The following is a 997188-nucleotide window of genomic DNA, read 5'->3' on the forward strand; positions in this document are numbered from 1 at the left end:
GTAGCGACGTAGTTAAGCCGAAGGCGAAGTATAGCCTCTCTACCTTCCCTAGTCGTAAGGCAAGGGAGTAGGCTAAGAGAGTAGCGAAGAGAATAGGTAAGGAAGAGAAGAAGGAAGGAGAGGTAGAAGAAGAGGAGGTAGTAGTTATAAAGCGGAATAAGGGTAAGAGAAAGGAGAAGGCCTAAGAGTAAGCGGCTTACTATCGCTTATTATAAGTCGTATATACGCGCTAGTAGTATACCCTCTAAGGGGCGTAAGACTATTTATAGTCGGTAGCTATAAAATATACTTATAACTTCGCGCTATACTTCTTTCCTTACTTCCCTCTTCTTCTAGTACTATCTTATATACTCCGCTTCTACTTATAGTAGGTATATAGTATCTCTTATAACTATTTAAGGTAAGACTCTAGTTCCTATAAGTTATATTCCTCTAGCTAGCCCTTCTATTAAATTAGGTATTCCCTCTATCTCTTACTTAGTCTATCTCTTAGAATTACTTCGATCTCCTATTCGCTATTGTCTTCTACGAGTAGTAAGGGATTAGTAGGCTCCTTGCCTATATATTATTCCTATAGCTCTAGAAGCGAAATATAGAAGACGTTATAAATAAGATACGAAGTCGGAAGTACTAAGTAGTAAGCTTACGCTCCGACTACGTCGTATATATAGAATAGTCCGAGATACCGAGGCCTAAGCTTCTTCTTTAGTCCTAGCAAACGGAGGTTCTTTATATTTAGTAATACCTAGTTATCTATATAGTATTCCTTTAGCTTCGATCGTATATTCTAACTCTTCTTCTAGGCCTCTTACGTAATAATCTAGCGTTCCGCTAGCTTCTCGCTAGTCTGCTATATATATCTCGTATACTCCGTCGCTACTAGTACCTTCCCTTCCTTAGATTCGTTCCGAATACCGAGATTATATATATCTAGATTCTATCTATAAAGGATTTCGAAGGGGCTTATATAAAGCGCGTAGTATATAGTATTATTCGCTACGAATTTAGCTTACTAGAGATATTACGACTATATATCTTAGAACTTATAGTAGTAGTATTATAAGTACTACTCGAGTATTTAGTTTATTCTTTTAGTTTAACTATCCGTTTAAGGATAGAAGACTATACTTAGCCGGTGTTTTACCTATACCTCGAATACGAAGTCGCTCTAGTATTAGCTAGTAAAGACCGATCCTTTATCGGAAAGAATACCCTTTAGAAGGCTAAACTATCGGACTACTAAGTCTATTAATAGTTAAGCGAGTTCTACGCTAGTATAGCGCTTTATAGTCGCGATATATAGCGCTATTTTAGAGTACTAGTCTATAACGACTAGTATTACGTTAAACCCTTCGTTCTTTAATATCGAAGGTAAGAGATCTGTAATAAAATCTAGTATAATTTCCTTCTAAGGCCGATTTAGTATCGGTAGCGCCTACGCTTCGCCGTATAGCCGGTATCGTCTCGCTTTAGTAGTCTAGTATATTTAATAGATATAGACGTATTCGGCGATATCCTTTACTAATAATAGCTACTAGTACTTCTATACTATAAGTGCCTATATTTTGTCTCGGCTAAAGTAGCCTATAAGAGAGTCGTCGTAGTAGATATATAGTAACTCTATATATATAGCGCTATCGTTTAGGACCTATAATATATAATTAAAGTACTATAAGCTCTCTTCTTCTCTCTATACTTTATCGATTTTAAGCGGGCGATCTAGCTTACGTATATATTATAGCGTTCGAATTAGCTCGGCGAGATCTATAGAAGGCGTCGTATATAGTTCTTCTTTATCTACTATAATCCGGACTACGCTCCGAATAGACGACGTTCGATTTAGGTTCATATAAGCTTTATATATAGTCTTCTTTTAGTTATTTGATTTTATCGTTATAGTTATTCTAACTCTACGTATAATAGGCGTAAGGTCTAGATCTTTCTCCTATACTACGAGTTTGTTCTATAGAGTTAGGAGGAAGTAGTATACTATATATAAACTTTGTTTGTAGTCCGGTCGCCTTAACGGCATATCGGCTAGATTAGTCTTCCTTACTCGATATTTAATAACGAAGTCGAATACCGCTAGGAATATAGCCTATTTAGCCTATTGTCTATTTAATTGCTTTACGCCTATAAAGCCTCGGAGGTTATTATAGTTAGTAAGCACTTAAATCGTATACGGCGCTCCTTCTAGATAGTAGCGGAACTACTTAAATCCTTTAACGATAGCTAGTAGTTCTCTATTATATATCTTATAGTTATACTCTACTAGATTTAGCTTCTACGACTAGAAGGCGATAGGATACTATTTCGCCGGCTCTTCCTCTATATTTAGTAGTTAGGAATAGATAGTAGAGATCGCGAATATAGAAGTATCGGTTTCTAGCCTTAGTTTTATACTAGGTTAGTAGTAACGGAGGATTAGTATATCTAAGAAGGCCGCTTTTATAGATCGAAATATATACTCCTCGCTCTCTCCCTACTAGAGTAGACCGGACTTCTTCCTATCTTTCGTACTCTTTATAAGGCTAGTTAGTAGGGACATAATCTTAGAATAGTTACAAATAAAGCGCCGATAGAAGTTTATAAAGCTAAGGAAGACTTAGACCTCTCGGAAGATAGTAGATATAGGCTACTCTTCTACTATAGCTACTCTACTTCTATCTATCGATATACCTTCGGGGCTAACGATATATTCTAGGAATTCTACCTTAGTAGTATAGAACTCGTACTTCTTCTTACTAGCATATAAGTCGTATTTCTATAAGCGAGCTAGGACAGCTTATACGTGCCGACTATATTCTGTATATAAGTCGCTATATATTAGGATATTGTCTAAATAGACAATATACGACATATTAATTAAGCCGGCTAGGGCTCGGTTAATATATGCCTAAAAAGTCGCTAGTATATTCGTTAATCCGAACGGTATTACGTTATACTCGAAATGTCTATAGTATATATAGAACGCTATCTTCTAGTAATCGCTCTCCTTAATCGGAATATAGTAGTATATATCCTTAAGGTCGAGCTTCGAGAAGACCGTTATACGGCCTAGACAATCTAGCGTCTCGCTAATTAAAGGCAATAGATACCGATTTTTAATTATAATTACGTTTAAGCTATAGTAGTCGATATATAGACGAAGGCTACTATCTTTCTTTAGAACGAAGAGGATTAGCGCGCCTATAGCACTAACACTATAACGGATCTATCTATTTTAGAGCGCTAGGTCGATATACTCCTATAATATCTATAGCTCCGTTATCGAAAGATTATATATCGGCCGGAAAGGCGGCTCCTTATTAGGTTCTAGGTCGATCGTATACTTAACGCTATCGGGGAGCGGCTTATTACTAGTATCTCTATCGATAATAATATCTTTAAAATCTTTTAACTCCGCCGGCATAGTAGTGTCGGCCTTCTAGAGTATAATAGTATATACTATTTATACTTACTTAATATCTTTAAGAAAGGCGCTAGCTAGCCGTACGCGAACTAAGGGGAGCTCGCCTTCTTCTACGTACTACTAATAGTCGTTCCGGCTATTAACGACTACTCTATACTGTCGGCGCTATAGGCGGCCGAGTAGTAGGTTAAAGCTATTTAAATCTACACTATAGAAGATACCTTTAGTTAGATACTCTATATCGGTTAAGTCTACTAGATATAGGCGAACCTAATATACCCTATAGTAGTAGCCGGTTTTACCTCTAAATGCCTCTATTAACGGCAAAGGAATTAGTATCTTCTTTAGTCTATATCGTAATACGAAGGCCTAGGAGATTATATTTATGTCGGCGGCATTATTAAGTAAGTAGCTTGCCTCTATATATCGATCCTATATATCGACTACGCCCTTTAAGCTTTTCGCCGGCTAAGACTAAACACTATGTTTAATAGAGTTCTAGCGGACTACGTAGATACTAGTAAGTTACTCGGACTTCTTCGATATAGTACTCTTCTTCGCCGCCTTTACGTCGGTTACGCCGACTCTATAGGTTAAAGGATTACTTCCTTGTTCCTCGTAGAGGTAGTTCGGCCGAATATAGCCTATCTATTCGCACTTATAGTATCTAAACTTCTCGTGCTCTTCGCCGCGCTTATAGTTCTCTAGCGCGTAGCCTACTACACCTAAATCTTACTAGAGTTATCGAGGTTAATTAAGCCTCCCTCTCTTAGAGTTACTTCGTCGGTCGTAGATATTGTCCGTCTACCTCTTACTATACGTATAAGGCTATAGAGAGAAGCGGTCGCTTCTAGAAGCGGTCTCTAGATATATTGTAAGCGATACGAGGTCTTCCTACCTTTTTAGTATCGGATAGTACGTAATAATCGCTATACGTAGTATAGGCCTTAGCTTTATAAGAAGATAACGAATATACTACTTCTTAGTATATAGTAGTATCTAATCCTCTAACGTTACTAACTTAGTAGCAAAAGTCTATATCGACTACTTCTCTCGCTATCTTACGCTCTTATAAGTAGCTAGGACACTAAGTATACGATTCGTAGGATCTTCGACTAAGTCGTCGATAAACTTCTTAAACTAGGCCTATATATAGCCTTCTAGGCTCTCTACCCTATAGGTACTATACTAGCTATTATATAGTTCGCCTATAAGGAATATTACTCTATATAGGACCTTACTTTCTTCTATATAATAGGAGTCCCTTACTAATATAAAGGTTAACTCTAATATATATACGAAGTTATAAGCCTCCTTTAGAGTTTTTTCTCTAAAGGCTTTAGGCTCCTTAAGCCTAAGACGGCCGCCGAAGTTACTATCTATATACGTAAAGTATATACTACTTATAGAGCTCTTACTATCTCTAACTTCTTCTTCCGGCCTTACTACTCCTAGCGTTCGACCGGCAGCATAAATATAGCATATAGCTATAAGCTACTACTCGAGCCTCTCGATTTCGACCTCTATCTAAAGGTAGTCTCGTCTTTCTTACTATTATTCTATCTACGTAGTATCGACGACCTCGACGTCGACTATTTCTTTGTCGGGTATCTCTATTCTAGATATTACGTCTATAGGTATATCTCTATAGCTCCTTGCCTATACTTCGACGTCGGGGAGATCGATATCTATCTCGGGCCTTATAGGCTACGATAGAGGGGAGTTATTAGAACTAATAGAGGAATATAAAGGGTTTTAGGCTAAGTATCTCGTAGTATATAGAGCTCCGTAGACCGATTATTAGTTACCGAATAGAACTAACAACTACTTGTCCTCTAGAAGCGTAGGCTCCGAGTAGTTAAGAAGCTTTTACGCTAAGGCGTTATATGCCTCGCCTACGGCGTATAGGCAATATTCCGTCGGGCCGCTTCGTATTCTATATATCTCGCTAGCCTCCTTCTATAACACTTTATCTACTATTAAATATTACTAATATATAGGCTCTATATAATTTACGTAATTATACTATTTAAATATAAATACTTCTATTCTCTAGTTAACTACTAGATTATAATATCTTAACTAAGATATTCTTAAAATAATATCTTCTATAGCTATCGATATAATATCTAATATAATATTCTTATAATACTATTAGATATCTAGTAGAAGTAGTACTATCTCGCTATCTACTATAGATATTATTATACTATTTACTATAAATAATTCGTATCTATCTTTCTTTATCTAGATAGTAATTCTACTTTGTTTTATATATTCTAGCGATATAAAGTTCCTACTTATATCTAAGTCGACTATAATTATTATCGAGTTTCTTTTAATAGTAGCTATAGTACGAAATACTATATATTCTAATATTAGAGTAGTTATACTATATAGTTTCTATTAAGTACTCTTATTAATAGGTCGTTCTAGTTTTTTAATATTCTTCGGTTTTATAGTATAATTCGTTCTTATATATATTATCGTAATATAAGGAATTATTCTATTTATTAGTCTCGAGTTAGTAGTTATAAGCTATTAAGGCTTCGTAGTTTCTCCTTTAATAGTATATTATATTTCTATTATTTATATAAGGCTACTATCTTAGCTTATCGACTATTTATACTTCTTAAGGCTTCTCTTATCTTTTCTCTTAAGTTAAGTATAGTTTAGATATATTATACTTAACTATAGCGAATCTTTAGGTTCTATACTATATCTCTTATCTACTTATTAACGAAAAGCCTATTTAAGAGAAAATAGCTATTAGGCGTAAACTAGCTCCTAATTAGTAGTTATTCTTATATAATTATTTTAAAGTTATACTCGACTTTATAGAGTCGGTAGTTCTAGAATATATTATAGAAGCGGCTAATTATCTAATCGAAGTGTTTTAGATAGAAATATTATTTTCTATTAATCTTTAGAAATACTTCTTTATATTATCGAGCTATTATAAGAAAGAGTTCTATAGTTTAGTCTTTTCCTTCTAAACTAAAATAGTAGAGCTTATTTCGTTTATTATTTAATACTTCGTTATCTAATAATTATTCGCTAGTATCTTCTTTATTAGTATAGCCTTATTCGCTATCTTTCTATATTTCTTCTTCGGAGCGTTAATTTAGAGTTTCTAGTATCTTAAGTTACTAAGTACTAATTATATTAATAGTTCGTCGTTTCCTTAGCTTCTAAGGAAACTATCTAGTATTTTCCTTACTACTATAGTACTCTCTATACTAATTATTATAATAGAATATCTAATAAAGGAATCTATATAGTACTTCTTTCTTTTCTTTAATCTATACTAACTTCTATTCTTCTTCCTTTAGTATATCTTCGCTATCTTCTATAGGCTTACTAGTCTTATTAGTAGTAGTATTCTATTTCTATAGAAACTACTTAGAGTTATCTACTTCGCTAGTAACTAGCCTCTTATTAAAGTCTTATAGTATTCTCTATTCTCCGTTATCCTTTAAAGGTTATTATAAGGTTATTACTTTATACTTCTTAGGTTTTCCTAGTATTATATTAAATTATAGCTACTATATTTTATTCTTAACGCTATAATCTCTTACTATATAGTCTTCCTTACTATATATATAATATATAATCGCTTTCTTTCTTTTAGGATATAGTTTCTTACTATTTTTACTATAGCTACTCTTAGAGTTTTCCTTCTTTATTATATCTAAGTATATAGAGGCTACCTCTAGTCTATATAGGTCGGTATAATATAGCCGATTTCTGCCTTAATTCTTCTAACTATAGAGAGGGTACTAGAGGTTAAACTTATAGCCTTTCTCTATTATATATTTATAAAGCTTATTATTAATTATAATAGAGGCCTTAATTAACTAGTCTAATTTCTTAGTAATATCTCTATATCTTATTAGTTTATTCTTAACCTAATCCTTTAGGCCTTAGTAATATATAGTATATAGAGCTATATCGTTCTAATTAGTAAGTTATAAGTACTCCTTAAACTAGGTTATATAGTCTAATATAGACTTAGTCTACTTAATATCTTAAATAATACGAACTATATTCTCGACTTTATTAGAGACTATAAAGACTTATTATAAGACTATCTTAAGTCCTATAAATATTCTAAAGATCCTAGTAATATCTTTATTATATCTTAGGTTACTATCGAGGTACTTAGTAAGATATAGTTTAAAGTAGTACTAAGTATAGCCTCGAAGGAAGGCTATTATAAATAGGCTTTACTTTATAGACTCTATAGAGTTAAACTCGAAGAAGATATATATCTAGTTAAACTAGTTATCGAGTTTCTCTTAGTCTCTATAGTATAAGTCGAGTTTAGCGACCTTTATATTGTCGTTAGACCGATTATAGTTAGTAGAGCATACTATATTAGTACTTCCTACTTTACTAGAAATAGAGATACTCTACTTAGATCTTTTAGTAATAGATATTCTTAAAAGTATTTAAAGTATTATATACTATTATACTTATATAAGAGAGGTTAAGTAATTCTATTATTATAAGTAGAGTTAGTACTTATTAGGTAGTCTAGTAGTCGATAGTAAAGTGTTACTTAGTTAAAGTATAATCGATATAAGAGATTAGAATAAAGTAATAAGTTAATTCTAATTAGTCGGTTTATAATATAAGTTAAATATAAACTCCTAACTACGAAATCTATTATAGCTATATATAAAGGAGATTTATATCTACTATTCTTAGATTAGTATAGTTAATATAATTAGTATTCTTAATTAAGCTAATTAACTAATTAAAGTTCTAATTAGTATTACGGCTCGTTCTACTACCTAATTATTCTATATTGTTTATCTAGCTAAGTATTCTAGATACTAGTAGGCCGTAATACTAATATTAATATAACTATATCTAATATATTTATCCTTTCTACTAAAGTAATAAAGCTTACTTTTACTTTTCTTATAGCTTAAAACTATTATAATAGAACTAATATATACTATAAAAGTAGTAAGTAAAGTAGCTTTTACTTAGTCTATATATAGAGGTAGACTTTCTACTAAATAGATAATAATAGGAAAAAGTAGTACTAATCCTATAAATAACTAAAGCGGCCTTAATATTATATTTTATAGATAGTATAGATAGAGATATTAAGATCTAGACCGACTAGGCTCTTATAAACCTAGTTATAATTTTCCCTACTTTTTTTCTAGTAGATTCTACTTTTACTTAATCTATCTATAATAATACTAAACTATTACTATAGAGCGTAAATCTATACTATACTATCTATAATAATATAAAATAATATATAGTAAAGTATATCTACTCTACTTTATCTATAATAATATTAAACTACTACTATAAAGTATAAATCTATATTATACTATCTATATCGATATAGAACGATATATAGTAAAGTATATCTACTCTACTCTATTTAGAAAGACTTTAAACTATTACTATAAAGTATAAACCTATACTATATTATCTATAATAATATAGAATAATATATAGTTAAGTATATCTACTTTACTCTATCTATAATAATACTAAACTATCGCTATAAAGCGTAAACCTATACTATACTATCTATAATAATATAAAACGATATATAGTAAAGTATATTTACTTTACTCTATTCGGAAGAATACTAAACTATTACTATAAAGTATAAATCTATATTATACTATCTATAATAATATAGAACTATATATATATAAATCTATATTATACTATCTATAATAATATAGAACTATATATATATAAATCTATACTATATTATTTATAATAATATAAAATAATATATAGTAGAGTATATTTACTCTACTCTATTTAGAAGGACTTTAAATTACTACTATAGAGTATAAATATACTTTATATATATTTAGAAAGATAGAACTTTATAGCTATAAAGTATAAATCTATCTTTATCTATTTAGAAAGATATCTACTTCTAACTATAAAGTATATATTTACTTTATACTTAATACTACTATACTAATATCGATATAAACTATACTATAAAGTATATATCTATCTATAGCCTATTAATATAAGTACTTTAGAAACTATTATAACGGATATCTAGTAATACCTTAAAGTAAGTAATATAGCTCTATTTATATATAAGAATATAACTTTAAGTAAGAATACTATACTTTATACTAAACTCTATATAGAAAGTATAAAAAGCGTAATAAAAAAGTAAGCTATAACCCTTCTACTATTACTCTTAATACTTTAACTTAAACTAGTAGTAGCTATAAAGTATACTCTAGATCTCTATATTTCCTTAAAGTAGCTTAAAGAAAATAACTCTAGTACTAAGCTACTTAGTAGTATAGAGATAACGACTAACTAGCCTAGAAACCTATATAGAATAGTAGCGAGTTATAATACTTTTAAGACGACCGCTCTATTAACTAAAATAGATCTAATAGGCTAATCTTTAAATACTATATCTTTAAGACTATAATATAGTAAAGAGATATATAAGCTTATAAGGACTATCTTCTAGTAGTAAGACTACTAGAAAGTAATAGTTATATATATATAGGCTTACTCTAAGTCGACTAAGTAGTAGCCTACTCGACTATATTCTTAGAAGACTAAAATAATCTATAGATATATAGTCGAAGTATTAGTTTCTATATTTATTAAAGAGAAAGAGCTTAATAGTAACTATTAATATAAGAACTTTTAACTCTAACTTATCTTAAAAATAAGGCTAAATCTTATATCTATAGCTAGAAGAATATATTAAATATATCGAATTTACTAGATAGTAAACTCGACTATTTACTACTATAAAGTAATATATCTATATAATATAATATAGAATAGTAACTCTATATATATATCTAATAAAGACTCTAGAAGGCCTATAGCGAAAGTATAATATAATTCCTCTTTAGTAGATCTTAAGTTCTCTAATATAGTAAATAGCTATAAAAATATATAAAACTCTATAATCTTTTAAGAAAGTTTAATATAGCGACTATAAGTATATTATAATAGTAGATAGAGAACTTAGTAATTCTATAAAGTAGTAGTAAGTAAATATACTCTTATAAAGACTAAGGCTATATAGTAACTTTAAATCTTTTAAGTAGACTTATAAGAATATATCTTTAAAAGTTATATTCTAAATAAAAGATAATATATATTTAAATATAAGCTATCTACTAACTAGTATATATATTAAAGTTAAGAAGATCTACTAAAGATAAGTAAAATATTTAAAAGAGTTAAGTAGTATTTCGATATATTCTAAATAGCTCTATAATAACCTATTACTCTCTTTTAGATAGGTCGTAAATTCCTTTATTATAGGAACGAGATAAGCCTTGCTTATTACTAATGTAGAAACCCTAACCCTAACCCTAACCCGCATTTTCATCAATTTCGGTCGTTTTGCGGGTTATAACTTAAACCCCTTTCCTACTTACTACGGGTTCGCCTACGGCATTACTATACCTGCTCTGACACTCTCGGGACTTGCTAAGCGCCGGTACGGCTTAGTAGCGCTCGCCGACCACTTCTACGAGCTACACTACCTAAACTGTCGTACGGGTACGTTACGCAAACTCGTAAGCGCAGTATGTACGGCGACGAAAGCGGGCGGCATTGCACAGGCGATTAAAAGCGAGCAGTATCGCGTGACGACGAAAGCAAGGCGGTGGAAGCGGGGGACCAGATAAGAGCAGCAAAGGCGAGCGGTACTGCACTCACACGATCAGTTAGGAGCAACTTGCGGCAGCGAGCGGTGTCATATGAAACGAGCGGTGGGAGCAAGGGGCGGAAGTGAAAGGTGGATGAGAGCGGAGAAAGCGAGCGGTCGAAGCAGACGGTGTCGCAAGCGTCGAGTGCGGCGGGGATTGCGCGTCTCAAGTGTAGCGGCTACTACGACAGCAATTAGGATAGTTGCGTGCGGCGGTGAGTGCGCGTCAGTCGTAAGCTGAACTCCTTGACTATATGTGCGAATACACGATATTGCACGGTGTCTTGTGGCTTGGCGTTGTCACTGGTTTCCGCGTCTTCATGCCCTCTGCACCAAGTCTTGAACGCTGCGGTCGTTGCTGCTCGATGCCTACGCTTGCGCGCTCAAACGGTTCGAAATGCTTCATGTACGACGGACGTAATCGCCAGTGCAACCTAGGTATACTAGACGGCGAAGCAAGCGGGGTGTGAGGCGGGCTCACTGGTGAACGCGTTAGCGAAGAGGTCGTCGAACAGCTTGCTACGCTCTGCGATCTGGTCCGTCCTACCTTGAACGGTCATGAACGCCATTCCAAGTGTGATGTGCGAGCACTCCCGCTACAAAAGCGACGATGTCGGTTACGGGAGCGTGCGATGCTGAGCATACAATACCTACGGTACACAATATGAAGGAATCACTTTGCAGTCTGCTAGCTTCGTGCAAAGGCTCGCGGCACGCCCAAAGGTTTGTAGGTGGTCGTGCGATATACGTTCGGTGGCTTGCGGCTTATCGTCTGTGAACCGTACTCGTGTTAGCATAGCGATACAACAACCACGTCAGTCTGACACTGAATCCAGGTCTCGTCTTCGTGCGCATTTCGTGTCTTCGTGCACCTTTCGAAGCGGCATTCTGGTGTGGCTGGCGGTGATGGCTTGGCGCCCTCCGGCTGCATGCTGTCGGAGAGCTTGCGCATTTCAATACAATCTCAGCTATGGCACCAATGATACCGCACTTACACTTGGACAGCCAGTGGATTCATCCCGGGCATTTTCGTAGTCACGCAATGTCGTCGCAGTCGGATCTGAACTATGCCGCAGGCGTGCGCATCCAAGCTGGCATAGCTTGCACTGTACGCCAATCGTCTGATGCAGTGGGATAGGTTCACATTGAGCGCATAGTCGTCGGATTTCGTATCGAATGTCGCTTAGAGCACTTTAATTCAACCTCTCAAGCCGAAAGCCTTCTGTAGCCTCCCGTGGGTGGTGCGGCCGTCAACACTGCTACGCCAAGCCGTATATGCCAGGCACTGATTGTGGAGGGACAAGCCCGAATGCATTCGCATATCCTCCGGTCTTCGCATTGAGCAGCGGATACGCTATCCGATGCTACTGGTCCGCTCCGCCAGGTTTCCGGTGATGTCCTCAGGCGTTGTAGTCATTGACGCTTGCTCCATCATACGACGGCCAGCCAAACATTGACCGTAGTAGGACAGACCCGGTATCAATCGCATACTCTGCCGACTTCCTACAAGGCTCCTCCTCAGTCTGTCAAAGCTACACCGCCTTCCCGGAGGCTTTTCGTTAGCATTTACGACCTTGCTACCGCGGCGCATTACTGCCAGCAAGCTTGACCCCAGCGACGATAGCAATACACGGTCACATCAGCGCCGGAAGTCTTGGCCGTGTTTTGTGGCTTCACAATGAAGGTATTTGACGCGGATGGTTCAGCTTTTAAGAGTTAACTAAGAAGTAGTAGACTAGAGGTTGCAGCGTCAAGTCTGGCGCTAGCTGTGTTCCGCCTGCTGGCAGTGATAAGAGGTATTACTAAAGGCTGATAGTAAGGCTAGGAAAACGCAAGCCTAGGCGATATTAATATCAAGACGTAGTCTAGAGCTTAGCTTTGCCGGGCGGCGCCAATATCTTGTTACCAGCTATAGCAGCCGTATACTTCTGACCCGTCTGTCCATTCTCCTCCTTCGGTATTCTGGCCTACTACGTCCTATCGCTCTTGGCAATGCCTGTCTACCGCTCGAGCTCCGGAAGCATCCAGTTCCCCAACACATCAGCTGCATCAGCAGGAACCTCTATCGGTATTAGATAGCTAACACGGTTGAGAGTGTGCTCTTGGAGACGGCTCTTCTTCGCCCACCCAGAACGGTCGACCCCAGTCCCTGTCACACCCATCCTAGCTGCCTATGCTGAAGGCAATGATAGACCGCACAGACCGAACAGACCGCCAAAGATGAAATGTAGGCTTGGTCGTAGGTAGAGAAGGCGGCAGAATATCGTGAGAACTTCTCCGCGGCAGAAAGGGTCGCTGGGCCCAGCTTCTGGATCCACATCCGGGTATGTGAACTGGATTCAGGTCCATCAATGGCGAAGGGTATTCTGGCGTGGCAAAGTTTGGTTGGAAGAAAGTGAGGACTTCCTGATGCTCCGTCGGGGTAATGGTGACTTCGGTGTCCATATCCTTGGCTGGACTTACCGTGGTTGATCTGGGATGCGCAGACGTTGCAAAGGGTGAAGTCAATGCACGACGCTTAAGGTGCTTTCCTACGAAGTGAACAAGAAAGCGTTACTGCTGATCACGACGCCATCTACTGTGTTCCGAGCTGTCAGCAATCTTACTTTTGAACAGAACAAAGCACGCCTCTTCGTTTTGTGGGAAGAAAGGGGACGAAATATCGCTCACCTGCGTGAAGTGGAGCCAGACACCTGTGACCGTCTGTGTCATCGCCGCAAAGACGCTGATATCGATTGAGTTTCCTTCAGCCCTGTAGATGTTATCAACGAGGCGTAAGTACTCCTCACAGGCTTCTGAAGCAGTTGGTGCCGTCTCGGCGCGCGTTATCATAGTCCTGTGGCGTTAGGAACTTATGCCTGGAAATCTCGACCAGCTTTCAGCGGCCACAAAGGTCCGACTGCCTCACGGATCTCAACTGAGAGGAACCCCAAGTACGCACTAGTCCTTATCATCGATGCGGAGTTCCTCGATTCTGTTCACGAGTTCGGTGCGTACTTGGAAGTCAGATTGCGGGATATGTCTCGGGTCAACGTTAACACTCATGGCGATGGCGGCACAGTTTCGAGAGTTGTAGATGTACTGTATCATCGTTGACTCGTCGAGCTGCTGCGCTGCAGTGATTGTTCTAGGCTTCTGCTTATTCCCTATCGTGTCCTCAGTGCCATTTGACCTTCTGTTGGCCGGATGCTGATGAGCAAAACAATCCTCGGGACTTCTACGGAACCACCATCATCAACCACTGCACTACACTGGAGCTCCTGCAGAGCTGGAAAGGCGGCAACGTCCAGGTGATGTGACATTCTGGGCCGATGTGACACTGAGAGACGTATTGTACGCCTCTGTATCTATTGTTGAAAAAGCAGAAGTAGGATGAACAAAGCTTCGTAGGACACACCGACTCTTCGCCTCCCTTCAGCGGCTGAAGATGTCAATAACTGAGTCCGAACGCTTTATCCCACCTCGTTGCAGCCTTTAGCAGATTCGCTCAGAGCGCCAAAACCCATGCTACTTCCAGAAGTCGAACATCCCGGGCCCCTTCCTCGCCCGCTTTACGCTTACGCTCACGCCCTATCCTGCCTCCTCCTCAAATTCCGCGTACGCTTCATAAGCTTCTTATACTTGTGCTTCTTCATCTTCAGCTTGCGCTGCCTCTTCACTGAGATCAAAATCATCTTTACCCTCCTCGCGCTCGGCGCACGCCTGACCGTCCCGAATCCTCTCTGCTCACCATCGAGTCTTGCTTGCTGCGCTTGCGTATACAGTCGCTGCCGCCTTCGCATCCTTTCGAGGAACGGCAGACGGATGCGCGGCTCCATGTGCTCGGCCTGCTGGTGCAAACCATTCACAGCCTGCACTATCGTCGCAGCGGCATCTGTCGGGTCAGGGATCGCGACGATGGGGCTGGAAGAAGCGGTATACGATTTCTGCCCATTGGCGGATGTGACTTCGAGCACGGTGATGGTGGTTTGGTAGCTCTTCTGCTGCGGTCGTATGACGAGCTGATGCTGTCTTCGTTGGCCGCGCGCCTGTTTCTTCTCCGCTGCTTTTGAGTTCTCTTCGGGAAAAGGCTGAGGCGGAGGAGGAGCGCGATAAGGTCTGAACTGGGTCACCAAGTCCTCTAAACTCCTCGATTGCCGCGGCGGGCCATCCAGATGCTTGACGCCATTATCGCTGTTGGTGGAGGACTCTTGGATCACTTCCCACCGTACGCCGTCTTCTCGCTCATTCTGCGCATGGTTCTCGAGTGCTTCGATAGTGTTGTGGAGGGTAAAGATGACGTCTTCGGGTCTTCGCTCAGCGGAGTTGCCGTTTTCCCACGGGTCGCGCTGGTGCTTCGTTTCGAAGAGATTATTGAAGGCTTCGCTCGTAGAGGGAGGTGGGATGGTGGTGGTGACGGATATAGGTCGGTGCAGGGAGAAGAAGTTGGCGAAGCCGAGGTCTAGTTGAAATCTGTTAGCGACGTATAGCTGAGAGGGCAGACTCTGCGCACCTTTCTCCGTCAAATGCGACACTCCCGGCACGGAGGGCAGCCTCGCAAATTGATCGATAGGCACTTTCCCCTTACTTATCCGCTCCGCCACCAGTCCATGCAGTCTACTCCGCTTGCCATGTCGCTTCACAGGTCTTGCCGTTGCCGCCGAGGCTTGCCCTCGCCCCGTCAGAGACTGTCGAGGTTGAGACGTATTATCGGAAGAAGATGTTGCTTTCGCGGCCGGACTTGGTTTGCTGCTGTTGGGCGGATACGACACTTTGCTCGATGACTGTCGCCGTTGATGTGCTGGTCGCGTGCACAGGCACTGCGTGGTTCGGTGAGCGGTAGTGGAGGCGGTGGGGGAGGAGACGACGGGAGTGGCGGCGGCACGGTTGACGACACGGGTGAGCCTAGTGGAGAACATCTCATCCACCGCCGGACAGTAGGGTGGAGGTGGATGTGGAAGGGTAGTGTGATGTGAGGGGGTGGATGTGGTTGGTGATACGACAGAGGTGGAAGCGCTGAGCCGCCTTCGATAGCGGGCGAGCTCGGTGCCCTGATCCATGCCGAAAGCGGGAGGTTCCGGAGTACTCTTGATGGCTGGCTGATCAACGTGATGCACATGCCAGAGGCAGCTACCACACGCTCCCACCGCTGTAGTTCACGCGAGAAAGGTGGGTGACAGATATAGCTCATCAAACGACGTTATCGTTAGAAAGGGAAAGTACACCTTCCAACTGTCTCCTCCACATCTACCCTCTATACCACGGTCTATGTACGCCAGCCCAAGCGTATGCCATCATCGCACAGTCCAAACCCATACCAAGAAGCACAGTATGGCCAAGGATAGGGATACGGAGGCTATGGACCTCTACGCTCACCCTTCCCATGATACTCTCCAGGCAGCTGGTGCGATGGTACTGCAGGACGAGCACGGCAAAGACACACCGTTCAGTCAACTCACCGAGTCCGGCACCAACAATTCAACGTCACCAGTCCACCTCATCGTCTTCATCCGCCACTTCTTCTGCGGTAACTGCGAAGAGTACACCCGCGCACTCACTCGCACCTTCCCTTCCCCTTCCACCCATAATCCGCCCTTCACGCTTAGCATCATCGGCTGTGGGGACCACAAAACCATCCCCGACTACCGCAAACGGACTGGCTGCTCCTTCCCGATGTACGCCGATCCGAGTAGGCAACTGTACATCAAGCTGGGCATGAGCTACAATTTGAGCCTTGGGGACAAAGGTCCACCAGCATACATGACGACAGGCTTGGCGCAGACGGCCGTGACAGGCTTGTGGAACGTGTTAATGAACGGTGTAGGCGGGATGACGGGCCAAAAGGGAGGGGACTTCAAGCAGAATGGCGGCGAGTGGTTGTTCCAAGGTGGAGAGCTGAAGTGGTGTCATCGCATGAGCCACACCAGAGATCATGCCGAGGTGGCGGAGCTCGAGAAGGTGTTGGCTGAGTACGGCGGAAACCATTAAGGCGGAGCGCATATTACGGTGATATGGCAACCGCCTCTGCGGCTGAATCTTACTCCATCAAGGGTTTCTGTTACCGCCCCTTCCTTCCCAACCCTACAACATTCCTCAGCGTCCCGAACGCCAGCACCTCGCCAATCCTCTCGCGCCCACTAAACAGCATTACAAGACGATCCATCCCACATCCCCACCCTCCCGTAGGCGGCAACCCCCATTCCAAAGCCTCAAGATAGCTTTCGTCCACCTCACCTTTCAGGTCTCTCTCTCCGCCTTCGCGATCTTCGGCACGGTACTTGAGCTGATCTTCGAATTTCCGGCGTTGTGCAAAAGGTGAGTTCTCCTCTTCGTACATGTTCGCGTATTCGCGGCCTTTGATGAAAAGCTCGGCGCGGGCTGCCACAGTTTGGCCCGTGGTGGGGCAGACGACTTGTTTGGAAAGCGGAGAGAGAGCGGCGGGATGGTGGGTTATGAAGGTCGGGTTGTGGCAAAGAGGTTCTAGGTAGTGGGAAGCTAGAGCGTCCAGGAGACGAGGGATTGTCGCATTCTCAGGAGTTATTATGCCTTTGAAGGCGAAAATAGCGAGGAGATCTTTGTGTGCGGAGGGTGAGAGAAGGTCAGGGAGTGGGCGGCCCATCTGTTGTTCGAGCGTCGGTATGAATTCGTGACGTTGGTATGAACCGATAAGGTTGACGGCCAGAGCGGGCAAGTTTTGCAGCGCTCCGCTCCTCAGCGTGGTAAACCTCTCCTGCAAAGCGCCGAGTAGTTGCTCAGTCTTCAGCATAAGCTCGTCCAAGGTAGCAAATGCTTCATAGAACTCGCAGATTGAAAATTCTGGGTTGTGCGTGGCATCCACCCCTTCATTACGAAACGCCGGACCAAGCTCGTAGACTTTGTCCATCCCTCCAACGACGAGCCGCTTCAGCCAAAGCTCCGGTGCGATCCGAAGATTGAGCTTTTGACCCTCCAGCTCCGTAGCTTCGGTCTCGAAGGGTCGAGCTACGGCGCCACCAGCTCCCGCGGTGAGCAAAGGCGTGCTTACCTTGATGAAGCCGCGGTCGTCGAAGAAGGCGTTCATGCACTGCTCGATATGGTGTCGCACGTGGAGTGGGAGTGTGGAAACCGGATTCACGAGCATGTCAACATGCCGGTTCCGTGCTCGGGTCTCAGCATCCTCGAGAGACTCTGGTAGCTGGTGCAGAGACGGTGAGAGGAGTTGAGGCACTTGGGTAGCAAGGAGAGACAGCTCACCCCGCCGGGTCCTGTGCGGCCAGCCGGTGGAAGCATACCAGTCGCCTTTGCGCACTGTTCTAGTGAAGTCCTTGAAGGTTTTGGAGCAGTCCTCTTGGGTGCCGGCCTCATCTAGAAGACCGATTCCGACTACCACCTGCACAGACGCGGATCCGTCGTAGATATCGAGGAAGACTAGCTTGTTGCCTGCAGTGCGCACCGAACGAATCCTACCTGAAGCCGTTAGTATCTGCGACTCGGGGCTGAGATCGAGGTGAGCATACCGGCTACGATGAGTGGGCCATTGCCAGCAGAGTCTACGCTATTCCTGACAGTCTGGCCAGCCTCCAACATCCCGTCATACCGGCTCCTAAAGTCCGATATGGGCACACGAGACTCAGGAAACCCGAAGGGTAAGCGTGGATAGCATTCCTCAAGCTTCTTGAAACTCTGTAGCTGTGAAACACGCTTCACGTAGTCATGCGACGCGCTTCTCCGGCCTGAGTCCGAGTCATCTCGCAACCAGGCACCGCACGAGAAGGCGCGGCCTTGGGATCGCTCGAAGCCGTGGAACAGGTACGGTCGTAGTCGACGAATCACACACGCCGACATCCGCAACCTTCGCAATGTAGTCAGCAAGTGCTGCTTACTGGCTTACAGCAGGATCTTAGGGGTATTGTGGGAGGCAGATCAGGTTCAAATTCCTTTCAACGATCATGCTGCCAGCCGAAGCCAGACAGTCAATCGCAACGGTTCTCTATAAGGTCATCATGCAAAAGAGATTCTGATATTCCATACGTACCTGCGCTGTATCGCTAGGATCTTCCCACGATCGTTCAATTGAGTATTTTGTCGTCTGAAGTTCTTCGCGAACCGTGCATCCTGCTCACGTAAGCCCACCGCACCGACTGCGCCACACCCCACGCCACTAAGTCTTGCCCCTTCGACACATGCATGACTCGAAGGATTCCATGTCCGTATGATTTTTGTCTCCTTTTCTAAGATCACCCCATCTCGAACAAGCGTTTGATCGGAGGTTCGTGATGCCGGCTTTGGACTTGATAGATCATTCCCCACAGCATCCATCTCCTGCCGCACCTATATCGTCAGCTTCGAATGTCTTCCTGCTAGACAACTACGGTGAGACTGCGTTCGAGTCGCCGTTTCACAAACGATACTGAACGTCTGCAGATTCGTTCACCTGGAATGTCTACCAATACCTTGTACTGGAAGGAGCTAACGTAACGGTCATTCGCAACGATGAAATTTCTCTTGACGAGCTGATTGCAAGAAAGCCCACCCAGCTTGTGGTCAGTCCAGGACCAGGCCATCCGGAGACCGACGCTGGTATCAGCAAGGATGCGATTCGCCACTTCGCGGGTGAGATACCCGTTCTTGGTGTTTGCATGGGCGAGCAATGCATCTACTCCGTTTTTGGTGGTGTCGTAGAGCAAACGGGTGAGATTCTGCATGGCAAGACGAGCCCTCTGCGGCATGACGGCAAGGGTGTGTACCATGGTCTGGCACAAGACCTTCCGGTGACGAGGTATCACTCCTTGGCCGGAACGCATCCCACGCTTCCGAGCTGTTTGGAAGTGTCTTCGTGGATCGCTGCCGGTCCGGACGGTGGCAAAAGTGTCATCATGGGTGTGCGGCACAAAGAGCTTCTTGTTGAAGGTGTGCAGTTCCACCCTGAGAGCATCCTGACTGCAGAAGGCCGTACCATGCTCAAGAATTTCCTGCGAATGCAAGGCGGCACTTGGGCGGAGAACGAACGCTTGCAGAAGCACAACAAGCACGCTGCCACGAATGGCGTATCCGTACACACGAACGGTGCTTCTTCTACTGACGATAAGAAGACATCGATCCTTGAGCGCATCTACGCACACCGTAGGATTGCCGTGGCGGCACAGAAACATATCCCCTCCCAGCGACCAGAAGATCTGCAAGCAGCCTACGAGCTCGACCTTGCGCCACCACTCGTATCCTTCCCCAACAGACTGCGACAGTCACCATACAAGCTTTCGCTCATGGCTGAGATCAAGCGCGCATCTCCATCAAAGGGCATCATCTCTCTCTCGGCTTGTGCGCCATCACAAGCACGCACATACGCACTAGCTGGAGCGAGTGTCATCTCCGTACTCACAGAACCCGAATGGTTCAGGGGAAGCATAGATGACCTACGATCAGTACGCCAAGCGTTGAGTGGCATGCCTAACCGGCCTGCTGTGCTCCGCAAGGAGTTCGTGTTCGAGGAGTATCAAATTCTCGAAGCGCGGCTCGCCGGCGCTGACACCGTACTGCTAATCGTGAAGATGCTTGATGTAGAAACGCTGACGCGGCTGTACAAGTACTCGCAATCACTGGGCATGGAACCTCTTGTGGAAGTCAATACGGTGGAGGAGATGGAGGTCGCAGTAAAGCTGGGATCGAAAGTCATCGGCGTCAACAACCGCAACCTCACGACGTTCGATGTCGACATGGACACAACTACCCGGCTTATGACAATGGTCAGCAAAGACACCATCTTGTGCGCACTCAGCGGCATTGCTGGGCCGCAGGACGTCAAGCCGTACCAGGAGAATGGTGTTGGTGCTGTGCTTGTAGGTGAGGCGCTTATGCGCGCGAAAGACACTGCAACCTTCATCGCGCAGTTGCTTGGCAGTGGCGAGGCAGCAACAAAGTCAGCGGCGAAGCGGAAGTTACTTGTCAAGATCTGTGGTACCAGAAGTGCCGAAGCCGCGAAGACAGCTATCGAAGCTGGAGCTGACCTCATTGGCATGATACTTGCAACACATAGGAAGCGGTGTGTCAGCACAGAGACAGCATTTCAAATCTCGAAGGTCGTACATCAGACGCCGAAGCGGTCCACATCTTCGAGCAACAGTGAGACAGCCTCACAAGCAAAAGCCACCAGCTTCTTCAGGCACACTGGGGCACATCACCTTCACCATCCCAAACGCACCCTTCTCGTTGGCGTCTTCCAGAACCAGCCCCTCGAATACATTCTCGAGCAGCAAAAGCTGCTAGATCTAGATATTGTACAGCTACACGGCTCCGAGCCGATCGAGTGGGCAAGCCTCATTCCCGTACCAGTCATGCGAGCGTTTAAGCCTGGAGAAGCCGAGCTTGCCACGACAGGCTATCATGCAATACCACTACTAGACTCCGGAGCGGGAGGAACAGGCCAGCAACTGGCGGTGAAGAACGTCAAGACTGTGTTGCAGCAGCATGGTGGATTGGAGGTGATGCTTGCTGGCGGACTTACTCCAGCGAACGTGGCGGAGATGGTACGGTCATTGGGTGACATGGCGGACCGTGTGACAGGTGTCGATGTGAGTAGCGGTGTTGAGACGGATGGAGAGCAAGATCTGGAAAGCATACGAAGGTTTATTGCTGCTGCGAAGGAAGTAGAGTCTGGCACCTAGGTACTGGCATTACGCTGAGGTCCCACAATGTACTTGGCGGCTCTACTCACCACCCGATCTGAGCCCGTTGTTAGCATGCCAAACTCGGTTGGCATCCGGATGCAACGGTCCCTACAGTCGTCCCTGCGTCTACCTGCGCGACCTTAGTGAGACGAACACCACCCGCCACGACCTCACTTCTCACAAGCTGCATATACGGTCTTACGTGATTAGGCAGCCATTTCAACCACGTGACGGGTCTATATGAGGTTGCGCAAGCTTAAATGTTGACCTCTGCCACTGCAACACTGACGCACACACTGCTTCTAGCATGATCCACCAACACGTACCATCAACATCTTCTGTAGCGCTCTCAGTCACCACCACCGGCTCTACCGGATCCGACAATTGCTCTCTTGCCAAGGAGCCGTAATCCACAGAACATCGTCACTATGCCGAACGGCTTTTTGAAGAATACGGCTATCGCCGTTGTCTGGCCCATCGACGAGTTCACCGAGGCAGGCTGGACTAAGCAGAAAGTCGAGTCATGGATCACTAAGGCCGGTGGTCGCATGCTTAGCAAATTCACCAACAAGACCACTCACGTCGTATGCGACGAGAAGCGATGGAAGATGCGTGGCGAAGTCGTTCGAGAAGCCATCAAAGCTCGCGAAGCCAATCAGCGACTGCGCATCGTGAGCTCAGAGTGGCTTGAGAAAACGTTGCGGGACTCAAAGCGCGAGAAGGAGCAATTCTACAGCTGGGAGAAGAAAGATCGTGATGCGAGGGAGGTTCAGAAGAAGGTTGATCAGGAGATGAAGAAGAAGGAGGGCGGTGGTGGCAGCGTCAGCAATCCACAGGCGCACATCCTGGCTGACGTCTTCATGGAGCACACCGAACAATACCTCGATCCGAAGGAGAAAAGCAAGATTGAGGCAATGGCAACGAAGGATAGAGAGGCGATACGAAAGAAGTTAGAGGAGGAGGTGCGGACGAAGCAGGAGAAGGAACATGACGAGAAGCGCAGGAAGACTGAGGAGGAGAAGGCTCTGATGAAGAGGGGCTCGAAGAAGGCCAAGAACGTGCTGTTCTCTGACAATCATCACATACTCAAAGACTGCACGGGTTTTTCGTACGAGGTCGTACTGACCAAGGTTGACTTCAAGCTCAACCGCAACGAGCGGTGCACGCTGACGGTAAGCCCCATGACCACTCGAATGCGAGCTATAGAATGGAGATACACTGATGCGTCTGACAATGAAAGCTCCAGATCTACGAGTCGAACACGCAGCCCGAAACCTACGCTACCAACCTCCACCACGCCGGTACGTTCAGAGTCCCTTCAATCAACATCATCGCCGCAATCGGCTGCAACTACCATACCGCCCTCCACGCCTTCAAGAAGATCTTCCATGAGAAAACCGGCGTAGAATGGGACCACCGCATCGAGTTTGCAGACTTCAAGTTGAAGCAGGATAAGCGTAACCGTGGACAAAGCACGGGCTCGCCGGCACTGACAGAGCGTGGCCATCCCGTTGCCGAGGGTGAAGATGAGCTGCACAATGCGCCGGCAGATGGCGATGGGAAGTGGCAGTACTTTGGGAATGCCTTGAAAGCGACCAACGACCCAGACTTCAACAAGCGGACTTTCTTCTATCAGCCGCCGGCATATGGGACGAAGGGCGCGCTTCCCAAGAAGGATGAAGAGGATTTGGAAGAGCTCGGGCCGCCGCTTGCCAGTCATGAAGTAACGACTGCGAATGAGGCTGCTTTCCAAGGTGGTGGCTTGACTGATGAGCTAGTACACGAGTTGCAGGGCTATGACTATGATGTCGACGCAGTGATGAGAGAGATGGAGGGTAAGCAAGCCAATGCTCTGCCAGGACATCTCGACTTCGATGATCTTGGCGACACGAGCAATCCTCTCGACGGGCCAGATAGGTATGCGGCCTTTACCGACGGCGGGCAGGGTTACACGCAGGCTGCGGAGCAAGTTGCGGGCGGGCTGGACGATTTCGTGAGTGAGATGCAGCAGCATGCTGCGGCGGCGGACTCTTCAACTCAGTCTGACGACCATACCCACGCTTCCAACAACGCCGACAGCTACGAGCTCGACTCGCTTGATCTCGATAGTAGCATTCTTGGCAAGCGCAAGGCATCTTCGGAGGCCGCGAGTGCGGTGGCAGAGAAGAAGCAGCGGAGTGGCTCGCCCACTGGAGCCGTCCAAGATGTGCCTGCTGAAGTAGAAGTTGTTGAGGAAACGGCAGTCGACTTGCCTCAGGCTGATGGTGAGCGTGACCGAGTTGATGTAGAAGCCGTTGCAGTGCCCGAATCCGAAGCTGTTGCGCTGCCTGGGTTCGAGGCCCTTGCGCCGCCGGAGGATGAAGACGCGGTCGTCTTCCACGGACGTGGCGAGCGCGAGGATAAGCTCTAGACGCGTCAGTTGTCTAAGTATCGGAACAACGAGTTCATACTTCCGGGGAAGTTAAGGGTTTGGCAAGAGCCCAGATATTGGGATGGGGCATCGGAGAGCTGCAAGAATGCATAACCGGAGACTGGAGAAAGGTTTCTTGCTTGCTTCGGTATGGCGTTTCGTCTCAGAGATGATTGGTGCTGATTTGATTTCTTTGAGCCCGTACCACCAGCTAGCTTAATTACTTCGAGCACCACCCTTCTCTGCTCGTATCTCGTCCATCTTCTTCACCCGCAGCTTAAACTCGTCGTATTGACACTTCTCGTAGCTGTGTCTCTCATCCTGGACCTGTATCAGCAACTGACACTCGCGCGTTCCGCGAACCGAAAGGGACCGCCATGCGTACCATACACGTCCACGGCATGAAATAGTTATCGTATCGGCATTTGTTGAGTGGGATGAGCAGGTGGGCGCAGGAGTCACGGTATGGTAGGGGTACTCGGGCGGCGGACATCTCCTCCCTCGTGGCTTCTGTAAGCCTGTCAGCGTCTGATGGCCTCATCGGCGCGCGGTACGCTCAGGCGCATTATCCGTATGCAGCCTCCTTGCTAGTGGTGGACTGAAGGGTACATGTAGTGGAAGAAGATGCCGACGTACTTGTTGTCCCCGTAGCTGTTGACCCATGATCGCCCAGCCCGACGGCCTCCTTGACAGCTTCCACGACCGTCATTACGTCTGTTACTGCTTTCACGAGCACGAGTCGCTGTTCGGCAAGCATTCAATGCATGTCCAGCTCTCGGCATCTCCCATCTCGGGCCGGATGATTCTCCGGGCCATCAACGCGACTTCCCACGCGTCTCCCCTCCGCCGCTGCTCCTTCCATTCTCGAAAGGCGCACGGTCACCCATCCGCCGCACGGATACGACATCGCCATCGCCATCGCAGGTACAAATAGTGGCCCAAGACGCCGGCCGCATCCCTCCTCCACCTCCACCAACATTACAACACCTTCGCTGAACATACCAACTGCGAGCGCTGAGCGTCGCTGATTGGAGCGCATACTATACCGTACTGCGACATATACGCATCGCTTGGGCACGGGTGAAGGGCAACATGGCAGGCCGCGGCGGGCAGACCATCTATGCAGCAACATATAGTAATGTATGCATATCCACTGTCGAAGCCCAAGCGCAAGCAGCATATGTTGATGTTGGCGTCAGGTTCCAGTATATGAGTTCAATATCGCGGGCAATCATGTGATGCGCCGACGGTCCGACAACTGGATCAATGCTACGCATATCCTCAAGGTCGCCGACTATGACAAGCCGGCGCGGACGAGAATCTTAGAGCGGGAAGTGCAGAAAGGCGTGCATGAGAAGGTACAGGGCGGCTATGGAAAGTACCAAGGTACGCTTCAGCCCAGCCGGCACCCACGTACGTAAGCTAATCGCATACCACGGCACCAGGGACGTGGATCCCGCTGGAAGACGGCAAGGCACTAGCTGCCAAGAATGGTGTGCTCGAGAAGCTCATGCCCATCTTCAGCTTCGTGCCTGGTGACCGCAGTCCACCGCCGGCTCCCAAGCATGAGACCGCCGCATCCACGAAACCCAGGGCGCCACGAGCGCCACCGCAGCAGCGCAAAGCTCCGCAAGCTCCCATGTATCAACATGCGCAGGACTACGAGCGACTTGACGTCCGAGACGGCGAGACCATGGAGGATGATGCTGTAGCTTCAGAGTCCCAGTTCGACGAGTACGATATGCCACAGCAGTACACCGGCGGCTCGCGTAAGCGAAGGCGAGTTGAGGAGCAGTTGTCACAAGCCGAACGCGAGCACACATTGTGGGGTGAAGATCTACTAGACTATTTCATGCTCCAAGACGGCACCATGGACGCCATACCTGCCTACCCGCCGCCTCCGCCGAACGCAAATCTGGACCGCGCGATCGACGAGAAAGGCCACAACGCCCTCCATTGGGGTGCAGCGATGGCCGACATCGAAGTCGTCAAAGACCTGATCCGACGTGGCGCGAGCATAGACGCCCAGACCAAGACGGGCGAGACACCGCTCATGCGCAGCGTCATCTTCACTAACAGCTTCGACAAGCGAAACATGGACAAGATCGCGGAGTTGCTGGTCCGCACTGTCAACATGCAGGAATGGCTGACTGGGCGTACCGTCTTCCATCAAATCGCAAACATCACGCAAAGCAAGAAGAAGTACGACTGTGCGCGCTATTACATGGATTGCATCCTTAACAAGATGGTTGAGGTCCTCAGTCCGGATCAGGTAGAGCGCATTCTCAACGAGCAAGATCGTGATGGCGACACAGCAATCACCATCGCCGCCAGAAATGGTGCCAGAAAGTGCGTGCGGAGCCTGATTGGTCGCAACGCGGCAGTAGACATTCCCAACCACAGCGGCGAGACAGCCGACCAGCTAATAGTACAACTCAACTACCGCCGACAGGAGCGAAACAGACAGCTAAGCTCTTCGCCCTACCAAGCCGACGGCCTTCCATCAGCGACGAGTGGCGCAGTCCAACCACTCAACGACAGCATACCATTCAACTCACTAGTGCCACACTCCTCCTTGCCAATCAATGGCATCTCCTCCCAACCTAACGGCGCACCCAGCGAAGTGTATAGGTCCGAAGCGGCGCTCACCCTCACAACCTCCGTCCTTCCCACAGTCATCACCAAAGGCCGCAGCATGGCCAGCGCGATGGACGCTCAAGTCGCAGACAAAGATGCCGAGCATCAGGAAGCGCAACGAGTCCATACAATGCGGAACGGGGAGCTGGACGCCATGCGGCGGCAAGCGGAAGAGTACCGCGTCAAGGAGATGGAGCAGACTTCCGGCGGCATCGAAACTGACGACCAACTACTCCAAGCGTTGGACGAGCTGACCCGGGAATGCGAAGGTCTCACGGAGGAGGAAGAACGTTTCGCTCTCGGCGAGCTCATCAAGGCTAACCTTTCATCACCTCCACATCCTGATCGGAACATCGCCGCCGAAGACCACGAAGCGATGATCCGCGAAAAGTTTTTAATGGCGCGAGAAATCACACAGCTCCACCACGAACGCCGCGAGCTGATACGTGCTCTCGTGCAGAACGTGGCAAGCGCGAGTGAAGGCGAGGATAGACATCTCATGTACAAGCGGCTAATCACGGGAGCGTTAAACGTGCGCGAGGAGGATGTGGAGGGTATGTTACCGGAGATCGTGAATGAGCTCGAGGAATGGAAGGGGATGGAGGCTGCTGCTGCTGCTGCGGCATAGGAGGCTTGCGGGCAGGTGTGTACAGGAACCACGACGGGGGTCGTACGAAGAGTAACGTATATCATAGACTTGCGGCCATTATTCGCGTTTGTACGTGATGGTGGAGGTAAATATTAGACCATCAGTCAACCAGCCAACCGGAGTCTGGACAGCAGTTCGGGCCGGGAAACGAGCTCAGAAGCCAGTGTCGCATCCATCAACCATCGACATGGTTGTCCATGACTAGCATATGGGCAAGATCCTTCGAGTAGCCTTGAGAAATGTCGGCGACTGCACAGACTCCTTCCTTGACACAGCCGGCTTCGACTTCTGCGTGTGCCATGCGTGTCCGCGAGCTTAAGCCGAGCCGCTTAACCACGAGTCTTCTGTCCCTAACGTGGCAAGTATTACTCGCCCTTCCCTTGCTGCGTGCGTGCCACCCATCGATGCCGCATAGTCGTTCAAGAATTCCGCCGGAGCTGGGTGCTGCTTGGTCTCCTCCACGTGCATCTTCGTCTTCGGTGTGAGTGTGCTGTAGTCCATGATAAGAGTGACCTTCATGACCGTGGTTGTATGGCCGAAACGCTTCTGGTACAACAGACGCAGCCTCCACTTCAAGCGGAATTGGTCATCGTCTTCAAGGTCCTCGGCCATGTACTTCTCGTCGCTCAGAGTGCATACATGAACCGTATAAACGATCTGCTGCTCGAGAGCAAGCTTGTCGCTCACTGACAGCCCGCGCCACATCTTCTTCCAGACACCGGTCATGGGAGTCGTGTTGTGCTCCTTCAGCATTCTTATGGATGAAAGCTTGTGGCAAGGAGACGGAACGGGACCTTATGTTTGCAAATTTTTTTCAAGCCCGATCTGATAAACGGCTTGAGGTTCGCAGCATTGTTGGCAGTGTACTCTGCGGCAGCCACCTCCGGATCCACGTCTGATTCGTCTTCCGATGCGTGATGGTGTTCGACGTTGAACGCCTCGCTCGGCCTGTCCGTCTGAACATCTTCCGCGCCACCTTCCGGAGTGAGCATTGCCTTCGTTGTCTGTATCCTCCATCCACTTCCCAATTCCGCTCTAGCCTTGAGGACGGGTGCGCTTGGAGATGTGCCGCCACCAGCTCTGCACAACATGGAGATAGCCTTTCCATACCGCGACCTGATACAATTCAGCTTCTCCCAGCCAGCAATAATTGCCGACATGTCACGACCCAAGTTACAATGCTGGATTCTGGGTTCGTCGTATTTTCTTCACGTTTTGAGAATGGGATGTGCAGAGGGTCCTCTGAGCTTGCGGTGACGCTGTTTTCACTGCGAGGGTGGCGAAGGCTTCATCAGCCTACATAGGATTATACCATGTTTCATGGAGTCTCCGGAGGCGTCCCCCGATAGTGACAACCCTTCCGACCGTCATGGCGTCAAACTAGCATGCCTTTCGCGGATCTTTCTGGGCTGCTGATCGACAGACAAGAAGCTGAGAAGGACATAACGGCTGGGGAGCAATCATACTCCGTTCTGGCACTCACGGCAGACCACGCCATGGGGACAGTAGCATCATATCCGTAAGCAAGGGCAGTGGGATCCTGTCGCTTAAGACACCGTTGCGACAACCGAGATGCGGACTGGCTCATTTCGACGTTGTCCAGCGATCTCGTTAAGAAGGTATCATCGGAGGCAGGCTGGAGCGAAGAGCTCGCCCATTCTCCGCACGACGCCACAAGAGGGTGGTGGAAACGGTGCGTAGCCAACACGGCAACTACAGCATTGAGATCGCGCTCCCTTCCCCTTGCGGCGACAAGCAACCCTGAACGTCGGCTTCTTTGACTTGTGCAGCAAGCATCCAGAATATCGTATGTAACACTTCTACAGCAGCATGTCGCCAACGCTCGCTTTGACGAGAGATTCCTATCGCCGGAACAGGGTATCTTATACTAACAGACGAGCACGCTTGTATCTGCATGCATTATACCGTGCGCATCGATCGTTTATTCAGCCTTCAGTAATCGTACTCTGCATCACCGCAATCTTGTTCGTACGGCCACACAATAGCGCTCAGGCATACCCCCCTTCAAGCAACACCAGAAACGTACTCTTGTCCCCGGCCGCCTCCAAGTAAACATCTAGCTCATCATCCCCATCAATCTGATAGCTATCCTCCGTCCCATCCTCGTTCTTAATGACACCCTGCACACGCGTGACCGTCGCCGCCCCTGCTTTACTCGCCGCCGCTTCGTGCAGAGAGGCCAGGGTCCGGGTAGCCAGCTTGCCGAGCCACATACGCGGGTGATTGCCGATCAAACTCGATTGCGGCGAAAGGCGGAAGTAAGCGGGTATAGGCTGCGGTTCGGGCAGGTAAGGGTTGGTCAGGGCTGGATCGACAGCCATGCCGAAGCTAGGACCGGAGAGGCCGTTCTTGACTGTGGCTTTGTTCTTGCGAGGCTTTTCGGTAGCCGTCGCCGCGGCTTTCTTGCCTTTGCCACCCACTCTCAGCGCGCCCGGTCCAGGTCCAGTGCCTTGCTGATACTGCTTCCTGCTTGGATCCCTCCGTACGCCATCGTCATTGTAGCGCTTGGTAGCATCTCTACACAGCATATAGACGCAGCGGAGTTTGTACGGATCACCTTCGGTTATGACGCTCTGCAGCACCGGCGAAGAGTTATGCCAGGCTTGCTGCAACTCGTTCCAATGCTCCTCACCGCAGGCCATGCGGGTGGTGTAGTGGTCGTGCTCAAGAATGTCGTAGAAGGCTTTACGAAGCTTCTTACTCGCCAGCGGATTGAGACCAAGCGCATTGTTGGCATCGGCAATGCTCATCTTCTTCTTGTTGTCACGCATCCGCTTCGTGACGTCGGAGCATATGACATCAATGGCTACAGCCTTCCTATCCAGGTTCGGTTGCAGTGGGTGCATGATAGCTGATAAGTGCACGTTCTCACGTACCAGGCGGTCCTTGGAAGCCTGCCACAGGCCGCTTTCCATTGTTGTCTTCTTACGCTCGATGCCCATATCCTGGCAAATGGCTTCGTAGTCGTCGCGAATGGTGACATACATCTCATTGCTGAGGTGCAAGAAGGCTTTGCATTCGTCGATGGTGGTCTCGGAATCGTAGCGAGGCGCCATACCCGCCTCGTCTGCAGGTAAAAAGCCGAAGCCACGAATGCGACGTCTCCGCTTCCTGGTGGCCAGCTTCGCTTCCGACTCTCGATGTAGGTCAGTAAGTCGTTGTGCAAGATGTGCTTGACGCTGAGCGAGCTGATCTGGCGTTAACCCAGGCGGCGGCTGCTGCTGCATAGCCATCAAGAACTCCGCCGACGTAGCAGCATTCACAGCATCCGTATCCATTTGAGCTTGGTCCTCGACTTCGTCCGCCTTCCTCTTCCACCGCTTGCTAGGCTTCGTAGTAACGTCGTAGGAGCCTGAGATGCCTCGCCTGATAAAGCCATGGCGTCTCCTCAGCTTGGTAAACTCGTTGTCGCCGAGCTCGTACCCTTCTTCATCCAGGATCTGACCGATACGCACGGCGGACTCGTTTTGCTCCCATAGTTGCCGTATACGCTCGACGATGACGGCTTCATCATCCGCGCTCAGGGTCCGACGGCGCGGTGGGAATTGCCAGACATCGTGAAACTGGCGTCGGAAGAGGCGCGCACTGGGAAGCTCACTCTCCGGCACGCTGAAGTGGTTGGCAAAGTACTTGACGATGTCTCGCGGGGTCTTCTTCCCCTCGACATACAGCTTGTAGCAGATGTCCTTCTTATCATCCCAGTCATACTTCTTGTACTTCTTGCCGCCTTCCGCATGGCCGCTGGCTGTGTCGAGTCAGTGAGTGTGCGGGCAATGTTAGAGGTAAATATATGACATACCAGACATTGTTGATGTGTCAGTACGGCGTGCTAAACCCTCGTGTGGGCTGAAAGTTGGCGATAGCGAGCACAAGCCCTACAATCGCGACTGACTGCCATGTGGCTTGGCTGAGTCATCGGCAAGCGGCCGCTTCACACTGCGCTCACACACACACGTAGATTGATGAGTACAACCAATTATGAGAAATCTCTCATCAAGTCGAGCCAGGAAAAAGGGTAGCAGATCGGGCGTCATCAAAACCCGCACTGAATCGCTCGCCATAGACCGCTCCAACCTCATTATCACGCGGCCGCTTCGGGCGCTTCAGGTGCGGCTTTGCGGTCTATATACCCGCATCGATGGAGATCGAACCGTCCTTCCCACAAGCGCAGACGGCGAGTAATGCTCCACTCGCCCCTTTGGCATGCGCGACATGCCGTAAGCAGAAGAGGAAGTGCGATAAGCAAGTGAGTCAATCCTCGAGCCGGCATCAGTCTCCGCAATTCGCTTACTGTTCCGACATAGCTCCCTTCATGTAGTTTATGCTTGCGGATAGGCCGTCCATGCGACTACACCGAGGAACTCCGTGCGGGATCAGCACCGTCTCCTGAGGACTTCAATGCTTTACGACAGGAAGTTGCTGAGCTCCGCAATCTTCTTACGCGCGATCCTGCCCTAAGCAGCACGAGTGGGAACAACGTTGCCACCAACAGCAGTTACAGCGATGATAGTAGTGCCTTCCATAGCAACGGCCCACCAACTCACGGGAGTCTGCCGAATGACATTCTCTCACCTACTGGCAACGGCAGCCAGTCCGGATCAACATGGCCCGGACCCTCTTCCTTCCCTTCGCTCTTCTTCCTCGACTCGAACGCTTTCGAATACGAACGCTTCCAAATACAGGCACCCTACGTACGAGTACCACCAGGCGCTTTGTCGTGTCTTGGAAGCTCTACAGAACTGAGAGCAATGATCGAGCACTACTTTGACTCCGTGCACTCCTACTTCCCCATCGTCTCCAAAATTCGGCTTTACCAACACCTGTCAAACCCTCTTCACGAGCCAGGTGCTGACATTGCCCTGCTCTTCATGTCAATGAAGCTCGCATGCAACGAACTCCCTGACGGCACGCCTCCACAAAGCCAGCTTTACCAAGACGTAAAGAGCTTCTACCATTACATCGAAGCGCAGAATGGCTTCAGCATCCAGCTGATTCAAGCCCTTGCGTTGATTGGCCTCTACGAAACCGGCCACGCCATCTACCCAGCCGCGTATTTAACCATCGGTCATGCCGCTCGACTGGGCATCGCAATGGGCATTCACGAGCGCAGTGTCCCGCAAATGCTCGCAAAGCCCACCACGTGGACCGAGCAAGAAGAGCGCAGGCGCGTATGGTGGGGCGTCATAGTGCTTGACCGCTACGTCAACATTGGCAACAAGGGTAAGCCTTTCGCAAGCGCAGATCCAAGTCTCGCATCGATCCTCCCTACAGACGACGCGAGCTGGGATCGCGGGCAGATGCTCGCAACAGCCCCACTAGCTCTATCCGCTTCAACATCCATCCGCGCGTCGCCCTTCGCGCGCACATGCCAAGCGAGCCACCTTCTCGGCAAAGTCCTCCGCCACATCAACGACAAGAGCCTACCTCTCGACTATCGCTTCGAAGAAGCACTACAACTCAGCCGCACCGTGCGAGCCTTCGCCATGCTACTCCCCGAAGAAGCCGAGTCGGACGACCCTTCCCACCCCACCCTGTGCACCAGCATGGCGTTATGCTACTCCGCCATACTTGAACTCTTCGACGCATACAGCTGCACCGAACGCGCCGTGCCCAACGCCCCGGATACGCAAGTTGTTATGCAAGAAGAGGCCATCCGAGGTATAAGCGACTTCTCTGCAGGAGCGCTCACGCTTGCTCGGCGCATACGCTCTTTTGCCGAGCGGGTGGGCCTTGGTCGGTTGAGCCCCTTAGTACTGGATGCGCTATACCAGGCTACTGCAAACTATGCGTGGTATGTGCGGGAGAGTTCGGATCCCAGCTGCGCGGAGCATGCGGCGGAGTTGAAGGAGGTGTTAGTAATGTGTGATCGGAGGTGGAAAGTGGCTGGTAAGTGACGATCCATAAGTCCTTCGTTGCTTGCTAGGCGACAAGTTAATGCTGACATGTTATCCTTGTAGGAGAGTATATTCGGATCATTGAAGCTACGGAATTCGCACTTGCGAGTAGTATCAGGTAGAAAACCTACGCCGATACTCGCTGAGTGCACTTTCCCAACCTACTACTTGCACAATACCCACACGACGCCACGTGGTCTACGGTGTCTGTCTTGCTGTGGCAGTTGATACTGTTATTGATGGAGTAACGCATACTTTACAAGGTCTTAGCACGACCTTAGCTGTGCCGGAGCCTGCTCAAGAACGGTAGCAGCTTCGCAAAGCTTGGCTCTGGAACGATTTCTGAAGACAGCTACCATACTTGCAATGGGGTTTATACCGACAAAGCATCACGCCTTGAGGTATATGGAGGTCTACTGCATCGCATTATGCAGAGCGCGTGGCGACATGCAGGGCCCGCTAGCTCAGCCCCCAAACTGCGGCCCAGACCGGACTGACTCACATGTGCATGTGCATTTACGATTCGCGTTACAAGGCAACATTCAGCGGTTGAAACACATTCGCAAATGTAGCAACACGACATGGCTACTTCTCAGACTAACACATGATCGCACGCTGCCAGACCAGACTGCTATCGACAATGGCTCCTTCGCTGCTTTCGCACGATTTCCTTGCAAAGCCAGCCGCGCATATTGCAGCATCCCGCGTTAACTTTACTGAACAAGGCTTGCCATGCTACGATGGCGCATACGCCGTGGTTCTCGACCATGCGCTCACCCACGACGAATGCGAGACTTTGGTCAAAGCGGCGGAAGCGAGCACGACCGAAGGCTGGGAACGAGCCATGGTCAATGTTGGTGGCGGACAGCAGGCAATGATAGAAGACATTCGCTGCTGTGGTAGGATTATCTGGGATGATCACGATGTGGTGTCTCGAATCTTCCGTCGTATCGAAAGTGTGCCTGAGGTGCGGGAGGTGCTGAGGTTGGACAATGCGCCAGGCATTGTGGGCAAGGGCCCGCTGAAGCGAGGGTGAGCTGCATGATCGTGTAATCATTGATGAGTGATGTAGCTGAGACGAGTAGCGAGGTATGGCGCTTCACTCGCTGTAACGAAAGAATGCGCTTTCTTCGGTACACAGGTGGTGAATATTGTACGTCGTTGCAAGTAATGTCTTACGCAAGTCCGATTCAGTGGCTGATTATAGCATTAGTCCGACCTCACTGTGACGGAACTTACGAGACTCCTGATAGATCGGAGAGAAGCTATGTGACTCTGCACCTCTACCTCAACGATCATCGTCCAAGGCGAAAGGAGATACAGGCCATGTTGCCAGAAGAGCGTGAACAAGCGGAAGCTGTACCGTTGGTCGGCGGTTCCACGACGTTCTACTCGCGCGATATGAGCAAAGAAGTGAAGGTGCTGCCGAAGGCGGGCCGGATACTGCTGTTCCAACACCGGTCACTGATACACGAGGGTGCGGAGGTAGTCAGTGGCGTTAAGCATACCATGCGTACGTTATTACGCAAAGCCAGTTCACGGTAACCGTGGTTGCTGATTTTGCAAGCAGGTACTGACTTGATGTATGCACTCGACAAGGGAGAGAACGCGTAGTACGGTAGGCCAACAGGAGTCAGACAGCCTCAGATGGGGCGGGGGAAATGGCGCCGTGTAGACGATGTCTAGGTCGGGGCACGGGATGAAGCTTGGTGACGCTTCGCAGTTAGTGAAGGGTTGTAAGGGCGTCAGCATCTCGGTCATATTGTACGCTGTATATCAATCACTTACGGCAAAAAAGATGGAAGCCACCGTCCTCACCTGGTAATCGGAATCGAATGGAACTCGCGCACCCTCTACCCTGTATTGCTACAGAAGCAGTGAGGCACAAGAACGCCGCGTATTGCACTAAAGTCATCGTACCAAGGTACAGACAATCTTCGCACTGGCTCCCATAGCCGGGCCAACCCATCACCATTCTCGAACGAGTCCGGAGACGGGAGGGACGGCTGTAATTTCTGATGCCAAGTGCAACCATGAGTGTCATGGTAGGCCCTCACGGGCAGTTGTCCAGAGCTCGCGTTGAACACGAGTTGAACGTGCAGGTTGAAGATCCCTCCGAATTTCTCATTTGCGCTGTAGGACTTGCTGCTGGGCAGGCATGTCTGTTTGTGAGCAAAGAAACGCGGCGGTGGTGAGGACGGTGCTTGAGGGAGAAGAGAAGGCAAGCTGAAGTGCAAAGACTCAGAGCCAGATGCACACGAGTCATACTTATCTGCGGGGACTAATGCGCCTTAGGCATTTCGGCGCGGTTCGCGTGCCATCATCGTCACCTCTGGCGGACGCTGCGTGTGACCTCGATAGCATGGTTATTGCTTACACCTATAGATCTACCCCCTGACAACGCCTATCCTCTCGAGCTACCGATTGCCTGCTGTTGCTGTTGCTGCTTGTCGCTACGCAATATGAGCATCGCATCGCTAGCAGCAATTGTTGGCAGGGCAAACGCCTCGTCCATGAGTAACAGATAGCACAACCCTTCCACTGCTGTAGGCAAAGCAGAGCTTCCTAGGTTGGGAAGAAAACAGGGCGATGTCTTGGTGGCAGAACAAGATCATCCCGTTCGCTCTCCGCAGACTGGACATATTCGAAGACGCAGCGCTCGACCCCAGCAACTTCGATGCGTCCTTCGGGAGGAAGAGTGCGGTAGAGCTTCGAAACGTAGGACTCAAGGTCGACCGCATTTGCAAGCTACTCCAGCTACCACCGGCGTTGCGTGTAGAAACAGCAAAGGTGCTGTCACTACGTTTGAGCCTCGGCTTGGACTTCTACCAAGCGGCGCTACAGGCTGATGTTGAGGGCGTCGTGATCAACGTCCGCCTGGTGAACGAGAGTGAGGATGTTGAAGGCGGAGAGGTAAGCTCGAAAAGCAGGACGAGAAGCCCAGAGCACCGCAAGACTCACAGAAGGAGAAAGTCTGGCAGCGGTACGGACGATGACTCTCACCTGCCAACTACGGACGAACTAGCAAAGTCCTTCTTGTTGGATGAGCCACCTCAGGAGCGGCAGAAGCTGGAAGCCTCCTTGGCCGCCAGCAAGCACCGCCTGGAAGAGTCAGTGTCGTCCGGAAGCAGTGAAGGCGCCGATGTCGGCATTGGAGCGCCTGTTGGCCTGCCCGGCTTTTTGGCAGGCTATCTGCAACGGTGCATTGATGGGCTGCAGATTCGCGTGAAGAACATTGAGTTGAGGTTCGAGACCGACGTGACGGGCAACGTCTTGTGCACAACCCCTGTGACGCTTCGTCTGAGGATCGGCTCTGCCTCCCTGGAAGATCTCACTCATGCTGGTCCGAAGAATGGGCGGCATGGAAAGCGTCATGTCGACATCCAGGACGTCACCATGGATCTGCTTTCCGACGCCTATGTCGCTGCGCAGCTTTCCAAGGCTCCGTCGCGTGCGTCGTCGCGGCCACAGAGTGATGTTGCAAGCCAGGGATCGGCGCACTCTCGCCACTCTTCGGATGTGGCTGCGCCTTTCAGCGATCATAGGGAGCTTCCTCTCGTGCATCCGACACCGGCTTTATCATCCGAGATTGCAGGGCTACTTATTGGGACGACGGCACCCGTCGCTACGGACGAGATTCTTGATGAATCAATGAGAGATAGCAGGACTGGGGTTTCAGCATCCGAGATCCAACTTGGGGATGACAATGTTAGTTGGGGTTCACGGCAGAGCAATGAGAACGGTGACGCTCAGGCCGAAGACCTGTGGGGTTCTATGGCTAGCGAAGACGATCTGCCTGAGTCTTTGCTTCTCGAGCGTGCATCTACGCCTCGACCACACCAGTCGAGAGATGCAAGTCCGAGCATGTTACGCGCTAGGCGTGCTGTCTCACCTTACGACCGCAGCTTGCACAGTCCGGGCTCGTGGCCCCGATACCAATCGAGCCCAGAGCAGCGCACGCTCCAGCAAAGCCCAGGTTCATGGCCTATGATGGACCAGAGCCAGCACAGCATGTATCAAGCTCTGACGCCAGGCCCTGCACTTGATATAGAGGATCCTATGGACAACAAACGTACAGCGCTCCAGGCGTCTGCGCGAAGCCTGGATCAAGACAACCTTTCCGTTGATACGGAAGACGACGCGTCCGACATGGCAGACTCGGAAGTTAACGACATGGCCCAGTCGCGCGTTTACAGCCACCGAGAAGCGGAGAGTCTTTACATGAGTGCTATGACCCACGAGCCATCAATCAGGATACCTGGTGGCTGGGGCTCCGAAGGCACATCTAGCGAACGTTCGGTCTCTCCAGATGTCCCGCGTTTCCAGCATTCTGCACAAACAGTCAGGACTCGAGATATGGACGCAGAAACGACTGGTGGTTCATACAGTGACGGGGAGGAAGCGCCTGGTAACGTTACGCCACGCGCAGGCACACCGCGCAATGAGGAGGCTTCGCAAACGCATGACAACATGACCGCGAAAAGGCTACTTGATGTTAATCAGCTGTCATTATGGTTCTCCGTCCAGCACGACAGCGTTATAAAACCTCCAAACCAAGCAGTGACGGCATTCAATATTGCAGTCAGTGTGCCTGGTGCCTTCTCAGGTCACGCTGATTCCACCACATACGACCCGCTCGCAATGTCTGAGCACCGTGTAGGCGGCGACCCGCAAGCAGCATCTGCGAATGTGCCTGGTCCATTGGACAGCAGTGAGGATTTTGAGATTGAAGGTGGCAGCGCTTTTGGCACACTCGACCTCTCATCTTGCCGCCTCCTGTATGCGATAGCATCTGCGACCAACCAAGCGCTTCGTAGACGTGCAGATAGCGCCAAACCCAAGTCGCAAAAGCCAGCACCAGCCAATAGCGCTTCCGACAGCGGTACAACATCGTGGTCATTGAGTCTGGCATCTTTGCAGCTGTCGTTTATGGATCGGCTAGCCGCCCAAGAGCCAACCGAGCACGACGTACCTCTGGTCAACCTCCAGTGTGGCAAGCTCTGCTTCAGCTACGGCGTTGACACAGCAGACTTGCATCTTGGGCGCCTGCAGGCTTGGCTGAGTGGCAGTGAGCTCCTTGCTTTCGACCGGCAAAGTACGCTAGGAACATCGACACTGCTCACGGACGCTACGCCAGACGTCGCAGTCAGGTACGATGGTAGTAAGACGACGATGCATCAAAGACCAGTCGTTGAGGTGCATCTCGACACGCTACCGTTGCGCTTTACACTTGACCTTGCTGCCTTGGATGACACCTTAAGCACATTTGGCGGACTAAGTGGTGTGCTAGAGCTCAGCAGCTCGTTGTTGGCAGAGTCGACGATGCCTGCTTCACCCAAGAAAGGCAAGCCTTCGAAAGGCGTACACTTTGCGAGCGATCCGCCTGCCGCAAACACTGGTTGTGAGATCAAGCTCAATACACGTATATCTGGAGCAGATATGACTGTGCGCGGCACCGCCTCGGCCGTCAACGTTCGCACAACGACTCTCAAAGCAATCCATCGCGAAGCCGGCGCTAAGGCGACAGTGGAGCATATCATCGTTTCCGGTCCATATGATGGAAGCACAATTAACCCGCCCATAACTGTCGACATTGTCAGCACCAAAGTCGAATACTTATTGTCTCCGCATGACAAGGATCTGGAGCGGCTGCTGTCACTGCTCACACCTTCGAAAGACAAGTATGACAGTGACAACGATATCATTGTGGACGCTCTGATGCGACAGCGGAGAAAGGGCGCTCTCATCCGGGCTTCCGTTAACAGCGTGAAGGCCAAGATAAGCGAGTACGACTGCATGCACGATCTGCGAGCACTCGGCGAGGAGCTCAGCAAACTGTCCGCCGTTGCGAAGTACCTGCCGGAAGATGAGCGGCCCGGCATCCTCACACTGGTGCGACTGCAAGATGTCGAGGCGCAGATACCAATCAGTAACAGGTTTGGTAGTTTGAACATTAAGGCACAAGACTTGCACTGCGCCAATGTTGGTCTGCCGTTCCTACTCGCCTTAGCCGTCGGCGATCTTGCCGTATCTCGTGGTAGCGAAGCTCTCATACACTCTCTGGTGCCGCTCGCTGGTGGAGACAGCAGCATACCTATGCTTATGGCACGCATGCTTGGCAACGAAGCCGAGCCCACTGTCAAAGTCAAACTCTTCAATGTGTGCGTCGAATACAGCGTTCCCATCCTCGTAGCTTTGGTCAACCCGGCTGCCGTCAGTACTGAAGAGGTCGTTACAGATCTTGCGCAGTCTGTAACTGATTTCGCCTTCGAGCGCGAGAACAGCGCCAATAGCAGCCCGCTCAGTCAAGCGCCAGCACCCTCTGTGAAGAAGACCAATATTGACCTTCTCGTGCACGACTCAGCATTGGGTTTTACGCCAGAAAAGCTTCCGTCAAAGGTGTTGTTCGTCTTGACTGACGCAAAGCTCACGACACTTGTGCCGCCGGAAACCACCACTAGTGCTTCACTTGCATTGCGCAAGGCCGCCATCTTTGTGACGGATAGCCGGGACAACGGCGCAGCTGAGTCCGGTGCTCCAGCTCGTGGTGTGCTCGGTAATACCACCACCAGCATTCGCTTGTCCGTGGCACTTGCGAAGCGAAGATACGTTTCCGTAGGTTCAATCATGTCCGCCAAAGTTTCAGTCACCGCAACCGATATGGAGGATGGTAAGTCGAAGGCTGTCGGTGTCGAGGTGAGTAACGAGCTGTTCTTGCTTGAGTCCTGTGCGGACTCCACACAGACTCTGTTCGCCACACTCGGTGCGCTGGCGCCGCCTACGCCTCCCAGTAAGCAGCCGAAGTATCTGACGCAGCCCATGACAATCGAGGATATGATGGCATCTTTCACCGGCGATGCATATACCAAGCCGGAAGCCGCTCCAGCCGAGATGCTGTTTGACGTGGAGGACGATGCGGGTGTCAATGCAAGCCATGTTGACTTCGATGCGCTCGGAGATGCGTTGGGGATGGATACTGAGCCTGACAACCTGCTCGCGGAATCAGAGATGACCTCCAGTTTGTACGAGCCGTTAAGCGGCTTGTTGGGCGACGAAGAGCAAGCAGGAGCTGACAGGCCGAGTGAAGATTTTAGCGAGACGGTCGAAAGCTTGCTGGAAGAAGATCCGTTCGAGATGACCATCTCACCGGTTGACGCAGGGCTAAGCGATGCGGCGCTGATGAGAGAACTAGTGAAGCAGTGCAAGCCTGCGGCAGGTGACCCGCCTGTCGAGCTGGACTTGTACGAATTTGAGGATCTTGGCTTTGACGCGCTTGGTAGCGGTCAGCAAGCGTTGGGTTCTGATCTCAGCTTCGCCGCGCCGACTGCTGGACATCGCAACAAGCTGCCTATGACAGACATTACGCAGAAGCTACCTTTCAGAATTCGCCTACGAGACACGCACATCATCTGGAACATACACGACGGCTACGACTGGCAACGCACCCGCGAAGGCATTACGCAAGCTGTCGAGCAGGTGGAGGCGCGAGCGGAGGAGCGAATGGCGAGAAGGCGGCATGCTCAAGAGCCAGAAGATGAGGAGTCTGTTATCGGCGATCTGTTATTCAACTCGATTTATGTCGGCGTGCCCGCTTATCACGACGCACAGGAGCTGCGTCGGCAGATCAATCGCGGCATCGATGACATGGCCAGCGAAACGGAGAGCTTGCCCGTATCAGGCCAGTCACGCCCGACCGCCTACTCCGCATCAGGTCGACCGCTGCACCCTCCCCGTCGGAGGCTGAAGCTCGAGCGCAGCAAAGCACACAAAGTCGCCTTCGAGTTGAAGGGTGTCGCAGCGGACGTGCTTGTGTTTCCACACGATTCAGTAGACGTCCTCCAGGCCGTTGATCTCCGAGTGCAAGACTTTGAGATCTTTGACAACGTGCCTACCTCCACTTGGCGCAAGTTCTTGACCAGCCTCGAAGACGGTTCAGGCGGTAGAGAAATGGCAAAACCAATGGCGCACATCCAGGTACACAACGTGAAGACACTGCAGGACTACTCTGCTACGGAACTCGTCATCCAGGTAACAGTACTACCGCTGCGACTGCACGTCGATCAGGATGCGCTGGACTTCACGGCACGCTTCTTCGAGTTTAAGGACGAGCAACAATCGGCCGCCGGCGAGTCAGGCGAGCAGCCCTTCATCCAACGGTTAGAGGTGGACACCGTGGACCTCCAGCTAGACTACAAGCCGAAGCGCCTCGATTATGGCGGCCTGCGCTCTGGACACACGACCGAGCTAATGAACCTTATCACGCTCGATGCCGCAAACATTCGCCTTAAGCATGCGATCGTCTACGGCATCAGAGGTTTCGAACCCATTCATAAGACGTTGAACGACATCTGGATGCCGGATATACGTCGTAATCAGCTACCTACTGTACTCGCCGGGCTCGCGCCTGTCCGCAGTCTTGTCAACATTGGTAGCGGGGTCCGTGACGTCGTCGCAATACCAATCCGCGAGTACAGGAAGGATGGCCGCATCGTGAGAAGCATTCAGAAAGGTGCGCTACAGTTTGGCAAGACCACCACCTCCGAACTAGCTCGCCTTGGTGCCAAGCTCGCAATCGGAACGCAGAATGTGCTCCAAGGGGCAGAGAACCTGCTATCGCCGGCAACTGCTTCGCCGACCGGCAGGCCTGGAGTCGGACGTAGAGTGTCCTCTGACCAGGGTTGGCATGATCTCGATGAAGAGGGTGAGAATCATGAGCAGCGAGCCATCTCCGCTTATGCAAATCAGCCGCTGAACGTGTTCTCCGGCCTTCGGTCTGCGCGTAGGCACCTGGAGCGCGACTTGCTAACCGCACGAGACGCCTTCATCGCTGTGCAAGGTGAGATCATGGAGAGTAACAACCCTGGTGCTGCCGCCGCTGCATTGGTTCGACACGCGCCTACGGTGATCTTGAGGCCGGTCATTGGTGCATCGAGGGCTGTTGGTACGACGCTGCTTGGTGTTGGGAACCAGATCGACCGGCAGAACGTACGGCGTGCTGAAGATGTAAGTCCTCAAGCCCATGTTGTTGCATGCTAAAGCTTACAAAGGTGCAGAAGTACAAGCACAGGTAACTCTGGCGGCAGCGGCGCATTCGAAAACATTCGTGGGTGTGATTTCGGTGCAGCCATCACTGCTCTTGAACTGTCCGCCTGTCTCGGCCTATTCTCAAAGGAAGTATTTTCAGTACAATCGTAAACGCAGGTGGGTATCTTCGCAACACCCAAAGCCAATCAATCCCATCTTCCACGTTGTTCCAAATGTCCCCAAACGCCAATGCCATGCCGTCCAGCTCGTCCAGGAAATCAAACGCTTCAATCAAGCTCAATAACAACCGTCGCCACCTTCCCCTTGAGCGGCACAGAGCCACCGCCACCTTCTTCCCTCTCTAAACTTCCACTCCTCACCCCCGTCCTCTCCTCCTCCCTCGGACGCCACGACCCATCTGCCGCCACCACAATCGCTCTTGTGTCCAACATCCCCAACCGCTCCAAATTCGCCCTCACTTGCACCAGAAACTCATCCTTCACTAACGTTGTCGGCCTCGCGTCGCTACGACAGATGGGACAGCGCCACGTGTCTACCACAGTAGGCGGGATAGAGTTTGGATCGCTAAGTGGTGTCGGAGGGCGCCTACACTGGCTGAGGAAGACTTCCAGATCGAAAGGGTCGCGGTGCTTGCACCGTTCGCCTCGCACGGGTGTGTCGAAGATCTTGCTGCCGGAGATGGGGTCGAAGAGTTTGATGGTCATATTGGTGGAGACCATCGTCACGTCATCGTCATTGTTCGCGCCACCACCACCACCCAGTGACCGCTTGATCGTCTCCAGACTCTCCTCAGCACTCAACGGAGTTAAACCGTCTAGAATCGTCTGATGGTTCGCCACGCCCACCATTTCAACGGCAATGGCATACGTGAACTCAGTCTCGTCATTGCTTGTACGATTGACCACAACCTGCAACTCGTTCAATCCCGGTCGCACATATGGTGTCAGATCGATCGGTAAGAAGCGGCCGTGATGCAGTTTCCGCCTCGTCTGCAGCATGCGCCCATTAAAGTCGAAGTATAGTGCATCAGGCCATTGGTTCTCGGCCTCCATCCAGCTGCCCAGGCTTCCGAAACCACCCGTAGCAGGGCAGCAGCGCAACCGGTACGATTTGGAGCTTTCGGAGAGCAGCATGTTCGATGGCGCTCCTTTCGCGCTCCCTACAACCACCGGGAGGTTGTCCATGACGTTCTCTGGCAGACCAAAGGTGAAAGTCTGAACCGGTTGCCGCTTGTTGATCAGTTTTGGCGACATAGAGCAGGCTTCGACATAGCGGTACAGCCTCTGCGGTTGGCCGTCGACTTCTGCCGCACGAAGCATTGGGCTGCGAAGATGAGCCTGATGCAGCGCCACTTTCGTGGTATCTGGCTGGGTAGGCTGCGGGCGGGGACACATGTCGTATGACGGAAACAGCGCATGTGGCTTTCGCGGTGTTGGCGGCTGAACCCAGGCTCCTGTCGGCTGCATCATGTGTGGAAGTGGTTGTCCGACTGGCGCAGGTCTTGGAGACCGTACGATAGCTCCACCAGTGCCTGCTCTAGGCATTCCGAACTGCTGTGCAGATTGAGCGACAGCTTGCGCGGCGCCTGGCTGCCTTAGCATGGCGCTTCCACTTGGAGCGGCAACGTGGCTCTGCTGTGGGACGCGAGACTGCCTGGGCTGCATGTGGGCAACATATTGTTGGCTCGACGCATTAGCAAACACCGCAATGACATCTTGCGGCAATGTGAACGGCAGTACGCTTTGCCCTTGCGGAGGGATGCTGCTACGACTTTCGTAGTCGAGGAACGACTGATGGGTACTCGCAAGTGCAGTGTACGCCACTTCTTTCGCCGCGTCGGTCCATCGGAAACCCTTGATTGAATAATTCTCTTCGTCTAGACTGTGCAAAAGCATAAGGCATTCGATTCCCGTCTCCAGATTGACGGCCGCTCTCCTGCCCCAGACAATGCGAGCAATGGCTCTGAATGCTGTCGACCTTAACGCCGGACTGGATAGCGAGAGATTATCAGCCAGATCTTGCACGAGTGGAGGCGCATTCCGTCGTACGCTTTCCTCCACCATCAATGGCCACTGCTGTGGCAGAACGCGCAAGAAGCGGGCGACGCGCTGAACCTGCAACTCGTATGCTGTTTTGAAGCCTTCGAGTTCAGACGAGTAGATGCCCATGATAGGCATGGGAAACTCGGCGCCCCAGGAAACATTCTCGCGCATCAACGTCTTATTGTCGCATATTAACGCTTCGAGTTGTCTCCACGACGCATCAGCTATGCTCTGAATTGACAATGGGAGCGATGACGGAGATGTTGATCGCAAGCAGAAGAGCTTGTTGAGTACGATGTAGAAGTAGTCGGCTTTAAATGCCGCCTCTCTGAGCAACAACATGCGGCCGGTATCGCTCTTCAGCTTGCCGTTACCGATGGCTTGTAAATGGCCAAGTTGAGCATCGATGCGCTTTAAGGTGGTGGATGCATCGAAGAAAGCTCGGAGTGGAGGGACCTGTGGACGTGGGACTGGCTGAGGTGGTTGTTGCTGACCCGGCATTTGAGGTACAAAACAAGGGCGCTGGGGATCGCCGGGCGGGTAATTGTTAGCAAGAGGTGTCCCTCCGATGGGATTGCTCGGCCAAGCGACGGCCGCTCCTGGAGTACCAAGTGACGCATGCTGCGTTCGCCCTCCAATAGGTGGATTCGACTGATTGAAAGGGTGCGGTGCATGCTGCGTAGTTAGGCTTGAGATAGACAAGGGTCTCTGAGGCACGAAGCCGGTGCCTGTGTTCCGCGATCGCAGCTGCTGGTTGAGGGGCACATACTGTTGCACACACGACGTATTGGGCATTTCCGTTGCTGGCGATGTCAAAGGTAGCGACTTTCGCGGCCGACCTGGACCTCGACGGGGCGGATTGGGCGCGATCGTGCCATTGTTTACAACGGGAGAACGTGTGTTGTTCTCGTCGCTGGGTGCCGGAGACGGTAGTCCTTGCTGCGGAGCCGCGCTTGCCTGTAGGCTCGGATCATCCCTGCCTGCTTGGGTGGTCGTAGAAGGTACGGTGGGTGTTGCTCTTGCCGCAAATGGCGAATCGTCGCTGACGAGGTTCGTTCCTGCTCCGCCACCACTCATGCCCACCCTCGTCCTCATATCGCCTGCCCATGCCGGTCCAGCAGTTGGAGGTGCACTGGTTGACCACATAGTGTCACTCACAATGCCTGTCGAAGCCGCTGCCCTTTCAGTCTGTCTCGCTGGCCCTATGCCCTGAGCTTGTAGGCCTGCCGTTTCCCCAGTGAATGAGCCAGCTGTTCCCTGCATCCACCTGTTCTGCTTGTGGCCCGCAAAGATTTTCAAAGTCGCATTGCTTGAGGCGACGTCCCTGTCAGACACCGTGGTGTTTCCAGTCTTGCGCCGTTTGGGTGACATTTTGTGGGCGACCACTCCGGTTTGTGCTCGGCTCGCATAAACAGCTAGTGGGTAGTTGCATGGTCAATGGCAAGGGCCAGCTTATATGTATCCATATTGCGGATCACATGCTGGTATATAGGTGATTTTTCTGGTTTTTGTGACTCGTTTCTTGCTTTCTGTGCGCTTCCACCTAGTGCTTTCCATGTCACAGCCTGCGCGCCGTAAGCGAGTTGAATGACAGCTCCCTTTTACATGTGGCGAGGTGCAGGCGATTGGAAATGCTCGAGAACAGGCATGTGCAAGAGAGTTTGATATGTATCGCAAACGCTCGCGACTGGGGAAGGAACGCGAAGTAATTAAGCGCGCGGGCCATGCGTTCACACGCTTGGGCTGCCCAGCCTACGCGGGCTATGAAGATGATGATGATGATATTTCAGTAAAACACGCTCCTGGCGCAAGAGTGAGCATAGACTATCTAGCATGATATAATCTGCGCCGCGTAGTGAACAACATTGATATGCGTACAACAGACTACCGTCACATGGATAGTGCTACCGATTGTGCAACTACAATACTTCAGCCCTATCTGCAAGGCCTCTGCCGGTTATCGAATCGAATGGTTACAGGTACCGCCCTGCTCCTTCGCCCTTGCCGCCCCCAAGGACAGATTGCGGGAGACTCGTGTATATTCCTGTGTTCAGCCTCCTTTGCAACGTACCAGCGTATTCTGTATTTCATTGATAGTTCACGTAAAGCCCATATCGATTCTGTTGACAGCTTGGCCGTGGATCTACGGCCGTTACACCAGCGGGAGAGTTCGCGGGGAGCGGAAGTGAATCGAATCGAACCAATGCCAATCCCGTCCATCCACGTCACCAGCCACAGCACCCACGACTTTTTCCATATCCTCAACTCACCATCCACCACATCGGATACCTAAGATGTCGGTCCGGCGGTAGCTTCGCTGTTCTCGAACATCCACACCAAAGGCAGAGAACGCGCAACCTAGCCAGCCGGCCGCCGACAAGATGGCGGCAGTGCGGAATGGCGTGCAGGCCAGCGCCATACCGGGCAGCATCCTCCTCGTCATCCACAACTTCGTCGCTAGAAGCGCCGATGAATTGAGCTTGGCGAAAGGGGATCGCATTGAGTTGATCGAACGCGATGACGATTTCGGCGATGGTTGGTTTCTGGGGCGGCATATGGGCAATGGGAACACCGGGCTGTTTCCGGAAGGTGGGTGGACTTCTGAAACACCACAATTAACTAGGTTGCCTATAACATGATGCTGAAAATGGTGGCTAGTGTATACCACCCCGGCACCGAAAGGCACATTAACCGGTACGAACCAGCAACGTCGTATCAGCGATGTGCCGAAAAGCGTTGGCGCGACGAGCGGCGGTGACAGTGCGTCGACATCACCAACAACGACTCGGCAAAGCATGGCACCGCCAGCGCAGATGCGGCCGGCGAGTACCACCCCCGCATCCGCACAGCAGCCACCTTTGGCGCAGACGAGCGCGCTGCGAACCTCGCTTCCGACAACCTCACCCGGCACCCTCGCCAAAGCATCCACCTTCAACGTCGACTCTCCCGTCATGAACGAGACACTGTCTGTGATCAACGAACACATCACCGACATGAGCACACCTCGCTCCTCCGCCTACACCAACGGTAACAAGCGCGATACCATGGGTAGCGTGTATTCGCAGCCCATGAACCGCTTCTCGTTCATTCCCGGCCACGAGACGGACGAAGACGAGCACACCCTACATACGGAAGACGAAGTCATGGCGTGGAGCCCTCTACGTGTTGCGGAATATCTGGAAGATAATGGCGTGGAAAGACCGCACTGCGAAGTCTTCAAGGAGCAGGAGATCAGCGGTGAGGTGCTCCTGGCGATGGATCAGTCCAGCTTGTTCATCAAGGAGTTCGATCTCGGTCCGGTAGGCCGGCGGCTAAAGACGTGGCATAAGATCAAGGCATTGCAGGATGAGGTCAAGCGCAGCAATCCGGGAGCAAGTGACAGTGTGACAAGCGAGCTTTCAGCAGCCCCAGGTGCTCTACCCGGCGACTCTCCAGCCCCAAGTGAAGCGGGTAGGAACCGCAGCTCGACGATGGGCGAGACCTTCCCACGGGGCCTGGAGTTCGCACCCCGGCAAAGCGATGACACTGGAAGGAGCAGTACGCTGCAAACATCAAGCCCATCCGCACCGCAGCAACCATCGCCCGGTATCGGAGTCAGCAGGTCGCCGTCGCACGTCATATCTCCGCTACAATCCATGACGTCGATGTCGCGACCGGAGAACACTTACCGGCCATCTGCGCAGACCATCAGACAGATGCAGCATGCGCGGAGACACTCGAGTATTGACTCGACGTCTTCAGCTGGTGGCGCTCGCACATCGGGCCATAAGAAGCAGCCAAGCTTCGATAAGCAATGGACGCCCGGCCAAGCAATGCGGTCAGCAGTGAGCGATAGGATCGCTATAGGTGCGTTGGGAACTAATGATTCGATAACGGATCTCACCAAATCTGGGGCTGCGATGCCATCATCTTCACCTGCTGAGCTGGATCGCGGTTACTTCTCAGAAAACCAATCTTCGCAGCGCAAAGGCAACACGCTCAAGAAAGCACAAAGCACGACCGTAAGTCCGTTGCAGAGCCGGACAAACAGCTTCATGTACAACACACGCAGCGCGGGACAGTCAGCAAGCGTGGGATCACCACGTGACTCAAACGCTCCCAGCATTAGCAATGGGATCTCAAATCACATGCAGAACGCCCTGAGCGCTGTGACGAACAAGTTCGGTGCTCCTACACGGGCAGCTACGAATCCGCAACTTGGATCCAAATCCTATAGCGACATACAAGCTTCGGCGTCACCTGTAGTAACGAAGCTGGACCCAGGCAGCCAGACATCCCTCGACGCGGTCGCAAACGCAGGCACAAGCGATGCCACCTCGCCCAAACCCACCGACACCCCTACATTCGCCAACGCGAGGCTTGGCGGCCACCGAACAGCAAGCGAAGCCGTCACAAAGAGCGAGAAGACGGCAAACGAGATCCCCATGGCGACCACCTTGGAAGAAGCCAAAGTAATGGCCAGCCCGACCCGAACCGGTTCCACGACCCCTAGCACGGAGACTAGGAGCTTCGACCTACAAAAGTCGCTAGACGGTCAAAGCCGGCGCACCAGTGCAGGTAGTGCAGGGAAGCTCGCCCCACCCTCGGCGCAGAAACGACCGCGCGCGAAGACGAAGAAGTTGACGAGCGCTTACACGCGGGGACTGGAAAAGATCAGTCCGGCAGAGCAGTTGAAGCGCGGGTGCGATTACTCGGGATGGATGAAGAAGAAGAGTGGGAGTCTGATGAGTACCTGGAAGCCGAGACTGTTCATCCTCAAGGGCCGGAGACTGAGTTATTACTACAAGGACGACGACACGGAGGAGAAGGGATTGATCGATATCTCCTTCCACCGCGTGCTTCCTGCCAACCAAGAAACGCTGACCGGCCTCCACGCGGCTGTGACAGGCGCTGCTACCAGTCCCACAACACCCACGAACCCCTCTAACCTTACAGCCGCTGAAGCGGACCTGGCCAAGACTACCGCCAAGCCCGGCGAGAGTCCTTCAGATGGCCTGTTTATCTTCAAGCTCGTCCCGCCCAAATCGGGTTTGGCAAAAGGTGTCAACTTCACCAAACCAACTGTGCATTACTTCGCCGTGAACTCGCGGCAGGAAGGACGACTGTGGATGGCGGCGCTGATGAAGGCGACGATTGATCGGGATGAGGATGGCGTTGTTACTACCACGTACAATCAGAAGACGATTAGTCTGGCCAAAGCGCGGGCGAGGAGGGAGAGGCCGCCGGCGCTTAAGGAGGAGGGTGAGGGTGAGGTGAGGGATGGTGATGAGGATGGGGAAGTGGAGGAGAGGGCGGAGTTGGAGGGGAGTGATGTACCCGAGGATGGTGGGAGTCAGCGGGGGCTCGGAATTGGGAATGTTGCGGGGTTGGATCGGAGTCGGGATGCTTCTGTGGGTGCGGAGGGGAAAGAGGGTGAGAAGAAGGTGAAGGTGGAGGTGGAGGTGGAGGTGGAGGGCGGAAAGGGGGTGGCGGTGCAGGATGTTGGGAGTTTGGTACCGCCTGATGCTGCGGTGATTACCCCGAATGGGACGGAGTCGGCGGTGGTGGTGGTGGATGAGAAGGAGGCTGTTCCGAAGCCGCAGTATGGGATGTTGTCGTAGGGTGGCAGGAATTGTTTTGGTGTGTGACTGTCACTGCTGGCGTGAAAGTTTTTGGATGCGAGTGGAAGAGCAAACAGGCTTACGGATGATACGACATGCAATCCAACCCCCCTATGACGGGCTAATGTAGACTGCGTAATAGGAGAATAAGGAGGAAAGAGATATCGAGACGAAATCATGGCTAGCTATCCACTTTCATCCATGGCGCATCCATTCCCATCGTCTCTACTTCAAGTCTTCATTCTCGTCCCCATGCACCCCATGCGCATTAGTCACATTGCGCAGACCGGTACAATCGCTGCAGTTCGAGCAATTGTCGCAGTCCTTGCAGTTGGTCATATTGCTGCTGTTGACGACGTGGACGCATCGCGTGCCTTTCCATCATGCCGTCAGCCCAGTCACTTTTTAACACACACGGCGTGGACGGTGGAGAGAGCGTTGACGTACAATTGGAGGAATTCTCGCAATCTTTGCAGTCGGTCATATTGCTGCAGTTCTTGTTGCCGTCCTTGTCAGTGTTCGACATGTTGGCGCGAAGATGTAGGAGGGAGCTGGAGGAAAAGGGTGTTATGTTGCTTCGACTTTTAGAGAACGAGTTCGCTATCGCGCGGTGCAATCAATAGGTCGATATGGGCGCCCCCACGCTCTTATACCATGCCACTAACTCGGCAACGCCGATGGATACATCACAACGCATATCCTCAAAACTCGCTGCCTGGGACCATTGCATATCTGCACGTCAAGCGCTGCTAAGGACCTTCCTATACTGTCAACGGAGCTGGAGTTGAGAGGGTTCGGTTCAGAACCAGCCAATCACGAGTTGCGACAGGCTTTACATGGCAGCCTGGAAGCTTGCTCGCAGCCCGGGAGTGCATGCAAGGGCCTCTGCCAATGGTACAGTACATGTATCTGCATGCTAGATTCCACCAAGGAGATCAAATCACGGATACTCGCATGTGTGAACAACATTGAAGATCGACCCTTGCGAGTGTGCTTGGCGCCCCGAGCTAGATCCCTCTCTATTGCGCTGGCTAACTGACTGTAAGTCCATAGGCTCGCGCTGTAAGCGATGGAAGTATATGTGCGACGGGCTGGTGATGCAATCTCCGACCTTCGACGGAAATGTGCCCAAGCACGCTCTTTTGATTGCGGGCCTGCCCAACGACTGCTCCTTTAACATATACCAAAGCCAATTAGCTGTCACGTGGAGAATGACGGAGATCAAGCCACGTCGCTGTGAATTTGCGGCAGGCATGGTTGCGTGTCCGTACCGCGTCCATGGTCAACAAGCTTATGCAACGCCTTCCACCAGCAGCAAAGAGCGCCCAATGTGCACCGAGACGGGTCTAGCGAATAACGTTGCTGGGTGATCGAGAACGAGATGAGGACTATTGCCGTTGTAATGCTTCATGGTGTCCCGGTTTACCTGCTAGTGCATGGTCTTTTTATTGTGCTTTGTTGCGCGGTCGGAAGTTGTGCTCCACAGATCAGAGGCTCTTTTGCAACGCGCACGCCGGTCATGCGCTGCAGCTGTCGCGTATGTGTCTTGCCGGTGCAGGTGCGAATGCAACGTATCCTGGTCGATGATTTGTAATCCCTCCTTGAGTGTCATTCAACCAGCCTGAGTCCCAGCCGCGAGTGCATGGGGGTCGGCAATAAAGCTCGACACCCTACACAGAGATCCCGCCGCCCCTTGATGCAGCGTCATCGATGCCAAAACCAAATACAAGCCGGTACAGGTCGCGCATCCAAGCCCACTGCTCCGAAGACCCAAGCCATTTCACAGACTTCGCCACTTCAACCGCCGTCAACCGCCGAGCGGGCATTTGATGGACGGTCAACATGGATTTGTCACCGAGCACGAGCTTCTTGTAGAATTCCAACACCTTGATCTGCCATGGCAGCGTGCCGAAGGCGTTTGCCGGCAAGTCTGTGACATGAGTCGGTAGAGGCTCACCCGATGTCTTTGAGTAGCCTGTATGCATGCCTGCCTTCAGTAGCAGGTAACGTAGCCGCGCAAGATGCGCTTCTTCCGACGTTGCGGTGGCGGTTGAGGAGCTTTGTCGAGACGATCCTTCCGAATAGCCACTAAGCACGGAAGCGTTGCTTGACCAGCGGTCGTGGTGTGAGCCGCCTCGCTGTGAACCGCCACTAGAGCTCGCTGGTCCAGCCGGTCCTAAGACCAGAATGTGAGGGATGTTTCCAGAGTCGGGTGACGACGCTGCCGAGGTCGAGTCGTCGAAGATTGTCGTCGGCGTTTCCGGCACTAACGGCGCTGCTGGCGCGTCATGATACTGTCTATTGCTCATGCTCGAGTTTGAGCGCACCTCCGAGATGGAGGGAGCTTTGTATGGCAGCTGCTGTTGTGTTGGTGGGAATGAATTGGTTTTGAAGGTGACCTGACTGGGTCGGGGTGTGCCACGCTCAGGCCGAATCTGCGTCCAGCCTTCACGGAAAAGGTCGCATAGCTCCCAGCAGGACTGTACTGCAGACCCGAGCAACTCCTCGTCGGGGGCTTTGCCTTCCTTATTGCTCTGTCGTAGGTTAAACAGCATCTCCGCAAGCGACCAGCAAGCACGCAGTAGCGCGTCCGTCTCCTGAGGCAGAGATGTACGCTGTTTCATCAGCCTATGACATAGTGTGATGTAGAAGTCCAGGGTGCGCTCGTTGAACGCTTCTGGCAAACTGCGATCGTGAGTATTGTATAGGTGGTTGTTGAGCTCGAAACTAACACGCAAAACAGAGTCTGAAGCCTCATCGCTCTTTTGCCTCGCCTCGAAGAGCGATTGACAGAAGTCTCTGCACAGCTCTAATGTCGGTATTACCTGCGAAGCATGGTCTTCGTCACGCGAATCGTACAGTTGCTGGCAGAGGCGCCAGCAGCTGCGCCATGCTGACTCCTGCATATCCTGCTTCCCCGCAAACTTGAAAGTTCGCTGTCGGTGCGTTGACGAGAGAGCTGCGAGAGTGTTGCAGAGCGTCCAGCATTCGCTGAGGGCTGTCCGAAGAGCTGCAACTTCCTCCGCAGCGTTCGTCAGCGACTCGTCCATCGCTTGACTCAGCTTGCCATCAGTGACCAGAGCTGCGGTATCTGGGCCGTCGTCTTCTTCGTCTCCTTGAGACGCTTCCTCTGTCTCAGCTCTGTCGAGCGCCTCGGGTATATCTGAGGCGAATGTTAGCATGATAGCACCCCACCGGGTGGGTCTAACGCACCTTCAAGCGACGAAGCTCGTCGACCTCTGCGCTTCCACTCATCGTCTATTTCTTGTCTCGTCTGCGCTCGTGGTGTCGATCGGTCATAAAAGCGAGCCACGTCGGTGTTGACAGGCGAGATCATTTTCAGCTATGCCTAATCAGCGGAGCGGCGTGGGCATGGTTACTTGTTGCATCCAAACCTTATCAGACGGACTTGTGGCAGGCTCCTTCTCACTGGGCGAGACAACCGTGTTGTCCGAGCTCTGTGTCGGCGACTGCTCGGATGCCCTCCCTTCCTGGAGACTCCTGAAACCCGTAGGCGCATGTACCACAGATGACGGAGTGCCTTCGGAGCCCGCGCGCGTAGTCTTAGCCAGCTCAGTATCTATCTTCTGCTTGCGTTCCTACTACCGTCAGACGAAGGCATCCCACAGAATGCTCGACTTATACGAACTTCTTTTGCGCTTTCAGGGCTTGCAATTTCAATATCCGGAGACAGCAGCTCGCCGTTGGTGAGGCCGTCCGGTGACTTTATCTGCCCATCCTCCTGTGCCTGATCTTCGATGTCTGTGCGCTCGGTGCCATTTGAGTCAACTGGAGAAGGATCGACGTGTTGTGGGTATGGACTTGGAGGTGGTGCCAGTGAGTCCGACGGGCCTGATGACCTGTATCGACATCTTCAGTCATTGCGTCTTGCCGAGACTGCCAACACGCCTACCTGTTTGACTTCGGCAAAAAAGTATTACCGAAAGGCACTGGCGAGTTCGGCGAGTCGGTGTATGGTGAGAAGGCGGACGAGAGGCCTGCGCCTGTAGGCGAAGGCATGACGCCTAAAGATGCCATCTCGTCGTTGTGGCGCCTCTAGGTCGATGCAGTGACGTTCAGGTTGGGATACTCGCGATTGACAGCATGCAGGTCAACGGCGCAGCACGTTGGTCCCATGCGCCGGTGCGGTTGGGACGGTACAGTACGATAAGGTTAAAGATTGCCTGCTGTCTGCGATCAAGGTACAAGGCTGATACTGCGGCTGAGCCAAGCAGTCTCCGTAAGCAGCCGAGAGCGCGAGATGATGAAGGAGAAGGGAGGAGCCTGGCCGGTCATCAATCCATATTGATGCGCCTAGTTCACTGGGGTAATGTGAAGCCGGTCAAAAGCTTCTTGACTCGGTCACCACAATGGAGCTATGGCCTTCCCGCACGGCGAACGGGATAGCGTGGAAAGAGTATGGACGTGATGCCAGACAGGGTAAGTGTAATGAGACGTGCCCTGGAAGGGTTCCTTCAGCCGTCCGGTCCCGAAATGATGTTGCCGTGCAGACCTCGCTGCCGGTGCTTCGATACTCACGGCTAGCCACTCACAGGAGGTAGGCACAGATGCACCAACTGATGTTGGATGAGAGGCTCCATCGGAGAACAGACGAGAGTGGAGCTGCAGGGCGATTCACTTAAGCGCCGAGGCGTCGGCCAAGCACTTCCGGCCTAACTGCTACGGGATTAGGCAGCGTTATGTCTCGACGACCTGCAGTTGCTGTCACGTTCGAGCATGGTATGTAATCCTTCGGTGCTCTCATAAACTCTTGGTTGCGTCTCTACGTTCGAGTGATCGGGTCGAGAACGGTCCAGTATGAGCAGGCCTCGGCGTTACTGGTCCTTCTGTAGAAGAGCAATCTGGAAGCAAAGACAGCCTTCATCTCACGCGTCACAACCAATGGCTGCATAACCTGAAAAGCAAGCACTGCTTGAGACGTAGGGAGCTTCACTGCGGCCGAACGAGTGTGGCTGCATCTTAACTATCGCACTGCATGTGCATCACCCTACCAGTCTTTGCTGGGACGGGACCTGGTCTGCGGCTCAGTAACTCTTCGAAAGTTGACTGTGCGGCACAGCGGCGAGTATGAGCATTGCTCAATTGAGACGTCAGATCGTACCACAATACTTGCTCTGCTCTTCGTAGATGTCCTTAACAGCATGGACAGATTGACTAGTGGAAGATGACTAGACTGTCGAACGAGGCACGCTTCTGGAACTGTTCCCTCACCTGCGGACCACGTGTGGTGGGGAGCATTAGCCGCACTGCTGCCGCCAATAGACGCGGTTTCGTATCTGATCAGCGAACTGTGATCGGCACGCGGGCGATCGTACTGAGCTGCCGTGCGTTTGGTCTGGCGGTGCTGGAGCTGTGTCTGATGGGAGAACAGACAAAATGAGAAGCTTGCTATAGTTATGCACTCGCATCGAATTTGTCGGCAAACTAGAGCTCTTTTCTAGTGGGGTGCACAAGACCGTTTGGGGGCCGGAAAGTCAACTTGCCTGTCAAATTAAGTCGATTTTCGAAGTTCCGTCTTGCACCTAAAAGCTCACTTAGGGGCATTAGCTACCTAGTGCGCTCGATGGAGCTGCACATTCGATGAATGTTCCGCTGCCAGGGCCACATACTGATATAACGGACACTTATCAGTCAATATAGTGGATGAGTCCAGGAGGTAAGCGTTCGCACGTTGGCATGGCCGTCGTAGAGACCTCCATAGGAAGACCCAACCCTAGGGACCACGGTCACGTGGGATGCATACAGTGGTATACAGGCATGGCATGATGTAGTGTTCCGCCAACGCAATCTAAGAAAGACGTGTGTGGTAGCAACGGAGCCCTTCGATGAGCATGCTGGCGGTGCTATCAGCACGCTGGTCGTCTTCGTACGCGGGTCGGCATTCTTGAGGACCTCGATGAGGTTGGTGTGAACCATGTTGCAAAACGTCAAGAGTACATTGCGTTCAGTAAATGGCATGCTCAATAGATCGCCTTGCGGACGAACACGGTGGACGGAACGCAGAGACTACATCATTGCCATGAACAGTAAGGTGCATTCAATTGTACGCAGCTTCCGTGATATAGCTACATTATACGGCTCCGCGAAAACGTAATGTCAGTATGTTAGAAGCACTGTACGTTATCTCAGTGTGACTCCAGCAAGGTGTAATTGCGAAGTCCAAGTGGGTTGCAATGGGGTCACCAAAGGCCGAATGCTGGTAGCGTAAGGCCTTATTCTGGCCGCAAGGAACGTACATGGTGGAGACACGTTTAAGCTTGGACTCTGTACAGTGTATATACTGGACGTCCCAAGCTAATCATAGGGCGAGTACTTTCGTCGGGTTTCGAGGGCGCGTACTCATCTAGGTGCTCTTTCTTGTACCGTCTATGCGAAGATAGGGATCGGGAAGCCGTAGTTGGTAGGGTTGTTGAAGCGCAGCTTCTTGTCGAGGCCGCTGATCTGCTTGATCTCGTCGTCGGCTAGATCGAAGCTGCATACGTCCAAGTTCGCCGCAAGACGGGACGGGTTGTTGCTCTTTGGGATGACGGCGATACCACGCTGTGTGGCCCACCGCAACAGGACCTGCGCAGGGGACTTGTTGTGCTTCTTGGCGATCGCGTTGATAACCTCGTGGTCAAAGAGAAGAGGCGCGTCCTTCGCAGACTGCATGTCAAGCTCGACGAAAGACTGCGGGCCGAACGAGGAGTAGGCGGTAACAGCGATGCCGCGGCTCTTGCAGAAATCGAGGAGATCTTGCTGCACGAGGTATGGGTGGTGCTCGATCTGAAGCGTCTGCGGCATGTGCTTGGCGTATCGCTCGAGATCCAGAAGAAGACCACCGTTGTAGTTGCTGATGCCGATAGACTTGGCAAGGCCCTCCTCGTAGAGCTCCTCCATGGCGTGGTAAGTCTCCTCAAGCGTAGCCTTGCCGAGCTCGACCTTGTCGTTCTCGTACGTGAAGCCAGGCGGGTAGCGCACGGACGGGTCAACGTACTTGAGTGCGATTGGGAAGTGAATGATGTAAAGGTCGAAGTACTCAAGACCCCAGTCTTCGAGCTGCTTCTTGCAGATCGGCTTCACGCGTTCCTTGTCGTGGAAAGAGTTCCAGAGCTTGGACACGAGGAAAAGGTCCTCGCGCTTGCAGAGACCGTCCTTGATGGCGCGCGCGACACCCTCGCCGGCCTCCTTCTCGTTGCCATAATCGCAGGCACCATCAAACAGTCTGTAGCCGGTCTTGATGGCGTCATACACTGTCTGAGCGCACGTGTCGTTGTTCACCTTCCAAAGGCCGAAACCCACCAAGGGCATCTGGATAACATCAGCACCTTCCGTTGATCATGGCGGAGATTTCCATAATGTGCTGCACTGACCTCCTTGCCATTGTTGAGCTTGATAGTCGGTGCTGAAGGCATTGTGGCGTATGTTTTGACAAATGTTGGTTTCCTCAAAAATCTGCTCTGCGAGAAGGCGGGGTGGTATACTGATGGTGGGGCAGTGACGCGAACGTTAATCCTGAAGAGAGCGGCGGTTCTGAACGAAGAGCAGAAGAAACGTCAACGATCTGGACTGCGGCTCTTCGTTATATACGGGTGAGAGCTTCCTACCTGGCGAACGGCTTGATCACGTTCATTGTGCACTAGTCCCTGCGTCTCGCTGCCGCTACCTGGTGCGCCCTCAAGATTTTTCGCTTCTATTCTGCCGGGAGCCAACGCGCTCTTAAGCCATGTGGACGACATGTCAATGCTGGTCATTGGCAGCTGCCATTGGCTCTGGTGGCGGGGTGGTCCGAGGTGGGGAAGCAGTCCAGGCATAGTAAGTGGATCTGGCGTGGCCGGAGAATGGCCACATAGCCTGAAGCGGGTAAAGTCGTACTGCTTGGTACAGATTGCAGCAGACATACCAGCCGTGTCACGAGCCAATTGCTTTGATGCTTGCTAGCTTATATTACTGCGTCTAGAGTTTCGGACATGCTGCAGCAGGTACATGTGATCGAGTTAGGCGGGTCGAATAGCCAAGGCTTCAAGTCCTCGGCGTGCGGTCTGCTAGAGTGCCCGTATGCACGGTACGACAGACGCGTCAATCGCATGTATGAGCATGTCGCTTTTAGAACCCCGGACCATGCAAGACCCCATTGATGTATCGTACAGCCTGTAGCTGGCAATGTGATATCCCGTACACGACTGCTAGGCGGCGTCGCCGCATCGCTGGTGGTGCACCCTCCAAACGCCGAACAAACCTCCCCAGAACGCTACAATGCTATGACGAGAACCGTTTCGTGAGCTTCGCAATGACTGCGACAACGTTAGGATCAACCACGCGAAAATGAGGGTCAACGTACTGTGCAACGCCACCACACTGATGATGAAGCCTAAAGACAACACCATCACCACAAATGGGTCAACTTTCAAACCAGGTGATTCGTCAGTATACAGCCCTAGAAAACCCCGTCAGTACCCTCATGTTATCGTCGATCTCATTGTGCATATTCTCTCGAAGGGCAACGTACTCAGCATCGTGCTGCTACTGCCACCAGCACCTGCCGCTCGTGTGCTTGCCGGTCTTGCATTCGCGACCTTGTCTGCCCTATCTGCTGCTGCTCTCCTCCTCAGCGCGGTCGCTGGACCTCCCGGTGGTTTTGGCGAAGTAGGACGTGCGGTCGTGGCCCCGGTCGATGCAGGAGAGTCGACAGGGTTTGAAGGCCGTGGAGCGGACTACATCAGTCAGCTTGACTCCGTGACACTTCGTAAGCGTCACAGGTGCTATCCGTTGCACCCTGTGCTTTTACGGATGGTTGAGGATGTCGTGTGCGCATCGCAGACTCACCATTATTGCGCGTTGTTGCACTTCCGACCCTTCGTAATCCCAAGTATGAACCGTACCGTGGCGCTCAGTCCTAAGAGCTGCGGGTTGCCGTAGACGTGAAAGGTTTATGGTTCGTGATTGTTTCTGGCTTGCGCGCCTGCAATATGACCACGTTTGAAGCTCGGCATGCCCGAACGTCGAGTTGCCCAGTGCTTCTTTGAGCCGCAAAGCTTGGCATTGACCATGAACACGTGACAACGTGCCTTCCGCGACAACCATGTGCCACTGGTCGCGAGTCTCTAGCCTTGCTCGTACATCGCTGGTCTATTATTTGACTGACCGATGACCGACATAAAAGGAGGAAAGAAAAATAATCTGGCAAAGAACAGTGTCTTCCGCCGTGCCTGCCTAATCCGACTGAAAGCAGAAACACGAAGCTACCGCGCGCTGCAAGGTATATTGCCAATAGCGAAGACGCCGCCGAATCATTGCGAAGACCGTGCCATCCACAAAGCGTGAAGCATGAACCCATCGCAACCTGCTTCTTCCCAAGAGCATGCAGCCGACCATTACCCGCCTCCCAGACACCAGCCGCATGAACGCTAAATCAGGTAAGTCACAGAGCATGCGCAATGCTTCCCGCATATAAGTCAAAACAACAGTGCCATCCACGGCCCGGGCCACGCCAGAATGATGTCGTCACAGGCGCAAACACCAACACCGTCGCAAATGCATCAACTGCCTCCAGAAACTCCTCCGCTAACGCAGTCGCAGTACCGCATTTCCGTCTTGACTCCGCTGGCCTGCCCGTGAACGTCACTCAGCCCCAAACGGATGGCTGAATGGCCAGAGTACTCTTTCCGGCGCCCCAGCTATTGCCTCCCCAGCTTCCAAGCCCACTGACACCCTTATCCGCCAGTGGCGGGTTCGAAGCAGCAGAGGTCGAGCGCTCGTCTTTGGTATTTTGTGCGTCCTGACTTGTGTAGCCGTAGCTCAGTGACGATGGCGTGAGCGGCGTGGTTGCACGCTTGTTGAGACCTCCGGCGGCAGTAGGAGGCTGCGATGGTCTTGTGCCGATGGGCGCAACACCAGCGTTCGCACCCTTCTGCCCTTCGACCAGCGGCGGCGAGCCACCCGGCGAAGAACTGGATGCGCGATGATTCTGCTGCGATTGGCTCAACAGTCCAAACGACTGCTGCGCAGACTGGCCACCAGACGCTGGAGACGCGGCGCTCTCGGGCCGGTCGCGAGGAGGCATCTGTACAGCACCTTCAGCACCAGCTTGCGCTTGCACGCCGTATGGGTCAAAGGCAAGGGGAGAAGGGCCACGCCCGCCGGCACCGGGATCACGCACATCTTGACTTTGCGGTCGGGATGCACTGCCTCCCTCCGAAGGGTAGATTGACGAACTGTCGCCGTATAGCGCGCGGTGCTGGCGAGCGATGAGCTCGCGACGGTCTTCCTCGCTCATGGTGTTGGGGCTCATGGACCGATCGGTCTTCACGCCTGATACCGATGCTAATCACCATGGTCAGCCGACATGCTCGCTAATTGCAAGAACAACCTACTTCGGTTATATTGCTGCTCTTGGTGATAGTTGCGCAGCTCACGCTCTCTCTGAGCGGCCATTCGGCGCTTGGCCTGCAGCATCTGCTCCGCTTCGCTCTGCCGTCCGCCGGGAAACCGCTGCCCGGCGTAGTAGCCCTGCAGTCCAGCCGAGCCAGGACGGCCGCCTTCGTATTCGCTGGCTGAGTGTCTCGGACTCCCACCCATCCTAGGGTCACCGCTAGTAAACCCTTCAAAGCCCCGGCCCCCGGATGGCATGCTGTCTCTTCGCCCAGGCATTGGTGGCATCGGCACACCTGGCATTTGGCCCGGAAACCACTTCCCACTTCGCATCAAGTTGTCGGTCGCCCTGTCAATCTCCTCAAATTGCGAAGCGAAAGCATTCGGCTCGCCTTGCTGAGACGCTGCGGAACCGGTACCTGAGCGTGACGGCGGCGGTTGCTGCTCCCATGATGGCTGGCGTCCCGGTGCCGACCAGGAATGGTCGTTGTCGTAGAACGACATCGTCGAGTGGTCTGTCGAAGCCGCCGAAATTGTTACGGCCGGGTCAGATTAGGATGTTGTGGGACCCAAGGTCAAAGTGAACAGAAACCGTGCTAAGGAACGGAGAGGAGGGTCAGTACGAATGATACGTTACAGTGTGAAGTGAACAAATCTCAAGCGCGACTGCGTGCGAGCAGGAATGGCAGTGCCCGCACCACCTGGCCAAATGCCGAGTCCGGTTGGGAGTGCAGCCGGGTATGTGAACACATGCAGGCGCTTGCAGCAATGGCAGACATGTTGTACATACCTAATTCTTTCTACCACAACAACTGCTCGCGCACGAAACGAATGCAATGAAAGGACCGACGGGGAGCACAAACGCCCAACAACGGCAAAGACAGAAAAGGAAGGACTCGAGGACTGCGGGAAAGGGTAGCGAAGATAGGTGGTGAGTGGCAGATTTCGCGCCTACAGGCAAATCTCCGCTCTGGCCGGCTTCCAGCTTCCCAACCCTCATTTCCGCCGAGAAGCTGAAGTGAATACCAACCCCACCATCCTTGCAACGCGCAGGACAGACTTCGTTCTGGAACCTGTACCATGCCTGAGCTTTTACATGTACCCTCGCGAGCGTTTCTGTCCGTCAAGAACGTTCGTAGATTTCTCGCGAGTGATTCTCCCGAGGTCTGCTTTGAGCACGCGGGCGCCACCGAACAAGCCAAGCTTTTGCACCGACCCGCATTTGACGCCGGCAGGAGCCCTACAGGCCGCTATTGAAGTGGCTGCATGCCTATACCACAAACTCTAGTCGACAGAATGCACCTTCTCGCCGACATCTCCTCCCCCACGAGATAATATTGCGCATACAGATGGTGCATTGTTCCGCTCGGATGATATCCGCCTGCGTACACTCAAGGTCCGAGGTCGTGCACCGGAGCGATCTCCAGCTCGCGCATGCTGCTGGGCGCACAGGCGGCATAGCTCACAGTTCTCATGCATGGCCCCCGCCTTCGCACTTACCACTTTGGTGGACCTGTTGGAGACGTTCGCTTCTGATCTCTTATTGCCGATACTGACTGTACGGCAGAAGCCTTGCAAGGCAGTATATCAACTTACCGATTACGCTTACACAGTAGGCAGCCTCATACTAAGGTCGTGAGACTGCTCCGGAAGATGCAAGAATGAAATGATCAATGTAAGAAGTTATTCGAACCAAAGCGTCGAGTGGAGGATGTTGAACGATGTACGCGATGTGTCACGCGTGCTGCGCGCCTAATGCGCCAACGCTTTTGTCACATGTCAGCCGGAGATATAGAAGCTTGGACGTTCGTTCTACGCCGCGTCGCCGACGACATGATCACTTCCATCGCGAAGCTACTCCCGTCATCATTACGATGCCCAGTCCGACGGCAGATACTCTTGCTGAAGCTCTGCAAGCCACTCGAACAATCCAGCCCCGGGAAGCTTTGTCCGAGCTCGAACACGAAGGCGCCCACTCATCGCACGAACAGCCGTGAAGGATGCGCGACATTGCTCTACTACCCTGGGCAAGCCACACCATCTGCCAGTTGAACTCTCGTAGGAGTCCAACATTGCAACAGAGAGGGTAAGACATGCCGGACTCGCACTTTTGAAGTTGAACTCCCTGCCCGCAACCTTCGAGACCATCGCAAACGCGGCATTCAGTAAGTCGTGATTCCAACTCGCATACCAGCTAGATCATGAACCGATGTGCTTTATCGGCCCAACTGAATCGTCTTACGATGACGTTGGACTCAGAACACTCGCAGACCACGAACATGGTACCGCGGAGCAAGCTTGCCTTTGTGCTGAGAAGGCGTAGCCACTTCGTGCACCATGTCCAGCTGCCCAGCAGATTTGACGTACAGACCGACGGTTGGCCGTTGAAGACTGGCAAGGTTTGTTCCTGACTTGGCGACTGACTCGGGTTCAGGTGGCTGGCTTACACACTCCCTATCTGGACAATATGCGAGATCTAAGGGTAACCTGGACTAACGGATGAAGACTCCTTTGAATATTCGTATCCCGTCTTCGGTCGGCAGGCTCAGGAAGGCCGACTGCGAGCTGTCTTCATCATTTCCTTCGACCATGATGGCGGATCTCGACTTTTTTGTGCGTATGCTGGTCTTCATCGGCAAAACAGGTACGAGTGACTTCTAGGATGCGTAACTTGACCGGATTGGATTTCTTGCTCGTAACTCTCAACAGCAACGATTATTGGCTTCCACCGTTGAGGTCTATTGCCTCAAGGATCGACGTTGGCGAGATTCGTGTAGGTTCGAAGATTCGAGCATTCTGTAGCAAGGCACGAGCAGCGGGCCGTTCCCGGTGTATGGGCCCACTAGGTCGGGGCCTTTTGCAGACTCAACATAAGGCGCAGTTCTCGCAGCAGTGATGGTGAGAGCGCTGCCCTTAATAGCTACCTCTTACCCTAGCAAGCAAATGGACTTGCCACCACACCGCTTTGGTACGCCTCCACAATCGCTTTGATCGTCACATACAATCCTGCCACGCAGATAAAAGCGCCCACAAATATTGTCAGCACAGCCAACGTCGTCTGAAACCACTTCCGAGCCCAAGTGTAGAAGCCATCTCCGTCATGGTACGAATCGTGGAGCCAGAAGAAGCCGGCAATACCGTACGTGAACCACGCCGCAAACAGCGAGGCGGCGATGCCGATTAAGTAGTTGAAGATCGGCACACCAACTGCCAGAACGAAAGCAGCGGCATTCATGAGTAGCACTAAGAGCGCCCATGTACTCCATCCTAGAATTGTGTGACTGTGCAAATGCCTTGACTTGCGGAAGATGCGGACGAACAGGAGCTTGCTGGCCGTGTGAGCGTATAGTGCTCCGGCGATGAGGAAGTTCGGTATCGCTATGCCATACGCAGCCTTCTGCCACTTGATCTCCAAGCTGCTGAAAGCGGGACTTAGCACACTGTTGCCGATATAGACGTAAACGATAGCGGCGAATACAGCGTAGAACGTTGTAGCGAAGCCCTGGAGAGTATAAGCCGCCTTCATTGCGTCTTGCGGTTTCTTCATCTCGGAGACCTAAAGTCATGACGGTCGTTAGCATTCCGCCGGAAAGAGATCTCATGCTTGTAGTCAACAGTCTGCGTACCATGATGAAGAACATGAAGTGACCTGCGTAAGCAAAAACAGGGTTTGTGATGGAAATGAAGGCTTCGAAGAAGGTTGATGGCACAGTCACGCTGACTACTCGGTCTGGAGCTGGATGGAGACCTGCACCGACCATCCCGACGATGCCAGCGATGGCGATGGAGAGGACGGAGGGTATGCTGATCCAGCCGAGGCCATCCAAAGTGCGTGGGAACGAGCATATGAGCGTTGGAACAGCGAAGATACCAGTATACAGCATTAGGCACAGCCTGTTATCGCTCAAGCTCGCAAGCGCAATCTGACCAGCGAGCAGCTGACCTCCAGTAGCGAAGACGGCGAACACGACGGTGCCGAAGGCGAGAAGCTCGCGACCGAAAGGTCCCATGAGAATGTAGCCGGCATCGCCCATATTGTGGACTTCAGGGTGGCGGAGCTTGAACCGGACGAGAAGCCAGCTAGTGTACGTTGCGAAGACGCCGAGGAAGACAATGATTATGAGGCCAGGCACGATTCCAACTACGGCCAGTGAGGAGGGAAGCGACAGCATGCCGTTGCTAACGATCTCCGCGATCATGAGGATGGCGACAAGTTGCCATGATAATGTCTTGTATTTGATCTACAGTGTATTAGCTATAGCTCAGCCGTCGACTTTGCGAGAGTGGCCTACATCATGACCCTCCTCGTGCCCAAAGACATCTGCATCGTCGTATCGTGCAGGTCGCCCACTACTTTGCGCTGGCCGGCTGTCATAGCCATAGTCCTCATACTTGCCGTCCATGATGGCACGGGTTGATGGAGGTGCAAGCTGAGATTGAGACAGGGTTGAAAATGAGGCCTCTATCACAAGCAATGGGACCGTTTCACTTCTTTTGATCGCTAGAAGCACGAGACTAGTTAACAGGACCACAGTCGAGCGCCAGGTCCGGACTGTACATGCGAAGGCCGTGGCTTGAAACGCGAGGTACGTGGATACTCAGCCTTACCCTGATTAGGAAGGTGACAAGCACGAGTATGGCGGCGCGCAAAGCCAAGCAACGACATACTCTCGAGCTGGCCAGTACCTCCCATATGGACTGCAACAATAGGTATGACTGCTGCCATTCTGGTGGTATGAGAGCCGAGCCTTTCGCTGCTTAGCAGTATAAAGGGACGATGCTATCGTAATGGATGATGTGGATGACAGAAGATAGCAAAGTTCGGATACAATACTCTTGTCTATCTCCATAATTGAGAGCACAGATGCGGAACGATGGGAAGCAGATAGAGCGGCGACATCTTGAAGCAGGATGGAGCTTCACGCTGAGATCGCAGTATGGCGCACGGCACCGATCGTGGGTATCCTACCTGGCATACCCACAGACAGCTACAGATGTGCTTAACGTAGCGGTCGAAGGGGGTTGGGTGTTGAGCGTGTAGAGGAAGTAGCTAGAAATTGAACTCAGTTGCAGAAGGTGAAGTTGTGGAACGCGGATTGGGAGGATCAAAATAGCAGCTTCTACCAGCCAAGCTTCTAGGGCAGCGGATAGAAAGCTTGGCTCGGGAGATCTTCAAGGTCAAGCGGAACGCTGAAACCAGGGGATCTGTATCAGATTCCGTACCGGACGAGAACTCGACTTTTCTCAGCTTTTGTACAGCGCGGACAACGGCCGAGCGCATGCGACTGCATACGGCGACAAACCTCCGATTGTGAGGGTACGAGGAAAGTCCGGGCACGAACGCACGCTTCTCATATGTCTGCTTTTCCCGCGCCGTCACCATAGAGGTACGCAACTTCTCAGGGCGTAAGACGGCCAGTGAAAGGCAGTAGCCGGGACAGGACAGTATACTCACGGACATCACTGGCATAGAAGAGCACTCTCCCACCGCCCGCCATGGCGGTCGCCCGCACCCTTCGCCGCAACAACACCATCACCTACCTATTAGCCGGCTGTCTGTGCATCTTCTTCCTTTACTTCTTTTTCGGCGACACCAGTCAAATACCTTCCTTGAAGACAGTAACGGCGCCGAAACAACTGCTCAAGAGCAAAGATGCCGCCTCTAACGAGCTGTCTCCACCATCTTTACCCTTCAAGAAGCCCAGCAAGCTGCAAGAGGGAGAAAGGCCACCTCCACCGCCAGTAGTCCACTATCATATGAACAACGTGACTACTACGAGCGATCCGGTCGGCAATAGAGAAAGCATACTGATCTTGACACCGCTGGCACGCTTTTACGACGAGTATTGGGAGAACCTGTGCAAGCTATCGTATCCGCATGAGCTTATATCACTCGGCTTTATCATTCCAAAAGGACGAGAAGGAAACCTTGCTACACAGCAATTGCAGGAGCGGATACAGAAGACGCAAGCTCCGACCAACAAGAACCGCTTTGCTTCAATTACCATCTTGCGCCAAGATGAGGAGCCGCCAGTGCATCAGGATGAGAAAGAGCGACATGCCCTTGCAGCGCAGAAGGAGCGCCGTGCGGCCATGTCAAAGGCGCGGAATGCACTACTGTTCACCACGTTAGGACCCACCACAAGTTGGGTGCTGTGGCTGGACAGCGATGTGGTGGAGACGCCGGCCGGCTTGATCCAGGATTTGGCGAGTCATGATAAGGAGATCATCGTTCCGAACTGCTTCCAGCGGTACTACAACAAGGACAAGGAGGCGATGGATGTCCGGCCGTATGACTTTAATAGCTGGCAGGATTCGCCAACTGCGCAGGGTCTGGCAGATAAGATGGGTCCTGATGAGATTCTGTTGGAAGGATATGCGGAGATGGCTACTTATCGGAGTTTGATGGCGTACATGGCTGGTGTGTTGGATTCAGCACTGAGGCTGTCGTAATAGTTCGCTGACAGTATGCCAGACGTTAACGGCGATCCTCGCCGAGAGGTGAATTTAGACGGTGTCGGCGGGACCGCGCTCCTGGTGAAAGCAGACGTGCACCGCGACGGTGCCATGTTTCCACCCTTCCCGTTCTACCATTTGATTGAGACGGAAGGCTTTGCGAAGATGGCGCAAAGACTTGGGTGGCATGCGACGGGTTTGCCGAACTATTTCGTACGTTCAGGCCGATGTGTTTGGTCCGTCAGATTGAGCTTACGCGCTAATTCTTGCAGGTCTATCACTACAATGAGTGATCCTCGGCCCGATATCGTGGCAGTAGGTATGGGAAACAATTGAGCATCTTCTGGCATGGCGCTGTCGGAGTCTCGGTGCTGTCGACGTGCAACGTGGATATGGAAGGTCTGGTAGATACAGTATAGACGAGGCGACTGTCTTGGCCAATTGTGTGGATCTGCGATGTCCTTGCATGACACAAAGGAGATAAGCTTCGCTTAGACCTTTTCACGCCAAGATGTATGCACGCAAAGATGGTACCACTGCACCGACTTGACATTCGCTTAACGTAGCCAAGGCGCGTGAGTGGGCTCGTAATAAGGAGTCGAGCGCCCTTCAAAAACACAGGTGGCTGGCCAGATTCAGCAACATTGTATCCAAACGGATTTGCCCACTTCCCCTGGCCCTGTTGAATTTATGTCCCTTTGCCCTCAGCCAGACGGTACTATTCTTGGTCTAAGTGCGCGAGCCCATTGCCTGTGTAAGTTGCATTGAGGAGCTTGAAGCTTCGGCGGTAACCGACAAGTTGTTCTCAAGCCATGCCACTGGGTTCTAGCAATGTGTGGGCAGATGAGAAGCACTCAAACTATCTCGATGAACATCCATGATCGGGGGGTTGTTTTCGTTGACGCCACTAGGGCGTAACGCGTTCGGAACGCTCCGACCGCGCCATTAGTGCTGTTGATGCAGCCCAGGAGAAAACATCTCCCCCAATGGCATGCGTTCATCATCGCGACCGACATTGAGATCATGTGGACTCTTCAAGTCTGGCGTGTGGTTCGCGAGTCCACCTGATTGCTTGATACCGGTAAGCCTTCATCGGACGCTGCCTCCACCATACATGTCTCCGTGATGTAACCACTCGGCTACACGACCTAAGTCTTGTCGCAGGCGTGCTTCATAAACAAGGGTGCGCATGCACATAGTGCGTGTCACACTTGCCTCCCCGTACCGAGCGATTGGGCCAGTCTTGCTATGGCGATGATAGTGGGCAAATACCCCAACCCAAGACCCACAGCTGGATTACTCGGAGCGCCTTGCAGCTGCCAAAATATCGTACTTACCGCAACTCCCCATGCCGGTCCCTTTCCGTGGATCGAGCATACGTGGCACCTATCCAGGCGATTCTGAACCATGTCGTTCTGATGGCGCACCTTGAGGCTTGCCAGGAATACGCATCTCTGGGTCGCTCCTTGTTGGCGATGCTTTGATTCTGGAGGCTGGGCATTTCCGAGCTTGATTTGTATTGCTCTTCGTCAAGTGGTTTCACGGGTTACGGTGTTGTGAGTGCGACACGCGCTTTTTGGAACCAGCGGCTCGCCCATACGCAGAAAACGCCTGCATCGTTGCCGTGGACGCCATGCAAGTCGACCCCGGCTTGCCCAGTAGGCTCGGGACGAGGGCACAGATTGTAGTTCATTGCCATGTGGGCGGCGGCAAGGATGTCAGTTCCCCGATCCCCGGTACTCTTGATACGCTAATATTACGGTACTTGCTCGATGGTCTACTCCAAACGGGCAAAGAGTCGGCGTGACTTTATGACATTCGCAATTGCCGATACCCCTGCATTTCTGTAGGTACCCGGGCGACATTTCCAGAGTCCCATTGCAAGCCAGGGTGGCCTACCAAGATCTACCCATCAAATCGGTTACCCTGGCTGTTCACCGGTCTCCACCGCATAATTCACTCTCTGTGCGTACCATTGAGTATATATATCTGCATTTCCATTACCATACGGCAATGCGCTGCAACCTCAGAACTCAGAATACAGCGAAACAGTTCCTGCTCGCTCCGTAAGCTCGATGTCGGACGGTATATCGCACAGCGTCCGGCCACAGCGCGTCTCCTTACCGTTCGGTTTTCGCAAAGCACTGGAAGAGTGTCTGTCAAGCGCATTTCGTGCGGGATATTCTCAATCGGATATCCATGATGGCCTGGATACTCTCCTCAAGGGAACCAAAAGATGTAAGCCTTCCCTGTGCTGATGTCTGTCGTATGTAAATTGACTCCAGAAGATGAATTAGTCTTTGCTGAGCACGAACCAGGCTTCGACAAGGTATCTGTCACTGAGCCGCAACCGGGGCGTCACGCCTGTCTCGTCTGTTGGAAGGGCTTCAGAGGGCAGAATGAAATGTTTCGACACGTCAAGGAGCAATGCGTTGTCTTACGTCACTGGCGATGCTCGGACTGCGGGCAATCTTTCACACGATGTGATCATTACAAGAAGCACCATGTGCGCAAGCATCACTGTAGCGTTGGAAAATGCGAGCACGCCGACGCTGCGTTCGAAGAGGTGCCTGGCAAAGCAGCACTTGGTTGCGGCTTCTGCCCTGATCATCACCAAGACATTACTAGCATCGAAGACCTCGGACCGTTCCTCAAGCACCTAAGTATGCACTTCGAGCAGGGTGCTAGTCGGGAAACTTGGAACCGACGCTATCAGATCCAGAACTTGCTTCGACAGGAGCGTTTAAGTGCCCTCTGGCAAAATACGCGTCATCTTGTCCCCGTTTCTCTGCGGGGTAGAGTAAAGATAGTCTTGCAGAACTCATCAGTCCATGAGCTCGTTGAGAGGCTCGAGGGTCCTGGTAACGCGGAAGACCTTTGCGATTACCTCTGCCAAATCATAAATCGTACCCAGCCCTCGATAGAAACGACTCCGATATACCATCAAGAAGGGATGCACCAAATGGCGTCCTATGGGGCCTCATGGTTAAGTCTCGAGCAAAGGCAAACGGCTATGAGCGGACCATCTCAGACTCTGCTAACGGACCGCGTTGTTAACACACAACGATACATTAACAGCTGTGCCAGCACTGAAGGCTTACATGGCGATCCTCACGCATTGATCAGCGACGGTGGCCAGGTGGCTTCTGCAATCGGACAGAACATGAGCTGGACAAGCAACGCCTCTCCACATACCGCTCCACGGCCGCTATGTGAACGGCCAAGATTCTCCACTACAAGTGGTGCTTCATACGAGCCCCTTTCACCATTCACGACGACACATTCTACTTCGACGGAGATGCTTCACCCTTGCAACCAGGCTCCGTTCCTTCCATTTCAGTCCTAACACTCCGCACCATCTCAAGAAGGGGCACCTCAAACTTTTGAACAAGTCGTCGATGAGTCGCCATCCGCGTGGACGTCAGCGCGCTTGTGCGCGTTTCGACTGAAGGCCTCAGCCTCTGTTGCAGAGTGATTGGTGCCTTCACACTGAAAGCGACAACCGCCGGGATTAGGCACATCGGATCTCACTGAGCGTGCACTCAACTGTCATCAATCTAGTGAGTGGGACAGCGACTTCGGTTTTCAGAGTCACTCGGCTTATGAGTCGGAGCGATTTTGATAGGATGAATTGTGATAGCACGTGTACATGAGATTAGCCAGAATTTTCGTTTTCTCGGCACGAACAACCAGGTTGCAATGCGTGCTTATGCCATTACCCGTAAGGTTTCTGTAGTGTACGGTTGACGGCTGCGAGCAGCCGCTGCCCGGCCCGAGTTCGCGTCATTTACAATATTCTATTCGAACTTCATCGGATTGGCACAGCTCAAGTCTACCGAAGTCATATGTGGCTGCTGTGGAGAGATAACCATATCTGGAACAGCACACGTCTTTGCTTCACCACCTTGCCCAAGCACAATCGTCTGCGGCCGTGATAGGTGCGTGTACGTGCATACGCTACAGCATACGCTACAGCAATCGCTACATGCTCAAGCCTCAGCCTGGGCGCGCTAGTTTGCCAAACTATGGGCCATGATGGACTAGAACCAAGGGCGCTGTGCCGAGTCTCGTTCTGAAGGGCAGCCAATAGTCACGCCTCGTTAAACCATCAGAGTCGTAGCAATCCACTTGGGATGCTGGACGGTGCAATCTGCGTGAGCATAGACGATGTAATTGACAGCGAAAAGTTTTTATCACTCCCATTTGGATCACTCGTTGAAGGGTCGTACCGTTCGCGTGTGGCTCTTTACAAGCACGAAAGTTGTCAAGTCAGTAATCGGTGTCATGTCATATGACTTTCGCGACAAGTGCGCATTTGATGCAATAGCGGCTCCATGATCAATGCTAAGATCAGTATGCCCATAAGTGGAGAAAAGGCAATGTTTGAGGAGCATATCCTGAGCCGCAGTCGCACTGTCCATGACAAGAGCATGTCTGCCACGCGCCAGATGTGCCAACATGGCGGTGAGTACTCGAGGACGATTCGCAGGGAAACGTCGGAACCGCAGCGTAGACACAATTTGGCCCGCTAGTGAATAGATTTGGCAATTCTACAGCATCAACGCTGATCTCGCGATCGTCGATGGAATAGGGGATTCTTACTTGTCGCGTCGCTCTGGTTGCCCAAGTCATGCCGCTCGCAAGCTATATGATAGACCAGAGCCGTGCATTCGAGGAGGGATGCACGATCTAGTCGCGCCTTCGCAGCCGGTGTTTGTGCTGGCAGCTGAGTTACGATACGGTTAATGGCAAGCCTTGCAGGCTGTTCCGCAGGGTCGGAACGTAGGAGACGACCCGGTGCAATATGGAGCCGCACAGTTGCTCACCCAGTAAATGCTGCTACTGGCCTTAAGGTGAATAGTGGCCTGAATCGCAACGCAGAGGTCACAATGGAGAGATTACGCACGAGATATAGAGAGTTTCAAGGCAAAACGGCTGTCAGCGATACCCGAACTGAAGTTTCTCACCCTGCTGGCCGCCGAGCATGACTACGCCTGATAATCACATCGCGAAGAATACCTGACAACAGATCACGTTCAAAACGCTCATTGAAGCTCGTTGATTGGGCACCCGCGACGGATGCGCAATAATGTACACCACGAGTTTGTTGTGACGAGACATTGTGCGTGCCGCCAGATCACCTCTGGCAATAATGCAGAAGTGGCATTCCGTCTGGTACTTATTGACATGCCCACGCGATCTCGATGCCAAGAGCATCCAGCCACTGGGGAGATGCGAGTGCTAAGAGAGGTATAGGTGTTAGAAAGAGACGAACGAACCTTGGTGAAGGAGATGGAATTGCAGCCGATCTGCAATGCCCTGCCCAGACTTCCGTACCATTCTTACCACGCGGGACGTAAGCCGAATCACTTGATCGTCCAGTAGACTTGCGTTGTCTATAGTCCAAGCATGTCATGTACCGTGCCTATCGAGGCCGAGGCCACCAAGCACTGTCTGGTAACGGCTAAGAATCTGCAGAACCTTCCACACGTAGTGGGCCGAGCCCATGGGCACATCGTCCGACGGGTGTTTCGGTACGACGTGGCTGGATTTCGTACGCTGTTCGGTTATGCCGTAGGGACTCCCAAATTGACGTTTGCCTCGTATGGCGTTGACGTTTGCCTTGCATAGCGCGGGCTAGGCTTTACCACGCTTGCGAAGTCGGGCGAGACTGACACGCCTGCTTTGCTTTCATTGCTGCGAAAGATCGAACACGATCCCATCGTCTTGTTCTTCTTGTTAGCATCACTACGCTATCTCTCCGTCACTTGTATCCACGCTTAGCGGAAACCTTACTTGCAAATTTCATAGGGCTTATCAAGTGTTTTTACCTGTTCTATGCTGCAAAGGCGCCCAGATTTCGCGAAGCGGCAAGAGCTCGCTTGTGATTCGTCCTTTTGGCGTGGTAAACATCACAATGTTCAAAAACAACACAGCCACTCTGCTGCGCAACAACTCAATTGGTTGGTTGAGCTAAGTCCGTAGCATCCAGCGATGCTCGAATCAGCAGGCTGATGATACCTGCAAAGAATGTCCCGTTCCACGGCTTCGGCCACTCAAAGGCGGAAGAGTGCAGTGCCGATGTTCATGGCACGTCAGGATCACAGAGCGACCACGAAATTGCCGGTGTTGGTAGGAAGAATCCGTGGTCGCTAAGCGCCAAAACGGCAAAGTTTGACGATGCTCCTGCGCACCATTCCATCCGACATCCGCTCCGAAGCCGCCCTTGTGTAACGATTCTGCGCCTGTGCAGCGATGGCAGCGAGTTTCAACGTTCACAAAGTGAACTTAGCCAACAGTACTCTCGCGTGCGCAAAGGGACCGATACAGGTGGTACTCTGTTCCATACGCTGACTCGGTTTTGGTATGAGGTGCTACAAAGTGGACAATCATAACAGTCTCGAGTACACCACTGGGCTCCCTCTCAAACACAGTAGCGTTTCGAGCCGATAGCGGCCAAGTTAGCGAAATGCGCTGTGACGAAGACCAGCACTGCTAAGGAGGCTTACAAGTCGAAGTACCAACCGCACAGACCGTAAAATATAGGTGGTGAGCGGCAGCAGAGTGCGCAGCACTAATTGCCAACACCGGCTCCCAGTTTCAGCGAACGGTAATACCATACCCTTGTTCTCTGGGCATTTCAAGGACTTGGTAGCTCTACATCTCGAACTTGTGAGCCCGCAATCTTACTGAATACGTGTCCAGCTGCAGTCTTCCTCGCATATGTCGCCGTCGCGAGGCCTGTACGCCATGCGAAGCGGTGTCAGGGTGGCGAAAGCTCTTGCCTGGACTTTTCCCAACAAGTTACCACCATTGTTAGAGCGGCGGGCGCCTCGAATGACGTTCAGATAGGCGCTGACGACCCCGGTCGTGATGGAAGCCATCTGAGCCATATAGCCTCCGGAGATGGAGCAAGAATTGCCTGATTGCGTTTGAGCATGGCCCTGCAGCAAGCCTTCCGAAGGCGTAGCCTCTACGACAAAGATGAGCGCTGTGCTGTGCAACTACTTCGTTGCTCTTGAGGATGATGTCTGAACAAGGTTTCGCGGAGCCAAGGGGAAGCTTGAGAAACTGGGCAGCCATGCAGAAGTGTGGCTGGTGCATGCGCGCCGCTACTCATTGTTCGGGTGGCATTTGTTGAAGGATTGGCCATTCGGCGCTGAGCCGAGGACGGCTTGCGGTCATATACACAGCGTTGTGCGATCGCCATATGTGTCATAAGGCTATGATGTTCGTTCGATGCGGAAATGGACGCTGTCACGTGCAGTGAGCATTCGGATGTCCAAGCCTTTTTCTATCTGATTTTATTAGCTTATCTACATGATGGAGTCTGACGAAATAGGTGTCTTAGAGTATCTGCAAAGTCCAGAATATAAGTCCGCACTATGTATCCGCACACACATTCAACGCTCCATGTCGCGCAGCTGAGGTTCGAGGCTGGGCCAGGTTAAGGTTCATCTATGTCAGCATCTCGGCCTCGGCTAGATCATCCGAGACGCCGAACCTCCAGCGACATGAATTCATGCTCTGCAATCCACACTTCGAACCCACGCACCACCTTCCTTTAAGATCGCTCGCAGGTGCCTCGATGCTTACAAGGACACGATGGCATGGGCAAGCATGGGGTAGACCATATGCACGAACGGTCTATCGTCAGCGACTCGTCGTGTCCGCCAAGCGATGGCAGACTTCCGCCAGCGCAAATGGGAATGATGTATTGTCACGCGACGGCACGAAACCCGACAGAGCAGCAGGGTCAAGGCCGACGCGCCCCCTGACAGGCATTATAACGACCAATGATGCGTCCAATACAAGCTTTGAGCATCTCCTTAGTGTCATACCAAAGCCGCACAGTAGCAGCATCCGAACCTCTACCATCGGCACTGCGTTGCTTACGATTCTCCTTACACCCACATACGCCTCATATGCATTGCGGACTGATGCATCTTTGGCCTTACTGAAGCACCTGAGCGCAGCCGATGCTCAATCGCCACCCGGACCCTTAGATGTATTGTCTGCCGTCGTGGACCGCTTGCCAGCAGGTATCGATGCTCGTGCTGGAAAGGAGGGCATAGCCTACATGTTACTGCGCAATGCTGCGCCGCTGTCTGTTGTTGCGCGATCAAACCTTAACCCAAAGACACTGAAGCCGGGCTCGTTGAGCTTCGAGATGCCGCCAAACAAGGGCCGACCATGGGATTATACCGTTCAGTTACCCCTCGCACACACCGTCTTCACAACTGGCCTGGTCTCCACACTTGTTCATACAAAGTACAGTTTCTCTCCCGAAAATGGCTACCTTGCGGACCGAGTACAGCGTCTTGAAGCGCAGACACTTCGTCTTCCGCTGACTGCAGACTATGGTGCGGTATCAGTGCTAGCCCCTCTAGTTCCGCTGACACCTTTTCGGGTGATACGCAATTTTATGGGTAACATCATCCGCACCTTGTCGTCTGCCACATCACGAGAGCAGAGCTTACAAACTTCGGCAACGTCCACGGACACTCAGCCCGCGTCTCAGGAGCTCGAGACTGCTGTCACAAGCTACTTCAAGTCTCTCAATGTGGCCCCTCGAGCAGTCAGCGTTTGGGCTCTGATCATCCCAGATGAAGCAAAACGATGGACCCGTCTCAGACAAGAAAACCATGTGGTCAGACGTTTGCGCGATCTGGCCGCCGAAGAAGTCCCCGAAACGTGGACGTCCTCTAAGCACCCTGTACGGCTCTCGCTTAACGGTGCGATATTGCGCCTCTTGCGTAATGGTGCCCGACTTCATCGAGTGCTGTCAGGTGGCGGTGGATGGGGCAAGAAAGCAGGACTTTTAAGTCTGGATCCTGATGCCGCATACAGCAGCCGGGAGCTTCGAGCTGAGGAGGGGTGGCATTTCGACTTTGATGATGAGAGCGCGGAGGGAGTTCAAGAGCAGCAAAGGCAAGCTCTGGGCGAAGTTGTGAAGGAGGGCGAGCATGTCATGTTCTTGCTTGGTGAGCATGAGGACGCTCAGAGCCGCTTGTCCCACGCTAAATCGTGGGACTTCATCAACAAGAGTGACCTTGCGGCCGTTTTTGGAGCAATACCATCAACCGTTGATTATGGCTCCAACACTGCCAACAAAAATGCGGATGATGTTGAGCCCACAAGTCTGCCCGACCTCATACATCGCCCCAACATCTTCGGCGCACTTTCCGAGGGCGGCCTTGCATTGAGGATTACGAAAGACGCTCGGCTGCAGTCTCAGACAAAGTTTGATGTCCCATTTAGCTACATCTGGGCAACCGAGGCCGAAGCCGACAAGCACAACCGGACTAGTGCAAGCGAAAGGCGCATGCAGGCGGGACAGCGCCGACAAGACGACTACTTCGAAAAGGCGGCAACCTCAGAAAGAGCGACGCCGAAGGTTAGCGGTCATGAAAAGGGGCCAGAGAACAGCCGTCACGTGAACTTCCGGCGGGTCGTTCCCATGTACAGTACCGAGACCACGCGCAGCCGGCATGGCGGCAATGAGAGGGTCTATGATTTCGGCATTAAAGCGCGGTACAGCACTACAGCTGGCTCGCATTCTGGCGATGCAGCGAACATTTCCGACGCGGCCGAGCATGACAGAGTGCCGAAGGGGTGACTAACCGTTGACGGATACCTTACCAAACGGTCGGTTGAAAGCAAAGATCGCTTACACTCACTGGAAGTGCCTCTCGACGACACGCCACCCTCTGCGGAGGGAGCAAGGGAACCCAGCCCACGGATCAACACGATCCGTGATCGGCGGGACAGCGGTGCCAGGCTGGGAGATCAAAGGCCGCTTGTCCGCATCTACCGGTCGAACGCGTCCCATGAACAGCCGCATAACGAAGCCATGCGAGAAGCCCTTAGGCCGCTTGTGCGAACACATGAATCTCCATCCCTGGTAGTGTTTGACGTGAAGCCGCTTGCTATTCACCAAAGCCAGTCTACCGCAGAAGAACAGCGCTTGAGCAGAACGCAACTGGGTCACCCAAATTCTAAGACATCAGATCAAGTGGCGACTTTGAAGTACGCACCTCGCCATCCTAGAAGTTCAGAGTGCAAAGAACGCGCTGTGAGAGACCCTAGCCTCTCAATGGCCAAGCCAGCTGTATCAAGCAACACTCCATCCTCCGCGATCCGAAGGACCAGCGAACAAGCTGCAGCTCGTCTCCAACCTGCATCAGCGGTACGGCGAGCAGCACGACGGCCTGCAAAGTCGGCCCTAATCGCGCCGAACCCTCCTTTGAAGTTGCGGAAGCTCAGGAGCGAAGGGAAAGCAGTCAGTGTCTTCCAAACTGTAAAGCTGTCAAACAAGGTGGAAAGCAACACCGGCTCGCCTGATTCAGATACTAAGGGTAACGTATCCGAGTTTATTAAAACCACTCGTCCCCGCCGCGTCCACACAGTAAAAGACAGAGAACATGCAGCGATGCCGAAGCTACTGCTGCACGATGTCAAGGACGTCCCGGTATCGGACAACACCGCACCACGCATCCGGCTAGTGAGCCGTTTACCATCCATCGAGCGCACAGTTTCCAATTGGTGGAAGAGGGTTAATCGTCGTCCAGCTTCCACTGCAGAATATCTACCGTCGCTGAGAAGGTGGGATGAGGGTCGCGCAAGGATTGAGACAGAGGTACCAGGGTGCAGAAAGAAGGTCGAAGCCACACCTGATGGGCGCATTCGAGCCAGCGCATTGCAGAACTACACGAAAGCAAGTCGATCAGACTTGTCGCCATACGGCCCAGCGAGCGCTATGCAAGAGGCGCAATGGCCCGAAATATGGCGCAGTCGCCGGGCCAGGATGCTCAGGATGCTCAGGACAACACCTAGGCGTGACAGCTCGCCACCAATCGCAGAACCAGGTTGGTCGAAAGATGGAGCAAGAGGACACGCACTTACAGACGTAGCCGAAAGGCCTGGGATAGCATGGAGCTGTCGCCGGGTCCAGGTTGGCAAGCACGAGAAAACCTTCGCCAACATCAGACGTCGCCATGCGTATAAAGAGGCAATGCGACAACGCGCTGAAAAGCTCAGACATCTCGCTGAACGGATCAACCACGGATTGCAGAGGGAACAGCGGCTTGAGCGTGCGCGAGCAGATATGGCGGCGAATGATGCAGGGCGTACTTTGTGGGATACAGCCCGGTCTATCGAAGGGGAGCGCCTGTCGACCAATCAAGCATCTAAGCTGGGACGTTATCTAGGGCATGAGGTCGAATGCTTCGTACGAGGTGAGAGAGCATAAGTAGGCTGTTGTACACCGTGCACTGCCAAGCCTGCTATGACAATGGTACTCCTTGTTCATCACGTGCAACGATCAGTAAGCCTCGGTCCAGATCGGTTATTCTTTGCCCGCTTGGCCTCTACAACAAGCATGCACTCTCGCGAACAGATTCAGTGATGAGTGAGCTGGTATTGGCAACCGAGTCTATTGTGAAGGCCAAATACTTCTGGCTCTTCCACCGTCGCGGTCGAGTGAAGCCTATTCCTGCGGGATGATAAAGTGATGCGCCCGTCTGTCTGGACGAAGAACAATAAATCGTACATTCTATTCGGTACAACTCTCTACATGCCTGAACGAAAGTCTACTAGTAGGCCGACAGTGCTGTTGTTTGATATCGGGGGTGTCTGTGTACGATTTGATTGTCCCTCGTGACCATGAGCCCGAGACTGATCCCTCCAGGTCGTGTCGCCCTTCCAAGCGATCCTCGACTACGAGAAGGCCTGCGGCATCCCTCCAGGCTGGGTCAACTACAGCATCTCCGCCACCAACCCCAACGGTTCCTGGCAGAAGCTTGAGCGCGGCGAGATTCTGCTTGACGCCGACTTCTTCCGCGAGTTTAAGACCGACCTCAGCAATGAGTCGCGATGGCGCACCTACTACGCTCGCTATTTTGCCGCGACACGCAAAGAGAAGCTGAGCGATGGGGCAGAGGAAGCAGCATACAACGTGCCACCAGTGCCGGACATTGACGCGGAGAAGATGTATTGGACAATGATGAGCATGGCGCGGGAGCCGGATCCCTTCATGTATCCGGCATTGAAGAAGCTGCGCGCTGCTGCGGACAAAAGCAATGGGCGGCTGATTATTGGTGCATTGAGTAACACATCCATCTTCCCGCCTGGGCATCCATTCAACGATGAGACAACACAGGCGGGCAAGACGAACAAGGAGTTGAAAGGTCTGTTTGACATCTTCGTGTCGTCCGCGCACGTCGGAATGCGTAAACCGGACGAGGACATCTACCGATATGCGATCACGAGGCTGCATGAGTTCGTCAAGCTTAAATATGGCGGAGACGGTGTGCGAGTCGAGGACATAACGTTTCTGGATGACATCGGGACGAATCTTCGTACCGCACGGAAGCTGGGGATGAACACGATCAAGGTGCAGCTTGGAAGGGCAGATAAAGCGGTGCTGGAGCTGGAGAAGATTACCGGTCTTTCATTGAGAGATGAGCAGCGAGCTAAGCTGTGATAGATGAAGCCATGTCAGAGCCATACAAGTCGAGAGTCGCATATACCGCATTCATGGCATGAGTGTTCCGTCTCCGACGTTCAGCTCTCGCTTTGCGCCGTTACGGTTGTTTGAGAGAATTCGGACGCCATCCACATCCACGGCCCGGTCAGCGGGATCGATAATAAACGGCTTAATCGGTACAACCTGCGTGCGTTGCAGTGCCGAAGATCTGCCAGAGCGTTTGATTGTTGAAAATGTCAGAGTTGAGAGCTGTCGTTGTTGGTGATTGCAGTCCAAAGCAGGTCTAACATGGAAGGGAGCCAGGGAGGCGAGCAAAGTCATGGAGACCGCACGTCGTGGGTGACAATTGCAACCTCTGTTCCTCTTCGTGACAACAAGTCGTCATCCCTACGCCTTCGCCGTAGGTTGCGCACTCCTTGTCCCAACAGTGCTCCCGGTTGACGTTGGTGGGATTTTGATCTGTCCTGATGACGGGTAGTAAGCCCAGATTGTTGCAATGTTGTCGGCTGGCGGCATTGTGAGATACGGATCGTCCTTGCTTGGGAGCGAGTGATCGCGCAGTCTGCACATCGATAAATATGCACACGCCTAACAGGGTGAGTCAGAAGACGGAGCGGTTTATACAGACCTATATCCGACGCCAAAGGCGCGCCCGACAAGCACGCCATACGCTTGCCGATTACTAATACGGTGACTGTACAGTAGGTACGGAGCGGAACGGATTCTGACATACCTCAGAGGCGAATACTGCAGGAGAGCACGAAGCAGCTGGCTTGCCATTCAGAAAGCAACAACCAGACCTTGTTCTCATCCACCCGCGAAGCCACACCTGGACGAACTAGTGCAGCATAGGCTCGAATCATGGCGGCAACGCATGCTGAATCAACGGACTTCGTCTTGACTCTGATTATTACACCATATGCCCGTATAAAGTGATATGCTCGCTTCCTCCGTCAAATCTCTTTGCGATGACTGAATGTAATTCCTGCACCTCATACGCTATATCTGAGCGAGCGGCGGCGGCTTAGCGAACCACCGCTTGAACCAATTGACAGCTTGATCCTCAGCCTTCTTTCCTTGCTCCGCCTCGTGCTTCTCATCCTCATCCGCGCGCACTGCGAAGCCGTGATGCGCACCATCGTACATCACGAATTCATGCTCGACGCCCGAGTCCTTCGTCTTGGCCGTCTTCGCCATCAGAATGTCCTTAGTCTGCTTAGCATTCTCTGCCGACATCTGCGGGTCGATCTCTGCGGCGGCACACGAGTATGGCAGCACGATCATGTCGATGTCACCAGGGTACTTCAACATCGAAGGATGCGCGACAAAGCCACAGTCGACCAGGCGTTTGCCACCGTCAACCTTCTCCTGGTCCCAGCAGAGCTTGGTGACATATTGCGCGCCCCAGCAGAAACCAGCAGTACCGACGGGCAGATTCTTCGCTTCGTGCTGCTTAAGGTCCTTGAAGAACTTCATGATCCGAGGCTCCGTGACGGATTGTCGGCAGTAGTACATAAACCCCATGAAGTTCGGGAACAGGTAGAAGAAGTGGTAGATCTTGTACAGCTGATTCCACCATCCCGTGGCACCGAGTGCTTTGAACGAAATCAGGACGTCGGCCGGCAAGACGTAGCCTTCAATGGTCAGCATGTCAGGGGTGAAGTACAGGTAGCCCGGATGCCTCACCAGCCATGAAGTCGGGTAAGTAGACCAGAGCATTGGTCTTCTTTGCGTACGCCTAGTAGCAGTCAATGTTAGACGGACATAGGTGCCGGCATTGAGCATCTCCTACATCTGCGAGGATTTTGTTGTTTGGGAGGGCTATGCCAAAGGCATCAGGAATGATTACAATGACTCCTGTCGGTTGGCCGTTCGGCGCATCAGCAATATAGGTATCGAGACCATGCACCTTCTCCATACGGCCGGTCGCCGTACCGCTGTGCAGCGAGCCGGAAGCGCAGCACTGCTTGAGCGACATGTTGACTATGACTGAGCAGTAGTTTTCTGGTGGAAGAAACTTGAGGTGGACGGGGTAATGTGTTTATTATTCGAGCTATATGAGAGCTCACCTGTCCACCTGCAAGGTCGAAGACCCACTTCTTCGTACGCACGCAGCTACAGTATGCAGCGGGCGGGCGAATAACGATCCGTCTCCTCGGAGCCGAGCCACAGTCAGACGGGGTAATTGACCTTAAGTGACTGCCGTCGAGGTCGGCGTCGCAGATCGAGCGTGACAGACGGTCCATTCAAAAACGTAACTCCGATGCTTCGCATAGCGAGCCAAGCGACTTCGGCAGACCGAGCATCTCGCCCGGAGAGAGCTCCGTTGAAGCAGCATTGGCCAGAGGCTGTGGCTTTACGAACGCTGTTCTCTGCCTACATGTACTTCTGTCTAGGCGTCCCACTCCCATCCCATTAGCTAGGTTGTCGATGTTGATTAATCCTCTCGAAGCTCGATGCTGAACGCGGGTATTGTGATGTCCTGTATATGTACCTGGCGCTCTTGAATCTACATCATCCGATGAGAACGACGAAGCAGCGACATCATCAACATTAGCGGTTTCGGCCCATCATGGTAGCTTCTACCGATATGATAGATGTCACTTGCGACAATAACCAGAACCAACGTTAGGTACACGCCGACTCCAGCAACTTCGCCTCCAACCTCAGCAAATCGGAAGCCTACAACCAAGTCCTCGCCCAAGCCGCCTCACTCTTCGAAGGCCAACCTAACTGGGTATGCAACACAGCGAACACCGCTTCTCTCCTCTGGCATGCGCTCCACGCTTTACCGTCACCCAGCAAACAAACAAACTGGGCCGGCTTCTACGTGCTCGACCCAAAAGTACCCAATCAGCTCATCTTGGGCCCTTTCCATGGCAAGGTAGCCTGCCAAACGTGCGCATTCGGACGTGGAGTCTGTGGCACCGCCGCTAAGACTGCCACTACTCAGCTTGTTCCGGATGTGGAGGCGTATCCGGGTCATATTGCTTGCGATTCTGAGAGTCGGAGTGAGATTGTCGTGCCCATAGTCAAGAGTGGGAAGGTGAGTATGCAAGCATGCTGTTCCGAACAGATAGTCTATGCGATTCTGCTAATGGCTTGGGGTAGGTCGTAGGTGTCATCGACCTCGACTGCGCCGTCGAAAATGGCTTCGACGCCGAAGACCAGCAACACCTGGAAGCTTTAGCAGAGCTCCTAGCCCACGCATGCGACTGGTGAGGCACAGAGTTCGACACCTTCTCATCACCAACATCATTGCATACGCAAGCTCATTTATTCAACTCTAGCGCCTCGCGCGTATCATACTTATAATCAATCTCGCCATGCCAATAATTCGCCGTCGTTGGCTTCGCAACCAACCACGCCTCGTCCAAAGCCTTTAACACCTCCTCCGGCAACGGTCCCTTCTCCAGATCCTTCAAATTCTGCTCCAACTGCTGCTGACTCGACACGCCAATGATAACCCCATCATTCCCACCATCCTTAATGTTCAACTGACTATGATGCGTCAGCCATCTAAACGCCGTCTCCAGCATCGTCAACCCATTCTTCTCCACCACCGGCTGAATAATCTCCAGCGCCGCAAACGTGGCATCCTTAAAATACCGTTTCCGGTACATCATCCCCTGTCTCGCGCTGGTATCGGAGTACCTCCCCTCCTTCGGCGTCTCCGTCAGGTCTTTAGAACTGTACTTCCCACTGAACAGCCCACCCGCAATAGGATTGTACACCACGATATCAAGTCCATACCTCCGACACGCGGGAATAAGCTCGGGCTCGATGGAGCGGGTAATGGCATTATACATCCCCTGCCAGATCGTCGGGCGCACCCAGTTGTGCATCTTGCACAGCATCACCACCTCCGCCACCTCGAAGGCGGCGAAATTGCTGAGACCAAGCTGCACAAATTTGCCCTTCTTGTGTAACTCGTCCAGTTTCCGCAATGGTACGTCAAATGGTAACGTCCTGTCCGCTGCGTGGAGGTAAAAGATATCCACGCAATCCGTCCCGAGCTCGCTCAAGCTCTTCTCGAGCACCTCCTCGATCTTCTCGGCGGAGTGGGCGTGCGGCTCGTTGGGATACCATTTCGTTGCGCAGGTCAGTCCGCGCTCCTTCCATTTGGCCTCGCGGGTGAAGGCTTCCTGCGCGCCGCCGACGTAGACGCGGGCGGTGTCGATCTCGTTGTACCCGGATGCTTGGAAGCTGTCGAGAATGCTATTATAGGCGGAGATGTCGGTTATGCGCGCGCCTGCCGCTGGGTCGGGGCCGCTACACAGATATGAGGGTATATTCCGGCGGATGTTGGCATAAGAGTAAGACTTACAAGGTCATTGTGCCGAGGATGACCCTCGGTTTCCCGGTGCCTGTGAGAAGCGGCATCTTGGCTGTTGTCGTGGAAGTGAACGCGCGTCTGAATGATCGAGCCGTGGGATCAACGAAACGGTACAGTCTTGTGAGCATAAGAGTACGAGAAGTGAACAAAGGAATGAAGATACCACGCGATATAATACTCGCTTCTTCCAGCGGCGATTGCGGAGTTAAGACGTACAGAACATGGAGGGGTGTGGGGCAACTTCATGCCTATTCTACAACTCATGTAAGCCTGTGGCAGCCGGGCAATGCACTATCCTGATAGCGTGTTGTGACTATAACAGATGGGATCGGACGACGAACGACAGCGACTTGAAGTGGATGAGGTTATAGCTGCTTTGCATGTAGCTACGCTCGAGTACACTGGCTCGCCATTGCGCAAGCGGGATCTGATCGAGAAGAAGAAGCACCTAGTGCAGAGTCAAGCAGTATCTCGCGCAGGTGGGCAGACACCAACAATGGCGACTTAGCCTCCTTCAGAGGCGGTGGCCGTCCATGCCCCTTGAAGCAATTGATGAGAGGACCAGGGAGCGTAGAGTATTGCACATTGCCGAAGCTATGTTCTTTGGTGCGAGGTGAGCGATGCCGATTGAACATCGTAATTGATCAATGATGCTCTGGCCCCAGTGCCCACTTCTTTGTTGCAATCCTTACGCGCTTGCCATAAAGGTAGAGCGGCACGGTGAGCAGGGCAAAGACACCGAGTAGCATCCCGAAGATCCCAAACGGCTCGGCAGGACCTGCCTTTTGGATCCACTCTCCAACGAAGAACGTCCAGGCGAAGCCAATGACTGCACGTAGGCAGGTGATCATAACAAAGCAGTCGCCGCTTAGCGCAGGATAAGCTTCGATTATCTAGATGCGCAAGTCAGCCGAGTTATCGACGTTCGACCTTGATTTGTGCTCACGTAGTTGAAGTCGATGGAGGGAACTTGCATCAGCCCAAAGGTGAGCATCCCATAACCGACTTCTAGCCCAACCCATGCGGCATGCGACGGGTTTGCGGCGCAGAAGCCAAACATCCAGAGTCCTGTCACCGCCAGAAACAGACCAGGCATGAGGGCTGGCAGTCGTGACTCTGGTTCGCTTAGGCCGTGTTCTTCATGTTGTGCTTGACGTTTGGTCAAGCGGTCCGCGATGAGGTACGTGAAAGCTGCACCGAGCACCGTTCCGATCAGACCTCCAACATTAATCAAGCCAGCATTCTTACCCCAGTCGTATGGTGGCATGCTAACAAGTTGCGGTCCGATCGTGGAGATTGTGACAATGCCACCCACAAGACCGCCATAATGCAGCATTACCACCCAGACGGCGGGCAGTCTCAGTGTCAACCACGGAGCCAAGAACTCCTTGACGACATTTCCGCGATACATTCCCACGCGGAGCGATTGGTCGAATGAGAAAGACTGGTAGGTATGCCCGGTATGTGGCTCCACTTGTTCCTGGCGTACATCATTCTGCTTCTCGAAGTGTAGGTGTCCTTCAGGGTCTTCATGAGTATTGCGACGTTCTGTAACTCCGGCAATAGCGGCGTTTCGGTCGAAGAGAGTCTCAGCCTGCAATAAAGCACAGCAGACCAAGGTGAAGGCCGAGAGGATAACGTTCAGCCATTGCGACCAACGCCACCCGTGAGCTGCCGCAATGTAGCTTCCGACAATGCCACCGATAATGGGACCCAGAGCGAGGAAGACTGTGTAAATGGCCTAGAGAAGTTAGGCATAGGAATTGTGGCGTTATTGGTGGACGTAGGTACGTACCATAGCGCGGCCTCTCTGGTGGCGGAAGAAGATCTCCCCAACAGCGTTTGGGCACAGGGTGTCGGAAGCGGCGCCGCCGATGCCCTGGAAGATCCGGGCTGCGAGTAAGCTGTTGTACGTCGTTGCTTTGGCCGCCCATACGGAGCACACCGTCAAAATCAAAAGGCTGAGTAGGATAACAGGTCTCCTTCCGAAAATATTGGCCATGGGCACCCACCAGATGTTAGCACCACCGAACATCAACACATTGACCTGCCGATATGTCAGTCGAGTGAGCCTTCACAACGACCTGATGTGCCTTACAGCAATCAAGTGCCCAAGGTCCGGAGGTGGAATGGGAGGCATGAACTCAGCGGCCAAGAACGGCAATGCACTGGCTAAGGACGCCGAGGTGATATTGGCAACGAATGGGTATAGCGAAACGCAGAACAGTGTTGCTACTTTGCGCCATTTTGACCAGTTCAATGGATCTGCTGGATCTCGCGACGGCTGGGGAACGAGTCGGATATGGTCGACAGTTTGAGAATGATGGCCACTGATTGTCCTCACCAAGTCATGATCTAGTATGCATCAGTGAAGAATCTACGGACACCGTCGACACTGAAGTGCGGTACCAATAAGTTTTGCAGTCCCTGGCGGTGTCGCGGTCTTCACAGCCTCTTTGGACAAAGAAAAGGCATATGCGAAGCCAGACATTGTGTTGCTTGGATGCTTGAATCAGGGAGCAGTCGTGAACGACGCACATGCCAGAGTGCTGCGGAACTGGGTGTTATTATGATTGCTCAGGCCGTATGCTACTTCATACACTATAGCCCAGTGTCCGTTTCGGGCGAGATAGCGTCCTGTGAGTGTGGGGATGAGTCTCGGGTCCTCAATATGGACAAGGTTGGAGTGGGGAAAGCGGAGGGAAGCTGCAAACGCTGCACAGGTTATCTGGTGCCACGAACCCCGGGTCCAGACCGTTCGGGTAGCTTCGCGGTCGGGCAGTCTTAGGGCACCTTTACTGCTCCCTAAGCGTGCTAGGGCAACTAAATGCCATGTGGCAGCGGAAGACGGCGCAGTACAGGTGGGAAGCACAAGTGATAATAAGCAGCACGAGACGAATTTGATTATCAGGTTCGATTGATTAAGTCGCAGATACCCACCGTCCGATACTGAATTGTGAGTTGCACATGTTCGTCAGTTCCCACGTCTCAGCCTTGAGCTCGGCATAGATTCCACTGTCGTCTTCACTACCTGCTGCACCTGCCACGAACGTAGCAGCCATAAAATGGTCGTCTGTTGCGTGTGCGTCGCGGTACGTGGGATGTTTCATGAGGCGGGTGACTGCACGGCGTAAATGTGGGCCGCTGTTGTTGCAGAAAGCGTCTTCCACAGCCTGCCGAAAGTCCATCGCCCAATCGCCGGGGGCACACTCTTGAGCAAAGTTGTCGCTGTATCGTAACATTGGACCCCAGACATTGCGGTAAAGGTTGTGCACAGCGCCTCCTGAGCCAATGATCAGGTATCCTTGCTCCCGCAAAGGCCGTAAAGCTGCGCCAACTTGCATGTGTAGATGCGGATCAAAATTGGCATTCATTGAGATGATTGTCGTTGGCGGACAACGCTCCGGGAACATGCGAATAAGGATCAGATATGTGTCGTGGATCCAGTCAAACTTGTCGTTCGCATTCACACCGAAGCCAGCATCAGTAAGTAGCCGGATGCATTTCTCACCGCTGTCCAGATCCGGTACTAGCTCGTAATCGATGTACTTGGAAGGGTGGACGTAGGCGACAGGTGACTTGCCAGGTTTGGGATTCATGGAGATTTCGATTTTGTCCTGACCTACACATGCCCAGTGGGCGCCCTGCGCCGAGTCAGCTGGATAGTTATAGCAATGTTAACGGTGGGAATGACCATCATGACAATTCCTTTGACACCATGGGCGAGAGCGTCGTCGCCACATTGCTTCCAGTAGCTCGCGGACTCGGACTCCTCACCCAGCATCATCGTGGAGCCATGGGAAAAGAAATGGACCGGAGACAGCATTGTAGTGGTCTTAGTTGGGGGAGCGACGCGCGCCTGGTCTGCGAGGTCTTGGAAAAGAAGCTGCTCCTGCGTCGTCTTCTCCATTGACACTGACGACGTCCTGAGCAGCGGCGTCTGGCATTTGCCGAAATATTACTCCGTGGGTGGCGCTATCTTGTCGTCAGGCTCGCACAATCGGGCGAAGTCCCGACGTCTTCGAATCCGTCCTCCACTTCTCCGCCTCCCTCCCCACTTCCCCGCGCTGGATCGAGCAGCCCCCACCTGAGTCCGGTACGCCTCCCGCGGATAGCGGATGTTGAGCAAGTAGTACCCAGCTTAAGCACATGTCCACCTTGATCGCGACCATGGCCTTTCCTTACCTGCTTGTCCCCACCCTTGCTCATCATGAGCCAGGTCGGAAGTGCTCCGACAGACGGCCTCCATGACACAATACACGTCTTGCCCCAGGCACATCATTCGGCCCAGCAAGAGACAGAGGCTGGGGTAGGCGTCACCGGTGATGCTCCGCCCCAAGCACCAGCTCGAAAGAGCCATTTCCAATGCGGCACTTGCCAGCAGGCGTTCACTCGTCTTGACCATCTGGCACGTCACGTGCGCTCGCGTATGTTACACCCATTACTTGACTGCAAAGTTCCAGATAGCTCACTTTCGCGCTTTGTGCAGACACGAAGGAAAAACCGTATGCTTGTACTCTTTGCAGCAAACGCTTCGGTCGAGTGTACGGCTGTCCATGTCTGAACTTCGCATGACGGACGCTAACCTCATCTTCAAAGTGATCTGCTTCGTCGCCATTCTGCTCTTCATGGCGCCAATGCCGACATTAGGCGGGAACCGAGCGTAGGCACAGCCGCCGAGTTGCCCCTTAGCAACAAGCGTCTAAAAACAGCCAAACGAACCGCATCAGTCACGCGCGTGTCTCGCGCCTGCGACGCTTGCGCGGAGGACCATCTAAAGTGCGAGGACAGCAAGCCTTGCACTCGCTGTCGACAAAGAGACTTAGAGTGTCGTGTGTCAGCGAAGGCTCCCAACGATGACACGAGTGTTACGCACGAGCGTGCTCCTGGCTTGCTCTCACCCCACAGGACCGCAGCCTTGGTCTGCGGCGACTCTACTGTGCAAGTTGCCCCCAGCGTGTCGGCACCCAACATGCCGGATCCCTTTCCAGCGGCGCTTCACATTTGGCCGGAAGGCGGCACTGACGATGTTCTTGCCGACGGGCCAAACACCTTGCGCCCTCCATCAGCCGCAGTCCCAGAGTATGCCACCTTTGGTGGCGCAGATTGCTTCAATTTCGGCGCTCGCCCCTACGACACCGCACCTCCGAGCGGCATAAGGACTCCACGAGGGTTGACTGACTTTGGCCTTGAGACCGACCTTGATTTCAGTTTACTGGATCTCAGCTTTCTTGATACGTATAGCAGCAAGGTTCCGTTCAAGTTTGGGGCTGCCTCACAGCCTCCCTCGCTATCTGCTCAGGACGCAAGTGCTGACTTGGTCTCTCCTACGACCGACAACCCTATCGGTGGGCCTCAAAGCAAATCGATTTGGCGTTTCATTCCGGCGACCAAAGATCATGGCTTTGCGGAACAGGAGAATCTTTCACTGCCCGTCCGGCTTGAGACGTGCGACACTCCCGAAAGCCTGGTGGGACTCGAACGAAGGGCAACCACTGAACGACTGGATTTGAAAGCACGAGACAAGATTCTCGCCATAGTATTGAGCCAAATGAGACCTCACTTGTCCCCAGCCCTTAGTGCGTTTCCGTCTCTGGAGCTGCTAGACAGCTTGATACAATACTTCTTGACAGTCTCGTTCTCTGGGGCCATCGCATGGATACGCAGCGGCCGATTCCGACCAAACGAGGCGTCCGCAGAGCTTTTGCTTGCAATGGCCGCTGCTGGAGCCGTTCTTGCCCCTGACCCATCATTGCAAAAACTCGGATTCGCTATTCAAGAGGTCATTCGCAATCATTTACCTACCATCTTTGAGGCAGACAATACCAAGATTCTCGACCTGCAACTCCAGCAGACCTTCATGCTGCATTTAGAGATTGGCTTGTGGAGCGGCAATAGCCGCAAGATCGAGATCTCCGAAAGCTTTCAGCAACCTCTACTCACGATGCTTCGCCGGAGAGGTCGGTTCTCACGCTCGACTTACCTTGATGTTACCGTGCAGGCAGAGGACCAGGGTCACGTTCTTGACGCTAAGTGGCAGAAATGGATCGAGCAGGAGACCTGCAAACGCTTGGTGTACCGTCTTCTACAATACGACGCCCAATGCTCCATGGCCCTCTGTAAGAACCCGCTTATATCATACGCTGAGATGGCGCTGCCCCTACCGGCCCCGCAGGAAATATGGACGGCAACTTCCGCAAGCGAGTGGAAGATTGTGTATCTCGCTCATGCACCGACAGGCTCATATTGTATCCCTTCTCTGACGGAATGCCTCTGCAACTTGGACCATCTGGAGACTTACGCCGGTGTTGTCGATGCAACGGCGTCCCGTGCCGCGTTGCTGCACGTCCTGTGGGGTCTGGTATGGGAGTATCGTCAATCGAGCACCCTGTTTCGCACTCGCCCTAGTCTGTGGGACAGCCAACTGATCATGACATCAAGATACCAGGAGCTGTGCAAGATCCTCGATTACTTTCGCCTCAGTATGACTTACGACAATAACTTACTACTCGAGGTAGTTATGATGCACCTGCATCTTTCGCTCGACGAAATTCATCTATTTACGGGGTTAGACAGTTCTGACGAGGCACAGTGTGTTCCTCCGTCCATCGTCGAATGGGCCGGCAGTCAAAGATCGCGACGCGCTGTGTGGCATGCCGGCCAGGTTGTCCGCGCTGCCAGAGCTCTCCCTGCTATGCATCTCCGGGACTTCAATGCAGTTGCACTGTACCATGCAGGGCTGGCATTCTGGGCATATGGACGGACCTTACCCATCACTAAGCCAGATATTAATTGCGGTTCCGATGCCAATATTGTGACCGACGCTCCGACAATCCAACCTCAGCAAATTGTTTTCCTCGACTTGGAGGAGAACGCGGCTACCAAGAAGTTTCTGGCTCTCGGACGTGGTGTCCCAGCCTTACGTGACCAGACTTCAGCGAAGCCACACGTCCTTCTTAAAGAAGTGCCGAATGTGTTGCGTGTTATTGCGAGCATCATGAAGGGCACTGACACTCAGCCTACAATGCAGACCTCTCCTTTGGTGGATAACTTGATTCAGCTCATAAAGAGGTTGCAGAACGAACAGCACTGATAGGACGTACATTGAACCTCGGCATAAGCATGTCCACAACAGAGAGTAATGCTATCACATTCGAGTCTAACCTGTATGCCGTGAGGCAGCCCGGTGCCGGACACTCACTTGCGCTGAAACACGTGCCTTAGCAACAGACGAACCCCATAATAACCCACAGCCCCCACTGACAACGTGGCCGGCAGTATGATAAAGGTCAGCACTCCAGTTTGAATTCCTTGTTCGAAGAAGCCTATTTGGCCCCCCTCGAAACGCTGCGGGTTCGACGACAGCTTTGTGCTCACGTGTTGCAACTTTGCCTGGATCTCTGGGGTATTGGATGTAGCCTCGTGAAGTGCTTGGTGAATGAAGTCGGACCATGTTGACTTGCTGACGTATTGTGGACGCGGCCGAGAAAGTGTGCTAATGGGGTATCGGAACGAACGATCTAAGGCTACCTCTGCAGGGGCGGCCGGGCCGACTGATCCGTATCAGTGACAAGTGATGAGCCATGTCAGCAGCTCCGCCGTTGGACTTACCAAGCAAATCCATGGGTACCTGATCAATAAACGCGACGTGTGCGTCAATGAATTGCGTGGCGTACTTCGCAGCGGGCAGGTGGGTGAAAACGTATGAAGCAAGTTTGGGTTCGTCTCTGAAGCGATTGTCATTACGAAGGGTGAGAAACGGGTTGATCCGTGGGTAGTCATACATATTCGCAAGACTAATCGCATCGTCCAGCGATCGCACGGCGTGTACTAAAAGCTTCCGGCCGCGTATTTTGGTTTTCAGGAGCGCCGAATGCCTAGGTATGGATCCTGTCAGTAAGCTATGGACATGGTGGCCCACAGCTACGTACCTATCGGTTACTTCCAATATCTCGGCGCCGCCTGATGAAGCAACGATGCCGATCTGGCTGGCGCTCTTGGCATCGTCAAATATTCTGCATAAGCCTGCAGGTATTCCTTGGTCTTGTTGATGGACTGGCTGTAACCGCGAACCGAACCGAATGGCGCACTCAGTGAGCTGTATGAGGAAGTTTTGCATGACAAACTCATTGACCAACACAATGTCCGGGGCGTACGGTGAGTGGCCATTGAAGGCAAACCGAGCAGTTAGAAGTACATTGGCCGCATGGGCAACATCGCTACCGCGATCAACAATGGCGACAACGCGAGCGTGCGATGGCGACACGACCGATGTCCGGGCCAGCTCAGAGGCGCCGGACTGCTCCTGAACGAGTCGCAGTGATAATGGCCCGAGTTCCTCATTTGAAGCTTCGACTTCGGTGACTTTGATGATATCCCGGTCGAGATGTGCTTCCATGAGCTTCTGTAGCAGCGGCAGGACTCGATCATGCTCAGGAAGACTATGGGCCTGCAAACATGATAAGCGCGGGTCACCACCTGCACGAAGCGCCACGGTACCTTGATGACGACACAGTTGCCAGCTGCCAGCGCCGCGCTGACAGCGAGGATGATCGAGTAGAAGCTAGTGTGCCTTGTTGGTGTTACATACACAATTCCAAAAGGCTCCAGCCTTGCTGGCGCGTCCTCACCACGAGCAGGAGCATATTCGTTTCCAAGAGCGCGTTTGGCATCCAGAGTGGAATAGTAAGACCGTAAGCAATTGATGGCCAGTGAGTATTGAAGGATGGCTTCGGTCTCCCTACAATTCTCCTCGTCAAGGATGGCTTTGTGGATGGCCTTGGCATTCTCTGTCACCGCATGGTGGAGCTTCTCCAGTTGCTTTTGGCGATACTGGACATTTCTCAGCCGGCCATCAATGGCTGCTTCGCGCACAGGCTGCAGACTTTGTGGCATGGGTGGTTTGGTTGAGTATCGCTATGGTGCGATAGTTTCAACTTTGTTCGTAATATGCGCATCAGGAGTCAGAAGTACTTCTGTCACAAAGACTTACAGGGAGACGTATCATTTGGACGTCTTGCTATGTGAATTCGCCAAAAGGTGGGCGTCTCGGGAGATCGATCTCCACTCCCATGCCCACTTCCGAAAGGGGCTTACAACATGAATGGTTCCCGCTTCTGCGAAACAGGCACTCACCGAGCTGCGGTTTGGCTACCAGAGGATAGGGTACGCAGGACCTCTCAAAATGACGACCATGACTGTTGCCGCCATCAGTACGCACCAAAGAGCCTACCCTAGTGAATACGATCTTCACCTTTCCGACACAATCCAACAACGAATCGTACCAATCGGACTATCACCGACGGCGATACACCATCAGATCAGGACGCATGGAGAAGTCTGCGACAACCCACCAGATTGGCCAGTGCACTACCGTCGCATACCACCATATCGGCCAATCAACAGAAACTTGGATCAGAGTCAAAGAAGGGTCTACACTAGCTTGGGAGAACGGATGTTCCTGAAGGTGATGTTCACGGGACTGGAGATGAACGTTGTGAGTAAGCTCGTAGCGATGCCGCGATTGTTCCATTGGCCGCTAACGAAGTTGTCCAATGCAGGCAGCCAACCGACTTTGGGTGGCGACAGGAGGCCGGCTCAATCCCAACATTTTCAAGTACAGAATAGGAGGCGAGTGGTAATACTATGCGGAATTGCATCTCATTATTGCCCTTCTCTCGTATCCTGCTTCTACACTTCAGATGGTATGATCGGCAGCGTAACGTAGTTGTCCATCCCAGCGCCAAAATGGATGTGATTCAACCCAGCAAACTTGTCAGGAGCTCTTCAATACATGTCAGTCATCAGCAGAAATAAGTCAATCGAATGAGGGACGAACCTGTCCGCAGCGCTGTCATGGACGAAAACGCCACAGCCTTGAGTGTCACCAGAAGCCACTTCTAAAATCAGTTTCCCTCCCTCCTCTACCACCACATTGGTAGGCCAGATCTCGACATCAACAGCGTAGACTTCTCCCGGAATGACTGGCAGGACGTCGGAGCTGGTGTAGTTCCGCTGGGGTAGCCACGGGCGGTGCTTGTAGTGATCTGGATCTGTCTTCCTTAGACTGAGTCGCAGCCATCCTTTGGTTAATGGAACCGGATCACCAGCAGTGCCGGTATAGAAGATCTCCTTGCCTTCCGGTGAGAAGTGCCGCAGAGTTAGGAAGACGTCTAGGTCCATAGGAACCGTAGGAAGGGCTGGAGAGGGGCTGACTGACACGTTCAGATGAGCGACGATGTGGCCCGTTACTTCCGTCTGGGTTGCGTACGGTTGAGACTCGAATCTAAGAGCATGAGGTTCGCCTATGGAGCCGAGAGCGTCGTAAGTCAGCTTGGAAGGCTGGCCGGCCAGCGGATGCTCCGAGAGCCTCATATCCGGTGTCAGATAAGACTTGGTATACTGCGTTCTCGCAATCGGCCACTCGTTTTCGTCACGTCTGTTGTACGATTTTTCTGCTTCGGCATTGTTGTAACCGATGTCGCCCTTGCGCAGAACAACGCTCACAGGCGGTACTCTGCCTTTCACACTCCACCCTTCTCGATCCTCGCCTTTGAGGAAGGCGTCAAGGAAGCTCCGCTGAAGCTCTGCCTCTTGAGGGTAATAGAACGGTAGATCGTGCCTGCCTGTGATAAAGCGCAAATACTTCAGGTCGGAACCAGCCCACCTCCAGCCCTCTACGTTTCCACGTAGGTGGAGGCAGATTCCTCCCCAATTGGCGACGCTCAAAAGCGGTACCTGGATATCTCCCATGTGATACTCCTTCGAGGCATAGTATGCGTGGTCCCGGTATTGTGAGGCTGCATTGTCAGAAGTCTGATCTCTTCGATTGGCCTCCAGCTCAGCTTCGTTCAGGTCACCTTCAATCGTGTCGGGGCCCCAGTTACGTGCTGCTCTTCCGGCTCGTCCGTACTGATTGGTGATAACCTGTCTGTCCCACCAAAACTTGATGAAGCCATTCGATAGAATGCCACCTTGCCTACATCGATCTCTGTAATAGTCTGACATACCTTCCCAAGGAACAATAGCGCAAAGTCCCTTAGGCTGACGAGCAGCTACACGCCATTGACTTCCGCCGTAGTAGCTGCGCTTCTTGTCAGCACGGATGTCGATAAAAGATGTCCACCGAGGTACCTTATCCCGAGTAGCCCGACCTTTCCCGAGGACCAAGGCTGTTCTGCCGCCCACTCAACTAAGTCGAAGAAAGCCTCGCTTGTCCCACGTGACATGGTGTCAAGGAGACCCGGAGATTGGCCAAGACCTCTTTCGTCTGCTCGTATGACAATATAGCCATTTCGAGTCCAGTAGCCGGGATCAGGAGTCTCCCATGCGGAGTGTGGCGAATGATGCTCAACATTGACCTCAGCATACGACTTCGGGTTAAATCTAAAGAAGTGAGTCTCAGTCAAGCTGACCAAAAAGTGGCTCGTGCAACACGTGTTGCTAAGCTCTAAATCGTGCAGTAAGTCGACTGAGCCTTGACTTACATCCCATAATGTATATCCTTGCCGTACGGGCCGTAAGTGACAATCACCGGATGCTTGGCCAGGTCGCCACTCAACTGCGGCCTGTAGATGTTGCATCGAAGCAATCCTTGCCCGGACCTCAGAGGTACACTGACGTTCTGCTCGAAGATGTACGGGTAGGAAGTAGTGTCGACCGTGTGAATGTCTCGTATTTCGTTAGGCATTGCTCCGGTCCTGTTGCTTGGCCTGCGGTATGAGTGGTGCAGCCAGCGAGGAGACTCGTGCGGCGAGGCAGTTCCTGTCGATTAGTATCTTGGTCATCCTGAATTCCGTTGGCAGATACCACTGTAGTCCCATACACACTATCGGTTGAGGATCACGATAGGACGAAGTCGGGCTCGGGACCACGCGAATGTATACTTATTCGGCACAATACCACACTGCTAACCTGGGGGTTATTGCGACGAATCGTGCATTGTCCACGTGACAACCTCCGCGAACCCCTGTACTGTACCCTAGTCCGACGGGTCCAACAGTGGACATTGGCCCCCTTGCAATGCAATAAGCAAGCTCTACAGTGGAATAAAATATCCTGTTGTATTGCTTCCATTCTACAGATATCAACGTACGGAGCTTAGTAGGGTCGCAGAACCTGAAATACAGCTGTGCAGCACATCACCATATTACAGAGAGAACCCAGCATCGATAACATTGTTCGTACCAGTGACGGACTTGCTGTTCGCTAGATATAAGACTTGCATGGCAACGTCCTGGAAAGGTGTTATAATCAGCGAAAAGCTGCTCTAGTCGGTACAGCTACTGCGGACTGACCTCAACGGCAACGAAGCGCTTCAATGAATTCTTCTCTTCCACCGCTCTGAGCTGGTCCTTTGGGAATTTGAGGCCCCAATCCTGCGAGTGTGAGAGCCTGTCTGGTCAACACTCTAGCGTATATACATACCGTGAGAACAACACCAGGCGACACCGAATTCACACGGATCCGAGGCGCTGCAATGACCGCAAGTGATCTGCATAGGTGTATCAGTGCTGCCTTCGACACTGCGTATGGCTACGTGTGTCACATCAGCATCAGTAAGTCGACAATGCCAAGTCCGTGTTCGACGCACCAAGGAGCTTCCACTAGGCTTCACGCCTGCTATGCTTGCAGTGCTAATGAATGCCCCTTCAGTAAGGTCGAGGTGCGGAGCACAAGCTTGGAACAGGAACAGGTGACTTTTGACATTGACGTTGAAACATCTATCCCAATCCAACTCATCCTCGGCTTGTTGCAAGTCCATAAAATCCGTTACCTTTGTCCAGCCCGCATTGGAGACAACAACATCCAGACGGCCCATTTCGTTTACGGTATGCCGGACGAGCCTGTTAATCTCACTTCGGTCCGCCATGTCTGCTTTCACTGCGAGGAACCGCCTTTGAGGATCTGTGCCGCTGGCTTCTAACGGTACCGGACTCAATACCTCCAGCTCATGTACAAGTGCTTCGGCGGCGTCTGCGTCTGAGCAGAAGTTGATAGCGACCCGCATTTGCGCATCTCGTGCCAATGCCCGTGCTATCGCAGCACCAAGTCCCTTTGATCCGGCCGTTACCAGAGCAACTCTTGACGTTTCCATGGTTGCAGAGCAGACGCAACAGGCCGGATTGCGTGCAATGAGAGGCTGCAAAGGGTCACAGGACTAAGCACGTCGAGAGTTGAGTACACAATATTGGGCTCGGCCCCACTGAGTCCCCCACTCGATCATGAACGTTGTGTTTGTCCCGCTGCAGACGGCACGGCACCCCAGATCGATCTCTCTACCTCTTGGTGATGAAATTACTTGCTCTCCTGACCTCACTCTATGGCAAGCAGCGTCCTTTGAGACAACATGGAAGACAATGGGCTTCGTTCACTAAAGCGAGTCATTACCGGACATGACACGAACGGGAAACCTATGTTCACGGACCAGCTCTCAGAGGATGTCGAATGGCAAGAGCTTGCCAACGGGGCGCGCTTCAGCCTTGGATACGCTACCACAAGCTCTCCGGTGAACATGGACCAGGACCAAGATCTGTCGACCTACGAAAACTTCCTCGCCGACTTGCCTGGTATCGCAATCCCAGGAGGCACAGTCTTGAGGATCGTCGATATGAAACCCGAGTCGTTGTCGCCAATGCATCGTACGGTTAGCCTGGACTACGGTGTGGTGCTCGAAGGCGAAGTGGAGTTGCAGTTAGACACTGGCGAGAAACGGTTGCTAAAGCGAGGTGACGTGGCGATCCAACGCGGCACGAATCATGCGTGGAGGAATCCAAGCTCGGATTCGTGGGCACGGATGCTCTACGTGCTTCAAGAGGCAAAGCCGTTGCAGTTCAATGGGAGGATGTTGGGTGAGGACTATGGGGAGGGCATGGACGATGTAAAGCCATCGACGAGTATACTCAATAATGTCTTGAGCAAAGCCGAATTGGCTTGAGTCTCTATGATGACGAGAAAGGACATGATACCTCGCATAGCTCAATGTTGCTTTGACCACGACGATTGATTCCTGTTCTGCTGCTCGTAAGATTGTAGGAAGGGTGCTCGACCGTCTTCTCCCCACTTCCCGGAATTGGAACTCAGGCCGACGGTGGTCAGGAAATGCTGACGAGACTGCTAGAAGTGGGGCCGTTGACTTTTATGTGCATTGTGGTGACTTTGCTGGATATCAAGAGGAAGATGAAAAGGCCTTGAATAGGGTCAAACAGCAGGCCTACCGCCCCGTTCATAAACGCTACCAATCCATTCACCGAGGGAGGCCACGGAGACAGAACTTCCTTCCGAACGCAACAATATGGGTCGCCGATACCTGAAACAAAGCGTTGCTCAGCCAACAAGCTCGGCTCAATCGACAGCCAACGTGAGCGAGATCGTGAAAGGAGTCATAGAAGATGTTCGGAGGAACGGTGACGCGGCAGTCCGCACCTACTCCGCCCGTTTTGACAAGTGGGAGCGTGCATCGTTCAAGCTCTCGCAAGCGGAGATCGATGCTGCTATTGCTGCTTGCCCAGCTCAGACAGTTGAAGATATCAAGCAAGTGCAGGCCAATGTCCGGAGGTTCGCAGAAGCACAAAAGGATTCCTTGAAGGACTTCGAGTTGGAGACGCAGCCGGTGAGTTCTTACCAGTTACCCCGTTTTGGCAAACGGGATGTAACCATTTGCAGGGTGTGTTTCTTGGACAGAAGAACGTACCGGTCAGCTGCGTTGGAGCGTAAGTGCCAATGTACGGTCTTGCATGTCCTAATGTGCGCCTGACTTGCCTAGCTATATACCCGGCGGACGATATCCGCTTCTTGCGTCAGCGCATATGACCATATTGACAGCAAAGGTCGCAGGGGTGGGCCATGTTATAGGATGCACACCACCCACTGCGGGCAAAATACCTAACGCTACGGTAGCGGCTATGCATCTTGCCGGTGCCGACGAAATCTTCATTCTTGGCGGTATACAAGCTATAGCCGCTATGGCGCTCGGTACGGAGACGATGCGCAAAGTCGACTTTCTCGCAGGTCCAGGCAACGCTTTCGTGGCAGAGGCTAAACGGCAACTGTTCGGCTCGGTGGGTATTGACCTCTTCGCAGGGCCTACCGAAATCTTGATCGTGACAGACGAGACGGCGAATCCATTCACGGTCGCCACGGATATCTTGTCACAGGCTGAGCATGGAATCGATTCGCCTGCCGTCATCATCACAACTTCCACCAGTGTCGGAGAAGACTCCATGAGGATCATTGACGACCTACTGACCGAGCTTCCCACGGCAGACATAGCTGGTAGGGCGTGGAAAGGTTTGGGTGAAGTCGTAGTGGTAGACACGCTGGATGAAGCCTGGGTACTGGCGGACGAGTACGCGAGCGAGCACGTGCAGATATTCACTCAGAGGCCGCGAGAAGCTCTGGAAAAGATGCGTGCATACGGGGCGCTCTTCTTGGGTGAGAAGACGTGTGTCTCTTACGGTGACAAGGTGTGTATACCCCCTGGGGTAGTGGTTCATTGTGAAAAAAGAACTCATAAGACTCGTCCGTAGGTGATCGGAACCAACCACGTGCTACCGACCCGGAAAGCAGCGAGGTATACCGGTGGACTTTGGGTGGGCAAATACCTTCGCACGGTGACGTATCAGGAAGTGCGTAGTGAGAAGGCTAGTGGCGAGCTCGGCCGGCTTTGTGGGCGTGCAGCTAGAGCAGAGAACTTCGAAGCACATGCACGGTCCGGCGATCTGCGAGCTCAGCAGTATTTGGGGGATGAGTGTCGGTGGATTCAGCTGCATGGTGAGCGCCAGCAGGAGCAGGCCAAATTGTAAGTAGTAACACCGTAACTGCGAACGCTCATCCAGAGGCGCATCACGTCTAACGCTCGCTCGGCGTCATCCCGCTGTCATTGTGAGTACTTGTGCGTTTAGGTCGTTCAGGCGCGCGATATGACGCTGGCCGCGACGTAGACTGTGTGTCGAACGGGCTGTCACTCTATAGCTGCATCGAGTGAAGTCCTGGATAGACACGCAGCGGCTTCGGCCCGACAGCTTCTCCGGCGTGTACCCCTAATCGAAACCGCAACGGCGAATGCATAACCCCACTTTCCCCACTCATGCTCCGAACGTCAAAGCGCATGTAATGAGCGGTCCCGAAAGCTTCCACCTCCTCCGCAACCACTCAGCACGGTGGAGCAGGTATGCGATGTCGTCTGGTATCAATATGTATCGCATCTCGCCTTGTGCTTCGCGATGGCAAGCCTCTGGAACTCGTTTTGCGTGGCATTCCCGCAAGAGACGCCGCGGCATCCGCCATAGTCATAACCCACTATTGGTAGCGCAAATCCCTCAAGGCGAGCGACGACGGTGATTACGATGGCACAAGCAATCGAGGTCAATGGAGTCAACGGAGTGCACAGGCCATCGTCGGGTTCTAAGCGCAACCAAGGTCTCAAAGTCCTGATAGTGGGCGCAGGCATTGGTGGTTTGATTGCAGCGGTCGCTCTGCGGCAACAGGGACACTGCGTTGAGGTGAATATAGACCAGCTTAAAGACCTAGGGTACATTTCTCACCAGTCATGGCTGCGCAGATCTACGAGCAGTCAAAGTTCGCGTCAGAGACCGGCGCAGCGCTACACCTGGCACCCAATGCCAATGGGATCCTCAGGCGGTTAGGCATCTTCGCTGAGCATTTCGGTGCGAATCCAATGGAGAGAGTGAGTGACCACGAGAAAAGCTTGCGGTACAACGTTCTGACTGAATCGTTAGCTTACAGAGTATACGGCCGGTGGCGTGAGGAAAAGATCGATGGATCTACGGGAGGCGAATAAGCAATGGCAGCATGTGAGGTATACTTTCGCGGGGTTGGCCTGATCTATCACTGACCCATTGTAGCCATGGCTGCTCGCTCCTCGCATTGAGCTCCACAACAAGCTAAAACAGCTGGTGAACTCACCCAAGCCGTCCAACGAGCGGACGAGAGGATCAGTTCGACTTCAGCTGTCTGCGAGAGTAGTGGAGGTTGACCCTGCATCCGGCCGTATTCGCCTGGAGGACGGTACGGAAGTGGAGGGCGACGTAGTCGTTGGTGCTGACGGTGTGCACTCCGTTGCACGCAAGTTCGTACAGGGTGGAGATGCCGAGCCGTTTTGTGACGGAAAGAGCGCCTTTCGCTTTCTCGTCCCGCGACAGCTGGCTTTGGACGACGACGATACACGCCCACTGGTGGAAATGGAAGGCGAACTATCCATCTGGTACGGTGCGGATCGCAGAATCATCATGTACCCAACTTCCGACAATACTTCACTCAACTTTGTGTGCATCCACCCCGAAGCCGAGTCTGCAGCGGATGCAGCAGATGCAGGAGGAGATTGGAACCAACAGGGTAATCTGGAGCGGATGCTTGCCATCTACAGCACCTTCGACCCGGCATTGCTCGACCTACTGCGGAAGGCCAAGCGGGATTCGGTGAAAGTCTGGAAGCTTCTCGACATGAAAGTTCTTCCGACGTGGACTTGCGAACGCCTGACGCTGCTGGGAGATGCCGCCCACCCATTCCTGCCACACCAAGGCCAGGGGGCCGGAGTAGCTATCGAAGACGCTGCTTCTCTTGCTGTTGTACTGTCTGAAGACCTCCTCCCGAAGGACGTGCCTGCGCGACTGAAGCTGTATGAGGAGACTCGCTATGACAGGGCTAATCACATTCAAGAGTTTTCCCGCATCATTGGCAAAGACTTCAAGGAAGGACAAGACCAGCCGGATAGTAAGTTCTCATGCATGTTGAAGAAGTAACAAGGTCGCTGACAATGGTAGTGTTTGGCTTCACGAATTTCAACTTCGGTCACGATGAATGGGATCACTCGACACAAAGACTTCGGGAGTGGAGCTGGAAACGTAACCCGCACGTGTACTGGCGCATGCCAATAGCCTTCGGGCCCATGCCAGGTCCGCGACAGACGCACTTTGGCCTTGTGCGAGACGGGTCCAGGTCCACCTTCACCACGGCATCGATCAAGTTCAAGACGTCCCGGACGTTACTGCAGAACCTCTTCCCGCCAATGCGAAAAGGCTGGCGGTTTCGCAGCCCAGGTAAGCATGACACCCAACCCATCACACTCTCCCAAATTTTGACCGCTGAACCCTTTGCCTCGACCGAAACAGGTACCGTAGCCTACGCCTCGTTCTCCCAGACAACCCTCAACAAGATGGAATGGCTAGGAGGATCAGGCTACAACCACCTCGGCCTCTACATCCACGGCGTAGAGTATGTAAAGGAAAACGGCACAGTCTACAGCGGCACCTACCTCCCCATCCTTTACGAATCCCTTACCGATCCCATCGTCTCCGGCCGCGAAGAGCTGGGCATGCCGAAACTCTACTCCTCCATCGACATCTACCGCCGTGCGACCTCATACCGCATCCGGACCGGCTGGCAAGGCGCGCTGTGGGGGAATTTCCACCTGCAGGAGCTCGAGGAGATGGACACCGCTGCTGTCACTGGCAGTATCAGCGGGGAAGCCGACGACGGGATCTTAGCTTATAAATACATCCCCAAAGCTGGGAGGGCGAACAAGGGCATCGCGGCGGAGGAACACGTCACTTTCGACCCGTTCGCCGAGGCCGAACCGAAGCCTCGCGTGCTGAGGTATTATAAGGCGAACCGCGCGAGTTTCGAGATTGACGCGCTGGACTGGGAGCAGCTGCCGACCATGCACCATGTTGTTTCCCGTTTGGCGGAATTGCCGATCTATGAGATCGTGGGCGCGAAGGTGGTGGAGGGGGAGGGTGTGCCCGATGTCTCTAGTGCTAGGCCTGTGTGAGAGTTAGCCGGTAGGTTTACGAACAGTGTTAGCCTTCCGCCGTCCGAAGAATGCGTAGCCAAGGAGGATTGCGAGGCCGGGATATCAAGCGGGTGCTGTGGCGCGCCTGAGCTCCAGCTACTAGATTCCGGCGATCGTTGCTGGTGTTGAGTGATGCGGGCAGGAAGAGCTGCACTCTTTCTTGTATGAGTAAGAACTATGAGCTCCGGACTCTGACTATGACAATTAAAAGTCGGTCAACGCGGCCATAGTTAGCTGTTCACCGAACGGGCTCCTGTTATGCCGCCGTGCTCACATGATCTGATTTCATTTGGCGCCTGAGGCAGGCTTGCGGCGAATGCAGTCGGCGGAGATGACAGGACAAGACCGAGCGGACCCCTTCACATGCTCTGCGCATGCGGCTATGCGGTAGCGGGTGAAGCTAAGCAATTCGTTCTGCTGCACGACACCAACTAGATCGAATGGCGTAAGACAGCTCCCCATCCGACACTCCCCAACACTCCAATCATACGCTGTTGACAGACACACCCTCCACCTCCACCACGCCTATCTTCTGCAACATTCATGCCGCTGCCGCACTAACCGCATGCATGCCTAATCACCACCACCCACTCAATCCTCCTGACTCTGTACAACTGCATACCCTACCCACCCGACACCACACGCGCGATCCTTCCCTACTACCACCCGACCACTTCCACGACGCCGACAGTGCCGCCTCCTCCGCCGACCTCGTTCACGTGAGCAAGGACACTTCCAGGCAACCGAGTCCGTTTGAGAAGCTACCCCATCCTGATCGTTACTCACGTGCGGGCGGTACTGTGTCGGGCACTGCGGATCACGAGAGAGAGGCAGACGACAGCGACTTGGACGACGCATGGGACGACCCCACCATGCCTTCCGACCTCCGACGACACTCCCTCCGCTCCTCCACCGGCCCCAATGGCGGCGCCCACTCTCCCCTCTTGTCCGGCGACAAGCAAGCCGGCTACGAGCAGGCCACATCGCCTACACTGACCACCCGACGGTCAACACGCTTTCATGAGCGAGATCCGGAGGAGATGGCGAAAGCCGCGACGCGAAAGCGGTACACATACGCTGCCTGCTTCTTAGCAGTCAGTCTCGTGTCCTTTGCGGTGCAGACGGAGACGGCGGTGTATATCCAGCATAATTTGCGTTGGAATAAGGCGTATTGCATGCTGTAGGTTCGCAGACCTCCACCTTCAATGTGGAATTATGCAGGCGCTGACGATGTATTAGATACTTCACGCACGGCTCCTGGGCCGTACTTTGGCCAACTCAACTATTAATACTCCGGCTACAGAAGTGGCACCAACCCTGGCCAGCTTTCTGGAGACGTCACGTTCAGCTCATCCGCCAAACCGCTCAGATGATCGAACATCGATCTTTGGAACTTTCGCCAGTCCAACAAAAGAAAAGCCCATTGCCATATTTCATCCGCACGACCGCGTTCGTAACCTGCGCCCTCACCATCGCAGGCGGAAGCTGGTACGTCGCCGTCGACCTAACCACCGCCTCCGACCTAACAGCCATCTACAACTGCTCCGCCTTCTTCGCCTACGCCTTCGCCGTCCCCATGCTGGGCGAGAAGCTCAAACTCTCCAAAATCATCGCCGTCGGCGTCGCCATCGTAGGAGTACTGGTGGTAGCCTACGGCGACACCGGCACCCCGAAACACGGTTCCAAATCCGGCTCCGGCACCGGCGGCATCCACGCCCCGGACGACGAGGAAGCGTCCAACCGCACGCTCGGCAACATCGTGATAGGCGTCGGGTCGGTGTTGTACGGTTTCTACGAAGTCCTCTACAAACGCGTCGCCTGCCCGCCCGAAGGCTGTTCGCCCGGTCGCGGGATGGTGTTCGCCAACACTTTCGGAAGTCTGATTGGATGTTTCACCCTCCTCGTTTTGTGGATCCCGCTCCCCATCCTGCATTTCACCGGGTTGGAGCGGTTCGAACTCCCGCGGGGCGAAGCGGCGTGGATGTTATGCATCTCTGTCCTGGCGAATGCGGTGTTTTCGGGCAGTTTCTTGGTTCTGATTAGTTTGACGAGTCCCGTGTTGAGTAGTGTGGCGGCGTTGTTGACGATTTTCTTGGTGGCGCTGTGTGATCAGGTTTTGCCGCCGCCGCTTTATAGTCCGTTGACGGGCGCGGCGATTGCAGGGGGTGTGCTTATCATTGCAGCGTTCATGCTCCTGAGCTGGGCGACGTACAAAGAAGTTGGTGAGGAGCAGAAGAAGCACGCGGAGGAAGTTGTTGTTGACGATGACGAGGATGAGGACGACTTTTAGTAGCCCTTGACAAGCGGAGCTTATGAGCAGAGTGCACCTTGCAGGGGAGCTACGGTCTATATGCATATGCATATGCATAGGCTTGGGCTGCGGGTATGTGGTATTGGCGAGGCGCTGGTGGGAGCGCTGCTTCAGAGCCTGAGACGGAGTCGGCTGGGTGAACAGCACTCCGCTCTGGCGAGCACTGTGTTGCACAATTCGACCTCGAATGAGGGACGCTACACGGGACGCTACACACTGGATTTCTGGTTGCTCGGTACTGGTGATCAATCTTCTGGTCATGATCACCCAATGCGGAGCCAAGAAGGAACGTCCGAAACAGCCTGGCTTCCTGGATCGGGCAAAGTGAAGGGACTGGAAGAGCCCAGGCCGGTTTGTGCAGGCTGCCATCAATGGGTCCTCCGGATTTTTAGTCTGTGATGCGCAGGATACCTTCCAGCTGCACAATATGAATCAACCGACAACGTACCGATGGATCGATGATGAGTCTGAGTCAATCACCTCGAGGCGCCTGCTGGCTGTGCTGCGCTCGTGAAGTTCAACTTGCAGAGGACAGGGGCGTGCTTCCTCATGCGGACAAGGAAGACCAAAAGCTACCGAGTTGCTTAGACGACTTCGTGACGCGGCGAGGACAGTGTACTGCACGCGCACTCACGTGCTAGGTGGCACCCGCGGCACATCTGCTGGAGCTGCCGACATGCTAGAGGGACTGGGCCTGGGCAACCTGGATTCTGCCGGTCTGGTCGGTAGCATCGCTGCGAGTGGCGGGTTGAGGCCTTTCACCACCCGTATGCGTGGAATACCGTCGCAGCAAGTCGTAAACAAGCACGTGCAGTTCCACAGAAACCAATAGAGCGGAGCTGCGTGATTAGCACGGACGATCGTTTAGCTTAAGCAGTAACACTAGACTAGATCCAGCAAGGCTATTCAGACGGCAGTGTAGACAGCTGAGCCGTCGGCACCACCCATTCGCAGCTCAAATCCGACACACAACTCTCTGTTGAGCATCTCTTCCATCCACCATGGCGAGCGCGGGTAACCACGTACCACCACCTCTTCCTCCTCCTCCACCTCGTACACCGTCCTCTCCTCCCCACTCCCGCACCACACAGCCCAGATCTCCTGCCCAAGTGTCTCCAAAATACATCCGCGTGCGACGGCAACTTCAATCTCAAAGCCCACAATAGCGTCCAGACGCTCAATGCCGAGTATACCCACGTTCGCCGGATCGACTTCCACAGAGCGCCAAGCGCTACCGCGAAGGGAGCCATTACGCCGGGCGTTGCACCAGTTGAATCTTATAACATTCCGTTGGCACCAGCGTTGCTGCCCAAGATCGGTGGAGTGACGGCTTATATCTAGATCGTAGCGAACGAGGTCGCCGTCGTCGTGGCGCGTCAGCTTGATCTCCGGATGTGGATGTGTGGGGGGTAGATGCTGCCGGAAGCGTGCTCGTGCAGCCGCGGTGAATACACGGGCATCCTCCTGTGCTTCGCGTAGCTGCTCTGAGTCAGCGTGGAGAGAGTGGTGATGTGGCCGAGTGTTGTGGTATGCGAAGTCGTCTAGTCGCGGGTCGTGCTGCTGATGCTCAGACATGGCAGCGCGTTGCGCGATGTCGCTAAATACATCGTCTTGTGGATCTCGCATTGCGGTATCTGCGTACTGCGGCTGGTCTAAGACGGCGCTAGCAGCACCCTCTGTCGCAGTAAGCACGCTGGGCGTTGCAGACATCGATTGTCCGAGACGCATGAGCATTCGGGTTGAGTACACTCGCGGCACTTGTGTGGTTGCACTGCTCTGCTCCAGTCGCTGGCCTACCTCCGCCATGGTCGAATCATGCCGCACGGCAAGAGATGAACCTGTACTTGCAACACGGGCAGAGCGAGTCGGTGTGGTAACGTCTTCAGCAAGCACCCGCCTATAACCGTCGCCATCCGGAGCGGACAATGTTACTCGCTGACCGGTGTACTGAGTCGAACTTCCGCTCTATGGAGCACTCGCAAGCACCTCGTCAATGACGGAGTTGGTCGGAGATGGGGCCGAGTCGGGGTCGCCTGGAGATGACACTGGGATCTCCTCTGGATCCAACGTCCGATAGCCTTGTGCGAGCTGTTGGCTGTATAGACTTAGCTGTCTGTCCAAAGCCCTGATGGTCGCCATCTGGTCCTGTGCGTTGGATTGTGATGGATGAGGCGGACCGCCGGCAGATGGTGTAAAGTTGTTCGCAGCGATATGATTTACAGGGCGCGTGTGCAGCAGCGAACGTGAAGTGTAGGCCTCAGTATCCGCGTCGATTCGTTCAATTTCGCCTAGCAGTATTGCCCCACATCGACGAAGATCGCGCTCCTGAGCTTCTACAAATCCCTGTATCGCGCCGGATGTCGACCTGCATCTGGGAGCACTCCAAACGCGTGCGATTTGTGGTGTCCATAGCAGAGGTAGGCTGCCTCCTAGCCAGACACCCCACGCCCTTTCCGCGCTCCGCCGGTCATACATCTGCTGTTGTATAGTGATGATCTGCTGCTGCACGTATTGTATATCACTCAGACTGCGGTAGAGTCCGTGACGGTATACCTGAGCCTGCTGCGACACCGCTGTGTTGCGCGTAATATAATCGTGGCGCCATGCTATGTCGAAGTGTTGATGTACATGTGATGGTGTCTGCTGCATTGGCTGCTGATGTTGCACGTCGGAAAGTTCGAACGTCCCTGACAACGAAGCTTGTCCAGGTACTAGAATGCCAGTTCCAGGCCGGCGAAGTGTATGGTAAGACAGGGGCGAAGCATCTTGGCTTGCTGCAGACCTCTGCACATTCCATACTGGCGCACGCGATGGCGCGACCGTCTCCTCGATGCCGTACGAGGATTGCTATTCCATCTTAGGACTGGTGCACTGGCTCCGACAAGGATCCGAGTAGGTGGCAGAAGCTCCCTCACCGCGTGTTGAAGGCACTCGGAGCAATTGCCACAACGACGATGAAGCTCGAAATGATAAGCGTAAAAGCCACGATAGAAACGAGGATAATGCTGCCACGAGAGGCGGGAAATTTGCCGCGAATGACGTAGTGCTGAGACTCGAAGTAGCGATGGAAGCCGATCAATAAGATGAGGATGGCTGTTTAGCACGTTAGCGGAGGTCTGCGATATCGCGGTCGACGAGCGTCTCACATATGCCTAAGAATGTCGCACCCAGCGGCTTGCCAACATGCCGCAACCGGTGCTGCGTGGCCGGCGATGCAGATGCTTGAAGCGGTTGTTGGTGTGATTCTGACGAAAGCTGCGATGATGACGATGCAGAAGAGTTGCCTCCCGAGTTACCTTGCAAAGAGGTGTTGAGGCGGAAGAGCTGGGTGACGGCAATGCCAATGGATGCGAAAGATAGTGAGGTACGAAGCCAAGCAAGAAACGTGCGTTCTTTCCGACGTTGTGGGTTAGCCCAGAGCATAGCATGAACGATTGGCATTAGGCAAGAACGTACCGAGTGCAAGATGGTCACGGGCTACACTTCCCTTATTCTCCAGCTCGATACTGCCATAATTCTCGACGAACAACTTCCACCAGCTCTCACGCTCTCCACCATTCTCATCTTCAGCGCCAGCTTGCGTTTGCTGCTCTTGGCTCGGACCTGCATTCTGTCCAGCTTTACTTTTGCCGACGGCGCTAGTCTTCCGTTTCTTAGGACCATCTGCCCCTGCCTCTGGCTCCTCCGATCCGCCGTCATAGCCGGTTGCGCCCAGAGCCGGCTCGTCCTCGTGCTGCTCACCAGCAACAGCCCCGTAACGCAAGGAGCTGCGGCCGGAACTGATACGATCCTTCGGAAAGATGGCGGTAGTCTCATCCGCACTGCTTTCGCCTACATCTTCAGATCGATTGGCCCGCCCTTCTCCGTGCGGACTCACGCTTGGCGACTGTCTACGATCCATCAGATAGCTGCCGTACCCGCCACTGCGATCTCCCTTCGGCGAGGCAAGTTGCGGCGAGAAAGTCACACTACGTGTACGCTCCGGTGGTGGACGGCTGTTGCTTCCTAAGTGCTGCTGAGCATGCGACTTCGGGTCATATGTATAGGGATCACGTGGACGCCCTTCTGTCTGCTTGTTCCAAGGGTTGACTTTGCTTACCTCGCCGGACTTCTTGGACGAGTCTGGGGAGGAGGAGTAGCTAGGGACGGATGGCCGGCTGAGATTGGCATGAGTCCGTTGTGCTGGATCTGCCGGGCCAGGTCGAGGTGTGGTCAGGGAGTCGTCCGAGTCTTCGGACGCAGGCACAGAGTGTGACTCTGACGCCGTAGAATTAGACACTGGCGAGCAAGGCAAAGGTGCCATTTCGGCACTTGCACTGAGCTAGTGGAGCTAGGCAATGCTTGTTGGAAATGTCGTGCTCGACCCTAGGCGATCCGTAAACACCAGCTCTGATGAGCGAAGGTTTGGTGCTTATAGCTTCGTTCCCATGGTTCCACGAGGTAAACAGACCCCTGCAAGCCTTCCTTATCAGCTTATGGTATCGAACCTATACCAGGAGTAGTGGCTATGGCTAAGCGACAGTTGCAAGCACATCGCGGTCTGACGCAATCGTCCAGGTGGGTCACTCAGACGAGGTGCAGCAACAGCAACAGCACAACGATGGAGGGTGTTGTGCTTTGGCCAGCACTAGAGATTGCGTGCTGCAGTAGAGCATCCACCAACGCAGCCGACAGCTCGGAGGCTTTGCGGGGCTGTTAACGCCTTAGGCATGCAACTAATGTCACGTGCCTTGAGCACCCAACACTGACCCCCGCATACATGTACGCTGCGCCGACCAGCCACATTAGATATACCTGCACACACTGATCTCATTCGGCCTTTGACAGTGACCTGATGCTGAAATATTCGGCTGAACGTCCCGAGAACGTTATAACTTGTGGTTGCCCACAATGGATATACACTTACATGGCGAGGTCATAAGTTGAATCCTCACAGTCGCTAATGGGAGTAATTACAGCCTTTTCTCTATCGGCAAACTGTAGACGAACTTTGTCTGGTTGATCGCTCACGCTTCGTCTCCAGTGCTGTGTACTTCGAACAGTCAAACGAAGACAACGAGGATCTCCCAACGGTGACCGCGGAAGTATGCAATCAGGTACATAACTTCTTGGAGCTTCAGAGAGGAGAAGTCTGCTGTGGCTATGGCATCCACTGACACAATACGTCGCTCTCGGCTCGCTCACATCGAAGCCGGTATGGCGCCTGCTTAATGTTACCCAGAGACTGACCCGTTGCTATCACGAGCAGGATAACAATCTGCCTAATCAAGTTTTCAGGCGACGCGACGTAGCTCGCCGCTGGGCAGCAGCTGCCTCAACTTGAAATGACTGCCCAACGATGTCGGGGCGTGGCGCCGGAACCTCCGACTATGGTCGCATTTGGTTGTTCAGTAGTGCTTCAGAATGGAAGCATGGCCGCGCATCATATACGAGCCTTCAGCGGCGTAAGCTCAAAGACATCCCAGAACTCCCGTCCGAAGTAGCACCTCCCCAATGCCTCCATCGACCGTGGCAATGCCCATATCTTCTCCTCCCGAATCAATTCATGGACCCATTGAGCCTGCGGTAACGGCTGCCTGTCCGCTTCATCCGATCCTTCATTCTTCACATCCGCCCAACCTGCAATCAAACTCCACCAATCGTACACGAAGCCGTCCGTGAGCATCCAGCGTTGCCCCTTCGCAGCTTCCCAATTGCCAACCACGGCGACTATCGCACGAGCAACATCCAGGCCATGGATCATGTGGAGACTCTTCTTCGCCCTTACGTCTTCTTTGGTCTTCGCTACTCGCTCAACCCAGTTCTTCGGTTGCCGCTGCCCGCCCCAAAGCCCAGCAAGATTCAGGACGCAGCCACCCAGCCCTAGCAACTCGTCCTCAGCAATAGCCCTGCCATTTTCTTTGTCATACGGACTACGCCGGGAGACCCACGTCGTCTTTTGTGCGATCTGCCAAATACCCGTGCTTCCGAGCTGAATGAAGCCAATGCTATCAAGCTTCTTGCCGTGCACCTTCTCGTAGCCGTTTACAATCTTCGAGCTCTGGCCATGTCCTTGTAGTGGGAAAGTGATAAGTACATACTTGGCTAAAGGTAAGCGAGAGAACTGGTTTTGCTCAACGTTCGCCGAGTCTTCCTCCGAATCGAAGGACCAAGCCAAAGTAGATGCGCCGGCTACTTTGCGGCCGTCCCTAGTGGTTGCCCCGAAGGAGAGGCGGCGGGCTTGTAAGAGAGGAATGAGGAAGGTGGCTGTCCAGCCTGCACCAAGGATGAGGAGATCGAGCTCCTGCATGTTGAGCTCTTGTGGTATGAGGGGAGAAGTGGAGGTTTATGATCGTCCAAAACAAATCACCTACCTGCGGCGCTGAAGCTTTCTAACCCCGCCTGGGCTCCCGCTCCGTTTCCACAATTCTCGACAGTGCGTTGAAAGCCCGGGCCCAGGTCATGAGTAGCCAGTCACCAGTGGGATCCCAAGGACTATGTCGACGAAAGTACGCTGGGTTTCGTAGTTGTATGACAGCCGTTGAAGGGCTGCGGCGGGCGCCTCGCGAAGAGTGAAGCCGGTAAGTGAAGCCGAGGAAACTGACGGATCCGGCAGTAGTGGACGCCACTTATGCGATGCTAACCGTTCAAGATCCAATCCTCCTGCGATCTACTGATCCGCTATTGGCTCGGCCTGTAACCTCGGATTGAACGTCGTTGCAGCACGGAAATTCGATGGCAGTTTGAATGAACAATCACGGAGCGTTGTGGCAATAGCCTTCGCACAGTCTTGTTTGCGTGCAGTCGTTAGCAACCGCAAAAGCAAGTACATGGAACTTCAGTCAGGTGGCTGACACACTGAGCCACGGGAGCGGCAACTCCCATTGTCGGCTCGTGGCACCGCTAAACATCTGACAAAGACAATCAAGCCCGATCCAGTAGGATTCGTCTGGCCGCATTTCTTCGTTGGTGCTTTAGGATGCGCGCTTGTGCCAGAAGTGTCTCATCTGAAACGAGAGAGTGGTTGGTTGCTCTAGCAGATACACACTCTTCATGGTACTCAAAATGCTCATGCTAGCTCGTGCTGTTCCAAAAACCTGTAGTACATGTAACCCGAATGAGGCATCGCGTGGGAACCTAAAGTGCCCACCCTCCACCAAAAGCATAAGCCACCCGGAGCGTCCTCACTAGCTGCATGTTTGGCATGGTTCCTAGGAAGCGTGCGTGCCTTACGTTCGTGCTCCCACGCTCGACATGCCCGCCTTTCGTCCTTGATGTCCCTCATCCGTTTTTGTGTTTCTTGTGTTGATCGTCAAGCGTTACTGCGGTGGCCGAGCCTGCGTGATTAGCAAACGACGACCTCTAACACTCCGGTCACGGCACCTTGCAACGGTCGTGGTCAGTGGCTGACTGTTCCGTATGATCACTGTGGGAAGACCAGCGAAAGCACATGGCTTCTTTGACAGGTCCTGTTCAGCGTTGCTTCTTCTTTCAACCGTGACAAGGCCAGCAACCTCACCATGGCTGTGAAAGCAGAGCCTCCCGAAGGGCTCACTTTGCATGGAGTCGGCGATGGCCGTGCAGACTCCAAGACAAGCTCTCACGCTGCTGTCGTTTTGAAGCTAAGCGACGACATTGTGGACGATGTGAAGAAGGCGTCTAGTGGCAGGAGTCGCCTACAGTTCGAGGCTGGCAAGACTCCCGTAAGGCACTATTATCTGCTATGCTTAATAATTGTGATGCTGAATACCTCGTAGAAGCTGCACATAGGAGGCCGAACGATAGATCTCCTGCTCTCCAAAGAGGCTTTTTGCAACGAGCTGTATACCTCCACGGTTGGTGGCTCGCTGTCCGACCTTACCTTCTCCGGCGTTATTAGCCACCGAGCTGTGGTGAACCAGCGTGAGCGACGGTCGCAGAGCCAGGACACAGGCACAGACGAGGCACTGGCCGCCTTGCGTAGTAGTATGGCATCCTTCGAGCAGGAGAAGCAGGCCAAGCAAGCGAACATCAGCGGTGATGTACTGCCCATGCCGAAAAGCCGCTTCGAGGCCGCGAAGAAGAACCGACGTCTGCTGTCGGGAAGCGGACACACGCCCCTCAGCGGTGCTGCTACACCTCCATCCGGTACGGCACTGACTTCTTCGGGTCTGAGCGAGGCGGAGACGAGGTTGCAGGCAATGCGAACTCCCATCGTGCATCTTCTTGCCATGAGATCTGCGACGATGGCGGAGATTGCTACTAAAACGCACATACCGAAGGAGGAGTTGACAAACATGTTGCAGAAGACAGCAAGAGAGGTGGATGGGAAATGGCAATTGACAGATAGAGCATATAAGGATCTTGACGTGTGGAAATTTGGATATACCACAAAGGAAGACAGACAGGCGGCGATTGACAATGCTGTGAGGGCATATGACAGGCTTAGGATTGGTAGAGATGAGAAGATCTGGCAGAAATTGCTGCCGCAGAAGGACCGAGGAAAGGGAATCATGTTGTCGAGGCTTCACCTGGGTGCGAGAGGAGGCCTCACTCCCAATCCAGCTGCTGCGTCGCCAATGCTGCGGCCAGAAGCAGCTCTAGAGTCACAACCGGCAAGTGCGGCAAACACCCCACGATTAGGTGCGTCCACACCAAGAACGGCAGCATCCCGACCCACGGACGTGATGAAGCGGCTATTGTCGAAAGACCCGAAGAAGGCTCGTGCAGTTGAGGAGGCGAGGGACAAGAAGCGGAAGGATAGGGAGGCAGCTCGGGAAGCCGCAGCTTCGGATCGGGAAGGTGCGAAGCCCGCGAAACGACAACAAACGGCCAAGTCAGCCAACCCGAAGATCAAGTCTGCAGAAGTGGTTCACTCTTCGGACGATGAGAGTGGCGAGGAGGGCGAAGTGAAAGACGATGGTGTCTCACGGGTTGACTCCAAGCTGGGCAATGATGCAAAGAAACTAGCAGGAGTTACTGCAAACGCGAACAGACCAGCTACTCCATCAACACCACGGAAAGCGGCTGCAGACCCTGCGAAATCCATTGCTTCGCTTGCCAGCAAGGTTGGCAAAGCCTCACCGGCGCCTAGTGGCAAGCTCACTCCACGTAACGCGACTGGACTCTCTGCGCCCGACTCGCAGCACAAGAGCCAGCGCAGTCCCCGGAACTCTAACAGCAGGCCTAGCGTGCCTTCTCCATTGGGTGCAGCAAGACCTCGTGGCTCATCCGACGTGTCTGATCGTCCCGTCAACGGCCAGCATCGCAGCCTGCTTAGTGGTGGCACGCCTCGCAGTTCGGGCGTTCCTAATGGCGCGAGGAAGCGTCAGGATACAGTGACCAGTACTATCTCTGGCGGGTCGTCTTCGGGATCTGATCAGAAGCCGTCGCAGGCGATGGCGACTCACAAGCAGCCAAAGCCTGAGGCGAATGGTGTCTCCAGGGTCTCAACGGTGAACGGCATCACGACTGCCGCTGTCAACGGGGTAAAGCGCAAAGCCGACAACGCCACACCTCAGCAAGACACGCCCAAACACCGGAAAACCGAGTCGTTATCATCACAATCGCAGCAATCTCTGGCTGCATCGATAGCCGTCACATCATCAACCCCTCGCACTTCACCAGACGGTACATTCGATACCGGGAGCAGTAGCGACAGTACCGCGTCGGTCATCGACACAATCACTTACACGCAGGGCGTCAACTTAGCTGAGAAGTTCAGGGATGTCTACTATCCTGCTTACGCTGTCATGTACGATGCTCAAGCAGCGAAGCAGGCTAAGGGTGAGAAGATCAGCAAGGACGAGCGTGACCGCTTGTGGGCGATGCACAATCGGCTGGTGCAGATGAAGCGAGAGATAGAGACTGCGAGTCAGAGGGAGCACCAGGACGATTGAGATGCATACTATCTTGCCTAACAATCAATGTCAGGATACCATCTCAATGCTTCTAGTGCACAAATTCTTTCATCAGCTTGCGCATAGCCGATGCCGGTTTCACATCGCACCCCACTCCACTGCTTTCCCATGCTTGGACATTCCACCTTACAACGCAATACTAACAGTTGTCGCCACGATGCTCATGTGATAGCCCTAATATGATGTGATGATTTTGTGCAGACCCAATGGTTACGTTGTCCGATGATGTGAACGTGCCCATGACGATAGGGAGCGACACAGTGAGAAGATGCTCGACATTGACTGGACACTTTCTGACCCGTAACCAATCTCAATCATCCAGTACCCTACGCAATATGGCAAGCACGACAAAAGCCAGGCTCGCCATAATCGACGACTACTTTGGACTCGCGCAGCAGCACTTTGACCGCATCAATGGCATTCAGATCGATACATACTCGGAGACACTGGATCCGCTAACATCATCCGGACTCGATGCTCTCGTCAAGCGCCTGGAACCTTACCAGATCATCTCATCAATGCGTGAGCGGACACCTTTTCCGGCAGAGTTGCTGAAGCGGCTACCGAACCTCAAGCTTCTACTCAATGCCAGTGGTCGCAACAACTCAATCGACATGCAATGTGCATCGAGCCAAGGCATCATTGTGACTGGCACGAAGGGTGACAGGCCAACGGACTCACAAGCACTGCAAGCACTTCCGGATCTGCCGCCACCGAAAGGACACAGCTCTGTCGTGCAGCATACATGGGCTATGCTTCTGGCTCTTTGCAGCAGATTAGCAGAGGATGATCGTACGCTGAAAACGCAAGCCAAGATCTGGCAAACGGGCCTGATGGTACCTATTGCTGGCAAAGTGCTCGGAATCGTTGGGCTCGGCAAACTTGGTATCGGTGTGGCCAAGATTGGGGTGCTGGCTTGGGGCATGGATGTTGTGGCGTGGAGCGAGAACCTGACGGAAGAGAAAGCCGACGCAGCTGCTGAGAGCGCTGGCTTGCCGAAAGGAAGCTTCAAGTCGGTGACGAAAGAGGAGCTGTTTCAGCGCTCAGATGTCGTTAGCTTGCACAACGTATTGTCCGCTCGAAGCAAGGGGATAGTGGGTGTGCAGGAACTATCGTGGATGAAGAAGAGCGCCATCCTCGTCAACACCTCACGCGGCCCGCTGATCGACGAACAAGCGCTCATTGCCGCGCTCAAGGAAGGTGGAATCGGTGGCGCAGCGCTCGATGTGTTTTGGGAGGAGCCGCTGTCGCCGGACAGTCAATGGAGGTCAGTTGATGAGTGGGCGAAGAGTGGAGTACTCCTCAGCCCGCATATGGGTTATGTCAATGCGGGTACGATGCACAGGTGGTACCAAGAACAAGCGGAGAATGTCAAGCGTTGGTTGAAGGGTGAGGAGGTATCTAACAGGATGAACTAACCACCTGGTGACTGTTTGGTGAGGTGCCGGGCTATCTGATTCCGCTGGCGTCGCCCTCCTCCGCTGTTGAAGACTAGCATCAGCTGTTAAGTGGCAAGCTTCGCTTTGCCGCCCATGATGGGCGTTGAGCGCACGTCTCGCTTCATTGCCACCGCACCGTCTTCGCCTTCAGCGATCATACCGGCCTCGTAAAAGCCGTGTGTCTTGTACAGAAAGTTGCCTTCCTTGGACGCCTCGATGTACGCTGGCAGGAAAAGCTGATCGGCGAGGTCGCAGCCCCATTTCACCATCATGGCACCCGCGCCCCGGCGGCGGTATGCTGAGTCTGTGAAGCAGATGTGTAGGTCTGTCGAGCTGATTAGTCTCGGTTGAGATCGTATCGAGTGAGGCTGGAATACGTACGAACGAATGGCCCCGGATTATGTTTCCGCCTTGCCTCGTTCATGTTACCGAGTATACCCAAGCAAGCCTCCCGTTCCTTGCCGTAGACGTTGTCTGGTGGTCTATCGGCGTTTCGATCGCCACCAGGGCCGTTCGTGAACACTCGCCAATCGCTACCTGCGACAAACTTACCAGTTTCGGTGTCTTTGACACCTATCCAGACGTCATTAGGGTGCTCGTTCGCTTCATCCACCAGCCGTTCAATGTAAACGTCGAGTTCGTCTTGTATTAGAGGCGTGGAGCAGCCCATGAAGATCTTGCGAATGAACGGTGGGAAGGCATCGTACTGTAGCCGCGTGAGTGCTGCAATCTCGTCTTTGGTGGTACATCTGACCAGGACGAAGGGCGCGTCACTGGCCGCCATTTGTGCGGCGATGTGAAGACTTTGTTGGGGATAATGAAGAGCAATCCCATCGTCGCCAGGTGGGACGTCCCTTGGTTGGAGTTCCACCAGCCCCACAAGCAGCCTGAATAGTATACTGCTCAATCGAGCGAGAATGCAAACCTGGAGAGTCTGGAACTGGGCGATAAGAATGACCAGTCAGCGGCATGCACGCAATGAACTGCTATCTCGCATGCAGTACCACACTAAGCGAACGTCGAGGCGACCGTTTCGATGTGTGGTGCAATGAGCTGACAATGACTATGTGCAGCCAGGACCAGACGTCTGAAAGTGTACGTATATGACGCTCGGAGCTGCCATCGCTCATTGTCATGTATTCCGCCTACCGAGATGAACTTCATACCCGCTTGTAATCCCCCGACAACGATTGCCCGGGCTTCCTGAACGCGATAGCATCATCTAAGGCTTTGGCAAGCGCATACAACGTCTCTAATCTCGGCACACTCACCCCCAACCTCTTCGCCTCCCTCACAGGATGCCCGACAATAGCCTCCACCTCCATTCTCCTCCCGTTTAACACGTCCACGAGCATACTCGGCTCGATGCCTGGTCCTGGTATCCTCTTCCGTGCATTCCCAATCTGCTTCTCTGTCATTTCAGGAGTGATCTCTGAGAATCCGAGTGCTTGAGCAACATGGACGATCTCGAGCATGACTTCCAGCACAACATGTTCCGCGACGTCAGTGGCAAGGTAGAAGGCCACGTCTCGGCTTAGGGTAAGCGCGCAGATGGGGTTCCAGGAGGCATTAAGCATTAGCTTCTTCCACCGCTGCACCTGGATGTTCGGTTGGAAGACACAATTACTCCCGCCTTTCTTCGTGATCTCCAGCCATGAGTCCGCGGCCGCTTTTACTGCGGCGGAGTCGTCGTAAGCAGTATCGGGGAAAGTGCCAAATTCCAGCAGCTCCTGGTTGCCCATCTGGATCCTGCCTGGCGAGATCTGGGTGGATGGAAGGTAGACGGCACAGCTCAAGAGCGGATTGCCAGGGAAGCGGGCGACATACTCGTCCTCGATGCCGACACCGTTTTGGATCAGTACGATACAAGTCTTGCCGTCTGTTACGGCCGGGGCGATCGCAGCGGCGGTCTTGGCGTCCGGAAGCGCCTTGGTTGTTACGACTAGGAAATCAAAGGGACCGTGGGCAGCTGCTTCCGACGGCGAGCGGACCACGTCGGTGGCCTTGACGTGGACGTCCTTCGTATTATAGAGAACAGAGTCAATCGTGAAGCCGTTAGCCTTTACAGCATCGTAATTGGAACGGCAGACGGCGGTCACACGGCATCCAGCTTTCAGGAGGAGATGTAGATAGATAGCTCCGATCGCGCCAACGCCGTGGAGAAGCACGTTCGGTGCCATGGAACATTCACGTTGCCCGTCCTGTATATCGTCGTTATTTGTTATATCAATCTGTCGGTGTTGATGTGCGGTTGTGGTGCTCCTTGCTTGCTGTAGTGAACTTCCTGGTGTTGTGAGCCGGCTATGAGTACTATAACTTTGTTGCTGTGTGAGTTCTGCCCGGTCTGTTGGGCAGCGCAAGGCTTGACCGTGATAGAGCCGAGAAGGGAAGAAGAAGCGATCTGGACTGTAGTGCCTACCTATCTGGGCGCGCTTACTCGGCAATGATATACGGTATGACTGCGGATCTTTTGGCAAGGTTGCTCCAATGCCTCCCCGTAATACAGTCAGCTTACCAACCCTCATTCCAATCAAAGCATACCAACTTGGGGAGAGTGGTAGATGATGGGACTTCCGCGTTGCGTGTCAACTAATAGTCTGGATGGCGTACGAATGAAGATGTGCATGTCTTCACCAATTACCCGGCGTTGAGTTGATCGGCTCCGCAAGCGAAGCCGGCGTCGGCAATCTTCACGAAAAGGGATTCACATGACAATGCTATCTTATCATGAGATTCCAACCAGACTGTAGGACGTTCACTTCTTCCATCGTCATATTACTCGGAGTCTTGATAAGCGTAGCCTGGTATTACCGTCTCCCATTGACCGCGGTAAAAGCAACATCACCACCGCAACCACCACAGAAGAAGATGGCACCCTCATCAATTCCGAACGACATCTACCAGTACTCGCTGCGCTCGGCCTACAACGCCGGTCTGAAGGAAGGAGGCCCGCCGGTAGCCTTCCTCACAAACCACGGCACTCACGGTGTTGGCATCTTCGAAGCGGAAGAGGACGATGACGGCAACGAGCAATCACCCAATGATATGATCCAGGTCGATAGCGTCGCGTATGTCATTGACAGTAACGGGACTGCCACAAAAGCGGACAAGAATGACCAGATGCCTTTTACTATGGTCACCGTCTTCCAGCCTGTTCAACGTGTCAAGCCGCCGTCAGGTACGACGTTAAAGCGTGTGAAGGAGCTGTTTGAAGGTCGTTCGAAGAACACACCGCTGTCATTCAGGGTGCAAGGGTCCTTCAAGTATATCAACACGCAGCAGCAGACATATTGGGATGTCAAGGGGACCATCTTTGGCTTCGGCATTCCGGCCTGGCAGAAAGAAGTCAGCGGTGATGGCTTGGTGAGCTGCTTCTTGAGCGATGACAAGAAGAAGGGTGGCAGAGTCGTTGACTTCGAGACGGGTGACGGTGCGATGGTCGACTTTAGCAAGTGCGGCCGCTTCCATCTCGGCTTTCCGCAGGACGAAGAGTATGAGCAGTTACGCCTGTAAACGAACGACTATCCACTACGCACATCAACCAGTATCGTGCCGATCCTCCTCAGCAACCTCTGGATCGTCCATCTCTTCATCTGACTCCGGAGCGTACCACACGCCTCCTAGCTGGTAAAGGGGATCTTCTACGCCATAGAGATCCCACCTTTTATCGGCCAGATGTCTTCCCTGCATGCCTTCCTGCATATACACCGTCATCTCAGCAGCGTGTTCGACGTCGTCAACACGCCGCTCGCCACGCAGAATAGCCAAACAGTACTTGCGCAATCTCGCAAAGGTCGGCCGCTCTTGAGGATGATACGCCAAGCACTGTTCAATACTTCTCAGCAGCTGCGCCGAGTAGACTCCGCGAAGATCTTCGAGACTCGCTGGTGCAAAACTCGACTTATGTCCTAGATCTACCCGCGTGTCTTCCGGCGGCAAGTAGTTGGGCTGCTCGCATAACTTCTGCTTCACCAGCGACCACATGATGGCGCCCACGCCCCAGACATTGGTCCACGCCAGAAGCTTGACCTCGTCGTCCACCGACCTCAAGGTAACCGAGTCAACGAACCGTATCTGTTCCGGAGCTAGGTACCCGTCCGTGCCAGACCCAGTCCACATCAACGGGTTCAGCGGGTCATCCGGCCACGTCTGGAAGGCGAGGCCGAAGTCCGCCAGCTTCGCAACACCGTACTTCGGAAATGGCGCTCCTTCGCCCAGCGCAAGGTCAAGCAAGACGTTGTCCGGCTTGAGGTCTCGATGCACCATCTGCAACCAATCCGGCTGTCCTTCTTCAATCCCGCCCTGCTCCATCAGCAAGCCCGTCTCGGCCATTGCAAGGAAGATGCGCCAAAGGAAGGGCTCAGGCAGGCGGATTTTCGCTATCACGTCGCTCAAATCACCATGGGGACAGAAAGCCAGGTAGAGCCGATATAGCGACCGTTGGAAGTTGACCTCGCAACCCCTTCCTTGGACCACATTGTCCGCGTCCGGACATTGCTGTAGCAGATCCTGCAAGTACTTCTCCATCGGGATCGCGGTATCCCTCTCCGCGATGTCCCCATGCCATTTGGTTCGCTCGCACCAGTCGTTCTGGCTGAGAAGGGTGTCCTTTCTGACGATACGATCGACGATGCGGCCATGGTCATCGATCTTCACCCACAGCGCCGTCTGCCCAAAACCGCCCGCGTGAAGCATACGAGCCGGGTACCACCTCTCCATACCATCTTGGCCATACAACAAGGGCCGCTTCCGCAGCCCCATCGCGATCTCCTGCTTGCGCAACTGGAACTCTCTCTTCTCGTCGAACGGCCAGGCCACCTTCCCCGGTTTCGCCTCGAGAGCATCAACCGTCCCCTCCAGAGTCTGAATGCTCGTTTCCAATGTTACGCGAAACTCGGCCCAACCTTCCGCCCGCGCCTCGCACAACGCCACCGTCTCCGCGCTTAGGCCCAAACGCGCAACATACGCTTTGACGAACCTGTCCGCCCACACCGCGATCTTGTCAACCGCCTCACGGTGGCGTTTCTGGGCTTCCAATACTTGACGTAGGTAGAAGCGATTCCCCTTCCACTCGTCGTAGGTTTTGACAATCTCCCCCGCCGCGTTGGAGGCGTTTTGCCAGACCTGCGTCAACTCGTGAAGCTGAACGAGCTTACGATCGAGGTCGCGTCGGACGGGCAGGGCTTTTGTACGCCAGTCGGCGGCTACGCGTTGTTTGACCTCCTCTGCACAAACATGGTTAGCATGGCCTGTGAAGGGCTGGAGGGACGGGCACGATATGGTACCTGAAGCAGCGTCTGCACTGGACGGGTGGTTCGTCACGAAGTTGACCCATCGCGCCAGCATGGCATGCTCGACTTGCGGAAGCCCTGCGGTGGCCATGATGAGCAAAGTACTGCAATTTGGTGATGCGGTCTGGGTAGCGTAGGCGGGATAAAACAACGATTCCAACATGTCGAGGGATGATGTTGCCTCGAGGGACGGTCTTGGAAACAAAGAAATGACTTTCTCGCCGCATCGAGTAACGCACTCGGGCTTGGTTGGATGTTTACGGCGTCAATGCTGGGGAAAACAAAGAGCACTTTGTCCGCTATTTGATGTTTGGTGCTCTGTACTGCTCGCAAGCGAGCCCGTATTTACTAGAATGTCCATGTTCATCTCATGCCAACGTGCCATATACGAGCTTGCGCCACGCTACGTTAGCGAAGGTCTTTCATGGCAACTTCCTAACATGGCGGGAACGGCAGCATAATTACATGTCATGTTCGTGGAAGCTGAGTTATGTGTTTCATTACACCTACCGCGCTCGTGGTGACAGTCAATAGAAGGCGGCCCGCTACGTCGCCCACTCATCAGCACTGAAACGCCACTCCCTCCTTCTTAACCATATTCTTGCCCCCTCCCGCAAAGCCCGTCCCATCCGTCGCCAACTCCACCAATCCTCTCTCGACGATAGCACCCTTACTCCCCTTCGTCTTCCCACCCTTCTCCTCCTCCGCCCTCTGCTTCACCTTCCGTCCAGGCGTCACGTCCTCCTGGCAAACATAGCAGCGCGCCGTTTCGTCAGCCTCGGCCGCGTGAGCGCTCTTCTCTGGCGGCTGCTGAAACTTGTTGCTGCAGGGTTTGCAGAGGACGTGGCCGCAGGGTTTGGCCAGCACGGCTTTGGTGCCGTTTGAGAGGGCTTTGTCGCAGCTTGGGCATGTGCGTACGGTCTCGGCGGGACTTGAAGGGGTAGGCTTCACTTCGTGAAACTTGACGTTGACCAGCGTCTTCAGCGTGAAGTCGTGCGGCTTATCGGCGGATGCTGCTGGGCAGGTAGGCTGTTGCTTAATAGCCTTCAGATCCGCTTTCTGATTGTCGGGTATTTGGCTGGGCACCCAGAAAGAACCCTCTGAGTCGGAAGTCTTGCGCGCCTTATCGCTTCCGACCTTGCCAAGATCACTCTCGCCGTCCTCCAGCTTCCTCTTGACGCCCTGCTTCCGCCCTCCTCCCATCCTCGCGCCGAGACCAGCCTGCACCCTCTCGAACTCCTCTAGATCCCTCGCCCTCTCCTCCGCATCCTCCACCTCCCTCTCCTCCCCCTCCTCCGCAACGCGCCTCTCCGCCTCTCGCCTCAGCCGCTTAAGCTCCAGGTTCTGAGCGAGCAAGTTGCTGATCGCGCATTCCCGGCAGAACAGATGGCCATGACTCGGACAAGCAACTGGGTCACGCGCTGGTAGTAGACATAACTGACAGCTGCCGAACGGCAGGAAGCTGTCGCGCGTTAGCCGGGTGGAGCGCGAACCCCAGTGATTTGCGACTTCGGCTCGCTCGTGCGCGGTGAAGAAGGCGAGGGAGGTGTTTCTTTTGCCTGCGATGTCAGCCGTTTAGTCAACATCAAGGTGCACTTACGAGCTTACTGTGTGACATTGTTGCGATCAAGGTGGAGAGGATGGACTGGCGAGCATTTGAACTAACATAATGATATGATTACGGCTGGCTGAACGATGCTCTAATCACTGTGTCATCTACGTCAGGGAGATCTAGAACGCGTCTCTAAATGCGCTTCAACTCCTCTTTCCCTTCCTCCCCTTACCAGACATCCGTCGATGCTGTCCTGACGGTCCGCTCTTGACCGCAGATGGCGGTGCAAGAGCGGCGACCATACCAGCCATCATTACTATGGCGGGCGACATCCGCCACCGAAATTGGCATGGTTGGTCTCATTTGTCGCTCCTTTCTTTTCGCATTAAACACGACGGAGGTTCACGGACTTGATCGGTTCCTTAAGGTTCTCGATAGCAGAAAGGATGAAAAGGCGAGGACTAGAGGGTTGATCACGGGTATGCCATATCACCGAAATAGGAAGGCACGCTTTTTCCGGCCCAATAGACGGCTGACGGTCTTCTAGTGTCCAATCACGTGAGTGTGTAGGTACAACGTCCATCCAAGGCGAAATGCCGAGAAAATAAGCTGAACGTAATAGACTCGACGACCCTATCATGTGGGGCGTATTACCGAACAAGTACTTCTGGGATCCCAATAATATGCGATGGTCGCTCGGCTCGTACGACATATGCTTCCGCAACAAGTATGCCCGCTTCTTACGAACAGCATGTCCCTTCACACGCTCACGAGATACAAACAGACTGTTCGAAACCTTCTTTTCCTACGGCAACACCCTGCCCACCCACCGAGCCGCTTACTCCAAACACGGCGGTCTCTTCCAGCCAACCATGACCCAAGTGATCCGGCTCCTGTCAGATCCACACTCGCAACCCACAACCCCACATACCGCAACCAGACTCGTAGATCATTCCCCGGACGCTACCACACCACCCACGGACCCCTTCACCTCCAACCACCTCACCTACCCCTCGACCTACAGCACAACAGGCACCGACACCTTCCCCGCCCCCTCCTACCACCCCAGCCGGCGATACAGCTGGATCCACATCTTCCCGGAAGGCATGATCCACCAACACCCGGCGAAAGTAATGCGGTACTTCAAATGGGGCGTCGCCCGCTTGATCCTCGAAGCCGAGCCCACGTGTCCGGATCTGGTACCGATCTGGATCGACGGGACGCAAGACGTCATGCCGCAGGATCGCGGGTGGCCGCGGCCGGTGCCGAGGGTCGGGAAGAAGGTTAGTGTGACGTTTGGGGAGGTTGTGGATGGGGAGGGGGTATTTGGGGGGTATAGGGAACGCTGGAGGAGTCTTAAGGAGAGGGCGAGGCGGAGGCGGGTTGAAGCTGCACGTAATGAGGATGGTGTAGGGGTGGGGCCGGAAGCGGAAGCGGAAGTGGAAGTGGAAGTGCTCGGGGAGTTGCGGGAGGATGAGTTGAAGTACGGTGCTGAGGCGGAGCAATTGCGGATTGAGGTCACCATGGCGGTGCGGAATGAGGTGTTGAAGGTGAGACGAGCGTGTGGGTTACCGGATGAGGATCCTAAGCGCGGGCTCGCGGAGACGTATCGCGCGGAGGGTGGGAGGGAGGCTTCGAAAGATGAGGGGAGGAAGCCTGATGGCAGCATTGTGAAAGATGGACTTTAAGACTCCGTACGAACACGACCCGAATGGAGTGGTGCAGTACAGTTCCCTAGGAGGCGGGAAACGCAGCGCGCTCCTGCCATCTCCGAGTGGCAACTGGGCTGCCAAGAATCATTGCATGTCCACCAAGCGGTCAGACAGCTTACTCCTCCACGAGCATGTTCTCCTTGTCTTCAATATCGAGCAGCTTGCTTAGCTTCCTCGCCGGCTTGTCCTTCTTCTCCGGACTCCCATCGTTAAGCGAAAGCCCCTTCAGCGCGGCGCGGGTGCGCTTCTTGCCGGAGCTCTCGCTCTGCGGCGGAGAGGTCTGGATGGGCACAGTCGGCGTGTCCATGACTGTCGAGAGGAAGTCGCCTGCTCACTACGTTAGCAGAGCGTGATGTTAGAATGTTTAAGTAGGTTACGCACGCTTGGCTGGCGAGGAGTCTGGGGCAGCGGCCTCTTTGCGCGACTTGATCACGCTTGTTGGAGCGTTGTGGAGGAGTTTGCCATCATCCTCTTCAATCAGACACGCTGGGAAGGAGGTGCAGCCGGTATGCATGCTGATGTCGGAGTAACGGGAGTCGCCTCTGCGCTCGTGAGCGGCTGGCGGACGGTAGGGTGAAGGTGGCGGCGGCATCGAGAGCTGTGGTACCCATCAGTCGAAACCTCCCATTCAAGGGTGTTCTCAACGTAGACAAACTCTCATGCTGACAAAGGGCGCCAAAGAAACTCCGACTTACTGTAGAGTTCGCCTTGAAAGGCGAGTTCAACGCACCTATGGCGGCCAATTGCAGCTGATGCGGATCGCTCAATCCTCGCGCATGCGGGTCCACCGGGTATACATTCGAAGCTATGGTAGCGTAGCCTGACGTGCTGCGGCTGCTGGTACTGCTGTCCTCCGGCGGGTACAGCAGGCCACCAAGGCTGATCTGGCGGGCTTCAGGCGCTTGCAGTAGGTTGTTCACAATGAGTAGATTCGCATTTGGCCACGCAATACCGCTGCGCTCGAGGAGGTCTACGAAGTATCAGCGGTACACAAAACAGACGTGGTCGGGCTTTACATCATACCAAGCGGCGCCGGCTGGAAGGAGAAGACGACATGATCGAGGATCTTGACGAACTTTGCGCTCCCTTGCTCAACAAGCTCGTAGCCGGCGGAGAGTTGGATTTTAATGCGGCCGAGGTCGTCGCAGGCGTTCCAGTGGGTCTGTGACATGATGGAGCGGTGGAAGCGGGGGAAGCGGAGTGCAAGCCTCTTCCCTTCTGCGTCAGCGGCAGTACAAGAATCTGTAATCACCATTAGGATTTGCGAAGGACTCAAGGAGCTACTGATCGGACTCACCAATCTGCCTGGGCCACTGCACATCCTCCGGATACGTCTCAGTCGCCACCGTCACGCCGTCAATGACCAGCTTGACGCGCCATTGGTAGACAACGCTGGGGACGTAACCGGCGTTGTTGCTCCCGAGTATGCTAGGCTTGGTCCACGAATGGACGGAGACGGTGAAGGGGGCGTAGCCGGACAGAGACGGCATGAAGCAGGTGAGCACGGGGATGCTGCTCATGTTCTCGGCTTGCGCAAAGCATGCGGTGCGGAACTCGCGTAAGGGCACCTGACTGCCGGCGGAGAAGATGAGGACGTCCCAGTCTTGGAAGCGCATGTTGGCGGCGACGTCAGTATACCTAGGTAGTCTAGGATGCATACTCAAGTTGGAACATTGATGTTTAGAGGTCGCCTCGAGTCACTGGCAGGCACGACGCGCGCCGTTGGCAGTTGCAATTGAAGCGTTCCTGCTGTGCCTTGCCTTCGTCTGTCGAAGGCAGCTGCACCTGCCCATGTTGACCAGCTTACCAACTCATGCTTCGGTAGCGTAGGCACGAGTGCCTCGATACGTGTAGTCATGAAGCACTAACGCTCAGCAGTTCCCGTCGCCTCGCGGTGAAATGCCACCCTCAGGTTCAAGTACGTATTGTCCATCTCGATGACACCGAGTAAGGTGACTACAGTGATGGTACTTCAAGTCACGGGATTGGCTCCACTTCCGCGTTCTCCGCTTTGCCGCTTCCGGAAGTCACGCGCGTATCCCTCTTCTGCAGATGACTGTCCTCTCATATGTAACGTATGAACGCGAAGTGTATGGTGCACGAGTCACGACTAGCCTCATATAATCGATGGGTGCACCGACGCAGTGGTCGAGACTTGGTGTGCCGTTGCAGCACAATCTGAATTAGTAGAAGCTCAAGAAAGCGATCACATTGATCATGTCCCACGCACGGCAAGGTAAGACGGCCAAAGAGGTGTCGATAAAGGCATTAAACAATACCATGCACCCAGCAAGCCTAGATAACGGCGAAGTCGAGCAGGATGACCACGAAACCATGCAGATCTCAACGAGAAAGCTCCGCTCCACCATCCAGCGCTTTCAATACGACTCGCCGTCTACCATTCCCTCACCTACACCCAGGGTTACGACAGGCACCTCGCCGTCCCAAAGCATACGCAAACGCAGAGCCGCGGATAGTAACAGTAACGCTCGACAAGACTCTCCCTCTCCCTCCAAACGTCGACGTCAATCCTCCAAATACGCCCCACCCTCCAAATACGCCCACCTCCCCAAACTGACCGACATCCTCCAACCCAACCTCATCTGCATCTTCGTCGGCACGAACCCCGGCATCCAAACCGCCACCGCCGGCCACGCCTACGCGCACCCGAGCAACCTCTTCTGGAAACTCCTCCGCTCCTCCGGCTGCACGGACGTCCGTCTCCCGCCCGAACACGACGTCCACTTGCCGGAATGGTATGGCATGGGAAATACGAATATCGTAGAACGGCCGAGTAAGGATGCGGCGGAGTTGAGTAAAGCGGAGATGGCTGCTGGCACGCCGGTGCTGGAGGAGAAGGTGCGCAGGTACAGACCCGAGGCGGTGTGTATTGTGGGCAAGGGGATTTGGGAGGCGGTGTGGCGGTGGAGGTATAAGCGAGAGCTGAAGAAGGAAGAGTTTCGGTGGGGTTGGCAGGAGGATGGAGAGCGCATGGGGAAGGGAGAGGGGTGGGAAGGGGCGCGGGTGTTTGTGACGAGTTCGACCAGTGGGAGTGCGGCGAGTCTACGGCCGGCGGAGAAGGAGGCGATTTGGGCGCCGTTTGGGGAGTGGGTGAAGATGAGGCGAAAGGAGAGGTTTGGCACGGAGGGCAGGATTGATAGGGTCCAGTACGCGATGGAGCATGAAGATGACGAAGCTGTTGAGGGGGATTAGCTGAGCGCAAGAAGATGGTTTCTTCAACTCTCAGCTCGTATGAAGGAGCGTTCACATGCAAACGCGAGGCGCTGAGTTGAACACGTGCCCCCAAAGCTGCTTGCCGCAATGCTGGAAGGCACGCTAGCGCCACCTCACGTCACTTCTCAGAACATCGAATTCTGCGACATCGACCACGAAAGACAACACCGTTACCGAGTGAGGGTGTATGCCTCTGACCCTTGATATTGCACTCACTCAGCACAATGGCGGAGTCGCCGTGTACATCGAACCTTCTCAGCATCCCAGCTGAACTTCGCAACCGCATCTACCGCTACATTTTGGTCGAAGATGGACCAATCGAGATCAACGTCGAATACGGCGCCGGTGACAAGCAGCCCGGGCTCCTTCGGACTTGTGATCAAATACGGGCAGAGGCGATCTCGATCTACTATAGTGAGAACGACTTCACATTTGTGGTCCATCAGTGGGAGGGCATGGCGGTTATGTCTTTCGCCGCTCCTCTCCAACTTTACACTGCCAAGGGTAAGAAGGGGAGACTCGAATGCAAGGTGAGCATGACGATTTCAGTTGATGTCGCATTAATTCAAGTTATGGCTGACTTTGGGCCTCAGTTATGTGACAGCGAAGAGTGCGCCGTTTGCGACGGCTCGGTTGACGTGGACCACCTCTGGAATTGGCTCTTGGTCCATTGCGAATTGCCGGAGCTTTGCCCAGCTCTACGTGAGGACGCTGTGATCACTCATTCAATGATCGAGCAATTCAAGACTCTCACCCGATCCGCTTTTGCAGCTGTCAGGGAAATGAGACAGAGGCGTAAGGGCGACGTGTCCAAGGTCGCGTTCGCCTTCTACTGCGCTATAAGTGCTCTTCAACAGGTGAACGAAGCTGATGACGCCGACTAAAGCGTGACATGTGTGCCACCACGGAAAGTGGCAATACCAGCGCTCAGTGATTATTCGGCGATTGCCGATTGAGAACTCGACCACTTCATCTGATAAACGGAATATGGACGCCTACCCGCTTGCGATATTGGCGATAGTCATCACCGAAGAACTCGGTCAGCGTTCTTTCTTCAGCTAAACGGCGTTTGTTAGCATGGGTACTTCGGCTAGAAGGGTGCATTAACGGCACGTACCTTGTATTCTTACATAGAAGAAGCGCCAGAGCGCCGCAGCATACCCAAGCAGACACACCTTATTGCCCACCAGCAACTGCGTGCCCAAAGCCCACCAGAAGAAGCCGAAGTAACTCGGATGTCGTGACCACGCATACACCCCCTTCGTCACCAACACATGCCCTTCCTTCCGATGCTGCACAGGCGTGTGATTGAAGTTCGTACCCGCCTGCGCCATCGCCACTGATCGCACAGTCTGACCCAGCCCGACCAAGCACAGCCCAAAGAGTGCCCCGTACGTCAGCCCGAATATCGCAGCCGGTGGTGGAGGGTGATAGCCGAACCAGAACCAGATCCTATGCTCCGGCATTACGTAGCTCCACCACAGAATCTCCATCATAGCACAAGTATGCGCAACGTTATACGCCGTGCCATTGTTGAACAGTAAAAAGCTGCTCGCCCTCACGGCAGGGAGGTTATACTTGGCCGTAATGTAGAACTCCAAGAAGTGAAACACGCACAGACACGCCGCGAAGGCGGGTAGTTGCCAGCCGGGAAACGCTATAGCGATCCAGAGTCCAGCGACCATGAGGCAAAAGGCGAGGATGAAGCCGAGGCAGAAGGATTGCAAGCTGATAGAGGTTAGGGAGCGGGAGCCGTTAGGGAGGAGAGATGGATCGAAGGGGACCGGGGCGATGCGGCGGGCGTAGGATGGGTTTTGGTTCATGGCGTCGAATTCGAAGCAGTGACCCTTGGTGTCTTCGTCGTCTTCGATTTGGCCGGTTAGGGTGGGAAGGGTGGCGGTTGTTGGCGTGCCTTCCGCATTTGCGGGACCTGGGATTTGGCCGTTTGCTTGAGTCTTCGCAGTGACAGCTTCTTGAGCGGGCATCACGGTGGTGATATTTGGTTGGAACTTCCAGAGACTAGGACATCTTGTCTCTTTCGACGCAAAATCCACGTTCTTCTTGCAACTCAATGCCTTGCTTGGTCGACAATAGTAAGCGTTGCCTGATTCAGCGCCAAGCGGGCATTTTTCGGCAAATCCCGCGCCGCTGGTTGATGTCACATGCGCAATATCGCTCAGTCTTTGCATTCACATTGACTTGCGAAGAGAACAATGCTTTGTGGGGGTGGCAGTCATAATGCCGACGCTAGAGGAGAGCAGGAGGCAGGTCAGAGAGGCGCTGGACCGGCAGACGCAGGAAGCTGAGCACAGTGACATCCTCGCGAATTTGCAAGGCGAGATCGACAAGCACAATGCGCTGAAGGACGACGTCAAGAGATATTGGCATAAGAGCAGGAAGGATGGTGGTGCGGAAGATGAAGGCGACCCGGGACGGTCAAAGCAGTCGATGAAGTTCCGCTTCAAAGACGGCGCAACCAATGACCGTAAACGCAGGCATCGCACGCACCATGACCGCCACACTCGACATCATAAACGAAGCAAATCCGACTACCCAGCTTCTCCCGAAGACGGCGCAGGGACCGAATCAGCGCACCCTTTCCCGCGCGAGCCCGTAGACATCGACGGACCAGCCGCAGGCTCCGGAAACGCAGCTTTCCGCGATTCCCTCTTCGACGCTCTGGCCAATGACGAGGGCGCACAGTATTGGGAGAGCGTCTACTCTCAGCCCATCCACGTCTATCCGCGCCCCGCGGTCACGACACCACAAGGGCAGCTGGAGCAGATGAACGACGAGGAGTATGCGGCCTACGTTAAGACGAAGATGTGGGAGCGTAAGCACCCTGAGATTATGCTTGAGCGGGAAAGGAGTGAAAGGCAGCGGAGGGAAGAAGAAGAGGAGCGAACGAGGCGGCGGGAGGAGTTCATTAGGCGGAAGGAACAGGCTGCTTGGGAGAGGGCTGCGCGGCGGGGTACTAGGCGGGGTCACGGATCAGAAGAGGGTGAAGGCGAGTATGCGTTTGCTGGCGAAGCCAACATGAATCTTGATACCCAAGCCTTACCAGCAAGTGAGTACTCGAAAGCCTGGTCCCGTTATCTTGCAGCTTGGGACAGACTGAAGCTCGAACTGCTGGATGAGCGCAACGCATCGCAAACGAGTACACAGTCACCTTCGAAACGAATACCCTGGCCCGTTCTCGACTCGAAGCCTGTCCTCCGCGCCAACATTGAAGATTTCATCCTACACGCCCCAGTCGACGCCGGAAGAACGAGGCTGCAAATCCTGAAGGCGGAAAGGGTACGCTGGCATCCGGACAAGATCCAGCAGCGCTTTGCCGGCGCGGTTGACGAAGGCACGATGAAGCTAGTCACCGGTGTGTTTCAGGTGGTTGATACGGTGTTTGAGGAAGAGCGGAAGCGTGTTGGATGATGAGAAGTGGATTGGATTTGATGGTCACCAATACAGCAAAGTAGTCGTGACACTACAGTAGTGTCTCGGATTAGTCTGTTCTCAGTAAGCTATGTAGCTGTAACTGAGCCGCAGTGTTGGCGTATTGATTGCCTTCTCTCAGGCAGCAGCTGATAATCTCCTTTTTAGTCTTCTCCGCCACGCTTCCAAAATCTGCATTGCTCTGACCTTTCATTCCGCGCCCGGGAACTGTGCCCGGGTATAGAACATAGGATCGCTAGGTGATTGACGATATCGAACGCTACAATACTTGACAGTAGTGCAGGTGGTAAGCGCTGTCGAGACGCTCGACTCCAGCTTTGGGGGTAGCCGCTGCATGCTCAGGACCACCGGTCTCCATCGCTTTCTTCCTGGAGCGAGTCGATGGCATCGCAATAGTCCCCGACGACCTTCTCCACCACATCCCAAGGCTTATGTCTGAAGCGTTTCACAGCTCCGAAAGCGCCACGCGCGATGACCTCTGCGTTGCCCGAGTTGGCAACCACGTCCTGATGCAGAAATGGACAGATCTCGGGCGTGTCAAAGAATGCCGTCAGCCATATCATGAGATTGTCTGTATTCACTACCTCTCCGCAATCGTCCCGTCCAGGTCCGTGGCATAGCGTGTGCCGGACATTGTTGGTCTTGCGCTTCGTGCGGTACTTCTGCAGAAGTCTGTAGAAAGGGATGGCTACCACTCCATCGTATTCGTGAATGTGAAGCATGAAGTTATTGTCGCTGTAGAAGATCGGTGCAGCTTCCTCGCGAATCTGTCGACAGGCCAGCAGTAGCGGTGGCTCTGTATGACCTGTCTCGTGGACATTGATATGACGTGTCTTGCTCTCCACCAAGGCGTAGGTGTAGATCAGGTTCCGCAGCTCAGCTGGCAGCCCGAGAAGATGCAACTCAGTCTCATCTGCCAATATGGGAGGGAGCTCGCGCTTTACCAGCTTTGCGACTATCGTCCTGTGAAGCATAAGAGTGCTATTTGTGAGTCTCGTGATTCGGAAGCTGAAGCTTTGAGGTTTGCAGCGTGCCTACCCGATGGGTTAGCGCCCGACTAGCGCAGGTCCACCCTCACAGCTCACAGTACATGTAAAGAAATGGTCAGTGAAGGTGCTTGCGTTCTGATTACTTCGAAGCATGTTGGCGCGTAGTATGAGAGTGAGTTATGGTTGAGACAGTGTGTAATTTGGCAATGAGGGTGCTTACTGAAGTGCAGCTACAGCGGAACGCTATCTTAACGCAGTGACGGCGTGATGTCCTGTATGCGAATAGCGCCATCCAACTCCGCCGCTAGCCGCATGGCACACAAGGTACTGCAGAAGTATGCCTCCCCTCATGAACTCGTAGTAATACATCGCAAGCATCGAGTTATGAACAAATGTTGTACATATGTACACGGAGATGCTGACCAAGTCGCATCGAAGCAGTCGTGACATCGTTAGTCGGGGTATCTCGAGGGTAAAATGGTGCTCTGTGTGGTGATGGTAGGCTGTGGTTCATATCTCTTCCATAAGCGACTCATCACCCGCCTCTCGCCAGTCGCGGCTACGCTCTGACAACAGCTTGATGCCTGGGATCCTAGAAGCCCATAGCGACTCGGCAGGTGATCGGAAGGTGTAGCCGCGCTGCGAGCTGATCACGCCAATAGCTTGTAGTACAGCCTTCCTCGAGTCGCGGCCAAAGACGGCAGGATGTGAGATCCATTCCAGGCTGGCCTGGAGCTCGGAATCGAGCGCAGTCATGGTTGAGGTATCGATGCCAGCAGCGGGTGAGAAAGGGTTGAGAGTGTCGCTTCGTGGCGGCGAAGGTGTGCGTCGGTGCTCCGGGATGGGAGTCTGGGCGGTTTCGGTGGGCGACCCACGAGTCTCGCCGATCTTGGGCGTTGGCGGCAGTGAACCGCTTGGGGGAGGCGGGAGAGGTGGCAGGCCACCCTTGCCAAGCCCTTTCAGAATGGAGCGAGTCTCGGCGAGGAGGTGGTGGGCACGGTCGTTCTGCCCACGGTTGACCAGGGTCAGGGCCCTCGACAGCATGTCGGACGTGAGGAGCTCCATGCGGCGCTGAACGATGGAGGGGTGTGGCGGGATGGGCGGTGAGGCGGGCCGAGCGTGCGGGTTCTTCCTCGCTGATGAGGGCAGCATGGTAATGGCCAGGAGGGAGGGCCGCGGTAGCTGTGCTAGATTGCCATCTCGGAGTATGTCACCCCAGCTCAGGTCCGCTTGAATCAGAGGCAACTCTTCCACGGACAGGTTACGCGACTCATCCGACTCGAGCGGACCACCGAGCGCCTCCAAACCAGCAATGACGTTCTCCCATGGGTCGGTCGGCATGGCATCCGGAGTCGAGGTGTCGGGCGCGATTGCAAGCTGAACGAGAATGTCACGCTTGTCGCCGAAACGAAGATCACCAAGCATAGCCTCAGCATCGCGGCCAGTGGCACGCTTCGTGGTCTGCAGCGCTCCACTGATCTTGACGAACTTTGCTGGTGAGCCTTCGGGCAGGCGAAGCTTTAGCTTCACGTTCTGATGCGATGTGCTCTGCAGCGCGCCGAGGCAGCCAGCCAAGCACTCCCGCAGCATCATCCAATCCTTGACGTAAGTATAGCTCGCCTTCGTTCGCGTGGCAAGCTCCACCATAGTGTCGGGCTTGTGTGTTAATCCAAGACCGAACGAGTGAATGGCGATTTTGGCCGCCTCGGCGCGAGAGACAACGAAGTCAACGCTCTCTTGGTCAGAGGAAGCTGAGTCGCTGATGAGCAGGATGCTCGACAAAGGGTTCGAGGTTTTGCGCTGCATCAACAAATCCATCGCAACATTTGCACCTTCAACGACGTCGGCGCGCATGCTTTTCGGCCCCGTGGGTTTGATCGATTCGAGGATTCTTGACCACCCAGTCCAGTTCTTAGAGGTCATGCCGACCACGGGAATGCCACCACCGCTGGAACCAAACGTTACTAAGCCCATGCGGTCCCTCTCACCCAGGCTGGACACCATGAAGCGAAGAGCGTCTCGAAGAAGGCTGATCTTCAAGCCTTGCATCGACGACGAGACAGGAATGACGACCACTACATCGAGTGGTACGTGCAGGTGTGATGCGCCGTAACGAATCTCATGGAGACCGGACCGTGAGTTGGTGTACTCGGTCGGTGCCGTAACGTGCGAGCGAGCGGCACCGTATGATGATGATACGACCGAGGACACGCGTTTGTTGGCTCTGGATGTCTGCGTGGTGTACTCGTCTTCGTCCGTGCCTGACGCGTCCTGATCGAAGTCGGGAAGTTGCGGTTCTAGGGATTCGATGCGGTTGATGTTGATCAGTGCTCGCCTCCACATGTCCAGTTGGCTGCGCTCCTGGAAGTAAAGGTGGAAGTGTGGCAATTCGGCAACACTGAGGCTGAGAGTGAGGACGTCGTGGTCAGGGTCAGTCTCAACCTGCTTAAGGTGCTTCTTGATCAAGATCGAACCCTTCAGTGTGCATCGAGTCTTGTTCTTCAAGCCTTCTGGTGCCTCCCACTGCTGACTCGCATTAGGCACGTTCTTCTTTTCCTTGACGCAGATTAACATCTCCGTGAACAGATAGCACTCGAGCTCCTGCCACGATTGCTTGTCCTTGCCGACTCTGACGACGCCATGGAGAAGAAGTCTGCCGAACCTTGAGAAGTCTAGACCATGCCAGTTGTCCACCCGCTTATAGAGCTCGTCCTTGGCCTCTTCGAGGGCTTGGATATCTTCGTGTACACTATCGACAGCACGGGAGTGCTCAGGGCGACGCAAGGAAATGGGAGTCTTGGGCTGCTCGTAGCCGTCTTCAGGTACAGATGCCGGAGCAAGAGGTGGGCTGCGCAGATCTGCTGGGTTTGGTTGCCACTTGCCGTCCAGCACCTCCACCGTGATGAGACACGTCAAACTCTGCTGTTGGCGAGATTTGCTGAGAGTAGGGAACTCGCTACGAACAGTCACGGTCGGCGCCGGTATAGGGTTTCTAGCAACGAAGCGTGGGTTGCTAAGACTAGTCTCCATCGAGTGAACGTCGAAGTCGTGCCTCCTGGCCACGGTGCTGTGATGAGGCTCCACGTAGTCAGGATGGGAGCCGGCGCCAGTATCGCCGCTCTCCTTTCTGCTGTGCGAGCTGTTGAATCGCTCAAACCCACTCTCGACAGCTCGCGTCTGCTCTGGCAGTAGGTGATCCCGCGTGGATCGCTGCTGTTGTCGCTGCCGTGACTGCACACTCTCTCTGACCGTATCTGTTTCCCATGGCGTCGGTGTTGCCTGGAGGTCCCGTAGCCTGTCTTTGATATCCGGAGTTTGCGCCTGCCTGACCAGTTTGTTTAAGTTCTCAAAGTCTATACCTCCACCTCTGCTTGTGTCGAGACCCAGTGGTGCGCTACAGGTTGGACATGTCTGTGCTTCAAACTCCTTGATGTACTCGTAAAAGCATGCCTCGTGCGACACATGACCACATGATAGCTGCAAGATGCGCTCACCGCGTAGCGTATGCTCCAAGGGCTCCTCGCACGCTGCACATTCGCTGCCAATGAACGTACGTTCGCGACGGCTTTCGCGGCCCTTGCCAGCAAACATGCTGTTTCGACGCTCCTTGAGTTGTGCCAACGAGGCACGCTTCCTGGATTTGTTCTTCTCTGGATGTGTTATCCAGTCCGTATCAGCGGGTAATTCTTGTGGTTGATTATATGGAACGCGATCTGTATGCGATTGTGCAGGCTCAGAACGCTGAGATGCTTCGCTTGTCTTGGGGCCTAAGACACGCAAGACCTAGATTAGCCATAGATTGCGATAAATGTGACACATCGCCCGGGAGCTGATGGAACGGCGTACTGATTTGTTTGACTGCAGACCTGAACTCTACGTTCTTCGTCTTCTTGCCGTTGGTTCGATTGTAAGGTGCCAATAGGCCAGCATCCACCAGTCTCTCCAGCTGCTCTTGAGCCAATTGCGTCGTGCGTTCAGACCGGCGATCGCCCAGGGTAGACGAAGGCTTGCGCTGACGATCTGCGTACATAAGAAATGGCGAAGAGCAGAGAAATTATGCTGGTAATACACGGGATTGGCACGGATAATTTTAGGGTAGCGATAGCAGGTAGGGAACCACCGAAAGAAACACCTCCGTCTCATGTTGACGGGTAGTGGATACATGTAGGGTGAAGCTATCGCGGTAGCTCGTGCAGCACGCAGCCACAGTGAGAAAGGGAGGCAGGCCAAACGCAGGCCTACCTGGACCATCCAGCGCCCGCAGAGCTTGTGGCCGAGGCGAGCAACTTTGCATGAATCGCCGGTCTAAGGGCTGCAAGCGATAGACAGTCCAGCCGCTACGGCGGAGCGTAGTCTGTTCCGGAAAGTGCGCCAGTCAGCTAAGGATCCGTGCAGTCACCCAACGATCTGTGCCTCGCCATTCGTACGCCTCGCTCCGGCGTTGCGATTGCTGAATCCCGATCGTCCTCCTGTGCTCGTGGAGATGACGAGTTTCAGTCGGCAGAAGACAACGGCAAGACACGTGGGGCGGGAGACACAACGTTTTGCGGTAAGAACTGCAGCGTGCCGTACGGGTACCTGGTTTTGCAGGCCCGGCAGACCGTCACTGGTACCGAGGGGTACAGTCGTATCTTTGCAGGCATCTGTAAACGAACAAGCGAGGTCTTGGTGGCGCGTATCAGCCATGCGCACCATCGTACACCTTGAGAGAGATCGAAAACACTGTATAGGCGATCCAGACAATTGCGCATTGAGCAAACCAGTTCTGGGCTTGGTCGGCTCCCCGAGCTAATGGAGTAATATAAATTGCACATCGTTCCCGCGGTAAAACTAGTCTCCCTGGAGCACATGGCCATCCAAAGCTAAACAATTCCGGAGTAGCTCAGGGACAAGATGAAGTCCGGAAAACGGCGCTGGAGAGTGTTCCTCCACAATCTGAATCACGACCGGAAGATGTCCGAGCACCATCATCTACACGAGACGTCACAGATAAGAACTTCTTTGCAAGCTGCCAGCCGTACACACAGACGACTTTGGGCATGTGGAGTCGAAAGAGATCGAAGCCGCCTCCTCGGCATCCAAAAGTTAGTCCAAGGACGCCTGGCTTGCAAGTCCACTACTAGGGATCCTGCAGTAGGCTCCGGCCCGGCCACCACCCATGTCTGTGGCTCCAAGCGCGCTCGAGTGCCGTCGCCGTCATGGTACGGAAAGGTCGGTGATGGCATTCTTCGTGACAACGATACCTGCTTCCCAAAGTGCAGAGATACCTCGGGTGCGCTCCAAGTGAATGCAGCCAACATGGAGCAACCTCGCGGTGTCGATGTTCAGTATGTCCTGGACTGAGATCCACAACTCTCGAACGACCCTCCACTATCTTCCGTGCCGCACTTTCTTGCTACTACGTAAGGAAGCGATGTGTCTTCCGGCTACTTTCCATTTCCGTGTGGCGTTCGGGTTGCTGTCAACGGTTGGTAATCTTAAGCCACGTGGGTTGGTTGAGATCAGCACGATGGAACCGTTGCATGGCGACAACGACTACCACTACTGCCACGTGCAAACAATCAGGAGTGCGCAATGCATGACCCACTATTAAGACAGCATCTTGCTTGTGCATCTGGTCATCAAAGCAGTATCTTCACTGAAGCTGGTTCCTCAATGTCGCCGATTCCGCAGCCTGCGAACGCAACACATTAGCCACCGGAACATGACTACATTTATTGTATTTATGCATGTGCCTGTCGGAACATAGTAGCCAACCCCTGGCATCCTTCTAACATCGCCTGCTTTCGACCTTGCACGAGCGAAGTACGACGCGGTTGCATCGGCAGGTTGCCAGGGGAAAGACACCGCCATGCTCCTGCATGCTGCTATTCGACATGCAGTGGTCAGGTGCTGGTCACGTCTTCGACGTCTCCCACCCACTGGATCACCATTTTATCACGGAAGGAATAGATAAAACGTGCCCAGATAGAACGCGCCAGCACAAACGGTAGTAGCACTATGTCGAAGTGTAACGCAGTCCGTCGCTCATCTGGTATGGTAACACCTCTGAGGGACAGATGCAGGAACCAAGCCCCACATTCGACCGATGAATAGCTGCAAGATCCTAGGTGGATTGACGTCCTACATCATCATCCTAAGGAACGTTCTACACACGACTATTAAACGTGTATTGTGTACATGGCATTCGTCGTCTGCCGAAACGCGACTACTGCATATCGACTACTGCATCGGTTCCGTTAGCTTCCAGCTACGAGCTCAAGCCGAAAGTCGCTAGAAGTTAGACTTTGGAACGATGTATCTAGCTAGCGACCTTTACCGTGACGGTGCCGACACCAACAGGATCTGTGAACTCTAATATGCCAACGCGCCTACTATGCGTAAAACGATCACCCTGCTACTTCAAGCGCTATATTCTCACGGGCATGATCACACTAGCACCACTCTGGTCACAAGCACGGATGGTACGCATGGCAAGGCAAGCAAGGCCTGGGATTCCCCCTCCGTTGCTCCGGAATGGTTATATGAAGATGTCATATCTATTTAGCCGAGAGCTCTTCGAATAGTCTCCTAGGCTGAATCTAATGCGGCAATAGCAAATAGAGGCAAGTGCAGTATACCTGCCTCTAGTGGACGCGAGAGAAACGGAAGGCTCCGATAGTGTACCAGCCAAATGTTATACACGAATTCAAAAACCGAGGTAGAGAGACCGACGGGCCGCGAGTAGCTCCTGCAGATGCACCGGCATACTTTTCGCGCGTCTACGTGCGCCCAGTCAGTTTGCACTAGATTCAAGAACTGGTAGTGGCGGTGCTGCATGACCATCGTCAAAGTTCACCTAGAAGCACTGGCCGCGTGGTCGTTTTCTACCCCGAACCTAATGGCCCAGAACCATACCCTAAGCGTACACTAAATGGCGAAGCTCGACCAGCATCATCCTTGACGATTCCAGCACTACATTTGGGCACCAACGCATCAATGAGTCCGCATCGTGCAAACAGAGGGGAGACATCCGAAACAGCCGATAACGGTTTGATGATGCTTTTGATTGTGGACTAATTGCAAATTCTCAACGTAGTATAGTGAGTAGAGACCGTACTCCACCGAAAACCCCGAGGCTCGCACTTCACTTCGTGACATACCAAGCTGACAGATACAATATTTTTAAACCAAGTCGCATCTACCGCTTGTGGGCCATGTTTGCGGGCATGGAACCGCAGGAAGGAATTTGTTCGCTTTTGCTTGTCGCCATTTGTCAGGTCTTCCTTACGTGGCTCCAGCCTCACCGACACGTCTCGTCACGGCTCCTAAATCTCACAAGCTGTGACTGGTTCTGCGACTTGACGAAGATTGTCGATCGTCATAAAAAGTAACACCAGATAGTGAACAACGACCAACCCACTGCCTCGGTGGTACTCTACCTCGGCTTCCATTTATCTCTACCAATGCAACGAAACTCGATCGCAGGAGATCTTGCACATTTCCCAGCGTCCGATGGCGGAGTAGGATAACTCGAGTGCACGACAGTGCGTTGCGCCGAACTGCCCATCACGATATCGGGCATGGTCGCTTTGGGCCCGCAATGCGGACATGCTGTCTCCACCTCCAGCTGCACGGTACAGTAGTCTTCGCAGTACAGCACGCGTGTGAGATCTTCGTTGACGTTCTTGCCGCACATGTGCACATGCATTGGCGTGTGCTTGTTGCATCCCGGGTAGTGAGTGTATCTGTGGTAGCACATTGCTGCCTTATCGTACCCTGCTTTGAGGCGGGGACCACGAAAACCAGTCGTTGTTGACGATCCGATGTAGTTACTGGCGGTGTGTCAGGCTAATGCTGTTGCCGGTGCCAAATGTTAGTGGCGGTGCTTCGAGTATGGCCTTCCATTCACGCTCAAATTTTTTTAATAGCTCGGCGAGGAGTCTTCGATGCTCCAGGTACTGACCCACTGACATGTAGTTGTATGTTAGGTGCCATATTGCTTGCCTCATGAGCTGATGTTTGCCGCGTGCGGTTTGCAGAGGTCCTGCAGGTCCATAACACCAAACAAACAACGCATCCGCGCCGCAAACGAGCGTCGACTGCGAGGAACCCGTTTACAACAAGCAAGCGTCACCGCTCATTGCAGTCTCGCTGCAAACCATGAAGTGCATTGTACTGATGGAATATCTTCACCATCGAGCAGACAGCGCAGCCGTAAGTTGAGTCTGTAGAGCAGACACACACAGCTGGCGAGCATGCCACGTTTGCGTAATGCGACCGAAGCATGAGTGCTGATAATCATGCTATATTCCGCAAGTGGCAGGGGTCGTCATGGGCGTTGTTGAGAAAGGTCGCGCATGTCTTTCGATGTCGTTTAGCTTGGGAGGGTCGCAAACCGCCAATCCATGCCCTTAGGCACGCTCGGCACGATCGGCCTGCCCATAAGATCAGCCTTGACCTTCGCGAGCCACAGCGCATCGGGATTCGCCTCCTCAAACGCTCCCTGGACCTCTTCATGTTCCAGGACTGTTGTCAACATCTCCAGCGCATCATCGCACAGCTCCGGTGGAATGGCTACTTGTCTCACAATCTTTTGCAGTGTGCCAGACATTGCCTTCCACAACAAGCGGGCAGATGTGTTTGTATGATCTCCCAATGATCTGGTTATGGCTCGCTTGATCGTCGGGTCAGTCGGCACAAGCGCTGTGCTTGGCCCTGTCTGCTGCACTGGTGAAGCCTTGACAATTCCGACCGAAGCGACAAGCTGTCTGACAGTTTTCTCCCACAAAGCCGCAAGGTTGGGCCACAGTGCAACTACCCTGCTGTGCATGAAGTCGCCGGCGTACTCGCACAGTACTCCCACAATGTCGACAGCCATCGCTTGAACGTGCGGCTCGGCGTCCTCAAGTCGAGATGTGATCTCCGGCCATAAGGTGTTGACCAATGGTAGGAAGGAGTTTTCGTGACGTGCTATAGCTGGGACTGTGGTTCTGATAAGGGAGAGCAAGCTTACGCGCAGTGATGGCGAAGCAGATGGTAAGAAATGCTGCGTTAGTTCCGTAATCTTGAAGAGGAGATTATAAGTCCTGGGCGCTGGAGGTGGGACGTCTTCGTCTGAAATTTGCTTGTCTTGATCGTTGAACCCTTCCTCGTCGTCCATGCTGTCGGTCCTGCTCCGGGCGTCGTCCTTGTTGGCGAGCTTCCACGGTCGCTGAGGATGCGCTTCTCGGACACCTTCCCGCGATCGCTGTCCTTCAATAGCACGCTCGTGCAGTACACCAGCAAGCTGTTGTACGGTAGTCGGTTCCCACAGTCCACGCGAGAAGCTCGACAAGACATCAGGCCTACCGTGTTCGATAGCCATAAGCTGCGGAGACTTAGCACCTTCCTCAGCTACGACACTCAACACCCTGAACAACAACTCAACAAGCAACCCGTACCCATGATAGCTCTCCAAAATAGCAAAAATGCTCTCCACAGTATCTTCCAGATACGGCAAAAGACTCGGTCCTGCAAGCCGCACCATCATGAGCAAGACTTGCGGCGCTTGGGGCGAGACATCGAAGGCATTAAGCTTCAGCGCTACAGCGTTGGTCAGGTAGTCGACGTTGTCTACGATGAGGTCTTTGACCGAGGAGTAGCCGCAAGCTTGTTGGATGATATTAAGGGTGGTGATACTGTCCTGTTGGAGTTCGCTATTCGGTGTTGCTAAGGTGTGGAGAACGGGATAGAGGGCGTCAATGAGCTCGTAGCGGAAATCTGGGCCGGCAGTCTGCGCTCGGAGAGCAAGAGTTCGGAGACCTAGTGCTTGAAGCCGAAGATCTGGCGGCTCGTCTTCTTCCGGAAAGGCAGAGAGCACCGAAAGAGAGAACGCGTAGAGTTCGTCAAGGTGCTCCATCTGCTCTGCGCGACCCTCATTCGTGGCACTGATGAAGTCGCTTACATCGTCGTTTTTAGAGAGTGCGCTTTGAAGCGCAGTAAGCGAGAGCCAGAAGGCTGCAATTTGCTGCTCGCCATTAGTATTCCGCAGAGAGTGCACCAAGTCCGTGGTGAAGAAGGGTGACGGCGTGGTTGTGGAAACAACCCGCGCAAAATCCTCGATACTGCTTAGAAGACTTTCCTGGTTCCGATACTGCACCAAGGCCGATCTAAACTGGACGCTGCCCAGGCTATTGTCACTCACCACAAGATCCAAAGAACGCACCGGAGACGCAAACCTCGATGCGGCCTTCTGTAGCCCGCCTTCCCGCAGTGTAATGACCACGCTGTCCGCGAGACTGCTCGCTAGCATTCGGTCAATAGTGCTAGTGTCACCTTTGCCCTGTGCAAGCAATTTATACGCTGACGCAGCTTGGGCAAGCTTGTGCACCTTAGCTTCTTCGTCGACAGATTGCATCAGAGTTGGCAATGATTGCAGCCAGTCATACAGTGTCGTCTCTAAGATGCCCTGAAGAGCTGGCTTGACCGCTAATAGATACTGGAGCTTCCTGTAGGTGTCATGTTCACTGCTCGCCGTAGATAACGAGAGGAGCGTCTCCAAAGCGACACTTGTGCAAGTGCTGAGAGTTGTCTCGCAGCTTTCCAGTATCACCGAGCAGAGACTGGCCAGAACCTTCTTCACGTCATCTCGTTCGTGATTTTGCAGGTGCATCATGGCTGTCAATGCGGGCTTGAGCTGAGAGGCGGCCGTCTTGCACCATTGCTCGCTTCTCACGGCGCCGGTTCGTTCGTGCCGTGCCTGCCCTGCTTTCATGGTCATGCTGTCGCCCAAAGTACGCTGCAGTAGAAGCGCCACAAGCTGCAGGCAACCAATCAGTACCCTATGATTTCTTCTTTGCTTCGTGCTCGGCGCCAGAACTTTGGTAAGCTTCGAGATGATACCAGGCAAGAATGATGCGCAAAGATCGGTATCGGCTACTCCATCAACCAAAGCACGTAATGCATCCACTGCATCAACCTGAGTCTCGACTGATGCACCATCTTCAATGCCATCTAGGACAATCGTTACTGTCTGGCCCAGTTGAGGGAAGTTTGCCTCGGAGCGGAAAAGCTTTAGGCAACCAGGCGAACGTCCAGCGACTGTAAACACACGACGGAGACAACCGAGAGCTGCAGTCTGTAAGGAGTCTGTCGTTTCATCGAATTGAAAGCCTTTAGGGTTCTTCTCGGCCATCAAAGTGCACAGGATGACGATCTGCGCAGCCAACTGCGGCTCGATGCTCTGACGCCATCCTTGTGAGATAAGGATTGCAATACATTGTAGACTAGTCTCGAGGCAGCGCAGGGACGCCTTCTGGCTGAGCTTGAGGACTTGCGAAATGGGAAAGAATACGTAGTCGGCGAGCTTGGAGTCCAGACTGTCCGGTTGCGTGGATAGCTTGGTGAGTGCAATGCTGAGTTCCTCAAGTGCGTTTGCCACGGACTGTACGTCGCCGCATGGCCCGCTGAGCGCAAGTGCCGCTTGGCTCAAGGTCACGCATCGTGGCTTCAGCAGTTGAAAGGCCTGGTTTCTGCCCTCCATGGTCGGGCCAAGGAGAGGCATGTCAGCTGAGTCACTTTCATATTGCTGGCATCGGTCAGTCACTTCCTCTGTTGCGCCGAACTCATCTCAAAGTGATCATGGGGCGTCACTTACCGTTGCCTTCACAATAAGTACAAGGCGGAGTCGGACAAGAGACGAGTGAGCGCCTTAGTCAGCTGATTCAGGCTGGCCTAAGCTCACGAGCCCTACCGAAGAAGGCAATTGCGAAAGCGCTCGAGCCTGCGACGATCACATACAGACATGTGATGCAGACGGACCCGTAGGCGCGATTGATTCAAAGATCGACGATGGCACCCAATGGAGCGACGGCGCGGAAGAGTAAGTAAAGTCGGCCACTACTGTAACGCTCCTTGACTGACAGCGCAACAGCGCCCGCTCCACCAAAGCCCATAAAGACGGAGCAGAGCGATGGCATATCGCTTGGGAGCCTCTTCGACGACCTTGAGAACACGCAACCGGACGTCAAGGATGATGTCCGCACGGCACTCCCTGTGCTGGACAAGCCGGGAAGCTGGGAAAGCAAAGTCGTTGGAGGTATAGCCACCTGGGCACACGATTTCATATCATGCTATATGCTGAGCGACCGTAGGCAAGAAGCGCAACGATGCCGCCGACCGCTCTGGGTCTCCACCCTTCAACAAGATCCCGGCCAACCTCGCCAAAGCCTTCCCCAGCGGCAAACTCATGGCGGATCGTCCTGACGTGCTCAAGTGCACGCACTGCAAGCGACCCGTACTGAAGCACGCCATGGCCGGACACGTTGAGCGCTGTCTCAACAAGAAGCAGGAGAAGCAGCGCAAGAAGAAAGAAGCGAAGGATGCTCGTGACGCTGCTGCGCGTAAGGAGCGAGGCGGGGGCGACAGTGACGCCGAGGGCGAGGAAGACGGTGCGGGTAAAGGCAAGACGGCCGCTGGAAAAGGAGAAGGGCTTGTTGCCAGCAAGAAGCGCAAAGCCGTCGATGAAGCCGAAGAAGGTGTGGGAGGCTCGACGAAGAAGAAAAAGAAGAAGGAACAGGAGAAAGCGAAGGCGCCGCGACCGAAAGCTCCGGTGGACGTGGAGAAGCAGTGCGGCGTCGAGCTGCCTCAGGGTGGACAGTGCGCACGGAGTTTGACTTGCAAGAGCCATAGTATGGGCGCGAAGCGTGCAGTTCCAGGCAGAAGCGCGCCGTACGACAAGCTCCTCATGGAGTACCAACGGAAGAATCAAGCGAAATTGCAAAAGGCGGCTTTCGATGCCAACGCTCCGGACCCGGACGACGACAGTTTGCCTACGGGGCCTATCGATTCCGATGAGGAGAAAGACGCCATCATGGCTGCTATTGGTCGTTCATGGGGCGGCGCGCCGCTGTACGAGCCTCAACCCGTCCCTCTACGCAGAAAGTACGAAATCAATCGTTTCAGGAGTATGCTGGCCTCCGCAATGGGCACGCGCACTGGTGGCGGCATCTTGGGCGGTGGCGGTGCCGTCGGCGGTGGGAACTTCTTCACGGGTATGGCTGCTCCACCTTCCTCCGCGCCTAATGTGGATGCGGACGGCGTGGGGCATGCGAGGAGGCCGAGTGTGGTGCCGGGGGCGAGGAGTATGATGGCACCGACTGCGAGCAGTCGGAAGGGAAGCGTGGCTGTCGCTACCTGAAGCCTGCTATGCAATATTAGCTCACGCATTTCGTTCGTCGCTTATGATCTGGAGCAACAGCTCAGGAAATGGAGCTAGACGAAATGGATGCGAGGAATGGGCACATGTTTGGCCAAGCTTGAACAGCATGGCTTCTTTATACATGAGATTATGGCCGCGTCTTGGTGGGCGAAATCACGGCGTCGTTTATATGGATTCGGATGATACCCCTTGGGCATACTTGGCAGTTATGATTACGCATCTGTACATAGAAAGCATCGAGCTCCTCATGATGCATTAACTCGGTCCTCTCCGTGCTAAGCTACCCAAGGCCATCTCAACCGTTGCACCATTTAAGCCTCGGGTAGCTGACATAGTATGGGGGAGTAAGGAAGCAGCACGTCCGTAGACCTTATATTCAAGGCCGACTCAGCACGCTTCTCGTCCCACCCAGTCAGGAACGCAATCACTTACTTACTCAACGCGCTACCCTCAAGCACCACCAAGGTCTGTCGACGAGGTTCCAAGTCACATCGAGCTGGATAACAGGTCGTCAGCAAGCCGCCCTTCTGTCACCACCTCCTCTGCCAGCTCACTCGAGCGAACCGTGCAGCTACCCATCAGTGTTTGATCATCTTACACCCACTACCACACCTCCTATGGCCGCACTTGAGCTGCGCGCAACTTTTCTGCTCCGCGATCGTCTGCGCCCGACACTGGCAGCACGTCCATCGCTTACTCCAACCCCACGCGTTGTCCGGGCGGGAGCTGGAGCCGAGCTGGCTGCACCACTGATACACGGGCAACCGCAGCGGCTCGTAGACGGGAGGGAGCACCAGCGTGCTGAACTTGTCGTGCGATCCTGCTTCCTCACCGGTCGGTGCTGGAGACTTAGAAGGCGAGACGGAGAGGTGATCTCCATCTTCATGCGAGGCCGGGACATCGTCTGGCGACGGAAAGACTTTCGACTCGTCACCTGAAAATGTCTGGTTGTACCTCAAGTAGGTCCCAGTGTTCTGCGGTGAGAGGCGGCGGGTGAACGTCGGCTTGCTGGTAGAGGTGGTAACGGTGTCAGTGGAGTTTGGCACCACCAGTTCGCCATCTGCCGCGTTTGACGGAGAGGGTGTCCTGGGGAGTGGTTTCGCTCCGGGAGCAGTGAGCTCGGTGGAGACAGAGTGGACCTTCACGGAGGAATCGCCGCCGCTTGCGGATGCGGTCGAGGCGGCTGAGTCCGTGCGCTCCAGCCTGCGCTCCTGCGACCTTGTGGAACGGCGAGTGAAAGAGGATATACTGAGCCGCTGGGCGTCATCGTTATCTGAGCTGCGGCTGCGCCTGCTTGCGAGGAGGGGTCTCGGCCATGCTTGATTCTCGGTAGTGACGGATGTCGCAGCCGCTGGTGACTCAGGGAGCTTGTTGTCATCAAGATCCTCGCTAAATGCAGTCTGCTTCTCCTGGCCCATCATGGTCTCGGAATCAGTGCGTAGAAGACTGGGTGCCATGGTAGCTGCACTTCGAAGCTTGTAGCGGTTGTTGGATGCTTCGGAGGGTGACACACGGCGGATGCTGCTCTCCGGTCGCGAGAAAAGAGGTGACGGTATCGCTGCCGTGTTGCTGAAGTCTTCGATCGATACAGCCTCGACATTGTGTCCAGGTGGTGTTGACAATCTCTCGGGAGTCCGCGCTAGTGGCGGCGCTGGCAGCTCATCGGCACTCTGAAACTTCATGTCCTCTCTTGGATGCCGCTTGCTTAGCCTCTTACGCAGACTTGCCATGGTGCTAAGCAACGTCAGTGAGTGGAAGAATAGGCTTCGCTGCGCCAAGTGCAGTTATCGCCGATGGTTGAGCTTTGGTGTTGGCAGCGAAAGTGCCGTGTAGTGACAACGCTCGAAGCTCGTGGCTTAGAAATAGGGAACCATTCACGTGAAGAGAGTGTTAATGCCCGTAACTTACTACGCATCGAAAACCGGCACCATACACTTCTGCTTCAATATTCGCGCGTATTGAGAATTGCCTCAAAGTACTGTGATGCTTGAAGGTGCGTCGCGGAAAGTACCGTCGGTATGCAGTCTCGATTACCTACGCGAAACGCAGGAGCTGCTGTCCTCGTTATATGGTTCGCGGCACCGTAGCCCACTACGGCCCAGAACGTGCTGTAGATGTCTCCGAACCTCACTTCGTCGAGCAGGCTCCCAGGTCCTCCGCGCCAGGTAGAACTCTTGCACACAAGCCCAGCCTACATCACCATCTTCAAACCCACCCAGGCGGCCAAGCCACAAAGCCCCACTTGAGGAAGGGAGAACGCAATGCCCGCATATCTCCCCGAGCCATCAGTCTTGTCTGCCCTTGTATACCCGATCGCATAGGCGATGCGGTTTGCAGCCCATACCAGACCTAGCCCAGTAGCCCAGAGCGGATGCTGCACGCCCGCGATCAGCATGGCCGCCATCGTCATGCCATGGTTCTCCAGATAATTGGCATGAGCACGCTGCGCGCAGTTGAAGATGTACATGGCCTTCTTCTGCTCGCCGCTTGAAGCAGAAGAGAGGTCGCCGCTGTCGGCGAAGGCCTTAGGGTACGGGACTTTGGCCTTTCTGCGGAAGTTGGCTACGCGGCCGGCATGCCAGAAACCAAGCTGTAGCAGATTAGTATCGAGTCGCCCAATGGAAGAACTGTACGGTACGAACGAAGCACGTTCCGATTGTGGTGAGAATGACATAGCTGCAAGGCGTCCGTCAGCGGTAGTTCCAGGTCGCAGAGCTGGCAACCTTACCCGTATTCCTTGGGCACGAAGAGCTGGACCGACATGGTGGCTGATGTGCTCTTTGTTTCGTCTAAAGTGATTTACTTCGTCTCCCAACGGCGTATCTCCTCGCCTCTTCGAGTTCTGATGCTTTGGTCGTTCTTGCACAAGCAGTCGAGCATGTGCAAGATGAAGACGTCCGCTGAACACGGACGCGGAGCGGTCTCTGCAATGCCCTCCCGTTCTGGCTGACACAGCAGACGGCCATTTTTTCCCCGTCGGCACAATTGTCACAGACTTGTTACACATTGTCGTAAGGTGCTGTGCTCGACCTTAAGTTGGGAATTAGAGAAATCAAGACAACACAGCAGTTTATGTAGGGCTGTAGGACGATGACTCCGATCAGTCATCAGATGCACTCCTGCAGATCAGCCCGCCCGCCCACGGTAAGGTACCCATGCTCGCACGCAATGCGAACCCTACGCTCGGGTCACGCAAACTTTGCACACTCAATCTTACCTTAGCGGACAATGCAAGACCACGACAGGGTAGAAAAGCCTCGTCGTGCTTTCAATGCGCCAGAACTCGTGAAACCACGCTGAGCTTCAAGGCTTTGCAGAGACTTGAACGCTTCGCAGAGTTAGGTACTTTCTACACAACGCTATTGTTCAAAACCTGTCTCGCTGCCGTGTCCGGTAAACCGTATACCCGACATACCCACCCACTCCCACCAAGATGAAGAGCAGCACGCGCATGAAGAACCAGAACCAGCTCCCGCTCTCCTTCGGTCTGCCTGGCCTGCCCTTCTTCCTGCTATAATCACGACTTCCCGCCGCGCCCGTATTCGTCGACCCACTTGGCGAATACAGGTTCTTCGTCTGCACGCTGATAATATCATGGTTATCGCTCAGCTCTCCCGTCTCCGCGCTGAAGCCTAGGTACGCCACACTCGGCAGCTTGACGTTAGGCACCTCAAAGCATCGTGTCCATTCGTCTTCCTTTTTGTAAAGAAGGTCGACTGTGAGTTGCTTGTCCTGGAAGTAGGTAATCTTCGCTTTCGTGGGGTTCTCGTTGTTACGAATGCCTCGGATGGAGCAGCCAGCCAACTCGTTCGCTTTCCCGTCATTCGCTTGATCGTACTGCGTCTGCCCGTCTCCGACCATCGCTACCACGTACGGAAACACCACGCCCGGTCGGTTGTTCTTGTACGTGTCAAAGAACAAGCCCAACCCTTCGAACTTGTCCTTCATGCCAAATACAGGACCCATTTCCGCTCTGTCTTTCGTCACCCACATCGCCATTCCATCGCCGTACAGGCTGCCGGTGCCGTGAATCTTGAACTCGACTTCGATCTCCCAGTTTGTTGCTGTGAGCGGGACCCGACTGAATATCCACCCGGCTCGTGATGAGTGCTGAGAAGTCAAGCGAACGTATTGGTCCGTTCGAATTACTGTTGTGCCGCCGAAGTCGAACCAGCGGGATTGCATGTCCGAATCTAGGTATGGCTGAAGAATTGTAAGCGGGTGCAGCTTTGAGTGAAATGACGGCCATGAGGACGCACTTGTTGTAGGCTATGCGTCCGTAGAGGTATCGACTTGATGTCTGACTCTGCATCCTGTCCTCGGGCCAGAGGTAACCATGCTGCAAGTGCAACAAAGAGTGTGCGAAGGAGTTTGGGAGCCATTGGGGACGATGCTATCGCTCGACCATTCGCTCCAGTATAGGCCCAATTAAGCACGGTGGTTGAAGCAGAAACAGCCAGGACGATTGCAGAGAGTTTGGAATAGCACGTGAGACTGAATGCGGAAACGAGCTTTCCTGTTGCTCGATCGAATGTCCAGCTGGCGGCTGCAGGGCCAAGGAAGCTTCAGCCACACAAGCAGCAGCCACTTCGCGGAGATCTGATATCACGCGACACTCTTTCCATCTCACGGTTTCCAACATGAATCTTCTCAGAGGCAAGCAATGTCAGCATGGACGACGTGGCTTGCTACCAGGACGTCGGAAGTCGCTTCATCGCATCGAGTCCAGCTCGCGTTGACCGCCGCTGTTGCTGTAGCATTCGGCGTCAGCGCAACGATTGGTCTGCAGAGCGCGCGGCGATGGTATGAAGTACATGATCTGAAGGAATCCATACCAGACTTAGAGTCGCCTCATGAAGTTCAAGAGGTGAGCCAAGACTATCGCCTATGTGTTCTTGGTACTAAGCGGACCCGCAGATCAACGACTTCGGCGGCGCAGTTCCCGACGATACCGACGAAAGGAGAGATGACGAACGGAGCGCTGCACTAGCACGACGAGCGAGACTGGGCGACTATGACGAAGCGCTTATCCTGGAGCAGCTGGCGCGTAACCGCGTCTTTCTTACAGACGAAGGATTGGCTAAACTCCGCAACGCCTTCGTGATAGTAGTCGGATGCGGCGGCGTTGGCTCCCACGCAACAGCTGCGCTCGCACGTTCCGGATGTGGTAGACTGCGACTCATCGACTTCGACCAAGTCACACTAAGCTCATTGAATCGCCACGCCGTTGCCACTCTTGCGGATGTAGGCACGCCGAAAGTTCTTTGCTTGCAAAAGCGGCTTGAGCAGATCGTACCTTGGACGCAGTTTGATTGTCGCAATCAGCTATTCGGACAGAAGACGGCAGAGCATCAGCTTGCGCCGTGGGAGGATGGGCAAAAGCCCACGTATGTCATTGATGCAATTGATAATATCGACTCGAAGGTGGCGTTACTGCATCACTGCCATAAGCATGGGCTGAAAGTGATATCGTCTATGGGCGCTGGCTGTAAGTCTGACCCAACTCGCGTCTTCATCGGCGATATCTCTGCCTCTGCCGAGGATCCTCTTTCCCGCACGACACGGCGGAAGCTGCGCATCTTGGGAGTTAGCGAAGGCATACCCGTGGTGTTCTCGTCCGAGAAGACGGGTCCAGGCAAAGCTCAGCTCTTACCGCTGCCGGAAGAAGAATTCGCCAAAGGCCAGGTCAACGAGCTTGGCGTCTTGCCCGACTTCCGCGTCCGCATCCTACCCGTGCTGGGGACAATGCCAGCGGTCTTCGGGCTGTGTGTGGCGAATCATGTCATGCTAGATATCGCAGACTATCCGCACGACTACCTCGCCAGCAAATGTCGGGAAAAGATGTACGACGGCATCCTGGCGCAACTGCAAGGGCTAGAAGAGCGCGTGGCGAAGCATCAAGGCCATAACCCGGTCGGGCTGCGCATACCAGTAATGGCTGATGATGTTGGCTACGTTGTGGAGGAGGTTTGGAAGGGTCGTAGTGCTGTATCCGGGCTAGCGAGTCGATTGGCGCTTGCTAGGTGGCGGAAGCCGGAGGGTGACTGGGTCGATAAGCAGACGCCAGGTCAGAAGGCGGATGTGCTTCAGCTTGACGATTTGGTTTGTATGACGAAGGACGAGATGTTACGGCATGAGCGGGAGGTGTTGAAGGAAGGCAAGCCGCCCGAGCAGCTCTATGACAAGGAGGTCTGTGAGCTGGTGGAGCGGCGATGGAAGGAAGAACGAGCATATAGAGCTCAGAGATAGTATGAACGAAACGACTCTCCACTTCCTCATCAGCCTGTAATTGCTTGACAAACCCTGAAGGTTATGCTCGTGCAAGGATGCAATGTCCTCAGATTAGCTCTCTTATGTTCTCAGTGACGACCAGAACCCCTGACCGGCGATGCTGGTCAAAAAGCCGGTTGCCTGCAACTTTGGCTTTTGACACGGATTATCATCACTGGACATTGCAAAGCATGCTTGCAGAAGCAACCCACCTTCTGCCGCCGGCGTAACCACAGCAAGCTGCACCTTCGCAAGCTGGCATGCCATCCTCGCACCCTCAGCAGACAGAATCAGCAGACAGACGGAGCTAGCACGCTGCTCCGATTGAAAACTATCTGTTTGATCGATCCTCATGGCTCCGCCACCGTCCTTTCGAACATGCAGAATGAAGCTGGATCTGGCGCTTGGCCTGGTTCTCGGTCATGAGCGTACTGTAAGTGCTGACACGTCCCGCTGATCTGTCACCGGAGTGCACTAGGCATGTCGTCAACCGCATCGATGAGCAAAAGGTTGCTTGAGCTGGCAATAGGCTGTTGCAATCTAGCAAGGGAGGTGGAGGAGCATGTCAAGTTACAGCCCTACGATTTCTGTTCTAATGACTCAGCCATGCCACCTCCCGCACGCTTGTGACGCACCAATAACATTCACAAGGAAATGTTTCGGGTACGTGCAGATGGCGGGTACTGGAGGTGTGTGTCAGTGTTTCGTCATTGGGCGGCGCACTGGAATGTCAGTCGAGGTGCCTACTTAGAACACTGAGCTAGTAGACGAAGACCCACCTCGATGTTCCTCCATTGTGTACTGCGTGCTTTATGCTTGAGAAGTGGAAGTGAGGTCGAATAGGGCTCAAAGACGGAACGCATCGACAGATTCGGCCCGAAATTTCGGGGGATTTGCCGCATCTGACCGAGTCCGCCTCGTTTCCATGCGTTCTATATGTACGTGTGTTCCCCTGAGTGCCAAGTGGTGAGGTGTGCGCTTAGACCAATACATGTACTCGAGATAAGCTGCCACCATACGTGGCGCCCAATGCCGGCTTGTTCTCACAGCCGGACCAACATGAGAGCAACTACTACGGTCTGTACGTACGTTAGGCACTCTGATAATCATCTCCACCTTCAAGGTCTACTTAGAACCATTGTGAAAGCAAGAACCGGTGACCAGAATTATAGGAGTAATCGTGCCAGAGCTCAGCGCCTGTGCGGTTCGCGAATGCTCGCCTTGCTGTAAGTTCAGCAGTGATGGCGTGGGCGAGACACGGCACGTGAGCCTTCTCCTGCTATTGAAATGGCATATTTTGGCGAAGGATCTGGAAGGCTGACGCTCCCCTGCAATCGCATAGGAAGGCTTTCTGCGCCTTGATATTCGAGGCATGCAAGCGGCTGAAGATCTGTGCTCAACTATCCTGTCATCTCCCAGACATCTAGGCATGCTTGCCGGTGCCTTCCTTGGTTGTTCGACTCACCTATATCTTGTCCTCCCACGTCGTCGTCGTTGGCTTTCTGCTGGACACGACGATCATCTATTATCTTCCCCTCATAATTATCATGCCGCTTCTGGGAGCTTTGAGGTGGCTGACATGCTTTGCGATTCCGCCAGCGCTCGTTGGTGCCATTCAATATCCAAGACTGGCTTCATTAAGCAATTCAAGTATAATCTGGACAGGCCAGACGCCGCCAGCGTCTTCAAGATCCACAAGTTCTGAGGCAATCGGCAATACCTTCACTTCGGGCGCGTACAGCACTGCTGAGCAGTCTAGTAGCCCCCCAACAGCAGATGGCACTGCCTCTGTTACCACGGCGAGCAATGCGCCCGCTTCGCAGACAATGTCTCTGCCATCTGGCATCATAACGGATGCGCCAGTATTGGATGAGCCATCGTGTTGCTGGATCTACGGTGGCTTCCAAGCCGTTACAATGAACACTTGGTACACTGGGGCGTCCACCAGCTGGCTAGCCACAGTCATTACCACGTACCTAAAATACCCTAACAGCACTACCATTGCAAATATTACGACCAAGTACACACCGAAGAATGAAACCTTGACCGCTTTCGGGGAGAATGGGCCTGATGCGGACGCTGGTGCAACCCCAACCATACCTGGGGTGCCGACAAGCATCATACCCCCCTGGTTGATGCAGGATACCCATTATGGCGCGAGTGACGTATACTTTGTCAACACTACATTTGGCGGGTACGTGACGAACGTCGTAAAGCGTCGCGGCGACGGCGCGGAGAATGCATTCAACCTTAAGCTAATGCTGTCGCAGTCTCACCTCGACGCCTTATGCTGTGTGGAACAATCTAGCAGTGTACACAGGTATACCTACAGATACTGCGAACGGCGCTCCGCACACCGTTACAGATGATGCAAATGTGTGTGGCATTTATGATGTCCTCACAGTGAACACCGTTGTTTCAGGCTCTTGGACAACATCAGGAGTGAGTGTCCGCGTCCCAGAGGACGGCTTCCTGGCATTTCTTTGGGACGACGTGCCCTCAACAACGCTGCCAGGGGTCACTGTTTCTGTGCCTGCTTCAGCACCGCTGTCCGTGCGGATGTTTCCGCCGGCTGAAGTGACGGAGATGCCCCAGGTTCTTTTAGAACGTCCGTGGATCACTAAATGTTGGTTGCTGCCAGGTACCGGAGAGCCGACTGTGCATATCCCTGTCGCGCAGCTGACGAGCACGTCGTCAACTGTGATTACGATGGCTGGGCCAGCCTCCATTGATAGCGAGTCTGCTTCGTCAACCGAGGTAACCGGAACCGTAGTAGCACCGGCAGCACTTCAACCAGGAATCAGCGCAGCGGGAGCATCGAGCACCCGTTCTGCATCTTCAGCTCCTACAACACCATCTTCGCTCTGGAACGTCGGTTCGAGCTCGCCTACTGGACAACCTTCACCACAGTACTCGACCAGTGCAATGACGAACTTGGCTACTGCAGTCCTGGCGAATCAACCTAGTAGTGCTACACAGAGCCCATCAACACACTCGTCAGATAGCGCAGAGGCAGCATCCAGCCCCACAACCACAGCTCAGATTACTGGTGCGCTACCAGAATCTGCAGTGCTACCTTCGAGCGCAGCGACAACCGCGTCCGCCCAAGCTGCTTCCCCGCCTGCGACTTCCTCAAACCAGCAGCCTGCTAATGCCGCAAGCGTGTTGGCACAGGCTCTGTCCTCGTCATCGCTTCAGCAAGTGAACACACCTACGGCAGTCGCCGTTGCGGCATCGGACTCTCTTACCGCCGGTGGCTTAGCAGCAACGCAAGAAGGCACGACTTACTCCGCAGGAGCTTCTCAGTCAGCAGTGCAAGTGGTTGCAAATGGCGTGACAAGCACGGTCACGCAGTCGCCGCAGAGCCACGACAATGTGGTTGATACCGCGCCAACATCAGCTGGAGCTTCGGCAGGACAGGCCTCTCCGCAAGCGCAGAGTGTGGGCACGGGTGTAGTTATTGGGTCACAGACTGCGGTCGTTGGTGACTCTGCTGTGACAGTCCAAGGCACGACTTACTCCGCGCTTTCTTCAAATGCTGTCCAGGTTATTGCGGGCGGAGTGGCGACTACTGTTCAGATTGCTACAAGTTCACCTGCGACACAAGTAGGCGGAGCAACCATCAGCCTTGTGCAAGTGCACATCTCGACAGCACAAGCTGCGGCAACTACGCAAGCTCCAGCACCTGTCGTAATCGTCGGAAGCCAGACATTCGCCGTTTCTAGTGCAGCATCGATTGCGATCGCTATTGGCTCACAAACTATCGCTCAGGGTACAACAACGGTAAACGGACAGACAATTGCGCTTAATGGCAATACACTTCTTGTGGCTTCCGGAGGCACTACGACTACCCAAGTCATCGCGGCTGCTACAACACCGATCGCGCAACAGGTTACGATCGGCAGCCAAACCTACATTGCGTCGCCCGTAGCCTCTCCTGTAATCGTCATCGGATCAAACACTGTCGCTCAAGGTACGACTACCCTGGACGGGCAGACTGTCGCATTGAACGGCAACACTCTCGTTGTGGCTTCCGGAGGCACTACGGCTACCCAAGTGATCGGATCCGGAAACGGAGCCGGCAACACGCAAGCAGCGCAACAAGTCACGATCGGCAGTCAGGTCTTGACTGCTTCCGTAGCAGCAGCGTCGCTTTCCGCCATTGTCCTTGGGACCCAGACGCTTCAGCCTGGATCTACCGTGGTCGTGAACGGACAGACTGCTAGTCTCAATAGTGCCGGAAGTCTGGTACTTGCTTCTGGAGGCGTCACAAGCACTGCTTCGGTGAATGTGGCGTCACCTGGATCTACCGCTGCTGTTGTTACGATCGCAGGCCAGGCAGTGAGTGCCTCTGCGGTAAGTGCCGCTCAGGGCATTGTCATCAACGGGCAGACACTTGTTCAGGGAAGCTCTGCAGCCACGATTGCAGGACAAACGGTCAGCGTGAGCGGAAGCAATGTCCTGGTGGCATCCGGAGGTGTAACATTGACCATCGCACTGAGCGCCGCCGAAAGCAATGCGAAAGCACAAGGTGTGAATATTGGAGGTGAGACGTATACTGCCTCAGCCGCTGCCTCTTCTGCTGTAGTGCTTGCCGACCAGACATTGTCACAAGGTGGCTCTGCGGCGGTCATTGCGGGTCAGACTGTCAGCGTGAGCAACGGAAACTTGATAGTCGCCTCCGGAAGCTCGACAACTACGGAGGGACTTACTCTGGCTGCTAGTCCTACCAATGCGAACGTGGTGACGATTGGATCCCAACTCTTAAAGGCTTCTGCGGCGGGCTCTAGCGGCATTGCTCTGGGCTCCTACGTGCTCACGCAAGGAGCATTGACAGTAATTGCGGGTGAGACTGTGCAGCTTACAGGAAGCAACCTCGTCATAGCATCCGGAAGCTCTACAGTCACGCAAAAGGTCACTGTCGCCGGTGCAGTGGTCACTTCTCCTCCGGTAGTGACGGTAGGAACACAAGTTTTCACTGCTTCTCCAGTGGGAGCCAGCGGCATCGCACTCGGTTCCTACGTCATCACACAAGGCGAGTCGACCGTCATCGCGGGTGAGACCGTCCAACTAAGCGGCAGTAACCTTCTGATCGCTTCCGGAAGCTCGACGATAACGCAGAAAGTCGCGCTGACCACCTCAACACCCCAGCTCGTGACTATAGGATCTCAGACGCTCACGGCATCCGCGGTAGGGACGAATGCAATCGTTCTAGGCTCGACGACCATCATAGAAGGCGAAACGACGGCTATTGCCGGCCAAACCCTGGTCCTGAGTGGAAGCAACCTGCTTGTGGCGTCTGGCGGCGTGACGAGCACGAGGCAGCTGACTCTCGCAGCCAGTGAACTCGTCACCATCGGAACGCAAGTCTATACGGCCTCAGCTGGTCCTTCTGGAGCTGTCATCATCGGTGAAAACACTGTTGTGCCTGGGAGGGCCACGACAATCAACGGAGAGCTGGTGAGTATCCTCGGCTCGAACTTGGTCGTGGTGTCCGGTTCTCAGACTTCGACCGAGGCTCTTGGAGGTGCGATAATGAGTGGGATTGGTATGAGCTCCATTACGAGCGCGCCGCGCAGTACGGGAAGTGGTACGGCTACGGCTGGATCGACTTCCACTAACTCTGCGGGTGACAGGTTGAGCGTTGCTTGGCTGGGATTGTATAGCTGCCTTGCATTGGCAGGTTTCTTCACAATGAAATAGACGATATACCATAGGTAATGTTGTAGAGCTGTACGAATGACTCACGAATGCCCCATTCTGAAATTCTCATTTTTCCTTGATCAAAGTTGTAGCTTGTGGAACGGGCCTTGTTCGCCAAACACAGTTGGCACCATACCTAGGCATGACTCTCGCCTTGGTGAGAGCCAGCAGCTCGCCTTTCGGAAACCGCGAAGCTGGCATCTCGGCTTGACACAGGAGAGGTGTCGTGAACGGTCATGAATGGGTTACGTTTAGGGAAGCAGCTCGAAATCATGCATGGAAGGCATTTTCACGCTGGCTGGGTGAACCGCCAGCGGACTCTCACCTTTCAATCGTGGAGCGTCCCATTCCAGCAGCGGGTCCGATCGATGGAAGCCAAGTATCTCAGCCAATGCATTGATGAATACGATACATGTAGCTTAGTATCTGCAGCAGTGGTGACGGGTCCTAGATATGTTGTGGCGTGGCACTAATTGAAGGAGACTTTGACCTTGGGCACCGGCGGGATCATCTTGATCTTAGCAAGGTCGTCGAAGACCTCCAGAAAGGACTCGGTGGAGTCGACGAAGCCGTGGAATCCGAGCTTGCGACTTTTGTCCATGCTACACCATGTCAGTACGAACCGGGGTCGACCGGTTTATTATTCGTACCTGTAGTAAAGCGGCGCAGGCCGGCAGAGACTACCTTGAAGGAAGCCAAAGACACGGTCAATGTCGACCAATTCCTTCTGACTCAGGTCATGCTCTTGCGCCAGCTCTCTCCAAGCCTTCTGCACACCGTCCCGCTTCGCCCAGTCAACGACAGAGAACTTGCGCCTCGTCACTCCCTTCGGTCCGTACCCGCGTGGGTTGAATCTCGTCTCGGTGGCAGTATACTCATCACCATCCTGTGGACCTTTCGGTTCAATACCGTACCAGCCTGCGATGCGCGGCCATGCGCTCTCCCAGGCAAACGAGCTGCTGTCGCAAGTATTGTACTTCTGGTCCGGTGGGCCCAGCAGGACTGCCCACTCCTCCATGTAGGCATTCATCATTGAGCTGCTGCAAGACTGAGCCATGCGCCATGATTCAATGTCACCTGGAAACTCGAGAGGACGACCTAGCTTTCGGCATACGGCACAGTAGACCGCGAGTGGGAATGCAACATTCATGGCCGCGTCTGGGACAGCACCCAAGATAGGACCAGGCATACATATTGCCCAGCCACATCCGGAGGTCTTGCTGTAGTCGAACAATAGATCTTCCTGCGGATAGTAGAAGTTGGGCTCCTGAAATCGAGAGGTAGGATGATCAGCTATGTCGTCGACACGCGCGTGGAGTTCTACACATTGCCCTGCTTACCAAGGTGACTCGTGGATCCGTCTCCTCTTGTGGTACCTTTGTTGGACCCTGCAATGATCAGATTCAGACAAACGTTTGTCCATCGACAAAAGGCGACCCACCAGATGCACTCCGTAGTTCTTCGCTCCAGTCTGCAGCATAAAGCGCTTTGGCTTAATGCTAGCCAGCTTGATCGCCTCAAGAAAGTTCGATAGCAGTAATGCATTGACTCGACACATCTCTTCAGCGTCGCTCCAAAGGCCGCCACCTTCTTTTGGAGGCGTCTGGATGTACGAGAAGAAAAAGACATGGTCCGCAGTCACCTGGTGTTCTTTGAGCGTTTCCGCTATTTCGTCAGGCTTCTTTAAGAAGTCCAACGGTATATGAGCCGCATTCTCGGGTAGACCGCCTGGAACAAGTGGTGGTCGGCGACTCAAGCAATAGATCTTCTTCCATCGTCTTGGGGCTTGTGACAGGACACGCAGCATGTAGTGACCGCTGATGCCATTGGCGCCAGTTATTATGGCTGTCAACCCATTGGTTTCCGCTGGGTAGACAGGCAGGCCGTGGTAGATGCCGACGCTTTGAATCTGCTGGACTGACATTGCTACGAACACACGAAGGCTGACTGTTTCAACCTCACACAGTGTCAACCTCTAGCACCCATGCCGTTATCCTACCTAGGCTATCGGCGCGCAGCCTCGTGCCTCGGGCGGGGTTGGAAGCATTACAAACATCGTTCATTGCGTGCTGGCCTCGACCCTCACACGACGAGCAGCCCAGGCCGCCAACCCAGACAGTGATGAAGCCAGGCAATTGCTGCTGGCACACGGCACACATCTCTACCCGCCGTATTCGGGACACAAGCCAAGCCGACAATGTTCATCGGGGCGTACTTGTGTCCTTGCGAGAGCGGCGAGCGGCGTTGGTGGTCGACTTCATCCTCGCCCAGCGCCTCGGCCGATCACGCCACGCACTTGATTGGCTGGAGTAGGCATGGATTAAGTCCGTTTCTTCCGTACCTCGTCGTGTATGATGATGACTCCTCGCCCATTGCGTGCCAGACACGGCGATAGGATTACACTATCGGTCACACCATACGTGTATAACCGCGTAAGTCCAAGGTGAGACGAAGATAAGTATATCGACCTTTCCCATCCTCTATCTGTCTCTACTACTATCTACTCAAAGCAACAAGACAAGCCTCACTCGAAAAGGGATCTAACGAACATTACCACGTTACCAACAACCAACCACGGCCAAACCCAGCTTCAACATCATCAAGCATGTATTTCACGCAGAGCCGCATGTCGAGCCGCAGCAACTCCAGCTCCAGCTCCAGCTCCAGCTCCAGCCCCTCGCCCGACCCGCTTCACCAGATGACGGTACCCATCGCTCCACGCGAGGACGACTTTGCCATGTCAGAGGAAGTTCGACGAGCTAGGATGCTTGCGAAGTGCAAGAGGGCAGAAAAGCGCCCGTGGCGTGATGCTCGTCCCTTGCCAAGAGTGGCTAGTTGACATTCAGTGGGGGTACTCTATGGAGTACAATCGGGACGAGCGTGTGGACATCGTTGACCTTCTCTTCGTCGGCATAGTGTTGCTCGTTACGATCTTCAGCAATACATGGAGGACCTGCTATGGACGACAACCGGGTCATTTGCTGTGCTTCACTTCACCGACCAACTGGAACGGCCGTGTTCTCACGCAAACTGATCGTATGCTTGAAGTGCGGCAATGGCGGTCCTTCAAACATATGCACCCTACAACCTCAATACATTTACGAATGAGCAGATTGAGAGGTCATATCTTCTGAGTGGTAACGGCGCCAGAGATGCACGTAAGAGTCACGGTGGATGTTTTTGGCATGCTCATTTGACACCAGTCGTAAGGAGGCTTCACAGCAACCACACTCAATCTGCACTTTGGCTGCGATGATTAGTGCCGGGAACGACTGTGGAAGAGTGCTCGGCTGGCTTCCACAATGATGTTAGAAAGAGAAGTGTAATCCTTGGCCATATGAATGGAAGAAGGAAAACAATGTAGCTTGCATTTATTACAGTAGTACGAAGAATATATGATACGCCACGTGTCGTGACCCGCTCTCCAATCGTAAAGCTGGTGCATGCAAGGTGGTAAGCATGCTCACCTATGTGGCCAGCATTGCTCGAAAGCTAAACTTTCGTCTGCCAATTAGTACTTCGGTCGGTTCTACGCACGAACATGCTGCAAAGCAGGCTTTAGCTTTGCGGCCGCAGCTTACATACCGTCCGAACCCCGTCCCTTATCCAGAGTAATTAGCACGATCTGATTGTCAGTCATCAGTTTATTCTCGTCTACGGCCTGATCCGGATGGCGTGCGTTGGCGGAAGAATGATCAAGCGGCAATCTCCGCAGGCCAAGCCCACGGAAACGCGCACATTGAGGGAAGCTCACCACTCTTACGTCGAGCTCTTCCCTGTTCCTGTTACGCGGCGCGGATGGCGTGCAGCAGGCACAACACATCAGCGACCCACAACTTAACAACAGCAATGCACCGAATCGATGTGGAACGGTCCACAATCAGCACCAAGGCTGCTACCGTTCGCCGACCAACTCACGCCATCTAAAGCTTCTCATTCGTGCTCTTGTGGGCCACCTTATTGATAGCATGTGCGAACGGACGATTTCGCGATCATCAAGGTCGAGTACAGATGGCTCCTTCTCATTGCTCTCTTCTTCATCGTCAGTGTCTTCCTCGAATCAAGACGTGCAAACTTTTCCGCCCAAGGCCAAGCCTTATCTCTGCACAGCTGTATCCAATTACACGTCTCACAGAATCCGGCTGCGATTGTCGGGTGTCTCTTCACTCTATTGACAAGCAAACAGCCGCGGGAGCAATACCAAGTCTACATACTCGATACTACATCTCGATCGCAGGATCTGAAACGTGTCACCGTCACCGCCTTCCAGACCGCACAAGCTACCCTGCATCTGGGGCGTATGTTAGGCTTGGAGCATTCCGCGGGCCGACAACCGGTACCTGTAACGACTGACGGCTCTTGTGATCCGCCTGTGTAGCTTACTGTGTACAACCAATGAACCAAAGACATCACGCTCGGACTGGCTCTGCTGGGCGTAAATTGGTACCGCCCCATGCCCGGCCGTCGAAACCACCGCCCTCAAAGCAAGCTTACGGTCAGTGCTATGGCCAGAGCCAGCCTGCTCCGAGCAGCAAGACAGGGCGCGGCCCAACCAAAGTCGTAGAACATCTGGGCGTCCGTGAAGCGCACGATGCAGAGGACGACATGGCAAGCTTCTTACAATTCTGTCCGACATGCGAAAAGCAGATAGTCACGCCCGGCCACAGCATCTTGTATTGTTCCGAAGCGTATGTGACGTTGAACAGTCTACGACATTCCAACATGCTAATATTTTCCTTCAGATGCCGGAAGAAGGATGTATCCGGTTACTCGAACTTGCACCCTACCGCTTCGCCACCAACAACGCCGTCGCCTCTGAACTTCGACACTTCATTGTCGGACATAGTACCTCAACGTTCCCCTACAGTTGTCCGGCCATTGTCACTTACATTCTCCGACATGGACATGAACGACTCTGCGCCTCCTGGCGGCGACTATGGCGATATGTACTCGCGGAGGGATAGCGAAGCCACTCACTATCTCGCACAGTTGTATTCAACCACCTGGAACGGCGCTCAGCAATCGAGCAGCCGGCCTGCAATCGTCCGGGCAAACACGGCATCCGAGCTGCCGTCCTTGGTCCATTCGGCAAGCTCGTCAGTGGGCACGACTGCCTCCATAAATCATCCGCGCCCGAAACCGTCGAGGCACAACAAGTCATACTCAATAAGCTCCACGAACTCCATTGATCTCGTATCGCCTTACATTGCAACGGCGCCGTCAAGTCCGACGGATCTCATGGGAGATGCAAGCGTGAAGAGCGCCGCGAGTACAGTGACCGCCTTTCGTGTCGCTCAGGAGGGCGAGTTTGAGTACGGTGGGCCGCCGTCTGAGCGTAAGACATCGCAGGCAGCGAGTAGTCTCAAGCAGCTTTTCTACCATGATGCGATGAAGGCACCACCGTCGAGGGCGAATCCATCCGCAACACAAAGCGGGCTATGAGATGCCGCATTCTCCGCCCTTCCGATACGGTTATGAACTCATGGGAGTACTCATTGTCTAGCGCGGCGTTGCATCCTTTAGGTCCGGGAACGGAAAAAGCATGTCTGGCAAGAGTCTTGCAACTGCGGTTAGGACGGCCTGCGGCTTCGCAGGCAGGGAGATGGCGCATCTTCCAGGCAGACCGACAACAACCCGGAAAGCGCAGAATTTCTCAGTGCTCATGATGTGCTCAGGCTCGAGCTGTTCTCGCTTAGCACCCACCTCCATATGAGTCTTACGCTTAGCTAAACAAAGGTACCAAGGTCATGTCTCATAGGTACAAAGCCAGTCCATCAGCTTACAAAAAGAACTGAAACAGGCGCTGTCCCAGCATTTTCAAAGACCATGCGCAGTTTTCCGCAACAGGATCAGAGACCGCCTGATGATTATGTAGATGAGCGCGCGGCAACGCCAGCCTGTGGACATGACATGCGTGAAGATACGACCCCTGGCCGCATGTGACTGTATGGCGCTCATGGCTCTGGTATATACAACATACACACGAAGTATACAAGGTCATGCGAACTGGCGGCGGTCCCAAGGGTACCAGCCCATGCAACTAACCTGGCATTGATGAATCGATCCAGTGAAAGTGCGAAGGCCTGCTTCGCAACGCAGACAATGCCCTGGCGCTCGATACGGCTTCGCCTGCCGGCATGTCCTCCTTTGACAGGACAGCGTGTGCTCTCTGCCCATCTAATCAGCAACAGATACCAGCTGAGTCTTCGAAGGACAGCGATGTCCGTGGACAGTCCAATTGCATCACGGAATTGTGGTAGCATTGGGTACTGTAAAAGTGAATAGGTGGTGGGCGGCTGCGCATTCACAGTCGTTAGGTGAAGTATAACTCTTCACGACTACCATCCTTCACGAGACCTTTAGCTAATCAATAACACCTCAGACTCCTTATAAGCTTGCTCTCGGACACATTATTTAACTCAGACTTACTCCAACTCAGACTCAAACATCATCCGACGACGACGACTCTCAAAGACTGATACACTTCGACCTCCGAGACCAAAAGGCAGCACAGAGACGAATAGAACAATCCGTCCTTCCCCTTCACTCATCTACCCATCAAGTCGACGTCATGTTTATCCGCTCCTGGACATGGTACGTGTTCTTCCACAGTCTCTCTGAATTGTCTCAAGGCAAGGCTAACCTTTACGCCAGGCCGGCAGGTCAAGAATGGCAAGGCACCGGCGGACCACCGCGTCGTGGAGGCGGTATCTTCTCGAGGCGCTCACCATCCCGCTCTCGCCCCACCTTTCGCGAGGAAGACTTCAATCGCAATCGCTCCAGCAGGCCGTCTCGCCGCGCTCACGGAGTGTTCGATGACGAGAGCGACGAGGAGGGCTATGATCAGGACCGCTACAGCAGGCCATCACGCGGTACGCGTAGCTTCTTCGAAGACGACGAGGCGGACCACGGCCGCTACGGCAGGCGTGCTCCGTTTCACCGCGAGGCTAGCGAGTCTCCCGCTACATTCGGCATCCGTCGCGGCCAGTCAACTCGAGCATCTCGCCGCGAGCGTGCTCCCCCTCCCTCTCCTCCGCGAACAACCAACACGAACCAGGGTCGAGGTCGCCAAGAGCAGCCCAACACCGGCTACACGAACAGGTTCGCGTCGTACATGCGCGAATCCTGCTCACCACCTCCGAACTCAGGCCGTCGGGGGCGCGATCGGTACGAGGCAGCCTTCGACTACGGCACTCGCGGCGCAGAGTCGACGTTTGCGTATGCTGCACGGGCGAATCTGTACAGTCACGTGAACAACACCAGCAACGGCTACGGCGGCGCTTCCGGCACTTACGGTAGTGCCTACAATCCTTACGGCGGCGCATCTGGTGCTTACGGCACTTACGGCACTTACAACCCGTATGGCGGCGCGAGTAACGCATACGGCGCGCGCGCGACCGGCAACCCGTACGCTGCCTATGGCGGCGCGTATGGCGGCACGGTAAGTTTGCCTATCGACGACCTTTCTTGACCCGAGCTGACTATGCTGCAGGGCGGCTACAGCAACCCATACGCGTCGCGCTCCGGGTACGGTTATGGCGAGTACGGAGGCTACGGTGGCGGGTACGGCGGTTACGGTGGTGGGTACGGAGGGTACGGTGGGTACGGAGGCTATGGCGGATATGGCGGATACGGCTACTATTGAAGCCGCTCCCGAGTATACTGTCGCTCACCGCATGGTTTGGCGCAGCGGAAGGGTTCTAAGTCATCGTAAAGGTCGTGTTCAGCGGCCTTCTCTGAGGCATGTCCGAAAGTCTTTCCAACATGAAGATGGCGGAACGATGTTGCCGTTAGATGACATTGTGGCGTTCCAAGCATGCTCAGGCGTTACGGACGTGTTGAATGGCGCAGCGTGTGACATCGCGCAATCGGACAATGACCTCGCATGGCTTCAGCAGTACCTTAGCCTAGTTGTCTCATGCAGGAGTATCTCGTCTACCACATTTGAATCACACATTCCATCATCGACCCCCCCTAAAACTTCGTCAACTCGGGGCTCCCCTTACACGGCGGCGCGGAGAACTTGGTCTCCACATAAACCTTCTGCATATGATCCTCCTTCTTATCAAACTTATAATACACCTTATCCAAATCCTCCACGCGCACGCGATGGCTCACCATCCGCAGCGGGTCAATCTCGCCGCTCTGGATCTTCTTCAACAGGTCCTCCCAGTACAGATGCACGGGCGCCTGGCCGTTGCCGATCAAGCGGATGCCACGCTCCATCAGCGAGCCGATGTTGAAGTGGTTCGTGTAGCCGACGTAGACGCCCGTGATCCCGACGCGGCCGAAGTTGTGCACGGATTCGATCATCTCGTTGAGGATCTCCGGGGTGTCGGTCTCCATGCCCGTGGCGAGTTCGATGGCGTGGAGGGTGGTCTTGGGGTACTCGCCGGCGACACACTCGAGCCCGACGTCCGGGCCGCGACCGTCGCACATCTCCTTCAACTTGCTCACGACGGCCTTGGCGCCGGAGAGCTTGCCGAAGTTGACCGTCTCGACGCGCGGTGACTTCTCCTTGCACAGGTCCAAGCGCCACTGCACGTTGTCGATGATGATGACGCGCTTGGCGCCGTTCATGAAGGCGAAGTCGATGCACATCTGTCCGATGGGACCCGCGCCCCAGATGGCGACGACGTCGCCTTCCTTGACACCGGTGTCGACGACGCAGTTCCAGGAGGTGGAGATGACGTCGGAGAGGTAGAGGCCCTTCTCGTCCGGGACATCGTCGGGAAGCTTGAGGAGGTTGACATCGCCGATGGGGACGCGGACGTACTCGGCCTGGCCGCCTGCGAAGCCGCCGGTGAAATGGGAGTACCCGAACATGCCTGCGGTCCGGCCGCCGTACATTGCGTTCTCAATCGTGTTGGCGTTGGTCTTCTCGCACATCGATGACCACTTCTTGTCGCAGTAGTAGCATTTCCCGCATGCGATTTGGAAGGAGGCAACGACGCGGTCACCCTTCTTGAACTTCGTCACTGCGGAGCCCATGTCGTCTACTATGCCGCAGAATTCGTGGCCGAGGATGTCGCCTTGCTGAAGCTCGATGACGGAGCCGTGGAGGAGATGGAGGTCGGAGCCGCAGACGGTGCTGCCGGTGACCTTGAGGATGACATCGCGGTCTTCGATGACTTTGGGCTTGGGCGTGTCGACTGGAGTGTGCGTTGTCAGCATGCGGGCTTGTCGGTCGACGATATGTGTGACCGGCGCTCACTCACCCATCTGTACCTTGTTCTTGCCCATCCACACCAGTGCCTTCATGCTGACACTTGGGTCGCCCCATTGCTCACGCTTCAGGCCGGGGTTGGTCACGTCCTGGGCGGTGACAGCGTTGGTGTCGTTGCCGATCGCCTGTTCGGCCTTCCATGCTAAATTTGAGAGCATCTTGATGGTTCGTCTTGCCTATGGAAGGTGATCTACGAAACAAGATGTAGGGTATCGGGTCTCCTATTGTGAAGTGTCTGATGGATAGTCCAAAGTAGATATTTATCGTACCTACCCACTACCATATGCCGCTCACCTTACAGCTGCCGAAAGCTCTTAGCTCCACATCCGTAACGTCACTCGACTCGAGCTGCAATATCTGCGAGCTACAGCAGTCGAGCATGAGGTCATGACGCTGCCTGATGCAAGGATCTGACTCCGACCGGCAAAATGCAGCGAAACCCATGGACGGCTAGAGTGACCGAGTCCGGGAGATGGCTTGCAGCTTCAGCCTACTCGTGGCCGCGGTGGGTTCATCATGGCGACCAGTCCTGCCAAACCCTGTGTGTTGTCTTCAACGCGAGATGTAGCGGATGCGGCTCAAACTTTTGCGCCACCGCAGCGGGGTGAAGTCCGAGTCGGTGGAGACCATGCAGGAAGGAGGAGAGCAGGTGGTGTGATGATGGTGTCAAACAAGGGTGTACACTGTCGAAGAGGATTTGATGTAAACAACATTCACTGGGTTCGAGGCTGCTCTATAACACCAAGGCGAAGGCTGCCATCAAGGTCATGAGTTGACGTCTGGCCGCAGTACCAGAGGCAGAGGCAGAGGCAGAAGCCATAAGCCGCAGCAGCACGCTCGCTTTTCGTCTCGCAAGCCTATCTCCTCCCAACGCATCACGAGCACGCTTCTTGCGGTTGTAGATAAGCGAGCTCCAGGGCTGATCAAGGGAGAACTTTCGCCGAGCAGAAGTGCATCCACATTGTTGCCTCGAGTCTTCTCCCTCGTCTCCCAAGCGTACAGTAATGTGGGCTGAAGGTCCGTGCACTCTAAGCCTCGGCTGCACGTGAATGCCGATGCGTTGCACATGACAGTAACAGCTCCCACTCATCCCATCTCCTGGTAATTGGGCGTGAGTGCTACAAGCACACGAGCTGGCAGTACCGAGCCTTGTTGCATTGCCCACAGTGCTGTATATCCATCATGTCCAACACCAACTCCCGCTCATCGCCCCCGGACCGCTTCTCCCAGCTCTTCGATCACTACTACGAACGCCTTCTTGCACGCCTGGAGAAGCTTGAGCGCCGTAGTCCATTGAGCAAACGTACCACCCAATTACTCGCGACACTCGCACTGTCCTTGACCGTCGCAGTGGGCGGATATGGCGGCTACCGCCTCTACCGGAGACGCAGGACGGAGCGAACACTGGGCAAGACGCTCGTAAGGCGGAACAGCGGCATCCGCAGCAAAGATGGCACACGCACCATCTACGTGCCCTACAAAGATCGGACCTCCAAGGTGGTCATTCACCCCACCAAGGATACCACCTTCGATGCGCATCGCAGGAAGTTCCTCCAACCCTCCAAGGCGACTGGGATGCAGTCGGATGTGCCGCCTGTGGATGTCAAGCCTGGTCTGAACTTGGCATTCGTCCACCAGTTCGTGGCGTTGATGAACATCATGATCCCGCGGTTGCGGTGCAAGGAGACGGGTCTGCTGACGCTGCATGCTGTATTCTTGCTGTTACGGACGTATCTTTCGCTCGTCGTGGCAAGACTCGACGGTGAGATTGTGCGTGATCTGGTCGCTGGCAAGGGCAAGGCGTTCATGCTCGGCATCGCAAAGTGGCTGTCCATTGGTGCTATCAGTAGCTACACCAACAGCATGATCAAGTTCTTGCAATCCAAGATCAGCATTTCTTTCCGGACACGGCTGACGAGGTACATCCACGATCTGTACCTCAACAAAAGCTTGGCATACTACAAACTGCACAATCTGGATGGCGGAGTCGGACAGGGAGCAGATCAATTCATCACGCAAGACCTTACGCTCTTCTGTGATAGCGCGGCGTCTCTATACTCCAGCCTTGGCAAGCCATTGGTAGACCTAGTGACGTTCAATTTCCAACTTTACCGCTCATTAGGCGGTTTGGCATTAAGCGGCCTGCTTTTGAACTACTTCGCTACGGCAACCCTTCTTCGACGACTCAGTCCACCATTCGGCAAGATGAAAGCCGTTGAAGGCCGCAAGGAAGGCGAGTTCAGAGCTTTACACGCACGTTTGATTGCCAACGCCGAGGAAGTAGCCTTCTACAACGGTGGCCCGACGGAGCATGTCCTGCTTGACCAAGGCTTCAAGGAGCTGCGGAAGTGGATGGAGGGTATTTACCGTATCAAAGTCGGCTACAACATGCTCGAAGACTTTGTATTGAAGTATAGCTGGTCCGCGTTTGGGTATCTCGTCACGAGCTTGCCGGTCTTTCTACCTGCGCTAGGAGGCTTGACCCAGGTTACCGCAAACGAGTCGTCTGCCCGGAGATCGTCATCCGCCAGTGCTGAGCTCGTCGAGCATACGGACAAAAGTGGCGGCCGCATGAAGCAGTTCATCACTAACAAGCGCCTCATGCTCTCCCTTGCTGACGCCGGTGGCCGCATGATGTACTCCATCAAGGACCTCTCCGAGCTAGCAGGCTACACCAGCCGCGTGTACACCCTCATCAGCACCCTCCACCGCGTCCACGCAGACGCCTACTTCCCGTCCCGCGGCACCCACGCCGAGCTCTTCAGTCTAGCCGACGTGCAGGGCACGCTGCAGAAAGGCTTCGATGGCGTACGCTTGGAAAACGTGCCTGTCGTCGCACCCTCACTCTACCCCATGGGCGGCGAGGAGCTGGTAGATAACCTTTCCTTCGTCGTCCGGCCTGGTGAGCACCTCCTCATCACCGGCCCCAACGGCGCAGGCAAGAGCGCCGTATCCCGTATCGTCGCTGGACTCTGGCCGACCTACCGCGGTCTCACATCCCGTCCTCGCAACGACGGACAAGACGGCATCATGTTCCTGCCCCAACGCCCCTACCTCAGCCCAGGTACTTTACGAGATCAAGTCATCTACCCGCACACAGAAATGGACATGCAGACCGCCGGCCGTCGCGAAAGCGAACTGCAAGCCATCCTCGAACAAGCGCGGCTTGGCTATATCCCCGAACGCGAAGGCGGCTGGGACACGCGGAAGATGTGGAAGGATGTCCTCTCCGGCGGCGAAAAGCAACGGATGGGTATCGCTCGCTTGCTGTACCACGAACCACGATACGCCTTCATCGACGAAGGTACCTCCGCCGTAAGCTCAGACGTGGAAGGGTTGTTGTACGAGACTGCCAAGGCGAAGGGGATTACTCTCGTCACGATCTCGACGCGGGCGAGTCTGAAGCGGTATCATGAGTATACGCTTACGTTGGGGTTGGGGGAGGATGCGTGTGAGTATGAGTTTGTGCGGATTGGGACGGAGAGGGAGAGGGTGGGGGTTGAGAGGGAGTTGGTGGAATTGAGGGAGCGGTTGGGCAAGGTGGAGGGGTGGCGGGAGAGGAGGAGGGAGATTGAGGTGGAGTTGGCGGAGGTTTGGGTTGCGGCGAAGGAGGGGGAGATGGAGGGAGGGGAGGGTGAGGGTGAGAGTAGAAGAGCGGGAGGGGAAGGTGAGGGTGAGAGCAGAAGAGAGGGAGGGGTATTAGAGAAGCCAGGGTACGTTGGTGAAGAGGCGGCATCTTGAGGCTGTTTACCCTCGTCTACTGTGGGTATCCTAAACGACCAAGCCAGTTGCGCAGGCTAGCTTCATGGTTCACGTGGGATGTGGGAGTCATGACGTCTCGCACGAACTGATCATGAATGTATGTTGTCTTGCGGTAGTGAAAAAGCCGATGAACAAAGACGGGCTGCGTGCCTTCCTCACTCAAACCCTTGGCTGTTTGCTCGCTAGCATCGGCTTCACGTTTACTTCCACGCGAACCATCGTCGCTCTTCGAAATTAATGTCTTCATCTGCATTTTACGGTATCAAGCAAGCACCTAACCTGGAGTGTCGGCCAAAACATCGCTCGATGGCGTTTATGCTCGAACGTCAGTCGCCAAATCAACCACGGCAACGACGACTCGGCACTGACACCACCACATTCATGCTTCAACAGCATCCGCGAGACGAGCCGAGCCGAGACCTTGTCGAGCTCTCCCAAGCTGGTCCGCGCTCACGGACGACAACACTCTAACAACCCATCGGAATCGTCGAAACGGAGTACAGCCATGCTACCATATGAAGCTATCACCGTAGCGTCGTCTGACTCTTTACGAGCTGCCGCTCACGGACAACCGCGGAGAAACCAAGCTTCAGGCCGCGAGAGGCCCGTGGCTGGCATTGCTGTCCACATGTTCCCAGATTGCAACCGAAGCGAGAACGAACTTCGCTATCGCATGGCGCAGGTACTGGGCAGAAGACCACGTTCGTAACCAGCAGAGGCTACCATATCGATCTGTACGATACTACACCCTCAAATCCAGTGAAGATGCTAGATCTTATCCATTACCTGATAGGACCAGACCATAGGCCGCAGGACACTGGCGACAGCATTCTTGTCTACAATGAAGGTGCCTGGAGCTTCGAGCACGACAGCTACAAGATAGCTATGTCTCCCTATGCTTCTGCAGTCGCCTATCGAGCTGACGGTGATGGAGGAGCCTACGCGGACGTGAGGAAGGATGCGGACTACCCTCGATGCTGCATACTTCATAACACTCTCAGTACATACGGACGGAGCTTATGCATGCTGCAAATGGCGCCGGATGCGTATCGTGGAAGCTTATCCGCGGCGGACATCGGAATGGAGAGGCAGGTGTTAATGATGGCGAAGGAGAGGATGCTGAGTCCGGATGAGCTAGATTGCATGCTGAATGCTTATGTGTACTCTTGGTTTGACGGGTCGCTATGGTGAGGACATCTTGCTGAAAGGGTTGGCAGATCTGGAAGCGTGATGGCTACGGTGGAGCAGGGTTTTCAAAGTGAATGGGATTGACGGTCGGGTTGCGCCCTTGCGGGTTCTGCCAGGAGTATCTACAGCTTTATCGATACATCATACGAGTCTAGCGCAAGTCCAACGCCGCAGATCACGGCAATGTAAGCCAACAGTATCGCCATCGCCGGCACATCATCCATATGCCAAGTCGGCACGGCGATGTTGATGGCGCCCGTCAGTAGGTTAGCGAGCAAGAACAGTGCCAGTCCGTTTCGGTTAAATGCCTGCATGACCTTACTCGTCGCATCCTGCGCCCGCTGCCGTTCCGTTGCCTTATCTTTAGCCTTGTACAATGCCGGGAACATGACCGTTTCAATGGCACAAAACAGCAGGAGCTGTGCGGTATTGAACGCGCAAACCCAGATGATGTAGGCCAGATTTGCCATTCTGCGTGAGACGAACAAATGCGGACCGTATCGCCACATGGCCCATACGGCCAGAATGAACCAGATACCCGTCCACTTTGCGAGGAAGGCGATGGCCATCTTGGGAATGCCAGGCATGAAGTCCGGTTCCGGCGCGGATGCTTTGGCGGGCTGGTTCTCTTGGCCTAGGACGGAGGCCAGCCATTCGGAATCCTCGTCCAGGACGTCTTTCTCTGCTGCTTTGCCCTCAGGCAACTCCGGGCCAGGATCTCGAGGCAGAATGCTCATGCCGATGCCCATTCCCGCGATGAAGATCGCAAGATAGCCGATACATGAGAAGACTCCTTCGCGGTTCTGAGATAGCCAGTCGCCCGGCTTGCGTTCCGATAGAATGAGGAAGACTTTCATGTCCGGCACGAAATAGAGCACGCATTCGTAAATGCCACCAATTACGAAAGCGAGCGCGCCGTATGAAGGGATGAGCCTCAGGACGGGTTGCAGGACAGCTATCACGGGCGGAAGAAGCGCCAGAGTGAAGAAGAAGTTCCAGTGTACGCCATACTCGCTGACGTGCTCCGCGTAGTCCAGGCCTTTTACAGTCCATAAGCGGAGCAAGCCGAGTGCAAGCAGAGGTGCCGAGTGTCGCATTGCAGTCTTGAATCGATTGAGCAACGATGGCGACCCGGACTGTTGCTCTTTGAGCTGTTGGCGAGCTGCGACGATACCAGCTGCGAACACGAACGATCCGACACCAAGGTCCATCAGCGATGTTCCGAAGCTTTCCGTCTTCGCAAAACGTCGTGGGAAGACCTTGAAGTCGACGGCGAGGATGCTGGTGCATGTGATAATCATCATGGCACCGCGGTAAGTCGTGATGAATGGCTTGACCGGTAGTGGATCAAGCCCGGCGTTACTGACAGGCTCATCCGCTGCTTTAGGCTTGCCATCTTGCTCGGGCTTGGCAGCTGGCTTGCTTGTAGTAACTGCTGTGCTAGGCGGCTGTGATAACACTGCTACAGCTGGTAACAGTAGCAGTGCAAGCAGGATCTGAGGGCCGCCAGAGTAGATCGTGGTTGCAAACAGAATGCCTCCGCAGTGAATTAAGAAGTCGGTTACACCAGCCGGTAACGTATAAGGCTTGAAAAAGCCTTGTCGGGTTTGTAGTAGCGCCCATAGAAGCGCAGCAACCTACCCGCACAATTAGGTTATTATTTCTGGACAGTAACTGGATGCCATACTGGTGCAGCCAAGGTAATGCCGTTGATCTCCCATATCCCTCCGCCGCCAAGGAAGGAGACCGAAGCCTCCTTCTCAGCCTTGTACTCCGGTGTCATCCTCGTGATCCCGCTTGGCACGTATCATTCGCAGTCAAACCTGGGAGAATGCTCAAATCGAGTGAGAATCATGGTTGAGAGAACAGTTATAGCTTGGCAGAACCCGCAACGGAGCCGCGCGCCGCCGCAGCCGAGATGAAACGCTTCCGCCATCAAACGCGTCTTCAACCCATCTGCAAGAAACATGAATGTCAGGGTTTGCATCTAATGTGCTGAGGCCGAGACAAGTTCCTTGCCGGCTCTTGTGTAACGTTACCTGTTGTGGTGCGCGCACGGCAGCGAGCGGTACCTTCTACGCCTCCGCTTGATCGCCTTGTCGAGGGTGCTCCCTATACCAGCAGAAGAGACAAGCTGAGAATGCCTTTCGTGGTTTGACAGACAGATGCGAATGATGGGCAAGATGACACCAGCACTTCGGACTCAACAGATGTGAGTAGTAGGAACGCCGTTTGCGAAGTGGAGAAGGATGCAGCTTCCCTTCTCCAGCGTACCTTCCCAGTCTGTACGCTGAAAGGCAAGTGCGCCCCAAACGCGATCGCTCGGCGGCCCGACTCAACATCAACATTGAATGCTCCGCTCGTGTCACTATTTCATCAAGACCCATACTGATCTGAAGGTTCACCCCTCAAACTTGTTATTCCTCTTGCGTTAGTACCACTCGTCAGAAGCTAGGTCATTCGTATCCGCCGCAATCCAAGACATTCACGCCGCGTGGACGTCTGCAAGTTTCAGAGCCGCGTGCTCGAGTATCTCCAAATCGCAGTGTACACGACACACAACCGTCGCACCCTCACGATCAAAATAGGCATCGTGCAGGTCGATCACCTTTTCCTTGTCCTACCCGTTGCACTGCAGCATTTGTGTACATCATCATGCCCTTGAGCGAACGCGACGTCAACACTCCGCAACTTCAGGCCATCGAAAACAAGCGTCAGTCGATACAGACCAGAGTCGGCTACGCTCGCCTTAAGGACGAAAACACGCAACCTCAGCAAGCCGCGGACAAGAAAGCCACAACGACACCTCCACTGCACCGACTGCTCGCTCCTACCAAGGCGTCTGCTGCGAAGGCGAGTCCTGCGCGTGCAACAAGTACAACCACCCCGCAGTCCCGGTCCAAGCTGCCTCGCCGCAACACTCCGTCTAGCAGGCCTACGACACCAAAGTGCACTTCATGCGTCAGCGAGCGTGAGGACCCACTTCTGGATGAGACCAAAGAAGGTGCCAATCTGCCGGCGCCAGTAAAGCAGCCTATGACTGGACGTCAGCCTGAGAGGGTACGTCGCCAAGTCTACGGGGAACGCAACATGCTGATCAGAACAATAGGATCCGCGTCTGCTGAAGGACAACACTGCCTTGACGGTGGTGGCCAGCGCAAGTGCGGACAAGCCGTTGCCAACACCACCAGCCATGACTCTCGGGCAGCCAGAGATCAATCGCACACTCCTCGACGCCAGAGAGAAACCGCTGACGATCTCGACCAACGTAGCCGAGTTCGACTGGCCAGCACTGGTACCGCGCTCTGCGAGTGCTCCTCCTGCCGACCTGGTGAATGAGAGTCACACCGAGACTCTGCGCCCACCAATGCCGGTAGAACCCTCAACAAATTCCGACCAAATGAACGATGTGGCTCGCTTGACGAGCACGTCTGATGCTTTGCTGACTGACTCTATCTGTTTAAGGTCTTCTACAGTATTCAGTGCCACAACGAAGAAACCAACCATCAGTCGCGCAATGTCGACTAATGCCAGTGAGCGGAGAACAGACGTCACCTCTGTGCTCAGCTATGATGGCTCTGAGGACGGCAGGATTGCAACCAGCCCAGACGGCGGCGTTACTACGTCAAGGTGGACGGCTGAACGTCATGAGCGTAAGACCTCCAGTGATATGCTGCCAGGAACGGCGGAACTCCCCTCAAAGCCTCCGTCAGCCAACCGCTCAGCTTCCAGTAACCTCGCAGTAGCTCAGAGCGCACACGTCCTTACCGATTCGCGCCCGCACTCACCATCTCCCGCCAGCTTCTCCCGTCCCAGACCGAGCAGTGCCGCCAAGGGCCGCAGTCTGCCGTCGCCCACAAGCACTGCCGCCATTGCTGCCAAGGCCCTGAGGGCTGAGAAGACTGCTTCCCGTCTTCCCATCCCTGACACGAGGAAAGCAACGCTTGTGGATGTCAGGTCCTCTCGTACGTCAGCCACCAGCACGCGAAAGCTGCAGCTCTCTCCGACATTCGGCAGGGGTCGGCTAGATCTACCTGAGACATTCAAGATCCTCGATCAAGGTGTCAAGAGACGTCAACGTTCGCAACCCAATCAACCAGGTCACAGTTTGACAGCTACATTGTCACACGCAAGCTCTGCTTCCGGTCTCCACGATGCAAGCGAATGCACGGATGCTGATCGCAGCTTTACAAGCACGCCGGACCAGACCTTCGCGACCACTTCCTCGGACGAGGAAGAGCTCACCACACCCACCACTTACCAACCGACTGGCTACCCTAGACCCAACTTTTCCGTCAAAGTGCATCACACGCAGGGCGACTATGAGACTACGGCATTGGACTTATTCAATAACGCAGTGTCAGCGCTTGAGAAGTCACCACCGTCCAACAGTCCCTACACTGAGCCTCTGCAAACGATCCCTAGCCAGGTGGTTCTTCCCTCATACTCGAGTCTTGAGGAGCCAGGTCCGACAGCACGCACTGGACTGCCACGTGAACCAACCATGGTGGGCCAGCCTTTCCTGGATGTGTACAATGACCTTGCCGGTGAGCGTGTAATCCGCACCGTTCAAACAGACCCTCGAGACACGAAAGCGAGTTCAATCACAGACTTGCTAGACGACTACGCCGCTGATGGTGGCCATCTGAGCCTCGCCATGTTTGAGGAGATGGGTGAAGACCGCAAGCGACAATTCACGCGGACGTACTCCCTGCTCGAAGGTAAAGGAACTCCACCAAGGATTCACGTCGGCAACGAGGATGTACGGGAGATGTACAGCAAGATCATGCGCCGCATCGAGAAGTCGTCGCCGAAGAGACCTTCTTCACTTGACAATGCAGCACCTGCCGACACATCTCTGGCCCAGGTTGGCAATATCAGCGTTACTGGTACTTCTAACCTCGTCTTCGACGATGTCTCGAATTGCGAGCCCACAGAGATATTTACAGCTTTCAAGCGCCACCAGCACGACGAAGCAGAGCTTCAGCCAACCGAGACAGGGGTCAGTAAGTGGTCTGAGAGCACAGCGTCTGTCAAGCGCACTTCGCCTGTTGCCGCTCAAGCGCCTAGTCATGAAGGTACGACGCTTGGCAGACAGCCAGTCATCTCCACCTTCCCTCCAAGACGATCACCACCTCACCCGCCGCAGTCGATTGGCTACCCAACAACGGTCCCTTCAAAGGCTTACAAGCTCATCGGCCCAGGTCAGTCTGGTCATGTCGGTCCAGCCGGGTCGTCCCATAGGTACAATGTGCTTCCCGCCGGACATGGCAGACACCAACCTGGGTCAGTGAAGCACGCTCGAGACACTATTGACCAGTCAATGGCACGCTTCGCTCGGAACACCTCATCAACGCAGGCTAAGCGGAGTACCAAGTCTGCGTCCAAGATGCCGACTCCGAACACGAAGCTGCTTGAGGTTGCATCTGACGACCAGCGTGGGAGAGTCGCTTCGAGTGAGGTGAGGCAGTCTGTGACAGGCCATGCGAAGAAGACGAAGGTATGTCCAAAGCATGCAAGCAGTCGTACTCAAGGACAAGCTGACCTTGAGCCAGCCGACAAGAGCTCATTCAAAGGGCCGCCAAGTGCTCGACAGACTGCATACTCTATGGACGAAGAAAGACAAGCGGACCTCGACCGCTCAGTCTGTGCTTCAGAGCAGCAAGAACTTCTCGCTTGAGAACCGCGGATCGGCCACCATTAAAGACATCACCGATACAAGACCGCCACGTGCTATTGCCGTCGAGCGGGCTTCGTCAGCTCAGCTAAAGCAGCACCCCGCTCTCCGAGGCAAGTCGAGCGAAGCAACGATGGCAAGTCTTGACACGCTGGTGGATAGTGTCCTCGACGGTGGCAAGTATCACGATGTGCGCAACACCGTCACGTCCTTGCAGTCAGAAGCACAGCGCGAGTCAGACCACGTGCGCAGCCGCCAACTCTTCAAGTTCGCGCAGGCTCTCAGCCAGGCTCTAGAAAGCGCTCTACAGGCACAGATCAACTCGGAGCGAGCTCAAGAGGCCGCGAGATGCGCGCAGAAGCATTCCGAGATCGCACGCGTTAGTGTGGAATACATGCAGAAGCTGGCCGTCGAGTTGAGGGGAGACAGTATTCGGCGCTAAGGACTTTTGCCAATTCTTCTGGTCCAAACTTCTTCTTTGTCTATTATTACTTATACGTACAGACGTACAGGTCACGCGCAGCATTGCGACAACATACTTTCGGAAGTTAGTGCGAAGGGGAACGGACTTGCAGCTGGGCACTCGGCCTAGACTTTCAGGACTACAAGGTGAGGGACAGTAAGACTCTTCTACCCTGCCTAAGATTGTATTAGTTACGACGGTGATGGTAATAAGTGGCAAATGCAAGTGTAGTATAATGTAATAGGTACTTCCAAGAGATCAATCGAAGGGTGTTCCTTGTGTCACGTTAGAACATATCAAGTCACGGGATTTGAGTTTCTGGAAACGAAAGTGCAAAGTCTGCTCGCAACATTCTTTGGTAATGCTGAAATCACGCAGATCTGACCGTTGAATGTATAGAATCGGCCATGCTGGGCCTACTAAAGGACTCGGCGTCTTCGCCTCGCGATGCATCCCGCGCGGGACATGCATTATGGCTGAGACACCACTGCTCTCCGTACGGTCGGAGAGTGAGGTCTTCGCAGCGGTCAGAGGGCTGAACAACGATGCGCGGAGTCGGTTCCTTAGCCTGTCTAGCAGTGTCATCCTGAGGTCTTTGGTACTGGGCTGGTCCGAAGCGGCGTGGCACGCCTTTCGAGCATTGATCACAGAGGGGACCGCTCAGTCACCTCCTTCACGGTGGCGGAGCATCATCGACCATCCGAACATCCTGAACGTCTTCCGCAACAATAACTTCGACTTGGGTGATGGCCGGCAAGCTGTGTTTGATAAAGTGTCGAGGATCAACCACTCGTGCATCCCAAATGCGCAGGGCAACTTCAACGCCGCGTTAGGTCGCTTTACGATCTACGCAGTGAGGCAGATCGAGAGGGAGGAGGAAGTCACGCTCAGCTACCTCGCTGAGACTGCAGCTTTGCGAGATGCGCGACAAGCTCGTTTGATCGATCATTACGGCTTCCTATGCGGCTGTTTCGCGTGTGATGCCAACGACCAGCGAGGAAGGAAGGTTGAAGAGGGTCGGCGAAGGATGCACGAGCGGCTTCGCGAGTTCGCAGACGTCGTCGGTTCGGACGGATCCGGACACTCCCAGCAAACGGAATTGGAAGTCATGTGGAAGTTAGTCAAAATGTATGAAGCCGAGGGTGTTGCTGGGAGGGAAGTGGCAACGATTTGTTTGAGGGCTGCTGAACTGGCTGCGAAGGCTGGCAAACGAGCTGATGCTCTCGCGATGGCTGAGAAGGGGTTGCGCATGGAGAAGGACTGCTTGGGCGCTGACAGTCCAATGTATGGCGCGAGTGTCGAGCGGGCCAGATCTATTACCAACGGCCATGATGCCTGCGCGGTATGATCAGTCCGGGGCGGGCAACTCGCTGAGTAAGAAGTGCTCTCAAACTGTGTAGGGTTCTCAGCCAGAGATTGCGTGTGGGTGTCTGGAAGGTTTCACGGTTAGAGCTGCGCCTCCCAAACTAGGGCCCCTTGACTAGATGTGACATCGATTTGCCATCAAGCCGACTAAGGCACTATGGTGAGTAGCCGGACCATGGCACAACCTCCGTATAGTACCATAGTCGGTGTGGCGGCGCACGTGTCACCAGCGCTTGTAGCACGACATGATCTGACAGCCGCGGGCAGCCATCAAGCTGCATTGACATGTGCATCTTCAAGGGTAGGGCGACAGCGGAGCGCCACGACACCGCAAGCGGCACGGCGTAAGTTGCTTGTGGTCGTGCACGGCTAGTAGCTACCATAGGAGTCGATTTTGCGGCATCAAAGTGTACTGTAAGAATCCCATTGCGGGTTTCAGACGAGGAATGTCCAAAAGCTTGGGTACACAAATTCGTCCTCGAAGATGCGCTGCACCTGTTCCAGGACAAATCGCTCGATCTTGCCTACATTCTTCAGAACTTGCTTGCCACTGTCGGCTTGGCCCATTTCGCTTTCGATTCGGATGTCTTCGAGGAGAGCACCGACCCGCTTCGCTGGCTCGGTTTCTTCACTCGGCGACTCAACAGAGGCTTCTCCGCCAACCAGCGCTTCCGCGTCTTCCGGCGCAAGAAAGCACAAGTGCGCCCGTTTTTTTATGTAGGCGAGGATACCTACGCCATCAAATGTGAGCCCGGTGATGTTTAGCGTCAACGGTATGCCAACGAAACTTGGCATAGGATAGTCAAGGAAGACCTCTGCGGTGAGCGAAAGCTTAATATTCCCGTCGTAAGTTACGTGGAACACGACTTGTAAGTCTTCCGTGTCAACAGTGTGGCTGCGAGTGGATTCGGGCTGCTCCTGCCCGTCGCTGTAGTCGACTATCGCGGCAGACTGCCGCCGGTCACGGTACCCGCTATGGTCACGAGAGGTGGGCCGTGAGGCGGGGTTGCTGGACGGTGGTGGCGAGATCGAGCTAAATGATTCGGCGTGGTGGCGCTCATGTTTTTGATGCTTGTTCGACGCTGAATCGATACCTTGCTGAAACCGTGCTCCAGCTACTGCTGCCAGTGGCGTATTGGTGCCGGAAAGTCCAGCTGCGAGTGGCAAATGGAAGTAGCCAAGGTTTGAAGTGCCCCCCAAAATGCCAGGTGTCGTACCACGCGAGAATGTTGGACTAGTCGCGCGGTCGTGACTGCTCACCGTAGCCGGTTTTGCGGCTCCTCGTGAGCGTTCGGACAAATGTTCGGTGACCTTCTCCGCAGGTGTCCTATGCTGCTCGGTCGAAGATGCGCCTTCATCGTCTTCGTCCTCGTAGAAGTCTGGAAGAGGATCGCATATATCCTTAAGTGTGACCTGCGGCGCAATACTGCCAAATTCGAAGTGGTGACACTTTACGGATCGTATCAATGATGGTAGAGGGATGTGCTGGAACCTTTCATGCACGAAATCTCTAATGCACTCTGCGAATTTCAGACCATCTGGTCCATCAGTTAGAGTCTGCCAATCGATATTCACGGACATGGCGCCATGTCGCTGGAGGTCCCTGCTTTATACTCCGGAAGAAGGTGGTGTTTCCAGCGCTTCCACGCGGGGAGAATGCCGGCTGCAGATTCGCTTGGCAACAGTCGGATTTTGTTCGAAGCTCGCCGTTGACTTGCTTGTGTCAGACACTAACCAGATCGAAAACCAATGATTCTTGAGAACTTGAGATGCGCCCGTATCGCAGCGCAGAAGCATAGACCAATAGACATGTACATTGAGGACTTTCACTTCAAGAGCATTGCTCATCTTATATAAACTGCTGACTAGAATGATCGATAGACTGCCGACTACGATGTAGTAGAATCCCATCCAGGGTGTGCTTGGTTAGATTCTCACCACTTCCCTAAAGTTATCAGCAAAGGTCGCTCGAGCATGCTTCAGGAGGCCGCAAGGCGTCACTCATGCTCCCAGTCACTCTTGCGGCTACCGACATTCAGCCCCCGCCGTTTCTAGCCTACGAACGAAGCCCGCGAACCCATCTGGTCCTCATCAACAACAGCTAATATGAGAAGCCAAGCTTTACGACTGACGTGTTAAGGGCCGCCTCCACAGCGGTAGCATTTCTGGTCGTGAACGACCACACGCTTCTTGATGTCGTTGCAGTGCGTCCTCTTGGAGGCGGCACATGCCGCCTTCTCGACCTTGGTGTGCTGACACTTGTACCGATGCGTGACTTCGATACACATAGTGACGTATCTGAACGAGAATGACTTGAACCGACAAGAGTCTGCTCGAACATCAGAAATTTGTTGCTGCCAGCTTCTTAGCAGGCTTACCGTCCGACCTCGCGCGCTTGAAATCAAGTTAGGCAGTCTATGAGTGTTTGGTGCTGCTCAGAAAGACCTTGCCAGTTGCTGGAAGCTCAAGCTTTATGTTCGTTCTTGCAGTGACTTGCGGTGAGAGCGTGTGTAACACTGGTTTTCAACGCTACACCTATGGAGTCAACAACGCAAGGTGTGGCCCTGGCATGAAGAACCGTCACGATAAAGGCCATCGACTTGCGGGTCCTTGAGCTACAGGCTATTCCAGTGATTGCATATCCTCGAGCTTGTTGATGGAGGTTTCAATGTGGGTCAGAGCCTGTAAGGAAACTCCTAGTGCCGGGGAAGTGACGGCGCTGCTAGCTGCATATCGTGACGGGAGATAGTTGGTCGGCTGTTGTGCGTTGCCACATGGCACCCTTGTCAGCACCTTATACCGTTAGACTGAGCCGTATACGGAATCGGTATGGTCGGCAAGGGCAAAACTACCATCTACTTTGACGAGCACATGGAGGGTATGAACTTGCAGAGTATTGAGATGTACTCGAAGTCTTAAGCTTGTCCGACCACCCACGATCTCACGAGACCTAGAACGCACGTATGATTCCAGAGTACGGGTGCTTTCATCCTTCGATGGCGAATCGTGCGCAACAACCCCTGCCCACGTACGCTTGCTGCGGAGCAGCTCGCATTTCTGATCATTTCTCGCTGCGCTGTCTGACACCGGAGCAGGTATCCAATGACACTTACTGTCGCAGAAGAGACAATGTGTCAAGATCCTTTCCGTGGAGGCGATCGCGGCGGACAGCGAACGGGATCAGCAAGGAGTACAGCTCCGTGCACTATCTACTCCTGCATTTAGAGGTGTTCGACTCACTGCTATGGTGCGGTTGTCCTGATGGACTGAAAGGCGGTCAGAATAATCACGGCATAGAAACCGACATCCGATGTCACAATACATGGGCATGTGCAGCGCGGCAAGCACTCCGAAGGCCCGCCACGCCAGATACTCGCGGGTTATTTCAGTCCGCATCACGACAGCTGTACGAAGAGCGACCGGTCCGCCTTGTCAATGTACGTGTTGCCATGCAGGACTCTGTGCACACTCTTCAGTGCCGTGCGACAACGCAGCACAACCTCGACAATGCCCTGACGCCCATCTCTTTGTAACGGTCCGCACGTAATTGCGGTTATATGCGAGTCTTGCGAATATTCACCATAACATGGCAACCACCTTTGTAATCCCTGCTACTTTGCTAAAGGCGCAGACTCGGCCTATTTCATTCTTCGAGTATACCACAATCACACAAGCCATTTGCTTGCACCAACACGATTGTCGTAGTGTTTGGGCGTAAGAGCCGTGCCGTGCCCGGTAGCAGGAAAACAGTAAAATGTTACAGGGCTGTGGCCTCCGTTAGGTCAGGTCTTCGTCTTGTCGCGCAGCGAGCCGAACCCAGCAATGCGACCAACCTATGTACTGGCATTAGTAACGCGCCGACTACTGCGAAGCTCCAACAGCGCCGTCACTCTTCCCCGCTATCACAAGGCGTCCACGGCATCCAACGCTGGCGTTGTCACTTTGTACATGGCATCCAAACATCATTGCAAATCTGGATGCCGTGGCTTCTTGCGCCTTCGTGAGCCAGGCAACGATTTTTGGTGTCCTCGTTGCGCACACCTTTTCCCTGAGGTATACTAATATAGTGGGTCCGTCAATTACACCCGTTTACCTTCAAACAGTTCTTGCGCATTGCTACTGATGAATCTCCTTCTCCGCAAAGTACAGCTCCATCTGCCGATGCGCGCAATTCCCCCATGGCTTTGGCTGACCCGATTATTCCCGCTATACATGATTGGTCCCTCCATCTACTGTGCCGAGTACCAGCTCCGGTTACTTTTCGTTTACAAGCCTTCAAGGTGTCCATGGAACGTCTTAGGACAAGCCTGGACCAAGGGAACATCGCCAAGCCAAGCGAACAACAACCTTGTGACAGTCTTCCCATTCGTTGAACACGAGTACAATGTGTCAAGCTTGCCTTGCTAGTGCGCGCGTGCTTCCGATATAGTTTGTCGTGACGACGTGGGAGCACATATAGGTAGGACAACACTTCCTCACAGCCGAGCGTATCCCTTGACCCAGTGGTTCAAAATGCATTACCAGACGCTCAGACTGCTTTGGTCACTCCAACACCCTAAGCCTAAAGACCACATCAACCTCCCGAGGCTGATTCCTACAACCTCACCAAACACAAGCCGACCATCTTCGGTCCGCTCGCAGCAAAGATAGCCGTCGAGGATGTCTACCAAACGAACACCTTGAACTATCCATCATCCATCATCATGGAGCCAGCTAAGAGCACCACATCGCAAGCTCAGGAGTCGACCTTCCTCAGCCTAACACCGTTCCATTCAACTGCGCCGGTCTCTGAGACCCCGAACAAGACGTCACTGTCCCCAGCATTGGAAAACCTGGAAGCCATCGAACCCGTGGCCAAGGTCCAAAGGTCGGGCAGCGACAGCAGCACCAGCAGCACAGACTCCACGACAAGCGGCTTCTTGAGGCTGGCTCCGGTTGACCGCGTGGAGTGAATGGGTGATGCTTCAGGGTCTCTCTGGTCTCACACACCTGTATTGCAAAGAATAACGACATGACGATGATATGATAGCCACAGCGTCTGGCGATGCTGAATGACGACTGGTAACAATCAGCGAGCAACATGCGGGAGTATGCGGGATTTGTACCTTACGTGGATGTTGTTGGCGCAATGTATGAACGACTTGAGCTGCGTCGTTGAAGGCATGGTGGAGCGTGTTTTGCTAATGGCGTTCAAGAGTGAGACGAGATTCCAGGACCGCGATGATGATTAGTACTCGATCTCATGGTGTGAAATAAGCTTGGTCATGCCTATCTACATAGTCCGTATGATGGTCTGAAGTTTACAACATTTCTTCAGCGGCACCCTTCTGTTACGCTTCGTCGCATACGCCTCTTCGTCTGCATACGAAGTTGAGTTTGAACGTATTCCACGCATTCCGATGTGATCTTCCTGTGCGTACTCAGTTACGATTGTAGGGAGCTTGAGACCCCTGGGACGAGCATTATTACGAATTACGTATGTCATAGTGCTACCTCAAGCTAACTATCGCTATGGTACCATCACGCAACGCTACTATCCGTCACCTACAGCTTACACATATGCCAATCCCCTTCGTCCAGTGCTTAGCTTAGAAAGCAACCATCATTGGGAAACCCTTCAGCTCCCGTTCGAAGTTCTTGTGCTGGCTGATCTCGAACGTATAAGCATCCACAAAGTCCTTCGCACCCTTCGCCATTTTCAATGTCTCCTTGAAGCTTTCAGGCATGACCTTCGCCGCAGTCACGACGCCATAGCTGTCCACAACCTCGGCGCTAGTCGAGAAGTCCATACCCGGTAGAGCGCAAGCATCCTTGATAAACTCCACGGCCTCGCCAGTACCACCAATCGCCTTGAGATGTGCGTATGCTTCGCGGACCCAGTGGAGCGCACGGCCATTCTTGCGAAGCGTGGCGATGCTATCAGCGCCGCCCGGCACGAAGATGGAGTCGAACATGGTGCTGCGCATGCCTTCCAAGTGGTGGTCAGGCTGCTTGCCCTTGCCAGCCTCTTTGCTCTCGCCAGCAGCGTACACGTTGCTGCGGCGCGGGCCAATGGTGTATGGCAGGGCGCCAGCGGCCTTGAGGGCTGCAACCATGCCATTGTAGGCCACTGGATCATAGCCGTCAGCGATTATGATGGCCACCCGGCGGGTTGCGATGGTCGGCTCCCTCGGCTGGATCTCAGTCTGGCTGAGGTTCTTTGACTTCTTCCCATGGTTCTCGAGGGCCGCCTTTTGTGGGATGGGTGCGCCGACAAGTTCTGCTACCTTCTGTGCAAGTTCGAGGTCGATGTATGTAAGACGCTCGACCATGCCGTTGTACACGGTAGGATCATCGCAGTGGTCAAGCTCGAACGCGAGTGCTGTCATGATGTGCATCTTCTCCGGCTCAGACATCGAGTTGTAGAATAGCTGGGCCTGCTTGTAGTGCTCCTGGAACTTCTTCGAACGGAGACGCTGCTTCATGCCAGCAACCTTCTCGGCGTAGTCTACGTAACCACCCTCCTCTGGCTTCGCAGGCTTCGTGGCTGAGAAGCGGTTTGGCCAGTAATTGACCGTTCCTTTTGTGATAGAGTGGCGTAGCTGGCCATCCCTATTATTATTCATCACGGGACACACCGGTCGGTTGATTGGAAGCTCTTGCCAGTTTGTACCGAGACGGGTAAGCTGAGTGTCACTGTAGCTAAAGTTGCGGCCTTGCAACAGCGGGTCATCTGAGAAGTGGATGCCGGGAACAACGTGGCCGGTACAGAAAGCGACTTGCTCGGTCTGGGTGAAGTATTCGTCCACATTGCGGTTGAGCTCAAGCTCACCAACGAATTGGACCGGCACTTCCTCCTCTGGCCAAACCTTAGTGGCGTCCAGGATGTCGAATTCGAACTTGTCCTCATCGCCTTCTGGGATGAGCTGGACACCGAAGTCCCATTTCGGAAATGCACCATTGTCGATGGCCTCATAGAGGTCCTTCCTGTGGAAATCTGGATCTTGGCCAGCCAGCTTCAAAGCCTCGTCCCACACAAACGAGTGGACACCGAGGTGTGGCCTGAAGTGAAACTTGACAAAGTGCGCCTTGTTGTCCTTGTTCACAAGCTTGAATGTGTTGACTCCGAACCCTTCCATCATTCGGTACGAGCGAGGAATGGCGCGGTCAGACTGTTGCCACATAAACATGTGAGTAGCTTCAGAGTGCAGGGAGATAAAGTCCCAGAAGTTGTTGTGCGCAGACTGAGCCTGCGGCACTTCGTTGTGTGGTTCGGGCTTGCCGGCGTGGATAACATCGACGAACTTAATCGCATCCTGGATGAAGAAGACGGGGATGTTGTTTCCAACGATATCCCAATTACCCTCCTCGGTGTAGAATTTGACGGCGAAGCCGCGCACATCGCGAACCGTGTCTGCGCTACCACGGGATCCGAGCACCGTAGAGAAGCGCTGGAATACGGGAGTCGTGCGGCTCGTGTCGGTCAACACACCTGCCGTGGTATACTCCTCCAGACTCTTATGCATACGGAAAGAGCCGAAAGCACCAGCACCACGAGCGTGAACAACACGCTCCGGAATACGTTCATGGTCGAATCGGTGAATCTTCTCGCGAGCTGCGTGGTCCTCGAGAAGCATCGGACCAGTATGGTTCTCATTGACGATTTTGAGCCAGTCGTCTGCACGCAAGGTTAGCCCAATAATGCTGGTATACGCGGCGGGGAGAGGGTGTACCCGTGTTCGTCTGCTTGACACCGTAATCGGTGGTCAGGCGTGCGTTGGGATCATGGTAGTCCTTCATGTCTTTTGCCATGTCGCGCAACTTCTGTCCCTGTGTCGACCCGTCAAGAGCCTCTGAGAGCTTCTCGACGCCATTGCGAAGAACCGACTGCGCCATTACTGCGATGGTGAATATCTCTCAGAAGGAAGTGGAGAGTGAAGGACGGTGGTGAATGGAGATTGACTGAGACGACGGTTGTATATGTACAGTGCCTGAAACCTACCTTACCGCTCGCAAAACGACAGTGACGTTGATCCCTGCCTTCGCGCGAAGCGAGACAATTGCAACGGGTCTATGGGTAGCTGATGGTGCATGTGCTTGCACTGGGCTACGGAAGATGCCAGCTTGGGATCGTGCTAGCGTATCACGATACTCGGTGAAAACACCGTGGTCCACTTTTCGCTGCTCAGTTACTTCAGGCAGTAAGTGAAGCTTTTGCCACCAATCCTTGCGGACGGGGCTTCCGCAATTTGTCCGCCCTGATTGGTCAGAACTTGACCTTGCATATCCTACGTCAGTCGAAAGCGTCCTTACAGCCGGCATGCAAAGTAGTCGAGCTAACGGCACCCATAACGGTGCACAGCTGCCCATCTGTTCCCTATCAGAAAAGGCTAGCAGCGCTAAGACGATCGCAAGCGTGGAGCATGTTCGCTGGCTACCCTGCCGTTGCATACAACTCCGAGCACGTTTTCGCCGCCCGCAGAGCCGCAAGCGTGACCTCGGCTTCTGCTGTCAAAGTGGGGTTTCTTGACCGGAGCTCAGACCGCACAGCAACTTCGATGGTCATTGTGGTGGTGGAGCAGACTGCCATGCCCGGAGAGCGTGCCGGCGTGCAGGCAAAATACTGAAGTGTAAGCACTCGAATTTGACGAGAGGCAGCACTCCTCAGACTGCTTGTTTGCTCCACCATTTGGACGTCCCCTCTCAATACGCGTCTTCAAGGGGCGCCTTACAATAGCTGACGTCGAGCGTCGACTTTTCGAGGTAGGAGCCTTCAACCGTCCAGCCATTGACTGTCATCCCACTGCGCCGGTCACAGGATGGTCACGTTGGCTTCTCAAAGCGGCACCAGATGGCAACCAAGTGAACCTCGCCCACCCCAGTTATGTCTTGGTGTTAATGACAACTCCGTAGTTGACAAGGCAGCCTGCATCGAGGTGTCGCGTAAGACCTTAACAAGGATCGCCCGCTGAACACCACGTCAGTAGCTGCACCAATAATTAGGACGTGCAATGCTCTTCCGACTTACGTTCTCGTTCTGCTGAACAACTTGAGCGACCCGGCTGAGCCGCTCATGGTTTGTCCAGTTTATGCTGCCAAAGCTCGTCACCTTGTCACCACTCATCAAGCCTGCTTGATCTGCTGGACTTCCTGGTACCACGCTATTGACTCTTGCGAAAGGCGGCTCAATGACAGAACTTCGTAGGACACTGGACCCAGCACCACTGCTTATGCTGTTTTGCGTAACTGGAGCTCGTGTTGCTGAGGCGGCACCGTTCGCTAAAGGCTTGCCCTCTGCGAAAGCCTTGTGCACGGCAGTTTCCAACTTCGCCATCAACGCCTTGTGATCGTTCTTCAGGCGGATTATGCGCGCCCTTGTTGTACGGATCTGAGCGATGTCTAGGTCGGCTCGCGGAAAGCCATCAGGTGTGAGAAGGGGCGTTCGCATGTCTACCCCGTGCTGTTAACAAATGTTAGTCGGCGAACCTGACGTTGCAGCAAGGCACGTACGGATTCAAGTACCGATCCGAGAGCGGACAGCTCGGCCTCCAAGTTCTCCTTCTTCGTTGAAAGCTCGCTAAGCGAAAGCTCTCTCTCTGTTCCATTGGCCGCTGCGTAGGAAGTTGGACCAGATGCCACGGTGGGTGCGTGCAAGTCATCCATTCTGCGACCCATATGTATAGCCTGTGGGACACTGCTCGTGCGAAGTCTTTTCCTAGCTTGCTACGAAATGGTAGGAAAGTGGGGTTACAGTGAAGCGGGATTCGAATTCTACAGGAAGCGAGTCTACCTTCAGCACGCTGAGCGGGACTGAGCCGAGGTGGGAGCCTTTAATAAGCGCGTTCACGCTTTGTTACATGCAGGTGGAGTGTATGAAGGAGGGGCTACTGGGGTGTGAATCGCGTGGAAGGAGCGTTTCAGGCAAGAAGGCAGAAAGTGGCGGCGATGTTGCCTGGTGACGATCGGTAGACGCACGGACCACTAAGCGAGAAAACAGCACCCCACCGCTTCTGCTCGAACACAGCCAAAACACTGGAACAAAGTGCCGCGACGACCACCTTTCCCATAACCTCAACACAGCGCGATCCTTGCAGATCATTACGAAACGACCGAGATCAAGTTCGCGCGAAGCCATATTGCTGCACAGCAACTTCCCATCAGCTCAGTAGGTCACGATGGCCGAACAACAGACTCCGACGTTCAAGCTCGTGCTTGTCGGTGACGGCGGTACCGGAAAGGTAGGTGATGGCACCAATATCACTCGCACCTTGTTCCACGTGACATGTGGGAAGAAGACACATGGCTAATAGCAGAATTGTGCAGACCACCTTCGTCAAGCGCCATATCACAGGCGAGTTCGAGAAGAAGTACATCGCCACTCTCGGTGTCGAGGTCCACCCTCTCGCATTCACTACCAATCTCGGCAACATTCAATTCGACGTCTGGGACACGGCAGGGCAGGAGAAGTTCGGCGGTCTTCGCGATGGCTACTACATCAACGGCCAGTGTGGCATCATCATGTTCGACGTGACCTCGCGCATTACCTACAAGAACGTGCCGAACTGGCATCGTGATCTTGTCCGCGTGTGCGAGAACATCCCAATCGTGCTTTGCGGCAACAAGGTAGATGTGAAGGAGCGCAAGGTCAAGGCCAAGACGATCACCTTCCACCGGAAGAAGAACCTGCAATACTACGACATCTCGGCGAAGAGCAACTACAACTTCGAGAAGCCGTTCTTGTGGCTGGCGAGGAAGTTGGTGGGCAACCAGAGCTTGGTAAGTGAGAAGCGCGTGTTCGTCAATGGTCAAAGTTACTAACAGACGTTCCAGGAGTTCGTCGCTGCGCCGGCACTTGCCCCGCCAGAGGTCCAGGTTGATCAGGCCGCTATGGAGCAGTACCACAAGGAGATGCAGGAGGCCTCCGAGATGCCCCTGCCGGACGAAGACGACCCAGACTTGTAAGCGAGTCCTGACTGCGAGTTGGCGAGCCGTGATTCAAGGAGGAGAGGGCCAAGAAACAGTAACTTGCATGGGATTGGACTGAATAGGCTCGCGCGGCTGCGTGTGTGGGCGCGTTTTGTCACGCCACTACCAGTGAAGGAAATGGCAGTAAGTTGATCCTTGCTACGCGAGTGATGCTCGTGGTTCGTGCTCTCAACATCTGAGAGCACAGCGTGAGCTTATAGCCGAAAAGGGCCCTTCGAACTCGCCTGAAGTCGGATGCAAAGCGTAGGCGTTCACAACATTCAAAAGAAGGCTGTTTTAGATAGATGACGTGTACTCACTGCAAACGGCGATCAGTGTGCGAAGCCCGTACATTTCAATTCTTGCGAATAAGGAAGGTGCTACTGAGCTTTGCTGCTGCCTAATTTGACACAGGCACAACACAAACGGACAGCGGGGAAGCTTCAGAACGTCACATTCTGCAGCACACTGACAATATCTGAGGACATTATCCCTCTGATCACAGTACTACAACCAAATTCAGACACCTCAACGCAAGATGAATGACTTCGCGCCGATGAACGCCACCACTACTCCCCTGACCGTCTCTCTGAGCGACAACAACACAAGCATCAAGGTGTCACGTACCGTGGGCGGGAACCCGCGCCCTCAGGCCTTGACGATCTCCTTTCAGCGTACAGTGCGTGTCGCGGACAACGGGGAGACGAACAATCTCCCACCGGGGCTAGGTACGCTTGCTACACTTTCGCTTGAAGTAGGCCACCAAGTCACCAGCCCTTCCACTGACCAAGGGTTGGTAACTTCTCACTCTACGTCGTCAAGGATTATCAGACCATGCTTCCGGCTGCCATGGCGGCAAAGGGCGGCTTCTTCCTACCTATATATCAGCGCGAGGCAATGTGGATCAACTTCAAGTCGCGCGATCCTTTTGCGGTTAAGATCTACGTTGGCGGTGTCAATGCCATCTCTGGAGAGCCGGCCCGTGAGACTGCGGAAACCATGATGCGCCGTCTGAAGCTGATGGAGAGCAAGAAGTGCGTGCAAGACTACCTTGTCGCACCTGACCAGCTGTGGCTGGATGGCGCCGCTGCTAAGGACGGCGCAGTCCGTCAGTTCGTTGCTATGCCACTCGGTTCCGGCTACTCCGTCGAGGCTCAAGTGACAGGCGAGGAGGTAATTGGCGGTCTGCAAATCGAAGTCGTCCCGTCTAGGGCGGGTCCTATGCTTTCCATGCCTAAGCCGCTCGGACAACGCTACGGCGCCCACGTGCCCGGCGAGAGCTTCCCTATCTCTGTCAAAACACTTGTGGGCCAAGAGCTCCCGCTGGAGGTCATGCCGACCACTACCGTCAACGATACCAAGTACATGATCCAGGACATGGACGGCATTCCCCCGGATCAGCAGCGCCTCATCTTCAGTGGGAAGCAAATGGAGGACGGTACGTTGCAAGCTTTGTGGCGATAGTAAATTTGGCTAATATACCATCTAGGGCGAACGTTGTCCTCATATGGTGTCAAAGAGGTGACCATCTTATGCTGCGCCTTCGTTGACAGAGTATGCTAACCCACCTTTAGGAGTCTACTATGCAGCTAGTCCTGCGACTCCGCGGCGGAGGGCCTTTGCCAGAACCTATGGGTCTTGGCGCTGCTGGTCTTATCAAGCAAGTGATCAAGCGCGACCGATACACGCCGACCCTGTGGCAGCCTGACTGCGGAACCATCTTTAACGTGCAGATCCTGAACTCTGAATGCTTCCTGTCCGTCACTGGCAGGGAGCCGCCACCGACTCCGGTCACGGCAAAAACTTATGCCGAATACGGCTTCCCCTACTTCAATATCTGGAACGAGGCCGCTTCCGGCGTCCATGGCGACTTTCAGGGCGTCAAGTCAGTTGCTGAGAAGGACATAGAAGGCAAGCCGACACCAGAAAAGGCCAAGGCAGTAGCAGATGTCGTCCGCAGTACCGCCAACCCAGTCGTGTTGCTTAATGCAAAGGGTGTCAGGACAGGCTTCCGTACGGTGTCGGAAATGGAGGAGGAAGTGCGCAAGCATTTCGGACACCTGGAAGTCTAGGTAAGACTCCACGGGTATCAAATGTTGCGAGCAAACGGCGGCACCGGTAGGATAGCGATGTTGGAAATCCAACGATGCTGCGGGCAAGATAGGCGGCGAGTGATGATAGCGTGAGCAGGCAAGAAAAGGCACTGTCGCTGTCAACTTTTCGCAGATAGTGCAATCTATCGTACCAGCGCACGGGCACAGATGTGAATCGGCACGAAGCCAAGCGCCGTGTCAGCTGCACATGAGTGTTGATTTATCCTTCCATGCAACATCCGACATGCAAACATGCTCTCCATCCCATATCGATCGTCATTAAAGCGTAGCAACTCCGCCGTTCGAACTGCTCAGCTAAATTGGGCATGTATTCTCCTCCTCAACTGATGACGAAGGCTTCTGGCGAAAAGCATACGGCACCTAGTAGCAACAGCAGCGATCACTAATACGTTCTGCGACGCGACGCTCTTGGTTGTTGACAGTATCCTTTAGGATCCCAGAACTGCCGCGCCGCGCCATGTGCCATAGCCAAGCGAACCTCCACCATTCCCTTAGCGCAACAGGGACCTCGGATCTGGAATCACCCCGCAGATACGACACCAAATCAACCCCACTACGGCCAATGCTGCCATGCGGCGCCAGCACGTCTCCATGGCAGAGATACGGCTAGAGTGCAGTGGCGGATCCTGTAAGTACTCGTATAATTACCTGCCGTTCCCTTTCTTTGTCGCCATTGTAACTCTTATACCATCGGTTCTACATACTCCCTGTCACTCTCCTACTGCCGACCAATATATCCAGTATGTCTCCTTCAAAAGTATCCACAATCACGTTTGACTCCTTCCACAACATTGTGGACGGCCAGCAGCGCGGTGGAAAAGAGAAGCACCATGGTGTGAACCCGGCAACCGGTGAGGAGCTGTGGGAGGTACCCGTTGGTAGCCAACAAGATGTCGACGATGCCGTTACGTCCGCACAAAAGGCTTTCGAATCATGGAGCCAGGAGACAGTGGAGAGGCGGAAGGAGCTGCTGCAGAAGTACTGCGACCACTACATGTCATACAGCGATGAGATGACCGATCTGCTTTGCGCAGAGACGGGCAAACCGGTGAGTGGCCAGTCCGGCTCAGTATCTGTAGGATTGTTCCGAGCTTACGATCTGCACAGCGGCAATTCGCCGAATGGGAGGTCAAGGGAGTTGCGCTCTTCTTCAACCACCACATGAACTTGGAACTGCCGGAGGAACGCATTGAGGACGATGAGAAGGTTCTGCTCACCCGATATACTCCGCTCGGTGTGGTTGGCGCCATCTGCCCGTGGAACTTCCCCCTGATCCTCAGCTTGGGCAAGGTTATCCCAGCGCTCCTGACCGGCAACACCATCATTGTCAAGCCATCGCCGTTTACGCCGTACACCACGCTCAAGGCTATTGAGCTTGCACAGGACATCTTCCCACCAGGTGTCGTCCAGGCCATCGGCGGCAGTGACGCTCTTGGCCCGATGCTTACAGCACATCCTGGCATCCAGAAAATCAGCTTCACTGGTTCGATCGCGACTGGCAAGAAGATCATGGCTGCCTGCGCTCCGACTCTCAAGCGCTGCACCCTTGAGCTCGGCGGCAATGATGCATCAATTGTTCTTCCGGATGTTGACATCAAGAAGGTTGCTCCGGAGCTCGTTATGGGCGCGTTCCAGAACTCTGGCCAGGTTTGCGTTGCTACCAAGCGTATCTACATCCACCAAGACATCTACGACGAGATGCTGAAGGAAATGGTGAACTTCACTAAGACGATCAAGGTTGGCGCTCCTGGCTCCGGTGCTCTTCTTGGACCAGTTCAGAACAAGATGTGGGTCAGTAATGCCCTTCATTGAAAGCGATACTGACATAGTGATGCCAGGCAATACGACAAGGTCAAGACCTTTTTCGAGGACACAAAGCGCAACGGCTACAAGTTCGCCGTAGGCGAGCCTGATGTTGCGAAGGGCAACGGCTTCTTCATCCAACCCACCATCATCGATAACCCACCAAACAACTCTCGAATCATCGAAGAGGAGCCGTTCGGACCAATCGTGCCGACTCAGCCATGGACAGACGAAGAGGAAGTCATCAAGCGTGCCAACAACACCAATACCGGTCTTGGTGCCTGCGTGTGGGGCAAGGATGTCGAGCGCGCTGAGCGCATTGGCAAGCGGCTACAAGCTGGCTCCGTCTTCGTGAACTCTTGGGAGAAGCCGACACCGCAAGCTATCTTCGGTGGCCACAAGGAGAGCGGCATTGGAGGTGAATGGTACGTTCAATCGCCAACCTGAGTGGCATTGATCATATGCTGACACCTTCGCGACAGGGGCCAGGAAGGCTTGAAATCATTCTGCAACCCGCACGTTCTCCACACCTACAAGTCGAAGTGAGTGCCCGCTTTAGGCAATGTTTCCGAGTTTTTATGATGTACAGAGACGCATGTACCTAGCCAGATACCAACAACACACGTGCTCGAGGGCATCATGGCATTTTGCTACGCCGAACTGCGTGCGGGCTGTTTTGATCGTACTTCATATCCTGCACATTGGAGGTTTGCGAGTGTTTGCTCGGGTAACTTTGACGACCTGCCATGATTAATGAGATTCGCCGAATGCAGCTGGAATCTACACCCTCGCACTCGTCACATCGTGATGGAAGACTGACCAGGAAGAAGAGATGGAGTCCCGGCCATAGGGCATCCTAAATGGCCATGTTGTCATATTAGAGTGCTGACAGAACGGGAGGCTCTTAGGCCCAGACTTTATCGCTGAGGTACTTTTTCCACGTGCTGCAAGCTCTTCCTTGCTCACGGCTCGTCCGTTAGCGGACTAATCTGACAGCTTCGGGCCTTGCCACCTTCTCGAACTTGCAATCATAGATGTTGAACGGAGCGTACCATGGTGAGTAAGAAGGAGCTTTGTTCCGTCAGCATCCGCACGTGGCCCGTCGCCCGCCCCAACGCAGAAGACGCAAAAGTTGATTGTGGGGTTCAAGATGATGTACTTATATAGTAGCCGTACTGTACCTTATCCTCTCACCACTCGCTTCTGTTGCGCGTTCACAAGTGCAACTCTAGCTCTCTTACATCGCCTGGACAAGCAATGGCCGGCAAGCCAGGCATTACTTCGAACATCTTCGTGTCTGCTGCGCGAGGCCACCCGTCCGACGAAGGTCGAGGTGATAAAGGCTATCGAAAGCAACATCTCACCTGGCTCATCAGCGTAGAGCCTCACAAGCATGCCCTACCCTTGCTGCCACAACGGACGATCGAACGAGTGCATTACGTAGCCATCCGGACAGACGGTCACTATAAGCTCGAAAAGCATCCCAACCATGACATTATTGGCAGCGTACTTGTGGCCGAGAAAGCGCATATTGATGCCGAAAAGCTACATGCAGTAGTTGAGGAAGGCCTGAAAGGATTGTCTCCATCTTCGGAATCATCGTCAGATGATGACACTGACGACGCCTCCGAATTATGGCTCAGAAAAGCGCTCCATGTCCTACAACAGCACAAATACACGCAGTCATCGTTCGAAGTCGGCAAGTTCATGACCTTTGCTCACGGCTACATGGCCAGTCGGACTGATGATGGGGATATGCCATCCACCATTACATACGCTCCACTCTTCGACAAGGATCAGAAGTCGCATGACCCAGCCAAAGACGACCACCAGAAGAAGCCGCGGTTTGGTTTCTGGGTTTCACATCCAATGAGCAAAGTGCAACGACACATTGATGAAGAGAGTCGGCCGTACGGCGGACTGATGTAAACTGTGTCGCTGCTAGAGATTGTTATGAATGTTACGAGTTCTATCTGTAGGCTACTGCGCACGATGTGGGTATCTCGTCGAATCTATATGCATTCGTCAAACATGTACACCTTGCAACAAAATGCACCCTTGGTGGCTATGACTGTCGAAGCCGGAACGTTAAGATGCGCCGTCAACGACCTTTTCTGGGGGTGTTGCAGGCTCCTTCTTCGCCTCTACCATGTCTTCAGCCTCTGCAGTCTCCGCCACAGTGGCCCGACCATGGGTCACAGGCTTGCGCTTGCCGGTAATGTCTAAGAAAATAGCTTTGATAGTCCTGGTGCTCGTATGCCGGCCCTCCCACAGCGGATAAACCGCGACACAGGCGCTGGAGCAGAAAAGCCAAAGAATGCCGACTGCCACCCAGCCGGTGAAAAAGCGCTTGCTGAAGATGTAGCCGGTGCCATACATTGGGAACGGCCACAGGATAAGCAAGGCGAGAGTGAGGAAGAGGGTCATGTAGCGCGCAATCTTTGCGGCACGCTGGAGCTGGTGCTGCTCTAGGCGTGTCTCATGATCGCTCTGAATTGACTGGCCTGGCACAAGCTCCAGGTCAACGTGAGCGGCAGCGGCCAAGTCGGAGTCATCCCCCTTTCGAATGAGCTTCATGGACATCCAGTCGTACTTTGACGAGCGTAAGCCGGGCAGGAGCGAGAAGATCGGAATGAAAATGCAGGGTGTAAGTAGCGCAACAACGTTGCCTGCTAGCATCGGGTTGCTGTGAATGTGGTCAGCAGGCGAGCTTTAAGGATCATCTCATGAGATTGTAACTCACTTTGCACCTGTGGAATCGACAGAGAGGTTACCACCTTCTTTCTTCGCGGTTACCAGCCACGCTATGAGCGAGCAAACAAGTGCAAGTGGTGGCGAGAACGTCGCAGCAGCCCAGGACTGCCGGTCCCATAAGAGGGTCAGCGATGCTGGAAGGACGGCTCCCGAAATGATCACACCCATCATAAGGTACAGATAACCCATACTGATGCCAGCATAGTACAGCCCGGTTGAGAAGCCGGCCATGACAATGGCGTAAACAATGCAGCTGGTGTGCGACATGTAGATTAGACGACGACCGCTGGCTTGAGGATTGATGTACTGCAGAAGCCATCAGTATGCTGTTCACGAGGGGCAGCTAGTTGAACACACCGTCTGGTAAATATCGTACGTCCAGATCGAAGATACGGCAATCAATTCAGCAGACATCGCACTCGTCACGGCCATAAAGATCAAAAGCAGCGTCGCCGCAGCACCGCCTTTCCCAAGCAATGCGACGGCAGCATCGGGAAGGACCAGGCCAGCCGAAACATCCGCTGGGTCCATTCGGTTAGGATAGCTTGGAAAGACTGGGTTGTTCTCCAGAGCAAGTGCAGAAAGGCCCATGGTAGTCGCAGCAAGCCACGGAATGGCGAACCAGGACAAACCGCCAGCGATGTAGCCAGGGAGGGCATGTACTGGACTCGCCGCTATTGCCTTGTTGTAGTAGCCGTTATCGCAGAACACGGTTCCGAAGTTCCCAACAAGGTTGATGACGAAGAAGACAGCGCCCTCCTGGCTGCGCATGGTCAAGTAGCTACCTTGAGCATTACCTGCCACTGGGTGTCTCTGAGCGGCTGCCACCAAAGCATCGTAAACGGCGCCTGGACTGCCGAGAACATTGCTGGTTGCGTAAGCGGTAAATGCAAAGATGAAGATAATGACCAGGATCATGACCGTATGGACCTGCACGAGACTCATTTAGCTGGCGAATACTCGCTTTCGCTCATGCGCGACTTACGTAGTCTGTGAGGAAGGTGGCCTTGATGCCACCAAACATTGTGTACAACACCACACCTATAGGCAGAAGGAAGCAAGCCGCGGCCGTTGGTACACCGCACAACGAAGTCACGACTGCAGAGCCACCGGTCAAGAGCATAGCAGTCACCAAGATGTTCGTCATCAAGCCGAAAGTGATGAACACGCCGTGAGTTGCGGCGCCATAGCGTGCCCTGATTGCTTCCAAGAACGTATGCGCGTTGGGTGCCTTGCGCTTGAGCTCAATGGCCAATGTGGCGAACAGGATGACCTGAACGGTAGCACCAGAGGCGTACCAGAATGGCCCGCTGACGCCGTATCTGTATGCTACGCTGGATGACTGCAGCAAGGTGGCCGCCCAAGTCCACGAAGACACCACGGCGGAAGCAACCAGACCAGACTTCACCGTTCTTCCTGCAGTGGAAAACACCTCCGAAGTCTGCAATTCGTTGTTGTAGCGGCGCAGTACGAAGGTTGTCAACATCATGCCAAACCTGTGGTCCGGTTAGCTTTAGCGGTACCAACATGGAGCGGCAGACACATACGCGAAGAGGAAGCCTAAGCCAATCACGACTCCATAGCCAGTTGCCTGGCTAAGTGGTGTCTCCCTCGCCATGGTTGCCACAGACTTGGTTTGGTCGCTGGTATCGCTGATGATACGGTTGTAAAGCGGTCTTCTCAGTCGCTCGTATATGAAGAAAGACTATGCTCCGATTACGCCCGATGATGCGCGCCATGTCGCTCGCATAGAACTGCTTCATATCAACTTACCTAAAGATGCTAGCGATAACGAGAGAGCGTATGTTGCTGATCAGGCCAGGCCAACGCCGCACGCCGCGCTGCAGGGTTTCTACGGTGGGTCAACTCTGATAACGCAATGCACACCAATTACAATGGTCGTGTAGATATTTGCGTGACACTCTAGATCTCGCGCACTGCAGATGTAATGTTGGATGAGCTGCGAACACAGTCGCGCAAAGGAAATGGTTCGAACTGGCGTTGCCCACACTGTCTTACCGTTGTTGCATGCCGCATGCTGTGCGATAGACCCGCTTCTCCTGGTCCACCTGCACGAGATAGGCCGTCTACGGTGTCCGATTGCTCTGCTGACATCTGGGCATCATACGAGGCTGCGTGAGGTGGCTTTGAAAAGGCCTGTCGTCCCTTCTCAAAGACCGCACGAACCTCAAGTGGAAGTGTTCTCTCTGTACAATCTGCCTTAGGCACTAAAGTCACGTGCAATCTGAAACTGACACTCACCGTCGTCAATGCTAAGCTAAGCCGGCTGATGTCGACGGGGCGTAATTAGCCGAGAGCTCTCTCCACGGTAACCACACAATGCAGCCACGAGTGCCCGGTTAGGGCGTTGGAGGGAGGCAGAATGTAAGTCAACGAAAAGGGTCTGCGGCTCTCCAGCCCAACCGGCATATCAACCCTGCCCTCATAGCGTCCATTGTGGTTCAGCTTTGCTTCTGTAGAGCTACACCATATCCAGCAGGCCCACAATGTTCGCGACTCGCCACGTGGTCGGCCGTGTAGGTCTAAGTGTGCCCAAAACCATTCAGCGTCCTCAGCATGTTCGCTACTTAGCCACGCCCGCCAAGATGCCGAACGAAGTACAGGTGAATGGAGCTGCATGCGTAATATCACATCCCGCATCGCTAACCTTGATGGTAGAACCTGTCTTTTGTCCTCGAAAAGCAACACCACGTTAAGTTTGAGGACCGACCAGTACCCAAGATTCAATCACCCTACGACGTCCTCGCCAACGTCAAGTTCACTGGCATCTGCGGCTCAGATGTGCACTACTGGCAGCATGGCGCCATTGGCCACTTCGTGGTCAAGGACCCAATGGTGCTCGGTCACGAATCCAGCGGCATCATTGAGGCTGTGGGTGACAAAGTGACGAAAGTGAAGGTCGGCGACCGCGTTGCTATGGAGCCAGGCATTCCGTGCAGAAGATGTGACCGGTGCAAGGAGGGCAAGTACAACCTGTGTGAGGACATGCGGTTCGCGGCTACACCGCCCATTGATGGCACATTGGCAAAGTACTACACCCTGCCTGAGGACTTCTGCTACAAGCTGCCAGACAACATGTCACTTGAGGAAGGCGCATTGATGGAGCCTTTGTCGGTTGGTGTGCATATCACACGGCAAGCGGATGTCAAGCCCGGACAGAGTGTCGTCGTGTTCGGTGCCGGTCCTGTGGGCCTTTTGTGCTGTGCAGTCGCCAAGGCTTACGGCGCGAACACCATCGTTGCCGTTGACATGAATGCTGAGCGTCTGGAGTTCGCCAAGAAGTACGCTGCAACCCACACCATTGTGTCACAGAAGGAAGCTCCTGCAGACACCGCTGCACGCATCATTGAACAGTGCGGACTTGGGCTTGGTGCAGACGCTTGCATTGATGCCACAGGCGCAGAGCCTTGCATTCAGGCCGGTATTCACGTCCTGCGCGCTGGCGGCACATACGTTCAGGGCGGCATGGGCAAGAGCGACATCATGTTCCCCATCGGCGCGACTGGCATCAAGGAGCTTAACGTGAAGGGCAGCTTCCGGTACAGCGCAGGCGACTACCAGACGGCTGTTGACCTCGTGTCGAGCGGAAGGCTGAGCGTGACGGAGCTTATCTCGCGGAAGGTCAGCTTCCAGGACGCGGAGAAGGCATTTGAAGATGTCAAGGCGGCGAGAGGCATCAAGGTGCTGATTGAGGGTCCAGACCCGGTGAGGGCGCAATTGTAGGTCATTGAGTCACTTGTTCGTAGAGCATAGCGAGCTATTTCTCCGGCGCAGGTGGTATATATACTGTACAACTGGGTAGAGTTCCTTGAGCCAAAAGTACACAGATGCCAGGCATCTCTCATTCTGCGTCACATACTTTGCAGCAACTCTGGAACCCCTCAACAAGCGTGAGTTGCGAAGAGAAACTCAACGAAGGAGGACCTGCACCGAGCACCATGTATACATGCCAAGTTCTTTCTATAGTTCGACAACATACATCACACTGCGGAATCCTCGACACCGCATCGAAACAGAGCGAGCGGCCGTCCCAATGTCCTGGGCTCAAGTGATGCACGATCAAAGACAAGAGCGGGTGACACTCGCGCTGTATCGGCCAAGGCTGTTGTCAACATATGACTGCTGCATTAGGCAATTACTTTCTACGAAAAGCGTTCTACATACAAGTAGCACCCTCGCGCTTCAGTTCCCGTGTGTGCAGCCCTTCCATCGCATATTCGTGTCAACATGTTTTCCTCGTTGCTGCACGTAGCCCGACCAGGCTACAGACCGCGGACCGCACTGCCGGATTCTCCTTGCGCACCCTGTCCGGCGACTCGGTAATAACTTCTCCAACGTTCGGTGGACTGAGATAGAAGTCGGCCTATGGCAGAATAGGAGGACGCTTTGCGAACTGATCTTTGCATGACCATTTAGGCCAGGGAGGGGTGACGGAGCAGGACAGCAATTGTCCCTCAAACCTTTATGGTGTCACCAGCATTTGACAAGGTGCAGGATACCACCCGGCCTTCTCTAGGCCTCATCAGAAGGCTTGCTAGCATTACGGGCCGCAGATCCTCATGCATTATCCTTGAGTATAGTCTGAGTGTAAGAGCGCGAAGTCGTTTGGCTTATCGCCTCGATCGCGCGAAATCGCATCTTTGTGTGCACAGATTTGATCAAGGTAGCTTGCTTCTGTCAGTCAGCTAGGAAATCAATTGATCACCAAAATGTATCGTATGGCATGGAATGATATTTGCCATGTTGTTGGCACCATGTCCCTTGACCGCATCCCTTCTTCAGACGCCGTTTGCGGCCACAGGCCTGTGACTATCTTGCCCACATACGTGACACTTTCGACCACTCATCGCACAATCAAGCAAGCCGGCAAGGCAAGCAGCGCCCAGATCAATGTAATGAGTGGGATTTTTATAGCTCGCCGTGACCCAGCTGTAGTCGCAGATGATGCTAAGGTTTCGGACGTGGATGACGGCATACCAATGCCGTTAAGAGAGGCGGTAGTCACTGCAGGCAACGGTCTGCTCGTACTCAACTCACGAGCGCTCTGCGTGGTGTCAACGAAGGTTTGCGGCCGGGACGGTAAAGACTTCGAGGATGTCCATGTGACTATTTCATTTGAGGGGACGGTACTTGCTTGAGGCCTTGTAGTTGACGCCGCAGTGTCTGTTCGCAATGCTTCGCTTAGAACGCCAAGCGCATTCGTGGGACCATGTGCGGAAGGAGCTGGATCACCATTATTACCGATAATCGTTGTAGCTTGACCAGACGTAGACATAGTGGCAAACGTAGATCTAGAAAGCTCAGGCGTTGCCGGTACCACAGCGGCCGTGTTGCTCGCTGGATCGTAGTTCTTACCTAAATCTGTCGTGAGGCTCGCCGGGCTGCTGTCCTGATCTGTTTGCCAAGCGGATGTAGAAGCCACTGTGGATTCGGAGGATGAGGCACCACCATCTTGCAGAGAGTCTTGCAATGCGGATGTCAATAATGACGGATTGGAGACATTTGGTGTAGGAGCAGGATCTATCACAGCTTCTTGCGAGCTGGGGTTGACTGCATTAGAGGTTGCGCTGGGGGTAGCCGTCCACATTCCACTTTCTGCTGCCGCTGTCCTTGTGGCTGGCCCAGCTACAGAGGATGGCGGTGAAGCGGGTGTGGTTGGTGCGATTCCAGGAGCTGTCGTCACCGAAGCAATCACCGCTGCCGGTCTCAACGCAGTTGGTGGATCCCACGCGCCTCGCCAATCCAAACCGCAAGACTTCCAAGCAGGGTCCATATTGCGGATATGACTCGGTATTACAAGCACGGGGTGGTACTCATCAGGATAGATGGTGTAGCAGCCACCATGATTGGCCACACAACTCGGCTGCGCAGCCCATGCTGACGCAGGAACCAAGCCGCTTAGATCCTCAAAATTGAATTGCGCAGATTGGTAGAAGGTCGTGCTGGTTTCACCTTCGTCTAACAGTTCGACGAAGTAATCGAATTGTGCTTGTACACTGTATAAGGACTTCGGGTTCACACCGATGATGGCGCCGGGGTAAGCTCCGCCTACAGTCCGGCCGCAAGCGTCAGTAGCGAAAGCGGTTTGGAACTCGATATAGACCGTTGGCGAGGTCAAGGTCATGTTTTTGTAGAGCGCCGTGACTGGAGACGAGCCGTTCTGCTGCCAGCTTTCAGACAGAGATGTTGTTGCCATGTCAGCCCAGTAGAGCAGCTCCACGGTCCCGCCCTGGACTTCGCATGAGGAGCAAGTAGCCGGATCAGGCTGCGACGCGACGGTACACGGAATGTACGTACAATTAGGCGACGGTTTGCGAGTCGATATGACCGACTGGTAGTACATAGTATACACCTGGACGCCGCTTGTTGTCAGGTATGGCTTGCCAGTCCCCAAGACGTAGAAATACGGCTCTGCTGCTTCGTCCACCATCCATGTTGTTGTGCTGAGGTTGTAGCTTGTGCGTGTCTCTGTCCAGAGATTGGTGTAATTGTAGGGCACGGAAGTAATCTGAACATCGTAACGTGTCCATGAGGACCAGCTTGCGTAGCAAGGCCACCACGAGGTCGCACACAAGTCGCCACACTGTGCGTCATTGTAGGCGCAGGCAGTGGTCGTTGCATTACTCGGGTTGCCCGATGGAAGGCTTAGTTGATCGCTTCGAAATGTGTGGGATGCCATCGTTTGTGACACACTTAGTGTTGAGCGGGCCTCATCTGGTTCCCAGCCCAGAGCTGGATCTGCATATGCACTGGAGACGACTTGATCATCTCGTCGCACCCTAACATGATGTCCATGCGCAAATCGTAAGGGTCCGTCCTCAAAGCTTACCACGGGTGATCCAAAAAGATATACCAGAAATATGAAGCACTCCACGACCATATAGCGTCCGCTAAGCATACTCCAAAATATAGCCAGCAGTCTCGAAAATGTGAGGTATGTGCAAGAAAGGCAAATGGGACATGGAAATGGAGGAATAGCTCATCATTGGGCGCTTTTGCAATGAAGTAGAATAGGCAGACTGGCGCTTCGACTCTGTGATAGCCGCGCGCGAAATCAGAAATGCCAACCTGCGCTAGGTCATGATCGATCTGGGGAACTAAGCAGATGTCTATATTAATGCAGCATGCGAAGACCTTGGTCGTCTGCTCTCCAACGATGCTGTATGTCCAAGAGTGGGATAAGCGTGCAAGAGACTGCTCGGAGGTGAGAGTCCGGAGCGGAGCGAAACGATCGAACGACGAGAAAGTCCTCGTTCTCTCTTGAGATGTGGGTTGGTGGCGCATGCATCGATCAAATTTGACGAACAATGGTCCTGGGTGGGGACGTAGCATTGTTTCATGTTGGCGCTGCTGCTGGCGCTCCAGACTCTGAGTACAGCTAATCACCGTGCAGTGTCACAACTCGAACAAGCCTTCTTCGATGGAATCGACTCTGTGTGCAGCGGCCGAAGTGTGCCGGTTAGTAGTAGTGTCTCAGGTGTCGTAGGCTGTAGGTGCAGTGCTCTGGCAAGACAGACCGTATAGATTTCATGAAAAGGTTCCATAACTAAATTATCTCCTGAAACGACTAGGCAGGCGGGTCGCCCCACGCGACATGGGCTTGCCGGAAGGCTCCACTCCAACCACAGACATCGGTCCACCGCTCTTGAACACGAAGCGCTTTCCATTATGCAGCATGCTGCACGGATGACCGCCCACTCCGGTAACTGTCCCAGTCCGCGTGGCCATGTAGCGCAGCAGCAGATCAAGAGTTTTGCCGGCTCCTGCAGTACCGTTCAATGTTGCCATGCTACAGTATTGGGGCCCACGATCGAACTTAGTTCTGACGTTGTGGAGTCTGACATTCCACCCTTTCATCTCGATATGGCCCGCCACTTCAGTTGTTTTTGCGCCACGGGCCTCTTACTGACTACCAAGCTGGCTTGAATTTAGCATGCAAATGGTTCTGGGACCAGTGAACGGTCGATCTCCAAAACCTCTGGCCACCACCGAGCAGACTCCACCCCTGCACCTTAGCTGCTTGATTCTCCTGGGCCGGAACAAGGCATCCCTACCCTGTATGAGCCTGCGACCGATGCACACAAGAAGACAGGCATTTGTGATGCCGTGCTCGAGAGTCTAAAACAAAGCGGGGGGTTTCCCGCCGGCACACCACCAGCGCTGTAACAAATACGGCTCCTTTAGACACACTGTGACACCGAGGAGCCTCTGTCTACTGTCGGCGTTACGGGAAATGAGGCATGAGGCTTAACAGGGGTCGTTAACCCATGTGGGAGGTCATACTTCTAGAAAGTTGCTCGTCATCATCTCCTTCTGATTCTTCACATCACCACTCCCTTTGTCCATTCGTTCAGTCCTTTCAGCTACCGCGTTGAACGCTTGAGTCTGGAACTCACGACCTTCGTTACGATAAATTATCATCCGTGCACGAATTCATTTGCTCACGTTCACGTTCGTTATCATCTCGCCCGATCAACAAGCGCAGCAACACACAATGTCGAAGACTTTCCGCAGCGCAATCGTTGCCGTGGCGGCTTTAGCTGGCCCAAGCTCTGCGTTTTGGCGCATGCCATGCCCGGGCCGTCTGGTGCTGGAGCGTATAGATCCAGTTATCAGCCCCGGTGTGGTATCAGGACATGTCCACACCGTGTCTGGAGGGATTGGTCTTGGCTTCACAACGAGCTATGAGCAGCAGCGGGCATCTGTATGCTCTTCTTGTCCAGTGAAGCAGGATCTGTCGGCGTACTGGACTCCCAAGCTCTACTACATGGGTGAAGACGGAAGCTATTTCGAGGACGTGCCTCAGGCTGGAGAAGGGAACGGTGTCACTGGCGGCATGACAATCTATTACGAGCAGCGACCGGGTCCGAAGAACGATGAGGTGAAGGCATTTCCTGCAGGTCTCCGCATGGTTGCAGGCGATCCTTTCCAGCGCAACTACACGGATCAGCAAGCTGCTCCCGGAAATGCAGTGAGCTTCGTATGCTTAAACTACAACGGCGTCTCTACTCAGTACAACGACATGCCTAACATCAACTGCCCGGACGGACTACGTGCACAAGTATACTTCCCTTCTTGCTGGGATGGAGTCAACCTTGATTCGCCGGACCACAAGTCGCACATGGCCTACCCAATCGGCAATTATGACAATGGGTACTGTCCGCCCTCGCACCCGACGCACTTGATCTCGATCTTCTATGAAGTCATATATCAAACAGGCAACTTCGCACACATGTGGTGGAACTCATCTCAGCACCCATTCGTCTTCGCTATGGGCGATCGGACAGGCTACGGCTTCCACGGTGATTTCGTCAACGGATGGGACACGCAAGCCCTGCAAGACGCCATCGATCAGTGCACGAATGACAGCGGTAATCTGTCTGACTGTCCAGTGTTTGCAGACTTGTATTCCAACGAGGAGTGCCAAGCCTGCAGGCTCCCGCCACAAGTCAACGAGACCATCACGGGCAACCTTACGAAGTTGCCTGGCTGCAACCCAGTAACTGACGGCCCTGAGTACGCACCACCACCAGAGTGCAGCAGCACTCCGATCGGACCAATGCAGACGTACTTTACCGACGAGACCAAATCGCTCGGTTGGGAATACGTCGGCTGCGCGAACGATAGCGTAAGCGCGCGTACCTTTCAAGCCGCCTCGTCATCGTCGAACACGATGACGGTCGAGACTTGCATCAAGTTCTGCAGTGGCAAGGGTTACAGCCTCGCTGGTCTGGAGTACGCCTCGCAGTGTTACTGCGATAACGGTTATCTTCAGGCCAAGGACGGTACCCGTGAACCCTTGACTGACATCCTTGGGCAATGCACGATGCCTTGCGCAGGAAACGCACAACAAATGTGCGGTGGTCCCTCTGCGCTAAGTGTGTACAGGAACTGTGCTGGCGGCTCCTGTGAGAACGCACTATTCCGAGTGAACGGTTCGACGACCACAAACAAGCGTCGCCACGTTCATGGATCGAGGCATGCGCGCTATCATTGACCGTAAGACGGGCAGGGTGCCAGGACGGACTCGCGTTAGCATTCTGGGCGATGTTTTACCGCCTGATTGTAAGACTGGGGTATGCTTTCCGACCGGCATAACCCGAGGGGATGTTGCAAGCGGTGCTTAACATATTCGCTTCTGCTGTGTGGATACGCATATCATTATTGCGGGTATTCTATCTATGCTGAGCAACCAGTTGTGTTCTCGCGACGGCTGTCAGATTGCCAGCTCCCAAGAATCACCAACAATGGTTCGAGTGGAGACACGGGTAGTTTTGGAGTACGCACACAGTTACACTCAGTATTGTAGCGGGCGGGAGTGGGGTCCCTGAGACGCCATAGAACCCTGTCTTGAGTCCGCCGTTGAGAACAGTAAGAACGTGTTTGAGAGAGCACCGTTCCTTTTTATGAGGCTTTCGAGCAGATTTCGCAAGACGCAAAGAAATGCACTTTTGTCGATTATTTCTTGTGCTTATCCTGGCTATGATTTCTTTACCTACCGAATGGAACTGACGTGCAGATGGTATGATTGCGTGAAGACTGGTAGTCTGTGCGGTCGTAGCGGGATTCGACGGCACGTGAACTCTGGAGCAGCTAACGGGACGGCAGTGTGCGGGGAGGCGCTCCGCAGTGGTAAGGGACGGGCCAATGAAGGCACTGACTCTTGAGGACGGAGCCGTATCCACATCTCGACTACCACATCGACGGAACTTCGCGAGACATCGTGTTCCGGTTATTAATTCTCTCTGCTACATGCCAAAGGCAGCAGTTTACGCGCTACGTCAGTACAGTCGGAGTGTCTCACCCCTAGCCAAGAACCTTTGCTGCCTATGGGGAAGGAGTTGCTTCGAGTGTAGCAAGTTTTATGATTCTTCGCTGATTGATCACATTTAGCGCATGGAGGCTGTCTTGCTACCTCATGTTGCATTTGCTCCAGAATCCACCAGTACACCGCTCTCACAACATTATTCTGCTGTCGAACTTGCGTCGTTCACTTGCTCTGCATACAGCACTAACGACGCCGCGGATGCAGACGAGCGAGTCAGCGGCTTTAACATTGAATACCCAGGCAACGTTTTCCGCGGACTCGCTTCCGTCACCGGTCTCAGGGCAATTCATGTGTAAGGATCAACCTTGTCGAGCGATGATTTCCGGACAATAATCGGGACCATCACTGGCCGCTGCCAACGGGTGAACCCCAGAGTTCGAACTCAACGCTGTATGAGGTAACCACGCGAGGGTCCCTTGGTGGCCGAGTGAGAGATCTGCAGGCACTTCCCACGAAGATTCTCCACATGCAGCCAATGCGTAAGCGTGGCTGCCAGGATGATCAGCACTCCCATTGTGCATTGCGTGTGCGCAGAGTCGATCTACTTTGTGGAAGCGGTCCGTAACCTTGTCGATGGCTCCAAGGCCACTACACCACATCAATTCTGAGTCCAAATCGTGGAAGACGGCACTGACACATACAGAGTTCTGGCAAGCTGATTCAGGGCGGCATGGCTCCCAGCGTAGAGCTGATGCGGAAGATCACCGGAGTTTCAAGATCGGTGACCCTGCTGATTGTCGTCCCAACGACGTCCCTAACTGCAGGCCTTCAGCAAGTCGTCCGTGTCACATATGATCCAAGCCACCCTTCACGGCCTCCTACAATCCGCCCCGCGAATAGCTTGTGGAGACGTGATATATGCGGTGCGAAGACCGAGAAACAACGGTCGTCGCCCTCTTCTGTGCTGTTCAGATCTTGAAGGCAGGCGTAGCAGATACGTTTGCAGCTGACCATGGGACCTGCGCTGACCGTACCGTGCCGCTTCCAGTAGATCGACATCACCTGAGCTTGAGCACCACATAATGGGCAAAGCTTATGACTGGGCACAGGCTATCTCCGCGAGTCCAGCAGGACGGTGTCGGCTCGCAGCGCCTACAATGGGAACTCATGGCTAAGCTAGTTCCGTACGTACTTTTGCGTATTGTACTGCTCTGAGAACCTCGCGTAGTAGCCTTTCGGATTGTGTGCCGCTGCGCCGCAGTCCGCAAGTAGTGTTTCCATACTCTCGCGAAAGAGGACGTGCCCAACATGCAGTCTAAAGTTGGTCACCTCCTTACGCTGTCTATCAGCACCCCAGAACGACGATCCGGGAGTGGATCTGCTCAGTACGTGCTTTCGGGACACCATGGTGATGTGCACGGAGGGCACAACGCTACTTGGCGCTTCACGCAGCCAACTCCGGCAGTTTATGAGCTCGCTGCTGTCTCGAGTCCTCATTCTGAACCCACTCCAAGCCGCGCCGTCTCGCGGACCGACCAGTTATCCAGATTCTGCCAATACGGGCTATCTCAATCAGGTTCCTGGCGGCATAGTCTTTCCCATTGCGGCGTTGAGCAATTCTGCGAGATGTACGTCGCTGCAATACAGAACCACAATGACGACTGCCCATGCTGTGGGTTGTCCGTGCCGCGAAATGGATCTGCAGTTTATACGACATTTCGGGATGTAGGATGGTGTTGTTGGCTTTATTGTCGACGATCTGCTGCCAGCGTGGTCTTGGAAGCATGGACATGAAGATCAACGACGACATCCTACTGGTGCTTGGAGCACCACTGCGGTCATGGAACGGAAACCTTCAGCATCAGCAATGTCACTGGAGGACTTGGCCGTCAGGTCAGTTGAGGTCGCCAGACGACTATAAGTATCGCGTGTTCTTCCCTCCAGATGAGAAACAGCACCAAAACAGCAATCACTCAAAACGACAACAATACCACAACCAGTAAATTCCCTCACTTCAAGCCTTCTTCTTCAGACCATCAAGATGCAGCCTTCCACGATCTTCGCCATCCTGGCCTCTGCCGCTATGGCCACTGCCCTTCCCAACTACGGCGGTAGCGGTCAGACCCACACCGTCACCGTCACCACCACCGCGGCTGCGGCCGCCTCTACCTCCAACTCCGTCTGCAGCAACAACCAGAAGCTCGCTTGCTGCAACAGCCCGGCGGGTGTCTCTGTCCTTGGTGGTGCATGCACCTTGGCCATCCGTAAGCGACTTCAAATCATCGCAGTCGCCGTTGATACTGATACAGCATCTAGTGAGCAACATCTGCGCCGCTGGCTCCACCCAGTGCTGCGAGGCCGACCAAAACGGTAAGTGCGCCCAATGGCGCTCCTTTCCTTCGACAGTGGTCCCGCGAGCTGACAACAACAACCTCAGGTCTGATCAACGTCAACGCTCAGTGCATTCCAATCTCGCTCTAAAGTGAACATGGAGAGATGTCCGGGGACATGTACGCCCTGGCAGTCGCAATCAGTAATGGGAGGGATCTGTCGGATGTATAACGATGTATACGTAACACTTTTCTCACACTAGAGATAACCATATCAGAGGATAATACGATGATATCCTATCTACACATCTAACCCATTTCCCACATCCGCGCTTACAGTCATTGTCGCATCGAGGAACATATTGATCCGGTCAAGCCTTTAGAGCTGTTTTTGCAATGGTATGATCATATGGTTGAAACCGCACAGGTAGTCAAGAAGGCGCTCAATATTAGAGACAACGACGCGGACAAAGTCTCAAGTTGAGAGATGGCGTCTCCCAGCGCTACACATGATCTGTCAATCAAACTACAATTGCTATCAATCGCATCTAACCCTGCGACACCGTCCATGATACCGATAATATTGACATCTTGAAGACCTCCTATCACTTCGAAGCAAGGAACTACAACGCAATGCACTTCCTTCACCGGAGCTTCTATGATAAGCGACTATGCTATGGTCCACATAATCGACAACTAGCAAATCGATCAGTGCTCACAAACTTGCTGGTCGCCCCCAGCTTGCTCGCATGAAGTCGCAACGCGGCACTCTCATTGGCCAGCCAAATCCGTTCCCTCCTGTCTTCTCCCCTCCATCACGGCCAGCCATTGGCTGAAACATCAACAATCAACACGCTCAAACCCCAGTCACAGATCCAAACGCGAACGGGCGTTCCTTGGACCGATATGCAGGTACGGACCGGCAGGTTTGTGCTTCACTCCATCCCTCGAAACCGGACATTGTTTCAAGCCCTTTACCCACGCTTCCTGATGCCCTTGCAGGAGCGTGACACTCTGCTTGTCACCAACACAATGGACGAGGAACACTGTTTGTGAACCCTACGTTGCACGTCTGCCCATCGAGCAGATCGATAGGTTACGCTTGTTGTGATGTGTAGTAAGGTGGTATCAGGGATGTTACTGTGAGCTTCGGTGGCGGAAATCTTAAGGCGAGATCTACCGTTAAGAGTAAGGGCTATCATTCTATCTTTACTATCTACTCCTGCTGCGTGTGTGTTGCGTCCCCCATCGTGTTGTCTCTTCCAACTCTACTGACCGGTTTCTTCGTTATCCGCACTCTTTCCCGTCGCTCACTATAGCTTGACCTAAACTTCACAGTCGCTCCCAATGCACAGCCCACTGCCGGACGCGAGCGCGCTGGAAGCCGGTATAATCGAGGACGAGCGACCATCGCGCCTTTCTCGCGTTCAGGACAACGTGCGGCAGCTCTTACGAGCCTCTGTCGTCAGCCCAGTCCGGAGTTCATTCGCTGGACGCCACGTATCACATCAGCCAACTGTTGAAGAGGACCCGCAGCACGAAGACATAGAAGGTGCCGCGCTGGCCGCAGAGACAGTCCTCACGCCACCTCCGGAATCCTCAGGCGAAGACGAGAACGAGCAATGTCACGGCGTACTTTTCCCGCCTCTGTCTTACACAGCCCATCAGTCCACACTTTACAACACACGAGCCGTCGCAGCTCTCAACCATCCGGACTTGAGCGACCCGTCACTCGCTGTGCTTCTCCATCAGAAGACTGCGGAACGGCAACAGCGGGCTTGGAAGCGGTCGCGGAACCGGAAGCTCAGATATGCAAATGGAGAGCAGTCTTCGGCATCGCTGTGGATCTTGTGCTTAGCCGCTGGACTGTTGCTTGCAGGCATAGTAGCGACGTGTAAGCTAGAGCATTATCATCTTTTCACACCAATTGCAAGCTAATACCGTTATTTAGACCTCGCCATCGCCACCTCATCGACCGGTCTTTCAACGACCTTTCACGTCCTGTTCGTCTTAGGCATACTGGCGGCAACCGTCATCTTCGCACACACCATCGTGCGGCTATGCTTCTTCGTACCCACACTGCCACCTTCACCGAGAGTCTATGTGGTTTCCCAACAGCAAACGAAACCCGGTCGGCACTTTGTACGACATAGGCGCCGTCGACACCACCATCACCACCATCAACCTCACCGTCATCACCAACCCATGCCCCAACCATCAGAGACCGTCGACTTCATACCACCCACGCCAATTCCCGTCCACGTCGCCGACGATGCCAGCGTTCGTCCAGACTCACGCGAGGCACACCCCACCTCCGGCGTCGCCCGCGCATCCCAAGCATGGGACAAAGAAGCCCCCATTCTCGCAAACCCACCACCAGCATACGGCCGATGGCGCGGCAGCGTCCGAGCCAACCCGGATTTACTGCATTGGCAAGCCGTGCCTTCGCCAGTAGACCCCGATACGCCGGCTTTGCCCTCTCCCACATACGAGGAGGCGATGAATGTGGAGCACTCGACCGGTCCGCCCAGTTATGTCACGCGAGATAGTCCGGCGAGACGGCGAGAGATGCAGGAAGCCCGACCGCAGATCGCGCGGGCGCAGACGGCGGAAAGGGTCGGCAGGCCGGAAATGGTTGAGGCGAAAGGTGCAGGTGCAGGCGGAGGGAATGTGTAGCTTCCGGCGATGAACAACCGCTGGACGGTTCCACAATCAAGCAAGCCCACCACCTCATTAGTCCTTTCCTTCACCGCGGTGCTGTTGTACTCGCTCAAGACTCCTTCTTCGGCTTCTTCTCCATATCCTTATCCCACCACTCGCGCCAAAACTTCTCATCCTTCTTCAGTTTCTCCGCCTTCTTCTCCCTCTCCTCCCGCCGCTTGTCCATCGTCGCGAACCACTCTTCCCGCGCCGCATCCTGTTCGTTCCGAGTCGCGAATTGCATCATGCACGTGTTCATGGCCTTTTGCTGTTTGCGGCACATGATGGTCGCCGTGAAGGTGCGGTGGGTGCAGCAGGCTGCGAAGTCTGAGTGATAATATTGTCAGCTGTTAGCGGTGCGGTGTGGATGGTAGGAGGGTGGGTAATGATGACTCACCTCGCACCTCGTCGGCGCATTTATTGCGCACACGCTTGTAGTAGAGCTCCCGGACTTGGGCTTCTTGGCTGGCGGAGAGTGGGAGCGGGTTGCGAGACGGTAGGGGCGCAGGCGCAGGCGATGAGGGCAAAGACTCGTTGGTCGGTGAAGCCATTGTCATTGCCATATCATGTTCTCCTGTCGACGAAGATGTCGAGACGAACACATACAACTTGGTGCTCGCGGACAGATCAAACGGAGAGATTCTTGCTCCAGTCTGCGGCGATGGCTCGGGCATGCCAGCTTGACCGTTTCGAGCTTTCGGCTCCTTCCGACGCCTTTACATTGCTCGAGCATTCATGTCGTACATATCAACTAGAGCAAAATGGATAATGGAGGCAACGATTTGAAGTCTAGTTGAAGGGCCCTTGGGACGAGCATTGTATTTCTTCATCGCAACCCTACGTAGTTAGCAATCGTGCTACTTGATTCAGCTCCAGCGAGCGTTCGACACGCCGTAGACCATCACCTATCGAACAGAATCCTCGTCGCTATATCCTTCATTCAACGTCCCCTTCCCATACTGCCACATGTCCGTTACAGACTTTTACGACATCCATTGTTACGAGCTGGTGCGGCCTGGTGAGGGTCTGGCGGCTGCCTCATTTCGACTCAACGAAGCCCTCCCAATTCGATAGAAGTTGACCTGGTGGCTACTGAAGCACCGGGGACGCGGCGCAAAGAAGCGTTGTACAGTCTCAACCTGTGATTAGTTTCCGTCGATCAAAGACCAGTAAAGTCGCATGCGAAAGCGGCGAAATCTTCTCATCTCGGCAGCTCCCCAAGCAACATCGTCCGATCCGTACTCGCGCTCAACACCATCGAACCATCCGGCGAAATGCGCACGTCATTCACCGTCCCCTTATGTCCCGGCAGCTTATGCAGCATCCTACCTTTCTGCCCCGTCTCCCACACCGTCACCGTACCATCTCCACCTCCCGCCGCCACCCGACTACCCTCCGCATCCCAACACGCGCGCAGCAGATTTCGTTCCAAACCCACTTGCGCGCCGTCAAAGATCCGGATCTGCCGGTCCAGGGGCGCAAAGGGCTGGACGTTCCACGTCCGCACTGTGTTGTCGTGGCTGTAGGAGAGTAGACTTTGCGCATCCGGTGATAGGGCGAGGGAGGTGATGGTGTCGGTGTGGCCGGTCAGTTCGTACTGGATTTTCTTCATACGTAAATCCCAGACTTTGATCTCATTGTCGATCCCGCCGGTGTAGACGTCGTTGCCGCCCTCGGAAATACAAACAGCGGTTACTGGGAAATCCGTCTGAATGAAATCGATAGCGGCCTTTTGCCGTGGATCCCAAGCGGAGATCGAGCCATCATCGCTACCACTGACGATGAACTCTTCGCCGCGTTTGCTGACGTCGAGACAGTTGACCACTTCCTCATGCCCAACATGCCGTCGGATGCGCTCGCCAGTCTCCACGTTCCAGCTCGCAATCGTCATGTCAGCGCTGGCGGAGTAGATGACCTGACTATCGCGCGACCACTGAAGGTCAAGTACTGCACTCTTATGGCCGGTCAGGATACCGTAGTTCGCGCAGTCGCCTGTCGTTCGCCAGAGAAGGATATCGCGGTCCATGCTGCCGGAGGCGATGTGCGAACCAGTAGGGTCAAAACGGGCGGCGAAAATCTCACCGGAATGCCCGCTGAGTTCCATCACGGAGGCTTGTAAATGTGAAGCGCCATATTGCTATATAGTCGCAAAGGACTTGAATCAGCCAGTTACTCTCCCTTCAAAGCCTTGATTTAGCTCTGATTGACCGTAATGGGGAAGAGATAGTTTGGCTGAGACTTACACCTTCGACGAGAGCGCTACTGCTGCCACCATTTGTCTTGACCAGGGCGCTCCCGTTTGCTTGCACGTCTGATCTTGGCCGCTTTACCAGCTGCGTGCTGCCGAATGAGGCGGAAGCTGGTCGTTTCTCGGATGCCATGTTGGCGGACTGTATCAAGATCGCGGGACCAGCGTCCAGTTTCTCGCTCGCCAATTGCCCTCGGCACGACAACAACCTTGCCGTTAATGAGTGCAATACCTCCGCATCTGTAGGACTTGTTCACACAGGCCAGACTTTGTGAACTTTCTCCCGCGAATTGAAGCTTCGGCTCGGCAGAACTTGCAGCCGCCCCGCAGAGCTCTTGGGGTTCGGCGCTACGCTGTACGTACATATATGTTGTCCCTCTCTGATCGCGGACTTCAGCAAGGGATATTCTGACCACTCTGCAACTTTCGACAAAGCCCAGCACTGTCTCTACCGACGAAGAGAAGAGCATGAAGTAAAGTGAAGCAACTGCGCGTCTGATCAAGACGCCAACAGCCGCGTACCACGCAATGGCCGCCTCCAAAGCTGCCCGCCTGGGCGAAGAGTGAGGACCTCAGATCCCAACTTCACTTGCACAATGACTAACATTCCACATAGTGTGTGGAAGTAAGACCCCAAACCCTCCGCAACAACTCACCCACCACAACCACTAATCCCGGTGCAACACAAGATCCCCCCGCACGGAGAAAATCAACCTCGAAGTCCTCACCCTCACCTACGGCACCCTCGTCGCCCAACTCTGCCGTGACCTCACCCTCCCCTCCACCACCTCCAAACCCGACTACGCCGCCGTCAACACCGAACTCGACCGAATGGGCTACGCCATCGGCCTGCGCCTGATCGAGGACTTCCTCGCCCGCACCAACAGCGGGACGTGCAGCAACTTTCGCGAGACGGCGGAGGTGATCGCGCGGGTGGGGTTCAAGGTGTTCATGAACATCACGCCGACGGTGACGGGGTGGAGTCCGGATGGGCGGAGTTGTAGTTTGGTATTTGAGGAGATGCCGTTGGCGGACTTTGTGGAACTGCCGGATGATGGGCGCGCGCAGGAGGAATTGTGGTTTGGGAATTTGATTTGTGGGGTGCTTCGGGGGGCTTTGGAGATGGTATGTACGCCCTCCAGAATTCTTTCGGCGGAAACTCTGAGTAGTTGAGTTGTTGGGTGGTTGGGGTGTTTTGAGGATTGTTTACTGACGGGTTGGGTGTCGTTGTGTAGATTCAGATGCAGGTTGAGGCGCACTTTGTCAAGGATGTGCTGCGTGGGGATGATACGACGGAGATGCGGCTGACGCTTGTGCGGTATCTTGAGGACGAGATGCCGCCGGACGATGAGTAGCGAGTTTTGAACGATTATGATGCGAAGAAGAAGCGACGGCGCGGCGACATTCCTTGCCCGTCGGTAACGACTCGGTTTGACAGCAGGACGTGCACCTCGAGCGCGAGGCTGCATTGACGATGTTAAGAAATGCTCTAAGGTTGATCACTACGCGGGCCAAACGAGAAGAGCAGCGTTGACTGGGTGCACTTGGACGAACTCAAGAAGCATGTCTGAGCGTCAACTCTAAGTGCAAGAACAGAGACCGCAACGCTGCCTATGCGGACAACGACGTCGTTCGCATATATCAGTGACACACCTCAGCTAGTTAAGGCTTGCATGCTGGGTTGCTCCTAACAGCACAGCGATTAAGAGCTATCGCACGCGCAGAGATATGTATGCAGAGATGGATGTTGCAGTTTTTTGGCAACAAGCCAATCGGCAGTCGCGATCGAATCTCTTCATATCGATCGGCGGCGTGTGGAGGAGGAGCCAAGACCGCGACATCTTCTCTCGATCTCCGTTAAAAGAAGGAGTCGCACGTGGCGGGGAAACATGCGAAAGGCGACGGTGCGAGTGAGTGCGGCGAGGGTACTGCCCCTTGGGAGCAATGTACACGGAGAAGGTACATGTAGCGGGCGGGCATAATGGTTGAATGGAATTGTCAGAAAGATGAGGTCCAACAGTGGAGGGGCCCGTGAGCCCCTTGTCACCTCGGCCAATGGGGTCGCGGAACACGTAAATAGCGCTGGGCGTGACCTTGACAAATTGCGACGGTTGCATGCTCTCGTGCGCCCGGGGTGAGCATTCCTCTCATTAGCACACCGTACGATCTTCCTACTCATACCCATCGACAACGCGCAGAAGGTAGATATAGTTCCATTATCTGGAGTATATTGCGGGGTTGCCCTGGAAGAGTCGCGACCCTGAGGGTAACAAAGCAGGTGCAAGTGTGTGTGTGGAAGCGGGAGAAAAGGTGGTGACCAGCGCAGCCCTACGGACGGCCGCCGACTCGCCGCTCCTCTTCCCGAACGAACAAGCGCCATCTACGCTCCCTCCCAGCGCACCGTTTCCCAGCCTCCGCCCTGTCAACCTCACACACCGTCACAGCTCAACGGCATGCGCCGACCCGCAGCAAGATAGACGTAGGAGAAAGGGTAAGAATTGGGTGACGGGCGCAATCTGCAGGAACGGCGCCGGCAAAAAGCGACGCTCACGAGGCGAGATCCAGCGCGGTGGATAGTGGATAGCGGGCTTTGGGGGGGGGAAACGGATCGACAGCGCTGGTCCGAAAGCCAATTACCGCCACTACCTCGACACCCTCTCCATACGCTACCCTCACTGTAAACGGCATTGCGATCGCGCGTGTAGGTATAGAGGAAGCGTGAAGCGAATAAAGATAGACTTGCACGCAATTGGGGGCTGGAAGAAAGTGGCCGCCGCGACGCCGCATTAGAAAGTGCGGAAGCCACGAGGGGCGGGGGAGAGCGACTTCACTGTCGCTACCCGGCCGCAACTGCTGGAAACTGCGCCTCGAAACACCGCACACCACCGTCGCGCCTTCCGCACACGCGGCAAGTCGGTATACGCTCTTTCCGGACCAATCTAGCTGACGCCCTGGGCTGCCTGCACGGCGAATCCCGGCGTCAGCATGAGCCAGCAGCCAATGGGTATGGGCGGGATGGCCGGCGGACCGGTGGGAGGAGGCGGGGGCCAAATGGCGGCGCAACAACAACAACAACAGCAGCAGCAGCAGCAGATGAACGCGGGGACACCGTCGAGTGGAGCGGGGATTAGCAGTATCGACCCGCTCAAGCGACTCAACACCGCCATCTACGACTACCTCCTCCGCAACTCGCTGTACGAAGTCGCGCGAGGCTTCAAGAACGCGATGGAGATTGACACGACGGATATCAAGCGCTCGCCCAACCAGAAAGGGCAGCAGCAGCAGCAAGCGAACGGGGTCAGCGACGACGCCATGGACATCGACTGCGCGGAGATACGGAACCGACCGGACGACCTCCCTGCACCGTCACATCTCGGCGAGGGTCCCTTCCTGCAGGACTGGTGGTGCCAGTTCTGGGAGATCTGGCATACGGCCCGAGGGAAAGTCCCGGGGAAGAACCAGGCCATGGCGTATATTGGCGCGCAGAGACAGGCGCAAAAGGCGCGGGCGAACATGATGGCGGGCAATGGTGCGGGGATGGATGCGCAGGGTATGCAGAATATGCGCTTCGCTGGGAATAACATGATGGGCATGAATGGTGGGATGGCGATGCAGGGGGATTTGAAGCGGGCGGCGATGCAGAATAGCCAGCGGAATATGTAAGTCTTGATGTGCGCTTGATAAGCGCGTTGAGGCTGCACTCACGGCGAGCAAGCTGTATGTCCGTACTAACGCCGTGTGATTAGGACCCCTCAACAACAGCAGCAGCAGATGAAGATGATGCAGCAAATGCAAGGCCAGCAGATGGAACGACAAGGCTCGCAAATGGACATGGGCGGTCCTCGCGCAGGCTCACCCGGCTCCGGCGACGCCCCATCCCCCAAACGCCAACGCCTCGACGGCCAAATGCAGCAGATGAACGCCATGCGGCCAGGCCCGCCCGGTACCCAAAACCAGGTGGGTCTCCCTCAAACCCCCCATCTCCCCACAGCCCAGCCCGACCCCAGCATGTTTGCCCACACGCAGGAACTGCTGCGCTCGCGCGGCATCGATCCGGACTCGCTCGGGCCCGAGCAACTCCACCGTCTGGCGCTGCAGCCTACTAATCACCAAGAGAAGGCCGTGGAAACGTACTCCTCCTCCCTCGCGCAGCAGATGAAAACCGCTATGCATAATTCTAACGTCACCGCGAAGGGTATGAGCGCCATGCCGCCCGGCCAGGGCCCGAATCCGGCCACGCTCGCCGCCAATATGGTCGGGCAGGGCAGTCCGATGAGTCAGCCGGGGGGCCTGGATGGGGGCACGGGCGAGTTTTACGCCGCCGTGGCGAATGGGAGGGGGATGCCGGGGATGCCGAATAACGTTGTCGCGGCTGCTGCGGCGGCCGGGCAGGCGGGGGGCAATCCGGGCAATCATGCGCTGCAGGATTATCAGATGCAGCTGATGTTGCTCGAGCAGCAGAATAAGAAGCGGTTGCTCATGGCGCGACAGGAGCAAGACAGCATGACGCATCCGGGTCCCATGGGTCCGAACGGCCAATTCCCGCAGGGACCGCCCGGAGGCATGTCACCCGGTCGGCAAGGCGCCTCGTCACCCAGCGCAGGCGATATGGCACGCGGCACGCCGAAGATGGGCGGTGGTAGGCCCGGAGACGAAGACTCGCCACAGCCGATGATGGATCCCTCTCAAATGACGGCGGCGATGCGACAACAGTTGATGCAAAATGGTGGTTTGAACATGATGAGACCACCTCCTTCGTCCCACCCACAAACCGGACCGCCCGGCGCCGGCCTTTCCCAAGAGCAACTCGCGATGATGCAGCAGATGCAGGCGCAGCAGCAGAGGGCTAATGGGATGAATCAGTGGCAGCAGCAGCAGCAGCAACAACAGCAACCCGGGCAGCAGCAGATGATACCAGGACAACAGCAACCTCCTGGCGTTGGTCCACCGCAGCAGCAAGGTGGCGTGCCACCGAATATGACGCCGAGACCGAATAATATGCCACCGCCTCCTGCTCCGCCGGCCGCGGGGACGCAGCCGAGTAGTCCCGCCGCACCGCAGCAACCTGCTGCGCCGCCGACGCCGAGTCAGGGGGTTAAGGCTAAGGTGGGGGGAAAGAAGGAGGCGGGGAAGAAGGTGCGCTCGATGTATTGCCCTAATGGGTGCCAGTTTACTGACATGAGATCGCATTGTAGGGCGCAGCGAAGAAGAACAACGCCGCGAACGCGGGCAACACGGCGACTCCGGCGACGACGTCGGAGTCGGAGTCACAACAACCGCCCACCCCCGTCCCCGCCACGCCCATCACGCCACACGCGCCCAATAACAACGCCCTGGCGTACAATCAAAACAAAACCCTACCAAACGGTCAACCGACCTCCGCCCCCGCCCCTCCACCCGGCCAACCTCAACCCCCCAGCCAGCAACCCGGCCCGCAAGGTGGCGCGGGTGAAATGAACCCCGCCCACCCCTTCGGCAGCCTCGTCGACCCCACCGCCGACTTCGGCAGCATGAACATGGATTTCGGCGACTTGGGCGGGCCGGACGTGCTGGATAATTTTGATTTCGACTCGTTTTTGAATAATGACCAGGCGGATGGGGGGTTGGGGTTTGATGCGAATTTCGCTTTTGGCGGGGCAGGGGGGGATGGGGGGGTGGGGTTGGGGATGGAGGGGGGGGAGATGGGGAATTGAGATTTAGTCTCTTGTGTTGTGTGTTCGTGTCTTGAGGTTTGTGCGGGTGGTTGAGGGGTTGAGGGGTTGAAGGGTTGAGTGGGATAAGGGGTGGAACGGAGGAGGGGAGGGGAGGGAGGTGTTGGCCCGAGTGGAATTGGTCCTCTGACTGGCCGACTCTGTGCTAGCTGGACGCTGGTGCTTGAGTGGTCGACGCCGGCTGGAAAGCAGGCCTGCTGGGATTCATACTGGCTTGACTGCCTTTGCTTGATCGCTTGAGTGAGGCGGAAGGGCCGCAGGGGGATCTCTGCATCTCAGCGCGCGCGCCCCCGGCCTTTGTCGAAGCGGCAGTGGACGGGATGAGTCGCCCTCGCAACATGCTGGTACACCTCGCAAGCGACATGCTGGTACACCTCGCAAGCGACATGCTGGTACACCTCGCAAGCAACATGCGGGTACACCTCGCAAGCGACATGCTGAAACAACTCGCAACATGCGGGTACACCTCGCAAGCAACATGCTGGTACACCTCGCGCCATGCGGGTACACCTCGCAACATGCGGGTACAACCTCCTTCGCTCTGACGCCCAGCAGCGGATCAAGAGGGAGAAAAAGAAGAAGAAGAAGAATGGGAAGAAGAAGAATTGTGGAGCCATACTTACCATCTGCAAAAGATACCCTCGTCATCTACAGCGCGCGATCTCGTATCAACAGCATCTTTTGCGGGAAATCCACCATTATACCTGGATTATTGGCGTTTCTTACGGCGGTTTGTTTTGGGCTCTCGGAACGCGAAGGCCAGGGCAGCGGCTATTGGCACTGCTCTGCTCGTTCGACACGCGATCGAGAACTCACTGGAGGCATTTTGTCGCTCGTTTTGTGCTTGGGGGTTTTTGAAGGCGGATGTTCCATTCGCTTGCTTGCCTCCCTCTGCAATCCTGAGGGGCTATGGGCTGGAGGGAGGGAGGGATGGAGGGGGGAGGGTCATGTAACTATCGTGGGTAGGAAGAGAAGACAGCGGAGGTTTTTCCATGTCACCCCGGTAACGACCTTCTTGTGTCTCACTTTGATATACAGATGCAGACACGTTCATGTTGTACTGTAGGCCCTACCATGTATCTTGCTCCACGTGATATGCTGCGATGCAAACGTGATGTCACATGCCAAATCCGCAAAAGTCCCGAATCCGAACTCTCGGCAGGAACCGAGAACTTTCCAGACTCGACCTTCGAGCTTTCCATCTTTGGAACTTGGAGAAGGCACACAACTTCCAGCACATATTGATGGTTACAACCCAATCTTACCCAACAGTTTAGTCAATGCAACAGTAGATTCGATACCACAACGGACGACAATGGACGACTCCCTCCACCACCTCTTCGGCACCTGCGCGTGCGAGCGGAACCAATACACCGTCATCATCCCCTCGACCACCCCGTCACAAGCACAAGCACAAGAACAAGCACCACCCGTCCACGTCTTCTTCGACAACAGTCTCGCCAACCGTACGTCCCCCCTCTCCCTCCACATCTGCCCCTCCACATGTCATACTGACAATACGGTTTGTTGCAGGACGAACGCAAGCCTCCCCCCTAACAGCCTGGCTCCGCGTGCCGCTAGAATGGTACCACAGCGCCACCTACGCCCATTTCCCCGACGAGACTCCTGCGTCGATTAAACGGATTTATTACTCGCCTGCGGTGAGGAGGGGGGAGGGGGAGACGAGGAGGCAGTTCTGTGGGTATTGTGGGACGCATTTGACTGCTTGGAGGGAGGGAAGGAGTCGAGGGTTAAGTGGCGGTGGGGATGGTGGGGAGGGTGGGAGTGAGTTTGTGGATGTCACGTTGGGGAGTTTGTTGGGGGAGTCGTTGGAGCGGTTGCAGGCGTTGAGGCTTTTCGATGAGGATTTGGAGAGTGAGGGTGAGGTCAGTGCGGGTGGAGGACAGGGTGATGCGGGGTTGGGTGTGGAATCGTCGACTGCGGATAAGCTGAGAGCGGTTGGGGGTGGAGGGGCGCAGATTGATGATGATAGTCATATCTCGGGTACTGGTGCGACGACGGCTCAGCAACGGGGGATGAGTGGAGGGGCACAAATCGACGACAACACGCATATCCCCCTGGATCCAACCACAAATCAACAGAAACCAGTGGCTGGAGGTCAGATAGACCACGACACGCACATCGCCACGAACGAGCGGCGACCCGGCGGCGCGGACGGACCTGCAGCAATCAGACAATCAGCACTACCCGGTTCGTTGCATCGCATGCAAGGCCGCGGGATGCCGTACTTCGAAGAAATGGTCGAGAATAGCCGGCTGGGCCGCATCAAGCGGCAAAAGGGCGGGCATGTGAGCGAGGATGGGCGGAGTAGGGTGGAGTGGGAGGTTGTGGAGATTGGCGGGGAGGATGATGACGACGTGTCGGGGCGTGGTGCGTCGAGTGCGGTGGATGTGGGTGGGAGTGGGAGTAAGAGGATGAGGATGGACATTTCTTGACCCCCTACGATCGAGCTTTTGACGTGGTGGGGACGGGTGTAGTGGGATTAGCGATGGCGTTGTCTGTGGCAAGGTTTCCTGCTTGCGAATCTGTGGAAAAGTGGATGGAATGGCAGGTCTCAGAACGGCATAGCGCCGAGATTGCTACTGCTCTGTATGAACAGAATATACACGTTCAGTGAATCACTACAATTCAATTCAATCAAGCAAATCCTGAAAGGCCAGGTCGCAGTACTGTCATGCAAAGTCCTGCGCAGCTTCGATATTGAAGAGGAACGAAATACCAAGAGCAAGACGATGCGGCACCCAGCGCTACGTAACGACTAGCATGTTGGAGGCACGCATACGTGTATATATACATAAACCGACGGCGTATAGAAGGACACGATAGAGCCTCATGTGTGGTGGCCATAGGCGCGCTCTCTTTCTCCCACACACCTCGGATCCTTGTCTGGCCATACACTACATCTGTCAATACGGCACAGTGCTCAGGTAGGTCGATTTGGATGATAGGGTATAGCAAGCACACAAAGCTTCGATCCTGCGTTACAGCTTCTTTCCTCGTTGCATATGCGCAGCTCAGTCTCTCGATGGCTTGACGAACATGTCGTGCCCGTGGCCGCCAAGGTTGGGTCGAATCGGAGTGTATTCACTGCGATACAGATGCATATCGAATCGATCCTAAGCTGCGGCTGGATATTGGTTGCAGTCACAACGGTCATACTGTTTGTTTCACTTACGTTCTCAGGAGGTTCATTTTGCGTAGCACGCCTTGCCTTCAACAGCCACATGCAGCCCACAGCACCACCCGCATTGCGATCAGCAGAGCCAATCGCACTTGCATCGGAGTCTGGAGCAGGACGTCGGGAGCAGGATTTAATGCAGCATGTAGCATGTTGGATAGATCTGTCTCCAGAGAGGCACAGCACGGTGGAGGCAGAAGTCCCACTCTCTTCCGGGAAGGCAGGAGCAAGTGGGTGTCGATCTCCAAATAGACTGCGCAAAACTAGGACAACCAAAAGCGTGCGGCTAAAGCGGCGATCCACAAGTCCAAAGCCAGCATATACTCTGACGCAGTTCTTCGTCGACATTTTTGCCGCTGGGGACTCCAGCACAACTAGGCGATCATGGGCATCGTTTCGATTCCAGGAGTGGAAAGCCACAGAACCACAACAGGAGGACCGCTCGGTAGTGCGCGGACCCGACGGTGGCGACAGAACGTCCGTAAAGGCGCGGCATGATGCAGCTGTGCACCTCTTGCTGATGAACGAGAGTGCGGCCAGTAATTTGGACTACGCGCCGGTCTTGGAGCAAGGCGCCAGGGCTCGATTGGAGCCTATGCCGGTATGCATTCGCAACCCACATATGCGGAATAGGGAGACTTGTGCGGCCGCACCGGGTGTCGTACCAGTAACATCGCGCCATAAGTTGACTACCAGCGATGCTAGTAGAGGGCTGCCAAGCCAGCAACCGGACAGGCAGCGGCGCGAGCACTTCGAAGACGCTCAAGGGCAGTCAAAGACGGGTAAGGCGGCGACTTGTGAGAGCGACACACCAGAGATACCAGTATGCCAGCTATCGGGTTCTGACCCCTCGAGCGAGCCTTCAGTCGCTGTGCACTCTCCGATCAGCTCAGTGATAGGTGCATATGAGACCGAGGGCTGGCCCAAACTGAGCACGGAAAACGACGCCCGTCCGGAAGAGGCCATGAAAACTGAGCTTAGCGGAGCGACAAAGGCCGATACGCTTGTGCTGTTCAGAAGGAGTGGGTCAAGCTTCGAGAGAGGCGAAGCTGGTCCGCAAGAGAGCCGGAAGCGCCCCCAGTATTACGCTCACTACCGACCAGCAGTCAACAACCCGCAGCCAGCGCAAGTAGAAGAGGACTTTATCGATACAGCCCGAGGCGAACGATGCGACACTGCTACCAGTCTCGATCTGATCAATGTAGATTTTGAAGAGAGCGTCAGAGCCGAGCCCAGCAATGCAGTATGCTCTGACTCACACGCGTCCAGATCCGCCGAGAAAGCCGTAAACGAAGATCCGTCAGACTTGACAAGTCTCGATTCGTCCAGCATAGCGCCACATGCTTGGCCAGATCATTGTTCGAACGCCCAGTGCACCGTCCTTGTGTCCTACGTCGAGGAACAGGCGTTCGTCGAACCTGGCGAATCACAGCAGGAAGTAGGCCCCGCTCGACCACGTCGCCGAGCGTACAGCAAGATTTGGAGGCTGGGCCGCGAAGGGCTACTGCCAGTCATTCCGGAAGCAGAGGAGGCGTCTGCTAGCGAAGCCTGTAGCTCGCCTGAGCTTGCAATGACCGCCACCAACGATGCTGATGCGCGCAACACAAGCGTGGACGAGTCTGAATTACACATGTCCTACGAGCCGGTCAACCGTATGGCAAGCGTGTACCGGGGTGTAATGACCGAGTACAGAGGTCCTGCCGTCGCCCACCTCACTGCGCAAGCCATTAGAAGGCTATCTTCGCCATACCGACAGAGGCGTATCAGTAGCCTCATGCGAGAGCTCGGACAGACAAAGGCGGCGTATGAAGACCTTGCGGAGACCGTGGAGCAGCTCAAGGCCGATCACGGCATTGAAAGCTCGACGGGAGGGTCAGGTTTCGACGGCAAGAGTGGGCCTGTTGAGACTGACTCTTGGAGAACCCGAACGCTTGAAGAGGGTCGGGAGGATGCAGCCGCCGCAGAAGCGGTTCTGGTGGAGTTGGATCCAAGCCTGCCGGAGGCACTTAGACGCACGTGGATCGACAAGGAGTGCATACTGTGATCGGTTGTGCAAGAAGGTGACCATACCCTTGGCCGTTTTCGCAAGTGTTCCATCAAGCGAACTTGTCATGCTTCCCCTTCACTTTCACATCAAGCATTGCCTCGTGATAGCTCCCATCTCTTCTCGCCTTCTTCAGCTTCTTAACTTCATCGTCTTCAAGCCTCCGGCCAACCTCCTCCTCAAGCTCCTTTCGACTGATTTTCGCCCGCACCTTCTCCGCCTTCTCGACCTTGTGCTTCGGCTTGAAGCGCGCCTGCATGCGGAGCCTCACTTCCGCGTTCTCTGCAGCGTCTTCCGCATCCCCTCGCACTTCGAACGCCGAGCCTTCCTTCGTAGAGTCGTCGACGGTGATGTAGGTCTCACGGCCAGTCTTCACGTTAAACAGGCCCACCTTGCCTTCTACCGGGTGCAGCTTGAACGTCTCTTCGGACGAGATAGCCTCCCTCGTTGCGAAGCATAAGCCATACTTGTCGCTGCCGAGGTAACGTCCATGATGTCCTTTGAAGATGAACTTGTCCTCGCTCCCCACCACCCGCGTAGCGACCCACACTTGCCTCACATCGTGTGGTTCAGCGCTGTCCGGAAGCCCCTCGACCAGATTCTCAACCTTCTGCGCGAACACCTTGCCCAGCTGGTCGCAGCTAAGCGACGTAGGCGGCGAGGTAGGCAAGACTAACAGGACAGGTCCACTGATGTCCGAGAGTGCTTCGGCGGAGACCCAAGCATCATCGTCCGCTTCCTCCTTGTTCGTGTTTACAGTGATCAGCTGCTTCGACTCGACTGCGCCGTCTCCATCTTCCTCCGTTGGTTCTACCCGTTTGCGCTTCTTCGGTGGCTTTTTGTCCCCCTTGAACGTAAGCGCTTTGACCATGATAAGTGCCACTAATGGCAGTGGGAGGCTAGAAGCGCAAGTCCAGGATCGCATAGATATTTTAGACCTACGCTAGTCTCATTGAGGAAAGCACGACTGTATGGGGATGTTCGCTTCTATGGCCGAGAAGTATACATGTCTAGCAGTGTATAGTACAGTAATTCGTCATGTTCATGTGCTACAAACGTATCTACGGAGTTGCCTCGCTTATATCTTCATTTCAGCCGGCACACTTATCTCAAGCACGTCGACACCCTTCTCAATCTCGCTCCTCTTCGGCATCCGCCCTCTCCTCATCAACTCCGCGCACTGCGTCATATACGGATCCTTCATCATGCTCGCCACAGCCACGACCTCATCGCCTTTCGTATAGTAAGCGACGAAGCTCTGCTTCCCTTCACTCACGTCCGTGTTGCCATTCAAGATCACGTCGTCATACCCACCAACGGTGTTACCGCAGTATCGAAGTTGAGCGCCAAGTGCCGACCAGAAGACGGGAATGAATGGCTTGGGTTTCGCAGCTGAGGGGTTGTTGATGGCATTCGCCACTGATCGACCCATATTCTGCGCAACGTTCCAATGCTCGATGCGGATGGGAGAACCGTTGCCGCCAGGGCCGTGGTAAGGGTAGGTTGCAATATCACCGATAGCCCAGACATCTTTAAGGCCTTGGACTGCGAAGCCATCGTCGACAAGTATCGAGCCGTCCTTGTCGTTCAGCTTGACGGACTTGTTGTCCTTCACGTAGTCGGTTGACGGCTTGATGCCGACACCCTCAATTACCAAATCTGCTTCTAGCTCTGTACCATCCTTCAGCTGCACCTTGCCAATCTCGCCACTGCTGTCTCGCTCGACACCCTTCTCTACGCTAGCACCGAGGTAAAACTTCACGCCGTTCTTCTCCAGTAGCGCACGGAAGATTTTGCCAACCTTGGTGCCCATCACGTGTTCCAGGGGCTCGCTCTCCATGCCGATAATGGAGACCTGGTGCTTCTGACTCGCGAGACAGTTGCCCACTTCCATGCCGATGAACGAGCTGCCAATCACGACCACCTTCTTGCCACCTTCCGAACCGGCGGCGGACATGATAGCTTGGGCGTCTGGTAGTTGGCGGATGAGGAAGACGTTCTTCAAATCACCTTTGAGGCCTGGCATGGGGAGGAACTTCGGGGTGCCGCCTGAAGCGAGGATGAGCTTGGTGTACGGATACTCCTTGCCACCCTGCGTCTTGACCTTCTTCCCCTCGAAATCGACTGAAGAAACCGTGTCCGTGACCATCTCAATGTCACTTTCGCTGTAGAAGTCCTTTGACCGCCAAGCCAGTTTTGAAACGTCCGTCAGCAAAGCCTTTGACAACTTCGTTCGGTCGATAGGCTGATAGTCCTCGGTAGCAATGGTCGTAATCTGGCCCTTGAAACCGCCTCCTCGCAACGCCTCCATAGCTCCTAACGCACCGCTTCCTCTGCCGACAATGACTACTTTCTCCGAGCCCGATGCCTTGCACTTGATGTTGAGGAACCGTCTGCCATTCTTGAGATCCTCCTCTTTACCCTTGATCCACACCCCGCCGTCCTTCTCCAGCACCTCGAAGCTGCCTAAGGGATCCAACGCCGGTGCATCTTCGACATCACCGGTTGAGACCTTGAAACAAGCACCGTGCCAAGGGCAAGTCAATCGCCCATCTCCGGTAACGACACCCTTAATTAGAGGAGCTCCGTAGTGCGTGCACTTTGGGGTTACGGCATGGACTTGGTTGTCGACCTTAACGAGAAGAACCTTGCCCTCCTCGATGCCCTCGACTTCGGCTTCTTGCTTCTGTCCGTTCTTGAGGTCAACGCTCGTCAAGCCCTTGAGCTTGAATTCCTGTGCCATCGCTGCAATGGTCGTGGAAAAGGCCCGTTTGGTTGATGCAACGGTCGTGCGTCCAACTGATGATTGACGCAGAAGCGAGGAGGACAGCCTTGGCAGTGACCACATTAACTGATGATGGGCGAGCTTGTCGGTTGAAGCGAAGCTGCTGTAGCTGGTATAGTCGTTCCGCTATGGAGGTGTAATCGATCAGTGCTCTAACCCTCGAGCTTCCGAACTCTAGCCAAACAATGGCGTCACGATACACGCCATTGGCTGACCGGGCCGTCTCAAATGCGGAGGTGGACATGGCTCCTGTAAAGGTTATAATGAGCGACTAGAGCAATCCGTCTAGAAGGGCTTGTGTATACAAAAGCATAGTACATTCGAAAGGCTAGTGCCCAACACCTCCAGCTATCCAAGCATTCCAATTAGGATCTCCAGGCTGCGGAAAGAAACCTCCGTCGGGTTGCTGACCTGGCGCAGGCGGCGCGGGGGCCGGTTGCTGCGCTTCTGCGAGAACCGCACCTCCTGCAGCATGACCTTGCTCCACCCCCTCACGTCTTCGCTGTTCTGCAGCCCGCTGCTGCTGCTGGCGGTAATAGATCAGCCATCCCAGCGCAGCGACCAGCCCGCAGATCAATAGCGTCTCCATCACGCCGTCGTCGATCTGGCCTTCGGCGCCCCAGAACTCGTCGCCCGGCATGCCGCTCTCGGCTCCATGTCCATCACCCCAGTCATCCGCTTCCTCCATCTCTTGCGCATACATCTGCGCGTCTGCTTCGAGGAAGTCATTTAGCCACTCGGTAAAGGTTCTCCGCTTTCGCTGTGCTTCGTCTTCGCCAGAACTCATTGATTTAATGCCACCGTGCGTTATGTCGTTCCACCAGCTGCGCCATCGGAGCTTGAACAAGCTCAGCTTGACGGGCAGATACGCTTCTTTGTTCGTCTCGAGGGCTTGGTCATAGTATCGCTTTGCCAAGTGAAAGTCTTGCTCAATGCCGATACCATTCTCGTGCATCCAGCCTAGGTTCCACATTGCTTGCGCAGATTGCATGCTTTCAGCCGCCGCCTGGTAGCAAGCTGCGGCGTTCTCGGCGGAGATAACTGTGCCAAGACCTGCTAAGTAATAGTCGCCCATTTTCACTAGGCTATCAATGTTCTGCTGTTTTGCAGAACGTGTCCAGTATGTCAGCGCCAACAAAGCGTCAGCTACAGCTGCCTTGGCTGTCTGCGAGAGTGACAGGATCCAAGTAATAGGGCTCCACTTGGGCTTGGTCTGATCTAGGATCCACGCCACGTTCGCTTGAGCGCTTTCGCTGCCTTGCTCCGCGGCCATGAGGTAATATACCAATGCCTTCTGCGTGTTGCCCTCTTCGTGCGCCTCGTTGGCTTCACCGAGAGAACTCCAGATGGGTTCAGCTTTCTCCGCGACGATTTTGTAGAAATTGCCCGCCATACCGCAGGATCTGTCTCGACCAACGGCCTGGTTACTGATCTCCGCAAGGTAGTAAAACGCCTCGATGTGACTGTTCCGCGCCGCCAGTTCGAAGTACTTGGTTGCGGTTTGCGGATCGCCTTGATCCAGAAACAGCATGCCTAAGTTGGTCTGCGCGACTGCCAAGTCCTGATCGGCAGCTGCGGCGAAGAACTCTGCTGCTTTGGCCGTATCTTGCGGCACCTCAAACCCGTGCAGATACATAAGCCCGAGGCTATACTGGCACAAGGCATCACCATTCGAGAGACCCCGCGTGAACCAGATGCGAGCTTTGGCGGCACTCTGCTCCATGCCTTCGCCGCGCAAGAACATACGTCCAAGGTAGCCAGCAGCCTTGGACGCCAGTTTCTCGGTGCCCGGCGGTACATCTTTCCGGACTTTGCCGCTCTCGAGCCAGTGTTCGCGAGCCACTTGCAGAAAGTACTGCTTGGCCAGACGGAGATTGCGCTTCAAGCCGCGAGCGCCATCATAATGAAGACGAGCAAGACCCAGCGTCGCCTTTAGGTCGCCTTTCGACGACTGCAAGTGCAGGTATTCGAGCACATCTTCGATATTGGCATAGGCATCGCTTGTTGGGCCGCCCTGTTTGGCATGGATACCGGCAGAAGTCACGCTTGCGCCTTCGCCGTACACGCCACCTGCCTCGTCTGCCAGCCTGTAGGCGTCACGCGACAGAACATGACCGCCTGGTGGACCACTCCTGTAGTAGGAGATCGCTTTATCAGCCACTTTCTTGTACCAATGGACTGCCTCGTCGCAGTTGCGCGGTGTTGCTATGCCAGCGTGATGTCGGTACGCCAATGTCATTTGACTTCTGGTATCGTCCTGCTCGGCAGCGAAGGTATGATAGAGCATACTTCTTGCCTGATCCGCGGGTACTTCCGGGTTGAGTCCGGTGGCGTACATGAATCCTAGCATGTATTGAGCAGTACTATTGCCGGTAAGGTCTGCAAGCTGCTTGTAATATCTGAAAGCTTTTGGGTAGGACGTTGGATGCGTAAAATTGCCGTAGAAGTGCATCTCCGCCAGCAGGAAGACGGCGTCGGGGTCACCGTCCTTCGCGGCATCTTGGAGTAGTTTGACCGCTCGCGACAGCGGCTGGATCAGCTTTGGCGTTTGGGAAGTGGATGTCGTCAGGAGTTTATCCTGTCTTGGCGCATTCATGAAGAGTAGGAAAAACGCTTCCTTAGCATAGTAGGCACTACTGCCCCAGAAGCCTTTCGGTTTTCGTGTATAGCGAGCCAGCTTTGATGATATCGGTGGCTTGACTTTGCGCAGCATACCTATCGCTTCTTCCACCTTTTCCGCCATGACACGCTGGGGTTGCTCCTCTCCATAGCTTGCCGCCTCCCACTTGGCAGACTCCGACGTCGACGGTCGCTCTGTAAGTGATGATGACCCATCTTGCGGCGCCTCCTCCCGTGCCGTACAAAGGGCGAGGAAGACGAAGAAAGCGACTACAGAGTACCGTTAGCCTCAGGGTTTGCCGCGTATAAGCCGGTGGGTGAAGCTTACAGAGTAGGAGAGGCGCTATGCGCCAGACGCTTCGTTTCATTGTTCTTGTTGGCTGAGTCGCAGTGCTTGCCCTGGGATTGAAGAGAGCATCTCCCTCTCCCACTCAGAGGTAGCCGTCATGCATGGAACGATACGATGGCGACGTTTCAGCCAGGTGTTCACAGGCTTTGTCCGTGAACAGCTTCCCAAAACGCTCGCGTGTCTCCGCGAGCTTGAGCCGAACCGATGCTTCCTCCTTCGACTTGGCCGCGGGGATGGCTCCATTACACCTGGCTTTCTAATTCTGCTACCCTAATATGTTCACTATATCACTCGCACTGGACTGCCCTTCGAACGAAATCCATTGTTCGAAGCCTCTATAGAGACTGCACTTGGCACAGCGTTCCGTTGCAACGACATAGTATCCACAACCGTAGGAGTCGTCTCGGTTGGTCTAGCCACCAACCTACTTACTCGTTATCACAAGTTCGGTAGCATCTACCAGAGTGCAACAGATCGATCTCAAAGATGGACCGCTTACCGGAGGAAGTTGTATTGCACATCTTTTCCTACTGTGAGGTGCAAGACATTGTCCGCCTTCAGACCGTTTCATGTCGCTATCTGAAGCTTGGCCGCGATAATGCCCTTTGGAAGATTGACTGCTTTAGTTCATCACGCGCCGAGGCTCTCAGACGGCGACAGCAGCTCCTAACTGTCCAATCCCCTCAGCTAGCGGAGCTGCGGAATGCTGTAACTGCCTTGCCTGGAGCGGATTTGACCGCTTGGGATGTGGCTCAGCTACGAGGCAGTACACAACCTCGCTCTTCTGCTGACCCGGAAGCTGAGGCTCGAGTACAGCGTACACGTGCGCTCGTGAACTGGGAGCCTGGTTATCCGGACGAGCGGCTGAACTATTACGAGGAGTACATTCACCGGCATGCCAGCATCAACGTGCATTGGGTAGGTGTACCGCAATTACGGGCTTCTGACAAGGATGGTGTTGTCTGTGAAGCTACCGGCACTGGTACGTTGGACAATGCAGATGGCAGCGTCCAAACCCTAGTATCACCTCTGGACGACGGCAGCATCTGCGTTTGGGATATCTCTGAGCGATCGAGTAGTCACCAAGGCGGTCGGGGGCGACTGATTCATCAGACACGCCCGGGTCTGCTCACTGGCAGGGAGGCCGATGCAACAAGCGAGAGCCGTGCGATTATGACAGAGGTAGGTGCTGTAGAGTGCGTTTCCATTGACAGTACGTCGAGCAAAGGCTACTTCGCGGTTCAGAACTCGCTTCACGAGATCGACTTGAATACCATGCAGGCCGCCTCAACGAAGCAATATCCCTTCCCAATTACAGTGCTGTCGGACGCTAAAGACAGAGTGCCGGTAACAGTGGGAACGAACTGGACGGTGCACTTACACGATCCCCGAGACCGAGCCTTCATGCTCTCCGGACCCAATCCCGCTGGTGAGCTCATTGGCGGCTCCCAGTACTCGCATGCAACCCTCGCCCAACCGGGGCCTCTTTCCATCCTACACGACTCCGGACTCGGCGCCGATGACAGCTCGATCTGGGTCGCTGGACGGTTCACTTCACTTCTAAACTATGATCGCCGCTTCTTCCCCCGATTGCGCGGTACTATACATTCAGGCGCTCGCATAGCTTCTCTCAGCTCCCTACCCTACCCGCTTGTGCCGCAAAATCTGGACCTCATCCGCAACCCAGAAGCCACCATTTCAGCCTTGGTTGAAGCGCGCAATAGACGCGGCACAACGATCTTAGCTGCGGCCGAGTACAAGGGCAAAGGCTCGCTCGAGCTGTATGGCTTACCTCGAGTCCAACCGTACCAGAACCGCCAAACAGCTTCCGCAAGTAAGCTGCTGTCTGTGGCACCGCATGGCGGCCGCATCGTCTTCTCAGACGGAGACGGTAATCTGAAGTGGGTTGAGCGAGACGGCTTCTCGCACGTGCGTACCCTCAACATCAATGATACAGCGCCTATTGGCGATGGTGGCAGCGGACAGCCAGGTGACGCAAGCGCTTACGGCATTTGGTCGTCTACTGCTTCGGAGATGCCTGGGCAAGGCGATATCGTGCAAAAGATTATATCAACGCACCCCATCACTAACTCCACTCTGTCGTATGATCATAGAAGCAGTAGGGCGGACATCAACCAGTCCAATCTGATTCTTTGGACCGGAGATGGTCGGCTCGGCATGCTTGGCTTCGGACACAGAAACGCGCTTGACCATGACGAGAATGAAGTTGTAGAAGTGCAAGCCGAGAGTGCTGAACAACGCGCCAAGCAAGACGCGGAGAGGCAGTATGGCATGGCTATGCGAAGAGCGTTGGAGAGGAACGCAGACGAGGTGCGGTTCGTGAGAGGCCTGGGTATGGGGTTTGCAAGGCACTAAGCGGAATGATACAAGCATTTGTTTTTCTAATAGCCATCACCGCCATATCTGGCTCTCGACATGCTCCTCATCGTCGCTCACACTCTCGAAGAGCAGGAACTCTTATGCCGGTCGCACGTTCCACGCCCGCTCGCTGTCGGCTTCGGATAAGACAGGAAATGCAGTGACAGGCCCTTAGCGAAGATATGGCACGTCTCCCTTAGCTAGGTAGGTTGAAATCCTCTAGCTCCACCACGCACCATCAACTCTTCGCTTCCTGTATGTGGTACTTCATGGCTGGGACTTCAGATACCGTCCGCGATTGAGCGACAGTCATGGTGAAATTATTGGCTTAATGCAGAAGCCTCTGATAGCAGCTACGTACGGCGTCACTAAGGAGCCAAGATCTCGCACGTTGCCAACTTGCACTTAGCCACGGAAGCCGAAAGCAAAGAGGCGCTATAGCAGAACATCAAGGTCTCTCATCAGGCCCTCCGGGAGCTAGAAAGTCGCACATTGCCGTGTTGCACATAGCCACGAAGGCCGAAAGCAAAACGGTAGAAAGCGAACAATCCGAGTCTCTCACCTGCCCATTTCCATAGCTGTCGACCTGACTCTCCACTTCCGGGTCCATCTAAAGCAAACAAGCGTCTCGTATATCCATCTCAATCGCACGCGCCTGGCTGTGCGCGGCGCTGCCTTCCCAAAGCACCCACGCTATGCCATGCCGAAATCTCCAGAAATCCATCGCTAGTCGCCAGGCTTGTTGTAAGCGCGCCTTTTGCTGTACACAATTCATACAGTGTCCAGCCAGTATCCCGAAACGCACGATAACGCCAGTGCAATGCATATCATTAATACACGTGAGTTTCAGTGACTCGCCTCATCTAGGATCCGCGCAATCTCCTGCGCATCCTGTATTTCCTTTACGGTAATCAGCCATGAGCTGGGCCTGCTCGGCGCCTGGGTGTCTGGCTGGATGTGATCAACGAAACTCGCCATCGTGGTTTTCTTGCCAGCGTTCTGAGTGTACTTGCCTCCCTTAAGGACGTCGAAGTTCATCGCCGGCTTGCCGTACGGGGCAATCTTTTGCAGCACTCTTGTCTTGCCCGAGGTCTTGTTTCGGAGGATGTAGAGCGGACCTTTGCCTCGCTCAACCCAAGCTCTGGCCATGCCGTTCTCGGTCGGCTTGTTGTCCAGCTTCGAGGACTTGGCGATTTGGGTCTCGAACAGGACGTCGTGCTCCTCGCGCTCCTTTGAAGTCAGGATCGTCATGTCGTCAACCTGCTTGTCGGTCTGCTCATCGCTTGGCCCGCCGTCGCCGTTGAGGTCGGGTTTCTCTCCGTCAGCGCCAGTAGCAGGCGCCTCGCCGTCAGTCGTACCGCCAGGCGTAGTCGCGCGAGAAGCATCCGTAGACGTGCCCGCGCTGGTACCAAAAAGGAAGCCAGCAGCTGGCGGTGGTGGTGCGAGCTTCTTCTCGCCTGCGTTGTTGCCGAACAAACCGCTGTTGCCAGTCGAGACGGTCGGCGTGCCAAATGAGAAAGAGACGGCCGGCTGAGATGCTGGCTTGTCGGCAGGCGTGGGTGTGAAGCCTGTCACAAACTTCGCACTGTCAGAGGCAGGCTTCATCGCAGTCGTATCCTCGTTAGCATTATCGCCCGAAGTGCCGTTGGTAGTCGAAGCCTTCGGAGCGCCAAACGAGAACGAGATGGCTGGCTGAGATGCCGGCTTGCTCGCAGGCATAAACTTGAAGCCTGTCCCAGCCTTCGCGCTTTCTGCGATGCTTTGCATCTTCTGTTGCTGAATCGCCCGATCGCGCTCCTCCCATGCTGCTCTATCTTCTTCTTCGCTGTCGTAGTCTTCATCCATGCGCTTGCGCTTCGACTTCTCAAGCTGCTTGTTCGCTTCGCTGCCAAAGCTCGACAGGAAGCTGGTGGCTCCATCCGCTGCGCTTGCGCCAGTAGCTGGCTTGAAGCCAACAGCGGCAGTCGCTGGCGTAGCAGGAGCCGCAGGCTTGAAGCCGAAAGAAGGTGCACTGAGTGTCTCTGCAGGTTTCGCTGTCGCAGCCGTCGATGGCATGAAGCCGTTGACAGAGTTGCTTGAAGTCTCCGCTGCTTCAGAGCTGGATGATGCGGCAGCGGATGGTTCAGTAGGCTTGAAACCGAAGACAGGCGGATTTGAGGTTCCCGCAGGCTTGAATCCGAACGAAGGCGTACTGGAGGTCTCCGCAGGCTTGACGCCAAACACAGGCGCACTGGAGGTCTCCGCAGGCTTAAAGCCAAACCCAGGCACACTGAAGGTTTCCGCCGGCTTGGATCCAAACGTAGGCGAGGCAGTGGTCTCCGACGCCTTCGCAGTCGCAGGCTTCTGTGGGAACATGAAGCTGCTAGACGGCTGCCATCCGTTCGTTGCCCCGGGGGCAGCCTTGGGCTTCTCTGCGTCAGCCTTCTGCGCTGCCTCTTTGGCCGCCCGCTGCTCCCTCACTTTCATCATCAGGTCCTCCGAGGGACCGAACGAGGGCGTGTCTGACACTGTTGACGAGCTGGGAGCCTTTAGCTGCCCTGATGGCAGAGCCAGCTCTCCGGCTGGCTTGTCGAGCGTCGATGCGAAAAGCTTCGCTGTGTTGCTCGCACTGTCGGACAACTTAGGATACTGTACCGGTTCAGCGAAGCGCGTACGCTTCTCTGTGGCAGGGACTTCGGGGGCCGTAGTATCTTTGGTAAGCTCGTCATCGGCAGAGCGCTTTCGGCTTGCTGGCGCAGTGGCGGGTGGCTGCGCCGCTGATGTGAAGAACTTTGGCCTATCTAACGTCTTTGGAGTCTGCGCAGCTGGACTGAAGAGACTTGCTCCATTGATTGGCTTAGGCGTCATTGCCTGGGCAAAGATGTTTATTGTACTAGCTTTGGGCGTTGATTCCGATTCCGACTCCGACACGTAAGTGGACCGTCCAGAAGGTGCAGGAGTCTGGGCTTGTGATGTGTCGCCTCGTAGATTTGACGGCGCTGCTACTGCCGGCGTAGGGGTAGGTCCCGGGGGTGAGGTGCCGAACAGGCTGTACATGGATGGTGTGTTTGCTGGGAGCGGCGACGGCGCCATCGCATTCTGCGCAGATGGAGTTGTCACTGGCAGTGCAGCAGAAGTCGCGGCCGGTGCCTTGGTAAGTTGCTTGCCGATTAACTTGGCTGCTTCGTAGAGGTAGTATTCACAAATGATGCTCCAGTCCTTGTCGGTATCCTCAGTCTTGAGGTGTGCCAAAAGACCTTCATTGAGACTCTTCAGCTTCGAAAGATCGGAAAGTGTCGTATTGGAAGAAGTTGCAGAAGTCGACGTTTCCTCGGGAGCTGAGAGTGTTACTTGTGGCACTGGTTGCGGAGCCGGCTGCGTTGGCGCTGGCGCTTGAGGTTGGAAGAGGGAAGCACTCGGCGCACTTGGTGCTGCTGAAGCTTGTGATTGGAAAATAGAAGCACCTGGCGTACTCGGTGGCGCCGGAGCTTGTGATGTGAAAAGGGAGGTGCCGGACGGATTTGACGGCGCAGGCAACTTGAACAGTGACGTGGAGGGCCTCGGAGCTGTTGCTGGTGGCTCTGGGTCTCTTGGCGTCATGCGCTCGAACAAACTCATTCCTGCGTTCGGGTTCTGTGGCTCCGCCTCCGAAGGCGGCGCTGCGCCGAACTTGAAGGTGGGTTTGGGCTCTGTGGCTGGTGGGTCGCGTGACAACCGGTCAAAGATGCTCTTGCCTGAATCGGCATTGACGGGCGTCTCCGCCTCGGTCGCAGGCTGTTGTGCTTGCACAGATGACTGTGCCTGTGGTTTCTGCGGAGTGCTGTCTGGACTCAGCATACTCGTGTCCTCCTTTCCGAACTCAAAATTGGACGTCGTGGTGTCGTTAGCCTGCTGGCCAAACAATAGCCCTCCAAGTGGTTTCGGGGTTGACCCGGACAGGCCACTGAAGACACTCTGTCCTGGCTTGTTGGTACTCGGAGGTGCCGGGCTCGCTCCGAACAGACCCGTGAAGCCGTTCGTCTTCGGCCGCTCTTGGCTCTGACTTGGTGTCTGACCGAACGTGAATGATGAAGGCTGCGTACTGTTCGACTTCGGCTGCTCCTGCTGTCCAAACGAGAATGCCGAAGGCTGCCTAAACAGTGATGAGTAAAAAGTTAGCTATGCACCAAACGATCTCGTGGGAAAGGGTCGCGCTGCTTACGTGCTGTTCGTGTTTGGCTGTGACTGTCCGAATGAGAACGTGTTGGATGTGCCGAAGCCGTTCGTTTGCGGCTGAGAACCGTTTGCACCGAAGCTGAAGCTTTGGCTATTGTTGTTCTGGTTGTCGCCGAACCTTCCGAAGATTGGCGTAGCGCCATTTGACTGGCCGCCGAGGGAGATGGCGCCGTTCGTCTGCGCCGGCTGTTGGCCGAATGCTGGGGTCGGCGTTGAGGCTTGCATGTTGAAGGTGAAGGAGTCGGCAGCGGGTGGTGCTTGGAAGGTTTGGAATGGGTTTGACTGCTGCGGACCAGTCGCTGGTGAAGGCGCGCGGCTGCCACGTGCCGAGACTCTACCTCTGGCCTGTATAATTCTAGTAGTGCATATCGTTAGTAGGGTTGACGTGAGAGGCGAGGTATGTCAAGTGAATACTCACTTGCGCCGTGCCAACTGCGCCGCCGTGGCGGCCTGTGGTGCGCGGTCTTGAGAACCCGTCATGCCGCCTTCATTGCTCTTCCCATATCTCTCTTCGCCTCCTTGCGACTCCGCCAGACGCTTGCTCATCTTGCTGCTGTCTACTTTCGAGTACGCGCAGCGTGCTGATGTCGTCTGCGTAGCGTTGATGGACTCCTTAAGTCCGAGATGGTGGCTTTGTTTTTGACTGAGTCAGCCCGCATCAATGGCAGCCTTAGGCAGGAAACTCACTCTCGCGATGAATCTCACTCTCGTTGTTGCTGTGTGGACACGTACTGTACTTTCTAAGAGCTTCTGAGAAGAAGATGAAGATGGGAAGGCGACCCCAGCTATATACGCGACTATTTACAGCACTAAGTATCTCTGTAAACATGCCATGACCAGTAGCAGAGAAGCTATTACCATAGGTGGTAAGCAAGCATACGACATGCCGATGACCTTGGGATTCATCCAATAACTTTATGTTGGATTGTCTTGATCACAATAACATAGCCTGTGCATAAGCTGCCCGGTCAAGACGTGAAGTGGGCGCTGCACCAACGCTTAGGAGATGTAGCGATTACGCCAGTTTGCTTGCACTGCAAGCTGACCCGCTACACCACTGCCAATGCTCATCGACATAGCTGGTTGGTATAGCGATTCAGCACATTCGTCATTGACTAGGAGGGTGTAGGCAAGATCAGAGTAGTTGGCGAAAACCCAAAGATAATGGCGCGACGTCAATACAGCACCACTGCGCTTGCGTCCTTGTGCGTCGAACAGCAGTGTAGCTAACCGAGCAACTCCTCATCTAACGTTCGAAAGGCGGGTCGATGCACGATAACAGCAAATGACTTCCCATCTCTATAGCTTAGCCTTGGTCTGGACCTTCTGGAGGATCGGCTCAATCTTCGTCGCCTTCATCATGTCGCCCTGAAGACCTCTGTTAGCGGAATTTGCGGCATCATCACCTCACCGACTACGCACCTGAAGCTTCAGCTTCCCGGTCATGAACATCTGTTGCGGCTTGCCCTTGCCAGAGACCAGCTTGGCAAAATCAACATCCTTCAACGATAATGTCACGACCGCCGTCTCTCCCTCCGGCGCCGTCTTATCTTTGCCCACTGATCCGGTCTTCTTCAGGTCAATGTACCAACTCTTCGTCTCATTCTTATCGTTCTTGAGAGTGAAACCGAAGATGAAGGGGGCTTGCTTCATAGCCGCCTTACGCTCCGCATCGTTTTTCAGTGCGTCGGCAATCAGGTCGAACGCCGCTGAGGAGGGCCAGGCATCTTCGAGGTGGGATGTCAGTCTTTGGCTTCGGCGAGATCGCTCCAATCGATATGCTTGCTAACCTTCCTTGAGAGACATTGTGATATGAAATTGCGCGAGGGAGACAGGTGTTGTTGTTGCTCGCCTTCGTCCTTCACCTAGGATATCGTGTCGTCGTAAGTCACGAGGGGTTTGGTAGAGCAATCAAAGGAGAAGATGACGAGACTCCAAGATCACATGCATTGAGAAAGCATACCGACACTGAGCGCATGACTTCACGCTGGAGCCGCGGCTGTGCCGAAGATAGAAGTCTGGGGAAGTGGAAGCCGGAAGCATGTGAAGAAGGATCCGTGCTTCGGGCAAGCCACGAGATCTCCGCATGTTGTGCGACGGCCAACGTGCCTCGCACCTACCAAGATCAACCATCAATCTGGCGCCTGTAGCCAACATAGAAGCGCTGGTGTTGCAGATGTCAACGAGAGCAACCAACTCACATGAATGTCTATCTACTGTAGCGAAATCGTAAAGCTCCGGTGTCGGCGGGCTTTTTTCAGTGCTTGCCCGGGGCGCCAGGCGAACATATATGGATTCATAAGTGTTATTTCCCTATCTGCGACAACCATTTCAGATCCAATATTGCTTTGCTGAGCATCTGGTACTCCCTTGTTGTCTCAAGCTTCTGGCACTTTTCACCTCCATTCCACTGACTTAGCCCGCAATGAACGGCCACATAGAACAGCCAGTCTCTGGCCCAAGGCGGCTACGACAGATGCTGTCCGATCCATCAAAGACTGTTGTAGCCCCTGGTGTATACGACGGCATCACCGCACGCTTGGCGCTCAACGCCGGCTTTGAATGCTTATACATGGTATGCGGGAGCTCGCCACCGCTGTGCTTGAGAGAACGCCAAGCGACTAACATGGCAGCCAGACAGGCGCAGGGACCAGCATGTCTCGACTAGGCATGGCGGACTTGGGACTCACGACGTTCACCGACATGCACCAGAATGCTGCTATGATCGCCTCGATCAACCCGGCTGTGCCTGTCATTGCGGACGCAGACACAGGATATGGCGGGCCGATCAATGTTGCGAATACGGTCAGGGCATATGCACGATCAGGCGTTGCTGGTATGCGAAAGTCCTCCCACAATCTTCACTAGCGGTTTGTGATGTATGTTTTAGGCCTCCACATCGAGGATCAAGTCCAGGAAAAGCGTTGCGGGCATCTGAGTGGCAAGCTACTTGTTCCACGAGAGGTGTACTACAACCGTCTACGATCCGCATGTAAAGCTCGAGATGATGGCGGACATGGTATTGTAATCATTGCCCGGACGGATGCACGCGCCGGCAAGGACGCGCAGGGCAACGGCGGCTTCGACGAAGCCGTTGAACGCATGAGGATGGCTGCCAAAATCGGCGTGGACGCCCTCTTCTTCGAGGCCATCCAATCTCAAGACGAGGCGAAGAAAGTCATCGAGTGTCTTCCGAATGGCGTTCCGGTACTACTGAACATGGTCCCTGGCGGTCGAACTCCGATCGTCACTAATGACGAGGCGAACAACCTAGGCTTCCGGATAGTCATCTGGCCGACGGTGGGCCTGGAAGCCGTTGTGCCTGCGGTGCAGAGCGCGCTGCAGACGCTGAAGAAGACAGGCAAATCACCTGAACATCAGAACATTGGACCTGGAGCATTGTTCGAGGTCTGCGGGTTAAAGGAGCTTATGGCGTTCGACGAAAGTGTCGGCGGTAGCGCATATAGCGATCTCTAACGTGCCGGATGCGTGGCTGTCACTTGACCAGCAACCACTCTTCTTTGATTTTACATGGCTCCTTAACCAGTGCAAGTGCGAGTGCATATGCGGAGGTCGTGTACCTGCGTTTGTGCACCTTGTGTTCCTATGGAGCTACCGGCAATAAACTGCTCGGCATAATCCGCATCTCGCTATATCCATGCCGAATGTGGAAATGACGCCGCCTTACATCCGCTGTCAGTTATAGTTCAGCATGCTGTGTGTGTTGCATCATTGTCGATCGCTTAATGCACTACAACGCCGCTTGATTGCAAGCTCATTGCAGAAAAGCGCATGGGGAAGCCGGTATACCCGTGCAGTGCCGTGGTGGGCGTAGAGGTAGGCTTTCGATATAATGCTTTTTTCGCGTCTCTCCTACACTACCTGTTCGCTCGCCTTCTCTTGTGTTCTTATGTTGGCAAGATGCAGTCTTTACTACAGTATCGCCGGTTCCGAACGGCGGCCAAGGCGCAATTGGAGAGAGATCGGGCGAAGTCGCAGGGACACCATATTTCGCCAGTGTCTGATGCCAGTGATGACAGCAAGATCGACTTAGAGAAGGGCGAAGACGATCATGCGCAACCACCGCCCATTGGGGTGAATCCGGGCGAGATAGACCCTAAAATCGGCCCGCCTATGCCTGACGAAGAACATGAGACGATGCAAGAGAACCAAAGACCTGGTGGATTCCTCGAGGAAACAGAAGAGACACTTCAAGAGGCCGATGAAGACGACGATGACGAGCTGGCTGGCCAGCACAGACTGTCGCGGCTAACAACCCAACAATCGGCGCGCACGAGGCTAGGGCAGGTTCTGACAGGCGTCAACATCCGCAAGCGAACGACGAAAGAAGGTGGCGAGGGCGATGTATTCGTTGTGGGCTTCGAAGGCGAGAACGACGCATTAAACCCGCATAACTGGAGCTACTGGTACCGCATACCCTGCACTTTACTTGTGGCTGCTATCGGCTGCGTGGTAGGTATTGCGAGCGCCATAGACAGCAGCGCTCTGCAGGCTGCAGCCCGAGACTTCGGCGTCTCGGAAGTTGTGGAGAGCATGGCCACCGGCCTGTTCCTCGTGGGCTTTGGCGCCGGTGCACTCCTTGCTGGACCTATCTCGGAGACCGTAGGCCGCAACCCAGTCTACATCGTTACACTTGTGGTGTACATGATTTTCATTATGGCTTCTGGCCTTGCGCCCAACATTGGCGCGCAGCTTGCGTTCCGTTTCCTTGCTGGCTTGTTCGGCAGCACGCCGTTAACCTGTGCTGGTGGATCCATTAGTGATCTTTGGAGCCCGCTGGAGCGTGTCTTCGCCTTTCCGATCTTCGCAAACGCTGCCTTCACTGGCCCTTTGCTTGGACCAGTAATGGGAGGCTACATCGTGCAGTTCTTGGATTGGAGATGGGTCGAGTGGATCACCCTCATCATTTCCGGACTAGTGCTAGCGCTTGTTGTGCTCTTCCAACCGGAGACGTACCCACCCATCCTGCTCAAGTGGAAAGCGAAGCACCTCCGGGCATTGGCGAACGACGACCGTTACCGCGCGGAAATCGAAGTCAGACAGGAATCTCTTTTCAGACGACTGAAGCGGGCCCTTTATCGGCCGTTCCTACTTACCTCTCGCGAACCAATCATCATTCTCATTGCTTTGTACCTTACTGTTATCTATATTGTCCTCTTCACCTTCCTTGACGGCTATACCTATGTCTTCACGGATACGTATGGCATTTCGGAAGGCTTGACGGGCATATGCTTCCTGGGGATCATAGTCGGCCTCTTCGGTGCCTCAGCACTTGTACCGTTGATCTACAAGTGGGCGAAACGGGATCTTCAAAAGATTAAAGAGGCCGGCGGCGAGAGATTGCCCCCTGAGTTCAGACTCTGGTACAGCATGCTTGGCGGCGCTTTCGCCATTCCCATCTCGCTGTTTTGGATGGGCTGGACGGCACGGCCGACCATCTCTATCTGGTCGCCGCTGGCTGCATCTGCGCTATTTGGGTACGGCATTCTCTGCGTGTTCATTACCAGCTATCAGTAAGTGCGCGTTCCGACCGTTCGGCGGAGGTCCATGCTAACTGGTGCAAGGTATATTATTGACGCATACGAGACGTATGCAGCCAGCGCGCTCGCTTCGATCACTTTAATAAGATACGTAGCCGCTGGCGGCATGGTCATTGTGGGCATTCCGTTCTACGAGAACATGGGTGTTGCGTACACCCTCACGATCTTAGCATGTTTGAGTGCGTTGCTTGTCCCGGTGCCGTATGTCTTCTACAAGTATGGTACGTGTAGCTTCCGAGCCCAGCTTGATTGTCTTGCTGCTAACACCACCAGGCCCATGGATCCGCACGAAGTCCAAATACGCGGTGAGGACTTAGTAAGCTAGCTTGATCTGTAGACTTGAATAACAGCGCCGGCGTTGGAGGCGCTTGTGTGAACGATGTAGAATAGTACATACAATTATAATCATTGACTGTACAGATGTCAGCATGTCACCCGTGTGAGCCAGGCGTAACTTCCCTCTTTGTCAGCTCGTTCGAGCCTGAGCGTCATAGCTTCATTTTGAACCGTTAGGCCTCGCCTTCTCGATTCCATTTTCCTCGTTCTTCTTCTTCCACATCAGAGCACGTCGAGGATCGCCATTATGCCCGCCTACAGCCTCGTGGTGCATCTTTACGCCAAGGACGATGCAGAATCTATTATGAAGCTCACAGCCAAGTTGCAAGAAGCTTCACAAGTGTACAGCAACGACAAGGAAACATTGAGCTGGTATGGCTATTCCCGGCTTCCCGTACAGCTCACGCTGATATCTGTATAGGTTTGTGATGCAGAGCCAGTCCGACAAACGTGCTTTCACCATTGTAATCGAGCAGAGCCTTCGTCATTTCACACCTTACATTGTGGGTCGCTGACAGTACGCAGATCGAGCGTTACGCAACGGAGTCAAGCCAGAAGTGAACGCTCTCCACCATGTTTCTCCCGTCTGCAGCTGATCTCTCTAAGGTACCATCTGGAGAATCCCTACTGGCAGACATTCGACAAATATGTAACTCCGCTACTTGACAAGCCAATGGATCTACGGCGATACCACGAGATCGATTCGAAGGACGAGGTACGAGTCGAGACCGATCCGGCGCTCTGGGAGCATGTGAAGAAGTATCAGAGCCAGTAATGCGCTTGACGCTCCATGCAGACTTGTAGGGACTCTCATTGTTGGGCCGGTATGTTTACCCATGGTCTCTGTACCACGAGATGTGAGCGGCAAACCTAAGATCGGTGCCCCGATGGATCAATCAATAGGGAGAATGCTCATACACTGGTACTGACTCTGGACACTGAAAGTTCATAATGAAGTCAAGTAAACGCATGTTGCCTGTGAGTCTTCAAAGCACGTGCACCATTCGCTCCTTCCGCATTTACAACTTCACACATACGTGCTTTCTGTTGCGAGCTCGGTCTTAGGTTTACCATTGGATTGGAGCATACAACAAATGACTTGGACATCTACTAAGTGCAGGACATGAATACGGCAGCTACCAAAACCAGGAGTCGGCAAGCTTGGCCGATGAAGTGTTGCTTTTAAGAGTATTTGTTTGACGGTAGCTTATGCAGCGCGGGACATCAGGTCTCGCACAAGCGATGAAATCTACAATGCTACCCACGCGAACCGAGAACGAAGAGTGTCCAGTCATGCTGCCACCTGCGCAGCCTCCATTTGTGGATAGCCCGACGGCCGTCAAGAACGGGCGACAATTGGCCTCAGTAGCCAATATCGTGCGCAGTCATCCGGCGGTAGCGTGGATTAATCGAGATATGAAGATGGACTTGGAGGATTCTTTATCAACAGTAATGGCAATCTTGTGTGGTCTAGCAGTCAAGATCAGTCGGAAGGAAAGCCTGGCGGGATGGTATCAATACGGCAGAAGCTGCGGTAATTGAATAAGATAATCGCAGTCGGCATGGTGTTCTATGATTCTCTACCCTGCAGGCAGGTGCCAGGACCAGCGGTGAGAGGGAGGGCGGCGCATAGCTGCGGACTGTGACGCAGCAGCTTCGTCGAACCCGTGTTGATTATCCCTCAGCTATGCTCCACGCTAAGTAGCAAACCAAGACGAAGAATCCTGCACGCTAAGAAACAACGCACCGCCCGTAAAACGACCCTCTCTCCCTCCTCTCCTCATCGCGTTCCAACTCCCGTACCCTCTCTTCCACTCTCGCGACTCCCTTCGCAAAGTCCTGCACACCAGCTCCAACGTCATCTATCTTGCTCTTTAAGCCGTCAATCTCGTAGTCCAGCTTGGCAATCAAAGTCTCGATCTCCTTCCCACCTTCTTCGAAACGGTCCTTCTGCGCCCTTAGCACGCCCTCACTATGCGTCTGTAGCACGTTGACGTGCTCGATGAACGGACCGTGCATGTCGGAAAGATGCTGCGTGTCACGGTCCGCTTGTTCGAGCAAGGAGTCAAGAGCGCGGAGTTGAGATTGCGTCCAAGGCGCGGCGGAGGTTTGAAGGCTATTCAGCGCTTGGCGGAGATTGTGGGCTTGTTTGGCTAAGAACTCTTGCTCGGCAAGTTGAGCTGTAGGATCATCGTAAAAGCCCTCGTCATCTTCGGTCACGTCAGGCCGGACGAGGACGCTGTCTTCCGCAAGACTGAAGCTAAGGTGGCGCGGGTATGCGTCGTTCGGGCGTTGCTCAGGCTGGGCTATATAGCTAAGGGAGATCGTGCGCTTGAGAAGGTTGCCAACGTCCTTTTCAGTCCCGGGACCGGTTGGTAAGATGTCGTCCAGATCTACACCATTATAGATAGATCCGGCAATAGAAGGCTCCGCGGTCCGGTCTCGCGACGTTCGCTCAGACGGCTGCGTAGACTCTCCTGGCTTGCCAGAGTCGCCACTGTCCTGCACTTGTTCTCGGTCGCCAAGCGAAGCAGGCATGAAGTTTTCCTTTGGATCGCCGACTGTTTGGGCGAAGGCCGTTGGATAGCTTGGTGGCGGCTGCTGCCCTCTCGTTGGTAATGCATCGGCACCATCCCGGCTGCGCTGCTCGTGCAATGCCTGGAGTCTGCTATCGAGCGTGGGCGACCTTGGACTGTTTGGACTGCTCAACGGGGAGCTATGTGCGCGGCGAAACAGCGGTCGCCGCTTAGAAGGGCCGTTCTCCTCGACTGGCGTTGTGGGTGATTCGTCCACTGATGGTTTCTGCTGATGTCCTTTTAAGCCGACTGCTCCCTTGATTTTGCCAAGGCCGCTCTTCGCTTCGTTTTTTAGGTCGGTGGCCCGCCTGAACACTTTGAACCTCGTTTCGTCGTCACTACTTTCGACGGGAGTTAGAGCTTCCTCAGGCACATCGCGCTCCACCGCGCTCATGGGCACACCATCTGCGGTGCTCTTCCGCGCCGTCCAAGTGAAGCCACCTTGGTCGTCATGCTTGAAGACCAGACCTTTGTGCGGTCGAGCATCGGACTCCGCACGCTCGCGACGCTGCGTCTCCTGCCTATGCTTCATAGGCTTGCCGCGCCACAGCCACTTGCATCGCTCGCCGTAGATCAATTCGACGAAGCGTTCGATATCACACGTCTCGATCTCGGCAAGACCGGCTCTATCTCTGCGCCCGACTGCGTCAGCGATCATCTCGCCACCTTTGCCGCTGAGCTCCGCGGCGGTGTTTTTAATAACTTTAGGCATGCTCCATCCCTCATGCTCTGCAGCCTTCTGCGTGGCTTTGTGCAGACGGTCCAGCGTTCGGCGGTCCAGACGGCGGCTGCGGGGCATACGTTGCTGCTTCTGAAAGTGGCTGATGCCTCGCTTCATGGCGTCGACATCGAACGGATCTTTTGCAACGGGCGCACCAACAGCATGCAGCCTGTTACGCGCGCCCATCAACAAGCCAAGCAACCCCGCGACGGTGGTCGGGCCAAGGATACCATCGTGAGGTTCGATACTGTACTGCTCGCTTCCTATGTCAACCCACCAGTCATTGATGGCTCTTTCGGTAACGTCGCATAGCAGACCGTCAGCGTAGTCTATCTCGAGCTTGTCGAAGAGCATCAGCGCTGACTGGCATAGCTTGACAAGCTCGATAACGGACTTGTAAAGCTCGTTTTTGTCCGAGGTACGGTAGAGCTGATGGAACTTTGCGACAGTCGATTGGGCAGGGTTGGCAAGGGTCAAGCCTACACGACCGGAGCATCCAAGCCGCTTGAGGTCCTCGTTGACGAAGAAGTCGAAGCGGTGTTTGCGCAGGTCACCGCCAGGTACGGGGATGACTGTGAGAGACGAAGGAAAGCCGGAGAGATTAGTGACCATCAGGATGCCAAGTGGAGTCTCTCGTCTTCGCGCATGATACTGATTCAACGCCTTGAAATATACACGCAAGCGTGGCGACCAATCATGCTCGTTCGTAGGAACACTGAGCACACCAGCTACGACAACATGCGATGGGTCTCCAGTATAGGTCGTGATTACGAAAGTAGGATGGGTGCGTGAAGTCGTCCATTGTTCCACGATGTAGCATTCGTAACCGTGAAGGTCCCGTCTCCGCTCCAGAACGGTGGTGGATGGATCCTCCTCCAGGTAACGGAAGGCGACCGGGTCGGTAAGTACGAAGCGCTGATGGCCAGGCTTCAGAACTGGTGCTTGAGCATCCGTGTCTTCAGGCGTCGCATCGACCCGCGGAGGCGTTCGGCGGGTACCAGATGGTGTGCCGCTATGAGGTGCGGTTGACGGCCGCTTGACTTCGGTATCCAACGGCTGCAACGGCACCTTAGGACCACCAGGCGAGGCTCTGGTGGCCATGTGTAATGTCAAAAACTTCTACAGCGCGCACATCATGCGGCTCAGACCTCATGCACTGGTGCACGGTTATGTGTTGCGATTGGAACGTCGTCCTTTCACGCTGCAACATGAGGCGCACATTGCATGTTCGCATGCGCAGGTGTATCGTCCATGCAGACACTTGATGATGGATGAATCTGTGAAGACCTACAAGACCTGTTCGTGGTACGGTCCGGATGTATGGTGTACATGTATGAGTGAATTCGAGCAAAGGAAAGGCCCGCGCCACATCTGGACGCCACAGGTCGTCAAGCTTCACACTGTACCGTATCTCAATCAACTATATGTACTATCAGCTCCGTCAGCGGCTGCGATCACAATAATCGAACGTGTAAATCCAATCGTGTATCACTAGAACAACCAGATTCCGTTCCGGTTGAAGTCAGCCACAGTCTGTAAGATGGAAGCCATCCTCGCCGCCCACGAAGCTCTGGAGTCCAAGTCCAACCTATCGAAAGCGCTCAGCGACGTGGATGCGCTCATATCGATGCTACAGACGGCACGCGATGATGTTTCGAATGGCTCGGACAAGCCAGTACTGCATATCGCGAAGCTGAAGAACCCACTAAAGCAGTCCTTTGACCGGATCGAGGATGATCTGAAGGAAGTCAACAAGGGCCTCAACCAGTATCAGAAGGCGCTGAAAGACAAGTTCAAGAGCTCAACATTGCCAACGGCTGGGGTAGGCGGCGAGAGTGGGCTGGGTAGTGCGGAGCAGAAAGGGCTCGTAGAGCGAGCGATCGCCATGCATTTGCTCAGAGAAGGCAAATTCGATGTAGCGAGCACCTTCGTCAAGGAGATAAATGCCGCTTCGGCCAACGAGACCTATCGTGAGGAGGACGACATGCAAGACGTCGTTAGAGGAACACCCAATCGATGGGTGGACGACTTCATAGAACAGGATGAGGACATGGAGGACGATGACGATCTGGACGAGGAGCTTTACGGCGAGCTGGCAAAAGGCCACTTGCAGAAGAAATTCGCCGACATGTACCACATTCTTGACGCTCTCCGCAACCAACATAACCTCACGCCCGCCATCGAGTGGGCGCGCAATCACAGCGCCGAACTCGAAAACCGCGGCTCGAACCTCGAATTCGAACTCAGCCGTCTCCGCTTTGTGGAACTATACACCTCCGCAACGTCTCAGGGCTCGTTCTCCGGCCCCCTGCAAGCTCTCGACTATGCCCGCACCACCTTCCCAAGCTTCAGCAACCGCTACATGCGAGAGACTTCTGCTCTGCTTGGCTCTCTCGCTTTCTCCCCCGATCTCGGCTCGTCACCGTACAAAACGCTCTTCCTCAACAGCACAGCGTGGGAGGACGTCAGTGCCTCCTTCTCATCGACATACCTAACCACCCTCTCTCTTCCGTCTCGCTCACCCCTCCATACCGCATGCACAGCCGGCACCATTGCACTACCAACTTTACTCAAAGTCGAACGCATAATTGCGGAGAGGCACGGGCAATGGACGAGCGTGAATGAGTTGCCGGTGGAGACCCCATTGCCATCCGGCTACCTTTTCCACTCCATCTTCGTTTGTCCGGTGAGTAAGGAGCAGACGACCGATGTGAATCCGCCCATGATGCTGCCGTGTGGGCACGTTATAGCGAAGGAAAGCTTGGAGGGTCATGCGAGGGGGAAGCATAGGGTGAAATGTCCTTATTGTCCGTTGGAAGCAAGGACGACGGAGGCGAAGAGGGTGTTTATCTGAGAACGTACGCAATTTAGCCGCTTACTGCAGCCACTCGTGGCCACAAGGGACAATGTACAGTCTCTACAAGCCTAGCCATCGGCACTTATCAGCAATGCTTCAAGCTCTTCTGGATTCAGCGTGCTCTTCCTCCGCCTGGGCCTGCCTTTGATCTTCGTCTTCTTCACCATAGGACTTGCAGCCAGCTTGCCAAGCGTGTCGTCGAGTTCCTCGTCCGCTGCACCATCCATGCCGTAGGACGCAACTTCAGCCGCCTTCGCTGTGACTAAGCCCGAGTCCGCGTATGATGGAGCCGCTAGATGCGAGTTATGGCTGGTGCGCATCACGACTGCTTCTTCGGCCTCGCATTGAGCTGCACGAAGCTTCTCGGCGACTGTCATGTGCGGCCCACTCTCGACGTTCCCATTGCACTCATCTTCAGCCTGTGGGGAGTCAAGGCTCATGTTCAGTCCTCTGCTCGTTTGCCTGGCAGAAGACACGGATACAGGCTTTCTGTGCGTTGATGGAAAGTCGAACAGCTCCGGCGGTTCGAGCACGTCGCGCTTTCGCTTCGGACTGGTTTTGCCCGATGAAGCTGGATGATTCGCACTCTCCATCATGATGCTCTGCTCGGTGACATCAGGCAATCTGATCTCACTCACACTTTCGCCCTCCACAAAACTCTGCTCAAGCTCAAGCTCTGGCACATTACTTCGCTGGCGTTGTGGCGAGACCAGGCCCATACCCATCCGGAGATCGTCAAGATTGATTGTGTCGCCGGTATCCACTCTCCGGCGCCAGCTCTCCATCATCAGCAGGACATCCTTCCACCTTGCCTCCATCCGCTCCCAGCCTTCACGTAAGCGAGCAATCTCCTCGTCGCGCACCTCGACTTCCTCCACATTCACGAAGCTTGGGTTACTGAGGATCGTTTTGAGCTCTGTCAGGGCACTTTCTACATCCGCGGCTAAAGTTTCGTATGAAGTTGGTAGTGCGTGCAGCATCTGGCCGTTGGTCTGCCTGCTGCCTTGGTCGCTACCCATACTGCCAACGGCACTGTCTGGATGTTTTGCATGATTGGCAGACACGCCAAGCAGCTCGCGCAGTGTCTCTAGCGCACCGCGCACGAGCGATATCAGGCTGTCATTCTCATCGCTCAGGCTTTGGCTTAGCTGAGTCAGGAACTCGGTCGTCTCTTGCTTTAAACTGTACGCCGGGTCGCGGAGGTCATGGACCGAAGCGTCGAAAGCTGGCTTGGCCCGCGCGCCACCTACAATGGTGATGCTCGGCGCCGTTACGCCAACCTTGTTGCCTCGTTGCTGGCCCTGGAGGTGCGTCTTTAGCCGCGCCAGCTCTGAATCTCGCTTACGGACATCATTCGCGCATTGCGTCTTCACCTGCGCGAGACTCGCCTTCAGCTTGCCCGCCTGATCTTGTAGACTCTTCATAGCTCGCTCGACCTTCTTACACTCCTCCTTCGCCGTGCGCTCTGCGGTGCGTGCCTGTACCGCATCTCGCGCCAAAGCCTCGCACTTCTCCTTCAACTTCTCAATCTCGGTGGTCTTTCGCGCATCCTCAGTTCGGAGAGCGCGGACGGTGTTCGCGACATGCTCGCGCTGCTCCTTGTTACGGTCTTCACGCAGTATGAGGTCGTGCACGAGGTTGATGATCTGCGCGCGGCTTTCTTTCGACGGCTTGACGAAGTCGATCGTTTCACTGTTGCGGAGTAGACCCCGCGCAAGCAGCAAGTTGTTCAAATATGTAGATGCGGTGCGAAGGCTTTCATGATCCATCTTGGCCAATACAAGGCTCTTTACAAGAGCTAGAAAGGTCAATGTTTAAGAAAGGCTGTGTTTACCAACAATTTCCCGAATGGGAGCAACCGGGCCACCGAATCAAAAGCTCCTCCATCAAATGGCCGACTGTCTGCCCCGCGTCCAAGAAACTGTTCGCATCTCGACCGAGGATGCAGGGTCACGCTTACGCAGGTACACCCACCACATTATTCGAAAACACATGGGTCAAGGCTACGCTGAGGTGATGTAACCCAGGTCTTACAGAGGACTAGGCCAGCGATGACAGCTCTGTCGGCCTAGTCGGTATGTCTTCATAGCGAGCATACACCGATAGCTTACATACAACTCTTGGCCCGGCCCCGCTGTATATGCCCGAAGAGCGGCTCCGCGGTGGGGAGGCGGTGAGAGCTCTGGCAATGGTAAACGTGAAGCCTTCTCTTTTCCTCTAGCCTATATCTCTACCCAGTCCCCCACTTCTTTCCTTGCCTTCCCTTCCTTCTTGATGAGCAAAAGACGCCAGACGCTTTCTACAGACCTTGAGAAAGATTCCAAGGCCGCAAAGATGAGCTACCAACCGCCCAAGCCCGTCTCGTGGGAAGGTAAGTCTTGCAACTCCTGTTTTGTATGAGCTCGAGAAGTGGACGCATCCATTGGTCCCAGAGGCTTCAAGGGGAGGCTGGCTACCCCCATTCGCATTGCCTCGTTCCGAGACCACCTACCTATAGCGGTTGATGCTGCTAAGAAGATGGAACGCTTGACTACGGTCCTGCACATCACTTGAGAGGGTGTACCTGATAGCTTGCGGGAGTTGGGCCGGGGAAAGCAACAACTCCTGTCAGAATGTTCACTAACACAAACGAATAGACGCCCAAGCCTGCATGGCCATCTACCATGACTGGGCGCACTCATACGACACCAAGAACTGGGACCAGCTTGCTACCGTCATTGCCCCTACCCTCCGCATCGACTACCGTTCTTTCCTCAACAAGCTGTGGGAAGCCATGCCGGCGGAAGAGTACTTGGCGATGGCCTCCGACCCTCGTGTGCTTGGCGACCCTCTCCTCATGACGCAGCACTTCTGCGGTGCCACCAAGTGGGAGAAGACGGGCGAGGATGAAATCACCGGCTACCACCAGCTGCGCGTGCCGCATCAGAAGTACACTGACAAGAGCCGCACAAAGGTCGCAGTCAAGGGCCATGCGCACAGCTACAACACCCACTGGTACAAGAGGATTGATGGCGTGTGGAAGTTTGCCGGTTTGAACCCGGATATTCTTTGGAGCGAGTACGACTTCGACAAGGTGTTCGAGGCGGGTCGCCACGATATGGGTGATAAGTCCGACCAGCAGGCTATGGGTGTGCCGCCGGAGGAGATGAAAAATGAGCTCAAGTAGATCGCACTGCGCTCACGAGCCGCTTTGGACACACTGTAGAGCGAGAACAATAAAAACAATCTATCCGAATGGTCGCAGACGATTTACCACGCAATATGACTTTTGAAACCTACAGATATGCGAGCGACGAGGCGTTGAAAGCTGGCGGCTGCTTCCAGCACCCCGGACCAACAATGCATCGTTGACAGCAGCCTCGACGTCGTTCCCCTAAGAGGGTGTTCCTATGGTTTGCGAAATCCAACAACTGCTGTCGTTCAGCATTGGACGAGTCCGCGAGCTTGAAGCGTGATGCCGCTGAGCTGCATCGTAGCAACGCTTCGCAGATGCATGGCACATTTCCTGGCGTCTCTGCATGTAGCCGCCAACGTACGGTGTGTTGGCACTTAGCCGGGGCCGAAGACATCGCAGGGAATCTTCATATGATGTTGACATGGCCGAATGTTACCGAGGGCATGCACCTTAGGCACATCGTGTTGAGCAAAGCACGCGCAGCACTTCAGTCCGCAGATAGAAGCGGGTTGTGATGAGTAGGATCGGTCCTTCCGCCTGCACCTTCGTGCATTGAGCGCTTCTACGTCTGATTCGCCATATGCATGAGATGCGGGTCGACTGCCCGAAGTGCTCTCTCAAAGCACGGTCCAGACTTCACACATCAGCCAATGATCGCATGTCCTTAGGCGCTTCCCAGGATACTTCTCCCACTTCACTCCACGCACACCACACGAGCGACTTGCCTTCGCGCTGTCTGCACCTTTCCAATAGTGGCTTTCACAGCATCTAGGAAAAGCCACCGGCCTCCGCACATGCGTGGCACCGCAGTAAGCTCAGCACACACCTCGACTGTGCGCTCCTTGCGCTGCCAGGGTGATAGACATAAAGATGGCCTGAGTCCATCCTTCGCTTTCCCCTCCTCTCTTCTCCAGCAAGCTGTCAATCTTCAAGAGCTATTCTTTGGTTTTACGTCTCCCGTTTTCTGTTTTTACCTTTTTTTACAGGCCTGGTGCCACATCGCTATACTACACACTCACTAATACAGCCCACACGCACGATCACCGATCATCCAGCAATATCAAAACCCTAAAATCATACCAAGAATTCCCCATTTAGCAGCAGCATTTTCTCGTCGCCGGTCGACGTAAAGCCTAGTAACCAGCTCTTCTTGCTCAATCAAACGATACCACCACTACCGTTTCCCCCACCAAGCCAAATATAACCCAACAATCGAAATGGCAGCCATCCAGCTTAACTTCACCCTCCGCACCTCCGCCAACTGCAAGACCGTCCACTTGCTCGGCTCCTGGGACAACTACGCCGGCCAGCTTCCCCTTTCCAAGGATGCCGCCAAGGTTGGTGGCTGGAAGGGCACCTTCCGCTTCCAGGGCAACACCTTGAAGCAGGGCCAGCGCTACTGGTACTACTACATCATCGACGGCTACCACGTCTCCCACGACCCGGCCCGCGAGGCCGTCACTGAGCCCACCACCGGCCGCAAGCTCAACGTCCTCGACATCCCCAAGGCCAACGGCGCCGCCGCCACCGAGGAGTCTGCCCGCGCCGCCGCCAAGGCCGCCCGCCACTCCCGCCGCATCAGCTCCGCCAATGTCCCAAAAGGCCGCGCTCTCTCGCCCTCCCAGATCAAGTCACCCAAGCCAGTGCGCCCGGGCGAGACCTCGCACATCCGCACGCACGCCGACGTTGAGAAGCTCGCCAGCAAGTTCGCCGAGGCCGAGATCTCCGACGAGGAGTCCGAGGAGGAGAGCGAGGAGGAGGACAGCGACGACGACTCCGATGTCCCATCCCTCACCAGCTCGCGCAGCAGCAACAGCTCCTCCCCATCCTCCGTCAGCTCCACCTCCTCCTGCTGCACATGCGAGCGCTACGGTATCACTCGTGCCGGCGCCCGCGTCAAGCTCGACTGCGGCGGTTCCCGCTGCGGCTACTCCGACGGCTCCGACTGCTCGTCCGAGTCCGAGGAGGAGAAGGTTGCGTGCCGCTCGCGCCGCCATGGCATCGTCGTCCGCAAGTGAACGCCTGCAGATAATGTCACGCAGTAGTGATCAAAACCGGAAACACAGGAGAGGACGACCTTGAATGGCTACCACACTCTTTCGATCCACATATTTTGGCTTCTCCACCAACCCTGAGGACCGTTCACACGCCGCTTTCAGCTGGTCTGTTAGTGGCTGTGCTACTGTGTCGCTCGCGCGCTGCGCTTATGCGGCTAATCTTCGACAAGTCGGGCACTCTGCAGTACTTGCGGAGCACGCTTTGTGGAGGAAGAGGAGAGCAGATGAGAGGGAGAGGAAGGAACCTGACAAGAGCGGGCACGTTGCTTGCACGTCAGCACGTCCATCCCAGCAGACGATAGAGTGGAGGAGGGAAGCTGTTCAGCTTGCCGCGCGTAGTACGTATGTCGCTGCTAGTCAAGTCAAGAAGCTGTTCAGCATCATTTCCACTTTGCGCTTTACTCTGATCTTGCATGAACCTGCGTGCAACGTTGTTAACGCGCCTTCCTCGCGCGGCCTACACCAAAGCCTTGTTTGCTAGTGTTGTTGAACTCCACCTACCTAGGTAAGTCTGTCTCTTGTCATCAAGCAATTCGTGTTACTTCGCACCGAAACCCTCCCAAATGACCGGTCTAGCGCTACCGGGTAACGGCATTCCAGTCAACAGCAGCTAATGCAAGCGTAAGTACTATGCCTGCATATCTACGACATTAGTAACTTGTCGACAAGCGGCAAACAGGTAAAATCCTCCATTTGATCTGACACCTCCAAGCTCAGTACTGACTGTCATACAGCTTGTTCAAGAATCAAAGCACCACCGACGACAAAGACTGCCGAACACGGTGTGCCAATGGAGACTTCAACCTGCCACTTCCTCACGCTGCCCTCGGAATTCCGGAATCACATTTACGACCTTGCCTTCGCCAGCTGCTACACCGAAAAGGTCGAGCTCGCTACCACCAGCGCGCCTTCGCCGGCTTTGCTGCTCACCTGTAAGCAAGTCCACGGAGAGGCGAATAGCCTATATGCTTGTGCAGGGGCGAACTACTGGAAGCGAAGCCATTTTGTCTTGCAATGGCGCCGGTCGGGGAAGGAACAAAAAAGCGATCGCGCCGCAATCCAAGCCATTCGTACTAGCGAACTTGAGCTGGTTTCCAAGCTTGCAATCACCTCCGAAAAGCCACCAAGTCGTTCTTTCAAGATAAAGTGGATCTTCGTAGGCGCTGGCGAATTCGCTGTTTATAATGGGCGTAACTATAACAGGAGACGAGGCAACGTGATGTGTCGAGCCACCGGTAGCGCAGCGAGCTGCAAATACCCTGGGCAGATGGCGCCACAGGAGTTCCTAGAGTGCAGGATCCCATCGCTGAAAGAGGCTCTACTCGGATGGGTGTACGGTAATTCACGTGCCGACAGCGGCTTGAACGCTGGTGTGGACCGAGATAAGTTCAACCGACACAATTGACGTGCTGGATGGAGGCAGGTGTCAGATTGCTGCAGTGTGCTGTTACTGCCCGTCGGCCTTGATTTCGACCGCAACCGTTGTCAAGTATTTTTGAGGAGCAAACAAACGATTCGAGAGGCTTTTTAGATGGTCGGATGAGCACATGCCGCTGTAAGTGATACTATCTTGCTGCTTCTGTCATTCATCAGCTCTCCTCACACCCACGAAACGATTCATCCGCTCATCTATCCTCCTCACCATCTCCTCAGTTTCTATCGCACTGTTCCCATACTCAGTGATGATATACGACAGCCCACCGACCTGCCGCGCTATTCGACGTGTTTGCACGCGACTTAGAACACTAAATAAGTTCTGCGCTTGTGGCTTCTTGGAAATCCACGCCAGCCGCTTCCAAAACGAATAGTGCGCGTATCGTGTCCGTTGAGCCCAGTATCTGTCGTCATCGTCATCCTCGTATCCACGTTCGTCTGCATAACGCGGTAACCGGTCATGATCCGTCCTTGACCGCGCATACGCCTTCTCCGGAGGCGAGTTGTATGGTGAATGCGCGTAAGGACTGATTGATCTACTACTCCGCCGCCTTTTCCGACGCTTCGTGCCTTCCTCTATGCCATGATCGCCAGGCTCAAGAAACGGCTTCTCGATATCCCTAAATTGCTTGATCAAGTGCTTGATCGCGTCGCTCATCGTCTTGATCGTGACATCGTCCAAGTCGAGGCCGTTGTCAAGTCTCGCGTACGTTCCACCTCGCTCAGCCAAGCGTTGCCGACGCTTGCAGACCTTTCTCATCACCTTCAGACTTGCCCTTTCCTCCTGTAACTCCGTCCGTAGATTTGTGAGGAAGGAGTGGACTTCGTGCGGAGCTTCGCCGAGCGTCATGATGTTCACCCAGAGCACGCGCAGGAACGTACCGACCGTGAAGGCGAAGGAGACGAAGCCAATGATGCCGCTTGTGAGGAAGAATGGCGATGTTGTTGATGTGCTGGAGACGACAACACCCATGATATCAGATCAAGGCGGTCGATCTTTGCTGTCGGTTTCCTGTCCGTGGAACCTAGCGCAGCCTGTGGCACGATGGAGACTGGATGAATGCATGGCGAATAATGTGGTTATTTACTCGTTAGCGTTGACGATTCAGATCAATGCCGCCATTAAACTTCAACCATGCCGCCATTGCCGAGGCTGGCGAGCAACGGCATTGGCTGGAAAGGACGACAGAGTACAGTAACATTGCATTGGCTATGAACACTGTCAGGAACACAACTTGTCATTGAGCTTCATGGCATCTGTGTGGTTAAGCTAGAGCTAGGCACTCCTTCGTGTATTACCGTACAGCACCGCCTACCGCTGTCCGACTTCACGCTCATAGCTCTTCCGCAAGCTCGCTGTACATTGTCCGAAGTTTTGAACGAGTAGAGATGTTTTTCAGTCCACTTGTGTGCTTCCCATCTTTCGATCACCGGAAAGGATCGCCGGTGATAGCATCCAGCGTCCATGATAGGCACTTGGTAGCGTCTGTGTATGAGCCTCCGTACGTCAGCCCGGCGCCCGGCCCACAATACCAGAGTATCGCGTCGAAAGCGTAGTCGCAGTCGCCTTCGTTCATCAGTGGAGCCGGATTGTTGGAAGGGCATGGGATGGCGCTGACGGCTAGTATGCCAGCATCGGTAGCGACGCTGCGAGGACCCTGGTCAGCTACGATCGGCCACCCGGCAAATGTCTTGCAGAAGCCTTCGAAGGCGCCGAGCGCTAAGACACCGCCTCACCGGCGCTGTTGCAATTCGGTGGCAGCTGACGAGGTACGATGGCGGGCACGGCAGTATCGTCGACGGACCCTATGGCCGGAAAATGCTCCTCACGCTTGTCGTACGTGTACAGACTGGTTGACAGCGATCGACGCGGAGTAAAGTCCAGCTGGGTCTGTCTGACAGTTGTACATATACTGCAAGCAGGATCCACCGACCTTTCCGTACTGGAAAAAGCCGGGCTCCACGTACTGGTTGGCCACGCTCGGACAGTAGCTAGCAAGCCAGAAGAAAGCGGCGTAGCAGTAGGATGCGTCCAGTATCTGGTACACACCGTTCCAGTTGTCGCAGTACTCGACTCCGAAGAAGCCGGCTGGTGTCTGGCCAGACAACAGGAGAGGGTCGATCTTCTTGCCATTGTTGGCATTGCAGAACTTCTGAGCCGCAGACAGGTAATCTGAGTATGATCCCTCTTGGACGTTTCCTCCTATGCACAGATGGAAAGTTGGTACGTCCCGACGCTGTACCAGCCCCTGAGTACTCGGACTCTTGGATACCATGCTGGACGGTGTCTCTGATAAAGCAACGTCCCACGTAAGGCACTTCTCCGTATCATTAAACATGCCCCCGTAAGTGTCGCCATTCGACGCGGGGCCGCACTGCCAAAGCACTGCCAGCAGGCCGAAGAAGCAGTCGCTCGACTGGAATATCTCAGCTCTGCTGTTACAGCCAGCATTGGGATGAGCCAAGGTCAGCGTGCCGTACTCGAATGACTGACTATAGCTAGAAGTCGAGCTGATGGTCTTGCCAGCATTCGCAGCGCAGAAGCTACGGACACCCTCCAACACCATGGACCAAGGTGCACCTGTAGAATTCGTGTAACACACCTCAACACCTTCACCCATGTCCAGAGGTGCAGAACTCGCTCCGCTCTCGTTGTCGTTGCGGCGATGCTGGCTTGTTGACAACGGATCATCAGATCGCTTCTTGGCTGTGCCGTCCGCAGGAGCCTCGCTCGCTGGCGGGTCGACCTGAATCATGAACCACACGCCGCTGGAGCCTGGAATGTAATTACCACCATGGGTATTTCCAGAATTGTCACCGCACTCAGCCAGCACACCCATGAAACCGGCGGAGCATCCGGACGTGTCAAGGCTCCATTGGCCAGTGTAAGAACTAGGATAGAAGACGTTGAGCCTGACGCTCCCTCCACTTCCCAGCGGAAATGTTTGCCTAGAGGGCACACAGCATATGTCAGCTCGTCCACGGGCAACATATTGTTTTCTGGCGCTTACCAGACGCTTCTAAGAGCGTGAGAACCAACGGCTGCGCCATTACAGAAGAAGTCGATGCCATTCACCGTAACGTCGGCTACCAATTCGGAAGCACCGTTACTGTAGCAGAAGTATCCCGTGTCGGCACGACTTACGAGAGAGCCGATGAAAGACGGTTGATCGGACTCGAGGGTCCGCTTCTTGGCCGTGCTACTTGGAACGTCGCTGGAGGGCGGATCCGTAATGACACTGTACCATATACCCTTGGCGTCGTCGAACATGACCCCACCCGTAGTGGTCTCTAGGTTCGGAGTGCAGGTAGCGAGTACATTCCGAAAGTTGTCCTCGCATTCACCAATGTCGAGCGCCCATTCCACGTTGAAGACGTTGGCGATGTCGGAGTTAAATGTGAGAAGCCTTACAGTGCTGCCAGTTGGGAGCACGTAGGTTGCCCTGCATCGCGGGACGAACAGTCAGCGAAGTCGAAGTCTCGAGCGTGTTCTGAGAGGCGGCGTACCAAACACTTCTCAGCAAGTGAGGCGTGGACGCTGCACCGCTGCAAAAGGGCAGGATGGCGTGTTGGAGAACGTCACGCATCTCCAGAGCATCAGCGTCATTGTAGCAGAAGTATAATGGGCTCTGGCGGGTCTCAAGCGAGCTGGTTGTGGGTAGCTGAGCAGTGGACTGGAACAGGCCGAGCAGGATGACGGCCAGCCAAACGAGTGGCGCCATCTTGCTTAACTCGGACTGTAGAATGGGTGGTTGCTTGATGGAAGCCTACACTGGTGTGATGATTGTTCCACAGACGTCGGAAGAGGTTGTGGTTTGAGAACGACTGCAAGACGGTGTTGAGAAGAACTCTGCGCTAGGTGGGCCAGAAGTCCAGTGAATGCGTGCTTAGGCAGTAGAGCTCGTGAATAACCGTCATCGGTCCTTCCGCATTTGATGTTTGCTTCACACATAGAGAAGGAACGGATGCCAAGCGCAGAGCGCTGGAGCCTAAGCTCTTGTCAACCCGAGCAAGAGACGCTACCACTCTTCACCGCGAACGCACCGCAATGGGCGAAGCAGGTCGGGGCGCGATGGTGGCCTGCGACGACTGAGTAGACATCTGTGATGTCCAGACAGTCGCCAGTTATAGTTGGACTGGGGACAAAGCGGCCACGATGCTTGTTCCAGGTTAGTGGCTCGACTGACCATTGTTCGTCAATACTGTTGACTGCAAGGCATACCAGCCGCATGGTCTCCTCCCAAGCAGAAGGTCCTCCTCGGACCGGATCGTGGCTTCAGATACTGGGACCAAAATGCAGGCCGCAGCCCAGCTTCTCCGATGGAGCCTCTCGTTCAGGACATCCTCCACACGCAAGAAGACTTCGACTTCAGTGACTTTGATTTGATCACGGATCGTTGGGCGTTGAGTCAGCTCCTACGTCTGTACGGCCGCTTTAGTGGGGAAGTCGACGACTTCGCCTTTCTCGCACAAGTCACCGGCAAGACCCTCATCTTCATCCGTAAGGAGTCTGACGTAGGAGAGGTTGTCGGCACTAGTGATTCCAGGTCAAAGGCTACCGTCTCACTTTCGAACGAGCCTACCTCGAGTGGCGTGCGGACTGTGCTTCAAGCGTAGCTCACTACGGCATTGTCGCATACAGCTTGGGTGCGCTCCGCATCCTGCTCCGACACAAAGTCAACGGATATCTGCCCGAAGTCGCTCCGGAAACCCTGGTCGAAACGCCTGGTGTCTCTAATGTCACCGTCAAAAGCCCACAAGAAAATGATAGCCACGTCAAAATCGTGACGGCAGGCTGTTGCGTCCCGCTGTCAGCACAATTGGACATCGTAACAGGACCAGTAGCCAAAGATCTCGGCAAGTACTTCGAGACCAATCCCAAGGAGCTGTGGTTGTCGCAAACACCTAACAGCATGCGCGCTCCCCTAACCTACGTCTATCGCAATAAGCTTTCGAAAATGCGAGCTTTTGTCGCCACAAGGGACATCGATACCCGTGATGCAAAGGCCGACGTTGCCGTGTGGGTTGACCGAAATCAGGAGGGTTTGCAAGCTTTCCGGAACGGGCTGTCAAGTCTACTTGAGCAGCTTCGCGCACAGAATGAGGCCCCCTGGACCACTGTGTTCATCATTGAGTACAAGAAGGGCGAAGAAGACGTCACCATCACCCCGGCAACAGCTGACGGCCTGCCAGTTCTGTCGCAGGAATCCTGCCAACGGTTGAGGCAGAAACCGTGAGCGAGAACAGACAGCCTCTAAAGTACGGCAGGGCTAGGGTCAGTACGTCAGCAGGAAGGAAACATGATGTGCAATAATGATGACTGTAGCTCGAAGAAACAATTGGCTGTTGAAATTGCTAGGCCACTGTACTGAAAATCGATACGCACCCCTACCCACTTGGAGGATTCACTTGTCCCTGGCTGTCGGATGGTAAGTCTTCTTGTGCACATTCCGACAAGCAACGGCCAACCCTTCCACCGTACTCCACCGTCGCCGAAACGCTCATGTCAAGCCAAGATCCAGATTGGGTATCACTCTCCAAGCCATCGCTCGAAATGCAAGATCAAGCCATCCAAGCCGTACGCCCACAAACGTACCGCTCATCGACCGCCGCAACTCAACATCCTCGTATGCAACCACGCCCAAAAGCGAATCCAGCCGCTCTGCGGAGCACTCGTTTTGCGTTCAGGAGCGCGCGGTGCCTTTTCCGACGTACCAGCCTCGACACCCTGTCTGGGCAAAGTCATGTGATGAGCCGGCCTGTAGTCCTCATAACTTCGTGACCGTAATTTCTCGTTATCATCCTCCGCATCCACAACCTTCTTCGACTTCTTTGGACCGCCACTTGCTGCGTGCTGTGCCCGTTGAGCCCTCAGGGACGCTTCTGACTTCCGCCTTTGCCTATCTCGCCTTCGCTCGTCCGTCTCCTTTCGCTTCGAACGCTCCTGCTCAAGCTTGCGATCTTTGTTCGCCTCTTTCTCCTGAAACTTCTGTCTCTCGGCGCGTATGCGCTCATCCCGCGTTTGCGGTTCTGAATCAGACTTTCGCGAGACGAAGCTGAAGGCTTTGTCGAAACTTGTGCGCGAAGATGACGGGTTTGCTTGGTCGAATGACCGGCTAGTGTCACCGCGCGCTCGGCCGAGCTTCGACTTGCTGGACTTGCCAGACCGAATGGACAGGTTGGTCTGAGAGTGACTCGTCAGCTTCGGCACCAGGCCGAGATCGTCTGCTGTATGCGACTGCGATAGCGGCGTCGGTAGGCCTGGAGCGGCGGAAGAGATTGACATGCTGCGGTTGCTTCGGTAGCCGTGACCAAGCCTGTACTCATCGTCAAAAATATCTGCTGCTTCGTCCGCGACCGACACGTTTGAGCTTCCTGCTGGTGGCGTGTATGGCCTCGGTGTCTGTCGCATAGGGTGTACAAACGGCTGATTTGCACGATACGAGCCGGAAGCGGTTGACATCTGCGAACCGACGCTAGTGGTGCGCGCATGCGTGCCTCGTCTTGCAGCAGGTGGTGATGTGAGGTCCGAGACCGACCTGGTGCCAAAGTCTTGGATACCGAGACCGGCTAAGCGGTCATTCTCAGTTACGGACTTTGTCAGATCGAGCCTGCCCTGATCCTCTTGCTTAGCAGCAGACATCTTGCGTAATGAAGACTTGAGCTTCGGCGTGGCGCTTGTTGATGACGTCGGAGACGCAATGGGAGTGGGCTCCTCATATGTCGCATACGGCGTGGTGAACTGAGAGTGCGCGCTGGACAGCGGAGACGAAGCGACTGGCAGCGAGGAGCCTGAACTGCCTCGCTTGTGAAGCTTCGCATGGCCAGAGACTGAACGGCGGGTAGGGGGCGAGAGCGCCGTGATAGATGAATAGGCGTTCATGCTGGTGTCCAGAGGGCGTAGGGTCGGTCGCGAATTTGCTAGGCCGCTGTTTCGTGGTAAACTTGACGATGAGTTTGCGCCAGCGCGATCCTCATCGTTGAGTGCCTTTGCGATTGAGATTGTCTGCTGCGGCTGAGGCCTGGAAGACTCTACACTGCTAAGGCTGGCGACCGGATTGGGAGGCGGATGGGATGAGATGGGGTGATGTCTGCTGCGCCCAGCGCCGCGCTGATGGTGATGCATGGCGCAGGCGAGGCCGGCTCGTCAGACACCAATGCAGACGGTGCGGAGAATGCTGGTCATGAAACGCACATCATGATGTCGAGTCTCAGGCGCAAGGCCACTCACAGCGTTTCAGGTCAAGACGGCCCTGCACTGAGCGAGCCGAAGGCGGGACGGCAGCGACCGGGTGGTTGTCAATTAATATCGGCGCGGGAAGAGATGTCAATCACAATGATGGATCGGTTGATCAGCGATCTTCACCCTCAACACTCCTTCGGACCTTGTCTGTGGGGCGAGATGGAGTCTTAAACATCCTTCACTACCTGTACGGCATACACCGCTTACCTGTACCATAATGCATGAAATGCGGCCGAAACCTTCCATCTCTCATAGCGCGCAGGTAGCTTTCGCCCGGGCTAGACTCCAACGCCACGGTTATGAACATGAACTTTCCTGCCATGCATGATGCTGACTCAACACTCCTTTGAGACGCGACAACAACAGCGCATTGTCACTGACGACGCTTGTCAACAACACCGGATGTAATAGTCATAGACGAGAAGTCCATTGCCTCATTGCGCGCACCACAACGGAGCGCCCGCAAGATACGCCAATTAATACTGCGTCATCCGAGCGCTATGCATATTCTCCGCTGATACAAATGTGTCTTTGCAAGTGGAGACTCGCCTAGCAGCACAGGATTAACGTTTACTAGCAGTCGGAAAGGCTGGGGTTTCTGTTCTCGGTTACCACCGCTCACGATGGCCGAAGACCTTTGTTGCAGTACGTTGGAGACTTTCGGGACGCTCGGGATTGCCATGCGAATGCGATCTCCGCTGCAATGTGGTTTGCAATCCGTGCTGCAGCTCAGATGCAGTAGCTCCCTCATCTAGATGGTCTCCGCGAAAGCTAGTCCATGGACGGATAACGCTGCCGCGCAAGACCCGTACGTCTCTGCCTGCAGTCCAGGCTTACGTGCCTTGTGCCTACGGTTTGTGAGGCGCTATTGCTACCAACGCCAATACCAATATTAATGCCGGTGCCGGCTGTTCCCTTTTACGCTCGATTTCACACAGTTAGGTCAGATTCGACGAAGCCTTCGTCCGCGTTCTGCAGCGGATCCACGCCGAGCAGCCGGTGCAAGAACTTCAGGTCCGCAAACGGCTACATCACTGTCCGGACCCCACTACATCGCATTTATCGACTTGAGCACTTCGTCCTCAGAGTGACCATGGCGCTCCTCGTCGAAGTCTCCACCGGCAGTCGTTCCATGGTCCACGAGATGGCCAGACCCATTATGCTCCTTAACGTAACCGAGTACCGACGTCCACACACATGAGCAATACCCGTCTGCGCCGCTTATGACCTTCGATACTACCTGTCTGCCGTCTGCGGAATTGATGACCGTTCGCACATCGTTGCAATCCACGCCGCTCATATGCTAGCCAAGGTTGATGTTAACCCCGAGTCGGCGTGCTTCTGCCACGAGAACGCGTTGATAGTCCGCTTGACGCAACATGCTAGGGCTTCGACTGTCAAACATGCAATGCTCGTAAGCGGGTCTGAAACGGTACGCTGACGACTCACTGCCACCCATACCCGGATTTCTCGCGGGTATACTAACTACCCGGTCGCACGCCGATGCGCTGTCCGTCCTCCCTCCGTAGGTCATGGTTGTCATCCTTAGCCACGCAGCCTCCGGGGTAAAGCTAATCCATCAAGCAGAAGGAATGCATGACGCAAGTGGCATTGGGCTCGGCCATATATCAGCTCAACACACTGTCCTTGTACAGGGAGAAACTTTCCTACCAGGAGCTGCATACCTGCTCCAACCTACAAATCCTCATGGCCGTTAGTGGTATGATTGTTGTTGACGTTGTGGAGTGGCCTACTTCGCTTAACTCTGCCGCTTTTCCGACATAGTAGCACTCGGACATGCAATAGCTGTGCTCTTCGATTGTCATCTCGCCGTGAGTGTTGCGCTACGCCACGTTGTATCTGGTCTATGCAGCAGGGTAGATCTTTAACGAGAACGAGATTCCTGATCGACAATGCCGTACCAGCGCACGAGGCTCGTGCTAGTGGAGCGTTCGGCATCCGCTCGAAGAGTCCACCTCGTTACGTCAAACCTAGTCCGGGACTTACTCCCATTGTGCAACTGTATGTGCTTGAGGAGTCACTAAATCATGGAAGGTGAGGAGTCACCACGGCTTACCTCACCGATCTGGCAGAGTTCGAGTGACTATAGCGGACTGATCTCCAACACGGCCTTGCCAAAGTTCTTTCCCTCGAACAGCCCCAACAGACCCTCCGCAGCGTTGTCAATGCCCTTGGTCGTGGACATCTCCGCCTTGAACGACCCATCCGATAACCACTTTTGCACATTCTTCTGGTGCTCCTCTGCGTATACGGGGCCCATGTTCTCGTCTCCAACCTAGAATATATCGTCAGCCTCACGTACATCACGTCATCCAGCTCGTCTAGACTTACGATGAAGCCCTGCATGCAGAGGCGTTTTGCAACGAACATCATCATGTTCTTCACGCCATAATGCTGGTCAGGAGGCGTGTTGTACTGGCTTATCATGCCGCAAGCAATGATCCGGCCGAACGGGTTAAGATGCGCAATGGCCGCCTCAAGCGTCTCGCCTCCGACGTTCTCGTAGTAGATGTCGATACCGTCGGGTGCCAGCCGCTTCAGCGCTTCGGCCGTCTTCTCCTTCTTGTAGTTGAAACCAGCATCGAAGCCAAGATCTTTGGTGATGAACTCAAGCTTCTTGTCATCACCCACGCTCCCCACTACTTTCAGGCCCTCGTGCTTCGCGAGTTGGCCAACGATCTGGCCCACGGCTCCCGATGCGGCAGAGATGAAGATGGTCTCGCCCTTTTTCGGCTTACCTATGGCGTAGAAGGAAGAGTATGCTGTCAAGCCTGGCATGCCGAGTGCGCCGACGAACAGTTTAGGGTCGAGCTTGTACGGGTTATCGAGCACTTTACACGGGTCTGCCATGGTTTTGTCGAGGGCGCTGTACTCTTCCGTCCATGTCCGAGGCGCGTAGAGGACTTGGCCAGGCTTGAATTTGCTGTTGTCGCTTTTGATGACGGTGACGATTGCACTGTTCGTCACCGGCTTGCCCAGATCGAACGGAGGCGCATATGACTTGACGTCAGGGGACCGCATGCGACCACGTTGGTAAGGATCGAAGGAGACATAATGGACCTTGACGGTGATACCACCTGAAGGCGGAGCTTGGTCCTCGTCAAAGTCTCGATTCTCAATCTTGAGATGCTTCCCTATCTCCGGAAAGCCGCTTGGATGGGCGGCGTAAATAAGACCTTTGTTTTGCACCATACTGGACAGGTAGCGGTTACAATACTTGTGAACAGGAGGAGGTAGCAGTTGCTGGTGGTTGAAACGAATACGCTTGAGTAGAGGAGAAGCTAAGATCATATACCAACCTTTACAACGCCTGAGCCTACGGTAAAGCTTTCGATATGGGCTGCCGTCGCCGTGGATGATTAGAAATGGTGAAGAATCTTTGCATGCAATGTAAGTGGGCTGCTGATGTCACCTCTAATGCCTCGGTACGCCTTCACCCATGGCTTGCTTCGGCGAATGGTATATTGCGAAGGCACGAACATCAAGCTCACAGATCTGCAATTTTGGCGCATTTCAGATGCCGTTATTGTACCAACGAACACAGTCAACAGTAGATCGATGTAGTGAGTACGGGAGTCGAGAGAGCGACTACGGACGGCGTCTCGGAGGTTTCGTGACTTCCATGCCGGGATGTGCGAGCACCGAGCACGGACCGGTACTGGTCAGACTTGCTGATGCTACATCGGAACAACAATTCGAACCGATTCAATTGCCAGATTCATTACTATGGAAGAAACTAAGACGCCGCTAGAACCGCCGCCGTCTTACGATGCCGCTGCACAACCACCTAAGCCACCGACTGGACCGTTGGGACCACCCAGACAAGGGCCTCCGAGACCTCTGGACTTGCCAGCTCTGAATATGATCCGAGGCAAGAGAATCATCCTCGCCTCAGCATCGCCACGCAGGAGACAGCTACTCGCTCAAGTGAGTCTTATATCAATCATAGTGGTTGCGACAGCAAGCTGAGCGGCGAATAACAGCCACCGTGAACAGATTGGCCTCACAGACCTCGAGATTATACCCTCAACTCTACCTGAGGACAGGGATAAGAGTCTCGGACCGTTTGCGTATGTGCTGGAAACAGCAGAGCAGAAAGCTCGCAATGTCTACGCGGCCGAGATTGACAGCAAAAAGGGCGAGCCTGCGCTTGTCATAGCGGCCGATACCATTGTCAGTACGCAGTTCGGGCAGATCTTGGAGAAGCCGAGAAGCGAGAAGGAGCACGTTGCCACTCTCAAACTGCTTCGCGATGATAACAATGGCTGGCATAAGGTCTACACAGCTGTAGTCTGTATGGCTCCGCTTGAGTCGCTCGCGGACCCGGGATACGCTATGGAAACTCACGTCGAAGAAACTAGCGTAAGGTTCGATCAGAGTGTCACGGACGACCTAATCCTGAGCTACGTACGTACGAGAGAAGGGGCGGACAAGGCAGGCGGATACGGCATCCAAGGTGTTGGCAGTATCCTAGTGGAGAAGATTGACGGCACGTTTGATAATGTCGTCGGGCTTCCACTAAGGACAACATTGCAGTTGATTGAGAAGGTCGTTGTGAACCCCAATGTACCGGAAGAGGTCGAGCTATGAGTTTGCTCGAAAGGGATGTAACATGACACCAACAGCACGACTTTGTTTGAACTAAGCTAGACTGAAGTCGGGTTCTTCATGAACCAATCCGAGTTTGCGTCCATCATGAAGTTGGTGATGTTGAACTCGTTGCTCATACTACCGTCTCCGACTCCTTGGTACCCACTGTCACCATTCACACCAGCGTCAGTGCCTGGCATAGCTTCGCTGGGTGCCGGAAACGGCAGTCTTGGCACGTTGAAGAAATCAAACACGTCAAGGTACTCCAGTTCGTTCGGCGCAGGCGTTCGTACGCGAGGCGTTGGGTTGAGCGACTTTGCGCCAAATTGCTGCCTGGGCTGTCTCGAGATCAGAAAGTCGAGGTCGAACGCGGTGCGCCGCATGTCAGCAAGGATACGAACGGTCGACGGAGTTTCGCGTACGCCGTTAGCGCCAACAGGTGCACGCTCTGATTCGGAGTACTCCTCCAAGACGCGCGACAGCAGCGTGGCGTAGCGTTCCGCAACCTTCCAATAAGTGCCCAACTCCCTCAGTGTCTCGACCAGTGGATGGATGGCAGGATTGACTCGGTGATCAATCGTACTTCCATGAACAAGCAGTAGCCTTGCCGCGACCCACAAGCTGAAAGCGAACGGCGGACCGAGCTGCATCAGCATTCCATTAGCGCGTACGTAGGCGGACAGTGACATAATGTCCTCTACGGCAGTGTTGCAGCGCTGACTGGCGGAGAATGACGGGGTGAATATTGGCGATCTGGTCGTTGGGTAGGCGGCTGAAGAGTGCAGACGGATGATGGCACTTGCTTACGTTAGCGATGCATATGCAGGTAAGCCATGGATGGAGGTGGCGGTAAAGTGAGGATGCGCACTTACGTATGATACGTTGTCTGGAGCATTATCCAGAGACAGTTGACGATCTTATTGCCACCGCCCGAGTTGAAGACGCGCGACAGGTTGCCATATTCATTAGGTAGGCTAAATTTCCATGCATTGAGGCGGCTGTCGAGCCGTCTGTAATCACGCTGCCATTGCTCCACATCCGATAGGGCGCTGATGTCCACCGGTTTCTTCAGAAAGCGGTGAATCTCCGAGAGGATCCCTATAATCTCAACGTAGTAGCTGAAAGAGCCTAGGTTCTCTGGATAGTCCGGTCGCTCGCCGATAGGGAACCAGCGGGTATCGACAGGCTGGTTGAGGGCCCAGAGGTCATCACGACAGGGAAGCTTGCGATCGATCTCCTTATCATCAAGTGCGAACTCAAACGCCGTCGAGATGGTAGCGTAGCGATCGAGCAGGTAAACCATCCAGAATAGGCGTCTTCGGCCCTCGTCCTCGATGAAAGATTTGGGCTCTGGCAACACCATTGCTCGCAGGGTGTAGATGGAGGGATACATCGGGGCCACAGATGCAGAAGTCGCTTCAACGGCTAAGCCCAGTTGAACGACGCTCCTTGTTATCAAAGCCAACAGATTCCAGCCAGGCGGGCCGTTTGAGCTGCCTAAGATGTCGAGGGCCAAGATCACCAGAGCCTGCAAAGCTTTGACCGAACTGTTTTCGAGACCATAGAAGAGTACCCTCTGCTTTGACACGGAGTGATAGCGCTCTCTAGACTGCTCAGTCAAGCGCCGATCGTTCGAAAAGCGGAGTGTAGTTGCTACAATTGCGTGCAGCAGAATGCGATCGGCTTCTTCCAATGTCGCAGGGCCGAACAGGGAGTCCAGCGTGGTTCGCCGTTGCAGAATAGGACACCAGGTATTGATGTGCTTGAAGTAGAGATCGGTAAGCGCATACAGTAGATCGTATGGCGGAAAGTCTTGGTCTTGAGCAATGGCGCCCGTTAAGCTAGCGGCATTGGCCAGAGTCGGCTGTGGTGCTCCGGTGGTGTTCAGACTCGGCGACTCTAGGTGGGGGTCACTTGATGTATAACCATCCATTGGTGAGGGCACTGTAGGCAGGCTGACGGACGGTTGCGTGGGACGGTGTTGGAGATGCAAGCTCTGCTTCGACGGCCCGAGGTCGTTATTGCCAAGCTCACTGAAGCGTGAGCTGTTTGATGGTTGGTGGTACAGATTCGGGGTTTGCAAGAAGAGAGCCGTCTCGGGTTGCGATACATGTTGAGCTATATGCGGTCCTGGAGGTGTGCCAAGTGCATGGAATGCAGCGTCGGTGGAGGACAAATGGTTTGCAAGTTGCTGGAGCACACGCTGTTGGCTCTGTAGCACATTTTCCATCTTGTCTAGGACTGGTGTCAACGTCGGTTCGTTCATGACCTAACGCAGATACTTACCCAGCCGCGCTTCAAGCTCCCGACCATAGCCAGCCCGCAGTCCTGGCTTCTTACGCTCTCTGTACTCGCACGTCTGCCCATTACGAGTGCACCAGCCGCATGACGGCCTACCACGATCACATTTGACCTACAGAAGCATTAAACGTTAGACGGATAACGCAAACCTATGGCAGATGATGGCATGCGTTTGAATCTGTAATAAGATAGCTGCGCTCTGCATGCGCTGGGAGCATCTGAGAGCCGTGGTATGTAAGGCCACCCACAAACGACATACCTTACGTTCTTTGCACCTCTCGCAGCTCACAGAAACTGGGCGGTCAGTCTTTGGTCGCTTGCGCTTGCGTGTCTCGTCGCCGTCCACGTCTTCGTCTTCAATACTCCATGCCTCTTCGTCGTACCTATCGCCACCATTGCTTGGCGAGGTATCATCTGCGGGCGAGTAATGCGCCTGCAGCGTGCTTGTTGGAGCCGTAGCCATTGCCCTTGACTGTAGCTCGCAGTTCGGTCCAATTCGAAGGAGATCAAAGGAAGATCTTTGCCCCGGCTGCCCGAGATGTGGAGCGAGAGGGGCTCGTTCAGTCTTGATCCTCGCCGCATCCAAGGGCGGCACCGAGCAGTGTCAACAACTGTACCATCGAACACGAGACCCCGGCTCCAACTCGTATGGACGATAGACCGAGATACTCACGCGGTTTGTTGGCACATGACACTTTCTTCAACCTTTTCTTGAGCTATTTTCTACCGTTCTTATTACTGTTTCACGTATCTAAGTTTCATAGCCTTGCTTGCAGAATCTCCCTCACTCCAGTGTAGCATTACGGACGTCGTTGATCCGACTCTCTTTGAACTCCCAAGATGAAGTCCAGCAGCTCCTCATTCCCTCGCATTACCGAGATCAGGACGTTCCTTGTCCAAGGCGTAGGCTCCGGAGGAGACTATCACAATGTCAAGGGCGGCCACTGGTTGATCGACTCCAAGATTTCAACCCCGATGTCCGGCTACGAGGAGTACAGGAAATCGAGGACTAGCTGGGGTATCAATGTACTCGGGTCTTTCTGCGTAGAGATCGAGGCATCAGATGGCACGAAGGGCTTTGCAACTGGCTTTGGCGGCCCGCCAGCCTGCTGGCTTGTCGCCGAGCATTTCCAGCGGTTCTTGATCGGAGCCGGTGGGTTGTCAGCATTAGATTGGTTTGAACAGAGATCTGACATTGTGCTGCAGACCCTCGAGATACGAACCATCTCTTCGAGCAAATGTACCGCGGTTCCATGTTCTACGGCCGGAAAGGTCTGCCCGTAGCAGTGATATCTGTCATTGATCTGGCGATATGGGATCTGCTGGGCAAGATTCGCAACGAGCCAGTATATAAGATGATAGGCGGCGCTACAAGAGAAAGGCTGCACTTCTACTGCACGGGACCGCAGCCTGCCGCGGCAAGGGATATGGGCTTCATCGGTGCAAAGGTCGCCTTACCCTACAGCCCGGGTGAAGGTCCTGAAGGTATGAAGAAGAACGTCGAGTATCTCCATCAGAAGCGATCAGAAGTCGGGCCGGACTTTCCACTCCGAGTTGACTGCTATATGAGCCTGAACGTGCCGTATACCGTTGAGCTCGTGGAGAAGTGCAAAGACTTGCACATTGATTGGTGGGAAGAGTGTCTGTCACCCGATGACTTTGACGGCCACGCTCTGCTCAAGCGCGCGCACCCAACAGTGAAATTCACGACTGGCGAGCACGAGTACTCGCGGTACGGTTTCCGCAAGCTCATTGAAGGTCGCAATATCGATATATTGCAACCGGACGTTATGTGGGTAGGCGGACTTACGGAGCTGCTAAAGGTCTCCGCAATGGCAGCAGCGTATGACTTACCCGTCATCCCTCATGCGAGCGGTCCATACAGCTACCACTTTGTGGTCTCGCAGAGCAACAGTCCGTTTCAAGAATGTAAGTCTTCCCAACTTTTGCAGTGCATGATAACCGTTCTAATACAAGAATGGCAGACCTGGCAAACTCCCCAGACGGTAAAAGTGTCATGCCGGTTTTCGGCAACTTGTTCACAAATGAGCCAATTCCGACGCAAGGTTACCTTGACGTGTCAGATCTCGACAAGCCTGGCTTTGGGCTGGAAATCAATCCTTCAGCGCCCCTGATAGATGCGGCGCACATACTCAATCCGGCGCCCTCGAAGTCACTGGAACCTCCACCAAGGGTAGATGGCGAAGCAAAGTGAACGGGAATACCAGAGACGGCATTTGTGTCTTCACTTCAGCATCAGGTTGGGCAGGACCGGCGTAGCATGGAAGTCCGTTCCCCTTATGGCACTTGCATGCGCACACAAGCTGCCTTTGGTTGCAATTTTTTACTCGAGACAGCTCGCTCTTGGGAGGGTCTAATGCCTCCATGAAACATGAACGAAATTCTCCGGTTCTCGCTGATCCTCCATCTAGAGCCAGCCAGCTAATTTTACGTTCGGTTCGGTAGAAATATCCCTCGCAGCTAGTGCGCAAGATGAGCTTCCGAGAACAGTGCAGCTCCATGATCGATTTTTAGAGCCTACCTTACCGACCGCCATGTCGACCGCGGTGTCTCAGTCCATTATGCTTCGTGTTGCTCCCGTGGGTAGGTCCCATGACCCGAAGCTGGAATGGGAAGGTGGTCGTTTTGTCTTTCTAATGGCTGCCTCAGCCTTCCTGCGACCACGCTTCCACAGTTCTGTAGCACGCCACAAACGAGGATGCCGAAGCCGAAGTGTCTACGTAAAGTGGAAACGTATTCTTGGGAAGCGATGGAGGCGCAGCCAACCAAAGCGCACCAAAATGGCCCCAGCGGGTTTGAGCCGCACCAGTCAGCTTCCCGGCGTTCCGCCTTTTCTTCTACCACGCCTTCACCGGTCGACGTCTGACCGTCGGGTTCGCGATCGCAATGCACGCGATGCGGCCGTGTCAATGACTGCAGCCAAACACTAGTCCACGCCACAGTCTGTCACGATGCGCCTCGGACGCCTCATACCGCCCCTCTGCCGCTTGGACCTGCATTGTATCGCCATTTGCGGCTCAGTACAGGCACTAAATGCTGACTGACGCATCGCCGCATTTTGTCTCCTGGAGGCTAAGGCTGGAGATCGCCTCGTGGCTGACCAGGATGGTGAGTCGGAGAAGGAGCGCCACCTCGCACTTTATTGCGCCAATTCAGCCTCTCGGGCCTTACAGACAGCCATGCCTGCGGCCTGCCATACCAACAGCCCATCGTCCGTGCAGTGGTCATGGTACGTTTGACTATGCAGTCGTTCTGCGAATCTTAGTGCGGCAACGCTATCTCGCAGCACTATGCGAGTACCTGGGCGATCCTTGAGGACGTCGCGGAACACTGCCGATGCAGTCATCGCGGCAGCGCTTGCTGCTGTTTGAGCTCAGCTTATGGAATGGTTGATTAAGCCATCGATGATGACCTGGTATTCTGACGCTACGCCTCTTTACCAAGATGGCTACTCGCGTGCTTTCTCTGGCCTATAGCAAGTTCGGAAGCAGAGGTTGTGAAGGCGGTCGCATCCCACGCTACATGCCATGCAGGTGAGGCGTACTTGTCTTTTTGTTGCCTAGATATGTTCTCTGACATTACTGACGATGTTGACACAGTATAAATTGTTTGGTTGTTAACCCGCGGGACACACTGTTGGACAGCACATCCCGCAGTGGCTTTCTCAAGTCATCCTCGAACGGACTGTTTACTCTTTCCTTCAGGATAGCCCTGTTCCATTGTCGACTGAACCAAGCAACGATGTGTATACAAGTTGTCGAGCGGTATTCTGTATGCCGTTGTCTTTACTACAAGCACGCAGTCGACCCATGCGCCGCAAGATCACAGCGTGGACACCACGTTCAAGAACGTGTGGTCCTAGTCGGATATGCGTGCAGTCAACACTCAAGGCATCGTTCTACGCCGGTCTTCCACACACAGCAGCATTCGCAACCAGATTCTGGCTACGCGAGTTGGAACGCTCGTCACTCGAAATAAAGCCGCTCATGATACTGCTCATTCGTCATACGAAAAGCACTCTTTAGGCGTCCGTATTAGGTCGACCCATGGGCCTCAGTGACAACGACACGCCGCCAACGCCGGGCTTGTGGTCAAGCTTTCGGCTCGATGCAAGATTAGAAACGCGGACCATCTCTGTGGGATTACCAGGGAACCGAGCCGGAATTGTCGAAAGAACGGCCCGCTGTGAGGTGGCTGCTTTTTGTGCGAATCTTCGCGTGGATGTACGATCAGATGGCAAGAACGTGTGGGGAAAGAGTCTTTGCTATAGGATGGGTGCAGTTGGACTGCACCTCCGCTTTGAGCGTTGCCCTCTTTTGGTGCTTTATTCCCTGTAGCGTTCAAAGCGTTGGCGCTGGGCATGTGGTGGACGACTGGGAAGCATTTCGGCAAATGGGGTTAAGGTTCACTACGAGTTACGGAACGGGGTAGAAACGGGGTGCAACGAGGCGTCGATGTAACACTCGGGCAGTCCGCTTCAACATCTCTCTCATTGAGTCGGCACTTGGTGGGCAGGCGTAAAGAAGACTTGGCCCCCTGCTTCGGCTCTGGATCAGACTACCTCACCACGTTAACAGCAATGTATTACACGCGGTTATAGCCGAGGTAACCCTGGCTCGCTTCACGCAAAGACGGCGGTGCCGGAGTACTGAGCACTGTGACAGACCAACGACTGTCGTCTCCGCCAAGCCTCGGCACCGCCAGCGGGAAGGTCTGTGCTCAAGGTGGTCGCGGTGGTCGCATGTATTTGCAGCGACTGTTCGTTTCAGCCCCAGCCCGCAGAGTTTGGACGCGAGGTATTCTATGCTGACGCGTCAAGAAAGTGATGCTAAAAGCAAGCGAGCAGATGCCGAAGTCGTGGTCTTTCTGACCGCATCAGTATAAGCAAATGTTAGTTGTACAGCTACGTTGATCAAGACTGGGCGACGAAAGACACTGCAACAGCATCTTCCGAAGACGCCCAAAGCGTTCTTCATCGAGGCTTCCGTGCCTGCGGAAAGACCATATCTCGCAATGCAGTTGCCTGCCCCTGAACGCCGCAAGGATCAATGTCGACCAAAGCTCGTCTTACATCATAACCGGACACCTGGCACGAAGATGAACAAACAGCAGAGCGCTGCATCAATAACCAAAATCCAGCCGAGACACATGAAGGCGCGCTTGTTCAGCAGTTTCCTACAGCCATGTTAGTGGAATACTGTAGCTCGCAACAGACGACTCACCGCACAAAAGGCTCTTTGACTGCATGGTAGTTCATGAAAGTATACTCGCTGTATCCCGCTAACGCAATCACCGGATCAAGCATATACTGATGGCTCGCCAAGAAGTAGACGCCAAACGTGAACGGCCAGATGACCCAGCATCTTGTCGCCCGATTTTTGTCCAGGAAGATCAGTATGAAGGCCGTCCAGAAGGCAGCAAACAATGACACCAGCCCTAAGATGAGCCGGAGTAGCATGCTTGGTTGCACAATGTTACCGAGCGCTTTCGCGCGTAAGAAGCCTGGGAAAGCATCTCGCTCCATGGCTTGGAAGACGTAGTCTTTTGCAGAATCGAAGATCTCAGGGTCATCACGGCCCTCCTTTTCAATCGCGGACGTGATCTCGTTGAGGATGCCTTGCGGTAAGATGATCTCCCGTTCTGCACCGGGTAGTAGAAATGTATAGAGGACCTTCTCCGCCGAAGCCCGGATGTCGGCCCTGGCAACAGTGTGCTGTGGACTGATAGTGTTGCTGTTGTTCAACGGAGATGGTGAGCCGGTGCCGGTGCCAGTCATGAAGCTAGCCCGAGGCGGCTGTTCTGAGCCAGGCGTATTGTCTTCGCTGCGACTGCCATGGCTGGTGTGAGGACTATGCTTGACGTCTCTTTCATCGCGCAGGAAGGCGGACAGGCGTTGGTCTTGACTCATGCGCTCTTTCTTCTCGGCGCCATTACCGCCAGGGGTGCCGCTGGGTCCTTGGTCGGAAGAGGTGCGGTCGAGAGTGTAATTGTCAAGCACTTGCGACGAACGCTTTGATCCTGCACCCTTTTCCAACTCCGGAGTGGAAATCAACACGCTTCGGCGTAGTTCGCGGACGTAGTGTCGACATAGCGACATGTGTTGTGAGACATCGAGCCTGCCCAGACAGCCCGTCAGTCGCCGTGATCCCACGAAAGTCTACCGCGAGAGTATGATCGCATGACGTGCGCCAACCATTACTACTCACCAGAAGTCAAGATAGTCGACGCTGCGCTGTACATCGCGCATATAGATGTAGAAGGAGAACAGGTCCACGGGGGCCAACGTTCGCCGTGACAGCACTTCGAAGAGATTCGGTAGTCGTTCGCGGTTGCCGCCATCTGGTGTGGGTGTCCGCGACGCCATTTTTGGAATGTCCCAAGGTGTTCGTAGAGAGGTAAGGCTGTTGTTGCTATGGACTTGTTGTTCGGTTCAGGGCATTGAGACAACCTGAAGCAGTGGATGCTAATGTGCTCTGCAGCCAATCAGGAACGATGACCCGCTGGGGCCGGCATGCATGATGTACGACATCGTCCTTCACAGGTTGACCCCACAATGCACTCCTTATCCCTTCACCAATGGCGGGCAAACATTGATGAAGCTGACTAGGTATATATGGAAGTACCTTCGCCAGTGATGTTGGAGCTATTGAGTCCGTGAGATTGTCAACGACTATATAAACTACTTAAGGCTAAAGGAACGAGGGATGGTCGCATACAATACACATCCGGTAACCTTGCTAGGACGAATGGAGAGGTGTCACCTCACTATAACCTCGTTACTGATTCTTGGGCTAGATCTTGCCTTCACGTCCGAACCTCTCCAGCGTCTCGTTCTTCTCCCGCTGCTTGCCCCATCCACGTCAGCAGCACCAGGGCTGGTATAAGTTAAATATCCATCTTCGTCAAGCTCACCTTCGTAGACGATGAAGTCTTCGAAATCCATGTTGGCGATGTCGAGATTGCACCACATCGAATACGCCTCAACATACGGAAGTCTGGTTCGTCCAAAGGTAACGCTGGCCTTGCAATTGCCATCGACACCTTCATTCTTCTGCTGGCCCAAGATGCAGGTTGAATCGTTCATTCCTTTCTCGTTGACAGAATGTAAAGGTCCATAGCGAGAGCTCGAGTTGGGCTGTTTTGCGTTTGGTCGAGAAGAAAGGCTTCCACTTCAGCAGCGGTTGCGCCGGCTCAGGCATCGTACTTCAAAAACGGCACTGGTGGCTCTGTGCCTGTCGCTTGATTGGGATTTCTAAGTGGAGGATCCAGGTTTACCCGAGCTGGGACGAGATAAAACTGATCAGCCGCCCCATATTGCCAATCACGCAGATTGAGCAAGATGCGATTGATGTGTTTATAGTCAGCGTCGTGTGCCGTCACGAAGAGAAGGCCGGTCATGTTCTTCGAAAAGCTTAGATCGATATGACCTTAGCTAGTAAGGAGGATATCAGGCGCTTGCCTGCCTACGTTGACAGTAGACTCAGCACGTTCAGACACGAATCGCAATCGCTCGCTTCCGCATCGTCCATGTAACAATCCTTGTGGTCGCCATGGCCGAAGACAACCGCATAGTGTCTGCCCAAGCTTCCCGTATAGCGCAAGCCTAGCCCCAGCGCTGCCTGGAGCTTGTTCGCTCCAAGCTTGAAAGGTTCTTTTCCTAGGCTTCTCTGAATGTGCCTTCGCTTCATTTGATCGCATACTACAGTCCGCGGACGTGGAAGTTGACCGGCCACCGCTATAGCTATCTTCTAAATATACCTACATCCGGGTGTAAGCTCCTCTCCATACGCTAATCTGCTGCGCGCTGAGACTATCTCAAGTCGATAATACAAGACTTCTACCACTTGGTCGAGTGGCCACGCTGCCTCTAGTCTGTGTTATCCATCTTCCGAACTCTCTTCCACCTAAGGAATACATCTCACAGATTCCTTGGGCATAATGTGACCTCATAGTTTGGGGAAGTAGAATGAGCATACGACAGTTTTATTGCTGCATAAGGACGTTACAATGACGGGAGACAATAGCCACACTGAGTGGGCTCGCCTTCATTCGTGGGAGCTGACTGTACGATAGTATCTCTACCTGTTCTTGGGCCATTCGCGTGCTTCAGCACCAACTGCAGCCGTCCGGACTCGGGGCGCTCGAGCTAGAGCTTGCCCAGCATGCCCTCAACGCCGCGGCTTCCTCCACCCATATCGATACCTCTCAGAAAGCATAGCATGAGACCTGGAGACATTGTCAAGTAGCATTTGACGATGCACAAGCGGCGCAATACCAGCACTACCTATGGGCCCTGCATGGTGGGCATCATGTCCGAAGTATCAACCGATCCAGACGAAAAGTGTTGGATCGCTCAGGCCAAAAACCTGGAAGGTATATTTCATCGACCGGCGACTGCAGCCATCTCGTGTGCTTGCCAAATAGCGCCCACACTGGGGGAATGCTACTGGTGGCCAGATCCTGCAACACTGACGCTCGCAGGTCTAGACGTGGCAAGAGAGTCTCATACCGCCAATCAAACGATTGGAGCGAAAGTTGCACGTTGTGACCACTCCTCACGCTATAGCGCTGTCCGCGGCTCTCGCAGCAAACAAGCTGGACAAATACGGCCCGTGGATCCGATCCGTCTCAATACCTTGCATTCTGCCGGCGGGGCTGTAATATATCTTAGCCTTGGCTGCCATCACTTCAAGTCTAATCCTGTTTCGCATCGACAAACGATTGGAACGGTAAAGTACGTAGCGGACCGGGGCAGTCTTGACAGCTGCAATGAAGATCCCATGTGGCACCAACTTAGCATTTGCCCTGCACCCACCCATGCTCTGAGCGATCTGGATCGTATCTGGTGGCATACCATCTCTCTCAAGCTTGAACATCGTAACAGGCCACCATCTTGGTGTTACAATCCGCAGTTTTCGTTACGCGATGACAACACATGCTCCCTTCCCAAGGAACGGCAATATGCAGCTGGTCTTTGCGACTGGCCCTCGCAATACGCTATGGTTTTCCGCTAAGTGCTAGTACGGACTACTGTATATTACAGGTCGTCATTCGTGACGGATCTTCCGGACGGGCAGCAGCCTCTTGCGAGCCGTCCGAAAATGCATGCTGGGGCGAGGTGTTTCATCCATCCGAGAGTCAAGCGAGAGTTACAGGAGGCTGAGCATATAAGGCCAGGCCATCCAGTCCGTCTGGCACTGCTTGAATCCCCTTGAAGTCAAGATCACAACAATCCACGACCATCAATCAAAATGTATGCCGCCGCTCTCATTTCCGCGCTGGTTGCCTCGGCCGTTGCTCAGTCCTCTACTCTCTGCTCTCAATACGCTTCTGCGACCAGTGGTCCATACAGCGTCAACAACAATGCCTGGGGCTCGAGCTACGCCTCTTCTGGCTCCCAATGCACCTACGTAGACAGCCTTTCAAGCTCCGGTGCTGCCTGGCACTCAACTTGGACTTGGGCAGGAGCCAACACTCAGGTAAAGAGCTATCCCAACTCCGGCTTCACTTTCACGAAGAAACTTGTCAGCCAGGTCAACAGCATCCCTACAACCGCGACATGGAAGTACTCAACCACGAGCATTAATGCTGATGTTGCCTACGACCTCTTCACCGCTGCTGATATCAACCATGTTACCTACAGCGGCGACTACGAGTTGATGATCTGGTAAGCCGACGGCGGAATATATTTCAGCCGAAGTTGTTGTCACTGACGTCCCGCTAGGCTTGGCAGGTACGGCAGCATTCAACCCATCGGCTCCCAGATTGCAACGACCACCATTGGCGGTACGTAGTGCGATACGTAGTTCCCTTCGCGGTTGTCTGACCATGGCTGACCCTGCCACCCATGAAATTTTAGGCACGTCTTGGGCGGTCTGGTTCGGTGGCAGCTCGCAAAAGACGTACAGCTTCGTGGCGTCGAGCCCAATAACTTCCTTCAGCGGTGACATCAAGCCGTTCTTCACCTATCTTACCAATAGCCAAGGATTCCCGGCAAGCAGTCAATACCTGATTGGTTAGTCGATCTGAACACCATCAGTTCCCTTCGAAATACTGACGCTGCTATAGACCTTCAATTCGGCACGGAACCCTTCACTTCCACAGGCTCAGCTACGTTTGTATGTCTGCTAAGAAGGATGAACTCACCCATCGTCGAATGATGCTGACCGGTGCTTCTTTGTAACAGACGGTTAGCAAGTGGACGGCAGCGGTCAACTGATGTGGCCCAGATCGTACATCCTTGTGATTGGAGGTTCCAGAAGATTGTCGGTGGGTGAGATGGACCTTGCTTTATTGTCACTCCTTCAGCGCTGCTTTGAGTTCACGGTTGCCCAAAAAGATTGGCTTCGGCTTTGCGAGCTTGCGAGAAAGCCTTCCATACCATCTCAGAACCTTCATATCTCTTGACTGTGCCATCAAACACCGGGCTAGCAGAAGTATGTTGATTTCTCCAACGTGTTATTCTCGGGTTGTGTTGTTGAGCTGGTAGATCACAATAGGACGCCAACATGGTCAGTGCGTCTGCTTTCAACAGTACTTCTTGTACACGTTCATGTCAGCGGTCGAGATCAATGTCACGCATGAGAGGACTGCTGTTCGTTGGTGATTGTTACAAGACTTGTAGCCTGGGACTGTAGGAATATCACAATGGCTCGCATGCGGCTTCGAAAACCTTGGGTGCCAGGGCATAAAGCGTTGCAAAGTGAGGAGACTCTTCAATAGAGCAGCGCGCAACCGACTCCAAAGGACAGTATGCCACCTTGGCATAATTGGATATTTGGCCAGGGCCCGAATCGAGTCGACAGGCGGTGGAGACATCGGCGCGCCAGAGGTCGGAAGGTGTTGCAGCCTTCCGTTTCTCCGGTGAAGATGCGAGAACAAGCTTCACACAGACTCGCCGTTCCTGATGAACTCGAGGCAATCGCCATCCATGTAACATTGTGATCCGCAAAAGTACATGCCAACAATGGACGGACAGGGTAGCTCATCCGGATCGGCAGCCGGGTCCGCAGAAAACCAAGCTTCTGTCGATGTTCTCTGCTAGTACTGAGCGTTTTGTAAAGCCTGCCGTAACTCTGACCTCCAAGCTTCTGATCGTGCCTGGCGCATGTAAAGCTGCAACAACGAAGGGCTGGAGTGGATAGGATTACAGGGAGAAGCACTATACAGGTAAACTTACTGCAACTGAGCACATTCCACCCTCCCTACAGCGGTAGGGCGGAAGCCAAACAATAAGCTTGTTGGCGCCACCATCGTCAGAATGTGGGCGATCAAAGGGTCCACTATCCGCAACACCTGCACGCTAACAAGCAGGGCTAAGCTGAAGCAGGTGTGAGCTCCTCGTGGTGCAACCACACCAACGCACCTGACAGGCGGCTTTCGCAGGATTACCTGGCCGTAGCTTTCATACTCTATTGATGGGTGTACTTCATGCAGTAGTCCAATCAATATATGGTAGGAGCCTCTCGCTCCGCTTGTATACCTTTAGAGACATCCTCACCTTGCAACGGAGCCTTCTGCTGCAGCCGAATGCAATCGTGAACGCACGGCCAGTCTCGGCATTTGCGTCTATTGTGCCAATAACACGGCAGTTCAGCGGACTTACGTCTCTGCTCATGAGCATTGCGAGAGAGGAATCAGCAGGCCATGAGCTTAGAGGCGAACACCATACCTGCGATCGCTGTACCTTCACATCATACATCTGCTCCATCACCGCCGTTACACTCACCAGCGCCGTCTGTGGACTCCAGCGCCCTGGCGAGCGACGATGAAACTCTGCACTTTACGAGGCCTAAGATGGGAAGCCGCAAAAGCAGCGGTTCGATGATCGTGTCGCGCGAGGATGCACATAATGTCGTGGTAGACCAGGATATCGAGGAAGGTGACGTGCGCTCGATGTCACCAAGAAGAAACAGCGCAGAAGTCGATCAATTGGGCGAGGCAGCGCGAAAAGACTTGATCGAGCAGGCCAAAGTGTTGCAGACGAGCCTGCAAGCGATCGTTGACCGGGTCGAGGAAGTCAAGAGCGAGCACGAAAAGCTGGAGGGCGGCAACAAATTCTTGCAGTCGTAAGTCAAGCGCAAGCGAAACTGGCGTGCGTGACGACACTGACACGTCGCAGATACATCGGCGAGCTGATGCAAACATCCAAGATTACGTCCTCGGCGCCACCAAAGAAAGGAAAAGGTCGCAGCAAATAAATCGATCTTTCACGAACGTTGTGTAGTATTAGCATGGCATTGCAGCATCGCGCGGCTGTCTTCTGGGTGGGCGTTCAGTTATGCGGCGTTATTAGTGCATAGCGAGTGAGAGTGCCTTTGGTACGGTTATGGCTGTTTTTAAAACGGTCATCAAAGCGAGACGACTGCTACCGCTGCATGCTGGCGTTAACAACAAGGCCGTCGTATGCGTTTCCATGCCCAGTGCCGTTATCCCCTCTACACCGCATCTGCACGTATGCCTTTGGTACTGGACCACGCGCCGCTATGCAGGTGTAGCAACCCCACGAACAGGAGCGAGCTGCATGCGCCGTCGACTCTTTACGCTACCGACTGTCCAGAATTAACATTACCTGTTTGCCGCCTTTCAGATGGGCCGCAGATATCGATCCACGTTAATAATACGAGAAACGATACTATAGCCGGCTACAGAGCTAAAGACACTGACAGGAAGTGGTTGGTTCGCTCCAGCCTTGAAGTTGACCTGAACATTGGCCGATGCTACTCGGGGTCGACTACGACGCTTCAGTCACGATTCGTACTCGCCAAGGGTCCGTTTGTTATTGTCCGGCCTTTCCAAAACATTTTGGTAGCATGATATCGTAAGTCGTCCTCTAGGCAAGTCAGCATGAGTCTGAGAGGCCAGAAAGACCTTCAGCTATGGTAAGCACTGAACATCGACAACAGCTTATGCAACGCAAGGGCAGCCTGCCAAGTAACGTAGAATGTAGGGCTCTGGAGGCGATGGAACGTTGGTCTCACGGAATGATGACCTGGGGTTATTCCTTTCGATGCCGACATCGGCGAACCCCGAGTCGGCACGCGAACACCGGCCCATGTTGGCCAGCGATTCCGCCCTTTAATCCCTCACGGTCGTCTCAAGCCTTGCGTAACCGTAAGTAGCCTTCAAAGTTTGGGCATCCAGTCATTATTGCACCTCGGGTTGGTGCTTACCTGGCTGAGGTGCACTGCATGCCCGGATATGTGCCTCTAGCGGCCCACGTGGAGCTCCAATAACAGAATTTTCGATCACGCGAAGTGCGGCGCTCGTGTCGACCTCACATATACGGTCATGTGTGTGTCATCACACCCGCCTCGCCGCCAGTACCTACTATTAGCTGTCGGAGCCTGGGTTTGCATACCTTTAGAGGACATCGCACACATAAGGGTTCTCACTACGGGCGCCTTACGCTTACAGAACACGCCCCAACAGATTCCATCGAAAACATTGTTTTCCTTTGAAGCGCTTCGATGACGTCTGAAAATCCTATGGTCAAAGTGATAGTGAGACGCTTGAGATAAGCGGATGCTGCTGAGGAATCACCGTCAGTGTCTGCTCAGTAAGCAGGACGGCCAATGTGATGTTGAGCACGGAGTTCACGCCCTATGATCGCCACAAAAGCTTTGCGACTTACACGCTAACGGGCCAATGATGGTTTGTGATTGGCTGGCACGAAATGCATTGGACTCACGAGGCGTCCGTGGCTGCATCTGGGGTATCGATTGACTGTGATCGCCGCGTGAGTCAAATCCTGGAAGGGCGTGTGTACACACCTTCGGCTCAGAAGGAAAATTGAGCAATTAAAAGCTCTCACCGCTCGCAGGAATGGCTGTGCTGATCTAATGGTAAGGTCTCGCTTCTCCTCTGCGTTCACCAGTATTCTCATTCCCTGCTCATACCTTCGGTTCACGGAAGACTTCTCTGTTCTGCGCAAGGTCGACAACCTGCATAGATTATATTAGTAGGGACACCGGCAGCCACCTCTGCGATACCGCTTGGAGGGTCGCTCACTTCGATATCATTGTCATCCAAACTGACAACGATCTCTTGAAGGAGGCTGCCGACGAGATGTCACGGACACCACTACCAAATGGTGACAGCATCAACAAGCTGCGTAACCTTGTGCAAGCTCCGAAACCGGAGATCAAGATCAACCTTTCGACACGCAAGAAGACGTACAGCACCCTGGACCGAATCGAAGGTGTTGTAGCAGTAACTGCACCAGTCGATACGGCCTTCGATGATGTCGAAATCGACTTCGTTGGAACAGCACGAACGTTCGTGGAACGTCTGACTTCTGCAGCAGCAGTGTCAGGACGTGCAGAAGCGTTCCACCAGTTCTTGAAGCTCACACAGCCCGGCTTGCAGGAGCACTACCCCGAGGGTGGCATGCTTAGAGCAGGCCAGACGTACGACTTTCCGTTCATCTTCGTGATCCCCCCACACTTATTGCTACGGATTTGCCAGCATACTGTCAAAAGTCCCATGATACGAGACGCACATTTGCAGCTGCCTCCAAGTTTTGGTGATAAAGATCTTGACAAGTCTCAGCAATATGCGGATGATATGGCGCCGGAAATGGCAAGCGTTCGGTACGGAATCTTCGCCAAAATTTCGAAGACGAAGATGCAAGGCGACGAGGTTACCAAGGCATCACTGGCTTCAAAAGCACGCAGACTGCGAGTAATACCTGCCACGGAGGAGCATCCACCGCTCGCGGTCGGCGACGCAGAGAGTGATTATGTCATGAGGAGAGAGAAGTCAGTCAAGAAGAGCGTGCTCAAAGGCAAGCTTGGCACATTGATAATGGAGGCTGCGCAGCCACAATCGCTCCGCTTGAGCTCTAGCCAGAGCGCCAGCGTCATGGCGACGGTGATGCTTCGATACGATCCTTCTGACGCAAACGCACCACCTCCGAAGCTGGGCAGCCTGGTCAGCAAGCTTAAAGCGGCTACCTTCTTCTCCAGCACCGCAAGGAAGGACTTTCCGAGCAAGCATGCGGCAATGCACGATCTATCGCAGGGCTTGCATACCGAGCAGATCGGCCTGTCAGCCCGGTGCATGGCCAATGTAGAGTGGACGAAATGTGCGCCTTCGAAGCCGGCACCAGAGCGTCGCGACTCCGCCTGCTCCACCACCTCTGTTGGCACGGGTGGCACGCCAGCACCAAGTGACAACTACAAGGGCAAAGACTATTACACAGCACGCCTTCTCGTGCCTATCGAACTCCCCACCACCAAGGCTTTCGTACCCACCTTCCATTCCTGCTTGATCAGCCGTATCTACCAGCTGAAGCTCGAATTGGGCGTGCACACTGCCGGTCTCGCACCGAGCATGGAGCTCAAAATACCCATCCAGATCTCTGTGGAAGCGAACCAATGGGACGATATGTCCCGAAACCGACGCGAGTCTTCGCCAGACTCGGGTGCCGATGAGGCGGAAGTAGACGCGGACGATGCGTCGGACTTCTTCTCCCCAAGGACCATCAGAGCGCCGTCGGAAGGCTTCGTGGGCCGGAGCAGGATCGGTAGTCAGGCTCCTATCGAAAGCGCTGAACTGCCGAGCGATGCGCCGCCGGGCTACTCGCCGCTGCCGCCAGCGTCCGCGAGATCGGAGATGCATCATAGGACGTCTGGGTTTGGGATGCCGTGGCCGGACCACACGTACCGGGCGGTTTAGACAAAATCTGCGGCCTTTAAGTCGAGGTTCGGCGTATCTGGGTTTTGGGAATCTGATGGACTGGCTGGTAATGTTACTTTTAATACGGGATACCCCTTCGAGATTGAGCATTGGGGTTAAAATAGTGGCGCTGGACTCGGGTTCATAGTATACTGGTATGCGCTTATCAGTGGCTTCAGGGTGTCTGGCGGTTGCATGATATAGTGATTGAATGCTCGAGACGACAACGTTGATCTATACACAGTAACGACCTTCTCGACCGTTGGTGCCAGTAAGAGGGGTTCAGAGCTGTCCATAACCGTACACAAGCATGCGGACGCCCGCTCATTCCAGCGGGCTGCCTTAGAGTGGAGATAGAAACGAGCTCCATTGCGAGAATGGTGTGCTGCTGAGGTCGCCCCACCCTCACCCTCCTCTATGAGGAGTGGCAGGGGACCAGTGTTGCCGCCATCTGGCATGGAGTGTTGAAATTGTGCTTCGCGCCAAAATAGAGTAGAGACGTTCCGCGGGTGTCTGCGCCTATTGGCGATGTTGGGCTTGGCTGAGGCAGCACAAGCCGCATCGCAGCTCACAGCCTCACTGGCCACCCATTCTCGTATTAGCCTCTGCACAGTACACCACTGACGTTATATCTTGGATCACTAGCCTCCCGAGCCGCAATAATATATCTCTGGCCATCCCGCATTCTTTGTAGCGATCATACCATCACCATCGCACCTCCGCTTCCCACAGCGTAACCCCGCCGAGAACACTAGAGGCTGAAACGCGAGGCAGCACCCCCATCTGCACGCACCGCACTGGCCCCTTGGGCGCATTCGCTGCGACCTCCTTTTATTGTACCACAAGCCCAACGACGAGGCCAACACAGTCGAGCGACAGCAGCAGTGCGCAGCATATACAGAAGAACGGCCCGTCAGCGACATTGTTCTAACCACGCTGTGGTGGACCGGAGCCTGAGTCTCCTCGGGAGGACTCAGTCACCGCTTTCAAGACGGCACACAAGGCGCGCAGCCCGCTGCTGGGCGGCGGCGAGCCCACCTACCACCCACTGTCTGGCAACTCCTTCAGCGGCCCATCAGGGTCGCAATATGAGCGCGCAGACTTCCGAGGGTACCCCGACCGCAACGGCTTACTAGCGACGCCAACGTTGGGCGCAAATCGAAGACGGGATAGCAGACGAGATAGCAAGATGTACATGCCCGGGTCGAAGTGGACATGGAGCTTCATGCTCATTGCGCTCTTCCAATGCCTGATCAGCTCGGCATTGGAGGCGTACGTCTTTGCCAAGTTCGAGTCGAGCGTTACCGACAGTTCGCGGGAGTTAGATCCTCCGCCGTCGCAGACACTGACCATTCCGACATACCTGGCCATCTTCATTTTCGGCTTCGTGTATCAGCTTGTTCTAGTCTGGGATGCTCTCCGGCTTATGAACACTATCCAGGTCATTGGAGTCTGCATATACAACGTCGGCATGTTGATCTACGCTTCCGTGGAGATGAACCAAGTCGACACCGCGATCGGCGTATTACAATCACGGAACCTTATCTACGCCGGTACATACGAAGCTCTGCGACCCTACCTGATCGCAGGACCATGTATCATCGCACTCGGTACTGTATTGCTCAGCGGTGTAGCATGGAAGCTCTACCGAGAATTTGCCTGGACAATCTACCAGCAAATCTCCGCCGACTTAGCACTGACGCGGCGCTACCGCACGTATCAGGTAAGTCTTTACTATCTGCTCAGTGCCTGCCCCTTCGCTGACGTTGTGCAATAATCAGATCTACATTGCCCTGCTCAAGTTCGACTTTTTCTTCTTCCTCGGCTTCACCATCCAATTCCTCGTTGTGGTTGAAGGCACCACCGCAGCCGAATTCTGGCTTACCGTGGCCGCTATCCCCATCACAGTCGCACTCCTCTTCCTCGCGGCATTCTTCACCCGCCGCGAATCATATGCTGGCCAGACTTGCATCATCATCGTCTACTTTGCCGCAGCAGCTTACTTTGTCTTCAAGCTGGTGCGCATGTACGCGTCCTCTGCCTCGCGACAACTAGAGTACATGCCCGCGAGGAGGAGTCTGACGACTTTCGCTGTACTCACGCTACTGCTGTTAATCGTTACCATCGTGATAGCATTCATATGCATGCGAAACTTCAACAAGGGACTTGGGCCGCACATTCGGAAGAGAGCCGCCCCAAGTTCGGAGGAGGCGGTGGATGGGAAATATGCGACATATGGGCCGGACAGCTTTGACAGCCCGGCACATCCTTTGGGCCATATGCCGACGCGGATGACGATTGATTGAGCAACTGTTTCGCAGAGACATCTGTGCGCTTTCAGGTCACGAAACTGAGTTTTGTCTGGCGCTGTATGGAAGTTCTAGGTCACTATGTCATGATACCCTCTAAGCAACCTTCCGTGCCCAGTCGAGCACCTGATGCAGCCGCTTCCAATTATACCATATAGAGTCGGCGTTTTGCCCCCATCTTGGTTAGAAGCAGATGATCAGGGTTTGCCACAACCGCTTTCAGCTTCCCGAACGCGACGTCGATGGTGCAGAGGTACTCTTAAATGCAACGGCGAAGCTCGGCTGGCAGTTCAGGCAAGCGTCAACTCCTGCGTTTCAATATCTCTGCGACACTGCACAGTTTTGCATCGAGCAAGTCTAGATCTGGTTGGTGTATCGTTCCCCTTGACAACTATGATGTTCGGAGGAGCACTGAGCAATCTAGCTGGAACAAGCTGTCCAGGGAGCGAAGCCGTGACTCGTTGCTGGTGGTCCACCTATACCATCATGCCCAGATGACATGGGAGCTGCGAGTCTACTGTATCGCGTCGATCAGGAGCTGCAACAGCCAAAGTCTCACGGTGCCTAAAATTCACCGTCACTTGTTCACAAAGATGACCTCGCCGAAGTTTCCTCCCCGAAGTCTCTCAACAAGCTTAGTTTGTGACATCTTCATGGCCATACAAACCTCATCCAGGCAATGCGTGCCGTCGATATACCATCTCAAGCGTTCATCCTCTTCACTGCACCTTTCTTCTTGGCTTCGCTCGCTGTGAGCCGACCCGATTGCTAGTGAGGGAGGCTTCATGGGAGGCGTGGACCAACCGCTGCTGAGCGCAGCGTTCTTCCACGCCCTTTCGAAGTCGCGAAGCGCATCTTCATTCGATCTTGGCTTGCTTTTGCTGGGTGAAGACTCTGTCGTGCCGAGCATTTGCGTAGACGGTGAGGTTGAGTCGAAGGCAAGAGCATACTTGTGTATCCGGCGGAGGAAGCCTTGGATCACGCCAAAGGTGATAAAGCGGCGAATGTCAATGGTAGCCAACTCGTGCTCATTAGCCAGGACGAAGTTTTGCAGGGTTAAGCCGGGGAGTAAGGATGTGTAGAGGCTGATGAGTGCATTCTTCGCATGATCTTGAGTCTCGGGCGTTGGCACAGAGCTCATGTGCCCGGCCACAGGAGAGTCAATGTTCACATACATACGGCACTCTTCAAGCATCTCCTCATCCTGCACAAACCGGGCGAAATTGGCTGTCGGCATGTAAATGGCTTGAAAGTGGAAGATGTCCAGTAGCATGGCGCGTTCGTGGTATATGAGATTTTTGACTGCGCGCTTGACCAGCTTCAGCTCGACATCCAGGATATCTGCGATCCGTTGAATGTGCTTGATACCATCGACGTGCGGAAGAATGCGAGCTAAAGTGAGGTCCCATGTCCAGTGCTTTTGGTCTGGAAGCGGTCGGACTAGTAGGGGTACATCCCATGATTTGACATCTGCAACCGCCGGGTGCGGTTTGGTAAGGCGCAGGTTGAGAACATGAACGTCGTTGATGCGAATGCAGGTCTCTGCATATGCATTCAGATCTTCGATAAGATCTTCTAAGAGTGAGTATACTACACCAACGTTAGGGGCAGGGTAGCCTTTGTCGCCAGCCCATATAAGATTGGACAGTCTCTCTTCCGCTTGAAGCAAGCCGTCTTCTTCCTCCATCGATCTGAAGAAAGCCGCTGTCTTCGCAACGACTGATGTCCAAAGCCGTACGTCAGTATCTTCTCGTAGCACGAAGCAAATACTGAAGGTGAATCTGTTCCGCTCATATTTGAAATCTTCCAAGCTGATTGGGAAGCCTAGCACACGGTATCCGTTCGTAGAGATGGACAGGGAGCGGTTACACAACCCGTACGGCGGAATGATGTAGGCAGATATGTCACTAAAGCTGATGAGTGTCCGCTTCGAAATATCAGCCGTTACAATGCTGTCGGCCGGCTGCTGGTGAACGACACACGGTCCTCGCTCGGGGTGGAAGCGTGCGTAGAAGACAGCGTTGAGCATCATAGCGAAGCAAGCACGTGGAAGCAAGAACACACTACCATTGCGTCAACTTGGTGTGCATTACCCTAGCCTCCCTACAAGTCAATTTGGAGTAGACATGGGGTTGGACAAGGTGATAGTAGCAGAAGATGGTTGCAAGCGGCCGAGCACGCGGTGGCCGCTTGGCCGCAATAGCCGCGTCCCTTTTCATGCTTTCGTCCACACTGTGTGCATTTTCTGCCTTGTTTGCTCCTTCACGTGGCACCCTTTGCCCGACCAATTACCTCTCAACTGTCTTGTGTGAGTGTAATACTCCGTGACCTCAGTGATACGACTGAGACTGTAACACCCGTTACTTGCAAGTGCTGTAGGCCCGTTGCTAACGGGTATCCCACCGCCTTCCACGGTAACGATATTGGGCCATTAGCTATTCACAAGCAACACAAAGTGCAGGATTGATGATGCATTCGTGACTCTGAGTGACCACATGGCTCCTACAACTGTGATAGGTGATGTCGGGACGGGTGCGCTCCTATCCCTGTTCGAAATCTGATCCATCGATGGTTTAAGATCCCGTCAGCGACACTCGCGAGAACACGGTTTGCGGTTGCTTCTCCCCCTCCTCTTCTGGCGCAGGGCCGTTCTATGACATTCGAAAATACCTGCAGCCTGATCTGTTTGACACCGTAGAGAAAAGCCTGAAATGGCCCATCAATCAGCGCGAGATGGTCATACCGAGCACCATGCCAAGCACGGCGAGCTCGTCAGAGACGCTATCATTGGTTTTGCCGACGGACTTACTGTTCCCTTCGCACTCACCGCGGGTCTATCGTCTCTGGGCTCTTCCAAGCTCGTCATCATCGGTGGCCTCGCCGAGCTGTTTGCAGGCTCAATCTCAATGGGCTTGGGTGCGTACCTCGCAGCAGTGACCGAGAAGAAGCATTACGAGGTCGAAGAACGTCGGGAGAGGCAAGAAGTCCTTGAGAAGCCAGTGGCAGAGGAAGAAGAGATCTACGAGATCTTCGAGAAATACGGAATCAGCAAGGCCGACGCGAGCGGTGTGGTTGACGGCCTGAAAGCCAACGAAGACATGTGGGTTCAATTCATGATGGATTTCGAGCTCAAACTGCAGAAACCTGGCTTGAAGATGGCTTGTGTCGAAGGTCTCGTGATGGGCGTGTCTTACTTACTCGGTGAGTGTTGCTTGCGTTCTGAAGGAGGCTGCTCCTTGCCGGTTTGAGTGTAGGTGCGATTGACACTAACAGGATCTCTAGGTGGCCTTCTTCCAATGATTCCATACTTCGCCTTCAAGACGGTCAACCATGCTTTGTTCACGTCCATTGGCGTCACCACATTTGTGCTGCTTACTTTCGGTTACGTCAAGGCAGTAGCGACCGGTTGCCGTTCGAAAGACGCCGTAGTCAGTGCGGCGCAGACGTTCTTGGTGGGTGCAGCGGCGGCGGGCGTGTCATTCGGCATCGTCAGAGGGATCAATAGCGCTTACCACATGAAGGCAACGGGAGTGTAATCTAACATATCCGTTGCAAGAGTCCATCCATCTGTGTGAACCTTACCTCGCATGTTATTGTGCGCCGAATTGACTATGACCAGGATCATGTCATCTGGTGACGGACCTCGCAACTGGATATCTCGTCATTCTGCACATGCCAAACACGCTATCGGGCCAGATTATCCGTTCGACATTGTATGATATCTGCTCTTGTCAAAGCGCGCCACTTGGTGAAATTCGAGCATTGAATGCTGATTGGAGCGACCGGTATACAGTCCCATGCCGATGCAGCCACAGATGACTTGCATAGCCTCTCTCGGCTTACGAACGAAATACGGCATCATGAATCCACTTTGGTAATACTGTACGCGGTCCAGAGGTAGAAACTATTAGGAAAGAAGTCGTTGATTCGCTGGAGGTTTAACCTCTGTCTCAGACGGGAACGTCCGGCAACGGGCTCATGGGCCAATCGCCTGAACGACATCGTTCTTTCTGCGCACACATCGCACAAGTGTGCCCCATTAGCAACCCTGAGCGAAGCGGAGACCTCCCAGATATGGCTGTCACGCTGGTGAAAGCTTTTGCAAGCGTGAGTTGTTCGACGTGGTTCGAAGCTGCTTACAGCTGCTGGCCCGACCACATGCCTTCTTACCCTGTCCTCCCTGCCACGAGTACTGCGAGTCGAGTCCTTTCTTTCCGCGAACAAGGTCTAGATAGATCTTGCTGTTCACTTACTGTGCGTTCGCCGGCCATCGTGATGAGAGCGAGCATACAGAGACCGAGATGGACAGTCCTAAAGCACTTCTCAGCGCTGCGGCAAAAAATGTTAAGAGTGTGAGGGTGCGCATAGCCGACCTGTAGGAGACTGTGTTCGGCTTCAGATTTGACGCTACTGGCATCAGGACGACCCTCCTCGGCTGGCCAGCATTACGTGGTGCGTCCGGCTCGGGCAGAGCGATATGCATCTGGCAGAACGTTGAAGTTTGACAATATTGGCAGTGAATAGTAGGCTTACCGTACATCCTCACCAGGTTGGATCTTCACTCGCCTGTCTAGCAGTCTGACTCCGCCGGCTCAGAGAGGACAGCACAGTGTGTACCTTTTGCGATCAGGTGGAACGCAAGAGCGCACGCCCTGTTGCTTCATCGTAGACAAGCTCGTCAAGTTAAAGGAGCAGAGTACTGGTTGTCGCGCAAGAATGGATGCCAGGAACATGCCCCTCTTCGAAAGGCAATACCGTTTTAACGTTATTACACAGCGGTCTCCGCCCAACTACTCGAGGCCCTTGGACCAGCTAAGCCCACCTGCCACGCCTAGTTCTGCAGACCACCACGGAGATCCTATTACATCGCCGTCGTCCACTTTGTGGACTTGGAGAAGTGCATCGCCTCCTCTGAGGCGGAAGGCTTCGACTAAGGATCTTACCAGTGCAGCATACAGTGACCTGTTTGTTGACCGTTACGTCACGGGACCGACTCCCACGCTAGCGCCCTTACCGGCGGCATATCTCCGGCCTTCACTTCTTCCAGCTTTTCCACCACAATCACCGCACCAACAAAGATCGCTCTCATCACCTTCGCTCTCATCAACGATCTCCACGCTACATTCAACACCAGCACACTCTCCGCAGCCTTGCGGTGTCGCAGGACAAGGCCCGCCCTCTCAGCGTAGCGGGATCACAACAAAACGTAAGTTTCTTGCATTGAAACCGTCTAAGCGGCTTCCCAGGCAGGCGGAGCAGCAGTGGTGTGTTTACGCGGCGGTGATTGACACTGGTTCGTATGACCTTGGGTCAAGGCCTGCAGCGAGTGATCCAGAGCTACGAGCAGCGGGAAACCAAGCGGAGGGTGGCGGTTGCGGCAACGGTCCCGTTTGGGCCGCTGAAAGCGGCAACACTAACAGGAAAATCGGTGGTCGTTCAGTGAGATTTGCAGGTCTTGCGCAAAGTTCGAGCGGCAGCGCCGAACCTTCATCAGGCGAGGATAAGGTATCAAGTCGAGAGTCAACCTACACCCTCTCCAAATACAGATTCCCAATCCCGCCAAACTATAACTGGACGGACACCTTTGGTATGTCACTCACGAACGTTTATGGCTGCACTTAACTTACGTTTGCCAGCAGGACATTCCAACGAGCCAACTCCGCCGACCAGTCCGGCTACGCTGCATTACCGAGGCGCTTCATTTGATCTGGTCAATCCTCACGCATCACTGCTGGTTGTAGGTACGGCAGGTCTGCATGTGCTTCGTTCTGCTAACCGCGAAGCAGGGAAAGCACGACATCGAAACACCAGGCGAAATTGACGGCTTACTTGACACTTATTTCCTTGAAGACGCCGACATGTCGTATGACAATCTTACAGGCGAGCCATCCTCGCCATCTTTGAGCGCCAGTCTGAGCAGTTCGAGGCGCGTAAGGCGGTATGCCGACCCGGAAAGTGCAAGATTTGGCATTATGGGCATCCCCACCATGCCGAGTGCAACGACTTCTCCTCACGACTACGAGCCATCTGCAGAAAGACGCAGCGTATTACTTGCACGAGAAGCTTCGCGCCGAACCCATCCAGTGAATCAGCGTGAAGCCATCATCGCGGCCAATCTTCCGCGCGAAGACTCCAGTATTAAAGACTCGAGCCAGCGCACGAGCTCTGCGTATCCATACAGCACACGCAGTAAAATCAGCAACCCATTCGACCTCTCGGTCAGTGATGATGATGCAGTTGAAGTGCGGCAGCGCTTTACAGACCCCATCGAGGTTGTGCGTCGCTATCAGCATCCCGAAAGCGCGACCGAGCGAGCCGGAAGTGGCGAGCCGTCGGTGTATGATGAAGGTGCAGATGCTGAGGCGTATGTACCGTCGTCCTCCCGCGACTCCCCTTTCCGTATATTGAGCGCACTTACGAGTTGCTTTCAACAGGCGTGCCTTCCCACTAGACAGAGACACCACGATAGATGAGATTGTGGATCAGTACGGCTATCAGCACCCATCGCATGCTCTCCATGAGCATGCTATTCACAAGAGCATCAGTGACTCATCGCTGCTGATGGGCGCCGATACGTACATCCTGAACCGCTCAGAGTCCTCGCCAGCCCACGACTTCGAAAGCTTACGCAACCAAAGCTTTAAAAGCCAGAACGAGCAGGGAATCCAGAAGCCTTCAAAGCAATCAGCACCACAGCCGAGATATCTTCTGCCGTACTTGACTGAAGTTACCGAGTCGCCGACAAGCGATCAGACTTATGGCCCGACGGACGAACTGCTAAAGCTGACGCCGCCCGGAGCAGTCAAAGGCTCCGTCAGTGGCGCAAAGCAAGCGGAGGCCGTTCCGAGCAGCATGACAGTAAGACCCTTGACACAATGGGTGGCTACCGCGGCGAGAAAGCTCGATCGAACGCTAGGACCAGTCACGACGAGATCTTACAACAGTCCTCGCCATGTTGACAGCAGCATACCGCAGTCGTGGTCCAATGTCGATATGGAGAACAGTCGGGCGCGGCCTGTGACCAGTGCAGTTGGATTGCCACACACTCGTCCCGTGTCTTTCGATACCGTCGCCTCGGCTGGGGCGAACTGGGAAGATATTGCTGACGATGACGGACCCTCCGACATACAGGACGATCGGAATCGTGACAGCTTCGTCAGCCACGCCGACACCAGTGATGCAGGGAGCGCTTATAAGCAGGACATTGGGCAGCTACCGTTGCAAAGTCTGCCGTCTCTTGGTACTGTGCGCACAGGGCGGGCCGTTCAGATCGACCGACAGTATGAAAGCCCAGAGTACCAGCTGCACACGTCGCGTGCTCAGCGAGTGAAAGGCGAACCGACGAACAACTGTGTCAAAAGGTGCGCCACGGAGTTGATCACGGCTTCCCTTATGCAAAGCCAGCTTACCGATCTCCGTGGCTTGGGTATTACCCCCGACGCGCAGCTCCAGCAGTATCGCGACGAAGTTGAGCTTAAGCAGCTCAGACTGCAACACCGTGCTGTTGTTCAAAATGCCGCCGACGAGATCGGGAAAGGGATGCGCGAGCGCGAGCCCATGTCTGATCGCAAGAAGGGCAAGCAGCGCGCCTACGAGCCAGACCAGAGGTTTCGGAGCATTATGAGCAAGCTCGGCCTTCGCCAGGCTCCAAGCTTCAGCTCCTCTACGCGCGGTTTATTCGGCAAGCAGACGCCGTCCTTGCATTCGGAGCACCGCTTCATCATGGATGACCATTTTCGTACTTCGCCAACTTCAACCCGCCTCGCTTATAGCGAGACCGCGAATGCTTTTGAAACAGTGCACGGTGAGCTACCGAATACTCCAAGCTCGCCGTACGGTATGTTCGAGGCTTCACCACTCCCACAGCCGAATACTAATGGCTCTGCGGACCTTCACCGAGACCACATTGCTGTCGAGATGCAGCGCATCAGAGCCTGCCCTGCTATGAGCGGCCAGAAAGCTCCGATACCTTTCATCTTAGGCAACAATGCAGACAGCGCAAATGCGCTCGAAGCCCAGGACAGCACACTTACCTCGCACCTGCCAAACCGTCGCCTTACCGACGCTGAGCTTCAGGACCGCGAGCAGAACTGGACCATGGATACACCTGTCTGTGGCCAGCATAATGCCTTGGACATGCCCTCTCACGCCAATATGGAGCCAAGACTTATTGCTCGAGCCGCTGCGGGTGCTCCCGACCTACACGTTATGCAGAAGCGAATCTCTGAGCGCTACCTCTCTATGACTGCCTGGTTTCCAATCTCCGCTTTGGTGTTTGGGCTCGGAGGGTTTGACGGGAGGATGAGGGCTCATACCAGAGGGCGTGTGGTGGAGATGAGAAAGCAGGACAAGTTCAGAGCGCTGGCCGTTGCGACACCATTGGGCATTCTTGCCTACGCCATGGTAGCGATTGTGGTGTTTGTTCTCGTCGAGCTTAGCCACCTTTAGCCGCTCTTAGGAGCTATGTGAGGCTATGACGCGCGTTGAAGTGATAGCGTAAGGATGTGATCGTAAACGTAGTTCCAGAATAATGCTCCCCTTTTTGTACAATATCTATACGTGCGAATGTGTAGTCACCAGGATTGCTCATAGGCAGCTAGCTACCCCGGGATTGCGCACTTGCGTTACAAATCTCTCGTGTACCTTCCCCGTTCTCCGTCTTCCAAGCAGCTCTGAGCTCCTCATCCCTGCGTACCATCATACGACCGTTACAAGAAGGTACAGTGCTTTCATAAGGTAGTGTTTATTGGCACGTTCCCAATGCTGTCAACCACCCAAACATTTTGTACGCTCTTTTCAGAAGCTTATCATGTACGCCGCCGCTGGGAGGTGGTAGCCCCAATTTGACTTTAGCCCGACCTCACTGCAACTGTTCTCCGAGTCACATCGTCACCTAATGTCCCGCGGCAAACATGGCACGCGTGCTGGTGCAACACTCCCGCCAAGAACGTGGCGCTCGAGGGCGGCACCGATAAGCGGTCTTGGGGGCCAACATTCAACAAGCAATCTCTCTACTCGTGGGTTGGCTGAGTGCTTGCATACAATGCCCCTGACATCGAAAGCGAGAATGGCCGTTGACCAACCTCAAACAAGCGAGCACGATGATTAAGCGCTCTGCAATTAATTTATAAAGGACGACAAATGCCTCGCCAGCGACACCAGCAGCCGTGAGTAACAGCAACGTCGCGTCCGCGCCTTTATACCTTTGTTCTTCGGTCTCAACAAGATCAACTCCTCCAGGCTCTTACGCTACCACGATTGAAGTCCTAGGACAACGACTGAAGAAGGCGCTGGTGCGTGAAGTTTTGCAGCCTCTACCCTTGTGTCTATCGATACTCTTTTCGCCGCTGCTTTCGGTTTGCCCATGACAATATGCAGCGGTGCGTATTTCCTGGTACAGAATAGCAACCTATCTGACTCCATCATTCCTGTAATTTGCCTCGCCAACGGTGCTCCGGCGGTGCCATTCTTCGTTGGGTGGGACAATTTCGAGTGGCATGACACGAGCTGGCTTATCCTCGATCCTTCGCTACTCCTCTCTATCACTCTGTCCTTTGGGAGAGTTTACTTTCGCACCGGCCAAAAGTATCGGTAAGTACTCAATATGACGTTCTGTAATTTGCATTGACTTACCTAAGGCAGATCTCGCGTGGGACCTTATCGTAGCTAGGATGGGGCAAACGTTGCTTATTCTTGCCGTCTACCCTGTGGTTCGCCGCTCTTGAACTTGCCTTATGGAACAGCAGCCCTTGAGAATTCCGCTGTACTCTTGTCTTGCTTTTTCCGGCCTCGGTGCGAGGTCTCTCTGGGAGATTGTCAGGCCTTCTACATCGCGTCCTCCCACCCCCGCTTTTAGGAATGAAAGGCTCACGGTTGCCTGGACCCACTGTGCATTGTTCGCTGTCATCGCCTATGTCGTGTTTTTCCGACGATCCTCTCCGCCATGACTGGATATCAGGCTACCTTCATACCATGGGTCATGAATCCGGAAGACGGAAGCGGTCTGATTAAGACCGCAGGCATGCGGCCTTTAGAGTACAAGGTGATGGATGGGGATCGAGATGGTTTGGGCATCGATGCTTCCTTTTTACGCAAACTCTTGAATATAACCCTGAATCCCTGTCTAAGATCAAGCTGACGGTAGCGATTGATACGTAGGCCTGGAACGGGGGGTCTGGCACCATGTCTTGTCATAACGGCAGATGGCAAGACTACCGTAACCTCTATGGGTGCATGCTCTTCCTTTTCCGGGTCGCATTAGTTGATCTAACTAGCCGCTCTAGACTGCCAAACTCTTCTTAGCATTCAAGACATGCTGGAGGCCAGTGGACCCGCAAGCAAAGCAAAATTCACTCCGTGTGATGAAGCCGGTCGGCCACCTACGAGTGTACCTTCTCTGTCCCCGCAAACGCCACGCCCTGGGTACAGCTGTCAAGCGATATCACAATCGGCGGCGAGAACATCTCACTCTCGGCGCCGCCGCTGTCAATCAGCGGCTACTTGAACGGTAGCTATTACTCTTGCAATGACAAGACGTCAGTCAGCTTAGCCTGGATGGAGGAAAACAGTAAATGTCTCCCAGCCAAGGCCTATCGATGAGGCTTCTCCGCTCAGATACTACTTCTCTTCGCCGCCACCACCGCAGTGTTCACAACATTCCTCATCGTCCTACAGTGCACGTTCTTCTACTGCAGTCGTACGGCCAACTATAAGCAGGATATCAGCATCTATCACGACATCCTCGCCCTTGCCGAGGTCTTGCGGAAGAGTCTGGGCGCCAATGCGCAAGACTTGCCAGCGCATGAGCTCGAGCGTGAGGTTAATCTACTACCCAAGGTCCTTCAGCCCAGATACAGACGACCCTGATCTGTCGGGCCGAGAAACCCAGAGAACGCCAGCTTCACACCGGCGGTGGTATTCGGCTTTACGAAGAGTGGACTCACCTCACGGGGCTGTGAAGGAGCAGACGTGTGCGACGAGACCGAGATTTCCATTGAGCATGCTATGCCAGCTGATACTCAAGCTGCCGAAGCCAAATTGCGTGAATTGAGTTCTGACACGGGCCGATTGCTGGGCAAGCGGCGGCCTCCCACACCAGATAGCAGTAAGGATGGATCACAGATTCACAGCGCGGAGATGCTATATCCTGGCACGTGTCATGCGTATCGAACACTGCTTGAACAGCACGACCACCGCAGTTACCGCTCGAAGAGGGAAGCCAGTACTCGGCCGAAACGGAGGCGTAAAGCCGGCTTGAGGCCGGCACCTTTGCGCCCAACAAGTGATCGTTACCTTTTTAACATATAAACAGTGAAGTGACCACTCACACCGTACAATGATATTGAGATGACGCCTGGCCCAATGGACTCAGTAACGACCGCTGACATCCCACCACAATTCCTGAAGGCGGCGTTCCTTGTCGGCCACGTGCCCTTTACAGCTCTCAAAACGGATCCGCGCATCTCATATGCGCTTTATATCCCACCTCAGCACTACGATGCTCTAGGCAAGATCAAGCTACCACTTCTGGTCTTCGTTCACGGCACCGGTAGAAACACAAGCCCCCTGTACGCAGAATGGCGTGCTTTCGCAGACGATAATCTTTGCGCAGTCTTGGTACCGCTGTTCCCAGCAGGGCTTGAAGGTCCCGTCGATTTAGATTCCTACAAGCTCTCCAAGGCTTCAGATCTGCGTTCGGATCTTGCGCTCCTAAGCATGCTAGACATTGTCGGACATCGCTGGCCCGGCATTGATACGGCCAAGATATTTCTTCTAGGCTTCTCTGGCGGAGGTCAATTTGCGCACAGATTCGCCTATCTGCATCCTGAACGCTTACTGGGTGTCAGTGTCGGTGCGCCAGGGTCTGTGACGCTACTTGACGACCGACTGGGCTGGCCAAAGGGCATCGCGGATGCTCAGAACCTGTTGCAGAAGCGCATCGACATACCAGCTTTGACGAAAGTGCTCTTCCAGCTTGCAGTCGGTGCTGAAGACGACCAGCCATATGGCGGTGGAGAGTTTTCGCAGTGGCTGCGTGGATTCGCGCACGCGAAGATGACTTCTCAAACAGCTAAGAGGGTTGCAGCTGTACCACAGAATAGGCTTGAGACCGCTCACGACCTGCAGCGCAGCCTACTGGAGCGCGGTGTCTCTGTGCAGATGGATGTTGTCGACCGCGCAGCACATGATTCCAGGGCGGTGTATCCAGCCATGCTTCGATTCATACAATCATGCCTCCAGCGGAGACGTACAGCCGATAATGCACACGGTTAACAGCTGTCCAACCTAGTTCTACCAAGCGAACTATGTAATATGGCTCATGTTACTTCCAACGACGCCATTCGATGCCCCTGCAGGCTTCTAGTAGGTGCACTCGTCACTGGCCATAATCTCCAACCAATAGCATATTCTCTCCAGTCTTGGTAACACCTACAACAACTTCTTCACTTCCTGTACCATCTTCTCCAACTCGGGTCCTACCAAGACACCGTGCTGCATCAGCCACCTCCTCCCCTTCTCGACAACCATCTCCCACACATCCTTCTCCGACGGCAGTTTAGACTCGAAGAAGGCAATCGCCAGCAACGTCGCTTTGGCCTCGTCGCTCATGCTCTCGCCGTAGCCATGAATACTACCCTTGAGAAGACCCGGCTTTCCGATAGCGTCAAGCAGAGCTGAAGTGAAAGCCCATGAGCCGGCGAATGTTTGTAGTGAAATGAGCCTCTGCATCGGAGACGCAGTAGAGACGGGGCGAGCAAGACCCGCTGGGGGAGCAAAGCTGCGCGGTGCTGCCATTGCCGCAGCGTTGGCGCTGTACTCTTGGCTTACCATTTCTTCCAGCTCTGCTGGCTGATTTGCTGGCTGGGATTTAGAGACCACGACTGGATGCGGTGAATGACTGGAAGGCCTGACTGCATCGCGGGGGGGTCCGATGCCTCTGGTAAGCGCGAATTGGGCGGCTGCGGTTGTCTTGACGGACTCAGTGTTGGCCGAGGGGAGACGCGTATGCTTCGGCGAATGGCTTGGACCACTTTCAGCACTACCGGATACGGCGCGGCCGAGACCCCATTTGCCGCCCATGCTGAACATTCCACCGGAGCTCCTGCCGCCACCAGTGCTTGAGGGGGCCGAAGATTGGGGGCTTCCGCCGCTCCAACGACCACCGAAAGACATGCCGGCGGAGGCTGGAGCAAGCGGAGGGGGGGCGGAAGAGGCTGGAGGAAGTGGGGGTGGAGCGGCCGCTGCACGCTTGAACTTTCGCGACGTGGCGGCAGGAGCCTGCGGTGCAGGCGCCGGAGCCGCTGCGGAAGCCATCCTCATCCTCGACATCGGAGCGTGAGCGGCAGTCATCATAGCCATGGGAGCGCTAAGCCTCTCCGGAGTGATTCCCGTATCAATATCATCATCCCACTCCGGCTCCGCTCTCCTCTTCAGCACGTCGCCCGAGTTGGCCTCAACAGCGACGAAACTGGTCCACTTACCCACGACCTGAAACTTCTCGCCCAATCTGACCGCCTCACGCTCGACCATCTCATCAAAGCGGCTCGCATTCTTCGTCTTTAGCGCGGCACCATCCGCCAAAGCGGCAGTCTGCAGCCATCCGCGACCTTCCTCCAGGTCCTGCATGGCTTTGCGTGCGGCGAGCTGGTGGATAGTAGGCACGCTGTGGCAATCGACTGATTTGATAGGCACAGTGAGCTCGAGCGGGCCGTCGTCGCTTGTTGCGCGGAGGGTGATGGATGAGACTTCTTTGTGCGCGGAGTCCGGGCCAAGGAGGAGGTAGACGGTCGTGCGGTTGAAGGGGAATAGGGGTGGAATGTCGGTGGGTGCTTGGAGGAGTTTTGGGGTGGCGATGGGTGGGAGATGAGCGTAGCGGTCCGCATCCGGCTTGTTGTCCTTGACGGACTTGTCGAGGTCGGCGGACTGGTCGAAGAAAGACCTGGCTGTTGGCTGCTGACCGATCTTGGCCTTCTCGGCTTCGTACGCAGGCGGCTGGTCGTCGTTCAGTTTTAGACAGTCTTCTACTTTCTCCACAATTTCAAAGTCTTCATCGTCGGCCTCCAGGTCCACAACCTTCGCTCTGGCCTCCTTCTCACCCCTGTCGGCGTAATGCACCTCAAGCTTGTAGTCCCTGGTATGAGCATACAGCGCCCCCTTCAACATTCTCATGACCTTGCGATCTGTCTCCTCGTCCTGCTGCACGAACTGCGCAAAGCCATTACCCGCCCGTGCCACGCCCTCGACCAGAGTATGACTGACGTGGGAGCCGATACCCAAGGCGAAGACCCGCGCATCAATCTTCTTGTCGTGAACTTGCTCGTTGATGAAGCTGAACACGCTGTTCTCCTGCCAGACTTCGCCGTCAGTAAGCAGCATAACTTCTAGCGGCAGATCCTTCAATCTCTGCTCGAAGGCGGCTTTGACGGGCTTTAAGATCTCAGTCCCGCCATAACTCGCCGTGAATCCGTTGACAAATGCAATAGCTTTGTCGACACTCGTTTCGTTGTAAGCTTGGCTACTCGGCCAAAGTGACGTGAAGTTGTTGCCGAAGGCAATGATGTTGAAACGGACGCCCAGCGGCAGCGACTTGATGAAGATCTGAAGCGCGTTGACAAGCGCCGTGTTCTTGCTGCCCCGCATGGAGCCGGATTGGTCGGCAATGAAGACGATCTCGGGGTGGCTGGGCTTGAGGGTGAACTTCGGTACGAGTGTGGCCATTATGGCGCGCTGGTTGGGAAGACTGGGGTGTGCCTCGAGGATAGCCTTCGGTTCACTGATGTTGTCAACCAACATCTGTAGGACGAAGTCGCCGGCAAGCTCTGCTGAGCCAAGAGTAAGCGTTGCTGAAGCTTGATCAGGCGTGAAAGGCGCCTGCTCTGCGTTCGCAGTCGTCGACGTTGCGCCCATGGAGACTGCGATCGGGTGGCTAGGACTCTGAATCTTGCGTATAGCGGAAGAAGCCATGTCGATATCAACCTTGATACTGATCCCGCCTTTCGCTGTCGTGTTACTGTTCAGCACCTCGCCAGGATAGCTTCCGTATCTCGGCGCGATGCTGGTGGGAAGCGTATAGCGTAGCCCATCGATCTCCGCGTCGTGCTTCAGCTCGCCGCAGTAAGTAATCTCGACGATGATGTCGGTCTTGGTGGGGACATTGCCAAGGGTGACACCAAATACGCCAGCGGGCAGTGACTCGAGCAAGCCAGCCGTTTCGCCTCGTTCAATGGCGGCGTCGTAGGTCTTCTTTGCGACGTCTTTTTGTTTGACAATCCCTTTCAAGATCTTGTCGGCATAACGAATGGTGTAGTCATGCACTGCTACGCCGTCGTATAGCGGAAAGGTATACCGCACTTGGTCGAGCTTCTTGTCCTCGGGGTTGTGATATGTCTGCGTCAGCTTGGTCGTGAAGGACACCGGGGTGATGGTCGTGTGCGACTCGAGCTTGACTTGAGGTAAGTAGTACCGCTTAACCTTCCAATGACTGATGTTGATGGTGTAGTGACAGCCGCAGATATGGCCACCAAAATTGTTGTGCCGCATGTTGTTACGAAATCCTCCTGATGTCATCAATTGGTTGGACTGTTTCAGTGATGTCGAATATAGTAGGAAAGGTCGAAAGAGCGATACGAAGCAAAGAGACGTAGACCTTTATGTACCTACTTTGCCTGCAGGCACCCGATTCAGCCAGTCTTGGCGCATGCCTGATTGGTGACTAAGTAGTGGTGGTGCGCATTGCCGTGGCTGTGTATCCGGGGTACATGTTGGCATCCACTCGATGTATTGGATGAGATGTGAACATTGCTCGATGACTACGTTGAGGTGGTGCCGGTGGTTCACAGGCTTACGAATACGAATGAAGTGCAGTCATTCGTAAAAGCGGGGATTCAGGCGGCCTCTTGAAAGCCTTGGCATGTTGATCCGCATGACTCAGGCCGATCCATAGTGCTGTCTGGTCTGCCCTTCTCGCCGTCGCTCGAAGTGCAAATACGGACAACACGTCAAGAGTACATGCAGGCCCCACCACATTTTGACTGAGACGTGATCATTTTACCGCCGATGTTGAATTTGACAACGGTCGTTCGTAATGAGAAGGCGGAGTGCTTCTTCGCAGCGAATTAGCGGTGCATTCATCACCAACTTAATGTGTTGGTGAACGTGAACAGACCATGAGCCTTATGGAGTTACTCCTTAAGCTCCTTCATCCTCATTACCATCGTCGTCCTCCACCGCCTCCTCACCTTCTCTTCTGACGGCCTTCAGTGCAACTTGGTAAATGCCCTCGAATTCGCCGTCTTGCATACCCCTCTCTCGCCTCAGTGCCGTCCTCAGTTCCTCTTTCTTGGCGAGCTGCTCCTTCAGGTGGACGACCGCGGCCTGCAATACCATCGCCTCACTTCGGCCTTGTCCTTCCATTCCAGGTACGTTCGAGGCCAGCCTGTCATAGCCCTCACGAATAGCAAGTCGCCGCTTCTTTTCGCTTTCTATGTGATTGAACTTCTTTTGAGCATCCGAAAGGCGAGGCTTGTTTTGGTCGGGGTTGGATCTCGGAGTAGACATTGTTGTCGCTTTCCACAATCGCACGGGGTACGCTCAGAACTCAGCTCGAGCGCTGTGTAGGAGCTTTGGTGCTTGAGACTTCCCGTATGAATGTGCAATATTGCTTGGAAGTGTGTACGATTGTCGTTCTCAACACCTTTCTCAACCGGGTCAAGGCGGGATGTATGCGATCGTGCTGTTGCCACCAAGCCGGTCCGCGTGTCTCCGCATGATCATTTGATGTAGTGAGGCAATAGCAGACGGTATAACGAAGCCCACATCTAACGCTATGAGGCGCGCCGGCTTCACATATTGATGCTCACGATAGGCAAGATTGCGGCTTTGATTTTGTATAGCATTCGCAGCGCCACGACATTGGGCTGAAAGTGAAACATGCAGGGTGGCTTCCATCGGAGGCTTGGCAGAGTGTGACGCCGACATGCAGACGATCAAAGGCGATCTCGTCTATTTGTGGAAGCAACGAGCATCTCTATTCTGCCACTGTCCGTTGTGCGACGGTTATGCCTGCCACCTGCCCTCTCACACTGCCCTCTACCGTTGACCTACTGTTGTAGCAGTCGCAGATCCACCTTTAGTCCTGCCGTTTCATTCTAGGAAGGCGTGTCTCACAATATCGGCAATCGAGCACTATCTTCGCAAGCGCCTGCCCCTCCCGCGCGCTGCCTGCCAGCCACAATCCAGAGCCTTAACTGCCCTGTTATGCGTCCGGCATAGATGTCGTCCAGCGACCTGCCCGAGTTCCTCTTGGGCTATGAAACCCCTACCGACACCACCCCCAAGTCCACCCACACCGCCCGCGTAATGTCCACTCGCTCCTCCCTCAACTCACGCCGCACCAACTCCTATGGCGCTCGCGACACCATCCGCCGCAACCTCTCCCACACCACCAAACGTCCCGTGACCGATGCGGATGCATACACGTATGCGCTGCGCGCCGCGTATCTGGCGTACCTCCTGCAACCGCGGCAGAAGCGGGTGCAGCATGTGGCGAACACGTCCAAGCCGATCCAGCGGAGCACGACGAGCATTAATGACATGGTCAAGGACTTCAGCTTGACACGAGACAGCAAAAGCACGCGCTTTCCACATGGCTTCATGGCGGAGTTGGATAAGCGCATCGCTAATGTCTTGGTCGGGAAGGAGAAGGGCATTGAGTACAACGATGCGCTGGTGAAACGTACCTTCGCCAACTTTCTGAATGAGTTCAGGAACCCGACGTTTCGGAAGACAATGGAAAAGGACAGAAGGGTGGAGGATCTGCTGCTGATCTTCTACTCACGAGCAACGAGCGAGCTGCAAAAGGGCAAGAGCGCTGAGGACGACAGCTGGAAATTGATGGTGGACCGCCATGTTGCACTTTTCGTGCGCTTGATCAGCAGTACGCTACACAACAATGACTGGATGAGGGAGAGGCCGGAGCTGAGCAGTCGGTTAAAGACGCTGGAGACGAAGCTGTTACAGCACGACCAGGACTTGGCAGATCAGACACAGCGCAATGGCGGGCAAGGCGGGCAGAGTATCGAGGTGGAAGTACCGCGAAGCTATGAGGTTCGCGATATGCCGCTTGTTATCCGAGTCTGCAGCATATTCGCCAAGCCGACAATACAAGCGCAGAATGACATCAATGCGCACAAGGAGCAGTGGACGGAGAGGGCGGCGTTGAGAGACCTCAAGGAGTACCAGAATCACATGATGCTTAATACGCGTGCGACTATTTGCAAAGATGACTTCGAGCTCGATGAAGCATTTGAGATGTGGCGGAAGGCCGAGATATCCGACATTAGCCAGATGATGCTCGCAATCGTGCAGTCCAATCCGGAGCTGGCCAAGCACAAGTCGGACGGCGTTCCTATGTTCAAGGCTCCGTCTGCGTTGTCCAGCGACAGTGATCTCAGCCGGCAGATGAGCGGTGGCGCTGAGGTTGACTCAAGCTCCATGCTTGACCATCAATTAGAGATGCTGAATCTAGGCGATTCCAGCCCAAGAGACTCTGGAACTGGGAGTATGGACGCCACCCAAGCGAACTTCACCTATATTCCTCCGGACGCAAGGATATACTATAGACAGCTGTTAAAGGTGGCTCTGGCTCACGACTTATCCGATTCCGAACCTGCACCGGTCACGGTCGATGACGTTCCGCCTGTTAAGCTACTGTCCCGGCAATCGCACGAGCTACTGAACGAGGTTGCAGTACGGTGGCGAATCCCACTCTTCACCCGTATCGTGCTCTTCTTGGACGTCGTGCGCGAGAACTTCCAGCACCAGGTTATCAACCTTGACACTCTGGACGCTGCGTTCTTGTGGGCAAAGGAGCCGCAGCCGGAGCCACGGAAAAATCCTTCCAAGTCACCCGCACTCAACCAGTCCACGCAGCTGCCCTTACTCGACAGGCATAAATGGACAGTGCCAGACCACAACCTGTTCCGCACCATCCTTGCCAACCTTCATGACGCTCTCCTGCGGGAGCTGTTCGAGACATTTCAACATTGCTACGAGCCCAAACCTCCCACTATTGGCGTCATTATGTATGTACTGGACACGCACATCTACTCCGACCCTTTCTTCACCCAGAACCCAGAAGATTTGGACGCTTTCACCGCCATGATGGCGGACGCTCTGCGGACGAAAGCACGTGACAAGTATCACGAACTCTTGTCCAAGCACGTTAGCGACGACGCGTCCAATTGGCAGTTCTACGATGTGATGCAGCTCGGTAAGGCAGTAACGGCGCTGTGCGAGAAGATTCAGAAACGGTACCGCAAGAACCCAGAGATCATGGGTGTGAACCCGCTGCAGATATTGGTGGAGGAGTCTCTGCCTAGTTTCGCGGAGGATGCGAAGGAGTTGATCAAACGGATTATGCACTTCTCCAAAGAGAAAGGGCAGGAAGTGGACATCCAAGACGGCTTCGAGCTGTACAAAGACCTTGTGGAGATCCGGAAAGTCTATGCTCAAGCGCTGCCAGGTCGGGAGTTCACGTTCCATATAGAAGGATTATTGCAGGACTTTGTCTGGCGCTGGATTGCCTCAACTGACGCAAACATTAATCAATGGGTTGAGGGAGCTGTTGCGCAAGACCAATTCCAGATCCGGCAAGATCCGCAAGCCAAAGAGGCGGGCGAGTTGCCGACGGATGATGAGAGGCATAGCCATAGCGCCATTGATATCTTCCTGGCGTTCAACCAGGCCATTGATCAGATCGTCAAACTCGGGTGGGATGACGATTTGCAGTATGCCAAGTTCATGACCGCCATCTCCAAGTCGATCGGGAAGGGTGTGGCGCGGTATTGCGAGTTGTTGGAGCTCAAGTTCGCCAAAGAGATGGATCGCCAGACGCCGGAGCAAGAAATGCGGGCGCAGCAGACGCAGCGCGAGAAGTGGTACGCCGCAGCGCGTGACGTCTGGACGACGGGTGGCAAGGGTGGCGAGAAGATCGAGCCGTTCCAGTTCTGGCCCGAGAGCTTTGTCAAGATCAACGACGTGGAGTATGCGACGTTGCAGCTGGATAGGGTGGAGAAGGAGATCAATGTCGATGCGTGTGCGGAAGTCATTAACCGGCTTGACCCGCCTCCGCCGCCGAATGTGAGAGATGGGAAGAAGTTCATGTTCACGATCAAGATTATTGAGGCGGAGGACTTGAAGGCTGGTGATGTGACGGGTTTGAGCGATCCGTATGTGGTCTTGGGAGATGAGTACCAGAAGCGGTTGGCAAAGACGCGGACGGTTTATCAGTCGCTCAGCCCGCGGTGGGATGAGACGGTCGATATTCTGACGACTGGCCCGCTGAATCTGATTGCTACTGTCTGGGACTGGGATATGGTGGGCGACCATGACTGTCTTGGCCGGACGAGTCTCAAGCTGGACCCGGCGCACTTCAACGACTACCTGCCGCGCGAGTACTGGCTGGATCTTGACACGCAGGGCCGTGTGCTGGTGCGTGTCAGCATGGAGGGCGAGAGAGACGACATTCAATTCTACTTCGGCAAAGCTTTCCGGACGCTCAAGCGCACCGAGAGGGATATGGCACGCAAGGTTACGGACAAGCTCTCCGCGTATATCCAGCAATGTTTGAGTCGTCGGACACTGAAGGCGCTGCTAGGTCAAGGTACGCTGGGCGGCGTCAACTTGAGCAGCGCAAAGGGTTACTTCAACAAGCTGTCGTCGCAGGTTGCGGGAAGGCCGATGAGTGTTGCCTCGCCGCAGCCTACCACTATTGCGCCGTCGCTGGAGGACGTGCGTACCGCTTTAAAGCCGCTGCTCGACTACTTCTATGCGAATTTTGCCATTATGAAGGAGACGCTCACTAGCACCGCGCTGATCATGATCATGACGCGGCTGTGGAAGACGGTCCTGGGCACGCTTGAATCGCTCCTCGTGCCTCCATTGTCCGACAAGCTTTCTGCGCAGAAACCGCTCAGTCAGCAGGAGGTCGATATCGTATATCGCTGGCTTCAGATCCTGTTCGACTTCTTCCACGCTTATGAAAAGGAGGATAAGACAGCTCACGGCGTCCCAGTCGACGTCCTGAGGAACGCGAAGTACCACGATCTTCAGAGCTTAAGCTTCTTCTACTTCGACAGCTCCGACAGTCTCATGCGGACGTCTGACGCGATTGCGCAGGCTACCGCTCGTCGGCAGCAAGAAACCGCGACGAAGCTCAACCGCCTCTCCGCTCCTGTCAACCTACTCGGCGCTCCCGGCTCCCGCCAAACGAAGAGTATCATGATGTCCCGCAACCTCGGCACGATCAAGCAAGCCAAAGCGGCAAAGCGCGCCGAAGCGCAGGCAGATGCTAGCGATGATATGATCCTGCGCATCCTGCGGATGCGACCGGAGGCGGAGAAGTATTTGAGGGATCGCAGTCGGCAGAAGGAGAGGCTCGCGGCTTCTGCGGCGGCGGAGGCGATTGTGAGGCAGAGTTTGATGGCTAGTAAGCGGGCGGCTCTCGACCGGAGTAGCGCTGGTGCGGAGGCAGGAGGGTTGGGCAGGAAGTGGGCTACCATCCGGGAGTAGCGTTCTCGGGATGGAGTGCCAAGGTTGGCTGTTGTGGGAGAATGAATGTAAGAGAAGTGGGCGTTGACTTGCGGGGGTCGGAGTCTGGCTTTGCAGTGAAGTGCAGCGTTCGAGCGTGGACTTAGCGTTTGGACAACTTCAACTTGGTGATGTGGCTTTGGCTGTTTTGATATGCTTGGACATCACAGATACCCATATATTGGTTTAGTCTGAACTTTAATCTCTATCTACGCTATGGGACTGCTTACCGCATCACCGTGACAGATTCTTCGATTCGCTCCGTGTCTTTGGTCAGTTAGCCTCAGTAGATCACGTTCAATTTCCATCCAACCTTCATCACCCTAACCGCAGCGAACGATATCCCCGCACATACGTAACAGAGTCCGGTGAAGGTTGCTACACCCCAATACGCTCCACCACAAGCCGAGATAATGGCACCAGCAATTGGCACACCAGTCAACGTCCCGAAAGAGACGATCGTGTAACATGTGGCGTAATAGCGTCCATACTCTTCGGTGTCGCACAGCATGCCGACGCAGACTGGAGTGAGCGAGATGTTCGAGCCCGAAGCGAAGCCCATGATCACTGCGTAGGCGATTGATAGACCAAGAATGGTTGTGTTGTTGCTGCCGTTTTCAGCAGCAAGGACAGTTGCTGGTAGCCACAAGGCGAGCGAGCTGCTCATGCACCCGATGACTGTTGCCACCATAGTATTGTAGCGTCCGAACTTATCGGCCATGTAGCCCGGCGCCCAGCGGCCCAGACATGAGCCAGCATTGAAGATTGCAATGAGTTGGTACGAGAAGGTTGTGCTCATGGCGCCGGAAGCCAGAGCATAGCTCGTGAGGTAGGTGATCGGTATGAAGAGACCCCATTCGAGAAAGTACGTGCCCACCGTTGCCAGGGCGAACGCTGGCTGTCGGAAGATCCTAAAGTCTGGTAGCACGCTGCCGCCTGCTTTGGGTGGAAGTCTAGAGCGAATGAGCAGGTTTGCAAGAATGAGCAGTACCACGAAGATGAAGCCCTGGATCCGGGTAGCCCAGCCCCAGCCGAGTTTGGGGAAGAGAGATTGCAGCATGAGCGGGAAGATCACCCCACCAAGTGAGCCGCCTGCAGCGGCAATGCCAGTTGCGTTGGCGCGCTTGACCAAAAAGAAGTGGCCAATGGCAGAGACTGCAGGCGTAAAGACGAGAGACGTGCCTATGCCGCCCAGGATAGAGAAGACTAGGATGAAGTGCCAGTATGCTGCGTGCGGCGTCAGTCAGTGTGCATTGCAGGGAGGGCAGCATGGAGGACTTACATGTACAGATGCCAAGCAAGAAAATGCTGAGGAGAAGGAACACCGTGCCAGCCGCTATCAACATCCTAGGCCCTCTGGCATCAAAGATGGGCCCGATTTGCAGCCCGCAGAAGAACGACAGGAAGACATAAAGGCTGAAGATCCATCCGATTGTACTCTCGCTGTAATTAGCGAGCTGGTGCGTAGCAAGGTATGCCTGATAGATGCCGATAGTGTTCATATACCCGAATCCAGCGGTCATTCCACTGAAAGACCCCAGAACGACGAGCCATGATTGGAGGCCGCCTTCGGGGTAGGTCGCTTCATCCTTCTCCGAGGAATCGAGGACTGGAGAGTCTGGCGAGCCATCTTCGGCCGCCTTCTCAGCCAACTCGTTGCGTGCCGGGGCACCGAATGCCGGTGACGGGCATGGCTGGCATGGCGATGGTTCGCTGCCAAACACCTGTGGCGACGTGGTAGGATTAAGCGATCCGTCAATACTGTTGTTCTGCGGTAATAGTCCTGGCTTGCTGCCTTCGAGGACCGCTTTCATTCGCCAATGTCTAGCAGTAGGAATATGAGATAGCGCCTACAGATGGGTGTGTTGCGCCTCGAATGCATACGCGGTAGAAAATATGAGGACGGAAATGTGAGAGAGCGGTAAGGTTATACTTATACTTCGCTCCCCACTCAATGGAACAACAGGAACCAGTAATAGATCGAGAGGATCGAGCACGCTTTCTGCGGTCAACGGCAAAATTTTGCCGGCGTGGATGTTGCTCGGCAGAGAAGAAGTGCGGCGGAGCTGGCCGCCTTCGGGCGGCAAGCGCGAGTGGAAGTGAGCATGGTCAATGTTGCCACTGTCAGAAGGCTTTCAGCGATCGATATCAGTGTCCTCAGTAGTTCATGGTGCCGAGTACGTTGTTGGAAGCGTTTCGATCATGTATGAAGACAACAGAGTATGCGAGATACCGCGGCGGCCTTATGCAAATCGTAGCTCTCGATATGGCGACACGGACTCAACCTCACATCACTACCAGGGGCATTGGGAGGATTTCTGAGCATGTACAACCAAGCGAGGGTTCATCGTCCTCGACAGTCACTCAAATACTTGCTAATGATGGTCGATCTCGGTGAGCTATCATTCCTCCCCACTCCCGTCTCCATCTTCCGTCCCACTCGCCAGACTGAGCCCACTCAAACTCGGAGTCTCACCCCCCTTCTTCCCCTTCCCAAGCTTAAGCACACTGCTCCAACTCCGAGTAGAAGACCTGTTCCCACCATCCTTACTCTCCCGCGGCTCCCTCTCCCTCTCCTTCTCCCGCAAACTACCAACCGAAGCACTCATGTCCTCCTCCTCGGCCATGATTTCAGCCGCCGGCCCAGGATCCAGTCGACTCTTCTCCCGCTTAAAGGTAGGCAGCGAGAAGGTCTTGCCCGCAGAGCTGGACTTGCGCGTCAGTTTCGCCATGAAGGATTCTTTGCTCGTGGTGCTGCCGATCAGCGGGCTAGGACCGGTGGCGTCGGAGTTTGCGGAGTAAGAGGGGGTGCGGGCGAGGTCGTACGTCCCGTTCGTACCAGCGGAAGTGCCAAGCTCGCCGGACTCGGCAATCGACGACTCGGTGGTAGTCATGCTGCGAGCGTCGCGGGACTTGCGGCTTGTTGGGGGTGAGCCTTCGTCGCCAGCGCCATCACCGTCGGTACGCGAAGTGGAAGATGTCAGGGTCTGAGCTCCAGCCGCACTCGGCGAGCCTGCACGAGCTGCCTTGTCTTTGCTTTTAATGCCGAACATATTGAATGCTCTAGCGGCTGGGTTCAACTTCTTTTCCTGACTCGCTGCAGCCGCGGCGGCTTGCTCGCTCGACTCTGCCTGTGCTTGCACTGCTGTCTTGCTACTCGGCTTAGTTCCTATCGGCGCTAACTGAGGCGTCCTCACGACATCGTCCGGCTCCAACATGGCATCCGAGTCTTCGTCCTCCATAATATCCTCCGGCGGGCCTGAGACACCATGCTGAACGCTCGGACGACGACTGGGATGACGACTGCCGTACAACCTGTTACGTTGCTCACCACCCGGCTGAGGTATGTTCCAAGGTACAGTGAACGATAGTGGTGAGCTCCGAGCCGCTCCCTGCGCGGCGTCAGGTATTGAAGGCCAAGCGTCCGCGCCGACACCCCAGCGACTACTATCTACCGAAGGTCGAGGGAGCTCATTACTATGCGTGCTATCCGGTCGCGGACTACCCGGCCTCCGGAGGCCTCCGAACGAACTTGTAAACGTGCTGGGCCAGCCAGTGGTACCATCCTTGTCCCGCTGTGTCTGCGAAGAAGATTCCTTCGAGTCGCGTGAAAAGATCGATGCCATGCCGCTAAACGGTCTCCGTCTCGCTGCCGGCTGGTTGCCGGCAAGGGCATTACCCGATTCAGACCCAAAAGCAGAATCCGGGACCCCATCACCAAGTGCTCCACCAAATGCATCGCCGTTCCCGAATGCTAAGCCGGAGATGCTACTATTCCGCTTTCTGGCCGTGGGGCCACCGTCACTGATGTGCTGCAGGCCAGGTAGACTCTGAATCTCCTCGCGTGGCATACTATGACTTTGCGCCTTACCCAGAGCCGGGCCCTCGTCCGCAGAAAGGGTCTTGGTGCGTTGCTTGATGCCGAACAAGCTACTAAACCTGCTGCCTGCGGCAGGTGTGCCGCTTGTGCCCGTGCCAGCTCGGTTGGAGCGTGTTGAACGGATGGAGCGACGATCAGCATCAATGTTGAAGTTCTCGATTGGTGAGCCGAGGTGGAGGTTGTTCTGGCTTGCCTGCGGCGAAGCGAAGACGCTGGGGCTGCGACTGCTTGTGGAGCCGGGACTAGCGGGCCCTTGTGCAGCATGGTCGTTGCGTTCCCATCTTTCAACGGCCGGTGACGGTCCGCCAGGTAGTCCAGGCAGTCCGGGTAAGCTTCCAAGACCTGGTAAGATCTGGACACTCTGCTGCTCAGCCGCCCTCTCCCTCTCCTGCCTGCTATCATCGTCAACACCGGAGAAAAGACCAGCCGGCAGTAGCTCCGCTCCAGCGCCGGGAGACATAGGTGCGCCACCCGTCATCCTCTCCCGATCCTCCTCGCTCATATTCGGGTATTCATCCGCACCGGGACGTGTAACCGGTTCAGTACGCAAGGTCATACCGTTATGAATGTTGAAAAATGGTGCTGAATGCACAGCTGAGCTTCCGAATCCGTTAACGAACGCACCTGCACCACTTTGCATACCACCAGCCCCAGCCAGCGGGAACCCGCCCATTCTTGGACTTTCGCTGGCACTATGCCCACTGGGCGCCCTGCGGCTCCGTTGGCTGTCACCTCGTCTGATCATCCGATCAGCTGGAGATGGCGAAGTCCATTGCTGAGCAGCAGCCTGAGCGGCAGCGCGATCCTCCTCAAGGCGCCTTTGCGCACGCACGTACTCCAAGTACCTGTTGACCCCGTGGTAAAAGCGCTTGGCTTCTTCCAGCTTCTGTGCAGTGGAGGCGTACTGCTGCATAAGCTGCGTCCTTAGCGCCTGGTACGACCGCTCTTCTTCCGCTTCCTGCTGCATCTGCTGCACAAGATTCGGCTCTGCCACAGTGTTCTCGGCATAACTATGGCCATTCTGGTCAGGTGATTCAATCTTCATCGTGCGTTCGAGTCGCTTAATCTCTGCGTTCTTCTCCTTGATTTCGTCCTCAAGCGCACGCGTAGCCGCTGCTTCTTGGGCTTGCTTTGCGCGGAGACCCTCCTTCTCATGCTCGACTTGTTGGAGGTGCTCTTCTTTGTCCTTCTGGATGCGCTCGACCTCTGATCGCAGATCTTCGGCCTCTTTGGCCCAACGCACCATATCTGTCTTCACCTTCGCCCGCTCCTGCTTCTTCTGCTGTAGTAGTCTTTCATGCTTTGAACGGTCATTCTGCGCAGCAGTATTTTGTCGCTCGAGCGTATTGACTTCCTTCTTCAGCGTCCGGCTTGCCTTCTCCTTCTCCGCGACCTGCTCTCGTAGCATGTCCCTCTCCGCGGTCAGCTCGTCTTTCAGCTTCGACTCCTCTTCATCCTCGTCTTTTGCCTGCCGTTCTGTGTCATCCGTCTCCCGTCGAATAGCGTCAAGCTTTTCAGTTAGTTGGTGTAACGACTCCGCACCCTCCGGAGGCTCAGATTCTTCTGGCTGTGGATCGTGCTTCATGTCCAGGCCAAGAGCGGCAGGTGAGGGCCGACGGCCCGTGATACTACGCTTCGGACCTAAGCCTATACTGCCTTCTCGAGCCATTGGCGCTGCCTCAATCGAGGCAGGCGTTACATCCTTAAGCCCACGGTGCACTCTAACTCTAGGCAGGATCTCGCCAGAGCCATCCTGGTCCGTGTCATGTCCATCGAGTGGTACCACGAAGTAGTCACCAGAGCTCGCCGGCTTGGTCCGGAACCTGATAGGCTCACTACGGCTACCGAGGTCCTGCTCGTTAACCAAGGCCACCCTTACGACGTAGAAGCTACTAGGCTGCAAGCCCGTGATGTTGACCGCAGTCTCCTGGATAGAGACAGTGTCGATCACGGTGCCGTTTAAGTGGATCTCGAACCTGAACTTGCTCCGCTGTTTGAGCTTCTCCGGCAGGCTCCAGTGCAGCAGACACCCGTCGGCCTTTATGCCCGCTAGATCTATCATTGGTGTAAGTGGGATGTCGAATCCGAGCAGTGAGGCCAGTTCTTCCAGCGGCTTGTTAAGTACTTGGTAAGCGCGATGGACCAGCCAGACGGTAGCCAGAGTCACAACAACCGGCTTGAACCAGATGCCCAGAGGCATAGCGAGCATCTGCATGAAAACCAGCACGTTTGATGCCCATATTGGGGCACTCTCCGGGAGTGTAGTAGCGATTGCGCTGGACATGCTGTCGACGGTGGAAGAGTAGAGATGTGCTCGCTGGAAAACGGAGGATTTGGTTGCAGAGGCCGCCGCAGCGGCATGCTGCAAAGTGGTGCTCATGGTGGCTTGGTATGATTCATAGCGATAGAGTCGGTGTTGATGTTGAAGAGAAGGCTTGTGGACGTAAGGATGTTGTAGCTTCTCGTCACAAGAACACATCGGGTGCCGTTGGCCCTTGCTGTAGGAATATTGCGGTTAAGGTTCAGTTTGGGCCGAGCCTTACCCGGCGCATGGCGATGACTTACCAATAATAGTGATGGACATTTGATTGACCAGCGATGCCAAGGTTGGCGAAAGGTCAGCAAAGTGGGCGGTGGCTTCGGGAGTGGTCAGCCGAATGCATGGGGTCGCTCGGGTCTGGTTGCTGCAGCCCCATCCGCTGATCCATGCATGTTCATCAGCGGGTGAGCATGCCATGATGCGCCCACCCATTCCATCTCACGCGGTCGTAGCTTGAATATATCGCGGAGATCTCTTGAGGCTCAACCCCTCTTCATTCAGTAACTGACTAACCTGCAACATTAGTGATTAACCATAAATCAGATGAATGCATCTGCACGCATAGTGAGCGACGATGGTCCATGCTTAGAACACAGCTCTCCACCAGCCCTCATGTGAAAGTGAGCGCATGACCGAGGCTGAGAAGGCCTACGCCAACGCACACGACGAAGGCAGTGGCTGTCCGACTTTCGAATGTTCACAGTCTCTCGTTACAGTACATATTGTTCTGCGTCATTGTTCACTACCAACCCTTCAACTCCACCTCCGAAGCCAACGACGCCGAAACGGATATACACCCCACCCGAGAACATCCCAAAGACACCACCAGGAAGGCGGACACGTTAGAATACAGCCACATTGGACTTCCTGATCCCTTCAGCAGCGGCGACCCGGTCGGCCATGCAGTATGTGCGCTCCATCTCCGGCTCCCTCTCCTCCACCTGGAACTCCATCAACCCAGCAACTCTATCCGGTGCAATCGACGTTATTGTCGTCGAGCAGGAGGATGGCTCTCTTGCCTGCTCACCGTTCCACATTCGCTTCGGCAAGTTCAGTTTGCTGCGGCCCTACGAGAAGAAGGTCGAGTTCAAGGTTAATGGCCGGAGAGTGGACTATCCGATGAAGCTTGGAGAAGGAGGAGAAGCGTTCTTCGTATTCGAAACGCAAGGGAGTGTGCCAGAAGGCTTGCAGACTAGTCCGCTGGTCAGTCCAGCGACCAGCCCGGCGGTCAGTCCTGCGTTAAAAGGGAGGGAGGGCCAGGCGGGGGAGCAGGTTACTGTACCAAGTCTCCAGGAACCAGAGCCGTTCGATCTAGAGAAGCCAGAAGGTCGACCTGGATCCAGAGATGGGCCGCAGAAGAAACAACACAGTAAGAGCGCGACTGAGGAGATGATGGTGCCCCCGAGTGTTCGGAAAGCGCAAAGCGATGATGGACGGCTCTTACCAACGAGCAGCCTGGCAAGCGACCCGATCAAGAGACCCATACCGATAGACTTCGCGCGCGCCAAGCCGTCACTCGTGCCGAAGCTTGAACGGACGGCTACGGACAGCCAGCTACCGTCAGCGAAGGCTGCAATCTCAAGCTCTTTCGGCAGCAGTGAACCTCTCCCAACTTCGAGGCCGTCCTCACCGTTACGAACGCGCACCGACCTGTCGTCGACACCACCGCCTCACAGTACGGAAGAAGCACGAATACGAGCGTTGAACTTGTCGAAGAAGCTGTGGACTTCCAACATCAGCAACCAGGTGACGGAGTCCGGAGATCTCATGCTGGACATGACAGGCTTCAAGAGCAGCGATGGCGAAGCTCTACACGCTGAAGTCATAGCTCGCCAGCTACTCTCTGAAGAGATAGATGGGCCATACGATATCGGCGCGCTCATTGGCGCTGACGAGAAAGGCAATATCTGGATCTACAGTAGCGAGGAAGCGAAAGAAGCAGCCAATAGGCACGCAACCGACGGTTTCGGCGCCTTCAAGACCAGTGCCTACACCTCTTCAGACGCCATCTCCGACCCTGGCTATCACAGCGACGATGCACGCAGCGACTCGAACGTCAGTCTCAATACACACATTCGCCGTGACTCCGACAGTGCTGTCGGCATGAACTCGCAGCCATCCTCTCCCAGCACTGACGCTACTTCTACCTCTTCCATGCCTACCGCTGGAGACCCGAACAAGAACTATGCGAAGACTCTGCGTCTTACGTCGGAACAGCTCGAAGCCATGGATCTCCGCCCGGGCGCAAACAACATGGCTTTCACCGTCAATCGCGCCACATGTCAGGCCACACTGTGGCGCTGGCATCATGCCACACCGATCGTCATCTCTGACATTGACGGCACGATAACCAAGTCCGACGTTCTGGGCCACGTCCTCAATGCCGTGGGCCGCGACTGGACGCACCAGGGCGTTGCGAAGCTCTACACGGAGATCGCCGCCAACGGATACAATTTCTTGTACTTGACCAGCCGAAGCGTAGGCCAAGCAGACACGACCCGAGCGTATCTGGATGGCGTCGTGCAAGAAGGCGGGTATCGCTTGCCGAAAGGTCCCGTAATCTTAAGTCCGGATCGCACCATTGCAGCATTGAGACGTGAAATCTACCTGCGAAAGCCGGAGATCTTCAAGATGGCATGTCTACGAGACATCATGGCGCTGTTTACCGGACACGGCGGTGCGAACGATCGAGTGACCGAAAGTGCGGATGCTGGACTACATACTCACCTACCGTCTGGGATCCAGACACCGGGCGGCATAATGGGCAGCGGAAGAGGTAAAGCGGGCTCGCCTTTCTACGCCGGATTCGGAAATCGCTTGACGGATGCGCTGAGCTACCGCAGTGTGAATATACCCAGCACGAGGATCTTCACGATCAACAGTAACTCGGAGGTAAGTCTTGACCTACTGAGCCTGAACAAGTATAAGACGGCGTACGGCTCGATGCGGGAGATCGTGGACCACTACTTCCCGCCCGTCGGCCTGCTAGTGAAGGGCGGTGGGGAGGACTTCACCGACTTCAGCTACTGGCGGGATCGACCGCTGGATGTTGACGAGTTCACGGACAGCGAGAGTGAGGATGAGAACCCTGCTGCCGCGAGCGTGGCGCAGAGGTTGCTGCAGCGCGTCGAGACGGCCGCGACGGATGCGAAGGAGAGCGTGATGAGTGAGGATGAGGCGGTGGATGGGATGTTGGAGTCTTATATGTCTGATCCGAGGCTGAGCTTGGAGGACAGTGTACCGGAGTATGAGGCGGAGGAGGAGGAAGAAGAAGAAGAAGAAGAAGAGGATGAGGACGCGCTTACTTCTTCCATGCTTGAGCAGGAGGAGGATGAAGATGGGGATGATGAGCTGGATGTTGATGAGGAAGACAACGATGAGTTGGCTCCTACGATGTCGGAGGGTTTAGAGGGCGGGAAGGGACTTGCCAACAGCAGATTCGAACGCACGCCGAGACAGGGAGGTACTGTTCGGTTGGGCTTGAGCGTTGCGGATCAGGAAGAAGAATTGGATTGATCGATGCATGCTTGAACTTAGCATTGGCGTTTGGCGGTACTTCTTGGTCAAGGCCTTCGCGGGAGGCGTGTTTTGGGCATTGCAATGTTATGTACTGGGTGAATGCATAGCGAAGCATTTTTGAATTGAGAGGATCAGAGGCGTAGGGGTGCAAGGTTCGATTCACAATGTGCAGGCGGATTAGGTTGCATGGGTTAGCTTGACAGGCGATGATTTGGACGCATCCATATTGACTGAGTGACGGTACCGTTTCAACGAGCGCATCTTAGGTTGACGTTAGCTCACGATCAATTGTTCAGCCTTTGCACTGCCCGGTCTCTATCTCCTCCGCTCGGAAAGCGTTTGTATGTGCGCGTTTTTCTCGAAAGGCTTTGCGCGGTGCCTCCAGTCCATCGGCATCTGATCTCCATCCACCTCTCTCATACATCCACACTTCCACCGCACAACCTCCACTGCCGCCCCAAGACATCACATTCTTTCTCCCGAACCGAACAGCTCTCGGAATGATAATTCACAATTTCAAGACCTCTGTGCGCGCATCCTAACCACACAAGCTGCAGAGTGATGCCACCTCTTGCGCATGTCAAGATCCCGTTGTATATACCCACTCTGCCGGTTAGCCGACAGTCACATGCAGGTACTAGCTACGAAAGCAAAGCACAATATCGACCGAGGGTGTACGGTGACGCACCACTTTCTGTCAAGCCTTCCGAAGATGCCCCAGCCAACGCGCGTATCATTGGACGTGTGATCGAGCCCACTGGATCTGTCTACCAGTTGAGGATAGGCGACGTTGAGATACACGATGTTGGCATCGATGAGATACTAGACTATGTTTCGCCAGAATGCCTGGAAGAATACGAGCACCAGCAGTTTGAGGAGGAAGCGGAGCTAAGGCGAATTGCAGAGATCGAGGCTGAGCGACAGGAAGCCGAGAGACGGGAACGTCAGAGGCATCGAGCGAAGCTTAAAGGCGTTGTTGGCTATAGCGATGACCGCAGTGAGCTCGATGTGGGTGCGAGCGGTGAAGGATCTGAAGCTCCTGCTGGCAGACATGGTCGAGCACGACCTTCTTACAAGCAGCTGTTCAAGAAGTTTAAAGAACGGCGGCGCAGAAGGCGAAACCCTGTCACGGGCGAGCTCATGCCACTGAGTGATGCCGAAGATGATGCTCTCGAACTGGAGTCTTCGGCTGATGACGAGCCGCAAGCGACGCTCTCGAGCTTAGCATCTTCCGCGCCTGCAGAGCAACACAAGCGTCGTAGACGGAAGCGAGATCCTTTGACTGGCGAGCTTCTGCCGCTCGACATTCTCCCACAGAGGGTGAGCTCCAAGAAGAAGAGGCAAAGGCGACGCAGACACCCGCTAACCGGAGAGCTGATGCCGATCGGCTGGCGTTATGACCCGGATATGCCTCCCGCGAGGCAAGAAAGCAATTCTGTCCTCGCTGGAACCATTCCTGTCTCACCCGCTTTCGACAGATTAAGCATATCCGACGAGCATCCCGCAAAGCGTGCGAGGTTCGACAGCGAACTGTCATCAGACCTCCCGCAGTCAGACGTAGAGAGTCAGGAAGCGTCTGAGGCGATGCCGGCAGAACAGCAACTGACAATCTCTGACGTAAAGACGCCGCCAAAACCTCTACTCAGTGCAAGTCGGGGGCAGTTGGGCGTCCCTGCTGCTCTACAATCTGCTGCTACGTCCTCTGCACCCGAAACGTCGCCAGAGCCGTATCACGGAACTTCATTACAACGACGACTGATAGCTGCTAACACAGATATTGACAACTCAGAAGGACACAGCGCCGAGAGCGAGGAGGGCGAGTTCAACATCGATGCGATTTTGGATCACAAGTTATCCGATCCACGAACGCATGCGCCTGAACACGGTAAGAAGGCAGTTATGCTCTATCTGGTGAAATGGGAGGGCTACGATGAGCCGTCCTGGGAACCCGTGGAAAGCTTTCCTGACCGCAGCGTCGTGGAACACTACCACGGCATGCTAAAAGGACGCCAAATCTCAGACGAGCGAGCTGAGGAAGCCAATATAGATGGAGCATCACCGAAGCTCGTCCGGTCGTCTAAGGCTGACAGTCGGACTTCCTTGAGCCTGAGTGCTCCGGCCCCGAAACACAGCAGCCCGCCCCAGGCTATGCATGATGCGCAGGACAGTGAGGAGGAAGTGGACGACGGTAGCTTCGAAATCGAGGCTATTGTCGCGCACCACATGTCTGGTAAGAACAGCAGAGCTTCTGCGAACCTCAATTGCTGATGTTGCCTCAAGACCCACGAACCCACCGCCCGGAGTACGGTAAGCATCCTGTCATGCTTTACCAAGTGAAGTGGAAAGGCTACAACAACACAACGTGGGAACCGATCGAAAGCTTTGAAGATCTGAGCATCGTGAATGACTACAGAAGCCAGGCTGGCCTACCGATACGCGACGCTTGAGGTAATGCAGTGCGTCCAAGCGCTTCTTTGAATATGTGAGTCCGCCCACGTATCGTCTCGCACGCATGGCATCGACTTACCTCAGTGCATTCGTTGAAGAATCTCCTTCACCCGACGTCTGCAAGGTTGCGGCCTTAGGTTCCAAATCCGCGCGGGAAACGGCAGCCAAATCGGGTTACGCTTTGGACGAGCTCCCCATAAGCTTCCTGATTCTACTGGACCTACATCAACTGATAAGGGCAGCGTTCTGAGTGCCGTACCGTCGGCTGCATTGCAATGTTGGCCGGCTACTTATGCGAGAATTGCTGCATCACATTCGGTAGGCTTGTCCAGGTTACTGCTTCTCTTACATTGCCTCGTTCTTTGGAAAGAAGTCCGTCTCCTCAGAGCTCTACCTCTTGACCATGACCTCGCCAGCCTTTTCATGTTGATCTTTACGACTTGGTACCATTCGCAATTGATCTCCTAAGATGCTGAACCTCATCGTTCTTTTGTGTGCTATTGCCTTTCTCACATCATCAATAACTATTTTGGCATTCAGTAAGAAGCATCGAAATGTACTTTTGGAGCGCTTCCGTATCACTCGCAGCAGAGCGTCTGGTTCCTTCACCCCACCAAGGTCTCTCTCGCCGGAAAAGCAAGGTCTACCTCCTAATACTGTCCCGCCCAAGGCGGAGTATGGCGATGTCTTTCCGCCTTCGCGAAGACATGCTCTTGCAGACCTGCAACCAGGCGCCTTGACTGGCCCTGGCCAGTCCGCCAAAAGGTTGAGCGACTGGAGTCCAGACTACACCAAGCGGGTGCCCGATACTGAAGTACCAAGCGTGAATGCCTTTGCGGATCACGTAACAGCCACTGGCTTCACAATTGAGGAGATCAAGCGGCTAGGTGACTTCCCCGATTATTCCACGCTCAGTGGCGTACCGTTGCCCAAGGCGTACGAAAGCTTCGATCTTTCGAGAGCACGACCAAGGCCATACAGACCGCTAAGGTGGGCTTATCACCAAACGATGTGTACGTAGAGCACTTATGGTGACATTGACGAGTACTGACCTTGAGTAGCGTTGACCAAACTAGAGCCTGATTGGTGGCTGGAACTCGAGCATACCTATGCCAGTCGCGTGAAGCAGCGCATTGAGCTCTTCGAGAAGTTCGGACCGTTGGTCTTGCAGCAGCTTCCAGGCTCGGAGCTCGCAGCCAAAGAGCTCATGGAGATGTGTCTTCAGTTCTTGTGCGCCCGGTATCCGCAGCATTTCCGATTAGACGTGGCACAGAAAGTCTTCCATAATGGCATCCTGGAGACACAAACAGATCTCCGCGTAACGGAGCCGCTGCACGTGCTTCTTCACAACGTACCCGAGGATTTTGCGATCATGATTCGGAACCCTATCACCGGTATTTACAGCTTCAGAGGAGGCATAATCTGCTCGAGTCTAGGGTACGTAGACTCTAAGGTATAATGGCGTCTGCGGATGTGCTAACGCTTAAGCAGGTGGAACCTAGGAAGCAAGATCGGCTTAAAGCTGCACGAGATCCACGCACCCATCCCGGATTACAAGGAAAAGATGCAGTTCTCGATGGACAGGTACTTCGCGAAAAAGCCTACCGACAAGGCTATACAACGCGGCAGCTGGGGCCTCGAAATCGATGAGCCATTGTTCATGCCGCCGGACTCTCCGCATGGCAAGTTACGAGAAGCACAAGATCCGACACACACCGTTGACCGCTGTAACCTTCGAGTCGACTGGCAGACTTTACGGCGTCTGCCTCTATCTGGAGCGGTGATCTTCAACTTCAAGGCGCTGTTTACGCCCGTGTCTGAGTTCAGAGACGAGCCTTACATCCCAACATTACTTCTCAAAGTACTGCGCGAAGGCAAGCGGAACCTGATGGAGTACAAGGACACTTGGCATACTGAGCATGTCGTTATTCCCGCGCTTGAGGAGTATGAGCGAGAACAGATCGCCAATGGTCTGGTGGACAAGGACTGGGAGCCACATACTCTGGACGAATCACCGTTCTTCCCAGGTTGGGAGGAAAAGTGGCATCGACAGCAAGGTTTCTAACCACACCAAATACTGCACTGCTGTCATTATTGGTGCTCTCTGTCGTCTGATCAAACAGTACAGTCCATCAGCCCGAAAGCCGAACCTTCCCCGCACAAAACATCCAAGCACATCGAACCTTCACTCCACCCTGCTTGCCGCTTCCCCACCACGATCGCGTGAAGACCTAATGCCCTAGCTAAAACGCTTCCATGGCGCAGAGACATCACTGAGTCAAGCATGCATCTAGCAACCTAACAATCGGTGCCGCTTTTCAGTATGCCCGAGGTCCGCGCCACCATGAGGTGCTGGGCCCGTTCCACCTTCGTACTTGCAAGAGCCAACACGCGTCTCCGTTTCCCTTTGTCTGGTTTTCTCGTCTCTTCCTCCATCTCTGCCACGACGTAACGTGTCAGCTAGATTCTCCTTCCGCTCCCTCTACAGGCTTTTTCAGCATTGAACAATGGCAGGAGATAAGCCATGGCCCGAGGTGCCTGTAGGCAACAAAGATCATACCAATGCAGCTGTGGTAATCATCGGAGCGGGAATCAGTGGAATGTGCACCGCTATTGACCTGGTGAAACGCAACAACTGCCGAAACTTCATCATCCTTGAGAAGAGTTCAGGATTGGGTGGCACCTGGTATGCTGTCACCAAAGCTCTGCAGTGACCATTGTAGCTCACCCACATTGTAGGCATGATAACAAGTACCCTGGCTGTTGCTGCGACGTCTTCTCCACACTCTACAGTTACAGCTTCGCCCAGAACCCGGACTGGACCAGGGAGTACCCCGGTCAGGAGGAGATCCTGTCTTATCTTATTCGGGTCGCACAAGAATACCAGCTATATCAGCATGTCCGCTTCAACACCCAAGTCGAGGAAGCCAGGTGGGATGACGAGCTTAAGAAATGGCGGACCACGGTGACCACCGCCAAGGGCAGCAAGGAGGCGGAGTTTAATCCTGAGTATGAAATCAAGAGCGACTTCCTCGTGTCTGCTGTTGGACAGCTCAATCAGCCAGCTTGGCCAAAGATAGACGGTCTCGATAGCTTCGCTGGCAAAAAGATGCATAGCGCTCGGTGGGACTGGTCCTACGATCTTGCGGACAAGAAGATCGCCCTGATCGGGAATGGTAACGGAGCCGGACCATGAAATCCCTGAAACCGTATGCTGACGTACGCTGTAGGCTGTACTGCCGTTCAGATCTTACCAGAGATTGCGAAAGTCGCGAAGAAGGTGACAGTCTATCAGAGGACACCCAATTGGGTCGTACCACGCCTAGATCAACCGGTCAGCTCCACGATGCGCGCAGTCTTACGCTATCTCCCACCTGTACGCTGGCGTAAGCGGGCCGGTCAGATGGACTTCCGAGAATGGACATACAACGCCATCGTTGATAGCAAATCCGATGCAGCAAAGATGTTCCGCGACATGGCGATCGACATGATGCACAATCAGCTTCCTGACCAGCCGGAGATGTGGGAGAAGTTGACACCGGAGTACGCGCTCGGTTGTAAGAGGATCATTATCTCGGACGACTACTATCCGGCAGTCAACCAGCCAAACGTGGCGCTTGAAACAAGAGCAATCCAGAGCATCCACGATCGTTCTGTGAGTGTCTTAGGTGATGACGGCCAGCCGGAGGATGTAGAGTCGGATTACGACCTGTTGGTCTGCGCCACAGGGTTCAAGACTGTCGACTTCATGCATCCCATCAAGATGGTGGGCAAGAATGGCCGTACGCTTAACGACATCTGGAAGGATGGTGCGAAAGCATATTACGGCGTATGCGTAGAGGATATGCCCAACTTCGGCATGGTGCGTACACTCACAAGTAGAAGCCACCATATTGTCGGAGACATTGCTGACAGTCGCACCTGCCACTCTTAGTTGTACGGTCCAAACACGAACCTTGGTCACAACAGGTAAGCAGCGTTTCTTTTTGGGTCTTTGGTGGACCGAATGCTAACATAGTAATGCTGCAGCATAATCCTCATGATCGAAAGCCAGAGCCGCTACATCAACGGTCTCATAAAGCCCATTTTGGACGCGCGCAAGCAAGGGAAGGCGCTCAGCCTCAGGCCCAAGCACGACAAAGTCGAAGCGTACAACGAGAAGATCCAATCCATCCTCAAGAACTCCAGCTTCAACGACCCCACCTGCAACTCGTGGTACAAGAACGAAGCTGGCGTGATCACCAACAACTGGTCCGGCACTGTCGTTGAATACCAGAACATGTTGAGCAGCGTCGACTACAGTGACTATGAGCTCGACGGTTCTGGAGTGGAGCTTGCGCAGCAGAAACCGAAATTGAGCGTCGGCAGGGCGGTGGAGGAGAGCCAGATAAGTGATCGGACGCTGCTTGCGTTGGGCTTACTGAGCACGGCTGCGGTGGTTGGAGGCTTTCTTGTGCGCAATTCGCAGTACCTGAGCAGGATACGAGTAAGATAGTGTCAAGAAGATGTATAAGTGCCGGGAAGGAAACAAAGCAGGTTGGGGATTGCTGGTTGTGCAAGGCTGTATCCTTAGTCTCGTCGCCATAGCCGGGTGGTGCGACCAGGATGTGTAGAGCTGAAGCCGGAGTTTGAGCTGCATCTCGACGACGTTGCTGAGTAATCATAGTTTGTTGATCGTAAGTAGCGAATATGTTGCTGTGTAGCGCTGGAAGCAGCTGTGTAAGAGTGTTACAACGCGTCTCGACAAGGATGTCGACCTACCAGCCGTCAAGAGCATGTTGTGCAACGCCTGCAATCATCGGTCCACCATACCCTTTCGAAGGCAGCTTCATTGAGATAGCTGGCACAAAGTGCTACACAGCTGGACCCTCCACCGCGCAAGCCGCCATCTTCATCATCTACGACATTTTTGGCTATAGTGGTCAGATTTTGGAGAATGCCGACAAGCTGGGCGAGCATCACCAGGTCTTCATGCCAGATTTCTTCGATGTTAAACCTACGCCACTGGACTGGATGCCACTTGACGGTCCAGCCGATGAGGAGAAGATGGATGACTTCTGCGAAGAGCCTGGTGAGACGCAGACGACTGTGAAGAGAGACGTTCGAGCTGAGAGAGCAGGTTCAGCAATTGCATTCGGAGGTTGAGAAGTGGGGTTTGCTTGGATATTGTTGGGGAGGTTGGGTAAGCTCTGCAGCGTAGCTCCACCGCTGCATGCTGGTCTGAAGCGTTGTGGTAGATGTGAACTTCGCGATAGGTGGAGACATACTATTCTCGGTTGCCGCGCAATGGCATGCTGCTTGGTGAGTAGAGCGGTGTGTTGCTCGGAGTTCTGGCTGACGCCTTTGACCGTCGGTATAAAGGCCCAGCACCGATATTGCATCGCAAGTCGGCGTTCCAGTACTGTCGCTATGCTCAATGGATGAGCCACAGTCGAAGTTCGCAAACTTTAAAGCTGTAAGTCGAGGGATGCTTATATCCCTTCGCGATTGTCCAAGGCATAGCTGACCCTACGATACATCAGGCATTGAAGGTAGAGAACTACTTCGAGGTGTCTCCGCAGATGGCACATGGCTGGCTTTCCGCCCGCGCCGACCTCGCCAAGACCGATGTGAGGCGAGAGTACGACCGCGGGTACCGGATGATCCTCGATTGGTTCCAGAAACACCTATAGCGTGGGACGCCAGAAGGAGGTACCGCTTGCTTCAGTCGCCGTCCATCGCGGCATCCTCTCCGTTTCCATCTGCATGCCCATTCGTCACCATCTCAACTTCAGACTCATCGGCTTCGTCATCCCTATCAAGCTCCTCAAGCTCTTCGCCTAACGCGCTTTCCCTCGGTTCCAGCCGGTCCTCGTCCTCCAGGAACAGTCGCGGGTTGATCTTGGGTAGAGTCGTTGCGCAGAGCCTCCCCTTGATAAGCAGATCATCGATAAACTCGTCCACATGCGTGAGTGCCCATCCCTCTCTCGTACGCCGCTTGAGCTTTCGTGCATCCGAAAGGTATGGCTCAAGCGTCGTGTAAACCTCCTCGTCCTTCTCCCATGCCAGCCTAATATAGAAGGCAGCCAGGGCGCGAAGGTACTTGAACTCCTCCTGCTCCAAGTAGAATAGGATGATCTCCTTGTCTGGTACAATTTGCAGCAATTTGAAGGCTAGACAAAGAAACGGCGTAGGCTTTTGCGCCACACCATACGTGCCGCCGATGAAGGTGAGCTCAGTGGCGCGGTCAAGTATTGTCGCAGCGTTGAGACCAAAGCATTGCTCTTTCCAGTAGTAGCTATCGATGATACGGTCGCGGACAGCCTTCTCGAACAGTTTCAGTGGGTTGTCACCGCGGATGAGTCGGCCAGTGTAACCGCGCTCGTCTAGGGCTCGCTTGGCGTCTGCTTGATGTGCCATCGGTGCTCTACTTGCAGATGGCGAGTGAGAGATTCCAGGCCATCATTCGAACATATACGTGTGAGCGTGCTGGCGGAAGTCGTGGATGACTTCCCACCAGTGCATATGCTTGACTCGCGCTTCTCTGATGGTTGCCCCTCACGACGAGCTTATCAGCCGTCCAGAAAACATTGACATGCGAAGACCAGATATCGCAGATTGTGCCACAATGGAAACCCGAAATGAGACGCCTACTACTAACGCAGAGCCAAGTCTCTGTGGTCGCATCATCAGCTGTGGTAGCAGTGTTCACCTTTCTGCTCTTTCTCTCCGGCTACATTATTCAGCAGCGAACAGTAATTGGACTACAAGCAGCAATCAGACCGCGCATACCGACCGTACCAATTTCGCTGCAGAGACAGCAGCGTGATGCGACACCAGACTTTCAGTCACGCAGCCGACTGTTTGCCGCCTCCGACGGGCTCAGACCGGGTGGAGTTAGAGATGTACAGCAAGCGGCAGCAGATGTTAACTGGAACCGGCTGGCACACATTCAGCTAGCGAGGAATCACCATGATGTATGCAACGCGATCATGGTACTGGCAGATATGCATAGACTTAGAAGCCCTGCAAGAAGAGTGCTGATGTTTCCAAGAAGCTGGGCTCTGGAGAAGGAGGGCAAGAAGGGAGACATCGCCGATCCCTTTCTCAGCAGTAGCCGGAGACTGATGCGGCTGGCTGCGAGAAGGTACGGCGTGGAACTACGGCCGGTCAGTCCACTGGGTGATGGAAAGGAGGGTGAGGGTGCTTTTTCGCTTGCCATCGCATACGGTTTCGCGGACCTTGACCGCGTATTGAGCATTGAGGCGCCGGGTCTGCTCCTCGATGCAACGCCAATGGATGCGGTACTGGCATTTACGAAGCCGGCACCCTTTGCAATGCTGCAGGGCAGTGAGCGGAGGGATGGTGTACATTCGACAGACCTCCTGCTATTACAACCTTCAGCCTTGTCAACAACAGAGCTCAACGCAAAGCTAGCATCTAACTCCGGCTTCGGTGACAGCCAGCTTCCGACCACGTTCTCCAACTCGGTTTTAATCGCGGCAACCACAGAGGATCACACACTTGTCCGCTCAATAGGTGCTCTGCACGATGCTGAGCATGGCTTCAACGCAACGGCTTATCTCTCCGACATTTCGTACATCCGCTTTTCCGACCCGAAACTTCCTGGTCCGGAGTACGATGTCCCGTGGCCGCAGAAGGTAGCGGCAAGACCGAAAAATAAGGATGCGGACTGGACTTGGACTAAGCTCTACGGTCAGTTTGCGCAGAGAAGGATGGAGGTTTGTGGGCTTGATTTGGAGACTTATAGAGCAGAGTAGACATGGCGCTTGTACATGCACGCTAGACTATTTACTATCATGAGTACGGATACGCCTGCAGCCTTCAGCCATGTGAGCACTCATTCAGGATAACATCCTCGCCCCTGACCTTGACTGCACAAAGCTCTGCCTGCAACAGCCATCTCCGGTCGATCCCAGTCCACCTGCCGCAAACGTCCCACTGCTCACGGGTGCTAAAGCCGTTCAGCTCCTCCAGGCGGCAGCGTCTGGTTTTAACGTCCGGTCTGAAGGGCATTCGTCTCGGAAGCATGGGTTGAAATGTCATCCATTGGCTCATTGTTTTGCGACTGCGAAAGGGAAGCACAAAGCTGGTTCAGAGCGAGCTCATAGTTCACGCTTACTACCTTCTAATGATGGACAAAGTACTAGAGAAACTTACCTTTCGGGCTCCAGGTTTGCCCAGCCTTAAGAAGTTCTTGTAACAATGCTGGTATTGGACCTACTATCTTTCCTATAGCCGACGTGCGTCCAGGCTTCGCAACACGCTGCATTAATAGTTACATTCTGTACGGCTTTCGTACAGAGCCTTGATCCACTCTTTGAACCTGGGTGGGCCATTTCTGCTTGAGGGGAAGGCGCGACCGTAGGGGATTGGTCAGTGAATGGCAGCTTTTTGTCGAGCGGTCAATCCAAAAAGGCTGCATAGCGACTCCAAGTCGTGGAAGATAGCCGCAAAAGTCTCCAACGCTGTTCTGCGGGCTGTTCCGAAGTCGTATTTCCTAAAAGTTATTTGACTGACACTGTGGGCTGCGGCCTAGCAAATCTACGAAGCACAGTAACATGAGAATTTACTGCGTGGGGTTCCATGCGTTCTTACCATCGAAAATTTCGCTAATGGTTATGTTGCAGCACAATGTTCCGTTGTCTGCTCACTGACCAAACAGAGTCGTGTATGACTATCCCTAAACTTCCACCCTCGTAACCGGCGCTGCGTGGGTATAATATACGATGATCATACGAGTCCTAGAGGAGGCAATTTGGGGGAAAGACGTGACCAACGAAGCTACCATCGGCCACGGCGGCTGAGGCCAGGCATCGCCAACTCGATTAAAAGCGGGCTGCACCTAAGCATACAGTTGATGTATGCATTACGAACCAGTCTTCAAGGGGCCACCGGCGCCAAAAGGGGCATCGGCCCCGCTATATGTTTCGAACTCACTCTCTCCACCAAGGCCTCGAATTTGCTTCTGAACGCTGATTGTCCGAATGCCTCGACAGCGTGTGGGTGTGAACATCAGCGGTATAGCAGACGGCTGCGCTCATAACCTAGGACTTCAACATCAACGTTCTTACGCTCGGGGAAACCGTACGAATTATACGTAAGACACAAGGCCTACGAGTTCGGCCGGCGACGGTGGGTCGATCCTTGGTTCCGCTCATACTTGGTAGGGCTGCCATGCCCACGAACGTACTTGGTTCCTCTCGGCCTATGTCCCCTTTCTGACTCCTGTATGCTCACGCGGAGACGTCCGTACACGTAACAGTTATCGTGGCCAATGGGCTACAGTCTCGGCTCTCCTCACTAACGGACACTAGACCTGCTCATTCGGGGAGAATGTACGGCGCAAGACGTCTTTCAATATGTAGGTACCTCTGCGTAAGGTGGGTGCAAATCGTCTTCGATTCAATGCCTAAGGCAGAAATTCTTCCAGTTGCATCGCCGAGGTTAAGAAGAGCTCCGAAACTCACATGCTCACGGTCTTCTAATTCCGGCGTCAGCACCACATGGTAAGCCATCCGTAGCCCCAACTTCCCAGTCCGCCGTTGAGGTAGAGGACGTTTTTCGTTCGTTGCTGTTTGCACCTTTCCTCCTGTCCCATTCCATATCAACATTGCTCTCTACAATGGCTTCACTCTCTCGCACCCTCAGACCCCTCGCCCGTGCTGCAGTTTCCGCGACGCCACGCACTCAGCAGACTCGTGCAACACTGCAAAATGTATCACAAGCGTCAAGAAGATGTCTTTCTGGCACCGCGTCGCGACGGTATGACACGGACAACATCACTACGCATGGCGACCCATATGATCTCAGTACAATGCACCCAACGCCCATCTTCCACTTCACCGAAACCGAGCAGGCACTAGCCGACGCAGTCTCCAAGTTCGCAAACGAGGACCTGTTGCCAAAGGTACGGGAGATGGATGAGAACGAAAAGATGGACCCTGCCATCGTCGAGCAACTGTTCGAGCAAGGCTTCATGGGCATTGAGATCCCGGAGAAGTATGGTGGAGCAGGCATGAACTTCACAGCCGCCATCGTAGGCATCGAGGAGCTTGCGAGGGTAGACCCGAGTGTGAGCGTTCTGGTGGACGTACACAACACACTCGTCAACACCGTCCTGCTGAAGTACGGCACGGAGGAGTCGAGAGCGAAGTGGCTACCGAAGCTTGCAACGAACACCGTGGGATCCTTCTGCCTTTCAGAGCCAGCGTCAGGGTCAGACGCTTTTGCGCTGAAGACAAGAGCGGAGAAGACCGCAGACGGGTATAAGATCAACGGCAGCAAAATGTGGATCACGAACTCCATGGAAGCCGGCTTCTTTATCGTCTTTGCCAACCTCTTCCCGGAGAAAGGCTACAAGGGCATCACAGCCTTCATCGTGGACAAGGAGATGAAGGGCTTCAGCATCGCAAAGAAGGAGAAGAAACTCGGTATCCGAGCATCCAGCACATGCGTGGTCAACTTCGACGACGTTGAGATTCCGAAGGGCAACCTGCTCGGTGAGGAAGGTCAGGGCTACAAATACGCCATCGGCATCTTGAATGAAGGCCGGATAGGCATCGCGGCGCAAATGACCGGCCTTGCACTTGGAGCTTTTGACAACGCGGCCCGCTACGTCTGGAACGACCGCAAGCAGTTTGGTTCGCTCGTGGGAGAGTTCCAGGGCATGCAGCATCAGCTTGCGCAAGCATACACCGAGATATCGGCGGCGCGAGCGCTGGTGTACAATGCTGCGCGGAAGAAGGAGGCGGGGCTAGACTTTGTGAGGGACGCTGCGATGGCGAAGCTGTTCTCAAGTCAAGTTGCGCAAAGGGTGAGTGGTAGCGCAATCGAGTGGATGGGTGGGATGGGCTTTGTTCGGGAAGGGCTGGCGGAGAAGTATTGGCGAGATAGCAAGATTGGTGCTATCTATGAAGGTACGAGCAATATTCAATTGACGACTATTGCGCGGTTATTGCAGAAGGAGTACACTGTATGAACGGGCTATGCTGGGCAGTCGGCGGCGCATAGGGGATATAGCAGCGGCGTCTTGGTGTTGGAAATGGTCTTGTAAAGTCTTGCAAACTGTGAAAGCATGATGCATTTCACCTCTCATCCTTAGTTGCGCATCGACCAAGTTGTGCAATAGCACGTGTACTCGAATATGTATGTGGTTGTGGTGACGCGAACCTCGAGCGTGATGTCACCGTGGCAGGATCCCGCGTCTTCCAATAAAGATCATCTGTATGGCCAACCTCACCCTCCCTAAGGCGCAACATCTCGTACGATCAATGCATTCCACGATGCTTGCAATGCATCGTACCGTGATTCGGAGACCTTCAGCCATCTCCAGCATTACCAGGCGAGCGGCCTTCCACTCCCGCCCAATACTGGAGGAGAAGACACACGACCCCCGACTGGAAGAAGCCTCTACGGACCACCTCATCCGGGACGAGTTTGCGATCCTGCGCCCAAAATACCAAGTTCCGAAGAATCCGATCATCCTCGCGCATGGTCTTCTCGGCTTCGAAGAACTACGCCTTGCCGGTCACTTTCTCCCGGGCATTCAGTACTGGTATGGTATAACGACAGCGCTGGCCGAGCGAGGCGTCGAAGTGATCACGGCTTCCGTGCCTCCTAGTGGTAGTCTTGAGAAGCGTGCTGCGAGACTAGCTGAGACCATTGAGCGTAAAGCACATGGTAAAGCGGTGAATATTATTGGGTAAGTCTGCACCTCTCTGACTATGCGAATGCGACGATTGACGTTTGCGTAGGCATAGCATGGTGTGGATGTAGTACTCTAAAAATCTCAGAGCCAACAGCTAACGATGTGTAGGGGTACGTGACCACATCCGGCTCGTAAAGACCTACACTAACCCGCAAGGACAGTGGGCTCGATTCCCGCTACATGATCTCACAGCTTAAACCTCCAAACGTCAAAGTCCTCTCTTTAACCACCGTAGCCTCGCCACACAGAGGCTCAGCCTTCGCAGACTACCTCTTCAAATGGATCGGCGTAACAAACACCCCACGCATCTACAAAGCGCTCGAGTACTTTGGCTTCGAGACCGGAGCCTTCGAGCAATTGACCATGGAGTATATGACCAAGTCGTTCAATCCTCGCACGCCTGATGTGGAGGGGATAAGGTATTTCAGTTACGGCGCCTCGTTACGACCGCAATTTACGTCCGTGTTCCGCCAGAGTCATCGTATCATCAATAGGGAGGAGGGACCGAATGATGGTCTTGTTAGCGTGGCGAGTGCTCATTGGGGCACATATAAAGGCACACTTGATAATGTTAGTCATTTGGACCTGATCAATTGGACGAACAGGCTAAGGTGGTATATCTTTGGCTTGACGGGTCATCCGAGAACGTAGGCTTTCAGTTGCTGCGATCATTACTGAAAGATGCTGATCTATCGCAGGTTCAACGCGATCGCCTTCTACCTGGACATAGCGGGTAAGGTAGTCATGTCAATCTCGATCGGGTCGTGCTAATTGCTCTCTAGATATGCTTGCTAAAGAAGGCCTATAGACCATCGCAGGCATGTGCAAACACAACTGAACTTCAGATCAGCCGATCTAGATCGACATGGCCACACCGTATAATCAAAAATCTCCTTACAGTCCATCCGGGATAAGACGAGTCGCCCCTAACAGTGGCACTGTTACGCGAAGCTTGACCGCCCTAAATGCCAGGAAGGAGACGGAAAGCGCAAAACAGCGAGTCGTACGGTGGAAGCCAACGGCGCAAGACACAGAATGACCATCCGGAAGAACAGCTCAAAGACTCTCAAGACAAACTGAGAGAGGCTCAGGATCAGAGAAACGACCGGCAAAGACGCATTGACAGGCTGAGTGGAGAGGTTAACGGACTATGTGGCCAACTCACCATTCGCGAAGCCCGGATTGCGAGGATGACCGAGCAGGCCAATGAGAGACGAAGCCACACCGCCAACCTCAACTGCTATTGTCCCTGCGAAGATTGCTTGGATGACGAGGACGAAAAGGCGGGTAACTGCCGGTCTGCCACCCCGGTATCCAAGAGTAGCACGCCGAACAGTGAAGCTTCCGACCTCAAGCCGCTGCGTTTTCAACACAGCATGGTCGACACCCGTGGCAAAAGGGATGAGCTCAGTGGTGAGGGCACCGCCAGCAGCAGCCGTGATGCCATACTGGGTTTTGCCGATAGTACTCCGAGCAAGGATGGGAATCACGACGACGACACATTCTATCATGCCGACGTAGATGACTTTGACGTAGAGGATTCCGACGAAGAAACAAATCACGAACTCCGAACCATGTTTGGCAAATATTGCGTGAAGGGTACGAATGTCCATGCGGAAACGATGGCCGCCACGGCATTGCAATCGCCAACCGCAGAGGCCGAAGGCTATGTGATGGTCAATCCGGAGGATGTGGACGTGATGGAACGGCAGCGGGAAAGAAGGGCAAAGGCCAAGGGCTGGCTTTGGCGATTCGATCTTGACAGGGGGAAGATGTTGTAAAGGTGTCATAGCCGAGAGAGGCAAGGCTCGGTCTCTGTACTTGGTGGAGAAAGCATGTGTCTAACAGTTCGAGGCTTGTCGCCCTCAAGATCTACCATTAGAGCACTTCTGAAGTCGAAGTGCCGAACAGCTGGCACTGTGGCCATGTGAAAGTCACAATACCCGAAGAGGGCTCCAGAAGTCTCACGGCGGGCCGCACTTGCATTCGGCTATGCGAGACATTTCGTGGCTTTCGTAGGCTTGGCGCGTCCAGTGGATGCGACGACTGCGGGAGATTGAATGAGGAGCGACAGGACAAGACAACCGTTGATGTCGTGCAGGAAACTCGTGGGGAGAGTCAGCACATTGTCTCGGATGATATAATGTAGCTTGTGCAGTAGTTGGGGTACGCGGAAGGTTCGAACATTCACCGTCATGGTCCCTACAGAGTGCCCGCCTTGCCTGCCATTTACGATATGCCAGCCACAACAATTAGTCGCGGTGGTGGATGGAGTAAGCGCGTCACGTTATTTGAACAACAAAGCGTGGGCTCGCGTACAGTCGATGAGGGAAGATGACGATGATTCTAAAATAGGGTAGACATGGGTTGTACGCTGTCGTTGCCGAGAACAACGTGTGTGCGCGTGCGGGCTTTCATATCTGTTTCCTGGGCAAGCGGCAAGCGCAACCAGCCACAGCACAAGCAAGCTCGCTACTAGCGTCGGCGGGCTACCAAAGCCCAAGCCCAAGCGATCCCTTCTCCTGCCATCGCCCGTTTCCCGCACTGGTGCTGTTACTGTGCTGTACTCCCACTCTGCACCCATCACACACACACGTCTTCTCCCCCCTCCACCTCTACCTTACCTCACCTCTTCACCCTTTCTCCTGCACCACCGCAGCAGCAACATCAATTACCCTGAGCCGAAGGGGTATTGGATGTCATCAGCGCTGCATTAGCGACGCGCTGCCGAGCGGATACTTCGCATGTGCTCGCGGTAGTAGCAGTAGCTCCTGCCGCCCCAGTCCAGTCCAGTCCATTCCGGTGCAGCTGCCCTCTGCTCTGAGCGCGCAACGCAAGCCGCGCTTACTCGACCATCCACAGCGCCCTGCAGCACCTTCCCGTCCAGCGATCCAATTGCTCGTCGCGGAACACTCGCTTTGTCGTGCAGCTCACATGTCCGACCGGGTCATAGCCTAATCTGACGTTCGGCGACAACACACGCAACGGCTGAAACAAAGCCCGTTCATCACGCTTCACTACTACCGCTACCGCTTTGTTTACGGCATCGGCTCGGGAGAGACATTGCCGACGGACTCGAGTAACTACGTCGTCGCTACGGGATACTTTGAGTGTTGAGGAGGTAAGCGGGTCTATCACTTGATCGGAGTGGGCAGGCGTGCGGCAGGCGGGCAGGCAGAAACAGGAAGCAGGACAAGGCTGCGATGTCCAGCGCCGCGGTGCAGCAGAGCAGTTTGCCGCAACAATATGACGGTGCTGCGGGACGCGATAGATACACCGGAAGCCCCTCAGCCACCCTCCCTTTGAGCCCACCGTCATCACGGCGGGCCGGTAACTCTACCCAGGCTGGGAATGCCGCCCTGCCACATACACCGCAGCAACCCGACCTCGACTCCTTCGGGACAGTGAGTGCATCGCGCGGACAACCAGGCATGCTCGCTACATCTCCTGCAGAAGGCATGGCAAGCTCCACCTACAGCCAGTTCTATCCCGACCAGTCATCCTCAAGCAATCCTTCTACGGCATTACCCGTACGCACATCAGCACACCAGCAGAGCCCCGGCACCGCAACTGCAGGGTCATATGATAGCCCACGCTACAGAGGGCAGGCACAAGGCAGCGGATATGGCAGCGAGAGCGATAGGGCAGGCACGAGTGCAAGCGAGAGTGACAGGCGCCGTCAGCAGCAGAAGTCGCCTCGTGAGGCGGTTGGAACGCCGAGCAGCGGCCGAAGTCAGCGTACCCGACAGGCACCGACAGCTAGTCGCTCTCAGAATGCCGTTGGCCAGACACCGGTTGATACCTCACTCCCGCGCGAGAACAGTGCGATCATCAACCATATAGTCGTGGATGACCCCGGCGCGGACATTGCCCGCGAAAGAGCGCGCTTGGCTGAAGCACGCCCACAGCATGCCACCGATGACGCTGCACCCTCTGTGCCTGGCGTCTTGACAGGATCTGAAGAGGCATCGATCTCAGCACCCCACCAGCGTAGCCGGCAGGAACATCTGAAGCACAACTCCCACCGCAAGGAAGTCAAGTTTGGTGACTACATCCTCGGCAGTACTTTGGGTGAAGGAGAGTTCGGCAAGGTGAAGATGGGCTGGAAGAAGGATAGCACCGTGCAAGTCGCCATCAAGCTGATCAGAAAGGAGGCTTTGAGCGGGAATGCAACCCGGCTGCCCAAGATCTACCGCGAAATCAGCATCCTGCGCGAACTTCAGCATCCGAATATCGTACGGTTGCACGAGTTCATCGAGACCGAGCGGCACATGGGCATCGTGCTGGAGTATGCCTCGAGAGGCGAACTGTTCGACTACATCCTGAACCACCGTTACCTCAAGGATCCGCAGGCTAGGAGACTGTTCGCCCAGCTGGTTTCCGGTGTTGGCTACCTGCACAAGAAAGGGATCGTGCATCGCGACCTGAAGTTGGAGAATCTGCTGCTCGATCGGAATAAGAACATCATCATCACCGATTTCGGCTTCGCGAACACTTTTAATCCGCAGGATGAGCTTGGCGAGGAGATTGAGCGCAATATACATGACAAGAATTTTGTGAAGCAGAAGGGGTTGGATGCTGTTGGGGCTGACAATCATCGTCGGGGTGACTTGATGCAGACGAGTTGTGGTAGTCCTTGTTATGCAGCGCCTGAGCTGGTGGTGTCGGATGGTTTGTACACGGGGCGGAAGGTTGATGTTTGGAGCTGTGGTGTTATTCTGGTAAGTTTGGACAGCCTTGAGAACGGAGAGGAGACTGACTGACGTTACACAGTATGCCATGCTCGCCGGTTACTTACCCTTTGATGACGACCCTGCTAACCCCGAGGGCGACAACATCAACTTACTGTACAAGTACATCACTTCCACACAGCTGACGTTCCCAGAGTATGTCTCGCCGCACTCTCGGGACCTGCTTCGGAGGATACTGGTACCTGACCCAAGAGCGCGAGCCGATCTTTTCGAAGTCGCCCGGCACAGCTGGCTCAGCGACTTCAGTCATGTTGTCGGCTTCATCGGCAGCAACATGAAGAGTGACGAAGACATCGCCGAGTCGGCTCGACAACAGGGTATGAACGAGCCTGCACTAGGCAGAAGCGCGTCGGTGAGGGAGCCGACTACGAAGTCGCCTTCAATCGCAAGCCCGACTACGATGCAGAAGCAGCCTCCGGTTTCCGGCGACGAGCCGGAAGCGAGGAATAAACAGCGGGATGCGAAGAGGCGGACTGTACAAGTGGAGTATGTGGCGCCGTCTGCAGGCACCGCTCGTGGCGATCCGGGTGCTGCGGCTGCTCCTGCTGCTTCAAGCGCTGGCAGAACGAGGGCTAGAGGTGACGTTCAGGGTCCGATTGAGGTCACACCCACGCCAGCAAGAGAGGCGCAAATACCGCGCAAGGAGCCAGCGCCTTCAGCTGCAATGCCACCACCCACCCGACCAGGCAGTTACCAGGCGAGAGCTGGGTCCGACTTCGCAGCCCAGCCAACCACCTCCACATCGAGACCAACCACTGGCAGTGGGCTTGGCGGCAGACTGCCATCCCGCGGCAACTCCTACAGCCTGCCTTCCGCGGCCATCTCAACCAACACAACCGCTCAAGGGCACTTCTCCCAACCCAAGCCAAGTACGGGCTACATCATCCAAAGCCCCGTCCAATCCGACCACGGCAACAACGACGCAAATCGGCCAATCAGCCACCAACCTCCCACCCAGAACCAGCAGCAACAGCCACCCTACAACACCCCAGAACAACAACAAGACCAAATGCAACAACGCGGCCACAAGCGCTCAAGCACCCTCGGCAGCATCGGCGATCGCATCCTAGGCCGCAGCAGTAGTCGACGTTCTAGCAAGCAAGCAGATTCCACTGCTGCCACCACCACCACCGCGCCAACGAACGAGAAGCGCGACCGTCGTTACCCACCCCTCAGCATGAAGAACGCCATGCCCCATTCTGACGATGCGACTCCGCGCGCCTCAACCGAGAGCAGTCGACGAAGACCCAGTTTCACCTTTAGCCGCAAGAACAGCGACCAGGCGCCTAGTGAGCGTCGGAATTCCCGGCGGTTCTCTTTCTTGCCGGGCAGTTTCAGTATGAGTCATTTTGGCGGAGGCGGAGGGGGCAAGAGGGATAGCAGTACCGGTCCCCCTCAAGCTGCTGGTGGGTACGACTCAGAGGGGCAGCGACGTCCGCAGAGTAAAGGCGGGATGGCTTTTGGACGCGGGCAGAGCAGGAGTCCGAGTCGCAGTACCACTAACAGTTCGATTCCGCTGCATTATGAGGCTGAGAGGGAGGCGAGGCGGCGGTCGGGGTTGTATGGGTCGGGTCAGCCGCCGCCGCAGCAGCAACAACAACAAGGTACGCCGGCGCGGTACGAAAAACCGCTGCCGTCCAAACCGTCGGGACAGCAGGGGTCGAGTTCAGGAGGTGGAGAGGAGGGGTTGCCGCCGGTGCAGAGGAAGCAGTTCCGCGATGATGGGTATGGGGGTAATCTTCTTGATCCGCAAGCGGGACTGCAGGGACAGCAGCAGGGACAGCAGGAGCCGGTGGAGCGGTTCTACACGCCCAATGAATCCGCCACCGAGCAGCAGCAACACCAGCAACGCACCGACAGGCCTCCGCACCCACAACAACAGCAGCAAGGTGGTGCGGGGTACGTCGGCGCCCACCGGCAACAGCACAACGCCTACGCTCAACCGACGGAGTACGATAACGATGGCTACGGGACGAACCAGACGCAGCCGCTGAACACGTCGGCTGGCGCTGGTGCCGGCGCGGGTGGTAATAATAATATTCGTCCTCAGCAGCGGAAGTTCGGGGATGCGTATGAGCAGGGGCACAGTGGGAGTTCGAGTGGGGCGCGGAGGGTGATGGATTTCTTCCGGAGGAGGGGGAAGGAGAGGACCGGGGTGTGATGGGTGAAAGGTTGGACTCGGGTGAGCAGGGCTTTGGTTTGATGGCTGCGCAGCCGCGGCGCTCTGCTGGGTTGGCGGGAAGTCGGAAGACGGCAGACGGAAGCTGGAAGCTGGTTGGGAGCGTGGATGTTTTGTGCAGAGTAAACAAGAGAAAGGGAGGTGGATGTGGGAGTGTATTTGAAGGTTTCTTTGGGGGTTGGGATGGTATAAGTGTGTCGTAACTAGATTGCATGCTTTTACTTACTACTGCGAGCGAGCGAGGCGTTGTCGGGTGTGAGAGAAGTAGGGACAGGGAGATAGTTGTGTAATAATTGGGATTTTTGCAAACAGTCAAGACATCGCCTGTGTATGTACCGCAGCTCTTCCTCAGCCCTGCGTCTGCCACGTGCAGGGGGTGCAGCGGCTCTCTTCCCGGCTAGTTGCATCTCCATTTCTATTCTTTATTATTCTCGGCCCGGAGGGTGGCGGTGCCGACACTTCCGCTTTCTGACTGTGTCATGTCGCGTTTTCGTAAGCGAGACTCGTTTTCGTGATGGTTCTGTCAGACCCCCTGGGAGCGTTGTCGGGTCATTTGCCCTTCCTTCCTTTCTACTCACTTACACACCTGGCCAGCCTACTTTCTCGAAGCACATTCTTGTGGAGAACGAGAGTTTCGCTCGTGGTGGCGTAATACTGCAAGCATGTCCAAGAAGTTGGCTTAATTGAAGCCCCTGGACTTTTTTTTGGCTGGAGCCGTACATATCTCCTGACCACCAGGCAGCACTCTATCGCACGCGCAACTAGCCGACAGATTTGGTAATCAGCCTGTACAACGCGTAGGAGAGTCTGGCTGGACGGAATGGCACCCTCGAGAGCGGCGCAAGTGGCGCCAGGCCTGCACATGACCACGACGACACTAAAGGTCGAAGGGATGACGTGTGGCGCTTGCACGTCTTCTGTCGAGTCCGGCTTTAAGGGTGTGGAGGGAGTTGGCAGTGTGTCGGTCAGCTTAGTTATGGAGCGAGCAGTCGTTACGCATGATGCGGAGAAGATTGGCGCACAGCAATTGCGAGATATTGTGGAAGATAGAGGTTTTGACGCGGAGGTGCTGGGCTCGGATCGACCGGAGACGCCGTTGTTCGATGCGATAGAGGACGTGGGGGATGGAGCAGTGGAGACGGATGATCAGGTTACGAGCAGCGGACTATCTGTGACTACACTGCACGTTGGAGGTATGACGTGCGGTGCCTGCACATCCGCGGTAGAAGGTGCGTTTAAAGGTGTGGCGGGGGTGAAGAGCTTCAGTATATCATTACTTTCCGAGCGGGCAGTTATCGAGCACGATGCAAGCATGATATCACCGGAGAAGCTGGCAGAGATCGTCGAGGATACGGGTTTCGACGCCGAGATCGTAGAGACGAAGACTGTCGAGCCGCTACACAGCAAGCCGAAAATGCGTCGGAAATCCAAGACTAAGAAGCTGCTCACTACGACTGTTGCAATCGAAGGCATGACTTGCGGCGCATGCACTTCGGCCGTGGAAGGTGGTTTCAGAGACGTGCCTGGTGTTGCGCAGTTCAATATCAGCTTGTTGGCAGAGCGGGCCGTCATCTTGCACGATCCTGAGCGACTCACTACCGCGCAAATCATGGAAATTATTGAGGACCGAGGGTTCGACGCGAAGGTGGTATCAAGCGTTGAGGAAGGCGTGCAGACGTCAAGTTCGAGCGCGAGCGTGCAGTTGAAGGTGTTCGGCATGCCGAGTCAAGATGCCGCGTCAGATCTTCAGGCCTTACTTGATGGCATACCCGGCGTCACGTCCGCAAAGGTCGACTTCGAAACTTTCCGCGTAGGCGTCACGCATACTCCGTCCACGATCGGTCTGCGAGCTATAGTGGAGACTATCGAGAAGGCTGGCTACAATGCACTCGTAGCTGATTCGGATGACAACAACGCGCAGCTCGAGTCCTTGGCGAAGACGAAGGAAATCCAGGAGTGGTGGCGCGCTTTCCGGATATCACTAGCCTTTGCGATACCCGTCCTCCTCATCAGCATGGTCATTCCTATGTTCCTGCCGGCACTTGACTTTGGAAGAGCGCACTGGAGCGGTCTCTGGCTGGGTGATGTTGTATGTCTTTTCCTCACTATACCCGTACAATTCGGCATCGGGAAACGCTTCTACGTCTCCGCATACAAATCTATCAAGCATGGTAGTCCAACGATGGACGTTCTGGTCGTGCTTGGGACGAGTGCAGCGTTCTTCTTCAGCTGCGCGGCGATGCTCGTTAGCATCTTCGTGCCTCCGCACTCTAAGCCGGCAACTACGTTCGACACGAGTACGATGCTTATCACGTTCATCCTGCTTGGCCGCTTTCTGGAGAACAGGGCCAAGGGTCAGACTTCGAAGGCTCTTAGTAGGCTGATGAGCCTGGCCCCTTCGACTGCAACCATCTACGCTGATCCGATTGCGGCTGCCAAAGCTGCAGAAGATTGGGATACTATGGTGCAGCAGAACGAGAAGGCGGCCTTTGCTGCTACTGTTGAGGAGAGAGTCGTGCCTACCGAGCTCATCGAAGTAGGTGACATTGTTGTCTTGAAGCCTGGCGATAAGGTTCCCGCAGATGGCACGGTCACCCGCGGAGAAAGCTACGTGAACGAAAGCATGGTAACCGGCGAAGCGATGCCTATCTTGAAGAAGCAAGGCTCGGCGCTCATGGCGGGTACCGTTAACGGCGCCGGTAGGCTTGACTTCAAGGTCACACGCGCCGGCCGCGACACTCAGCTTTCGCAGATCGTTCGACTCGTGCAAGAAGCGCAGACGAGTCGGGCACCTATCCAGCGCGTTGCTGACGTTGTGGCTGGCTACTTCGTCCCGATCATCATTACGCTAGGTCTGGCGACCTTTGTGGCATGGATGATCCTCAGCCATGTCATGCCTCAGCCACCCCCGATCTTCCTCAGCGATTCTTCGGGAGGCAGGGTGATGATATGTGTTAAGCTTTGCATTGCGGTTATTGTGTTTGCGTGTCCATGCGCGCTTGGCCTGGCAACACCGACGGCCGTGATGGTGGGCACGGGTGTAGGTGCTGAGCAGGGCATTCTAGTAAAAGGTGGCGCTACACTCGAGACGGCTACCAAGATCAAGCACATCGTTCTCGACAAGACTGGTACGCTTACCACGGGTAAGATGAGCGTCAGTGGCGCGGAGTCGGTTGGTGAGTGGAGTGAAAGCAGCGAGCGCAGACTCATGTGGTGGAGCATCGTCGGGCTTGCGGAAGCGGGCAGCGAGCATCCCATTGCCAAGGCGATTCTGGCCGGTGCAAAGGAGAAGTTGGGCCTTGCGGCAGATGGCACGCTGGATGGCAATGTTGGTGATTTCAAGGCTACTGTTGGCAAAGGCATTTCCGCCATCGTCGAGCCGAGTGGTGCGGTCGAGCGGACACGGTACCAAGTTATTATCGGCAACGCTTCGCTGCTACGTGGAAACGGCATTGCCGTGCCAAGTGCTCCTGAAGTCGCCGTTCCTCAGCGCTACACCGACGCGGAGTCGGCAGGCATCACGAAGATTCACGTCGCGATCAATGGAACCTACACCGGCTCTGTTGGGCTCTCAGATACACTCAAGCCATCAGCACGCGCATGCATCGCAGCTCTGCACGGCATGGGCATAGCCACTTCGCTCGTCACCGGCGATCAAGCTGCCACAGCCGAGCACGTCGCCTCACTAGTTGGGATCCCTCCAGAGAACGTCTACGCCGGCATCTTGCCAAGCGGCAAACAAGACATCATCGAAGACTTGCAGAAACAAGGCCAGATCGTCGCAATGGTAGGTGACGGTATCAACGACTCGCCCGCGCTTGCCACGGCCAACGTCGGCATCTCGTTAGCGACGGGCACCGATGTCGCGATGGAGGCGGCGGATATCGTGTTGATGAAAGGGGAGCAACTGATGGATATCCCTGCCTCGCTACATCTCAGCCGGACGATCTTCCGACGGATTAAGTACAATCTGCTCTTCAGCTGCATCTACAACGCTATCGGCATCCCGATCGCGATGGGCTTCTTCTTGCCGTGGGGCATCACGCTACCGCCACTGGCTGCTGGCGCGGCGATGGCTTGTTCGAGCGTCACGGTCGTGGTTAGTAGCTTGATGCTTAGGTTTTGGCGACGACCTGCGTGGCTGATTGAGGATGAGCTTGTTGCTGAGTTCAAAGCCAACAAGCTGGGGTTCTGGAGTCGTATCGGCAGCGTAAGGGATCTCGTTAGGGGAAAGAGGAGGAAGGTGTCCGAGGCTGAGAGGGGTGCTTATGTGCCGCTGGACACTTATGAGGCTGTCTGATGGGTCTCATGTATGGGTTGCTGTGTTTAGTGTTCGCCGTGCGTTCTAGCGATTGGCGCCACCGACTGCGTTGCGGGGGCGGACCGTTGGACTTTCGATACCCTACGTTTACTGTACTGCTACTGGTGCGATATAGAGACGCACAAATGTACATACTATGATCGCTCTGTGTCGAGGTGTAACAACAACATCTTTCAAAGTCAAAACGCAAACCGGCCGCGATACCCCGCTCGAGGTACTTCAACATTAAGGAATCTTCGTAACAATCGTCCGAACAAATCATACTGGAATATCAGAGCGAAGGTGCAATACAACATCGACCGTCAGACACTTACTAGGTACCGTCAGGATGGCGAACGCGAAGAACCCAGCAACACCAGACTGGAGCACCATCCCAAAGCCTGAAGACGACGGAGCATGCGAGGGCCTTCAAGGCCGGCAGTTCCCAGCGATCGCTTTACCTTCAACATTGGGAAACACTATTGACCTCTCAACCCTTCCCGGCCTCACAATCCTCTTCTGCTACCCCCGCACCGCCGCCCCCGGCGAAAACGTCCCACCCGAATGGAACGAAATCCCCGGCGCCCGCGGCTGCACGCCGCAAGCCTGTTCATTCCGGGACGCTTCGGACGAGCTTGCTGGGCTGGGAGTGAAACAGGTCTTTGGCTGCAGCACGCAATCTACGGAGTACCAGCTGGAACTTAAGACGAGGGTGCACTTGCCTTATGAGCTTTTGAGCGATGAGAAGCTTGAGTTGGCGGAGGCGTTGGGGTTGCCGGTTTTTGAGTGGGAAGGGAAGCGGTTGATTAAGCGGTTAAGTATGGCAGTGGAGGATGGGAAGGTGATGAAGGTGTTTTATCCGGTGTTTCCGCCTGATCGGAGTGCGGCGGAGGTTGTGGAGTGGTTGAAGGTTAGGGGTTGAGAGGTGGCGTGCAACGCGAAATGGCGGAAGACTGCAATCTCGTTATTTCAGCTGTCTGCCTAAGTGGTCAAGCGATATTTCTTTTCTCGACAGTTTCATTTCCTCCCTAGCTTGGCTCTGCTCTGCTTGTCCACGCATTCCCACCCACCATTCACAGCCAGCAGTCAGCAAACTAGTTCTTGCAACAAGTGGGATCTGCTGTTCTCCCATTTCTCGTTAGGTCTCATTCGGGGGAAGTGGAGATCGCTTGTAGCTTGTGGACTCAAACACTTAGTGGCGGTATCAGAGACATGTGGTATCGCTGGGGGAGCCCGATCAGTCCCGCAAGATGTGGGCAAGACTATATCGCCCCTAGATATGCGTCGAAGCGGATGACAAGAGTACGATACCCTTGCTTCTTGCGCGCTGGAGCAGGGACCAAGTTCATCACCCCGCCTTTTCGACGGTATCGCAAGTTCCCGGATGCAATGGAGTCTCTGCGGCCATATGACAAGTCCAAGTCAACGTTGCTAGACATCTCAGTTGGATGGCTTCCGATGTTGTGTGGTATCAGACTCAAGTGTATAGCTCCGGCGCGGTATTGTGTTTGGAGCATCCCGAAGGCGAATTGGACGGGTCCTGAAGCTTCGCCGCATCAATCCATCGTGGATCCGGTTGTGGTACGGCCTGTAACCGTGCCAATTCCGGACTGAGCACCATCGAGAGCTAATGGCGACATGATGTAACCACTATGGTCATCAGGGATTACACGCAAGAGATCCTTCAGCCATGAATTGCACAGCACTCATGGTGTCCTGACCTGCCCATCCGTGCTGTCGCTGACAGTCTGCACCTTCTTGTACTCCTCCTCGAGTTGGCGTTGCATTTCGAAGTCAAGCTGTCTCTCCCGCTTAATGCGCTGCTGCTCCATGTCACGTATGACGCCTTGATGCATTGCCTATACTTGGCCGTTAGCCATATGATATGCCGGGTCGGAGACGGATGAAGCGTACAGCTTTGTCAAGCTGCTGCTGCCGATGCACGAAGATGACAATGCCAATGGCACCCAGCGTTGTTGTCGCGAGAGTCAACTTGGCGGTCGTCGACATGAAGCAATAATCTCCGGGTTGTGCAGGAAGATGAATATTGGTTTGATGAGAGTGTCGTGGATGTGCAGATGGAACCGAAGCGGTGCAAGCGGCCGCAATACGGACATATCTCGGCCGCTCAATGCACGTCAATGTGAGCTTCACTGACGGTTGCTTCTTTTGATAGGCCGCCTTTGCGCATTCGCACCCTACACCACATCCTGACCACATACTCGCAGAGATGGTATGTAACAGGCTCTTCCAGCCTCGCTCTATGCGCTGACAGACTCGACAGGCAGCCCAAAACTCCGCCGGTATCCAGACTTTGCTCGACGTTCGTGCCATCTCAACAGACCGTAGCTAACGTGGGACCGCATATTGACATGGCTGTAGGCAGAAAGAGAAGCGCAGAAGATCGTACAACAAGCCAGAGAATGTATCGTTCACTACAATGAACTCCTCCACTATAGCCACGAAAGCTTATCAAACCATAGACCGAACAAAGCGAGTAAAGGACGCCCGTTCCGAAGCGCAGAAGGAGATTGAGGACTACCGCAAGCAGAAGGAGGCGGAGTTTAAGGCCTTCGAGAAGGAGGTATGCCTCCCACTTGCAGAAGCAACGCACGGACGGGGAGTGTGTGTGTACGTACTGACTCCGATTATAGCACAGCTCAGGCAACAAGGCCGCGGAGGAGCAGGCAGATAAGGACACGCAGAAGCAGCTCGACGAGATCAAGCAGATAGGCGAGAAGACGGGACCGAAAGTTGTCGAGGATCTTGTACGCGCGGTCATGGATGTGCGGCCGGAGGTGCCTGATCGCGTTGAGCAGTCGGTTGCATAACCGTTGGAAATTTATGTCACGTATGGCGCGCGTCTAGATAGCTGGTTGGGCGTGGAAGCTTGTGATACCCTCTCATCTTCTATCTCATGCTTCCGATCACATCAGGTCAACCGTTTCGAGGCAGTTGGTAACTATAAGCGCTCGCTACCAATTAAGTGCAACGTTTCTCATTGCCTAACTTGTCAGGCCCTCCCTTTTCATATAGTCTAGCCTTATCTCCACCGCCCTCCGATGCGCCTCCAACTCCTCAACCTTCGCCAACTGCATTACCGCACCTCCAACATTCCTCAAACCCTCCGCCGTCAGATTCGAGCTCGTAATATGCTTGACATAGCTGCCCAGGTTGACACCAGAGTATTGTCTCGCATAACCATACGTGGGCAAACTATGATTGACACCCGCAGAGTAGTCACCAACCGACTCCGGCGTCCACTGACCACAAAAGACGGAGCCTGCATTCTGCACCCTATCCCGTGCGGCAACCGGGTCGGCGACTTGCAGGATAAGATGTTCCGGAGCGTAAGCATTCGAGAGTGCCATGGCCTCTTCAAGCGTCTTGACGATCAGCGTGACTGAGTGCTCGATGGCACCCCGAACGAGGTCCACTCGTGGAAGAGCCATCGCTTGCTTGTGCAGCTCATTTTCGATTGCTTGTACCTGCTCGTCACTGAGATCAACGGGGATGCAGACAACTTGACTGTCCACGCCGTGCTCAGCCTGAGATAGTAGGTCGGAAGCAACAAAAGCAGGATTCGCGGTCTTGTCCGCAATGACCAGCACTTCCGACGGGCCGGCGGGCATATCAATGCTGACGTTCGCGGTCGTATCGTTCGACACGACCATCTTGGCCGCTGTGACGAATTGATTGCCGGGCCCTAGGATTTTGTCGACTTTGCTCACATTCTCCGTCCCGTACGCCATCGCGGCAACAGCTTGCGCACCACCTGCCAGCACGATGCTTTCCGCGCCGACCTTGTGAGCGACATATACGATCTCGGGCGTCAGGCTTCCGTCTGCGCGTGGTGGCGAAGCAAGCACGATCGTCTTACATCCGGCCACCATAGCCGGTACGCCAAGCATCATTGCAGTGGATGGGAGGACAGCGGTACCGCCTGGTACGTAAAGACCAACTCGTTCGATGGGCCGTACGAATCGTGAGCATACCACGCCAGGCATAGTCTCGACCTCCAGCGGGCGCTCCTCCTTCTGCGCAGCGTGGAATTTGCGGATATTCTCGAAACTGACATCGATGGCTTCGATCGTTTCCGGTGGGAGTTGCATTAGGCTTTCAGGAAACGGCGCTTTTAGAACGGGTGAGGTGAGCGAGGTCGCTTTCTCGAACTTGTGCGTATACTCCAATAATGCCTTGTCGCCGCGTTGTTGCACGTCTTTGATGATGGGGTTGACGATACCCATGATCTTCTCCGTTGAGCGCTGGGAGGGCCGTTTGAGAGCTTCCTGAATGCTTTCGGGCGACTCTTTCGCCACGTCGAAGCGCCGCATTTGAATTCTGCCTTCCTTGTTGAGACCAGCAGGGTCGTCTTTGCTCTTTGGCTTGGACTCAGCTTCTCGTAGCATCTCCGTCTTCGCGTCGCCGTTGACGTGGGGTGCTGTGCCATTGGTGACGCCAAACTTCTCGGCATACGGGCCCTTGGCGTCACCTTTTCTTCTTTTCACTTTGACACTTTTGCCATCTAGATTACGTTCGATATCTTCTAGCGTAACACCCGCCGCGGTTGCCTTTGTGAGCGCAAAGTAGAGGACATCTGCTGCTTCAGCCGCAACATCCTCCTTACTCTGTGCTTCGCAAAGCTCAGACGCCTCCTCCATGATCTTCGCATTCAGCATCTTGCTGTCGTTGAACAACCGCGCAGTATACGAACCCTCCGGTGCCGATCGTTTCCGACTCTGTAGCGTCTTCTGCAGCTTTGTCAACCCTCTGTACTGACCGAAGCACGTCGCTGTCTGCAGGTGGCAGAACCCATGCCCTTGCTGCCTTACGACAAAGAGCAGACAGTCATTGTCGCAGTCTCTGTCTATGCGAACAAGCTCTTGCCAGTCTCCGCTCGTGTCGCCCTTGCGCCATAAACCACGCTTCCGACTCCAGTACACACCTCGTCCGGACCGCAAGCTCTCTGCTACGCTCTCCTCGTTGCTGTACACTAGCCCCAGAGCGATGCCTCGCTCGTCCGTTACAAGCGTCGTGAAGAGTCCGTCCGGCCGATCACTCTTCACCTGCGCAAGCAGTAAGGAAGCGACTCTTATCTGATCGGTAGACTGTTCGGCGGTAAGAGTAAGTTGCTTCGAAGGTAAAATAGGCACGACGTCCTGTCTGCATAACTCGACAGCTTCCGCCTCGGTCATTCCTTCCTTGGAAACATATACAGTGGGCCTCTGCTTGCCCAGTGCTTGTAGAACCTGAGTCGCGGCTTGGACACTCTGGACATTGTGGAGATGCAAGCCGTAGCCAGTCCCCTGCAGTTGGGACTCTGCTTGGTCGGCAGAGACAGTTGGGTGATAGACTATGCGACTGCCGTCTAAGTTCGGCACTTGCTGCAATGCAGGTACTTGTCCGCTTGACACGAAGGCTTTGGCGGCACCAGCGTCGAGAAGGTCTACAATGTCCTGCTCCGATTGCAGCGTAGAGACATCCAGGTGAACAGAGTATCGACCCACGGTGTCTTTGAGAAGTGCGAGCGCGGTGTCAATCGACTGAGGCGACACTGCTGCGAACAGAGCTCCGGTATATGCGAGTTCTTTTACGGACTGTATCTGCGATGCGTTGGTATAGCTCGAGAGATCGATGGCTGCCAGGAAGGGTGGCGTATGCTCCATCGTATTATGACCTGCCATTTTGTGTACGTCTCCTCGGTATTTAAGAAGAGATTAGCTCTCCTCTACAAATCCTGAGTCAAAGACGGACATTGAATGTGGGATGGATGCATTTTCTGGCCCCCACCCCCACCTCCGTCATACCCACACACCTGACTTCTACATATTTGTAACGTCTGACAATGCCTACAACAACAGCCTGCATCTCCCGTTCCGCCAGTGTCTCGCGCAGGTCCCGTCCTCACGTTGTTTCGTGTGCCGCCTACACGACACCCAGATCCAGTAGTGAAGTCTCTCCAGAGGACTACGACGCGCTCAACCACATCGAGGCATACAATAGCTTCGCAATCTTATCATTTCTTCTCCCACTTTCCTGCTGCGTTGTCACGACTCAGGCGACTCCAATCGATAGTCTCTGGGCTACACGCCGCCTGCTCCCTCCTAGCCTCGCCCTCCTTTCTTTTCCGTTCTATGCCTGAAAGACTAGCCACCGAGCGCTTCGTGTAACGTTGGTAGGAAGGTCGCAAATGTAACGCTTCAACTACGGCTGATGACGCTTGCAACACGGGTGTCTGCATGTGCGCTTGTTGTTGCATCGGTGCTTACATTCGCGCAGCGCGCCTGGAGCTGGTCCCGCACCTGGAGCTTGACCTAGGCCGCCGCCAGGAGCCGCCTCGCCTCGAGCTGGGGTCGGAGCCTGACCTGTAACCGCGCCTCGAGCTGGACCGTTTGGCTGCATGTTAGCAGGTCCGTCTTGAAGTGGGAGCGCTGGATCGTTCCGCTGCGGCAACTGTGATCCTGGATCTTGCAATGCCCCGGTTCTTGTTATCTCCTGAATAGTAGCTCCTCTGCCGGGTTCTCCGCCGGGGACCTCATCGCCGTCGATCTCGCCGACAGTCGCTTGCGGCATTCTTGGAAGCCCTGAGGGCGGATCTGGACCGTCCTCTCTCGAAAGCTGCGTTCCTCGCGCCCACAGATCCTCCGGCGGCGAACCTGACGGGTTCCAGGAACCAAACCGTGGATCGTCCTTGGCCGTTTCCCGCAAGCCCTGGTCACGCTTGAACTCTCTGCTACCATCGGTGTATCGCTGAATGGATCTCAGAACAACGTCGAAGCTTGGTCGGTCCTCGGGCCGGAACCGCACGCAACTTGACACGAGTTCTAGCAATTCCCTAGAGTACGTCGTCCTCACAGGAATGCTGAATGCCGGCTCTCTAGGCTCGCCAGGATGTGCTAGGCCATCGGCGTTCTGCGGTCCATCATACGCCAGGTTGTCGTCACCTTGCCTCAACTCGATAAGGCTCCATACCACTATACCCACGCCTGTGTGTATCAGCAGTGTCTCATGCATCCGAGAAGCGGCCCTACACCCAATACTTACCCCAGACATTTGTGGTTCGCCCGATCAGTGGCCTGTCGGCGTCGTTCTTCCAATCTCTGACCTGCTCCGGTGCCCGGTTACCTGGCGTGCCACGCTGAGGGTAGTCTTGATTCGTCCGCTTGTCTTGGCGATCCTGGAACAGAGAAAGGCCGAAGTCCGCCAGCTTTATGCCAGGATATCCTTGGTACAGTTTTCCGGAGTTCGCACCTAAGAGTACATTGGACGTCTTGTAGTCCAGGTGAAGAATATTCTTCCAGATGGACATGGGATTGTCTTGGAGCTCACCAGCGTCCATTAGCTTCCCAGCAACTGCCAGACTCTCGAACGCATGCCTGTTCGCATTGCGTCAGCCAAAGACGGACCTTTTTGGAAACGATGTATGTTATACCAGATCAATGGCTCCTCTAGCCAAATCCGCCCCTCCCCCGGCTGCGCTCTTGTCTCTGTGAGCTCACTCAATGTGCCAAAGGGACAGAACTCGAGATACAACCTTGTCGTTCTCCTTTCAGCATGCAGGTTCCAGTTGCGAAGATATACCTGATTAAAGGAACGGTCAGCAGGCTCTTCAATTACCGATCAATAGCCGTCAAGGTCAATCACGCACAATGTTCTCCGAGCCGATTCGACCGCGAAGATTGTACATGGCAAGTACTTCGTTTGGAACCAGCAACCGGCCTGTAGGATCCCGAGGATGCGCACTCCAGCTGTCACCAGTGTCTCTCCAAAACTCCTCCCCGTCTCCGCTGAAGTCGCAATCTTTGATAAGGACACGCTGCGAGCTCGGTCAGCACAAACCGTCTTCCTAATGGTATCATCAAGCGCACACACATCGCAAATGTTTCCATTGGCGTCAAGCTGAACCCATAGGTTGGCGCTTCCGTAGCCGCCACGACCCAGCATCCAGCTCCCGACCCACGCTCTAGACAAGGCCGCTTCCCTCCGTTTGAAAGCGAGCCATCTCTTCAGCGCAGCTTCATGCCGCGGCAACTGCTCCTGCAGGTTGTCAAGTAAGCTTCGGCAGGTTCTCAGAGATGTGTCAAGCCGAGAACTGAGGAGTCTCGTCCACGCCACGCTCTCTTGCAGAACATTCAGCCCTTCCGCCTGCTCTAAGAAGACTTGTCTCAAGGCTTCGGTCGCAGTGAAGCGAGTCTGCTCCACCTCGCATTTTCTTCTTGTGCTTTCCACGTAAGCAGCGAAGGATGGCATCTCGCGCACGTCCGGGCGATGATCATATCGTGGCCGGCCGTCCTCATCAGTCTGGAGCTTCGGGTACGACGTCGTCGCATCTATGTTGTGCTGAACTGCTGGAACCGCTTCTTGAGCTTCGAGAAAGGCGACCAAGGCTACCGTAAGCTCCCGCTTGATATCGTCCGGGAAGGTGAGCCATGCTTGAGCCAGTACTGGTCTGAGCTGATCTTCTTCGACGGACTCGCCGCAGGCCTTGCGCTCCTCCCATTCGATGTGAACCCAGATGTCCAAGATTTGATCCTGGTTGAAGCCGTCCATGACTTTGATCCTGCGCTATCTTCGATCTGCGGCGGGAGTCTTCGAGGTGGGTTGAGGTACGGTTTCGCACATTTGAGCTAAGGTAGTTGCACAGCACGAGCGCATGACGAAGGTATTTTCTGGGCAGCGAACGCCAACTTCAGTGTTGTCCGACCGGATCTGGAAGGTTGTCCCAGCACAAAGAAGGCGTCAACCCAAGCTTTGCAGCGGCTATGCGGCTGTCAGCATCGCATACCAGGGCTTCTTCTTGTCTAAAGTCCTACCCACAACTCTGCAGATGTGGTCGTTCGAGGATTGGTTCATCTGAGTGCGCATCGATCGACTTGTGGTTGACCCTTGAGCATGTCCCCTGCGACTGAGGGTTTGCTGGCGATATGGCTTTGCACCGCTTCCGGCAAGTCCCCCTTTGTTCAAAACAAACAATCTTCGTAAGTCACACTGCGTATCGCAAAGTACCCTTAGATCTCATGTCAACCGAGACAACGCAGCACAACTTGCCAAACCCGCATGTTAGAAGCAGGATGGCTATCTTATGGCGTGAGCAGGGGACGCAGCAACTGAGGAAAGAGCTTCGCAACAGAAACGCCCGTTAAAAGGGGAGCGCAAGCAAGTCGAGCTTGTCATGGCTCTTGAAATCAGCGAGTGACCCCGAATGATATGATCCAGCGTTTGCAGTGACGTTGAAGCCCAATCCTTGGGTTCCAAGTAGTAATCTGCTTCAAGACATCGAATATGGTCCTTCATTCGGGCAGCCTGGCTTTGCCGGTCCGCCCAACTTGGAAGTCTCCGATAACCAGGACCTGATGGATGTTGAGCTAGGCTCAGAGGTTCAAGCGGTGCAGGCACTCAATGTATGATACAAAGGGCTTGCACAGAGAGTGGTAAAGTAATACAAGACACTCTTCGCTAGCTTATGTACTTGGGATGCCTTACATCATGCATGTCATGCCATCACCACCTCATCAAAATTCGATCCCACCATAGATGCTGGAGATCCCGAACCTCTGCAGCGCACTCGGCACTAACGGCTGTATGATCGCCTTCCAGACGGTGTAGTACATGCCCGGCGTGCCGTCCGAAGCCACACTGCCAGGCTCAAGCGAGCCATAACTGCCGTAGTCCTCACAGCAAGGGGAGTAAGAGCCCCAGAACGGTCCAGCAGCCCATGCAGTCCAGCCGATATCTGCAACACAAGTCAGTCATGACACTCAACATCATCATGAAAGAGGGCAGCTTACATTCAGGATTGCTGTTCATATACTTGACCGCCTCGGTGAGGTACTCCACACACATCGAGCTATCCGTGTAGTTGTTGTTGTCGCCTCCGAACTCCGTCACCATAGCCTTAAGGTTGTTAGCCTTCAACCACTGCGTTAGTCCATACATATTCGCTGGGAAGCTCTGCACGCAAGGCTGGTGCGTGCCGCTGAAGTCCGAGTCTAGGTACTCGTGCACATCAATGGCCGTGTTGCCGAGGGGATCCTTGAGTTTGTTCATCACCTGCGTGTTCGGCGTGCAGCCTGCGCACGTTGATTGGTTCCAGCTGTGGCCGCCGGTGTACCCGTTACCCGGGGCGATGATGAGCTGTATAGCGCCGGCGGTGCGGATGCCGTTGATGGCGGCTTGGTCGTTGGCGAGGATGAGTTCTGTGGGCATGTCGTGGGGTTCGTTCATGATGCCGAAGATGACGTTAGGGTTGAAGATGTAGCGGGAGGCGAGCTCGTGCCAGAAGGCTTGGAACCTACGAAGGTCAGCAACACGCCAGAGGAGTGTTTTACTGGTGAAGTGCCTTGACATACTGAGCGGTAGTCGCCGCAGCCGGATCGGCCGTGTTGCCAATGATGCTTCCACTTCCAGGCTGCTGGCTGGGGTCATTGTACCGCATGTAGTTATGCGGGTCCAAGATGGCATAAGCGCCAGCGCTGGTAATGGCTCTGATGGCGTCGTTGAACTCGGAGAAGTAGGTCTCGTTGAACCGGGCACCGAGACCGTACTCGAGTGGGCACATACGCTCCAGCAGGAATGCCACACGGAAGGTGTTGATCTTGTTCTGCTTCACCCAGATGGGCACGGTGGAGGCGTTGAGGAAGGCATAGTCGACGTTGAAACGTCCTGGCAGACCTGTGCCATTAACACCGGTGGCGGAGTAGGCGCCAAACTCGCCTCCGGATTCTGCGACGCCGGCGTAGAAAATTGTGGCTGTCGCCGAGGCGGCGAGGAGGAGAGTGGACTTGAGCGAAAGCATTGTATTGAACATGTAGGTTGTAATTTCGGATGGAGTGAGGCCATACTGAGCGCTTCAGTGATCATCCTATATATACCGAGGCCTCCAGGTCGATCACACTTCGCCACTGAGGTGGTACGGCAGCAACATTCGGTCATGATCCTCGGCATTGTGACAGGTTTGTACTGCGGTATAGGCTGCGTCGCTGCACGGTAGATTGAATATCCTTCTAGATGTTCGAAGACCAGATCGCTTAAGCAGGGTTGATGTGGAGTCGCATCCCAGCATCATGCATTCTCCGCACAGTCGAAGCTTTAGCCGCAAAGCTTTGCTCGATTTGTCCAAGAAACGGGACCATGGCATGCAGTAGCAGCTGTAAAGTTTTTGACATGGTTGATCTTGCGGCAGAACGGTCCGCTCAGCCTCCAGATGCTGTCAACGCCGCGTTCCGGATTAAGTCCGAAGAGTCTGGCCAAGGAAGAAACGTTTGCATGACGAGAGTTTGGCTGGTCGGTACACCGGTTGGCTGTACGTACTGCAACTGCATCTCCTTAAACCTTGCAGCGATTAGTTGCGCACTTGCCAAAGCATTTACGAGAGAATTAGTCCGGTCTGGTGGGACTGCGCTTTTGGGACTTTCCGTGCTGTCGCTCGGTGGGTGTTTGTAGCTTCTCCAATACCCTCCTGGATGACATCTTCCATGCAGCATCTGCAACGCCTCTCATTCGGACGGCCGGAGCGTTGAAAGGGGTTCGGTGCAGAACGGGTCATCAATGCCGCGAACACAAAAGCGAGCGGCTTGATGACGGAGGCAAATTGGCTTCATCAATGCTGTCTGCTCTTAGTGCGCGCCTGACAGTAGAACAGCCTCGTGGAATGGTGAGCAGAGGTCGATGGATGGCTCGAGGTTCATGGCGAGCTTAGAATTTGCTTCCCCATGCCGGACCGAGATTTGCGTGCCTTCAAGGTCGTGCCTAGAGAACCAGCTGATCGAGTAGGGGGTCAAGTGTGCTGGATCATGCATGGAAGTGTTGAGATCATCCTGTCTGACCCCATATTGCACCGCTCGAACCGCGTGTGCACATATCAGGTTGGGTGGTATTTCCAGTAAAGCCTGCCAACGCCACGCTAATATGTCAAATCTTGTTGCTAACCACAGCATTCAAGAGGTGATGATCATGATATCTCCGTATCCTCCGCTCTCTCCTCCCCAAACACATCTTCCATCCTCCCCAAACCCTCCTCATCATCGTCCTCCTCCCCCTCCGCCAACCCATCAACCCCACCCATGCCCACATCGACATCCGCCTCCTGCTTCGATCCCGTCCCGTTAACCATCCGCCGCTCTCCCCTCTCCTCGTCCACCTCCTCCTCTCCATTTGCATCCTCTTCCTCACTCTCCCACTCCCCTCTCAAATCCCACCCAACCCCAGTAAGACAATACTTCTCCTCCGGCAACTGCAAGGCCAACCCCCTCTCCACCCTCGGCAGCGCAACTCGATTCCTCTCCGCCGCCAACTCAGCCATGAACTCCTTAGGTAAGTGTCCGCGGAAAGTATGACCCTGTCGACTCGCGATTGCTTGGCGCAGACTTTGCAGGTTCACGTTCCCACTCCCACTCCCAGCATTCGCATTAGCATTCCCACCACCGCCAGCGCGTCCAGAGTACCCTTCTGATGCGAGACGGAGACTGTCAGATAGTAAGCCGGAAGTATACCTGTACGCGAAATCGAGGAGTTGCAATGGTACGCGTTCTTGGTACGAGGTTATGCCTAGACTGGAGAGGACGAGGTGGATGGTGCGGGCGTCACGGGGGCGTTTGGCGCTGCCGTCGTCCGTGGTGGAAAGGCGGGGAGTTTCAGGGTCTAGTACTGCGGCTGGTTGTTGGGGTTGGGGCGCTTGTTGTTGCGGTGGGATGGAAGTATTAGTGTTAGTTGGGGCTAATGCTGCTGCGGCGGCGGTGTCTGAGGGGGGTGGTGTAGAAGGGTGGGTGTGGGTGCCGTTTGCGAGGGGTGGAGAAGCCGTCGCCATCGCTACCGCATTGAGTTGTGATTGTTGAGTCTGGGAGCAGCCGCCTGCAGCTGGAAGATGGCCGGCAGTGTTGTCAATACGTTCGATCGGAAAGTGAGTCTCGCGACTAGTGAATGAATGCCAAGTGAAAGTGAAGCGCGATCTGCATGCGGGCCCTTCCGCCTCCACGCGGGGAAGGCACGCTACCAAGATTTCACTACTTCGAATCTTCTCCTGCAAAAGTGCCATCCGCTAACGTACCCCATCCCAAGTCTATCCGTCCAATTCAAGATGTCCTCCCTGCGCAACAACTTCACCCGCCGCCCCCACCGCGAGCGCGCCCAACCCGCCTCCCGCTCCAAATGGGGCCTGCTAGAAAAACACAAAGACTATTCCCTTCGCGCAGCGGACCATAATCTCAAGAAACGCAAACTCAAAGCACTATCCCAAAAAGCGCGGGAGAGGAATGAGGATGAATTTTATTTCGGGATGGTGAATGAGCGGACGGAGAAGGGTGTGAAAGTGGCGGAGAGAAATGGGAAGGATGGGCAGAAGAGTGGGAGGTTAGGGGAGGAGACGGTGAAGTTGATGAAGACGCAGGATGAGGGGTATTTGCGCACGGTTCTGGGCGGGGTTAAGAGGGCGAGGGAGAGGGTGGAGAGGGAGGTTATGCTGGGGAAGGTTGGGGTTGGTGTGGGTTCTGTCGGTGGGCATGGGAACGAGAGGAAGGTCTTTGGTGAGGATGGGTTGGAAGTCGTACCGGAGCTTGATGTGGATGTCGAGGTGGACGGGGAGGCTGATGACTTCGATGACTTTATGTCGGAAGACGAGAAGGACGAACAGCAGGATGCGAACGACACGAAAGATCTCACCCCCGAGCAAATGAAAGCGAAAAGACGGAAACAGCATACCTTCGAAGTGAAGAAACGGCAACTCGAACGGCTCAAGCAGCGGGAGGAACAACTCACGATTGCTTTACGAGGGGTGGAGGAACAAAAGGCGCGCATGAACGGGACCACGGGCGGCGTGAATAAGAACGGCATCACGTTCAAGCAGCGGCAGCGGAAGCGCTGAGAGTCTTCTTTCCTACCACCGGCTGCTTGTTGCGCGTTTCATAGCATCATGATACCCAGGAGTGTACAGATCTTGTAGAGCTTGAGAGTTTCACATCCGACTCGGCATCCTCGTAGCGCCATCCAACCGAATGCACTCCCCATTCAACATCCCGTTCTCGATGCAATGCCTTACCATCCTGGCAAACTCCGGCCCTTGACCCGGCCGTTTGGGAAATTCAAACACCTTCTCCAAACTCTTGCGCACCTTCTCCGACATTTGCGCCGTCATACCACTTTCAAAATAGCTAGGCGCGATACTCATCGCGCGAATCCCATATTGAGCCAGATCCCGCGCCAGGACAAGCGTCATAGATCTGATCGCGCCCTTTGAAGCGGCGTAAGCGACTTGACCCGGTTGGCCATCGTACGCGGCGGAGGAGGAGACAAGAACGATGACGCCGCGTTCGCCATCAGGCTCGGTGGGTGGAGCGGTGGTCAGATGGGGTAGACAAAGGCGGAGGAGGTCGAGGACGCCGCGGAGGTTGATGTTGAGGACGAAGTCGAGATGGTCGAGCGGGATGGGTTCGTTGTTGCGGTCGATCAGTTTGCCTGGAAAGCCCACGCCGGCGGCTGGGATGACGCCGCCGAGGGGTTTGGCTGTCTGTCTTGTCCAGGCGACAAGGGAGGAGACGGCGGTGGCGACGGAGGTGGGGTCGCTGATGTCCACTTCGAAGAACTTTGTTCGTGGGCCCAGTTGCGCGGCGACTTGGTTGCCATTCTCGGCGTTGAGGTCGAGGATGGCGATGTAGCCACCTTGGGAGTGGAGCTCGCGGACGGTGGCTAGACCGAGGCCGGAGGCGCCGCCGGAGATCACGAAAGTGCGGTCTTTGATTTGCATCTTCACCGAAATAGATATGCTGTTTGTCTAGTGAATTAACTGCGTTGACCGCGCCGTCCCCACCGCCGCCGCTCGCGCCGCGCCGTAATGTACGCACAGATGCCAGAAGCCGTGGACGAGGCCGAAGAAGACGAGTCCTGCGAAGAGGAGGAATGCGAGTAAGATCCAGCCGTAAGCGCCAATGCCGAAGAAGCCTTCTCCGGAGAGCTTGCTGTGGTATTGCCGAGGTTGCGCGTGGGTGCTGGAATTATTGGGGTGGTCGTAGAGTGGCAGCGCGCGCTTCTCGAGGTAATCCAGCTCGTCCGTATCCATGGAGTAAGTGGGGCGGTGGCCGAATGGCATTGACCCGCTTCCTCCGGCGTTGGGAGCAGAGGAGAGGATGTAGCGGTCACATGCTTCATATCCAACGTTGATGTCACCCAATGCGGAGGGCGGGATGGCGCGGCGCGGGGAAGGCGCCATCCCGGATCGAGGTTCCTCGGTTGCTCGCAGGTCGGCATCCTCTCTCAACGATACCGTTCTTAGAGAATCTCCTGAACCGTCATGAGTTCTACCACGGAGCTGCCCCTCCATAGTACAATTTACCAGAGTGACGGTCATAAGTCGGCCGGGATACAATACCAATTCCGTCAACCGCCTCCCCATCGCGTCTGAACTCTTCAATCACCGGCTCACTGATTCCCAGCCCAATCTCATGTGCAAACAGTCCTGCAAGCACTGCAACGATTGTGAATGCGGCGATGTATGCTCTCAGAGCTGGCGTGCAGTATCGTCCAATGACTAGGACGAGGACGGTAAGGCAAGCGGCGGTTGTGTGCGCAATGAGCAGCTCAAGGCCCGCTACAAGAGCGGCGTGATGGTGTCCATGTTGACTAAGATTCACCCGAAGATGCAAAGTGCAAAGGTGCGGTAACTGTAGAGGTGGCATTGAGGCCGACCGGAAGCGGCAAGAAAGCATCACTTTCTTTGTCTCATACTTCCCAAGACAGTAGCAATACACTCGGTTTCGCATTCCTGCCGTACGCAACTCCTGACAGCACTGGGCTTGTCTATCTGGACCGTACTGAGTCTGAATGACCGGAAGCATCGTGACAAAAAGCCCCAATACCATTCAGGATGATGCTCAGAGTCTACGGATGAGAGAGTTCACCAAGTGACAGCGTATGAGCACAAGTATCTTGAGCGTCATTTATTGCTCAGTGGCGGATCTGATGTGAGCAGACAGGTCGCTTCACGAGAGGCACATGGAGGTCTCAAGCCAGTGCAGGAAGTTGAGACGCTGGGGGTGAGGGTCGGTACAAGTAGGTCTGGTATATAGGTCGAGAGGTTGGTCGGCGGCGGTGCCGAGTATGTAGTCGGTTAAGAGTGCTACCACTTGAGGTCGGATATACATATACCGGCATCGTCCGCCGAATATACCGTGCCTTCTGCGGCGCCATTATGTGCATGGGCAGCGAGCCTAGCGAGCCCAGTCTTTTAGCTGTTCGCGTGAAGAAGCTGGGGATTGTGGTCGAATGGCCAGACTGGCAAATTGACTAAGAAGGCTTCAACAGAGGCATTTCTTCAGCACGTGATCAAACTGTTAGCGTGTCCTTAGCGCGCCTTGTCACTCCACTTGGCTGCTGTGTAAGTAAGGTACTGGTAGTCTTCATCTCATCTTTCCGTTCATTCGACATCTTGCTTGAGCAAAGCTAAAGATGCCACCATGTCGACCTTCGACGGCGTCGTCAAAGAGTTTCCTGACATTCGCATCGACTGCTTCACCCAGCCTGGCGCACTGGCGTGCTTTCTCAGCCATGTCCACTCTGATCATTTGAGGGGCCTCGAGTCCTTCAGGTCGCCCTTCATCTACTGCTCACCAGCGACACGAGACATCCTGCTGCGTCTTGAGAAGTACCCTCATCGCATGAACTTTGCCAAGGGGATACTGGAGTCGAGGAAGCAGACCTATAAGCATCTCGCGAAATTGCTGAAACCTATTCCACTGGAGACACCAACAACAATCGAGCTAACACCTGGTAACTCCATCCGTGTCACACTCTTCAATGCGAATCACTGTGTCGGTGCCGTGTGCTTCCTGATCGAGGGTTCAGGTAAGGCCATCTTTTACAGCGGCGATGTTCGAGCCGAGAATTGGTGGGTCAACTTACTTATCCGTAATCCTTTCATCATACCGTACGTGCCTTCACCTACCCACGGGGGACCTCCACTCAAGCAACTTGATTGCATCTATCTCGATACAACCTTCGCGGTCAAGGACGAACCTTACAAGCAGTTCCCATCGAAAGCTGAGGGACTGAGTGAGCTGCTTCTCGCCGTATCGAAGTACCCGAAAGACACTGTTTACTACTTTGATGCGTGGACATTCGGGTACGAAGAGGTCTGGCTCGCGTTGTCAAGCTTTCTAGACTCCCAAGTCCACGTGGACGACTACCGTTATGGGCTCTATCGTGCAGTCGCAAACAGCCAGGAGACCAAAGCAGCCGAGGCTCCCAAGCTGATGGGATTCCACTGCGGCAATCATTTCCAGAAAGGATGTCTGACCTTGCAGTCCGCCCGGTTGCACAGCTGTGAGAGAGGCACGGGATGCGAGGTTTGGCAGAAGGGTAAGACATTGCGCTGCATTCCTTTCCTTCTTTACATTACCCCAGCTCACCTGCCGCACTACAGATTATGTTCGCATCACACCAATCATATCTCGTCACGATGGTGTTGAGATACTAGAAGTCGGCGCGGGCGGCGGGCTGGGAGATATCAGTGCACATCACGAACTGGAAGTTTTTGACGCCGCTCTTGTCGGCCAATTAATCGCACTATGCGCCATCAAGCTTCAAGGCCAACCACAACTCCTAGCTAAGGTGACTGACATGTTGTCCCACCTCATCAGTCAGCGAGCAACCAGTATCTCACTGGACAAGTCCGGATTCATCAATGACTGCCTGGGTGCTCCGGAGCACGGCGAGGATCGGTATGGAGAAGCCGAAGAACTACCGCTTGAGCGCCTGGTGCCTGCTCTAGCCAAACTGGTCACGAAGAGAGCCTTGAGCAGAGATGGCGGCTCTCCCGTCAATAAGTCTGGTGTCACTGGCCCTCGTCCAGATGGCCTTCCAAGACAGGTGGTGAGTCAATATCGGCACCTCTGTTGTGTTCTTACCGCTTACAGGCTCATAGACATTTCCATACTCCCGCCACTCGTCCTACAACGAGTTGTGCGAGCTTGTCGACGCCTTCAATCCGAAAGACATCCACCCGTGCACGGTTGATGAAGCTCACTGGACCGCCGCCAATTCCATGGCGTTTTTGTTTGGTCACCTTTACCATCACCTGCCCAGCTTCAGCCATGATCAACAGATGTTCAAGAAGCGAAAGTTGGAACCGATGAGCGCTGATATTGTCTCTTCGCGCCAACAAAGCGGGTCACGCAACGGCTCCAGGGCGAAGGCTGATGAGCTTGAGGAAGATCATGATGGCAGCCGCCAGATCCCGGCTCTTGACCGCCCACTCGACCACATCACTTGGTCCGGCAGCCCTGCGACAGAACACCGTGATGAGAGTTTCGAGAATATGCCATCTGACACACTGGCAATATCAACAAGCGGGGTAGGGTCACCCAACAATCCGCAGCATGATCCGTTCAGAGAAGGACTTCACAAGGCTTCCTTTCCTGGAAGGCATGAGGACCCGCCTAGACAAGCCAAACGGCAGAAAGTCGCCAAGGGGTCAATTGAATGTGGCCGGCTTTCTCCACCATCTGCACAGACACGGTCGCGTTCCGATGGGGCCCGATCCGCTTCACCTGCTGTGGATGCAACGGACGACATGAAAGTGTTGGAATTACCACAGAAGCTGTACGAACATGCCGCACAATCGGCACCATCGGCGCAAAGAGGGCGTACTGCAGCGATGTACCTCCCTAAGGGACGCTTACCCGGGGATTGGCTGCACGAGAGGCTGCAGACTCATCAAAGACGGCAGCATGCAGGAGATGCGAGCGGCGATGGCCACTCCTCCGTCACCGAAGTTGCGAAGCAGATTAAACGCCGTCCCAAGATCAGCTCGGTAGCTACCGATGAGCGGGTGTCACCACAACACGATATGCATTACAATCCGCCGTCACAAAGGCCGCCCTCCCGACTTTCGCGAACCGGACAGGATCAGAGAAAGCCGAAGTTGGAAAGCACTGAAACCTTGCCAGAAGCATCACGGATCGCACGGCGTCAGAAGGCATTCAGTGCTGCCCTGAACGAAGATGGTGCTGACTGGTCCAGCATCTCGCTAGTTTCGACTTGGGGCGGACATCAGGTGCGGGAAGAGGAGCTGTGAAGCTTCATGGTTGTTGTGTGAGCGATGGTTGTATTGTGCGTTGATGTGATAGGCGTTCCTTGGTGCTGTGTTATGTTGCATGATACCCTGGACAAGGAAATGATGCTGTGCATCATGCGAAGATAGCAAGATGCCGCTGGTGGGTGGCACAAATTTGAATGACTTGTTAAGGATTGTAAATATGTCTACTCAGCAGAGCTTCCTTTCGGCGGCACAGTGACGAAACCCTTCACCTCCTTATTCTTCCACTGTATCGCCGCACAGAGATGGTACAGCACCCGCAGCGTCGGCATAGGCACTCCCAACTTCTCTCCTTCTCGCAAAGGTTCGCCAAGGATATTCTCGTACTCGATGAAGTTGCCCTTCCGAGTATCACTCAACATGGATGGCGGCAGATACATCGTCAACGGATCCATGTTGATCATATCGTCCACAACCGTGGCGGGAAGCTCGTAACCCGACGCCTTCGCAGCCGCCACGATCTCCTTCATAGCTGGCTTGACCAAGCCTTCTACCGCTCCGTCAGCAAGGCGTACGCGGCCTGTGTCCAGTCCGGTGATGGCGCAGATAGGGTTCAAGCAGGCGTTGTAGACGAGTTTCCGCCATCGGGTCCAGCCTACGTCCGCGATGTAAGAGCATTGGGTTTTGCCGCCTGCGCTGTACAACTGGACAAATTGCTTCGCTGCGGCGTCCTCCTCTTCTACCTTCAGGTTCGGATTGCGGAATGGACCAACGTAGAGGGTGTCCGGAAAGTCCTGGACGATATGTCCAGGCTCAGGCTCATTTGCGCCGATTAGGCTGACGCCTGACAGCACGATGTTCTGCGGAAAGGCTTGGATGAGTGGTTTCTCGATGTTGAGGCCGTTCTGGATTAGCACGACAACCGTTCGGCCGGGTGTCACGGCTGGCCGAATCAGATCGGCTAGAGAAGGTGGTACGTCTGCGATGTTCTTCGTCACGCAGACGATGTAGTCGAAGGGTTGGCTGCTGCTTGCTTCGGGGATGTGGTTAAGCACTGCGAAGGCTTTCCAGCCTGACAGGTTGCCGTGATCGCAAGACTCGATGCGGTAGCCATCTTGGCTAACGACGGCGTAGTTTGAGCGGCATACTACTGTAACTTCTGCTTGTTCGATGAGTTGCAGGTTGAGAGCTGCCACTGCCCCTACTGCGCCGCCGCCTACAAGGAGTATTAATGATTTCTCTGGCATTGTGGCGTGATACAGGGAAAGCGAAAGTTGATATGTGGCGATGGATGCCGTTCGCTTTGTGAGGTCGCAACCGGGTTATCTCTAGATTGTTGCTATTTGCCGCCCATGAGGTCGTAGCTACGGTTGTAAGGACTTCTCAACTGATTGGGGTGCGAAATTTAACAACTTTAGAAGATTGACTGCAAGACTCAATGCGCTGACGAGTGAGATTTGCTGTCACGTAGAACTGCATTAATAGCTTCGGTGATTTGTTTAGAGAGTACTCACTGATAAGGTTGACACACATTGATAATACACAACCGCCGTTGCTACGATCTTACCTGCCACTCACGTCCGAAGAGGTCGACCGCACTGCTATCTGGCTACTTTGGGGTTGAAAGTCAAACCCAAGCTCACTGTTGGCGATCGTAGCTATGCGTATGGTCTATGCAAGCTCAAAATCGCCCTTCTCCGATTCGGGCTATCCCTGGACAATAACCTTTGACAATGACTCTCACATATATGTCGGAGTTAGCCGGATCAGCTCAGCCACACCAACCTTGCATCAATCTTGGAACAGCCCTACGGCACCAGTGCCGACACGAACCGGTACTCCTGGACGAAGCGCAATCCTGCGTCTCATTTTGTGAAGGAAACATGTCTGTCATTGTACGGCGTGTCGATTGAAAAACAGAGTGCCAATGGTTGCCTCCATCCACGATGCCGCTCCTCAACCGCAGGAGTATGCTGAACTTGCTGACCGTGGCCGACAACGAAGACCTACCGCGGCCTAATAGCACCTCTGGTCTTGATGTTGCCCAGCCTAGTGCTCCCCGGCCAGTCAGTAGCTATGGCTATCCTACCTCTCGATCCTCGCACGACTTACGTGGGGAGACTGTGCCGGACCCTACAAAGCCGGACAGCGACCGGACGAGACGTTTCTCCTTGCTGAAGTTTCGTAACTACAGTGAATCTCACCTCGCGGCGAGGGCGAGGCTGGATGCTGCAAGGCAGGGAAGACCACCTCTGCCGTCGGCAAGTCCGTTGGCCGAGGACGCCACGCCTGCCATTGTTCGAACGGCACCTACCCTTGAGCCCGCGGAGCCTGAGGAAAGTACGATTGATGCTGGAACAGAAAGGAAGTTTCGGCCTTCGTTGTTCCGGCGATCATTGTCAAAGAGCAAGATATCGGACGTACGGGAGCAAAGAAAGTCTGCGGAGCATCACCGAGGGGAGAGGACTAAAAGCTCATCCATGAAGTGGCGTAAGGCACAACGTCAGAGTACGGGAGTCGAGGATCTTGCGCGGCTGTCAAACACGAACAGCAAGGCTGGCTCGGACTCTGCTCCTCCTTCGTATGGTGACGAGTCCAACTCTGCGCTTGCTCTGCCAGTCTCCGATCCCAGGATCTCGGAATCGGATGGGAGCAACGCCAGCTCCGGCGATCAGATCTACGGCCAGACAACGACGACTACACATACAGTATCCACGCATACCACGTTCTTCAAGTTACCGCGTCGTAGCAAGAACCGCAACTCGCTATTTCCACTGCCTGCGAAGCTACCGCTGCCTGAGGAGCAACATCTGACCATAGACACTCCCGCCACGCCACGTGCGTCTACCAGTGCATATTCGACACGATCTTTGCGTGCGCCCGGAGAGCGCCGGTCACCCGGGGGTTTGCTGCAGCGGAGACATACAGAGAACAGTCCAACCAAACAAAGAGCACCGCCTCCTCCGCTGCCGTCGCCTCATGCAGCCTTAGCAAAGAGTGGCGTCTCTTTTGGTGAGCCTGGCATGACTTTGGGACGCAATGAATCTTTACGCTCGCGAGATTCCTCCAACTCTTCGCCACTTCGGCCACCGCAAAGGCTCGGTGTTCGGGATAGAGCATCGACTACCAGCTCCTTTGGACGCGGATCGCAGGACATTGACATGCCGCCACCGCTCACTAGCAGCACGCGTAATTCCACTTCGACCACCGGGCGATCAAGCTTAGGAGGCTTCTTGACCTTGTCACGCTTCCGCCAAGGCTCCAACCCAGAGTCTCCGCGCCACAGCTCGCCTGGTACGAGAAGCAAATCGAATTCATTCGCCATCAGCCGTGAAGCACTCGTTATTCCTGAGCGCGAAGAAGGTGACACGCCCAGCAAGTATCTGGAACGGCTTGAAGCGGCTGTGGCGCGTAGCATGATTGCTGGCATCCTCTCAAAGTCAGCAGACCCGTTCGCACAAGCCGTGCTTAGGAGCTACACGCGACGATTCCCATTCTTTGGCGAGCCCATCGACATGTCTCTGCGAAAGTTCTTATTGGAAGCAGAGTTGCCGAAAGAGACACAGCAAGTCGACAGAGTGATACAGGCGTTCGCTGATCGCTACCACGAATGCAATCCGGGCATCTTCAAGTCGCCTGACCAAGCATACGTGCTTGCTTTCTCGCTCATGATGCTGCACACTGATGCATTCAATAAGAACAACAAGCGCAAGATGCAGAAGCAGGACTACATCAAGAACACATCCGGCCAAAATGTCGCGGATGAGGTTCTTGCGTGCTTCTACGACAACATCTGCTACACTCCGTTCGTGCACTACGAGGAGGAAGTGGACATCAACGGCGAGAGAGTAATGCCTTTCAAGCCGAAGAAGAGCAAGCTCAAGGGAGCCATCATTGAGACCGCAGGTAAGAAGCCAACCGGCCCAGTCGATCCTTACAATCTGCTCGTTGAGCAAAAGCTTGACCATCTTCGGCCACCCGTAAAAGACTGCATTACGTTCGAAGATCCGTATAATTACCGGGCCACTCAGGCCGAACTCAACCCAGAGTATCTGCAGCGTGCCTTCACACACACCGGCATCTTGCAAATCATCTCTGCGCGGTCACGACCTACTGCATACGAAGGTCAGCTTTCCAACAACGCCGCTTCCTCTGCCGAGCCACAAGCAGGTATCATCGACCTCAAGATTACCAAAGTTGGCACGTTGTGGCGTAAGGCCACGAAGAAAAAGAAAACTCGATCGCCGTGGCAGGAGTGGGGCGCCATCTTGACAGGCTCACAGCTCTACTTGTTCCGCAACGCGCACTGGGCAAAGGGGCTACTGGCCCAGTTTAGCGCGCAGCAGAGATACGGGCAGCCGCGGATACCGGTCATCTTCAAGCCGCCTTTGACGGACTTCAAGCCTGACGCGCTAATCAAGACCGACAATGCTGTGGCGCTGACTGACACCACCTATACCAGACACAAGCATGCATTCACCTTCTTCAGAGCCGGTGGACAGGAGGAGGTGTTGCTCGCTGAGAGTGAAAGCGAGCTGCAGGACTGGATTGCGCTGATCAATTATGCTGCAGCATTCAGAGCGGCTGGCGTGCGCATCCGAGGCATGGTAGGCGGCAACGAGGAGGATCTGCGGAGACGTGATGTCCAGAGGCTGAATTCGTCTCAGTCGACGAGATCTCTGCAGACTGCGGGTGGCGATATTGCCGCGGCTAGGGGTGGTTTCAGCCCGCAATTACAACGCCAAGTCATGGCCGCCAGACGACAAATCATGGTGCAGAAGATCGCCGAGACAGAGAAAGAGATTGTGGAAGCTCACAAGCGGCTCGATGACATGATCCGAGATGCTCGTCACTTGCTTGTTTTAGCACCAATTGCTCAGAAGTCGAGAGAAGATGTGCTTCATGCTGCAGCTCGGTCAGATGCCATGATCAAATGGCTAAGGCGCGAGATCTGGCGGATGACGTGCCACCGGGACATCTTGACCATGGATGTGCAGCAAGATGGTGTATCTGCGGCGGAGTTACATGCTCTAACCCACCAGCAAAGTGCCGTGTCGGAGTCGGCAAGGAAGAATCGACAAGCCGCACTGGTTCGTATGGAGTCGAAGGCAATTACAGAGGCCGCCCAGAGCCCGCCTTTGAGCCCGACGTCACCTGCAAGGAGCAGCCGGAAGAGCACCCGACAATCGACTGGCGGCTCGATGGACACATTTGCCAATAACGATGTCTTCATCACACCGCCCGAATCTGCCACGGAGCAGAAGGCAGCCGACCCGTACCGTTTACCGCCATTGCAGCTCGACATGCAAGCCCGCAATGAGCATCGCGCTTCTGTGACCAGCACACTACTCAGCGTCTCTTCACCAGCTAACCGCAGCTTATCCCAGGCATCATCGGTGTCCAGCGTCAGTCGGCTCGACCGATACGAATCTGAGCGCCGATCGGAGACCTCAGCGCAGAAAGCTGGATTCACGCCGATCGCAACACCCAGCATCGAGGAGCGTGAGGTGGAGATGCTCGCGAGGAGCAGCATTACGCCAGATACTGCCGTGCCGAGTGCACCGGCAGCTCTCAACCTTGACGGCACACCTCCGTCCGCCACTTCAGAGCATAAGCACAAGGGTGTCCGTCGGAGCCTGCAAAAGACGCTCCGAGACCCTCATCATCCTGCCAGCACGCACAAGCACCACCGTCGCGGTAAGGACAGTGACGGTACAGTGCGCTCTGCCAGCGGCGAGCTAGAAGAGGTGCAAGAGGGCACGCCTGGCTTGCAGCGTGAGAAGGGCCGCTTTATCCTCCACGGCAAACAAGCTTCTGTCATCCAATTCGGCGACGAGTGGCCAAACGAGCGTATGCGGTTGCGGAGGGAGCAGTGGCGTCAGAATAGCGGATCACCGAAGGAAGAGCTCACGCCACGTCAAGCTAATACTGCGGTCACGACACCTACTACTGACACCCCGTCGACTGCGAGAGAGGGGCTTGATTTTGGCGAGGATGTGAGCGATGACGGTACCAGTAGCCTGTCTACGGCGCCCTCCTACACCTTTAGGGAAGATGCGGAGGCGGCTGAGGCTTATGCTACCTCCGCCAGTCCGGAACAACTTTCGTCGACCGACTCGCTTGCTGAACCCATCACACCATTCGATCTTGCGAAGTTCGAGTCGGTGGTGGGAAATCGACAGACGATCATTGGGCCTCGTTCAGGCGCTTCGTCGAGTCTGATAAAGGGTGAGGATGGGATGGTGGAATCGGATGTCGATGACTACTCGCTTGGATCTAAGGACAATAGGCGCACCGTCATTGGACCTCCTCCTCCTCCGCTTGCAAGGGCACAGACTAGCGTGCGAGCACCCGCAGCGGAAGAACTGTCTGCAGAGAGCGGCGCGAAGGTGGAGGAGAATACTGAGGACGACTCGATGATATCGGCACCTGTTGGCGACGACCAGTTGCGGCGACGTAGCTACCAAGCACCGGCTGTCCATGCTTAGGAACTGTGTGTGATAGTGTGTGAGAATATCTTGGAGGACAGGTCATGTTGTAGCCTTAAATATTTGCAGGCATACCCGTCACTTCCTTATTATCGTTTCGCTTCGCAAAGCACCCCGACGACCCAATTACAGCAGGGCACAACGTACGAGGCAGTTTCAGCAGCCGAGGCGAATCGCTCGTGCACAGCGCCTCGGCCGCTGGGAAGGACCCTGGAGTGTTGGCGCCGCTTGAGGCGTAAGCTTGTGTGATGCATGGACCATACTCTAGCAACAGTATGAACTCCACGGGAAGGAGATGTAAAGTAGTACTCGTGTGTAGAAGCAACATTAATAGTACTGAGCGTTGAACGCGAGTCGCAGTGGTAACGGTCGTTACGTCTCGGGTTCGAGACGCACAACGTGCGGTCTGGAAGTCGATCGTGTCTGCCATAATAAGCTCGAGGCCCGAAGCGGTGTCTGTAAGCGCAGACACATGGTTCGTGTGGCTGACTGAGATGCTTTTGCACGATCAGCTTGGCAACGGGGCGTCCGAGGGGTCACTCGATACGGGATCGGTAGACACAATCACAAAGGATGCCAGAATAGAATCATCTACTCTTCATATCGTGTGGTCGGATAATTATGTGAATGTTTCACCACAATGACACGTTAGAGAGCAGAAACAGGTCCACCGTGTGAACGTGCCGGCCATGCATGTCTCCGCATTGAACCGCGTTTCACGTGCAGGTGTCCGTGCTACCCCTAGACTTCACAAATGGGGTCTGATGCGCGCACGGAGCCATGACCTAGCGAAGGGCCAGAAGGGTGCAATAAAATCTCCAGCAACTCATATGAAGCCGAGAATCAAGGGCGGTTATAGGGATCGCGGCGTATAATTTTCTTGGGTCGTTGCACGGCGAGCATAATCACAGCCTCCCAGTGCGACAACAATCATGCCTCTGACTTGCTTATACCGAGAGCCTGCAGGCGGAGAGCACTAAGGGCATCTTCTCAGCAAGCCCGTCTCACCGCAGTTGCGGAGTGTGAAGGAGCAGGAGCAGCCTGTATCACTTGCGTCTTACCCGCATCCTGCAGCCTCGTTTCACGTTTCACGTCTCAGGTTGAGCTGAGCTTCGACGATCACTTCCCGGAGACGTTGGTCGTTCAAAGCCGAGCAAAAACTCCATACTATTGTTATTGTGCGTCACGTAGAGAGGGATCGGGAGCCATGGCGAAGGCACGCAAGTTTACCTTTGATCTCCCGCGGTTGGTATGTCACACCGGCCGAGAGAGGGATCGCTAAACTTTGCCACTCGGCTGATATATGTGACAGAAGCTGGGCTCTTCCAAAGCCGACACCAAGGCCATTCAAGACCACCTATCGTTCCAACTAGAGTCTCCGCCTCCCACACCGAAGAGCGTTCGGCCACCGCTATCACCACACGTGGATGTCGAGCTACGGCAGGCCTGTGCTTACGTGCTGCAAAACTTCCGTCCATCGCACATTGTCTCCGAGGAGCAATACGGTAGCCACCACAAACAGCAGCTGGACTATGCTACGATCAAAGAGGCCTCCCCACCGGCGCTCAGCAACGGGACCACCAAGTCGCAAGGGCTGTCACTAGCCGGTGGGCAAAGTGCGAGCAAGCGCAAGTCGTTCAGCGGACTGCAGCTGAGCTCTAGGTTAGATTCTGTACGCAGGAGGGATGAACAGGGGCGAGAGGATGCGGCGAACAACGCGACACTACGTGCTGAAGAGCTCATGGCAACCCCATCCAAGGCAATGTCAGATATTCGGCAAAGAGCTGACTCACACCTACGGTCCGTCTCAGGCCCTGTAAGGAGTGCTATGCTACCGCCGAAGATCGACGTACTGGAGAGGCCAAAGACAGCACCGCGGACAGACTCAGTGGACACGTATGATTCTACGCCGCAGACGGACGGGACGGACTACCAATGGTCAGAGAAGGCATCAACCGCCATGACTTCTGCTGCCGTGACGCCTGCGAGAAGTTCTAAAAGAGCCTCAACGCAGGCGCTACTGTCAGGTGTTGGAGTCAGCACCTTGCCAACGGCGGAAGCGTCTCACCTGGACCGCATGCGGTACGAAATAATGATGCACAAGGCGGCGCAAGAGGAGCGTTCAGAGCATGCTAAACGGGAAGCGGGTGGCTTGACGAGGAGTGCTAGGGCGGACACCATTTCGTCGACGCAATTGTCGACACAACTAGAGATCCCGGATACAGTCAAAGTACTGGCGCGGAAACCTGTGCCTACGTCACGTGCCGCACGTCAGCCTCACCAAGCTTGGCCGGACAGTCGTCACGAGAGCAAAGCGATTGCCGAAATGCGATCACCGAGTGAAGCTGGAGAGGCAGCCATGCCTGATCGCAACCAAGGACCATTCCCTCAGAGATCTGACAGCTTGCGGCGTCAGCCACTGGAACGTGCGGCGAGCCGTACGCGGAGCAGAGGGAGAAGCATCACTCAGTCAATGAAAGACTTTGTAAGGCCTGGCTCATCAAAAGGAATTCGTGACGCAGAAGTGTCACCACGGCCCCGGAGCCGCTCTCGCAGCGTAACGCGCAGATTCATCGAATACGTCAAGCCGGGGGCTGCACTGAGTAGCAGGAAGTCAAGCCTCGACAAAGGTCGCACGTCGGTCGACTCGTATCGGTCCGCTGCCTCTCATCTGGCGCCGTCGGAAGACTCTTCGCACAGCAGGTGGCGGAGGCGGCAGGTCTCGCACCGCAAGAATGAAGATAGCAGCACCCTCGACGACAGTAGACCTGGCACATCTGGATCTACATCTGAACGCGGTCGCTCAAATGTCCGGCTTTCTCCGTCGTCTCAAAAGCTTCGACCAGCTATCAACCTTAACCGCGAGCTTCCGCCTTTGCCAGGTTTAGATCAGTGGAAGGCAGATGAGACCGAAGATTCTGCTGCAAGTTACGACGCCCAGCCTAGCAAAATGGCCGTCAAACCCATGGTGGGAGTCTCCGACGAAACTATTACCGTACTTTCGGAGCAAGAACCATCGACCGAAGAATTAGGACCTGCCACTGCTGAGAGTGGTGCTGTCCTAGCCGCCCGTATGGGCATGCCCGCGCCCGCCTTGTTAGACACGCCCTTCGCGGAGCATATATACGTGCTTCCGCAGCCCACTGCAGCACCTCCACGACCGCCAACCGAGACGGAGACACCGATCACGAGCGCCAACTTTACTTCTATCAGCGACTTTGACTTCGAGCACTATACTCCGTCCGACAGCTCGCCGGTCACACCGGACATCACATCAGAACGGATCCGCAGCACAAGCATAAACACACCGTATACGCCAGATCTATCCGGACCGACTCGAGAGGCGGAGAGTCCCGCATCTGTCACTCTCGGCAAGGCAACGCTCATCAACTACTCCCGCGTCGCGGGCGGCCCCACCACCGGCCTGAGCCGCGCAGTCAGCGAAGCCGGTCACGTTGCAAAGCCCATCGAGCATACTCCCAGCCTGCACTCCCGGACCACGAGCGAATCTCTCAACTTCTCACGTAAACCTAGCTCGGATGGCTATAATAGAATGTACGATTCGCGGCACCAGAATATCGTGGAAATTCCAACCTCCCCGCAGACGGCGCCTCCAGCGCCGCGGGGCGGTCGTTTGGCGAAGACGAAGTGGTGGCAGAAGCGGGAGAAGAAGGCGCAGAATTGGATGGATCATGTTGTTAAGTCCGGGTCTAAGAGTGGTGTGCTGCTTACGGATGAGGTGGCTGGGACGCCTATTGTGCGATATTGATTGACGCACGCTCGTTCCAATTTGGTGCATTCTGTGCTACGGTTTGGGTTGAACTTTTGGCGATATACCCTGCGTGTTCTCTGAGCGCTCATTCGAGACGCGGCGCGCTTGTACTGATAGTTGTGGTGGTTCATGATCCTTGATGGCGGGCCAGGAAGAGTCTGTAAGAAGAGCACGAATGCACCGCATTGTCGGAAGAGATCTCGATTGCGAGAGCGTGGTTCAGACACAGGCTTTTTAATGATGCCTGACTGTCACTCGAGCCTTACCATAGTTGGCTCAGTGCATCAAAAGTCATGGTTGCCCTAGGGTCTTCCGCTTTGAGAAGGCACGAAGCGCAATTGATTCTACACACGCCGCACCTTTGGCCAGCTCAAGCGGCAAGTGTATCCTCAATGAATAAGTTCGACCTTCCCACCATTTCATAGTCCGTCACCCGACTTACAAGCGTAGCAAGCGCGCCTGGAGGCCGACACGAGCTCAGTGTCTCACCTGCCTATGGCAACAACACATGCTCGAATGATCCACATAAGAACGGCTCCCCTGGCCGTCACGAATCATCCCCGTGGGACGGATCAGATGAGTCCAACTCAGTCTGTTCTATCACTTTTCTATCAATGCAAACCCCATTACTACCACAACAACATCTGCTCACCCAGCCACCAAATAGGCCACCATGTGCAAAACTTGGAACATAGTGTACGCCTGCAAGCACACAGTCCAGATCCGCCTCAGCACATGCGGTGGCAGCTTTACCACACAATCAAGGAAAGCCAGTCCGCCTAAGTCGGCTTGTCACAGTGGGCCACTGCTCGCTCTCCACCCAATTCAGGCATGCGGACCCTGCCAACTGACGAATGTTCAGAACAGCCTGTACGCGAAAGTCGAAGCCTTGCAAGCTGTCAGCCTTGATGCAAACTCTTGGAGTGCACCGCCGAATCCGGAGCTTGAGGCAGCGGAGGAAGAGTACCGTGACAGATGCTTTGCCATCTCTCGCAACTACCCGAGTCAGCGCTACGAGAAGTACGCTCGTCCGGAGAAAAGGCGAGTTGGGACTCGTGGCGGTTATAGCTTGTTACGTTGCGAAGTTCGGCCGGAGGATATTCCCGAGCATTACAGGACCGAACAAGCTGGGTGGGATGGCAGTTGGGGTAGCGGCTGGAAGACCATGGAGGAGGATTTGGCGGAGACGGAGGCTGAGAAACCCTCCGGAGGTACGTGAGTACGAGGCCTCGATGGCTGCAACGACGCAAGCTTGGTTTGGCAGCGAATTGGACGATGAGATGCCTGTTGATCCGCCTGAGTCTTCTTGTGGCGAGCGGGCACCCATCGGAAGTGTCGAACAACCCGTCGAGTCGCCATTGGTACCGGCAGTCAAGTGCTTGGCGGTGGAACGCCAGTCATCCTATCTGGAAGTCTGCGCCAGGAGAACACACGAGGCTGAGAATACCCTCCTCTCTGCTATACATGTTCCCGAGAACAATCTCAGCGTGCGGCAAGGTCCAGATTGTCGGCGGCGGTTGAAGCTGCTCAGCTTCCGAACCCGAAGTTGGAGTGAGTTTCGCGGAGCAGAGAACGACCGTCAGTGCGTTCGGCATTGGATGGCGTTCGGCACATAGGCGATATGTTCCTGAGCTTGTAGGTTATCGGAGTGTCCTGCGAGGATCCTAAGGAGTTCTTCATAAGGTAGGGTGGCTATCTCTTTCGAGCCTGATTTACCATGAATTCAGCGTTCTTTAGGATTACTCGGCCGTGTCGCTACATTTTGGTCCGAAGCTTCTACGGGAATGCATCCCGGCGTATACAGATATTGCATCATTCATCATTCCGTGCACGTGCGGCCCACTTGGACGCCACCCATGCACCGCTTAGCCTCATCCATCCATTATCATTCCCCATACGCCGTTCGCTATGCCCGCTAAAGGTGAAGTCACGTCAAGTGTACCGCGACAGGCCATTCTAAAACCCGCCGTTCTCGCTCAACAAGCTATCCTCCCCACCGAGACCACCGAACCCGCCTCTCCCGCCCCTCACGCCGAACGAGGTGTTCCGGTTCTTGCTTTCGCGGTCGCGAGAAACGATGTGGAATTTGCTGCCCATACTCTGCGCCTCGGCCACGGAACGTGAGAGTGCTGCGAGCAGTGCCGTGAGGTGGACGTCTTGGCGCTCTTTGATACCGGCCGATTGTAGCGTTGTTGATGGATCGGGGGCTGTTATTGCCTCGGTTGTCCAGCCGTTTACGGTTGGGGGTGCAAGTACGGGTGCTGGTGGTGCGAGGAGTGGGATCCGTGAGAGCATGGAGTTTACGCTGCGGAGTAGGACGTGGTTAGTGGTGTCGGGTGGCGGTTGGCTCGAGGAAGCGTCTGTGAGGTAGCTTGACGGTAGCGTCTCCAGGTATGAGCGGATGAGGTTGATGCGCTGGTTGAGCATCCTGATGGCGTTCACTTTGGCAGTGAGCGATGCGATGAGCTCGTCGTCTTCCGGTGACAACACGCTCTCACTGGCAGCCTCCTCGTCCTTCTCCTTAGCCTTGCCTTTCCCCTTGACCTTCTCCTTCTTGCTGGACTCTGCTGCCGGCACCGGCTCAACCTTCGTCACCGCCGAAGCAGTAGCACCTGCCTTGGCCACCGTATCCACGCCAATCATCTCCGCCTCGCCCGTCTCCACCTCGAAGCTCAGCTCCCGGAACTTAACCTGTGATTGCTCGCCTTCCGTCACCGACTCATACAGACTGATTGGCAACTTGCCGCCCTGTAACTGATCCACCAGCTCCGCGTGGAAGAGCAAAAGCATCATGCTGTCGCTGCCATTGATCTCCGCAACCTGCTTCAACAGCGGCAAATGGACGTCTTGCGGACCTGCTACCGGACCAAGCGTGAACATGGCTACGAGATCGAGTGCCGGCGCTTTGTGCACCTCCTTATATGACTCCAGCCTGTCCTTGAACCATTCGCCGTCCAGCAGGACATTCCCGCTGACTTCCTGTAGCTTGCACTCGAAGGCATGCTCGAGTGTGTATTGCCGCCCACTTTGTTGGCCAATGATTGCACCGATGATCGGGCCTTGCTGTTCACGCAGTGTGTGGCGGGTGATATAGTCGGAGATGGTGAGGAGCACGAGGGGATGCAGTTGGACTGAGAGCGAAGTGTCGAGTGCCTTGCCGGTGATGACGAGCGGGTTTGCCGTTGCTTCTTTGCCCGCCATGGTGGAGGCGTCCTTCGGAGTTCCTTACTTGCTTGGAGTGCGGTAAAGTAACAGTCCTTCCGGAGTAATGCTCAAGCAATGATCATTGAACGTGCGGGACATATGAAAGCTTGGACCATGTAGTTGCAGTTAAGGCAGTAAGGCGCGATCAAGCCTTCATTCACCTTCGGAGCTGTCTCCGAAGGCACCACCTGCGAGGGCCAACATAAATTTCTATGAAGTACCACTCCCAAGCGGATAAACGGAATGCAGTCCGTTTGAACAGATGGTGGCATTCATACTGTGTGCGCCTATTGCGCGTATTGTAGTGTGGTATTAGCCACCTGACGCCCGCCATGCATGCACGGATGATATGCAGCAGTTACGTGCTAGCGCCTTGAGGGTCCACGACGATGATGATCACCTGTCGCGTACCCGAACCCATTAAACTCCTGCCGGCGTCAGCTTAAGAAAAGCTCCTTACCCTTGGACGTGTGGTTTTCTTGACGGTGCTGATCATGAGGATGGGCGGCAACTTGCTCCATCGCTGCGGTTGCTCGGGTGATTTCAGGCATTCCTCTTGCCTCAGGTGACAGTACGGGCATGGACTTGGTGAGTTGCTGTTCCTCTAGGAGCGCGGGGACTCCAGTCACAGTGGAAAGACGGGAACAGTCATATCAGCTGCCTCACTTCCTGTGCTGCCTGAGTCGCTCAGCTTTGCAAGCACAATCAGAGCATCAATTCGTTGTTCAGAGTTTGCTCCTTCCTTGTCCACCAAAACATGGGATCGGTCACCCCTTCCTTCAGTCACAGTAGCTTACCACCTTGTCTGCAGCTAATTGAGCACTTTCAACCGTGTGTCCAGGATGTCGCAATCTGTAGCATCCACCCGCTCCTATCGCAGCGTGGCATCCAACAATGACGACCAAGAAGACGATGTGGTGGGCGAACGGGAAGTGGAAGCGATCAGAAATGCCTACCTGAACGCTAGCCACACCCAAACAACACCGGTGCCGCCAGTAGACATACGAGGACGCATAGCATCATCGAGGACATCAGAATTGGACCTCAGGTCTCGCATGCCGTCACGGCTCATTGTTCCAGACGAGAACACAGGACTGCTAGCACAGATAGATGGACTAGCAAGCGGCTACAGAACGCTGCCCGCGAGCATCCCGAACACGCCGCGCTACCCGCTTAGCAGGCAGCATAGCCAGGTGAACACGGGACGCTTGAGAGCCGTAAGCCGGCGTGCATCATTCGGCGGACGTCTTGCAAGAGCGCTGGGTACAGATGCAAACCAGATTGAACCGAATGACGTGGAGTCAACGAAGCAGTCTTCTTATTTCGACGATCGGGTGTGGTACGATCAGTTCACTTCGACCGATTGGGTACACGACAGCATCGCGGACGCTTTTCGCGTGAAAGAGCTCAGAAGCCGGAAGGATTTCAGGGGCAGGGTGCGGGCATTATTCGACGCCGGACAAGGCTGGATCATAGTCGCAATTATTGGCGTGATCACGGCCGGCTTTGCGTATGTCATCGACGTTACGGAAGCCGGTCTGTTCGACTACAAGTCTGGATATTGCACAAGGCGCTGGTACTACAGTAAGAGAAGGTGCTGCACTGGCGCCAGTATATGCGACGATTGGGCACGTTGGTCGGATCTTCTGCACATACAAGGCGACAGTAAGATGTGGACGGACTTCGTGGCGTACATTATCTGGGTGGTTGTGCTAGCCACTCTGGGGTGTGTCGTTACATTGCAAACGAAGACGGTCGTCTCCTCTGCCATCTCACTTTCTACGCTAGATGAAAATCTGGGCGCCGACCGTCACCACTCCTCCAAGGATGACACGGAAGGCCGCAGAGCAAGCATGAGCCCAACCCGGAGATTCGAGGAGGCTGCCCAACGACCGCCCGTCATCTACTATCCGGCGGCCGGCAGTGGAGTCGCCGAAGTCAAGGTCATACTGTCCGGCTTTGTCCTGCACGGCTACCTCGGTCTCAGAACGCTTATTGCAAAGACCATCGGCCTGATACTGAGTGTCGCATCTGGTCTGTCGATTGGCAAAGAGGGCCCGTACGTGCACATTGCGACCTGCATCGGCAACATCGCCTGTCGTCTGTTCGCAAAGTATCGCACTAACGATGGCAAACGACGCGAAGTACTCTCAGCCTCTGCAGCAGCAGGAGTCGCTGTGGCCTTCGGAGCGCCCATTGGAGGCGTGCTGTTCAGCTTGGAAGAAGTTTCATACTATTTCCCACCGAAAACATTGTTTCGGACCTTCTTCTGTTGCATCGCCGCCGCACTTTCCCTGAAGTTTTTCAACCCGTATGGCACTCAGAAGATTGTACTCTTCCAGGTGCGCTACCTGAGCGACTGGCGCTTCTTCGAGCTGATCGTCTTCGCACTTCTCGGCATGCTTGGTGGCGCGACCGGAGCGCTGTTCATCAAAGCGTCTCGCTTCTGGGCGCAGACATTCCGGAAGATCACCGTCATCAAGAAATACCCCATCGTCGAAGTAGTACTAGTGTCAATCATCACTGGATTGGTCAGCTACTGGAATCGGTATACGCGCTTACCGGTGGCCGAGCTGCTCTTCGAGCTTGCTGCACCTTGCGATGCTTTCACCAGCAGCGGGACCGGATTATGCCCAACACAGGATCGCATACCCAGCATCATTTGGTATCTATGCGTCGCATTCGTGATCAAGGCTGCGCTTACTGTCGTCACTTTCGGTGTCAAAGTTCCAGCAGGCATATATGTCCCGTCCATGGTCATAGGCGGCTTGCTGGGAAGAATAATTGGTCATTGTGTCCAGTACTTGACACTCCGGTATCCAGACTTCGGCCTCTTTGCAGGCTGTCCAGCGGACGGCAACCCTGAAGGCTGCGTGGTACCTGGCGTTTACGCGTTGGTGGCCGCTGGCGCCACCATGTGCGGTGTCACTCGGCTTTCGGTAACGCTGGCCGTTATTCTGTTTGAGTTGACTGGCAGCTTAGAGCACGTGTTGCCCTTCTCACTAGGCGTTCTCATCGCGAAGTGGACGGCTGACGCTTTGGAACCCTTGAGCATCTACGACCTCCTGACCGACATGAATGCATACCCTTACCTCGACGCAAAGGCACGCCCGGTGTTCACGTCCGAGCTGGGCGATATCACAGATCCACCCCGACGGAATCGGTTCGTGGACATTACGACCTCGCCTCTTGTGCCCGCCACTCAGTTGCGGATGAAGCTGCAGTACCTGCACATGGCCGGTGAGCTAGACGGAGGCCTTCCAGTCCTCCGAGATGGCATCTTGGTGGGCATGATACCCGCTCCCGACCTGGAATACGCGCTCGACCGCCTCGAAAGCGACGATAACAAGCTGTGTCTCATGAGTCCTCGAGATAGTCCACAAGACCAGTGGTCTGGACAGGAGAGCAGCGTCGCTGAATCCAGGCATGATCCTTTTGGCCCGGATGGTGCGAGTGACCGTCAACACGCGCCGGCGGATGAGCACGACCTGACAGACTTCACGCCCTTTATCGATCCCGCTCCCGTGGCTTTGGACATTACGAGTCCTATGGATCTGGTGTTCGAGTGCTTTGTCAAGCTTGGGTTGCGGTATATCTGCGTGCTTAGGGAGGGCAAGTACGCAGGGATGGTTCATAAGAAGCAGTTTGTTCGGTTTGTGAAGGAGGAGCATGAGAAAGAGCGGAAGTATAAGTAGACCCCATGGGAATGTGTTTATGATGATGCAAGAAGTTCGGTCTGAAGCGTTCAAGCGTGTCCCACCATGGACTGGGTGGCATAACAACAGTATTTGACATTACAGTTTTACCTAGTTAAATGGTCTTGCTCAAGGCTACTAACAACTTACAACCACTGCTTCGTGCCGAAATGACTCACAAACGCTCCTCCCATCGTCTCAACCGTCGCCTTATCAACCACCTGCATGACCATCTGAACGCTCTCAGCCGGCTGCATCGGACCTTTAAAGTCCGGCGCGTACGCGCTGAACATTGCAAACATCGCTTGAGCGCCAGCCATGTCTTGCTCAGTCGGAGGCTCGTCGCTCGTGGCAACAACTCCCGGACTAATGGACATGAAGAGGATGCCTTCGGCCTTGCCGGCAGCGGCGTTGTATTTCGCCACGAGCTCGTTGGTACCGGCTTTGGAGACGGCATATGGGCCTGCTATGGGGATGGTGAAGTGGTTGGTGAAGTCCAAGTCGGCCATACCGGTGGAGATGGTGATGACTTTCTTTTGCTGGCCCTTTCGGATAAGAGGCAGGAAGGCGCTGATGGTGTGCGCTACCCCGACGACGTTGATCTTGAAGGAGGTAAGTAGGTCTTCCTCCAGTGCCTCGGGCGTGATGTCTGGCAGGCTTGACCATGCGCTCTGTTTCGACACATAGCCGGCATTGTTGATCAACACGTCAAGGGAGCCGCCTGTGATCTTCGCCGTCTCCTCGGCGGCTAGCTGAAGGGCTTTGATGTCGGTGATGTCCGCTGCGAAGACGTGGACGTTGTTGATGCCGTCTGTGGCCAGCTTCTCCTTGGTTTTAGCAACGTCGCGCGCGAGCCCGATCACGGTGTTGCCAGGGATTGCCGCCAGGTGGACGAGGAAAGCGTATCCCAGGCCGCGGTTGCTACCGGTGACTACGTACGAGGGCATGTTGTCCTGGGGCGGCCGCGATGATAGGCTCTGCGGGGAGCGAAGGGTAAAGATGGAGGGTAGGAGACACTCAGCTGTATGCTATGAGACTGAAATCACATATGATACATATATTGAGATTTAAGTAGCATCATGTTGCTTACTCGATGGTAATTCGAGTCTCCGACCGGAGGCGGCTTATGCGATCGTGGCATTGCTATCGTGGCATGACACATGCACTTGGGTATTCCATGGTGGTGATGGCCCGAAATGACATTATTGATCAACCTCGTAGACGCCACGAATGTGGAATCTGTTCCGCAACGCAGCCTTCTTCATAAGAGATGACAAATGTCGTCGCTGCATGACAGGCAAGTCGCATACCGCAACGACTATGCTTGCAGAAGCTAAGATGCGGATGACACGGTAAGGTTGCTTTGTTGTCTCGCGGAACCTCCTTGCAGGTGAGACCGAGGTGTTTCCCAGCCTAAGCGATTCTCTGTGTTGAGGCTGCCACGACCAGGGCGCTTTGGCAACGTGGAGGAGGTCGGAGGCTGAATCGGCTTACGGACTGGTCGAGCAGCATCGCCCGCAACCATATGAATTGCATCTTGGCAGCCTTACGGCGTTACTTATTGCTTGGCAAAGATGGATGGCAAGCTGGCTCGATAGTCCTCTCATCAGCGAACATTGTCACAGTGTCGGTGTAGCACACAGTGAGCAATCTCTTGACCAGATGTGGCAGTATCGCAAACCAGTAAACGGTACTAGGCTCATCATGTGGTACTTGGCGTTCGGCGTTACTACTGGTGCGACGCTCATTATGCTTTTCTCCATCATGCTTAGCTCGCTGGGCCCAGGAGTCTATGTCAAGGCGGCACGACAACCCTACGATGTCCATAAGGTTGGTTGGTCGTGCGCTTGGGCAGCTCAATGTCCATATCCTTAACAATACGCCCAGATCATCGATGCTTTTCGTACACATCACGATGACCTGCGCATACTCTGCGCCCACCGAGGCCTGCGGTACACTTCAATATAGTCGGAGCTTGCATGGAAGGTAATCACTAATTGCATCGATATCAGATGGAATGGCACTGCCGAGAATTCCAGAGACTCCTACTTCAGGGCTAGCGAGGCCGGCATCGAATGCATAGAGACGGACATTCGTCTAACCCCAGATGGCGGGCTACCTATGCTGCACGATTTCCACGCTGGCCGGGTCACAGATATCGGCGAAGTTACTGGCCAGCCGGCATACAACCCATTTACCGGGCAAGGCTACAATCCACCAGTGGGGTCCTTCAACTTCTCCGGACCAGGTGGACTTGAGAACCTCCGTCTCCGTGACGAACAGGGCGGTGTCCGGAACGAGTACGTACCAAGCTTGCAGCAGATGATCAACTCCATCTTCGACTCAGGCATGAACGTGGTCCTGCAGTTGGACTTCAAGGACAAGGCTGCGATCGAGCCGACTTATTGGGCACTGAAACACTTGACAAACAGAGCCGGTGTGCCTGCCAACGAATGGTGCATCTACAAGCTGCAGGCTGTATTCTATCCGACTCCTGAAGAGTTTGAAGCCCTGCCTTGGGTCCAGGACGCCTTCAGAAGCGGCATCCGATTAGCGCATATTCCGGTCTACGAGGCGAAATACTACACGATGTTTGATACGTTAGATTCGGCGAAGCGGTACAGCCAGACAAACTATACCATTAGCATCGAGGTCGAGCTCAAGAATACAGGCGGGCCATTACAGGAAGTGCTGGACTATGCTCAGAGCAGCGAAAGTCCAATTGGTACTACTGGCGTATTGTACGAGATCATAGACGCACCGTTGTGAGAGAAACTGCTAAATCATGCTGCAGCTACGCACCCGGCGACTTCACCTGGCCGAACTTAGATCCCGTGTCATTGCACGTTCCCCCGGCACGCTTCTTTGTATGATCATACTAACCGCCAACTCAGCTTCGACACTGCCAATTACTCCCTCCCAGAAGACCTGCACCCGGGCAATACTGTCTACACATATAAGGAGAACAAGGCGCCTATGACACTCGATGCGCAGGCGGGCGCCGGTTCGTCAGACGGTCACGATTATCGAAGCGACTTCAATTGGTCAGTTATCGCAACGTTGAACTGTTTCCGGACTTGCTGACGCTGGTATCTCATGATGCAGGCTTATCGAGACCGGCTTTGACTGGATCATTTGTGACACGCCTGATCTATGGCACGCTCGACTCGAGCAGGAAGGTAAGAGGAATATCAGACACATGATCGCAGATGGCCAAGTGCCAAAAATGGGTCGGAAGATGGGCTGGTATAAACGCTGGGCAGCCGATCTGTTTCCCGCGATGGCGTGAAAGGTCGACGTGTGCCAAATTGTAGAGAACCGTATTATCCGAGTATCACCAGTGTATCTATTGGTCCTAACAGCTCGTTTCCGTGTCAGTGGAGAGCCAAGGATTACGCTTGTCGTATGTAGCAAGTCCGAACACGCAGTTCTCGCAAACTAAAGAAGAAATTCTGACGTCGAGGCAGTGGCAAACGCCCAGCGTACTAGAGCACACCTTAAGACACAACGAAATTCCATCACTCGCCTCTCCTTGGACGCGCGGAGTCCTTCATCGGCTCCGCCCTGGGATGACTGTGACCGTGGGAATGCGACTGACTCCCGACTCTGGAGGACATGCTGGAGTGTCTTCCACTCCGTGACAATGATCCGACATCGTGCTTGCCTGTGGAGCCGTTAGCGCTGACAGTGGACTCACTATAACAAACACCAGACTTACCATCACAACACGCTCGCACGTTCTCGAGCCTGTCCGCCTCCCGCTCTTGCCTCTCAATGACATTGCGTAGGTCTTCGGCGCTGCCCTCGATGACACTGGCATCGTAGATATCGCTGGGATCTCCAGCACCGCGGCCCCGTACACTGAAACTAGATCGCGCACGGTTGGTGGAGAAGCTCCCCCGCAGACTGCTCGATGGTCTGAACCTGCTCGTTAGGGAGTTCAACCGCCCACCACCAATGCTGGTAGAGTCGCGCATAGTGCTTGTTCGTGAGGCACTTGGATCAGCTGGCGGGTCAGCAGCAACGACAGGTGTAGGCGTAAGTGTAGGTGTTGGTGCGTCCCTGTTTGCGAGCGCAGCTCGAGACTGTCTTTGCGCGAGACTGCCACCAGCCTCACGCCGCTGAGGACTACTCGTGCGGGTCGTTCGGCTGTTGTAGCTGCTCAAGCTTGCTCGGTCATGGCTACGGTCTCGGCCAGTTAGGCGGCTGATGCTTCGACGAATGCTGAAGCCAGGATTGAACTCGTTGATGTCGTCTTGATTGAATGTATCTTCGGCTTCTTGCTTTTCTTGCTCTGTCCGCAGTAGCAGGTACGAAAGCGCGTTGAACCATGTCTCGTGTCTTTGCCCGGTTGGGGCTGTAAAGACGATTTCACGCCCAGGCGTAACAACAACAATGGATTTCCGATGCAGGCCTGGAGGGTAGCTGTTATCATCCGTGATGACCCGCACGGCTGTGATGGCCATGCTCTTCGCTTTCAACATATTTCTGCCCGCAGTGCTTGGATCCTGCTCGCTCCAGTATAGCGTCCGCGTGTAAGGATGCACCCAGAAGAAACGCCGATGTCTGGTGTTGGACTTCTCGCTCCGTCCAGCCTTACGCGTGTATTTCCACAAATACTCTCCAATCATCGTCTGTGTGATGGCTTGTATCATTCGAGGATCTGTGGCAGGTGTGACATCGCTGGGATAGATCAGGTCGCCTCGCGTGATGTTGAAGCGCTCGTCGAGCTCTGAAGCGAAAGACGATACAGACGTGCGGCGAGAAGCACGAGACGGGCTGTGTACCCTTGCTTTGCTGTCCCGCGGTCTAACAGCCCTTGGCGTTGTCCCATCGCGTGACAGTGATCGATCTTGACTGCGATCAACAGGCGTTTTCGCACGGTTCTGCCTATACGCTGAGGCCGGCATGAGCGGCGGACCCATAGTACCTGCCGCAGCCGGTCCGCCCGCAGATGGAACCTTTTGAGCGGCGGTGATCTTTTGCGTGAAATCTTCAGGCAATGGGGGCGGGGCGGCCCCAACAGCACCCTTGCCGCGCAGAGCCGTTGCACTTGCTGGCCGACGTGGCGCGCGACTAGGCGACGCACCGTCGCCAGGTGCCATGCCGTCCATTGACCTCCTCTGTGGCGACGCCGCCAACTTACTAGGCGAGTATCCCGGATCAGTAACCGCCGAGACCATCGATGACGTGCGGCTCTTGTTGTACAGCATGTCGTCAATTTCTGCGCCGGATACCGTCGTCTGCGAGCCCTCGTCACTGACGGCTTTCCGAATCTGCAAAGGTTTCGGAATCGGCATGGGTGAAGGCATCGGCAGCGCTTCCTCGGGCGATATCGCAGGCTTCGCGTCTTCTTCGCTGTTCGAGAAGCTGTTGAGCGGCACGCTTGTGTCAGGCTCCGTTTCATCTTCATCCCCAAAGACCAGCATAGGTATGCCGTCAGCCGCGGTACGAACGCCACCGAAGACCTTGGGTTCCGCAAGTGTCATGGCGCTCTCGACATCTGTCCTCTTAGCAGGCATTGACCGGGACCGGGTACGTGTCAGCGGTGGTGGCATGTTGCCAAAGAAGAAACTTGCGCCCGGCCGAGCGGCGTCCGTGCCTGGGATGGCATGGCTGGTGGTGTATTCCGGAGCTTCCGCGGGCTGCTCGCCGTCATCCAAAAGGCTGTCAAGCCTGCGAGAGCTGCGTCTCGGCAAGTTCGGCGTCAATGGCGTCAACGGCATTGACGGCGACAATAGCATGGGCGAAGCTTCCGGCAACAAGGTGGGTTCGAGTGTTTGCGCATCTATCGCTGAAAAGCTGAAGTCTTGGAGCGACCTCCCAGCATTGACCGCGAATGGTGCAGCTGCAGTGAGCGGCACAGCTGGATTCGAAGCGGTAGCTGTGATCTGTTGTAGCGTACTGGCCTGGTGCTCCGGCACGCTCATTGATGGATGCGGCAAGCTCGGGACAGTGTCTTGCGAGACTATGCTTGATGTTTCGAAGGGGGCCACAACCTTACTCTCCGGTGCCGCATTTGCCTCTTTAGCTTCCATGAGCGGCCCACTTACAGCGCCCGCCAAAGATTTCGGCTCCTTTACCATCTCAACGCCTGCTTCTTGCACGTCGTCCAGTGGATGAGGTTGCTTAACGTCGACGCTGTCATCGGCCGCAGTTGCCGCAGTAGGGAGGACGGCTGGAAGTTCCTGAGTAGGACCGGCACCGCCTTCCGTCGTATCGTGCGCGATCGAGGTCGGTACAACATTCTGGAGCGGAGCATCTTCAACACTTGGCTCATCCTTGACTTCCCTACTCTGTCCTATGCGTCCAATGCCAAACCCAGCAAGAGCTCCACCAACAAGCTCGCCAGCGCGGTCAGTCAAAGTCTGCTTCTGTACGATAGTTTCCTTCTCCGGCTCCCACGGATCCGTCATGACACCTGCATCTACCATGTTGGCCTTCCGGGTGGCAAACTCATGGGCGAGCATAGCGGCATTCGCCTGGGACGCCATTTGCGCTTGTTCGCCTTCAGGCTTGTTATGCTCGGGGCTAGTGACAGGACTGCCTATCTCGGGCTCATCCACTGCTTCACCATCCGCCTTCCCCTTAGTTGCGACTGTCCCATCTTCTGCGTCTAGCTCAGCAGGTGTTTCTGGCTCAAGGCTCATTTGCCGTTCGGTTTCTGGTGACGCAGTAGAGATTATGGACAGTCTGCTTGGCGTTCCTGCAAGGCTGCCATCGTCTAGCGCATTGAGCTCATCACCTAGGCTCGGACCAGCAGGCTGCGGCGTCCCGACGCTTGAAGACGGGCTATGTAGGCTCGGACTGTCCGCTAAGACGTCATTGAGCCGACTCGAAGGACGGTTCCCACGGCTCATTCGAAGACGGTACTTCGGCTGTTGACTCTGCACCGGCGTCGACACATTCTCGGCTTCGTCATCGGAGGCTGATGCGGTAGACTGCAACGAGCGGCGCCTGCCCACTTTTGCACCCACGAGTGGAGTGACGCCGCTTCCGCGCACGGTGCCTGAGCGACCAAGAAGGCCACCTTCAGTCTCTGTAAGGTCGCTGTCGTCGGCACCTAGATCCTCGTTTCCGGTCTCAAAGGTTTCGGTCTCGGTAGTTGTGTCACGCTCGTTTGCGGTTTCGAAGGCATCGGTGGCATCCGTCTCGGCACCGCCAATTGCAACATGCTCGAACGTAGCGATGCCACCAACACCAGCCACTACACCTGCAGCAGCCATGGGGAAGCGTGACTTGCTCGGCGTACTTTGGCCTTCATGATCTTCCCAGTCCGGCTCATCCTCCATAACTTCGGTCGTACTGCTTCTGTTCGCGCCGAGTCGATCAGGCCTGGCAGGCCTCTTGAACTTGCTGCTGTCCGTGTCACGGCTGCGCTTTTTCGCCATGTTAGCAGCCGTTACGCCAGTCTCACCACGGCGCGCTTCAAGCTCGTCCCGGGCATCCTGCAGCATGCGCTTGAGCTCGACCTTCTCGGTCTTCTCGCGGTGGATGTTGTTCTTAAGGTTCTGAATCATGCGGTGTGCATGGTTGAGACTGGATTTCAGAGTCTCCGACTCCAGCATACCGTGCCGTGGCGTGCCTTTGACCGGAGAAGGCGGCTCGGAGTGCTCAGGAGTAAGGTCATCCCCGTAGTCTTCTTCCATCGGCGTGGCAAGGTCATGGTCAGCAACCTCACTAGGTTGGCTCCAGTGTGAAGACAGTGCTCTTGCCAGCTCTGTATTCTGAGCAGTCAGATCGTCGATCTTCTTCTGCAAGGTCTGCCGTTCTGTCTGATGCGTGGCGACATCCCTGCGAAGACTGTGCATGTCGACCTCCTGCTGCCTTTTGTTCGCCGCGTGGTCTTCGTTCAGCTTATCATGGATGACTCGCAGGTCGTCCAGCTCACGTTGCGCCGCAGTCTTCTCGGACTCTACGCTTCTGAGCGATTGGTGGACACGGTCATGTTTGTCTGTCGTTTCACGCAAGCTTCCTTCCAGCTCTTGAATTTTCATCTCTAGGTTCCAACTATCGTCCTTGTATCGCTGCTCATGCTCACCCATCTGCTTGATGCGCCCTACCAAACCAGTCGCCTCTGCCTCTAGGCGCGCTTTCGCAGACGCGGTCTCCCTCAACGTCTCATCCCTCTCAGCTAATGCCGCCTGCAGCTGCCTGACTTGAGCAAGCAACGAGGTACTAATCTCGGTGGCGAACTCAATGTCGTGCACACGACTGCTCGGTTGATTGCGCTGCTTCCGCGACGGAGCAGAGACCTTGGTCGGCGACTCACGAGCCTGGCCGCTCAGCACAGTCGGCGTGGCACCGTTCTCACTGGCTTGTGCGGCTTTGGGTCGTGTCAGGAAGGCGCGCGCAGACTCCTTCCCAATCTCATTGTATTCGCGTTCCAGCTCCGTGAGCTTCTTACGCAGATCGGTTGGAAGCTCGTCATCCTGCTGGACCTGCTTGACTTCCTCCAAGCGCGCAGAGAGGTCCTTGCGCTGTTGCAGTAACGTACTGCCCAACTTCGAAGCGTCCTGTAATCGGCGATCCGTATCCCTCAGATGCGCTTCCAGAGCGCGTCGGGCGTGAGAAGGCGACTTGGATGAGTACATAGAAAAATGGTCGGTGTCGAAGGAACCGTATCTGAGTGCGCCTGTGCCAGGTCCAACGAAGGGATCGCCATGTCCATTTGCCGGTATGGCGCCCGGGGTTAGATTAGCTGAAGTCGCCATAGGGAAGTCCTTGGCCGAGCTTCAGGATTCGAGAAGGTAAGTCAGGAGATGCTGAAGCGGTGTCTGCGCTGCCTTTGCATGAGGAGCGGTTGAGTCGAAGAAGGTGTAGTAGGCATGCAGGGTGACACCGCACGTTGTACAGCACTTTTGATGCTCGTGCCGACAACAGCCCTCCTTTTGTTTACGAAACACAGGCTTTGGTGGGGCCGCTTTCAAATCCCCACAGTATCGTTCATGCGCGTCCAGTCTTCCTGCATGCGCGCCTACCGGACCGAGAAGAGAAGAACTAAGATGAAGAGAAGTTTTTTCAATGCTGGGGGTGGTTATAGGGAGGGAATGGGTTGTCACGCAACAACGAGCAACGTGTGTGGTCTCATGATGTTGATTAGCGGCCAAGCACAGATCAACACAACAACGTGACTCGCCAATGAGCTTCGAGAGAAGGTCTCATTGCGACATGAGCGTTGCGTGTCACAGTATGAGCCAATCAAGTATCTTTTACGTTGCGTGGTCCAGTTGGCAGAGTAGTGCGCTCCATAAGCAGTTTCAGCAATACAACAAGGATTTTGCATAACGATGAAAGACATCACCGACCGACTTGCCAGTGACATCCACGTTCGAAATGGACCGAACATGCAGTGAACATGACATGGAAGCCACATTTGTCAGCCACAAGAGGCTTGCGCAATAGTGGCGCTAACTTCGAAAGCGGCATGGAAGGTCTCGAACTGCAACCAGGACATACAAAGTAGCACTTCTTTACGTTCTTAGTGAGTCGGTACTATTGTCTTCACAACATGGCAGAAGTAGCCGTGCCAGCTTTTAAGAAACGAACGAACAAGACTTCGAATATCCGCAAGCGACCAGCAACGCCGCCGCCAGAAGACTCAGGCTCAGATTCTGAGCTTACAGATGACGAGCAAGGCACACGTGTGAAGCGTCGAAAGAAGACCGGAGTCGCCGTCGCAACAGATGCTCGGAGAGGTCCGTTAGATCTTAGCAAAAGTACGGCTTTCGAGGCAGATCGCGCAAAGGTAATTACGGCGAGCGAAGATGCCACGAAGACTTCCAATTGGTACACAGGGGCAGACAGTGCAGAGCGCGCGAGAGGAGTCGCTAGACTGAGGCAAGAAGATACAACACAAGAAGATACGGATGGAACGTACAAAGGCGCAGCGGGGTACTCAAATTTCATCCAGAAGAATGCCGATGCGCCTGGCAGACAGGTTGGACCTGTAAAGGCGCCTGCAAACGTTCGAACCATCACCGTCACGGACTTTGCGCCGGACGTCTGCAAAGACTATAAACAAACAGGCTTCTGTGGGTTTGGCGACAGCTGCAAGTTCCTGCACGCACGCGAGGACTACAAGCAAGGATGGCAACTGGACAAGGAGTGGGAGAAGGTAGGCAAGGACAGGAAGCCTGGCTCCGCGAAGAAGGGCGACGATGCTGCAGATGACGAGGAGAAGATGTTGGAGAGTATCCCGTTCAAGTGTATCATCTGCAAGGACGACTACCAGCGGCCGGTTGTGACGCGGTGTGGGCATTACTTCTGCGAGAAGTGTGCGATGACGCGGTATATGAAGGAGAAGAAGAAGACGTGCGCGAATTGCGGAGCAGATACTGGAGGCACGTTTAATGTTGCGCGGAAACTGAATGATTTGTTAGGGAAGAAGCGGAAAGGGGAGGAGGCGAAGGAGGAGGAGCAGGAAGGTAGCTGAGCAGTCTACATGATCAGATTGCCAAAGTATTCAAGCCAGTGCTTTGCAGCTGCTTCCATCACATAAGTGGTCCCCGTCCTGCAAGTGTATAGGTGATGTTTTGCATACGGCTTCGGAACGAGTGCGGTTGAATCCGACGGCTTCGATTCGGAATTCGGTCCGTGTCGAGGTTGCGCACGGATGTCTGTAACACCCTGGATGTGGGCACGTTCTGAATGCATGCAATACATCTGAAGCTTTCACAACCCGTTCGACAGCACGCCATATGGACCGTTTAGGAATGTTTGGCAATAGCCATCCTTTGCCTATGTCCACGGACATCTTGCATCTTCGGCTTGCAGGGGCTCAGTCGCGCTACTTAGCTGCGCAACACGACCCGGCCGTTGCAGGTGCTGGGCGTGATGCGGGCCCGAAATCTTAACATGCACGCCTCTCCACACCACATCAATGCGGGCCGAGATGTTATATGTCTCGGGAACGCGAAATCATCAGCAACATATGAGATACTCTTGCATCGCCAGATCAACGACAGATCCATCGCTCTGACCCACGAAATATTGGTCATCAATATGCGTCAACATCTCAAGTCAAAGCAGCCCACAGCGGCTCTGAATGGATCATCTGTGGACGTTGCAAGCATCGTCAGAGCAGTTATAGAAAACGTTCAGTCACATGGAGATTCAGCAGTGCTACAATATTCCGAGCAATTTGACTCATGGACACGCCCATCCTTCCGTCTGTCTCAAGAAGAAATTGACAAGGCCATCGCAGCATGTCCTGAACAAACCGTGAAGGACATCAAACAAGTGCAAAGCAACGTTCGACAGTTCGCAGAGGCACAAGCAGCATCACTCAAGGACTTTGAACTGGAAACTTCGCCTGGCGTTTTCTTGGGTCAAAAGAGCAACCCTATCGAGAAAGTCGGTTGGTGCGTTAGCTGATGGTCGACAACTGTAATGCAAAGCTGACGTAATTAGCTACATACCCGGCGGTCGTTATCCGTTGCTCGCAAGCGCCCATATGACCATTCTCACGGCCAAAGTGGCTGGAGTTCCGAAGGTCATCGCTTGCACGCCACCAATCGGCGCCAAGATCCCCAACGCTACCGTGGCCGCAATGCATCTGGCTGGAGCAGACGAGATCTACATTCTTGGAGGTGTTCAGGCTGTGGCGGCAATGGGTGTTGGCACAGAGACTATCGACAAGGTTGATTTCCTCGCCGGCCCCGGCAATGCATACGTAGCGGAAGCCAAAAGGCAGCTCTTCGGAGAGATTGGAATCGACCTCTTTGCGGGCCCGACGGAAGTACTGGTGGTGGCAGATGAGCACGCCGTGAGTCAATCGTTAATGAGACCACCAGTTTCGGTGTCCGAGACGCGGAACAGATGTCGAAACTAACACAACATGCGTGAAAACAGGACCCATACATGTGTGCAGTGGATCTGCTGTCTCAGTGCGAGCACGGGCCTGACACGCCTGCACAACTTATTACCAATTCCGAAAGTGTAGGTCGGCGCACCATTGAGTTGGCGGAGAAGCTGCTGGAGGTCTTGCCAACAGCTCCAATCGCCTCGGTGTCATGGCATACCTTCGGCGAAGTCATCTTAACGGATACATTGGATGAAGCCTTTGAAGTTGCGGACGAGTATGCTTCCGAGCACGTGCAAATCCTTACTCAGAATCCACGGCAAGCACTCGAGAAGATGAAGCATTATGGTGCACTCTTCCTCGGAGCAAACACATGTGTCTCATTTGGAGACAAGGTTTGTCTCATATCCTCGCAACAGGAAGCGTTGACTGACAGACCACTAGTGTATTGGCACGAACCACGTACTTCCAACCAAGAAAGCAGCTAGATATACCGGCGGCTTGTGGGTTGGCAAGTTTCTCCGCACGACGACCTACCAAGAAGTGAGAGATGAGCAGGCGAGCGGTCAGCTGGGACGGCTCTGCGGGCGATCTGCAAGAGCAGAGTTGTTCGAGGGACATGCAAGATCCGGTGACCTTCGAGCAGCGAACCATCTCGGTGACCAGTACGAGTGGATCACCTCAACGCGCAGTAGGGAGGCTGTGGCCGCGTAAGTTGAATTGTCACGTAGTCACGTTAGCAGTCACTCGAGAAATGTTTCTATGCTTAGTGGAGTTCACTGCTGGGTGGAGATGCTGGATGTCATATATGCAATGTACTGAGTCAGCTTGTAACGACAAGCATGAATGATAAGACATTTGTTTGGACTTGACTGGAGCCGGCTCTCGGTGATTTCGTCCAATACTCAAGCAAAAATCCTTCCACAAGCGGCATGGCCTAGCGAGCCAAATGCCACCATCGATACTCGTGTATAGACAGATGAGTACCCTATCATGCCTGGGATATCTTACGGATCACAAGTGTACCGCATCCAGGCTGTTGGGCACACCAAGATCGGATAGGTAGACCGTACATGCTTTACGACTTAGTACGACTTCCTCAGCGTCCAGAGTCCAGTGGTGTAGCGCGTGAGCTGCGTGTACCTACACGCCCGAGCTTGTAGAGATCAACAGCTTTGACCGATCTCGTAGGCTTGGTCAGGTTGTCCACTGTTCGCAAGGATCTCCTGACCAAGTGGAGATCGTCGTGAAGACTTTCATTGCAACACCTGGTTACACCTAACGTTCCGATCATTAGACAGCTTCAATTCGAAGCGCAGCACTTCCCGACGCCTGCCTGTCCGCGACGACACGGTCACTTCTCCTTGCGAGCCCAAGACCATATGACGTACCGCACAGCGGAAGAGGAGCCTCTGTGGGCCGGCAAGAAAGCGCCATGTTATGTGCATGGCTCACCGTATGACAACAATGGCCGCCACCACGCGGCGCGTACGAATTCGCACTGCTTGATCTGGAAGACCGAATGGCTGCAGAGTTCGCTTGTTATACGGCCAAGATGCCGGACCCAACAGTGTAGAATAACTTTCGCAGACCAGTACTTGTCAGGGCATTTGCGTTATTACGAGTACCCAGTCCCTGAAGCCCAGACATGTAGGCACTGTATTTGACTCAAAGTCCTTCAATGCACGCCTGATTTCCACAGGATTTCATTCTTTGCTTTCTCGCGGAGTTTGCCCTGTCGGACGTACCGTTGGCTCCCTACCTCTACCCGTATACGGTTATGTCACGCCCGTCTGCCGCCATGATCGTCACTGGATTGACACAACTTTCGGATTCAGCCCCTCTCATTGAGGAACTTATCTTGACTTTGTAGTGGGAAACGAAGCGCATCGTCCGCGTCCATGCCGTCGTCTAAATAGCAACATATGTCACCACATGAGAATGTTTGCGATGACAATCGCTGATACACCAGGCTTTACATCAGCACGTGCCATTGGCGATCACGCAGCCGACTACGAATCAAGATGTAGGGTTCGCGGCTGATGCTCGATGACCACCGTAACTATGCAAGCCCGGATGTTGTTTCTTATCGTTGGAGTCGCATTCATGACAGGTAGCTCGTGGCTGCTCGACAACTACATAAGACAAAACGATACATGCTGGCTGAAAGGCCGCTTCGACTCGGTGCACGCTCCGCTTGCCGATCCTTCGTTTCTGCCCACACTCGCCAACAGCTTCAGCAAGGGTGCCCAACATGCGCCAGCACCGGCATGTTTTAGTACTTTGGCAGAGATGCGAGTGTCTGCCCATCAAGGTCCGTTGCGAGTGCGATATTGTGACTGGGCTAGTTGGCGAGCGTCGAGCTGCTCTGGGGGTCGGTGTCCGAGTAATCCAGAGCCTTGCGAGTGTCCGTTTTGCCTATGTTAAGGGCGCAAAGTAGGTCCTTGTTTGCATGAGAAGAAGCTCGGTATTGATGTTTTATACCAACTCTAAGTACCACTGCGAGTGTAGCAGGAGCTGCTTCGAGACAGGAGAGCAAGCGTATAACGCGGTTTACGTGTTTTCCTGATTTCTCCGTCAAACCCTACGAAATAATCATCGAAGTACGGCAAGCTGAGGACACAGTAAAACGCGTTGTCGGATTTTGCTTCCGGAAACGATATGTAAATCAACAGATTGTATAGAGAAGATGGAGATTATGGGCGTAGCCTGTGGGGAAGTTGATGAATATAGCATCAAATCGACAGGCAAGCAGCTAGCGAATAGATGTACGGAGCTGTCGCTCTGCAATGACATAGTGGTCAAGAAACACAAGCATATCCATTCTTGCTCACGCATGCAAATTTCTTCCGTACACTTCGAGCTGTGCCTAGTCTCCAGAGTCTCACTGATGACTGCCCGGAGATGTCGAATGCGAAAAATGGTGATGACGATGGTGCAATTCTTCCATCGGCGCCTCGACAAGGTAATCCATCTTCCCCTTGAGATTCGGAAGTAAGCACGTAAAAATGCAAGCAACGATGCCGAACGGCGCTGCAATGATGAAGATGACGCGTATTCCATCAGCATATGCCTTTGTCAATGCGGCTGCACCAGCAGCAGTGATGGCAGGACTTACGCCGGGTATCTGAGACAGCCCGGCAAAGTCGTGCGACGTGAGTGCTCCGATGAACGCACCAAGCGAGCTTGGGGGAAGACCGCTACCAAGCGCCGCCGTAGAAACGTATGACGGGATGTACTTGTCGAGGCGGTTGGTCATGACAGCCGAGTATACTGCGGTGAAAATTCCACCAGCCAGCGCACGTGAAGCGACAACGGCTGCTGTGGCAGTGGCGATCAGGTGGTGGGGACTGGAGAGCTGCACGGCTGCAATAATCAGGACTATGGGGGCACCAATGCCAACACCCACGAGCGTTGCCCCTGCAAGGGCGATTCCGAGCTGTCCGGGCTGCACAGCTGCGAGCACCGCAATACCAGCCGTCCAGATTGCGAAGCCGATGACCAGTGGTGAGCGTATCATCTTGGCTTTGCTGCTGAATGCAGCGAATAGCATGGTTGTTACTGTTGCGATGGCAAAACACGGAAGCGAGTATACTCCCACCATCACAGTATTGGTCGTGAAGAGGAAGGTCATCCTACTCCTGATCAGCATGGGCATACTTGAGGCGGTCCAGCGTGTTGAGTTGACTTACAAAATCGGGTAGAAATTGGCGAAGCCGAAGAACATCAACCCTTCCAACCAAAATAGCGCGCAGCAAGTTGTCAGAGCTGCCAGGTGGCGCCCGTTGTCTCGGAAGAGATCGTGATGTAGGATGCCAGTAGCTGTGCCCCATGCCTCATAGGCGCCAAACGTTATCAAGCTTAGGATACCGGAGATCAGACATCCGAGCACTTCAGCGCTCCTCCATCGGAATAAGTTTCCACCAAGGTTGAGTCCGGTGATTAGCAAAGTCATTCCGGCTGTCAGAAGAAAGGACCCAACAAGGTCCAATTTGCCTAGCTTTTGAATCCAAGAGAGGTGGTCATACCGTGTATGCCTTTTGGGTGGGTTGTACCCAACCAGGATTCCGATGGTTGACGCGCCCCAGAGTCCAGCTTGAAGCCACTAAAGAGCGGTTAGGCATTTGGCTGGCGGTAATAATGGGACGACATACATAAGTGTTGCGCCATCCACCACCGCCAATTCCGCTTTGCATGGCACCGCCTTGAACCACTTAGTCATGGACTCGTCCCCAAGAGGTGGAGTGCAAGGGACGACTTACAGATAATGGGCGCGGTGGTGGCGGCAAGACCTGCGCCAACGTTAATCGCACCTTGTGCAACTTAAAGACAAGGGTCAGCTCATTGACGGGAAGAACGGTTGAGGCTTGCTTGCTTACATGGACGCCATCTTCTAGGAACAATCTCGCTAGGTACGGCGTACGCGATCGGCCCTGTCGCAATAGCCATGGCAATCAACAGACTAGCCCCAATGAGCCGGTATATGTCTTGCGATCCTGGTGCGATCGTTGAGCCGATGAAGCCGAGAACACTCAATCCCATCAAGAATTGTTTTCGGATCTGGAAGGTATCCGAGGCTGAGGCAAAGAAAGGACCCAACGAAGCTTGCACCATTGGCGCAATGTTGGGGATCCAGTTCTGCCTTTGCGAGTTCTGCAAATCTCTCCCAATGTAAATGAGCTACAAACCATGTGTTAGCAAGTCGTTTTCATCATATCAAACGATGGAGTCGACTGATATACCACCGTGGGAGGGCCTATAAGGGCGAAGAGCGTTGCGAACTGTTGGAAGAAGATGGCCAGGATAGCAAGCCATGTTTTCCAGTGGAGAGCTGGCTCGTCTTCGACATCAGCGTAAACAAGATTGCCATCGCCGGCTATCTCCCGCAACTCAGCAGAGTCCCCTTTCTCATGATGAGCTTGGACGGCAGAATCGTTGAGATCTGACATGGTCTAGTTGTGCTAGCAATGGAGTCTGGTTGGTATTCCTCGTAGAGTCTTTCCGATGTGGTGACACGCGGAGGGAGACAAAGTTGGGAAGCGCAGTCCGCATATAGATGAGATGCTCAAGGTCAGGAGACTGTTCCTCTGCTGGGCTCGGCCCCCCGGTATTTCCCCCACAGTAACCCCAGATATACTGCGTTCGGCTCCTTCACGCCACACTGCGGGACCTACACAGAGATGCAAGAGCGGAAAGATCGCACGGCAGGTCATCACCATCGTTATCGAGTAGAGCCAATGGTCAAAACGCAAACACTTGGGGGCGTGGCATTCGAGCGGCTGGTCAATGCGAATGTGTCTGCCTAAGTGGACCGGAGGACTGTAGATGCAGCATACCATGATCACATTTGCAGGTACCAAGAAGACATGCCGGATACCGATGTCTGATGGATTCCTCTCTCCCACGACTGACTGCTTACCTGGTTAGCTCGGGCTAGGACATACGAGCCAGAGCGCCCGTACCAGGTGGCCTGTAGGTGTTCAGACTGCACATTTATTGCCTGCATCACCGCGTGCTCGCTTACAGAGAGCTCGGCCTGCACGAGATACCGAGCTCTCCACCACTTCCGACTGAGAAAGCTTCCCCAAGTTTACACTCGGCTACAGGAAACACGAACTGGAGGATAGCGTCTTGCGACCTACATATCCCTTTGAGACGCCGTACCTCACACGACGATCGACACTCACAATTTCTATCTATTGCATTGCGCTCGATGAAAGCGCCTCCGGCCTAGATCCACCGTATTCTCCACCGAAAGCCATGTCGCCTGTCCAACCTATTGTGATACTTGGTGGCGGGCCTGCTGGTATGGCGGCTGCACTTGGCCTAATCAAAGCTGGCCATCAGGTGGTCGTTTATGAACGCTATTCGCACGCGCGGCCCGCTGGGAGCATTCTCAATCTCTGGCCTCCCCCCATCAAAGCGTTAGAAGACATGGGTGTTGATATCAAGGAGATCGGTGCTGGATGCAGTACCTCATTCTGGAGTTCTTCTGGCGTCAAACGATGCGAGGTCAAGATTCCTACAGGTATAGGAGCGGAGTACGGCGGTGGTTTCGTTGGGCTTCTTCGACCTGACCTGTACTCACGCATGCTCGATGCGTTGCCCAAAGATACTATTAAATTCAACCACAACGTGACTGAAATATCCGACAAGGGAGACAATGTCCTTTTGACTTTCGCTGACGGCACCAAGGTAGAGACTCCGGTACTTATCGGCGCGGATGGGATTGAGTCCTTCACCAGGCGCTATCTTTGGGGCCCTCAGGACAAGCGACCGCACAACCTCTTTGTCTATGGAGGCTACACGCTTCATGAGGACTTCAATAATGCGGATAGTGAGGTCAGAATCATTCATAGCCCAACAACACAGTGTGCGGTGACTGCAATAAAGAGCAAGGGGCGGAGAGGAGTCCAGTGGTGGTTTGTGGAAGGCTGGCCAGATGACAAGCCTGTTCCAGAGAGTGGCGAACAAGTTCACCAGCGGGCTGTTAAGCAAGCCGCAGAGTCTTTTCCTACCGTAGCCGACGTTGTCAGAAAAACTCCCGCGACCCAAACACAGATTTGGAAAATCCGGGACCTAAAACCAATCCCGCATTGGTCGAAAGGTCGCATAACATTGGCCGGAGATGCGGCGCATGCGACATCGCCCTATGCCGCGTATGGTGCTGGCATGTCAATTTGTGATGGATACTTCTTGGGCCAGTTACTCCATGGCGTCGAATTGAGCGACAAATCTGCCGTGAGTGAAGCGCTTGTGCAGTACGAGAGATGCCGGATGGCCCATACTTACGAACAGGTGAACTTGGCATACTTCAACGGCCAATTCTTTCACCACACGCCATGGTATCTCCGATTCTTCCGCGATGCACTCCTCAATTGGACGCCTTTCATGCAATGGGTGGTGGGTGACCGCAATGCAAATTCCATTCTCGCCCAGCTGGATGAGATGGGGGACGGAATCCTCAAGCCAGCACCGCATAGAGTGACAGTAGCTTGATCCTGACGCGCGAACAGCTTAGAGGGGTCTTGCCCCTTCCAAATGACGCTTCGCAATCTACCGTTGTTGGGGGCTTTTGTCGATTTTGGTTGTCGTTATTGACGACGATGAGATCAATTGTCGCTATTCTTGCTGTAGACACCGCCAAAATTGCCGCGAAATATCGCTGTTGCACAGATCTTTGTCCATACTGCAATCATAAATCCGTTCACTTGTTGCGACCTATGCTGCACGACGATAGCATGTGTGTTATTGCATCGCCTCACAAATCCAATGACGTACAGGGAAGCCGATTCCGAGAGAACAAAGCCTCGCCAGTGCCTGATCTCTGTCCCTTACAGCGGCAGAGCTCCCATTAGCTATCTCGACTTCTGCTGCGAGGGTGGGCTTGTATCACTATTTAATCGTTGCAAGACCTTACTGTTCATTAACAGTGAGGTTTACTTGCGCAGATGCGGCCTTCAGTCTCCCCCTATGTCATACTCATGCCCACGGGGAGGGAGTAAGTCTATTGTTGGGATTCTGCACACGATTTGGGTGTATGGGTACATTGCAGATCATATCCGAGCTTTGCTGTTGCTATGTACCATGATGCATGTAAGTGGCCTACCTTCGCAGGTCTGTGTCCTGAGTCTGTCACCTTGCAGATCTCGTAAGAAACTTCCAACGGAATCCTGTGGATCGTCCCAGCAGGCAACAGGTTCCGTGTGGATGGTCATTTACGATGCTGTTGACCTTGCCCTTCCAGTCCGCAATGCTTTGGCAGCCCCGCATGCTTTCGTCGTGGCACTACACTTAATTCTGGCGCCAGTACGTGGACAATACAGTGCCTGTGGCGGAAACCCGGCTTACAGGGCTATATGACGCACTTCTGCTAGATACGTACGACAACCAATACTGGCACGGCCGTGAGAACTCCCACATACCCATATTCCTGCTATTCAATTCTGTATGCACCCCGAAGATCGTCAACGCCACTCGCCACGATGTGCTCAGCCGCAACCACTCCGTACTGTGGCATTTCCTCCAATGTACGAGCAATATGATGCAGTGTGGGCAGCTGAGACCAGCTCTTGGCGGAGAAATGAACTTCTGCTGCGGTGGCCTTGCGTACTGTGGCATCTCTCGCATATTTGGTGGGATCGGCGTTGGGCACGAAGACTGGATATTGTGCATCTGCTTTGCCAGGTTCGCCCACAGCAGGTACGTACCGCCAGGCCAGCTGCCCGTTGTCCGATGGCATGGTTGAGCTCGACACCTCTTTAGTCTCGACTGGGTCGGCGCCGTTCGTAGATGGCTCTGCTGTCGACTCGAACTCGTGAAACGCCAGGCTACCGAAATTGCAGCCCTGCCAACTTATTTCAACAGTAGCAGCGTTCCCCATGTGTTGGGGCTCGATCGCAGCATAAAGCTTTGGCATCCCCACATCGTCCCGACCAGTTATTATCGGGTCGGTCTGATTCTCGAAGATCAATGGTATGAACGCGCCAAGTACCTTTTCGCCGTTCTGTTTGATGTACTGTATGCCATGAAGACGAAGCATTACAAAGCTGTAGCCACCGCCTCCAAGCCACGCCAGTCCTTTGAGTGTAGTGCAAGATATCGTCGCTTCACAGAGTGTTGCGGGACTAACGTAGCTAAACCCAGGAGGCAGCAGTCTTTGCAAGTATGTCCGGGAAGTCTTGAAACGGATGGCCAGAGTTGAAGAAGTCTCTGGACATTCGGATCGAACGCGTGCGAGTAACTCACTGTGCAAGGGAAGTCCTAGGGGCTGACGGGGTCCTGGAGCAGGGCCAAAGGCAATTGGCGTACGCCAACGTGTGGTCGGCTCCTTCAGCGCCAGATGCTTCTCCAACGCTGCCTTTGACGAGTGCCACTCGTCGTGGCCTACATTGTACGCCGTGAAACGACTCATATCAAGAGTTTGCCCGTCTTTCAGGTCTGCACCGGATAAGCGCGTGTATGTTTGAATCGTATGGCTCCTCTCGTATCGCTGGCGTTGATACAGCTCAAGACGATCTGGAATATCGCTTGCATCTGTGCCGCGAGGCAATAGCGCCGCAAGACACACGCCGTCTTCAATCGCTTGTGCGCCACCTTGTGCTTGATCTGGAATGTGTCGTGAGCAACTCGAGAACTGACCTCAGACGTTTTAGACGGCAGACTTACGTGGGAGGAAAGGATGTGCGGCGTCACCGAGGATCGCAAGCCGCTGGTATACAAAGGTGGGCATTTTTTCCATGTCCAGCAACGTGAAGATCCGGGGATTTTCTGCCATACCAAGAAGAATTCCCAATCGTTCGCCGAAATCCTCGAACATTTCAAGCATCCTTGACTTGTTGCCCCGTTTTTGCCAATCGTTCTCTTGGCCTCTGAGTGTTTCATCGCTAAGCTCGCTGGGATGGATGGCGGCACAGTTCATTGCCTTCCCTGCAGCGCAGGGGTACATTACCACGCGCCGGTCCTCTCCTGTCCAAATCACCATGTAGCCATCGGAGCGGATGAAGTCGCTGATCCTCTTATCATTCGCAATCTGTTCGGTGGGAATAAGGAAGCGGTACGCGGACTTGCCAGAGCTGAAAGGTTGCTTGTCTCCACCAGGAATGGCTTTCCGCGTCTGTGAGCGCACCCCATCAGCCCCAATGACCAGGTCGCCCGTTATCTGTGTGCCGTCTAGAAGTGTCACGGTTGCGCTAGATGGATCAACTTCCTTCACCCTAGCGCTAACGAGAAGCTCTACAGGTCTTCCAGGTCTTGACGTCGACGTCGCAAGCTCTTTCAGCGCTGTGTGCAGATGAGCTCGGTGGATCAATTCCCAAGAGTGCTGCCACATCTTGTTGATCGGGCGGGTATCAACCTCCCGAGTGATATCACCTGCAACATTATATTCGGTAAAACCGAGAAGCTCGACCGATCCGCACTCTCGTAGATCCATTCCCAATCGCTTCAACAAGCCATGGCAATTCGGTGCCACATGTATGGCAGCGCCCACCTCTTCGGCCAGCTTTGATTGCTCATACAGCACGACATGATGACCTTCGTTGCGAAGAGCAATGGCTGCCGCTAGGCCTCCTATACCAGCGCCAGCAATCAAGACCTTCAACGGACGGGACTGGTCTGCGCCGCAAGTAGTAGTATCATTTGAAACCATGTTGAACGCGCCGACTTCGGATATGCTGAGGTGGGGAATAGCGGAGGACAGCTGAGTGTTGTACTCATTCAACATGCCAGGCCTGCAACTACTTTCATGCATAGCTCATGACAATACTATACCTTGAGGTCGTCCACTCACGGAATCGCTGCGTGTAGACTGAGCGAGGCTAGACGGAGAACCTGTAGACAGGAAGCCGCACGCTCGTCTCGGCCCCGAGCCCGCATGGTCGGTCGTGCTAGACATCCGCGCTGGCTTTCGCCGGCAGCTTCTGCGAGCCGACCAATATTGACCAAATGATGGTCACGCGGCCGAAGCCTCTCTATCGACGCATCCGGGGGTGGTTACGAACACGCCCTCGCCGCCGAAGATGACACCATGCGCAGACAGGATGGAAGCTGGAGTTATTCAAGGCTCGCGATTACCGCCTACGCTTTAGGCAGATCAGAAGCCTTATCGTGGCACAAGTGTGAGCCGCACGGTCGGTGTCGGCTTTACCGACAGCATCTCGAAAGGGTGGCTTTCGCTTGCCGAACATGTTCTACAGCGGTTTGCCCCACGATGGGCGCAGAAGAAAGTCGTGTGGGGCATCCGCAAAGACTGTGCGGAGAAGTCCCCGCGCCCCTCGGAACATCTTAGGTGGAAACACGACACATCATGGGACGGGCAGACCGAGGAGACCACTCTATAGTACCATAACCTGACTAGACAAATGATCTGGTCACCGGATATCGGAACGGTCCACAATACCAAGGAACCTCGTATGCCGGGAGCGGCAACAACGTGGTCTAGTGTATCCGTGCAACCTCCATTGGTACTTGGGTGGATGAGCGATGTGGTGCACATGTAAGAAGGATCCGCAATGATCGGTGCTGTTCTCTCTTCGACGAGTTGTTCCCTTGATGGTATTATGCCACGCCTTATATTGGATCATGTGGACCTAATCCAACGTTCCTTTTACATTTCCTAGGTCGTAGTATGTGTTTAAGATCTACACTGTGGAACACCGTGAGTGCGCAGCCAGCGCTGGGCAGGGTAATAGTGTTCGAAAGAATGTTATAGGCTGAAAATTAATCTTCGTTTACACCAAATTATAGCTTGCCTTACACCGGCTTCGACAGCCTCTCTTGATACCTGTGGCTGTGCGTAAGGGTTGCATTATACTGTTGGGCATGCCTTTGAGTTACCGATCGCATCGCCGGCGATGCAGTTCTCTCCGCTATACTCTGGTGCCGCACACACTAGATATGAAGGTGTACATCTTGCACATTTTCAGGCCCGAAGAAGCCAGCGTGTTGTGTAGTAGGTACCAGTGATTGTCAAAGCTAACGAGCCAACGACAATAGGCAGCAGGTACACCGTGGCTCCAACCACAACACCCACGCCAAAGAAATCCCAGGCGCCTGCCGGAGGCTGTCCCGTTGGTTTGAGAGGGGACAAGCTTGTTGCCAGTACGCGAGGTGGTTTCCCTGCCTTGCAGAGCTTGATCAACGATGATGCTTTACGAGACTTTTCGTTTCCGACGATTTGAGGGCTAGGGTACTCGAACATTTCGCGGGCGTAGCGGACGTCTACTCGTGTTGCATACCTCTTCGGTGCTACAGGTCCAGCTAACAACGATGTCAGTTCTGCAACCAGCACAGTGTGTCTGACTGGAATCTTACTCACCCAGTAGCCCCGCTGGGACATGATTGACGAAGGTTGCGCGACTTTGGATATATTGTGAGAGGTACTTCGCCTCAGATAGTGCTGCGAAGAGGTATATTGCGCTGTAGGTGGAGTTTGAGAAGTTCAGGAGATCGAGAACATCATCTAAGCTCGTAAAGCTGTGCAGGATGATGGTACGCCCAGATCCCTTGGACTTGAGGAGCTTGCTGTCTCTGCTTCATACATCAGTAGGACATTTTGGCCACACGGGCGGGGCAAACTGACCTCGAGGTAACCAACGCTATCTTTGCGATCTCATTGTCGAGGACTATCTGAACATGAGATCCTTCCAGCTCCTGATTGGACGGTGCGTCCTGCTTCATGCCGAGCCGATCTTTTGCCGCTTGGCCAACAACGGCAGCTACGGCATCAACAGTCTCAGTAGCAGCTTGGATGAATTTATCGAGAACGAATTCGTTAACGAGAATGATGTCAGTCGCGTACCGACTCTTTGAAGCGAAGAAAAGCCGAGTTGACATCAGTTCTTTGGCAGCAAGGCTCACGTCAGCCGTCCGATCTACGATTCCCACAACCATCTCGGCGACATCTGATGACAAAGGTTCCAGGCGGGACGCTCCGGCCGCAAACGAACTCTGCCCGGTCTGGTCTACAACAGTACATTCTGCTAGGAACGTCGAATCAGCTCTCGATGTGATGACAGTGAACACCTTGTTATCCAGAGCTTCCTTGACCGCCTTGATCACCCAGTGCCTCGACGCTTGTACTGTGTTCTCGAGCTAGGCATCGTCAGTGCGCAGTCCGCATAATTCCACAAGCGTAATTGGAGCTCGCACCTCGATGACAACGCAAGAGCCTGCTTCTATTGCCGCATGCACGGTGATGAGCACATTATATAGCAAAAGAAAGGGATCGGGGAGGATGTAGACGGCTGGAGTAGCGACCATTCGCGACTGCAAGCTTTTGCCATTGTGGACACTGTATTCCCGATCCAGTTCCCTTTTCAAGCTCAAAGCGTCGTAGTGCGTACGCAGATCGGTAAGAAGACTGGCGTACACACACTGCGCTTCTGATCTGCTGATCTCTCCGTCGGTCTGTATGGCTCGGATTATTTCGTCACCATGAGTGGTGTAGAAGTCGAACAAAGCTCTCAAGTGATTTTGTCTGGTTCGGAGATTCTTCGCGCGTCCCTCGACAACGCTCGTCCATATCGCGTCCAGAGCTTTCGCGGACATTACCAGATTTGCCGGAGTAGCGTCGATGCGATGTTGTTGAAGCTGCAGAAGGCAACCAGTCGATGCGTCTACGAGCGGGACTACAGAAGACGATAATTACTTTCAGAGGCTGTTGATGGCTTTGCCCATCGGGACCTCAACCGATAGGTCGGCGCACGGTCTAAACCCCTTCAACCGCCTTTCGGGCCCATCCACAATCCCAAGCAACCTATCTCCCCCTTCTGTTCCGACGTGATGGTGGACGCAATACCCGGATATAGTGCTCGTACACGGCTAGCGCGTGGGATTCCCCGGACTCGAGGTCGCATGAGCCTTCCATCCGTTGTTTTTACAGTACGACAACATTCCGGAACCATCACTCGATAGTCGTGCGCTCATCGCGTAACAGGTCTCTTCGTCATCAGATTCCGGACAGATACAACTTCCATTATGCCGCAGTCAACGTTGACGACTTTACTGGTCGACCCGGCGTCTACGGTCCCTTCACGTAACAGCCTACAACCTTCACGCCCCAGCAGTCGAGAGACTGATGAGTCCTTTTTAACACCCAACGCCTCGCCCTTGGGTACTGAGCCTGTGAATAACCCACCACATTGGCCCGACCACGAGCACCGCCGCGTGCCACCCTTTCGACGACCCGCTACCAACCCGGATTGGAACGCCATTGCTGGTGACTCGTTCGCCCTCCGAATGTTCTTCACCGTCATGGTCCATGGTTGTCAAATTGAGCAGGTATGATAGCCCTCGAATGCTACATGTGTGGCTGTGAGTCATTGACTTGGTAAAAAGTGGGTATACAGTGCGGCGGATTTGGTAGGATTGCATAGGATTGGTTGGCTAAAATACAGAATTGCAAATGAATGGTAGGATTCTTTGCAGATCGCGATGCGTACGCGGTCATCTCGGATTGCCTACCTTGAAGTGGTGATGAGAGCACGTTGTGAATCTGATTCAAAGGAGGTGTTTGATCAAGGTGAGGTTGATGCCTAAATTTGGACTCGAAACACAGTCAAACGACATTCTTGGTGCAGTACGAGGCATATCAATCATACATGGCACGGAGCTCCGGACAACAGCGTCCCAACTCTAAGCTTGGGCTGCTCCTGCTACTACCCAGAACGGATTGATGACAAGCCTTGCCCAGTTGATAGATCCTCATATGTAGTCGAGCTGCTACCGCTTCCGCCATTCTGTGGGCCATCGTCCCAGAGTATATTGCGATTCGCTCTGACTTCGCTGCACAACAGTCAGCCCAGAACGATTAGCAAAAGTTGGGCGGTAGATTGACTACTCACCAGTTCCCAAACTTCAGCTCCCAGGATGCATGGTTCATCCTCATCCTCTTTCTCGCCGCAAGCTCCTGCCACAAAACAAGCCGATACGTAATGCTCATCCGTACCATGCGCCTCACGGAAATATGGATGCTTCATTAACCTGGACATCGCGCGCCTCAATGGCGGACCTCCTTTGTTCTTGCAGAACCCGTCTTCGAGAGCCTGTCGAAACTCCAGAGCCCCTTGCCGAGGGGGCTGCTCCATAGCGAAAGGATCTTTCCACCCAATTGTGTACTTCCACTCGGTGCGATACAGATTGTGTGTTCCGCCACCGGAGCCAATCAATAGGTAGCCTTCTTTCCGCAGTGGTCGAACGGCTGCGCCAACATCGATATGGAACCACGGATCCCAGTAGGAATTCTGAGAGATTATGACAACTGGTGGAGGGCGTGTGCCGAACATGCCAACGAGCGGAATCTCCGTGTCAATCATCCAATCAAACTTAGGATCCTCCACCGCGTCGATGTTAGCATCTTGAAGCAGACGAATGACTCGCCGACTAGTTTCGATGTCGGTGTTCGTCTTCAGGTCCTTCCATAGAGCAGAATCAGCGGCTACAAGTGGCATGAAGTTAGGGTTCGGGTTGGTGCCGACGCGGACTCGGTTCGGTTCAGTGACATTCCAGTGAGCGCCCTAAAACCACCATATCAACGCTATGAGTCGGTGCCAAGGTGTACAGCCTCCTACCATGATAATGACGCCCTTGACGCCATGATCGAGTGCGTCTTGACCCAGCTTCTTCCAGTAATCCTTAACCCGTGAGGGTTCATGGATGAGAGACGCGGTACCGTGAGATATGAAATGCACCGGAGCCAACAAGTCTAAAAGTTTGCAACTATTAGTCTAGAGCTGCCAGCGTGTCGTGCATGTCGATCCACACCTTTTGCCATCGCGAGCGAAGTAGCGCAGCTTGTTCACTGTCAGTGAAGAGGTAAGTCTGATGGATGCCAACAAGCTTGTGAAAGTGGAATTATATTTGCTATCTCATACATGGACTGGCGGCGTGCCACAACACTAGAAATGCGGATGTGTGGAGACGACGATCTGGGAGGTGGAGGGAGCCGAAAGAGTTCGGACCAGCGCTTTATGAGGATCGTACGGCTTCGGACTGCCGTACCCGATTGCTCAACGCCGTTTGTAGTACGGTGCTCTATCCACTACGCGTCTACCCCATCTGAGCCACTTCGCCCTGCCTAGTATTGTTGGCGCGGGTACTTCGAGGCACCTTACAGCCATTACTGATCAACAACAAAGCCATCGAAATGTGGCCTCATCGAGATTGGTTGCACAAAAGGCGGTCTGATCTCTTGGGCGTTGTCGACTACATTGACCCCAAGGCCAGGGCCGGTAGGGATATCAACAAATCCATCCCTGACATCAGGGACACTATCGACAATGTCATGGCCAAGGTGTTTCATGGATGATGTGAAATTGCCGCTCTCAAAGCCTGTAGCATACTCTTGAATGGCAAAGTTCGGTATGGCGGCGGCGACCTGTAGGCAGGCTGCCAAGCCGATCGGTGAGAGAGGGTTGTGCGGCACTATTTGCGTGTTGTGCGCCTCTGCCATGGCAGCCACCTTCTTCGCGCCTGTGATGCCGCCACATGTGGCAACGTCAACGCGCACGTACTCGAGGGCGTTGCGCGCTAGTAGTGCCTGGAATTCATAGATGGTGAAGAACCGCTCGCCTGTCGCAATGGGCACGGCAATCCTGTCTGCAACGCGTGCCATGGCGTCCGCATTCTCAGGTCGAATCGGATCCTCGACGAACATGGGATTTTCATCCTTGATCATGTTACAGAACGTCACTGCTTCGGCGGGCGTCAAACGGCGATGCAGCTCGATCAGCAGGTCAACCTTGTCGCCGACCACAGCGCGCATGCGGCGTACGTTATCTGCAGCCTCCCTCATCTTCCTGACGTGCGTCTTAAAATAGACCTGATCATGGCCCTCGTCCAGGAAAGGGTTGATATGGCCGAACGCGGTGTATCCGTGATCCATCTTCCGCTTACACTCGGCAAGAATACCCTCAATGTTCTTCTCGTAGATGTGTCCGTACACTCGCGCTTTGGTCCGGCAAGCTCCGCCCAGAAGCTCGTATATGGGAACCCCCAGGACCTTACCCTTGATGTCCCAAAGCGCGATATCAATTCCTGAGATAGCTGCATTGATTGCGAGACCTTGAAAGTAGCTAAAACGGTGCATTACGTTCCAGTGATGCTCAATTGCAAAGGCTTGCTTGCCAATGAGATATTGGGCAAAGCGCTTCACTGCGGTCGCCGCAGCCTCAATCTGACCCCAGACTCCTCCTTCACCCCAGCCGACAACGCCATGGTCGGTCTCCACACGTACAATCAAAAATTGGCCAACGTGAAGCGGTTCGACATTTTTGATGAGATGCTGAGGTCGTGCCATCGTGTCTGACTCTGGCCGATTCGAGCTGGCAATTTTCAGGACAGAATTCAGATCGATGCGAGTTCAGAGTGGTGTTGCAAGATGCACCTATAAATACACTATGAGGATAAAAGCGAGGTGCCATGACTTATGTGCACCAGACTCTACCGACGCTAATATTGTCGGCAACGTGGAGGGTCTCAATTCGGCCTCAGAAGCCCTTGCCATGTGCCCACCGCCCAGCTTGACCGAGGAATAGGAGTGCGACGCCGCGACTCCCGGCTCCGAATAATATCACGAAAATGGAGATTTTCTGGACCGACAGCCACAAGATACACATAGCAAAAGATTCTTGCTTGACAGGATGTTCGAGCTTCAGCGACCCTGCTTTTTTCTAGCCATCCGTCTACTTTACCGAGACCACCTAACGACTTGCGCACGGCATGGTCCCGCTGCCTCGACACTCCAATGTGCATTAATCGTCACCTGTGCTTGTCCATGCATCATGTCTACCATGTCCTGTTCCCAGCTTACTTAGGGATCAGTGGCAGCGACACATAGTTGACATATTCAGGGGAGAAGTGGATGTGGTTCAGTTTCCCAAACCTTTCGACGTTCCTAAACGTCGAAGTCAGCAGGTTTGATGTGAGGTGAATGAAGATGTGCTTAGACGCAATTGCTCGGTGCTCCCATACCTTTCAGGCGAATCATGGTGGAAGATGCCCACACCCTGAGTGTCACCGCCGCTGATCTCAAAGCTCAGTTTCTCGCCTTTCGAAACAACAACATTGGTTGCAATGACTTCGACGTCAACCGGATACACTTCTCCGGGAATAACCGGTTGAACATCCGTCGAAAAGAAGTCACGGTGCGGTCGGTAATCACGGTGCAGCGGGTGCTTGTCGTTGATTTTGCGAAGACTGACCCTCTGCCACCCTTTGGTGACAGGTACTGGATCACCAATGGATCCAGTGTAGAGCTTCTCTTTGCCGTGAACATCCCAGTGCCGGAGGGTCAGGAATATGTCAATGTCCTTCGGCACGGGACTGCCGATTGTGGACGTAGCCGAGACATTCACGCGCGCCACAACGTGTCCTGTGAATTCGCATTCCTGGTTGAACGAGTCAGTGAAGAACCGAACGTACTTCTCGTCTTCCGGTTTAGTCAAGGTCGGATAAGAAAGGCGATCATGTACAAGAACATCAGGTTTCTCTGAGCTGAGCGAGAGGTCGGGGTGAAGGTAGAATTTCTGGTACGTGGTGCCCGGAATCGGCCACTCGGACGCTTCTGCGCTCTGATAGGACTCGTTTGCCCACGTTTTGGGACTGTCGTACTTGACGTCACCCTTGCGCAGCTTGTAGCTGACGTTTGGCTGTTTGCCGGTAGTCCATCCAGCATAGTCGTCGCCTAGCAAAAAGGCGCTCATGAAGCTCTTTTGCACTTCTACTTCATGATCTGCGTAGAACGGAAGATCGTGTCTGCCGACACCCAGGCGAAGGAACTTCAGCTTTGACCCTGCTTGAGCATATCCCTCGATATTGCCTCGAAGGTGGACTACAGTATTACCCCAGTTGCCAACAGAGAGCACGGGCACTTCGATGTCTAAGAGATTGTATTCACGTGAAGCATAGTAATCCTCATCGCGGAAGAAGTGCTGTGCGGCTTCGATATCCTGATCGTGGCGGTTTCGATCCAGCTCCTCCTGGCTAAGGTCGCCTTCAATAGTATCAGGCCCTCTCTGACTCTTGGATTTGTTTGGCAGACCGTATTGGTTGGATTTGCACTGCCGATCATGCCAGAATTTCAGAAAGAACGCGGTCAAAAGCCCCCCATGTCGGACCCGATCTCGATAGTAATCAGCCATACCCTCGTACGGGATGATACACGCAAGGCCTCGTGGTCGTCGTGCCGCCACTCTCCATTGAGAACCTGCGAAATAGCTAATACCTAGCAAGCCGATTTTGCCATTGGACCATGGCTGATCTGCCGCCCACTCGATCAGTTGCACAAAGGCATCCGTAGTGCTCTTAGACATAGTATTCATGCTTCCCGGTGACTGTCCTATGCCGACCTCGTCTGCACGGACAACAGCAAACCCCTGCGAGGTCCAGAACGGAGGGTCTGGCGTCTCGAATGCTGAGTGCTCTGGTACAGTCTTGTGCTTCGGATTGATGTCATGGAAGGAGTGGGCAAGGAAGCTGTGGGTTACTTGAGTACGTTTACAGAGCAAGCAACTTTCATTCACAGTACTCACTCGCCGTACGGGGTATCTTTGCCGTAAGGACCGTACGTAATGATAACAGGTGCTTTCTGAACATTTTTAGGGCGATAGACATTGCACCGAATGATGCCTGCGACGCCCTCGAGCTTGACCGAGGCGTTCTGTTCGAAAATATATGGGTAAGTCTTGACATCGACGGCATGTAAGTCGTCCCGGAGTTGGTTTGGCATGGTAACGGTGGCAGCAATTGTCAACACAACCGAAGGATGTTTCAGTGTTAGACTGGAGGAAATTGAGGATTTATGCACGCTATGCGCTCTACTCGATCTGTTTTGCTGCTTTAGGACTTGCCATCAGTGTAAAGTAGTACCCAATGTGGAGCATCGGCAGCTTGGTGGAGGCATCCCCTCCTACTTCCGATACGTTTGCTCTCCAACCCGGCGAACGGTTGCTGAAGCAAAGCAGCGGCCGGCAACTCATTGAGTTATCTGGAGCAGAGTAATTGGCCAACAACATTCTGTGGAGTCGGTCCATGAACCTCTCGGCGGAATTTATTAACCGGCTATTTCACTGACTGTTGCGTGCACTGAATCGACGCCTCAACGACGCAACGCCCTAGGCACGCATTGAGAGTTGCATTAAACCGCTACAGTCTTCTTGATTGATGTTCTTTGATCGCGATGTCCGAGTAAATGGGTAGCAGTGTATTTGCAACTTATTCTTTGAGATCAAGCGTTGAGGCTCTAGAAGGCTTTTGGGTAAGTTGTACTATAAGATTCCTATAGCCTTGAAAACCACAGGCAGAAAGCTCCCCAACGACCCGCACCTTGCTACGGAGATAACCTTTCTGTCATCGTAGAGACACTCTGCATGCCTTTTCGCTGATGTGTCCAGCCGCTCCAGTGTCACGTACACGCTCCGAGCTAAGTCGTAGATATGCCAGTCTCCTCGTTGCTGGAGACCCTAGCGACGGCGCCATGCTACAGATTGCTAGCGCCAACACCGGAAACCCGGTTGCTACGTAACTCACTATATCGAGCTATGCGGTGCCAAGATTGTTGGATCTGCTTCTCGTCATAACTCATGCAAAGTAGTCATGCAGTATCCGTATAGCGTCGTATCGGCGGTCAGTAACATACAAGCCGGACATGTTGAATGCGAACGATAGGGTGGCGTGGACGAGAATACGACGAAACCCCCAGACGGCTGATATGCCGTTCTCTACACTTGATGCAGCTTGAACGGCAATGCCGTTAAGCCTTCCGTTAAGCCTTCCGTTAGAATTCCCTAAAACTATGAGCCTGCACAGTGGTAAGATTGTAGGGTAACCTTCGCAGGACCATTGACTTCGCCTTAGTGTCCTCTGATGTATGGTACAACCGCAATACGGGTATGCTGCAAGTAAAATACCACTTGGCATTACAAGAGTGTAAAACTACACTTTTCGTTGTTGTATACTCCAGTCAAGGCCAGCCAACAATGCATACAGTGTTTCGAGGCGGGGAGTACACACTCCCACATCTTTTGCGGCTTTCACGACTTCTCCGATGATCGCTTCTACCTCCATCCTATTTCCCGAACGCATGTCCGCCAGCATGCTCGGCTCTACGCCAGGCCATGACCGTCTAGCACTGCGATTGAATTGATCCGTCGCTGCATCAGTGGTGATAACATCTCCATACCCCGACGCGGAAGCCACAGTAACGATCTCATTCATGACGTTCTGCACAAGCTCACTGGCATATTTTGAGGCTTTAAGAAATTCCAGATCGCGACACCCGGATAGTGCACAGATTGGATTCCAACTTGCGTTACCAATGAGCTTTCGCCATCTTTCTACCTGCACGTCGGCGGACAACATTACGTCTGCGCCTCCTTTTGTGAGCAAGGAGCAAAGCTCCCGCAGCGCGTGATCATCTTCCACAGGCGTCGATGCTGGATACCTGCCAAGATAAAGCCTTTGCACTTCACTGTGTACGAAGTCGCCGGGGGTGACTTGTGTTGTCGGCGAGTATGTGACACCAGAGATGATTGGATGATGAGGAATGTCCTTGGCAATCTTCTTTTCTACGCCGATGCCGTTCTGAATGATGACTAGTAGGGTGTTCTTGTCGTGCAAAACTGGCTGAAGAGCGTCGGCCAAGGTAGGTTGCCCAGCTGAGAACGCCTTCGTACAGATGAATATGTAGTCAAACCGGGTGTAGCCTGCAGCCGACGCTTCTGCCACAGTCCGGAATATCTTGGGCTGGAAGGAATGATTCCCAAAGATGCTCGACTTGATCCTGAACCCACGGGATTGAGCGACCGCGTAGTTGGACCTGCAAATACACACAACATCTACACCCGCTCGTTGCATGAACAGGATGTAGAGTACACCGATCCCGCCAGACCCGAAAAGGAGTACACGAGGCATGATTCGTTGCAGTCGAGAACCACCGTGCATTGGCCTCAGGTGTATCCTGGACCAGGCAACACTGGTTCACGAACCCATTTGAGCGTCCCACCCTGCCGCGAGGAATACCAAAAAGAGCTCGTCGTTATACAATATGAGTGCACTGTTACCGACGCCAAGCGACTGCCTCTGAACAACCAACAAGCGAGCCGGATGGCGGGCGAAAAGCGTTCCGTTACGGATTTCGGCAGATGCGGGCCAGGCGACATGTTCCGGTTCTGCAGAGCACTTTATCCTTACTAATCAGATCATCGACGAGCCAATAACGGATGCCAGGCTCGGCAGTCGTAAAGGCTCTGCATTCCAGTGTCTAGCACAATATCATCATCACTGACAACAAGGTGGCTCGTTAGGCTGCTATGTGTCATCATTGGCCGCCCGTGCAGACAGCAGAGTGTTCGGACCTTCCACGGCAAAGATTGAAGGTTTAGCCGTAGCCTCGAAGATTGTGAATCTACGCCGCGCCTCAGTTCCGGAGTGCACCCAAATGCACATATAGGCATGCGGCATGACTAGCCTTATTCGGTTCACCTCCCGGATTATGTACATGTCGGCGGAAGGCGTGTTGCCGGCGGATGACATTGCCAAAGGTCCGATGATTGCCGTGCAGGAGTTTGCCCTGCCCCGGAGCATGGCTGGAGTACGACCCCGCATACAGACCTCTTCTCCGCAACCTCGAAAACGCTCCGCCTTTTCGACCTTGCTACAGCAGCATGGCCACGAGCATCAGCACGCACTCCAGCGCGAGCGTGAACGGGAGGACCTTGACGACGCTGTATCAGTGCAGTGTGTGCCAACGCGCCTTCGCCAGAGTCGATCACTTGGGCCGCCACGTGCGCACCCGTGAGTGTAGCACACGAAGTCCTTGGAATGTTCTGAGCCTAACGGATCCGCAGATACTCTGGAGAAACCATACGAATGCGAAGTTTGCGGCAAACAATTTTCTCGCGTGTATGTCCAGCCTTCGCACAACTTCAGCATGCATTGAAAGCTCGCTGACAGAACGTGGACAGCGATTTACTCAAGCGTCACGCCTGTCGTCACACTTCCTCCACTGATGCACGGGTATCTCGAGCAGTTCCTGGGCTGCCATCGAGGGTTTCCAAAGCCTGTAAGGCTTGCGCAGCATCCAAGCTGAAATGTACCGACACGAAGCCTTGTCAGCGATGCGTGACCAAAAGTGTCAACTGCGAACATGATTCTAGAGTGGAAGTTGAACCCTTCTCAGATGCGTTAGGACGTTTCGCAGAAGATCGCCAGACGTACGAGAGGCCCTCCGAACAGAGTGACCATGCTTCATCGTCCGGCGAAGTCATTGTAGTAGGCTCAGCACCTTCTCTAGGCAGCGCTTCGTCTATTGCGCCACTCGAACCGCGGACACATCAAATCACGCCTTCACCGGATGAAACCTATACGGCTTTCAGCGATTATGACATGTCGCAGAGGATGGATGTAGATGTGGACGTCGTCGGACCGAGTGACACCTATACAGATTTCCTCCGCAGTCTTTGGGAGCCTGGTCAAGCAGAAAAGTCGATGCTCTCCCCTCCAACGTTCGAGCTTTCTACTGATAACTTCTGGGACCAATACTTGAACGCCGACCCGTTCCGAGATCAGAGCCTCATTCAACGCTCTTTCGGAGACCTAAGTACACCTCCCGCCGTCCCGAACAGCCACTTCAATCATCCACCGCAACAGGACAAGGCGCCCCCGGAGCAGGAAACTATTCAGGCCGCGGCCCGGGCGTTCCAAGAGTCGGGCTGGAACTGGGTTCCTACGCCTCAGCACCATCGCTCAGCGGTTCATGAACATCTCTCGCTCCTTCAAGATCAGGTCGATCCCGCATGCGTACTGCAGCCTGATCTGGACTTTTCTGCAAAAAGGTTGGGACACAAAGATCGTGAAAGAATCATGGAGATTCTATTGAGTCACTGCTGCAGAAAACACCTTGCTAGAGTAATGTCAAATTTCCCGTCGAGCGAATTTCTGGAAGGACTGATGCATCACGCCCTGCGCTCGCAGCTAGCTAGGCCGGTGCCCCTGCTGCATGTACCGACCTTCGATCCCGCAGTTGCACGAGCCGAGCTGTTGGCGGCGGTCATTACTGATGGAGCGTGTTCAGCTCTCAACGGGGCGGTCAGAGAGTTCGGGTACTCAATGCCCGACATTTTGAGGACCGCTATCGTGGAGAACGTGAGTCGATTTCTCCTTGAGTCTAGACCTTCTCCTGACCTGTCACAGTGGGCCGTCGATAATAGTTCAACGCGGAACCTGCAGCTGCTGCAGACTTTACGTATGTTTATTTTCAGGAAAACTTTATCATTGAGGCGCCGCCGTTAACAACCATCCAGTGACCGCTACGAAGTCGGCGATGTGGAGTGGGAATTATTGCCTGATGGAGATCGCGGAATCGACCATGGCACCAAGCATTACAATTATCCGACGTGCCGGCTGGCTGCTCGCGTCGTCTTACGAGAACATCGCACCGGCCAACGAAGACGAGGGTGTGCATTTGGAACAGAAGTGGAACAAATGGGTCGAACAAGAGTCGAGAAAGTGGTATGCTTCGAATGTTCTGGGGGCGACAAAGCATTTCGGCTGACTGAGAGAACAGGCTCTGCTATCAGACTTTTATCCTCGATGCTGAAATATCGATGTCGCGACTGATCAGCCCTTCCATGTCCTACACTGAGATGCTGTTGCCCTATCCAGAGCCTGAAGAGCTTTGGCGGGCGTCAACGGCAGAGTCATGGAAAGCCTTGTATCTCGCTCGTCAATGCGAGCCGCAGTTGCCGCCCGCGCCTGCTTCACTCTTCGACGATGTCAGAAGACTTCTAAATGATGGCGAAAGTCCCCAAGGCGATAATGCCGTGCACCGCCACACCATCCTTCTACCTGGATTATGGAGGCTCGTTTGGGCTCATCGAGAACTAGACGATATGCTAAACCAGGAAGGAGCCGATCATGCGAGAAATACATCATTCGTACCTTCTCACGGAGAAGGTCTGGCCCGGATGCTGAACAAACTGCGGTCGGAGATGGAACCCACGAACCCTCCGCCTCACTCAAGTCTGGTTCTGGAATATTTGAGCATGGCTTTACATGCGCCACTGCAACTGCTCCAAGCATTTGCGGGAAAAGATGGGGTAACAGCAGCTCAGCGAGCTTATCCTGTGCTGGAGGAATGGACACAGGCAAAGTCGGCCCGCAGAGCTCTTTGGCATGCCGGCCAGCTCCTCAGTTTCGCCCGAAGACTGCCCGCCAGCATAATGAGTGAGTCACGGGTTATGATCGTCTATCATGCAAGTCTCACGTTTTGGAACTACGGCGTGATCAAGGATATCCGCCACAAGCGCGAATACGCACAAGCCACCGCGCCGATGAGCAAGCAGTCTGTTTGTCTAGATCGCAAGCAGACCGCTGCCATGCGAAGATTCATAACTATTGGCGAGGGCGAGCCTTGTCTGCAAAGTGATAATTCTGAGTGCGAGGTTTCTGCTGGGGATAATGACTCGGGTTCGAACCGCGTGCCTCTTCGTAAAGCAGGTCAGATTCTGAGGATATCAAGCCAGATTTTGCGAGGAAATGCCAACGGAGGACCTGGATTCTACCTGCCGCTCACGGATAGCGTCGCACGACTGATGGACGGATTAGCGAGCGCTACCGAAGCATCTAGTCTGGGCGGCTGAGGTGTAAGGGTAGAGAAGGTCTCGATGCAGTGCAAGTGTCCTGCCGTGGAAAGCTTCCGTGCAGCAGGCATGCCGCGTCACACGATACAAGACTTTCTGGGATTCAGTCCTCCCATGCTTCGCTTGCACGATATTACCGCGGAGTGAGCTCTGTCCAGCAAGGCCAATGTCCTTCCAATAGCTGCAAGCACGTTCAAGTCCGCGTGTCCGACAAGCCGATACTGTCCATCTGGTCACAAAAGGCCCAAGCACGTTCGGCACAGCAGTGACTTGGGGCCTGCCATAGACAAGCAACCTACTCTCCAGACGCGAGGCTTATCGAGATTCGATGGCTCTGAGCAGGTACTGCACCGTCATTCCAAGCCCGGCTACCCAGATGTGCATATGATCAGGAAGGCTACCGAGCTTGGAGCTAAGCACTTACGGTCATGTTGCGGAACGGATAACTCTCTGCCCTACAACGATGCTATCTGTGCTTTCGAGATCACGACGGTAGGTATCTACCTAGTACCTTATATCGAGGCTCGCACGCACCTCGCTTCTCGCGCCAACGCGGCGATCTTATATAGAGCCGACTCGGGGCGCAATACCAGAATATTAGGTGGTGCAGACATCGAGTTGAATCGAATGATGTTTGAGAATAGCTTGTAGAACTCGAGATCCTACGTTGGACAACAACCCATTACAACGTCCAAAAAGGAAACTGCGAATGACAAAAACGCTATCGCTCAAGGTGACCGGATTACTAAGCTCAGATGTTCTGTCGGTATCCGGAGGCTCCGCTTCTCCCACGCTTCGGCAAGCGGCTGCATGTGGCGCATGCACTTGGCATTAGATCTTAGATCGTGACGACATTCGGGCAATAAGCTGCTTCACGCACTGTTGGTGGACAGACAGTATACGAGGGACGAACGTTCTCCATGAGGACGGAGGAGCCGGGATGAGAGGTGAGGAGGAACAAGACATACAAAGCTTTACAATGACTACCTGATACTGAAGAGGCACGCACGCTTTCCGGTATTATGGAACCACCATTCGATCGGCACAGTCCCTTTCCGATCACATCCTTCCTACCATTTTTAGCTTAGCAAGCGGCAAGGAGATAGGCGTGCTATAGCACCGTGCCACTTGCATTGCGTTGTGATGTTATCCTGCTGCCTTTGTCAAGCGTCTCTTGCTATTGTCGCGTGCCCTACCCGGACGCCCCTCTGCCTCTCCCTGGAACCATTATCGCAATGGCTGGTAACTAGGCCGGGTACCTGAATTGTTGCAAGCATATTTTGGTGGAGGCGGCAACTTTGAAGAAAGAGCGAAAGGTATAGGTCAGCAGCGCAATGGATCCCAACGAAGCCGTTATCGAGGCCGACGTGGAGCTTGATCAAGCCGCGCGGTTGAGAAGGCACCTCAACGATGGCGAACAGGCAGCACAGGCATCAAAAGGCGGCGTTCAATCACGCGGTAGGAAGGCAAATGACGAGCAAGAATCGGACGAGGAGCAGCCACTGTTGCAAGAGGATGGCAGGAAACAATCATGGGCGGGCACGGAGGACTTTTCGCATCTGCCTTGGTACAAGAGACCGTCGATACTCTGGGTGCTGTTTCCATTTCTGTTGATGACACTGGCGTTTGGAGGCTCAATCACCCCCAAAGTCAACCTCATCTTGCAGTTGGTCTGCCGGGAGTACATCTCAGACAGACAGCTGGCAGATCCCAATTTTACCATGGTGCCGGTGGACTTTGCTGGTGGGGCCAACGATCAATGCCGCATTCCGGAGATACAATCACGAGTTGCGATATTCTCGCTCTGGGGCAGCCTCATTGCGGGCTTGCTGTCCGCTGTCACCAGTCCGAAGCTGGGTGCACTCTCAGACCGCTATGGACGCAAGCCGATCCTCGTAATTACAAGCTTAGGAACGATCTGCGGAGAAGTTCTGACCATCTTTGCTGCTCTTTATCCTGAGACGTTCCCAGTCAACCTCCTGCTGCTTGGCTTCGCGATGGATGGTTTGACTGGCTCGTTCATTGTGGCCATGGCGATTGCGAACTCGTACGCGTCGGACTGCACGCCGCCGCAGAGACGCAACGTCGCTTTCGGATACTTCCACGGATGTTTGTTCACTGGTATGGCCGCCGGCCCGATCATAGCAGGCTATCTGGTCAAGTATACTGGCAAGATTGTCATCGTCTTTTACATCCTGCTCGCAGTACACCTCTTCTTCGTCTGCTTCATCGCTTTGGCGGTCCCCGAGTCGCTCTCGAAGAAGAGAAAGGAGGCTGCGCAAGAGAAGTACTCCACCGAGCTCGCTGAACTCGGTCCGACCGCAGACTGGATCTCATGGGTGCGCCATCTTAACTTGCTCGCGCCGCTGAGCATTCTCTGGCCGAAGGGTCCGCATGCCACTCCAGCATTACGGTGGAACTTACTCGTTCTCGCAGCTGTGGATACGATCGCTTTCGGGGTCGCCATGGGTAGCATCACCGTCGTCCTCATCTACACCAATTACGAGTTTGGATGGAAGACTTTCGAGCAGTCACGGTTCTTATCGATTGTTAATGCTTGCCGGGTCTTCTGCTTGATCGTCGTCCTGCCGCTCTTAACACGGTGGATACGAGGGAAGCCGGATATGCGCCGTAGGAACAGTGGCAGCGATGTCTTCGATCTGATGGTCATTCGGGTCGCTATCTTGTTCGACACGATTGGCTATCTAGGCTACGCCCTATCGCGAGAGGGCGGTCCATTCATCCTTTCTGGTGTTGTTGCTGCCATTGGAGGCATCGCGGCACCGACGCTGCAGTCATCCTTGACGAAGCATGTGCCTGCCGAACAGACGGGTCAGCTGCTGGGAGCGAGCGGGCTGTTGCACGCATTGGCCAGAGTCGTCGCCCCAACCATCTTCAACGCCATCTACTCTGCGACGGTTGGCAAGTTCTCCCAGACAGTCTACGTGTGCTTGGCGGCTACATTCGGGCTGGCGTTTGTGATTAGCTGGTTCCTCAGACCACATGGTAAGTGTGCGGTGATCGATGATGTGACATGCTGGCGCTAACAGACTGCAGTCTATATGGATCCTGGTGACATGCATACTGCGGGTAATGAACCTGGACGGGCTGGTACATCTTCCGAAACGGACGATGGCAAGTCGCGGATACCGATCGTATCGTCAGTTATGGCTGTATTTGATGCAGCCAAGGCCCACGTTGTCCGGAGAAGCTGAGCGTGTACAGCACATTTTACATTCCATAGTAGCGGAATAGACTTGTACATATATCCGCAACGGAGAACGACATTATCGACTGCAGTCACCGACATTTCAGTCCCGGCAAGGTAGTGCCATTTTCTCCAGAAAAACCGCCGTGTTTGAAAACGACGCTGAGCAGGTGATGCAGCCCCTACCCCATACACTATTACAGCGCACAGATGGTCAACATTCCTAAACTAGCCACTAATCCCACTGAGGGGCTTGGGATGATCAGACTCCTCCGCTTTCGCGCCCCAGATGGCGGGCACAGGTGGGCCCCATACCGCCATATTCCCGGCCTCGGCGTGCAAGGTCTCAGTGTCTTCGTTGACGACATCGCCATCGGCGTAATGCTCGATGATGAAGCGACTCGGATCATACCAATAGTCAAAGATCTGCGATCCATGAACATGCCGACCTATACCCCAGACCAGATCATGCCCTTTCTGCTTGAGCCACTGGTGGCCCATAAACTGTGTGTCGATGTCCTCTACTTCGAAAGACGAGTGGTGGACCGACGTCTTTGCAGTATCGCCTCTCGCAATCAAGAAGCAATGATGGTCCACGAAGGCCTGTCCCTGATCCAGACGGAAGAAGACGGCTACGTCAAGCGAGGTGTTGCCAGGCGCATGAAGCATGTCTGTAGGGACGAAATTGAAGCGGCCTTGGTACCAAGCGCACGTGTCTTCGAAATTGGGGGTGATGTAGCCAAAGTGGCCCAGCTTGTGCACCATGGCAGGACCGTGCTTCATCCGAGTGAAGTCGCCTGAAATGCAGCACGGAGTTGTCAATGAGCGGAACACATTGAGCAGAAGGGAGCTTCGTAAGTACCTTTGCGACGCTTGTCAAGGGCACCGTTCATGGCCGGGCGACCTTTCAATGCTGATACTCCATGTTCCGGCGTTGAGCGAGGCTCTTGGTCCCAAACGATGACTACAGTGAATTTGTTTGGGTCCTGGAGAATGATGAGTAGAACAGTCAGCGATACATCTGTCATCCGCAAGGGGCTCGATGCATCGCTCTTCTTACCGTCAATGAGATGGCCTCGCCGCCACCCGGTCTATCGCTCGTGTCGAGAGTCTTAGCACCCTCCAACTGTGATGCTCTCCGAAAGTCCTCCGCTGACTCGGCAACAAATCCGGCCCCTACGAACCGCTTCTCCGGAGCCTCTCGCGCAACATAGACGTACGGGTCGACACCGTAGCCACGATAGAATCGCTCACCCTGTTTTGAGGCCGGTCCAGCTTCTACGAACCCGAAGTCTTCCGCGAACGCTGCGAATGTGTCTATCGATGGGTGTTCGTAGATGACGAATGCCAGTCGAGTCAGGCGTATTTGCTTGCCAACAGCCATTGCGCAGATCTCGCAAACGTTCTTGGTCCGCCGTGCTCGACACGTTATATGACCGCACGCTGCTTGAGCGTCGCGGCTACTCGCTACACCGGGATTTCAGATGGAGAGCGAGATAATGCGAGGGCTCACGTCAGTTTGTATCCTGCGGATCGCACGGACGTAGTCTCCATGACTCCGTAGCCAGCGTGGGAGGGTGTCCGAGTACGTACGCATGCGTTCAGCTCCAATGACCCCACGTCCGGGACCCCATCTGCAATGTCTCCAAACATCCCGGATGTACACAAGTACTCGCCTCCAGGACACTGCAACGTACAGGCTGTTACCATACCTTCAGAAATGTCGGCATTCTGCCGCATGCCGTTGGGATACGGACCATTTCCCGGACCTCGTCAGACAACTTCGGGTTTGCCGCACCATGGCTGGAATGAAGCTCGAAGTACAACTTACAGCTTGATCTTCAAAGCGGATAAGAGTCATTTGTCAACGTTTCTTCCCAACGAGCACTTCCGTATTGACACTGAGAACGGCTTGGCCTATGCATCTTTTGCATTGGTCCATTTGGAGAATCTCCCGTGGCTTGCAGGACGCGGATACAACCACTTCGGCTTCTACATACACGATGTTGTTTGTAAAGACGGCGCAGACGAGGTACGCGGAAAGTATCTGATTGTTCTTTTCGAAGACTGTGCCGATGCCATCACCAGCGGCCGGGAAGAGCTCGGGTACGCCAAGCTGTGGGCGGACCTGAGTGCGAAGTACGAGTCGACCAACATGCGACTTTGTCTGGGCTGGGACGGAAGTGTGTTCGGTGAGCTCAGTATAAATGGCCTGCGTAATAACGAAGGCGACGTCCCGGACCCAGCCAAGGTATCTTTCCGTCCAATGCAGGGCATTCTCCACTACAAGTACGTCCCACGTACCGGAAGTCCTGGCGAGGCGGATGTGCAATATCCGACGTTCACACCGGCGCCAGCGGAAGGCACGTCGCGCGTTCTCAGGACAGCATTGTCGCAGACGGGACATTTCGGCTTCAAAGCCTTGAGTTTCGCAGAGCTGCCGACACTGCACCATGTCGCCGCACGTTTAAGTGAGCTCCGACCTCAAGGACCGGTTGATTGCATTGTCATCGAGGAGGTGGGCGTCTCAGATATCAGTTCGCAGCGCATTTTGCGAGCCTAGCATGGGGGCCGGTAAAGTGGCCCTGAATTATATCTCTGAAAACGTTTCAGGTCCGATAAGACCATAGGTAAATGCATGCTCATCGTGATAAAAACGTTGCAAGATACCAGGCTAAATGCTGTTCGAGCATGTCGTATGCCGTTCAACCGTCTCCGGGTAACCAGGTCGCCTACATGACATGCCAGAAACGTTGTAACTATTCCGGTCTGCAACAGCTATACATGACGGTTGACTCGGGGTATTCACGTTGAAAAGCCGGGCGGACATGTATCCCGTTTCAGTTTCCGCTCTGTCGACGTAGTGTTTCCAGCACCCTCACCATGTCTGGGCAACACGGCCATGGCAATTGCGATAGTGTGAACTCGTACATCCGTAGGGAGCTTAAGCCACCAAAGCTCATGTCCTTTCGATCTTGTGAGTGGCTTCGCCATACCACCAAAGCTGAGAGGTACAAAATGCAAGGCAGCCAGATTGACAACCTCTGCGTGTCGTTTGCTGACGCACTTTCGACGTTTGCGTGAATTGCCCAAGCTATGCTCAAGCATTCAGACGGAATGGCCTCGGATGTGGGCTTCGCTGTATGTCGATTGAGGAGGGTTGGAAGCTCCGGGACATCCGGCCAACGGAGCTGAAGCAGAGTGAAGTAGTAGAGTGCGAGCACGTCGTGACTCGCTCCCGCAAAGAAGCGTTGCTTCCACCGAGACAGAGCGCCATCAAACAGCGCAGTCATGTGCGCAAGCTCCGAGTTTGAGCAGAGCGGACGATACGGGTTAATCACCGAAGAAGTGCCAAATTGATCCAGTAGTCGAGGATGGCACTTCTGTACGTAGTACACATCAGATAGCAAAGCAATGATTAGTAGAAGCCCATCCTCGGTAGTCGATAAGTCGCCCGGTAAGACATGGCCGTGCAGCAGCGAGCTGTAGACTGTGCTGAAGGAGTGGTTCGATGAAGGCATCCGCAGCTCCAGCTCTCGAACAGAATAATTGGGCGCGGTATTGTTACTTAGCGAGTGGACTATGTCGACTAGCACTATGTAGCAGAGTAGGGAGCTGTGAGAGTGTCGCTCAGCGTGGGAACCAAGAATTGGAGGTGCGTCACTACCCTACCCTTTGCCAGCAATGTCCCTTTCCGAAGGGCTCAGAGTACTATATGCGGAGGGAGTGGCATCGCTTAGACGGAGACGCCTGGACATCTAGTAGGTTGAGTAAGGCCGCAAAGTAGAGCATCGGTCATGGAGTACGTACAGTTATAATGTTGCATAAGATCTCGGAAGTCTTTCTCCTAATCCCGTTGTTCATTGAGAGAGATCCATAGGTGGACAGTAATGCCGCCTGCGAACAATGTGAGCCTTGTCTGCGTTGGCAAAATAGCTACGAACGCTTACGGCGACAATGGTTTTGACGTTGCGTGCCTCACGGTTATCTACCTCCACCATTACCGTCCAGACTCTGGCACCAGCAGCAAAAAGATTCGTACCAAGAGATTCTTCGGCGACAACGTTCGCGTAGTCGGATAGGATCGCTGCTACGCACGCAGTAGCCAGCCTGAGATATGGCGGATTTGAAGAAGCAATGAGGTTGCCGGAGCCCAGATCTCGCACAAATACATGTCTCTCGAACTTTGGGAAATAGGCTTGCCGCAGGGTGAGAAGATCATGGTCGCTCGGCAGTGATGGCAGGCTGGACAGTAGCACCATAGGATAAGTATACGGCAGATGTGCACTTGCAGCTGGTCTTTCAAGCACATAGCTGTTCAGGTCCCAGGACATTGCGTCCTTTACGACATCTTCGCTCTCTGCGTGAAGGAGTGCGGATCGAAAGCGGTCCACCACCATAGATGTTGGCACATGGTTGGCTTCATCGACATCCCATCGCGTGGGATGCCGCTCTGCAGGCCAAGCGCTGTGGTCCGCAAGGTTAAGACCTGCTGATGCGCCGTCCGACAGAACATGATCTGATGTGTCATGCATTCTATGTGGCAGCCCAGAGAACACCCGCGGGAGGAGCAGGGTGTTCGGATTTTATTGATTGTCAACAACTGTACATGTGTGTAACCCCAGTCGGCGGCGTCCTTCTTGGAAGAGGTTAACGCCGTGCACATTCCAGGCACATCCTTGGCGGCTCTGGTTAAGCACTGGTTAGCTTTGGGGTAATGGAGGCGCTCAATTCTTATGACGCGGCCTCTAACTCTGTCCCAATCTCGGGTCTCCACTGAGACCCTTGAGTACAACTCCACTCACGCCGAACTGTACTGAACCCATCGTTATCAAAGCAATGGCGGCCGCAAGTGGCGCGGCAGTAAATCGTAGCACCGAGAAGAAGGCTCGTCACTGTAGCAAAAGCGGATGTAGTGCTTGAGCTGATGTCCAACAGTGCGATATCTGCTCGCGTGTGTTCGCTCGAGCCGAGCATCTGACAAGACACCGAAGGACTCGTACGGCATGCCAACTTGTTATTGCATATCCAGTGCAAACGTTGATTTACGGACGGCGCAGATACTAAAGAAAGACCATATACCTGCGGCTTCTGTGCGAGCTCCTTCCAGCGAGCCGATGTGCGAGCGACACATGAGAAGTCCTGCCCTTCAGCGCCCGCAAGCCGCGGTCAAGGCGAAAACGCCTTTGAGCGGACAACGGTCCGTAAGCGTGTCCGCAAAGCATGTATAGTCTGCCGTAGGCGCAAGGTCGCATGCGACGGCCGGACGCCATGTGAGCCATGCTACTCGGGGTCGAGCCGGTGCCTCTACGAGGCTGTACCAGAAACACATCTCGACTGCAACACCCCACTCTCTGCGCCACCGACTGATCTCTCAGACCAGAGTTTTGGCGGAAGCTTCACTGTCTCCGAAACACATCTACAGCACGCCTACCAGAACCCCGTAATCGCGGAGGCCCTAGCTACGCCTCTTGCGAGCGCTGACGGTCTGTTCGACATGGCCATATCAACATTACCTGATGATAATGCTCAACCGGGCATGGGCCACTTGTCCGACTTGGACCCGATGTGGGCTTTACCAGACACTCAGTTCTGGTTTGATGATACTGAGTTCTTCGACTCCCGCCTGTTCGAACTGAACAATATCGAACAATCTGCGCTCCCAAGTCCTACCTTACGTCTTACGACCGATGTGCAAGACTATTTTAACGCGAAATCCCGATCCGCATCACCTTCGCGCGACAAATGTGGTAAGATGTGGTACTCAGCTCCGCCCGATCTGCGTAGCCACAATGCCGACATCCTCAAGATCTTTATCGGTCTCTCTCGCAAGCACATCCCACCCACGTTCAGCACGTTCCTTGAAGACGCTGGCAACGACGTCAAACACTCCATCAAGTACATTCTCGCAATGGGCGCAGTTGGCGGGCTGTTCTGCGCCGTGCCTGGTAGCACCGAAGTTGGCAAAGTCATGTATAACGACGCTCGTAGGTTGTTATTAGCAGAGGTGAGAGGATTACTTATTTGAAATGTAGCACGCGATGCCGTCTAACATTAGCAGTCCAATGCCGCGAGAGACGGCGACGTTCCCAGCTCGGTCGCTCTGGAGAGGGTGAAAACAGTACGTTGGAGCCCACCCAAGGCGATGGCTCAAGACATACTAACTATGGTTCCAAGTTCATTCTACTGAAGATTTATGGTCTCTGTAGTGGCAACAAGAGAAGCTACGAATTCGTGGAAGCGTTCCAGGGTGACCTAACCAACGTAGGTCGCTGTTAGCAGATTACACAAATGTCACGCTTACCGAACGTAAAGGCCATCACCGAGTACACCGAGGCGTACGCAAATGATGTCGATGCCCATAATGATGAACAAGCTGCACGGTAAGCTCTCACGGTCCGGGAAGTACCAACCTGCTGACTAAAGTCCAAAGACTGCTTGAGGCTTTGTATATCATTGATTGCTATCGAGTGGTGATGATGATGCGACCACCTACTCTAATGTGGCACACCTTGACTCGACTGGCCGCGCAAGCACAACAGGGCAGTCGACTTACTTCGGTCATTCGGAGCGCCGCAGCTCTTGTTGATGGGACAGTATTGCCGCGGCCAGCCAACGGAGAGGATTGTAGTCTCGCATCACTTGCCTCCCTAGCTCCGCATCTCTGGACAGTCCTTTACCCACGGCGAAACCAACACAAGGGCGACACTGTGCTAGCAGAAGCGCTCCGTATAGGCAAGCCAGATTTTGTTGAGATAGCATGTGAGAAATGGATTCAGTCGGGCGTTGCTGTCCCTTCGACAGACATGACGGCGCTTTTACTATACCATATGATTGGCATCAATCTCCACGCAAACCTCAGTACACTCCAAACGTTCGCCTATCTAGGCACAGGTTCGGAAACGCACGGTCATAGAGGCAGAAGCATGGCTGAAGAGATCCATTGCTGGTTGGAGGAGCGTGACTATGACGTTGCGCATTGGCATGCCGAGCAACTGACCACTATCGTCGAAGCTAGCCTCACGCATCCGAAGGCAGATGCGTCACTGAGGTCGCGGTCGTCGCTGAGCTCCGGCAACACAGCAGAGCCACGAAAAGTCGTGTACGAAGCGCCGCACGTACCGTACGCCATATATTACGCAACCTTGGTTCTGTACGTCAAGGGCGCAGCCATGCGTGACCGGCTTTCGGCGCCGCTGGTCAGGGCTCCGCTTGTGCGAGGAGAAAGGCTTCTGTCTTTCCTCAAGGTGGCCGTGGCGCAGCCCTTAGCACGAATGCTTTGTGACATGAGCTGATAGCGGGCGCCTGTTCCGGTTGGAGAGGCTGTTCGCTACAATGCAAGGAGATAATGGTATGCTTTCCAGTAACAACGTACATTTACCGGAGACCCAGCCGCAAAGATATCGTCGGCAGCAGTTTCTGAGCCTACCTGTCTCCGATTTAGTCTTAGTATCACGGCGAGAGTTGTGCTGGAGAGAAGGACGCCGCACAAGCTCATACCATTGTATACGGAATGTGCGTATTGTTTGCACCGCTGACGGACAACGTCGTTATAGCTTAGGAATATTGACCAAAGTACCAACCATTACAAAGAAGACAACGTATGCGGGTGACTCAGTTTCTTAGCATTACCATCCTGCACCCTCAATGGTCTACTGACGAGGCACTGCACCCTTGCCCGCTCGAGGTAGCCCCAATGACGGGCATCAATACCCAGTTGTCATAACCTTCCCCGAAGTGAATATGGTTCGCCCCGGCAAATCGATCGACATGCCTGTCCTCCTCAGAAGTGTGTTTGAACAAACCAGCACCTTGCGTGTCACCAGAAGAGACTTCGAATATCAGTCTCTCACCCGGAAGAATGACCACATTGGTTGGCCAGATCTCCACGTCGACGCTATACACCGTACCGGGGTGCAGAGCAGAAGAGTCGATAGACCGATAAGCTCTCCATGGGTGCCAGGGTGCGTGGCGTGGACTGCATTCATCGATTGCGCGAAGACTGCAGCGTAGCCAGCCCTTCGTTACTGGGACCGGATCTCCTATCGTTCCTGTGTAATATATCTCCTTTCCATCGGCATTGAGATGACGAAGTGTAAGGAAGATATCAATGTCTGAAGGTTGTGTGTCGGATCCGCTGACTGCTGTGACGGAGACGTTGAGGTGTGCAGTGACATGACCAGTGAACTCGACCGTTTCATCAAACGGTGCGGAGGAGAAATGCACCGCCTGAACGTGCTCCAGACTGCCAAGTGCTTCGTATGATATGCATCCCTTAGTCTGCATCGTCTCACCCGGAGAAGTTGTCAGTTCCCGGGCCGCAGTCAGATAGTATTTCGTGTAACGAGTGTCTGGGAGGGGCCAAGCTTGTCCATGTTTGATGGGATAAGCATCTTCTGCCGCGGAGTCGTTGTACCCAACATCACCTATTCGAAGCTTGTACCCGATCGGCGGCTGCTTGGCTTGCGACCACCCTTGTGGGTCGTCACCCTTCAGAAAGGCGTTTAAGAAACTCTTCTGAAGTGCGACACATTCTGCCGTATAGAATGGGAGATCATGACGTCCAGTAACAAACCGTAAGTACTTGGTCTGCGACCCAGCGTTCATGAAGCCTTCCACATTCCCACGAAGATGCAGCAGGATTCCGCCCCAATTGCCGACGGAGAGTAGTGGTACCTGGATATCAGACATTTCATAGTCTCTGGATGAGTAGTATTCTTGATCCATGAAGCAATTCTGCACGTTCTCGAGAGTCTGATCGTGACAATTGGTGCGAAGTTCGGTCTCCTCAAGCGAGCCTTCAATGGTGTCTGAGCACCAACCTTGCGCAGCACGGCCTGGCCTTCCATATTGGTTCTTCAATACCTGTGCATATGAGCGTCAGAAAGTCACCCTTGTACCCTATACATGGTTCCGTGACCTTACTTGGCGGTTCCACCAGAAGTCAATGAAGGTATTTGACAGTATACCGCCGTGCCTACACCGGTCCCGATAGTAGTCGCTCATGCCTTCCCAGGGAATGATGCACGCCAATCCACGCGGCCTCCTTGCCGCTACGCGCCACTGACTACCAGCATAGTAGCTGATACCAAGCAGTCCAACCTTGCCAGCTGACCACGGTTGATCTGCAGCCCATTCGATAACATCGGCAAATGCAAGACTTGTGTCGCGAGACATGGTGTCGAGGACTCCTGGAGACTGACCAAGTCCTACTTCGTCGGCCCGGACGATTGCGTAGCCATTGCGGGTCCAAAAGCCTGGATCTGGTGTTTCCCAAGCAGAATGTGGAGAACGATGCTCCTGCGGAACCTCTGACCACGATGCTGCATGGAAGACCGAGTAATGAACATCCTTGCCATATGGGCCATACGTAACAAGCACAGGGTATGTTCGAGAAGTGTCCTTGGGTCGGTAGACGTTACAGCGGACTATACCTCGGCCGCCCGGAAGACGAATGGTGGCATTCTCCTCGTAGATGTAATCAAACGTAGTCTCATCAAGCGTGTGGAGATCACTCCTGAGCGGCAGCGGCATTGCGATCGATGTGCCTGACGTTTATGGTCACTGTAGTTGCTGCTTAATAACTGAGATGTCTGTCTGTTCAGCCCAATCGGCAGGATGGGGTAGCTAGAGGTATGGCTGGGGTAGGCCGAGCAGGCAGTAAAACCGCTGCAATGCGTAGCCTGACTGCAGACTTCATCGGACGACGATTGTGGGTATTTCGATAACTTACATTTCAAGAGTCGAGATGGAACGCCGAACGCCTACGGATAGCCAATTGGCGAGGAGGCTTCCCTCTCTTACCGCGTACCTTACAGGACATGATTCGAAGACCGGAGCCACTATCATACAGGAGCAACGCCCCGCAAAATGGCAGCCAGTGGACAACGAAGGGATGGCGTTTAGTGTCCCATTTACGACGAGCATCTTTCCAGTCGACATGAACGGAAATGCAGACATCGCCACACACGACAAGCGCATCGCGTCTAGTAAGCTTGGCATTGTCAACCCTGGAGGCACTGTTCTACGCTATGTCGACTTCGCTCCCGGCTTCGAATCTATGATGCATCGTACGCAGAGCCTGGACTTTGGCATCGTCTTAGAAGGATCAATCGAGCTGATTCTGGACTCCGGGGAGAAGCGGCAGCTGTTTCGTGGAGACTGTTGCATACAGCGAGGCACGAATCACGCCTGGCGAAACCCGAGTGACCAGGAATGGGTTCGAGTGGTGTACGTTCTGCAAGACTCCAATCCGGTCCATATTCAGGGCAAACCTCTGAAGGAGTATCTTGGGAGAAGTGCTGGTGAACTCCCAGCTAGCGGTAATGAGAGGTAGCAAGGGATAGTGGCAGAGATAGCACTTTCATAACTGCTGCAGGCTGTCGAGTATGTGTATATGGCGGTCTTGTAATGCTTCTATACTGTTGAGAAGATGAGTGCTCAGATTCACCGATCCGCATAGGGCTATGTGGCGTTCTAAGTTTAGCTTGGCCTGCCAAGGGTGATCTGCGTATGACGCAGCATTTCTGAGCGTGGCCGCTTCGGCGTGGTCTCCCTCTCACAACACATCCGCCATTGTGGTCTCCCTGCAATGTTCCCATTGTCCTCTGACTCGCGCGCTCCCAGTTTAGCTGGCTAGCATCTTGTCTGTCATCAATAGCAGCAATGTGCCCGTCGGATCTAGCTTGACACACTGTTCGAGGTCACCTGGATTATTCAGTGTCCCATGGACTCTCAGCGCTTCTGCGTAAGAGCTCTGTCGGTCCCATCCGCTACCAGTACGGCAGCCTTGGGTCTAGTGTTCCAATGGTAATACAGTTGAGTGTCAACGCATAAGTCTACGTCCAGGCTCGGCCCCCATGGGGTAGTTCTAAGCAAGTGGCAGGCACAGCCTCCGCACTTCCCCAGCAGTGTAACATACCTTGTGGAGATGGGCGTAAAGTATATGTGGGCGCTGGAATTCCACGCGTTCCACTTCCCAAGTGGACACATAGTTGTGAGTCGTACCATCAGCCAACTTTGGCACACAAGCCTGCTATCTCGCAAATTTTGCCGAAGCCTCATAAGTCCGACGCTACGGAAAAACAGCTTGGCCATCACTCACATTGTCAATATGCTCCCTGTTCTCATATTTGCAAGCACGATTGCGATTGTTGTGCTTTATGCCTGCGCGACCATTGGCCAAAGGAGCCGCCATATGCCTGATGGCGAGTCCTACACCATGCGCGTAGCCGGTACTATCTAATAGCTTACTAGGGCCTCCCACTGTACCGCTCCTTGGCAATATGCTTCAAATGCCAACCACCAAGATCTTCTTCAAGTGGGTTGTGCGTGAAGACTGCGTGCCGGGTGTGAAAGCTGACGGTCAACATAGACTCACCGAGTGGGCGAAGCAGTACGGTGGCATCTACTCACTCAAGGTCGGACCCAGCACCATAATCGTTTTAAGCGACCGACACGCAGTCAAGGAGCTCTTGGACAAGAAGAGTTCTATCTCCAGCGACCGGCCTACCAGCGTACTCCGGCAAGAATTGCTTACAGGCGGCGACCACCTACTTTGGATGGACGCTACGCCAGAGTGGCGTCTTCTGCGCAAACTCATACATGCTGACCTGACGGAAGGAAAGTGTAAGCAATTGCATGCGCCCTTGCAACATGCGGAGTCTGTCCAGATGTTACATGATATGCTGCAAACGCCATCGGACTGGAGGAGGCACATCGAACGCTTCACAAATAGCATCGTACTCTGCATAGGTATGGCGAGCTTCTGAATTGATTTCTTGGGGGTTGGAAAGGCCAGCGCTGACTGCCCACAAAGTCTACGGAATCCGCTCTCCGAGTATACACGGCAAGTACCTCCAGCGTTTCGAGAAGCTGTTGGGCAACTGGGCAGCCATCAATGCCTTTGGCGCTACACCTCCGGTAGACGTGATTCCTGCCTTGAAGTGGGTACCCGAGCGGTTCCTGGGAAACTGGATCTCACGAGCTACAGTCGTCCATGATGAGATGCGTGCACTTTACGACGGGTTGCATGAGTTAGTCCTGCGCAGGAGGGAGCGCACAGGCCCCATGAACAGCGTGATCGATCGGCTGTTGGACCAACAGGGTACCACTTCCTTGACGAGGCACCAAATCTCAAACCTTGCCGGTGTTACGATGAAGGGCGGGTCCGATACCTCCGCCGCCGTGCTTGCTTCCTTCGTCCTTGCCATGATCCTCCACCCCGCAATCCGAAAGAAGGCACAAGCTGAGATCGACGCTGTGATTCCAGAGGACCGTCTACCAGACGACACCGACTACGACAGGCTTCCGTATATCATGTCTATCATCAAAGAAACCCAGAGATGGCGCCCGATAGTCGGCGTCGGCGTGCCACATCAGCTTTCCGAAGGTATGCTTTGAAAACTCTTGACACGTCGAGACCATCCACCTGACCAGTTGGCGCCCTAGATCTGTGGGTAGAGGGCAAAATGCTTCCAAAGGGCTCCATGCTGCTGCTGAATGTTTGGGGTCTACATCACGATCAGTCCATGTACGCAAATCCTGCAGAGTTCGACCCTGACCGATATCGAGGGTGGATATCTTTCTCCGCCGAATACGCAAACAGCGCAGACCCTGGGAAGCGTGATCACTTTGCATATGGTAGGTTACGGCCCACTCAATGATGTTCGTTGAGCGCTGTTGTTGACTTGGTGTTAGGCAACGGGCGTCGTCTGTGTCCCGGAATCCATCTGGCGTAAGCATGAGGAGGACCACACAAATCGTTTAGGGATCTTCGAGATACTAACATATCGATGCTAGGGAACGTAACCTCTTTCACGTGGTATCGAAGATGCTGTGGGCATTCGACATTGAAATGGCTGTGGATACGAAGACTGGGCAGCCCATTGTCCCCGACAGCAGCGTGGAGACAGGCTTCCGGGAGGGTCTGACTTTGAGCGCAAAAGACTTCCCAATCACGCTGAACGTCCGCTCAGAGGCGAGGCGCAATGCCATTGACGAGGCATTCCTGGCGGCGTGCCGAGACGTGTTTGCTAAGTACGATGACACGGACCTCAGTACGGTCTAAATCATGATTCATGATTGTTCAAAAAAACATTGTAACGTAAAATATTTCGGTTTTTCAACATTGCTGCCCATTGTCATAGCAGCATGCGCATTCCACGCGCATTCCAACAGCCTTGCGCGCCCTTAGCCGTGACCAAGCTCGGGCTACTTACGCTGCGGTCAAGAGGTCTCTACGGTAGAGCCGGTGCATCTGCATCCACACGTTTCCAGAAGCTGCAGAAGGGTTGTAGGGCGCATATGCTGGTGAGCTTGAGCGGCAAGTTCATCCTTTGGACCGCACATCTCCTGTGTCACTGCACGATCTATTGCCCCAAAGCCAATAACTGGGGTCCCGGCGGGGTCGCTGAGCATTAAGTGAATGCGACCCCATTAGACCCCATGCGGAGCCGTGCCGTCTGAATGGGATTGGCCGATATCCCGGACAACACTCCCCACCGTAGACAGTCCGCGACGGGGCACCCAGTCCCATAGTAGAATATGGTCAGTTAAAGGATGGACTCCTTGGTACTAGCAATGCCACCGTGTCCTCACCCATCCCAGGCATGGCATCGAATGACATCATTAACGGCACTGAAGCCTTGTCACAGCATACCAGCAATGGCGTGAGGGCTGTCGACTACCTCATTGTTGGCACTGGGCCTGCTGGGGGCTCTTTAGCCACCTTTCTAGCACACAATGGTATACTCATGCTTGATACGCTTCTGCTACACCGTGGTTAATGCAAATGCAGGGCTGAAAGGCTTGATGATCAGCAAGGCAGCCAGTACCGCGGATACACCGCGAGCTCATATCACCAACATGGCGGCCATAGGTAAGCGCAAGCACGTGGGGTTGCGGTACCGAGCACCGCTTTACTAACAGAGCTAGATTGCTTGCGAGACGTAGGTTTAGACGAGGATTGCTACAGCATCGGCACTCTTGGAGACTGCATGGTGCACACTCGGTGGTCTCACAGCATGGCGGGAGAGGAGTACGCACGCATATTCTCGTGGGGTAACTCTCCGAATCGAAAGGTTCGCATGAGTGATTAGTTGCAGCCCTTTCCATTCGCTCGGCCTAACTGACCGGCGATCGCAGGGTGACTATGAGTTGGCGAGCCCTTCACAGCCATTGGACTTGCCACAGACATTGCTCGAGCCTATACTGACTCGGTACGCCACGCTCAACGGTTTCCACTGTCGCTTCGATACGGAGTTGGTATCTTTTAAGCAACTGCCCAATGGCTCGGGTGTCAACTGCACCTTACGTGACCTCTTGTCCGACCAGACTTACGACGTGCATTGCAGGTACCTCTTTGGTGCAGACGGCGGGCGCAGCCGAATTGCGAAAGCGCTGCAGCTACCCTTCACCGACAAACCTGGGGGCGGCTTTGCAGTCAACCTTCTCATTGAAGCAGACATGGCGCACTTGATGGAGAATCGCATGGGTAACTTGCACTGGCTGCTCCAACCTGACCAACAGACGCCGGACTGGGCCTGGATAGGCTGCATACGCATGGTCAAGCCTTGGCACGAGTGGCTTTGTATCTTGTTCATGAAGCCTAGTGCCGAAAGGAAAGCGCGACAGCCGGAAGACTATGTTGAACGGGTGCGTGAGCTCATCGGTGACGACTCGATTGAGTTCACCATCAAAGGAGTCTCCACGTGGGCTATCAACGAAACGTCAGCCGACGCTTACTCGAAGGGTGATGTCTTCTGCCTAGGAGATGCCGTGCATCGTCATCCGCCTAATCACGGCTTGGGCTCAAATACTTGCATCCAAGACTCTCACAATCTGGCCTGGAAAGTTGCGTATGTTCATCGTGGATGGGCTGGGAGAGCGTTGCTGGACTCGTACAATGATGAGCGGCAGCCGGTAGGTTTGGATGTAGTCACGCAGTAAGTTGCGAGCTTTGTTGAACACCGATCTCCGATCCAAGAGGCTGACCGTAGTGTAGGGCCAATGCGTCGCTGCGAAATCATATCAATATCTGGCGTTTGCTTGGAAGCTTTGAGCCTACGACCGAAGCCGGGAAGGCGGCATTGGACGTGTTGAAAGAAGACAGTGACAGCGGGCGACAGCGCCGCGCAGAGTTCCAAGCGGCGCTCCGGCTCATTGATCGTGAGGAGCATGGACTCGGTATCGAGATGAACCAACGGTACGTATCGAGCGCGGTGTATACGCATGACGAGACAGGCGGTCCTCCACCTTTCGACAGAGACCCACTGGAGCATTACCACCCCTCCACATATCCGGGAGCGCGCCTACCTCACGCCTGGCTAAGCAAAGCTGTACCCTCAAAGGCCATCTCTACCATTGATCTGGCTGGAAAGGGTCGGTTCGTGCTTCTTACCGGCATTGGGGGCGACGGTTGGGAAGCAGCAGCCAAGACCGCGTCGGCCAAACTTGGAGTGCCTATTGCGGCTCACCAGATAGGCTTCCGCAGGGAGTATGAAGACCGGTATCTGGAATGGGCGAGGCTACGAGGAATCTCCGAGTCAGGGTGTGTGTTGGTCCGGCCGGATTATTTCATCGCATGGAGATGTGTGAAGTGGGAGCGAGATGGTTATGAAAGGCTGCTTAAGGTGATGAAATCGGTTTTGTCACGATGCGAGTAGCGCTTACTCGAAGAGATACTGCAGCGCACATGGTTGAAAGGAGGCTCTCCGAGTATCCGACCCATAGACGCTGTAGAATATGCTCAGCTCACGGGCAGTGTTGTGGCCCGTAGCAGATGATTGCAATGGTCGCTTCCTGTTGCGAAGGCGTCTTCCCGTTCTATGAATATTGATCGGTGGTATGCCGAAGAGCGTGCAGCACATTCGCCAAGTCGAGCAAGCCGTCACACGATTCGCAAGCGCCAACCCGCTGCTTTCTATGCAGGGCTCGAGGAGCTGTGGTTTCAGATTCCTAGCCACTGAGAAGCGATCGTCGGTACTTGGTACACTCGACCGCTTCCGTTAGCTCCTGAGACGCTCAGCATCTCTTCTCGCCCTCTATCCTTCTGGTAGCATCTCGTGCGAGATCGTGATTCTCACATCGCTGGCCGAGCAAGTTGATCTTGACGAGGCATCAAGCGGCCGAAACTTCCGAGAACCCTTGGTCGCTTCTGAAACCGCGCCAAAAAGCCGCTTGCCATCATTTGCCAAGCATTCACCTTGACGACCACGTCTGAGACCTCCTTGCACATCTGTGTACGCTCTCGGTGTCTCTGGCGCTGTGTAGCGCTGCAGGTGGCTCCGCTCTATACTCTCCTTCACCAGGTCAGCCGCCACTGTACGACTCAAGGCCGCGAAGCCTGTCTATTCGACCTACCTAAGCATATGGTACCATAATCTTCAACAACCACGGTAACGGTCTGACAACACCACAGCGTTTCATATTTCACGGCATCTGTTCATCGCACCCTCCTATACATCTACCGGACTACCACTCCTTGTCAACTTGTACACCTACGAAGGAGGAACGGGGCTAGTGACTGAGGTGCAAAAGAGACACGTGAGCGACGGCGGATGAAGTAGCACTTGATCGCTGCATCGGCCAAACGCCTAGAGACGGCCAGAACAGTAGAGGAGCTCGGAAGCATTGCAGTGGCGAGCCTGGAAGAGGTCAATGACCGACACCCTGTGCTAGCTTAAGAATACGCGCGGAGCCCGGAACTCCTGTGAGGTGACCTTCACAGTTCTGAGCCAGACCATCTTAACCATACACCAACACAATGGCGCCAGGTACGCGACCGGATTTTAAGATGAACCTGGAAGGCCTTGGATCTCTTAATCCGCCGAGTCAGGCCCGCTCCGCAAACACGTCCGCAGCTAATTCTCCCATCGAGCCGCCTGCGGGTTCAGGCCTACGTTATCCGCTAGGTAACGGCCTTGGGAGTGGAGCGGCCCAGGCGGCTGCTGGTAGAACCGGAGCAGGGTCTCCGTCTAAAGAGTTCAGTAGCCGACTTTTCCCTAAGCGAGCTCGCGAAATACAAGCGCAAGAAGGCCTTGCACCTCAGGTCTGGGGACCACCTACGACTGGAAGCGGCCACTCTACACCTCTTCGCGAGACCATACCTGAATCTCCAGGCAGTGATAGCTTCCCGGGCTTTGACGCGGGTCAGACAACTGCTGGCGCTTCCAGCAGCGCATCCGGGGCAAGTTCCACCCGCAGAGCTCGAGCTGGGACCGTGCCTTCACGCTTCCCGCCTGTTAGCTCGCTCAATGGATCTCAAACTTCGCTGTTACCTAAGACCAGCCGCCCTCCGTCATCGACAAGTCCTTATCAGTCCAACCCATCAACACCGGCAGAGCTGCAAAACGGCATGTCGTCCAGCCATGCTGCGCTACTATCGCGCTTGAGGGCTGGCTCCATGCCACACCGGAATGTGTTGGGTGGTGCGAATCCGTTTGGTGCATCCCTTTTCGCAAGCAATTGGATGGCAGGTCGTGATAGGGCGAGCACATTGCAGAGCATCAGATCGTCAGATGCGCCTTCTTCACCAAGAGACTTGCCTGGGGACAACGATGCCAGGATACTGGACTACCTCGGTTTGGCAGACACACCACAGCAGCGCATTGGCCAGCCTCACGGCATTACGGTCGCAGATCTGGCGGCGTTGAACGCGTATGATACCAAGGCTCTTGCCAACCGCTTCCGATCCTTCTCCGTTAATGCGAAGGAGAAGTATGTAGACGGAGACGAAGACTTAATAGACGACTACGGTGATGCGCAGCGACTTTACAGCGGACAATTAACTCCAAGCGCCGAAGCCGCAGCTGCCCGCGCTGCCGCTATCCATGAGGAGATTCGCCAGCACAATCTGGAAGTGCAAGCGTTTGTTAACTTCGCCAGCGCGAACAGACCGCGAGCTCGCACCGCCGGTAACGTCCTTGACTCACCGGCGTCTCGAGTCTCGCGGGCCTTCCTGCCCACACCATCAAGGCTCGATAACAGCATAAGTATCGCCGACATTCAAAGCAACGATGGGTCTGACTTCAATGACCTCAGCGGAGCGGTCAAGAACATGACACTTGACACAAAGCCATCGTATGAGGGTGGCTTCGACTCAACCATGGAGCATCCCACACGCTCACTCTGGCTGGGCAACGTCCCTTCCTCCACCACGGTCTCATCACTGAATGTAATCTTTGGTTCATTCGGCGCGATTGAGTTTGCAAGGGTGCTTACCCACAAGAGCTGTGGTTTTGTCAACTTCGAGAACATACAAAGCGCTATCGCCGCAAAGGCGCAGTGCAACGGCAAGGAGATCTTCCCAGGCTGCGGCCCAATACGGATCGGCTTCGCCAAAGAACAAAGCGCTTCGAACACACCTGGCGCTAACGGCGCGTATCCTTCGCCGAGTCCAGATCCCTTCGTGACCAAAAGAGTCGACAGCACAACTGCAATGGCTCCGCAGCCTGTGGATATTAACGCCGAAACAGCAGCCGCAGCTCTCGCAACACCGGACTTACTCGAGTTGCGTGATGAGGTGTATCATATTGTGCAACAGTTTGGGGCCACGGATGAGGACCAGGCTCGGATTGCAGCGATGCTTGATGGTGCGATGAGCTATAACACCTACTATCACGAGATCCCGCCCGTTCCCGAACCGAACCACAACCGCATGCACGACGCACCGCGGCTGCGGGATATTCGTAAGCGCATTGACAACAACTCATGCACACCTATGGAGCTCGAGGGTATAGCTGCAGAAATGCTACCGGAAGTTGCTGAGCTGGCATCGGATTATCTGGGCAACACTGTTGTACAGAAACTTTTCCAACACTGCTCGGAAGAGACCAAGGAGGCAATGCTTGTGCAGATCGCACCTCATCTCGCCGAGATAGGCGTACATAAGAATGGCACCTGGGCGGCTCAAAAGATCATCGATGTGGCAAGGACGCCGCAGCAGACGCACACAATCATCGAAGCGTTACGACCGTATTGTGTCAACCTGTTCCTGGACCAGTATGGCAACTATGTCATTCAGTGTTGCTTACGCTTCCAAGCGCCGGCTAACGACTTTATCTTCGATACGATGTTGAACCGATTGTGGGACGTCGCACAAGGCCGCTTTGGTGCACGAGCAATGCGAGCGTGTCTGGAAAGCCACTTTGCTACGAACGACCAGAAGCGCTTGATGGCGGCCGCTATCACTTTGCATAGCGTCCAGCTTGCGACGAACTCGAACGGCGCGCTCTTGCTGACATGGTTCCTTGATACTTGCACTTTCCCGCGGAGACGATCTGTACTCGCACCACGACTGATACCACATCTAGTGCACCTTTGCACGCACAAGGTGGCTTATCTTACCGTGCTGAAGATTATCAATCAGCGAAATGAACCCGAAGCACGAGACAGCATGCTTCGTGCGCTGTTCTTCGACGAGCAGACTCTCACTGACATCATTAGCGACCAACAGTGTGGTGCGACATTGATATTCAAGGTTCTCACAACGCCTTTCCTGGATGACACTATTCGTCCTGAATGCACGGAGAACGTGCGGAATGTGCTCTTAAAGCTCAATGTGCAGCCATCGCAGGGCTACAAGAGGCTCATGGAGGAGGTGGGCTTATCGACGAGGCACGGCGGCACACCAGTCAATCATAACAGCAGGTCCAACTCCAAGACACGACAGATGAACGGCCTACCCGCGCTTGATACGACTCAGAATGGATACGCCAGGCCGCCGTACGCGGCAGTGACGCCTCAGCACCAGCAAATGGATGGCATGAGTCCGCACCTGCAGCGGACAGCGAGCATGGACTCAAACAGCTTCGATGCGTACGGCAACGGTCTGATCACGCCACAATACACGCACAGCCCAGCCATGTCCGTAGCCGGCATCAGTCCGATAAACCCACAAATACAATATCAGCAAGCCATGCTCGCACAGGCACAGGCAGCACGGAGACAGTCGCAGAACTTTTACGGCGCGCCGCAGTCGATGGCAACACCTATGGCGAATGGGATGGGGTACGGGGGTGTGCCGCCAACACCGCAGACGATGGATCCGTACCGGCAGAACATGGCCGCTTCGTCAATGGTGACGCCGGGTATGCCGAATTTCCCGCAACAAGGATTTGGCAGCCCGATGATGGGCATGAATGGCATGAATGGGTACGGGCAGTATCAGATGCACCCAGCTGCGCAGTACTATGCGCAAAGTCAGATGCATGGGCAGCAGAGGAGAGGGCGGGTAAGGTAGTTCTGTATGCGTGGGAAATGGCATAGCTAACAGTGGCACAGCGCTGAGCATTTTGTACGCTGTCGTTTCGCGACTGACACTACGCATCTGGGCGCGGCACAACGGCTTGCGGCTGGAGTAGATGGGTGGGATGAGTCTTTGACAGCATCCGACCGGAGTACCACGGCGTACTTAGGCTGAGAGACATGACATTGTTGGCACTGGAATGCCGAGCGAATTGCGTGAGGCGCTTTTGGGAACTGCAGGTGCAAAATCAGGCGTAACGACATGCCATACCTGGCACTGAGATTCTTGGGCAATGTTCAGAGCGTGAATTGTTCCGTTGGGCCGGACGATGTCCAGAGGGTTAGGCCCTGTGATAGTAACGGCTGTGTGTCAATATCTGTTTGTAGCAATAGATGAAAGAGAGCCTTTGGCAATACAGAACCACTTGTGTCGTTCACGACCAAAATCAAACCCCTCTAAGGCTGCTTCTTGAAAGCTCTGTACAGGGCTGACAACGACAATGACAATGTAGAAGCTGGAGGGATGCGCCATGCAATAGAGAAAAAAATGAAGGTGCAGTGAGCCTTGGTTGCCTTTCGATTAACCACTGCGTGGTTTGGATAGGAATAGCCGAAGGCGGGGCTCTATTAGATATTAGTGATGATTCGAAGATGTCTATCGATTATATTAGACGAACCGAACCCGCGACCTTGAGGTTGTCTCTCCAATAAGAGCCACACGCTCTACCGATTGAGCTACCCCGGCAGGAGCCTTGGATTGTCGCTAAAAATTTCTTATGTTCATATATACCAATTCTTGAGCGTGCCGAAGATTAGCCGCTTTATCCGTGCTCTTCGATGCGAAAGGAAGCAGTGTATGACCATATTCAACATAAGCAGGAATATAGTTTTCACACACAAATGCTAGATCAACTACTCTGTCTCAAAGTGACGCAATATACTAGGTTTGATCCGGTCGCGGCTTTGTGATGCTTACCATTTTCATTGGTACTGCTGTTGCATAGAATAACGCTTTCTGCTCACGCAAGGGCTTCGCATGGAAGTCCACCTCTGTGACTACAAAGCCGGCTCGCGCTACATGACGGGTCAGCGAGTCTCGTGCCTTGGGCTTACAACCGCTCTCCAACTCACTGCAACCTTGCTGGAACGCATCGTATGTATCTGCGTTCCTCACCGCGCCAGAAATGATTACGATTAGGAACGGCCGCAGATCGAAGAGGAAACGCAGTGTAGCGATCAACGCTGAGATGGCGACCTTGTCGTACGTCTGACAAAAGTGAGCAACGTTACGTAATAGCGAAGCATGCGTTGTAGAGCTTACAATGTCAGCTCCGATGACAACGTCATACGGCCAAGCCTCACAGTCTTCCTCAACCCAAGTCCCTTTCAACCCTCTGCCCCAACGCAGGATGCTCGTAAGCACTCGCTGCTCGTCATCGAGATTGTTGAGGAACAGATTCTCCCTCAACGCCTCAACTACGCCTTCGTCGCCATCCGTCGCCGTGACATGCTTGGCTTGAAGATGTTTGGCACAGAGAACGGAAAGGAAGCCAGTTCCTGCTCCAAGCTCGAGTATGCTTTTTCCACGTACAATATCTGAGCCCTGCGAAGTCAATAGGTACGAGCCAAGGTGCAAAGCAGCCTCCCATGTCCGGAAGCCTGTAGTCTGTGAGCCGGATATCAAGTGTCTCCGCTCCAGAAGGGTGATTGTAGGATCGTCCGTCTCGCCTACTTCAGCTTGGCCTGGTCCTATGCAGGTGAACGTGACATACGTTTTCCGTTGCGCAGCAGCCATCTCGGAAGGCAGCGCTGTAGCCATAAGTGCGGAAAGATGCGACATAAGCTGGTCTGAGATCTCCTACCGGACGACAGCAAATCAGACATGGAAAGTAGGAAGGTATGAACAATGCATCGACACAAGATAAAAGAAAACACAATGAGTACCTACATCTTCCTCGGGATCCTCGATGGACTGCTCGATTCTGGCGAGCAATGGCTTGAGGACACGAAGTTGGTAGCGCTCTGGTGGAAGCCTCGCTACTCTATCAGAGTTAAATAGAGCCCGGTAGAGCCACGTCTGAACACTTGCGTCTCGAAGAAGTTGTTTTGGCGGCCAGGCAAGAAAGTCTGGCTCGACGAGCTGCAGATACTGACGACGGAAAAGGCGAAGCTGCAAATCCATGTGGTCAAGTTCTCGACAGCCTCTCTCTATATCCGTCGACTATGCCCAATGCATAATGCTTTCTCCAGAATATACGATCGTTTCGCCTGATAGATTGCCATCGCTTGTGTCACTTGCAGAGCGGGAGCTTTTGGAAACGGAGTTTTGGCAGCCTGAGGCAACGCCAAGACTTGCAGACTCCGCACCACGTTCGTCGCCAAATTCAGAGTCAACGACCATACCAGCTTCCAGGCGTGCGCTCATCTACATTTCGACGCCTACATCAACACCGAGTAACACCATCATGTCGGAAGGTCAAGTGACCTTGCGCACGCGCAAGTTCATCCGCAACCCGCTCCTCGGCCGCAAGCAGATGGTCGTGTGCGTACATCCTCTCGGCAGCGGCAGATACTGCACCAGCTGTGCTGCTACACCTGCCATCATCAAGCAATCTACTAACGTAAAGCTGGTACAGTGATGTTCTCCACCCCAACCGGCCGAATGTCTCCAAAGACGAGCTACGTGGCAAGCTCTCCGAACTTTACAAGGCTTCAAAGGACCAAGTCTCATGCTTCGGCTTCCGGACACAATTTGGTGGCGGCAAGAGCACTGGATTTGCGCTCATTTACGACTCGGAGGAGGCGATGAAGAAGTTTGAGCCTCACTACAGGCTGGTGCGGTACGGGCAGGCTTCGAAGATTGAGAAGGCGAGCAGACAGCAACGTATGTTTAACCCCAAGCGGCTACGGGTTGGTCAAGCTATCGCTGCACATCCACTGACATACTGGAACAGGCAAGCAGAGGAAGAACCGGTCGAAGGAGTTCCGAGGTACTGCGAAGACGAAGGGTGGCGCAAAGGAGAAGAAGGGCAAATAGATCATTGCGTTCGTCGTGTGGTGGAATGGCGATGGCGCCAAGGGTTTGCAGTACTCTGCTGCAATTGCTTTTACGCTTGCATGAACTGGCGCTCGAGCGTACCTGAAGGCTTCGGGAACAGGCAAATTAAAAGGCTTCATTCCATCAACGCCGCTTTGCTGCATCGATAAGCCCTTCACTGTTCGTCATGAGACTCGTCCCGACCTGTGCTGAGGTGTCGCGTTGGGCGGTGGCACAGTGTACAGGATGTCTCACAACTATTCATGCCTACCCGATGCATTAATCTATGCATGATCATCGCCGATATTTACTGACGCTCATCCACCGAACTTTGCTCTGTACGGTCTAAATGACGAGTGATTAGCTGTTACACTGCTCGAGTAATGTTTATGTGTGAGTATGCTCGAGGAGCACTGCTCGTATCGAGCCATGTCACGTGACACAAAAGTGGGGGGTTTCGTAGATGCACCCAAGTCTGCACACTACATGCCCGATCACCTTTACTTCTCCCTAATACACTTTGCCAACTCAGCAACTTATGGATGTTGGGGGAAGTCGTCGCATGGTCTTGCTCCGACCCGAGCGACACGATGTGACAGTTTTGTTAGGGGTACACCTGACACCGCAGCTTCGTTATGTCTTGTGGCCAGCACGAAGTGCACGAGCTGCAGGTACCATGCTGCGACCAAACGAGGCAGGCAGCGGCCACCACCGCATTTACGAGATGAGATGAAAGCATAGCCCCCGGCAGCCTGGTACACACCTTTGTCGAAGCATGGGTGGTCGGACGATGCATGGCGACCATGACCTGGCCATAGTGGGCGACGGAATCGCAGATAGTCATGGCTCCGCAGTATCCCTTCTAGGCCACAGACAGCAAGCCCATTGTTCTCTGTACCCGTACTCCCTGGGAATGGCAAAGCATTCGTGCATATGACAGGCTCATTCTCCAGCACTGCATTGCGCTACTTCTCAGCGGTGTCCGCACCGCATGCCGAACTCTCTGGATCTGGTAGATGAAGATTTACGAGGTACCTCGCCACCTCACGCGGTGGTGGAACTTCCGGTATACTCGCCGCCCCACACTACGGTTACACCCCGACCTGCACGCATTATCGTGTGCGCAACGTGGTCTACGTGCTGTGCAAAAAAAGTTTGGTAACTGCTTGCTTAATGGTAGGATGGGCACTTGTCTCGAGCGGACCCTGGTTGTTCCTGCAGCAAAAATACGACGTGGCTGCAGCATGAATCCACCACCAAAGTGCTCTAACCCACAGCGATGTATACAATCGCACAGAGAGCCCGAGCCGGAAGTGAGATTGCGACCAGAAAGTTCGTACTGATGGCGACTCGCCCAAACGTCAGGCTACCCGGCAGCAATTCCATCTGACGACCGAAGACAACGACCGAAGTGATTGCATTGCTGCATGTCTCGTGAAGGACTCTAGACGCTGCGAACGCCACATCCCGTCTTCTTACCCTATTAGCTCCTTATGTCACCACAGCATCTAACCACGCGGATGCGAGCAAGTGGATCGACCACTTCTGGTAGTGTGCACTTCCGTATTTGCTGCTGTAAATGCACTCGCCGCCACTCGGGTTTCTGGCAACGATATGCTTGGCGAAAGATCCTGGCCTTTCAGGCTGGCGGCACAGCGTCTTCAACATGATGCTGACCTACACACGTACTGCATACTGCAAGACCGCTGCAGAAATGCATATCCTCTGCCGTTATAGACATGCTGTGTAATAAGCAATCCCGCTGCAACAAGCGTGAGCGGTCAATCTACGGTATAAGTGCTCTTCTACGTACGCCATTTCGATCTGTACCTGTCGCTCGCTTCTCTCTCGCTCCTATATTCTCGCTTCCACTTTCTTTCTACAGTGAGAGCAAAACCCTACTTGCTACTGATTTCTTACAATCGATATGATCCACAAGCTTATTCTTGCCGGCCTGGTGGCCACGGCAGTTGGCTCGCCATGGCACCGTGAGCAGCGACGAGACGCTGTGCCAGACGGATGGGGTAATGGCGGTGGATCTTGGCACGCTTCCTCGTCCTCCTCATCGGCTGCTTCGTCGCCAGCGACTACCTCATCAAGTTCTGGCTGGGGCTACGGCTCGACTTCAACATGCGCTGCGGCAACAGTCACCGCGACATCGATCTCCACATACACGAAGTTCGGCTTTGTGAGCACCGTAACACTGCCAGGTTGGTCTGTTTGTATCCATGTGTGAAGGCTATTAACTGACGGGATGCAGCGTCTACGAAGACAGTGTTGCAGTCTACATCGACAGTGTTCATCTCAGGGTCACCCTCTGTCGTCACCGTCACTGGCGGCGAGACAACAATTACCCGAACATAGGCGTTAACAAGCAAGAAATAATCATCTCGTTAAGGAAGCTGACAGCGAACAGCTTAACAACCACGGTCGGAGAAGGCCCAATCACCGCATGCGCGACTACCCTGCGCGGATACAATACCACGCAGACCAGCCTTACTACCGTCACATTGCCGGGTAAGTTAGCATGGTAAAGCAAGATTCATGAGCTCGATACTGACCTGGCCCAGGTATTACGACCACCGTGACATCTACGGCGCAAGAAGTCAGCTCGACAACTGTGTTCGAGACGTTGCCCGCCACCACTGTGACGTCTACTTCGGTCGAGCAAGAGACAAGCTCCGTCTTCATTTACTCCACTTTGCCGGCAACCACTTTCACAACCACGTCCACTGAGCAACAAGTGAGCTCGACGACCGTTTACTCAACGTTGCCGGCTACTACCGTAACTTCTACCGCCGTGGAGCAAGAAACGAGTTCCATAACCGTCTATTCAACTCTACCAGGCACGACCGTAACGTCTACGTATATTGAGCAAGAAACAAGCGCAATCACCATTTTCTCCACACTGCCAGGCACTACTGTGACGTCTACTTCGGTAGAACAGGAAACGAGCGCTACCACCATCTACTCTACCATACCCGGGACGACTTCAACCGCAACAATCTTCTCCACCTTGCCGGGTACTACTGTGACTACCACAGTCGCGACGCAAGAGATAGAAACTACGACGATCTTCTCGACTTTGGCGGCAACTACTGTGACCAGCACAGCTGTGGAGCAGGAGTCCACCACAATCTACTCTACGTTGCCAGCAACCACGGTGACAGCGACCTCTATCGAACAGGAGATAACTTCAGTGACACAGACGGTCACTTCGACCGCGACGTCAACCGAGCAGGTGACGACCACTGCCACTTCCACTGTCACGCTGCCTGGTAAGTTCATACTATATCCGAGTGCTTCTAGCCTATGAGCTGCGTCTTTGCACGCTCCTGGATCCCTTTCGCTGGTCCCCGAGCTTCCGCTGACCACGATCTAGCTACAGTAGTGACCCAGACCAGTACACTGACTTCGGCATTCACGTCTACAACGACGGTAAGTCTGGAGCTCTCCAAGCGTGCGTTGGCACGGCGCAAGCTGATCAACGTTTTGCAGGAATTCGAAGCTCCTACCACGGTTTTCACCACTGAGCAGCTTCCGGGCACGACAGTCTACTCAACGTCCACTATCACCGCGCCGGCTTCGACGATTGTCACCACCAGCGTTGTGCAGTTCGTCAGCACGATTACTGAAAGCGGTTCTGTCTCGACCGTATTCGCAACACAATACGCTACCGAGACGAGCACCGTCAGCCTCTCCGGCTCTTGTACAGCTGTATCCACCTTCTCAGCAAACAGCTACTCTGTTTCGACATTGACGGTGACTGCGACAGGCGTACAAACCGTGACATCTCCATGCACGTCTGGCGGTCTCACCACGATCACTGCCTACTCCACGGCGTCTACGACATGTCCGAGCGTCGGCCCTATCGAGACCAGGACGGTCACGGAGACGAGCGTGTTGACAGCATCTGGAGTCACCATAACGAGCGTCTCGACTGCGCCAGGAGCTACGGTCACGAGTATCTCCACCGCGGCTGGAGCGACCACCACCATTGTCTCGACAGCGCCTGGTTACACCATTATCAGCATCTCCGCAGCATCCTGCACTGCATCAACCCGCACAATTTCCGTCCCAGGGTACAACTTCACCTCCCTTCTCACCCCAAGCTGCACACCCTCCACCGTCTCAGGCCCCACCTCAACTGAAACGTCAACGTTAACTTACACCTCCATTTCCACTCTCACCGCCTCCGCCGCTTCCACAACAATCACAGCGTACAGCACCAGCACCGTCTTCGCCAACGTCTCAGCAACAAACACCATAACCGTCACCGCTCCGGTAACCACGTGCGTCACTTCGCCGTCAGTGGGACCCATCAACTCCGGTACCTGCTCCGCCAGCACCCTGCTGTCTACGGTCTACGCCACAACGACGGCAACTTCGTACAGCACGGTTGTCAGCACGGCTTCCGGTAGCACCGGGGTTACCACGATTGTGACCTCTTACGGCTCAGCCAATTGCTCGGCAAGTCCTTCGCCGACGACGGTGTTCGCCACATCCACTGCCACGGCTTTTTCGACGGTGACTGAGTCGGCGAGCGGTGGAGTTAGTACCGTCTGTGCGACGATTACACAGTACAGCACCGTTTCCGGCAGCGCGTCAGGTAAGCCTTTCCATTCCACCTCATTTCCATCCGATTCTCACGCAAAACCGCTGACTCCCTGAAGGTGCAACACAAACCCAGACCTCCTACGTAACAACCACCCTCGCCGTCGGCGCAACCCAAACAGCCTACGTGACCACAACCATCAGCGGCGGTAACACCACCACAACCGCAACCGCAACCGCAACCGCAACCGAAACCGAGACTGAGACGTCCTACATCACCACAACTGTTGTCGGCGGCAGTACAAGCGCGTCAACGACGACACAGACTTCCTACATCACCACAACCATCGGAGGCAGCGCGCTGCAGTCTACGACGACCCTGACTTCCATCTCCACCGCCACCTCAGTCTCCACGCTAACCTCCATCTCCACGATCACAGCCACGCCCTCCACCTGCGGCACCAGCACGACAGTAACCGCGACGAGTAGTCAGTCAGTTTGGGGGTACGGTGGCGGCGGGGGGAGCAGCAGCAGCACAACCATCACAAGGTCGGCGTTTGTAAGTCCGACAATCACTTCGGCGGCGTCTTCCAGTGTGACGAGCACTAGCGTCAAGGGTACGGGCTCCGGGTGGAGTAGCACGGCTTGGTAACTGAAAGCGTTGTAGTGATGGTGGGGAGGATGGGTATATGACTTCGCTTCTCGTCCGTCGTTGAGCCGACCTCATCGAAAAGAGAGATCTACGACCGTAATTGCACTGTAGTTGGGCGAACGAGGCAAAAGTATGGGTTACGTAGATATAGATACTAGCTTTAACGAGCACGATGACTTCGGCATGGTTGTATGTTTCAGATGATGGGAATGAGTCGGCCTTGGCATGATTTGATACATTCTTATCTCATAATGGTAGGTGAAGTTTCATGCACCTCGTCGGCCACGTTACACCAGGCTCCGCGCCGTGCCCGCCCGGTCGTGTCAACCTCTTATGCTTCTAGGCTCCTCGAAGCGATCGTTCTCCAGCCATGCATCCCGCTTTCAGGACACTTCCATAACATCCCACTGATGCTCCCTTAGCCCTGCCACTCCACTCTCATACCCACCCTGGGGTAATGTTCCCCCTTACACATTCTTCTTGGGCGTGCCGTCACTCACATGGAACTGATCGCCCAACCGCTGATACTCATCGCTCAACCCCTTACTCTGACTCTTGAGCACCTCGATATCCTTATCCCGCTTCTTCAACTCCTCCCTCAAGCGGCCAATCTCGCCCATCTCGCCCGCCTCGCCCAGCTTACTCTGCGCCTTGTCGTTGGCCGGCTTGTCGCCCTTGAGCCGCTTGACCTCCTCCTCCAGGCGCAAGACGTCGAGGATCATGACGTAGGTGCGGTTGAGGATGAGGGAGAGGAAGAGGGTGAAGCCGCAGAGGTACATGTTGCGTTGGGAGTAGAATTTGCGGGCTTGCACTTCCATGCGTTCGCTGCCTGCTACGGCGCTGTAATCATACCATATGGTGTTAGATGGAAGTGGACACGTTTGCTTGGGGATGAGTTGGACTTACGCGGCAGCTCCGCTCTGCTGCTTGGCCATGGACAGCTCGACTTGCACGCGGTAGACGCGGTTGACGCTGTCGACGAAAAGAATGAGGATGAAAATAAATGTGATCTAAACCGGCATTCATCAATATGACTTCATTATGGGTCTTACTGAGTGGTCAGACTTACTCGTAACCCATATTGCAGCTTAGCCACCAGTGGACTCTCGGAGATGAAGGTGAAGAGCTTGCGCTTCCAGCTGAAGGGCAGGGGGATGATGAGGGACATGAAGACGGCCATTTCGAAGACCAGCAGGGCGAATACCTACGACCGCAGCTTCTGTTAGTCATGTGATATACACTCAGTGTGTGCTTGGAATGCTGTACGGGGGTGTAGATCAAGCTGGGCATCGTAGCGGTTGCTTGTACTTGGACGGGGGTATGGGGAGGGGGGGTGTTCTGATAAAGATGGCTACTCTTAGTACTTACGAGGGAGTAGTAGAGCGTCATGATGGGTGGTTACCTGCTCTTCCGCAGGACGCCGGTGATGATGGTGGTGGTGGTGGTGGTGGTGGTGGTGATGGTTAGGTGGGCTGATCTCCTCTTGCACTTCCAAGAACGACTCGCTCTGAAATGTGTATGAGGTGACGAAGAATGAGGAGGTGATGTTGGAAAGGTTGTCGTTATTGTTCGGGGAGCAAAACGTGTTCCTGAGACGGCGGTAGCGGCTGTGCCTGCCAACTCGTCCCCAATCTACGTCACTGTGGCTTGGGCTGATGGTGGGGTGGGGGTGAAGCACGAGTGAAATTCGTGTGGCTGTCACAGCTCGAGGAGCGGAAGGTGCAGCCATTGGACGCGACACGAGCAACACCGTCAACAAACATGGAGGAAATGGTACAGAACCCGGTGGACGGTGCACCACTCCAGCCCGCGACTGCCAACAACACCACCATAGAAGTCAACCCACAATTGGACATCCTTCCCGGCGACTCAGCAACGACCAAAGCGGAGAAGATCGAACGCCACGGCGAGGCAGCAACGAGCAACGGCGATGTAGAGGAGTCGGCGCCTAAGAGACGAAAGCTCGATCACGAGACCGCATTGACTGCCACCGAAGCCACACCTACTCCCAACCAACCGGGCCGAGTGAAAGGTGTCGCCCCGATCAAGAAGGAGTACCTGATCGACCTTTCCAAAACCGCACGACCCGACGCAATCGAAAACGGAAACGACGACGACGACGCCGCAGAAGCAGGCAAGCACAACCACCACCAACAGCAACCCGTCGGCGGCCGCGGTGGCCTCAAAGCCAAAGGCGGACAGAACCACAACCGCTCATTCGGCAGCTCGCGCGACGCCATCCAACTCTGCAAATCCCGCACCCACGCCTCCGAGTTCTCCCCCATCACGTGCGCGTACGGGGAGAAATGTCGGTACGAGCACGACATCCGCAAGTACTTGCGCGAAGGCAAACGGGCGGATCTGGAGACGTTTGGCGGGGTGTGTCCGCAGTTGGAGGGGAAGGGCAAGTGTCCGGCCGGGTGGCGGTGTAGGTTTGCGGGGAGTCATTCGAGGGAGGTGGAGGGGTTGGACGGGAGGAGGGAGTTGGTGCAGGTGGGGTTTGATGACAAGCAGGTCAATGGTCATGCTGCTGGTGGTGGGGATGAGGAGGAGGAGGATGGTGGTGGGGTGGGCGTGGTTAATGTGGTCAGTCATGTCGACAAGATTCAACTCCGCAAGAAAAAGTTTCCCACCCCGAAGTCGGATAAGTATATGCACTGGCTCAATACCCAGAACCTTGATCCGACCAACGGCAAAAAGGTGACCATCGAGCACGACCATATAGAAGCCGAAGACGGTCCTTTCAACACCACGAATGGCATCCACGACCACCGCGCCCGCTTCGTCTCCCCGCCCCTCCGCGCCTCGGAAAAACGCCGTCTCCACTACGGCCCCGAGACCCCCGTCCTCGCGCCCCTAACCACCCAAGGCAACCTCCCCTTCCGCCGTCTCTGCGTCAGCCTAGGAGCGCAGATAACTTGGTCCGAGATGGCCATGGGTTTGCCGCTGATCCAGGGGGACAAGGGGGAGTGGGCGTTGATGAAGGCGTGTGAGAGTGAGATGGCGCCGCCGGCTTACCATCCGACGAACGTAGTGGATGAGTATGGGTATGATAACAGCAAGGATCTGAAGTTTGGGGCTCAAATCGCGGCGAACAAACCTTGGCTTGCTCTCAAGACTACCGAGGTTTTGACAGCTCTGTGTCCGAGTCTGCGGGCGATCGATTTGAACAGCGGATGTCCAATCGACCTCGTCTGTCGCCAAGGCGCCGGTTCCGCACTCCTAGACACCCCCGCCAAACTGGAAAAGACTCTCCGCGGCATGAACGCCGTGAGTGGAGAGGTACCCATCACCGTCAAGATCCGCATGGGTACACGAGATAAACAACCGACGGCTGAGAAGTTAGTCCAGAGATTGGTATTGGGTGGACCGGAAGCGAAGGAGTACGGAGAAGGGCCCGCGGGCGTGGCGGCGATCACGTTACACGGTCGCAGTAAACAGCAGCGGTATACCCGGAGTGCGGATTGGGGGTACATCGCTTCTTGCGCCAGTCTCGTCAAAAACTTGAAAGCGGAACGGAATAGCGTGGCGGATACAATCCGCGAACCCGACGCCCGCGACCTCGCTCCCACCGCCTCAGGCACAGGCACAGGCACGGGGAGTGGCTTACCCTTCTTCTGCGGCAACGGCGACATCCTCTCCCACCTCGACTACTCCACCCACATCGCGGAGGCGGGGGTGGACTCCTGCATGATCGCCCGCGGCGCCCTGATCAAACCGTGGATCTTCGAGGAGATTGCCGCGGGGCAGTACCTCGACAAGAGCGCCGCGGAGCGGTTGGGGTACGTGCAGCAGTTCGTGCGCAATGGTTTGGGGTATTGGGGCAGCGACGAGATTGGCGTGGGGATCACGCGCAGGTTTTTGCTGGAGTGGTTGAGTTTCGGGTGTCGGTATGTGCCCGTGGGTTTGCTGGAGTATTTGCCGCCGCGGTTTGGCGATCGGCCGCCCGCGTTTCGGGGCAGGAACGAGTTGGAGACGTTGCTTTGTAGTGGGGATTATCGGGATTGGGTGAAGATCAGGTACGTTTCCATGTTCCTGAGACAAAGGCGGAGTTGTGTGGGGGTGATGGTTGGATATTCTGCTGACTTTGCTCGGATGTTTGTTAGTGAGATGTTCCTCGGACCGGCGCATAAGGATTTCAAGTTCCTGCCGAAGCATAAGAGTAATAGTTATGAGATTGAGGCGGAGGGTTGAGGTGAAGTGGGCGGGTTGATGGGCCGGCCACGGCTTAGGCTCCACGCATCGGTGGGAGTGAGAAGGTAGGAAGTTTGACCGCTATGGACACAGAGCCTTCTCTATCAGTACGGTGGAAAGATACGCGAGAGCTGCTTCAAGCGGCGAAAGGCGGTCGCTCGAGCCAACCGAGCTATGTTGGTGTCGCAGTGCCCAACTCAATGCGATAAGCCTCCGCAGCCGTCCTCCACCAGATCCACTCCTTCTCCTCTTCACTCAACCCGTACGCCGCATTGTTCAACATAGCCTTGACCACGTCCTTCCAAGCCACCCAGCTACTTTCTCCTTGAGGTCCACCGACGTTACAAACGGGCCAGTCGCTGCCAAACATCACCCTCTTGGGCCCGAAGCACTCCAGTACGTGCGCTAGCCAAGGCTTCATGGCCGTCGCCACCTCCTTCGCCGAGCCAATGGGTTGAGGCAGTTCGCTGAACGCACCGGATAGCTTCATGTATGTGTTTGAGCAGGCTGCCATCGAGGAGATGGCGTCGCACCAAGCATCGAAGTCGCTTCTGGAGTCAGCACGGTTCTGAGGGAGGACCTCATCGTCGAATTTCGGCTTGCATAGGTGGTTGAGTATGAACCTAACCCTGTCCTTCTCGTCGAGAACGTCGGAATGGGCCAAATGCATCGCTTTCGCCATGATCTGTAGTTGCCACGTCCCGCCCGAATGCTGGTCGACGCCTACATCGAAGGAGAGGCCCCGGCGGCCGAGGAGTTGCAGGTTGGAGATGAAGGTTGGGCTTAGTACGAGCGCTTCGAAGGATGACTGGGGGGTGATGGATTGCAGGAGGAAGCGGAAACCGCGGGTACGTTGCCATGTGTGTGGGCCTGCGCGGTCTTCGGCTAGGCGGAGGTAGCCTTCAAGGACTGGGGTGGGCTGGTCCATTGGTACCCATGGAACAAGGGCGAGGAGTGTGCTGGCATCGCGGGGTCCGTAGTTGCCTTCGACGATGGAGCGGAGGAAGGAGATCTCGTCTAAGGGCCCGCGAGCCCAGGTGGCAATGTCCGTGTTATTGGGAGTGTCATAGCGGACGTCTGTTTCAATGTAGACGACGCCACTGACTTCGGAGCCCTCAGAGTCGGCAGACCGTGCTTTGTCGGTGACGGCGTGGTAGTCTTGCGGTAGATGTGGCTTGGCGAGGATATGGCCGGGTGTCATCCAGGCGTGTCCGGCATCATTGCTTGTTTCGGGCGGCCAGAGGTGAATGTGGCTGTCTATGATGGATCGGGGTGGCATCGGACATGTCTTGGCCTGTCAGTAGAGTACACTACGCCATAGCGAGGACAGTGCTTCCTGAGCTCTCAATTGCGTGTTGCAGGCGACACGGCAGTTCGGTGCATCTCTGGCCGAGTGAGCTGCAGGCCCCACTAAGCCCACTTCATGACCACTGGACCGAAGAAAGACCTTGTAGGTTGTAATGCCATACCCGACGAGATGACCAGCCAGGTGCGCGTAAGAGCGCGCTGTTCCTTTCACGGGCGATCAGCATCTCGACTGCTCGTTCCATTCTACAGCCCAAGCGATCATGGCTAAGCTGCTCGATGGCAAAGTAGCAGCAATCACTGGCGCCGTGACCGGCATCGGACGCGCAATAGCACTGGAGTACATCAGACAAGGCGCGGGTGTGGCTGTAAACTACTTCCCAGATGACAAGTCAGCATCCCAGTATAAGGCTCTGCAAGAAGAAGCAGGGAAAGATGCGAGGTTGGTCGGCGTGCCTGGAGACATCTCAAACCCGGAAACGGGACAAGAGCTTGTAAAGAAAGCGGTCGACTCGTTTGGAGGAAGGCTGGATATCTTTGTGAGCAATGCGGGAGTATGCCAGTTCGCTGACTTCCTGACGTGAGTGAAGAGAAGCAGTGGAGAGGAAGGGTTGAGGATTGATGGAAGCGTAGGATGTCTCCTGACCTCGTGAACCTCACCATCTCCACCAACCTTAACGGCGCCTTCTTCGCGGTACAAGCTGCTGCACAACAGATGGCGAGACAGGAGCCATCGGGAGGCAGTATCATCGGCATATCTTCCATCTCTGCGCTTGTTGGTGGTGCAGGCCAGACGCAGTAAGCACGGCGGGAGCCATCCTTCCGTCAGACGTCATCTACTGATCACATCCAGTTATACACCCACCAAGGCCGGCGTATTGTCGCTTATGCAAAGCACAGCATGTGCTCTTGGCAAATATGGCATCCGTTGCAACGCTTTGCTGCCGGGCACAATCCGAACACAGCTTAACGACGAAGACCTGGCAGACCCGGATAAGCAGAAATACATGGAAGGCCGGATACCGCTCGGTCGCTTGGGCAAGACGCAAGATCTTGCTGGTCCAGCGGTGTTCTTGGCGAGCGACCTTAGCGAGTATGTGACTGGCGCGCAATTACTGGTCGATGGTGGACTGTTCGTCAACTTGCAATAGCGGCACCTAGGTTCAGTCAAACCCCACGAAGTCGATCTCGTCACCACCGTCAACGGTGAGCGGCGCTCTTTGCCTGTTACCAATGATGGCGCTCCGCCGATTGTTCTCCGCGCGCCGCACGTAGCCCGATTTCGAGCTGATGCGCGCCCTTCGAGCACTCTTCGGGTCAGCGTCCTTGCCACGCGCCGTTCTCGACTCGATGCCACCCTTCTTGAACTTCTCCTTCTCTTGCTTGCTGAGCTTGGGAAGCGTATCGAGCAACCACTGCTGATTGTCAACGCCGCCATCCGCTCTGACTTGCTGCTTTTGGGCTATAGCGACAACGTTCGCTACATGCTTCATGTACGGCATGTCTTCCCTGCTGTATAGAGTTACAGCCACCCCACCTACCCGCCCAGCACGTCCGGTACGACCAACACGGTGAACGTAGGCCGCGCTTGAAGTTGGTATATCGTAGTTCACGACACCGTTGACGCCGCGAAAGTCAACGCCACGAGAGAGCAGGTCAGTAGTGATCAGAACCCAGATTTCGCCTTTCCGGAAGCGCGTCATGACACTGTCTCGAGCAGTGTCGGAGAGATCCGCATGCAATACAGCGATGCGGCTGATGCCGCCGGCTTCTGCAGGTATGTCGTACAGCAACTCGGAGTGCAGGGCGATGGCACGCTCTATGGTTTGCGTGAAAACCAGAAACGGCGGTAAGAGTGATGGACCAATGTCTTTTGATGTTGAAGTTGGGTGTAGGAGTTGACGCAAAGCCATGAGCTTACCTTGCTCTGTGGCTGCATACACGAGCCGGTGCTGCACGTTTGACACAGCTGAGTCCTTGAGACCAACTACCACTCGGATCAAGGGTGCTTCTTCCACCTGCAAGCCGTGCTGCTCCCGCAGCCGTTTCAGCCGTCGTTCGAGCGTTGACCTTGTGAGCTCCTCAATGTTGCTTCCCATGGTCGCGGACCAGAGGCTTACTCTCAGCTCCGGATTGTTGAGATTGTCCCATGTAGAAAGGGTCTGTTCGCGAAACAGAGGATCGAGAAGAACATCTGCCTCGTCCAGTATCAGACTGCTAACATTGACTAAGTCCGCCGATGATATTTCATCGTCGCGGAGCATAGCGTGTAGCAAACCGGGCGTGCTAACTAGTATATCTGCCCTCACAATTGTGCGGACCCCTGAACTTGGCGCATCCGCGGCAGCGGCGACAGTCCCACGGTCACTGTCGTTACGCGCAATTAGACGCATACCTTTGCGCAGCTGAACAACCCTGACTCCTGTACCTTGCGTAAGCTTGCGTCCCTCGTTCACAATCTGGGACACAAGCTCCTTGGTGGGTGCTAGTATAATCGCCTTGGCTTGGCCGTTGTCGCCTACCACCTTGGTTCGCCGCTGATGGCGAGCTTTGTGTACCAGTGGTACGAGAAATGCCAGCGTCTTGCCGCTACCGGTGGGCGCTACTGTAAGCATATCAAGGCCGTACGGTCCGGATTCTGTGGCGTCCAGGGATCTTGGTAAGAAGGAGTCTGTCCGGTCAAGCAGGAGCGGCAGGGTTGCGAGCTGCACCTCTGTTGGCGCGACATAACCCTGCTCATCAAGGTTGGATGCGAGTTTTCTGGATATATCGAAGCGAGGCTGCAAGTCACCAATTGAGTGCAGAGGATGTGGATACAAAGCTGGCTTAGCAGGCTTTCGCTTCGCGCTGCAGTTTCGACTGTCCTTCTGAGAAAGTACGCCCGGGTTCAGCCACGTGATCTTGACTTTGTGCCGATTGAGTACAGCTTTGGCTTCTCCGTCGAGAGTTGTCGAGTTGGGCAATTCAGCTGATAGCGCCGTCTCGGGTTTCGCTGCTAGGCCTTCGCTTCCGTCTTGCGAAACCTTGGATTGACGTGACGCGTTCCGGAATGGTTGCGAAGCACCGGCTGCATTGTGATGGAAGAACTCAAGACCGAACACATTATCATTGCTTCCGTCGGTAACGCCTTCGCCACGTTTGCGTTTTCTCGGGTTGACGTCCTTAGAAGCCTGCGCACCCTGTGAGGGAGAATTCGACAACCCTGCTGGCAATCTGCTTTTCGACGGCTTCGTCGCCCTCGATAAAAGCTTCAGCGGATCCATTATAGCAGTGAGAAACGAGTCGAAAATGCGCACGGCCCAAAAGTTTTGATGGCACCGGTTAGAGGAGGTTAGGCCGTCGGATATTCCCGCTGCGGCCGGTTTCCGAAGTTTGCCAGCTGCTGCTCCTGAGAATCTTTGAGGAGCTACAGTAGTAAGCCATTGAGACCTCATCTGCCAGTCATAGCAGCTTTCCACGATGTCTGCGCGTCTCGTACCTCGGACGGCGCTGAAGCAGCTGCGATGGAGCGTCCAAAGACGAGCAGAGTCTACCACGTCTCAAGTCGCCAGTACCGCATCTTCTACCGCATCCTCTACCGCAGCGAAAGCGAAGGAGACTGCGTCTCAGGCCGCCGGAAAGGCACAGCAAGGTCTCTCAAGAGTCACAAGCTCCGCCGGTAACGCTGTCAGCAGTGCAGCAACGAGCGCTAGCGAGGCTGCCTCTGCCAGTACTGGCCGCATTGGGCAGGCAATGAACTTCGTGCAAAGTAAGGCGCATATGAGAGGACTTCTACTACCTGGGGCTAACGTCACCCGAAGGCCTCTACCCTCCTACCATGTACTACATGCGCGTCGCCGGCGAGCTCGGAAGGCTCATGATTCAAGGACGGAACATGTACCCACCGTACGCTATGCAAGATGCTCGAATGCCGTGTAGCTTGTCCACTGACCAATCGCAGAACCATGCAAACCATCAACTCGTACCTTACGCCGGTACAGAATGCGATCCGCAACCCGTCATCCCTCATGTCCCGAACAACCTCGACCGCGACGTCTGCCGCTAACACGGCACAAAATGCCGCTACAGAGGCAGCAAGCAACCCGCAATCTTTCCTCACGCGGTTACGGAACTTCGACACAACAACTCTGCAGACAGCCGGCGTCGTGACGGCGGAGGTTGTGGGGTTTTTCTGTCTTGGCGAGATGCTCGGTAGACTGAAGATTGTAGGCTATTGGGGTGCACACGGCGAGCATCACTAAAGGTGCTACTGCCTCTTTCGATCAATTTATCAACCCCGATACGGAAGTGGCTCTCGGACAACGGAGTGAGGTAGTGAGGCCATGCGGAAAAGCGGTGTACGACTGAGACGGAGAGGTTGTGCGTCGATATCGTACGTCGAGCGCGATGTAATGCTGTGAATACTCGTGCGAACTGTTCAGCTTTTCATCGTTCGCTTGATTGTGGTACAGAAGCACGAACCGCACCAGGCGTGTCCCGATTTGACTGTGCTGCACCGGCTGTATGCTGAATCAGCGATGCATTGTTACTTTCGAGTACACCCGCGGCAGGTTGTGATCCTCTTTCCACTTCAAGGCTTGGCAGATCCGGAGCGTGCCTTCCGGAAGAAGCGACAGTCTCCACACTGGCAAACTCCCGATGGAGGACTTGCGGGATACAATGTTCTAGGGCTGATAGATATAACAGATGCATTTGTGTAGGCCATGACCTGTTACTGTACGCTTTCGGTAACCTTGGCGTTCATTGTTGACCCTTCTCAGTACAACTTCGCGGACGCGACCTCACTATCAGTTTGGCGGAACTACGTGAACCGACCACCGCTGTCGAACGCTCGAGCATGACGGTCTCCGGCACAGAGGCTCCTGGCCGGCCGCGCACTGCCAGGTGGAGAAGGCGCGAAGCGCGTCAATGTCCACGCTACCGCCGTTTCCCGCAATGTCCGGACATCACAAAAGCGCATGGCTTGCGTACCTGCAGCGCCGAAACGCGGATGACGCTGTGCGAGCCGGCACCGTGTCGCTGCCAGTATGGGTACTCGACGTGGCCGAGCTTCGCGACACCATGGCTGTCACGGCGATCTGACACAAGTGAAACTGGTTAGGCATTCGCAAATACCAACGATGTGACGGAGTATAGGGAAGGTATGCTTGGCAACACATACCAATCCAAAGCTGACAGCAGTGTGCAACGCCGTGCCGTATCCCCAGCCGCGGCATGTGCTCCCCTACCGCTGCCCGTTGCCAGTCACTATTCCCTGTGGCGGTTTCGAGCTTCGATCGCCGAAGCATTCACGGGCGCGAGGGAAAACTTTTGCCATCGTGCGCACCTTCTTCTTACTTGCTAGGTGCAGATTGACCAGCCGAGCTACAGTTGCAATTTACCCATCGCGATTCGGCCCAAGCGAGCCCTTCCCGCGTCAGCTTGTGTTGTTATCGTACATCGTGAAGGCGTAATTAAGCAGGACGGGGAGACGTATCCCCTTTCCACCCGTGCCGGTCGATCATCGAGCACGCCAGTTCAACGTGTTCACCCCAGACTTTCGAGAGACGTGCATATGCAAGCATCGTCCGAGCTGTCGCTGGCTGGCCTACCCTAAGATTGCAGCAAGCAGGCTGTAGCTTTGACGTCAAGAACCTCATTGCCACTCGTTCCAGCTAGATGCGGTTGATCTTGGCTAACACTCCTCGCCTACAGTGTTGCCGCGTATTGAACGACTTCGCCACACAATCGTCCGATCAAGAAGCCGATAACCCTCTTTGCAGCTTTTCACAAGCACTATCCGCATCCTGCAAGCCATGAAGTCGCCATGACCCCACACAGGGTCCTGTTGGCCCGTGGTGCGTTGACATTGCAGAATCTCGGCTGAACGTAACGCGGCCCGCATCATCTTTGCAGCCTTGTTCGCTAATGGTCGATTGCCATACAGCGAGACTCACCGGTAGTCCTGGCCGTACAACCACATGTCCTGCTCATCAAACGCTACCATCACAGGCTACACTGACTTCTACTGTCTGTGTCATTTGCATGCAAAACGTGTAGGTATGGCGCGAAGCTTTGGCCCGTGCGTAGGTTCGTCTGTTTAGCGTTGGGGCTAGAGGAAGTCGTCATTAACCGTAGTGGAAGAAACCGGCCAAGGACCAACGGTCCCCATCGTCGATAAGCTAGCGCTGCGAAAGGCGCGTGTACTGCTCCTCCAGGTCTCGGACGGGCCTAGTGGACGCCGAGAGGGAAGACTGGGGTTGGAAGTCCAGAAGAGGTAACGCAGAATAAGCACAGGTTCACGTTTCGCAGCAGCTTGCCGCCGGAGCCAACAAGATTTGAGCGTGTGTTTTTGGCGCCCGGTTTGACCCATAGCAGCTCTGGAGTGGTCCCGTCACGGCCACACGAGAGGTATTGGCCGTTGCAGGCGCTGGAATAACACTCGGCCGCTATCTTTGGACAGCAAACCTGCGTGCAACAAACCACTTATTAGCCTGGGCGAATATTACCCGCATCCACTTTCCACCTGGCATAGGCGAGACCGCAAGCCAAACGATAAAGTGGGGTCTCGCCAGCCATAGCTTTCTGCAGCCACGACTGCACCAATTCGAGCAGCTCTTATGCACGCTCCAATTCTTTGCTCGGTGATCTCATATGACCTTGCTGGACGCCGGTGGTCATGCTAATCAAACAGAGCACGAGCGTGGACCGGACACTAAGCGCCTGCATGACAGCCGAGGGAAGCCAATGGCTAGGTCTTATACTTCACTGTATCTCTGATCAATTCCCTTTCTACTCAATCTCACGAGTGCTCTATGTAGCCTCCATCTCCGCACTGCTTTCTCTCGGTGGCAGGTATCAGCATGGTTTCCTGGCTCTTCGTTGCCGTGGTTGTTTGGTACGTTCGACAGCGAAGGAGCACTCTACCGCGTACGCACGTGAGCTAACGCAGAGCCGCAGGTTGTTCCGCTATGTTCGCCTTATTGTTAATTGTATATCCCACTGGACCTATCGACCGCGGCGAATCCCCGAAAAACCAACTTACTTCTCAGATGATGCCACCGTCGTCCTGGTTACCATTGCCACTGGTGGCGAGGAATTAGAGACGACGATCCGCACCACCTTGCAGACCAACCCCTTCGAGCTCATACTATCTACCGTGGATGCCAACGTCGACGCCCTGACTAAGCTGGCATACGCCATAGATGCAAAGCGGATCAGGGTGGTGAGCATCCGGGAGGCCAACAAGCGTAGACAGATGTGCAGGGCAATCCCTGAAGTGAAGACGAAAATCACCGTCTTTGTCGATGACGACGTTATTTGGCCACCCAAGGTCTTGTGTTGGATGCTCGCACCCTTTGAGGACCGCAGAATTGGCGGAGTTGGGACCTCGCAGAGGTTGAAGACGCCGAAGTATTGGAGTGTTTGGAGTTTCCTGGGTGCTGCTTACCTCGAAAGACGCAACTTCGATTGCTCGGCGTGCTTGCATATTGATGGTGGTCTACCGTGCCTGTCCGGAAGAACCGTCGCTTACCGTACCGATATTCTCCAGGATGAGACCTTCACGCATGGCTTTACCCATGAGGAGTGGCAGACGAACCAGCTGAATGCAGATGACGACAACTTTATCACTCGCTGGCTTTACTCTCATGGTTGGCAGATTACTATGCAGTATCACAAAGAAGCCGAGGTTCACACAACGTTGGAAGACGGCCCTAAGTACCTCAAGCAATGTCTTCGATGGGTCCGCAGTAATTGGCGAAGCAACCTCACCAGCATGTTCATTGAGCGTCACTATTGGTGGACACAGCCTTGGAGCACGTACGCTGTGCTCCAAACCACAATCACAGCATGGGCGCTGCCTTACGACGTGTTCATCTTCTACTCATGGTACCAAGCATCACAAGGCTGGAGAGAAGATCACCGCATACTATTGCTGGCTGCTCTATGTCTCTGGACCTTGGTCTTCAGCAAAACGGTCAAAATATGGGGACTCTTCATCCGCTACCCCATTACCACTCTTTTCTATCCCTTGTATGTCGCCTTTGGCTACTATCACGGTGCGATTAAGCTCTGGGGTCTGGTTACCCTCAGTGAAGTACGTGCACCGTATCCGTTAATCTTTGAAATGTCTCGCTAACGGCAGGTAGACAACCTGGGGCAGCAGAGATGGTGCAGATGCGGACAACCGTATGCGCATGATCCCACTACCTCCGTACGACTCGCCACAGGCACCCAGTCGGGCATCTGTATCGTTCGACCTACCCGAGACCATCTTAATACGAGGCGAAGATCCGCCCGCTTACGACCCACAGAGAATGCATGGACAAGGCGTTCCATTTACGACCTAAATTCACGACTAACGACTCTCTACTTCCGCATTGATACCCAGGCATCTACTTCGACTTCATTTCTCCGGCGCTGCGCTCGTGAATGTAGATGAGGGACTAGGGACCATCCGCTACTCGGCGTGTGCTTTGCACGCCAAAAGTTTGGTCCATCCAGAATACATGGGCGGTGTTTTGCAGTTCGCGATGAAAAAGTTTGAGTACGCCGTCCTCCTGCAATGTGGTCGGCCGTACATCATAGCGCTTGGTGATTTGGTGGCTTGGAGCTTCATCTCGTTTGAGCGAGTTTGTACTATATAACGTCGCACCCTCGATTCACCAGAGTTTCGATTCTCAAGGTCCGACAAGATCATCACATTGTGCACCTGACGTTACGGCTGGCTTGGTACCTGCGTCTCCCTTCACGGCCTTACACCATCTTTCATGCAAGTACTTGATGCTGTGCGACTTCGCCTGCTTGCAGTGCCGGAGCGTCCTGTAGCGATGGGGCCGGAAAACTCTGAATATTGTGATGGATGCAGAGCTGAAAGTGCCCTCGCACCTTGAGGATTGCTGAGATTACTGTGCCGCCTCCTCAACGGTTTCTAGGCCAGCTACTGCATCCTGCTCTCAATCGGGTTGTGCGTAGGGTTGTGCGGCACACAAGTTTACGTGGTCCCGTTACGCCGATGCAAGCCACTGCATGCCAGCCTAGCTGCTGTAGTGCTCGTGCGGGTGAAGACTCGCTTAATTGCATGCAGCGACCTTGGCCTAGGCTGACCATTCACCGGACAAGAGCCCGCACCACTAGGATGGAACGTATCGATGAAAGGCTTCGATCGCGCGCTCTACAAAGAAGAGCTACTAGCCGGGTGCAGAACACAATCCGAGGGCACCCCAATCCTTGAAGTCCAGATGGATTCGAATCCAAGCAAGGATCATGGGGCCAACAGGGGGCCGTGCTCATGCTCGTCATGGTGAACGATTCTCGTTCCGTCCCGCTAATTGCGTGTCTGCAAACTCCGATACACAACGCTTAAACGGGCAACGGTGCCGTCCCCACCACGTTGAGCTCTGACTGCTTGCGGTTTCCTGATGAAGCTCAGTCGATACTTTACCCACTACCTCCATCTCCCCGCTCTGATGAGAAAGCTTTGATAAGCGTGCTAGAATGCTAAGCCGTTGGCACGTTGGCCGCTGGCTCATGGGGCACGGGTTGTCTGAGCTCCAGGGTCGAGGCGTCTTGCGACTCGGAACGCCAAGCCGGCCATTAGACAGACGCGTAGACGTTCGGCCTCCCGTCTCCACAAGTCACAGCGCCCAACTGCTTCAGTGCGTTTGCTGTGGAGTAAAGTTCCCGAAAGCTGAATGTTCAGCGGCAAACCGAGATGCATGTGACTGTACAAATCGACCTCAAGATCATCAACAGAATTGGCATTTGCAAGTGCAGAATCGCCTTGGAAGCCTGTTCAGAGTCCTCACAGGGCCTGAACGGTTGCGTACCTAACCCCCGTTCGCGGTCTTTGTCAAACCAAATGTCACGCTACCTCCTCGTACAGAGGTCCTTGCTTAGGATGCTCTCGTAGTGGCTGGGGGGTTAGGCTCTCAGAACCACGTGAGCACGAACCACCAATTCCTTCTGGAATGATGCAGAGGGATTGTTGTGCAGAGCTGCTCTTCTCTGCGATGCTGTGTTTGGTCTACCTGACTTTTCACTACCGCACCTCGAAGTCGGCGGCTCTTTTAACGTGGTTTGTCTGCTACTTAGCATCGTAATGCGTTGTATTCACGAAAATCAAATGAGCTGCATTACTTTCCCTGTGCTTGGTGCAAACTCGACGCTGAAATGTCAGCGCGTACTATGATTGTTGTAGAACATCTCAAAGATCGATCGAAGCCACCGCTAGAGCACGATCGACATCTTGCTGCCTGTATCCTGGCGTTCGACCTAAACACATTGTTCCTTTGTTAAGCGCTGCACTTTGTCAGCGTGCGCCTGTGGTCCCGAACTGCGCCGACGATGCTTACCTTGAATGAGCTTCGACACATCAATGATGACTTGCTTCTTCAGCACAGACTGCACGCCCGCGTGCTGCCAGGTTGAAGGGCGGGGTGCGGAATTGTATGATGGTCGAAATTCTTTCTGCACATCAAGAGCAGTAATGATCGATTCCTGCATCAGGTCGGTTATGCTACCACCGCTGTATGGAGCTCGATGTGTGATCGATTGAGTGAGGGTTGGAGTTGCGATGTTGTGCCCGGGCTCCAGGAAATTCATCCAATCACCATCCACTGCGGAGCTGTAGCCTACATCTGTGAAGTTGAGCGTGCTAAGCCAGTCTTCACCCTCCGGCATAACGTCCAAATCAGTAGTCTGCATAGATATGGCGTTGAAAGCTTCCGGGACATCCAGACTTGTGGGCGATGACCCTGTCGTCATGCTTTCTGGCGAGCTCACTGTGATCTCTGCTTCCACGAACGAAGCGGAAGGGTCATCGATGCGGATGCCACGCTCTTTGAGGTATCCTTCGACGTCGTATGGATCGAACCAGGTGCCCTAGAAAATGGAGGGTGACAGTGTTAGCGATTCCTTAGCCAACAGATAATGCCCTATGGTCTCTAAAACGCACCTCGTAGCCGGACACCTCAATAGTCATATCAGTGCTTAGACTGTTCTCAGCGGCTTTCTCAAGTAAGGCTAGAGTTTGTGGTCCTATGAGACCGAGATCGTATGATTCCTTCGGGAACTGAAGCTTCCCGTTACAATCAATACGCGGATAATGAGTCCCCGCTCCGCCTACGTGGATAAGGGGTGCATCGTGGAAGTCAAGACTCTCGCCAGTACTGCGGGAAAGGATGGACTTGATACTCTCGATAATCTTCGCCTTGCTTTTGGAGGCAAGTGAGAGCCGGAAGCGTTCCTTCCAATTGTCCATAGACCCTCTTCCAGAGTCGAGAAGCACGAGGTAGGCTGCTTCAAGGCACGCACGGTGGAGACGGCGGCCGAAAGTCGTCTCTTGGAAGCTGTACGTTTCAGTCGGCGGAAGTTCAGGCGCTCTGCGTGCGCGGAAGGCGGGAGATACAGGCCTCGAATGGTACACGACAGGATATTTGTCAGCTTCTTCAGTTGGCGGTTCGCGCGTGAAGATCCACCGTTCTTCATTTGAGTCTGTCACCACGTAGCCACCCCAGCCGGCGTACACTTTGGGCTGATGATTCAAAGCCGATTGGTCTAGCCACGAAGCAGTGTTCTTAATGTTGATTAATACATCTTCCCCGTGAGCTATCGGTTCTCGAGCTGACACTACTACCGGCTCAGGTGACGATGGCTTCGCCTGCGGTATCGGCTGCATAGGTGCATCTTCCGAGTTCCGTACGGTCTTCAGCAACACTTCCAGTTGGCTTGCTGTCTCGTCCACCTCCGCACTCTGAGCGCTCGACAAACCAGTAGTAGAGAGTCTGTGCCTGAAGTCCCTAAAGAGCTTGTTCACCAACTCTAGCGTGTTAGTGAGATTGGTTACGCGACCTCGCAATTCTTCCAGAGTACTCTCTTTGCGCTGCCGGTATGCCCTCTGGGCGAGTCTAATCTGCGTCCGGCGGCGGTCAGCGGCTGAAGCATCGTGTTTGTGAACACGGGGACGACCACGTCTGCGACCTTCGTCATCCTCAGGCGACGGAGTGGCTGCGCGAGTGCGCTTTCTCCTCTTCGTCGTTGGCTCCATAGAATGTGCAGCTGGTGCCCGGAACGAACACTTTTACACAGGTACAAGTCAATCAGAGTCTTCTACTGGGGCCTCGAGTAAGACTTTTAGCCATGGATTCGACTGTTGCTGACGGTCTCAAGCAGTGGTCACGTTGAAAGTCCAGCGATACGGGCGTACTAAATTACGCCTTGCAGGCCACTATCAGCCATTCGCACGACGTTGTGTCAGCATTACAGTCTAGGCCTCTCCTGGCCTGATGTTTGTAAGCATGCACGAGCTGTTCGTTTCTATCAAGTCAGTGCATATATGGTGCTGTTGTCATGCCGAGGCAGAGGGAATTGTTGATGAGTGAACATTTCGGGATCTCGGGTTTGCTTCGGCCGTTCCTCGTGGGTGGTCCGATTTCTAGCATAAGGGCAATGGGTAGCACACACTCTGAGGGACTTCCACAGATTGCAAAGTCACTGAATTGTATATCGGCCCAATATCAGCCGTTTTTGGAAGCTAGGTGGTGACAGTACGGCTGCCTCTCCGTTCATACAAGCGAGCTTGGGCGCAGCGCGCAGCCACCAATTATCAATGCGCCTGGACTCCATGGACAGGCGAGACAACCCGACAATGAAACGAAATACGTTGTCTGTCAGACCTAAGTCTCCAACGTCTTTACAACACATTCCGACGGGCGATTACGGCGTAGCGCATGGGTCTTGCTCAGCAGCAGAATACCTACGAATATACGACCCCTTCATCGCCGCTACTGTGACGTGTTCCCAACGCCTTCAACTCTTCAGCGCCTTCGACGCCTCCGGGCCCTTTCGCGGTTAACTGTACCCACCCAGGATAGGTGCAGAAGCTCTTGCAACTGACAAGCCGTGAAGTCAACAGCGGCGACATGCATATCTCCTATCACACCGCATCATAGCCAGCGCAGAATAATCTTCGCTGTTTCATCCTCCATTTCGACACTCTCCTCTTCTTAACCATATCCGACATGCTCCACATGACCTTGTACCGTCTCCATCGCTACGGCGCCGCCGTAGCCACAGCAGCTGCATGTAGTGCTTGTCTTACCAAAGCTGGATACGAATCCCTCACAAGCAGGCGAAAGCCATCATGTTCGCGTCACTGTAAAGCAAGCAGAGCGGAAACACTATCACTCGCTAGTACGAAGGACTGGACAGCAACAGTCCACACTGGATGGCAAGAGGGATGTTGACACTGTCCTATATTTTCGTGTAGATACCAGAACAGAGGGCACGAGTCAGCTTAAGCTGCACTATACTGTTTACGGAGAAGCCTATCTACTTCTAGCGCGTGGTTGCCACGCGCACGACGAAGACGTTGCCTTGCTCTAGAGCGGAGACGAGCAGTTTCCAACCTGAGCCTCGAGGCTCGGACTTGTGCGGCGCATGATCTACTGCACTCCAGCCTGCCTCTGAGCATTGTCCTTTGTGTGAAAGTTGCAAATACCGACGCTGGCGAGTTAACCTTACAGACGCTGGTGACGAATCTCTCGGCACCAAGCGTCTTATCGAAGACTCATCCCGCAGTCTGGCGGTCTGCTATCTCCACGTCACACTATGATAGCTGGTAAGGCTGCCATCGTTGTGGCTAAAGTAGGTCGACTTCGCTATTTGGTCACGACGAGTAGAATTCGGCAAGATCTAGCGCACGACTAACGCTGACCCATGTACGACTCTTCGTTCCACCCCGTTTTCCACTATTGATCCACTGGGAAACACGGCACGCCGTAGGGCCATCGCGGCTCGGCGCTCGACATACCCACTTCACAAAATGGCGACCGGGTGCGCGGTTCTGTCATCAACTATGCTGTGGATGCGCCAGCGCCTGACGAGGTGAATTTGTCCTGCAATAACGACCCAGCGACTGCTCTGTTGTCATGAGGCGATGGGGTTGCGCCTCCTCAGCAATGCTTGTGGTCTTTGGGTATCCTTTCGTAATAGCCGCACTGTCGGCGAGCTTCGCATGGGGAGCACCAGCGCCAGCACCATGGCCGCCAAAAACTGGCGCTACATGGCCAGACACGCCTTTCACGGTCTCTGGTCGTGATATCATATCCGCCTCCGGAGCCAAGGTCGTCTACGCTGGTGTGAACTGGCCAGGCGCTGCAGATACTATGCTACCAGAAGGCCTACAATATGCCTCCATTGACAGTATCGCCAGCTTCATCTCCAAGCTGGGCATGAATGTTGTTCGTCTGACGTACGCCATCGAGATGATTGACGATCATTTCGCCAACAGCCCGCATCAATCGCTTCGGAACACATTGGTCAAAGCACTCGGTTCGAAAGCTGGCAATACTGTACTTAGTCAGATACTCGCAAACAATCCGCAGTTCAATGTCTCGTCCACAAGACTCGATGTTCGTTTCAGATTGCGACCACCTGATCGCCGACTGACATCTTCAGGTGTTTGATGCGGTCGCTGCCGGGCTTGCGCAATATCAGATCTATGTCCACCTAGACAACCATGTCTCCAAGGCTCAGTGGTGCTGCAATAATAATGGTGAGCTCACTATTCAGATTAATACTGCTTACAGTCTGACAAGACGCTGACGGTTCCGGTCGGGATTTATAGATGGCAATGCTTGGTTTGGTGGTTAGCAATTTGTTCGCCCCTGCCCCATCATTAGCTAAGACTGACCATGTCTGGCAGACACCTATTTCAGCGTTCAGAAATGGCATCGTGGTCTCGGCTTCATGGCCGCTCATGCAAGCGGTCCTCAACTGCACTCCGATGTCTGACAACACTAACAATGGTCGCAGGCGGCAAGCTGGCAAGGGTTTGCGTCTATGTCTTTGCGCAACGAGCTGCGTCAGCCCGACTCAGACAGTCCCGCCTCTCCTTATACATGGAACACGTGGATCAAGAACGCGCTGCCAGCCGCCTCGGTGATACACAAGCACAACCCGTCGCCACTCATCTTCTTCTCCGGAGAAGGGTACAACACCGATGACACATACGCCATCCAACGCCAGACGTGGAACCACAAGACTTTCACCCCGGAGAAGTACGCTTTCCGGAACAAGGTTGTCTACGAGATCCACAACTATCAGACCAAGGCAAAATCATGCTCGAATGACATACAGCCCAGACTTTACCATACTGCATACTGCGCAATGAACCTCAGCGACAGCTCGTGCCCTAATCATGGCCCGGTAATCATGACCGAGTTCGGCTTCGATCAGACTGATAGCAGCGACCAGAGTGTTTATGCTCAGTGCATCTCATCCACGCTCCTACAGCAGCCGGGAGGACCGGGTGGCTGGATGCAGTGGGTGCTTGCGGGTAGCTACTACATTCGGTCCGGTATCAAGGATTACGATGAGACATGGGGTGAGCCTACACCGCTATTCCTACATTAGTCGAAGCGTGTCGTTAACCACGTTAACAGGTCTTCTCAACCATGATTGGAGCGACTTCAGGAACCGATCTGTGATCGATGATTACCTTAGGCCATTCGTGGCGGCCACCCTGAAACCTACGGTAGCAAAGAATAGCAGTAATGACTTTGGATAGCTGATGCACGGACCCTCAAGCCTTATATTAAGCGCCACGCTATGCACCATTCAATGCGTCCATCTCAGCTCAGGAGCAACGGCTCCTCCCTCAAACACCTATGCTCTGAACACACGCGACCGCTTCGACGGCGTTAACCCGCAGTTACTGACGTCGACAGCGCTCACATCCGCGTCGACCCTGCCAAGTGCCACGGCTTGGCCGCCAGTGAGACTATCCATGGCTGCCTGTGCCATGTTAAGCCCTGCGTCGGTGTGGTCTATCCCCAGGACGTAAATTGTGTTGCCGTTATAAGTTACCGAGAAGCACTGGCCGCATTGATTCGAGTTCCAGCCGGGGATGGTCTGTAGTACGGATTAGCATTGAACGCTGTTAGAGAATGGCAGAGAAGAATGGACATACATCGCTGCCGGTGATGTATGGGAAGTTGGGGATGTCGCCGAAGGTCTGCCAGCCATATTCTATGGTATTTTAGCATGAGGTGCCTCCGCAGAGGGCCTGGCGGCTTACTCGTTTCAAGGCCGTTGGGACCGTCACTACAGCTGACCTCGTTCAATGAGTTGGTTGCCTGATCGTATGTTGGGTCATATGAGATTGAGGTTGCGCTTGCAATGGCAGCGAAGGCGAGAGCAAGAGCGGTAAAGATTCTCATGATGTCTTCCGATCTTGTGATGAATGTGGATGGCGTGTGGTATTGATCGTGACACGACTGTGTCTTTGCTCGGGTTGAGATGCTTCAGAAGGTGATTTGGCTGCGGGATGCTTGTTCTCAAGAGAAACAGTCGTTGAGGGCAGGGACATACTTTATATTGACATCGCTTACCGTTGCCTTCTATACACTGTGACGCTCTTGCCAGTCAATACGAACTGGTCGCATCCTGCTGTCACAGGTACTACGCCGAGCTACAACAGTGCCTTTGCACACCTATACGCTGGTCGAAGAGCTCCTCCGAAGGGCATGCAATACGGATGAAAAGCAGATGAATGGGAACATCGTGCCTTTGGCGCAGAGACGGCTCGAAGGCGCAGCTTGCCAGCTCGGAAGTTAGCTATTCTGGGCGCGAGGAAGGTGGGCGTCTTGCCTAAGGCAGGAATGCGCACATCTGATCGCAAATGGACAACTTTTTCGACCCTCAAGGGAAGTTTCCTATAGTTGATCCGGGCGGCTCACAATGGACTGCTGAGGAGCAGAGATTAAGCAATCAAGACTCACTTGTTGCTCGTTTGAGATTCAACATGAGTCGTGACTCGTAAGTGAATTACCCCACGAAAGGCTAATGGTTCGAGTGCGGACCCTTTGCGCGTGGCTGCCGGCTAGCGGCACCATCGCTGGGTTCAGGAGGTGGACCGGTCTCATTTGATGGAACGAAATATCCTACCGCCGATCGCTCGTTTCGGTTTCACCCTTCGCATCAATGTCCAACGCTGCATATCGTTAGTTTCAAGGCTGTGAAGTGCTAGTTACGCCGTCTCCTGTAGCACCGATGACGAGACGTTTTCTATCAGTAAGAACAAGGGGCCATCGTTCGGTCGCTGTTCCGGATGGCATCCCCGTTGGTTACTCGCGCCCGAGGCTGTCCTCTAGCCGGGTGCCAGCGTGAAACGAAGCGCTACGGAAGCAGGCGTGCTGTTGCTTGATACGGTAATCACAAATGTGACCGCAGAGGTGTATGATGTTCCCTAGGGACAGCGGGGTGTCACTGTGGATGCCCATCATAACGGCAACATCAGCCGAACGTCGCATTCCATTGCGACAAGCTCTCAGGTTGCCAGCGCGCATAGACTCAACTGACTCCTTCGCGTAGTTGGCAGTACGCGCACGACGCCAGCGACAAGATGGAGGACACGATTGAGGCATCACGCTCCCATGGCAGAGTCAGTCATCGTGAAAGTGTACCACCTGTGCGGCTCCGCCGCAAGAAGAGCGCCACGCGGACAGGGTTCATCTAGCTGGAAGTCAATTGGTTAAACTCCTCGTCCATGTGCGTGCTGTATCTGTACCAGCAGTATGCTGCTATCGTCAATCTCATGCACCCGGGCTAGTGCACCACGTCTCCAGTATTTGTGATCATTGCTCCTATGAGCGCGTGGACTCTACGATCATGGTTGGCCGATATGCAATTCGCAATTGATCCCAACTTATTGCCACCCAAGAAGACCCTTGCCTGTCTCCGGGCGCTTGGGCCTAATTGAGCCGAACCAGCAGCGTGATCGACAGTCTCACTCCCTCCTTGCGGTAGAAGAAGTTCTTCAGTGCCCGCCCGGCGATCGTTCTCCTTCATACCGCCCCTAGGAAGAGAGACCAAGCATTGCGAGCGTCCTAGGAATAAGGACTGTGTGTCATCTACGCTTCAACAACACTGCTCCCCAGTTCTCAGCTTCGGTAAGGTCGAGGGGTGCAGCGAGCTTCTGTGGAGCGTACCTCAGGTGCACACAAATACGTGCCACACCTGCCGGGGGGAGCCACAGTCATCGCCGACATCTACCATCACCGTCAAACTGGCATGCAGTGCTGAGCAGACTGGACGGGCGTCACTCCGCCTCTCCGATACAGCCATGCTGCACGAGGACACCTCGGCCGCGGTCGCAAGCATCCTGTCAAACTTCGCCAAGCCCTATGCACCTACTGACGAGCACTCCTTTCCTGCGCACGTAATTGCAAATGGCGTTAAGAGCACCAAGATTACCTTGCCCGGGGATGACACAGTGGAGAAGCGCACGCTGGAGAGAGAGTTGACCGCCCTTGCGTCGCGCATACAGCTCCTCGAAGCCAAGGCGTCCAGCGGAACCACTTCACTTCCCATCACGCCTAATGAGCCATTGTCCTCGGCATTCGTGAGTTCGCCAGCTTCGCCGAAGTCGGCTGCTAATGGTACTCCACCGCGGCAACGCTCAGCATCGTGGGTCAATAACTTACTCGGCACGAAGAGCGACGGAGAGCAGCAGACTCGCCAGCTGACCGAAGAGCAATTCACATTTCTCCGCGAGCACATTGATCAGCAGGCGCAAGAGATCAAAGGCCAGAAGGACTTCATTGACCGCATTACCTCGCAACTATCACACCAGCAGGATGCTACCAAAGCGGCGCTGGACACTCTCGGCAACTCCTCTTCCATCGAGCAATTGAAGCGTGAAATTGAGAAGAACACACAAATCAATGCTACGTATCAGAAGGTTCTCCGCGAAATTGGCACAATCATTACGGCGGTCGCAAATGGCGACCTGAGCAAGAAAGTACTCATACACGTGACGGAGAAAGACCCTGAAATTGCACGATTCAAGCATACGATCAACAAGATGGTGGACCAGCTGCAAGAGTTTGCCAGTCAAGTCACGCACTTGGCGAAGGCCGTGGGTACCGAAGGACAGCTTGGTGGCCAAGCTGTCGTGCCGGGTGTGGACGGTATTTGGGCCGAGCTGACTCAGAATGGTAAGTGCCAGAGTTTCGGTGACGCGTGCGACTGTATACTGATGTTGTGCAGTCAACGTGATGGCACAGAATCTGACCGACCAAGTGCGAGAAATTGCTGCTGTGACAAAGGCCGTCGCGCAAGGTGATCTTAGCCGCAAGATTGAACGACCAGCCAAAGGCGAGATTCTTCAATTACAGCTCACGATCAATCGCATGGTGGACCAACTCCGCACCTTTGCAACCGAAGTCACTCGGGTGTCGCGCGATGTAGGTACAGAAGGTGTCCTCGGGGGTCAAGCACAGATTGCGGGTGTTCAAGGCATGTGGAACGATCTGACTCTGAACGTCAATGCCATGGCGAACAACCTCACCGCGCAGGTCCGAGATATCGCTGAAGTGACTACTGCAGTCGCAAAAGGTGACCTCACGCACACAGTGAAGGCAGAATGCAAGGGCGAGATCTTGGAACTCAAGAACACCATCAATTCCATGGTGGACCAGCTCAGGCAGTTTGCGCATGAGGTGACGAGGATCGCTCGCGAAGTCGGCACAGAAGGTCGACTTGGCGGGCAGGCAACTGTGCACGGCGTAGAAGGCACATGGAAGGATCTCACCGAGAATGTGAACGGCATGGCCAACAATCTCACCACGCAGGTACGCGAGATCGCGGAAGTCACGACCGCTGTGGCGAAGGGAGATCTCAGCAAGAAGGTCAAGGCTGAGGTCAAGGGCGAGATCCTAGCGTTGAAGGTCACGATTAATGACATGGTGGACCGCCTCAGCACGTTCGCTTTCGAAGTCAGCAAGGTCGCCAGAGAAGTCGGGACCCAGGGTGTTTTGGGTGGGCAGGCGGAGGTGAAGAACGTCGAAGGCAAGTGGAAGGATCTTACGGACAACGTCAACACCATGGCTGGCAACTTGACCAGCCAAGTGCGCAGCATCTCGGACGTCACGCAAGCCATTGCGCGTGGAGACATGAGTCAGCGCATCAAAGTACACGCTCAAGGAGAGATACAAACGCTCAAGGACACAATCAACGACATGGTTACGCGTCTGGATGCATGGTCCCTTGCCGTCAAGCGTGTAGCACGCGACGTCGGAGTCGACGGCAAGATGGGAGGTCAGGCCGAAGTGGCAGGCATAACCGGGCGTTGGAAGGAAATCACTACCGACGTCAACATCATGGCGCAAAATCTGACCTCACAAGTGCGCGCCTTTGGCGAAATGTCCAACGCGGCCATGGAGGGCAACTTTACAAAGCGCATTACTGTCGAGGCATCCGGCGAGATGAATGAGCTCAAGGTCAAGATCAACGACATGGTCAGCAGTCTGCGCGACAGTATTCAGAAGAATAACGCAGCAAGAGAGGCAGCCGAGTTGGCGAACAAGACCAAATCCGAGTTCTTAGCCAACATGTCGCACGAGATCCGAACACCCATGAACGGCATAATTGGCATGACGCAGTTGACGCTCGACACTGAGTTGGAGCAGAACCAGCGCGATATGCTGAACATCGTGTTTTCGCTTGCGAACAGCTTATTGACCATAATTGACGACATACTCGACATTTCGAAGATCGAAGCCAACCGCATGATTCTAGAAGAAGAGCCGTTCTCACTGCGCAGCTTGGTATTCAACAGCCTGAAGTCTTTAGCTGTTAGAGCGAACGAGAAGGACATTAGTCTCGTCTACGACGTTGATAGCTCGGTGCCAGACTATGTGGTCGGTGACTCGTACCGATTGCGACAGATTATCCTGAACCTGGCCGGCAATGCGATTAAATTCACTGAGCACGGTGAAGTGCGTGTCAAGATTCTAGCGGATAAGGTGTCCAAGTGCAAACAGGGCGAGTTCGTTGTCAAGTTCGCAGTGAGCGATACAGGCATCGGCATCCACAGCAATAAACTCGACCTTATCTTCGACACTTTCCAGCAGGCAGACGGCTCAACGACTCGCAAGTTCGGTGGTACTGGGCTCGGCTTGTCGATCTCGCGGAGACTGACAACTTTGATGCGTGGCAAGATGTGGGTTGAGTCTACGTACGGCTCCGGCAGCACATTCTTCTTTACGTGTGTCGTCCGTATCGGCACGCCGGATCTGACCAAGATCGCACCGCAGCTGCAGCAGTACAAGAGGCACAAAGTCCTTTTCATCGACCACGGCGAGACTGGCTGCACTGACGAGATTGCGGCAGCGATCCGGAGCCTGGATCTTGTGCCTTGTGTGGTCAGCTCCAAAAAGGCGACTCCGAGTGTCGAACTGCGACAGGATGAGTTCTACGACTGCGTGATCGTGGATCAGACCGCTACGGCACAAAAATTGCGAAGTCTGGAGCGCTTCAAATACATTCCAATTGTCATGCTGGCGCCTGCGATATCAGTCAGCTTCAAGACGGCGCTAGAGAACGGCATTTCCAGCTACATGACTACGCCGTGCTTACCCATTGATCTCGGTAACGCCCTGATACCGGCTTTGGAGGGACGCGCTGCGCCAATTTCGGCTGATCATTCACGGACATTCGAGATCCTCCTGGCGGAAGATAACGCGGTGAACCAGAAACTCGCGGTCAAGATCTTGACCAAGCACAATCACAAGGTCACCGTGGCGAACAACGGGCAGGAAGCATTTGACGCAATCAAGAAGAAACGATTCGATGTCGTGCTCATGGACGTGCAGATGCCCGTCATGGGTGGCTTCGAAGCGACTGCGAAGATTCGAGAGTACGAAGCAGCGCATGAGCTAGAGCGGACACCGATCATCGCACTTACCGCACACGCCATGCTGGGAGACCGGGAGAAGTGCATCCAGGCGCAGATGGACGAGTACTTGTCCAAGCCGTTGAAGCCGAACCAACTGATACAGACAATACTGAAATGTGCGACGCTTGGCGGTGCCTTACTGGAGCGACGAAGCGATGCACGTTCAAGTATGGGTGACGAGGTTCAGGAGGTGCAGAAGCCGGACAAGAGCCGCCTGAGCACGCCAAAGCGGCCCGGTCTGAACGATCGAGGCTACACGGAGGGTGCGCCGAGCGGGTTGGAGAGTCCTGCGATCGTGACCTCTGACCAGGAGAATCCTTTGGAACAAAGAGTAAGTGAGACACCAGACGTCCGCCTGCCAAGCTGACGTATCCGTAGGAGCTTCTTCTTCGATCACTCAGCAGTTGATCGCTTGCTCCACGCGGTGATCGACCGCTCTTTGGGCGCTGAGGGCGGGTTGGAGTGAACTGCAGAGCGCGCCTTGCGATCCGATAGCATGAGCTACCTGCCAATCTCGGCGCGTTTGGGAATCCTGTTGGCGATAGCATTGCGTCGCGCAGTTTGCTTTACACAATGCCTGCATCTTGCTGCATACTCTGGAGCTGATCCGGACGTAGTATTCTTGGTCCGACCAATGTACTAGCATGCTCTTCTCAGCAAAGTCTAACGGCTTCGGCCCCTTTCACGGCAGCATATCAAGTTCAGCCGGCGCTCTCCAAAGGAGGGGAAGTAGGAGCATCGTGAGATTGACGACGCGAGACCATTTCATGCATCTTTCGTGCTTCCGCACCCTCAATATGCTACCCATCATTGGCTCGCCGTAATAGGTTCCCCACAATTCGAGCGGAGAGTCTCCTCGTGGGGTCGCTGTTCCTGAGCTACTGCAGCGTGCAACAGCACCTTGTGATCTTCGTCATTATTTTGCGGAGAAACTACCCTCATTGCAACCCAACCGCTTCCTAAGCTACGAAGTCTACTGAGGCTCATGTGACTGCGGACATGGATAGCTCACACAGGTAGGGTAGAGTGATGCAGGATAGAAAAGTAAGCTGGCGCCAGTTTGGAAACACCATCTGCCGTCTGGCGTCTACGCTGCCATCAGGTAGGCGACAGTATGGCCTTTCTCCGTGTGTTCCAGCTTCTTCTCTCTACATGCTGTCTTGTCACTGCCCAGTTAAGCACTTCGAACCAGGGAGCGACAAGCGGCTCGAGCTTGCCGACCCCGACGTACTCGATCGGTACCGCAACCATTAACGGAACGGCTACGACATATAGCGTAGCATTCACCGTCCCTGCTGCCGTTGATGTCGGGCCAAATGTACTCCCCAACGTCAAGAGTGAGAAGATCTCGGCACAAGGAATGAAATCATACAGCTGATCTTGTCCGCCACCACAGATTCCACCGCAAAGCAAGCCCAGGTTCTCTGCCCCGGCTACAAAGCCAGCAATGTGCAAAGGACCGCATACGGGCTTACAGCTACTCTTGCCCTTGCGGGACAGGCATGCAATGTCTACGGGACCGACATCGAGACGCTCGCGCTGGAGGTGGACGTGCAGTCCGCCGACCGTCTCCACGTCTCTATCCAGCCAGCATATCTCAGCAGCAGTAACATAAGCCAGTACATCCTGTCGCCCGAACTTGTCAACCTGCCGTCACAAGCAGCAGCGGATGTAGACACACAAGACATTGACCTCCAATTCGTCTGGTCGAATGAGCCTACCTTCTCCTTCACGATTCTGCGAAAGTCAACTGGCGACGTGCTATTTGACACGAGAGGGAGCGTCCTAGTGTATGAAAATCAGTTCATCGAGTTCGTGTCACAGCTGCCGCAGAACTACAACTTATATGGCTTGGGTGAGCGGATACACAGTCTCCGCCTTGGCAACAACTTCACTGCAACTTTTTATGCGGCCGATGCTGGTAACCCTCCGGATTATGGGCTTTATGGAAGCCATCCGTTCTATCTCGATACCCGGTACTACGAAGTGTCTGCGACGGGTCAGCGTACGCTCGTCACTACCCAGAACACAACAGCAAATGGAACCTACGAGAGCTTGAGCCACGGCGTATATTTAAGGAACTCACATGGTCTGGAGGCTCTTCTTCTCCCCACCAACTTGACCTGGCGCACTCTTGGCGGTTCTATCGATCTGTATGTGTTCGACGGGCCGACCGCGGAAGCCGTGACCCAGCAATACCACACCGGTGCGACTGGGCTGCCTGCAATGCAGCAGTACTTCACTTTCGGTTTCCACCAATGCCGGTGGGGGTACAAGAACTGGTCAATGGTGCAAGATGTGGTGAACAACTACCGTGCTTTCGACATCCCGTTGGAGACTGTTTGGAATGACATAGTAAGCCGACCGATGTTCGGAACGTTCGCATCGCCTGAGACGTTGCTGACACTCTTACTCGTTGGTGCTAGGACTACATGTTCCAATACCGTGTACGCTTACTTCAGCTTACGAGATCTCATGTACATGCAAACTGACGATGCTCAGGACTTCACGAACGATCAGAATACGTTCTCATATGCTGAGGGTGAAGCGTTTCTCGCCCAACTACATGCAGCTGGTCAACACTACGTTCCAATCGTTGATTCCGCAATCTACATTCCCAACCCGAACAACGCTTCAGACAACTATTCGATCTATACCGATGGCAATGACAACGGTGTATTCCTGAGGAATCCTGACGGAAGTCAATATATTGGCAACGTCTGGCCTGGCTTTACCGTGTTTCCGGACTGGCACAGCGACCAGGCAGTACCATGGTGGACTCGAAGCATGCAGAGCCACCACAACAACGTACCATGGGATGGCATTTGGATCGATATGAGTGAAGTACGGACCATTGCCACAACCCCATCCTGCTGTTTTAAGGCTTTGCTGACGGTCAAACACGGTACCCTTGTAGGTCTCTTCCTTCTGCATAGGCAGCTGTGGTACCCACAACCTTTCGCTCAACCCAGTACACCCGCCCTTCGGCCTACCAGGTGAGCCTGGAAGCGTCGATTACACGTTTCCAGAAGGGTTCAACATCACGAATGCTACGGAAGCCGCCGCAGCCAGTTCAGCCTCTGGTGTTCAAGCGTCTTCAGCATCAGCCGCCTCGCCCCCAAGCACAGCTACTACGCCCTACTTCATCAGCACGGTGACACCAGGCGTACGCAACGTCAATCAGCCGCCATATGTCATCAACAACGTTCAGGGCGACCTCGCTGTGCATGCCGTAAGCCCAAATGCAACGCATATCGACGGCGTGGAGGAGTATGATGTGCACAACCTGTAAGTACCAGTATGTATCAAGGCACCGTCACTCATTAGACTAACCCCCTGGGTGCAGGTTCGGCCATCAGATACTTAACGCCACATATCAAGCCCTCACGGAGATCTTCCCAGGCAAAAGACCGTTCATCATTGGTCGCAGCACCTTCGTTGGGACAGGTGTATGGGCTGGACATTGGGGCGGAGACAACAACAGCTTGTTTGCTTACATGTATTGGTCAATCGCACAGGCGTTGAGCTTCTCCTTGTTCGGCATCCCAATGGTGCGTATGCGAAGCGTTACTGTCGGGAACGGATAGCTGACTGTTCTCCCTTCCCCATGTAGTTTGGTGTAGACACTTGCGGGTATTTATTCCCGGCTCTGCAACCTCACATATTGATTATGCTTACAAGTTCCACAGCTTCAGCGGAAATTCGGACGAAGAACTGTGCAACAGGTGGATGCAGCTGTCGGCATTTTTTCCATTCTACCGTAATCACAATGTAATTACATTCGCCAGAATCATAACGCCGCGATATGCTGACTCCATCGTCCAAGGTCCTCGCTGCGACCTCGCAGGAAGCATATGTATGGGCATCAGTGGCCGAAGCATCAAGAGTTGCAATGCGTATCCGGTATTCGCTGCTCCCTTACATGTATACTCTCTTCTACTTCGCCCATACGACCGGCAGCACCGTAATGCGCGCTTTAACGTGGGAGGTGCGAATTGAGAAGATCATCGCTTGGCAACTCCATCTAATCTGCTAGCAGTTTCCAAATGACCCTACCCTTGCGGCCATTGACAATCAATTCCTGCTCGGACCATCACTTCTCATTACACCTGTCCTTGGTCAAGGCATGACGACGGCACATGGCGTATTCCCTGGCGTCGCACAGGGCGAAGTCTGGTATGACTGGTATACACAACAGGCGGTAAACGCTTCAGCCGGAGAAAATGTCACCATTCCTGCGCCTCTAGGCCACATCCCTGTATTCGTGCGTGGGGGATACATCTTGCCGCAGCAGGAAGCGCTTTATACAACCAGCGAGTGCCGCAACAGTTCCTGGTCGCTTCTTTGCGCATTGTCCGCCGAAGGGACGGCAACGGGCTCTCTTTACGTGGATGACGGAGAATCAATAGTCCCGCCTGCGACCTTGTTTGTTGACTTCACTGCCAGCAATGGCAGTTTGTACACATCAGCCAGGGGAACGTATGAAGATACAATTTCTCTTGCGAATGTCACAATCATGGGCGTCGCAACCCAACCCCGGACTGTGACCCTCAACGGACAGGAAGTCCGCAACGGCGTGAACTACAATAGCACCAGCAAAGTTTTGTCGATTAAGGGTCTGCAGCAGTCGACTTGTGGCGGGGCGTGGGCATCGGACTGGGTATTGAGCTGGAAATAGAATCTTGATCACGCGCTCGAGTCAGCTTGCCCGGCGTGGGCTGCATCTGGAATACGCTCATCTACTACCACTACCGTCTGATGGCAGCATTGTAGAGAGAATTGCAGTTGCATTCGGTGACAGCCGGATCATAGGCCCTCAGAAGCTGGTGGGCCTTTATACGCTGCCATGGCATCAGCATCTGTCTAGTCCGACAAGATAATGTCAATCTTCTTACATTTGCGTGAATGTACGGCATACCATAGCATTGCTATGATTCCAAAACCGACTAAGACAACGGAAGCGTAGTTCTGCTCAATTGTCAGCACGAGCTTAACCAGCGTCGGAGAATACTAGTACTTACCATGCTAACAGCTGTCACCTGGCCGCATTTCACCAGATTAGCAATGTTACGATAGTGAGGCGAGCCGTAGAACTCACCGGAAGCGCGGTAGGCATGCTGAACAGTACAAGCTCAAAACCGATCCACAGCAGCGCCAGTACGTTCACAATTGTGCCGGCCACGGCGCCCAAATTCCATCTCGCCTTGCTCACCTCCTTCCGACCGCAGAATAGGCTGATGGCAATCGGAATCGCATATGCCAGCGCTAATGCCTGTACTCCAACAGAAACGAAGGCTAAGAAGGCGGAGGTGCTGCCGAGATTGATAAGTCCTAATAGCATCCTGCGCGACATTAGCACTATCCCTTCAGCATCGCTTGACACCTGTTACAGCAACCTACTGTACAACAGTGACCAAGACAAGACTCCATAAAGGCACACCGAGGCGGGAGTCGACTTTCGCAAACATCTTAGCGCCTGGTATAGCGTCGTCTCGTGCGAAAGCCCAGGTGCAGCGCGATGCAGCAACGGTGATTGAGATCGAGCAGAACAGAGTAATGACGAGCACCAAGACTAGATCCGGAAGTTGTAAGCCAAACTCTCATCGGAGCATCGCATGAAGACGTACACATGAGGCCAAGCCCGCCGCCTGGCGTGCCCATTACAACGTTGAAGATGTACCTGCGGCCATATGTTAAACCAACTCGCAACCGTAGCAGGCCCGTGTACTGATAGGGGACTTACGGCAAAGCTTGACCCGCGGGTGCGCCGATCACATCAGCAAGTGGCGGTAAAGTAGCGCATATGGGAATGATGAAGAAGAAGCCTACGCAGCATCGTCAGTCGAACTTTATGCCTGTCGCAGAGCCCGCGCCTACCAGCAATCCCACCGACAGGTACACATAGACTGATCGCGTTCGGCACTTTGATGGCCGGATCCGCGCATTCTTCGGCCATCGATGAGATCATGCCAATGGCGCTGAATGTGTAAGCAGCGGGAAGGAGGCCTATGAAGAATGTAAAGCCACCCCATCCTGCAAGAGATGTGTCGTAATGACCAAGGGTGTACGATGCCGAATGCCTGCCCACGGCCGCCTTGACCGATATGGCAATCAGGATAATAAGGATGCTCAAGCCAGTCCAGGCAGCGCAGATTGTATCTACAATCGGTAGCCAGCGATTAAAGAAGGCGCAGATGACGAATGTGAGAAGGCATATTGCATAGAACACGAGAAGCAGTTGCCAGTCATTCAGCGCGAAGTCAGGATGATACATCGCTATGGTCCCGGAGAGCAGACTGGCGAAGCCGAAATTGACTGTGCCAGGGTTAGTATAGAGGTTTGGTTGACGACGTCTTTCACTAACCGGACAATGTGATCGTCCAGTTACCGATAAGCCATATCCAACCTGTAACATAAGCTAGAACGGTCTTGTATCGGGGCGCGACTTGGAAAGACCAGTACGAAGGCCCGCCTGACGTTGGGTACCTGGATGCCAGCTCGCCGAGCGAGAGAGCTACGCACTCGTCAAGGATTAGGATGACTATCCATCCTAGGAAGATAGAGAGCTGGCCGCCTCCGTAGACTTGACAGCATCAGAATGTACTAATCTGATAGACAATAATGCTGTGAGTTCGACCTACTAGCGCTGATCAATGGAGTCCCCTCACCGTACGGTATGGCCGCAATCGCTAAGGACTGGAACAAAAGAGTGAACAAGGAGCGATTGCGCTGATGCCGTCGGTCAGTGTGATTCACTCAGGTAGTGCATTGCCGTGATGACTTGCCTGCAACTCCGGCTTGTACCCAAGGATCGTTTCAAGCTCGCCTTCGATAGCGCTGCCTTTTCGCTGCGACTCTAGGCCATTAGCAGACTTCTCCTGCTTCTCGTCTGCGCCCATATTGGCGGATCACACGTGTGTAAGAGAAGAAGCAGGTCAGAGGGACCGATAACGAAAGTGAATGCAAGGAGAAATTCGGAGCCTACCGTTACTAGCCAGCGTCTCTCTGAAACGGATGGGTTACTCTACTTACCCTCTGCGTTTGCTTCGTCATGCGGCGAGACTAGTTGGTGAAAGGCACTGATAAGGAAGCGAGATGCAGGCGCCCCGGATTGCATGGCTTGATAGAGTTAGCATGAATCCGACGGCATGACCCGGCTTCACCTCCCTATTTTTCCAGGTTAGTTTGGATATACCTGTCTCTTAATATCGAACGACATCAATGTCAACATCGCTGGGAGCCGGACTTGGATGCTTCCGAGCTCATGCTGGTACTACCTACGGTCGCCTCGATCGACCTGCGTTTTCAACGGTAACCTTGCAGGGCAAGAGCCTGCACGCTGAGCAAACCTTTGCAAGTCGGTAGCTTCGTCGCTGTCCCTCCTGTGGCAAGGCTCCATAACGAGTCTGCGCTGGAATGAACTTGGATTTAACGAACAGATCCGCCGCCCAGAACTCGTGAAGGGCTCACTGTCAGACTCATTGTCACCGTACCAGCCAGTTGATGCACCCAGAGGATGAAGGATCAACGCTAGGTTCAGTCTGAGCCCATGATATGACACCAGGGCGTGCAAATCCGGCGCATGTTGAATAATCTTCTGTGCGCGATGTTGCCAGGCGCACCAATATGTGGGTCGTCAAATTGCGCAGCCGCCGGCTGCGAGGAGATTTCGGCGCGGAGTCTCGGGAAGAGCATCTAGCGTCTTAAGTATCAGCTCCGATACTTGTACCACGTGCACCAGTCGCCTCGCAGCCTTTCTCCACCATATAAGCCGGTCATCTCCACAAGGGCCTCCATGTTGGACGTTCCAGCACCGCGCCGAGCACGAACCAGACCAGCGAGGGTAGAGCGGTAGCCCAAGATGCCGCGGCGCCCCAACATCGTGCTGAATGTGCGTGAGCACATCACTCCGCATTATGCACGAGGAGGTAACCATGACAAGCAGGTCTTGTTGAGTCAGCCACACGTAGCGGACAATATTGACGACCGCTCTGCGGAAAGCACTACAAGCGACGAGGGGACAGTCAAGTCCAGTTTGACTCGCCCATTGCCATGGCTACGACCAGTACGTGCAGCTCGTCCCGTTACAACTGCAGGACAGGTAAGCTAGTATAGAAAGTGTCTAGCTTTGTAATGCCGCTCATGAAGCCATGCGCATACAGTCGTCTCCAGCCTTTTGCGTTCATTAGTCCAGATCGGGAAGAACGACGTGCCACTGCTGAGTGTTTTTGTCGTCTGGTCAAAGCCAGTAACACGGAGTGGTTGACTGCAAATGCGGACGGAAGATGTCACCGATCTACAAGTGGAGAGCTTCGCCCTTGGTGAGCAGGTTCGAGCGTTGCGTGGAGTCACCTGTGTTCTGGTGCCGCTGATCGCCCGGCAAGGCGTCGGCAAGATGCCATGCGTATAGCAAGTGCGCTCTCCAGATGACTCGAGATCAAGTGAACCTTGCGAGGGGAAATATATCGGTTGCATATCAGCGTGGTCTTGATGGCAAAGGTGTCTCATTCGAGGATTGGCCTCCACATCTTCCTGCCGACAAACATATCAACATCCTCGTCTGCCATTACGTCGTCCGCCAGGCGTCCTGTCACGACACTTCTTTCGTAGTCCCTGCCGCGTACGAAGAATGGCGTCCAGGGTCCAATCCAGCGGCCCTCGTCGTTTCCACTGCGAGCCTTGCTGAAACCCGAGTTCCCAAGGTCAAGCCTGAGCAACCAGTGGCGCTGATGAAGAGAGCCAATACTGTTCGTGGCTCCCGGATATGCGTTGTTTGCACGGATTGTGGCATCCTCGCCCTCGCTTTCGGAAGCCATCGCAGCATCGACGTTGCTGGTCATGATAGAAGCAGTCTCCGATTGGTCATTGTCGGAACCACTGTCGTCGTCATCCTTGAAAGACGCAAGATGCCGCTTGGTTGACTCGACCGCTGAACCAGGTTCGAGGCGTCGGCGCTTTCTGCGTGGCTGTTTGCCTGCATCATTTTGTGACGGTAGCCTGAGCGCAATAGTATAGCCCGGGGGCAAGCGCGCGCCGTTGAGGCGAAGGTGGATATGACGGCTTTGAAAAGCTACCCTCAGTCGCCCATTCTGCGACTCAGCCGCTCGCTCAGGTTGGTCATCACCACCTGAATGCTCGTCATCAGTATTATGTGTTTGCCGTGTTCTACTCTCCAGCACCTCATACTCTCCAGTGTCCCAGATTAGAAGCGAGCCTGTGGCATGTGATGCGGACTCGATTAGATTGTTCTTCTGCTGTCAGCTAGAGCCGGGAACATGGCAAGACTTGCAAAAAGTACGTTTGAAGTTCAAACGGTCAACCAGAAAGTGTTTGGACCTACCCACAAGTTGTGCACTCGCGTCTCAATGGCCATGCGGTTAGGGCGCACGGAGTTGGCATTACCAGGCAGACCGTACGGTATCGCCCAGCTTACGCTGCTCGTCTCAGAAAACTGAAGCCTAAGATCGTAGTGAACGCCTTCCGACCATCAGCTTACCGTTCTGCGCTTTGGGTCGTTCAGTCATCGGTTACCGGATATGGGATGATCATGCTGGTGAATGACAAAGTGATGGCCGTGTGCGTTATGATTGCGCTTGTACAAGTTTCGAAACTCCGTGATAGAGATTGTTGGCTGCGGCGATGCTCGCTTCACCGCGCTCAGATGCCTTGCGAAGTACTCAAGGTGCTCGCGGACCTCTGCCTTACCAGCCTCCACAGCAGCCAACGTGGGTTCGAGCTCACCATCGTCCACATCCTTACAACCCGATCGAATCCGCCGCGTACCTTGATGCTCAACACTCGGCGTGAGTCGCTGCGTCTGCACACTTGAGCGACGTGTGGCAGGCGGTGATATGTCGCGTATGAGAGAGTCCGGCTGCGCCATCCACGTATGCTGAAGCGCGCAGCAACCGGCTGAGCATGTTGTAGGCGCAGCTATTGCAAAATTGGCGGAGAAACACCGTTTGGAGGATGCCCAAAGACTGAGATGCTTGCAGCCAATTTGTACCTCAGGCCAACCCAGGTCCACCTTCGCTGGCCCGAGCTTCTAACCATGAGCACGAGACACTCACATCTCTCACAACTAGATCTTGCTGTACACTCGCGACATCACCGAAACTTCGGCTTCAAAGTTACAGCAGCATTTCACGACTCACCCCGGAGCACAATGTCGTTTCTCTTCGGCCAACGGCCGCAACCGACCTCGGCGGAGAAGATCGCGGCAGCAGAAGCAGAGATAGAGATGGTCAGCAATATGTTTAACCAGTACGATGACTTCAACTGTCTCGCGTACGGATGTACTCTGATACCTTGTGTGCAGATTAGTAGACACCTGCGCCCGCAAATGCATACCGCCCCAATACCGAGAGTCAGACCTTAACAAGGGCGAATCGGTATGCCTCGACCGCTGCGTTGCCAAGTTCTTCGACGTCAACGTCAAAGTTTCCGAGAAGATGCAGACGGAGGCCGCGCAAAGACAAGGAGGCGCCGGTGCGATTGGTGGAGGTGGTATGTTTGGATCGTAATGGGCCTGAGACGGCACGCCCGTGCCGGTTACTCCTCTGCGGCCAGCAGCTCAAGAACCTACACGCGCTACCAAGCATTGCAAATTTTGGAGGGATGTAAGAGTGCAGACGATCACGAATGTCTTTCCAATGGCGACTGAGGAGCAGACGGTTCGGAAGTGGCAGCGATGAACGTGCGAAGAATGTACTGATACATTGTGATATACATAGCTCATGATACCCATCTCTGGAGTAAAACCGCACAGGTCTATTGCTAAACACGGAAAAGCCGCAAACATCGGTCGCAAAGAAGGCACGTTTAGAAGTGCTCCTTCCAGAACTTGAACTTCACGTCTTTGACCGTCGCCTCGCGGCATGCCTTCTTGATATCTCGGGCCGCCACATTCGGGCCGCAGAAGTACACGCCAACCTCCGCCCTCCTCTTGTCCGGCCTTATGAGACCGGGCATATAGCTCTGGTTTAGTATACCTTCTCGCATTGCGACTAGCAAACGGTCAAAGTCAGGCCGACCAAAGTTGGTTTGACTGCTGAGCTGAGTCAATGGATCCTTGTGCATGCGCACAGAGTTGAGAATGATGTTCTGCGTGGTGTCGATGTCCATCTTCTGCGTGAGGTAGGTATGAATGCGCAGAAACTCCGCCTCCGAGCCTGGGCCGGTCATGGAGAGACTCTGTGCTTCGAGCGAAGAGAGCAGCGCTTGAAACCACTCAAAGGAGGTTGTGTCTTTGCACACCCAGATGAATTCGACTCTGCGCAACCGTTTGGGTGGATTGGGCGAAAGTCGCATGTGCCAGATATTCTTCAGGATGGACGCCCAGGGCGTGACGCCGATACCCGTACCAATGAGGACAGCGATTTCATTCTCGAAGACGTCCTCGGCCGGAGCTCCGTATGGCCCATCAATGCGGATTTTGGGCATCTCTTGGCCGTTTTGGAGCGCGACTTCGTACATGCCCATTGGATCCAGCTCATCGTAGAGCTCTTGCTGTTCAGGACCAGCGCCAAGTGCTGAGGCGAGCGCGCGGGTGAAGTCGCCGACTTGGCGGACGTGGATGGACACGTAGGGATCAAAAGGACACGATGTAATGGTGAATGGATGCCATTGCTGCTGTGACACGGACGGTACGTTGATGAAAAGCCATTGGCCCGCCTTGTATTGCATACTGGGCTTGCGGAACTGGATTTCGACGGCGTCTGCGTTGCGATGTTCAGCGTACGTACATCCAATTATGGCACGGTAGGGAACACTCACCATACGGATGTCTGACAACCTTGATAATCTCTGTCTGCCTTCTTGCTCTGATTTCTCTGTACAGTCTCTCGCACAGATACAGCCCACCACCAATCAGCTCCCACCTCCATCCTTCATATCCAAGGCAGTGGTTCCAGAAGTACCCTCCCGCGAAGGGTGAGATTGGCTGCACTGTATCTCGCACGAAACATCCCGTCGCGTGCGTGTACATGGCCAGCAGGAACGGGATGAACAGATGGTGTGTGTACCAGAATGTCTCGTAGCTTTGCTGTCGGATCTTCTTGTGCGCCGTGGTGTACATGAGTAGCATGCAGAGCAGCATGATATGTCCGGTAATACCACCAGCCTCCGTATAGTGAATTTGCACCGCCGCCTGCCGTCTGACCTGCGATCGCTCAACATTGAAGAAGTTAACGTAATGCGCCGTTACGTGCACAACGGTCCAGATGAGCAAGCTGTATGCCACCTGTCTGTGGAACCATTGAGACTCGTCAAGCGGAAGCCACCGCACCTTTGGTCGGATGAATCTTAGAATATTCCGGCACATAGGCAGCAGGATCATGAGGACATCAACACTCAGGACCAAACCAGCACCTCGGGAGAACCAGACGGAGAAATGTAGAGTATTGAGACCCGCAAGTTGAGGTGTCGATGCTTGTTTGTACCAACCATAGATGAAGAGAAAGATGTGGAAGCCATGGAAGAGGGTGTAGAAGAGCATCTTCCGCGGTGTCAATTGGGCGGCGAGCCATGACTTTGGCTTCGCTGGTGCCATCGTGGTAGATCTCCGGATTCAGTTCCTCTTGCTAATCGTGTCCTGCTCGCTACCGAGCGCGCCTGTTTGGCGCAATGAGCCTTTCCAGCACCTGGGCGTCAAGCTGTCGTGCTTGTACACCGTCACCAGCTATTGCGAATGCGATTGCTCCTGCTCCTGCTGTTGCTCGTTTTCTCACTCTCACTCTTAGTCTTGGCTGGGCTCTTCAGTACGTGCCGGTCAATGTGCGCAAACAAAACTGTAGGAACAAGTAGCCGACGCACGATTAGAGAGTACTAGACAATAAGGTCACAGGGAAATTGGTAGCCTTGAACAAACGTTGATGGGCTCGCTCACTCACCGTTCCTTGTAGACCAAGCGAATTTCACACAAGCTCACGACCTACCGAGCACGAGGGTCTGCTGGCGTCCCATCACGCATTGCACCCGCTCCAGACTCCGCATGCATTCTTTCCGAGTATTGCAGCCTATCATAGTCTTGCTTTGCGGGTTCTGTGATCGACTGGACAGCAAAGTCCCCTGCAGAGACGAAGTTGCATGCAGCTGCAGCCGTGTGGGCGGCGCGAGCCGAAGGTGTGAATCGAGCATGCATTGCCGCCGGAGCTAGCAATCTTGGCGGCGGAAGTGCGATGTGATTGGGGCGCACAATGACTCGGCCAGAAACCATATGATCATCGCGAATAACGCGAGTTGCCGTTCACTCTATGTACAAGCCTTAGAACAGCGACCAAAAAAAAAAGGACTGCCTTGCGAGCAACTGTACCTGAGAGTGGTACTTACCAGATCTCTCCGGTTCGTGAGGTTTCGGAAACGGACCTGCAGCAGAAGGCGTCCAGAAACGCCATGGAGATCGACGGACCGTTCCGTCTCTGGACCTGGCCCTGTGCGTCTTGCACATCGAAGCCGTCTCCGCATTGTCATTCGCTGTCCTCGGCGCTTAACGATTGCTTGTTGCTGCAGCCAACCTCACCATCTGGACGGAAGGTCATTCCAACTGTGGTAACGAGTGTGTCATATTGTGCCGTAGAAGCTCCCACCCGCTGTTTCGTCCCGTGTAGTTGGGCCCTTTGCAAATCCCAAGCCACCACGCACGAAGCTGCAAGGTCTGGCTACTGTGCTTTCATATCGTCACACCCATTGCACTTCGCCTCAACTTGCTTGCAGACTCAGTCAGCAACAGCGCAGTCTTTAGTAGATCCAAGTTTCCCTCAGACAATAAAACATATGGCTCCAAAGCGGTAGCCATACTATTGGACTGCTTGATCGACAAGCTGCCAGTTCAATACAGGAAGAGCCTTTGCGATGGGCAAGCTCATCAAGAACCACTGGGCACGACTGCTCGTAATGACCGCAGCAACATGTGTGTCGCGCAAGAATCGCTACTGTACTCCAACGGCGCTGACACTGCGCTCAGATCACATTGCCGCATCGATAGAAGGCTTCTTCTGGCCTAAGTTCTTCTTCGACTTCCTCACCAAGAACTTCGACGGAGCTGTCAAGCCCATACCGATCCTTCAGATCATCAACCTCGTCTTTGCCGTTGTGACGCTGGCGTTCGAATGGCCGCTCAATGTTCTGGCCGGTACGAGCGCGCACAAGAGCATCGAAGCGCGGATAATTTGGTTGCCGCTATGCAGCTTGACGGCGGTCTTGATGTACCAGGCGACAAATCCTGCGCTGTACTATCTGATTGGCTGCGCTGTGTACTTCTGGGCCTATTGCGAGGGCGAGGTAGGTTACATTGGCTCGCTGTATGCCGAAGTGTTTGACCGACTGACTGCTCCCTCAGGTTGTGTGTGATATCCCGTGGTCACTACCGAAGAAGGCTGACAAGAAGCCGCGACTCGAGAAAGTGTAAGATACCCTCGAGGCCGAATCCACTGTTATCCTTTTACGACATTGTAGCGCGGCGTTCAGGTCACAAGAGTGGAGAAGACCTGCATAGATCTTGTCTGTACAGTATGTATGCGTACAGCGTGCAAATAGTCGATCACGGCTGTCCCCCTCCTGCAACTGCGGGCCTTTGCCAAACTTTATGATCGACACACTGAGGCCTTTCGACGTGCATGTGTTCAGTCGACAGGTCCAGAAGTTGCATCGCAGGAGCTTCGATCATGAAATACGCTCAATGTTAGCAAACTCAATCGATGCTCGCACCCAGGCTCTCGTCTGCGGTGCAGAACAATCAGTCATAGAAGCCTAGGATTTTGTTCGCCCTGTTCATGACCTCGCTCTGTCCACTTGTCAAGCCGGCTTCATCACTATCGAATGGCTTCAGTCCGAACGCACGCATGCCGTCCTCTGCATCAATCCTCTCGACATCCTCTACGCCAGGCCTACCAACATGCTCAGACTCCCCAATGCCACCACCAAAGTCCGGACATGGCCATCCATTCAGGAACGCCTCACGCTGTCGAACAACAAACTCCGCATTTGAAGGCGTGAGCGGACATGCTGGGATGTACATGACGCTGCTGTCAGACTTGCCAGCATGAACATTGTCAACTGCGTGAATCGTGTCACAGTGCCAGCTCACGTAGTCGCCGGGTTGCACTTTCGGCACGTGCACCATGGATGATGGTAGGTTGAGGTGCGGATGCAGCACGGCGCGAAGTTCCTGGCCATGACCCGGTGTCGCACCCTGTAGCCATGAAGACGGTTCGGTCTCAAGCTGCCAGTTGTTCGGCGCTAGAAACGCTTCCTCGTACGTTCCTGCCGTTGGGTCTGCAGCTGCTTTCTTCGGGGAGAAGAACGGTCGCAGGAGAAAGTATGCTGTCGCTCTGCTCAACAACGGATTAACCAGCAACGTGCCCTCGTACGGACCAGTCTCTGACATCGACAGCCAGCCTTGAGACATCCGGAACATCGAACATGCACCGACACCTTGGTACAAATCTGAGATAACCGGCAATCTGCAGCTTGACTCCCAAGGATCGTAATCCTCCCACCGTCCCTGCCAGATGGCGTCGTAAACCCTGCCACGGCCATAACCTTCCTCTTCCCACCGTTCGCAAGATCCGCCATCGACATGTGGGCCAAGAGCGAACTTCGCGTCGCCCGGGAGCCGCATCCTTAGTCTGTCTGCGTAGATCAATGGATGACTGGACGAAATCAGCGCATTTGGATCTTTGGAATGCCAGAACTCCATAAGAAAGCGTTGCGCCTTGATTAAATTCGGATGACTCCGTGCTTTGACCTGACTTGGACTCCAGTAAAGCTCGTAGACCTGCGGGTTGTCCTTCGGGAAGGCTCTAGTATGTGGGTTGGCAGCTAAGTACTCCCTCAGCTCCCGCTTGAGCTCCAGTGCTTCTTGCTGAGGGACAACGTTCCTGATCACTGCGACGCCTCGCTTCTTGTGCTCCGCACGGAACTCGGCGCTGGCATTGTTGATTTCGCTGAAGTCAATCTCCGGCACTACCTTCGAGCCCAGCTCAGCGATAAGAGGTATCTCCTCACGCAGAGACGCCAGAAGCCGACTCCAAGATCGATACAGTGCCTCCTCGTTGCCTGTAACGAGGCGCCTTTTCAGATCGGCGAAGCGAGGCTCGAGTGGAGTGAACTGCATGCCAGACAGGCTGGCGAAGGCGTCGGAGATGTCACCCTCCTTCTTCTGTACAGGCGCCGCCGTAGCGGCACATCGTCCACCATAACTTGGCCGAGAGAGACATGAACGAGTGAGGCTTGTGGTAAGGCGTCTTGAAAACAGTGCCGATTGCATATTGGGAATGAAAGGAGCAATCGGAGGAGTTTAAAAAGATGTGGTAGCAATCATCATCTAATCGGTTTCGTTGACATGTATATAGGAGAGACTGTGAGCGCTTACCGCCACCTTCGCTATCAAGACTGTTGATGTGAAGCGATCTGATATTGATGGGTGTGTCCTGTCGTGAGCGGCAATGGCAGAAGAAGCGTCTGTCGCCACAGCTTCGGATGCCCTGAACAGGCGATTCCGACGAGCGGATCAGGCACTCAGGCAGAATCAGGTCGGAAGGCGCGCCGACGAACCGAACACTCCTCCGGTAAAATGATGCTCCACTAGAGCACCATAAGCCTATAGGCATTGTTCCGATTGCTCGAGCAGTTTGGCAGAAGAAGAGGTAGGCTAGATGACACGTTCCGTCACAAGAGGGTATTATCTACTTGACTATAAGTGTGCCGTCCTTACAGGTAGGATTGCCTGAGAGCTGGATCTTACCCCGTCTTGCTCTTCCGTTCACGTTCATAACACTTGACATTCTTCAAAATGTCCAACGCTCGACTGCCAAAGGACTTCCTATGGGGCTTTGCCACCGCTAGGTACGCCGTGGTGCACATCATATCTGTTTAGCTGACAGATAGTTCAGCTACCAGATCGAAGGCGGTGCGCATGAAGATGGAAGAGGCGATTCCATCTGGGACACCTTTTGCCGCATTCCTGGCAAGATTGCGGATGGCTCGAACGGCGAGGTTGCCTGCGATTCGTACCATCAGTATAAGCAAGACGTCGCCCTGTTGAAGCAAATCGGAGCCAAAGCGTACCGTTTCAGCATCTCCTGGTCCAGAGTCATCCCACTGGGTGGCCGCAATGACCCTGTCAATGAGAAGGGTCTTCAATACTACATCAACCTCGTGGATGAACTGCGCGCCAATGGAATTGAACCCATGATCACTCTATTTCACTGGGACCTCCCTCAAGCCCTCTACGACCGTTATGGCGGCTTCCTCAACAAGAATGAATATGTGCAAGACTTCGTTAACTTCGCTCGCGTTATGTTCAAGGCTATGGGTCCAAAGGTGAAATTCTGGATCACCTATAACGAGCCTTGGTGCAGTACCATCTTGGGGTATAGTATTGGTCAATTTGCACCAGGTCATACCAGTGATCGAAAGAAGCACCATATTGGTGATAGCTCAACCGAGCCTTGGCTAGCGGGACACAATATCCTCATCTCCCACGGTGCAGCAGTGAAGGTCTACCGTGAGGAGTTCAAAGCGAAGGACGGCGGTGTCATTGGCATCACGCTCAATGGCGACTGGGCCTTGCCATGGGATGCGGACGATCCTGAGGACGTGGAAGCATGCCAGCGTAAGCAGGAGTTCTCCATTGCGTGGTACGGAGACCCGTATGTCGTGCGCCCCGAAACATCTGATATGAAGAGAACTTTATTAATGCCACGGACAGCATCTACAAGGGCGACTATCCGACCAGCATGCGAAAGCAGTTGGGTGATCGGCTGCCTCAATTCAGTGAGGATGAACGTGCACTCGTGCAAGGCTCTAGTATGGTTGAGTACTTGTTAAGTCTGTGAACTTCAGCTTACAAGCATAGATGACTTCTATGGCATGAATCACTACTGCACGCACTACGTCAAACACAAGAGCGGCCCGGCAGCGCCTGAAGACTTCACTGGCAACCTTGAGGCGGGGCTACTTACCGACAAGAACGGCACGCCTATTGGCCCAGAAACTCAGTCTCCGTGGCTCCGACCTTATCCGCAAGGCTTCCGCAAGCTGATCAAATGGATCTCTGATCGCTACGACCGGCCAATCATATACGTTACGGAGAACGGCACCAGCATCAAAGGCGAGAATGATCTGCCAAAGGAGCAGATCCTGGAAGACGACTTCAGATGTGAGTTCTTCAAGGGATACGTCACTGCACTTGCAGAGGCGGTGACGTTTGATAATGTCGATTGTCGAGGATACATGGCCTGGAGTCTTATGGAGTAAGTTGGAGACAACTCTTCAGCCTTTGAAGGTGCTAACATATAAACAGCAACTTCGAGTGGGCGGAGGGCTACGAAACCCGATTCGGCGTGACTTACGTTGACTACGTTGGAGGCCAGAAGCGGTATCCAAAGAAGAGTGCCAAGGGCCTTGCCGAGCTGTTTTCATCGCTCTGTCAGTAGCGACGACAGGGCGACTGGTACCAGCCATCCGTGCGTTGAATCAACCAGTGCAAATTCTGTGGGCCTGTGTCTGGCCGAACATCTTGCGAGGCATGGCCATGAGCAATACTTTCACCCCTTGGGCAGCATTGCATGACGTCCAGCTTGTGCCCGGTTCAGCTACTTCTGAGACCTCAGATTCCGACAGGCACCGTCTCAGATGCAATCCTTAGATCCTTCCGTCCAAGCCGGCTGCGTCGCGACTTAACCTGTGTGGTTGAATGATGCAGCAGTCGCCACCGTGTAGTGTTGCGATTAGCAGGTGGAGTCTCGCTCCGCCAGCCGGGACCCGGTGAAGGTGATGTTGACCACACCGCTGAGCGTGTACGTTATTATGCGTGCTCGTGGCACCATAAGGTTTGATTGATTTAGCCGCCACTGCGATACCTAGGTGGCGCTCGAGTCGCTTTAGTTGCATGGACACCCATGCACTTTGCACATTCCACTCGCAGAAAGCGTCATGTCTTGAGACACGGTCACAGCTCCACCTCCCAACGCTTTCCATGTTCGTATGTTGCAAATCAAGGCTTGTGGAGTGCCCGCAGCCAGTAGCTTCCACTGCAAGCCTGTGGCATGTCCCTGTGGGTCACTGAACAAGCTCAGTCTCAATTTGATAAGCGTTCGAAAATTTGTAGTTGTGGAAATCATTTATGAGACGCCCGCTACTACATCGTCTTTCAAGGCTAGAATCACGGTAATGCATCAATTACATCTCAGGACAAGCTGTCTGGACCGAGACAAGCCGCTTATGCCACAGGATCTGTAACTGTCACTTCATAGCTTACCCACGCGGTGTATGACCAGCGCAGCAAATTGGTGGCGGCGCAGCATGATCGGCTCTTGCTGCAAAGTGAAGACTACCGGCATTAATGTGGTCGGAGATTGACGGTGAGCCTGCACATGTAATATTCGTCAGCAAGCTACGAAATAAGCGCACTTTCCCGTATTGGCGATAGCGGGCTTCCACTACAGGACGCCATTGTTCGCGGATGAAAGATCGGCATCTAGAAAGAGTGGTGGAGGCTTTACCCCATACTGCACCTGATAGGTGGTGCTGATCGCTCCGTCTGACTGTCCCAACATTAACGTCCGACATCTGTGGTTTCTGAATCGTTACAGATTCACCTGGTCATGGGCTTTTACCCTGCCACCAACCACACCGATCTCTTATAGCGACTTGGGGCAGGAACTTGCCACTGCGCGATGGCTTGTAGACTCCAGTGAAGAAGGCTGGTTATGCACATTGCGGAAAACCTCCCACCAATAATGTAGTGTCCAACGATCACGTAGTGTCCAATGGGACTGGGTTGCGATTACCGAGCGTGCGACCTGATAACATTGACTATTCACCCGAGTGGCGGCCGGTTAAATGATCGTAGACATGAGCATCGAACGAGCCAACGTTGGATCGTAGCGTTTTCAAGACACTTCAACACCGCCAAGACGGAAGGGTAGAAGTGGTGACGAGCATTTCAACGATGAGAATATTGCGGTGAGGTAGCACATGCAGCTCCAAGCGGCAAGCCTCCTTGACAGGGCTGCAGAGGTAGTCGGAAGAGGCGTTCCGGAAATCGGCCGATAATGTCCCGGGAAAAGTTGGTCGTAATTGTGGCCGCAGTGCATATCTTACCGTTGTTACAGGCGAGTTTCACCAGTCCGTGTAGACCTGTCACCGAGGCTTCGGCACCTGATACTCCCCCATATGGTGTGAACAGACGAAGCTGTGGGCGCGCTACCGCTTGAAGTTGTTTCAAGGGAACATCACGGTCGCAAGGCGGCTTTCGCCGTGGCTGTCTTCCGAGTGGGCTCGAGTGGGTCGCCGTTCCTCGTGGCAGCCACAGAACCACTGTGTCCACCAACTCAAACGGCGCGAAACGGTAGGAATGATACATGCGCCATTTAAGTGCGCCAAACATCGTCATCTGGCACCGGCAAGGAGCACAACCAGTTGCAGGCGTGCCAGGTCTTGGCTCGACAGACGCGAACAGCTGAATTGGACCTCCGCGGCCCACCTGGGGACTTGTTTCGTATCGTTAGTGAGTGTAACGCGCAAGGCTTACCGGCACTCGGAGCCTCAGCACCTTCCATTTTCCGAACCTTCGTCCCGGTACGGCTAGACGAAAGCGGGATCAAGCCTAGCGGTGCCGAGCTCGGAACCTTATTGCGGACAACATCGGAAGCCCGAGCCGCAAAGCCCCCGTCTTGAGATCTGTTCCGAGACGATAGGCGAGCGTGCATGCGTGATGTGCACATGGAGAGTCCGTAGGACGCTGACGCTGTCTCAACCGTGCTTGACATGACGTCTGGGCAATGAATCCCATCAACATCATGGGATGGCTCCCCTGCGCAAGCTTTGTTTCGGAAGACACGCCGACCATGCCAGTCCACACGTGGCTTAGATTATGGAAGCTTGGTGGAAGCGTCTACGGTGTGCTCGGGCCGATGTTGGCATGCTGCCTAAAGACGAGAAGGTGGTACTCAAGTGCCAGACATGGATTGCGAGCAACTAGCGATCCATAACTGCGCGTCCAAGCTCTCCTCAGCTGCTATCCAACCCAGCGGGCCCGACGATTGGTGGAACCACGACAGCATGATTGGCCGCAGCAATCTGACTCTACTCGCTTTGGGCATTAGGCTGCAGCCAGGAACGCCGACTGCGACCCATGCATTCGAGCGCCGTTATGCCGGCTACCCTGATGCGCCGAGCATGCATGATTCCCTCATCTTATACACCACTGCTTGTTACGGCAACGTCACCAACTGCCGTTGGCGCTAGTCCTAGAAACATGGCACCCTCGTCCATTGCATACACGAAGCTGGTGTTTTTGCGACAGCCCATCCTTTCCATTACTGTGCCCTGGATAGCATGAACACAATAACCGGAGCTCCGCCTGAGTTTGCGCCTCTCAGGTCGATAGATAGATATCCTACGGCATTGCCCGCCTGTTGAAGATCCATCGGCTGCCAATAATCCTCCTTCCTGGTTGTTGTACGTCACCAGTCGTTCGTGCTCGAAAGCCGCCATCAAGCCAGCAAACAGTCGCGGGCTCGCCGGCGTTGCTCAGCTTCTCCGATTCGTCCTCGCAACGGCGCGTTCAATGACTTGCGTGCTAACGTCAGCCTGGGATCCATTCAGCGCACTTCCTCCATGGTACTCAATGAACGCTGACACAAGCCCGGGAAGCCAAGGCCTGGACTTCCAGGCATCTACCTCTCATGAGTACGCGTCGTCCGATTCAGATTCAAGACGGCAGGCCGAAGGCAGCGGTAGGAAGAAGCGCGCAAGCAGAGCTGGGACTCGCAGCGTAACCACGCTCTCAGCTGCTCAACTAGAGCGAAAGCGCGCCAATGATCGCGAAGCTCAACGTGCTATCCGTCAACGCACGAAAGATCACATTGAGACTCTTGAAAAAAGTATCAGTGACCTTCGAGGCACACAAGAGTCAAACGAGCGATTGGTCACAGCGACCCACCAGCGCAACCGTGAGCTCGAGGAGGAGAATGCGTATCTGCGCAGTCGCCTTGCGGAGGCCGGTTATGCCTCCGCCTTGCCACATGAGGGTATGTTTCTACAATGTTAGCGTTACACAACTGTATTGACTCATATCCACAGGGGCCAGGCAGCCTGCGCCGCCCTTGGCAACTAATACGGCGACCCAGTCAACCTCACCGTTAATGCATAATCCTGCTATGAGTTCGGCGATGCACAGAGCCAGCTCACTCTCCACGCCTAGCAGTCTGTCTGTCTCGACAGGGCAGTCAAGCAGCTCCCGACATGGATCGTTCCAACAATCGAGTGCTTACTCTGCTGGTGCACCAGGCTCAAATCACCCCGCGGTAGGTGCGAGTCCCATGGCAGCAGGTCTGTCCGCATGGCGCTCGCACGACGGGACGGTGTCTGTACACGGTGCGGCATCGCAATTCCCACAATTGCCCGAGCCTATGCAACAGTCTCCGGCATCAATGTACAGTCAAAGCACACCTACAGCGCCTAGTTACCAGTACGGACCTAGTCAGGGACAGTCAAGGCAACAGCCGTATGAGCCCATTCCGCCGCCGTTGAATAATCCAACCACCGCTACCCACTCGTACCCTCCGCCTCCAGCATCAGCTTACGGACCTCCCCAGCCTGCAGCGCCGTCAACACATTATCACAGTCTCCAGACTCAAGGTTCGGTCTCTCTTCCATCCAGATACCCCAGCGTTACCGCAGCAACTGGGGCTGGATACCCAGCTGCACAGCCGCAACTATACCCAGAATCGCCTCAAGCACCCGGGCAGACATACCAGCAGCCGCAAAATTACGCTCAGTCTCACCAACCATCAACAGCTTTTCAACCGCCGGCATCGTATCAAGGCACCTCTACACAAGGTCAGCACGCTCTACCGAGCTATTCCGCGCCATACCCAGCAATGCAACCTCCGCCGCTGCCGGCCACGGGTTCCCAAGCAAACATCTCTGGGCAACAATACGTCCCTCAGCAGCAGCAGCCACCGCAACCACAGACACCGTTACCGTACCGAGAAAATGCGTCGGAAGGCCCGTACTCGCTGAGCCACTACCCCTCTGGCTGAGACAATGGGATCAATGAGCGACGAAAGCAGAACCTTCCCTATTCTTGCCGATGCTTACACGCCTGCCGCAGGTAGCACATGTACCGTCTCGCCTCTGCGAGGCAAAGGGTATTACAGAGACACGTCCGCAATGGTCACATGTTGGTGCTCAATGAAGGCCATGCTACGTTTGGAGTCTTGATCTCCACCGATAGCAGGAAGTTAATTAGCGAGGTGCAGGAAATCGCAATTGGGAGTCACCAAACCATAGAAACCAGAGATGAGCGAGCGAAGCAGAGAACCCTCCAACTCGCTTACACTTCGGCATTGCTCGATATGTTCAAAGCGACCCGTCCGTCGACCTCGTTTGCAGCGGCACTCCGGTTAGCCCCAGTTTGAGAGCAAATCAGGCAGTGTCGGGACTGTTGCTATTGGGCCCGGTTGCATTTCCGGTCAAGCCAAGTGTGCCGCAAGAGAATAGAGGCATCGGAAGACTCCGGACAACGCTGATCGCCAACTTTAGCTGCTTCCGAGCGTTGCAATCCAACCAGCCGTTAAACCTTGGCTTATTATGCTTTCTGTGAGGAGTCAGCCGAAGTCTCTCCGCATATTTTAAGATTTTCGGCGTTTCTCGAATGCGTCGGCGAAAATTCGCCGTTAGGACTAGAAGATCAGTGCGGAGATCTTGAGCGCACAGAACGTCTGATCGCAAATGCTCCTCTTGGAATGGCATCCTGTTTGTTGGTGTATTCGTAGTATGTACGACAAAATTTCGGTCCACTATGGTGCCGCAACGAGACGCCTGTATGTTCCCGTCTCGTACCCCTGGCGGCCACTAAAGAGCGTTTATTGAATCTCCACTACGGTGCCTTAATATCTGTCTGTGCGGTAGCTACGGCACTTGTTCAAATGCCCAGCCATGGTCAGGGCTTGGATAAGCACGTCGCTCAGTCATGGTCATGGTTTGATCAGATTGGAAGTTCAGCATCGAACAGTTCCCTCACATTGACAATCGAACCTGCAAATGCATTGACAGAGCGACTACGCGCATGGGTTGGCTTCCGTGTCCGCAGAGAAGGTTTCCAACATCGAGGGTGGTGGGAAGTGGGAATACTCATCGATGAAAGAAGCGACGAGGGGCAAAGACCAATACCATCAGTAACGATTGACATCAACCGGGGAACGAAGAGGGGCTGAACGACGCTCTTTCGCCCTCCTGGTCGTAGAGCGACGCGTCTTTTTGCTGCCTTGCACCAGGGAACGACCTAAACCAGCTCATAGTTCACTGATTTGTCGTCAGCAACACAGAGCAATCCGTCGCGTCGTTCTGCTCATTGCGACGAAGAGCCCAGCTTGTCAAGCACAATACCTCGATAGCGAATGGACACTTTTATAAAATGCTGAGCCGGACGAGCAGCACTCGTTACGAAGGTTACGGTGAAGACTGTCCGTTCGTCCCGTTCCATCCGTCGTCACCAGAGACTCCCACTGTGCCCATGACACGGCAGCTCCGTCGACTGGCGGGAGGTCATGCATCGTTCCAAGAATGATAGCCGTATGAGCACCCGGACGGCATGGATAATAGTCACTGTTGTTGATGCGACTCAGGAGTTAATGCCGACCACAGCGTCCGATCAACATACGGTCTAGGTCTGGAGCAGCCTTTCCAATTTACCGCGAGCGAGACGCCAGCCCGACTATTCAAAGGTTGCAGCTCAATACAGGTTACTCCATGAAGATACGAGGACATCACTGGGGCACATGCACCACGAGAAAGAGCAAGTTGTGGGTCTGAGTTTTGCTTCCCGAAACGGCCACCTTGACGCGTGGCAACATGGTCACCCTCAACAGTTGACTGATCCAGCACAGCATGCTCGTTTGCTGAACTTCGGCAATTGTCAAGCTTCGCAGCACTGCCTGTGGACGGGCGATGCGCGTATGCCTAGCATGTAACGCATATTTGCATGTTGTTGTGCCCAAACCCTCCAGGGGTCGATCATCTTACACCGTCAACATCGTTGCGGGATTCCTAGCGTTAGGCTAGCCAGCCCGATGTCTTGGTACTTGATCAGTACTGGGTATGCGGCTCTATAGCATCTACTGCAACGGAACTGATCCTCTTCTTCATACTAGGAGAGACATGGGTTCTGACGAAAGGCGGAGACAAAATTGAGGTGAGCCTGCATCTCCATGAACGAGTACGGTCACTTCTCTATAGAACGCACTTTAGGCATCGTCGGGCAAAAGGAGTGTTGAGTCTCCTCAAAACGTTCATAACATAGTCTACGCTAAGCAAGCTTACTCGTTGCACCAGCTCACGTGCTGGCTGAACCTTATTCTTGCCTGCATGCTGACGCCATGCATGAGCTGGAGCACCTCACTCGGATATACCCCGCTGTATGCTCCCAAACCATCCCCGGTTCGCCCATACTAGCAGTGTCGTTATTGAAGATGGAGCCATTACTCGCCTTCGCGTTCTTCGCGCTTCTCATCACCAAGACATCGGCCTTGGCTGTGGTGCTTGCCTATTTGAGCATCACTTGAGTTCGGACCGGGACGGCCGGGTGGCCCAGAGACTGGAAGCTAGCTCCCTCGATCAAAGCGGCTCTCAAGCTCACGATACACACAGGATTGGTGAGAATGGCCTTCCAAACGATACCGATCCTAGACCTGGCCGAAGCGAGAGACGACGACACTAAGCCTGCCTTCTTGAAACATCTGCGGGATGCCCTTCTCAACGTGGGCTTCCTGTATATCAAGAACACTGGAATCGAGCAAGCCCTCTTCGATCAAGTCTGTGAGGAAGGGATCCGCTTCTTTGATCTAGCAGAAGAAGAGAAACTCCGCATTGAGATGAAGAACCAGCCCAGCTTCCTCGGCTACTCAAGGGTACGCGCTCCCAACTCACGGTCAGAGTGAAGCGTCAGCGCATCTCGTTAACATCTAGCACAGCTGGGCGGCGAAATCACAGCCCTCAAACAAGACTGGCGAGAACAGCTCGATCTTTCCACGCCCCATCCCCTTCCTCGCCCCACCTCCCCGTTGTACCACAACCTCCTTGCCCCAAACCAATGGCCCTCTCCCACCGCTCTTCCCTCCTTCCGCCCCGTCTTCGAAACCTACATCCGCCAAATGTCAACCATGTCCACCTCCTTCACATCCCTAATCGCCGAATCCCTTTCGCTCCCCGCAAACGCCTTCGACCGCTTCTTCGACGCCGACCAGCAGCACAAACTGAAAGTGGTCAAGTACCCCGACTCCGGTACAGGAGTCGGTCAAGGCGTCGGTCCGCATAAAGACAGTATGCTCACCAGCTACCTCCTCCAAGCCTCCCCTCACCGCGGACTCCAAGCGCAGAACACGCGCGGTGAATGGATCGACTGCCCACCCATCCGTGGCACGCTGGTAGTAGCAATAGGCCAAGGTCTCGAAGCGCTAACCTCGGGCGTCTGCGCCAGCACCACTCACCGCGTCCTCTCCCCTGCCGCCGGGGCAGGGGCACGCTACAGCATCCCCTTCTTCCAAGGTGTGAGCTACGACGCAGAATTCGAGAGTATGGACGTCCCGCCGCATGTGCGGGAACTCAAGTCGGAGTTGTTAGAGCGGCAGGGTGGGAGGAGGGATGATGTGGAGTTTACGTTTGTGAAGGGGCGGTGGAGGCAGTTGGGGGAGGCAACGTTGATGAACCGGGTCAAGAGTCATCCGGACGTAGGGGAGAGATGGTATCCGGAGTTGTTGAGGGGAATCAGGGAGGAGCAGCGGCGGCAACGGGAGGAGGAGGAGGCGAAGGAGGCTGCGGTGAAGGCGGGACCAGGTGGAGTGGAGGACTTACTGCAGGAGTCGAAGGTGCAGCAGCAGCAGCAGGTGGTAGAAGCGCACTGAAAGCCGCTTCCTGTTCCGTTCCGGACTCGCAGTTGTTTCTGTATATTCTGCGCTGTGGCCCAACTGCTGCAGAGCTCGACACGCTGTACGCCCCTCCCGGGCATAGTAGGAGTGATTGCAAACAGCAGTGTTAGCCACAAGTGATCGAGACGAGAAAGGCCTGTGAGACTTGAGACAGGCATCGCTCGTCCACGTACTTCGCTCTTAACCGCCTGAAGTTCTGCGGCCATCAAAGCGCAAATGTTGCTATCATCCCTCGAGGGAACGAAGCAGAGCCGACACAGCTTCACAGAAAGCAGACAATCTTACTCGCTACCCTCATCCTCATTATCATCATCATCGATGCCATCGAACAGCCCGTCCTCTCCATCCTCACCCTCATCCTCACCCTCATCCTCCTCACCATCTACACCCTCCTCCTCCTCTACCCTATCACCTCTCTGCCTCGCCCTCCCAGCATCCCTCCCCTTTCCACCCTTCCCCGCCCTCTCCCTCACCTCCTCCCTCCTCCGCCCCTCCTCGACCACCTTCACTCTCTCCTCCCTCCCCCTCCTCAAGCCCACCACATACGCCCCCAACGGACTCTTCTCCCACTCCACCTCCGCCAAAAACCCCTCAACCCCCCTCCGATCATCCGGAGCAAACTCAACCTTCCTCCTCCTCTCCTCCACCCATCGCGAATTCGCCTCCACCTTCTGCACCAGCACTTGCACCGCACTGTTGACCTTTTGGTTCCGATTCCCCTTCCCCGGTCCTCGAGCTTGCACATCCTTGAGCCAGCGTTTCAACGCCACCACCGGCGCGAGCGACAACTCCGGAAACGCGAGGTTCTTCGCGTAAAGCCCGAAGAACTCGGCGAATAACTCGACAACCTGCTCGCCCACCCCATCCTGATACGTCCGCGTCCTCAAATACGCCCCCGGCGCACGGATACTCGTCGCGAAGTCCAGCGGTTTGAGCGTACTCGACTTCGGCGTCCGCCGCATTTCGGCCGAATTTAGTACCTCATACAGCGCGGGTGCGAGCGGGATGTACGTCCCCGTCGCCACGCTGATGCGGAGGCAGGACCGTATCAAGTGGAAGCGGAGGGGAAAGTAAGTCGCTGTGGGGATGAGACGGAGGGCGCCGAGGGTTAGTTGGACGAGGGGGTAGATGAGCGGGCGGAGAGTCGAGGATGACGATTTGGAGTCGGTGGGGGTGGTGTGGGAGGCGAGGACGCGCGACCAGAAGTCCAGACCGTGGATGTACTGCCAGTTGTAGACTGTTTTGTAGCTTTCGTTTCCCGGGTTGGCGATGGAGGTGCGGAGGTGGATGGCTAGTTGTCGGATGAATGTGAACGCGGTTGTGTAGGCCACCCCGTCGCCCTCCGAGGCAGCGACACCCCAAAGCTCGGCGCCGGAGTTCTTCATCAGGTTTACGCCAGGCAGGGTATGTATGGTTGTATTCCGCGCCGACATGATGAGCGCTTGATAAGCGGCTTTGAGCACATTCTCTCTTATCCCCGCATCCCCCATCACGACGAGACGGCGTAGGATGAGGAAAGCGCCCACCCGGACGCTTTCGGCGTTGCTGGCGGTGGACCAGACGGTTGCGGCGGAGCGGGCGAGGTCGCGGACAAGCTTCTTGAAGGAGAGGAGGTAGGGAAGGAGAGGGAGGGTGGAGGATAGCGTAAGGCGCAGGGTGGCGGCGTCGGAGAGGTGGGAGAGCAGGTGCAGTATACTCGCTATGTGTGAGCGGAGGAGTGGGGCAAGAGTCTTGAACTTCTTTGACGCGGTCTGAACCTGGGACTTCCCGGACTTGGTTTGGGTGGGTGGGAGGTGGTGGGCGAAGATTTGTGGGATCTGGGTGAGAGCGGTGGTGAGGAGGGCGTGGTAGACGGTGGGGGAGGAGATGGAGTATTTATAGGTCTTTTGCGTCGTGTTGTCATCGGAGGCTTCGGAGACATGGGCGGCGGAGCGGAAGGCGAGGACGAGTTCCTTGGCGGCGCGGAGGGAGTGGTGGTCGGTTAGGGCCTTTTGCCAGCGGGTGAGGGTGGGCATGTCGAGGTCGTTGTTTCCTATGCCGTCGGTCTCATCGTTGTCGCTTGCGTCGGTGTCGGTGGCGTCTGATTTTCGCTTCTTGCGCTTCGGCTGGTCATCATCATTGTCGTCTTCGCTGAGCTCACCAATCTCCGCGAGTTCGGCGTCGAGAAGTTCGGGCTCGTTCTCTTGCAGGTACTTGTGGAACTCCGGGTCGTTCTCCGCCAGAGCGTCGAGTTGTTGTCGGTGGTCGTCCACATCGTCCTCATCCTCCGAGTCCGCTTCCCCTGCCTCCTCATCATCACCCCTTTCATCCGCATCATCCTCCGCCTCCTGCCGCTTCCGCTTACTGCCCTTCTGCTTCGGCAACTCGGGCACCTCAAAGCCGCCTTGGAAGAAGTCGTCGACGCTCATGTCTTTGAACGCATCCTGACCCGATGCCGCCTTCGCCCTCGCCTTCGCCGTCGTACTCTGCGCCTGGGCGTCCTTGTCTTCGCTCCGCCCATCCCGCCCCTCCTCCTCCGCCCTCCTCGCCTTCTTCCTCGCCTTGAGCTGCTGCTTTTGCTTCGTCTTCTTCAGCCCATTCCGCTTCTCGAGCGTGTCCTTGAGGTGACGCTTCTCGAACTTCTTCGTCGCCTTGCTTTGCGCCATTGCGACAAGTAGCCCTCTTCCACTTGTCAAAACAGAGCTCGTTACTGAAAGTTCGAATTGATCGCAAAAAGTTCGCAGACCCCAGAATTTCCAAACCCCGAAGATCCGCCGGCGCAAAGTGTGGAGAGAGCTTGCTCGCGTGCCCTCATCTCGCCCCTCCACCATCTCCCTCCACCCTCTCCCTCCACCCTCTCCCTCCATCCTCTCCTCCCCCTTCCTCTACCACTCCCACGACAATGTACACCTCCTCCCAACTCGCCTACGCCCCCACCCCTTACAGCTATACCCCCTCCGCCAACCTGACCGCGACCATCAACCTCGACGAGGAGGTGAAACTCGCCGACAACGCCGCCGAGCGCGATCTTTACGAATCATTAGCGGAAATCTACAGCATCATCATCACCCTCGACACCCTCGAAAAAGCATATTTGCGCGACTCGATCCGCGAGAGCGAGTACACGGAGACATGCGATCGGTTGTTGAGGCAGTATAAGAGTAATTTGGCGGACGAGAGCGTTGCGGCCGCGTTTGGGGATTTGGAGAGGTTTAAGTTGGAGTGGGATGTACGTATGCATCGATTTTAATCGTCACAATTGGTGGGGATGGATGGGTGGTTTGTTGACGGTATGGCATGATTGCAGCTCGAAGTGCCCAAAGCAAGCGAACGCCTCCGCATCGGCCTCCCCGCCACCGTGGAGAACACACCGGCACACACCCATCACCACCACAATCGCCCCCTCTCCACCGCCTCCGCCTCCTTCAACGCCCCCGCTTCCACAACAGCACCCGCAGCGACATATATCGTCTCTGCTTCAGAAAACTTCATCACCCTCTTCGATGCCATCCGCATGAACATGCTCTCAAAGGACACACTACACCCTATCTTGGTGGAGATCATCCAAGCGGTGAATAAAGTCACGGATCGGGATTTTGAGAATAAGGGGAAGATTGTTCAATGGCTGATTACGTTGAACCAGATGCGGGCGGCGGAGGAATTGAGTGCGGAGCAGGCGAGGGAGCTGCAGTTTGATTTGAATGCCGCTTATGATGGGTTTAAGGGGGTGTTGGAGTGAGCGGCGCAATATTGATTGAGCTAATCAAATTGCTTTGCGGATGATGGCGTCGCTTTCGACAAAGATGGCCGGAGTTAGCTCGGTGTTAATCCGGCTGGAGCTCGCATCTTCACCCAACCCGCCAAAATGCACGAAGCGATGAGTTATGGATTGATGGCAGACGATACATCTCGTCGTACTATTGCAGACTTACGCTTGGAAGATGGAGAAGATCAAATACTGGATGGTATATGCACGGAGCTGAACAATGTCAATAGAGAGTCTTACTGACCGCATCCACAGTCCTCGACCTCCCCCAACTCTACACCAAACCCTCCGCCAGCACTCTCCTCGCCACTCTCGACGATCTACGCTCTGAACCTTCATCATGGGACACCACCCCGCGTACCGGCACCCCGCGAACACCCTTGAGCGGAACCTCCACGCCTCTCCAAACCAGGAAGAGACGCAAGATCATCGTCAAAAGCGAAAGCGTAGCGCTAGCGCAATACCTCACCCGCATCATTTCCAGCCCCTTGACATGGATCGACGATGACGAGGAGAAAGAGCGGATGTGGGAGACGGCGGCAAAGCGTTTGAGTGAGCGGAGTGGAAGGGCGGGGATGGGCGGGTTTAGTAGGACGTTCGTGATCCCATTACATCCACCTATGACGACCAGCGGGAGGAATAACACCGGCGTGGGTATAGTCGAAGAACGACTTGCTGTGTCTGGAATGGATTCAGAAGAGGTTGAGGAGGACGAGGTGGTAGAAATCACCCTCCACGAACCAGCCCTAACCGCCGACAACCTCGGTCTGAAAACCTGGGCTTCATCCCACTTACTCGCGAAACGGCTCTGCAGACTCCGCGACAGCAACAGCCTCCCGTGTCTTCTCGATCCAGACGCGCGGGTACTGGAACTCGGCTCCGGAACGGGACTCGTAGGCTTAGCCGCCGCCGCCGTCCTGCAAGCCAAAGTCCTGCTCACGGATTTACCAGCCATTGTGCCGAATCTGGAGCGCAATATCCGTGAAAATGCCGCGATGGTATCGAGGCGTGGCGGGCGGGCTGAGGTTGGGGTGTTGGATTGGGAGGACCCTGGTGGATTGGAGTTTACGTGTCCTTCTTCCTCCTCCTCTTCTTCTCTCTTTGACTCGGACTTGAACTCGGACTTGAACTCGGACTCGGACTTGGACGGGCAGCGGCAGCAGCAGCAGCGACAACCACAACGAGAAGAGCAGCAGTGCCAGCGGCGATACCCTTCACACTCATTCTCCCTGATCCTAGCCGCGGACCCCATCTACTCCCCCGATCACCCACGCTTACTCGTCCAAACGATAGCTTACCACCTCTCTCGCGACCACGAGCACGCGAGAGTCGTGGTCGAGATGCCATTGCGGGAGGGCTATGCGGGTGAGCGGGAAGATTTCCGGGAGCGGATGGTGGGGTTGGGGTTGAGGGTGTTGGAGGAGGGAGTAGAGCGGGGGGTTGATGATTGGGGTGGAGCGTCGTCGGGTGATGGGTTTGGTGGGGAGGTAGAGGATGAGGAGGGGCCAGGGGTGGATGGGGAAGGGGAGGGATGGGAAGGGGAAGGGGAGGGAGTTGTGAGATGTTGGTGGAGTGTTTGGGGGTGGGGGTGAAGGATGACCCATACTATGATTTCGACGTATACATATCTGATGCGTGTTGCTGAACGAAAGACGGACAAAACAGAAGACTAGAGGCGGCGAGAGTGAGTGACTCTTCCACTTACCATCACTCGATTGTAACTGTCTTCCACAATCATCACGCCGGCGCGAGGGTCCATTCAACGCGGTGATGTGGTGCAATTGACCTCTACCCGGCCCCTCCTCCCTCGTACATGTACCTCTTGCGTCCTCAACGTCATGAAGCAGTGACTGCTTACCACCTTTACACAAGCTTTCAATCATACCCAACTCGGAATGGAGCGTATCAACGCACATCGCGAGGCATATACGGGAGCCATCTCGCCCTGTCCTGTCTGGGCGTCTTCCTGACCACAGGACCACTGTGCCATCAATCGAACATATCCCATCAGACAGTACAGCATCTGCCACAAATCCGCCTTCATCACCGACGACAGCAACCTAAGTTGCCTTCGATGTCTTCCGATGCGAACGCGGCTCCGCTTTCTATGACGCCGCCTCACGCACCGGCAGCTCACGACAAGCCGAGAACCGCCAGTCATCGTCGTGGGAGCGGAAAAGACCTTCGACGCGCGGGATGATGCCACAGCGACACGATCTCCAAACCTGTACAACCCCTGTTCCGGCCCCCCCACCAACAATCGACCAAGCAGTCAGCACATCGAAACCGGGGTCCCGCACCTGCGACTTCGACTTCAGCGAGCCAGCACTCGCACTGCACGATCAGATGGAGCGCGCCCGCCCCGGACACCCACCACCGCGGCTTACGAGCCGGAAGCCACGACGTCCTGGGAATGGCGCAACAAGCCGTACTCTCCCTCTCCGCCGGCATCCCTTCCTCGTCTCCGCGGTATTGGGCTCGGATGCGCGCCCTGTCCGACGGGAAACCGTGGTGATCCGGTGGGAACTCCCCTCCAACACGGACGTTGCGGTACGCTCGGGAGCTCGAAAGCGTACCACCCTCCATCTCCACCCGAGTCATAACAACCTTCAGCACCCTCTTCTTCCTCCTCGGCCTCCCCGCCTCGCAAACGCTCATTCGCTGGAGATTTATGCATCCGCACACCTACGCCCTAGCCCTAGCGCTCCCCAGCGGGCGGGGCCTACGAAACCCTCCTCAACCTCCACACCCCCACCACACCTTCAACCGCGCAAACCCTCTTCTGCACGCTGCTGCACGAAATGCCGCACCGCCTAATTTCCGGGACGGGACGGATATCGTGCCGCGTGCGGGATTAGATCTGTGTTGGAGGTTGTCCGGCGAGAATTTGGGAGGAGCGACGGGGCCATGGACGGGCGTGGCAGGTGTTGATGAAGGTTACCGGAAGCCAGCTGGAGAAGTCGTTGGGCGTGAGGGGAAGGTTGGGAAGGGAGCAGTGTTGTGTGGTCGAGCTTAGGAGTCGGAGTGGGAGAGGTCCGTGGGCGGAGGCGGAGGGTGGCGGGTTGGGGTTCGGATTTCGGCCGAGGGGGTGTGAGTTGGAGCGGTTATGTAAGGACTGGCATTGCGGGTAATTGGGGGCGTAGATGAGGGGAGTGGTATGTCGATTGCGATTCTCCTGCTGTCCGTGCGAGGGAGCGGAGGTAGTGGTCAGGGTCCCCAGCGGGAAGCGTGCGAATACCCCCTTGCGACATCTGGCGAATCATCCCTTTGATAATCAGTGGTCACACTCAACCCGCACCTGCACCCGCGCCAGCACCATGCGACCTCCCCACCCTACTCCCACCCTTCCCCCAAGCCTCCTCATAAACCTCCATCAACGACCTCCTCCTCCCACTCCCATTGAACGCCGCATCCCGCTCCCTCTGCCTCCTCGCCACCCCCCACGGCTTCTCCGCCTTACGGAAGTTCAAATCACTCAGCCCCACCGCCGGCACGCGATCCTTCAAATCCTGCTGCGCCGCGGTTTTGGTATCAACCGCGAAACTACCATGACATTCCATCGCGTTGATCTTATCGCGGAAGTGAACGCGGGCCATGCGGTTGGTGATTTGAAACATCCGCCACCCATCCTCTGCCATCGCCGTCCCGTCTTTCCCCTCTCCCTCCTTCCCCTCTCCCTCCGCACCATCTCCACCCCTCTGCGTCATTGGTGCTGATGCTGGTGCTGGTGCTGGTGCTGGTGTCACTGCCCGGCCCATCCGAAACCGGATCGGACTCTTCTTGAAACACTCCCGCGCCGCACTCTCCTCCCGGAAGATGACCAACATCGCTTGTGGGTGCGTGAGGACGTCGTATTTCAGGTTTTTGAAGTATTCGATTTCGCCGAATTGGGAGACGAGGCGCAGGATTTCGCGGGTTTCGCCGAGGGTGGAGGGGCGGGGGGTGATGCGGAGGTGGAGGGCGCGGGAGGTGGTGGGGCGAAGGAGGGAGGGGAGGGTTGTTGTTGCCATTGTTGAGGGGGATGGAAGTCACGGTAGAGGCATATGGATGGTGTAGGAGGGGATACTGGTGTTTTGGTCGGAAGGGTGGAGGAGGTGGAGGTGGAGGTGGAGGATGTGAGTGCCTTAGGCTGCTACTCTACGCTATATGTATGTGATCTGCCTCTTCCACTAGGTCCACGTGAGCACGTGTGACACAGGTATATGCATGCATTATAAGACGTGACCGATCTAACAAACGCAGAACAGCGTGTGAGGTTGCCGTGGCACATGAGACATCGGCACGCGCAATGCCCAGGACCGATGGGTTGGCTTGGCATGGCGCGCATTCCAGGCAGTGGAAGCTCGATCGTAGTGCCCATCAGCGGTGGCGTTCCTTTGTCTGCGTTCCTTCAGACAATACAAGCACCCCACAGACATACTCTGTGTACTTTTCCAATTACGCACTCACTTGCCCGCTCCTTCCTCTTGCGAAACCACCATGCATATTCACGTGCCAAAACGAGGTATCGGAGGCTAGCGCCAACAGCCGGCAATGCAAGCCGCGGGAAGGCACGGGATGGCTCCGCTTGCCTGTTCCAGCGCGCTAGCGAAGTGTTTCAACGTCACCCGAAAATTCGATCGACTGTTAGCGCATGAAGTAGAGTTGGGGCACGAGACCACCTGCCCGTTCCTCGCTCTTGCGGCAACAACTTACAGCGCTTCACTCACTCACTCACAATCGTTGTTGCCTTCGTACATTTCTAACGCACCTTCGCTTCTTCCGAACACTACAACTTCTGCTTCACATTTGGCAGGGATCTATTTACGGCGGGTTTCACATGTCAATTGGTGCCTCAGGAGCCTTAAGAGACTAGCGCAGGACACAGCCGCAGCTCGTGAAAGGCGTCGTAAGGCGCAGGCAAAGGTACATCGATACCACAACTTTCATAGCCAGACGCACAACCACTTCCAACCAACTTCTCCCCTCCGCCCTCCACCCCTCCACCGCCATCCTCTCAATCAATGGCTTCATGGTGGACCGGCTGGAACCCCATCAAATTCTTCCCCCCCTACCGCGGCCCCTACGCAGTCGGCACCGTCGACGTCGAGATCCCCGCCGCCGACCTCCCCTCCCCCTGCGACGCCCCCGACGACTCCCAACCCACCATCGCCTTCCGCATCTTCTACCCCTGCCAACGGCCCCCCAACGCCGAAGTCGACCGCCCCGTCCGCTGGATCCCGCAACCCCAACGCGCAACCATCTCCAGCTTCGCCAAGTTCATCGGCTGTAACCAGAAAGTCGCCGGCGCATTGAGTTATGTCCCGCAGCAACTATACTGGATTAAGCTGCCGGCGCACCGCAACGCGAAGCTTCTGGATGCGCCGACGAGTAATGGGAGATGGCCGGTGACGGTGTTCAGTCACGGCTTGGCCGGGTCACGGAACGCGTATAGTCAGATCTGCGGAGATTTGGCGAGCAATGGGATGATCGTCATAGCGCTCGATCACCGAGACGGGAGTAGTCCGATTCAATACGTGCGCGCCACCGCAACCTCCGAAGCGCATATTGTCCCCCCGGTCAGGATTCCACACGAACCCGTCACCGACGCCGTCTACGCCGCCCGCGATAAGCAGCTGCGGATTCGGTGTTGGGAGATGGCGATGGCGTACGAAGCGCTCGTGAAGATTGATAGAGGCCACAATATCGAGAATCTGGACAGTAATACCTCACGCCTACGACGCGAGCGGATGGAGGTGTTGTGGCAGTTTGCGGATAAGATGGACATCCACCGCCCCGGCAAAGTGACGTGGGCGGGTCATTCCTTCGGCGCGGCGACGACCGTGCAGTTGTTGAAGAGTATTTTCTACTACAAAGACCGGACCGAATCCGATGGATGGGCGCTTATCACCCCACGGCCGGACGCGGCGATTATCCAACAAATCGTACCCGAGAGCACGACACTGTTACTGGATATGTGGTGTCTCCCCCTCAAGTCCCCGGCACAGCGGTTTCTATGGGATCGCCCCTTACCTTCCTACGCGGTAGGAGGACCAAACGGCGCGAATATCCTCTCCGTCCTGTCGGAGGCGTTTCAGAATTGGCATGATAATCTCAACGTCAATAAAGCGATCGTGGCGAAACCTTCGCTCTCGAGACGGCCTTCCATCGCTCCGCGACTTACGCGGGCGAAGGGGCAGTTGTTACCGGCTTTTGCGCGGTTGAGAGCACCCTCTCCGGCGTCCGACTCGGGATACGCGTCCAGCTTGTCGGCGTCGATGTCGCGGAATTCGCCGCAGCAGACGCTTACGCGAGAGGCTAGTCATAGTTCCTTCTCCACTACCACGAAATCCTCGATCAAGTCTTCGTCGCTTACTGCTGCCACCACGCAGACGAGTGGGAACAAAGTCAGTCCGGACCGCGGCAGTACGAACGGGGAGGCGAAGCGCACCCCGGGCCCGCATATGTTCTACGTCGGCATGTCCCAACACTTCAACCAATCCGACTTCGGCATCTTATTCCCCTGGATCGCGCTCCGGCTCACCAAAGCCGAGGAACCGGAACGCATACTCGAACTTAACACGCGGGCTATGGTGCAGGTGATAAGGGAGGGCGGGATTGAGGTCGCGGGGCACAACGACCCCGAGATCTTGGAGAAAGATGCGGAGGTGGTGAGACGCTGGATCGCTATCCCTGTTGGCGATGATGATGCGGAGGAGGAGGAAGGGTTGGTGACGAGGCCGGGGGCGTTGGGGAAGATCGATCGGAAGTTGTCTGTTACGAGCGTGGTGGGGGTGGCGGCGGCGAGGGGAACGAGGCCGAGGGATGGCATGACGATGGGGCAGAAGATGGAGGCGCAGTTGAGTTCGAGCGGGGGTGGGGTGGGAAGTGGTATGGGAGTTGGGAGTGGTGGGATGGTGAGGGAGCAGGGGTTGGGGGGTGGTATGAAGCCGGAGGGCATGTTGGATATTGGTAATATGGCTTGATCGCGCATTCTCAAGCCAGCGCCTGGATCCGAGCCCGGCCATACGTGTTCTTCCGCTTGGACTCCGGCTTATACTTGGCTGAAACTTCGATTGGAGCTTCAGCTTCCCGACCCGCTGCGCGACTGGCGCGGCCTTTTCAGCTGACCTAGTGGAGGTGCAGCAACAGCAAATGGTCTGTCAGCTAGCCGGCGGCGAGGATGCAGAAGGACGGTGGAATCGGTTGCTTTTGTGCTTCAGTGGAACTTGCATAGCGTGGGATGGGAAAGCAAGGCGTATTTCTGCTTGCTTGCTTGCTTTACTTGCTTGCATCGAAGATACCCTTTTGTTTAGCGGGTGTTGCTTCTTGGGCAATGGATAGAGGAGGACTTGGATATGTGAGCTGAGCTGAGCTGAGCTGACTTGATGGCTTGTTCATGGCCTCACGGCTCGCCCTGTGAACGTAATGTACAATGACCTGTATCACCTTTCCCGCCTTCCCAGGTCTCTCACTTCCGCTCCCTCCAGTGAACGCTGCCCAGCATATAATCACGGATCTGCTTGTTGGCGCTTTCCGTACCTTACTAATATTGACTTGTAAAGTGCGGACGGAGAGTTAATCACACCACTTCGCCTTATTTTGACCTTGGATGCCACCACGTAGAGATGTGTAGTCAGCACACAGCACCAAAGCGGCCAAAAACATGTGATCGTGCCTCCTCAAACCCGACCCTCCTTCGGCCAACGCCGGCTGCGATCGGTCGGCGTCTCGGACTAACCCTCCGTTGCACCATCGCTGATCGCCACTCACGATTGCTGCAAGGCTTCGGGCGAGGACAACCGAATCGTACACGCTGATCGCGCGATCAGGAAGGACAAGCCTCTCCTTTCCCTCCGGATCGAGCCTACCCACACGCCTGGTAAAACCCGGAGCCGAGCCCTAACGAATCGCGGCCTCCCGATCGAGACTTATGATTCCCTGCCAAACCGCCGATGGCCGGCGCCTACCACGGCGGTTTGCCGCTGCAGCATCAGCACGCCAGCCAAGGGCACGCGCATGGGCAGCAGGGGTATGGCCATCTCAATCACCGTGGGAATGGGAGCGTCGACCTTGGCGGTGGGGGTGGGAATGCGAGTGGGAATGGGCGGGGGAATCATGTCTCCTACAATCATCATAACGCCATTCCGACCGCGAGCGCGGCGGCGTATAACTCGTTCAGTGGTGGTCCGGGAGGGAGTCTGAGTCTGGGCACGGGAGGTGCGTTGGGCGGCGGCGTGGGCGATACCGATTTAGCGTCGTTTCTTGGTGGGGCGGGTGGGGATGGGAATGGGATGGTTGGGTTGGGGATGGATATGTCGTTGCCGATGGACTTGGATCTGGATCTGTCGCAGGGGGGGGATGGAAGTTTTGTGATGGGCGGACAGCCGCAGCAGCCGCAGCAGCAACAGCAGGATCAGATGATGGGTGGCGGTGGTGGGTCGAGTGGTGATGGGGATGGAGGAGGGGGAGGGGAGGTGGTGACTTCTTCCGCGCCTCCGCCTGAGTCGAATAATACGTATGGTGAGAAGATGACGGGGGTCGGTGCTGGACCGCTGCCCACGGGGTTTGGCATGCCGGCGCCGCAGGGGACTTCGACGTTGACCGAGTTTACGAAGAGGCGGAATTGGAGTCAGAGGATTATCGAGGAGTTGAAGGACTTTCTGCACATCCTCACGCCGGACGGGAGGATCTTGTATGTGAGTCCTTCGTGCAAGACGATCACGGGGTACGAGAGTCATACGCTTGTGGGTAAGTTTATAGGCGAGTACGTGCACCCGGATGACAGCGGCATCTTCATGCGCGAGTTCAACGAGAGCATCGCGAGTGGGAATAGCTTGCGCTTCTTCTACCGCTTCAAGAAGGACGACGGGACGTACATGATCTTCGAATGCGATGGACATCCGCACATCTCTCCCGACCCGCCTTCTGTGCCGCAAGGATACAATGCGTCCTCGACGCAGGGCAATCAGCCGGGAGGGATGTGCAGGGGTTTCTTCATGATGGCGCGACCGTACCCGACGAAGAACGCGGCGTTACTGGACAGCTTTCTCGAGCACAAGATCGAGAACGAGCGGTTGATGAAGCGGGTGGAGGAGCTGAAGCGCGAGGAGCACGAGGAGAACGCGGAGCAAGATCGACTCTACCGCGAAGTGTCCGCCTCACAGACTGGCGGCACACCCACGGAATCGCAAGGCCTGTCGCGCGAAACAGGCACTTCGGAAACACCCGGCCCTCTGTCAGAGCCCAACTACCAAGGCATGCCACCGCCCGCCAAACCCTCCATCTCCAACACAGCCTTGACCCGGCAGAACCTCGACTCCGCCCTAAGCGCGCAGAAACCAGACAGTATCGCGGACAAAATGTCCCGTTACGAAGCCTCATCCACCCACTTGGAATCCATCGAACTCCTCACCGGCCTCCGCTACCGAGACGGCGAACGCAGCCACGGCATCTCCACCGGCGACACCTCCCCCGCCCTCATCCGCGGAGACGCAGGGATAGCCATCCTGCTCGACCGCGATCGGGACGGTGGGAGGAAATCCGAGAAGAAGAAATTGAAGGTCGCGGATGAGTACGTGTGTGCGGATTGCGGGACGTTGGATTCGCCGGAGTGGAGGAAGGGGCCCAAGGGGCCGAAGACGTTGTGTAATGCTTGTGGGTTGCGGTGGGCGAAGAAGGAGAAGAAGAGGGGCGGTGGGGAGGCGGGGAGTCCGACACAGACGCAGCCGGGGGGAGGGGGCGGGGAGAGGCCCGGGATGCCGATGCAGCAGAGTAGTGGGAGTGCGTGATGGCGTTGCTAATGGATGGGGGATTGGCATTCGTGGCGCGGGGAGTTGGGAGGGGCTTGCATTTGTCTATGGACATGTTGGGTCTGGAGGCACGTTTTATGGGACGGTGCGGTGTGGAGTTACGGGTGGCCGACTTCGAACGGGCCGGCGGGCTGCCATTACAGGAGCGGTAACAGGAATCAAAGCGTTCTTGACGCTGAAGAACGCGGGCCTTCTCCGCGCTATGGCGAACTCGCCTTGCACATACACAACCCGCGCCCGTTTCTTCCAAGACGACTACCACGGCGGAACCGAGCACAGCTCTTATCATGGCCCTTTCACCGCGCAAGTGTTGCTCTCGAGACACGCCTACCTGTCCTTAGCCGAGGGGCGTTTCGGCCGTGCGACAAGCCATACTCACTCAGACTAGCCATCAGCAACGAACCACGATGGCATGGGATCACCAGGCCCTTGACCAAAACGGTCTCTTAGCCTCAGCCTCGCGACTGCGCCATGCAATTACCCTTGATATGTGCACGTTGACGGTCCCGGTGATCAAATAGCTCTTCCTGAGTCCGATGCGATGCGAACCATTTGCCTTAATGGCATGCACAATGCGGGTATAGCCGCCTCCGCCGCTCCTCGATGCTTGAAGCGAGACGCTATATAGATATCTATATCGCAACAACCCAACAACATCAATCACGCATTGCTGTGGCGCTCAACGTCCGTGATACGTTAGAAAACCATCTCTAGTCCTGGCCAGAGTCGCACCGTCTAGCGGTCGGTTGTCGCTACGGCCCGACCAATTTTTGCGGAGCAGTCTTCGCCCAAGGATAACAAGATCTGGCGGGATTATCCGCCATGCTGCGATGCGAACCAGAAACTTCGCATTCGCGCCTATCGGCTTGCCCGAATTGTTGCGTGCTGTGCATACGCGAACCAAGAAACTCGCCTCCATTTGTTACCGGCTCTCGCATCCATCATTCTACCCGGTAACATACAGGATCTCGCAACGGCTGTTGTGAGTTCTCATCTTCGCATTACGCCAACGCATACGGGTGTGGGCGCTTGTTGCCTGTAGTAAGTGAGAACGGCTCGTTAGATCTGCAGCATAAGTACACGCTTCTCCTACCTCGCATGGCCACTCCCTTCGTCATGTCCATCACTACCTCTTCATTGTACTCGCCACAATTCCCCCATCAAAACTCCCCTCAGATCTTCATCTAACATGTCCTCGTCCTTTATCAAGTAGGTGCCTGGCCCAGCGTTTTCTTCCCTAGTTCCCCCTTAACCTAGCCGTCATAGCACGACCCACGCGAAATGTGGATGCTCTGTCAACCACAGCAATCTTCACGCTCCTCCACCACAAGACGTAGCAACCTCCGGCCCCAAAGCAACCGTCGGTGTCAACGTCGACGAAGTCGTCACCTCGTATCATACTCCCCTAACGGTCGCCAACCTCCGCCTCCATACTGCATCAAGCATAAAATTGAAGCGCGCCGCTGCCGTCCATCAGTCGTTGGACGACAACTTCAAAAGGATCGGCATCAAGCGGGACTTCGATCACGATGCTTGGGAGACCCTCCGCAGGCACGAGCAGGTCGCTGCTGAGATCGACGTTCTCGTTCGGGAAGCAGCTCGGTCCAACGGATGATGTATGTGAGTCGTGCAATGCATATCGTACGGTGTTGCTTATGTGCTGACCAGTCGGCAGTGATGGCAGGACGTTGCGTAACGCGGCGCAAGTTTTGCATCCGTGACGATAACTGCGATCGTGCATTCTAGAAGCCGTCAATTTAGAAGGGTCGTGGATTCTGCGATCGGAATCCAAGCATCGCGTTAGCCTGTCCAGTGTAACCGCCTCTCTGCCACCTCCGATCTCGAGTTCGAGCGTGTCTTCTTGCTGTACAAGCCCGTCCTCGCTGCCTTCCTGCTCTGATATCTCACGGAGTTGAGCAATCGTCCTGAGACTGAGGCCCTTGGAAAGCGGCGGTTGTATCTGCAGAGCAGGCATCATGTACCCAGCAAGCTCACCACCATGAACTCCGCGCCACTCACCGTCAGCATCTGTGAACACACCATCCTTGTCGTACTTAAGCTTTCGATCAAAGAAGCTGACCCTCATCTCCGTATCCACCCTCCTCATCCCAACTTTAGGCGTACGGTTTCTCCAATCGTGCAACCTTTGCCACATCCCAAGCGCGAGCCCGCCGCTTCCCTCCTCTCTATAGAGTAAGCATGGCAACCACTACATGTAGTGATGGGAGACATAAGTCCGAAGCCTGTCGCAATAGTAACAAGCCTTCCGGCACGCATTGCTGCGACCAGATCTGCATAGACAGACTCGATCGCTGCACCTTGTTGCGAAAGCCCACCAGGCGCAACTCGAGCTGTGAATCGGCTTCATGAGCATGTCTCAAGCATCTCGTGGCCCTCCGCAGCCGTGCACACAGCGTCCGCATTCAAGCATTCCGAGGCTTCCGGAGGTCCTTGACCGTGACAGCGCCGTAAGCATGGTAAGTCAGCCTCTTATCGTCGAACCACACCGTCATCCCCAGCTTGACCTTTCTTTTAGCGCGCCGCCGTTTCCTCCACGCACACAAGACCTCCCACATTTTACAAGCAATCTCCGCTCCATCCTCCTTCAGCTCTATCATAGTCACATCAAGCTGCACCTCCATCAAAGAAGGATACTTGCGCAGCGCGTATTTCAACAGCTCGACACCTTCGTGGACGTACTCGGTCCACCAGACTTCCATATGGAGATGCAGCCGCTGCAGCCGAGTCCGGAAGATCGAATAACGATCGAGAGATGTTTCGACACGAGAGTCCCGCTTCACTGCTTGGCGGATTGGGTCGTCGTCGAGTGGTGCGTATAAACAAATTCTCAAGAGTGCCATATAGGTGTTGAAGAAAGCGTCTCGAGCCAGCTGCCTGAACCGTTTACTGACCGCCGCGATCCGCATGTACTCGAGGTACTCGAGAGAAATGTGATTTGTGTCACGGAGCAGGCTTGCGAAAGCGCTGTGTTCGCCTTTGGGTGGATCCGGGACGATCTCCTGGAGGACTTGGAGGAGCACTTCGTTTGGCAGGTGGAGTAGATTTGTGCTCGTTTTCGAAGATAGTTGAGTCTGGGCAGCCGAGTCGATACCAGAAGCAGAGGATTGCGACATCGCTGATCGCGAGTCTCGGAAACACTGTAGCATATTTGTAGCTGTGAAAGGCACGTTGCACGCGCAAAGGGCGAAGGACAACTTCTGATATAACGAACAGCGGTGGTGGATAAAGTGTGATAAGCTTCCGGGCTCCTCGGCAGCTTAATATTGAGCGCCTGAGAGCCCGCCATTTAAAAACCAAATGCCCGAATTAGGAAGGCATGGGTGCTGAGAATAATGTCGAGCGAAGTCTCTGGTTTAAGTACTTCCCGGTGCATCGCCATCGCCATGCAATCTCTCGAACGCCGGTGCATCATTCCAGAAGCCGGCCGATTGACATACTACGCGGATTGTGGTTGGCTCCCCACGAACGACGGCGATGGCATAGTCTACCGTCAGCACCACCGCCAGACCCTGAACGACTAAGTAACCCATAGTCGCTGGCGGTGGTGGAGGTGGACGCTGTAAGCCCAGGAATGTTCGCCGTTGTTGTTGACGCAGCTTGTAGGCCTCGCCTAACGGTCTCACAACGCAACGTTGCATGATTGCAGATGGCGAGTCAATTCCTTCTGGACGTGGGGCGCGAGTGGTGAAGAGCAGAGGTCAGCTCGGTAAAGTTGTAACAGCGTAGTTCTACCGGCACCAAACGGCCCCGGACCCGCCTCGGCGCGTGCGCGTGCATTGCGGGTCTCAGTGAGCTAAGCCACGTTTGTGGACCGCATCAGCTTCATGTTGCGAGGACAGCAGAAGGCAGTAAGGCATGGGAAGAAAAGCGAGTGTAGTGCAGGTTGATGGAGAGGATTAAGCCATCAATTGAATAGACGAACAAGGGGACTACTGGGAGTGAAGCAACAAAGACGTCGCTTCCGTTCGGGATCGCATACCAAGCATCCAGCGTCAGCCTGAAACAGAGAGCTTGCGCCTGGAGGTACGCTACGAGCAGGAGGCAGTGACTTTTCAAGCATTGCATACCTTCTTCGAACACCACCACCGCTCGAGAGGATAATCTTATGATATCGTATGGAGGTCCAAAGGCGAAGATAGCGGGCAACAGCCAGCAAGCCTCCCACTGGCCTGCCCGACATGGCAGGTAGACCACAGCAGAATGGTCACAACCTCCTAAGCTTGGAAGACGATGACGACGATGGTCCGGTGTACCATGATGGCGAACGGCCTCCAGTTTCCGATGAGGAAATGCTACGTACATACAACATCTCCGACTCGAGTGTTCCGCAACCGCGGATCAGCGAGTCACACGATGACTTTGTTGGATCACGATCAACAGCCGGCTTACCTGGAGGACCCGGACAGCCAGCTTCCAGTGCAGCGGGAGGTCTGCGACCACCTGGACCTGGCGATGCAGGCAGGAGCTACTCGCAAACGTCAGGTCTAAACAACTACCAGCGCTACTCCGATATCGACAATGACCAATTTTCCGACTCTGCCTCGATGGCAGGCGGCTACTATGCTGCTGGAGGAGGTATCGACGAGGATAGTGTGCCCGGATTGCCGCTCAACAGGGGCAAAAGCAAGCATAGGAGCCGAAATAGCATCTTGAGCCTGGGAGGCGGGATCGTGGGCAAAGCTAAGAATATGCTCGGCATGGGTCCGGAATACTCGGAAATGGATCTGCCGCTCACGGAGACGGGAGCCAGGGCGGAGCGGGTGGGCAGCGCGGGAGTGGATAGTGTCAATGATGCGATGAGCGGCCCACCACCGAGACGAACACCTGGTGCAACCTTCAAGTTTGGCTTACCCGGAATCGGAAGACGGAAACCGGACCCCTCGTCACTTGGACCGCGGATTATACATCTCAACAACCCGCCGGCGAATGCGACGAACAAATATGTTGACAACCATGTCAGCACGACGAAGTACAACATTGCTACATTCGTGCCGAAGTTCTTGTTCGAGCAGTTCAGCAAGTACGCGAACTTGTTCTTTCTGTTCACCGCTATTCTCCAGCAGATACCCGGCATCAGTCCGACCAACCGTTTCACTACTATTGTCCCACTCGGGATCGTGCTGTTGGTGTCGGCGGGCAAGGAGCTGGTAGAAGACCAACGGCGGAGGAGTCAGGATGCGCAACTGAATGGAAGTCCCGCACGTGTGCTTCGAGGCACTAGATTTGAAGACGTGAAATGGATTGACATTAAAGTCGGAGACATCGTCCGAGTGGAGTCCGAAGAATCGTTCCCAGCTGATCTCGTCTTGCTCGCTTCGTCCGAACCGGAAGGCTTGTGCTACATAGAGACCGCCAACCTCGACGGGGAGACCAACCTCAAAATCAAACAAGCCATTCCAGAGACCTCATCTCTCGTCTCCTCCGCCGAGCTCGCACGCCTGGGCGGCCGTCTTCGCAGCGAACAACCCAACAGCAGTCTGTACACTTACGAGGCTACGCTGACCATGCAGGCCGGTGGTGGAGAGAAAGAACTACCTCTCGCGCCTGATCAACTCTTACTCCGTGGCGCCACGCTGCGCAACACACCCTGGGTCCACGGCGTCGTCGTGTTTACTGGCCACGAAACGAAGCTCATGCGCAACGCCACCGCTACACCAATCAAGCGGACAAATGTGGAGAAGCGCGTCAACATGCAGATCCTGATGCTCGGAGGCGTGCTCGTAGCCCTCTCCGCCATCTCCTCCGCTGGTGACGTCGCCGTCCGCGTCACTGTCGGGAAGAACCTTTGGTTCCTCGACTACGGCAAGTCCAACGTAGCGGGTTTGTTCTTCGCCGACTTCTTCACCTACTGGATTCTGTATTCTAATTTAGTGCCCATCTCCCTCTTCGTTACCGTGGAGATCATCAAGTACTACCAAGCCTTCCTCATTAGCTCAGACCTCGACATCTACTACGCCGAGACTGACACGCCGGCAAATTGCCGCACGAGTAGTTTGGTGGAGGAGCTGGGTCAGGTGGAGTACGTGTTCAGCGACAAGACTGGGACGCTGACATGCAATATGATGGAGTTCCGGGCTTGTTCGATTGGAGGATTGCAGTATGCGGATGAGGTGCCCGAGGATCGAAGAGTGCTCAACGAAGAGGATGCGATGACGCATGGGATTCATGATTTCAAGGCGCTGGAGCGGCATAGGCTTGAGGGCAGGAATGGCACGGGTATTGCGGAGTTTCTCACATTACTCTCGACCTGCCACACCGTGATCCCGGAGACGAATGCGGAGAAGCCGGGCATGATCAAGTACCAGGCCGCTTCACCCGACGAGGGCGCGCTAGTCGAAGGCGCCGTCACACTCGGGTACAAGTTTGTAGCGCGGAAGCCGAAGATGGTGACTATTCTTGTTGATGGCCAGCAGGAGCATGACTACGAGCTGCTGGCTGTGTGTGAGTTCAACAGCACGAGAAAGCGCATGAGCTGCATCTACCGATGTCCGGACGGGAAGATCAGATGCTATTGCAAGGGCGCGGATACAGTCATCCTTGAGCGGCTCGGCCAGCGGGACGAAGTGGTGGAGAAGACGCTACTGCATTTGGAGGAGTATGCGGCAGAAGGTTTACGGACACTGTGTCTGGCGATGCGAGAAGTGCCCGAAGCGGAGTTCCGTGAATGGTGGGACGTCTTCAACACCGCTGCCACGACTGTTTCTGGCAATCGAGCGGACGAGCTAGATAAAGCGGCCGAACTCATTGAGCACGACTTCACCCTCCTCGGTGCGACGGCAATTGAGGACAAATTGCAGGAAGGCGTGCCGGATACCATACACACTCTACAGACTGCCGGCATCAAAGTCTGGGTACTGACAGGTGACCGACAAGAGACGGCGATCAACATCGGCATGTCTTGCAAGCTGATAAGCGAAGACATGACGTTACTCATCATCAACGAAGCCAACGCCGAAGCCACACGAGCGAACATGCAAAAGAAACTCGACGCCATCCGCTCCCAGCACGCCGGCAACATCGAAATGGAAACCCTCGCGCTCGTCATCGACGGCAAATCCCTCACCTACGCCCTCGAGCGCGATCTCGAGAAGCTCTTCCTCGACTTAGCCGTCATGTGTAAAGCCGTGATCTGCTGCCGCGTCTCGCCCTTGCAAAAAGCGCTCGTGGTGAAACTCGTCAAGCGCCACCTCAAAGCCATCCTGCTCGCCATCGGCGACGGCGCCAATGATGTCTCCATGATCCAAGCCGCGCACATCGGCATCGGCATTTCCGGCGTCGAAGGCCTGCAAGCGGCTCGCAGCGCTGACGTCTCCATCGCGCAGTTCCGCTTCTTACGGAAACTCCTGCTTGTCCATGGGAGCTGGTCGTACCAACGCATCAGCAAGGTTATCTTGTATTTTTACTACAAGAACACCGCGCTCTTTATTACGCAATTCTGGTATTCGTTCCAGAACGCCTTTTCCGGCCAAGTGATCTACGAGTCCTGGACGCTGTCCTTCTTCAACGTCATCTTCACCGCCATGCCGCCTTTCGTGCTTGGCATCTTCGACCAGTTCGTTAACGCTCGACTACTAGACCGTTACCCGCAGCTCTACCAACTCAGTCAGAAGGGTGCATTTTTCCAGACGCACAATTTCTGGAGTTGGGTCGCGAATGGCTTCTACCACTCGCTCCTACTCTATTTCGTCAGCGAGCTGATCTGGTGGGACGATGGTGTCCTTCCCAACGGCAAAGTGGCCGGGCATTGGGTTTGGGGTACCGCACTGTACACTGCGGCGCTGGTGACGGTGTTGGGTAAAGCGGCGCTAATGACGAATATCTGGACCAAGTATACCGTCATCGCCATTCCCGGCTCGTTGGCTATCTGGTTCATCTTCTTACCCGTGTATGCGACGGTGGCGCCGATGCTGCATTTCTCGACCGAGTATAAGAATGTGCTACCAGTCTTGCTCAGCACGCCTAACTATTGGCTTATGAGCCTGGTGGTGCTGCCGGCGTTGTGTTTGGCGCGAGATTTCGCATGGAAGTATGCGAAGAGGATGTACTTCCCGCAGAGTTACCATCATGTGCAGGAGATACAGAAGTACAATATCCAGGATTACAGGCCTAGGTACGTAAACATTATATATGCACGATCTGTGACCGAGTTTGCTAACAGTCGGTTTGTAGGATGGAGCAGTTCCAGAAGGCCATCCGCAAAGTGCGACAAGTACAGCGCATGCGTAAGCAGCGCGGATATGCTTTCTCGCAGACCGACGAGAGCCAGGCGCGCGTGTTGCAGGCGTACGATACCACGAGGGAAAGAGGACGGTATGGTGAAATGGCGAGCTCACGGCGGTAACCTGATAGACGTATGAAGTATCCGTTACGTGTACGAATTGTATGGATAGCGCCACGTCGTGCATTATGAGCTGCCAACCGTAACTCATTGCGTTCGTAAGCGTCAAACAGTGCTAGTCCAGGCCATTTCATTACTATACTCAAGCAGTCAACGCGCTGCTAATTCCAAGAATCCCCATACCAGTAAACGCTCCAATCATACATAACGTCCGACTATGCGTCAGGTCTAAGCTCTCACTGAACAGTTGTAAAGCGACACTCGCCATAATACCCGCTGTAACCGCAAACATCCCACCATAAACTCCCTCACTCGGCTTCCAGCCTTCGCCCTTCCAGTCCCCCAGCTTAAACCAGAGCGCTGCAACTCCGGCTCCAATAGGTTGCGATAGCCCGCCCAGCACGAAGGAAATGAGCATTGCGCGGAGCCGGCTATTGATGGCGAGGTAGAGGGGTAGGGCCATGGCGAAGCCTTCGGTGATGTTGTGGATGAAGAGGGCGAGGAACACGGCGACGCCAAGTTTCGGGTTCGCGTGGTTGGTGGCGTAGGTGATGAAGCCCTCTGGGAGCTTGTGCAGGGCAATGGCGATGGACGTTTGAAGGCCGATGGAGAGGAAGGCGTTACTAGGGACGTGGTGATGGTGGACATCTCCGGAGACCTTTTGGCTGGAGCTGGTGGTTGTCTTGTGCAGATCAGCGGTGCCATTTGCGTCGCCGTTAATGCTTGGCTCGTTGGTAGTCCCATTCTGCGGGTGATCTGCCGTCACCAGTCCGTTCTCGACTTCTAACATGGGTGGGTCTACAGTGGGTTTTGTGTGTAAATCCTCCTGGAGATCGCGCAGTAGTGGTGTCTCCTCGGTAGTTGTGGGCAGGTTCTGCGTAGTAGCACTCTTACCTAAGGCAGGTCTCGAGGTCATGCTGCTCAGCCGCTTTGGTGCTCTGTAGCCACCACGAGCATTAATGGTCTTGAAGCAGTCTTGTCCACATGGCTCGCTATAACCGTAACAATCTTCGCCGCAATTAGAAGACGGGTTCCGACCGGAAGTCAATTGCCTGACGCTGCTCGTCAGTCGCTGTGAGAGTGACGGACGTGTTGCGATGCCAGGCCGCTTTGAGGGTGACGCCTCGGTTCCGTTTTCGCGGCTAGGTAGGGAAGATGCAGGGTTGATGTGTCCAAGATATGAGCTTCGTCGTGAAGACGGTCTCCAGTCGCTGTCCCCGCGGTGTAAGTGTCCTGGAAGAGAGCTTTTCCGCGAAGGTGGAGGTAACCGTTCCGGCTTATGGTTGTTTGAGTGGTCGTGAGCATGGCCATTTTCATGTGAATGACCATCCTCTTTGGCAGGCTCCTCGTCATGCGTGTGCTCGCAGTCAACGACATGCGAAGGCATAAAGCTATGTAATATTCGCGAGATGACTTGTATGCCTATCACGCCGCCCAGAAAGCATGCCACAAGTACCCAAGCCGCCTGCTTCGGCGTGAAGCCACCTGCTTGAAGAGAATTCTTCGCAGACGGTAGCATTTTGTTGAGTGCCGAGTAGAGCTAAAGCACTGTGAGCGTTGCATCTGGAATATGGAAGGGAGGGGGGGCGTCTACCATGACTCCGAAGCTGAGACTCAGCGAGACGGACAGAAAGGTATCGCTGTCCTGGATTCTGAAGTTTCTTTGCCCAGGAAACTGGCGAACAATGATGTCGACGCAAATCACGGACGCTCCAACGACACACGCTGGGTAACATTAGGACATGACGAGCCAAATTTTATTGAAAGCGCTCAAGACATACCGACACCGCTCAATATGGTCATAACCCATCCTCGCTCGTCATTTGATAGGCCCATCGTAGAGGATCACGGCTCGATGGATGTTCTTCACCTGAGCTTCGACAGTCGTTGGATGCGACCTGCGCTACAGGCGTAGGTTGCTGGTCACTTCCGCAGAGATTGTCTGCACGCGGTCGCGACGTCACTGGAATGCGAGCAGACCGTGCATGCATACAACAAAGATACAGTCAACAAAGTGAGACTCCAGGTCGGGGAGATGGTTTGATGCTGACCAGCAGCAACAGCTGGAACATTGAGTTGTGATGAGTAGAGTGCTCACGTGATACCATCAAGGTGCTCTTGGTGGATTGCAGCTTGGAAGTGTGGCGTCGAAGCCAAGCATCTTCATCCTTGAAACTTCGAAAGTCATCGTGCTTGACGCGCGCATAGAGTATGACTCGCATTAGCTCCGTTTCCAGGTATATGGACGTACATTTAGACGATACCTCTTCTTCACACAACAGTTTCTAATCCGACGTTGTGACTGGAAGAGACTCTCGTATTGGAGTAAAACATAAAGACACAGCGTTGCCGACATCATTGCAGAGACGACATGGCGCAAAGGGCACAGACACAACCCGCCGATCGGCTTGCGCAGCAGAAACTATACGTCTTTGACCTACCGGAGGAGCTGCTCTATACGCTGCAGCTAAAATTACAGCATACTGCGGCCTCTGATACAGATTCTACGTCACCTGAACGGACATCTTCGCCTGCTTCGCCATCGCTGAACGGTCTAGATGCCGCCCAGGAAGAGGTACCCAAGGCCGCGACCTCATGCGCTCTTTGCAGCCTTACATTCGCGCACGTCCAGGAACAGCGGAGTCATATCCGCTCCGACCTTCATGGCTACAATCTCAAGCAGAGAATGCGCGGTAAGGCGCCCGTTGGGGAGGCGGATTTCGAGCGACTGATTGGCCAGCTCGATGAGAGTCTATCCGGCTCTGACTCGTCAGACTCGGAAGACGACAGTGACGAAGAGCACGAGCTCTCTGGCAACAAGACGAAGGACTCGACACTGACCGCGCTCTTGAGAAGGCAGGCCAAGATTACAGATGGCGACGCGGAAGATGCGCCTCGAAAGAAGCAGCGAGGCCAGGGCAAGCCACCATTGCTATGGTTCACGTCTCCAAAACTACCTCCAAATACCGCACTTGGTGTTTATCGGGCCATCTTCACTACAGACGAACAAAATGAGGAGACTAAGCTTGTTGAGGTGCTTTGGCGGAAACAACTGGCACCGAAGCCTCCTCCATCCCAGTCACAGAAGCGAGAGACTTCTGATGACGAGGGCGGCGTGCCACTGCCGTCGTCCATGTTACCAAAGATCACAAGTGCGTCTGGACCGCATTACTTTCTTTGCATGATAGGTGGCGGGCATTTTGCAGCAATGCTCGTCTCACTGACTCCAAAGCTGACGAAGAAGGCTGGCATCGAGGACCGTGCGGCCACCGTACTCGCACATAAGACCTTCCACCGCTATACTACCAGGCGGAAGCAGGGTGGTTCGCAATCCGCGAACGACAATTCTAAGGGCAACGCGCATTCTGCCGGTGCTGGTATCAGGCGATACAATGAAGCCGCCTTGACGCAGGAAGTGCGGGATCTCCTATCAGAGTGGCGACCTTGGATTGACAGTGCTGAACTCCTCTTCATCCGCGCAACAGGCAGCACCAATCGCCGAACGCTGTTTGGGCCTTACGAGGACCAAGTCCTATCTGCTAAGGATGCTCGACTGCGCGGCTTTCCGTTTAGCACACGACGCGCTACACAATCAGAGCTGATGCGTGCTTTCGTCGAATTGACCCGCGTCAAAGTCAGTACTGTCGATGAGGCTGCGCTTCAAAGGCAGGCTGAGGAAGCTGCGGCTGCGGCTGCCCGAGCGGCGAACGGTGTGGCGAATGGCAAGCCAAGCACGCCAAAGCCCGCGAAACCATCAAAGCAGGAAGAAGAAGCAGCGATGCATACCACGCAGTTGCAAGCGCTCATACGGCGGTCCAAAGCACCTGCCATGCTGTCATACCTGCAGTCGAGCAAACTTGACCCTAACTTCCAATTCCACCCAGCTGAGCATAATCATCATGCACCAACCCCGCTGCACCTGGCGGCCGCATCGAACGCGGCGGCGTGCGTGACTGCACTGCTCGTCAAAGCCGGTGCGAATCCCACCTTGCGCAACGAAGATGGCAAATCCGCCTTCGATATCGCGGGTGACAGGGCTACACGTGATGCCTTCCGTCTCGCCCGCTCGCAGCTCGGCGAGCAGAAATGGGAATGGGATGATGCTGGTGTACCATCTCCGCTCAGCCACGCAGAGGTGGATAAGCGCACCGCTCGCGAGAAAGAAGAAAGGGCCGCAGACGAGGCGGCGGAGAAGCAGCGACGGCAGGCGGAGATGGAGCGTATTCGTAGAGAAGATGTAGGGTCGCAAGAGGCTGGCAAGGAGAAGAAGCTCGGTAAAGATCACGTTATGCAGAAACCGCAGTTGACGGCTGAGGAGCGCAGGATGGAGGAGGCGAGGGGGATGACTGATGAGATGCGCATGAAGCTCGAAAGGGAGAAGAGGGCTAGGGCGGCAGAGGAGCGGATGAAGCGATTGCAAGGGCGGTAAATCGTTTCCTTCGTGCACGATCAGATGACTTTGGCCGGAGTCAGTGGCGAAGTACGAAAGGATGCCATTGGCGCGCCCATGTGTTATTTTGCGATCTAGTGGTGAGCAGCAAGCCCAGCCCTTCTTCCCAATCTTCAAGGGCGCATTTACCGCACATCACGGGCGCCGAGGGCATCATCGTCAACAACTGCATGTTGTCAAGATACTGTGCACATGTCTAGAGCTGAGAAGGCACTACCACCACCCCTTCGACCCTTCTCCGCCGACGGGGAATCACCTCAGAAGCAGACGCCGAGCGTCATTTCTGGATCACAGCTCCACCATCAACCGTAATGTCCTGCCCAGTCACGAAGCCCGCACCGATCAAGTACTCAGCAGCCTCAGCGATATCCTCAGGCTTGCCCGCTCGGTTCGTAGCATGCTGCTCATAGTCCTTGTCGTCAAACTCGAGACCCTGCCCACTCTCATCCGCTTCCTTGCTCTCGGCCATGACCTTGATGCGGCCGGGGGAGATACTGTTAACTCGAATGCCCCACTGCGAGCACGACACGGCCATACTGTGCGTAAGTCCGTTCTGCCCGGCTTTCGACGCAGCGTAGCCTTCCTGGTTGGGATCTGACATTTGCGACCGGAAGCTCGACACGTTGATGATGCACGGTCCGGCAGTGGAGGTAAGACCACGCTCGGCCTTCTGAGCTTCGTAGTCCTTTCGGGTCTCCTTGCCGGATTTGCCACCCGCGGTCTTCATGTATGGGATCGAGGCTTGCACGACAGCAAAGGGGGCGCGGAGGTTGGTATCAAGATACATCTGAAACTGGTCCATTGTGGCAGGGTCCTCCATCGTGGCGCCATCCTTCCAAGTTGGGGTGGCGATACCGCCGTTGTTGATCACAACATCGATACGGTTGCCCAGGAACTCGGCTGCTTGCTTCACGCTTGATCTGATGTCGTCGACTTTTGTCAAGTCGCAGATTTTGTAGGACACATTAGGATGGTATTGCTTGAGATGGACTTCGACGGTGTGCTTAAGTTCGGGCTCGTCAATGTCGAGGATGAAGACTTTGTGGCCCCTTGCAAGGAAGTGGCGGGCAAGGCAGCGGCCTGAAATAGAGTGGTTTATTAGCAGATGTCTTATGATGTGGTGGGCATGATGTACGAACCAATGCCTCGAGCGCCGCCGGACAGGAGGATGGACTTGGTATCGGACATGTTGTCTCAAAACTTTGATGTTGACCACAAGCCTTCGAATGCAGCCAGTTGTGGTAGCTGTTTAGTGCATGCTCGTGAGGTTGGTCTGACGAGTAGTAATTATAGTGACGCGGGGATGACGGTGCTTGCGGTACCTGCATGAGCTCGCCTTCCTGCATGAACACATTCGGGGTATGCTTGCTAGTGAGGTGTGTGTTTGTGACAGCCGCTCACTCGCGCTGTGCATTATGACTGCCATGACTTCTAACCTACCTGACATGGCATACCCTTCATGAACAACCATGGCCATGGGCGGAGAAGAGCCCTATGTGGTTTGTTCTCGTTGCATTGTTTGCATGTCTAATAGTCGTTACTTTACGAAGTATCTCCATCGCTACTCTACGCCTTTATTCCGCACGCAGCCTCCGCTGAGTGCTGCCGAGGCATTATATCAGGCCACAACAGCAGTGAAAGTATGTCCTTGAACGCAGGCGGAAATGTTCTTCTGCCCTCGGGCACAGACTTTACGCCAGACGATCGTCGAACGTCATGAATGAACTGGACGTTGCCTCGGCCTTTAGCCCATTCTTAAACGTAGGTACTTGAACACATCCACGTCCCTTTCCCAACACTAGCCACTACTCGCAACAGATCTGACGTCCCTGCACCGCGACAATGGTATCCCTTCGAGCTCTCTTCCTGCTGTGCACGGCAGCCATCTCGTCTGCCAGCCCTCTAGCTGTCCGCGACGCAGGCACAGACCTTCTCATAGCAGACCTCTTGCGTCTCGACCAAGCTATCAAGAACATCTCTTACGCTGCAGGCAACTACACAGGTGGCACAGCCGCCTACCAGCCGATACGCGACTCATTCGCTCAAGTTAACCGCACGAACCGAATCGCGTACTACGATGCCATGACTATCCAGCCCCGTATGTGCTCGTGACAGTTCATATCAGCTTGAGCAATGATGCTTACTTTGACAATCTGTAGAATCTGTCGCAGACAGCAACCGTATCATCGCCGTAGTCGCGAACCCGATCACCCCTGACGCTACAGCGGCGGTTAATGCACTCATTGCGAAGAGGTCGTTGATAGACTCCGCTGGCCTCGCAGGCGAAACTGCGAGCGGGTTGAACCTGATCTCATATGATCACGATACGCTGAGCTTGGAAGCGGTGGGGCCTAAGCTTAATGTCGCCACGCTTCCGGCTGCGTCTCCGCCTGTGTTGCAGATCGATCTGGATTGGAGGAGAGGTGTCGCTGCATTCGGAGGTAAGTGCGATGGTGTGAGGAAGGCGCGTCGTGTTCCCGGGACTGAAGCTGATACTTGCGCTCAGGTGTCCCACTGGCGCCTCTTACTATGTAGGCGATCTATGGTAATACAACCTCATATATTTAGTTCGGAAAAGACTCGTCACAGTCAAGCAACACAAACACCGCACCTAGATCCAAGTGAAGCCTCGAAGCCGCCCAGACAGTAAATATTGCCTTGTTCAATTTAGAATGAGACGGCCATTGCCGCTATCGGTGGCGAAGGTTAACCGAGTGCCATTACCCCAACCCCTACGTCCGATGGCAACGCTGCCACCTTCACCGGCAAGCTCCGCACCGGTAATGGACATATTTCCAGACCGTGACGTGCCAAGAGCAGTCCCCTCCCACTCGTGCGGGTACTCGAGGTGCAGGTTGCCGCTCCCCGACTGGTGATAGCTATCCATCGACAGCAGTGATGTCCGGGACTCCGAAGACTTCCACTCTGGCGCGACGACAACGACTCGTTGCGACCCAGCTTCAGTAGATGTGTGCAGCTGGCCACGGTGCAGGACCCTTTGGCGGCTGATGAAATCCCACGATGGCAGAAAGTACGGCACCAGTTCTACGTTCAATGACCCATTGCCCTGGGTGCGTATGGTCGTATCGGGGCCTACCATGAGCACGCCACCAATATTACCTGCCTGCGATTCAATGGTAATGCTGTGGGTTCTCAAATTCATCTGGTCCATTGGCATATTTATATTGATATCACCCTGCAAGGACTGGGCCGTGATGGTGCCAGATCTGAGCCATGGCTGTGTCCGGGGCGAAGCGGCGAGAGTGATGTTCGTAGGGCTATCACCAGTGTTGATGAAGAACTTATATGGATACCTCCATATACCAGTGAGAGGGCCGCCATATGTGGAAAGATGCGTCTCCGCCATGACGAAGTACGGACCTGCCTCGTCCGAGTTAACACTTCCTCTATTGCTAATAAGCGTCAGGACTCCCGTGGAGAAGACGAGGCCTGACATGACATTAATGTTAAGGTGTTGGGTTGATATCGTCAGACGGCCTTGATGGTTAGTGAAGGGTTTGACAAACAGTGTGACATCTACTCGGACAGTCTGGTCCCAATGCGGTTCCTCACCTGGTGCCCAGTAGGTTTTGCAGCTGATGTAGAGCCACTCTTCAGATTGACGTGACCCAGAGGACCATTGCACTATATTGACGAGGTCGATTGCTCTCTGTGATGGGCCAGCAAGATCAATGCGCGCAATGAAGTTGGACGCTTGCTGCAGGTCGCCTCGTGCCAGCCTTACGTTCCCCACAGGTTTAATCCATCCGCCATTCAGGCTTTCGAGCACATTAATATGCGTCCATACTGGGACATTTGCAGGCTGCGAGATGTTACCGATGGGTAGGACAAGGTGTCGGGTGTAGTTGAGATTGCTATCTCCAGGAGGCGGAGGTAGCTTTGGCTTTGGCGGCAGATGTGGTCGTGGTGAATCATGATATCTGATTCTTCCCACAACGAAAGGGATGCTGTTGACACCAGCTGTTACTGTTAGAACGACGATCAGAGTGAGGATGCTGGTAAGCCAGTTGATAGGCTTCCGAATCGCTCTTCGCGGGTTGGAAAGCAATGGAGTCTCTTCGGTTGGCACCTGTGCCTCCTCGTTGGCGCTCTGCGAAGCCATGATGTCGGATGGCGATGCCCACTAGTATGCTGTTAGGTCTACCTATCTCAACCTTGAGAGATAAGGCTGGTGGAATACTGCTTTCACGAAGCGAGAAGTCTGACGCCGTGGCGTCAGCCACATCTTTGATGGCCCCAGTGCGAACACGTGCGACTTGTGGCCCATTACAACAAATCGTATACGGCATGAAGCTCTGGCCTATCACCTGATGATTATGTCGGTTGGAAAGGCCCTTCTCGAACCCGCAACGGGCCCCGCACTCCGGTATGTCCTGCTTTGCCCAAGCATCATAAGCAGCACCAGAAGGGTCGCTACACAGTTTGATGTTTGCGATGCAACCTTTATACAGAGACATCGATACCATCTACGAGACCGAAACCGTACTCTCGCAATTTGTTTCCTCTTATTTACGACAAAGGGTATCCCGTACCATCTGACGTGCAATTTGGCGTAACCAAGCACACCGCCTGCGCCAATCCTTCCATAAAGTAGTTGCCTCCTACCGGACCGATGAGACCAGCCTCCGCAACATAGCCATTAAGATCGAAGTTGTTTCTCACACCGGGCAGGTAGTGAATGTCAACCGGTGGCGTGTAGTTCGGCGGCTGTCTGTACACGAGGATAGTGTAGCGGTGAGCGGCAATGGACAGAGGAGTCAGAAGCTGGTAGCTTGCCAACGTTGTCCGAGTCTGCGAGGTGACGCATGACGGTTGTGCATTGGCGATGATAATGTGCAGGAAGTCCTTGAAGATTGGCGCAGCTGGGCCTGGCGCATCAGGGTCTACGAGGAAGATGGTGTATTTGGTGTTTGACGGGTCATAGCCTGGCTCGGCGGTGAAGCTGATGGAGGGTTCCGGAATGGTCTCTGCGCAAGTTGCCGTTAGCCAACAGTGGGATGTTAATATGTTCATGTGTCTCTAGCGTACCGACTGGGTTGAATGTGTTGCCGAGCTTGACTGCCTTCCCTCCGAAGGAAGCGCTGACGGTGACCTCGGGGTTGAAACTGGGTATAAGGTCAGGCACCAGCTTCGCCTGGGTAAAGGCTGCTTTGGCAGCGGCCAAGCTTGCAGAGCTCGCAGTCGAGCATGTGGTTGTACGCTTCTCGGCAGCGCCGTTTGGCAAGGCAGCTGCGGTGACGGTGGCCACCAAGGCGAGGATGTTTAGCATATGCATCGCGAACAACACCCAAGGATGAAACAGTGTAAAATGGGAGTGGGTAGCAGAACTGAACGGGATAGAAACGTCGGCCTCCCACTGCTTGCGGTAGTTCACATATATCATGCCTTAGCTGGTAACGGGATGCTTGGCCTACGTGATGCGACAATGTACTCGTGTCTTGTATTGCGGAGGTAGAACGAATATGGTGTCTTAGGAGTGCCTCCTGTTGTTAGCAAGGTGGAGTTGCGCTGATCGGCTGTAGATCTTTGATCCTCTGCAGATCTGGATTCATGCTTAGAGGTGCGTGGGTGCTCATTGTATTGCGCACATAAATGAAGGCATGGACAAACATCGCCTGGGTGGAACTCATGGAGATTGACGGTTTGTAGATGCCATGTGTCGCCCAGTCACCTTTCCCGTCTGTATTCGCTGCGCAAGATCCGTTTCCGGTAACCTGACTCCAAGCCGCTTATGTGCTGCACCGTAGATCCTGACGTGCATCTTGCTCTGTTTCGGCCAGCTGCATAAACTGCTTTACATCTCTATCGCCAGTACGCCTGGATTTCATGCACGACTTTCCACGTTCCCAACAGCATCCAGGTACATAGCTACAAGCGGTGTAATAGCAGTAACAACAACGAGTACGGCTCCAAACATACCCTTTTTAATGCTTCTCGGCGAGAGTCATCCCCTCGGAACCTCAACAAATGTCGCTCATGCGCTTGTTATAGTGTTACTATGTGCTCATTCCTAGTAGCGCATCCGACTTCGTACGCAGCGTCCTCAAGCTTCATCGTGCAGACGTATACTCTCTCGTTGGCCAGCACTGGACCGAAAGGCAAAGCTTGCTGTATCGTGCGTGCCATCAGTGGTCGTTCGGTGCACAAATGAACCTTGACGTTTCCGGGCGTACAGTGGACTCCAAGCCTAATCGGAAGAGAAAGTCAGGTTCAAGCCTCCGTGAGCGCTCACATTCGAGGATTCGCGTGACTCGACGTCAGAGCAATTGGACAAGGCCACGTTGTGGCAATCCATGAGCTTCACGCCTGTGCAATCGCGCAACCTGACGTTTGAGCATTTAGTGATCGAAGCGTTCCGGCATTCTTTAACGAACATGTTTGAGCAGTTCGAAACCTCCACGTTCGAGCAACGAACGATACTGCCATTCGAGCAGTTGACAATATCAAGATCAAACTGATCACGGATGCTGAAGTCTGATGAATTTGATACCATCGCGCTCAACCCCAATATGGCAGTGTTTCTGGCATTCCTTGGATTTACTGGGTCTTGTATGAGTGCGTTGGAATGCCGTTGCAGACAATAACGAAGAGTCTTTAGCCGATGGCGACTGCCAGGCCCGAATGCACTGGCGCTGTTGTTGTTGTTGGGGGCTGAGACGCAACTCAACTGCATACATTCGACTTCCGCATTTGAGCCGACAAACCCTTTGATCTCTACCCAGCCCCATCATTGCGCTACTGCAGCGCGATGCCCGATTGGGTATGCAGATCGTCTAAGGATTCAGCGTACAACATCTGTCGTCCTTTGAGACATGGTACACACCTGTCCTTTGACGGGCGAACCATCAATATGGATACTGCCATGATCTCATGGGAATTGTGTACAGCGGCTTCAAAAAGCTCTACTGACAAAGACTGTTCTAGCTGCTTGCGGTACAACTTGCGCTCGCCTTCAGGCAGTGTTTAGAAGAGGTACTAGAGGTATATGTAGACTCTCCTCATTCGGGCATCCTTCTCGCCTGCGCACGTCTTCCGCGCTTCGTGTGTGAGCACTAAGTAACAAAATAAGTTTGGCGCGTCCCCAGACACCATGGTTTATCGCGGCAAACCCTCGAAAGCGTGCAAGACATGCAGACAGCGACGAATCAAGGCAGGCTATGTCGATGACACGCAGCTTTGACGAGCAAATTGCTGACGCGAAACAGTGCGATCTCAAAACGGATGGATGCTCCCCATGCGCCAGAGCGGGGAAGCAATGTCCCCTATACCGCTCCGACCTGGACACAATGTTCTGCGACCAAACCGAACATACCGCGAAGAAGGTTACCTTGAAAGCCAGGAAGGAATCCGGCGAGGAAGTGCCGGCGTTGTCGACCGTTTCTCAGCGTGGGCACTCCCGAATCATATCGACCACTTTGGTATTCAGCGAGCAGTTCACGGTCCCCCGGCCTGACGACTTTGCCCTATCATACGCATACGCACATCATATTGTGCAACGAAGCACCGGAACGAACGCCGGTATCTCCACTCCCCACACTGGTGTGCTCGCCTGTATCCGGGCTCTTGGTATGGCTTCCTATTCCGTATCCTGCAGATCCGCAAACGCCACGACGCAAGCGAGGAGGTACTACGTCCGCGCTATCCGATCTCTGAATGTCAACCTCACAGATCCGGACACTTCGAAACAGGACTGTACTCTGCTATCGGTTGTCGCTCTGTCCTACTTTGAGACGGTGCTTGGAACAGATCAGCCTTCGATGAAGGCGTGGATAAGCCACGTTAACGGCACCGCACGCTTGCTTGAGCTGAGAGGGCCTGACCAAGTGCACACGGCTAATGGCCGCATACTCTTCATGCAAGCCACATCGATCTTGATGGCTCAGTCTCTCATGCTGGGGCAAAGGCTGCCTCCACATTTGCACACCTACTTCGCAGAAGCCAAGCAGTATCTGGTTGGAGTGCCAGATGTTCTGTGGAAAGAGCACGGTGCCATGATGGAGCTAACTGATTTCTATAGCGATGCCGTCAGCGGACGTTTACTAGACCCCAGCTACATTATAGCAACAGCAACGGCAATTGACACTAAATTAAAGGCAGCCTTCATCGACGCTCCCCGGAAGTGGACGTATATCGTCGAGGACTGTTCGCCAGACACCCTAACTTCTTATATTGACTTTACCAATCGATTGCACGTCTATCAGACGTCGTGGAGCGCGCAGATCCACAACTCCGGGCGCAATGGACGTATCTTGTGTCACGCTACGGTTTTGGGCCTTTTGAGACGACTTACAGCGCTACATGTACAGCTCCCAGGAGCCGAAGCACTCGCTGAACGAGCCCACAGTATAATCAAAGAACTCTCACTTGACATCTTGGCAAGCGTGCCTCAACATCTAGGACTAATCAAACCGGAGATCGCCACACCAAAAGGCGGGTTTGCAATTGGTGGCACCATGGAAGTCACAGCTCCGTCGTCGCTTATAGATTATGACAATGCTACGATACCGGTGCTACGAACCACGACCGGGTATCAGCTCGTTCACGCCGTCTCACTGGTGGGCAAGGTCGCACACGAGGCTTCGATGCGTGGCGCGGCATGCTCAGCGCTACGCGAGATTGGTCGAAGGCTGGGAATGAAGCAGGCGCTGTTCCTGGCTGGGGCCATCGAACGCGACGAGCCGTCTGCACAGGATACGACTCGGTGACTCTCTATATTAATGCAAGGGAGACAGGTCATCTGTGAGATCATGGCCGCATATTACGATCAAGCCCTTTCACCATGAAAATAGGCATGCTGTGAGGCCGTCTACCTTACAGCTTGCTGAGCCGGCAGATCGTTATGCCCCCGCCGAACGCCTCCGCTCAATTGATAGACAACGTCCCGCACGGCAATCAAGGGGTCGTCGCTGGCATCAATACCCTCGATGTCGTGCGGATACGGATTATAGAAGATCTTCTTCAGCTCCTCACCCGGCGGAGTGCCCTCGTCGAAACTCCACAGCTTGTCAATGACAATCTCGCCCATGTCCGCAAATTCGTTCGTCTCCGGCCATACTTTTGTCGAGTCAGTCGTTGGGTCGTCTTCCTCCGCAAGCTGCGCCAAAAGACGATACTTGATCGGTTTGTTGTGCGTCAGACGCCATTCGAGATCGTCGAACTGGTAGTTCTTGCTCTGCTTCTGCGCATCTTCTTTGCTGTGCTTCATGACGCCTTGCCAGGGAACTATGCGCCAGCGAAAGAAGCGTTCCTTGCCTTCGCCATTGATGAATTTGAAAGCATGGATGCCGTGCCACTGCTCGGTTGCGAATGAGTACGAGTGCGCGGGTGCTTGGTTCGCTTGGAAGTATTTGGCGTGGGGCCTATTCTCGAGGAACTCGTCCATTTTGCCAGCTTTCATTGCCTTGAATTGCTCAAGGAACTCTTCACCAGTACTGACGATGAAACCGTAGGCGTCTAGGGACGTGCAACGTGACTAGATCAGCCTAAATCTCATTCGCTATCAGTGCCGAATCACTCACTGTTGGTTACGATGTCGAAGTTCGGATGGCCGCTCTCGTTCTTCGACAGCATAAAGCGGATTGCAAACCCACGCGAGCCGTTCTCCCCATTGTCTGGCAGGTCCTTGAACCCGGTGTCGGTACTATACCGCATCACGAGGGGCGTAGAAGGATTGCTGAAAATGGGCGCTTTCGATATCTTCGAGGCATCTTTGCTTGGTGTGAAGGTACCCTTGACGAGCTGGCCCTTTGCGTGGACTTGCAAACACCTAAGCAAATTGTCCGTGTTTTCATTGAGTCGAGCGATGGCTTACCTGGTCTGTAGTTGAGTGGCACGTCGAACGTGGATCGTATGGCATCAACAGTATCTTCAGCGAGCTTTTGCATTGCCTTGTCTTTAGAGACGGTAATGCCGCTATCAGCCATGTTGTCTGCTGAAGATACGAAGCAAAGACTAGAGACAACAGAGGTTCGGCCTTACACCTACAGCGCATGGGGGTTGGCTAGGAAAAGTAACAATTCATCAATGGTCTCCATTGACTTTGAGCTCTTCGTCATGGACGCTTTTGCTTTAGAGCGTCATCCCTCGTCGAAGGATGTTCGGAACGCAAGCATTGCACCCATAAGGTTAACAGGAGAAGCATTGTGACGCCAGACTCACTTAGCTTGAAGGTTATGAGGTTGGAGTGCAACAAGATCCGGTGTCGTCAAACTTATCGCTGGAGATGCCCATCGCCGCGGGGCAATGAGGGGCAAGTCATATCAAGAACTCCGAGAGCATCGACGTCCAAATGACCAGCGAATGCCACAGATCATACCGTGTGAGTTGCAGCGTCTCTAGTCTTCAGGTTCGTACTGTAAATCTGTACATTCGCGCTCTCTTCTCGACCGCTTCAACGTCGCGTACAATCGCTCCTTACAAGCGCGCTGAAAGGGTATCGTCCCAAACGCCAGGAACGCCTCGCTAGCACCAAAACCCATAGCCGGTTACTCATATCAGCAACATCCCCGGCCGCTTCCAGATGCCCTCCCAACTCTAAACACATCACTCCAGTCACGAAGCCCGCCCTTCGGCCTCCGCTTTCTCGCGGCACCATAGCCGTCGGACGTGAGCCCGCTTTTAATGCTCGATCCATCATCATACCGATGATAGTCCGCATCGCCATACTGTATTCCGCTCATGGGATCGTCCGGATCGATCTCGCCAAGCTCAATCTTCGTCAGAATCGTCCTGGCCAGCTTATGAAACACCTCGTCGACACCCTCTCCCGACAAAGCACTGACCTCCATACTAGCCGCTATGCGATTCTGACTCGCCCAGTTGGCCGCAACCGCAGCCGATACCGCGCGTCCAGCCAACGAGATTGTGGCTCTCTGCTGCGACCCAAGGCCTACACCCAACGTACTCGACCGCGTTGAAGGAACACTGCTCGGTACCTCATCCTCCAGCAGATCCTGCGGTCCGCCAGGCTCAGCCAAGTCGACCTTGTTTCCAACCAGGACGACCGTCAACAATGGACTGGCCAAAGCACGGGCATCGTTCAAGAAAGTCTGTAATTGCGCGAAACTCTGCTGGCTTGTGACATCGTACACCAAAATCGCGCCGGCCGCACCCCGATAGTAACTCCTGCTCACACTGCGAAACCGTTCCGTGCCAGCCGTGTCCCACAATTGTAGCTTGACCCGCTTCCTCCGCCCCTGCGTGCCTATCTTCACAATCTTGCTCGCGAACTCCACGCCGATGGTTTGGCTCGTGAGGACGCGCCATTCGTTCTTGACGAAGCGATGCAAGAGGCAGGATTTGCCGCAGCCTGAGGGACCGAGGAGGATAATCTTGGCGAGGTAGTCGTACATACTCGCCATCTCCTGGCCAGAGGCGGGCATGGCGCGTTCCGTAGAACGGCTGGAGGCTGTAGAGGGGCGGCGGTGGCGCGCCATTGCGGTATCTATGCTTTGTGCGTCGGACTTCACATGTTTTGTGGGGTATAGGTGTTACATGGTCGAAGTGCACAGCACTTACTGGTTGCCGAGAAGGCGAGATGATAGGGCGATTGCTTATGATTGCATGTGCTACGAACTTCGGCAGGGCGGCCGAACTGCGGCCGCATCGTGGGCACCTTGAGCGCGCTGGCTGATGGCGCGACGATGTACAAGATGGGCCATTCAAAAGGCGTCTTGCTCTACATGCATCGAACAGACTACTCCAAGAACCACTTCGGCACCTCGGGACCCCAGACCGCAAGCGCCTCATCCTTCGCATCGCTCCATCCAATCGGTGTATGCTGGTTGACAAGGTCGCCATCAGTATAATGCTCGACCATGTTGCCGGTCGTGTCCCACCAATAATCGAAGATTCTACACACAGACACTTCATTAGCACCGCCTCAATCCATCTTCGCAAGTGATGGAACTTACTGCGACCCGAGGATATGTCTCCCAATCCCCCACACACTCGTATACCCCTTGCTCCCCAGCCACTGATGGCCCAAATGCTGCGTATCATAATCATGCACCTCGAAGCTACAATGATGCACGTGGCTCGTCGGATTCGTCGACATGAAGAAAGTATGATGATCGACCGGATCGTCTCCGCGATCGATGTGCGCGAAGACGGCGACGTCCTTCCTGTCCGTACCCTCTTGCGGCACCCACAGGAAGTCCGTGGGCGCGAGATTGAAGTTGCGCGTGTACCATTGCAGCAGTGTCGCGAAGTCTGTCACGCAGAGGCCGTAGTGGCCGAGTTTGTGCACGGCGGCGGGGCCGGGGGTGTAGCGATTGAATTTGCGAACACGAGGCTTGTCCGTTTCGTCGTTGATGAGCACCTTCTGCGGGTAGTTGTCCGTTGGAGCAGGTTGTTGGCCGTACATGAGATTCACGAGAAAGCCCTCGGGATCGGTGAGGGTGAGAAGGTGACCACCGCCGGGTGCGTCCTTGAGTTCTTCTATCTGGCCCGCTCCCTCAATCTTCGCCGCCTTCTCTAGCTCCGCCATGCTTTCGACCGAGTACGTGCCGCCTAGGAACTTCTTGGGACCCTTTTGGGCGTAGTACACGTATTGGTCTGGCCCGTAGCCTCGGAACCAGAGTTGGTTGCCGTCTTCGCTTCGCTTGGCAATGTGCATTCCGAAGTCTCGGAGGAAGGTCGTGATCTCTTCCAAGTCTGGATGTTGATATCGCATATGCACCAGCTTGACGAGCTTGACCTGCGCGGAAGTGTCGATATTGTTGCGCTTCTGCCATGAGCGAAGCGGTTCCGAGTCAGCGCCTCTATCTTCGGTATCGGGGAGTGAGGCGCCGAAGTTGGGTTTGACATCGCCGTGAGGTGTCTTGAGGACGCCATTGGCGTCCAGTGTGACGGGGCGGAGGGCACCCCATTGCTCGGAGGTTTCGTGTGGGGACGTGGTGGTTGCGCCGTTGGTGGAAGGGTGTGTGTCAGCCATGGTCGCTGTGGGTTAGTGGTGGCAGTAATGGCGAAGGAGAGGTAGTAAGCGTCTGCCGTTCTTGAAACGAGACCCGGCTATAGTGGCACATGATGCTGCTTATAGGTACAGCGCAGTCTCGCCCCGCATGTAGCGAGACCAATATGGAGCACTCAACTCAAGTCCCGAGATGCATGACGAAGGCCATTCGGGACCGTTGGGAGGGCGCCCTTCACCACTGCCGATTCGCGCAACGGCGGAATCTGTCCGGAATCTGTCCGTCTTTGAGACGACAAGGCTTTCATGTAGTGTACTCCTCTGCTTATTGAACAAACGAAGACAATCGTATAGCAGACGGAGAATGCTCACGTGCTGCCACTAGCCATCTACAACCGACCCAGAGTCAAGACGGTGTAGCTTTCCATTCAATGCGTCCTCCGGAAAGACAGGCTTTGGAGCCGTGTCCCACTGCCCAGCACCATCACCATCAACCATTATACCGGAGGGACTGTCAGTTCCCGATAGCTTGTCTATCGTCTGCTTCGCCTCTGCCTCTTCCCGTAGGCAGCGGTCACATTGACACTCCGCATCCAGCCACTTCCGCATCCTCCGCCTTCGAGCTCGAAGCGGCTGCTCTCCTAGATAGCTATCGTATAGCACGAACAACTGCTCGCCTTGCTTAATGTCTCGGAGCGTGGCCATCGTAAGCGTCGTGTAATCCTCGCCAGCGATCCATTCAACATTCGCCTCGCAGCTATGGTTGAACAAGGAGAAGAGAGGCGAAATGCAATTGTGGACTGGGTCGCCTGTTCGATTGCCTCTTGGCATCAGTAACTCTCAGCAATGCAAACACGCTTTATTTGCTCATCGCGAACTTACTCCAGCTGTTGTTCACTTCTCGCGCCCCAATGGTAAACATAACCCAGGTATCGTACCTGGAATCGGCGAAAATGTCGATGCCGCATCGCTGGAGACAGTCGTTCGGAATCACGATGTCGTGCTCAAGTGAGAACAGACGAGGACGCTCACGGCGGTAAGTCGGTGTCAGCCGTGCGATAAATGTGTGATCGAGCGGATGCGCTACGCCGTCTGCGATGCAGCGCATTAGGAAGCGGCACCTGAGAATTACTTCTCCGGCACTGCTACCAGCCCGTTCACGTATCCATCTGTGGGTTCGTGCGTAGCAACATCAGTAATGGCCTAAACGATCGTGTGGAGAACAGCTCCTTCCTCTGCTTACCTTAGGTCTTCCTCAACCGCATCTGACGGCAAGTTGGGATGAATCGGATCCGGACAGCCCAGTCCGCCATGCAAGTTGTCGCGATTGTTGTTGCGACCGGCTCCGATACAGCCCCAAATCTCGGTCTTATCGACAACGAGGGTCGTGTCTGCGAGCATGTCGCACCCAGCGAAGACACCAAGTACCTCGCTCGAATCGCGTCCTCTGTCGCTAGACTTGCCGAAAGCGTGGCGTTGCAGCACACAGCACGCTTTCCCGTCCCCGTGGCTGCGGGCTTGAGCCGCGAACTCCTCGTTGATGGCTGATAATAGGCTGTCGTCACGGAAGCAGTGTCGCCTTTGCATCCAAGGATAAGGGCGCTGCAGGTATCGTCCCTCTTCGAACGTCGGAAAGTGATAGAGATTCTGTGTCTCAACAATATGCGCCTGTGACTGTATATCGGCTAATCTCTGCTCAAGTGTATCTCTCCAGTCATCTTCGCCGGTCGAGCTCTCCTCGAGCATCCAGAAGCCCATACGATACCCAAGCCGCATCCGCCTGTCTTCAAAGCCGGCCAATGCTTGTCGGGTTAACAGAAGAGCTTTGTACGTGTCACCCACTGCAAGCTCGGGATAGCGTAGCATCGCAAGAACCTCTCCGCGCCGTAACCAGCAATCGGCGTCGTAGGGATGGTGGTACAGCTCCTGGGTAAAGTGACTGAGAAGGTCTCTCAGTGTTTGCAAGCGTGGCCGCAAATCGATCTCGCCGGGCTCTGCTGGCCGAGTTTGTTGCCAGTTGTTGATGTTCCATAGTGTGTCCATGCTGGGCTAGATATATCGTAAACGCTGTCAGGCTTCCATTAAGACGCTACTGACTTAGCTTTCCGTAATGAAAGGATGGCTGGCTGAGCGCGAGCAATCGCGGCCGCATGGCCAATTCCTGAACTGATTAGATGGCGAAATGAAGTGATGTGCATGAAAGCTGCGGGAGCAGATTCATCCCGTCCACTTGTGCTCGATGTGAATGCTATCTGGGTAGGTGAGGGGAGAGAAAGAGATACTTGCGTTGTGGCTCGCCATGTTTGGCGGTCATCGTTATTGGATCTGCTCTTGCCAACCACGGGACTGCCCCTGCGTCGCGACTTCCCTCTGAGCTCCTCTCTGGCATCGCGAGCGCGAACGCCAGGCCTTGTACATGCACAACGCTCGTCGTGTCAGGATCTTAACACCCTTTACCATAACCATAGCTTCCGCCTTGTCGACCGTGACTCGGAGCTTGAAAGGTAGATTGCGACCGTCTAGAGTCTCCCTTCCTTCTATATTGCACCCCACCTACATCGTCCCAAAGGTGTCCCATTTACGCAGCTCATGCATGATCGACTCCCAGTCAAATGCTATGCTTGCTGAATGCTCACACAATTAGGCCTCCCGCTGCTCCCTGCTGCATGCGCATGGCCACCTCGAATAGCCGGCGTGAAAGCTGTTCAATTCATTCTACCACACTATCAGCGCACGCTCTTCCTCATCGGTAAAAGTGCATGCTCGCAAACATCAAAGCTCAACAATAAAGGCGGCCTCCCGAAACTAAAGGCTCGGTCGCGCCAGACAGGAAGAAGCAGATCTCGCGGAACGCTCGTCAAGGGTATGTTCGCACGGGTCGTAGCTCACAGCATCAGTTGGTGCAGGTTCCGCTGCACGATCATGTCCTGTACGCTCTTCATAGTCTTGTCTAAGAGGTTCGTATCGGTAGCGTTGGTATAATGGACGTAAGCCTCTTTGCTTGGATCTCGGACTAAGTTGCGGAACTTGCGAGCGAAGAAATCCTGACCGGCTTCGACGTCGCGGTCGCCGCCGGTGTAGTCTGGGAACTGTTCTCGTATGGGTGCGATACCTGACTGGATCTTTTCCCGGAAGAGGTCGATCTTGTTGAGGAAGAGGATGAGGGCGGCCTTTTCAAAGTACTTGCTGTTGGCTATGCTTTCGAAGAGCATGAGTGCTTCGTGCATTTGGTTCTGCAGTATGTGTCAGTGTCCATACTTGCCGCAAGATCGTTTCTGGTCGCTCCTTACGCCGTTTCGGTCCTCCACCAAAACATGGTCATAGCCACTTATCGCGACCAGGAAGAGCACCACTTGTACGTTGTCGAAGACATGTATCCACTTCTTACGCTCGGACCGTTGCCCACCAACATCGAACATGCGGTATGTGAGGTTGCCGGTATCGAAGATGGTTTCGGTTATGCCTGTTGTCCGTAATCGCGCGCGCAGAATATCTTGGTCTGTGGGTATGTAGTCCTTCGCGAACAGGCGATCAATGTCGGAGAAGTAACTGCATCTTCAGTTAGCGAATAAGCATAACGCATACATTGTTGGATCTGTACTATGTCAGGTTGTCGTGCAATGCGTATTCGTTGCCCTTCTTGATCGCGTGTTGTACGCCTTCGTCCCGCCATAAGCTCCTAAATGCGTTCAGGCAATCGAGTGGCATTACGTCCTCCGGGCCAATTTCCGGATCGGCTGCAATGATCTCGGCGAACCGCTGAGCGGTGTTAGCATACCGCATTGTGTTGCGCCTGACCGATGGTACGCACAATATTCGTTTCGTCGGCAAAGTCTACCTCCTGTTCTTCCATAGCGCCAAAGACTACTTGAAACGCATGCAGCAGATTCTGGAAGATGGTAACTTTCCATTGTTGCCGCTCCGGCAGGTTAAAGCCTTTCGTGTGTATCAGGCGCATCTGCTTCAACACCGTCGACTTCCCAGACTCGCCGGCACCTAGGCATTGTCAGCACGTTGCGCGGTGACTCGCGTGTCGTCGCAGTCGCGTTTCTCACCCAACAACAGTAGCTTCACCTCCTTCGACATCTTCCGCTGGTCTTCTCGTAGCTGTTTCTCGATCGCCCTACTCTTCGCCGCCTCTGGGTCTTCCTTGTTGCCATTTCCGAAGCACATGATTCTGCCAATGGCCATGCACTGCCTGGAGCTGACTCCCTAACCACAAGCCCGCAGTCGAAGCTCTGTTCAACGGAACACTTGCTGCTGCTCGAGCTACGTGAAGCAAAGGCAATCAGGTCGCGCGACCGCGGACCTAAGGTTGTGTGTCGTGTCCTCGCGGCGCCGCTTAATACAGGGACCAGCCAGAATGGCAAAGTAGGGTATTGCGACAAGACTGCAGTGCGACACTTCTCGTGTTGTGTGCTTCGTACTCCTGTGCTTGGGAGTGCCGTATTCGACCTTCAACGGGCAGCGAGCGCTGGAGTAGTGCACCGGCTAACACAGGCTACTGCACGATCGGTCGTTCTTGGATGTAGAAGTCGGTGGAGTCTGTGCAGCAAGTAGGTAGGTTTGGTTGTACCTCAGCCAAGCGCTGTTGCCACGAGAATGTAAGCTTGTGGCTCGTTGATTGCGTGACTCTGCGATGGAGAGGTGTCTTTGTCAGGGGAAGTCCAGCTGTAGCCAGTAGAGTCAAGCGTATTCAGCCGCGTCGCTTCACGACTGGCGATGATGATCGAGAGGCTTGATCACCAAGTGGCCGTGTCGGTGGCCCAAGCGTAGTGTTAGTCGTCAGTGAAATGAGAGTTTGAGCACGTAAGCAATGCTCCTCAAAATCAGCCCCGCAACTGCCGTCGGCGGAGATTGGAATGTGTAGAGCACCGCCAAACGCTAGAACGGGAGAGGGAGCGTGGTTATAGCGTGCCTGAGGAGAGTTGATAAGCTGCAGCTGCAGGTCCATATACCCATAGCTGCGACGCTAATGCAGGCGACAACCGCGTGAGCGGTACAACAATATCATACGGAGCCGGCTCTATTGAAAAAGGGAGCGGTACTAGTATTACTATCTACTTTCACCGCCTTAACGTGGTTGTACCGGCTGAATGGAATTGTATACGGTGCTCGTATACATGATTGGTGAAGCTGGATGGCCGTTTAAGCTGCTGTACCGTATGCCGCGATCGTCCTAGAACAGGAATGGTTCAGTCTGGGGTATCGACAATGGCGCCGTTTCAACGTCTGGCGTATGCGATGCTGTACGACGGTTGTCCTCGTGGAGTCGCAACACTAAAAGCGTAGTCTGTTTCGTAGGACTGCATATCATACGAGAACCTCCTTCCGAAGGTGTCTGGCGCCTGTCACTCGATGTTCCGCCGTCAACCATTCCCGCCGTGCCCGCCATGGTTGTTGGCCGCGCACACGTGGAGTGCGGGATAAAAGCGGGTCAAGGCATGAATAGATCGGAATCGGCTGGCTCGCAATCCGATTCGGTGAGTTTTCGCTCGTGGACCACGCGACTCTCTCTCGTCTTCGCATCCAGAACTCTCGCCCAAGCCTGTTGCGCCTGGTGGGTCTGTTCAATTTCGGCAGTTCGTCAGCTGCGACGAACACATGGTGAAGCTGAACAAAAGTGTTCTAATGGATTAGTGGCCATCAAACTTTGCTGCCTTGCAACCGGAAACCGGGCTCCTGGATCTGGCGCCACACTCGCCATTGATGCCCATCTTCGAGCCTTGATGTTCGGATATATGGGCTTGGCGTACACTTGACCGTCTTCGAGGCCAGTGGATCATCTGGGCTGCTCACTTCGCGGTAAAGCTTTCCTTTCAACGACCCTAACCCACCGTCTCCGCCTCCATTCACCATGCGCCGCTAGCCTCGTTCCTTCTTCCCAACCATCTTTCGGTGTGTCCTTGGATGTCCTCTCCTTCTGCTTTCGCTTTGTCGGACTCTGTAGAGAATCCACAGCCTCGGCCGGAAGATCATACACCCACCTCTCTCCTTCCATCTCTACCTCAACGCCTGTAATCATCCTCTGCTCCACCCACTCACGCCCCGCCAAGTCCAGACTCCACTTCTTATCCTTCCACGACCATCCCTGCGGTGCCTGCACGTCGTCAAAAAATTGCGTACCTTTAGCACGTGCATCTGCGATGCGAGGAGCAGACAGTGGCTCGAACGGTGAGGGTGAGAAAAGCCATGGCTCCCATGTATCGCTGTAGACGTGGTACTTCTGCAGCTCAAAGATTTCCACTTGTCGCATCTCTGATGGGGAGTCGAGAAGAATGTCGGCATCGATGAGATTCTTCACGTGTACCTGAAGCATGTCTATCCGTCGCCATAGGTTGCTCCGAAGATCGGAAGAGAACAAACCCTTCTGCAGCTCTGGATGTCCAAACAACGTAGCAGTCCAGCCAGCGATCAGGGCTATTAGCCGCCAAGGAACAACAGAACTTCCAACAAGTACCGTACAGCCCACGACGAACAAAGTCATGTACAACGCAGAGCTTGTAGCCTCATCACTAAAATTGGTATACGGCGTGATGTACTCATTCGCAGCGTCGTGCAGCCTGCTGTAGTCGTCCATGCTATTCTGCAAGTCGCGCATGTTGCGGAAGAAGTCCTTGCTCAGCTCCGGGGCGGGCCTGACCCTACTTGGCGGTGCAACGGGTGGGCCATGGAACATCCACTCAATGCGTGTATCGTCTGCAGGAGCAGGGTGGCGCGCTAGAAAAGATGGCATCATGATCCAGAGAAGAAGGCCTATGATGGGCATGGCAGGTAGAAGACGTGGTTGCAAACATAGTAAAGTGTATACCGCCAGGAACGATAAGGTTGCCGTTGCATGGTGCCAGGTGAGGAGACGGATGATACGATTCTGCAGGACGAATACCACGCCGATCCGCGCGTTGAATCTTCTGAAGTTAGTGCTCATCAACGGTATGCTGAAGCCTGGCCTGTCCACACTGGTTCTCATCCCTCTAGCCTTCTTGCTTTCTGGCACATCGTTGCTGCTGTCATCATTGGTTGGTATAATCTGCGCCAGGACGCCATTGAAGAAACGATCCTGTAGGCTCTGTCTTGCTTCCGACGATCCATTTTGCTGCAGCTTGTCCTGCGGGTTGCCCATTTCCATTTTGGTCTCGTCTGTCGCCGGCTGCTTGTCTGGCTTAGACGGCAGGCTTACCGCTGGGATTGCCGCATCACGGTGCGCCACCTCGCCGGTCATGATAAATTCCCCGCTGAAAGGGCATTCGCAATGCTTTGCTATGGCATCCTACGGCGTCAGGAGGATCTGGTGGGTGGTTGAGGAGAAACAACGCGGTGATCACATGCAAGTGTCGCGCAACGTTCGCGCAAGCATGTGAACGCCAAGACAGCAGATCGAGAAGTCATGCGACATTGATGCAGACAGCAAGCTCATATATTGACATGTTCCGGCTTGCTGGGACGATGGCACAGCTATTTGTGAGCACCATAATGCCTCAATGAGAGCCATTGGTGTTGGGAAAGAGGCGATCCACATCAGCAAATTGCGCGTCTGCTGTGAGCCAACGTGCTCGCCTCTCTTTCGTAGATGGGCACCACAGATTCATGACAGGGTGCATCGTGAAAGTAATGATTTCTCAATGGTATGATAGCTACTGGGAGGCTTGCTCCCCCACTCCAAGGTTATAGGATATAACATGACACATCAACCTATGACTCGTCGCGACCTTGATGTGTAGCGCGTCCACTGTCACTCTCTCCTGCCCCTAATTGTCGTTCTTGAGCGTGGTTGCCTACTTAGCAGCAACAGCAGTCATCGATGGCGTGGCAGCATCCTGCGCGAGAAGTAATGGTTAGCTGATAATGGCTCCAGGTATGTTCGCCCTCCCATGCTCACCTTCCATGCATTCACAGCAGATGAAGCATGCGCAAAGATCGAGAATCAATCCACCGCCGCGCATACCCAGCAGCGTCCTCCTCGGCTTTTGCTCTTCCGCTATGTTATTCTGCAGGAATTGTGAGCTCATCTTGACACTGGAACTCGCAGATAAATCGTGCGGGGCTCACCTCCTGGCCGACGGTGCCGCTTGGCAAGGCTTGCATGGCCTCGGCAGGCTTGTACTGCATTTCAATGTTGGTATTGCTGCTCGCCATGATTAAAGCCGTGAATATGAAGTGATACGTTTTCAGATCAGATTTACTGTATTGCTTTGTTGGAAGATTGTTGGCCACGGTTGGAAGCGTGAAATGGGAAGTCTGGGAGGTGACGCGTAGGCGTCTTGCAGAACTTGGCTGTGAAACAAGCTTTCCCACGCCTAGGCTTGTTCTTGCCTTGTTCGAGCGAAGGGCGACATGACCGTTTCGCTGCGCTTCCGCCGTATGCCAGATCCTCGTGATGCGGAAATAGAGCATAGTCGCCTCTATCGCATATTCAGATTTTCGCTTCTCAGTTACTAGAGCTAAGAAGTAGTACTAATGCACAAACGTCATGCTCAATCAGCTCTGCCTTGCAACCTGTCGCCGCCAGCAAGCCCGATGAAAGACCACATTTTCCAGACAATGGGATGAAGGCACCAGTAGAGCCCGCTCGACGACTCGGCAAGCGCGAGCTGGGACGGTATGCATTCGAAGAGCGGATGCCAGAGAGCTTGGCTACTATCCTGGCTGCGGAACAAGATCAGAACGCTTGCAGCGATGTCATTCCCGTACTCGCTCAGCTCCTGGAACGCGGTTCACACGTGGAGCATGCCTATCTTTGCGACCCGTGCGTTACGCAAGTCTACAAGCTCCGAGCCGAGGGTAACCACTTCTGCGGCTACCGCAACATCCAGATGCTGTGCCTTGCAACCAGTCGACTCTGGCTAACGTCTGGTCTTCCGCGCGACAAGCCTACGATACCGTGCGTTCAGTCAATGATCGAGCAGGCCTGGAGTGAAGCCATAAATGCTCACGGCCGTGACGCAACTGGAGGCATTTGCGGGACGAGGAAGCATATAGGAACGTCGGAGGCCGAGGCGCTTTTGCTTCTTCACGCAATTGAATGTGTTGGGACGGTCTTTCGAGGGAAGACTGCCTGGGCTGAGCTCCTTGATCATGTCGAGCAGCACTTCAAGCGAGCAGCCACATGTTCTGGCGTGAAGGGCAAGATCCAGATCACGGACTGCCTACCGATCTTCTTGCAGCGCCCAGGTCACTCTATGACTATCGTTGGGTTTGAGCGCACGAGGTCTGGCGAACGGCGGCTTCTGGCATTCGATCCTGCATGGCGGCCGCCGTTGAGTACGCTCGGAAGGGTCAGGAACGCAGAGAGATGCTCGAAATGGAGAGCTTACTTTGCTTTGCTCCAATATGAGAAGAGCGAGAGGTACTTGCGAAGATGGAAGATGTTCGAGACACTGAGCATTCATCATGGCGACGGTCATTCTGACGAGAAGGGCACTTATCGGAAGGAACGACAGCCAAGCTAATGCAATCAAGTTATTGATTGCTCTCAATCCAACCTATCGCTCGCTCCGTGCCCATGTGCGTAATGTCGGCTGTTGATCACCATTGACAGGCCATGTCGGCAACACCGCTTTCCTCTATCCTGAGGCCTATATTGCCCTTGATATATGTGTAGATTCAAGCCTTCGATGCTGTCGTTCTGACTCGGAGAGAGAGGAGGCCGGATGCCCCACTCTTCGGATCGCAAGGACCCGATGTGGCTTGCAGAGTGGCGCAGTACTCGAACCACCGCAGGCAGGAGCATTCGACGGGACCCTGAAGGCGTCGTCGCATTTCGCTTACTGCACTGAACACCGCTATTTCAACAACCATGACCCCGCTGCATGCCACACTGGCCTCACAACATCGTGCTATGACAGGCCGGTCTTGGAGATGATACGATAAACCGTCTGATGTCTGGAGTCTTGCCATTACCACTCTCGACCACTGGAATACGGGACTTGTCTGGCGATATGGACTCGAACAACGCCGCCTGGTCTGATGGGCTTACCGGTGGCTTATCTGACTTTGAACAAGCGCTTGGGACTAGAGCACCTGGAGAGGATTGGGAAGATTGGTTGAGATGGGATCCCGCCATCGAGTCTACATCTCCTGGAGACGGCACCTTCAACTCAGGCTCTAGTAAGAACGATTCGCCTTTACAACACGCTGCTCTACCGCTGGGCGGGAACGACAGCTTTGGCAAAGGCTTCATCGATGATACCTTGGCACCGCCGCTGGTTGTTGGTGAAGATCTGTTGGACTTCAATCGGAACTTGGCGGCCAACAACAACGAACCCTTCGTATTTGGTGGCAGCAACACCGACTTCGATTTCGGCACGCCGGCATATCCACACACGGTGCCGGAGGTACCAAAGATCGATACTTCCTGGCCCGCGGCACTATATGCACAGCCGCAGAATGTCACATTGTCAGCACTATCTAACGAGTTTACCATACCAACGGCAAGCACTCTCTCCTCGAAGACGCTAAGTCCGGGCGATGGGCCCTATCCAGCAACTCAACCGCGGGCAAGCACCTCGTCCAAGTCATCTTCTGACTCCCCAGAGGCGGGCCCCAAGAAGGGTGGGGGCCGCAAGCGCAAGATTGAAGTTGAGGAGGAAGAGCGAGCCATGAACGGCGACTCTGGTGACGGAGACGAACCACCTGTAAAGAAGTCATCCCACAACGTCATTGAAAAGCGGTATCGTAACAACCTTCAAGACAAAATCGCGGAGTTGAAAGAGGCCGTGCCTAGTCTACGCGCTATGCGCCGTGCTAACTGCGGCGAGGACGCCGAAGATTTAGAAGGCTTGACTGCAGCCCACAAGCTAAACAAGGCAACGGTGATGGGCAAGGCAACAGAGTACATCAAGCATCTGGAAAAGCGCAACAAAAACATGGCGGATGAGATGGCCTCGCTTAAGGCGCGCTTGGCTGCTGTCGAAGCGGCAATCGGAAAGTCGCGGGACAGGCAGGCCAGCATGAGCAGCAGTCCGCCAACGACCGCTGCACGACCAAGACAGCCTTCATCATCTGCGCAGAACGGTGCGCCGAGCTTCCTAAGCCTACCACAAGAACAAGCAAGGTATGGCCAAACGGTCATACCACAGCAGTATATGCAGCAACAGCCGCCACCTGCATACGCGAGACCGCCAAATCCACCCGCCGCGGCCCAGAATCAGCCTCAGTATGTGTACGGCCGAGGTGGCGGAGTCATGAACAAGGTCATGATGGGTGCCATGGCAAGCATCATGGTTATGGAAGGTTTCAGTGAGCAACAAGACAGTGATGCCAAGCAGCTCTTCGCGGTGCCAACACTACTCAGACGCAGCTTTGGAACATCACCGCCATCATCGCCTGCCGCATTCGCACGCCAGGCAGGCGTCCCCTTGCTGAAGCTTGTTTGCGTCATAGGCGCAGTGCTATACTTTGTGGTGCCACTTTTAGCTTGGAAGCCACGCCGAAAGCAAAGAACCCGCCCTGCCGTCCGTTTACCTCAGGTGCCGTCATTGGCCTCGCCGGTCGAAGTTCGCCGCAAAGCGTGGCTTACTGCAATGCAGACGGTGTACGTGCCAAAGCATTTCCTGCTGGAAGTCGTCGCCGTGGCGTGGAAGATGTTTAGCCTCAGCCTTCGTCGATTGGTGGGTACGGAGGCTTGGAATTCGATCACCGGCACAAAAGAAGAGGAAGAAGCTGCCCGAGTCAAGGCTTGGGACATCGCTATAGATGCTCAACTTGCCGGCGGTGACGCAGAAGTGAGCTACTATCGCCTGCTGTTGACGTTGATGGCCAGTGGCACTTTGCCAGACAGCCCAACAAGGCTCATGCAGAAGGCCGTACACTTCCGTGTTTTCTTCTGGGAAGTCGCAAATGCCGGCTACGGCAACATGGTTGGCTTCAAGACCTTCACAGAAAAGGTCGGCAAGATCTACTGGGACTCGGCGCGGAAGTTGCAGAAGGAGCTTTTGGACGCTCAAGCTCAGGGAAGGCCGTCGCATGATGACGGGATCGAGGTGCTTCCCGACCATCTCGCAAGCCTTGTTAAGCTGGAGTGCGACGATGTGCTCAGTGACGAGATGATCCAGCGTGCATGGAACCTAGCTTGGGACAAGCCGAGCGCTTACAACACCACAGCAAATGTGGCCAGAGACAGCGTAATCGAAGACCATGCCATCCGCTCACCGCTTGATGCGGTGGCAGCTTGGTACGCCAACCTGACGATTGATGACACATTACTTGATATGTTGAGCGAGCATCCTTCCAGTCTGGACACAGAATACTATCTTGGCCTTGCGGCCAGCGTGGCTCCTCCAGCTTCCGCCACACAGATGCGTGCCCTCGCTGCGAAAGCAGTTTTATCGAACAGTCACCGCGACGCGAATATCATTGCTGCACTCGAGACCTTTCCGGTCACGTCACCAGGCTCGGACGGCATGAATCTCGTCTGCCACGCCCCGGCAGCGGCGGACGTCCATGTCGCACTCACTCTCGCTAAGCTCCTTTCACTCCTCGCGTCCAATACTTCCTCCACAGCCCACGTCCGCGCATATAGCACGATCGCGAGCATGCACATCCCCGCGGACAGCTTCACGCTGCTGACGGCGGTGGCGACCTATCGTCTGCTACGCGTTACGAGTAATGACCGGCACCTTCCGTACGCGGCTGCACAAGGCTTGGAGGACTTTGCTGCGAATTTGAGATTGTGGGTTGGTACGTCTGAGGGCTATAGAGCGGGACTCTCGCCTGCGGATAGTGGAAGAGTGGTGGAGCTTTGTCTGGGTATGGCGAAGAAGGTTGGCGGGTGGAATGGAAGGGATAGCGGGTACACTTCTTTGGCGGCGAGCCCGATACGGGCCTTTGCGGAGGTTGGTGCGTTCTAGTTACTCTTTCAACAGTGCTGTATGCCGTTCAAAGAGCGATCGTTGACATCCTGAGGAAGAGGCATTGTACGCCTTGTCACTCTGCGTTTGCTACTGATAGTATAGGTACGAGAACGAACCCGCCAGGACAGTCACGACCTTTCTCAACTGCTGTGCTTCATCCCACAACTCTCCATCGCTGCTCACAAGCTTTTAGACAGCCTACCAACTGGGAGACGCACGCAATACTTGTCTCCAACCCAGTAGTACAAGACTATTCCTCTTCTGATTTGCTCTTGACATTTAGGATTGAGCTTATGGCAACCGAACCAATCTGGAACGCTGCCAGCAGACAGCCAGCTGCCGGCACTCCATGACCGTCTCAGTGTCGATCTACTCTCGACGCCTACCTACCAGCTGAATAACGCATCGCCAATTGGGATGCGTGCAGAAACTCCTCAGATTCTTGAAGCACTGCTGACTTATACGACCTTAACAACAACTACGACACCTTATACGATGACTATAGCGTTAGGAATGCTGCCAGGCAGGCCAGACATCTCCAAACGATTGCACGTCTGAGCACACCACACCGGCGACTCGGCGACTTCCACAACTCTCCTAGAACCGGGATGCCACCAGTGTGCAAGCACGTATTCCTAAACCTTGCAGGCTACATCTGCCCTTATCGGCAGCCCAGCAGCTCGTACCTCGCGAAGCGTATTGGGATGCTGAGGGTGCCAGTCTACATGGCAACCACACTAGCGCACCTTCCAAATGCGGATAAGTGAGAATATCTTCTCTTCGGATGTTCACATTTCGCACCAACCTTGAGACGCTGCACACGCTTGCTACTACACGGCATCCCAGCAGTAAAGGTACGTAAATCGGCTCATATGTACACCATGGCACAGGCAAGCGGGCAGGCAGGCATGGAGACAGGGCAGGAAGCGTGCGAGGCGCGCCGGTGCCTGACATGGACATGATCCCAACCACATCGATACCGCAGGGCAGCGGCGGCGACGACGAGAACGCCTCCTCCGGGTACTGGCAGGAGGGCAAGTTTTTCGAAATTCCTGGCATCCCGTTGTGGATACTGCCAGCCAGCAAGGAGCAGGCGAGCCCAGCGGGTCAAGTTTACCGGTCCAGCGTCCACCTTATTAGGCACAACTGGACCGCCACAATCTCAGAAGCAATGCCGGTCGACTTCCACGCATCCACACCATACTCCCTGGCGATGTTACTGCACCTCGGGGAGCTGAGCAACCATGCTCCTGGCAGGATGCGGGAGATTCACGCTATGCTGAGCATCCAGTGGTCGAGAAGGGTGCTCGCATACGGCATCACTCGCCCCCTCGGCTATCATGACGCGAGAATGTATACCACCACTGCTGTGCTCCCGTTCGCATCGCACGACCTTGACAAGCTGAGGACTTGTGAGCATCACATCCGGGAAGACCTGCTCGGAATCATTCTCGGCGATGTGGTCCACACCCTCCGGATCTTGACCATCGATCCCTGGCGCGACGCAAGGCTTCAGCAGTGTACGGAAGCCACAGGTATCTCAGGCAATGAGGAAGATGGCGATGGGATGGAGGGCCTCATGCGACACCTTGCGGGCTTCAAGCTGCAGCCTGGGCCACCTAGGCCTAATATCAGCTTCGACCTGGCAGTGAGGCTAAAGGCGGACATCTCCTGAGCACATCTTACGTATGTGGTGCCACCAGTAAGTTGGGCATCTATGAGAAGTCTACAGGATTGTGATTGCGCCCCTAACTACAGTTTAGGTAAGAATTTATACCCTTCCGGCCGGGGCCTTACGCTCGTATCAGAAGGCTGATACCATGGCCACCCAGCCGGAGCATCATTCTGCATGGTTCCGGTGAAGTTGAAGGCTCGCTTCTCCATAAAAGCCTTCACGCCCTCGGTATTGTCTTTGCTACCGAAAAGCTCATAGATGATGCGGCTGTCCAAGAGATGCTGGCCCTCTGCGCTGCCGGCGTCACGATACATGAGTTCTCGCATGAGGAAGGTTGAGACGGTGCTGGTGTTCTTGACGATCTCGTCAGCGATTTCCAGGGCGCGCGGGAGGACCGCAGACTGGGTGTCAACGATCTCCGAGAAGAGCGTATTCAGCAAGGGATGGGAGGCTGGGTATGTCGACCCAGTCGTCGTCAGATGCAGAGCTTTGGACATGCTTGGTCTCGTCAGCGAAGGAAATCAGTTTCATCGCGATGTTAGATATGACACGCACCCGATCAATCGAGGCAAGAAGAAGCTACTACACGCCTCCATAACCAAACCCCTCCTCGCAAACACGAATCCGATCTTTGCGTCCTTGTACGCAACCCTTATGCTCATTGGCAGCGTCATCGTGATCCCAATACCGACTGCACTCCCGTTCAACGCTCCAATCACCGGCTTCCTACACCTGTGGATCGCGAGCACTACCCTCCCACCACCATCTCTGTGATCCCGTGGCTCCTCTTTGCCGCCAATGAACCCGCGCACGAGATCAGCGCCAGCGCAAAACATTTTGCCATGGCCTGTAACGACGATGCATTTGACGCGGTCGTCTACGTCGAACAGGGTGAAGGCGTACTCCAGCTCGGACATCATAGTCTCGGTGAAGGCATTGTAGTTCTTGGGACGGTAGAGCTCAAGCAGGATGGTGCGCGTGGGCTCGGGCGAGGAAGCGGGAACATGGTGACAACGGATCTCTGTGAATGGAAGGGTGGAGTAGGAGGAGGGGAGAGGAAGGGAGGGGCGTTTGGGGGAGGGAGATGCCATCGTGAGGTTGCTAAGGGAAGCAAGATGGTGAGGCGATATTTGTGAGATTGCTGACTTGCCTGTAAGTCTAGCAGTCCGATCCAAATGCGACCTATACCTCGCCTGTGGTGTTCGGTAACGAGCTGAAGTTGATGCGGAGGACCTCGGCTTTTGAGAAGGAGTGCTGACGGCTGACTCCAGAACCAGCAGCTCGTGATGGTATAGATATTTCGCCGTTGACAAATGCGAGCGAAGGAGATAATATACTGCAAGGTCTCGATCCGTGTGAGGCGTCGGCATTCGGGTTTGTTTGCAGAGGAATAACGGGAGGAAGCTCGCCGCAAGCTCAGTGTCCTCAAACAGATGCAAAGGTAAAGTAAAGTACGTAGACCAAGTTCCACTTGATCCACAGCCTTCAGCCCCATCATCCTCCGTCACCTACGCTACGCTTTGTATGGCAGTGGAAGGTCAAGTGTCAAATCCCAGCCGAGTGTATACTGCAGCTTTATAATTTGCCGTTCTATCATTACCAGTCCATCACCTCGATACTTCACCTATACGACCCTGGTCAATCGTGGCATTCGCACAGCTGTCGTTCTCGAAGCTGTTGGATGACTGCCACTGCATGGTCTTCCAACGGCAGCAGTACTACAATCTCTCCTATTCTTCACGGTGCCACTCTTGTTCACCTGGTCAAGTATAATCGGCTCTTATCATGGTGCCCCCACTCATCACGCTCGAAGAACACTTCTTCTCGGCCGCCTGCGGCGACAGCCTCCATGACCTCTACGTCGAGCAGTTCAAAGCCATACCCGGACTGGAGGAGCAATTGACAGACCTCGATCAAGTTCGACTCTCCTACATGGAAAAGGGCAAAGTAAGCCTCCAAGTCGTCTCCCACGCTCCCGGTACCCTTAACGCACAGCAATGCCGAGAAGCCAACGACCAGCTAGCCGAAGCGATCAAGAAGAATAAGTCTCGCTTTGCCGGCTTCGCTGTTCTACCTTGCTCTGATCCCGAGGCGAGCGCCAAGGAGCTCGAACGTACCGTGAAGCAGTTAGGCTTCGTCGGAGCACTTATCGATTGCCACGTCAACGGCCAAACCTACGAAGGCGAAGAATACGTGGATATGTGGCGAATGGCTGAGCAGTTGGACGTCCCAATCTACATCCACCCGACCTGGGCGTCCGAAGACATGAGACCAAGATACGCCGGCAACATCTCCGACGGCGCCAGTCGCAGCTTAGCCGCTTCAGGTTGGGGCTGGCACAACGAAGTTGCTGTGCACGTCCTGAAACTGCACGCCTCAGGTCTCTTCGACAAGTGCCCAAAGCTAAAGATCATCATTGGGCATTTCGGCGAGATGATACCCTTCATGCTTGATCGTATCTCAAAGCTAAGCGTACGTTGGGGTGATTTAAAGCGAAAATGGAAGACAGTCTGGGACGAGAATATCTGGATTACGACATCGGGCGTGTGGAGTCTGGATCCGCTAAGGTGTATCTTGCACAATACGAAGATCGACCACATCCTGTACAGTGTTGACTACCCGTTCGAGAAGAATGAAAATGGTGTCAAGTGGATGGAGGAGTTGGAAGAGAGTGGACTGGTTACGAGGGAGCAGTTGGAAATGATCGCTTACAAGAACTCGGAGAAGTTGTTGCGGGTCAAGGCGCCGCAATAGGTGACATGAAACGTGCTGTGAGTAGTCCGACCGTGCGTTCTTCATCATGTATAACATCTGCTTGCAACTGCCACATCTGTCGTGCCTTCCTCGCGGGTTGGTCGGCTCGGTCCCTGACCACATTAATCGGCCTTACACCACCTCTCATGCACTCACGCTCGATACGGATCTGTCCCTAGCCGTCAGGATTTAGCGATCTGCACGTCGAGATCAGCCATTGTCTTCTAGCTATGGTCATGACAGGAAATGAAACCACTGGAGGAGCTACCAGGTCAGAGGAGACTCTGCAGACGTCTCACATCCTTAAGGTCGCGCGTGAGCTCCGCAACATCATCTACCACCTTAACCTTGCCACCGACTACGCGCAGGGTGACGAGATTGAGCTATGTGAGGCTCAAGGATGGTCGAACGCCTTCCTGGTGACATGCTCGGTAATCTACCACGAGGTGAAGGCCATCCATCATTCGTCGTATGACAAGTTGTGGAAGGACTCAACGTTCAAGATCAGTAGCGCAGAAGGAGATCAGCGCACCGTGACCTCCATGCAGCCGTTGATGCAGCCATCTGTACACAATGTTAGACACCTAGCCATTCACGGCATTGAGCGCCCAGGCTAGCAGCCTCTTTCAAGCACATACAGCAGCGGTGTTTGGACTTCGGTGGTACTCGAAGCTGTCTACTCGGCGCAATGAATCGGCTTGAACCGGAAGGAAGTCAAGAATTCTGCCGACCGGTAGCCTGATGCTGGGTTATACCGAGCGATCAGCCGCAGTGTCTCCCGCGGCCAGGAGTACTGGTTCTGCTACTTTGAGTGTCGACACCTGGACTCAAGCCCGGTGGCATCAAACACTGTCGATCGGGTCATCGCTGAGGCAAGATCGAAGGAGCTCAGCTCGCTCGAGATCGAGGCTGCCATAAGCTACTTCTTGCGGTAGATCCGGCGGTGGCTTTACCGCAGTGCTTCAATGTGCTCGGTGGCAGCATCCTGGAACTGAATGGCTGCACTGAAGGCTGCGGGTAAGAGCAGGTGGTATGGAACATCGCGACAATTGCAGTGGAGGTGAAGCGAAGGGATCGACCGAAGCTCCTGCTGAGCTTGACCGTTGAAGTACGCATGGCCAAGTGGTTCGCAATCAACGTGGAGTCTCAACAAAGGTCCATCTGCCTCCGATCGATTGATTCAAACAAGCTTTCGCATGACAAGCAGCTTTGTGCCTTCCCGGGCTTCTCACTTGAGTCGCAACCGTTTTCGCGACCACACACCTTCGCTGCGCACTGTGAACACCGCTCTTGCCCGGAAAAGTTAGTCTTCATAATGAGCCTCACGCCCGAGAACGAATTGCATTGTTCAGTACGCCCCATCGTGTCCAAGCCTTTGCACCTCATACAGAATTTGGTCTTGCAGCAGAAGTGGGCGGACCAAACAGTGATTGCAAGGCGGCGTACAAAGGTGGGATCTGGCCATCGAAAACTTCTGGCAACGGTCCAGTGGATGGCACGTTTGCTTTGCTACCACACTGTCTGTCAGCGGATACGAACCGTACATGTCGTCGCAATTTGGACTCAACACAGCTGAGGATCAACCTGGAAGGTTATCTGTAAGGCTCACAATTGTTCACCACTCAAGCCGGTCAAGCAGACAGACGTTTCTAGGGAGGGGCTAAGTGAGGCTCTCAACAACGTGCTCAAGGCTACGAAGCGTGCGTCGTTGACACCGGACGAGATTGGGACAGCGATCGTAGGGTTCCCGTGAATCTGTATTGTTGGTTGAGGCGGGGGCGGGACGTCGCCGTGAAGATGAAGGGTCTCATGGGCCATGGAGCTTTAGCTCGCGGATGGGGCGGGATTGTAGATGTGGTCAAGGGCGGGTGTCACTAAGATCTCAACCACTACTGCCCATTGACATCGGCAGTAGCCTGTCCTCTCCGTCTGTCCAGAGTTCTGGTGATCGCTGCCCTCACATCGGGATCGTTTCTAATGGTATTCTGCACCAGCCACTCCTTTAGGCTGGTGCGCAAGTCTCGCATCGCCGCCTCTCCACCCGCAAAAGGCGCAAGCTCCAGACCTAGCAGCCGGCTAACCTCCTGGTCTGCCGCCACTGTCAGGGCATCGACCCGGTCAAGCTGCTGTGGCGGCACGGCATCGTCTTCGCTCAGTACATTCGGACCTTGGAGGACCGGTCCAAGCTGTGAAAGTGCAATGAAGAATGTGATCGTGAGCTTCCTCAGCAGAGTCAGCATCTGAAACGGTAGGTACGGTGACCTGAGTTTCGTCGCCACCAGAAACGGATTGACCACGGTACTCAAGACTCTCGGAAAGTCGGGCCGCATCACCGTTTGTACTTCAATCACGAGCAACGCAGCCATCACCAGGTAGCGCCAGAACTTTCCTTGCTGCAAATAGCCCAGCACACCGAGCAGCACAAGCACGCTGCCACTGCCAGCGTAGTACAAGGCTGTACGCTGTACGCCAGTCACTATGAAGTCTCGAAGCGTCTTGCAATGTCGCCACTGCAGGATGTCTGAACCCAGTCGATCGTACGCGGAGCGCTTCGCCGGATGAATGAGCGTGTCCCTCGCAACCGTGAGCTGCACATAGATGGCCTCGACCGCTGCTTTGTCGGCGCCAGGAGGGACTTTGTCAGGGTGAAACTGAACGGTCAATCGGCGAAAGCGGGACTGAACATCTCGTTCTGTGGCCGAGTGTGAGACGCCGAGGGCCTGGTAGAAGTCGCCGGATAGCCGCAACTGCCAGTCTGCTTCGTAGACGGTGTAGAGGAGGTAGAGCAGGATGACGGCCGTGAAGATGCGCTTGCGGTCTTGAATGAAGCGAGGCGCCCCAGGTTGTGGTTTTGGTTCGCCAGCACGTATCAAAAGGGTGTAGAGGGCTGTTTGGATGTATCCTGTGACGAGGTTTGGCAGGAAGTACCAGCCTGCCATGGAGATGAGGTTGTTGGCCATGACGAGACAATAGGACACCACAGATGTGACAACATCTCACTTCCTTACACCGTCGTGGCTAGATCCTCTGGACGGAATTCCGAGTATCAACCACACCCTGCAGTTACTGCTTTTTGTCGTCTTTGCAGCTGTGAGCGCATTTTACGAAACGATTCAATCAATGTTGAAACTAACATGTAGCGAAGCTTTAGCCAATTAGGGAGACTGCTATTGTGAATGCCTCGGCCCCAATCTGGCCTATTAACACGCGAGCATGACCGCAGGGGCGTACTTGGCTTGGCTTGGCTCTTACTGCGCCTCCTTCAGCTGTGGAACAGGTAGCGGTATTCGCTATGCTTTTCTTATCTTCAAGCAAGCACATGACAAAGAGCAGGCTGGAAAGTGAGGCGACAAGGCATAGGAGAACAAGTTGGAAAGACGGCGCAGACACGACGCTTGCCCGCACACGACAAGGTCGTATCACACCACCGCATTCCAGGCGCACTTTCAGGCTCGTGTTCGCTCGGCGCAGTAGGCATATTGAGCAGCTGAAGGACGTTGGCAGACTGGCGCATGAGGACCACTCGAGCGTAGCACTTCTCCATCGTATTACACTCTCCTGCTATCCCGCAAACAGCGCCTAGGCGCACCACTTCCACTCAGTGATGGTCAACACAACATCTTGGACGTACTGCAACACCACCATCGAGGACAGCTACATCGACGAAGTACCATTATGGAAAGGCTTCACCTTCCACCATTTTGGCCTCTTCCTGTGTGCCGTCTTTGGCCTGATCGCGGTCGTCATAGCGCTATGGCTGGTATTCATGCATGCAACCCACTACCTGCGACCCTATGAGCAGCGGCATATCATCCGCATTCTACTTATGATACCCATATACGCCGTTGTCAGCGCTCTCAGCTACCTATTCTATCGAAAAGCAGTATACTTTGAGGTCCTCCGAGATTGCTACGAGGCTTTCGCAATCGCAAGCTTCTTCACACTCTTGTGTCACTATATTGCCCCGGACTTACATCAGCAGAAGGAGTACTTTCGGGACTTGAAGCCTACCAACTGGTTCTGGGGAGTTTTTGGGCTGCAGAAGTGCACGGGTGGAGAGAACAAGGGACCGTTCCGAAAGCCTCGAAGTGGGTTGACGTGGTTCAACGTATGCCTGCCGCAGCTCCAACGACATTGTCCAGGACATGCTGACTCGTGTAATGACAGATAATATGGGTTGGCGTCTTCCAGTATTGCTTCGTCCGGGTCTTCTTCACCATCGTCTCGGTGATCACGCAGGAGTTCGGCCTCTATTGCGAAGCTTCACTATCTCCGGCATTCGCACATGTCTGGACAGTGGCATTCGAGGCCCTCTCGGTAACCATTGCCATGTTCTGCCTGATCCAATTTTACATTCAGTTGCACCACGACTTGGCAGAGCACAAGCCTTTCCTGAAGATTCTATGTATTAAGTTGGTCATCTTCTTCTCTTTCTGGCAATCGGCAAGTGTCTTACCCGAGTTGGCCATTGGATTTGCCCGACAGCTAACGCGGCATACAGATCGTAATCAGCCTGCTTTCTTCTTCTGATGGTCCGTTGAAGCCTACCGACAAAGTCAGCTACCAAGATATCAAAGTCGGTATTCCCTCCGTGATGCTCTGCATCGAGATGGCCGGCTTTGCCGTGCTGCATCTCTTCGCTTTTCCGTGGAAGGAGTACAGCACCAAGCGCAAGGACCCACTAGAACTTACCGGTGCTGGCTTCAGCGGCGAGATACCCAGGTACAAAGGCGGCCCGCTCGGTATCAAAGCAATGGGCGATGCGTTCAATCCTTGGGACATTATCAAAGCTTCGGGCAGAGGGTTCAGGTGGCTGTTCGTAGGTTATAAGAAACGCACGCTGGACCGCTCATACACCGATCCTACCAAGCTTGGTGGCGGGAGCGACTTCGTTGGCCCTGTCTATGCAGGCACCGGCGAGCCGGCGACAGAGCTGAGACCGAGCCACAGTAAACGAAGACAACGAGACGATTTGCCGCCGTCGCTTGACGTCGAAGACGATAGGGAAGGCCTTCTACGGAACTCGGCGACGATGGCGGGAGGGCGCGGCGCGCCTCTGTACCACACCACTACGAATGACGAATACGCGTCCGGCGATGACTCGCAGGTAGACCTCGGGGCTCCACACAACTCAAAACCTGCGGCGGGTGGTTCAAATGGAGTGGGTGTGTTGAAGATGCGCCCTTCGGAGAGCAAGACTGACGATTACGGTCCGGGAAGACCGGAGTTTGACGACGAGGATACTGGATATCATCCTGGCATAGGGCCGCAGGAAGTGCATCCTGCATTCAGAAGAGACGATGACGATGCGACTAGGCAATGGGAGGCAGAAAGCCTGCGGCCGCCGACGTATAGGACGCAGGATCCTCGACCTGGAATGTTTTGAATGGGCTCTTGATGATCTCACTTGGTTGCATTGGCGCTGGAGGAGCTGTTGTATAATGACATTCTTACTTCAGCTTCGTATTACTGTATGCACAACAGTCTGCGGCTCATGCTCCCGTCAGTGAACTCGACCGTCATCGTCCCGCATCCCGCTGTGCTGCTTAGGCGGACCACAGGTGCTCGACTTCACCTGCAAATGCGAGCGTTGCAAGGATGTCGGCTTCTTCAGCGCCTCATATCCTGCAGGGAGACACATGCATCTTGATGCATGTAGCCTAGTGTCTGTGGCGTGTGGCTAGTGTTCAAGCTCCGCTTCATCCACATGCAGCAGGCAAAGGGGCCGCACGAGCTGCTCTTGTTAACCATGCATATGTGACTCCGGGTAACGGTCACTCCAGATCCTGATGCCATTCCAGTCTAGATGCCCACCAGGCCAGCCACTGCGCTGTTGCCAGAGTACCAAGGATACCTGTTCATGTATTAAGATAGTCAAGATCTGCCGAAGTGAGGCGCAACGAAAGCTTGGAGCTCCACATTGGGGGATACCTAGATACATGTACTTCATGTAGGTGAGAAGCTTGTGGTGCTTTTGAATGGTATCAACCACGAGTGCTTGCGTGGACAGCTGAACGAATTTCCGCATCTGCTGCAAGTCTTGCGGAGAAGGCATCAGGTTCGCCTGTCTCAAACCTGTTTGAAGCTGCTCTGGCGTACCGGGAGTGCCGTGGGGATACAGCTTGCTGCTGCGGCGACGGGCCGGCAGCACCTCCAAGCACGAAGCTGTGGCTGTTATTGCGTATCACGGTCGCTCGCATGTGTGGCACTTGAGGATGTTGTTGGCGTGTTTGGAAACGTCTGACGGACTGAACGCAAATTGCTATCATCCATCGGCCACGACGGCACGCAGCGAGACATAGCGGACCTGAAGGAGAACGAGCCGCTAGCCGTTGATCTCAATTAGTTGAAGTGGCACCTAGTTAGGCTAGTGGGCACGATCTCCTAAGCCTAATGCACGCTAACCTTGCAGCCGATCTCAATCGAGGCGGTTTGGGAACTTGGTGAAGCAAGCAACTCTGAACTTGCAAGCGGTTGCACTTCCCCGACCGCCGCTCTTCCTCGTCCTTCGTAATTGCTCATTCATTCACCATAGCGACACCTTCACTGGTTTGTCTGCAAGGCGACGACATTCGATCTGAATTGACAGCGAACGTTTCAATATTGTTCATAGGAGATCTCACCCCTCACCATCATCTCGGCACGCTTCTGTCCACACCTCCGTACTATTAGTAGCTCCCGCATGACAGGGCCTTTTTCGACGGATTTCCAACCGGGACGGCGACGTCAATCTGTGATACGACCTTCATTCTTGCTTGAGGAAAGGAACTGCACGGAAAGGGTCGGTCCACAATAAACGACAACCATTACCTTCGACCCAGCACCACGACCACATTCGCTTCGCAATTGCACTGGCTTGACGCCGAACCAGACCTTTGAAAGCCGCATTTCATACTCGCGTTCATGGAATCGTAACAGCGGCGAACCGGAAGAAGTAATCGCAAGTCACTGAGACAGGCAGGATGACGGACACCAGGCGATTTCGACTATGGCCGGTAGCGGTGTTGGTGGTTGCATTGATACATAGAAGCGCTGCCGACGGCAGCAACAGTGGGCTTTCGCAAACATACTGTTCGAGCCAGAATACTGGCTCTAACTTCAATGCAGGTACGCTACGGTTAATCATCACAGCTGATTCGCAAAGCGCTAACTTCGCGAAGTCTTCAACATCTACCAATCGAACGGCGCATGCTACGATCAATGTCAATCGAGCTACGCGTTCGCCATAGTACAATACCAACAGTGTTGGTGCTCTAATTACATCCCTGGGGACCAGCAGAGCATCGGCCTCTGCAACCAGAATTGTCCAGGATACCCGGACGACAAGTGTGGCAATGCAACTACAGGCCTGTACGGGTATATCCAACTGCCTAACGTTAAGGCTTCGGGTACCACTGGTGCCTCGAGTTCACAGCCGAGCAGCACATCCGCAACATCAGTTATACAATCGGTCAGTAACGCTCCAAGTTCTCTCCCTGCCAACCCACTATCTCCTCGCCAGGTTTGAACCTGGGCGCGCTTCCATGGTTTAAACAACGCACTTCTTACTGATCCTAGAGCTTCCAAGTTTATCTTGGAAGTTGCATTGCGGCTTGCCCGTTCAAATAAAACGAGTCTCCCATGATGCATCGAAATGCTGACCCCTACGCCCTTGTAGTCGCTGTCGAGCACAATAACATCGAGCACACCCACGTCGAGCACATCAAGCCCAAGCACATCAACGTCGAGTACACAGCAAACGACCACAACACAGCAACCTACAACCACCTCGCAAGATCCCGCCACCAGCTATGTGAGTGTAACAATCTACCAGACGGTGGTGCAAAGTCAGCAAGCGAGCATCATGGTGTCTCATGTAACTCCAGTATGAGTGCACCGTTTTCATTATGCGGTTGTGCGGAGCATCATGTTATCCCCCCTGATACTCTCTGCTAGCGATCGCACACCCACAATCGAAAGCACTAGCTGACTGGTCTTCCGCAGACACCTCCATCGAGCTCCACCACTCCGAGTTCGTCATCGTCTTCTTCGATATCCTTGTCTCCGACTTTGAGTAGTACACTCACACCTGCTGTCGCACAAGTGGCGGCTACGCCCACAACGTCGAGTAGCTGGATGTCTCCATCGCTGACGCCGTCTCCGGTAACGAGCGTTCAGGTTGTCACGGTTGCCGGGGCAATCGTGACTCACACAGTCACATCAACGCCGCTAGTGGCACCAGCACCTAGCTCAGAATCCATGACCTTTCAGCGGAAAGGTCTTTCCGGTGGCGCGGTCGCCGGTATCGTTATAGCCTCCCTAATAGGTGCCATAGCTCTCGTTGTCGGGGCAGTGCTTGTCCGGCGGCGAAGAAGGCAAGGTGACAATGACGATGCTGAAGGGGCGGGTGCTGCCCAGAAGCGAAGCGGCCCCAACAGCCCGCGACGCAACGTCAGCGTACTTAGCAAGACCGGCCTTCTCTCTCGCGGCCGCGCGCCAAGTATCACAGAGAAGGAGTTCGATCCGCCCATCTACGGCACCGGCCACAACAGCATGCGGCACTCCACGTTCTTCGCCAGTGCCGCCGCGAGCGAAGCTCAAGCGGTCAGTCCGGTAAGTCCGCTAGGCAGCACTCACGAGGACGCTGGTGGCAGGCGGCATAGCAGGCCGCTCGTCTACGATCAGAGGCTGAACCCTTCAGCGCTCTTCTTGCACGCGGATGGGAGTGGCAGTCGGATATCTGTGCAGGATGCGCAGGATTACAGCCGGCCGCTTGGCGTGACGAATCCGGACGTGCGAAGGAGCTTTGATTCGAGGACGAGCCGGTGAAGAGTCGCTGCGCCTCATATTTCGCACTCATCAAAACCGTTTCATCGCATTACGAACGATACCCTTTCAGCACATTGCTGTATCAGCTGCAGCCAGTTGTCCGAATCGAACCTTCAGCGAGGCGTTATGGGTTTGGCCTCTATGAGCGCCATGACTGGGAAGGGAAGGGACAGTCCAAGAAGATGTAGATGAGGCTGTATATGTAATGGTAACGACAAGATCGCTCAGGTATAAAGGAAGATGACGATATTATCGTAACCTTTTCGCATTCGTCTGTTGTCCAAGATACCGCATGACTGTTGCGTCCGAAGAGAGCATCATGTACCCTTCAGCCACATCCACCGAACGGTGCAGCTCGGTTTCTCTATGTACTGCACAGCTTGCGTATACCGCTGTGGGGCATACTCATGTTGCATCAACCGTCGACTACGTTTTACGAGCGGGTAGAGACGATGGCATGCAGGATCGTAAACACGAGTGCGGACAAACTCGAGAAACAGCCAGGTAAAGCTTCCCCAAGGGTTTTTGTCTAAGTATTTCAGTCACGGCCCAACGTCGTAACGCCTCAGTACAGATCCAAGGACTCATCAAGTGGTCGCGCAAACCGCAACTCCGCATCGCCCAGGATGGCAGCCCTGACCTGCAGGCCGGCGAGCAGCTCAAGAGCGAACTGTTGCAGCAGGACGGCGTTCGTCAATACGTGATTGAGACTGGCGGAGCGTTCTGTCGAGACAGCCGTAGTTGGCAGGCCGTCATGTTGTGCTTCTGCTGGAAATGTAACGCTCTGAATAAGTGAGTCTGTCGTAGCTGGAGTCTCTGGAGCCTCCGGCGGTGGTGGTTGAAACATCGACGGCGGCGGATGCAACTGTACACGGTCACTCCTCGTCCGATGATGTGAGGCAGGCGCTACGGCTTGACTCCGTGAGAGTGAAGACGATCCGCCTACAGTGGTGGCTTTGTCGCGGCCACGAGCTGGAGGTGAAATGGTAGAGATCCTGCTGTGCCCGCGTGATTGCTTACTAGCCTCCGCATATCCGCTGATGAGTGACGGAGGTTCGCTGACCTTATCTTCTTGGTTGAGATCTTGAAGCATACTCTGGCGTTGTGCCAGAAGTTGCGCAAAGTCGGGCACGGTGTTGGCTAAGTAGTCCCACTCCGCGACAAGCGACTGCAAAATTCGAAGCACGATCGGCGTGTCGTTAGGCGACAATGTTGGGTGCGTTAACGCTTTGCGCAAGCAAGACCATGCCTCCTTCTCCTCGTCGTCCAGATATGCCTGCCACGCTCTAGGTGCGTTCTCACCCCTCTGAGAGGTCTGAACGGGCATGCGCTGGTACCCGATCCATCCATCAGCGAGGCGCAGATTGGTGCACGTAGCGACTGATGCGATTGCTGCGGTCAGAGCCAGATTGACATCTACATCGTTTGTAAAGAAAGTTCGCAGATAGGTGGTGAGGTTATGCATGACGGCATCATCTTCACGCAGAACTTGGTAATGAAGTCCTGTATCATCCATCTGTCCGCCGACCGAAACCTTTTGCGATGGCTGAACATCCATAGAGTACCGTAGGTCGTCGCAAAGGGACGCATAAGCGTCTTCCGGCATATTTCCATCATGAAGACGGCTTACAACATCTAGATATTGCTCGGTCTCCACTTCAAATGTACCAAGAGTCTTTCGTGGCCTGCCGCCGTCGTCATCACTACGGCTGATGGTGTCGACCTTGAGTGCCACGCTGTCAACAGGAGCGACAGGACGGACACCCGACTGTCTTCTGCGTTGTACTCTTAGCAAGGGGCCGAGAGCGTACTGGGCGTCTCGAACGACAAGTGTGGTGGTCAACTTTAATGCTGCAAAGACGGTTTGACTGCTGCTTGATCTTAGGCTGTTGAGGATGAAGTCCGCCAGATCGAACAGCGCGGGCTCTACAGCGTCCGTCGGATTGCGTGGGGCTGTGATCAGCATCAAACTCTGTCTTCGCTTGAGCGCAGTAGGTGACCTCGGTGGCATGGATGGCCGTTTCCTGATTGCTGGAGATGGGGACTGCTCCTCAGCGTGCTGCTTTGACGGCAGCAGATATGTTAGGATCATGTGCACAAGATCTGGCTGATCAAGAACATCCAACAGTGTTGTCATATAGGTGAGCACGGCTACTGAACTACCGGCATCCTTGTCGCTAGACTGGAGGATTGAAGGGTAGAGTAGTTGCTGAAGAAAGAGTATCTGAAAGTGATCAAGCAGGGTCTGCTTGACATCAGCACTCTTACAATAGTCCACCACATCTTGCCAGAACATGAGATAGGAAAGGAAGGTTTTCATGTGCGCCTGATGCTCCTCAGAGAACGCTGACTCCGCCGTCGCTCGCGCATGGCTTGTGGTGTAATCACTCAATGCAAGCACGGCAGGTATTTGAGTATCTGGATGCACAATTGAAAGCTCGCGGCTAAGCTGACTGTAGAGAGCGCCGAGGGAAGAAGCCAAGAGAGTCGGTAGATCACTGGACACGATCCACTCTTCGAGTGCTGTCGAGCGCCCGGTGGCTTCGAAGATGTGAAGCAAGCCCGTTCTGGCAAAGTCGCCGACTCTGCCCTCATGATGCACGCGATCAATGAAAAGATAGCAAAGCGGAAAGTCGGCCTTTTGCGTGATGCCAACGAAGCTTCTCTTCTCTCTCACGAAAATGTCTTCAAGCCCAGGCTTCACGGTGGACTGAAACCACACCGGTAGTAGAGACTCTGGCTGCAAGCGAATCTTTGCGGAGATGGAGAAGAGGACTTCGAGAATAGCTATTTCCGTCTCACGAACAACGACGATTTCGCCGCCTTCGAGGACTTTCGTCGCCAAACGTATCAACGACTTAGCAAATTGCCGATTGAGGAGGAAATCATCCTCTTCGCTGTCGACTAGGGCGGCAAAGAAACTGACAGCTGATCGTACTATGTGCTCGTCCTGGGAGACAATGGCGGCACGGCCAATGACGGTGTATATCTGCGCGTTTGCCGCATACTGCAGGCACAGATGGTTTGCTACCGGAGCTTTCGATTCTTCTCTTGTCAGCGCCACAAGTCTGTCGAGCGCCTGAGTGAGCTGATGAAAGAGAGGTCCATCATTGGCAGGATCCCGCGAGGTGTTGTTGCAAAGATCGTGAATGGCGCGAAAGCATCGCTTGTACCGGACCAACCGCGTTTGTGGATCGCTGGCCGAGATGGACCGCTCCGTGGATGGTCTCTTTGCAGGCTGAGCACCGCCCAAGATTCGTGCCCAGAACTCCATACAGCTTCATCTTGCGTATCTACGCGGCTGAGCTCACGCTAGTATACGCGACGCAATACGACACGTAAGAAATCGAGTGGAAGTGTGGCAAGCCTAGCGACTCCTGTGTTACGTAAGTCAGCCCGCGAGGCCGCCGCAAGGCTGAGGTCTGTCGTCCTTCACCGGTCTCGACAGCCCTTGTTTAATTTGGACATCACTTCGGTATACCGCGGTAGACTTTTGTCATCTGACAGAAACGGCGACTGGCAAGAGTGCGTATGAAGCTACGCGGTTTAACGGTCTCTTCGTGGTAAACAGTCTCTTCGACGCAGAACCCGATTACTTCCGAAGACTGCCGCTCTCCGCCCTCGCTGGGATGCGGTGAGACGTAACCGGAGGAGTTTACCATTCCAAGGTGTGGCAATAGTGGCGAATCCTGGGCACCAAGGCAGGCGAACGCGTCGAAATACAGTGCTTTCTGATCTTCATGAAACGATTGTACAGCGTGATGCAAGCGTGAGCAGGCTTACCCTCCGCAAGGCGCACATCCTGAAACTTGGGCATGACCTACCTTGTTAACACCCCAGCACTGTCACACCTGCCTCGACGGTGTCTGCTGCAACCAATCAGTGCAAAGATGAACACATTCCCCCGCTGTTGGGCGACCGTAAATTGGAGCTTGCGGCAATCGCATGCCAACGTGGCCGACAGTCTCACTTGTAGCGCCTAACAATTCGATCGCTGACGATGACCCTGGCTACGGCTTGTTTGCGCTGGGCAGGCACATTTCTCATGGACCACTCATACGCTGCAGCCTCAGCAGAGGGATGGTGCCGTCTTCTGCTGCTATGATCACAGCTCCAGTCTCTCGCCCTGCCATACGGCAGGGGTCTAAGCCTGGTCAGATGGGATTGTCTATGGAGTGTAGGCAATCCAGCTAATTTGTTGTTGATGACTCGAAAAGACAGGGTTGGCAGCTTAGAAAATTTCGTTTGCCATGCCCTGGACGGCCTGAAGCATTCAACCGGCCCCATACTTTGCACTGCCTCTTACGCCCTGTATGGGACAGGCATCATGGGGCACAGAACGTGTTAAGAAGCGGCATGCTTAACCACAGCCAGCTAGTGATTAAAAGCATTCAAGCGGAGTGGGTTTCTATGGATGTGGCAAACACCGGAATCAGCGAATGGACCAAGAGCGTGCTCGTCCTCGACACAACTCTCGTTAAACCGAAACTACATGCCAATATCGTTCGAGAGTACGTTCTCCTATTACGCCCACATGAAATGTACTTGAGCTATGTGGTACTGGTCCTCATTACGCCTAAGCGACCTTCTAGCTCCACTGTATTGCTACCTTGCAGCTTCACCAACTCTGTCGGAGATATATGTGAAAGGAAATGCTTATATCGTCGGGGCTCATAGCACATGCATGCCATGCACATAAGGTAGGAAGTCGTTAGGGCACGCCGTAAGGACTTTTTCGAGTCGTCCACGGCACCAAGCACGTCGTTCACGCTGGGGACGCAATGTTATTTACATCTCTTTTGGTGAAGCGGCGAACGACAAGCCGACAGCGACCACGCTCAGCTAAGGATCCAATACAGACTCTCCAGTCGGAATATTTGGTCATAGCTATAGACGTACCGTCATCCACGTACGGATGGTTTTCCGTCAAGGAGGCTTGTCCGTTCCAGTTTTAGGGGCTGGCTCATTTGCAATCTTGCCCGGTTATGCACAAGGAGTCCACGTATGAGCGGCTCAGTAGGTAAAGCACAGTCCGGGAGGGCTAGCATAGCCTGGACGTGACGAATCCGAAAACGTAACGACCGCGGTCGTGCTGACGGTGGACGTATGCTTCTGCGAGACGGTTTTAGGGGAAAGGACCATCAACGTCTGTGTCCGTTCTCCTCGCAATAAACCTGCAAGCCGCCCACGACGTCGGCGTATTGAAGTCGAGGACGTTACAAGCCTTTCCTATAAAGCGCGGCTTAGCAGAGTCAGTCCAGCCGCGACCCGAGCTTACGGCTGAAAAGCGGCTGACGTCCGGGCCCGTGTATGTTGTGCTTACATTTCGCTGAGGCCGCCCTCCCTGATGCCATGCAGTGCTTTAGGGCCCGATCCCGTATGACTTCCCAGCAGCATATGGGAAGTCTACAGACTGGTCACCCTTGTGCACAAGCGGCTGCACTAGGTGAATTTAGCACTGTTTGTGAATGTTGAAATGCGCGAGTCAATCACCGGTCATTGCGTGTTTTAAACGCCCACAGCCACCGGGCAGTCAGCTTCCTGCCACGCGCTTGCCTTTGCCGCAAATGGTGCGCATGGCCGGTTCCAGTGGAATATCAATTTCCCCAAGTTTTGGCGTTGAGGATACACTTCCAAGCGTCCGCGCTTATGCTCTTGATTATACTCAATCAGGATAATGAGATGAGGGACATCTGACGGGTAACCACTCTTCAACGATGCATCAGAAATTGCGGCCTTTGCCGCGCATCGCGTCCTCATGGCGGAAAACGTCGTCAAGGTAGACAGACGGTTGGACCAGCACACAGCGACAGTGTAGCCAACTGCATTATCAGTCGATATCTGCCTTCCATTATCGCCTTGTGCTATACCGGAGGAGTCCGACGCCGTAGAAGTGATAATGAGAACGAAAGGGTCTTACAGCCTGCCTCTGGACATCAGGGTGTGCATTGGTGAGTGGTCCGTTGGAAGCTGCCGAAGAGCTTCCTTGCTGAACGCCATTGCGGCCCCCCTATTCCCAATCACTCAGTTGTTGATTGCCTGCAGGGCTGACCGGTCCTACTGGTAGCATGCCAGTGCAGCCCCTCAAAAACGGTTGGGCTGGGATCTGCCTTCATCACAACGTCTCGGTAGCACAGAGTATCTGATGATCCGAAACTGAATGAAGACTCAAGCAGATGGGCGGCAGACTGGACCGAATGCTCCACTCCGACTGCACGATGGCGACACACCACCTAAGGAGGCTAGACAGGTAAATGAACCCGCCATGAGCGCCGTCTGATGCAACAGCCTTTGCGTAGTGACTGTTTGCCGTCTTTGGCTGAGCGCTTCTTGAGGAGTCAAGCAGTACAACTGCGCTGGGTTGTAACAAAATATAAACGAGGGTCTGTGAGTCGGCCCTGCCATAGCACGATCAGACCGGTGAAGGGATTCGCTCGCGATGATTGTACAAAGTTCGCAATGCATAATGCGAACCAGTTGCCTTTATGCCTAGACGCCACAATTAAGGCAATACTCTCGCTTGAGCATCGGATTACGCCCCACGACATGCAACAGTTTGGTTGCAGGTTGCCTTTGCTGACCATTGCATTAAAATGGCGAGCTGCTATCGTGATTCAATTCCTGGTGCTCTCACATGAATCCCATTCGGTGGGCCGGTCGATGACAGTAGTCGTGCAACCTCCGTAACACAGCGAAAGCGGGCCGTCTCGGAGACATCTGACGAAGCAGACTGCCGCAGGATCTTCTCGCTCTAAGAGGCATGGTCCTGCTAGTGACGCGAACAGACTCCGGACGCCAATCTCACAGGTGAGTCGACGATATTCAACTCCTTCTCCATCATCGCTCCTGGGTCCAAACGCGGCAGCTGGCAGATAAGGCTGTGCATACGGAACACAGCTTGGATTTCACGCGAACCGGTTAAGCTGACGTCGCTTAGCCCACCAATCAGCTTAATCCGCTTCCGGTTACCACCAATAGAGCACACACCTGATCCTGTCTCCTGACCATCGTCTTTTCCATGGGTGAGCCAGCGGAGCTCGGGCATGGCTGGACGCGAGTTCAGCGTGGCCAACAAGGCCGCGCAAAGCCGCAATCGCAATCGCAAACGATATTGGCGACGTCTCGGCAAGGCCGGCCCGCACCACGCCTAAACACGAGCGCCACCCCTCGTGGCCATAGCAATGACGCCCCCAATGGCCAGGCAGCTGTGTACGTCGACCAGCTCATAAACCGTCTCCGTATGCCGGTCTGCTGCGTGTTTGCTGCGTTGAATGGTGGCGCCTGACAAGAAAGGAAGTCGCATGCTGACGGTCAACAGATTTTCGGGAGCCTATAGTCCGGAATTTGTCCAGTCTCCCTGTGAGGATTACACACCCGACTCTTCAGTCTGTGAAGGATCGATGCGTATGAATGACGGCGAGAATTATACGCCTCCCGAGACTCCAGAGCAGCGCCATTCACCCACGGCCGACGTCCCTTTGGGACGTTTGTCTCTAGAACACGATGCATCAATGCGCACCACGCCAGGAGCGTATCGCGGCCGGGGTATCTTGAACGGAGCGCCGGTGGTCACTGGTAAACGTTCTGCTAGCCGAGAACTTCCGAGGCCGCCTGGAAGTAAGCAGTCGCCCGGCTGGAGAGCCCAACGCCACGGCCATACGGCGGGCGCAAGGCAACCAAGCGGTGCTCTTCACAGTGATTCGCAAAAGGCCGCACGATATTTGCAGCGTAGTGAGTGTGACTCATACAAGACCTTGACCGTACAGCTGACAGGTTGCCCTCTGCGGTGCAGACAATGCTGCACAAGTACATCTATCTCAGGATGAGTGCGAATTTCCTCCACCGCGGTGGCAAGACTCAGGATATGAGACTATGCCATCACGATCCAATACATTCCAAGAAGACTTGTCGAACCACGGTGTTACCGTTAATAAAGCATCAGCATTGGCAAAAGAGATCGCTAGGGAGCCAAATGGCGCACGTACGCTTGGTCACCCAAGACCAACAGGAGTACTCACCCTGGCCGAGAAAGCAAAGTATCCCGGTCTGATACTTCAACCTGATAGCTCGCCTATCTCGGAAGAACAACTGACTACAGAGATCAAGGGCATTTACGCGGGGCTTGTAATGGTCGAGGCCAAATGTATCAATATTGACGCCGCACAGGCTGCGGATCCAAGCTCCAAGCTCGACACTAGTCAGTGGCAAGCACTTATTGCACTACATCGTACGCTCTTATACGAGCATCATGACTTTTTAATGGCAACGCAGCACCCGTCTGCAACCCCAGCATTGCGAGCACTGCCAACTAAATACGCCATGCCCGCAAGAATGTGGAAGCACGCAATACATGCTTTCCTGGAAGTTCTCAGGCACCGCAGGCCAGACTCGCAAGATTATATGATCTCGTTCATCTACCTCGCTTACCAGATGATGGCTCTACTGTACGAGACTGTGCCAGTCTTCCTGGACACCTGGATCGAGTGTTTAGGTGACCTTGCCCGCTATCGTATGGCTGTGGAAGAGGAGAGGGAGGCGCATGCTCAATGGGGCAGTGTGGCGGCATCCTGGTACATTAAAGCGTCGGATCGTCATCCACAGGTGGGCAGATTGTATCACCACCTCGCGATTCTGGAGCGCCCAAGCCTTCGCAAATTCGCCTGCTATGGCAAGTCGCTCACATGCGAGGTCGCCTTTCCGAACGCCAGAGACTCTCTAGCCACCCTCTGTGGTCCTATTGCCGACGAGGCCCAGCCCGCCAGACCCTTGAGTTTGCTCATTGAGGCTTCTTTTTGCAAAGTCCATGCAGAGGTTTTTCTGGCCAGGCCGGAGCCAGTCATCAGCGCCACGTTTGACAAGGCCATGGGTCTTCTGCAGCAACCTGATGGCTTCCGCTGGCGCGACTGCGGAGTTCCTTTAGCAGTCGCCAACATCTCTGCCCTCCTTGGCCACGGATCTACTATCAACCCGCTACGGATTGCCCTAGACTACACCATCCAGCAATCCCGGCCGACTACGTCATCTTCGAACTCAACACTCGGCGCCAATGCCGCCTCATACCTCCCACCAGCCCAGACCGACCTAGATAGTCCGGAAGCGTTCCGGTTGCTCACCTGGGCGAAGAGGCTTACACTCGCTTGCTGGGATACGGGCCTGCGGTGTCGCACCGGCACAGCTTTGAAAGATGCAACGGCGTTCAATCAGGTCATGCTTTCGTTTGCTCATTGCTTGTCTTTGGCGGAGCGGGCTTGTGCAGCTCTACCAGTCATTCATACGGCGTTGAGAACTCTGTTGGGCCTCTCGGATTTCCCGTGGGGTGAAATTTGCTCGTTCTTGAATGTAGTGGCGCAACACTATCCGATTTCCGCTCGAATTGTGCGAAGTGCTCACGAAAAGAGCTGGCCAGGTTCGGAGAACGTACGGTCAGCTAAGCCGTTGCCGGAGGACTATAGTTGTCATGGTTTGGTCTGGCAGCACTTCTCCTTCTGCTCGGGATGGTTCGAAAACGATGATGAAGACGAGTGGGTACGTATGGCAGAGATGGAGAGTACACACAAATCGCGTGCTGAACGAGCTGAATACTTTGGGTTGAGATTGGCGTTTGTAAGCTTGCAATACATGACACCTGGTTTTCTGACAGCAGCTAAGTGTTACGACAGGAAACCGAATACCTCAGATACGATGCTGGCAGCCGCACGCCCTTTACCACGGCAGCGGTCAATAACACCACCTCCGCTACATCGGCCTTTGCCACAACTCTAACGCAGAGTCTACTTTCCAGTTCAGCAGCACCGTCTTCGCCGCAGTCTTCGTTGCCTTGGTCTTCGGGCTCAGACAGCGACATGCTGTATGTCCGCCAGCCAGGTCATCCAGTGCAGGCGCAAGGCAAACCACAACACGCTTGGGCGCCTGTACCGCCAGCAGCATCCGCACCAAAGACATGGGCGGCAATTGCAGCTAAGGCGAGCAAGCCTGTGAAGCCGGCAAGAGCGCCGAGGACGATGAACGGTAGCGGACCGAGGAAGCAGCGTCCGGACGTCAAGAATGTCACGGTGGTCGGTGATGATGAGGCGCTGGATGACACTATATCATACGTTCATGCGGGGGGCCATTGATATTCTCGCCTTCATCGGCGGTAGGAGCTTACCCAATTAATCAGGTATTCCATTTATTGGTGCCGGAGTGTAGACGAAAAGTTGAAATAACAAGCTTGTTCCACACGTGTCGTAACAATCGCCGCCAACCTCTGACTCTGCGGTGGTTTGCAGTCGACGTAGGTTAAGGATCACAAGGCGTATTGGGGAAGTGGTGGAGGTGCTAACTGGCGGCCTTTAATTGGCCTGTGCGCCCCTGCTAGCGCGATCTGGTGAGCTCATGAATGGGAGATCTGAGGCGGCCGCGCAGTCGGATGCAGCTCGTCCTACCACAAAAAGCTGTCCGACAAAGCAACCACGCCATACATTCCCATCCACTGTTCAACCATGGCGTCTTCATCCGTCTGCAACTCCTGTCTCCGCACCCTACGGCAGCAACTACGACAGCAACTCCACCATCAGCAAACATTGCGCCCAGTTCAGCAACATAGTGCCATCCGAACCGTTTCCTCAGCCACCCGACTTCGCGCGGATGAGAAGAAAGCGACTCGCAATGCTAAGCCATCAGGCTCATCTCAACCACCACCAACCCTCCCTCTTCCCAAGAACCTAGCCTCGACCCTCCGCAACTCCCCCGTCCTCCGCGGGACGACGGAACCCTACATCGCCTACGGCAGCACCGAAGATCTCTTCCGCGCCTGCGCCGCGCAATGCAGCTATACCGTGCCCTCCGTCATGCAGAAACCGGCGCAACCTCCTCCCAAGAACGCCGCGGGAGAAGACGTGGGAGAAGGCGAAGGCTGGTGGCTCACACCTCGTGCGCAAGGCGGTCTGGAGTTAGATGTGACGTTCAACTCCTGGGCGCAGGTCATGATGTTGCATATGTATATGCTTACGGTCCGGTTACGGTGCTTTCCGCGCGAGCATGCAGGGATATGGCATCAGAGTCTGCTCGATCACTTCTTCTATGCGGCGGAGGACCGGATGGCGGTGTGGCACGGTATGGCGGCGAGAGGAATACGCAATCGCTATCTCAAGGATCTGTGGCTGCAGTGGAGAGGGTTGCTGTTGAGTTACGATGAAGGCTTGATTAAGGGCGATGCGGTTCTGGCTACGGCAGTTTGGAGGAACCTGTTCAAGGCGAGCGATGACGTGGACGTACGCGATGTCGCGCTGGTGACGGCGTATGTGAGACGAGAACTGGCGCGGCTCGGAGAGCTGGATGACGAGGTGCTGTCGGAAGGGCGTGTTAAGTTTGGCAGTCCGGAGTCGGTGCGGAGTTTGTTGGATAAGCAGAGTACGTGGATGCACAAAAGCTTTACGGCTGAGGATGCGAAGGGGCTAGAGGACGCGCGCTCTTAGGGGCGTGAAAAGTTGTAAGGTAATAGGTGTACAGTAACGCTGTAAGATAAATCAACGCCATTTCCCAGGGTATCACAGACTCATTCCAACATCTTGCTAGCGAAGCTCAGCAGTCAACGAACCTAGCTTACACTCAGGAATCAAGCTGGGATCTGTGGCTCCGGATATTCTCATTCGGAGTAGGATGGCCCATCGTCAATTCCAGCGTCATGTGGAGCCTGGGGAGCCTTATGGGCGAGGTCCCTTGCTTGCGCCTGAGCATGTTGTTGGGATCGACCGTCCTCTCGTTTCCGCCTCTGCTCCGCCTCTGCGGCTGCCCTTCGCTTCTCTTCGTCCTGCTTGATTTGCAAGCGCGCCTTGAAAGCCGTTCTGATCTTGCCAGCAGCTTTGACAAGGTCTTCCTGCGTTACTGCGTCCTTGATGCTTTGAATGACGCTCTCTACAGTAGAGATGTGGTTCGGGCTGTCCTTATCATCTCGGAAGCGCGGAGTGCCATCCTCTTCAAGCTTGGGTCGCCACTGACCCGTGTGATGGTCACGCCAGCACTCAATGATACGGTGGTCGAACTGCTGATTCATCGACTTCATCGCTTCCCACTCCTGATCGGTCAAAGTGAGCATAGCGAAGTATTTGTCGCCACCATCCTTGCCGCCGCCGTGGTTCACGAGCAGCTCGATCTCCGGCTTAGCGTCCCAATCCTCGTGGTCACCATCATCATGTTCGATCATTGGGAAGCTGCCAATCTGCAGTCTAAAGTCAATTGTATTCTCATGTGGCGGCTTCCATTTTAGCAGGCCTCTATCCGTGCCTGGCACGTACGGCTCGTTGACGGGCGTAAAGATTAGTCCATCATTCCCGTGCGGTAGCTTAGGAATGACATCCCTGAACATCATCTCCGTGCCGTATGGAGCCTGCATTTCTTTGAGCAGCAAAGCAAAAGGTTGCGCTTGAACGTCTGCCCGATAAGCTTCGGAAAACTTGCGATACGGCCTCATCACGCGCTCCTGGATGCGAGCATAGCGCTTGGCGAAAGTTTTCGGCATGATGTTCTCTTCATCTAGGGCCAGCATGTCGAAGATCAGATAAGCAAGCCGGCGTGTGCCATCACGCTGCTTTTGGGAAACAAGCTCGCCGTCGAGTAGCGTACCCTTGTGGAAGCCTGCAATGTCGAAGCCTCTCGGGTCACGGTCACTCGGTGTCGGAAGATGGAGACTATCAATGGGAACGCAGTAGTAGTCGTTCTTGCGATCGATGAGGAGTTGCATCTCGCTTGGCTCTTGGTGCTCATTAACCCATTGGGTGAGGTAGAGGAGACACCGTACGCCGTCGGTCTTTTCACATAAAAAGTAGTCTTCATTCTGCAGCGTTTGAATGTGTTCCCGAGCAAACGACACCGGCTGCGACCCTGGGAAGGTCAAGACTTTGCGGCCCAGTATGTCCGCCACCCTGTCCTTATGGATATGGGCTTCCTCGTTGGTAAGCTTTGTGCCCACAGCGGCCAGGTCGACCGACGAACCCATGACTTGACGGAGGGGATGCTACTATGCAACAGTCGTCATTGCGGCGAATACATGTATGCCGTTGGCTTTGTATATGAGACCGCAAACGGCGCGAATTCCGCAAGGCTGTTCTAAGGGCAACCCGGCTGCAGGTACAATGCAAGCCAGACGGAGCCACCCGCCGAGCGGGGGATTTCTGGCCAATCAAGGAGCTACAGCCAAATTAAGCTGCAGCAACTCGAAGTCGGTGAGCTTCAAAGGCGCCTCACATCAGACGGCGCTGCGACTACTGTATTTCGCAGATCGGTGAGTGAAGTATAGTATGTAGGATGCAAGGAAGCGCTAGACCTCAAATTAAAGGCCTTCACTTTCTCTCACCCTCCTCGCACATTCCTTCCCAACTGCACAATCCTGCGAGCCTCGTTCTCCCACAATGATCGCAGACTACTGTGCTCTTACAAGCCCTTTCGACTTGTTCACTGACCTCGACGAAAAGCTTGCCGCGCTTAACCGCGAGCTGTGCTTCGTCGCGAAGACAATTGCTAGGCTTCAGCATCGCCATGATGCTTCCCTCATCTTCTCCAGCAGCAGCAAGCGCAGCTCAACTCAGCTTCAACCCAAAGCAGCAACCACGTCGACACCAACCCTGCAACGCAGGCATACGGTGGACTCGAGCATAATGTTCCGGCGTTTACTCACACCTAGAAAGGGCAATTCCGACGATATTGAAAGCCATCCCACTTCGCCCAGCAATACCGAGCATCCTGCATGTTTGACATCCGGACCCAAGGCTCTGCGACCTTTACGAGACAACCAGACAGATATAGAGACCGCCATACCGGACAGCCCTCCACCTGAAAATAAAGGACTTGCGCGAGTCCGACCGCTGTCAGAAAGTCAAGGCTTACCAATGGCGAGACCACCGCTATCTCAGAGACTTCTATCATTACCAGAGTACGTACGATATAACTGACCTTAGGTCGGCTCCAGTCACTGATGCCTCGGTAGCGGAAGTATATTGGATACTGTAACACTCACTATCGACGAGCGTTCTGCGGCAATCTTCGAAATTCCACGCAAGTTCGTTTCAGACCTCGCGGCCCACAATGAACCGCAAACGACCATCATAAAGTCTACCGGCGGCCCTGGCGGTGAGAGTGTTATCACATCAATCCCACTGCCGAAGATCAACCTTGCAGACTTTTCAGACTTCTGGGATTGGACGCACAGTGGCCGTATTATACAACATCCGCCACGTCCAACGAGCCCAGAGTGGCACATCGACTCCCAATGCCGGCGCTTAGTCTCCGCCATTGCGCATGGACTCTCGCTCAAGTCACTACCGTACCAGGCTGCCGCCATGGACGAATTACTAACCTATGGTGCCTTGCTGGAGTGGCCGGAGGATCTCGTCAACGCCATTTTCAGCAGCACGCCGGGAGATCATTCCGCTCGAGCGCTCATTGTCGCCATTGTGGCCGCGAAGACGTGTGGGCACGGCAAGCGAAGACCGCGGTACGGCCATCGCGATAAAGGTATTGATCGTGGCGACCGTATATGCCACGGGAGCTTCTGGAGGATGTACGATGACTACTGCGTGCGATATCCGGCAGGCTGCTTGTATCCGAGGAGTGTAGGCGAGCTCTCGCTCCTGCCTTGGACTTGAGACATTGTGTCAGGATGGTCAGATGCCGAGTCTAGTCAATGTAGGCGATGGTACTAAGCGCGAGTGTCGAGACCGAACCACCTCTCACTAGACACATCTCACCCAGTCACTCATGCCACACTCCTGATCGTGGTTGGACCACGTCGCTAGAACGTCTCTTCCGCGCGCTAATGATCGCTTCCGCCGCCCTGCCGGCACTGTCAGCGGTGGCTGTAGAAAGGTTACGCTTCGCTACGAACTCAGCAGATCACCAACGCTCAAACTGAAAGTTCCACATAGCAAACATATTCAACCCGTCTCAAGCCTCCACGTCGCTCGGTGGTTCCGAGAGCTGATCGTCACTGTCCGACAGGACATCCATGATGTCCTTGTCTTCGCTGCTCTTCACAGGCTTCTTACCACGTGCTGGTGGTCTACACACAGGCTGAGACCTCCCCCTCGCCTCGGCTTTGCCGTTCGACGTCGTCTCAGGCTCCTGCGGTGCAGGAGTCGGATCGCTTGTCGGCGGCGTGGACGAGGACACTTGCTCTTCTTCGTCATCCTGCCACCTTTCCATGTCCTCGTCCATGTCGCTGTCGCTCTCCTCCGCATACGTACTGACCTTCGACGCACGAGCGCTCTTCCTGCGGTCCGTAGACAGAGTCGCACCGGCGACGGTGGTCTTCTTCGGTGTCTTGGCAGTCTTTGGCGCTTTGCGCAGTGGTAGACGCTTCTTAGCTCCGGCAAGCGCCTGCTCAGGGTCGTTGGTTGCAGCTCTTGACCTCTTGGCCGGTTGCTGCATCGTGTCGTCAGACTTGCGCTTCTTGCTCCTCAGGTTTGACTTCACAAGGTCCTCAATGCGCTCAGCAAATTTCTCGGTAATGTAGCGCTTCTCGGCAATGTTTTGCGCCATAGTGTGGCTGTGTAGCTGCGCGAATATCCCCGTAGGCAGACGAACCTTCTCCGGGTACTGCATCATTGCCCACCCGCAGTGATCCTGGTAGTTTCTGATGACGGCCTCTGCAAGGTCGGACATGACATACAGATTGTCGCTTACGTCTGGGTCAATGCCATCTTGGACAGACTTCAGCCGTTGTGCAATGTGATAGATTAGTGGAAGATTCGCCTCGGTGGCCACAGTCTTCAGATAGAACATGATGTAGCCAACGACATCCTCGAGATCTTCTGGATTCGTACTGAAGTCCGGGTGATGTGCCAGAAGGCTTAAGAGTCGCGAAAACACCGTCTCCATGACCGTACTGTTCGACTTCGTGAAGACAGCCGCGCGGGCCTTGAGCCACGTGGTGGTCGAGTCTTTTACGGCTTTCAATGGCTCGAAAGCAAACACAAAGACAATGGCGTAGAACCGGTGAGGTAGCTTGCCTTGCCCGAGATACTTTTTCAGAGTCCTTGCGAACCCTTCTCTCACCTCCGGCAGCGGATCTTGCGCCATCCGGGCGAGGCGGTTAAAGTCATTGGGCGTCAACTGTGTGTCGAACAGGCGGTTGCACGAGAGCTTCAAGAGTTGGTTCGCTGCTGCAAGACGCAAATGGGCTCGATGGTACTTCACGGTCGCCGTGTCTTTTGAAAGCTCTCCTTCATGCTGAATGAGCGTATTGAGCAGCTTGTAGACGTTAGTGGCAACCGGAACGATAGCTTCCTGCGCCTCTTCTGCGTCAATGTCTGTCCTCATGCCACGCAGACCATTGACCAGGATCTTCAGCGCCCATAGCTTTCCGCTTAGATCGTCGTCAATCTCATTTCGCCATTCAGCCGCTTTATCATGATCCTTGGTTCGAACATTCCCAAGAATCTTCGTTACAGCCACAGCCATGATTTCGTCGGACTGTTCATCAGTCTCTGCATTTGCGACAAGCCGAAGCTGGCTCAGCGCCGCTAGCTTCGATAGAAAGCATTCTGCGCCATATTCGAAGTTCGTGAGGCAATACTTCAGTATATCTCTGACATACATATCACATTTGTCAGCAGCAGCGACGATGACTGTGATCGCGTGTTTGGCCGCCTGGGGTGGTGTGCCGTGCTTAGCAAATGCACTCATCGCTTGATAGAATTCTCGGTTTTTAGGCATCTCCTCGGGAAAACGCCGAGCAAAGCCAGCGCATGCCTTTAGCTCATCAACAGCAGTAGAAATACTGGGTATATTGGGAGTCGGTGCGCGCTTCCGCAAGCTATCGCACAACTCCTGTAGGTGCACCTTAAAGACATCCGGAGCAATGTTCGAGATGTCTTTCAGAAGTTCGTGTGCAGCAGCACTCAAACCCTTCTCGTCCGTACGTGCAAAGTCCATGATCGCCGGAACATGGCTGCGGTTGTACACCAAATTCGAGGCAGAGCGAACCAGTGGTAGCAGTGATTCGAGTACTGCAGCGACACCGGTTGGGGCTTCCTCGAGTCTCCTCGTGAGCTCTTTTGTAGCCTTGATGATCTTGCGATAGTCACTGTCCGGAGAGTAGCAGAAGCGGATGAGCTGGTAGCTGCGCTTGTCGTTGTGCGCTGCAAACCTCTTAAGGTGCTCAGTGGCCTCTGGCAACCTGGGTACGAGCTTCGCGACGGCAGGTATCATGATATCGAGCTCTTTCTTTGCTTTCATTTCCGTATCGGTGTCAGCGTTGTGGTCATCCGCAGCGGCGCAAGCCTTGAGGTACTTTTCGAGGTACTTCGCTTTACCCATTCGCTGCTGCTGCATGCTAGTGAACACCTTCTTGGCCTTTTCATCCAGGTCCCGCACCATGATGAGTATTCGCTCAGCACGGAGAGTGTCCGCATCTGCCTCACGAATCTCGGATGCGGCATCGCCGACACCACGTCGGAGGTTGCCATTGATGGCCGGCTTTGTTTTGACAAGCGGGTATGCGACAGGCAGCAGAGACTCGTGCACTGTGCGAGTCACAGAATCGTTGATGCTGGCATCGTTGACGTACATTGCCATGAACAATCGCGTAGGTATTTGACCAAAGACATTTCGAACACGCTCACTGCCTTCAGCTATAGCGCCCTCTGCAACGCCCCAAAGCCGACCCAAGAGATGTATTGCCGCCGCTCGAACAGTCTGTTTCGGATCTTTGATTCGATCGGTCAGGTTGCTCAGCATTGGATTTGCCGTGGTCTGGGTCCCATTCTTGCCCAGCTTTTGCAGCATGGTGTTGAAATCAAAGAGCGCCAAAGCTTGCACAGCGGCCAAACGCACCTTTTCATCTTGGTCGACCAGTAGATCAGCGAGGTAGCGTAGCATTTGACCTTCCTGATCGCCGTTCAGGCCTTTCCCACCGGCAGATGTCGCGATAATCCGACCGGCCGCAAGTGCCCAGACGCTCCGGACTTGTGCGGACTTGTCCCGGTGGCGGTCGACAAAAGCCTGGTACGCATTCGGGTAGACGGATGAGAACGCATGCGGAGCTGCTGGAGTAAGCATGGAGTCGTTAGATTGCGAAGACAGTAGTCGCATTTCCAGACTTTGCGATGGATAAGCGGCAGGGTCAAGCTCTACCGGTGGAGGCGGGCCTGCTGCACCAATACCAGCGACCATATCACCAATGGTCTGCACGGCGAGCACCCGGAGCTGTTGGTTCTCTGCCTCTATTTCAGCCTCAATTTGAGGCACGACACTTTCGACTACATCCGGCGAGGAGCGCCACAGTTCGCGCAATAGCCGGTGTGCCTTCTCAATTTCGTGAATGCCTTTCTCGTTGGGTGCGCTTTGCAAGTCGTCGTCGTCCTCTTCGCTCTCGTCGTGAGTCCGCTTCTTTCCTCGGTGAGTGCTGACTTTAGATGATGAGAACCTTTCAGACGTGTCAATAAGCACGGAGCTGAAGTACTGGCCAATGGCTGCGCTCATACGGTCTGCGCAAGAACTGCATAATGAGCGTGCCATATTGTAGGCTGGCGGAGTCTCCCGCACTGTATCGCTTTGTTGGTCGTCGCTCCTCTTCCCTACGTTAAAAACCGTGTTTGGGTCCGCTCTCAGGAACTGGGCTAGTACAACGTCTATAACACCGTCCGGCAGCGTTGCGCATTCTTCCATCAGGGTGGTCAGCAGCTGTGTCAAGTGATATTCAACGTTCTTGCTTGAGCGCTCCCCTTGGCTGCCCCTTACGTTGCCAGATACGACATCGAAACCATTCGCAAACAGTTTCATTACCAATGTGTCAGAGCCCGGAATGTCCGTAAGCAACACAATACTCTTAACTGTCGTAAGAGATGTCAAGATGCCGATATACTGCGGCCTATAAGGGTCCGTGGGACTGGCCAGAGACGGAACCACAGTGGAGACGAAGAGGTCAAATATCTGCTTGAGCTGTCCGCTCTTGTAGGGCGCATCGGGCGCAAGGAGCCTGAACATCTCAACGATACACAGAAGTGACCACGCCTTGACCCCTCTATCTTTGTGGCCGATTAATTGCACATTGGCAAGCTCCTGCGCCTTTGGCACAAGGGACGCCCTCTGCGCGTCGCCTTGATCCAGGGGCTGCAGCTCGTCGTATAGTGCTTTCAGTCGGCGCAAAAGGTCGCTGACCGCGATAGGTTTGCCAGCACGCCATGTCAGTGGTTCGTTGGACTGGAGTGCGACGGTCGTGTCGGGTACCCTGTCGTGTTCACTTGGCTCCATGATCTCCTCAGGACTCGCCGCCCGCTTGCGCGCCCGAGGCATGACCAGCGACGCTGCTTGTTAGTAAGTTGACGAGGTGAACTGCAAGCGCATGTCTCAATTGCCGGTCGTTGGCCTGTCGCAATATCTGGTACGTGTCGTTCTTCACTGGCGGCCTTCACATCAATCATCCGGTGAGGTGCAAGCTAAAGCTGCCATTTCACGCGTGAACTACACGCTAGAGTAACCTTAATTCTGGGTTGTGCCACAATGGCAACCGTGCCGCCTCTGACCTGAGCCTAATACGCCACATTCCGAGACGCCAGACTTCACACATAACTTGTTTCAGAGTATGTGTTCGTTATGATATCAGTGCCTCATGAGAAGGGTTGTTATAACGGGCTTAGGCGCGGTGACACCACTTGGAGCTGGCGTCAAGCATACGTGGCGGAGATTGCTCGACGGCAATACTGGAATCGTCTCGACTACAGGCCTAGGAGCCAAGTTTGACTTACTCCCGAGTCGCGTTGCTGGTCTCGTTCCGCAAGGCAGCCGTCAGGATGGCTTTTGGCAAGCCAAGGACTGGCTGCCGGCTAGCGAAGCGAGGCAGATGGCACTGTTCGCTCAGTACGCCGCAGCAGCCGCATCAGAGGCGCTCGATGATGCTGGTTGGCATCCAACTGCGCAGCATGACCTTGAGGCTACTGGAGTGACGATCGGATCTGGGATAGGTAACCTTGACGAGGCTTACAACACCTCGGTCGCCTTCGACCAAGGCGGGTATCGTAAAGTCTCTCCGCTATTTGTTCCCAGGCTACTCATCAACCTTGCCGCTGGCCATATATCTATCCGGTACGGATTCAAGGGGCCCAACCATGCAGCCACCACGGCATGTACGACTGGCGTGCATGCTATTGGTGATGCTTCGCGCCTCATCATGTTCGGCGATGCAAACGTAATGGTAGCAGGAGGTGCCGAATCTTGCATTCATCCGCTCGCGGTTGCAGGATTCGCTCGCGCTCGGAGTCTAGCCACGGCATGGAACGATAACCCGGCTGCTTCGTCCCGACCATTCGATCGTGATAGAGCAGGCTTTGTAATTGGTGAAGGCGCTGGCATCATGGTGCTAGAAGAGTTAGAGCATGCTAAGGCGCGCAAGGCTAACATCTACGCCGAGGTACGGGGCTACGGGCTGTCTTCTGATGCGTACCACATGACCGCACCCCAAGAAGACGGTGACGGCGCGTACCTTGCCATGAAGCAAGCACTTAAGCACGCAGGATTGAAGCCGAATGCCGTTGACTACGTCAACGCCCACGCCACGTCTACCATACTCGGCGACGCCGCCGAAAACAAAGCTATCAAGCGGTTGCTGCTGGGTTCTGAGGGCCGGAAGCGAGCATCCGAAGTCAACATAAGCAGCACCAAGGGTGCGATTGGCCACTTGCTGGGAGCAGCTGGAGCCGTTGAAGCGATTTTCACAGCCCTGGCGGTTAATCATGTAGGTGACCTTTGTAGGTTTTCCCCATGACTCTCCACTGACTTCAGCAGAATGTACTGCCACCGACACTGAATCTAGAGAACCCTGGCAACCCACCGGAGCAATTTGATTGCAACTATGTTGCAAAGGTTGCGCAGCGCCGGCCTGTGAATGCAGCTTTGAGCAATAGCTTTGGGTTTGGGGGCACTAATGCGAGTCTATGTGTCACGAAGTATGAGTGAATTATTGCATTTGCTCTTGGAGACTGAGTGAGCCTTATCGCTGTACCCCGCAGTATATCAGCGAGAAGTGGGTCCTTGTTGGACGACGCTGCTCAGATTGTATTTCTGAACACCGGAAAACGATTATTCCCTACCGGCGGACAAGGCGCTGGATGACAGCATGCCGACTCAGTACATCAACCATATCGGTGACGTACGCATGGGCCAGGACCGCAACTTCCTCGCTAAGCTCAGATCTACGGCAAAAGCTTGCCACAATCGAATACCACTCATCAAGTTGCTACCCGCGAAGGCCGTCGCCATCATCCTGCTCCTTGCGATAGTCAATGTCTTGGTCTGGGTCGCATGTGGTATAGTGCTGCACTTCCATCCGACCCTAGTATCTACTGCCGTGTTAGCATGGACGCTCGGTCTGCGACATGCACTGGATGCGGATCACATTTCCGCCATTGACCTGATGACGAGACGACTCATAGCTTCTGGACAGCGTCCTGTAAGTGTCGGCACATTCTTCTCGCTCGGACACTCGACCATCGTCATTATCACGTCCGTTGTTGTGGCAGCTAGCTCGGCAGCTATATCTAAGCGTTTCGGATCGATATCTACAATTGGATCAATTATTGGCTCCTCGGTGTCGGCCGGCTTTCTTATCCTGCTGGGTATCATGAACGCATACATTTTATACAAGCTTGTCGAGCAGCTTCGCAAAGCGATAAACAGCCCTCTTGGTGAGGAGTCAAACGACTTTCAGTTCGAAGGCGCAGGCTGCATGATTTACTTGCTGAAGAAGATGTTCAAGCTCATCGACAGGCCATGGAAGATGTATCCTCTCGGTGTGCTCTTTGGCATGGGCTTCGACACGTCGAGTGAGATCGCATTGCTAGGCATCTCTTCCATCGAAGCCGCGCAAGGCACCTCAATATGGCTTATATTGATCTTGCCGATACTTTTCACGGCAGGCATGTGCTTGCTCGACACATTCGACGGTGCAGCAATGATGAGCTTGTACACGTCTGCGCGACTGGCCCAAGATACCATTGCGATTCTGTATTACCAATGCGTCTTGACCGCTGTGACGGTGCTGGTGGCTATGATCATTGGCGTCATTCAACTGCTTACACTAGTTCTGAACGTTGCGCCGCACCTTAGTGGACGCTTTTGGCATGGTGTTGAAGTCGCAGGCGACAACTACGATATCATAGGCGGCAGTATTTGCGGCTCCTTCATACTATTTGGTATACTCGCGGTGCTGCTGTACAAACCTTGGCGACGGTGGATTGACCGCAAGCGTTCAGGGCCGGTGGCGGCTGTCAACCATGACCCGAAGCACTCAGCTGCAGCGGATATTGAGCTCGAGCCGGTGAAACACCGTGCAAGTAAGCATGGAGAGCCGAAGGCGATGGAGGCTGGGCGGGTCGAAGTTCGTACCGGCAGCGTTCTAGACTCGGAGTTGTAAACCCCAATGGGACTCCCAAAGGCTTGAGTCCGGAGGCATGCGCACCATGAGCACGTCAGATGTGAGAAGCTGCAGCGGGTTATTGGCGGTAGTCCCGTACAGCCGTCTTGACAGTTGTGCTATGATTTTGGGCGTGTTTGTCCGGCTGTAGTTCTGTTGCCTGGTGTACGGTGACGGCGATAATGCGGAACTGAATAATGTCTCTCGGCACACTGAGTACGCTCGCGCTTGGCGATCCAATCCACAAACGTAACATTTGAGATAAGCAGTGGCGTAACACAACATTACTCGCGGTTTAAATTGCAATCTGCTGACTACTAGTGATACAAGCATTCTATCCACCGTCTGGGTATATCGAGCTGACAAGCGGAAACCGAAGACACCCGTTGCCTGCGTCCAGCGGCCCATAAACGCCCACCTCACTCCTTCTCGCAAGCCAGTCAGACACGTCGCGCTCAGTGCGACAACACCACTCCGCAGTAGTCTCATTGCGCAACAATGTGAAGCATACCATAAGCCGGAGTAAAAGCCGCATGGACAAGATTGAGCCCAGTCTCCTAGACTGTGACCTGCTGTCCTTGTGCGGGTGGCAGCGGCTCGGCTTGCTGTAACTGCTCAAGTTGCTGCAGCTGCTCCGCTCCCTGTACCTGTTCGACTTGCTGTAATTGTGGCACTTGCAGTTGTTGCATGGCACGAAGAGCCTCCTCGAGTTCCCTTAGTCTCACCTCCCTTTGCGCCTCGGCCACCTCCATCCTGCGTAGCCTTTCATCCTTCTCGATGTTGTCCGCACGAAGGCGTCGAACTTCATCCTTCAGATCGTCCACCTCGACGGACGGGCTACGCTCGACATCCGTGCGTGACCGCTTCACCATCTGTGCTTCCTCGGCTTGGTAAGGCTCAGGAGCGAGCAAACCGCGTGCTAAACTCCCGCTCATTAATTTGGCGATTGCAGACAGGCCTTCTGCGTCAGTGAACGACCTCTGTGAATCGTCTCCGTCAAGGTAGCCGTTCCGGGAGTGCTTGTCCTTTTGTACGCGGCGAACGGGCTCGCTGTCAGGGCCGCCATCAAGGCCGCTGTCGAGAGCACTGCCTTCAGGAAATTTGTTATCGTGCACACGGCGAACATGTTCATTCAGGTTCTCCTTGCGGGTAAAACCTTTGCCTGAATGACGCTTGCAGTCCGTGTGAGGGCAGACAAGCTGCGCCTTCGGGCCTCCATGCTTGCCGTGAACCTCGCGTTCATGTCGAAGCAGCCCACCAGAATATGTAAAGCCTTGCAGCTTTGCACACTGGGGATGTGGGCAGCGGTATGGCCGGTCATGCTTGTCCATGTGCTTGCTGCAGACAAAGTTAACAACGAACAAGCACCATCACTGGATGTGAAGACTTGCCTCCATTCACACTTGCGGTCGAAAGTCTGGCCCTCGCACTCTGCTGATACATCGCAGAAGTACTTGTTCTCGGCATTCGTAGGTGGATCACCGCGCTTGAATTGCCGTGACCCTTTCGTGGGCATTTCGTACTCTTCGGCAGATTGTTGCTCATCAGAGACGATTAGAGGAGCATCGTCGGGATAATGTTGTTGATAGACCTGGTGGCCCATCTGTGGATACGGTTGCGGTTGGGTCTGCTGTGGTGATGGCAGCTCGGACTCGAGGCTGTTGTCGATCTGGTCGTGGGAGCGCTTTCTCGAACCCTGCTCCAATGCCATGGGCTCGTGGTGTGTGTGACCACCGTTGCTGATAGTCGGCTCGTGGGCAATCCCGTTGATGTTGGGCTCTGGCGCTTGAACGTCCATTGTGTAGTTCGAAACCGAAACGGGAAAAGACGTCTGCGCGTAAGGCTGGTGTCCTCCGTGGTATGCCAGAGGTGGTTTGGACACCGAGTGACGATGAATGGATTCCTGAGAATGCTGCTGAACCAAATCGCTGCCTGAATCACCCGGGATGACTGATAAAGAGGGAGTCGAACGTCGCGGAGGCAGTGGCAAATCCCCGGGCCAATTGGGCACACGCGTACGCCAGTTACCAGGGACGTCAGCCGAATATGGGCTGTAGCCTGGAAATTCAGACTGCGTATCAAATCTCAATCCTTGGTCAACCGCCCAACCACCTGACGTTGGTTGCGGAGGCGCAGCACTCACGGGCGACGCGTGAGCTACGTACACGTGCGAGAGGCCTTGTACGTATTCGCCACGTCTTGCCTTCACAGTAGATGCGGGCCCAGCTGCAGCGTAGACGTCCTGTGAGTCAAAGCCACGATACTGATGGGCAGGTGTATGCGGATTCGATGAGGCAGCAATTTGTGCCTGAGTCTGCAAGGTTGGAAGAACTTGCGACGGCGAGAGAGAAGGTGCAGAATTCGAGGGCGGTGCAGAGTCATGCGGACTCCGGAGCCGGCCGCTCCGATCCCGCCCCTGTCGCGGACCCATGATTGGCTGCCACTCACTGCCACGAGAACCGTGCGCTGGGCTCGATTGTTCTGCTGGCAACTCGTCAGTCCCATCCAGCAGTCACTTGCGCTCTCTACGAACGCGTCGGCCGAGAGCGAGGAACAAAGCCATGTGTCGTTTATGCCCCGCTTCCAATGAGCTTCAGAAGACGGTACATACCTAATGAGTGGGCCGATATATATCGGTGTTGACTCCCCCAAAACTGCTGTGCTTGTTCAATGGCGTACTGAGGCACGACAATCATGCCGGCGTCATTCACAGCATTCCCGTACTCGTCAAGGCGCAAGTGTGGGTGAATGCGATATGAGTCATAGAACATCCAACATACGCCCCACAGCACGGCCAACGAAGGTTTCACTGTCCACGGCCAGGTCGTGCTCTCCGGATGCTGGCCGTTGGGGAACTCGCAAAACCAGTCCTTGATCTTCCTATCGTGGTGCTTCTGACAGTCGGAGATGTGCAGCTGCAGTAGCTCAACCGACCTTTCGACAATTTCCCTGATGATCTGCTGTAATAAACAGAGAAGAAGATGTTCGAGGTTGGCAAGGTACAATTCGTCAAGGTGCAGATCCAACAATTCGTTGCGTTCTCCAGTAGTCCAGATGCCAGGGGAGCATGTCAACCGTCGAAGTGAATCAAGCAAGCCCTTTGATTGAACGAGCAGCTTGCACAGGCTGTGCACGCTCAGCCTTTGAACCTCCAATTCGTCCCTGCTCAGAAACGCTTGCTGATCTTTGGCGATAGTGGTCAGTGACCAGACTCCGACTTTGGGAAAGCTACCCAATCCTCTCACGAGCCTGAAGAAAGTCAGCAATGCATCTCGCGGAGCCACGGTCGCCGCCAGGCTTGTGCACTCGTCTACGGTTACGACACTGCTTTCACGAATAGAACCGTACCTGGTGATGTGAGCTGGTAGAGCACTTGACTTTTTTTCGGTGTTGACGTGTTGTTCCACGTCTTGTTCCAGCGGGCGGATGTACGGACGTGAACCGCTTCGGTATCCGGTCTGTGATCGACAAAATCTCTTTCGGCCGAGATACTTGTCGATTTCCTCGTACGCCTCTCGTTCTAAGTCATGGCAGAAGCTTCGATTGCCCGTGGCGCCTGTTCTCTTTGGCTGCTTTACTGTTGAATGGGTTGACACGCGTTTGCGGAACCTGTCAACGAGTGCAAAAACACGATAGGTAACGTAAAGACTTGGCAGAGACAATCGCGAAGAGTCCAGAGCTGGGTTTGGCGAGGGAGGGGGCGAAAGCGAGTATAGATCAGCGGACGATACCACGCTTGCCACGGATGAAGCATGCTGCGTGGGCGAAGCCATCGCACGCAGATTTAAGGGTAAAGCTTCGTTGGGAATCGAAGAGAAGAACTATTACTCAGTTGTTCACACATGATCGTGGCGAAGTAGCGGCTATGTAATGGCATTACACTTCCATTTTGCCCTCACAAGGGCAGCATAAGGCTCTGGTGTGGTTTGACTGAGGCAGGTATGCAGACCGGTGAAATGAGCTACGGGTGTCTGAATGAGGCCGCCCAAAACAGTAGTTGCCCGATTGCGCAGTATCCTCAGCGTTGACGAACCATAACAGTCAGCCGCTTGCTAGGGACGTCGGTACATGTCATGGGATGTGGTGCACAGTGAGCAGTGCGAACTGCACGAGATGCCCTTAGCCACGTTTCAGACGAGGCTGTGTACTGCAAGATGTACCCGAGCTCGACGGCAAGCAATTAACGCCTCATGAGGCCGCCCAGTGACCACTTTGTGAATCACGATCTCGCAGCGACGTTGACAGGCATCGATTGATTCCTGGCACATATAATCTTGTCTGGAGGGATCGTCTTGAAGCTGACGATGTTGAGCAGACAGTGAACGGCAATGGCTGCACGCACGGCTAGCACCGCAATGGGTATAGCGGCTTATTCGGTGGCCAGGGTAAGCTCGTACGCGACTAGCAGTTCATTACCAGGCTGTCAAGAGTGTCAAAAGCTCGATTCTGTCTTTCACGTCTCCGAAGATACATGAGCCACACGCAAGGCGTCCGTGATCGTGGGATTCCTGCAGAACCAGCTTTGCACTCTCAGCCATATTACAGGGTAATGCAAGTTGGCTTCGGCTTGCGGTCGACAATCTCTGTAGGAGAGCCTTCTCAACGTGGTCGCAGGGTGATGGAGCTATGCCTCCAACTAACGACATCGTTACAAGACGCGACCACGCCCAGTGGATCGAGTTGAGGTTCGATCCTTGCGTGAAGAGCTTGGTAACACTTGGCTCGAACTTTGCAGTGCCTAACACACTTTGTACCGAGCCGTTTCGGATTGCAGCCTACAACAGAGTGGGATCCTCGTCGAGGAATGTGCTTTGGTCTAGGGTCTATCTCCAAAGAAGTCCGGAGTCAAGTACCCTGTTGGAAATCTTTGACCGTGTATAACCTTACCGTGCTACAGGTTATGGTGTCGCTCAGACTCTGTTACAAGTACTCACTGCCAGGGACTTGTGGCCTCTGCGCGGCAGTGGATATGTGCGATATATGCCAAGGCCCCGAAAGCAGATGTGCTAGCTGAGGTCTTCAGCCCAATGCATCGAAGAACAGCAGGATGGCATCGCCACACTTCACTCTTGCGACGAGTAATGCGCAGGAGCAGTGCGAGGCGAAGACGAATCTTCGCAACGTAGGCCCATACAGCACAGCGGTGAGAGTCCGGTTACAGTGCAGGCGAGCCGAGTCTTCCGATAACGGCAGGGAAGGATGTGGTGATAGCTATGACGGTCTCAGGAGTGACACCAATGCGAACGCAGTCCAGCAAGCAGGCGAATCGAAGGGTCCACAGAAAACGTGGGAGCCAAGGACAAAATTGGCACGTCGTCAGTAGACCAGGGAGGAGAATTGTACAATGCAAGATTCGGCTTCGCCCTTCGCTAACCAAGGACAGACAGTGCCGTGAATGGCTTGCTTGGAACAGTACTGCCCAAGCGAAACGGCGCACCATCTGGCTAGATGTTGGTTCGAAGGAAGATGCGCTCTTCTCATGCCGTGAGGGCATACGGAAGTTTGTAACTCAGTATACTGTACTTCACCGCCAGGGTGCGCGTCAGTGCTCAGATGGCTACACTCATCAGCAATAACCTCTGTCTGGTGAAGGATGACGATGGAGGTCCGGTAGGTTTCAATTCACCAATGCATGCCTATTCTCGAAGCCATGACAAGCTGTCTGTGTTGAGAGTGCAGTCCGGAAGGCACACCGGTGTCTTCGTGCGTTGGTGAGATCAAGCGACCCGTCCTGCCTAGTCTCGTGCCTAATGACACCACACGTTCCTGGTGTTCGGGGTGTCAATCAGTTGCACTCTGCCGCAGTTCCCACAAAAACGGAGGCTTGTTACGGACTTCCATCGTCAATGACGCCTATACTATGTCGTACAGCAATTGGGTTGTATACCCGGCAGCGATTCTGCATGCGCTGAAACACTTGCTTGCGTTAGCGAACGGTTTCAGTGTGCGTCCGTCGACGTCGGTTTGAAGCGGTGTGTAACATCGATCTTTGTACTCGCAGTATACGCCAGCGTACCTTGCTATGGCGCAATATGTAGGCATGGTGATGAAGAGTCTACGGCAGCATGTGTTCTGCAGCAACTATGAAATAGTATGTCCATGCAATTGCTACGGTGTTTCACATCAAGCCTCGAGGTATGTTCATCGACATTTAGTGAGTCACGGATCCCCGCCGGGCGCGGATTTCAGGTCCGGGGTGACATAGTCTCAAGACAGAAGTTGACGTGCCGCAGAAGCTTGATACTCCTCCCGGTGCGACTTTTTCTTCAGCGTTTACCTGACTTCCGTCATGTCGCATTGCTGCTGTGGCTCCAATGTAGATTCCTTCTTACCATAGATGAGTGTGGATGGCTTTTTAGTCACCGGATAGAATCCGCGATGCCCACGATCCCCGACAGTTCTCCAGATCGATACCAGTGAAGGGCTTGCATATGCAGGGCGAAGCGCAAGAGCACCGTTGTCGCACGGTCGTATTGGCGCCCAAAATTCTCCGTCCGGCCAGAAATATCCCGAATTCGTACGATCAAACAGATGCCTTAGCAATGACTAGCTGGTCGGACTGCGACATTCAACATACTCCTTCCTTACGACATGATGTCCGACAGAAAGCCTCTATTGTAATAATGAATACAGCTCTGTGCTTCTACGTACGCGGAGTCACCCTCGCAGAACCGCCAGTTGTTTCGCTCGGCTGGTAATGGCGCGGAAACGCGAACTTCCGGCAATGATGTGGATGAGTGGCACATCTACCATACTTTAGGTTGGCCAAGAGTAGGAGACTGGAAGATGATTTGAGGCTCTTGAGATGTCATTTCCGTTAAAATCAAAGTTGTCAATCGAACGCTCTGAACAATGAGGCATGCACGACTCACTGTCATGCAAAAGATCTAGCCTGCACTGGGTGACTTGTCCTAGATTGACAGCAGCAAGGCGCAGAAATTATCCATTGCTCTACAGGAGAGGGGTCACGTCTCCGCTGACCCTTGTTCCTTTTGAGGCCTCATCAAGGGTCGTGTTGGAATAGCAGGGGCTATGCGGGCCTTTTTGGAGACCGTTGGCAATCGATCTATTACTGTCACTCGGCGAATCGCGTGCCTGCCAGTGAGTCGCTTGCAAAGTTGTCTCGGATACGCGCATATGGAAATGCTGAAGGAAGCTGAAGGCGGCATGGTGAGCGCTTCGGGCTTCCATGCGGAGGCCGTTGATGAGCAGCTCTGCTCGCTTGCAGAATTCTGGATCGTGCGCCGTTGCAACGCGCTAGCAAGCCGATGGTCAGACGCATGTGTGCATGTGCTGGGGAGATCCACCTCGAAAAGGGTTCACCCGAGACATCTTCGATGCGATTGTCCGGGCTAGGGCTGTGCGATCGGGTACCGCCAATCGTTTGTCCGCGCAGAACGAAGGGACAACTATGCCCATCGTTCGTCCTATCCGTACCACAGCAAGGTAGACCTAGCAGCAGCTTGGCGAAGAGGGACGACGGCGTTCAAGACCGCTAGCACTTGAAATGCGGCGTGTCCGGCTCAACCCTACAATCTTGGTAGTAGCGTTAGTGGCCTTTTGAGTGGCGCAGAGCTAAGAGCGCTAGATCTCGAGATCGACCGGTGCCACTTCATCGTCAGCACAGACCGCGATCGGCTTAGATGCTCTCCTGTCTGACATCGCCATTTTCACCTCCGGCTACGGCCACGGTAATCTGGACGTTGCTCGCAGTGAAACTGTGAAGCTGAAATTCGTGAGATCCACTCGCGGAGGTTAGGTGGCCCGCCGCAAGCCGCATGATCTTTGCCTTGCATAGCCGCGATCTTGTATCGAACGGATGCGAGACCACGCTTGCTTTGTACTGGATTGAGGTAAGCTTGGTTGCAATATCTGATCGTGCAGCCAGCGCTGGCCATCACGCGGGGCCTAGCTTGCACCGCTCGGCTTTGTGCCCTGTCAAGGGTGTGTGTTGCGTTGCGATTAAACTTGGCATTGCCGTTGGCATCCGCCAGTCTTCCATTCCCTTCACCTGCTTCGATCGCGTCCCGCTATCGCGCTGACTACGTACGTTGTGATTGTTCGACCTTCCTACCAGACTTTGTACGCTCGTCGCTCTCCACACACTCATTCCTTTGGACGCAGCTCGGTGTGCATTGGTTCTCAGCTTCCCAGAATCATTCTGCTGGAACAGAGCTGTGATTGGGCTATCGGAGATCTCACTTTCGGACGTGAGGCAATTTGCCTCTTCCGCACCAGTACGGTAGCAGAGTCAGACCCATCGCCAGCACTCGGATGAGCCGCATATCCAGCTCGTTCGATCCATGGTCAGCAAGAGAACAGTATCTTTCTGGCATATCGGCGTTTCGCTGCTGCGGATCCTGTTAAACGGCTCGGATACCTCCACATTCGTATCTGGATCAACGATCTCATCTCCGATCTCTTGTCCCTCCGCTCGGCTTGCCGACCGTTTCTCAGCTACCAGACTTGGTCGCTCGACACTCTGTCTCATCATCAGCACTGCACACTGAGGCCCGCGCATTTCCTATATAACACATTCGCGATTATGGAGGCTGCAGAAAGACGGTACGTGCAAGCGTGAAATGACCAATCGTCGCGTGCTCGTATAAGGATGCTTTCTGCGCATCCTTTGCACGAGACGAATGGCGGCTTGCCGAGTCATGCTGACGAAAGGCAGACCTCAATTGCCGGCACTGAGTTATCTTGATGTAGACAAGGTGAAGCGGGAAGAAGAGGCGTACCAGAATCGCAACCTCAATCCACCACAAAGCTTGCCGCCGGCCACCTCTGCGAACCCAACCTTTCCATACCCGTCCGGGCCACCACCACCCTACAGTCAACCCGCACCGACCCATGCATCACTTGCACACGCATGGTCCGGCGTGCAGTCTGGCGTCCACACACCGCCTGAATCACGGCGGACTAGTGGGGATGAATATGATGCCAAACAGATCACCCGGCAATCACTGCCGTCCATTTCCGAAGCGCTAGGCGTGGACAACCAAACATCGTATTCAGCATCAATGCCTACGGGCCCGCAAACCGTGGCAGCGCATCAATCTCATCCGCAACCTGCGACTCCCGCATCGCCATTGTCCGCTACCAAGAAATACAGCATGGACCCGCCGCCGCCGCCGTCGCAAGCGCATACGAACCAGGCATCACAGCATTCATATCCACACTTTCGACCTGACCCGTCTCCGCATGGCTTCATCCCTCAGGAAGCGACGTCCCAACGGTCTGCTGCCTTGGAACGACCACCGCTGCACCTACAAACTTCGCAGCCTGTGTCTCAACCACCGCAGCCAGCGGCATATTCATACCCGCCTCATCCACCATCGGGCTATGAACGATCCGTGTCGCATCCTGCAGAGCCAATGGCGCCGCCGCCGTCCGGCTTTTCTTATGGCTACACTCCGTACCCACCGCGGTACGCTCAGCCTACTCCACCGGCAAGCGTAGCGTCTGGGCCCATATATCAACCTTCAGCGAATTATCCTGCTCCGGAAACTCCTCCCGCCTCGTGGAAGGCTGGTAGCTTAGTGCGGCAGGGTCCGAACGAGCGTGGTACTGGACCGGGCGACTACAGTGCTTCCGTCAAACGCCATCTTGACTTGTATGACTTGGAAGGAGCCTTAAATGCCGTACGTATAGACTTCGGCTTCTTAGTATTACATCACGCTAATACAGCGCAGATTGCATCATCAAGCGATATTCTTCTTGACTTCTCACGACGCTATGGAGACCGACTGCACCAGACAGCCCGCTCAGGCACACCGATGGCCTATTTCCCGGGCATGGTTGAGGTTGATGATATGATCGCCAAGTCTCGTTTGCAAGTGGAGTCACTTCTCAAAATTCGTGATGTCATTCTTGCTCAACAGGCGGAATATGACCAACAACTCTCGGATCAACGACAACAAAAGGCGGTTGTCGAAGCACCCGTTCCAGCGGTCGAGCACACTCCTGAGGTAGACGATTCCAAAGGCGGGTTTGCAGGCTCCGAGACGAAGAAACGGAGAGGGCGTGCTGCTCCGCCCGGACGCTGCCACAGCTGCAATCGGGCTGAGACACCCGAATGGCGAAGAGGTCCCGACGGCGCAAGGACCCTTTGCAACGCTTGCGGCCTGCATTATGCGAAGCTCACCCGGAAACAGCAAGGAGGCGGCAAAACGGCGAACGGTGGAAGTTCTAACATTAGGCCGAAGGAGAATTGAGGTTCTTTCTCGTCATCAAGGGCGCCGGTGGATTTTGCCACTCTACCCCGTCGTACCTCGGAGGACATCCGGATGGGCGACCAGAACCTCAGTCGCTCCGCGTCGGAGTGCAAAGGCCGTTTACCACAGTATCATTACGATTTCTACGACTGCACGCAGCGAATCAAGGTGTTATTAGACGCCACGACATCTGTACATCATTATTCAAGCGCATAAACTGAGCGGAGCATTTCAGCGGGGCTTTCAGGTCTCGCTTTCCGGCGACTATTAGGCCAGCACTCAACTGGTCCACGGCGTTTTGTCAATCCCAATTCGCTGTTGGATTGAGGGCATGGCCGCACACCAGGAGTTGTGCCTGTCACGGTGTTTCTTGTGTTTGGGTCGAAGATACCACGCAGCCTTCTAGGGCTTGCTCGAGTGCATGGACGGCGTTACATCGGCGGCGTGGTTCATTTACATGGTGTCTCGAGCGGAGGTAGTTTGTGGCTCGGGCCAGCCACGTGATTTCCTTGCGGAGGCAGTGAGATACTGGTCGACCTGATGGCTTCGGCCAGAGCGAAGCATGAAATGCCTTATATAGAAGGTTGACTTGTAGAGTAAGACCTGCTGCAGCGTGCTGCAGCATTGTGACTGCATGAACGATGATCACATGCCGTTTTCTCGAACATCCTCACAGATGTGGCGTTGACGCCCAATACGAGCGACGCCCTTGTCACGGTATCTACTGGTTGTACAGGCGCAATGCTAGCCTTTGTTGTACTGAGCTTCCCTAAAGATGCCGATGCCCATCGTTGACAGGAGGGTCACACGGCGTGCTCTGTACGCTCGCACATGCATGAACGTTTGATGAACCATCAAAGGGTCTGAGCTGCATCTCGGCCTGCTGCAGACGGTAGGCTGAGCATCCAGTGACGCCGCTTAAAGCAGGTTTGAGCTCTCAGCTCCATAAGTTCGCTTGCTGCCTGCTTCAGGTGAAACGTTTAACAGTTTCCGGAGCTCGAACGAATTGACAGCAATGCTTGTGTCACCATGCTATACCTAGTATGTCACCTGCGAGATGCTGTCGGCTTCTGGATGACCAGAAGCTCCATGCCTTTTCACCGTGAACTCCACAATGCGGCTCTGCATTTCGTGGTAGCGGAGGTTGAAAAGCTCGAAGCTTTGCATCATGGTTTGTAATCCACGACCATTCAAATGCCGCGAAAAGAATATACGCGCACGAGGCGCGTATGGTCTAGTCCTTGTCACGTAACAACTTGCACCTTTGGATCGGCAGGCGGGACGAGAATTAATCTAGGAAAACCGGTGCTTGCACGTTGGACGGGACCTTCCAATTTTGATGTTCGACCGGATTCAGGAGCAGTGAGACTGAGACCCAGAATGCGATAGCCAGGAAGAGCAGACGCTGCTCCGGCAGCCGACATCACCAAGCATCAGCGGACATTGCTGAAAGTAGCAGTAAAATAGGAAGAGACGGCGTGCAAATTGCAATAGCTGGCGCAGTAGAACGACATTTTGTTGCATTACCTCCGCTGCCGCAATATGGGTCTACTGTACGTGGCAATGCACAGCAGCTGCAATGCACTATGCGCGACAGCGGTTGACGTGTGAGCTGCAGCGCCGTTGGGACACCGCTTGAATGGCCGGAAGCGAAGAAAGTAGCTCAGCATGTACGAGAATGGGGTATTGAGGTATGTTAGAGCAGTATTCGCCGACCTTATCGAGCCATACTGATTGCATCCTCAGCAATTGCTTGCTATATGGCGGAGAGCGAAAGGCAAGGAGCGAGACGCGCTTCTTTGGGGTGACGAGGTGCGGTAGGCGCCCGTGCAAGTCTTGCACCGACCAAGCTGACGTTACCTGAAGATCGAGTACATAGTCGTCGCACTCAATGATGAAGAGCACAATGTCAAGCTCTCATTACGACAGGCCGACATCTTGGAAGCTTTGGCAAGCGATCCGGAACTTCTTAAACAAGGCGGCGGAGTGCCAGACCTGGCACGAGGACCGGTGAAGTCAGGCAAGACGGCGCCAACATTTCATCCAGAATTCGGACGCTTCATGCTGGAAGCCACCCCAGGCGCACCCTGGGGCATTGGTTTCAAAGACCTACTTGATGTGGAACAGGATATGAAATGGCGAAGACAGATCGCCAAAGACCATATGGATGCCGATGAGTTTCCGATCACAATGACTACATTCCCTCTGCTTGGCGACCGAAAGTCCATAACGCCGTGGTTCCCACCCTCTGGCCCAAGACTACGCTCACAGTTTGTCCCGGACGAAATTGCTAACCCGCATATACGCTTTCCTACATTGGCTGCCAATATCCGAGCGCGTAGAGGGCGGAAGGTTGAGCTCAACGTTCCTGTCTTCCACGATAAGCAGACAACCTGGCCTTTCAGCGATCCTACTGTTGACTACAACATGCATAACTGGCCAGAAGATGACGATGTGCGGAATGGCGCCGCCAAGGAGAACCACATTTATATGGATGCTATGGCGTTTGGCATGGGCAGCTGCTGCCTACAAATCACTTTCCAGGCCAAGAACATCGACGAAGGCCGCAAAATGTATGATCAGCTATCGCCTCTGGGTCCGGTCCTTCTTGCTCTGACTGCCGCAACACCGATATACAAAGGCTTCTTAGCCGATACCGACGTGCGGTGGAACCAGATTAGTCGGGCTGTCGATGACCGTACGCCGGAGGAGCTCGGCGAGAAGCCGCTTAAGAATGATCGATGGCGAATACCCAAGTCTCGCTATGCAAGCAACAGCACATACATATCGCAGGACCCACGTTTGCGGCCAGAGTACCTTGACCCTGATCTCGTTATTGACGAGAAGCTCAAGGATCGGCTGGTAGAAGGCGGCATGGACGACCTGTTAGCAACGCACTTTGCGCACCTTTTCATACGCGACCCAATTGTGGTGTTCTCCGAGGACCTCAAAGAACTTGATCTGGACAAAGCCGACCATTTTGAGAACCTGCAGAGTACCAACTGGCAACATATGCGCTTCAAGCCGCCTCCGCCAGGTAGTGAGATTGGGTGGCGGGTCGAAGTGCGGCCCATGGAGATCCAGATCACCGACTTTGAGAATGCTGCGTTTTCGGTCTTTGTCGTGCTGATCACCCGTGCGCTTCTCAGTTTTGACCTGAACTTCTACATTCCAATCACGCGGACGACTCAGAATATGGAAACGGCGCATAGAAGGGATGCTGTCCTGAACGACATGTTCTATTTCCGGAAAGATCCATTACCGAAGCGGCCCTCAAAGACGAATGGCGCATCCAATCCGCCATCTGGATCATCGACGCCTCGCATGCATCCCATCATACCTCCCGACTCACCCGTTGGATCAGTAGAAGACGAGTACGAGCTGATGACTGTAGATGAGATCATCAACGGCAGGGCAGACGGCACCTTCCCAGGCCTGATACCGTTGGTTGAGTCTTATCTTGACAGCGTCAATGTAGACGTTGAGACCCGTTGCGAGCTCGCGCAGTACCTTGCTCTAATCCGAGGTAGAGCGAATGGATCGCTGTGGACCGCGGCCAAGTGGATTCGTTATTTCGTGCGTGAGCACAAAGGGTACAATTTCGATAGCGTCGTCAGCGATGGCATAGTGTATGACTTGGTGAAGGCTGCCGAGCGCCTGACAGTGAACGAAGGCCGGGACGGTTTCGGCAAAGAGATGCTTGGGGAGTGTCGACAGCGCAGATGACGATGGAGTCATCTAATGCTTCGCACCAGAGCTCTTAGATCCCCGCCTTCCACATACTCCTCGCCTTCGCCACCACCGCCTTGACCCCAGCCTTCTCCGACCTCGCCTGTAATTCGCGCAGGCCTGCCGCCTACGACCGACCCGGGCGGTATGGTCATGTGAGATGGCACGACAGTGTTGGGCAGGATCTTGCAGTTATCCCTAATTACGCTGAATGCTGAGAGCACGCAGTTAGTGCCAATATGCACGTTGGATGAGATGACCGCTGACGAGACGTAAGTGCCTGGACCGATGAAGACGTTGTCCCCTATCCTCATGGGATAGAAGACCATTCGCCCTCGGCTGATACGATGTGGTGGGCGGATGGTGCAGTTAGTCGAGATGATGCTCGCGCTAAGAGCGGCAATCTTAGCTGTTGTATCTAACACTGTTCCGACTAAAGGCGGCTTACCGTCCAACATGTATAGCGGTTACTGGACCTTCCTTCTCACCGTCTGCCATCTTCTCGGGCTTGCGAACAAGATCTCCTCTGAGCATTGCTCCAGCCATTACGACGGATTTGCCACCAAGCATGATGTTCTGCTTCCCCTCGATGATTGAGCGTCGAGAGATCTTGTTGCCCGTATCCTTGCTGCCTGTTAGTTCGGAAAAACCATGACACTTCTGATCTCGAGATAGTCCATAATGTTCGGGACGTGACGAAGTTCAGTATAATGCTGAGCTATCGAAGACCTACCGTCTCAATGTATTCGCTCTTGGCTGAGCGACGGGTGGCAGGGGTGGGACGCGACATCTTCGTGTCGCTGAACAGCCCAGCCAGTGCGTGACGAGCTTAAGTTAAGTCTCCTCCACGTTGGTCGGATGCCGTTGGTGTGTGGCGTGGGAGTCTGCACGTGCGGAAGCTCCCGCCGACCCCAGCACCTCCACCACGCGCTCAACGTGCTCCTATAAACGTTAGCTCCAAACCCATGCGGACAGCATTCCCTGCTTACACCACCATCCTTGTGCCAGCCAAGCTGCTGGCGTGCTCGGCGCCAACGGGGCTCTGATAAGATGGCTCTCGTTGCCACGCGCATAGCAGCCAGATTGTCATCAGTCAGTGTCGGTGTTTGGCGACGAGCCAGGCTCTTCCGCCCGGGAAGGAGTCATGATCTCCCGAACCATGTGGGCGCAACAGCGCCTCAAAGGCCAGCATGAGGATCTGGGCTTGTTAAGCCGCGCTGAGAAAGGGTATGGCACTATGGCTGCGCACCTTCCTCGAGGTGTAAAGCCCGTTGCGGGAGGGCGGCCAGTAGGCGAGACTTGGATGTCGTCGCTGGACGGTGATATCGAGCTCTCTGCGATCACCATACCGGGAACCCACGACAGTGCTGCATTCACGAGCATGTTTCCATTCATCCAAACGCAGACACTCAACATCATGCAACAGCTCAATGCTGGTATCCGCTACCTTGATCTGCGGTGCGGACTCCTTGACAACCAAGTTGAGATGGTCCACGGCGAAGCAATCCTCGGCCTCAAACTAAGCCTGGTACTAGATGCTATGTATCTATGGCTCGCGTCGCACCCAAGCGAAGCGCTCATCGTGCAACTCAAGCAAGACCGGAAGTCAGAGCGCTCGAATGTACGCTTTGCTCAAGCAATCTTCAGCTGCCTTGCGCAGAATCCGCAACGCTGGCGAACCGCGAACACTACGCCAAAGCTCTGCGAGCTGCGTGGTAGGATTCAACTCTTCCGACGCTTCGCGACTACATACCCGTGCGCATACGGCATAGATGTGACGCAGTGGATGGACAATCCTTCCCATCCTTTCACCATCAGCACAAAGCATGAAGTCCAGGTCACAGTTCAGGACCACTATAGCTTCCCTGACCCACAACCTCTGCCTTCAGTGATTGCTACTAAAGGTGGCAATATCTCTCAGCTACTGGACCGTGCCTCTACGGACACAGCTACGGGTCACTGGTATATTAACTTCACTAGTGCATACGAGTTCAATCTTCACCACCAAATACCGCCTCGTGAGGTTGCAATAGGTGGCTGGTGGAGCTTCCGGTGGGAAGAAGGCATGAACCCCCGGCTCCGAGCTTACCTCAAAAGACATCCTGGTAAACGTCGTTTGGGTATCACAGCGATGGACTTCCCCGAAAATGGCACCACCAATGTTATCACTGCATTGATTCAGACCAACTTCGATGACCACCAGCAGGAAGCAACATCTCCGATTTGCTTCGCACTGAAAATAGCTTTCGAACTCGCACTTTTGTTGATCGCCGCAGGATCCGCTACCCTCCTTGTCTTCATTATGATTAACATGAGATGAATTGAGACCCGCAAAGGGAGAGACATGGTCCGCTGCGGTCCAGGGGTTCCAATATTGTCTTGCGAGATGCCGCATACAGCGCTTCAGAAAGCTTTATAGCAGCCACCGTCACAGGGATCACCTCACAGGAACGGCCTGGCGCTGCCAGTCGACTCCCCACTGGCCTTTCGCAGCCGAGGGTCGCTACGCGGGCTGGCAGGCCGTCATAGACGTGCTCAGGGTTGGCCTGGCCAGATTTCGTCCGCAATCTGTCGGACCAGCTTCAGCTTTTTCACCATGTCATCATACTCCAGCAAATTGCCGTCCTCATGGCTTGCGAACCCACATTGAGGGCTGACACCCAATCTTTGGAGTGCTTCGTCCTTGCTCTCACCGCTACCGGCCGCGACGAATTCTGCGGCCTTGTATATTCGCTGCTTCATCTCCTCTTTGTCTTCGAGCTTTGGAAACTTGCTGGTAATGACACCCAGGATGACGTTCTTGTTCTTCGGCAGTTCCTTCAGCGGCTCGAAGCCCCCTGCGCGACTGGTGTCGTATTCGAGGTAATACGTCGAAACTTCCAAATCATGGAAGAGCTTGCGGGCTATGCGGTCATAGCCACCTTCGGAGAAATGGCGGCTATTGACGAAGTTGCCTGCCATTTTGGTCACAATTAGCGGCATTTCAACGCTGGCAAGAGCCACATTCTTCGATGACGCACCACGGCAAAGATGAATCCCAAGATGCATATCCGCTGGCCGCTGGAAACAGTCGTTGTAGAAAGCGATATAAGCATCGAAGAGCTCGTCGATAGTCCTCGTGTTGTTGTTATCCTGCTTCCAACCTTCTATCATCTTCTCCGAACAGAAGTCTACAGCATTCGGTAAGCTCCGACCATCGCACCCCTAGTCGAGAAACTTACATGCAAGGTTCGGGTCATCGACCTGCGCGTTGCGAAGCCCAGCATCGTACAGTATTTTCAACTCGGCCTGGTACGCTTTGGCAATGTCCGCGAAGTACTGGTCGTCGTTCTGATATACCTCCTTCGGATATGCCATACCTTCCATATAGCGCAAGTGGTACCAGTTCGGAGCCGCGAGCGTCATCTTGATATCGCCGTGCCGGTCCGTCGGCGTGATGCTTTTGAGAAATTCAAACTGGTCGATATACGAGCTCTTGCCGCTATGGCTGATCTTGCCGTCGCATATGACGCTTTCTCCAGGCACCTTCTCGGCTTCAACGAACGCTGCGATATCTGGAACGTATTGACGGAAGATCTTGAGGTCTGGGTTAAAGATCTCTTTCATGCCGTTGAGGCTCGGGAAGAAAGTCTACATTGCACAAGCTGTGCGTCAGCCCATTCTAGACCTCCACCAGAAATACCAATTCGGCAAGCAAGTCGACTTACACCCCAGAACATATGCCTACGATACTCGCCATCGCTAATTGCTCGAAAGCCGCAGTCGAGCTGAATCTGTACAATCTCGCGAATGCTCTCGTCCTCCAATGGCTGGAGGCCGTCTTCGCTGTCTTTCTTTTGTTGTATGGCATGACGCTTGTTTAGGAGCTTGGAGGGACGAAGGAGGGAGCCCAAGTGCTCCGCTCTACGACATTGTGAGTTGATGTGGTAGCTTCCACCCTGATGGATTGATTGTACCTGAACGGAGGATCACGTGGTGCGGCGGACATCCTAGCAAGTCTATCTTTTGAAACAAAATAAGAACAATAGGGTACTACCTGCGGTTAGTTGTCGTGGACAGGCTTGTCTAATGTCTACAAGGAGACAATACGCCGTTTGAGAGCCTGCGTATAAACCCACCTTTGCGACCTCTTTTCCACCGAAGCGGGGCGCAAAGCACTGCAATGTTGTCAACCCCACATCGAAGCTGGGTCAACGGCTTCGTCATTACAGCTCGGCGCAGGACAAGGTGATTCCGGCAACCCGCTATTATATCGACGCGGGTATTGACTGATGTTGCAGAGCAACCCAGGCTCAAGGACCCCAACGGCTCCAGCCGCTTGTTGCGATTGTACCATTATGTACATTGTTTTCGTGGCTGTTGCGCACATTAAGGTCAACGTCTACCTTCTAGACCTTCCTCCGCCAAGCAGCCATAGTCACGCCACTCAATCTACGCAGAACCAATATACTAGGCAAGCCAACCTACTCCTTTCTCATGTCCACCACGCAGCGTATACAATCGCCGGCCTTCATGTCGCTGAACGCTTGGTTGATGCCAGATAGCGGTTGACGGTGAGTAATGAACTCGTCGACCTTGAGCTTGCCGGTCATGTAGTCGTCGACTAGATCGGGAAGCTGAGTGCGCCCCTTGACGCCGCCGAATGCGCAGCCTTTCCAGCGTCGGCCCGTGACAAGTTGGAATGCTAGTAATACATCAGTTCAACCGAGTATACGAACGCACTCGGCGTTGTTGAGAGGGAGGTAACGCTTACGTCTCGTGCTGATCTCCTGGCCTGCAGCGGCGACACCAATAATGATGCTCTCGCCCCAGCCCTTGTGGCAAGCCTCAAGCGCACTCCTCATCACGTGGACATTGCCCGTGCAGTCGAAGGTATAGTCCAGCCCACCATCGGTCATATCGACCAATCTCTGCTGGATCGTCTCGCCCTCCTTCAAGTCCTTGGCCGGGTTCACAAAGTGGGTGGCGCCAAACTTCTCCGCCCAATTCTTCTTCGCATCGTTGACGTCTACAACGATGATTTTGCTCGCACCATTCTTAACCGCGCCCTGAATCACACTGAGACCGACACAGCCCGCACCGAATACAGCGACGGTGGAGCCTTTCTCAACACCACCGTGTCCGGCTGTGATGACCGCGGCGCCGTAGCCAGTAGTGATACCGCAGCCTAGCAAGCATGTCCTGTCCATTGGCGCGTCCTTTGTGATGGCCACGACGGAGATGTCGGCAACGACGGTGTACTGCGAGAAAGTCGATGTGCCCATGAAGTGGAGGAGCTCTTTGCCTTTGCACTTGAAGCGGGAAGTGCCATCCGGCATCACGCCTTTGCCCTGTGTTGCTCGGATCTTACCACAAAGGTTGGTCTTGCCAGACTTGCAGAACTTGCATTCGCGGCATTCCGGTGTGCTGTGCCAGGTCGTCAGCATTACAGAACGCCTCCAACAGCTTTGCAGACATGATACGTACTATAGCGCGACGACACAGTCTCCCTTCTTCACATTCGTGACACCCTCGCCCACGCTCTCGACGACACCAGCACCCTCATGTCCAAGCACGATGGGGAAGGCACCCTCCGGATCCTTGCCGCTGAGTGTGTACGCATCCGTATGACAGACACCGGTGTAGTAGATTTGAATGCGGACCTCGTGCGCCTTGGGCGGTGCCACTTCGATGTCTTCGATGCTGAGGTCCTTTGCTGCGTCCCAGGCGACGGCGGCCTTGCAGGTAATGGTCTTGCCTTCGGTGGACATCTTAGTATGAAGTAGTGTATGAAGACTGTTGGATTAGGTGTAGGAGTGAGGTTGCAGGAGAGAAAGTGTAAGAGAGACACAGCAGTAAGAAAGACACTTCACCGTCCGTTGGTATTGACTTCGGCAATTGAGGAGGCTCTCAAGGTCTCGACATGAAGCTACGGGCGAAGAATGATGTACGGCAGACGGAGATAGTGGGGTCTTTCTCGGTAGAGGGGCAAGACGGACTGGAAAGTTTCCGTGGTCGCGAGGCAAAGGAGAGAGCGCGGCTGTTGCGGGACTGGAACCGCTTGCCGGATGGAGACAGCGTGTCCACAGTACGGTGGTGTGGTATCAAGGACGGAGCGGATATACATCGGGAGAGTGTTGAGTGAGTGCTTGACTCAAGACATCTATATGCACAGAGTTAGGCTTGACAAGCAACTGCACACCAGAAGACCATCAAGGTGACGAGGAGGGCGTGCGGCTGGAGCTTAAGCAGCTGTGACGGAACATGCGCCAGACGTGCAATGCACATGGCATATCCAGAGCATATCTACTAGACCGCTAAAACGCCGGCTGAAATGTACAACTACATGTAGCTCTGACGGCGCTCCTCAAAGCGCACATATGACAGCCTGAACCGAGCGTTCGACGCTGTCTCCTCCACTGACCATTCCCGTCTCCTCAACCACCCAACCCCATCATCGTGACTATCTGCGCGTTGGCGTTCACTTGGTATTGTCTGCGCACACTCCCCACCAATTCCGCGCTGATCTAGCACTTGGCATCGCCTGCTCTGGAGTTCATGAGCAGGGCGACGATGAGACCGTACAGACCTAAGGACCAAGTTCAGTCATCACCCAAGACAGATTAACACTGATCGAGCTCCACTCACCCAACACTTCGGCGAAAATGAGAATGAGAATCATGCCGACGAATAGTCGTGGTTGCTGGGCGGTACCACGTACACCGGCATCACCGACAATACCAATGGCAAAGCCGGCAGCGAGACCAGCCAGACCGACAGATAGACCAGCGCCAAGCTGGATGAAGTTGGCGAAGAGTGTTGTTTCTTGGGCGAGGTTGTTGGAGATCAACACGGAAACGACAAGGCCGTAGATGGCAATGATACCAGCCATAATGACTGGAATGATGTCTACATGGCAGTGTCAGCATACAGACCGTCTGCAAACGAGACCATGACCACAAGGCGGTGGTAGCTGAAGCTCGGAGCGTAGCATGTGAACGTACTCTTGACAATCAGGTCAGGCCTGAGGACACCCATTGCAGAGATACCAACGCCAGCCTTCGCCGTGCCGTAGGCTGCTCCGAAGCAGGTGAAGACGATGGCGGACATGCAGCCCATCGCTCCGAAGAACGGCTAGAAATGACGTTAGCTCTCCTGCTTCTACATCCCACAACGCAGCACTCCCGTGTGCGCAGTATAGCCAGGCAATCTAGTCTCTTGCTTCTGTTTGCTCGTGTTCAAGCATATTCATGTGAAGTTCAAAGCTGCAGAAGCCGCTGAGGGGGTGATAGGGATGGAAATGCGGTGGCACTTACGGCGTACACGGGGCTGCGAACACGGCTCTGTCAGCATATACATCATCACATACGACCCATCCAAGCGCATCAGCCGCGAGTTGAACAATCGTTAGGCAACCCTAGATGGTATGCGTCTATGATGCGCCGGAAAAGCAATGCTGTGGCCTGGCACTCACCAGTTATCGGAAGACATCTTGTCGGTCTGGCGGTAATTCGGAAGGTTCTGTGAGTTGTCAAGAGCTCGAGCTTGGGATGTGATATGACTTTGGGAAGTCGCTGATAGGTGGCGAATGCTGGACGAGGTGTCGTTGATGCAGATAGCAGAAACGCCTTCCAAGTCGTCACGGACACGGACAAAGCTGGGTGTCTTGGCACGCCTCCCGGCCGGCTGAACTTCGGCGGCGCAAACCATCTTCACACCTTCGAATTCGCTGCGAGCTACGAGATATTCTTCACTACTGACCGGACAAGGCCGTGATCTCACCTAACAGCACGAGTGAGCCTTGTCGCCCTTCCCGTCCTCCATTGCTCGGCCCCAAACATCTTTGCATCGAAATGGCCACCGAATCCGCCGCCTGGCCCGTCGCCGACCAAGCGCTTACCCAGGAAATCCTCGATCTTGTGCAACAAGCCAGTCATTACCGCCAGCTCAAGAAAGGTGCCAATGAGGCGACCAAGACGCTCAACCGCGGTATATCGGAGATCATCATCCTCGCGGCAGATACCGCTCCCTTGGCCATTCTCTTGCACCTGCCACTGTTATGCGAAGACAAGAACACACCTTATGTGAGTACCGCATTCCAACGTAGCTAGAGGCTTAACGAGGCGACTCTTGGAGCCTTGGCGAGCGCAGGGGATATACTGACCGTGCTCGGAACAGGTCTACGTACCCTCGAAGATGGCGCTCGGTAGAGCCTGCGGTGTCAGCCGCGCAGTTATCAGCTGCAGCATCACGACCAACGAAGCCAGTGATCTGATGGGACAAATTCGTGCGTTGAAAGACAAGGTCGAGAGACTCATGATCTAGACGGATCATCACTTGAAATTAGAGTTGAATGAGGGAAGGCCTGGGTTTTGTAACGGCGATCGCCCTGTCACCAACGTGAGCGCAGGAAAGTGGGTGCTGACGAGGCCGATAAGTCCTCGACTCTCTGTCTCTCCCTGTGAAGGCAAGAAAATATGCGTATCAATAGGATAAACATAACGTCCCACAACGACAGCCAGCTTCTGGTTAATCTTCAGTTTTAACAGCACTATGCGATTGCTCAATGCTGGAGATGAGACATTGTGAATAAACTGGTTCAATGAATTCCGCAAGCATCATTCAATGAGTATTGTCATCGCTGCTCTAGAAGACTTTGCTCAATGCATGTAAAATACTCCTGAACACCCTCCAAAACAAAATCCGCTCACTGTATCCTATATATTGCTTTTTCTTCTTTACCGTCCCATCCATACAACAGTAACATAAACCATTCGAACTCTGACAAAATGGCGCGCTGCGGAAGGTCACCCCAAGACTAAACCATGATCATGGTGATCTCTGTTCCTTGCCCTGCTGATGCTGAGTACAAAGCGATTGGTCGTACCAATACTCAAGCATCACACAGCAGCCCAAGACCGATTGCGCTTACTGCACATCGTTCGCCAGCAGTGGCAGCAACACGCCAGTTGTGACCTTGCTGTTTGGCGACCCGCATCCAGTCTGTCCGGTTTTCATGTAGCAGTAACCCGAGCTGCCATCCGGTGGCGCATTGTACACAACCGCGCCGCAAGTGGTGTTCGTGCTGGCGCCGAGCTTGTTGTCGTTGTAGTAGCCGCATTCAGCCACGCAGTCGTTGAAGGAGGCGCAAGCGGGATACGGGCTTGGAGGAGCCGGGCCGTTCTGGTAGCAGAAGAAGCTCACGATGTCCTGGCCGGCAAAGTCGAGGTTGTTGAAGACGCCGTAGCTCTGGCTGTTGGGAAGAGTGAGCACCCCGGTCGGAGATGGCAGGATGGTGAAAGTGCTGGTGTAGTACTGGGTGGCGGAATATGTTGAGGTGAAGGTGGTAGATGTGGTAACGGAAGTGACGGTCACGGAGGCGGTAGAGGCGATGACCTTGGTGATCTGAAGTCGTTTGGTCAGCTTAGGAGATACTCGCTACTTGAGGTAGACTTACGGTCTTCACAGGCAGTGTGGTCGTAACAATGCTTAAGCTAGTGGGAGTCGGGATATCGAGGCAGCCACAGGCCGAGCTAAGTGCTGCACCCTGCCACTTCGTCAAGCACGTCGGCGTGCCCAATGCAGTAGTTGTCTGTGGCTTGGTAGTGGTGGTACAAGGCTTGGTATCACGCTTGGCGATGGTCGCAGCAGACGTAAGGTTGCTCGAAGCAATGACAGTTGCGCCGAGTGCGCAGGTGGAGGTCGTACTAATGGCGACGACTGGGTAGACAGTCGTGACCGTGCTCACCAGGACGGTAGAGATCGCGGTGATGGTAGCAGTAGACGGGACACTGCTGGTGATGGTTTTGCAAGCTGGAGAGGAAGTGACTGTTGCAGTTGAAGTGATCGTCGGAATTGAGAGCAGGCTGCTGCAGAAAGGTGTGGCAACGCTTTGCTGGTGCATAAGCGTCACGATGTCTTGAACTATGTCGCATATGGCATTGCGCTCCTCGAGGGAGGCAGCAATCTCCACCGGAGAGGCTACGGCAGCCGCCGCAAAAAGCGCGGCGAAGAAGAGCTTTGCCATTGCAGAGTTGAAGAGAGGGATAGCAAGTGAGTGCGATTCGATATACGAAGGGATTGTAATGACGAAGTGTCTAACGAGTGTGGAAGATAGTGTATCTCAAATGACAGTGTCTTGGACCGCTCGGTAGGATGGTGATGATGTTCTGTGATGATCATTGCAAGAGGCGGAACTTGCGAGGGTATTTATGTCTGTAAGGAGACTGATATCAGAGAGTACACTTACAACCGTACAAGTTGCACGGAGGTCGCGTGTCGGTACTACTCTTCGCAATGCACATATTGGGGCGAGATACCGAGAGCCCGGTTAGCGGGCCATTCTCTGGTCGAGGGAAACGACCGCGATGCCACAGAGTCGCCGTTGCGCACGTAGCCGACAATGGTTCCATTTCCCACAATATGCGAAGGACCTATTTCGCACGGCATCGGACGTTGCTGGCAGCAGTTAGTATTCCGAAGTCGTTGGAAACAAGCCAGGCACAGGCCATCATGGCGCTTAACTTTTCGGTTGTAACTTGGTTCACCACGTGAGTCTCCACTCCGTCGACGGTGCTATACCGAGAAAACCAAACGCTCCAGAACAATCTTCCCGAAGCTCTGAGCTCTGAGAAGCCTAGCAATAGTCAGCAACGCATTGCCGATGTGAAACGAGAGAAGCTGAAAGGGAAAGCATGGAGTCGAAGCTTTACTAAAAGCGGACATTTACCGAGGAAAGGGCCGCGCCGTGTCTCTGCCCGGAGTCTACGCATGGAATAGGACAGACTCCTTGTCCTGGACTGCTCATGTTGCAATACACACACGGATTCACTCAGGACTGCTAGCTGTAGAAGGTAAGGACTCGGCCTATGCGGTAAACTTGATACGCGAAATCACAACGTCCACTGGATTCATGTTATGAGCAAGTTTGCAGGTAAGCCAAGATTGTCCAGAGATGCCTCTCTGCGAATCCGCCTTCGGGTGCGCTACACAACCAGACTCTGTGGACGGGCGACCAGAGCAGCTTCATCGCCAGACATTTGCCTCCTCCAGCCGAAGTCTCTCCGTCTCCGAGAAGTCGCAGCTGCCCAAAGCTCCTGGCTTCACCGCGTGAATACCACCGATCTTTTGTCCCCCAATGGTGCCGGCTCGCTGCGGTTGAAACGAGCAAGCCGCATCACATGCAGGTCGCCCTATGGTGAACGTCACGCGCCCCTAAATGCGACCTTGTACAGGGTGTATGACAGGGCGAAGCCATCGCCAGCCGTGCTACCGCGGTCCTGCACTGCCCAAAGACCCGTAACAGATAGCGGGCCGTCGGTGAGACAGCCGCCACTATGACCAAGCACACATTAACAGACACGCGTGCTGATGAGATCCTTGGTCGTCGGCGCGACAAATGCGTGCCCGTCCTCGAACGGGACATGCCTTTTCCCCATGTGTTGTAGATAAAGTCTCGAGGTTTTAGTATGGGTGACATTGACAATGAATGGACGTAAGGCCGCTCAAAGGTCCGCTTTGAGTGCCAACAGTGGCGCACCCCAAGGGCCATGAGATAAGGTCACAGAGAAGCATCGTCGAGAGCCAGTCGACCTACCTTACTAGATTTGTGAAGAGAAGAAGTCGTAGGGAATACATAAGTGAGACAGTTAAGTGCGCGGTTAATTGGGCTCCCAGCACTTGCGAGTAGTTTGCAAGGAGTTGTGCATCATATACACGAGTTGATGGACCATCCAGGTCGAGCGGCGAATCTCTGATACTACACACGTACCGCTTTCTCAGACCTGCTGCAAGAGCCACTCGACCCCCTTCACCGAGTCCTGGACAAACTTCTCGCTCGCTTTCAGCTGCGGCGCAACGCTCCAGAATCCGTGCGGTAGCCCTGGGTACATGTTGAGCTTCGTCTTGACACCCTCCTCCTCTCTTAACAGCCGTTCGAAGATCATCGCCTCATCTCTCAGCGGGTCCATGCCGCAGACCTGGAAGTAAGCCGGAGGATGCTTCTTGTGACCGGACGCAACGATGAAAGGGCTGAACAAGGGATCCTTGCGATCCTCTGCTTTGGGAACATAATTATTGAGGAAGAGCATGCAGGCCTTCTGGCCCAGGATTGGTGCATCCTTGTTCTGCTCCCAGGACTTGAAGTCCTTTTTGTACTTGTCTGGTATGTATTCGTGATACACAAGGGCCGGAATCATGAGGTGTGCGCCTGTGATTCCTGGCGTGTGGTTGCGATCTCGCCATAGATGTGTCACAACGGCCGTCAGGTTACCACCCGCAGAAGTTCCGCCTATGACAAAACCCTTCGACATATCAGCACCTAAGGAGGTGGCGTTCTCAGCGGCCCACTTTGTGGCATCATAGCAGTCGTTGGCCGCAGTCGGAAACACGTGCTCAGGAGCCAGTCTATAATCGACATTCACGCATACCATGCCGAGCTTGCTCGTCAGCAACCGACACAGGAGTTCTTCATTCTCGACGCCGCCGATACAGAACCCGCCACCGTGAAACATCACATATAACGGGCTGCCTCCTGCCGAGTCGTGATTGGGTTGGTAAGTACGGCAGAGGATTTCGTGGCCATCACGCATCGAGACTTGGTGGTCCGTCTCTCTGACGCCGGTCATCCCGCTAGCTGCGCCCATTGCAGCAGTCATGGCGACCTTTGCGTCGAAGATCCATTTCCGGAGCGAGGCAATATCTGGGAAGAGGCCAATGTCTGGTACCTGGCCTGTGTGTACGTGTCACGTAAGTAGGCGTAACGGTGATATGAGCTTAGTCTTAACACACCAGCCGCTTTGCACCACTGCTTGAAGGTTAGCGATATTCACGAAATGGTCTGAATGGATGGCTGTGAACTGACTTCCTCCCATTCAGGATTTGGCTTCGCCGTAGCCATCCAGTCCTGGATCTCAGCCATGTTAACGTAGTCTAAGAGGGATTATATCTTGATACAACTGCTGTACACGAAGTCTGACGCATATGTTGGCACGGCTGTGTTGAGGCTTCGATGTTAAGATATACACTCAGAAATAAGCGATGCACGTAGCATGGTGGCCTACCGCAATACATCCCTACTGTTGGGGCAGACAGAAGTCCCGGCTATAAGTACCCAAGTAAGTGGACGGTCGGACTAACAGTTTCATCTCTTCTGAGCGGCAGAGGTAGATGACAGCCTCGGCTTGCGCGAGGAGCTGGAGTCTGCGGGGTTTGTGTTCGGATAGTTGTGGTAGCCCGCGCTTTGAGGCTGGCAATTGAAACAGCGTGTGTCTGTAGGAGCTGTCAGTGCAGGTCTCTGGCGTACGCATTGGTAGGGATCAGCAAGCCTCCCAAACCCCAGGAAATATATCATGGCCACCGGCCCGCTTAGCTACACCATTGATGAAGCGCAAGACAGCAAGTATGGCCATAAACAGCCATAGCGAAGAAGGATGAGTACACTCTGTGTTTGTGTTGACGCTGAGGTCTCGGTTGGTGATGTCCACCGCTGGGTGTCGAGCTTGCATGAATGACTTCCGAATCACGACTGGCATCCATTTGCGCGAGCGAAAGCTGCACCGCTTCGGCACGCTTGGCCGCACTGCATCCTCGTAAGAACTCGAGGCATCTCCAAGCGTGGTTCTGCTTGCAATTGCTACCGTGATGGTACCCACAGGATATGAGGTAGCCTTCGTGGGGTCATTGAGGCCCTGGATGTGATCTAAACATATCTCTAGCAACTTGCGAAACGCTTCTATTGAACGGGCTCTTCTGAAGATTCCCGGTATCCCAGGGGACGTAGCATGCCTATTCTTCCCCAAGTGTTGGAACACGCCCACGGAAATGCGATAGGGCTACCCAGCCCAACCTCTGAACTTTGGGGAAAGGTTGTGCTTGCTGATTCTTGAGGACGCTACACGGAATGCTGGCTTTCATGGAGTGTCAGTCTCGATGTATGAGCGACGGAAGGCTCAGCTTGCCTATCTCGAAGCCGTTGTGATTGCAAAACCGCAAATGCCCCGCTGGGCGTAGAGTCCTATGACCTTGATATTGATGTTGGGAGTCTCTTATGCTCACCCACGACAAACACGTGGAATATCACACGCTAGGATACAGCATGGAAAAGACAGAAGGAGCGCTGTGGAATTGAACATTGTGACAGGAAAGGGGATATCTAACCAAGCAAGGTCTGCAGTACAAGCTCCACTTATCGCTCAAGCTCACACGACAGCGACGCTGAAGTGACTTCTTCTTCAGTCGATGTAGATCTCCTTTAGCCGTCTTACAGCTGACTCAAGGTGATGTTAAGAAGAGGAACGTAGATCTAGGGCTGCAGGTCGATATGATAAGGTGGATTCCGGGCGCGTGCACAGGCCATGAGGGTCGATCACAGAGTCAGCATGGCCACTTCGGAGTCCCTCGTTCCAACCTCCGCGTACCATCGAGTCGTTTGTCTACAACACGGTGTTCCTCAAGGTTCCATGCCGGCGTGGGAATGATGGGATTTGGGGTAGGACGATACCCTTTTAAAATGCGGGCAACAACAACGGACCTCTGCGACAAACGCAGCAGGCTCGCTTGCCCGGCGCGAGGCGATAGCCACTGTCCTTTCCCACTTCTGTCATTGTCTGAGCGTTTTGTATCTTGATCTGCTACCATCTCCTACGATTCAAGATTACCATTTTAGCGGCATTGGCGCTCTTAAAGCTTTGCCATGTACTCCCGCCATGCTTTTGAGCGTCCCCTTTCTTCGATCGAGAGCGTTGACTCCAGTGCTACAGTACGACACAACAGAGTTGGCAGCTTCTCAACCAATTCACTCTCCTCGGCCGGTTCATTCCTCAGTCCTCGCTTGCATCTGCACGCGCTATCGCGGAGAGCCAGTGCTTCCGCTATATCTGATGGATCGCACGTCGACGCCTCAGTGTGCCTGCCATCTGTTCGCTTTACTGGCTCCGAAGTGGAGACCGTTGACCATCGAGGTGACGGCCTCGGTGAAAGAGAAGAAGTCGATCGATGTGCAAGAGACGGACAGGATCACACCGCATCTGTTCGAACCTCGACAAGTTACGAGAGCTTCTACGACGTCCCAGAGTCACCTCCACCGCATGCCTTCACTAGGTGGGTTAGCACTTTGCGACGTAAGAAACAGCTAAATCCGAGCCCTGTGACACCGCGAACGCAACGGTGGACGTTGGACGACTTCGAGAGTAGGCATGCCTCGCCTGCCCATGTTCAGCCGAGTCACCACAAGAAGTCTAAATCGTGCGCGTCGTCAACGGCATGGGTGACAGCTGTGAAGTCTGCATCTGCGACGATTACGAGCGCAAGTGTGGCTGGGCTTTCGCGAATGAACAGCAAGGTCCGACGTGAGCGGCAGGGTAGCAGCGTCCTATCTGGGTCTGAGCCAAGGCCTTCGGTCGATACGCAGCGGTCGATGCTCGACTATGCAGCGAAGCAGCGCTCACGCAGGAGGTGCGAGAAACTTGAAGAGCTCATCAGGACTGAGGAAGGCTACGTAGCGGACCTCAAGGCGTTGTTTAACGTACCGTGCACTCCCAGTTGCGATCGTACTTCCTTGCTGACAGTCGTCCACACTAGGCGTTGCTTACTTTTTTTGGCGGTGAGAGTCAACCGCAGGCATTTGCGAGGCACTGTGCCTCCACAACAATTGCGCAGCTTGTTGCTGCTCATCAAGCACTCCTGGTCGAGCTACGGCGGCATCTCCCTTTCACAGGCCACGTCCGCTCACCGCGCACTTCGAAGGGTCATTCGCGGTACCACAGCATTGATGGCTCTGCTTCGCACAGCAGACGGCTTGGTAGCTTGCGTCATCCGCGCAGATCACTAAGCATTCACCGCTCTGACGAGGACGGGGAGTCGCGGTTGCTCTGCGATCCGGCGATTGTCTCCGCCGCAGTCGAGACGTTCACAAAACGGCTCGGAGCGTTCGGTTTGTATGAAGATTTCGGTCAACAGTACGACCTCGTGCGTCACGCTATAGAGCAGGCGCAAGAGGCATCACTGGTTTGGTAGGTCGCCAGACTTTGTCACGATGGTAGCTGCTTACTCCGTGATCAGGTTTGAGTACGATAGTGCGATCGAAACTCTGGCATACACTCTAGGCCCAATGCACAGCCGCAAGGCGAATTATCGAAAGGCTTTGAGTATGAAAGATCTGCTAATCAAGGTATGTGCGACTGACTCTGCTGCCCGTCCAGCATCCGTACCCTGAACTTGCTAATGCTTGTGCGCGCCTCCAGCCGATTCAGCGACTGCCACGATATGTACTACTCTTCACCGACGTTCAGAAATTGACACCCGTATATGACGACCCGCACGCTCACACTGCAGTAAGCGCTCTTATCCATGACCTCGAAAGGATCTGCGAGCGCGTCAATGAGTCGAGACAGAACGGAGAGTATCAACGGGCTGTACTGTCGACATGGCTTGTCGGCGACCGACTGCAATTTCACGGCCAATTACCTCAGTCTGCCTTCCTTCGGCTCCTCGGCCACGTCGTGCTTTGTGGTTGCTTGCATATCGCGTATCGAAGCAAGGACAGCATCAAGGGACGTTACACTATCTGTATCCTGTTCGAGACAACACTGCTCCTTGCCACTGCCGATGATGATGACTCTAGATACAGCGTGTTGGCAGGCATTGCCCTCGCTAATGCCACGATAACTGAATGCGACAATGGCAAAGGTTTGCAGTGCCATACAGCGCCCCACTCTTGGAAGGTAGTTTATCAACACCTTTCCAAGATGTATGAGATCATCTTCACCGCTTGCTCAGCCACTGAAGCCAATACATGGCGAGAGAAAGTGAGCGACCTCATCACTGTGCAGTCCAGAGCAGCTTCGGAGACGCATCGCCCAAGCCTAGAGCTGTGCTCTCCGCTAATCGAAGACATGCGGACTGTTGGAAAAGCATTGGGCAGGGCGGGCAGCTTCATTAGGCGCATGTCAAGGGAGTCACTGCGTCGTGCCGCGACTGTTACTGGTACGAACAACCTGAGCCAAGTGATCATAAAGAATACTCAAGCGGTCAAAGAGGCTCTTGACGCACCTTCAAGAGCTTCTTTACACGTTCCGAGGTCACAGTCAGTCGTTACGCCCAGCCACATCCAAACGCTCGCACCGCGTAGGGCAGACCGGGTACGGATCGAAAGCATCCTGAGCGGCGTGTGGACCAAGGAGCTGTTACCATACCCGGGCATGACCGCCAAGCGGTCAGACGAGATCCGCGCCTCTGCGAACCATGTCATGCGCAAGTTCAGTATGGCCAGCATAACGAGCAACTTCTCGACAACGAAACGTAATCCCAGCTACACAAGCGTGCAGGGTCTGCGCAAGGAGGACATGCCGCCGCCGCTGAACAGAGCCTCCAAGGGCAGCGACCGAGAGACGTTCAAATCGAGGCGGCCTCCTCTGGTTGACTTCCATACCGCGCCCGAGGCATTCCTGCCAGAAGACTTCGATTTAAACCCTACGACTGCCAAGCGCAAGCCTTCTGCCCTGCGGACTCTGACTATGAGCATGGAAAGACCGTTTACCCCGTTGCTGAACGAGAGTAAGCCGGTACCGCTACGTCGGGCGCAGAGTGTCCGAGATGTGGTTCGAGCTGCGCCGGTCTACACCGTTGTCCAGCAGCGCACCGTAACACCTGCTCCTCCGACTGTATCGAACGTTCCGATTGGCGAGAATCATGATGCTTCGGCTAAGACGCCGCGCAAGGCGAAGAGTAAGAGCAGGTTGCTATGGATTTTTGCATAGATCTGACCTGTTACCTTCTGTTCTGGTTATGAGCTGCTTTTGGATGTGCGATTGTTGACGAGGACTGCATTACGGCTATCTATGATCTTAGTCACAAGCATGGGTAATGAAAGCTCAGCATCGCGCGAACTGGATGTCGACGGGAACGTGGTCACCGTCCGAGAACACGTTGTGCGCAGTCTTTGCGCCCAACGGATATGGTGAACGCTGGTTACCACGGCGAAACATAGTCGGGTCCCACAAGGTCCACGTGTGGGACGCGTCTAAGATGTTGCCCGATGCAAATCTACCTTCCTCTTCGGGAATAGCGGAGATTACATATCTCGCCGTCGCCTCTTCGAGGCTCGAAGCACTACAGACATGGACCATCCACCACTATCGGGGCCTGTCATGTTGATAACAGCCGTCAAGGCTAGGATAGGGTAGGAGATCGACCATGCATAGAATCTGCCGTCATTCCGAGCAGCCAAGGAAAGGGTAGGTCACCGTGCAGTACAAAATGCTCTACCCCCTGTGTGCAATCTCTCTGCTATCTTCACCATCGAAGGGATCATATCGTTTCCTCACACTTGTAACTGAGAGCTACTCAAACTCGGCAACATGAACGTTGAAGAAAAGAACCAGCCTTTCGCGGCTCTTGACGGCCGCAAGTCCTTCAGTATCTCTGGCGAGCAGATAGTCACCTCTCTGTCCGAGGCAGATGAAGCCTTAGCTTTCTTAGAGAACCATCCCAGAGCTGCAGAGATTGCACAAGAAGGCGCCGCCATTCTTGAAGATGACAAGCAGCGGCGACGCCTTGTTCGGAAGATCGATCTCGCCATAGCACCCCTCCTCGCTGCCGTCTACTTCTTGCAATATCTCGATAAGACCACTCTCAGCTACACCGCCGTCATGGGCCTGCGAACAGACGCCAAGCTCCACGGTCAACAGTACTCGGATCTTGGTATGCTTTTCTACATTGGCTTCCTCGCGACGGAATTCCCAACGCAGTACATCGCCCAGCGTCTAGGCAGACTGTCTCTGTATCTGGGAGGCAACATCGTCTGCTGGGGCATCGTACTGGCTTGTCACGCCGCCTGCAACGACTTCGCTGGCCTCGCCATCTGCAGGACTTTGCTGGGCATGTTCGAAGCGTGCGTTGCACCAATTCTGGTCATCATTATCGCGATGTGGTACAAGAAATCAGAGCAAGGCCGTCGAGTCAGCTGGTTCTACGTCTGCAACAGTATCACGCAGATTGTTGGTGGCGCTGTCGCGTATGGTGCTTCGTTCGCAAAGGGTAGCTTTGCATCCTGGAGGATCTTCTATCTCTGCATAGGTGCCTTGACTGTGGTAATGGGCGTGCTTGTGGCTTTATTTCTGCCGGATAGCCCGGTCAAGGCTCGACGCTTCACGGATGCAGAGAAGGTGGCTGTGCTTATGAGAGTGAAGGACAACCAGTCTGGAACGCAAAACGCTCATCTCAAGCGCTCGCAAATCTTCGAGACCTTCAAGGATGCCCGTGTTTGGCTCATCTGCCTTAGCACCTTGCTCTCTTCGATCCCGAACGGAGGTATCTCCAACTTCAGCAGCATCCTCCTGACGACTTTCGGTTACACGTCGCGGGAGGCTCTTATTATGAGCATGCCTGCGGGAGCGATCGGCATCATCTTCGTCCTGTTCTCAGGCTGGCTGAGTGACAAGCTGAACGACCGCAGCGTCGTCATGTTCGTCTGCATCATTCCTACCATTCTCGCCGGAGCGTTGATGATTGGCTTTGATCCTACCGGTACTCCGCTAAACAAAGGTGCCCTCCTCGCCGCCAGCTTCTTGAGCGGTACGTTCGGCGCCGCCTTCATGCTGCTTCTAGCATGGAATGCGTCGAACATTGCTGGTCATACGAAGAAGGTGACCACGAACGCACTCACGCTGGTCTCGTTCGCTTTAGGTAAGTACCACTCCGGCTATCTCCCATGTATTGCTCTTCACTAAACGGTCAACCTAGGCAACATCCTCGGCACTCAAACCTTCCAGACAAAGCAAGCTCCAGGATACATCGGGGGGAAAATCAGCATCTGCGCTACCCTTGGCGCTTTGTGCTTTGTCATCGTGGGTCTGCGGTTCATGAACGATCGACTGAACAGGATCAACCAGGAGAAGCTGGCGGGTATGAGCGAGGAGGAGAAGGAAGCTATGCGAGAGAAGATGGCCTTCGCAGATCGGACGGACCGTGACAATGTCTTTTTCAAGTACACACATTGAGCAAGATACCGGTCGTGGTAGCGCTCTGCAGTTTGAACATATCCTTAACTTCCTACATAGCATATCGATAGATGACGAAGTAGCTACATCGCTAAGGAAAACATCGCCAGGGATATCGTCGCGTGATTAGGATGAGCCATTTCTCTGGCCGTGAAAGGTGCTCTCCTACATGTATACACCACTGTGGTTGGCGCCGACGACAGCTCTCTGGTGGGGTTCAGGGCACGCTTGATATGCATCGCATAAACAGCCGAGGGGTTGCATAACCCTCTCCATCTTCGTTCCTTCGGCTCCATCATACATCTCGAGCTTACATACGCATCGGTTCGCGCAGCTCTTCCAACTCGCATGATTAGTTGATCAGCTCGAGCCCGGCCCAACATATCCATGATATGGCACAACCTACTCCATCCCGTCTGCTGACCATCCCACCGGAGATCCGGGAGCACATCTACCGCCTGATCTTGCACCCGCATGCAAATAGGCAATACCACGAGGATGAGTATACCAGCTATGACTACCGGTCTGCACTGGTACTCTTTCGCATCAACCGTCAGATTTACCTGGAGTCTCGCAAGATCTTCCGCGATCTCAACGTCTTCGTTCGCATCGAAACGCCATGGCCGGAAGCACAGCAGCATGTCGCTTTGGAGGGTCATGTCCCCATATTCGCATCGGGGAAGAGGGTATCCAAATTCACTGGACACAGCTTGAACGTGGCTATCGATGCGCCGGATGTTTTCATCCCTTCGGCGACGGACGAGGAGCAGTGCTTCCTGATACTGTTGGATGATCTGGATAAGTTCACGCAGATGTGGTTCTACTCCAATCTGTCACATCCGGGCCTGAATCCGCAACTGCGGTTGACGTTGAAGCTAAGAGACCCATACACTCCGGATTGGGACGAAAAGCGGGTGTCGAAGAGCCTCCAGAGAGGTTTGCTGCTACCTTTCGGAAAGGTGCGCAACCTCCATTCCGTCGTGATCTCTGGCGATCCAAAACCCTTGCCGTCCATCGAGACGGAGCTCCGCGCTCTGCAAGCATTACCTGTGCCATCGCCGGAGCACTGTCTCCGGGAAGCAACTCGTCTCAAGCAAGAGGGTAATGTGGAGCTGACCGCCGGGAGGTACACTGCAGCCCTTGAGCTGTACAAGGAGGCTTGGAAGGCTATGCACGTAATTGTGGCGGGCAGGCAACGCCACATACACGCAGATAGGTTTTTCGCCGGAGAGTTGCAAGAAGAGCCTTATAAAGGCAAGATTGGACAGCAAGAGCGGTTGGTCTTACGGGTGCAGCTGGTTGCCAACACCTGTCAAGCGTATCTAAAGCAGGAGAAATACGACGATTGTGCCTACTGGGGCAAGCGTAGCATCTCAATGCTTCGCCAGGCGATGGGCGTCGATGAGTGGACAGATATTCCACCCGAAGACGAAGCTGTGCTTGGCTTTCCCGCCGCGAACGAGATGGGGAAGATCTACTATCGGACTGGCGTCGCATCGAAGATGTTGGGCATGAGGGATCAAGCGAGAAGTTTCTTGAGAGTGGCGCATCTCTATCTGCCATCGGACAAGAACGTGCAGAGAGAACTGGCCTCTGTTGCGCTGAGAATATAATAAGGGCTGTAGTCATTGCGCGGCAAGGTGGTCAGTCATGGTCGCAACAAGATGCCATCAGGCAACGGCATTGTGATGCGCCACGTGGTTGTAGTCGAGGGGTAGAGTTGTCAAAGTGAATGTGTTTGCGGAATACTGATTGACTGCCCACTTCTTCGGGCGCATCCCAAGTCTGCAGGGTCTTTTGCTGTTCTTGGATTGCGCATTGATGATGTACTCGGCCTGCTCCGCTGTCAATAAGCGGTAATTGACGCTTCGGGCATGATCTGCAACAAGTGTATCTGGTAGCCGTGAGGACGTCACTTTGCAATGGTTGGACGCAACCTCATCTCAATACTGAGAGTCGAACATCCACTACACAGATCTTGTAACAGCATCCACAATGTCGCAACGCACGAACAAGCCGAAAGATAACAAAGGTCAACAAGTGCTCAATCCTCTGGGAGCGCTATCTCTTATACCATTTCTCCCAATCGACGAAGACCGACGAGGCGTCATCAAGGCCGAAACAACAACGACCAAAGAAGTGCCAAAGGAGCGACGAAGACACCACCATAAGTCCTCCGGTTCACGAGATTCGCGCTCATCAACCGAGTCAAGCCGTAGCAGCTCCAGCCAAACGGACTCGAAGTCGAGTCATCGCAGCTCGAAGAAGAGCGACAGCGGGTCTGGAGCTGTGATCTATGAGGAACGAGTTCGAACTTATAAGAGGGTCTGAAGCGGCTGCCTCTCAAGCGAAGAGTGCCCGACACTGAGGGTTGGGTGAATGTACGACTAAGTGGAAGCTGCTTGAATGTGCATGGTGTCTGTGGTGGGCGAGCGGGCGCAAATCGGTGGTGGCGGACTTTGATGCTATGTACGAGACCATGACTGTATGAGTATGACCGTTTCTGGCTTTTAGTGCGTCTGTATTCATAGTGACTGGGGTCGAAGCTCTTGCAGCGCTGCTTCATGATGAAAGGCAATCGTCAGCTACGCGTCTCTGTATCGCAAAAAGAAACCTGTCCTACGCCTTCTCCAGCTCTGAGCAGTATGCTCAGCCGCTGATGAAAAAGTATAAATTGGGTGGCGGCGGATGCGTGCTTCGACATGCTGGTTATCAATTAGACCCTCGTAGCAGAGGGCGCGAGATTTAGCGCGGTCTTGCTCGTCAAATGTTAACAGTAAGCACGTACCTGCCATATGCCGTCGCTGATTACAGACCCTACACCGAGTTCCCTCCTCTCCGCTACGTAGTGCGCGCAAAGGACGCAGTTCAGCGGGGTGTAACCCCAGCGCGTATTGCATGCTGCCGTGCTGACGGCGGAACAGTACCTCGCGTGGTACAGCAATCAGCCGGTACTGACCACGCATCGGCAGGCAATCTGGTGAGGGAAAGCCTGGCAGGACATCATTGCCCTTCAGGGCGCTGCCCCATCTCGCGAAGTGCCCTGAGCCTGCTGACCAGGTAGATTATGGTTTGACAAACCCGGTTCTGTCGTGATGGGTAGGCAAAAGACAGGTATGAAGTTATGCTTCCGTGAAAGGAGAGGAGGTTGTCTGTCGAGAGCAGAAGAGGCACGTCAAGGAATTAAAGAGTCAGACTTTATGTGCGCTTCGCGGGGTGATGGGCATCTTATCAACAGCTGCGCGTTGCGCGACAGACGACGTCACTGCCGTGAACGATGTGAGCAAGGCTGGCACTACACACATCTGCGCACCGTTTGGATCCCAAAGGGAGGAGATCGTCATCGAGCGCGGCGGTAGGGCCTTGGGGCATGGCGAAGAGGACGGGAAGCAACGCGATGAAGATGGTGCCAAGCGTCCTGAAGCTTCCCCATGGCAGCAAGAAGCTCAGCTGCAAGGAAGGACGGCAGGCAGAGAAGCGTCCAAGAAAGAGGAACGACGTGCCAACAGACGAGCGCCGGAGGAAGCGAACGAACCGAGAGGTATGCTTCCTACATATTGTGCACGGCGTAAGCTGTATCTGCATTTGCGAAGCGGTCAGCAGCAAGACTACTGATTGGGATGCTCGACTTGCTATCAGACTACACCTGAGCATGATATTACCAAGAACATCACGGAAGAGAGCCATGGTGCTATGGAGTGCGTATATTATTCCCACTGGACATGCTCAGCATGGGCTGGCCCAGCATCTGTCAAGCCATCAGCAGCTACGCATTCGAGTTGAGACCGCTGAGATGACTCTAAGCCATACCGCAGATGACAGGCTTGTGGAGAGTGCTGTTGAGAAACTGTCGCGCAGACACTTGTATGTCCTTCCCAGATGAGCACATACTGCTGAAGCATATACGGCAACCCTAGCACCGTACTGACGTCCAACAGCAACGAGATGCGAAGCAGCAAGATCGTCTCGCCTGCGGCATACACTTACTACGATGATCAAACACCCGTACGTTCGACAGGCTACAGTTCTGATCCACTCAGAAACGGCAGGGGAGGACATGAGGAATATTCGAGTCCGCGAGCAGAGATCGACGTGGGCTGTTATTAAGTTCCGAGGCGGGAGATGGATCAAAGGAATTTCATAGCATCCGTGGTTAAATCCGGCGGAGCGGAGGCATCCCGAAGTCTCCACGACAACTTCATTGGCGCTCGTGCGTTTGACTCAAAAGCCAGCGATCGATTCGATGATGGCAAAGTCGGGCACGATAGCCGGCCGGAAGGTCAAAACGGGGACGCCGTTTTGCGCAGCACATACTGGCGCAAGGCAGAGACGAGGAGCAAAGCAGAGATGCTAACATACTGTTGGCGTGCTAGGGCGAAGATGCAATGCGCTTGGGGGTACGAAGTTTGGGAGCTGGAGAGCGATTAGGGGAAGCATGACTGAAGTCTGAGGTGTGTAGAGGCATCTCAGAGTTCAGACGGCGTTGCGGGGAAGAACTTCGGCAGGGATGGCACCTCCGAAGCTTGCATGATGTGACAGAATGAAAGACCGCAACCGTGTTTAGAAGTTCGATTCAACATTGAAATTGTCAGCAGCCCACACAGCATGGCGGACGCGAAGCAGCAGATAATGGACCAGGTCCGACAACAGGCCGCCATCAGCAACGCACGCGCACTCATCGAAGTCAGCCATTTCGTCTACAACCAGTCTCGTTGATCCCGTGCTAACGGAGCGATGATCAGAAAGTGAACGAGCATTGCTTCGAACGCTGTGTACCAAAGCCAGGCACCTCCCTCTCCTCAACAGAATCGACTTGCTATACGCACTGCATGGAGAAGTACATGGCTTCGTGGAATATTGTGAGCCGACAATACCTGGCCCAGATACAAAAAGGCGTCAGTGGCGCAGGCGCCGCGATGGGAGGTCTATGAAGCTGTTGGTCTACCTGGTGATTGGGCAAGGTCTTCGGCGCACTTGTGGAAAGTATACAGCTGCATGCATTGCAAGGTGTTAAGGAGCGATACGATACTCACATGTCTGGAGGTATTCCGAAAAGAGGCTATAAGAGGCGACTGTGTAATATCGTGGACATCACTTGGGTGTATCATACTGAATGTCAGGCTCCGCTGAATGCAAGCAGAACGCCGCTCGTATGCCGCCTGTACGCTCAAAATCATCATTGCAGAAACCGCTGCAAATGCGCTCCAAGACTCTACCGCTGGGTTAGAGTTGTAGCTGGCGGACTACCTTTTTGCGGTGGCGGCGTCATTATTGTCCGCTGCCTCTCTGCATACTCCTTCACGATAATACTGCAGCTCACTTCCTGACAAAGCTTCCTCCTCCGAGCCGGTGGAAGCAAGCTCGCAAATTCCAGACCTGACGCTCTTTCCACAGCCTCAACCGGAACTTCAAACTCTTGCAGCGGCTTGTCGTTATGAATGACGGCGTTCGGCAGCACAAACGCAGCGAGCGAGACGTTGCCACCTGTCCTCCCGTCTTCGGCGAAGATGACCTTGTAGAAGTGCGTCGGCACCGCGACATTCGGCGGATGCCCAATAACCTCGTAGCTCACCCTCCATTTGCCGTCTGGATCACGTTTCGGTAGGTAGAGCGGCCCAGTCACTATCCGCACGGATGGGTAGAAGGACGTCAGTCTTCGGCAGAAGTCCTCAAAGTGCGCCCAGTAGTCCCTGTTGAAGCCATCGCCAACTTGTGGACACATGTTGGACAGCGCAAACGTGCTGTCCATAGCCTGCTGACTCCATTTGGCGTCTGCGGCCGGCACCTGGTGCCCTCGGTCATAGCCGCTACGGAAGTAGTCTTTCAGCTTCGCACGGAACTTCTCGGGTATGCTCATATCCTCTTCGAAGATGGAGTGTCTTCGGTCGCCGTTCTGCATGAGTAGCGATGAAGGCGTGATGTGCTCCGCGACCCAATGAGGGTTGCGTTTCGCTCGGTCGAAAGCGGATGTGAGTGAGGCTGCTGAGCGCAGATCATTGACGGGCCCGGGAAAGCCATACTGGAAGACTCCTGAAGGGTCGACTGGAGGGGCAGGAAGACCAGGACCATCTCGACGGGCAGGAAGTGGTGCTGGCACAGGTGCAGCAGGACCCGTCCGTGTGCCCGGCGGTGATACTGTGGTAGTGGTTGTGGTTACTGCTTGAGTCTCGCTTGGCATTTGCTTCTTTGCACCGCCGAAGCCATAGATTGCCGCAGTGGTAGCGGCACCGATGGCAGCCGATGCGCCAGCGACTACTGCGAGGGTGAATTTGGACATGGCAGGCTGCGGCAGTGGTGGCATGCGAAGGGTGATGAGGGCAGGTGGCTGAATTTCACCGTGTTATACTCGCTGCCGCCTGCTCATGCCCAGCATGATCAGTCACCTCGCAAAGTCAGTCCTCTCACTCAACAGCATTACCTGCGAAATGTTGCGAGAGACGCGCCTGCTGACGCGCCAGCCAATCAATCTGGGAACAAGCCGGATGTTGCCGTTGCCTGAACTTTACGTACTACATGTATTGTGACACACCTCCTCACATTCCGCCCATAAAACTTACCTAACTTCGATCGCCACGGCCTCACATTTATTTGCAAACTACTAATGAGTACACGCCATGATCCATTTCAGCGTCGAGGAGCCATTAACGTTATCGATCTATCTTCTTTATAGAGGGTCTCAGGTCCTGCAGCACCGCCGGCCAACTCTAGCAGCTGTAATTCATGGAGACGCAATGGTAGCTCCCAAGAGCTTCCTGCCTGTACGCATGAAGGCGACACGGTCATCTCTGTCCCCGGGACAGCATTCAATCTGGTGACCGCCATAGCATCAACGGCCAACGGCTCAACACGTGCATTAGACACTATGCTCATGCATCAAAGCAGAGCATGCAGAGCAAGGATGGCAAACTAAATGATTGCAGAATTCGTCAACAGTTGCTGTTACGGTCATTCCACCGTCCTCCTCTCAACTTTGTCGCTCCTCCTTGTAACCAATTCTCTTTAGCATCTCCAGGCCGCATATTCACTGTTTCGTCTTCGGTGGTCGTCTCGCATAGGTGCGGTATAAACGCAAGGTTCCTGCATTCACCAATATCCGTATACCGCCCTATACCAGGAGTTGCAGGTGACGCTTCACTAGTGAAGCAGAGTGTTGCCGGCATGGAACGCTTTCCAGTGAACGAGAGGTGTCTCCAACTGCTTATATTCCATATTCTATTCCAGTTCTTGCAGATTTCCTTGCTCTCGAAGAGGTCACGGACATCGAAGCTTGACATCAACGATTTTGACTCATTGAGTCCCGTCGACATCTACTTGAATGACCTCCCCAGATCTTCAAAGACAGGACCTCCAGGACTTTGCTCAGTTCTTTCCTTTCAATCATAGTCAGCCACAATATCGTGAACAGTACATTGGACCACTAAGGGAAGATTTCTGGCAGCAGCTCCCTGAAGCCACTCCCGAGGGCTGGAGGTCCTACAACTCTAATACCGGCACGTACCATCAGGACTGGTACCCAAACGCCATGGACACTCACGTAGTGAAGATCGGCTCCATCTCCCGCTGCGCTTCTGCGGCTCAAAGAAAGCGAGACTTCACCAACGCCAAGCCCGTGAAGGAGACTGTGGATATTCTTATCAGCGGCCAGTTTGTGAAGACCATGCCGCTTCGGCTCCTGACGCGATTCTCCAGATACGCGGCTACGGTATTTCCGAAGCCGGTCGAGCCCGAGCGAAGCTTCAGTGCTGCGGCAAGCAAGAACACCACGACCGGTAGCAAGAAATATGAGAGCGAGGAGTCCATTTCAAGGGCCAATGATGCGGGGAGGAACGTTGATGTCGGCAAGGCCACCACCGACGTCACCGAGATGTCTGTCAACAACGACGGAAGTGACAAGGCGCATCCCAGCAGTGTTAACGGCAACGGACGCAAGGTGCTTGAGCTGGCTATCGACTATGTCCGCATCAACCCAACTGAGGAGGCGGTCAGGTCCTGCATCGACTGGATGTACCTGAACAAAGACATCCACGGCGGTCAGCAACTCGTCGAATTCTACGTACCGAGAGCCAAAGACGTACCGCTCTCCGCACTCGTTGAACTCTTCGCCGCAACTTATGTCTTCGATCTCCGCCCAGCTCCACACCAGCTGCGAAAGGAGATCATGGAGCGCCTTACAGTCGAGATGCCCATTGCCGCCGACGTGCAGCACATCCATGAGCGCATCCCGGCTGACGAGAGTATCCTCAAGCGCATGATCACATCATGCCTCCAGTACAGGGCTAAGAACGCCTACACCACACCGCAGTGGCAGGCAATTTCAGAGTACGTGTACCAAGATGAAATCCTGTGCAAGCACTTCGGCAACATCGAGGAGTCGCGCTACCAGCGCAGGCAAGAGAGGCAGCGTCAACGTGGGCAAGATGCCATGCAGAAGCGGTGGGAGTCACTGGCGAGCCGAAGTCAGATCGCTGGGAGCTCGCCCCACGGCGTTCGCGGCAGAAGCACGGTAAACACTGGCGCTTCCGCTGCGACTGCTAACAGCAACACGGCTTCCGGCAATGCCACGAGTACTACTGTCGACGATAAGACACCCGACAAGACCAGGAATAAGGGCCGTGGTGTGAACGGCAGGTATGTGCCAGGAGCGGAGGATTGAAGGCTGTTGTCCTGCTCGTGGTGAGGCTAGCGGGCTTTATCACGGGAACAGGAGCCGAGCAATGACGTGGTAGTCTCAGGATGATTCCATAGCATTGTAGCGAGCAAGAAGCTTTGAGATTGCGTTTGGATGGCACGAGAGTTATACAGAATCCGGCTAAGGGGTTGCTCACCATGTACTGTAGCCGGAAGTGCATGTTAGCAGCCAGCGGCCAAGCTGGCCGAGTGCCATAATTATCAATCTTCCAACCGAGCTTTCACTCCATTATTATCGTCTCCCTCTTCCGCCTCGCAAGACTCAAACATGGCGCCCAAGAAGGTAGTGTTGACCGATAAAGCACCTCCACCGCTGTATGTTGCAACGGGCTTCGATATGTGTCTGCAAGAAGGCTGACGGAATTGGTCGAAACCTCCAGCAAAGGCATTGTAAGACTCCTAACCTAGCAGACAACATTGTGAATACTGGGCTAATTTCGTGCCTGGTATGTAGTATAACCAAGCAATTGTCGCAAATGGCACCGTCTACTGTTCCGGCTCAGTTGCTATGGATCCGGCGACCGGCAAGATCATTGATGGTGACGTCCAGGCTCACACTGCATGTTGGTCTTAATCACGAATCGCTCAACTACTGACCATGTCCAGCATCAATGCATTAAGAACTTGACGGCGGTGCTTGAGGCGGCTGGCACGAACATTGACAACGTGGTCAAAGTCAACGTCTTTCTTAGCGACATGAAAGACTTTGCAGCCATGAACGAGATCTATGCTCAGTATTGGGGCGAAACTAAGCCATGCCGAACGTAAGATGCCGTACTTCGTGACCCTTTACAATATAGCTACTGACAACGGGGTAGCTGCGTTGCGGCGAAGCAGTTGCCGTTGGGAACGGACGTCGAGATCGAATGCATTGCTGTACTTCCGTGAGCCGCATGTCCACCGCCTCTGGTGAAGGCACAAACAATTGGCTGACACTTTTATAGTGATCACGCGTTGCAGAGCCGTTTATAGTCATGATAGCATTGTCCACCTCTCTATACAGTACAATTCGCAAACGGTGTTCCAATCCGCCAGACGCTATGCAGCTCATGTTCCATGCTATGCACTTATACACCAGTATTGACGCCGGAACTCCACGCTAAACCCGCAATGCTAAGATATCTATTCCTGCCTCAGTGGACGTCGATAGATGCTGCCACTCGAATGCCTCAGTGACCGAGGCGTGCTTGCCTCCACCGTCTTTCCCCCCCGAGGTGCCTCCAACGATGCTCTTTTGAAGACGATATGCTGTTCTTCGTCTTCAAAGCCTGCTGGCTCCAGGCTCAAATCCATCGGCGCATTGGCCCTTGCTGACGTTGGAGACGCCCATTTATCGGACGACCGCGGCGCACTGACAACACGGCGTGGTATCGGACCGTCAGGTGGACTCCTTACTCGCATAAGCGAACGTTGGGGCACAGGAGGATGGCGCTCATTGAAGGCTCGAGACTCAGAATCGGCCGTGCTTGGAGGAGGCGGAGACGTCGGTGTACGAGGCGCCCTTGGCTGCGCTGTAGCGTCCGAACTAGTCCTGTTTCCAGGGTAGAAAGGCCGTATTCTCGGTATTGATGTAACTGTCCGCGGTGAGCTGGTGAGTACGGGCTTCGGCAACTGCGACATAGGCGGGCTTGGTGTCAACACCGGTTGCAGGGTGACTGGTTCGGGCGAACGAGCACCCTCCCTCCCATCTCTCGCAGGCTTCTTGGCTTGCGGACTGCTTTCAACACTGCTGAACCGCTCTGCCTCCAGCTGCACAGACTTCACCTCGAAGTCATCAAGATCCTGCTCGAAGCGCTCCGGCTCTACGCTCAGATCCCCCTCAAGCTTCTCTTTGTCGGTGAGAAGCTCGGCTATCTTGCGATCGTAGTCCTGTGTCAGCGACTGGAAATCTTCCGCATGTCTCAGCGCAATCTGAGACTTTTTTTTGGCAATGCGTCGATTCCACTCCGCGACGAGCCGTTCTTCAGCCGTCCTGAGAGCCTTCGCTTGCTGCACGGGTAAGCTTGTGAGCATAGCAGCCTGCGCGTTAGGCTCGTCATGCTCGATCCCGTATTTGGCAACGAGCTGGCTTCGCTCTCTGGCAAAGTCCGCGACGCCTTTTGACATAGCCTCCTTCTCCATCTTGTCCTTCTCCGCCAGTAGAGAATCAAACTTCGCCTGATACTCGGCGGCCATCTGATCTTTCGCTCGTTGCAGATCACCAACATGTTCCTGAATCTTCTGCGCAAACAAAGCCTCGTTAGCTGTGATGACGTTGCCTAGCTCTGACAGCTCGTCTTTGGCTTGCTGCAGGTACTCTTCGAACGATCTTGCCTTCTGCTCTCGATCTCTTGCGTTCGGAGGCGGACGTGAGTAGTTGATGCTCCTTCTCTTCACGGACTTCAAGGACGGTCCATTGACCCTGCTCACTGTCGTGTCGTCTATGCCGTGTACTGCTTCACCAGCGTCACGGAATGCCGGAGGCGCGCCGTTGCTCAGCCGTGACTTCTCTGTCTCCACAGGAATCGGTAGCTGTCCGCTCGGCGATGGTGGCACAATTGGACTTTGAGGCACCGAAACGCGTGCTTCGGTTTGCACCTCGGCATCGATCCCGTTGTGGATTACCTTCTGCCTTCCAAGTTGCGCCTTCGCCTGCTCGAGCTCTTTAGTGAGGAACTCGTTTTGACGTGCCAGTTCTGACTTCTCGTCAAGCTTCTGCTGCACGAATGCCTGCGCTTCACGTCGCTCTTGCTCGGCCAATGCAAGTCTCTGCTCCAAAGCAGCGCGCTCCGCACCTGTGTCTGGCGGAGCAGCTCTGTCCTCTTCTGGACTTCTTGGCTCGGCTTTCAGTGCGGAAAGGACGGCATTGCTCTCCTCAAGCTGTTTGCCCAGAGATTGCTTCTCTTCACGCAGAGCCTCTAGCTCGCTACGTAAAGTCTCCACGCTGCTCTTTGTGCTCTGCTCCTCATCAAGCCGCTGTCTGCGCATCTCCTCCAGTAAACGTTCGGTCTCTGCGCGGCTGCTGAGTTCAGTGTCGAGCCTCGACTGCAGCGCTGCAAACTCGTTGTTCATAGATTCATGCTTGCTCTGCAAACCAGTTACTCGCCATTCAGCGTCTTGCAGCTGTTGAGTGAGCATTGCAGAATTCTGTTCGCGCTCATCGCTGGCTTTTCTATTCTCCTGCTCTCGCAGCTCCGAGACCCGGTGTAGCTCCGCACGCAGCGTGCTGATATCAGCATTGAGGCTCTCGCGAGCGGTGGTAATCTCGTTATGGTGAGCAGACATCTGTTCGTCAAGCTTTTTCTGAGCGGCCATTTCTGCATTGGCAAGAGCTGGTGCCAGAGAACCTTCATGATCGCGCTTTAGATCTTCGATACGTGCATGCAATGAGTTCTCAGCTGCTTCTCGCACCTGTGCGATCGCGGCCTCATGGCTGTCCTTCACTGCAGCAGTTTCACTCTGTCTAGCGCTCTCCGCCTCTGCCATCGCTTGGTCGAGCAATGCACGGTGTCTGGACTCAGCCTCTGACGCTTGCCGAGCCGCTTCTTGCCGTCCTTGTTCTGCCATCTGCTGTACAGCATCTCCATGTTGCCGCTGCAGCTGCTCCAGCTTCTCTTTTGCAGACGCGTCCGAATTATGGAGCATAGATGACACCGCTGTGGCATGTTCACTTTGTAGCGCATCCATCTGTGACGTCCAGTGAGCGTCCCGGTCGCTCAACGCCTGTCGATGCGCCTTTGTCGCGTCGGACAATTGCAGAGTCAGCGAGTCTTGCAACATCTCAAGCTGCTTTGCCTGCTCCAGCTCGGCAGCTTTGAGCTTCTCCTGCAGTTCTCGATGCAAGACTTCGACGAACGCTTTGTGCTCTTCACGGAGGGATGCTAGAGCACCCTCTCTCTCAGTATGCACGTCACGTAGTGCGTGAGCATGCTGTGTCTGTGTCGCAGTCCGTTCGGCTGCGAAGCCTGCCTCTGCCTCCGCAAAACGTGCGTTCAATGCTTCGGCTTCGGCACGATGAGCCTTCTCAAGCTCCTCTCGCATAGTGTTGAAACGACTTTCGTGATCGTCCTGTGCGTTTCGCAACAGAACCTGACCCTCTTCGCGCGCAGCTACAACCGCTGACTCCTTGGTCACGTGAAGCTCGTCTGCGTGCGCAGCATGAGCATTGCGAAGATCGTCGAGGGATGCCTCGTGCTGAACACTGAGCTCCTGGATCCTCGTCTCTTGCAGCCGCTTCGCTTCCTCTAATTGCGTTTCGTAGCTTGCCCGCTGCCGATTGACGTCAAGCTTGTGGTTGTCTGCAGCCACTTGTGTGCTTGCGTCGTGCTTGCCGGTTAGCTCTTGAAGTGCTTCCGCATGTTGGGTCTTGAGAGCTTGCAAAGCATCTGCATGGTTGACTCTTAGCGTCTCAAGCTGCAATCCATTGGTAGAATGTGCACTTTCAAGCTCTGCGATGATGTCTCGACGCGCTTGCTGCAGAGCCTCCCGTTCCCTCCCGTGCTCCTGGGTTAAGCGCGCCTTCTCATCCTCGTGTTGGCGCTTGAGGCCGACGACTTCGTTGTCGAAGGACTCCTGCTTCGCCATCATCTGGCGGTTATGATCGGCCTGTGCAGCCGCTAACTCTGTCCTCACCGCCTGCAACATTCTTTCGTTTGCCTCGGAGCGAGTCTGATGAACTGCTGTAGCTTCCGTGAGCTCATCTGTATGAGCCTGGCGTACAGCAGCAAGACGAGCCTCACTAGCAGCGTCATGCTCGGCCAACCGGGCCTCGATTGTATTGCGCGCTTTAGTTTCGGTGTCACGCACCGCATTTGCGACAGCGCTTTGCAGGTTAGCTTCATGACTGCTCCTGGCCTCGTCAGTTCTTGCAGACCAACCTTGTTCAAGGCGCTGCACTTCTTGCGTGTGCTCGGCTTTCAGGCGGGTAAGCTCTTCGTCAGAAGCATTTTTCGCCACCTCCCATGCTTGCTGCACCTTTGCGAGATCTGCTCTAGCCGCTGAGACCTGCTCTTCGTGTGTTGCCGAAATTGACCTGACTTGGCCTTCATGCGACTGTAGCGCCTCCTTAAGCTGTTGGCGGACCTTGTCAAGTTCGGCACTCCGCTGGAGAACCGCAGCTTCATGCGCCTCGGTCACCCTCTGCGCTGCCACACTATTCTCTTCTGCCAGCGCCTTCATTGCAGTCGCGTGGTTAGTCTGCGACTCTTCCCGCTGTCTTACAGACTCGGCCAAAGATGCTTGCTCTCTCCGCTGTTGCTCTGCGCGCATATCCGCCAGGGCTACATTATGCTGATTGTTCATCTCGTCAATTTTCGCTGCGTGCTGTTGGCGCATGGTGTACAGGCTATCCTGGAGCTCGCTGACCTGTATTTGATGCTTCTCAACCAAGAGCTGCATGTCGGTACCACTTTGGTCGCGCAAAGCCTCGAGCTCGGCTTCGTATCGATTTTGTCTGTCATCAGAGGCCTGCTTCACCCGCTCAAGCTCCCTAGTGTGACTTTCTGTCATCTCCCTGAGCTCGGCTTCATGGCCGTGCGAAGTAGCTTGGCGCTCAGCATCGTGTCTCGTCTGCAAGCGAGCTGTCTCCTCCACCAGCTGATCTTTCAGCTCCTGCATCCGCTGTTCGTTGTCACGCTTGACGCCGTCTAGAGACTCGGAATGCTGCTTCTTGAGCTGATTCACCAAATCTGTGTGGCCGCGTGTCCTTTCTTCTGCCGCCTCTTGTGCCTCGCGCATTTTTGCATGTGATTGTTTGAGGTGCTGTAAAACCTCATCGTGAGCTTTACTGCTTTCTTTCTCCCGCATTTCCGCGTCTCGAGTAGCCTGTTCGTGCTGCCCTTTGACTTCAGCAAGCTCGGCATCCCGCTGTTGTATGCGGTCCTGTAGTTCTTCAGAGAACCGCTGTACTTCTGCATGCTCGTTGCGCAAGGCCGTAAGCTGACCCATAAGCCCCGTTGCATAGGCATCCTTGGCCGCTACCGTTTGCTGTGCACCTTTTTCGACTTGGTGCAGGCGATCCTGTAGTTGTTCGGAAAGTTGCTGTGCTTCTACATGCTGACTGCGTAGAGCCGAGAGCTGGCCCGTGAGCTCAGTAATATGGGCGTCTCTAGCGGCCAGCGTCTCGTGTGCACCCTTTTCGACCTGTTCTAGACGATCCTGTAAATCTTCAGAAAGCCGCTGTGCTTCTGCATGCTCACTGCGTAAAGCCGTAAGCTGGCCCGTGAGTTCAGTAACATGGGCATCTCTGGCAGCTACTGTCTCCTGTGCGGTCTTTTCGGCGTGGTCAAGGCGTTGCTCCAGCTCTGCGACCGTCGCTTCGAGATCCTTGACCAAGCCTCGATGCGATTCTTCGCCCTTGAGAAGTTGCTCCCGGAGGGCGCGATTCGCCTTGGCCTCTGTGGCCAGGCGTCCTGCAAGGTCTGCTAGTTTAGCCTGCGACTTCTCACGCCAGTCCGTGGCAGCCTGTTTAGCGTCGGCCAGCTCCTTACGAAGCGCCGCATCTTCTCTTTGATGCCGAGTCTCGGCCTTCGCCAACTCGTTCCTTTGTGCATTCCGAGCTTCCTCCAACGCAAGCTCAAGCCTTGACTTTTCAGCCTCGTGCTTGCTCAGCGCCTCGTTCATTGTTGTCAGCTCTGAGACATGCAAGGCTTTCGCCTCTGCCATAATTTGCTTCAGACGGTCGCTCTCAGACCGAGCTTTATCAAATTCCAAGCGCACAGACTCGAGCCGTTGATGCGATGAGGCAAGCTCGGCTTCGTGCTCCGATCGCATGCTCTCGAGACTTTGTAAATGAGCAGTCTTGGCTTCATCTGAGGTTCTCTGCCACAGTGCGCTTGCTGTTCCATGCTCCTCAGTCTTTTCACGGAGTTCTTGAGACTTCCGCTGTAAATCTGCGATAAGCTCGTCGTGGCGTGACTTCGCTTCAGCCAGGTCCTTTGCATGGACTCTCTTCGACTCTTCGAGTGACTTCAAAAAACTATCGCGCTCCTGCTCCGCTTCCTTAGCTCGGCCCTCGACTGCTCGTAGCTCGTTGCGCGTACGCTCTAGCTCGCCTTCAAGGCGTTCACGTAGGCTGCCCAAATCAGCAGAGTATTTTTCCAGCGACGTCGTCAATTTTGTCTTCAACTTCTCAGCTTCGCCCTGATGATCCTCCTTGAGTCTCTTAATATGCTCAGAATGTGCGGCGTCGCTGGTGCCAAGCTGCTCAGCGTGCTGCTCCTCCAGGGTTTGAATTGCGGTCTGGTGTTCCTCATTGAGACTCTTGAGATGACGGTCATGCTCGGAACCTATAATAGCGACCTGCTCAGCGTGCTGCTGCTTCAGCCCTTTGGTTTCGGCCTGGTGGTTCTGTTTGAGTTCTTCCGCGTAGCCATCGTGCTCGGCATGGATCTTGGCAGTGTGCTCAGCGTGCCGTTGCTTCAGCCCTTCAAGTTCGGCCTGGTGTTTGTGGTCGAGTTCTTTCAAGTGATCGGCATGTTCGCCACGGACGATGTCGAGCTGTTGAGCATGTTGCCTCTCTGAACCAGCATGCTCATCACTAAACTTCCGCAGCGCTGCTTCGTGCTCGTTTGCCATCCTCTGCTTCTCATCTCCAGCACTCCGCGCGAGATCGTCTTTCTCCTTAACAAGTGTCTCTGCCCTCGTTCTCTGCTCATCCCGTTCACGGGCCAGAGTATCGCGATGGACCTCGTCAGCGTCTCGACTCGCAGCCAGCTCGCTTACTTCACGCTCGCGTTTCCCAACATCGTGCAACGCCCCTTCAAGCCGTCGTTTAGAGTCATCAAGCTCCGCCGCCAATTTTTCACGCTGACTTGCATGCTCACTTCTCAGATTCGAAGCTGCCGTCTCTGCGTCAATAAGTTGTCCGGCGAGCTCGTCTGTACGGCCTTGCATGCGCTCATGCTCGGCTTGCAAGGTCTCGTGGCTTTCCTGCAACTCGCGATATCGTGTGTCGCCGTATGTGGTCTTAGCTTCATGCTCTGCAATGGTCGTTCGCAGAAGCTCCGCGCTATTGCCGTTTGTCTCCTCAAGAGCCGAGATACGTCCTCTGCTATCGTACAAAGCCGCAGCGATGCTAGCGTTATCATCACGGAGACGTCGAACCTGGTCCTGAGCTTCAGAGGCGGCTGCGTCAGAGGCTTCTTTCACGGCCTTCGCGTGCTCAAGCTGCTGTCTTAGCTGCGCCGACAATGACTCGATTTCAGCGAGCTTGCTTGCGAGTTCGTGCCTCTCATTCCGCTCATTCGTGAGCGATGACTCGGCTTGTTCGCTCCGGGTTCGAAGTTGTCGAATTTCGTCCTGCGCAGCGTCCAGGGACTGTCGAACATCGTTCATCTGCTTATGCAACACATCTAGTTCGACCTGTGCGTCCTTGAAGGCAAGTGTCACCTCGTCCTTCTCTGCCCTAGCTTGCTCCAGCTGTTCGCGCTTGTCGTGGAGCTGGTTCTCCAAGCCTTCCTTTTCACCATCCAACCGGTCAATCCGCTCCTCTGCCGCCTCCAGCCACTCCTCACGCTGCTGCCGCACAAGCTGTAACTCCTCACGAATACTCTCTAGCTCCTCTTCCCGCTCGTCAAGTACATCTTCCACCTCCGACTCCGCCTCCGATTCCGTCTCCGGGTCGACGTCGGAAGCTTGCCGGGAGCTGTGATGTTCATCTCGAATGCGCTTCTTCAGCTGGTCAAGGTCATGAAGAATGCGCGCTTGGGACACTGGATCCTGCGCCTTGCGCCTAAACACTTGCGCAGTGATGCTATTCTCGGGCTGGCGTGGGCCGCTGCGACTGCGCTGTATGAGGTGTTTGATGTGGTCTATCTCCCTTGCCAGCGAGCGTTGCGCCGGCGGCGATTCCGGACGTTCCGTTGCCCAGGAGACATCGCTCTGAGCTCGGCTGACCGGCCGCGAAGTGAGCGGGCTCGGCACTTCATCCATCTTGGGCTCCACTGTTCCTCCCAAATACGGCTGTCGTCAAGCGGTCCGAATCCATAATTATGCGGAGAGATTGGCAGTCATTAATCGCAGGGGGATGAGTCGAGGGGAGGTAAGGAACGAGCAAGGGCCAGTGCACGCCAAGGAAGAGATGATAGACGATTTGGAGTATGTAGGCGCACTTACGCTGTCATCACTTTGACCGGAGAATAGAGCGGTGGTGGTGCAGATCACCCAGCTACTCTTCGTGCTCTAGTCATGACGTGCAGTAAAGCTGGGGCGATCGAAGCCGAGGAGGCGCACGCTAACACTTCCCGTTACGATTGCGAGAGGCATGCACATTAGGAGGAGTAACTCATCATTTGAGTACAATTGAGGGAGATGTATCACTTATCTGCATACTAATGGTTCTGGTCACGTTTCGATATGCTCTGCCGCCGTTTCTGAGCACACGTGAGTGGAGGTTGAACGGTCGTGACTCGTGCTCGTGCTCTTTGCTCCGGTCGGACAGATCCGCGCCGAATGTGGATCTCGCATACATGTACCTTACTCCCATCAGGTCCCCTTGAGGCTTCGTGCACGCTAATCTAAGTAGCCAAGGTACTTATCAATCATGAATATGGTACACAAGCGCTCTGAGGATGTATGTCAACAAGCATAAAGCCCGGCTCGCTACCTCCACTGCACCCTAATTGCAGGGGTACCATCATCATGGATCGCATCCGCAAGCTATGGAAGGGTGAGCAGGCATACGAGCCGGTAGGCGATAATGTCGATGAGCATGAAGGCAATGAAGGTAGACAGCCCCAAGCGAAAGCATTCTCATATCTGGAATATGGCATCTTCCTCCTCCTTGGCGTCTCTATGCTCTGGGCTTGGAACATGTTCCTCGCTGCAGGACCGTACTTTCAGGACCGTTTCCGCGACGATCAATGGATCTTCGACAACTTTCAGGCAGCCGAGATCTCCGTCTCGACAGTGACCAATTTGGGTTCTATGCTCATCCTCACAAGACTGCAGGCCAACGCCTCCTACCCTAAGCGCATTGTCAGCTCGCTTATGATCAACATGCTGACCTTTTCCCTACTGGCTATCTTCACGAAGCACTTCCTCGACATTGGTGCGAGGGGCTACTTCGCCTTTTTGATGGTCATGATGTTTGCGACTAGCCTCGCCACCGGACTTTGTCAGAATGGCATCTTCGCATATGTCTCAGGTTTCGCGCAGCCTTCCTACACGCAAGGCATCATGGTGGGACAAGCAGTCGCTGGGATTCTACCTTGCATCGCGCAGATCATTTCCGTGCTTTCCGTCTCTGAACGAGACCGTCCGGACAAACCGCCTGGTGACCACCCACCCCCACGAGGCCCGCCGCCAGTACATCCTGACAGCGCCTTTGGATACTTTCTTGCAGCCACCGCAATCTCGGTGATCACTCTCCTGGCCTTCATGTACTTGATGGCACGCAACAAGCAGCCCCAGAAGCTGCGCAATGATGACCTGCCAGATGTGGCTAACGCGCCGGAGGAGCGCAAAGAAGTACCCTTACTGTTTCTGTTCAGAAAAGTCTTCTGGCTAGCAAGCGCGGTGTTCCTCACCTTCGCCGTCACCATGGTCTTTCCGATCTTCACTCAGCGCATTACCTCGGTTCGACCCGTTCACGAGCAACCTCCTCTTCTGCAACCGCCTTCCTTCATTCCACTAGCGTTCCTATTTTGGAATAGTGGTGACCTGCTCGGTCGTCTCCTCACAGCCCTACCATCTCTGTCCCTTGTCCGCAGGCCACGCCTACTGTTCCTTTTCGCAGTCCTTCGATCGGCATGGGTTGGGCTGTACCATCTCTGCAACAACCGAGGAAATGGAGCAATTGTGTCATCCGATATCTTCTACCTTGTGGTAGTGCAGTTGGGCTTCGGCTTGTCGAACGGCTATCTTGGCAGTATATGCATGATTGGCGCAGGCGAATGGGTTGAGCCCGCAGAGCGAGAGGCTGCTGGAGGGTTCATGGGGCTGTGTCTCGTGGCTGGCTTGACGGTCGGCAGTCTGGCAAGCTTTTTCGTGGCGGGAGGATGAGTCGCAGGGCTCACATTCAGACATACCGTTGAGACCACGTCTACAAAAAAAATAAAACCACCAAGGGAACTAGCTGCTGATGACGGCATCGCGACAAGTCGTGCATCAATCCGAGTGGTCTTACTATTGTCCCTCAACGCACTCTCACTCGCCAGGAGCGTACTGGTATCGGTCGAAATCTGGCCTTCCACGTCCTTGGTTGTGCGGCCACTACAAAACGCTGTGATATATGGCAGCAGAGCCTCGCGCAATCTGTTGAATGCCTTTGGCGGGCGAGCGCATGCGCGTGCGAAGAAATTGAATGATTTCGCGGCTCCCTCTTCGCTAGCTCGCCTCGTGAGCGCCGTTTCCCTTGCTGCTTCTCAGAGACTGTGGTGAACTCCCAGTGAATTTCGTTCATTTTGTGCCGGGAGGCTTCAACATCTCGAACAGATGGCAGTGGCCGGTTTTCCACAGTCCAGAAGACGTGAAAGAATGGCATGGCAAACTACATAGTTCGTGAAGGTGGATGGCTTGACGTTGTGAAAGTACATTCTGAAAAGAGGAAGTGACTGCAAGTCGAGTAGATACGTCCTTGCAGCGAATATCGGACACGCCGTCGCTGGCTCCGTCTACCTCTTGAACCAGGACGTAGCTTACTACGATGCTCAGTTGGTCTTTGATATGAGGTTGGCGAGGCGTATGGGTGGTTGTCCAACACGAGGCCATATCTACAAATAGATTAGAGGCCGTGATGTGCTCACGTTCCAATCCTGTCACTGAGCATGTAGGTGTGCTATGTAAACTTAGGATTTCATCTTACCTACAGACGCGGAGCGGTTATGCTTGTGATAATTGACCAGACCTGGCTAAGCAACGATGAGCATTGTAGGGGCACGGAGGTGGGATAAATCAAAACAGAACGGTGAATAAACCAACGGCGCATACACGACGCAACTGCATGTCTTGCGTGATTTCGACATGGGCGCTGTCCTATCAACCACCCGCTACTTGGCGCCATGTAATGCGTGGTGGCTACCAAGCTAGACCGTAGATTGGCCCAGTTCATGACCTTTCAAGTACCACGCATCCCATTGGAAACTGTCACCCCATCTCACCAAAGTGGCCTGCTTTCTGTCAACCGGCTAAATCCTCGCCAACAAACCTGCGTTCCTATACCAAGTCCTTCGCCACGAGTCATCAGTACTAGCAACGACAACTTTGTTGGAAGGTTTCCGCCATGTGCTAGGTCGGCTCGGCGTGGCAATATGTCAAGAGTCATGCCCGTGGCCGTGTGGGGCGGAGTATCACCTCGTCGGTTGTGGGATGCATCAGGGCGAACGTGGTCTAACAGAACCCGTCTGTGTGTGTTGTTGGAAGAGGTCTGATCGAAGCGTAGGTGGCCGAAGATATAGATGAACTTCAGCCGCCTTTCCTGTCATTCTCGTTCGCTGGCAGACTGTGTCCAAAGCCATGTTTGGTCGCCGCAGCAGTGCTTTTGCTTTTCTTGTGGATTTTACGACCACTCTGGACCTGTTGCCAACCATTGACATGATTCAGAGCAGCGGTTGGTGCAGCCGGAGCTGGCCCTTTTGGGAGCTTATCAGGAGCAGTAGGAGAACTTGACACGCTGCCCTTACGCTCACGCTTCACGTCCGTTACGGCTGATGGGTTCACGTTCTCGTCGAAGCCCGCCTGCATAGCATTGGCAATCTGAGCGGCTTTTGTAAGACCGTTCGTAAGTGGCGACTCCTGGTGTTCGAAACGCCGGGCCTGTGTCGGTGACGGCGTTCGAAGTTCGGCTACGGGCGAGAGCAAGGGCGCAGTGAGAGGCGGAGCTTCATGGAATACATCTGTGATGCCGTTCGATGGCTGAACCGTGCCGTTCCCGGATAGACTGAGGCCTCGATTCGCTTTGGTACGAGGGCTTGGCGCGATGCGAGGAGACAGCGGCGCATGCTCCATGCCATCTCCCTGCGCCTCCCGGGTACTCATTTCAGTCCGCAGCGGTAACGAACGTGCATTCGAAAGGCTATGGTCCCAGACTCCGTTTGGCAGTGCCGCATGGGGCGGTGTCGGCACGCCGTTAGATCGATTAAGCCCAGCTAGGTTGGCGGCCGGCGTAGATCCGTTGACTATCAGTGGCCCGCCCAGGTCGCCTTCGATTTGTGCCGGCGGAATCAGCCCAGAGATGGACATCTCGTAGCTGTCCGGACTTTGAAGTAGGTCACTCTCGGCTCTGGATCGCAGACCATCGATCGTTGAGTAGCTCCTCAAATGACCCAATGGCGATGGTGATCGTGAGCTATGCAGACCGTTGAGCATCGGAGGCTGAAGGTCTGGCGTGATCCTCCGTGGTCGCTGTGGTGGGTCCCGCAGTGTCATCGGCACAGGGGGTACTTGCGGCAGCTGAGCATACTGCGGGCCAAGCTGGGGCGAGGCGACGTAATATCCCATGTACTCCTTCGGCATTGTGCTGTCGGTAGAACCCACCGAAGAGTACGTTGATGGCAGAGGCGAGTGCGGCATATGCAGGCCTGGTTGTGCTGGACCGTAAAACGGTGCAGCACGAACATGTTGATAGGGCGCTGGAAACGCACCAGAAACATCGTATCCCGGATGTGCCTGCTGCTGAAGAGCCAATGGATGCGGGATTGAGCGGCCAGGCTGCGACTGAGATCTGGCCGAGGTTGTTGGGCCTTCCGTCACGGAGGCTCGATGGCCTTGTCGTCTCAGCGCAGGTACGGCGGCCACCAGCGAGGGCGACGAGGGGTTCGTGTTCGTGCCCTCTCGCGACATGGAATGCGCCATTGGAGAAGATGGCGGATACCGTGCGGGATAATGGTACAGGTAGCCCGGCAACAGCGGTGCAGTCTGCGGCGGATTGTCCAGATAGCGTGGGCTGGGAAGGCCGTTCGTGAAAGCGCCGCCACGATGCAGGGGCGAGCCGTTGAGATCACCAATGCGGTGTTGCTGTTGCCCCTGCTGGCTGTGATGCTGTTGCTGCTTCTGCAATTGCGCTCGTAAGGCATCCTGTTGCACTTGCAGTATTTGGTACTGCTGCGCCAGATGCTCGTGCAGATTGCCCTTAGCTGCGAAGTAGTCAATAGTCTGCTGCGGGAGGGCAGGCGGGCTGTGAATGGTGTAGGGCATCCTCGCATTGCCGAAGGATGCACCACTTGACGCCCGACGGTTGGCTGATCGGTGTGCAGACTGATTGCGGCTGTTGCCCTTGCGCGATCGTCCAGAAGTGGGTTCCTGGCCGGCTCTGCCAGACTGCGAAGCACTGCGTCTTAGCGTTGCAGGCTTAGTAGCCGGTCGCTGAAAGATAGGCTTCTCTTCTGGTGGGAACTCGTATTCTTCGCAGCACCTTGCCAATTGTTGACCGTCTGCTAGAAGATCAAACGCTCGCCTTAGTTCGGCGTGTACGCCCGACCAAGCATAGTCGTCAGCAGAATTGCCAAGATTGCGATTCGTAGTGAAGGGCTCTTCCACGCAGAGGCGTTTCTGCGCTTCTTTCTCGTGATAGTTACTGGGTTGCCACCCCTTCTCCTCACGTGACATTAGTCGACCTTCTTTGATTGACACTACGTACTGCGAGTAATCGAACTCGTAGCCGTAATGACGGAAGAACTGAAAGAGCAGCTCGGCTTGGGACTCCTTGTTCGCCTCACCGAAGCCTTTCAGGGCATCAACGTCGTCCGCAAACCGTGATGGTTCGCCACGGTCGGGGTCTTTGCGCTTGTCCATGACCTTCTGAAGTGACGGAAGGATTGGTGGACTGCGCCGCTGAAGGAAGCTGATGATCATACAAATCCACGTGTATGAGCTTATAGTGCCTCCGAAAGCTGTCACAATGAGCGTTAGCATGTGATCTGCAGCAATGTGTACGAAGTCGACCGACCGGCATCATTCAGTATCCGTCTCTTGGTCCAGTACTTGATAATCTTTGCAAGTGGCCGTACTCGGTCGTCCAGCTGGACATAGGTCTTGATCATTCGCGTGTTCTCCAGCGCCAAAGGGTTGTTGACGTTGAGATCGCAGGCTAGCCTCAGTTCAGGATCCCAACATTTGACAATTGGTACCTTCGCAGAAGCGCGGCAAACGACCTTCTCCATGCCATCTGGTGCGTGCTGTCAGCTTGGTCATCTCGGAGGGACTCCTCACTCTCCTCGATCGCGGAGGCTGGTGGCTGGACGTACGTCTATGAAGCAGCATGGCCAAAGCATGCATACTGTCCAATCCTTGCTTCGACGTCGTGATGCAGATGTCCACATCGGAGTCACTCGAGCTCAGCAAGTTCCCAGACGAACCAAACACGTTTACCCGTATATTCGCTTCCGGCCATTCATCACTCATCATCTTATGTAGCTTCTCCACCAACCTTGCACGTCGCTCTTCGCTCTCGGGAGACGGCAGTAACCGATCGTACAGCTCGCGCATATCGCCGCTCAGCTTCTCGTCCTCATGCGGATCCAGCGTCCTCTTAGGCTCCTTCTTCGGCGGTCCGAGCTCCTCGTTGCCGCCTTCCACATACGGAATGCGTCTTTTCCGAAACTCAGCACCCGCCTCAAACTTGCAAACAACTGGTGGACCTCGTCGTGTACCATTCTGCCCTACAGCATCCACAATGACAGATCCTGGAGACTGATGGCCGAGACCATGGCTCGGTGACGGTGATCGGGAAGGGAAGCGCAGATCGCGTGGTTTTTGAAATGGCGTCGATGGCACGCTGCTGGAGTGCTGCGATTGTATTGGCGGCCGTGTATGATGGTATTGCCCTAAGCTTTCCGCCGAAGCGTCTGCCATGTTGGGCGCACCCCTCGCCGTCATGAGACTTGCTGTCTCACGTGTAAAAGTTCGTGATACCGTCTTCCCATTTGCAGCCACTGCGGTCAACCTTCCGGAGATGATACTGGCTATCCCACTCGCTATAGCCTTAGTCTGTCAAAGACCACGAGAGAGCAGCTAGCCGAGGGGTGGTATCGGTGGTGTCTCACGATCCGTAATGGAGCACGCTCCCAGTAGTGCCTTTGTGCCCCGAAGAAAGTGAAGGTGACAAGTATTCCCAGAAGCGCCCACACTAATCGTACAAGACCCTGTTATCCTACAATCTTGTATTGTATCTCGCTGTCGCCTTTCTTCGTAACAGACCCCTGGTCGACCGTCGCCAATTCAGCGGGTCTGGCGTGCGGCAAAATGCTGACGGTAGCAACCGAATCCCTCCCACGTGAGTCTGCGACCCTGCGTGCAAGAGTCTCACTGAAAGAACACAGCTTTCGGTTTACGCAGTGTAAAGATCGCGATGTCGAGAGTAGCCGTCCATCAAGAGAGTTGGAATGGTTCGGGTTTGTTAGCGAGTGTTTCAAGGGTTCACTTTAGCACTTTACGCAGGTCGCCGGACTTTCTGGGGACATGTCGCGCTAAGAGCAGGACGCCACAATATTGATTGGCTTGAGACGACGACCTTTAACAAACATTGAACATAGACTTGCCACGCTTTGTACGCTAATCGATCCGGGGCGCGGGAGCCGCTGAAATGATTCCACGGCTTATCCAAGAGCTGGCGATGAGACGGTGAGAGCACAGTGACAGTGACGCGACGCCCGGACAATGATTTCAAGGCTCTCACGGCTTACATCGTTGCATTGTACAGCGGGTTTTCCAGCAGTCTGCGCCTCATCCCACGAGAGCGCGGCAGCATAGCAAAGACACTTCCGCTTCGGTGTCTCACCAGTCCTTGGAGGTTCTGCTCAGCTCCTCCTCAGAACTTGCATAATGCCGACAGATTCTCCTTAGTGGCCGCGCTGAACTCCTTAACCACGCCCGCCATTTGTCTGAACTCAGCTATGCCAGCATCGCCCATACACTCGTACAAGAAGCTTTCGCTGGTCGTTACAACCGCGCCTTCTGCCCTTAGCCGAGCCAGCGCTATTGGCACTTCTTGTTGGTTGCAGCTTGAGACCCCGTCGGCGAGCACATAGACCTTGTGGCCTTCTCGTAGCAGGTCCAACGTCGTCTGCGTGACACAGATGTGACTCTCAATCCCAACGACTACCACTTCCCTCTTCTCCGGTCCCAGCTCATGGAAGGCTTTCTGCAACTCTGGCACAAACATGCTGAATGCGCTCTTGTCCACATGAGCTTTTGTCAGAACGCCGTCCGGCGCATCTAAACCAAGCTCCGGGCATGTCTCGCCGAGTTTGGCGCGTAGTTGGGTGGTAGCGAACACTGGGATTCCCAGAATCTTGCTTGCCTTCAGTAACTTCTGCGTCGTGGACACTACCTTCGGAAACTCATAAATGGCCGAGCGAAACTTCTCTTGCAGGTCGCATATGCTGGTGGCTGGTCAGCTTGCATGGGACTCGGTAAGACATCGTGACATACAATAGTGCTGGATGGACTGCTATGTTGTTAGCCGAAGAAGGTGAGTACGTGAGTCGCAACTCGTACCCAGCCGCCGTGCTGGAGCTGCCATCTCGCCTTCAAAGCCGACTTCTGACCTATGGTTCGTTTGTTGAAGAGGAATGTGTGAGACGGATGGCCGACAAGATGCAGCACCCTACTCTTCGTCTGTCTCGGAGCAATGGCACCTAAAAGCCGGCCCCCTCAGCAACAGAAAGCTGGCCTGAGGCCAAAAGTTACCCAATCCGTCCACGACAACCGCTATTCCGCCGGTACCACAGTTTCTGAGACCGCCTAAACTACCTTCTTTCTCATGGTTTCGCATACAAAGTCGACGCAGGCTCCGCTGCTCTCTATGACATGTCCGCGATACTGCCCTCCGCTTCCTGTGCCCGGACAGACTCATCTGCTGCGTGTTCATGCCATAAAAGTTGCCAATGCCCCTTAAGAAGCACCTTTCTAAGGTATTCAATGTCCTCCTCCACTAGGTCGTCGACCTTCACCCTTCGCTTGTTCCCATTTGTGCAGTTGAGCACAACTGCACCTTTTTCCACATGAGTTAGTTCACCGGTCAGTCTTCTTGGATCAGTCGAGGAAATTGGCCGGCCCCAGCGACGTGATCGAGTTCCATATTTATTTGCCATATCGATGATTTCCTGCATCCCCTCTTCCCCACGTTTAGTCGCTTCTTTCGCGTCACGCATGGGGTTCACAACCAAGGATGTGAAGACATGCATAACCTCTTCTAGCGGCAGTTTGTTCGCTTGGGCGAACGGTTTCAGATCGATCTGCGAGCGAAGGTATTCCCCGAAGCATTCATACATTTGACCTGTCCAGCGCTGCCAGTATGGTGGTTTGACCGAGAACTTCTTAGGACTGATATACAAAGTACCGTCCGGCATCAGAGTCGCCGGCACGTAGCGCTTAGCAAGCTCCGGGATCTTGTGCAGTGACTCTTCAATCCGGTCGCCCTCTACAGAGCGACGCGAGAGTGGTGTGCTCGGCACGATTGGCCAAGGTGCATCTGTGCTTGGACTGATGCCGGATGCTAAAGCGGCTGGTGGAAGGGTTGCGGGCGGAGTCGCAGAAAAGCGTTTTGGTGATTGTTCAGTCACAGTGACGGAATCGACCCGTGGTTGCTTCGCTAGCGGGACGAGCAACGTCGGAGTCTGTGGGTCGCCTTCGTTGGTCAGGTCGATGACTCCGGATACCGCACCAGATCCTGGACAGTCAGCCGGGCGCTTCCGGTTCGCAGGCGTGTCCATTTCCTTCACTAGCCGTGCTGTGGTCGGTGCGGTAGACAGGACGTGAGGTGATGTTGACTTTTCTGATCGCTGCTCGTCGTCACACTTATACAGGAAGCTTAGTGTTACGGTCTTTGCTTGTCGGATGCTAGGACGTGGCGGTATATGCTTCAACGACCTTGGGCCTCACAATCCTGTGACGCATCTGGCGCAACGTCCAGACAAGCCGACGCTGCCGACAATGACAATACGACGAGTGCCTATCGCTCTGTCCTTGCCGAGAGGAAGTCGTGGTCGTAGGAGGTGACCGTCGCGTATACCAGTACAGACGTGCAGGCGCAGCGTGTCGTGCTTGCCCACCACGGGAGGAGGTGAAGGTTGGTACATCGCGTTCACGAGGTGACTGGTACCAAAGTGAGCTTTGGTGTAACGTGATCACTTGCATAACCAGGCTCGCCCCTCCGCTTTGCACCACCGCTGGCCCTCACTTCACGCAGTCTTCAAGTCTCTGTGCGTCACACTACTTCGGCGCACTTTCCACCCCATCGGCAAAGTCCTTGCAAGTTGTTGCAAATCCGAAGCCGTTGGCAGCATTGTATTCGAAACATTGCTGCGCATACTCCGGGCTCGTTGTGCCAGTCCCATCCTTGACTAGAATACAGTCGAAGCTAGATATGGTACAGTGCGGTGTCAGCTCCGTTTTGTTGGCAAAGACTAAGTGACGTACCCCTTCGATAGACTGTCCGTCAAAGTACCACCCACACACTGATCAGTATTAACTCCCGTGAAGAACAGAGTCAAGATGCCTTCCTTCTCCAGGAACTGCTCTAGATCCGTCTTCGGGCCCCACATGCCACTCATTCTATTCTTGTGTATCCACACATCAGGGCGAGAGCTCAGCTTGGTGCCCTCTTCGTAGATCTTGTCGAGAGGGGCATAAAGCGCACTATTCCACGCACCTCTTGATAGCATTCTGCCCGCGTCGACCTCATCGCCAGTTTCTGGATCTTCTACAACGCCCATTTCGCTACCAAGACCTTTGTACTTGCGTCCCTTCTTTCCGTCTTCGAACTGAGTATGGCCGCCTAAGACTCCCGTATCGCCATGTCGGTCAACACCGTCACCGGCGCCCTTCCGCTCGAAGGCATTGCCGTTCATTACACCTTCCTCATCGTTCACTACTTCGAAGCCAAAAGTCCTGGTGACAGCGGGCGGAAGCTGAGCGATATCCTCGTCTGACAAGCCCCAGTTGACCCAAACGACTCTGATGCCGGCCTTTCGAGCGGCGGGGATGGCGACCTGTGCCAACTGGTCGAGAGCAGCATGACCGGCTCCTCTTTTCCTGCCGAACGCGGGACTAAGGAAGAAGTTCTGCATGTCAATGATTATGAGGGCTGATTTGGCCGGATCAATCGTAATGGGCACATTTGTCGTTTTGATAGTGATGCTAGGCGTGACCGGCGCTGAGTCAGGTTTCGGTGGGTGGGTGAGATCGAAACCTGTGCGCGATGAGTAGAGCCAAAAGTTGTTTTCGTTACCGATGACAGCACGATGGTGCTTTACTTCGCCATTGGCCGCCATTGTGATGGCTACCTCTTCAGGTGGTGTAAGGAGCGGAAGCAATGAGGGTGGACAAGATGATGGAAGTCGAACTGCACACTTACTATTTTGCAGAAACCAGGTGTCTTAGTACGCTGTTTACTAACTCTGCAGCAAAGTATCTGTCTGACGATGGTCGCCACCGCGATAAGATGGAAGCTCGACATGAGGGGCAGAAGAAGCCCAATGCCGACCTGCCTATCTCGGCGAGCCTAGTGGGCGCGATCATTTTCCTCTAAAGTCGCATCGAGCAGCACTCGACCTTCTGAATACTCCATATGGAGTCCAGCAGTGGCTGGCTTGGTTCTGTTCTTTGGCTGGTATCTCTGAACTTTGGATTTCGACAGAGAACTCGCTGTTCAGCTCACCGGGAAACAAGAACGCGTCTTTACTCCTCGTACTGTCCACCCGGTAGCATTTCCCGACCCTTCTCCAACAACCCTTTCAAATATTCGTATACCGCGAAGGTTACCGCCTGGCCAGGAGCAACCCGCATCACTCTAGGAGTGATGCCCATCCAGAACGCCCGTATTCCTTCCTGCTTCCACATTGTGTTCGCTATCGAAACAATCCTTTGCATGGAGCTCTGGCCAAGCTCCGCCGGCGCCCTCTGCAATCGCGTTTTGATTGTGTCGATAGGAGCATTCGAAAACGGTCCGACGGCTCCAGATATCAGCCCTATCATTGCCGTCTGCCAACCAGGTAAAGCAGCACTGGGGTCCGGGGATCGTTTTTGCAGTGCATCCTTAAGCTCGGTGTAGGCGGTGAAGTTAGCGGCCTGGTTGGTGCCTTGCCGCAGCGCCGTAAGCGATACACCTCGCCATAACGCTCCTACGCCTTCCTCGCGGATTACGGTGTACATGGCATGGGCGGCGTTGCGGTACTTTGGTACGTCCAGCGGATCTGCCATACTGTGATGTTGGGCTTGTAACCTAATCTTAACCACTTCCATAGGCGTGACAACCGCTACAGCCTCGGTTACACCGGCTGCCAGACCTGCCAAGAAGTTCGCACTGCCCGTCACCCTACCGTCCTTACTCAGAGCTTGCTTATACCACTCGTAGCTGGTGAACCGGATTGCCATCTTGGGAACAATGCCTGACAGCACTGCACCCAACCCTTTGTACAATGCTAACGGTGTTTCCTTCCTCGATATCTCAAGACCAGTCTGGATGAAACCGCGTCGTTTCGCTCCAGGTTGCCTTGCCCGCCGTGACAGCTGCATACGCACTTTAATAGTATCGAGAGGATGGCATAGGAGCGCCTCCATTGCGCCCGCTCCTCCGCCAGCTTGCCAGAGTTAGCGAAGCGCGTGTCTAACCTGCCTTCCTGTACCAGGCTCACCTATGAGGTTCGTTGCTGCGGAAGCTGGCTTCTTGCCTCCCGGGCCAGAGGTAGTCTTCGCAGACATGCTGAATTCGCGGGCGTTTCTACTCGAAGAGGGAGATCTCGCGAATCAATCAAACAGCAGCGTTGTTTGAGGCTTTCGACGGCATGCGAACAACATCCGTTGCTCTGTTGTTCTTATGACAATTGAGAGGGTAGATGCCAGCATCGGAAAAGACCCGCAACATCGTCTGGTGCAGCTATAGAGAACCGAGGCGTTCGGAAGCCGCATTACGTAGTTCCACGCTCAATGAACTAGCCAAGGAGCTTATTCCGCGTGGGTTGCGACTGAGACCTGTTCCTGGGCGAGCGGAGCTCCTACCTCGGGACATTGCGGACGTTCTCGATATTTTGTCGGCTTAGGCATGCGAAATGAGATGCATTGCCGTCCTGGTCCTGGTGTGTCCGATTTACTCCGGCAATATTTTTGCCATGCCAGCAAATTCGCCTGGTCTAGGTTCTCCATGTTCTTCTTACATCGTATGCAATACAATGCCGCCTTCAAACCTTGAGCCGAAGCTGAGAAGCGCGTGAACATGCGGGGTGCATGTGCCGCCGCACCGAGGCTTCTGTGTCGGCGTAGAAAGTCCCGGTACTTTAAAACGGAGAGTCAAAAGGTCCTTGGCAGTCCAGCATAATCCGCGTTCATTCGCGTTCGAACAGCTGGAACTCGAAAGACACATCTTCACCACTGGTAGACTCTGTCAAGGGTTGCTCCGGAACATCCTCACCCACAAAGTGTTCCAGTTCGGCGAGGCTTTTCAACACCCAGCTGGAAGCTTTCGACAAGTCAACCGGGAAGTGGGTGTCACAGTTGTAGTCCTTCAGTATCCGTGTGAGAAGTATAGATCTGGTCTGCGGCATGTTCAATGCGGCATCGTAGATGCGTGAGCCTCCAATGATGAACGCACGACCTACAGGCGGTGCTTGACCAGCAGAGATGTGCTGCTCGAGCGCATGTAGGGCCGCTGGAACGTCTTGCGCCACGACGACATCGTCCGTAATACCTTCCAGATTCTCGCGGTGCTGGCTGCTGATTACGACGTTCGTTCGATCCTTCAGTGGTCGGAACTTGGGCGGTATGCTGTCCCAGGTCTTTCGTCCCATAATTATCGCGTTGCGACGAGTTCGCTCAAGGTTAGATCGTTTCCAAGCATCAGATTGCACGGAGCCGGTGTTCTTGGGCATTGGCACACGTTTGGTGACACGCGCAAAGTACGCCATCTCCTTCCTGAGCATGGGCCATGGCAACCCGCCAGCGTTGCCGATCCCATTGTTGGGTGTTGCCGCGACGATGATAGTCAGCGGAAGCTGCTTCAGTGACATCTCGCCGTCCATTAGAAGTCCTTCTTGAGGAAATGCGCTCTGCGAAAGTTTGCCAGCTGAGGCTTGAAAGTGATCACTCTGCCAAAACCGGTTAGCCTGGCGCGTGATCACGCGGAGCAACATTAACGCAATCTCCATGTTGATATCCTGGAGGATAGCTATCAACATAGCTGGGCATTCTGAAACATGTTGCGTGTGCGCCGGCATGAACGAGATGATGTGGGAATTGCGAGTTGGTATGCGTATGAATGCACCATGCGAGATGCGAATGCCGTCTAGTCTATGTAGATGTACTTTGCATGCTCACATCCAACGCGTAGACACGACTGACTCCAAGAGCGCTAGCCACTACTGCTCGAGTACGCTGCTGAGCTGGCAGACTGCGCGACAGAAAGGAGTAATTGACTTGTACTGGTCCGGATTCACAACTTCTACCCACCCATGCAACATTTGGGAGCGGCTGCGCTTAAAGATTGTAGCGGAGTTAGCAAATACCGATTAACAAGCCTCGGGACAGTTTGAGATGTCGAGGCTGAGGAGGGAAATCTTTTTTAGCGAGCAATCTTAAGGAAAGAAGACATCGCTATACTTGGTTCTGATATCGGCTAGATAGCTAGGTACACAGGTAGAGGCGAAGAGCTTGAGCCAAGCTAGCATTTACTCCGGTACCAGCTCGCCCAGAGCTCTCCAGAAGTCACAACGCGTGCCGCGTCCGCCCTCCCAGGTGTAAGCGTTGACCAAGGAGAACTGGTTCACAGCGGTAGAAGAATTGCAATACTCTATGCCGCCAAGAGTAGTTATGATTGGGCAGGTTGTGTTGAGATCCAGCTGGTTGGGCGAATAAATGCTATATGGAGGAAAGCTGCTTGCTGCGTTAATCGAAACGTTGTTCGTAGACACCCCATTTGCAACTGCGTTGGATATGGCCGGGTTTGAAGTGGTGATGAAGTTGCCCCAGATTCTTTGGAACGCCGTGGTAAAATCCACTGAGTAATACTGACCCGGGTAGTCGAAATACCCCGCAACATCGCCGCCGTGCTCAGATGGTGGAATCGAGAACTGTAGCTTGTATCCTTGGCCTCCGTTGCGGTTGTTACTGTACGCTTCCGCGAGCCAGTACGAGGGACATACGAAGGTGGTCTCTGCGTAGATATTGTCGGCTCGCTGCTGCTGACCGGTGCCATCAGAGCTTTCATTGAGGGCAGTCGCTCCCATATTGCCGGATGTGGCAAAGAACGGAGTATTTGGGTCCACGGAGGCGTTTGTGGAAGGATAGTAGTAGAGTATCTTGGCGATGTCGTTGTTGGAGAGAAGTGGGAAGGTCACACGAAGGTATTGCACCAGCTGATCCTCGGTCTTGATATTTTGTGGCGTAAAGTAGTATCCTTCGTTGGCATTATTACCGGAGAGGATATTGAGTCCATTGACTTGACCGCGGCCAAGTTGTCTGCTCGGCAAATCCTGTACGAAGACGCCATCCGTGACCGGCAGAAACGCCCAAGTCCCGTAGGAGCCTTCCTGAGATACTGTTGCGCTAGCATTCATCAGCGTGCTGGTGTTTTTGCTGACGAGGCACTCGAAGATTGGCGTCCCGTTGGTCGGCAGGTAGGGCATAGACGGAGGGCATCCCGCGGCAGTAGCAAATGCGTAGTAGCTTTGAGAAGGTACCCAGTCCTTGTAGCCATACTGCATGGGAAGGTAAGGGCTGGCTGCAATGGTATTGATGAAGAGCTGAGTGCCGAGGGAGCCTCCATACGCCATGTCTTGGAGCATTACACTGCCACCTCCAGCGCTTTCGCCTGCGATTGTCACTCGCGTTGGGTCGCCATTGAACAGGTGAATGTACTCTTGGACCCATTGCAGCGCCAGATGTTGATCGAGAAGACCGGCGTTCACAGCACCTTTGCGGAAGACCTCGTCAGAGCTAAGGAATCCGAATGCGCCGAGCTGACACAAAATTAGCTCAAGCGGCAGTCTCCATGATGCTGGTGACATACACGATACTGTATAGAGACGCCAACAAACGAGTTGCCGTTCGTATTGATAATGGCAGTGAGATCCTGGCGCCCATTGCCCTGACCATAACCGCCTTGTATCCCCTCGACCGTTAGCGTAAGCCACAGCATAGTTAAAAGCCAGACTCACCGCCATGGATCCAGACCAGCACAGGGAGGTTGGTTCCGTTGCTTGGACTCCAGACGTTGAGCTACTGATAATGAGCTGCATTCCTATCTGTCCACAATGCTTCACTCACGAAAAGACAATCTTCGCTCGATCCTGTCTGATTGACTGGTGTGACAGGTGGCGGGTGCGAGCTTGGACTCTGCGGGCATTGCGGTGCATAGCTGTTCGCCGAAATCGTTGCCGAGCGGTTGGTTGTGGGCGCTCTTGGTGCTTGGAAGCGAAGATTACCGATTGGGGCTGCTGCGAAGCGGATGCTGAGATGTCTCTTAGTGATAGCCTTCTATACTTGCTATACGTGGTTCTAGGTACCCTTGAAAGACATTCAGATTGGCAGTGCTGTTAGTATGACCTTGGTAGACACTGTAGCCCAGGTCCACCTGAAGTGAGCTGCTGGCAGATGACTGCCTCTTAGCTACGCTGGAGTACGGTTGAGAGTTGTAAGCAGATGGTGCTGCTGTCGCCGCAGCGACCAAGGTAAGGAAAGAGAACAGCATTGTTGCGGGTGGATTGAGAATGAGCGACGGTACTGTACCTCCGCTTTATATGACACGCCAGTAGTCATGACGCGGTTTTGCTGGTGGCAGGATGCACAAGTCCGTAGCGCCATGCTACGGCAAGGTGGAGCAGTGCGGTTCCTGCAGATATGGTTGTGCACATTGTTCAGCAGTGCGGAATATACGACGATCATCGGCTGTTGGTAATGTTATTTACCGGATGCGATGGTGCATTTTCCGCAATAAGTGCGCGAAATTGTACTAATGCATCCTCAAAGGTGTTGTAGTTGTGGTCGGATGACACGAGCTTCCGGTATCATGGAAGATGTCTCATACTGCACGCTGTCTATGGATCGCTTCAGGACGGGCTCCACATCAGGACCCTCGCCTTATGGGCCCGTTGTTAAGCTTTCAAGAAGGTGGTGACCTCTAGCCAGTAGTTGATGACCACTTCATAGCTGTTAAGAGAGACATTCTCGGGACTTTCGAGGCGAATTCCGTGCTCACGCTACATTCGAAGTCAGGGAACACAGTAACATCTCACCTCCCCGCAAAACGGCGCGTGCGCAAGTGGAGTTCCTCCGCTAACTCGCTCTCATTGACAGCTCACCGCGTGGCTAACTTTACCGCACGTCAGAACGTTGTGCCTCATTGACCGGTGCTACCCAAGAGCTCAATGCTGGTAAGACAGGAGTACAGAGCGGTCACGTACGGCCAACGTGACAGCATCGGCAGGGATATCTTTGCGCGGCTTTGCTCGATTTGTCCGAGCGGAGACTGGGGCACGGTAGCATAGCTAGCACATTCGGTAGTATACCTCAGCTGTTCGAAGGTTGGGGTGCACTGACTTAGCCAGCGACCTTGAAAGACGGTCGCATGTGCGGTACGGTAGAATGCCGCACGAGGAGTTGGCATGGAAACATGGATGGCAGGGTAAAGTCTGCGAGTGACAAGATTGGTGGCCTTTCTTCAGGTTAAAAGTTCGAAGCTACTAGCTCTTCAGCGCCGGACATAGCAGCAAAGCACTCACTGCCTAAATGGCACCATCTGACCGTCATTGCCGCCTGGCTTATCAATCATTCCTCTGGGTCATCCCATGAGGAGCTGCTTGAGATGTTTTGCGATGCCCATGTGTTCGCTTTGATTCGCTGGCTACCCACTGGTTCTATGCTGGCAATGCACTAGACGTCTGTTACAGCAACTCACGCCGTTCACTGGACTGAACGCGCAAGCCATTTAATGGTGAGGATGACGGCGCACACCGAATGTTATACGAACGATGTGTACGAGCCGTGAAATGCTGTTACCGAAGCGCGTATTATAGCGCTGAAGTGGCATTTGCATGTTTTACAGCGTAACAGTACTCCAACTTGCATCCAAAAGCTACGGTTTGCGGCCACGCTTCGAAATGCGTTCCAACTTTCATGAGCGAGCCTGTGCCACACATCAAAGGAGCTTGAGTATCTAGAAGTGTCTCGATGATGGGGTGGGCTTCTTGAGTATGCGATCCACCATCACTTCGCTCAGGCCAAGATAGTTAGCAGGGTCGCAGAGCGCCCCTAGCTGTTCATTAGTCAAACCTGCCCGTTTGATATTCGTGTTTGACGGAGTAGGTCCAACAATGAGCTGTTTGATTGCTGTGCCGTTCGACAGAGCCCCGTATACTAGATCGTGCGCATACTGACGACCTATGGTCTTACCCAGCCCCATCATAACGGCTTCGCTGACAACAGCGCCCTTGGACAGAGCCAGATTGCGCTTCATTGCCTCCCCGTCTACCTCGATGCCGTTCAGAAGGGATAAAGTCTGCTTCAGACACGCGTGGCTAAGCGCACATAACTGTGGCAACACGATCCACTCCAGCTCCAATGGGCCAGTACTACGTTCATGATCTGCAACAATCGCTACAACCATGTTGCTCGCCAGGCCGAGAACAGTGCTTGCCATGGCACATATATAAGCTGAGCCGATGGGATTACGCTTCTGCGGCATTGTCGAGCTGCTACCACGGTGGGGAGAATATGGTTCTTTAGCTTCCGAAACCTCTGTCTGCATCATTAGCATCAAATCGGTCCCAAACTTGGCACAAGTAGCTGTAAGTAAGGCCAGGATGTTCGCAGCCTCTGCGAAGTTGTCTCGTTCCGCATGCCAAGCAGTCTCCGGCACTCCTAGGTCGAGCACCGCAGCGAGAAGTTCCTGGCAGCGAAGTGCAAGCGGTATGCCGTCTACGGTGTCTGGAGCGCTGAATGACGAGGCCGACGTAATTGTGGCGAGCGTGCCTGCCGCGCCACCAAACTGCAGGACAAACAATCGGGGCTTCAGCTTGTGCAGACGCTGCTTGTGCCGTTGGAAGGAAGCAAGCAGTCGAGCCAACTTGAAGCCTAACGACATCGGCACGGCCTAGCAGTTGTGTGCAGCAGATTAGCCCACGCGACATAGTCTTGACCGCTCAAGAAGCGAGGCATACTTGCTGCAGATGGCTTCTTGCTGCCATTGGCGTCGACCTATGTTCTACGCAGAGATGCTCTAAGCAATCAATAATGCTGTCCGGAGCATCCTCAATGACACGGAAGGGCTCTCGCAACTGCAAAACCACTGAAGTGTCCATGACATCCTGCGTCATCGTACCCCAGTGCGCCCACTCTCCCAACCCATCCTCAACCGCATTCACATTTCGTACGAGCTGCTGCACAACAGGGAGGATCGGATACCCAATGAGCTTGGTCTGCTCTCTGAGCTCATCAAAGTCAAGCTTGCTCACGCTCTCGCAGTGCTTAGAGATCACTTATGCGGCCCGTTCTGGAATGATACCTAGCTTTGCCTGAACGTTGGCAAGAGCTCCTTCGAACTGCAAATAATACGCAGTCCGCTGTTTGTCCGACCAGATCGCTGCAGTCTCTGGCGTGGAGAATGAAGCTCCGAACATATGCGAATCGATTACAGTCGCTGACTTAGAAAGACTAGCCGTTCCGACTTTTGTAGAGAGCTTATGGTTGGGAGTGCAACAATGCTTCCACCGCACCGCAACGACCGGCAGTTGATGAGGTCGCGGATGTGGCGATGTTCAGACAGAAGTACATTGCATGCAGGTACCTCATCGTCCGGGCAAGTTGATATCCCCGGAGTGCTTGGAGATATTTATTCCGGGTCACGTGAGCACGCAACTTTTGGCGAAGCGGGGTACTTCCGCCGGCTTGACGTCGCGTCCGAACGCGACTCCTACGAAGTTTGACTGCCGACACTGACCATCTCCCTCAACACATACGCTTGCTCTCAAGATGCAGCTGGTAGGTACAAGTCGCCGAGATGACTGCTGCGGGGTACCGGAATGGCACACCTTTTCTCAGCGTGCCGCACACGCAGAATACCGCTCCAGTGTTGGAGTATCGATGTATGTACACGCAAGAGGTCAGACGCAAGCACAAGCGATACAAAGATGGTTTCTTACGCTACCACACCTTCAACAAGCGCGTCATGGTGTATGACGATAAGCATAACTTTCTTGGCGATAGCCATTGGACAGCGAACGCAGCGCTGCAGGAGGGCGACGAGGTCAACCTGGAAAGAGATGGAGCCATTGTCGAAGTTGGAGAGCTTATGCACATGAGTGAAACTGACCTCTCTGACCTTATAAAGAGCAAAAGGAAGGGTAATAGCGACCCTGCCTCGTCTCCAACGCCGCGAACTCCGTTTGCGAAGACAATCATTGAGACAGCGGCAAGATCGTCCGTTCAGGCCAAACATCGCTCTCTCAATGCGCTGCTCGGTGGCACAAGTGGGACAACGGGTAAGGCAGCTCTGCCTGTGAAGTCTCCATACGAGCTCCATCAAGCGGCTGCAGGCAGCGAGCCTTGGGAAGACGGCAGGTCAGCCAAGCGGCAGCGAACAGGTGCGGCACACGGTGGTAGCATTGCTTGCACCAAAAAGCTATCAAAGGAGGAGCCACCATGGGCGCGGACATCGGACGCTGCAAAGCAGAGAACGAAGGCACCCCTTCAAGAAGGACAACAAAGGATGAAGACGCACGGGACTGTTGACGTTCATAATGACGAGCCTACTTCGGTAGGGTTCCTCCCAGGGTTCCCAAGCGATGCGCTCGCACCGCTCACCTCATCGCCGAAGCGACCGACTCCGAACAAGCAGCCCATACCAGTGCGTTCGAGCTCGCCGGCCTTCCAAACGCAGAGACTGTCGCCTAAGTACAGTGTCAATCCGGGAGACGCTCATGCCCGAAAGGCGACGTCTCTTGTCGAGAATAGGTGTGTTGCAGACGATCGCCATAAGCAGCCAAAGGATCTCTCAAACCAACGCCTTGGAGCAGGAAAAGATCTCGTAAGAGCGCATCGTGACCCTAAATGTACAACACCGCCAGTGGCAAGTAATGTGGGTGAAAGTACAAACCCTGCGACGGTGCAGATAGCGACCGGTCTGCCCAAGAAGAGACAGCTTTTGTGCCAGGCTCAACTGAATGCATACGACAGCCAAGCACCATCCGCCAAGCTGGGCGAAGATCGTGGCCGGCTGGTAAACGCCGGAAGGACTGCTGTACCAGAGAAGAGCAAGGTGCCAAAGACACAGCGCGAGCTGCTCAAAGAGCGCCTGGCCAAGCTCGACGGCAGAAAGCTACAGCCGACTTTGGATGACGCAGATGCTGATATCGAAGGTGTCCGGCGACAGAATGCAGCTCAATCCGCGAAAGAAGTTCATCATGATGCTGCGGATGGTGTAACTTGCCCAGAAAAGCCCAACCAGCCAGAAGCTCGCAAGACCAGCCTAGCGGAGCTCGACCAGACGCGTTTGCATGTTAGCCCAGGCAAGGCTGATGATGGTCGCTGCGTCACCATCGCACCTCCAGCGAGAAACGATGTAGCCAGCCTGCCGGCCAGGGTACAATCAGAGCAGGAACCAGAGCGACGACGGGTACGACAGAGGAAAGGCATCGGACGACGCGAGATCCGGACATGCGCAGAAGCATGCTTCCAGACTTCGACTGCAAGCGCAGAAGTGCCAGCTCCTGGATCGCCTCCAACAGAGGACGAGGGTGGCGTCAACACCCAACCTTCTGCGACGCAGGATGATGGTGTGTTCCAGCGAGCACAGTCGGACAATATCACCATGAGCAAGCCGTGGCGGACATCTGCTGCACCTATGAGGTTAACCCTTTCTCCATCGAAGCGTGCTGCACAAGCTGGGACTATCTCAGAGATTGCGCCAGTAGCTACACCTCGTCCACTTGCACTCGTCAAAGCATCAAAGAAGCCTCTACATCGGACCGTCAGTCTCAAGACGATGCCGGAAGGGTCGACGGCTGTACTGCTTAGTCGACCATTCCAAGCGCCTATACGAGCCGGCGAGTCAGGTGGCGAGATGCAGGCGGCTGTAGCTGTCAAACCAGATCCATGGAGCCGCGAGGCATTTGACCTCTTCACATGGCGGCCGCCGAACTGGGACGAAGAGCGATGGTGCTTCAAGGACAGTCCAGATACTGCTGTGGTGACTGCGCAAAAGATCAATGAGGCATGATCGTTGCAAGCGAACTGTTTGTCGCTTATGAGCCAAGCTTGTCGCTCAATGTAGTCTTCGACAGATACTACGAATGTTCACAAGTTCGGGGACAACGGTCTCATGAGACGAGTATTGGCGACAGCCAATTTCCACTAACTCTCCTTCGTTGCCAGAACATGTTCCTTCGACACCCATGTCAATCTATCACCACCCATCTCCTTCACCTCGGCCTCATTTACTTCCAAGGCAACACAGACACACACCGATCTCTTCCCGCTGAAAGCCTTGCCATCACTCTCCTCGCCCAGCCAGTCTTTACTCGGCGCAGAGATTTTGACCACCTTGTATTCGATCCCGGAAAGAGCACCCTTAATCTGATTCAATCGCAGGGATGCAACTTTCTCCCTCTTCCCATCATGCTCCATTATCTTCCTCTTCGTTCTGCAAGGTATTCTGCCGCTCGCTCTCGCATAAAAGCTCATCATTTTCACCCGCCGGCTCTTCCAACGGCGTAGCTGGCTTTGGCGGTGTCGAGACATTTCCCTGAACATTAATATGCTATGATTCATCTTCCGTAGGCTCGTCAGCAACGCCATGCACGTCAGTATCCAGCTTCACTCGCCGCAGGATAGCCTTGTACGTAGCGCCCATCTTCAGATCACCCATCGCCAACGCAACATCACCAACCGTCTAACCCGCCACACTTTCCGCTGACTGACTCAAAGCATCCGCAACATCGCTTGGACTCACACTGTCTTTAACCATAGATAAACGGATCTTGTACCTGTACCTGTACTCCCCCTCTTCCTCGCCCAGCAACTTACTCCTCTTCCCTATCTTCACCAGGACCTTCTTGCTGGCCCGAGTAACGACGAACTACAGCCGGGATGCTTTCTGTCGCATAAGACGCAGATGTTGTAAATCTCGTTATAGTGGATCTTGGTGGTTTGCTGTGCGTGGTTGATGTCTTTAGAACCGTCAAGGTGTGTAATGGTGATTTCGGTGGGACAGTGTAGCCATACGACTTGCTAGGCGATTTGCCTCCTACATCTCCAGGAACTGGTGCCGGTGTTTGGGTGGAAGGCACCTGCTGCGGTGGGTCGACCTGGCCGGGAAATGGTTGGGAGGGCATGTAGCGGAGCGGGATAGCAAAGCATGGCCAGTTATTGGTGGCGTCCCCATAAAATCATGTTTGGCTGCTCGGAATGCACCAGATCATGCTTGCTCCTGTGAACGAATCTTAGCCATGTATCTAGTGAATGTTTTGTTTGCGATCCAAAGGAGTCTGAGAAGTCACCCAAACGACTGGAAAAGAAATGGTATAGCATTCCAAGCACTCTGCATGGTATTCCGCAGGTGACGCAAAGGTCAAGCAGGTAAGCAAGCAATTCATGACCCGGAACGCCGCAGTTGCTTGAGAACGCCGGTCGCCATGCAACATAGTACCACCCCGTCACGCGATCCCAAGCATTCAGCCATCACTCAATAATCGTCGTAAGCTCAGTCCATCCCAACAGCCATGATACCGCCGCCAAACAGCCTCTTAACCTCCATCCATTCCAACTCTCTCGGAAAGTCTACTCCCGGAAAGAGCTGGATCCAGTCCTTCTTGAAGTTCATGTCCCGGGCTTCCTTCTCACGCCAGCTCAGTTTCTCGATCAGCTTTTCGTAGTTCCTCTTGTTCGTCTTGTTTCGTATGTTGTCGGTATGGGGGCCCGAGCGTAGCTACACGCCCATGGTGAAGTCGTGTTCGATGCCCGGCGTCACGCTTGCCATGAACTTCAGGAAGACGACGAGATACTGGTCTACGCGAATAGCGACTTCGTCTTCGGAAGGTCGATGTTGGTTCTCATCTAGCACTTCCCACTCGCCGTCGCCGCCTTGGTTCGCTCCGCTTGTGCTTGACGCTTGCTTCTGTGGCGAGGCGTCTTTCTTGATATCTAGGGCAGCCGTCTGGTCTACGAGCCCTTCCATGCCCGCGTTACTTGGCTTGACACCCTGCCGCGCCTTCTCCATGCGCAGCTTGAGAGCTGCGTCGGCACGGTCGAGCAGGACTTTCATGACGCTGGCGTGCTTGCAAGGGTGGACGGAGGCTGTCTTGATGGGTGGATTCGTGAAGTAGAAGTCCTCGAGGGTGACGGTCTTGTCTTTGTAGTCGCCAATAATGTCTTCCATCATGCTCATGGGCGGTAGTGGCTGGTTGCTGGCAGCGTCGTAGCCCAAGAGGTAGAGGCGTGGGGTGCGGTAATAGGGTGTGTAGGTTATGTAGAGGGTGTAGGTGCGGAGACTGTCGTCGCTCTGTCAGTACTGCTTCATGCTCTATGAAAGGTCATTGCTTACCCCTCTTCGCCCTTGCCAGTCTTGGTCTCGCGGATGATAGCCTCCGCATCGTCTTCTTCATCCTCCATATCTGGAATCTCCTCTTCTTCCTCCACCTTCTCCGTCTTGCCATCCTCGTCCATCGTCCTCACATCGCGCATGCGCAGCTCGGCGCTCTTGCTCACGCCGCCCGGGCCATCGTCACCACCCGCCTTCAGCCAGCCGTCATCCTCGCCCTTCTCCCCACCCGGCCCTTGCAGCATGTCCCGCACGATCTGGTCCTCGCCATCACCCGCACCTTTCAGGCCAAGCTCGTTCTTGACACGTCTCCGACAAGGTACACCGCGCGTGATGAGGTACTGCTTGCCAGGTGGGAAGTAGGGGACACGGCGGTCCGGTGTTGCTGCATCGGCCCAGCTCCACGACGGGAACTTGTACACAAGGAAGTCGCCGGCGGCTTGGAACTCCTCGGGTGTGATTTGACCTGTCTGGCGGAAGGTGGACTGATGAGTGAGTGGTGCAAAGCGGTCGCGGAGGGGGTCGATAAAGGTGTGGATGAGGTTCTGCATCGCGGCGGGGCTGGTGGGGGTGGTGTAGTGTGCTGGGGGGGGAGGGTGGTCAGGGCACGTATTTAAGACTGCACTACTACTGCCAGTAGCTCTAGCGTAGAGAGTAAGCAGCGAGAGGATGTTTGATGCCGGTGGTTGAGCGGCTGCCTACAGCATGCATCATGTGACTCAGTCTGGGTGTAAGGTAAGTGGGGAAGAGCGGCGGTGTTTGGCGGAGATAAAGTGATGCAGAGCCTTAGGCCATCAAGCTCTCCCAAATGGCAAGATGAGATGGCATCCTCGCCCTTCCCACCTCATCATCTCCGGGCACCGTGTGCGATTGACGGGAGTTCGATGCCATCATGGGAACGTTGACTGCTGGCCAGCCACGTCTACCAGGGTACTGCGACCATAAGCTGCCGGCATCCTGTAGGCTTACATCCATTCCACAATGTTGCGCTTGTGCCGACGAACGAGCCCACTCTGCATCGTATAGTACCTACATCGACGGTATCGGCTTCGTACCACGCGGGACACGATGGCAGCGTTATTGCTGGTTTTGCCGAGAGTTTTGGGAGAATAGAGTGAAGGTGTCTGGCCTGCGGCCCGCACAAACGAAGATACCGGAAGTGCCTGATCAAAGCGAGTTCCTGGATCGTTGGTATGAATTTCACAGGGGCTACAGGATAGTACAGGGAGACGGCGGGGGCGAGGAGAGAGTTGCCGTGCTTGGAGAGGACTTCCGAAACGTTGATCCGGGCTGTTTGCCACGGACGCTGGAAGAGTTGAGGGCTGGACGTGCAGCGAGCGAAGCTGCTACTCAGGTAGTACAGCCTCAGCAAGAAGCGCCAGCTGAAAGCGGACCAAGCCTGGACGAAACTTTGGACGAGCTCTTTCAGTCAGCTGCGGCGGAGGAGCAGTCCACCAATGACCGTGATCAGCAGAATACTGCAACACAGGCATTGGATCGAGCGAACAGCATCTCAGCGAATGCTCGGACACTGCCACAGGAGCCGGCAGGCCAGCAACGCAACATTCACGCCCAGGTCATGGTCCCCACGAGCTCCCGTAACCGAGAGTATCAGGTACGGCGGGTTGCTGCCCTTCGGCGAGAGCTCCAACGGATGCGCAATGGCATCGAACGTGTCATATCCGGGCTACGTGACCTCGGCGAAGAAGTACCTGACCATGCTGAAGCCGCGGACCGTTTGACTCGGTTGGGCCAGACGCTGGACAATATCAACGGCACACCTAGCCGCGAAGAAGCAGACCTAGCCATCCGCAGTGTCAATGTCCTCACAAGCAGCGGCGGCACCTCGCAAACCGATCGTGCAATGGCAAACATACAGGCGCGTGTGGATGAAGCACGACGTCATCTCGACGAAGCTCGCGGCAACCGTGACCAGGCAGCTTCGGAACTTGACGTTGCGGAGGCAGACTTCCGAACGTCTCAGCAGAGATTGCAGCAATTACAGCGCGAACAGCGGACAACAGAGAACTACCTCCGCTTATTCGGCACGCGCGAAGAGATGCTTGCGCAAGGCGACCAGTACGAAAGCCCGATTGGTGGCATGTTCACAAGGGCTTATGACCGCTTCCGTGCCGCTGAAGAAGTGCGGCGAGAGGAGCGCACGCTTCGACGTGTGCTTGCGGATGAGCAACGTGCGGGTGGCGAGGAGGAAGCTCAACGGCTGGCGGAGCTTGAGGCGAGAGAGCGTGATGTTTGGAGCGTTCCGCGGCCTGTCGCACCGTCAGTCACAGCACTTCCGCCCCCGGAGACCGAGCCGGATGACGCGGGCCAGGAGGATGAGCAAAGGGGTGAGCTTGAGGAGTATTACACTCTGTTGCGCCGGCAGAATTGGAGTCAGCAAGCGCCGTCGAGCACTGCAGGCGCCGCCGGTATCCAGGGATCTAACCATCTTTCCAGAAGCGAGGGGTCTGGCTCTGCTACTCGAGCTGAAGAACCAAGCGACAGTACGATGGCCACACAACCTAGGCGAGGGGATAACTTTCCACGCAACATGCTAGCTGGTGTGCCAGAGTCACAGAGGGAACAAGCTGTCCAGGCACCACCGCAACCAGAAGTGGGTAGGGAGCTCGTGGAGAGGCTTGATCCGTCTGTGGACCTGGCTGAAGCAGAAGAGTGGAGGATGTATGGCCGGTACATTGCCACATACTCACTCGAGCACCCTGAAGTCCTTGATGGGCCCGATTGGCACTATGAGCAGGAGCAATTGTTCGCAATGTCGGCAAGTAGGCCCGGACACGCTTTGACGGACGAGGAGTACGTGACTCTGGAGGATATCGTTAGAGAACGACATCTATTGTGGTCTACGGCCGCAGTAAATCAACGGTTGATGCAACGTCGAGGAAATGGGGAAGATCTTTTGATCCGGTTTGGTGTTCCATCGAGCAACAGCTACCATCTCATGAACATTGAGCTGTTCGTGGAGGCCTTTCAGATGTCAGCCCAGCTACGGAGACGAGCACCAGGACTCACGGCGCCCCAACAGCTGCAGATGCTCTACCGTTTGCAAGCCGGTCAGAGATTGGAGTCAGATCGTTACATTCTAGAACAGATGCTCGGGGACAGAAATACTACGGAGCTGGCCGCCAATGTGCACAGAGAAGGTACCCGCATCGAAGCTGAAGCAGAAGGTAGCGAGCGACGACAACGTCTTCGCCAGCAATTGCGTGAAGCAGCAAGGGAGGGTGATCACTCGCGACAAGAGCTTGATGCTCAAAGACGTGCTACTCGTGCCTTCGCCATCGCCGCTGGACGAACAGCCATGTCTACTGGCCCACAAGCTCTGATGGAGCAGATGGCAACCAGAGACGAAGAGACACAAGCAGCGATCGATCGACTGCAGGCGAACGGTTGGCCGCCGGAGAACGAGAGAGAAGCTGGCGGCTCCTTCCTGCGGCATTCTACCCTCCGCTCGCGCAATTTAGCGGATTACCTCGTCGATAGTGAGTCCGAGACGGAGGACTCGGAGGGCGAAGGTCATCGGCATGATGCGCAGGGCCTTGATGCCAAGGACTCTGGTCGCCCAGAACCGAAGACGGATGAGGAGATGAAGCTTAGTATGGAGTGTCGCGTCTGCTACACTCAAGTGGCGGAGATCGCGTGTTTGCCGTGCGGACACTTGGTCATGTGCAAGTGGTGCTCCGAGCAGCATAGCCCGGTCATGGCGCATGATCGCACGAGGCCTAGGAGAGCGGCGGGGTGTCCGGTGTGTCGGAAGGGTATTAGGCAGAAGGTTAAGATTATAAGAGGTTGAGAGGCGGCATTAAATGAGGACCTCGGTTCAGCGGTGGCATCAGTACATTACGATTGCAGTATCGAGGAGTCGAACCAGTAATCTCCGACTGTAGCAGCAGTCTGGCCCTATGAAAGCGTCCGAGTGACTTCCTCTACCATGCGTTTGGTCACATCAAAGAGGCCTGCTTTCCGGAAACGGTTTAGCGCGCTTGGCAAAGATCCGGCTCCACGTCAACCTCACTTCACGTCCCCAGCCACCCACATTCGCCACGTTGGCAGAAGTCCACGACGGTGGAGCTGGCGGGTGGTCGTGAGCAAGTAAGCCTCCAGTACTCAGCCAAGATGCTGAGTATCTGATGGCCTAAGGCCTCGTTAGAAAACAAAAAGAGGAAGGGGATATACCACTCATCCAGATATGGGCTGGTTTGGTCAGTCGTTCGTTCGCTTCGTTCGTCTCGGGCGGTCGTCGCCGCGCACAGTGGGGATAGAAATGAGTAACAAGTGCCCAAACCATAAGCGGTTGAAGGAATGAATGCGAGATTCTCTAGTCCATGCATCATTGGGGGCACTGGTTGAAGGCACAAGGCACAATGTCAACCAGGCGCTTTGCAGAGACATGCGAGTCCCTCAGCCTTGGATATGGTGATCAGGTCTCAGGCGATGCCCTATATCTATCCTGTAAGTATCATGTGCCCACGCTTTACATCAAAAACGCCTGCATGGGCAAGGGGGATGGCTCTCGATGATGCTGCGAAAGGCTTTGTGCACGGTGCAGGGTGTATATCGGTCAGAGGGAGTCTTTCAATGGAAGCTGAGAATTAATACTGTGAATCCGCGCTAGTGGGAAGACTCCGGCGGAAAAGCTTGGGCTACATCTCGAGTGGGAAAGGCCAGTCACACGTCCCAAATTCACTTGCGAGATGCAACGTCCAAGACGCATCCCTGGTCGCAGTCTCTCACACTATAGTACACTGTTGGGACACTTAGCAGCTATCCGCAGGCAATACCGGCGGGATGGCGGTCATTGCGAGTCGCCTGGACTTCTACAACTGTAAGTTCGATGCCGAAGCGCACTTGTTCCCGCTGACATTGGCGCAGTCAGGAAGAATGCAGCTCTCTTTGTGGCCAGTTCGGCAAGCGATGGCGTTGAGAAGGTGGCGCCAGAGCCGGCTGACGAGGGTCTGGATCTGGAGCTCCCTGTCCGCCTGCTCAATCCAAAGGCGGTGGCAGAGGTGGTGGTAATGGCGACAAGCAGCCGTCACAAGGACAACGGCGTGGGGATGGTGACAGCTGAGCCGGCTGTTCGGAATCTGGACGTGGAGCTCCCAAACCACACGCGCAGGGCAGTATAGGGGCCAGAGGGGGTGGTGGGATTGGTGAGCATCGTTCCCGAAGGCACGACACCGAGGATGCGCGTCCCTTCTCCGCCGATGAGGTCATGGTCCGAGTTCTCTACGACGAGGTCCAGTTAGCGACGGAGTGCCTATTCGACGCGGATAAGGCGGGAATGATGACTGGTTTTGACGGGGGCCCTTGAGTTCATCCTCCGTGTCCGCATTGAGAATCTCCGCGCCGTTGTTGCAGATGGACGCTGCGTGCTCGAGATGCGCGACTTCATCGTCAAGACTTACGACATCCTGCACGAGTTCGAGAAAGCACTCAAAATCTCTCCTCCGCACACCTCCGCTTTCTACCTCAACAAGGCCGGCAAGCTCATCACGCTCTGTTGTACCCTTCGCGACATCTGGAAGAGTATGGCGAAAGCACTCTTCAATACGCATGCCGGCGGAGCGCAGGAAGATTGCAGGATGGATTTCGACTAACTTCCTGCATCTCCATCAGCAGTCTACATCTTCGACGGCTTGGCAGACACGGCCAAGACGATCATGGGAGGCGCGCCATTGGAGCACCTCTGATATCGACATATCTCGTGACGGGCATTGCACGAATGATGACGCACCAAGCGCTGAGGACGCTTTGATATGGACAAGGGAATGAAGCGTACAGCGTAGGCGCACTGGACAGGCGAGGCTTCAGCCGGGGTCAGAATTGGCGCAAACACCTGGAGGTGTACAAACGCCGGTGGTAGCGCGCATTGCATATAGCGAGTGTCGTTGAGACTGTTGTAGCTGAGATCAGCAAACAATCTTCATGCGTGCCATCCCTCCTCCATATATGAGCTGTAAGCAGTATCTATCTAACCGCATTCCTTTGGTGATGTGTTGAAGGTGCCGCTAGCGAAAAAGACTGCCGACTCGCTCTCGGCACCGTGATAAATGACCAGTGGACTACAGGGATGAGTGTCATTGGTGATAAGGATTGGTGCCATAAGTGAGAGAAGGCAAGTTATGAATGGTGCATGTCAGTGGAGGTCGAGTGCGAAAGTCTTGGCTTTCCCGCGGGCAAGACATGCAGTCGCGATGAAAGGGCATTAACCGAACATCAAACACATTGACCGAGCGTAGCGTGGGAAACAAGGTATACAAAGCGCCATGAACACCGGGAAGGACACGCTTAGGCGCTCAGTAGTGACTGGTAGGTTTCCGGCCCAACAATTACCAGCACCTATTGCTAACCGCCAGGCTACAGCAAGCCTCATACGCGGCACCATCTGCGCCTCTTGCCGGCACCGCCTAACCCAACAATCTCGTCGACATGCCGCCACCGCAGCCGCAGTAGTAGAGGACCAACCTGCTGTACCACACGAGACGCGGCATCCCAACCCACCCGTCACGGCAAAAGGTCCGCGAAAAGCCTACCGTCTTCTAGCTTCTCCCGTCCTGTCACGCCCCCCCCTACTCACCCGCGACCTCACGAGCTTCGAGAAAGCCTTCTACCTCTACCAGAAGCGATTGAACGAGCGGTTGGCGCTGCCTTTCACGCGGTACTTCTATTACAAAAAGGGGACGCCTAGCGACGAAGAATGGAAGCGGAAGATTCGTGCACGCAAGGCGGCGGCGAGAGATATTGGCGTGTACACTGCATACGGACCGGAGGGTTGGAACGACGAGGTGTTGGTGGGCGACCGCACGGCAGACCGCGAGAGCATAATGGAGGCTCTGGCGCGGGATGCGGAGGGCAAGGATATTGTTGAGAACGAGCGAGCGGGCGACGCCGATAAAGATGGACAGGCTGTGACGGGTGACGCAAGAGCGGGCGAGGGACAGAGAAAAGAGCTGCAGAAGATAGTGGTTGAGGGGCCCATGCCACGAATCACGGAGGCGGACCGCACGAACGACCAGCGCAGTCTGAGCCGCAAGCTGGACCGGAGTCTTTACCTCCTAATCAAGAACAAAGAAGGCCAATGGCGCTTCCCGGAAGACCGAATCTACGGCCGCGAGAACCTGCATCAAGCCGCGGAGCGCATACTCGTTCAGTCCTGCGGCATCAACATGAACACATGGATTGTTGGCAACCACCCTGTCGGACACCACGCGGCACGCTTTGAGTCACCAATACTGTCGAAGATATCGCCGAATCGGTTGGTCAGCACATCGAACCATGAGCTTGAGCAGGAGGAGTACGGTGAGAAGGTCTTCTTTATGAAAGGCCGCATCATGGCTGGCCAAGCCGACATAAAGAGCAACGAGTATGGAGACAGCGAGTTCAGATGGCTGGCGAAGGAAGAGGTGAAGGAGGTGGTGCAGCCGGACTATTGGTGGAGTGTGCGGAATATGTTGGTTGTGAGGTGAAGAGAAGAAGACGGCTTTTCATGGCGATGTACGGCTGTGCTGTGAGTCCTGCCGCTCCGTCCGGCTTTGCCACCATTAGGCATGCTAAGACATACGCCATATTCTACTGCCGTTTCGTTGAAGGCACCGCTCCACAACACCTCGCAACGAACGCTTCAGCAAGCATAATACTATCGCGGGCGCTTTACATCGCCTTGACGTATGCTAGATGCCATCAGTACGCTGAGCAGAGAACACTCTCCCCTAGGAACACTTACTGGCATCGATCTTAAGGACTTGCGGCAGCGCCAGCCGCACCTTGTTACGGTATAACACCGCGTTCTGCCGTTGAACTGGGTTGCCTTCGAAGTACACCTCTTCCAGCTTCTCCTTGTCCCGCAACACCCTCTCAATCTCTCGGAAATCAGCAATCTGGCAATTGCTTGCCCACAGGTTTTCAAGGTCCCTCAGCCCTTCGATACCCGCGAGTGATGTGATTGGGTTAGTCTGGAAGTCGAGGATCTCCAGCTTCGGATTATGCTGGAGAGGCTCGAGCGAAGAGATCTGGTTGTCGGAGACGTAGAGCTCGGTCAGCTGGGGCAGGTCCTGGAGGCCTGAGAGTGAAGTGAGCCGGTTTGCTTGGATGCTGAGAGTGCGGAGGCTGGTCAAGCTAGAAAGGTTCTTGAGCTCGGCTATCCGGTTTTGTCCTAACCAGAGATGCTCGAGCTTCTTCAGTGTGTCGAGACCCTCGATCTCGCGAATGCGGTTCGCGCCTAGCTCGAGGTAGACCAGCTCGGTAAGGTCGACAAGGTTCTCGATCTGAGTGAGGCGGTTTTGTACGAAGTATAGGTGATCCAGGTGTCGCAGGGTGGAGATGTTTTTGATGTGCTTGAGCTTGTTGTAACTGAGATCGAGGCTTTTGAGTTCCGTGAAGGTTTCAAGGCCGTCGATGTGTTTGATTAGATTATCGTATAGCTCCAATTCTTGCAATGTGGATGCCAGTTCGTCCGGCAGTTTGATATGCTGTATGCTGTTCTGTCGTAGGCATAACCGCCGTAGTCGTGGGAAGCGTTCGAGGCGGAGCGCAGGGATGGACACGATGCGGGAGTGCTGGACGTCGATCTCCTACTTGCTCGTTCGTTAGCGGCAGCCATGAGCCGGGAGTGGATGTAGCTCACGTGCCTCAGTATTGGGATCCTCGTCATCAAGTAGGTCTGCCTCCTGTCAACGAAAGCTCTACGGCTTCGCTAGACCTGCTTTGTGCTCACCTTCGTCTGCCTCAATCTGGTCCACCGGCGGTGCATCCTCGTCCGAGTAATCTGCATCCTCAAGTGCCTCCGGGTTCACAAGTGTTGCTTGCTTGTTCACACGAAGTTTACCATCCCACCCCGACCTACTACGTGGAGGGCTTCCTTTCGATGGCACAGCGGCTGCATCATGCGTGCCATTCGCCTCGCCATTCGCCTCGCCGTTCGTGTCTGCCATGTTGCGGAAATGCAAAAACCTTGTTCTTCGTTTCGACGTTGATGTGAAAGGTGTCGTGTGTGTGGACGCGGGGTGGTGCTACGAGCAATTCTGGAACTTCTTCTGCCCTGGCTTTTGCTGCATTGTCCGGAGCGTGAGAGGTATTATTTTCTATGTATTCACGTGGGCGCGTGCAGAGCTAGCTCTGCTTGCAGAGGGGACGGCACATGCAAAGCGTGAACAAGAGGTTAAGCGAAACGGTCACCGTTAATGATGCATTAACTACGCTTCAAACGGTACCTGAAGATCAGCCTCAGACTTTCCGTTCCGTCTGCGTCACTTGGCCTCTTTACGCCGCAACGCCAACACCGACATCATGGTGAAGATTGACTGCCTCCTTGAGAGAACTGCGGCACTGAGACGCCTGACGCCCCGGCCACACTCAAATCAGACATTCCGTCAGTCTGGCCGCACGTTGTAAAGAGGCGCCAATATGCTCCAGCTCCATTCCGCAATGCCATCCATCTGCTTGACATCCCTTACCCACTCCAGCATGAGCGCTATAGTCTGGTCCACCTCCCGCCGACCTACCACACGACCCTCATCTACTATCCTGCGAAGATGACCATTAACCGAGCACATCTTAAGTATCAGCAGAATGCCCATGAAGTTCTGTGTCCACGCAAACAGGTGCGAGACTAGTCTCTTCTTGTTCTTCGGCGGCGCCATCGCGAGTGGCCACAGGCAAACCGACTTGATAGCTAACGCGCAGCAATTATTGTCCTCGTGCGTCATCAACTCCGGAAAATGCAGTGCTTTGTAGATAAACGGCCGATACATCATGAACCGTGCGTAGTAGAAGCGCGTCCGTAGCTGAGCCGTGATAACGTCAAGGTTATACTTGTGTCCTATGGGTATCGGTCCCTGGTCAGCGGTAAAAAGCGGCTCGTTTGGCCGCCTGTTCGTTGGGTCCGCATGAGGGAACTCTAAACGGTCGCTGTCGTTCCATTGCAGTGGCCGGGGTAGTAGAGCGCGCCAGCTGTCCAACTGCCGCACCATCTCATGAATGACAGCGACGGGAGGCCCACCAAAGCCCGCGGGTAACTCGACTGGGAGTGAGGACGCTGTAGAGTTGAATCTACCCTGCATGTTTCTCTCGCCGCCGGCACCGGCATGTCTCTGGTAAGTGCTGCCGCCGCCGTCACCTCCGGAAGGCTTCTGCACCCCCCACAGCGGCTCGGTTTGCATGGCATGCTCACATTCGTGTATCACGTCATGTATTCGCGTTATCAGGCGGCGCAGAGCGATCATGGCGAGGAAGTGGTATTGGAAGTGGCTGCTTTCTTGAAAGCCGAAGTTGGTAGGGGTCCGGGCTGACATGGGCGAGCCTATCGCTGAGGCGGGGTCTTGTACGTCCTGGAAGTATGGCAGTGGTACCTCGTCTTCGAAAGCATGGATGCCGGTTCGTGGAAGGTCGAGATCGAGATGGTACATGTCTTCGCTGAGAACACACGTCCAGTATGCACGTTTGACGAGGTCGCCGTGAGGCGTCGTCCAATCGATGGCATGGCAGCGAATGAGGATCTGGCACCCCATTGATGCGGAGACGGTCGATCGCCAAAAGTCCAGATGGCGTGCTGTAGAGCCGTAGTACGTCGCTTGCAGTAGCAGTATCTGAACATTCTCAAGAGTGCATTGAGTTCCAATAAAGCCAAGTCTTCTCCGGGCTTCGTTGAAGAGGGGGAGACCGGGCGGTTGATCAATAGTGCCCCCACGGAAGCCGCTAGGTTGCCCGGACATAACACTGATTGGTCGATCAAAGACACCCTCGACAGCAACCTGACCCAGCGCAAAGACGAGCAGTGCGAGCACACTTCCAGCATCGTCGTCGCCGTAGCCCTCCCTAAGCAGCCTTGCAACAATGCCGTTCATGAAGCCGTCTCGATTCAACAGAGGGTAGAGCACATTAAATGTGTTAAAGTATGCGTCGGAGTACTCCTGTATTTGTTGTATGGACAGAGTTGGGAAGGCCACACTCCCCGTACGGACGGGCTCTGCCTGTCCGGTGGTTATGCTGAAGCACGGCAGGCCTACGTCAGAACATAAGGGGGTTGGGTGCTTCTGCAGCTCTCTCTTGATGAACCAAGGCGTACCCTCCTGTAAGACATATTGTAGATCATCGGCAGCAGCTACCCTAGAATTGATGAGATGGATGTAGATGGCGGGCCAGAGCGTGATCTTATGCGGGACGGTCAGGTGTTGGTACGGACCTTGCTCTCCGTGTAGAAATTCGCTCTTCTGGGGCATATCTTCTTGTAGCCCTTGCGTTGCTGACGGATACGGTGGAGCACTGCTCACGGGCGTACGGCCCGCCTTAATCTCCGAAAGGCCGTTGTTCTGGGTGATGGCTATGTTGTCGAATTTAGTCTCAAGCCGGGTAAGCGTGTCCAGAATGTGCACCATGGTCTTGTCCTTTCTGCAGTATTTGGTCAGTATCATTGTTGCTGGAGTATTAACGAAGAGTCGTGGTAAGGCGACCAAGTAAGAGAGATGGGCAGCGAGATATTGAGTATCATGGCGCAGTACTGTGCAGTTGACCGTAGTCCAATACCTTACGCGGAACTTACTTCGTCGGCAATGGCTCTCGATACTCGCACTCGACATCCAGCCGCTGGCATAACCCACCTGCACCAGCAGTCAGTGACACACTTCCAAACAGGCAGGCACGCTGTCCAATCAGCTTACACTTAGGTCGCGCCTCATCACATTTGCTTTTCCTGTAATTACTTGTCAGCAAGTCCAATTAATTCGCTGAATTTCGTCAGAGCCGCGGCGGCGGGCTTGAGTCCGACAGCCTCAACCAAAACGCTCCGTACCTTGTTCGACACGTCTGGCATGCCTGCGCGGCTATAGCAGCGCGCTCCCGACGCTGGGCGCTCTCATGCGTATCCGGGTGCGTGACGCTAGACATCGTCTCCTATCTCTCGGTAATCTGCATGGTTCGCCAGTTTCGGGAAGGTAAATCGCGATGCGCAGCTGGGGAAGCCGCGAGGTAGTCTGCACGATGAAAGTGCAGGCCCGCTCAAATCCTGTACAAGGAACCCTGTCCGGTAGGCTCTACACGCAGTGAGATGAAAATATCTGAAGTCCTGCGCCGAGCTGAACTCCGGTGCTGTTATCGTGTCCCAAAGGACAGAGCCGGGAAGAGCCTTACGTGACTCAAGCGAGCGGCTGGTCGCGCCGTGGGGTTATGACAACGGCGTTCGCAAAAATGGTGCAGAAAATAGTGACCAGGTCTCGCAAGTTCGCCTGTGTAACGGCGGAGTATGTCGGCTTCAGGGCGCAAGACGTTGCCCGTTTCCAGTACGGTAACTACCATGCAGCACAGCCAGGAGTCCCGTGGTTGTCGGTGCGCGATACTGTAATTCCAACGTTGCATGCAGTGGTAACTGCCTCACAAAGTAGGCGCCTGGCGAATGTCTGGCAATGAAGGGTCAGCGACCGGAGTTTTGCGCCGGGCCTACAAGTTTACTCACAACTTTTGATAGGACCTTTCCGTTACTACATTCATATTCGCCACACGGCAACCATCGCCTGGATCGGGTCGAGCAGAGTGCGATATGGAGTCAAGCTACGATGTACCGACAGCAGTCTAACGTTACGGAATGAACGTTTCCAGCCAGCAGCTTGAGCGGCTCGGCAACATCCGACACTGTGAAGAAGACGAACGGGGAGGTGTTGCCCTCGCCCAGGCCCGGAAGCACGGCGTTCAGAGATGAGATCGCGCTTGTGCGAGTAAGATGAGGGGCAGTACGCCCGATTCCAACAGCAGGTGACTGCTGCTGATCTCGATGTCGGAGGCGGACAACTCTGACCGCAGCCGCCAAGCTCCCGCTCGGTTGTGTTGCCGTCAAATTCAGCAGCGCAGAAAGCCATGGTGGTGTACAGCGCGAAAGCAAGAGTGCGGCCGTGCAACATATGATCAGGCCGTATCACGATGCGTAAATGCGATGCGGTGCATGATCGATGATGTGGCGCATTGTCCATTCAGACCCAGGCGCTCTCGCCACGCCACGTGCAAGCCGCACAACTTGAAGTTGTCATGAAACCAGCGATATGAACTGCCGCATGGCTTCAGATCCTTCGATCTTTCATGCAGCGGCCAGCCTAGACGTGGACAGCGTACGTGGCTTAGCCGCTTAGCCGTTCGTTCGTGACGACTTGGCGAAAGTCGCGTACCGAGGTGTCACCACACGCAACGAGCGCCTCGGTCGTCGAGTCAGGTCACATGCACGTGACCATAGTTCCATGCCTCAGGCGATATCTTCCCATCGCGGGACCGCCCGTGTGCTATTGAGTCTAAACCACAGCATTTGTAGGGTGATGATAACTTCGAAATACAATCAACTGGCCAAGGGAGTGGTGGAGGTGTAGTAGGATGTAAGATGGCGCTAGAATGTATGCAGGCAAGTCTCGACCGGTGCCTTCGGAGGCGGCACTCAAGGTCCTCTACCAGCTCGCCTATGTCTCTTCAGGTACCGCTGTCGGCGTGGCAGCATTATGTGCAGAGGAGCGACGTCGGAAGACCCAGATCGTGCAAAAGATAGCAGACAATGCCAGACGACTTCGTCAACATCCGCGCCACCATCAGAACGCTACAATGGTTGCGAGAAGCGTGGAGACCGGTTTGGCGGACAGTGGCGCAACCGACTGGCTTCCTACACTACTCGCTGAAGATACCAAAGTAAAGGATCGAGTACGCCGCGCTTGGCCGAGTCCGAGTCACGGAAACATCGCGATTCGGGGGCCGACTTTACCGTCAGTGGTGGAGCACAGTTATCAACGTACCCAGGGCAGCCACCATCCGGAGCAGCATCCGGGCAGTCGTAAGACTGAGCGGCACAGTATGCCGTCGCAGGAGGCTTCTCAGCCAGCGTTGCACGTGTCTTCGAGAAGCACTGGCGTAAAACCTCCAAGCTACCCGCGGGATACCGCCTTCGCTCCACATTTACCAAGCAAAGAGGCGAATGCAGGTACGAGATCAAGCCATAAGTACTATGACAGCCTCAGACGCACTCGGGAGGCCATCACCGGGCGGAAGAAAGGATATGATGATGGTCATGTTGGATTCCTACAAACTCCTTTCAATGGTACGCAAGCAAGCACGGAAAACCCTGGAGAACCTATGAATGCACGAAGCCAAACTATCGTGCAATACATCCCTTCGGATGTGAAGGATTCGTGCTCGAGCACGGCACAGAACAAAGCAGTAGTATCCCCAATAAAACCGTCCGGACTCGACGATTGCCAGAAGCTGTTGGCCCGTGCGGATGTCAAGCGAGCTATCAACCTCTTGACCTCTTCAACTGGCGCTTGCGGAGACAGTACGGAAGTGGCGCTCTTAATAACCCAATGCTTAGATGCCGCGCTGCAGCTGAAGCTGCTACCAGAGTGTACTTTGTTATTGCGCTTGGCAAGGCACAAAGTACATGCGCGGGATTATCGCAGTCGCCTTAGCTACTTTCTGCAGCTTTGCGACTCCGCCTCGTCTTATGGTTTCGTCCGAGAACTAATCACACGAGATCTGGACGTTGAGCAGCTTGGTACAGCATGCATAGAAATTGTCGCATACGCTTGCACCAAGGCAGATCCGGCAGATAGCAAGTGTCGCGCAATGGCACTTCGAGCTCTACGGCGAGTTCCCGTCAATATGCGAGGCCGCATCATGCATAGCGGTCAACCAATCGTTCTCCTAGCACTTTGGGAAGCCACACACGACGTAGATGCTGTCCGTAAGGCATTGAGCGACATGCAGCGATCACGATCAATTCGTCGTCAAGAGGGTGTGTCGCGGCACCTTGTCCACACCGCACTGAGCATTTACATCAGCGCAAGTGCATTCGATTCCGCGTTTGAAATACTCAAGGCTATGGGTGAAAATCTGGCGAAGAAAGATCGCTTGGCCATCCTCAGTGTTGCCCTCCTGTTCGCCAAACGCCGCGACTGGGATCGTCTCAAGCAGCTACTGAGCGTTACGCAGAGTTCCAAAGACTGGACAACCGACAATGAAGCATGCCGCCGCTTCAATAACGTTGTGCACCTCTTCGCACGCCAGCATACATCAGTGGAGGCCTGGAAATTTGTAACGGATGCCGTGGAAAGACTCGGCCTCGTACCCAACCAAGCCACCACGGGAATCATGCTAGAATCCTTCGTTTCGAAGAAAGCGACCAATCTCATACCGAAGTGGCTTCGTTACATGCGTGTTCTAGGCTGGGAAGTCGAGCTGACCGCGCGAGTAGCTGCGAGGCTGTTGACTCGCTTTTACCTTGATTTTCGACCATCGCACATACTGGTGATGTGGTTTTGTCGCAACCTAGCACACTTTGCTCCTTCACTTTCTGGCCCAGAATTGTTCGATCTTGTCCAAGAAGCAGTTGGGTACGACCTGAGAAAGCTGGTGGGCAGTAAGGCGACCTGGCGGCGATCCAATGCGAAGACTAGACTTGGCCATGTGCTGCAGTCGGACAAGCCTGTCGTACCTTCACCAGGGTGGACGTGGAATCAGAGGATGTATACCGAGCATCCTAGCCACATGCAGCATCTGGTAGGATGTCAAACAAGCTCCTCACCTTTGTCGATGATGCACTCCAAGCATGCTAGCAAGGAAACGGCAGGCAGCCAAACAATCTACGCATCTCCACCTTCGGTGCAGCACGGGGAGACGCCCTGCAACGTCCGCGTGTCGCCACCACAAGGTAGGACCGCGAATTTAGAGAGGTCTGCCCAAGACTTTGATATGCTCGAAGGTGACAACCATGCGGAAAGTCTGGCGTTTGAGGATCTGAGGCCGATCTACAAGCACGCAACCGATGATCAGCGGCCGCAAGACGATGATGACCACGATGAACATACGGATCTTACAGCTGCGCGCATACTCGAACTTGGGAAAGACCGCCGCGGCAAGACGGAGAAGGCCATGATCATGGCGTTGTCTTTACGCCAGCATGACCGTGTCGTCGAAATCTACCGGAACACACTAGACGCCGTCGGCCTTCCGCTGTCGCCGCTCACGCTGGAGATCGCAGTCGAGTCAAGTCTACGACATTGCCGCAGCGATGCAATTGAAGCAAGGATCATCGTGCGTGATGCTGAGGCTGCTGGCATGAACGTTACCTGCGCCATCGGACCACTGCTACTCCATCGTATGCGTCGCGAGCGTTTCTTCTCGGTAGACGCTTCCCGGGGACTACGCAAAGATGTGGTCGCCTATTATCGCATGAACGAACAAGAGGGACGACCAGTTAATCATTATATCGGTGTCTCCGCCGCTCACGTCCTTCTCAGGAACAAGCACCCACGCCAAGCGCTTGAACTGTTGACTGCCATCTATTATTCGGAAGCCGCTGGAGAAAAACCTCTGGATATCGTCGCAATGACAGTTTTTCTCGATGTATATAATGCTTTAGCCCATCTAAGTGGCATCTTCTGGACCGTGAAGACTGTGCTAATGCGAAACATGCGCATCGACGAAGCGTTCGTCAAAGGGCTCCGTGCCGTGGCCAGACGGGTGCGACTAAATCGCATTGCACCTGGCGAGGTGGATGGCAGGTCATCGAGTGCTTCGCCAGTTATTTCCCGATGGATAAGGCTCTGCCGTGAACGACGGACACAGCAGCTGCACGAAGCCAAAGTGTTCGGGAACAAGCTGGTCAAATGCCTCGCGAAGTGCGCGAACGAGAAACCAGCGCTCGGCGCGGAGGCGCGAGCGGAAACTGAAGAGGAAATGGTCGGCCCACGCCTGCCGAGTATAACACCTTACGGTGCAAGCGCTGTGGCAAGACCGGTAAGCGCTGATACCATTAACCGACAACTGGCACATAGTGAACGACTGATAGCCTCGGCCATGAGGCTACGTAAGCGACGGACACCTCCCACACGGATCGTCACTGCGGCGCAGCGAAAAATGCAACGTCAGTGGCTTGTACGTTATCGAGCGTTTTTGCGACATGATCTGAAGCTGTCCGGCGGTAACACTGCTGTCCATAGATACTGCTTGGCGGATGATCCGGAGACCTCACTCGCAACCAAGCAGAGACGAAGGACTAGGCGACATCAGCAGGTTAGTCGCGCTGAGGCGGTCGCCCTTCTTGACGGTGACCATAAGATGCAGAGCGCTGCTGTAGGATAATAAGCATAGAAGATACACGCATTAGAAGCATCCTTATGATAAGCCGTAGAGACCACGGTGGTGTCACCACCTCGCCCACTCGCGCACTCTGTTTAGTCCGCACAGTCAGCACACCTCGGCAGCTCTCGTGCTCGGTTCCATCTCCAGTCCCAGGTCCCAGGAAGACACCTTCGCTTGTTCAAGCCACGCATGTAAGCACGATCTCTGCATTATTACGTTACGCCTGCGTAAGTCCATCACCAGGTCACCGCATGCTTGTGGTCTTTGTCACGAGCCCTAGAGGGAGTCTTGATAGCCAATGACGCGCTATCTGACCTTCCGCTTGCGGTCAAAGCAGCTTCCACCGTGGAAGGTCATACGTGCGCTCGCCCCGTTCTGACCCGAGTCGCGTAGAAACACAGATAGCAGAGCGTACTCGTGCTGAACGAGCGTGTACCATGTTGTCGTTCTACCGAGGCTGACGAGAATAAGTGTGCGGCTGGGGATCCACGGGCTATTTGTATGGTTCGGGGATTATGTGGAGACGAGAGGGCGAACAGCGGTCGAGAATATCTGCCGACTCCTGATCTGCACTCTGCGCACATGATTGCTCGGGCATTTTACTTCTTGGATTCGTCAGACCGCTTTGACAGTTGACTGTAGAGTGACATTGGCTGGGAGAAGGCTGCTGGTATCTTGCAGAGCGGCTTGGCCTTTGATACTACAGTCCGTTTGACTTGGGCGCTATTAGACATCCCTGAAACGGAGCTAAGCGCGAGCAAGGCTCGGACTCTGCATATGCTGCATCTGTATTCAACGGAAGCTGGACGGCGATGGCGGAGAATGCCGTCGCGAGCGGTGGTACGCTGGTTGTCATGAGACGGCCATCGTTCAGGAAGACGCTGCGGGACAATGAGAGTATGCTGCCGGCTGAGTACTTGGAGAAGCTTGAGGAGAAGCGTAGACTGTTGGACGAGAGCATACATAAATACATCGCCTCCAAGGAGAGGGAATATAAGCAGTACGAGAAGGATTTAAGGGTGCAGGCAAGAAGTCACGGCAGTGCTGGCAGTACTGGCAGTGTCGGCAGTGCTGCTGCTTCGGCTCCAAGCAGAACGCACGCCGTCCCGATTGACGGCGAAGCTTCATCAAGCGGCAGCAAGGGGAGGACCAACTCGGACTCGTCCGCTAGTACTGTAACGGGTGGAAGCCCGTTCCTGACCGGACAACAACATGGTGCAGTGGGCGCGTTGCTCGCTTCCGGCAGCCGACAACGTGTTATCATGGAGGCGGTGGAGGACGGAGACGGCGAAAGCCTTGTTGTGAAAGGCCTCACCGATCGAAGACCTAGTTCTGAGAGGGAGAAGGAGCTCGTGGGCTTGTTCACACCCGAGTATCTGCCTGCACTTGATGGCAAGGAGAGAAAGGCACTACGCGAAGAGCGTGCGCGATTAGAGCGGGCAGGCTCTGCACCGCCTCATGTTGGACCTACGACCAGAGAGGATGAACAAGCAGACCCACCCGAAGCTCTGCCACGCGCCAAATCTGACACCGCCGTACAAGCTACGATGAAGCGGCCAGTGCATCTCCAGTTCGCACAACGAACTTCTTCCTCCGGCTCATCCGCCGACGGCAAGCTAACCTCCGCCATGAAGTCGCCTATGCAGAATCCAGCCAAGAACAAAACGAGGATGAAGCGCGTCTCACTGGCCGTGGGCGATAGCATCGTTGCGCCGGCAGATAATGTGCCCATAGCGTTCGCGACAACGACGAGCACGCCATCGCACTCACGCACGCGGTCACCCGAGAGCATGCGCGAGCGAACGAGTGGCACAAAGTCGGCGTTGGGTGCGCCTGAAGCAGTCGACTTTGCGAAGCAGCCCGTGTCAATACTTGTCGATGGCAATTCAGTGCCGGTGGCGAGTGATAGTGGAATTGCGCTGAGCGGCACTCTCACACTGGGCAAGCCAGCGGATCAACTGGCCTCTATCACCACGACAGAGAGCAAACCCTCCCCGAGCAGGCCCGCATCAAGCATAGATCCGGACGGCGACCTCTTCGACCTCGAAGACGAGTTCGACAACGTCTCAGCCGACAACGAGGCCAAACTCGCCGCCGAAGGCGAAGCCGCCATCGACGGCGAAGAAGACGCCATCCCTGGCATGACTGGCCGTCTAGACTCCACCACACAAACGCCCGCATCCACTCCCTCACTCGGCCTGCAATCGCACGAAAAATACCGCTACGATGCCGAAGGCGGCCTCATCCCCGAACCCACCAGCGCCACAGACTCCGAAGCCTACTTCAACGAACCCTCCAACCGCGTGGAAAACCTCACCTTCACATCCAACCCCAACCCCAACCCTGGCGCCGGGACTGGATCTGGCGCGGGACCAACAGGAACATCCTCCTCCTACTCTTCCTCTTCGTCCCAACAACCCACGAGCCCCGGCTTCCGGAAACCATCCGTAGTCGCCGATCCCGTCTTCCGAGGCTCCGATTACGCGCGAGAGGAGTTCAAGGCGGCTACTGAGGAGATTTACGGGAGTTCGTATAACCGGCTTCCGTCTTCTTCTGCTGCCGGTGGTGGTGGTGGTGGTGCGAGTCTGGGTAATGCCGCTGCTGCCGGTGGGACAACGTATGGGAGTTTGGGTGAGAGTTATATGGCGCGGCATGCGGAGGAGATGATGAGGGTGAGGATGAGTAGTCGGAGGGAGGAGGAGCAGGGTGTGCGGTAGGAAGGGATATGAACAGTAGGCAGGATGGCTGGGGTGGGGTAGACTTGGGTTTTGTGGTCTTCGAGGCTTTGGATATATACCCCAATGGAGCACGTGATAGGGCTTATAAGCTTGGCTAGTCGATTGTACGAACGTTGCTACCTTACGACCGCTACTAGTCTCTTAGCTGCTACAGGGACTATGCTTGTAGTACCTCGCCTCTGTAAATGGTGCACCGACCATCGCGGAATCGAAAACTTAACGGATATCGTAGCAATGCTTACCCGGGGTGCCGACTGCCGTGTACCCATCCCAGCCATGCAGCGGTGCCAAAGTCTCTGACAGTGCCGGATCGGCTACGGAATGCGATGGCGTCCACCGTAACACCCAGTAGCGCGCAAGTCCTGTCCTTTCTGCATCCACTCAAGAGCCGTATCGAGACACGTCTCGACATGCTTCAGGAAGACAACCTGCTTGTCATACCACGCCGCCGGGTCACAGTAAGGACAGCGATACTTCCCGTCCGCATGCGGCGCTAAGCGCGGGTCGTCCGGACCAGCTGGGGCAGTAAACTTGGCGGCGAAGTCGGCTGGTGTCCCTCGCGTGAAGGGACTGTCGGGGTGTAGGAGACGGGCCAGCGAGGATGGCGGCGAGATGCTGGGGTGTACGGCGAAGGGCTGGCGGATTTCATATGGCTGGAGTTTGCGCGGCCGTTGCTACCGGTTTACCGCTGTGAAGCCTGCGCCTGCGCCGCCGCTGCCGGAAGTGTCCATACGGTCTGTCTCTGCAGCAGCAGGTGTGGAGTCGGCAACGATTCTCCGTTCACCACTCGCTTCCTCGCGTATGGTGGGTCCGGCCGTGAGAGCTTCGCCTGTGGCAGCTTCGGAACGGTTGATGTTGGGTTGAGGCTCGTGCTCTTCAGTGGAAGTGCCGTTCAGATGGGCTCGGGCTGTCGTCGGCACACCGGTAGGTGGACCGTACGGACTTTCGTGTTGGGACGGTAGATGTCCAAGCGGTGGAGGTGGCAGTGCGGCTGGATGTTGCAGTGGATGGTCAGTCGAGGGTAGGTAGATGTATTGGCCGTCTTGGTTCACCGCGTTCGCGGGGACCATGACACCGCCCGGACCAGGCACGAGGGGTGGACTACCTGCTGCGGCGCTTGGATCCAGGGGCAGCAGCCTTGGTTGCAAGGGTGGAGCAGACGCCGGCCCCGGATATGCTGCAATGGGCACCGGCTGTTGAGGAGGTACGATGGAACCTCCCGAAGGCGCATGATGCCGCCTCCGCTTGTCCCTGTGCGGCCGATCGAGGGGAGGAGTGGCCATGCCTTCATCCGCGCTGCCCTCACTGCCGTCGATGTCGCCGTGCATGCGCTTGCTGAGTTGCTCGAGGAGGAAGGCGCGCTCGAGGCGCATCTTGGTGATGGCGCGGTCCAGGCGCACGCGGCGGATCTTCATCTCGTCGTTGGCCGCTTCCACTTCGTTGAGGCGGCGCTTGAGCTCGATGCATTTGCGGTAGTATGCCTTCTCCACGCTCGGCGCGAGCGGAGTGTTCTGCGTGGCCGTGTCTGGAGGGTGTGGTCAGTATGCAGTCCGGTCATTCTCCATCGGGCGCTTGCCAGTATCTTACCCGATGGAGGCATTGTGATGGTGATGCTGATGGTGATGGTGATGCCGATGCCGGTATACTGGGTGTGAGATGGTGTCACTTCTAGACGGGATGCGCTCCCCACAGATCAGAGTAGGAGGAAACACAGACACACAGACACCCCTCGCGCCTTGGACCTGCAGCACCGCAGCCCGTCAAGGGTAAGGCGGACCGACTCGCACGGCCCGCTTGCTGGCATCGGTAGGCGGCGCAGATCGAGCGAAGCTAATAAAGATTCAGAAGCGACACGAACCACGCGACTGAGCTTGTCCTGCATAGTAAAGGTCTCACCCTCAGCGATAGACTTGCGCAATATCGTTCAATACACACGCCATGTCCCTCTCAATACCCAACGCCCCCAACGCGGGCCTCTTCAAGCCGGGCTACCAGAAGTACAACCAACTCCCCCCACCACACAAACCATGCTCTACCCACACTAACATCTACAAAGCTACGACGCCGAAGATGGCGCCGTCCTGCGCAACATCGACGCCTGCAGGACCATCACCTCCACCGTCCAGACCTCCCTTGGCCCCTTTGGCCGCAACAAGATCGTTATCAACCACCTGCAGAAAATGACACTGACCAACGACGCCGCAACCATCTTACGCGAACTCGACGTCGTCCACCCGGCCGCAAAACTTCTCGTCATGGCGTCGCAACAACAGGAAGCAGAGATGGGCGATGCGACGAACCTCGTGATTGTGCTTGCGGGCGAGCTGTTGAAGAAGGCGGAGGAGCTGTTACGCATGGGGCTGAAGACGAGCGAGATCGTGAGTGGATATGAACGAGCGCAGAGGGTGGCGTTGGAAGCGTTAGAAGAGCTGGAGGTCGATCAGGTGGAAGACATTAGGAACCAGGCGCATCTGGCGAAGGCATTACGAACAGTAATCGGTGCGAAGCAGAGCGGCAGCGAAGAGTTGTTGGCAGACATGGTGGCCGAGGCTGTGTTGGCAGTGATGCCAAAGATCCCAAGTCATTTTAACGTGGACAACATTCGGGTGGTGAAGATCATGGGTGGTTCGTTAGAACAAAGCAAAGTGGTCAAGGGCATGGTGTTCGGCAGAGAACCAGACGGCACAATCAAGAAGGCAACGAAGGCCAAAGTCGGCGTCTTCAGCTGTCCCATCGATATCTCGCAGACAGAGACGAAGGGCACGGTATTGCTGAAGAACAGCAAGGAGCTCTACGACTTCACGAAAGGCGAGGAGAAGCAGATGGAGAACGCGATCAAGGAGCTCCACGACTCCGGCATGCGCGTCGTAGTGGCAGGCACGACGGTCGGCGAGCTGGCCCTGCACTACCTGAATCGCTTCGGCATGCTCGTCATCAAAGTGCTGTCCAAATTCGAGCTACGCCGGCTCTGCCGAGTCGTGGGCGCAACTCCCCTAGCGAGGTTAGGCGCGCCCATGCCGGACGAGATGGGCAACATTGACATCGTCGAGACACTAGAGATTGGCGGCGACCGCGTGACGGTCTTCCGACAAGAGAACGAACAAACCCGGACCGCTACTCTCGTGCTGCGAGGCGCCACACAGAACCATCTGGATGATGTGGAGCGCGCGGTAGATGACGGCGTCAATGTCGTCAAAGCCATCACGCGAGACAGCCGACTCGTGCCCGGTGCTGGCGCCGCGGAGATGGAGTTGGTGGAGCGGGTGGCGGGTGTGGCGGACAAGACGCCGGGCCTTGCTCAGTACGCGATGAGGAAGTACGCGGAAGCGTTTGAAGTCGTGCCGCGCGTGTTGGCCGAGAGCGCAGGGTTAGACGCGACAGAAGTCCTCGCGAAGCTGTACACGGCGCACCATCAGGCTGCCCCTCCAACTACTTCCTCGGCCGCAAAGCCACAGACGAACGGGACTTCGAAACAGCAGCCTAATGGGGAGGCGGATGGTGATGACGAGGATGAGGAGGAAGACGAGGAGATCGATTGCACCGGGGTGGATATTGAGAACGCGTCTGGGACTGGCACGCTCGATGCGGAAGCGGAGGGGATCCTGGATTTGATGGTGACGAAATCGTGGGCGATCAAGTTGGCCACAGAGGCGGCGAGGACGGTGTTGAGCGTGGACCAGATTATTGTGGCGAGGCAGGCGGGGGGGCCGAAACCGCCAGGGCCGAATCCGAATTGGGATGAGGATTGAGCCAGTTCGTTAACAGCTCGTTGATCAGGCCGATGTCGCGTCCGCGGCATCCTCACATGCCCGTGGAAGACAGTGGAAGTATCGCTGAGCCGCGTCAGGGGGGAGAGATGATTGCACAAACCACGCGTTTAGACGCGCAGAAGGAGTGCAAGGCGTTGCGTTCAACGGCTTATGACAATGTCTCCAGCGCGCATGAGATGAAGAAATCGGATGTCATCGTACTTAGCGCAGAGTGCGCGAGATTAGATGGATGGTCAAGCAGCAGCAGCAGCAGCAGCAGCCGCACCTCTCGCCCCTGTCTCCAGCTGCACGTTGCCCAAATTCGCCTTGTACAAAAGGCCCCCCCTTTCATCCAAAACATCCCACTCATGCTTATCACACAGCCACTTCGCCTGCGCCACCAACCCATCCATCTCGCCTTCATACATCTCCATGACATCCGGCCAGCGCAACCACTTCCGTACGTCCTCGGGGACCTGACTCGGGATCTCGTGGTCCTCCAAATCGTGGCCCTCTGCGCGGCTGGACTGCCGCATTTTGCGCCAGTAGGCTTGCGTGTGCGCGATTCGCTCGCGCTTGTAGATTACGGCGCGGTGGGCGTGGAAGATTTCGGTCAGGTATTTGCGGGCGAGGAGGGGATCGTGGATTTTGTCTTCGGCGGGGATGTCTTCAGAAGCGAATCCTTCGTTTGCGGATGGGAGAGGGCGTCCGGCGTCGAAGTCTTCTTTACTGGCGTAGGTGTAGCGGGCGGGTGTCATGTCTAGGGCGGATGGTGGTGCTTGTGCGTTGGCCCAGAGCGAGGTTTCCAGTAGCATCTTTGCTGTTTGGAGGTAGGCTGGCGCGTACATGCTGTCCATGGCGACTTCGAGCCAGCGCAAGGCGAGGGTCCAGCGCTCGAGGGGCGTGCTGGGGAAGACGGCGGTCTGGAAGAGATCTAGACGTGATGCCTCTGTCTCTGACATTCGAGATGTTGTTATAGATCCGAACATGCTGCGTATAGAGGACAAGAAGCCGGATGGCGGACTTTGCGTGGTTGCCGGTGGCGGATAGGAGTCGAATGGGGTCGGTTTGATATGATCGGGCGGTTCATCCTCGATATACTTCCACCCTGTACTTTCATAGAACACGCCTAAAGCATGCGCCGCCTTGACATGTCCTGAAGCGGCGGCTTTCGTCATGTTGTAAAGCCACGTGCTCGTGTACCTCGTACTGCCGTCTTCACTGACTTCCTTGAAGAACTCGGCCGCATGGTAATGGCTCGTCGGGTCATCCTGCCTACATCCGATTTCCATCGCCCTCCTACTCTTGTCCAACATGAGCAACGCTTTACTGATATCACCTCGGCGATAGAGCTTGTCGTAACGCTCAAAGTAGACCAACGTCAGCTCAATCCACGGCGAGGTCAGCTCTATCTCGTCCCGTCGGCGAAGCAGGAGCCTCCCTAAAGCGTCTGGGCGTGTACGCTCGCTCCACTCCGCCGCCAGATCAAGACTGCGCTCCCACATGCTGATCGCATAGTCCTCATCCCCCAGTGCGTAGGCGATCCTGCCTTCTAGCACGCATGTCCGAAACTCACGCCCCTCCCTCACATGCTGCCTCAAGTGACCACGCAAGGTGTTGAAAGTTGCACTTCGCAAGCGGTTCGGGTCCGCTTTACTGCCCACCAGTTCGTGGTTCAACACTCGTAGGGTCGCCTCCACGTTGCCAGCTTCACTGAGCGTGTGCAGCAGCCTTTGACCCAAAAAGCGGTTGTCGTCTTGGTTCCGCCCAAGGTTCACAAGGATTACGGCAATGCCGAGCACATCGCCACCAGTGACTGAGAGACCATACTTCTCCGCCAGCTGTCTGAACTGGCCGACATCCATGCCCGGCCGACCGCTGGATGCTTGTGCCAATTCGGCGAGATCGTTCAGGAAATCTATACTGTTGTCTGGTACAATCTGAAGCCAACCATTGCGATACCAGTGGGTAAGCATCTTATGTGGCAGGAGGTTCAGCGTTTCCCGAGCATCTTTCCGGCGCTTGGCCTCCTCAGAAGTAAGTGTTGTCCTTCCTGATCGCATCGCCTTCATCTTGGGGGCACTTCGACCGGACATATTGACTTTGGTGCGGCGGGCGGTCGCCGGGAGTAGGGCATTGGAGCGGTTGCGAAACAGGTTGCCGCAAGAGCAGGTGCAGACGATACATGCTGCGGCTGGAGGCAGTGTTGCTGATACATGACGCGCGACGGTGGCAGCAGAGCGGAGCGGGAGCATCTGTGTGAGATAACATACAACGGTTTAGAACCCGCTCCAGAGGCACCTTGACATTAAAGACGCGGAAGTGGTCCGCTCTGCGTGCTTTCCCTTTACGGCCTAGACTATGCACTGACATACCCCGTTCGCGAGCGGCGACATTTCATACGCAGACTGACGAATGCGCCCGCGAGAAAAAGAAGCGCACAGGGTATATTTGGCTACCGCATGTACTCAAAGCCAACCTCTGCACGCAGCGCCGGGTAACCGGAGCTGTCCACCTTTGGTAAGATACTGATCTTTCGCTCCGTCTCCTTGTGAAAAGCCTCGAGCCATCGCTGCACTTCGCCCTCATCACTCCAATCGCTTACCAAATCATCACCATTACCAAGTTGATGTAGTTGTGTGCCTGTCCCTTGCGTATTCTGAGGGAGCGGTACGAAGTTCTCGATCGCACCGCACACCTTGCCTTCCAGTATCTCCTTGCAAAGATATGGTTCCGCTCCGAGTGGCCGTCCGATACCGACTCCATCGCAAGCGCCGTCGGCGACTGCTCGCACCATGCCGCTTGCTGTGCGGAAGCCTCCAGTAACGTAGACCTTCGTCTTCTTCAGTAGAGGCCGGATCATCTCAGCGAACTCGATGAAGTAGCTTTCCCGTGCCTTGGTTGAGTCCTTCTTGTGCTCGAACGCTCGTCCTTCGAAGGTTCCGCCTGAGAGGTCAACAAAGTCTACACCCGCTTCTTCAAGCTTCAGGCACAAATTCTTGCAATCATCCGGCGTCTGGCCGCCAGGCTGGAATTCGACCGAGTTCAGCTTCACACAGATGATGAAGCTGGAGTCGTTGACACGTTGCTTGATCTCGTTAATGATCTCGAAGATGATGCGGCTACGGTTCTCCAAACTGCCGCCATACTCGTCGTCCCGCTTGTTCGTTGTCATCGACAGGAACTGAGCCAGCAGGTAGCCGTGTGCGCAATGCACCTGCACCCCGTCGAACCCACTCTGCTGGCAAAGGTAAGCGGTTTCGCCCCACGTCTTGACCATCTCCTTGATCTCCGGGATAGTGAGTGAGCGGGGTTTGTTGAACTTATTGCCCGCCCATTCGATCTTCAACTGCACGTCACTGGCGCTGACGGGGTGCGGATTCAACGCAGCGCCTCCTTGCCGTCCAGGATGTGAAAGCTGAGCGATGAACAGACTGCCGTGCTTCTTCGTGACCTCGGCAACCTCCCGGAATGCGCTTGTTCGGTTGTCGTGGTCATCGCATATGATCGGATTGCCAAACGCTTCTACCGCATCGTACTTTACCATGACGTTACCAGCCACGATGACTCCTATCGCACCTTCTCCCCATCGCTGGTAGAGCCGTTTGTACTCCTCGGTAGGGTAGCCGCGAACGGAAACGTCTTCGCCTTCTGCATTCCACTTGCAGAGTCTTTCGGTCATGGGCGCCTTCAAGAACCTGTTCATAGCCGTGCGTCCAGAGAACGTGAACGTGATGGGCTCTTTCAGGACACTAGTGTCGACTTCCGGACCCTTGACACGTAGACGACCATCTTTACCTCCAGACACTACGCTTTCATGCGGATAGTTCTTGGCTTCTGGAGGGCCGCTTGCGACGGCCTTGTCGTACTCCATTGACCCGAGCAGGAAGGATTGACTAAATTGGAAAAGTCTAGACTTGCAAAGCTCGAGACAGTATGAAGGTGTGTTGTACTTACACCCGGTTCTGGCGGTCGGTCTATTGACGGCCGGGCGACAACTACGGCGTATCTGACCTGGGAGCTATCCCCGCAGCTGCATCTCAAGCTGTCCGAGGCCGGCGTTCTTGCCTCGGAGTATTGAATAGATGTGATTGCAGATCATCAGAGCTATGTGCACAATCCAATCCGTGAAATAGCGGTCTCCCACTCTGACCGGTATTGGAGTTGGCTTGAAGTGCATTGAAGAACCAGTTGGAGATCATTTTGCGTAGCGTCATTCATGCGAACGAGAACACTCCAAGGCCGAGTAGTTTTCGTGAACGCACAGTCAGGATACGGAAGATACATTCCCATGCGCTCTGTCCATGGCGTCTGGCACTCTGAAATTCCCACATCAAAGGCAGAGTCTGCAGCGGTGTGCAGTAAGCCAAGAATGATTGTCCGAGCCTTGATGGCGGTGGCCCCACGAACAAGCGGAGTAGTCTCGCTCCATCGTTGCATAGCATCGAGCCCGAGAGCTGGAGAACGGCAGCGCTGGTGGTTAAGAAGTGCAAGATGTGTGTCCGGTCTGTCGAAGGCCGATTTTCGCGAGCCTAGCGCAGACTGCACGTGAGTGGCTTTGAGCTTATTAATTCCGGCAAGGTACACACGCTGGCTCATTTAGCGCATCTGTCAGGAACAACGACCCGATTCGCTGTCTTAACCGGCCCTGCAGCAAAGCTCATTGAAAGTTCGGGAGCCGCATGCACAATGCTCGCGCTTGAGTTCACCCTCTCGCTCATCCATGGCCGACCGTTGTTGATTCAAGCAGCGCCCTCTGCTTCAGTACACAGGCGCTAACATTGGTAGGACAACAGCACCAGACCCCGACCGGAGCGTGGAAACGGACCTCGGAGCTCAATGCGGCAGAGCCTATCCGCTTTGGTCGAGCATCTCATTTCCCGCCAGATGGCTCGGATCTCCCCTGTTGCATGCCGGGAGCAATGTCCCCATAATACTCCGGCTAGGCTGAGGTGGAACATTGTACTGTACTGGACATTCTGCATCTCTTTCCCTTCTACAGCGTTGTGCCCTTGTGCTTCGCAGTCAGTCGTTCATTCAATTGCTTTCTTCATTCTCCATTGCTCGTACCCCTTCATTTCTCGGCATATCCTGTTATTCTGTACTTCGATAGCTCGAGCAGCCGCTTCGGACATTGCTTTCTGCAAGCTCACCTCAGAGACAAGAGACGGCAGTCACCCAGAATCAATCGTGAGTAGAGGCGGAACTGTATATATCCTCTTCGGTTGCAGTCAGTCACACTGCGGTCTTCTCGGAAGCTCTACAGATTGAAGCTGGTGCAAAACGAGAGACGACTTCTTCGGAGGAAAAACGTAGGTCTATCCACGTGCGCCTTCGGGTAGAAGGCCGCCATTGTGCCCATAACGTAGACGGCGAAGTGCTCACTTTTCTACAGACCAAGTTTGAATCCAACCTTGTCGCTTGCAGCGCTTCCTTAAGCCTCGGACGTTTTCTTTCACGTTTGCAGTCCGGTCTCTTAGCAGCCGGACGACCTCACCATCAACACGGCAGCTCTCTCAGCAAACCTGCGGGACAGCTTCGCGCTGCCGCCGCACATGCTGGGTATGCAGGCCAGCGAGGCGATGCCCGTTGCATCTAGCTTCGGACATCGTCACACTCAATCGTTCGCACCCAAGGCTTCCTTAGGTGGCGACGGCTTCGGCTTTCCGCAGTCATCATTCCACTCAGCTCAGCCGTCCATTAGCAGTTATGCTGATAGGCACCCCCAGAGGAACACAATACAGCCGATCAACACAACGCGGCTACCATCGACAGACAGCTACAACACTGCGAGCATGCAGACGCCGCAAACGGGCTATGACATGAACTTCACTCCTCTTCTACCGTCGCAGCTGTTGATGGGCAGTCCCTTTCAGGCCGGCTCGCCGTCTACTTTCCAGTCCCCGCAGTTCCAAAGCTTTTCCAACTTCTCTCAGCAGAACGCTGGTCCTCGTCACAACCAGCAGCAGCAGCAGCATCATATGAGCAATGCATTCCACCAACAACAGCCGATGTCTCCAACTGTCTTCAATACCATGGGCTCTCCGACAACGCTTGGTGCACCGTCCTACTTCGGAATGCAGGCACCTACGACAAGCTTCAATGCTCTAAATGGAGCCAACCTGGGCGGCTACGGCCCTGCAATGAACCTCGCTCCTGGCCTCATGTCAGGTACAAGTCGTACCGTGTACCTAGGTAACATTCCTCCGGAGACTTCTGCTGAAGAGATTCTCGGTCACGTACGCAGCGGTCAGATTGAGTCTGTCCGTTTGCTGCCAGACAAGAACTGTGCCTTCATTTCATTTCTGGATGGCTCTTCAGCAACCCACTTCCACTCCGATGCAATCCTGAAGAAGCTCTCAATCAAGGGTCAGGACATTAAGATCGGCTGGGGCAAGCCATCTTCGGTGCCTACCTCAGTCGCGCTTGCTGTACAGCAGTCTGGTGCTTCGCGGAACGTCTACCTTGGAAACCTACCAGAGGAAGTAACGGAAGATGAGCTGCGTGAGGACCTGAGCAAGTTTGGCCCCCTCGATACCATCAAGATCGTCAGAGAGAAGGCTATCGGCTTCGTCCACTTCTTGTCGATAGGGAACGCCATCAAGGCCGTTACGCAGCTGCCACAGGAGCCCAAATGGCAGCCGCCACGCCGAGTCTACTACGGCAAAGACCGATGTGCTTACGTCTCGAAAACCCAACAACAGAATGCTGCCCAGTATCTTGGCATTGCGCCCGGCTACGCTCACGTGCTCAATGGGGCCGACCGCGATCTGATCACGAACGCTCTAGCACAGCAGTCTGTCGCAGCTGCGGCAGTCGCGACCACTGCCGGCGGCGTTAATAACCTCGGCAACCGTACGGTCTATCTTGGCAACATCCACCCAGAGACCACGATCGAAGAGATCTGCAACGTCGTTCGCGGTGGCTTGTTACATCATATTCGCTACATACCCGACAAGCATATCTGCTTTGTCACCTTCATCGATCCGACTTCTGCCGCGTCATTTTACGCCTTGAGCAACTTGCAGGGCCTCATGATCCACAACCGCAGATTGAAGATTGGATGGGGCAAACACTCCGGCGCTCTTCCTCCTGCGATTGCACTCGCCGTTTCTGGCGGTGCTTCCCGTAACGTGTACATTGGTAACTTGGACGAGTCATGGTCCGAAGACCGCCTGCGTCAAGACTTCCAGGAGTATGGTGAGATTGAACTGGTCAACACCTTGCGAGAGAAGAGCTGTGCTTTCGTGAACTTTACGAACATTGCAAATGCGATCAAAGCAATCGAGGCAGTCAGAGGCAAGGATGAGTACAAGCGCTTCAAGGTGAACTTTGGCAAAGACCGATGCGGAAACCCGCCCAGACATGTCCTCAATGCGCAGCAGATGCAGCAACAGCAACAGCAACAGCAACAACAGAACCAAGAGAACGGAATTGGCTCTCCGTCGCCGGTCAATGGACTGCAACAGGCTAGGACTCACAGCTCAGTGTCGCCCGCGAGCTCAGGTGCCAATGCTTACAATCCTCTCAACGGACCGACTGCGTCTACAATCTTCAACACAGGCAATAACAACCCTCTTACAATGTATCTAGCCGCGACTCAACAACATGTTCAAGCAGCGGCCGAGGCGTCGCAGCAGGCAGCTCAACAAACAGCGCAGCAGCAACGTAGCGAGTCGACTCCGTCTCCTTTCTCTGCTCAAACATACCAAAACCAGCAGACTTACCAGCACCCACAATCAGCAACGCAGCTTCAGAGCCAGCAGGCATTTTACAGCTCACCTAATGAAGTGACTTCGACGCGGTCTTCCGGCCTTGAGCCTCCGTCTCAACTGTACGGTCACGGGAGCCACCAGAGCATGTACCTCACTAACGGCGCGGCGTCGCATTCATACAACAACTCGCAGAACCTTCGAGCCCAGCACAGCCGTACTCTGAGCTTGCCTGCATTCTCACTACAGCAGGCGCAACAAGCCCAGCAGCAGCAACAACAAAGCCCCGCTGGATATGGTGGACTTAGCAACGGGCTTGGTGGTTATGGCAGCGCATATGGTCTAGGTGTCAGCGGCGAAGGCACGTTGCCAGGGTGGGCCGAAGAAGAGGTTGCATAAGCTGCTTTGTTTGCATAAGCATATTACTTGGAGTTGGGTTGCTTGAACACACTAATTGGTCGTGATCATGCACTGCTTTGGACATTGCAGGGTTGCATGGGGTTGGCAGTTCATGCCAATCTGTATTCGGCGTTGTGGTGGTGGCGCAAAAGACTTGGTACGCGGATGATTTCTCGTCTACACTGCTCTCAGGTGTTTGTACGCATCGTTAGAGAGATTGGCATGGCTTAGAACAGGTATCCCGGAGATCTAACAATACTTGTCGCAGCAGGCTCGGTGTTTACCGAGCAGCTTTCCGCACATATTCAACGCTACAGACTTACATCATCGCGTGCTCAACGCAAACAGCTCTCAGACAACATGGCGCCGCAGCGCCACGCTATATGTATTACAGTCCACCACATCCTCCCCATTCCACACAGCCGCTCTCCAAGTGCTTTGCTGTCAGAAACCAGTCGCGATGCTGCTAGAAAGCTCATTTGAAGTCGTACTTCGTACCCTGGCGAGTGACTGGCTTACCGGTCGATCGGCTAACAACTGCCGCTACGCCCTTAGCCTGTCTTGCTCGGACTTTGATCGATGGCTTCTTCTCAGGCCTTGAGTGCAGATGGCCCATTTCCTCCAGCGCCATAGAGTTGGTCCACTTCAAGCAGCGGTCCTGTGCCGCCGTCTCACCCTCATGCGCGCGGTGACGGGTACTCACGCGGGTCGCCTGCTCCTCCTCGGCTTCCACCTTCTTCGTCGCCTCGGCCTCACGGAAGCTTTTGAGTGCCTCCATGTAGCGTGCGATGGTTTCGTGCCAGTCGGAGAGCTCTCTACGAAGCTTCTTCTCGCGCTCGCCGCGATCGTCAAGCCAGCCGATAAGGTTGTCGAGGCGGTCTGGGTCGTCAATGTAAGCCCACTCGTGAGCGTCACGCAGGCTAGTGGCGCCTTCCTCCTGCTTGCGACGTTCGAGAGTACTGATGCCGAAGCGCGCACGGTACGCCTTCTGCTCCTCTGGCGCAAGATTGATGAAGCCATCAGCCTCCATTTCCTCTGGACCCTGGACCCATAGGCGTCCATTCGCGTAACCATAGTCAGCTGTGCTGGAGCGCGGAAGACCAGCAAATGGCATACCATTCCGCTCGAACCAGTAATATCGATTGCAAAAGCGATCTTTACCCAGCATCTTCGTGCGCTGGACGTTAGCCTCACGCAAGTCGGAGTCGCATTCTTCGATCTTGGCCTCTGCCTCTTCGATACGCGCACGCAGCTCCTCGCGTTCCCGACAGACCTTCTTGAACTCCTTTGATTGCTTGTTCTTCGCAGCCTCGGCCTTGTCTGCCCTTTCCTTCTCTCGGCGAGCAGTTTCTTCGTCACGTTTGCGCTTACGGTCACTAGCACGTCTCAGTGACCGTCCATTGGGAGGCACTTCTTCGTCGGGATCCGAACTGCCCGCGCCATTTGTCTCGAGCGTGTCGTCGCCTTCGCCGTCCACGGATGCTGGCTCCACACTGTCAAGTTTCGGCGACTCTGCCATGTTTTGAGGCAGCATGATCTTGTACTCGCGATCTTTGATCTGGAACTCTTCGGTGCACGCTTTCTTCTCTCGCTGATGTTCGATCTTCCGTTTGCGGACGTCAGTCATGTCTTCACTGCATGCCTCGAGGAACTCCTTGATAGCAGCGGTCGTGATGGACAAAATTGTAATCATTTGCAAGGCCGAGATACGTAGATCAACGCTCAGCTTGGCGTATTGATGCAATGCAGTCTCTTGGCTGGGCGGAAGGTCCATGGGTGCAAGCTCCGCGAGGATAGTGTCACAGCGCTGCTTGAAGGCTGCGTTCAGGGAGAGTTGGTGAAGTAGCCCAACCAAGACCACCTGCCAGCCGCCATTGAGGAAGTCGCGCGAAGCAAGCCGGGCTTTCCAACTGCGCTCTCCAAGCATCTCGGCGGCGCGGTGCTGCTTTTCGCCTGTCGGTGTGCGTGGGTTGTCAAACGCTGGATCGACGTGGCTAAGTCTGCTGCGTGTCGATCTCGCAGGGACGTCAGGCTGCGGTGTTGATACTTCGCTCTCAATGAGGCCATCGGAAGCCGGCTCTTCAACATCGGCTACCATGTCCAGCATGCCTTTGGCAACGAGCAACTTGCCACTCTTGTCGACAAGCTGGGTTAACACAGCGCAATGAACCTCCTCGAGCAGTTGACAAGGCGGGTCGATCTCGGTGTATCTCATAGCGTCCACGAAATCGTCAAAAGTGAAGCTGTCGATGACGTATACCTCGCACTGTACATTTAGTGTGTTCCACACTTCGAGCAACAAGCCCATCGCATCCATGGAAATGTCTTCAAATGATATGCGGCGACCAGACATCACATACTCGTGTTGCTCTTCTGTGAAGAATTTCAGCTGCGGTCGAGAGGAGCCATTGTGCTTGGGCGGTAGGTCGAGATCCTCAATTGGATAACGTATGGGTGGGGGCATTGGAGGCTTGGGATCCACGCGCGAAGCCAAAGCTTGATGCTGATACTGCTGAAGCTGTTGCTGTGTCGCGCCAGGGTGCTGGGAAAGTCAGCGGTCGCACACAGTGAGTCTCTATGCTCATATCGTACCTGCTGCTGAATGCGTGCCAGCTCTTGCTGTTGCCTAGCAATCTCCTCCGATTTGGCCGAGCGCCGTCCTTTAGGCGGTCTCATCTGGAGCAGTTGATGCTGAACATCGTCAGCATCGTTTGCTCTGGGCAATGGTAAGGTTTCCGAAGCTACCACGTGCAGACGTACCTTGTTCAAAAGCAGTTTGGCGTCTTGCAGCAAATGGCCAGGAATCTCCATAGGTAGTCTGTGCCTGATAGCCAGGTGCTCCTTGACAAGCCATGGTGCGCCTATCCAAGCCTCGCGCTGCAACGAGTTCTTCAAGAAAGCGCGAAGGTTCTGCTTGGTGAAGACCTTGCGGTCGCGACGGACATGCGTTTCATCGAGAAGTGCTTCCTTGTCTGACACATCACCCAAGCGAACAAAGTACCGCGAGAAGGCAGGCCGCTGGACGGTACCATCAGGACCTCTTATCATGGGAAACTTGGCCTTCTCACGGATCATGCCGGGAATCTGTTCGCCATCCGGAGGCAGGAGAGCTATAACAGCCTCACCCGGAAAGTAGTCTTTCTTGAACTCGTCGAAGATGTAGCTCACTATAGATGGTTAGTGCGTTCACGGTCGGTAGACTAGGACGCATACCAAGGTCGTCAATGCGGGAGATTGTCGAGAACTGAACTTTGCGTAGAATGGGTTCTTTGAGTGGCAGCGGGAAGACATCTTCGATATCTGCTTTGCTCTTGGTCTAAGCGGGTGTCAGTAAGGTTGCTATATCAACGGCGTGCTTGACAACATACCTCTGACTCCAGTGCGTCCCAGTAGTTCAGACCAGACTTGCCGTTGACCGCGTCGGTGAACTTCCTCTGCAAGAAAGTCAGCGTCTCCTGCGTCACCACGCGGATCGCACATCATACCTGGCTTAAGTATTCGTATCTGCGCGCGGTCAGCAGTGTCCCGTACGAAAGGGTGGACAAGATACGTGCCTTCGCAGGTACTTCTCATATTCCGTGAACACTTCATTGGTCCCTCGCATGACAAAGACATCTGTGCTATCGGTGATGTTGGCGGGCGGAGCCAGGCGCGTAAACTCCTTTCTCTTGTACAGCACCATGGAGGGCAGTGTTTCCTTGCCTAACCGCAACCTTCAAGCAATACAGCCACCGTTCATCCAAGGCTGACCTGGTGGGCTACGTTGGGTTTCTATCAATGTTGGGTGATGGCAGTCCTGACTTGAAGCCTGGTAGGGGCCACGGTTGGCTTGTGCGAAGGCCTGAACGGGGTACCAGTTGGTGATGCGCAGGGTTATAGCGCCCAGCGGGTAGAAAGAACGTCAGACTAGCATTGTCGAGCTTGTGAAGCGGCTTCAGCACAGCTGCGGAGCCTGTTGTAGAAGCCTGTGGTAGGCGGTGATGGGAGGGAGAAGTTTGTGGGAGAAGATGAGGTCTAGCGCGGAAAGACATGGCTCCAGAAGATGGATCGCGGGGGTGAGAGAGTCTGCCGCAGCGCTGGGCATGCCAAAGGGACGCACGAAGCATGCAGCGGCTTTGACGGTAGATCCCTGTCGGTGCGGTTGCTGCCGCCCTCTTGGCTGCAAGCTAAAATGGCGATGCCGTCCTCGCTGATGCTGCTCTGTCTACCCTACTTTTGCCCGAGCTTGCCGTCACAACCTTGCATACCAGTATACGTATATTTGGGTCCATTGTGATCGCAAGAATGTGCACAGTTTCACGAGGACGATAGGAACTGTCCAGCTTCACATCGTAGCGGTCCACACCATGCGACGTGATTGAACAACCACTCTCCTTTTGCTTCTCCTGCCCGGCGTACCTGTATGTTTCCACGCCAGATGAATCATGCCGGTTTTAGCCCGTTGTTGCTCTTCCAAGTATCGCGATGTCTGTGGCGCAACACATTATGCAACATGGCGTGCCTCTTCACAACATAGTCATTCACTGCTCCGTATATCATGCCCACCACTTGTAATTTACGCGCCACAGTCTCAGAGCTTACAACCACGACGCTCGACATCTCTCGCGACAACCAGATGTTGAAGTAATCCTGCGGTAATATGGAATACTGTCGCAATGCGACCAGATCGCTGATTTGGCTCGTCTATGTTGTGAGAAAGACTACAAGAAACCCGATCCAGCTCCCCACCACGCCGACGGCTGAGTACGAGCTGATGAACATTAACGGAAGAAACTCGTACCGCTCGCCAAACAGCAGCTCATGCGCAAGTGCGCAGTAAGCTATGAGTGGAACCGCAACTCCAATGTAGAGCAGTGACAAACGATCGAGCAGGAATATCCTTGGCTTCTCAGATCTATATCCTGTCAGCAACAAGCCATCGCGTTCGCTACGGCGCACACTTACGCGGGTGCTAGTCTGTCAAACGACATGAGGAATATGACTAACCACGCAACAGCGTACACCATCTTGATGGGAAACTCCATTGGTGTGTACAGCAAGGGAAATAGGCTCACGTGACCACTGACAGCCAGCGGTCTGAAGGCGCCAAGGTAACGTCGATCTTTGAGCGCGAGCAGACTGAAAGGTATGATGACGAGCAATATCGCCTTCTCGTGGACATGCCAGCCGAAGAGGAACGATGCATAGCCGCAAAGTGCGAGAGCGGCGACGAAGTTATCCCATGTTGGTCGGAAGAAGAGCTTGGCCAATGCCGGCTGTATCTCTGTTAGCGGTGCGCAGTCGTCAGCCCGACTTCGATATCACAAACCAGCTGAGCGGCCAAAGTGAGTACAAAAGTGACTCTTGGTGCGACTTCTGGGAGTACGGCGAACGAGGTGTCTCCGACGAGGCCTCGAGTAACACTGTTCACCGCCTCGAGATTGACCGGCAGCTTGAGGTAAGGCGCGGCTAACAGCGATCAGTAGTGGTTCCGGAGTGCAAGTTGGGTTCGTCATACCGTAGATTAAGATCCGATCGGTGAAGGAGTACATTGCCCAGACGTTTGGCGCCCAATAAGCATGGCAGAGTCCTCTCGAAAACGGGAACAACCTGCTCATCACTTGCTCTATCTGTCCGTAGTAGATAAAGGGACCGAATGCAAGGAGCGCGACCACGGCGATACCGACTCCAAGTTTGATGCAGTTACTGAATCGGACGTCAAAAATCGACCGTGGTCCAAGGCAGTATGTTCGTAAGAGATAGACGAAGTAAGCGGGTGCGAGGTACAGGTATATGTGTTTCAGACACAACAGAGCGGCAAAGATGAGGCCGCTTGGAAGTAGGCCCGTGGGCTTGCGGGCCAAAACAACCGACAGAAGCAGGATGCCGTAGAGGAGACCGTTGTACTGGAAATGGACGTGATCGATGATGAGCAAGCCTGGGCTCAAAAGTATCGACAGCGCAGCCGCATGACTCTGCTTTCTCGACCCAGCTGGTGTTGATTGCACGAACAGGGATAGCGCATAGACAAGCACCAGCTCGGTGACGATCACGGTAGCCCGCTGGAAATGGACAGTCTGCCAACTATCGTAGCCAAGGTTGTTAATTTGAAGCATCTTCGGATCGACGTAGCGTGCCAATTGTGACAGAAATAATTCAAAGTAGGCGAAGAACGGTGGGTAATCGAGTGTCCACTCTGAAGTCTTGTCGAAGTACCATTGTTTAAGTGGTAAGGAGTGCGTGATCGCAAGCCAGTTACGATGCACTTCAAAGTCTGTCGATCTGCTAGACGAGAGTCAGCTACGCCCTCCAAATACTGGAGTTTTAACGGGGACCGAATACTAGGCCGGCCATAGTAAGACTTTGAATGCCGTACCCAAGACCGCGGTCTGCAGGATGGTCGGATACTGTTCGGCCATGGGGGTGCCTTTCATGTCCTTATCGGTGTCTTTTCATGTCATCTGTAATATGTCTCAGTTATGAAGGCGTACCACCGGATTGGCAAAGACAGGGCGACGTACACGGAGTTGGTCGCGCTCACGTCTGTACGTGTCGTTGACTACGGCCGATTCCGGTTAGCGTATCAAGCAGAACGTCGATCACTGCACTGAGATACGCTTCGCAGCTCACTCCGGGCATCCTTAACAGTCATCATCACCACGAGTCACACCACAAACTACTTCGTTCGCTACAACAGGCAATATCTATGCATTATACTCAGCGAATCCGCCTTCTTATGCCATCTCGCATGGTGTCGCAACTGTAAGAACGTCGCTCACGGACGGCTTTCTCCGAAGAGGGTCATTGCGAGAACTCAATCCATCCATCTCCTATTATCTCGTTGTTTGGCCTTCAAAGTTCCGACACGCCCAGAGACCTGGTGCTATGATGTGTCGTCCATATTGTGGGAAGCCGGTCTAGCAAGCTGACGGCGTTATGCTTCCTATCTTGCGGCGATGGGCCTTTTACGCAGTCTTCACGTCCATCTCTCTGTTCTTGCTTCTTCGTTTCATTTACGCAACAGCACAGGCTGATGGTGGTCCAGCCATATCACGCCTTCGATGGCAGGATGTCCCCGTACACTACCCTGTTGCAAACATGACCGCGCTGCCATCTGGTCCATGCGTAGGGATACCGAAATTGCAGACACATTACGTATTTCGATCGGCAAAAGAGCGCGTCGTACAGCAGGAACGTCTGGCGGCGGTCAAGGAGGCATTCGTGCATAGTTGGCATGGCTACAAGCGCAATGCTTGGTCGCAAGATGAGGTAGCTCCGGTCTCTGGCAGAATCCACAACAACTTCGGCGGCTGGGGTGCGACTCTTATTGATTCCCTGGACTCGCTTTGGATACTGGGCTTGAAGGAAGAGTTCGCGGACGCGCTGACCCAGCTGCACAAGGTTGACTTCGGTACCACGGCCGCAGACGAACTGAATGTGTTCGAGACAACCATTCGCTACCTCGGAGGACTGATAGCTGCATACGACGTGAGCGAGCACCGTTACCATATACTCCTGGACAAGGCGGTCCAGGTTGGGGAGATGCTTTACAAGGCTTTCGATACACCGAACCACATGCCTATAACACGGTGGAACTGGCGGAGTGGCGCTCAGGGTGGCGCCCAGGAAGCCGCAAGCTTCTCATTGCTTGCAGAGGTCGGATCTTTCTCTTTGGAGTTTACACGCTTGTCTCAGCTTACCGGTGACTCTAAGTGGTATGATATTGTAGCCCGCATCACAGATGCATTCGAAGCTCAGCAGAACCACACCAAGATTCCTGGCCTCTTTCCGTCGCAGCTTGATACCCAACATATGGACTTCACGAGAGACATCACGTTTACTTTCGGCGGTCAAGCGGACTCTGTGTACGAGTATTTCTCCAAGCAGCACCTCCTCCTAGGTGGTCGAAACGAGCAGTACCGCACCCTCTATTCCACAGCCCTAGCGTCCGCGAAGCAGCACCTCTTCTTTCGTCCCCTGAACCCCAACAATTTAGACTTGCTGCTGTCCGGCACCCTGAAACGTTTTTCCGCCGGCCGTATCACCCTCGTTACAGAAGCAGAGCATTTGTCCTGCTTTGCTGGTGGCATGGTGGCGTTAGCTGCTAAAGCATTCCGGGAAGAACAAAACATCGAGACGGCACGACAGTTGGTAGGTGGTTGTCTGTGGGCGTACGAGAGCATGCCAAGCGGTATCATGCCTGAAGTAATCCGCGTTGCGCCGTGTCAGGTTACGGAAGACGACGATTGCACATGGTCAGAAGAGCGGTGGTTCGACGCCGTTGCGGCGGACAGCACTGCTCAGAGCCCGCAGCAAACCATCAATGATAAAGGCCTGGCACCCGGCTTCCTTGACGTACCCGACCCGAGGTATCTACTCCGGCCTGAGGTAAGCAGCAATGTGTAGAACCCTCCGTGTTGTCTGGGAGGAAGCTGACCCTCCTACCCATTATTGGTTTAGGCAATCGAGAGCTTATTCGTGCTGTATCGTATTACTGGAGACGAGGCTCTCCGTGACAAGGCATGGGTAATGTTCCAGGCCATCAGCAACGCCACAAGGACCGACATCGCGTACGCCTCCATCGAAGACGTACGAGCTTCAAAGTGGAGTGACGTAAGGTGGATCGACTCCATGGAGAGCTTCTGGCTCGGGGAAACGCTCAAGTACTTCTACCTCATGTTCAGTGACCCGGATGTCATCAGCTTGGACGAATACGTACTGTAAGTCACATGTCAGCTTACCGCTTGAAACGACGCTGACCAATGATTAGAACAACCGAGGCGCATCCGCTGCTACGGCCAGCATAAGTTTTGGTTCCAGAGTGCGTGACTGGTATTCTACGACCACACCTCTGATCGAGCAAGAAATGCCCTACCGCGAGAGTGGGGCGCCAAGCCTCCCCTGATCCTTTCAAGGTCCCGTTCCAGGCTCATATGTCGCCCCGCCTTATATGAAGCATTCAAGCACCATGATGTCGCAAACTTTCGGAATGCAATCGACAGTGGCGAAGACGCAGCCATAGATCGATTGACTGACAATCGGTTGCGAACGCCGGCTCCATCGCGCAGACCAAGGCCATGTCGAATGCTCGCGTGCGCCATTCTCATGTATATGTGCTCAAGGATGAGAATCCGAGACAGCGACAGCGAACCGTCCCAATGGAGGCCCTGTCGCTGGGTTACTCGCGAACAGGCACGATGAGTATGGACATGGTATGAGCGCCTTTCAAGACTCGGGTGCTGAACAAAGTTTCCAGCCATGAAAGCTGCGCTGGAGATGCTTGGAATACCGACATGGCACTGGCTCACCATGGCGGAGAACCCGCAAGACCTTGGCATGTGGGTGGAAGCACTGAAAGCGAAGTACGAGCCCAGCCCAGGTGTGAAGCCTTTCGGTCGCAAGGAGTTCGACAACCTGCTTGGTCCGTATGGAGGCTGTACCGATCAGCCTGCGGTACTATTTAACGAAGAGCTCATGGCAGCCTATCCGGAAGCGAAAGTTATCCTTGTACAGCGTGACGTCGAGCGATGATTCAAGTCTTACAGAGAAACGGTAATAGCCGGTTCCCCGAATCCATTCGTCCCGTTCTCTGCCATGGTGGACCCAGGGTACATGGGACATATAGTCGCGAAACCAATCTTATTGCCCGACACTACTTTGGCGTCACCCACACAGCGGGCCCGAAGTCCTTCACGGCTAACGCGCCATTTTTCGAGCAATGGCAAGCAAGTGCAAGGTCCACATATCTCAAGCACAACGACCATGTCAAACAAATCACGCCGCCCGAGAAGCTATTACTTTTTGACCTCGATGATGTCTGGGCGCCGCTGTGTAATTTTCTAGGCAAGCCCATCCCCGATGTGGCGTTCCCGAAAGTGAACGAGACCCTGGCTATACAGGAGAAGATCCAGCTGTACATTGCAGAAAGTTATAAGAGAAGCTTCATAAGGTTTGCAAAACGAGTTGCTCCTGTTGCAGCCTTGCTAATCGCGGTTGCGATATGGTGGGCAAGATCATGACCTTCAGTGACGCCATCGCAGAGACTTGCAATTACCAGAATCATTCTATTGAAAAGCCAAATGAACACAGTTGACTGATGACTTGACTTTGCGCATAGTCGTTTACGTGCTTCACGGTGCGGTCCTGCCTTCGAAGGTGCCTACGTGACCGATTATGCTGAGCGTCTTCCTATACATCGTGGCACGCGCAGAATTCGCAACTGCTTAGAAGTCTGGTTGCTCATTTATGCCGTCATCAGGCTTTGCGAGTAACGTTTGATGCGACTGTCCGAGAGGCATAGTATTCCAAGCCAGGAGACGAGAGGCTGAGATCCTCCAGAGGCAGCGGCGCTTAAGATGTGAAGCTACAAGCGCGAGTCATGTGTTTCGAACTCTCCCCCGTAACATCTTAGCTCGCGCGTCCAGCAGACAGCGATCTGGGATCTGCAGGACATTCGACACAAGCTGAAGCACATGCCGCTGAAGAATAAATGTCGCAAATGGATGCGACTGCCCGGAACACGCCGGCCCTAATTAGTATGTAGCTTTTTGCGACGCCGAGGCGGAGAATACAGCTGACTTTGTGGAAGGCAGGATTGAGAAGCTACGAGACGAGCTTATCAAACGGTTCGCCGGACTCGTAGAACGAGGCACAGTGCGTATCTTTCGCTAGCAATGGTGACCGCTCGATTCGAGTTATCAACTTACCGGTGCGTAGACTGAAACCGCAGACCGCAATGCTACTGCGCTTGCTCAATATCAAATGCAGATCGATACTGCTGCTATGGTGTGCTCAAACATTCTTGAGTGCTTTCGAAGGTTGCTAAGGTGTAGCTAGATACGTGCTGTCGAAGAGGCTCAGTCACTCATCCGGCGACTCCAGGAGATGTGGCTGTTCGGCCAGCTCAACACCATGAGTGACAGCGAAGTACAGCAGCGGTCCGATCGGGACGCAAAAGCTATCGCTGCTATGTTGAAGCGGCTCGCAGACGTCCAACAAGGAAGTCGTAATGAAAGCGGTGCTTCTTGAGAGTTCCAGAGGCTGATGTGCAGTTCTGAATGCACGCGAGGTCCGTTGCTGTTCAAAGCCTCGCGGTTCCGAACGTCGGAGTAAGACTTTCGTCCACTAATCTTCGCACTAAACGTGCGGAGCCCACAGAGTTCTGGTACCCGGCTCCAGCGTGGCCGTAAGCATGAACGACCTTCGTCCCGTCAACATCCTCCTTCTCCATCCGTGGGCCTCCATTTCTGCCCGGCCGCAGTCCGCACTGCACACTGATAACTTCGAAGCCTCCGTCTCTGCCAGTCAGCAACTCAGGGACCATTGCGCTGCAACGTTCGAGTATCTGGCTTGTCGTCTTCGGATCTGGCGTCTCACTCCACTCACCATCCTCCCTCGTACCACCCAGAATAGTGGAGTTGGAACCTGGTCGGGGGATACAGTAAGTTCTGTGGCCTTCTCCAATTCTAGTGGTGATGGCATTCGCCTCGCCTTTAACCAACACGGTTTGGCCGCGGATCGGGTACAGCGCTTCGTCTCCGCAGAGCTTTCTGGCTCCCAACCCAGTTGCGTTAACGTAACAGTCCGGCAGACGCCTTCCGTTCACCGTGACGGTACTCTCGGCAGCAAGTAATGCCGCCTTCAAGCCCCGACCGACAGGCAAGCGAGCCTTTATTAGCTTGACACCCAGCGACCGGCTTTGCTCCAGAAGATAGAGAAGGTACTGAGGCACGTTGATGGCCATGGCGCGGCAGGCTACAGCATTCGCAATCTGAGGCGCTCTAGGGGGCGTCCTTTTACTTATCGAAATGAGCGGCTCCTGGGACTCCGACACATGCCTGAAGTTCCGTACGTAGGGCGCCCACCACAAGTCTTCGGTTACTGGACCATCCCAGTAATCATAGGACTCGTACATCTGTCTAGCGTTTAGCTCAGAGCTTACAGAGCTCGTGCGTTCGATGGCCGACCTTGATCCCAGACCGGTGTAGTTGCAGGTCTTTGTTTTCTGTATCTAGCAATGCAGACCAGTACTCATATGTTTGGATGTCCCAGTCGCAGAGCATAGGTTCTTCAGATGACGCATGTGTTCGCCAGTGGGCACCGGCCCTTGGTCGTGTCAACGTCCGCCCGAGCAGAGCACATTGGTCAATGGACCGGTATCGAATGCCCCATACTCACCAAGGTGATGTGTATTCAATGCTGCTGTCGCCGGGTACGTGTGCTGCGATAATTGTAACTTCATAGCCGGCTTCTGCAAGTAGCATGGCGCTGGTGAGGCCAGTGACGCCGGCGCCGAGGACGAGAATATGAGCATCGACTGGCATTATAGTTACTTAGACATGGTATACATAGAGCGGAGAGTCGTCGAAGCATGGGAGTATTTGCAACAGAATGTAGGTTGGCCGAGACCGGCCACGAAGGCGGACACCGCAGAGCGTCCTCTTCGCCGCCGTCTGCGATCCAGATACAACCGCCGCATATAGCCTTGCGATACTTAGACCATGAAAGATTAAGTGGCATACAGTCTGTCAGTGCCCAAAAAGACGTACAAATGGGTATCTACATCGCTAAGTTGGCTGTCGGCCAAACGCTATCAATCGTGCCGCCTTCTCTCACAGAAGGCTTTCATGACCCAAAATGCAAGGTCGAGATAGCCTTCTTGACTTCGTTATCTGCGACACTCTGCCACCTTTCCCTTTCCGCTTGGTCAGTCAATGCTGATGCATCGCCCACCAACTCGTACATTTTGCGCGAAACGTCGCGATTGATGTCTGTGTAGTGCTCTTTGCTGATCTCTTTGTCGCGATAACGTGGAGCGAGAGCAAGCTTCACCATCCGTTGTATTTCCTTTTTGGCCGAATATGATAGATTGCCTAAAGGTGAACCGGACGATGCGCGATGACCCGTATCGCTGTCGTTATCTCCCCGTCTAAGACTAACTTCACGCTGTCGACCACGGTGGTACACACCGTTTGCTTGAGCATGATCGGGCGACACAGTGGTAGGCGAGAACGGCGAGAACACAGCAGCCACTGGTGACGATGACGACACAACGGAAGCTAACAGAGGCGGCGAAAGTGGGTCTTGCGGTGGTGGGGTGGGCGAGAGGGCTCTTGGCGTAGCGTGGCCAGACGATACCGGAGACCTCATAGGTGATGAGTTGCGTGGTGACCATTGACCCGGGTGCTGGTCAGAGGCGCCAGGCGAGCCAGCTGAGATGGGTTTGTTTCCAACGTCCTTCAGCAAAGACGATAAAAACGTTGAGCGATCATCATTGTTGCGTTGCGCAGCTGCGTGCGATGACTCTGCCGCAATGCTGGACGCTGCCGTTTCAGGCCGAGCTCGCAGCCTAGGACGCTTTAGCTGAGGCTGCGCTGAACGATCTGGCTCGTGTGGCGACGCCGGCGAAGCTGTGGCTTTGCGCTTCCGGCGCCTCACAGATAGTGGAGCATCCTGAGACTCTCTCGCCTTGTCGAAAGCGTTCCAAGCACGAATTTCATCCTGCGATTCTGGCTCCGGCTGTGACCTTGGCTGAGCCTGCTGTAGCCGAGAGGAGGCAATATCTCGTATTCGATCTGTTGCAGCCCCTTGTTGGTGAGCGACCTCCATGCGCCTTTGCCAGTGCGCGAGTTCTCTCCGCTGCTGCGGCGTGCGCTGATCGAGCGCCTCTTCGTCAAACGGAAAATCTAAGTCCAGGTCCAAGCGACGCGACACTTCTTGCCAGACCCTCGCCCATATTGCATCATTGTCGCGCTGTCGGCGACGAGCTGGGGCAGTTGGCATTCTTGCACGCCGTCGAGGCTGACGACGCATTGCGTTCGCCATACCTGGCAAACCCACATCAGTTTCCAGGTCTCCTAAGCAGGTCTCGCAGTACCAAACATCCGGTGTCTCTTCGTATCCGGCGCAGAAAACATGGACAGCTTTGTCGCATCCGTCACAGTACATGAGTTCGTGCGTCTCATCAGCTGCACCGCACACTATGCAGGAGTCCCATGTTTCGACGGCGAAGAGCTCATCCTCTACTACCATGGTGGGGTCTAATTCTGCCTCCTGGACTTTGTCCTGCACCGCATACGAGTCGACGACAGGGCCGCCAAGTGCGCGGCTGAGCTCGACCATGTTGAAGGTTGCACGACATATCGGGCAGCTGTTGGCGCGCTCGACCCAAGGCTTGAGGCACGCATTGTGCAGATCGTGTCCGCAAGGTAAGAGATGGGCTATGCTTTCTTCATCGGCATCGATACTGTGCACATTAACGTTAGCTAAACATTTTCGTGACAACGCGCATATACTGGAGGCTCCAGAAGCTCCACATTGCACGCATGGCAAGGGGAGACCCTCACCTCCCAAGCTCAATCGGCGAATATCAAGAATGATCTTCAAGCCGTCCAAGAGAATGGAAGCCGGTACCGATTCGGTAGCGTGATGGTGGGCGGGCCATAAGAGGCCTCCAGCATGGCAGGACAACATGATCGCCGTTACAGGCGAAATACAGGAGGTCTTGCATCGATCATCGTGGGTCAAGTAGTATACCTTTTCGAGCTCGCTCTCGTACAGCTCTTGGCACCGCCCTTGCTGGCATCAACGGCCGCCGCAGCTGCGGGAGCTTCCGGTGGTGGGTCTTCGGCAACATCGGCGCGAAGATCTCCTAAACAAACGATGCATGTTTCCGCCATGCTGTAAGTGTGCTACAAGTGGTCTTGAAGCTGTCCTTGGTTGGACGAACATGAGGAAGAGTGATCTTGGACTCGAGTGTGACGGAAGGAGGGAGAGTCGCAAACTGTGGGGAGAATCCCGCTTTAAGGGTTTCGCCAAGCGCTGGCCTAAGCGTGCAGCAGTAGCCTCCACGTGATTCGCCACGAGGTTGATGAACAGGCTGCAGGTTGATGGCTTCAAGAGGCCACGATTCACATCTCCATTGTGCGTCTTTGAATCGCTGAGTCGCCTACGAACATTTGCACCGCGGGCCCGTCATCTTGATGAGCTGGTGCACCAGTGGATGGAATGTACGCCGTTAACATGCCTTCGCGAGCCGATTGCGTCGAGCGACATTGACGCCCCCAAGTCTTGAATGACTGCATTGAAGGCAATGTATCATCGCGGACAATGGACTTCGTGCAAGCGAGGTTTATTAAACGCCTGGAAACGACCGGGTCGGGGTACCCCATGAAGCTTAGCGGGCATAGTCGGAGCACACGAGGCTCGCATGCTAGAGATTGAGAGCCGTATGTAGTGCTAGGCACCTTGGTGAAAGCGCATCCTCATTCATATGGCCTGCATGCCTTCACTAACTGCATGAGTCCAGCCACCGAAGTGGTTATCCGGCTACCGAAACGCCATGCAACTCATTCCCCCTTAACATTTGAAATCACCTCTTTAGACCTCCGCGATCTCACGCAGACGCCTGATGGTCGATCTCGTCGCTGCGGCGGCTGGGGTCGACACGGTGTATGCTCCTCCCGCGATCTGCCAGACTCGTCAGTATTCCCGCGAGTGCCAACATATGCTCAACTCCTGATGTACCGTCTTCCCACATGACCGACAGTTCCATATACCGGTAGAGTGTCTCTTCACGGTCACCTTGCCGCAGAATGTGCATGTGTACTTGGAATGTTGCTGAATTTCAATCTTCTTGACTTGCTTTCGCAACGAAGCACCATATCTAGGACGGGGTTAGGATCGTTCACTCATCGTGCGCCATGCCTTGCAACAAGCGATGAGGTGCATGAAAGAGCGAACCTGGTGCCGTATTTGCCTAAGTGTTATTAGCTAGCTTATATCGCTTCCTTGATTGCTGAACCAAGCTTACCGGTGATGCCGACCTTCTTCGTTCTCTTCGTCATGGTGCCTGCTGGATCGGGAGAGTGCGATGAGTGTTTGAATCGGACGCTTGATGTCGTTGTCGCAAAATCGACATTCGGTCGTGCTTCCAAATTTAGCGGCTTGGCGCACTCTGCTGGGTGCCTTAGGCCGCTGAAAATTGTCACCACCAGATTACATGGCCAACCACGAACCGAGGCTAAATTAGAGCAACAATAACCAGACTTGTAGTCTGTCAAAGGATAGCACTGTGGTAAGGCGAGACATGGAAAGGTAGGTAAGTAGGCCTTCTCATTGGAGAAACCGGACGATCCTCGCCAAGATCCTCCTGATGCTCGGACCTTGGCCACCATGGACCATCAATCCACGCAGCAGTATGAATGCATTGTCTTCGGGGCTACGGGATACACTGGAAGATACACATGCGAGCATATCCAGTCCTCTCTACCAACTGACTTCAGGTGGGCGGTGGCTGGGAGATCTGAAACCAAACTTCAACGGCTCGTTGCTGATCTCAAACATCTGAATCCGGATAGGCCGCCACCAGCCATCGAGACCGCTAGCCTTGAGAAGGATAATCTGGTCGCTCTTGCGAACAAGACCAAAGTCCTCATTACTACCGTAGGACCGTACCACAAGTATGGCGAGGTGGTGATAGAAGCCTGTGCAACCACAGGGACACACTACCTCGACGTCACAGGCGAGATACCGTGGGTCTATGACATGATCCAGAAGTACAGTAGTGTGGCAAGGCAGACTGGTGCTATCATCATCCCACAGAACGGGGTCGAAAGCGCTCCTAGTGACCTGATGGCTTGGAGTCTCGTTACGCATGTAAGGCAAGCGCTCAACGTTGGCGTCGCAGAGCTTGTTCAAACGACGTGGGAGCTCAATGCTGTACCGAGCGGTGGTACTCTGGCCACAGTGCTGACGCTGTTCGACTCCTATAGTCTGAATCACCTTGCGAAGACTGGCAACCCATGGTCTATGTCTCCGGTGCAACCATCAGCGTTACAAATGCGGTCGAGGCCGCTGATAGAGAGGATTACTGGTGTACGAGATATCCCGGATCTTGGCACCTTAACAGACAGCTTGCAAGGTCCTTCCGACACGCCAATTGTACATCGTTCTTGGGGTTTGCATGATAAGGGGAAATTGTACGGTTCTAAATTCCAATTCAATGCTTACCAGCGTATCGGAAATGCTTTGTATGGGTTTGGCATACATCTAGCAATGGCCTTGGGCTTGCTCGCACTCGCCGTCCCACCAGTTCGGTGGCTACTCATGCTCTTTGTGTATCAGCCTGGTGAGGGTCCAAGCAAGGAGTAAGTTGCAATGCTGAGATTGTTGGTTTGCAGATCTGGGCTGACCACATGTAGGGCTTCCAAGCACGACTGCATTGAATGGCGCGCTATCGCTTACGCTGACACCTCGGACCCAAACGACCCAAGGCGCGCAATGTGTCGCATGCGTTTCGAGGGTAGCATGTATGCTCTTACAGGGATATGTGTTGCTGAGGCCGCTATCACCATCGCGCGCGATAAGACTCTGGCGCATCAGCTCGGCGGTGGCTTCTTGACGCCGGCAACGCTAGGTGCACCGTATCTTGACCGGCTAAAGAAGGCTGGCGTGAAGACTGAAGTGAGAATGATGCCTTAAAATTCCTTATACTCGGTTCTTGCGGCTGTAATTTGGAGCATATGTGGACAACGCCCGCCTGCTCTTGTCCATGGAGAGGACGCTCTACTGGAGGCTACCTAACGGTTTCCGAAAGCGGTACGGTACTGATCTTACGGAAGCCCATCGCATATGGAGATCAAACACAAGCGCGCACGATAGCAGAGGTCTGTAAGGCTCTCTAGCAATCAAGCATGCCTTACCGTCGCATGGCAGAGTGGACCGCTTTCGCCTGAGGTTCAGCCTCCACACAACTCCGTAAAGCTTGCAGGGTTTGTGGGGGCCAGTGGGCAATCCCCGCGGCATACCCGACCATGCCGGGGATCCTTCCCAGCTCGTAGGGGTAACAGACGCGCCGCAGCTGAACCGATAACAATGTCAGCACTAAGCGTGTCAATCCCGCGGTATCTGTATACAAAGCCTGCGCCGTCATATCCTTTGACATACAAGAAGTTCACACCTGATGAAGACTACTTCCGCCAGCTGTGTCTATTTAAAATAGCCGGAGCTTCGACATTCAGCTTCCGTGCTCGATCATCAGCTGTTTGTCGGTACTTGTGCAACGCACCTACCAAGGGGACGTCGGCTCACCAACACGTCGGACTGTGAATCACTACAAGTCTGTTTCCTGCCGCGAGTTCGGTCGTGCCTGGTTTATAAGCGTCACGATGCCTTTCCTTGCCCAGGAACATTATCCAATATCTACAAAGGATATCCTTTCCTGGACATTCGATGACTACAAGCATGACTGGGATGCGCCCATCTACATCTCCGCTCTGGAGCCTCAACAACACTCTGTCTCTGCCCGGCAAGCCAAGTCGTTAGTCCGTCAACTTGCTTCCGGGTTCCGTGCGCTCGGTCTACGTAAGGGAGATTGTGTGTGCATCCACAGCTTCAACACTGTATATTATCCGCTGTTCTTTTTAGGCGTCATTGCAGCAGGCGGAATCTTTGCCGGGACAAATCCCGCATACACGCCGTTTGAGCTGGCGCACACCCTTCGCACAGCCAAGGTCCAGTGGGTCTTCGTACAGCCTGAGGAAGCATTACTTGACGCGGTGAAGAAGGCCATGAAGGATGCTCGACTTGGTGACGACCGGCTTATTATCTTCAATCCGCACGGTGAGAAAGTCCCGGCGGGTGTCGGTATGCAGTGGTCCGACCTCTTACAACATGGCGAGCTGGACTGGGTTCGCTTTAACGACCTGGAGACGGCGAAAGACACGGAAGCGGCACGTCTTTTCTCATCTGGAACTACAGGATTGCCGAAGGCTGCTTCCTTGAGCCACTACAACTTCATCGCTGAGCACACCCTGGTTTACGAAGCGACGCCTCGGCCTTTTCGTGCACGCCGTCTTGTAGCCTTGCCGATGTTTCACGCTGCCACTACGCCGGTTGCCTTCACTACGCCATTGCGCGCAGGCGAGGCTGCGTACGTGCTGCCTCGGTTCGACCTTGAGAAGTGGTTCTGGGCGCACGAGCACTACCAAATCACGGACGCGGTGCTCGTGCCGCCGGTAGCGGTCATGGCCATTAACTCGCCACTGAAGGACAAGTACAGCATGAGATATGTTCGCATTGCTAATGTCGGTGCCGCGCCGCTAGACAAGAAGACGCAGGCACGAATGCAGGCGATCATTGGCTCTGACGCGCCATTGACGCAAGTTTGGGGCATGACTGAGACATCTTGCATAGCAACACGGCAAGTACATTTTTTCATGAGCTTGTACTGGAATCAGCTGACTGTTGTGCAGCTTCGCTTACCCGGAGACGGATACCACCGGCAGTGTCGGAAGGTTTCTATCGAATCTTGACGCAAAACTGGTCGATGACGACGGGCGGGATATCACTGATTACGATGTGCGTGGTGAGTTGTGTGTTAGAGGACCGACTATCATCAGAGGGTACTTTGAGAACGAGGAGGCAAATCGGAGGGATTGGGATAGCGAAGGCTACTTCCATACTGGCGATATCGCTTACTGTGATGGAAAGACGAAGCTGTGGTACATTGTCGACCGGAAAAAGGTATACGTGATGTGAAAGAATATTCTGTTAACTTCGCTGACAACGACATTAGGAGCTCATCAAAGTTCGCGCCAACCAAGTGACGCCCCCAGAGCTGGAAGGTGTCCTGCTCGAGCACCCCAATATCATCGATGCTGCAGTCATTGGCGTTCCCGATCCGCTCCGCCATGGCTCAGAACTACCTCGGGCATACCTCGTCCGCCGATCTGGCGATAGGCCGAGCGAGCAGGAGGTACACAACTACATGCGAGGTTTATTGGCAAGCTATAAGATGTTGGAGGGCGGCATCGTCTTCGTTGATATGGTACCAAAGAATGCGTCTGGCAAGATCCTTAAGCGCGTGTTGAGAGAAAGGGCGGCGAAAGAGATGCGGTCGAAGTTGTAGTGACAGAAACCAAACATTTATGGACACAAGTCACGTGCACGTGAAACCGTGCGCCACAATTTGTAATCCGCAGCTTCTACGTGCAACCTCAGGCTTCCTGGATTTTCCAACCAAAGCGCAGTTTCAAGGCTCTCATTAGTCATGCCTTGTTCAGTCGAAGCCGTACAACACTCGCGACTGCAGTGCTGGGTGAAGAGGCACATAATACAAGTCAAGTAAATTGGCAACATGTCCCGCCATCACCCCGATCTTGTGATGTGCCGCAAGACGTCCGGCATTGCCATCGGCCGGCTATGCGACAAGTGCGATGGTAAATGCCCCGTCTGCGACTCATATGTGCGCCCTACGACTCTGGTGCGCATCTGCGACGAATGCTCGTTCGGCAACTATCAAAACAAGTGCGTCGTCTGCGGTGGGGAGGGCATCAGTGACGCATTCTATTGCTTCGAATGTACCCGATTAGAGAAGGACAGGGACGGATGTCCTAAGATTATCAATCTGGGAAGTTCGAGGACGGATCTGTTTTACCAGAAGAAGAACTTCAGGAATCAACAGCATTGAAAGGCCAGCAATGAAACATCATCCATTTGCTGCCGGAACAAAGATTATGTGGGCAACGTGCGCCGATAATCACTGCGCGCAACTTGCGTCGCAGCTTGTCTTTCCACTCATAATACGCAGTGTATCAAGCCTACAAGCTACATGCCAGCTATCTTCTGTCGGGAGTTGGAAGCATGGAGAGCATGAGTGGAAGAAGAGGAGCTGTGCATGCGCGTCAGCGCACTCCGGGGACATCGAGGAGGGGGAGGGCTTTGCACACTCTCAACAAGCGATAGCGCACATGGTACGGATCCTTAATATCCCATTCCAATTTCAAAGCTTACTATGAGTAGCGTGCAACCACCGGGGTTGCAGGCGAAATATCTGTGGCCACATGCCTGTCCGTCCTACGCCACCATTTTCACGCCAGTTCAAGATTCGGCCTCATGCTGAATGCTCTGACGGTCCACCGTATGCAGTAAGACCGGCATGACAAGGCTTCTAAACCAATCCAGTTCTGTCTGCTGATCCACCCTGTTCTGTGCCCTGTTCCAATAGTTTATCACAAATCTACACCAATCTGGCAGCACCACCGGCACCATGTAAACGGGTGACAGGGTGCATGTGCCGTCACGGTTGCTGAGATGCGCTCGGTTGTGTTTGACACCTCGTTGAGTTGGTTGCCCATGTATATCAGATCAAGCACACCGGACGCTTCAACAGATACGACAACGAATGGCAAGCTATAACGCTGGTCTGGTCCCTGTCGCACTCGGATCGCCCTTGTAAAGGATAAGCAGCTGGTTCTGCATATCTTGCTGGTCAATTGTCGATGTGACATCGACAGAGCATCCAGGCTGGGAGGTTGAATCATGGCTTGCATGATATCTACGATGTTGCATACTGAATTGCGTGGCACTCTGAAGGCCTGGAATAAGGATGCTGGTGATCCATTGCCTCTGGACGTTGCGTGACTGCAAGGCTGCACTGTTGGTATGCTGCCTTGGGTCCCGTATAAGTCCTCGGCTGACGCTGTGCAGCTGCCAGTGTAACCGGCGAGATAAGCAAGACATTTGTCAGGCTGACACGAACTGCGGACCACGCACAATACCGACGAAGTCCAGTGTTGACTTATCTTCTCTTGTATACTACGTTTGGCCCCCATTGGATATGTCCTTTGACATGGTTGCAAAAAAGGCGGAATCTGGTCGAGTCAGTTGATCTTGGTAAAGGCATTCGTACAAGCGTGCATACGATACTACTTCGGCATAGTAAGACGTAGATGTACGGATCCTGCCAATACAGTACGCTACCCAACGCTTGCCCCACACAGGTTACCTATTCGCTTTTTGCAAATGCAACGTCCTCCACGGCCCAGGTCGACTGGTTGCCCATCACATCTCTGCCTCTCTAACATGCGCTCCGTGTCGCCTCCAGGCACTTCCTCCGGCGTTGAATCGTGCAATCCAGTATCCCGATTGAAGGACAGGCATAGACGAACGCCTTCATTGTGGACCAGTGCTCCCTAGAAATCTGGGAACAGCTTGCCGTATCTGCGACAATATTGTCAGTATGTGACACCGCATCATCCAGCACAGGCAATCACTTACGCATCGTCACCAGCCGCACCGTAAGCCTCCGTTTCCTCCGGATACTTGTCAAACAAACTCGCATCACCGACGCCAGCCCTCACCGGCGGCACATACGGTGCATCAATATCCTTCTTCGCCAACCGATCCCACGTCACCTCCGCGAACCAAGGGTGCGTCATGACGTCCTTGCTGCCGCCATGCAAGTTACCCAGTCGCTTCGTCAAGTCGGACGTGATGAGCTTGCTGAGCAGATCCTGTGCATCTGGATGAATGTACGGTGGGTACTTCACGCGCCCTTTCAAGATGTTCTCGTAGATCTTGAGTGGCGAGCCGGAATCCCAGAAGGGTGTGAAGCCAGCCAACATCTCGAAGATGAGGATACCAAGACTCCACCAGTCGACCGATTTATTGTAGCCTTTGCTGCTTACGACTTCTGGCGCGAGGTAGTCGGGTGTACCGCAGAGAGTCCAGGTGATGTCGGGTACCTCCTTCGCGAAGCCGAAGTCGGTGATCTTGAGATGTCCGTGTCGGTCAAGTAACAGATTCTCTGGCTTGAGATCGCGGTATATGATATTCATGCTGTGTAGGTAGTCCAGCGCTAGTGTGACTTCGGCAGCATAAAACTTGGCTACTGGATTTGGAAAGCGCTGCCGCTTCATCAGAGTGGTAACTACTTGTTAGAGGGAGAAAGCGAACACACCTGACTTTTACGCAGCAGACTGAACAGCTCGCCACCCTCAATGAAGTCCATGACCATATACAAGTTCTTGCTGTCTTGCCATGTACCCCATAGCGTAATCAGGAACGGATGCTTACATCGTTGAAGCATTCGCCGTTCGTCGTTCGTGTGCTCGACCTGCTTCATCTTCACAACCTGCGCCTTCTTGAGCACCTTCACGGCATAGTACCGCTGGTTGTGCTTGCTCTGCACTAGATGCACTCTACCGAAAGATCCAGTGCCTAGCGTGCGGCTGATCTGAAAGTCACTGAGTGTATACTTTCCTTTCGTCTCTCTCACTGCATTTCCGACTGGCTTCTGCTGAGGTAGGTTAAGCATGGGCACGTTCTGACCGGTACTGCCGTCGGTGGTGCTGGAGTAGCCGGAGTCGTGCGGTTGTGAGTTGCCGCCATACTGCGGCTGATTTATCAGGTGCTGGATCGAGGGTACATTCTGCGTGTTCGCGGTCGGGTTCTGCCCTTGCAGCTGTCCGGCCGCTTGAGCGTTCATACCCGTTGGCGTGTCCTGCTGCTGCTGCTGCTGTTTGCTCGCGTCGCCGCCAGAACTTGACGGCGCGGAGTTTGCAGGTGTAGACTTGGCGTTGAACGTGGACTCTGGCTCGGTAAACAGAGTGCTACCTTTTGAGATGGTTGGTGTGAGAGGTGAGCCCGCAGCGTGCTGTGCCTTGTCCGCGACGGGCGAGGTGGGCGCTGCGGAGTCGGACCCTTGCGAGTCCTTTGTACGTTTCTTCTTGAGGAAGCCGAGGGTCGGCATGGAGAGATCTGGTGAGAGGTGGCGCTTCACTGGGAGCAAGTTGGCGGGCGTGTAGCTCCGAGGAATGCTGGGCAACGCAGTGCTTGCTGATCGCTGGTGAAGTGGGTGTTGCTAGCAGGCGCAAGCTAGGAGCGATGTCACGGAGAGCGAGATCTGTAAGCGTGTGGAGTTGCTGGAAGGGTAATCTAAGAGCGAATTTGAGGGGATGCTTCTCGTCTTGATAGTGTGACGCAATATGCTACGCCTTCCGGGTTGCTCTTCGTTTGCTACGCGGTGACTCTGAGGTGTGCCGAAGGAGCTGATCTCCACCCTTGCGTTTCTCAGACCACGCTCGTGATCACGCTATGCGGGTTTGTGAGGTGCCAAACAATGGCGATGCGACCTGCCCAACCACTCGGCCGATCCAGGGCAATGGTCAGCGGATAAAGCTTATTCAAGGCTGGTGTAGTATCACACGTTGCTGCTGTAGCAGGCTTCTGTTGGATCCCTTCAACTTCTCGGCTTCTGAGAGGCGGCGTGCGATGCTGCTAAAAAGGGCGTTGCTCCGAGGATGAGTGTGGAATGCTGTTGGTCGGTCTGCTAGCTCGTAAGCACCCACCCTAGATACTCAGGCTCAATCTTTGGTCAGGTCGTCGTGACAGCTCGCTGCGTAGGACAAGGAGGTTCATAAGATATGAGATGCGAAAGGACAAAGCATGGTTGCTGTCGCAAAAGGCCCGACAGCCATACGCAACGCAACGCATATGCGGCAGAGACAAGCAAGCGGCTGCTGCAGCTTAGCTTGCTCCGCTATCCAGCAGCCACCCACGCACTGAACCCCGCTTAAACCATCGCCATTGCTCGGCACCGGACTTTTCCGCTTAACAGGCATTCGGAAGGCATCGTGAGTGAGGTGATGTCTCGATCTCTCATATGCAATTTAGTTGATTGCTACGTAAAGGATCAACGTGACGTTTGATAGACCTTCATCCCCTTCGACACGACTGCTTGGGTTTGCTGGTTGAAGAAGACGCTCTCCGACGCGCTGAGCGTCCAGCTCTATCCTTCTCATGCCAACCGCTGTGTCTTTCACCCTCCACCCGCCTCTCGAGACCCATCGCCGTGTCCTCCGAGGCGGGACATGAGCAATGGACGGCGGCTGGCCCGTCTGTTGTTTGTTGAAGGGCCACGGCCACCAGCTCCTAAGAGGGTCTCAGCATAGTCAACGAGCGCAGCCTCCCGAGGTGTGCCTTCGGTGTACTTCCAGTCCAGCAAGCTTGCTGCTGGTTGTCAAGTTACGCTCCGCCATATACCATATTGACAACAACGGACAGCTGTAATATTCTCCTCGGGCGCTACGACGGTCTTGTTGACCCACTTCTCACACCCAGCTCAGCCAACAGCCTTAGCAACCTCCGCTACCATGCTTATTGGGTGGCCTTGCTCAGTGCACCTGCGTACGAATCATCCTCCAGCTGGTTACGCTAACTTCTTGGGCTTCTCTGGCATTCTTCGTTGCTTACGTTTCTGCAGCCGTCGCGATAGTGACCTCTGATTCTCGACCTCACTCTACATCGCGCGAGCTGGCCTCAGAGTGGTCCTTGGCTTTGATCGGACTGGAAAGCTTGCACTGCTTTGCCGCAGGCTCTTGACCGTCCACAGCAGCTTTCAAGTGACTCTTCTTCGCGTATGAACTTGCGGTGCTTCGGCTCCCAGAAGTTACGTCACAAAAGCCGGCTGAGTGGCGCGAATTCAAGCTTAAGCAAAAAGCTATAGACCGCGTCCTTGACCATTTGTCGGACCGCGTGCTATGACTTGTTAGCTGCGATCTGCAAGATATCATCCCTACCATAGACGTACCGCGGCGTAAAATTCAGCGTGAAGCACATGAACAGCCAAGCCTTCAATCACCAAGTAGATAGCAATCAGCTGCCACATCACCAATAGGAGGCGTCTCTTGTCATTGAGGATCACGTAATACTTCAAGAAAGCCGACACCCTCCAGATGGAGAGGCCAGATAAGATACACTTCTGTTCAGCGGACTAGGCGCGGCCGAACTCATGCTGAATGTTGGAAGCGCGGTTCCAAGTATGGCGCGGTGAGGCGTATGCATTGCCGAAACTCAGGATCGTAACATCAGCGGTCAGTCATTAGTGCGTCTCTGATGCACAATCTAAAGCTTACTGATAGTTAATGGATGGTTCACGATCGCATCAATAACGATCATCCACCACATGCCATCCTTGATCCTGCCATACTCTCCTCCAAAGAGCACGCCGAGTCTCGAGTGCAACACAAGGCTTTATCCGATGATCATAGCGGCCAGCCAGAGACTTGAGCATCAAGCCGGTTAGCTTCGAAGCGAACTCATAGTAGCTGATCATGCTGCCGAGGGCGTAGAAGAAGACACCGGACGTTTCGGGCGCCATAGACACAAAAGTAGAGTCCACGGAAGCGTTTGAAGGTCGTCAGGATCAGCAGAATAGGTTCCGAGACATTGTATACCGTGATCGCAGCTACGATGGTGAATGTAATGGCTTCCTTGTCATAGTGTCGATCGAAGGTCTTGTAAGCGGTCAAGGTCGCATTGGCTGTTACGACACGCTCGAGAACAATTTGATCAAGTTCCATGTCCGCAAGCTTTTCTATAAACGTCTGGATGGCACCTGGCAAGCGAGGAACAATGCGGATGCGGATGCGGATCGAAGAAGCAAAGTATAGTCGTGACAGAAAAAGGCCGTGCTTACTTACACATGCGGCGAAGTTAACATCCGGGCATACCGCCATTGTACCTTTGTATTTTGTTGCAGCACTCCACGCAGCTGTGTTGGCTGTGTGAACCGGTCAAGCACACGCTGCAGCTTCTGCGGCCTTGGCGTGCCCATGCATGTCAGGATCGTGCGCCGCCGCCAATGGCACAGCTTCAGCACAATGTACACAGAGCTGAGGTACTTGTGCGGTCAGCACACTGCGCATCGCATCACCTTACCACAAGCAGCCTGATAGAGACGAGGCAGCGGTAGCAGTGCCGCCTAGGGCTGAGGCAAGCGAGCAGCATCACTATGCATTGTTCGTAGTACGGCTCGACGAAGATGATCTGTAATTCATCTGCCGCGTGAAGCACGGGAGTGTTCGCTACTATACGGCTTGAGAATGGAGTCCTGTTGACGCGTTACTCGTTCTCGACTCCAACCCTGGTGCCGAGCCATGTGTGCTGGCCGAGAGCGCTATGTTTCCTGGTCGTGGCCATCAATACTTTGCAGGGAGGGGATCTGCGAACATGCTTCGGAGCGGTCGTTAAGAATGTGACGTGCAAATCTGTGAAGCGAGCTGCCGTGCTGTGCTCGCGGTTCAATCATTGTCATTGTCTATGTTTGTCGAAAGTGGTGCAGTAGTTGATGGCTTCGCGCCCGTTTGCCCGGCCGCTCCCGGATCACGTGAAGGTTCTGGAACGCGCGGCGACTTCAGGCAGCACTTGGTTCGAGGCATGTGTGACATGGCTTCTCGTCAAGCACCGAGCACGAAGCAATGCATGTTACCTGCCTCTTCTACCGATTGCACGCTTTTGCCTTCTTCGAAGAAGTTTGAGGGTTGCAACGGATGCCAACTCGTACATAGTCTGTACATACTCTCCAACGAGCAAGACCAGGCGACCTGGTTGTCATTGTCGTCGCCCCTGGATGGGCAAAGAGCTGGTCTACCGCTTCTTTGCCGCACCAATGTGTGTGCCCTGCACTTTGCTTCCAAACAGCAGGCTACTCCTGCTCTCTTGCCAATGCGCCTGCAAGGGCGACAGGTGCAACAACATCAGTGTTCGGCTGCTCTTGCCGTTCGCCGCAGTACCGCCAAGAGAAGATTGCAGCAGGTAAGTCAACTACACATACCATCAGTCAGCTTCTCCTCTTCGCTTAGCTCTGGGGTTACATACCTTGCTATTCCGATACGGAACGTGACTGTCATCACCCTTCTTATTACCCAAAGCGGCAATGACATCTCCAAGAGAAGAAAGTGACTTGTTGATCGCAGCTGTCTCCTTTGCACGACTGCCCTCTGCGCCGGACTGCTTCAAGCGCTCACTGCCGGCCAAGTCCACGAGGTTGAGCACGCCCTCGCTGCTCGCGTTTGTTGCTGCACAGCGGCCATGCAGTGTTAGCATGAAGATACTGTGCGAACGCGAGCTGCGTTCATTCGACTTGGTGGCTGCGACGCGGCGATTCTTGGCCGCCGTATCGAGCAGCTGCTGCACAGCTTTCTCAGTGTAAGAGGTCCCCAGATCGGCCGGCTGCGAGCCTGTTGGTGCAGCAGGAGGCCATTGCCCGTCATTCTCTGGCGGCGGCCACAGCATGACTGAAGACAGGTTGGTGACCGTCGTTCTGCCAGTGATGGCATCGTGGTGAATCTCGTGCTTCTCCTTCCTCTTCCCTCTTATGCTGGCGCCGAGATCTTCCCCTTCATCCCAAGACTTTGCATCTCCAAGCAGGTCGTTAATCGTCTCATTGTACACTTCCACGAACGACGCTTCAACCGCATACTCCCATCCCTTCTCCAGTAAGCGCTGCATTTCCGACAACAGCAGTGCAATGGAAGAGGGTATAATGCCATCCGGTCCAGACATTCCGTACGTCTTGCCACTTCCGGTTTGTCCGTATGACAAGATGGAAACGTTGTAGCCGTCCACAACGCTCTGGATCAAATCGCGGCAGTCCGCAAAGACTTGATCGTTGGCCGAGCAAGGTCCGAATACGCGGTCGAAGGCATAGTTGTGCTTCTCGTTACGCTCTTTGCCAGTCGCAGACAGCGTCGTCGGTGCGTGAACCACCATCTCCTTGCCTCCGTCAAGCGCATCCACATCCGGATAGTCCACCTTTGCCGGCTCCTCTTCTCCCTGAAGAAGCGGCCGAGTGCGCGCAAACACTCTTATATTGCCTCGAAGTTCCAAGATCGTAGCGTTCAGCTTCCGTCGCAGCATTTCCTCCTTGCGGAGTGTAGTTAGCGTAGCGTCTTTGGCATCTATGGCGTCCTGCAGCTTCTGGCTCATGGTCGTGAACTCCAGACTCTGCGCTTCCTGATTGCCTTCCAGAAAGTGCGTTTTCGAGACGAGGGCTGCCTTCTCCTGCTCCAGGGCTGCATATCTAGCTTCGTCGGCAGCAATGCGCGTACGCAGACTTTCCGCCACAACATTGGCTGACTGAAGCTGATTTTCGAGATTCATAATCGTATCACGTAGATTTTGAACCTCACCCGCTGACTCCGTCGCGCGGCTTTCTCCAGCCAGTCGTAGTTCGTCCACCTGTCTTTGCAATGCCGCAGTCTCCGTTCCGTGGTCTGCTTTCAACTGCGCTAACTCATCCCAATGTGCCGTCGTCAAGCCAGCCGTCTCATCATCTTTCTGCCGCCTCCACTGCTGCTTCGCCTCATCCATCTCCCGCCTGAAGCGATCCGCATCCCTTTCGCGCTCTCTACTTACGAGCTCCACCTCCTTTTCAAGTTTCTGCGAGACGCTTGCAAGCTCTCGGTCATGACGTGTCTCTAGATCCTGGATGGCACGCTCATGGTCGCGACGTGCATGGGTAAAGTCGGTCGTTGTGGTGTGAAGGTCGTTACGTGCTCGCTCGACATCAGCGGTTAAGGTGCGGTTGCGTGCCGAGAGCTCCTGGTTCTCCGCAGTAACCTCTTGCACTGTGCTAGATGTCAGCTGAGGTGTGCACTGATCGATGCGCGGAAGTACGTACATCTGCTCTTGTACAGCGCCAAGGACTCGTCCAGCGAAGTTTTCGAAGATTGAGCGGCTTGGACCTCGGACTTAAGCGCTATGAAATACTGCTCCATGTCCTCGAGCCTGCCTTTCGTGTCCCAAGCTGGTAGCACAGGTGTAAGCGATTCTTTCGTCAAAAACACAGGCATCGCCTCTCGCGGTCTTGCGCTCGTATGAGGCGTGTGCAAACCATTAACAGAAGATTTGTGCTTGACGGGGGAGGGTGTATGTAGAGTGCGTGAGGACTGTGCTTTGCGAAGGGTAGGGGTGCAGGAGAACCTGGGAATTTTAGAAGGTGACATCTCCTCCTTGATTCGCTCAAGGGAGGGCCGATGCTTGTTTGCTGACGGTAGACGGGGCTTGGGAGAAAGAGAAAGCTCGGCAAAAACCGATGTGATTGATATAGTGCGTTGGGGTTGGTTGTACGTGCTCTCTGATCTGGTTGAGCTGTCAGAGGCGTGACGAGAGGATATCGGCTCGGTTGCTGAGCTGCTGCCCTCGGCGTCACTTCGCTTGCGTTGGTAGGCTTGTCGTAGGTTTCCGTGGGTACGTGTCTTGCGGATGGATATAGAGCGGAGGGACAGGATAGGTGTACCTTTTCGCTTGCTCATGACACCTGTCTCGGCATCATTGTCTTGGTCGTCCGTCATTGTCTCGCGGCTTTGGCGCGTGTCAAAGCGCGAACCATTCGTGGTGGGGAAGGATGACGCCAATGATGATCCGCTGCGGCCACTCTGGACGGCAGAGAGCGGCCGTGCGATGCCATGCTTGATGGATTGTGGCATATGCGATCGTAAAGGCTGAAGAGGTTCGCCTCCGCGCTCAATCAACGTTTTGCGCTTCATTGGTGGCTCTGGGAGGCCGAACATCTTATGCTTGGTGGGAATGGCTGGCGGGCCCATAGTTGTTGCAGCGGTCCCATTGCGCGTGTTGAGGTCGCTTTGGCTGGTCTCGAGTAGTAATCTGCCAGCATTCGATATCGCTGCTGGCAGTCGGGTGGGTTGTTTCAGGCCGCTTGTTCGAGCGTTCTCGAGTTGAGAAGGGGGACGTTCCATAGTGGCAATGGACTTGTTGATCTGCGCTGACATCAAGCTTGTTCTGCATCCTGCATCCAGCAATCCAAAAGAAAGAATTGGTATAGAGAAATCCGTCCATATGGTCTTCGCTTGACGACGCAATGTTTAGGGTGAGTAAACATGGCGGCGGGCCAATGCGCGCCGAGCGGCGGATCTGCCCGCTCGACCGGAGTCTGTGCGTCGCGTTCACATGCGAAACTGCCGTCAGTTGCTTCCTCGCAATGATGATGTGATCGCACATCCGCTTACTATTCGGCGTTCAAAGAGTCGTGCCCTGTGCAAGACACTTGATGCTCATTATGCGCCAGCAGTAATCCATCGCCGCGCAGTTACAATCCGTCTTGTGAGCTGCCGACTTTTAATCCTCGCCGTCTGCCATGTGCTCCGGACATGGAGAAGTACGGCCAATACCGAGATAGAGGTGAGTACTTCTCGAAAGTACCTGGGTGTGTGCAGATTGAACTAAATATGGCCAGGGTCTGGTATTGCTCCCTTCTTCCCAATCTCGCCGCCACCCAGCAGCCCACTTCTACTGCCATGGCACGTCTTCCTGGTCTGCATCCGCATTCCCCTCCTCACCTTCGCTTGGCTGGTCTGGCTCTGCCTCATCCAATGGCTGCCAGCGGGAAGCGCTCTGCGGAAGGCGAACCAGTGGTGCCTGCTCGGGATCCCGGGTGTCTGGTGGATCGACATTCAGGTTGACGGTGTCCGGAGAGGCTCGCTGGCACAGACTCCAGGAGGCCGCTTACCGTATCCCGGCACGATTATAGCGTCCTCTCACACCTCGCCGTTGGACGTTCTGTATCTCGCAGCCATCTTCGACCCTGTTTTCACGGAAAGCTACCGCAACAGCAAGCAGGTGCGACCCATTTCACAAGAGACCGCGCTCGCCAACTGCTTCAGCGTGACAAACCCTCTCGCTCTCGGTACAGAGCTGGAGACTTTCGAACTCGAGATGCTCGTAAGGCGCAACCCAGGTCGGATTATTGTCGTCTTTCCCGAGGCAACAACAAGCAATGGACGAGGTATACTCAACCTCTCACCATCTCTGCTGTCAGCGGCGAAAGACATCAAGATCTTCCCGATTTCCCTCCGCTATACGCCATCAGACGTTGTCACGCCGATCCCAGGCTGGCTTGAGGCCTTCCGTTTCATTTGGCGTCTTAACAGCCGGCCGTCCCACTGTATCCGGGTCCGGATTGGCAAAGCTTTGACGATCTCCACACCTTCCACCTTTGACTCGCTAGAAGATGGGTCTCCAGCTAGCAAGGCCAAGCTACGAGCAACTGCAGACCGAGCCAGCGTTGGGCGTGGCAGCTTCGAGGCTAACTTCTTCGACACACTGCAGGCTACGTCTGCGCAAAAGGTCTCTGGAGAGAGCGAGACGGATGATGACGACGGTATCTCTGCAACCGAGAAGAGAGCTTTGGATGCCGTAGCGGACGATCTTGCGCGGCTAGGCAGGGTCAAGAGGGTTAGCCTGGGTGTGGAGGAAAAGGCGAAGTTCTTGCAAGCATGGGAGAAAGGCCGACAGAGCAGGAAGTGAATCACAATAGATCTGCGAGTGAAACCAGACCAAATGGTATTGCACCAACATTCTCCGGTTCTCGTACATGCCTTCTTCGCGTAGCTGTGGTTTGCACCACCGGAAACTGCCGCCTTGGCGTGTGAGCAACACATTCTGCGATGCAGCTCGTGTCTATCACCTCACGAAGTCGATTCGACGTCAAGTTCCACAAGCAGTCCTTCGCCCCGTACACGTACCTAGGTTAAGGGTAGATGCGAGTACTACGCTCGGCGCAATGGCAACCAGTACAGTCGGAAGCTCTTCGGCACTCCGGTTGCCTACAGTGGCGATCCTTTCAGCCCCTTCAGGCAACCTTGCCCGCTTATAACTGACGTGACTGGCCAAAGCTGCGCTGCTGGCTGACGCTATTATTCTGTGATCAAGGCTCATGAAATGTATCTCTTGAGGTATCGCAGCATAAGATGCGCTGTGCGTGGTCTGAAGTACTCTCTTTTTCTCCGGCGCACCCCTACTTCATCTGCATCGAGCCCGCCATATTCGTTGACAAGAACCTATAGAACTAACGTAGCATCAAGTTCTACCTTGGGCAGCAGCAGTCGGTGACTCCGCCGACATTTGTCCACAGCCATGGCAGACGTCAAGCTCCCAACTCTGCCTGCCGCTCACGATCGATTCCTGGAGTATCTGGCGACTTATCCGCAGAAGCCCTTGCTCGAAGTACTCGAACCTTACAAGCAGTACGATGCAGAACTGCGGAAGATCTTTGCTCAGCACCCGGAGCATCCAGCGAACCATCATCCAAATGTGGTTCCGGTGTTCGCAGGTCATGAAGTTAGTGTGAAGATCAAGGCTCGTGACCTGGCCGCCGAGTCTCCGCAGGACAAGGACTCCTATATAATGCCACTTTCCGACGATGCCCGCAAGGCCGATGGCTCGCCAGCTATTGTTCAATCGCTGCAAGAGTTCAGAACCAACTTCGCCGTCTTCTCTGAGAGCTCACTCGCCGATCTTGATTGGTCGAACGTTGTCGTCGCCGGATCTGCGGTCGTAACGTCTCTTCTGTCGGTGCCCAAAGAGTATGCAGAGTCGAAACGTGCCCTACGAGCCTACTACCACGAAAAGCTTGCTCCTGCGTCGGATGTTGATGTCTTCCTGTACGGACTGACAGAAGAGCAGGCTATCGATAAGATTAAGCAGATTGAGCGTCAGGTGCGCGACGCATTGCTTGTCGAGACCACAACAGTGAGAACCAAGAACGCTATCACCATTGTCTCTCACTACCCGACTCGGCACGTTCAGATTGTTCTTCGTATCTACAAGTCTATCTCTGAAATCCTGACTGGCTTTGACGTCGATTGCAGCTGTGCAGCGTACGATGGTGAGCAAGTTTGGGCGTCTCCACGGGCGCTGATCTCGTACATGACGCAAATCAACACCATCGACCTCACACGCCGCTCGCCTAGCTACGAAAACCGCCTGTCGAAGTATGCCAAGCGAGGTTTCGAGATATACTGGCCGAACCTGGACCGCTCGAAAGTCGACCCAACCATCTTCGAGCGAAGCTTTGGACGTACGGAAGGCCTGGCTCGACTGCTCATTCTGGAAAAGCTGCCCCGGAACAAGGATCGAGAAGCGTACCTGGATCAGCGGAGAGCGGAACGAGGCCGGCCTCCAATCAACCGCTTGCGGATACGCAAGCGGTTGGTAGCAGGCAACGTGAAGAACGATTTCGAGGACGAGGTAGCTGAATGGGTCGACACGGACGAAGTTGCCTCATACCATACATTCACCATCCCTTATGGCCCAAAGTTCACCGCGCGCAAAATAGAACGGCTACTGTATACCAAAGACATGTTGCTCAACGCGGAGTGGAACAAGCCGAAGGATCGCAAAGAGATCAATCTGCACCGTCACCCTGCCTTTTTCGGCTCTGCAGAGTACGCCATTCATGACTGCTGCGGACAATGCCCGAAACCTGTCACGGTCGAAGAAGAGGAACTCGCAGAGGAAGAGGACAAGATCTACGTAAGCGGAGATGTTAGGTTCATCAAGGACGACCCAGGCCGACAAGCCATAGGCAGTTTCAACCCTTTGACTGCTGACGACTGGACAAAGATGGCCTATATCAGCAACACTGCTATGCTCTGTCAAGCCATCGTTGATGGCGACACGCAATACGTCCGATCTTGGCCTCAGCAGGAAGGAAATGATCCGAACGCACGTGACTGGACCGGCAGGACACCGTTGCATCTCGCTGCCGCTAACGCGTCGGTGGAGGTCGTACAGCTTCTCATCGATCACGGTGCTCGCTTGGTGGCCCGCCTCGCCGATGGAAGGACCGCCTTGCATCTCGCTGCAATGCGTGGAGACGTTGGCATCATTTCGGCTCTGATGCGAAGAAGCGAGGCTAACGAGGAAGTTGTGGAGAAGAAGCTCAGCTTGAAGCGCGCTGTTCGAGGAGCGTTGGAGACTGCTCGTATTGGCATGAACAATGTCCCTATGCCAGACGCCGCGAAGAACGAGTCTTCCGAAGCCGATCAGGATATTGACATGATGGACGATGCTAGAGACGACGCTGATATTGATGCAACCACCGAAGGCTCTATGGTCAAGGTTAAAGGAGCGACGGCACAGCCACATGAGCCATCATTGACTGACGACAAGGACGACGAGCCCGATGTGTACGACATCAACGTTGTGGCCTGGGATACTGCTAACTCGCCTCTGCATCTCGCCATCATCCATGGGCATCTTGATGTCGTCAAGAGTCTTGTGCAGGATTTCGGCGCGGACGTCTTACTGCCCATAAAGCTTTTCAACGAGCATGACAAGTCTGCTCGAGCTGCCATCCTAACGTTAGTGTTGGGCTTGCAACTCCCGTCAGAGAAAGTGGCAGAGATGGTCAGAACGCTACTGCAACTAGGTGCTACCGCAGCGCAAGCGGACGTTGACCAGAGGACAGCCCTGCAGTATTGTGTTGCCGACAGACCTGACGAATTGCAGACTATCCGCGCTGCAGATCAGACGGGTCTACGCCGCGCGATCAACCACCTGTCGGTTTCTGGAGCGAACTGGAATGTGCGACTTTCTAGCCCACTTCTGACTGCAATCCAGGCTAGAGACGGTGACACAGCACTGGCTCTGCTCGCAGACGGTGCGAAAGCGCAGATTGCGTTTGGTGATTACGCCAAAGCATATCAGACCAAGCATGAACTTCTTAATGATTCCAAACAAAACCGCCGCAACTTCGAGCAGAATCAGAAGCAGCCCGTCATATTAGCCGTTGAGTGCGAGCTGCCTTTGGTATGCGCCACGCTTGTCACGAAATATGGCGCTGATCCAAATACACTTACGACGAGCGGTTACCAGGTTGTGAACCAGGAGTACAGCCGTCGATACACCAAAGGCGAGAGCTTACTGGACCTTGTCCAGAAGAAGTCACAGACGCTTGCGGAATGGCAGCCCAACAAAAACCAGCTTCAGGCGCCTGAGGCTTTGAAAGACGACGAACATTACCTCGGCAGCTATACGGAGGGTTCCTATGCTCGATGGTCTGCGCACATGCAGCTCGACTCTGCTAAGCACAGCTACAAGGAAGCCCGGAAAAGGTACGAGGAGCAGGTACGACAGAGGGAGAGCATTGAAGGCATCGAGGAACAACGGAATGCCGTTTCGAAGATGGCAAATGACTTTCAGCAATTGGAGACTGCACTGCTAGATGCGGGATCGAAGACATTCGCAGAACTATATCCGGACATTCAGGAACCGGATCAAAACAGGGGAGGCGCTTACAGGCACGAGCACAACAAACAACCTCCTTTCGCTATTGACTTCAGCTTTAGGCTTGGCGACCTTACCAATGAGACGAAGGATCGATACCTGCGACTTTTCGAAGCCGTCTGGCACGGAGATATCCAGACCGTGAAGCAGCTCACACTGATGCCATGGAAGGACTCAGAAGGCGAAGACCATGCCCCCACTCAGATTGCGATCATAGACCAACACGATGCCTCGCCACTTTCGATCGCGGTCGCCAAGCATCATGTTGAACTTGCGAATGCAATCCTGGAGATTGCGGATGCGCAGTACGAAGCACCTGACGCACCAAAGCAGAGACGTTTCAAGCTGGAAGGCAACACTAGCGATGTCGATAGCGGTGACGAAGCAAGAGAGGACGAGGACGAGGCTGTGATACCCATTTCCTCGGAGATTGTGGACGATCAGTTTACTGTCGAGACTATTGGTGAGCTTTCGCTGCAGGTGAAGAGCCGCGTCACTGCACTCAACCTGCTTGCTTGGTCCTGCCCAGCCTTGAGTCTCTCAGAAAGGACGGTATCAACAGAGGCGCCGAGTGCGAATAGAGGCTTCACCTTCTTCGGACCAAGGAAGCCTGCAAGATCTGTCGGCATGCATACAGTCATCGCTAAAACAACGCCGCCTAGCCCGCCCCAGGGAATCTCTGAGCGAATTTGGGAGGTGTCTTCACCAAGCAACCTTCTTCAGCTCGCGCTGTACAGAGATGACCAGGAGCAGCTGGAATGGCTGTTGAACAAGCGTGAGGAATACCTCCAGCGCTCCCAAGCCGCAGGCGACGACGACAAGTCTACGTTCTTCGCGCTGGATACTGCTGACTTCACGTATGGCATCCAAGTGGATCGGCCACATCTTCTGGAAATGATGATCACACGGACCGGTGCTGGCATTTCTCTAGACAGCTTCATGCGAAAGAGCGGCGTCGAGCTCGGAGAGAAGTCAAGGGCGTACCAGGGGCTGTCCGTTCGTGGTCGGAAGAGGAAGGACTGGGCAGATGCCAGTCGTGGACATACGAGACATGAGCCGCTAGAAGAACAACAGCCGCTGTTGCTTCAAGCAGCGTATGAAGGTTCGCTGAAGTGTGTTGAGTGGGCTATGAGCGATGCGCCTATGCGGGCCTACCTCGACTTCGCGGAGGCACACAAAAGTGACGAACGGCTACAGCGCTTGGCACAAGCGGAGGGCGGCTTCGAGACATTGACGCAAAAGTTCCTCAATGCTCGCTGGGATCTGACTATCCACTGCTATCTTATGGGTAACCAGACTGCTGACGACGACGGCAAGATGCTGAGGTACTTGATGGCGGCGCTGCCATCTGCAATCGATGCCAAGTCTACCGACGGACTAACGCCCCTTCACATCGCTATGGAGCTCTATGATCACCTCGCCGTCAAGATGCTGATCGACACTGGCGCTGACCAGACCGCCCGTGACAAGACAGGCAACAATATGTTGCACCGATTGCTCGGACGTTATATCGACGATGGAAAGTACATCAAGAAGCTGCCGGTCATGCTCGAGTCACTCGACAGTCGACTTCTTCCAAGCTTATTCCTCGAGCGGTCAGCGGCTCATCCAGGCTCGCTCACTCCCTTAGCGAAATGGCTGCGAGATGTCATTGGTGGCCTACACCGGTCTGATGAATACGCCGCGGAAACCTTGCGACTGCTGCTACGCTATAGCGAAGGGAGAGAGCTCGGCTTCATTAACGGAGAAGGAGATACACCCCTCCATGTGGCTGTGCGAAACAACAACTACATCGTGGCGAACATCATTCTCGAACACGATCCGACGTTGCTTAACCGCGAGAACGCAACTGGTCGCACCGCGTACGAGATGGCGGAGGATGCGGCCATCGTTGTGATCTGTGCTGATCCGCCACCCATGCCTTCTGATGTTTTGACATACATGCAGCGGAAGGGTCGTAGATACGGCTTGTCCAACGGCTGGATGTTTGATGTCGCGAACCGCGATCCGAAAAGTTTTGTTGAGCCTATCGAGACTGATAGGCGGAACAACCGGGAGAAAATCTGGGCCCTGGTTAGAACCGTGAAGGACAGACTGAGTGGTGCTGGCAAGGTGACGAGGAAGCTGGTATCGCTCAATGAAGCCAATGAGGTGGCCAGGCGTCTTGCTGCCGTCAAGGCAAACGATCCTCGTCCCGGCAGTCAGCTTGACAATGGTGACGATGTTGAGCGTCGAGATGAAGTGCGACTTTGGCTGGGTAGCGCAGATAGGAGGGTTTGAGAACGGTTCTATTGGTCGCAAGGGGTAGTATGTTCGCTGTAGAGTATAACCTCGTCCATTGTTCGCTCTGACCCACCACTTATCTCCTCGGCCACGGCTAGGGCTGCTTCGGCGTTCGAACACGCACTCCACATTGAAAATGTGGGGTGAAGATCGAACATCAAACCCCCGCCAAGAGCCAAGCCGGTGCCACGAAATGCAATGAGCATACGACCATTTGCTGAAGGCTCAAGTGAACGTCAGATGAGAGCTGGTGGTCGTAGATGATGCGCGGCTTGCTCGTCCTATCCAACCCGGACCAACAATGTCAACTTCCGTACCATCTCTCACTTCGCTACTCAAACGGGCCGATATCGAGGACCACGAGGAAGTGTTGAGGGCCGCCGACGCCGCAATCAAGCAGAACAAGGCAGACGTCGATGCGCTGCATGCCAGGATTGTAGCGCTACTCAAACTTGACCGCTTCGACGATGCGATCCGTGCGTTCGAGACGGGTGGGGATGTATTGAAGGAGAAGGCACGGTTAGAGTATGCATACGCGCTGTACAAGGCTGGTAAGCCATTGGAAGCGGCACAGCTTGTACACGAAAGCGCAGAAAGGGGTCATAGACACGTTGCGGCGCAAGCAAGCTACCGTACCGAAGACTTCAAGCGAGCAGCCGAGTTGTATCAAGATTTGACAACAACACGTGACAACGATGCGATCGCCGACCTACGGATTAATGCCGGTGCAGCGGATGCACAGCTCGAGTGGTCGCACCAGGGAGAACTTGTCCGGAATAAGAAGCCTGCAAGGGAAGACCTTGAGGCTTTCGAAACAGCGTACAACGCCGCCTGCGGAAGCATAGCTAGAGGAGAGCTAGGACAAGGAGAAGTCTTATTGAAGCGAGCCAAAGATCTCTGTAACGCACTAACGGACCTAAGCGAGGAGGAAAAGCGGATAGAGCTTTTACCAATCACTGTACAGCACACATACGTACTTACCAGACAAGGGCGGACGACCGAAGCTGAGGGGCTGGCGAAGAGTATTGATGTGAATCTGATACCAGATTCGAGCACACGCTATATTGCACATGTCAACCAAATCGCAGCATCGTCGACGCCGGCAAATCCTTTCTTGGCACAGCGGCTCCTGTCCAGAGACGCTGGAGTACTCAGAGCCGACAAGCCGTTCACTTTCCAGACCAGTGCTCTTGGCCTGAACAAGTACGCCATTGACCTGCAGTCGCTCAAGTTTGCAGGCGTGGCAGAGTCAGCGGCTGCAGTCATTGCAAAGCACCCGGCGCCAACGCTTGATGCATACACTAACACTCTGGCCGTGGCCAATGCTGCCGCGCATGCCAAGGCCCAGGCTGGCAAGGAAGCACTCAAGCACATTCTACCCGTATTGGAGAAGCGTCCGAATGACGTGGGCCTGATACTCACAATTGTTCAGCTGTATGTAACCACTGGCAACTCTGGCTCAGCAATCACATTGCTGCAAAGCTTCCTAGACCGGCTCGAACAGTCGAGTAGTGCAGCTGACATGGATGTACGCTTTGCACCAGGACTAGTGGGTACCATGGTAAGTGTATATGGAAGCAGTGGCAGGAGGGAGCCAGTGAGGGTAGAGTATGCAAAAGCCGCACAGCATTGGCGACGCAAATCGAAAGAGCGACCAACGGGTGTTGTACATCTTTTGAAGGCAGCCGGAGGTGCTCTCCTTGAGTCACCGGAAGCGGAGCATCGGCACCTTGCGAAAGAGATCCTCACCGCGCTGCACCACCTAGACAACAACGATCGCTACGCAGCTGCTGGTCTGCTCGCTGCGTTGCCCGATACTGCATCCCCTGGACAGTTGTCCTCGTTGCAACCAGTCGAGCGACTTATTGCAGGCGTGGATATTGATGCGCTGGAATCTGCTGGGATAGCTCAGGCACCCTTGTCCGCTGATGCTGCTGCACTCAACGCCCGGAAGAGACTGGGTGAGGACATCAAGCCAAAGAAGCCGAAGCGGCTACGCAAGTCACGACTACCGAAAGACTACGACCCGAATAAGAAGCCAGATCCGGAGCGGTGGCTACCGCTACGAGACAGGAGCACTTACCGGCCGAAGGGAAAGAAGGGTAAAGCGAAGCAAAATCTGTTCAGCCAGGGCGCGGCGCCTGCTGTAGACAGCGACGGCTCAAGGCCAGCGACACCGGGCACACCGGCTGGGGAGGTGGTGAAAGGCAAGCAGCCTGTCGGCAGTGGAGGGGCGAAGAAGAAGAAAGCCAAAGGGAAGAAGTAAGTCGCTACAGCTAATGGTATGTGAAAGTGCCAAACCCGATCAGAGTGCCGCTTTCAGAAGAACGCAATCGTTCTGATCTCAACGCTTTCACGGAATGGCGCATCCGGCTTCGAAGTTGGGTCCACAAACGCGCTGTGGCCCACGAAGCGTGCCCTGCCATCTGTCTCGCTGTCGTACGTCTTCAGTAGGATGACTTTATCAGGTGTCATCTCTGGGAAGTACCACCATTTGTGGTCGGGAGAATACTTCATGACGTAGTTTTCACCCGTGCGTTCCCGATAGCGGAGATACAGTTTGAAGAAGTCATCCATGGGTGAAGTTGTGACGTCGCACATTGCTAGCGGCATCTCTTCGACCTTGGCAAGAGGCTTCCACACGTTCAGGAATGCGACGCGACGAGTGAGTAGCTTGTCAGCCTCTTCCGGCAGCAGTTGGCGGACCCGGACCGGAGCCGATTCATGAGTGTAGTCGCAATGCACTAGAGGGACTGGGGTGCGCTGAGTAGTGTTTGTCTCCTGAGTGAGCTTCTTCGCAGCATTTTTCCTCGTCCGGATGGTGTGATCGAAGACTAGAACATCCTTGGCACCGACCTCTTTCTTTAGAAATTGAACGACCTCCGGGTAGAACTTTTCTCTCACACTTTGCTCGTCCTCCCAACTCCCCTTGTACGATGGGCTGAAACCCTTCACCGAGAAACCATGCTTATCCAAATCGAACTCCTTGGCGCGATCCCATCCATCATAGAAAGTCATCTCCTCTGCATCGTTTCCAGGCTCATGAATGTGCTTGTACTTCCCTTCCGCATCCTCGTAGAAATACAGCTCGGTTAGGCTGCCGTCGCTAGGCGCCTTGGTATAGTTCAGCGAAGCTTTCACAGTCTTGGGAGCATCACCATTCTGCTTACTGTGCGAGCCGTTTACGCCATTGGCACTCTGTTCGCCATGATCACGCTTGTACTTCTCCGGAAGCAAAGCCTTCTCGACCGCGGGCTGGGTTTTTTGCCAGCACGGCAAAGCTTCGATGTCCTTCATCCAGCGCGACAGGTTCTTGTACTCGGCCATTGGCAGCTTCGATGCCTCATGCAGGTGCATCGGAGACGCAACAGCAATGTCTGCAATAGTCACACCCTCACCGCAAAGAAACTTCGTCTTCGCCAGTTGGTCATCGAGAATCTTGGCCAACTGCTTCCATCGCGGTGCCTGAGCGTCAATGATTGACTGGTCTGGCTGCGAGTCGAGCAGTGGCTTCACCACGTACTCCACCAAGTAGGCATAGCATGACGCGAACCAGGCGGATGCCTCCCACAAGAGCCACTTATTCACCTCTGCTCGCTGCTTCAGATCTTTAGGATAGTATTTCTCGCCCTTGCCATCATCGTGGTCGGCGGCGTACTGCATGATGGCGTTGGATTCGGTGATTACAATGTCGCCATCCTTGGCAGCTGGTACAGTTGCGCAAGGATTGATCTTCGTGTATGAGGGGTCCTTTTGGCCGTCCGCGAAGTAGTCGATGAACTTCAGCTCGAATGGAAAGTCCATCAAGTCAAGGCCGGCGAGGACTTTGCGGCAGTTAATCGTGCATGGGTCAAGATAGACCTCCATTTTAGGCGCCATAACCGCGATCTCGCGTGAAGGCTGACTATTGCAGAAACGCAGATCAACAGGCTCTTAGTTTCCAAGCAAAATGGACGCAGTACCACGAATGAAAAATATGAGGTGAAAGAGAAGGCCCCAACATTTGCTGCTGTAGCTTTATGTTGCGCCTATGAGGCCGATCTTACCTTATTATTCCCGCGAGCTCGGAATCTAGAACATCAGCCATGAGCAGAGCTTAACAACTGGCGAGGGAGCCATCCACACCGGGCGGACGGGAGCAGCATGAGCGCTGTCAATCTTTAGGCTTTCGCTTTGTACTGCAGTGAGCGTAGAGTGGTGGCATGAGGTTAGATCAGTCAAATCAAGGACCTTCCCCGCAGCGAACACCTCTACCCCACCTTACTTCCTAACACGGACGTACAATGTTGGAAAAGTGAGCGCCCGTCACGTGGTGTCGACGAAGTTCGTTATTGCAGGTGTGCTTTGCATGTCTGTCCGTGGTTGAGCGGTCGGCACGGTGTCATGGTGGTGAAAGCAGGCGGCACGACGAACATATCGGTACGATGCATTCTGCGTTCGGCTCGCTTTTGCCGGCGCCAGTCGACCTATCCATGACCCCATCCATACTTTGAGCCGCCTTCTCCACGGTTTCTGCGACCTTCCGCCCATTTGTCCTCGATGCTCTCCTGGTTGCTGCGAGCATTGTTCACAAGTTGCTGCAAGCTATGCTTGCCCGGCGCTACAGTCTTGACAGCCTTGTGCTCGAGCGTCTCGCCGGACTGACGTATCTCTTCGTTCGCAGCATACTCGGCATCCATGTTGAAGTGAGTGGCGTTAGCTGGCACGTTCTTTGCGCTTCGTCCGAAAAGCTGTCGTCGTTGCGCAGGCGTGAGATTCAAGTCTGCGGCAACTGCTTCGAGCGAGTTGGGAGCCAATTCTGTAGTAAATGGTGATCTTATCTCATGCGGTACGGAGTGTTGCTGCTCGTCCAGGCCTTCGATTTGTATACCGTTTGTTGCACCGTAGCTTTCCGTGACGGCATCTGAGGGCATATCGTCGTCCTGCGCAATCGAGAAAAGACTCTTCTTCGACGGCGGCGCCCTGGCGAGTGGCTCTCCCGGCGCCTGACCAGACACCAACGCCCGCCCACCTGTGCCTAATTGCTCGTCTGCTAGTTCCTGTGGTATAGGGACAGCCTTCTTCGGAACAACTTTTTTCTTCTTGTTGTTCGCAACACTTAACGGCTTGAATCTCGTTGCTCTGCCTAAGACCTTCACGTCGGGCGCTTCTCCGCCAGTGACTGCTGGTGTCTGCGTCCGTTGCGGCAAGGACGGTGCTCGGTTGCCGTAGTCGTCGTAGTCATCGTCCTGTAACGCGTCTTGGGCATATTCCGTTCTCGGAGGAGGCACACGGCTAAAGGCTGCTTCTGAACTGGTTTTGAGACTTACGCCTTTCTTTAAGCCGGTCGGCTGCTGCGTAGCTGGCTTCTTCGGCGCTGGGAGCAGGCTGTTGAAGCCTTCAAATGCGCCGGCCGTCCTCGCACGCTTGACTGGCGGCTGTTGCGGTCCATCAATGTCCTGCTCAGCGACCTCGGGCCTCAGACTTGGTAGGTCAACCTTGATCTTGCGCGCCTCCGTCTTCTGGAAGACAGCGGGCTTCGCAGAGCCAGAAGGGTTGTGAAAAGTTGCCGCTTGGGGAGCAACAGTAGTCTCAGTGTCGGATGTTTCACTGTCAGAATATGACACCAGGGCCATCGTTTAGCCTGCACCGGACAATGTGTTTGTCTCAGGTGCCAGTAAAGGGTGAGTCTTGCATAGCAGCAACAATGAACCCAAAAAGCGACTAGTCGCTTGGGATGCAGCGGCTAGTCTTTCCCTACAGACATCAAGCAAAGCTGACCGAGTGGGCGTTAATTAGCGACCATTACTTGCTACATGCAAACCACTCCCAGCGCTTGATCAACCCTGTCTTCACTCTGTGTATAATGTACAACATATATTCTCTGTTATGCGGTGCTAATATCAAGATGCTAACAGTATTACTGATGCGTTTGCCGGAAATTCTCAGCGCAGCTTATAATACTAATCTAATGAAATATCATCCGCCCTGATCAACAACAGCGGTGTCCAGACTTGGAAGGTAAAAAATCACAAATGCCGCCTATTGCAAATCGCGGGCATTGGTGAGTAGACAGCTCCGTCGCTTTGCACTCCCGTAGGCTGCCATTAATGGGTAGGACAGATATTCACTTTGTGGATGCTTTGCCAAACATACTTTTATCACCCGGGAGATCGTTACCTTCAATATTGAGCGTTCCTATGCCGAACAGCTCTGCCTTAACAGACGCCCATCAAGCATACTATGTATGACCTCTGGCGCTCCGAGAGGTTGGTATATCGTGCCGTAGAGGTAGAGGACGAACCCTTCTTGGCCCGCATACAGGCGCAGGCGAAGTCGCACCTCAACACCGCGCCTTTCACCCCGAAACCTTTATCGAAAGAGTGGGTCAAGGGCACGCGGGAGTGGCTCCATGACAAGTCTCTGATTGAGGTGGTCATATGTCTGCCAGTGCCTGCGGAAGACGCCCCTCCCAGCGAAGCGGTGTCCGCTGCAGGCGAGAAGCCAAATCCTATCGGTCATGTTCGCCTCGAGGATATGTCACCTAACAACGCTCAGCATAGGCATTCGGAAATAGCGATCAGTCTGTTAGAGGAGTTTCAGGGCAAGGGTTACGGTGGTGAGGCTATCAAATGGGTTCTCCGCTGGGGTTTCAAATTCTGCAATCTGCATCACATCGCCATCAATGCTTTCGAGTGGAACCCGGGGGCTATTCGTTTGTACCAGCGTCTGGGCTTTGTCAAACAGGGGGTCAAACGGGAGTTTTTCTGGTTTGGCGGGAGATACTGGGATTTGGTTATGCTGAGTATGTTAGACAAGGAGTGGCGGGAGCTTTACAGTAAAGAAGAGACGCAGGAAATGATTGCTGGGATGACATAGCCTGGCAATGTCAAATATTTTGGAGACATGACAGTATCTTCTGCAAAGGCTCACATAGCTCGCTGCTGCATACGTCTAGTAATGCGTCTTCGCCACGCGTCATGCTCGTTCGATCCTCGTTGTCCAACAGTTTGACAGATGTGCGTGGTGCTCTTCGCTCTGCTCGGATGACTGGCATTGCATCGCACCCATAGTGGTTACGGCGTGCTTAATACCGCGTGACTTTCCACACGGTGGCTTAGCCACCGGGCTTCGCAAGCTTGCGGATGGCGTCAAAACTCAACTCCGTCCGCGGTGCTGTAAATGCAAGTCCGATCGCAGGCTCAGTCAGTATAGTGCAATGACACCGCACACTGAATGCTGCGGCAATTGTTGAGCGGAAGCAGGTGCGACTGAGGCGTATGGTGCATTATAACATCAACGAGCAACCGCACATTCCACAATGGGTTTCCTCCACCATGAACGCTGCCATCGTCCTCGACAGCGGCGGTCACAATATCGCCTTCACCAATCTTGACGAGATCAGTGGCAAAGTGATTCTGCACTGTTCGAAAAGCGTCGACATACAGAGCATACTTGTGAAGCTGGAAGGAGAAAGCCGTACTCGCCTGCTCTCTCCTGGAGGTGGACCAAATGACGAGAAGCCGACACCACAGATAGAGTACCACAAGATCCTCTACAGGGTACAAATGGCCTTTCCGCAAACCGCAGTACTGGAATCACGAACCTGGTCCAATTCTGTAAAGTCCTCGTCCACCATGCCTCCAGGTGAACATGAATTTCCTTTCCGTTTCAAGATACCATTCAACAACTCATGTGCGACGGACAGAAGCACCATGCCCAGTGTGAGTGTGTCCAGTATAGGTCTCGAGGTTGCAAAACCGGCATCACGGCACGTGAAGAGGACGCTACCTCCAACGCTCAGTGGCTTCCCAGGCGAGGCCGAAATCAGATACTTCGTCAAGGCTACGGTAGCGCGGCAATCCTTCTTCAAAGGCAGCGTGAGAGCGTATACGCCGTTCAACTTCTTCCCTATCGAGCCACCCAGACCGCCAATGCATGGCTCGGAGGTTTTCGCACGGCAAAGGCACACGTTCAGCGCTTACGCTGGCGGCGAAGTGCCAAAGGTGAAAGGCAAGGGCATCTTCGGCATGAAGAAGGGAGCGCCATTACCTACCGCGTCAGCGCCTCCAACAATAAGCATTGACGTTCGTCTACCGGAGCCTGCCATCTTGACTTGCAATCAAGCAATACCGCTTCGACTAATTGCGAAGAAGTTAAGCAGCCACGCGGAGACGGTCATGCTTCAGTCGTTACAGATCTCTCTGCTGGGATATACCAACGTGAGAGCGCACGGAGTTCACCGCACAGAGACCAACAGCTGGGTAATCATGAGCAGGAGTAACCTTGCTATTCCCATCGGCTTACCCACCGATGCCGTCGACACAGAGACTGTGCTCGATGACCGCATGTGGAACGATCAGAAGCTGCCAAACACGGTCGCTCCTTCCTTTGAGACGTGTAACATATCGCGAACTTACCAGCTGGACGTAAGGATAGGGTTAAGCTATGCAGGCACTCAGCAGAGTGGGCACAAGGTACGCAAAGATGTCATTCCACGTATTGTACGAACAATGAGAACGCAAGTACCATCAAGTCTGGTGCAAGACTGACAACACTCACAGCCACAGAACATTGCGCTGCCTTTGCGGCTGGACTGTCAGGTGTACTCCGGCATTACACCGCCGCCTCAGCTTTTGGAAGCAATGGCGCAGGCGAAAGCCAACATTCGCCGACCTTCTCTTGTAGCTGATGCAGCTTCCGAGAAGCTCAAGACTGACGGCCGTAAGCCTTCGACAGCCGCAAACCACGTCCCACCAACACCCGTGGACGCAGAAACGGTACGGCCGTCTGCACCGCCAGAGCTGCCTGCTCGGCCGGGAACCGTCTCAGCTCCAGAGTCGCAGCAGCCGCCAATGTATAGTGATGCGCCGCCGAGCTATGAAGACGCCATTGCAAGTCATCTGCCACCTGTTGATGCGCCTCGGCCAGAATATGCGCCTCCTCCAACCACCAATGATGTTATGCTCAGGGGAGATGAGAAGAAGGGCTGGGTGGATTAATGAATAGATCGACTCTATCCTCGTTGGGTGTGGAATGAGCCTGACGCAGCACTGAGTGGCAGATAACCAGCGATAGTAGGTATAATTGATAAGTTCACTTGCCTAGGGCCAGCTCACTGAGTCATGTCACGTGAACGCGGGAGCAGCCGCTAAGGCAGTATATTAACCTCCGCGTTCGTCAGCCCAAAACGCTCTTAAACGGATACAAACATTGGCGCACACAATCGAAGTGTGCTCCGGAGCCTGTAGATCAGTTGCGAAAGGCTTGTAGTATGCCATGATTATGAAACCAAAAAACGAAGAGTGCAACAGACAAATAGCTACCTTCTCCCGCACGGTGAAAGCTGCGCAGCCGAACACCTCCGCCTCTGCAACGACTCACATTCAAGCATAGCGACGGCGACTACGGCGCGCGATCAGCTCAACAGTGTTTCCTCCTACTCGTGATACCCTTGGCGAACCTTCTTCACCAACTTCGGGATGACGAACCAGCTTGTGGTACGCTCAGGTCCAGTGAAGGCCTTGGTGATGGACAAGGCTACAACGATTGCAGGCTAACACGTTTCGCAGGGCGAGATCTACAAGAAGATCATTGAGGAAGTCGTTGCCGGTTCGAAAGATCAGTTCGAGGAGAGCGGCGTAAGCGCATCTGTGTTGGAAGATTTGGCGAAAGTGAGTGATGCACTTTTCCCATCTTCATCCCAAGCAGTACCCGAGTGAAGCCCAGAAGTCCTCTGGGCTTGCGAATCTGCAATTCACATCTCACTCTTTCGTCATTGGCAAAAATCTCCTAGTATCCGTATAACATCTGCATCTTGACTGCCTCCTAGGCGGCGCAGCAGGAGCAGGATTTGGATGATGGGCGCAGAGCGGGCAAGAAGCGGGGCTTCAAGGTCTCAGAGATCGGAGGGCGGCGCTCCTTTACAGTCACAGTTTTATACGGATTTGACCCACCGACCCCGGTCACGCTCAACCGCCGCTTGACCGCTTTCGGTAGCTCGCACGTCATGTGACGCCGCGTTCAGCGCCATACCCTTTCTTGCTCTGCGGTATTGCATGATTGGTCTGCACGCTAACAGCATTGCAGGAATGGAGAACCAAGCTCTCTGCACGCAATGTAGCAGTCATGCCATGGGATCCTAAAGCTGCACCGCCACAGGCACAAGCTACAACTGCTTCGCCGCTACCGTCTGCAGCAAATGGTCTGCCGTCGTATCCTTACGACGGTCAAGCCGGTGCCGTCAACGGTAGTACTTATATCAAAGCTGAGCCCGGAGCGGAGGCACAGTATCATGGACTTTCAAACGGCTATTCGCGTGAACCACCACCCACCCAAGGCGGATTTGCCCGGGCGCAGCAACTTGTACAGCAACAGCAGGCGCAACGTGGGCTCGCGCTTCCCGGCCAGCGTCCGCAAGGCTTGCAGATGCCCACGCAAAGTGCACAGCAGTATGCGCAACAACAGCAGCAGTACAACATGCAACGTCAGCAGCAAGCATTGCAGCAACAGCAAGCCCAGCCTCGGATCAAGGTCGAAAATGAAACCCCTCAAGTGAACCAAGGCTCTTATACTCAACAACCTCGGCCGCCAACTGCGACATATGCGCAGACTGATGGCGCAGATGATGCGCTTCAGCAATGGCAGTCTCAGCTTGCACAAAGACGCGCAGTCACGGCCGAGCAAACCCGGCGTGCTGATCGTATGATGCGGGATCAAGTCCTGCAATCTTCGGCAGACCTACAGAGTGGCTTGATGTTGCCTCTCGGCGAGCAGCCGGGCTTGTATGACCGAAAGCGTCGCGGAACTGCTCCGATCGCGAGTGGCTCGAAAGCCCAATCACAGCCTTCGATTTCTCAACTCGACGGAGACAACGACTTCGATGACGATGAGGCTAAGATCAAAGACGAAGATGACGAAGACGCCATCAACTCAGACCTTGATTCGGATGAAGACCCTACAGGTAACATTGGTGACGAAGAAGACGACCTCGGCGATACCATCCTTTGCACCTACGACAAGGTGCAGCGGGTGAAGAACAAGTGGAAGTGCACGCTGAAGGATGGCGTGATGAGCATAAGCGGCAAGGAGTGGGTCTTCCATAAGGGCATGGGAGAGTTCGAGTGGTGAAGCGTTCGCTGCGCCCTTCAAGTCGAAAATTTCGACTGAATCACAGCGGCGTCGATGAGTCAAACCAGCTCGACATTCGAAACGGCGCATTGGGTCGGAGCACTATGCCTTCGTGCGATTGGGTAGAGGACCGTAAGCTGTAGCGAGCGGCGTCCGGACCAGACTGGAAACTGAGGGTTTGCGGTTCATTTTGCATAATGCTGTGTTGATAAATAGGCTTGCAGTAAGATCACTGCGCCGTCTGCCCAACAAATGCATTAGAATGCAGGGAAAGAAGACAACCTGACAACCAAGGATACGTTCAGTAACTAGGTGTGTTACGCCTCCTTGTCAGCTGCATACTTCTTCAAGATCTCAAGTTCAATCTTTCCCAACGCCTTCTCGTTCGTGGCATTCAGAAAGATCTTCGGTACGATCTTCTCGCCGGCCGGTTCTCGTTCTCTTGCGTCAAATGCTTCCAGCCACCTTGAAGCACAAAGACACCACTTACAGCCGCCTTTGAGACCTACTGGTCGTAGGTCGTTGCCTTGCTTTGCTGTGAAGTCGAGAAACTCCTCGGTGACTTCTGCGGCGACTGAGTGGTTGCCGAAGTCGCTCGCGGGGACTTCGCAGTAGCCATTACGAAGATAGCCAGTCATGGGATTTGTAGAGTGCAGCGCGAGTGGCTTCTTGAAGACTGAAGGAGGGTGTCAACATATGTGTCACTGATTTGAAGTATTCAGACGTACCATTGAGTGACTTGGACATGGCGAAGAGTTGTTGTTGCTGGTGATGCTGATGCTGAGCGTTGCCGAATGGATTGTGCAGTGCCGAGCTCAGTGTGCTGATGATGCCTCCTATCACGAGGATATACCAGGCGTACTTGTGGACTGTTTGCATTGAAGCTTGAAGCGTCGCCTCTTTCAGGGTCGAGCTATTCTCAAATCACACACATGCATGATCGCCACTGACGTAGATTAGGTTTGGTGCATTCTGGGGGAACCCCGCTCATTGTGGCTTCCGGCTGGGACGGGCAAACACTGAGAGGACCTATTGACCAGCCAGTGAGATATAATACAACTGCACATACTGGTTAGGTTGACATCCTTCACCATACGAAGACGATCAACGAGCGGATGCACCCATGTCTGTGTCATTGCGGGAAGCCTTGTCTGCACACGATCTGTCAGCATTTAGGGCTGAGGAGGGAACCTGCATTGCAGCTGGAGTTGGATAGCGACATTGGCTATTCAGCTACGTGCTCTGCCACGCCGGCCTTTATTCCCTTGGCTTCTACTCCTGCGGTGAGCACATTGTGCAGGTAGGATGATTGTGCACTGTTCCTTCGGTTGGGAGGATTGCTCAAACAAACTCATGTAAGGCTGAGTTCAGGAACCTCAGTGGCATCCTTTAGCACTACTGTCCCTCGCTCTTATGCGTCTTGACTATTGTTGGAGACCCTCTCATCCTTTCCGGAAGCGAAAACACACATAATATTACTATGGACAGGCTCATACAATCGGCTCTCGCAGCTCTCGCACTTGCGACGCTTGTACACTTGGCTCAGGCACGATACTCATAGCCATGCCAGGCTACCGAAAAGGCTGACTGAAGCAGGTCATAGCACGGGCGTATAACAGCGATCTCCGTCGCATTCCAGGCCCGGTACTGAACAGGTTCACCACGCTTCCGCTGAAGCTTCGAGTCTTGTCTGGGAGACGGACACATTATATTCATGCACTCCACAAGATCTATGGTAGGCTTGTTAACTCGTCTCCCAAGCGTCCGTCAAGCTGAAGCATATTGTAGGCCCAGTCGTGCGGATAGCGCCCTTCGAGGTCTCTTTTTCCGATATGAGGGCTCATCGTGAGATCCATAAGGTTGGGACGCAGTTTATCAAAGCTCCATGGGTGCGTTCTGCCAATGGCCCGGTTCACCCTTCTCCCTGTCACTGACATACCACATTGGGCGAACAGTACCAGAACCAGATGCCAGGCCAGCATTCAGACGAGCTTACCGGCGTGTTCGGTGTTCGAGACCCGAAAAAGGCGATTGCACGGAGGAAGCTCTTCCAGATGGCAGGTTCATTGACCACGGTCCTCGAATGGGAGCCGTTGATCGTCGACATAATCAAGCAGACTGTGCAAGAGATCAAGCAAGAAGGCCGTCAAGGAGTTGTTGACCTTATGAAGTGGTGGCAACTGATGGCAGCGGACGTCGTGGGCACACTGGCCTTCGGCGAGCCTTTTCGGCTTGTCGAAAAGGGTCAGGTAAGTCGTCGCGAAGTAGTCCGATCACTTTGATATTAAGAAGCTGACGATCGGCCATGGCTTAAAGAAATCGGAGTTCATAGAGAACGTTGAGGCAAGCACGCTGTACGTGGGGCTGAGGTTGGAGCTGCCCTGGATTATGAATGCTTTTCAATATATTCCGCTACCTCCAGTAGGTCGTCCGGCGGATATGCTCAAGCGATATGTCTCGAACGGGCAGAAGGCCGTGCAGAATTCGAAAGCCGCAGCGAAGGGCGGTATCAAGACACTTTTCTCGAAGATGGTGCCCGAGGAAGGTGAAGCACCGCTGCCGGACTTTCTCGTAGCTATAGAGAGCGCAAACGTGATTGTAGCTGGGACGGGTAAGCACAGATTGTTTGTGATAGCCTACCGTTTCGTCGTTGGCCGTGAGCTCTTGCTGATCCGATTTCTGATACCAGACACAACTGCAACGTTGCTAACCTGGCTTGTCTACGCTGTACTGAAGAACCCCAGCGTCAAGCGAAGACTGCTCGACGAGTTAGATTCCTGTCCTCAAGCTCCAGACTGGGAGATTCTCCAAGCGCAAACATATATGCAGAATGTCATTGCGGAGACACTCCGTTGGATGCCACCTATTCCTGGGCCGCTATTCCGTCAAACGCCCGCAGGCGGCGCAGTCCTGGCTGGTTACGCTATTCCGGGCGAGACAGTCGTGGAAACGCAGGCTTATACAATGCACCACAACCCCGATGTTTGGGAGGATCCAGATAAGTACGACAACCTCCTGACCGAGCGCTATGCATCTTAAAGCTGACCGATTGTCACAGCTTTAACCCTGATCGATGGAACCATGTCACCCAGGAAATGAAGGATTCGTTCTTCCCATTTGGCGGCAATGCAAGGAGTCAGTAGCGTTGATTAGGAGTTTGTTGAGCAACGCTGATTAGTGGCAGCCTGTGTTGGCCAGAACATTGCTCGACTAGAAATCGTCCACGCGGTCTCGACCTTCTTCCGCGAGTGCCCAGACGCCAAACTTGCAGACTCGGTGACGTCGGAGAGCATGGACTTCATCGACTACTTCGCGATCAAGCCTGTAGGTGGGAAGCTGGAGATTGACTTAACGTAGAACAAGTCTCGGAAGTAAGTTCGAATTCGAAACGTAGCAGCCATGCGCTCATAACTCAAGACTCTACAATTCCAGGATGGAAGTGGTCGTATCCACTATACTCTTGATGCAGGTATTGTTAAGCGTCTCAAGGTCCATAGCTCCGCGCTACACCGATACAGATAAAGGCCGAGATTTCAGCGAGAGTTTCGGTGGTCTGGTAGCGTGACACACGGCCTCGATCATTCTTTACGCTTGCGTCGGTTGCGCTCGTCTCTAGGCGTATGGGCGCCACCCAAGATCAAGCTAACTCTCGTGGTGGCTTCCAAAACACTTCACTCCAGAATCTTGCTCTCGCCGTTCCCTACGCTGACCCAGTGCGTGTCGTCTGAAGCGTCTCCTCGCCCGTTCGTGCCTGCCTCGGCACGATCTCCTGCGCTTCTCTGCAACTGAGATGAGGCTTCCTTCGGCGTGATGGTTTGCTGCTGAAGTAACCACCCGATCAAACCACGACCTCTCTTAATCTCGTCGTGAGTAGAGACCCAATAGCGAGCGTTCAGCGCTCGTTGAGCCTCCAGACCGTTCAGACCACCACGGTTGATCTGCAATGCTGTGATACCTTTCGTCGGCTTGAGGCGGACGTTCTGCAAGCCGTGCACAAGCGCAAGCGTTCTGATGGTCGGTGACGCTCTGGTCACCATGGAAAGCTCTTGCGCCGCAATGCCGTGTGGAGTGTAGATCACCGCTTCCGCAGACTCTTCACTCTCATCCGGCCCGATGGTGGCATGTCGCTTCCGAGCATGGCTGTGACCATTAGGGTGGCTTAGTCTCGTTCGAGCATGCTGATTGTTGAATGTAATCATCAACGCTGAATGAAGGTTGCCAACATCTGAATGCTGCACCAGTCTGCCGATTCCAACCCACTCCGGTAGAGGTGGCACACTTGTGCTTCGCCAGTCCACATCGTCAGCCGGACCAAATTCGTCAATCTTGGTAATCGTCCGGAAGTGTTGCCAGCCACGGATCACCTTGACAGCCTCCTTGACTGCAAAGACCGGCACGTCCGGATGTAACTGGAGTAATGTCTCTTGGTGACAGTGATCGGTAAACTCGTGGGATATAGCGAGCGCATCAATGAACGTCTCTAGGTTGCCATCCTCGAGCTCGGCATTCTTACTGCTTTTCCTGCCAGCCCCAATTCGAAGTCCCGACGCTAGTATTTCTATTTCCTGCGCAAGCTCTTCAACTGCTGCGATACTGCCCACCGCGCACGGCTCTCGGTGCCATTGCTGAGAGAACTATTGGTTGTCGTTAGTCTCATATCATCGCAATCGAACAGGCGAGTCTGACGAGCAGAAGAACTTACCCAGGAAGCGAAGTCGATCTGGTAGCCGCCCAACCATGGATCGATCAGGATATTGTAGTATAGGCGCCCGCCATTGCGAACCGCACTGTCTGGTCGTGGAAGCTGCAACAACCAGCTTGTATCAGCGTTGAGGTGGTGTAGGATGGGACGATGAGTAGCTAGGGCGGCCTGAACGGCTTCTCGTAGCTCGAGATGCAACTGTGCAGAAGGTTCGTCATGCGCCATCCCCAGTGCGCTGCCATCGCGAGTCGCATCGAATGCGAATGCTCGCAATCGTAACAGTAAACAAAGCGTCACCATTCACAAGCACGGCACGGCCCATCCGGTAGGCTCAGCGCCAAGTGGGGTCGCCGTGCCTTCCTTGGCTGACGGGGTTGAGGCAGTGCATGCACACCATTCTCGAGAAGACTGACCGGAAGCCCCATGTCCGCATATACATGGCCTGCATATGCTCTCCTAGATATCAACATAGACGGAAAGTGATCTTTCAGTGGTCCAACTTTACATTCTCACACTCCCAGGGCTCAAGCCTGACCTCCAACACATAGTCATCGACCACTAATGTCAAGCCTAGAATCGTCATACCGCGAAGGCAAAGCATACAATACCCAGATCGACTCTCGCGCGGGCAACTCGTCCTAAGGCCTAAATCTAGCTTCAAGTCTACTAAAACAGCGCCGGCAGTGGCAACCAGCGAGCGATGAGTGAGAAATACGCACCCCCACCGGGCCCGCCTCCTACCTGGAAAGATTCCCAGCAACAGTCGCTCCAAAGAGCAGATTACGAGCCGCCCTCCGGACCTCCGCCTGGTTATCAAGCAGCAGCCGACGATTACGCTCCTCCACCGGGTCCACCGCCCTCGCACAGCGAAAAGGAGCAAGAACCACCGCCATACGATCCCTGGCTAGCAGTACCGGACAGCAGCTTCCTGCCACCGCCGCCGTCTTTCCAAGATGATCGTAGTCCCACGGCCAACGCTACGGCAGACGATGCCGAACGAGGCCATGCCTGGTGTGCTAAGAACCCGCTGTGGCGTCCGACCAGCCAACCCCCGCAAACGCTCCAACGCATTGCAAACGGCGACCTTCGTTTAACAACGCCACCCAGAACGAAGAATGTCGCGTCTTACGAACCTGGCTTTGGCAGGACACATGTCAAGACCACGGCCGCCTGCGGCGACACAATCTTCCTATCCGACTTGCCAGTCTACACCGCTACCACGCACAGTCCCACGACAATCTACTACGAGCTCAAAGTACTCTCCATGGGCCATATATCCCGCACGGGCGAGGCAGACGCAGGCATCGCTCTAGGCTTCCTGGCGCCACCATACCCCTCGTGGCGTCTTCCGGGATGGCATCGCGCGTCGCTTGCCGTTCACGGAGACGACGGGAGACGGTACGTCAACAACACGCTTGGCGGGAAGGATTTCACGCAAGCGTTCCGAAAGGGCGATGTGGTTGGCATTGGAATGACGTTCTCGCCGCCGGTGTATCAGGGTGGCACGCCTCGGGTTGATGTCTTCTTTACGCGGAATGGTAAGAGGGACGGGGCGTGGGACCTGCACGAAGAGCGGGACAGAGATGCCACGGAGGGGAATGTGTATGGGCTTGAGGGGAAGCATGACTTGCTTGCTGCTGTGGGCTGCTTTGGAGCTGTGGAGTTTGAGGTCAGGTTCCGCAAGCAAGATTGGCTGTTCAAATTATAGACCCATGGATGGCCCCGCGAGGATAGGTGGGTGACTAGGATAAGATGGGCGCTAGGGAGCAGTGTCTCGACCCGGACACAGTAACTCGAGCGAACGATATCAGCATGGCAGGCGCTGCCAGCTGTCAACTCAAACTGCCCAGTTACTACGCGTTGTTATCTTGTTGTTGAGCACGTTGCTAACCGAACATAGCCGAGACAAGTGCAAGGGTAAGGTGAGCTTGCAGAGCGCAATGCAATTAGGCAGGATAGATATATATATTATCCCACAACACACCCAGGGACGCCTTCGCTAAATCATCACTACGTGCTTTCATTCCCCGTCATGCCCACGACTTTCATTAACGCTTCCACAAATTTCGCTCATACTAGCAAAGATCATGCGATACTAACGCTACCGTGCAGAAGCCATAGGGAACACTACCCTCAGCGCCTTCCGCCACCCAGGCGTACTCCGCCGCTCTTCAGCATCCGGATCAGCGGGTGCTGTCCGACGGCCCAACATAGCAATCGCTCGTTGCCGGGCCCACTCTCTCCGGCTGGGAGTGGAAGGTGGTTGACCTTGAGGCGTCCGAGCGCGACCGTCATCGGCGGGTACATGCGAGGCTTCGGGAGCAGGAACGGGCGACATTTCCGTCAAGGCCTGCACAGGCGCGGATGACACTCTTCGGCTTCCGCGCAGAAGTGGGAGGCCGGAGAAGGTCCTTGACGCCCTTACCCCTCTCCTTCCCGGCAGTCCTTCGTCTTCGACATCGGGCTCAAGAACAACCCTCTCCCGTATTCGTCTTATCATCCGCTCTCTCCTTACCATCGCGTTGGTAACCACCTGCGGACAGTAACCCTTTGGCAAGACCGTCTTCTTGCACATCGGACACAAACTGCTCGAGTCCCGCAGGAAGGTGTCCACACAGTCCGGGTGGAAAATATGGTGGCACGGGAGTTCGCGCACAATCGAAGCTTCCGCCTCGCGGTCTTCGGGAGTTGTAGAAGCTGGTACGAAGTCATCGAGACAGATAGCGCAGGTGGGTTGTTGGAGGGCTGTGGGGTGGAAACTACCCGTCCTTTTCGCCGGTGATGGTCGGGTCGTCCAGGTCGGTGAGGTTGGTCGGCTGCTTGATGCTGAGGCCAATTTGTCGGCTACGGCGACTTCTTTCGCCGCCACGGGTGCGCCAGAGCCGTATGTATATAGCGGCATCCCATCCAACACCTCTTGCGGCACAGTCAAGCGCTTGATACCCAAGGCCTCCAAGTCAACCTCTCCGTTCGCTACGCGTCGTCTCAACGCCTGCCGTCTTCGTCGTTGGAGGAAATGCATGGTGAAGCTCGTGAGCCCGATGATAGCCATCAAGATGCCCAGTACCACCAGCAAAAACACCCACAGACTAGGTAACGAAGACGCTCCGCTCGTGTCGATTGCCGCGAACAGCCGGACGTAGTCTCGCGGATCGTAGATCTCGGTCAACGTGTGTCCGAAAGGTACGCTCGTCATGTTGCCGCTGTAGTCCGCGCTCGCGTTGAGTAGCGCTCTCGCGCTGGCGCCCGGGATGGCATAGACTGGGTAGGCATTCTGCCGTTTCCAACTTCCACCATCTCCAATACCCCAAACACTACTCGACACCTCCGGCGGGATGTTACTACTCGTATCCTCCGGTAAGAACGTCAGAAAACCTCTCACAGGACTTTGTCGTGCTGCCGCAAAGTACTCCCCCACGCATTCCGGGCTCAGCCATGGCGCGATGGCAATGAGATAGTAGTTCTGATTCGGCAGATTCGCCCGTCGTGTCACGTTCTGCGGGATGTACTGCGCACTTGCGTTGTTACAGGCTGAGGTGGGGTCCAAGTCTGGGACATAGAGGAGACCACTGACGTCGTCGCCGGGGGAGGCGGCGTTGCTTGAGAGGGTGCGCAGGTTGAAGGAGGTCAGGTAGGTGAAGGAGATGCTGGCGTTGATGCGGTGGCTCGTCTGAGGAAGCGAGGAGGTGTAGTCAGGGTTGGGGAAGTCGAAGGTGACGACTTGGAGGGATTGGGCGGCTGAGTACGTCAGTGAGGTTGTCTGATTGGTCAAATGACGCTGCCATTGTAGCAGCGCTTGGAGTATGCCAAGTCGGGAGTGGACATACACATCGTATTTACCGTTCCTGGGCGACCAAAACAAGTGGGCAGTGAGTTACGCCACCCCAGCGAGGCTCAGTGCAGGTTGATAAATACAGTATTCAGGAATCGCAGAGGCATCGCCTCCCTCTACGAACAACGTTCATATAGTGTCCACGCGGAGTAGCGCGAGCGAAGCAGGAGAGAGAGGAGGTGGTGGAGGTGGTGAGGATGAGGACAAGGATGAGGACGAGAGAGTGGCATGCATTGCGCGGTCACAGCGGGCGCTGGGCGGGACATCACACGCCACTCCCGCGCCCACAAAGCTTGGCCTGGCCTGGCCTTCAACGTGACTCGGACGTTCTGCGCTTTGCAACTGTTCTACAGCCATCGGTACACGCAAGTAAGAGATCTATGCATCTTGTCAGGAGTACAACCCGTGAGGTTGCTTCTTTCTGTCTTCTCGTCTAACACGACTCATCATGTCGATCGATCGATCACGTGCACTCCTATAAGCTAAGCATTGCGGAGGCGGAGTAGAAGATGCTTGGCGAGCTTGGCGATCAAGCTGGCGTATGCGCGAGGGGACAATGAGCAAGCGTAGGGAATCAACAAAGTATCTTCCAACAGCGCGTATCGACGATTCAGCAAAGGCGGGACCTTTGGTGGGGATAGATCGTTCAGGCAGTGGCAGCTACTGAGTAGAGTACTTCATCCCTCGTTCGAGACCATGTGGCGGTAGATTCACTATTTCGAGCCGCGAATCGAACATTCACCGAAGCACACCGGTGCTATTGCTAGCAACATGCCGCCGTCCGCATCCAAGAAGGGCACTGCACCCAGAGCTGCCCCTCGCGACCGTCGCTCTTCCTCTCGCCACAGCACACCCGTCTCCTCCCTTACCGACAACACCGCCCCACCAACCCCACTGACTGCGACACCCACCACCGCCGTCCCGGTTGCTCCCAAGGAGTCCGCGTACCTCCACATCATCACCTCGGCTCTGGTTGCGGGCGACCCAAGCATCGAACAGCTCCTCACCGGCACGAGCGCAAAGGGCGCCGAGCCGCCCTCCGCTAAGGAACTCCACGGCGTCCACGACCGCATTCGTGATGGCGTGAACAAGTTCATGGGCAAGCGGAATGAAGTCTGCGATCGCGGGATGCGGCAGTTGGCGGTGAAGCGGAAGGAGCGGCTGCAATTGGAGAGGGAGGAAGAGGAGAGGGAATTGGTGAAGAAGGAGCAGGAAGAGAAGAAGAAGAAGGCGATCAAGGTGGAGAAGGCCGTGAGTCGGAAGCGGTCGCATGATGAGATGGAGCTGGACTCGAAGGAGCAGAAGGCGAAGGAGAAGGAGAGCTTGCCGAGTGTGGGTGCGCATGGATTGGCAAGGCAAGATGGGGTCGGAGTGCATGAAGGTGAGTTTCGTGTCTCTCTTTCTGGGCGGTATGAGGAAATGTCGCATTCACTTGCACGTCTGCTTGCCTCTCATGCACTATCGTGAGGCGCATCTTGAGATGGCCGAGCTTTGTGCCAGTGTGGCAGCACCATCCTTCTCGTCTCGCAAAATGTCGCCTTGTCTCGTACTGAAGCTAAATCAACGTCCTGCAGGTGCACCACCACCTCCATCTCCACCTGTCCAGCCTGGCATAGCTATCATTGATCCCATGGACACCGCAGCATCACCAGCGGACGCAGATTCTCCCGATACGGACCCACCTACAGTTCCTCTGTATGAACGCATGTTTGGTAAAGACCCAACCAACTCCGACGATCCAACCATCTATGACATCCGCCCCATTACCCCAAACATGAGCGACGACGATGTGCGCGATATCGTGAACGTGCTCCACTGGCCCAAAAGCGACTTGAAGGATCTCACAGCTGGAGACCCACCCGATCTGGATTTGAGCAATGCGAAGCCAACCAACCAGGTCGCGTTCAGCACTTTCCAAACGTATGTGGAGCCTTTCATCCGTCCGTTCACCGAGGAGGATGTGAGTTTTTTGAAGGAACGCGGCGACAGGGTGACGCCCTACATCATCCCTAACCGCGGCACGAAAAGCTACAAGGATGTTTGGGCGGCGGAGGACGGCTTGACGGGGATAGAGCCTCCGGCCAAGCTGGAACTGAGCGCCAACGAAGCGAGAGGTAGCATGGACGACATGGACGACAATACGGCTGAAACAGACGAAGTCAGCCTAGGTCCTGCGACGGAACGCCTCATGGCGCTTCTCCGAGCCGCGCCCAGTGGCAACACGAAGAAGGAAGAAGACGCCGACGGCGACACGACGATGGGCAACGGCGACGACACACAGGACGTTCCTACCACCGCCGGAGCAACCGAGGAGAAACAGGCGCCCGCAACATGTCTCCCGCCCGAGGCGCCTCGTCTTCCCAACGCCCCGCCAATGCCTGACTTCGAAACCTTAGATCAGCGCCTGATGCAAGAACTACGCTACGCGGGGCTCATAGGACCCACCGAACAACCCAACTACGACGCCCACGCCGATGACGAAGTGGCCGCTCGCCTGCGCACTTTACAAGCCGAACTCCGCCGCGTCGCGCGTCTGAACAACATCCGCAAGGCGCGCGTGCTGGAGCTGACGGAAGAGCGCATGGCGATGCAGGAGTATTCCAACATTGCCGACGACCTCGACAATCAAGTCAATGCCGCGTATCTCAAGCGTAATCGTTCATTGGCGAGTAAGCCGTCGAAGAAGGGTGCTAATAAGGCGGGTCAGAGGGGCGTTGCGGGCGTCGGGATGGTGGGGCAAAGGGGTGTGAGCGATGGGGTGAGGGCGCTGATGCAGAAGCGGAGGGATTGGATTGAGATGGTTGGGCCGGTGGTGAAGTATGGCAGGGCGGGCATTCTGGGGGAGGGAGAGACGGTGTTTGATGAGGAGAGCTTGAGGCGGTGTGAGAGAGGGGAGAGGGAGGCGGAGGTGGGAGAGGGTGAGGGTGAGTGAGGGATGCCCGTTCCGACAATGGCGTTGCTCTTGGAAACACTTCCCTTACCAAGCGTGCATGTCATCACTATGCGCGCATGTTATTTGGATGTCGGTACTCGAATGCGGGATTCGCTCTTTGGACGGCAGACGAGACGCCAACGAACGCGAAGAAGAAAGAGGCATCTTGGCAATCCAGAGCGTTCGAGTCTACGGCTGCCGTCGCCAAGTCCACCTCGGGTGTAGCTGACTATAGCTGCCAAGCACCTGCCCCGGCTCTCTCCGGTATGAGCCCTCGCTTGCAACGCCCAGGAAGTCGCAAAAGGCGTCGGTCCAGACCCCGCATTCCCCCTTCGGCTTCCGCCCGCTTGCCCCAAGTCGCCCCAGTTCCAAGCAAATCCAAGCGCGCCCAGTCAGCAAGTCTGGCTCGGCGCTCGTTGTGAGTGGCAGGAGGTGAGATATACATCAGGCCATGTGCTGTTCGAGCCTTGTCATTACGCGTGGAGGTCTGGAGTCCCCCCGCAAACGGTCGGCAGACACTCGACGGTAGGTCGAGTCGGTAAGCTGCACTGTCTGCACGGGACGAATGCAGCGGTGCGACATAAAGTAAGGTTTGCAGCCTCATCTGCCTCTTCCTCCACTTCGACTTCCTTCGTGGTCGTAGGCCTTGGCTGAGCTTTCGATACGGTCTTGCTCTATCCCCCTTTCACCTCGCTCCCACCTCATCCCACGATGGAGCACTCACCAATTGGCTCGAAGGACATGGCGAACGACAAGGCGGCCGAGTTGTATGTCGAGGAGACGACACATGAAGCCGCTGAGCGGGGAAAGGCTGCTACGGATCAGTACGTTTCTCTTCCCAACGTCGGCGTGTGGGTGGCGACGAGCTGACAGTGAAACGATAGGTACGGACATGCTCTGGTTCACATCGACCCTGTCGCTGAGCGGAAGCTGCGCATGAAGATCGACTTGATGGTCGTGCCTACCGTGTCACTCCTCTATTTATTCTGCTTCATCGACCGCGCCAACATCGGTTCGTCGCTTCACCCGCTCATGGAATGTGGGCCGAGCAGGTGCTAACAGCGCGGTTTTCAGGCAATGCCAACATCGCCGGCTTTCAGAAGGACCTCCACCTCCAGGGCTACGACTACAACATGATCCTCTCCGTTTTCTACATCTCCTACGTCCTGTTCGAGATCCCATCCAACATCCTCTGCAAGAAAATGGGCCCGGGTCTGTTCATCCCAACTTGCACCCTACTCTTCGGCGTATGCTCCTTTGGCACGGCCTTCGTGCATACTCGTGCCCAGGTATGTGGTGTGCGGTTCTTGCTCGGCATCTTCGAAGCCGGCATGATGCCTGGTATCGCATACTATCTCTCTCGATGGTACCGACGCAGTGAGCTTGCCTTCCGCCTCGCTCTCTACATTGTCATGGCACCCTTGGCTGGCGCTTTCGGAGGCCTCCTAGCCTCTGGTATCCTGAAACTGCCTCACATCGGCCACCTGCACACCTGGCGTATGATCTTCCTCGTTGAAGGCATAATCACCTGCGGCCTGGCACTCATCTCCTTCTTCACCCTGACCGACCGCCCGGCAGTCGCCCGTTGGCTCAGCCAAGAAGAAAAAGACCTAGCCATCGCCCGCGTCAAGGCCGAGCGCGTCGGCACCACCGAAGTCCTCGACAAGATGGACAGCAAGAAGATCATGCGCGGCATCTTCAACCCTGTCACCCTCGGCACCGCCTGCATCTTCCTCCTCAACAACATCACCGTGCAAGGCCTCGCCTTCTTCCTGCCCAGGATCATCGCCACCATCTACCCCAAAAAGGCGGTCATCTTCCAACAACTAAGGACTGTCCCTCCTTATATTGTCGGCGGATTCTTTACAATCCTCTTCCCCTTCCTCTCCTGGAAAACCGACCGCCGCCAGATCTTCTTCATCATCTCCGCACCCCTGATCATGATCGGCTACATCCTCTTCCTCGCCTCGACGAACCCGCAGGTCCGCTACGGCGCCACCTTCATCATCACGAGCGGTGCCTTCAGCTTCGGCGCGCTGTGCAACGCCCAGGTCTCCGCGAACGTGGTGACGGATACGGCTCGCGCGGCCGCGATAGGCACGAATGTCATGTTCGGCAATCTCGGTGGCTTGGTCAGTACGTGGGCGTTCTTGCCGTTCGACGCGCCCAATTACCATATTGGGAATGGGTTGAACTTGGCCACGAGCACCACGATACTACTCTTGTCGACGCTGTTGCTGCTGTGGATGCAGTGGGATAACAAGAAGAGGGACAAGAAGGATATCGATGCGGAGTTGGCTGGGAAGAATGCGGCCGTTGTCGCGGATCTGGACTGGAAGCATCCTGCTTTCAGATGGAGGCCGTAAAGGCAGCCAGAGCTTATGGTAACGAGAGGACGTTATGTAATACATGCCAAGGAAGGTATACCATTACTCACCGCGCGGTGCGGTCAAACAGATGGCGAAGGATACTGAGCCTCGAGAAATCGTCACCAAGATCGATTCCAATTTGTACACACTAGTACTACCGCTGTGATTAGGTTAACTCGCGTCAAGCCGCTCCCATACAAGGCATCTCGCGGAGTCTGAACGAGACTCGGGGTATATCGACAAAGCCAAGTGTCTACAGTTTGAACGCAGTTCTCCTCCGATCGTCTCGTTACTCTAGCGAACACCTCTGTCGAATGCAATGTGGTGTGTGTGTGTGGTTCCCCCCTCATCTTTTTTGCTTAAATGCGCCCCATTTTATTCCAACCCAAGACCGCGGTTGTCTATGATGCAAATGTGTTGATTTCCGTCTCGTCGTCAATGCTGTTTCGCTCGGCCGTTCCGCACATATGTGTTGTGCGAGCTATTGTTTGATCTGATGGGATGTAGATCAGTAGGTGCAGATCTGGCCGAACTGGCGGCTGGTGAGTGGTTGCGGGAAGATGCCGGCGTCGATCAGGCGGAAGGCGTCCCATTCGGGCGAGGCCTCGGTCTTGAAGTTCCAGAAGATCCTGTGAGGGGGTTAATGTTAGCATGACGACGAATAGACTTCATCGGTTTGTGGGATGAGCCGTACCATCCGTTGGTGTAGTGCTCGTACACCTCCATCTGCGCCTCGATGTATGCGCGGGTGTCGGAGATCATGTCCGCGCTCCATGTCTCCATGAAGTTGATGTTGGCGCAGGATCCGACGTACGAGGAGCCCGGGTAGGTGCCGTCGTAACGCGCGCCGATGAGGTAACCGTTCAACGCGGCAGCACAGTCAGTCATGGCCGCACTCCACTCGCCGATGAACGACCACTTGTCCGCGCCGGTGTAGCTGCCGACGTTGTTGCAAGTGTACTGTCGGTGTTGCCACGGCACCATGGAGACGAGCTCGTTGGTGAAGACCTGGTATTCGTGGTGGTCGATGGCAACCCACTGGGAGTTGTTGTCCGAGGGGGTGAGGAAGCCGTTGTAGGCAGCGGGCGAGTCGAAGCCGTCCTGGACAATGGCGGTCACGGTCTGGGATGTCTCACGAAGCTGGTTGAATGCGTTTCGGACGAAGTCCTCGTATTCGGAGAAGCTGAGGTCGGACAGTAGCGGCTCGTTGAGGAATTCAATACCGGCGATGACATCGTTGTACGAAGAGGCGCCGTACTTCTGGGAGATGGTTTGGAGGACGTTGAGCGTCATCTGGACGTTGTTGCCGTTCTGCCACTGGGGAGAGCCCGGGACGCTGCCGGGCACACCAAGGCGCTGACCGCTGTTGTCGAAGCCGTTCTGGGAGCCAGGAGCGCCGTGGAGGTCAATGATGACTTTGACGCCAACCTGACGGGCCCACGTAATGGCTTGGTCAATGTACGGTGCCGCACCGCTGGCGTAGGGCGAGTTGCTGTTGTCGTACGCCCAGTAACCTACAGGGATACGGACAAGGTTGAAGCCGGAGTTGGCGATCTTTTGGAAGTCGGCGAGCTGCACCCATGAGTCCCAATGTGGCTTCAGCACGTTGTCGTGGCAGGCCTGGGTGCCGAGGGATTGGCAGAGGGTGTACTCATCCACGATGCCTTGTGAGTTCGGGTACGCCTGGAAGATGCTGGGTGTGATCCACGGCTCAAGCACCAGCCAGCCGCCCAGGTTGACACCTCGCATCGTTTCGCCGCTCCAGTTCCAGCCTGAAGGGCCTGATTGTCTCTTCACACTGGTAATACGTTAGCGCCGCAACCTCCAATGACTGCCGTGTTCAACGTACGGTGTCGCAGCTGCGAGTGTGGCAGCGCATAGCGCCAGGATGCTAGTGGACTTCATGATGATAGAGGTGGTCGGGTGGGTGGTCGTCCTTGTCGTCGACGTTGCAAGCTCACAACCTCGGCGGAGAAATGCAAGTGAATGGATTGAAGAGTGCAGTCGAAGACCAACAGATCAACAACCGAAGCTGCTAAAGTTGGTTTTGTGGAATGAGTGTCTGTGGCGGAATGCTGGGGTGCGTCCTGCAATCTGCTGCGAACCCGGGCAATAGTCAATATCGGCACGCCGATAGTGAAGCCTCGCAATCTGTGTGCCGCTGAAGTTCTGGAGGAGCGAGTCGTGCTTTTACGGCGGCACTCCTATTTTCACAGGGTGGGCCAGGCAGCAAACTTGGCGAGTGGCGGCTTGCTGAGAGGGCACGGTAGTATGGAGACGGCGGGTATGGCTAGCGGAAGGTCGGGACAGGGAGGCTCAACGCAAGCGATGCCTTTGACACAGAACACACGCGACGCGAATGGCTTTCTTGGAGGGAGGAAGGAGTTCGAGCTACAGAGGTACCTTAGCTGTCGAGTAGTAATAGCTGCAGCATCGAGGAGACGATCAAAGCTTCTGTTGCTAAGGCAGGCTGGTGGATCAATCGCACAGCGAGACTGGTGCGCCGGTGGGCGGGTGGAGAGCAGCGAATGCGCTGCAGAGTGATGATGACTTGGCATGGCAAGCAATCGGTTCCTGGCGCTCCTCGCCATGCCTCTAGCCACTTGCAGGCGTAGCGAGTTGGCAATTCTTGCTTAAGGTTGAGGCTTAAGCCACTCTCGGCCTGCCTCCGTCGATCCCTGTACCGAATGAGCGCTTTTTAGGGTAGCGTCGATCACATGCAATCAGGTGCGCCTCCCCTCGTGCACGTCGACGTAGCTCTTTTGTTAAACGGAGCACAATCATCTGACCGAGGCAGAAAAGCATCGTACACCTCCATATCCGCGTCCGCTGAAAAGTTTCAGACCCCTTCAGACCCCTAGCAACTGTCTGTCTTGGACAGATGGAAGGGAACGGCGAGCGACGCAAATGGTTGGGTACGCTGGGTCTCAAACGTCCGGCTTTGAGTGGCGTTCCGTAACTGCTGGCGATCCACCCTATATTTACCCGTCGCCCAGCCACTCCTGCCCAGCGACGAGCGCATAAGAAGCACGTTGCCACCTCCGATGTGAGACAGGGTCAAGCTTCAGTCACCCAGCGTTGCCGACACGGAGTAGTTGGGATGGGTGGTCAGGAGAGCCTCCATCGAAATAAGCGGTTGGGCTAAGCTTTCGATTGCGAATACAGATCACCAGGCACAGCATTTTCTCAGTTCGCTCGGGCAACAGGCCGGTTAAAGTCTGTGTCCTCTGCTCGTGCGTGCTGTTACGCCGGATGTCATTGGAGCAAACATTCTCCGTGACGATGACCTCCCTTGTGGGTGGGCTTGTGGGCTGCGCTGCGAGCCGCTTCGGAGTTCCCTTTTGCTTTTCAGATACGACAGCTCGGCAAGCTATGGTGCAGCGGCTGGCTTGCCAGTGGATCAGCACGACTCACGAATGCGGCAACAGGTGGAAAACGTGGGAAGCCTGCAAACTGTGCCTGAGGCTGCACGATCGCTTGCGTGTCTGAGCTCCGCCAACGTCTTCGCAAGACAGTTGAGGTGGCAGTGCTTGTCTGTCCTATCTATACCATAGCTACAGCCCCTTAACTTCTATCAGGGGTTCTTTACTTCATCTCACTGCAATTTGGTTGTGTTCTCGCTGCGGGAACAGATATCGTTCGATCCCTCGGCATGAGTTGAACACTTTCCCCGTCCCACATCGACCGAGGGTCAAGATATGCTTGCAGCACGCTAATGCCCCAGATATTGACCGCTTCGGCCGCACTTCCCTCGGTATCCGACGACGAGCCATCATCACTTAGAGTATCTCAGCAATGTTGTTTCTCTCGATCTGGCTCTTCTGCGACTCATTGCGAGCGACCCGATAGTACACATCGGCGAAATCGCTGCACCCCATATACCGCAAGAACTCTTCGTCGTGCGTGATGACGACCAGTTGGAAGTTGCGCTGCTGGCGGCGCACCTTGATGATCTCCGACAGACTCGCCGCCAACGCACGAATGTTGTCGTGATCCAGGTTGGTGGTGGGCTCGTCAAGCGTGATGAGACCGCAGTTGATGCCGAAGCATTCTGCAAGCGCAAGGCGGATGATGATACAGGCCAGTACCTTCTGACCCGCAGAGCACCGGCCCCGCATGTCCATCTCCGCGTCTTGCTTGACCATTGCAACGCGATAATTGTATGACTTGGTACTTCTCCCACCCTCGCTCTCGCTGCGAATCATGATGGTGTCCACGTCGGTACCCTGGTAAGTGCGGCGCCATAGCTCGTCGACGATACGATTGATCTCCTCCATCTTGAGTGAATGGTAGCTCATGATGGCCTTGTCGAGCGCCCCACTAAAGCGTCCGAGGTCCTCCACGCAGGCCTTGGTGGTCTCGACCTTGATATGTGCTTCCTTGTACTTTCTCGCTGAGTCCTTGTACTCCGTATCGTAGTCTGCGAGAAGGCTAACGAGCGTCTCGTCCTTCGACTTGAGCGAGCCGATCACCGTGGCTTGCTCGGCAGCAAGCTTGTTGCGTTCGCGCTGCCAGCGCAGACCTTCGCTCTCGTGCCGCGCCTTCTCCTCTTCTGCATTGTGCTTCGCCAGCTCGGCAATCTCATCACGTACACGCTGGAGCTGGCGGAGGTCACGCCGGTAACGCTGGTTGTCGGCGATGCTACGCCTCGTCTCTGAGACACTGCGCACCTGATCCTCGAGTGCCTTGACCTCACGAACAGTCTGGACTTGCTCCTGCTCCAAGCGAGTGACTTCGTTCTTTAGATTGTCGACTTCACGCTTGCCGCGCTTTAGTTGCTCTGGGCCGCCACGGGCGAGATATGATTCGATCTCCTGGTTGGCGAGCTTCAACTTCTCGACGCTATTGTTGAGCTTGCTTGCATCCGCTTGAAGCTGACGGTCTTTGTCGCCGCCACGGCGAGCCGCATCATCGTACTTCGCTTGCGCCTGCGCAAGTCGCGGAACTAGATCTTGCAGCTCACTGTCCAGCGATTTGATGGCTTCACGCTGCTGGTTGTTCAGCGACTTCAGCTCTTCCACCTGAGCGTCCAGCGACTTCTTCTCCTTGAGTTGGTATTCGGCCGTGCTGAGCTTGCTCTGTATGTCGCGCACCTCTAATTCGAGGTTGCTCACAGAGCTGCGAGCACGCTCACGGTCTGTGCGGATATTGTTGAGGCGAGCTTTCAGCGATCGAGAGTCTATGTTCACCTTGTTCAGATCCTCTTGGATTTGCTCAAGGCCGCGTGACATCCCAGCCGAAATCTGCTTGGCGGACAATTCTTCGATCTGCGCCTCAAAGTTCTTGACCTCGGAGTGAAGCTTTGAAATGCTTTGCACCGTACGAGACACGGCATCAACATCCCGCTTCGCGTCTTGACGCTCGCTGACGATGGCGTCCTTGGCTTCGAGCTCGCCAATGAGACCATCCCGCTTCTTGTTGAGTTCGACTAGTTGCTTGTCCAGTTCGGGAATATCAGTAGTACTTAGTCTCTCCCAAGCCTGATGATCGGATGCAACTGCCTTCGCAGCGTCCAATAACTCCTCCACCTCATGAAGTTCATCAGGAGCATTGCCAAGCTGGCTCTCGAGCTTCTTGATCTCCTCCTTCATTGTGGCGACGAGGATATCGACTTCCTTAGGCTTGAGACTGCGCTTGCACGTCCGACACCCTGGCTGATTGCCGGTTGCGAGCTTGATACATGATTCGAAGTACTCTTTCATGCGAGCCGCGGAGTCGGTATCGGTCTTGAGCGTTTCACGCCCCTCCTCCATCTTGCGAACCTCCTCTACGTACTCATCAGGCTCGAATCCGCAGTCATTCTTGATACGGTCCGCTGCTTTTTTGAGCGCCTGCTGCTTCGCTTTTAAATCTCTGCGGCAAACATTGAGCTGGTCGTCCAATTTCTCCTTAGCTCGACTTATACCGTCGCGCTGCTTCTCCGCCTCGATCAGCTGTGCGGCACTCTGTTCCACGGTGCGCTGGAAGTCATCCTCGACCGTGGCGGGAGTCCAGTCATGGCCAATGAGTGAATTGATCTTGTCACTATGTGCGCCTTTCATGGTATCGAGCTGCCTCTGACGAGCCTTCAGCTCTTTCTGTACATAGTCCAAACGCGCAGACTCTCCCGCTTGCCGGGTGCCCTCTATCAGCTCGGCGTCAAGCTTCTCCTTCTGGTCGTCAAGCTTTCTAAGCTCGCCTTCAGCTGCTTGCGCCTGCTGGTCCCAGTCCGCCTTCTTCGCATCGGCCTTCGCGCTCTCAAGCTTTGCCTTCGTCTCCTGCATGCTCAGCTCCATAGCGGTCTTGCCACCCTCGTCAATGACTATGCGGTTGAGGTCAGCCTGAAGGGAATTGATTTTGCGATCGTTGGTGTTGATTGTCTGCCTCGCGCTCTCCTTGCGAGAGTTGATCGCAGACTTCTGCTCGTTAATTCCATTGATGGCCTGCTGCTTGCCTTGCAGCTCTTCCTGAGTCTCCCGCCTCGCACGCTCAAGCATCCTGTTCTGCTCGCGGGCCATGTTTGCGATGCGGTCCATGAAGGCGCTGACCTGCTCATCATCCAGATCCAGGTCAAAGCCGCGGATATTGTGGCTTCGAGCGGTCTCCCTGATCAGCTTCTCTCGGTGCAGGGTCTGACGCTCGTAACTCTGCGCCTGAGCCTCGTACGAGCCGCACTCTCGCTCCTTACCACTCACTTGGCCACGAGTACGTTCAATTTCACCGTGGAGCTCCTGGTAGTGCTCCTTGCGATGCTGTAAATCATCGTCATAGTGCTTCACGCGCTCTTCGTACTGCTCAAGCATGCTCTGGAGCTCCTCATCAGAGTCAGACATCTCAACGAGGTTCTCCCGCAAGCTTTCCACGCTCTCCTTCTTCGTGCTCTCTTCGATGCGCTTGCCGGTCAGCTCACCCACGATCGCGCCGGCATCATGCTCTTTTTGCCACGAATTCTCCGCATTGCGGGCTGCTTGCTTGATGCGATCCTCGTAGTCCTCGTGCTGGGTGCGCAGCGCGTCGCACTCCGCGCTCAACTTCTGAGCCTGCTTCTCCATTTTCTTGCCTTTGTCCTTGTTAGCCCTGAGATAGTCTGCGGTGACGTGGAGTGTCTTGAGATCCTCTTTGTACTTTTTCTCCATGGATTTTATATTGTCGATAGCCTTGGTGTACTTATTCGCTTCGAAGAGATTGTCGAAATACTCCTTGAGTTTAGAGGGGGTTGACATGGGCCAGAGAGACTCCTCCTGGTGGCAAAAGATCACGTCGGACAGGACAGCTTCCGAGACACCCAGATAGTGTGGCACAAGAGCGTTAAGATCGGCTTGGCGTGTGCTGAGCGAAGCTCGCTCGCCGGCGCGCACGTAGAAAAGGTTACCCTCGAGTTCTTTCTGGCTCCGAGTGGTCTTCTTCACTGTAAGTTGCATGTTACGAGTACAAATCATCTTGACACCCCCAGTGTCCCTGAAAGCCAGCTTAACTTGGGCGAGGACTTCCTTTTCATTACATAGCTTGGCATCATGGATGAATGCACCACCCGAGGCAGCACCTGGTGGCAGCTTGCCAGTCGTGGCGTAGCGCAAACACTCGATGATGGTGGTTTTGCCCGAGCCATTTGAACCAACGATCAGAGTCAGCGGCTTGTGGAAAGCGATGGTCTCGGACACCTGGTTGTCGAAGGAGCGAACGCCGAGAATGGAGAGCTTGTCGATGGAAGCCATCTTGGCAGTGCGCCTGTATGATGAGCTCGACTAGTCGTCACGGCGAATATGGCTTGGGAAGGAGGGTGGTCGAAGCTTAGAGAGTACTGTCGGAGATCATAATGACAGACACAATTTAGGAGGTGGTCAGATTCAACTAAGCAATGTCAACTTCACACTGCTTCCACTTGATGTTGTGAACGATGCACTGCAGATGGTGAATCGCATCTCCGCTGATGTGCGACGTTCATGTTGGCCGTCAAGGCAGAAACGCCACATACATGTAATTGATCGACCGGTGGAGACGCGCCGCCACACGAATCCACGTGAAAGCCTCGGCCCGTCCCCACACGTTAGCTCGAGCATGCATGAGGTGATGCTGTCGCGCCGAGCCCACAGCCACGCGGTCTCTGCAGACGCAGATACGGTCGACGGTGTCTTCATAACCTACCAGAGGCTTAACGTCCATTGGTATCCCTCAACAGCATCGTCTACTTGCAACGGAACGGGGACGATGGCGTTCTTCCTAACATGCGGAACCCATAGTAAGCCACATGCGCCATCAATGTACAATCCGATGAGGCTGATCGGCCTGCAGCTTTCCAATCGCTCTTACAAGGCTATGAGAATGTTACGGTTCAATGTCAGAACTGCGGTAACTTTTCTGGACGAGTTGTTAAGAGATGGTAGGTCACCACAAGCGTTTCGCCCCTCGACACAGCCCTCCGCCTCCATCGTCTGCCGCGCTCCTACCACTCACAGACGACTACGGTAAACTGACGCCTCTTCTCATCTAGGGAGTGGTTCACGCTGTGTTTCGTGCCTCTGATCCCTTTCTCTCTGAAGCCATGGCATGAGGTCTTCTGTCACATCTGCAACTTTCATCAGGATGTCAAATACCGACCGGACGTGCAGCAGCAGAACAACGGCGGACAGAACATACCAATGCAGAACCAAGGCGGCAATCAGGGATGGAATGGTCGCCCGGCACCACCTCCTCCGCCAGGCCAGCCTGTGTACAAGTAGCAGCACTCTCGTGTTCGAGCATGGCGTTGAGGCGTTGATACTCCGTATCTGTCTGTGATATTACGATCGATTATTGTTGGACGACACTGGAACGATACAACATCATTCAATCATGGCAGCACCTAATGAAATGCAGTCATGAATCACGTGCGCTATCCTACCTTGTTCGGTCGAGCTTGAGCCCTTGCATGGTACCTGCGCGGCCGCTTTCTGCGACCTGAGGCTGTACTACCAAATATCTTCTGGCGGTTGCTTGAAGGACATGACTTACTTTGCAGCAGCTTTTCTGAACTCTTCATATCCACGACCACTCTGTTAATGCCTATGTGGAAGCTCTATCACAAGCGACAACAATGCAAGCATTCCAGCAGTACAACTACATTCCGACCCATACGTTTATTGTGTCGAGAGAGATTGCCAACACGCCAAGCAGTCGACATCCCTCCCTCGATGAATTCTCTCACTGTATCTTCTTCGACCTGCCAGGTCCCTTTGGTAGGCTACCAACGTCACCCTGCTCTCGCCCTTGCACTTCTTTGATGAGCCTACCTAACTCTGCTCTTGAGCGGTCCAAGCTTCGCTTGTCTGGCCACACTGAGCATGCAACCCACACCACCGGCGACCCACCTTCCTACCTGATTCGTACTTCGAAGACTTACGACCGCCGAGATTGCAGGTGGGAGCGAAGGAGACACAAGGATAAGTCAGCCGTCTGTGTGCTGCGACCGTCATGTTGTATAAACATCTTCGATCTGTTGCTGTACGACCACTGGCATTCAGAAGCTCGTTGCCGCTCACTCTTTGCCGGCGCTTTCCTCTATCCGTTCCTGTTTACGTTCCTTACTATTTCCTATCTACACTCTTTGACGAATTACGGCGTAAGCGCTGGAAGTGGAAGGTCCTCTAACATTCTTAGCCTGAGCATTCTTCGACTACGTTCCAGCCATCAGGCGTGGAGTGTCACCAGCACTTAAGATGGTCCAGCCCGCCTTCCATGTCTTGCCGTCCAACGCTCCTCCATTGCAAGACGTTCATGATGGCGTCCAACAAGCATCCCGTGTTTTACAAGAACAATCGGGCAACCGTCAGCAGCATAATTACTCGCTGGCCAACGATGTCAGCCAGCCAAAGTATGCATTGTCCACGCAATCAGAGAATGCTTGGCCAACGTTCCAGTCATACCAGCAGCAGCAACAGCAACCACAGCATCCGTATCAGGCGCAACCTCGATATGCTGTACCGGCATACCCTACCTTAGGCCCTGGTCGTCATTACAGCGGATACTACCATACTGGTGAGAGTGAGGAGGCTATTACGTACAAGGCCAGGAAGCTCTACGAGCGTTTCCAGAAGTGTGACGGTTACTCGAAGTACCGTCAAAGACAGCACAAGGACGACAAGGGCAGCCCAGATCAGAAATGGCCCGATCACCTCGAGGAGGCGTTCTTCCGAGGTGGGTATCCACGATGCTGACTTGTGCGTGCAAGACACTGACTCTTGATGCGCGCATACAGCTCTGGTAAAGTACCCGCCCATGGGTCGACGCAAGCAGATGCACAAGGAGAAGCAGCGTGGCCGCAACGAGCTTATAGCCGATCACATTCAGGAGCTCACAGCCGAAAGCCGCACCAGGAAACAAGTCTCGAGCCACATTCAGGTGCTCAAGCCATTCGTCGAGAGTGATCCTTTCATCATGAAGTTCTTGTCGAAGGAAGATCTCGCTGCTGGGCAGAATCGCCATTACAGCGCGGTTCATGGATCTGGCTACATGACAGGCCGCCGCATGTCAGCTTACCCAGCAGCGGCGATACCATATGCGACGCGAAGCACACATGCCGCTCAACCTCAAGCCGAAATGGAGGCGGTACGACGACTGAAGCACAATCTTGACATCTTTGAGCCGGTAAACTTTGAGATGTTCGTCCAGCAGAAGTACAAGCTCCCGACCGGCGAGCAGCAAGAAGACCGGTTGCACACATACACTCAGGCTGTCGAGAGTCCGCTCGGTGGTGATCTGCACTTCAACGACTGGTCAAGCTTTGCTCAAGAATACCCGTTGTTGGCCGCAATGGCCACGCAGAAACCGCTTGATTGCAACGTGATTGCGGCAGATGCGTCCGTTGGCTTTCCTACCGAAAGCTTCAAGGATCAGCCACACATTGAACTCGGCATATCTTTCGTCTGCACAAGCCATCATCTTTCGCCGAACGCGCGGGTGCGATACCGCTACTCTTTCTATCGCAAGGGCCAGCGAGTTGCGGAAGAGGATCACGATGCACCGATACAGCTCTCTGAACCGGCTCACCAATACGTCACCACCTCGTTGAAGTTCGGCAGCAGTTTCTGGGCTCGTCTGTTGCATAGCCTTTCTCACCGTCTTCAGAAGGAAGCAGTCGAAGGGGACGGAGACGCAAGCGAAGAAGTCCGCGATGTACTGAGCGGTATCACTGCGATACTTGAGGTTATAGTCGTGTCCCCTCAGCACGACCATGAAAGGATCCTTGTGATGTGCTGGACTTTCCGCAAATCTAGTGTCGCCACTGGACGCGCAAGCTGGAGACGCATCAATGTGCCCAGCCAGACCGCCACCCAGTATCAAGAGCCTGCGAAGCCCGAGCGTACTGACTCGCTGTATGATTACGCTACGAGCACGCAATATGTGGAGATCCCTGCCGCATCCCAGCTGCAGCAACCGCCGGCTTTGCAATCGCCATTCGAGTACGAAAGCAGTTCAGGATCAGCGCTGTCCTCCGCCACCTGGCCGACGTCCTTCAGCGAAGGCAGTGTCAGCAGTGCACAGGCAGCCAACATTGGCAGCCTTGCCGCAGACAACAGCTTTGACTTCAACGGCGGCAACATCAACCTCAACTATGACCCGCTGGACTTCAGCTTTTTCGACGGCAACTTTGACAGCTCAACCTTCAACCTTGACAGCTTCACTACGACGAATACTGAAGCTGCATATGATCCGTCACTTGATGCATATCCGCAACAATGGATCGAAGGCTACGCGGATGACTTGGAGGCCGAACAAGCTGCGCTGAGTGCCGTAACCGCAGACACCAGTTTCGGTGCAGGAACACAAGTCGACGTTGGTGGCAGTCAAGCACTTGGGGCTGGCTACGCTGCGCAGTACGATGAGCAAATCTACGCAGCACCGATGCAAGAGCAACAAGCGTACGGCGGGGCGGGACCGGATGGCTTCAATGACGATGCCCTGGCAGCGTTAGCGGACGCTTCATGTATGATGAAGCAGCAGTCGCTCAGTGAGGTGCCTTGATGTGAATGTGGTTAATGTCACGTGTGCAAGCCCCAACGAGGTGCTGATCTGCCGAAGAAGGGACAATACTGCAGCGCGCCCGTATCTTGCGTACCGAGTACATGAACGGTGATCCATCGATCAAGTGATCTCGTCGTGTACCTCAAGATAACCCATCCCTTCTATTCCCTGAGAAGCAGTAAGTGAATGAAAACTGCGGCGCGACGCGCTACACGTACGCTTAACTTGGCCTAGCGTCTTCTGCAATACGTACAATGAACAGTCTGATGGCTTCACTGCTCATACCGCAGTCTGATGGGTCGCTGCTGCCAGCATCGTCGCCCTTAAATGCACCTTGTGGTCCAGTGCCACGAAGCAGGGCGGCGATGGCGAGCGGTTCCAACAGCACCACCTACGAGCACGGTTCGACAAACGTTCAACATATCCCAAGCTCTGCTCAAGCTCGAACTCAGCCTGACATAGAGAGAGACGACTTCTACAAGAACCTCCTTAGCATTGAGGACTTCGAAACACGACATCTTTCAGCGCAGCAGCCAAAGCTCATCCCAATCGCGAAGGTCAAGCCGAACCCTTTGCACGCAATACGGTTCCACGACCTCTGCCAGGAACATGGGATTGTCCCGTCGTTTGCGTATCAAGCACTCTCCGGACAGGTGTTCAAAGCGACCGTGACGTTCGGCAACCACAATCTGGAGGGAGATTCCGCCTGTGCCTCGAAGAAGCTGGCCAAAGAAGCCGTTTGTAGAGAGGCCATTCCGTTGCTCGAGGCGCTCAAGCGTAATGATAAGAAGCGCAAGAGTTCCGACTCGGATGCAACGGAAAACGCCGTATTACGGGCTGAGAACTGGGTGGGCATGCTAAACAGTATGCCATCCAATCAATGCTACCCTCGCTCATGCTAATCCGCTGCCAGATTATTCACAGCAGCGTAAGCTCCTCGCCCCGACCTATAGCGAGTCACGAACAACAAGCAATCCGACGCTCTTTTCATGCACGTTAGCCTTGACAGGATGTTCACTTGCCGCACCTCCCTTCGGCTTCAAGGAGAGGCTTTATCCATGTCTGACGGACGCACGAAGAGCAGCAGCACGAGAGGCTGTTCTCTGGCTGAGAAGCCAGGGTGAGGTCGTCACCGATCCGCAAGCGGCGTCGGCGAAGCGAACCATGACCATACCAGCAGAGCCTGAGCCCGGCCACACCGGCGGCACCCAAAGCTTGGCGAAGGTCGACTTGAATGGCGGGTCAGACTTGCCCATGACACAGCAGGTGCACAATCTTGTAGCATCCCTGGGTCTCCATCAGCCATCCTTTGTAGCGCACTCATCAGAGCCTCCTACGGTAATCACCTCTAACGAAAACCCTGGTGCCTTCGTCAGTATGGCTGCTCATTTTGCGGAGCGGGATGTGAAAGCAGAACCCAGACTCGCAGGGCCGATTGGCAAGGTCGAACGAGTCTACGGTAAGAAGAAGGCTAAGGAGCTCTGCTGCCGCGAGGTGCTGCAGCTTCTGCTTGACGTTGAACGAAGCAGACAAGCATGAGAAGAGCGCGACAGTAAGCGGAAGAACGCTACGTGATGCTCCTTTGGTCGATATGTTGAGAGAACTGATATGAAGGGTATCTGAGCGTCCCGGCCGGAACTAGAAAACGAAATACGTCTGAGCAAGTGGTAACTCTGTCGCTGGTTCAGCGGTCATAAGCTGTCCATCAGCTTCCACAGTCTGCAGCAACGGTCAGTAACCAATTCATTTCTGTTCACGTCGAATACTCACATATCGTTCCGGATCAACCTTCATCTTCGGCATCGCATCGTTCCACTTCATGTCCTTCTTCCCAATTTTGCGACAATTCTTGACAGCCTCAACTCGCTTACGAAGCGCATAGTTCTTGATGGCACCCTTCTCCAGGCTACTCTTGCTCACCCAGCAGATGCTTCTGCTCGGCTCCATGGCACCAAACATTGGCCTCATGATGACCGGTTCGACTGTTGGGATACTCGCGTTCGGGTCTCCCATCTGACTCCACGCGATCATGCCTCCCTTCACGATCTGCGCTGGCTTCGCGCCGAACGAGGACGGTGACCAGAGGACAAGATCCGCGAGCTTACCCACTTCGATCGATCCAATTAGGTGCGACATGCCCTGCGCAATCGCCGGGTTGATGGTGTACTTGCTCACGTAACGCTTCACACGGAAATTGTCCGCATCGGTGTCCTTATCTTCCGGCAGCGGACCGCGCTGGACTTTGTTCTTGTGCGCAGTGTTCCAAGTCCGCAGGATGACCTCGCCACACCGACCCATGGCCTGTGAATCAGAGCTCATCATGCTGATGGCACCCAAGTCATGCAGCACGTCTTCTGCAGCGATCGTCTCTGCGCGAATGCGAGATTCGGCGAATGCCACGTCTTCAGGTATGTTACGGGAAAGGTGGTGGCATACCATCAGCATGTCTAGATGTTCGTCGAGCGTATTGCCAGTGTACGGACGTGTCGGGTTGGTGGACGAAGGCAGCACGTTCTCGTGCTCGACTACACTGATAATGTCAGGTGCGTGACCGCCACCAGCGCCTTCAGTGTGGTAAGTGTGGATGGTTCGGTTCTTAAAAGCTTTGACAGTCGTCTCTACGAAGCCGCTCTCATTCAAAGTGTCGGTATGGATCAGGCATTGGATGTCCTCCTCCTCGCACACTTTCAGGCAAGTGTCGATCGCAATTGGCGTCGTGCCCCAATCTTCGTGCAGCTTCAGACCACAGACACCAGCCTCCGCCTGCTCTTTGAGCGGCTGGACTTCAGCGTCATTGCCTTTACCTGTTATACCAACATTCAGCGGTAGACTGTCGCAGGCTTGGAGCATGCCCTTAATCAGATCTGCAGAAGGTGTACACGTTGTTGCGTTTGTGCCAGTACTCGGCCCAGTACCGCCGCCTAGAAACGTCGTGATACCGCTCGCAATGGCTTCGTAAGCCTGTTGCGGACAGATGAAGTGGATGTGACTGTCGAACCCACCAGCAGTGACGATCTTGCCTTCACCCGCAATAACATCTGTGTTTGCGCCTACAACCAAGTCTGGATGCACGCCGTGCATCACGTCCGGGTTGCCAGCCTTGCCGATTCCGGAAATTAGGCCGTTAGTGATACCAATATCGGCCTTGTAGATGCCACTCCAATCGACGATGACTGCGTTGGTGATTACAGTGTCAAGGCATTCCTTGTCCGGAACGCCAGAAGCAGAACCCATGCCGTCTCTGATGGACTTGCCGCCGCCAAACGAGCACTCGTCGCCATAGGCTGAAAAGTCCTTCTCGATCTTAATCCAAAGGTCGGTGCTGCCTAGTCTGATCCTATCGCCGGTCGTTGCGCCAAATATGGCAATGTAGTCTTCCCTTGACATGCTGGCCGGGTTTAAACGTTGGTCTGCATCTGGCTCCTCCTTGTGCAGGAAGCCACCTTCTTGCATCCTCTGCAACAATCCTCGAGTGACACTTTCGTCGTGTATATGACCGGTTGCCAGCCCATTCCCACCTTTAATTACTTGCTTGCCCGCAATCTGCACAAGTGTAACCGTCTTGCTGTCACCAGGCTCAAATCTTACGCTGGTCCCTGCGGCGATGTCCAGCCTGTACCCGACGCTTCTTACTCGGTCAAATTCCAATCTCGGATTCGTCTCGACAAAGTGATAGTGGCTGCCAACTTGGATAGGCCTATCTCCTTTGCTGGTCACCTTGAGCTTGATGCGCTTGCGCCCCTCATTGAGTACGATCCTGCCCTTATCGCCCTTGACGGCAATTACAGCACCAGGCATCTTCTCCGGCGCATAAGCTTCCAATCCTTCCTCGGGCGGCCAAGGGAACTTATTCGGGCTGGGCACAGGCAGAAAGCTGCCATATAACGCCCGCTCAAGGTTGCCGTCATCGCCGGCAATCGGGTTGTGCACGGTTACGAGGTACGTGCCCATTCGAAAGGTGCCTTCGACTTGGAGTTCTGTCAAGGTGTGCGGTACGCTAGGCAGAACGTGCTTTCTGCCAAGCAGTGTTGCGCCCAGCGCCATGAGGTCAGCGACAGAGTGGTCGCCATCTCGTATGAGCTCATGCAGTACACTGGCGATAAGGGCGAGGGCTTCAGTGTGGTTCAGTCGGACACCACGCGCAAGCCGCCGCTGTGCCAGCGAGCCAAGCTGGCTAATGACAAGCTTATCGAGCTGTATCCGAAGTGAGTGGGCTTGTGCTTCCTCCAGAAGGCAGCCTTACTGACCTCTTTCGGTGCCAACTGCATGGTGAGTCCTTGTTGTCTATCAGGCTGTGCGCATGGAAACAGTTAGGTAAGAAGATAAACAGAGAGACAAAAGCTTCATTGGAACGAGGCGGGGCTTGATCGCGGGGAGCTGGAGGCCCAGACATCCTCGGAGGGCGCCGTGGACCGTTGTGGAAAAATGTTGAGCTTGTTCTGTACAATTCATCAATCTAGCAGTAACACACTAAGGGTATCCCGCATCCTGTGGAAATAATTCGACTCGACCAAATGAACTGGTGTAGGCCTCTCAACCTGGATGAAACCTGGAAGAAATAACAACACCCAGCTACCATAGAAAAGATATTGCGACCTCGCGGTACGCAGCCTAAGCCGAACGGTAGGATTGAAACCCTTATGTACCCATCGACTTCTTCTTGGACTTCTTCTTCGGCGGTCCATCAGTCGGTTCCGAGCTCGTCATCTGCGCAGTCGGGGCAGGCGCCGGGGCCGATGCGGCAGTAGGCTCCGAAGCAGGCTCGGCGGTGGACTTACGGCCACGCTTCGTCTTCAATTCGCTTTCTGCGGTCGTAGCTGGAGCCTTGCGCTTGCGCTCTGGACTTGAGGGACCGGCGGTGGCAGCTTGTGGGTTGATGCTGCTGAACTGCGGAGTCGGCGCGGCGGTTTGCTGCTTACCCTTCTTCAAGGCAGACTTTGGAGTGGCTTTCGGCGGCGGCGGAGGCGGAGGAACAGGTTCGTCTTCCTCATCCTCGTCGTCCTCCTCCTCATCATCATCGTCGTCGTCGTCGTCTTCATCGTCATCCTCATCCTCGTCATCATCTTCATCGTCGTCATCATCCGCACCTTGCCGTCCTTTGCTTGGTTCATCTGCTTCAACGTTCTCCCCTTCAGCGTCCTCGTCCTCGTCCTCATCCTTCACATCTTCGCCGCCAGCGCCAAGCTCGGTGTCTTCACCTTCTTGCGTCAGGAGCTTCTCGTCTGCAGCGCTAAGCTTGCCACCTTTGGCCTTGTAGACCTGACATTCTTTGTCATAGTCCTTTAAAGCGCGTCGGTACGCGTCACGGTACGGCTGCCTTTCGGAATCCTCCAAAGCCTTCCAACGACGCGTAGCCTCCCTCGACAGATCGCCTGGTTTCTGAGGCTGGCCTTGAGCCTTGTCCGCGAGCTCTTTGCCCAGTGGAATTCGCTGCTCTTGGAGATAGCGGAAGTACGCAGTCAACGGGCGCTTTGGCGCGTTCGGATCGCGTGGCGTGTACTTGCGCTTCTTGCGCTTGCTCTGGCCTTCGGATTGCTCGTCTTTCGTCGCAGACCCGGCGGCAGCAGGTCCAGCACCAGCAGGCCCAGCGCCGCCATTCGGCAGGGCAAGACCATGCAGCATCGCCTGCTGCGCAATCTGAGCTGTGTGCGCGAGCTGGTCGAATGGCTGGGTGAGGTAGGAGACATTGAGCGTGCTGTCTCCGGCGAGTACAACATTAGTGTGGTCGATGTACGCCTTGACTGCTTTATCGATGGATGATGAAAGGCTCATGTAAGCCGACGATAGCTTAGTATTCACGTCAGCATCGATATTTCGCGACAAGTTACAGCAATGTCATGGTCGCATACCGCGTCGCGCGTCCGAACGAATTCACCAACATCTATCTGCACTACGCGTCGCTCTCCTTGCGGCGCCATGTTGCCACCCTGGAATCCGTTATAGCCTTCGAAACCGTCCTGCATGAACGACGGCGCGTCTGTGCGACTGTCAGCAAGCTCTCAGAGTATGCAGATGTTATATGGTCTTCATTGCCATACCGTACTGCGCGGGATTGTGCTGCATGATTGAAAGCTCAACCGCTTTCAATGGATGAAGCGGTAGTAAAACGTGCGAAAAGGAGAGCCCATGGAGCAAATTTTAAATCAAGCGAGGTGTGTGCGGGGATAGCTTTTAACCCTGACGAACGCCCTCCTTGATTGAAGGGCCCGTGCGTGCACGCTTGGTGTAATCGAGTGCGCCATCACCGTATTGCCTATTCACATTGAAGCACTCCAACCAAAGCCTCCGCCGAACATTCGACAGAAAGACCAACAACACTGCCTTATCGCATCAGCTTTGATTGAAGCCATGCCATTCACCACATCTTCAGACACACTGCGGGATATCGAATTTTCTCGTCGCGTGGCAAAGACAGTGCCTCAGTAAGATAAGAAAATGGCATCCTGTTGCAATACGGATGCCGATTGCCATAAATCCATGCTGGTACGGTTTCCATTTCAGATGGAAGATGCGTGTCTTTGTGGTCAGAGCCGAAATATCATGCAGCGATCTCCCACAACCATTTCTACCTTTCCAGCTGGTCGAAGGTTTGAGGAAAGGAGTGTCCCCACGTTTCGAGACTACTGGAAGGCTATCGTGGCATCGGATGGTGGCGAGAGAGGTAACGTACTGCTGCCGAGTCGAACACCATGCTAGCGTGAGCGGCGGTCGCGATACTCGTTATTGTCACGGTACCGGTCACGGTCTCCATGCCGCCGACCCTCTTCGCGCCTTCTGTCGCTATTCTTGTCTTGGACATCCCTTGTGCGCTCATTGCGCTCGTAGCGTTTGGGACTGCGGCTCCTAGATCTTGGCCGCCGTGACGTGTCTTTGCTGTCCGTGTCCATTCGATTCCTAGCGCGTCGTCGCTCGTCATTATCGAAGATGTAGTCATACTCGTCATCCACGTCTCGTCCGCCATCCACGCCACGGTATTGTCGGCGCTTCTCTAGACTGTCAATACCGCCAAAGCCACCTCGCGAGCGCGCAGTCTTCGAGTTAGTCGTGCTCCGCCATTCTTTCGAAAGCTTTGAAACGCTTTGAGAGAAGTCTACGTGTATGCGGTGGTCATCGATAAGCACGCCCTGCATTTTGAAGTAGGCACGCTCACAGTCTTCCTTCTTCGCAAACTCGATGAACGCATACTGTAAGCTATCGCCAGTTTTGCGATCTCTAATGACTTCGCACGACAGGATCTTCCCAAAGCGCGAAAATATGAGCTCCAGATCCTCGTCTCGGGTGACCGGATTCAGCTTGCACACGAAGAGAATCTGCTCGGGGGGCGTAACGTCCGCAAATGGTAAGTCACCAATCAGTTCAAGTGTAAGCGCTTGAGCACGGGCTTCACGCTCTCGTCGGAGTTTCTCCATCTGCTCGGGATCGTCTTTCTGCTCGAGCACTTCATCATAGGCGATCCGAACGGTTGCACGTTGCTCAGCGGACGGTACAGGACTTGAAGGCGGCTCTACAAGACCTGGAGGATCGTCGTACGGGTCGTCTAGGACATGAGTATGCAATATGCGGATGTCCTGCAGTGGGCGGCCGGACTGGTCAATGAACGCAGAGTTGATCTTTTCCAGAGCATCAAAACCCTCCGCCACTTCACCAAAGACTGCAGCTTTGCCGTCCAGATCCTCAATATTGTCGCCGAGCGTGATCAGGAATTGGCTGCTGGCTAGCCGGTCATCAGGATTTAACTTAGATTGACTTGTCGCCATGCTGACGGTACCGCGCCGAGCGTGTTTTCGCTTCTTGGAGAACTCAGGCTTAAAGACTCTCCTCTCAGGATGAGAAACGCGCTTGGTAACACCATCTGGCAGGCTCCAGATCGACGCGCCTCCATCACTGCCCTTCGACTCCGGCCCGATAGGGTCACCAGTCTGGAAGGAGAAGTTGGGCTGAACATTGTAGATGGGTGAGTAATTGTAGTACTTGATCTTGCAGAGTTTCAGGAAGCTGTGAGCCGATGTCCATGACTTAGTACGCTTATCAGCTGGAGTACGGAGGTTGTAGATTCTCTACTCACTTCTCGCAGCACTTGGGAGCGTCATGTACAAACAGATCGATTGTGATGTCGCCTGCGGACGTCTCCAAAAGTACGGACATCCTGATCGTCAATTCCGACCTCAGTAGCGCCACGTCTTGCAACGGGAAGTGGAGGACGATTGTATAGACTTGTACAGGGCGGAATCCTCTGGCACGCGAGCGAAGGCCAGAGCGACGAACGTTGCACAAGAACCCTCACAAGTGGGTCTGTGGGAGTAGCCGCTGTGGCGGGCGCCGAGAAGGCGCACGCGCCGGTAAAATCTGCATGTGCAGAGACACTGCAGCGAACATACCGCGGGGATGTATTCATGATCCCGTCAATGGCGATGCAGTAACGGATGTGCCAAAGGGATAACGATAAATCGGATTTGGACGAGCATTGGAAGGACGATATGGCTGCTGCTGTGTCTCGCTTGCAGCACTATCAGCGCGCCGCAGCCATCGCAACCACCGAGCACGACCTGTATTGTGTGGTACCGGACTAGTGGCTTGCATTAAGTCCTAGGGTCTAGATAGTCTGCGCTGGCATACTGGTGACTGAGGCGGGATCACTTTCGGCACTCACGCGATCGCTAAGAAGGATGGCTTGAAGGCTAAGCACAACAATTGACCTTGAGACTCTGTTGCTCTTGGCTCCAACCAGTCACGCGCTTACTTTGGCTGCTCAAGGATTCATGTCGAATGTACGAGACCGGGAACGACCATGACTCGAATATGCACAGCAATTCACTGCTCCGAAATTCATCAACAACTACTGATAGTCCTGCAACATGTCAATGCTTCTGACCTCATGCAGTCACTTGGAGCTTCAAAAAAGCACCCCACCTAGTAGTCAGACCATACTAGATCTCGCAGCTGACCTGTGGCAAGTGCGCCATCCCTCTCCACGATGCCGGAACACAGGATGTCCGTTAAGTGGATCGCCGGCCCATGCCAGGTCCCGACCGCTACGACGCTTCCCTGTGTGACCGGAACTGCTCGAGCACATTGGCGATGTACAGGTCCGTCGCGACCCTGCTTCTTGCTTTCTCCCGAAGTACGCTGCCGACTATTCCGCAATGGATGAAATCGAAGCTCTTCCACGACAACCAAGTCGTCAGGCTAGCATATGCTCAGCTAGGAAATTCGTGAAACGGCGAGCTGGGGAATGATGTTTGCCTTATCACGCCCTGAACCTAGCCTTTGCGTGTGACCTGTAATCTTACGATCGAGCTCACCTGCCGCGTCAACGCAGACGATCCACTCCGCATACGTCTCATACGCACGGCAAGCGTACGCCAAAGAAGAGCCAATGTACGTATATGCTACCAAATCCAGGAAGGGTTAACAAGTAGCATGGGATTGCGCACCTTTTGCAGGTTCAATCCTGCCTTCTAACCACCTCCAGGCTGACGCATAATCTATGGCGCCGCTGCTTTTTGACGCACCTCATCACCACCTGCCCAATCGCAGATGTGTCGGAGGCGCTGGAACCTGTCACTCACCTTGTCTGGTTGCGAACTAAGCTTATGATGCCAGCACGGCCAACTTGCAGCCCCAGTTGCAGCGAGCGATATGAGCTTGCCGCACTGCATACGACAGCAGCAAGTGCAACCGCAAGTGGAGCAGAGCGACAGCTACAGCCCTCACAACGATGGCAAGATGACCTCTGCCGTGCACCGCTCGACCTGGCTGTGCTCGAGCGCTTTCTGCGAGTACCCGTCGTTAGCGTGCGCAGCCGTTTGCCGAAGCAGAGACAGCAACCGTTAGGTGAGCAGCGCGAGCGCGGCAATGTCCCAACTACCTGTAACAGCCAAGCAGACATCTTCCCAAAGCGTTGAATGTGGTGATTTGCTAGACGTACCTTCAGTGCTCAAACAGAAGCTCTACGCCGGGCTAGAAAACATCACTTCTGCTGGCAGAGGCTTGTGAAACTTCAAACGCTTACGGCTCGCCCCCTGGAGCGAAGTGTTTGCTGTCTTGAAGCCAACGCTTCAGATTTCGACTCCCCTTCGTCGGTCTGACATTGATTTTGAACGCGTTTTGTCGTCTCTCTCGGGAGGTGTTGCTTGCGTTCTTCGCATGCTTTGCTCAAACCCACGCATCGTTCCTTTCCTTAACATTTGCTCCTTGACGACTTCTTACGTTCCTGCTGCGTGGCTTTTTGCTGGGCGGTGATCATCAATGCGTGTGCGAACACCTGCTTGCAATGACTCGCAACACGATGATGGCTACGCCGTCGTACTATGGCGGCAACGCCGAGCAGACCTCCTTTCAGTACTCTTACCATCGCCCAGCACCTTACCGACCAATGTCCACGGCAGCTTACTATGATCGGCAAACGCCCTACGCCTACCATGAGCCGATGCGACAAGAACTACGCATGGAGCACGTGGGCCGGCCGGTAACGCGAGCAATGATCAGTGCGCCGGAAACTGAATTTGTCCCCGGAGCTAATGGCAATTCGCGTCGACGCATTGCGGTTGCGGTAGGCATAGTAGTTCTAGTCAAGCGCGCATCACGCTAACTACAAGGCAGTGCTCGCGGTGCCGCAGACGCAAGATAAAGTGCTCCGGTGATCCCGGCGACGGCAGCGGATGTCAAGCTTGCAGGACGGCGACCAGCGATACTTCCACTTGCACTTTCATCAGAGTTGGCGCGTACGAATTATCAAGAGCGGGCAATGCGGGCATCGAGCCTTATCCGCAAGCCAGCAGCGCTCCGCAGTCAGCCTCCTACGGACCTGATCCACCGAATAATACAGGCTGGAACCACAGCCTCCATGCGCGTCCATCACTGCCGACTTTGCATACACGCAGCTCGTGGATGGACAACTATGACCAGTATGACAGCTCTCATGTTGACGCGTACACCTATGCTTCGTCTGCTGTACCTCGTCAAGACTCTTACGCCAGCTCCTACGGCTCGTTGGAAAGCTATCGGTCATGGAGTACGACGGGCTCCATCTCTGCTCCAGTACCAGCCAGTTGCTTCGAGCAGCCGCAATCCTACAGCTTCGGAAGCCTTCATGCACCGGCTCATCCAACATCAACGTCGGGTCGCCTGCCAAGTGTCAGCGGAGAGATTGTTTCACCCCTCAACATGGGCTCTCTACACTCATCCCTCCCTTTACAGACGGTGCAGGAGCGCCGCCTGCCAGCGCCATACACTGTTCAATATCCGCCGCAGAACCAGTACCCTTCCGTCCCGGTTCCAGAGGTGCGGCCGCTTGGATCTTTTACTGAGTCGCGCATGCCTATGAACGAAGTATACCATGGCCGGCAAGCGATGCCGTGGCCCGCAGACAGCGCCGCAGCTGTAACGCGTACAGCAGCAAGCACCAGCTCGCACGGCGTACCGACGTATAATGTCATGCCGCAGTTGCAGCAACAGCACAACCACCACCACCATCACCAGCACCAGCCTCACCCCGGCAATAGTACGCCAGCATTTGATAGCACTGTGCTTGGCTATCAGTTCAGCTTCAGGACTAATCACACAGCGCCTAGCGGCTCGCCCGAGGTCTCTCCATCGTCAGGACCAACACTCTCCGACACCAACCCTAGCACAGCGTCTACTACGTCTTCAACAGCTTCTATGCCGCCTCCGAGCCATTTCGGTTATACCGGTCCTCAGTCTCAGCAGGCCCCGTCCGTCACAGCAGCCGAGCGGCCCATGACAGCTGACGCGCCAGGCCCAAGCCTGTACAGTTTCGGCTTGGAAAGCTCGGAAACAGCAGCTATTGCTGACAGCGAACAAGCTTCCGGTTGCACCGCGATCGTAAGTGACACCACCCAACAGCACATTCCCTTTCCCCGGCAGTCGAATCTCCACCACGTGGCAAGCGAAGAAGCAATGGTCCGCCAGCCAAGCTTCGAGCAGCAGTCGGCCTCGACGCACACACACCGTATGTCGATGAACAACATTAATGCCCAATACTGAACAGCGCGGTCTGTGCTTTGCAAGTGCATGACCCCAACTGCGGCGGTGGAACCACAGCACCTGCGTTTCGTTCTTTGAAGAACTGGCATCATGTACCCTTAGCGTTTCGTCCTTTCGCTGTACCGGCTCCGTCGTCATGTCAGACTCCATCAAACATCAGGACGCCAAGGAAGGTATCAAGGAAGCGAGAAAACAGCCCGATACCATATAACGACGAGCTGCACCTTCTTGTTGAGCACTACATCGGAGCCGCGAAGGCGTTTGGCTTGCAACTTGCTGGCATATTGTGCGCTTCTTGACAACTAGAATGTCTGTCAGGCTTGAGAGACAGCCGCCACTGTCTGATAATGCAGGCGCATTAGGCCTTTGTACAATAGTTAAGCGTTACGTCTGCTGGCACTCGGGGGACTGTGCGTTGACCTTTCGGCTTGAATGCACGAATAGCACAGGGTTGTACGATAACCGGCGAAGGAAGGTAATGCGGGCATTGTGAGGAAGGCCATAAGGAGGAGAGCATAAGCAGCGTGCGCATGTCGAGTAGCTAATGATTTGTACGTAACTGTTGATGTCTCCAAGTCCCAGCGCCGAAACTCCTCGCTTGCAGAGCATGGAATAAAAGAGCACCAAGTCACGTCAGAGTTCAGACACCGCCCTCAAACCACGGCCGACCAACCCGCTCACCCCCAAGCCTCTGACCACCGCAGCGCCACCGGTTCTACCCAACTTCTCCTTGGCCAAGATGCCGAAACGCAAGAAAACTTCCGTGCACGTTACAAGGATACTAAGCACGATCAAGACGATGATGATCCACGTGATCCGCGTCATCTTCACGTCCGCAATAGAGTCCGACAGGATCTCGGCGAGGTCGAGGAAGACGCGGCACCGTTCGTTAAGGACCTGAATGCGGGGTTTGATCTCGAGGTACTCGCGCACGGCGCCGTAGAGCGGATGGAGAGTCGGTTCCGAGTCCCAGAAGAAGGTGGGTGTGTCTAGCATATTGGATGCTAGGAGAGCACGTCAGTGGAACCCCCAAATAAACAAACATTGCAAGAGGAGGGGCTTACACAGATTCACGTCCACCCGTCCCTCAAACAGCCGCCCCACAAGCGCAACGATCTCCTTCCGGTCCATACCCAGCCGTCCCTCGAGCGCAAGCCGGCGAGGCACATACTGCGCCTCGCTCATCGTCCGTTGCATTCTTTCCTCGAAGAAAGACAGCTTCGTACTCTGTGCTATGGCGTGGGACATGGCGAGTTTGATCATGTGATCGCTTGTCCGCAATGTGATCATGTCGTTGTAGATGCGCGGTTTCTCGGCGGAAGGATCGTACTGGAAGTGGAACTCTTCGGTCTCAAAGTCGTCTTCGTCCAGAGGGCGGGTCATGAGCGGGATGTGAGCGGTCGGTAAGGGCGCGGTCTTGAGGGAGAGGGTTTTGCTGTTGTTGGTAGTCGTGGCGGGTGATTGGTTGGAGGAGCTGCTGAAGGTGAGGTCGGCGAGGAGGTCCTTTTCTTGATTGGGCGTGAAGTTCCAGAGCACGGCGACGCCGTAGGAGAAGATGAAGAGTTCGGCTACTGTGTAGGCGTTGGGGGAGATGGCGGGTTGCGGGGAGGGGTAGTTGAGGATGGTGGAGGACTCGCTTTCGCGACGCTGGCCACCATTGTCGTACTCTCCTTCGTCGGCCGACTGGTCGTTCGTCTGCTCTTGAGATTGCTGTCCATCATGATCCATCTCCAGAGTGCCGTCGTGTTCTCTGCCTTCGCCTGATTGCCTGCCATAACCTGCACTCTCATTCGCCGGCACCGAGTACTCATCGCTCTCGCCCTGCCAGCCCTCCCTGTACTGTCTCCGCTCGTTCGCCTCAATTTGCTCGTCCAACACACTCCTCCCACCTGGATTCTTCACCACCGGACTACTCCTCACCCGATAGCCATCGCTCCCACCCAGTAGTGGCAGTTGGTAGACACAATACAAACACTCATCGTAGATCTTCGTCCTCGCTCCATGCTGGTCGCGTACAAATTGCGCCGTGCTCCGCAGCTTATAGCTTTGCGCGGTACAGTAGGCCGTTACGCGTGCAAGCTGAGCTTCGGCGGTACGCTGGGACTTGGGTAGGCGCTCGGCATCGCTTTTACCATGCCCGCTACCTGCTCGCCGCCGTGACAGCGCTTCATCAGACGGCGGTGCTTCATCGTCTTCCTCCTCGAAGCCTTCCTTCTCCTCCGCATGCTCTTCGCTCGTTTCGGGGAGGAGGACGAGTTTCTCGCTGGTCTTGCTGCTGCGGGCAGGCAAGTGCACACCACCGCCTCCACTGGCTAATGGTACGCCCACGCCCCGCAACTTTGGGTCCAATGGATGCCTGCCCGATGGTGTGCGAGTGTGCACTTGCGGTCGTGGTCCGGGCGGTGCGCGGCGCTGCGCAGAGGGGATGTCTGAGGCATATTGCAGCACGTTATCAACGGAGATGATACGCGCTGTGCCAGTTCGTTGCGGTGTCGGTCGGGCTTGAGGTCGTTGTTCGCGGGTATCCGTGACAAGCACGGAGGCTCGCTTGGGAGGGCCTCGAGGACCTGCTACGGACATTGTCGGGGTGTACAGGTGTCGGTAATGGTCAATGTAGAGATCTAGATCTAGGACATGTTCTAGCACTCAAACAAGCGGTTGCAGTGTGCGCAAGAGTTGGGTCAAATGCTTCACATCAAGCCAAGCACGTGGGAGCAAGCTCTCAAGAAAGCAGGTACGAGCGTGGCCAAAGCTCCAGGCCTGCGTCATCTGATACGGATCGGCTTCTATGTTACATACCTTTCATTTCCAGCTGGCATACAGAGACGCTTGGTCCGGTCAGATTGATTTAGTGAGCAATTTCGCCTAGTGCGAGGAACAGGAAAGACTGTAACCAAGCAAGTTCATGGCCCTTCACCAGCCCAAGGGTATCTTAATCCAAAACTGCCCACCAACACCACGCTAAGGATAACAACAACAAGGAGAAACACTCACGACTCCTCCTTATTAGTCGTCGGAAAGTTCTCCGGCTCCAGATAACTCCACTCCGGCACCTCCCTAACCTTCTTCCACATCTCCTTCTCCAACTTCGTCGCCGCCTTCGCATACGGCGTGTTCTCCAAGTTGTACCGCTTACAGTTCCTCACGATCAACAGCACATCCCTCACGAAATCGTCGACAGTCTCGTATTGATCCTTGTCTAGCTTACTCTCCATGGTGCCGAGATCCATGGGTTCTTTGATGGTGTCGTAGTAGTCCGTGACCTCGTCGCCGTTGACGGGTTGCAGGAATGGCCATGCGGAGGAGGAAGTCTGGAGGGCTGAGAGGAGGGATAGCAGGAGGGAGTGGGACTGGTTACGGCGAGGTTGACGCGCGAGAGAATCCATTTCCGGAGACCAACCGGTGGCGCGAATGGCGGGGATGCTGAGCGGGTCGATGGCGGGGAGGGGTTCTCCTGGCTTGCAGTTACGCCAGGCGGCTGGTGGTTGATGGACCTCATGTGCCTTCGTGATGGCGCGGATCTTGGCGTGCACGGCGGCTTTCTGCTTGAGGAGCATGCGGCTGGCTTCGAGGTAGCGGATCTTGGGCAGCATGGTGCACTGCATGATGGTGCCACCTTCGTAGTCCTTGATGTAGCCCATCCACTTCGTCTTGTCGAGCGTGATCTCTTTGGTGAACCCTTGCTTCTTGAAGTAGCCAATAGCGTAGTTGTCGGCGTAGGTGAGGAAGTGCTTGACGTCGCTCGTGGCACGGACGTAGTCTTTGAGATGGTTCATGAGGTGAGCACCATAGCCCTTGACTTGCTGGTCGCTGCTGATGGCGCAGAAGACAATCTCGGCGAACTCTCGGCCTTGGAAGGGGCGGTAGGTAATGCCGCCCACCACCTCACCAGGCAGGCCTGATGATTCGGCGTGGCTTCCTGGTGGCGGCCGCTTGACTATTGCTATGCTCAAGTGAGTTCGATCGTAGACTAGTCTTGCGATATAGTCTTTGGGCATCTTGGGCAGCTGTTTCTGGAAGATACATTTCAGGCCGCTAAGGATGAATGATGATCTTGGTTCGCCGTCGTTATTCACGACTTGGAAAGAAATGTCGCTATTTCGTTCTTCCAATACTGCTGGCTTCAACGGGAATAGCGATATACTCTTGGGCGGCTCGGCCTCGTCAACAGGCGCATGTGTGCCATTTACTGCAGGTGCTTCCTCAAGCTCAGGTTCGGGCGAGACTGAGACCTTGAAGCGCTTGGATTGGTGACCATTGACGTCCCCGTTGGTCTCCTCGACTCTCCGCTTAGGTGCTGTTACAGACTAATGTTAGCATGTCTCTCCCGAAGTATTGAAAGCGAGTCCGTGCAATCATCGTCCGCCGTAGGTCGATTATCGACCGCCCTAAGCTGGTGCGTGCCCTCCATGACCGTAGGGCGGGCCTTGTAATCATTGCGGAGCGGATCCACGTCAACGGTGGTGTCATTTGGATCGGTATGCGTAGAGGCAGCTAGTCGTGGTATCTGAAAGCCAAACTTTGGTGCGGCTTCCATGACATCTTGCGAATACAGGCACTTATAACCACCCCGCTGGCATCTGCCACAAGCCGGCAGTACTTTGTCGCATGGCGGATCGAAGACGAAACACCGAGCGCAGGCGAACTTGCACACTCCATCACTGCTGGTTTGCGGAAGACGGCGTTCCTTCCTGCGGGTCCGGTTACTAGCTCTCTGATAGGCGAGGGACCGATCTCGCGCCATCTGGACGGCTGCTGGATTGTAGGTGCACGTGCGATGGCATCGAGTACACGTCCCGCATGGTAGCTTGCGATCGCAACTGGAGTTGCTCCTCTCTGTGCATGCGGAACAGCGCGAGGGAATGGATACGTCGGCCATATTTATACATGCATTGTGAGGTGGTGGAAGAGGAGGTATAGGAGTGCTTACCATCTTCCATAGTAATATCCTGCGCCATGGTCGCCTAGTGAAGGAAGGCAGCTTGCACCGGTCGTGATGCGCATGCACGTGCAGCTGCGATGGCGAAGATGAACGCGGAGAGCCGGTGCTGAACGCCACGGCTGTCGCTCTCACGTGCTGATACCTGGCACGCGCGAGTCATGCAACCGACCGACTTCCAGCTGTCCACCTCCGTCCTCACGGTGAACTTCGCCTTCTAGCCAGCATCCACTCACCTGTTCCACCACCAATCGATGTCTGCATCGCCACTCCTTGACCTGTGGGAGGCTTCCGCAAGCCAGCCTTTCCAGCCCACCATCGGCAAGAACACGCAGTTTACTGTCGGCTTCGTGCTTTTATTCACTGCCCTCGTCTTCAGCGGGCTGTTTGGCCTCAGTAAGTGCCGCAATACATAAGGTTGTGGCGAATGTGTGAACTCACATTGCCCAGACAACTCCTTGAAGAACGTTGCAATCTATGGCCTTCCTGCATCTCTGGCTTTTGGGTAAACTAAAGCATCACCAGCACGGTGTGCGATTGCTGACTTTGAGCAGCTTCGGTGCGGTATATATGATCTGTGCCGTCGGCGTCTACGTATGAGTGCTATTGGCGGCTTCACGCGCATCCCAGACAGCTCCTTACGACAGCGACTCGGCACCTCGCAGTGCAGCCTTCCGCAAAGCATGGTCAAACGCCAGCGCTACCGAACCTTCCACCCGGTCACTTCGACTCTCGTCATCTTGAGCTGTGGTGTGGCAGCCTTCTTCATTGTCCATAATCTTACATACCATCTACTCCAGGCGGTTCAAGCCTGATTCCACACCGCAATGGCACCGACCCCTCCCCTCTTCTCCGCCGTTTCATCTTCGGCACGTCAGCTATTGCTTTTACTCCGCTGCATCTCTTTCGCTAAGAAAGCACTTGTCCGAGTCTCAGCCGAAGGCCTACGCTTCAGCTGTGATGAAGGCAGTGCTATGGAAGCCTTTGTCTTCCTCGAGAGAGCACTCTTCACATCCTACACTTACAATGCGCCACCACCACCATCATCTCAAGATGACCCACCACCGCCGCCCATCTTCGAGATCAACATGGTTGCCCTCCTCGAAACCCTCAACATCTTCGGCCTGTCCGATCCCAATGCAAGCAAAAAGCCTGGCGGTTACGACGATTTCGCCGCACACCGCTTAAACAGACATTCAGGCATCAACGCTTTTTCCAACCATGCGATGGGAGTCACCGGCGTCTGCAGGTTCGCCTACGACGGCGAAGGCAGTCCACTCAGCATCCACATGTCGGAGTCAGGCGTTACTACCACGTGCGACCTTACAACTTACGAAGCAGACAGCACTGAAGAAATACCATTCAACCGCGACGACTTGGCTCTGAAGACTATCATGCGCTCGAGCTACCTGCTGGACGCGCTGTCCGAGCTCAGCTCCATGAACCCCACGGTCATCAACATTATTGCAGCCCCACCCTCGCGTCTCGGTGCCAATATCTCGCTTTCGGCGACTGGGCCGTTCGGGTCAGCCAATGTGGATTTCACAACAATCACACCGTCCGAGACGCCGGTTTTGGAGACTTTCTACTGCCCGAACAAGACAAGCGCGAGCTTCCGATTTGCGAGCATCAAGGCTGCACAACGAGCCATGAGTGCTGCGACGAAGGTGTCGCTGCGACTGGATTCGGAGGGTGTACTGAGTATGCAGTTCCTGGTTGAAGTCGATGCTGGCTCGGGCGCTGTGGCGTTCGTGGACTTTCGCCTCGTACCGTTGGTGGAGGGTGAGGGTGAGCCGGATGAAACGGGTGATGAGGACACGGATAGTGAGTAAGACCGATACTTCCCATGGCTTGCTTTCCTTCACAGTTTCTGCGCCGATGGGAGGTTATTGCACTTGACCAGATGTAAGTTCTGCTTAACCCCGGACAAGCTGCGGAGAAGCTTCTCAATGCACCTCGGCGAACCACACATCCACTTCCATGGCTGCTGTAACCATAACAAATGCTCGACAGACTCTCACGAACCAAATGCGCATATCGTTATAACCTCCCCGCTCTCAAGGTCAAGTACAATATAATCTCATAGCTCCTCTGCGTCTCTCATCTTTCTCATCCTCACCTCCACCATTGCCTCATCGCCACCCGTGCAATTGCCGACCACCCTCGAACTTCCAGAACACTCACCCACCATGCCCCTAACAATCCACCACCTCCAAGTCTCCCAATCCGAACGCATCCTCTTCCTCTGCGAAGAACTCCACCTCCCCTACGACCTCAAACTCTACCCCCGCAGGCCCCTCCTCGCAGGACCCGAATACAAAGCCCTCCACCCCATCGGCGCAGCACCGGTCATCACAATCACCGACTCCTCCCTCCCCAACAACACCCCCACCCTCACTCTAGCCGAAAGCGGCGCAATCGTCGAATACATCCTCACCACCCAACTCCACCCCACCAGCCCCAACCTCGTCATCAAACCGGGCGAGAAGGACTACGCAGAATACGTCTACTGGCTGCACTTCCCCAACGGCACCCTCCAGCCCTCCATCGGCCGCTACCTCACCCTCCTCTGGGCCCACGCAGACGAGAACAACGACCCGACCGTCGCCCGGGTCAAAGCGAAAATGTACTCCAACCTCTCCTTCGTCGACGCACAACTCCAGAAAACCGGGGCGTGGATTGTGGGGAGCAAGTTCACGGCGGCAGATGTGATGATTGTGTTTTCTTTGACGACGATCCGGAGGTTTGGACCGGTGGATTTGAGTGGGTTTGAGGGGATACTGGGGTATTTGCGCCGAATTGGGGGCAGGGAGGGGTACGTGCGGGCGATGGAGAGGGGGGATCCGGGGATGGAGTGGAGGGATGCGATGGGGGGAGCTAGTCCGAAGGTTTTTGAAGGGTTGAGTATGCAGTCGCAGCAGGGGCAGGGGCAGCGGAAGGCGAAGGTGTAGGAGGCGAGGGTGTAAACACGCGAAGGTACAAAGGTAATGGCTGGAGGTGAAGGGTGGGGTGGGGTGGGTGAGGGAGGCGGACGCTAAATGTACAGTTACTCCTCACTACCAACTCCTACCGTTCTACATCCGCTCCCGGAGGGGCGCAGAGCAGGAGTGAGCTTTTCTATGACACGGATTTGGACCCCTCCACTTCCTCTGCCTCCACCTCCTCCATCAACGAATCACACCTACCCCCACATTCCCCTTGTTTCTCTTCTCCTACGACAACATCCTAGCCATATCCCCCCGAATCCGCGCATAATCCAACAACCCTTCAATCTGCCCGACCGCACTGATAGCGATATCGCGATCCCACAACTTCCTCTGCGCAAAACTCTTCACGTCGCCCGCCGTGACAGCATCGACCTGCTTCTCCACTTCTTCGGGAGTCAGTCGTCGGCCCGTCGTGATGATCTGTCGACCGATGTCCTCCGCAATCGCCGTTGTGCCATCCAACGACAGCAGGATCGAAGCCTTGAGCTGTGCCTTGGCGCGCTCGGTTTCGGCCTCGCTGACTTGGAAGGAGAGACGACTCCACTCGCGGAGGGTGAAGTGGACGAGGTCGTCAATCCGCGTGAAGGCTTCGGTGACCATGTAAATACCCCACAAGCCCGTGTCGGAGTACGAGGTGGAGAAGGACATGAAGCTGTTGGCGAGTTTGTGCTCGTGGATGAAGGTGCTGAGTTTGCTGCCCAAGTAAGGGGAATTGCCCATGGCGCGGTCCCAGTTGCCGACGATGGCTTGCGTGACGAGGGCGGTGAAGTAATCGTCGTCCTTCCAGCTCACGCCCTCGACCGCGATGGCGATGTTGGCGGTGGGGAGGGTGTCGTCGCGGATGCGGACTTCGGAGCCGACGAAGTCGGGGGTGACTTCGAGCCCGCGCAGGGAGGCGGAGGGTTGTTGATTGGGGTTGTGCGCGGGCATGGAGGCAAAGTATTTCTCGGCGAGGTCGACGAGTTGCGAGTGCGGGATGCCGCCCGAGCCGACGAGGACCATGCGGTCGGCGGTGTAGTTGGTTTTGATGTAGGAGACCAGGTCATCGCGGGAGATGGATTGAATGTTCTCTTTCGGTCCGAGGATGGTGCGGCCGAGGGGTTGGTTCTGGAAGGCGGTGGCGTGGAGGTGGTCGAAGACGACTTCCTCCAGCTGCTTGTCGACCTCTTCCTGCTCGCGCAGGATGACGTCGCGCTCCCGCTCGATGGCGGAGGCCTCGAGCTTGCTGTTTTGGAGGATGTCGGCGAGGATGTCGACGGTGGCGGGGACGTCGGAGTTGAAGGCTTTGGCGTAGTAGACGGTGTTTTCGCGGGAAGTGTAGGCGTTCAGGTGCCCGCCCATGTTCTCAATTTCCAGCTCGAGCTGCGATTGTGAGCGCTTCTGCGTGCCCTTGAAGGCGAGATGTTCGAGGAAGTGGGCGGTGCCATTGGTGCGGTCCGTCTCAGCGCGCGAGCCTGCGTCGATCCAGACCCCGACGGTGCTCGTCTGGGCGTAGGGGGAGTGTTCCGTTGCAATCTGTCATATACCCCATTAGTATGTGTATGTGGATGTACTCCCCGCCCGGGAGTGGGTGATGATGGTGGTGGCGGTGGCATACAGTGAAGCCATTGCTCAAGGTGGTGCTCTCGGTGGTGCTGCCATGGCTGCTGACAGGAGTCGCCAGGCTTCGGATGAGGCCTGGCTTCGACCGTACAGCATTGATGGCCCGTTGTGCGCGCAAGCCTTGATGCAGACTCGCCGCGATCCTTCGTGATGCCATCACCGGCTGTGCTGCTGAAGAGGGGAGGAGGAGGAGGAGAGGGACAACAGAGCGTATATCACACTACTCGTCTCGATGGATGTTTCCGCGAGAGAAGAGCTCGAAAGCACTGGCGGCTACTTCCGCTTCAACCAATGGCACGCTTCGCAAACGAGCCGAGGACGGCGGGATCCGGCAAGCATCAAGCAGAGCAGAGCATCACCACCACCACCACCATCTACAACTCTCTCTGCACTAAGGTTTCATAACAATGGCCTCCGCACTCCGCCCCGCCATCCTCCGCCACGCCCTGGGCGCACCCGCCTCCACCCGCGCCCTCACCACCTCCGCCCTCCCCGCCTTCAGAGCGCACCACCTCGCACAACGATCACCACTCGCCCTCCAACGAGCAACCTTCCAGACCTCCACCAAACGAGCCATCCTCCCCGCCCTACCCCAAGTGATCAGGGGGACCGTCAACGACCCGGTTACCGTGAGGGATGCCGATCCGACGCATGGGAGCTATCATTGGACGTTTGAGAGGTAACCAACCATCACCGACACGGACAACCTACTGGATAGTCTTTGCTGACGAAGAGTGTTATCTCGTAGGATACTCTCCGCCGGTCTAATCCCCATAACCCTCGCCCCCTTCGCCGCCGGCTCGCTCAGCCCGGTGCTGGACGGCGCCTTGATCGGCATGATCATCGTTCACAGTTACATTGGGTTTGAGTATGCCTCTAAACCCTCCCCCGCCCTCCCTCGCATAACTCCATACATCCATGATCCATCATTCATCTGATATGTGATATAGGTCCATCATAACCGACTACCTCCCCAAATGGCGCGTCCCCATCACCCGCCGCATCCTGGAATGGGGCAACGTGCTCGCCGTCTTCGTCGTCGGATGGGGTTACTACGAATTCGAGACGAATGATGTCGGGTTGACGGAGGGCATTAAGCGGATTTGGCGGGCTGGGAGTAGCAGCAGTAGCAGTAGCAGCAGCAGCAGCCTGACCTCGTAAATCTAGCAGATTTCGGTAGGAGGGAAGGTTGTTCAGAAACTACTCCATCGTGTCACGTTGACTTGAATGCATGTCGGTGTCGACAACGGTGAGTTTGCATCGCGAAAGGTTCTTCATTAAGTGTACGTCTATATAACACGAGCGCCCGAGTCCCGAGTCCAGCCCAAGGCCCGTCTGTGCGCTACGGCGGGCCCTTCGCTCATCTATCGCAATCCACCCATTCATAAACGCCAAAGCGCCATACAAAGCTAAGTCGGGCTTACTCTCACAAGAGCAGCAGCAGCCCGCTGATTGGCGATAACGCTCAAAGTCCGGCAAGCAAGCCATGCCTTCAATCCACTGCTCCTCTTCTCAAAAACGTTGTAATAAAGTGTTGGATCCGACCACGGCCTGTCTCCTCGCTATGCCATGTCGATGCGATAGTGATATGCCTTTCGGATCAGGGCCCCCAACAACGCCTATATCGGGTAAGATCTCGGCCCAGCTCACACCCCGTCAATCCTTCATGAGGATTATACCGCTCGCTCAAAGCAGAACGATGCGCCACCGTTTTCCGTCAATCTCTGCGTGCCTCGACGTATGCGGTACAGAGCCCTGTCGGTGCCGGCAATTGCAGCGCAATCTATGCGTCCGAACCATACTTCCACCCCGTTCAATCTTCTTCAATCCACCTTGACCGCCCCATAAATCCGCCGGACAAACGCATACCCCGTCAAAAACCCCACCGTCCCCATCAACAACGCATACACCAGACACGCGAGCGCACTATACGCGAAGAACAACACTCCGGACCCCCACCCCACCACCCGGAGATGATGCACGAAATAATACCCACAATACGCAAACACCCACGCGCCACTCGACGCGCCGACCGCGAAACTGCGCCACCACCAGTGGTAGTTTTCATGGCAGAGGAGGATGTACACCGCGATGACGGTGGTTTGCATGACGGATACGAGGGTGATGGTGGTGATGACGGCGAGGTAGCCGAAGAGGTAGTAATACCCGCTCTTGTCCTGCCAGAGGGATTTGAAGACGAAGAGGAGTTCGATGAAGAGGATGGCGAAGGGGATGCTGCCGGCGAGGGCGACGGAGGGGAGGGGCCGGGTGTACCAGGGTTGGGGGTGCGGGATTTGGCGCGGGAGGGCGGTGGCGCTGATGGGGTGCGGGTAGGGTCCCGAGCGAAGGTAGCCGTGCCAGGAGCCGATGTAGACGAGGGGGAGTTGGATGAGGAGCCAGAGGGCGAGGAGGGCGAGGAGGGTGCCGAAGGGGATGGCGGTGGAGGAGGCCTGGGCCCAGACGAAGAGGTTCAGGAGGAAGATGGTGGCGAAGAAGAGGCCCGGGAAGAGGGTGGCGGTGAGGATGGCGTTGTGCTTCCAGTTCGTGCCGCCGAAGGTGCGGTAGATGCGCGCGGAGAAGTGGCCGGAGAGGGCGCCGGCGAGGAGGAAGAGGATGATGCCGACGGTGATGAAGCCGCCGCGGTAGGAGGGGTTGAGGAGGCCGAGGCAGGAGAGGGTGATGAGGCCGAGGGACATGAGGAGGAGTTGGGTGCCGGAGCCGATGAGCGGGGCGAGGTAGTGGCCGTAGGGTGGGGGGCGGAAGACGTCGCCGTGGACCAGTTTCCAGCCGGTGATGTCTTCGGGGATATCGTCGTCGGAGTCGATGTCTGAGGAGGCGGCGGCGGCGGGTAGGGTGGTGTCGTTGTCGAGTTGATCGAGGAGGCCGGGGAGTTTCTCGCTGCTGTTTTTGCGCGAGCCTTTGGAGCGCTTGCTGAGTTTGATCTTGCCGTCTTCGAGAATGCCGTCCTTGTGGCCTTTGATGTCGCCACGGATGGTGCGAGCAAGAATGACAGTGACGACTGCTGTTAGTAAGCCGGAGATGACGAGCGAGTTGACAATGGCGAGCCAGTGGATCTTGGTGCTGTCTTCCTGGTCGACGAAGTAGAGGTCCCACCGATTGCCCCATCCGAGCTTATCCTCTTCGCGCCAATACACGCTGTACGTGTATGGGATGGTCAAGGTGGACTGCTCGATCTCCGTATCCAACGCAACGACAGCTGAGGAGAGTCCTAGCGTGCTGTTGGTAGCATTCCGGAACATGGTGAGCTCCAGTCCATTTCGTGGGTTGTGCAGGTCGGCGGGAATACCGTTTGCATCGCGGTTCTCCGCCTCGATCGACTTGGGGTAGACCTCAAACCCCACAATCACCTTCCTGCCACGCTGTCCGTCCTTGCCCGGCGCGCGATGATACCGAATCATGAGCGTGACGTGGTTGTTGAGAAAGTACTTGGACTGTCCCGTGGTAAGCGAGGTCTCCTCATAGCCCATCTTGAAGCCCGAAGCGTAGTACTTCCGGCTCTTGTCCACGGTAACGAAGCTCGTCGCGCCCGGCAGGTTGTCGACAATCCACTCGGCGACGTAGCCATGCTTGACCACCTCAATCGCCTTCTTCAAGCCTGCCTCATCCACCTTTTGCGAGCAGAGGTAGTGCACCTCGTCGTCATTGTTCATCTCCAACTCGTAATCTGACACCATGATCCGGTCTCCGCGCAGCACCTCTCCCAGATTCAATGCGACATTCGAGCCGGATATCAAACCGGTACCCGGTCGCGACCGTCCTGACGGCGGACATACAAAGGGCAGCTCCGAGTATGCATATTGTATTTGGGTGTTGTCGCTGTACACTTTGTTCACGAACAGTGGGATTGGTTCGCCGTTGGCGTATGACTTGATCGACCAGCCGGGGATGTAGAAAGCATGAGCGAGTGGTAGACACAGCAGAAGACACGTCCGGAGGCTCGCCCGCCCAATCCGGTACTCGGCCGCCATGTGGAGTGGACAGTCGAGCCAGAGCAACCTCGCGTGCCTTCCCTTTTGGCGGAGCGTATGCAGCAAGGAAAGCGTCGTTACGAAGTACCACGACCTCGAATCGAATACAGTTATCGCTAAAGTCGTCGCACAAGAGTAATCGCGTGCTGACAGCTGTAGCCTCCGACGAAGCTCTCACGTTGGGAAGCTGACGCAGCCTCGTAACACCACCCAATCCTCCCCTCAACTCCTTCGTCTTTCCCACCCGAATCCCTGCGATAGCGAACGTAATTGGCCGACCTCGTCGTGTTGTTACCAGGTCGCCAGTAATCGGCCGGGCGTATGCGAAGAATAGAACACGCGCGGGTGTAGTACTCAAGTCCTAATCACCTGACGAAACAGACGAGAGACAAGGTGGGAGAAGTGAGTGGTCGGGTGGTGGGTGGTGGGTGGAGCAAGTACAGGACTGTAGCTGCGGCCGCTGACTGATCGGCCGTTAAGCGAACGTCAAGTGGGAGAGGCGCAGGGGAGGCGTGACGCTAAGGTGCGGAAGGGGAAAGTCCGATGCTGTTTCACCATAATCGCGCCGAAGCTTCTGCCCGACTATCAGCAATTCTCACGGACACGAGAACGCCAAGCCGGTGAACCCTGCATTAACAATAACCTTCCATAGAGTAAAGAAGCGGGCAGCAGTTACCACATAAACCCTCTCTCAACACTTCTCATATGGTAGTAGCAGTTGTGAATACGGATGGTATGACTTGGCTGATGTGTAGAGGAATGTATCTGCACGGTAATGGTGGCGGCGCGTATATGGGTATGGTAGGCATGATATTGATTCATTTACTGGTACTCCTACACATCACCTCCCAAGTAGTAGTCAAATCCTAAGCACAGAACGCCAAGCTGCGAAACGTTCCGGTTCAATGCGCATCATTCTTCGCTACAACCACCCTTGACGCCCACGCTCACTCGGTGCCCGTCGTATTGAGGACCGCCTAGCCACCCTCCCCGAACCCTGCCCCGACAGCACCAACCCACTCCTCTCCTGCTCCAGCCTTCTCATCAACGCCGCCGCAGGATCACGATCCGGCACCCGCGCATGCCACGACTGAATCGCATCCTTCCCACTCCGATCCGTCACCATCCAGCTCGTGTGTCCGTCTCTCGGTACGGTGTCGATGATGGTGCGGGGGTGGATGTCTTCCATGCTGTCCATTCCGTCCCATGCTCCTGGAACTGGTGCAGATGCTGCTGCCGGTTGGTCCAGACGCTCGTGCAGGCGATGCACTTCGGCGTAGGCGTCGTGGATTTGCGAGGTGGTGAGGTTGGAGTTGCGCATTTGGGTGGCGAGGTCGGAGATGGAGCAGCTTTCACTTTGGTCGTTATTGTCGAAGGCTTCGTAGGCGTACGTTGGCATCTTGCCATACTTCACCGTTTGGGGCGACGCATACGTCGTGCTGGGCAGCAGAGGCAAATCCTTCATGACACCTGAATCAGCTCTGAGTACTGACTTGCGTCTGATCGGTTCGTTGTCGACAGCTGAATCGACCGACAGCAGGCTCGCCTCCGACGCGTCGAGGTACTCCACACCCGGCCACGTGGGCGAATACCCCACGGTGATCGTATCCGTCTCCTCCCAAGACGGCGGTCGGGCCTTCGATCCAGCCGGCTTCCACTGCGACTCGCGCCTGGTCGCAGCATCGATCATACCACTGAAAGTCGTATCCCGCTCCAATCGCCGAGTCGGGGCACCGACTTCCTCCCGCTTCGCTTGCGGCTGCGCTTGTACCGGAGCAACCGACCTCTTCTCATGCCTCAACGACTTTCCTCTGCGTGGCAGTGCATTTGGGTAGCGATCACCAGAGCTGCGAGACAGGGCCGGTTGCGAGTACAAGCGCTGATCTACCCCCATCGCGCTCGCGCCCGCGCCAAACTTCCTCTGCGCTTCTTCAAGCGAGATGAGGTTATGGAAGGATTTCGGCGGATCACTCCGCGCGTCGTAGCACGCGCTGCCCTGGACGTGCTTGACGTCTAGCGTCTCTGCAGGGGAAGGCCGACGTACGGCATCGCTTAGACGACGACCCATCTTCTTGAAACTGTCGGATACGCATCTGCTGATGGATGGCCTTCTCTGGTGAGCACCTCCGGCGGACGAGGAAGCAGGGGGAGTCGAACGTACGACCGCGATGTTACCGACATACGGGTTGTACGCCGCTGTCGCCGCTGCAGCCTCTGCCCGCTCCTGCTGCGTCTCACGAAGAGCCTGCGATCGAATCAGCTCGTAATCCTTCGGCGCCGCAGGCAAAGGAGGAGGCCCCACGCTCCCACGTCGCTGCGTACGTTGACTGCTACTCCGAGTCGGGTGCTGCTGAGCTCTCGCCGTACCCCGACTGCTCCGCGACCGCCCATCCAACGCCCGTAGCGCTCTCTGCCGGTTCCGAGCATCCGACGGCGTCACGCAGATGGCGTCGAGCACATCCGCCCGCCACCCCTGCTGCTGACTGCCTGTCGTCGAAGCACCAGTCGTCAGCGACATCTTCCTCTCCGCACCGGGATGGTGTCTCACACTCACGCTCTCACTCCGGAACGGCACACGAGCTGACGACGACGACGTTCCTCCTTGGGTAGAGAGGGACATCTTTGGCCCCTGCTGCTGCTGCCGCCGCTCCGCCGTCTCCCGCAGAACCCGTAACGCCGCGATATCCTCGCTAAGATGGTACGGACGCTCCTCGCGATTGATCGCTTGCATCGTCGCGACGGAGTACTCGCTCGTCAAGGTTTCGAAGGAGGGTCGGGGGGTGTTGTGGCTTCTCATGGCGAAGTTGGCTCGGTCGGGGAGGGAGTTCGTGACTCCTGTGGGCCGTTTGGTTGAGAAGGATGTTGTTGTTGGTGGGAGGGACACGGCGATTTCAATTGGGCCTGGCACTGGCACTGGTGCTCCGACTCGCATTAGGTCGAGGACACTTTCCCTGGTTAACACGATGTCCGATGGGCTGGCAGATTTCATCACACGATGTAACAACGGTTCCAGTACGGTGTCCTTCGAGGCGAGAGCGGTATCCAACGAGATCTGGAATCATCTTGGACGTCGTGTGCGGAGTTCTACTTAATGGCGACACCATCACCGCTTCACGGTGTGCGCACAAGGACATTGTGGGCGAGGTTTCGTCAAGGCTATTGTGCGTGTGGGCTTTCACACACAGGCTTTGTTGTGCTTCACTCGCGGCGATGGTCTCGATTAGCGAAGCGCACCATCACTTCTTTGTTCAGACGAATGGTGTAGAGTCTTTGTCCATTGCGTTCGTTGACAGACCAGCTAGTAGCTACGCCGAGAGAGCAATGGTGGGTAACACCCAGGTGCTCAATGCCTTCGCACTGGCTGCAAACGCTGAGTGGAGTTGGGCAGCAGCGACAAGAGCCGCGATAGCTTGCTATTATTGCTGCATTGGGTTGAAGGCGCTCTGAGAGCGAGGAACGTGCCGGTTCCATCTGGGGGTTTGAGCTCACCATTGCTCGATTGCTGCATTGCGTTTGAGGCGCTCTAAGAGCGCGCGCCCTGCCCTTCCTCTCCGCCGGCGTGAGCTCCCGATGGCTGCACTGCATTGGAAAGGCTCCTCGAGCCAGCATCGGGCCCTTTCCCTCTTCTCCTCCATCAGCTTAAACAATCAGTTCACGCAAAGATCCATGTGTTTCCATGGCAGTCACACCTGCTATCTCCTGCTCCATTCCTATGTCCCTACCTCCAACGCCCACCCCCTCCACCCATCTCCAGCTCATCCTCATACCGCACGCTCACACGCCTCTCCTTCTTACTCTTTTTCCTCCCCGTATCCGTCTTCGGCTCCGTAGGCGCCTGCCCCTCCACCTCCTCTTCGTCCCTCGACATTCGCTTGCCAAGAGTAGTAGACTGACGACGCTGCTGCTCTTTCGCAACGCGATCGGCTTGACGGCGCTTGCGCTCCTCGTCGTAGACGTTCGTGCTAGTCGGGGTGGATGGAGTCTGAGGTGCGGACTCGGCCATGCTGGAGCGGCGCTCATGGCGGTCCGACGGACGGCGCAGTGGTGGACCCATACCACCCGGGTTGATGGCGGCGGACTTGCTGCCCTTAATTCTGAAGCCGACATCGTCAGATTCTGGCTCGATGGCTGGCTTCACTACCTCACGCTCGCCGGCACGATCACGCTCCTTGCCATCGTCGCGGGAAGTGCGGCGATGGCGGTGCGAGCGATCGTCGTCTTCATACTTGTCGTCACGATGGCGCTTGCTGCGGTCTTTGCCACGGCTATAGTCATCGTCGTATTTGCGATCCGACTTGCTTTTGCGCCTAGACTTCTCCTCGCCGTCGACGTTGCTCTCGCGATCTGGTGAGCGGGAACGGCGACGGTGCTTGCGCCTCTCCTTGCTGCGCTCACGGTGCGAGCGTGACCCACGACGATCATGATCCGCATCTCGAGATTCTTCGCGTGAGCGGTTCTTGCGACTTGAACGGTCGTCGTCTTCTTCGTCGTATTTGCTAGACCTGTCCTTCCTATCGCGGTGTTTTCGCTCCTTCTCCTTGCGGTAGCGACGGGATTCTTCACTCTCGTAGCCATCCTCTTCGTCACGGTGATGACGCTTCCGAGAGCGATGACGGGAGTCCGACCTCGCACCATCATCGTGATCGCGATCGTGGTCACGTCCTTCGCGATCAGTTACCACTGACCGACTGTCGTCCGGGCGCGGTGTCGGAGTGGCTGGTGGTGGTGCGCGAGGCTGGACGGGTGGAGTCGGCTGGATACGGCTGTACCACCCGGTATTAGGCTTGCCCTCGCGCATTGCCTTGGGACCAGACGGTGCGTTGATCGGTGGTGCTGGCGTTGGTGTAAGGTCGGTGGCATCACTTTGCATGCCATTTGGGCCATAGGCGCCGCGGCCTGACACGAAGTTACCTCTACCGCCACGGAAGCCACCGCGGCCGCGTGGTGCAAGATTATGTGCTTGCACATCATTGTACGGTTGTGGCTCTTGATCCAAGGCGTCTTGGGCATCGAATGCAGTCGTATCGGCACCTTGCGCAGTGGCTTGGCCTTCCTGGTCTTCGTTGATAGCACTAGTTTGATTGATGTTTTGCAAGTCCACTTCGTCCTGGTTTGCCGGATCTGGTGATAGGTTCAGCTATGCCTCGTAAAGAGGAGAAGCTCCGGTTGTACTTACCATCTCCCTGATCTACAATTTCGCCGGCGGCATGCTCCTCAATACTTGCCACGGCATCCTTTGAGTCGTCATTGATAGCTGCGATGTTAGCAGATTCTGCGGGGTTAGTGTCATCAACGGTCTCTGGGTCGTGAGTTTGGGCATCACGTGATGTCTGTCTGTCGCTTGGTCCGGCGCCGTTCATCGGCGCATAGCTGGGCGAAGGGCGGCGGCCAGACGGTCTTGGAGGCTCAGCCGATTCTTCTTCGGCATATTGCTGTGGCGCTTGGTTCGCGTATCCTTGGTTGCGACCGAAGTTGTTGTTCTGTTGATTGAAGTTCTGGTACCCATACCCACCGCGCCCGCGATTATACTGGTTGTAGCCACGGCCGCGGTTATAGCCGCGACCGTATGGGCGGCCACCGAAACCACGATCATTACGAAACTGCTGTTGGTTGATGTGAGGTCCGAAGTTTTGGTTATTATAACCATGCGGTCCGTTGAAGTTGCCAGGCCCACCAAATCCGCCACCATTCATCATTCCACCAAAGCCGGCCATGCCCATCGGCCCACCCATGTTCATGCCCATCATGCTCATGTCGCCCATACCACCGAACCCACCAGCACCGAACATCATCGAAGGATCCATCATGCCCGGCATGCCTACCCGTCGACGCCTTAGCCCGTCGCGATGAGATACGGAACGCCGAGAGCGGCGTGGAAGAAAATTGGAAGGAGACTTACCCATCATGTTCGGCATACCCATGCCGCCGAATCCACTCATATTCATGCCCGCCATCATCGGGTTGAATCCCGCACTCATATTGCTGAAGTCCATGGCCCCTCCATTACCGAAGCCGTTTTGCTGATTATGCTGAGCGAAGTCTCCGTATCCTTGATGTTGATCCGCACCAGCTTGGTCCACACCGTCGTATCCTTGTTGCTGCTCTTCGGTGGCGGCTGCCTCGTTGTTCTGGTGCTCGTACTTGGGTGGTTGTGCCGCATTGTCAGTCTCCTCCTTGTGTGTTATAATCTTCACCATGTCATCCTCGTCCTCGTAGTCCTCTGCTTCGTCATTATCGTCTTGCGCGTCATTGCCATTGGTGGCTTCGAGTTGACCACCGGTCTGTCATCAGTTAGCATCACGGAAGTGCGGAATCCAGAAGGAGTCTCACCTCCTCCACAACAGCATCATCGCTCTGAGCGCTGTTAGTAGGCTCTACAAGCGGTGTTTGCTCCTTGACAGCATCCTCGGTAGCGGCAGTTTCCTGTGAAATGAGGTCCGCCGCCGGAGCCAGGGCGGGAACTGCCGCTTCATTCACGGCTGGTGTAGAAGGCACGCCAGCAAGCTTGCTCCGCTTCTTCTGCTCGGTCTTGATGTACGCGTTGATAGTCGTACGTAGATTCTTCACTGGCGTGCAGTCATCGGGTGTTATTGGAGAATGGGTGCAGATCGGACACGTCTCGCCCAAGTCGCGGGAGCCTGATTTGGAGGATTAGCAGGCGCGTGAGGCTAACATCGTGACAAATTTGACTTACAGGTCAAACACAGTGATGTGTCGCAGCACGGCAGCTTTACGGCATCTATTGCAAGCTTGTTGCAGACACCGCAGCGTAGCTTTGGCGGGATCGACTCGATCGTGAGCGACCTGGAAGAGTCCTTTTAGTATAGGTGCGGAAAACACACCCATGCCGGACCTTACCTCGCCACCTCAATTGCGGTAGCATCGAGTAGCGCCATGTCGAAGGGTGCGTTGCGGATGCCTGAGACGCCCTTGCTATAGGTGGTCTCCGCCCATAACACAGAGTTGGTGGGAGGAGGATGATGTCGTTCGGGCCGCGTATCAAAGTACTGAGAGGATTTGGGAGAATAAAGCTCTGCGAGGATGCGATATGGTCTGACGGAGGATTTGAAGGTGGTAGTGGTTGAGTGTCGCGTGCCTTACTCAGTCTCGCGAAAGATTGTCGGTTTGCTCGAAAGCGCGGAAGCTTTGCCGAGATACCAACGTCACGTGCGTCACTAGCGCATCGCTTTGCCTTAAGGTGCCTTCGCCGCATCAAGGCGGTCGTTGAACCTCATCATCAATCTGATCTGTTTCTACTAAAGATCGTCCAGTCATTGCTGGGCAGTGGAGAAGTCGGTTGTACTTCCATCCATATCTTCCGACTGTCTACATCTGTTTTTTACCAGCATTGTCGATCTTACGTTCCTTTCTGTCGCTACCATGATCCTTGATCAGATCGCTTGGGTGGACTGCTTTGTATTCCTAATACTGCTCGCGCCGCAACTCCTACTCCATGTTGGCGTACTTGACACCGCAATATGCGCTTCCAAGGCATTGCCGCACCTTCGTATGTGTATCTGAGTAACACTAATGGCGTGGCGTAGTCCGAAGCTGACGCGCTGTAAGTCTTTGTGTTGCCGTTTCAGCTTGTGAAGGAACGCTATTTCACACAGAAGGACCAGCAATCACCCTTTGTACAACACGCAACTCTGTTTCAGGATGTCGTCATCCGATGCGTCCGATATGCGTTCGCGAACATACCAGCCATAATCGGCAAGGTGTTCTTTTCCAAGAATGTGGCCCTACCGTTCATGCGCTTCCGAATGCTTCGCCACGGGATCTGGAAGTGTCCCATCTACTGGCGTGAGGTCAAGCGTAACAATTTCCAAGGCATTTACATAATAGACGATGAAACTCGTCGACCTGATGTGGTAGTGTACTATTGCCATGGCGGCGGCTTCAGTATGGGCTCGTCGTACTTCTACATGGAGTTCCTACTCGCTTGGGTCACTTTATTGAAAGAGGCCGGTTACAGCAACCCAGCACTGTTCGCTTTGGAGTACACTCTGGTGCCAGAGAAGACGTATCCGACGCAGGTGCAACAGACGCTTGCAGGCTACAAGTATTGCTTGTACATGGCTAGCGATGACCCGAAGAGAGTATGCGTTAGTGGTGATTCAGCCGGAGCTACCTTGATACTGAGCCTGCTGCTTTGCTTGTCCGACTTCGCGGGGATGCGGAACAAGCTGCCTGGTATCGCAATCCCAATCAGCCCTTGGGCCGCCATCATCAGCTCGAAGAATAAGAACACTCCGTCCGACTACCTGGACGAGGACAGTCTGCAGCTTTACGGCAGCCAATATATTGGTACCAAAGCGTCGCCAGAGGATCCCTTGGTGTCACCAGGCCATTGTAAGGACGTGGCGCGGTGGCGGAGGGCGAGCCCAACACTCGGCTGGTTCTTCGTTTATGGCGCAGAAGAAGTCTTCGCACCTGTTGCTAAGGAGATGGTGAAGTTGCTGAGGGAAACCGGCGCTCAGGTCGAAGTGCTTGAGGAGAAGGGCTGGATCCATGCTTGGCCTGTGGTTAAGCTGTTCCTGTGCAACGATCAAGAAGAGCGCCTAAGCGGCCTGCGACCCATGGTGCGCTTTACCAGGGAGAGGATAGAGCCGTTAAAATTGGATTAGCAGGACTTTCCACCTTCATGACCCGCTTCGCACTCTTTCTCCGCGACTCATTTAGGTCGTCCCCACCCTTCCAATGATAGGCTTGGATCAAACCGTGGACTTGCTGGCATAAGGCAGCTTTGCTGGCGCCATTAGCCAGATACTGAAAGTTCTGGTCGTCAGCCACTAGTCGCCTTTACGACAGCATAGCTCTGTCGCCAACATTCGGAAACCGTTGCGACGTTTTTACCCTCACCTAGGCAACGGCGTTCGCAATTGGGCCAACAGCCTGGTCGACGTCGAAACAGGGCATTCTCGGCAGAAGGCGAAGGTGATATCAGCGATGCACGGTGCTCTCGTGAGCTCTCCGTAGGCCCCAACGGCACGCTCCAGGCAAATTAAGTAGGCATGGAACGAAGCATCTGTCTGCGAGGTTTAGGAAGCGTAACGTTTCCAAGGCGGAGATGCTATGCGAAGAGGTATGGTCTCGAAGCGCTCTGCTTTTCACTGTTCTGCTCGAGGGTTACAGCTAATCAAAGACTTGCGCCAGGCACGTTGAAAATGTATCTAATACTAGGTCTACCACGGCACCTCCTCGCCGGTGTAGGTATAGAACTTTCCATTGTCCTCCGTCTTCAAGCCGTTGATGCATTTTAGCATGCCACCGATACTCTCTTCCGGCTCCAGGATCGCGCCTTCGCCACCCATTCTCGTCTTCACCCAACCTGGATCCATACATATCACGACACACTCCTTGCCCAATTTCTCTCTCAAGTCGCCACTTTGCTGTGCGGTCAATGAGTTGACGCCGGCCTTGGAGATGCTGTACGTGGCGCACTTGCGAGGCGTAATCTGTAATGAGCGGGTCACCGAGCCCAACCCAGAGGTCATGTTCATGATCCTTGCGTTTGGGGCAAGAAGCGATTCATCCATGAGATACTCAACAGTCTTGGCCGGGCCGAGCACGTTGACGCGGATCTGCTCATCAAGGTCTTCTGGGCCAATGGTAAGGCTGGTCTGTTCAGGTTTACTGTTTATGCCAGCGTTGTTGAGAAGGTAGTCGATCTTCTTGCCATTGAGCACTTTCTTCGCTTCTGTGGCGAAATTCTTGATCGAAGAAAGGTCGCCGGTGTCACAAGTCAGGACGTGGGTGTTCGCTTTGTTAGGCTCATACACCTTGTTCAGATCTGTCAAGTCGGAAGAGGTTGATCGCACACAGGCTAGCAAGATGTTGTCGTGTGATTGCGAGAGCTGCCGGACGAACTCCAGGCCTAAGCCTCTGTTGGCGCCAGTGAGACACCAGACGGGCATGATGGATGGCAAAGCGTGGATAGCAAATAGAAGAAAGCTCTAAGAAGGGCGGCGAAAATGCGTCCAGTATATGTGTGGTCGATAGCTGTATTTCGGCGATTGTGGCGGGGTATCTGGTGGGTGACCGGTACTTGTCCCTGACATGGTATGACGGGTGTCGGCATGCGGCTAAAAGATGCATCGCTTTAACCGGAATAGCGGACCGTCATTGCTGCGCTTGCCATGTGCAGCAGTACAGCATGCTGGCATCCTCTGGCGATTGGCAGAATCCGGACACGTCAGTATGCGGCCTTCGCCATGCTCTCGTGCCTTGTGGCTTGCTCAACACGAGCAACTAAGCTATATTCGCGCGCCCCAATCGGAGATGACGGACTTGTGCGGTCGCCAAAGTCCCTGTTCAGAAGAAGTAGCAGACGCCCAGTCTGCGTCTCAGGTGGTGAAGAGGGTGTCTTCTTCACGCAGGTACTCGCCGGCATCAGCCTGCCTAAACGTCACAATACCTGTCGGATCCAGTCTACGTGCTTCTGCTGTTGAGCGGGCTGTGACCCCAAAACCCTGCAAATATCAGCATATACAACTGTTGGACATCTAACGGTTCAGACGACATACCAGCGGCGTGTCGTTCATACTCATCACAATCACACCCTGATGCTCGGGACAATCCTCGCTCCACCGCCCCACGTGCGCCTTGACAACGTGACCGCCGTACAGAAAGGGCATCTCGCCATTAGGCTTCACCCACACCTTGTACCTCGCATGCGGGGCGATCACATCGAGTGCAGTGATGTGCAGTCTGAACTTGCCGGTCTTGGTGAATTTGCCAAGACATGTGCCGAGCGAGAGTAGGTTGTCCCGAGCAACGCTGGTGGCGAGGTTGGCCAGAGCCTCCCGGACGTAGTATACGCGCGAGTTCTGGATGCGGAAGACGTAGCGATCGGGTTGCTTGGAACTTGGATTTGGAAGAGTGTCTGTAAGTAGATTGTTGAGTGAGCGGCCGGTATAGTTGGCCAGCTTCTCGAATAATGTTTTCGTCTCCGTGTCGGTGAGAGGACGCATCGTTGCTACTTTATGTGCTCGACCACTGCGGTTGCTGACTCCTCACTAACGTAGTCCGGTAGAAATGCTCGTCTTTGCTCGAATTTAGTGACGGTAGTGAGACTGAAACGAGAAGGCACAGAAAAATTGCCCCGCAAAAAGCGTGCCAAGATTTCGAGATCTGCGGCCAAAGTTTCGTTTCTGCTGCCAACCCTCTACTTTTCCGCGCAATCCTTCATTTGGATAGCCGAGCTGCCATGGCTGTCGAACCAGCCAGTAAGCGGCGGCGACTCAGTCCGTCCAAAGAGGGTAATGGTCCTGTGCCGGGCTTCGCAAAATGGGACTTAGAGCAGGAGTACCAACAACGGCGGCAGAAGAAGGAGAAGAGTAAGAATGACAAGCTGCTCGTCCGGACAGAGAAGGGCTGGGAAGAGCATGAGCGACTGAATGAGTCTCATGCTCGTAACGCGAGTCCACAAGATGACGAGGACAGCATGTTAGCCAGCGGAGACGATGAGGATAGCGGCGTGGCAGACCTACAACATCCTGCTATCTCCGAGAAGCCTGCATTACCGCTCAAAGAGCAGATCCGGCTGGCGAAGGAGGATCTCGCGCGAATAGCAGGCCATATCAGTGAAAGTCCGGAAGAAAATATTGCGCAGCTACGCCAACTGGCACAGATCGGGGAGAGCGAAAATGTTACAATCACGAAGTTAGCGATGGGTACGCAGCTTGCTGTGTTCAAGGACATTGTACCTGGGTACCGCATAAGACCGTTGAGTAAGGATGATTTGCAGGCAAAGGTCTCAAAGGACGTCAAGCAGTTACGGACGTTTGAGCAGACGCTACTAGCGGGCTACAAGGACTACGTACATGTCCTATCGAAACTGTGCGGGAACCAGCATTTATCCGGTGTGGCAATCAACTGTGTAGCGACGCTGTTGACGAGCTTACCGCATTTCAACTGCCGGAATGATCTGATTGCTGTTATTGTGCAGAAGCTCGGCTCGCGAACACTCGCACCTGAGGCACCCAGATGTCTGTCTGCTCTGGAACAGCTTTTTCAGGAAGATGAAGAGGGTCATGCATCACTTGAGGTGGTCAGCCAGCTTACTAAAATGATGAAGGGAAAGGACTATCACATCCACGAAAGCGTGCTAAATGTGTTCTTGCACTTACGGTTGTTATCGGAATTTATACACAAGGCTTCCACGACTGGTGTCGATAAGGATGAGGAGCCATCTCAGATGCCCAAGAAACTAAGCAAGAAAGACCGCGAGTTTCGAACGAAGCGTGAGCGGAAGCTAGTAAAGGAGCGCAAACAGGTGGAGAAGGAGATGAAGGAGGCCGATGCGGTTGTGTCGTACGAGGAGCGTGATAAGAATCAGGCCGAAACGCTGAAGTTGGTGTTTGTGGCCTACTTTCGCATTCTGAAGGCAAGGGTGCAGCATCTGATGGGTGCCGTGCTGGAAGGCTTGGCGAAGTACAGCCATCTCATCAATCAAGATCTCTTCGGCGATATCCTAGAAGTGCTACGAGACCTCATCACGGAAGCTCGTATATCGCTCGAAGCCGGTGAGGAGGACGACAACGAGGAGCTGGCTAATACTGCAACTCGGCGGAACATTCAGCGAGAAACACTGCTTTGCATTATCACTGCCTTCGCGCTTCTGCAAGGACAGCTCGATGTAGCAAAGTCAGCGAGCAGCTTGCATCTAGACCTGAACTTCTTCATCACACAGCTATATCGCACGATTCTACCCATCGGTCTGGACCCGGACATCGAACTTAGTGCGAAGACGGCCCATCTGCAGGACCCCAATGGCCTCGCCACCCCATTGGCGCAAGGCGCCAAGGTCAACGTCGCCACAACTACCGTACTCCTTCTCCGGTCTCTGCAATCCGTCCTACTACCTCCGACAGCAACCAAATCCGTCCCACCAGTCCGCCTTGCAGCACACACGAAACAGCTCATGACTGCGGCCCTCCATCTCCCTGCCAAGTCTGCAGCTGCAATCTTAGCGTTGCTGCAGCAGATAACAAAGGTACATTGCGGAAAAGTGGCCAGTTTGTGGTGTACGGAGGAGAGGAGAGGGGACGGGGTGTTTGATGCGCTGAGTGAGGAGGTAGAAAGCAGCAACCCGTTCGCAGCTACAATTTGGGAGGGTGAGGTACTGAAGATGCACTTTGATCCGAAGGTGAGGGAGATGGTTGGAAAGATGGAAGCCAATATAAAGGAGGCAAGGAAGTGATAAGATATGGGACTCATTGGCCCCATCGTTTCCATACATAACCCTGCAATCAAACCGACCCCGAAGGCTCGTGAGCTTCCTTTTCAAACTTGTGAAGCATCGTTCACTGCACTCAATGGTGTTCAGGCTTGGTCCATGCCTTCTACAGTTCACAGACGTCGTGCTCCGTCGGGCTTACTAACACGACTCGCATGTCTGTGCGATGTAACGTTTAGTGTGAGGCTCATGAGCACGGGCGGGAGGGTCCGAGGCCTGTCCCACGTCTTAATAGCTTACTTTGCGGGTGAAAGTGAGCTTCACGTCCTCCGAACGCGTACACTACCGCAAAGTCCACTTTCTCGACAATAGCAGCATCGATCATTGTCGCTCCGCGTCTCCAGCATTGAAAAGGACGACCAGACTGTAAGTATGTTTCCGTCCATCTTCACGATACATTATCGCAAGCAGTACTCGTTTCCTCAATCATGCCTCCGCGCCGGCCCAAAGTCACCCGCGAAACCCCTTCGTCCTTTCAACAATGGCAAACCACATACACCAAAGAAACAGAAGCTATAGCGAAGCCGACTGACGTACTTCTATGCAGAGCACCGCCAACGAGCCACCGAACGATACAGTCAACGAGGAAGACGCCGAGATGTCAGGCGAGCCGCCGAAGTTCAGCTTCGGTGGTAGCACTACGCCGCAAGCAAACAAGACACAGCCCAACAACTCGCAACCAAGCACGACTCCCTTTGGTCAGCCGCCCACCACCAATCTCTTCCAGAATATGACGAACCAGAGCGGCAATCAGCAGGCGCAGAGCCAACCCTCGGGACAGGGCATGTTCAACTTCCCCAGTTTAAGCGCGGCGAGCTCGGCACCACAGTCATCGGGCCTATTCGGGAGCTCAAACACATCCTCAGCGCAGACAGGAAGCTCAGCACCATCCACCACGTTGTTTGGCTCCACCACAGGTTCGACAGCACCCAGCATTTTCGCCCCGAAAGCAAATAACGCGCCACCGGCGAGCAACACACCAACCACTGGTATATTCGGCTCAAGCACAACGCCTTCAAGCAACACTCAGTCGAGTAACTTGTTCGGCTCTGCGACGAACAACAACAACAACAACAAATCCGCCGGTGGCTTGTTCGGCTCAAATCCCACATCTACCAATACCACACAGCCAAGCGGGCTTTTTGGCGCAACTCCTGCGTCACAGCCGAGCAACACCTCGAGCAGCCTGTTTGGCTCTACTCCTTCAGCTCAGTCAAATAACAATACAAATCCGTTTGGAGCGAGTACCACGCCCGCAGCACAGTCAGGCAACACAGCGTCGACGGGTCTATTTGGTGCCAAGCCTGCATCTGCGGCGCCGACCGGCGGGCTCTTCGGTAGCACTTCGACACCCGCCACTGCAACACCGAGCAATGCGCCACCCAGCAACATCTTCGGCGCAGCAAGCGCAACGTCCGCGCCACAACAATCCAGCGGCACTTCAGCAGGCAGTCTGTTTGGCGCAAAGCCCTCATCTATGCCGCAAGCGAGCACAGCTACTACGAATGCTTCGTCTGGCGGTCTCTTTGGTGCGGTCAACACGAGCTCCACACCCTCAACTTCTGCGCCATCGAGCAACCTCTTCGGCGGCTCAGCAACACCAGCTCAAAGCGCTCCTTCCTTATTTGGCGCAAAACCAGCTGCACCACAGCAGCAACCAAATACCGCCTCGTCAGGTGGCCTGTTTGGCGGCGCTGCCCCAGCTGCGCCGTCGACATCGGCGCCCCCTTCAAATCTCTTTGGATCCATGCCCACTCCGTCAGCGACTGCTGCTCCCTCCAGCAACCTCTTTGGTAGCGCCACAGCCTCTGCACCGCAACAGGCAAGCGGCAGCAGCTTGTTTGGAGCGAAGCCAACCCAGCAGTCAAGCACGACTACCTCTAGCGGTTCCACTAACGCGACCACGACCGCTGGCCCCACAAGCAACCTGTTTGGCAACCTGAGTACGCCGTCCGCACCGGCCTCGAGCGCTGCGCCATCGATAGGCTTGTTTGCCAACCTCAACACAACGTCGGCACCACAACAAGCGTCAGCACCATCAACAAGTTTATTCGCAAACCCGAACACGACGTCTGCGCCACAACAACAAGCTGCCGCAGCCACTAGCGGACCATCAGCCACAGCCACCTCTGCTCCGGCTCCTGCCGCAACCACCGCCACCGGTGGCGGGCTTTTTGGCGGTGCCTCCACTACCGCGCCCGCCCCGGCAGCACCGGCCTCCACCTCCGGCCCAGCCGCACCGCAGCACTCACGCCTGGCCAATAAAACTATGGATGAAATTCTGACCATGTGGTCCACTTCACTTGCAACGCACCAGAAGACATTTCAACAGCTCGCACAGCGCGTGGCATCTTGGGACCGCGTGCTTGTGGAGAACTCGAGCAAGATCAGCACACTATATGGCCGCTGCTTCCAAGCCGAGCGTGACTGTAGCGAGGTTGAGAGACAGCTGACACATGTCGAGCACGGCCAGATGGAGCTTGAGGCTCTACTGGACAAGTACGAGGGCGAAGTGGACCGCATGATGGAGAGTGCAGGCCTGGGAGATGGTGGCATGGGCGTCGTTGGTGGTGTTGATGGCGAGCGAGAGCGGACGTACGTGCTTCATATAATGTCGCTGCCGCGTGCGGCAAGAGTGCTGACTGTGCGAAATAGATACAAGGCCGCAGAATCGTGCACCACCCGCTTGACGGAGATGCATCACAGCCTCACCGATATGATTGAAGAGATCAACTCGTCATCGTCGAGTCTCAACACCGCTACGAAGGGCAAGGCCGCTGACGATCCTTTGGCGGACATCGTGCGGGTGCTGAACGGTCATCTGTCGCAGTTGCAGGTTATCGATGCTGGCGCATCGTCGCTGCAGAGCAAAGTTGCCGCTGCGCAGCGTGAAGCGAGGACGCTTGATGAGAGGACAGGGACGCTCGGCCAGATGAGGCGTGAAGAAGGCTTGGAGGCTTTTGGGCGGAGTTACTTGGGCAGGCGGTGAATGATGAGTGCAGCATCAACGACGACCTCGAAGTGGGCGAGATATGGATGTCTAGGCCATCGGGTACTGGCGTCCACAATGTACGCTCATGGCTACCATTCTAATGAAGTGGCACGAGAGTAGTCCGTCGGGATGATTGACTTGGTCTTTCGCCGGGCAAACGCGCTGGCCAAGCTCGGTGGTATATGTACATTATGTACTCTACTGGGGGCCAACGTTTACATTGTCAAAAGCGATGTTCTCGTTCGAGGTGACCTTATCTCATCAGTCAACGAGGGTCCACCGCTCACAGGCCTTGATATCACCTAACGATCCATGTATGCCAAACACTGACGAGCGAGCAGTCTCGACACTTTAACAGTGCACGATTCGGCGGCTCAAGCGCGCTGCTGTCAGTCCCAGTTTTTCAGCTTGGCAGGCGTTAGGAAGCGCAGATCAGTGAGGGTGACACGATGTGGCGTACGGAAGGTATGGGCTTGAGCACACGCCATGAAGCTGCTTCTATGGAAGTCGTGGAAGCGGACCGTCTCCGACGGCATGACAGTACTCAAAAGGTACATACCCATAACGGCAGTGCAAGGTGACGGGGTATCCGAGCCGTCAGTCCGCACTTCCACTGTACGATGGTGATGATGTGCATATGAGTCCGCAAGTGCCCGAGACATCATTCCGTATCGCTACATGGGGTATCATAATCCATCAATGCACCCGCACTATCCAAATCCTACACGAAGCGTACACTTCATCGTCTCACGACCCCTGCAACGCCAACCTCAACCCCTCCTCATCAAACGTCCGTAACACCGGAACCTGCACCGGCGCCCTCAACTCAGGTCCCAAGCCGGGAATCGGGCCCAACTGATTGATACCGCGTGGTCGTGACTTGGGCTTCTTGGGCGTCGCTAGCGGATCGAATGCGGGCGCTCTCTCTGTATCAGACGAACGGCTCGGTGGCTTCGCAGGAGCAGGAACAGCGGCGACGTTCGTAGTATCAGTAGCTGAGGTAGGAATCGGAGTGGTACCCCATCGGCCAAACACCCATCGTCCCAGCGAAGGTCTACTGGGTCCTCGCTGGTCAGCGGCCATACCGCTTAGCAGAGTGTGCCCGCTGCTCGAGGGTTTGGCGAAGGTGGCCGCTGTTCTCGTCGCATGAGCGAGTGTGGCTTGCGGCGTGAAGGTTGTACCGCCCGTACTGATCAGAAGCTGTGACGGTCGCGCCTGCAGCGTTGGCATGTCCATGCCAGCCACCGAAAGGAGCGATTCGTGCGACGCTGCGCGACGTAGCGACTGCTTGTGGAAGCTTCGGTGGTGAAGTGGCTCGACGAGGTCGTCTGAGAGAGCTGAGCTGGTGCTTGAGATGCTCTCACCGGGCGGCGAGCTTGTGTTCTCCCAGCTCGCCTCATCTTCTTCCAGAATCACGTTATGGCGGTGCGTGTGCTCGGTAGGCTGCAGTGCTTCACCCACGTTGATGCCGAGCACGGAGTCAATCGATGCCTGCCCAGCGCCAGAGCCGGTCCCACGTCTACGCTGCAGAGGAGCGCTGCTACTCCGGTGAAAGTTTCCCGCCGCGCCCTTGCCATTAGTAGGCAGAATCAGAGGCGAGCCAGGCTCATCCGTATCCGGTGTCGTAGGCCTTGACGACTCGTGTCCAGCGTCGCTGAAGACGCGATCAAATATGGAAGAAGTGCGGTAATTTGTTGACTGGGGCGAGCCAGGCCCAGAGATGGAGAGTGCTGAGTGGTAGGTCGAGGTTGACTGGCTGGAGAAGCGTTTGCTGAATGAAACGTTCTGTGGTATACTGACTGCTGTTTGCTGTAGTATAGTGGCCATTGAAGACGGTGTGTCGTAGGAGATTGAAGAGCGCGGCGTGGTCCTTCCGGACGAGGGTGGTGTGAAGTGGCCCGGTGTTAGTGCGCCGTAGCGTTTCTTCTTTGGGCGCTTCAAGGTTGGCGTTTGGCGTGCGGATGATGGCGGCGCGTGATAGTGGTGATGGACGTGGAGTTCTTGTGAGTTTGCACGCAGCAGCTCTTCCCTTAGGTCCTTGGTGCGGACATTCTCCTCAGTTGATGGTGCCTCCTCGGCCATAGTCGGTTGCTGCTCCATGATCTGCTTCCGGAGACTGTCCACCTCATCGTTGCTGTTCTGCAACATCTCCCGCAACTCCACAATGCCCATCTGTAGATTCGCGTTGTCCTGCAAGATGTCCTTAACAAAGTGCGACACCACATTAGTCCCACCCTCGGTCTTCGCGGCCGCCGCGCCCTTCAACCTTCCCGTGGCACTCTCCAATTCCCTCTCCACCGCCCGTCTCTTCTCCAGCCGCCCCACTACCTCAACGTGCCTCTCCCTCTCCGCCTTCGCATCGCGCTCAATCAACTCCACTTGCTCTTGCAGCAGCGCCAACGCGCGCTCGCTCTCTTGCCACCTCCTCAACGCCGCCTTCTCCCCTTCCTCTTTCTCCTCGAAAGTGGTCTGCCAGTCCGCTTGCTCCTGCTCAAAAGCCTGCAACTGTTGCTCCAGCGTTTCCGTCCTAGCCGCCAACCGCTCCAGCCTCTGCATCTCCTGCTGCGTAGACTGCAGCGTCGCCTGCAAACTGATGACGTGCGCGTCGGCATCACTGACCGCACTGTTCAAACCCTCCAACTCGTCTAAGAGGTTGCGGTTTTCTTGTATGACGCTGGCATTCTCCCGCTCAAGCACTTGCTTCTCCGACTCCAAATCGTCGATGCGCGCAGCCATAATCTTACGCTCGCGTTCCGTGTCGGCGATGTATGTCTCATGTCGCAACAACAGTGCCTGTAATGAGAACATTAGCGGGCTCGTGCCGTCAAGCGAGTCGCGTGAAAGGGTCGCCGTCATCGTTGCGCATAGTGAGTGAATGTCCGCTTGCGGTGTCGTGACGTATACGCTTGCAGCGTCCATGAGAGCATGAACACGGTGAAGCAACGCGTAGCAGGGAGACGCGCTGCCCTTTAACATGGAACACGAGGACGAGGACCAGGTTGGCTTACCTGCCCTAGTCGAGCTGCCGTCCTGACATCCCTTTCCAATATCTCAACGGCGTCCCGATTCTGCCTGGAATAGGCGCAAGCTTCGTTACCGCAACAACATGTCAACGGCTGCGCAGGAATGCTGGTGGGATCGTCCGTTTCAACGGGCGCACTTTGTTCGTAGGCGGCGAGGAATGATTGGATCACCTCCGAGGCCATTGTCTGAGAATGATAAGCGCCGCTCCACGAACGTACTGTGTTGTGTTGTGAGCATGCTTCCTTAGGGAGATGTTGTGTAGTGTAGTGTAGTGTAGGCTGTACTGGCAGAGTGTTTCGACTGGTGTCACGAGAGCGGTGTTGTGGACTGTGAGTTGGCGCCGTCGCCCGCGATCACCCCGCGAGCCCACAAATTAGCGAGGCCCAGCCACATGTTCCAAAGCCTCACATTCTGGTGAGAGTCGGTTGCACAGTAAGACCAACTAGGCTGACATGGTTCGGTATACACAGTCATCGAGATGCCGAACTGGACGCACGCAGTACCGGATCGTCGTCGCTCTGGATCCGACCACTTAAGGGAAACCTTCTGCTCCCGAAGGCCCCGGCTGAAGGCTGCAGGCGTAAGGCGTCCTGCCGCATGTAGTGCTGCACCCATCCTAATCCTGATCCTGCCATAATGGGTCCAATAAGGGCAGAGATCTATGCTGTACGAATCACGCATTGACATCACCGAATGCATTGGCCTAGCCAGGATGCACACCCTTCGAGCGCGAAGGCAATTCGAAATCACATTTCCCCGTCATCCGCTTTGCCATAGCTGAAAGAGTCTAGGTTGGCGTGTGCTACTTTCACAATGAACACTTCTTGGACAAGAGTCTTGACCCTCCGCTGCTAGAGCGCCCACGAAAGACGCTGGCCACTTTCTTGAACTGCGTTTTGTGTTGCGTAACAGCTCTGCCTGATCTGAACTGCTTTCTGCACCGACAGAAGCATAGCTAAGTTTCCCGGGAATGTCGTTTGCGCCTTCGGTTAGAGAGCATGGCTCAGGCTCATCGCAAGATATCCATCACGGAATCGAAATGCACCAATTCGACCCTGCAGAGTCTCCCGCCGACCGACTCTTGCAACATGCTTCTGGCACCAATGAGCGGTCAAATGCACCAGCCAGCGGGACCGTGAGTGTTGGAGCAACACCACCTGGCTTGCGGAAGTCAACGACGAATGTCAATACCCGAGGCGTGGAGCACGCTCGTGATCCGGTGCCCATGAGTTTGTGGCGCGCTGTCACGGCCTGGGTCGCGCAAATTGCCAGCTGGGTTCTTGGCTTATGTTTCTACATCGCCATCATCGTCGTTCTCCGGCGGTTCGACAAGCAGAGTGTGCCCAGTTGGCCATATGATATCCAGCTCAGTGCCATTATCAATTTGCTTGGTACTTTCGGGGATGTCTTTTTGATTGCCCCGGTCGGCTCGGTGCTTGGACAGACGAGATGGATAAGGAGTCGGACCTGGCGGCCGTTAGAAGAAATCTGTGCACTTGATGCAGCAAGTCGAGGTGCAAAAGGCAGTGTCGAACTTCTATTCAGTGGCGGTGCTGGGTACGTATATCGTTCGCCGTCCCTCCTCATGTCGACGTTACGGGTATCGCAGCACGAACAGACGAGCTGATACCAAACTAAAGGACATTGGCCTCGTATGGCGCAATTATCACTGTTCTTGCGCTCGTCTCCGGCACCTTTGTCCAACAAACGGTCAAGACACCTACGTTTTATCCGTGCGAAGCGACAGCCCGCATTCCAATTGCCAGGACGCTCAATTCTACGGGACTCTACCAACTCCCCGACGAGCCAGACCTTAGTTCCTGGGGATTGGACGCTTCTATGATGGCAGCAGCCTACACGGGCATATATAGCCCGACGAACGCAACGTTTGGCGTAGCTGGTGCATGCCCCAGCGGAAACTGTTCATGGCCACCGTTTCAGACGCTTGCAGTCTGCAACACCTGTGCCAACCTCACGTCGCAACTCAAGCGGTCCACCGAGACAATGACTTACGGTCTCCCAGGCAACTATGAGAAGAAGTCGACCTATGTATACTCTCTCCCAAGCGGCTTTGAGCTGAGTGGCGACTATCAGATACCCACCCTGGACGATAAAGACCTCGAGCTTTGGCGTCCGACGCTCAATGTCACCCTCACTCGCGGCCCGGCTCAATTCATGCTCCCTCAGGTCTACTATACACTGAACAAGAGCGCCGAGGCTTTTACTAACAATGGATCGGTCCTACTCGGCGTCGTTGCGATAGGTCTTACGCCGGATGGGCTACCCGCGCAACCAAATGGATCCATCTCCTTCCTCCAGAACGGCTGGACGAACGCGAAGCCGGTAGCACATGAGTGTCTGCTGCAGTATTGCGTGCGCAACATCACCGCCAACTTCAACGGGACATGGAATGAAATCGTCGAATCCACGTATACGGACCAGTCCGCCACTGGCATCGGCACTGATGGATACGAAATCACACTCCCTGCGAGCATGCAGCACGAGAAGCCCGCAGTCAACTACACGGTCACGCAGATGTCATCATCTGCCCTGTCGAGCTGGCTCGCAGGATTCCTTGCCATTGGCAATGGATCAGTGACGCGGAGCAGCAGCGGCGCGACGAACGGCCAGGCAACGCCCTATTACTCAACAACGCAAATGTCAGTGCTGGCAAACGCGATGAACAGCTCGTACAACGGCTTCCCAGACGTCATGGACAACCTAGCCGCAAGCCTCACACAAGCCCTTCGTCAGCTCCCCTACCAGCCGTCTCAAGCCATCGGCCAAGCGTGCTACGCCGAGGTCAGGTTCCAGATTCGGTGGCCTTGGCTCATCTTCCCTTTCGTTCTGATTGTGCTAGTGTTGGTCATGCTTGTGTGCGCGATATGGGACACGTGGAGAAGTGGTCGAACGCCGTGGAAAGACGGTCTACTACCGGCGCTGTTACACGGCTTTGATGCTCGGCAAAACAATCTGGGAGCGGCAACAGAGCTTGCGCAGATGAAAGAAAGGGCTGCTGAGCATAGGGTTCGGCTGGAACATGAGCATGACGGCGAAGGCGAGTATCTGGCACTGGATCCGGTTGATCCTAAACAGGCCCGTGGTGGAGCTTACCGGCGCAAGACCGGAGGCTTCAGGCTACCTGGACTCAGTGGAATGTGAGGGAGGCAGTGATGACGGCTATGTCGACTGCGATTGTGTGCAGGACAAGTACATCAAGACGTGGGTCGGTGACTTGTATGTCTTGCCATTGTTTCAAGCTTCGTGATTGCCACACCTCGAGCGACGATGGTGTGAACACACGTCACGGCTCAGTATCGGCTGCTTAGAACACAAGGGCTAGTAGACGAGATGGGAATGCTAAGAACGTTCTCGCTTCCGAACGGATGTTGGCTTCCTCTATACCATCTTACATTGCCTTTGCCACCCATCACACTCTGGCACAACTCTAGAATTTGTACACTTGCTCCTTCGTGTATCCAAGCTCCGCCAGATACCCGCCCAAATCGCCCTGATCACTCGGCGACTTCTTCGGGCCCGAGATGGCCTTGTACATTCCCGGCGGCCCGCACACAAACACTTTGACGTTCGCATCCTTCGGTCCGGGCAGAACCGTTTGCAACAACTCCTTTGTCACAAAGCCCTTGCCCTGCTGCCACCCCTCCGGCGGCTTGTCGAGGACATAAAACGCCCGGAATCGCTGCGGGTAGTTGTTCTCCAGCTCCTCGAACTCGTGCTTGAGCAGGATGTCCTCCTCGCTGACGTTGCCGAAGACGAGCGTGACTTTGGTCTTGTCCTCCGGGTTCTTGAAGATGGCGCGGGCGAGCTGGTACATGGGCGTTATGCCTGTGCCACCGGCGACGAGGGCGATGTGGTCGTGCTTGTTGGGCGACCACGGGTATTTTGGGATTGGGCCTTTGAAGTCAAGGCGTTGGCCGACGCTCATGTCGTGGAGATGAGTGGACATGGGTCCGTTCGGGTACTTCTTCACAACAAGGTCGAGAAAGCCTTTGGCGTCTATAACGCATCGATAATGTCAGGCGAACCAAGTGCCGGAACGATAGAGCTTGTTCTTACTCACCTTCATCGCTTGTGGGCGTGTACGGCCTGACGACAGGCTTCTCCATCTCCGGGCCCTTGTACTTGGTGAGCAGCGCGCTCGCCACATTCAGCCCGCTCGTCGAGTCGTCGTCGTCCAGCTTGAAGCGCAACTTCTTCGTGTTGTGGTTGACGTTCTCAATGTGATCCAACACCAGGCTCACGAAGCCTTGCTCCCCGCCCTGAAAGCACTTCACCCCCTTGATCTCACCGCCCGTCGTTGCAGGGATGTTGCGCTCTTCGGTCTTGCTGGCGGGTTGGCCGTGGGCACCCGACTCGTGACCCTCGCCATGTTGTTCCTTCCTCGGAGAAGCACCGGTCGGCTGTTGGGTGTAGTAATAGTAGCCTCCACCTCCGCCCACGGCTGCTACGGCAAGGGCTGAGTAGAGGAGGGTGTTGTTGCCGCCGCTTTTGGGGGGCTCGGTTGCGTACCGGCGCACGTGCTGTATGCCATGTTTAGCTGCTATCGTGAACAACCTGACGGTGCTGAACGTACGCTCGACAGCTGCTGTGCCGGCCGGAAGAGTCTGCTGGCGAACATCTTGTAATGCTGCTTGAAACGGCAAGCTGTATGGCTCCGGTGAGAGCTAACAGAGCTCGTTCCAATGCTTTCTGCTTCACAAGGTCATAGCTCTGACGACATCGCCGATGCCGGGCCGTCTCGTCTTCCGAACACCCCAACGACGAGGTGAACGATGTCTCGTCCGACATTTGCTACGCCTGATTGCTGAAGATCGCTACTAGGAGCGAAGACAGCTGTTCAATCCTGCGATCGTTGCATTCGGCCTCACACAACGATCGCCCCCAAAAAATCATTGTCCCTCGTGCAAGCCCTCGGCGCTGCGGAGCACTCCCGCAGCTGCAGAGCCGACGCCATCGAGTACTGTGCGGAGAAAGCTCACGATGCGGAGAGTCTCTTGCGTTTGATGTCGCGCTGCTACTGTTGACCACAACCACCGTGCCCATTCGCTGTGTAACTGTAGAGGGTGCTTTGTTCCAATATGTCTCTCGCGCCAGTATCCCGGAGACTGGCACGGCGGCAGCTGCTCGATGCTGCGTCACCAAAATCGACCATCAATTCTTCCTACCGATCTGGCTGTCGATGCTACGCCACTCAGGACAAGGATGAGCGGGAGAGTTTCAAAGGCCAGCTGTACCAGAGCACGAACGAGAGAGTGCAGAGAGAGAGGGCAGAGCAAGCTCGATTTGCAGAGATCCGGCAGGCACAGAGGGCGAGCAGTAGAGGCTCGCCAACATGGCTCGTGACAGTCGGTACGATCGATAGGCGACCTTAGTTACTATTGAGTGTAGATGATGCTGACGGCGACAGGCCTCGTACTTGCGGCAGGCGGAGGTTGGTATTATGGCACGCAAACGGCATCAGACCCAACGAGAGTGGCATCGTCCACGTTACCATTATCGCACGCGATCCCACCTCAGCACGACACAGCACCCAAGACGTTGGAAGCAGCATGGGCGGACTTCAAAGCTATCGTTGGTGAGGAGAACATCTCCACGACGGAAGCTGATCTCAAACAACACTCTGGTAGCGAATGGAGCTCTTACCCAACGTTACCAGGCGACGTACCGTTCGCCATCCTCAGTCCTGGCAGTACGGAAGAGGTCTCGAGAGTTATGAAGGTCTGCCACCGCAGAAGGATACCGGTCACGGCGTACAGCGGAGGCACCTCACTCGAGGGCCATTTCGCTGCAACCCGAGGTGGCATTTGCATCGACTTCAGTCGTATGGACAAGATCCTAACGTTGCACAAAGATGATCTGGATGTCGTTGTACAGCCTGCGGTAGGCTGGGAAACACTGAATGAAGAACTTGCGGAGCACAACCTCTTCTTTCCCCCCGACCCTGGTCCAGGCGCAATGATCGGTGGCATGATAGGCACTGGCTGCTCAGGTACAAATGCCTACCGCTACGGCACGATGAAAGATTGGGTGCTCTCCCTCACCGTCGTGCTGGCAGACGGTACTATCATCAAAACAAAGCAACGCCCACGCAAGTCTAGCGCTGGCTATGATCTCACTCGCACCTTTATCGGTTCAGAAGGCACTCTCGGTCTCGTTACCGAAGCGACGCTCAAGGTCACGCCCAAACCACAAAACACCAGTGTAGCCGTCTGCACGTTCCCGAGTATTCGTAAGGCCGCCGACTGCGTGTTCCGCGTCGTTGGGGAAGGCGTCCCGATCGCCGCGATTGAGATCCTCGACGATGTCCAGATGCGCTGTATAAACGAAGTTGGCAGCACGAGCCGTACGTGGAAAGAGGCACCCACGCTCTTCTTCAAGTTCAGTGGCACCCCGACATCGGTCAAAGAGCACATCTCTATCGTACAAAAGCTGGCTAAGAGCTCTGGCAGTCAGACCTTCGAATTCGCTCGCAACAAAGAAGAAGGCGACGAGCTCTGGTCCGCGCGAAAAGAAGCCTTGTGGTCCGTGATGGCGCAGCGCAAGAGCGACAGCGACCATGTCTGGACTACCGACGTCGCAGTACCGATCTCACGCTTACCAGATATTATCGAGGAGACGAAGGACGATATTGGCAAGTCCGGGCTCACGGGCGCAATTGTGGGACACGTTGGTGACGGGAACTTCCATACCATACTCTTGTATAACGATAAGGAGCACGACATTGCGGATGCGCTAGTGCATCGAATGGTCAAGAGGGCGATTGAGATGGAGGGCACGGCGACGGGAGAGCATGGGGTGGGGTTGGTGAAGAGGGATTACTTACCGCATGAAATTGGAGAAGGAGCGGTTGATTTGATGAGGAAGGTACGTGCAACAATCCACTCAACTTTGGGCAGACGCGAATGCTGACAATGCTCGGTCTAGATGAAGCAATCGTTTGATCCGTTGTGTTTGCTAAATTGCGATAAGATTGTCCGCGTGCAGCGACCGAAGCCGGGCGAAGTACAGGAGTGGTGATTACCCAGCACCCATACTGATACCGAGACTACTATGTTATCGTTGCTCAAGGAACAAGAGACAGCCCATAACTGCCATGCGCCGCGTTGGACCCCATGATCGATCAAGTCGAGGTGCGTACCAGTTCGAACAAAGTACGAAGCGAACGGGAGTACCAAGGCGTGGGTCCAGCTAGGCCGCAGGCTTGCAAGCGGTCCAAACGTGTCTGGAAGAAATAGGGACAACGACTGCACTGACGCATCCATCTCGGTCACACACACTTACGATTGGAAATAAACCGGACTTCGCGGCCGATTCACAGCAGTCATGAATCTGGTCTCAAGCTCTTCCGCGCGCTCTCTGGTGTAGCTACGATATCTGGTCAGCAATCCCATGCTCACTGCACTCCACGGCTCCATAGGAGGCATGCCGTTCGACATCTTCGATTGAGCCCATGCATGTCCGAAACCGATTTTCCCGGCCTTTCGCCTGCCCGTATCCGGCGGTGTGAATCGAGCCGCCCACGGAGTCGGCAGCGGAGCACGGGACGCCCACGGGCGTCCCTCCCGACTGCTCCACTTGCGTATAATCAGCTTGTTGAAGAAGCTGCGCAGTGTCTGCCCGATAAGCCAAAGGCTTACCGAGCTCCACGCTTGCCGCGCTAATGTTGGTCCACCACTCCTGACATGCGGCAATGTCTTCAGAATGGGCGTAAGCGCTAGCTTCGACCCACCACGACTGCCAATCGATCTCGACGGACTCCTGGCAGCAGGTACACGATGGATTTCCAGTACAAGGCTGGCCAGCCGGCAACAGCACCGCATAACAACGACACATGCACAATGTTAAAAGACTCCCCCACAAGAGGCTACTGCGGCTGTGAAGTCAACCGGAGCAAGAAACTGCACGTTGAGACATCTGTCGTTCGGTCCGACAGAAGCATCATACAGCGGCGATATGTCGAAGCCCACGACCTTTGCATTCGGGGGCTGCTCCCCCACCTCCAGTGCCCACCAATCGGTATCGCGGCCGACATCAAGTACTCTGGGTCGCTGCGTCTCAAACGGGGAGCGCAACGGGAACCGTTTGGCCAACACCCTCCCGCTTATAAGGGTGTTTAAGAAGGCTTAGTCGCTCTGCCTCGCCCTGCCCATGTGTCAGATTGCTGATGTGTCTTGAAGGGGGATGTGGGATAGCAACCTCATCGCAGGGATAAGGTTAATTCCCACGGAAAGCTGTGAAGTATCTACGTCCATTGGTCGTGCAAGTGCATCCATAGAACTGTGGCACCTTTGGCATGGATGAGTCGTGGTTCGAAAGGTGTCAGATTGCAAGGCTGCAGAAGCATATCCTCAGCCAACATCTCTTCGCTCCAAAGTGCATGCGAAGCATTCCATATGGTGCGAGAAAAGTCACACACAATCGCCTAGCGAGACATTGCATGATAGCTTGCGGCTTGCACACTCCGAGTCATTTTCGCTTCCGAAGTATATGGCAGGACTACGTCTCAGGCCGGCTCTTTCAACTGTCAGCCAGCATTGCATACACCGAATTACCAATCTCCGTCAAATTCGTGAAGCGGACAACCCATTGCACTGCTCGCCGGAAGCCTATGTGACTGCTCCCAATGCATCGGATCGAAATGCAATCGTGCAGGTGAGTTCCGAGGCTGTGGGTAGCGCATTTAGCGGCTACTAGCTCGACCCGACACTGTGGTTGGAGTTGATTGCAACATACGCTATGCCATGAAGAGGAGCCTGCGCAAACAATTCTACGCGACAGATGCAGAGGCAAGCGACCTGTATCTCGTGCTGTCTTCACCGCTTCTTCGATTTCTGCTTCCTCGGCAGCCGAGCGCGCCGGATGCATTGGTTTTGCGCACTACGGACAGCAACAGTTGTGGGAACCAGCGCACTGGGTCTGGATCGTTACCGCGAGCACGAGCCCGTCGGTTAGGACGGAGCTTGCAGTATTACCGATCTTATGGAACTACCCATCGTCCCGTCTCACGCGGACCCGTCTGTGCTCGACTCTGCAGTACGACAAGTTAGTCTACCCCAACGATACTGGACTGCAGCAGCTTGATGCATATTGATATTACATTGTTATCTATCATACAGTAAATCTCAACAAGTACTTCCAAATGACGCCGTCTCATGGTCTCGTCACTCCTTTTCGGGCGTTCGTATCCGATCTGCTGGCTTGGCTACTAGATCCTCAGAGCTCAAGCACGTGTGAGTCGGCGCTCGGCCCACGATGGTTCCATCCTCTTTAGAAGCTGGAATATGCAACTACGGGTGGGTGCCAGTCGAACAGCGCACGGGACGTTGTAGCGAGATGCCGTCTTTTGGGGACACTGCCTCACAACAACGTTGCTGCTAGCCGGCAGGCTCTCGTGTGCGGTCTGGAATTAGATCCACTGTCTGATGGTCTGATCGCTGCAATGAGCCATGTTCATGTTGCCTGTTCGTAAGCCCTGGGGCTCGTTCGCGGCCTAGCGTCACAGACTGGACACTCGACCGCCTCTCTTGCGCGCGGTAACAACGTGCCTGGGACCAGATCAGCGTCAGTTGCCAAAAGCCTCTGAACCCGGACGGCTTGGCACTCTTACAGTTTGTAATACACCGGAGAATAGGTGTCTTTCAGAATATCGCGAACATTCTCGCACAGAGCGACCACCTCTTCCGGAGCCCAGCCAAGGTGGGTTGTGAGTAAGCCCATACTCATGCCAGTGAAGCTCTGGAAGTTGGTATCAAACATGAAGAGCTTAAACCATCGTGCGACCACATTCCGCTGCTCGTCCTCGTGGTATTCCCGATAGTTTTCAGACGTATTGACTTCGATAGTGTGGTGGCTGGATGCAGGACACCTTGCCTCCTCTAGAAACGCTTCGAGATCATCAGGATAGGTAATCGGCTTGGTATTGACTATGCTCGCGTCCTGCATGGCTTGCCACCACCGAGAGACGGGCGAACCAGGCGGCAGGGACTGTTCGTCGCACCGGGGAGTCCAGTCAAGCTCAACAAACTCGGCCTGTCCACCGGGCTTGAGAAGGCTGCGTTGCTCCCGTCATTGACCGCCTATGTACGCATGATTGTAAGCCATACCTCGAAATACGCTCGACGAAGCGTCGCCAGTCCGGGACGCTTCCGCACAGCATTGCACAGTGAATGAAGTCGAAGGACGCCGTTTCCACTCCCCAATCGTTGGTGGTAAAGTCGACGTTGGGACGAAAATCGACATTGTCGAACCCACGCAGTACGGGGTGGTCCTCGCCAATGTCGATCGCCACAATCTCTGCATTAGGGTACGTCTCAGCCATGTCAAGCGCCCATATGCCAGTCCCGTAGCCAACATCAAGAATCCGCATTGGAGAGTCTCTTAGGGTGGCAAGGTGTAGCCGTTGTCCCATCGCCTCGAACCAGGCTCTGTGCATCACATCGAGACGGTGTTGCTCAGTCTGTACGCAACGATCAGTGGCGGCGAGTATGATTGAGCACTCCAGACGTACATCATCGCACGGAAAGGGATAAGTGCGATACCACTGGCTGTAATACATGCGGCCATTGCGTGCAATTCTTTGCTGGTGGAGGATTGTTGGCTGGGCAGCACGACTGGTTGACGGCTGTGACTGCTCGCTCATGACATTGAGTAACGATGATATTGGTGCCGCACTGCGACTAGTTAGAGGGAGGTCCAGGTACTGTAAACATCGTCTGCGTGCCCTCACCCTGTAGCGGCCATCACCGAATCCTCCCTCATCCAAGTCTAGGTGTGTCGCCACGCACATGTAACAAAAGCACCGCAAGCCACCCAGAAAGTCCAACTACGCCAAACCATGCGAGCTATAGCTCGAGGCGCTTTCGAGACTTATTATATCTATAGTGCTTTTGCATAAGGGTGCGGAAACAGCTCCAATGTGGAAATGGTTTGCCGAGTGTTGTCTAGATGCGAGGATGCAAGCTAATGGAAAGTGAAACGGGAAATCCAAGCCAGCGGGGGCTCTTGTTGGGTCCGTCGACCCAAGTGCATGGTACAGGTACCGCGCTATCGGGACGGGACAGTGAGCGTGAGCGTACACGCGTCGCGAGGTGCTGCCCTTCTTGTTCATGTGACTGGGGCCATGATCGGTCATGTTCACCGTCACTGATTACATCGCAACATGTCAAGGAAGGGTAGCGTCTTCGAGGAAGCAGGCCGTACTACCCTCGATATGAGGGCTGCACCCCTGCTCACATGCACGCTTGGTACGGTGAACGCCACCGAGTCCGAGTCCACGTTCCTGGATAGCTCCGAAAGCGGGGAACTTCGGCTGACGAGGGTCGGGATCAGGAATAAGAATGGAAAGCCTCTGCTACTGAGGGCTGATGGAGCGTTCGTTGCGCAAGCTTGGATTGGAGAGCATGCTGCTGCCCAATCGGAGATTAGCTGACACCGACAGCGATGTGTACATGGTTTTGGCTGATTGCAGGACAAGGTTATGTACCGTAACGGAGCGGATCACTAGAAGAGAACTGCATCTAAGGGAAGCGTCCCCGAACATTCGTGAGCTTCTGCGTCACTGCAGCGTCGTGTGAACCAAGACTGCGGTATTCACTCCCCGCTCTGCGACACGCTGGGGGCAGTCTGTGGCAGCATACCAATTCTCTCACGAGCATTATGGACGAACCGCAATCACTCGAGGGCACAGTGGCGTGTATGTCTGAATAACGACGGTGAGCGCATCTCACATTGTCTCCCGTACGGGCAAGAAGACACAAGTACCGTGAGAGACTGAACCAGGTCCATGTTGTGCAACGTCAGGCATCTCCGCGAAGCAAGGGGCACTATTCGCAAGCCTTCATTACATTCCTGTACCAGCTGGCGCCGCGGGAGAAATCGCTTAACTTTCAAGCTGCACCTTGTAAGAGATGACCGGCCAACAATCGGTTAGGCAGACGCACAAGCGACTGGCAGGTCTCGAGTCGAGCAATGATCTTGCTTCGCACCTTCACTGCATCGATCCTTGTAGCTGCTGCGTGGAATCCAGTAACCGGATCCTAGAGCTGTATCACGAGCTCCCCTTGTGCACAAGCCGGCAAAGCATGCCGAACTTCACGTTCCCAAAAGCCCGCGTCCTTCGGAGATTTTGCTCTCGCAACACAGACGAGGACCCCCCCCACCACAATCGAGGTATCCGCGTCACAGTCCTGCGAGCGACTTTCGATGACCTGGGCTCTTCACTCATACCCCTACAATAATGTGAAGCGTCAGCGGCAAAGTGTGTGGAATATTCCCTTGTCTACTCCACCATCGACAGCCTTCGGCATCTTACTCGGCGTTGCGTACAAGTTAACGTGACGACGTCAACGTGACCTTACATAGCTGTGCCTCCACAGGCTCTCAGGGCGACCATACCATGCATCAAGCCACGGCGTTTGTATCATCATTAGCTCATCCTTATTTAGGAGACCATGAGGCCGCCTCCCAAAACTCTCCAATCGTGCTCCAAATTCGCTATGCTCAGATTACGCTCAGACATTCGCAAGCTTTCAGTGCAATGCACGCGGCATTGGATAACGCTCCATAAGCTCCTCGATTTTGGGAACCAGCTCTGGTATGCGGAATGGCTTCGAAACCACATCGTCCTGTAACAAAGCTTAGCATCTTCTCCAATCCTATGGCGAGACTTCATTGTAGCCAGACTTACCATTCCAGCCTTCAGGGCCGTCTGGACCTGCTCTGGTCGTGCATTTGCAGTGACAGCAATAATCGGCACATGCCCAGTCAGTTTGCCTTCCTGTTCCAACTCTCGGATCTTCTTAGTACACGTGAGCCCATCCATCACCGGCATCTCTTGGTCCATCAAGACCACGCCAAGCTCAAGTTTGCCGGGTCCGCCGTCTCCGGCCCAGTAGGTCGACTGCCGCAGCTTCTCAAGCGCTTCGCCACCGTGATTGGCCAGATGTACTTCCGTACCCAGATTCTTCAGCTGCTTCTGTAGCACCCGCTGGTTGACAAGATTGTCCTCGACTATCAACACTTTGCGCTGCAAAGGCTCACGCGTTGCTTCGACATCACCGGCGGAGGCGACACCGCCAGACTCGAGTGCTCGCGAAGCCTTCGTTGCAGACGAACGCACGGTTCGGGCACGGGTATCCGTCTTCTTCATACCAGTGCCACCGTCCGTATCTGGCGGTGCTGTGCTTCTCCGAGCAGCGACGTAGAACGCGAACGTGCTGCCTTTGCCCGCCTCACTCTCGACGCCGATCTCGCCGCCTTGGAGCTCGGTAAGCTCACGACTAATGAACAAGCCCAAGCCAGAGCCACCATACTGCACATGCGTGCGTGGCGAAGCCTGCGAGAAACGCATGAACAGCATCTTCTTCTCTTCCTTGTTCAGTCCTCGGCCGGTATCTGCGACTGCGAAGTGGATGTAGACGACCTCACCGTCGCCCCAGTCGCGCTCCGACAAGGCGTCCTTCCGCTTGCTGCGCGTTGGAAAGTATTGTACAGGCGGGTCAGGCAGTTGACTCGGTCGGACTTTACTGGCGGACACGGTGACAGTGATTGTGCGCTTACTTTCCGTCCCCGTGAACTTAATGGCGTTGGTTGTCAGGTTTATCAGCACCTGGAGGACCCTGCTTGGATCGAGCCGTACCCAATCCAACTGAAGATCTCGATATGACTGATCCACCATGAACTTCATCTGGATATCGGCCGCCGAAAGCTCGCCTTCGTGCATCTTGAGCGCCCGCTGAACCACTGTCAATGGCTGCGCATCCACTGGCGTGACGAGAAGCAGTTGCGAGTCAAGCTTGCTGAGTGTCAGAATGTCATCCACGATTCGTTTCTGATGTTGCGAGCAGAGACTGATGATCTGCGCAGCGTCCAAACAGCTCGTAACAAGCTCGTCCGGAAGCTCTCGCCCGCCGGACTGCCTAAATTTCGTAAGACTCGTAGCGATCTCGTCAGAGCACTGCAAGATCGCGGAGAGGGGGTTGCGCATCTCATGGGAAGTGATGTCAATGAAGTTCTCTTGCTGCCGTTTGAGCTCAACAGCTTCCTCCATCTTCCTCGTCTGTATGCCCTCCGCCCATTTCTGCGAACTGATATTGGTGACGGAGCCGAAGACGCTTTTAAGCCTGCCATCTTCGTATGTTTCTGGGTAAGCGCTGAAAAGCACCCATGTATCGCCTCTATTCCGGTTCCGATCTTCCCATTGGGCCTTGAACCTGAACTCCTCGCTTACAGGCTTCGTGTCGATGACCAGTTCCTTCCATAACCTGCGCACAAGAGCTTGATCTTCGTCTTTCACAGACTCGATCCAGGTGTCGGTGCTGGCATGCACACCCACCATTGCCGACTTTGGCACGCGTCCAATATCATACCATGTGTCGTTGGCAAAGATGATGCGCCCGGTGTGATCGGCTATGAACATACCAACCGGGGCGAATTCAGCCATGCGTGTGAACTTCGTCTCGCTATCGATGGCTTCTTGCGTTCGCGCAGCCAACTGCTCCGAGAGCTCGATGCGGTCCAGGGCCGCAAGCTTGGCTGCCCTCTGACCTCGTCGAATCTCCTCTTCGAAGAGTACGACGGACGCCAGACTGGTCGCGAGTTGTCTGCTAAGTAACTGCACAAAGAGGCTGTAGTCGTCATCGTATGGCCGCCGGGGATTCACACCAAGCACCAGAAAGCCAAGGATGTTCTCGCCCGTTGTGGGATGTATGGGACATATGACCACCGCTCTGACAGGATCGCCGAAGCCTCTCCACTCCAGCCCTTCAAGCAATTCTGCTGGTAGTTCGCGACCGCCAACTTCGAGCAGCACAGGCTTGTCCGTCTTCATGACCTCCCTGAACACTGGGCCGAAGCCTTCCATACCGCTCTTGAGATCCATCTGATCGGGAGCTGCAATGTGACCCTCCGGCACGCCAAGTGATCCTTCAAGCCAGCATTGCCGAGTTCCGAAGACAGAATTTGAGTGAATACTGCTTGCATCGGAATCCGCTTCGTCTGCGACTGAATACAGCAGCAGGAAAGGGCTGTCATGTGTATTGAACTCAAACGAGCCTAGCACCTGCGTCCAGAAGCTCTTCACATCCCGTGCACCGGCCGTCCGCTCGCCCACCTCGCGCAGCGTAAGCATTCGTCGCTCAGCAATTTTCCGTCTCGTCTTCTCGAAAGCCGGATTGTACAGACCCATCACACTTCCATCACGCCCGACCATGGGTATGATGGACCAGCTAAAGTATGTCTCCTCCAGATAGTTGTTGCGTTTGATGAATAAGCAGTCGTCATCCTTCATGGTCGCTTCACCAGTCACCTTCGCAGACGCAAACACATCCTTCACATCGTCCCATATCTCAGCCCATGCCTTACTATAGCTCTGACCCATGAGCGTAGGATGCTTCTGGCCTGCCAGCAAGATATATGCTTCATTGTATATCGCAATCAATTCTTCTCCCCAGTACATAGCGGCAGGGTGCGGTGATGCCATGATGAGATTGCACATTTGACGCAAGTCGCTTGGCCAAAGCTCAATTGGTCCAAGTGCGGTTGAAGCCCAGTCGATGCTCCTTGCAAACTGGATGTGTTTTGGCATTGTGTCTCCGACAGGTAGCCTGGTCCAATCGAATGAGGGTGCGTCCGGTTGCGCAAGCGTGATCTGACTGTACGCCGAGTCAACAGTACTGCCCGTAGGAACACGATGGACCGAACCGCCATCCGATGCATGCTCGTGCGAGTCATGCGAGGGTACATACATTGATTCGGATGGCAACAAGTCAGTTGCGCCAGAGAGATCAGGTCGTGGCGGAAGATTGACGATACCGTTCTCCAATCCAGCCGTGTTCTCAATTGTGGGCACTATGTCAGACCTAGAGCTTGGTGTCGCGTTTGACGGTGCAGGTTGCGGTACGGCGCCTGCGAAGTAGTCGGACGGCTCGAGTGCGGCGTCTCCTGCCTGGGCTGGTCCCGAAGCTGCAATAGCCTCTGCGACTTTTGCAGCAGGTGGAAGGCTCTCTCTTGCTCCAGCGGCAGATTCTTGAGGCGACGCCGTAAATGCTCCGCCAATAATGCGCAGCCTCTTCCGTAGAGTCGAGCACGACCATGTCATGCCCGCATATACGAATGACGGTAGGCAGACGTCCAAGCTCTGTCCATCGATCGAAGCGCTGAGCAGCCAAGACTTGAATTGAAGGTAGGTCTTAATACCGGGGCTCGCGTCGTCCGATCCCGGACCGGTAATCAACTCCTGCAGGCCCTGATAGCTACGCAACGATGTATTCGCAAACAGCAAGTGCAGCGATCCAGGACCATAATTTGCGCTGTTGGCTAAGTCCACGATGAACGTAGGCCTTTCATCTTGCTCCAGAAGCTCGACCACCCCTATGGAGCTAAGCAACCCGATTTCGCCATTGCTGGTGATGTCCGGACTACTACTACGTCCGGTTGAGCTTCTCTCCAGACTCCGCCTTGCACTCAGAGCTTCCCGAGGTGCGCTCGTTGGCGCAAACCCCGGGGTGGGCACAGTGCCACGCGCCAGACTGACGGTCTTGATATGGCTGTCTTCAGTTCGCGCCTTGCTCAGCATTTTGGCACCTGCCTCAGATGATGAGAACCGAGCCGGCAGCACTGGTCGAGGTCGTGGTGAATTGCTGAAGAACAGCGGACTGGGTGGTTGTAGTGCAGGCTGATTGAAGACAGTCGGACCGAAGGTGAACCCGTCTAACGTATGCTTGCTCTTAGGCGCTCTCAGCCTCAGACGCTTGAGCGACGGCTCAGAGCTCGTTAAGACACTTGGTGGTCTTGTGGGTGAAGCCTCCCGCTTCCTCTTTGGTACGTCCGCCGAGCCTGGAGTGTTCAAGCCTAGTTGAGGTGGAGGAGGCAGCGGGAGCTTGCCTGGCGGCGTTCTTAGGCTTGTGGGTGCTTGGCTCACGCTCGCGCTTCTGCCTCGCGGTGCTGAGTTAGAAGGCCATGCCGCCGGAACGGCTGGCCTATTCGCTGTATGGAGTGTTGCCGGAGCCGGTCCGTTCCTCTCGGCTTTGCCAGGCGCAAAATCGTGCGTGCCCGTCGAGTTATTAGCAACGGCAGATGTGTTTGAAGCGGTAGTGACTGGCGCAGCAGCTGCGTCAGTGGCAGCCGCCTTTACAGCGTTCTGCTCCAGCCAGTCCGGTGTACTCTGCCGCCGGAGTGACGAAGCTGTCTGCGGCGATGGCAAGAGTCGGGGTGGTGTCGTCTCTGCAGGCTTGGTGAAGATTGAGGGCGGGACTTCCTGGCTCCGGTTCATCATACGCCCCAGACAGCGCAACCACTGTCGGACGTCACGCGCATGCAGGGAATCGAGTTCGACATGTCCGGTAATCGTTGTAGTATTACTGATGTGGCGTGAAGAGACCGCAATGTACGGAGCATTGCTTCATGAGACGGGAGTGTCTATCGATGAGTAAGCCAATAGAAACGGTGCATTCCAAGCGCGACACGTGAAGGAGGAAAGGTGCGCTCTCCGCATACTCCACTTCGTCTATTGATCTCAGATCTCCACCACCGCGCAGTCGTCGCTCGGGATGGCGGCAACGCGGCCGCATGCTCCTTACGTAAGGTGGCACGAGCTCTCCACTCAACACTGCTCCTTGTCCTCACCATCATGCCAACTCCTAACGCCCGAAGCGCATGGTCCTGCGAGCAATGCCGGCGTCGCAAGGTTCGCTGCGGTCGGGGTGATCCATGTGACCACTGTGTGCGTCGTGGAGAGCAATGTACTTGGCTCATCAGTAGCCGCCCTCAGGCAACCGAGTCAGCTGATAGCGGCCAATCCCCAACAGTAACCCAGCTACAGGCGCGTATCGAGCATGTTGAGGCCATCCTGCAGCACAATGGGCTGCTACTGCCCGTAGGATCGCCTCGCGCCCAGGTTAGCGTCCCGTCACCTCGAACGGCTGAGAACGAACATGTTGTCCGTATCGAGCAGCTTACAGGCGTGTCGCCGGAAAACACGCTGCACTCGGATGTAAACACACACGACGACTTCGATCATCAGATCATCACGACCTCTCCTCTCAGCCGTCGTAAGCAAACCAGGAATGGATGCAGCCCGACGTCGTCAGCCAGACCATCGGCGGAAACGTTACGGGCCTTACATATCCTTGACATTGCGCTCCCTCATCGTCTCAAGAGCGATGACCTGCTCGAAAGCTATCTGCTGCGTGTAGAGTGGATCCATCATCCACTGCATGTACCAACTTTCAAGGCCGAGTACGACGCCTTTTGGCAAGCCCGCAGTTTCCCTTTAGAGAGTCGAAGCGTACCGGACCTGCAATGGCTTGCACTACTCATGATTATTCTGTGCCTTGGCAGCCATTTTCATGAGACTAATGCGAACACGGACTTGGAGGAGAAATTGTACGACGCTTCTCACGAACTGCTTACGCTCTCTAAGTTCCTTGCGAATCACAGTATTACTGTTATACAGACTCTGATCTGTATGGGCCTCTGGCTTAACAATCGTGGTTTGAGCGACACCCATCATGCACAGCTTGCTCTCGCCATCAAGATGGCTGCGAACCTAGGCATCAATAAGCTAGACGTCAAAAGCGGAGCCGCCTTCGCGGCCGACGATGCAGCCTTCTTCGCTAAATCTATCGACCGACAATCATCCGATGAAGTGGCTGACCTACAGATTCGACACGAGCTTCAGCGCCGCATTTGGTGGTCCCTCGTTTGCCAGGACTTCTATACTGCATCGTCTTGTAATTTCACATACTTCATCCACCCTAAGCAATCCAAGACCCTTCTCTTTGCGAACGTGGACGACGAGCAGCTAACGAACAACCCGATGGGCGCTGTGCGGTGCTTGTCCATAGACGACTGCGCAACAGCATCGACTTACCAGCTCGTCAAGATCCCGTTTGCACGAGTGGCAAAAGCAATGGTGGATCTCTATAATGACGACCAGCTATCGTATGACGCAGTCCTTGACCTGGAAAGCATGCTGTGGACATACTATGCTGCTCTTCCCGACTACTTCAAGTGGCGAAGCCCACCAGTAGGCTTACCTACCATCCCCGCGAGTAGACATGCACAGCCGAAGCAGCTCGAGTGGCAGCGACTCTTCCTTGCTTTCACCGTGCACAACCGCGTTCTCAGGCTGCATCGCCCGTTCATGGCGCGTGGATATAGTGACACTTCAATGTTGCACTCCCGTCGAGCAACTGTTGGCTCGGCAGCTGCATGCCTCGAGCTTGGTGAACATGGCGCGCAAATTGAGTTCCCTGGCATGCGGTGGTGGGTAGTGTTGATACACATATTCACAGCTGGCATTGTCTTCTGCATTGATTACGATTACATGATACATCACGAACACAGCCGCGGCCATCCTGAAGACGACTTACGTCAGGAAAGAGCCGGTCAAGTTACACGTGCGATCAGACTGTTGACACTGGCAGCTAATCACAGTGTTCCGGCTGCGAGAGCTGTGAACGTGCTCAAATCGCTCCAAGGGCAGGCAGAGCAGTGGTCGACAGTCGTCACCGACGGAACCGATGAACGTGTCCAGAAACGACGAAAAACGTGCCCCGCCGATGAACTCCCCCAGTTGCCTGAGACTGAACTTAGCGGTCGTCCCACCTCGGTAGTGCAAGGCCCACACGGCGGAGACTTTGCGTCTGCAGCTACTGAACACATAGACCTTCACGAATTTGAATGGGCTGGACCTGACTGGGACGACCTACTCTCTTCACTCGCCAACGGCCCAGACGACGTTGACTTTGGACTCCTCGACACAATGAATGGTTTCGCAAATGGTTTCGGCGATAGCTAACGTCAACCCAACCTACTACCCCAGAATCATCGCAGCCATGGAATCTCTTCCGGCATGTACTTGTACGCTCTAAACATAGCATTGGACTCAGACCCGAAGACGTCCAGCAGCGGGCGCTCGGAGTACCGTTGGAAGAAGGGGTTGATCCACTCCCAGCATACCTCGCCGGCTTCATCAATCTCGAAAACCCGACCGAAAGCACTCTCACATACCAGCGTGTGACCAGAGGACTCGAGCCGTTGTGCGCTGCCCATGAATGGAGAATAGAAGCGCTCCGGCGCCTGATCACGCCACTGCCAGACGATCTCCTTCGTCTGCCGGTCGACCTCAATGACGCGGGAGAACTGGAATGATTCCCGGTATCGGAACGCCCCGTTGTCGAAAAGCAAGATGTTGCCATTCGGTAGTTCGGTGGCGTTGTGCTGTTGAGCTACTACTGTGCTGTCGAGATGCCAAATCACTTCTCCGGTTGCACGGTGGACTATGATGACCGCGGAGATGGAGCGCATCGACATCAGGATGTTGCCATCCTTCAACGGATAAATCGAGTTGATGAGCGGCCAGTGCTCTCTTGGGTAATGTGGCTGTACCGCAAACCGATGCTTGTCGAGGTGGTCGTTGACTTTCCACTCCCAAGTCACTCGCCCGTCGGCATCCACCTCACGAGCAACGTCTGCCCACACCCGTCCATCGTCCGCTTCGGTTCCCGGAACCCCACCCTGAACGGCTGCCGAGTCTGCTTCGGAAAGCTGCTCCATCCGGGTATATAAGATGCGACCATCTCCATAATGATAAGCGTCGTGGTGGGCATACGGATCACGATGCTGTCGTACGATGCTTCCGTCATGGCTCAGCTCAGACATGATGCCACCACCGTACTTCCAGAAGAAGAAGAAAGGTCGAGGACCATTCGGGTCGATACTGTTAATTGCGAGATTGCCGTTCGGTAGGATGCGTGCATGTCTGCCGGTGCGATATGGTAACGTCCACTTATGTGCGACGTCACCATTTGTGTCAATTAGGTAGACGCAATTGCTGGTCAAGGGTGCGACGAGCAGGTAGCCGCGTGTCACGCGTTCCGGATCTGAGGCTATTAGACCAACACCTCGTCGCCTGATGGTGTTTTGATCGACCTTGCCCTGGACCTTATTGGAGGGCGAAGCTGGGGGTGATGGAATCTGCATTGTCGTAGATTTTCCTAACAGTTCCGTGTTATGGCAGTAACGGATGAGCGTGTCGTGGTCGTGGATTGGTTTCCATACCAGGATGCCTTATATCTGCAACTGCCTCGGAGCTGTCCACCGAACCTGTTCGGAGTACCTATCGTGGAACCACAGTATTCGGTGCACCGAAGGTGTCCGAAGCTGTCCGAACGCCACTCCGAGGACAGAAGAGGATCTCGGCCATCTCCATCCATCACCATTGGACCTTTCCTATCATCACGAAGATAACGCAACATTGGAACAAGATAACGACATCGACTGTCTGAGAACATGGCAGGTATAAAGCCAGGTCTGATGTCGGAGAAGTCATCCAAACAGCATCGCAAACACCATGGAGAAGACGGCACCCAGCGCACATACGGCTCCTCACGACACCGTCTCATCTCAGGATGTCGAGGTCGGTCACAGTCATGAAGACATTTCGGAAATACGCAAAGCCTTGCGACGCGTCGATGGCCTCGTTCTGCTACCGTTGGTGTTCATGTTCGTTTTCTTGCAATTCGACCGAACCAATCTTGGCAACGCTTTGACAGACACCCTTCGCAAAGACGCCCACCTCACGCAAGCTGATATCAATCTCGGCCAAACTCTGTTCACCTTGGGCATCGTATTGTGGGAGCTTCCCAGCAACGTCATCATCAAGCGCGTCGGCGCTCATCGATGGCTTCCACTCCTGATGTTTTGCTGGGGTACCGTCACCTGGAGTCAGACGTTCATCACGTCGCGGCGTGGTTTCCTTACAACACGCTTCCTCCTGGCTACATTCGAAGCCGGCTTCATCCCGGGTGCGGCCTTCTATCTCGGACAGTTTGTCACACGTCGGGAACTGGCCTTCCGCTATGCTTTGCTATGGGCTGCAAACAGCGTAGCCGGAGCCCTCGGGGGTGTCTTAGCGCTCGGGCTGCTAAGCTTGAGCGGAAAGCATGGAGTCCACGGCTGGCAGTATTTGTTTGCCATTGAAGGCGCCCTTACATGCTTCGTCGCAGTTTTGATGGCACTCCACCTACCTCAGAGTCCCATCGATGCTTCTAAGCGGCACCGTGTGATGGGAAGCCGATGGACGATCCTCAAGCCTGACCAAGGCGCAATGCTTCAGCGACGTGCAATGCAGGACGATCCGAGCAAGAAAAACAACCTTCGCCGCGTAACGATCCGCGACTTCGACATACTGCTTGACCACCGAATCTACGGCCATCTCGTCATGGCCTTTCTCTCGTCAGTGATGTTCAGCCCGATCAACACCTATGCGCCGTCCATCATTAAAGCATTGGGCTACCGTGGGTACTCTGCCAATGGCATGAATGCTGTGGGATCAGCATGCAACCTACTCGTGGCGCTACCGCTAGCCTACTTCTCCGATCGCACGCGGCACAGAGGACTCTTCGTGCTCACAGGCTTCATAATCTCTGCCGTCGGCCTGCTCTGGCTGGCTCTGCCTCCCAACACCGTAAGCCGCGGTATACTTTACGCTGGTGTCATAGTCACTGAAGCCGGCATGGGCAGTGTGCAGGGCATCAATGCTGCGTGGCTGAGCGAGAACGTTCAGGAGCGGCAGCGGCCAATAGTGCTGGGATGCTATGTCATGTCGATCCAGCTTGCTTCTTTCGTCGGTGCGAACCTGTTCAAAGCGGCCGACGCTCCAAGATATACTCATGGACTGCTTGTTTGCGCAGGTTGCACTTTTGGGGCAGCGGCAGTAAGCATCATTTGGACGGTGTTGTACAAAGCGGTTTGGAGTCAGCATGAAGCGGAGGTTACTGATGGTCTTGACGTTGCGAAGGGCAGCCGGAGTGATGCATGATAGTCATTCACATTTCAGCAACGTTAGCATATAGCTCTTGTCGCTTTGAGTTCAACTTGATCGCAAGAATTCCCAACTGAATCTTTTACGCATTGTTTCCGGTCGAAAAGCCGCATGTGTGCGCTCATGGAATTGTGTTAACCGTGGCGAGCGTAGTATGTCGGAAACCATGGAGTAGCAATTGGAGATCGAGCTACGATACAAACTGTGTCGAGCACGATAGTGACCGAAAATCCTATAATGGCTGCTGGAACATGCGGTTTGACAAACAGGGGTTACGTCAGTGCAGGTTTACGCGGAACGCGTCAACCGACGCGTCCAGAACGTCGACTTCTAGGATACCCCATCCAAAGCAGTTGGTATAGGCACAACCATGTCCTCACCGGTGTCAGCGAAGCGACGAAAGCTCAAAGAAGCGGCGCATACACTCTCCAAACCTTTTGTGTCGCCACTGCGCAGCGCCAAAGCCGACCGAAAGCCACTAAGAGAGAACAATGTGGCGGGCAATGTCCCATATGTACCTAGCACGCTTGCGCACACCGTCAAGGCAGATTATGACGCCACTGCAAAGACTATCGATGCCTCGAAATCAGCTTCTAAGCCTACCTTACTCGCGCCTGTGCCCAAACAGCGTTGCTCTACCATCTCCATAAAGCGTCCCGACGCAGCCGAAATCGCAGCCCAAAGAGCTCTAACGTCGCTCGAGCTACAGATCAGAGCGCTGAAGAACGACCTTGATGTCTTCGCTCAGGCTCAGCACATCACGACATCAACAACGGACGCGGAGCTCGAGGTGTTGACGGAGAGATGGCGTCTCGCTTCTCAGCAAGCGGCTGAGGAGATCTTTGGTACCGTCAAGGAGCGCGTGTACCGAATGGGCGGCGTGGCTGCGTGGCGGGAGAGCGAGAAGCGCAAGTTCGAGCGAGCTAATGGACTCGGTGAGTTTGCGCTGGAGGAGGAGCCGGTGGACAACGACGCGGACTGCGAGTTCGATAGCCAAGGCGAGGAGTTGCCGGAGGAGGAAGCGTTGAGTAGGAAGAAGGAGAAGCGGAGATTGAGGCAGGAGGTTATGGACGCGGCGGATTTGCCAGAGAAGCCGAAGATGGATACGGGAGGTGGAGTGTCGAAGGTGTGGCAGGAGGGTGACAAAGATGATGATGTGGGTGTCGGTATGAGCATTATACGGCACGATTGCTGACTCTTGTGCAGACATTTACGATGGATATGATGCTCCGCTCGCTCAATATTGAGCTTGCCGTGATCGGTTATGACAAGGATGCGCAGAGGTGGGCGTGATGATGTTAAGCAGCTCCGCGTGGTGAACGACCATATATAACAAGACATGATTGAGCTGGTGATGTGCATGGGTTTGTAGAAGCGACGAAGACATGTCAATGTATAATCAACTGCAAGCATACCTAGAATGCTAATTCAGCTGAGCTGTAGCTGCAGTCTCCGCTTTAGCTCGCTTGCGCTCCGTCACTTCGTCCTTCGTGTCCACATCACCGCACGTAGTTCTGTATTGTCACTGACGGGCACACTCGAGCGATGTTGTCCTTGTCCAGCATGAGTACAGGAAGTGTTTAGTCATGGCGTCGGAGCACACCAATGGCGGATTCACCCTTTCTCCACCTCAGTCATTAGCTTCGACTACGAGCCACGCGACTTCGACCTTGCCACACCCACGCGGCACACCGCTAAGAGCGGGTGGCAGTAAAGAGTCTGCGTTCATTCGCTATGTAGATCAGCGGATACTGCACATACAGCGCCGCTTCGCCAAACGGACCTCACCTTCCGCACCTACGCTCGCGGATACGGACCGCGAGAAAGCTGATGATTGGGGCGATGTCGCAGGCTACAGCAGCATGCGTGAAGCTTGCCGGGAAATCGAGAACTTGGTTGATGTGGTCTGGGTGAGCGGGACACCCAGCCTGCAGGTCCCGTATTTGATCAATTTGGCATTACTGCTGAGCACGGTGATACCGGCGATGCCGCCTACGCCGCGAAGCCTTTTCAGAGTGTTGGCCAAGCTGGACTACTGCTTCGCAAGCTTGATTCAGGGGAGAGATGTCGAGACGGGAGAATCTCTGCCTGGCTTTGCCGGACATAAAGGCGTTAGTGGGACGGAGAAGGTGAGGGTGAGAAGTTTGGTGGAGAGAACAAGGGTGGAGGTCGTGGAGTCATTCAAAAAGGGCGAATTTGAGTACGAAGATCCGGGGACAGAGCATGGGGAAGGCGAGTTGATGCTTGAAGGCGGGGATGTTGATGAGATGGGTGATGACGGTGAAGACAGCAATGACATGCAGATTGCACGAGTGTACGACCGCACCATACAGGAGCTCGGAGATAGTCTCGAAGCGCCTGGTATTGGCATTATAACGGAGAAGCGTGGATGAAGTCTGGCTATCTGGCAGTTTACATGCCGCTATCGGAGTGCTTGTTAAAGCTTGAAGATGCCTGGATTGTGTCGTACTAAGCGATGATTCCATTGTTGGCTTTGGCGCGTGAATGGAGCTGCGCAGCAGGCGCAACCCGCCGTGCCTTCCCTACGCGGAAGATTCACAGACAGCGGGAACAACCGTGACTCGATGTCTCCTTTGGCAGCCGCGTCCCAGCTCGCACACACACGGGTTTTATTGCCCTTAGCTACCAAGGAAGGAGGTTACTCGTCTCTCACTTCTGGATAACGCCGCCGTTATTGGATTGCTTGAGAACTCATCGCACAGCATCGCACCTAGGCCGAGAATGCCGAAGTATAACGCCGTAGGGATCACTGCGACGCTCTCAATAGCCAATCTGCAGGCTTCATGTTCGAATGTCTTTGACCTCCGAATGGGCACAGAGCAGCGTGCCGACGCTGAGCGTATCGAGAAGGTGTTCGCTGGCGGGCAGCTTCTGGTGGAGAAGCCAGTTGGCGAAGATGGTGGCGAAAAAGGTGTTCTGCAGTTTGTTGGCATTAACGAGGATGTTCCGCTGCTCGTAGTTGAGGCTGGCGGGACGTTGCTGGGCGCGCAAGGACTCAAATCGCTTGTGAAACAGAAGGACGATGCTCAAGCGCTATTCTCTTCGCACGCATCAGCTTTGCAGCCTATCGCAACCTCGACTCTGCACGAAATTGACCATGGAGTGACATCTCCCGGCCTAGCGCTCACCAAAGGGTTTTCCATTCAGCCTTCCGCCAAGGCAGCGCTGCAAGGTGAATGCGGGCCTTCTTCCAAGAAGACGAAAAAAGCACGCAAGGCCCGCGACAAGCAGACTAAGTCGAGCCCAGTAGACGCTCTCCAGCGCAGTGTGTCTAGTTTCGAGCGCGTACAAGGCTATCTTGACAACGTCAACGAGCCGCAAGCGCTTTGTCTCACCGTAGATCTGGTGAATAAGTCCTTCCTACCACAGCAGCGAGGCAGCACCGTCCGCGTGACCAACAAGGACCTGAAGCTAGAAGTTTTCATTAACGGCGAGCTCGTGGGCAGTAGCTTCGTCAATACGCGCGGCTCCGCCGTCGAGCTTCGAAACGACAGAGTGCGCTTTGCCGGGACGAGGCTTCACCGTCAGCTTGAAAAGCCATGGGTCTACGTTGGTCAGGCTGGTGACCCGGCGTACTCCACATCGGAGCAGCGCTGGCAAGCTACCGGCGAAGCACTCGGGACTGAAGCGCGCATGCGAGGTCATAATAACTGGGGAGACTCTCCACCTTCGGCGCAGCTGCTGAATGCACTGTCGCAAATGCACTTGCCTGACCGCCTACGTCAAAAGCATCAGCTAGCTGTCATTGACTTAGTCATAACTGCAGGCAGCGGGAAGAAGTACGGCCCTGAAGCGGGCTATATCACGGAGCCTTCTCGCATGAAGGAGCCTAATTACGTATCGAAAAGCTCGCCGTCGGATCCTCTTGCAGGAAACAAAGCAACGCACGACTTGTCCCAGCCTGACGCAGATCGGTGCCGACTATCCGCACCTGCCGTCAATACCATCACCGAGACCCCACTAGATGTTCCATTTATTGAGCAACGCCCTGCAGTTGCTGTCAACGATGGAGTACAGCCTGCCCCACCCGTCACACCTCCACGCCGCAAGCGCGTTGCAGACTTTGCATTGGAGGTTGGGTTGGAAGGCGTGGACTTGGACATGGCAACCTCGCCGTACGAGAATTCTCGGGGCATGAGCGGCAAACGCCGCAACTTACGGCAACGGCTCAACGACATCAGCCTGATGAACTCGAACAACAAGGAGAAGCACCTGACATTACTTCGCGAGGAGCTGAACATTACCGGTGCATTACGCAACGCCGAAGCAATCATGGACGTTGAAAGTGCGGCTACGCAGCCTTCGCCATTCAAGAGAGCTCGCCTGAGTTGCGACGGCAATTCTGCGCTTGAGATGTTAGCGGCTGCCGCTGTTGGTCCCACTGAAGCGACCATCGATCCCAGGAAGCTTCTGTTCATCGGCGCTTCTGCACCAGCGGTGCAGCCTCCGGTGGCGGCAGATCCGGATGCACTACTCACACAAAATCGTATCGACATGGCGCTTCATGCCGGAGCTGCTTTCGCGGGTCCCCTGCTCCGCCACATCGCTTCGGCCCCTCCACAGCGTCTACCACAGAAAGCAACGCGTGCATCGTCCTTGGCCAACTCACCGTGTGCCACGCCCGTCAAAGAATCGCCAAGGAGCAAAGCGGCGCAGACTCCGAATCTGCAGCGTAGCATGTATGTCCCTCGTGTGGGCTCTCCTATTCCAATAGATCCGGTGCTGAATGCACCGCATCGATCCGGTCGCGGCGCGAACAGGACACGGCATGCCTGGAACCCGACGGAGAAAACTCCACAGCAAGCGATGGACGAGTTCAGTGTGCCCGATCTGAGTAGAGGTTGCGCGATTACCTACGCTGGTGATGGAGTGCAGAGACAAGTGGGCAAGGCGAGAAATGGGGAGTTCAGGGAGGAAGCCGTGGTGGTGGGCATGAGATTTATCGTAGTATAACGCCAGAGTCATGGCGGCATGGCGGGACATGTAGTCGCACCGTGTCAGAGGCATGCGATATATGGATGACATTACGCGGCGTTCCCGATCGCTGTAAAGCCGTGACTTGTGTGCGGCAGATTAGACTCTTTCGATGTTGGCCTCCAAGAATATGCACGGAAGGACTCATTAAGCATGCTGCAAGTGGAGGTACAAGCTTTTATCGAACGCTCGCCAAGCTCGCCGGCGTCCATGGATTGAATCTAGTAGGCTCTGAAGTAGAACTCTCTTGGAACGCTACTCTGTATTCATCTTGTGATTCTTAATGTCAGCTCAACCTTTCGTAGGCTGCCATTGTAGAGATCTCCAGTTAGGTCTGGATTGTAGGTTGCACGGCACACTCCTCGCAGTGGAGCAAGGACAGGAAACACGCGCCCTAAGTCCTTTCCGGGCATAGCTTATCAGTGAGCCACGCGGTCAAGTGCCTCGAGCGTGAACTCACCCCTGATCGCGGTACTGTACATAGAAACACATCACGGCGTTGGAGGGAGATGGATTGACAAACGCACAGCCAACGTCTTACTCTACTGTAGCATCCATGCGAACGCTCTCACAGAAGTGATGAGCGAAAGCCTCACCCGATCGATCCACCCTGCCCTCGATTGTCCGTAGCAAGCCTGCATCGAAATCTGTTCGGCGATGCCGCGACAATGGCAGCGCATAGGTACTGCGGCGGGGGTGCTCTTCGTCTTCGTTGTCGTGCTTTCCACCTTCAGGAATCTTCGGCTTGGCCCGCCACCGCCGAATACCTTCCAGCAGGCATACGGAGATTACAAACAGAGCCTACCGCACCGCCCGCAGGATGAACTTCAGCCCAAGCCGGAGACTGTCATGAACTCGCCATACGAATCTACGGCTGCGACCGCTGACACTACAACGGCTGGCGAGGGTGTACCTACGCAATCGACGGCAACAACCCCGTATGTCGAGAACACTCAACCATCAGAACTTGTCGGTGACCGACCACCAACTGGATGGGAGAAGGAACCCAGTCTCGACCAGCTGCTATCCGAAACAGCAGATCCGACCATCCAAAGTGTGCTGCTGTCTTCCAGTAGCGAAACCAGTCAGCTCGAGCAGCCGACTGCAGCAGCAAGCACTATCAGCGAAAGCGCAGCCCAGCCCAATAGCACCGAGATTAGCAAGGCCATCGTCATGGGCAGGTTGAACACGGAAGACACGGATTGGGTGTCCAAGGAACTCTCTGACTGGCAAAGCGCAATTTATGTCGTCAACCTGCCTGATAACGCAAGCTCGCCGACAGGCCGGAGAACGAAGATCAACAAGGCAAGAGAAGCCATGCCCTATTTGACGTACATAATCGACACCTACCCTGACTTTCCGGATGTCATGGCCTTCATCCACGCCCATCGCAAAGGCTACCCGACGGCGTGGCACACCGATGCGAACAACCATGACGCTGTGGACATGCTTCGGAAACTGCGCCTCGGTGTTGTAATGGAACGTGGCTATGTCAATCTGCGCTGCACCGAGAGCCCAGGGTGTCCGGTCGAGATCCTACCTTGGCGCTCTCCTGCAGATCCTGAAAAGCTACCTGAGCACATCTTTCCGTTCGTTTACGCTGAGTTCTTCAACCGCACCTTTGCTCAGGCGAAGGACGAAGTTTCCGTCGTAGCGACGCCTTGCTGCGCACAATTTGCTGTTAGCAAGGAGCAGATTTTAAAGCATACGAAGCACGAATATGAACGCTGGAGACGATATCTGGAATTTACATCGTACAGTGACGCCCACATTGGCCGTGTATTGGAGTATATGTGGCACATAATGTTTGGGCAAGAAGCTGTACATTGTCCGAACGCCTGGCAATGCTTCTGCGACGTATATGGGCAGTGTCATAGTGACGCCGATGTCCTAGGGCTGCACCCTGCGGCAGAGTGAGCTTAGACGTGTCCTTGTAGATCTGGGTTGAAATGAGCGGCGGCGTTGGATCAGGTGGCTGCAGACTTGTTGGCGAAACTGCACAAATGCATTGATATGACGGACAGGATCTGCTGCCACAAGGTGGACAATCATATGTGAGAGCTGACTAATTACGGACGCTTCTGGCAAAAGCACGCTCAAGGGTATCGTAGAAGAGCGTTGACTGCATGCGAAGACCGTTGAACGAACGCAATCCACTGATGCTTGCCGGAAGATATCATACTTCATCTTGACCGACTTAGTCAAGTTGTGTCCATACTCGCCTTCATAGCGCGCTCCAAGTCCGCGTCGCCAAAGTCATCTGAGCCATATTTCCGTCGATGTTGCTCGAGTAAGCTCTGCTTCTTGACGTACTCCATCACAATTTCTTCTTCGGTCTTCTCCTGCTGCGTCTTCTCCTTGCCTCCCATCGCATGCTGCTGAAGCGCGGACTCATTGGCCTTTGGGCTGACCGAGCTTTGACTGGCAGTGTAGCTAGGCGGATCCGCGCTTGGCTCTCCCTCTTTCGCTTCGTCGTCTTCCCTCTTCTGCCTTTGTACTTTGAGGCTCTCAGCAATTGCTCGCTCAAGCTCATCGTCATGCAATGTGGTGGACTGGGAATGCTCCGTCGTCTCCACTGCCAACGCCTTGCCGGCTTGCCTTGGGTGCTTGTCATATTGTTTGTCGGCGTCAGCTCGCATAGAGCGCTCCCTCTGCATGTCATCCAGTGAAGCTTGGATTGCCTTCTCTATATCTGCGTCTTCATCCGCGTTGCCTCTCGATGTTTCTTGCACGGAGAGGCGGATAGCTTCCCTCAGCTCGCCTTCCTCGAGAACACTCGGGCCTTCGGAGGTACGCGCATGTTGCAAACTTGCCTCTTGCGCTCCCATGCGCAGCATTGCGCTTTCGGGATCGCCGTGCGTCGCTCCGGGATAATCGTCACTCTTCTCAAACGCTCTACTGGCACTCGAAGCTCGGCTTCGTCCAGTAACGTTCGGTAGGTGGTCGGCTTTCTCCCTCAGCCGATCCATCAGCTCGTGCTTCTTGCGCCTCTGATCCTCGAGGATTGCCGCGACAATCTCGTCGGGGTTCCGCTTCTTCTTGACAGTCTTGATCAGTTCTTGCCACCTTCGTACAATGCTTCCGCGTTCTTCTTCGGTGCTGGCCGTCCACTCCTCGTAGCCTTGTGCTGTGCGTGCTGCGATGATGTAGTTCTGCACAGAGCTGCCCCAGATCTTCTGCATCTCCTTGTAGACACCTTTCATGGTATAGCCAGGGATGCCGAATATGGCTGCTCCGGGCTTGAGAGCGATACCACCAATGCCTTTCCCAATGCCCTTGAAAAAGCCTGCCGGACCTTCCTTCGCAGCGCCACGCATGGGTTGCGTGACGAGGCCAGTGATGCCGTCGAACATGCCATAGCCAAACTCTTTTGTCGCAGCCTTTAGACCCGATTTGAAGTCTGTGATCTGCTCCCTCTTACGCACTGTATCGTCGCCGTACAGTCTCGGCGCATTGTGGAAGCCAGTGGCAAGACTGTGCGTAAAGTCCATCGGCGATGAGAAGCCAGCACCGACGATCTTGCGGATGCCCTTACTGGTATCAATCACTGTCTCTACGGTAGACTCACCGTTGTTGCCTCCATTACCAGACACCGAGGCACCACGAGACCGGCTACCCGAACGAGAACGCGTACGCGTGCTGCTTGCAAGTTGGCCACGAAGGGCATCCGCCATCGAAGCTGGTATGCTGCCGCGAATGGGTGGCGACAGCTGCCCTGTATCGGTGCTTGAGCGTGATGAGGACGCCTGTAGCTTCGCAAGAGACTCTTGCAGATTGAACGCTGAGTTACTGCGATCACTTGTTGGCGTAGTCATGCCGCTGGTGACGGCAGTATCACTGCCACTACCTGATACGGCACCTGACTGACTAGTGCTCGCGCTTCTATCGTTGGCGGTGGAGCTTGCAGTGGTGGTTGATTCTGTTGAATGGCTTGGAGTGGCGTCGCCGCCATCGACAGACTTTCGCTTCTTTGCCGTGTCTGGATGTATGTGGAGCGCCTTCAGTGTATCGATCGGCATATCTGCAACACCCATCATCATGGTGCTCATGGTGCTCACTATCGCCGTTGCGCCGCCACTGATAGGGTCCCATGGGCCGTCGTCAGTCTCATACTCCCGTGGCCGGTATAGCTTGATGTCGTTGAAATCAAGAAGCCCCTCGTTCGCAAGCGTGCAAGCGGCCATAGCACTAAGTCGTACTTGCGTGCGCTTCAAGCGCCATACCGCAGCGCGACTCGGTGACACGTTGCATCGCAGTTTGTCGACATCGAGGAACTGATGAAACGACTGTGCACCAATATCGCTCCCTCGCTCGCTTGCAATCTTGTCCGCGAGCTCCTGCGCCCTTTGCTGACTTTCCGGTCTGAGACAGTACTCGATCGCTTCAGCCAAGTTTTCAGCCGTAAGCTGCTTGTGCGGAATCGGTTGCGGCCCAGCACCAGCTCTTGCCACCATACTGCCCCAGAACGGTTGATCACCGAAGAAGGGCACAACCACGGTAGGTCGTCCGGCCGTAATGCCGGCTGCGGTGGTACCTGCGCCTCCGTGATGGACGACGCAGCTTACATGCTTGAACAGCCAGTCATGCGGGACGTTGCCAAGCATGAAAACTCCATCAGGCTTGCCCAGCTCGTCAGCACCCATGCCACCCCAACCTTTGGAGATGAGCGCACGCTGACCGGTGATCCTGACAGCGTCGAACAGCAGCTTAGTCATCTCATTCGGATCATCAAGCACAATTGAGCCGAAGCCAATATACACAGGTGGCGGGCCAGCATCCAGAAAGGCCTTCAGATCCGGTGCAGGTGTGTAGTTGGATGCCAGGTTGAGGAAGAAGAAACCAGATATGGCTATGTTCTGACCCCAGTCCTTCGGCTTTGGTATCAGTGCCGGTGACCAGCAATACGTATGCGGGATTTGAAGGCGTTGGAGCATTCCTGGTGCCCATACAAGGCTGATCGGCTCAAGGCCAAGACTGTTCTGGCGAAATCTGTTGATAACATCTCCCAGGCCCTGCCATGTCAGCATTTCAATGAGCGTGTATGTGATGTAGTTCGTCAGGTTTGGATCGGCATTAGAGGACTGAATGTTTGCCAGTGGATGTGGGAATGCTTGCGTGGGCGAGTAAGGCATCGTGAACATAATGTGGAGCGGAAGACCCATCTTCTCCGCGCAGTGGATATGAGCGAACGAGGGTGGGTTGGCAACGATACAGTCCGCGACAAAAGGTCTGTTGCCTGGCTCCGCATCGCTGTCGGTGGGATGGCTTGCCGTCCAGTCTTCGATTGTTTCATTCGTGGCCTCCGGACCCAGACCGTCACCCGCTTCAAAGCACGACCGCCAACAGCCTTTCAAGTACTCCCCGACCTCCTTCCGCCGCTTCCCAACGTCACCTGCTCGGAGCGCGTCGAAGCTTGGCATAAGGCCCGGATTCTTCACCATGAACGCCATAAGCTGCGCTGGATCGCCACCTATGCTGAAGAACTCAAGGCCATGCTCTCGCACAAATTCCTTGAAGTTGGGATGCGTCGCCAAGCGTACACGGTGACCGTAGGTATCTTTTAGCACCTTGCCCAGTGCGATGAATGGTTGGACATCGCCTCTCGAGCCGACCACTTGTATGACAACATTCATGGGCGGCGGAGGTAATTTCTCGCCATCACCTCCCAAGCTCTCCGGAATGTATGGAGCTGGAGGCGTCGGCTCCTTTTCCGTTTGGTCTTGCTGCCGTCGTAGAGCCGGTTGCAGCAGGCTTGACAGCTTACGGCCACTCTGCTTGATTCGAATATCCACCCGTCCGTCATCCGTGACTTGTGCCTTTGTCCCAAAGCCATCCTGCTCGCTCTGTACTTCACCATAATGGCCCCCATATGCAGGAGGTGGAGGCGCACTCGTCTCGTTGTCGGAAGCTGCACCCTCACCCGACGCCGTGGGCAAATCGCGGCCTTTGGTGTTGGCGTCCTCGCTCGTCACTGCCGCTCCGGCCTGTTCCACCATGATTTGGGGTACGCTCGGGTCCTTGCCGGCCTTCTTCCCATCTTCGTCGCCAGAGGCCATGCTTTCGGCGATGGCAGCCTACAAGGTCAGCATCTGATCAGGAATCCGCCAAAACTTGTGATAAGACCTAGATGATAAGACTTATGCCGTCTTTACTACGATATGGTTTGTGATCGACGTGAACAGCCAAGCGTCGTGGGAGACTCCTGCGCGAAGAGTGCACGTATTTACTCGCAACAAGCAAGACATCTAGATGCGCGTGGCACGCTACGTCACTGGAGACCTGCAGGGACACAGGCGCGTTGATTGTGCGCGTGTCACTCACCCAAGCCGTTCGGGCTTCCGGGTCATTGCGGTGAAGAGAAGGCGACGGACTCACTCCCAACCCGACACCGAAGACCGCGAATGGAAGAGGGAAGTCTGCTGGCTGCAACTGGTTATTGCTTGCTGACACATCCTCTTCGCCACTTTCAGGGTTCCATCTGCACTAAAAGGGATAGCTACAACGACAAGTGAACGAATGGCGCAAAGTCGAGGTGTCCACCAGGCAAAAGCATCGTGTCGGACTCGAGTGGAGTTTGCTGTGCAGAATGCTCACGATCCCTCCACCAATTTCATGTCGTAACACCACAGACCAAAATCCCACTTCATGTCCGAACGTGCCGGGGTGTAACACCGTTTGGGCTATATGCTAACGGAACTCCAGGTCAATCCCGGCTGTGACAGCTCAACAACGCCAGAGCCTGCCGAGCCTTGGTCTGCAAACGGTCAATCTACCTCCAGGCAACAGATGATCTACTACCGCAGCTACGTTTGCTGCCCGAAGCCACGCTGACTTATCATGCAAGGTGCCTTGGTGATTCATGCTGTCGAAGCGTATGTTGACACCAGACATCATGTTCGTGGGCGATCACAGTTCCGTTTATCCCGCACCGAGGCCGAGCTGCATTCGTATCTAAGAGCCTCGCTGCGTCCTGCACTTGCAGTAGGCAACAGACGCGTAGAAAGCGTTGCGAAGAAATGCTGTTCGTGCCTCGACATCAGGTTGTGCTGATTGCGCACATCCCCTGCCCACTCTCTTCAGAAGTCTTGCTTCACTCCTGGTCTTGTCTCTGTACGCTAATCTCTCTGACTACCATGATGTCTGTTTTATGCTCTCTGTCTTCTGCTCGGTGGGCTCGATCGACGTTAGCACTCCCATGGGAAGCAGACTCCCCACCCTCCGAAGTGGTCATGGATTGGCCGTTGTTGTCTCCGCTCCAGATGTGGGCTTCGTGCGGCCACCGCTTGATATTCGACCATAAAGCAATCTCGTCGTCTTCGGCGACCGTGTCTGCTCCCTTGACAGATCCGAATGCGTACGCTTTGCTTGCCCTCTTCGCAGACGGGTTCTGAAGCTCCGAACCGTCATTGCCACTAACACCTCGCTTGGATGGCCGACCGCTTTGGGATCGGTAACCTGAGCTTACCCTCTCTCCAAAGCGCTTGAGCAAGGGCGCGAAGGTTGGAACGCAGGAGATGAATACGCCAAGGTTGATCTCCACGATCGACCAGATAATGATCGATTGGGAGTCGGTGTAGTGCACCAGCTTAGCGATGGTACGCATGCGGATGATCTGGATGATGGACACGAAGAAGCCAAGTGCAAAGAGTCCCCCCACCGCCAGCTTCTTACCGAGACTGAGCTGCAGCCGCTGAAGGATAGGGAACGGTAGAAGGATAATCAGGATGTCGAAGCCAAGGCTGGATCCACCGAGACCTGAATAAGTTGCATGTCAGCGTCTCGCAAGCTTCAGAGTCAAAGGAGGGAGCCAACCGAAGTATGACGCAAGCTGATCGATGCAGGTGCCAGGCAGTGTCGGATCCCATTGTTTTGCAACCGGTCGACAAGCGAAGGACAGCAGGAACGTGTAAATCAGCTGATTAGCGACGACCAGTCCGAGCACAGCATACAGAATGCGTCTGTACGTCGAATTAAAGCCTGCCAAACGCAGGTACGACGTCAATAGGGAGCCTTTGAAACCCAGAAGAGCAAGGCAGTAGATCGGCCCGCCCGCATATTGTACTCTACTGAACGGGACCGCGTTGGTCAGAGGGAAGTCGACGGCGTTGAGACCCAAACCCCATCTCGTCTGATAGATTGCGATGGTGCTGTACCCGATGCCGAGGAGTGCGCCTGCCAAAGCGGAATAATCATCCAGTCCAAGGGTCTTGACTACCGTCACCCTCTGAGTGAAGCGGATGGCCACGGCGAGTATGGCAATACCTGAGAACACAGAAGCGATGGCGATGATTTTCCCAGCATCGGAATGGCTAGGAGCGGTTTCGAGGTTATATACCCAACCGGCTGCAAAGATGGGCATTTCTGCAAGATTCGTGCAACGAAGCGAAGGAGACAACAGGACAGAGCCGACACTTGAGGCTGGCTAAATCACACCCTCAGGTGGCTGGCCATGTGCAGCCCGACTACATCGACGCAAGCGTACACCCCATGCTAGATCATCGCGTGGGACTTCGATAGTTCCAATGCTCATCCGAGGTTCGCGGCATCATCCGTCTCCTGTGACTGGCTTCGTTCCCCAGACTTAACGCATTGGATGGAGCGTGCACAGTCTGCGACCGAGAAGGGGATGTTGTGATCTTCCAGGCCGGGCTCGCTAGGGTGCTGAGTCGTTGAGACTCGGACCCTGCTCAAGGAGTCCTTGCTGCGAGCCTAGCATGGCAGCACCCTTGATACCCATGCGTTCCTGCAGCATAGTCGGTGTCGAGCTCAGCCCGGAGGCATTCAAGAGGCATCGGCATTAAGGAACGTGCGGCCGAAACTGCACGATCATTTACCAGGGAGCTACGCGAGGATGCGCTTACGATGTGGCTGTCGCTAGATCATACAGCCCACCATTGCATTGGGTGCCGCTTGCTCCCCGGTAGCTTGGCTACGCAGGGTGCTGGAATTGCAGAGCTTGTGATATCCCAGGCTACCGTGCTTTCGACCCTCCGAACGGCAGTATTCACTACCAAGTAAGTTAGGCATTGTGTGACAGCACAGCGTCAGGACATTTTGAAATACTCATTGACAGCATAGATCGGTCGAAATGCAACTCGGTACTGGGAAGGTCTCGGCAGAAGTAGAGATGTCCAGGCCCGGGTGCCGCACTGCAAGGGCCGCAGCATGGCGCTGCTCACACATCCCGAGGAAGCCGGCTTCAAGCCCACAACGGCACCGCACCGCTTCGCACAACGGCGTGTACCGCGCGCTATCAAACCTTGGCATGCGCCAGTTCCCGCATCCTACTGATCCCTCTCACTTTATAGTCGACGCCAATCACGGGAGATAATGTCCAGACCCTGCAGGATGGTGCCGTCCACCGGCATTTCCACTAAACAAGGCCTGCAGGCTGCAGCCGACCCAGGGCACAACGGCCATGAGATGCATGGAAGCAATCGAGAACGGAACAGGCACCTCGGCATCCCTCGTTGACGTTGCATAGTGGTTTATATTGCTCCCAAGGTAGGTCGGCGGAAGTTCTCTGTTGTTTCAGCCAACAAGCAGCCATTGCTTCCTGTCACTTCCTCATCACCTGCGCTCAGTCTGCAGGCCGTCATGCTGTCTACTACGTTTCTCGCGCTCCTCTCACCGGCGATCGCCAGGGCATGGATGCTTCCTGAGCGCTCTCTCCCGGACACACTATCCCCTCGAGGTTTCCTACCGACATCCTCATGCAGATGCTTCCCTGGAGATCTCTGTTGGCCTTCTGAAGCAATATGGGATGCCTTCAACTTCACAGTAGGAGGTCGCTTGGTGGCCACGGTCCCTCTAGCAGCACCTTGCCATTACGATCAGTACGCACCGTACAGCAACGACACTTGTGCAAACTTGCAAGCCAACTGGCTTTGGCCGCAACAGCAGTAAGGGAGACCGTACCTCCTCTTATCTAATTACTCAATGTGCATACTGACTATACAGCTATGACTCCTCCTCATCCATAATGGCACCCTTCTTCGCTAACCAGAGCTGCGACCCTTTCACGCCTCCATCGGCTCAATGCGTTATTGGTACCTACGTTCAGTATGCAGGTAAGCATCGTGGCCTCATCCATCGACAAGCGTGATACTGACGAAAACAGTAAACGTTTCTAGTCCCGCAGATGTGATTGCTGGGATCGCTTTCGCAACCCTGTTCAACATCCGTCTTGTCATCCGCAATACCGGCCATGACTACAACGGCAAGAGCACTGGTGCCGGCGCCCTTGGCTTGTGGATGCATCATCTTAAGAACATCAGCTTCTCGCAGTGGTCCGATCAATATTATAACGGTACTGCCATCAAGTTGGGAGCAGGCGTGCAGGCCATCGAAGCCTACGAAGCTGCCGATGCCCAAGGTCTACAGGTCGTTGGCGGAGAGTGTCCGACAGTTGGCATTGCTGGCGGCTATACGCAGGGTGGCGGTCATTCTGCGCTCGCCTCCAAACACGGTCTTGCCGCTGATCAAGTGCTTGAATGGGAAGTCATTACTGGCACCGGCCAATATCTTATCGCAAACCGCCATCAAAACTCCGATCTGTTCTGGGCGCTTTCCGGTGGCGGTGGCGGCACATACGGCGTGACGCTGTCGATGACTGCCAAAGCTCACCCAGACACGCCAACTTCCGCGATGAATCTCACTTTCTTGAGTGCCGGCACCACGCAGGACAACTACTACAGTGCCATTGAAACATTCCACGCCAGCCTGCCCGCTATCGTTGACTCGGGTGCGATGAGCGTGTGGTATTTCACGAACCAATCCTTCGCCATCTCTCCGATCACCGGCCCTAACATCTCTGTACCTCAGCTCAAGGTGTTGATGTCACCGCTCGAGACGAAGCTGCAGCAGCTGAACATCTCATACACAAGCTACTACGGCCAATTTTCCGGCTATCTCAAGGAGTACAATGCCATGCAAGGACCAATTGAAGTTGGCATCGCTCAATACGGCGGTCGCTTAATCCCCCGCTCGGTTGTGCAGCATAACAACTCGGCTCTTATACAAGCGTACCGCGAGATAAACAACCTTGGCGGTCAGTTTATCGGCGTTGGAGTTAATGTCAGCATGGCCAATGCAGGGAATCCGTACAACGCGGTGAATCCTGGCTGGCGGACAGCGCTGATTGACACTGTGCTCACAACGTAAGTTTATCCGCGTTGTCCTTGTGGTCTCAAAACAGCTGACGCTTCTTGCCACAGACCTTGGGACTTCACTGCGCCTTGGACCCAGATGCTCGCCAATCAGCAGCTTATGACCGATGTTCTCGTTCCGAAACTTGCGGCCTTGACGCCCAATGGCTCATGCTATCTCAACGAGGGCGACTTTAGACAGCCAGACTTCCAGGACGTCTTCTATGGTTCAAACTACCCGAAGCTTCTTGCCATCAAGAACAGATACGATCCTAAGCATATGTTTTACGCAACGACTGCGGTAGGTTCGGAGTACTGGACACCCCAAGCAAACGGGACTGGCAGGCTATGTAGGTCGTAGATTGATACGTCAAGCGTGGCGGTGTCATTAGACGTTCTGCATAGCAATGGAGGTTGAGTGGATAGACATAGAGTGAGGTGTAATGGAGAGATCTTGGATGCATATTCAGGCATGCACCCGTCTCGAGCTGTGCATCTGCTACAGTAAGCGCGCCGAGCTTCATCGTTTGCCTTTCTTGGTAACAGTGTGGTCTTGTGCAAGCAGGTAATCATTCCGTTCGTGTTCCGTCCAAGGATTACTCCCCCGCGGGCGGCAGCGTCAACGAGCATCGCCATTTGGCAGCCCGTAGCTCGGAGCGACAGCTAGTTCCAATACTGGTCTTGAGAAAGAACGTCGAGACGGTGGACAATCCCAGGTGGATGGTTAATGCTGCAGCACGCTCCACAGGCCATAGCTTAGCACCGAGTTGAGTGAACAACCTTGAGATGGCAATGGCGATTGATGTTCAGCATTCCTGACCATCGCCGTGTACTGTGACCGAGGTTCGCACAACACTAAATGATTGTCGGGTTGATGACGCTGGCGGCGTCGAAGTGATCAACAAGCGCTGCGTTGCGCGGAGCTTCCTTTTTGTAGAAGACACCACATCGTGGTCCTGCATCCGCCTGTTACACAGATACCTTGCATCAATACACAAACAGCTGCCTACATCCCAATCACGTAGGATTATGACTTCAGATAACATGGACCGACTCTGAACAATCCTGGACACAATACTTTTGAACGCGCCGACAGGAAGAGCCAGGATGGACCTTAGCAGAGGAAGCAGTGTATACTCTACCGATCCTAGTCGCAAGCCGACATACCTCAACTACCGAATCAGTCTGGAGAGCAACAGTCGACCAGGATCTTCGATGGCATCCAATACCGCCAAGGAGTACGTCGAATCGATAAGCTCCCTGTCTTCTCAAGCAACCGGTGCGACTGGCCCACAAGCACTCACGCCTATCCCGCAATCACCAAACCATTCACGGCAAGGCAGCTATCGCCCGTCATACATGAATCATGCCAACGGCGCGTCGTCGGTATCACTATCGAGTCAACCGAAGGATATCCCAAGGAAAGACGTTCCCACCACATCACTAGTGGATGCCGTTGACCTAAAGTCTGCTCCCTACAGGTCGTCTGGTCTGCTGTTGCTCTTCTTCGCAAGTGAGATACATCGCAAGACTATGTACTACGTCGAGATCCTCATCAAGCAGAAGCGATACTCTGGAGTCGCTATAATTGGGAGTCACGAGCATGAAAGCCCTCTGAAGCAGTTAAAAATGGATTTATACGGCTTGGTCGGAAAGCTGGGCAGAGAGATGGCCGTGCAAATGTACACTCTTTCTGCGCCAAGTGAGAGCGAAGTTTTTGCTGTTGTGGACCGGGCCATGAAGAGCGACGGCAATGTGAGAAGCGTGCTTTGCGGCGTGGCGCACGAGAACGCAAGCGTAAGCGCAAAGGATATTGTTGAAATTCCCGGCGGTGTCCTTGCAGACTCATGGCAACGCAGCGTTGGGTACTTGCACGCTGTCGCAAGGACAACGATACCGATTCTGGCAGACCAACCGTCGCGCTCTGAACCGGGTTCTTTCTTCGTTCTCACCCCGGAAGACGCTGCCTCGCCCGTCGCACGGGTTAATCAGGTCGCTTGCGACGAGTTAGTATCACAGCTTAGCGCTGCTTCCGCGATGCAGAACGTCACCGTGGATCATGCTGAACGAGCTCTATTCCCCGAGCCGGAGCCCGAGGCGATAGAAGCAACCGGCATGGTTCCTCTACTTAAGAACTATGAGCTGGACCATGAACCAGTGTTCGCGCCATCTGAGAGTCCAACAAAGCTGTGGAACATGTGGGCTTTGGCAAATGAGATGAATGGCACAGACTGAATGCAACGCTTGTGTTTTTACCCGTGCTATTTGCGTACTGGCTCTTTCCAACCATACCGGTTCTTGAACCATCTGATCACATACACCAGGGCAACCAAGACTGGCACCTCAATGAGAGGTCCCACAGTCGATGCCAGAGCCTCCTCGCTTCCTGCGCCATATACGGAGACGACCACGGCAATAGCCAACTCAAAGTTGTTGGACGCTGCTGTGAAGGCCTGCGTGCACCCGATCTTGTAGCCGAAGCCAGCGCGCCACATCATGATCGCCGTGAGCGGGAAGATGACCAAGAAGTAAACCACCAGTGGAGCGCACACGCGTAACACTGAGGTGATCTGCTGAACAACGTGTAATCCTTGACTTGCAAATAAGACGATGATGGTGTAAAGCAATCCAATCAGCGACAACGGCGCAATGAAGCGAATGAAGTACTTCTGGTATTTCTCTTCGCCGAGCAGGGCCCGCAGTGCCAAGCGGGTAATGATGGCTGCGGCCAATGGGATGCCCAAGAACACCGCGACGGAGGTGGCCGCATCTTGATAGAGGTAACCGTCAAAGTCCGCTGGATCATGCGAGACGACTCGGATGTAGAAGACGGCCATGGGTGCAAACAGCACAATTTGCAGGATACTGTTGAAAGCCACCAGTACTGCGCAATAGTCGCCATCGCCGCCTGCAAGGTCCGTCCAGATCAGCACCATGGCGATGCATCTTGCCACACCAACGAAGATCAACCCATCTCTGAGCGCTTGTCGATCCGGTAGGAAAGCCCATGCCAGAGCGGTCATGAACAGCGGCGCTATGATCCAATTTAGGAGGAACGAGATTCCAATCTGTCGCCACAGCTCCTTTGATTTTGCCAGGAGGTGTAACGTCTCGAAGCGGACCTTGCAAAGAATTGGGTACATCATGACCAGTAAACCAACGGCTATGGGTCCGGAAACGCCGACGAATGTACCGCGTTGCAGCGCTGGACCGACCGAGGGGACCAAGTTACCCAGAATTATGCCAAGAGCCATGGAGAGGAGGATCCATAGGACGAGTAGGCGGTCGAGGATCGAAAGACCTTTGAAAGGAGGTGGGAGAGGAGTCTCATCGCTCGAAACGGTGATCGCTTCTGTTGTTGTTGTTGATGTCAGCTCATTGCCTGTTCGTTGCGTGAGCTGCGTTGAAATTGTTACCTTGACCTCTTGTATATGCCGCTTCAACATCACCATCCTTTACATTGAAGCCCTCCGTAGGCTTGCCGTTGAAACTCGGCGACGACTCGCCCGCAGTGGCAAACCTTCCAAGCCCGGCGTCTGGTTTGGGATCGTTGGCAACACCTCTTTCAACGGTGTTCATGTTGTGAGCTTTGCAGTATTGTATGGTGAAGAATCGTAATGAAGCAAATATGAAGATCCGCCCTTGAGGAGGCGTTATATGTCGAGAACCTCGTACACCGTAGCTTGTTAGAGAGGCTCGAGCCAATGGCAAAGATTCTGTGACGTCCAGAATTGCGGCCAATCAACAGCGAGCAGTGCCATCCAGGGTCTATCAAGAACTCAGTTCACTGGCTGTAGCAGTGTTCTGTACATGTAGTTCTACCGCGGGCGTCGAATGTCACCGAAGGATAGACACGAGCGTAGGACTGTGCGCGGGTTGATAATGTAGTTTTTGGAGAGTTATATGTGCCAACGATGAAGTAGTCTACGCTCTGCGGCTGCATGGTCGCATGGATGAGCGATTGAACCCTCAACGACAATAGCTCCTGGAGCTGCCACACTGAACCTCTTCGTGTCACTCATGAACCTCATTCCGATGATTCAACCGGACTTTTTTGGTTCTTTCTCGGTTGTTGTCTCGGGCACTGCGACTCCCTCGAGCGGCGCATCCCTTTCGTTCGCCTGATAGCGAGCATCGCTTTCATAAGTCATAAACTCATCGTCGTTAAGCTTCCGGTAGCGGATCCAGAAGATGACCGTTTGCACAGCCAGAGCTATAGCAGGACCAGCCCAAATCCAGATAAGATGAGGATCAGCGATAGCTGGTGTAAGTATCTCACCGAGTGCGTAAGATAGAGCCTGATTGAACAAGAACGCCGCCATTACGAGAGACTTCATACCTGAATGCAGAGGGGCACGAGAGTCAGCTATGTACCAGAGGGCTGCGAGGGGATCAGGAGATCGCTCTGCTTACCGGGTGGCGACCTGGCATATGCCAGTTCGTACGCGGTCACGTTGCAAAAGCTAAACGACTGTCAGTGCACGCCACGATACAGATGCATAGTCTATGTGATGAACGTACCATTCTGAGAGTGCCCCCAATGCATAGTTGGGTAGTTGCCACCAAATCGAGATTGGTGACACCTCGCCGTCACTTCCGCAGGCAGTCGCATAGTAGCCGCACGGAGATGTCTCGTAGATCCTCCATTGCACAATGGCGGCAATGACGCCGCTCACTGAGGCTATCGAGAAGCCTAGGGTGATGCGAGAGATTCTTCCAAACTTTATGTTGAAGCGGCGAAGCGTTGGATACACCACATACGAGAGGATTGGAACGGCTACGATGATGGTGAGTGGATTGAAGTTGTTCAGCAAGTCGTTGGGAGCTCCGTGGGAGGTCATGGTTGAGCCTTGCGACGATGAGACGGAACCTATGCCGCCGTCGTTGCAGTCTGCACTTCTGATTAGCGGGTCACATCAACCGACTGGTCTTGTTGAGATCTTACTGTAGATCGGAAAGTAAAGGAAGACCATGCAAGCAGTCAACGTGCGGGCAACATCGTCAACGTCCTTGTCCGTCCATGTGATTTGTTTGTTTCGGAACGAGGTAATCCCATCCTTGGCGAGCTCAGACGGCTTTGCGGCTTCCCAGAAGTTCTTCTTCCAAACAACGAACTTGTTGCGTCTCAGTGCCAGCAAGATGATACCAGGGACCTTTGTCAAAACGCTTCCGTTGGGTGGATACTTGATGAGCTTGTTGTTCAAATACCAGAGAAGTGCCGGAAGTAGAAAGTATACAATGCCAGGCAGGAGGAATGCCAACCAATACCCAACATACTTCTCAGAGTACGTGGTTGCGATCGCGAAAAAGGCGCCAACGTTTATTAAGGCGTAGAAAATCAGCATGATCGTTTGGATTGTCGTCTCAGGGTCTACGACCACCCTTTCGCCGCTCTTGAGGACCCGAATATACGGCTTCTGGTGCTGATATTGATCGAGAACCGTCGGCGCAACGTTGGGCTTGAAGGCACCTGTAGAGCGTCAGCAGATATGGGGATTGGTTACCGAGACGGTGCACGCACCGGCGCCTATGGCCAACAAAAAGAGTGAGATCATGAAGGGCGCGATGCCGTGACCAGCGATTAGTACAGAAGGGATCGCACCACAGATCTTTGGTACGGTTAGCTAATAGCACCATCATGACGACGGAGGAGAATACCGTACCATGATAATATGCGCGACGCCGCAGATCAAAACGCCGATCAAAATCATCTTGTAGCGCCCTGTGTAGACGTCGGCTAAGTAGGCCGCAGGTATCGGTATGGTATAAGCTAGGAATGAGAAAAGCAGGCCCAAGGCCACGGAGAATTGCAGGCCTTTGCCGAGAGCGCCTGCGGTCTCTTCGCGGCCTTCTGCAGTGTTGGGAACTGCACCAGATCCGCTTCCGCCTGTGACGCATCAGCATTTGTTTCTCGGGCAAGGAGGAGAGAGTTTCAATCTTACCTGGCGGAAGTGGAAACTGCATGAAGTTGGCGAAAATGGTCTGCACGCCGTAGTAGGATGCGCGCTCAGCGAACTCTACGATACAGAGCATGTATGCCGTCGTTGGGATGCTATCGGTGACTTTTCGCAGAGTGCGTGCTTCTTCTTCTGTGGGCGGGGGGTACTGCTCTCTTTCCACGACGCTGGCACTCCGCTCGCCAGTCCTCTCCACATCGACGGCACTTGCGCGCCTCGCGAAGTCCGGGTCCTGAGTAGCTGCGCCATCTTCGACGGCAAAGGGGTTCTTTCCATGCGGTCGCGCCACTTCACCCGGAACTCTCGTCGAAATAATATCTGTGATGAGCTCTCCTCCTCCCGCTCCAGCTGCGGTGCCGTCAATATCGTTTATGCCATGATTCGTAGGTCATACGTACACATATTCGCAATTGTTGGAGTTGAGGAGGGAGTGACGAGCGGTCGCGACGGTCCTTAAGCCGGACTGGAAGGGCGCAACATACACGGGAACTTGTGCACTCGGATATCCCGACGTAGCAATCGACCATGCAACCATCTTGGCATAGCATATACCAAGAGACCGATGGAGAGAAGACATCCCGCACACCTTCCCTGCGTAGCTGACATGCAACTTCTCGACCAGTAAGGTTGTGAGAAGAGATAAGACGCTTCGGCAATCTAGGTAACCTCGCATGCATGCATCGTAGTTCTATCGTATCCAAACGCCACAAAATGATGTTATCTCCATCGCTGTGCCAGGACTGGCAGTTCGAAAGCTTTCTAGTCGATCAAGCATAGTGGCGGCACAGTCAAGAAGCGCACATTAGTGCTTCGCCGGAGCTTGGCCAGATAGTAGCGTCCATGGCGGCCTTTCGTCTTGTTACCACCCTCGCAGCGCTATGTGAGCCAAGCCTGCACGCATCCGATACCCTATCAGTGGAGACCAGAGAGACGACGAAAGGCCGCAATGGGTCTGGCATATTCTCCTTCTGTGTGTTACCCTCGCCTTGTCGCTGCTACGCGCGGCGCAAGTGCAAGTGGCGAGGTCAGAGCATACGACCGCGCTTCCCCAATGCCTCGCAATCTCTGTACGGCGCCGAAGGCTTGAGAGCACCTTATGCCGCATACAACCTTGCAGGGAAGTTGCTGGTGGCAAGCGGTGTTCCGCGGCCGAGGTCTGTCCGTCCGCTTGATGTACGCGTGGCATGCTGGAAACTGCACGTTTGCAACACTGTGGCTGCAGGTAGCTCGGAAGTCGCATCTTCAGCTCCACGGACCAGCCTTTCACGCTTCAATGCTGAGCTTGCTAGCGGTATTGGCAAAGTCTTATTGTGAAGCAGCCTCTACTACTGTCGTAATGTAGACGGTGTGAAAGATGATAATGCGTGTTTGAAACAGTTGCTTTGGCCTGTACGCACCGTGGATCAGTTGAGCTCGCACATGGTCTAACGATGAACACAATGTTCCGTCAGGGTGGGCCACCTTCGCGGCTTCGTGGTGGTCGTCCCGTCGTTTCGGACTCAGTCATAAGGTAAGGCAGTAATTGATCGCCCAACGCTCGCAGCCGTAGGTTTTTACATCCTGACTACCCACTATCTGCACATCACGCTTCAAATGCTCGGCATGCAATAACTCCTCACCCACGCTGCTGAACAACAAAGCTCTGCTCAACATCATGTTACGAAATGTTTCGCCCAATGCGCACTAACCGCCCTCCCCTCATCGAATTGCTCCTTCTGTATCCGCATCACGATCGCTGCATGCGTGTGCCGTACCTTCTGGATATGCACTGGATACTTTACCAACCCGACATGCGCATCAAGATTATCGATCATAGCGAACTGCTCGTCTGTCAAAGCCAGGGACGGCCAAGGCGATACACCGCTCTCCTGCTGCGTCTGCGCGAGCTTACTCGTGCTCGTAGAATGCGAGACTGCAGGCTCGGGAGGCGGCGTAGGAAGGTAGCCGGTCTGGTTCACTTCATTCATATGCGTTTCCTCGCCAGCTAGTCGCTCGATGACTTTATCTTGTACTGCTTGTGCTTCTTCTAGGAGAGGGATGCGATAGCGTTTCAGGTCTATCAGGCCGCCCTTCTCGTGAAGCGCGACCCTGCGCGAACTTTGATATGTTTGGTAGCCAGCATTCACCATGAAGAGTGGGATCGCGATGGGTATGAAGGTGAAGAGGAAGGCGTAGAAAGGTAGTGCTTCTCGCGCTTTATCGTACCGTTCTCGTAACGTCAGCGCTTTGGTGGTCGGAGTTTTGCGAGGCGTGACTGGATTGTCCGGATCAAGCACGACTGGCTGGTCTTGGTCCGGCAGTGGATGCAGTTCCACCGCATCCAAGTCAACGTATGGGTCTACCCGGCTGATACCGCTAGTATAGAAAGGCACGCTGCGGTCGTTGATTGTGTTCGCGTAGATACTCTTCCGCTGGAACATGTTTAGTCCGCGGACGAAGATGCTGTTTGGCTCTGCCAGAACGCTAAGTAGTGGCTTGCCGGTATTTCGAAAGTTGTCCACGAGGAACATTTGCTGTCCGCTCGTGCTCAAGGTGCGACTTCCCAAGAAGTTCCAGGTCTGCGCTCGGTAGCCTAGCCTTGGTGTTCGAACTCCCAAATGCGGTGTGGCGAAGGTCGTGAAGTTCATCGGTCGCAACTCATCGAAGACGCCATTCGTGTATAACAGGCCGACCACATATCGGGCAATGAGACCGCCCAGACTATATCCTGCTACGCTGATCTTGCTCAGTTTGCCTCCTGCCTCCGTGATCGACTTGATCTTTTCCTCAATTTCATGTGTGATCCTCTCAGCTCCGACCTCGATGCCGTCGTAGGTGAAGTTGTCCCGATTACTCTTTGGTATGAGTATATAGAGTCCTTCCTCAGCATGCTGTGTGACGAGAGTATCTCGGAGATGGCTGAGATGTACAGGATTACCCCATAGGCCATGTATCATCACTACCAGATGCTCGGCCTTGCCGGCATCCTGTGGTATTTCTGCGGCCATCGTGCTGTGCTGGGATATTCGGGGAGGGAGCGAAGCGAAAGCTGTAGAAGAGAGGCACTCTTCGAACCAGGGGAATGGCTATATGCGCGAAGACAGTGAAAAGGTGCTTACCACGGCCTACAATAGATCCGACGCCAGGACACGCGCCGTTGTACGTGAGTTTAATGACGTTGCTGAGGCGCTCCGGAGATCGTACATCTGGCGCCGGAGCGGAACGATCTTGCAGCCGAACATCGAACATCGTGGCTGTAACTCGCACACAACATCCATCATCCCGCCTCATCACCTCAGCATCTATGCCGTAGGATCGTGGTTCTGCGGATGACATGAACTTCGAGTGTGCGGACATTCACTCCCTGGTAGAAGCGGTCTTCTTGATCGATGAGGGTTACGGTAAGTTGAAGCTTGCCGTCTCTCCTTCTCCCCAACTTCATCACCAAATGCCCACCACCTAAGCAGAGAGCCTTCTCGTATTTCAGCATGTTCAAGCTGCTACTGCACGATCTCAGAGCATCCGCCCAATGATGATGCATTGCACCAATTATGTCCGCCATCCCAATATCGTATGACCCCGCAAGCTTACAATCGGTCACACCTCTGACGGGAATAGACCACTTGCTACCACTACTATCACCTGGGGATCTGGCACCTTTTGCACGATATCAACCATGGTCTTTTCGACCACCAACCTCTTCAAAGGCATTCCTTGCCCTGAAGGCGAACGCTGTAAATTAACCAACTGCATCTTTGCCCACAATCTCCGGCCCAAGGCTTCGGCAGAGTTAACCAGGACAACCAGCGAAGCGACTCAGCAGCAGTATGAATTAGAGGCACCCGCTGACCCAGCACCGAAACGGAGGCGCCTGACTTACGAAAAGCCGGAAGATAAGCCACCAAGCCAAGCAGACCTGATCAGGACTCAGCTTCTCCAGGAGCGTAAGGCACTCAACGGCTCAGACACGACATTCACGAACGTGAAGCCTGTGACACCAACTAGCCTAAAAAGATCGGTGTCGCCACCCGCCAAAGCAAGCTCCAAGGCGACTTCACCCGTGGCAAATGCGACAAACATCTCTAGTGACAAACCGAAGACGACACATGGTTATGTTCGCGAGGAGAAAGTCGCACTCAACCCTCGTCTTATACCTAACGATCCCGCTGGACATGCGAAACGGATGTTGTATTTAAAACATCTCCATGGCGAGATGGTACGCTTGAATGAAGAACTGCGGGATCGAAAGCAAGTTCAATACAAGAACGGGCTCATGTTGTCTGAGACGGAGCTTATCCGTCTTGCCCTAGACGAAGAGGAGAAGCTGGCGAGGGAGCAAGGTAACGTTTACGCCAACGTAATCAAGCTGCGTATTGGAGCATACAAGAAGATGAGGGTCGATGCGTGGATCATGCATGTCATGAGCACGTCGCTCTTCAAGCAGAAGCAGCAAACCCTTGCCAAGCCGAAAGTGGGCTTGGATGCGCCCATTGTAATCGAGACTGGTCTTACTCCAGATGAGGAAGCATCCATCCTTCCACAATTAACCATCAAGAATCAGAAAGCATTGGACAAATTCGGTTACATACCTACTCCGCCAACCTCAGATCAAGCAGCCGAAGCAGCGGCGGCAGTCGAAGCTAGCAAAAACTACGAGGAATGCGATCGCTGCATGGCTCGCTTCCAAGTATTCCCTCAGCGCAACGAAGAAGGTCTACTAACATCTAATGGCAAATGTCGACATCATCCGATGCGGAAGGTCTATCCGCAGAGGTCGAAGGCCGACACTGGACCGAAAGAGGCCTTCTATCCGTGTTGTAACGAACCGGTCGGGAGGGCAGGATGTACGGTGGAGGAGCACCATGTATTCAAAGCTAGCAGTCCGGCGCGGCTCGCGGCTGTCATGCCCTTCATCTTCACGCCGGAGAATGAGAGCCCGGCGAAAGACGCACACGGAAACGTAGCGAAAGCGGTAGCGTTGGACTGCGAAATGGGTTACACGACGCTAGGTTTCGAGCTCATCCGCTTGACGGCGGTCTCTTTCCCGGAAGGCGAAAAGTTGATCGACGTGCTGGTGCGGCCGCTGGGCATCGTGCTGGACCTCAACTCTCGTTTCAGTGGCGTCTCACTGGAGAGCATGGCCAATGCCGTACCGTATACTCACCATCACGATGCCATACCGGCACCACAGCTCAAGAACACGCTCGACGACTCGCCTCCACCACCGGCGCTACCAATCGTCAACAGCCCTTCCGCAGCACGGGACTTATTGTGCTCCTTCATCACGCCCACCACTCCCCTCATCGGTCACGCGATCGACAACGACCTCAACGTCGTCCGCCTCTGCCACCCAACCATCATCGACACCATCATGCTGTACCCGCACCCGCGCGGCCTGCCCATGCGCTACGCGTTGAGGATGCTGAGCAGCAAATACCTCAACCGCGGTATCCAGCTGGGTGGCGACAAGGGACACGACTCGCTGGAGGATGCGCGCGCGACAGGGGATTTGGTGAGGGTGAAGGTGGGCGAGAAGTGGAAGATGTTGAAGATGGCGGGGTGGAAGTTTGTAGAGGGGGAGCTTGTGCCGCCGTTGCCGCTACCGCCGAAGGGTGACGGTGGCTTGGCTGAGAGGGTGCTGGATGGTGGGGTTGTTGCGAAGAAGCGGAAGAAGAGTAGCGATAGTGTGAATGACGCGCGGAATGAGACGGACGACGAGAGCTGAGATGCTAGAGTCTTATGGCGAACCCAGACCTTGGGACGCCGGCGACGTAGAGACTGTGCCCCTCCAGACGGCTTATGACCTAGCACGCCAAAAGTGCGGCTTCTGTATCTGTGCTGCTGGTGGCGGATGAGAGGCAATGCGAACAAGACTTCGATTATACGATTAATCTCTACTCTCAAGGCGCGCTTATTGTTTGAACCCAACATGCTGCCCCGGACCATCACATATTCAAGACGCGCCTGGTATGAAGAAAGAACGGTCGCACCAGATCTCGCGCGATTGTAACAGGCGCCCTGCAGACCGGGATCGCAACAACATCATGCCGTCGCTTGGTAGTCGCAAGGTCGGCTCATGATAATGTTGCCGAATTGTGACCGCTAGACGCGCTGTCGTCAGTACAACGGGCTAAAGCCGCTTCATAATTCGTGGTCCGCTCAACAACCTTCCTTTACGCTGCAAAATGGAACACCTCGATCAACCTCACACCTCATGCGCACAACAATCACTAGTAGGATGATTGGACCGCTACTCATCGAGCGTACCTAGTAGCTTAACAATATGGTTGCGATGCCAAAGCTGCAACAACTCGACAGTCACGATTCACTCGCGCCCTCCCCATATCGTCCATATCCAACGGTGGCGCCGCGGTCAGTGTCGGCCGCCATACCTGCGAATTATAAAGTATACGCCAAATGCCAGCCCGACTACTGTGTGAACCAGAACGATGTAGCGGTAGATGCGTGCTTGTATCGTGTTGGCGCATGGTCCCCCTTCGGGAGCTTCTTCCAGGTCCGTCTCGTTGGGCTTCAGCTCAGTGTGCGTCGAGATTGAAAGTCGCTGGGATTCGGAGGATGCCATTTTGCATACCGAATGGGGTCGCGGCGAGGCGTGAGTCGTGGACAATGAGCACTAACGTCATGTTTGTCGCCAGCCTTGCGGCGCGTTGAGCCGTGTCAAGCGTACGATGTCTCGGCTGCGATCTGTTACCGCAGCGCCTCTGTGGACCTTTCCGGCTGAAAGTGAACCGGGCCGGCTTCTACGCCCGCATACAGGCTGGCCGGTGATCTACGGCAGGCATCTACGCGACGAGCTGCCTGTCCAGTCAGGCGGGGGGATACCCTTCGTGCGCAAGCGACCTTGCATTGCATCTACTCCGCAATCCGCAGGACCTTGCACGCAAACGCCGTCAAATACCCAAACCCTATTAGCAGCGTTACAATATCATTGCTCATACCCGCCACGAGCCTCACTCACACTCTGTATAGCAGGATAGCTGAATACCTACTCCATTGTTTGAAGATTTCAACGTACCTTAGTGGGCGTTGGAAAAAGCGTAAATTGGCAGAAGGTAACTTTCATACGAGTCAGCGAGTCCCTGCGTGCTTCGCCTCCCACAAGAAGGATCAACAGCGCCGGCGTTTGACCCACTTGCACATCCTCCTCCACCATCCGGTCATACGGCCTATGAGGTGCGGAGGGTGCGTGAGCTGTTAAAAAGGAAGTGTGATCAAACATACAACACCGAGTTCGCGTCAGGCAGATTTTTTTGGATACGAGCAACGCCCAACATGCCGCCCTTCGCGGCCACGCCAACGACCAGGCTCCAGATCAACACTCACCCACCGCCAGCGGACGACGAGCTCGAGTCTCCCATCGAAAGCTTCGCCAAGTTGAACATTGAGGAGGAAATGGGCGACGTGGTGGAAGCACTACCACCGCCCAAATTCCTCAAGCTCGTGAGGCCGGAGCTCACCGCTCGCTCCTCCACCGACCCGTCACCAGCGTCGCTGCTGCAAGGCTACTTCTCCAACACGCATCAGCGACCGAGCAGCAGCCATCGGAACCGCTCGCCCTACAGCCGCTCCCACCTGCGATCCCGAAGCTCGGCTTCCGCACTGCTTACTGCGCCTGTCATGACCCGCGCGCACAGCCTGCCCAACCCGCACCTTCCCCGTACGCCAGAAACTACCGTACCGGGCACCCCAACGAGCGGCTCGCTTAGTCCGGGCTCACACAGTCCCATGAAATCCCCTGCTCGCGTCAGGTCACCCTTCAAGCAGGAAGACGGGCCGGCGCCGCGGTCACCCAGCTATGCCAGTGGAGGCGCGATCGAGAGCATACAGGAGGACAGCGAGCTGGACCTTACCCCACGAAGCACACCCGTCACCGTCAATACCATGCCGCAGCCCACAGCCATGGCGTCCTTCTCCCGCTCAGGCTCCCTACGTCGCCGGCCAGCAAGTCCACTTCACAGTCTCACCAACGCACCAACACACCAACCAACCAGCTTTCCAGCAATCATCACGGAGTCGAACGTAACAGCGGCCTCCTCGGGGAGCTCCAGCCCCTCACTCGGCCCACAACGACCGGAACGCTACAACGAAGCCTATCCCAGCCTCCACCACTACGCCAGCACCTCCTCCTTCTCCAGCATGCCCTCAACACCCACATCAGCTCGCTCACGCTCACCCTCCATCTCCTCCTTAGACACGATCGAGGACACGCCTGACCTGGAAAGCGAAGCGATTGAAGACGAGCGCATTGAGCGGTTGAAGTTGGCGGCGGAGAGGCAGGAGCGGATCGAAAGGGGCGAGGATGTGGATGGTGAGGAGGCGGAGACGGTGGGCGGGTTGACGAGGCGAGGCAGTTTAGATGGTCCGAGGAGTGGGTTCGGGAGGGTAGGGAGGGAGAGGAAGCGGTGGAGTGTTTGTGGTGGGGAGAGGAGGGCGGATCTGGATTTGGAGACGATTTGGGAGGATTGAACGTATCTTTACGATGGAATGACCTACGCTTCTCGAGAGCGCCGTTACTGCGTGACCTCTGCGACGATGGTGACTGTCCCAAGTAGCTTACTGAGAGACTGTCCATGAAATGTCTACATCTTGTCGGCGTCTCCGTCACGTGCTGATAGCCGATAAGCCTCTGTGCATCAATTATCACTTCAAACTGCCCGCTCTGAATATTAACATATTGTCGTACGATCATGCCGTAGCACCAACACTGCCCGGCCACAATGGCTACCCCCGACCGCAGCAACCCACAATCCCTCCTCCCACCCCCGTTCAACACCTCCACCGTCCCTCTAACGCTGATAGCACAAGGCGCCGAATCCCTCCTCTTCCGCACCACCTTCCTCTCCCCGACCCGGCCCGCAGCGCTCAAGTACCGTCCGCAAAAGGCATGGCGGCATCCAACCCTTGACAAGCGACTCACGCGCGCGCGCATCCTTGCTGAGGCAAGGGTGCTTGTCAAGTTGAGTGGGGAGGGTATAGTATCTGGCTCCGGAGGCAGGAAGGTCAAAGATCCGAAGAAGGAAGGGAAGGGTAGTGAAGGGGTTGGGAGTCTAAGGGGTGTGGTCCCTGCCGTGTTGGCGCTGGATTGGGAGAGGGGGTGGTTGGTTACGGAGTGGATTGCTGGACGGACTGTGAAGCAGGCGGTTTATGACACGAAGAAGGCGCGGGGTAGGGAGGGTGCGGGTGAGGGTGAGGAGAAGGTGGAGGAGTTGAAAGGGTTGTTGCGGAGGATTGGGGTGGTGTTGGGCCGCTTGCATGCGGCGGGGGTGGTGCACGGGGATTTGACTACGAGTAATATGATGTTACGCCCTTCCTTTACATCCGAGAGTAGCGAGGGAGGACTGGAAGGAGTTGTGGAGAAGGAGAGTTTGGAAGGCGAGATCGTGCTCATCGACTTCGGGTTGGCTACGCAAACGGTATCGGACGAGGACCGAGCGGTGGATTTGTATGTGCTCGAGCGGGCGTTTGGCTCTACGCATCCGAGGGAGGAAGGGCTGTTTCCGGAGGTGCTGAAGGCTTATGCTGAGGCGGAGGGAAGCGGGATGAAGGGTAAGCTGGGCAAACTCGTGCTTCGCAAGCTGGAAGACGTGAGGATGCGAGGGCGGAAGAAGAGCATGCTGGGGTGAGGGGTGAATCATGAGGAATTCATGTGTTACCGCAACAGCTGCATGAAGTGCGTCAAGTCGACCTGCTCCAACTGGCTGACTTGCCTCACAACCTCCGCCGCCCGCTTCTCCCCGTATACCGGCACAGCAAGCGCAAGGAACTTCTCCTCCACCTTGTCCCGCGTGAGGGGATGTTGCACCTCACCAAGCGGATACTGCTGCTCAGCCCGCACAGTTTGACCACCCGCCCACTTGACGGCCATCTTGGCGGCAAACCCGGACATGCTGTCGTCAACCTCTACGCTGATCTTGTCAGTCAGCCGATGTATTGCCGGATCTTGCAACCGAGAGTACGGCGACATGTCACCCGTTTTCGCTCCGTATAGCAAGGCGTTGGCGACCTGGAAGTACGCGGAGAACTGCGCGTCGATGACGTTGCTCGGGTGACGCTTGTTGGGCGTTGGATCGCCCACGAGGATGAAGTTCGCGGGAGACATGTAGAGGACGACTGACTCGATGTCCTTCTCGTCAGCGCTTGAAGCGCCTGCAGCTTTCGATCTCTCCTCGTGTAGGTTGCCGGCCGGCTCAATGAAGGCGTGTGTCATGCGGCAGGCTGGATAGGGTTTGAGAGACGAGGCGAGGAACTCCCATTCAGTGCCTAGACTGTCCACTAGCCGGTGGAGCGAGACATCCGCATTCGGAGAGTATGCTTTGAGGAAGCCGTTCTTGCCTTCGATAATGCGGGTTGCTCCAATCACGCCTGCTTCGGCCAGAGCCATGCACATGAAGGCATCATGCACAGCAAAGCCGGGATGTAGTCGCTTATTCCATGATCCATTATCGAGGTACTGCATGGAACCTGCAGCCTTCGATCCAGCTAGACCGAAGGCCATCTCGACCGTCTGTACCGTCGAGCGCTTCAGCACCGCCATTGCGGCTATGGAGCCGAAGATGCCGGCCGTGCTGGTGTTATGAAATCCTCGACTGTACGCTTCGTAGCCCAGCTCCCGGCCGAGACGACACGTCACCTCGTATCCGACGGCTATGGCTAGCATGAGCTCGTCCGGAGTCGGCGCGTTACCGCTCTGCGCGAGTGCTTCCGTCTGCGCCAGCGCGGCCGAGATCGAAGTCACGCCTGCGTGGAGAGTGCCGGCGGCATATGTATCGTCGAAGTCCAGACTGTGGGCAAGAGCGGCGTTGAGCAGGCCGGCATATTGAGGTAGGAAGTGAGGCTCGCCTTGTCCGAGGACGGTGCAGACGCCTGGGCTTGACTTGGTTACGGTCGGGCCTTGGAGGGCTGATATGGCATTGACAATGGGTGTCGTGGAGTCGGCATGTTGAATGGCTCCCACGGTTACGCCTATAAAGTCAAGGAGGACTTCTTTGACTTTCTCCTCGAGAGCGGGCGTGAGCGCGGATGTTCTTGCGCTCGTTGCGAAGTGAGCAAGTGCTTGGGTTGCGGGTATTCCCCCGTCATGGTGGCCGTTTGATAGGTGGCCGTTGACGCCGTTGATTTCGTTGACACCGTCATGTTGTGCCATTTGAATGGCTGCCTTAGTCTCTACGTGTCGACGGCTACAGTGATCGTATCTGCGAGGATCGCCAAGTGTGTCGTGGAGGACAGAGAAAGCAGTAGACCTACCTTAATCACCTACATTGCATTTTCGAGAGATACTCGAGCACATTGACACGCACTATTTGACGGCAAAAGGAGAGCTGCAATCCATCGCCGCCTTCATGTTGTTATTCCCGGCATGCAGCCGCGGGCGGAGAGTTGCCGAAATGTTGACATGTTGAGCACCTCATCGGCTGTTTCGTCAGTCCTCTTCTTGACTTTGCCATCGGATGGTAATTTCGTCTCCGGAGAATGATCACATTGACGTCCGCGGTAACGGTATTGGAGTGACTGCTGCCCCTGAACACTTCTTGTGATGGCAGCCTGTCAGTACATATCGGATCAACAACATTCGACGGCATTGTATGGTAACCTTACGGTCTGCAATTCGAAAAACTTTCAAGCGAGCAATGGCGCAGCTGGACAACACATCGGCGGCCGACAGCTTCGCCAGTACGTATTTGTGTGTACAACATTCGTCCGTTCTGAGCCGAGGCGTACAAGGCCACGGCACGGTTCTATCAGATCTTATCTCTTCTTCCACTTCCTGCTACACACGTTCGTTCTTCTTCCCCTCAAGCTAAATGCGACGGTGCTCCTAGAAATGTCGCCATTCTAGGCTTAACAGTAAGAGCAGACGAATATATACCACTGCTTGGCCCTCACGTCTTTACTTCTCTGGAGTCTTCTAAGCACCATCGATCACGCTCGAGATTGCTGCGGTATATGAATCAAAACGTGCCTTATATGCGGTACGAATGAGTCAAAAGCTCTAAAACACCTCATCCCTTACGGTACAGGTGTGCTTGTTTCAGCCTTGCGCTTGACCAGCAGGTTGTCTTTGGGACGGGACTATTCGCGGACAACCAGAGTCTGCCGGTGGCGTATATGGTCGGGCCTCGTCTGTATAACCTTCGGCCAGACCCGAGAGTCGCAAGATCGTGCGGAACAGCAAGTCCGGCGCGCAGACGTGGCTACTGCAGAGTTCGACAGCTCGCAGATTGAAGGGCTTAAGGCAGTGTATGGATTTTGAGCATGGGCACCTGCCCTGTAGCAGCACCGTTCTTGTGTCTATCAGGGAACCCTCGCGGTATTGTAGGGCAGGCTTCGTGTCAGACAAAGGAGGTTGTAAAAGGCCTCGTCGACCGTCACCTGCAAACTCACTTGTGTCCTTTCGCGCACGTGCTGCAAATAGTGTTGCATCAGTGAAACCTATCGGGTCACGCGGCAGCCAGCGTCCGCCACTGCAGAACAAGTTCACTCTCACTTGACTACACCCCTTCTCTGTACCACCAAGCCCTGAGCAATCCCGACACCAGTCAAGCAAGCAAAACCTCCTGTCTCCAATACCACTACGCCTCACGATCCTCCACAAACCAAGCGTCATGGCGAAGCTTACCTGGCCAGAAGTGAAGAACATTATCTCCGAGGGCGACGTTGACCGTCTGGCGTGCCTAGCTATGGCGTGCATCAACAGCGGAAGCATCGAACAGGCGAGTTGCAATATCCGACACTGTATCTCAAACATCCACGACTGACTCCGGATTGACAGGCCGTCTACGCTGAAGCAGCCAACCAGTTCGGCGGAAACTGCAAGCCCGAGAGCTACTCCAGGCAACTGAGAAACATCAGCAAGAAGGTCAAGGATGCAGCCGAGAAAGGTCTGGCCAATGACGACGAGGCAGCGGAGGGGGAAGCAGAGAAGCAAGCACTGAAGCGAGGTGGAGGCGGGAAGAAGCGCAAGACGGAAGCTGCAGACGGTGGAGTGAGCGCTGCGAAGGGTGAGGGTGGCCGTAAGGGCGGGAAGAAAGCCAAGGTGTCCGAAGAGACGGCGGAGGAGGTCGATGAAGGTAAGATGCCATTTCGTTACCAGTTCCGGAGGTACACATGCTAACCGTTCCAGCGGCTGCGGAGGATGTCGCCATCAAAGGCGAAGGAGACGAGGAGTGAAGCCACAGAGGGTGAGGTGCAACTAAAGCGCAGTCGGAAGAGATCTTTGATGCTACGGCTGCGACATTAGTCACGCACATGGCGAGGACGATGCGTTCTAGAGTGAGAGCAGGCGAGGCGGAACGACAAAAGCACGGTGCTGTACATAAACCGTGCAAGACATGCTTACATAACAGGAGCCATCGCTTAGCGTTTCCCTTGGCTTATGGCATGACGGTGAGGGAAGCCACAGAACACTTCCTATATTGCAATACCCTTGTCGTGCCCACTGCGCTACTTAGATTGAGTCCCCATCCTCTTGCTGTCTCTGCTACGCCCCACAACATAGTCGACACTCACTATGCCGTCAGCGTTGCAACCACCGAGAATCCAAACGCAGGATCCCGGCGCACACGAGCTCTCAGATGCCGATAGCGACCACTTTTCGTCCGCCAGTGAAGGCAACGACGGCCATCGTCTGTCGAACAATGATACTACGCCTTCCACACCTATAACTCGTGTTGAGCGAGTGGACGATCGGCCCGCTCATGGCGAGGTTCCGGGCACGGCAGCCTATGCCATGCGCACCAGAGATGCCGTACCCGACGAGGTCGAGATCATCCCTGATGGCCAACGCAGCCGGAGTGGCACGCGCACACGTGCCTTGAGCGGTCTTGGTGAGAGCTCTAGACCACAGACGCCAGGTGGAACGCCGATCCCGAAGACTATTGTGGAGCGGGTGGATGACAAACCTGCGCATGGCGAGGTGGATGGCACGCTAGCAAAGGAGATGCGGATGGCAGATGCAGAGCCGGATGAAGTACGGCGGGCGCCAGAGGTGGCGCGGAGCGGGGCGATTGATGAGGGTAGGTGAGTCGGGGCTGCGGTGTAACTTGTGACGAGCAGCTGATTGTGGTGCAGAGAAGACAATCAACCAGTAGACCCTGAAGCACAGCAAGCTTGGTTTCGTTCGATGTGGGAAGGCGGGAAGGGGGAAGCACTTGCGGAAACTCAGCCGCAAGAAGATGATGATCTTGGCGCCGACTTTGACGATTTCAATGAGGGCGACGGAGACGACTTTGGAGACTTTGATGAAGCAGAGGACGCGACACCGCAGCAAGAGACGTATCCTGCTACACAGCCAGCGCCGCCTGACATACTAGCGGGTTTGGTAAGTAGTCTACAGCTTTCCGTTTCAACTCAATGCCTTAATCCACTGACGACGGTCAATGCTAGCCACCACTCAATCTCTCAGGCCTTGACCGTACTCAGACAGAAGAGGCAGTCCGACCGTACATTGACACCATCTTTCCGAACTCGCAACCACTACCATCACTGCGAGACCTTCCGCCCATTGACCCAGCATCAACCTCCCCTTTCCTCTCCGATCGCTCCTACGCCCTCTGGACCCAGCTCAAGAACCCTCCGCCCATGCAACCGCCCAATTGGACACGAAGCCGGATACGCCGTCTCTTCCTCGTCTCGTTGGGTGTGCCGGTCGACCTGGATGAGATCCTACCACCGAGCAAACAGAAACGGCTGGTGCTACCCAACATCAACCTGTCTTCCGAGACAAGGCCGTCAGCAACTTCCATTGAACGGCTCAGAGAAACATCTGGGAACGCCTCGGCGACTTCGCTTGACTCTAAGACCGGTGCTCCCAAGAAGAAGCGGACCGCTGTCGCCAAAGGTCCGCCTCCCCCTCCGGACTTTGACACGAATGCCGCCAGTCTGCTGTGCAGTACTACAGAGCAAGCATTAACGGTGTACAGCGACAAGGAGTTGCGAGAGCATGTATTCACGCTCGGCGTGCTCAACCGGAAGGCAAGTGGCGTGCTGGAGTACTGGCTGCAACGGAAAGATGAGAGTGTCAAGGAGAAGGAGGCGTTGGAGGGCGTGATTGAGAATCTGGTGGGCTTCGTCAAGGGACGGAGAGGTGGGTAGATTGTATTCAATCCCAACATTGTTGACGTGCGCTAGCTACCTATAGCCGTCACAGCCAATTCAGAGCCATCCACGGGTGTGGGCAACAATGCAGCAGTAAGAGATCCGACGGATGTCGAGATCGGGGTAAATGCTCTACCAACCCAGCACCACTGACGTGCTGCACCTACCTATCGATGTTACAGCCTACTCAAAGCCAGCCACGATTATAGGCAAAAACACGCAAGCATGTGGACTGCAGTAATCTTTGGCATGGACTTGATGATTATGGACAATTGCCGGAACACGGTTCGCTGGAAGATCGCTGATTACCAGGACGATTGTACCGACCTTAGCTTCAACGACGCTTGTCTGACGACCATGAAGATAAACCATGATATCCCTCTGAAGCAGAACCTCCCTGAATCCGAGCCGACTTGGCAATGTGCCTTTCTGCATTGTCCACAGATGTTTGGGACTTACATACAATTAACCATCATATGCTGCACACACATTAAAATGGCCGGCCGTGGAACAGTGCCTTCCCTGGATGCACGAAGGCTTCTAAGCTAAAATGTCGGCTTCTGCACCACATCCAGAAATGCCACTCAGCGAACATGTACACAGTCTCGTGCGATGACTGTGGTCAAGTGGAAGTATAGCTGAGACGACACGCCGGTGTTCGCAAATACTTGTATGAACCTTCAAAGCTCTATCAAAAGGCGGCTACCCAACCCCCGAGCAGAAGTGTCATGCACTCTGCCTGACAAAGTAATGCAAGATCCCACAACCGTTGACCCGTGCTAGTACGCTTCGGCGGGATGACCTTTGACGACCGACCACCCGTCGCGGGTGAAAAGCTGCCCTGATTACTCGCCACGTCGACCACGGTGACGACGCTTCCCAGACCCATTTGCATGACCAGAAGTATGCAACGGCGGTAGCGCCGACAATAGCTTCTGCAGCCGCCTCTGGCGCTGAGACAGCGCGGGCGGCGCCATCAGCTCCGCCTTCTTGACGAGGATCTGGTGCACCGTCTACCGCTCCAGTGGCGCAAAGAATTTCCGTTCCCGCCTCTTCTTCCTCGGCCACTTCTCCAACAAGGCGCTCATTCCCCGCTTCACCTTGAGTTTGCCGAGTCGAGCCACTACCAGTCCCTCGATCATGGCCGGATGCTTTCTCACTTTCCTCAACACTTGGTCCGCTACCTGAACTTCCGCTGGGAAGTTTTCCATGATCCAGGAAACGAGGGTGCGGTGTAGCCTCATCTGACCCAGTTTACCCGTTCATGGACCAATACGGGAGGGGTTGTTGTCCGCATGCAGGTAGGTGTTGATGCCCGTCCAGTCCGAGTCGCAGTTAGATCTGTCGGCCAAATGAATGAGGCGGCCGGCGGTGGTCGGATCGTACCCTTCGTCTATCAGCTTGAGTGGGAAGGGTTGGGGCATGCAGAGCCTGGCGCGAGGGATCTGCCCAATGCCCAAGTCTCTGGGACTGTTCGATTGACGATTCGTGACGCCGATATTGTTGTGGTGAGTCTCCTGTTGGCTGGGTATCGAGTGGTGGTAAACTGAATCGAGTTGCGAATGCTAGGGACAGATGAGGGCAAGCTTATGTATTGGAGCTGCTCAATCAGGGTGAGTCTACATCTTGCCGCCTTTGGCCATTTTTATGTGCTGACAGGACGAAGGCCAGATGTGGAAGCCAAGGAGTAATCGGAGATAGTGGTATTGGATTATCTGTCTCCTCAAGCCAACCCTTTTCTGGATAAAAACCAAGCTTACCAAACCCAACTACACACACTCGTTTCCCATGGTGCTGCGATGGGCCTCGTAGTTCAGCACCTGGGCCTCGTGAGTTAAAGCACCACTAGCCAGCACGAGACATACATAAGGCGCCCTCATCCTGCAGCTTGCTGTGTTCCTTACGCTCTTTCATCGCAACTCTCTTAACCATAGAACATCTACCGACGCCTGCACCGGAGCCGCAATGGTAGGCAAATCGGCCCAACGACAGCCACCCACCTTCCTCACCATCCCTCAGGAGCTGCGTGACCAGATCTACGAAAACGTTCTCGACGATGTCTTCATCGAACACCTAACAACAGGCGAGAACTATCGAAGCCTGCCCAGCTACACTCTTCGCGCCGTCTGCCATCAGATTGCCGGTGAGATTGGAGGCAGTCAATACCAACAGCGAAGCTTGAGTGCACGGAAGAGCCTCTGGAATGCGAAGCGCCAAATGGGCGAAGGTTGTTTTCGAGGCGGCGGACGCCTTCGGTTGTTTGATCGCTTAACCTACCGCTTCGCCGTCAGTCTCGGTCGAAGTACCAGTGCAAACTACACCATGGCGCTGTTCGAGGTCGTTGACAAGCATAGTGCCTGTCTCCATGAAGTCACAGCGAGGTTGGAAGGCATACCGAGGGGTGGCACCATCCCGCAAATGCTGACGAACTTTTGCGCAACGTACAAAGCGCGAAGAGACGACAACTTCATGGACGAGCAGGACGAGAGACCGGCGAAGCGTCGCCGAAGGCTTGCGGATGAACTGTTTGCTGCGCAATTGGGGCGGTGGACACTCCGACTGATTCCCCACAAAGATGAGCAATGTGAGACATTAGCGGAGCGCCCACGGGCTGTAGATGATGAGTTGGATTGGGAACGGGAGATCGAGACGATACTGCGCGAGATTCTTCCGTGCCTGAAAGGCACGAAGAACCTGGCTAAGGAGCCGCCGCAGTACATGGACTATCTTCGTCCGAGCGTACCAGATGTCGTGTGCGTTCATGTGTCCGCGGCGATTCGACATTTGGCTGACGAGCAAGCTAAGCGTGAGCGTCTTGCGAGGCACAACTTAAGGTCCAGGGTACAGTAAGCAACCTGTGATGCCCGTTGGTGTCTTACTTCTATACCATATACAATATATCAGCGTCGTTTCAGACCATGTTGTTGCGCAAACGTCAATCTGTTTCTGATTGACGGAAGGATGGCAACCGCAGCAGCAACAGCGCCGTACACTGCTGTCAAAACTGCTGAGTCCGTCAGTGATTGTGCGATCATGGGCTTATAGAACCACCATCATTCGCGAATGAGTGGGGACGGGAGTAGGAGCAGCGCACCGCACGTGATCAGCCTTGTTAGCGGTCAGCAGCGGAGGGTCCAAAAATTGGTGACATAACTACGATCTACACCGGCCGGAAACTCCCTCCTCTGTGAATCCATCAAAATCCTTTGCTCGTTGACAACATTGACCGTCAATACCAGCTACTGTTGTGCACTCGCATCAAAGCCGCTCGCTTGACCCTACCACACCCCAGGTAAGCTTTTCCCCTGGGCCGCACACAGCAAATCCTTCAGTCACGGGATATGAGACAACCAAGCGAGTCTGCGACCTTCATCACCAACAGCACGCCGGACCAGTGCCTTCCTGCTTCGGCACCAGTGACCAATGGCTGCACGAGCTGTGACTCGCTTTTAGAATGCAGCGTGATGGCGCGTAGTTATATGCATTTGCACAAGGCACTGCCGCCAGTCGCAGATTCGAGGGTCCGGACGCAGTCAACAACGTCCAGCATCCCACTCATTGCGTACACGCAAGCTACGCAAGGGCACAATCAAGCAATCACTTTCACGGCACTGCCACTACGCTTGGCCGGTACAAAGACTTGGGCGTGTCTATGCTGTCGACTGAAAGCTCGTCCTCCACACACCCTACCACTTGTCGCGCAGCACTGTGATCCCTTGAGCGCTGACCCTACTTGTTGTACAGACCATTTGAAACCCGTTACACGCCATCAAGATGGGCTACGAAGACTCCGTATACCTCGCGAAGCTTGCTGAGCAAGCGGAGCGCTATGAGGGTATGTGCCGTGCCAAACTTCTGGAGCTTACGAGCAGCCAATAACAGTGAGCAGAGATGGTCGAGAACATGAAGACCGTGGCCTCCGCAGATCAAGAGCTCTCCGTCGAGGAGCGGAATCTGCTGTCTGTCGCCTACAAGAACGTCATTGGCGCCCGCCGCGCGTCGTGGCGCATCGTCACCTCCATCGAGCAGAAGGAAGAGAGCAAGGGCAACGAGCAGCAGGTCCATCTTATCAAGGAGTACCGCCAGAAGATCGAGGCCGAGCTTGCCAAGATCTGCGAGGACATTCTTGAGGTCTTGGAGAAGCACTTGATTCCTTCTGCGCAGAGCGGCGAGTCCAAGGTCTTCTACCACAAGATGTGTGTAATCCCACGGGGCCGTCATAAAGCATGGCAGATCCGAGGCTGACAACATCATGCAGGATGGGTGACTACCACCGCTACCTCGCCGAGTTCGCCATCGGCGACAAGCGCAAGCAGTCCGCGGACAAGTCACTCGAAGCCTACCAGGCCGCCACCGAGGTCGCTGCCACGGATCTTGCACCAACGCACCCTATCCGTCTCGGTCTCGCCCTCAACTTCTCGGTCTTCTACTACGAGATCTTGAACAGCCCGGACAAAGCTTGCCAGATGGCCAAAACTTCCTTCGACGAGGCCATCGCTGAGCTTGACACCCTCTCCGAGGAGAGCTACAAGGACTCCACGCTCATCATGCAATTGCTCCGTGACAATTTGGTGTGTCTTTGATCACTTAAAGCGATCTAGTTCAATACTGACATTGCGCGCTTTAGACTCTCTGGACTTCTTCTGAGGCGGAGCCAAGCGGTGAGGCGGCTGCTGCCAGCGCTGCACCAGGCGAGCACGAGAGCAAGGACACGTCGGATGCGCCTACTGGTGAGGAGGCAAAGCCTGCGCAGTAGGCTTTCGCGCCTCGACTACCCTACGACTACATGAGTTACGGCAGCGTTGAGCCGGTGGCGAGCAGCGAAGCGGTCGCGGTACAGGCGTAGCATTCCTTTTACTACCGTGTGGACTCTACTGGCAGAGGAAAGATGAGCGTAGTCATCATACTTTACATCAACCCTAGCCGAAAGCAGCCGATACTACAAAGCAATTGGTTGGTGGATGAGGCCATGATTGCGGTTGCGCTGTTGGCCCTGTGGAGCCTACAGACAGACCAAAAACAGGCGAAAGCTTTTGAACCCAAAGTAAAGCTACACTGATCGGTAGCGTGTTCTTTAAGAGCATCCATGATTCCGTATATTAGGATATCCCAATGGGTCAAGTCCTACTATTCAGCGTGCCTGATTGGGGAAATGCGGCCCCTTGCCGCGCACATGGGGATTTTCAGAGCTGCGTTTCGCGCTGATGAAGACCTGCTACAGCCCCGACCGTGCATATTGCGAGCATTCGTACCGTTTCTGCTGAGAGGTGAAGCGGCCGGCTCATGCGAACCGCCGCGGCAGCGATAGCAACACAGGCAGCACACCCGTATCTTGACATTCACAGCCAAATAACCGTGCTGAAGTCGTGTCTCGTGACTCGCCCCGCAGATCCTTCATTACGCGATTGTGTAATTCTCTACCTTAACCTTGCCTTACACTTCTTTACACATCGAAGCGTCGCTGTGACTCGGGAGTTTCGTTCAGTACGTGCAAAGCAGGCGTTCTGTTGCTTTACGTCCTCCTTCTCGTCGCCACTTGCTGCATTCCATTGGTGCTCTTCTGCGATACTGGTAAGTCTAGCCCTTCCCTTCTCGCGCGCGCTGAGGCGGTGCCATCCGCAACATCCGAACGGCGTACCGGACAAGAGGGTCCCTTGGGTCTCTGATCCTTGCTGGCACCGTCGCGTCACCTCATCGACGCTTGCACCCATCATGCCGAGCACTCGACGCTTTTCTGGCTACCCGTAGCTGGTAACGTCACCTGACTGCTTGGGCGACCTCACCTGCTCGAACCTCCGCGGCAGGGCGCCTTGGTGCGGTCTGGCGAAAGCGGGTGTTTCGGACCACACAACCAAGACCCCTCCTTTCGCGCACCACGAATACTGTGCCTTGCCTGTACTGTCGCATTGTGCGCTCTGTGTGTGTTTAGAAATTCCGCGTGTCTGACACTTCTCTCTCAACAGCCAACTTCTCTTCGGACCAGCATCAATTTGTCATTCCGAAACCGGTCGTGCGCACTTTGCGACCAACTTCCTACACAGACCGATTGAGTGCCATCTGCAACTGCTCTGTTGCATTCAGTCTCTTCGGCGAGCGAGTCTTACGATTAACGGCCGAGCAAGGGAGCATACTACCTTTCTCAGGTGAGTCTCCCCGCACGTTCACATCCGCATGTCAGCACACGCGCTGCAGCCTAGCGCTTGTCTCATGCATTAACTCATCATCCGGCAATGGACCGCTGACTTGGACAATAGCAAACGTTTGTACCTTGTTTAGCCGAACGCCGCACCTACTATCTCAGCTCAGTCGGTAAGAGAGCCTCTCTCAATATCAACATGAGCTTCCCAAACTTCGGTGAAGGCGGCGCACAGCCTCAGAACCCACCAGAAGAGCAAGCCTTCGGCGAGCAAGGTGGTTTCGGCGAGCAGGGCGGTTTCGGTGCGCCGGGTGGAGGTCAACAGCAGAATCAAATGGGCCAGCAGATGGACCCGTCACAGAACCAAGGCCAATTTCCAAATGCGCAGCAGGCAGGCCCGCCTGGCGCTGGCGGTCCGCAGCCTGGTGGTGACTCGAAGACTACGCTCTGGTAGGTCTCCTGCCTTTTACATGCCGATCGGCGCACTAATGGCGGCATAGGATGGGCGAGCTTGAGCCATGGATCGATGAGAACTTCGTGCGCAGTGTCTGGTTTGGCATGGGCTATCAGGTGAATGTCAAGATGATACGCGACAAGTTCTCAGGCAGCAATGCCGGCTACTGCTTCGTCGACTTTGAGAACACGGACTCCGCCGGTCGCGCTCTTCAGCTTAATGGGCAGATGATCCCGAACTCGAACCGTCAGTTCAAGCTCAACTGGGCATCCGGTGGCGGTCTTGCTGACCGCAGCCGCGACGACCGTGGTCCGGAATATTCTATCTTCGTCGGCGACCTCGGCCCGGAGGTCAATGAGTACGTTCTCATGTCCCTCTTCCAAGGCAAGTACAACTCCTGCAAGTCGGCAAAGATTATGTCAGATCCCATCAGTGGCATGTCACGTGGCTACGGCTTCGTCCGCTTCTCCGATGAGCAAGACCAGCAGAAGGCGCTCCATGAGATGCAAGGCGTCTACTGCGGCAACCGACCGATGCGTATCTCGACCGCGACACCGAAGAATAAGAGCGGTGGCGGTGGGCCGGGCATGGGCGGCATGCCTGGCGGCATGCAGCCTGGCATGTACGGCATGGGTCAGCCTCCAATGAGCGGCGGCGGCGGCGGCGGCGGCTACTACCCTCAACAGCAGCCGATGAACCAGTTCACCGACCCGAACAACACTACTGTCTTCGTCGGCGGTCTCTCCGGCTACGTCACCGAGGATGAGCTTAGATCATTCTTCCAGGGCTTCGGCGAAATCACCTACGTCAAGATTCCACCAGGCAAGGGCTGCGGCTTCGTCCAGTTCGTTCACCGTCATGCGGCGGAGATGGCCATCAACCAAATGCAAGGCTACCCTATCGGTAACTCTCGTGTGCGTTTGAGCTGGGGACGCAGCCAGAATAATTCCGGTCCGGCAGGCACACCATACCGTCCCGCTCCGCCACCGCCTGTCTACCCTGGTATGGGCGGCAGCATGGGTGGTGGTATGGGCGGTGGAATGCCAGGCATGGGTCCGCAGCATTACGGCAACTTTGCTCCGCAGCATTAAGCCGACTGCGCCGATGAAGGTCAGTCATTCGGAAGCGGGTCTAGGCAATGCCTCCAGTTTTACTGACACGTCATGCAGTAAGCGCCTTCTTCGTCTTTTCCTCCCTTGAGAGTGATAAGCGCTTTAGCGGGAGTTGGTCCACGGTTCTCAACGGGGTGCTTTCAATACGATCGACATCTACGCGGTGCATGCTTCAACATTAGGTCTTACCGACACGACTCAGCGTTCACGCACGACCGACTATGACCAGCATCTCTTGCTCGGCTGATCAGTCGGACAGGGATGTAATGCAAGCATTCACAGCGGGTTGGGAAGGGCGGCTCAAATGCAGTTCATTCGAAAAGTTTCTTTTTGCGAGCGAGGCGAAGGTACACGATACGACATACTCTCGGCCGTAGGGGCGACCGTGATGCGATATTTGAGGTGTACCAACAGTGGGAATGCAAATGGCGCGATTGGGACGGAGAAGCGGCTGGCTTGGCAGTCTGCGTAGCTAGGCTATCAACTCTCGCACGAGTGTGGTGAATGATCCTGCTGTCTCCGTGGTCGTCTCCATCTTCAAACATCAGTTATAGTTGCATGTTGACCTATACTGCGTCCTTGCCTTCCGACAGTCAGGCATTCCGAGGCTATAGCGGTCTACTCTACGACCAGGTGTCATGCTGGGATCTGAGCGATGAATGTGCTTAACAGAGGGGGCTCTCCTATCAAGATGTTGGTTTAGGAGCTGCTTGAGTAGGACCGGTAGCCAAGTAGACGCACATGAGCTTCATGTTGCGAAGGCACATGAATCTGCGGCTGCACTAGCGCCGGCAGTTTCCGTCTTCGAAGTGTAGGGTCGCTCAAAGACGGCAGCCCTCCTTTCATTCGATATAACCGAACCTACTCCCTCACACACCTCCCACACCCATCTCAACCTTTCGCCTACACCTTACCGTCTTGTTTGCCCTCATTTCACGCTTTCGGCCGATCCCTGCGCAACAGCGAAGGTTCTGCCACCACGCGCAGTCTGCGCTGTGGTTTGCGCCACCGCGCCTCCACTGGCGTCAGCGTCGCTAGCAAAGCGGAGTGACGTTCAGAGCGAGGCGGCAGCGGCGCGATCGGTGGGCAGGTAGTGGTAGAAGTGAGGTGTGGGTTGAAGTACGAAGATGGCGTACGCGAACGGGGACGCGATGATGGCGGGCGTGGAGGAAGAGGACTACGACTCCAGCGTCATCACCTCTGAGGATTGCTGGACGGTCATTCAGTCATTCTTCGAGTCGAAAGGCCTAGTGTCGCAGCAGCTCGACTCGTTCGACGAGTTTGCGGCCACCACTATGCAGGAGATCATAAGCGAAACTGAGACGATAGCCGTAGACCGTAACCTGTCACCAGAGGACGACGGGCATGGCGCGACGATTGTCAAGAAGCGGTGGCAGATCGAATTCGGCAAGGCTACTATCTCGCAAGCAGCCATGACTGAGGGTGATGGTGTCACGCGAGCACTGTTCCCGCACGAGGCGCGCTTGCGAAACCTGACGTACGCTTCACCCATTTACTTGGAGATGAAGAAGCGCGTCATGATCGCCAAAGAAAAGCCGGCAGGTTCATACTGGGATGAAGAACAGGAGCGGTGGGAGGCACCTGAAGAATGGGATGGCCAGGAATACGAGACGTTCTGGCAGCGTGATCCGGAAGATGAAGCCAGTCCGGACGCAGACACTGCGACAAAGGTCTTCATCGGCAAGCTACCCGTCATGCTGAAGTCGAAGATCTGCACGTTACGGAATCGATCAGAGCAGGAGTTGTACGCTTTCCAAGAATGTCCTTTCGATCAGGGCGGGTACTTCATCATCAATGGCAGTGAGAAAGTCCTCATTGCGCAGGAGCGAAGTGCGGCGAACATTGTGCAGGTGTTTAAGAAGAGAGGTTCACCTACACCGGTGGTCGCTGAGATTCGCAGCGCGATCGAGAAAGGCAGCCGGCTGATCAGCACCATGATGGTGAAGCTGTATGAGCGTACCAGCGGCACAAACTTGGGCAAGACGGTGAAGGCGACCTTACCATACATTAAGTCTGATATCCCGCTTGTGGCTGTATTTCGCGCACTGGGTATCGTATCTGATGAAGATATCTTGCTGCACATCTGCAAGCGCGACGACACCCAGATGCTGGAAATGCTGAAGCCCTGCTTAGAAGAGGCAGCTGCGATTCAGGAGCGAGAGCAGGCTCTCGACTTTATCGGCCGCAGAGGCAACTTCGCCGGTACACGGGAAAAGCGTATCAAGTTCGCTCGCGACGTCATGCAGAAGGAGTTCCTCCCGCACATCTCCCAGGAAGAGGGTAGCGAGACTAGGAAAGCCTTCTTCCTTGGCTACATGGTCAATCGACTACTGCAGGTCCAGCTTGGCCGTGTCGAGGAGGACGACAGAGACCACTTCGGCAAGAAGCGTCTTGATCTTGCAGGTCCACTAATGGCGCAAGTCTTCCGCTTGAAGTTTTCGCAGCTCGTGAAGGATATCAGAAATTACCTACATCGCTGCGTCGAGCAAGGCCGAGAGTTCAATATCAATCTGGCAGTGAAGAGCAATATCATCACTTCCGGACTGCGGTATTCGTTGGCCACAGGTAACTGGGGTGACCAGAAAAAGGCTGCTTCTTCCAAGGCCGGCGTTAGCCAAGTGCTCAACCGCTATACCTATGCTTCCACGCTATCACATCTTCGGCGAACAAACACACCGATCGGTCGTGATGGCAAGATCGCCAAGCCACGGCAGCTGCACAACACCCACTGGGGCCTTGTATGTCCGGCGGAAACGCCGGAAGGACAAGCTTGCGGTCTGGTGAAGAACCTGGCGTTGATGTGCTACGTCTCCGTCGGTACGCCGGGCACGCCGTTGATAGAGTACATGCGCCACCGCGGCATGGAGCTGCTCGAAGAGTACGATGCGGTGATGAATCCCAATGCCACGAAGGTCTTCTTAAACGGTACTTGGGTCGGTGTGCACTCGAGTGGACATCAGCTCACAGAGGCTTTGAAGGAGCTTAGACGGAAGGAAGTCATCGGCTTCGAGGTGACCATCATTCGTGACGTACGCGAGCGCGAGATCAAGGTCTTCACAGATGCTGGACGCGTAATGCGACCCCTGTTTGTCATAGATAACAATCCGAACTCGCCAAACCGCGGCAATTTGGTGCTGAGTCGAGAGCAAGTTGAAAAACTGTCAAATGATCAGAAGATCATCGGTTCTTTGGAAGGCCAGTCTGTCAGTGAGCAACAGAAGGCAGAGTTGACGTTCGGCTGGCATGGCCTTGTCAAGAACGGCGTCATCGAATATCTTGACGCTGAAGAAGAGGAGACTGCCATGATCATGATGACACCGGACGACCTCGAAGAGCACAAGCTTGCGCGTCTCGGCGAGGATTGGGTCGAGGCCAAAGAGGATCCGCACAGACGGATCAAGGCCAAGCCGAACAAGCAAGTTCGCATGTGGACGCACTGCGAGATTCATCCTGCGATGATCTTGGGCATCTGCGCTAGTATCATTCCATTCCCGGACCACAACCAAAGTCCGCGAAACACCTATCAATCCGCCATGGGTAAGCAGGCAATGGGCGTCACACTCACAAACTTCGGCATTCGTATGGATACGATGGCTAATGTCCTTTACTACCCGCAAAAACCACTGGCGACGACGCGTTCGATGGAGTTCCTGAAGTTCCGCGATCTGCCGGCTGGGCAGAATGCTATCGTAGCAATTGCTTGTTACTCGGGCTACAACCAAGAAGACTCCGTCATCATGAACCAATCGTCGATCGACCGTGGCTTGTTCCGCTCGTTATTTTACCGCGCATATATGGATCAGGAGAAGCGGGTCGGCATGAGCGTCGTAGAGCAGTTCGAGAAGCCCGTCCGGAGCGATACGCTGAAGATGAAGGGCGGCACGTATGACAAGCTTGATGATGACGGTATCATCAGCCCTGGCTCTCGAGTGTCTGGAGAAGACATCATTATCGGCAAGACGGCTCCGATCGCGCCTGACGCGGAAGAGCTGGGCCAGCGGACGAAATTGCACGTCAAGCGCGACGTCAGCACGCCATTAAGAAGCACAGAGAATGGCATCGTTGACCAAGTGTTGCTTACGACCAATACGGAAGGCCTAAAGTTTGTGAAGGTCCGAACAAGGACGACGAAGGTGCCGCAGATTGGTGACAAGTTCGCCTCGCGGCATGGTCAGAAGGGTACGATCGGTATCACTTATCGCCAAGAAGATATGCCTTTTACCGCGGATGGACTCACGCCAGACATCATCATCAACCCGCACGCTATTCCATCTCGCATGACGATTGCGCACTTGATCGAGTGTCTACTGTCCAAAGTCGGCGCCTTGACCGGCCAGGAAGGCGACGCCACACCCTTTACCGACGTCACGCTCACCTCGATCTCGACTCTCCTTGAGGAACATGGATTTCAAAGACGTGGCTTCGAAGTCATGTACAACGGGCATACCGGCAAGAAACTTAACGCTCAAGTCTTCCTTGGTCCGACCTACTACCAGCGCTTACGGCATATGGTCGACGACAAGATCCACGCCCGCGCCCGTGGTCCACTCCAGATCCTCACTCGGCAACCCGTCGAAGGTCGTGCGCGAGACGGTGGTCTACGTTTCGGAGAGATGGAGCGTGATTGCATGATTGCGCACGGTGCCTCCGCGTTCCTCAAGGAGAGGTTGCTAGATGTCAGCGACGCGTTCCGAGTGCACATCTGCGAGATCTGCGGCTTGATGACGCCGATTGCGAAGCTCAAGGAGAAGACGATAGAGTGCAGACAGTGCAGGAACAAGAATCGGATTGCGCAGGTTATCATTCCTTATGCGGCCAAACTACTGTTTCAGGAGTTGGCGGCGATGAACGTTGCTACGCGGATGTTCACGGATCGGTCGGGCGTGTCCATCCGCTAGATATCAAAACGGTGTTCAGAGGGAGAGGTTGATCTATCAGCATTGGCGTTGCGGAAGCGCTCAATCGGATCGGTCGGGTGCAAAAGCCGCTCTGTCGTGGCGGTTGTGGTCTGGTCTGTAGTACCGACTTAGACATTCTGTAACAGTATCTGATGTGATCACGTTGACCATGCCCGAGCTGGATTAGCAAGGCCTTACATTCGATCTAGCTACCACTGCCAGCCCCTGGAGTTTCGCTAATCTTGAAGACGTACTTGACCGCGCTGGCGGTACCGTCCTTGAGCCTCTCCAATGCGCTCTGGATGCCATTGAGCCCACCCGGGACCACCTCCTGCGGCTGCGCTTTGAACCAGCCTTCTTCCAAGCCGCGAGTGAAGTACCGTGAATACACGTAGCCAAGGTCCTTCACACTCTTGTGCACATCTCCGACGTTTGTTGACGTTTGGCCTATAGACTCCGGCACGCCTGGCCATTTCGCGGACCAATCACCCCCGGGTGGTGGTAGCACGCAGGTGACCGTACCGCTCTGGGCATCGAGAACTCTGCCGAGGTTTTGGACTGAGCCCTTCTCGCTTACAGCATCATAAGCATACTCCAGCTTCTTGCCGTTGAGTGCGTCCTTGATACCTTGTACGATTGCTTCATCACCTTTACGGTAGTCGACGATAGTGTCGCCTTTCGAACGGTCGATCATGTTCTCGACGTGCTGTTGAGCACGACCAGCGATGCAAATTAATGGATGGATATTTGACCGGAGCGCCAGTTGCAGGGTGTAGGTGCCCACTGCCGAAGACGCTCCGTATATCACCAATGGTATTGGCTTGGTTGCAGGACTCCATGGCTGTGGGAGGCCAAGGCGATTACTGGCGTATAGACCAACGGCAGCAGTCAGAGCTGCCAACGGGAGGGCGGCACCTTCCTCAAAGCTTGTCTTCTGCGGTAGAAAGAAGGTCGTATGAGCCCACGCTACCGCGTATTCGGCGTAACTGCCGTGCGGAGAGAGCATCTCGTGGAACGCTGCCACTCTGTCTCCGGGCTTGAACTCTGTGACACCGTCGCCGACTGCATGGATGGTACCAGCGATATCATCGCCTTGGTTCAATGGTGGGGTTTGTGTCATCCATTCGGGCACCTTCCAATCCTTTGGGTTGCTGCCGCTGAAGGCGACCTTGATGACTACTTGGCCAGCTTGCGGTTGCGGGATTGGTGAGTCGATGATCTCAACTCTCGGCCCTGCGTGTACGATGGCTTCCTTCATCGCAGCCAAGCTATGATTATGATCAGAGTGTCTTCTTGGTACAATGTTCCGGGCACCAAATCGATGTGGTCTCTGATCGACCTAAATGGATTGCCTTGCAATTTTTAGCAGCGCTGGCAAGAGTGAATTTCCACCGCAATATATCCATCTGCAACTGTTGGGGTAAGTGGGTATAACAACGCCATCGGCAATGGGTAGCTTAGAAATCGTCATTGCCGATCGCAATCGTGTGCCGTAGTATTGCAGCCCTCATCAATGGCAACAAGACTGACAAGCTTCTTGTAGGTTGCAATTCACCTCCTTATATCAGGCCGTCTACCATAAGAAGCTGTGTTTTTCACGCGAGCCATATGGGAAGCATGGCGAAGACCAGTAAAGATCAGCTGTGGCCTTGCTTCACACGATCACCTATTACTCGTCAACTCCCCGGGGACAGTTAACCACCTCATGCGAAAGGACATCCTGACATGTTTCAACAAGGTCAGCTACGTGACGAACATCCCGCCTTCAATGCCGAGTAGAATGTTGCAAGACTAAACGGTAAAGAGAGAGCATACTCTGGTCGCCGGGACTTATGCGGATGTCACGTAACATCGACTTAGGGCACTGATGCTCGCGAGCTTCAACTGGCTTGTTGTGCCTTAGGCATTAGAGCGGACCTTTCCGACCAATGTCACGCTATCAGCTGGACCCTGTCCACTCCACTTCCTCTCCAACCTGCTTTCTCCCTATTGATCAGCTCGGCAGCTTGCCTATCTGATAGCCATGGCGGTGGCTGAAACGGTGCTACTGTCTGCATTTGCTGCGATTGGCGGGACATGCCATGGCGTGTTGCGATCTGTCGGCTGCCAAAGGATCACAGCCCAGTTCGTTGGAAGCTCTAGAACGCGGCTTCAGCAGGTTCCCGTCTGCACGCAAGCCAGCTACTGCCAAGTTCCCACCTTCGTGCTTGCCGGAATAGTATGCCCTGCGTAGCACGTGGTGCCTGCTACCCTTGTGCAGCGCGGCAGTGACGTACCTTGCATGGGAAGTGGGAGCTTGGAGCTCCATGTAGGTGTGATGAACAGCTTCAGTAAATCAAAACAGGCTGTGAGTGAGACTTACATGACCTTTAAAGGCCCTTCTGAGACTCCAACCTCCACTCCCCATACACTGAACACACCCACAAACCTCTCACAACCAACACCAAACCTCACAATTTCAACCACAAACCAACATGTCTGGCTACGACGATAACACCTCGAGTGAGCTTCAAACTCAATCGCCATGATAGTGAACGCGAGCTTCTGGAAGCTAACTGCACCTAGGCGGCTACGGCGACAGCGGACGTCAGGGCGGCTACGGCGTGAGTGTTCCTACCGCATGGCGTGTTGCGCACTCACAGATCACTCGCTCACCATTCGCAGAGCTCCGACAGGACTGGCCGCTCCGGCATGGGGGATGATTCCTACAGCTCGACAGGTGGTATGGGCCGTTCCGGTATGGGCGATGACAGCTACTCCTCGGGAGCGGGCGGTCTTGGTGGCCGTGACACCGACAACTACGGCTCCAGCACGAGCGGCATGGGCCGTTCTGGACTGGGCGACGACGACTACTCGTCCGGAGCGGGCGGCCGTGGAGGTCGTGACACTATGTCGTCTTCAGACAACTACGGCTCTGGCACAAGCGGTATCGGCCGCTCTACTGGTGACAACTTTGGTACTACTTCTGGAGAGTCTACGTACGGTGTAAGTCACACGAGTCACGAACGGGGTGGCATACATCTTGCTCTTCCTTAAAGCAGCTTATTAACAGCCGTGCAGCGCACGGGTCGTGACGCCGACACTACAAGTGACACGTACGGATCGGGAACGACTAGCGGCGCCGGTTTTGGCAACAAAACTTCGTCCGGCGATGATTACGACACCTCGAGCACTCGCTTCGGTAGCAGTGGCAACACTGATCCCTACTCCGGAGGACGCGAGTACGGATCTGGGTGAGTTGGCCCGTTGTCCCACCATCTCACTATGTTCTACAAAGCTGACGAGCTCCAAACAGCACGACTGGCGGAGCAGGGTTTGGCAACAAGACTTCCGGTGATGACAACTACGACAGCTCGAGCACTCGCTTTGGTAGCGGCGGCAACACAGACTCGTACAGCGGCAGCACCGGCTACGGTTCTGGGTAAGCTCATTGCATCGTAGTTTCACGCCTGACGCATCTAACAAATGCCTTTAGAACCACTTCGGGCGCTGGATTCGGAAACAAGACGAGTCAAGGCAGTGACGACTACGACAACACCAGCTCCAGTGGACGTCACGGCCAGCAGAAGGATTCGATGATGGGTAAGATGATGCAAAAGGCCGGCGACATGATGGGCAATGATAAGCTCGCCTCCAAGGGAGCTGAGAAGCGTGGCATGAACGCTGGAGATGATGACTACTAAGCTTGAAGCGGTGCGACAGACTGCGGATGGTTCTGCTGTGCCATTTCACGTGGCATGTCTCGTGGGAAGCGAGGAAAACAGCAGCATCCACGCCATAGCTACGACTTAATGACATGATCAGCCCCGAATCATACAGTTCCATTTTGCCTGTGATGTGAAGTTATCATCAATACACAATCTCTGCCCGCCTCGTACGACAACGTAGCCCAGAGATCCTATACCACGCCATCAGGGCTGCGTGGCGGTGGGAACACAGCGGTAATGTGCGTGTTAACCCAGTTGAACAACACCGAGACCTCTCCTGTTCTCGCTGCCTTCTGTTTATGTACACGATATGTCCCCCACTATGAGTGCCAAGACAGCCTACGTCAGCAGCGCTGCGGCTTATGCTTGCCGACAAGACTTAATGCTTTTCGTGAGAAACATCAAGGCAGTCACTTAGTGCGCGGACGTCTAACACCAGCGTGCCTATAAACGACCTGGGCACAAGCCAACACCAATCGCTATTGTACCTCGACGTCTGCTAGGAAGCGAAGCCCGTAATCCATCGTATCTCACGGCTTATCCGGAAGCGAGCATATCCGCGCATTGCGGAACCGCGTACACCATTAGGCACACGATCTGATTACTGGCCTTCTAAGACTCCACCACCCAAGTGAACCTCTTCCCGCGGTGGTTCGCTGCGCAGCAATACCGGCAAGATGAGTTGGAAAGGAATTTCGAAGGCCGCGACGCGGGTACGCAGTGATATTGCCTGGCACATTGCAGATGAGCAACATTAACTGAGATATGTGTCGCAGGCGCCCCAGCAATTCAAACAGCGCTTCAATATGGGTGACATAACGAAAGACGCCATCTATATCGACGCTGAGCGCCGCTTCGCCGAGCTGGAGAAGGAAACCAAGAAATTACACGATGAATCAAAGAAGTACTTCGACGCTATCAACGGGATGTTGGATCATCAGATCGAGTTCTCCAGAGCATGCGCGGAGATCTACAAGCCCATCTCTGGACGAATGAGCGATCCGGATAGCTACGTAATAGATGGCAATCCTGAGGGCATCCGCGCATGCGAGGAGTACGAGCAGATCGTCCACGAACTGAAGGCGTCGTTACAGCCCGAACTGGAGATGATCGAGAGTCGAGTGGTGAAGCCGGCAGACGAGCTGATGGAGATCATCAAGATGGTGCGGAAGACGGCGACGAAAAGAGACCACAAACAGCTGGACTATGACCGGCACAAGAATGCCCTGAAGAAGCTCGAGGAGAAGAAGGACAAGACTTTGAAGGATGAGAAGGCGCTTTACAAGGCCGAGGCCGACATGGAAGCTGCGACGCAAGACTACGCATACTTCAACAACCTCTTGAAGGAGGAGCTGCCGCATCTGTTCCGGCTGGAGAAGGAGTTCATTCTACCATTGTTCCAAAGCTTTTACTATATGCAGCTTAACGTCTTCTACACCTTGCACGAGAAGATGCAAAGCATAGACATCGGCTATTTCAACCTCACGCTCGGCATCGAAGAGGCCTTTGAAGCGAAGCGCGGCGACGTTCAGCAGCAAATCGAAGCGCTGCCGATGACAAAGTTTAAGACCACGGGCGGAGCACGAAGACCCATGAGCAAATACTCCAGCCGTCTGGCGATCGAGAATGGCGGCCGATCGAGCTCCACCGGCTCCAGTCCGAACCGGAGACTGACCATGGATTCGGTCGACACCCCTCCACCTTATTCTCCAGGTGCATCAATGTCAAACGCACTCACTCGCATCGACTCCGACCTAGGCCGTTCAGCATCGACGGGCAGCGACTGGAAGAGCGCTGCGAAGGCGAAGGCGGCGCCTCCGCCTCCGAAGCCTAAGCCTGGCGCTCTGAGAGCGAATGGCGTGGAGACTGTCACGGCATTGTACGATTATGAAGCGCAGGCGGAAGGCGATCTAAGCTTCAGTGCGGGTGAGGTTATCGAAGTCGTGACTCGAACGAACAATACGAATGAGTGGTGGGTGGGTAAGATAGGTGCGCGGCAAGGACAATTTCCAGGTAAGCAGTGCTGTGATCAGTGCTTCATCATTCTGGCTGTGTGCTAACTCATGATGGCAGGCAACTATGTGCAGCTGAACTCATAGCATGGGTTTCGTCAGTCTGGCCAGGTTGTCGTGGAGATGGCCGCACATCAACATACATAAGCTGTCCATAGGCGGAACAAGAACAATGTCGACGAACGTCATCTCTTTCCCAGTCTTCCATGCCCTTGACACCGGCCCATGCTGTGAATGCGGTCAACGAGGACTAAGCAGTAGCAGCGTCGAGACGAGCAATTACCACTGCTAGAAATAGCACTGCTTAGTGTTATCGGAGAATGGCTTTGGCGGCGGGTTCTCCACCTTCGTGTCCTCCCGCACGCCATGCCTCGCCAGAACATAGCGCAATCTTCAAATCCTCCAGAGGCACAATTTTGATCCGAACATCCTGTTATTTCTGTACATCACGATCGACAACTAAAGTCATACATCAATACAGAGCTTCGTGCGGTTTCGACACCCGTGGCCGCAGCGCGTAATGATGGAGTTGGCATCGTCGCAATATACGCCACGTGACCGCCCGGCTGTTTCAGCTGGAGGGACTGCCCAATCAGGAAAACGTTCAGCTGAGGCCCTCTGCCCTTGCAAGCGATGTCCCTCCCGAGCTAGACGCTGAGATGAACGTCCAGGCGCTCTGCGGGTGATCCTTCGCGCGGTAAGCCTCTCACACACTCGTTACAATGCTATAGCACATCATCCTTCCATGTTATCATCGTCTTCCTGCAAGTCTAGCCTTTCGTTGAATTGTAATATACCTTCCTGCTTGTTGATCGCGCAATCATGAGGTCCCTGGCGGGCTTCCGCTCTCTCGCCGAACTCACCACGCTTACCCTGTTCATCGCATGTCTTACCAATGCTCTTTCATTATCGTGGCCGAGCATAAGCGCACGAGATTTGAGAAAGAGAGCGAACACAACAACGATCCCGGCGCCGATAGTAGTGTCGCCGAGTCAATACTGGGATGGCAATGGTGCGTCGAGCAAGAGCGTGAGTTAGGTCTGCAGCAGCATTGATAATCGTTTGTAGATGGGCCTTGGTCATCATTCGCACTGCAAGTTGGCACACCGGTGCAAAACGTGCGTACCTTGATCTCGACGGCATCCGAGTTCACCTGGACAATTGGCGCGGCTGGCTGTCCAACAAACTACGTGCCGGACTGTGTTAACAGTCGCGGCTTTGTGTTCAACCCGAATCAGTCCCTAACATGGGTGCCAAACAGCATCTTCTCTTTCGAGCTGGAAGACAACCTGGGAAAGGACACGACTGGTCCGGTGGGCTTCGACACTCTGACACTGGGCTGGCAAGGTGCAGGTGGACCCAATGTCAAGCATTCAACCATCTTCAACATTGCCGACAGTCAGTACTGGATGGGTCAATTCGGCCTCAATCCACGGTCAACAAACTTCACTAACCTTAACGATCCGCAACCGTCGTTCTTAACACAGCTCAAGAACAACAACTCCATCCCTTCGCTATCTTACGGCTACACAGCCGGCAACCAATACCGTCTGAACAAGGTGTTTGGCTCATTGACGCTCGGCGGATATGACCAGAATCGGTTCGCTGCGACGAACGTGAGTTTCCCATTTTACGAGGATATTAGTCGAGATCTTCTGGTGTATCTTAGAGGCGTCACGAGCGGTTCGACAAACCTGTTACCGAGCGGCACGATCTCGATCTTCATCGATTCAACAGTGCCGTGGATCTATCTGCCACTTGATGCATGCCAGGCATTTGAAAAAGCATTTGGACTGACATACGATCCGAATGTCAACTTTTACCTTCTAAACAGCACTCAACGGACGAATCTCCAAAACAGCAATCCGAGTGTTACCTTCAGCATAAGCCCGAACCAGACAGCTACCACGGAAATGGTCGAGATAGTGATGCCTTTTGCGGCTTTCGACTTGCAGATTGACTTTCCGTACATCGAAAATCCGAACTCGAGTTACTACTTCCCGCTGCAGAGAGCAACGAATGACACGCAGTACACTCTTGGTCGCGCATTCCTACAGGAGGCGTACCTTATTGCGGACTATGAGCGCCAAAACTTTACCGTGGCGCCCTGTACCTGGGATGCCAATGCGGTGAACAAGGCTGACATCAAGACCATTATTAGCCCATCGACAAAGCTCAACAGCGGTGGAGGTAACATATCTGTAGGCGCCATCGTTGGTATAGTTATTGCGATTGTGGCCATCATAGCCATACTAGGAGTGCTCCTTTGGTGGCTCCGCCGCAGAAAGCAAGGCGAGAAGCGCCGTCTTGCAGAGTTGGAAGCCAAGCATGGGCCGGATGCGAAGGATAGTCAGGACAGCGAAGGCAAACCTATGATTAGCCACCCGATCGGCGGCGAGCTAGCGGGTGCTGAGGTTCATGAGCTTACCGCACCGCACAAGCCGTTCGCACAGGAGTTGGACAGTCCGCACAAGCTAGATCCCAACCTGGTGGGCTACAGCGAGGCGGATGGAGGCGAGTATTTCGGCCCTGGCAAAGGCTTTGCGCACGAGGCTCCAGGCAGTCAGTCGCACATATACGAAATGCCTGGCTCTGAGGTGCAGGAAATGCCTGCATCGGAACGAGTGCACGAGAACAAGTAGGTCAACATGGCAAATGCAAGCGTTATAGCATGAGTGATGGTCAGGCGCACGCGCATCTCAATCCGATGTCTTAATACAGCTTAAGTGCATGACAAACGTACCCTTTGTTCAACGAGCGGTATATGCAACGCATTCTCTCCCGAGAGCCACGCAAACGATAGATACCTCTATCAAGCAATGCGGCATTACCGCAGATAAGTACACTGCCACTACCTTTCCCTACAAAATTCTGCCACCAACTAGATTACATACAGTACATTTGGGGTATCACAGTACAAATACAACGAAGAGGACTCGTAAGAGATTTTCAGCCGTCGCTCATCACTTCGAGCAGAGTCAGAACATCTCACCTTCACTCTGCCGTAAGCCACCTGTCGTCACAAGCGGAAACCTGCTACGATCTTCCGTTGGTGTATGGTACGCATGATACGGAGTCGCGAGTTCCTCCGCGGAGTCGTTGGGCACGCCCATTTCACTTTCGGAAGCGCTAAATCGACTGACCATACCCGGGTTCGCGCTGACAGAATGTCCAGTCTGACCGGTCATGTTCGAGTCTCGTTGCTGTCGACCACCCTGCTGTAGGCGACCCTCAGCAGTACCCGGTGGCGAGGCTTCGGTACCGCGCAGAAGCTCGCGCAGCCGACTCGAACCTATTGTTGGATCTAGTGGAGTATAACTGCTCCGATGGCTTTGAACCTGCGAGCCGATAGACACCTGGTATTGTAGATCCGTGATCTCCTGGCGCATATTGCGGATCTGGGCATCGTTGCTTCGGATCTGCCGTTCCAATTGTCGTCGGGCTGAGCGTTCGTCCGCTAGCATCTCATACAGCGAGCGGAAGGTGTACGGCTGCGGTTGAGTACCGGCAGTGCTTGACGCTTGGGCGGGCTGCTGCTGGACTGCCAGTGGCGGGGACGGCGTGTGAAAGCCGCCGCTTAAATGTTCTGCTTGAGCCGCAGGTGCCGGCCGTCGACGAGTAGCCCCGTGCACGGGCGTCATCGGCGGCGGTGGCGAGGTGGAAGGTCGCTCAGGCTCTGGGTAGCCAAAGTGCCATGTAGCCTCCATGAGCGGCCCGGCCAATGTATCGGCGAGCATGCTCGGCGTCCTTGCATCTGTTGACGATCGCCGCTGCGGTGCGCTACCTACGAGCACTGTGCGGCGGTTTCGATCTGCGGTGAGGCGGCTTATGGCCTGCTGAAAGCTTCGCAATCCTGTCTCCAGCCTTGCCACGCGATCTTCGAGGTCGCCTGAAAGCTCGGTACCATAAGCTGCTGCTGAGAGTACGTCTGCGTCGCTCACTGAAGCCCCATGAAGCATGGGGGAGCCGCTCGCGATGCCTGGGGATGTTGAACTCTGTGGACGGAAAGGGTCATCAGTAACGTGTGCCAGTGGCATCCTTTCTGCCGCACCACCTTCGTAACGTGTACCCGAAAAGTCCTTCGCGGTGAAACCGCTTGTGCGCACCACGCTTGTTCGAAACGCGGCGCCTTGAAAGCTCTCGCGCCAGTATCGAATTTCGTCGCTTCTGTTGCGCGCCGGGCTCATCGTGATCGGAACGCCCTTGAGATCACCCGCACTTCTGGACTTCCTTTTAGCATTGCGGACACTGAACTTCCGAGAGAGATCAGGAGAGGGTGTTTCTCCGCTGCCCTCCGGCATCGGTGGCTCATCTACCACTGCTCTCACAGCGGCTGCCTCAGCTTCATTGAGCAGTACGCTCGGTAGCGTCTTCCGCCGGCGCAATTTACTTCCAGGAGCATTGAACGGATCGCCCAGCTTGATCGGCTTCAGCTTCGCACTTTGTGGGAATTCGACCGCGTACGGAGACCTTGTACGTTCGAAGGTGGGGGACGGCAGAACGTCCATTGGGACAGACCACGTCCTCTGCGGCATACTGTGCTCCTTTGATGACAGGGACGCCTCTTCGGCCTGTGTTGCAAGCTTTGGAGGTTCGGAGGCGTGATAAGCATGTCGTGGCGGACTTCTCACTTGCGGCTGCGGTTCTACTTCATTAGACCTCCTACCGAAGATCCTGCGCACGACGTTGCGTAGGGAGCCTTTCCTTGCCTGGCCACCATCTCCTGCACCCCTGCTGCTGCCGCCCATGTTGCCTAGTCTACGATCCGCCATTGCCATGCTGGACAGTGGCTGACTAGCATTGCGAACGGTCGGCATAGACCGCTTGTGCTGCAACCTCGGTGATTCTACACTTGCTCTGCCCTCCAGTGCTCTCCCACTCGGTATATTCTGCGTTCTACCATAGGCTCCATGATTCGAACCCTCCATTGGATGTCCAACGTGGAGCCATGCAGGCCTATATTATTGGATGGATCAGAGAGAGCCAGTGGCTTCGCTGGCTGTATGCCGGTAGGGACTGTCGATATGAATGACGGCAACAGTAACGAGCAAGTCCTTGTTGGCAAGAAACCAACGTGGTTCAATGACCGCGAGTCGCGCTAATGGTGTCCCAAGGCTTTGCGGATCGTACAGCGCGAACAGTCGCAACCGGGGTCAAGGCGACGTTGTAACCTTAACCTTCACGACTCCACGCATATGGCCAGGATCACTCTCCAGACAAGTCGACGAGAGGACTCGGGAAGGAGCGTTACTGGTCGAAAGGCAAATGGTGTTGTCCAGGACTTGGCGCTGCTGATTCAGGTCATAATGAAAGGTATTAAGATAGCAAGCCACAGCAAGGAAAGATAGGCGGCCGAGAATGAAGGAAGGGGGAAGACCGGGTAGCGGAGTACGATGAGTATCACCTGGTGCACGGGGACAAGCAGTATGGCGAAAGGGACCATGCGGAGCCGCAACGGCGCGCTGTGCGCATAACGATGCGCCATAGCCGCGAGCACTTACCTATCCTCGAGGCGACAACGTGACCGGACATGGAAGTAGGTACCGTTTCGGCGTAGAAGATGTCCGTCGCGGCTCTGCGTGTGGAAAGGTGCAGCCCCTCGCCGGTTGATGGTGGCGCCATTGGCGGTACGCTTCGGCCCCGCCAGGAAGTTAAGAGATTGAGGTTAGCCTGATTGGTGGCTCTTGTCACACGCAACCAATTTCAAGGGTGCATTAGGCTCTGCAGAGCATGGTATGGTACAGTAGTAGCGTTGGATGGTTGAAACAAATGGCCCGTCGCACCTGGCCACCTTCGTGTGACACCCTGCGAACTCTGATACTGCCTACCGACATGTTTGGATCGAGCGATGTCTAAAGACCCCAAAGACAAACGCCAGTGTGAGCAGCCGCGCTATACTTAGCAAAGAACGCGCTTTCGAGGTCCCACGGGCCGCCATACGAAGTGGGCTCGGCTCCCTCGACAGTCAGTCATCGCGAAAAGGCTAGGTCGCAGGATGCTGTACGGTAACCGATCATGCCCGCTATTGGCCGTTACCATCGTCTGCTTATGTGAGTCGACGGCAAAGTGTACATCCCAATGGCGATCATGTCGAAGAAAGCAACCTGTGCAAAGGGTTGCCGGCATCGCGAGTGATACCATCTGACAAGGTGCAGCTGAGTGACAGCTGATAGTGAGAGCATCCTGGCACAGCACATCCTTCCTGTGATATGATTCGCTTGATGTGATCTGCAGCCTACTGGCCTAGCTTGGTGTTCGATGAACGCAGACTTATCAGCCATCGCCTGCCGCAAGCAAGCAACGTATCCTCCGCAAATCATATCGCTCTATGGCCATCATTTGTCTATACGGCGTTTGCTATGAAGAACATCCGCTTCGATTAAAACGCCAAGCCTATGCTGAGTTCCTTCCTGCACTGCGCCTGCAGGGGCGCAAAAACGGGTTAGTCTGGCCAGCAGGCACGAAGGTTGACTGTTCCACGGATTGCATTGATAAAGGCGCAGTCACCAGTTTTCAGCAAAGTCAAGAATAGGAAGCTTAAAGGTATGGGAGGATGATCGCGCATTGTCTCGTGGCGTTTTACGGCTTTGTCTCCCATCAGACATCCTCCAGAACTTCCGCCTGATCGGGGTATCGTAGGTCTGCATGCTCCTCGAGGTGTTGCATCCAAGATCTCAGGAATTTGGAGCCTCTGCGGACGATCGGTGTCAGCCATTGTTACACGCGCTCATCTCCGCCGTGCAGCATGCGGTGCCACAATGCACGCTTCGTTCAACCATAGGACTGGGAAGGTGTCCACTGCTCGTGCGAGGTGGCCGTCTTGTGCAGCGCAAGGCTGAAACGATTCTGAGATGGTTTCAAAAGGAAATGGACGAACGACGTACTTCCCTACTGTCTCTGAATCGCCTACGACACACAAGTGCCTTTTCGGTCTGGTCATTGCAACTGTAATAAACCGTTAGCCCGTGTACCACCTCAGACCTTCGCGCAGTAAACAGTCTGAAACAGCTGGCATCCACATCCGCAGTGGCAGGTGTCTCTTTTTGCGTAAGCACAATCTCGCATCGAAATCACTGGTTGAATGAGAAACGGTATGCAGGACTACGCAAAGGCTTACCGTTTAAACGCCGTTTCTCGCTTAGAAAGCCGACCTCGCGGTCAGAGTTACTGCGGACTAAGCTTACAATGACTGCCTCCTTTTCACGACCTTGAAAGCCATCGACACTGCCAAGCTCAAGTCCTGGAAAGCGGTCCTTCAGCAGCCCTGACAGAAGTGCAAGCTGGCCATTATAAGGCGTAACAACGGCGATATCTTCTGGCTTAGTACCGCCCTCAACAAGTCGCTGCACGTGTAAGCGCACAACGGCCGCTTCATTCTCATTGACTTTGCTTTCGGCAAGCAAACCGCTTCGGCCTTTCACGCCAATATCGTCTTCCTCTGTCTTCTCAGGGTAGTCGCCTCCTTGTGTATCCCAGAAAACCAGAGGCTCGCGGGTGTCATCCGTGTCGTGGACTCCGTACGGCAAATCCTTCAGCAGTCTGTCCTTGACAGAATCTGCTGCGATCAGCTTCTTTTCGTAAAGTGCCACGGACGGAAAAGCCATGATCTTCTCGTGCATTCGATACTGTATCGTTAACATGCGCTTGATGCTGCTCCCGTGGAGTTTCAGCAGGCGGTCGAACAAGGTGGTCTCCAGCGTCGCATCATCGTCCTTGATCTTCTTCTGCCCTACTGTAGCCGAGTCATCGTCAACCGACGAACGAGACATATCGTTATTCGTCCCATTGGAGCCATCGGCAACCTTAATCGGCGTCGAAGCTTGGGAGTTGAGCGATTTGATCGTCGGCGGCAATTGCAGATGGTCGCCCGCAAGTACCAGCTTCGATGTTCCAGTCGCAAGCACAGGGATCCAACATTGCGCCTCCAAAGCCTGGCTTGCCTCATCAATGATCACGACATCGAACTTCTCGTCGCGCAAGTGGAAGCCGCCAGCGCCGTGAAGCGTACTGAGGACCACCCTACTCTGCTTCAGCAGGTCGCTCACGACTCTACCTTCACGCTGCCTGTATTCTTTACGTAGCTCCTTGAGCTCGCCGTAGATTGCACGCCGCTCACGGCCGTTTCGGGTCTTGCGAATCGAAGATTGCTTCACGTCCATCTCTGCACGAATGTCGGTCACGATGGATGCTGCGTCACTCGTCTTACTCAAGACGTCTAAGCTGTGATCCAATACGCTTGGAAGTAGACGCGCAGGGTGCCCGAGGCGGACCATAGACACCTTATGCGACGTAAGCCTTTCTACAATGTTGTCCACGCTGATGTTGCTGGGCCCGCAGACGAGAGCTCGTTGGCCGCGGTCGAGGAATTGAAGTATCAGTTCGATCAGAGTGTGCGTTTTGCCGGTGCCTGGGGGACCATGAATAAGCGCGACGTCGCGGCTGGCCAACGCGAAGCGAACGGCTTCCTTCTGGCTGTCGTTCATGGTTTTGTCATGCCACTCCAAGTCCTTCTGGATCTCTGCATCGCTGAGTGACGTCGGCGAAGACTTGCCGAATAAAACTTGAGTTAGAATGCTATGTTCAGAAGGCTGCATCTTCTCCAGCTTGCTCATCGTCTGGCTCAGGCGCTTATATGTTACATCGTTAGCCAATTTGATACTGATATTGAAAGACCGTCAGCCGCTCGATCTACGGATACAGTTGTTGAAACTGCACGCACAGCCAGAGCTTCCCATTTGGAACTTCCACTTCCTCCTTATCAAGCGCTACCGTGACGGCCTGCTTCTGAACCTTGGTCACGACGCCTTCGACAGCTCGCTTCTCTATACTGGCTCGTTCTTTCTTTCTTTCGGCGCCTTTAGGCTGCTCTGCCACTGCACAGATGTCGCCAACTCTGAGACCATGTTCGGGAAGATCGCCAACGCCCACTGCTGGATCTAAGCTCAGCTCTAGCAGGCTCTTACCACCAAAACCGGTACGCTGAGAAGATAAGGTGAGGTTGAGCAACGCCAGGCCAGCTCGCTGGAGAATCGCCGGCGCATGACTTGACGTGAGGAGCTGGGTCTCAGTGAGCTCTGCTTGCAACTCAGCGTCAAGGAGCAAGAGCTGACTCGAAGCGAACGCAGATATGTCACTACCTCTTGCCATCGACACTACATCCAGCCACAAGAAATGCGAGGGTGCAGCGACAGCATCTGGTAGAAGTGTAGGTGGGCAGTTGTGCAACCAGAGCAGTTTCGGCTTAGCGTCGATTGTGGGTCCTAGCACATCTATTCACATCAGCATCTATTTCATGTGAACTCTTCTCCGGGTCAATACATGGGGTTCCAAGTTGACCACTGTTGAGTTGATTACACACATCCACGCCGAGAGCTACAGGCAAGCATGGAGTTCTTGTATCATACCGTAATGGCGCTCGTCAGATAATGCTGGTGGCAACCTTCGCATGTTCATTGATCTAAACCATCTGGCTGCTCTTGACCTGTTGAGGATATCCTATGTGTTTTTGGCTGCCATTCGTGGCCTGACAGGCTGTGGTTGTGAGGAATGGAGTGGGCTCCGTCGCAAGACGCACCGCTATCGAAGACACATTGCCTACTTCTGGGTTTACCTACCGAGCTTCGGGACCTCATTTACGAATACGCTCTCACATCGGACAAGACTGTTGTGACGTTCCGTTTGGATGCCTACCAGCGGGAGAGCTACAATCAAGCGACTCAGCCAGCACTCACACGGGTCAGCAGACGGGTACGGCGGGAAACACTGCCAATATTCTACGGCCGAAACAGTTATGTGCTGCACACCGAGGGTAACAAGTGCAGAGACGCTTGTTCATGGTTGGCTTGCAATGTTCAGCATCTCCCCAAGCTCAGGCACGTGTCGTTCTGGATTCGATACCTTGCGCCTCGTGGCAATCGAGCACAATCTCAAGGTGCCTTAGCAGTGTCTTTGCGAAGGCCCACCACCACTGGGCAATGGGAGGTAGATCAGGAGTGGAGGTGGGTCACTGTCGTACGAAAACCAGGGACCATAGAGGAAGATGCTCAGATCTTACTCCGAAAGCTAGAGATTCTGGTTGCCGAAGAGTCGAAGGATGCATCGGATACTGCATTTTTTTCGGTGATTTTAGCGGAGCTAAGTATCTACTACAACAAGCAGAAGATACTGTACTTCTTATGAGCGTACTTGGGAACGCTCATGTCTCCCCAGGAGTGGGCGGTTGATGTTCCATCGTTCAATCGTCCATCCAAACGAAGTCTACCGTGGTAGCCGTGGAAGATCAACGCTCCGTTTTACATCCAGCCTCAATATATGGTCGTAGTCTTGTTCGCTCAGGTTCTGTGCAATGTTCGGTGAATGGTCGATAGACTGCCGCCTTGACACGTGCTTGGGCCAAAGCCGCCTTTTCCCATTATGTCTTTGATATACAGCATACACCACTACTGAGACACTTGCAATCAACGCACACTCCCGATGGAGGCTGAGAGCACCAGTGCAAAGCCTTTTGAAGGTTCAGGGGCATCAAAGCCGGTTGACATCCTCACCACCCAAGCGTCCGTCTTCTACGCGAACCTCCAGCCGGTCCTGCTGTTATCCACCATTTTCCTAAGCTTCAAGACATTGGTAAAGGATCCAGTCAGCACATTGACCGGCCTTGCACCGCCGCTCGCACTCGTACAGGCCATTTACTGCGTTGTATGCCTCCCCTCGAGCGGTCAAGCTCCGACCCAAGCGCATAAGCCCGGCCAGAAAAGGAAGGCACAGAAGGCTGGTCAACATCTTTGGGCGAAGATAACAGTGCGCATGGCCTCACTCAAGACAAAGATATGTGCTGACTTGCGTTGTTAGCCTGCATTTGTGTCCACCGTCCTTACCACAACACTTTCCGCGCCAGTTCTCTACATTGTAGTCGTCCTTTTCGGCGCACCGCTTGTCAGCCACCACCCGCATACCTTCCTACTCGCACTACACCTCGCGCTGCTCACGACACCGCAGCTGTACTACGTACACGGTCTCGATCCCACCACGTGGCTACAAATCGCGAGCTTGCAAGTGCCGATAGATGAAACGTATGGCATGAGTTTGGGTGCTTGTGTTGGAGCGTGGCTAGGTGCAATACCCATTCCCCTTGACTGGGATCGCGACTGGCAACGGTGGCCTGTAACCGTCGTGACGGGGTTGTACATCGGCGCTGTAGTAGGTAAGATTGCAGGAGGCTATGTGTTCAAAGGCTGGAAGATCAAGCTATCGTGACGCAGTTGGACTTCGAAGTCAGCAAGTCCATACACTAATTACTGAGCAAACGCGACAATCCCGCCTCCTGCTCATGCTCCTCGTAACATCACAGTCTGCCAAACAGCGAACTTGCGGTGATAAGCGTGTTGTTCACCGAGACCAACCCCAGCGACCGGTGATGGCCCGGGTCGTCTATGCCTAAGTGGACGAGACTGCACGTGGCCAACGCAATAGGGAAATAGAAAGCTCTGGTCGAACCTCGTAATTTCCCGCAGCTGCAAGTGCTCTCGAGTGGTATCATTATAGCCACGCTAAAGCGGTCGGTATGTCACCAGATTGCCACATTCAACGCCGTGTCCGCTATGCAATTCAGTATGATGAACGAGGGTCATTATCGTCCCAGACATACAACATATGTACACGCCCTCCTCCCCTCTTAGATCTTTCAAATTTGGCCACAGTCATTATAAGAGCACAGCGGCCATGCCGATCGCGCCACCAACCATCGCCGCCACCTCACCAACGTAGCGACCCGTCGGCGCAGCGATACCTGACTGCAAGCCGTGTGATGAGCTGCTCGTCTGTCTTGCTGCGGCGTTCGATGGGGTTGATGTTATCGTTGCAGCACCGCCGACCACTGCGTAGGAAGTGATGGTCGACAGCTGGCCGTTTGGTAACTGCGTCGTTCGGAGCACAAGCTGGCTTACTTGACCGCCGCCGGGCGTGTACGTGAGGACGACTGTGCGCCCACCAGCGTCTGTTGTGGTGATGACCTGACCTTGGTGCGACCCAGATAGCACGACGGATTGACCAAACTGATCAGTGGTGGTGATAGCGGAGAGCGACGATGAGCTATCCGCGTTTGAGGATGCTCCCACAGCTGGCGCGGAGGTTACGATGCTTCCACCCGGAGCGACTTCGACACTTGCCAATGGCGAAGTGGTCGTGATGGTCTGGCCGTTCGAGTTCGTTTCCGTGATAACAGCAGCCGGGACAACGGTGGAGGTGGTGAAGGTGCTGCCCTGAGAGTTGGTGGTCGTGATGGCCTGAGTGACGCTTGTCGGAGCGGATGTCTCAAAAGCAGACGTAGTCTGTACAACAACGCTCCCAGCAGAATTTGTCGATGATACAACGACCGGGACAAGCACACCGCTTAGCGTGCTGCCAGAGGCCTGAGCACTGACTGTTGCAGCAGTGATCGCGGCGGGTGTGCTCACAATGGTACTTCCAGCGGCATTAGTCGTCGTCACGGGCGAAGGAGTGCTTGCGGCCACCACTGCAGCAACTTGGGATGACACCACGGTGCTACCGGCTGCATTCGTCGTGGTGATGGCAATAGTAGTTTCACCGTTCGTGGTGCTGCCTATTACATGGTCAGCCCACCTCCTCGTATACCAGATAGTTGCCAGCAAGACGAAGAGTGTTCAGTGCTGTGAATGCAGCCCTTTAATGGCGTAAGCCTACCTTGTGCCGTTGACTGCGATTGCGTAGTACTTGCGCCCGCAACACCCAAGGTCGTCTGGCCCGTCGATGTCTCGGTCGTGAAGCTAAGGGCCGTAGTGCTGGAGTCCGTAATCACGACTGGACTGGTGATGACAGCAGTGACATTGCTGACTTGCCGCTTGCGCTGCAAATGGTTCCTGACCGCGGCCTCGTGCACCGCAACATGTACCAGCTGCGTCGCAAGCTCGGGGTCATCGTGGTGCAGCGCCTCAATACCACGGGGTGCATCCTCGAAGACACCGTCTTGATACTTGGGCGCAAGGTGTTCGCGGAGCGCGGCGTCTATTGCTTCTTTCGGTACACCATCAAGCAGCTTTTGTAACTCGCTCCGGTCGTCTTGCGGGTTCTCCTGCGCGAACGCAAGTAAGGGTAGCGCAAGCAGACATATTCTCCGGAGGCTAATCATGCTGTCGGCGCTGCTCCCATGCAGCTCGCGGGTTTAATATCGACAAAAGAGCGGTTCGTGGAAGTGCTCAAGAGCACCAAAGACAGACAGACTGCCACAGCGTCACGTCAGCTCGCGTGCTGCCACCATCGTGGACGGACCTCGTCCAGGTCCTGGTGAAGAATGGTCTCACCTGTCAATCGTCGGGAGCGCGCGTGGCTGAATCGGGCGGTTTCCACCGTTGAAAAGCACCGTTGGCAATGGACAAGGGCTAGGCGCCAATCTCCGTCCCGTCTTCTTCTTTCCTCTCTTCTCCGCCTTCAGTTGGTTCTCCAATATGTCTCGGACTTCAACAGCCAAAGCGAAACGATACGGAAATGCGAAACAGTACAGAGTTACAAGGAAATGCTCAACGCCGAGCAGCCATAGTGGAGGCGAAACGAACAGGCTCCGCTGCAGAACACGAGCCTTGGCTCGGGACGATCGGTAAAGATGTGTCACTAACACCAATATCGGTATAGGTCTGCCGGTAGGTGCGTCTTCGGCCGTTCTGGGCAGCATCCTTTAGGCAGTTGAGCGACACCTGCTGCGTGCACGTGGTGTGCATTTTCGCGGAATGCAGTGAGTACCTTATTGTTGCAAGCTTCTAACTGTTGCAGCGTGCTGCAATGCTACTGCTGTGGCACCGAAGTCAAAACCTCACGCCAATAATGAGCGCCCGGCTAAGGAAATATAAAGAAGCAATCTCTAGCATGTGTCTTGGCACTAAATCGGGTGGCAGGCGAGGAGTATCCCGCGTTTCTCTCAAACACCCGTCTCCACATCACCTCGTCATCGCCTCGATTTACCTCAGGACACGTTCGCAGTCCGTTGTGTTGACAAGCCTTACTGGCAACGATTTCCTTACAATGTGTTGCCAACCTCGAGCAGCTCAAGGACCAAGAATATCCGCCACTCGAAGAGCTTCCTGCTGACCCTGCAGGATGCAAGCAAGAGCTTCTGCTGCAGGCACAACAGCGAGCTCCCTTGTTCTCGATGCGACGCAACCTACTATTTTTGTTACCGCCTCGGCTGGCGTGACTGATACTTCCGGACCAATGAGAAGCGGGCATTCGCCGTCCATACCGCAGAGCCTCTGCCTATACAACACATACGGCCACGGCTTGACTGTGGAGTGGTTCACAGACGTGTGGATCGCAACGTGTACACAATATTACAACACAACGCCCGGAGTCGCCACTTGACATTCATAGTCATGATTTCTGGGAACGCCTGCAACGCGAAAGGACGTTGCGCTCGGAGTTGGCACACTCAATTTGTTCTCGACTGCACGCGGGCGTTAAGATTGCGATCTGGCATTTTATTTGTTTACATATGAAATGCTGACTACTCTGCTTATCAATGCTCCCGTCGCTGCTCGTTTGCCGACGGTGCCGGTGCTGCACTGGCTGCTGCTGCGCTCGTAGGAGCCTGCCCTGCATTCATTGGCTTTGGAGCAGCACCAGCGCTTGCTGTGAGGGCAGCCGTTTCCAACGACTTTCCACGCACCGGCGTGGCTTCGGGAGGTAGGCGCAAGTCCTGCTTGCTTTCGTTGGCGAAACGCGTCCGTTCTGGCGTCTTTGCTCGCTTTTCTGCTTCCTTTTCCTTCCTCTCCTGCAGTTTGCCCCTTATCCACGGTACCAGGCCTTTCCTTTCTCGCTCCGAGTCCGAAAACAAAGGATCCGTGGACGCTGACTGTACCCCTTGACCAGGCAGCAGCGGACCAGAAGCCGGCTCGGTTGTGGACGTCGCCGATGGTGGCGGTTCCTGAAAGCTTCTCCGGGGGAGTCCTCCCGTACTGCTGCCTACTGTTGATTGCGAGGCTGCCTGAGCCTTTGCCGTCATCGTGCCAAGTGGATTAGCTCCGGTTGGCGCCGAAGGCTGTTCGACTTTACTATGTGATTTGGAGAACCGCCAACGTCGCCGTTTCTTCTCCTGTGTCGACTCTCCCGTGGGTGCTGCAGGCATATCATCGCCGACCATATCAGCATCTGACGCATCGGTTGAGCGGAAGGAGTGGCTCGGTGATGTGGTTGGGCGGAGCGTAGCGTCTGTCGGATTTCGCTGAGGTGTTGGTTGCACAGGCGTACTGACTGCTGTGGTGTAGGTCGGGTCATCGACCGCGCTTTCGCTGCCTTGTAGTTCATCGGATGATTGCGCGAAGCCTGAAGGAACCGGTGAACGTTGAACCGCACCGCCCGGTGTCTCTTCCTGCAGCGACTGACTCGAGGATTGGGCGCTTGATAGGGCTGAACCCGGAATGCGCTTCTTCTGCAGCTTGTTTGGCTTACGACCATCACCGTCACTGGTGGGCGACTGCTTCAGCATGTCGCGCCAACCTCGTCCAGATGACGCTGAAGGTGTGTTAGACGGTGACCGATCAGCATGACTGTCCGCCGTACCTCCTGGTGGGGCGAGTAAAGGTGTTGTGTCTTTCTTGGGTGTGATGTAATCGCTCCGTATGGTAGATGTCGTGTCGCTTCCAACAGTGGCCATGGGCGTGGTCGCCTCGCTCGAAGATGGTGAATGTAATTCTGGAGGATGGACCGGCGGAAAGGACGGTGCGGTCGTAGCAACTGGAGTACTCTGTATGGACTGGTGACGGCTCACCGTTGCTTCTTCGACCAACTCTTGCCTGGGCGTCGGTGTCGATGGGTCCGAAGTCTTGTCTCTCGAGAAACGTGGTGAAGGCGCAGCACTACCTGTTCGCCGAGAAGGCACAGTATTGCTCCTATGCACACCGCTGGTCGGCGTAGCCGGAGTCGCAATACCTGGAGTCACCGGCATGGGCCCGCCCTCTGACCGTTTACTGTGCCTGCTTGATACGGAGACGTTGCGACGGATACTACCCCATTTCCGAACGCTCTCCGCAGCGGCACTGGCTGTCGAGCCGGAACGATTAACTACAGTCTTCGATCTACTCGGCGTTGTCGGCGTGGCCGGCTGTTGGACCGGCGTGCCGCTTTGCACGTCGCGAACTGTTTCTGGATCGGCTTCAGTGCCTTGCATGCCAATCAGGAAGCTGTCCTGGTTCTCAATGAGAAAGATCAGAACATCCTGGCTCAAGCGATACTCCTGAGGGGCCATGTCGTGGTGGGGGTGGCTTAGAATGCCGGGCTGGAAAATAGCAGAGAGGTTGGCAGTGGTCATCTTGTTGAGATCTGATTTGCTTGCAAACACCGCTAGTAGGTCGAGTATGTACAGTAGCAGCTGGCGATTCAGTGGCGGTAGCTCGGTTATCAGGTTTTGGTACGCCTTGATGGCCGACTTGTCATCGAAGTCACCAACGCTTGGACTCTGTGCTTCACTGGGCCCCACTGCTTGCGCCTGATGGTTGCGTAACGGGTTCCGAAAGCGCTCGTAGAAGTCCAAGGGGATGATGGGCTCTGGTAATTGATTGAAGTATCGCCGGAGGATGTTAGCAGCGTCGTGGACCGTATAGCCGGACCAGTCCAAGCCTTTGCCGTATCTGTCGGGCGAGTCGAATGCTACCTTGAGCTCTTTGATGCGCTTCTCGCTGCCTGCCAAGCGGAAGATGCCCTCCACATCGGTCGCTGAGATGAAAGTCAGACGTGTCGTACAGAAACGGTCGTGCTTGTTTGGACCTCACCTTTCTCCTTCAGAAACACGCCGCACTTTGCCACGACAATAGGCACATAGCCGTAGATGTAGCTCTGGCCTTCATCATTGAACAAGGATATCGCGACGTTTGCGTATCTGATCGAAGTCTGAAGCGGCACACCAAAGATGCCATTAGGGGCTGTACCACGCAACACGTCAGCAAATGCCATCTCTATTGATGCGCCAGCATCGCACGAAGAGCGTGGTGCGTTGACCTAATCGGACGATGCGCGGTGCGGTGCATGTTCAAGCAAAGCATGCAACGGTCACCGAACCCCGCCGGCGGTCCTGCGTACCTGGTTGCTCATGCGGCCTCTTATCGACTCTTGTGAAGTTCCTCCACCACTTCGCCAGATCGCCTCCAGCTCTCTGCTGCGCCATATCACTGTGTACTCCAGAGGCAACTGGCCTTGGTAGACCGCCACCTTGCTGGGTAGTGACAGGACCGCCGTTTGCCATTCCTGACCGTGAGATCCTCGCCGGGATTGCAGGCCGTCCCTACGACATCCAGAAAGCTCCGCACACCTCGTGATTGTGCAGCGAAACTGTCGTAAGAAGTTCGTGTGCGCAACTCGTGTTATGCGGCTCGATGCACGAGTCTGTTCTGCGCATGCGCCGTCACCGTGAGATACGACAAGGCTGCAGTCGTATTGCTGAGTAGTACGAAATGCGCGTTGCCTGATATTGTCGATCCGAGTCGTGTATGTCGATCACCTGCGCAGATGACCAGCAAGCGATTTTCGCGGGTAAAGATAGACAGATGCCTTGTGGAGATGGTGTACAGAGGTATCGATGTCGCGCGCCCCCTTGGCGGCCCGAGGGCCAGTCAGCGCGAGGACAACAAGCGCATTGAACTTTGGCAGGCTTTCGTGTCTGGGAGCAATGCGTGGTGAACAGACAGGACTGTAAGTAGCCGTACAAGATGTCCCGAGGGTTGACTATGATGTAACACAAGAGGTGTGGGTCACTGTTCGATACATGGGCCATGAGACCATGAGACACACTGCACACACACTTCTTTTCCCTCAGGGCAAGGCTGGATCTATTTTAAGGAGGACCAATGACGTGTCTTTCGCAACAGTAGGCTCTCTTCCAACGTTGGGTCACATATAGGCTGTTGCAGGTGTTGTAGATGGGCGTAACTATGAGTGCAGATCTGACATGAACCACGATCACCAGGTTTATGCACTATGAACTTTGCCAGTCTTGCGTGGGCCGCATTGACATACAGGTCGCATGAAGGGGGAGAAGTACGCTAGTGGCAGCACCCGTTGATCGTACAGGTGCTTCTCAAACAGCTCGCAAAGGTTATGCGGATCACAGTAGATACAAGCAAGGTGAAACGGGTGTGGAAGAGTTTGTACTGCATCTTTCGCCATTAGCATATTGTCACAGTCAAGCTCCGAGGCTTAAAGTCCGCCACAATGAGCGGCATGGATATGTGCGTAGGGTCACACGAGCAATACTCTCTTCGTCCAGCCCATCACTGACAACTTAGCAGGTTGACGCCCGCTGAGCAGCGCGAGCTGCAAAGCCGTATGGAACGGAAACAAATGAAAGACTTCATGAATGTAGGTAGTGCCGCAGAAGGCGACGTGATCATCCATGAGCTAATGCTTCCACTCAGATGTATTCCAACCTAGTGCAGAGATGTTTCAACGATTGCGTGAACGACTTCACGTCAAAGAGCCTGCAGAGCAAAGAAGAAGGCTGCGTAATGCGATGCGTTGACAAATTACTCAAGAGCTCGGAACGGCTAGGGGAGCGTTTCCAGGAGCAGAATGCTCAGATGGCACAGCAAGGTGGCATGGGCGTGGGGAGATGAGCTTTGCAACCTGCCATTGTACATTAGGTGCATCCATGGCGTACAGGGCGGACTCGGGTTTCTGTTGCAAGGGCATATGTGAGAGATTAAGTCGCGCCTTGTGCTCGCCCTCAGGTGTTGGGCTTAGCATTGCATGGCGTTCGAGCATTACAACACGTAGAGGCACCGGACACAGTGGTGCACCCCCGCCATCGCTGGGCGTTCGAACAACTCTACTCACATACAGCACAAAGCGCTTTCATCGGTACTCTCTGTTCGAGGCACCACTGAACAACCGCGGCGACTTCACACAGCTGCGACGGCTGCCAGGTGCACCACACATACCCACGCGGCAGCGACCAGCTGCAGACCGCGAGAACTCGATGAAGTATTACTCTTTCGGCAACAGGCCGCGCAAGCTCAGGTCGTAGACCACATCCTCCACCTCCTTGACACGGTACTTGATGCCATCACTGCGCTTCCTGAGCGCATCGTTCTTCAGGTTGAGCACTTGGAACCCTGCATGGACATCCTTAGTGAACTGCGCGATCTGCAGCGGGCGGCGGTAGTCGCCTAGCGTTACTGAGTTGCGCGCAAGGCGGGCCTAGTAGCGGTCAACACAGGCTTGCACTGGTCAAAGAATGCCTTACCAGCTCGTCCAGCAGCGAGGTGAGAGCCAGTAAGTATTCTTCGATGGTCAGGTGGAAGACGTCGCGGTCTTTGACGTTCACCGGCACTACGCGACATTTCAGTCCCTAAGTTCCTGTCCCGAGTCTGGTAGGTGCCGTCGGTCTTACCGCCCATTATGCCGCCCACATCCTCCATAGAGAGCAGTTGACCCACTTCAGACTTCCCGAAACCACCCAGCCAACCGCACAGCAAGATTGAGTAGCACTGTAGAAGATGAGAATGGCGTATTCATAACAATTGACGATCACACTTGCCACATCTTGAACATGTCGTGTCCAGGCGTAGTTGTACTTGTAATAGGGGTGTTTAGATGCCACCTCCGACAGCTTGTGGATAGTCTGTACCTCTTGCTCGATGTTGGCCTGGGCGCTTGACACAACGCGAGGTACTGTCACCGATTAGTCTGAAACGCTTGACGAGATCTGCGATATACCTTACAGTCTGCGGACGTTGTTGAGTGCGCTCGTGACAACGTTGCTTGCGTGGACCGATCTGGAAAAGTCAGACGTCTCTGTCGTTACGGGGAGCTCCGAGAAGTGCTGATGTTGACCTTGCTTCTCGAGCTCTTGAACAATCTCTCTCAGAGCCTGATAATGCGACGTCAGCGTAGCAATTACGGATGGATTTAACTTCTTCTACCTACATCTTTCACAGCGCTGTCGTCGTCGATCTTGCGCTGCAGACTCTCGAAAACTCCGGGCGGAATCATGCTGTTTTCATTTGCAGTCATTGTACGTTGAAGGTCAGCGATATGAGGTTCGGAATGCGGAAGTGTTGTCACGAACTAGAAAACGATGATACGGAGCTTTCCCCTCCGGAGGCCATTACCACGAAGTGTGATGTTTGATCTACACAGAACAATGGGAACGTACATAACATAAACAATATGAGATGGACAATGCTGGCAGAGTGGACGGCACGCTGCGACTCTACAGGCGAGCAGCGCCGAGACGCCCTTCGTACCCACGGCGGTGACGATCCCAACTCAACAACGTGAATGAAGAGGTGCAACTCAAGACTGGTGCGCCATGTATATGATGTGGCTGGTTGTTCACACCTTGCACAGCCCAGAGCATTTCAACATTGCAACTCTTGGTCGGTCCAATCGCGGAGGCTGATGGCATATACTGCGGCCTTCCTTCGCTATGCAGATGCCGGCCATTTGCCACAAGTGCATTGCATAACGTGCTAGTTGCTTGGAACTAACGAGATATAGGCAAATGGTTGGAATGACATGAATGCACCGGAGCTCTAGGATCCGCCACGAGGCAGTGCCTGGGGCGCGCTAAGATCAGCTTTCCTGCCTTTCGGGCCAGTCAGGCTTGACCTCACTTCATCATTGGTTTGGTGGTAAATGAGTTGGAGAGGAGGATTAGAATCTTGTGCGCGAAGACGCGATGTACGGATGAGCGGGAAGAAAAGCAAAGGCAGTAGACTAGCTATTGTAGTTATTCAAACTACGCGTGAATATAAGATCCGACTCGCGCATAACTAGGCAGGTTTGCCGTTAATGGAAGGCATCTACCGAGGCTTGGAATCAATCCAAGACCCGCTCTCTTGCAGCGCCCACTCCCACCGACATAGCGTTACAGCGAATCCTGAGAAGAACGCTTGGCTGCTGAGTATTCCTGTTGTCAGGCTCCGGCCAATCAGCCAAGGCGAAGATTCCGCGTGAGCTTTGGTGTCCATGCGGAATCGAACCAACACCTTCAGCCTTGGATCCTCCACATCATAATGAACCATGTCCGAAACGGGATTGTCTGTACTTCCGGAAACCTGTTGTTCAGGTCCGGCTGCGTAAAGTCGTAACGACCCTCCGCAGTCGCTATCAATGTGTGCAAGCGTATCTGCTCTGCTGCATTGCCCGCTGCTGTAGCAAGCTGAAGTGCCGAGTGCAGAGAGCCTGGACCGTGCCAAACAAGCGGATCAAACACCTGGCCTGTGCACTGGTCAGCGAAAGTGGCAGGCTGCGCGTCATAGTGTAGGTGTGTAGGTGGGTACCTTTTGTACGCTGGATCAGGCGTACCAGATTCTTCACCGTAATGCGCTGTCCACACATTTTCAGCTGGCGAGGCCATTGCGGCATGTCGATAGCCTTGGTGACAAATTTGCCGACATCTTGCGCCGCGGTCATGCAGATCGTAACGTCCGGCGCGTTGGCAGCATTGTACGCAGGAGCTCGGCCAGACATGGCGCGGCAATCTAGCATATAGTCGCCTTCGTAAGCGAAGCCTGGCGTGCGATTTATCTTTGCTTCCAGGAGGCCGCCAGGCTGAAATCGCTCATACAGGATGCCGCAAACGAATGTGGTGGATTGCATGTGTTGAGCATAGTAATGTAGCCATTGCTGGGCAAGCGTCCGGCCACGGTCCAGTGGATCATTGGCCGGTCGGAGTTCCGGTAGACCTTCAAACTCCGCGGGTGCGAAGCGACGAACTCGGACGGAGACCGCGGCTCTGATCAGCTCGATCTGATTTTGACCTGTGACGGTGGAGATGACAGTATCAATGCCTCGCAGTGCGAACTGCAGAGACTGCAGGCTACTGTAGTCGACAACGCTCACTTGATACTGTTCAAGCCGGCAAGATTAGCGCAAGTCGTTGAGGGAGGTATCTGCGCTGCTATACGCACATCTTGGCTAAGCTCTGGCCGCTCCTGTAAGCTATTAGCGCACAACAGCGACAGCGATTTGCAACCATTGACATACCTGCCTCGACAACAAGACCACCTGATGGCCTGTGTCCTGTTGTATGAAGTACGCGATAAGGCGTGCTAGTCCGCATGTCCCAGCGACTGCGACTCTCATCATCGACATGTCGCGTTCAGTTACTGCTGACTCTTCTTCGTAGGCCGGCAGATCTGAGACATGCTTACGACCGGATCCCATTATACTAGCGGCACGACACATCTGATACAAGCAGCCTGTCTCTGCTGCTCCGTGCGCACGTAGCTCACAGGTCGCAGTCAGGCAGTGACCGTCAAGCTAGACGATGGGGGCTCCTTTCTTCGACGCTGTGACTGTTGCCTCCTGGTCACTGTCATGTTTGGCGGAACTTGAAGGTGGTGACAAGGCCTTGGGAGAGTCCCGCCAACGGCAAGGCGGAAAAGGCGTACGAGAATCGAGCTAAGACTACCGAGAGCGTTGGTATGTTGGAGTGCAGAGTGTAGGATGCGTGCCTAACAAGGCTTTGAAGCGTCGGGACGGTAGACCGTGTTTGATGGGAGTGGAATGGCTAAGCCACGGCAGCCAATCAGATAGGACGATTGCCTTGGGTCGGATGAGAAAGCAATACTTGCACGAATAAACCGGGGGTTTGTCGAAGGTGCCTAATGCACAAGTCGGTATCAGCTTCGACCGGCCCGCCCCACGTTGGCTAGAGAACGTGGCAGCTCTGCCATATGGTTCGGTAGTGGTTTGGTCGTGAGGACGATGCCACTACTCAGCCAGAAGTGGGCTGTACTTGGTCCACTCGACACCTTACCGGAGTCTTGTTGTTATCCAGACTAGAATCGCAGTGTCGGCGTCAAGGTAGGAATGTGGCTCATTGACCAAGCCGCCAAAGCTGAGATGATGAGCAAAGAGATGTTCTATTTCTTGCAGGCACGCGGCGGGAGATGTATTACTGGAAGACGAAAGACACAGCAAAGATTCGCAGTGGCTCCTTAACGCGAAGCACGCTAGAACCAAGGACCGAAAGAAGTCGTGATGCGCTTAGATATTGCCGTACTTTGTAACACGTTGTTAACCTCGCAGGCAAACTTGTGGGATCGCTCGGCTCTGGGCGTAGTGTCGTACGGACTCCACGTGCCCTATTCAGCCGCACCGAGCTACGCATGTCGAGGTATTGTTCAGTACTCATCAGGTTCGGTAATCGGTACATTCTAAAACCGTGGTTTGATAAGCTTCCCAGCATGAATCACAGATGTGAGAGACCATTGTTAGTGACAGTCATGCCGTCTAGGTTACGATATATGCGGGAGATGTGCTCGGTGGTCGCCGGATTTGCCCGCCGATCCCGCTTGATCTTCCTGGACTTGCCGTCAGTCCTAACTGAGTGAGGGAGCCTGGTGCGTTTTCGAGGTTAGTGGTATCGTGGCCGATACTATGTTGCTCATTTAGCGTAAGCGTGCATTTGGCCCCAGTGGCGAGAACAATGCACTTTCAAGCGAACGTCCCGCCTCAAGCGTTACCTCGAGCTGCCACCTGATTGGTATTCTGAGACCGCAATAAAATGCGCAATGTTGCTGTTGGTAGTACTCCTGAACATCGCCACAATGCATAGCAGTACGAAGGCCATCAGTTAGTGGTGATAGGAGTAAGGTCCATCATTACGGTGACAAGGTCGGCGAGTGAAATCCATCTGGCTGTGAAGATCGTCAGAAGGCAGCCACAGATGTGAGGACATGGCAAGTCGTCGCTTATGGCTGCTTCTCGTAGCTCTTCGGTGTCTCCGGATGGAGCAGATAGAACGCTTGGAACGTTCTGCGGATGGACAATGCAGATCCGATGAACTCAAATATTTGCGCAATGGCATCGCGGGGCAGATCGTCGGCGCTGGCATGCCGCTGCGCTGTACCAAGAGTCACCAGGAGCCGGCTTCCGTTACAAAGGGGGAAGTATTAACGATGTTGGCCCCAAAAGCGCAGCCCTGGCGTTGCATACATATGGTCTAACAGCCGCACCCAAGCTCCTGTGGCGAACACGAAGTTGGCCAAGGGTTTGAGGCCAGCTATACCACGACAGGCAACGGCAGGCGATGCAAGTCAATAGGGTTGCGAAATCGTAGGGCTGCATGTCGAGTGCGTATTGGGGCCGCATGTTCCGGGTTCATGGTCTTTCGACGGTTGTGGCTTGCCGTGTGCATCAAGGATGGTTCGGCGCGGTCATCGTCCGCACCATTTCCTGATCACGGGACTTGGATTGTTTCACGCGTTGTAGGAGAGACGATGCTTACCACGCAGCTTAAGTCTACTGTCGCGCTACTTGGTTGTTGTCATCAGCCAACGTAACATTGAGCTCGCAGTGTCGTGACAGAACACACTGATAAGGCAGGTGCTACGTGTGTGTAGCTACGTCGAACATTGCCTGCGTGAAGAATGTGAAAGTGTTGTCTCATCAGGTAGTTTTAAGGTCCGAGCTCACGCGTCGCGTCACGTCACGTCCCCTCGGTCTCCCTCCACTCTCTTGAAAGCTCTATGTGCCGCTCATCGTTTGTCTTCGGTTTCACTAGTCGACGACATTGAGCGCATGGCGAGTGATGTGGCAAATGCTGGTCACCATGAGGAACTTCGTCTGTCCTCGCTCCTCTCATCGGACGATAATTCCTCTTCAGACAGGGTAGATATCAACTCAAAGTCCGTCCCGCAGAAAAGGAAAAGAACAAGTCCGGACGACCAGGCAACTCTAGAGGCAGCTTATCAACTGGATTCGAAGCCGGACAAGACAGCACGTCTTGAGCTTGTGAAGCAAGTCGCGCTCAGTGAGAAAGAAGTGCAAGTATGTCATGCTTCACGGCCTCCCACTTACCGCAACTCGAATACTGACGATGTGCTTCAGATATGGTTCCAGAACAGACGGCAAAGCTCAAGGCGCAGATCTCGGCCCCTACTACCACACGAAATCGTGCAGTATCAGCTGGCTCGTCACGCGCATATTGCGCCCGACATCCAAGCTGCCGTATTGCCACCCAGCCCGCTCGTTGGCCAAATGCGGCCTTCCCACCGTATCAGCGCCTCCGACTCGCTACCGCAGCATGCCTCCACTGTGTGTGTGGCAGCGGCGGGCCAATACGGGCGAGAGGCAGCCGACAGCAGCTCCAACGTGGTTACCGCCGCAAGCATTGCCATGGCAGCGCCGTCAACCTTCTATCGAGCAGACGCCCAGCTTGCAGGCGCTCCGAACGTCTCGTATGCAGCTGTCCAAGACTCTAATGGCTCGTCGGCATGCGGATACAAGGCTATTGCCCTTGTCAATAACACCATTCGACAGCAGCCAGCCACTGGTCTGCCGTCGACCCAGAGTGCATATGCAGCTCCACGTGGCAAGAAGTCGCAGTCGTTCGTACGTCTGTCCATGTCATCGGACGGTAAGGCGTGCGTTACGACCAAGAATGGCTCCTCACCGTCTCCACCACGCGCTGCCTCAATGCTCATCCCACCCATGGATTTCAATGCGGCTCTGAGTGTTACCGGAAATACCAGCGCTGTAACCGGCAGTGACGGCGTTAGGCGTACATCACGGTCATCGAGCGGTCGATCGCGGGACTCTCGAGCCTGGCAGTTCTGGTGCGACAAAGATGCACGCAGCGAGCTGGAGCAAAAGGCGGTCGACGATGTCAGTGGCTCCGCCGCGGATGCTATCGGGCTTCTACGATCCGCTTCTGGTAGACGCATTCTAGGCTCTGTGCCGGCAACAATAAACTCGAAGTTAGCGCAACGGGCAAAGGGCGTGCATCGTACCAAGCTAGAGCGGAGAAGAGGATGCCTGCAGCGAGCCAACACAACCCTCGGACGACTACAGAGTCGCCTGGATGGCAGCGAAAAGGTCATGCCGAAGCTGAAAGGTTATGATTCGACTCTATCCGCGCACGTTCCCGGCAACGACTCGGACAAGGAGAACTGGTCGCCGTCTGAACGTGACCAGGATGGCAGTCTAATCGATGGGGCCAACGCTCGTTCTAGTCCGGAGTATTCGTACGCCGCTCCACAAGGAGGCCGAGTGTCACAGATGACGACCTTGCGCGAGGACGCTCGCACCGGGTTGCACAAGTCTGCTTTGCAGCACGATTTTGGACAAGAGAACGTTGAGCCAGAAGCTGGGGCTCCTACGGCAGGCACTGTGTCCGATAAGCAGCAAAATCAGAGCACGTCGTCAGAAGACGACCTGGACTGCATTCAGGGTCTGCTCTCGCTAAGTCAGGGTAACTGGAGATGAAGTGTTCTTCTTGTCTCTGATTGCGACGGGCGGTCAAGCCCGTTAGATGCAGAACCCGGTCTGATGAATTTCACTTCACTTGTGCAGTACTGGCGTGCAATCGGACTCAAATGTTCATGGCAAACGGTCAGACCGCACTACCCGCGAGCTTTCGGTTGCATTAGCATGAGATTCTTCTTTTGATTACGTGTATCCCTCGACAACCCACTGTCAAGGCAGGACGGGGCATGAGTAGTCTTTGTGTGCACTCAATGCATACACTGAAGCAGGGTCGACCGTGTCAGTGACATGCGCGACTGTTTCCTCCCTCTTCACTTTTCCAAGCGGGATCTTATGCGCTATATCTTACTTCACTTCCTTCCCTTCCATTTCCACTTTCATGAGCTTAGCAACGCTACACGAGCAAACATCGTCCGGCTCCCGGATACGCTCCTGCACGACACTGGGCGTCTGTATGAATCTGTAAGTCATTAACATGCAGTCTCCGTCATCGCATGCTCCGTAGCTTCTTATGCACGCGCTCCGAGCAGAGTATGGAAAGCAACGGCAATAGCGCCTATGCCGATTGCAATGGCGTGTCGCGCATGCGTAAAGACCTTGAATTGCGTACAGCGCCGTCAAAGACAATGAACCCTAGGTCTAAACAGCAGCCCATCGGAGCCGATCATATTTGTCCACATATAGGCATTGTGGGTGCCGGGTTTGCAGGCTTGAGATGCGCGGACATGCTGTTGCAGCACGGTTGCCGTGTGACGATTCTTGAAGCGCGCAACAGGCTTGGAGGCCGAGTCGCGCAGAGCAATCATCTCGGCCATCTTGTGGACCTGTAGGTCAGCACGACGCGGGCGAGCACCAACACACATCAGTGCTAAAGAAGTAGACAGTGGCCCGAATTGGATTCACGGGACTGAGAACAATCCCATCTTGCGGATAGCTCAACACAACGGAACGCGGCTGCATGGCCTAAGCGAAGAAGAAGCCATTATCGATCCTTTTGGCAAGCCTATCGACTCGCAAGAAGCCGAGGAGCTCACGTCGATTCTCTGGGACGATGGACTGGTAGCAGATGCTTTCCGTTACAGCAATGAGCATCATGATCGTATCGATCCCCTGGCAAGCCTTTATGACTTCTTCGTTGAGAAGGCCGAGAAACTCTTTCTGAACGAACCACTAAATGTTGCCAAGCGGAAGCGCGAGACGTTACTCATGCTCACCAGCATGTGGGGAGCATACGTTGGCGAGCCAGTGCAAAGGCAAAGTCTGAAGTTCTTCTGGCTTGAGGAATGCATCGAAGGTAAGAATCCTTTTGTAGCTGGAACCTATGCCGGAGTCCTGGAAACCGTGGCGCAACCAGCGAGGAGCGGCGCAGACATAGAATTCAACAAGGTGGTCGACAGGATCATCTCTAATGCTCAAGACGACCGTCGCAATAGGCCACAGCTACGGACCAAGGACGGGACACTGCACGACTTCGACGAGATTGTCATTACAGCACCTCTCGGTTGGCTCAAACTGAACCATGAGCGGGTGTTCGACCCTCCTTTGCCGTCCCGACTGTCCCAAGCGATTGCCAACATAGGGTATGGCACGCTTGACAAGGTCTACATCACCTTTTCATCCGCCTTCTGGGATACGCCTTCGTCGTCGCGTAACACTCATCCCAATGGTGTCGACCCGAATAGCAAGACACCCAACATCACTGCGACTTCGACAGCAATCCATCAGCCACTGGATGGTGAAGAAAATGGGCGACAACACTACGCCGGCTTTACGCACTGGCTGTCGCCCGCATATGCACCGAATACAAATCCTTCACGTTGGGATCCGCAGGGAATGAATCTCGCGGCATTGCCACCAGAATGTGCTCACCCAACACTCCTTTTCTATATCTACGGGGAATGTAGCAAGCATATTGCCAACATCGTTGCTTCATCGAGTGATCACCCAGAGCGTGATAGCAGGCTGCTTGCCTTCTTTGAGCCATACTACACACTGCTTCCAAACTACAATGCCTCGAACGCAGCTTGCAAGCCCAAAGCTGTACTTGCTACGGCATGGGCAAATGATGAATACGCCGGATACGGTAGCTATTCGAACTTCCAGGTTGGCCTGGAGAAGGGCGACGAAGATATCGAAACTATGACGTACGGCATGCCTGAGCGCGGCATCTGGTTTGCCGGAGAACATACAGCGCCGTTCATCGCACTTGGTACCAGCACTGGAGCGTACTGGAGTGGCGAGAGTGTGGCGCACCGGATACTTGATGCATATGCTCTGCGCGATAACGAAGCGCGAAGCAAGGAGGAAGACAGAGACGGGTGAACGGTCGGACCTCAAGTTCCATTGACATTGTCTTTTGCGCTTTTACCTATGGTGGCTCTCGTCGGACGCCGTTAAAAAATAGCACAATCCTTCATGGAAGACGCCCACCGTCTTCTGCCAAGTCGGCGCGATACAATCGGAGCTCTCGGCAAAGATTGTCACAATGACACGTCCAACTCACTATGATCTTTGCTTCGTTAGTCTTGCTCATTGGATGCTTAGCCGACATTGCCGACTTCCTTGACGGTCTTTACAGCTTCAGTGACGGTCTTCCTCGCTTCCTGTAGGCGTTGAGAAGCTTCTGTCGCTTCCGTGACGGATACTCCAGCTGACGATGCCGGGCTTGACCCATGTCCATCCAACACCTTCTTTTGTCCCTCCGAATGTGTAGCACCTGCCGAACTCCGCAACGGCGCGCGCACTGAGCCGGTCATACAAGCACCATCAAGGTCTCGACCGCTAGCACTATTCACCAACGTCCGGGCTGCGTACTTCAGATCCCGTGCGATCTTCCGGCTCAGCTGCTTCATGCTTACTTCTGGAAAGCCAGTTTGCTGGTCACCTAGGGGTTCTCCGTTAGCGCGTCGACGAAGACGCAACATCCATGGTGACTCTTGTGACGCAGGAAGTGGGAACAATGGGTCGAGCAGCAGTGCTTGCTGAAACTTATTGGACGCAGCACCCTTCTTCAGAGGGTCGGGTATGACAAACTCGCCGTTCTTGACCGCTTCTAGCATAACGCCGCTTAGCTCGTCGTAGCGCCTCGCAACTTGATGTTGGTGGTACCTCTTCAGCACATCTGACACTCTGCCCAAGACTTCGCGAGGCCGAATGCCCCAGATGACACGCTCTTCCGGTGCCACTTCCACATCTTCGCTTTGCGGAAAAACTCGGCTGATGGCCTTCAAGAAGTTCGTGGCGTCCAAATACGGATGATCTACGCAGTACGGTCCAAATGTCTGCTTGTAGATTTCCCAGACTGAGCTCTCCAAGACCTTCTCGTTGTGCCCTGTTTCAAAAAGCATGCGAAGCCAGAGCCTCGTACGCACCGGCTCCGCGACATGGAATAAGCGCCGCCCTTTGCGAAGGAGAGCTTTCGTTATGAGTTTGTTGCTAGGTCGGTAATCATCGTCCAAAGCAGCGATGAAGCCCTGCATCTCGTTCGGCGTCATCTGGGCAGCATCTAACGGATGCCGTTGCACAGATCCCTGCCGTTCGCACTCGACGCGTGCCTTAATGTGGTCTTCGCACGTTGGCTGGCCGCGCCATGCGATGTTACGAATTACCGGAGCGTCATTGTCTGCACCTTCCGAGTGCGCGATAGCGCCTTTGAACATCTTCACGACCAGGTCAAGCAGTTCGGATTTTGCCATGACAGAACTCATGTGCTTGGCGAAGGACGTCGAGTAAACGGTATACAAATCCGACTGGAATACCATGGTGAACTTGTCTGCGGTAAGGGCGCGATTCATCCAGAAGACGGCCCGAGCACGAATATCGTAGTGCAAAATGTCATCAAGCTTAGAAGGCGGAACCCAGGGCTCAACCGTACCTGACGCCCCATTGTAGGCAACGGACTCGCTGATTGAATTGTGCAAGTCATCATGACTTGCTGTATGTCTATGTGGAGCTTCTTTGGATATGTATCGTGTTGGGCTCCGTGGTGGGTGCGCCACAAGATTCTTTCCAGGCTGTATATTAAGCGGCGAGGGTGTATGTCTCGCGGCAGAGAGCACTGGCTTCACGACGCCATGGTTCTCAAGCTGGCTCATCCAGGCCTCCACATCGTTGGCGGCTTGCCCTTTCACCGCGCACTGGGAGATGTCGACAGGCGCAGCTAGTCCTTCTTTCTTATCATCGGGAGTACTAGGATACTCTCCTTCCTCGTCGTGATCTTCGATCTTGGCCTGCAAGTAATGCTCCGGAGATATGTTGGGATTAACCGTGACAGTCATACCCTTGCTCCTTGGAGGCTGCATGCTGGACGCGCTAGACGAACTGGTCGACATTGCTGTCGAGGAGGTGTTGCCCATACAGCGGTTTACACTTCAGCAAATCTTATCAGTCCAGAAGATGTACATCCTCTACGCGACTTCTTGACACCTAGTGAGCCGTGCAAACTTGGCGAGATTTGATTGTTGCCACCAGTTAGGCAGCGAAACGAAAGCGGAAGGCGCAAGCATCCCGGAATGGAAGGAGCGGTTCATGGACGGACGGCACCCTTGGGAATAACAACATGTCCTGTGGAAGCGAAGTCTGACAAGGGATGCTGTCAAAGCGGTCGGATGGTGGTTCAAAGCGAACCCTTCTTCTCGTCCATCGGCGTCAGCATGCCGAAGCTATCTTGCCTACCACCTCTTCTCCGTCCATACACTTCCCTAGCCCACTCACTGATCTGAAAACACCAGCCGCCTGCTACAAGCACACCGCTAATAACGTTCACCAGTCTGATGAACAACGCAGGGAAGCTGTTCCGCTCTTCCGCGATCATGAGCAAAATTGGCTCGATATCGTACTTTACGAAGACGCCAGGGACCTGGTTTTCAGGCACTGGACGCGACTGCTCGGTTACAGCGTACTGGTTCGTGAAGACCGTGCTCTTGCTGTGGCGATGCGGATGTGCATCAAGTCCATCGGACCCAGAGGATGGCGACTCACCCTGCTGAGCTTTCGTTATCTTGCGGAGCGCCTTGGCATTGGTTGTGTAGATGGTGGGCACGACGGAGAGATAATACTGGAACTTGAAGAAGTTAAACTCAGTAGCCGCCAATGTATTGTCGAGAGGGTTGGTCAGCGAAGGATAAAACGGCCCGAAGGAAAGCTCGTTGATGTGATGCGAGAAATTGAAGGCTTTCATCTCCTAGTCAGCCAATTCGATCTGCAATCGTCCGCGTGTGTGTGAACTTACAGCTATGTTCCAAATGCTGCCCAAACTCCATATAGCCATGCCCTCGCGCCGTTATATGAAAGTCACCCTGCACCTTATTCCCATGCATGCTTCCGTAGATCCTACAGCTGTCCGCTTCCTTGCTTTTCGGCACCCTAGGAGTCTTCTTGAACTTCTTCGTACTGCTTGCGGCACCCAAATAGTCATGCACATCGTCCTCTGCGTACTCCCTGGCGTCGCCATAGCTTGAGTACCCAGTCATTTCTAGGCGTTCATCCCGTGTCGCGCCCAATGTATGAAGCTTGCGGTTCGCACCCCACTGCGACCAGAGAGTTGCATCTCTCTGCAGTGTCTCGCCTGCAAGTATGCGATCTCCCGAGGCATCTTGAACGTTGACGTGCAGATCATCGCACCTCATCTTTACCACAACATCAAGGTTGATCTGCAGGTCGTGGCCGACTCCCTGCTCGACGGAGAACTCATGCGTAGTGTGACCCCACCACCACCTCATCACTTCCGTCCATGCTAGCCACAAACTCGCGCATACCAGCACTACTGTCCAAATGCCGCCATTGTTCGTCTTTTGAGTATACGATGGCTTTGTCTTTGGGAATGCATCAAACGCCCGGACAGCCTTGATGGCCTGGTTTTCGCCAAAGTTGCCCTCGTCCAGACCTTTGTCGGCAAACCCGTTCATGTGCGACGTCATGTCGCTGAGTTGATATTACTGTTATCGCGGAATCATTGAACCTTAAGGCCAGAGACAGTGGCCCACGTGAGACGTATCAAGGGACAACTTTCCATGTCCGCTGAGGCTGAAAGGGCCGACCTGGGGTGCCTGCATTGGCGCGGAGGAGAGACAAGTCCGTGCGCCGGAAGGTTCACATTCAGCCGAGCAGCATGCCATTGTTATTGAAACCACACTGGCAAGCTTGGACGTGTTGCGTAAGCGATCCGAAACAGAATATGTAGGAGCGTTTTGCGATATGTACGCCGATGCACGCTGTCGCTTGTGGCATATTGGAGCGCGCAGACGCCGTGGGATCTGAGCGGCCAACCAAACGGCACATCTCCAGACTGGCCAGAGGAGATACGACGGATGCCCTCATTGACGGCAGTCTGGCAGTCAGCGAAACCGTCAGACATGGACGTAGTGAAGCCGGCTGTACCGTTTGACCCATTTGTGCAGCCGCAAGCCACAGGCTTTCTGGCTATGCCGCCCGAGTTGCGAAATGTCATCTACAGCTACATCGCACAGCGTCATGAGCTTGCCGTCTGTGCTGTGACTCCACGACAATTGCGGATATATCAGCCGCCATTGATGCAGACCTGTCGCCAGGTCCAGCGGGAGTACGTCAGTGTGTGGCTGGAAGAAGCACCTTTGCGAGCAGATACCGTCTCCATTCACATTAGGAACTTCGAAGGAGACTACGTGGTAAATGCAATAAGCACGCTCTTACCATCCCCTGCGGCAGGTGTCCATCGGAAGTTCATCATACATCTCCACCTGGACAATTACTTCGAGCAGACTCAAGTCAAGAAACTGGTAGGTGGCTACAGTGGTCTTGACGGACCAGGTGAACAGCTGGGTCCGGCCTTTGCTGGCTTCCGGATGAGCTTCGATCCGCAGGCGTTCGATGTGCATTTCGCGGAGCAATACTTCGCAAAGACGCAGATGCGGCTTAGAGGCCTCGGAACGGTCAAGGCCGTTTGCAAGTGGCGTGTGTTTCAGCAGGCTTTCGAACTTGCCAAAGCACACTATGAGCAAATCTGAATGACAGCTCCCGAGCGGAGGACTCAGGCAGTACCGTGATTGCTATGCAGAGAGGGCCGACTTCTTCCTAATATTATTGCTGTCCCAAGTCTCAGACTAGCGCAGAGGGTTTCGTAGCACGTTCGGCTAAAATCTCGTGCATCGTGCTTCTGAACAGACCATTTCTGTTCCGGTTCCCAGGAGCACTGTGGACGCTCTCAGCTGTGTGTTCAATCTATGGGAACTCTTATTTGCAGATTGACCCGGGTAAGCCGGTGCCAAGAGGGCAATGTTACGGTTGTCAGTGATTGCATTGTTGCACGACGTTCAAACGATGATATGATAGAGGGTTCAACACCTGAACGACCACGCTGCCAGCCCTCATTGCGTAATGAGTGCCCCGCAATGCATGACAGCTTGCTCATATCCAACCGCAAAGGTCCGCCACGGCGCGGAGACCGCGTGGCATGGCGCATTAGTAGTTGGAGAATCAAGCTCCCACTTGGCCTTTGTCCTGCTTCTTGGACAGCGCTTCTTGGCCACCCCCGTCATTCGGCGTGCTGGGCAGCGGCATTGGCACTGCAAGCCATAACACAATGCCTCGCCCACACATCCCTCACCACTTGTCATTGCACCGCGTGAAGAGTGATAGTTACCATTCCAATGTGCAGCCCAGCTCGGCTCCATCGACGCCACCCACACGCAGCAGGAATGTCAGTCCGACACGAAGTCTCACCGGCGTAGAGAAGGACAACATGGCCAGGCGAAAAGATGCGCCGGCTCCGGTAAGTAGTAATGAGCGAGGTGACCATAAAGGTATGGGTTTGAGCTGCAGAGTCCATGTCATGCGAGCCCGCAATCTGGCGCCCAAGGACAAGAGTGGTACCTCGGACCCTTTCCTTGTCCTCACCCTAGGGGAGGCGAAGGAGGCAACGAGTGTGATCAGCAAGACATTGAACCCCGAGTGGAACCAGACGTTCGAGTTTCCAGTGACTGAGGCGGATAGTGCGTTGCTTGAAGCGGTGTGCTGGGACAAGGATCGCTTCAAGAAGGACTACATGGGCGAGTTCGATGTCATGTTGGACGACATCTTCAGTTCTGGCAATACTACGCCTGATGCGAGATGGTTCAAGCTCGAAAGCCGAAGAAGTGGACGCCGCAAAAAGAAGGATGACAATGTCACCGGCGAGGTTCAACTCAAGTTCACGCTCTTCGATCCTCTCAACACCGCAGCAACTCCGCAGCACGTGCTACAAAAGTTCCACGGCGTCATAGCAGACACTGGCATTGATGGCGAGGATGAAGATGATGACAACGACGACGAGCTTCTCAACAAGCTCAACAGCCGAGATCTCGACGACGTGTACGAGGAGGAAGCAAATGCTGACGACCAGGATGCGCTGGATGAGACGGCTGACGATGGCGTACGAACACCGGGCGATCGCCAGACCATTGAATCGGCTGAGAAGCAGAAGCGGCGGCGGATGGAGAAAATCAAGCTCAAGCGGAAGAGCAAGCTCAAAACGTATGAGTTCACAGGAGGCTCTGATGTCGCTGGCGTTCTGTTCCTCGAGATCAATCGTATCACGGACTTGCCACCTGAGCGCAACATGACCCGTACAGGCTTCGATATGGACCCATTCGTGGTAACCTCGCTCGGTAAGAAGACCTACCGCACGCGAGTTGTCAACCATAATCTTAACCCGGTATACGACGAGAAGCTGGTGTTCCAGGTCTCGAAGCACGAGCTGAATTACAGTCTCTCATTTGCTGTTGTAGATCGTGACAAGTTCACTGGCAACGACTTTGTCGGCACAGCCATGTTCCCGGTAGAGAAGGTGCGCTCGCTTGCGCCTGTAGCGGACGAGCAGACCGGGCTATACAAGCTGCCAGATCCGGACGCAGTAACGGATGCGGAGACCAGGCGTCGCAAATGGCGTGTGTCAATGTCAAGGAGCACGTCGCAGACCAACATTGGTCGGCTTAGTCGAAATAACTCTGGGACGAACCTAAACAAGCTTACGAGGACAACGTCCAACACGAGCCTCAGCAACATGGCCGTCGCCGCCGGTGTCTCCCCGAACAAGCCGAGTCTGCGTAGGCAGGGCAGCAGCGACGGCGATACCATAGAGAGACAGCAGCGTCCAGCACCGACAAGCTACCCCTCCCAGGCACCGAGTGTAAAAGCGAACGGGACGGGCTCCGCTCACGACAACGCCGATAGCGGGACTGGTGATGAGACCGGCCTTTACACCTATGACTTACCACTAGAGCTGAAGAACAAGTCACGGTGGGAGGATAAGCACAACCCTGTCTTGCAGATTCGCGCCAAGTACCTACCATACAACGCGCTTCGGCAGCAGTTCTGGCGTGTGATGCTGCGACAGTACGATGCAGATGAAAGTGGCAAGATTGACAGAGTCGAACTCGTGACAATGCTAGACACTCTCGGTAGCACTCTACACAACAGTACGATCGACGGCTTCTTCAAGCGCTTCAGGAGTGAGAACGGCGGCGAGGAGATTCTAACAATGGATCAAGCCGTGCTATGCTTAGAGGAGCAGCTGAGGAAGACATCGCATCATCACAGCTACATGAGTTCACCACAGTGGAGGAAGCATTCTGGAAGCGACCCGCGCACTTCGTCTGCACGCTTCGGAATGCTTGACGGCAGCTCGCCGGAGACATCGCCTCCGGGTGGTACACCATACTTGGCCGGTCTCGACAGGACACCGAGCAACTTCTCCACCAGCACCAGCCAGATACCTACGTTGGAAGTCTCTGACCTTAGTGAAGCCGGTGAAAGAGGTGACAGATTACCGGGCAATGACTTAGCTGATGCCAATGCTACACAAGGCTCGTCACCGGACTTGAATCCCATGGCGTCGCCGGATCTCATGGCACAGGATGCGGATGAATTCGACGCCACTTCCAACGAGGAGCATGTCGTTGAGATCCACGAGTGTCCTATTTGCCACCTTCCACGGTTATCAAGAGGCAGAAGGACAACCGATGCAGATATCATCACACATATAGCGACTTGTGCGAGCAGTGACTGGCGAGCGGTCAACAATTTGGTGATGGCGGGCTTCGTCTCGAGCAGTCAGGCGCAGCGGAAGTGGTACACGAAGGTGCTTACCAAGGTCGGCTATGGTGGGTACCGTCTCGGCGCAAACTCCGCAAACATTCTCGTTCAAGATCGCTTGACCGGCTTGATCAATGAGGAGCGTATGAGTGTCTATGTCAGGCTTGGCATACGACTGTTGTACAAGGGTCTCAAAAGCAAAGAGATGGAGAAGAAGAGGATCCGCAAGCTTCTTCGATCCCTTTCCTTCAAGCAGGGCCGCAAATACGACGATCCGGCCTCCGCGGCGCAGATTCCGGGCTTCGTCAACTTCCATCAACTCAACCTTACCGAAGTACTTCGGCCACTAGAAGAATTCAAGACTTTCAACGAGTTCTTCTACCGCGAGCTCAAGCCAGATGCAAGGCCTTGCTGCGCCCCGGACAACCCGCATATCATTGTCTCCCCATCCGACTGTAGGAGCGTGGTGTTCAACCGCATGGAAGAAGCGCAGAAGATCTGGGTGAAGGGACGAGACTTCAGCATTGAGAAGCTGCTCGGTCAAGCGTACCCTGACGACGCCAAGCGGTATAGGAACGGCGCGCTGGGTATCATGCGACTCGCGCCGCAGGACTACCACCGTTTCCATATACCCGTGGATGGCACCATGGGCGAGCCTAAACTAATCGAAGGTGAATACTACACGGTCAACCCCATGGCTATCCGATCAGCATTGGATGTGTATGGCGAGAATGTTCGGGTCTGCGTGCCCATCGACTCCGAGTGCCATGGACGGGTGATGGTGGTCTGCGTTGGCGCGATGATGGTTGGCTCTACAGTCATCACGCGGCAGACGGGCGATAAGGTTAAACGTGCGGAAGAGCTTGGATACTTCAAGTTCGGTGGGTCGACGCTACTACTGCTATTCGAGCCCGGGGTCATGCGTTTCGACGATGACTTGGTTGGCAACAGCAATGGCGCTTTGGAGACGCTGGTAAGATCAAGGGTGCAGCTTTTCCATATTCGAGAATCTGCGTAGCTGACTCCTCACAGGTACAAGTCGGCATGTCGATTGGCCATTCTCCGCATGTCGAGCAGCATAGACCGTATCCGAAGAAAGACCACCTCACGCTTGAAGAGAAACAGGAGGCCAAGCGTAGAATAGAGGGTAGCCTGGCCCCTAGCACGGGAGCAGGTGTTGACCTCTGAAGATTTGGTGGGGAGCGTCCCGAGCGTTGCATGAGCGCAGCATATATGTATAGCGAACCTTACTGCATAACGAGTTCTTGCATGCTTTGGTATCGATATTCAAGCAATGCAGACAAGTGAAGACTTTCGGCTATGCGCCGGCCCCGTGATGCATTGTGTAATTGCCAACTTCCGTGTGTTTCTCGAGACGATGTGCACCACCTTTAACGGTTCAAAGCACTCATTCCCGATCCGGCAGGCACGGGCCGCCATAGCGACGCTGGAGTACCGCTGCACCTCTACTCTGTGGATATAACGGCGTATAAATTAAGAAGATGGATGGCAATGCCAGCCGATGATACTTCGAATGCCGTCGCTACCGATGGCGTGAAGGGGGATGCCACACCTCAAGCATCCGAAAGCGTGCAGGCGCGCGCAAAGACAAGCATCAACCGTCTCTTCTCCGTTCCGCCACCGGTGAAGCGCATCTTCGACAAGTTCCCACTCATCACATACGAAACGAATGCGCTCCCACTGCGAGCGCCGAGGGGAAGAGAAGAGCATGTGTTGCACGTCTTCACAAGCGAGGAGGGTTCGCAGCATGGCCGTCCAAGCTACAATCCCGCATGCTTAAAATGGCAGGTTCGTTTCCTACATCCTCCCTTCAACGCGCATCATTATGCATACTGAACAAGGCAATCATAGGCATACCTGAAGTTCACCTCCATATCATTCCGCACAGTGCCCTCCAGCAACCATGCTTCGCCGTCAGGAGCGCTTCCCTTCCTCATCCCCAGCAGCTTTACAGACGAAGCAGCGAAAACGCAGAGCACCATCCCGAGTAACAGACTGAAACGATGGGTTGCGAACCAGCAACAAGCAGAAAAGCCGGAGGAACCTGCAGATGTGCGCTACGAAGCATACGCCTCCCTACTCGAGATCCGGATACGGAACGCTTGGGTAGGCATTCTGTTCGCTACCAGGCACGCGACTTACTAACAGTATGCACAGCTATACCAGCTATACCTAGAGCCCGCGAACACTGGCCTAGTGCATCGTCTTTACATCGCGCCATGCTCATCCAACCCTCTGGTCCAAATGACCATCGCGTACCAACTCCGCCAAGCAGCTGAGGCAGAGATCCTAAAAGCACGGCCCGCGTCAGCGCCTGCCAATATCATCTTAGAAGACGACGTCTATCGCGATGCCGGCGAAGCCTTTGAGGCGCTGTCTTCATTACTAGCAAACGATCAATGCTTCTTCTCGCAAGCCAAGCCCGGCTTATTCGACGCCAGCGTCTTCGCTTACACGCAATTACTTCTGGACGACACCCTCAACTGGTCCGAGAACAGACTAGGTCAGAAACTGAAAGCGCTCGATAACTTGGTCCGACATCGCAATCGGGTGTTAGACACATACTTCTAGATAGCATTCCACGCACGAAGCATCGAGACGGCGCCGGAGAAGCTGCACGCTTGAACGCCATTCGATTTTGGCTGCATACCGCAGCTAAAGCTACACTTTCACTTCGGTCCCTGCCATTACCACGGCCCCTTTCTTGCCTTGCCATTCGCTATCCAAAAGCTGTGATTCCTCTGCCAGCCGCTTGTGCTCGGAAGAGCACCTTTCTTTCTGTACAAATAAGCGAAGGGTATTGTGTTCGTCGTTCAAGCCGGCACATTCCGAACGGAATGCCCGTTCTGCGCGCGTCGCCGGTGCGCTCCTCCAATGAATCTCGCAATTACGTCCGACCAGTCGTCGCCTTCGGCAAACCAAACCACAGGCCCAAAACAAGCGCCAAGATACAGATAATGATGACGACGATCCAGAAAACCCACCACTTGAGCCTCCTCGCGCGCTTCGCATGCTCGATACCCTTGTCGAGTTGTTGGTTGCCGGCTTCCGTGTCCTTCTTCACGTTCTCGGTGTGCTGCTCGACCTGTTGGATGGGCGCCTCTTGCAGCACGATGGCCGTCGCGAGGTCTTCCATTAGCTGGTTGAGCTCGATGAGGGTGCGCTCGATCTTCTGGATGTCGTTGTGGCGTGCGCGCACGGCGCCGAGGACGCTGTTGGCGGTTGCTGAGCGGTTGGTTTTGAGCTGCGAGAACGGCAGTTAGTGGGCATGTTTGTATGTAGGCTGGGACGTTCGGCGCATACAGCAGTCTGGAAAACACCCTCGTTACCCCAATCCGCGTCCGCCGCCTCCTGCACCTCGGCATCGCTCGCGTCCGGGTTGACGATCCTGTACTGCCGCGCAATCTGCTCTCGGTATCTCTTCTCGTAGTTCGCCTCCTCCACCCTGTACTCCTGCAGTTGCTTTGTGAAGCTGCTCTTCAGCTGCCCAACCTGCGTGTTCTTGACCTGGTTGTCCTTCGATCGCGCCGCGTCGGTCTCGAGGAACTTGATCTGGTCTTTGATGGAGGTGTTGAGTACTTGCGTCTGCGTGATCATGGACTCGAGTTGGGCGGAGGAGCTGCTGTCGGGGGAGGAGAGAGTGCGCTGATGCATAGAGGCGATTTGACCGACGTGAGTGGTAAGGGTGCGGATGTCCGCTTTGACGGCTTCGACGCGCGAGAGGAAGTCTTGGTTGGAGAGGAGAGTGGGCGAGGGCTGGACGTATTGCACGTTCTGACCGTGCATGGGTTGTTGCTCATACGCGGTGCCGCCCATTGTCGCGCCACCCATCGGTGCGCCGCCAGGGGCTTGGCTGTAGTCCGAGTCGGCGGTGGAGTAATTGCTGGTCTGGTGTTGGACGTGCGGAGGCTGTAAGCCGCTGCCGGGTTGCTGGTGTTGCTATGCACCTCGTCAGCCCCATATAAATATCAGCCATCCACACACCGCTATGCTCTAGAGTGCGGGCCTCGGCGCAGCGAGTTGGGTGAGAGGGCATACTGTCAGGCCGTATGCGCCGCCGTAGGGATTGCCCGCATCGCCGCCATAGGGATTGCCCGCATCGCTGGCGTAGGGATTGGAGCTGCCATATCCCCCTCCCCCTCCACCCTGCTCCTCGTACGGGTTGCCTGAATAGCGCTGATACTGATTGTAGGTCATGCTGCCGGTGGGGAGCGCGCAACGAGTGCGCCGCTACGGTGATGGAGGAGTGGTTACACTGTGGGAGCTGAGTTCCTTCTGGCGGAGCTGGCGGATCTCCAGTGGCCTGAGGCGTGCGCAACGCCTTGCCGTCTGCGCCAGCGTGCCATTGGCCAATTCCTCAACCAAATTTGCCTAGAAGCACGTGTACGCCTAACCCGCCGTTCAATCGAAGGAGCATCGACCACTTTGAGTTTGATTGAACCCTTGGCAATGTCCGCCACATTTGACCATGCGGTGTGCAGACTATGACCATCTCGAGCCGTGTATCTCTTTATGAAAACCTCAAGGTCATGTGTTGTCGGTGTTGACTTTGATGAAAGTTGTTGTACGAATGTATACAATTACGCTTTGCTTTTGAACACCTACCTACGCGCCAGCAGTTTCAACCACCTCCGCAAACCACTGCCTCAACGCCCCCGCCAACACCGCCGGCATCTCCTGCACGTCCCTAACAATCAGATAGTACCTGAACGGGAACGTGTCCAGGTATTTCACCATCTTCAACTGCATTTCTCCCTTCTCATCCTTGGTAAACTCCGCGGTCTGCAGATCGAGGATACTCTGCTTCGAAGCCTGCGTCGTCTGCGCTTCAGCGTCTACCACGATGAAGACTACCATGATTCGCTCTCCATGCGCCCGGCGTACAAGCTGGCGAATGGAAGGATGGTCCTCGCAGATGCCGTCTGAGACGATGAGTTGTAACTGCCACAGCTCGCTCGCCGAGCCCGTTGCTTTAAGCCGCGCGGATCTGAACAGCTCGATGCTCTCCGCCAAAAGCTTGCGAAGGTCTGTCCTGGTCTGGGTGAAGCCGAACTGCCTCACCACTTGCGCGCCAGCTTCGGAGGTGAACGGCATGCCAAAGTCATGTGCGACTGTGACGTTTTCACCGAAGCCTACCACGCTGAGCTCTCCCACTTCCAGCATGGACAGGGCCTTCGCAAGCAGCGCCACGGTGTCGAAGGCGATCTCCTTGCTTCCGCTTTCCGCCATCGATTTGGAGTCGTCGATGGCCAGCATGACCTGGTATGAGCGCTTCGTAGGCACTGACCGCCTCATCCAGATCTTGTCGCGCTTGTACGAAGACGCGATGTATGGGATGATGCGCTTGATGTTCAACCGCTTGCCTGTGCGGAAGTCGCCGCGCATCTTGGTGGCTTGGGTGGGATGTAGGACGAGCCGAAGGTGTTCGGTGAAGATGAGGGCGAGGTTGCGCGTGCTGTTTTCGTGCTGCGACCACGTCGAGCGTGCTTCTTGCAGCGTAGACCCTTCGGTGGTCTCCTGTGGGTCAAGATGCGTTTTCGTGAGTTGCTGATCCACTTCCTGTACATGTTGCTCCTCATCCGCAAAGCTTTCGTGGAGTCGATTCCGCTCGCGACCGTCGTGCTTCGGCTCTCCGACGAAAGCCTTGGGCTGCTGCTCAAGTCGAAGAGCGTCGCTTGGTTGCATCAGCTGCTCCAAGTCGAGCGTGTCGGCATCCTCCTTTTTCTTTCGCCCCTCTTCCTCCTCGGTGGGCGGCATTGTTGCATCTTCCTGCTCATTCACGGGTAAGCCTCTGTCCTCATCTATTGCTCGTGACTGCTCTGCCGAAGCGGTGCCAAGCGCCTGTGTATCCGCCGCAGCCTCTGAATCTGGCAAGTGTTCGAAGTTCGCATCAGCCATGTCCACGTCCTGGTTCCGTTCTGTGCCATCCTCATCATGGTGCTCTGCTGCTTGGATTTGCCGTTGCTGTTTATACCACTCGTCCAGAATGTCGCCAATCTGCTTATACGGTACCTTTGACTTCTCCTCGCTTGCCTTATGCGCGGCGGTCGTTACATCTTGGGTGGCTCTGCCTCGCTCAACACCAGTAGAGCCAGCGTCTGAATTCTGCGGCCGTTCGGTCGGTTCGCCTTCTGTAGTCTCATCCTGAGCTGCGGAGACTCCTGCTGCTCGCTCTGTGTGACTATTGTCTTGATCGGCACCTTCGCCACTCTCACCGAACATGGTGTCACTGTGCTGCTCAGCTGGCGCTTCACGCTCTGCCATCAGTACGTCGGGCTGGACCTCGCCATCAAGCTCGCCACCCGCTTCCTCCTCCCCATCCAGTTGCTCATCTGCTTCCTCCTCGCCATCTAGTTGGCCATCCGCTTCCGCCTTGGCGGCTTCCACAGCATCGGCAGCAATATCGTTCGCTTCTGCATCGTTGTGATCGCCAGAGTCTTCCAACGAAGCCTCTTGCCCAAGCTCGGCGTCCGCTTCTTGCTCCCCCTCTGCACCGTCAGACACATCGTCCATTTCGGATAGTGTATCACTTTCATGGGGTTGACCATCCACATCAACATCCTCTAGGTTCTCTAACGTAGACTGATCCTGCGCGTGAGGATCGACCTGCTCGTTGGTTGCTTGTTGCACATGCTCCTCCTCGTCAGGTACGGTCTCTTCTTCCGGAACAGCATCGCGCTGCTTCACCTCGCTGTCGGAGCCGCTGTCCTTGGTTTGCCCAGCTGTCCGGTCATCTCCAATCATAGTGCCTTGAGCTTTGTTCGTTTCCTTCTCCGCGATATCCCCATTCGGACCATCATCCCACATCTTTTCATCAACTGTGACATCTTCCTCATCGTCCATGCTGCCAGCTTCCTCATCCAGGTGCCGGTCAGCCTCAGCATCGGCTGCACCCTCTTCATCCTCCGCATTTGCCTCATCCTCGCCAAATTCGCCTTCCATTTCCTCGTCAGCCATATCCACTGCATCCTTCTCATCTTCGATGGTGCCGTCTTCGCGACTCGTTGTGGGCTCTTGCGCCAACTCCGACAAGTCCTCGTTGTCCGCGATGTCTTTGCTCACATCTTCCGCTCCCGCGCCCTCGCCCTCACCAAGACCTGTGCCGCTTTCGACGTCGCCACCTTTCTGCTCATCACGGGGTGCCTTCTCCGGCGGGGTGCAAAAGCCGCGTTGGGCCAGTTGGAGGAAAGATCTAGCAAGCTGACACGCCAGCCTTGTTGTCTCAACCTGCAAAGTACATGACTGATCGAGGAGTCGCCGACAGGCTTCGTTATAGCTGGAGACGATCGGAAGAACAATACGACAGATGGCGGCGATCTGTGGCAGAATGTTACCAGCCACATGAGACAGACCAGCAACTGCGGAGGTGACATGCCGCACTATCGCCTTTACCTTCAGAGCTTCAAAGTCCGCATGGATGGACTTCTGTGCTTGTGTAAGCCAACTCTCCTCGACGACGTTACTGGGCAATGGCTGGCTGCCTTGACCGATTGACTGCATGCCGCTCAATATGACATCAAGTGCAGCCAGTAAGTCGCTCGTCCACTGTTCGGCATCAATCTCTAGATATCCATTCGCTGACAGCGGCACGGAATGTCCAGTCACGGTCCATCGTGTAAGGTGGCACAGAATGGGCTCTGTCTCTGGATACTGTGCCACAAGGGAGCTTGCGGCGCCGTCAATCTCATGACCAAGAGCGTCGACACGCAATTGCCAAGCTTCAAACGCCGTATTAGAGATGCCAGGTAGCAGAGGCGGTAGAGCACCGAACTCGTCTTCGAGCATCGATGCCTTCCCAGCCATTGTTCGAATGGCTTGAGAAATGTGGGTATAATCGCGCTCCGCAAGGCTCGCCTGTGCGTCAACGAGCTGGGTGCACGTCTCAAGTATGGGTTTCAAACACCTCAGTCGAGCCATCAGGTGGCTCTGATCTCTATTGGCGCCCTCCTTGGTCGGCCTGTCGCAGAAGGCGAAGGCATTAAAACGCTGCATTACAGCTTCCAGTTCGCTAGCAAACCGCGCGTTTTCAACTAACCGACTGCGCTCAGCGATGCACGTCTGCAGCATACTTTCGAGCAGCATCAAACAGCGGTTGGCCTCACTTCCGGTTAGATCTTCGGAGTGCTTTCGTGCGCTTTCGCGCACGTTCGGCATCAGGCTGAGCAGGCTGTGAAACGAGAGTTCGGCTTTAGCGCCTCCCTCATGCTTGCCCAGCACGTCCAGAGCAGGTGCAATCGCAAGCACAACGTGCAAGGTAGCTTGACGCGAAAGCGCCTCGTCGCTGAGATTCGCTTGGAATCCCATCAAGCGAACAGTCTTCAGCACGTCGGCAAGAAGACGCCGCTTTTGCGTTTTCAGATGCTGCACAAACGCCTTGTTGTGGTCTGTAAGTGTAGAAGGTGTCTTCCTCTGCAGGTCAAGAATATCGTTCTGCACCTCTGCGGCGAAAGTGCTAATCTGCTTCGAGGAGTCGTTTCGTAGCGCAAGTGTATCAGTCCTCGCGCGCATGAGAGAGACGGTTGATGTCACATTGATAAAGCGCGCCGGGCGCCTTTGCCAGGTCTCAAGTGCAATATCGATCAACACTTCCCTCGAAGCTAGGTCATGGGCAGTGTCGCTGCTACCGGTATTACCGTTCCATCGCTGCAACTTCGCATTCAGCGCCATCTCACCTTGGAGCAGTGGACGGACAGGCTGTGAGAGCAAAGCACGGTATTTCCGCACCTGCCTCAGCAACTTTCCGTGGGAAGACTTTGCGCTCTGCCTCAAGACATCGACATTGCGGTCTTTCCAGCTGGCAACCTGCATAACATTTCGAATGTCTTTCTCCAGGCGTGACCGTCCTACGCGCAGTGTCTCTGCCACAACATATTCAAAGCGACTGAAATACGCAATGAAGTTTGCCAGTGCTTGATGCATTAGGGCGAAAGACGCGTGATCCTTACCCAGAAGCTCCACATGGTTGGCGAAATCCCGCAACATAGCAAGTCTGGTATCAAATTCGCCAAGGCCGCAGTTTGCGATGAAATCCTCGAGAGTCTGCAAAACGCTCTGTATCTGCTGACGAGCTTCATGTGACAAGCCTTGAGAGCCCCGAAATGCCAGGATGATGTTCTCAAAGGCGATGAACCACCATGAGCTTGCATCTCTTTTGCAATTGTCGTCCTCTCTCTGTAGTAGTCCCGCCCAGCTTGCTAACTCCAGTTGTCGCCAACTAATAATCATGTTAGTGATCGCGTCGAGTAGGTCCCCAGCGCTGTATTCGCGGCTGGCTACCTGCTGCCACTGCGCCACTGTAGCGTAGAGCTTCTCCAAATGCACCATCAAGCTTGTCAGAGGCTTGTTGTGAGGTAGTTGGAAGATCAGGCTACATCGTTGCACAACATCCAGCGGTGTAGCATGCTCAGGCCAGGCCAGATGGAGATCATCGAAGCGTACTCGGACTCTCGTTACCAGGTGGACCAGCTTCTTGACTTCGCCAACGTTGCCATCCGTGTAGATATTGTACGATGCCGGAAGTAGGGTGGGTTTCGATATGCTATCAGTAAGGGCGCGTAAGTTCCATAGCATTGCTGGAATGCAAGACGCCAATGATGAAGGGTCCTGACTTTGGGCAAGGATACGCGCATACTGCCGTAATAGGTCGACCATGTCGTGTAAATCGCCGTCCTTCGGAGTAAAGAGGGAGTGGTGAAGCCGTGATACCGCATATGCAGTGTCTCGCATCTGATTTGCGCGACTACCAGACGTTTGCGAGGTCCCAGTACCGTCATCGCCATCTGGAAAGAGCTGCGCAAGCTCTTCCGTTAATATTTCGGCCTCCATCTCTTGACCACCCTGGTAACGGTAAAGGCTGGACTTCGCAGTATTGCGCCGTTGGTCCTCGTCAAGCGTCGCTTTCCAACGATCGTAGAATCTGATGAATTGGAGGTCGACCTTGTCAAGTAGAGCCAAGGACTGATATCGGATTGGTGCTAGAAAGCTTCTTGTGGCAAGGACATGTAAAACATAGAGTGTCTCCTGCTGCGTCTGGGTCGCTGACAAGGCGTGTATGAAGGCCTCATCTGACAACCAAGTAGTCCATGAAGCTGTGCTGAAGGGTGTTATAGCTGCGATCGTGGTGAAAGACGCCGTCTCTGCGGACACCTTGGGAGTTTGAAGCAGCCGACGTGCCATCCGAAGACAGTCGACAAATCCAATAATTGGGCCCGTAAAGTCTGCATATGCGCGATACTGCTGCTGAAGTCGGAGTCGGAGACGTGCCAGGTTCGTCCACATCACTTCGTCTGCTGCGACGTGTGAAAACGCATGCAGGCGTAGAGACTCCGCAAGGCGAAGCAGGCCTTCGAGCTCGGCGGTTAATCGATCCATCTCAGATACGGCAGGTCTGCACACCTGCTCAACCACGGGTGCTGGGCCCAAAGAGTTAAGAGCCATCATAACGCATCGCGATCGAAGTGTATGTGGCGTTCCAGTGAGCAATGTATCGAAGCTCGTGAGCGCATGATAGTCTTGCTCGAGTTCCTTGCGGCTTTGCTGGTAGACGTCGCTTTCAAGAGTCGACATCAGGGCAGGGTCAAACGGCTGTCGAGGAATGTAGAGCGTCAGACAGCTTGCTCCAAGGAGAGCCCAGGCGTTGGCTGCGCGATTGCGCGATGGCTCACCAGCGCCCATTGCATCGTTGAGGTACAGAAAAACGTGCTGAAGCGCTGTTTTGACCCACGCTTCTACGCCTTGTGGATCAGGTCCCAATGCCTTGGACATGTCGGCATCTACGAAGAGAGGATGATGGCTGTCATCAGTGGAGCCTAGGAGCTCGGCAAACCAAGCCGAATCAACATTTAGGCTGTTGCCTACGGCAAGAGCATTGAGCACAGCTTTCAGCATCTTTCTGAGGCACTGATTCAGTGGCAGAAGGTCATCCTCGCAGAAAGCTGCAGCATTGGCGGATATAGCGAAGCCCAGGGCACCGACTTCGTTTTCCAGTAGCGCAAATCGCTGTAGGCTGACATTGTCGATGGAGGCTTCCAACTGGAAGAATCTGTAGTGAAACGGTTGGTTCCCAAGCATGGGGTCGCTGGACTGAGCTGACGCAAGCTCGGCGGCAAGCAGCGCAAGGTCAGCGTGCCAGTCCGGCGTACGGTACATATCGTGAAGAGTGCTGGCACTATCGTAGGTAGGCCGTAGTGCTAGCATCTCGACAACCCTGGCGTTGGCGGTAATACTTGCTGCAGGCTCTGACATAGACCGGATAGCTAACTTGCCACAAAGATCCTGAAACACATCGTGAAAGTGAGGCTTCTCGCCATGTTCATGATCGTCAACATCTTCCTGTGGGGCCGGCATCAGTGCTTCGAGTTGTTGCTGCAGTGCTGCGGTATCCGCTTTCGTCGTTAGGGCCATTCGCCATGCTTCCGCGAATGCGGCCCGCATCTTAAGCAATTGGGCGAGGGGCGCATCAAATCGTTGGACTAGTTTATCGAAGCGGTCCATAAGAGTCTTAAGACACTCGACTTGCTGGAGATGGGCCATCGTGGGCGGTGAGAGCGGTCTCAATGCCTTCCACAATGATGTGCAGGCAGACCCTCGAAAGTCTTGAAGTTGCCACAGAGACAGCTGATGGCTCAATGCTTCTCCGATTGACATTGGAATGGCGTGTGTTGACGACGGGCCAGTGATCGAAGTTGCAATGACAGGCGTCAAGAGTGTCTCTTTAAGCACAAGCAGCCAGGCGTTTGTTGTGACTGCGTCCAGCTCACTGCATGCTGCCATGTCCAAGAAAGACTGAACGCTCGAAGCCAGCAGCCGTACAATTCTCGATGGGGCGTCGCGAAGCTCAAACCGTGTGTCGACGTGGATATGCTTCTGTATATCCGTGCTTGCATCAGTCTGCCCAGCATACGCATCCGACACCTCGGCAAGCTCTTGCAGCCACTGCAGGACCGCAATCTCAACGTGCTCCAGAAATGCAAGCAGTCCGTCTTCCGAACGATTTGCGTTTGCACTGCGGCGCATTACACGGGCAAGACTGTCAAATTGACGCGTAACCGCCGCGTCCGACTTTAATCGCCGTGTACGGTTGAGTAACGGAGTGAACAACCGCTGGACATCGTACACGAAAGTAAGCATCAATGCACGCTGAGAGAGAGCTGGGTTTTGGGAGACGAGTGCTTGATTATTGAGAGGATGAATAGTCTAAGAAACAGTCTTACCATCAGTATCGGAGTACTTACTGGGGACTATGCCGGAACACTGACCTGTACACTTGCAAAGTCAGCGGTAGCCTTGGCATATGTGACACTTGCGGAGCTGTACAGCCCCGCAGTATAATGATGCTCATTGGGAGCCGACACCGCTATGTTGAAAGCGCGGGTCTTAGCGCTGTCGCTGTACAGACCAGCGCTTAGCTGTGCAGCAAAACGAGAGAGCAAGGCTCGATCGCTCAGTCCTGTATGATCCTGCGCCAGACTGAGGCTGCGATCGAGCATGCCGTTATCAGCGGGGAGATGGTCTAGCAATCGAATTTGCCGAAGGCGTGCGATGGCTGACTCGGAATACAGCGGTTGGGTGCGCGCAACCGCGCCATCTATCGGGGGCAGGAATAGCTCGACAGTTCGATTGCGCATTGCGCGAGAGAGCTCGCCATACCGTGGATCGGCGGTCAGGAAGATCCTGAAATTTGCATGTGGCCGGATAATACGCGGCGAGCCGTCTGCTTCAACGTGCTCATTGACGATCAGGGCTCCATCTGCTTCGAGCAAAGAGTTCAAACGGTCAAGCACAGACGAACTACAGAGGTTAGCGTTGTCAAGGATCAGCCACTTGCCGTGTTTTAAGGCTTCAATAAGAGGCCCGTCATGCCATTCAAAGCGGGCTCTGTCAACGTCAGTAGCGCTCGAGGTAGCCTCGTCAAAAAGTTCGCAGAGGTCGGGGCTGTTCCAGCAGGAAACTATGCGCCGAAGCTCGGCCAAACGCTCTGATGCGGGTCGGTCGTCATTACTTAGCTGGTGGAAGGCGTCAAGAAACTGCGCCGCCACAGCACGCAGAGCAGTCGAGAGTGCCATTTCCGCGATACGCAGTCGGAGGTCAGCAAGTGCTGCATGGTTCTGACGCATCGAGTCGGCCTGCTCATAGCCGCCAATTAAATCCATGGCGTCCGTCTCCGCATTGAGTGATATGGTTGATACAGAGGCTCCAATGGTGCAAGCCAGCTTTTCTATTAATGTTGTTTTGCCGTTTCCTGACGATCCTACAAGCAGAACGGGCCAGCTTTGTTGTACGGAGAGCATAAGGGACTCCAGTATCCTCAGACGATCTGATGTCCATACAAGCGGGCTAGCATCGGTGACTTGAGCAGAGTACGTATCTCTTGGCAAAAGTGCAAGTCCCAGTTGCAAACGGCTGTAAGAGATACTGCTAGATATGTCAGTCGCGTAGAGCGCATCTTCGAACACGGAGTCAAACAAGCTGTCGACTAATGCTCGATCAGCCGCTGACCGAAATCGATGGCAAAACAGGAAGGAAACGAAATCCCGTGCGTTGCCTGCCTTTATTAGGCCTTCATCTGAGGCGTGCAGTGAAAGCCAGCGTGAAAGATCGCGGAGGTTGAATTCCCAAGGACTGCCGATCGAGCCAAAGCGACGTCGTTGTACGACCTCACGGTCAAGCTGCGTCAGGAAAGTTATAGCGCGCTTCAATATAGATTCGCCAACGGATGGGAAGCCTCTCCGACAGATGAGCGCAAGATCGTCTGCTTGGAAAGCGTCGGCATATACCACGGTGAAGCGATTGACGAATGATGCAGGCAATCCTTTGCGGCCGCCGCCCTGACTGTGCGGGTTCTGTGCAGCGAAGAGGCGAAATTCAGGGTGCTTGGTAAAAGTCAGACCCAGCTCAGGCACGAAAACCTCGCCACGGTGATCCAAGCAGGCGTTGAGACCTTCGAGTACCGACTGCGAGGCCAGGTTCATCTCGTCCAGCAGCACCCACTCGCCACATCTCATGGCGCGAAGGAAAGGTGCCTCCCGCCATGCAAAGTTACACTCTAGGGTGCCTTCGACCGGTACATCCGAGCCGAAAAGATCTAAAAGGTCGGTTTGCTCCGAGAGGTTAATGCGTGTCAACGGCACAGCAGTCAAATCGCTAATCGCTGTAATCAGAGCTGTCTTCCCGACACCGGGACTTCCCTCTAGTAGGACTGGTTTGGGAATCCGCATGGCCCTTAGGACACGCATCGCATTGTTTCGTGTTGTCGTAGCGCCAAAGGTGAACACATTGACAGCGACGCTAGACGAAGCTCTTCGACGGACAGCGAACGGACCGATACTGAAAAATTCGGCTTGATCTACAACCTCAACGGGATTTCCGTAAATGGCAAAGGTGTCCGCATGGATGAGTCGTCCGAGCTCGGCGAGACAGCTGCTCCGCTCCTCCGCCAGATTGTGACTGCTGAGCGTCATAAGACCGGCTGGATTGGCTCCCAGAGTGTCAATATACACCATAGCAGCCCCGTGTACAATGGCTGTAATGGTGTCCATCTCCACACACGTATTGACGAACTCCACCCAGGCAAGAGCGTCACGGACGGACACTGAAGAGCTTGCCGTCGTATCAAACCGTTGCTTGAACCACTGTGCAAACGCAACCATAGCGCCTGCGTAGCGTGTCGCGCTCGGCACGAGCTTTGATGACATGATCTGAGCGACATCCTCCGTCTCGGACATTGCAGGAACCCAGATCTCTGTAAACCTGTTTCGCAGCGCTGGCGACAGCTCGCGCTTGCCATAGTCGCCACCCGGATTCATAGTAGCGAAGAACTGAAAGCCTTGCAAAGCAGTCACTGAGGCGTCTATGCTACCTTTCTCAGCTAGCAGTATGGAACGCTGAGGTTCAAGTACGCTGTTAATGCGTTCCAGAACTGAGTCGTCGGCCAGTGAGATCTCGTCAAGTAGGAAAAAGGCGCCGCTTTTCATGGCTTGAACAAGGGCTCCATCTGCCCACTCGAAAAGGGCCTTGAATCTAGCACGCAACAATTGAGCCTCCTGATAGGCATCGGAGGCGCAGTACTGCTGCTTCTCAACGAGCGGCATGCTCGCAACTGCGCAATCATACGCAATCAGCAGCGACTCACTAGAGTGTGCTGCAGCGGTGTCAAGCTCCTGTAAAGGCGGCGAAGCGAGCAGCCGGTGGCGAAGTGTGGCTTCAACGCTAGCCCTGTCTCTGACTGGTCGTTGAGAGCCAATAAGATCGCCTGTCTCGGTATTCTGGTGGGCGTTGACAGTATAAAGCGCTTTTCCCAACGCCAACGCGAGCATCTGGCAGACTGTGGTCTTACCGCATCCGGTTTCACCCACTAGTAGAACAGGCTCATCATTCGCGATCGCTCGGGCCACCAAAGTGTAGAGTCTGCGCATTGCTTTCGTCCACACAACACCAGAGGAGTGAAGTTTGCCTTCCTGATTGCGCAGCTCTACATTGTCGTGAGCGTACAATGCACCTTCGTCGATTGTAACTCGCGGTCCGTTGAGGCTCAAGACTTTCTCAATGACTTGTTTCACAGCTGCTCGCTCCTCGACCTTTCGCACCCGTTCCGCAAGAAGCATGTAACCGTTGGCAGCTAGCTGGTCTATTGTCTCATTCGGCCTCATAGCCCACCGGAAAAGGTCACGCAGCGTAGCGAAGCTCTTTTGCTCGAACATCCGACTTTGCTGCCGCAAGATGGACAACTCTCGGTAGACCGTCACGATGCGTTTACACCTCGACTCTGGGAGCTGAGTTCGCCGATGCAGGATCTCTTGTAATTCGTCAATCGGGATGTCGTCGAAGTGCAACTCCAGGAAACGATTGCGGAAAGCTCGAGAGAGCGTTTTACGGCCGCCGTAGAGACCAGCGGGATTCTGCGTCGCGAAGAGCATAAAGTCCTCGTGCGGCCGAACAGTTTCCTGCGTCTCAGGTATCAGAAGCTCACGGTTGTCGTCAAGAAGCCTATTCAGAGCCTCGAGAACATCCGTTGGCGCCAGATTCAGCTCATCAAGCACAACCCAATGACCTTCGCGCAGCGCTCGCACCAGAATGCCTTCCTGAAACTGTAGTCTGCCATCCGTACCTGATACGTAAGTACCAAGGTACTCTTGCAAATCAGTGTGCTCGTGGTTGTTGATGCGGACAAATGTATGTCCGGTGCGCTTGGCAAGGTACTCGATCATGCTGGTTTTGCCGCTTGACGTGGGGCCCTGAATGAGGACTGGGAATTGACGAGTGCTCGCCGCTCGAACGAGATTTTCAAGATTGCTCTTGATGAAGGGTGTCAGAATATAGTGCGCTTGCTCCTCGAGCTCGTTGCGGCCTTGATGAACCCAGTGTTTACTACCGGGGTAACCTTGAACATACTGTTTCCCGTCATTAGGCTTATGCAATGCTTTTTGCGACTCGGCCCGAGTGTTGATACGCTTCCCAAAGAGATGCTGCTCAACGAGCGGCGCGATCAGTGCAGCTGATTCAGCATTGAGGAAGGTTAAGAAGCTCATGTGAAAACCCTCGTATAGAGCACGGCGCAGATTGCACTGTGGTGTGATATGCTTCGCATAGCTCAAAGTGCGCGTGAAAGTCCGCAGACTAAAGTGCGGCTTCTGACCAGCGCCATCAACGAGTCTGTTGTGTTCGGCGAGGGCTATGATCTTTTGATAAAGCGTGCCAACGTCCAGGGCAACGGCAGGATCCGCGGTCACATCGGGGCGTAAGTACGACTGCACGATGTTTTGCAAGCTCTTCAGGTCCTTGTCAGGACCTTCAACATAAAGCTCGGTAAAGCGAGACCTGATGCCGGGTGGTAAGTCCTTCTTCCCAATGTCGGTGGCAGGGTTCATAGCCGCGAACACACGGAAGTCTGGGTGCGCCTCGATACGCTCGATGTTTCCGGCCTCAGTAAGGAGAAGTGAAGGCGTGACTGGGCTGAATAAGTCCACGATTGACTCAAGTGTATCCGGAGTCGCGAGGTTAATCTCGTCTAATAGCACCCAGTCTCCGTTCCGCACCGCCTTGACAATGTTGCCCTCAACGAAGCTGAAAGCAAACGCCTCGCTACCAGCAGACAGCCTCTTCTCAAGATCCTCGACCTTGGCGCTGAATGAGCGCCAACGAGCACGATCAATAGTCTGCTTCGAATCAAGTTTCCGCTTCTTGCTGGGACCCTCTCCTTCCGCGCCGAAGAGATAGGGCTCTTGGTGGCTGACCATCTTCAGAGCCTGGCGCCAGAGTTTGCAGACAGCCTTCCAATTGCTCTTCGCCATCTGCTTGCCGAGCAGGTCCAAGAATTGTCGATTTTTGCTTATGCTAAACCCGGCTGCAAACAGCTCGTCAAACTCGTCCTTCATCGGAATGACCAGGCTGCGCACGCTGACGGGCTTGAAGCCGCCCAATAAGTCACTGGCTTCGCTCTGCTGAGACAAGTTGAAAGCTTCAAGCTTCTTTCCCAAATGCTTTGCGAGGTGTTGCACAGCGGTCGTCTTGCCGACGCCCGTCTCGCCAACCAGAAGAAGTGGCTCACGATTGACGACAGCGGCCGTCACGCGTTCGAGCATTCGAACTGTATGCGCGTTCAACGCGATGGGAGACGCTGTTGAAGTTGCCAAACGGCGGCTACTCTCATGATGTAAAGTGTAGCGACCGATTGAAATGTGCGCTTTCCCGTCACCGTACCGGATCTCGCGCTCACCGAGCAGATAGTCACGCCTCCGAGGGTCGATTCTCAGCTCTCGAGCAAGAATGGACACAATATCTGATCTAGCTGATCCTTCTGGCAATGCGCCAACAAAGCAGTCAATACCCTCCATGAAGATGTTGTCGATGTCGCTGGTGGTGAATGATGGCCGACCGCTCAACAAGTTCTTAACGCGCTTGCACCACTTCAATAGATCCTGTGGGGCTAAGGACCGTGGCATACCAGTCTTCGTGCGACCGGTAAGCTGCACTTGCTGGCTAATCAGTACAAGCCGGTCATACACGGAGGTTAGTTGTGGCAGAAGCTGCGCTAAGGAAGGGTAGAGCTTCTGTGCAATAAATCTCTGCTCGTTAGAGGGTGGCATGTGTACAGTGACCTTCTGCCAGTGTCGTGCGCCAAGCATATGCGAGAGAGGATTAGTCTCTCTGCCCTGAGCATTGACCGAACTGCGTACCGTAGCTAAGATCCTGAAGCCCTCGGCGGCGTAGATAGTCTGCTTCCGATTCGGTATCTGGAGCTCTCGCTTTTCGATAAGAGGTAGCAGCATGCCAATTATTTCGTGTGGCGCTCGATCCAAGTCTTCGATAAGCACCCACCTGCCTTCTTGAACCGCAGTAGTAAGGACACCGGATTTCCAAGAAAACGAGCCTGGTGTCTCGCCTGTGGTGTATATGCCGACCAACAGTTTTGCATCGCTCTGCTCATTAAGATGGAGCGTTACCATATTGTCAAGCTTGCCAAGCAATTGCGCAGCGTGGCGAGCAACGAGTGTCTTGCCTGAGCCAGCTAAACCGGCAAGCAAGACTGGCTTGGGTGACTTGAACGCAACGCCTAGCGCTTTCAGATTACTTGCGACCGTGTGCGTGTCAACAAGCTGGCCACCAGATGCCAAAGCCCGCTCTGTAGAGGCACTAGAGAGGTCTGCCCTCGGAAACAGGACGCCACCCACTAATGCAGTGCTTGGGTGAAAGCAGGCGGGATCGAGAGAACGAAGCGAAGGGGGCACTTCTGCGTTTCCGTTGCGGCCATTGTCGATCAACTTCGTGAGCTTCTCGTAACGATCTTCTTCCCAGAGCGTCAAGAAACGGTAGTCGATCGTCTTATCGTCCCACTGGCCATTAATTGCACCGTCGGGTGTATCTTCGCCAAGGCACTCTTCTAGCGTCTTCTCAAACCAGTGATCGGCGCCATTGAGGCAGATCTGGAAGATCCGGATCGCCATGTAGACGATGGCTCTGCAAGGACTCCGGAGCATTTCTTGGAGTTGTACTAAATCAACATGCTGCTTGTACGTTCGAGGCTCAAATCGAAGGAGGCGGTAAAGCCCGAGTAAATATAGCAGGATCTCATCTTGGTCCCCTGAGACGCCTAAAGCGTGCCGTTCGTCGCGTAACAGTCTGGTGGCGTAGGTTGATAGATACGGTGCAAAGGGCACAATGCGGCCCATGGTGGCAATTGTGGCTGCCAGAGAGCCATACTGTCGCAACGATGCGCTGATATGCGCAAAGACGTGTTCACAATGCGCAAAGAGAAGGTCGGTGTATCGTGCGTCCAGCGAAGCCCTGGTTAGTGCTTCCAGATACTGCACATTACTGCCGTGCTGTATCATGTCCAGCAACTCCGGCGGCATCTCCTGCGAACTTTGGAGAAGCGCATTGTCCCACAAGCACTCCATTGTGCTTGATGACCGTGGACTAATGATGAGAGTTGAAGCAAGGCGATGCGTCGGGCATTGTTGGCGATCACCTTCGAGCGCGGCGTGAAGTTTTCCATGCAGCTTGCCAAGCCATGAGTTTCGGCTCCATGCGGCAGCACGCTAGCCATTAGGGGAAACTGTCCGCTATATCGGAGTGAAGGGCACGAGATCAACCAGGCATTGCAACTAATATTTCACAACTATTGCAGACCACCGTCATCATGTCTATGCCATGTCGATTTGCTGCGAGGCAATGCGCCCGAACGCTTCGGCCATCCACACCACAAACAGCAAGATGCACAGTAGCAATAACGGCTCGAAGGAGACGGCAGGAGACTCGGCGATGGCAGTCCACAGACGCAGCAGCATCGATGAGCCCGAAGATAGCCAACATCGTCGACCAGATTGGACAATTAACGCTACTAGAAACGGCTGATCTGGTATCAAGTTTGAAGGTAGAGTGCACCAAACAGCCTGCACTATCCAGAGGATCCCAATTAATCGCACCGTTATAGTCCCGGCTAAACATCCCTGACATACCCATGGGATCGTTCGCTGCAGGTCCAGCAGCGCCCGCGGCAGCGGCAGCGGCGGCGGAGGAACCTGAAGAAGCAGCGCCAGCGAAGGAGGAGAAGACGCTCTTCAACTTGAAGTTGGAGTCTTTTGATGCCGGAGCGAAGCCGAAGGTCATTAAGGAAATCAAGAGCATGCTCGGCTTGAGCTTGGTGGACAGTAAGAAATTTGTGGAGAGTGCGCCGAAGGTGATGAAGGAGGGTGTGCCGAAGGAGGAGGCGGAGAAGATGATTGAGACAATGAAAGCACTAGGCGCAGTGGTAAAGATGGAGTAATTGTTGTATGCGTCGGTTCGCGTGGGTGTCATGGGATGCATTTGAGTGGCGCTTGAGGCTCGAGATTATGGTGTACGAACGTCGAGCAATGTATGATCGCGCTACAAGCTACAGGACCACTGCGGTCACTACAACAAGGGTATAAGAACGCCTAAAACACCTCGCTAAACCAGAAAAGATCGCCAAACATGACTCCTCTGAAGAGCGTCACGTGTCCTCGTACTCAAGCCCTACCGCTCTCTCCTCCGCGCCTTCTGCGGTCAACTGCCAGTCATCGTCATTAACCTCGCTCGCGCCGTCCCATGTCTTGTCGAACTCCGCATCGTCCTTCAACGTAGACCCTTCCTGCGGCACGGCCCAGATAGTTTCGCGCGCCCGCTTGTGCCGTTCTCGATCCTCCTCTATGCGTTGCTCAATCTGTCGCTTGTCTAGCCGTATTCCGTTGCTGCTCGCATAGGCATCTCGCGTACTGGAGTGCGGTGTCGACCGTACAGTCGCAGAAGGTAAAGTCGCATCACGCATCATGACGTCCACCGTGACATCAGGCTTGGTGGGCGACGTGACAGCGCCATCGAGCTGGTCGCGCCCAACAATGCACTCTTCTAGCTCCACCACCGTTTGCGGCTGTAGAAAGCTCTTCCCCTCCAACTGCTTCAACACCTTGCGAACCACCTTCACATTCGCCGCTCCGCTGCCATCATCCGGTGCGACAGCGTCAACTATCCTGAGAATGTCACGCTCCATCATCCTGCCGTAGCCGACTTCGCCCTTTTCCCGGGCAACCTCGCAGAGACTGGGCAGGAAGTACATGATATTCGCGCGGTTGTTCATGTTGTTGCGCTCCAACTGCTCTAGGATACACGAATGTAGATCGTCCGAGAATTCTGAGTACTTGACGGCGTAGTTGGCGGTCTTGATGGCGGAGGATGTGCTAGCATTCAGGTGGTGGAGGAGCGAAGTGAAGCGCATGCGAACCTCGAACGGATCTGCCATCTTTGCTGGCACAGGCTGAGAGGGTTGTCGAGGTGAGAAGAGGAAGTGTTATGTATTGAACAAAACATCGATTTGCAGTCGCGTGAGGCTTGCATGTACCGTTGACGCTGAGTAATCAATCAATCAATGCTTAACCCAATGCGGCGCTCTGCTTTGGGAGCTTCATATGCGCTCAATGGGGCTGTGGCTCTCTCGGTATAGATAAATGGCAATCATGCTTCGATGAGCCTTTGCACCCTATGTCGAGTAATTCGCCGCATGACAACGACTATGCGCCCGCCGTAGCTTCATCCAGCCGAGGCTCGCCGGCCCAGGAAGACGAGGACTTCGATGATGGAGTCGAGGATCCGGCAGACGAGCTGCTGACCGAAGACCCTTTACATGGCAATGGACATTTAAATGGCGGGTACGAGGCTGCGGCAGCCGGTACGGTGATGTATCGCTGATATGTGATAGTGTGTCCTTCAAACGAGCGCAGAAGGCTGCCAGGCCATCCTTTGCATCGCGCTTCCTACCCTCACCTTTCCAAAGTAGTCGCACATCTACACCCACACCCTCGCATGGCGTGCGTAGTGGACATGGTGTGCAACCAACAACGGGAAACATTCTCTCCTACTTGAATCTACCGACCGACCCTTCTGCCGGCATTCCAGACAGCAAGGATGCCGTGAGCCTGGACTGGTACGTCGAGGGACCGGGGCGAAGGGTAGGCTACGATGACTTGACCGCAATCGACTGGATCTACGAATATAGCAAGGAACGTACGCGCCTACGCCAACTTGTATCAAACGCGCCCGGACTGCTCGGCCAACTGAAACAGGTCGCAGACGCCAGCCAGATATGGTGGATCCTTGTAGCCACCGGCATCGCAGTCGGTGGCATAGCGGCAAGTATCGACGTCGTAAGCGACTGGATGGGCGATCTAAAGCAAGGCGCCTGCAGCAATGTAGAAGACGGCGGGAAGTTCTACCTTAGCCGACCGTTCTGTTGCTGGGGCACAAACAGCTACGCCGAATGCGCTGACTGGCGCACGTGGAGCACCATGCTTGGCGTGAGTAATCTGTTTGGCAGTTACGTGATCGAGTACATCTTCTTCGTGTGCTTGTCCGTGCTGTTCGCGACATGCGCCAGCCTGCTCGTCAACAGATACTCTCCGTACGCCAAACAGAGTGGTATACCGGAGATTAAGACTGTTCTTGGTGGCTTCGTCATTCGGAGATTCTTGGGTGCTTGGACTCTGGTCGTCAAGTCGCTCGGCTTGTGTCTGGCCGTTGCTTCTGGCATGTGGCTGGGCAAAGAAGGGCCGCTTGTCCATGTCGCATGTTGCTGTGCAAATGTCTTCATGAAACTGTTCGATGGGATCAACGGCAATGAGGCTCGCAAGCGCGAGACGCTGTCTGCTGCGGCCGCATCTGGGATATCAGTCGCCTTCGGATCGCCCATTGGTGGTGTGCTGTTCAGCCTGGAGCAGCTGAGCTATTACTTCCCGGACAAGACGATGTGGGCTTCTTTCGTCTGCGCAATGGTCGCAGCGGTCACATTACAAGCATTCGACCCTTTCCGGACGGGCAAGCTGGTGCTCTACCAAGTGACTTACCACAGCGGTTGGCATCTCTTCGAGCTCGTTCCCTTTGCTCTCATTGGTATTATTGGCGGGCTTTACGGTGCAATGTTTATTAAGCTCAACATGCTGGTCAACAGATGGCGGACTTCGAAACACAACCCATTCCTGACCCGGCCTGTGCTTGAGGTGATAATTGTGGCCTTGATCACCGCTCTGGTCAGCTTCCCAGTATCCTTCTTGCGAGCGCAGTCAAGCGAACTGGTTGAGTACCTGTTCGCTGAGTGCCGAGACATCAGCGACGACTATCTTGGTCTGTGCAAGGCTGGTATCGCCAACACCGGTGTTATCTTCATCCTTCTTATCTCGGCACTCATTGGCTTCTTGCTCGCCACGGTTACATTCGGCCTGCAGATACCGGCAGGCATTCTGCTCCCCTCGATGGCAGTCGGAGCGCTGTATGGTCGCGTGATCGGACTGATAGTAGAGGTCTGGCAACGCGAGCATCCGAACTTCATCGCCTTCCGGTCCTGTGAGCCCGACATACCGTGTGTCACACCAGGCACTTACGCCGTCATAGGCGCAGCTTCCGCATTAGCTGGGGCTACAAGGATGACCGTCAGCATTGTGGTTATCATGTTCGAGCTTACCGGCGCATTGACATATGTATTGCCAATCATGATTGCTGTTATGCTTTCGAAGTGGGTTGGCGATGCGTTTGGGAAGCGTGGGATTTACGAGTCTTGGATACACTTCAACGGCTATCCTTTCCTGGACAACAAGGACGATACGCCGGTGCCTGATGTGCCCGTTAGCCAGATAATGACAAGGTACGACGACCTTGTCTGCATCACCGCTACAGGCCACACGACAACGAGCTTGCGGGAGCTGCTAGGAGAGCACCGTTTCCGCGGCTTTCCAGTGATCAACGAGCTGCGAGAGAGCGTGCTGTTAGGCTACATATCCCGTACTGAGCTCACCTTCGCACTCGAAACCGCTAGCACCAGCCGCGCAATGCCGTCAACCACAGAATGCTACTTCCAGCATCAACCGCTCGCAGACCCTACCGTCACTCTGGACCTGAGGCCATGGATGGATCAAACACCCATCACGTTGTCCTCACGAAGCAGCTTCGGGCTGGTGAAGGATATGTTTGAGAAGCTCGGCCTGCGTTACATCATCTTCACGGACAGAGGATCATTGACCGGCTTGCTGACGAAGAAGGATCTGTGGTATGTGCTCAATGAGGGTGAGGTGGGTAGAGCTGGTGGCTTGGGAACCGGTGTGTTGCGGGAGGAGAGGACGGATGGTGGGGAGGACGAGCGAGGGCTCATGGGTGATCATGACGGCGCTGACGCGGATGGACATGGAGATGGTCGGGGGGAAGACGGGTAGCCTTTTTTGTTAGCCCAATGGAAGCCGTTGCCAATTACTTCACGATCATTGCGAGTCTGACGGTGTTGCTCTATGTACGCCGAGCTCTGATGAAGGCGTTGGTTTTTAAGAAAGAGGCCGTGGCTTCTACCCGCGACTTGCCATAAAGGCCTCAAACGGGCTGCGAAAATGTGGGTGTAACGGCACAATTGAACGCAAAACCAATAATCAAATGCTATTGCTTAGGACCAGCTTGCTTCTTCAGGATGCGCCTACCGATGTCACGGAAGCGCCGATTTCTACGGCTCTGAAATCACCCTCAAGCTTATATCGGACCTGAACTGCATCATTGCCACGACGAGGTTCACCCCCCGTTGGCATTTCCGAGAGCTTGCCTCCTTCGCCTAGCTCAGCATGCACGTATGGTATCTTCACATCTAATTCGTATAGGAAGCTCCTCGCTCACAAAGTCTTCTGTTTCGTCTAAAGCTTGCGAATGCCATAAGTGCGGCGCGTCCGCCTTTGAAAAAGCCAGTACCCGAAGCCGAGGAAAAAAGCCAAAGCGAGCATACCGCCGCCTGCCGCAAAAGCCAGCTTCGACGCCTACGGACAAGCCACCCGACGGCTGAGCGGAAGGTATTGTCATGCTACTGCTGGGTGAGCTACTGGTAGGTTGCGCTTGCAAAACGGGTGCCGAGCCTGGCGTCAACGAGCAGAGATCGCTTCATGCCATGCCACCGGACGGTCGGGAGCACAGCAATGAAGGTGGAGTAGACGGGGCCAGTAGCCGTTGCTGGGGGCAGCACGAAGTCTACCGATGTCGTGATGTGCATGATGCTATTATTCAAATCCGTATGCGCCACTTATCTGGGATGCGCAAGCTCCCTTGATGTAGAATGAGCCTGTGTCGCAATTAGTTAGTCTGGAATTAGTGATCACTGTAATACTTGTTGTTCCATAACTAGATAGGGCATCTGCTAGCGTGTCGCTGATCTCGGCCAATAAGCGGCTAGGGCTGAAACGATGCACGTCTTGGGATGTCCATCACATTGTCGCTCAGATTGATGCCATTGACGACAAAGCAATCGTGCTATCTTATCGACTCAGACGCAAGAAGGCTGTTTTGCATAGGCCTGTGGTGACATTGTTGCGGCACAATCGGGTCCAAATTGCAGGCAAGTCTCCTGGCTGTCCAAGTCAAGTCTCGTGTCTTCAGACTTGACGCGAACGTACTGGATAATTCTTTGTAATAAGTACAGCATAATATTTTGCCACCGGGAGTGGATAGCGGAGCTAGGGTGGTGCGTGTCCAACCGCCATGGACGGCGGCTACCATGGCGAGCATGGTAGCTTTGAACGGCGAGGCCGGGTGAACCGCCGCAATGCGACTGACATTGGGACGACATATGTACACTGGATGCGGAATCGTAGACCTACCGGACGGCGAATACGAGGCTTTGAGGTCGAGCGACCGGACTCCGACTTCATCGTCGACATGCTGCCACCTGCCGCTCGGAAAGGTCACGCAGCCGACTCTTTACCAGCCAAGCACGTGCACTCTTCGCTGAACAAAGTACGACAACCGGTGAATGCCGTGAAATGGACTCCAGAAGGCAGACGTCTCCTTACCGGATCCACTAGCGGCGAGTTCACACTCTGGAATGGCACAGGCTTCAATTTCGAAACAATCATGCAGGCACACGATGTCGCCATAAGAACGCTGTGCTACTCACATAACGACGAGTGGCTGCTTTCCGCAGACCAAGACGGTGTAATCAAGTACTGGCAACCCAACTTCAACAACGTGCAGCAGATACGGGCCCATGAGTATCCGGTTAGAGACGTGGCTTTCGCGCCAACAGACGCGAAGTTTGTAAGTGCTTCCGACGACCAAACGATCAAGATCTGGGACTTTGCCTCTGGTGAGCTGCAGTCCACACTGGATGGGCATCAATGGGACGTCAAGTGCGCAGACTGGCATCCGACCAAGGGCTTGATTGTGTCAGGCTCGAAGGACCACACGGTCAGACTGTGGGATCCACGGTCAGGGCGGTGTTTGACGGTACTGCACGGTCACAAGAACACTCTTACGATGACAAGGTTCGAGCCGAACAACGGTGTGCTTCTTGCATCTTGTGCTCGAGAACAGACTGCGCGGGTATTTGACATTCGTATGATGCGTGATGTCTTCCTGCTCAAAGGCCACAACAAAGAGATTAGCTCTATGGTGTGGCATCCGATACACTCGAACATGCTTAGTACCGGCGGGAATGAAGGCTCGATGATGCACTATCTGCTCGATGAGCAGAATGCGCCTGCTGGCACAGCTTTGACGGTGTCCCCTTACGATGCGCCAAACCCAGCAGACTCTACCGCACAGACAGTTGATCCTGCTCATAGAGTGGAGCATGCGCATGAGTATGCGATCTGGAACATGGACTGGCATCCACTCGGCCACATTCTAGCTTCAGGGTCTAACGATCGCGCTACCCGATTCTGGACCAGACCGAGGCCTGGCGACGACAGCTACGTCAATGATCGCTGGCACATCGGTCAGGAAGCGGCTGAGGCTCAAGGTACTTGGAAGAAGTCGGAGGCTCAGAGGCGAGAGCAGGAGGACGAAGCGGATGATGAGGCGGAAGGTATTGACGATCAGCAGATGCCTGTTAGACCTTTCTTGCCTGGTTTGCCAGGATTGTCAGGACTCCCTGGCTTGGCGAAGCCATCATTCCCGGACGGCACGAGCACAGGCGGTGCGCAGTCGATGGGTCTGCCAGACTTCTCAAACGGAGCGTCATTGCCCTTCCAAATGCCGAATGGAGGCGTACCTGCTCCATCTCCAGGAATGGATCTCGAAGCACTCAAGAAGGCATTCGGCGGTCAACTCCCGCAGCCACCCTTTCCGCCGCCGAACGGTTCTTTGCTACCAATGCCCAACTTTGCGAACGGGGCTCCACCGCAGCTGCCGCCTGGATTCGTCCCCCCACCAGGCTTCCCAATGCCCACCCTGCCATGGACCGCTCAGTCGCCAACACCGACGAACGGCACGGGTGGCAGTGGCAGGAGACGAGCGCCGCTGCCTAGTCAAGCGGAGAGTCTGCAGGCAGAGATGAGACAGGGCAGGTACAGAACAGCGAAATAGGATGTTCCTGTGGAGACTGCGAAGCAGCAGAAGCGTCGCGAAATGCAAATGCGAAAGCGGCTTCAAGCTGAATGAGAAATCTCCATGACCTTGTGTGTGCCTTGTACAACATCCTGCCGCTGCAACGCAAGAGATCTACTTCACACGATTGAAGAGAGTTACATCCTGTCTTTGATGAGGCTTAAGCACTCGTCGCGTATTAGTAAGCGATATCTGGGAGAGGACAAACCGTCTCTCCAATTCCCACACATGCAGTCATTTGGCGCCCTTTCCGGCGGACTGAACGTGTCAAAAGGAACGCCATGCTCTCGAGGTATCATACATCCCACCTAGGTAGCTGTAACATAGTCCTTGATGAAGAAGCCTCTAATCTAATGCAAGACATGACTCGAGACTACCAGTAAACATCTGTGGCGTTTAGGTGACGTTACCGCGAGAGGTCTTCTGCCATCTCGGCGCCGTAGCTCGAAGTGTGCAGACACATGCGCTCACCCCTGCTTCAAAATTGTCGCAAGGCATTGGCTATATCCATGCCGCTACGATGAGGTAGGCTCTCATTTGTGAAGCGATCGTGCTCTGTGGCATCTAGCGCTGACTGAAGCTGGCTCAGCAACTTCTTGAAGACTGTAGTTGATACTCGCCCACTGTCATACACGCCACCGCAGTTTCCGGCACTGTACTGGCCGTTTCCGGTGTACGGTACGCAAACACAGTATCTCTATGATGCCCGGTCCATGTGGCTCTTTACTCTGTACTGGACGCTCATATGTGTCGTCGGGATCCACATCATTGCCGCGAGCTACGCGGTAGCCATGCAGTGGAAGAACTGGAAAATAGTCTGGGTCGTGCCCATTATCTACGTCGTCGTTGGAGGCATCGAAGCAGTCATCGCGGGCAATGTCGTTGGGGGCCTGTAAGTGAACATCGTGTTGTTGTGACCTGCACACGCGATGCGCAGGTAACTAACCATGATGCAGACTCAGTGGTGTCTACTCCGTTGGCTACTTCCGCATGTCGACATGGATACCGCTCTCTTGGGGCATTATTAACACGCTTGTCCTGGTACTATCATCCTTCGCCATACAGGGAGGACTCTGAGAGCATCCAGGCTAGACCGAACCATTTCGGGAGAACGCTCGGTCTGCGCAGCACTAACCAGGCAGTGGGGGATACATTGGGTGTGACCGGTAGAAAGGATGTGTTTGTGCATATGTACTGCGAAGGGAGGCTGTTACAACATTAGGTATGTGCAAATCAAGCGCCAACGCTATGCGGCTAAACAATCACATTAGGGTTCTCAAGCTGCCTTCTCGCCGTACCAAGGCCGTCGTCACCGCCCTCCTGGTTTTCACCCAACCAAGGCTTCTTCGCTTCGCCAAGAACGCCCTCGGTTCCGTAGTAGACGAAGTGTCCGCCAATGATAAGCACAAATGCGATGGGATACAGGCTGGATTGCATGATTAGCCGTAGTACTGTAACCGGTGGAGAGCAGAACTTACTAATGGATATGCAAATGGAAGATCTTAAGCCCGACGATGACACCCCAAAAGTTGCCAGTCAGCAACCCAATATTGAAGAAAGCGGCAGAAGCCATGCGGAAGATGATGGGTGCTGCTGTGTAGAACCACGTCAGGAGCAAGGTGTATCCGACAAGATAACCCGCGATCTGTCCATTCCATGTAGCAGAGCGGAAGGATGACCGATCGAAGATAGCAGCCTGAACGCCGTTGATGAACATGCCCCAGAAACCGAGTTGGCCAATGACCTCGTACATTGGTCGCTTGCTGACAAGAAACTCCTCAGCAACGTTCGAAAATCCATAGCAAGTCGCGCCAACAAGTGCAAATAAGTCACCCTTGACCGCGTTCAGCGCTGGGCCACCATTGGAGCCGGTGATGTGGTCCGAAGCAACAAGCAGGCCTAGACCGGCACAAGCGACGAGAATACCGGCGTACTGCGCGATGTGATAGCGGACCTTCAGGAAGACTAATGAGATCACCACGACGACCGCAATAGCCCAGAAGTTGATCAATTGCGCTGAGAGGATAGTAGTGTAGCGGTAAGCCAGTACCGTGAAGTAATTGCCCTGAACGTCAAGGAAGGCCAAAATGAAGTACTTCCATCCGTCTTTGATGATCATACGGAGCCAGCCCTTGAAGCCGTACTTGTAGACGGTGATCGAAGTGTAAATCAGGGCTAACAATATATAATTAAAGAGTGACTGGAATGCTGGGATCGACGTTCCGGCCATGGCCAGCAGCGTAGTAAGCGTGTTGGTTCCGGTTTGCGTGACGGCGAGCGCCTGAGACAGCAACAAGACGACGTAGAATTGAGGACGCTTGAGGAAGGCAAACCTGCCACCCTTCTTGCGCTCAAGCTCCTGCGCAGTGGTCTGTATCGGCGGTTGCTCCTCGGGTGCAGGACCGCCCACCAGCTCGACATCACCATGCCTGCTATGGGAAGCAGATGCGCCACTGGAACCGCCGGGCGAGGAGTAGGCGCTACCTTTGGGACGGACAGTGACACGCTCTACAGGCGTGGCGGGTGAGACCTCGAAGTCATCTGCAACCGGAGCGCGGTCCTCGTTGATATGCGTAACCTTCGACATGGTGACAATGCTGAATATTGCTGGATTACGGTGTGGAGTCACCGAGGTGCAGAGACGGGAGCTTTGTGTATACAAGACGAGCGCAAAGACTCCAGAAGTCGCCCGTCGGTAGATCTGCCGTAAAGCAGAAAATGAGGTATGTGATACAAATGCAATGAGGCGCAAGAGAATTATTTCGCTTCAAGCTTCGATGGATGGTGGTGGGCCCGAGCTGAGAAGCGGCCACACGTGGAGCGTTAAGACGCCACTAAAGCGTTGATCCCAGTTCTAGAAGCGGCTCCGAAGAACTGCAACACAGGAAATCGGAGTCCGGTCCTCCACGAAGTTGGCATGGTCTTGGCGGATTAGATGCTTGCGCGAAGTGCAACCAGCGTAGTACTGTCCGGCTTATTACGAAAGAGGAATATGTTCGAGTATACCGTATTTGCTATAGACGCACATATTGCACACTCAAATATTTTTACAGATGGCCAGTTTCCGCTCAACGCTAATAGATGGACGGTACTCCCATACGGTCCGTTCCGATGTGGTCTGCATAGTCCGACAGATAAAAAAAAAACATGTCTCTACGCCGCCACAGGCTGGCTCTTCTTCCCAAAACCCATACTGAATCTGCTCTTTTTCTTCGTCGTGGTATCCTTCTGCGGGGCCGAGTTTACGGCGGGCGGTGAGGACGGGGAGGGAGCGGTGGCTGGCTCAGCTGGCGTTGCCGAGCCGTCGGCCTGCGAAGGTGGTGGCTGTCCAGCCTCGACTGACACACGTCCAGCGTGAGTGAAGTAAGTGCGCGGCTTGCTGTTCGTCTGCGCATTCAACGCTTGCATCCCGGCAAGCGTCCGTACGGAAGGCTGGCGCGTGTACGATGGTCCCGCGATACTGTCACCTTCACCACCTCCAAACTCGCTCTGTGGTGGAGTGGTTTCTGGTAAAGCGTCAGCGTCGGGTTCGAGAGTTGCATTGCTTCTATGGAACGTACCTTGACTGCTCAGTGGACTTCTCTTCAGAGGCTGATGGAACGAGTTCTTCCCGTTCAAGATAGGTCTCGGACCCGGCACGCCGGTAGTGAACTGTCGCGGACCTGTTCCTCTTGGACCCAATCCGCCCGCGGAAGAGAATTGTGCGCTGTTCATGGGTGCAAAAGGACTGGCACTGGGCGCACCTCCAGTAAATGCTTGTCTTGGAAAGCTTGGCAAGGGTGGTGACTTTGCACGAGCGGGCGCAAGGTTTGCATTGGAGACAGGGCCATCTGCAGCAGGGATCTCGCCTTGATATGAGAAAAGGTTCGGGCTCTTCTTTTCAGCAGCCGGTCGTTCGTTCTCTGGCACAGGGCTCATGCTAGGCTTGATGTATGACTTTGAAGAATCTACGGGACTGCCGTCTATGCTGTTTCGGATCAGTGGGGTGGAAGGGCTACGACGGTTCGTCTGCTGTTGTTGCTGGTTTGGTTGCTGGTTTGGTTGCTGCAGTTGCTGCGGCTGTGGTTGCTGCGGCTGTGGATGCTGTGGCGCTGACGGCTGGGGCTGCGACTCTTTTGCAGTGCCCAGGGCCGGCTCTTGGTGAGTCTCCTCGCTACGAGGCACCGGCGGGCCAGCCCATGAGCGATCTATGGACCTGGTCTGAAATGGCGAGAACCTGTCCGACTGGTTCTTCGGCTCATATTGGCGCAGCGTGAACGGAAAAGCAGGAGGCTCCGCAGATTGTGCGTTCTGGGCCTCGGCCGCTGCCTCTTCCGCGGCCAACACAGAAGCATGCACTGGGATTGGTGCCTTGACAGGAGTGGGGGACGTATCTTGTGGCTCAACAACCTCCTGCGCTGACTCGGACGGTTCAGCTCCGGTTTCATCGCGGTCGGTGTGATCGTGCTGCGACGGCGTTGGTGCAGCTGTAACGTTCGAGTGGGCGTGCGGTGCGGATGTTGGCTCTTTCGATCGTACGCGCGACCGGTCTCGCTCACCGCGCCGCGCTTTCTCGGCCGGTGGCGATGGCGTTTCCGATCGCCTGGAAGAGCGTACGGGTACCACCGGCGGAGGCATAAAAACCTCGCTATGGTCGAAGATGGGTAGCGCCTCGTCTTCCTCCTCGTCCTGTTCGTAGATTGTTTCCGTTGCATCAAGTTCCACAGGCGCCACGTTACCCGTAAAATTGACCGGTCCACCTGTCTGATTCGAGCTCGGACTTGCGGCAGCTAAGTGATCGCGCAGCTCACGCGCAAAACCTGTATGGATTGAGTGCGATTGCCGCTGCCACGCCGGTGTGAACACATCTGGCTGTGCAGAAGCCCGATTCTGGTGTCTTGAGGATGGTGAGACGGGTGGCGGCGAGAAGAAATCTTGGTGGGCCTGCGATTGTGGCTCTTGAGAATAGTATGATGGCTGTGAATGCGGCGTCTGCACAGGCTGCGCAAAGCGCATCACCGGCGACTCCATCTTGCTTTCCACAAGATGTACTCTTCCAACGACCCTGCCGTAATCGTCAACAACCTCGCCGTAAGCGTTGCAACGCTGCCGTACACAGTCCATGATGTCGCCCTCGGCAAGCTCAGCGATGATCTCTCCCTCTTCATCCAGGATCTTGCCGCGTTTGTTCACCTTGCAGCCGTCCAGACGACCTACAGGAGCGAGTGTGCTCCGTTGGCTCATGGACACCATGCGCTCCAGAGAGTTCGCATTGTTTTCCTGCGGTGGAGGTGATGAGTAGCGCACGAACGGTCTGGGCTGCTCTGGCTCATGTGCAGATTGGGAGTGTGACAGGTCGTGGGATAGAGGAGGCTGTGACTCACGCACCATCGAGCGTTCAGGCGGCGGAGTGGAAACTCTCATGGGTTCAGCGAAGGTCGCTCTAGGCTCCTCGAGGTGCTGCAGAGGTGGTGTTGCGCTCCGATAAGGTTGGCTAAAGTGCGTTTGTGGAGCATTCAAGGGCTCAGACTGGACCGTCCTTGCCAGTTCCGGTGCGTGGTTGTGCTGATAGTTTTGCTGCTGCTGCTGCGACGGAGGCGGGACGACATACTGTTGCTGGTAGGGGTACTGCGTGTCACGCTCCTCTGTACGGCGAAAGCCTTCAGCCGACCGTGTCTGCTCTATCCTAGCCTTCTGAACTTGCTGCACATCGCGCTCTTCCGGTTGTACAGTCCTTACGACCGGCTGTGCCTGGCCTGTCCAGATACTCTTTGGTTCCACAAAGTCACGTTCGTCCGGATTACTATCTCCTGCAGCTGGCTGGGACGACTGTGTCAGATCTGTCCGTGTGCTCCTTGGTTGCTTTGAGCTTCTATTGGGCTTGGTCGGCTTGGCGGGTATGTTGTCCGGGGCTGGGTTCGGTTGCAAGGGCTGGTTGTGTCCACTCTTGAACCAGGCCTCGTTTGTCTGCTTCATTACTGGCGTTGTCTCTGGAGTATCACTACCAGCGAAAGACGCCTCGGAGAAAGCAGGCTCGCGCGCAAGCTCTTCGCTCAAAGTCAGCTCGGGCAAGAAATCGCTTTTGCTCGGCAGTAGCTGAGGTCGCGCGCCATCATGCCATATCGGAGTGTCACTCGGTGCAAGCGAGTGTGCTACCGAGCCGTAACCAGAATCTGTCGACGGTTGTGGGTTGATGTAGCCGCGGTCGCGAGCGGCAGCTTGCATCTTGGGGTTGCCAAGATACTGGCTGTCAAAGGAGGGTGCAGCATTGCCTTGCTGCTGGATGAAGAACCCATCAGCATTGCGGGAGATGCCATCTCGGTGAGAAGCCGCATTCTGAGCCTGCGCCTGCGCCTGCGCCTGAGCCTGGGTGATGTTTGATGTTGGTAAGGGCGGTGCGTCTGGATCGGTGGTGAACACTTCAGCGCTGTTGTTTCTTTGCAAGGTGTCGAAATCCGCGTTCAAGCCTTTCTGGTGCGGTAAGGGAGTGGAGCGTGCAGACGGGATGCTCGGTGAGCTTGACCGTGCGAAGGGGTGATTGGCACTGCTCATCAACGGATGCTGAAAGTTGGCAACACCCTGAGCATAATTAGTCGCCTGCTTGGATAGCTGCTGTCCGTTGACGGCAGCTTTGGGCGCGGCATCCGCCGCAGCGTGCGTAGGCACATGTTTGTATTGCGTCTGCGCAGGCGGCTCGCTTGTAGCAGGCTTCTTGCCATCCTTCTTCGCCTTTCCCTTTTCAGCCTTGTCCTTGTTCTTCTTCTTGCCGAAGATCGACATGTTTGGGAACTACGCGCAATGGCTGCTCATTCCAAATCAGGGGACACTATTAGAAGGGAGTTTATTCAGACGGCACAAGAGATAATAACGCAGTTGTAAGCCCAAAGAAACGCTACAGAAACATCGCAATGCAAAAAAGAGGGATACGAGATGCAAACCCTGGCCGAGGTGGAGGCCGTGGGAAAGGCTGCAGTGATCACTGATGAGCTACTTGATCCGCCAGCTCCGCAACCGTTTGAGTCGATCTCGTTAGAGCAGCTTGGCAGGCAGGCAGGCAATAACACAAAGCTGATAAGGCTTGAATAGCATCGCGGTTCGACCTGCTTCTGGTCCGTCGTCCCGAACGTTGAACCAGAAGCTTTCCGACGAAGCGCGGTTCTCTAAGTCTTGTGGCGTTCGGAAGCGGAAGCCATTGACCTTGGCCTCTGTGGCCGCCGATGGCCCTCCGCTCCATTTCCATCACCGGCGTCTGTTTCAATATCTCTCGCATTATTGTGCAATTCACTGGCTGGCCGAGCCCAACGAACGAGAAGGCTGGGATAAGACTGTCCTCGATCTGCTTTCTTTGAGATGAGTCGAACGTAGCCTGAACATATACAAAAATAGCCTGCCGCAGGAGAATGGAAGCTTCATCCGTGTCCATGGTTGCGTAGCACTCTGCCCTGCAGGCTGCCAGTACCCGCCAAGCATGATCTGCGACTCGTCACCTCGGAATTGTTGATGCGATGTGTGAGAGAGGGTTTCGTCCGCGTCCAAGCTCTAGCCCGACGCTGCAGGTAAGGTGAATGAATGTTGGCCGGTGAGTCTCCTAAAATTCCATGGACACGACTCATGATGCTTGCTACCGTTTCGGTGATGTGTCCACGCCACCAAGACTCAACGAATGATAAGCGTCCGAGATCATGTTTAAGCTTGGCGGAATCAACATAGGGTGCGGCATGGTAACTTTACCGTGTCCGGAACCCCAGTGGGCGGAACCCTCTCTGCTTCAAGGTTCGTCCTGTCGTCCTCCCTCCGCTCTTCTAGCTCAAATCTACCCATTTGGGTACTGCTACCAGGTGTGACTGCCAAGTCGGGTGACCTGGCCGGCGAAAGGTCAGGAATATAGCATGCAAGGTTCGTGTTCATGTAGTGCGACCTGCCATATGCAGCTTATTTGCTGCAGGCTGCCATTCCACACTCCCCCTATCGCGTGCCTTATCTCGCGCTTATACGCCCATGGGTTGTAAATCCATTGCGACACGTGTAATATCTGCACAGGAAAACGCATCAAGCATGTGAAGGCACCTGCACCGCCGCAATAGTAAGGGACATGGTCAGAAAATAAGCGCCCCGGCGCTGTCAACTATAGGCGTCAGGAGCGACTTGACAGTCAATACACAGGAGCACGGCGCTGTGAGAGTTCAGGGGCTATGCTTGATCACAGCAGACCTTCAACAAGCTGTGACTTTCAGACATGGGCAGCGAACAGGTGCGTTCTGCGGTCATGAGCAAAGCAGCTTCAGCAAGCTGTATGCCTCCTATTGTTGATAGCAAGGATATCTTATGCTACACTTTTCTTACAATAATACCTTTCCGGTCTCCTGCTGGCTGAGGTACGCTCAGCACAGGGCCAATAACGGGCGCCATCAGAAAGCGAGGCGTCCCTTTCTTGGCATGGCGGTGGTTGTGAATGTCGGGCGATGGCCGTCGATACGTCCAGCAGGATGCTCAAATATGCCTTTTGCCCTCGTCATGCTTTCTCGCTGCCTTGTTGCGCGGAGGAGAGAAGAGCCCTCGTAGCCGATCAAGACTTGACTTCTTCTTAATCATAGCATGGTGGTCAAGTTTGTGCGCTTCCACAGTCTCTGCGACGGTACTGTCAACTGCGCTGTCGACGGCGTCGAAAGTTAATCCACCGATCGATGGATGCGGGCGAGACGTCCGCAGAGGTAAGCGCCCGAGGCTACGTTTAAAGCTCAGCTTCGCCCTCTAGCCGTTGCCTCCATCGCCTCCCGCACCGTTGCCGTTCTCCGTCGCCCCAGCATCATGCTTCGCCGCGGCAATGCTGACATGCTTGATCGCGAACCGTCCCGCGCCGCTCTCATTCTTGGACCTCAAACTGCCCTTTCGTTTCAGCGTCTGACTTGGCATGGGTCCTCGCGCTGGAGGCAGGTCATCCGCCTGCGCTCCCAATCGGACAGGGGATGCATGCGCGTCCGGAGTGCCATCAAGCTGAAGATTCCGCGACTGGCTTGTAATAGAAGCGGACGAGTTCCTGCGTTTCGTGCCACCCATCAAGGTACCCAGCACATCCTCGTCATCATCTTCCCGTCTCCGCTTCATTGGGACAGGTTCGGGCGGACTATGCTGCCGGCCCGGTGAGCCCTCGATTGGCACCGGCCTTCTATCCCGGCCGCGTTCGTGTGTATCCGGGCTCGTCTGTTCTTCGTTCGTGGGCTCCGTCTCCATCGCGTCGAGCCCAACATCAGTATCCGAGGAGCTACTGCCCTTGTCCTTCTTCGCGACCTGCATATCCCGGTCCGGACTTGAAGCAAGCATGTCTGTTGGATCCAGGCCGTACATACCTTCGTCTTCGTCGTCAGGGTAGTCCACAAGCGGCCGCACTGGACTAGCTCCGTTTGGCAAGCCGGCCTTCGCCGCAGTAGGGAGACCCAGAACCTCGTCGTCCTCCGCGTCATCTTCAGCGTTGAAGTAAGCTTCTTCATCATTGTCCATCTCCTTGAGACCTGCAAATCGCTGCCCGTTCACCATCTGAGCAGGCGTACCTTCCTGACTGTAGCTCACGTCTTCGGTGCCGTTGGAAGAAGGCACGTAACCCTGTTGCATCGCTTCTTGCATCGCATCATATTTCTGTACCAGCGCATTGAAGGTATTGACGTAAGTGATCTCCATCAAACGAGTCCGGTACTGCTCTACTAAGTGCACTATCAGCTGCTTGATACCGCTTCCCTGCCTGATGTACTCGAAGATTTCCAGACACGCTGAGTTGAGCAGATTGTTTCTTGGCATCGTCTCGTACACAATGCCCAGTATCGGTTCGAAGAGGCGATGCTGGATCAATTGGCGATTGTGAAACTCATCGTTCAAACCGACGCATGTCCGAAACCACTTCAGCGCCGTGAGCTTCATGTACTTGTGCGAACAGCCCAGCAGTTGCGCGATCCGCGCATGCAGATTCTCGCTCAAGATGAAGAGCTTACTGCGGTACGTATGTTGTCGCACGAAGAAGCTCAGCACCTCCACCAGATGCGTCATCAAGCTCGTCTCCTGCACGCTCAAGTCCCTCACTGTAGGTCTGAATTCGAGGTCCTTTAGCGGCTTGAACAACCTCAGGGCGGATTCCTTGTAGAACTTCTCGATGAAGGCCTCAGTCTGTGGCGAAACTTGCGGTCCGTTGCCACCCACACCGTTCATCGCCCCTCCTCGCTTCGCCATGATCTCGCTGTTAGCTTGACCGGCGCGCATCATCTCCAAGCCGTTTGTGCTCGTCGGATCCAGTAGAATCTTGATCGCATCCGCCATTTGGCTTTTCACGCCCAAGTCTACCTCCACCAGTAGCAGCTCAATGAGAGTGTCGGTGAGTGGTGTCACCTTCTCCTTCATGGAGTTGAATATGTGGTTGCGGACCATGTGCGGGTCGTGGTCAATCAGAGCTACTAAGATGTCCGTGCCGGCCACTCTCACTGCAGCATCGTGATGCCGTAATGCGAAAGTGATGACCGCGAAGAGTCCGTGATGTATGAAGTTCTGATACAGCTGCGCCCGACTCTGTGCTTGTATGTTCTTACTGACGGCGCAGCAATTCTGTATAAACAGTACAGCTTCCTTCCGCTTGCTCAGTCTGAACTCATCTGAACTGTCAGCAAAGATGTTGAAAAGGTCGTCCAAGAACGACTGATTCGCCTGAAGGTGATTGACAATATCGACTTGGTGGAAAAATATGAGACTGTTGAGAACGCTGAACGTTGGGTCGTCCAGTATCCGTGCAAGTACAACGTCCTTGAGGTACAACAAGCGATACGTGTAATGGATCTTCTTGCGTATCTCGGGATGCGCGATAGGTACGACTTCTTTGAATTTGGACGAGTCGGAGAGATATTGCCGGTGATTGGCGCGATGTGACGGAAAGTCTGGATCGTCTGGAAGCGTGAAGTTAGCATGTACACCAGCGAACAGGAAAGCGCAACGTCTAACTTACACTCTAGTGCGCCAACGACGCCCATAATTGCTTGATCCGTAACCACGAACTCGATGATCGACGTGTCGTTGAGCAGAATCAGATGCTTCACGATGTTGCACAAGCGATGCAGATCAGAGACCGACTCCCGCCGTTCTGCCTCTTCCACCAGTGGCGCAAGTTTTAATATATACATCTGCTCCGGGCTCATGACGAACTTGACCAGTGCGTCCCGGCCAGCCGGTGAAGTAGACGCACCTCTAATTGCGTTGTCAACTTCGTCCAGCCTGCCAAGCTCGGGCTGTGGAAGGATCACTGCATGGACAGGGTCTGGCAGGTCATCGGAGAGACCGTCATCCGGCGCCAGCGTGGACAACCGCTGTTGAATGTCGCTGACGAAGTCCCATATGCCAGCGCAACCTTCCGCCTCCTGGAAACTGAGCGCCATATCAACGCCATTGGTTTCAGTCCAAACGATGAGAGTGTCCTGCTGCTTTTGGTAGCCATCGTCCTTGGTAATATGCGTCTCCAGCAGTACTCGATCCGGCTCATCCTCGCTCACCACAATAATGCGGCCGTCAGGATTGTCTTGCGTCGACGTCGGCGTCTGAAAGATCTGTCCCGAACAGAAGCCGGTGCCACGGTCGTACCAGTCGTTATTCTTTAGCTCATACACTTTGACGCGCTTGCGCTCTTGCTGCAGTGACGACTGCGACAGTGCCATCCTCCCACGTCCTATGCGCCGTCACAGGCGGTGGGAGGCACGTTGCGCACTGCTGCCTACCGCCTCGGTGGGCCCATCGACGGTTTCCGCCCGACGAGGAAGGCACGCGCGATGTCGATGTGCGCGCAAACGTGATGCACTGGTGCTGCTGATGCGCGCGGTGATACAATGCCGGGCCGAGTCGGAGCGGTGATGGCGCTAAGGGCTCGATGGGATGGTTGGGTGACTGCCGGTGCTGCGCGCTCGGCCGGAGTGCTGCTGTTGAGTATTGATGTGCTCGACTATATGACGCGACTGTTGTCGCGTGTGCCGTGACGGTGTAGTGAGGTTCAGCGCGAAGTATCGCGGCGGGTCAGTGCTACCTTAGCGGGTGACGCAATTTGATGGGCGTTTCGGCGGTCGCGTGTCGCTTCGAAGCTTTTCTCTGCTCGACAGTAGGCGCAGCCTGTTGGAAGGGGCGGCGGTAAACCCTGCTCTTCCAATATGTATGGGACCTCTGCATGAACACCACAGCACGTCTCACGGTATGAGTTAGTTGTATTAGCACTCCCGCATGCTTTTTAACACTCCGATCTCCCGATATGCAGGAGAACGTCTAGAGGCCCAAACGCTGAACGCACGTCATGCTGAGTCTATTTTTGGCACAAGAGCGTGAACAAAGTGGCATGAAGGAAAGACATCACTGAGTAACCCTCTGCGACTGCACACATTTGCGCTCAGATCTCGGGCTTCTTGCCATTTGCAGCTAACATTGACGCAGTTCAAGTGGTCAGAGATGTATGATCACCTGCTGTCAGCTACAATTCCTAAGGGAGGAACCAAGTTCTACCATGGGTAGCCGAACGAAGCACTCATGGACCTGGTAAGGGAAGACGTGGCTGAATCCGACCAAGCTTTGCCTTTACGCGTGTGCATAGTTTGAATAAACGCGCTGCCAGGCCGACCGAGGGCGAGAAGACTTGCGATAAGTCGACCAGCAGGACGGGCCACTCTGTGATGCTGCGGAAAGTTCGCTGTAACATGGGTTGCCATAGTGGCATATGCTGCTTCATCACAAGCATACTTTTGGTGGTTACATAACTCATTGATTTAAACTAAGTCTTACCCGCTCCTGTACAAGGCCACGGTATCGACAAACCCATCTAGATTGTCTCCGTAGTACGCCAGATTTGTGCCGTCCTGCTCGATCATCTCATGCGTACCCACGGTATTCAGATTGTAAACACTGATCCCAGTGCTGTTCAACACCTCAAAGATACGGTATTGACATTGTTCGCCATTGCCTTGGTTCGAGCAAGTCGTAGAGTAATTGTTGAAGAAGCTGTAAAGACCGGCGCCGTAGACGAGAATGGTGGATGAGCCGACAATGCGGAGACCCCACGCATCAGCGTCCGGAATCACCAGACCATCAGCAGTGACCGTGGCAGTGGGGAACTGTGGGTCGCTGTACTGTGCCTGATATGGCCATGGGATCGGAGCGGATGGGTTGGGCTGGTAGTAGGGAGTTTCGGTCTGAATCTGGCCCGCGAAAACGTTCTGGGTGTTGGCGAACTGGTACTGGTACAAGGTGTGATGCTCAACAGCCGTGCCGACAAGCCAGAACGTGCCCGCAGTGCTTTGGTCGAGCAAACCACGGCCAGCGTAGATGGTGATTTGGCGCTGCTGCGGGTCTTCGACGTCGTGATCTGCGACCCACAACCAGACGTTCTCGAGGTAGAGTCCCGAAGATGACTGGGTGAGATGCATCGTCATGAATGCAGCAATGCACTGCTGGTTGAGGTTTGCCGAAGTGACGGTAGTGTTTGGCGTTGTCGGACATTGGGCGAGCTGCAGGTTCGAGCCGGCAAAGCCACCTACCCGAGAGTGGACGTCCCAAATACCCGATGGCGAGCTTGATGGAGAATTAAGGTTGTATTCGAAAAGGATAGCACCTTGTTGCTGGCCTTGCGTACTGACAATCATGTCGCTCCACTCGATCGAGCCGCTCTCGCCGGAGTTACCAATCCTCACAACGGGTTGCGGAGAGTTAATATTGTTGAAGAAGGCTCCGGATGACAGGATGACGCTGTACGACTCGCCAACGATACGAGATCCGGCCGGTATATATATCGTAGATGAAACAAGATAGTCGCCTTGGTCGACAAACAAGATCTTGTTTTGAGTCCTTGCAGAGACGATGGCAGCCTGCAGTGCAGCGGTGTCATCCGTGCGTCCGTTTCCGGTCGCACCTGCATCGCGTGCGGAAAGAAAGCTCGAGACGCCGTACTGCTGGTATTGCGGCTTTGAACGCTCGTAGTACTTACCGCCAGGTTGCAATAGCGATGCAGGTCGGGCATTGGGCGTGATGGGTCCTTGGAAGTTGGTAGGACCGGTCGGCGTGTACTGGTGACCCTCACCCCAGGCAGCGACTGTGAAGCTTCCGCCGGCCAAGTTTGTGGCGTTGTTGGCTCCAGCAACGGCGTATTCAACGTTGCTGAAAACAACGTTCTCCAGGATCAACGAGCCAGCAGCAGGTGGTTGAGAGGCTGGACCATGCGCTGTTAGGATGCCTGTCACGGTGTTCGAGATCTGTGAATCGATGAATGTTACACTGCCTACGCTCTGGGCCGTCGAACCGCCCGACGCCATATTGAGGCCAATGCTGCAGTTGTTGATGCTGATCTAAAAGTACGAACCGTGACCGTCAGCGTTGCTTCAATCAGAGACTTAGGTTCATGGTTAGGAACTCGCGTACGCTTTTGTAAGTCCAGCCCCAGTCCCAGATCTGATCTATAGCCGTTACGGCGTTGTTGAAGGTGAGGTTGCGCATGGTAAACTGCTGGTTGCCGAAGACCGCACCATTGAGGCCACCGTTAAAGATGAGGTCATTCATGAAGCCGCCGCTGCCGCTCTCAATGAAGATACCCTGGTGCTGTGTGCCAGTGGCAGTACTCATCTGGAAGACCACATTTTGTATGCTGGTTGCCTGTGCAGTCGGCCAGTGTATTCCAGTGATTGCACTAGAGGCTGGGACAAGCGTCATGTCCTACACCAGCGTTGTCAGTCAAGCTCTTTATTACTGTCACCGGTTTCGTCTAACAATTATGAAGTTACGGATCTGTCTCCAGAACACATTGGTTGAACCAAATCCAAGGTTACCACCTGCCACGTACTGGTCGCCGTCAATCATGCCAAGTCCGCCTGCAAAGTTGGGCAGTGCACGGATAGTAGGCAAGCAATTGGGGTTGCCAATGAGCTGGGTGTAGTAGTAATCGATGATGCTCGCGCTGATGGCGTAAACACCAGGTGGGAAGTACACGATCGCTGGAGTCACGGTCGTGGCGCCGCCCTGGGCCGGACTAAGCCTGCCACCACTGGAAATGGCATTGTTGATGGCTGCAGTGTCATCCGTAACTCCGTCTCCTACCGCACCAAAGTCTTTGACATTCCTGAATACTTGATAAGTATCTGGGCTCGGGTTGAAAGCGGCAATGCCCTGGTGCTTTATGTCGGCGAGCCAGTAGTCGCAGGTTCCAGTAGTTCCTGTAGTTCCCGTGGTCATCGTGCTTCCGGTAGTGTTCGTGGTCCCCGTAGTTCTCGTGGTATTCGCGGTAACCGTAGTGATCGTAGTAATCGTGCTTCCCGCAGTTCTCGTGGCATTCGCAGTGACCGTAGTGAACGTAGTAATCGTGCTTCCTATGGTTCTCGTGGTATTCGTGGTAACCGTGCTTGCCGTGCCAATTGTGCTTCCCGTTGTAATCGTGCTCCCCATCGTAACCGTGCTTCCCGTTGTAACCGTGCTTCCCGTAGTACTCGTGCTTGCCGTGGCAATCGTGCTCTCCGTCGTAAGCGTGCTCCCCGTGGTAACCGTGGTTCCCGTGGAGGTTTCTGTGGTCGCAGTGGTCGAGGATGCCACAGAGCTCGTCGTTGGTGTAAGAGGGCTTTGATAAGGTGTTCGACTTGGACCTTGGTATCGTGTATACCTGAACGCTGTAAGCTTTGAGCCCTAGTTGGGCGATAGAATAGCTGCTTACGGCTGGAACTGGGACAGCATGGAGTGTACATATCCTTCCACTTCTGGAATGCGGAAATGGCCATGTTGAGCAACTGCACCGCCAACGACGGCCAGCAATGGTGCAAGCAACGTGCACCGCATTCTGAGTGTCTCGAGGTTGTTACAAGGAAGTAGAGAGGTGAAGAGAGAAAGCGAAAGACTGCAGTGGTGAGAAGGATCATGGACTACTTACGTATATAGCCATAACAGCATGGCGAGCAGTAGTAAGACCACAGACCAACCATGTTCGACATGCCCTCGGCACGTTTTCGATATACTTTGTAGACTGGTATCGTTGCCCTTAGAACTACGTCTGATGTGCATGCTTAGCCAGGCACCCCACCACCGAAGCGGCGAACCGCAGCGAATCGCGATCAATGAAAAAGAGCTTCAGGTAAAGAAAGTCATGATCGACCGTGGTCGATGACCGCAATAGAGGAGGCTGTCTGCATTGCTCATGCAGGCGTGCAGCATGTTGCAAGCGTGCCGTCTTCCTAAAGGGCTGGTAACTGCGGAGATCAACACAAAAAGTGAGAATGACGAAGTCATACTCGCAGCCACATGCAAGTTGAGCTGGGGCCACACTGCGGGGTTGGAGGCGGGAAACAGCCCGTCGTCCCGTCCTCGGTTCAGTACGCTCCTTCCCTTTGGGGCAGTCACTTTGTTAGCACTAGTGACGAAGCGGCTGAAGAGCGCGGCTGGTCGAGACTGTTAATGGTTAAATCGTGAAACCGAGTGTGTTGAGAGCGTATTCCAGGAGATGAAACACACCCGTCGGCATCGCAAGCCACTGCCAGCGACCTCTTCGTTATGCAGGTAATTCAGCCAAGCATATGTTGGCTGTGGGAGCCGCTTTAGTTTGTAGATGTCAACAGCCTGTAGAGGAGGAGTACAGTGCGGAGACAGGACGGATGAATCATGTTCGCATATAGTTCCTGCTGTCTTCGGCCGGGACGCTCATAGCTTGCTCGCTTGTTTGCTGCTGGTGTCTGGTAAAGCTCCACTCATCTCGAGGATCGATTGGCTGGATGTTTCATCCTCGTTAAGAACTGCTTCCCGCCCTCCGGCTGTATTCCACCATGCAGCACAAAGTTGCGATCGGTCAGCGTCCATCTCGCCGCTGATGAGGACCTGCCAGTAATGCTCCCTGCAGCGCATTCTCATTGAAGGCTCCACCACTCTATTGACGAGCACTGCAGCTAAGGGTAACCACTCGTCAAGCAAGTCTAGGGGCAATTGCGGCAGTGCGTCGACAATGGCAAGTATGAATACAGCTTGCTCGGAAAGGTCAGCTGTTGCGTCAGACGGAGCCTTCGCATCGTGGACAAGACGCTGTTGAGGAAGCGGCATGGTTGAGGCATGCAATGCTCGCTCATGTAGCAGCTCGAGCATCACTGTCACCAGCATCGGCTGCATTGCCGCGAGTTGAGATGGTGGTGTTGCCAGTTGCATAAGCATCTTGAAGGCAAATCGAAACTGGCGCGTCGACAAGTTGTGAGGAAACACCGCGAATAGGGTGCTCATATAGGATGGCAGCCCCTTGACCGTAATATCAAGGTTCTGGGGTGCTGAAAACGTGGCGAGCATTAAGCTGTGTGCGGCTTCAAAGATCGGAAGTAGGTTGTTGTTGCCGCCTGAGGTGAGATATGGTGCCGCAGAGGCGACAAAAACCTCCTCGGCTACATGCTGAGGTATCAGTAGGGTGAAATGCTCGGCTACGCCAAGGAAGAATAAGTCCAGCGAACGGTCAACCGGATGAGCTGGGACTCGTCCCAACTCCGCCGGCTTGATTGTTTGTACAAAAGTCAATGCTTCGCGCGGATATGCGGCCAGGATGTCGATGGCCGTCAACTGCACAAAGACGTATTGAGGGAATGTCGCGGAGCTTTGTCGTGATGTGATGAAGTACGTATAGCGGAGGACGTGCAGCGCCTGTGCCGCGACTTTGGGTGCCACTACCAGTGCTGTTAGTCAAAGTGCATAGCAGTAGTGAAGGTAAGCAGGGCTGACTTGTAACTCCTCCAAAAGGATTCTCACTTAGTCCTCGGCTGAGTATGCTGCGCATGATGATGACCGTTGCGAATAAGATAGACTTAAGTAATCTCCACAAAGCTGGCGTTGTTGTGCTTAACGTCTCCGTATCCAGGTAAACATGCTCTTCCGAGGGATCGATCTCCGAGAGCTTGATATGCCGCCACTGCATGTACAACGTCCTGGCAAACCCTTCAAGATCATCAAGCACGGCTGTAAGAAGCCATGACTCTCGGATGTGCTCCACCACGTGACCAATTAGTCTAGACAGCGGACCCAGTGACGCAACAAGCGGACTCCTTAAGGCCGTCTGGATTCGTTGAAACGATGGCGAGCGTTCCCGCCACCCGAACTGAGTCTGTGATACAGCCATGACATCTGCATCCACCGTGCCGAGAAAGTAGGCAGAGCGCAGCCCTTCACTGGCGTGGAAGGTTGAGCGCATGAGTACGGGTAGTAACCTGTCGTAATCCAGTGTTGATTTTTCATAATCCGCTATGATTGGGAAGCAATGGTTCAGAACCATCGTCAGAGTCTGCTGACCGAGCTCGTCATCCTGCGTCATGTCCTCTAAGGCTGCATTTACAGCAACGATCAATCCATGCTCGAGCGTACGCCTTGCGCTGCGTGGCAGGGTGGCGTCCTCGACGGCGTCAAAGCCCAGTAGAAGGCCACCAATAACAATTAGATGCCTCCATCGTGGTGAATGCTCGTCTGCTCCGCTAACGACAGCTCGAATCCAGTCGTCCTTGGACAGTGTGGCCTCCAGCGGCTCAGAAGACCTAGGAGGGGTACCCTGTTCACGCAGCGCTCTCTCGTGCCGGGTCAGTGTCTGTGCTGCAGAGTGAAATGCGCTCAAGCATTGCGTGCAGGTTCGGAGTCCTTGTGGGTCTGCCCATACTGCCGGCGACGAGAGAAGCTGGCTTGTTAGTAGTGTGACATTGAGAGGATTATTCAAAGTCGTCAGTAGTGAGGACGCAGTTCCGAGTAGCCTGTAGAACGGTCTCGTCAGCCTTACCGCGACGCAAATGATCAGATGTTCGACATATACCTTGGGGTATCTTGCTGTTCAGAGTAGCTCTGCAGGGAACGCAGTAGGGTGCCTAGCAAGCGGTTGGCGGACATGCCGTTATCGAGGACAATGTCGGACACCAATACAGATTACCTAGACACGTTATACCAACATGGTGGTCTCAGATAAATGAGCGTCTGCAAGCAACCTGTTACAGATCGGGTGAAGTCGTGCTCTGGTGAAGCCGAGGCTCCACGGTCGGCTCCAGAAAACCACGCGCCGGGCGATCAGACCGACACTGACGCTCGCTGTCAGAATACCTTGCGATGAGAGTAGTAGCTCGAGTTGTGTGTGGCTTCTTGGTCTTCGTTTTCGTTTTCGTTTTCCTTTTTGTTCACGATCTCATCGCTTATCGAGCGAGGCTGTGCCACTTCAGATTCGCCACGAGCTGGATAAGCGCGTACTCCTGGGGGAGCGTGTGCGTGTTTTGTCGCAAAATCACATGTAAAGCCACAACAGCGCGCAGTTCGCTGAGTGGTGATTACCTTATTGTTCACGCGGCCAATGATCGTACAGTAGTAGTTGGACAGACGAACTTATAACCACCATCATGGACGGCCGGACAGAGACACCGCAGATAATCAGCGCCACCACCGTACTGTCACTACTCTCAACAGTGGCAATCCTGGCAGCAGCGTACGGTGCTTCCGTGAGCCTTTTGCCGAAGACCGCAGGCACAAAGATCCGCATCCTATTCGTCTGGCACGCTTTTGACGCGCTCATCCATCTCATACTCGAAGCCAGCTACTTGTGGAACTGCTTCTTCTCATACACTACGAACACCTCCGGTCTCTGGCAGCCAAATAAACCGTTCGTGTCCCCCTACCTGCCACCCAATGTGTACTTCCTTGGGCGTGCCGACCGCATATACGGCGCAGACTACGGCTCCTCACCATTCAGCGCACTGTGGAGGGAGTACGCCAAAGCGGACCGGAGATGGGGCGGCAGTGATCTTACAGTCATCAGCCTCGAGCTCCTGACTGTTTTCATTGCTGGACCAATGGCGTTGTGGATCTGTAATTCTTTACGGACACAGCGCCCCGACTCCTGGTTCTGGATGGTCGTGCTCGCCACCGGAGAGCTTTATGGCGGCTTCATGACTTTCGCGCCGGAATGGCTTGCAGGAAATCCGAATCTTAACACCACCAATTTCATGTACCTATGGGTTTATCTGTTCTTCTTCAACACTCTCTGGGTGTGGATACCGCTCTGGATCCTATGGGAAGCGTATCAGCGGATTTCAAACAATGCGCTCTTCGTTCGGCAGAGTGCACCCATATTGAGAGATAGCGATCAGAAACGGAGAGTAGACGAAAGCACGAAAAAGGTCAAGTGAATGCGGTGAATGAGTGGACTACATTTACACGTCATCTCTTGGTATCTACCGAGTAGTCACTTATTCTGGAAGTCCTCTTTTCCAGGCCATTTGCGCATCGTCAGTATCTTATTCAAAGGCCAGCCTGAACCGACGCAGTTATGCTTTCATGGCTCATTTCTTCCACTTCCCTGCGTCCTCCACGCCCTTGCCTGCTTGGTTGCCTGCATCCTCGATGCCGTCGGTCACGGATTTCAGTCCATCACCGGCCTGTTTCGTTCCTACGTGGAAGGGGGTGGTTCCATTAGCGTTCACTCCACGGTAACTGACAGCTAGGTACTGCGACTGCGCACCGGTGGTGTTGTTGACAGTGTCACCCAGACCACGACCTAGAGCACCAAGACCGCCGCCCACCGTACGCGAGACGCCGCCGGCTGCATTGCCGAGCTGTTCGCGCACTGTCAGTCTATCACTGTTCCTCGAGCCTTATCACGTTCAGCGCATACGGTGGAGGTTACACCCTTCGCGGCCCCTTCCGCGCCTTGATCCTTGTTATCGAGAGGCATCCTATCAGTAAAGTTGATATATGGCTTACGAATACTTGATCCCATGAATAGAGCCGGTATTTACCACCACCGTGGTAGAAATCTGAGCTTATGTGCGCCTCCCAGCAGTGTGGCTACGTCACACACGATCTGCACTGTGACGTGACGAGTAGCGCGGCGCAGCAATCCTAGAGTTCTCGCCTTCACTCTCGAGACGCTTTCGTCCAACGACAAGTGGCTATGACAGTCCAGCGCGAGACCGAGACTCTTCGTGCGCCTTTAGCCGAAGCTTGATACACTCGATTGCAACACCTCGATGCGGCAGGTGGAGTGAATCGAGCTTGCCAGGTAGAGTTGCTTGACCTGGTGTGCAGACAAGAAGTCTGACTTCGAACGTGCATTGTATCGTAGATGTCCGTCTGTGTCAAACGTTATGGGGGCCTGCTCTGCCATATTGCTCCGGCGAGCTGGGTGAGAAGATGAAACTCCATAAATCGCCTGGTCTTCTGGAATGGCTTGAGCTTTGAAATGGCGCGATTCACTAGCCTATCGTTACGCATGCTTTAACCCTGACGAGTTGGACAATTAGACGACGCGATATCATCGATCTCGATCACGCGCGTCCGTACGTGCAAGTAGACGTGGACCGGACGTTTAGCAATGATAAGGAAGCAGAGCGTAGGAAGATGGTCGTTCAGAAATTGTGAATGCTCTCTCGGTCCGCGATAGTGTCGGGACTAACCAGATCTAGTACGCAGCGAAAAACAGCAGGACTGCTTTGCGCATAAAGTGACCTTCCGCTGCTCCCCCGCCTAAATCGCTTCCACAGCTCATCATCTTCAGCCAGGCCGGAATTCGCTTATCACCACGTGACTTCCACCTTATCGCGTTAAGTCGCGCTTCGAGATCGAAGTGAGGGGCAGGCGCAGCTTGAGGAAGCCGCGAACCACGGTTTGTTTGCGTCTGTCCACAGTGACGGGCAGCCGCCCACCCCAAGGGTGACCGGCGACGGTGTAACATACCACGCTCAGAATCCCGTTGTACTCATCACAAATCTTCTTGGGGATGGACTCGAGCTACAGACCTCAATCGCCAGATCTGTCATCGTATGCTCCACAATCGCCTGACCTCTCTGGGTTAAAGCCACAAACCACGGAGTATACTGGTATACCCATACCACAGTTTGGGAGTGCGTTCGGCCAACACTATCCTCAGGACAGGTTCGGAGGTGCCTTCGGTGGCGGTGGCTTCGGTGGGCCTCTCGGCCACGCGCCGCCTACTTCAATACCGCAACAGCCGGAACAGTACCACATTCATCACCAGCAATCGGGTATGGCGGCCGCGGTAGGACGGCGATCGAAGCAAAGCGTAATGAAGGAAGACGAATATATGCCTGACGCTCCCACGAGTAAGAGGCCACGGAAAGGACCAACACAGAGCATAAAGGCAGAACCGCAGCATCAACATCAACCAACCTCAAGCAACCCGACCCGAGGTGTGGAACTAAGAACCTCGTTTCCGGTCGCAAGGATAAAGCGCATAATGCAAGCAGATGAAGATGTCGGCAAAGTAGCGCAGGTGACGCCCCACGTCGTTAGTCGCGCGTTGGAGCTGTTCATGATCGATCTTATTTCAGCCTCAGCGGAGCAAGCCAGAGCCGCCGGCGGTGGCGGCGGAGGGAGCAAATCGGGGAAAAAGATTCTCGTGCAGCACATGAAGAAAGCTATATTGGAGGGAGAGACGTTCAGAGACTGGCTGCAGGATACTGTGAATAAAGTGCCCGATGCGCCCAGTAAAGCGAAGAAGGAAGCTGGCAGCGACTCGGAGGACGCGAAGCCGAAGAAGACCAGAAGAGGGAAGGCGAAAGAGTGAGGATGCTATCATAATCTTTCATCTTCCCTCGAGCATGACATACACTACATCCTGGCCGAGAGTAGGCCAGATGCGGTAGACGGGAGTGGTCCTTCGTCCGACTCTGAGCGCAATTGACACGCCCTTCTGGACCTTCGAGTGACACCGACCGTGCAATGCCATGCCGCACGCGTGGACAACGGCGGCAACCAATGTCTTACCAGGCCATCTACTGCTAGCAAAGCACTTCTAGGCCGTGACGAGGAGATCAAGGAAAGGATGAGAATCAGCGCCACTATTCGCTCCTCCGGACCAACATTACTACATACTTCATACACCTGAGGAGGGTGGATGTTCGCTGGCCGGTACAACCACTCTTTAATTCGCTACGTTGATCAACATTGACTTTGTAATCAAATACTCATGGATTCCCTGCGTGCCACCCTCCCTCCCAAAGCCACTTCCCTTGACACCACCGAACGGCGACTCGCATGCACTCAGCATACCCAGATTAATACCCACCATACCTACCTCCAGCGCTTCCGCCACTCGCCAGCTGCGAGCCATATTTTCAGTGATTACGAAGCTGCCAAGACCGACATCGCAATCGTTGGCCAACTCGATCACCTCTTCCTCTTTCTCGAACTTGTAGAGCCCTAATACCGGCGCGAAGGTCTCCTCTCGGGTAGTCAGCATCTCCGTGGTCATGCCGGTAATGAGCGTCGGCTGCAAGAAGTAGCCGGATCCCATTCCTTCCATCGGCTTGCCACCATACATCACCTGACCACCGTGCTTCTTGGCGTCTTCAATATGGTTCATTGCTTTCTCGACTGCACGCTCATGAGTCAACGGACCAACGAACACGCCATCCTCCGTTCCAGCACCAACTTTGAGCGACTTGATGCGTTCCGTCAGCTGCATCGCAAACTCGTCGTAGATTCCACTCTGGACGAAGATACGATTTGCCGTGACGCAAGTCTGGCCGGAGTTGCGAAACTTTGCCAGAATGACAGCGTCTAGCGCAGTGCTTATCTTCGCATCATCGAAGACAATGAACGGACTGTTGCCACCGAGCTCGAGACTCAGCTTTTTCAGAGTCGGCGCACATTGTTGCATGAGCAGCTTGCCCACACGCGTACTGCCTGTGAAAGACAGCTTGTGAACCTTTGGGTTTCGGCAAAGCTCCTCGCCCACCTCCGCGACAGTAGTGAGTGATGTAATGACGTTGATGCTGCCTTTGGGAAAGCCGGCTTCCTCGGCGAGCACAGCCTGGGCCAGAGCAGAGAGTGGTGTCTCACCAGCAGGCTTCCACACAGTCGTACAACCTGCCGCAAGCGCAGCGCCACATTTACGCGTGATCATGGCAACTGGGAAGTTCCAAGGTGCCAGGCAGGCCGCCACGCCTACGGGTTGCTTGAAAGTGACGATGCGCTGGTTCAGGTTTGCGGGCGGCACGACCTCACCATGCGTCATCTCGGCTTGGGTTGCGAACCACTCAAGGAAACTGGCGCCATACACAACCTCGCCCTTAGCCTCTGTCAACGTCTTGCCGTTCTCAAGCGTCATGATCAAAGCGAGATCGTCGGCATTCTCGTGGCAGAGGTCAGACCACTTCCTCAGCATCCTCGCGCGCTGGCGTGCAGTCGTCTTCTTCCATGTCTTGAAGGCTTCATGGGCAGCATCAATGGCTGTCGCCGTATCCTGCTTGTCCATCTCCGGGAGAGTGGCGAGCTTGTCCAGTGTTGCTGGGTCGACCACATCGAAGGTCGACTTTCCAGAAGCCGAGTCGACCCATTCGCCATTGATCAAGCCTTTGTGCGGTAAAAGCTTCTTGTTCTTGACATCATTCAATGTCTTCTTCTGCGATACCATGATGGCGAGAGAGTATGAGCAGGGGTTTGAGATGCGTCGATGGGACTGCGTTTGTGCAACAGATCAAGTACCTCTTGGTTTGACAGAAAGTAATCGCGAAGGAGGAAAATAAGAGACCTACCGTCGCCGTTCAAGTGCACAACGAGACCAAAGCCATGTTGCCGGAGCTGCATGCGGGGAAGGTCCTACCGCGTGCCTACCTACCTAGGTACGTATATCGCCGCGTACAGCCCGCAGTGGTGCCAATGCTGCCTGGCCAGCAAGCATGGTGACCTAACAATCAGACACCGCAGGTCGTTTGTCACGACGAACGAGCGGTTAGGGTATGGTAAGAGTCTGTGGCTCCTCAATGGCAGTGACGGCTGCACATCAACGTGGGATCGTAATGCGATACCAGAAGTCGAAGTGGTCGCTACCCAAGAGTTTGCCTAGATGAGTACATATCTGGGCATCTAAAGTGCAAGTGAGAAAGGAGGAAGAAGATGACTTTGATTGTCGCTGAGTGTCCATCTATCTGCTCGCATTACTTAAGACTGAGGAATCTGCCTTAGGCACGTCCCTCTTCCTCGCCGCTAATGGAATAGCAACTTGGCTCTAACGGCAGACCCAATGCTGACTGCAACGCTACCTCTGTTGCCCATCCTCCAACTTTCTTAACCTTGTGTCCATTTTCCGGCAATGGCGTTTGCGATCAATTTGCTCCGGTCTTATAGGTAGCTGCCCTTACTGCTGAAGTCTTCTATCCATCATCATGGACTCGGCAGAGTCTATACCGGAGACTGCATGGTCAGCTCTGGACATGCTTGCTCAAATACCCATATGGGCTTGGGCACTCGGTGCGGTCATTGGCGCATTCGGTACTATTGTCTTGGTATTTCCTTTCTGCCGTGTTTCATAAGCAAAAGACATGCTACCCATTGTGTCGTGTTATGATGACTGAGTGCCATACTGACCGTGTATGACCAGCCTTATATCTTGTTACTTCTGTTGGCGCCCACACCAAGACCGCCTAGAGCTTCAGAGAAGCAATACATTACCGTGGGCTCCAATGGCAAGGCAACACAACCACAAGCCCTTCCTTGTTGGTACGACAACTATGTCGCACTCAAGGAGATGGTGCGACAAAAGCAGATACCGGCCGAAGAAGCCTACCAAATCGGCGAGGCAGAAGTGTTCATGAGTCTCGTCGTGCCTGCTTATAACGAGGAGCAACGGCTTAGCGGCATGCTGGAGGAGGCTGTGGAGTACTTGGAGGAGCAGTACGGTCATCACGGCACGAAGAGCAAAAGCAGCAGTAACGGTTCCTTGCAAGCCAGTGGACGACAAGCTGATCCCAGACGAGGCTGGGAGATCATCATTGTAAGCGACGGCAGCACCGACCAAACGGTGGAGACGGCATTGTACTTTGCGAAGACGCATATGCTGAACAAGCCTGCGCCAACGCCGAAAGGTCCATGGAACGGTTCGACAAGGCCGACAAACATCTTGCCTGGGACGATACGAGTGGTGCGGTTGGAGCAGAACCGTGGGAAAGGTGGTGCGGTGACCCATGGCATGCGGCATGCAAGAGGCACTTACGTCGTCTTCGCGGACGCAGACGGAGCGAGCAAGTTCAGTGACCTTGGCAAGCTCGTGGTGAGCTGCGAGCAAGCGAAGGACAAGCAAGGGCGTGCCGTCAGTGTAGGCTCTCGGGCGCATATGGTTGGCACGGAGGCAGTCGTGAAGGTGTGTTACGCTGCTGGCATGATCTTTGTGCGTTTTCGCTGACATGGCGTGCAGCGCTCCTTCCTCCGCAATTTGCTCATGCGTGCCTTCCATCTCCTGATTCGCACCCTCACTACACCCCGGACGGCTAAGATCAAGGACACACAATGCGGCTTCAAGCTATTCACTCGACCATCTTTACCATACATCGTGCCGTTCATGCATTCCGAGGGTTGGATCTTCGACGTGGAAATGCTGATGCTGGCCGAGAGCGCCGACATTCCTGTGTTAGAGGTGCCGATTGGGTGGAAGGAGGTCATGGGAAGCAAGCTGAACGTAGTGAAAGACAGCATTGGGATGGCGGTTGGCTTGGCTTTGTTACGACTATGCTGGGGTTTAGGCATATATCGAAGAGATTGAGTGAGTGCCGTAAGACGTACTTTGAGGACGGCACCGCCTATCTCCCAGTGATTTGTCCATCACAATCTCTCACCACAATCGTGCTTGGCTCACTTGCGCCTGCTGTGCATGGAGACCTGGACAAGGCAGGCACGACCCACTGGGGGACCCATTTAGGCCCGCCTCAAGAGAGGAGTGTCTGTAACAACCTGACCCCTGCGCACAACTTTCTAGCAGCAATCGTCCGAAACCTGCCACCATAGCGCTAACAACATGTCGCCGCCAAGCACTCCAGAGAAGTTGCCGACAGCGTAAGGAGCTTGAGGATTTGGACATCACCCACCAAGAGCCGTAGCTGACAATATTACAGGAATCTGTTCGACGAGATTATCATTGTGACAGTGGGCAAGGAACTCAAACCATTCAAGACCTTCAGCCTGCACAAGGGAGTCGTGTCCTACTACTCCGGCTACTTCCAGGCTGCGCTCAAAGAAAACACCTTCCAAGAGGGTCAGAGCAAGCGAATCGAGCTACCGGACGAAGAAGTCGAGACCTTCGAGCACTTTGTTGGTTGGCTGTACACGCGTGTGCTGCCTGGCAACAGCGATGACTATACGGCTGAGTACAATGGTCTGATTAAGCTATGGATCCTAGGCGACAAACGCCAAATCCCGCTACTCATGAACGTTACCATCGACGCAATGAGGGATGTTCTCGTCAAACGGTGGATACTGCCAAGAATGTCTCTCGGTTTGATATGGGAAAACACCGCCCCGGGTGCACAGCTGCGTCGTTTCTGGATCCACCTTATGGCTCAGGTAGGCCTCCGGAGCAGTCTTAAGGACGAACACAAAGAATTCTGGGTGAAGGATGCGCTGTGGGATGTTTTCCGAGCATCGTATGAGATGTGGCGTAACGGAAGGGCAACCACGCTAAACAAAGATGCAATCGCCAAGCTTGATCTCTGCGAGTACCATTGCCACGAGGACGGCCTGAAGTGCGAAAAGGTAGCGTAAAGCTAAGTGCGGTTTCATCAGAATTCGGACAACCGAGAAGAGTCTATCAACAACGGTCCCAGCGAAGTGCAATATCATGGCTCTGGAGAAACTACATCCTGATATGGCTGCCGCTAAATTAGCTTCGACAAGCGTCCCACTCCCAGTCCCAGTCAGTCAGTATCACTCTGGTCTGCTTCCACACCTCTGTGGCAATAACATGGTCGCAGTCGTATCCCAGGAAAGTCCCAAGAAGCCTGGAGGTATAGCCAAGTCTCAACCTTGTGTACGACCAGTAATTGTGTATGAGTCTCAAGAGTGCTGAGGATGCCGGCTAGGCTGTTTGAAGGACACAATATGGCCAATACCGTCAAGCGTAGATCCTGGTTGGGCAGGTATGTGGAGGAAGTGCTTGAGCTAGGTCGATGCACTTGTCCAACGACGTGTTCGCCAGTATGACGGGCTACCTGGTGTAATCTACGATTTGTTGTTCTGTTACTTCCGAACAGTGAACTGCCAAGGTATTCATTCATGTCGTCTGCACCGTGCATCTGGATTAAGCCAGCATCGTCAGCCGACGCTATGTTCGACGTTCAGCATCCGATTGAGTGGCCACAACTGGCCTTCTATGAGGCACACTAACCTCGAGAAGCAGAAGCGATCTCGAAAGCTGTCCCGAAAGTTACATGTTCCGTGGTCCTCTCAACCACACCCTCTCCACCCACACCTCCGTCTCCGTCTTCACTGTCAGCCCGCCCTCAGCGCCAATACTTTCGCCAACCTGTCTGAACATGGCGTCTTCGCCCTGCTCTGCCAGAAGCTCTGACAACCGATTCCGCTCCCCTGTCTTGGCGCAGTTCCAGGCCGTCAGATTCAAGGTCGGTCTGACCGTCTTCTCGACAAAATGCCTGATCGCCTGGTCATTGGCTAGCTCAAGTGCAGAATAGACGACATCGTCAGCGATGATTTCACGGGCGACCGTGTTCTCGGGCTCTTCGCCGAAGAGGTCGGCATCTAGTGTGCTTCCTTCTGTTGTCGAAGTCTGTCGAGTATTGATGGTGCTCCTTTCTTTTACTACATACAGGTTGCGGGACAAATGTCCGCCTGCGCCGAAATCTGGGCGGCAGCCAGAGGTGACAGTCTGAAGCCGTCTTTCCACCCGGACTTCCAGAGTACCGGCTGAACATTGGTGGGTGGCAGAAAAGCAGCCGTTGTCGTCAAGTTTGCGAGCCAGGTTGCCACCAAGGATGAGAGCCGCGTGCATCGCCGGGTTGTTCGAGATAAGGGCTTGCCGGCATGCTTCGGTATTAGCGGCGCTATGGTTTGCGCACGGGCTACTATAATCGATCCAGGTCATGTCCTGAATCTGAAGGCCTCCTTCTTCGTCCGCCTCTGCCTGGGAGAGCTCGCGTCGTTGAACTTGGTAAACGAAGTGGTATGGATCGTCGAAATCCTCGCTATCATCTTCGTCCTCTGCCTCACTGGAAGCGTAGGTTTGTGCTTGAGCTTTAGCCCATTGATCCATGAAGTAGTGGAAAGTCTGCGCATTCAGCGTCTTCCCACCAGTGTTAGGACGACCATCTTGCCGAACCTCAATTTCCGGACTTGCGGGTCGGTAGGCAGTTGCGAGATCAACCGCGTGATGTTGCGGGGCTGGCCCTGCGCAGTCCGTTAGGGAGTCAGCTCGTTCGCTTGTCGGTGCCTTCTTCGTTGGATTAGTGCTCGAAGCAGGCCTTTGGCAGTCCTTGGCTGAAGAGTAGGCTGAGGACTGGACAGGCGCGTAGACGATGGCTGTGTTCACCGCTTCTTTCACGGCGTTGTTGAGTGTATCGACAGCCTCCTCTCGACCCTGCGCGGCGCGAGTCAGAATCTCTTCGTCGAACGACAATTCCTCTAGGACTCCAGAGACAAGCCTGAGTCGGCTTCGAAGCGTATCTGTGCTTCGTCTTTTGCCGGCCATGTCTTCATAATGGTCCGTGACCTCAGGCCAGTGAACTCCGCCGCTGCGCCAACGAATCAAATGTATGTCCTCTGGCAAGATACGTCCAGCTCTCCGAGCATTAGACACGAACTTGGCAGCTCTGTGAGTAGGAACGGCGCGATGAATGGATTCTAGCATTGATTTGTTCTCCGATCCAGTCATGAAAGCCCGCTGACTTGGATGACAATCCGCTTGGATCCTGGTACGTGGCAGACCTTCAGACACGGCCGCCTGACCCGCAGGATTACTGAGGCTAAGTGGCCGCCTCTGCTCTGTCTTCGCAGAACAGAAAGGAGCTTGATGCGGCGAGCCGCTACCACGATGGGCAGCCCTATGCTCTCTTAGCTCACCTGCTATCGCTCGAGGCTCTGAAAGCATTGTGGAGATAGCTGCACGGCCGGCTAAGCTGTTAAGACTAACCGGAGGTGGACGGTCGACGCCTTCTTCGAGTGCTTGGTCTGAGTCTTTGTCGACATGTTGTTTGTTGCGAGTGTTCCGCTCCTTCATGGCTTGAATCCGCTGCTGCCGAGCTTTGGCCGCTGAGTCTGACTCCTCTGGTGTTGACGTTGGCGAAGAGTTCACAGCAGCAGCCAGAGCTTCGGCTGCGACAGGCAAGTGCTTTGCCGTCGTTCCATGATTGGGATGTTGCTCCTGGGTCTGCGCGCCTCTCGGTAACGTGGCCTGCTTGCTAGAAATAACAGGCTGGTCCTTAGTCCTTGGCTGATCGAGCTCGGAAAGTCTACGCTTTGTATCAAGGGCTTGACGACGTTCATCATCCTGACGACGCTCTACATCCAGGTACCGTTCAAGCCTCTCCTTCCGGCTGCCCGTCGCCTCCGCACTCGGTCGCTGCTCTTCTTTGCGCAGTTTTAGCCCCTGTTGCGGTCTCTCCAGGTTCGGATGTTCAGGTCGGTGCTCGGCAGCTGTTTGACGCTTGCTTTCAGCTTCTAGATAGCGCTTCCCAGTTAATTGCCTCACGACCTCCGTCTTGTGAGTCACTTCCTGACGCCTACGCTTCGAAGCGACTGCCGCCTCCTGCTGTCTCTGTTTGTTATAGCGGTCTGCATAGCTGCTTGTAGTATCCGCAAATCCACCACGTGTATTCAAAGCCCGATTTGCCGGTGCTTCGCTTTGCTCGGCGGGCTGGACTTTGTTAGGAGGTGTAAAGGTGGATTCGGCAGGCTCGTCGCGCCGTCGCTCGCGGGTGCCTCGAGTCATCTGCGGGTGCAGGACCGCCGAGTTGGTCGATACAGCTGAGCTAAACGACGTCTCTGCAGTCCCGAATGCCTCGCGTAATATAAATGCATCTTGCTGCCGCGCTGCTCGAGCTCCTCCGTCCAGGTTTGCCGTGAGTGGTCTTTTTGAGGTCGTTGTTGCCTCCGGTTCGGCGAACGCCATCTTGAGTTGCTTCTCGTGAGATGCACGCCTTTCTACCTCATTTCCGTCATCTTGCGTCAGGTCTACCGGCTCTGCAGCAGCATCCGCGCCATGGTTGGTTGCGTGGGCGGAAATACGCCGAGCCAGCGCCTCTTCGCGAAGTCGCTGGGATATCAGGCGCTGATTTTCCTTTTGCTCATTCGTGAGTGCTGTTGGCGCCGGCATGAAGTCATGAGCTGGTTCGATTTCGGCCAGCGGTCTAGGTGAGTGCCTTTCCGGCCTCTCCCCTTCATCGTCGCTGTCGTCGATTACAATCAGGATGGGCTTCGATCGTATATACTGAGATTTTGGCAATGGCCGTCCGCTCAAACACCACAAGCGCCCAATCGCCGGCTTCTCGTCGACGTCTTCCAGCTTGACCTTCTTTGCCGCCGACTCGTAGTGCTCTGCCTCCTCGACCTGGTCTGGGAGAAAGTCCACATTATGGTCTTCCATATTGCGCTTGAAGGCGCGGGTTATGTGGTTGCTAGTGGGTGTGGCTGGAGAATGAGCAGTTGCCGGAGCCACGAAGCCGCTGCCAGAAGTAGCCGGAGAGTGAGCCTTTGACGGCGTCTCAGATATTGAGGATGGCTTATGCGCCACTATGATGTTGTCACCGATATCGTCATCTAGACCAGATAGCCATTTCCAGCCTCCGTTGGTCATATCACTCCAAGAGTGATAGGGCTGTGCCACCATTGTGCCCATGTCACTCATTCCCCAAAGGTGAAGCGCCTCGGAGGATTAGTGGTGCTTGAGGGTGGATGCGCGCGAATGAATGCCGCTCGTCAGACTCAGGATATCCTCAGCGAGGCTGGAGTGGTGAAATGACGCTCGAATAGACCTGCCCACAGAGAGTTTCGCAGAGTGTTGATCTTGCGAAAGATCAAATGCGTAAGTAGGTGATAGCGGTAAAGTGAACCGCAGACCCTTTATGGCTCTAATCGAAGTGTGATCCTCCGTCAGACCGCAAGCTACAGTATGGCCAAGTGTCTCGGAAGATGCATGTGTTACCAGACACTCTCGTCAACACAGTGATGACTGATAATCCCGCTCATGAATGGTCGTTATGGTGGTGGTGGTGTATTGCAGAACAAGAAGTTAATCCGCGCCGTCGGCTTCTATGTGTGGCGATCGAACTCGGAAGGCACGCTGCCGCCGTTAGCGCCCTTTCATATGCTTGCCATATCTTTGGGCTACACACTTTGGGTTGCATGTCGCCAGTGAACCACAGCATACACCGTCGCTTCCGTCTTAACTCTGGCGAGAGTATTTGGTGATGGGCATGCGAACCCGCAGACCAGCTCGGTGCACTGTGATCACCGTGTATTGATGACCGGCTAGTCTCAGCGCTCGTTTTCTGCACTCAGCTCAGCCATTAGCCCGCCGTTGTCTCTGCGCTTCTCATCTTCGGCCAGCTTCGCCTTGACCAACTTATCTAGCGCCTTCACTTTGTCCAGCGCTGAGTTAACGCACGTCAGCATGGACAGCCCGTCCACAGCTGCTCCACCGTATTTCGCTACCTGGCACACTTCGCCGAAGCGGTTCATGCTCACAATGACCTCGCCTTCTCGGCATTGCTCCTCGAGTAGTGTCGCATCGGTAAGCATGATCTGCCCGCTGTCATAGTAGGAAGTGGTAATACAGAAAGGATGGTGCTGCACTGTGAGCTTCACCGGCTCTCGCTCACGGACGGAGAAGACTGTGACGTCTTCGCCATGCACCTCAAAGTCCGGGCGGCGAAAGTGCAGTAGCGCAGCCATGAGCGCAATACAAGCAGCATCCAGCAGGTTACCGTCGTGGTCAAGCACATGGATATCGGCACGAACATGGAAGCACTTCTGTCCCGCCACTATACATAAGCTCTCTGTGTCGAGTGCGCCAGATCTGCGAATGGTCTTCTCCAGTATTCGTGAGATCAGCATCTCAGTCTGGTCTGGTCTAGTCTATTAGTCAGTGCATTCTTGACCTAACATGCGCTTGCAGTCTTACCGTCCGACTTCGAAGGCCGGACTGGCCATTGGGCCTAGCTCGCAACTGATCGTGAAGACGCCATCAAACTTCCGATCCGGATACGGCGTGACGACTTCGCAGCTGACGTTGCATAGCACTCTCGTCTTGCCTATTCGTACTTCTGCTTGACCGTAGACGTCCGGATGGGTGGGGAAGGCGAGAGAAATGGGCCGGTAGGCGTCCAGTGGCCGGCCATCGAGACGAACATTTTGGCGGAGCGCAGAGAGGAGGAAGTCCCGCTCATTGTTAGATGGATCTAGCTCACGCGGCATTTTGGAGGGATGTGCCACTTGATACAGGCTTGTTCCCGCGATTCGCAACTCGTTTGTGTAAAGTCAACTTCTGATATGGCTGACTCAGCCCTAATTTAAGCGAGTCTGGATTCCTACGTCCACCTCCAATGAATATCTGCCCTGCCTTTACATCCGATTAAACTGGAACTCTGAGCAGACCGAAGACAACAGCCTGACACGAGCTGACCATGACGACAGCCCATCGTCCCACCTTTGATCCAGCCCGAGGCAAAGACGCCGCTCGCGGCGAAGCATATCATCAGCGCCTACTTCCTGCTCACAAATCTCTCAAGTACCGGCAAGCAGCACAGGGCGCACCCGATGAGCAAGCGCGGAGAGATCTACGAGCTGAGCTGTTGCAAAGCGAGGCGAAGCACTACGCGCAGAAGGAAGGTCGAACACTGCCCGAGGATGAAGACGATGATGGCGTATCGAAGGTTATTAGCGAGAAGGAGCGACTACGGATAGAAGATGCGGACGACAGTGAGGCTACTGGTGGTGTCAAGAGGAAGCTCGGCGAACTCAGTGGCGATGGCGGAGGTGGAGGTGGTTTAGATGGCGATCCGGACGAAGACTACGAAGCCAAGAAACGGCGCGTATTGGAAGCAACCCGTGATATTGACGCCGACTCTGCATCGTCGGAAGACGATAAGGATGACGACGAGGATGACTCAGAAGATGAGGAGGACGAGTCAGCCGCACTTATGGCTGAGCTCGCAAAGATCAAGGCCGAACGGGCTGAAGCTGCTGCTAAGGCCGCCGCTGAACAGGCGAGAAAGGACGAGGAGCAGCGGGAGAAGGATATAGCTTTGGGTAATCCGCTCCTTAATGCGAGAACGGAGGAGTATGGAGTGAAGCGGCGGTGGGACGATGATGTGGTCTTCAAGAACCAGGCGCGAGGCACTGAAGAGAGGGGGAAGGAAAAGCGGTTTGTGAACGATCTGCTGCGGAGTGACTTCCATCGGAGGTTTATGGATAAGTATGTGCGGTGAGCGAAGAAGGGCTTCGGTCGAAGTCGACCCGCCTTGATTCCGGATACAGCAATACCAATTCACCAGCTCACTGCTTATGTCCTTCACCTCAATTCCACTTCTTGGACTCTCGACACACATACGATCTCTGTGTCCCGAAGCACTCCGCCATTGCCTGGCATCTCTGTAATCAGCAGAGTTCCACACTCAAGGCTTATAATAGTGCAGACTTCTGGAGAGACATCCCCTCAAGCCGACGAGCAGCACCGTGGTCAGCATAATTTTGCAAGTGGCGTCTGACGCACTTCGGGCGGCCATGGAGGAAGCCACTGAAGGCAACGCGTCAGACGCTCTCAGCGGCATCAGTCATCTGCACGGGGTCGTCTTCGCGAAGATGCTCAAGAGTAGGCAGGATGAGGTCGACAAGTTCGCCTAGCAAAGCAAAGCGAAGAACAAAGCAAATGAGCAACTCACATCGAAGCCTGCTGAGCTATACAAGGCCGATGGACTGCATGTTTTCATCTATCAATCTGGATACCAAACCCAATGCTACAATGACCACGTCGAGAAGCCGTTGTCAGAGTGCATCACGTCGTACGCGGCAGCCACCAAGCAGGACCTTACAGCTCCACCCATCGTCCTAGGGAGCACAGGAACGCCGGAACTAGTGGACCATGAAAGCAAGATGGTAGGACCAGAGGAACCACCAGAAGGGTAGGTGTCGCGATTTGTGTCCGCATGAGTGTGTGCAGCCGCTGATAATTAGGAGTCCCCTCTTCGACGGAGTACACTACAGGATTTTTGAGATCATCAAGGCGGTGCCAATGCCATCGAAACGGAAAGCGAGCAGTCCCGTAAACAGTGGTACCGACAGCATTAGCAAGTGGCAGAATACCGTTTGAGAGCCTCAACAGCCGGTCGTGCCCAAGGAACATTTGTGAGGACCATACCTCCAGCAGGTAGGGTCTCGTCTGCTATGTCGCTTATCGAGCACAGCAATCAACACAGCGAACGGCCTTAGGCTGCAGAAGAGCCGGAGCCTTTTTGCACACGTATATTTCACCTCGGAGACGGTATCTATGGCACTGGCATGGGGCATGATGGGCAGTCAGCGGGTATGGGGTCCATACACGGCGGGGTCATTCACTCAAGTTCACTTGGCCCATTGCTTTCCAAGACTTGTCAGAGGCAAATAGCATAGATCATCG

At 54.5% G+C, this 997188-nt stretch overlaps 469 protein-coding genes and 1 pseudogene across 470 annotated transcripts in view; 243 read left to right on the forward strand and 227 right to left on the reverse strand.

Moving 5' to 3' along the window:
• Positions 1-6726: 6726 nt before the first annotated feature.
• On the reverse strand, positions 6727-16141 carry BAUCODRAFT_145634 (uncharacterized protein; the record flags this gene model as incomplete). The annotated part of the gene is made up of 3 exons (XM_007675617.1): positions 6727-6772; positions 14044-14248; positions 14704-16141. The coding sequence occupies 3 exons, from the start codon at positions 16139-16141 to the stop codon at positions 6727-6729; spliced, it is 1689 nt and encodes a 562-aa protein (XP_007673807.1).
• A 271-nt stretch (positions 16142-16412) lies between these two features.
• Positions 16413-17045, forward strand: BAUCODRAFT_51664 (uncharacterized protein; the record flags this gene model as incomplete). The annotated part of the gene is made up of 1 exon (XM_007675473.1): positions 16413-17045. A coding segment is annotated over one exon (633 nt), but the record flags the coding sequence as incomplete, so codon positions are not given.
• Positions 17046-17139: 94 nt separating this feature from the next.
• BAUCODRAFT_128939 (uncharacterized protein) lies at positions 17140-19113 on the reverse strand (the record flags this gene model as incomplete). The annotated part of the gene is made up of 2 exons (XM_007675618.1): positions 18578-19113; positions 17140-18527 (listed from the first exon to the last, which is right to left on the reverse strand). Exons 1-2 carry the CDS (start codon positions 18903-18905, stop codon positions 17140-17142), a joined length of 1716 nt encoding a protein of 571 aa, XP_007673808.1. The 5' UTR covers positions 18906-19113.
• A 223-nt stretch (positions 19114-19336) lies between these two features.
• BAUCODRAFT_65885 (uncharacterized protein) lies at positions 19337-21721 on the forward strand (the record flags this gene model as incomplete). The annotated part of the gene is made up of 2 exons (XM_007675587.1): positions 19337-19433; positions 19485-21721. 2 exons carry the CDS (start codon positions 19337-19339, stop codon positions 21719-21721), a joined length of 2334 nt encoding a protein of 777 aa, XP_007673777.1.
• A 431-nt stretch (positions 21722-22152) lies between these two features.
• BAUCODRAFT_64611 (uncharacterized protein) lies at positions 22153-23384 on the forward strand (the record flags this gene model as incomplete). Its single annotated transcript, XM_007675514.1, has 3 exons — positions 22153-22896; positions 22971-23223; positions 23317-23384. Coding segments are annotated over 3 exons (1065 nt in total), but the record flags the coding sequence as incomplete, so codon positions are not given.
• Positions 23385-24350: 966 nt separating this feature from the next.
• On the reverse strand, positions 24351-24843 carry BAUCODRAFT_119896 (uncharacterized protein; the record flags this gene model as incomplete). The annotated part of the gene is made up of 3 exons (XM_007675619.1): positions 24351-24455; positions 24520-24652; positions 24794-24843. The coding sequence occupies 3 exons, from the start codon at positions 24841-24843 to the stop codon at positions 24351-24353; spliced, it is 288 nt and encodes a 95-aa protein (XP_007673809.1).
• Positions 24844-24999: 156 nt separating this feature from the next.
• BAUCODRAFT_30837 (uncharacterized protein) lies at positions 25000-27794 on the forward strand. The gene is made up of 3 exons (XM_007675275.1): positions 25000-25274; positions 25334-25520; positions 25580-27794. The coding sequence occupies exons 1-3, from the start codon at positions 25227-25229 to the stop codon at positions 27397-27399; spliced, it is 2055 nt and encodes a 684-aa protein (XP_007673465.1). The 5' UTR covers positions 25000-25226; the 3' UTR covers positions 27400-27794.
• Positions 27795-28040: 246 nt separating this feature from the next.
• On the reverse strand, positions 28041-29005 carry BAUCODRAFT_374180 (uncharacterized protein). Its single transcript, XM_007675620.1, has one exon. The coding sequence runs from the start codon at positions 28578-28580 to the stop codon at positions 28176-28178; it is 405 nt and encodes a 134-aa protein (XP_007673810.1). The 5' UTR covers positions 28581-29005; the 3' UTR covers positions 28041-28175.
• Positions 29006-29429: 424 nt separating this feature from the next.
• On the reverse strand, positions 29430-31247 carry BAUCODRAFT_21966 (uncharacterized protein; the record flags this gene model as incomplete). Its single annotated transcript, XM_007675244.1, has 2 exons — positions 29430-31186; positions 31241-31247. 2 exons carry the CDS (start codon positions 31245-31247, stop codon positions 29430-29432), a joined length of 1764 nt encoding a protein of 587 aa, XP_007673434.1.
• A 332-nt stretch (positions 31248-31579) lies between these two features.
• Positions 31580-33457, forward strand: BAUCODRAFT_145643 (uncharacterized protein; the record flags this gene model as incomplete). The annotated part of the gene is made up of 3 exons (XM_007675621.1): positions 31580-31687; positions 31746-33327; positions 33399-33457. The coding sequence occupies 3 exons, from the start codon at positions 31580-31582 to the stop codon at positions 33455-33457; spliced, it is 1749 nt and encodes a 582-aa protein (XP_007673811.1).
• Positions 33458-33975: 518 nt separating this feature from the next.
• Positions 33976-34949, forward strand: BAUCODRAFT_119900 (uncharacterized protein; the record flags this gene model as incomplete). The annotated part of the gene is made up of 4 exons (XM_007675622.1): positions 33976-34367; positions 34421-34488; positions 34549-34848; positions 34906-34949. 4 exons carry the CDS (start codon positions 33976-33978, stop codon positions 34947-34949), a joined length of 804 nt encoding a protein of 267 aa, XP_007673812.1.
• Positions 34950-35924: 975 nt separating this feature from the next.
• BAUCODRAFT_84209 (uncharacterized protein) lies at positions 35925-42450 on the forward strand (the record flags this gene model as incomplete). Its single annotated transcript, XM_007675601.1, has 6 exons — positions 35925-36318; positions 36361-37007; positions 37518-37653; positions 37702-38154; positions 38362-40416; positions 40693-42450. 6 exons carry the CDS (start codon positions 35925-35927, stop codon positions 42369-42371), a joined length of 5364 nt encoding a protein of 1787 aa, XP_007673791.1. The 3' UTR covers positions 42372-42450.
• A 196-nt stretch (positions 42451-42646) lies between these two features.
• On the reverse strand, positions 42647-45793 carry BAUCODRAFT_145646 (uncharacterized protein; the record flags this gene model as incomplete). Its single annotated transcript, XM_007675623.1, has 1 exon — positions 42647-45793. The coding sequence occupies one exon, from the start codon at positions 45791-45793 to the stop codon at positions 42647-42649; it is 3147 nt and encodes a 1048-aa protein (XP_007673813.1).
• A 671-nt stretch (positions 45794-46464) lies between these two features.
• Positions 46465-50239, forward strand: BAUCODRAFT_30847 (uncharacterized protein). Its single transcript, XM_007675276.1, has 2 exons — positions 46465-47011; positions 47081-50239. The coding sequence occupies exons 1-2, from the start codon at positions 46804-46806 to the stop codon at positions 50020-50022; spliced, it is 3150 nt and encodes a 1049-aa protein (XP_007673466.1). The 5' UTR covers positions 46465-46803; the 3' UTR covers positions 50023-50239.
• Positions 50240-51484: 1245 nt separating this feature from the next.
• Positions 51485-53412, reverse strand: BAUCODRAFT_374564 (uncharacterized protein). The gene is made up of 2 exons (XM_007675624.1): positions 53236-53412; positions 51485-53185 (listed from the first exon to the last, which is right to left on the reverse strand). The coding sequence occupies exons 1-2, from the start codon at positions 53357-53359 to the stop codon at positions 51693-51695; spliced, it is 1617 nt and encodes a 538-aa protein (XP_007673814.1). The 5' UTR covers positions 53360-53412; the 3' UTR covers positions 51485-51692.
• A 1459-nt stretch (positions 53413-54871) lies between these two features.
• On the forward strand, positions 54872-55491 carry BAUCODRAFT_30850 (uncharacterized protein). The gene has a single exon (XM_007675277.1). It carries the CDS (start codon positions 55208-55210, stop codon positions 55421-55423), a length of 216 nt encoding a protein of 71 aa, XP_007673467.1. The 5' UTR covers positions 54872-55207; the 3' UTR covers positions 55424-55491.
• A 782-nt stretch (positions 55492-56273) lies between these two features.
• On the reverse strand, positions 56274-57625 carry BAUCODRAFT_374705 (uncharacterized protein). Its single transcript, XM_007675625.1, has 2 exons — positions 57396-57625; positions 56274-57333 (listed from the first exon to the last, which is right to left on the reverse strand). The coding sequence occupies exons 1-2, from the start codon at positions 57435-57437 to the stop codon at positions 56410-56412; spliced, it is 966 nt and encodes a 321-aa protein (XP_007673815.1). The 5' UTR covers positions 57438-57625; the 3' UTR covers positions 56274-56409.
• A 656-nt stretch (positions 57626-58281) lies between these two features.
• Positions 58282-60897, reverse strand: BAUCODRAFT_65481 (uncharacterized protein; the record flags this gene model as incomplete). The annotated part of the gene is made up of 5 exons (XM_007675556.1): positions 58282-58316; positions 58364-58459; positions 58532-58736; positions 59660-60345; positions 60396-60897. The coding sequence occupies 5 exons, from the start codon at positions 60895-60897 to the stop codon at positions 58282-58284; spliced, it is 1524 nt and encodes a 507-aa protein (XP_007673746.1).
• Positions 60898-61640: 743 nt separating this feature from the next.
• BAUCODRAFT_374634 (uncharacterized protein) lies at positions 61641-62049 on the forward strand. The gene has a single exon (XM_007675626.1). It carries the CDS (start codon positions 61743-61745, stop codon positions 61947-61949), a length of 207 nt encoding a protein of 68 aa, XP_007673816.1. The 5' UTR covers positions 61641-61742; the 3' UTR covers positions 61950-62049.
• On the forward strand, positions 62037-62924 carry BAUCODRAFT_374841 (uncharacterized protein). Its single transcript, XM_007675627.1, has 2 exons — positions 62037-62479; positions 62828-62924. Exon 1 carries the CDS (start codon positions 62149-62151, stop codon positions 62443-62445), a length of 297 nt encoding a protein of 98 aa, XP_007673817.1. The 5' UTR covers positions 62037-62148; the 3' UTR covers positions 62446-62479; positions 62828-62924.
• A 401-nt stretch (positions 62925-63325) lies between these two features.
• BAUCODRAFT_65599 (uncharacterized protein) lies at positions 63326-64796 on the reverse strand (the record flags this gene model as incomplete). Its single annotated transcript, XM_007675567.1, has 3 exons — positions 63326-63949; positions 64020-64634; positions 64686-64796. The coding sequence occupies 3 exons, from the start codon at positions 64794-64796 to the stop codon at positions 63326-63328; spliced, it is 1350 nt and encodes a 449-aa protein (XP_007673757.1).
• Positions 64797-65196: 400 nt separating this feature from the next.
• Positions 65197-65463, forward strand: BAUCODRAFT_374893 (uncharacterized protein). Its single transcript, XM_007675628.1, has one exon. The coding sequence runs from the start codon at positions 65258-65260 to the stop codon at positions 65432-65434; it is 177 nt and encodes a 58-aa protein (XP_007673818.1). The 5' UTR covers positions 65197-65257; the 3' UTR covers positions 65435-65463.
• A 223-nt stretch (positions 65464-65686) lies between these two features.
• BAUCODRAFT_30856 (glycosyltransferase family 62 protein) lies at positions 65687-67524 on the forward strand. The gene is made up of 4 exons (XM_007675278.1): positions 65687-65780; positions 65866-66814; positions 66869-67062; positions 67122-67524. Exons 2-4 carry the CDS (start codon positions 65890-65892, stop codon positions 67140-67142), a joined length of 1140 nt encoding a protein of 379 aa, XP_007673468.1. The 5' UTR covers positions 65687-65780; positions 65866-65889; the 3' UTR covers positions 67143-67524.
• A 318-nt stretch (positions 67525-67842) lies between these two features.
• BAUCODRAFT_30858 (uncharacterized protein) lies at positions 67843-68439 on the reverse strand. The gene is made up of 2 exons (XM_007675279.1): positions 68014-68439; positions 67843-67930 (listed from the first exon to the last, which is right to left on the reverse strand). Exon 1 carries the CDS (start codon positions 68348-68350, stop codon positions 68183-68185), a length of 168 nt encoding a protein of 55 aa, XP_007673469.1. The 5' UTR covers positions 68351-68439; the 3' UTR covers positions 67843-67930; positions 68014-68182.
• Positions 68440-68924: 485 nt separating this feature from the next.
• On the forward strand, positions 68925-70195 carry BAUCODRAFT_119909 (uncharacterized protein; the record flags this gene model as incomplete). Its single annotated transcript, XM_007675629.1, has 2 exons — positions 68925-69087; positions 69138-70195. The coding sequence occupies 2 exons, from the start codon at positions 68925-68927 to the stop codon at positions 70193-70195; spliced, it is 1221 nt and encodes a 406-aa protein (XP_007673819.1).
• A 540-nt stretch (positions 70196-70735) lies between these two features.
• Positions 70736-71075, reverse strand: BAUCODRAFT_374953 (uncharacterized protein). The gene has a single exon (XM_007675630.1). The coding sequence runs from the start codon at positions 71050-71052 to the stop codon at positions 70873-70875; it is 180 nt and encodes a 59-aa protein (XP_007673820.1). The 5' UTR covers positions 71053-71075; the 3' UTR covers positions 70736-70872.
• An 886-nt stretch (positions 71076-71961) lies between these two features.
• Positions 71962-72593, reverse strand: BAUCODRAFT_375135 (uncharacterized protein). The gene has a single exon (XM_007675631.1). The coding sequence runs from the start codon at positions 72263-72265 to the stop codon at positions 72029-72031; it is 237 nt and encodes a 78-aa protein (XP_007673821.1). The 5' UTR covers positions 72266-72593; the 3' UTR covers positions 71962-72028.
• Positions 72594-72793: 200 nt separating this feature from the next.
• Positions 72794-73263, forward strand: BAUCODRAFT_30860 (uncharacterized protein). Its single transcript, XM_007675280.1, has one exon. The coding sequence runs from the start codon at positions 72864-72866 to the stop codon at positions 73242-73244; it is 381 nt and encodes a 126-aa protein (XP_007673470.1). The 5' UTR covers positions 72794-72863; the 3' UTR covers positions 73245-73263.
• A 14-nt stretch (positions 73264-73277) lies between these two features.
• BAUCODRAFT_375002 (uncharacterized protein) lies at positions 73278-73567 on the reverse strand. Its single transcript, XM_007675632.1, has one exon. It carries the CDS (start codon positions 73467-73469, stop codon positions 73311-73313), a length of 159 nt encoding a protein of 52 aa, XP_007673822.1. The 5' UTR covers positions 73470-73567; the 3' UTR covers positions 73278-73310.
• A 694-nt stretch (positions 73568-74261) lies between these two features.
• BAUCODRAFT_375012 (uncharacterized protein) lies at positions 74262-76744 on the forward strand. The gene is made up of 2 exons (XM_007675633.1): positions 74262-76644; positions 76720-76744. Exon 1 carries the CDS (start codon positions 74372-74374, stop codon positions 76466-76468), a length of 2097 nt encoding a protein of 698 aa, XP_007673823.1. The 5' UTR covers positions 74262-74371; the 3' UTR covers positions 76469-76644; positions 76720-76744.
• Positions 76745-78424: 1680 nt separating this feature from the next.
• On the forward strand, positions 78425-79333 carry BAUCODRAFT_119913 (uncharacterized protein; the record flags this gene model as incomplete). Its single annotated transcript, XM_007675634.1, has 2 exons — positions 78425-78487; positions 78539-79333. The coding sequence occupies 2 exons, from the start codon at positions 78425-78427 to the stop codon at positions 79331-79333; spliced, it is 858 nt and encodes a 285-aa protein (XP_007673824.1).
• Positions 79334-80045: 712 nt separating this feature from the next.
• On the reverse strand, positions 80046-81160 carry BAUCODRAFT_30863 (uncharacterized protein). Its single transcript, XM_007675281.1, has 3 exons — positions 81129-81160; positions 81023-81074; positions 80046-80970 (listed from the first exon to the last, which is right to left on the reverse strand). The coding sequence occupies exons 2-3, from the start codon at positions 81027-81029 to the stop codon at positions 80336-80338; spliced, it is 642 nt and encodes a 213-aa protein (XP_007673471.1). The 5' UTR covers positions 81030-81074; positions 81129-81160; the 3' UTR covers positions 80046-80335.
• Positions 81161-81908: 748 nt separating this feature from the next.
• Positions 81909-82558, forward strand: BAUCODRAFT_119915 (uncharacterized protein; the record flags this gene model as incomplete). Its single annotated transcript, XM_007675635.1, has 3 exons — positions 81909-81911; positions 81969-82382; positions 82448-82558. 3 exons carry the CDS (start codon positions 81909-81911, stop codon positions 82556-82558), a joined length of 528 nt encoding a protein of 175 aa, XP_007673825.1.
• Positions 82559-82608: 50 nt separating this feature from the next.
• BAUCODRAFT_119917 (uncharacterized protein) lies at positions 82609-83719 on the reverse strand (the record flags this gene model as incomplete). The annotated part of the gene is made up of 2 exons (XM_007675636.1): positions 82609-83608; positions 83664-83719. The coding sequence occupies 2 exons, from the start codon at positions 83717-83719 to the stop codon at positions 82609-82611; spliced, it is 1056 nt and encodes a 351-aa protein (XP_007673826.1).
• A 254-nt stretch (positions 83720-83973) lies between these two features.
• On the reverse strand, positions 83974-86608 carry BAUCODRAFT_102930 (uncharacterized protein). Its single transcript, XM_007675637.1, has 5 exons — positions 86082-86608; positions 85771-86027; positions 85468-85719; positions 84619-85413; positions 83974-84565 (listed from the first exon to the last, which is right to left on the reverse strand). Exons 1-5 carry the CDS (start codon positions 86161-86163, stop codon positions 84317-84319), a joined length of 1635 nt encoding a protein of 544 aa, XP_007673827.1. The 5' UTR covers positions 86164-86608; the 3' UTR covers positions 83974-84316.
• Positions 86561-87844, reverse strand: BAUCODRAFT_30869 (uncharacterized protein). The gene is made up of 2 exons (XM_007675282.1): positions 87367-87844; positions 86561-87316 (listed from the first exon to the last, which is right to left on the reverse strand). Exons 1-2 carry the CDS (start codon positions 87580-87582, stop codon positions 86594-86596), a joined length of 939 nt encoding a protein of 312 aa, XP_007673472.1. The 5' UTR covers positions 87583-87844; the 3' UTR covers positions 86561-86593.
• Positions 87835-91182, forward strand: BAUCODRAFT_30870 (uncharacterized protein). The gene is made up of 3 exons (XM_007675283.1): positions 87835-88099; positions 88162-88216; positions 88272-91182. Exons 1-3 carry the CDS (start codon positions 87883-87885, stop codon positions 90763-90765), a joined length of 2766 nt encoding a protein of 921 aa, XP_007673473.1. The 5' UTR covers positions 87835-87882; the 3' UTR covers positions 90766-91182.
• A 1971-nt stretch (positions 91183-93153) lies between these two features.
• BAUCODRAFT_84254 (uncharacterized protein) lies at positions 93154-95556 on the reverse strand. The gene is made up of 4 exons (XM_007675602.1): positions 95159-95556; positions 94806-95057; positions 93511-94755; positions 93154-93456 (listed from the first exon to the last, which is right to left on the reverse strand). Exons 1-4 carry the CDS (start codon positions 95359-95361, stop codon positions 93363-93365), a joined length of 1794 nt encoding a protein of 597 aa, XP_007673792.1. The 5' UTR covers positions 95362-95556; the 3' UTR covers positions 93154-93362.
• A 140-nt stretch (positions 95557-95696) lies between these two features.
• Positions 95697-96768, reverse strand: BAUCODRAFT_102941 (uncharacterized protein; the record flags this gene model as incomplete). The annotated part of the gene is made up of 4 exons (XM_007675638.1): positions 95697-95907; positions 95969-96049; positions 96099-96206; positions 96265-96768. The coding sequence occupies 4 exons, from the start codon at positions 96766-96768 to the stop codon at positions 95821-95823; spliced, it is 780 nt and encodes a 259-aa protein (XP_007673828.1). The 3' UTR covers positions 95697-95820.
• Positions 96769-96894: 126 nt separating this feature from the next.
• On the forward strand, positions 96895-97629 carry BAUCODRAFT_375459 (uncharacterized protein). The gene has a single exon (XM_007675639.1). The coding sequence runs from the start codon at positions 97021-97023 to the stop codon at positions 97606-97608; it is 588 nt and encodes a 195-aa protein (XP_007673829.1). The 5' UTR covers positions 96895-97020; the 3' UTR covers positions 97609-97629.
• Positions 97630-97858: 229 nt separating this feature from the next.
• On the forward strand, positions 97859-99620 carry BAUCODRAFT_102947 (uncharacterized protein). The gene is made up of 4 exons (XM_007675640.1): positions 97859-98283; positions 98337-98383; positions 98437-99136; positions 99200-99620. Exons 1-4 carry the CDS (start codon positions 97966-97968, stop codon positions 99473-99475), a joined length of 1341 nt encoding a protein of 446 aa, XP_007673830.1. The 5' UTR covers positions 97859-97965; the 3' UTR covers positions 99476-99620.
• A 201-nt stretch (positions 99621-99821) lies between these two features.
• BAUCODRAFT_30880 (uncharacterized protein) lies at positions 99822-102731 on the forward strand. Its single transcript, XM_007675284.1, has 6 exons — positions 99822-100174; positions 100234-100359; positions 100412-100486; positions 100538-101405; positions 101456-101731; positions 101804-102731. The coding sequence occupies exons 1-6, from the start codon at positions 100019-100021 to the stop codon at positions 102460-102462; spliced, it is 2160 nt and encodes a 719-aa protein (XP_007673474.1). The 5' UTR covers positions 99822-100018; the 3' UTR covers positions 102463-102731.
• A 624-nt stretch (positions 102732-103355) lies between these two features.
• Positions 103356-104773, forward strand: BAUCODRAFT_136882 (uncharacterized protein; the record flags this gene model as incomplete). Its single annotated transcript, XM_007675641.1, has 2 exons — positions 103356-103663; positions 103723-104773. 2 exons carry the CDS (start codon positions 103356-103358, stop codon positions 104771-104773), a joined length of 1359 nt encoding a protein of 452 aa, XP_007673831.1.
• Positions 104774-105568: 795 nt separating this feature from the next.
• On the reverse strand, positions 105569-107053 carry BAUCODRAFT_375617 (uncharacterized protein). Its single transcript, XM_007675642.1, has one exon. The coding sequence runs from the start codon at positions 106598-106600 to the stop codon at positions 105701-105703; it is 900 nt and encodes a 299-aa protein (XP_007673832.1). The 5' UTR covers positions 106601-107053; the 3' UTR covers positions 105569-105700.
• A 521-nt stretch (positions 107054-107574) lies between these two features.
• Positions 107575-109199, reverse strand: BAUCODRAFT_375626 (uncharacterized protein). Its single transcript, XM_007675643.1, has 3 exons — positions 108251-109199; positions 107941-108186; positions 107575-107887 (listed from the first exon to the last, which is right to left on the reverse strand). Exons 1-3 carry the CDS (start codon positions 109095-109097, stop codon positions 107706-107708), a joined length of 1275 nt encoding a protein of 424 aa, XP_007673833.1. The 5' UTR covers positions 109098-109199; the 3' UTR covers positions 107575-107705.
• A 1017-nt stretch (positions 109200-110216) lies between these two features.
• Positions 110217-111083, reverse strand: BAUCODRAFT_65742 (uncharacterized protein; the record flags this gene model as incomplete). Its single annotated transcript, XM_007675575.1, has 1 exon — positions 110217-111083. One exon carries the CDS (start codon positions 111081-111083, stop codon positions 110217-110219), a length of 867 nt encoding a protein of 288 aa, XP_007673765.1.
• A 757-nt stretch (positions 111084-111840) lies between these two features.
• BAUCODRAFT_375822 (uncharacterized protein) lies at positions 111841-112176 on the reverse strand (the record flags this gene model as incomplete). The annotated part of the gene is made up of 1 exon (XM_007675644.1): positions 111841-112176. Exon 1 carries the CDS (start codon positions 112056-112058, stop codon positions 111843-111845), a length of 216 nt encoding a protein of 71 aa, XP_007673834.1. The 5' UTR covers positions 112059-112176.
• Positions 112177-114765, forward strand: BAUCODRAFT_375823 (uncharacterized protein). Its single transcript, XM_007675645.1, has 2 exons — positions 112177-112476; positions 112531-114765. Exons 1-2 carry the CDS (start codon positions 112294-112296, stop codon positions 114649-114651), a joined length of 2304 nt encoding a protein of 767 aa, XP_007673835.1. The 5' UTR covers positions 112177-112293; the 3' UTR covers positions 114652-114765.
• A 242-nt stretch (positions 114766-115007) lies between these two features.
• BAUCODRAFT_65596 (uncharacterized protein) lies at positions 115008-116090 on the forward strand (the record flags this gene model as incomplete). The annotated part of the gene is made up of 1 exon (XM_007675566.1): positions 115008-116090. The coding sequence occupies one exon, from the start codon at positions 115008-115010 to the stop codon at positions 116088-116090; it is 1083 nt and encodes a 360-aa protein (XP_007673756.1).
• Positions 116091-116117: 27 nt separating this feature from the next.
• Positions 116118-117083, reverse strand: BAUCODRAFT_375716 (uncharacterized protein). The gene is made up of 2 exons (XM_007675646.1): positions 116493-117083; positions 116118-116436 (listed from the first exon to the last, which is right to left on the reverse strand). The coding sequence occupies exons 1-2, from the start codon at positions 116893-116895 to the stop codon at positions 116177-116179; spliced, it is 663 nt and encodes a 220-aa protein (XP_007673836.1). The 5' UTR covers positions 116896-117083; the 3' UTR covers positions 116118-116176.
• Positions 117084-117271: 188 nt separating this feature from the next.
• Positions 117272-118291, reverse strand: BAUCODRAFT_21996 (uncharacterized protein; the record flags this gene model as incomplete). The annotated part of the gene is made up of 1 exon (XM_007675245.1): positions 117272-118291. One exon carries the CDS (start codon positions 118289-118291, stop codon positions 117272-117274), a length of 1020 nt encoding a protein of 339 aa, XP_007673435.1.
• Positions 118292-118979: 688 nt separating this feature from the next.
• BAUCODRAFT_119935 (uncharacterized protein) lies at positions 118980-119624 on the forward strand (the record flags this gene model as incomplete). Its single annotated transcript, XM_007675647.1, has 1 exon — positions 118980-119624. The coding sequence occupies one exon, from the start codon at positions 118980-118982 to the stop codon at positions 119622-119624; it is 645 nt and encodes a 214-aa protein (XP_007673837.1).
• A 24-nt stretch (positions 119625-119648) lies between these two features.
• On the reverse strand, positions 119649-121493 carry BAUCODRAFT_145675 (uncharacterized protein; the record flags this gene model as incomplete). The annotated part of the gene is made up of 2 exons (XM_007675648.1): positions 119649-121336; positions 121397-121493. The coding sequence occupies 2 exons, from the start codon at positions 121491-121493 to the stop codon at positions 119649-119651; spliced, it is 1785 nt and encodes a 594-aa protein (XP_007673838.1).
• Positions 121494-121963: 470 nt separating this feature from the next.
• BAUCODRAFT_21998 (uncharacterized protein) lies at positions 121964-123020 on the reverse strand (the record flags this gene model as incomplete). Its single annotated transcript, XM_007675246.1, has 2 exons — positions 121964-122961; positions 123011-123020. The coding sequence occupies 2 exons, from the start codon at positions 123018-123020 to the stop codon at positions 121964-121966; spliced, it is 1008 nt and encodes a 335-aa protein (XP_007673436.1).
• Positions 123021-123231: 211 nt separating this feature from the next.
• Positions 123232-124927, forward strand: BAUCODRAFT_572705 (uncharacterized protein; the record flags this gene model as incomplete). The annotated part of the gene is made up of 5 exons (XM_007675649.1): positions 123232-123433; positions 123502-123520; positions 123577-123681; positions 123739-124349; positions 124407-124927. 5 exons carry the CDS (start codon positions 123232-123234, stop codon positions 124640-124642), a joined length of 1173 nt encoding a protein of 390 aa, XP_007673839.1. The 3' UTR covers positions 124643-124927.
• Positions 124928-125678: 751 nt separating this feature from the next.
• BAUCODRAFT_64417 (uncharacterized protein) lies at positions 125679-126282 on the reverse strand (the record flags this gene model as incomplete). Its single annotated transcript, XM_007675507.1, has 2 exons — positions 125679-125908; positions 125964-126282. The coding sequence occupies 2 exons, from the start codon at positions 126280-126282 to the stop codon at positions 125679-125681; spliced, it is 549 nt and encodes a 182-aa protein (XP_007673697.1).
• A 718-nt stretch (positions 126283-127000) lies between these two features.
• BAUCODRAFT_64646 (uncharacterized protein) lies at positions 127001-127879 on the forward strand (the record flags this gene model as incomplete). The annotated part of the gene is made up of 1 exon (XM_007675517.1): positions 127001-127879. One exon carries the CDS (start codon positions 127001-127003, stop codon positions 127877-127879), a length of 879 nt encoding a protein of 292 aa, XP_007673707.1.
• A 504-nt stretch (positions 127880-128383) lies between these two features.
• Positions 128384-129797, reverse strand: BAUCODRAFT_102980 (uncharacterized protein). Its single transcript, XM_007675650.1, has 2 exons — positions 129018-129797; positions 128384-128958 (listed from the first exon to the last, which is right to left on the reverse strand). The coding sequence occupies exons 1-2, from the start codon at positions 129721-129723 to the stop codon at positions 128870-128872; spliced, it is 795 nt and encodes a 264-aa protein (XP_007673840.1). The 5' UTR covers positions 129724-129797; the 3' UTR covers positions 128384-128869.
• Positions 129798-129853: 56 nt separating this feature from the next.
• On the forward strand, positions 129854-131477 carry BAUCODRAFT_30893 (uncharacterized protein). The gene has a single exon (XM_007675285.1). The coding sequence runs from the start codon at positions 130139-130141 to the stop codon at positions 131327-131329; it is 1191 nt and encodes a 396-aa protein (XP_007673475.1). The 5' UTR covers positions 129854-130138; the 3' UTR covers positions 131330-131477.
• Positions 131478-131742: 265 nt separating this feature from the next.
• Positions 131743-132255, reverse strand: BAUCODRAFT_50523 (uncharacterized protein; the record flags this gene model as incomplete). Its single annotated transcript, XM_007675470.1, has 1 exon — positions 131743-132255. A coding segment is annotated over one exon (513 nt), but the record flags the coding sequence as incomplete, so codon positions are not given.
• A 237-nt stretch (positions 132256-132492) lies between these two features.
• Positions 132493-136770, reverse strand: BAUCODRAFT_376087 (uncharacterized protein). Its single transcript, XM_007675651.1, has 2 exons — positions 136186-136770; positions 132493-136106 (listed from the first exon to the last, which is right to left on the reverse strand). The coding sequence occupies exons 1-2, from the start codon at positions 136367-136369 to the stop codon at positions 132850-132852; spliced, it is 3441 nt and encodes a 1146-aa protein (XP_007673841.1). The 5' UTR covers positions 136370-136770; the 3' UTR covers positions 132493-132849.
• A 462-nt stretch (positions 136771-137232) lies between these two features.
• Positions 137233-137682, forward strand: BAUCODRAFT_128980 (uncharacterized protein; the record flags this gene model as incomplete). The annotated part of the gene is made up of 1 exon (XM_007675652.1): positions 137233-137682. One exon carries the CDS (start codon positions 137233-137235, stop codon positions 137680-137682), a length of 450 nt encoding a protein of 149 aa, XP_007673842.1.
• Positions 137683-139616: 1934 nt separating this feature from the next.
• On the reverse strand, positions 139617-140387 carry BAUCODRAFT_376140 (uncharacterized protein). The gene has a single exon (XM_007675653.1). The coding sequence runs from the start codon at positions 140078-140080 to the stop codon at positions 139757-139759; it is 324 nt and encodes a 107-aa protein (XP_007673843.1). The 5' UTR covers positions 140081-140387; the 3' UTR covers positions 139617-139756.
• A 236-nt stretch (positions 140388-140623) lies between these two features.
• Positions 140624-144181, reverse strand: BAUCODRAFT_376210 (uncharacterized protein). The gene is made up of 2 exons (XM_007675654.1): positions 143957-144181; positions 140624-143887 (listed from the first exon to the last, which is right to left on the reverse strand). The coding sequence occupies exon 2, from the start codon at positions 143861-143863 to the stop codon at positions 140696-140698; it is 3168 nt and encodes a 1055-aa protein (XP_007673844.1). The 5' UTR covers positions 143864-143887; positions 143957-144181; the 3' UTR covers positions 140624-140695.
• On the forward strand, positions 144151-145498 carry BAUCODRAFT_22007 (uncharacterized protein; the record flags this gene model as incomplete). Its single annotated transcript, XM_007675247.1, has 3 exons — positions 144151-144181; positions 144233-144397; positions 144444-145498. The coding sequence occupies 3 exons, from the start codon at positions 144151-144153 to the stop codon at positions 145496-145498; spliced, it is 1251 nt and encodes a 416-aa protein (XP_007673437.1).
• A 299-nt stretch (positions 145499-145797) lies between these two features.
• Positions 145798-147642, reverse strand: BAUCODRAFT_376172 (uncharacterized protein). The gene is made up of 2 exons (XM_007675655.1): positions 147428-147642; positions 145798-147253 (listed from the first exon to the last, which is right to left on the reverse strand). Exons 1-2 carry the CDS (start codon positions 147448-147450, stop codon positions 146098-146100), a joined length of 1179 nt encoding a protein of 392 aa, XP_007673845.1. The 5' UTR covers positions 147451-147642; the 3' UTR covers positions 145798-146097.
• Positions 147643-147710: 68 nt separating this feature from the next.
• On the reverse strand, positions 147711-148282 carry BAUCODRAFT_65848 (uncharacterized protein; the record flags this gene model as incomplete). The annotated part of the gene is made up of 3 exons (XM_007675582.1): positions 147711-148109; positions 148162-148195; positions 148248-148282. 3 exons carry the CDS (start codon positions 148280-148282, stop codon positions 147711-147713), a joined length of 468 nt encoding a protein of 155 aa, XP_007673772.1.
• Positions 148283-148773: 491 nt separating this feature from the next.
• On the reverse strand, positions 148774-149986 carry BAUCODRAFT_102996 (uncharacterized protein). The gene is made up of 2 exons (XM_007675656.1): positions 149779-149986; positions 148774-149722 (listed from the first exon to the last, which is right to left on the reverse strand). The coding sequence occupies exons 1-2, from the start codon at positions 149899-149901 to the stop codon at positions 148886-148888; spliced, it is 960 nt and encodes a 319-aa protein (XP_007673846.1). The 5' UTR covers positions 149902-149986; the 3' UTR covers positions 148774-148885.
• A 150-nt stretch (positions 149987-150136) lies between these two features.
• BAUCODRAFT_136900 (uncharacterized protein) lies at positions 150137-152010 on the forward strand. Its single transcript, XM_007675657.1, has 2 exons — positions 150137-150386; positions 150437-152010. Exons 1-2 carry the CDS (start codon positions 150183-150185, stop codon positions 151766-151768), a joined length of 1536 nt encoding a protein of 511 aa, XP_007673847.1. The 5' UTR covers positions 150137-150182; the 3' UTR covers positions 151769-152010.
• A 623-nt stretch (positions 152011-152633) lies between these two features.
• On the forward strand, positions 152634-153235 carry BAUCODRAFT_376310 (uncharacterized protein). Its single transcript, XM_007675658.1, has 3 exons — positions 152634-152874; positions 152954-153015; positions 153132-153235. Coding segments are annotated over exons 1-3 (213 nt in total). The 5' UTR covers positions 152634-152725; the 3' UTR covers positions 153134-153235.
• Positions 153236-157961: 4726 nt separating this feature from the next.
• On the reverse strand, positions 157962-159416 carry BAUCODRAFT_119950 (uncharacterized protein; the record flags this gene model as incomplete). The annotated part of the gene is made up of 4 exons (XM_007675659.1): positions 157962-158094; positions 158143-158759; positions 158833-158880; positions 158934-159416. The coding sequence occupies 4 exons, from the start codon at positions 159414-159416 to the stop codon at positions 157962-157964; spliced, it is 1281 nt and encodes a 426-aa protein (XP_007673849.1).
• Positions 159417-159877: 461 nt separating this feature from the next.
• On the forward strand, positions 159878-160918 carry BAUCODRAFT_136903 (uncharacterized protein). Its single transcript, XM_007675660.1, has one exon. The coding sequence runs from the start codon at positions 160300-160302 to the stop codon at positions 160624-160626; it is 327 nt and encodes a 108-aa protein (XP_007673850.1). The 5' UTR covers positions 159878-160299; the 3' UTR covers positions 160627-160918.
• Positions 160919-162097: 1179 nt separating this feature from the next.
• Positions 162098-162934, forward strand: BAUCODRAFT_145693 (uncharacterized protein; the record flags this gene model as incomplete). The annotated part of the gene is made up of 2 exons (XM_007675661.1): positions 162098-162180; positions 162235-162934. The coding sequence occupies 2 exons, from the start codon at positions 162098-162100 to the stop codon at positions 162932-162934; spliced, it is 783 nt and encodes a 260-aa protein (XP_007673851.1).
• Positions 162935-162955: 21 nt separating this feature from the next.
• Positions 162956-163353, reverse strand: BAUCODRAFT_376688 (uncharacterized protein). The gene is made up of 2 exons (XM_007675662.1): positions 163285-163353; positions 162956-163228 (listed from the first exon to the last, which is right to left on the reverse strand). The coding sequence occupies exons 1-2, from the start codon at positions 163318-163320 to the stop codon at positions 162992-162994; spliced, it is 273 nt and encodes a 90-aa protein (XP_007673852.1). The 5' UTR covers positions 163321-163353; the 3' UTR covers positions 162956-162991.
• Positions 163354-163790: 437 nt separating this feature from the next.
• Positions 163791-164860, forward strand: BAUCODRAFT_376653 (uncharacterized protein). Its single transcript, XM_007675663.1, has 3 exons — positions 163791-163809; positions 163932-164086; positions 164155-164860. Exons 2-3 carry the CDS (start codon positions 164084-164086, stop codon positions 164743-164745), a joined length of 594 nt encoding a protein of 197 aa, XP_007673853.1. The 5' UTR covers positions 163791-163809; positions 163932-164083; the 3' UTR covers positions 164746-164860.
• Positions 164861-164982: 122 nt separating this feature from the next.
• Positions 164983-167055, reverse strand: BAUCODRAFT_376773 (uncharacterized protein). Its single transcript, XM_007675664.1, has 2 exons — positions 166711-167055; positions 164983-166644 (listed from the first exon to the last, which is right to left on the reverse strand). Exons 1-2 carry the CDS (start codon positions 166874-166876, stop codon positions 165467-165469), a joined length of 1344 nt encoding a protein of 447 aa, XP_007673854.1. The 5' UTR covers positions 166877-167055; the 3' UTR covers positions 164983-165466.
• Positions 167056-167451: 396 nt separating this feature from the next.
• Positions 167452-167808, reverse strand: BAUCODRAFT_119954 (uncharacterized protein; the record flags this gene model as incomplete). The annotated part of the gene is made up of 1 exon (XM_007675665.1): positions 167452-167808. The coding sequence occupies one exon, from the start codon at positions 167806-167808 to the stop codon at positions 167452-167454; it is 357 nt and encodes a 118-aa protein (XP_007673855.1).
• Positions 167809-167900: 92 nt separating this feature from the next.
• Positions 167901-170459, forward strand: BAUCODRAFT_64839 (uncharacterized protein; the record flags this gene model as incomplete). The annotated part of the gene is made up of 1 exon (XM_007675530.1): positions 167901-170459. The coding sequence occupies one exon, from the start codon at positions 167901-167903 to the stop codon at positions 170457-170459; it is 2559 nt and encodes an 852-aa protein (XP_007673720.1).
• A 1331-nt stretch (positions 170460-171790) lies between these two features.
• Positions 171791-173451, reverse strand: BAUCODRAFT_145697 (uncharacterized protein; the record flags this gene model as incomplete). Its single annotated transcript, XM_007675666.1, has 2 exons — positions 171791-173305; positions 173356-173451. 2 exons carry the CDS (start codon positions 173449-173451, stop codon positions 171791-171793), a joined length of 1611 nt encoding a protein of 536 aa, XP_007673856.1.
• Positions 173452-173629: 178 nt separating this feature from the next.
• Positions 173630-174189, reverse strand: BAUCODRAFT_376560 (uncharacterized protein). Its single transcript, XM_007675667.1, has one exon. It carries the CDS (start codon positions 174053-174055, stop codon positions 173744-173746), a length of 312 nt encoding a protein of 103 aa, XP_007673857.1. The 5' UTR covers positions 174056-174189; the 3' UTR covers positions 173630-173743.
• A 587-nt stretch (positions 174190-174776) lies between these two features.
• BAUCODRAFT_376493 (uncharacterized protein) lies at positions 174777-177498 on the forward strand. Its single transcript, XM_007675668.1, has one exon. The coding sequence runs from the start codon at positions 174862-174864 to the stop codon at positions 177346-177348; it is 2487 nt and encodes an 828-aa protein (XP_007673858.1). The 5' UTR covers positions 174777-174861; the 3' UTR covers positions 177349-177498.
• A 495-nt stretch (positions 177499-177993) lies between these two features.
• BAUCODRAFT_376563 (uncharacterized protein) lies at positions 177994-179243 on the forward strand. Its single transcript, XM_007675669.1, has one exon. The coding sequence runs from the start codon at positions 178200-178202 to the stop codon at positions 179154-179156; it is 957 nt and encodes a 318-aa protein (XP_007673859.1). The 5' UTR covers positions 177994-178199; the 3' UTR covers positions 179157-179243.
• BAUCODRAFT_376564 (uncharacterized protein) lies at positions 179244-179577 on the forward strand. Its single transcript, XM_007675670.1, has one exon. It carries the CDS (start codon positions 179331-179333, stop codon positions 179544-179546), a length of 216 nt encoding a protein of 71 aa, XP_007673860.1. The 5' UTR covers positions 179244-179330; the 3' UTR covers positions 179547-179577.
• A 31-nt stretch (positions 179578-179608) lies between these two features.
• On the reverse strand, positions 179609-180754 carry BAUCODRAFT_65552 (uncharacterized protein; the record flags this gene model as incomplete). Its single annotated transcript, XM_007675560.1, has 1 exon — positions 179609-180754. The coding sequence occupies one exon, from the start codon at positions 180752-180754 to the stop codon at positions 179609-179611; it is 1146 nt and encodes a 381-aa protein (XP_007673750.1).
• A 1291-nt stretch (positions 180755-182045) lies between these two features.
• Positions 182046-182771, reverse strand: BAUCODRAFT_30918 (uncharacterized protein). Its single transcript, XM_007675286.1, has 2 exons — positions 182269-182771; positions 182046-182201 (listed from the first exon to the last, which is right to left on the reverse strand). The coding sequence occupies exon 1, from the start codon at positions 182567-182569 to the stop codon at positions 182354-182356; it is 216 nt and encodes a 71-aa protein (XP_007673476.1). The 5' UTR covers positions 182570-182771; the 3' UTR covers positions 182046-182201; positions 182269-182353.
• Positions 182772-182989: 218 nt separating this feature from the next.
• Positions 182990-183312, forward strand: BAUCODRAFT_30920 (uncharacterized protein). The gene has a single exon (XM_007675287.1). It carries the CDS (start codon positions 182996-182998, stop codon positions 183233-183235), a length of 240 nt encoding a protein of 79 aa, XP_007673477.1. The 5' UTR covers positions 182990-182995; the 3' UTR covers positions 183236-183312.
• A 564-nt stretch (positions 183313-183876) lies between these two features.
• BAUCODRAFT_119961 (uncharacterized protein) lies at positions 183877-184125 on the forward strand (the record flags this gene model as incomplete). Its single annotated transcript, XM_007675671.1, has 1 exon — positions 183877-184125. One exon carries the CDS (start codon positions 183877-183879, stop codon positions 184123-184125), a length of 249 nt encoding a protein of 82 aa, XP_007673861.1.
• A 495-nt stretch (positions 184126-184620) lies between these two features.
• BAUCODRAFT_30922 (uncharacterized protein) lies at positions 184621-187236 on the reverse strand. Its single transcript, XM_007675288.1, has 2 exons — positions 186886-187236; positions 184621-186830 (listed from the first exon to the last, which is right to left on the reverse strand). Exons 1-2 carry the CDS (start codon positions 187046-187048, stop codon positions 184762-184764), a joined length of 2232 nt encoding a protein of 743 aa, XP_007673478.1. The 5' UTR covers positions 187049-187236; the 3' UTR covers positions 184621-184761.
• Positions 187237-187988: 752 nt separating this feature from the next.
• Positions 187989-188815, reverse strand: BAUCODRAFT_66012 (uncharacterized protein; the record flags this gene model as incomplete). The annotated part of the gene is made up of 3 exons (XM_007675596.1): positions 187989-188120; positions 188181-188612; positions 188663-188815. The coding sequence occupies 3 exons, from the start codon at positions 188813-188815 to the stop codon at positions 187989-187991; spliced, it is 717 nt and encodes a 238-aa protein (XP_007673786.1).
• A 379-nt stretch (positions 188816-189194) lies between these two features.
• Positions 189195-190458, forward strand: BAUCODRAFT_30924 (uncharacterized protein). The gene is made up of 3 exons (XM_007675289.1): positions 189195-189390; positions 189476-189928; positions 189983-190458. The coding sequence occupies exons 1-3, from the start codon at positions 189328-189330 to the stop codon at positions 190112-190114; spliced, it is 648 nt and encodes a 215-aa protein (XP_007673479.1). The 5' UTR covers positions 189195-189327; the 3' UTR covers positions 190115-190458.
• A 215-nt stretch (positions 190459-190673) lies between these two features.
• BAUCODRAFT_103027 (uncharacterized protein) lies at positions 190674-192652 on the forward strand (the record flags this gene model as incomplete). The annotated part of the gene is made up of 4 exons (XM_007675672.1): positions 190674-190871; positions 190940-191555; positions 191607-191638; positions 191692-192652. The coding sequence occupies 4 exons, from the start codon at positions 190674-190676 to the stop codon at positions 192187-192189; spliced, it is 1344 nt and encodes a 447-aa protein (XP_007673862.1). The 3' UTR covers positions 192190-192652.
• Positions 192653-192849: 197 nt separating this feature from the next.
• On the forward strand, positions 192850-194927 carry BAUCODRAFT_30926 (uncharacterized protein). The gene is made up of 4 exons (XM_007675290.1): positions 192850-193279; positions 193339-194018; positions 194070-194459; positions 194517-194927. The coding sequence occupies exons 1-4, from the start codon at positions 192974-192976 to the stop codon at positions 194578-194580; spliced, it is 1440 nt and encodes a 479-aa protein (XP_007673480.1). The 5' UTR covers positions 192850-192973; the 3' UTR covers positions 194581-194927.
• Positions 194928-195291: 364 nt separating this feature from the next.
• Positions 195292-195963, forward strand: BAUCODRAFT_22026 (uncharacterized protein; the record flags this gene model as incomplete). Its single annotated transcript, XM_007675248.1, has 1 exon — positions 195292-195963. One exon carries the CDS (start codon positions 195292-195294, stop codon positions 195961-195963), a length of 672 nt encoding a protein of 223 aa, XP_007673438.1.
• Positions 195964-196122: 159 nt separating this feature from the next.
• BAUCODRAFT_65349 (uncharacterized protein) lies at positions 196123-198406 on the reverse strand (the record flags this gene model as incomplete). Its single annotated transcript, XM_007675552.1, has 5 exons — positions 196123-196720; positions 196778-197094; positions 197146-197718; positions 197774-198284; positions 198336-198406. 5 exons carry the CDS (start codon positions 198404-198406, stop codon positions 196123-196125), a joined length of 2070 nt encoding a protein of 689 aa, XP_007673742.1.
• A 988-nt stretch (positions 198407-199394) lies between these two features.
• Positions 199395-200532, forward strand: BAUCODRAFT_145706 (uncharacterized protein; the record flags this gene model as incomplete). The annotated part of the gene is made up of 2 exons (XM_007675673.1): positions 199395-199412; positions 199468-200532. The coding sequence occupies 2 exons, from the start codon at positions 199395-199397 to the stop codon at positions 200530-200532; spliced, it is 1083 nt and encodes a 360-aa protein (XP_007673863.1).
• Positions 200533-201652: 1120 nt separating this feature from the next.
• BAUCODRAFT_145707 (uncharacterized protein) lies at positions 201653-203488 on the reverse strand (the record flags this gene model as incomplete). Its single annotated transcript, XM_007675674.1, has 1 exon — positions 201653-203488. The coding sequence occupies one exon, from the start codon at positions 203486-203488 to the stop codon at positions 201653-201655; it is 1836 nt and encodes a 611-aa protein (XP_007673864.1).
• A 1531-nt stretch (positions 203489-205019) lies between these two features.
• BAUCODRAFT_377209 (uncharacterized protein) lies at positions 205020-207011 on the forward strand. The gene has a single exon (XM_007675675.1). The coding sequence runs from the start codon at positions 205304-205306 to the stop codon at positions 206804-206806; it is 1503 nt and encodes a 500-aa protein (XP_007673865.1). The 5' UTR covers positions 205020-205303; the 3' UTR covers positions 206807-207011.
• A 1309-nt stretch (positions 207012-208320) lies between these two features.
• BAUCODRAFT_377243 (uncharacterized protein) lies at positions 208321-208760 on the reverse strand. The gene has a single exon (XM_007675676.1). It carries the CDS (start codon positions 208634-208636, stop codon positions 208406-208408), a length of 231 nt encoding a protein of 76 aa, XP_007673866.1. The 5' UTR covers positions 208637-208760; the 3' UTR covers positions 208321-208405.
• An 858-nt stretch (positions 208761-209618) lies between these two features.
• Positions 209619-210058, forward strand: BAUCODRAFT_145709 (uncharacterized protein; the record flags this gene model as incomplete). Its single annotated transcript, XM_007675677.1, has 3 exons — positions 209619-209841; positions 209894-209947; positions 210015-210058. 3 exons carry the CDS (start codon positions 209619-209621, stop codon positions 210056-210058), a joined length of 321 nt encoding a protein of 106 aa, XP_007673867.1.
• Positions 210059-211150: 1092 nt separating this feature from the next.
• Positions 211151-212583, forward strand: BAUCODRAFT_154420 (uncharacterized protein; the record flags this gene model as incomplete). Its single annotated transcript, XM_007675678.1, has 2 exons — positions 211151-211801; positions 211859-212583. Exons 1-2 carry the CDS (start codon positions 211255-211257, stop codon positions 212581-212583), a joined length of 1272 nt encoding a protein of 423 aa, XP_007673868.1. The 5' UTR covers positions 211151-211254.
• A 94-nt stretch (positions 212584-212677) lies between these two features.
• Positions 212678-213158, reverse strand: BAUCODRAFT_145711 (uncharacterized protein; the record flags this gene model as incomplete). The annotated part of the gene is made up of 2 exons (XM_007675679.1): positions 212678-212934; positions 213005-213158. The coding sequence occupies 2 exons, from the start codon at positions 213156-213158 to the stop codon at positions 212678-212680; spliced, it is 411 nt and encodes a 136-aa protein (XP_007673869.1).
• A 220-nt stretch (positions 213159-213378) lies between these two features.
• BAUCODRAFT_30935 (uncharacterized protein) lies at positions 213379-214938 on the reverse strand. Its single transcript, XM_007675291.1, has 2 exons — positions 214851-214938; positions 213379-214785 (listed from the first exon to the last, which is right to left on the reverse strand). The coding sequence occupies exon 2, from the start codon at positions 214709-214711 to the stop codon at positions 213809-213811; it is 903 nt and encodes a 300-aa protein (XP_007673481.1). The 5' UTR covers positions 214712-214785; positions 214851-214938; the 3' UTR covers positions 213379-213808.
• Positions 214939-215362: 424 nt separating this feature from the next.
• On the forward strand, positions 215363-216642 carry BAUCODRAFT_30937 (uncharacterized protein). The gene is made up of 4 exons (XM_007675292.1): positions 215363-215418; positions 215472-215480; positions 215545-215980; positions 216091-216642. The coding sequence occupies exons 1-4, from the start codon at positions 215384-215386 to the stop codon at positions 216208-216210; spliced, it is 600 nt and encodes a 199-aa protein (XP_007673482.1). The 5' UTR covers positions 215363-215383; the 3' UTR covers positions 216211-216642.
• A 1876-nt stretch (positions 216643-218518) lies between these two features.
• BAUCODRAFT_377410 (uncharacterized protein) lies at positions 218519-220515 on the forward strand. Its single transcript, XM_007675680.1, has one exon. The coding sequence runs from the start codon at positions 218627-218629 to the stop codon at positions 220310-220312; it is 1686 nt and encodes a 561-aa protein (XP_007673870.1). The 5' UTR covers positions 218519-218626; the 3' UTR covers positions 220313-220515.
• A 196-nt stretch (positions 220516-220711) lies between these two features.
• BAUCODRAFT_119977 (uncharacterized protein) lies at positions 220712-220930 on the reverse strand (the record flags this gene model as incomplete). The annotated part of the gene is made up of 1 exon (XM_007675681.1): positions 220712-220930. One exon carries the CDS (start codon positions 220928-220930, stop codon positions 220712-220714), a length of 219 nt encoding a protein of 72 aa, XP_007673871.1.
• Positions 220931-221787: 857 nt separating this feature from the next.
• Positions 221788-223022, forward strand: BAUCODRAFT_103051 (uncharacterized protein; the record flags this gene model as incomplete). Its single annotated transcript, XM_007675682.1, has 3 exons — positions 221788-222032; positions 222100-222452; positions 222669-223022. The coding sequence occupies exons 1-3, from the start codon at positions 221882-221884 to the stop codon at positions 223020-223022; spliced, it is 858 nt and encodes a 285-aa protein (XP_007673872.1). The 5' UTR covers positions 221788-221881.
• A 312-nt stretch (positions 223023-223334) lies between these two features.
• Positions 223335-224300, reverse strand: BAUCODRAFT_30940 (uncharacterized protein). Its single transcript, XM_007675293.1, has 2 exons — positions 223763-224300; positions 223335-223708 (listed from the first exon to the last, which is right to left on the reverse strand). Exons 1-2 carry the CDS (start codon positions 224111-224113, stop codon positions 223511-223513), a joined length of 549 nt encoding a protein of 182 aa, XP_007673483.1. The 5' UTR covers positions 224114-224300; the 3' UTR covers positions 223335-223510.
• On the forward strand, positions 224286-225809 carry BAUCODRAFT_145716 (uncharacterized protein; the record flags this gene model as incomplete). Its single annotated transcript, XM_007675683.1, has 1 exon — positions 224286-225809. The coding sequence occupies one exon, from the start codon at positions 224286-224288 to the stop codon at positions 225807-225809; it is 1524 nt and encodes a 507-aa protein (XP_007673873.1).
• Positions 225810-225861: 52 nt separating this feature from the next.
• On the reverse strand, positions 225862-226680 carry BAUCODRAFT_65561 (uncharacterized protein; the record flags this gene model as incomplete). Its single annotated transcript, XM_007675561.1, has 1 exon — positions 225862-226680. One exon carries the CDS (start codon positions 226678-226680, stop codon positions 225862-225864), a length of 819 nt encoding a protein of 272 aa, XP_007673751.1.
• Positions 226681-226887: 207 nt separating this feature from the next.
• Positions 226888-228552, reverse strand: BAUCODRAFT_119980 (uncharacterized protein; the record flags this gene model as incomplete). Its single annotated transcript, XM_007675684.1, has 1 exon — positions 226888-228552. One exon carries the CDS (start codon positions 228550-228552, stop codon positions 226888-226890), a length of 1665 nt encoding a protein of 554 aa, XP_007673874.1.
• A 237-nt stretch (positions 228553-228789) lies between these two features.
• BAUCODRAFT_377611 (uncharacterized protein) lies at positions 228790-231814 on the reverse strand. Its single transcript, XM_007675685.1, has 2 exons — positions 231542-231814; positions 228790-231483 (listed from the first exon to the last, which is right to left on the reverse strand). Exons 1-2 carry the CDS (start codon positions 231579-231581, stop codon positions 228923-228925), a joined length of 2601 nt encoding a protein of 866 aa, XP_007673875.1. The 5' UTR covers positions 231582-231814; the 3' UTR covers positions 228790-228922.
• A 1-nt stretch (position 231815) lies between these two features.
• Positions 231816-234363, forward strand: BAUCODRAFT_377634 (uncharacterized protein). The gene has a single exon (XM_007675686.1). The coding sequence runs from the start codon at positions 232049-232051 to the stop codon at positions 233936-233938; it is 1890 nt and encodes a 629-aa protein (XP_007673876.1). The 5' UTR covers positions 231816-232048; the 3' UTR covers positions 233939-234363.
• A 306-nt stretch (positions 234364-234669) lies between these two features.
• BAUCODRAFT_377608 (uncharacterized protein) lies at positions 234670-238739 on the reverse strand. Its single transcript, XM_007675687.1, has 3 exons — positions 238554-238739; positions 238122-238490; positions 234670-238052 (listed from the first exon to the last, which is right to left on the reverse strand). The coding sequence occupies exons 1-3, from the start codon at positions 238679-238681 to the stop codon at positions 234788-234790; spliced, it is 3762 nt and encodes a 1253-aa protein (XP_007673877.1). The 5' UTR covers positions 238682-238739; the 3' UTR covers positions 234670-234787.
• A 225-nt stretch (positions 238740-238964) lies between these two features.
• On the reverse strand, positions 238965-240079 carry BAUCODRAFT_30942 (uncharacterized protein). Its single transcript, XM_007675294.1, has 3 exons — positions 239926-240079; positions 239558-239862; positions 238965-239503 (listed from the first exon to the last, which is right to left on the reverse strand). The coding sequence occupies exons 1-3, from the start codon at positions 239939-239941 to the stop codon at positions 239435-239437; spliced, it is 390 nt and encodes a 129-aa protein (XP_007673484.1). The 5' UTR covers positions 239942-240079; the 3' UTR covers positions 238965-239434.
• Positions 240080-240111: 32 nt separating this feature from the next.
• BAUCODRAFT_119984 (uncharacterized protein) lies at positions 240112-240285 on the forward strand (the record flags this gene model as incomplete). Its single annotated transcript, XM_007675688.1, has 1 exon — positions 240112-240285. The coding sequence occupies one exon, from the start codon at positions 240112-240114 to the stop codon at positions 240283-240285; it is 174 nt and encodes a 57-aa protein (XP_007673878.1).
• A 176-nt stretch (positions 240286-240461) lies between these two features.
• BAUCODRAFT_30945 (uncharacterized protein) lies at positions 240462-241647 on the forward strand. Its single transcript, XM_007675295.1, has 3 exons — positions 240462-240710; positions 240773-240971; positions 241026-241647. Exons 1-3 carry the CDS (start codon positions 240561-240563, stop codon positions 241610-241612), a joined length of 936 nt encoding a protein of 311 aa, XP_007673485.1. The 5' UTR covers positions 240462-240560; the 3' UTR covers positions 241613-241647.
• Positions 241648-241880: 233 nt separating this feature from the next.
• BAUCODRAFT_30946 (uncharacterized protein) lies at positions 241881-244038 on the forward strand. Its single transcript, XM_007675296.1, has 3 exons — positions 241881-243669; positions 243721-243917; positions 243970-244038. The coding sequence occupies exons 1-3, from the start codon at positions 242057-242059 to the stop codon at positions 244011-244013; spliced, it is 1854 nt and encodes a 617-aa protein (XP_007673486.1). The 5' UTR covers positions 241881-242056; the 3' UTR covers positions 244014-244038.
• A 67-nt stretch (positions 244039-244105) lies between these two features.
• Positions 244106-244807, forward strand: BAUCODRAFT_103075 (uncharacterized protein; the record flags this gene model as incomplete). Its single annotated transcript, XM_007675689.1, has 4 exons — positions 244106-244404; positions 244454-244496; positions 244558-244589; positions 244639-244807. The coding sequence occupies exons 1-4, from the start codon at positions 244280-244282 to the stop codon at positions 244805-244807; spliced, it is 369 nt and encodes a 122-aa protein (XP_007673879.1). The 5' UTR covers positions 244106-244279.
• Positions 244808-245655, forward strand: BAUCODRAFT_30949 (uncharacterized protein). Its single transcript, XM_007675297.1, has 2 exons — positions 244808-244856; positions 244978-245655. Exon 2 carries the CDS (start codon positions 245287-245289, stop codon positions 245572-245574), a length of 288 nt encoding a protein of 95 aa, XP_007673487.1. The 5' UTR covers positions 244808-244856; positions 244978-245286; the 3' UTR covers positions 245575-245655.
• A 177-nt stretch (positions 245656-245832) lies between these two features.
• BAUCODRAFT_55091 (uncharacterized protein) lies at positions 245833-248340 on the reverse strand (the record flags this gene model as incomplete). The annotated part of the gene is made up of 1 exon (XM_007675485.1): positions 245833-248340. A coding segment is annotated over one exon (2508 nt), but the record flags the coding sequence as incomplete, so codon positions are not given.
• Positions 248341-248739: 399 nt separating this feature from the next.
• Positions 248740-250183, forward strand: BAUCODRAFT_103080 (uncharacterized protein; the record flags this gene model as incomplete). Its single annotated transcript, XM_007675690.1, has 2 exons — positions 248740-249322; positions 249422-250183. The coding sequence occupies exons 1-2, from the start codon at positions 248870-248872 to the stop codon at positions 250181-250183; spliced, it is 1215 nt and encodes a 404-aa protein (XP_007673880.1). The 5' UTR covers positions 248740-248869.
• Positions 250184-250896: 713 nt separating this feature from the next.
• Positions 250897-251955, reverse strand: BAUCODRAFT_64383 (uncharacterized protein; the record flags this gene model as incomplete). The annotated part of the gene is made up of 1 exon (XM_007675503.1): positions 250897-251955. A coding segment is annotated over one exon (1059 nt), but the record flags the coding sequence as incomplete, so codon positions are not given.
• An 881-nt stretch (positions 251956-252836) lies between these two features.
• BAUCODRAFT_119992 (uncharacterized protein) lies at positions 252837-253352 on the forward strand (the record flags this gene model as incomplete). The annotated part of the gene is made up of 1 exon (XM_007675691.1): positions 252837-253352. The coding sequence occupies one exon, from the start codon at positions 252837-252839 to the stop codon at positions 253350-253352; it is 516 nt and encodes a 171-aa protein (XP_007673881.1).
• Positions 253353-253406: 54 nt separating this feature from the next.
• Positions 253407-253848, reverse strand: BAUCODRAFT_377890 (uncharacterized protein). Its single transcript, XM_007675692.1, has one exon. The coding sequence runs from the start codon at positions 253753-253755 to the stop codon at positions 253462-253464; it is 294 nt and encodes a 97-aa protein (XP_007673882.1). The 5' UTR covers positions 253756-253848; the 3' UTR covers positions 253407-253461.
• A 618-nt stretch (positions 253849-254466) lies between these two features.
• BAUCODRAFT_30954 (uncharacterized protein) lies at positions 254467-255845 on the forward strand. Its single transcript, XM_007675298.1, has one exon. It carries the CDS (start codon positions 254579-254581, stop codon positions 255377-255379), a length of 801 nt encoding a protein of 266 aa, XP_007673488.1. The 5' UTR covers positions 254467-254578; the 3' UTR covers positions 255380-255845.
• Positions 255846-256782: 937 nt separating this feature from the next.
• On the reverse strand, positions 256783-257963 carry BAUCODRAFT_378039 (uncharacterized protein). The gene has a single exon (XM_007675693.1). It carries the CDS (start codon positions 257823-257825, stop codon positions 257001-257003), a length of 825 nt encoding a protein of 274 aa, XP_007673883.1. The 5' UTR covers positions 257826-257963; the 3' UTR covers positions 256783-257000.
• A 1854-nt stretch (positions 257964-259817) lies between these two features.
• Positions 259818-260177, reverse strand: BAUCODRAFT_30957 (uncharacterized protein). Its single transcript, XM_007675299.1, has one exon. It carries the CDS (start codon positions 260121-260123, stop codon positions 259860-259862), a length of 264 nt encoding a protein of 87 aa, XP_007673489.1. The 5' UTR covers positions 260124-260177; the 3' UTR covers positions 259818-259859.
• Positions 260178-260244: 67 nt separating this feature from the next.
• BAUCODRAFT_119996 (uncharacterized protein) lies at positions 260245-260574 on the reverse strand (the record flags this gene model as incomplete). Its single annotated transcript, XM_007675694.1, has 1 exon — positions 260245-260574. The coding sequence occupies one exon, from the start codon at positions 260572-260574 to the stop codon at positions 260245-260247; it is 330 nt and encodes a 109-aa protein (XP_007673884.1).
• Positions 260575-261008: 434 nt separating this feature from the next.
• BAUCODRAFT_145733 (uncharacterized protein) lies at positions 261009-262089 on the forward strand (the record flags this gene model as incomplete). Its single annotated transcript, XM_007675695.1, has 3 exons — positions 261009-261021; positions 261078-261353; positions 261407-262089. The coding sequence occupies 3 exons, from the start codon at positions 261009-261011 to the stop codon at positions 262087-262089; spliced, it is 972 nt and encodes a 323-aa protein (XP_007673885.1).
• Positions 262090-262451: 362 nt separating this feature from the next.
• BAUCODRAFT_65852 (uncharacterized protein) lies at positions 262452-263495 on the reverse strand (the record flags this gene model as incomplete). Its single annotated transcript, XM_007675583.1, has 1 exon — positions 262452-263495. One exon carries the CDS (start codon positions 263493-263495, stop codon positions 262452-262454), a length of 1044 nt encoding a protein of 347 aa, XP_007673773.1.
• Positions 263496-265356: 1861 nt separating this feature from the next.
• On the reverse strand, positions 265357-265616 carry BAUCODRAFT_30959 (uncharacterized protein). Its single transcript, XM_007675300.1, has one exon. The coding sequence runs from the start codon at positions 265552-265554 to the stop codon at positions 265399-265401; it is 156 nt and encodes a 51-aa protein (XP_007673490.1). The 5' UTR covers positions 265555-265616; the 3' UTR covers positions 265357-265398.
• Positions 265617-265788: 172 nt separating this feature from the next.
• BAUCODRAFT_30964 (uncharacterized protein) lies at positions 265789-267467 on the reverse strand. The gene is made up of 2 exons (XM_007675301.1): positions 266448-267467; positions 265789-266391 (listed from the first exon to the last, which is right to left on the reverse strand). The coding sequence occupies exons 1-2, from the start codon at positions 267405-267407 to the stop codon at positions 266200-266202; spliced, it is 1152 nt and encodes a 383-aa protein (XP_007673491.1). The 5' UTR covers positions 267408-267467; the 3' UTR covers positions 265789-266199.
• An 81-nt stretch (positions 267468-267548) lies between these two features.
• Positions 267549-268673, forward strand: BAUCODRAFT_84414 (uncharacterized protein; the record flags this gene model as incomplete). Its single annotated transcript, XM_007675603.1, has 2 exons — positions 267549-268043; positions 268113-268673. Coding segments are annotated over exons 1-2 (762 nt in total), but the record flags the coding sequence as incomplete, so codon positions are not given.
• BAUCODRAFT_30968 (uncharacterized protein) lies at positions 268636-271490 on the reverse strand. Its single transcript, XM_007675302.1, has 4 exons — positions 271267-271490; positions 270993-271119; positions 269579-270941; positions 268636-269504 (listed from the first exon to the last, which is right to left on the reverse strand). Exons 1-4 carry the CDS (start codon positions 271468-271470, stop codon positions 268763-268765), a joined length of 2436 nt encoding a protein of 811 aa, XP_007673492.1. The 5' UTR covers positions 271471-271490; the 3' UTR covers positions 268636-268762.
• Positions 271491-271596: 106 nt separating this feature from the next.
• BAUCODRAFT_30969 (uncharacterized protein) lies at positions 271597-273486 on the forward strand. Its single transcript, XM_007675303.1, has 3 exons — positions 271597-272160; positions 272214-272936; positions 272993-273486. The coding sequence occupies exons 1-3, from the start codon at positions 271848-271850 to the stop codon at positions 273220-273222; spliced, it is 1266 nt and encodes a 421-aa protein (XP_007673493.1). The 5' UTR covers positions 271597-271847; the 3' UTR covers positions 273223-273486.
• Positions 273487-274769: 1283 nt separating this feature from the next.
• On the forward strand, positions 274770-275006 carry BAUCODRAFT_65578 (uncharacterized protein; the record flags this gene model as incomplete). The annotated part of the gene is made up of 1 exon (XM_007675564.1): positions 274770-275006. One exon carries the CDS (start codon positions 274770-274772, stop codon positions 275004-275006), a length of 237 nt encoding a protein of 78 aa, XP_007673754.1.
• A 764-nt stretch (positions 275007-275770) lies between these two features.
• Positions 275771-277460, reverse strand: BAUCODRAFT_30976 (uncharacterized protein). The gene is made up of 2 exons (XM_007675304.1): positions 277235-277460; positions 275771-277144 (listed from the first exon to the last, which is right to left on the reverse strand). Exons 1-2 carry the CDS (start codon positions 277390-277392, stop codon positions 276247-276249), a joined length of 1056 nt encoding a protein of 351 aa, XP_007673494.1. The 5' UTR covers positions 277393-277460; the 3' UTR covers positions 275771-276246.
• A 137-nt stretch (positions 277461-277597) lies between these two features.
• On the reverse strand, positions 277598-278546 carry BAUCODRAFT_30977 (uncharacterized protein). Its single transcript, XM_007675305.1, has 2 exons — positions 277824-278546; positions 277598-277756 (listed from the first exon to the last, which is right to left on the reverse strand). The coding sequence occupies exons 1-2, from the start codon at positions 278110-278112 to the stop codon at positions 277692-277694; spliced, it is 354 nt and encodes a 117-aa protein (XP_007673495.1). The 5' UTR covers positions 278113-278546; the 3' UTR covers positions 277598-277691.
• Positions 278547-279143: 597 nt separating this feature from the next.
• Positions 279144-280161, forward strand: BAUCODRAFT_378353 (uncharacterized protein). The gene has a single exon (XM_007675696.1). The coding sequence runs from the start codon at positions 279284-279286 to the stop codon at positions 280040-280042; it is 759 nt and encodes a 252-aa protein (XP_007673886.1). The 5' UTR covers positions 279144-279283; the 3' UTR covers positions 280043-280161.
• BAUCODRAFT_378354 (glycoside hydrolase family 12 protein) lies at positions 280162-281459 on the forward strand. Its single transcript, XM_007675697.1, has 5 exons — positions 280162-280695; positions 280753-280814; positions 280888-281043; positions 281097-281146; positions 281215-281459. The coding sequence occupies exons 1-5, from the start codon at positions 280280-280282 to the stop codon at positions 281245-281247; spliced, it is 717 nt and encodes a 238-aa protein (XP_007673887.1). The 5' UTR covers positions 280162-280279; the 3' UTR covers positions 281248-281459.
• Positions 281460-281670: 211 nt separating this feature from the next.
• On the reverse strand, positions 281671-281967 carry BAUCODRAFT_120009 (uncharacterized protein; the record flags this gene model as incomplete). Its single annotated transcript, XM_007675698.1, has 1 exon — positions 281671-281967. One exon carries the CDS (start codon positions 281965-281967, stop codon positions 281671-281673), a length of 297 nt encoding a protein of 98 aa, XP_007673888.1.
• A 379-nt stretch (positions 281968-282346) lies between these two features.
• Positions 282347-283677, forward strand: BAUCODRAFT_30984 (uncharacterized protein). Its single transcript, XM_007675306.1, has 2 exons — positions 282347-283096; positions 283150-283677. Exons 1-2 carry the CDS (start codon positions 282675-282677, stop codon positions 283226-283228), a joined length of 501 nt encoding a protein of 166 aa, XP_007673496.1. The 5' UTR covers positions 282347-282674; the 3' UTR covers positions 283229-283677.
• A 1418-nt stretch (positions 283678-285095) lies between these two features.
• Positions 285096-286706, forward strand: BAUCODRAFT_64387 (uncharacterized protein; the record flags this gene model as incomplete). The annotated part of the gene is made up of 1 exon (XM_007675504.1): positions 285096-286706. One exon carries the CDS (start codon positions 285096-285098, stop codon positions 286704-286706), a length of 1611 nt encoding a protein of 536 aa, XP_007673694.1.
• Positions 286707-287895: 1189 nt separating this feature from the next.
• BAUCODRAFT_52176 (uncharacterized protein) lies at positions 287896-288895 on the forward strand (the record flags this gene model as incomplete). Its single annotated transcript, XM_007675474.1, has 2 exons — positions 287896-288429; positions 288488-288895. Coding segments are annotated over 2 exons (942 nt in total), but the record flags the coding sequence as incomplete, so codon positions are not given.
• A 119-nt stretch (positions 288896-289014) lies between these two features.
• Positions 289015-289552, forward strand: BAUCODRAFT_378429 (uncharacterized protein). The gene has a single exon (XM_007675699.1). The coding sequence runs from the start codon at positions 289145-289147 to the stop codon at positions 289511-289513; it is 369 nt and encodes a 122-aa protein (XP_007673889.1). The 5' UTR covers positions 289015-289144; the 3' UTR covers positions 289514-289552.
• On the reverse strand, positions 289553-291496 carry BAUCODRAFT_378571 (uncharacterized protein). The gene has a single exon (XM_007675700.1). It carries the CDS (start codon positions 291045-291047, stop codon positions 289593-289595), a length of 1455 nt encoding a protein of 484 aa, XP_007673890.1. The 5' UTR covers positions 291048-291496; the 3' UTR covers positions 289553-289592.
• Positions 291497-291537: 41 nt separating this feature from the next.
• Positions 291538-292780, forward strand: BAUCODRAFT_30991 (uncharacterized protein). Its single transcript, XM_007675307.1, has 3 exons — positions 291538-291721; positions 291825-292216; positions 292298-292780. Exons 2-3 carry the CDS (start codon positions 291922-291924, stop codon positions 292549-292551), a joined length of 549 nt encoding a protein of 182 aa, XP_007673497.1. The 5' UTR covers positions 291538-291721; positions 291825-291921; the 3' UTR covers positions 292552-292780.
• A 276-nt stretch (positions 292781-293056) lies between these two features.
• BAUCODRAFT_30993 (uncharacterized protein) lies at positions 293057-293476 on the forward strand. The gene has a single exon (XM_007675308.1). It carries the CDS (start codon positions 293090-293092, stop codon positions 293369-293371), a length of 282 nt encoding a protein of 93 aa, XP_007673498.1. The 5' UTR covers positions 293057-293089; the 3' UTR covers positions 293372-293476.
• A 255-nt stretch (positions 293477-293731) lies between these two features.
• On the forward strand, positions 293732-297463 carry BAUCODRAFT_145746 (uncharacterized protein; the record flags this gene model as incomplete). Its single annotated transcript, XM_007675701.1, has 4 exons — positions 293732-294602; positions 294655-294752; positions 294802-295379; positions 295450-297463. The coding sequence occupies 4 exons, from the start codon at positions 293732-293734 to the stop codon at positions 297461-297463; spliced, it is 3561 nt and encodes a 1186-aa protein (XP_007673891.1).
• Positions 297464-298164: 701 nt separating this feature from the next.
• On the forward strand, positions 298165-298795 carry BAUCODRAFT_136968 (uncharacterized protein). Its single transcript, XM_007675702.1, has 2 exons — positions 298165-298606; positions 298658-298795. The coding sequence occupies exons 1-2, from the start codon at positions 298380-298382 to the stop codon at positions 298683-298685; spliced, it is 255 nt and encodes an 84-aa protein (XP_007673892.1). The 5' UTR covers positions 298165-298379; the 3' UTR covers positions 298686-298795.
• Positions 298796-300361: 1566 nt separating this feature from the next.
• Positions 300362-301288, forward strand: BAUCODRAFT_145747 (uncharacterized protein; the record flags this gene model as incomplete). Its single annotated transcript, XM_007675703.1, has 1 exon — positions 300362-301288. The coding sequence occupies one exon, from the start codon at positions 300362-300364 to the stop codon at positions 301286-301288; it is 927 nt and encodes a 308-aa protein (XP_007673893.1).
• A 156-nt stretch (positions 301289-301444) lies between these two features.
• Positions 301445-304555, reverse strand: BAUCODRAFT_64769 (uncharacterized protein; the record flags this gene model as incomplete). The annotated part of the gene is made up of 2 exons (XM_007675526.1): positions 301445-301896; positions 302263-304555. 2 exons carry the CDS (start codon positions 304553-304555, stop codon positions 301445-301447), a joined length of 2745 nt encoding a protein of 914 aa, XP_007673716.1.
• Positions 304556-305341: 786 nt separating this feature from the next.
• Positions 305342-305542, reverse strand: BAUCODRAFT_41458 (uncharacterized protein; the record flags this gene model as incomplete). The annotated part of the gene is made up of 1 exon (XM_007675455.1): positions 305342-305542. A coding segment is annotated over one exon (201 nt), but the record flags the coding sequence as incomplete, so codon positions are not given.
• Positions 305543-306054: 512 nt separating this feature from the next.
• On the forward strand, positions 306055-310751 carry BAUCODRAFT_30998 (uncharacterized protein). The gene has a single exon (XM_007675309.1). The coding sequence runs from the start codon at positions 306287-306289 to the stop codon at positions 310583-310585; it is 4299 nt and encodes a 1432-aa protein (XP_007673499.1). The 5' UTR covers positions 306055-306286; the 3' UTR covers positions 310586-310751.
• A 135-nt stretch (positions 310752-310886) lies between these two features.
• BAUCODRAFT_65822 (uncharacterized protein) lies at positions 310887-312105 on the reverse strand (the record flags this gene model as incomplete). The annotated part of the gene is made up of 2 exons (XM_007675579.1): positions 310887-311830; positions 311886-312105. 2 exons carry the CDS (start codon positions 312103-312105, stop codon positions 310887-310889), a joined length of 1164 nt encoding a protein of 387 aa, XP_007673769.1.
• A 799-nt stretch (positions 312106-312904) lies between these two features.
• Positions 312905-317050, reverse strand: BAUCODRAFT_31000 (uncharacterized protein). The gene has a single exon (XM_007675310.1). It carries the CDS (start codon positions 316861-316863, stop codon positions 313006-313008), a length of 3858 nt encoding a protein of 1285 aa, XP_007673500.1. The 5' UTR covers positions 316864-317050; the 3' UTR covers positions 312905-313005.
• Positions 317051-317703: 653 nt separating this feature from the next.
• On the forward strand, positions 317704-320319 carry BAUCODRAFT_65912 (uncharacterized protein; the record flags this gene model as incomplete). Its single annotated transcript, XM_007675589.1, has 3 exons — positions 317704-318130; positions 318221-319480; positions 319586-320319. 3 exons carry the CDS (start codon positions 317704-317706, stop codon positions 320317-320319), a joined length of 2421 nt encoding a protein of 806 aa, XP_007673779.1.
• A 564-nt stretch (positions 320320-320883) lies between these two features.
• Positions 320884-322769, forward strand: BAUCODRAFT_145754 (uncharacterized protein; the record flags this gene model as incomplete). The annotated part of the gene is made up of 2 exons (XM_007675704.1): positions 320884-322552; positions 322603-322769. 2 exons carry the CDS (start codon positions 320884-320886, stop codon positions 322767-322769), a joined length of 1836 nt encoding a protein of 611 aa, XP_007673894.1.
• Positions 322770-323003: 234 nt separating this feature from the next.
• BAUCODRAFT_378966 (uncharacterized protein) lies at positions 323004-325173 on the forward strand. The gene is made up of 3 exons (XM_007675705.1): positions 323004-323783; positions 323832-324207; positions 324262-325173. The coding sequence occupies exons 1-3, from the start codon at positions 323240-323242 to the stop codon at positions 324833-324835; spliced, it is 1494 nt and encodes a 497-aa protein (XP_007673895.1). The 5' UTR covers positions 323004-323239; the 3' UTR covers positions 324836-325173.
• Positions 325174-325277: 104 nt separating this feature from the next.
• Positions 325278-327265, forward strand: BAUCODRAFT_145756 (uncharacterized protein; the record flags this gene model as incomplete). Its single annotated transcript, XM_007675706.1, has 5 exons — positions 325278-325456; positions 325510-325946; positions 326001-326632; positions 326705-326739; positions 326800-327265. 5 exons carry the CDS (start codon positions 325278-325280, stop codon positions 327263-327265), a joined length of 1749 nt encoding a protein of 582 aa, XP_007673896.1.
• A 254-nt stretch (positions 327266-327519) lies between these two features.
• Positions 327520-327915, forward strand: BAUCODRAFT_145757 (uncharacterized protein; the record flags this gene model as incomplete). The annotated part of the gene is made up of 1 exon (XM_007675707.1): positions 327520-327915. One exon carries the CDS (start codon positions 327520-327522, stop codon positions 327913-327915), a length of 396 nt encoding a protein of 131 aa, XP_007673897.1.
• Positions 327916-328168: 253 nt separating this feature from the next.
• On the reverse strand, positions 328169-329259 carry BAUCODRAFT_378971 (uncharacterized protein). The gene has a single exon (XM_007675708.1). The coding sequence runs from the start codon at positions 329167-329169 to the stop codon at positions 328474-328476; it is 696 nt and encodes a 231-aa protein (XP_007673898.1). The 5' UTR covers positions 329170-329259; the 3' UTR covers positions 328169-328473.
• A 96-nt stretch (positions 329260-329355) lies between these two features.
• BAUCODRAFT_136980 (glycosyltransferase family 8 protein) lies at positions 329356-331002 on the forward strand. The gene is made up of 2 exons (XM_007675709.1): positions 329356-329726; positions 329792-331002. Exons 1-2 carry the CDS (start codon positions 329722-329724, stop codon positions 330528-330530), a joined length of 744 nt encoding a protein of 247 aa, XP_007673899.1. The 5' UTR covers positions 329356-329721; the 3' UTR covers positions 330531-331002.
• A 1265-nt stretch (positions 331003-332267) lies between these two features.
• Positions 332268-333951, forward strand: BAUCODRAFT_31007 (uncharacterized protein). Its single transcript, XM_007675311.1, has one exon. It carries the CDS (start codon positions 332396-332398, stop codon positions 333749-333751), a length of 1356 nt encoding a protein of 451 aa, XP_007673501.1. The 5' UTR covers positions 332268-332395; the 3' UTR covers positions 333752-333951.
• Positions 333952-334064: 113 nt separating this feature from the next.
• On the forward strand, positions 334065-335288 carry BAUCODRAFT_65769 (uncharacterized protein; the record flags this gene model as incomplete). Its single annotated transcript, XM_007675577.1, has 4 exons — positions 334065-334474; positions 334642-335127; positions 335179-335213; positions 335263-335288. 4 exons carry the CDS (start codon positions 334065-334067, stop codon positions 335286-335288), a joined length of 957 nt encoding a protein of 318 aa, XP_007673767.1.
• On the forward strand, positions 335260-336400 carry BAUCODRAFT_379117 (uncharacterized protein). Its single transcript, XM_007675710.1, has one exon. The coding sequence runs from the start codon at positions 335446-335448 to the stop codon at positions 336259-336261; it is 816 nt and encodes a 271-aa protein (XP_007673900.1). The 5' UTR covers positions 335260-335445; the 3' UTR covers positions 336262-336400.
• Positions 336401-338442: 2042 nt separating this feature from the next.
• BAUCODRAFT_49472 (uncharacterized protein) lies at positions 338443-339376 on the forward strand (the record flags this gene model as incomplete). Its single annotated transcript, XM_007675467.1, has 2 exons — positions 338443-339201; positions 339254-339376. Coding segments are annotated over 2 exons (882 nt in total), but the record flags the coding sequence as incomplete, so codon positions are not given.
• A 2854-nt stretch (positions 339377-342230) lies between these two features.
• BAUCODRAFT_64449 (uncharacterized protein) lies at positions 342231-345710 on the forward strand (the record flags this gene model as incomplete). The annotated part of the gene is made up of 1 exon (XM_007675508.1): positions 342231-345710. One exon carries the CDS (start codon positions 342231-342233, stop codon positions 345708-345710), a length of 3480 nt encoding a protein of 1159 aa, XP_007673698.1.
• Positions 345711-345885: 175 nt separating this feature from the next.
• BAUCODRAFT_379125 (uncharacterized protein) lies at positions 345886-346777 on the forward strand. The gene has a single exon (XM_007675711.1). The coding sequence runs from the start codon at positions 346060-346062 to the stop codon at positions 346630-346632; it is 573 nt and encodes a 190-aa protein (XP_007673901.1). The 5' UTR covers positions 345886-346059; the 3' UTR covers positions 346633-346777.
• A 669-nt stretch (positions 346778-347446) lies between these two features.
• On the reverse strand, positions 347447-347720 carry BAUCODRAFT_57119 (uncharacterized protein; the record flags this gene model as incomplete). Its single annotated transcript, XM_007675489.1, has 2 exons — positions 347447-347569; positions 347625-347720. Coding segments are annotated over 2 exons (219 nt in total), but the record flags the coding sequence as incomplete, so codon positions are not given.
• Positions 347721-348217: 497 nt separating this feature from the next.
• On the reverse strand, positions 348218-354260 carry BAUCODRAFT_154476 (uncharacterized protein; the record flags this gene model as incomplete). Its single annotated transcript, XM_007675712.1, has 6 exons — positions 348218-351387; positions 351980-352696; positions 352755-353086; positions 353143-353291; positions 353359-353526; positions 353583-354260. 6 exons carry the CDS (start codon positions 354258-354260, stop codon positions 348716-348718), a joined length of 4716 nt encoding a protein of 1571 aa, XP_007673902.1. The 3' UTR covers positions 348218-348715.
• Positions 354261-355222: 962 nt separating this feature from the next.
• Positions 355223-356505, reverse strand: BAUCODRAFT_120036 (glycoside hydrolase family 5 protein; the record flags this gene model as incomplete). Its single annotated transcript, XM_007675713.1, has 3 exons — positions 355223-355443; positions 355499-356001; positions 356060-356505. 3 exons carry the CDS (start codon positions 356503-356505, stop codon positions 355223-355225), a joined length of 1170 nt encoding a protein of 389 aa, XP_007673903.1.
• A 1371-nt stretch (positions 356506-357876) lies between these two features.
• BAUCODRAFT_55072 (uncharacterized protein) lies at positions 357877-358467 on the reverse strand (the record flags this gene model as incomplete). The annotated part of the gene is made up of 1 exon (XM_007675484.1): positions 357877-358467. A coding segment is annotated over one exon (591 nt), but the record flags the coding sequence as incomplete, so codon positions are not given.
• Positions 358468-358650: 183 nt separating this feature from the next.
• On the forward strand, positions 358651-359613 carry BAUCODRAFT_379449 (uncharacterized protein). The gene has a single exon (XM_007675714.1). It carries the CDS (start codon positions 358786-358788, stop codon positions 359566-359568), a length of 783 nt encoding a protein of 260 aa, XP_007673904.1. The 5' UTR covers positions 358651-358785; the 3' UTR covers positions 359569-359613.
• On the reverse strand, positions 359614-360722 carry BAUCODRAFT_379445 (uncharacterized protein). Its single transcript, XM_007675715.1, has one exon. The coding sequence runs from the start codon at positions 360445-360447 to the stop codon at positions 359659-359661; it is 789 nt and encodes a 262-aa protein (XP_007673905.1). The 5' UTR covers positions 360448-360722; the 3' UTR covers positions 359614-359658.
• On the reverse strand, positions 360723-361723 carry BAUCODRAFT_379446 (uncharacterized protein). Its single transcript, XM_007675716.1, has one exon. The coding sequence runs from the start codon at positions 361556-361558 to the stop codon at positions 360998-361000; it is 561 nt and encodes a 186-aa protein (XP_007673906.1). The 5' UTR covers positions 361559-361723; the 3' UTR covers positions 360723-360997.
• Positions 361724-362109: 386 nt separating this feature from the next.
• BAUCODRAFT_379459 (uncharacterized protein) lies at positions 362110-364863 on the forward strand. Its single transcript, XM_007675717.1, has 3 exons — positions 362110-363053; positions 363118-363566; positions 363619-364863. The coding sequence occupies exons 1-3, from the start codon at positions 362153-362155 to the stop codon at positions 364768-364770; spliced, it is 2502 nt and encodes an 833-aa protein (XP_007673907.1). The 5' UTR covers positions 362110-362152; the 3' UTR covers positions 364771-364863.
• Positions 364864-364955: 92 nt separating this feature from the next.
• BAUCODRAFT_103193 (uncharacterized protein) lies at positions 364956-365989 on the reverse strand (the record flags this gene model as incomplete). Its single annotated transcript, XM_007675718.1, has 1 exon — positions 364956-365989. The coding sequence occupies exon 1, from the start codon at positions 365976-365978 to the stop codon at positions 364956-364958; it is 1023 nt and encodes a 340-aa protein (XP_007673908.1). The 5' UTR covers positions 365979-365989.
• Positions 365990-366478: 489 nt separating this feature from the next.
• On the forward strand, positions 366479-371568 carry BAUCODRAFT_31018 (uncharacterized protein). Its single transcript, XM_007675312.1, has one exon. It carries the CDS (start codon positions 366678-366680, stop codon positions 371217-371219), a length of 4542 nt encoding a protein of 1513 aa, XP_007673502.1. The 5' UTR covers positions 366479-366677; the 3' UTR covers positions 371220-371568.
• Positions 371569-372426: 858 nt separating this feature from the next.
• BAUCODRAFT_120043 (uncharacterized protein) lies at positions 372427-374988 on the forward strand (the record flags this gene model as incomplete). The annotated part of the gene is made up of 2 exons (XM_007675719.1): positions 372427-372468; positions 372532-374988. 2 exons carry the CDS (start codon positions 372427-372429, stop codon positions 374986-374988), a joined length of 2499 nt encoding a protein of 832 aa, XP_007673909.1.
• Positions 374989-375664: 676 nt separating this feature from the next.
• BAUCODRAFT_22092 (uncharacterized protein) lies at positions 375665-376607 on the forward strand (the record flags this gene model as incomplete). The annotated part of the gene is made up of 2 exons (XM_007675249.1): positions 375665-376202; positions 376243-376607. 2 exons carry the CDS (start codon positions 375665-375667, stop codon positions 376605-376607), a joined length of 903 nt encoding a protein of 300 aa, XP_007673439.1.
• Positions 376608-376777: 170 nt separating this feature from the next.
• Positions 376778-378503, reverse strand: BAUCODRAFT_379481 (uncharacterized protein). Its single transcript, XM_007675720.1, has one exon. The coding sequence runs from the start codon at positions 378190-378192 to the stop codon at positions 376948-376950; it is 1245 nt and encodes a 414-aa protein (XP_007673910.1). The 5' UTR covers positions 378193-378503; the 3' UTR covers positions 376778-376947.
• Positions 378504-379250: 747 nt separating this feature from the next.
• On the forward strand, positions 379251-381890 carry BAUCODRAFT_65114 (uncharacterized protein; the record flags this gene model as incomplete). Its single annotated transcript, XM_007675542.1, has 1 exon — positions 379251-381890. The coding sequence occupies one exon, from the start codon at positions 379251-379253 to the stop codon at positions 381888-381890; it is 2640 nt and encodes an 879-aa protein (XP_007673732.1).
• A 73-nt stretch (positions 381891-381963) lies between these two features.
• BAUCODRAFT_379497 (uncharacterized protein) lies at positions 381964-383260 on the reverse strand. Its single transcript, XM_007675721.1, has one exon. It carries the CDS (start codon positions 382835-382837, stop codon positions 382037-382039), a length of 801 nt encoding a protein of 266 aa, XP_007673911.1. The 5' UTR covers positions 382838-383260; the 3' UTR covers positions 381964-382036.
• Positions 383261-383648: 388 nt separating this feature from the next.
• On the forward strand, positions 383649-385231 carry BAUCODRAFT_31026 (uncharacterized protein). Its single transcript, XM_007675313.1, has 6 exons — positions 383649-383720; positions 383778-383842; positions 383903-384631; positions 384685-384732; positions 384785-384934; positions 384996-385231. The coding sequence occupies exons 1-6, from the start codon at positions 383655-383657 to the stop codon at positions 385177-385179; spliced, it is 1242 nt and encodes a 413-aa protein (XP_007673503.1). The 5' UTR covers positions 383649-383654; the 3' UTR covers positions 385180-385231.
• Positions 385232-385408: 177 nt separating this feature from the next.
• On the reverse strand, positions 385409-390604 carry BAUCODRAFT_65546 (uncharacterized protein; the record flags this gene model as incomplete). The annotated part of the gene is made up of 5 exons (XM_007675559.1): positions 385409-385554; positions 385609-385886; positions 385977-387214; positions 387392-388405; positions 388490-390604. The coding sequence occupies 5 exons, from the start codon at positions 390602-390604 to the stop codon at positions 385409-385411; spliced, it is 4791 nt and encodes a 1596-aa protein (XP_007673749.1).
• Positions 390605-391115: 511 nt separating this feature from the next.
• Positions 391116-392385, forward strand: BAUCODRAFT_31029 (uncharacterized protein). Its single transcript, XM_007675314.1, has one exon. It carries the CDS (start codon positions 391402-391404, stop codon positions 392323-392325), a length of 924 nt encoding a protein of 307 aa, XP_007673504.1. The 5' UTR covers positions 391116-391401; the 3' UTR covers positions 392326-392385.
• Positions 392386-392894: 509 nt separating this feature from the next.
• Positions 392895-394407, forward strand: BAUCODRAFT_66011 (uncharacterized protein; the record flags this gene model as incomplete). Its single annotated transcript, XM_007675595.1, has 4 exons — positions 392895-393253; positions 393303-393657; positions 393744-394088; positions 394138-394407. The coding sequence occupies 4 exons, from the start codon at positions 392895-392897 to the stop codon at positions 394405-394407; spliced, it is 1329 nt and encodes a 442-aa protein (XP_007673785.1).
• Positions 394408-396577: 2170 nt separating this feature from the next.
• Positions 396578-398642, reverse strand: BAUCODRAFT_145786 (uncharacterized protein; the record flags this gene model as incomplete). Its single annotated transcript, XM_007675722.1, has 6 exons — positions 396578-397328; positions 397386-397798; positions 397848-397897; positions 397956-398015; positions 398073-398373; positions 398436-398642. The coding sequence occupies 6 exons, from the start codon at positions 398640-398642 to the stop codon at positions 396578-396580; spliced, it is 1782 nt and encodes a 593-aa protein (XP_007673912.1).
• An 859-nt stretch (positions 398643-399501) lies between these two features.
• BAUCODRAFT_120059 (uncharacterized protein) lies at positions 399502-400692 on the forward strand (the record flags this gene model as incomplete). Its single annotated transcript, XM_007675723.1, has 1 exon — positions 399502-400692. One exon carries the CDS (start codon positions 399502-399504, stop codon positions 400690-400692), a length of 1191 nt encoding a protein of 396 aa, XP_007673913.1.
• Positions 400693-401629: 937 nt separating this feature from the next.
• BAUCODRAFT_145788 (uncharacterized protein) lies at positions 401630-403843 on the reverse strand (the record flags this gene model as incomplete). Its single annotated transcript, XM_007675724.1, has 2 exons — positions 401630-402801; positions 402862-403843. The coding sequence occupies 2 exons, from the start codon at positions 403841-403843 to the stop codon at positions 401630-401632; spliced, it is 2154 nt and encodes a 717-aa protein (XP_007673914.1).
• Positions 403844-404083: 240 nt separating this feature from the next.
• On the forward strand, positions 404084-404534 carry BAUCODRAFT_379761 (uncharacterized protein). Its single transcript, XM_007675725.1, has one exon. It carries the CDS (start codon positions 404222-404224, stop codon positions 404480-404482), a length of 261 nt encoding a protein of 86 aa, XP_007673915.1. The 5' UTR covers positions 404084-404221; the 3' UTR covers positions 404483-404534.
• Positions 404535-405115: 581 nt separating this feature from the next.
• BAUCODRAFT_154494 (uncharacterized protein) lies at positions 405116-406743 on the reverse strand (the record flags this gene model as incomplete). Its single annotated transcript, XM_007675726.1, has 4 exons — positions 405116-405453; positions 405512-405723; positions 405776-406287; positions 406345-406743. The coding sequence occupies 4 exons, from the start codon at positions 406741-406743 to the stop codon at positions 405116-405118; spliced, it is 1461 nt and encodes a 486-aa protein (XP_007673916.1).
• A 429-nt stretch (positions 406744-407172) lies between these two features.
• On the forward strand, positions 407173-407481 carry BAUCODRAFT_572883 (uncharacterized protein; the record flags this gene model as incomplete). The annotated part of the gene is made up of 1 exon (XM_007675727.1): positions 407173-407481. The coding sequence occupies one exon, from the start codon at positions 407173-407175 to the stop codon at positions 407479-407481; it is 309 nt and encodes a 102-aa protein (XP_007673917.1).
• Positions 407482-407727: 246 nt separating this feature from the next.
• On the reverse strand, positions 407728-408967 carry BAUCODRAFT_154495 (uncharacterized protein; the record flags this gene model as incomplete). The annotated part of the gene is made up of 4 exons (XM_007675728.1): positions 407728-407979; positions 408039-408710; positions 408765-408898; positions 408958-408967. The coding sequence occupies 4 exons, from the start codon at positions 408965-408967 to the stop codon at positions 407917-407919; spliced, it is 879 nt and encodes a 292-aa protein (XP_007673918.1). The 3' UTR covers positions 407728-407916.
• Positions 408968-409245: 278 nt separating this feature from the next.
• BAUCODRAFT_572886 (uncharacterized protein) lies at positions 409246-410507 on the reverse strand. Its single transcript, XM_007675729.1, has one exon. It carries the CDS (start codon positions 410489-410491, stop codon positions 409313-409315), a length of 1179 nt encoding a protein of 392 aa, XP_007673919.1. The 5' UTR covers positions 410492-410507; the 3' UTR covers positions 409246-409312.
• Positions 410508-411000: 493 nt separating this feature from the next.
• Positions 411001-412921, reverse strand: BAUCODRAFT_120063 (uncharacterized protein; the record flags this gene model as incomplete). The annotated part of the gene is made up of 3 exons (XM_007675730.1): positions 411001-411088; positions 411166-412668; positions 412725-412921. The coding sequence occupies 3 exons, from the start codon at positions 412919-412921 to the stop codon at positions 411001-411003; spliced, it is 1788 nt and encodes a 595-aa protein (XP_007673920.1).
• A 1069-nt stretch (positions 412922-413990) lies between these two features.
• Positions 413991-415431, reverse strand: BAUCODRAFT_31032 (uncharacterized protein). Its single transcript, XM_007675315.1, has one exon. It carries the CDS (start codon positions 415102-415104, stop codon positions 414127-414129), a length of 978 nt encoding a protein of 325 aa, XP_007673505.1. The 5' UTR covers positions 415105-415431; the 3' UTR covers positions 413991-414126.
• Positions 415432-415751: 320 nt separating this feature from the next.
• On the forward strand, positions 415752-419024 carry BAUCODRAFT_379795 (uncharacterized protein). Its single transcript, XM_007675731.1, has 6 exons — positions 415752-415986; positions 416040-416094; positions 416157-417336; positions 417385-417436; positions 417495-417702; positions 417758-419024. Exons 1-6 carry the CDS (start codon positions 415857-415859, stop codon positions 418830-418832), a joined length of 2700 nt encoding a protein of 899 aa, XP_007673921.1. The 5' UTR covers positions 415752-415856; the 3' UTR covers positions 418833-419024.
• Positions 419025-419720: 696 nt separating this feature from the next.
• Positions 419721-422245, forward strand: BAUCODRAFT_31036 (uncharacterized protein). Its single transcript, XM_007675316.1, has 3 exons — positions 419721-421838; positions 421890-422157; positions 422220-422245. Exons 1-2 carry the CDS (start codon positions 420167-420169, stop codon positions 422045-422047), a joined length of 1830 nt encoding a protein of 609 aa, XP_007673506.1. The 5' UTR covers positions 419721-420166; the 3' UTR covers positions 422048-422157; positions 422220-422245.
• A 23-nt stretch (positions 422246-422268) lies between these two features.
• BAUCODRAFT_65968 (uncharacterized protein) lies at positions 422269-423424 on the reverse strand (the record flags this gene model as incomplete). Its single annotated transcript, XM_007675591.1, has 3 exons — positions 422269-422837; positions 422903-423026; positions 423101-423424. 3 exons carry the CDS (start codon positions 423422-423424, stop codon positions 422269-422271), a joined length of 1017 nt encoding a protein of 338 aa, XP_007673781.1.
• A 127-nt stretch (positions 423425-423551) lies between these two features.
• BAUCODRAFT_379785 (uncharacterized protein) lies at positions 423552-424741 on the forward strand. Its single transcript, XM_007675732.1, has one exon. It carries the CDS (start codon positions 423680-423682, stop codon positions 424601-424603), a length of 924 nt encoding a protein of 307 aa, XP_007673922.1. The 5' UTR covers positions 423552-423679; the 3' UTR covers positions 424604-424741.
• A 139-nt stretch (positions 424742-424880) lies between these two features.
• On the reverse strand, positions 424881-426575 carry BAUCODRAFT_120068 (uncharacterized protein; the record flags this gene model as incomplete). Its single annotated transcript, XM_007675733.1, has 4 exons — positions 424881-425655; positions 425713-425798; positions 425851-425937; positions 425991-426575. 4 exons carry the CDS (start codon positions 426573-426575, stop codon positions 424881-424883), a joined length of 1533 nt encoding a protein of 510 aa, XP_007673923.1.
• Positions 426576-428117: 1542 nt separating this feature from the next.
• BAUCODRAFT_379824 (uncharacterized protein) lies at positions 428118-429510 on the forward strand. The gene is made up of 3 exons (XM_007675734.1): positions 428118-428161; positions 428218-428423; positions 428474-429510. Exons 2-3 carry the CDS (start codon positions 428332-428334, stop codon positions 429333-429335), a joined length of 954 nt encoding a protein of 317 aa, XP_007673924.1. The 5' UTR covers positions 428118-428161; positions 428218-428331; the 3' UTR covers positions 429336-429510.
• A 174-nt stretch (positions 429511-429684) lies between these two features.
• BAUCODRAFT_103232 (uncharacterized protein) lies at positions 429685-431795 on the reverse strand (the record flags this gene model as incomplete). The annotated part of the gene is made up of 3 exons (XM_007675735.1): positions 431774-431795; positions 430966-431604; positions 429685-430905 (listed from the first exon to the last, which is right to left on the reverse strand). The coding sequence occupies exons 2-3, from the start codon at positions 431572-431574 to the stop codon at positions 429685-429687; spliced, it is 1830 nt and encodes a 609-aa protein (XP_007673925.1). The 5' UTR covers positions 431575-431604; positions 431774-431795.
• A 120-nt stretch (positions 431796-431915) lies between these two features.
• Positions 431916-432447, forward strand: BAUCODRAFT_31040 (uncharacterized protein). Its single transcript, XM_007675317.1, has one exon. The coding sequence runs from the start codon at positions 431936-431938 to the stop codon at positions 432374-432376; it is 441 nt and encodes a 146-aa protein (XP_007673507.1). The 5' UTR covers positions 431916-431935; the 3' UTR covers positions 432377-432447.
• Positions 432448-433325: 878 nt separating this feature from the next.
• BAUCODRAFT_120072 (uncharacterized protein) lies at positions 433326-435109 on the forward strand (the record flags this gene model as incomplete). Its single annotated transcript, XM_007675736.1, has 6 exons — positions 433326-433360; positions 433415-433794; positions 433859-434431; positions 434491-434682; positions 434740-434776; positions 434842-435109. The coding sequence occupies 6 exons, from the start codon at positions 433326-433328 to the stop codon at positions 435107-435109; spliced, it is 1485 nt and encodes a 494-aa protein (XP_007673926.1).
• A 442-nt stretch (positions 435110-435551) lies between these two features.
• Positions 435552-437949, forward strand: BAUCODRAFT_103240 (uncharacterized protein). Its single transcript, XM_007675737.1, has 5 exons — positions 435552-435786; positions 435839-435919; positions 435976-436121; positions 436186-436985; positions 437045-437949. The coding sequence occupies exons 1-5, from the start codon at positions 435651-435653 to the stop codon at positions 437703-437705; spliced, it is 1824 nt and encodes a 607-aa protein (XP_007673927.1). The 5' UTR covers positions 435552-435650; the 3' UTR covers positions 437706-437949.
• Positions 437950-438805: 856 nt separating this feature from the next.
• On the forward strand, positions 438806-442718 carry BAUCODRAFT_137019 (uncharacterized protein; the record flags this gene model as incomplete). The annotated part of the gene is made up of 3 exons (XM_007675738.1): positions 438806-442120; positions 442165-442273; positions 442324-442718. 3 exons carry the CDS (start codon positions 438806-438808, stop codon positions 442401-442403), a joined length of 3504 nt encoding a protein of 1167 aa, XP_007673928.1. The 3' UTR covers positions 442404-442718.
• A 232-nt stretch (positions 442719-442950) lies between these two features.
• On the reverse strand, positions 442951-443032 carry BAUCODRAFT_t13 (annotated as a pseudogene). The gene has a single exon. The product of its transcript is annotated as a tRNA-OTHER (tRNA).
• Positions 443033-443038: 6 nt separating this feature from the next.
• BAUCODRAFT_84564 (uncharacterized protein) lies at positions 443039-444469 on the reverse strand (the record flags this gene model as incomplete). The annotated part of the gene is made up of 4 exons (XM_007675604.1): positions 443039-443361; positions 443419-443554; positions 443609-444145; positions 444236-444469. The coding sequence occupies 4 exons, from the start codon at positions 444467-444469 to the stop codon at positions 443228-443230; spliced, it is 1041 nt and encodes a 346-aa protein (XP_007673794.1). The 3' UTR covers positions 443039-443227.
• A 283-nt stretch (positions 444470-444752) lies between these two features.
• On the forward strand, positions 444753-445651 carry BAUCODRAFT_31044 (uncharacterized protein; the record flags this gene model as incomplete). Its single annotated transcript, XM_007675318.1, has 3 exons — positions 444753-444829; positions 444924-445171; positions 445242-445651. The coding sequence occupies 3 exons, from the start codon at positions 444753-444755 to the stop codon at positions 445322-445324; spliced, it is 408 nt and encodes a 135-aa protein (XP_007673508.1). The 3' UTR covers positions 445325-445651.
• Positions 445652-446203: 552 nt separating this feature from the next.
• BAUCODRAFT_380118 (uncharacterized protein) lies at positions 446204-446785 on the forward strand. Its single transcript, XM_007675739.1, has one exon. The coding sequence runs from the start codon at positions 446341-446343 to the stop codon at positions 446665-446667; it is 327 nt and encodes a 108-aa protein (XP_007673929.1). The 5' UTR covers positions 446204-446340; the 3' UTR covers positions 446668-446785.
• A 30-nt stretch (positions 446786-446815) lies between these two features.
• On the reverse strand, positions 446816-446992 carry BAUCODRAFT_120077 (uncharacterized protein; the record flags this gene model as incomplete). Its single annotated transcript, XM_007675740.1, has 1 exon — positions 446816-446992. One exon carries the CDS (start codon positions 446990-446992, stop codon positions 446816-446818), a length of 177 nt encoding a protein of 58 aa, XP_007673930.1.
• Positions 446993-450997: 4005 nt separating this feature from the next.
• Positions 450998-451919, reverse strand: BAUCODRAFT_65985 (uncharacterized protein; the record flags this gene model as incomplete). Its single annotated transcript, XM_007675592.1, has 4 exons — positions 450998-451370; positions 451437-451540; positions 451600-451734; positions 451899-451919. 4 exons carry the CDS (start codon positions 451917-451919, stop codon positions 450998-451000), a joined length of 633 nt encoding a protein of 210 aa, XP_007673782.1.
• A 633-nt stretch (positions 451920-452552) lies between these two features.
• BAUCODRAFT_58554 (uncharacterized protein) lies at positions 452553-454724 on the forward strand (the record flags this gene model as incomplete). The annotated part of the gene is made up of 2 exons (XM_007675493.2): positions 452553-454549; positions 454637-454724. Coding segments are annotated over 2 exons (2085 nt in total), but the record flags the coding sequence as incomplete, so codon positions are not given.
• A 172-nt stretch (positions 454725-454896) lies between these two features.
• BAUCODRAFT_64587 (uncharacterized protein) lies at positions 454897-456003 on the reverse strand (the record flags this gene model as incomplete). The annotated part of the gene is made up of 1 exon (XM_007675513.1): positions 454897-456003. One exon carries the CDS (start codon positions 456001-456003, stop codon positions 454897-454899), a length of 1107 nt encoding a protein of 368 aa, XP_007673703.1.
• Positions 456004-456292: 289 nt separating this feature from the next.
• Positions 456293-457180, forward strand: BAUCODRAFT_64509 (uncharacterized protein; the record flags this gene model as incomplete). Its single annotated transcript, XM_007675509.1, has 3 exons — positions 456293-456609; positions 456663-456827; positions 456883-457180. 3 exons carry the CDS (start codon positions 456293-456295, stop codon positions 457178-457180), a joined length of 780 nt encoding a protein of 259 aa, XP_007673699.1.
• Positions 457181-457192: 12 nt separating this feature from the next.
• On the reverse strand, positions 457193-459292 carry BAUCODRAFT_120082 (uncharacterized protein; the record flags this gene model as incomplete). Its single annotated transcript, XM_007675741.1, has 1 exon — positions 457193-459292. The coding sequence occupies one exon, from the start codon at positions 459290-459292 to the stop codon at positions 457193-457195; it is 2100 nt and encodes a 699-aa protein (XP_007673931.1).
• Positions 459293-459488: 196 nt separating this feature from the next.
• Positions 459489-460270, forward strand: BAUCODRAFT_65355 (uncharacterized protein; the record flags this gene model as incomplete). Its single annotated transcript, XM_007675553.1, has 3 exons — positions 459489-459777; positions 459830-459914; positions 459970-460270. 3 exons carry the CDS (start codon positions 459489-459491, stop codon positions 460268-460270), a joined length of 675 nt encoding a protein of 224 aa, XP_007673743.1.
• Positions 460271-460848: 578 nt separating this feature from the next.
• On the reverse strand, positions 460849-461510 carry BAUCODRAFT_380125 (uncharacterized protein). Its single transcript, XM_007675742.1, has one exon. The coding sequence runs from the start codon at positions 461315-461317 to the stop codon at positions 460976-460978; it is 342 nt and encodes a 113-aa protein (XP_007673932.1). The 5' UTR covers positions 461318-461510; the 3' UTR covers positions 460849-460975.
• Positions 461511-462626: 1116 nt separating this feature from the next.
• Positions 462627-464414, forward strand: BAUCODRAFT_380338 (glycosyltransferase family 2 protein). The gene is made up of 3 exons (XM_007675743.1): positions 462627-462906; positions 462969-464106; positions 464159-464414. Exons 1-3 carry the CDS (start codon positions 462872-462874, stop codon positions 464357-464359), a joined length of 1374 nt encoding a protein of 457 aa, XP_007673933.1. The 5' UTR covers positions 462627-462871; the 3' UTR covers positions 464360-464414.
• A 1555-nt stretch (positions 464415-465969) lies between these two features.
• BAUCODRAFT_31051 (uncharacterized protein) lies at positions 465970-468341 on the reverse strand. Its single transcript, XM_007675319.1, has 3 exons — positions 466966-468341; positions 466364-466892; positions 465970-466310 (listed from the first exon to the last, which is right to left on the reverse strand). The coding sequence occupies exons 1-3, from the start codon at positions 468055-468057 to the stop codon at positions 466216-466218; spliced, it is 1716 nt and encodes a 571-aa protein (XP_007673509.1). The 5' UTR covers positions 468058-468341; the 3' UTR covers positions 465970-466215.
• Positions 468342-468403: 62 nt separating this feature from the next.
• On the forward strand, positions 468404-469073 carry BAUCODRAFT_31052 (uncharacterized protein). Its single transcript, XM_007675320.1, has one exon. It carries the CDS (start codon positions 468634-468636, stop codon positions 468862-468864), a length of 231 nt encoding a protein of 76 aa, XP_007673510.1. The 5' UTR covers positions 468404-468633; the 3' UTR covers positions 468865-469073.
• Positions 469074-469969: 896 nt separating this feature from the next.
• On the forward strand, positions 469970-471579 carry BAUCODRAFT_120087 (glycoside hydrolase family 5 protein; the record flags this gene model as incomplete). The annotated part of the gene is made up of 6 exons (XM_007675744.1): positions 469970-470422; positions 470469-470565; positions 470638-470658; positions 470716-470771; positions 470826-471396; positions 471455-471579. 6 exons carry the CDS (start codon positions 469970-469972, stop codon positions 471577-471579), a joined length of 1323 nt encoding a protein of 440 aa, XP_007673934.1.
• BAUCODRAFT_380412 (uncharacterized protein) lies at positions 471552-472400 on the reverse strand. The gene is made up of 4 exons (XM_007675745.1): positions 472383-472400; positions 472090-472294; positions 471982-472040; positions 471552-471923 (listed from the first exon to the last, which is right to left on the reverse strand). The coding sequence occupies exons 2-4, from the start codon at positions 472229-472231 to the stop codon at positions 471678-471680; spliced, it is 447 nt and encodes a 148-aa protein (XP_007673935.1). The 5' UTR covers positions 472232-472294; positions 472383-472400; the 3' UTR covers positions 471552-471677.
• Positions 472401-473576: 1176 nt separating this feature from the next.
• Positions 473577-474028, reverse strand: BAUCODRAFT_380484 (uncharacterized protein). The gene has a single exon (XM_007675746.1). It carries the CDS (start codon positions 473859-473861, stop codon positions 473619-473621), a length of 243 nt encoding a protein of 80 aa, XP_007673936.1. The 5' UTR covers positions 473862-474028; the 3' UTR covers positions 473577-473618.
• A 107-nt stretch (positions 474029-474135) lies between these two features.
• On the forward strand, positions 474136-478117 carry BAUCODRAFT_65834 (uncharacterized protein; the record flags this gene model as incomplete). Its single annotated transcript, XM_007675580.1, has 2 exons — positions 474136-475009; positions 475062-478117. The coding sequence occupies 2 exons, from the start codon at positions 474136-474138 to the stop codon at positions 478115-478117; spliced, it is 3930 nt and encodes a 1309-aa protein (XP_007673770.1).
• A 747-nt stretch (positions 478118-478864) lies between these two features.
• BAUCODRAFT_103277 (glycoside hydrolase family 31 protein) lies at positions 478865-482740 on the forward strand (the record flags this gene model as incomplete). Its single annotated transcript, XM_007675747.1, has 10 exons — positions 478865-479087; positions 479147-480105; positions 480177-480197; positions 480253-480594; positions 480668-481038; positions 481097-481301; positions 481364-481383; positions 481440-481521; positions 481577-481738; positions 481790-482740. 10 exons carry the CDS (start codon positions 478865-478867, stop codon positions 482426-482428), a joined length of 3024 nt encoding a protein of 1007 aa, XP_007673937.1. The 3' UTR covers positions 482429-482740.
• A 130-nt stretch (positions 482741-482870) lies between these two features.
• On the reverse strand, positions 482871-485017 carry BAUCODRAFT_380472 (uncharacterized protein). The gene is made up of 7 exons (XM_007675748.1): positions 484536-485017; positions 484392-484479; positions 484115-484333; positions 483628-484065; positions 483494-483575; positions 483378-483430; positions 482871-483322 (listed from the first exon to the last, which is right to left on the reverse strand). Exons 1-7 carry the CDS (start codon positions 484647-484649, stop codon positions 483147-483149), a joined length of 1170 nt encoding a protein of 389 aa, XP_007673938.1. The 5' UTR covers positions 484650-485017; the 3' UTR covers positions 482871-483146.
• Positions 485018-485460: 443 nt separating this feature from the next.
• BAUCODRAFT_120092 (uncharacterized protein) lies at positions 485461-485631 on the reverse strand (the record flags this gene model as incomplete). Its single annotated transcript, XM_007675749.1, has 1 exon — positions 485461-485631. One exon carries the CDS (start codon positions 485629-485631, stop codon positions 485461-485463), a length of 171 nt encoding a protein of 56 aa, XP_007673939.1.
• A 623-nt stretch (positions 485632-486254) lies between these two features.
• BAUCODRAFT_129101 (uncharacterized protein) lies at positions 486255-487705 on the reverse strand (the record flags this gene model as incomplete). The annotated part of the gene is made up of 3 exons (XM_007675750.1): positions 487282-487705; positions 487091-487227; positions 486255-487004 (listed from the first exon to the last, which is right to left on the reverse strand). The coding sequence occupies exons 1-3, from the start codon at positions 487631-487633 to the stop codon at positions 486255-486257; spliced, it is 1239 nt and encodes a 412-aa protein (XP_007673940.1). The 5' UTR covers positions 487634-487705.
• Positions 487706-487915: 210 nt separating this feature from the next.
• On the forward strand, positions 487916-488240 carry BAUCODRAFT_53521 (uncharacterized protein; the record flags this gene model as incomplete). The annotated part of the gene is made up of 2 exons (XM_007675480.1): positions 487916-488013; positions 488069-488240. Coding segments are annotated over 2 exons (270 nt in total), but the record flags the coding sequence as incomplete, so codon positions are not given.
• Positions 488241-488492: 252 nt separating this feature from the next.
• BAUCODRAFT_380698 (uncharacterized protein) lies at positions 488493-490458 on the reverse strand. The gene is made up of 2 exons (XM_007675751.1): positions 489526-490458; positions 488493-489467 (listed from the first exon to the last, which is right to left on the reverse strand). Exons 1-2 carry the CDS (start codon positions 490298-490300, stop codon positions 488572-488574), a joined length of 1671 nt encoding a protein of 556 aa, XP_007673941.1. The 5' UTR covers positions 490301-490458; the 3' UTR covers positions 488493-488571.
• A 994-nt stretch (positions 490459-491452) lies between these two features.
• On the forward strand, positions 491453-492321 carry BAUCODRAFT_380646 (uncharacterized protein). Its single transcript, XM_007675752.1, has 3 exons — positions 491453-491659; positions 491714-492030; positions 492089-492321. The coding sequence occupies exons 1-3, from the start codon at positions 491602-491604 to the stop codon at positions 492155-492157; spliced, it is 444 nt and encodes a 147-aa protein (XP_007673942.1). The 5' UTR covers positions 491453-491601; the 3' UTR covers positions 492158-492321.
• Positions 492292-494361, reverse strand: BAUCODRAFT_380681 (uncharacterized protein). The gene has a single exon (XM_007675753.1). The coding sequence runs from the start codon at positions 494015-494017 to the stop codon at positions 492485-492487; it is 1533 nt and encodes a 510-aa protein (XP_007673943.1). The 5' UTR covers positions 494018-494361; the 3' UTR covers positions 492292-492484.
• A 10-nt stretch (positions 494362-494371) lies between these two features.
• Positions 494372-496599, forward strand: BAUCODRAFT_31067 (glycoside hydrolase family 1 protein). The gene is made up of 5 exons (XM_007675321.1): positions 494372-494595; positions 494643-495401; positions 495461-495558; positions 495608-496004; positions 496055-496599. The coding sequence occupies exons 1-5, from the start codon at positions 494543-494545 to the stop codon at positions 496185-496187; spliced, it is 1440 nt and encodes a 479-aa protein (XP_007673511.1). The 5' UTR covers positions 494372-494542; the 3' UTR covers positions 496188-496599.
• Positions 496600-499384: 2785 nt separating this feature from the next.
• On the forward strand, positions 499385-500801 carry BAUCODRAFT_145825 (uncharacterized protein; the record flags this gene model as incomplete). Its single annotated transcript, XM_007675754.1, has 2 exons — positions 499385-499787; positions 499840-500801. The coding sequence occupies 2 exons, from the start codon at positions 499385-499387 to the stop codon at positions 500799-500801; spliced, it is 1365 nt and encodes a 454-aa protein (XP_007673944.1).
• Positions 500802-503420: 2619 nt separating this feature from the next.
• On the forward strand, positions 503421-504662 carry BAUCODRAFT_120103 (uncharacterized protein; the record flags this gene model as incomplete). Its single annotated transcript, XM_007675755.1, has 3 exons — positions 503421-503669; positions 503733-504578; positions 504636-504662. The coding sequence occupies 3 exons, from the start codon at positions 503421-503423 to the stop codon at positions 504660-504662; spliced, it is 1122 nt and encodes a 373-aa protein (XP_007673945.1).
• Positions 504663-504967: 305 nt separating this feature from the next.
• BAUCODRAFT_120104 (uncharacterized protein) lies at positions 504968-507331 on the reverse strand (the record flags this gene model as incomplete). Its single annotated transcript, XM_007675756.1, has 1 exon — positions 504968-507331. The coding sequence occupies one exon, from the start codon at positions 507329-507331 to the stop codon at positions 504968-504970; it is 2364 nt and encodes a 787-aa protein (XP_007673946.1).
• Positions 507332-508290: 959 nt separating this feature from the next.
• On the forward strand, positions 508291-510325 carry BAUCODRAFT_380761 (uncharacterized protein). Its single transcript, XM_007675757.1, has 2 exons — positions 508291-508630; positions 508687-510325. The coding sequence occupies exons 1-2, from the start codon at positions 508531-508533 to the stop codon at positions 510021-510023; spliced, it is 1437 nt and encodes a 478-aa protein (XP_007673947.1). The 5' UTR covers positions 508291-508530; the 3' UTR covers positions 510024-510325.
• BAUCODRAFT_380762 (uncharacterized protein) lies at positions 510326-511483 on the forward strand. The gene has a single exon (XM_007675758.1). It carries the CDS (start codon positions 510628-510630, stop codon positions 511246-511248), a length of 621 nt encoding a protein of 206 aa, XP_007673948.1. The 5' UTR covers positions 510326-510627; the 3' UTR covers positions 511249-511483.
• Positions 511484-511778: 295 nt separating this feature from the next.
• On the reverse strand, positions 511779-512426 carry BAUCODRAFT_58250 (uncharacterized protein; the record flags this gene model as incomplete). Its single annotated transcript, XM_007675491.1, has 1 exon — positions 511779-512426. A coding segment is annotated over one exon (648 nt), but the record flags the coding sequence as incomplete, so codon positions are not given.
• A 124-nt stretch (positions 512427-512550) lies between these two features.
• BAUCODRAFT_380777 (uncharacterized protein) lies at positions 512551-512886 on the reverse strand. The gene has a single exon (XM_007675759.1). It carries the CDS (start codon positions 512847-512849, stop codon positions 512661-512663), a length of 189 nt encoding a protein of 62 aa, XP_007673949.1. The 5' UTR covers positions 512850-512886; the 3' UTR covers positions 512551-512660.
• Positions 512887-513104: 218 nt separating this feature from the next.
• On the forward strand, positions 513105-515036 carry BAUCODRAFT_84630 (uncharacterized protein; the record flags this gene model as incomplete). Its single annotated transcript, XM_007675605.1, has 2 exons — positions 513105-514529; positions 514803-515036. Coding segments are annotated over exons 1-2 (1329 nt in total), but the record flags the coding sequence as incomplete, so codon positions are not given.
• Positions 515037-516054: 1018 nt separating this feature from the next.
• On the reverse strand, positions 516055-516579 carry BAUCODRAFT_31076 (uncharacterized protein). The gene has a single exon (XM_007675322.1). The coding sequence runs from the start codon at positions 516528-516530 to the stop codon at positions 516342-516344; it is 189 nt and encodes a 62-aa protein (XP_007673512.1). The 5' UTR covers positions 516531-516579; the 3' UTR covers positions 516055-516341.
• A 158-nt stretch (positions 516580-516737) lies between these two features.
• On the forward strand, positions 516738-518201 carry BAUCODRAFT_64704 (uncharacterized protein; the record flags this gene model as incomplete). Its single annotated transcript, XM_007675520.1, has 2 exons — positions 516738-516782; positions 516831-518201. The coding sequence occupies 2 exons, from the start codon at positions 516738-516740 to the stop codon at positions 518199-518201; spliced, it is 1416 nt and encodes a 471-aa protein (XP_007673710.1).
• Positions 518202-519429: 1228 nt separating this feature from the next.
• On the reverse strand, positions 519430-520511 carry BAUCODRAFT_381041 (uncharacterized protein). The gene has a single exon (XM_007675760.1). It carries the CDS (start codon positions 520375-520377, stop codon positions 519661-519663), a length of 717 nt encoding a protein of 238 aa, XP_007673950.1. The 5' UTR covers positions 520378-520511; the 3' UTR covers positions 519430-519660.
• A 134-nt stretch (positions 520512-520645) lies between these two features.
• Positions 520646-521356, reverse strand: BAUCODRAFT_145833 (uncharacterized protein; the record flags this gene model as incomplete). The annotated part of the gene is made up of 1 exon (XM_007675761.1): positions 520646-521356. The coding sequence occupies one exon, from the start codon at positions 521354-521356 to the stop codon at positions 520646-520648; it is 711 nt and encodes a 236-aa protein (XP_007673951.1).
• Positions 521357-521492: 136 nt separating this feature from the next.
• BAUCODRAFT_381039 (uncharacterized protein) lies at positions 521493-521960 on the reverse strand. Its single transcript, XM_007675762.1, has one exon. The coding sequence runs from the start codon at positions 521879-521881 to the stop codon at positions 521597-521599; it is 285 nt and encodes a 94-aa protein (XP_007673952.1). The 5' UTR covers positions 521882-521960; the 3' UTR covers positions 521493-521596.
• Positions 521961-522421: 461 nt separating this feature from the next.
• BAUCODRAFT_137052 (uncharacterized protein) lies at positions 522422-526584 on the forward strand (the record flags this gene model as incomplete). Its single annotated transcript, XM_007675763.1, has 2 exons — positions 522422-526353; positions 526413-526584. 2 exons carry the CDS (start codon positions 522422-522424, stop codon positions 526582-526584), a joined length of 4104 nt encoding a protein of 1367 aa, XP_007673953.1.
• A 139-nt stretch (positions 526585-526723) lies between these two features.
• On the reverse strand, positions 526724-528417 carry BAUCODRAFT_120112 (uncharacterized protein; the record flags this gene model as incomplete). The annotated part of the gene is made up of 3 exons (XM_007675764.1): positions 526724-528121; positions 528176-528306; positions 528363-528417. 3 exons carry the CDS (start codon positions 528415-528417, stop codon positions 526724-526726), a joined length of 1584 nt encoding a protein of 527 aa, XP_007673954.1.
• A 311-nt stretch (positions 528418-528728) lies between these two features.
• Positions 528729-531159, forward strand: BAUCODRAFT_381036 (uncharacterized protein). Its single transcript, XM_007675765.1, has one exon. It carries the CDS (start codon positions 528953-528955, stop codon positions 531008-531010), a length of 2058 nt encoding a protein of 685 aa, XP_007673955.1. The 5' UTR covers positions 528729-528952; the 3' UTR covers positions 531011-531159.
• On the reverse strand, positions 531160-532359 carry BAUCODRAFT_381035 (uncharacterized protein). Its single transcript, XM_007675766.1, has 2 exons — positions 532171-532359; positions 531160-532111 (listed from the first exon to the last, which is right to left on the reverse strand). Exons 1-2 carry the CDS (start codon positions 532217-532219, stop codon positions 531309-531311), a joined length of 852 nt encoding a protein of 283 aa, XP_007673956.1. The 5' UTR covers positions 532220-532359; the 3' UTR covers positions 531160-531308.
• A 238-nt stretch (positions 532360-532597) lies between these two features.
• On the forward strand, positions 532598-533630 carry BAUCODRAFT_381363 (uncharacterized protein). Its single transcript, XM_007675767.1, has 4 exons — positions 532598-532792; positions 532850-533129; positions 533191-533472; positions 533538-533630. Exons 2-4 carry the CDS (start codon positions 532874-532876, stop codon positions 533564-533566), a joined length of 567 nt encoding a protein of 188 aa, XP_007673957.1. The 5' UTR covers positions 532598-532792; positions 532850-532873; the 3' UTR covers positions 533567-533630.
• BAUCODRAFT_381002 (uncharacterized protein) lies at positions 533631-535358 on the reverse strand. Its single transcript, XM_007675768.1, has one exon. It carries the CDS (start codon positions 535152-535154, stop codon positions 533694-533696), a length of 1461 nt encoding a protein of 486 aa, XP_007673958.1. The 5' UTR covers positions 535155-535358; the 3' UTR covers positions 533631-533693.
• A 203-nt stretch (positions 535359-535561) lies between these two features.
• Positions 535562-536327, reverse strand: BAUCODRAFT_145840 (uncharacterized protein; the record flags this gene model as incomplete). The annotated part of the gene is made up of 2 exons (XM_007675769.1): positions 535562-536019; positions 536081-536327. 2 exons carry the CDS (start codon positions 536325-536327, stop codon positions 535562-535564), a joined length of 705 nt encoding a protein of 234 aa, XP_007673959.1.
• Positions 536328-538142: 1815 nt separating this feature from the next.
• Positions 538143-539757, forward strand: BAUCODRAFT_120118 (uncharacterized protein; the record flags this gene model as incomplete). The annotated part of the gene is made up of 2 exons (XM_007675770.1): positions 538143-538202; positions 538258-539757. The coding sequence occupies 2 exons, from the start codon at positions 538143-538145 to the stop codon at positions 539755-539757; spliced, it is 1560 nt and encodes a 519-aa protein (XP_007673960.1).
• Positions 539758-539807: 50 nt separating this feature from the next.
• Positions 539808-541157, reverse strand: BAUCODRAFT_381694 (uncharacterized protein). Its single transcript, XM_007675771.1, has 3 exons — positions 540864-541157; positions 540571-540807; positions 539808-540505 (listed from the first exon to the last, which is right to left on the reverse strand). The coding sequence occupies exons 1-3, from the start codon at positions 540973-540975 to the stop codon at positions 539859-539861; spliced, it is 996 nt and encodes a 331-aa protein (XP_007673961.1). The 5' UTR covers positions 540976-541157; the 3' UTR covers positions 539808-539858.
• Positions 541158-541192: 35 nt separating this feature from the next.
• Positions 541193-542487, reverse strand: BAUCODRAFT_572986 (uncharacterized protein; the record flags this gene model as incomplete). Its single annotated transcript, XM_007675772.1, has 1 exon — positions 541193-542487. The coding sequence occupies one exon, from the start codon at positions 542485-542487 to the stop codon at positions 541546-541548; it is 942 nt and encodes a 313-aa protein (XP_007673962.1). The 3' UTR covers positions 541193-541545.
• Positions 542488-542617: 130 nt separating this feature from the next.
• On the reverse strand, positions 542618-544164 carry BAUCODRAFT_381516 (uncharacterized protein). Its single transcript, XM_007675773.1, has 2 exons — positions 542965-544164; positions 542618-542904 (listed from the first exon to the last, which is right to left on the reverse strand). Exons 1-2 carry the CDS (start codon positions 543984-543986, stop codon positions 542748-542750), a joined length of 1179 nt encoding a protein of 392 aa, XP_007673963.1. The 5' UTR covers positions 543987-544164; the 3' UTR covers positions 542618-542747.
• Positions 544165-544343: 179 nt separating this feature from the next.
• On the reverse strand, positions 544344-546005 carry BAUCODRAFT_145845 (uncharacterized protein; the record flags this gene model as incomplete). Its single annotated transcript, XM_007675774.1, has 3 exons — positions 544344-544771; positions 544845-545131; positions 545206-546005. 3 exons carry the CDS (start codon positions 546003-546005, stop codon positions 544344-544346), a joined length of 1515 nt encoding a protein of 504 aa, XP_007673964.1.
• An 842-nt stretch (positions 546006-546847) lies between these two features.
• On the reverse strand, positions 546848-548135 carry BAUCODRAFT_22161 (uncharacterized protein; the record flags this gene model as incomplete). Its single annotated transcript, XM_007675250.1, is given in 5 exon segments — positions 546848-547195; positions 547253-547511; positions 547564-547721; positions 547741-547958; positions 548018-548135. 5 exon segments carry the CDS (start codon positions 548133-548135, stop codon positions 546848-546850), a joined length of 1101 nt encoding a protein of 366 aa, XP_007673440.1.
• Positions 548136-549744: 1609 nt separating this feature from the next.
• BAUCODRAFT_145847 (uncharacterized protein) lies at positions 549745-551184 on the reverse strand (the record flags this gene model as incomplete). The annotated part of the gene is made up of 1 exon (XM_007675775.1): positions 549745-551184. The coding sequence occupies one exon, from the start codon at positions 551182-551184 to the stop codon at positions 549745-549747; it is 1440 nt and encodes a 479-aa protein (XP_007673965.1).
• A 355-nt stretch (positions 551185-551539) lies between these two features.
• BAUCODRAFT_31091 (uncharacterized protein) lies at positions 551540-552055 on the reverse strand. The gene is made up of 2 exons (XM_007675323.1): positions 552012-552055; positions 551540-551950 (listed from the first exon to the last, which is right to left on the reverse strand). The coding sequence occupies exons 1-2, from the start codon at positions 552045-552047 to the stop codon at positions 551798-551800; spliced, it is 189 nt and encodes a 62-aa protein (XP_007673513.1). The 5' UTR covers positions 552048-552055; the 3' UTR covers positions 551540-551797.
• A 69-nt stretch (positions 552056-552124) lies between these two features.
• BAUCODRAFT_31093 (uncharacterized protein) lies at positions 552125-553699 on the forward strand. Its single transcript, XM_007675324.1, has one exon. The coding sequence runs from the start codon at positions 552509-552511 to the stop codon at positions 553409-553411; it is 903 nt and encodes a 300-aa protein (XP_007673514.1). The 5' UTR covers positions 552125-552508; the 3' UTR covers positions 553412-553699.
• On the forward strand, positions 553696-556948 carry BAUCODRAFT_31094 (uncharacterized protein). The gene has a single exon (XM_007675325.1). The coding sequence runs from the start codon at positions 553901-553903 to the stop codon at positions 556808-556810; it is 2910 nt and encodes a 969-aa protein (XP_007673515.1). The 5' UTR covers positions 553696-553900; the 3' UTR covers positions 556811-556948.
• Positions 556949-557765: 817 nt separating this feature from the next.
• On the forward strand, positions 557766-558488 carry BAUCODRAFT_145850 (uncharacterized protein; the record flags this gene model as incomplete). The annotated part of the gene is made up of 1 exon (XM_007675776.1): positions 557766-558488. One exon carries the CDS (start codon positions 557766-557768, stop codon positions 558486-558488), a length of 723 nt encoding a protein of 240 aa, XP_007673966.1.
• Positions 558489-558565: 77 nt separating this feature from the next.
• BAUCODRAFT_65171 (uncharacterized protein) lies at positions 558566-559579 on the reverse strand (the record flags this gene model as incomplete). The annotated part of the gene is made up of 2 exons (XM_007675545.1): positions 558566-558986; positions 559044-559579. 2 exons carry the CDS (start codon positions 559577-559579, stop codon positions 558566-558568), a joined length of 957 nt encoding a protein of 318 aa, XP_007673735.1.
• Positions 559580-559989: 410 nt separating this feature from the next.
• Positions 559990-561357, forward strand: BAUCODRAFT_381869 (uncharacterized protein). Its single transcript, XM_007675777.1, has one exon. The coding sequence runs from the start codon at positions 560274-560276 to the stop codon at positions 561240-561242; it is 969 nt and encodes a 322-aa protein (XP_007673967.1). The 5' UTR covers positions 559990-560273; the 3' UTR covers positions 561243-561357.
• BAUCODRAFT_381870 (uncharacterized protein) lies at positions 561358-562108 on the forward strand. The gene has a single exon (XM_007675778.1). It carries the CDS (start codon positions 561473-561475, stop codon positions 561857-561859), a length of 387 nt encoding a protein of 128 aa, XP_007673968.1. The 5' UTR covers positions 561358-561472; the 3' UTR covers positions 561860-562108.
• On the forward strand, positions 562109-562975 carry BAUCODRAFT_381871 (uncharacterized protein). Its single transcript, XM_007675779.1, has one exon. It carries the CDS (start codon positions 562357-562359, stop codon positions 562816-562818), a length of 462 nt encoding a protein of 153 aa, XP_007673969.1. The 5' UTR covers positions 562109-562356; the 3' UTR covers positions 562819-562975.
• BAUCODRAFT_381853 (uncharacterized protein) lies at positions 562975-564365 on the reverse strand. The gene has a single exon (XM_007675780.1). It carries the CDS (start codon positions 564200-564202, stop codon positions 563132-563134), a length of 1071 nt encoding a protein of 356 aa, XP_007673970.1. The 5' UTR covers positions 564203-564365; the 3' UTR covers positions 562975-563131.
• A 508-nt stretch (positions 564366-564873) lies between these two features.
• BAUCODRAFT_55598 (uncharacterized protein) lies at positions 564874-566097 on the forward strand (the record flags this gene model as incomplete). Its single annotated transcript, XM_007675486.1, has 3 exons — positions 564874-565350; positions 565410-565691; positions 565744-566097. Coding segments are annotated over 3 exons (1113 nt in total), but the record flags the coding sequence as incomplete, so codon positions are not given.
• Positions 566098-567706: 1609 nt separating this feature from the next.
• On the forward strand, positions 567707-570300 carry BAUCODRAFT_31100 (uncharacterized protein). Its single transcript, XM_007675326.1, has 4 exons — positions 567707-568349; positions 568403-568692; positions 568900-569106; positions 569226-570300. The coding sequence occupies exons 1-4, from the start codon at positions 568205-568207 to the stop codon at positions 570048-570050; spliced, it is 1467 nt and encodes a 488-aa protein (XP_007673516.1). The 5' UTR covers positions 567707-568204; the 3' UTR covers positions 570051-570300.
• An 834-nt stretch (positions 570301-571134) lies between these two features.
• Positions 571135-573324, reverse strand: BAUCODRAFT_65065 (uncharacterized protein; the record flags this gene model as incomplete). The annotated part of the gene is made up of 2 exons (XM_007675539.1): positions 571135-571725; positions 571804-573324. Coding segments are annotated over 2 exons (2112 nt in total), but the record flags the coding sequence as incomplete, so codon positions are not given.
• Positions 573325-573689: 365 nt separating this feature from the next.
• BAUCODRAFT_31108 (uncharacterized protein) lies at positions 573690-574139 on the reverse strand. Its single transcript, XM_007675327.1, has one exon. It carries the CDS (start codon positions 573865-573867, stop codon positions 573706-573708), a length of 162 nt encoding a protein of 53 aa, XP_007673517.1. The 5' UTR covers positions 573868-574139; the 3' UTR covers positions 573690-573705.
• A 17-nt stretch (positions 574140-574156) lies between these two features.
• BAUCODRAFT_382186 (uncharacterized protein) lies at positions 574157-575102 on the forward strand. The gene has a single exon (XM_007675781.1). The coding sequence runs from the start codon at positions 574407-574409 to the stop codon at positions 574725-574727; it is 321 nt and encodes a 106-aa protein (XP_007673971.1). The 5' UTR covers positions 574157-574406; the 3' UTR covers positions 574728-575102.
• Positions 575103-576838: 1736 nt separating this feature from the next.
• Positions 576839-577621, forward strand: BAUCODRAFT_382095 (uncharacterized protein). Its single transcript, XM_007675782.1, has 3 exons — positions 576839-576857; positions 576988-577288; positions 577369-577621. The coding sequence occupies exons 2-3, from the start codon at positions 577069-577071 to the stop codon at positions 577458-577460; spliced, it is 312 nt and encodes a 103-aa protein (XP_007673972.1). The 5' UTR covers positions 576839-576857; positions 576988-577068; the 3' UTR covers positions 577461-577621.
• Positions 577622-577922: 301 nt separating this feature from the next.
• Positions 577923-578684, forward strand: BAUCODRAFT_103364 (uncharacterized protein; the record flags this gene model as incomplete). Its single annotated transcript, XM_007675783.1, has 1 exon — positions 577923-578684. A coding segment is annotated over one exon (762 nt), but the record flags the coding sequence as incomplete, so codon positions are not given.
• Positions 578685-580317: 1633 nt separating this feature from the next.
• BAUCODRAFT_31111 (uncharacterized protein) lies at positions 580318-581577 on the forward strand. The gene has a single exon (XM_007675328.1). The coding sequence runs from the start codon at positions 580532-580534 to the stop codon at positions 581504-581506; it is 975 nt and encodes a 324-aa protein (XP_007673518.1). The 5' UTR covers positions 580318-580531; the 3' UTR covers positions 581507-581577.
• Positions 581578-581591: 14 nt separating this feature from the next.
• BAUCODRAFT_382033 (uncharacterized protein) lies at positions 581592-583108 on the reverse strand. The gene has a single exon (XM_007675784.1). The coding sequence runs from the start codon at positions 583024-583026 to the stop codon at positions 581677-581679; it is 1350 nt and encodes a 449-aa protein (XP_007673974.1). The 5' UTR covers positions 583027-583108; the 3' UTR covers positions 581592-581676.
• Positions 583109-583203: 95 nt separating this feature from the next.
• Positions 583204-584136, forward strand: BAUCODRAFT_382435 (uncharacterized protein). The gene has a single exon (XM_007675785.1). The coding sequence runs from the start codon at positions 583439-583441 to the stop codon at positions 583976-583978; it is 540 nt and encodes a 179-aa protein (XP_007673975.1). The 5' UTR covers positions 583204-583438; the 3' UTR covers positions 583979-584136.
• Positions 584137-584969: 833 nt separating this feature from the next.
• Positions 584970-589277, reverse strand: BAUCODRAFT_120139 (uncharacterized protein; the record flags this gene model as incomplete). The annotated part of the gene is made up of 2 exons (XM_007675786.1): positions 584970-585048; positions 585187-589277. The coding sequence occupies 2 exons, from the start codon at positions 589275-589277 to the stop codon at positions 584970-584972; spliced, it is 4170 nt and encodes a 1389-aa protein (XP_007673976.1).
• A 195-nt stretch (positions 589278-589472) lies between these two features.
• On the forward strand, positions 589473-591058 carry BAUCODRAFT_382208 (uncharacterized protein). Its single transcript, XM_007675787.1, has 2 exons — positions 589473-590757; positions 590808-591058. Exons 1-2 carry the CDS (start codon positions 589636-589638, stop codon positions 590976-590978), a joined length of 1293 nt encoding a protein of 430 aa, XP_007673977.1. The 5' UTR covers positions 589473-589635; the 3' UTR covers positions 590979-591058.
• A 140-nt stretch (positions 591059-591198) lies between these two features.
• Positions 591199-592269, forward strand: BAUCODRAFT_41374 (uncharacterized protein; the record flags this gene model as incomplete). Its single annotated transcript, XM_007675453.1, has 1 exon — positions 591199-592269. A coding segment is annotated over one exon (1071 nt), but the record flags the coding sequence as incomplete, so codon positions are not given.
• A 1274-nt stretch (positions 592270-593543) lies between these two features.
• BAUCODRAFT_60359 (uncharacterized protein) lies at positions 593544-593923 on the reverse strand (the record flags this gene model as incomplete). The annotated part of the gene is made up of 2 exons (XM_007675500.1): positions 593544-593768; positions 593822-593923. Coding segments are annotated over 2 exons (327 nt in total), but the record flags the coding sequence as incomplete, so codon positions are not given.
• Positions 593924-596853: 2930 nt separating this feature from the next.
• Positions 596854-597523, forward strand: BAUCODRAFT_31116 (uncharacterized protein). Its single transcript, XM_007675329.1, has one exon. It carries the CDS (start codon positions 596906-596908, stop codon positions 597116-597118), a length of 213 nt encoding a protein of 70 aa, XP_007673519.1. The 5' UTR covers positions 596854-596905; the 3' UTR covers positions 597119-597523.
• A 464-nt stretch (positions 597524-597987) lies between these two features.
• BAUCODRAFT_120145 (uncharacterized protein) lies at positions 597988-598149 on the forward strand (the record flags this gene model as incomplete). The annotated part of the gene is made up of 1 exon (XM_007675788.1): positions 597988-598149. One exon carries the CDS (start codon positions 597988-597990, stop codon positions 598147-598149), a length of 162 nt encoding a protein of 53 aa, XP_007673978.1.
• A 138-nt stretch (positions 598150-598287) lies between these two features.
• On the reverse strand, positions 598288-598476 carry BAUCODRAFT_120146 (uncharacterized protein; the record flags this gene model as incomplete). The annotated part of the gene is made up of 1 exon (XM_007675789.1): positions 598288-598476. One exon carries the CDS (start codon positions 598474-598476, stop codon positions 598288-598290), a length of 189 nt encoding a protein of 62 aa, XP_007673979.1.
• Positions 598477-599132: 656 nt separating this feature from the next.
• Positions 599133-600001, forward strand: BAUCODRAFT_382522 (uncharacterized protein). Its single transcript, XM_007675790.1, has 2 exons — positions 599133-599250; positions 599307-600001. The coding sequence occupies exon 2, from the start codon at positions 599467-599469 to the stop codon at positions 599788-599790; it is 324 nt and encodes a 107-aa protein (XP_007673980.1). The 5' UTR covers positions 599133-599250; positions 599307-599466; the 3' UTR covers positions 599791-600001.
• A 1093-nt stretch (positions 600002-601094) lies between these two features.
• On the forward strand, positions 601095-606377 carry BAUCODRAFT_64949 (uncharacterized protein; the record flags this gene model as incomplete). The annotated part of the gene is made up of 6 exons (XM_007675536.1): positions 601095-602078; positions 602130-602616; positions 604158-604197; positions 604264-604342; positions 604398-604463; positions 604518-606377. The coding sequence occupies 6 exons, from the start codon at positions 601095-601097 to the stop codon at positions 606375-606377; spliced, it is 3516 nt and encodes a 1171-aa protein (XP_007673726.1).
• An 8-nt stretch (positions 606378-606385) lies between these two features.
• BAUCODRAFT_120151 (uncharacterized protein) lies at positions 606386-607170 on the reverse strand (the record flags this gene model as incomplete). The annotated part of the gene is made up of 3 exons (XM_007675791.1): positions 606386-606770; positions 606829-607004; positions 607114-607170. 3 exons carry the CDS (start codon positions 607168-607170, stop codon positions 606386-606388), a joined length of 618 nt encoding a protein of 205 aa, XP_007673981.1.
• A 369-nt stretch (positions 607171-607539) lies between these two features.
• Positions 607540-608413, forward strand: BAUCODRAFT_145869 (uncharacterized protein; the record flags this gene model as incomplete). The annotated part of the gene is made up of 2 exons (XM_007675792.1): positions 607540-608311; positions 608361-608413. The coding sequence occupies 2 exons, from the start codon at positions 607540-607542 to the stop codon at positions 608411-608413; spliced, it is 825 nt and encodes a 274-aa protein (XP_007673982.1).
• Positions 608414-608915: 502 nt separating this feature from the next.
• BAUCODRAFT_120153 (uncharacterized protein) lies at positions 608916-610368 on the reverse strand (the record flags this gene model as incomplete). Its single annotated transcript, XM_007675793.1, has 5 exons — positions 608916-609334; positions 609401-609550; positions 609602-610010; positions 610088-610283; positions 610337-610368. The coding sequence occupies 5 exons, from the start codon at positions 610366-610368 to the stop codon at positions 608916-608918; spliced, it is 1206 nt and encodes a 401-aa protein (XP_007673983.1).
• Positions 610369-610843: 475 nt separating this feature from the next.
• BAUCODRAFT_64619 (uncharacterized protein) lies at positions 610844-612130 on the reverse strand (the record flags this gene model as incomplete). Its single annotated transcript, XM_007675515.1, has 3 exons — positions 610844-611064; positions 611134-611786; positions 611847-612130. 3 exons carry the CDS (start codon positions 612128-612130, stop codon positions 610844-610846), a joined length of 1158 nt encoding a protein of 385 aa, XP_007673705.1.
• A 459-nt stretch (positions 612131-612589) lies between these two features.
• BAUCODRAFT_31130 (uncharacterized protein) lies at positions 612590-613493 on the reverse strand. The gene is made up of 3 exons (XM_007675330.1): positions 613364-613493; positions 613008-613268; positions 612590-612948 (listed from the first exon to the last, which is right to left on the reverse strand). The coding sequence occupies exons 1-3, from the start codon at positions 613467-613469 to the stop codon at positions 612887-612889; spliced, it is 429 nt and encodes a 142-aa protein (XP_007673520.1). The 5' UTR covers positions 613470-613493; the 3' UTR covers positions 612590-612886.
• A 556-nt stretch (positions 613494-614049) lies between these two features.
• Positions 614050-615070, forward strand: BAUCODRAFT_31133 (uncharacterized protein). The gene is made up of 2 exons (XM_007675331.1): positions 614050-614443; positions 614538-615070. The coding sequence occupies exons 1-2, from the start codon at positions 614213-614215 to the stop codon at positions 614682-614684; spliced, it is 378 nt and encodes a 125-aa protein (XP_007673521.1). The 5' UTR covers positions 614050-614212; the 3' UTR covers positions 614685-615070.
• Positions 615071-615287: 217 nt separating this feature from the next.
• Positions 615288-616386, reverse strand: BAUCODRAFT_129148 (uncharacterized protein; the record flags this gene model as incomplete). Its single annotated transcript, XM_007675794.1, has 2 exons — positions 615288-615764; positions 615817-616386. 2 exons carry the CDS (start codon positions 616384-616386, stop codon positions 615288-615290), a joined length of 1047 nt encoding a protein of 348 aa, XP_007673984.1.
• On the reverse strand, positions 616381-616943 carry BAUCODRAFT_31134 (uncharacterized protein). The gene has a single exon (XM_007675332.1). The coding sequence runs from the start codon at positions 616806-616808 to the stop codon at positions 616644-616646; it is 165 nt and encodes a 54-aa protein (XP_007673522.1). The 5' UTR covers positions 616809-616943; the 3' UTR covers positions 616381-616643.
• A 1070-nt stretch (positions 616944-618013) lies between these two features.
• On the reverse strand, positions 618014-619708 carry BAUCODRAFT_31136 (uncharacterized protein). Its single transcript, XM_007675333.1, has 4 exons — positions 619685-619708; positions 619222-619628; positions 619149-619164; positions 618014-619089 (listed from the first exon to the last, which is right to left on the reverse strand). Exons 2-4 carry the CDS (start codon positions 619276-619278, stop codon positions 618137-618139), a joined length of 1026 nt encoding a protein of 341 aa, XP_007673523.1. The 5' UTR covers positions 619279-619628; positions 619685-619708; the 3' UTR covers positions 618014-618136.
• A 1251-nt stretch (positions 619709-620959) lies between these two features.
• On the forward strand, positions 620960-624415 carry BAUCODRAFT_382713 (uncharacterized protein). Its single transcript, XM_007675795.1, has 4 exons — positions 620960-621882; positions 621939-622369; positions 622419-622527; positions 622601-624415. The coding sequence occupies exons 1-4, from the start codon at positions 621052-621054 to the stop codon at positions 624113-624115; spliced, it is 2886 nt and encodes a 961-aa protein (XP_007673985.1). The 5' UTR covers positions 620960-621051; the 3' UTR covers positions 624116-624415.
• Positions 624416-624548: 133 nt separating this feature from the next.
• BAUCODRAFT_31139 (uncharacterized protein) lies at positions 624549-626316 on the forward strand. The gene has a single exon (XM_007675334.1). It carries the CDS (start codon positions 624716-624718, stop codon positions 626084-626086), a length of 1371 nt encoding a protein of 456 aa, XP_007673524.1. The 5' UTR covers positions 624549-624715; the 3' UTR covers positions 626087-626316.
• A 441-nt stretch (positions 626317-626757) lies between these two features.
• On the forward strand, positions 626758-627753 carry BAUCODRAFT_44540 (uncharacterized protein; the record flags this gene model as incomplete). Its single annotated transcript, XM_007675460.1, has 1 exon — positions 626758-627753. A coding segment is annotated over one exon (996 nt), but the record flags the coding sequence as incomplete, so codon positions are not given.
• A 1645-nt stretch (positions 627754-629398) lies between these two features.
• BAUCODRAFT_382740 (uncharacterized protein) lies at positions 629399-630509 on the forward strand. Its single transcript, XM_007675796.1, has 2 exons — positions 629399-630220; positions 630295-630509. Exons 1-2 carry the CDS (start codon positions 629727-629729, stop codon positions 630461-630463), a joined length of 663 nt encoding a protein of 220 aa, XP_007673986.1. The 5' UTR covers positions 629399-629726; the 3' UTR covers positions 630464-630509.
• A 328-nt stretch (positions 630510-630837) lies between these two features.
• On the forward strand, positions 630838-631428 carry BAUCODRAFT_382689 (uncharacterized protein). Its single transcript, XM_007675797.1, has 2 exons — positions 630838-631039; positions 631099-631428. The coding sequence occupies exons 1-2, from the start codon at positions 630962-630964 to the stop codon at positions 631285-631287; spliced, it is 267 nt and encodes an 88-aa protein (XP_007673987.1). The 5' UTR covers positions 630838-630961; the 3' UTR covers positions 631288-631428.
• Positions 631429-631568: 140 nt separating this feature from the next.
• Positions 631569-632534, reverse strand: BAUCODRAFT_64818 (uncharacterized protein; the record flags this gene model as incomplete). Its single annotated transcript, XM_007675529.1, has 1 exon — positions 631569-632534. One exon carries the CDS (start codon positions 632532-632534, stop codon positions 631569-631571), a length of 966 nt encoding a protein of 321 aa, XP_007673719.1.
• A 367-nt stretch (positions 632535-632901) lies between these two features.
• BAUCODRAFT_31145 (uncharacterized protein) lies at positions 632902-633360 on the reverse strand. Its single transcript, XM_007675335.1, has one exon. The coding sequence runs from the start codon at positions 633224-633226 to the stop codon at positions 632981-632983; it is 246 nt and encodes an 81-aa protein (XP_007673525.1). The 5' UTR covers positions 633227-633360; the 3' UTR covers positions 632902-632980.
• Positions 633361-634451: 1091 nt separating this feature from the next.
• On the forward strand, positions 634452-635130 carry BAUCODRAFT_31146 (uncharacterized protein). The gene has a single exon (XM_007675336.1). It carries the CDS (start codon positions 634515-634517, stop codon positions 635007-635009), a length of 495 nt encoding a protein of 164 aa, XP_007673526.1. The 5' UTR covers positions 634452-634514; the 3' UTR covers positions 635010-635130.
• Positions 635131-635533: 403 nt separating this feature from the next.
• BAUCODRAFT_31148 (uncharacterized protein) lies at positions 635534-636064 on the forward strand. The gene is made up of 3 exons (XM_007675337.1): positions 635534-635603; positions 635651-635808; positions 635863-636064. The coding sequence occupies exons 1-3, from the start codon at positions 635553-635555 to the stop codon at positions 635930-635932; spliced, it is 279 nt and encodes a 92-aa protein (XP_007673527.1). The 5' UTR covers positions 635534-635552; the 3' UTR covers positions 635933-636064.
• Positions 636065-645107: 9043 nt separating this feature from the next.
• BAUCODRAFT_31152 (uncharacterized protein) lies at positions 645108-646376 on the forward strand. Its single transcript, XM_007675338.1, has one exon. The coding sequence runs from the start codon at positions 645200-645202 to the stop codon at positions 646022-646024; it is 825 nt and encodes a 274-aa protein (XP_007673528.1). The 5' UTR covers positions 645108-645199; the 3' UTR covers positions 646025-646376.
• Positions 646377-646787: 411 nt separating this feature from the next.
• BAUCODRAFT_382879 (uncharacterized protein) lies at positions 646788-647408 on the forward strand. The gene has a single exon (XM_007675798.1). The coding sequence runs from the start codon at positions 647071-647073 to the stop codon at positions 647389-647391; it is 321 nt and encodes a 106-aa protein (XP_007673988.1). The 5' UTR covers positions 646788-647070; the 3' UTR covers positions 647392-647408.
• A 1943-nt stretch (positions 647409-649351) lies between these two features.
• BAUCODRAFT_46923 (uncharacterized protein) lies at positions 649352-650461 on the reverse strand (the record flags this gene model as incomplete). The annotated part of the gene is made up of 3 exons (XM_007675463.1): positions 649352-649851; positions 649908-650126; positions 650206-650461. Coding segments are annotated over 3 exons (975 nt in total), but the record flags the coding sequence as incomplete, so codon positions are not given.
• Positions 650462-651767: 1306 nt separating this feature from the next.
• On the reverse strand, positions 651768-652481 carry BAUCODRAFT_145885 (uncharacterized protein; the record flags this gene model as incomplete). Its single annotated transcript, XM_007675799.1, has 3 exons — positions 651768-652341; positions 652391-652406; positions 652457-652481. The coding sequence occupies 3 exons, from the start codon at positions 652479-652481 to the stop codon at positions 651768-651770; spliced, it is 615 nt and encodes a 204-aa protein (XP_007673989.1).
• Positions 652466-653922, reverse strand: BAUCODRAFT_382967 (uncharacterized protein). The gene has a single exon (XM_007675800.1). It carries the CDS (start codon positions 653671-653673, stop codon positions 652762-652764), a length of 912 nt encoding a protein of 303 aa, XP_007673990.1. The 5' UTR covers positions 653674-653922; the 3' UTR covers positions 652466-652761.
• BAUCODRAFT_382873 (uncharacterized protein) lies at positions 653923-655436 on the reverse strand. The gene is made up of 2 exons (XM_007675801.1): positions 654380-655436; positions 653923-654320 (listed from the first exon to the last, which is right to left on the reverse strand). Exons 1-2 carry the CDS (start codon positions 655231-655233, stop codon positions 654173-654175), a joined length of 1002 nt encoding a protein of 333 aa, XP_007673991.1. The 5' UTR covers positions 655234-655436; the 3' UTR covers positions 653923-654172.
• On the reverse strand, positions 655417-656972 carry BAUCODRAFT_383257 (uncharacterized protein). Its single transcript, XM_007675802.1, has 2 exons — positions 656596-656972; positions 655417-656541 (listed from the first exon to the last, which is right to left on the reverse strand). The coding sequence occupies exons 1-2, from the start codon at positions 656660-656662 to the stop codon at positions 655640-655642; spliced, it is 969 nt and encodes a 322-aa protein (XP_007673992.1). The 5' UTR covers positions 656663-656972; the 3' UTR covers positions 655417-655639.
• Positions 656973-657282: 310 nt separating this feature from the next.
• BAUCODRAFT_64411 (uncharacterized protein) lies at positions 657283-657963 on the reverse strand (the record flags this gene model as incomplete). The annotated part of the gene is made up of 2 exons (XM_007675506.1): positions 657283-657768; positions 657805-657963. The coding sequence occupies 2 exons, from the start codon at positions 657961-657963 to the stop codon at positions 657283-657285; spliced, it is 645 nt and encodes a 214-aa protein (XP_007673696.1).
• Positions 657964-658544: 581 nt separating this feature from the next.
• BAUCODRAFT_103438 (uncharacterized protein) lies at positions 658545-660641 on the reverse strand (the record flags this gene model as incomplete). Its single annotated transcript, XM_007675803.1, has 5 exons — positions 658545-659910; positions 659961-660052; positions 660109-660169; positions 660218-660401; positions 660457-660641. The coding sequence occupies 5 exons, from the start codon at positions 660639-660641 to the stop codon at positions 658621-658623; spliced, it is 1812 nt and encodes a 603-aa protein (XP_007673993.1). The 3' UTR covers positions 658545-658620.
• Positions 660642-662105: 1464 nt separating this feature from the next.
• Positions 662106-663567, reverse strand: BAUCODRAFT_120175 (uncharacterized protein; the record flags this gene model as incomplete). The annotated part of the gene is made up of 3 exons (XM_007675804.1): positions 662106-663041; positions 663109-663425; positions 663453-663567. 3 exons carry the CDS (start codon positions 663565-663567, stop codon positions 662106-662108), a joined length of 1368 nt encoding a protein of 455 aa, XP_007673994.1.
• BAUCODRAFT_103440 (uncharacterized protein) lies at positions 663553-666164 on the forward strand (the record flags this gene model as incomplete). The annotated part of the gene is made up of 2 exons (XM_007675805.1): positions 663553-665528; positions 665715-666164. The coding sequence occupies exons 1-2, from the start codon at positions 663948-663950 to the stop codon at positions 666162-666164; spliced, it is 2031 nt and encodes a 676-aa protein (XP_007673995.1). The 5' UTR covers positions 663553-663947.
• A 67-nt stretch (positions 666165-666231) lies between these two features.
• Positions 666232-667108, reverse strand: BAUCODRAFT_383373 (uncharacterized protein). The gene is made up of 2 exons (XM_007675806.1): positions 667092-667108; positions 666232-667014 (listed from the first exon to the last, which is right to left on the reverse strand). The coding sequence occupies exon 2, from the start codon at positions 666740-666742 to the stop codon at positions 666299-666301; it is 444 nt and encodes a 147-aa protein (XP_007673996.1). The 5' UTR covers positions 666743-667014; positions 667092-667108; the 3' UTR covers positions 666232-666298.
• A 264-nt stretch (positions 667109-667372) lies between these two features.
• On the reverse strand, positions 667373-669165 carry BAUCODRAFT_137116 (uncharacterized protein). Its single transcript, XM_007675807.1, has 2 exons — positions 668487-669165; positions 667373-668433 (listed from the first exon to the last, which is right to left on the reverse strand). The coding sequence occupies exons 1-2, from the start codon at positions 669032-669034 to the stop codon at positions 667872-667874; spliced, it is 1110 nt and encodes a 369-aa protein (XP_007673997.1). The 5' UTR covers positions 669035-669165; the 3' UTR covers positions 667373-667871.
• Positions 669166-669275: 110 nt separating this feature from the next.
• BAUCODRAFT_383459 (uncharacterized protein) lies at positions 669276-672406 on the forward strand. The gene has a single exon (XM_007675808.1). The coding sequence runs from the start codon at positions 669376-669378 to the stop codon at positions 672292-672294; it is 2919 nt and encodes a 972-aa protein (XP_007673998.1). The 5' UTR covers positions 669276-669375; the 3' UTR covers positions 672295-672406.
• An 857-nt stretch (positions 672407-673263) lies between these two features.
• Positions 673264-673950, forward strand: BAUCODRAFT_31161 (uncharacterized protein). The gene is made up of 3 exons (XM_007675339.1): positions 673264-673326; positions 673374-673727; positions 673907-673950. The coding sequence occupies exons 1-2, from the start codon at positions 673290-673292 to the stop codon at positions 673625-673627; spliced, it is 291 nt and encodes a 96-aa protein (XP_007673529.1). The 5' UTR covers positions 673264-673289; the 3' UTR covers positions 673628-673727; positions 673907-673950.
• Positions 673951-674767: 817 nt separating this feature from the next.
• BAUCODRAFT_120182 (uncharacterized protein) lies at positions 674768-675967 on the forward strand (the record flags this gene model as incomplete). The annotated part of the gene is made up of 2 exons (XM_007675809.1): positions 674768-674810; positions 674946-675967. The coding sequence occupies 2 exons, from the start codon at positions 674768-674770 to the stop codon at positions 675965-675967; spliced, it is 1065 nt and encodes a 354-aa protein (XP_007673999.1).
• A 121-nt stretch (positions 675968-676088) lies between these two features.
• BAUCODRAFT_384025 (uncharacterized protein) lies at positions 676089-677650 on the reverse strand. Its single transcript, XM_007675810.1, has 3 exons — positions 677215-677650; positions 677129-677160; positions 676089-677071 (listed from the first exon to the last, which is right to left on the reverse strand). The coding sequence occupies exons 1-3, from the start codon at positions 677429-677431 to the stop codon at positions 676211-676213; spliced, it is 1110 nt and encodes a 369-aa protein (XP_007674000.1). The 5' UTR covers positions 677432-677650; the 3' UTR covers positions 676089-676210.
• Positions 677651-680651, reverse strand: BAUCODRAFT_384024 (uncharacterized protein). The gene is made up of 4 exons (XM_007675811.1): positions 680287-680651; positions 680156-680187; positions 680038-680095; positions 677651-679886 (listed from the first exon to the last, which is right to left on the reverse strand). Exons 1-4 carry the CDS (start codon positions 680379-680381, stop codon positions 677870-677872), a joined length of 2202 nt encoding a protein of 733 aa, XP_007674001.1. The 5' UTR covers positions 680382-680651; the 3' UTR covers positions 677651-677869.
• On the reverse strand, positions 680652-681636 carry BAUCODRAFT_383526 (uncharacterized protein). The gene is made up of 2 exons (XM_007675812.1): positions 680947-681636; positions 680652-680890 (listed from the first exon to the last, which is right to left on the reverse strand). The coding sequence occupies exon 1, from the start codon at positions 681455-681457 to the stop codon at positions 680978-680980; it is 480 nt and encodes a 159-aa protein (XP_007674002.1). The 5' UTR covers positions 681458-681636; the 3' UTR covers positions 680652-680890; positions 680947-680977.
• A 1-nt stretch (position 681637) lies between these two features.
• Positions 681638-685977, forward strand: BAUCODRAFT_383820 (uncharacterized protein). The gene has a single exon (XM_007675813.1). It carries the CDS (start codon positions 681867-681869, stop codon positions 685599-685601), a length of 3735 nt encoding a protein of 1244 aa, XP_007674003.1. The 5' UTR covers positions 681638-681866; the 3' UTR covers positions 685602-685977.
• Positions 685978-686346: 369 nt separating this feature from the next.
• BAUCODRAFT_31167 (uncharacterized protein) lies at positions 686347-688787 on the forward strand. The gene has a single exon (XM_007675340.1). It carries the CDS (start codon positions 686414-686416, stop codon positions 688316-688318), a length of 1905 nt encoding a protein of 634 aa, XP_007673530.1. The 5' UTR covers positions 686347-686413; the 3' UTR covers positions 688319-688787.
• Positions 688788-688877: 90 nt separating this feature from the next.
• On the reverse strand, positions 688878-690019 carry BAUCODRAFT_31170 (uncharacterized protein). Its single transcript, XM_007675341.1, has 2 exons — positions 689927-690019; positions 688878-689864 (listed from the first exon to the last, which is right to left on the reverse strand). The coding sequence occupies exons 1-2, from the start codon at positions 689937-689939 to the stop codon at positions 689014-689016; spliced, it is 864 nt and encodes a 287-aa protein (XP_007673531.1). The 5' UTR covers positions 689940-690019; the 3' UTR covers positions 688878-689013.
• A 258-nt stretch (positions 690020-690277) lies between these two features.
• On the forward strand, positions 690278-692088 carry BAUCODRAFT_145902 (uncharacterized protein; the record flags this gene model as incomplete). Its single annotated transcript, XM_007675814.1, has 2 exons — positions 690278-690336; positions 690396-692088. 2 exons carry the CDS (start codon positions 690278-690280, stop codon positions 692086-692088), a joined length of 1752 nt encoding a protein of 583 aa, XP_007674004.1.
• Positions 692083-694443, reverse strand: BAUCODRAFT_383618 (uncharacterized protein). The gene has a single exon (XM_007675815.1). It carries the CDS (start codon positions 694341-694343, stop codon positions 692343-692345), a length of 2001 nt encoding a protein of 666 aa, XP_007674005.1. The 5' UTR covers positions 694344-694443; the 3' UTR covers positions 692083-692342.
• Positions 694444-694543: 100 nt separating this feature from the next.
• Positions 694544-695962, reverse strand: BAUCODRAFT_120188 (uncharacterized protein; the record flags this gene model as incomplete). Its single annotated transcript, XM_007675816.1, has 2 exons — positions 694544-695860; positions 695900-695962. 2 exons carry the CDS (start codon positions 695960-695962, stop codon positions 694544-694546), a joined length of 1380 nt encoding a protein of 459 aa, XP_007674006.1.
• Positions 695963-697351: 1389 nt separating this feature from the next.
• BAUCODRAFT_383641 (uncharacterized protein) lies at positions 697352-700178 on the forward strand. Its single transcript, XM_007675817.1, has 3 exons — positions 697352-697400; positions 697484-699496; positions 699558-700178. The coding sequence occupies exons 2-3, from the start codon at positions 697644-697646 to the stop codon at positions 699679-699681; spliced, it is 1977 nt and encodes a 658-aa protein (XP_007674007.1). The 5' UTR covers positions 697352-697400; positions 697484-697643; the 3' UTR covers positions 699682-700178.
• A 496-nt stretch (positions 700179-700674) lies between these two features.
• Positions 700675-703881, reverse strand: BAUCODRAFT_65656 (uncharacterized protein; the record flags this gene model as incomplete). Its single annotated transcript, XM_007675572.1, has 6 exons — positions 700675-702741; positions 702792-702890; positions 702960-703366; positions 703413-703515; positions 703568-703633; positions 703750-703881. 6 exons carry the CDS (start codon positions 703879-703881, stop codon positions 700675-700677), a joined length of 2874 nt encoding a protein of 957 aa, XP_007673762.1.
• Positions 703882-704533: 652 nt separating this feature from the next.
• BAUCODRAFT_31174 (glycosyltransferase family 57 protein) lies at positions 704534-706608 on the reverse strand. The gene is made up of 5 exons (XM_007675342.1): positions 706521-706608; positions 705697-706463; positions 705508-705647; positions 705144-705454; positions 704534-705093 (listed from the first exon to the last, which is right to left on the reverse strand). Exons 1-5 carry the CDS (start codon positions 706595-706597, stop codon positions 704883-704885), a joined length of 1506 nt encoding a protein of 501 aa, XP_007673532.1. The 5' UTR covers positions 706598-706608; the 3' UTR covers positions 704534-704882.
• Positions 706609-706823: 215 nt separating this feature from the next.
• BAUCODRAFT_84783 (glycoside hydrolase family 47 protein) lies at positions 706824-709379 on the forward strand. Its single transcript, XM_007675606.1, has 3 exons — positions 706824-708566; positions 708639-708898; positions 708949-709379. Exons 1-3 carry the CDS (start codon positions 707115-707117, stop codon positions 708983-708985), a joined length of 1749 nt encoding a protein of 582 aa, XP_007673796.1. The 5' UTR covers positions 706824-707114; the 3' UTR covers positions 708986-709379.
• A 108-nt stretch (positions 709380-709487) lies between these two features.
• BAUCODRAFT_22220 (uncharacterized protein) lies at positions 709488-710449 on the forward strand (the record flags this gene model as incomplete). Its single annotated transcript, XM_007675251.1, has 3 exons — positions 709488-709685; positions 709724-710181; positions 710296-710449. 3 exons carry the CDS (start codon positions 709488-709490, stop codon positions 710447-710449), a joined length of 810 nt encoding a protein of 269 aa, XP_007673441.1.
• Positions 710450-711014: 565 nt separating this feature from the next.
• On the reverse strand, positions 711015-712542 carry BAUCODRAFT_31180 (uncharacterized protein). The gene is made up of 3 exons (XM_007675343.1): positions 712356-712542; positions 712145-712283; positions 711015-712092 (listed from the first exon to the last, which is right to left on the reverse strand). The coding sequence occupies exons 1-3, from the start codon at positions 712499-712501 to the stop codon at positions 711259-711261; spliced, it is 1119 nt and encodes a 372-aa protein (XP_007673533.1). The 5' UTR covers positions 712502-712542; the 3' UTR covers positions 711015-711258.
• Positions 712543-712802: 260 nt separating this feature from the next.
• BAUCODRAFT_120197 (uncharacterized protein) lies at positions 712803-714856 on the reverse strand (the record flags this gene model as incomplete). The annotated part of the gene is made up of 2 exons (XM_007675818.1): positions 712803-714423; positions 714714-714856. The coding sequence occupies 2 exons, from the start codon at positions 714854-714856 to the stop codon at positions 712803-712805; spliced, it is 1764 nt and encodes a 587-aa protein (XP_007674008.1).
• A 700-nt stretch (positions 714857-715556) lies between these two features.
• On the reverse strand, positions 715557-716023 carry BAUCODRAFT_64861 (uncharacterized protein; the record flags this gene model as incomplete). Its single annotated transcript, XM_007675531.1, has 4 exons — positions 715557-715646; positions 715704-715842; positions 715920-715935; positions 715990-716023. 4 exons carry the CDS (start codon positions 716021-716023, stop codon positions 715557-715559), a joined length of 279 nt encoding a protein of 92 aa, XP_007673721.1.
• Positions 716024-716192: 169 nt separating this feature from the next.
• Positions 716193-717659, forward strand: BAUCODRAFT_103474 (uncharacterized protein; the record flags this gene model as incomplete). Its single annotated transcript, XM_007675819.1, has 2 exons — positions 716193-717325; positions 717380-717659. The coding sequence occupies exons 1-2, from the start codon at positions 716352-716354 to the stop codon at positions 717657-717659; spliced, it is 1254 nt and encodes a 417-aa protein (XP_007674009.1). The 5' UTR covers positions 716193-716351.
• A 686-nt stretch (positions 717660-718345) lies between these two features.
• On the forward strand, positions 718346-720180 carry BAUCODRAFT_84795 (uncharacterized protein; the record flags this gene model as incomplete). The annotated part of the gene is made up of 3 exons (XM_007675607.1): positions 718346-719403; positions 719432-719702; positions 719755-720180. The coding sequence occupies 3 exons, from the start codon at positions 718346-718348 to the stop codon at positions 720085-720087; spliced, it is 1662 nt and encodes a 553-aa protein (XP_007673797.1). The 3' UTR covers positions 720088-720180.
• A 36-nt stretch (positions 720181-720216) lies between these two features.
• BAUCODRAFT_384840 (uncharacterized protein) lies at positions 720217-720919 on the forward strand. Its single transcript, XM_007675820.1, has one exon. The coding sequence runs from the start codon at positions 720316-720318 to the stop codon at positions 720646-720648; it is 333 nt and encodes a 110-aa protein (XP_007674010.1). The 5' UTR covers positions 720217-720315; the 3' UTR covers positions 720649-720919.
• Positions 720920-721783: 864 nt separating this feature from the next.
• On the reverse strand, positions 721784-723711 carry BAUCODRAFT_84800 (uncharacterized protein; the record flags this gene model as incomplete). The annotated part of the gene is made up of 4 exons (XM_007675608.1): positions 721784-722180; positions 722238-722866; positions 722920-723484; positions 723545-723711. 4 exons carry the CDS (start codon positions 723709-723711, stop codon positions 722153-722155), a joined length of 1389 nt encoding a protein of 462 aa, XP_007673798.1. The 3' UTR covers positions 721784-722152.
• Positions 723712-724830: 1119 nt separating this feature from the next.
• On the reverse strand, positions 724831-725790 carry BAUCODRAFT_31186 (uncharacterized protein; the record flags this gene model as incomplete). Its single annotated transcript, XM_007675344.1, has 1 exon — positions 724831-725790. A coding segment is annotated over exon 1 (274 nt), but the record flags the coding sequence as incomplete, so codon positions are not given.
• Positions 725788-726933, reverse strand: BAUCODRAFT_384618 (uncharacterized protein). The gene is made up of 2 exons (XM_007675821.1): positions 725876-726933; positions 725788-725812 (listed from the first exon to the last, which is right to left on the reverse strand). Exon 1 carries the CDS (start codon positions 726476-726478, stop codon positions 726059-726061), a length of 420 nt encoding a protein of 139 aa, XP_007674011.1. The 5' UTR covers positions 726479-726933; the 3' UTR covers positions 725788-725812; positions 725876-726058.
• A 455-nt stretch (positions 726934-727388) lies between these two features.
• BAUCODRAFT_65749 (uncharacterized protein) lies at positions 727389-729595 on the reverse strand (the record flags this gene model as incomplete). Its single annotated transcript, XM_007675576.1, has 3 exons — positions 727389-727565; positions 727620-729370; positions 729424-729595. The coding sequence occupies 3 exons, from the start codon at positions 729593-729595 to the stop codon at positions 727389-727391; spliced, it is 2100 nt and encodes a 699-aa protein (XP_007673766.1).
• A 1317-nt stretch (positions 729596-730912) lies between these two features.
• On the forward strand, positions 730913-732068 carry BAUCODRAFT_65112 (uncharacterized protein; the record flags this gene model as incomplete). The annotated part of the gene is made up of 2 exons (XM_007675541.1): positions 730913-730943; positions 730999-732068. The coding sequence occupies 2 exons, from the start codon at positions 730913-730915 to the stop codon at positions 732066-732068; spliced, it is 1101 nt and encodes a 366-aa protein (XP_007673731.1).
• Positions 732069-732677: 609 nt separating this feature from the next.
• On the forward strand, positions 732678-738110 carry BAUCODRAFT_65248 (uncharacterized protein; the record flags this gene model as incomplete). Its single annotated transcript, XM_007675549.1, has 2 exons — positions 732678-736365; positions 736468-738110. 2 exons carry the CDS (start codon positions 732678-732680, stop codon positions 738108-738110), a joined length of 5331 nt encoding a protein of 1776 aa, XP_007673739.1.
• Positions 738111-738414: 304 nt separating this feature from the next.
• Positions 738415-740379, forward strand: BAUCODRAFT_145918 (uncharacterized protein; the record flags this gene model as incomplete). Its single annotated transcript, XM_007675822.1, has 1 exon — positions 738415-740379. One exon carries the CDS (start codon positions 738415-738417, stop codon positions 740377-740379), a length of 1965 nt encoding a protein of 654 aa, XP_007674012.1.
• Positions 740380-740383: 4 nt separating this feature from the next.
• On the reverse strand, positions 740384-741776 carry BAUCODRAFT_103498 (uncharacterized protein; the record flags this gene model as incomplete). Its single annotated transcript, XM_007675823.1, has 2 exons — positions 740384-741247; positions 741311-741776. The coding sequence occupies 2 exons, from the start codon at positions 741774-741776 to the stop codon at positions 740433-740435; spliced, it is 1281 nt and encodes a 426-aa protein (XP_007674013.1). The 3' UTR covers positions 740384-740432.
• A 509-nt stretch (positions 741777-742285) lies between these two features.
• BAUCODRAFT_384610 (uncharacterized protein) lies at positions 742286-743794 on the reverse strand. Its single transcript, XM_007675824.1, has one exon. It carries the CDS (start codon positions 743726-743728, stop codon positions 742580-742582), a length of 1149 nt encoding a protein of 382 aa, XP_007674014.1. The 5' UTR covers positions 743729-743794; the 3' UTR covers positions 742286-742579.
• Positions 743795-743949: 155 nt separating this feature from the next.
• On the forward strand, positions 743950-745033 carry BAUCODRAFT_31191 (uncharacterized protein). The gene has a single exon (XM_007675345.1). It carries the CDS (start codon positions 744336-744338, stop codon positions 744969-744971), a length of 636 nt encoding a protein of 211 aa, XP_007673535.1. The 5' UTR covers positions 743950-744335; the 3' UTR covers positions 744972-745033.
• A 116-nt stretch (positions 745034-745149) lies between these two features.
• On the forward strand, positions 745150-747203 carry BAUCODRAFT_31194 (uncharacterized protein). The gene is made up of 2 exons (XM_007675346.1): positions 745150-746596; positions 746657-747203. The coding sequence occupies exons 1-2, from the start codon at positions 745430-745432 to the stop codon at positions 747092-747094; spliced, it is 1605 nt and encodes a 534-aa protein (XP_007673536.1). The 5' UTR covers positions 745150-745429; the 3' UTR covers positions 747095-747203.
• A 272-nt stretch (positions 747204-747475) lies between these two features.
• On the forward strand, positions 747476-749381 carry BAUCODRAFT_385117 (uncharacterized protein). The gene is made up of 3 exons (XM_007675825.1): positions 747476-747592; positions 747665-747766; positions 748182-749381. The coding sequence occupies exons 1-3, from the start codon at positions 747575-747577 to the stop codon at positions 749220-749222; spliced, it is 1161 nt and encodes a 386-aa protein (XP_007674015.1). The 5' UTR covers positions 747476-747574; the 3' UTR covers positions 749223-749381.
• Positions 749381-750182, reverse strand: BAUCODRAFT_385071 (uncharacterized protein). The gene is made up of 3 exons (XM_007675826.1): positions 750047-750182; positions 749951-749987; positions 749381-749898 (listed from the first exon to the last, which is right to left on the reverse strand). The coding sequence occupies exons 2-3, from the start codon at positions 749967-749969 to the stop codon at positions 749540-749542; spliced, it is 378 nt and encodes a 125-aa protein (XP_007674016.1). The 5' UTR covers positions 749970-749987; positions 750047-750182; the 3' UTR covers positions 749381-749539.
• Positions 750183-750548: 366 nt separating this feature from the next.
• BAUCODRAFT_385201 (uncharacterized protein) lies at positions 750549-752767 on the forward strand. Its single transcript, XM_007675827.1, has 9 exons — positions 750549-750768; positions 750819-750957; positions 751011-751111; positions 751178-751471; positions 751539-751833; positions 751912-752224; positions 752281-752357; positions 752407-752593; positions 752655-752767. The coding sequence occupies exons 1-8, from the start codon at positions 750703-750705 to the stop codon at positions 752577-752579; spliced, it is 1458 nt and encodes a 485-aa protein (XP_007674017.1). The 5' UTR covers positions 750549-750702; the 3' UTR covers positions 752580-752593; positions 752655-752767.
• Positions 752768-752893: 126 nt separating this feature from the next.
• Positions 752894-754149, reverse strand: BAUCODRAFT_120217 (uncharacterized protein; the record flags this gene model as incomplete). Its single annotated transcript, XM_007675828.1, has 2 exons — positions 752894-753856; positions 753925-754149. The coding sequence occupies 2 exons, from the start codon at positions 754147-754149 to the stop codon at positions 752894-752896; spliced, it is 1188 nt and encodes a 395-aa protein (XP_007674018.1).
• Positions 754150-754612: 463 nt separating this feature from the next.
• On the forward strand, positions 754613-755632 carry BAUCODRAFT_66048 (uncharacterized protein; the record flags this gene model as incomplete). The annotated part of the gene is made up of 1 exon (XM_007675600.1): positions 754613-755632. A coding segment is annotated over one exon (1020 nt), but the record flags the coding sequence as incomplete, so codon positions are not given.
• Positions 755633-756025: 393 nt separating this feature from the next.
• On the reverse strand, positions 756026-758113 carry BAUCODRAFT_145927 (uncharacterized protein; the record flags this gene model as incomplete). The annotated part of the gene is made up of 2 exons (XM_007675829.1): positions 756026-757662; positions 758026-758113. 2 exons carry the CDS (start codon positions 758111-758113, stop codon positions 756026-756028), a joined length of 1725 nt encoding a protein of 574 aa, XP_007674019.1.
• Positions 758114-758527: 414 nt separating this feature from the next.
• On the forward strand, positions 758528-760688 carry BAUCODRAFT_145928 (uncharacterized protein; the record flags this gene model as incomplete). Its single annotated transcript, XM_007675830.1, has 2 exons — positions 758528-759137; positions 759331-760688. The coding sequence occupies 2 exons, from the start codon at positions 758528-758530 to the stop codon at positions 760686-760688; spliced, it is 1968 nt and encodes a 655-aa protein (XP_007674020.1).
• A 741-nt stretch (positions 760689-761429) lies between these two features.
• BAUCODRAFT_64805 (uncharacterized protein) lies at positions 761430-763054 on the forward strand (the record flags this gene model as incomplete). The annotated part of the gene is made up of 3 exons (XM_007675528.1): positions 761430-761512; positions 761573-761700; positions 761763-763054. The coding sequence occupies 3 exons, from the start codon at positions 761430-761432 to the stop codon at positions 763052-763054; spliced, it is 1503 nt and encodes a 500-aa protein (XP_007673718.1).
• Positions 763055-763115: 61 nt separating this feature from the next.
• On the reverse strand, positions 763116-763519 carry BAUCODRAFT_385398 (uncharacterized protein). Its single transcript, XM_007675831.1, has one exon. It carries the CDS (start codon positions 763405-763407, stop codon positions 763177-763179), a length of 231 nt encoding a protein of 76 aa, XP_007674021.1. The 5' UTR covers positions 763408-763519; the 3' UTR covers positions 763116-763176.
• Positions 763520-763565: 46 nt separating this feature from the next.
• Positions 763566-765220, reverse strand: BAUCODRAFT_573174 (glycoside hydrolase family 5 protein; the record flags this gene model as incomplete). The annotated part of the gene is made up of 2 exons (XM_007675832.1): positions 763752-765220; positions 763566-763686 (listed from the first exon to the last, which is right to left on the reverse strand). The coding sequence occupies exons 1-2, from the start codon at positions 764804-764806 to the stop codon at positions 763566-763568; spliced, it is 1176 nt and encodes a 391-aa protein (XP_007674022.1). The 5' UTR covers positions 764807-765220.
• A 5908-nt stretch (positions 765221-771128) lies between these two features.
• On the forward strand, positions 771129-772103 carry BAUCODRAFT_31207 (uncharacterized protein). The gene is made up of 3 exons (XM_007675347.1): positions 771129-771275; positions 771329-771416; positions 771528-772103. The coding sequence occupies exons 1-3, from the start codon at positions 771245-771247 to the stop codon at positions 771754-771756; spliced, it is 348 nt and encodes a 115-aa protein (XP_007673537.1). The 5' UTR covers positions 771129-771244; the 3' UTR covers positions 771757-772103.
• A 997-nt stretch (positions 772104-773100) lies between these two features.
• Positions 773101-773440, forward strand: BAUCODRAFT_41355 (uncharacterized protein; the record flags this gene model as incomplete). The annotated part of the gene is made up of 2 exons (XM_007675452.1): positions 773101-773209; positions 773271-773440. Coding segments are annotated over 2 exons (279 nt in total), but the record flags the coding sequence as incomplete, so codon positions are not given.
• Positions 773441-773575: 135 nt separating this feature from the next.
• On the forward strand, positions 773576-775195 carry BAUCODRAFT_31209 (uncharacterized protein). Its single transcript, XM_007675348.1, has one exon. The coding sequence runs from the start codon at positions 773612-773614 to the stop codon at positions 775034-775036; it is 1425 nt and encodes a 474-aa protein (XP_007673538.1). The 5' UTR covers positions 773576-773611; the 3' UTR covers positions 775037-775195.
• Positions 775196-775318: 123 nt separating this feature from the next.
• BAUCODRAFT_385575 (uncharacterized protein) lies at positions 775319-776677 on the forward strand. The gene is made up of 2 exons (XM_007675833.1): positions 775319-775900; positions 775950-776677. Exons 1-2 carry the CDS (start codon positions 775402-775404, stop codon positions 776573-776575), a joined length of 1125 nt encoding a protein of 374 aa, XP_007674023.1. The 5' UTR covers positions 775319-775401; the 3' UTR covers positions 776576-776677.
• BAUCODRAFT_22248 (uncharacterized protein) lies at positions 776675-781099 on the reverse strand (the record flags this gene model as incomplete). The annotated part of the gene is made up of 8 exons (XM_007675252.1): positions 776675-776755; positions 776807-779230; positions 779284-779328; positions 779390-779475; positions 779508-779585; positions 779683-780823; positions 780886-781013; positions 781075-781099. 8 exons carry the CDS (start codon positions 781097-781099, stop codon positions 776675-776677), a joined length of 4008 nt encoding a protein of 1335 aa, XP_007673442.1.
• A 629-nt stretch (positions 781100-781728) lies between these two features.
• BAUCODRAFT_65867 (uncharacterized protein) lies at positions 781729-783181 on the reverse strand (the record flags this gene model as incomplete). Its single annotated transcript, XM_007675585.1, has 2 exons — positions 781729-783031; positions 783102-783181. The coding sequence occupies 2 exons, from the start codon at positions 783179-783181 to the stop codon at positions 781729-781731; spliced, it is 1383 nt and encodes a 460-aa protein (XP_007673775.1).
• A 1151-nt stretch (positions 783182-784332) lies between these two features.
• BAUCODRAFT_385660 (uncharacterized protein) lies at positions 784333-785125 on the forward strand. The gene is made up of 3 exons (XM_007675834.1): positions 784333-784414; positions 784509-784870; positions 784922-785125. Coding segments are annotated over exons 1-3 (384 nt in total). The 5' UTR covers positions 784333-784412; the 3' UTR covers positions 784942-785125.
• Positions 785126-785309: 184 nt separating this feature from the next.
• BAUCODRAFT_22250 (uncharacterized protein) lies at positions 785310-787120 on the forward strand (the record flags this gene model as incomplete). The annotated part of the gene is made up of 4 exons (XM_007675253.1): positions 785310-785588; positions 785639-786880; positions 786902-787007; positions 787047-787120. The coding sequence occupies 4 exons, from the start codon at positions 785310-785312 to the stop codon at positions 787118-787120; spliced, it is 1701 nt and encodes a 566-aa protein (XP_007673443.1).
• A 429-nt stretch (positions 787121-787549) lies between these two features.
• Positions 787550-789740, reverse strand: BAUCODRAFT_31216 (uncharacterized protein). Its single transcript, XM_007675349.1, has 2 exons — positions 788107-789740; positions 787550-788046 (listed from the first exon to the last, which is right to left on the reverse strand). Exons 1-2 carry the CDS (start codon positions 789620-789622, stop codon positions 787676-787678), a joined length of 1887 nt encoding a protein of 628 aa, XP_007673539.1. The 5' UTR covers positions 789623-789740; the 3' UTR covers positions 787550-787675.
• Positions 789741-789856: 116 nt separating this feature from the next.
• Positions 789857-792051, reverse strand: BAUCODRAFT_31218 (uncharacterized protein). Its single transcript, XM_007675350.1, has 2 exons — positions 791973-792051; positions 789857-791339 (listed from the first exon to the last, which is right to left on the reverse strand). The coding sequence occupies exons 1-2, from the start codon at positions 791998-792000 to the stop codon at positions 790033-790035; spliced, it is 1335 nt and encodes a 444-aa protein (XP_007673540.1). The 5' UTR covers positions 792001-792051; the 3' UTR covers positions 789857-790032.
• Positions 792052-792235: 184 nt separating this feature from the next.
• Positions 792236-792581, forward strand: BAUCODRAFT_145940 (uncharacterized protein; the record flags this gene model as incomplete). The annotated part of the gene is made up of 3 exons (XM_007675835.1): positions 792236-792377; positions 792432-792486; positions 792536-792581. The coding sequence occupies 3 exons, from the start codon at positions 792236-792238 to the stop codon at positions 792579-792581; spliced, it is 243 nt and encodes an 80-aa protein (XP_007674025.1).
• Positions 792582-792808: 227 nt separating this feature from the next.
• BAUCODRAFT_53211 (uncharacterized protein) lies at positions 792809-793768 on the forward strand (the record flags this gene model as incomplete). The annotated part of the gene is made up of 1 exon (XM_007675478.1): positions 792809-793768. A coding segment is annotated over one exon (960 nt), but the record flags the coding sequence as incomplete, so codon positions are not given.
• A 402-nt stretch (positions 793769-794170) lies between these two features.
• Positions 794171-794932, forward strand: BAUCODRAFT_64718 (uncharacterized protein; the record flags this gene model as incomplete). Its single annotated transcript, XM_007675521.1, has 1 exon — positions 794171-794932. One exon carries the CDS (start codon positions 794171-794173, stop codon positions 794930-794932), a length of 762 nt encoding a protein of 253 aa, XP_007673711.1.
• Positions 794933-795050: 118 nt separating this feature from the next.
• Positions 795051-796816, reverse strand: BAUCODRAFT_154638 (uncharacterized protein). Its single transcript, XM_007675836.1, has 2 exons — positions 796566-796816; positions 795051-796483 (listed from the first exon to the last, which is right to left on the reverse strand). Exons 1-2 carry the CDS (start codon positions 796725-796727, stop codon positions 795194-795196), a joined length of 1452 nt encoding a protein of 483 aa, XP_007674026.1. The 5' UTR covers positions 796728-796816; the 3' UTR covers positions 795051-795193.
• Positions 796817-796977: 161 nt separating this feature from the next.
• BAUCODRAFT_64927 (uncharacterized protein) lies at positions 796978-797731 on the forward strand (the record flags this gene model as incomplete). The annotated part of the gene is made up of 3 exons (XM_007675534.1): positions 796978-797249; positions 797319-797438; positions 797521-797731. The coding sequence occupies 3 exons, from the start codon at positions 796978-796980 to the stop codon at positions 797729-797731; spliced, it is 603 nt and encodes a 200-aa protein (XP_007673724.1).
• Positions 797732-798393: 662 nt separating this feature from the next.
• Positions 798394-800559, reverse strand: BAUCODRAFT_65886 (uncharacterized protein; the record flags this gene model as incomplete). The annotated part of the gene is made up of 3 exons (XM_007675588.1): positions 798394-799487; positions 799560-799799; positions 799878-800559. 3 exons carry the CDS (start codon positions 800557-800559, stop codon positions 798394-798396), a joined length of 2016 nt encoding a protein of 671 aa, XP_007673778.1.
• An 896-nt stretch (positions 800560-801455) lies between these two features.
• On the reverse strand, positions 801456-803725 carry BAUCODRAFT_385986 (uncharacterized protein). Its single transcript, XM_007675837.1, has 2 exons — positions 802862-803725; positions 801456-802804 (listed from the first exon to the last, which is right to left on the reverse strand). Exons 1-2 carry the CDS (start codon positions 803546-803548, stop codon positions 801482-801484), a joined length of 2010 nt encoding a protein of 669 aa, XP_007674027.1. The 5' UTR covers positions 803549-803725; the 3' UTR covers positions 801456-801481.
• A 377-nt stretch (positions 803726-804102) lies between these two features.
• Positions 804103-807664, reverse strand: BAUCODRAFT_385972 (uncharacterized protein). Its single transcript, XM_007675838.1, has 6 exons — positions 807418-807664; positions 807254-807363; positions 806890-807197; positions 805736-806840; positions 804327-805680; positions 804103-804277 (listed from the first exon to the last, which is right to left on the reverse strand). The coding sequence occupies exons 1-6, from the start codon at positions 807453-807455 to the stop codon at positions 804199-804201; spliced, it is 2994 nt and encodes a 997-aa protein (XP_007674028.1). The 5' UTR covers positions 807456-807664; the 3' UTR covers positions 804103-804198.
• Positions 807665-807855: 191 nt separating this feature from the next.
• BAUCODRAFT_84891 (uncharacterized protein) lies at positions 807856-809244 on the forward strand. Its single transcript, XM_007675609.1, has 2 exons — positions 807856-808066; positions 808126-809244. The coding sequence occupies exons 1-2, from the start codon at positions 807940-807942 to the stop codon at positions 809184-809186; spliced, it is 1188 nt and encodes a 395-aa protein (XP_007673799.1). The 5' UTR covers positions 807856-807939; the 3' UTR covers positions 809187-809244.
• Positions 809245-809465: 221 nt separating this feature from the next.
• On the reverse strand, positions 809466-810721 carry BAUCODRAFT_386029 (uncharacterized protein). Its single transcript, XM_007675839.1, has one exon. The coding sequence runs from the start codon at positions 810474-810476 to the stop codon at positions 809745-809747; it is 732 nt and encodes a 243-aa protein (XP_007674029.1). The 5' UTR covers positions 810477-810721; the 3' UTR covers positions 809466-809744.
• A 184-nt stretch (positions 810722-810905) lies between these two features.
• Positions 810906-811532, reverse strand: BAUCODRAFT_120244 (uncharacterized protein; the record flags this gene model as incomplete). Its single annotated transcript, XM_007675840.1, has 2 exons — positions 810906-811031; positions 811086-811532. 2 exons carry the CDS (start codon positions 811530-811532, stop codon positions 810906-810908), a joined length of 573 nt encoding a protein of 190 aa, XP_007674030.1.
• A 201-nt stretch (positions 811533-811733) lies between these two features.
• On the forward strand, positions 811734-813808 carry BAUCODRAFT_31228 (uncharacterized protein). Its single transcript, XM_007675351.1, has one exon. It carries the CDS (start codon positions 811769-811771, stop codon positions 813761-813763), a length of 1995 nt encoding a protein of 664 aa, XP_007673541.1. The 5' UTR covers positions 811734-811768; the 3' UTR covers positions 813764-813808.
• A 310-nt stretch (positions 813809-814118) lies between these two features.
• On the forward strand, positions 814119-817287 carry BAUCODRAFT_31229 (uncharacterized protein). Its single transcript, XM_007675352.1, has 2 exons — positions 814119-816394; positions 816455-817287. Exons 1-2 carry the CDS (start codon positions 814341-814343, stop codon positions 816786-816788), a joined length of 2388 nt encoding a protein of 795 aa, XP_007673542.1. The 5' UTR covers positions 814119-814340; the 3' UTR covers positions 816789-817287.
• On the reverse strand, positions 817191-820391 carry BAUCODRAFT_386066 (uncharacterized protein). The gene is made up of 2 exons (XM_007675841.1): positions 819800-820391; positions 817191-819584 (listed from the first exon to the last, which is right to left on the reverse strand). The coding sequence occupies exons 1-2, from the start codon at positions 819995-819997 to the stop codon at positions 817539-817541; spliced, it is 2244 nt and encodes a 747-aa protein (XP_007674031.1). The 5' UTR covers positions 819998-820391; the 3' UTR covers positions 817191-817538.
• A 394-nt stretch (positions 820392-820785) lies between these two features.
• On the forward strand, positions 820786-822772 carry BAUCODRAFT_22266 (uncharacterized protein; the record flags this gene model as incomplete). The annotated part of the gene is made up of 3 exons (XM_007675254.1): positions 820786-821372; positions 821456-822622; positions 822676-822772. The coding sequence occupies 3 exons, from the start codon at positions 820786-820788 to the stop codon at positions 822770-822772; spliced, it is 1851 nt and encodes a 616-aa protein (XP_007673444.1).
• A 162-nt stretch (positions 822773-822934) lies between these two features.
• Positions 822935-824656, reverse strand: BAUCODRAFT_31232 (uncharacterized protein). Its single transcript, XM_007675353.1, has 3 exons — positions 824410-824656; positions 823897-824356; positions 822935-823832 (listed from the first exon to the last, which is right to left on the reverse strand). The coding sequence occupies exons 1-3, from the start codon at positions 824452-824454 to the stop codon at positions 823264-823266; spliced, it is 1074 nt and encodes a 357-aa protein (XP_007673543.1). The 5' UTR covers positions 824455-824656; the 3' UTR covers positions 822935-823263.
• Positions 824657-824896: 240 nt separating this feature from the next.
• On the forward strand, positions 824897-826983 carry BAUCODRAFT_386142 (uncharacterized protein). Its single transcript, XM_007675842.1, has 3 exons — positions 824897-825181; positions 825244-826700; positions 826761-826983. The coding sequence occupies exons 1-3, from the start codon at positions 825169-825171 to the stop codon at positions 826851-826853; spliced, it is 1563 nt and encodes a 520-aa protein (XP_007674032.1). The 5' UTR covers positions 824897-825168; the 3' UTR covers positions 826854-826983.
• Positions 826984-827893: 910 nt separating this feature from the next.
• BAUCODRAFT_386079 (uncharacterized protein) lies at positions 827894-828454 on the forward strand. Its single transcript, XM_007675843.1, has one exon. The coding sequence runs from the start codon at positions 828130-828132 to the stop codon at positions 828448-828450; it is 321 nt and encodes a 106-aa protein (XP_007674033.1). The 5' UTR covers positions 827894-828129; the 3' UTR covers positions 828451-828454.
• A 453-nt stretch (positions 828455-828907) lies between these two features.
• On the reverse strand, positions 828908-830777 carry BAUCODRAFT_84912 (uncharacterized protein). Its single transcript, XM_007675610.1, has 5 exons — positions 830563-830777; positions 830344-830506; positions 829940-830292; positions 829444-829887; positions 828908-829381 (listed from the first exon to the last, which is right to left on the reverse strand). Exons 1-5 carry the CDS (start codon positions 830592-830594, stop codon positions 829333-829335), a joined length of 1041 nt encoding a protein of 346 aa, XP_007673800.1. The 5' UTR covers positions 830595-830777; the 3' UTR covers positions 828908-829332.
• A 781-nt stretch (positions 830778-831558) lies between these two features.
• Positions 831559-832217, forward strand: BAUCODRAFT_386259 (uncharacterized protein). The gene has a single exon (XM_007675844.1). The coding sequence runs from the start codon at positions 831743-831745 to the stop codon at positions 832070-832072; it is 330 nt and encodes a 109-aa protein (XP_007674034.1). The 5' UTR covers positions 831559-831742; the 3' UTR covers positions 832073-832217.
• A 146-nt stretch (positions 832218-832363) lies between these two features.
• BAUCODRAFT_22270 (uncharacterized protein) lies at positions 832364-836409 on the reverse strand (the record flags this gene model as incomplete). The annotated part of the gene is made up of 2 exons (XM_007675255.1): positions 832364-832459; positions 832522-836409. 2 exons carry the CDS (start codon positions 836407-836409, stop codon positions 832364-832366), a joined length of 3984 nt encoding a protein of 1327 aa, XP_007673445.1.
• Positions 836410-837420: 1011 nt separating this feature from the next.
• BAUCODRAFT_129229 (uncharacterized protein) lies at positions 837421-839293 on the forward strand (the record flags this gene model as incomplete). The annotated part of the gene is made up of 2 exons (XM_007675845.1): positions 837421-839233; positions 839271-839293. Exons 1-2 carry the CDS (start codon positions 837463-837465, stop codon positions 839291-839293), a joined length of 1794 nt encoding a protein of 597 aa, XP_007674035.1. The 5' UTR covers positions 837421-837462.
• Positions 839294-839647: 354 nt separating this feature from the next.
• BAUCODRAFT_386256 (uncharacterized protein) lies at positions 839648-841003 on the reverse strand. The gene has a single exon (XM_007675846.1). It carries the CDS (start codon positions 840816-840818, stop codon positions 839661-839663), a length of 1158 nt encoding a protein of 385 aa, XP_007674036.1. The 5' UTR covers positions 840819-841003; the 3' UTR covers positions 839648-839660.
• Positions 841004-841188: 185 nt separating this feature from the next.
• BAUCODRAFT_120256 (uncharacterized protein) lies at positions 841189-842658 on the forward strand (the record flags this gene model as incomplete). Its single annotated transcript, XM_007675847.1, has 3 exons — positions 841189-841258; positions 841295-842586; positions 842638-842658. The coding sequence occupies 3 exons, from the start codon at positions 841189-841191 to the stop codon at positions 842656-842658; spliced, it is 1383 nt and encodes a 460-aa protein (XP_007674037.1).
• Positions 842659-842780: 122 nt separating this feature from the next.
• Positions 842781-844098, forward strand: BAUCODRAFT_31237 (uncharacterized protein). Its single transcript, XM_007675354.1, has one exon. The coding sequence runs from the start codon at positions 843032-843034 to the stop codon at positions 843854-843856; it is 825 nt and encodes a 274-aa protein (XP_007673544.1). The 5' UTR covers positions 842781-843031; the 3' UTR covers positions 843857-844098.
• Positions 844099-844140: 42 nt separating this feature from the next.
• On the forward strand, positions 844141-845229 carry BAUCODRAFT_386323 (uncharacterized protein). Its single transcript, XM_007675848.1, has one exon. The coding sequence runs from the start codon at positions 844248-844250 to the stop codon at positions 845052-845054; it is 807 nt and encodes a 268-aa protein (XP_007674038.1). The 5' UTR covers positions 844141-844247; the 3' UTR covers positions 845055-845229.
• BAUCODRAFT_386324 (uncharacterized protein) lies at positions 845230-847919 on the forward strand. Its single transcript, XM_007675849.1, has one exon. It carries the CDS (start codon positions 845404-845406, stop codon positions 847633-847635), a length of 2232 nt encoding a protein of 743 aa, XP_007674039.1. The 5' UTR covers positions 845230-845403; the 3' UTR covers positions 847636-847919.
• Positions 847920-848790: 871 nt separating this feature from the next.
• BAUCODRAFT_54554 (uncharacterized protein) lies at positions 848791-849528 on the forward strand (the record flags this gene model as incomplete). Its single annotated transcript, XM_007675483.1, has 1 exon — positions 848791-849528. A coding segment is annotated over one exon (738 nt), but the record flags the coding sequence as incomplete, so codon positions are not given.
• Positions 849529-849857: 329 nt separating this feature from the next.
• Positions 849858-853712, reverse strand: BAUCODRAFT_64703 (glycosyltransferase family 1 protein; the record flags this gene model as incomplete). Its single annotated transcript, XM_007675519.1, has 2 exons — positions 849858-851535; positions 851617-853712. The coding sequence occupies 2 exons, from the start codon at positions 853710-853712 to the stop codon at positions 849858-849860; spliced, it is 3774 nt and encodes a 1257-aa protein (XP_007673709.1).
• Positions 853713-853809: 97 nt separating this feature from the next.
• BAUCODRAFT_386501 (uncharacterized protein) lies at positions 853810-854385 on the forward strand. Its single transcript, XM_007675850.1, has 2 exons — positions 853810-854063; positions 854127-854385. The coding sequence occupies exons 1-2, from the start codon at positions 853906-853908 to the stop codon at positions 854275-854277; spliced, it is 309 nt and encodes a 102-aa protein (XP_007674040.1). The 5' UTR covers positions 853810-853905; the 3' UTR covers positions 854278-854385.
• A 694-nt stretch (positions 854386-855079) lies between these two features.
• On the reverse strand, positions 855080-855994 carry BAUCODRAFT_45393 (uncharacterized protein; the record flags this gene model as incomplete). Its single annotated transcript, XM_007675461.1, has 2 exons — positions 855080-855411; positions 855469-855994. Coding segments are annotated over 2 exons (858 nt in total), but the record flags the coding sequence as incomplete, so codon positions are not given.
• Positions 855995-856267: 273 nt separating this feature from the next.
• BAUCODRAFT_386331 (uncharacterized protein) lies at positions 856268-857120 on the forward strand. The gene is made up of 2 exons (XM_007675851.1): positions 856268-856670; positions 856735-857120. The coding sequence occupies exons 1-2, from the start codon at positions 856519-856521 to the stop codon at positions 856985-856987; spliced, it is 405 nt and encodes a 134-aa protein (XP_007674041.1). The 5' UTR covers positions 856268-856518; the 3' UTR covers positions 856988-857120.
• A 187-nt stretch (positions 857121-857307) lies between these two features.
• BAUCODRAFT_65846 (uncharacterized protein) lies at positions 857308-859164 on the forward strand (the record flags this gene model as incomplete). The annotated part of the gene is made up of 4 exons (XM_007675581.1): positions 857308-857558; positions 857617-857726; positions 857777-858815; positions 858873-859164. 4 exons carry the CDS (start codon positions 857308-857310, stop codon positions 859162-859164), a joined length of 1692 nt encoding a protein of 563 aa, XP_007673771.1.
• A 746-nt stretch (positions 859165-859910) lies between these two features.
• BAUCODRAFT_22281 (uncharacterized protein) lies at positions 859911-860907 on the forward strand (the record flags this gene model as incomplete). The annotated part of the gene is made up of 2 exons (XM_007675256.1): positions 859911-860809; positions 860847-860907. 2 exons carry the CDS (start codon positions 859911-859913, stop codon positions 860905-860907), a joined length of 960 nt encoding a protein of 319 aa, XP_007673446.1.
• A 157-nt stretch (positions 860908-861064) lies between these two features.
• On the reverse strand, positions 861065-862474 carry BAUCODRAFT_137198 (uncharacterized protein; the record flags this gene model as incomplete). The annotated part of the gene is made up of 2 exons (XM_007675852.1): positions 862220-862474; positions 861065-862155 (listed from the first exon to the last, which is right to left on the reverse strand). The coding sequence occupies exons 1-2, from the start codon at positions 862380-862382 to the stop codon at positions 861065-861067; spliced, it is 1254 nt and encodes a 417-aa protein (XP_007674042.1). The 5' UTR covers positions 862383-862474.
• A 369-nt stretch (positions 862475-862843) lies between these two features.
• On the reverse strand, positions 862844-864836 carry BAUCODRAFT_120266 (uncharacterized protein; the record flags this gene model as incomplete). The annotated part of the gene is made up of 7 exons (XM_007675853.1): positions 862844-863142; positions 863217-863266; positions 863325-863694; positions 863749-864273; positions 864325-864412; positions 864467-864690; positions 864746-864836. The coding sequence occupies 7 exons, from the start codon at positions 864834-864836 to the stop codon at positions 862844-862846; spliced, it is 1647 nt and encodes a 548-aa protein (XP_007674043.1).
• Positions 864837-865318: 482 nt separating this feature from the next.
• Positions 865319-866243, forward strand: BAUCODRAFT_386533 (uncharacterized protein). Its single transcript, XM_007675854.1, has one exon. The coding sequence runs from the start codon at positions 865601-865603 to the stop codon at positions 866072-866074; it is 474 nt and encodes a 157-aa protein (XP_007674044.1). The 5' UTR covers positions 865319-865600; the 3' UTR covers positions 866075-866243.
• On the reverse strand, positions 866244-867992 carry BAUCODRAFT_386509 (uncharacterized protein). The gene has a single exon (XM_007675855.1). It carries the CDS (start codon positions 867745-867747, stop codon positions 866413-866415), a length of 1335 nt encoding a protein of 444 aa, XP_007674045.1. The 5' UTR covers positions 867748-867992; the 3' UTR covers positions 866244-866412.
• Positions 867993-868415: 423 nt separating this feature from the next.
• On the forward strand, positions 868416-870335 carry BAUCODRAFT_52429 (uncharacterized protein; the record flags this gene model as incomplete). The annotated part of the gene is made up of 1 exon (XM_007675475.1): positions 868416-870335. A coding segment is annotated over one exon (1920 nt), but the record flags the coding sequence as incomplete, so codon positions are not given.
• Positions 870336-871730: 1395 nt separating this feature from the next.
• Positions 871731-873420, forward strand: BAUCODRAFT_31249 (uncharacterized protein). The gene has a single exon (XM_007675355.1). The coding sequence runs from the start codon at positions 872033-872035 to the stop codon at positions 873224-873226; it is 1194 nt and encodes a 397-aa protein (XP_007673545.1). The 5' UTR covers positions 871731-872032; the 3' UTR covers positions 873227-873420.
• An 811-nt stretch (positions 873421-874231) lies between these two features.
• On the reverse strand, positions 874232-876166 carry BAUCODRAFT_386514 (uncharacterized protein). The gene has a single exon (XM_007675856.1). The coding sequence runs from the start codon at positions 875901-875903 to the stop codon at positions 874410-874412; it is 1494 nt and encodes a 497-aa protein (XP_007674046.1). The 5' UTR covers positions 875904-876166; the 3' UTR covers positions 874232-874409.
• A 19-nt stretch (positions 876167-876185) lies between these two features.
• BAUCODRAFT_386635 (uncharacterized protein) lies at positions 876186-876692 on the forward strand. The gene has a single exon (XM_007675857.1). The coding sequence runs from the start codon at positions 876294-876296 to the stop codon at positions 876594-876596; it is 303 nt and encodes a 100-aa protein (XP_007674047.1). The 5' UTR covers positions 876186-876293; the 3' UTR covers positions 876597-876692.
• BAUCODRAFT_386644 (uncharacterized protein) lies at positions 876693-877755 on the reverse strand. The gene has a single exon (XM_007675858.1). It carries the CDS (start codon positions 877503-877505, stop codon positions 876789-876791), a length of 717 nt encoding a protein of 238 aa, XP_007674048.1. The 5' UTR covers positions 877506-877755; the 3' UTR covers positions 876693-876788.
• Positions 877756-878267: 512 nt separating this feature from the next.
• On the forward strand, positions 878268-879850 carry BAUCODRAFT_66032 (uncharacterized protein; the record flags this gene model as incomplete). Its single annotated transcript, XM_007675597.1, has 3 exons — positions 878268-878772; positions 878845-879098; positions 879188-879850. 3 exons carry the CDS (start codon positions 878268-878270, stop codon positions 879848-879850), a joined length of 1422 nt encoding a protein of 473 aa, XP_007673787.1.
• Positions 879851-880275: 425 nt separating this feature from the next.
• BAUCODRAFT_573234 (uncharacterized protein) lies at positions 880276-881277 on the reverse strand (the record flags this gene model as incomplete). The annotated part of the gene is made up of 2 exons (XM_007675859.1): positions 880276-881097; positions 881130-881277. 2 exons carry the CDS (start codon positions 881275-881277, stop codon positions 880580-880582), a joined length of 666 nt encoding a protein of 221 aa, XP_007674049.1. The 3' UTR covers positions 880276-880579.
• A 180-nt stretch (positions 881278-881457) lies between these two features.
• BAUCODRAFT_386912 (uncharacterized protein) lies at positions 881458-883157 on the forward strand. The gene has a single exon (XM_007675860.1). The coding sequence runs from the start codon at positions 881819-881821 to the stop codon at positions 882701-882703; it is 885 nt and encodes a 294-aa protein (XP_007674050.1). The 5' UTR covers positions 881458-881818; the 3' UTR covers positions 882704-883157.
• A 470-nt stretch (positions 883158-883627) lies between these two features.
• BAUCODRAFT_22292 (uncharacterized protein) lies at positions 883628-884609 on the forward strand (the record flags this gene model as incomplete). The annotated part of the gene is made up of 4 exons (XM_007675257.1): positions 883628-883688; positions 883743-884049; positions 884112-884424; positions 884481-884609. 4 exons carry the CDS (start codon positions 883628-883630, stop codon positions 884607-884609), a joined length of 810 nt encoding a protein of 269 aa, XP_007673447.1.
• A 1258-nt stretch (positions 884610-885867) lies between these two features.
• BAUCODRAFT_386817 (uncharacterized protein) lies at positions 885868-887730 on the forward strand. The gene is made up of 4 exons (XM_007675861.1): positions 885868-885996; positions 886108-886439; positions 886490-887553; positions 887613-887730. The coding sequence occupies exons 2-3, from the start codon at positions 886189-886191 to the stop codon at positions 887532-887534; spliced, it is 1296 nt and encodes a 431-aa protein (XP_007674051.1). The 5' UTR covers positions 885868-885996; positions 886108-886188; the 3' UTR covers positions 887535-887553; positions 887613-887730.
• A 979-nt stretch (positions 887731-888709) lies between these two features.
• On the forward strand, positions 888710-892474 carry BAUCODRAFT_65631 (uncharacterized protein; the record flags this gene model as incomplete). Its single annotated transcript, XM_007675569.1, has 1 exon — positions 888710-892474. The coding sequence occupies one exon, from the start codon at positions 888710-888712 to the stop codon at positions 892472-892474; it is 3765 nt and encodes a 1254-aa protein (XP_007673759.1).
• A 61-nt stretch (positions 892475-892535) lies between these two features.
• Positions 892536-894125, reverse strand: BAUCODRAFT_386992 (uncharacterized protein). The gene is made up of 2 exons (XM_007675862.1): positions 892673-894125; positions 892536-892589 (listed from the first exon to the last, which is right to left on the reverse strand). The coding sequence occupies exon 1, from the start codon at positions 893730-893732 to the stop codon at positions 892680-892682; it is 1053 nt and encodes a 350-aa protein (XP_007674052.1). The 5' UTR covers positions 893733-894125; the 3' UTR covers positions 892536-892589; positions 892673-892679.
• Positions 894126-894488: 363 nt separating this feature from the next.
• Positions 894489-896204, forward strand: BAUCODRAFT_154675 (uncharacterized protein). The gene is made up of 6 exons (XM_007675863.1): positions 894489-894976; positions 895040-895077; positions 895139-895459; positions 895535-895707; positions 895770-895895; positions 895950-896204. Exons 1-6 carry the CDS (start codon positions 894949-894951, stop codon positions 896155-896157), a joined length of 894 nt encoding a protein of 297 aa, XP_007674053.1. The 5' UTR covers positions 894489-894948; the 3' UTR covers positions 896158-896204.
• A 376-nt stretch (positions 896205-896580) lies between these two features.
• Positions 896581-898530, forward strand: BAUCODRAFT_31261 (uncharacterized protein). Its single transcript, XM_007675356.1, has 3 exons — positions 896581-896894; positions 896958-898194; positions 898255-898530. The coding sequence occupies exons 1-3, from the start codon at positions 896859-896861 to the stop codon at positions 898278-898280; spliced, it is 1299 nt and encodes a 432-aa protein (XP_007673546.1). The 5' UTR covers positions 896581-896858; the 3' UTR covers positions 898281-898530.
• Positions 898531-898933: 403 nt separating this feature from the next.
• Positions 898934-901003, forward strand: BAUCODRAFT_387034 (uncharacterized protein). Its single transcript, XM_007675864.1, has 2 exons — positions 898934-899205; positions 899262-901003. The coding sequence occupies exons 1-2, from the start codon at positions 899016-899018 to the stop codon at positions 900833-900835; spliced, it is 1764 nt and encodes a 587-aa protein (XP_007674054.1). The 5' UTR covers positions 898934-899015; the 3' UTR covers positions 900836-901003.
• BAUCODRAFT_387030 (uncharacterized protein) lies at positions 901004-903357 on the reverse strand. Its single transcript, XM_007675865.1, has one exon. The coding sequence runs from the start codon at positions 903119-903121 to the stop codon at positions 901172-901174; it is 1950 nt and encodes a 649-aa protein (XP_007674055.1). The 5' UTR covers positions 903122-903357; the 3' UTR covers positions 901004-901171.
• A 1166-nt stretch (positions 903358-904523) lies between these two features.
• Positions 904524-907380, reverse strand: BAUCODRAFT_31266 (uncharacterized protein). The gene is made up of 4 exons (XM_007675357.1): positions 906913-907380; positions 905311-906851; positions 905078-905138; positions 904524-904884 (listed from the first exon to the last, which is right to left on the reverse strand). Exons 1-4 carry the CDS (start codon positions 907338-907340, stop codon positions 904791-904793), a joined length of 2124 nt encoding a protein of 707 aa, XP_007673547.1. The 5' UTR covers positions 907341-907380; the 3' UTR covers positions 904524-904790.
• On the forward strand, positions 907374-908483 carry BAUCODRAFT_31267 (uncharacterized protein). The gene has a single exon (XM_007675358.1). It carries the CDS (start codon positions 907740-907742, stop codon positions 908370-908372), a length of 633 nt encoding a protein of 210 aa, XP_007673548.1. The 5' UTR covers positions 907374-907739; the 3' UTR covers positions 908373-908483.
• A 36-nt stretch (positions 908484-908519) lies between these two features.
• BAUCODRAFT_387348 (uncharacterized protein) lies at positions 908520-909600 on the forward strand. The gene is made up of 2 exons (XM_007675866.1): positions 908520-908990; positions 909042-909600. The coding sequence occupies exons 1-2, from the start codon at positions 908667-908669 to the stop codon at positions 909444-909446; spliced, it is 729 nt and encodes a 242-aa protein (XP_007674056.1). The 5' UTR covers positions 908520-908666; the 3' UTR covers positions 909447-909600.
• Positions 909567-911337, reverse strand: BAUCODRAFT_573250 (uncharacterized protein; the record flags this gene model as incomplete). Its single annotated transcript, XM_007675867.1, has 2 exons — positions 909567-910791; positions 910812-911337. The coding sequence occupies 2 exons, from the start codon at positions 911335-911337 to the stop codon at positions 909893-909895; spliced, it is 1425 nt and encodes a 474-aa protein (XP_007674057.1). The 3' UTR covers positions 909567-909892.
• Positions 911338-911421: 84 nt separating this feature from the next.
• BAUCODRAFT_387133 (uncharacterized protein) lies at positions 911422-912004 on the reverse strand. Its single transcript, XM_007675868.1, has one exon. The coding sequence runs from the start codon at positions 911875-911877 to the stop codon at positions 911506-911508; it is 372 nt and encodes a 123-aa protein (XP_007674058.1). The 5' UTR covers positions 911878-912004; the 3' UTR covers positions 911422-911505.
• A 49-nt stretch (positions 912005-912053) lies between these two features.
• BAUCODRAFT_31271 (uncharacterized protein) lies at positions 912054-912623 on the forward strand. Its single transcript, XM_007675359.1, has one exon. It carries the CDS (start codon positions 912300-912302, stop codon positions 912558-912560), a length of 261 nt encoding a protein of 86 aa, XP_007673549.1. The 5' UTR covers positions 912054-912299; the 3' UTR covers positions 912561-912623.
• Positions 912624-914334: 1711 nt separating this feature from the next.
• On the reverse strand, positions 914335-915435 carry BAUCODRAFT_65149 (uncharacterized protein; the record flags this gene model as incomplete). The annotated part of the gene is made up of 3 exons (XM_007675543.1): positions 914335-914909; positions 914966-915115; positions 915273-915435. Coding segments are annotated over 3 exons (888 nt in total), but the record flags the coding sequence as incomplete, so codon positions are not given.
• Positions 915436-916047: 612 nt separating this feature from the next.
• BAUCODRAFT_31277 (uncharacterized protein) lies at positions 916048-916414 on the reverse strand. Its single transcript, XM_007675360.1, has one exon. It carries the CDS (start codon positions 916359-916361, stop codon positions 916158-916160), a length of 204 nt encoding a protein of 67 aa, XP_007673550.1. The 5' UTR covers positions 916362-916414; the 3' UTR covers positions 916048-916157.
• On the forward strand, positions 916401-916801 carry BAUCODRAFT_120292 (uncharacterized protein; the record flags this gene model as incomplete). Its single annotated transcript, XM_007675869.1, has 3 exons — positions 916401-916417; positions 916478-916547; positions 916604-916801. 3 exons carry the CDS (start codon positions 916401-916403, stop codon positions 916799-916801), a joined length of 285 nt encoding a protein of 94 aa, XP_007674059.1.
• Positions 916802-917171: 370 nt separating this feature from the next.
• On the reverse strand, positions 917172-918200 carry BAUCODRAFT_120294 (uncharacterized protein; the record flags this gene model as incomplete). Its single annotated transcript, XM_007675870.1, has 7 exons — positions 917172-917384; positions 917431-917516; positions 917578-917674; positions 917725-917858; positions 917909-917962; positions 918021-918057; positions 918114-918200. The coding sequence occupies 7 exons, from the start codon at positions 918198-918200 to the stop codon at positions 917172-917174; spliced, it is 708 nt and encodes a 235-aa protein (XP_007674060.1).
• Positions 918201-919179: 979 nt separating this feature from the next.
• BAUCODRAFT_145992 (uncharacterized protein) lies at positions 919180-920285 on the reverse strand (the record flags this gene model as incomplete). Its single annotated transcript, XM_007675871.1, has 4 exons — positions 919180-919409; positions 919472-920039; positions 920102-920125; positions 920178-920285. The coding sequence occupies 4 exons, from the start codon at positions 920283-920285 to the stop codon at positions 919180-919182; spliced, it is 930 nt and encodes a 309-aa protein (XP_007674061.1).
• Positions 920286-921465: 1180 nt separating this feature from the next.
• BAUCODRAFT_31287 (uncharacterized protein) lies at positions 921466-922315 on the forward strand. The gene has a single exon (XM_007675361.1). It carries the CDS (start codon positions 921875-921877, stop codon positions 922142-922144), a length of 270 nt encoding a protein of 89 aa, XP_007673551.1. The 5' UTR covers positions 921466-921874; the 3' UTR covers positions 922145-922315.
• Positions 922316-922718: 403 nt separating this feature from the next.
• Positions 922719-924404, forward strand: BAUCODRAFT_120297 (uncharacterized protein; the record flags this gene model as incomplete). The annotated part of the gene is made up of 2 exons (XM_007675872.1): positions 922719-922967; positions 923028-924404. 2 exons carry the CDS (start codon positions 922719-922721, stop codon positions 924402-924404), a joined length of 1626 nt encoding a protein of 541 aa, XP_007674062.1.
• A 626-nt stretch (positions 924405-925030) lies between these two features.
• BAUCODRAFT_120298 (uncharacterized protein) lies at positions 925031-926726 on the forward strand (the record flags this gene model as incomplete). The annotated part of the gene is made up of 2 exons (XM_007675873.1): positions 925031-925230; positions 925289-926726. 2 exons carry the CDS (start codon positions 925031-925033, stop codon positions 926724-926726), a joined length of 1638 nt encoding a protein of 545 aa, XP_007674063.1.
• A 109-nt stretch (positions 926727-926835) lies between these two features.
• Positions 926836-928968, reverse strand: BAUCODRAFT_387629 (uncharacterized protein). Its single transcript, XM_007675874.1, has one exon. The coding sequence runs from the start codon at positions 928757-928759 to the stop codon at positions 926945-926947; it is 1815 nt and encodes a 604-aa protein (XP_007674064.1). The 5' UTR covers positions 928760-928968; the 3' UTR covers positions 926836-926944.
• Positions 928969-929019: 51 nt separating this feature from the next.
• Positions 929020-930310, reverse strand: BAUCODRAFT_120300 (uncharacterized protein; the record flags this gene model as incomplete). Its single annotated transcript, XM_007675875.1, has 3 exons — positions 929020-929325; positions 929395-929576; positions 929635-930310. The coding sequence occupies 3 exons, from the start codon at positions 930308-930310 to the stop codon at positions 929020-929022; spliced, it is 1164 nt and encodes a 387-aa protein (XP_007674065.1).
• Positions 930311-930498: 188 nt separating this feature from the next.
• BAUCODRAFT_387614 (uncharacterized protein) lies at positions 930499-931675 on the forward strand. The gene has a single exon (XM_007675876.1). The coding sequence runs from the start codon at positions 930713-930715 to the stop codon at positions 931385-931387; it is 675 nt and encodes a 224-aa protein (XP_007674066.1). The 5' UTR covers positions 930499-930712; the 3' UTR covers positions 931388-931675.
• A 287-nt stretch (positions 931676-931962) lies between these two features.
• BAUCODRAFT_22311 (uncharacterized protein) lies at positions 931963-937043 on the forward strand (the record flags this gene model as incomplete). Its single annotated transcript, XM_007675258.1, has 6 exons — positions 931963-935424; positions 935484-935625; positions 935714-935812; positions 935857-936260; positions 936324-936578; positions 936630-937043. 6 exons carry the CDS (start codon positions 931963-931965, stop codon positions 937041-937043), a joined length of 4776 nt encoding a protein of 1591 aa, XP_007673448.1.
• A 316-nt stretch (positions 937044-937359) lies between these two features.
• Positions 937360-938669, reverse strand: BAUCODRAFT_65690 (uncharacterized protein; the record flags this gene model as incomplete). The annotated part of the gene is made up of 3 exons (XM_007675574.1): positions 937360-937716; positions 937776-938267; positions 938511-938669. 3 exons carry the CDS (start codon positions 938667-938669, stop codon positions 937360-937362), a joined length of 1008 nt encoding a protein of 335 aa, XP_007673764.1.
• A 350-nt stretch (positions 938670-939019) lies between these two features.
• Positions 939020-953929, reverse strand: BAUCODRAFT_154694 (uncharacterized protein). Its single transcript, XM_007675877.1, has 2 exons — positions 946730-953929; positions 939020-946667 (listed from the first exon to the last, which is right to left on the reverse strand). The coding sequence occupies exons 1-2, from the start codon at positions 953864-953866 to the stop codon at positions 939078-939080; spliced, it is 14727 nt and encodes a 4908-aa protein (XP_007674067.1). The 5' UTR covers positions 953867-953929; the 3' UTR covers positions 939020-939077.
• Positions 953930-954470: 541 nt separating this feature from the next.
• BAUCODRAFT_31294 (uncharacterized protein) lies at positions 954471-955786 on the reverse strand. The gene has a single exon (XM_007675362.1). It carries the CDS (start codon positions 955726-955728, stop codon positions 954943-954945), a length of 786 nt encoding a protein of 261 aa, XP_007673552.1. The 5' UTR covers positions 955729-955786; the 3' UTR covers positions 954471-954942.
• A 105-nt stretch (positions 955787-955891) lies between these two features.
• Positions 955892-959117, forward strand: BAUCODRAFT_103703 (uncharacterized protein). Its single transcript, XM_007675878.1, has 2 exons — positions 955892-956134; positions 956185-959117. Exons 1-2 carry the CDS (start codon positions 955968-955970, stop codon positions 958682-958684), a joined length of 2667 nt encoding a protein of 888 aa, XP_007674068.1. The 5' UTR covers positions 955892-955967; the 3' UTR covers positions 958685-959117.
• An 864-nt stretch (positions 959118-959981) lies between these two features.
• BAUCODRAFT_146005 (uncharacterized protein) lies at positions 959982-962903 on the forward strand (the record flags this gene model as incomplete). The annotated part of the gene is made up of 3 exons (XM_007675879.1): positions 959982-961786; positions 962416-962718; positions 962783-962903. The coding sequence occupies 3 exons, from the start codon at positions 959982-959984 to the stop codon at positions 962901-962903; spliced, it is 2229 nt and encodes a 742-aa protein (XP_007674069.1).
• A 161-nt stretch (positions 962904-963064) lies between these two features.
• On the reverse strand, positions 963065-964761 carry BAUCODRAFT_387957 (uncharacterized protein). Its single transcript, XM_007675880.1, has 2 exons — positions 963305-964761; positions 963065-963252 (listed from the first exon to the last, which is right to left on the reverse strand). The coding sequence occupies exons 1-2, from the start codon at positions 964411-964413 to the stop codon at positions 963081-963083; spliced, it is 1281 nt and encodes a 426-aa protein (XP_007674070.1). The 5' UTR covers positions 964414-964761; the 3' UTR covers positions 963065-963080.
• A 218-nt stretch (positions 964762-964979) lies between these two features.
• Positions 964980-969007, reverse strand: BAUCODRAFT_129273 (uncharacterized protein; the record flags this gene model as incomplete). The annotated part of the gene is made up of 1 exon (XM_007675881.1): positions 964980-969007. Exon 1 carries the CDS (start codon positions 968583-968585, stop codon positions 964980-964982), a length of 3606 nt encoding a protein of 1201 aa, XP_007674071.1. The 5' UTR covers positions 968586-969007.
• A 1549-nt stretch (positions 969008-970556) lies between these two features.
• Positions 970557-973489, reverse strand: BAUCODRAFT_22318 (uncharacterized protein; the record flags this gene model as incomplete). The annotated part of the gene is made up of 2 exons (XM_007675259.1): positions 970557-972727; positions 972787-973489. 2 exons carry the CDS (start codon positions 973487-973489, stop codon positions 970557-970559), a joined length of 2874 nt encoding a protein of 957 aa, XP_007673449.1.
• Positions 973490-974003: 514 nt separating this feature from the next.
• Positions 974004-974619, reverse strand: BAUCODRAFT_31302 (uncharacterized protein). Its single transcript, XM_007675363.1, has one exon. The coding sequence runs from the start codon at positions 974519-974521 to the stop codon at positions 974315-974317; it is 207 nt and encodes a 68-aa protein (XP_007673553.1). The 5' UTR covers positions 974522-974619; the 3' UTR covers positions 974004-974314.
• BAUCODRAFT_65863 (glycoside hydrolase family 55 protein) lies at positions 974591-977030 on the reverse strand (the record flags this gene model as incomplete). The annotated part of the gene is made up of 3 exons (XM_007675584.1): positions 974591-976150; positions 976224-976514; positions 976569-977030. 3 exons carry the CDS (start codon positions 977028-977030, stop codon positions 974591-974593), a joined length of 2313 nt encoding a protein of 770 aa, XP_007673774.1.
• Positions 977031-978162: 1132 nt separating this feature from the next.
• On the reverse strand, positions 978163-980678 carry BAUCODRAFT_573282 (uncharacterized protein; the record flags this gene model as incomplete). Its single annotated transcript, XM_007675882.1, has 3 exons — positions 978163-979477; positions 979533-980545; positions 980605-980678. 3 exons carry the CDS (start codon positions 980676-980678, stop codon positions 978480-978482), a joined length of 2085 nt encoding a protein of 694 aa, XP_007674072.1. The 3' UTR covers positions 978163-978479.
• Positions 980679-980878: 200 nt separating this feature from the next.
• Positions 980879-982350, forward strand: BAUCODRAFT_31308 (uncharacterized protein). The gene is made up of 2 exons (XM_007675364.1): positions 980879-982221; positions 982294-982350. The coding sequence occupies exon 1, from the start codon at positions 981176-981178 to the stop codon at positions 981959-981961; it is 786 nt and encodes a 261-aa protein (XP_007673554.1). The 5' UTR covers positions 980879-981175; the 3' UTR covers positions 981962-982221; positions 982294-982350.
• BAUCODRAFT_388564 (uncharacterized protein) lies at positions 982334-983032 on the reverse strand. Its single transcript, XM_007675883.1, has 2 exons — positions 982536-983032; positions 982334-982481 (listed from the first exon to the last, which is right to left on the reverse strand). The coding sequence occupies exon 1, from the start codon at positions 982884-982886 to the stop codon at positions 982689-982691; it is 198 nt and encodes a 65-aa protein (XP_007674073.1). The 5' UTR covers positions 982887-983032; the 3' UTR covers positions 982334-982481; positions 982536-982688.
• Positions 983033-983550: 518 nt separating this feature from the next.
• BAUCODRAFT_146013 (uncharacterized protein) lies at positions 983551-984357 on the forward strand (the record flags this gene model as incomplete). Its single annotated transcript, XM_007675884.1, has 1 exon — positions 983551-984357. The coding sequence occupies one exon, from the start codon at positions 983551-983553 to the stop codon at positions 984355-984357; it is 807 nt and encodes a 268-aa protein (XP_007674074.1).
• A 357-nt stretch (positions 984358-984714) lies between these two features.
• Positions 984715-986208, reverse strand: BAUCODRAFT_146014 (uncharacterized protein; the record flags this gene model as incomplete). Its single annotated transcript, XM_007675885.1, has 1 exon — positions 984715-986208. One exon carries the CDS (start codon positions 986206-986208, stop codon positions 984715-984717), a length of 1494 nt encoding a protein of 497 aa, XP_007674075.1.
• A 418-nt stretch (positions 986209-986626) lies between these two features.
• Positions 986627-988458, forward strand: BAUCODRAFT_388070 (glycosyltransferase family 2 protein). Its single transcript, XM_007675886.1, has 3 exons — positions 986627-987079; positions 987175-987933; positions 987988-988458. The coding sequence occupies exons 1-3, from the start codon at positions 986960-986962 to the stop codon at positions 988330-988332; spliced, it is 1224 nt and encodes a 407-aa protein (XP_007674076.1). The 5' UTR covers positions 986627-986959; the 3' UTR covers positions 988333-988458.
• Positions 988459-989658, forward strand: BAUCODRAFT_387901 (uncharacterized protein). The gene is made up of 2 exons (XM_007675887.1): positions 988459-988622; positions 988682-989658. Exons 1-2 carry the CDS (start codon positions 988585-988587, stop codon positions 989325-989327), a joined length of 684 nt encoding a protein of 227 aa, XP_007674077.1. The 5' UTR covers positions 988459-988584; the 3' UTR covers positions 989328-989658.
• On the reverse strand, positions 989631-993562 carry BAUCODRAFT_388387 (uncharacterized protein). Its single transcript, XM_007675888.1, has one exon. It carries the CDS (start codon positions 993418-993420, stop codon positions 989989-989991), a length of 3432 nt encoding a protein of 1143 aa, XP_007674078.1. The 5' UTR covers positions 993421-993562; the 3' UTR covers positions 989631-989988.
• A 487-nt stretch (positions 993563-994049) lies between these two features.
• On the reverse strand, positions 994050-994988 carry BAUCODRAFT_146018 (uncharacterized protein; the record flags this gene model as incomplete). The annotated part of the gene is made up of 2 exons (XM_007675889.1): positions 994050-994644; positions 994696-994988. The coding sequence occupies 2 exons, from the start codon at positions 994986-994988 to the stop codon at positions 994050-994052; spliced, it is 888 nt and encodes a 295-aa protein (XP_007674079.1).
• Positions 994989-995197: 209 nt separating this feature from the next.
• BAUCODRAFT_64515 (uncharacterized protein) lies at positions 995198-996001 on the forward strand (the record flags this gene model as incomplete). The annotated part of the gene is made up of 2 exons (XM_007675510.1): positions 995198-995492; positions 995556-996001. 2 exons carry the CDS (start codon positions 995198-995200, stop codon positions 995999-996001), a joined length of 741 nt encoding a protein of 246 aa, XP_007673700.1.
• Positions 996002-997012: 1011 nt separating this feature from the next.
• The window catches only part of BAUCODRAFT_388676 (uncharacterized protein), a 2408-nt gene continuing 2232 nt past the window's right edge, over positions 997013-997188 (forward strand). The window contains exon 1 of the mRNA XM_007675890.1: positions 997013-997188. This exon is cut by the window's right edge and continues 301 nt beyond it. The gene's annotated coding sequence lies outside the window, so the exon portion shown is untranslated.

Source organism: Baudoinia panamericana (genome assembly GCF_000338955.1).
Source record: "Baudoinia panamericana UAMH 10762 unplaced genomic scaffold BAUCOscaffold_3, whole genome shotgun sequence".
NCBI classification, from domain to species: Eukaryota; Fungi; Ascomycota; class Dothideomycetes; order Mycosphaerellales; family Teratosphaeriaceae; genus Baudoinia; species Baudoinia panamericana.

Coding starts and splice junctions, on each gene's coding strand:
- BAUCODRAFT_30837 (XM_007675275.1), top strand. CDS start 25,227: ATGGCAGGCCGCGGCGGGCAGACCATCTATGCAGCAACATATAGTAAT. Junction 25,275..25,333: donor ATGCAGCAACATATAGTAAT/GTATGCATATCC, acceptor TGTTGGCGTCAG/GTTCCAGTATATGAGTTCAA. Junction 25,521..25,579: donor CGGCTATGGAAAGTACCAAG/GTACGCTTCAGC, acceptor CCACGGCACCAG/GGACGTGGATCCCGCTGGAA.
- BAUCODRAFT_374180 (XM_007675620.1), bottom strand. CDS start 28,580: ATGTCGGCAATTATTGCTGGCTGGGAGAAGCTGAATTGTATCAGGTCG.
- BAUCODRAFT_30847 (XM_007675276.1), top strand. CDS start 46,804: ATGGCGGCAGTGCGGAATGGCGTGCAGGCCAGCGCCATACCGGGCAGC. Junction 47,012..47,080: donor CACCGGGCTGTTTCCGGAAG/GTGGGTGGACTT, acceptor AATGGTGGCTAG/TGTATACCACCCCGGCACCG.
- BAUCODRAFT_374564 (XM_007675624.1), bottom strand. CDS start 53,359: ATGATCTCGCCTGTCAACACCGACGTGGCTCGCTTTTATGACCGATCG. Junction 53,186..53,235: donor ACGAGCTTCGTCGCTTGAAG/GTGCGTTAGACC, acceptor CATTCGCCTCAG/ATATACCCGAGGCGCTCGAC.
- BAUCODRAFT_30850 (XM_007675277.1), top strand. CDS start 55,208: ATGACTAGACTGTCGAACGAGGCACGCTTCTGGAACTGTTCCCTCACC.
- BAUCODRAFT_374705 (XM_007675625.1), bottom strand. CDS start 57,437: ATGCCTTCAGCACCGACTATCAAGCTCAACAATGGCAAGGAG. Junction 57,334..57,395: donor AGCTCAACAATGGCAAGGAG/GTCAGTGCAGCA, acceptor GATGTTATCCAG/ATGCCCTTGGTGGGTTTCGG.
- BAUCODRAFT_374634 (XM_007675626.1), top strand. CDS start 61,743: ATGGTGCATTGTTCCGCTCGGATGATATCCGCCTGCGTACACTCAAGG.
- BAUCODRAFT_374841 (XM_007675627.1), top strand. CDS start 62,149: ATGCGCCAACGCTTTTGTCACATGTCAGCCGGAGATATAGAAGCTTGG.
- BAUCODRAFT_374893 (XM_007675628.1), top strand. CDS start 65,258: ATGCGGAACGATGGGAAGCAGATAGAGCGGCGACATCTTGAAGCAGGA.
- BAUCODRAFT_30856 (XM_007675278.1), top strand. CDS start 65,890: ATGGCGGTCGCCCGCACCCTTCGCCGCAACAACACCATCACCTACCTA. Junction 66,815..66,868: donor TTTGATGGCGTACATGGCTG/GTGTGTTGGATT, acceptor ACAGTATGCCAG/ACGTTAACGGCGATCCTCGC. Junction 67,063..67,121: donor CGGGTTTGCCGAACTATTTC/GTACGTTCAGGC, acceptor TAATTCTTGCAG/GTCTATCACTACAATGAGTG.
- BAUCODRAFT_30858 (XM_007675279.1), bottom strand. CDS start 68,350: ATGCCCAGCCTCCAGAATCAAAGCATCGCCAACAAGGAGCGACCCAGA.
- BAUCODRAFT_374953 (XM_007675630.1), bottom strand. CDS start 71,052: ATGGGAGTGATAAAAACTTTTCGCTGTCAATTACATCGTCTATGCTCA.
- BAUCODRAFT_375135 (XM_007675631.1), bottom strand. CDS start 72,265: ATGACATGCTTGGACTATAGACAACGCAAGTCTACTGGACGATCAAGT.
- BAUCODRAFT_30860 (XM_007675280.1), top strand. CDS start 72,864: ATGATACCTGCAAAGAATGTCCCGTTCCACGGCTTCGGCCACTCAAAG.
- BAUCODRAFT_375002 (XM_007675632.1), bottom strand. CDS start 73,469: ATGGTATTACCGTTCGCTGAAACTGGGAGCCGGTGTTGGCAATTAGTG.
- BAUCODRAFT_375012 (XM_007675633.1), top strand. CDS start 74,372: ATGCTCTGCAATCCACACTTCGAACCCACGCACCACCTTCCTTTAAGA.
- BAUCODRAFT_102930 (XM_007675637.1), bottom strand. CDS start 86,163: ATGTCTGGCTTCGCATATGCCTTTTCTTTGTCCAAAGAGGCTGTGAAG. Junction 85,720..85,770: donor ACCTTGGGCACTTGATTGCT/GTAAGGCACATC, acceptor ACATATCGGCAG/GTCAATGTGTTGATGTTCGG. Junction 84,566..84,618: donor CCTCCATCGACTTCAACTAC/GTGAGCACAAAT, acceptor TTGCGCATCTAG/ATAATCGAAGCTTATCCTGC.
- BAUCODRAFT_30869 (XM_007675282.1), bottom strand. CDS start 87,582: ATGGAGAAGACGACGCAGGAGCAGCTTCTTTTCCAAGACCTCGCAGAC. Junction 87,317..87,366: donor TCAAAGGAATTGTCATGATG/GTCATTCCCACC, acceptor GACTCGGCGCAG/GGCGCCCACTGGGCATGTGT.
- BAUCODRAFT_30870 (XM_007675283.1), top strand. CDS start 87,883: ATGAGCCAGGTCGGAAGTGCTCCGACAGACGGCCTCCATGACACAATA. Junction 88,100..88,161: donor GGCACGTCACGTGCGCTCGC/GTATGTTACACC, acceptor CGCTTTGTGCAG/ACACGAAGGAAAAACCGTAT. Junction 88,217..88,271: donor AGCAAACGCTTCGGTCGAGT/GTACGGCTGTCC, acceptor TCATCTTCAAAG/TGATCTGCTTCGTCGCCATT.
- BAUCODRAFT_84254 (XM_007675602.1), bottom strand. CDS start 95,361: ATGCCTAACGAAATACGAGACATTCACACGGTCGACACTACTTCCTAC. Junction 94,756..94,805: donor GTCGGGCTACTCGGGATAAG/GTACCTCGGTGG, acceptor CAAGAAGCGCAG/CTACTACGGCGGAAGTCAAT. Junction 93,457..93,510: donor CATGACAGCGCTGCGGACAG/GTTCGTCCCTCA, acceptor CATGTATTGAAG/AGCTCCTGACAAGTTTGCTG.
- BAUCODRAFT_375459 (XM_007675639.1), top strand. CDS start 97,021: ATGGAAGACAATGGGCTTCGTTCACTAAAGCGAGTCATTACCGGACAT.
- BAUCODRAFT_102947 (XM_007675640.1), top strand. CDS start 97,966: ATGGGTCGCCGATACCTGAAACAAAGCGTTGCTCAGCCAACAAGCTCG. Junction 98,284..98,336: donor TCGAGTTGGAGACGCAGCCG/GTGAGTTCTTAC, acceptor AACCATTTGCAG/GGTGTGTTTCTTGGACAGAA. Junction 99,137..99,199: donor GTGTCTCTTACGGTGACAAG/GTGTGTATACCC, acceptor ACTCGTCCGTAG/GTGATCGGAACCAACCACGT.
- BAUCODRAFT_30880 (XM_007675284.1), top strand. CDS start 100,019: ATGGCACAAGCAATCGAGGTCAATGGAGTCAACGGAGTGCACAGGCCA. Junction 100,175..100,233: donor AACAGGGACACTGCGTTGAG/GTGAATATAGAC, acceptor ATGGCTGCGCAG/ATCTACGAGCAGTCAAAGTT. Junction 100,360..100,411: donor GTGCGAATCCAATGGAGAGA/GTGAGTGACCAC, acceptor CTGAATCGTTAG/CTTACAGAGTATACGGCCGG.
- BAUCODRAFT_375617 (XM_007675642.1), bottom strand. CDS start 106,600: ATGGCGGAGGTAGGCCAGCGACTGGAGCAGAGCAGTGCAACCACACAA.
- BAUCODRAFT_375626 (XM_007675643.1), bottom strand. CDS start 109,097: ATGGCACCTTTGCCTTGCTCGCCAGTGTCTAATTCTACGGCGTCAGAG. Junction 108,187..108,250: donor CCGTGACCATCTTGCACTCG/GTACGTTCTTGC, acceptor AACGTCGGAAAG/AACGCACGTTTCTTGCTTGG. Junction 107,888..107,940: donor TGCGACATTCTTAGGCATAT/GTGAGACGCTCG, acceptor CGTGCTAAACAG/CCATCCTCATCTTATTGATC.
- BAUCODRAFT_375823 (XM_007675645.1), top strand. CDS start 112,294: ATGGCTGTGAAAGCAGAGCCTCCCGAAGGGCTCACTTTGCATGGAGTC. Junction 112,477..112,530: donor TCGAGGCTGGCAAGACTCCC/GTAAGGCACTAT, acceptor AATACCTCGTAG/AAGCTGCACATAGGAGGCCG.
- BAUCODRAFT_375716 (XM_007675646.1), bottom strand. CDS start 116,895: ATGGCGGCCAGTGACGCGCCCTTCGTCCTGGTCAGATGTACCACCAAA. Junction 116,437..116,492: donor TAATCCGGGGCCATTCGTTC/GTACGTATTCCA, acceptor TCAGCTCGACAG/ACCTACACATCTGCTTCACA.
- BAUCODRAFT_102980 (XM_007675650.1), bottom strand. CDS start 129,723: ATGAACCAAAACCCATCCTACGCCCGCCGCATCGCCCCGGTCCCCTTC. Junction 128,959..129,017: donor CTTCTATGTAAGAATACAAG/GTACGTGCCGTT, acceptor AACGCCGTTTAG/CTGAAGAAAGAACGCTGACC.
- BAUCODRAFT_30893 (XM_007675285.1), top strand. CDS start 130,139: ATGCCGACGCTAGAGGAGAGCAGGAGGCAGGTCAGAGAGGCGCTGGAC.
- BAUCODRAFT_376087 (XM_007675651.1), bottom strand. CDS start 136,369: ATGTACGCAGATCGTCAGCGCAAGCCTTCGTCTACCCTGGGCGATCGC. Junction 136,107..136,185: donor GTCTGCAGTCAAACAAATCA/GTACGCCGTTCC, acceptor TGCGTGTCTTAG/GCCCCAAGACAAGCGAAGCA.
- BAUCODRAFT_376140 (XM_007675653.1), bottom strand. CDS start 140,080: ATGTGCTACCACAGATACACTCACTACCCGGGATGCAACAAGCACACG.
- BAUCODRAFT_376210 (XM_007675654.1), bottom strand. CDS start 143,863: ATGCCTCTCCTTGGCCCGACCATGGAGGGCAGAAACCAGGCCTTTCAA.
- BAUCODRAFT_376172 (XM_007675655.1), bottom strand. CDS start 147,450: ATGGTGCCGGTTTTCGATGCGTA. Junction 147,254..147,427: donor GTGCCGGTTTTCGATGCGTA/GTAAGTTACGGG, acceptor GACGTTGCTTAG/CACCATGGCAAGTCTGCGTA.
- BAUCODRAFT_102996 (XM_007675656.1), bottom strand. CDS start 149,901: ATGGCTCCCAAACTCCTTCGCACACTCTTTGTTGCACTTGCAGCATGG. Junction 149,723..149,778: donor GGACGCATAGCCTACAACAA/GTGCGTCCTCAT, acceptor ACAATTCTTCAG/CCATACCTAGATTCGGACAT.
- BAUCODRAFT_136900 (XM_007675657.1), top strand. CDS start 150,183: ATGTCAGCATGGACGACGTGGCTTGCTACCAGGACGTCGGAAGTCGCT. Junction 150,387..150,436: donor CGCCTCATGAAGTTCAAGAG/GTGAGCCAAGAC, acceptor GCGGACCCGCAG/ATCAACGACTTCGGCGGCGC.
- BAUCODRAFT_376310 (XM_007675658.1), top strand. CDS start 152,726: ATGTACGTGTGTTCCCCTGAGTGCCAAGTGGTGAGGTGTGCGCTTAGA. Junction 152,875..152,953: donor GCAACTACTACGGTCTGTAC/GTACGTTAGGCA, acceptor ACCGGTGACCAG/AATTATAGGAGTAATCGTGC.
- BAUCODRAFT_136903 (XM_007675660.1), top strand. CDS start 160,300: ATGCTCGTCCCTTGCCAAGAGTGGCTAGTTGACATTCAGTGGGGGTAC.
- BAUCODRAFT_376688 (XM_007675662.1), bottom strand. CDS start 163,320: ATGGTCTTTGAAAATGCTGGGACAGCGCCTGTTTCA. Junction 163,229..163,284: donor CTGGGACAGCGCCTGTTTCA/GTTCTTTTTGTA, acceptor TGACCTTGGTAC/CTTTGTTTAGCTAAGCGTAA.
- BAUCODRAFT_376773 (XM_007675664.1), bottom strand. CDS start 166,876: ATGCTCTCAAATTTAGCATGGAAGGCCGAACAGGCGATCGGCAACGAC. Junction 166,645..166,710: donor CAAGAACAAGGTACAGATGG/GTGAGTGAGCGC, acceptor CGCACACTCCAG/TCGACACGCCCAAGCCCAAA.
- BAUCODRAFT_376560 (XM_007675667.1), bottom strand. CDS start 174,055: ATGGGTCTTGATGAAATAGTGACACGAGCGGAGCATTCAATGTTGATG.
- BAUCODRAFT_376493 (XM_007675668.1), top strand. CDS start 174,862: ATGACTCTCGGGCAGCCAGAGATCAATCGCACACTCCTCGACGCCAGA.
- BAUCODRAFT_376563 (XM_007675669.1), top strand. CDS start 178,200: ATGTATAGAATCGGCCATGCTGGGCCTACTAAAGGACTCGGCGTCTTC.
- BAUCODRAFT_376564 (XM_007675670.1), top strand. CDS start 179,331: ATGGTGAGTAGCCGGACCATGGCACAACCTCCGTATAGTACCATAGTC.
- BAUCODRAFT_30918 (XM_007675286.1), bottom strand. CDS start 182,569: ATGCGGACTGAAATAACCCGCGAGTATCTGGCGTGGCGGGCCTTCGGA.
- BAUCODRAFT_30920 (XM_007675287.1), top strand. CDS start 182,996: ATGCGACCAACCTATGTACTGGCATTAGTAACGCGCCGACTACTGCGA.
- BAUCODRAFT_30922 (XM_007675288.1), bottom strand. CDS start 187,048: ATGGCGCAGTCGGTTCTTCGCAATGGCGTCGAGAAGCTCTCAGAGGCT. Junction 186,831..186,885: donor TGTCAAGCAGACGAACACGG/GTACACCCTCTC, acceptor CCTTGCGTGCAG/ACGACTGGCTCAAAATCGTC.
- BAUCODRAFT_30924 (XM_007675289.1), top strand. CDS start 189,328: ATGGCCGAACAACAGACTCCGACGTTCAAGCTCGTGCTTGTCGGTGAC. Junction 189,391..189,475: donor GTGACGGCGGTACCGGAAAG/GTAGGTGATGGC, acceptor AGAATTGTGCAG/ACCACCTTCGTCAAGCGCCA. Junction 189,929..189,982: donor TGGTGGGCAACCAGAGCTTG/GTAAGTGAGAAG, acceptor CAGACGTTCCAG/GAGTTCGTCGCTGCGCCGGC.
- BAUCODRAFT_30926 (XM_007675290.1), top strand. CDS start 192,974: ATGTCTCCTTCAAAAGTATCCACAATCACGTTTGACTCCTTCCACAAC. Junction 193,280..193,338: donor GCGCAGAGACGGGCAAACCG/GTGAGTGGCCAG, acceptor CGATCTGCACAG/CGGCAATTCGCCGAATGGGA. Junction 194,460..194,516: donor AGCGGCATTGGAGGTGAATG/GTACGTTCAATC, acceptor CCTTCGCGACAG/GGGCCAGGAAGGCTTGAAAT.
- BAUCODRAFT_377209 (XM_007675675.1), top strand. CDS start 205,304: ATGTCGAAGACTTTCCGCAGCGCAATCGTTGCCGTGGCGGCTTTAGCT.
- BAUCODRAFT_377243 (XM_007675676.1), bottom strand. CDS start 208,636: ATGTCGATCTACTGGAAGCGGCACGGTACGGTCAGCGCAGGTCCCATG.
- BAUCODRAFT_30935 (XM_007675291.1), bottom strand. CDS start 214,711: ATGGAACTCAGCGGGCATTCCGGTGAGATTTTCGCCGCCCGTTTTGAC.
- BAUCODRAFT_30937 (XM_007675292.1), top strand. CDS start 215,384: ATGGCCGCCTCCAAAGCTGCCCGCCTGGGCGAAGA. Junction 215,981..216,090: donor TTCGGGGGGCTTTGGAGATG/GTATGTACGCCC, acceptor GTCGTTGTGTAG/ATTCAGATGCAGGTTGAGGC.
- BAUCODRAFT_377410 (XM_007675680.1), top strand. CDS start 218,627: ATGAAGATGATGCAGCAAATGCAAGGCCAGCAGATGGAACGACAAGGC.
- BAUCODRAFT_30940 (XM_007675293.1), bottom strand. CDS start 224,113: ATGTCGACGAAGAACTGCGTCAGAGTATATGCTGGCTTTGGACTTGTG. Junction 223,709..223,762: donor AAAATGAACCTCCTGAGAAC/GTAAGTGAAACA, acceptor ATCCAGCCGCAG/CTTAGGATCGATTCGATATG.
- BAUCODRAFT_377611 (XM_007675685.1), bottom strand. CDS start 231,581: ATGAAACGAAGCGTCTGGCGCATAGCGCCTCTCCTACTCT. Junction 231,484..231,541: donor CATAGCGCCTCTCCTACTCT/GTAAGCTTCACC, acceptor GGTACTCTGTAG/TCGCTTTCTTCGTCTTCCTC.
- BAUCODRAFT_377634 (XM_007675686.1), top strand. CDS start 232,049: ATGGACCGCTTACCGGAGGAAGTTGTATTGCACATCTTTTCCTACTGT.
- BAUCODRAFT_377608 (XM_007675687.1), bottom strand. CDS start 238,681: ATGAGCAAGCGTCTGGCGGAGTCGCAAGGAGGCGAAGAGAGATATGGG. Junction 238,491..238,553: donor GCGCAGTTGGCACGGCGCAA/GTGAGTATTCAC, acceptor ATGCACTACTAG/AATTATACAGGCCAGAGGTA. Junction 238,053..238,121: donor CAGCCAAACACGAACAGCAC/GTAAGCAGCGCG, acceptor ATCACTGTTTAG/GCAGCCTTCGGCATTCTCGT.
- BAUCODRAFT_30942 (XM_007675294.1), bottom strand. Junction 239,504..239,557: donor CCGGGAAGCTGAAGCTTCAG/GTGCGTAGTCGG, acceptor AGAGGTCTTCAG/GGCGACATGATGAAGGCGAC.
- BAUCODRAFT_30945 (XM_007675295.1), top strand. CDS start 240,561: ATGAACGGCCACATAGAACAGCCAGTCTCTGGCCCAAGGCGGCTACGA. Junction 240,711..240,772: donor GCTTTGAATGCTTATACATG/GTATGCGGGAGC, acceptor CATGGCAGCCAG/ACAGGCGCAGGGACCAGCAT. Junction 240,972..241,025: donor TGCACGATCAGGCGTTGCTG/GTATGCGAAAGT, acceptor TGTATGTTTTAG/GCCTCCACATCGAGGATCAA.
- BAUCODRAFT_30946 (XM_007675296.1), top strand. CDS start 242,057: ATGCAGTCTTTACTACAGTATCGCCGGTTCCGAACGGCGGCCAAGGCG. Junction 243,670..243,720: donor GTGTTCATTACCAGCTATCA/GTAAGTGCGCGT, acceptor AACTGGTGCAAG/GTATATTATTGACGCATACG. Junction 243,918..243,969: donor GTATGTCTTCTACAAGTATG/GTACGTGTAGCT, acceptor TAACACCACCAG/GCCCATGGATCCGCACGAAG.
- BAUCODRAFT_30949 (XM_007675297.1), top strand. CDS start 245,287: ATGCTACCCACGCGAACCGAGAACGAAGAGTGTCCAGTCATGCTGCCA.
- BAUCODRAFT_377890 (XM_007675692.1), bottom strand. CDS start 253,755: ATGTCTTCGGCCCCGGCTAAGTGCCAACACACCGTACGTTGGCGGCTA.
- BAUCODRAFT_30954 (XM_007675298.1), top strand. CDS start 254,579: ATGGCAGCCATCCAGCTTAACTTCACCCTCCGCACCTCCGCCAACTGC.
- BAUCODRAFT_378039 (XM_007675693.1), bottom strand. CDS start 257,825: ATGGGTGTTGTCGTCTCCAGCACATCAACAACATCGCCATTCTTCCTC.
- BAUCODRAFT_30957 (XM_007675299.1), bottom strand. CDS start 260,123: ATGTTCGACGACGCCAAGGGTATATGGTACAGTGTCATTACGGATCCG.
- BAUCODRAFT_30959 (XM_007675300.1), bottom strand. CDS start 265,554: ATGGGTGGCAGTGAGTCGTCAGCGTACCGTTTCAGACCCGCTTACGAG.
- BAUCODRAFT_30964 (XM_007675301.1), bottom strand. CDS start 267,407: ATGATCTTAGCTTCTCCTCTACTCAAGCGTATTCGTTTCAACCACCAG. Junction 266,392..266,447: donor TCTGCATGCAGGGCTTCATC/GTAAGTCTAGAC, acceptor GATATATTCTAG/GTTGGAGACGAGAACATGGG.
- BAUCODRAFT_30968 (XM_007675302.1), bottom strand. CDS start 271,470: ATGGCTACGGCTCCAACAAGCACGCTGCAGGCGCATTACTCGCCCGCA. Junction 271,120..271,266: donor AGAGGTGCAAAGAACGTAAG/GTATGTCGTTTG, acceptor ATGCTTCTGTAG/GTCAAATGTGATCGTGGTAG. Junction 270,942..270,992: donor GGAGCTTGAAGCGCGGCTGG/GTAAGTATCTGC, acceptor CACCAGTCCTAG/ACAAGATGGAAAATGTGCTA.
- BAUCODRAFT_30969 (XM_007675303.1), top strand. CDS start 271,848: ATGAAGTCCAGCAGCTCCTCATTCCCTCGCATTACCGAGATCAGGACG. Junction 272,161..272,213: donor GCGGTTCTTGATCGGAGCCG/GTGGGTTGTCAG, acceptor ATTGTGCTGCAG/ACCCTCGAGATACGAACCAT. Junction 272,937..272,992: donor CAACAGTCCGTTTCAAGAAT/GTAAGTCTTCCC, acceptor CAAGAATGGCAG/ACCTGGCAAACTCCCCAGAC.
- BAUCODRAFT_30976 (XM_007675304.1), bottom strand. CDS start 277,392: ATGGCGTCGCGGACACCCACACCAGATGGCGGCAACCGCGAACGACTA. Junction 277,145..277,234: donor GTCGACTATCTTGACTTCTG/GTGAGTAGTAAT, acceptor CTGTCTGGGCAG/GCTCGATGTCTCACAACACA.
- BAUCODRAFT_30977 (XM_007675305.1), bottom strand. CDS start 278,112: ATGAACGATTCAACCTGCATCTTGGGCCAGCAGAAGAATGAAGGTGTC. Junction 277,757..277,823: donor TTCGGACGTGAAGGCAAGAT/CTAGCCCAAGAA, acceptor TAGCAAGGTTAC/CGGATGTGTATTGTATGCGA.
- BAUCODRAFT_378353 (XM_007675696.1), top strand. CDS start 279,284: ATGCACAAGCGGCGCAATACCAGCACTACCTATGGGCCCTGCATGGTG.
- BAUCODRAFT_378354 (XM_007675697.1), top strand. CDS start 280,280: ATGTATGCCGCCGCTCTCATTTCCGCGCTGGTTGCCTCGGCCGTTGCT. Junction 280,696..280,752: donor GACTACGAGTTGATGATCTG/GTAAGCCGACGG, acceptor ACGTCCCGCTAG/GCTTGGCAGGTACGGCAGCA. Junction 281,147..281,214: donor CCACAGGCTCAGCTACGTTT/GTATGTCTGCTA, acceptor TCTTTGTAACAG/ACGGTTAGCAAGTGGACGGC.
- BAUCODRAFT_30984 (XM_007675306.1), top strand. CDS start 282,675: ATGAGCTTAGAGGCGAACACCATACCTGCGATCGCTGTACCTTCACAT. Junction 283,097..283,149: donor GGCAACAAATTCTTGCAGTC/GTAAGTCAAGCG, acceptor GACACGTCGCAG/ATACATCGGCGAGCTGATGC.
- BAUCODRAFT_378429 (XM_007675699.1), top strand. CDS start 289,145: ATGCAGCCGCTTCCAATTATACCATATAGAGTCGGCGTTTTGCCCCCA.
- BAUCODRAFT_378571 (XM_007675700.1), bottom strand. CDS start 291,047: ATGATGCTCAACGCTGTCTTCTACGCACGCTTCCACCCCGAGCGAGGA.
- BAUCODRAFT_30991 (XM_007675307.1), top strand. CDS start 291,922: ATGGGCTTGGGTGCGTACCTCGCAGCAGTGACCGAGAAGAAGCATTAC. Junction 292,217..292,297: donor GGGCGTGTCTTACTTACTCG/GTGAGTGTTGCT, acceptor CAGGATCTCTAG/GTGGCCTTCTTCCAATGATT.
- BAUCODRAFT_30993 (XM_007675308.1), top strand. CDS start 293,090: ATGGCTGTCACGCTGGTGAAAGCTTTTGCAAGCGTGAGTTGTTCGACG.
- BAUCODRAFT_136968 (XM_007675702.1), top strand. CDS start 298,380: ATGACAATATGCAGCGGTGCGTATTTCCTGGTACAGAATAGCAACCTA. Junction 298,607..298,657: donor CGCACCGGCCAAAAGTATCG/GTAAGTACTCAA, acceptor TACCTAAGGCAG/ATCTCGCGTGGGACCTTATC.
- BAUCODRAFT_30998 (XM_007675309.1), top strand. CDS start 306,287: ATGTCGTCCAGCGACCTGCCCGAGTTCCTCTTGGGCTATGAAACCCCT.
- BAUCODRAFT_31000 (XM_007675310.1), bottom strand. CDS start 316,863: ATGAGCACCACTTTGCAGCATGCCGCTGCGGCGGCCTCTGCAACCAAA.
- BAUCODRAFT_378966 (XM_007675705.1), top strand. CDS start 323,240: ATGCTGAACCTCATCGTTCTTTTGTGTGCTATTGCCTTTCTCACATCA. Junction 323,784..323,831: donor GGCTTATCACCAAACGATGT/GTACGTAGAGCA, acceptor GACCTTGAGTAG/CGTTGACCAAACTAGAGCCT. Junction 324,208..324,261: donor ATAATCTGCTCGAGTCTAGG/GTACGTAGACTC, acceptor ACGCTTAAGCAG/GTGGAACCTAGGAAGCAAGA.
- BAUCODRAFT_378971 (XM_007675708.1), bottom strand. CDS start 329,169: ATGGCACATCAAGCAGACGCCAAGCGAGCCCTAGACGAGCGCGGTTAC.
- BAUCODRAFT_31007 (XM_007675311.1), top strand. CDS start 332,396: ATGGCTTCACTCTCTCGCACCCTCAGACCCCTCGCCCGTGCTGCAGTT.
- BAUCODRAFT_379117 (XM_007675710.1), top strand. CDS start 335,446: ATGCCAGGAAGGAGACGGAAAGCGCAAAACAGCGAGTCGTACGGTGGA.
- BAUCODRAFT_379125 (XM_007675711.1), top strand. CDS start 346,060: ATGGCGAACGCGAAGAACCCAGCAACACCAGACTGGAGCACCATCCCA.
- BAUCODRAFT_379449 (XM_007675714.1), top strand. CDS start 358,786: ATGTCCTCCCTGCGCAACAACTTCACCCGCCGCCCCCACCGCGAGCGC.
- BAUCODRAFT_379445 (XM_007675715.1), bottom strand. CDS start 360,447: ATGCAAATCAAAGACCGCACTTTCGTGATCTCCGGCGGCGCCTCCGGC.
- BAUCODRAFT_379446 (XM_007675716.1), bottom strand. CDS start 361,558: ATGGTATTGGGGCTTTTTGTCACGATGCTTCCGGTCATTCAGACTCAG.
- BAUCODRAFT_379459 (XM_007675717.1), top strand. CDS start 362,153: ATGTCGACCTTCGACGGCGTCGTCAAAGAGTTTCCTGACATTCGCATC. Junction 363,054..363,117: donor ATGCGAGGTTTGGCAGAAGG/GTAAGACATTGC, acceptor GCCGCACTACAG/ATTATGTTCGCATCACACCA. Junction 363,567..363,618: donor ATGGCCTTCCAAGACAGGTG/GTGAGTCAATAT, acceptor ACAGGCTCATAG/ACATTTCCATACTCCCGCCA.
- BAUCODRAFT_31018 (XM_007675312.1), top strand. CDS start 366,678: ATGCCGCTCCTCAACCGCAGGAGTATGCTGAACTTGCTGACCGTGGCC.
- BAUCODRAFT_379481 (XM_007675720.1), bottom strand. CDS start 378,192: ATGGCGGGCAAAGAAGCAACGGCAAACCCGCTCGTCATCACCGGCAAG.
- BAUCODRAFT_379497 (XM_007675721.1), bottom strand. CDS start 382,837: ATGCCCTCGTACGTAGTCACCGGTAGCAACCGCGGCCTGGGATACGCT.
- BAUCODRAFT_31026 (XM_007675313.1), top strand. CDS start 383,655: ATGCTTAGCTCGCTGGGCCCAGGAGTCTATGTCAAGGCGGCACGACAA. Junction 383,843..383,902: donor TGCGCCCACCGAGGCCTGCG/GTACACTTCAAT, acceptor CATCGATATCAG/ATGGAATGGCACTGCCGAGA. Junction 384,733..384,784: donor AACTTAGATCCCGTGTCATT/GCACGTTCCCCC, acceptor CCGCCAACTCAG/CTTCGACACTGCCAATTACT.
- BAUCODRAFT_31029 (XM_007675314.1), top strand. CDS start 391,402: ATGGCAGAAGTAGCCGTGCCAGCTTTTAAGAAACGAACGAACAAGACT.
- BAUCODRAFT_379761 (XM_007675725.1), top strand. CDS start 404,222: ATGCGCAGACAGGATGGAAGCTGGAGTTATTCAAGGCTCGCGATTACC.
- BAUCODRAFT_572886 (XM_007675729.1), bottom strand. CDS start 410,491: ATGGCACGACCTCAGCATCTCATCAAAAATGTCGAACCGCTTCACGTT.
- BAUCODRAFT_31032 (XM_007675315.1), bottom strand. CDS start 415,104: ATGCCTCGTGTACTCCTTTTCGGGTCTGGCGGGATCGGTGTACTCTAC.
- BAUCODRAFT_379795 (XM_007675731.1), top strand. CDS start 415,857: ATGGCCACGAGCATCAGCACGCACTCCAGCGCGAGCGTGAACGGGAGG. Junction 416,095..416,156: donor GGCAAACAATTTTCTCGCGT/GTATGTCCAGCC, acceptor GAACGTGGACAG/CGATTTACTCAAGCGTCACG. Junction 417,437..417,494: donor GCAGCTGCTGCAGACTTTAC/GTATGTTTATTT, acceptor ACAACCATCCAG/TGACCGCTACGAAGTCGGCG.
- BAUCODRAFT_31036 (XM_007675316.1), top strand. CDS start 420,167: ATGGATCCCAACGAAGCCGTTATCGAGGCCGACGTGGAGCTTGATCAA. Junction 421,839..421,889: donor CTGGTTCCTCAGACCACATG/GTAAGTGTGCGG, acceptor AACAGACTGCAG/TCTATATGGATCCTGGTGAC.
- BAUCODRAFT_379785 (XM_007675732.1), top strand. CDS start 423,680: ATGTCTCCAAACATCCCGGATGTACACAAGTACTCGCCTCCAGGACAC.
- BAUCODRAFT_379824 (XM_007675734.1), top strand. CDS start 428,332: ATGTCACGCTTACCGAACGTAAAGGCCATCACCGAGTACACCGAGGCG. Junction 428,424..428,473: donor AATGATGAACAAGCTGCACG/GTAAGCTCTCAC, acceptor TAAAGTCCAAAG/ACTGCTTGAGGCTTTGTATA.
- BAUCODRAFT_31040 (XM_007675317.1), top strand. CDS start 431,936: ATGGCGTTTAGTGTCCCATTTACGACGAGCATCTTTCCAGTCGACATG.
- BAUCODRAFT_103240 (XM_007675737.1), top strand. CDS start 435,651: ATGGCATCGAATGACATCATTAACGGCACTGAAGCCTTGTCACAGCAT. Junction 435,787..435,838: donor CACCTTTCTAGCACACAATG/GTATACTCATGC, acceptor ATGCAAATGCAG/GGCTGAAAGGCTTGATGATC. Junction 435,920..435,975: donor CACCAACATGGCGGCCATAG/GTAAGCGCAAGC, acceptor TAACAGAGCTAG/ATTGCTTGCGAGACGTAGGT.
- BAUCODRAFT_380118 (XM_007675739.1), top strand. CDS start 446,341: ATGAAGATTTACGAGGTACCTCGCCACCTCACGCGGTGGTGGAACTTC.
- BAUCODRAFT_380125 (XM_007675742.1), bottom strand. CDS start 461,317: ATGCTTCGGCGATCGAAGCTCGAAACCGCCACAGGGAATAGTGACTGG.
- BAUCODRAFT_380338 (XM_007675743.1), top strand. CDS start 462,872: ATGGTTTCCTGGCTCTTCGTTGCCGTGGTTGTTTG. Junction 462,907..462,968: donor TTCGTTGCCGTGGTTGTTTG/GTACGTTCGACA, acceptor GCAGAGCCGCAG/GTTGTTCCGCTATGTTCGCC. Junction 464,107..464,158: donor GTCTGGTTACCCTCAGTGAA/GTACGTGCACCG, acceptor AACGGCAGGTAG/ACAACCTGGGGCAGCAGAGA.
- BAUCODRAFT_31051 (XM_007675319.1), bottom strand. CDS start 468,057: ATGGAGCCAACGACGAAGAGGAGAAAGCGCACTCGCGCAGCCACTCCG. Junction 466,893..466,965: donor TTGAGGTGTCCGGCTACGAG/GTGCGTTTTAGA, acceptor TCCATTTTCTAG/GGCACCTGGTTCGATCCATA. Junction 466,311..466,363: donor TGTGTCGAAGCTCATTCAAG/GTAAGCATCGTC, acceptor GACAAAGTGCAG/CGCTTAACAAAGGAACAATG.
- BAUCODRAFT_31052 (XM_007675320.1), top strand. CDS start 468,634: ATGGACAGGCGAGACAACCCGACAATGAAACGAAATACGTTGTCTGTC.
- BAUCODRAFT_380412 (XM_007675745.1), bottom strand. CDS start 472,231: ATGAGAATCTTTACCGCTCTTGCTCTCGCCTTCGCTGCCATTGCAAGC. Junction 472,041..472,089: donor TCCCAACGGCCTTGAAACGA/GTAAGCCGCCAG, acceptor AAAATACCATAG/AATATGGCTGGCAGACCTTC. Junction 471,924..471,981: donor CATACATCACCGGCAGCGAT/GTATGTCCATTC, acceptor TCCGTACTACAG/ACCATCCCCGGCTGGAACTC.
- BAUCODRAFT_380484 (XM_007675746.1), bottom strand. CDS start 473,861: ATGAAGGAGAACGATCGCCGGGCGGGCACTGAAGAACTTCTTCTACCG.
- BAUCODRAFT_380472 (XM_007675748.1), bottom strand. CDS start 484,649: ATGGGCGCAGACGAGAAGCAGGAGAAGTCTGCTAATGGCCTAGAGTCG. Junction 484,334..484,391: donor GACTCCATTGATCAGCGCTA/GTAGGTCGAACT, acceptor GATGCTGTCAAG/TCTACGGAGGCGGCCAGCTC. Junction 484,066..484,114: donor CTGGACGATCACATTGTCCG/GTTAGTGAAAGA, acceptor ACCCTGGCACAG/TCAATTTCGGCTTCGCCAGT.
- BAUCODRAFT_380698 (XM_007675751.1), bottom strand. CDS start 490,300: ATGGCACCAGCGAAGCCAAAGTCATGGCTCGCCGCCCAATTGACACCG. Junction 489,468..489,525: donor GGTTGTCAGACATCCGTATG/GTGAGTGTTCCC, acceptor ATCGCAACGCAG/ACGCCGTCGAAATCCAGTTC.
- BAUCODRAFT_380646 (XM_007675752.1), top strand. CDS start 491,602: ATGGGCAAGCTCATCAAGAACCACTGGGCACGACTGCTCGTAATGACC. Junction 491,660..491,713: donor CGTAATGACCGCAGCAACAT/GTGTGTCGCGCA, acceptor CACTGCGCTCAG/ATCACATTGCCGCATCGATA. Junction 492,031..492,088: donor GGGCCTATTGCGAGGGCGAG/GTAGGTTACATT, acceptor CTGCTCCCTCAG/GTTGTGTGTGATATCCCGTG.
- BAUCODRAFT_380681 (XM_007675753.1), bottom strand. CDS start 494,017: ATGCAATCGGCACTGTTTTCAAGACGCCTTACCACAAGCCTCACTCGT.
- BAUCODRAFT_31067 (XM_007675321.1), top strand. CDS start 494,543: ATGTCCAACGCTCGACTGCCAAAGGACTTCCTATGGGGCTTTGCCACC. Junction 494,596..494,642: donor TGGGGCTTTGCCACCGCTAG/GTACGCCGTGGT, acceptor CAGATAGTTCAG/CTACCAGATCGAAGGCGGTG. Junction 495,402..495,460: donor ATTGCGTGGTACGGAGACCC/GTATGTCGTGCG, acceptor TGCCACGGACAG/CATCTACAAGGGCGACTATC.
- BAUCODRAFT_380761 (XM_007675757.1), top strand. CDS start 508,531: ATGCACGAAGCGATGAGTTATGGATTGATGGCAGACGATACATCTCGT. Junction 508,631..508,686: donor AGAAGATCAAATACTGGATG/GTATATGCACGG, acceptor CCGCATCCACAG/TCCTCGACCTCCCCCAACTC.
- BAUCODRAFT_380762 (XM_007675758.1), top strand. CDS start 510,628: ATGATGCCACAGCGACACGATCTCCAAACCTGTACAACCCCTGTTCCG.
- BAUCODRAFT_380777 (XM_007675759.1), bottom strand. CDS start 512,849: ATGTCTGTGGGGTGCTTGTATTGTCTGAAGGAACGCAGACAAAGGAAC.
- BAUCODRAFT_31076 (XM_007675322.1), bottom strand. CDS start 516,530: ATGATTCCCCCGCCCATTCCCACTCGCATTCCCACCCCCACCGCCAAG.
- BAUCODRAFT_381041 (XM_007675760.1), bottom strand. CDS start 520,377: ATGTGGCAAAGGTTGCACGATTGGAGAAACCGTACGCCTAAAGTTGGG.
- BAUCODRAFT_381039 (XM_007675762.1), bottom strand. CDS start 521,881: ATGCAACGTTGCGTTGTGAGACCGTTAGGCGAGGCCTACAAGCTGCGT.
- BAUCODRAFT_381036 (XM_007675765.1), top strand. CDS start 528,953: ATGGCGCAAAGGGCACAGACACAACCCGCCGATCGGCTTGCGCAGCAG.
- BAUCODRAFT_381035 (XM_007675766.1), bottom strand. CDS start 532,219: ATGTCCGATACCAAGTCCATCCTCCTGTCCGGCGGCGCTCGAGGCATT. Junction 532,112..532,170: donor CGGCGGCGCTCGAGGCATTG/GTTCGTACATCA, acceptor ACTCTATTTCAG/GCCGCTGCCTTGCCCGCCAC.
- BAUCODRAFT_381363 (XM_007675767.1), top strand. CDS start 532,874: ATGGTATCCCTTCGAGCTCTCTTCCTGCTGTGCACGGCAGCCATCTCG. Junction 533,130..533,190: donor TGCCATGACTATCCAGCCCC/GTATGTGCTCGT, acceptor GACAATCTGTAG/AATCTGTCGCAGACAGCAAC. Junction 533,473..533,537: donor AGGTGTCGCTGCATTCGGAG/GTAAGTGCGATG, acceptor ACTTGCGCTCAG/GTGTCCCACTGGCGCCTCTT.
- BAUCODRAFT_381002 (XM_007675768.1), bottom strand. CDS start 535,154: ATGGCTTCGCAGAGCGCCAACGAGGAGGCACAGGTGCCAACCGAAGAG.
- BAUCODRAFT_381694 (XM_007675771.1), bottom strand. CDS start 540,975: ATGGCTGATAGCGGCATTACCGTCTCTAAAGACAAGGCAATGCAAAAG. Junction 540,808..540,863: donor GCCACTCAACTACAGACCAG/GTAAGCCATCGC, acceptor GGTGTTTGCAAG/TCCACGCAAAGGGCCAGCTC. Junction 540,506..540,570: donor CTTCGACATCGTAACCAACA/GTGAGTGATTCG, acceptor GCACGTCCCTAG/ACGCCTACGGTTTCATCGTC.
- BAUCODRAFT_381516 (XM_007675773.1), bottom strand. CDS start 543,986: ATGGCTGACACACACCCTTCCACCAACGGCGCAACCACCACGTCCCCA. Junction 542,905..542,964: donor AGACATATCCTCGGGTCGCA/GTAAGTTCCATC, acceptor GTCTGTGTGTAG/AATCTTCGATTATTGGTGGG.
- BAUCODRAFT_31091 (XM_007675323.1), bottom strand. CDS start 552,047: ATGCAAGCCTTGCCAAGCGGCACCGTCGGCCAGGAG. Junction 551,951..552,011: donor GCGGCACCGTCGGCCAGGAG/GTGAGCCCCGCA, acceptor CAATTCCTGCAG/AATAACATAGCGGAAGAGCA.
- BAUCODRAFT_31093 (XM_007675324.1), top strand. CDS start 552,509: ATGAAGGCACCAGTAGAGCCCGCTCGACGACTCGGCAAGCGCGAGCTG.
- BAUCODRAFT_31094 (XM_007675325.1), top strand. CDS start 553,901: ATGGACTCGAACAACGCCGCCTGGTCTGATGGGCTTACCGGTGGCTTA.
- BAUCODRAFT_381869 (XM_007675777.1), top strand. CDS start 560,274: ATGGTGCCCCCACTCATCACGCTCGAAGAACACTTCTTCTCGGCCGCC.
- BAUCODRAFT_381870 (XM_007675778.1), top strand. CDS start 561,473: ATGGTCATGACAGGAAATGAAACCACTGGAGGAGCTACCAGGTCAGAG.
- BAUCODRAFT_381871 (XM_007675779.1), top strand. CDS start 562,357: ATGGCCAAGTGGTTCGCAATCAACGTGGAGTCTCAACAAAGGTCCATC.
- BAUCODRAFT_381853 (XM_007675780.1), bottom strand. CDS start 564,202: ATGGCCAACAACCTCATCTCCATGGCAGGCTGGTACTTCCTGCCAAAC.
- BAUCODRAFT_31100 (XM_007675326.1), top strand. CDS start 568,205: ATGACGGACACCAGGCGATTTCGACTATGGCCGGTAGCGGTGTTGGTG. Junction 568,350..568,402: donor TGGCTCTAACTTCAATGCAG/GTACGCTACGGT, acceptor AACTTCGCGAAG/TCTTCAACATCTACCAATCG. Junction 569,107..569,225: donor TGGTGTCTCATGTAACTCCA/GTATGAGTGCAC, acceptor GGTCTTCCGCAG/ACACCTCCATCGAGCTCCAC.
- BAUCODRAFT_31108 (XM_007675327.1), bottom strand. CDS start 573,867: ATGCCCAAGTTTCAGGATGTGCGCCTTGCGGAGGGTAAGCCTGCTCAC.
- BAUCODRAFT_382186 (XM_007675781.1), top strand. CDS start 574,407: ATGCTTAACCACAGCCAGCTAGTGATTAAAAGCATTCAAGCGGAGTGG.
- BAUCODRAFT_382095 (XM_007675782.1), top strand. CDS start 577,069: ATGGGTGAGCCAGCGGAGCTCGGGCATGGCTGGACGCGAGTTCAGCGT. Junction 577,289..577,368: donor CCAGCTCATAAACCGTCTCC/GTATGCCGGTCT, acceptor GACGGTCAACAG/ATTTTCGGGAGCCTATAGTC.
- BAUCODRAFT_31111 (XM_007675328.1), top strand. CDS start 580,532: ATGGCGTCTTCATCCGTCTGCAACTCCTGTCTCCGCACCCTACGGCAG.
- BAUCODRAFT_382033 (XM_007675784.1), bottom strand. CDS start 583,026: ATGGGTTCGTCGGTCGACCTGGCCGCTGTGGGCACAAAGCTTACCAAC.
- BAUCODRAFT_382435 (XM_007675785.1), top strand. CDS start 583,439: ATGATCGCAGACTACTGTGCTCTTACAAGCCCTTTCGACTTGTTCACT.
- BAUCODRAFT_382208 (XM_007675787.1), top strand. CDS start 589,636: ATGAGAAGGGTTGTTATAACGGGCTTAGGCGCGGTGACACCACTTGGA. Junction 590,758..590,807: donor CAGCCCTGGCGGTTAATCAT/GTAGGTGACCTT, acceptor TGACTTCAGCAG/AATGTACTGCCACCGACACT.
- BAUCODRAFT_31116 (XM_007675329.1), top strand. CDS start 596,906: ATGAGCCACACGCAAGGCGTCCGTGATCGTGGGATTCCTGCAGAACCA.
- BAUCODRAFT_382522 (XM_007675790.1), top strand. CDS start 599,467: ATGCGGGCCTTTTTGGAGACCGTTGGCAATCGATCTATTACTGTCACT.
- BAUCODRAFT_31130 (XM_007675330.1), bottom strand. CDS start 613,469: ATGTCCGCCATCGTCTTCACCTGCTTCGGAGCAGCCTACGGCACGGCG. Junction 613,269..613,363: donor GCCTGACCTGATTGTCAAGA/GTACGTTCACAT, acceptor ACTGCCATGTAG/ACATCATTCCAGTCATTATG. Junction 612,949..613,007: donor CATTTTCGCCGAAGTGTTGG/GTGAGTGGAGCT, acceptor CTTGGTCCTTAG/GTCTGTACGGTCTCATCGTC.
- BAUCODRAFT_31133 (XM_007675331.1), top strand. CDS start 614,213: ATGGCCACCGAATCCGCCGCCTGGCCCGTCGCCGACCAAGCGCTTACC. Junction 614,444..614,537: donor AAGACAAGAACACACCTTAT/GTGAGTACCGCA, acceptor TGCTCGGAACAG/GTCTACGTACCCTCGAAGAT.
- BAUCODRAFT_31134 (XM_007675332.1), bottom strand. CDS start 616,808: ATGCCGTGCGAAATAGGTCCTTCGCATATTGTGGGAAATGGAACCATT.
- BAUCODRAFT_31136 (XM_007675333.1), bottom strand. CDS start 619,278: ATGGCTGAGATCCAGGACTGGATGGCTACGGCGAAGCCAAATCCTGAA.
- BAUCODRAFT_382713 (XM_007675795.1), top strand. CDS start 621,052: ATGTACTCCCGCCATGCTTTTGAGCGTCCCCTTTCTTCGATCGAGAGC. Junction 622,370..622,418: donor CAAGAGGCATCACTGGTTTG/GTAGGTCGCCAG, acceptor CTCCGTGATCAG/GTTTGAGTACGATAGTGCGA. Junction 622,528..622,600: donor TGAAAGATCTGCTAATCAAG/GTATGTGCGACT, acceptor GCGCGCCTCCAG/CCGATTCAGCGACTGCCACG.
- BAUCODRAFT_31139 (XM_007675334.1), top strand. CDS start 624,716: ATGAACGTTGAAGAAAAGAACCAGCCTTTCGCGGCTCTTGACGGCCGC.
- BAUCODRAFT_382740 (XM_007675796.1), top strand. CDS start 629,727: ATGGCGAAGAGGACGGGAAGCAACGCGATGAAGATGGTGCCAAGCGTC. Junction 630,221..630,294: donor AAACTGTCGCGCAGACACTT/GTATGTCCTTCC, acceptor GACGTCCAACAG/CAACGAGATGCGAAGCAGCA.
- BAUCODRAFT_382689 (XM_007675797.1), top strand. CDS start 630,962: ATGGCGGACGCGAAGCAGCAGATAATGGACCAGGTCCGACAACAGGCC. Junction 631,040..631,098: donor ACGCACGCGCACTCATCGAA/GTCAGCCATTTC, acceptor AGCGATGATCAG/AAAGTGAACGAGCATTGCTT.
- BAUCODRAFT_31145 (XM_007675335.1), bottom strand. CDS start 633,226: ATGAGCATAGTGTCTAATGCACGTGTTGAGCCGTTGGCCGTTGATGCT.
- BAUCODRAFT_31146 (XM_007675336.1), top strand. CDS start 634,515: ATGGAGCGCCTTACAGTCGAGATGCCCATTGCCGCCGACGTGCAGCAC.
- BAUCODRAFT_31148 (XM_007675337.1), top strand. CDS start 635,553: ATGGATCCGGCGACCGGCAAGATCATTGATGGTGACGTCCAGGCTCAC. Junction 635,604..635,650: donor GTGACGTCCAGGCTCACACT/GCATGTTGGTCT, acceptor GACCATGTCCAG/CATCAATGCATTAAGAACTT. Junction 635,809..635,862: donor GAAACTAAGCCATGCCGAAC/GTAAGATGCCGT, acceptor ACAACGGGGTAG/CTGCGTTGCGGCGAAGCAGT.
- BAUCODRAFT_31152 (XM_007675338.1), top strand. CDS start 645,200: ATGGTGGGACAAGCAGTCGCTGGGATTCTACCTTGCATCGCGCAGATC.
- BAUCODRAFT_382879 (XM_007675798.1), top strand. CDS start 647,071: ATGACCTTTCAAGTACCACGCATCCCATTGGAAACTGTCACCCCATCT.
- BAUCODRAFT_382967 (XM_007675800.1), bottom strand. CDS start 653,673: ATGGACACGCCTGCGAACCGGAAGCGCCCGGCTGACTGTCCAGGATCT.
- BAUCODRAFT_382873 (XM_007675801.1), bottom strand. CDS start 655,233: ATGGCGGCCAATGGCGAAGTAAAGCACCATCGTGCTGTCATCGGTAAC. Junction 654,321..654,379: donor ACGGACAGTCTATCGAAGGG/GTACGTCACTTA, acceptor TACCATATCTAG/CTTCGACTGTATTCTAGTCA.
- BAUCODRAFT_383257 (XM_007675802.1), bottom strand. CDS start 656,662: ATGTCTGCGAAGACTACCTCTGGCCCGGGAGGCAAGAAGCCAGCTTCC. Junction 656,542..656,595: donor CGCAGCAACGAACCTCATAG/GTGAGCCTGGTA, acceptor AACTCTGGCAAG/CTGGCGGAGGAGCGGGCGCA.
- BAUCODRAFT_383373 (XM_007675806.1), bottom strand. CDS start 666,742: ATGGCGTTGCTGACGAGCCTACGGAAGATGAATCATAGCATATTAATG.
- BAUCODRAFT_137116 (XM_007675807.1), bottom strand. CDS start 669,034: ATGCAGAACCTCATCCACACCTTTATCGACCCCCTCCGCGACCGCTTT. Junction 668,434..668,486: donor ACTGGCAAGGGCGAAGAGGG/GTAAGCAATGAC, acceptor GAGCGACGACAG/TCTCCGCACCTACACCCTCT.
- BAUCODRAFT_383459 (XM_007675808.1), top strand. CDS start 669,376: ATGGGAACGTTGACTGCTGGCCAGCCACGTCTACCAGGGTACTGCGAC.
- BAUCODRAFT_31161 (XM_007675339.1), top strand. CDS start 673,290: ATGGCGGTCATTGCGAGTCGCCTGGACTTCTACAACT. Junction 673,327..673,373: donor TCGCCTGGACTTCTACAACT/GTAAGTTCGATG, acceptor ACATTGGCGCAG/TCAGGAAGAATGCAGCTCTC.
- BAUCODRAFT_384025 (XM_007675810.1), bottom strand. CDS start 677,431: ATGGCAGACACGAACGGCGAGGCGAATGGCGAGGCGAATGGCACGCAT. Junction 677,161..677,214: donor CCAGATTGAGGCAGACGAAG/GTGAGCACAAAG, acceptor GACAGGAGGCAG/ACCTACTTGATGACGAGGAT. Junction 677,072..677,128: donor ACGAGGATCCCAATACTGAG/GCACGTGAGCTA, acceptor ACGAGCAAGTAG/GAGATCGACGTCCAGCACTC.
- BAUCODRAFT_384024 (XM_007675811.1), bottom strand. CDS start 680,381: ATGTCTAGCGTCACGCACCCGGATACGCATGAGAGCGCCCAGCGTCGG. Junction 680,188..680,286: donor TGCCAGACGTGTCGAACAAG/GTACGGAGCGTT, acceptor AAGTAATTACAG/GAAAAGCAAATGTGATGAGG. Junction 679,887..680,037: donor CGAGAGCCATTGCCGACGAA/GTAAGTTCCGCG, acceptor CAAATACTGCAG/AAAGGACAAGACCATGGTGC.
- BAUCODRAFT_383526 (XM_007675812.1), bottom strand. CDS start 681,457: ATGGACAATGCGCCACATCATCGATCATGCACCGCATCGCATTTACGC.
- BAUCODRAFT_383820 (XM_007675813.1), top strand. CDS start 681,867: ATGTATGCAGGCAAGTCTCGACCGGTGCCTTCGGAGGCGGCACTCAAG.
- BAUCODRAFT_31167 (XM_007675340.1), top strand. CDS start 686,414: ATGGCGGAGAATGCCGTCGCGAGCGGTGGTACGCTGGTTGTCATGAGA.
- BAUCODRAFT_383618 (XM_007675815.1), bottom strand. CDS start 694,343: ATGCTCCCGCTCCGCTCTGCTGCCACCGTCGCGCGTCATGTATCAGCA.
- BAUCODRAFT_383641 (XM_007675817.1), top strand. CDS start 697,644: ATGCTGGGTATGCAGGCCAGCGAGGCGATGCCCGTTGCATCTAGCTTC. Junction 699,497..699,557: donor CAGCAACAGCAACAGCAACA/GCAACAACAGAA, acceptor GGACTGCAACAG/GCTAGGACTCACAGCTCAGT.
- BAUCODRAFT_31174 (XM_007675342.1), bottom strand. CDS start 706,597: ATGGCCGAACAGTATCCGACCATCCTGCAGACCGCGGTCTTGGGTACG. Junction 705,648..705,696: donor CGATCGGATCTTAATCTACG/GTATGACGAACC, acceptor GATCGCTGTTAG/CCGCGCCTTACCTCAAGCTG. Junction 705,094..705,143: donor TTTGACAGACTAGCACCCGC/GTAAGTGTGCGC, acceptor GACAGGATATAG/ATCTGAGAAGCCAAGGATAT.
- BAUCODRAFT_84783 (XM_007675606.1), top strand. CDS start 707,115: ATGCTTCCTATCTTGCGGCGATGGGCCTTTTACGCAGTCTTCACGTCC. Junction 708,567..708,638: donor GGTATCTACTCCGGCCTGAG/GTAAGCAGCAAT, acceptor TTATTGGTTTAG/GCAATCGAGAGCTTATTCGT. Junction 708,899..708,948: donor AGCTTGGACGAATACGTACT/GTAAGTCACATG, acceptor ACCAATGATTAG/AACAACCGAGGCGCATCCGC.
- BAUCODRAFT_31180 (XM_007675343.1), bottom strand. CDS start 712,501: ATGCCAGTCGATGCTCATATTCTCGTCCTCGGCGCCGGCGTCACTGGC. Junction 712,284..712,355: donor ATTGAATACACATCACCTTG/GTGAGTATGGGG, acceptor GACACGACCAAG/GGCCGGTGCCCACTGGCGAA. Junction 712,093..712,144: donor TACACCGGTCTGGGATCAAG/GTCGGCCATCGA, acceptor AACGCTAGACAG/ATGTACGAGTCCTATGATTA.
- BAUCODRAFT_384840 (XM_007675820.1), top strand. CDS start 720,316: ATGTCCCGCCATCACCCCGATCTTGTGATGTGCCGCAAGACGTCCGGC.
- BAUCODRAFT_384618 (XM_007675821.1), bottom strand. CDS start 726,478: ATGGCGGTATGCCCGGATGTTAACTTCGCCGCATGTGTAAGTAAGCAC.
- BAUCODRAFT_384610 (XM_007675824.1), bottom strand. CDS start 743,728: ATGGCCCTGGTGTCATATTCTGACAGTGAAACATCCGACACTGAGACT.
- BAUCODRAFT_31191 (XM_007675345.1), top strand. CDS start 744,336: ATGTATGACCTCTGGCGCTCCGAGAGGTTGGTATATCGTGCCGTAGAG.
- BAUCODRAFT_31194 (XM_007675346.1), top strand. CDS start 745,430: ATGAACGCTGCCATCGTCCTCGACAGCGGCGGTCACAATATCGCCTTC. Junction 746,597..746,656: donor AAGATGTCATTCCACGTATT/GTACGAACAATG, acceptor CAACACTCACAG/CCACAGAACATTGCGCTGCC.
- BAUCODRAFT_385117 (XM_007675825.1), top strand. Junction 747,767..748,181: donor TGTTGGAAGATTTGGCGAAA/GTGAGTGATGCA, acceptor ACAGCATTGCAG/GAATGGAGAACCAAGCTCTC.
- BAUCODRAFT_385201 (XM_007675827.1), top strand. CDS start 750,703: ATGGACAGGCTCATACAATCGGCTCTCGCAGCTCTCGCACTTGCGACG. Junction 751,472..751,538: donor GGCTTGTCGAAAAGGGTCAG/GTAAGTCGTCGC, acceptor CATGGCTTAAAG/AAATCGGAGTTCATAGAGAA. Junction 751,834..751,911: donor CGTGATTGTAGCTGGGACGG/GTAAGCACAGAT, acceptor TTCTGATACCAG/ACACAACTGCAACGTTGCTA.
- BAUCODRAFT_385398 (XM_007675831.1), bottom strand. CDS start 763,407: ATGAGGGGGGAACCACACACACACACCACATTGCATTCGACAGAGGTG.
- BAUCODRAFT_31207 (XM_007675347.1), top strand. CDS start 771,245: ATGGCGTTCTTCCTAACATGCGGAACCCATA. Junction 771,276..771,328: donor CCTAACATGCGGAACCCATA/GTAAGCCACATG, acceptor ATCGGCCTGCAG/CTTTCCAATCGCTCTTACAA. Junction 771,417..771,527: donor GGACGAGTTGTTAAGAGATG/GTAGGTCACCAC, acceptor CTTCTCATCTAG/GGAGTGGTTCACGCTGTGTT.
- BAUCODRAFT_31209 (XM_007675348.1), top strand. CDS start 773,612: ATGGAGGCGGTACGACGACTGAAGCACAATCTTGACATCTTTGAGCCG.
- BAUCODRAFT_385575 (XM_007675833.1), top strand. CDS start 775,402: ATGGCGAGCGGTTCCAACAGCACCACCTACGAGCACGGTTCGACAAAC. Junction 775,901..775,949: donor CTGGGTGGGCATGCTAAACA/GTATGCCATCCA, acceptor ATCCGCTGCCAG/ATTATTCACAGCAGCGTAAG.
- BAUCODRAFT_385660 (XM_007675834.1), top strand. Junction 784,871..784,921: donor GCAGAGACAGCAACCGTTAG/GTGAGCAGCGCG, acceptor ACAGCCAAGCAG/ACATCTTCCCAAAGCGTTGA.
- BAUCODRAFT_31216 (XM_007675349.1), bottom strand. CDS start 789,622: ATGTCCGTAGCAGGTCCTCGAGGCCCTCCCAAGCGAGCCTCCGTGCTT. Junction 788,047..788,106: donor ACGGGTGGACGTGAATCTGT/GTAAGCCCCTCC, acceptor GTGCTCTCCTAG/CATCCAATATGCTAGACACA.
- BAUCODRAFT_31218 (XM_007675350.1), bottom strand. CDS start 792,000: ATGGCGCAGGATATTACTATGGAAGATG. Junction 791,340..791,972: donor GGATATTACTATGGAAGATG/GTAAGCACTCCT, acceptor AGTCTGTAACAG/CACCTAAGCGGAGAGTCGAG.
- BAUCODRAFT_154638 (XM_007675836.1), bottom strand. CDS start 796,727: ATGGCATCACGAAGGATCGCGGCGAGTCTGCATCAAGGCTTGCGCGCA. Junction 796,484..796,565: donor CCTTGAGCAATGGCTTCACT/GTATGCCACCGC, acceptor GGTATATGACAG/ATTGCAACGGAACACTCCCC.
- BAUCODRAFT_385986 (XM_007675837.1), bottom strand. CDS start 803,548: ATGAAATCTGCCAGCCCATCGGACATCGTGTTAACCAGGGAAAGTGTC. Junction 802,805..802,861: donor GTACGCAGCGACGTGGGAGC/GTGGGGCCTCCT, acceptor ATTCGATCGCAG/GCTCTTCGTGAGACGCAGCA.
- BAUCODRAFT_385972 (XM_007675838.1), bottom strand. CDS start 807,455: ATGGCGCTACTCGATGCTACCGCAATTGAGGTGGCGAG. Junction 807,364..807,417: donor ACCGCAATTGAGGTGGCGAG/GTAAGGTCCGGC, acceptor GGACTCTTCCAG/GTCGCTCACGATCGAGTCGA. Junction 804,278..804,326: donor GAGAGGCGTGTGAGCGTGCG/GTATGAGGATGA, acceptor CGTTGGAGGTAG/GGACATAGGAATGGAGCAGG.
- BAUCODRAFT_84891 (XM_007675609.1), top strand. CDS start 807,940: ATGATCCTTGATCAGATCGCTTGGGTGGACTGCTTTGTATTCCTAATA. Junction 808,067..808,125: donor CAAGGCATTGCCGCACCTTC/GTATGTGTATCT, acceptor ACGCGCTGTAAG/TCTTTGTGTTGCCGTTTCAG.
- BAUCODRAFT_386029 (XM_007675839.1), bottom strand. CDS start 810,476: ATGCCCGTCTGGTGTCTCACTGGCGCCAACAGAGGCTTAGGCCTGGAG.
- BAUCODRAFT_31228 (XM_007675351.1), top strand. CDS start 811,769: ATGGCTGTCGAACCAGCCAGTAAGCGGCGGCGACTCAGTCCGTCCAAA.
- BAUCODRAFT_31229 (XM_007675352.1), top strand. CDS start 814,341: ATGCAGAGCACCGCCAACGAGCCACCGAACGATACAGTCAACGAGGAA. Junction 816,395..816,454: donor GATGGCGAGCGAGAGCGGAC/GTACGTGCTTCA, acceptor TGTGCGAAATAG/ATACAAGGCCGCAGAATCGT.
- BAUCODRAFT_386066 (XM_007675841.1), bottom strand. CDS start 819,997: ATGGCCTCGGAGGTGATCCAATCATTCCTCGCCGCCTACGAACAAAGT. Junction 819,585..819,799: donor CGGCAGCTCGACTAGGGCAG/GTAAGCCAACCT, acceptor TTCTCATTACAG/GCACTGTTGTTGCGACATGA.
- BAUCODRAFT_31232 (XM_007675353.1), bottom strand. CDS start 824,454: ATGTTCGCCAGCAGACTCTTCCGGCCGGCACAGCAGCTGTCGAGC. Junction 824,357..824,409: donor CGGCACAGCAGCTGTCGAGC/GTACGTTCAGCA, acceptor CATGGCATACAG/CACGTGCGCCGGTACGCAAC. Junction 823,833..823,896: donor CACGCCCACAAGCGATGAAG/GTGAGTAAGAAC, acceptor GATGCGTTATAG/ACGCCAAAGGCTTTCTCGAC.
- BAUCODRAFT_386142 (XM_007675842.1), top strand. Junction 826,701..826,760: donor CGGTTGATTTGATGAGGAAG/GTACGTGCAACA, acceptor TGCTCGGTCTAG/ATGAAGCAATCGTTTGATCC.
- BAUCODRAFT_386079 (XM_007675843.1), top strand. CDS start 828,130: ATGGATGAGTCGTGGTTCGAAAGGTGTCAGATTGCAAGGCTGCAGAAG.
- BAUCODRAFT_84912 (XM_007675610.1), bottom strand. CDS start 830,594: ATGAGGGAGGATTCGGTGATGGCCGCTACAGG. Junction 830,293..830,343: donor ATCCCTTTCCGTGCGATGAT/GTACGTCTGGAG, acceptor CGTTGCGTACAG/ACTGAGCAACACCGTCTCGA. Junction 829,382..829,443: donor TCTCCGGTGTATTACAAACT/GTAAGAGTGCCA, acceptor ATCTGGTCCCAG/GCACGTTGTTACCGCGCGCA.
- BAUCODRAFT_386259 (XM_007675844.1), top strand. CDS start 831,743: ATGACCGGCCAACAATCGGTTAGGCAGACGCACAAGCGACTGGCAGGT.
- BAUCODRAFT_386256 (XM_007675846.1), bottom strand. CDS start 840,818: ATGCAGATTCCATCACCCCCAGCTTCGCCCTCCAATAAGGTCCAGGGC.
- BAUCODRAFT_31237 (XM_007675354.1), top strand. CDS start 843,032: ATGTCCTCACCGGTGTCAGCGAAGCGACGAAAGCTCAAAGAAGCGGCG.
- BAUCODRAFT_386323 (XM_007675848.1), top strand. CDS start 844,248: ATGGCGTCGGAGCACACCAATGGCGGATTCACCCTTTCTCCACCTCAG.
- BAUCODRAFT_386324 (XM_007675849.1), top strand. CDS start 845,404: ATGCCGAAGTATAACGCCGTAGGGATCACTGCGACGCTCTCAATAGCC.
- BAUCODRAFT_386501 (XM_007675850.1), top strand. CDS start 853,906: ATGCGCGTGGCACGCTACGTCACTGGAGACCTGCAGGGACACAGGCGC. Junction 854,064..854,126: donor ACCGAAGACCGCGAATGGAA/GAGGGAAGTCTG, acceptor CGCCACTTTCAG/GGTTCCATCTGCACTAAAAG.
- BAUCODRAFT_386331 (XM_007675851.1), top strand. CDS start 856,519: ATGTGGCTGTCGCTAGATCATACAGCCCACCATTGCATTGGGTGCCGC. Junction 856,671..856,734: donor ACGGCAGTATTCACTACCAA/GTAAGTTAGGCA, acceptor TTGACAGCATAG/ATCGGTCGAAATGCAACTCG.
- BAUCODRAFT_386533 (XM_007675854.1), top strand. CDS start 865,601: ATGGCGGCCTTTCGTCTTGTTACCACCCTCGCAGCGCTATGTGAGCCA.
- BAUCODRAFT_386509 (XM_007675855.1), bottom strand. CDS start 867,747: ATGGCCGCAGAAATACCACAGGATGCCGGCAAGGCCGAGCATCTGGTA.
- BAUCODRAFT_31249 (XM_007675355.1), top strand. CDS start 872,033: ATGCCGCCCTTCGCGGCCACGCCAACGACCAGGCTCCAGATCAACACT.
- BAUCODRAFT_386514 (XM_007675856.1), bottom strand. CDS start 875,903: ATGGCACAACATGACGGTGTCAACGAAATCAACGGCGTCAACGGCCAC.
- BAUCODRAFT_386635 (XM_007675857.1), top strand. CDS start 876,294: ATGGCAGCCTGTCAGTACATATCGGATCAACAACATTCGACGGCATTG.
- BAUCODRAFT_386644 (XM_007675858.1), bottom strand. CDS start 877,505: ATGTTTGAGATACAGTGTCGGATATTGCAACTCGCCTGTTCGATGCTT.
- BAUCODRAFT_386912 (XM_007675860.1), top strand. CDS start 881,819: ATGGTAGGCAAATCGGCCCAACGACAGCCACCCACCTTCCTCACCATC.
- BAUCODRAFT_386817 (XM_007675861.1), top strand. CDS start 886,189: ATGAGCTTCCCAAACTTCGGTGAAGGCGGCGCACAGCCTCAGAACCCA. Junction 886,440..886,489: donor GACTCGAAGACTACGCTCTG/GTAGGTCTCCTG, acceptor ATGGCGGCATAG/GATGGGCGAGCTTGAGCCAT.
- BAUCODRAFT_386992 (XM_007675862.1), bottom strand. CDS start 893,732: ATGAAGGAAGCCATCGTACACGCAGGGCCGAGAGTTGAGATCATCGAC.
- BAUCODRAFT_154675 (XM_007675863.1), top strand. CDS start 894,949: ATGTCTGGCTACGACGATAACACCTCGA. Junction 895,708..895,769: donor GGACGCGAGTACGGATCTGG/GTGAGTTGGCCC, acceptor AGCTCCAAACAG/CACGACTGGCGGAGCAGGGT. Junction 895,896..895,949: donor AGCACCGGCTACGGTTCTGG/GTAAGCTCATTG, acceptor AAATGCCTTTAG/AACCACTTCGGGCGCTGGAT.
- BAUCODRAFT_31261 (XM_007675356.1), top strand. CDS start 896,859: ATGAGTTGGAAAGGAATTTCGAAGGCCGCGACGCGG. Junction 896,895..896,957: donor TTTCGAAGGCCGCGACGCGG/GTACGCAGTGAT, acceptor TATGTGTCGCAG/GCGCCCCAGCAATTCAAACA. Junction 898,195..898,254: donor GCGGCAAGGACAATTTCCAG/GTAAGCAGTGCT, acceptor TCATGATGGCAG/GCAACTATGTGCAGCTGAAC.
- BAUCODRAFT_387034 (XM_007675864.1), top strand. CDS start 899,016: ATGAGGTCCCTGGCGGGCTTCCGCTCTCTCGCCGAACTCACCACGCTT. Junction 899,206..899,261: donor TCAATACTGGGATGGCAATG/GTGCGTCGAGCA, acceptor AATCGTTTGTAG/ATGGGCCTTGGTCATCATTC.
- BAUCODRAFT_387030 (XM_007675865.1), bottom strand. CDS start 903,121: ATGGAGGGTTCGAATCATGGAGCCTATGGTAGAACGCAGAATATACCG.
- BAUCODRAFT_31266 (XM_007675357.1), bottom strand. CDS start 907,340: ATGGCAAGAGGTAGTGACATATCTGCGTTCGCTTCGAGTCAGCTCTTG. Junction 906,852..906,912: donor CCAAATGGGAAGCTCTGGCT/GTGCGTGCAGTT, acceptor TTTCAATATCAG/TATCAAATTGGCTAACGATG. Junction 904,885..905,077: donor GATTCAGAGACAGTAGGGAA/GTACGTCGTTCG, acceptor GATCGTCCGCAG/AGGCTCCAAATTCCTGAGAT.
- BAUCODRAFT_31267 (XM_007675358.1), top strand. CDS start 907,740: ATGGAGTGGGCTCCGTCGCAAGACGCACCGCTATCGAAGACACATTGC.
- BAUCODRAFT_387348 (XM_007675866.1), top strand. CDS start 908,667: ATGGAGGCTGAGAGCACCAGTGCAAAGCCTTTTGAAGGTTCAGGGGCA. Junction 908,991..909,041: donor ATCTTTGGGCGAAGATAACA/GTGCGCATGGCC, acceptor TTGCGTTGTTAG/CCTGCATTTGTGTCCACCGT.
- BAUCODRAFT_387133 (XM_007675868.1), bottom strand. CDS start 911,877: ATGCTGCCCAGAACGGCCGAAGACGCACCTACCGGCAGACCTATACCG.
- BAUCODRAFT_31271 (XM_007675359.1), top strand. CDS start 912,300: ATGCAAGCAAGAGCTTCTGCTGCAGGCACAACAGCGAGCTCCCTTGTT.
- BAUCODRAFT_31277 (XM_007675360.1), bottom strand. CDS start 916,361: ATGCTAATGGCGAAAGATGCAGTACAAACTCTTCCACACCCGTTTCAC.
- BAUCODRAFT_31287 (XM_007675361.1), top strand. CDS start 921,875: ATGGCAAGTCGTCGCTTATGGCTGCTTCTCGTAGCTCTTCGGTGTCTC.
- BAUCODRAFT_387629 (XM_007675874.1), bottom strand. CDS start 928,759: ATGGGCAACACCTCCTCGACAGCAATGTCGACCAGTTCGTCTAGCGCG.
- BAUCODRAFT_387614 (XM_007675876.1), top strand. CDS start 930,713: ATGCCCTCATTGACGGCAGTCTGGCAGTCAGCGAAACCGTCAGACATG.
- BAUCODRAFT_154694 (XM_007675877.1), bottom strand. CDS start 953,866: ATGGAGTGCTTGTGGGACAATGCGCTTCTCCAAAGTTCGCAGGAGATG. Junction 946,668..946,729: donor CTGACTTTGCAAGTGTACAG/GTCAGTGTTCCG, acceptor ACTGTTTCTTAG/ACTATTCATCCTCTCAATAA.
- BAUCODRAFT_31294 (XM_007675362.1), bottom strand. CDS start 955,728: ATGGCAGATCCGTTCGAGGTTCGCATGCGCTTCACTTCGCTCCTCCAC.
- BAUCODRAFT_103703 (XM_007675878.1), top strand. CDS start 955,968: ATGTCGAGTAATTCGCCGCATGACAACGACTATGCGCCCGCCGTAGCT. Junction 956,135..956,184: donor AATGGACATTTAAATGGCGG/GTACGAGGCTGC, acceptor GATATGTGATAG/TGTGTCCTTCAAACGAGCGC.
- BAUCODRAFT_387957 (XM_007675880.1), bottom strand. CDS start 964,413: ATGTCGAAGGTTACGCATATCAACGAGGACCGCGCTCCGGTTGCAGAT. Junction 963,253..963,304: donor TTCCATTTGCATATCCATTA/GTAAGTTCTGCT, acceptor CATGCAATCCAG/CCTGTATCCCATCGCATTTG.
- BAUCODRAFT_31302 (XM_007675363.1), bottom strand. CDS start 974,521: ATGGCAACCCATGTTACAGCGAACTTTCCGCAGCATCACAGAGTGGCC.
- BAUCODRAFT_31308 (XM_007675364.1), top strand. CDS start 981,176: ATGGACGGCCGGACAGAGACACCGCAGATAATCAGCGCCACCACCGTA.
- BAUCODRAFT_388564 (XM_007675883.1), bottom strand. CDS start 982,886: ATGCACGTTCGAAGTCAGACTTCTTGTCTGCACACCAGGTCAAGCAAC.
- BAUCODRAFT_388070 (XM_007675886.1), top strand. CDS start 986,960: ATGGACTCGGCAGAGTCTATACCGGAGACTGCATGGTCAGCTCTGGAC. Junction 987,080..987,174: donor CATTCGGTACTATTGTCTTG/GTATTTCCTTTC, acceptor GTGTATGACCAG/CCTTATATCTTGTTACTTCT. Junction 987,934..987,987: donor GCACGGAGGCAGTCGTGAAG/GTGTGTTACGCT, acceptor CATGGCGTGCAG/CGCTCCTTCCTCCGCAATTT.
- BAUCODRAFT_387901 (XM_007675887.1), top strand. CDS start 988,585: ATGTCGCCGCCAAGCACTCCAGAGAAGTTGCCGACAGC. Junction 988,623..988,681: donor CCAGAGAAGTTGCCGACAGC/GTAAGGAGCTTG, acceptor ACAATATTACAG/GAATCTGTTCGACGAGATTA.
- BAUCODRAFT_388387 (XM_007675888.1), bottom strand. CDS start 993,420: ATGAGTGACATGGGCACAATGGTGGCACAGCCCTATCACTCTTGGAGT.